The sequence below is a fragment of the Chrysemys picta genome, chromosome 3 (genome assembly GCF_011386835.1).
Source record: "Chrysemys picta bellii isolate R12L10 chromosome 3, ASM1138683v2, whole genome shotgun sequence".
In the NCBI taxonomy this organism is placed as follows: domain Eukaryota; kingdom Metazoa; phylum Chordata; order Testudines; family Emydidae; genus Chrysemys; species Chrysemys picta.
The window spans coordinates 52,970,892-54,124,324 of NC_088793.1; the positions used below are offsets into that span (position 1 = coordinate 52,970,892).

The following is a 1,153,433-nucleotide window of genomic DNA, read 5'->3' on the forward strand; positions in this document are numbered from 1 at the left end:
TTTCTGTTTCCACATACTAAAAAAAGTTATGCCAAAATGCAAGTGACAATATTTTTGTTTCTGTCTTTCACATTCAAGAAAACTTTGTATTTTCTCTTCATGGTCCAGATTCAACAAAATAAAAGTAATCCAGTTTTCACAATGTAAACCTCAAGCAAAGGTAAAGAAGCTCTGAAAGCTGAAAACCTTTCTCAGGATTCACTGTCACTAATTTTACAGGTTTTTCCTGGCAAAAGGCAGAAGAGTGTTTTAAATATATTCCAACAAAATCAATATTTGTATAGCAGCTTTAAAAAAATCTAGTATTTTTTCCTACTTTAGAATTCAAAGGCCTGTTTTTAAAATGTTTTTTTCCTAAATCTCCAGACCTCATTTCTGAAAGTGTTTCTGTATTCTTACAAATATACCACAAATGATTGTTCTTAATAAAGTTTTAACCACTGTTTGACTCCTATTTTAGAATAAAAACTAGCAACATAATTATCATATTTTACATATAAAAATAGTTCTCTCCAGGGGTAAAAAGCATAGAGCCACCTTGGTCTTTCTCTATTTTTGTAATTAAAACAACACTCCCCAAAATGTGAAGAATTATTCTCTGTGTTGTATCCAAGCAGACAAAGATGTATTTTTTATTAGAAAGAAAGAAATAATAACACAAGTTATACCTGAAATTTTGAAAGACTCATTGTAATGAATTGGACTTGTTCAGTCTCTGATTGCCTGCCAGCAGTATAGCAGTCTCCAACCTACTTTTATATTGATCTGATAGCCTATGTGACAGTGCATGAAGGATAACCATCTGTGTCAGGTACAGCAGCAGGTGTCATATCCATTGAACTGGCTCCTGCCCTGATTACAATGAATCTGTTCTGAGCACCTGGCAACCATGACAGGCTCTTTCATCTCTATAAAAAACACCAACTCAAAAAGTTTACTGAATATAAATGGGAAACTCACCAGACAATGTCAGCTGATAAAGGCAGGAGTCGAGTCCACTGCAGACATACTATTTGGGTAAAAGACTGTTTAGACTTGTTAGAAGTTTCTTATCATGAATATGAGTACTGAGTGTCCATCTCAAATATTCCCATGAAGTACTGCTAGACTCTTGTAAGGCAGAATTTAAAGTCAGGTAATCAGCATGAGATAATAAATCCCATGTTTCTAAAATTTTAGGAGAATGCATTTCTACATGGGGCAATTGCCCACGTAAAACTGAGTAAGACAGCATGTCACTAGAAGATGCAAATAATGAATGCCCTTCAGAGTAATCAACCATTATGTCTATATATTGAACTTCCATAGGCAGAAGGTGCATATCCAGAACACTTGATTGAACTGTTTTGGAAAATATTTTGAGAGTCTCATCTGGATTGATCTGTAAATTTGTTTTGAGCTCAGAAGAACTATCTGCTATGTGGCTGGTAACTGGTTCTTGAAGTGCACCATTCAGCTGAGTATGTAAGAAAGTATCTTGACCCTTTAACCGAGACACGTCCATAATGAGATCATATAGATTTGATTCCAACAGTAGGATTGGTTTTGCCGTCAGCTTCTCGGCAGCAGTTAATTTTCTTGTCAAATCTTTGACTTCTTGTGAGTACATAATTGTTGAAAATTATGGTTCTATAAAGATGGTTTGTGAAGGTACAATGGTTATACAATCTGAATGAATACATGGAAAAAATAGTGTTCAATACTTGCAAGGACATAGACAGAACATATCCTTCTGTTAGGAATTTAACTGTACTTCCTTTAGTGGGATATGAGGACGACAGTTCTTTGAACTCCACTGATGATGCTATTTCACTAGCTGAAGAAAACGAATGCCCAGAAGTAATAGCAATAGCTCCCATTAGTGCAAACCAGCTGGTTAATATCATTGAGTTCATCCAGAATGTCTCATAAAAAGGGGACTGTTTGCTATGCAGAACTTGATCTGAAAATTCATCAGAGGGTTTTATTTCAGTCATAGAACACATTGTACATGTTTGGCTTAATTCACTTAAAGAATCAGCAGACTGTGATTTGATGTTTGAGAGTCTCTGGTCGATGGATGAAAAGATAATAACCAGACATTGAGCGGGAAGGGATGTTTGCATTTGGGCTTTGTGCATAACTAATGAGCTAAAGAAAGCAACCTGTTTTGAAATAAATATCTTAACAGGAGAATCGAGAGCTATTGAGGGGTTCAGTGAACTCCAGTGCTCTCCTACTGATGTTGAGAAAACAGATGACTGTTCTCCAGTACCCTCTTGAGGCAACCTAGAGAGAATTGAAGGTGCACTTGTAGAAGCAGTTGTAAGCAGGCATCCACTGGAGAGTAATGAGTAACTATTTAATTCAATCTCAACTCCTGGTATGCTACTAATTACCGAACTCACGTCTGTTGCAGATAAAGAAACAGTCTGATGGCTCTCTAATGATGAAGCTTGTGTTGAGTAAACAGAAACTGTCATTAAGGAACAACTGATAAATGGGGTCATATCATACTTATCCTGGGGAAGCAATCCTGACATTAAATCTATGGAAGTACCAATGGCCACATGTGGCAGAGGTGTGATGTCAGGCTTTATTTGTGCTGAGACTAGAGCAGCAAAACTAAGAATTTGTGGAGAGGGAACATCTGTTGAGCTAGCTAGCCTGAACATTGTTGAAGACTCTCCAGTGGCAATTACTTCTCCTAGTCCATTGCTTTCAAAAGATATGCTGGAGTTTAAGTTAGCCACATTAGTGGTCAGAAGAATCCCATAGCTGACAGTGTCTGTCTTTTTCAGACCTTTAAGGATAAAAAAGTAGAAAAAAATTAGAAGAAAATAAAAAATGAACAACTTTGGCCCTGGGCTGAATCTGCAGCAAATTGCACTGCCACCGACAAACCATTAATTCTCACCAAGGCATTATATAGCAGACAAATACAACTCCATAAATCATATTCTTAATAAAAGTGTAAGAGAGGTTTTAGTGACCTCAAGAGCTGAGTAAACGCAAACCCTCCCATTACTCACTTTCTGTGTGTGGGCCAGAGTCAGAAAAATGGCATTGCTCAGAACAGAAGTATTAAATTTTCTAAATCAATATAAAAATGAATGAATTACAAATCTTTGCCACTGAGAACTTCAGTGAATTAGTTGATATGATGTGTTGGAAGAATTACTGTTATATTTACTAATTGGATCTCATACCATTTGCTTATCTATATTAACTACGACTATTACCTACTTAAAAAACAAACAAACAAAAAAAACATAACGGCGACAAATCCTGAAATGATGAGCCTCTACAGAAAATCAAATGTTAAATAAAACTGCATTATCTAAATAAAACCAGGACCTTTAAAATGACTTACTTCTTATAAAAGTAATCACTTTGGGGGACACTTAAGTTAGAGGCAAGCAATTATAGTATTTAATATACAATGTCCAACATAATGTTTACTACCATTAATTAAATTAATAGATCACAATTTAGGGTGTGTCTCCAGTGCAGCTGGAGGTATAAGCTCCAGCACTTACTTTGATCAAGCTCGAGTGCTAAAAATAGCAGTGTAGCAAGGCATGCATTGGTGGCGGCAAGGACTAGGTTCCTGAATACTTACCTAGGGCCTTGGTCTGGATTACACTGCTATTTTTAGCGTGGCGGCTTGATCTAAGCAAGTGCATGTATATCTTCGAAGCTGCAAATTACACCTCCAGCTGCAGTGTAGATGTATTATTAGACATATGACAGTCAAAATAGACTCCTACCCTTACATTACTGTTCAATTTTAGAGAAAAGGTTTCCAAATTAGTGCAAGGGACTTTCATTTCTCTGCATGTGAAAAACACAGCTATAAACAGTTATACTGAACAAAAGCTTGATGATATTGTTGTAGAAGTTCTTATGTATAAAAACATTCCTAAGCAAAGAAAAGGATGCACTGAGTGAAGATATGAACTAGAAAGAGAAGGCCAAGGTCCCCATAGAGCAAGGCACATTATCTGCCTGCTGCTGACAAGCCATGGAAGAAGGGGAAGTTGGAATTAGGGTCAGAGAGAGCTGAACAGGATATGAGGCATACAAAATTGTACACACCAACAAAGCTAAATGAAAACCAAGTGATGAGAGAGTTCAATTTTCTGCACTGGTAGGACCGGGACAGGAAAATATTTTCTGAAAGAAAACACTCAACTTCCAATTATGTTTAGACAGATTAACTAAGGATGGTAAGATAGCTTACACAAGGAGAATGAGGTATAATAGAAAAAAAAGAGTTAAGATTTGGAAAACAAACAGAGCAGAGGAAAAGAAAACATTTTTGTTCTACACTGTCACCCATTATAAGGCACTAATAAAGAGACAAGTTTCAACATGTGGATTCTTCAGAGCTTTATTCATCCTGTTATCACCGTCTTACCTTGGGATAGCTGCATTGTATGAAAATCAGGAGTAGCCTGTTTAGACCAAATCCCAGTAGAAACAGATATTGCTGGAGTAAGGTCACTGTCTAAAATCTCAGTAGGGGGCACTCCGTCCATTTCAGTGATAGTTTTGTTGCTTTGGGGGATAGCAGGTAAACAGGTGATATTGTTTATTCCGTCATTGCAAAGAAACCCAGCGGAGCAGGTCTGTATTAGGCAATCATTGTAATTAAGCTCACAGCTTCGTCCCTGAAAGAGAATTTTTAAAAAGCCATTTTTGAAGGCCATTTGCATTTTCATAGTCACATTAGATAGTGCAAATTATTGCTTTCTTTTGATTTTAGAACGTACTTTGTTTATACTAGGCTTTAAGAACTTTCCAAAACTAATCTAATCTGACAGCAAATTTTGTCCAGCTAATTTCATGGCAAAATGTATCTTTCTTGATTTTAAAACAACAATGCCATTTTGTCTTCCTCTTAATACCAAAAACAATTATTAGTAAAAATAAAGATACATTTCATACGTAATGTACATTAGCAAATATCATGATAGTGTTGCCACCAATAATAAAGCTCCTTTTAAAATCATATTCTGTATAATGCAACAATATCCTGGTTGGTGGTTAACATACAATAATACAGAAGGTACTAAACAAAGTATTTATCTTTACACCAACCTGCATGTTTTGTTCTGATTCTATAATTACTTTATGTTCTATTGTCTGGCAATATTGATAGCCCTTTTATGCTTTAACTTGATTTATGTAGCCTGTTGCTGCCACATCCTCACAAAGCAGCTTGTAGCACACTGAAATTGAAGTTAGCTCTTGGGGAAGAAAGAATTGTGGTGTATGTCTAAATAGTCTCAGAATGCATTTCACTGTGACTCTCCATTTTTATAAACACGGTACCCAACCTTTGGGAAGTCTGAAATATCCATCGATCATATGTTCAAAATTCCTATCCACAATGCAGTTACAAAGTGAAGAATGAATGCAGTTTCTGGGATAGTAATTCTGTGTGTCTGTCTATAAAAGATATAAACTCCTGGGTAAATTAAATACACACGGGCACACAAACATTAAAGCCAGCTTTGGCTTTCTTTTTTAGTTCTGCTAGCCTTCCCTGTTCATTAAAAAACATACTTTCCAATGTTACTCAAGCACCTGGGAAAGAATGGGGACTTGGCTTTACAGGAACTGGGGATTCTTTTAGATGTGTTGTCCAATTGGATCCCATTTCTGGTGAGCATGAATTTCATGAGCATGTGACTGGATTCTTTTGGCCAGCAGTGTTCAGTAGGGCCACACTTTCTGTCTGGATGCCCTCACCCGAAGGCATAAAAGGTAGAGCCTGGCTAATTCTCCCTCAGTTCCTTTGCCAACACAGAATTCCAGAGCTCTAGGAGTCTGCAGAAGTGTGGAAGGAAGGTGGGTTGTTGGATCCATGTGAACAATACATCTTGGAGAACAATAGTAAGGTACATAATCATTTTTTCTTCTTTCAGTGATTGTCTATATAGATCACACCTCCCGGCTTGATGGTGGGAGCTAAGGAGTTCTATTTAAACAAGGATTGCAAGACAGCTCTACAAAAGCAGACATTCAGTCTGGAAGCCTCAACTAAGGAATAGTGCTGGGTGAATATGTGGACTCATTTCCATGTAACCATCCTTTAACTTTCTAAAATAAGAATGTTTCTTAAGGCATTAGTACAGGCTACCTCAGGGGAGTGGGCTGCAATGTATATACATGGATCTTACCTGGCTAACCCACAGCAGGATCTTATAGTTAAATATCCATTTATGCAGTCTTTGAGAAGATATGGCCTGAACCTTAATCTTGTCTGCAGAGGTCACAAAAAATCTAGGTGAGTTCCTGAAAGGCCATGTCCTACCAAGATAATATGATAGTGCCCCAACATATCAAAGATGTCTAGTTTAGCTTCCTCTTAATTTAAATGAGCTTTGGGGAAGAAAATTGGTAAGTAAATACATTTATTCAAATTAAAATCTGACTTGATCTTAGACAGAAACTTGGGCTGAGGCCTAAGAGTCACCTTATCTTTATGGAGTATCATGTAACGTGGACCATCCATGAAAGCCTGAATTTCACCTACGTAATCTCCAAGCTGAAGTTATGGCTGCAAGGAAGATAGTATTCATGGATGGGTTGTATAAAAATAGCTCACTAGGAGCTAACAGAGGAGGCCCATTTAGCCAATTAACACTATATTGAGGTCCCCGGGAAGTGGGGAAAATGTGAGCATGAGATCCTTGAAGAAGTTAGTAACTGTACAATGAGAGATACAGTATATGGCCCTAAATATGAGGGTAATGTGCAGAAATTGTTGCTAAATATACTCTTTATGGAGTTGATGGGAAATCTCAATTGTTTTAGGGCTAGTCAGTGGAACAAAACAGAAGAAATTTGATTGTCAAGGATATCAGGTGATTTTGAGGATGCTGAGATGGGATACTCCACACTGGGCCACAAGGGGTTAAGGAGCTGCTCTGGGTACAGCCAGCCCTGCCCCACCACACCTTCAAGAGATGCACAGACTGGAGGAAGAGTTAAAAAGGAGCAGAACAGCTTATTTGTGGACAGGCCAGGGAAGTTTACCTTGCAACTCCTGAGGAAAGGCCTGAGGGAAAGCAGGATTTCTCCCATCACCAGCTGCCTGACTGTCCCTCCCTGAGGGAAGGGAGGGCTTGCCTCTGATAGACCCTGAGAAGGAGACATAGTCCCCTCCCACATACTAACCCAGTTTATTTCTGTTAATTCCCCATGTTTTGTTTATTGACTACCCCTGAAAGGGAGAGACTTGGTACTGACCTGACCAGAGTGCCAAGGCACACGAGGAGGCAGCTGCCACCCCAAGATGGAGAGAGCTACCTTGCCAACCCAAGCCCAAGTGGTGAGCTGAACCCCTTCACACTCTCCTGTTACAGACTGCGAACTCTGATAGGAAGTGGCCCAGAGATTGACGTCTTAAAGTGCTCCTAGGTGTCAGACCCTTTTGTTACCTTCACAGGGCCCTAAGTCAGAGCCCAGTGGATTGGAGGGCCACAGCTCATCTACCAACCCCCCACCCTTCACATGTCCAAGGGTTACAGCCCCCTGACCACTAGGCAACTCTCCTCATGAGCAAAGACCATCACAGATGCCCAAATAGAAAACTTTTCCCTACTTTGCTATGTAAATCAGTCTAGTAAAGTTTTTTTTTAAATGTGTGTTGTTTATTTGTTTTTGCTATGAACCAGAATGTTTTGAACTTTAGCTGAATGGCTCCTTTCTGTGGCAGTTAATCATTTGGCATGTTGGCTGCCAGATGTAATGGTGAAGGATTTGGGTGCAGGATCTATCAGATTCTGTGAGACTGTCATGCAGCATAGCTAATGTGATTGGTGCTGCATTGGCAGGTTGGTCAGATTCAAGTACAAGAATTGCTTGGCCCATGCTAGGGCTAACATGATCACTAAGCCTCTGTATGATCTCAGTTCCCTGAGGATGCTAAGTACCAACAGGACTGACCAGTAGGTGTGCATCAGTCCGATTGACAAAAGGTATCTGAAGAAGGTATCTGATTTTCTAGAGAACTCTGAATGCATGGCAGGTACAGAGCACAATCTGATTAAGTAGATAGAAAATCCAAAACCAAACAGCCTCTTAAAAGAGTGGAGATAACCATACCCTTCATCCCTCATCCGTTGAGTTGGCACATGGCTGTGATATTGTCTGTCAGCACTTGGATTGTGGAAACCTAGACTGGGGGAAGGACGCTTTGCACGCCAGGCAGAAGGCTCTGAAATCCACAATATTTAGGTGAAGATAGGCTTCTTGTGGAGAATACGTTACCTGAATCTGTAGGCACTTTAAATGAGTCCCCATTCGTGAGTGGAAGTATCTGTCACCAGAGTCTGGGCAGAGGTGAGGAGAAGGGTACTCCCTTGAAAACCTGAAGGTGGCCTTCCACCAGTTTAACAAGGAGAGAACTTCCTGTGGGACTGTCATCTGCATGTCCATAAGGAAGTCTGGCAAACTGTGTCATGTAGGTGCAGGAAGCTATAAGACCGAGAAGTCTGAGGCATGCTCTTACTAATATATTTGGATGAGCCTTTAGATAGTTGACAAGGGCCACTATAGTTTGGAACCTTTCTTGTGGGAGACAAGCACTCACTGACCTCAGATCTATTATGGTCCCTATGGACTTTGTAATTTGAGTTGGAGTGAAGGTGGATTTTTCCCTTTTTATTTTGAAGCCTAAAGTAGAAAAGAGTCTTTGGATTACATGGCTCAAGCTGTGCACATTCTGGGGAAATTTATTGCAGATGAGTCAATGGTTGAGAGAGGCATAGACCTGGATACTTTGTCATCTCAAATAAGCTGCCACCATGGACAAACAATGGGTGAAAACCTTCAGTATTGTGGAAAGATGAAAGGGCATGATCATGTATTGGTAGTGAGTCTTTCTTACCCTGAATCTGAGCTATTTCCTTAGAGCTGGTTGTATGGAGAGTTATCTTGAAGGTTGAGAGACACAAACCAGTCTTGAGGATCTTACAAGGGGATTATAGAGTCACCAGCCTGAACTTGAAATGATGGATGAGCTTGTTGAGATGTTGAAGGTCCAGGATAGGGGGCCAACCCCTTTTCTTCCTTGGGATTAGAAATAATTGGAATAGAACCCCTTGCCCCAGAACTCTAAGGGCATTTCCTCCACTGCTTCAAGTCAAAGCAGGGATGCCATGTCCTGTTTAACAGTGTCTTGTGAGAAAGGTCCCTGAAAAGGGATGGGAAAAAAAGGATGGGTGGTAGGTAGGTCCTAGAATTGTATTCAATACCCTTTGCTGACAAACTCTAAGACCCACTGGTCCTTGATGATGCTCGCCCAAACCTCCCAGAAAGGTGCAAAGTGGTTGTCAAAAAGGGATTTGTGTGAGAAAAGGCATAGATCCTTTGTAGGTTCTACCAGGCTCTTGACTATGGAATCAGACCTGCTCCCAAGAGAAAGATGTGGAGTTCACGGCAGCTGAGGAATTGGAACAGGCTTGCCTGCATTGGGATCTCTGGTTCTTCCTTAGTGTTTTGCATGTTCTCTATGGTTTATAGTAGAATGGGATACAGGGACTCTGCTTGATGTCTGGTTTGCTTTCTCCTTGGGGATGAGTGTGCAAATCTGGAGAGCACAAGATAGTCCCAAGAGCCTTTTAACAAATTGAAGACTTTGTCAGCCTTGGAGTTTAAGAAGTCACAACCCTCAAAGACAAGATCCTCTATAATTGTTTGAGTCTACTTAGGTATCCTTGATGACTGGCATGAGGAGAAAGTGCACGCAGAAGTGTCAATCACATTGAAAGCAGTCCTCAGGGAAGTTTGAGCAATCATCTGCTCTTGAGCATGATCTATGATACGTGACCATGGCACGAGATGCAAATAAAAGTACTCAAATCACTTAGGGACTTGTTATGTCTTTTCTGCTTCTTTGGATATTATTGATATTGATGTTGGAGTCTGCCACAATTCCTTTGTAGGCTGCAACAGTCCCTCGTTAACAGGCATGGCAAGTCTACCAGGCATGAAATAGAACAGAATGTCTAGCTGATTTTGTGAATTCTCTTGCTCTAGCTCCAGCTCCATCAAATCTTGGAATGCCTTACAATCATCCATTGGACAAGGCATGGAGAGATTCACTGCCTCAGCAGGGGATGATGATAAAATTGCTGCTGGGATCAAATGTTCCTCTGCATCTGTTTGTTGACCCTCATTGCTCTCCTCCTCCTATTTATTTAGGATTGCTGAATGCACCAACTGATTTGTGTTGGGAAGGTCTATACTATCTCCTAGTGGAAGGAAATCTAACATTATAATAGGTTGGCAGTGCAACCTGGCTTGTGAGAATTGGGATGCATACCCCAGGGTGCCCAGTATGGTCATGAGTGATGATAAAATGAATATTGGACTGATGATCACAGAGAAGGATACCAGTGGGGCCTGTTCCTTATGAGATCTATGCCTTTTCCTGCTTAGAGAACATTTTCTTGAGTTCCTCCCTAATTCCCAAAGTGATAACCACAGAAAAGAAGAGTAAGCAGAGGATGATTCCCTTCTTAATAAATAAGGAGAAAATGAAAAGGAATACATCTTCTCCAGCAGTGGGGCTACCCTGTCTTGTATGGTAGAGTGTTCCTGTGTCTCTTCTATCCAGGAAGGGAGGTGAGTTGGTACAAATGCCAGAGTTACTGCTTGCATAAGTATGGTGATAACAATGGTGCCAAGAAGTTCAGGATGGAGATGCTGAGTACCAGAATGTTGGGTACCCAGAGTCCTGGATACCAGACAGTCAGTGCTGGAGGAAAATATGGTCCCAGATTTCACCAATACCACAGACATTCATTTCACTTTGGTTCCTATGTACCAGAGGGACCCATCTTAGGTCTTTGCTATGCTTTGATTTCAGAGCCTGAGACAAGTCAAACACATGGTGACTTTTGAGTCCCACTTTCATAGGCAGTGGGGGAGAGAGGTAGGGGGTCTATGTCTTAGCTCTGAAGGAAGACTTAGCTGCTCTGTTTGTCTCAGAAACTGACATATTTGAATGAGCCTGAGAGCTCTAAGATGAGCCACAGTTCACAGGATCACTCAGGGATGAAGCCTGTTCAAGCCTTTCTCCTGAGTATCTGAGGAGGCTTTCATGAACACTCTAGGAGGAATAGTTTAAGGCTAGCTTCTCTTGCTTTCAGAGTTCTTTTGGAAAAGGAACAACAAAGGCACACATATCATTCGTTGTTCGGCAGAGTAACTGCATCACAAGAGGGGCAAATTTTTAACCCTGGGGAATTTGTATCAGGCATAGAGGCTAGATCCCGATACCAGGAAAGTCCCTACCAGTAACAAGTCTTTTTTAAGCCAACAGGAATAAAAATAATCAGTAAAACTGACAACTATATTCTCTAGATCAGTGTTTCCCAAACTTGGGATGCCGCTTGTGTAGGGAAAGCCCCTGGCGGGCTGGGCCAGTTTGTGTACCTGCCGCGTCCGCAGGTCTGGCCGATCGCGGCTCCCACTGGCCGCGGTTCACTGCTCCAGGCCAATGGGAGCTGCTGGAAGCGGCGTGGGCCGAGGGACTTGCTGGCCGCCGCTTCCAGCAGCTCCCAATGGCCTGGAGCGGTGAACCGCGGCCAGTGGGAGCCGCGATCGGCCAGACCTGCGGACGCGGCAGGTACACAAACTGGCCCGGCCCGCCAGGGGCTTTCCCTACACAAGCGGCAACCCAAGTTTGGGAAAAACTAATCTAGATTAATATACTAACTATATATATGGGATTTGAGTCATGCATCATGCAACAGAAGTGGACACTGCCAAACATTCTGTCTCATACCCACACATGATTTAAAGGAACTGTGGAATGCTTGGACTGTTCTGATTTTTATATCTCTGGGTAAGGGAGGGTTGTGAGGGCATTCAGATTCCAGGCATGGCCCCAATAGACACTGCTGGCCAAAAGATTCTGAACTTGCATACCTGGGGTGCATGCTCACCAGAAGTGGGATCCATGTGGACAATTATCAGAAGGTGAATAGGAGTTTTTGGACTCATATGAAACAAAATTTCAATTCCAATTAAACCCTGATGGAATTAAAGGAATCTCAGAAAATGAACTAAAGAAAAAATAGAGTTAAGACTAACTTTAAAGCTATATTGAGAATGTCTCATCACAACGATAAAAACAAAATAACTATGAAGTTTAAGAAGTTTTACATCCTGCAACATATGCATTAGCAGATTGCATATTCATGAACTGCAGTTGCTACCAAAATCATCCCATAAAAATGTTGAGCCAATGAAAAGCTGACAGCAGGTATTTGAATCTAGTCAAGTCCCTGACAGAGGTGTGCCTTTTCACCTTCTGAGAAACTATGGAAAGGGTATAAATCTTTCTGAATTGAGATATGAACTCAGTAGTCTTATCTCAACAGTCTTGTTTTGTATCAGCCTATTCATTTCACCTTTTTCAAGCAAGCAAACTACAGCAAGAAGACTAAAAGGAAAGAAGCCGCAACATAGCAACAAGAAGAAGCAAGCTTCCAGCCTAGCAATGCATCTGCAAGAAGATGACATCACCAAGACTTCAGCAACATTGGTGAGACGGTGAGTGCAAAAGCACTACCAAGGGATTAAATTTAAACTATTCTTGTAAAAAAAATATGGCATGTTGAAATGCCATTATAATTTAAGATACTAACTTCACCTGTTAAACACCAGATTGTTCAGACTCTTTACTCCTAGAGAGGTGACATAAGCTAACCTTGATAAACAGAAAGAAGAAGTGGGATGTAATTTAAATTTAAAATTGGTAGTATTCACAGGGCCGGAGCAACCATTAGGAGACCTAGGCGGTCGCCTAGGGCACTAACATTTGGGGGGCGGCGACTGTGGCAGCTGGATCTTTGGCCGCCCCGGTCGGTGGCGGCATTTCGAGGGCAGGACCTTCCGCCGCCTCTGTCAGGGGCGGCATTTCAGGGGCGGGACCTTCTGCCGCCTAGGGCGGCAAAAAAGCTGGTGGCGCTCCTGAGTATTCATTAATTTGCCTGTCTCAAGACCACTTGTTAAGATGATTTGATTGTGTAAGAAAAATTGTTATTTCATTTGAGTAATTCTTGAATGGCTTCTTCTAAGTAACCAAGTTAACTAAGTTCCATGACCTGAAAAAAAAAATTAAGATCGCTTTCCTCTGCCCATTTATAAAATGATTTTATGTTACCCATGATCCCTAAACAGGAAACATCAACCCTTAAAGGAAATTCCCTTGCTCATCTATAAACTGTTTTGGTTATCTATGATACACTAAGACTAGTGATATGGGGAATAATATACTTTTTTCCTAACTTACCTTAGAGAATGGTATAGTATCTCTGTTGAAAGCTCTCCACAGAGAGATGTAAACAACAGACTGAGACTGAGATAATCATTGACTGCTTGTTTTTGTTTTTGTTTCATTGTCCCCTTTTCCTTTCTTTATTAATACATATTTATAATGAATAATTGTATTTTGCTTTTCTTTGATCATGACAAGATCCTCATGTGACAAAAATAATATAGGTCTGATCCCTGAATTAGCATTTTGAGAAACAATTATTAAGATTGGGCCTATTTCCTTTTTTTCCTCTAGATTGTTTTTTTTAGTAATTTCAGGGATACAATTATTTGGTGTTCGTCACCTGCATATACTCTTTTGCATCCCAGAAGCTATTCCATAATTTTACCCAGGATCGATGTCAGACTTACTGCCCTCCTGTTACCTGGGTCATTCCAGTTACTCTTTTTAAACATTAGTTTTTCACCAGTCCTCTGGAACATCCCCAGAGTTGAATTTGTTAAAAATCAACAGTAGTCATTCAGAGAACATCCTCAGCCAATACTTTTAATAGCCTTGGATGCCAGTTATCCAGTCCTTCTGATTGACAAATATTTAACTGTAATAGCTGCTGTTTTACATTCTTTCTAATTACTGATGGAATAGGAAGTATTTCCTAATAACTGTAAGATATGAATACATCATCATGCTTTTCCAGTTACAGAACAGAAATATTTCTTGACTATTTCTGGTTTTTCCCCCTGCATATTCAGGGCCGGCTCCAGCGTTTTTGCTGCCCCAAGCGGAGGAAAAAAAATAGCTGCAATCGGCGGCACTTCAGCGGCAGCTCTACCGCCGCTGCATCGTTCTTTGGCGGCAGGTCCTTCCTTCTGAGAGGGAGAGAGGGACTTGCTGCCGAAGAGCCAGACATGCTGCCCCTTCCCGTTGGCTACCCCAGGCACCTGCTTGCTGTGCATATTGCTTGATGATGTCACTGGACCTATACTAATTTATTTAGGATCTAAATTGTTCTCCATAAGGGCTTTCTGTCACCTCAGGGACAAAGCTCAAATGTTAAAGGAGATAACACCATGTTATGACTCGTTTGAATGTTTATGTAAACTCAGAAAAAGCTGCATTTTAAACTTTATCTTGCTTTAATTGTCTGTGTCACTTTCTTTTATACAATATTTTGGAAAATGAATATAGCCTTGCTTGTTATGATTAGTGATTTGTATAGAATATTTGATGCGAGTTTTTAATTGCCAATTGTATACTGCAACTAGTAAACACCATTTAGTTTAAAAGGCAACTAAATCAAAGAACAGGACACCTATCTTGTCTAAAACATAATTTGGCAAAGAGATAGTTTTATCTAAAACAACAGGCCTTGCAAAAGAATGAGATCCTGACATCAAGAGGATCTTAAGAACAAAGAGGAATCATGAGTGGGAATATGTTATCAGAATCATAAGACTAGGTAGTAAAATAGATTCTTTTGTAATCACTCTAAAATCTTCCTCCATGAAATCTTAAGAAAAACATTGATAGTTGAGAAATATTTTGTAGAAAACCTTTATTCATTTCCTAAATGTTCAGACGGCAAGCCATTGTAGAATGCATAGATGCAGATGTTAGCTAAATGCAAAACTTCTAATGTAATTTCCTAATATCATTGCAATGTAAATGGTAAAAATGCTTTATATTCCAAAATGGAATCTAATGACCTTCCTAAACTAACTACTAATGTGAAGAAGCAATTTAAATATAGAATATTTATATTAACAAGGAATTAATTAGCTACAGTATCTGGCAAACTCAAACAATTCCTCACCCAACTCAGAAATCATTTCTTCAAAAGTTGTTACAGAAACAACAACTTTTAAAATAATTATTTAAGGTAAAAACTGTCTTTAAAAACACTTAATTTTAAAAAGACTGTTTTGAGAACTAAAATCTCTTAAGACCTTTTTTTGCAATAAAAGTTCAATTCCTGTTAAACCCTGATTAAACTGAGTACATATTTTGGAAAACAGACTGAATAAAAAGAAACAGTTAAAACTAACCTTAAAACTTATGTGAGATTTTCCTGCCCCGGAAGGCAAAGACAATTAGAAGTGTGTTGCATATTCATTAAGCAGACTGCCTATTCAAGAGCTGAAGATGTCACCAAAACCAAACCCCAAAGGAATGGAGCTAATGAAAGGATGACAGCAGCCAGCTTGAATCTAAACAAGCCTGAAAGATATGTTTTCCTATAATTTCATGAAAATAGAAAGAAGCATATAAAACACTGAAGTAAGCACCTCTCTCACACACACTCCCTGCTACCCTACATAGACACACAATACTCATCAACTTGTCCTCTCTATTTCTATAGGTAAGCTGCCACAGACAGCGAAGAAGAATAAAGACACTATCAACAGAGAAACCTCAAGAAAATCAACCCAAGGATGACATCCCTAAAACATGGATTGAGGAGAGGAAATTAACTAAAACACTAGCAATGGATTAGATTTAAAATCTATTGTAGAAATTTATTGGGATTGGAAAATGCTCTTTTAACTTAATATATTAATAGTTTCTGTCATTAATCACCAGATGGTTATATCATGTATTCCTGGAAAAGCAGCAGAGGCTAAACACTGGTAAACAGAAAAAGTGGGATTTAATTGGATCTAAAATTCATAATATTTGCTAATTAGCCTGTCTTTAGACAGCTTCTTAAATGTCGTCTTTTCAAAAACTGGTTTAAATATTTCCTTTGATTACATAGGATTTAGTTAAGATTGTTTACTTTGCCCATTAATAAAATGTATAGGTTATTTATGATAACCTGGCATGATCCACATGTCCATAATATTCATTCACATTCACATTCATAAACAGTTTTTACTCACTAAGACTGGACTCACAATAATGATGGGAAATAATATCTTGTATATACCAAGAGAAAAGAGTCCTACTAAAGGCAGGCTCACTCTCAAAGATGTAATTTCTGTTAAAACTGCTCCACAAAGAGGCATACCAAATAGGCTAAAATGAAAGTACCAGATTCATTTGTGTTCTGTCATTTGTGTTGTTTAGTTTAATATTTCCTCTTCTTTTTTTGAAGAATAAAATAGCCCTTGTTAATAACTGTGATTATTTTGCTTAGTTTTAATTGTGGAATCCGTTAAGGCATCCACCCCACACTGATATATAAGGGGTTAACAGAGGCCTAGGGAGGTTTCATGGAGAAGCATCCAATAGGAGAGAGGCTGTGAGGAACAGCCAATCCAGGCCCAGCAGGTCAATATAACAAGAGCTGCAGGGGAGGGTGAGGTCAGTTGCTGCCTGGAGCTCAAAAAGGGAGGACTGGGTTCTGAGCAGGAATGGAAGTTAGCACGATGGAGAGAGCAGCTTCTGGCAAAGACTGGGGTAGGGTGAGAGGGAGCTCCTGGCTGGCTTTTAGGACTGACATGTTGAGGCCCTGAGGTAAGGGTGAAGGAGGTGCTGGGGCTGCAGGGAAGTGGCCCAGGAAAATGTACTGAGAAGTTGGAGGCCACGCAGCACGTGGCTGCCATCTTCAGGGTCCTTGGGTCGGGACCCAGAGTAGTAGGCAGAGCCGGGCTCCCCTCCACTCACCATTGAGGAATTGGCAGGACAGGAATTGGATGGCCATATTAAACCCTGGAGCACAGATGGTGTCACAGCTAGAGGGCCGTGTCGTGAAGAGAATGCTGCAGTCCCTGGAGTGACACAGGTCAGAGAATAGACATGACAGTGGGCAAGGCACCATGGGGGGAGGGCATACCAGCCTGCAGCGCTAATCCCCAAGATGGCCAGCAGGAAGCGCCAGAGTGGTGAGTGCAGCCCCACCGCAGTATGGAAAAGAATTCTGTGACTAAAACAGTGGGAGTCACATCCCTGAATTGGCACTAAGAGAAACAATTAGTAAGACCTAGTCTACCATTTAATTTTTCTAGACTAAATAATTTTAATAATTTTGGGGATAAAATTATTTCTCACTCAACAACACACACACACACATCTCTTAACCAGGATATTTCTTAACCAAATAAAATTATATCTTATGTGATTATCAAACTATGGGTTTTTGTGCATCTAATAAATCATTCTTAAACTGCACCCAATTATAATTAAAATTTTCATGATTAAATGTTTCCTCTGACTCTGTTTTGCTTATAATTCTTTTCAGCTTTGGGAAATGGGCCCTCTTTACCCACCAACTATATATAATATATATATATTATAGGTTGAGACTATATTATGAATATAATAACGGTCATACTAGGTCAGACCAATGGTCCATCTGCCCCCATATCATGTCTCTAATAGTGGCTAGTGCCAGAGGCTTCACAAAGAATGAACTGAACAGAACTGCAATTTTGAGTGATCCATCCTCTGTCATCCAGTCCTAGCTTCTGACAGTTGGTCCTGGTTAGGGCTCAGCTGGAGCATTATGTCCAATTTTGGTCAACAACCTATAGAAGGAAAGTCAAGAAACTAGAAAGGATCCAGAGGCAAGCAATAAAGATGATCCCATGGATAGAATGCAAAGGCTGAAGGAACTGGATATGTTTAGTTTGGAAAAGAGGAGACCGGGGGGGGGGGGGTTATGATAGTAGTCTTCAAATACTTGAAAGGCTGCAATAAAAAGATGGAGAAAAGTTGTTCTCTTTTGCCACAGAGTGCAGGATAAGAGGCAATGGGTGCAAACTACAGCACAGCAGATTTACATTAAATCTCAGGAAAAACTTCATCACTGTAAGAACTAGGAAAATGGAACAGATCGCCTAGGGCGGTTGTGGAAGCTCCTTCACTGGAGGTTTTCAAAAGGAGGCTGGATAGCCATCTATCTTGGATGGTTTAGACACAACAAATCCTGCATCTTGGCAGGAGGCTAGACTACATGACCCTTGCGGTTCCTTCTAACATTATGATTCTATGACCATCTTGGCTAATAGCCATTGATGACCTATCCTCCATGAATTTATCAAATTCTGTTTTGATTCCAGTTATATTTTCAGCCTGTCATAACTATAAAGGGAAGGGTAACAGCCCTCCTGTGTACAATACTATAAAATCCCTCCTGGCCAGAGACTCCAAAATCCTTTTACCTGTAAAGGGTTAAGAAGCTCAGGTAACCTGGCAGACACCTGACCCAAAGGACCGATAAGGGGACTTGATACTTTCAAATCTTGGTGTGGGGAAGGCTTTTGTTTGTGCTTTTTGTTTGGTGGTTGTTCGCTCTTGGGACTAAGAGGGACCAGACATCAATCCAGGCTCTCCAAATCTTTCTGAACAAGTCTCTCATATTTCAAACTTGTAAGTAAACAGCCAGGCAAGGCGTGTTAGTTTTTATCTTTGTTTTCTCAACTTGTAAATGTACCTTTTACTAGGGTGTTTACCACACTGTTTGCTGTAACTTTGAACCTAAGGCTAGAGGGGATTCCTCTGGGCTCTTTAAGTTTGATTACCCTGTAAAGTTATTTCCCATCCTGATTTTACAGAGATGATTTTTACCTTTTTCTTTAATTAAACGCCTTCTTTTTAAGAACCTGATTGATTTTTCCTTGTTTTTAGATCCAAGGGGGTTGGATCTTGATCCACCAGGGAATTGGTGAAGAGTCTCTCAACGCTACCCAGGGAAGGGAATTAACACTTTGGGAGTGGTGGCAGCAGACCAGATCTAAGCTGGTATCTCATCATACCATCCCCTCCATACATTTATCAAGCTCAGTCTTGAAGCTAATTAGGATTTTTGCCCCCACTGCTTCCCTTGAAAAACTGCTCTAGAATTTCACTCCTCTGATGGTTAGAAACCTTCATCTCATTTCAAGTCTAAACCTGTTGATGGCCAATTTATATCCATTTGTTCTTCTGTCCACATTGGCCAGGTCAGGAAGAGCAATGCAGGCAACTATGGGGCTCCTGGGTCCCTCCACCTTCCCTGGGCAGGGATCTGCAGGGCAGGGGCAAGAGGCTGCTTTTGGCCCTGTCCCACCCCTGCTCCCCTTCCCTGCTCTGGCTTCTGGCTTGGTCAGGGGTAGGGCCTCTGGGGGTAAGAGGAGGGGTGAGGACAGGCCCTTGGGGAGGACTCAAGGGGAAGAGGAGGGACAGGGCCTATGGGGGAGGGGTCCCAACCCTCTGCCCTCCCCCCCACTTTTGGGAAGGCTCTGACACCCTTGCTCCTAGAGGAAGCTTTCCTTGGTGCTCTATCCCATCTTCCATTCTTTGTAGGCGTCCTGATTTCTTTTAATTAACTGTTTGAGATGCTTGCTCACCCAGGTTGGTCTGCAACCCTTTTTGTTGGGATTTTTCCCCTTGCTTGGTGGGATGAAGGCTTCAGATAGTTTCTGCAACTTTAACTCAAAGTAATTCCAAGCCTCCTCCACATTCAGATCCTTAAGTTCTTTAGTGCAGTCCACTTCCCTAACTAATTCCCTTAATTTTTTTAAAGTTAGCACTTTTGAAATCAAAGACCCTTCTGGCAGATCTATTTTTGTTTATCCTTCCATTTAGTTTAAACTGAATTATCTCCTGATCACTCAAACCAAGGTTGTTCCCTACAGCCAGTTCTACGTGGTCTCCACCACTCACAATACCAAATCTAAAATGGCATCACCTTTTGTGGTTCAGCAACTATTTGGTGAAGAAATATGTCAGCCATCACATCCAGAAAAATCTGGGCCCTACTATTATTAGTAGCACTTGTCCGCCAATCAATATCTGGGAGGTTATAATCTCCCAAAATCATACAATTCCCAGTAGTATTTATTTCATTACGAACATTAAAGAAGTCTCTGCCCAATTCCAAATCAGATCCTTGGGGTCTGTAGCATATCCCAGGGGAGCCTCCAGTAGCTTTCTTCCCCAAATGATTTTGACGCAAACAGACTCTGTCTTATCCATTCCATCACTTCTAATTTCTTTATAGTCTACCTCATTATTAATATTCTATGCTACTTCACCATCTTTGCCTTTATTTCTGTCTTTCCTGAACAGCACATACTCTTCTATACCTGTACTCCAGTCGTGACTACTATTCTACCATGTTTCTGTTATCCCTATAATGTCTGCTTTCACTTCCTGCACCAGTAGTTCTAGTTTCTCCATTTTGTTACCCAGGTGCCTTGCATTGGTGCAAAGACATCTTATTTTTTGCTGTTTGGCTTTGCCCACATTCCTTGGTGAATTGTATACAGTCATTCTACTGCCAGTACTGCCTATCTGACTGTAAGTGTTGATATCAATGAAACTATCTTTCTTCTTAATGTCCATTCTCCTACACACTGCTATATCCTTTCAAACTTGATTTTCCTCCCTCTCAATGTTAGAATCAGGCATGAAGATTATATGGACATCTCCCCTGAGTTTCTAGTCTATTTCCCTTCCTACTCAAGTGGTGTCAATTCCATGAAAACAATCCTCTGTCCATGAATGCTTCCCCATGGTCAAACATCCCAAAGCCCTCCTTTATAGCACCACTGACTCATATTTGAAATTAGGTCAAACATTAATTAAAGTTCTAAGTGGCAGCAAACTCTGCACTGGTGCCAATGAAGTAAACCTGTAAACCAATGCTAATTAAAACAAACATTTATTTGTGAGGGACTGCTGTGCAATTTAAATTCAAAATTCAAGTTAGAAATTATGCCTACCTTAAAAAAATCTACTGGTCCTTTTTTATTTTGTGACATGATTTTGCTAAGGATATTTTACTTTAGGAAGTCTAAATTAGAGGCTGCAGCAAAGATAGGGAGGTAATGCCATCCAAAGTTATTTGATAGAAGAGTTTGAGTTGTAAAAGAATGAGTTCTGTAATCTAATTAAATCATTGGGAAGTCATATACAATAAACTATGAACATAATTCACTTAAATTTGTAATGGCTTCACTTTTTAAATGAAGATTCCTTCACTTTTGTTTTGAGTTTTTTTCCCCCTGAAACATTCTAGAAGCAAGCTTTCATGTAAAATGGTTATAATGCTTGTGTACCTTACAGGGATATTGTGAAGATTAGTTAGTTAATGATTGTAAAGACTTTTGATGAAGTTCGTATGCTACATGTATGATAAGCTACTATGTATGTATGTATGATTAGCCACAGAAATGACATTTTCAATGCAAGGATCATCCAGGAATCAAATAAAAATTGTGTAATAGTAAATGTGAATTTTTAAAACTAATTTGTAAATATCACATACTATTTTTATCATTATAAGTTATATTCTGGTAGCACCCTGGATGTGGGCACAAGGAGTGACATTTGACTCTTTGTTAGTGATTAGCAATAAGTGTCTAATTGTGATGGGGTTAAGGAGATGCTCTGGAGATGGGAAGCCACATGCCCTTGCCCCTGTTGGGCATGATCCCAGTAGAAGGACAGTTCAAAAGGGACCAGCTTAGCTCAGTCTGGACTGACCAAGCAGGGGAGCAGTTGGGTGCTGCTGCCTCCTGCAGAGAAGCCTCTGGTGCTCACAGTCAAACTGCTGTAGGACTTTCAACTGTGGCAGCCAAGGACAATGAGTTGCTACAGAGAGAGGAAGATGCTCTGGATAGTGACCTGAGAAGACCCAAGGGGGATCCCATAACACAGACGGAGGAACAGAAAAGGGGGTAGAAAGTGACCCAGAGAACATGTGTAAGGATGTCCTAGGCCATGTATCTGGACTATTATTTTGAAGGGCCCTAGCTTGGAACCTGGTGGGGCAGGGTGTGCCTGAGTTTCCCTACTCCATCCACTGACCCTTGACATTCAGCGACATGGCCATAATTCCAGGTTCTAGGCAAGGCAACCACTGACTCCCACCATTGAGTGGCACAGTCCAGAATATCACCACTAGGCCATACTGCCAGCCTTTGACTTACAACCCCCTTTGACAGTGATAAAGAGCGTCTTAGTGATGAAACCAGGGATGACAGCATCTCCTAGTGTGTACAATTATGCTAGTAAAGTTAGTGAAGAAGAAGGCCTAGGCTAACAGTATCTTCAAAAACTGAGCCTGGCTAGCCAAAATCTTTTTTAAGGCAAACAAGATCAGTATAGAATAGGAATTTGCAGTGAGTGATTGGCTGAGAATAATCAAGAACTCTGGCAATGCCTTAAAACTTAGTTCAAAAAGGTTAAACATACAAAGATATTCCTAGCACAAAGCTTTCTTAAATCTAATTACTGTAATAAATAGTGATTTCGGGATTCTGAAAGGAACAACTGCCCTGCATGACACCCATGCATCATAAAATGTCTTAATGAAATTCGAAGAACGATGTTGGATAGAAAACATGTTCCTTCACTTGGATAAAGTACTTTTTAAATTTAACAAAGTGAATGCTATTTAAATTCAATAATTTGATTTCAGTTATGTGATAAAGTATATTTGTAACAGTTTAGTTGCTATAGGTGCAAAGTATTTAAATGAAATGAGGTGAATTTTTAAAGGTTTATGTGAATCATGTTGACTTTAATGAGTTTCTCTTAGATGAAACCCATTATAGACAGTTTTTTTTTCCTTTGCATATTTTGGTTATTGATAACAGCAATTTGTAAGACAGGAAACACTCCCCAACTGCTCCTAACAGAGCATGTGCAGACACACATGATCCAACTTTATTCACTACCTAGAATTTCCTTTACTGTTAGGTCTGTAGTCCATCAGTTCGATGATGGCGTTTTCATGCTCTCTCTTTTTGTGGATTCTGGAGTGAATCTGAAGCCAAAGTGTGATGTGCATGCTCGTGAGCAGGTCGGGCAGACAAAGTAATTGGTGAGTGTCTTGGTAGCTATAGCAATGGTATGACACTTTTCCCTTGCAGCTAACAGTGAATTATTTCTGTCCTCTTCAAAGTCTTGGAAAGCTCTAGGTGTTGTGTGTTGCCAGGCTGATCTATTTGACACAGCCTTCTCGAAATCATCTGGTTTTATTGCAACAAAATGTATGCTGTTCTTGATGCTGTCCTTGTATCACTTTCTGGGGCGGCCTTGATTCTGATGTCCTTGTGCCAATTCTCCATAGAAAATTTTTCTTGGGAGTCGATGTTCAGGCATCCTAATGATGTGTCCAAGCCAGCATAGTTGGGCTTTTATCAGCGTGGCCTCAATGCTTGTGGCATTTGACTTTTGGAGAACCTCCAAGTTGGTAATTTTGTCTTGCCAGCAGATCCCCATAATGGCACGCAGAGACCGCATATGGAAGGCCTCTAGCTGTTTGATATGCCATTTGGATGGTATCCAGGTCTCACAGCCATAGAGGAGAGATGTGAGCACAGAAGTGTTGTAAAGTTTTATTTTTGTTGAAAGGGTTATTTGTGGGATTTCAGGACTTCGTAGCTTTCCTAGTGAGTGAGAAACTTTCTGTATCCTATTCGTGATCTCTTTGTCAAGAGATCCATCATTGGAGATTTTGCTGCCGAGATAGGTATAATTAGCAACTTACTTTAGTTGGAGTCAACTAATGAATGTGGTAGGGGATATAGAATGGAGTGGTGAAGATGATTGATTCAACACCAGTTTTCTCCAGGTTGATTGTAAGGCTAAACAATTTTGATACTTCAGCAAAGCGATCAATGATGTACTGGAGATCTCCCTCCGTGTGCTAAGAGGGCACAATCATCCACAAAGAGTGCTTCTCTTATTAGTAGTTCTGTTACTATTGTTTTTGCTTTAAGCCTTATAAGATTAACTGTTAACCTAAATAACTATAAAAAGACCTTCCCACCAGAGGTTGTTCTACCTGTTTTTTTACAGTTCCTTCACATACAACTTAGAATCATAGGGTTAGAAGGGACCGCAAGAGTCATCTAGTCTAACCCCCTGCCAAGATATAGGATTTTCTTTTGAAAACCTCCAGTGAAGAAGCATCCACAACCTCCCTAGCCACTCTGTTCCATTGTCCTACTGTTCTTCCAGTAGGAATTTTTTTTCTTGAGATTTTATCTAAATCTGCTATACTGTAGTTTGAACCCAATTCTCTAATAGTTACTTCTGCCTGTGACGGGAACCTCAAACCTCTTTATATCCTAATTTGAAGGTAACAGATTCCACCTGATGTGGCTGCTAGATGAGTCAATAGAACAGTTTTACATCTTTTATACAGAGTCATAGAACCTGTAACCTTGTAATACATCTGTAAAAAAAAAATATTGTTAGATTGTGGTAGTCCATGAGAATTTTGGAACAATATATATACTTCCATATTGGACTGGGTCAAATTCCCATTTTGTGTTGATAAGGAGAGTCACTAGTTCTAATTAATAATTCATTGTTTCATACTAGTGCTCAAAAGTATGAAATAAGGTCTAGCTGACATTGATTCTCAGTTTTACACAAACTTTAATAGAAACATTAATATTTCTTTGCTGTTCATTCCAAATTCTGCACATAGCTTCAAATGAGCTGTTCCTCAGATGAAAAAGATTTCTAGTTAATAATCTTCCCTAATTCTATAAAATTTAAGGTCTCAATACAGCCTTTTTATGTGACAAGTTAATTAGAGGGCTTTTTTCACACCTAAATATAAAGGTGAAAACAGAAAAGAATCGGATGACCACTTTAAAGATATATAAACCTGGAGTAGCTGAGGATAATTACTACTGTGCAAGAAGGACATATGAAATGATCATTTGATAACCTTGAAAACTGATGTCAATGCTTTAGGTAAATATCTTAATGTCTGACCTGCCAACTGATAATTTTAAGTTTATAACTTGAAAATAGGTATAATAATTGCCATTAAAAATAAAAAAAAATACCTAATTCTTTTCATCAGTAGATCTCAAAGTGCTTCATGATGTTTAATGTATTTATCCTCACAATATGCCTGTAAGGTAGGGAAAGTACCATTTTCCCCATTTTACTGTTGATGGACTGAAGCACAGAGAGGCTATGGTGTTTAGGTGCTTTATTCCCTTTGTGGGTCTGGCCTTAAATGACTTGCCAAAAGTCAAACAGGAAGTCTGAGGTGGAGAATGGAATTGAATCCAGAGCTCCAAAGTCATAAGTTAGTGCCCTAATCACTGGACCATCAACATTTACCCACAATTACCACAGAGTAGAATGCTATGTCACTATTGTTTCCAACTTTATGTAAAGAGAGATGCTACCGTATCTCAGATACCACTGTGTAGCAACAGTAACTAATAGTGACACATACAGTACTTTGAAGTGATAGATGATTCAATATAGATTTCAAACATTATTAATAGAGGTTGATGGTTCTGACAAATCCATTACAATACACTTAAATTGCATTAGATCATGTTTAGCTAGTGTTGGATGAACAACTATTTGGAATAATAGAGGTGCTACAATAGCAAAAATTGCTAAAATAGTCCAGCTGTTTGGAAATTGGGCATTATCTGAATGAGAATAAGAAGGAAAGGAGTGAAATAGAGATGCATTTGTGCATTGATAGTAGTAGATCAGGGAAGTAATGGAAATATAGAATCATACCACAAATCCAGGTTTGCAAAAACAGGTGTAACCCAAGCTGGGTTCCTTCTGGACGCAGATGCCATGTACACAGGGATTAGAGCTGCATTCATCAATATCCTCCTCACAGTTCAAGCCTGCCCATCCTGTCAGGATAGAAAACAATGCTTACTCAAAAAAAACCCCCTATAAATCCATACATTGACCTTAGGTCAGGTATACACATTAAAGTAAACACAAATAGCCCTGGCATATATCTATGTACAGAGATAGATTTGAATATGTGAACTGACTACATGATACTGTAGGGGAACTAAGTGCAAAGTATTTATTTAGCAACAGGCAATATTATAAAAAAGAGCAAGACATACAGATCTCACTAGTTCTGCTACTTTATTAAGAAGTTAATACTCTTAGGATGCTATGGAAATAATAATATCTACTCCTGCTGCCAGACATCAGCAAGTGTGTAGCCAGGAGGAGAAGACCTGGCCATATCCCAGCCTCACTGAACAAACTGCTGGAAGTTAACTAAACCTCCAGCTCAAGGGAAAGCTATGTCTATATTGTTGACTGGACCCTATTGTTTTGGATGATGGATGAGGTGAAAATCCTGGAGAGAGACCCAGTCCAAAAGGTCCATTTTGATCTGTCTCTCTCTATTTCCAGATGGTGAGGTGGTTATTAAAATCTCCAACATATATGGCAGGGTGTGGGAGCTCAGTAAGAATATTTGGGGTAGGCCAATCTTGGTTAGGCCATTTGCCACTCCAAAATGACCGACTCTAACAACGTCACAGAGGTCTGAATTAAGTGGGAGTGGTTCCATATCAGCAAAATCTGCTCTAACATAGGTAGCATGACCATATTTACTATGCAAACAGTAACTCACAAGGTCATAACCTTTGATGTTAAAAGTGGTTGGCAGAAAAGATTTGACGTGTTTCCTGAAGGCAGATTATATTTGTATTATATTTGGAGGCTGAGGACAAACTAATGTGTTTAGCAGGTGCGAGACCTTCAAAGGATTTTCAGGGATGGACCAATGTCAAAGGTTTCTTGATCATGGTTATGATAGCTGGTATTGCTTGATACTCCATGCTGGCCAGAATCTAAAAGATTTGGCTACTAACTGCAGCTTCAATTTCAGTCTTGGAGCATGGTTTGAAATGGAAGCAGGAAAGGTTTAGAAACAATATGAGGCACACATTTTTATATATAGGAGAATTGATTTGTAGGATCAGGTACTATCTGAAGTGGCCAAGGCATTGCTGATATTAAACAACATAGAACTTATCAATACAAATGATATACAGCAGTTAGTCCTGAAACATACAGGCCTACTAGATGACACAATGGAGGTGTTTTGTGACCTTGCTTTATGTAGTTCTACAAAACTGATATTCCTCCACTGACTCATAAAGGCTAATACACCTCTACCCCGATATAACGCTGTCCTCGGAAACCAAAAAATCTTACTGCGTTATAGGTGAAACCACATTATATCAAACTTGCTTTGATCCGTCGGAGTGCGCAGCCCTACCTCCCCGGAGCACTGCTTTACCACGTTATATCCGAATTCGTGTTATATCGGATCGCATTATATTGGAGTAGAGGTGTAGTTAAACCTGATCCAGATGTACAACTGTTAGTAGCTGCCAGTTTGAGAAATTTCTGTCTCGTCTGTTATCCCCATTTATAGTTTTCAGAAACATCTGACTACCTATTCATGACCACACATACCTTTAGTCAAAAATGTGTTGAGCAATTTATCACAATTAATGCTATTTTTTATCTAGTTAAAATAACTTTTAAAAATTTGTCCTAACACAGTTCTTAATCCATTGGTTTAGAGTTTAATTACAGTAATCAAGATCATAAACTTAATCAGGGCCTATAGGCACCTACATGGGGAACAAATATTTGTGAATGGGCTCTTCAATCTAGCAGACTAATAAGAAGGTTCAGTGGTTGGAAGTTGAAGCTAGACATATCCAGACTGGAAATAAGGTGTATTTTTTAATTAGCAAGGGTAATTAATCATTGGAAAAATGACCAAAGGGTTGTGATGGATTCTCCATCATTGGCAATTTTAAAATCATGATTAGATTTTTTTTAAAAATATGTTCCAGTTCAAAGAGGGATTATTTCTGGGAAGTTCTATGGCTTGTGATATAGAGGCAGTCAGAGTAGATGATCATCCTGGTTCCTTCTCTCCTTGGAATCTATGAAAACCCATAGATCTAGGTTTAGCCAATGTTTCAAACTGTCTTCATAAAATAATTAATTTTAATTTGAAGTCCTTTTAATATGTTAATTAGAGTAGTTAATTCTATCCATAGCCTTCATTCAATTTTTTCAAGTGCATCTGGCAATGTATGTACTAACAAGAGGGGAGGTTTTTTATAATGATCTTGTCTTTACATACATCAGATCAAAGACATAGTTTAACTTTTGAACTGTATATTTTAACCCAAGTTATAAACAAAAACAACTTTGTCATATAATATGTGACAGACCCAGACCAGTGGGGTACAGAAGTCTGGTAGAGGGCAAATATACTGGTCACTGGATGAGTAGTTTTCTGTTCCCTGATAAGTAACCAGAGCAGGGGCTGCACTAGAGAAACCAGGAACCTGCTAGAACCAGTTAAGGCAGGCAGGCTAATTAGGACACCTGGAGCCAATTAAGAAGAAACTGCTAGAATCAATTAAGGCAGGCTAATCAGGGCACCTGGGTTTTAAAAAGGAGCTCACTTCAGTTTGTGGTGCGAGTGTGAGGAGCTGGGAGCAAGAGGTGTAAGGAGCGGAGAGGGTGTGGGTGTGGGTGTGCTGCTGGAGGACTGAGGAGCACAAGCATTATCAGACACCAGGAGGAAGGTCCTGTGGTAAGACTAAGAAAGGAGTTTGGAGGAGGCCATGGGGAAGTAGCCCAGTGAGTTGTAGCTGTCATGCAGCTGTTACAGGAAGCACTATAGACAGCTGCAGTCCACAGGGCCCTGGGCTGGAACCTGGAGTAGAGGGCGGGCCCGGGTTCCCCCCAAACCTCCCAATTGACCAATTGACCTGGACTGTGGGTTCTTCCAGAGGGGAAGGTCTCTGGGCTGTTCCCCAACCCACATGGTGAATCTCTGAGGCAAGAAAATCTGCCAATAAGCGCAGGACCCACCAAGATAGAAGAGGAACTTTGTCACAAATAGTAACTATGAATTTAAAATGTTCTGCTTGAGAATGATCTGTCAGTAATTACCATGTTGACATTTGCAAGTGTATCCATTGATATGATCTTCACAAGTTGAACCATGTAGACAAGGTGATGAACCACACTCATTAACTTCTATTTCACAAAACTGACCAGAAAATCCAGTGTGACACCTGAAACAAACAACATTCCATAGTGATATACTGTGCATGTCCCATTATATGTAATATATTCTCTGTGGAGATAATTCATAAAATGTATTGACATTTACACTGGCAGGGCACAAGTGCACATATGTAATTTTACTTTTGACTAGTTTCTGTTGTACCTCAAGGCTTCACCATTAAATTGGTAGTGATCTTCTTGTGGTTTCATGATATCTCAACACCTCTTCAAATTTCTATCTAAACTCTAAAAATTAGTTCAAAAATAAATCTAATGGGCTCTGCTTGCAGTTTATTGGCTCTAAAAAGGTGGGTAAATAAATACTTGAAAAAAATCCTCTTCTTAATATGCTCTCGGGAAGAGATCCTTCTACTAAATTATGGTTTATTTAGCCAAGTAACAACAGTCTAGGTGTAGAAAATTATCTATGGTGAAATGTATCACCACTAGAGATAACTAGAGCATAAAGACTAAGGACTAGTAACCATGATTTGACTGTTGTTGTCAGGTGTATCTAATAATAGCTCTGCCTCAAAAAAATTTCCAGTATGTTTCAGTAGGTTTTCTGGATTTGACTTTTTTAAATCAAACCTGACTGTGTGATCATTTAGCAACACCAAGGTAGTGCCTAATAATTTCAACAATAGCTTGCAAATTATGGATTCTCAGCTACTCACGCTATTTGGCTGTGGTCCGTTGTATTCTACCTAAGACATATTCGGGCAGATACTTTTCCAAACTAGCAAAAGCAGTCTCCTAAGAGGGTGTGAAAACTGCTTTTTTCAGTTTGCAAGGTTTCAGCAAACCCCTAGTAGCATGTTTGGCTCACCTGAATATGCACCATGCTTATATGTTTTTGGAATTCAGGTCAACCTAAATCTGAAACCTAAAGCAAATATGAATCTAACCTAGGCAGATTTCCCATTTTCCTAATGAAACAGATGTATTTCACTGGTGAGATTGCCTGTGGCTCTCTCATCCTTTGTGCATGTGCACACATATGCATCCTCAAACACACACACGCCTTCTGCATGATAGAACTTTTATTCACCCACAGGACCCCACTCCTCTCAAAACGCCACTCCTATCAGTAGGCCCAAGCCCCTTACTTATCGTTAGGTGATTTGGGTGCAGGTGATGGCCCACAGCAACTTCTACCAAAGTCTTTGCAGGCAACCTATGGGGCCATTCCCTAGGAAAGTGAGCAAGAAGTCCTTATGTCCTTCCATCCTATCCAGGAAGCACCTTCTAGGAAGTGGGCAGCCTCTTCACCCCGTCTGTTCCTCATTCAAAAGCAGCACTGTGGGAAACAAAACTTTCTTGCTCAAGCTACTGCTTGTATTTCTCTTCTTCTTCTGTCAGAGATGTTCAATCCACTACTATTATTAAGTAGGTCCTTTTTGTAATCAGAGCAGGTAGAAGTGGGGGCAGAAGCTTTCCTTCCCAGCTGTCCCAAAAATACTAGATAGAAAGACACAGCATAAGAATCACCAACCCAGATCAGACTGGAATTCCATCTACTCTAATATTCTGTCCCTGAGAGTGGCTAGTGTCAGTTGCTTCACAAGGAGGTGAAATAAAACCCAAAATAGGCAGATCTAAAATAAAGTGAGAAGAGAAAATTCTTCCGAACCATCTTTGGTTAGTGGTTGGCTTATGCCCTGAAGCATGAGAATACATATCCCTTCTAAATTACCTTATCTAAAAATAACTGTGGATTTTCTAAATACCCTGCGTAAAAATAGATGGAAGAAGCAGGCCACCTGGCCGCTCTTAAATAGTTGTAAGAGGAGGTTATAGGCCACCAACCTACTGCTCCCCTAGACAACTAAGGCTATGTCCACACTTGCAACTGTTCAAGGTTACATGTGCATTGTTGTGCCATAACCCCCAACTGCCCGAATCTGAAGCCTTGAAGCATGTTCCTGAAGGAGAGCACACAGCGAGTAACATAGCACGCATGTGGAGTGTGGGTATATACACACCTCTACTGTGGTGTAGCCCTGTACCCTTCTGCAATGCAGTGTGGATGGGAGCAAGGCATGTATACGAGGTCATGAGTATCAACAGTCCTCCAGGGCCACTCCCATAATGCATTGAACACTTTGCTGTCTGAACCTTACCCAAACGTATAAAGAACCCCTGCCAGAGGACATGTGCTGAGCACTTCTGAACAGTTAATTGGGAACGCATGTTCTAAGAGCTGCCATCTGATCTCTGGAACACACGCAAGTGCTCATCAATGTGTGGTCAGAGTTCACCATCCTCCATAACTTTGCCCAGACTGGCAGGAACATACAGCTCTTCCGGGAGATTTCACAGAGGCTGAAGGAGGCTGGCATTCATGAGACTCTGTCCCAGTTCCAGGAGCATATGAAGCTCCTGAGGCTCCATACCAGAGTGTGATGTACTCAAAACAGTCACTCTGGGACAGAGCCTCACACAGCCCCATGCTACGATGAACTAGACAGGGTGCTCTCCTGGGCTGTAAATTCAGAGCCTGAAGTGACTCATGAGTTCCTCCTCAACCCCACTGGCCTCATAATATGATGGGATGCTGATGAGGGGCAGGGCACCAAGGATGCCCGGGGAGACCCACGGAAAGAGGAGCATGTGATTCTGCACCTCTATTCAGCAGACCCGGTTGAGGGAATCAATACTGAGGAGGACCCAGAGGTGCTGCAGGAACCAGAACACAAGGTTTGTATGTTTTTACAATGGACATCTTGCTCTAGTGATACATACTTGAAGCTGGCTCCCACCCCATTCCACCCCACCCTCCACCCTGACATGGTCCCTGAGCAACATATTGCTGTAAATCAATGATTTTATTGAAATTCCATAAACCATTGTCATGCATGTAGCAGCAGAAGCTATAGGAAAGATTTTAAGGAGCAGTCGCTGTGCCCCTGTGTCTGGGCATTTCTTGACTAGCACTTTGACAGCAATAGTCCCTGGGCCATGTGAGCTAGGGAGAAAGGGCGGGAGAGGGAAGGATTGCAAAAGGCGCCAGTGGAGAAAGAACAGTTTAATGGTTGTTCAAAGACCCAAAAGCATTGTTCTCCCATCCTTTCTTCTCTTTAGGAACAGGAGCCATATAGAAGGGAGTTGGAGATGGTTGCTAGCTTGGACACAGGCTTGCCTAGGTCCAGGAACAGACAAGGTGAGTGAGGTAGGACCTGTCACACAGTCTGTAGTGACTCACAACTGTGAGTGCCTACCTCAAGGGAGACTGACAGAAACAGGGCAGACACTCCAAACCGGTGGTGTTTCTAAATTAGATTTCACCAAGCCAGTACCACACATGAATTCCTGGATCGCAATACCAGTCTTACCATGGAGTCACAGACAGTCCCCTTAGATGCTCCAGTTTATCTTGCTGCCCAGACAGTGGTCACTTATACCAAAGATCACATCACATTTAGGTTGCTTTCAGTCCCAAGTGACCAGCCACTTACCCCAGATCAATTGGTATTCTAGATCTTACATCAAAGACAATGCTGGGAGTCAATTCTATAGTAAATTAAGTTAAGGTTTATTAGCTACAAAAAGGAAATGAGAGTTATTGAGAGGTTAAAGCGGGTAAAATATATGTACAGGTGAGTCACTGTCTATAATTCGGAATGGTAGCAGAGATGCAGTCATCTTACAGTTTCCCCAAATTCTCTCAGGGCTACCCAGAATAACTCTGGGGATCTTCATCTTCTCATTCAATTATTCTGCCCTGTTAGAATCCAAACAGTACAGAGATGAAGGATCTTTCCTTCAGTCCATTCCTGAAGCTTCTTCTGACAGAAAACAAGCTGACAGTGTCTCTTCCCATGTGGGCTTTTCCTTTGCTGACAGTGTGAGGAATGCTTTTAGATTCTTTGACCTCCCAACGTCACACACAATGACCACTTGTTTAGAAATTAGCACTTAACTGTTAAAGTTCTTCATTTGCATTCTACAAGGCTTCTTTCTCCTTTGATGGGTTATTTAGTTACAAAAGTAAACACTTGTAAATGTTTGCTGTTAAATTATAACAGGATATGGATAATTGACAATAATTGAAGTTGAAACTCCAAATACACTCTTATACATTTAACAATTACTTTGATCTTACTAATACAAAAGTGAATTGACCTCGGGCTTTGGCATGAGCTGGCACCTGGTCTGCCAGCACCACAGGACCAATTGTTGCCTCTCTGATATCCTGGGATCTAAATGGCTACAACAACACTGCATACATCAATGTGTGAACCTAGATAAGTTTCAGGTTCACAAAGAAACCTGAGACTAGGCAAGCTTCTGTTTTTGTAAAGCCCTCATGTCTAAACCATCATTGATTGGGAAGTACTGATATGTGATTTACCAGTTCTTGGATTAATAGTCTGTAAAATGAATGAAAGATCACAAATGCTTAACAATAAATGAACTTTTGGTCTCTTAGGACTAGCAAAATCTGCTATGCCATTCTCATTAAAATTAATTGTACTCAGCATCTCTGAAAATCAAGTCACTTATTCAGGTGCCTAAATATGGTTCTATGAACATAATTTTACAGTTATAATTTGTACATGAGTGCCTAACGTTGGAGAAGGAAAGAGAAGAATCTTTGATAAACCTGTAAATTTTACACTTTTAAAAGCACGTCAGCCACATTATGATGTAGAATAAAAGTAGAAAACATATAATAAGCAAATACAATTTGCCCTCATTCACCCAACTCAGATGGAATATATATATATATATATATACACCCATGAAAGCACTCAGATGCCCTGAAAATCAAATCCCACAGAAATCAGTGTGCACAGAAAACCATTTTTCTTTCTTTTGTTGTTAAATTAGACAATCATTTAATTTAAAGGCTACTTAATGCCAAAACAAAAGTCTTGTTAGACATTTTCTTATTAATGTTATAGTACACAGTGTTCAATTTACTTGTGATTAGATAGCATAACTGTGTATGAATACTGTCCAATAATCACAGAGTGGGAGCTGCACTACAAAATCATTCTGGTCAGTTGCAAAACAGCTAGGATTAAATACATTTGCTCTGAGTGTTTGCAAATCTCAAGAGAGAGTGTACCTTTATTATTAGAAGCCTTCCTGAAATCAACCATCTTGCAGTTGGAATAAAATGCCCATTTCCTGAGAGTGCTAATAAAGTTATTGTAATTATTGGGGATATTCAGTACCCCAACCCCATAGGGTGCCAGTAGCATGCCTGATGTACTGCATCTCAGAGAACCATAGGTGCTTCAACAGCTAGGTCTTGTAGACACTAGCCCTGGTTGGTTCCAATAACCACACAGACACTTGGCAAGGGGAAAGATTTTTACTAGGGCTAGCAGGAAAGGGGAAATGTTTCAAATACTGTATGTATGTACAGAGAATGAAGCAGTTACAGTTCAAAATCAGCAACAGCAGTTCTTGTTTGGGTCCCTGGAACAGTCCAATTGAGAGTCAGGGCTCTTCAGGCTTAATGCCTGGGTGCCCTCTCCAGCCCAGTCTCTATTCAAACAAAAAAGCATTTGTGGGTATTCAAGTCAGGCTCAGTCATTCTCTCTCTCTCTCTCTCTCATTGGGCCCCTTTGCACTGGTTCCCTGCCCAGCCACTGCTCCTCCCCAATAAGTCTCACCCAGACTTGCACCCAGCTGTCATGTCTGGCACTCACAGCTCATTCCACATGAGGCTTTATCTACAGTTCCTAGGGTTTGTCTGTACCTTCCTACTGCCATATGGTTCCCACTCCCAAACAGACCCCAGACACTTTCTGGTTCAGAAATTTTCCACTTACCAAGTCAGGGGAAGGAGAAGTGCAGTGAGGGGGAGGCTGATAGGAAACATAATCCCTTGTTAATATGGAAGAACTTCTTCAGATATTTAGCCATATTAGCATGAAAAAGAGATGTAACCAAGACATTTTAAAAAAAAAGTCTGGTACAATGCATTTGGTATCACATTTTTGTATTAGACCTAAACAGTGTGCTAAGTTTCCACACTTGTTTACAAAGTTTCCCTGATAATACAAATCTGTATTAGACAGTGGCCATACTTTTAGATAAGCAGGTAAATTTACCCCTTTTGGTATTCTCCAAAAGAATTATAGGGCATACTGCAAATACTGATGCAACTTCCTTATCTAAGGCAAAATTAGCCCAAATTTAAGGTTGTACAAATCCTGTTTCAAAACTGATTTACTGTGGTTGCATTTAAAAATCCAGCATTTCTACACTGAGGTATGTAACATGCCACAGTTTTCCCTTGCAGCTAGAACAGAAAATAACTGTCCTGTGTTGCATTTGTTGGAAAATGTTGGCTTTTTCACAGTGATTGCTCTAAATTACGCTATTGAATAATAGCCCCAAAACAGCAAATAGTAAATTTGTGACATTTTAGTAATATAGACATTAGAGATGGGGGAAAAAAAGACTGTCAGATTAACAAGTTCATCCCCTTGTAAGTGTGGGATATATTCATGATATGTATCATGTATCCAATATTAAAACAAGATTGCACTTAGTCCTGGCCATAATGTCAAAAAGAGAATTAGATACAGAACCTTCACACTGGCCAAAATCAGAAGAGTAATTCTGTCTGTAATTCTCTGGAAAAGAAAATCAACTCATAACTAATACATTAGAGTGTGTATTTAAATTTAAGAAATGTCTTTGGTATTGTTTACATTCTGATACTTTCTTTCTTTCTAGATTTTCAGTGTCTTCAATTGGGCTTACAAAAATGCTAATTAACTGTTCTAACCCCAGCCCACTTTAGCAAACTGTACATTACAATGTGATCATTTCTTTGTAATATTAAATTTTATAATTAGCAAGTATAAGTAGAAATATAAAATTCAGCTCCAGTGATAAACTAATTTTAACATGATTTGCACAGTTAGCTCAAATCCTTTTTGAAAATATTTTTTTATGAGCAACTCAGGTCATAAGAGCTCTGTAATTCATAAAGGAAATATAATTCTTTCAGTGGCTCAGCACTGGGATGATGTTTATGTGGGGAGATTTTAATAAAAGAGTCATCTATAGGTGAAGAATTTCATCATGCCAGGACTGATTGAAATACTGTATACTGATTAATATTTAATAAAAAATAATGCTTTTTGAAATAAATATGCACATCTGGCTTTAGCAAAAGTAATGGCTACATCTTATTTAATGAAAAAAGTTTGAGATTTTTAACTTACAAAAGCTGCCAACATGAGATTTGATGTTTCAGTACTAAAATGAAGCAAAAGTTCATTGTTCATTTCTTGTTCAAAATATGTTTAGAATCTAATCTAGTGATCACAGTAATGACCAGAAAGCCCTTTTCTTTCTGCTGGTTATTTCTGATTTTTCTGTTCCCTCCCATCCTCCAGCAAATGCTGAACTGATACAGTGCACTTACCTCCTGTCAGTCATTAACAGGAACTGTTGCCTTAATTTATTGCAGGCACATATAGTACCAGGACAAAATATTCCACTAATGAGGATAGGCAGGAGAATAAAGTTCACAACCAGGGAGAGTTTCAAAGTGAAAATCTGCAGCTTTATTAGCTTTTAAAAACAAACCTTTCCCCAAAACATCAGATACTTACTTGGGTCTAGTGTGGTGTTTAATGACCTCATGACTATGGTGACCATATACCCTGTTTTTAAAGGGACAGTCCCATATTAAAGCCCTCTGGTAGGTGTCCCAACTTTTTCTTTAAAACGGGCTAATTGTCCTGTATTTTCTGTCTGGCAGGTCCAACTGCTGGCTGGGTCCCTGCTGGCCAGCCAGCCACCCCCCAGTGGTGAGTGGGGGGTCCAGAGGCCGAGGATGGGGGTGGGTGTGCAAGGCTTGTGGCGGGGCAAAGATGCAGCACGTAGGGCCAGCTCTCAGCCAGCAGGGTTCCACCATCTGTCTCGTTTCTGGTCAGCACTGGCTGCACACTGCAACCTGCGGTGGCCAGTCAGTGCAGGCAGGTGCCAGGTAGTGGTCAGTTACATGTTGCCTCTGCGGCCCACCCATCGGCCCTTTACATGCTTCTCCTCTGTCTGTCCTCTTCCTGCTTTGCCCCTTCACCCCACAGCCCTGCTGCTCCTCAATATCCCCCCACAGTGAGGCACTTTCTACTCCCAGCGCTGTGCAGAGAACCAGCCCCTGGTGGGAGTGCTCAGCTCACCAGCAGCCCAGCTGGCAGGCTCCTTCCTCCCCGCACTGCCTCTGGCTGGACTGGCACCCGAGGGAAAACCCAAGACCCTCTGGCCTGGGGCGCTGGCCAGGAGCCAAGCCCTGATGTGCCAAAGACCCACACAGCGCTGACATGGGGAAGCTAAGCTCTAGAGTGATTCGGGGGGGGAGCGATTTCCAGTCTGTTCATGCCCCGAACCTGCAGGCTCCACAGCAGACCCCGGGGCAGTGACTTAGCGCTCTCTTTGCCTGCTTCCCACCCAGGTCCTCCCCTCTGTCCCCAAGGCACCTCTTCTGCTGAGCCACTCTCTGGCCAGTTTCGCTGAAGCCCCTGCAATCAGGTTTCCAGGGTCCTGGTGCACAATGCATCCTTAGGGCTTAACTCCTTGCTGCCCACGCTGTAGTCCAAGAACAGGAGGTGGCTGGTTATATTGGTGGCCAGCAGCAGCCTGGCTGGAGGTGTTAGCTGCCTTTTGACACTGTGCGGGCAGGAAAGGATAAGTTGCTTCCAACCACACGCGAGTGGTGGGGAGGGGAAGAGATGAGCTCTGCATATATGCAGGCCAGGTCATCCCTTCCCCCACCCCCCCGTGGCTGGCTATGGCTATGACATGCATTGCTTTGGAACTGGCAGCGTTAAAGTCTGTAACATTTCATTAGCAGCACAGCCGAGAACAAATGCAAGAGAAAAGTTTTAGTGAATCAAAATACTGAACATTTAGAAATATTAGTAATATATAAGCATAATTTAGATATTCTACTTCAGAAATTCATTCTGATGACATAATACTTTTGATATATAGAGTATTATGTAAGAGGGAAATTAAAACATAACATTTTACAACTTCGGTTCTAATTCTAGAACAGCTCTCTTTCCTCCTCCACTTTTGTAAGTTATTTTTAATGTACTTGTGATGGGGTGTATCAACCCAGCACTGGGCCAATGGGGGCTGACCAATTGTAGAATCATAGAATCAGAGAAGGTTAGGGTTGGAAGAGACCTCAGGAGGTCATCTAGTCCAAGTGTCCAACCCCCTGCTCAAAGCAGGACCAACACCAAATAAATCCTCCCATCCAGGGCTTTGTCAAGCCGGGCCTTAAAAACATCTAAGGATGGAGATTCCACTACCTCCCTAAGTAATCCATTCCAGTGCTTCACCACCCTCCCAGTGAAATAGAGTTTCCCAATATCCAACCTAGACCTCCCCCACTGCAACTTGAGACCACTGCTCCCAGTTCTGTCATTTGCCACCACTGAGAACAGCTGAGCTCTATCCTCTTTGGAACCCCCCTTCAGGTAGTTGAAGGTTGCTATCAAATCCCCCCTCACTCTTCTCTTCTGCAGACTAAACAAGCCCAGTTCCTTCAGCCTCTCCTCGTAAGTCATGTGCCCCAACCCCCTGATCATTTTCGTTGCCCTCCGCTGGACTCTCTCCAATTTGTCCACATCCTTTCTGTAGTTGGGGGCCCAAAACTGGATGCAGTACTCCAGATGTGGTCTCACCAGTGCCGAATAGAGGGGAATAATCACTTCCCTCGATCTGCTGGCAATGCTCCTACTAATGAAGCCCAATATTCCATTAGCCTTCTTGGTAACAAGGGCACATATTCAGCATCTCATCCACTGTAATCCCCAGGTCTTCTTCTGCAGAATCACGGTGGGTACATTGCCCCTGCTGCATATGCTCCAGGTGCAAGGCACAGATAAAAGGAGGCATCCCAGCTTACTCAGGACTGGTTGAGGAGGAGGAAGGATGTGTGTTGCAGATTCCTGCAGAGTAAGTGCCGACCCTCCAGACTGCTGATGCTGTGGACCCTGACTACAGTGTGGAGGACCAGCCAACCACAGAGACTGACAGGGATGCCGAACCACTGGCTGGTTATTATAAGGACTTTGTGCCTGAGTTTGCCATCCTAGCAGCGCCCCTTATGGACCAGACAAAAAACTCCCAGCCCAAGAGGGTACAGTGGCCGAGGAACTGCGAACACACTTTCCAAACCCTGAAGGATTGGTTGAGTCAAGAACCAGTCCTACTGCACCCGGATGTCTTGAAGTGGTTTATGCTCCAGACCGATGCCTCAGGGGTGGGACTTGTTGCAGTGCTATTCCAGGAGCACGATGAGGAAGAACACCTGATAGTCTACCTATGTAGGAAGTTATTTCCCCAGGAAACAAGATACTCAACAATAGAAAAAGAGGTACTATCAGTGAAATGGGGAACTGAATCCCTATGTTATTATCTGTTGGGAAACTGATTCCAACTCATCATGGATCATGTGTCCCTTTGATGGACCTACTACATAACACCAGGATTATGAGATGGTACCTCTCCCTCCGGCCCTAGAGTTCAAGGAACTTCACCGCCTGGGCCAGGCACATGCAAATGCTGACTTCTTTTCCTGAGTGGGATGGGAGGAAAATGAGGGAGGACCACCAGTGGGTCCTAAGTTGAGGGGGAGAGTGTGTGATGGGATTTATCAATCCCACACTGGGCCAACAGGGGATGACCAATCACTGTGGGCCCAGGAGACCATGCCCTCTTGCTCCTGCTGCACATGCTCCAGGTGATGGGAAAGATAAAAGGAGGGAGCCCAGCTCAGTAAGGACTGGCTGAGGAGGAGGAAGAATGCGTGTTGAGGCTTCTACAAAGGAAGCGTTGACCCTCCAGGCTGTGGACCCTGATTACGCTGTGGAGGCCCAGTCGACCACAGAGACTGATGGGGATGCTGAGCTGCTGCCAGCTGAGGAGATGCCCAAGACTGATTTTATGGTGGGAAGTGACTCAAGGAACGTTTAGGAGCTGAGGCTTGAACCCTTAATAGGGTCCTGGATCATAACCCGGTGGAGTAGGGTTTCCTTCCCTCCTTCCCCACACTTGCCACTAGGCCTGATATAGACTGATTGTTTCCTCTGCCCCACTCAGGGGGTCAGAGCCCCCAAACTGCTATTACTTGCCCCAGCTAGGAGGCTCATGTGCTATAGACTTATTGTTAGCTCTGCCCCACTCAGGGGTCTGGAGTTCCTGATTGTGATCGCTTGACTGAGTAGGGAATCTCGACGACTGTGTATCAGGCTGTATCAACCCGCACTGGGGAAATGGGGGCACCCACTGCTGGACAGATTGAGTCCCTGTGACAGTACTCTTTCGAGGAGTATAAATAGTTATGATTATTATTTTTTAAAAGAGACTGAGGATATGGAGTAAATGCTAATACTAATAATAATTATTAAATGTTAATGCACAGACACTTCATATAGTTACTGTGTAATTTTTCCTAAGAAGTTCAGTTTTTCCTCTTAGGAGAAATTAGCCAGTTGTTTCAATGGTATTTTAATCTAAAAAAATCATCACAGATAACCCAGGTAAAAAGTTGAAAGAACATCAGTGTGTGTTTGTTTGTTTTTTGTCTTTTGTGATTTTTAAAGTTAAACAGGTACTTCCACAGAAGCAGAAACTGTCAGACAAATTGGAGTAAAAGAGTTTTTCACAATCCTTTGTGTTTCAACAGGTTTTCAATCACATAACTCATTTCCCCTTTGACACTGCAGTGCACAATTTCCACTTGAATAAAAGGGAAATGTGTACATGCATCCAAGGGAAGAATTTAGTCAAGTTGGTTTTGTGATTTCATGGTCATATCTACAACAGAATATGAATTCATGAATACATGACTTTATTGCAGAACCAAGCAAGAAAATCTTAGTTCAGACACTGAGGACTAGAACTTATAGAATCATAGAAATGTAGGTCTAGAAAGCACCTTGTGATGTCCGCAAGTCCAACCTCTGCACTGAGGCAGAATCAAGGAAACCTATCCTATCCTTGATAGGTGTTTGTCTAACCTGTTCTTAAAAACTTCCAGGGATGGGGCTTCTACAATGTCCCTTGGAAGCCTATATTTGAACTTAACTACCCTTATAACTAGAAAGCTTTTCCTTACATCTAACCCAAATCTCCCTTGCGGCAGATTAAGCCCATTACTTCTTGTTCTACCTTCACTCAATATGGATAACAATTGATTACCATACTCTTTATAATAGGACTTAACATATTTGAAGACTATTATCTGCTCCGCACTCAGTCTCCTTTTCTCAAGACTCAACTTGACCAATTTTTAAAAATTTTCCTCATAGGTAAGGTTTACTAAACCTTTTATCATTTTTGTTGCTCTCGCTCTCCAAGTTAGCCACATCTTTCCTAAAGGGTGGCACCCAGAATTGCAGATGGTATTCCAGCTGAGGCCTCACCAGTGTCAACTAGAGTGGGACAAATACCTCCCATGTCTAACATACAACACACCTGGTAATACATCACAGAATGATAATTAGCCTTTTTCACAACTGCATCACTTTGTTGACCCATAATACTGTCTCCTTGACAAACTGCTAGTTGTCCTGAACTCCATTAGCGTAGATTTTCTTCCCATGAGACTTTACCTAGCAGTTCTCTGAGTTTGATAAAATCTGTTTTTTTGAAGTTCATTGTCCTTATTCTGTTGCTTTCACTTGTCTTGATGTAAGATCTAAAATGGTGAGGCTAGATGTCTTTACATCACTTTTATGATCCTTCCAAAACTAGGGCTGTCTGGGGACTATTTCCACCATCAGCATATCAAGACCGCTGTAATTTGAATTTGGCTGTTCCAGCTGCTGGGAATTAAAGGGGTACACCAGTATTGCTCCAGAGTGCTTGTGTAGGGCAGGCTGCACCAGCTATTGCCAATTAGAAGATTATCACATGCAAATAAAATCTAAATTGGCCATTTAAGCCATCTTTTAGACTGCTTTGCACTCCTGGAACTGAAGAGTAATAAACTGATTTCCAAAAGGCTGAAGGAAATTCATGTTCACATCTTTATAGATCTGTAGTTCAGTCAGATTTGCAGTATCTCTGTTAGAGTAATCAACTATTTTTACTCTAGCTGCCATACTCAGTTCCAAAATACAGATGATGGTAATCCTGCATTGCACCAAATGAGATCAAAGTGTCCATTGCCATAAACTTCAATGGAAGCAGGAACAAATTCATTATTAATACGTGTGGGTCATATTTACTTTACATACAGTTTTAGCAAACTATTGCAGCAGTTGTTGCAGTAATTTAGGGTATGGCTTATCTCAAGTCTCTAATACAAGTATTAATTATATCAGACAATACATCTGTTAGGGGGCTTATTCCTTCACCATCTCACTTTCCTGGTCCTTCTCGCATGAACAGAGAGCAACAATACCCGAAGTCCAAAGGCGCAAACAATTTGATGTTTATTGGGGTGAACTTCCAGCAAGCATGATTCGAGTTTTCTTCCTAGCTCTGACTCCACAGAGCTTTGTCTATGTCCCTGTTCCTGTTCCCATTCCCTCCCCTTAGCAAAACATGATCCCAATTCCCCCACCCCTGTTCCCATCCCCTCCCCACTTCCTGATTGACTGCAGACTATATAGTAAAACTTGAGTTCTGCTTAGCTATACCTTAACCAATCATTTTACTGAAATTTAACTAACCAATCCTAACATACTGTAACATGGTTATTTAACCAATTATATTCCATCACCTTAATTGGTTTACACCCAACAAAATTAATTATACAGCAGACAGAAACAATTACAGAACTAGACAGAGACCATGCAAATAAACATACAAAACAATACAGAAGCGAGGATTTCACATCCCAGCTATTGATGTGAGTTCTTGGATGCTATCACACTAAGTTTCCTTTTACATCTTCTGGGCTCTTCCCTTTCTCTGGAGGTGATAGGAATATCAGGACAGGACTGTATTCCTAACAGCCCAATAGCACCTTATTTTAATGAGACTAGTTTGGAATGTGAGGATGTGACCGTTCACTTCTCAGCTTATGGCTGCCTCTGCTGCTTAGCCAAAGGCCTTACTTAGCCTAAGAACAAGGCCTCAGACTGTCACAGTACGAGAAGGCCCTTACACTGACAGACAGTGATTTTGATTCTTTCTTTTATACGTCTATAACTAGCTAAGTAATAAGAATACACATAAATTCTTAAAGTATAGGCCTTTACAGACGGGCTTGAATATCTATATCCTAACAACATCAATACAGTAAATGCAACAAGAAAGATTAATAAGATACAGATATAGAAATTACTATTATGTACTATACTTAAACACTGTTTAAACTTGGTCATAAGGGTTTACTGTGAGATAATAGGCATCATGAAAATCCAATGACTCAATGGCCATTCCAGTCAAAACCAGATAATCCCAATGCAGAGACAGCAATAGAACAACAGCTCAACCATGGGATTTTCTGAGAGAATTGGGAACTCTATTATATGTATGAGAGGATCTGGGAAGAACAAATTCTTGTAAATTACTGTGTTGTTAAATACAAGAGAGGCAAGACAGATGTTATCTTCACCTTTACCCACTACAATCATACTGCACATTTCAATAGCATGTTCCTTCCATTTGAACTAGTTACACAGTCAGAGATGAGGACTAAGGTTTAATGCATGTACTCCCATTTAGCAGGTCTGGTATCTGTATATCATGCCTTAAAAATTCAAACTGAAATGGAAAAGATACTGCTGCCATAACATTTGTTGCTAACCTGTCTACAGACTACAAAAACAGTGAAATGTTTATCAGAGAAGAAAATAGCATGTGTTGGCAAGCTCACTTGATCCACATTTTAAGGGACAGGATTGATTTTCCCTCCACACAGATAGAGAAGACAGAAAGGATGGTCTGATAAAGTCAGTAACATCCTCTTCTGCTTCCGACAGCCTCCTGATCCATTGTGCAAGCCAAGAACATCTTAGTAATAAAATATAATAAATTGTAATGTGTGATAAAATAATAAATAATAATAAATGATAAATAATTAATATTTTGCACCCAGAGATATCCATGCAACTAAGCCAGTGGCCTCTCCCTCCACACATGGAGTGACAGAAGTTACTGGGGGAGCTTGTTAGGGACAGCCTCTGAAAATCTCCAGATCTTTGAGGTTCCTTTCCAAAAGCAGCCAGCACAAAGGGGTACGTATGGACCTTCCAGCCTGCTTGGCTCCCACTGGGCACAAAGAGACCTGTGGCACTGAGAGAAGTGGCTTCCCTTCCTCCCATACCTTGAGGGGAATGGCAGCAGACTTCACAGTTTCCTGACATCATCATTCCTTTATCTTTCCTTTGCTGTACTGCCATTGATTTTTGGTCCCCCTTTCCCACCACTACAGCCCTTCAGATACTCATCCTCACTCTCCCTGCCCATCCTCCTTTCTCTCTCCTTCTTTTCCATTCTCTCTTTACCCACCGACCTCCACTCTTGCTCCAACAATCCCTTTCCACCACTCCTTTTCCCCCTCATAAGAACATAAGACCTGCCATACAGGATCAGACCAATGGTACATCTAGCCCAGATCCTGTCTTTGACAGTGATCGGCGTTTCAGGAGGAGTGTACATAATAGGGCAATTTGAAGAAATGCATCCCTGTCTACACCTCCCAGATTCTGGCAATCAGAGGTTTATGGTTTCCTGAGCATGAGGTTACATCCCTGAACATCTTGATGGATCTATCATTCATGAACTTATCTAGTTCTTTTTGAACTCTGTTATACTTTTCGCTGTTACAACATCCCGTGGCAATGAGTTCCACAGATGAATTGTGAGCGCTGTGAAAAACTATTTCCTCTTGTTTGTATTAAATGTGCTGTTTATTAATTTAATTGGGTGAGCTCTGTTTTTTGTACTTGGGGAAGGGTAGATAACACTTCTCTAGTCACTTTTTCCACAGAATTCAGGATTTTATAGACCTCTATCATATACCCCCTTAATTAGGGATGTTCATCTTAGGAAAGAGACAATCTTTTTAGTCTCTCCTCAGGCTGAATCCATTCCATACCCTTTATCATCTTTGGTGCCCTTCTGTGAACCATTTCAAATTCCACTATATCTTTTTTGAGATGGGGCGACCAGAACTGGGTACAGTATTTAAAGTGTGGCTATCCCACAGATTTATATAGTTGCATTATGATATTTTCTGTTTTATTTTCTATCCCTTTTTTAGCAGTTTCTAACATTCTGTATGCCTTTTTGACTGCTGCTGTGCATTGAGCTGAATCTTTAGAGAACTATCTATCCTTAGTTCAACACCCCCTCCTTTAATGATGACAACTAATTCAGAACCCATCATTACGTATGTGTAGTTGGGATTATTTTTTTCAATGTGCACTACTTTGCCATTATCAATGTTGAATTTCATTTGCCATTTTGTTGTGAAGTCACCCAGTTTTGAGAGATTCCTCTGTAACTCTTCACAGTCAGCTTTGGAGTTGAATAACTTTGTATCATCTTCAAATTTGCCACTTCACTGTTCACTCCTTTTTCCATATTGTTAATGAATACCTCGAACAGCACAGTCCCATTATAGATCCTAGGAGGACCCTGCTGTTTACCACTCTCCATTGTGAAAACTGCTTTATTCCTACCCTTTGTTTCCTCTCTTTTAACCAGCTACTGATCCATGCATGAGAGGACCTTCCCTCTTAGCCTATGATTACTTAGGTTCCTTCAGAGCCTTTGATGAAGGACCTTGTCCAAAGGCTGACAATCCAAGTACATTATATTGACTGGATCACCCTTATCTCCATAATTATTGGTCCCCTCAAAACATTTTAATAGATTGGCGAGGCACAACTTTCCTTCAAAAAAGTCATGTTGATTCTTCCCAACCAAATGATGTTCATCTCTGTGGCTGATAATTCTGTTCTTTACTATAGTTTCTATCAATTTACCGGGTACTGAAGTTAGGCTTTCTGGCTTGTAATTGTGAGGATCACCTCTGGAGACCTTTTTAAAAATTGGGATAACATTAGCTACCTTCCAGTCATGTGGTATGGAGGCTTGTTTCAGCTATAGGTTATACACTAGAATTAGTAGTTCTGACATTTCATGGTTGAGCTCCTTCAGAACTCTTGGGTGAATACCAACTGGTCCTGGTGACTTATTATTGTTTAACTTATCAATTTGTTCCAAAACATCTGCTACTGACACTTCAACGTGGGCCAGTACTTCAGATTTGTTGCCCAAACAGAATAGCTCTGATGTTGGTATCTCCCCCACATCCTCTGCAGTGAATACTGATACAAAGAATTCATTTAACTTATTGCAATGACCTTGTCTTGCTAGAGTGCTTCTATAGCACCTTTGCTGTCTAGTGGCCTTACTGCCTGATTGACAGGCTTCCTGCTTCTGAGGTAATTAAAAAAAATCTTGTTGTTAGATTTTGGTCTTTAGCAAGTTGATTCTCAAATTCTTTCTGGGCCTGACTTATTATACTTTTAAACTCAGCCTTGTAGAGTTTATGCTCCTTCCAAATATCCACACTAGATTTTGACTTCCAAATGTTAAAGGATGCCTCTTACGGCCTCCATTTTTCTGCTGATCAGCCATACTGGCATTCTTTTGGCCTTGCTATTGTCTTTTTTGATTTGTGGTATACATTTAGTCTCAGCCTCTATCATGGTATTTTTAAATAGACCCCACGCTGTTTGCAGGCATTTAATCCTTGTGGCATTTCCTTTTAATTTCCATCCTACAAGTGTCCTCAATTCTGTGTAAAAAGAACAGGAGTACTTGTGGCACCTTAGAGACTAACAAATTTATTAGATCATAAGCTTTCGTGGACTACAGCCCACTTCTTTGGATGTAGTCCACGAAAGCTTATGCTCTAATAAATTTGTTAGTCTCTAAGGTGCCACAAGTACTCCTGTTCTTTTTGCGGATACAGACTAACATGGCTGCTACTCTGAAACCTGTCAATTCTGTGTGTTCCCCTGTTTAAAGTTAAATGTTACTGTAGTGAGGGGTATTATCCCCCTCTCCAACAATGTTACATTTAATTATGTTATGGTCAGTATTACTGAGCAGATCAGCTATAGTTGCCTCTTCAAATAATGTCTCCCTCAAAAACAACAAAGATAAACCCTAAAACTAAGTTTTGGGATAAATAAACAGAGAGCTAGAGAGAGAACTAATATGACATGAGTCTATTAGCACCCTGATAACTCTGTTTGGGTGTTTTATACTGTTTCCTCCCACACTTAATTTCTAATTAACTAATTTTATTTATGTATTTATTGGGGTGGAGTCTCTTCCGAGTATAAGCTCTTTTGGGATGCAACATGTATTCCTATGTTTTGAGCGCTACAGCAATATAGCTAGCTAATAACAACTACAGTTACACAACATCTTTAACAGAGACTCTCAGAGCACTTTACAAACATTGATGAAACGAACCTCACAGCATGTCTATTGTGTAAGTATTTTTTGTACTTTACAGGCTGGACAACTGAGGCACAGCAAGACTAGGACTCAGATTTCCCAGCATCCAGACTGCCATCAGTCATTCACAAGTTCATCTTTCCTCATCTCCTGGTAAAAGAGAATATATCCGGTAAAAGTGCTATATATAGCACTTAAGACTGTAAAAGAAACTAAAGAAAAAGTCACAACAATGGTACAATCTACAAAACAATTGCAATACTAGTGGCAAAATCAATACTGTTTGCTTGTCAACTAATATGTACTCAAAAGCTCATTGTCTCTTGTACTGGTGGTTTTGTTACAGATAAAAAAGGCAACTGTAGAGAAGTCTGAATTGCCCCATAATTAAATTATTCCTTAAAATGAAACTGAATATAAAAAAAATATATTAACGGACTAATTTCTTAAAGAGTTCAAAAGATCCCATCAAAAAAGCCTTAGTTATTTATCTAGCCAGAAAATACATCTGCACTCAGATGATTAGCTGAATCCCCACATAAGTGATGGGATGATGTGGCAGAGAGGTGGTTAACAGAACTTCATTGAATTTTCAAAGCAAGTCTTCTAAACTTGTGAAGGTTTCCAAAGGACTTATTCACAGGTCACTGGAGTTATTCAATGGTCATTGGAGTTATTCACTGATATTTTGTGGTTACTGCCAATACTGGTTTTTTGATTGTGTTGCGTCTCATTTCTATTTAGGGGATGGGCAAGCAGCTGAAACCCCAAAATTACTGGATAAAGATTTCCGTTTAAACTTAAGACATCCTATGCAAAACTCCTGTAAACCATTAAATAAATATATACAATATGGGGTATGAAGTGTAAATCAAGATTATAAATTATATTTTAAAAATGGAGAAGTATTTACGCATCACCAATCAAATGACTGAAAGTAACTGTGCTTTCCAAAACTATATAGTTATATTATATATATTGTGTTTTATTAAATTCAGTGCTTTGTTTAGCTGATGGTGATTTTTTTCTGTAAATCTTATTTATCTTGTGTGCTGGGATGCCTCTGATACATGCAGTTGTAACCATGATATTGTTCTCTGTTTCAGCTGATGACATTATAATTTAAGGTTATTCTAGAGTCCTGGCACACAAAGGACAGTAAAATACAAGGCATTGTTTTTTTAAATTGATTTATCAGTGATCTAATACTTGAGGGTTGCATTTGTTATTTTCTGGGGGAAGGGGAGATGAAAAAAAAGAGCTTAGATTTGTACTAATTATAGCTCTTCTCATGTAGGAATGGAGATGGATGAAGCTTCTCAACTGTTTTCTGATGGAGTGATTTTTTTTTTTAATTCCAGAGAAGATCTGCAACTATCCAAATGTCAAACTAACTTTTCACTGCAACACTAATCCATATCCTGCTCTAACCCATTGTTCTTTGTCTCTATTTTTTATCTGTACCCTTTTCTCCCCCTCTCTCTTCATCTATCTTCTGACATTTCATAGCTTATGAATAATTTGTATATCTGTCAGGTTTAAGGCTGCAGTCTTAAAAACTGGCTGCCCACAACACAGCTATGTACTGAATGTATTCGGGAAAAGTAATTAACAGCAATTGCACTTATTAGGCAGCATCTATGCTGTAACCATTACTTGTTTATTGGATTCATTGTCAAATAAAATCAATGAGCTTTATTGACCACTATACACTATCAATTTGTTTAGGACATATATTTATCTGCACATGTATTAATCTTGATGAGTGAGGTAACATTTGGAAAATATTTCACTGACAGATAATTAGGACTCTGGACACAACAATAGATCACAGCAAAAAGTACCAATCTTCAGTCACTGTCTTGAATAAAATAGTCTTGTAAATGAACAATCTTTTTTTTTTTTTTTTTACATTAGTCATGATTTTTTCCTGCATTTCCTGTCCAGAATAAATCTAGTTAACTGCTCCACTATAACAGGCCAGTTCTGTCACTGCAAATTTATATTGGGACAGCTATACATTATTAACAAGCTATGAAAAGTCACCGGCTAAATGTCATGGTAGCTGAGATATAGCAGCACCTTGGGATTCATATAGCAAACAGTTTAGTTTTAATCATCCTGGACCACAAGGTGCCTTGACATTTGAGGGGCAACTTTTTCCTTTTTAACTTCCAGTGGACTCAGACCTCTATTATCTCAGCTATAATTTTCAACCTCAACTGTGACAGAAAGTTTTAGCTTCTAAATTAGGAATGTGAAAAAAAAAATCAATCCATCATGGATCTTATCATTCGTTTAATCTATGTTCACATGCAGGATAAAAAAAAATTAAAAAGCAGCAAGGGCAGCTCGATAATTCTAACATCTTTAGAACTATTAGAAATATGAAATGCCTGACCATTACATTAACAACACTAAGAGATGCTCTTGCTGAACTATATTAATACAGATGACTGATTTTTGCATAGCTGCTTTTTTTTTAACTTTAAAGAAGAATTGGGTGGGTTTAATATATTTAAAAGATATATTTGAATCACAATCTTCTAACATTTTCATAATATAATCTAAATATCAATCTATGGTTCCAACTAAGTCTGCAATTATAATCATATTTCACTAATAACCAACATTTTGGATTACAGACTCCAATTTACTGGATTCCAACATGTAATTTAGGCCTCTTCAAATAACATTAGTCATAGATAAAATAAAAGAAACAAGCCCTTTTTTATTCAAACAAAAAGAGTATTGTTCGAGAATATAAAAGTACAGGACATGCTTGAAATTCCAATCCTAGCACACATGGATTTGACAAGTTGAAAGCTCTTTCATACTCTCCAAGTATGAAAAAATATTTAGTTTTGAATTTTCTTTAAAATCTCTTGATTTCTTTCAATGTTTGTTTCCCTAATTTCCCTGGCATTATTTTTGATTCCCTTATTATTTTACATAGCCACCTAGAGACTAATTGTTAGTGTCCCTTTAATGGAAAAATCAAACAGAAATTCACCATATAAATACATACATATGTCAAACCCTTTCATCATGCTGTACAAGTCTCTAACATTGTGAGTATGCTGAATAACACTGCTCTATCTGCAGCAAAGAATTCTAGAGATTCCTGTCTGTTATTGTCATGCTGCCCCTCACTTTTACATAAAATGTATAGGCAATTAGATTAGTTTGTTACTATTTCTTCAGTTTCTTTCACAGTAACACCTGGACATGTAACATGCAACTATTCTACATAATACCCAGAATAAACTGTATATTTCTGGATGTCGGTGGGTCTACCACCTCCTATGCATCCCTTGTGGCTTGGGGTCCCTTGAGTATCCTGCTAACAAGGTCCCCCTTTCTCTGGGCCCTTCAACTTCATTCACGGACCCTTTCCATGAGGTTTTTATTCAGTTCTGATTTCCCAAAACAGCAAACCAAAAACTGAAAACCACAACATAGCCATTGCCCTGCTGGGCCTTAAGTCTTCCCTCAGGGGTCTCTCTGAAACACAAACACTCTCTCTCCCCCTCTACCCACCTCCAACCCAGGTGTAATCAGGGTTGACTAGCCGCAGGCCCTCCAGTCTTTAAGAGGTGAGCCACCCTGTTACACAGTCATTTTAAACTGCTGCCATTCTTTTAAACAGGGAAGGCAGTGTGAAAATCTTCCCTAAATATTTATCCTAATGTTGACCTTAAAATGATAACTGCTATAATAAAATCATCCTATTAAGTAAAATCAGCTGATAAAGAATAATCCCAAAGTAAAACATTGAAACAAAGCCAAGACTTTGCAATGTTACATAAAACTGACATATACGAATATATAAACATTAAGCTGCTGCCGTTTTTCTCTTTGCTGGCCAAATGAATACAGTGGAAGGATGCCTATAGCTGTCCTCAGCAGTCTGGCAATTAAAAGGACATGGTCAAGTACTTTGATATTATTCTTTTTGATTTCTTTACACTGTTCTTTATAACAACATTTTAGAAACTTGAAAATAAAATTTAATTTCTTACCCATTTTTATCATTTTCTATTTGACAGGTATTGATTGTTTTCTGTTGGTCTGAAATGGAGTATGAAATAAAAGTTCCACAGTTCCACCCCTGCCATTTACTTTCTTATTAATACATCAGGTTAACGGGTGAGGTTAGCACAGCTCTGGGTGCTAGGGATGTGAATTAAAGTGTGCTCTCTCTATGGGCTTTGTAACAGTAGAGCCGTACATTATATTTATGAATAGGTCCTACAATATGAAGATAGATAATGTTTCCCCACTGCTGAGTAGTAGCAGATGTTAGGACCATGCATATCAGCTTCCCATTGGAGGAAAAAATCCGTGAAATCCAGGTATATTCTTTGTGAAACTCATTTTATTTAGACAAATACATCACTCCTGGAACAGAGGGGTTGCAAGCAGTGCACAGTCAATCTCCTTGTTCAGAGATCTCTGCCCAAACACCAGTGCCTGGTTGTCAGGGAGCAAATGTGCTTTAAGGAATGACTCTAGTTAGAGATATTATGGTAGAGATGAAACTCCCTAGTACCTTGCCATGGCTTTACAAACTAACCTGTAACAGAAAGCCAACACTACAAATATTTCTCCAAACATTGAACTATGCTCAAATGGTAAAAAACAGATTGTATAAGATTATGTGTAACAGCACCTAGTGATGCCAGCCATAACAGTATTGTATATTTTTTCTATAAATTTCTCACAATGGCTTCGTAGCTCTTAAAGAAAAATCAATATTTGGAATCCAGAGGACAGTCTCTGTCAATAATATATTTTATGATTTTACATGGTTGTCCAGCACCACAGTAACAAAGCACCTACCAATTAAAACAAACTGTCAATAGCAGAGTTCATAATGGACATCATGGAGTCTCTGAACTCCCTTTGCAGGGTATAGAAACTCTGCTTGGGTTAAGATAATTTTTGTTTGGTTGATTTGTTTGTTTCATAAGGGAAATGGCTGTGGGAGATGTCATTGTGAACATTATTCTTACTAAGATGGAAAGGCTTGTCAAAGAGGAAGGCTTTGCAGAATTTTCTAAAGATGGCCAAACTCTGGATTCATATCATCTGCCCTGGAAGATAATATGATAGCTGGATCTCTTCAAAGAAGAATGTTTTTCCTCCAGTTCTCAAAGGCTTCATTCTAAGCTTTCTGAGGCTTTAAACTGGCCATAGAAACTGACTGCAAGTCAGGGAGAGATTTCACGCTGGCTTGATGTGTGCATGTCATCCCAAACCATATCTGGTCACAAGGATTTCTGAAGGAGGATGGCAGTTGCATTTTGTCCCAGCTGCAACCTCTGCACTGTTATCACATTAATCTTTAGTTGGATACAGTAAATTCCTACCAGATGATAAAATAAAGGCACCATACCAACCCAAATTATCCATTGGTTAGGTCCTTCCAGTTCCTGAAGGCTGTAGATGTTGATTTTAGAGCATATGTTTTGGGCAGGAACATTGTTTACTTCTGGATTTTTAGATCATCTAGCAAAACGGGTTTCCAGTTCTTCAGAGAGCCTTCAGACACTACTGTAATAGGCATGTTAAGTAATAATAAGATAACTGTGCATTGATTATTGAGAAGGCACCAGTTTACCTTCATTACAATCTTAGTGTCTCATTATCATTAGTGTTGTACACCTTTCAACAGCAGTACTAGTTAAAAGAATCTTGAACTTCTACTCATCTGGAATAGACAAACAGTATTTTATACTTCATGAGCCAAAACAAGTACTCCGTCTTCCTCCAAGATTTTGTATTTCTTAAATATTTCATTTAATCGATCTTTAATTATAAATACTCAGTATTTAGAATACTTATTATTCAGGTTAGTGTCAAGGGCTGAAAAATTACTGATGCACTGTCCACTGTTATTGTTTTTTATTATTATTTTAAGGTCAATATTTCTAACACTCTACACTAGCAATTTCTATTTAACTGAACTCTTTGCTAGCCTGTCATAAAATCTTTATCAAAAAACTTTTGATTAGGCTTTCAAGTGTCTTCTTTCTTTTGTAGACAAATAAAACACACTTTTCTCTTATTCAATAAAAGCTTCCTTTAGTCTCAAAGGTCTCAAAGAGAGCTCCTGTCTTTCCATAGAAGACATATTTTGAGCTTTTGTTTTCTTGTGAAAACCTTCTGTAATGAAGAAGAGATTCCCAAAGTATTCCGTTATCTGTAGTAAATCTCTTCTGCAAAGTTTTTCTTTCAGGATGAAGTATTTTCTTCTTTGCTAAGCTTCAGGCTATCTCAGAGGCTGGTACAGATAGGGTCTTTTGGTTTTTCCCATAACTATAAGCATGAGAAATAGGAATCCTAACATTGCCCTTGAACCCTAGGGCTGGATTTGCTGTGGTGCTGAGCATGCCAAACTCCAGATGACTTCAGTTGGAATTGTTGATGCTCTGCACTTCTGAAAATCTGGCCCCAAGTCTCTAACATAGCATTGCAATCCAATATATGAATATTTTATAGTTAAAATGTTTGGATGACTGCAGATAGGTACCTACATCCATATTTAGGCACATAAAAAAAGTCAATGGGAGTGCTGGGTTTTTAGCAACTGTGAAACTCTTAATTAGGTGTATAATTTTAAACACTTTACATTTGAAAATTTGTCTTATATCATTTGTTTCAGTGTGCACCTTAACCACTTTCTTTCAAAAGGAACAAATCCTCCTTCAACTGTTTTAAGATGATATGGATGACGTAATTCTGCCTTCAAGATGTTTGTCTCTTGAAAACAATTTACAGAAAAGTACAACTTTTGTGGTAAAAGAGGTTATGAGGGTATCCATTCAATTCTTTGTTAACCTATATATCATCCTCTCTGGGAAACGACTAACTCATCTTTTCCCCCCTAAGGGAATATATTATTTTTCTCTATTAAAAAAAACCCCATACCTCTAGAAACACTCCCCCAAATGTTCTATTTCTAGCAGAATAACTCTAATGGGAATCACTGATTCTCTCTAGAATTCTCATCTGAAACCTGTCGGTCTCCTAGCTGTCACAAACACATGGAGGGTGGGGCTATATTAAACAATCAGGCAAAGGGTACAGGAGATATAGGGGAGAGGCAGCCAGGTAGAAAAAAGGGAGATGTAAAGGGGGAGGAGGGAGATCTTCAGCAATAAGCAGAGCCAGAAGGAACATCAAGAGCAGCTGGCTAGTTGCACATATTTATCAACTGGAGCCAGGCTGCCTAACTTAAAGGAGGAGCTTTAACTGTGTACCAGTTGTCAAGGAATAAAGGAGGTACAGAGGCAATTGTGGGGAGGAGATGCATAGCTGTCCAAGAACACTCAACCCTGTAAACAAAATGTTGCAGTGTAATGGTACTACAGTACCTCTTTCATGTCAGAGCTGTTCCCAAAATGCCAGCTTAGAACCACATTGTGACTAATCAGATATGTATATTTTGGGGGGAGGGCGAGGAGTAGAGCACCAAATTTTAAGGCCTATAGAAACTCACAGAGTCAATGTGGCCATCATGAATGATCATCTTAAACATTTTGTTAAGTAAAAAATATAAAAAAGAGACAGCTGATTTGGAAGTCTTTTTTCTCTATTCTCTACAAACACATAGGTGGAAATAGAGCAAAATACACTGATTTTCCTAAGAATGAATCTCACTAACACCAGCTTTTGATGTTTATGAATTTGAAGGAGAGGGAAAGAAAGGTCTTTAGGTCAGTATTTTATCCTTCTGTGTTTTCTTGTGTGTAAAATGTAATCTCCATAATGCTAAAACATTCTGAGTTGAGACTGGAGCCAATCCTCAATTTGTTGGTCCTATATTCTGTAATCTGTAATCCTAGGAAGATGATCTGGAATGTTTGATAAACACCTCTTCAAATTACAAAATGTAACACATGTACTTTCATGTGACATGCAGAAACAAAACAAAAAAAATCTGCCTTCCTCACCTGGTTGGTTTGAGTATATATTTTTGTTATAAAGTGACATGCAACTTCCTTTCCCTCCTTCAGATCTTTGATATCTAGACTATATGCCTCTACAGTATATTGTCATTCAACTATGGGGCTCATCCCACCCATTCTGTGTAATGTAAATTAAATCATTGTTGAGTTCACGTATAACTTCTATTTCCCCCTTTCTATTTCCCACGTTTGAGGTATTCGTATAAAGCCATATCAGCTTTTTTTTTCTTTTCTTTTTTTTGCTTAATTTCCACTTTAGTTCTTTCTCAGCATTTTTTTTTACCAGTCACATTATCCCTTTTCTTTACCTTTGCAAGCCCCTGGACACCTATTTTGAGGAACTATATCCCCATATTTCATATCTTTCCCCCTCAGTGCTTAATTTTAAATCCCTCCCAAGCTATCTACTAGATCATAACTTTGGTAGCTGGCTCTAGAAATGCAGAAGTCAGAGATAGATATAATCTCAGAACAACATTTTTCTTAGTGTAGAACATTTACTGGTGCTTTGTCCAGTTTCATTTTAAAAGCACTGTTTAAGTCCTCCAGTCTAGACCATCCAATCCACATATTCCTCTTGAAATATAGAAAGACTAATAGGCATAAATCTAAACTCCTTGTCTTAACCATCTGGTTTGCCTTCAACATCTTTTCTTTTCTTTTCTTTCTTTACTGTCTCAATATTAAAGTTTCTCAATGGATAATTCCCAGACCAGTTATCTTACAACATCTTGGTTTTGGTGGCTCCACTATAGGTGACAATGAACAAGTTCGCCTCAGATCCCCTACAGTCTCAGGGTAAAAAGCACATTTTCTCATTCCTTCCAACACTCCCAACAAGTCTCTTCTTGTGCCTCACTTTCCTTGTCACTCACTGCTCATTCTCATCTCTCTCTTCTGGTTCCTTCTCTATCCACAGACTATACTCAGTGCTTTCAGTACCAACCATTATGCCCCATTACAAATGACGCTATACTGTGATGACCATTTCAAAGAGCAACATTGAACTGTTGGAAATGGAAAGAGATAATACTGCTACCAATGAAAGAACCAGTTCAGGCAATAGAAGAACTGATTTATGCCTTTCTGGGAATTGGAACTTTGGTCAACGCTTTTCAGACCCACACTGACATGAATGAAAACAGGCAGCAGTAGCATCCAAAAGAGATGCTGCTGGACCATGACCACTCAAATTGCTGCTTCCTTCTACAGCTGGGATGAGAGCCATGTTCCAAAAAGTCTTGGCCACTAAAAAAATCTAGTTATTGAGGGGAGGCCACCAAGTTACATCAAAGTCTCCTATTTCTGAGGGGGAGTCTGCTGAACTGCTCTCGGAAAGTCCTGAGCATCTCGGAAGATAACCCAGCTAACCTGTATAATGGTACTCTATGGCTCTAAAGAAGAACGATCAGCCAGTTTGGGAACATGTCCAGCCTGCAGCCCCCTTTGCACTTGCTGAAGCCTTTTTTAAGGCCCGGCTTGACAAAGCCCTGGCTGGGATGATTTAGTTGGTATTGGTCCTGCTTTGAGCAGGGGGTTGGACTAGATGACCTCCTGAGGTCTCTTCCAACTCTAATCATCTATGATTCTAATAGCAGGAACTAGAATGGAGCACACCGCTCAATTTAATAACAACAATAGAGAGCACTGTCAATCTATCTACACCTCTACCTCGATATAACGCTGTCCTCGGGAGCCAAAAAATCTTACCGCATTATAGGTGAAACCGCGTTATATCGAACTTGCTTTGATCTACCGGAGTGTGCAGCCCCGCCCCCCCGAAGCGCTACTTTACAGTGTTATATCCGAATTTGTGTTATATTGGGTCACGTTATATTGGGGTAGAGGTGTACTTATCAAGATATGTATTTAGTAGTATCAAAGCATCTGAAAAGTACATTTCCCCAGGTTCTCAGCGGCCTGCCCATGCTTTCCTGTTGGCTAATCATAGAAAGGGAGAAAAATGGCTGGACAAGGCTCTGATCATTGTCAGTGCAGAGGAGGCAAGGGTGTGACACAAGAGATGACAAATATGGAAGGGCAGGGCTGTGAAGAGCCTTGAAAGTGAGGACACAATCATTACTGACCTACTTTATATATTTATATTTAATTTTAATAATGATTTACTCAAGGTGGATTGCAGAAGAAAAAATGCATAATATGTGTGTAAAATAGTGTATGGCATACAATCTTTTTAGGCAGATTATATGGCTGGAAATGAGAACTAAACTTGGTCCATCTTCTTTAATGGAGTATTCTACTACAATATCAATTTATATTCTCTTTGTACTATGTGATTGTTAAACAAAATATTTTGGCTAAAGCTGGTAGATTCTGTACAGTTATAGATTACCGGAGTTGACGGGAGAGTGATTGACAGTCGATTTAGTGGGTCTTCACTAGTTCCGCTAAATCGACCTCCGGTGGATCAATCACCACAGCATCGATCCACGGTACATTCAGACAAGCCCTAAGTCATGTTACTTCTCTGAAAGTAATGACATAAACATAACAGAGTAATGAATCAGGCCTGATACTTATCAAGTCTGTACATTTTGATCTATCCCAAATGCTGATACCTTGGTCCATATATTAGTCATTACATGCCTTGACTATTGTAACCGATTCCTTCCCAGCAATCCTGTCTCTCATTCCTTTCAAGTCTATCCAAAACACTGCTATGAAAACCTCCTCCTCTCTCACCCCAACACCCATTTCTTTGAATTACTTGGATGCCTATCCCTTTTTACATCAAATCTAAACTACTCATCCTTCCTCCTTAAGTTATTACACATCTCCATACCCTAACATCTCAGCCACTTTCTCTCCTTCACCTACACTATAGGTCCTATGTTCTGACCATTCTGCTCTTTCTTATGTTCCCATTTTCACTTTCTTCTAGACTTGCCTACATGCCAGTTTCATTGTAGCCCCATATGCTTGGCACACTTTCCTTCTCTCTGTTACTCAGCTCCACCTTCAGACCCAATATTTTTCATCTAGCCTTTGATTGCCGACTGACAATTTATTTTTTGTTTTCCTAATTTATTGTCTGCATTGCACCTGTCCAATTTAAACTGAAACAATTCACTAAATACAGGACCTAAACTATATTAATTAAAGCACCATGCTCACCAATTAGTCTATATAAACAATTTCATACAGAAAACTACATTAATAGTTGAGATTCCATAGTTAGGCACTCAGGAACTGAAGTATCAAAGTGAGGCCTGCAAGCATGGCCTTAACTCCAATGTCTTCTGCCTGGATTATAGGCGGGACTGGTAGCACTGCCTACTGTTAAGATTGCCCAACACTTCTCATTATAAGACCTTGTTTTCAGTTGCTTATCTTTGCCAACCTCTAACTGTTTTTCATATCAGGTGTCTGCCTTAGGCTGTTTTTTTTTAAGTTTCAAACAAAATAGTTTAATGATTTCAGAGAATAAGACTAGGAAAGAATACATAGTTTTGTCCACGTTAAAACATTTTTGAGACCTTTTATTTGAACAGTTCTAGTGCCCTCATGTTTTAGAGCAAGGTGTTGGACTTTGTGTCAGGGATGTGCCTTTTGATTTTCCCATAAAAATCTGCCCACATTTTCCCAAGCTATTAGCCTTAGAAAAATCACAGTTTGGACATTGTTAGTAGAGACTTCTTAGAGTTTAGCTAAAATCGCTGAAGATTCCATCCTCACACCTCTCACAGCTCCTAGTATTGACCATCTGTATTCTAGTATTATTCCATCTCCATAGAACAACTGAGAATGCTTCCTACAGCCTAGAGCTACAGGGACTCAGAAATACTTACCTTGTAATGGTTCTCCAGGATAGGGTGGGACTGGGCATTGAAATGGAGAGCAGCATGCAGGAAAAAGCCATATAATTTGAATTGAGTGGGTACAGAAGCCATAATAGAGAAGGGAAACAAATAGTTGGGAGGATTATTTTAGTGACACTGGGACTGGAGGACAGGAGAGAGTTGGTGATTGGGAGTTGAAGGAAAGAGAGAGACTTATTGGGGAAGGAGACTGCGACTGGGGAGTGGCAGACTGGCTGGACAAGGAAACTGAGAACGAGGGTGAGGGTGGGTTGGGACTGGTTAGGCAAGAAGACTGTGGGGAGACTGGGGCTGAGAGACAGTGGAGGAAATGACTCATAGACCTTAAGGACAGTAAGGACCATCATGATCATCCAGTTTGACCTTCTGCACATTGCAGCCACAGAACCTCACCCATTCATTCCTGAAACAGACCCATAGCCTCTAGCTGAGTTCCTGAAGTCTTCAAAACTTAATGTAAATACTACAAGTCACAGATAATCCACCATTTACTCTAATTAAAATCAGTACATGACCTGTGCCACACACTGCAGAGAAAGTAAAAAAACAACAAAAAACAAACAAACAAAAAACCCACAGAGTTTCTGCCAAGCTGACCTAGGGGAAAATTCCTTCCTGACCTCAAATATGGTAATCAGTTAGACCTTGAGGATGTGTGTGAGATCCACCATCCAGACACCTGGGAAAGAATTCTCTGTACTAACACAGAGCCTTACCCATCTAGTGTCTCTGCTACTTGAAGTCTCTAAACCACAGGATTTGGGGACTTCAACAGCAGAGTCAAGGGAAAGGGTTGGGACGGCTTTGTGGCCTGCATCATGCGGGAGGTCAGACTAGATGATCACAATGGTCCCTTCTGACCTTAAAGTCTATGAGTCTATCTCTGGCCATTGGAGACATTTGCTAAAAACAGTAGCAGATGGGCCATATGCCATTGTAGGCAATCTCATCATCCCCTCTGCTTCATAAATTTATCAAGATCAGTTTTGAAACAAATTAGGATTTTTGTTCCCACTATTCCTCTTGGAAGGCTGTTCCAGAACTTCACTCCTCTGATGGATAGAAACCTTCTCCTAATTTCAAATCTAAACTTATTGATGACTAGTTTATATTCATTTGTTCTTATGCCAAAACTGGCCCTTAAATTAAAAAAAAAAATCCTCTCCCTTCCTTTGTTTATCCCTCTGATGAATTTATAGAGAGCAATCATATCTGCCCTCAGCCATCATTTGGTCAAGCTAAATAAGCCAAGCTCCTTATGTCTCTTGTATCTTGTAAGATAAGTTGTCCATTCCTCTGATCATCCTAATAGCTCTTCTCTGCACTTGTTCCAGTTTAAATTAATCTTTCTTAAAGAGGGGAGATCAGAATTTTGCAGACTTTTCCAGATAAGGTCTCACCAGTAGCCTCTTTAATGGTAACAACACGTCCCAGTCTCTACTGAAAATACCTTGCCTGATGCATCCTAGGACTGCATTAGCCTTTTTCATAGCTGCATCACATTGGCAGCTCATAGTCATCCTGTGATCAACCAATACACCCAGGTCTTTCTTCTGCTCTGGCACTTCCAATTGATATGCCTCCAGCTCATATCAAGAATTCTTGTTGTTAGTCCCTAAGTGCATGACCTTGCACTCTGCACTATTAATCATCCCATTTCTATTACTCCACTATCATGGTGTAGCGGGGTGGTTACCCTGCTCCTGCCTGGAAGGGCTTAAAACAGCCCTGTGAGAGGGCTGTGGCGGGGAATCAGTAAGCCTGGGCTGATTGGGGAAGCAGCTGCAGCTGGGCCACACCCCAATCAGGCTGCAGATGGCCCTTATAAGAGGGCTGGGGCCAGAAGCTAAACAGAGACACTCTCTATCTAGCTTCATGAGAGAGAGGGACCTGGCTGCCTGGGAGCTCAGAAGGGTACCTGAGGTGGTGCAGTGCTGGGGAAGGGCAGAGGGAGCTGGAGAGCTCCAGTCTAGAAAAACCCCAGGCTGCAGGCCTTAAAGAGGGCCCACAAATAGGTACTGGGGCTGCAGAGGGGCAGCCCAGAGATAGGCAAAGGCAGCTGGTCCTAATCCCCTTGCTGATGATGAGTGGTTTACAGACTGCAGTCGGCCCCAGGGAGTGGGGACTAGATGATGACTGGCAGTAGCCACTGAGGCAAGATGGGGATAAAGGGTTGGGGTTCCCCTGGGTGGGGAGCCCCAGATTGTGGGTTGCTGTGGTGGGCAGAACCCCTAGGAAACGGGCACCAGAGTCTGGGAGGGACATGGGGGGTCAGCAGCACGGCGAGACACCAATCTGCAGAGGGTGCTCCGGAGGCTGGCAAGCTAATTCCCTGGATGACAAGCAGGAGGTGCCGAGCTGGTGTGTCATCACCCGCTACACACGGTCATCCAAATCTTTGTGTATGGTATTCCAGTCATCCTTCATATTGGCAATATCCCCAACTTTGTGTTAGCACACTCCCACTTTTTTTTTTCTTTATGGAGATATCCCATCTCCTAGAACTGGAAGGGACCTTGAAAGGTCATCAAGTCCAGCCCCCTGCCTTCAGTAGCAGGACCAAGTACTGATTTTACCCCAGATCCCCAAGTGTCCCCCTCAAGGATTGAACTCACAACCCTGGGTTTAGCAGGCCAATGCTCAAACCACTGAGCTATCCCTCCCCCCCCCCCCCTTTGTGCTGGGTCACTAAGGAAAATGTTGAATAAGATCAGTCCTAAAACCAATCCCTGAGCAAGTCCACTAGAAATATCCCTGCAGTCTGACAGTTTACCTTTCAGGATGACTCATTGTAATCTTCCCTGTAACCAGTTTCTTATCCACCTTTTGAGTCTCATACTAATTCCCATTTTCTCCAATTAAAGTAATAATTTCTCATGTGGAACTGTATCAAATGCACTACTGAAATCCAGGTAGATTAGATCTACTGAATTTCTTTTGTCTAGAAAATCAGATATTGTCTCAAAGAAAGACATCAGGTTGGTCTGGCATGACCTACCTTTTGTAAAACCATGTTATATTTTATCTCAATTACTGTTTACTTCTAGTTCCTTAACTGCTTCCTCTTTCAAAATTTGTTCCACTACCTTGCATACAATTGAGATCAAACTAACAGGCCTGTAATTTCCCAGATCACCTTTTTTTTCCTCTTAAGTATAGGCACTATATTTTCATTTCTCCAATCATAGGGTATGATCTCTGAGTTTATGGTTCCTTTAAAAATCCCTGCTGTTGGGCTTGCAATTTCATATGGAAACTCCTTTAATATTCTTGGATGGAGATTATCTGCCACTGCCCCCAGTTTGGTTCCCTTAAGCTTTTTGAGTTTGACTTCTACCTCAGATGTGGTAATTTCTACTTCCATATCCTCATTCCAATTAACCATTCTTCCACTGTCCCTATGCTCCACATTACTCTTATTAAAAACAAAGGCAAAATATTTCCCATGTCTAGATTATCTTTAAACTCCACCCCATCCTGAGTGTTTAGTAGTCCCACTTCCTCTTTCCTTGCTTTCTTATTATTTATATGGCTAAAGAATCTTTTACTATTGGAGGGACTGAGACTGTATGGGCAAAAAATACTGGGACTAGGAAACAATGAAGGGCAAATAGGGACAAGGGGAGAAGGAGAGGCTAAGGGAGATAAGATCTGTATTGCTCCTTTAGCTCAGAGAAGAGGGGAAAAAAAACTGGCTTTTGGTTCCTTTAAAATACCTCATCACTACTCATCATGTCATAGGTTTCACCCCCACCCTGGACTTTAAAAAATAAGACTTTTAATTAAAGAAAAGAAAGGTAAAAGAAAACCCTCTGAGAGATAGCATACAAGCTGATCTCAAAAACAACAGATTCAAAACAGGCCCATAAAATGGAAGCGTCGTAGGAAGGACCATTCACGACCCAGGAGCGCCTAGGAGCTGTTAACTATCTCATAGCATCCCCCACCTCCAACATAAAACCTAAGGTATACCATGTTAATTCTCTTAAGCCCTTTTATTCCAGAGAATTAAAGGTTTCCCAGTTTACAGCCCAGGGAACAGATGACGCGGAGTGGCCTGAAGGTGTCTACTACGAAGGAAAAAGTGACGGTGGCGTGGAAGAGGTGAAGCTCTCCGCGACCCTTGGACGCGTGCAGGGACAGCAGATCAAGGAGCTGTGCACTTGCTTTGCGCCAATGTTCTCAGCCACCCCAGGATGGACCGAAAAGGCATACCACTCCATTGACACAGGTAATGCTCACCCAATTAGAACCCCACCCTACCGGGTGTCTCCTCATGCCCGAACTGCTATAAAACGGGAGATCCAGGACATGCTACAGATGGGTATAATCTGCCCCTCTAACAGTACATTGGCATCTCCAGTGGTTCTAGTTACCAAACCAGATGGGAAAACACGCTTTTGCGTGGACTACTGTAAGCTAAATGCTGTAACTCGTCCCGACAACTATACAATGCCACGCACAGATGAGCTATTGGAGAAATTGGGACATGCCCAATTCATCTCTACCTTAGACTTAACCAAAGGGTTCTGGCAAGTACCACTAGATGACCCCGCCAAGGAAAGGTCAGCCTTTGTCACCCAGGCAGGGTGTATGAATTTAATGTGCTCCCTTTCGGGCTGCGAAATGCACCCACCACCTTCCAAAGACTTGTAGATGGTCTCCTAGCAGGATTGGGAGAATCTGCAGTTGCCTACCTCGATGATGTGGCCAGTTTTTTCTGATTCATGGGCAGAACACCTGGAGCACCTGGAAAAAGTCTTTGAGCGCATCAGGCAGGCAGGACTAACTGTTAAGGCTAAAAAGTGTCAAATAGGCCAAAACAAAGTGGCTTACCTTGGACACCAGGTGGGTCAAGGAACTATAAATCCCCTACAGGCCAAAGTCGATGCTATCCAAAAGTGGCCTATCCCAAAGTCAAAGAAATAGGTCCAATCGTTCTTAGGCTTGGCCGGATATTACTGGCGATTTGTACCACACTACAGCCAAATCGCTGCCCCACTGACAGACCTGACCAGAAAGACACAGCCAAATGCAGTTCAGTGGACTGAGGAGTGTCAGAAGGCCTTTAACCAGCTTAAGGCGACACTCATGTCTGACGCTGTGCTAAGGGCCCCAGACTTTGACCAACCATTCCTAGTAACCACAGATGTGTATAAGCGTGGTGTAGGAGCCATTTTAATGCAGGAAGGACTGGATCAAGAATTCCATCCTGTCGTGTTTCTCAGCAAGAAACTGTCTGAGAGGGAAAGCCACTGGTCAATCAGCGAAAGAGAATGCTACGCCATTGTGTACGCCCTGAAAAAGCTATGCCCATATGTTTGGGGACAGTGTTTCTAGCTACAAACCGACCATGCTGCCCTAATGTGGCTTCATACTGCCAAGGGAAAAAACAAAAAACTTCTTCGGTGGAGTTTAGCTCTTCAAGATTTTGATTTGAAATTCAACACATTTCAGGGGCTTCTAACAAAGTGGCTGATGCACTCTCCCATGAAAGTTTCCCAGAATCAACTGGTTAAAATCATCCTTGAAATGTTAAAAATCTTGTAGTTTTTACATAATTAGTAGTATATGTAAAGGTGCATGTGTTTTATTAATCTGTTTATTCTAAAGTTTTAGAAAGAAATCACAGCCAGTGCGGTCCAACACTGTCTGAGATTTGGGGAGCGTTTCATAAACATACAGTTAAGGGTTAATGCCTCTTTTACCTGTAAAGGGTTAAGAAGTTCACCTAGCCTAGCTGACACCTGACCAGAGGAAACAATGGGAGGATATGATGTTTCAAAAGGAAGGAGGGAAGTTTCCTTTGTTAGAATCAGTTTCAGTTTTGACCGGAGTGGGAAAGCCCCAGAAATCAGCCTCTTATCAAGAAATGAGTATTAGTGAAGAGAATAAATAGGTTTATGTTTATCTTCTTTGTAACTTGTCTTGGGCATTAGGGAATAATCAAATTGTGTATTTTTTGTGTAACTAAGTTTTTGCCTATGGGAACATCCTCTGTGTTTTGAATCTGTTGTCTGTGAGATCAGCTGGTATGCTATCTCCCACAGGGTTTTCTTTTACCTTTCTTTTCTTTAATTAAAAGTCTTATTTTTAAGAACTTGATTGATTTTTCCTTGTGTTAAGATCCAAAGGGATTGGATCTGGACTCACCAGGAATTGGTGGGGGAAAGGAGTGGGGGTGGTTAAATTCTCCTTGTGTTAAGATCCAAGGATTTGGATCGGTATTCACCAGGGAAGGGAGTTAGTACTTGGGAGTGGTGGCAGCAAAACCAGATCTAAGCTGGTAATTCAGTTTAGGGGTTCACATGCAGGTCCCCACATCTGTACTCTAAAGTCCAGAGTGGGGGTGAAACCTATGACACCACTCAATTGAATAGATATTTACAACTGAGCATAAGGCTTGTTATAAGTAGTCTCATGTAAGTCAACACTATCAGTCAATCTAGGTACTTATACACCTCCCATCATGACAGTATTTGACTATCTCCCAGTTATTAACAAGAACAACAACAAAACACTGACTCTCTTTTTTCTCTGCCTGAAGAAATAAGTTAAAAAGTTGATTATTTTGCATTCTCCCTGCAAATTTACCAATCTCTTCCACTGCCTTCCACTAGAGAACAGCAATAGATCTCAGCAAAACAACCTACTCTGCACTCAATATGTGACTTTCAAGTGCAGACAGTTCCATTGACTGAAAACCAATTGCCTTTGGGACACTGCGCTGCTCCTTTATGCCGAATGTTAACTTTCAACCCAAATTTCAATTTGCTCTGCTTTAGGGTTGTTCATATACATTGTTATTGTTAATAAGAAAAGTCTATTTTATTCCACTTCCTTCTCACCTAAAAACAACTGGACTGTTTATGCTCAAACTTTACCAAACTTTCTTAAAATTCAACTTTGGACAGAAACTAAGCATGGAATATTTCAGTCCAAAAGATGAACATTTCGGAAAGTTATCCATCAAAACTGAGTATTACAATATAACCACTTATGGAAACATAATTACAACAAGTGATACCAAGTGTTTGCTATTAATACATAAACAATATATGTGATGATCATTATGAAATTATTATTTAGATGAAAAGTTTGCTTGTGGTGTACTAAGCAGAAAATAATTACATTTTCTTTCACATAGCCGTTCATTGTTAGCAGCGGTAAAATCTTTTTATTGTCTTACAATGAAGTAAGCAGATATAACATGAAAACAGACACATTTGTGAGCCAAATTCAACATCACAGCCCTACTGACCTAAGAATCATAGTTTACCAAACCGCCACCCATTATATCCCTAAAGGCCTCCTAAAACTTCACTTTTGTTATGAGGCCCCAAAAATGAACTAATAAAACAATTTAATTATTCATAGCTAGATAGACAAAGTTATTCCCCCTTTCTACATTTCCAGAGTGATCTGTCTTTGATCTTTGTCTTTTAAATTGAACGCTTGCTGGTACAGGGATCACTGGGTCTTGTATAGCATCATCTACATTGCCAGTGCATGTCACATAATACAATAAATATATAATAGCAAAAAGGGACTTACAGCACACTGTAGGGTTGTTATGCAAGATCAGTTGTCCAAGTAAGACGTGTGCAATCTAGCCGTTACTTTGTTCCTGTCTTCCAGATTTGCTACTATAACATGCTTTCATAAATTTTCAGGCTTTGTTTTATATACAAACAGTTGTATATTTGTTCTGCACATTCTGATTTATTACTAACATTGTGTTAACAGCAGCTGCCTCATCCTTGGAGTAACTCCAGAATGGAATTTGGACTCTCAGACTGAGGAACATACTTTTTTTCTGAAGCTTCTGTTTTGCTCAAGTGAGGGGACTTTACCAGACACAGTATACATTTTCCAATCTGTTCAGTCAGCTCTGCTGGTGGGCATTTGGTGAAAGAATAGTCATGGTTCCACCTACATCCTGCGCCCCTCCAACTTCACCTAGCCTCCTCTCCACCCATTTATTTGTGAAGTGATGAGAGGAGGAAATAGTGTTTATGTAAAATGCACTCTTCCCCCTGCACCCAAACTTGTGGCCTAGGTAAGCTCTGCACAACTGATTAGGAGCTTGAGCTAAGGTGGACCCTTAGAACCACCTTGAACCACCCTTCAGCATTTTAAAATATGTTGCAGAGGTGTGAAATAGGCCACAGACAGACTCTTGTTTGTACTCAGACTTTTGTTGTACTAAAAAAATAGATACTTTATTGTGTGTGTGCGCGCGCACACACACACACAGTCACTTGAAGCTAAATTGCTTCATCACCTGTAATTTCTACCTTTTCTTATGCCATTGTTCTCTTGCTACAACCAATTTGGATTTCTGAGACCTTGTACAACTGAACTAAGTAGCTTTCTAAGGCTCATCCGCTTGTTCTTTTGAATTCTGTAACTGCACACTAGACAGAAGTTATAAGTAATACATTTCCCTTTGTGCCTCTTTCTGACAACAAGAAAATACATTAATTTAACTTCTTTGGCAGAACTTGAACTAAGGCCTGAAAACAAGAAAAGTGACTCTAATTCTTTACATTGACACTATTGCCCTGAAACTCTCACAGGAAAATAAAATACTTCAGGGATCCTGAAACTCAGGTGAAATGACTTTCAGAGAAAACTTTCAAATATACCATACTACACCATAAACATTTACATCTCTTCACCTTTTATGCATTTTTTCAAATTCCTTTACACTTTTCATCACTGAGCTAAGCTATTTATGTTTAACTAAAGGTGATTTTCTTATTAGTATATTTTTCATTTTACATCCCTTTACAAAGAAACCACAATATTGAATTTGTGACTTACTATCACCTTCATCTCAATAGACTTATGTCATTAACTTATTAATTAGTAGTAGTAGTATTAAAGCAGTACCAAAAGGTCCCAACCAAGATCAGGGCCCCTTGTGCTAGGAGCTGTATACACATAGTGAGGGACCTGCCCTGAAGAGTTTACAATCTAAATAGATAAAAGGTAAAAAAGAAGACAAGGAGAAGTGAAGTGACTTGTCCAGGGTGACATAACAGAGCCAGATCACATGAGTCTTAATCTAGTACAGGATTTCTCAAACTTCATTGCACCGCAACCCTCTTCTGACAACAAAAATTACTACACAACCCCAGGAGGGGGGTTGAAGCCTGAGCCCACCTGAGCCCCACTGCCCTGGGTGGGGGCGCCAAAGTCCCAAAGCTCCAGGCAGGGGGGCCAAATCTGAAGCCCAAGGGCTTTAACCTGAGCCCCGCTGCCTGGGGCTGAAGCCCTTGAGTTTCATCTTCAGCCCTGGGTGGTGGGCCTTGGGCTTCAGCCCCAGGCCCCAGCAAGTCTAAGCTATCCCTGGCAACCCCATTGAAATGGGGTTGCGATTCACAGTTTGAGAACCGACGATCTAGTACCTAGCCTATTAGACAATGATTTCAATGCTGGGCCAAGCTGAAAGAAAAACTGTCTTTTGATGCACAGCTCTATCACATGTAGAAAACACTGAAAAATGACTGACAAGGGAAACTTACTGAGTGTGCGTGTGTGTGTAGGTTTGGGATATGCAGAATATGGGATACAATTTTTGCGACTTGAAATGTATGTTGAGACTGCTAATTATTTAGTTTATAATTTTGATTTATTAAGTGATAGACACAAGAAGAAAGATCACCATAGGTTTAAGCAGGCACAACTATACCGAAATCAATGGATCTATATGCTCAGAAGTGGTTAATTTGGTCCTAGCTTATTTAAAGTGGATTCACTTCCCTTCCTGTATCTAAAACGGGTCAGACTTACATAATATTTCTATAATTAAAAGCATTTGTATTATACAGTATTTGTTTTCCTAAAAATGCATATGCTACTATGCAATGTTAAACATTATGAGCCAAATTACTGTAAGCCTTATGTAGGTCAAATTAAGATCAGGACCCCTTTGTTGTGAGCTACTGTAGAAACACATAGGAAAACACATTTCCTATTCAAAGAGCTTACAGTCTAATTATGCCTGTTCCTGTATGAGTGCATTATAGGGAACAGACAGGATTTAGGAGCCTGCTTCCTCAGCCAAGTAGGAAGCAACAATAATTTAAATCCTTTATATCTGGCAAACTCTTCACTGCAGTACCTATGAAGTGTTAAGTCTTATGGAGACATAACTTCTGGCACTGGCATTTGGATACTGTGTCTTCTTACCCAAAAAGAGGTATAATTTAGCATCAATGTGACAAATTAAATTAACTGAAAAAAATTTACTTTGATGCAATTGTGTTGTTTCAAGTTATTTATGAAAAGGAAAACGCCAACAAAAAAAATAAAATAAAGATTTTGTCCCAGTAAATATTCCTGAGGCATCCGATATGGTAGCAATTTCATTATTAGTATAAGCCAAATTCGGACCATCCAAATTCAGAATGTTAGTCTGCATAATAATGGTCTTTTAAAATGAATCTATATCTACTTGATGTGATACTGGCTGATGTAAAGCAGAGGCAATCAGAGGTAATAATTAGTAGCTCATTAATCTTGATGTTGGTTACGATGCTAATGCCATACATATCTGATGCCTTAAAGCTCATCGAGCAAATAATGTAAATGTATTAATCAACATTAGAAAAGAAGGTGCAGCTAAATAAATATTGACTTCAGCTTTTTATCTGCTAGTTTTGTTTTGTTATTGTACATAATATCATAATTATTACTCAAATAAGACAGTAATATAGCATGTATATTAAACTGTGCAATCATTTGAGATGTTTACATTGCATACTGATTAATAGGAGAACAACAAATCACCTCTTGTAATTCAAAGTACGGGCTATCTTAACTACTAGAAAATATTCTACAGATGGCATTTTTGACTAGGAGTGTGCAGTAATGTTTTATAAAAGTTGCATAGAGGCCTATGAACTCCAGTTAATATTTAAAACCTACTTTCAGTGGCAGCAGGAAACAATCCATCTGTGTCAGTGGTAGAAAATAGCAGCAGCAAACGTTTCCTTGGGAGGTTTGACCTTTTGAACATAGAGCAATTCACATATCTTGTAGAGAATTGTTCAGTAGGTACCCGGAGTGTGCTCAGTGTCTTCCCTTTTGTTACAGCTCTTTTCACCACACTTCATTTTTGCAATAGACTTTCACTCTTATCTGAACTATATACTTCATTAAGAAATATGGCTTCTCATTGTGTCTGAATAAGTCTGTAATTATTGATTGAAAATATAGTTAAGGAGAACCCTCCCCTCTTTTGGGACCAATTTTCCCATTTACACTAAGAATTTTCCACCAGCAAAGTAGTTGTGCAAGTCTTAATGCAGACTGCACTAGTGTTTCTTGAAATATACAATAGACTGGAGTAGCAAAAGAAGCAAAAACAGTTCAGTGTCCTGCTGTCTTTGGATTTGCCACTTCTTCTGACTGACAGCCTTTACTTCTTCTTCTTCTACTGCAATGTCTCTGAGCCAAAATATGAAACCTATTTTCTAAACAAACAAATGGTTCTGCAGTACTATTCAGTTCTAGAGTCTTGAAGGAGACTCAGCAATAATTGCATGATCTTGGGATAAGATTTTGTTGTTATAACATCAGTACTCTAAATAAAAACCTTTGTCAATACTGTGCCATCAAAGAAAATAAAGGAACTGAAATGTAAAAAGTGTGAGTTTGATATTTCTTTTTCAACATTCCTTTTTCTTTGTGCATGCTCTTCTCCCTCCCTTTCACTTGATATTTCTTTTTAGCGATCGAGAGAAAATGCATTCACATGCATATAAACACCTGCATGTACACTTTAAATATTCTAACACCTATCTGTACACTAGCATAGGACTTGGCAGATGCAAATTCTAACACTTGCAAATGCCAAAGTACTACAATTATTTGAATATTACATACATAATGGTAGAGGGATTATATGGCAACTGGATAATTATTTGATTAATCTATGATGCTGACCTCTTGACATGCTGATGACTGTGCATTTTGCCAATGCTGAGTTGACCTGTTGAGAAGAAATGGTCATTGGAAGAAGAACCTTGCCATAAAACTGCAAAGTTAAAAAGGAGCCTTATTTTCAGCCCTTGGTCTCAACTTTTACATGAACATACAAGTGTATGCCCTTTGCATGAACTTTGGAATCACCTAAAGGTGTACTGGAACAACTGTAACATCTATAGATGTGTAAGTATTTGAATTTGCACCTGTAAAATCCTATCCTACTGTATGGGCAGGTGTTAGAATGGTTAAAGTGTGCAGGGTGTCTGCAATCACAAAGTGCACGTGAATATACGAGCACACATGGGTTTTGCAAAGGCTGGACATCTTGCTGTAAACTGGGTCATTTGCTGTTTGATTAAGATGTAGGAGAATGCCAGACAACAGTGATTTGAGGAAGCCTTATGGTGCCATCAATGATGTAATGCTGGTAAAGATATCAGCCTCAAGAATGTTGTCATACAAAAGGGAGAGGCAGCACACAGTTGTATACTTATTCAAAAATATTTTTTCATATGCAAATGTTTAAGTCTAGCAGTTTCCAATTATAAAGGTGCAGCTGTTTCAGAATCTGATTAGGATTGATTGAGTCCTCTTGGTTGTGGGCCATTAATTTCAAGTGCACCTAGAGTTTTGCTGAAAGGTACAGTGTGCATATCTATATTAATAAATAAAGTGCTGGCAAATTGCCAGTGTAGTTTTTATATAATCTCACATTCCAGCAGGTGTTTGCTCAGAGAAAACAAAGTGCTTTGACGTGACTCCCAAGTTTCCTACTATGCAGCAAGTATAATACAATACAAATATCCTATGATTTTTCCCTTTATCTGGAAGAGGAAAACGTACAGGCTTGTTATATATAGAAACTATGGCCCCATTCCAGAGCTGTACCAAAGCTTTGTTTGGTGAACTGCATTGAACTGCATTGGGGGACAACACAAATCAAGGTGGCTTTAAGCAAAAAATGTGAACTAAAGATTTAAAAAAAAAATTCAATTTTTTGTATTATTTAAGAAATAGTGACCACATAATAAACTAAAGCATAAAGGGACAAGTTAAGGTTCATAGATTAATACATTATAAGGCCAGAGGAACCATTATAATTAGTATAATCTCCTGCATAACACAGGCCATAGAATTCCCCCTCTGCCCCTGATTTATTTATTAAGGTCAATAACATCTGGTTGAACTAGTTGTTCACCCATAATCTTAACATCGTCATTTCCTGAAAAGGTCAGTAGTCTATCTAGTGCAGTATTCTGCCTCCAGGAGTAGCCAGAACCAGGTGCTTCAAAGAACAGTGCAAGAAACGTCATAGCAGATAGTTATTGAACAACCTGATTATTGTAACCATATCCTTTTCTTTTAGGCATTTTTCGTTTGTTTGTTTGTGTAATGTAGTGTATACGTAAACACCTAGGCATATGTGCACACCTAAGCAGATGAGACAATGTTGTGGGCTGTAGGCATCACACTATGTCAGGCTTCCTCCATGCCATCATTCAAAATCTGATCTGAAAATCACCACCCTGCACTTAAGCACAGGGCCGGCTCTGGCTTTTTTGCCGCCCCAGGCAAAAAAGCCTCCTGCCGCCCCCGGATCCCAGCAGCGAGCGTGGCAGGGGAGGGCGTGGAGCCCGGCCAGCCGGAGCGCTGGGAGGAGGGCGGAGAGCCCGGCCACGGCCCCGCTCTCCCCGACCAGCTGGAGCGCCGGGAGGAGGGAGGAGAGCCCGGCCACGGCCCCGCTCTCCCTGGCCAGCCGGAGCGCCGCCCCCCTCCAGGTGCCGCCCCAAGCACATGCTTGGTCAGCTGGTGCCTGGAGCCGGCCCTGCTTAAGCAGGGAGGAGTTTGTCTGGCTGGCAATGCTTTATGGCTTTGGGGGAGAAGGGAAGACTTAAAGCTGCTGGAAAGAGCAGTCAGCGTGGTAAATGACTCTCCACATAGGAATGTGGCATTTAAAAAGGTCAGTTGGGGTTAGCTCCTCCTTTCTTTACTCAGAACAGGCTGGGCAGGAGAACAAACAGGCTGGGGCTCTATGCCTTGCTGCAGGACCATGTGGAAGCAGCATGGCTCCAATAAAGCATGGCTCCAAAAAAGCAGCAAACAGCATTGGAAACAACATGGTTCCAGGGGCACGAAAAAAGCAGCAAACAGCATTGGAAGCCAGATGTCTCCAGGGGCATGGGGAAGGGTAAGCTCGGGAAAACAGGGGGGCTGTTATACCCCCTCCCCTGGGCCCAGAGAAAGGGAAGGGCAGGCAGAGGCAAATTACACACAAAGGGGACAGTGGAAAGAAGGGGAACTAGGGTCCCCAGCCCCAGGTACTTCCACCCCCAGGCAGGCTGGAAGCTGCAACCAGGGAGGGTGAATTTGCAAGTGAGGCTAATCAGAGTCTGAAACAATCAACTGAGGGAGGGAGGCAAGGTACGTTAACTGTTCATATAGCAGCAGCTTGCAGCACAGGGCAGTCCCAATGGAGACCAAGGGCTGGAAGGGGACCCAAGGCAGACACTATTGCAGCAGGGGCAAGGGGAGCTCACAAGTACAGGGGCTGCTAATGCCCAAGGTGGTGTGTTTAATAACCCAAGGCATAACCCAGGGCAGCCTCATGGAATGAGGAAGGGAAATGAATGAAAGGAAGTGTCCACGCATGCAGGTGGGCATGCTGTGTGCATTAATGGGGTAGTCAGCAGAGCTGTGCAGCAAATGGTCAGTGAAGTTGTTTCTGAGGTTTTCTCCACAGCATTACAGCGCTTCCAAAGGGCACAAGGTCACCCATAACCAGGCTGTTCTCTTCCACCGAACACAAGGGACAGTGGTAATGCTGATCCCTGGGGGTGACTGTGAACCGAACCACAGAGATTGGGGGGCATCGGTGGCATCTGGCCTTCCAGCCTGGCAAAGGGTGCCAGTTGCAGGGGCCACTGCCAGGTGCAAGGACCATGCTTAACCAGGCACTCAGTGACTTCACCTGGGGGGGACAGGAGTCAGCCTACTGGGGTAGTAAATACTCTGGGCCCAGGAGTGGGAGGTCCAGAAGCCGCACCTTCAGTGTGGGCACTGATGGTATTACACAGCTGCTGCACGCTAATTTGCATTTACTGCACCAGCTTCAGGCAGCTAAGTGTGCAGTGTCTGCATGGGGTCACAGGGCAGGCCCAGCATGGCCTCAAGTTTGGGCAGCAGGACAGGGGCACCCCCCCAAACCCCGCGGCAAAGGTAGTGAACCCGTGTTGGAAACGAAGCCCCGGGTATATGGGGACTCATCGGCCACCAGGGCACGTAACCTCATGGGACAGATAGAGACTCCCGGTGGGTGTCTGGGGGAGCAGGGCTCTGAGGAACTTCCTCCATGCAGTCCTGAGTATGGTTATGCCGGGGTGGCTGCGCCGATGGGAGTTCATCTACTCAGTACAACTAAATATAAAAATCCTAAGAGGCGAATAGGTGCATATATTGTCCCTAGTGCACAGGGAGGTGACAGACAGTAAACATGGGCAAGGCAAGCAAAATAGCAAACTGCCCAAAGGCCAAGGGTGCCTAGAACATTTTAAAAAGTTGGGATGCTGCCTTCCTCATCTATGCGGGTGTTATAGTACAGGCCTACCAAGAGAGGAGCCCTGCCTTGGTTAAGTATATGGCTATAATTAGGTGGGCACACAATATGTTTGCGGGGAATGTCCTGGTTTAATTATAATTAGCAGTTTCAATTAAGGGCAGCAACACAAGTGGGGATAAGGTGGCATCACAATGGTGCAGTGGATGACACCAAGGCTGCCAGGGGTTTGTTCATAATAGTATTGGCTGGGCATTTACTGATGGTGGTTGTTTTCGCAACCCTCGTAGATACAGGCATGTTTGCGAGACGACTACTGCCGGCAATTATATTTCAACAAGGCTATGCCCATGGGCTGTTCAGTATCCTGTGCAGCTGTTCAGAAATTCAGTACAAGGTTGCGCTGGGCAGGGGGTCAGCGGGACTAAACCAAGTAGTGCATTATTTGCATCATTTTTTTTGTTGCAGCTGGACACATTTCAGGACCTGGCTAAATAGTGGGGGGAACCCCTAGAGAAGGAGAAAACATAAAGCCCTTCCACTACATTGACCTACCTGGGCATTTAGCTGAACACCAGGGAGGGCGTATCTCGGCTCCCTTAGGATAAACTTCGGGAGCTATCAGGGTTGCTCCACAGAGCACCAGGGGCTTAAAATAAAAACACTCAGGCTATACAAGAACTGCAATCTATTCTGGGGCACCAGAACTTTGCTTGCAGGGTTGTTGCCCCGTTGGGCAATGGCCAGCATAGCCGGGTGACACCATTACATACTAGGCATTATACATATGAAGGAACACTTGAGGGTGTGGAAATTTTCTGAGTCAACTTAATGGGGTATCATTGTGGAGGAAGCAATGGTTATTACAAAAGGGGTTAAAAATCCACTCTGATGCAGCAGGGGTGCAGGTTTAGGGGTGTTTTATCAAGGCAAATGGTGTGCACAAAATGGCCCGCCACCTGGATGCAAAACGGCGTTGTGCGTGACATGACCTCCTTGGAATTTTTTCCCCATTTTAATTGTGGTCATTTGGGGATCGGAGCTGCCTAATATAAGGGTGCACCTCTGGCAGATTGCACAGGGTTATGAAGTTGGTAGGGGCGTTTGTTCTACAATGCTTAACCTTCAACATCTGTTTTTTTTTCTTCCAAGCACGTGCTGGGCATGGATAATGGCACGGCAGACACCTTATCTCTTTTCCAGTTCCACAGATTTTGTGAGCTTGCAACAGATGCTATAGTGGACCCCAGCACATGCCGCGGGCTATCTGAAACCTCGGAATGTGATGTGGTCGGTGGAATGGAGATTTTTGGTCCCGCTTACAAGTTGTTTATTTAGTTTTCTTTTAAGGAGTCTTGTCAATTCAAGGATCCAGGGAAGGGGTTGCCTATGCGGCCCTCCTTGGAGGGTGGTCAAGGACAATGCAGCTGCTGGTGCCCCTCAACGATCACACATGGGACAATAGATCCTTTATCGCCAGTAGGGCTGCTAGGCAAACGGCCATTTGGAGATGTCTGGGAACCCGACTGGGTGTGGGAGGGAGACAGCCAAGCTATTGGCTGGCACCTCCTTATGGCAGATATTCAGTGCAGGTACTCCATAAATTAAGGCACAAAAGAACAAAAAAATGGCTTGGAAAAGGAATTAAGGAGAGGTGCTTGGTAATTGAGCAAGCTGGGGGAAGTTGGGGACTCCTATGACTTGTACAGCAGAGAGCCAACCCCCACATCATTATAGTCCACCTTAACCCCCCTCCTACAAGGGGGCGTGGTCGGTAACGTCCCGGCAAGGGAATTGCTGGAGGCACCTGGATGAAAAGTGGGAGGGGGGAGTTGGTGAAAGCCTCCCCCGCCCCTCCGGAATTGGCTGGAATTGGTAAGGTCCTGGCAGTGAATCTGCTGGAGGGACATACATTTTGCACCTGCATTGCACACATTTTATCCACCGGATTAGTCCCAGAGATCTGTCTATAATAAAGTTGCATCCTGATTAAACCCATATCTAGTGTCTCTTGTCATTCTTTCGGCATAGCCACACAACCAGTTTGTTCTGTACTGCCCATAAATGCTAACCAATGTCAGTATTATACTATCACCCTCCCAACTTAAAAACCTTGTAAATTAAATCCATTTTTGGGTACCCAGACTATATTTGATCGTTATCTGATCTTTCTTTGTTTTGTTTGATCTTTGTCTCTCCTATGCTTTGATCCTGCACTGGGATCAGCTCAGAAAAAATGTCTTATCTGTCTGGAGTCCAACTGAATCCAGCAGACCTCTACATGGTTACTGGAGTCTATATTAGAAAATCACAATGTAGGATTAGGGACTTGGACTATAAACTCCACTGGGAAGAAAGTCTAATTTTCTTAATGTGCAGTGCTAAGCACACCTTCAACCCTTTATTAATGATAGCAATAATTAACAGTCCATCAGTGCAATTGTTTATATAACTACAACATGTACTTCAAATAGTTCAATCAGAAATGTTAAAATTGTTTGTTTTTCTATTTTCTGCCAACATTATATACGCAAAATTTTCTCATGTATTTTCTACCCACCCTACCTCATAGACACTATTTTATGAGAATTCATTGAGAAACGCGAGGGACTATAATAGTAGAGCCATATGTATCTCACTCATTACTCTAGTGACTACTGCTAATATGATGAGATGTTCTGCCTACTGATGAGAAACACTTAAAATACAGTTTTTTTCAATTTTCATAATTAATATGTTCCCAACTCTTATACTGCTGCACAAGCCTCATGTCAATGCCTAAAAAAATTCATGTTGAAAGTTAGAAACTGTTTTCATAAAAGTCATTCAGTATTTTAAAAAGATGTTTTTATTAATTTAGTTAAACAAAAAAGAAATAATAGATCATCATTAGTTAGACATTTGAGTCATTAAAGCAGTTAAAATACTGTTGTTTTTTTTACAACCAAAATATGAATAAAACCTACATGCAGTGTACCAAATGGCCACTAAATTCAGATTGGACATATTGAATAAGCTGATACAATATTGAATAAGCTGATACAATTTTTAAAATGATCAGGTCAACAGGTTTATTAGAATAGAACCAATTTACATATTATCCAGATTTATTAAATGGTGATAGGAGCAGCTCAAAATGTCCATTAACAAGATGTCTGATGACAACATAATTTAATATACAACATAAGTCCTCATTTTTTTCTAATTTATTCATATTAACCTAAACTTTTTATTAATTATATAGTTACATGAATTAAGTTTTGCCTGTGTGAAATTATTTCACCACCCATTGAATTTTAATAAGGAGCAAATACCATAAAAGGTGGTATAAAAGAGAGCAATAAGTCTTTCAGGTAGTGCATAGCTCAGCTCAGATTTGTATTCACGACAAATTACAAAAATGTTATCTTTCCGTAGAGTCCCTTCAGATAAAGAAATAAAGAGGGTGATAATGTTTGAAAGGTGTTTACTTTGATAAGTAAGAAAGAGGACTAGAAACCTACATCCAGTCATGAAAGTGCCACACTGATGATCAATATTAATCAAGAATGAAATTTCTTTCTCAGTTGATTTAATTTCAGGTTCAAGATAACTTTTAGTTACAACAAGGGTGCTTTGCGGCAGATAGATGTCTACACAGGAAATTAACTTCAATAAATAAATAAATAAATGCCCTGCTTACCCTGAAGATGTATCTTCATGAATGAGCTTACCAGCAGGTTGCTTTTCATTCCTGCTCCTTTATGAAGTTAAATTGTGGAACCATACCTCTTACTAACCTAGCTAGGGATCTGGATAGATCAGAGGATTGAAAACAAGATATGGAGCCTTTAAGTCTAAGTTCCCCATTTAAAATTTGTTCCAAGTTAGTAGTGACAAAGTGGTTATCATTGAAAGTCATTAATGATTTTTTGTGATAAGGACCTCAGTTCACTGAGTGCACAGATGTCTGTATTACAACAAACCAAAACATCACAACTGACAATTCTTTTTGGCATTCTCATCACAGAAATCAAGGTTCTCATAGGCAGTGGGGATCTAACCATCCACTCACAGTAACACGGCTTCTCCATGTCAAGAGATAGTGGTTTATTGGTATGGCAGTGTGGAGGGCCTGTGCTGACACTGCACTGTCTCTGTTGGTGGTCAAACAGGGGACTTCAGTCTCCAGCACAGTCAGTCTGGCTCCTTTCATAAGCCCATATGCTGTACCAAGTCTTTAAAATGAGTTATTTTATGCCTCCATGTTTCTTAATGCAGTAGCACTAGACACTATTTTCGTAGTCCAAGGGTGAAACTGACAGATCCCATCCCAGTCCCAGTGGAAACTAAAATTATCAGTTTGTATCCTAGCGTTTAATCCATGTATTTAGAAAGCTTTCAGAGTACTACAGTGCTTAAAACACTCAAAATACAAAGGGTGACTGTATTCAGTATACCAAAAGAAACATCTTAAATGGATACATGAAACAGTGGGTTAGTGGCATCTCTAGAAGTCTGGATTCAAACATGATACATTAGTAATGGAATGAGATCTAGTGGTCCTGAACTAATCTCTAAATGAAATTCATTCACACTTAAAAAACAAACACGTACTGTAGTTTGGGATCACTGGTACTCTACTGAAAAGAGCGTTATCCATTAAATAAATTGGTAGGGCAAAGTTATGGATAGCTACTGAGAGTCACAAGCAGAAATCTGCATAGCTCATCTGCAATGAATGATGAAATTAACTAGATGTAAAAATATATACATATTTATAAAGGTATTTCTCACCCTGATGTTTTTGCATAATTTCTAATATTACTCTTATATATTAGACTAGAAATTAGGGGCAGAATAGTAGAAGTAGCAAAATATAAGGGAGTTGGAGAGTATCTTACCCTAACAGAACTTAAATAAAATACACTTTTTATTATATCTTTGATTGAATAAAAAATTTTATGCTGTTCTCATCAAAAATGTAATAGGAATGGAAGCTGTCAGACTCCGCAACGGATTTTAAGAATTAGTAAGCAGTTCTTCCCATTTTTTTTAATGGCATGCACATTTCCCATATTTAGAAACTTTTATCTCATTGCAATCTTAATGCATATAGCTTAATAAATATAGAGGAGTGAGCCTAGTAACGTCTTTAGGGATAAGGAATGTATTTTCATTTTTGGTTAATTCCCAGAGTGAAAGTGACATCTATTATAAAGCACCCTTGTTGTATATCTGAGTTAGCCAGCAGTTAGAATTAAAGCAGGGAGAAAAGAAAATGTCACACTAATGAATATTGATCACACCTACTATGCAGACCAATGATCTGGAACAGGTCATTTGTTTCTTCTGCCCTTCAAAAATCTTAGAAACTTGGAAAGATAACCCACTTTAGTGCATTTATACATATCTGTTATGTAGTTATTTATACCATGAACCATCACTGTGAGTGCCTTACCATTGCTTTGTGGTTCTGTTTTCCCCTTTCGGGTATATAGGACATTTTTTAGAAATGGTCGTATACTGCTGATTGTGGTGTTTTACTGCTGTAGAAATGCTAATGAGCAGAAAAGAATTTTGCATTTAGAACCTAGGAAGCATCATACTGGATGATACTAGTGGTCCATGTAGTACAGTTTCCTGTATCCAACAATAGCCAGTATCAGATGATTCAGAACAATAGTGAAAGAAACCCAACAACAGACAACTCAGGAGCTACTTTAACATAGGAGATGTTTTCTTCCTATTCCGTATTAGTTATTGGTTTATTTGGGATGCGTAGGTCTACATTGCAGCCACTGCAATTGGGAATGAGCCTCTCATCCTGAGCAGACAGACTCGTGCTAGGTCCACCGGTGCTAGTGTTCTAAAAATAGCAGTGTGGACATAGTGGCATGTGTGGTGGCTGGGGCTAGCCACCCAACCTCAGACACAGGGAGTTGGGCGGGTTTGGAACCAAGTGGCTAGTCCAAGCTGCCACCCATGTTGCAACATCCATACTGCTATTTTTAGTGTGCAAGTGAGTCTTTGTACCTGGGTGGAAGGCACACTCCCAGCTGCAGTGTAGACACAACCATAATATCTTGAAGCATGAGGGTTTACATCTGTGTATGTCTAATGTAACTGTGTATGTTTTGATTGCATATACAAATGTTGGCTGCTTTAAACAAATATGTCAGAACCATCACCTCAGTTAATGTGGACTGATATCCACCAGTACCTAAAGTTTTTGAGGCAAATTGGTAATGTACTTCTTTATATACAGTACGTGGAAAGAAAGGCTTGTTAAAATTACTAAGACAACCTCAATATTTTGCATTGCTCTTTGTTACACCTGTATAACTTCCATGCTGATGACACTCATTAAAAAAAATAATGCATTAATTAAATTTGTGACTGAACTACTTGGGGGGAATTGTATATCTCCTGCTCCATGGTTTTACCAGCATTCTGCCATATATTTCTTGTTATGGATGACAACCCAGCATATGTTATTTGATTTAAAAACACTTTCATTGCAAATTTGGCAAAACACAAAGACGGTACCAATATGAGATTTCTAAAGTTAGTTACAGCATTCGAACCAAGGTTTAAGAATCTGAAGTACCTTCCAACTAGGGTGACCAGATGTCCCGATTTTATAGGGACAGTCCCGATTTTTGGGTCTTTTTCTTATATAGGCTCCTATTACCCCCACCCCCTGTCCCGATTTTTCACATTTGCTGTCTGGTCACCCTACTTCCAACATCTGAGAGTGATGAGGTGTAGAACATGCTTTCAGAAGTGTTAAAAGAGCAACACTCCGATTTGGAAAGTTCAGAACCCAAATCAGCAATAAAGAAAATCAATCTTCTGTTGATGGCATCTGACTCAGATGAAAATGAACTGCTTTGGGGTCGTTATGGAGCAGAACCTGTCATCAGTATGGAAAGCATGTCCTCTGGAATGTTGGCTGAAGCATGAAGGGGCATAATAATGTTTAGCATATCTGACACATAATTACCTTGCAACAGCAGCACAACAGTGCCATGTTAACTCCTGTTCCTCACTTTCAGGTGACATTGTAAATAAGCAGGCAGCATTTTCTCCAGTAAATGTAAACAAACTTGTTTGTCTTAGCGATTGGCTGAACAAGAAGGAGGACTGAGTCGATTTGTAGGCTCTAAAGTTTTACATTTTGTTTTGTTTTTGAGTGCAGTTATGTAAAAAAATAATTCTACATTTGTAAATTGCACTTTCATGATTAAGAGATTGCACTACAGTACTTGTATGAGGTGAATTGAAAAATACAATTTCTTTTGTTTCTTTTTTATAGTGCAGATATTTGTAATAAAAATAATATAAACTGAGCACTGTACACTTTGTATTCTGTGTTGTAAGCAATATATTTGAAAATGTACAAAACATCCAAACATATTTAAATAAATAAGTTAACTGTGCGATTAAAACTGTGATTAATTGAGATTTATTTTTTTTATATCATGATTAATCACAATTAATTTTTTAATTGTTTGGCAGCCCTAATACCACCCTATTCCAAAAGTTAAGATTATAGCTTTTGTAACACTGGATCTGGGCTCACTTCTCATTAAATACTCATTACAGAGTATTTCAAATTAACAGCTAAATAGTGTTCTATTATTTATGATGCCCATTCCTTCTTTTTCTTCCTCTTTCCATCCACTTGCGTTGGGGTTTGTATTTTAAAAATATAATCTGACTTGAATTTTTCAGCATATATTGCATTGTTAGCTTGACAGTTTTACACATCTCTAAGCTTTTCCGAGGAGTGCATGCAAAGCTTAGGTAGCTGATTTTATTTCTTTTTGTACAGTGATCCCATTAGGTATATCCCCATGGCACAGCAACTGAAAAATCACAAAGCCCTATTGTGTCTGAGAAAAATAACCCTCATGCAAGTATAAAGGAGTGTGAATGCTTTTCATACAGGATGAAGTTAATTTGGAAACATTTGTGTTTCTTTGAAGAAAAAGGGAAATTAAATATATTTAAATTTAACATAGATATTTGATAGTTTGTATAGATTTTCTTTTAGGATAAAGATCTTAAATTGGTAAATATCAATAGTAATATTTGTTTTTAGAGATTCAATCTTCAAATTTTTGGGCTGTGTGGCTTGTGTACATCAGCTAACATGGAGATTCACAAGATCATATTTTCTTTAACATAGTTCATATACTAAAGCATATTTGCCTGCAATCCACTTCATAAACTAATTACATATACAATCCAAATAATTGTAAAAGATGAATAATCAATCTCATCACAGTGGAGCGATCATGTTTTGAAACACTAATATAATATTAGTTTAAGCAACACATACACTAGCCTTTTGATTGAAAGCAAATAGATTTGGGCCTCTCTGTACAATGAAAAACAAAAAACAAAACCAAAAGAAACCCTGCAGTGTGATCCAGTCTGGTGACAAATATAAAAAAACAATTGCACTGGAGGGGCTGCTCACAGCAGCTCATAACTCTTAGTGAAAATTTGACTATTCTGTATTTATGACAGACTCATTATAAATTTTCAGCACAAGCATTAATAAATTATCAGATTTTGAAACAGGTGGTTCCTTCTGGTGGCATTTTCTTTTTGTTCATCTTCCAGCAATTTATAATTAAGACATTTTTGTTAAGATATTTCATCTTAATATATATATTGCACTACGTTGAGGTTGATAATATTAGTCTCTACATTGATATTACAGTCTTGTTTACTACGGTAATGCTTATATGCAATTAAATACATTTTTGCAGCTCCAAAAGGGAGGAAAATGGACTAAAAATCAAGCCATCAGTCTCTATTTTGATATGCTGCATTAGATTTTTAGTTGCATTTTGATTGTATATGCAGTACCCTTTCTTGGACATCTGAAAATGTAAGTTTGAATAATTAATTTTGTAACAATGTTTCTGTTATATTGGAAAACAGTCTCCCAATGTAGGAGATAAAAGTGCTGTTGCTACTGAATTCTCTGGAAAAATATTTTCACTCATATAAACATAATTTAACCCTGATAACATTGGGTAAAAGATCAAAAAATAAAAAGATAAGAAAACTCTGAGTAAAAGCAAATGTGTTGCCTGGAGCTCTTACAATCACAGGGATCATTAATAAGACAACTCTATGCATTACAAAGAATGTCCAACAAAATTTCAGGGTCACACATTAAAGCACAACCTCTGGCATGATATTCTTAAGATACTTAGAAATTATGCCTCAATTTTACAAGGCCAGAAGTCATGGATTTATGATGAAAAATGCATCAGGATTGCCTGGTAAGAGCAGCATAGGCTTATTACCATATTATTACAATGGCAGTGTGATGAACCCCTGCACAGTGGTTTTCTATTTTGTCAGATTTTGCTTAATTAAGGCAAAGAATGCAGTTATAGGATAAATCAAAAGAATATTATTTAATTATGGTTAGTTATTCTTATCAGGACCCCACGTATATTGGGATAGTTTCTCCATCTCCCTAGGAACACTGGCCAAGATTTTCAAAAGCAACTAGTAATTTCAGATGATCAATGTGCGTTATCTTAAAGGGGCATTATTTTCAGAAAGTGCTGAGATCTCATCGTCTGAAAGTCAGATCCCTTTAAGGCACCTTAAATTGGGTACCCAAAATCACTAGTTACTTTTGAAAATCTTGGCCACTATCTTAAATGTCTTTTTTTGATTCTTGTGAGAGGAATAGTTTATGCAGGATACTGCTTATTCCTACTGGTTTGCTCTCACATGCCCACCAGTTGAGGCTGGATTCATTCCAATGGGATCAAACCTGGTCTCTTTGACTCCAGTGGTAAGTACCACTAAACTCTGTGGTGGAGGATAAAGGCTAATGTTAAAACCCAAACTTAAAACTGCATATACTATGTAGTGTGTAAAGGACAATCCTGAAAATCTCTAGTAGACACTACAATTCATCCTCAGTTTCCTAAAATATTGTCTTTTGTTATAAGAGAGTAAATAAAAAGCCACCTTTTACTCTCAATTATATCCCATCGTAGTACTACTGAAGTTTGTTATAATTCATTACAAGAAAACACTCTAGAAATGTTTAGTCTGCTGAAATTCACTCTCAAATTATAAAGTAGAATGTACAATTAAATAAAATAGAGAATCCCAGTCTATGAGAGACAGTAACATGATTTCATCTATTGCAACTCTGCAGCAAAAGGATTAAAATGATAAGACATATTTCAATGCTGTTAATGGAAATAAAGCTATAGAAAAATTCATGAGTCACAATTCAAAATTTAACCTAGAGTAAGTGTTATGTCGTGGAAAAAGTCACCCACGCATTGATTTTAGTTTACAGACTCAAGCCTGAGGCCCGTTTATTGCAATACATACCAATGCATTGGGGTAGCAGTCCGAAAACTACCACCCTAGCACAGCACGCAGGCTGCTTTTATTCCGTCAAACTGCAAGCATAGTACAAATAATGCATCAATAACACGTCATTTATGCGAAAATAAGAGTAGGGGTCTGTCCCTTTTTCCCAGCAGCTTCCTCATTATTTACGAGACTTGGGTGCCTATTGGGTGGGGGCGTTTCTTGGTGGTTTCCGACATGGGTGGTACTTGGCACCAGTTGGAGTGTTGTTCTCGTCAAGGTACATATTGTTTTTTCCGGAGCTTTATGGTTAAGGGCATAGGGGTTTATTACGGGACGCCCAAAGATGATATATTATTGGCTAGTTTGGCAGTTTGCTGGAACTACAGGGGAAGTTAGCCTTTACTAGAAGCAATTTCTTCATATAGGCGGTTATTATGCTTCATAAACAAGTGGTTATCATGTTCTCATAAACAAGTGGCTATCATGTTTTTCATAAACAAGCGGTTATTATGTTGCTGTAGCCTTTTGCACCACTCCCTTCCCCTCCCTCCTCTGGCCATAGCCCATGACAGTATTTGGCAGGGGCCTGTACAGCTCAGTTTTGTTCAGGCCCTGGCCTGAACTGTTCTATGTAAAGGCCATCTGTATAGTCAGCCTTTGTCAGAGGGCCTGAATTTGGCTGTCATAAAGAAGGCCACCTAGTTCTTTTTCCCCACAGTTATCCTGAATGTAAATGTACTATATGAAGGTGAATTTCATCATCTAAAAGTTCTGGATCATGAAATGTTACTAGTTAGAATCTTAATCAGCATGAAGCCCCATCACCTCAAAATCCAGATCATATTTGTAAAGTTTTAAGCAGTTTTTCTAGATAACCTACAAGAAAAAGAAATCCAAAACAACAAAGCACTGGGATGATTCAAGTTGCTCATGCAGGTATAAAAGTGTGAAAGTCATCTCAAGGTTTGAAGCTGCAACTGATTCAATTGAGATTAACACTACAGAATATTATACATCACTTGACATCTATGATAAGCCCAACACCAGTTACTGAGATTAGCTTCTTCAAGGGAAAGTAAATAATCCATTCAACTATGGATTAGATCTCTGTAAATAAGGATTAAAAAGAGCACCCTGAACATACGCTGACTCATTTAGCTTCCCCATAAACATCATAAAAAGAATTTAAACGTAGAGAGGCCATCATTCAAATACTTAACTTTATCTTTACTAGGGTGGTGCCACTGAGAGCTGTAGCCAAAGGATCAGCCTTGCAGCAGTCAGAAATATAAAAAAAGTTCTGCACACATATCTTATCTGAACCTTCAAAGGTATAAGAGCCTTCTTTTATATATACTGTAGAAATTCTGTAAAGACTATTATAAAGCACCTAAAAATAGCCACCCAATCAGATTAACTTTTCAGGAAAGAGAGCATGTGCTTGTAGGTTATTCCTTCCAATTACAGGGCTGACAGCATATTGCAGGTGGGATTGGGCACACAGCTGGGGCAGATCCTCAGATGGTATAAATTGTCATAGCTTCATTGGCTTCATTTTCACCAGCTGAGATTCTGTCTCATTGGTGTCCATTCATTTTGGTCTTCATTCATCTTTCTTTTTTGACTGGGGAGTAAAGACTGTCCACTATAAACCTTTATGATTCATATATGTCTGTGTAGTAATTGGAAGTTATGTCCATTCAGGACTGTTATTATTTATCAGTCTTTTGGAGATATCTATCTATCAATCTAGCTATCTAGTTAAAAACAGTCCTTATCAGGGTTAGTGGAAGGAATGGCCCTTTTATAAGTAACATTCACATTTGATATCTAAGCTAATGGTCTTTAAACCTGACACTGCACAAGCCTCTGGTCTGGGTCTTCTGACAGCATAATTTTGGGGAAACTATTAACTGGGAACAAATAATTAAACATCCCCAGCCTTATCATTGTGTCCATTAGGTAACTGTTAATTGAAGCTCTGTATTTTAGGAGATTTAGAAACTACATTATAAAAATGTATTGAAGGCAATCTCTCCTTTCTCCCCCCAAAAGATAAAGACAATAAGATCAAGTGTGTTCCCCTGTACCATATGCAATGTGTCTGTCACCACTGTAATTGGAAGGATTTAACTCTGAGTATGTAAATACTGTTTGTATTCTTAGAAAATGTGGAATAGGAGAATTTTGGCTTTTATCAGCCGCCCAGGGAGACTTATTTTTAAAATAATCAATTAAAAAATGGAGAGCAGCTTCTGCACATCTAGAGGGAAAGCTAATCACTGAAATACTACAGAAGAGATGCCAAATAACTATGCTGCACAATCAGGTTCCTTCAGAAGTAGCAGTTAGGTATCACCAACATTATCCAGGGAACACACAGGTGCTAGTGTGCAAAACTGTTATGGGAAAAATAATCTTACTTCTGTAGATAGAAAAATAGGAAAATGGAAAAAATATTGGGAACCAGTTTTGTGGATGAACACAAAGGCTGAACAGACAGTGAGCAATACTAGAGAGAGAAGCTGGGTGAGGTAATATCTTATATTGGACCAACTTCTGTTGGTGAAAGAGACAATCTTTTGAGCCCCCAGCTAAAACCTCTCCAGCGTATCATCAAGGATCTACAACCTATCCTGAAGGATGATCCCTCACTCTCACAGACCTTGGGAGATAGGCCAGTCCTTGTTTACAGACAGCCTCCCTACCTGAAGCAAATACTCACCAGCAACTACACACCATACAACAGAAATACTAACCCTGGAACCAACTCCTGCAACAAACCCCATTGCCAACTCTGTCCGCATATCTATTCAAGGGACACCATTATAGGACCCAACCACATCAGCCACACCATCAAGGGCTCGTTCACCTGCACATCTACCAATGTGATATATGCCATCATGTGCCAGCAATGCCCCTCTGCCATGTATATTGACCAAACTGGACAGTCTCTATGCAAAAGAATAATGGATCCAAATCAGATATCAAGAATTGTAACATTCAAAAACCAGTAGGAGAGCACTTCAATCTCCCTGGACACTCAATAACAGACTTAAAAGTCACCATTCTTCAACAAATAAACTTCAAAAACAGACTTCAACGAGAAACTGCAGAACTGGAATTAATTTGCAAACTTGGCACCATCAAATTAGGCCTGAATAAAGACTGCGAGTGGCTGGGTCACTACAAAAAATAATTTCCCCTCTGTTGATACTCACACCTTCTTGTCAACTGCTGGGAATGGGCCACATCCACTTTGATTGAAATGGCCTTGTTAACACTACAAAAAGTAATTTTCCCTGTGTTGATATTCACCCCTTCTTGTCAACTGTTGGGAATGGGCCACTTCCACCCTAATTGAATTGGCCTCGTTAGCACTGACCCCCCACTTGGTAAGGCCACCCCCATCTTTTCATGTGCTGTATATTTATATCTGATTACTGTATTTTCCACTCCATGAATCTGATTAAGTGGGTTATACCCCATGAAAGCTTATGCCCAAATAAATTTGTTAATCTCTAAGGTGACACAAGGACTACTTGTTGTTTTTACTGGTACGGACTAACACGGCTGCTACTCTGAAACATATTCTCACTAGTTCTCATCCAGCTAGTGAGCAAGTGGCATGCCTGTCAGAGATGCTAGGTATGCACTCAGGGTGTATCTAGCCCCTGCTACTGCTTGCACTGCTGCGGCTACATTCTACTTTTAATGTGTTAGCTTGATGAGAACTAGCATGAGTATATTTCTTCGAGCAGGGAATGAAACCCAAGTTTGAAGTGTAGACATATCCATAATCACACTAGTATTAATCTAGCTAACATGAGTAACCATAGTAGCAAAGACGTATCAACATAAACTTCAGTGCGTTTACAATAGGTTTGTATCACCACATCTTCACTACTATTGTTATCCAAGATAGCTAGATTAAAGTTAGCACCACTGTGCTTATCCACACTACAATCACACCTTCATTTGATGTGCAGACAACCTTATAAATAATACAATAATGATTATAAAGAACACATATTAACACAAAGTCCTTATATCGTACATGATATAAGTAAAATTTATAGCCAAATACTGTGCAAATGGTCAGAAAGCCAATCAGGAAACTTGTTTATAATCCCTCTTTGTTATATAGGAGCCTGATCTTTCACCAGTTACGTGAATGGAAGATTAGTCATTGACAGAAGCTGGGACTGGATGACAGGGGAAGGATCACTCAAAATTGGCCTGTTCTGTTAATTTCCTCTGAAGCATTTGGCACTGGTCACTATCAGAAGATAGGATACTGGGCTAGATGGACCATTGGTCTGACCTACTAAGGTCGTTCAAATGTATGAAAGCAGGATTAAACTGTACTTTTTCAGGCAGTATCAAGCCATGTCATAACTATAAAGGGAAGGGTAACAGCCCTCCTGTGTACAATACTATAAAATCCCTCCTGGCTAGAGACTCCAAAATCCTTTTACCTGTAAAGGGTTAAGAAGCTCAGGTAACCTGGCTGACATTTGACCCAAAGGACCAATAAGGGGACAAGATACTTTCAAATCTTGGTGGGGAGAAGGCTTTTGTTTGTGCTCTTTGTTTTGGGGGTTGTTCGCTCTTGGGACTGAGAGGGACCAGACATCAATCCAGGCTCTCCAAATCTTTCTGAACAAGTCTCTCATATTTCAAACTTGTAAATAAACAGCCAGGCAAGGGGTGTTAGTTTTTATCTTTGTTTTCTCAACTTGTAAATGTACCTTTTTGCTAGAGTGTTTATCTCTGTTTGCTGTAACTTTGAACCTAAGGCTAGAGGGGATTCCTCTGGGCTCTTTAAGTTTGATTACCCTGTAAAGTTATTTTCCATCCTGATTTTACAGAGATGATTTTTACCTTTTTCTTTAATTAAAAGCCTTCTTTTTTAAGAACCTGATTGATTTTTCCTTGTTTTTAAGATACAAGGGGGTTGGATCTTGATCCATCAGGAGTTGGTAGGAGAAAGGAGGGAGATGGTTAATTTCTCCTTGTTTTAAGATCCCAGGGGTTTGGATCTGTATTCACCAGGGAATTGGTGAAGAGTATCTCAAGGCTACCCAGGGAAGGGAATTAGCATTTGGGAATGGTGGCAGCGGACCAGATCTAAGCTGGTAGTTAAGCTTAGAAGTTTTCATGTAGGCCCCCACATTTGTACCCTAAAGTTCAAAGTGGGGAAGCAGCCTTGACAAGCCATTTGGAACATTTTTGTGGGGATATCTCAAGTAGTACAATACTATACCAGGGTAATCTAAACTTCATAGAGAGCACAATTCTAGACATGCTTGGCTCATTCAAAACTAGCAGAGTTCCAGTTGTAACGTATCTTCCACAAATAAACTAAGATTTGATTTAGGGTGAAGCTAAAATGTCTGTCAACATTTTAACAAAAACAAACAATATAATGGAACAAAACCAACACCAATCTCCACACTCTGAAGCACTCCACTCTTACTATAAAAATATACTTTAAGCAAAAAAAAAAAAAATCTGACATTAAACAATGGAGACCATTTAAGAGAAGCAGCACATATTAATACTGTCAATGTGACAGATGGTTGGGCAGTACAAAATAAAGTAAAAAAAAATGACGAGGAAGAAGATGTATCTGATTATTTGCAAATCAGAATGCTGGCAGCACTAACAAAGAAAGATAATTGAGTGAATGTTATGCTGATGCATCTTTAATATTTCACAGTTCAAGACAACAGAGGATTGGGAGGTGAAAAGAAGTACTGGGATTTCTGTAAAGCCAAAAAGGAAAGAAAACATACATACATACTCTACTGTTCATCATGCACTGTATAGATATGAAAAATTAAGATGAAGGCTGCATTTCTGAATGTATTAATATTAACTACACCGAAGCGAAAAATACACTATAGCATTTTAAAAATAACCCTCCAAAATATTGCAAAACACTGCATAAATGTGTTTTATACTTCAAAGATCAAAGGTTTTAATTTTTCCACATCTAGATGGGAAAATATATTAACTCTGTGATGAAGCTTTACATAGTTCTTCTACTACACAAGCACTGTAAAGAGTATATACCTCTTTTATACACAGTGTGACAGACCCAGACCAGTGGGGTACAGGAATCTGGTAGAGGGCAAATATACTGGTTACTGGATGAGTAGTTTTCTGTTCCCTGAGTGACCAGAGCAGGGGCTGCACTAGAGTAATCAGGAACCTGCTAGAACCAGTTAAGGCAGGTAGGCTAATTAGGATACCTGGAGCCAATTAAGAAGAAGCTGCTAGAATCAATTAAGGCAGGCTAATCAGGGCACCTGGGTTTTAAAAGGAGATCACTTCAGTTTGTGGTGCGAGTGTGAGGAGCTGGGAGCAAGAGGTGCAAGGAAGTGAGAGTGAGCTGCTGGAGGACTGAGGAGCACAACCATTATCAGACACCAGCAGGAAGGTCCTGTGGTGAGAATAAAGAAGGTGTTTGGAGGAGGCCATGGGGAAGTAGCCCAGGGAGTTGTAGCTGTCATGCAGCTGTTACAGGAGGCACTATAGACAGCTGCAGTCCACAGGGCCCTGGGCTGTGTGGAAGCAGAGAAAAGAACTGACAGAAGGGAACTGCAATGCATAACGGTTCTTAGCAAGACTCAGGCTTCGTTAGCAAGACTCAGGCTTCGTTAGCAAGAGTCAAGCTAACTGTAACCCTGATAACCCTGATAACGTGAGAAATGTGTGAGGCGGGTGAGGAAGAACTGTGTAATAAGTCATCATGACCTGGTATGTATAGATAAGGTGTAGGAGACCTTGTGTAGATAAGGTATAGAAAATATTGTATGTTGGCAGGAGTCAAAACAATTGAGAAATGAGATATCAAAGAGACAAAATGCAGCTGTCTGTCCCTCATTATTTCTGTGAATGAAAGGTATAAATGCTTGCATGTAATTAGTTACCAGAGAGAGATCTGCTTAGCTCTCTCCTCTGCACAATTGTGAGAGTTAATAAAGCTTCTGACTTGCTGTACCTAAACAAAAGAGTGAGAACTCAGTTTTTCTCCGACAGCTGGAACCCGGAGTAGAGGGTGGGCCTGGGTTTCCCCCAAACCTCCCAATTGACCTGGACTGTGGGTTCTTCCAGAGGGGAAGGTCTCTGGGCTGTTCCCCAACCCACATGGTGAATCTCTGAGGCAAGAAAATCTGCCAATAAGCGCAGGAACGCACCAAGATAGAGGAGGAATGTTGTCACAAGAGATAAAAAGAATGCTTGGGTATTGAGGCAAGCAAACCAAAAAAAAGTTAAAGATGTACTGCTTTATACTCCTTTAGATCCTATTACTACAAGGTTCTCAGTTATATGCACTGAGCTATAATAATTTTATTTACAAGCTAAACTAAAAAGACCTGTGGTTCAAGATTTCCTTCAGAACTATCCCTTCCCCAGAAGACTCAAAAAAGCTTAATATTGTCCATTGTGAAAATGTGTTTGCAAATAACTGGAAAGTGACTTAAACCCTGTATATTTCCCCTTTATATATGTCTGGTGAAGTACAGCATGCACATTATCTTGATGGATCAAAGAATGGTTTATTTAGGCTCAGTTTGGGAGACAGGTCAGGTTTCAGAAACAATCTTATTGGACTACAGTAATATCCACAAAGAAATCTTCTCAAATATTCACTTGGTCTCTAGAAAGAGATACTATAGCTTTCCTTCTCTTTCATCCCCAGACCCTTTCCACCACCAGAATCTGCCTCTCAGTCTGTGGAGTTCAAGCCTTAAGGAGTTTTGGCAGAGTGTCTTCACAGGCTCAGGGGCAGCAAAAGGGATATGGATGGAACTACTACTTCCCACCAACGCCTAACCTTTCCTGTTAGTCTATAAGGTGCCACAGGGCTCTTTGCTGCTTCTACAAATCCAGACTAACACGGCTATCCCTAGTTATACTAGCTTGTCCTCCTTCAGGCACCATAACTGACAAGCTACTCTAGGTCCCTTTTGTTTTGCGTATTAGTTTCCTCATGTCTTTAGCCATATCTTGCCTATGATGTGTCTAATTCACAATCAGAATCAATGGGAAGTTCTTTGTAAAACTATATAGCAAGATGTGGTCCTTTAATTTTATAGGTTATAAATATCTATTTGCAAATTTAGTAATAATGATAGAAAGTAGCTGGCAATATAAAAATGTAAATAGAGGGTTTTAAGATCATTTACTAGCCAATGTGGCACAGAACGCATAGTTACCATAGTATGGCAGCAAATTGGGTGGTTAGTTCTATTTGGATGCTACCTGTCTGTTTTCTTTATTGGTAGGCAGTTGCTATCCAGTTTTGTATTTCTGCATTCTACTTATATGCAAAAATCAGAAATAAAAAGTTAATGTACGAGTGGCACATAATATGGAAATATCATCAATTGAATCAGGAAAGTAATTATTTTTGCTGTCTGGTATGTATAACAACTGGACTACTGTATTCACCCACTTGTCACTAACAATAGTTAGGCATGTAATGAAATGCCAAACTGTATTATAATGTTCAGCCACTATGTGGCTTCATGGATAACATACTTTATTTGAGCTGGTAATAGGGAGAGTCAGCAGTGTATTAAAGGATCTTATGGAGGACACATCATTTATCTCTCTATAAAGGAACCTCTGTACTCAGTTCATATCTGGTACAAGAGCCAGACAAGCTAGTAGTGGCCCTGCAAACCACTGTGTACAAGAAGCACATGACAGTGTCAGAAGTAAAGGCAGCCTAACTGGTGCCAGAGGAGAACAGAAACAGAAGGAAAAGAGTAATGACGGTTGCAAACAGAAGAAGACAACAACAACAACAACAAAGGTTGCAGGATTTGATCAACATGCCATTCTTCAATGACCCAGAGAACTTCAGCTTTGACAAACCTTCACAATGGACAGACTGGAAGCAGCATTTTGTAAGACTTTGCATTGTTATTAAAGTTCATGAGGAAACTGGAGACAGTCAGGTATCCTCTTAATTTCCCTATGGGGAAACAGGGAAAGCATATCTTTATCTTTTATCTTTACTGAAGACAGTCACTAAGATGACTATGGGAGAGCTCTGGCTAAGTTTGGTGCATACTTTATTCCTCAGAGAAATCTGATTTATGAAACCCCCGAGGCAAGAAGAGAACTCCCAGGCTAACTACAAAGGTTTCAGACTAAAGGTACAAGATGTAGGAAAACTCATAGCCCAAGAGATGTATGTCCTGCCAAAGATGCAAGATATAATAAATGAAAAAAAATACACATTTTACAGCTGTTTGACATACTACAGCAGACAGGGAGCTGACTATGATTACAGACTTTCAAGAGCAATTGTTTCTGGGATCTATTATGTGTGATGACACACAGCCTGCCTGGAGGGTGATACTCAGTATTCATGGAAAGATCATTGATTGTAAAATTGTCTCAGGAGTAGACATGACAGTCATATCAGGAAGGACTTAGTCACTTTGAACCCTCATGGAACTGAAATCACCTAACACAGCCCTGACTAGCCTTGGAGATACTCCATTTACAAAGACACACATTTTGCATTCAGATTGCATGTGATCAAAGGCTAAAAGGCCAAGAACCTTCCCAGCCACTGCATGGAAGCCATGATGGGTGCAGTAAGAAAGGTGGAATAACTCAAAGTAATAATTGATGATATTGGACTTTAAAAGGCGTTCCAGAACAAATAACCGTAAGAGACAATGCTGAACCATGCAGAATAACAAGACGTCTACCGGACAGACCTTGGAAGAGACTAGATGAAGATGTATGCAAATTCAGAAGACATCATTATCTCATCATTGTGGATTATTTTTTCCAGATACATAGAAATAATGTACTTGAAAGACATAACATGTTTCAGTGTTATCGAGAAAGTGAAGTGTACTTTTGCTCGTTGTGGTATTCCTGAACAACTAGTGATGGACAATGTGCCACAATTCACCACAGCAGAGTTTAAGTCATTCTAAACCAAATATGATTTTGATCATATTATTAACAGCCCACGTTGCCCACAAAAGAATGGAGAAGCTAGGAGAACTGTACAGACAAACAACAAACTTCTACAGTAGCAAGATCCATTCTGAACTACAGATATACAACAATGGCAGTGAGAAAATTCCCCCAGAGAATATTTGAAAGCAAAAGGGGAAATCCTTTCTTATAATATTTCACCCACAAATGTTCAAAGCAAGGCAATTATTCAAGTCCTGATTTATGCTTCAGACAAAATATATGGATTCCAAACAAATAAAGTTCAAAAAATGTTATTTACCAGGACACAATGCAGACAACATGACAGAGCTGAAGCTAATTCGGATGTCTGCCAGGCAGTCAAATGCTGCTGTAAAAAGACTTCAGGTTTCCTCCACTGCCTACCATCCTAATCCTGTAATTATTATCGTAGATAAGGAGGAAGCAAGATAAAAGAGCACTGTTTCATTACACTACACCTTCATTTAATATATGTAATTATAACACACACACAATGTTAAAAGGTCAGTGAAACACTCAAAAGTTAGGAAATGCCAAAATCAAGGTTGCCTTTTCAACCTTAATCCACCCCCTTAGTATACTTAGTATTCCTTAGGCTCCTATGTAAGATTTTGAAAAGTACTGAGCATTCAGCAGCTCCCAATGACTTTGGTAGGTGTTCAGCACTTTTGGAAAAACAGGTTACTTATCCAACTGACTACATATCCACTCCAAAGTTTAACTTTAGGCATGTATTTTTTACAATCTTTGCCTTGTTATATATTCTAGCCTTCTAGAGTTGGATACTCAGTTTCAAACCTTGGTTCAGCTCACAGCTGAAAAGTCTCAGACCACATCACAAAATTGCCATGGCTGGCAGTTAATGCTATAGTGACAAGGAAATGAAATAATAGAGCTGTCACCAGTCAGGCCTAAAAGTTCATTAGCAGATGTATGGATGCTTACACATATCCTGCCTGCTGTAGCTAGTGATACTAATGGCTAGCTTTCATGACTCTCATTTTTTTCACAAAATTAAAATAAAATATAAATATTATGCATTATATTAAAATACATAGAAGCAAACATAGAAAAACAGCCCTCAAAATTAATTTACAAACATCTTGTAATTTAATGCACACAGCATATTGTATCCATTCTTTTGTTAGGTATAATTTTCAAACAATCAGATCCAGTTAGATATCAATCTAACTTGTCAGAACACTGAAATTTTTCAACGATGAGATTCTACATATTAGTCATTCTGTGATTATGTATTTGCCTATTGCTGATTACAACCCGTGGAGAACAGACCTTTATCATTACTCCTTTTTTCCAATTTCTAGAGCAGAATTGTCTTTTGATGATATTTTTTTATGATCTTTCTGATGTAAAATGCCCATGTGGCATTACTTTGTCCAAGATTTAATATAGCAGGTTGACAATAAGTATATTTCAAGAATACAATGATCTGGAAATAATCTTACAATAGATTGACTCATCTTTCAAGACACTGAGGCATATTAGTCAGTGTGAAATAGCATTAGCATCACAAGTGATTACACAATGAAAGAGGTGACTTTTTTTGAAGAAACAAATTACAAATGAAAAAGGGAAATTAATCAGTGAAAACAATAAAAAATATGTGCAGATGACATGTTTCTAATGACTTCACTGGTGAAATGTGTACACATTAGAGCAATTTCTATCCCAAATAGAAAAGTTAACTATTGAACAGTCTCATGTGTAATTTTAATACTTAATTGCATATAATTGATGTGCGCACAGAAATATTAGTGACTATAAAATATAAAGGAGTTATCAAATTTAGAGATTTTGTGTATCACAGACTTTGTTAAAAATTGAAACATAATTAGGAGTTTATATCCATAGATATACCTTAAAAGTCTATAATGAGTATTCAAATATTTTATTATATATGCAATAACAGAAACAATGGTAAGGGGGACCCAGAACACAATGAGACAAAGAGAAGGAGAGAGAGTGTGGATGAGGATATTTATAGTGTCTATTTCAATTCACAGAAAATAAACCAACTCAGAACTTTATAGACAAGATGATGCTCCCAACATTAAATATAGATTCTGCTAAGCACTCCAAGGGCATCCAGTGTATGCGATAATGCCCCACCCCTGTTCAAATGTGGTTTTGGAAAAATATATAGGATGGTGGATAACCAGATTTAAATGAAAATCAGATAATATTTCTGGCAGACATTTTGGGTGAGGTCTCAATGAAACACTGTCCTTATGAAAAGTTATATATGGGGGCATTATAATCAAGGTGTGTACCTCCCCTACCTTACTGTTTGATGTTATTGCCACCAAAGAAGTTGTTTGTATGGAAAATTGGAACAGGGAACATGAAGCCAAAGGTTCAAAAGGTGGACAGTATTTAGATCTCAGGAGGGATAGGTTTAGGGGATAGGTCTAACTGGAGGGTAAATTCTCAGTCCTTAAGTCCCTTAAAGTTTTTGGCCACTGTGGGGTTAGAGAATGTTGAATGCCCATGTATTGGAATGTGGAGAGCTGAAATGAATGCCTAGTGGGGCTCACAGATACTCCAGAGCTCTTTAAATCAAGGAAATAGTCCACTAAATCTGTAATCTGTGTTTGATCTGTGACAGCTGGTGCTTTGGTGCCCAAATTGGGCATCTCTTCCATTTAGCAATATCAGGGGGTAGCAGTGTTGGTCTGTATCCACAAAAACAACAAGGAATGCATGGGCCCATGCATCTGAAGAAGTGTTTGTTTGTTTTTTTACCCACAAAAGCTTATGCCCAAATAAATCTGTTAGTCTTTAAGGTGCCACTGGATTCCTTGTTGTTATTTAGCAATATGTATTTTGTAGTGTGATAGGATGGTCTGTCCCCTTAACAGCAATCGGTCCTCAGGTTAGCACAACCCTCCATCACATGGTGTGGCTCTTTACGATTTTGAAAGGTCTGATATATACAAGGACCTAGGACGGGGTGGGCAACCTGCGGCCCATCAGAGTAAGCTGATTGAGGGCTGTGAGACATTTTGCGGACGTTGACTGACCACAGCATGGCCACCCAGAGCTCCCAGTGGCAGCGGTTCACCGTTCCCATGCTGCTTCCCACAGCTCCTATAGGTCGAGAACGGTGAACTATGGCCACTGGGAGTTGCCAGCGGCCATGCAAATGTAAACAAACTCTCTGGCGGCCTTCCAGCAGATTACCCTGATGGGCTGCGTGCGGCCCGCAGGCCACAGGTTGCCCACCACTGCCCTAAGCTATGTCAAGTGTAAGAGGCCACAAACCATAAAAAATAATGAATTTATTACTTTCACAGAAAGGACATTGAATATATAAACACGAAAGCTTTATATTTGCATATATACAAAGGCAAAGTTGTAAAAATAGAATAATAATCTTCATTTTCAGCAGCCCTATGTGTAATGATGACATGACAGAAATAAATTTTAGACAAATTCTTTGAATTAATTGCATATGTAAGTAAAGTAGCAGTAAGCAATACAATATAAAAACACAAAACAAAAAAATACAGTAAATAATACAATTTACTAGAAGAGTTCTCTGTTGGGGCATCTAAATTGTGGAATTCCTTGTCTGAATATGCAATGAGACTGTTAGAGGATATAAGATGGCAACAGAGGATACAAGAGGCAATAGAGGATATAGGAGGCAGATAACCCACAAGCTTAAAGCTCAACTATTAGTTATATTGATATGAATTACACCCAGGTAATAAGCAAACCATCAGAAAATTGTATGCAGGTTGTATTTTTCCAATAAATTTGTTTTGTTATAGAAAGTTATGCTGAATTACCTAATATTGGTACTAAAATTAGTAGCAGAAAGTTTTGATCTATCCAACAAATAATATTTTTATTAATATGCATACACACACACACACACACACACACACTTGGATATATATGATGAAAACCTATGTTATTTTACCAGGATATTTCGGTGAAAATTAGTACTATTTTGTCTATGTTCTCACAGGAAAACAAGAGAGTGTGTGTGTGTGTGTATATAGATATAGATATAGATCGATATATAGATATAGATATATATCATGAATAAAGAAAATTATCCTTTTCATATGAATAATTTAATTTTATTAGGGAAATACAATGTTTATCCAGACTATATATAAAATATATTTACAAATGTTTATTCCAATTTAATTTTCGCTACAAAACAATGAATTGTTGGGATATTTCTTTTGCCATACTAAACATATACAATGTATCATGCATATGATATGTGATTCATAAGTCTATATATGACATTTACATAATATTTTATTATAGGTAGTATGCTATCTTGCGTGCTCCAAACTGGCGAGCAGAAAACCCCAGTCTTTTTTCTAGGCAGACATCTCTCTTCACATTCACTTCTCTATCCTCTGTCTCCCTCAGGGCCACTAACTAATACTGAGTAAACACCTCTGACACACAGAGTGACAACAAGCTATATGTGTGGAAGAGAAAGAGAGAATTTACCAGAAAAAAGACTAATCTCTAGACAGGTATTGAGAAAAATTAGCCTATATTCAAGCTGTAGCTTAGTTATTTTATACCTTAATCCAGCACTGTGCAGGTTGTTTGGGAAGGCTCAGCCTTCTCTGGCCTTTGAGACCCACTGCACATGTGACCAGGATTTTATATAGACCCAGAGACAGGTGTGAACTAGAGAGACTAAGGCCTGGTCTACACTAGGCGTTTATGTCGAAGTTAGCGCCGTTAAATCGAATTAACCCTGCACCCGTCCACACTGCGATGCTATTTAGTTCGACATAGAGGTCTCTTTAATTCGACTTCTGTACTCCTCCCCGACGAGGGGAGTAGCGCTAAATTCGACATGGCCATGTCGAATTAGGCTAGGTGTGGATGGAAATCGACGCTAATAGCTCCGGGAGCTATCCCACAGTGCACCACTCTGTTGACGCTCTGGACAGCAGTGCGAGCTCGGATGCTCTGACCAGCCACACAGGAAAAGCCCCGGGAAAATTTGAATTCCTTTTCCTGTCTGGCCAGTTTGAATCTCATTTCCTGTCTGGACATCGTGGCGAGCACAGCAGCACTGGCAACGATGCAGAGCTCTCCAGCAGTGATGGCCATGCAGTCTGTGAATAGAAAGAGAGCCCCAGCATGGACTGATCGTGAAGTCTTGGATCTCATCGCTGTGTGGGGCGATGAGTCCGTGCTTTCCGAGCTGCGATCCAAAAGAAGGAATGCAAAGATCTACGAGAAGATCTCTAAAGACATGGCAGAGAGAGGATACAGCCGGGATGCAACGCAGTGCCGCGTGAAAATCAAGGAGCTGAGACAAGGCTACCAGAAGACCAAAGAGGCAAACGGACGCTCCGGATCCCATCCCCAGACATCCCGTTTCTACGAGGCACTGCATTCCATCCTCGGTGCTGCCGCCACCACTACCCCACCAGTGACCGTGGACTCTGAGGATGGGATACTGTCCACGGCCGGTTCCTCAGACATGTTAGGGGACGGGGAAGATGAGGAAGGAGATGAGGAGGGCGAGGCAGTTGGCAGCTCTCACAACGCTGATTTCCCCGACAGCCAGGATCTCTTCATCACCCTTACAGAGATCCCCTACGAAGCGTCCCCAGCCATTACCCCGGACACAGAATCTGGTGAAGGATCAGCCAGTAAGTGTTGTAAACATCTAAACATTTATTTTTAACAAAACAGGAATATTAACAATTAAAAGAATGGGTTGTTCATGATTAGTGTGCCCTAGGCGCTTAACGGTTTAGTAAGGGGCAGTGCAAGTTTTGAAAAGAAATCTAGCAATGTCCGGTTTTCAGTGATTGTCCTGCACAAGCCGCTCTACTGTGTATTCCCTGCTACTGCAGCTACAGTAAAATGCGGTCTATATGTGCGGGGATAGAGCAGTAATCCTCCTGGGACATCTCGATGAAGCTCTCCTGGAGGTAACTTGAAAGCCGTTGCATGAGGTTCTTGGGGAGAGCGGCCTTATTGGGTCCTCCGAAGTACGACACGTTGCCGCGCCACGAGATTATCAGGTACTCGGGGATCATTGCTCTGCACAGCAGGGCGGCATACGGCCCTGGTCTTTGGAGGCTTTCCCGGAGCATTCTCTCTTTGTCGCTCTCGGAGATCCTCATCAGGGTGATGTCGGCCATGGTGACCTGCTTTTAATTAGGTAGGGGAATGTTAGTGTTGGGACTGCTTTCCCGTTCCTTTACAGAACTGTAACCGCTGGTTTGCAGCCACGCGGTGGAGGCGGGAGAGGGGCAGCCGAAAGGGATCGTTCCCGGGGACAGCCGCGAGGGGGTGGGACAGGGGCAGAGTTCCCGCTTGCCGGATTGCTGGCAGCAGGGACTGACATTGATTTAAATGTGAAATGAGGCCAGTGGTAATATAAAAGTTTTAAACTGCCACAAGTGTACGGCTTACCATGTCTGCCTGCAACAGAAATTCCGTTGTGCTGCCTCGCTTCTCAAATGTGCTGTTCAAGACCCCAGGCACAGAATGCGAAGGCCGAGAATTCGACCTTGTGCTGAGTGCGCATGTGAAAGGTGCTGTGCATGGTCTTGTTCACAGAGAAAGACTATGTTCTTTGTTCACAACTACATTTATCTTTCAGAGGAATTCACTCCCTTTTTCCCATTTCCACAGCCCCGTCTGCGACTGTCTCACAACCTAGCCTGGAATCACACTCCCAGAGGCTAGCGCGGATTAGGCGTAGGAAGAAGAGGACACGGGAGGACATGTTCTCTGAGCTTATGGCCTCTTCCCAAGCCCAGGCAGCACAGCAGACCCAGTGGCGGGAGAACTTGACCCGAATGCACCAAGCCAACATGGATCGGGAGGAGAGGTGGCGTCAGGAAGACCAGCAGGCGACTCTAACGCTGCTTGGACTACTGAGGGAGCAAACGGACACACTCCGGCGCCTTGTGGATGTTCTGCAGGAACGGAGGCAGGAGGACAGAGCCCCGCTGCAGTCCATCTCTAACCGCCCTCCCCCGCCACCAAGTCCCATACCCACCTCACCCAAAGTGCAAAGAAGGAGAGGCGGCAGAGTCCCTGCTAACTCTCACTCCACCCCTGCAGAGAGCTCTAGTAGCAGAAGGCTCTCATTTCCCAAAATTTGAAAAGTTCTTTCCTTCCCGCCTGACACAAGCCCACGTCCAAGTTTCACCTCCCAATGCCATGTGTAGTTGATAATAAAAAATTCGTTTCTGTTAACTACTGTTTCAATCATGTTCTTTTGGAGGAGGAGGGGAAAGGGGGTTGGAAATTGGACAGGACAGTCTCCTTTGGCAGGGTACATAGTCGGGGGCAGGCACAGCAGCAGGGCACATACACAGTGCAGTGATGCAGTGACTAGTTGCCCCGGTTAGTCTGGGAGGTTGTTTTGATGTAATGTTGGGGGGGGTGGGTTGCTCTGTGACTTTGTGGCGGGGGAGGGCAGTTACAGATCTTAAGCGCCGGTCCTTAGACAGGATCACAGAGCCACACAGCATGGGATCTGTAACCGTCCTCCCCCTGCCACAAAGTCAAATAGACCTCCCATACACACAGTCCCGATCAGGAGGGGTGACAGGCTCCGTTGAAACAAGCATCCCACCGCAGCGGAGCCTGTCAATCCTTGAGTTTAGAAGCTGCATTCGCATCACAACACTAGACCCGCCCCGCACCACAGTCTGCGTCCCAGTTTTAAAAAATTCCCGCGAAAACAGTATTAAAGAAAACGGTGTGCTTTAACAAAGTAGAACTATTTTTATTTCGACACGTGTGTTGGAGGGGGGGTGAAGGGGGTATGTAACTGGATAGGATAGTCAACATTACCTGGGTAAAGAAACGGGGGCAGGTTTAGCTTCTCAGTACACAAACTATAAAATCACAGGTTACCCTGCTCACTCAGGAACTTTGCTTTCAAAGCCTCCCGGATGCACAGCGCTTCCCGCTGGTCTCTTCTAATCGCCCGGCTGTCTGGTTGTGAGTAATCACCAGCCAGGCTATTTTCCTCAACCTCCCACCCCGCCATAAAGGTCTCCCCCTTGCTCTCACAGAGATTGTGGAGCACACAGCAAGCTGCTATAACAATGGGGATATTGGTTTCGCTGAGATCACAGCGAGTCAGTAAGCTTCTCCATCTCCCCTTGAGACGGCCAAAAGCACACTCCACCACCATTCTGCACTTGCTCAGCCGGTAGTTGAAGAGTTCTTTTTCAGTGTCCAGGGCGCCAGTATAGGGCTTCATGAGCCAGGGCATTAGCGGGTAGGCTGGGTCCCCGAGGATGACTATAGGCATCTCCACATCCCCAACAGTTATTTTGCGGTCCGGGAAGTAAATACCTTGTTGCAGCCGTCTAAACAGACCAGAGTTCCTGAAAACACGAGCGTCATGAACCTTGCCCGGCCATCCCACGTAGATGTTGGTAAAACGTCCCCTGTGGTCCACCAGTGCTTGCAGCACCATGGAAAAGTATCCCTTTCGGTTAATGTACTGGGTGGCCTGGTGGTCCGGTGCCAGGATAGGGATGTGAGTTCCATCTATGGCCCCACCGCAGTTTGGGAATCCCATCGCTGCGAAGCCATCTATGATCGCCTCCACGTTTCCCAGGGTCACTACCTTTGGCAGCAGTACATCAACGATTGCCTTCGCTACTTGCATCACAACAACCCCCACGGTAGATTTGCCCACCCCAAACTGGTTCGCGACTGACCGGTAGCTGTCTGGCGTTGCAAGCTTCCACAGGGCTATGGCCACTCGCTTCTGTACACTCAGTGCAGCTCGCAACCGGGTGTCACTGCGCTTCAGGGCAGGGGACAGCAACTCACAAAGTTCCAGGAAAGTTCCCTTCCGCATGCGAAAGTTTCGCAGCCACTGGGATTCATCCCAGACCTGCAGCACTATGCGGTCCCACCACTCAGTGCTTGTCTCCCGTGCCCAGAATCGCCGTTCCACGGCATCAACATGACCCATTGCCACTGTGATGTCCTCGGCGCTGGGTCGCCTGCTTTCTGACAGGTCTGTGCTACTCTCAGACTTCAGGACATCACCGCGGTGCCGTAGCCTCCTTGCCTGACTTTTCTGCATCTGCCTCAGGGAAACCTTTATGATAAGCTGCGAGACGTTGAGAGCGGCCACAACTGCAGCGATGGTCGCAGCGGGCTCCATGCTCGGAGTACAGTGGCGTCCGCGCTGTCAATGACTGGAAAAGCGCGCGAACTGTTTTCCCGCCGGCGCTTTCAGGGAGGGAGGGCGGGAGTGATGGACGGATGACGACAGTTTCCCAAAAGCACCCTCGACTCATTTTGTTACCCAGAAGGCATTGCCGGCTACACCCAGAATTCCAATGGGCAGAGGGGACTGCGGGAACTGTGGGATAGCTGACCACAGTGCACCGCTTCGAATGTCGACGCTATCACCGTTAGTGTGGACGCACAAAGTCGAATTACTGTCCTTAGTGTGGACACACACGTTCGACTTTGCAATATCGATTACAAAAATTCGATGCAAGTAAAATCGAACTACTCCCGTAGTGTAGACAAGGCCTAAAAAGTGGTTTGCACTCTATAAAAAGAGTGATAAACAAATGTGACATTTTGTTTGAAATAATCTACTCTAAGGCATTTGACCCCACTTGAGAAATATAGCTAAAATTATGTTATTTATGTATCATTCATGATGGATGCAAAAGTTCCAAATGAACAGCCTCTTGACATAGCAGAGTGAATCTTGCTCCCCCCTTTCCAGTTTATATGAAAAATGGCACTAGTACTTGCCATCATGACTTGTACAGTTAGAGCTTTTAAGACCAGAAGAAATTGTGCACGTGCTGAACAAATAGTTCTTAGCTCCAGGGGATTTACATGGAATCTTCCCTCTTTAGGAGTCCATACTCCTTGTGTTTGGAGGTCATCTTAGTGTGGAGGCATCTGTCACCTAAGTCTTTCATGGAAGTGGAGAGGAGAATGGTAGTCCTTAGAAGTCTTTCATTGGATCCATCTACCACTATCAGGATAGGAGGTGTGGTGGAACACAGACTAGCATGTCCCGCTGATGTTTATTTGGCTTATATGCAGACTTCAGCCATGCCATGAAGGTGAAATCTGGTATGCTGAGTTATGTAGGCTCAGGAAGCCCTGTGGCCTAGCAGACTGAAACAAGTTATCAATGATGTCAGGCAGTGACTCCACAGACAGGTAGATTGCTGTAGCATGGCTTGGAATCGTTGTTGGTAGATAAGCCATCTCCTCAGAGTCCTGAACAGCTCCCATGAACTATATTTTTTGTGTTTACTTTCAAGACTAAGATGAAGTCTGCTACATGCTGTTGTGATTTCCCATGAATGAGCTGGTTATCTAAGTATAGGCACACCTGGACTTCTAGCTTCCTGAGGTAAACTGACACTACTGCAAGGTATTTTGTACGTGCCCTGTCAACAAGCCAAATCGTAACATGCTGTACTAATAATGGCAATTGCCCACTTGAAACTTCAGATATCTTCTGTGGGCCAGGAGAATTGCAGCATGAAAATAAGTGTCCTGGAGTTCGAGAGCTGCATACCAATTATGGAACAGCATTAGAGAGGCAAGAGTCACCATCCTAAACTTAAGGCTTGGCTACACTTGCGAGTTACAGCGCAATAAAGGAGCCCCGGGCACCCAAGCTCACTCCCCATCAACACTGGCAAGGCACGTAGAGCGCTCTGTCTCCGCAGCTACAGCACTGCTGGTACTCCACCTCAGTGAGAGGAATAACGTTTGCTGCACCTTAGCTACAACGCATGGGCGTCAGTGTGAACCAGGTGTTGGGTTACTGCGCTCTGATCAGCCTCCAGAAATGTCCCATAATCCCCTTAATTCAAGTGGCCACTCTTGTCTTTGTTTTGAACTCCTGTAGGAATGGGTAAATGCCCTTTCAAAGCTCTGATTCTGACTGCCAGCATGCAAGCCATTACTGTGGAATGCTGTGTGTGAGAGAGAGAGGGGCGGTGGGAAAGGTCTTTTGCTATCTGAATTTACGAGACAGCATGCTGACATGCTCTCAGCCCCCCAAAAAAACTCTCTCTCCCCCCACATACATACAACACACTACCTTTCACACTCCACCCTCCCCATTTGAAAAGCACATTGCAGTCACTTGCATGCTGGGATAGCTGCCCATAACGCACCGCTCCCAATGCTACTTCAAGTGCCGCAAATGTGGCCATGCCAGTGTGCAAGCAGCTGTCAGTGTGGACAGACTGCAGTGCTTTCCCTACTGCACTCTCCGAAAGCGGGTGTAACTAGCAGCGCTCTACATCTGCACGTGTAGCCATGCCCTTAAGCTTGCAGATGAAGATTTTTAACTGTCTCAGATCCAAAATGGCTCACCAATTGCTTTTTCTTTTTGGGAATCAGAAAATAATTCAAGTAAGAACTCTTTCCCTTGTGGTTCTTGAGGCACATCCTCCTCTGCTCTGAGATTGAGAAGTGACTGCACTTCCTGATGAAGCATGCTGTTGCAAGATGGGTCCCTGAATAGGGGTAGGGAATGTGGGTGTGGGTGGGTCTACAACGGGATGGAAAACTGAGGAAATTAAATACACAATTAACAAACAGAGGCAGTATGACTGGCAGATCCAAAGGGATTTGTACTCTGCTCCTGATTAAACAGTTAAACCTGACGCCTTGATGTTGATGGAGGCTTTTTTGGTCCTATAACCTGATGAATCCCATACCAATCCCCAACCACCTTCAACACTCTGTTCCTTCTAGGGCCCCACGCACACTACCTCTGCGACCCACCTCTCTCAGCTGTCCTTCTATAGCTGTTGAATCTTCCCCTGCTGGTCATTCATTATCCTCCTGAGCAGAAAGAAAAGAGCCATAGGAAAACCACCATTAACAGATTCACCACACTACTGTCGGCTGTCCAATCACTTTTCAGCTGATTCATCAAAACTTCTTCAAGCTCTCTATAACACTGGTCTACAATTTTTGAGAAGTCGACTGCTTCAGAGATAAAATGTGCTATTTATTATGTATTTTGATGTGCTGAATTCAAATATGACAATTAAAACAACTGGCTACTGTTTCTAAGATATTTAAGTTTTTACATTTTATGTCTATGTATATTGTGTAGATAGTAGAGTTTTAATCATAAATTGTAAACCTAGGTCTTTTCATGTGTTTATGGTTGCTTTACATGATAATATTTCACCTGTCCTGTTTATGTAACACTTTAAAAATCAGCAAAAGGGTTATATAAATAAAATTTATTATGAAACAAAAGGCAAAAAACTATGATGTACATAGTTTAGTCCTATTCAGTGTCTACTCGGCGCTTCGTGGCTTGTCTCTTGTATTCATTAAATGGAGCATCTCTTGTCACTGTCCAGCCATAGTCTGCAAGCATTAATGGGCTCCATTTGCCCTGATAGCGTTTCTCCATTGTTGCAATGTCCTGGTGAAATCGCTCGCCGTGCTCGTCGCTCACTGCTCCGCAGTTCGGTGGAAAAAAATTTAGATGAGAGTGCAAAAAATGTATCTTTAGTGACATGTTGCAACCAAGGCTTTTGTTTGCCTTGAGGAGGTTTTCCACCAACAACCTGTAGTTGTCTGCCTTGTTGTTTCTGAGAAAATTTATTGCCACTAACTGGAAGGCTTTCCATGCCGTCTTTTCCTTGCCACGCAGTGCATGGTCAAATGCATCATCTCGAAGAAGTTCATGAATCTGAGGACCAACAAAGACACCTTCCTTTATCTTAGCTTCACTTGACCTTGGAAATTTTCCACGGAGGTACTTGAAAGCTGCTTGTGTTTCGTCAATGTCCTTGACAAAGTTCTTCATCAGACCCAGCTTGATGTGTAAGGGTGGTAACAAAATTGTCCTGGATTCAACAAGTGGTGGATGCTGAACACTTCCTCCCAGGCTCCAATGACTGTCGGAGTGGCCAATCTTTCTTGGTGTAGTGGGAATCTCTTTCATGACTATCCCATTCACAGAGAAAACAGCAGTACTTTGTGTATCCAGTCTGCAGACCAAGCAAGAGAACAACCTTCAAATTGCCACAAAGCTGCCACTGATGTTGGTCATAGTTTATGCACCTGCAAAAGTTGTTTCATGTTGTCATAGGTTTCCTTCATATGGACTACATGACCAACTGGAATTGATGGCAAAACATTGCCATTATGCAGTAAAACAGCTTTAAGATTAGTCTTCGATGAATCAATGAACAGTCTCCACTCATCTGGATCGTGAACGATGTTGAGGGCTGCCATCACACCATCGATGTTGTTGCAGGCTACAAGATCACCTTCCATGAAGAAGAATGGGACAAGATCCTTTTGACGGTCACGGAACATATAAACCCTAACATCACCTGCCAGGAGATTCCACTGCTGTAGTCTAGAGCCCAACCGCTCTGCCTTACTCTTGGGTAGTTCCAAATCCCTGGCAAGGTCATTCAGTTCACCTTGTGTTATGGTGTGGTTCAGAGGAGGAGGATGGGAGAAAATGTGGGTCCTGTGACATTGATGGTTCAGGACCAGAAGTTTCATCCTCTTCCTCTTCCTCATCTGACTCAAGTGAGAATGATTCTGGTGTATCAGGAACCGGCAGTCCTTCTCCGTGGGGTACTGGGCGTATAGCTGATGGAATGTTTGGATAATGCACAGTCCACTTTTTCTTCTTTGACACACCTTTCCCAACTGGAGGCACCATGCAGAAGTAACAATTGCTGGTATGATCTGTTGGCGCTCTCCAAATCATTGGCACTGCAAAAGGCATAGATTTCCTTTTCCTGTTCAACCACTGGTGAAGATTTGTTGCACAAGTGTTGCAGCGTATGGGTGGGGCCCACCTCTTGTCCTGATCTCCAATTTTGCAGCCAAAATAAAGGTGATAGGCTTTCTTAACCATAGTGGTTATACTGCGCATTTGTGATGCAAAAGTCACATCACCACAAACATAGCAGAAGTTATCTGCACTGTTCACACAAGTATGAGGCATCTCTGCTCACTTTGGCTAAACAGAAATGTGTCCTTTTGCAAAATCAAACACTGACAAATAAGAGAGCACGACACTGTATGATTTCTAGAGCTGATCTAGGGCAATTTGTTCAGCAGAGTGATGTAAGCTTCGTTATGATTGCATCATCCATGACTTCTAGGAATAACATGATGCAATTCATATCATGTATGATGCAATACCAGCTTCAGATTGCATCATTTATTGTTTTGCCTAAAAAGCAAGTATTGTCCAAACCCAGTCATAGATTTATTCATAGATCCAGTCAAAGATGTATTTTAATAATTTCTGGTTTAAAATGAGATCCCTTCCCTTTATAACTCACTTATCCTCCACCATTCCCAAGTCAAGGGTCGTATATACTGACCCAATAGCATATCTGGAAAACTAGAGTCAATCAACAATTTTAAGCATCATTTTTGTTCTCAGTGACCCAGAATTAGTAAAGTTTGACTACATTTATTTCAGAAGCATTTTGGCCGTAGAGCAGTGTAATCTCTCTCTTTTCTCTAGGTAACTAAAGGTAACTCCCATTTTTTTTTTAATTAAAAAAATATAATTTGTTTATGCCTGCCTGCTTTTAAGAGTGTTGAGTGTCTGAATCAGAAAATTAATTACATAAGAATAGTGATGAATAAGGTACTCTGATTCAAGGGGGCTTCAACATACAGTAGTAGAGGAGTAAAAGATACAGAACAAAAGATACAGCACAGTCACTGAATTAAAGATCTGTTATAAGCTTGAACGAGCCACTGGGCAACCACTTTACTGTCACTTGGCACAGTGAGTTCTCTGTGGATCCCATGCTACACAGCAGTAGGCAGAGTAGACTTCAGTGTGTGTCTGCACATAAGAACAAATCCCAATTGCTTCTGAGAGATGAAGCAACATCAGGCACAGTATAACCTTGTAGCAGTTTGTGCTGACCCCGGTATATTGGAGATGAGAAAGAACTGGCTGCCTTTTGCACAGCTGGCAGGTCACAGAAACTGGAGTTCCACTTCTCCAAAAAATCAGCTCGCCTTGGATGAGTAAAATCTTGCATCTCCGGGAAGTTTATGAAAAAGCAAGATTTACAGTTTGACTTTTTTTAAAGGAAACTAAATGAAACATTTGTTACTGTTTAGGGGTTCTGCAATTACATTTTATTACACAATTTTGTACTGCTTTGTCTAATACTCCAAGGGGTCGGTAATAAAATGTATTACAAATCTGTTTCATTTCGAGGGTCATAAATAGAATTACTGACACCAAGCACTCCTGAAAAAATGCACAGTCTGTGACTATGAAGTGAATTACCAGAAACAAACAAAAACAAGCTTTGCTTCAAAAACCAGTTAAGGTTGCTAAGTGACAATAATGTAGTTACGTACCACATCATTTACAAACCCCAAGCACTTTAAAGCAAGAAAATGAATAGTTAAGGACATCATAAATCATTCACTGCTCACATAAGAAACAAACATACTGTTCTTAACAAGTACAAAGTAATTCATCTTCCTTCACAACACAATGGCTTTAACTCCACCCAGGATTTGTCTTTAATTAATTGTTTTTTGGTATCTGGATTTTGGGGCATAAATGCTTTATTTTAAGGGGAAATATTACCAATTATTTTATTTATCAAGTGACAGTAAGATATTTTGGTGAAGTACTTCTAGTACAAAGAAGGATCAAGTACAAAGCTGGTGTCATCAAGCTGGAGTATCTCTCGTGGTTATTGGCTCTACTCATATAGCTAGGCACACCCAGGGTTTGGAACAGGAGTGGAGGTGGAGCAATTAGATAGATACGTTATACATTCCATGGACTGATCATTACCTCTTCATCAGAGAGTGGGGCACACATTTCTTGTTGGGGTGAGGGAATCTGTTCTGATGATCTGCCTTGGGAATGAGATGGAACTGGTCACTTTCAAAGGACTCTGAAGCAGAGGATTGTTTATATGGAAACCACTGTATTGATAATTTTGTAATACAGAAGAACCTCAGAGTTAGGAACACCTAGGGAAATGAGATTGGTCATAACTCTGAAATGTTTGTAACGCTGAACAAAACGTTAGGGTTGCTCTTTCAAAAGTTTTCAGTGGAACATTGACTTAACACAGCTTTGAAACTTTACTATGCAGAAGAAAAATCCTGCTTTTAACCATCTCAATTTAAATGAAACAAGCACAGAAACAGTTTCTGTAGGGGAAAGGTTGCGGAAACTTGGCGAGGAGCTAAGTGGCGGACCGAGTATGTGACTGAAATGCGAGTGGAAGATGCAGGCTGTGCAGTTGAAGGCCGTGCAATGAACCTTGTCCGGCAGATCTTGCCAAAATGTAGTTTAGTATAGTTCAGCATGTTTTTGTCCGTAAACAAATTAGCTTATAGAATGAGTATGATTTATGAATGCAATGAATGTAGCTAGCTGTTGACCCCATGTAACCTTGAGATAAGCACGGGGGGACATAGCATTGCAGCGGACTCCCTTCAGTGGAGTCCTGCCTGGCCAGCTGTCCCGGACGGCCAGAATCCCCCGCAGTCCCTCCGCGCGTCTCAAGGGGCTCCCCACGCTGCTTGGAGTGTAAGTTCTTCCCTCAGTAAAGCCTTGCTTTTTACTCTCAGGCACTGAGTGTCATTCTTTTGCTGGTATCACGGCCCCCCTTGTGGGCACAGTTTCCTTGTCAAATCTTTTTTTTTTTTAACTTTTCCTTTTTATTTAGTAATTTACGGTTAACACAGTACTGTACTGTATTTGCTTTTTTGTTTTTATTTTATTTTTTGGTCTCTGGTGCTGCTTGATTGCATACTTCCAGTTCCAAACGAAATATGTGGTTGATGAATCAGTTTGTAACTCTGGTGTTCATAACTCGGAGGTTCTACTGTAATCTTTTGTCTTCCACCATTCTTACAGGGTTCCTAAGTAATCTTTGGTTTTGTGCACAGAGGTTTCTTCATTTTACAAGTGAAATAAGAGGGAGGGTGATCAGAGAGTGTTGGAAGTCCTTGGCTGAAAGTGAATGGTGATGTCATAAAGACTGGTGTAACCAAACACACAATTTGGGCTGCGGAATCAGTGGTGCTGATTCATGTTAGAGGGCCTTTCCTTCACCCTCACCCCTGGTTCTTGTCATGCAGACAGAAAGAAGACGACCAGAAGTTCGAAGCATAGGGAATGTGATGTTTATTGGGGTTAAGCAAGCATATTTATAGCTTTACACAGTGGCAGAATTTGTTTTGTTAGTATTCCGTTTCCAACTTTGATGTCACAGAGCTTTTACCCCATGTTTCCCATCCCAGCTTTGATGCCGCAGAGTCTTTCCTGTGTTCCCGTTTTTCATTCCCACCTCCTCCTTCTTAGCAGGCCCAAATATACCTGCAGTGCACGCCCCTAGTCCCGCCCCTTACAACTTATGGTTATGTTTTGTTTTGGAAGGTCGTGAGTTTGGGGTCTTTGTTACACCTTTTTTGTACTTCATGGAAGGGGTAAAAAGTAAGGTTGTGCTCTGGACAAAGCCAGGCTTTCTTTCTTTTTTTTTTTTAGCTTTTAATGTGTGTTATGCCTGCCTCCCACAACCGTCTTTGCCCTCCTCAACTGGTTGCTTAACCTTCGTTTTAAAAAAAAAAAGCCAGGCAGCCCTTTAATGTACACTCCTATATTACACTTCCACCATAACCTGTAACACTTTAGTTTTATCTTTTAACTTTTTTCACCCCATTTGCTTGTGGGCAAATGTAACACATAGTGTCTTTGTTCACACATATTAGTAAATATATAAAAGTGTTAAAAAGTTAAACCCAAAATTCTATTCCAGGCTAACAAACAGGTCTATATACTAACAATTCGTGAAAAGGAAAGAACCATGTTTGAGAAATCTCAGGCTCAGTTTGCATGACTAGCACTTTGAAAAACATTTTCAGTTGTAAACTGACCAAATGTGGTGGTATTACTGAGATACAGCAAACATGGAAATCCACTATGTCGGTTTTTGAGTCACATTTCAAGTCTGGATATTTTTTCTTTGGATGGAGCTCCTTTAAGGGTCCCTACTACATTTGTGGTACAAGGGAGGGGAAAGGTGGATAGACTTACCTGAGTGGAGCCAAGGGGCACAAGAAGTGACTAGATTAGGTGCGGGCACTGACTCACCATATGCATCTGGGGGAGGAGAGGGTATTTGTACCCTATGCATTTCAGAGAAACTCTCTCTCATCAATCACTGATCAGCAGCACACACCCTCACATCCATGGGATCAGAGTGGGACTGTGTTTTTTAATCCTCTGTGGGCTTGCACTAGTCACCTTTTTTCTTTTGGGTTGGGAATTTTTCCCCACACTGCTAGGTTGGTCAAGGCAGGGTGGATTTTTTTACCTTTCCCACAGCAGTTCAGGGACTTGTTGAGGTAGGTAAGGAGGTTAGATTAGGATGTCACAACTTAGTAGACAGCAGGTGTTCAGTGCATATACCTGTTACAGAGGGGATACGGTTCCCAGATGAAAAGGAGCTGGAAGTGGATTTAGGAAGAGTCATCCCCTAACAAAGCCAGAAAAGGGGATTGGGAGTTCCTAACATCAGGTACAGTGGGGAAACTATCCCTCCCCACCCCTTTTCCAATCCTGCTTAGCACTCATATGAGGGGAGGGTTGTGGGGTCCCAGCAATGGGCTGGCTGGTACTAGGCTGAAAAAGGGTCGGACTAAAAGCAGTGCTCCCAAATAGGTGGAATGATGACCTGTACCGAACTATTTATGTTAGGTATTCCTAGATATGTTCAGTGAATACAGTTGTGGCCTAATTAAACAACATCCATTGAGTCTTGTCTTTCTTTCTGTGTGGCTGGAACAATGAGGACAGTATAGGAAAACAGATTTTGGTGTTTCTAATGAGGATCTGTAGTAGAAAAATGTGCTGTAACTTGTTGCAGATGAAGATATAGATGCTCTAAGTTAACATCAAGCTAATATGCTTTTTAGAGCTCCTTGTGAAAACATAGGAAGGGTTAAGAGTTTATTTTTTGTCATGATAAATTCAAGTTGACAGCAAGTCATTCAGGAACAGAGGTCAGAGAAAAAGACTGAGATACAGAACTGGATGAAGGAAGATGAGGCAGGAGTGAAAAGGCAGCTCCATGAGCCATTGCTGTAAAGACGGCAGTTAAAGACGCATAGATGAGACAGTCTACAGAATTCTATATTTACAATGTTTATTGTAGTACCTCCAATCTTTCAAGTTACTGTAATCTTTTGTGATGATTTTTCCTTTCCCTTTCCATAGCAAGTGTATTTGCAAACCTCACATTTCACAAATGACATATACGTTGCTTTTTTTATTACAATCCTAGATGGGACAAGAAAATTAGTTTTTACTACGACTTCTTGCAATGTAGAGCTATGCCCTTCCACGCAAATCTGATATCTAATTCATAGACTAGGTCCACACATGCAGCTATTTGCACTTATAATACCAAAGTTATTGTGAAGTTAAAACAATTATGGTTATAATAGAACCTACCTATTTGCTTTTTGCTCTTAGCATGCCACCCAAAGTAGAACAAATACACACCTAAGAAAAGTTCTCCCCTCCAAGAGCTGAGTTATGAGAGAGAGAAAGGACTAAGAGTATCCACTGCAGGAGTAGTAGAAATATATTTCTTAATTTTAGATAACTATAAATCCTAGCATTGAACTGAAATAAATAAACAACTAAAAAGACATCTCCCCCTTCTCCATCATTACCAATTATTTGGAATTCTCCCTCTCCCTCGACACCCATATTTTTAGCTCTAGATTGGGACATTATGTAGATAATGAAAGAGAGCCATTAGGATCTTTCTAGCAAGAATTATATTCAGGGCTTTAAAATGTACTCAACCCTGACTAGTCAGAAGCCAATCTGAAAAATGCAATTTTCTGCCACCCTATGCCATCATGTGACCCAAGAAAAAAGCAACACTCAACCACCTAGAGGAAGAGTGATAACATGAGGCTTCCCTCAGTGCCCCAAGAACCCACTGCATAACCCACATGTTTTGTAAGATTCTAGTCAGTATAACATCTAAGTTTGCCCTCCATTGAATTATCTGCATATACTTCATCTCTCTCGTTCTTTCTACATGTGCCTAGAGGTGAGTGGACTGCAGCTACCATGAACTAGAAGACAGAAATCTGTGGTTGCCATGAGGATAGGGGAGCACTGGGCCACTGATCAGGATAGAGCCACAGCAATGTGTCAACCTCTGTCCCATGTCAAGTGGTTTAATCCAACTCTATTTCACTGTTAAGATCCTGGGATGACACAGCACTAATTGTTAAGATGAAGCAATCCCTGACTAAGTACATGATTAACTTCCAACAAATAAACAATCCCATCACTATTCAATAAAGTGCTTTGCTGAGTCAGGACATCATTGTTCATGTCGGCCCTTTAAAAACTAATGCACTAAGGTCAAAATCATGCCCCTAGGGACCTCCACAGTGTCTTAGTGAACTGTCTCACCACTTACAGTGATTTGGGGGGTAGGGAGGTTTCATACAGGTAGTTTAATACCTCACGCAAATGCCTTTCTTCCCTATGCACATTTGCAGGAACAGCCGGAAGACTTTACTACAACCCTAGGCTTTCAGTAACCTCTGTGGCCCCTGCAGATGCAGATGGATATCAGCTCTACAAAGGGCTGCTCAGGAGTAGGGACTTCATTTACATGAGATTCCTGATCCAGATCCAAAACACCTGCCTGTAGACCTGCTGCAGCTCTCTCTGTTCTTTGAACGTTGGCCAGCCTGCCCAAGGATTGGTTGGCTCAGTGTGGAGCCTGCTAATGCAGCAGTCAGGAGTGTATTTGCCTATAATAGGTGGAGTTCCCCCGTGCTTGGACCATAATCGCCCTGCATTGGGTGAAATCCTGGCTTCATTTAAATCAGTGGCAAAACTCTGATGGGTTTTCAATGGTGCTAGGATTTCACCCACTGTATTTAACCCAAATTTATTCTTTTAATCTGTTCTGGATTTATTAGTGTGACGTTATCTCATAAAATATGACCATGTATGAGCATTGTTGCTGCCACTGTTATATAATTCAACAAATCATGTACAAAATGTGGCACGTAAGATGTCTATGGAAAGGTTATGATTCGCTGAATATGATTATGTTATTTGTATGCATGTATCATTTTTGTATTTGAAGTTATGAATATTGGCTCTATACCAGAATTTCAAATGTTTGCTCCTGGGGTAATGCCTACAAGGTATATAGCCTGCACATCTTGAAGGGACTATTCAAATTAAGTGGCTCAACCAGGAACACTTAACTCACAATAGACCATGGGAGATTCCTTTCTACAAATAATGGACTTTCCTGCTATAACTAAGCAAAATTATGCAGGGACATGTGACTTGCCAATGTGACTCCAAACTCCATCTTTCACCTGTAAGTTTCCACTAGCTGTGCTGAGGGCTTTGTTGGAAACAATGGATTTCTCTCCACAGAATAGAAGCTATAAAAGGCGCTGGAAACAACTCTATTTTGCCTCTTTCCTGTTCCAGCCTCTTTCCTGCTCAAGCTTCTGGACCAGTGGTGGGCAACCTGCAGCCCGCGGGCCGCACATGGCCCATCAGGCTGGCAGTCCACCAGACAGTTTGTTTACAGCTGCGGGCGGCCGTGTCTGCGGACGGTCAATGTAAACAAACTGTCTCATGGCCTGTCAGCGGATTACCCTGATGGGCCCCGTGTGGCCCACGGTCCACAGGTTGTTCACCACTGGACTAACAAGTCACACCTGCCACAACGAATTATCAGGAATCCTTCAGAATTTCCATGGAGGGCTTCAATACCTGTTGAGAGGTCTGTCCAAAAGAAGAACTGTCATAATTTGTCATTGACCTTTAAAGCCAAATAAGTAGGGCTGATGATATGACCCAATGCTTTTCATGTGTCTACCCAGGAGTAAGGGGTGGCTTTTAGGACAGGTGAACCAAGTTACAGTCTCTGTTAGTTTATTTCATGATATAGTTAGAATTACAGAAACATCATCTTTAGAAGAAAAACAATCCTGACATCAGTTACATTAATTTTTCTTCTATTTAGGATATCAAGAAATGCAGCAGTGCTGGGTGATATTTAAGAAGCACAATAGAAGCTTTAATATGCTATTGGATATGTTCTGATATTCCACTCAGATAATATGATGACTAAATCTAAATAATCAGTGAAAAGTTGAACGAACTTTTCTATTTTGTGCTCTGGAGGGAGGTAAAAAGTTAAAAGGAATATTTTAATATTGAAATAGCCAATTCACAAAGTTTATACTTATTTCATTTACCATTTTATTACAGCTCAGAATCAATATAATGTAAAGATTAAATTGTACTTAATGAACTGTTCCCTGCTGGGAACAGAGGGAGAGGAGTGGATAAGTTAAAATTAGTTTTTATTATCTGAAAAGATGTTAGAAAAGAAATGTGAGACGAGTATGACTATAATATTTGTATATCTATGGATTAAATTGTGTGCCGTACTGCAGGGGGAAATAAGAGGACAAAAGGAGACCCTTTCCTCTCCTGCTTGGCTACCTGCATCACCAGAACCTGAAAGGAGGGAAGAGTTCTCACCGCCAGGCTGCTACTCCAACTCCTATATGGATAACTGGGGACTGAATGGGCAGGAGTAGGAAGGAAATAGGAAGAAATGTTGCTCCTCTTCCCACCAATATGAACTGGTGTGGATGGGAAGGTAAGCTTGCCAAGGAAAGGGTTAGCACAGTTTACTTGTCCCATGCAGCAAAGGGGAAGCAGGGATTAAACTATGACTCTCACTGTTAAAATTTGATACCTACCCTGTTCCAGGGCAGTGCAGCCATATGCACCTCTTACTCACTTTGGATTGCAAGGTGCCAATAATGTTTTCTTAATATTTTGCAAGATCTGCTTGGTACCAATCATTCTTTTTTAGGCTTTTGTATAGCACCTGTCACTATAGTGTCTCAAGGCCCAATCTGGATAATCCTGCATTGAACTGTACCTTATTTCTCGAGTAATCTAATTGATTACAATGGGGCTTCTTCCAAAATAAGGATATCTGAATCTGGCTTATATTTGTTATCTACTACTCTTTGTAACAGTTTATGAATATGTAAAAGGTAGTTTAATAAACTGCAAACAGAGAGAAAAGAAACAGTGCTGACTACAGATTGCTGATTGCTTGCTGGGAAGTACTCAGCAGCACTCCAACTCCCAGTGATACCCATCTTGTTTGTAAGTCATTCCTGAGCACTTTGGCACCTTAGATGTGAATGAATACCTCTCTACTCCTGTTTGGTACTGTACTTTCCTCCTTAATTTGTCAGCATATTGGTTGGAAGCTATTGTGAAGTACAGAATAGTTCTAATGGGAGCTTAAGTACCCTTAGAGCCCCTTTACCAGAGAAAAATGCCTATCTGCTCTGGAAACAGAGGACTGGATTTGTAAAAGAGAGCTTAAATAAATGAAAGAAATTCAAAATGAGCTCTCTCTTGACTATTACCACGACACAGAACTAACTATCCCACTCTGCTCTGATGTACATCACTACTGGATGTTTAGAATTTTCTTCTATAGTTATATGATACATGGAATATTCTTCAAAGGCTGTTTCACATGTAAATAATTGGCTATATTGACATCTGCTTTTGTATCCAGTTTGTATAATTTAAGGTTCACTTTTCAAAACACAGCAGCATAAGTTTTTAAAGACGTCTGTTGATTTCTGGGTGCACAATTTAAGACACCTTAAAAGGGCCTGGATTTCAGACAGCAGGCATTCAAGACATCTGAAAACCAATCCCTTTTAGTCAAGTATCAAAGGGGTAGCCATGTTAGTCTGCATCGGTAAAAGCAGCAAAGAGTCCTGTGGCACCTTATAGACTAACAGACGTATAGGAGCATAAACTTTTGTGGGTGAATACCCACTTCTTCAGATGCACGTAGTGGAAATTTCCAGGGGCAGGTATAAATATGCAAGCAAGAGCGAGTAAGGCTAGAGATAATGAGGTTAGTTCAATCAGGGAGGATGAGGCCCTCTTCTAGCAGTTGAGGTGTGAACACCAAGGGAGGAGAAACTGCTTTTGTAGTTGGCTAGCCATTCACAGTCTTTGTTTAATCCTGAGCTGATGGTGTCAAATTTGCAGATGAACTGAAGCTCAGCAGTTTCTCTTTGAAGTCTGGTCCTGAAGTTTTTTTGCTGCAGGATGGTTACCTTTAAATCTGCTATTGTGTGTCCAGGGAGGTTGAAGTGTTCTCCTACAGGTTTTTGTATATTGCCATTCCTAATATCTGACTTGTGTCCATTTATCCTTTTACATAGGAACTGTCCAGTTTGGCCGATGTGCATAGCAGAGGGGCATTGCTGGCATATATTACACTGGTGGACGTGCAGGTGAATGAACCGGTGATGTTGTAGCTGATCTGGTTAGGTCCTGTGATGGAGTCACCGGTGTAGATATGTGGGCAAAGTTGGGATCGAGGTTTGTTGCATGGATTGGTTCCTGAGTTAGAGTTACTATGGTGCAGTGTGTGGTTACAGGTAAGAATATGCTTCAAGTTGGCAGGTTGTCTGTGGGCGAGGACTGGCCTGCCATCCAAGGCCTGTGAAAGTGAGGGATCGTTGTCCAGGATGGGTTGTAGATCACTGATGATACTTTGGAGAGGTTTTAGCTGGGGACTGTATGTGATGGCCAGTGGAGTTCTGTTGGGTTTCTTTCTTGGGCTTGTCTTGCAGTAGGAGACTTCTGGGTACACGTCTGGCTCTGTTGATCTGTTTCCTTATTTCCTCATGTGGGTATCGTAGTTTTGAGAATGCTTGGTGAAGATTTTGTAGGTGTTGGCCTCTGTCTGAGGGGTTGGAGCAGATACGGTTGTATCTCAGTGCTTGGCTGTAGACAATGGATCGTTTGGTGTGTCCGGTATGGAAGCTGGAGGCATGAAGGTAGGCATAGCGGTCAGTGGGTTTTCGGTATAGGGTGGTGTTAATGTGACTGTCACTTATTTGCATCGTGGTGTCTAGGAAGTGGACCTCCCATGCAGATTGGTCAGGCTGAGGTTGATGGTGGGGTGGAAGCTATTGAAATTGTGGTGACATTTTTCCAGAGTCTCCTTCCCAGGGGTCCAGATGATGAAGATGCCATCAATGTAGCATAGGTAGAGAAGGGGCATGAGTGGACGAGCGCTGAGGAAGCGTTGTTCCAAGTCAGCCATAAAAATATTGGCATATTGTGGGGCCATGCGGGTGCCCATAACAGTGCCACTGGTCTGGAGGTATATATTGTCATCAAATTTGAAATAGTTGTGTGTGAGGATAAAGTCACAGAGCTCAGCAACCAGTTGCGCTGTGGCATCATCAGGTATACTGTTCCTGACAGCTTGTACTCTATCTGTGTGTGGGATGTTTGTGTAGAGAGCCTCTACATCTATGGTGGCTAGGATGGTGTTTTCTGGAAGGTCACCAATGCATTGTAGTTTTCTCAGGAAATCAGTGGTGTCACGGAGATAGCTGGGAGTGCTGGTGGCGTAGGGACCTAGTAGGGAGTCCACATATCTGTCCTATCTCGGGGACTCTCCTTTTGCCCCAGCACCCCCACGAACATGATACAGTTCTGTGGTGATCTGGAAGCCTACTTTCGCCGCCTCCGACTCAAAGAATACTTTCATGATAACACTGAACAGCGCACTGATACACAGATACCCTCCCACCAACAACACAGGAAGAAGAACTCCACATGGACTCCTCCTGAGGGTCGAAATGACAGTCTGGACCTATACATAGAATGCTTCCGCCGACGTGCACAGGCAGAAATTGTGGAAAAACAACATCGCTTGCCTCATAACCTAAGTCGTGCAGAACGCAATGCCATCCACAGCCTCAGAAACCACCCTGACATTATCATCAAAGAGGCTGATAAAGGAGGTGCTGTTGTCATCATGAACAGGTCTGACTACCAGAAGGAGGCTGCCAGACAACTCTCCAATACCCAATTCTACAGGCCGCTTTCTTCAGATCCCACTGAGGAATACACTAAGAAACTACACCATCTACTCAGGACACTCCCTACACTAACACAGGAACAAATCAACATACCCTTAGAGCCCCGACCGGGGTTATTCTATCTACTACCTAAGATCCACAAACCTGGAAATCCTGGACGCCCCATCATCTCGGGCATTGGCACTCTCACTGAAGGACTGTCTGGATATGTGGACTCCCTACTCAGACCCTACGCCACCAGCACTCCCAGCTATCTCCGTGACACCACAGATTTCCTGAGGAAACTACAATGCATTGGTGACCTCCCAGAAAACACCATCCTAGCCACCATGGATGTAGAGGCTCTCTACACTAACATCCCACATACAGATGGAATACAAGCTGTCAGGAACAGTATCCCTGATGATGACACAGCACAACTTATTGCTGAGCTCTGTGACTTTATCCTCACGCACAATTATTTCAAATTTGGTGACAATATATACCTCCAGACCAGTGGCACCGCTATGGGCACCCGCATGGCCCCACAATATGCCAACATTTTTATGGCTGACCTGGAACAACGCTTCCTCAGCTCCCGTCCACTCATGCCCCTTCTCTACCTACGCTATATTGATGACATCTTCATCATCTGGACCCATGGGAAGGAGGCCCTGGAAGAATTCCACCATGCTTTCAACAGCTTCCACCCCACCATCAACCTCAGCCTGGACCAATCTACACGGGAGGTCCACTTCCTGGACACCACCGTACAAATAAGTGATGGCCACATTAACACCACCCTATACCGAAAACCCACCGACCGCTACGCCTACCTCCATGCCTCCAGCTTCCACCCCGGTCACACCACACGATCCATCGTCTACAGCCAAGCACTGAGGTACAATCGCATCTGCTCCAACCCCTCAGACAGAGACCAACACCTACAAGATCTTCACCAAGCATTCTCAAAACTACGATACCCACACAAGGAAATAAAGAAACAAATCAACAGAGCCAGACGTGTACCCAGAAGCCTCCTGCTACAAGACAGGCCCAGAAGAGAAACCAACAGAACTCCACTGGCCATCACCTACAGTCCTCAGCTTAAACCTCTCCAACGCATCATCAGTGATCTACAACCCATCCTGGACAATGATCCCTCACTTTCACAGACCTTGGGAGGCAGACCAGTCCTCGCCCACAGACAACCTGCCAACCTTAAGCATATTCTCACCAGCAACCACGCACCGCACCATAACAACTCTAACTCAGGAACCAACCCATGCAACAAACCTCGATGCCAACTCTGCCCACATATCTACACCAGCAACACCATCACTGGACCTAACCAGATCAGCTACAACATCACCGGCTCATTCACCTGCACGTCCACTAATGTTATATATGCCATCATATGCCAGCAATGCCCCTCTGCTATGTACATTGGCCAAACTGGACAGTCACTACGCAAGAGGATAAACGGACACAAGTCAGATATCAGGAATGGCAATATACAAAAACCTGTAGGAGAACACTTCAACCTCCCTGGCCACACAATAGCAGATGTAAAGGTTGCCATCTTACAGCAAAAAAACTTCAGGACCAGACTCCAAAGAGAAACTGCTGAGCTCCAGTTCATTTGCAAATTTGACACCATCAGATCAGGATTAAACAAAGACTGTGAATGGCTATCCAACTACAGAAACAGTTTCTCCTCCCTTGGTGTTCACACCTCAACTGCTAGCAGAGCACCTCACCCCCCCTGATTGAACTAACCTCGTTATCTCCACACTGATATATACCTGCCTCTAGAGATTTCCATTACTTGCATCTGAAGAAGTGAGGTTCTTACCCACGAAAGCTTATGCTCCCTATACTTCTGTTAGTCTCAAAGGTGCCACAGGACCCTCTGTTGCTTTTCACATATCCAGACAGTCTTTCAGTGAGGGTGCCAATGCCCGAGATGATGGGGTGTCCAGGATTTCTGGGTTTGTGGATCTTGGGTAGTAGATAGTGTGTCTCAAGTTGTGCACCAAAAAATTAATTGCGATGTTTGAAAACTTAGACCACTATGTTTTTCAGGGGCACCCAAAATTACTAGTTACTTGTCAATATTTAGACCAGTCTCTATATTATAAATGTAGTTTGTGTGTGTAAAAATGCAATAATTTATGCCCACAGTGATAGGGCTCAGAAATAGTGCAAAAGTGATGAACATATGAAAAGTTGTATGCACAGTGTGCAGGCTCCTTTGGAAATGTGTCCCTTTCTAAATGTATCCACACAAACTCTTGCCCAACAGACAGAAAATACACATAGACCACAGCTAATCTGAGTCTTCATTGTGCAATAGGAATTTATCGTCTGAGTGGCGGGGAACAGAGGAATCTAGGTTAAGAGTGTATAGAAGCTCTCCACCCACTGCCAGCTATTCCATGTGATGGATGGATGTGGCTTGAAATGGATTTTTCTTTATTGTTTTGAAGCAGTTGGCTCCAAGTATAAAGAAAACATCATGCTGAGCTACTAGGAGCAGCATTCATCCTCATTTGAAAGCAGGTCACACATTCAGCTTTTGCACTCAATTTCCAAATAATCGCAGCAATATGCACCACACATGCCACTTCAGGCATCCAAAAGGACTCATATTGGTAGCATCCCTTAAGGTACTTATCTCATTAGTGGTCTGGGCCTGTCTTTCCTCTTCACTCAATCTCTAATTTTGCACACATGCCACAACCAGGCAGCCAAGAAGTCCTCCCCTGCTCTGAACACTGACACCTTTCCCCCCCCCCCCATACAAGGACAGAGACTCAGCTTCCCAACTCAGCACAGAGCAAACAATACAGTCATTGGAAACCCTGTCATCATGCCCAATAAAATCTCAAAAGGAATAAAATAAAAGCAAAGGAACTGTCAGCTACATAACACTGGGAGCCATGAACTTAGTTGGGTATTGTCATCTTCAATACTGCTTCTTTCAGACAGAACACTAACTAGTAAGGTATGCAGACCCTGTATTCTCCTATCCCCAAAGGTGCCTACTGTTCTTTGCCAGACACTCACATATATAACTTAGCACTCAGACGCCTCTGCATTTTGCTCTCAAAGGTGCTTTCTCTAATAGGAAGCATTGATTTTTACTTTTTGGTCTTTTCATTCTGTACTGTACATCAATAGAAGAGGACAAAAAAGCAGAGCTAGCAGTGGCAAATGGTAATTTAGCTATTTACACTTGATATACTGTCCTCTATCCACACAGCTCTAATTTAAAAAACAAAGTCGATTGGGGAATATAAACCACAGGTCACTAAAAATTACGCAGAGTATTCAGTTCATCTTTATTTTACTATAAAAAGATTACAGTAGCTAGACTTCAGTATTGAAAGCACATAGGTAACATGGCACTATATCCTGATCTTTCATACTGATTGACAATTCACTCTAGGTACGACCATATTCAATGTTCAACCCACCAATATCCTGCAGGCTCAAAGTGTCTTGGATTTCAATTCCAAACTCTCCTTACACTGTATAAACAAATAAGAGCAAACAGTTGAAAGTGTTCTAGAGTCATCACAATATATTTTCTAAAGAGAAATATGAAATATTTCTACATTTCTGCCACTAATGCCTAGTTTACTGATGTTGCCACCACACCCTGATAGATTTAAAACCAACTACCAAATGTTTAGTAATTGTCCCTGTCTGGAAAAAAATATACACAATTTTTGTTAAGGTCTACACAGTATGGAGTGTGTTGGCTGTGCATTGAGAAAATCTAACCAGAAAGTGGGTTGGACCTACACTGCAAACCAAAGATAACTTTTCCCTCCTGCACACCTTATTATGTGTTAGAAATATTTAGAACTGCTCAGAGGAAAGAGGGGTTATTTAAATAATATCCTACACTTTCTTTGCAGCTCCCTTTCCTGGATTTGGTCATATTCTCACCTATTTCTGGGGCCACTGGATTTATCCTACATGTTCAGTAATTATACTGCATGACCCAACATATTGGAATGGCGATGACAAATAGATTTGAATCTGGTTGGAAATCATTGCTGCTTCTGCCTGTTTACTCAAGGAAATAAGGCACCCCATCTTCTTCAATACAAGAAGGGACCATCCCTTCTTTTCCCTCCACTGATCACTGTTTGGAGGGGACATATTTCCAGTGGACCTATTGTCTACTCTATGGCTGAGTGACCCAGGGGAGCCCTAAATCGGGAATAATTTCTATTTGAGCAATGAGTTTTTTAAGGCTTTTTCCATAGTTGAGTGTTAGCAATCAGGGAAGAAACATATTGTCACATTAAGATGCTCAAGAGTGCACTTGCAGTGTTCAATGTATCCCTTCACTTAAAGCCCTTGAGCCCTAATGTACTTAGACTTGATACTTCTATGAAGAAACAGATGTGGATAGGAATTACACTGCTGCTTCTGAGATCATGTTGGTAGTTCATTCACGGAATCAGGCACAGCTTCCTGATTCTGAAGTTTCCTCATCCTTGACTAAAGTTAGAACAATGTAGAAGTCTAACTGAGACCAGTTGGCTATGGTCCATAAGGGACCATACAGCAGTTGAGAATTGTGTATGTGGGGAAGAGCCCTCAATACTGATGACAAAATACTAGTAAAATTCCTATTTTTTGTAAACATTACAAACCTTGTTTGTGCTTTTACTGCATAGCTACAAGTATTTTATAGCCAGAATGCTTGGAAATATAACAATACTTTTGTATGTTTTAGTTAGTTAGATTATAAAATGTTTAGGCTAGTTAAAGAAATTGCAGGATGCTTCGTTCCCCCTTCCCCTCCCCCTGAGACAAAATGTCAGGAAAATAGCCCACCTTGGACATAAAATCATGTTTATTATCCCTGAAAGTGTTCATACAAATTCAGAAAAGCAGCATGTTAAACTTTATTATGGTTTAACTGTCTATTCCAATTCTTTTTATATTGTGTTTTGAAAAACGGATGTGTCGGAGAAAAACAGAAGCTTGGTTGTTGTGATTGGTGCTTTGTATAGAATATTTGACAGGAGTTTTTAATTGCAAATTACATACTGAAACAGGTAAACACCATTTGGATTAAACGGCAACTAAATCAAGAGTGTTTTATCAAGAGCAGGACACCTCCCTCTTGTATCAGATACCAGTTTGGCAAAATATAATCCTTATCTCAAGCAAACAAACCATGTAAACAGTCCTGTTTTAGGAAAAGACCAGATTGTGAAAAGGAATGTAGGAATGTTTTACTGAAGCAATAAATCTAGGCCATAAAGTGAGCCCAAAAAGGCTCTAGGAAAAACGTGTGTAGTTGTTTTAAACCTTGTGTTTATTTGTTAAATGTTGAAATGGCAAATGACGTGAATTCTATACTTGCAAATACATTAGCTAAATGCAAAGCTCCCAATATACTTTCTTAATATCATTCCTGTGCAAATGGTAAAATGCTTTATGTACCAACATGGTATCTAAACACCTTGGTCAAATAATTACTAATGTGAGAAGCCATTTAAGTATAGAATATTTATATTAATGGGGAATTTATTAATTACTGGCAGTGCTCAAGCAACGCCCTCACCCAATTCATGAAGAAAAAAAAAATCATGTTTTCAAAAACTGTCATGTAGAGTCAATAACTTCCTTATAACTATTTAAGTTAGAGACATGCTTTAAGACTTAATTATATTACGAAAACAAACAAACAAACATTGTTTTACAAACTAAAACCTTTTGTATAAAGAACAGGAGGGTCTGGACTTTTTGAAAACAGAATTTCATTTCCTATCGAACTCTAACAAAATTGAATAAATATCTCCAAGAATGGATGAATAAAAAGAGTGTTAAAACTAATTTTAAAAGTTATCTGAGATTTTCCCACCACAGAAGAACAATTAGAAGTGTGTATCAGTAGCAGAAGTTATCACCACAAACAAACCCCGAAGGAATGGAGCTAATGGAATGCTGACAGCAGTCAATGCTGAATCAAAACAAGCCTGAAAAAGGTGAGTTTTCACATAATTTCATGAAAATAGGAAGAAGACTACAAATCTCTGAAATGAGCACCCCTCTCTCACACTTCCTGCTACCTTGCTCAAATACACAGCACTCATCAGTTTATCCTGCCAATTTCTACAAGCAAGCTGCTGTGATGGGTGTCACCTGTAACTGGGGTACCACTGACCCCCCGACACATCAGCCTGGCCTCCCTTTACATTGTACTGCTGTGACCAGTCACCAGCACACATACAGGTAAGGACACACCCAGCTGCAGTTGCATGAAGACACTGTGATTTCATTTGGTGACCCCTAGTTCTTGTGTCATGAGGAGGAGTAAATAACACTTCCTTATTTACTTTCTCTACACCAGTCATCATTTTATAGACCTCAATCATATACCCCCTTAGTCTTCTCTTTTCCAAGCTGAAAAGTTCCAGTCTTATTAATCTCTCCTCACACGGAAGCTGTTCCATACCCCTAATCATTTTTGTTGCCCTTTTCTGAACCTTTTCCAATTCCAATATCAGGAAGAAAGTTAATTAAGGGCTGTTTACAGGTGTGTTTTTTTTTAAACAAATCAAACTTAGTTAATCCACTCTGAAAACACTTGTGTAGACACAACACATCCCATCTCTGTGCACTAATTTTGCATCTATAGGGAACTGTGGAGACCACTTGCAAATGGACTAGGTTTGACTTAATTGCATTAGTTAGGCCTTTTCTTTGTGTACACACATTGCAGCACACCGCTTTTGCAGGCTTCCAATGGATATCCCAGTGTTTTGCAGGTCGACTCTTACTGACCTATTTAATTCTGCGTCCTTCCTGCTCTGGTGTCAAGCTTCCCGGAAAAGTGGCATAGATTTTTCCCATTTGCTCCTGAATCCCAGTGTACCATTATTCTTGACATACAACTGTGATATCATTACAGAGGCCCACAACATGCTGCACAGCTTCCTGAAACTGTGCAGAGACCCTGGATCTCATTGGGATGCTGACCAGTGCCAAATAAAGAGTACGCCGCTCAGAAGAAAGTACACTGAAACAAGGGATAGAAGGAACAACTTGGTAGGGAACATGTGACCTGTCCATTTTTTGAGGACAGGACAGGATTCTACACAATTACAGTACAACCCATCCCAAGCACAATTCACACTATTCAAGTCCCCACTGAGGATGACTGACTTGGCCCATTTGGGGATGAACATGAGGATGTTAGAGAGGAGAGCCAGGATCTTTTTGAGACTTAGGACAGTGACCAGCTGGAAAGCCATCCCCAGTCCTGCCCTGCTACAATGGACGCCAATTCCTGCCCTGCATCAGCTGAGCCTGATTCACAAACAGAAACCCAGGTCATGACCAAAAAGTTAGAACCCCCTGAGGGAACTTTTGCATATGAGTACCTATCTTTATAATGCTCTATTTATTATTTTTTGAGGATGTGAGCTAGGAGGATCTGTCCCCCGCCGATTGACTGTTTCAAAATGGCACCTACTAGATGGCGCAGTCACAGACTGTACTGCACTCCTCTCCAACCCCCCCTCCTGCAGTAGATTCCAATAACGAAAGCATCCATTTGTGCAGAATTCAACAGTGTATTGATATGGTGAGTACAGGAAAAGAAATATGGTTCGTTTTCATTGTTGATTTGAGGTTTGAATACTCATCGCATGCCGGGTCAAGGAGCAAACAATATTGCTCCCTGCTAAGGTACAAATGCCCTGCAACCTGGCAATCAATGTAGAATCTTATATATTATCTTTACACTTTCTCCATGTCTGCAGGGGACATGTAGCAGAACTTAAGACTGAGAAATTGCTTGATTTTGTTTCACACATTATAGGGAATAGCTGCATGCCCATTCCCCCATCCCAGGAGTTGGCAACGCGTCCGTACACGGACACAAGTGTCCATGGTAAAAAATTTGAGGTCCGTGGGGACGTCTCCGCATGCTGCCTCCGTCCCCACTCCCAAACAGCTGACTCCACGGCTTCCAGCTAGACCATTGGTGGGTATTGGGAACTGCGGCCAATGGGAGCTGCAGGGGTGGCACCTGAAGACAGAGGCAACATGCCTGATACGGAGCCATGGCCTCATCTCTCTGCCAGCAGTAGCAGGGAGCCACTTTGGGAAGCCGCTGGAGGTGAGCCCCCTCTCAAGAATTTGTTCCACCCCAGCCCCAGCTTGCAGCAGACCCCTGCCCACAGCCGGAGCCTGCCCCATTGAGAGGATGCCCTGGTTAGGAGGCAGAGAAGATTCCCATCCACCCTGGGATTATCCCTGCCCGGAACGGGGGTGACCTGGCCACAGTGAGGGTAAAGGAAACCTGCTCCACTGACAGACCCCATCCTCTGCTTCCCACATCCTGTGACACGATAGGGGCTCTCCCATGTACGGGACACAAACAGGGGAAAGAGACCCCTTGGTCTCAGACATGGGGTAAGTGGTGTACCCTGGTCAGTGGGAGATACTCGTCCTCCTCCTGCCTACATACACACACACACTCATCCTCCCTCTGCCTACAGATGTGTACACACATACACACAGACTCTTTGATTTCAGGGAAAGAGGAATTCCCCTGATCTCAAAGAAGTTTCCCTCCTCCTCCCACGCACACATACCCTGGAAAGGGCCCAATCATGCAAAACTCCCCAAAAGGACTTTAAGAACAGGCCCTAATTAAACCCTCAGTAACATACAGTATATAGCATTCTCTATATACATCTGAAAATATCTCATGAAAAACTGTTGAAATAAATTTTCAAGACATATTTTCAGGATGTTTTTCCTGAAGCTCCTACTATTTTTTCCATCATCATTCAAACTTATGCTATTACGGTTTTCTAGTTACTGATTGTTAGTGTATGAAAGTAGTTTTGTGAAACTTGTAAATGGCTTAAAATCAGTATGCACATTATTCCAAAATTTAAGGTAGATAGGGTATGTGTGTTTGCTATATTTATTACAAGTAGAAAATCAACTTTTTATATTAGTCAAAAGAAGGAAATGTATTAGAATTTTTTTCTCCAGTTTTAAATGTGAAACATGGCTGCTATAGTTTTTTTTTTCTCCCCACACAAATCAATCCTTAGCTCTTCTGAACTGAAATAATATGAAATGATTATTGTGGGAAATTTAATTGTTACAGAAATGTAAAATGTTCTGTACCAAATTCTGCATTTTCTGTAAATCAAAACCCTATTTCACTTAGGGCTACAATTAAACAGAGGAAGTCAAAGACTAAGTTCCAAGCAAGGCTTGCTATTAATCATTGGTAGAACTAGTAGTCCAAGTACATTTATTGCAGTTTCTTTCTGGCTGAAAACTACATTTTAATCTAAAACTTCAACTCTTTAATACAGACTGAATTGCAGATGAGGCAAATTAAATAAGTTAACCTACAGCAGTATAGCATTGCATACCATTTAGTATAATACAATAACATTGCACTACAATAGTCCATACATGACTCCCAAAATAAAATTCTATGTAATCATTATTTTCCCCTCTAAACTCAACAGTCACTTGTTGAAAAGATGTGACAATGTTTGAGCTGACACAATTCCACTGGACAGTTATTTAGGGCCTGATCCTACAGCCATTGAATTCAGTGAGTTTTGCCCTTAACAGCAATGGATGCAGGATAAGGCCTTTCACTGAATGTATCTGAAATGAGTTTCTGTGTTTGGTTATTTTAAGTATATTAACTTAAAAATAACACTTGATATAAACATGAAAATTCATGTTCAATGGGTTTATTTAAAGAAAATTACAATAAGACATATTATTTAAATAAGAACAATAAAAAAGTAGAGACAACAATGCACTGGATATATAGTTTTAGAATAAATATTTATTTCAATCCCCCATCCCACAAAAAAATATTGACTGCAGCAGCAAGGTACATTTAAAAAACACTAAAGTGAGTTGAATGTAGCTAGCTAGGTTACTGTTCTTTTCCAGTGTGGAAAATTGTGTGCTATTTTACGAGTTGAATGATGACTGAATGACATAACCCTCTGCCAATGTCCATCACTAAGGCCTGGTCTACACTACGAGTTTAGGTCGAATTTAGCAGCGTTAAATCGAATTAACCCTGCACCCGTCCACACAATGAAGCCATTTACTTCGACATAAAGGGCTCTTAAAATTGATTTCTGTACTCCTCCCCGATGAGGGGAGTAGCGCTAAAATCGACATTGCTGGTTCGAATTAGGGTTAGTGTGGACGCAATTTGACGGTATTGGCCTCCGGGAGCTATCCCACAGTGCACCATTGTGACCGCTCTGGACAGCAATCTGAACTCGGATGCACTGGCCAGGTAGACAGGAAAAGCCCTGCGAACTTTTGAATTTAATTTCCTGTTTGCCCAGCGTGGAGAGCTGATAGCACAGGTGACCATGCAGAGCTTATCAGCACAGATAACCATGCAGTCCGAGAATCGAAAAAGAGCTCCAGCATGAACCGTACGGGAGGTACTGGATCTGATCACTGTATGGGGAGACAATTCCGTACTAGCAGAACTATGTTCCAAAAGACGAAGTGCCAAAACATTTGAAAAAGTCTCCAAGGGCATAATGGAGAGATGCCACAATAGGGACTCACTACAGTGCCGCGTGAAAGTTAAGGAGCTCAGACAAGCGTACCAGAGAACCAAAGAAGCAAACGGACGGTCCAGGGCAGAGCATCAGACATGCCGCTTCTACGCTGAGCTGCATGTAATTCTAGGGGGGTCGCCACCACTACCCCACCCCTGACCGTGGATTCTGATGAGGGATTATTCTCAGCCATGCCTGAGGATTTTGCAGATGGGGAAGATGAGGAGGAGGAGCAGCTTGCGGAGAGCACACAGCACTCCGTTCTCCCCAACAGCCAAGATCTTTTTCTCAGCCTGACTGAAGTACCCTTTAGTTTGGTTTCTGCTGCTGCACGTTAACACGAAAATTGCAGCACTCAACGGGCTTCGCTTGGTATGGGAAAGGAGGGCGCTGCTTTTATGAAGGTTGCAGAAGCCGAAAGACAATGGCTTACCATGGCTGCATGCAAACAGAATTCTGTTGCCCAGCCCTGCATCTGTGATCTCTAACACCAAAGCCGCAGGCACTCAATATTAAGATGCAAAATGCGACCTTGTACCAAAATCACGTGTCATGTAATGTGAATAGTGTTGTTCACCGTGAAAGAGTATACCTATTGTTCTGCAAAATGTATCTTTTCAAATACTTCTCTCCCTTTTTTCCCTCCTGCAGCTGAAAATTTTTCAAGCCTCCCTCCTCCGTCCTGAAGGCTATCTCAGATGAGGCGGCGAAAAAAACCCACGCGAGATGAAATGTTCTCTGAGATCATGCAGTTGACCCACAATGAAAGAGTTCATCTGACTGAGTGGAAGGACACAGTATCACAGTACAGGAAAGCGGCCAGTGAACGTGAGGACAGCAGTGATGAACGTGAGGACAGGAGGGACGCTCGAGATGAGAGGTGGCGGCAGGAAGATCAGAGGAGGCAGGATGCAATGCTGGGGCTACTGCGGGATCAAACGGACATGTTCCTGCATCTGGTGTAGCTTCAGGAACAGCAGCAGGATCACAGAGTGCCGCTGCAGCCCCTGTATAACTGCCTCCCCCGCACCCCAAGTTCCATAGCCTCCTCACCCAGACGCGTAAGAACACGAGGGGGAGGCTCTGTGCACCCTGCCACTCCACCTCAGTGGACAGCCCAAGCAAAAGGCTGTCATTCAACAAGTTTTGAAGTGGTCTTTTCCTTCCCTCCTCCCACACCCCACCCGGGCTACCTTGTCAGTTGTCTCCCTATTTTTATAATCAATTAATAAAGAATACATGGTTTTTAAATGATAGTGACTTTATTTCCTTTGAAAGCAAGCTGTGGTCGAAGGGGGGAGAGTGCATGGCTTACAGAGAATGAGTCAATCAAGGGGGTGGGTTTTCATCAAGGAGAAACAAACAGAACTCTCACACCGTAGCCTGGCCAGTCATGAAACTGGTTTTCAAAGCTTCTCTGATATGCAGCGCTTTTTGGTATGCTTTTTTAATCGCCCTGGTGTCTGACTGCGCGTAATCAGCAGCCAGGCGATTTGCCTCAACCTCCCACTCCACCATAAATGTCTCCCCCTTACTCTCACAGAGATTGTGGAGCCCACAGCAAGCAGCAATAACAATGGGAATATTGGTTTGGCTGAGGTCTGAGCAAGTCAGTAAAGTGCGCCAGCGACCCTTTAAACGTCCAAATGCACATTCTACCACCATTCTGCACCTACTCAGCCTATAGTTGAACAGCTCCTGACTCCTGTCCAGGCTGCCTGTGTATGGCTTCATGAGCCATGGCATTAAGGGGTAGGCTGGGTCCCCAAGGATAACTATAGGCATGTCAACATCCCCAACAGTTATTTTCTGGTCTGGGAAGTAAATCCCTTGCTGCAGCCATTTAAACAGACTAGTGTTCCTGAAGAAGTGAGCATCATGAACCCTTCCCGGCCATCCCACGTTGATGTTGGTGAAACGTCCCTTGTGATCCACCAGTGCTTGCAGCAGCATTGAAAAGTAACCCTTGCGGTTTATGTACTGGCTGCCCTGGTGCTCCAGTGCCAAGATAGGGATATGGGTTCCATCTATCGCCCCACCACAGTTAGGGAATCCCATTGCAGCAAAGCCATCTACTCTGACCTGTACATTTCCCAGAGTCACTACCTTTGGTAGCAACAGCTTAGTGATTGCTTTGGCTACTTGCATCACAGAATCCCCACAGTAGATTTGCCCACTCCAAATTGATTCCCGACTGATCGGTAGCTGTCTGGCATTGCAAGCTTCCACGGGGCTATCACCACTCGCTTCTCAACTGTGAGGGCTGCTCTCATCTTGGTATTCTGGCGCTTCAGGGCAAGGGAAAGCAAGTTCCATGAACGTGCCCTTACACATGCGAAAGTTTCGCAGCCACTGGGAATTGTCCCACACCTGCAAAACTACGAGGTCTCACCAGTCTGTGCTTGTTTCTCGGGCCCAGAATCGGCGTTCCATGGCTAGAACCTGCCCCATTAACACAATGATCTCAAAAGCGCCGGGGCTCGCGGTTTGAGAGAATTCTGTGTCCATGCCCTCATCACTCTTGTCACCGCGCTGCCGTCGCCGCCTCCTCCTCGCCTGGTTTTGCAGGTTCTGGTTCAGCATAAACTGCACGATAATGCATGAGGTTTTTACAATGTTCATGACTGCTGCCTTGAGCTGAGCGGGCTCCATGCTTGCCATGGTATGGCATCTGCACAGGTAACCCAGGAAAAAAGGTGTGAAACGGTTGTCTGCTGTTGTTTTCATGGAGGGAGGCAGGGAGGGAGAGGGGGTCCAGATGACATGTACCCAGAACCACCCATGACAATGCTTTTTGCCCCATCAGGCATTAGGATCTCAACCCAGAATCCCAATGGGCGGGGGAGACTGCGGGAACTATGGGATAGCTACCCACAGTGCAACACTCAGGAAGTCGACGCTAGCCTCGGTACTATGGATGCACACCACCGAATTAATGTGCTTAGTGTGGCCGCATGCACTTGACTTTATACAATCTGTTGCCAAAAATCGAATTCTGTAAAATCGGAGTAATTCCGTACTGTAGACATACCCTTAGTCTGGTAATTTTGTTAATTGTCTGTCACACAACATGGTAGTGCCTACCCCTGGCCCACCTCTGTATAGCTTGCAAGCCCCTTCCATTCCTGTGGCACTTCTAGGAGGACCATTCTGGTGAATAACTTCACAGTGTATCTTGCTGGTCTGCCCTGTGCCTTTTTGAATAAGGCCATTCTCAGCCTCCCAGTCATCTGCCTCAGCATAATGTCATTAAAAGTCAGGAGGCGTAAAGGGGATTACTGTCCAGATCGTCACCCATGTCACCTCAACCCTCCCTGTTTACACCTCCAATGCCATAGAAGGGCCTCCAGGTCACAAACAAAACTAAAACAGGAACATAGCTCTAACCACCACCACCCATATCCAACCCATAATAAGAACGGCCATACTGGGTCAGACCAAAGGTCCATCTAGCCCAGTATCCTGTCTATCGACAGTGGCCAATGCCAGGTGCCCCAGAGGGAGTGAACCTAACAGGCAATAATCAAGTGATCTCTCTCCTGCCATCCATCGCCACACTCTGACAGAGGCTAGGGACACCATTCCTTACCCGTCCTGGCTAATAGCCATTAATGGACTTAACCACCATGAATTTATCCAGTTCTCTTTTAAACGCTGTTATAGTCCTAGCCTTCACAACCTCCTCAGGTAAGGACTTTCACAAGTTGACTGTGCGCTGCGTGAAGAAGAACTTCCTTTTATTTGTTTTAAACCTGCTGCCTATTAATCTCATTTGGTGACCCCTAGTTCTTGTATTATGGGAATAAGTAAATAACTTTTCCTTATCCACTTTCTCCACATCACTCATGATTTTATATATATACCCCTAGCAGCATAAAAGCAGATCCTGTAGACTGAAATCCAAATGCACTCAGCATCCTCGGTAGTCCTAGGCCATTTAGGATGCGCTTCCCCCAAAGAATGAGAAAAATCTCAGGCAGATAAAGTCACATATACATATTTTTAAAAAAAGCTCTCATGACTTGTCTATGATATGACCAATAAATGGGGTTTTCTATACTCGCGCAGCCATAGCACCTGGAAAAGCCAGATTGTCAACGTCAGGGCCTCTATTTATTGCTGATAGCTGACCAACGTGATGGGAAGAAAAAGAAAGACTTGTGATGTTGTGTTTGCAGAACTCATGGCTCAGTCACAGAGGAAAACCAGGCTGGCTGCAAGGTGGAGACTGTACTTAAGGACCCAGCAGGAGAAAGAAATGCAGCTCTCCCGAGAGATTGTGTCAATGGCCACAGGGTTGCAGTGGAGAACACTTGCATCTGGGAGTCCAGTTTTTTTGAGCCCTGCAAAGCCTATGACTATTTTGAGCTGTGGTAATCAACCCCAGAACCCATGTGGACAAGAAGAACCAGAAGTAAAACATAAACTGAACTGACTTTATGCCTTTCCCACGCCAAATTGTTGTATTTGAAAAGTTCTTACTGTTGCATTTTAAGTTCTGTTTGCACTATTGCAATAATTCATGGTTTTTGTATAGTTGGTTATTTTGTTGTTTGGTAGTTTAATGTATTTCCAAATACAAAGATATTTTTCCACTGGTTTCATTGGAACTTTGTTTATGGTTCTTTTGCAATAAAAACTGTTCACAGTACTTTTGTTATGAGTCATCATTGGTATTAACCCAGAAAATCCTTTAAATAAAGATGAAATAATGCATGGGTTTTGCAAAAGCATATGGGGATGCTACACTTCAACCACCCCCACACAATACCCCACTGCTCACAATGTCTGTATCCCAATAAAACACCCATGGGATACCATGTTCAGCCATGAGACTCAAAATATAAACAAACAATCAGCATGCCTTGCAGCATTCCCCCGGCTCTTTCTGTTCTCTATGGGAAACTTTGCCAACTGCTTATACCTCTAAACAAGTATCTGCACTTCAGCTTACCATGTATCTGTAAGGCTTTCTCCTTTATGCTCACAAATATTTTGCAAAACACAACATGTAGTTACCATGGTTGGAACATTTTTTTCCTGTTTCTTCCAACCTATTCCATAAACAGTGCCATCTGCCTTTCAAATGGCCAAATGCACACTTGACTATCATTCTGCAACTACTGAGGCAGTAGTTAAAATGTTTCTTCCTTTTGTCCAACTGGCCCACGTACGGTTTCATTTGCTAGGGCATCATGGGATAAACTGAGTCTCCCTGAATAAGTAGACCAACCCCCAAATCATTAATGTCCACAGTGGTGCTGGGGGCAAACCATCCTTTCTCTATTAATTTAAATAATACTAAGCTGCAAAAGATCTTAGCATTGTGGACCCTCACAGACCATGCGGTATTTATGTACGTAAATCTGCCACGGTAATCCACCAGTCCTTGCAGCACCATGGAAAAATACCCCTTTCTAAATTCCCCCGTACTTTGGTGTGGCAGGGGTAAATGATAGGTACATGGGTGCCATGAATTATACCTATACAGTTTTGGAATCCCATGCACGGAGAAACATCAATAATCTTTGAGCATTCCCAGCTTCATGTTCCACTTAGACAATGGCATAACAGGCCTGCATGAGAATGGTCCCAACATTTGAGCTCCCCATGCCAAATTGGTAGGCTGCAGACTGATGACATTCTGGGATGGCCAAGCTTCCAGATGGCAATGGCTACCCATTTCTGCATGGATAGGGAGAACCACATGTTGTCACTGAAGCTCTGGGATCAGTTCTGCACAGATTTCTAAAAAGGTATCCCTCCCCATCCTGAAGTTCTGTTGCCACTGCTGGTTGTCCCAGCTCTTCAAAACGGCCCTCGCCCACCAAACCACACCAGTTTCCTGGGCCCAGAAATGTCACTGAATGCTGTGCAGGTGATCCAGGAACTGGTCCTCTTGTTTCAACAGCTCAGTGTTCTACCGTTTTCCCACCTCATCCTGCTGCTACTGCTCCAGAGTATGCTCTTGCTGCTGGAAGAGCTGCTGCAGATGCCATAGAATATTCTCCTGTTTCCACATTGCCCATTGCATCTCTGAGCAGATAGTCCAAAGATTAATTTATCCAGCACTGAGTGTTGTAATACAGCCCAGGCAGCCTGTGAATATTCACACTTGTTACTATAGCAGCGTGGAGTATTGTTGGGTTCATGATGGGCAGCAGCAATTCAAAAATGGTGCAAAGCAGCCAAGAAAGGAAGCATGGGGCAGAGACAGCAGAATCAAGGGATTTTAAAAAATGAAACAAATGCAAACCCACTTGGCTTCCCACAAGTCACAGCGAAAACAATCCCAGGATGCATGCTACTCAGAGGTGAAGCATGGGACCAGGGGATAGCAACTGCCACTATATATTCACATGGAAATGGAACAGGTGCTTCATGGTATTGGTGCAACTCACATACTGTGAATTACCTGACACATCAAAAAATCTTTGAATTAACCCTGCCACCCCCAAAAATACACCCCACAACACTGCCAAGGGATTAAATTTAAAACTCTTGTATGATTTTATTTGTCTATGGGACTTCTATTGTGACTTAAAATACTGTTTCCCCTGTTAATCATCAGATGGTTAGACCACGTATTCCTGGAAAGGAGACAGAGGCTAAACACTGGTAAACAGAGAGATAGTGGCATCTAACTGGATTTAAGATTCTTAACATCCATTAATTGGCCTGATTTAAAACAGCTCCTTAAATGACTTCTAAGAAAATGATATAAATATTATCTTCAATTTGATAGGATTTAGTTAAGATTGCCTATTGTGTCCAATTATAGACTGCCTGCTTATTAATAATAACCAAAAGGCCCCATCTGCCCTTAAATAAATTATTTTGTCCAATTATGAACAGCTTAAGTATCTCTGAGATACTACATGGGGCTCACAATACATTTGGAAAACAGTATATTTTGGTCTTAACTTACCAAATGAAGAATGCCCCCAGACACGATCCACTCTCAAAGATGTAATCTTTGTTAAAAGCTTTCCACAGAGTGACATACAGGAGAGACTGTAATAGAAGTAACCAATTTTTCATTTGTGTTCTGTCATTTGAGGTGTTTTGCTTATTCTCCCTCATTTTATAAATAAAATAGCCCTGGTCAATACCAGAGGAATTTTTAGATGGCCAGTAAGAGTCATATTCTAGTCATATTCTAGTCATTCTGATTGAGTGTCCCAAAGTGACCTGAACAGAGAGACAGTATTGGACTCAGTACACAAGGGAAAAAATTTTAAACTGAAAAATATAGAGCTACAAGATTAAAACCAAATCTCTTCCCCAGTTCTGACTAAGATTTACATTCATGCAAACCACATTTATTTTGTTTTGTTTCTGAAGGGAGTGAAAAAACAAGATTTTTTTCTAATAATTTGTCAATAATATTTCTCAATAGAGCAATAATTAAACTGATTCTTGTATACGATGCTGGAATAAGAAGGCTTACATCCAACATTAAAGAATTAAAATAAATGTTGGAACAATATTTTGTGAAACTACCTCACAATCACAGTGCTTCTCACTGTATGTCACACCCAGTCTTTTATCATCAATGCTGTCAGGTCAGAGATCTTGTCTTTACACATGTCTGCCCATAACCTAGTTGGCATTATATAAATCCATCCCTGAGATGGATAGGTAGATTATTAAGTACAAGCAAACCCACAAAAATAATAAAGCTATGTTTTATTAATTATTCATTATTATTGTTAGGCCATCACCCTGGATTCCCCAATTCTAGCTCTATCATTAAGAAAAGATAGCAATCTTTTCTAACTTGACAGACTGCTATTACTTTCATTGAAACAGAATACAATACCCTAAATCCCTTCCTAATGCCCTAAGACATTTTCATAATGAAAATGGTTGCATTCCTACTTGCAGTCATGACTTTTTACACAGGCTAACATTTATATCAGGGATCAACAACCTTTGGCACGCGGCCCGTCAGGGAAATCCGCAGGCGGGACAGTTTGTTTACCTGCAGAGTGCGCAGGTTCGGCCGATCGCAGTTCCCACTGGCCGCGGTTCGCTGTTCCAGGCCAATGGGGGCTGCAGAAAGCGGCGTGGGCCAAGGGATGTGTTGGCCACTAACTAACTAACAAATTATACTCTAATTCAACCACAGCTATTGGACTTGAATTAATTCAGGGTAGTCCTATGGCCTGTGTTGTGGGACATCAGACTAGATGCTCATAATGGTCTCTTCTGGCCTTAAAATCTATTAATCTATGTTCAAATTAACGTGTTCAAAAACTAGCATAGATGAATGTCTATAGTTCCCGGTGAGCTTCAACTCAACCAAATATCATATATTAAACTCTACATTTCCTTATTTATACTAGAGTTTTAGAACATGTTAGAATGTGCTACCTGACATCACACATTTAAATTCTAATCAGGACAAACTTTTGGTTTCCCAGACTTCAGCTGTTTATGATGTAGTTTTGTCACTACATATTTATCTTTCCTACACTCTCCCCACAATGAAAAAAGATGAATGGACATTACTCAACTTTTCAAATAAATGCACCGTTGCATGGAAAATTTCAGTCCAAGAGGTGGTTTCTTTGGAAAGTTAGCAGTGTGAGAAAATAGATGGAAATAGAGAGTTAAAAAGGAAACTGTTTGGCAACTTTAGTTGATGCATGCACAACATTACGGAGGAGGAGGAGGAGGAGGAGAAGAAGAAGAAGAAATGTCACTAAATAATGAAGACTGATCTATGGGGTAGAAATAAAAAACTGGTAGAAAGACTGTTGCAAGTGATCTCAATATAGATGAATATAGCCTATATAGAAGAGATAGGAAAGGAAAGGGAAGTTTAGGCAAATAATATACAGTTCATATTCACTTAAAAGTCTTCCTGTTCTTCAGAAGTGGAGATGGGCTTCAGTCTTGTTTTCTGGAACTCGGTGGACTAGCATGACATAGTCAGACTTAAGTGACATAGACTGTAGGACCAAAATGTGTAAAATGTCAGTAAGTTACAATTCAGCCACCAAGAGAAGGGTGGTTAAATTAATTGGCTAACAATGGTTGTACTGAAAAACAAAAGAAAAATGACAGGAATGGTAGGCAGCAAGAATGAAATAAAAATCATGTACCAACTTTCATTTTAATTAACCTGTCAGACTCAATTATTTATATATATTTACTTTTAATATTACTATTTATAAAATTATGATGATGATGATGTATGATATGAAGGGCTATATGTAAGTTTAATTCTAAATAAATGGCAGATTGATCATAATAATTAGAACAGATAAAAAAAAACACCTTTGACAGAACTGTTTTCCATCAGAAAATGCAGTTCTGCTGTAATCAAAACACTGCAAAATTGTCAGTTTTGCTGAAATTTGGTTTTACAGAAAAATCAGAACAAAATTTCTGACTATGTTGAAACATCCTCTTGTAACAATATCAGAATGAAATATTTTTTTTGTTTTGAAAAAAAAAACTTATTAATTTAGTTCTATTATTTATTATAAATGTAATATAAATATTAAAAAAATCAAAATTTCAACACACTCTTTAATTTTGCCAAAATGAAATATTCTGATTTATCCATTTTAAAAAAAATTCCTCTATGGAGAAATTCAAAATGTTAGGGCTTTGTTCAAATGTAAAACAAAGCCACATTTTGAAATCCTTCACAAAATGGAATTTACATCCTCGGTGCTTCCTCTAATAGTATCCAATTATGGAAGCAAAATCCAAAGAGATGTCATACAATTTCCTCACAAGTGAAGAATATATATATGTATTTACACACATTTGAAAACTGTGTGTAAATTGTAAATGATAGCAATCATTTCTATTCGAGAGAGAGTAGAATGAGATTGAGATCCAAAATTTCAAAGTGCCAGATTGAAACACCCCTAAACTTTGCAGCTAAGGCCTATCTCCACTTACTTCTAAAGGAAAGTTTATGAATGGATGCATAAAACATGAGTGTTTCAGTGGTTAAAAACCCCAAAACCTACCAGTATAGACTAAAAAGACACATGTGCCTAACCATATATGCATTTGTTGTGTCTGCGACTTAGGTACAGCTATACCCTCATGCATTCCAGATTTCCACATACCTACATGCATACACTTTGGAGATTTGTGTGCTTGAGTTTGGTGTGCACACATCTTTGAAAATTTGGATCTGTATATACTACTGTGTTGCTATTTGAATAACAGGTCACCTTGTAAATTTGAACAGGCTGTTATGTTTATTAAATATGGTGGGGAAAGGTTTTTAAGAGAGGAGGAAATTTCTAGGTAATTCCTTCATACAAACTGTTAAGAGTGTGCTCTCTCTCTTTTCTTTTTAACTTAAGAGCAAGAGAAGTGCCTTTTCCCTTCCAACACAGTAAGTTTCTGAAATGAATAATCTTTCACAGTTGATAGACAAAATAAAATTTAGCGCATCTAAGAATGTCTATCTTACTTCAATGTCTATCTTATTTTTTTTCCAGCTCAAACTATGGTAAACCAACTAATTCTATTAAGTAAAAATAGCAGTCATTCCTTGGTAGGGCACAATCTAGGCAATCTTCACCCTATGTACTGCCATATAATTACATTTTATCTTTATTGAGCCTCATTAGAAGACATCTTCTAAAAACAAAACAACAAAACACTTTTGTGTCTGATCTCAAAGATATTCGGGATAAAACAATTCATTTTAACTAATAATTCTGCTTTTCTGAAAGCAAAACAATCTTAAGAACAGTTCTTATTCTGATGGTTAATTTGTGTAAGGAAAAAGTCTGCTCTAGAGAGAGAGAGAGAGAGAGAGAGAGCGCTCAGAAATTTCAGCTCAAAGCCATCCAAAAGTGTTTGACTTTTAAGCTGCATCACAGATCTCTTTTCTCAGACTTTGCTAAAAAAAATATTATGCCGGAGGGAGTTATAAATCAGGAGATATAATTTCCAGAGCACAAACTTTAAAAATAAATAAATAAATGAATACATAAAATTTCAAAAGTGGTTGCTTATTTGAAAAGCAACATTTATCCAGCTCTACTCTAGGGCCTGTGGTATGGTCTATAAATCAGTCATGTGAAATACAATTTTACAGTCATATCATTTTCTAGCTGAGAGCCATCATAATCCTCTGACTATATGGTGCTGTTGGTCCCTTATCATAAAAAGTCATTATGGGTAATATGCCATTATGGGTGATATGGCAATGAAGGATTTCTCATGATCTTGAAAAACAGGCAATAACAATGGATACTAATTGCAGTCTCCTTTAGAAAAATCTGACTTTCCAGCAAGCTACATAGCTTGAACAAAAATCACAATTTCTGTTTCACCATTCAGCCAACTTCTACCATAAAACCCCTAAATAGAGCCTAATGTACCATCACTGGAAGACTTCCAGTTGGAAAGGAATTCAGGAAACAAGTAGAAAATCACTGGGGTCACACATCAATAATCTATAAATTGAATTTTCCAGTTAAAATTGATTTGGGTCCACAACCTGATAAGACTTGGAGTGAAAAACAGATGCTGCTCATTTTTCCAGCATAAACTACCTCTCTAGAGGAGATACTTCAAATGACACAATTAAGGCATCCTACAACCTCCACACCATCATGTTATTTTTAAAATTTACTAACAACTTCACTGCTTCTACTGCCAACATAGTACCTAGAGTCCAATCTTGCTGTCTGAATGCAGATAGCTGCAGACACTGAAAACTGCTGAGAAAGTTACAGATAATACTGCAAACCCAATTAAAACATTTAAAAGTCTAAATAAATGTTTTAACAAGAATAGAATGAAAGTTTTACTTAAGCTATAGGATGCTGCTAATCAAATGGGCCATTAGGCTTTTGTAACCACTTCATCAAACATAACTCAATAGCTGGAAGCAACCAAAAAGCAGCCATCTGCTTGCTGAAGGAGAAATCAGAGGCAGTCAAGAAACAGATTTTGTTCCTCCAGTAAATGTCAGAAAATCTCCTTTATCAAGCAGAAAATGAAAAACCCCAGAATCAAAAGGAAGCAGGTTGTAATCAGCTCAACTTTACTCTATGTTTGTCTCCAAATCTTTTCATGATGTCTAGGTTACGCCCCATGCCCCCAACCCTCTGGTACTTTCCCCTAATCAGTTTAAAATATGAAGTGTTGTCTAGTGGTTATAGTGAAGAACTGTGACTCTTCCAGTGCATAGCGTGATCTTGGTGTGTTACTTTGGTTTAAATTTTCAAATTGGCTGCCTAATTTTCAGCAGTGCTGAGCATCCATTGCTCATAACTGGTATAAAGAAATGAATACAGCGTGACATCAAGTGCTATTAATGTGCTGTTGTTCTGTCTTCACTCTCTCCAATCTTCCAAGAAGCAATGTGTTTGAAGACAAAGCAGTTAAACAAAGTTTTTTAAAAGGCAGCATAATCTCTAGGGTTAGAGACTGTTATTTGAATTTATAAATTATGGTTTGATGAAACAGTAGGTACTTTTTATTCAGCTGAAGTAGTCTGATTTTTTTCCGAATTATATGCTTCATCTTGTGATGTGTTTTGTTTCTTTAGGTATGATTGTGGTAATACAATAACTTTTTGGTAACTAAAATAGCTTTCATAACTAACCAAGACATAAGATATTTGCAAATAAATCAGTCTACTTATTTAGGTGCCTAATGTTTGGCAGCAAAATTTTAAAATGAAGCCTAAGTAAGATACTAAGATCACACAATAGACACCACCACCACCCAAAATCTAAAGAAATGAACAAATAGAGCTTAAAACTATTTTTTCTTTGTATTTTTTTTTATTTCAGACTTTAAAAAAAAATTGAAACAAGCAAATGCTATTTATCCTATCTGTCTATCCACAGGAACAGGAAAGGAATGCAATTCTCAAGTTGCTGCACAACAATAAAAGATTAGAAAAGGGTACAAATCCACTGACTCCAGAATTTGCCTTTTAATGTGAGGTTTGAATGTGGTTCATACACTCTTCAGAGGAAAAGGTTTGTTGATTATCACTCTCCTCTATGTTTATGTTTACCTGGTTATAGCCACCTGATCTTGTTTCACAGTAAGAGCTTATTGTGCTGAGAATCAAGATCCTGCTTTTTTGACGCTGGTAGAAGATAAATATGAAAGAAGCAAAAATGTTCATCCCACAGACTATAATCCTGGGTTCGTCTAAGGCTTTTAAAGTTTCTTTCAACCTAACCCTATTCTTAAAGAAAATAACATGTGGATTCTTAGTGACATGAAATTCTATGGGAATCTGCTAAAACTCTGTAGAATTGTCCTTCACCTCTTCAGAAGGGTGGTGTCTTGATTTGCTCCCTCCAGTTGGTAGGCTCACTGCCCAAACCCAGATTCCAGTCTGCCCACTTGAATTCAGTGGAAGGAGAACTGGAAACTGCTTCCAGTCTTACTGTCACTGCTCCTGACTGCTTTTAGCTCATTGAGGTTCCTGATTGCATCACATAAACATTGTATTGGTATCACAAAAATGATGCCTTCGAGGACCAACTGTTTCCCTCTGGGATTCAGGGCCACCTGGGGAGTGGGAGGGGGCAAGTGGAGCAATTTGCCCCAGGCCCTGGGCCCCGCAGGGGCCCCCATGAGAATATAGTATTCTATAGTATTGCAACTTTTTTTTATGGAAGGGGCCCCCAAAATTGCTTTGCCCCAGGCCCCCTGAATCCTCTGGGCGGCCCTGCTGGGATTCCAGGAAAGGGAAGAAGCCAGCAAAATGGCTCCAAGTCTGTTACTTGGGGATGTAAAATAGCTGGCCACTGTCTATACCATGGAAATGACTACAGATAAAGGAGTATTCTTAGTGCTTGTTGGTGCAGATGCCCTGCCCATTCCTCCTTAATACTTGCAACCTAGGAATTGCCCCATTGTAACAAATCATAACATTGTGGTTTCATGTGGGCTTGGCTCTAGAAAATGCATAGGAAGAAGTCTGTGTGATGTATGTCAGGCTCATCAGAATGTTTACTTAGTGGTGGCAAATAGGTGAATTTATTAACATACCAACATATTCTTTGTATTCTTTCTAAGTTTACTCTGTCCCCATTGCCAGATTATGAGAGAGAAGACAGGAATATGCAAAGAAGAGATCAGAAAAGGGAAGGAGGACATAGTATTGTATGCTTTTGAAATTCAGTAGTCAATGTTTGAGAAAGAGCATTCCCAGGGCAATAGCGCTGTAAGGTAAAATAACTTTAGGTTACAATAGCTTTAATTGAATTGATGAATCTATAAAAAGTTAGTCATCATTAAAAATAGGAAACTAAGCTACAGCATTTGAGACAACGGTATCTTTTTTTGTAAGAGAAAATAAGAATGTAGAAGTATTTAAAATATGCTACAGAAAGAAGTATTTTCATTTAATGAGACTGTTTAGCTTCATTTTATTCCTTTGGTTTATGAGAAATTATATACAATGTACTGTATCTTTACAAAGAGGCTTAAAACATTTTCTACTAGCAAAATACCCATTGGTGGATAATAGTTCAAGGATCATAAAGTATAGTTTATTATAAAGATGTTTATTATCATGTACATTTACACACAGAGTTTGTAACTGTACACGGTACATACATACATGAAATCTTCAAATCAAGATTAGGAGTCTTTCTGGAAATATACGTTAGTCAAACATAAGTTATTGGGCTCAGTTCAGGGGAAACTGGATGCAACTCTATTACCAGTGTTAAACAGGAAGTCAGACTAGATGACCTAATGACCCCTTTTGACCTGAAACTCTGAAGGTATACACACTTGTAATAAAGTGATATGTGCACATTAGAATTATAAGGTATAGAATTATAAGGTATCCTATAGAAAATGCATGTGCATACACCCCATTATTAGAACTCTAACATTTACTGCCATATCTCACCCTCTCCTCCTCAAAACTTTTTTTTTTTTTTTACACACAATGGAGTCTATAAACTCCAGTCCATTCAGTAATACTTTGAAATAAAAATATGACTAAATCAACAAGGAAATCAAACCTTTCTCTGTACAGTGATACTTCCATACTGTGAGCATGTAGCCAATCCGGCCATGGGCAGTCAGACCTTGTGGTGGAAGACCGTGTTAGGCCTATCAGTTCTAGCCGTGTCCAGGGTAGGTAGAGTCCTAGAAACAAACTGAGGGCCAGTAATGGAGGGACATAAGTTAGAGACAGAGCCAGGAATCAGTACCTGACGGCCAGAACCAGAGAGTCAACCAGAGTTGTAAGCCAGAGGCAGAGCTGGGGATTGAAGACCAATGTCTGAAGCCAGAGAGTTAACAAGGACTGAAACGGAACAGGAGCAGGGACTGGAAGCGGGCTGGAGCAGACCTGGAACAATGAAAGCACAGCTGTGGGAGTGGTACACATTGAGCTGTCACTGATCTGCTGTGGGGACCACGCTTAAAAGCAGGGCTGGGGCCACTCTGTCAGTTTCCAAGGCAGGGCAGCTGGGTTCATGGATTGTCTAGAAGCAAAGTTAGTCAGGGAACAGGCCAGTAGCTGCTCTTAGCTGCTCTGGTCCCTGACAGGACACCCTTCTTTAGGGGTCACCTCTCTGGAGACCTTGGGCAGGTTTCTTGGGGTAGGCCTGGTGGAAAGCACGCAGGAGGTCCAGTGCATTGACATGGTCTGTGGGTCCCACAAATGCTTCTCTGGGCCTTATCCATCCCAGTCAACCAGATATTGGAGTCTTCCCCAGACTCAGCAGAAATCCAGAATCTGTTGAACCAAGTATTCTTCTTGGCTCTGCATGGTTATTGGCAGAGAAGTAGGACTAGTGTGGTGTGGGAAGAGATTCTCAGTAAAACCTTTCGAGAGGGAGACATGGAACATGCTGTGAAACTTGAGGGATTCTGGCAGCTGTAATCAAAAGGCTACTGGGTTAAGTTGTGCCTTGGTCGCAAATAGTACCAAGTACTTGTGGTCCAGCTTCGCAGATGGTCAGATGAATTGCAGGTTTTGGTTGGGGGTTGGCTGACAGTGTCCGTCAGCATGGTGCTTCTACACTGGCTTAACCAATTTTAATCAGTGCTTGAGTTTTTGATGTACTTGGTGGATATGAGAGGTGAGGTTGACAATGCTGGGCATTGAAGAGGATTTGGGGCTAATATTGTGGGTGGAAACCATAATACATGAGGAATGGGGTCTCTTGCATCACTGCAAATGTGGAGTTGTTGTAGGCAAATTCTATGTGGGGAATGAGTGGTGGGGAATGAGTGCCAGCCAATGATCCCAGTGGTAATTTAGGAAGCAGTATTGATATTGCTTCAGGACCTGATTGACTCTCTCTGCCTGACCATCGGTATTGTGGTAATAAGTGGTTGAGGTGCAAGGTTTGATGCCCCAGAGGCACAGAAATTTCAACTAAAAATGGGAAATTATCAGAGAAGATGCTTACGAGCAACCCGTAAAGGTGAAGGTGGAAGATGCAGCCTTTGGAGAGATGGTCTGTTTCCTGGAAAGTGAGGAGGCTGTGACATGGTATAAAATGTGCCATTTTCATCAGATGATCGACTACCACTACAATTGAGGTGTACCTTTGGGAAGGTGGTAGCTCCACAATGAAGTTCATCAACACACTGGCCCAAGGTTAAGGTGTAATGGACTGAAGGAGACTGAGTGGTTTCACACAGGGGGGTTGGTCTGGGCACAAGACCAGACAGAGGTTGTCATTGAAGCATGATGGGCTAGCCACCAGAAACTCGTCACCACTAGGCCTGGGTCTTGAATCAACCAAAGTGGCCCACCAGAGAAGCACCAGATTCATAGGGCTTGGGCCTGGGTCAGCCATTGAATACATAGAATTCTATATTGGAAGGGATGATCTATCACAAGGCTGAGGCAGTCTAGGTATTGCCATTGTCTAGAGCCTGATGTATCTGAACTGCAAAGGGATTGCCGGGCAGCAAAGAACATCTGCATTTCCCTTGTCAAATACATTTGTAAGGTCATGGTACTTGTAAGGTACTTTGGCAGCGGCAGGTGGGATGGCCACACCCAACTCCCCTGGATCTGTTCCCTCACAGTAAGAGTTCTCCAAATGATGACACAATCTGCAAAAGATATCAGTTCTCTCTTTAGCTTTAGGGAGGCAGAATCATTGGCAATAGTGGGAACAAGAGTGTACTGTCCCTTTCCACCAAAGGATACTGGGGTCACAAGCAGTGAGCCAGGGCATTCCCACGATGACTAGAGAATGAATTAAACCAAACTGTGCCTCTCAGTGCCCCCGGAAGTTAATGATCCCTAAGGGGTGGTCTGGTGTGACCGGCCCCGAGTCCAGGAGCAACCCATCAATGTTTTCCACCAAATCCAGGGAATTCTTACACACAGTAGAAATCTCACGGGCCCTAGCCAAGAACTGGTCCATAAATTTCCTGAGGCTACTGAATTGACCAAAGCCTCCAGGTAGATAACTGGGTTCATCAGTAGTAGGACATGCAATGGCAGTCAGAGATGCACCAAGGGTGGATTCATGGTTGCTGCCATCCTGAAAGAGGCACATGGTGGTCAAGAGTCTCTGGAAGGGAAAAGGGATCAGCTCGGCCTGAACCCTCTTATTGGGGCTGGGGCCGGGGCCTGGCATTTCCCAACCCCAAAGCTGGTCTGACTTTTGTAGGGCATCACAAGTGTCTACTATCTCCATAATACAGGCACAAAATTCAGTGTCGGTTCTTCTCAGCCTTAGACAGGTTTGAGCAGGCCTTGGTGACATGCAGGGGCTCCAGGTCCTGGTGTGGCATGTGCAGTTGAGAGGTGGGAGGCCAGGGCATTGTCAGGTCTCAAGGGGTTGGGCCATGTTCTTGGACCCACTGGGTAAAACAGTTGTCAATTCTGATACACAGGTCAATCGGATTGTCGAGGCAGGATGGCAGCTCAACCCATTCCAGTTCATCCTTTATATCATAATTCAGCCCAATCTGAAACTGACAATGCTGTGTGGGCTCATTCCACTTGGTGTCCACAGAGAGGCAACAGAACTCAGCACCATATGGGCAGGTGATAAATGCCCTTGCAGTAGCATTCATTGCACAGCTTAGCTGTTTGAGTGCAATGGGGGTCACAGATATCCGACGTGGACTAAATGAACTGCTCCAACTGGCCCAGAAGGGGGCTAGATTGATCTAAGAGGGGAGAGGCCCAAGCCAAGCCCTCCCCTGTGTGCAGACTAACGATGAGCCCTTTTTGGGACTGGTCTTTGGGGAGCTATTGGGAGCGTAGCAAGAAAAGGATATGGCATTGGTTTAGAAAACCTTGCTACTGATCACAATCATCAATAACCTTGTCTGGGAGTGGGACCTTTGGCTCCTGCGGGGCAAGAGCGAGGGAGGCTGCTGAAGACACCTGGGCTTGTAGGGCCATATTCTACACTTGCGCATTCAAGTTCTGTATGGCCCCCATCAGCTCTCCCAGGGAAAAATCGGCCTGAGTAGGGTCCATGCTGGTGAGGTGGGTTGCTTTCCTTTGTATATGCAAACTGTAGCTGTCCACGCTGCGGGCAATCAGGCCTAGTGGCTGAAGAGAGAGTTCAGCCTACCAGTTAGAGCTGGGTCCAGGATGGGCAGAGTCCAGGAAATGAGCTCAGGGCCAGTACTGGAGGACAAGAAGCCAAATCCCAGAGCTGGAGGGTAAACCAGAGGCATAGGACAGAGGCAGTGATCAAAGCCAGAAGTCTGAAGCTGGAGGTGGGAAGGGACTGGAACAAAGCAGGCGCAGGAACTGGAACAAGGTTAAGTACAGATGCAAGCATGGTACACATTGAGCAGCCGCTGGTTTGCTGTGGGGGCCGGACTTATAAATAGGGCTGCTAAACCACCAGCCAATCTGGGGCTGTGGCCTCTCTATCAGTTCCAAGGCAGTGCAGCTGGGCTTATTGGTCGCCTAGCAGCAAAGTTAATCAGGGAGCAGGCCAGTAGCTGGTGTAGTACCTGACAGATCATTCACTGCACTATCTATGTGTACTATGTAATATTAGGTCCTGATTTTGCAAACATATAAGCACTTCTTTATCTAAATATTCATGATTAGTCCCACTTAACACATTTATATTGTCCTGATGTTAGGAATATTCCCCCCCCCTTGGGGACGGTTACAACCGAGAGAATTACAACACAAGTCTAAGTGTAACCTTACTACAGCATTCTGGGAATCATTGCAGACAGTTCATTATGCAGCTGCAGTTAAAAAAAGCAAACAAGATGTTAGGGTACATAAGCAATAGGAAGGAGAATAATATGGAAATAATTATTTTATTATATAAATTAATGCTGCGGCCTCACCTGGAATACTGAGCACAGTGCTGCTCACCCATTTCACAAAGGATAATGTAGAATTAGAGTGGGGTTCAAACAATGGTGACAAGAATAATTCAGGGTCTGGCAAAACTCTCTCATGAAGACAGATTGAAAAGACTGGTGTTTACTTTAGAAAGGAGATAAGAGGCAACATGAAAAAAGTATGTAAAATAATTAATGTTATAGAGGAGGTAGATTGAGAGTTTTTGTTCTCCCTGTCTCATTACACAAGAACAAGGAGATGGTCACTGAGATTAAAAGGTAGCAAATTCAAAACTGAGATAATTAAATATTTTTGCATACAATGTAATTTAACTGTGGAACTCACTGCCATAAGAAATTGTGAAGCCCAAGAATGTGAGAAGATTAAAAAAGAAATTGGAAATAGACATGGATATTGAGACTATCTAGAGTCAACAATTAATGTTAACAAATTTGTGGAAGGCCTCATGCCTCAGTATTTAAGCTAATCTCTAACTATTAGAGATCAGTCTGGAGAGCTAATTGGCTAACTGTAGGGAGGGCATCTTTTTACTGGGTACTTAACACCTTCCTCTGAAACATTTGTTCATAATCAGAGACAGGATACTGGACCAGATGAAACTCAGGTCTGATCCAGTATAGCAATTCTTATGTTCCATTCACTCCCGCAAATGCTATAATATTTAGATATCAGATACAGATAGCTATATATCAATATCTGTGAGAAACACATTTTGAAAAAGATAAAAAGTTATACATCAGTGCTTAATATTAGAAAATTATATTTTTCAACAACTGGTTGGGTGGGGAGTTTTTTGTAGTATATAGACACTCAGTATAATTTCACCAGATTTGGTCATTTCTACAGAAAGCAACAATTAAGTAAATGTAAGCTAGAAAAGCTATATTCTGTTATTTCAAACAGACTGGCTGCTATTACCTGGTGCTATACTACTGTAACCACTGAGGGGGAAGACTTATCCCAATGGGATTAAGCTCCAAGGTAAAGTATTAATTCTCCAGTGCAGCTGAACAGAAATTTTGTAGTGAGTAGTGACCTTTACTAGTGCCCTATGTAACTGAAGTTCAGTGTTTTAGCATGAATCCGTCTTCCAAAAAGAACTGTCATAACTAATATGATGGAAAGAGAGAATGTTTTATATCTGACTACATTAATGTATACATTTATGCAAGACTTTTGCAAAATTTTAGTAGAATAAGTATCATGTCACCTGGGGTATAGAATACAATAGACATTTTTTGTGTGTGTTCAAACATGAGTAAATACAGCAATTCAAATTACAGACCAATTTTTTTTTTATGGTGAAAAATACTGTCCTAGTGTTCTACACTGCTCTCCTGGGAGATCGGGGTTTGATTTCTGGCCCAATCTCTGGCAAGAGATGAGAAAGTTACAGTACAGAGGCAATCTATTCAGCCCCTGGAAGGATAAATAAATTAGACAATAGCACTAAAAGCTACATTTTCAAGATTCAGCTTGAAAATGCCTGACTAAAGTAGATAAATAGCTCTAACTGTGTAAACTAAGCAAGTTGGATTGCTGATATAATTTCAAGCTGAAATTTTCTAATGGAAAAGAGAGGGAGCTCCCAGTATGCTTGGGTAAATTTAGACCAGTGAAGGGATCATCTAAGTAACTATTGATATAGTTGTATAAATAAAGCAAAAAAATTGTAGTTATTCAATTTTGTTGCTAAGACACTTCTACAGACACGGAGGTCTTCAGCTGATGTAAATTGTCAGAACTCCACTGAAGGCAATGGTGCTATGACAATTTACACCAGCTGAGGATCCTCCCCCTTCCTTGGTTTAGAAAACAATGGGACTGACAAAGAGGACTTCCCAAAGTGAAGAATATTACAGTAGAACCTCAAAGTTACAAACACCAGGGTTGCAAACTGACTGGTCAAACACATGCCTGACTGATCAAACACATGCCTCATTTGGAGTTGAAAATATGCAATCAGGCAGCAGCAGACACACACACACACACACACACACACACTACAGTACTGTTGTAAACTATGAAAAAAATAAAGGGAAATTAAAAAAAAATATAACAAAGTAAGGAAACTTTCTGTGCTTGTTTCATTTAAATTAAGATGGTTAAAAGCAGCATTTTTCTTCTGCATAGTAAGGTTTCAAAGCTGTATTAAGTCAATGTTCAGTTGTAAACTTTTGAAAGAATAATTATAACATTTTGTTCAGATTAACGAACATTTCAGAGTTACAAACAGCTTCCATTCCCTATTCTTTTTTGGACCTGCCTTTTGGACAAGGCTGAGTATTCGCTCCAACCAACAGACCATTCCTTACAGAGTGGCTATGTCATGCTCGCCATATATTTGCTAATTTTTTCTTAATTTGGGGAGGTAAATTATTTACTCTTTTAAGGCTAAATCCTGCATTTTTTTGCCATGGTGCTCTAGAGGAGAAGAGAGTATATGAGGCATCTCTTCAACATGTAAAAGTAGCAGGGCAAGATCTCTCCCTAGGGTGAATTTCTGGCCTCACTGAAATCAATGGGAGTTTTTACATCCAGTGTTTCAGGGAACATCCAATCAATTCACCAGCCCCTTACCTAGACTCGAAGGTAATGGTTTTCCACCTTTTTTTATTTGTGGATCCCTGTCAAGGCTGGATCCTCACTTTGAACTTTAGGGTACAAATGTAGGGGCCTGCATGAAAACTTCTAAGCTTAACTACCAGCTTAGCTCTGGTTCTGCTGCCACCATTTCAATGGATTCCATTCCTGGGAAACCTTGAAAAACCTTCACCAAATCCCTGGTGAATACAAATCCAAACCCCTTGGATCTTAAAACAAGGAGAAATTAACCATTCCCCCTCCTTCCTCCCACCAACTCCTGGTGAATACAGTTCCAACCCCCCCTGGGATCTACAACAGGGAGAAATTAACCATCCCCCCTCCTTCCTCCCACCAACTCCTGGTGAATCAAGATCCAAACCCCTTGGATCTTGAACAAGGAAAAATCAATCAGGTTCTTAAAAAGAAGGTTTTTAATTAAAGAAAAAGGTAAAAATCATCTCTGTAAAATTAGTATGGAAATTAACCTTACAGGGTAATCAAATTTAAAGAGCTCAGAGGACTCCCCTCTAGTCTCAGGTTCAAAGTACAGCAAACAAAGATAAACACTCTGGTAAAAGGTACATTTACAAGTTGAGAAAAACAAAGGAAAACTAACACGCCTTGCCTGGCTATTTACTTACAAGTTTGAAATAGGAGAGACTTGCTTAGAAAGATGTGGAGAACCTGGATTGATGTCTGGTCCCTCTCAGTCCCGAGAACGAACACACTCCCAAACAAAGAACACAAACAACAGCCTTCCCCCCCCAAGATTTGAAAGTATCTTGTCCCCTTATTGGTCCTTTAGGTCAGATGCCAGCCAGGTTACCTGAGCTTCTTAACCCTTTACAGGGAAAAGGATTTTGGAGTCTCTGGCCAGGAGGGGTTTTATAGTACTGCACACAGGACAGCTATTACCCTTCCCTTTATAGTTATGACAATCCCTTTGGAAATCTTAGACTTAGTCTGCAGACACTCAGGGGTCTGTGCACACAGGTTGAAAACCACTGTTGTAAGCGGTGTGGTCTTTCATTAAGAGACATGTTCCATTACATCTGTATATTAGATACAGCATTAAAAAGTTAGCAGCAGCCACTAGCTGGGGGTAAACATTTCCTTGCCAAAGGTGAAAAAATAATATGCCCATTAGCACAATGTACTGCAAGCTCTGAAATATTCTGCTATTCAGAGAAATGCCTCTCTTAGTTTCCTAAGGGAGGAGCAGGAAACTGACACACAATATCGGACTTGATTTTAAAACAAATTAATTTAATTTAATTAATTTAATGGAGATATCCCATCTCCTAGAACTGGAAGGGACCTTGAAAGGTCATTGAGTCCAGCCCCCTGCCTTCACTAGCAGGACCAAGTACAGATTTTGCCCCAGATCCCCAAGTGGCCCCTTCAAGGACTGAACTCACAACCCTGGGTTTAGCAGGCCAATGCTCAAACCACTGAGCTATACCTCCCCCCCAACAAAAATTCATTTTTTTAAATGCACCTTATTCAATGAGCAATCAATTAATGCACTATGTGACATCAAAATTCCAAGAATCAAACAGGCAAATGTAATTTATTTAAAAGTGTTTGGAAGATATACAAATCAAAAACACTTTGTTCATCAGAAGAAGATTCTACAGAATATCTTATACATATTAACACTAACACCTTACTAATATATAATTATAGGATCAAATTCTGAGGTGGCATATGCAAGCACTTGTCAAAATAACTTCTGCAAAATTCCTTGCAAAATAATTACTCAGGACAAATATTCAAAATGCGGCCTTTATTTGTGCACATGCAACTCAGTGCTTTAATCAATTGGATGAACAATTTGATGTGTGTTTTTTGTGCTTCCAAATTACAGAACGTACCCTTACAATCCATATATACAAGGAAAGTGAGAACAAACTGTGTTTTGAATATGCAAAGTCTATAATTTCTATATGTGAGTGACAGTATAAAAGAACTGCTTGAATTCAAAATGAAGAATTTTCTAAGGCTATAAAAAATGAATATCCTCCTCCCAGATCTATCTGGTTGGTTTGTTTGTGTAGTTCTATATGCAATACAAACCTAATTAGTAGTGGGCAGTTCTATGATATTTTCTCAGAAGTCCATCTTTTTAAAACAATACCTTCTGTCAATTATATAATTTGATATAATATTTCTGGCAGATACCATGTAATCCAAAGTCCTTACCTAATTTGGAGCTTTCAGATACAGCCAATACTCAGCGGTACATATAATTTAGAAATTGTCTCTCTTTCATTAATAAGACTTTTAAACATATTATCATTCATTATTATTTAAGTATAATCTATATGCTTTGCCATGCTATTTTTGCATTTGCTTGGCTTATTTTGTACTAGAACATGGAATCATCTATCTTGTACTGTTCCAAAAGACGTTCAAAAAATTTAATGACCTGTAGCTTCTGTTTGAGCTAACAATTTTTATGCAGAACCACAGTCATAATTTCTTTTTCTATCTTACAGACTGTCAGCCATAATACAGTGATACCTTTGCTATGTTTGTTCAAATGATGACAAAAGTGACAGGTGGGTTGCAAAACAGCATACAACAGATTTAAAACAATCATCTCCTATCATATATGTTATATGACATTCTGGTTTAATAAAAGCAAGCATACCAAACCATCTTTAAACTGACTTTAAAGAAAAAGATGCTTTAGTATTCTATGGTAGATTTATCACTATCATACAGTTGCCAATTATAAGCTGTAGTTAAAATGACCCTTACTCTGATATTTGTGGCATTTGTATATGCGGAATGTACTTTGAATATGGACTAGAGCAACAGTATGACAAAAGCCACAATAATTGTCAAGCCTTTAACAGTTTAAAATACTACAACTGATACTATAAGTTATTAAAGTATTTTGAACCATTAGTGTAGTGTGTGTTAGTATTCTTTATACGATTATGATGACTAAGCAGCGCATAAAAAAAGTTGTACTATATACAGTGTGAGATTTTTAAATCTTGTACAGGTGGTGCACTTTCCCAAGCTATGTGTTTTGGGTAATGTTGCATTAAATATTCTGTGTGAGGCAGGAAAATACTGAAACATTCTGTTACAGGCATCTGGCCAATTGTTCAGAAACCAGGTCTTTTATAATTGGTGATGTGAATGTGATACCCAATGGCTGTTCTTGTGGACATGTTAGGCTCTCATTTCACACAATTTCATAAAGCCAGAGACAGCCTTTTTAGAAAAGAAGATATGGCAAAGAAACAGGCATTCTGGGTCTTCTCCAGCAATGAATTTTTAAAAGGTTTTCTTAAAACAACACAATATGTCAATTGGCAATATCAGTTCACATATGAGCTTTAAAATCATCTTATTTCAAGCCTGGGCAGCTGGGTGATTTGTACTAGATTTGTTTTTTGTTTTTTTTTTACTTTTGAGCACCACATTTCCAGTCATTGTCATTTGCATTTTTATAGACAATGCTAATCCTCCAGAGGTTATATTTCAGAGGTTTATCACAGTAAATCAAATTGATAGTTTGAACTAGATACAGCAGTGTCATTTAAAATATTACTTAGTACTAAGTGAGAGCAAAGAATATGCATATGGACCTAAAAGAGAGAAAATATATGTTTAAATTATCTTTTCTAATTATGTCTTTCCTTCCTTCCTTCCCCACATTCCACTCTCAACCTCTTATCTATCTAGAATTTTCCTATTGATTCCCATTACTACTACAGCCAGCCTGTGGTGAGACACATTTAAGTTTGTAAGGGCATTGAAAGTGTTAAGATCAGCTTAGAATTTGTTTTGCTTTTATTTCATTTGATCAAATCTGACGTTATGTTTTGACTTATAATCACTTAAAATCTATCTTTATAGCTAATAAATGTGTTAGTTTATTCTATCTGAAGCAGTGCATTTGTTTTCAAGTGTGTCAGACGCTCCCCTTGGGATAACAAGCCTGATACATATCAATTTCTTTGTTAAATTGATGAGCTCACATAAGCTTGCAGCGTCCAGCAAGGACGGAGGTTCCTAGGGTTGTGGCTGGGACTGGAGATATGGTCTAGTGTCATTCGGTTGTAGAATCCAAGGAGCAGCTTACATGCCAGAGGCTGTGTGTGAACAGCCCAGGAGTGGGGGTTCTCACAGCAGAGCAAGGTAAGGCTGGCTCCCAGAGTCAAGGATTGGAGTCACCTAGAAGATCACCAGTCCAGATAACACCAGAGGGGAAGTCACACTCCCCACAAGTGGTCTAAAACTCTCCAGCTACAAAGAACAATTACTTCTGTACAATAATAGTGGTTCTTTGAGATGCCATCAGTGTGGATCCCTCTGTAGGTGCATCAGCATCAGTCACACATGAGTGGACTGCTCCACGTAACAGCCTTGCAGATTTCAGAAACTGGCACATTTCAGAAACAGATGAAGGATCTAGCTCAGGGGTCGGCAACCTGCGGCACACGTGCCAAAGTTGGCATGTGAGCTGATTTTTCCTGGCACGCGGCGTGGGCTGAGCCGCTCAGCCCCACAGCCACTCTGGAGTTCCCGCTGCCGGCTCCTGTGGGACCTGCCGCGGGTCCAACTCAGCACCAGCTGGTGGCCTGGGGGGAAGGAACCCCAGGCTGGCAGCGGGCTGAGACCCCGGCTGGCAGGAGCTGCCGGTGAAAACCCCAGAGCCACAGTGGGCTGAGCCGCTCAGCCCGTCCCGCTCTGGAGTTCCCGCAGCCGGCTCCTGCTAGCTGGGGTCCCACCGCGGGTCCAACTCAGCAACCGCTGCTGGCCTAGGGTTCCTTCCCCCAGGCTAGCAGCGGGCTGAGAGCCCAGCTGGCAGGAGCCTGCAGCCGAAACCCCAGAGTGGGGGTCAGGCTGAGCCGTTCAGCCCGCCCTGCTCTGGAGTTCCCGCTGCTGGCCCCTTGCCAGCCGGGTCCCGCGGCTGGTCCCACTGTCAGAAAAATTATTGTAGAATTTCTTTCTTTATAGACTTGTAATTGTTTGTTAAGTGCCGGCTGAGAAAGTCTACAGTATTTTTAACTCCTGGGAGGTAAAATGCCTTTAGCACAATATTGTTCTTTAAGCAGAAGTTCCACAAGTGGATTGCTTCTTGGCAAAGCTAAGTGAACCTTGCACCTCCCTGCTTGTTCAGATAAAGCATATCAGTGCTGTTGTCAGTAAGAACTTGAACCACCTGATTCCTGGTGGCTATGTTGAAAGTCTCACAAGCCAGACAAATGGTTTCAAGCTCCAATATATTTACATGGAAGGAAGCCTTCTGCTATGTTCACAGTGCTTGAACCTAAAGGTGCCCTTGCTGAGTACCCCAATCTATGGTGAATGAATCTGTTACAAGATACATTACTGGCTCTGGTGGTAAACAGCGAACCCCCTTGCAAACACAATATTTCTCTTTAGTTCAGAGGAAATGTAAGACAAATCAATCCTGTTTTGTTTTGCTTTGTTCCACTACTGCAGTTCTTTGAGCCTGAAGAAAAATCTAGCAATTCTGTTATCAAACATCTAATCTTCAGTGAACTTAAAATGCAAAGCCAAACCAAGAGATATTTCAATATGAGTATAGATTAGTCTTTGAAAGAAGTGAGCAAAATATGATTCAGTTCTAATCCACAGAGTAATCAAGCATAATCTATAAAGGAGGTACCACGGCAGTACTGTATAGAGGAGGTAAAACACTTTTCAAACAGGAAGTATGACATCATCTAAACTAAAGTATTGTAAGTGAAAAATCCTTCCATTTCAATATGGAAAATACTACTATGGACAAGTAACACTGCTGCAGAATATTATTCAATTAAGGTTGAAAAGAAGCAAATATGATGTTTTGTACTAAGCAGAAGAACATGGAAATGATTAAAAGGAATGATCAAGATTTAAAAAAAATGGCTCAAATTACGGCTACCCTTTGCAAGTGGCATTAGAGGTGGGAGAGGACTTCCTTCCTAGTTTATCTGTGTGTCAAGCAGACATAACTTTACTGGAATACCCTGGAGAACACACAACTACTCTAGATTCTAGGGAAACATGTTTGGATAGAGCAGGAACATGACTATAGCCCAAGGTACCCCAACAATGGTAAACAAATGAAGAACAGCATTGGGGAGAGTCTTGAAGAACAAGTGTAGCATTCCCTGCAGCAGCTATGTCGGCATTTATTTATTTTTTTTTGGCTTCTGCAGATATAAATGCCTCCAGGGATCCTTGTGTTAATATTGCTCCATGTTGCAGAGTCCTGTGACTAACAGAATAGCTGATATTTAATTGCTACATTGCTGGTAGGGTGTATTACTACAATTCCTTTAAAACCAGTCACTGATTTTCTAAGCTCCAGTAAGCACTGATGTGCATCATGAATCAGAGGATGGGATCAAACCATTTCCAGAGTCAACAAAGCTGTTTTAAGGAGCTAATAAAATCTTTATTCCAAACAACATGACTCCAGACAATGAAATGATTTCTGACAATCGTTATCCTTCCTTCATGTAATAAAACAAAAGTCACTAGATTATGATTTGGTGATGATGTGAAATGATTTGCCTTAAATAGTCAAGAATCAAACTCAATGCCAAATCAAGTTTTCTTATGAGATTACTGGTACATCCTGCTTCTGAACAGATTGGAAGGAAGCAACAAACAAACAATCCTTCTCAGGATAGTTTGGCCTTTCCAATCCCAGACAACGAGAAGAACCCCAAAGAGGCACACAAATTAAAAACAGTGGGGAAAGAGTAACTGGAATTTTTTTAAACCTGGAAAAAAAGAGAGTCTGTCTTTGGATTTGGATGAAATACTGGGGAAAAGGTTGGAAATGGTATTTTATCTGAAATAGTTTTTCCTTTCCTAGAAAATATTTTAAAAATAATCATCTATGGGCCTCACAGCTCATATCTGTATATAGCTCAGGTTGGCTTGCCTTCTGGAAGTCTCCCAGAGCCTATGATGGTTTTGTTATTAATTTGCTAATTTGTGTAGTACCTGCCATTGTGGCAGCTAGTCACTTTAATTAAAGAGATTAAAGTACAAAACAAGCTAGTAGGGCTTCCTTTCAGCTTCCTTTCCTGAAGCCTCCTTTCGGTGGCAGTCTGCCCAGGATGGAACTGAATTACAAGTCCCAACACCCATCTCAGTTTCAATCAGTTGTTTTAAGTTTAAACCAGGGGTTTAAAGACAGAAAAGTACCTCAGGGCACAACACAAGGGCTGTCTCAGGTGATCTTTTTCATATTTTCTTCAGAAGTAGGCCTGTAGGGCTGGTCATGTAATTGGTTCCCATGTAAACTGAAGAGAAGATGGATTAGCCACAAATTCTAGTGGTTATCATATATTATATTATTGGGAGCACCATGTTTAGTTAAGGTTGCCTGACATTTTCTCTTGTAAAGTTCTATTTTCAGTTGCTTATAGTTTGACAAACTTTAACCATTTGGGCTGAAATTTTCCATGACTGGTGTCTGCCTCAAGTTTAATTTTATGGAAAAGTCTCTGCACAAATGGAGCAGTTGTTTCTGAAAATGAGCTTAAGGAAAAATATGCAGTTTTACATATGTTAATGAACTGTGTGCCTACGTGTGTGCATGTGCATGTGTGTAAAGAGACAGACACATTCTAGTGTCTCCATGCTTTGAATCAGGGACTTAAAAATTTGGCAGGAGGTTTTCCTTGGTGTCAGAGAAGTGCCTTTCGCTGTTTTGTGAAAAACTACTCAAATTTGGCCAAGTTATGGACCCTTCAAAAATCTCACTTTTGTGAAAAGTCTCAGTTTTGAGACTTGTGGGAGTTAAATTCTCCTAAAATTGTCTGAACTGAGCATGGTCCATCTCCTCACAACTTCTATATGTCAGACTAGATTGTGTTCACACCATCATCAAAAAGTGACTGAGCATGCTCCAACCTCTGACTGCAGAAACTGAGTAGGACTTTCCTGGCATTTGTTCCTCACAGCTCCCAGAGACTGCTGTGGTCCTGGGCACAGGAACTGAGAGCAGGAAACTTTCTATCCTTTGCTCTCCATGTTAGTGCCCAGGCAGCAGAGAAGAAAAGGAGCGAGTACCTGATCTGAATGCGGAGTGTTAGAAATGGGAGGCAAGAGGGGGATCAGGAGCCAGGGAATGGGAAAATGGCATGGGAAAGGAAAGGAGCTAAGTGAGGAGGGACTGGATAGGGATAAGTGGGATCAGGAGCTGGAGTGAGAGTGATGGTGATTTTTGCCTCATTCTGTGCACACAATGAATCATGTTCTAGGAATGAATCAGGGCTATGTAATGAAGGGTCTCTAGGCTCCTGCCTTATTTGCTGCAGAAATTGGAAATTGTGTAATGAATGAGGCAGGGGATTGCAGGAAGAGAAAGGATAGTTTCATGGTTCAGACAAGTGAATGTTGCCTTGGAGAAAAGGATTATTATCCCTGCCTCTGCCATAGAGTTTCTCTGTGTTGCTAAGCAAGTCAGTGAAACAAAACTTTTCATAGGTGGCCACAGGGGGCAGGGATAGCTCAGTGGTTTGAGCATTGGCCTGCTAAACCCAGGGTGGTGAGTTCAATTCTTGAGGGGGCCACCTTGGGATCTAGAGCAAAATCAGTACTTGGTCCTACTAGTGAAGGCAGGGAGCTGGACTCGATGACCTTTCAGGGTCCCTTCCAGGTCTATGAGATAGGTATATCTCCATATCATCACCAATTGTATGCTCTGCATTGTCCCAGACACACACACACAGAAAGAAATGTGGTATAATTAGTCCTACAAACAAGCCAAAGCAGGATTGTAGGCTAAGGTCACAGTTAGGTGGAAGTCAGTCCAAGGGACTGTGGGGTCAGGAATCACCTGCATGGCTGGAGCAGGACAGGAACAGGGCTGGAGCATGGTTGGAGTAGGGCATGGGCAAAGCTGAAGTGGGCTGGAACAAGGCTGTGGGGAGGGCTGGAGCAGGAACTGGAAGCCTAGGGAATCTGTAACACTGTGATGCAACAGGAGGGTTCCTGACCAAGTAGTGCTGACTCACTGCAGGCTGTATTGGAGGGAGGGGTGGGTGGGTCATGGCAGCTATTGAGAGTCTGGGGATAGGCAGATGCAAGCCCTTCCTTATCTAAAGACCCCTCCCCCCCAGTCTAAGGGGAGGAGCTATTGGTCTCAAGTACCTACAGAGGACAACAAATGAAAAAACAGGGATGGGAGTGAGCGTCACAGGGCCAAAAGCTGGGTGTCTGAGAGGATCACCAAGCAGAGAACCCCAGACAGTTCCCACTGCTTCTCAAAGGCATCCAGGGAGCCACCGGATGCAGCCCAGAAAAACTCTGCCCGGAGATGTGATTTCAGCGAGGAGAGGAATTAGGCCCCACAGTCACAGAACACCTCCCTGTCCAGCTTCCCCCTCCAGATGAGGTGGATGGCCACCTTGGCTAGCACCAGGAGGAGGTCTCATGACTTTGCAAGGACATAGGTGGGATGTGCATATATCTGGAGGTGCAGGGATAATTACAGCCAGAACCTAAGAAGGAGGAGCTGGAAAAGGGGCTGCAACCTGGTGCACTCAATGTAAATGTGCGCCAGGGTCTCCCTCTTGCCACAAGTGGGGCAGATGTCAGAAGAAAGGGTGAACCACATCAGGTACACACCCGTGCTCATGGCTCCATGAAGGAGTCACCAACTTATATCCCCAGTGGGCTGGGGGACCAGGGTGGAATGCAGGCAGACAGGTTCACTGCAGCTCCTCACCCTCTTGGTGTCAAAGTGGGACAAGAGGGTGAGGAAGTGAAGGGTGTGGAGCATATGTACAGCTGTTTCCTAGGTGGGGTTCAGAGACAGACTGACTGCAGATCATGCAGGTGGCTCAAGTAGTGCAGAGGGGGCACCTGAGGAGGCTCGCGAGGCAGGGGCCCAATGGCGAGGTCCAGAAAGCCAGAGGTGAGGGAGGGGTGGGGAGCGCCCTCTCGCAAGACCCACTTGAGGAAAGCCCGAGAGGTGGACGGTAAGGCTGCCCTCCCTTTCTGGTGTATATGCTGGGGGACACAAGGGATGGAGAGCCCCAAGCAGTGGCTGAGTACCAGGGGTCCACACAGTTCCTCCAATTGTACAGGTGAGTCATGGCAGCTGAGAGAGCAGCCTGGGTCTGGCTGTTTGTTTACCTCACAACCAGAACCCTTATGGAATGAATACCCCCATGGGACCAGTGTAATGCCCACAGCATGCCAACCCTCATCCCCCACGCCCTAGCTCTTTTCCCTCTCACAAATAAAACTCAGATACTGTGTAAATTCCAGGGGTGGGAGGGGGAGCTATTTCCTGCTGCTTTTCACCACCAATCCAGACAAAGCTCACCTCCTCCCTGAGCTCCCTGGGTGCCCAACGTGAGAAACCACGGACAATTGTGCAGAAGTTCTATGCTCCGACAACTGAAGTTGCCTGGAGCGGTGCTTTGAACATACAAAGTGCATTAAAAATGCAGTATTCTGAAAAATCAGACCCTAGGTGTCATTCCCAGCTACCACATCCGAGGTAGAAACCAAACTCAAACAGAATATTGGGATGAAATCAGGGGTCCCAGATAATTTTCATCCAAGAATATTAAAGGAACTGGCACATGAAATTGCAAGCCCATTAGCAAGACATTTTAATGAATCTGTAAACTCAGGGGTTGTACCGTATGACTGGAGAATTGCTAACATAGTTCCTATCTTTAAGAAAGGGAAAAAAAGTGATCCAAGTAACTATAGGCCTATTAGTTTGACATCTTTAGTATGCAAGGTCTTGGAAAAAAAATTGAAGGAGAAAGTACTCAAGGACATTGAGGTCAATGGTAATTGGTACAAAATACAACATGGTTTTACAAAAGGTAGACCGTGCCAAACCAACTTGATCTCCTTTTTTGAGAAGGTAACAGATTTTTTAGACAAAGGAAATGCAGTGGATCTAATTTACCTCAATTTCAGTAAGGCATTTTATACGGTTCCACATGGGGAATTATTAGCTAAATTGGAAAAGATGGAGATCAATATGAAAATTGAAAGATGGATAAGGAACTGGTTAAAGGGGAGACTACAACGGGTTGTACTGAAAGGTGAACTGTCAGGCTGGAAGGAGGTTACTAGTGGAGTTCCTCAGGGGTCGGTTTTGGGACCAATCATATTTAATCTTTTTATTACTGACCTTGGCACAAAAAGTGGAAATGTGCTAATAAAGTTTGCGGATGACACAAAGCTGGGAGGTATTGCTAATACAGGGAAGGACCGGGATATCATACAGGAAGATCTGGATGACCTTGTAAACTGGAGTAATAGTAATAGGATGAAATTTAATAGTGAAAAGTGCAAGGTCATGAATTTAGGGATTAATAACAAGAATTTTGGTTATAAATTGGAGACACATCAGTTGGAAGTAACAGAGGAGGAGAAGGACCTCAGAGTATTGGTTGACCATAGGATGACGATGAGCCGCCAATGTGATATGACCGTGAAAAAAGCTAATGCGGTCTTGGGATGCATCAGGTGAGGTATTTCCAGTAGAGATAAGGAGGTGTTAGTACAATTATACAAGGCACTTATTCCTCATCTGGAATATTGTGTGCAGTTCTGGTCTCCCATGTTTAAGAAGGATGAATTCAAACTGGAACAGGTACAGAGAAGGGCTACTAGGATGATTCGAGGAATGGAAAATCTGTCTCATGAAAGGAGACTCAAAGAGCTTGGCTTGTTTAGCCTAACAAAAAGAAGGCTGAGGGGAGATATGATTGCTCTTTATAAATATATCAGAGGGATAAATATCAGGGAGGGAGAGGAATTATTTAAGTTTAATACCAATGTGGAACACAAGAACAAATGGATATAAACTGGACATTAGGAAGTTTAGACTTGAAATTAGATGAAGGTTTCTAATCATTAGAGGAGTGAAATTCTGGAACAGCCTTCCAAGGGGAGTAGTGGGGACAAAAGACATATCTGGCTTCAAGACTAAGCTTGGTAAGTTTATGGAGGGGATGGTATGATGGGATAGCCTAATTTTGGCAATTAATTCATCTTTGACTACTAGCGGTAAATATGCCCAATGGCTTGTGATGAGGTGTTAGATGGGGTGGGATCTGAGTTACTACAGAGAATTCTTTCCTGGGTGTCTGGCTGGTGAGTCTTGCCCACATGCTCAGTGTTTAGCTGATCACCATATTTGGGGTCGGGAAGGAATTTTTCTCCAGGGCAGATTGGCAGAAGTCCTGGGGGATTTTCGCCTTCCTCTGCAGCGTGGGGCACGGGTCACTTGCTGGAAGATTCTCTGCACCTTGAAGTCTTTAAACCATGATTTGAGGACTTCAATGGCTCAGACACAGGTTTGACACAGGAGTGGGTGGGTGAGATTCTGTGGCCTGCGTTGTGCAGGAGTTCAGACTAGATGATCATAATGGTCCCTTCTAACCTTAAAGTCTATAATTCTATGAAAATGGGGATAATGATGTCACCTAATCTCACGGGAGGTGGGGGAAGGGTTGTGAAGATTGCTTCACAAACATTAATGAATTTTTCAGACACTATGGCGGGAGCACCACAGAAATGCCGATGAGGAATTAATAGTTTTGTATTCAGCAGAGGGTTTGGATGGTGTGTGTTTGTTAAGGACCAGGGCCACACATTGAATGAGAAAAATAAAAAGAAATACTGAATAATTTGCTCCATCACTGAGTGAGACTAGAGTCTTGTGGGGGAAAAATGTATGTGATCATGTAATTAAAGACTAATATAACACATAATTTTCAAAGGGGCTGAATTAAGGTCACTTGGATAACATTAATTCTGGTATTTCTTAACTTCTAAGTGCTTGACCTTGCACTCTTAGTATTCTTTTACTGTAGTTTTTTGGTTGTTTATACATGATGTGTGAGGTAACTAGCCCTACAAGCAAGCTTTATGACAGAATTATATTATAGCAGATAGAATGAAAAATTAATTAAAGTGTTTGCCTTTTTTTCAACTTAAATGTAAGCCGTAAGCACAACAGACTCAAGAGATGTTTTAAATCTACGCACAAAACTGCCTATTTAGCTTGCCAGGAAGCCAGATGCTTCTGCTACTTAATTTTTTCCCCATCTTTCCAGGTTCTGTTACAACACCTGCTTACTCACAATGATTAGGTGCTCCAGACACAGGATCTATACAGGCTGGTGGTTAAGCTACATGAAATATAGAACAGAAAAACAAGGGTATTCACATAAATCACAAACAAAACATGTAACACTATTATATAATTCCACCTGGTGCATTTACTGTAAATATCAACCAAAACATCACCAACATGTTTCACTTATTTCTCCTTTTCTTTGCAGCCCTTGGGAAGCAGGCCTACCAGTTTGCTTACTTTAAATGGAAAGAACTCCTTAATCATCCATGGGCCTGATTCACCACTGTGCTACTCTAGTATTATGCAGGTTAAACTCCATTACTTTCAGTGTAGGGACACAATGCTGAATCAGGTTGTGTCTTGGGAAGAATTTGTATATGTTTAGGTATGTGTACCTTATTGAAAGAGTTTGTGGAAGCATCCATTCACTTTAAGGTTCTCATTCTTGAGGTGATAATATTAATGAATAACAAATGAATGCATTCATTCTCTATAAATATCAGCTATTGTGGTACCAAGAAGTATGTATACATTCAAAGATAAATGTCTTACCATTCGTAGAGAAATATAACACTATAGAACTGAATGCGGACTCTGCATTTATGAAGGAATCCTCTGAGTGGGTCATATATAACATCATGGTTCCCCCACCACAGAATAGAAATATATTGTCAATATGTTTAGTAAAAATGTTTATTCTCAACATTGAAGATGTATTTAAAATATGAAATGAGAAATATTTAATAAATGTGGTAAATACATGGAATATACTAAAAATATATCACAAAATCATAGAATTTATGCCCTGATCTAGCAAATCACTTAAGCACATAGGAGGAGTAAAATATCTACTGTATTCGTTCACCCACTCTATTGCTCTCTGCCTTGGCTCCTCTAGATTTTTCTGCTGTAGGCCTGGTTTGACATATACAACCTGCCTTATTTCTTAGTGGGTATGATTGGGAAGGTTAAGCTGTCATAACAAGCAATATGCTGTAGTCAGGGTGGCTAGCTAAGATCAGTAGAAACATCCTGATATTAGTGAACAAGACTAAATGTAAGATAAAGTAGAGGTCAGATTATGCATGAACAGTGCATGGATAGAGCATGCTGTACAGGGATTGGTTCCTGCAATGTAGCCGAACCAATCCCAAAATGTGTGATTCAATGTTTAGTAAATGCAATGTGATGTGTAAATGTATATAAATGAAGAGGTTTTCTGTGTAACTTTGAATGTGTGGTACACCCTATACCCACATCTTTTGCTTGAATCTGATCCACTCACCATAACTTTGCTGTATGCAAAATAAAGATACCTGAGTGATAAACTCTGGAGTCGAACTGAGTTCTTGGGAAGCAGAGTAGAAAGAGGTCTCGGGGGAATCCCAACTAGGGTGATCAGATATCCTGATTTTATAGGGACAGTCCCGATTTTTGGGTCTTTTTCTTATGTAGGCTCCTATTACCCCCCCACCCCGTCCCGATTTTTCACATTTGCTGTCTGATCCCCCTAATCCCAACATCTGCCAAACTGTCCCAACTGGCGAGTGCTTTCCTATAGGCTGCAGTTTACTGCAGCTCTCAGTTGCAAAATACCAACTTTTTTATTATAGCTCCATGCACCCCAAAACCACTCATAGAATTATAGTATTTATACCCCTTGCAACATTTTAAGAATGTCCCTTTGGCAGGATTAAGTCATTGTACTATTTGTAAAGTGCTGTGTGATCTTTGAATGGAAGGTGCAACACAGAAGTGCTAAGTAGTTTTAATTTTAAAGCCTCTCTTTCATTATGCAAAAAGATTTTACTTCATATTATGTAGCTTTCTTAGGAGAAGTGCCTGATTCTCCTCTCTTACTAACATTGGTGTAAACCAGGAGTAAATTCATTGAAAAGTTGGAGTTTCACACATGAAGTAAATGGTATAAACTGAGAGAAAAATCCGTTCTAGATTGCTCTCCTGACCCACCACTGTGCAAAATGCCAGTGCTGGTGCAAGTCTCCTCAATTTCTATAGCTAACGCTGTTATCAGAGACACAGTCTGAAATACTGCCTTTCCCTGCCTACATGCTGTTTTGGAAAGAAAATGGAACAGATTCACAGTCCTGTGTTAGGGACCAAAGACAACTTATATCTTACACAAATTTGACTGCTATAATGTTACTCAGGATTGAAATTATGCATATTTGCATTGATGCAATAGGTAATCCAACTTGTACAGATACAGTAATCTAACTGACAATAAGAACCATGATGTTCTTTCTCCTCCTTTTTGCACTGCCTGACTCCTTTTACAATGAGGCATGATGAGGCTGGAATGTAAAATGTTGCATAAATCTTTTATTCCATCCCATCAGGTAAAGCACAGATCAAATACTGCCCCTTGTCCTTCTGTGTTGCTGAACTGACTGAAAATTTCTGAATTCTGCTTCTTGACAATATGATGAAGCAAAAAATGCTCAAGCAGCCAAGAAAGAATCTCATTATATGGATTTCCATCTATTTTGTGTGTGTGCTTGCTAGAAGCAGAATGCTGAGGAAGTTACATGTAGTGCTTTAGAGAGAATACAGCATTGATCAATTAAAGTCTGCATTTTGCAGCAAAGGCACATTTAAGTATCATTCTTTTTCTCCTATATTACATTGCATTTTAATTCCTTCATGATGCTAAGGGATTATATATTATACACATAAATAACATATTTCTAGCTACCATTTAGTTACTCCTCCCACACACAGTAGACAGCTCAAGTAACTAATATAAAATCAACATTATATATAAAGATCATTGTCGCTCAATTGGGTGACAGCTCATTCTTTAGGGCTAATTTGTGAAAGACCTATCTTTTCCATCTGCTTCCATAAACATATGGGAACCTGATTCTATGGAACTCTATGGGATGTAATGGGTAGAATTCTACCTTCCTTCCCTTAGACTCTACTGATGACTCTTTGCCAGAAGTGTGTGAAGTTGGTGAATCAGAGAATTTTGGGTGTAGGAAGGCAGGTAGCAAGGGACTAGATGCTTTCTGCAGCATTATACCTCACTGATTCTGTACTTTTCCATTTGGAAATCCAATGGAGAGTGATGCTTGAAAGAACATTAACTCACACTAGTATCCCTTCCAGGGCTATGACTTCTGAGCTAAAGGGAAACTTGGGACCAGAAGAGCAACATTTAACAAGCATCTAAGTTCAATATTTTTATTTTCTAACAAAAACAATCTTTAGAAATATGTCTTAACTATCCCCAAATCCCCAGGCTAATAACGGCATCCATCTGAAGTGCAATGTACTCAGTATTTGGGGTTCACAGGAGTTTCCAGTACACACTTCCCTCCTGTGTTCACAAGAATTCAAATCCTCTGAGGTCTGAGTTAAAATGAAGCCAATGTCACGGATTCCACCGTATGACCTTACCCCAGGTTGACAAACAAAAATCATAATACATGACCTACCATCCCTATAATTTTATAAAGGAATCGTTTTGAAGTCTTTCGGATTTCTCAATTACTATTCTTTCTAGCATCTACTGTCTTTCCGCAATATTAAATCAGTACAATAGCAGTAAGTGGTGCCACTTTAGTTTGGACAGATGTTTGTTTTCATCCTGAACAGCTGGATTTAAATCTTGCTTTAACTTTGTTTAATAAACAAACAAACAAATAAATGTATCCTGAGCTATGGAGTCTCTAATACTGCTTCCATGATAAAGGCAACAAAATTGACATTTGCAGCACTGTTTAATAAAAAAAAATCACCCTTATTTATCATATAAAGCAAACAAACATAATCTAGTATATTAAACAACACTACAATGTTATCAAACCTAATATTTACAAGATGTGACTAATTACCACCTTGACTATTTTGCTTATATGGTGTACACTGTTTCCCTACTCTTTGTCTTAGAAGTGCCAAAATACTGTTGTTCTCATCGTAGTTCTGCCCTGATGCAAAGGTGAGCTAACAGGAAACATCACAGAAGAGGATATTCTGCGAAGATTCCAAGCCCACCATTGTACACATGAGAGTTTTGAAGGCATAGCTGAACCAAACCTCTGAACATTTTGAGGTTCATCAAACACTAATAAAAATTGCTTACCTAAATAAAAAGACACCCACAACCACAGAACAAAAGAAAAAACAAGACTGTAAACACAAAACAGCTAATTTAAAGTTAAATTAAACTCTTACATAACACCAAAATACATGCATAAAGGTTGAAACCCCTCTTTACTTCCAATTGTGTCAAAATTAATTTTACAGGATTTCCAGTCATCTGAATCATACTGAGTTCAATTTTACTTTCAAACACTTGAATGCAACTTCCACTCTCTTTGTATATGTGCTAAAATATATAGGAATCACAGGGCTAATTAGATGATAAACTTCAACCTTAACTCTCATTCATCTGACGAAGTGAGTAATCACCCACGAAAGCTTATGCTCCAATACATCTGTTAGTCTATAAGGTGCCACAGGACTCTTCGTCAACCTCAACTCTGAGTTTCAGACAAACACTTAATATTACTTTAACATAGTTTGTTATGGTTTAATGAAATGTAAGTACATTATAAAGATAACATATTGTTATGGATGGTTAATAATCTCCTTAAAAGTGGCTATTATTATTATTATTATTATTATTATTATTAACATTGTTAAGCTGTGCTTCAGGCCATAAACTGAATACCAGATGTTGAATATATTTTGATGTATGGCTTAGTATGGTTTTAGTGCTTCATTGCCACACAGTTTATAATAATTTTTATCAGTCTTTTCTAAATTTCAATTAGTGTAATAGTCAAATTGGGCCACAGACTGTAAATAAAAGTAACAATATATACTAATTTTACTGGAGGAAATTTTAAAATATGTAAGATAAACAGCATAAACTATGTGAAAGCTTCTGTAGAGAACTATAACCAGCAAATAGACTATCCCCATCAGACAGTTTAGGCTTTGATACTCATAAATATTTTTGAGCACATGAGTTTGCAGTTTCTTCTCGAGTTTGTTCATGTTATGAAAGATCTTCCATGCACCAATCATAGAAACACATTAAGTATTATTTTCTAGGTAAAGACATCACTTTAAATGGTAAGCAATTTAAGAACAATGTTCCCTTGAGCATCGGTTTGTTTATTTTATGCTAAAATTTACTCTTAGAGCTTCAGTATATTTCACTACTTTCAGTTTCAATATTTTGAAATAATGTTTTCTTCTTGTGTTAAATGTATTTCTAAAAGTGTTAAGACATATGGTCTTACCAGCAAATTGTGAACTAGTCCCATAATTTAAAACATTTGCATTCTGATATAATCCTTAAAAATGTAATAAATCCAATATAGTTCACATAACACATGTAGTAAAATCTCCCCAAATTCAAAACTTAACAAATGAATGTACAATAACTGCTGCAGTTATAAGTAAACATACTTACTGACCTGCAATGAAAAGTTCTTCCAGGGCCGTCAACACATATGCCTCCATTGAAACAAAGGGTTGAGTTCAGTGCAGGTTCATTGCAAACGTCAATATCTACTTCACAAAATTCACCAGTGTATCCACCCACGCAAATACACACAAATGCACTGACCAAATCTTGACAAGAACCTCCATTCATGCATGGAGCAGACTTGCATTCCTAAAGGAGATAAATGATAATACATTGATAATGAACTTTAAAGCACATCATGCATATCCACAGAAATTAAAACAAGAAAGGTGGTTGTGTTTAGTTGCTCATGGTCAGAAGAATTAGATTTTGGTCAATTTGATTTTTATAGAGATCCTGTAACCATATGTTTTCAAAACACAACTTTGAAAATACATATGGATCTATCAATCAGTATAGGAGAAATATGAATAAACCTTCATTTGATAGGTTTTCTAGATAGCCAGAAATGTGTGCTTCCTTTATTAACATCTCAAACCATGCAGCTACACCATAGATTTTGTAGTGCTTTCTCTCTCTTTATCTCAGTTCTTATATTGGTAATCATCACTTTAGCATCTGAAATTTCAGAAAAAAAGATAAGATAAGATAAAGATAAGATAAGATAGGTAGAAGCAGGTAGGGTTTGCCCGACACACATCATATTTCTGGGTCAAACCTGGTCTGAACATTGTCCAGTCCATCTATGCTTTACTCCATCTATGCTATAATTCCTATTATTAAACACTTCCTGAGAATAAGTGATAACTTCCAGAATTGTCATTAATAGTAAACCTTTACAAATTCAAACCTGCTGTGAATTTTTAAAGAGTTCACATAAAAAATTCTTCTGACAAAACTAATGTAAAACCCATCAAATTCATACCATGCAAACCAGTAACAAATTAATGTTTTGCCAAAATTATAGGAGAGTTGAATTAGTGTAATTGCCAATATAAAATATATTTTTGCCCTTGAGCTCAGAAACCCAATTCATGCCTACATCCAAAATAGTTTTGTTTTGTTGCTGCCACCCAATTAGTCTAGCTAAAAGTAGGCTTTTAGAAGTGAATTTATTTTTATATTAGTTTTAACTTCTCCAGAGGGTGAATACCTTAAGGATAACCAAGGGCACTTTGTACATTTCCTGCAGGTACTGCCATTACTTTTACAGAATGTAAATGCATATATCCACAGGGAGTTTATGAAAACTACATGTTTTTCCATCAGCTCTCTAGCTGATATATATAGAATGATGTATTAGAAAGCATTACATAAACTAATTGAATTATGTATCCCATAGGAAGATGGGGATAGCTTGTAGACTACCAACAATTATGCATACAGAGTCTAGAAAGACAATTTTTAAAGCATCTCAGTCTGCTATTTAAACATTTTGGCCTTTTCTGGTTTGATAAATGAAAAATATGTTTCTCTGTTTGTTTTCCCCTGCATCTCGCTATTGCTTCTCACTATTTTTGTAGCTTTGATCATAATTCCTATAAAATTAATGAAGAAAAAACTCTACCTCAAATAATAATTCAAAAAAGAAAGCATAAAAAACCTTTCCATGATAGCTCAAAATTATAAATGCAACTAGGGATATGCAAGCCTCAAACAGGTGTACAGAGAGGCTGAATATGAAGTTATAATCATGCCAAATTTCAAATAATGTTAAAACCTGTTTGTTTCATTAGGTATACTAAGAATACCCATGAAGGTGTACAGTATAATGGAAGACTTGTTCAGACCTGAGTCCAGGACTTGGCAGGACTTCAGGACTTGGCTGTGGAGTGACAGAAAGAATATTAGGGGCAGATGGAAAGTTTTGTGGAAGAGACACTGTACCAATTACTTGGCTGTGGAATGACAGAAAGAATATTAGGGGCAGATGGAAAGTTTTGTGGAAGAGACACTGTACCAATTACTATACTTTTTATAATAAAATATTGAGTATATTTGGTGCACTGCAGATAAATATAAACAATTCTTAAACAAACAGCAAAAATGTACAGCAAGTTATGCTACTGGAAAAGTGTTACTCTTTACCAATCTTAACTAAAGCAAGAGAGTTCCTTTAATAGGCAGGCAAACAATTATGCTACAGCTCATACAAATCCCTAACTGGGTGGGCTGACAATTCCCCTAGGAATTAGAACTCTCCGTCAGTCAAAGAGAGCAAGGAAGTTGGATGGTTAGATGGTATACATGGGGCCAAACCTGAGAGTCTAAGGCTATATCTACACTAATACTTGGCAAAACTTTTGTCAGTCAGGGGTGTGAAAAAACACACCCATGACTGACAAAAGTTTCACTGACAAAAGCGCCAGTGTGGACAGCACTCTGTCAGCCAGGGAGCATCTCGTGCCAACATAGCTACTGCTGCTTGTTGGGGGTGGCTTAATTATGCAAGTGGGAGAGCTCTCTCTGACTGGCATAGAGCAGCTACACGGGAGACCTTACAGTGGTGCAGCTGCAGCAATACAGCTGTGCTGCTGTAAGGTCTGTAATGCAGACATAGCCTTAGTCTCACAAGCAATCACAATTACGTTAATAGGACCACTTGTCTAAGTAAGGTGAGCAGAATTCATCACCACTGCTGAAACCAATAAGACTACTTGTGTGAGTAAAGTGAACAGGATTAGAATCTCTAAAATTTACAGTATTTTGTGTGTCTACATGTGGAAAAAATACCATTTATAAATATTGACTCATAACCCATACTTCTTGATTCAATTTTTTGTTGCCTGTAGACAAATAAGTGATTAAACACTACATAGAGTGGTTGCCATTAAAGTCTGTATTTATCAGCAGTGGAACATGGGACTCTTCTCTTATAAGTGACAACAAAAGTGCAAGTCATAAGTTATCATAGAAGCATAGAATATCAGGGTGGGAAGGGATTTCAGGAGGTCATCTAGTCCAACCCCCTGCTCAAAGCAGGGCCAATCCCAACTAAATCATCCCAGCCAGGGCTTTGTCAAGCCTAACCTTAAAAATCTCTAAGGAAGGAGATTCCACTACCTCCCTATGTAACGCATACCAGGGCTTCACCACACTCTTAGTGAAAAAGTTTTTCCTACTATCCAACCTAAACCTCCCCCACTGCAACTTGAGACCATTACTCCTCGTTCTGTCATCTGGTACCACTGAGAACAGCCGAGTTTCATCCTCTTTGGAACCCCCTTTTAGGTAGTTGAAAGCAGCTATCAAATCCCCCTCATCCTTCTCTTCTGCAGACTAAACAATCCCAGTTCCCTCAGCCTCTCCTCATAAGTCATGTGCTCCAGACCCCTAATCATTTTTGTTTCCCTCCGCTGGATTCTTTCCAATTTTTCCACATCCTTCTTGTAGTGTGGGGGGCAAAATTGGATACACTACTCCAGATGAGGCCTCACCAATGTTGAATAGAGGGGAATGATCACGTCCCTTGATCTGATGGCAATGCTCCTACTTATACAGCCCAAAATGCCGTTAGCCTTCTTGGCAACAAGGGCACACTGTTGACTCATATCCAGCTTATCGTCCACTGTAACCCCTAGGTCCTTTTCTGCAGAACTGCTGCCTAGCCATTCGGTCCCTAGTCTGTAGCAGTGCATGGGATTATTCCGTCCTAAGTGCAGGACTCGGCACTTGTCCTTGTTGAACCTTATCAGATTTCTTTTGGCCCAATCCTCTAATTTGTCTAGTCCCCTCTGTATCCTATCCCTACTTTCAGTGTATCTACCACTCTTCCCAGTTTAGTGTCATCTGCAAACTTGCTGAGGATGCAATCAACGCCATCCTTCAGATCATTAATGAAGATATTGAACAAAACTGGCCCCAGGACTGACCCTTGGGGCACTCCACTTGATACCGGCTGCCAACTAGACATGGAGCCATTGATCACTATCCGTTCAGCCCAACAATTGAGCCATCTTTCTATCCACCTTATAGTCCATTCATCCAACCCATCCACTGCTTTCCCCTCATTCACAGAGCCAGTTATCTCCTCATAGAAGGCAATTAGGTTAGTCAGGCATGACTTGCCATTGGTGAATCCATGCTGACTGTTCCTGATCACTTTCCTCTCCTCGAAATGCTTCAGAATTGATTCCTTGAGGACCTGCTCCATGATTTTTTTGTATGTGGCTGCGCTAATGCAGACCATATGTGGGAGAAGGGACTCTCCTGCACAGATTCTTTAGAACTAGGCACATGTAGCCCTAAGAAAACATGAGTTCAGTGTATAATAACCAAGTACACACATACCTTTTTATGTTTAAATGTAGACACAATGTATTTTGTTGTTGAGTTGGGGGGGGGGAGGGTTTGCCCCACACCCAGCTGTACCATTTTACAAAGCTCTTTAAAGAGTTCTGTCCAACCGGTGTTTATTTTTCTTTTTAAAATGTAGCACTCAAATTTGGATTTTACTGGGACTCCACATTCACTTTCTGATTTAAAACTGAGTTTGGGATAAACTAAGCAATGATGATGTAGGGATCAAGAGGGAAACAACCAAAACAGCTACACAGAAAGAATTATTGGTGACAAAGTCCCAGATAATATTCAGGCATCCTCCTCTTGAGAAGAGAATCTTCCTTATTTCCAGATTGCAAGAATCCAGAAAGAAGGGGCTCCCTCCATCCCCAGCTGCTAGAGAAAAAACGATCATTGTCCATCAGGAGCGCAAAGAATCAGCAGTCGCTGACAGCCTGCCAGCTCTTATACTGTGGATATCTTAAAGAGAAGATTGCCAAGTCAAAAAATATTGGAGTTACGTGGGGGTGGGGGAGTCAGTGTATGCATGAATCAGATCATCAGAGAGAAGTATCAGCAAGAACAGTGGTAGTGGTGAAAACTGGGGTGGGGGGGCGGTTACTACTGAGAAAGTTAAGTGAAATCTTTGAGCTGCCTCTGAGGAGCTACTGGCACTGGTATTAGCAGAGGTAATGGCTCTTCCATGTTCCTCTCCTTAACCTAGTATTAGCAGGAAATGTCTCAGAGTCCTTCATCATTTGTGTTTGATGGGAGGAACAGAAAGGGTGCAGGCAGAAGGGAGAAGACTTACTGTTGCCAGACCATACACACACCATACTTATAACATCTTTACAGCGTCTAAAAGCCAGTTGGTTGATTTACAGAACAATTAGAGATGTAGGATGGGATTTTCAAAAGCAAGGTGCAAAGGTCTCATTTAAATGCTTAGAATCGAGTTCTAGCTGTCATGTAACTAGAAAAGGTAGTCAAGTATCAGAGGGGTAGCCGTGTTAGTCTGAATCTGTAAAAAGCAACAGAGGGTCCTGTGGCACCTTTGAGACTAACAGAAGTACTGGGAGCCTAAGCTTTTGTGGGTAAGAACCTCACTTCTTCAGATGCAAGTCATGCATCTGAAGAAGTGAGGTTCTTACCCACGAAAGCTTATGCTCCCAGTACTTCTGTTAGTCTCAAAGGTGCCACAGGACCCTCTGTTGCTTTTTAGAAAAGGTAGGAGGTTTCGGGTGAGGAAGGACATGGGTTACAGCAGTGAGGTCATGTGGTTACTTACTTGAGGCATGAACACATCTTCATCACTCAATTTAAAGAGTTTTTTAAACCTTTTCTTTTAGTAGTAATTATAAAGGTAAATGACAGCAAGAACAGCTCTTTGAAGAAATATGTCCATTGTTAGTAGTGACACCACCTTAGTTTTGAATAAATAGACTTGTTGGGTAACAATGAGAAAAAAATAACCAAGATGCAAGTCTGTATCTAAGCTATAAATGTTCCAGCAGACACAAATGAACTTGGCAAAGTAAACTGAAATCAATATTTTCCTCTGGCAAATATACTGTTTGCAAGATGACAGGATGTATTGGCGGCATGAAAAGGTCTCAAACTTGATTTTACAATTTTGGAAATGATATCAAACAAAACATATACAAATGTCTTAACAAAAGATGGAGAAATCAGCATGAATGTACCAGAACCAGCATCAGTTAATATATCCAGCAGCTCCTGAACAGAATTGCCAGTACTCCTGTCTGCAGTGTCATGTACTGCAAGATTAATGATATGAGCACTGAGGTAGTGTCTCATTACATTAGAACATTTGTTCCTATTAAGATTTTGTACAACCTCTACTGATGCCTTGGTGGTGGTGAAAGTAGAAACTTTCAGTTCTTGTTTGGGTGCACAGCAAAGGGATTCCAAACAGACAAAGTTTGCTTTAGGTCTGTAAGCTATCAGACTACCAGACTGGAAAACTGGCAGTACTGAAGATGAAGAGAGCTTGTTCTTTTTCATTTCATATGATTCTTTAGAACTTTGCAGGAACAGTGGTTCCTTTCTCTTTATTATTCCAAGTTCTGTTTCCTTGAGTAAAGTAGAAGCAAACAAAAGGAGTCAGTTCCTTTTTCAGAAATCCAAGCCTGCCCTCTCAGTGCACTCTGCCCAAAAGAAACACTGTCTCTTGGCTTCCTTCCCAGGGCCAGCTCCAGGCACCAGCCGACCAAGCACGTGCTTGGGGCGGCACTTTAGAAGGGGTGGCCAATGTTGGGGTGGTGGGGGGTGCTAACGTTTTTTGTTTTTGTTTCGGCCGGGCAGCACAGGGACTATTTCGGCGGCGGCGTGGTGCTGTGGGGGAGGGCGGGGGTTTGGAAGGCCCGGCCCGGCGCTCCGGGGGTTTGGGCAGCAGGGCGCGGCGCTCAGGGCAGGGGTTTGGATGGTCCGGCGCGGTGCGCCGGGGGTTTGGGCAGGCCAGTGTAGCGCTTCGGGGGGGCGGGGGTTTGGGCAGCCCGGCACGGCACTCAGGGGCGGGAGTTTGCCCGGCCTGGCGTGACGCTTCGGGGGGGGCGGGGGTTTGGGCGGCGTGGCGCGGGACTCGGGGGCGGGAGTTTTGGCGGCCCAGCGCGGCGCGGGGGGGGGGTGTTCAGCAGCCCAGTGCTTGGGGGGTGGGGGCTTGAGCGGCCCGGCGCTCCGGGGGTTTGGGCGGTCTGGCGCAGCACTCGAGGGGGGCGGGGGTTTGAGCGGTCTGGCGCGGCGCTCGGGGGTTTGGGCGGCCTGGCCGGCGCTCGGGGCGGCAGGGGTTTGGGTGGCCCGGCGCGGCACTTGGGGCGGGGGTTTGGGCAGCCTGGCCCGGCGCTCGGGGCGGGGGTTTGGGTGGCCCAGCCTGGCGCAGCACTGGGAGGGGGATGTTACGGCGGGGCGGTGCTCTTCTGTTTTACCTAGGGCGGCAAAAATGTTAGAGCCAGCTCTGTTCCTTCCTGGGCTTTAGTGACACTGCTTCTCCCGCTGTCTGCTCCCTTTCTCACTTCTTTTCCAGTTCGTTTCACATAACTGACACACACAGCTACAATCAAATCAGTGCCCCAATGCTTGCATTTGCAGCAGGAGTATGTGCGGGGAATGGAAGGGGAAAGCAGGGATATGACCTCCACAATCAGTGGGGGCACAGAACTCCTCTAGTGTCTATAGTTAGAGTTGCCCATCTCTTTTTATTGTAAGACTCTGTTTTCAGTTCTTTAGATAACAAACTGAAACAGCTTGGGCTGAAATTTTCAATACAGAGTGTCTCCTTAAGTTGATTTTTTTTTAAAGTTTCAGCTAAAACATCAAGGTCTCTGCTATGTTTTGCCATGTTAAAAAATTTCTTACAACCATTTTTGAATTGTAACTCCTTCATGATTTTGAGCAGGGATTTAAAATTTCTCAGGAGGGGATCACCATGATGTCAGGAATGTTTTTTTCCCAGTCCCTGTGAAAATTTGCCCAAATTTGGCCAAGTTATAAGCCTCTGAAAAATTTCAGTTTGCATGTGTTCAGTAGAGACTCGTTAGCATTCTGCAGACAAATTCTCCAAAGATTCCATCTACACTGATCATGCTCCATCCCTGCACAGCTCCTGTGTGTTGACCAGACTATGTATGCACCAGCTTCCAAAGAGTAACCAAGCACGTTCCATCCCAGGGCTACAGGGTCTGAGCAGGACTCTCCCTGCACATTCTGCTCCAAACTAGTGGGGTCTGCTATTGCACCAGGCACAGGAACAGAGAACAGAGAGACATATTTTCCAGTGTTTTCTATTCTCCTTTTCCCAGTACTCTTACAGAATGGCCAAGAAGGAGTAATCAATCTGATTCAAATGCAAATGGGTAAGGAAATAGGGTGAGAGGTGGGTGGGTTGTGGAGGGAAGGAGATGCAGGATAACAAGTCGGGAGATAGGACCCTTGGAGGAGAAGAGGCAGGAGTAGAGGAGGGCAGAAGATGGAGAAAAGAATAGGAAAAGGGGGTAAGTGATAGTAGCTGGGTGAGCGGATAGAAGTAGGTGAGGATAGGAAGGTGGGGAAAGAAAGGCAGAATCTGGGAGCACATCAGCAGGAGATGGACTGAAGAAGAGGAGATGGGAGAAAGGGAGCAGGTGGGGAGAGAGGGAGAGATTGGGGGGTGGGCAAGGACAATTTGAAGATGACACCAAGCTGAGAGGGGTTGCAAGCACGTTGGCAGACAAAATTAGAATTCAAAATGACCATGACAAATTAGAGAATTGCTCTGAAATCAACAAAATTAAATTCAGTAAAGATACATCCAATGTACTACACTTATGAAGAGCAGAACTACAAAATATGGAATAGCTAGCTGGGTAGTAGTACTGCTGAAAAGGACCTGGAAGTTATAGTGGAACACAAATTGAATATGTCAATTATGTGATGCAGTTGTGAAAAAGGCTAATATCAAGGGGTCTATTAACAGGAGTGCTCTATATAAGTCATGGGAGGTAATTGTACCACTCTGCTAGGCACTGGTGAAGCCTCGTGTGGAGTACTTTGTCCAACTCTGGGCACCACACTTTAGGAAATATGTAGATAAATTGGAGAGAGTCCAGAGGAGAGCTACAAAAATTATAAAGGGTTTAGAAAACCTATGAAGAAAGGTGAACAAAACTGGCATATTGAGTCTTGAGAAAAGAAGACAGAGGTGGGACTTGATATCAGTCTTCAAATACGTTAACGGCTGTTATAAAGAGTATGATGATCAAATGTTTTTTCATGACCACTGAAGGTAGGACAAGAAGTAATGGGCTTAGTCTGAAGCAAGGGAGATTTAGGTTAGATATTAGACAAAACTTTATAATTATAAGGATAGTTATGCTCTGGAATAGGCTTCCAACGGAGGTTGTTGAATTTCCATCATTGGAGGTTTTTAAGAACAGCTTGGACAAACACCTGTCAGGGATGGTCTACGTATATTTGGTCCTGCCTCAGGTCAGTCAGCTGAACTTGATAATCTCTAAAGGTCCCTCCCAGCTCTACATTTCTATGTCCCTCTAGTAGCAGGTCTGCATAAAACATATCACCTTTTTACTGTTATGAGTTACTCAATTACCTCAAATTGTAGAAGACCGTGTTGCATATCTAAAGGTCGGAATCCTGCTGAAGACCTATGTGGGAAGTCAATATGGTTCTGCTTGATGGTCGCCCCGCCCCCTCCCCCACAAAAAAAATACATTTAAATTGCAGGGAAAAAACAGTTGAAGAATTATAAGACTGCAAAATCAAGCATTCGTAAGTTAGGAAATGAACAACTAAAGTTGCCCATGAAACTTTAATTCAACCCCCATATGCATTATGCTACAATCTTTAATTACATGATCTCATACTATTATTTCCACAGAACCCCTATATGAATCATTCAGTATTTCTTTTTATCTTCCCAATTTAATGTGTAGCTCTAGGTCTTATTTACCTAAGTACACGAGCCAAATCCTACCCTGAACACAAAATTATTAATTTCCAATTTGTTGTTTCTATGGTACTCTTGACATAGAGTTTCACCAACTGTAAGAATAGGTGATATTATTTCCATTTTACAGCTGAAGCACAGAAAGATTAAGGTCAAAGCTGTCATAAGTGTCCACTAAATTTGGATGACCAACTTGTGAAACATAAGGTCTGATTTATCAGATTACTCAGCAATTTATAGCAGTTTATATGTTCAGACCAGAGATCCCATTGACCTCAGTTGCAGTTGTGGGCACTCACCACTTGTGCAAATCAGAGCTTGCAGGCACTCAGAAAATGAAAAACACACCGTGTAAATGACCAATGAAAATTTTGTTTTAAGCATTTGTCCAGAATCCCTTAGGAACTCTGTGACAGAAGCAAGGATAAAATCCAGTTCTCCAGGATGACATTCAACCACTGTGTTAAACATGAGACCCTGCTTTTGCTTCCTGCAATCCCCGTCTCAATCACAACACTCTTTCCAATTTATGCAACAAACAAGGAAAGGGTGCCAGAGGCAACAGCCTCCTTCACTATACAGCCCTGATTAATTCCCAGAACACCATCCATTCTGTGCACTGAATGAGGCAGTGATGCAGTAGAAAAAAAACAAGCATATGACTACATAACTCAAGACTATATCATTATGTACATGGACAAGTGGCAGGAATTAAGATTGCACAAATAATCTTACCCAGTCGTTTCTTAAATTTTGAGTGCTTGACTTCGTAGCCATTCTGTTTTTAAATAAAGTTTTTAATAAAGCTTTTATAAATATTATATATGATGAATTGTTTATTCTGTGTATAGTTCACAATGTAGTCTACTGGATTGTCAAAGTACATGTGGCTGAATGACAAAAATATATAAAATTTCAAAAGGATAAAAATACATATACTCCCGAGGTGCGGCCTGTAGATGATAAACATGGATTGAGTATAATTGTTCCTAAAACCAGTCCAGTCCTAAAACCGGTCAGCAGGAGCGGCGCCACGGTTTTTAGCACCCTAGGCGGGGGTCCTTCCACGCTCCCGGTCATAGTCAGCAATTCTGCGGTGGGGGGGTCCTTCCGCGCTCCTGGTCTTCGGGGCACTTCGGCGGCAGGTCCCGGAGCAAGTGAAGGACCCGACGCAGAATTGCCGCCGAAGACCCAGAGCACAGAAGGACCCCCCCGCCGCCGAATTTGCCACCAAGGGTGGCAAAATGCCACCCCTCCAAATCCTGGTGCCCTAGGCGACCACCTAGGTCACCTAAATGGAAGCGCCGGCCCTGGAGGTCAGAGAGGAAGAGAATGGGTGGGGTTGAGAACTGGAAGATAGTTTAACCATATGAAGAGCGAGAAGAGGTAATGTTTTACAATGTTATGGAAGAAAAAATAGCAAGGCTTGGACACCCAGTCTATGGGACGAGGTGACAGGGAGGGTGAGTTTGATTTAATTGGCTATATAAATAAATACTTTTAAATGATCAATTGGCTAATGTGTGTACAGAGTGCTCAGAACATGTGAAATACTGTATAATTACTAAGTATTATTATTTCATATTAACAGGGTTTTTTTTAATGTACGCTGAATGTAGTTTTCCAAAGTATCACATTTTACAGTGCTGTACTACTTTGTAGGCACCAAACAATTTGTTTTAATAGCACTTTTTAAAGGTTACATAAAGCAGCTACAGCTTGATGCATTAGTAAGGGGCATACTGTATGTTCTTTTTAAGGCCTTGGAAAATACTGTACCATGGTTTAATTTCTCACAAGTGCAATAATCTGATGCAATGCTGAATGCTATTAAGAGACCAAAAGGCACAAGATTCCTTGCTAAAATTAAAAAAAGGCATTTAGTTTAAACTATTTGGTCCACTAAGTTATGAAGTTTTCAGCTCACAAGAGAATTTAAAGTGCACTCGTCATTTGGAATAAATCTCTGTAGCACAGCTGTTTTATACCAATCAAAAATACATAGTAAGAGTTTGTAGAAATATACTGTTTTAAAAAATGAATGTTCCAGATGCCAATTTATATTTTATTTTTAAACAACTAAAACTAGAATTTATTTTTAATTTTCACTTGGTCCTGTCAGATTTTATAGCCAGTAGGGAAGGTAGAAAGAGGTAAAAGCTTTGTGTAAAATTTTTCACAAACATTTTCACAAATTAATTGTGTGGTTTTCAACATCTCAAAATTTTATTTTCTTCTACGGGCGCAAAGATTTCTGAAATATTTTGTAGAATGTGTTGTGAAATTTATTTCCATTTCAAAATTCTGTGATTTTTTCAATGTCACTCCATTCTAAAGGCATCCCAAAATCACTATAGTAGACAACTTGTCAAATTTGGATTGTGGATGGAAGGCCGGGAGGGAGAGAGCAACATAAAAAAGTCACTTACATACTTATATTGCATAGTACAGACACTTGAATGCAGTGATTAGCTGACTGATCTACTCAATTAACATCCCATTAAATTAGGGTATGTCTACACTACGAGAATAGTTCAATTTTACTTAAAGCGAATTTGTGGAACCGATATTACAAAGTCGAACGTGTGTATCCACACTAAGGACAGTAATTCAACTTTGTGAGTCCACACTAACGGGGCAAGCGTCGACATAGGAAGCGGTGCACTGTGGGTAGCTATCCCACAGTTCCCGCAGTCCCCGCTGCCCACTGGAATTCTGGGTCGAGCCCCCAATGCCTGCTGGGGCAAAAAATGTGTCGAGGGTGGTTTTGGGTAACTGTCGTCATTCAACCCTAACTCCTGCCCTCCCTCCGTGAAAGCATCGGCGGGCAATCAGTTCGCGCACTTTCCTAGTGATTGACTGCGTGGACGCCACAGCACTGTGAGCATGGAGCCCGCTGCGATCATCGCTGCAGTTATGGCCGTTGTCCACACCTCACACCTTATCATCCACCTTTTTTCAGAGGCAGATGCTGAGAAATCGGGTGAGGAGACTACGGCAGTGCGGTGAGGACATAAAGTCTGAGAGGGGCACAGACCTATCACAAAGCACGAGACCCTGCGCCGTGAACATCATGGTGGCAATGGGTCATGTTGATGCTGTGGAACGGTGATTCTGGGTCCGGGACACAATCACAGACTGGTGGGACCGCATAGTGCTGCAGGTCTGGGATGAATCACAGTGGCTGCGAAACTTTCGGATGCGTAAGGGAACTTTCCTGGAACTTTGTGAGTTGCTGTCCCCTGCCCTGAAGCGTAAGGACACCCGGATGCGAGCAGCCCGGACTGACCAGAAGCGAGTGGCCATAGCCCTCTGGAACCTTGCAACGCCAGACAGCTACCAGTCAGTTGCGAACCAATTTGGAGTGCGCAAATCTACCGTGGGGGTTGCTGTGATGCAAGTAGCCAACGCAATCGTTGAGCTACTGCTCTCAAAGGTAGTGACCCTGGGAAACATGCAGGTGATCGTAGATGGCTTCGCTGCGATGGGATTCCCAAACTGCGGTGGGGCTATAGATGGAACTCACATCCCTATCCTGGGACCGGACCACCAGGCCAGCCAGTACATTAACCGAAAGGGCTACTCTTCAATGGTGCTGCAAGCACTGGTGGACCATAGTGGACATTTTACCAACATCAACGTCGGATGGCAGAGCAAGGTTCATGATGCTCACGTATTCAGGAACTCTGGTCTGTTTAGATGGCTGCAGGAAGGTATTTACTTCCCGGACCACAAAATAACTGTTGGGGATGTGGAGATGCCTACAGTGATCCTCGGGGACCCAGCCTACCCGCTAATGCCCTGGCTCATGAAGCCCTATACAGGCGCCCTGGACAGTGAAAAGGAACTCTTCAACTACCGGCTGAGCAAGTGCAGAATGGTGGTGGAGTGTGCTTTTGGACGCCTGAAGGGGAGATGGAGAAGCTTACTGACTCGCTCTGATCTCAGCGAAACCAATATCCCCATTGTTATTGCAGCTTGCTGTGTGCTCCACAATCTCTGTGAGAGCAAGGGGGAGACATTTATGGCAGGGTGAGAGGTTGAGGCAAATTGCCTGGCTGCTGATTACGCCCAGCCAGACAGCCGGACGATTAGAAGAGCCCAGCGGGACGCGCTGTGCATCCGGGAAGCTTTGAAAGCTAGGTTCCAGAGTGAGCAGGATAACCGCCCTCCCCCGCCACAAACTCACATACCCCCCCACCCCACACACAGAACATGAAAACCACCTCCCAGACTGACCAGGGTGCCTAGTGACTGCAATGTGTGTGTGACCTTCTGCTGAACCTGCCCCCGTGTCTGTACCTTGGTAAAGGTGACTGTCCTCTCCAATTACCAACCTCCTTCCCCCCCTTAAACACACTCTCCTCTAAAAGAACATGATGGAAACAGTAATTAACAGAAACGTATTTTTTATTAACAACTACACAGTTAGGGGATGAAACTGGGACGGGGGCTTGGGTGAGGTGCTTTTGGAGTGAAGATGCATCTGAAGAAGTGAGGTTCTTACCCACGAAAGCTTATGCTCCCAGTACTTCTGTTAGTCTCAAAGGTGCCACAGGACCCTCTGTTGCTTGTTACAGTTATGTAAAGGAACAGGCAATCAGTCCCAATACTAACATTCCCCTAATTTAAAGCAGGTCACCATGAGTGATATCACTCTGATGAGGATTTCGGAGACAGAGAAAGACCGCATGCTGCGTGAATGCCAGCGAACACCAGGGCTATATGCCGCCATGCTTTGCGAGGCAATGATCCCGAGTACTTGCTGCTAGCCTGGCGCGGAAACGTTTCCTACCATGGAGGACGCAATAAGGCTGCTCTCCCCAGGAACCTGATGCAAAGGCTTTCACAATACCGCCAGGAGAGCTTCGTGGAGATATCCCAGGAGGATTTCTGCTCTATCCCCGGACATATTGACAGAATTTTCCAGTAGCTGCACTGGCAAGGACTAAAAACTAAAGTGCCTAGGGCAAACTAATCATGAAAAACCCATTGTTAAGATACCATTCCTATTCTGTTCAAAATAAATGTTTAAAACACTTACCTACTGATGTTTCCCCTGATCTGATTCACGGTCCTGGTTACTGCCTAGGGAGGGTTGGTAGGGGATCTCCGTGAGGGTGATGAAGAGATCCTGGCTGTCGGGGAAATCAGTGTTGAAAGCGCTGTTGACTGCCTCGTCCTCCTCATCTCCTTCCTCATCTTCCCCGTCCGCGAACATCTCTGAGGAAGCGTCCGTCGACAATACCCCATCATCAGAGTCCACGGACAGCGGTGGGGTGGTGGTGGCGGCCGCACTTAGAATGGAATGCAGTGCCTCATAGAAACTGCATGTCTGGGGATGGGATCCGGAGCGTCCGTTTGACTCTTTGGTCTTCTGGTACCCTTGTCTCAGCTCCTTGATTTTCACGTGGCACTGCATTGTATCCCGGCTGTATCCTCTCTCTGTCTTGGCTTTTGAGATCTTCTCGTAGATCTTCGCATTCCGTTTTTTCGATCGCAGCTCCGAAAGCATGGACTCATCGCCCCACACAGCGATCAGATCCAAGACTTACCAATAAGTCCATGCTGGGGCCCTCTTTCTATTCTGTGATTACATGGTCACCTCTGCTGGAGAGCTGTGCATCGTTGCCAGTGCTGCTGAGCTCGCCACGATGTCCAAACAGGAAATGAGATTCAAACTGCCCAGACAGGAAAAGGAATTCAAATTTTCCCAGGGTTTTTCCTGTGTGGCTAGTGGCTGGTCAGATGATCCGAGCTTGGACTGCTGTCCAGAGCGTCAACAGAGTGGTGCACTGTGGGATAGCTCCCAGAGCTATTAGCGTCGAATTCCATCCACACCTACCCTAATTCGACATGGCCATGTGGAATTTAGCGCTACTCCCCTCGTCAGGGAGGAGTACAGAAATCAATTTAAAGAGACCTCTATGTCGAAATAAATAGCTTCGTTGTGTGGACAGGTGCAGGGTTAATTCGAGTTAATGCTGCTAAATTCGACATAACCTCCTAGTGTACACCAGGCATCAGACACTTTACATTTGATAAAATCATTCATTATGAATTTCTGTGTAAAACCAAAACAAAATTAGAATTTTGACTGTTGACCTTTCCCTCAGATATCACCAGATGTCATCATTTTCCATGAGATTTTAAACATTCAAAAGCCCTTTTAAGGAACAAGTCTCAAATCTATTACATGGATTCACCATCTCTCCCATAGACTACCTCATTTACTGCTTACACAGTGGAGAAGGAAGGTCCCATATTAGGTGAGGAGCTGCCTGTGAGAGACTAGTGGCCTGCTAACTCCAATGCTTTTTGTAGATGAACAGCTTTTCCTAGTGTTTTCAATGATTGACAAATGAGAACTACTTCCCCTTTAAAAACTTGGAATATTACATGGCTGCCAGTTGTCATGTTTCTTGTGTGACACAAGGGCATCTGGCAACTCTGTAATAGCCCAGCTAAATACCTGTGGATATATCTGGACTGCAGGGATAACTTGTCATGACTCCATGTGGACCCTACAGTCGCTGTGTCACCTGCTCTGCAGGCTTACCTGTCTCCACTCTCGCTGTTCTCCTACTAAGTCTGAACAGGAAAGGAGCAGATGGGAAGACCAGGTGGAAACAGCAGCAGCAAACAAAAACAGCCACCAGTTCCAGTAGGTGATAGTCTATAGCTACTCTCACCAAGCAAACCTCTATAAACAAACAGTCTCCCAAACAGCATCACCAAGTCCCCATCCACTCACCCCAGACATCCTAGCTCTCAGACAGGCCCCTTAAAGTGCCTATCCACTGCCTAACCCCCCCTAGTGCCCACCCATCAACCCCAGAAACACCAGCATCTGTTAAATAACCTAGTGCCCACACTGCAGAACTCTCAGATACCATCTAACATCCAGCTTCCCCACATTCAAATGCTTGGAGCAGGGTGTGTGTGTGTGAAGGAAATCAGTGACTCTCTCCTCTGTGAGGAACATCACACATAGAGCTGCACATTTATTTGTATTATGGTAGACCCAAAGACCCAATCAGGAATGAGACCTCATTGTTCTAAGTGTGGTCAAACAGTGAGATGCACTCCCTGTCCCAGAGACCTTACCATCTAATTTAAAACAACAAATAGGTGGATGTAAATACATATATTTCACAGCACATGGGGAAAGCAATGCAATAAGTGGCCCTACAGCAGAGATCTCTTGTTGCCATGGCTAGGTTATTTTCTGAGTGGCTCAGAAAGCACATACAATATAGGTCACTTCCTATGGGAAGACTCCTCAGGAGTCCTAGGTAACAAAATGGAGGAACTAGAGCTACTGGTGCAGGAAGTGAAACCAGATATTACAGGGATAACACAAACATGGTGGAATAGTAGTCATGACTGGAGTACAGGTATTGAAGGCTATGTGCTGTTTAGGAAAGACAGAAATAAAGGCAAAGGTGGTGGAGTAGCATTGTATATCAATGATGAGATAGACTGTAAAGAAATAAGAAGTGATGGAATGGATAAGACAGTCTGTCTGGGCAAAAATCACATTGGGAAAGAAAGCTGCTACAGCCTCCCCTGAGATAGTGCTTGGGGTGTGCTACAGACCTCTGGGATCCTACTTGGATATGGATAGAGACCTCTTTAATCTTTTTTAATGAAGTAAACACTAATGGGAATTGTGTGATCATGGGAGACTTTAACTTCCCAGATATAGACTGGAGGACAAGTACTACTACTAATAATAGAGCTCAGATTTTCCTGGATGCAATAGCTGATGGATTCCTTCACCAAGTAGTTGAAGAACCAACAAGAGGGGATACCATTTTAGATTTGGTTTTGATGAGTAGTGAGGACCTCATAGAAGAAATGGTTGTAGGGGACAACCTTGGTTCAAGTGATCATGAGCTAATTCAGTTCAAACTAGATGGAAGGATAAACAAAAATAGATCTGGGACTAGGGTTTTTTATTTTAAAAGGGATAACTTTAAAGAATTAAGGAAATTAGTTAGGGAAGTAGATTGGACTGAAGAATTTGTGGATCTAAAGGTGGAGGAGGCCTGGAATTACTTCAAGTCAAAGTTGCAAAAACTATCAGAAGCCTGCATCCCAAGAAAGGGGAAAAAATTCATAGGCAGGAGTTGAGCAAGCGTCTCAGAGAGGTGATTAAGAAAAAGCAGAAAGCCTACAAGGAGTGGAAGGGAGGGATTAGCAAGAAAAGCTACCTTATTGAGGTCGGAACATGTAGAGATAAAGTGAGAAAGGCCAAAAGGCATGTAGAGTTGGACCTTGCAAAGGGAATTAAAACCAGTTCTATAGCCATATAAATAAGAAGAAAACAAAGAAAGAAGAAGTGTGACTGCTAAACACTGAGGATGGAGTGGAGGTTAAGGATAATGTAGGCATGGCCCAATATCTAAACAAATACTTTGCCTCAATCTTTAATGAGGCTAATGAGGAGATTACAAATAATGGTAAAATGACAAATGGGAATGAGGATATGGAGGTAGATATTACCACATCCAAGGAAAAGAAAAAGCAGAAAGCCTACAAGGAGTGGAAGAAGGCAGGGATTAGCAAGGAAAGCTACCTAGAAGCCAAATTCAAACGGCTTAATGGGACTAAATCGGGGGGGCCCAGATAATCTTCATCCAAGAATATTAAAGGAACTGGCACATGAAATTGCAAGACCATTAGCAAGATTTTCTAATGAATCAGTAAACTCAGGGGTTGTACCATACGACTGGAGAATTGCTAACATAATTCCATTTTTTAAGAAAGAAAAAAAAAGTGATCCGAATAACTATAGGCCTATTAGTTTGACATCTTTAATATGCAAGGTCTTGGGAAAAAAATTTGAAGGAGAAAGTAGTGTGACAGACCCAGAACAATGGGGTACAGGAGTCTGGTAGAGGGCAAATATACTGGTCACTGGATGACTAGTTTTCTGTTCCCTAAGTGACCAGAGCAGGGGCTGCACTAGAGTAATCAGGAACCTGCTAGAACCAGTTAAGGCAGGCAGGCTAATTAGGACACCTGGAGCCAATCAAGAAGAAGCTGCTAGAATCAATTAAGGCAGGCTAATCAGGGCACCTGGGTTTTAAAAGGTTTCAGAGTAGCAGCCGTGTTAGTCTGTATCCACAAAAAGAACAAAGAACAGGAGTACTTGTGGCACCTTAGAGACTAACAAATTTATTAGAGCATAAGCTTTTGTGGACTACAGCCCACTTCTTCGGATGCATCCGAAGAAGTGGGCTGTAGTCCACGAAAGCTTATGCTCTAATAAATTTGTTAGTCTCTAAGGTGCCACAAGTACTCCTGTTCTTTGTTCTTTTTGGGTTTTAAAAGGAGCTCACTTCAATTTTTGGTGAGAGTGTGAGGAGCTGGGAGCAAGAGGCGCAAGGAGCTGAGAGTGAGAGGGTGTGCTGCTGGAGGACTGAGGAGCACAAGTGTGTTCAGACACCAGGAGGAAGGTCCTGTGGTGAGACTAAGGAAGGTGTTTGGAGGAGGCCATGGGGAAGTATCCCAGGGAGTTGTAGCTGTCATGCAGCTGTTACAGGAGGCACTATAGACAGCTGCAGTCCACAGGACCCTGGGCTGGAACCCGGAGTAGAGGGCAGGCCCGGGTTCCCCCCAAACCTCCCAATTGACTTGGACTGTGGGTTCTTCCAGAGGGGAAGGTCTCTGGGCTGTTCCCCAACCCACATGGTGAATCTCTGAGGCAAGAAAATCCGCCAATAAGCGCAGGACCCACCAAGATAGAGGAGGACATTGAGGTCAATGGTAATTGGGACAAAATACAACATGGTTTTACAAAAGGTAGATCGTGCCAAACCAACCTGATCTCCTTCTTTGAGAAGGTAACAGATTTTTTAGACAAAGGAAATGCAGTGGTTCTAATTTACCTCAATTTCAATAAGGCATTTGATACGGTTCCACATAGGGAATTATTAGCTAAATTGGAAAAGATGGGGATCATTATAAAAATTAAAAGGTGGATAAGGAACTGGTTAAAAGGGAGACTACAACGGGTTGTACTGAAAGATGAACTGTCAGGCTGGAAGGAGGTTACTAGTGGAGTTCCTCAGGGATCGGTTTTGGGACCAATCATATTTAATCTTTTTATTACTGACCTTGGCACAAAAAGTGGGAATGTGCTAATTAAGTTTGCAGATGACACAAAACTGGGAGGTATTGCTAATACAGAGAAGGACCGGGATATCATACAGGAAGATCTGGATGACCTTGTAAACTGGAGTAATAGTAATAGGATGAAATTTAATAATGAAAAGTGCAAGGTCATGAATTTAGGGATTAATAACAAGAATTTTGGTTATTAATTGGATACACATCAGTTGGAAGTAACAGAGGAGGAGAAGGACCTCAGAGTATTGGTTGATCACAGGATGACGATGACCCACCAATGTGATATGCCCGTTAAACAAGCTAATGCGGTCTGGGATGCATGAGGCGAGATATTTCCAGTAGAGATAAGGAGGTGTTAGTACCGTTATACAAGGCACTGGTGAGACCTCATCTGGAATATTGTGTGCAGTTCTGGTCTCCCGTGTTTAAGAAGAATGAATTCAAACTGGAACAGGTACAGAGAAGGGCTACTAGGATGATTCTAGGAATGGAAAACCTGTCTTATGAAAGGAGACTCAAAGAGCTTGGCTTGTTTAGCCTAACAAAAAGAAGGCTGAGGGGAGATATGGGATTGCTCTTAATAAGTATATCAGAGGGATAAATATCAGGGAGGGAAAGGAATTATTTAAGTTTAATACCAATGTGGACACAAGAACAAATGCATATAAACTGGACATTAGGAAGTTTAGACTTGAAATTAGATGAAGGTTTCTAACCATCAGAGGGGTGAAGTTCTGGAACAGCCTTCCAAGGGGAGTAGTGGGGGCAAAAGACATATCTGGCTAAGCTTGATAAGTTTATGGAGGGGATGGTCTGATGGGATAGCCTAATTTTGGCAATTAATTCATCTTTGATTATTAGCAGGGAAATATGCCCAATGGCCTGTGATGGGATGTTAGATGGGGTGGGATCTGAGTTACTACAGAGAATTCTTTCCTGGGTGCTGGCTGGTGAGTCTTGCCCACATGCTCAGGGTTTAACTGATCGCCATATTTGGGGTCGGGAAGGAATTTTCCTCCAGGGCAGATTGGCAGGGGCCCTGGAGGTTTTTCACCTTCCTCTGCAGCATGGGGCACGGGTCACTTGCTGGAGGATTCTCTGCACCTTGAGGTCTTTAAACCACGATTTGAGGACTTCAATAACTCAGGCATAGGTTAGGGGTTTGTTACAGGAGTGGGTGGGTGAGATTCTGTGGCCTGCGTTGTGCAGGAGGTCAGACTAGATGATCATAATGGTCCCTTCTGACCATAAAGTCTATGAGTCCACTCAAAATGCTATTTGCCCACTCTCCTGACCACATGACGTAGGCTCAGCTAAGAAGGGACATGTGGCGTACTGAAACCTGTACTAAAAGTGTAAACTGTCATTTTAAATACTCAGGTGGGTTTCCTAGTCCTTTAGGGGTCTGTTTGTGAGATCTGGGCCAAGCAACAGTCACATTTACAAACAGCCAGTTTACAAATTTCTAGGTGGGGTGAGGTGTGCCTCTCTATTTTAGGCAGAAGCCTGCTTTCTCTGTTTTCAGTTCTTGTGTTAAGGGTCTGGATTTTAAGAAATAAAGTATTGTTACACTCAGGGCCGGCTCCAGGCACCAGCCGAGCAAGCTCATGCTTGGGGCGGCAGACTCTACGGGGTGGCATTCCGCCCAATCCTAGGGCAGCACGGCCACTTTTTTTGTTTTTTTGTTTGCTGATCTGGCTGCCCTGTAGGGGACGGGGCACGGAGGAGGGGAGTGCCCTGCTGGGAGCGGGCTGCACGCTCCGTCTGTCCCAGCCGGTGCCAGGTCTGTAGCAAGCCCGGCAGGGCAGCCCTCGTCCTCCCCTCCCAGCCGACCAGAGCGGCACGGAGCCCTCCCAGCAGGCGGCGCGGCGGTCGGGGCCGCATGGCGAGTGCCCCGCTGAAGACCTGGCCGCCCCCCTTCTCTCTCCCCCCCACTCCCTCTCCCTCCCCCCTCTAGCCGGGGCACATCTGCAGCGCAGGGAGTCCCCCTGCACCCTGGCTCCAGCTGCCCCGCACGTTTTTTTTTTTTTCCCTGCTTTGGCGTTCTGGCCGTCCCAAATTTTTTTTTTCTTTGCTTGGGGTGGCAAAAAAGCCAGAGCCGGCCCTGGTTACACTGCCACCTTCCAGAATGTATTATGTATTTTATGGGGTTTTTTTTAATCTAACTTCTCTGTGTATATGCCATGAACAAACCAAGAGACAGAACCAATACCATTGGACTTGCTATGACAATCACAGCCAAAAGGCCTAGCTTGAAATTTGAAAATGTAACATACGTTTGTCACAAAATTCTCCACTCATCCAAATAGCAAGAAATGTTTTAGCATGAAATATCCCAGGAAATTTTCTATCTTTATTAACACTGTTTCAATTCAGCAAATTTAAAAATAGGAAATTTTTCAACAGTGTGGTTAGTCTCTTACTCTCATTTAAATAAAAGCAAGTGCAATATTGAAATTCTTGTACATTTAGTATACTAGAAGAAACACAATATTTAGATTTCATATTGGATCTGTAGAGTTACAGTCTTCTTATACTTGTGCATTTATAGTGTGTTCCTAAATCTTTTTATACAAGCATTAGGTAAGCCAAGTAGTTCTTTACAAACTGCACTTCAAGCATTAGGATTTTATAATTCCAGACTATCAGGTCTAGAGTATCTCCTGGGATATACCAGGAATAAATAAAATTATTATCATGGATCAGCTTAATTGAATCTATTGTCTCCTAAATGTTTTATCTTCATTCTTAAAGCCTTTTTGTTCTTTAGAATATTTTCCTCAGTGTTCCTAGTCTAATAAAAGATATATTGAGATATATGTGTTTATATTTTCTTTATTTAAACCATTTTCTGAATGAATCACTGTCACTGACTTTTCAGAGTAGAGATGCTGGTTATCCCTCCATAAATTTTTTGCTTTGTTTAAAGGGAAAAAAATAAAAATACTGCAACTAATTTAGAGGAAGACAGACATATAGACCTGGTCTTACAAGTTAATCAATGTAGGCAGACTCCTATATCTGCCTGGAGGGAGCCCCACTGATTTCAGTAGGGTTTTGTGCAGGCACAGTGGTCTTCCTGTGTGGAACAATTTGCAGATTTAGGGCCTAATTCTTTACAAAGAATCTAATCTCATCTAGTAAACACAATGCTTGCAAACAGCATTAATAGCACAAATGAAACCATATATTTGACAGACTTCTCTGTTAAATATATATATTAAAAAGATAACCAAATTCCATACTGATCTCTTCCTAATCTCTGCATTTCATCCACATCAGTATGGAATTTGGTTATCTTTTGAATATGATTTTCATACAGTTGTCTACAGGTAATTTAATCTCTCATTCTTCAAAATAGAAGGAAGTGTAAATCACTGACACCAGATGAAGTAAAATATTACTCACGAGTATTATGTATTAGCATTGGAAACAGCTGATAATCATATAGATTTGCAATATAATGTCAAAAGCTACACTTTGAGTTGAGTTGCAAAATAATTGGTTACTCACTAAAGCTTTTTGCTGTTAAGGAAAGTTGGCTGGTAATTTTCCACCTAGATTTACAGCTTGTGTGAGTCCAATTGTATGCTGCACAACTTGATATTGAAAATGCATGACATCTTTTGTGTAATGTAATAAATAAGACTTTTGGCTGTACATCAAAATGTATGACTATTTCCTATGTGTATACACAAGTAAAAAAAAAAAAACTTTAAATAAATTCCAAAATTTAGGATGCTTATCTGATTTGAACTAAACCTTCAACTGTTTTGAGACTCAGACATCACTAAGCAGGAACACAATATTAGGAGTCAAATAGCCTGGAATGAGGCAGATTTCCCATACTTTCTCATGACACTAGTTGTAATCAATAGACCAAATCCTAGGATCCAACAAAACTATGCTTAATACAAGGCCTGGAATGGGGTGGAGAAAAGCCATTTTTCTGCTCCCCTAAACTCAGGGACGACTGCCTAAGAGATGTTCTAAATTATGCCACCTATATTCATCTTCTAGAGGCTGCTTCATCAATCAGAGATCACTGAGACACAGAGTGATACCACAACACTCCCTTCTACCATCAGCCATGTCCCAGAATTATCTGGGAAAGCCCCAAACCCATGGGAAGTTGCAGGTGGTGTAGAGACAACTATGATATTTTATGCCCCTACATTTTAGGGGAAACTTCAACTGCCTTCTTAGATTACTTCTTCATCCCTTTATCCCATTGGCCCAAAAGAGCAAGGAGCTAGGATCTGACCCAATATGATGCAGGATAATAACTTGGAATGTCCATACCCTACTAGATATTTCAAAAAATGAAAGACCCAAACGCAGAACAGCAATTGTTGCCCGAGAACTCTCGAGGTACAACATTGACATCTTTGCTCTCAGTGAAACAAGTGAGGCCGCTTGAGTGAAGAGGGCGGCGGTTACACTTTCTTCTGGAAAGTAAAACCAGCAAGGGACAGCTGAATACATGGTGTTAGCTTTGCAATCAAGAACCTTCTAATCAACCACATGACTGAGCTCCCCATCAGCATCAACAAGCGCCTTATTACCCTCCACATCCAATTGGTCAATAAGTCATCTGCCAGTATCATCAGTGCATATGCACCAACACTCGACGCTGAAGAACAGAAAAAATCCTTGTACACTTACCTCGATAAAATTTTGTCATCCATTCCAAAAACAGATAAGATAATCTTCTTATGGGACTTTAACTCAACAGTTGGCCGAGATTCTAAGGTATTGAGTAGGACCACTGGGAAGGAAGGAGTGGGCAAGACCAATTCCAATGGCATCCTTATACTCAGCAAATGTGCAGAGCACAATCTTGTGATCACAAACACAATCTTCAGAGAAAGCAACAAGTACAGTACAAATTATTGGCAACACCCTCACTCAAAACAGTGGCACCTACTAGACTATGTCATTGTACGAACACAGGATCTAAGAGATGTCCAAATCTCCTGTGTCATGAGAGAAGCCAATGATTGCTGGACTGACCACTGCCTGGTGAGATCAGTCATGTCCATCAGGATTGCACTGAAACACAGAAAGCAAACTAAAGCACACAGATGGCAATACAACATCCAAAGACTTCAATCCTCAGTGCACCAAGAGAATTTTCAACCACTCCTCAGTGAAAAAGAAGACTGGGAAGCCCTAAAACAGACCATCCATGAGGCTTACGAGGAATCCATTGGCTTTGCTACCTGCCACCATCAGGACTGGTTTGACAACAACAACATTGAGATTACAGCCCTTTTGGACCAGAAGAAAAAAGCTTTCTGTGACTAGCAAAACTAATCACTATCCAATCAAAAGCAGAGCTCTTTCCATCAGCTCAAGACTGAAGTTCAAAGGAGGATCTGAGAAATCAAGAACAAATTGTGGGAGGAAAAAGCAAAATAAATCCAAACATTTGCTGACAGACATGATATGCGGAGCTTTTTTGTGAGACAAAGACCCGGTATGGACCATCAGGACATAGTGATCATGTGGCCTCACACTTCTGAGATCCGAAGATGGTAGTACCCTTCTTAAAGATAACGAAGCCATCAAAAAACATTTGAAGGAACACTACCAAAAGCTTCTAAATCGAGACTCTGCTGTGACTGACGACACCATCGACTCCATCCCTCATCATCCAATCTGGGAAACTCTTAGCAACACACCAACACCCGAGGAGGTCTGCAAACAATTAAAAAAATGAAGAACAATAAAGCTCTAGGTCCGGATGGCATATCAGCTGAAGTACTGAAAGTTGGGGGAGAAAAATTGACTAACAAGCTTCATTTGTTGCTCCTCAAAATCTGGTGCACCAAAGAAATCCCTGCTGTCTTATGTAATGCTAACATAATCACCGTTTTCAAAAAGGGAGACGGGGCTGACTGTGGCAACTATCGAGGCATTGCCCTACTCTCCATTGCTGGGAAGTTTCTTACTAGAATCTGACTGAATCACCTGCTCCATCTTGCAGAGAAAGTACTTCCAGAATCCCAGTGTGCCTTCAGATCATCACAAGGCACCATCGACATGATTGTTGTGGCCAGGCAGATTCAGGAACAAGGTCAGGAACAACACCAGGAGCTGTATATGGCCTTTATCCATCTGACCAATGCCTTTGACTCTGTCAACCGTGAGGCTGTATGGAAAATCATGTCAAAGTTTGGCTGCCCAAGCAAAGTTATTACCACTGTAAGACTCCTCCACAACCAGATGACTGCTTCCATCCTGGGCAGTGGCTCTACCTCTGAGCCCTTTGTCATCCACACTGGCGTAAAGCAAGGCTGTGTACTGGCACCCATCCTTTTCTCCATTTTCTTAGCAGCTATGAAAACATTAACCCAAGACCATCTACCACAGGGCATTGGCATCCAGTATCGGACTGATGGCAACCTTTTCAACCTTTCTCGTCTCCAGGCCAGAAATAAAGAAATATTGGCAGCAATAACTGAACTCCAGTACACAGATGATTGTCATGTAATTTCACACTGAAAGGAGGCTCTACAAACAGCCCTTAATTGCTTCTCTGATGCTTACAAAAGCCTAGGGCTAACCCTGAACATCATCAAAACAAAAGTTCTCCCCCAGCCAGTCCCTGTTCAATCATCCGACCCAGCAAGGAAGATCTACATTGACAAGGAAGAACTGGAAAATGTAAAATACTTTGCCTATCTTGGCAGCCATCTCTCACAGAGGGCAGACATAGATGTCGAAATTCAGCACAGAATCCGCTGCACGAGCCTTGTCTTTGGCAGACTGTCTCTCCAGGTGTTCAACAACCACAACATCAGAGCACATACTAGACTTTTAGTTTATAAAGTAGTGGTAATCCTAACTCTCCTTAACACTCCTGTGAGACTTGAGTGACCTACAGAAAACACCTGAAAAATCTGGAATGCAAGCACCATCTTCAGAAAATCCTCAACATAAAGTGAGAGGATCATTGCACTAATGTCAGTGTCCTCACAAAGGCCAACATCTTCAGTGCTGAGGCCCTGATTATCCAGCACCAACTGAGATGGAGCGGGTACCGTGTGTGTATGCCTGAATATGCTTACGAAAACAACTGCTGTATGCCCCAACTCACCAAAGGAGAAAGGAAATGGGGAGGCCAAGAGAAACATTTTAAAGACACCCTCAGGATAAACATCAATAGATATGGCATTGACACAACACTCTGGGAGACAGCAGCTCAGGATAGGGATAACTGGCAAAGATTTGTCAGAAAGGGAATGTCTGCTTTTGAGGAAAATCACCTTGCTTGGTTGCAGAAAACTGCCAGAAAAGAAAGGACAGTAATCGTGGCCCAATCCTGTCTTCCAAGACCACCTGCAACTTCTGCCAATGAGCCTCTGGCTCAAGGATCGGTCTGTGTAGTCACCAAGGATCCATGAAAAATAAAACTTGTGAAAGAGATCATCCTCAACCTTGAGGGATCGCCGATGATGATGAGTCAAAGAAGAATTACTGTGCCTATACAGAAATAAGCATTTTATGGTTGGTTGCTCTCTTCCTGGATGAAAGCATGTGTCTCTATATTTTAGATGTTATTGTAGCTGTACATTGAGCAGATAGAGAGAAGATGTACTAACTTTGCAAGATACACAATATGATAGATAAATAGATAGATAGATAGCCAGGTGGAGGGAACAGGGGGAGCAATAAAAAAAAAACGGCACCACCCGTTGCATTGCTTTTACTCACCCGGCGGCGCTCCAGGTCTTCGGCGGCTCTGAAGGTCCCGCCGCCGAAGTGCCGCCGAAGACCCGGAGCGCCGCCGGGTGAGTAAAATAAAAGCGCTGCAGTGGGTGGCACTTTTTTTTTTTTTAAATCGCTTCCCCGGGTGAGTACAAAGGTGCCAAGAAATTGACAAGGCACCACTTGTGCTCAGTGGGGGAGCGGCCACTGCCCCGTCCCGCCCCCCCCAGCTACGCTACTGCAGATAGATTGAAGTGTTATAGTTGCTGTGTTGATCCCAATCATCACAAAACCAATGATATACCTGAGATGCATAAATCATATTTTCATCCTCTGGTCAGATGACCTAAAGTCCCTCATAGATTTTCAACACAACTTCAACAACCACCATCAATCCAGTAAACTCTCTCTAGAACATTCCCACACTAGCATCCTCTCCCTGGATAACGCAATGAGTTTCAACAATGGAGTCATACAGACAACTATATATAAGAAATCTGCAGATCATCACATCTACCTTTATATATCCAGTAACGACCCCAAACACATGAAGAAATAAGTTATCTACAGTCCTACTTAGATAACACAGAATGCTCTGAGGAGAAACTCTGGGGTATAAACCTTAACACACTTAAAACCTACTTCACCAAACTAAGACACTCCCCCAGAAAGGTGATAGCATCATGGAATGGACCACCCATATACCACAAGAGAACCTTTTTCAATATGGCAATAAACACTCTTCCGACCACACACCCTAATTGTCACCTTCCACCCCACACTAGAACCCATACTGTGGATCATTAAACGATTATAACCCATAATTGATGGGGACCACATCCTGAACTAAATCTTTCCTGAACCCCGTCTTTTAGCCTTCAAACAACCCCTCAGCCTCTCCAAGCTCATCATCAGAAACAAGTTTCCCACAGACCAGGACAAACCAACTTGAAGTGGCATCAGACCCTGACAGAACAATAGATGCAAAACCTGCAGACATATCTTCACTGCCACAATGATCAGTACACTCCACAACACATCTTTTGAGACCCAGGGTTCCTACAAATACACATGTGGTATACCTCACCCAGTGCACTGAATGCCCCAGTCACAACTATGTGGGTGAAACCAGATAATCACTATGCTTTTGAATGAACTCACACAGAAAAATGATAAAAGACAAAAACACCACATCGCCTGTGGGTGAACACTTTTCAAAGAACAATCACTCTATATCTGATCTCTCAGTCCTCGTTCTCAAAGGAAATCTGTACAACACTTTCAAAGATGAGCCTCAGAACTTAAATTCAGAACATTGCTAGACACTAAAAAACATGGACTGAATAGAGACACTGGATTTATGGTTTATTACAACAATAAGTAATCCAGTAAATGCTGCTCCACATCCCCAATTTCCTTCCCACCCCCTTCCTTTTCCATGTATGACTAGAAGGGTATTAACTGGCCACTTTATCTTGAATGGTCCCTTGAAAAATGTGTTAAATACTTATGCTAAACAATCTGTTCTGCTTTGTATTTAGCTGTGACACACTGCGTACGTTTTACAGACCTGAAGAACTCTGTGTAAACTTTAAAGCTTGTCTTCGTCACCAACAGAAGTTGGTCCAGTGAAAGATATTACCTCGCCCACCTTGATTCTAGTATACAAAGAAGCCATGCAAGTTTGTCAGGGAAGGAGCAATAGGATATAAAATGTATAACCCAAGTTTTATACCATAGATTTATAAAACTTCTTGGGAACTGCCATTTTAAATGTCTGGATTTTGACTATCTTTAGCATAAGGAATTTAGGATATACTTGTCCATAGGAGTCATACGCAACACAAACCTATTGCATTCCACTGTTTACAATTCAAAACGTAGCTATGTTTCAGTAAACTGTGTCAGCTATCTTAGAGATTTAATCAGCAATAGCTAAGCCAAACGGATGCATAATTGATTTTCAGGAAATTTAGATTTCATTCTTCTTTGGCCTTTCATATTTATCATAAACACTCCACTTCAAAAACCTTAATGCATTTTCTCAATACTATTTCTAATACAGTTTCATATTAGTAACAAATAATAAACTTTTCAAAAATGGATTAAAACCATTAAATTTCTATTTTGTGTTTTCAATAAACAGAAATATTTAAAAGTTACTGAAGTCAAATGGAGTTTCAAATAGCATGTTGCCCTCTCCCCGCATAATTAAAATTAAAGACTTACATTAATATTGATCTCACATTTTGAGCCAGTCCATCCTGTGTCACAGGAGCATTGATACCCAGCTACAAAGTCTATACATCTGAAACACAAAATACAATTGTAAAGATCATCATTCATAGTTCTAACTCCAGCACCAGCCATAACATTCTATTGTAGCTACATATTTACTAATCACGTGGGGATCTGATCTAACTGCTACTGAATCAATAGGATTTTTTCTATTAACCTTAATGGACTTTGGATGAGGTATATTATGCAGGCTGAAGGGATTTTTAAAGGGCAGACATGCTGCTAATAAAAGAAAGACTTTTCATTTTGACCTGTTGGTATGTTATAACTGAAGAGTTGCTTTTAAGTGTTTTAAAGTCTAATTAATCCACATTTATTGAAAATCGCTTATGCTAATGAACACAAATGAAAAGAAGAACTGAGATAATATACCAGTATATTACATTATCTTAAACAGGCAACATCTGTCATCCTTAACTTTCTTGTACTCTTACTTTATGGGAAGAACATAATTAAAACTATCTTTATCAATGTTCCTTTGTCAGTAAATCTTAAATATTGCAAGTTAAGTACATTTTCTTAGAGAGAATAACAGTAAAATAAAAATAGGCACCTTCCATGAAGACAAGGCTCTGGCAAGCATTCATCAACATCTGTCTCACAGTTTATTCCGATAAAGCCTTTCTTACAGTGACATTTATAGACGTTTATATCATCAATGCAACTTCCATCATTGAGACAGGGTGCTGATATACATTCATCTATATTTACTTCACATCTATTGCCTGCGTAAAACCAGAATAGTGATGACTGCAACTTTCAACTGTAACAACAACAACACTCCAAAATCAATCAAAATAATTAAGATTTACTTGTTTATATTAGAAATTCCAAATGTTAAATTACACATTTCCCTATGTTGTTCATGTACTACCTTATTGTATTCACATGTATAGATTATCCCAATATGATATTCTTTATTGATGTTCAAGAAGAACATGTAGATTGCAATATATTCCACAGGTAGCATCTGTAGTTTTGTTATGGCATAAAGTGACTTGGCTGGAAGGGTAAATTGCAGACAGACTGAATATGTATAGAGGCACTGGGACAATCATGAGGACAATCTTATGGTTTATTGGAAAGAAGAATTAAATGTACCAGTATGTATTTTTGGTGTTACTGGGCTGAATGGTAAAAGTAGTAGGTGAGGCAGGTTAACACAAGTGTGCTTGTGATATGAGAAGATCTAGGGATTAGTTGAGGAGAGTAAAAGAACTGTGATTGTGATAAGAGATGTGGGTGATATAAGATCCCAAAGTGAGTTATTATTACAGGGCCAGATTAATCTTTTGTGGGCCCTGGCGCCAAACATATTTGTGGGCCCCTATGTAGTCATTGTGGGCTCTGAGTGTGGGCCTGGTGTGGCAGTGCCATTGGTGCCATAGTATACCCGATACTGAATCTCAGAGACATTTTTCATTTTGATCACACACCTCTACAGGACTATATGCATTGCCATACACAGATCCCTTGGCCCCCAGTTTTTCTTATTGAGCTGTACACCCATGTGAGTTTACCAGTGCCCACAGTAAGTAAAATTTTCATAGTGATCAGGGAAACTCCCCACAGATTTATCTCCTTCCTCATTCAGACCTTCTATAGCCATGTCTCCAGTACCACCCTATTTCAGCAGTCACAGTATGTGGTCCTACTCTCAGTTCAAAGTTCCAAAGCCAGCAGATACTTGATCAATTCTGACAAATCCCTCCCTCAGCACCCATCCTGCCATTTGAGCAAGCCACTTGCAAACACCATTTCCCCAAAGTGAGGACGTAGCCCTTAGGAATCTGAAGGCACCAGCCTTTCTCCCTCTGCTCCCATCTACATGATAGTCTACTACTTGATCACCACCACCTCTCCCCATGCTTATTTCCTTTCTACTTTGGACATGTTCCCCAAACAAATAGGGCTATTCTCCACTGCAAGCCTGACTTGCTTCCTCTTTCCTTGCTTCCCTTGACATTCCTTTCCTACTGGTGACCTCTGTTCCTTGAGGTTAATTCCAGTTTCTTTATCTGCTCTAGCTTAATGGCCCCCAGTAGTCATAGAGGCACCTGCAGCTACTCTGGCTATAGCCATGGGGCCAATTGCCAGAGTCCAGCCTTAGATAGCTGCAGTCAGGGGAAGGGTGGCAATTCCAAGGCTGAGCATGCTTGAACCTTGCAACAGCGGCTCTAGGGAGTCTGAATCCTCAGTGCTGGCCCAAGGCAGCTGCAGACTCTGCAGTTAAGCACTTCCCTCCTCTAGGCCATGGCTTTAAGTACTTGAGAGGCCCATCACATGCACCCCTCAGCTAGCACATAGTTGTGCAGAAAGTGCAGCCTAAATGTTTTTAGAGGCTGGGGTGCCAGGAGGTTCACATCCCTGAGCAGCAGTTCTGCAACAAGCTGACATGACCCCCCTCCACTGTGGGACCAAGACCCTGTGAAGACAGTGGAGTTACCCTGTGTATAACCAGTTCTGTCCAAAGCCTGTTGAGGTGAATGGGAGTCTTTTCATTATCTTTAGTGGGCTGTGTATAGAATCAAAGGGCCCCATTCTAGACTCTAGGAGCAAAGTGCATTCTATGGTGCACTGGTTTACTATTGCATGGTGTCAAGTATCATGTTAGTCTGGATCTGTAAAAAGCAACAAAGAGTCCTGTTGCACCTTATAGACTAACAAATGTATTGGAGCATAAGCTTTCATGGGTGACTACCCACTTCATCACGAAAGCTTATGCTCCAATACATTTCTTAGTCTATAAGGTGCCACAGGACTCTTTGTTGGTTTACTATTGTAACAGGAAGGTCACATTACCTAGTGAATAAGCAACATCTCCTACAGCACCTAACTTTTTCTGAGCGGCTTCCCACCCAATTACTAAATGTAAACCTGCTTCGCTTACAAGGGCTGAAAATATCAGGTAGTATGGTCACAAAAGCAAGGCACTTCTGAATTCAGTAGGAATTTTGGATGTGCACAGAACACAAACAGGACTGGTTCTCGCATGGTTACAGAACTGCAATAAAGTGGAACAATTTTCAGCTTGTGTGATTGGAGGATATCTGGATCCATATTATAAGACTGTCCTACATAAAGGAGGAAAAGTTGAGGTGCCTTTATTATTCTTTTGTTTCACTCTTTGTTTCTAAGGGGAATTTGCCAATGCAATATTACTGTCTTCCTTTTAAACAAACAAAACTAAAAAAAAAAATGGTAATGGCTGTTGAAAATAGCACTGGGGAGATGCCAGCATTTCTTGCTCAATTTTATCCTACTTTTTCTACAGCAAGTTACAGTATATCAGCATATTTGATTTGGGAAACATGAAGTACCAGCAGCCTATATTGAGCTTGAGCACTCCTGAATTTTGAGAGTGTTCAAATCTGGAAGGCAGGTTAGCTAGATCCCCTTTCTGAATGTTAGATAAATCTGGAAAGGAAAAGCCAATTTCTGTTTCCATGGCTCTGACGTGGAAATCCTCCTACGTGCCTGGTACTGTATCTAAAGATGCCCAGGTCCTCCAGTAGAGCCTTCCCTCCCATACTTATCATTTTAACTTCTGGTGGGATGCACATACCTCCCCTGCTAGGCTTCACATAGAGAGGTGCACTGTCCATTTAGTCCACCCAATTCCTTCTTTGGGGGCTGCCAGGCAAGGTCACACCAGCATCCTTAGTCCAGTCTGGAGAAGTCTTCTGAGTTTGATATCTGAGCCAAAGCCTTCTACTCCTTGGGCATACCTGTTCCCCATTCACAGTGCCACCCCCTTCTAGCAGCCAGTTCTCCATTCACAGCAAGCTGCAGTGCATGAGGTCTCAGCTTCCCCACTCCCTTTCCTGTTGATAGCTGCCAAGGGAATGCTGGGAAAAGTAGTTCCTTCCCTGCTCCAGGGCCGGCTGTATAGGCAGGGAGCTGGCCAAGGACTTACAGCTCCCAGGGCCCCTTGGGTTCTCAGATCCCATGCTGGATCCGTGCTGCTCTGAGGGTCGCTCTCAGGGCCTCCACTTCTGCAGTACTGCGAAAGGGGAGGAGGTGAGTGTTATGGGGCCACTTCTGAGCTTGGGTCTGGCGCTATGGAGCCACTGATGCCATTGTAAATCTGGTCCTGGTTATCAAAGCAAAGAGGTGCATATGTACCTTGAAGTTCCAGTCTGCATCATTTCAATAGAGAATTGTGTAAGTTGTGTCAGTAGCAGGGCTCAGACACCACCAGGGGTCAAGGATCTTCCAAACCCCGGATAACATGGGGTAGGGAAATGTGCTTAGACCTCCCCAGAAAGGTAACCCCACCCCTAGAACCTAGATTACATGAGCAGGGCCAGGAATGGGGGAGTCACTAGGGTTACCATACGTCCGTTTTTTCCCGGACGTAATTCCAATCAAACCCCCGTCCGGGGGGAATTGCCGAAAAGCCACACATGTCCGGGAAAATGGCCGGCACTTCCTCTCCTGCTGCAGCTCTGCTCCACTCCTCCTCTCTCAGATTTACAGAGCCAAGCTGCCCGAGCCAGCGCTACTGGCTTTGGGCAGCCCCCCCCTGCCTCCGGACCCCGAGCCCCCAGCCAGGCACTTCTCCTACCCGGCTCCAGCTGAGCTGCTCCCACGGTGCAAGGTCCGGAGGCGGGGGGGGGCTGCCCGAAGCCGGTAACGCTGGCTCGGGCAGCTCGGCTCTGTAAGTCTGAGTGGGAGGAGCCGAGCAGCTCAGTTGGAGCCGGGGAAGGGACGTGCCCAGCCAGCTCTGGGTCCTGAGGCAGGGGAGGGCTGCCCGAAGCCAGCAGCTCGGCTCTTACATTCTGAGAGGGGAGGAGCAGCTCAGCTGGAGCCCAGGTAGGATAAGTGGGGTCCGGAGGCAGGGCTGGGGGGTGCTGAGCGGGCTAGGGGGGCCAGGGGGTGCTCAGCCGGGGTCCGGGCCCGGGGGTGCTGAGCGGGCCGGGGGGCCGGCGGGGCTGGGGGGTGCTGAGCAGGCCGGGGGATGCTTGGCCGGGGGTCCGGGGGCTGGCGGGGCCAGGGGGTGCTCGGCCGGGGATCGGGGGCCGGGGGGTGCTGAGCGGGCCGGGGGGCCGGCGGGGCTGGGGGGTGCTGAGCAGGCCGGGGGATGCTTGGCCGGGGGTCCGGGGGCTGGCGGGGCCAGGGGGTGCTCGGCCGGGGATCGGGGGCCGGGCCGGGGGGTGCTGAGCGGGCCGGGGGGCCGGCGGGGCTGGGGGGTGCTGAGCAGGCCGGGGGATGCTCGGCCGGGGGTCCGGGGGCCGGCGGGGCCAGGGGGTGCTCGGCCGGGTGCCGGCCCAGGCTGGAAACGCCGGGGGGGGGCAGCCTGGGCCGCTCCTCCTCCCCCCACATCCCCCCTTACCTGCTTCAGGCTTCCCGCGAATCAAATGTTCGCGGGAAGCAGGGGAGGGGGCGGAGTTGGGGCGGGGACTTTGAGGAAGGGGCGGAGTTGGGGCGTGGGCGGGGCTGGGGGTGGGGCCGGGGTCCGGTGGAGTGTCCTCCTTTTGGAGGCTCGAAATATGGTAACCCTAGGAGTCACATCCCCATAGATCCTGGCACACACACAGGAGAGGAATGTGGGGCTGATAAGAGCTCCTGCACCAAGCATTTCGAAGAGTGCTGCTCCAAACAGGAGAACTAAAGTCCTTAACTAATAACATTGTAATCTGATTTTCCCCATGCACTCTGTTGGTGTAATCTCAAGCATCTGAGACCAGGATGTGATGATATAAGTCTTGGCTTGATCTCTATCTGTGAGCAAAAAAAATGTTGCCAAAACGTGAACTTTAAGAAAAGTTGTTTTTCTGTGGGGGCAATATCTCAGGAACAAATTGTTCAACTGTCCCCAAATCTGGATCACTGACTAAACTCAAGCCTTTCTAAGGCACACAAAATTTCAAGGCAATCTGAGTACAGTAACTCCTCACTTAAAGTCATCCTGGTGTCACAGAAATTTCTGTCCATTCCAGCTGAGGAATAAGGAGAGATGGACACAGCTAGCCAAGCAAGGAGCCCCGGGAGGGGCGATCCGTTTATTTCAATTGCAATTGGGTTCGAGCTCATAAGTCAGCAAGAACAAAGAAAACACTTACACCAATGCATTATATGCAGTTGACTATGATAATTTATCGCTCTATGATTGGCCAAAATTTGCTATCATTACCATACATAATTAGGAAGCTACATGTATCTGCCCCTCTTATGACCCCTTATTGTTCATCTACTTGCCCCCTCCTCCTTGCTTATTTTGCAAACTAAGCAGTTTATCTACAGGACGCAGGCACAGAAAGTTCCATTGTCTCCAGGTTTAGAGTTTGGCTACATTTCCTCTTGAAGGAACTTCCTGAGTTAAGACATAGCTATAGCTGTGCTGTATATCTTCCATGTATACGTGACAAATTTGTCCCCTGGCAGTTAAGCAGAATAATTTTATATCACCGGTTAACATTGTTTCATTGCTGATCAATTAGGGAACATGCTCGTTTAAAGTTGTGCAGTGCTCCCTTCTAAGTCGTTTGGCAGCTGCCTACTTTGTTCACTGCTTGCAGGAAGAGCAGCCCGGTGGAGCTAGCTGGTGGGTGGTTGGAACCAGGGTGGACCGGCAGCCCCCTATCAGTTCTTCCTATCAGTTCCTTGCTCACCTAAGTTCCCTGTGCAGCAGCTGCCAGCAGGCTAGCAATTGCAGCTGTCCCTCCTCCCACTGCCATGTGCTGCTCCTGCCCTCTGCCTTGGAGCTGCTCCCTGAGATTCCTGCTTGCTGTGTGGGGGGAGGGGAAGAAAAGGGGGGCTAATGTCAGGGTGTCCCCCCCCCCTTGCACCCCGCTTACCCCATCTTCCATAGAGCGGGGGGGGGCACGACAGAGGGAGCTTCCAGGCAGCAGCAGCTGCAGTCCGGTCTCAGCTTGCTGATCTAATTAACAAGGCAGTGTACTTCTGACCCCACTCTTCATACTTGAAGGGGAAATGTGCATCTCTCTCTCTCTCTCTCACACACACACACACACACACACACACACACACACACACACACACACACACGGTATGTGTGTCTGTTCCTGTCTGCCCTCTCTCTTTTCTGCTGCCTTGTAGAATGTGAGAGTTAACCCTTGAGGGCTCAGCCCAGATATGACTATGGTTTTTTGCTGCCCCAAGCAAAAAAAAAAAAAAAAAACCTCCGAGAGCAAAAATACCACCCCTGTAATTGTGCCGCCCCAAACACGTGCTTGGTTTGCTGGTGCCTGGAGCCGGCCCAGCCAATTGCTAGCTCATCATTTAGAAGTAAGGCATTCCCTGGGAAATATCCCACCCTCTGAATCCTCCACCTCAACCAAGCTTCACAATCAGCATCACTGTGTACCAGTATTAAATTGTCTGTTTAAAATTTATAGAGTGTGTGTGTGTGTGTGTATGTATATACACACACATATATATTATAGTCTTTTGTCTGGTGAAAAAAAAAATTCCCTGTAACCTAACCCCCTCATTTACATTAATTCTTATGGGGAAATTGGATTCGTTTAATATCGTTTCGCTTAAAGTCACATTTTTCAGGAACATAACTACAATGTTAAGTGAGGAGTTACTGTGACTGTATGGATTTTAGAGTACTTAGAAAAGCCAAGATTTTTAAACAGAAAGCTGGTCTTAAACTTAACAACTTGAATTTACCGCATTATTTATTTTCCCAAGATAAAATTTCAATGCAGTAGCTTTCAGCAAGTGATGCAAGAAGAACATCCCTTCAAATTCTTTATGAAGACATACATTATTTGAGAAGAGCTGATGTACTTTTCTTTTTGTCGTTTTCTTGCAAATAAATACTACACATCTTCTAACCAACTATCTTAACATACTTTAAGAAATATTGATTAATTCAGCACCAGAATATATCTGGGAGGTAGACAGTATTATCCCCATTTTTCAGAATGGGGAACATGAGGTACAGAAAGAATTAGTAACTTACAAAAGGACATAGAGGAAGACCACACCAGAATTAAAAACCAAGACCTCTTGATTCTCAGTTTTCCGCTTTAGCCACAAGAACATTGTTCCCTTATGATGATGCCTCCCCCCAAGTATCTCAATCAGATTATGACATTTAAAATACTAGTGACTGGCATATATGCACAGGTGCTTGTGGATGAGACGTTTCTACATTAAAATCCTGTTTCCCATTGCAACACACACAAAATATTTGGGGCTATGTGAAATGCTGGAACTGTCAGCAGAGAGGTCAAAGTATTTGTGTCAAGCATATTTGTGACCCCATGTAATCAGAGAATGAAAACAATGTCCTGTGATTTATCTATTCATATGATGTGATCCTGTCTTCACTCTGTTCACTTTGCATGTATGTCTCAGCTCTCTCTCCCAGGCTTTGTCTGTCTTTATACATTGCACCACCTTTAGGACAGAGATTCTCTTCCTCTATATTTGCAAAGCACCTAGCACATTTTGGATGCTACTCAATATAACTAATATATGATTGATATCTTCATCAGAACTAATACTAATCATCACAACTAAATAACATAGCTTGAAGACTGAAGAATTAAACACTCACAAATAACTACACATGACCAACCAGGAGTTTAAAATATCCACATGATTAGAAATACTGAATAGTTACAAATAATGGATACATTTGAGGATATTATTCTCTCAGCTTTCTGATTCAGACATAAGACATGGTCCATGCCTGAAGGAGCTTGATATGTAGTAAACAACATCCTATAAATGCTAAGCTGGACAGATATGGGCTTATGTAAATGTGTTTGTATATAAAAATCAAACATAAAAGCTCCTATATCCAGGGCTGTAGGTGCCCTTTCCACATATTGCAAATTCAAACACTGATGCAAAGAAGAGTAAAAATAATTTCCCCAAAGCTAGGAAAGAAATGAAGAACACAAAATCTCAGCCCTCAAGCCTGAGGCTTCAGCACACAAATCCCATCACTTGATGCAACCCTGTCCTTCCTCCCCCAAACCTGGGAAAAACATAAGTTTTGCAGTGTGACCTGAAGCTCACCAGATGTAAGATATAAGATATTTCAAATCAAGGGGGAGGGGGGGAAGTCCAAGGACAGGTCCAGTAAGTCCTCCCCTTTTATACAAAAAAGTGCCCATTCAAGTGCAACACTGATTGCAGCTGTGTCAATATCACACAGCAAAAGAAGCAGTCTCCCAAATAAGTATGTCCCATGCCATTTAGGGCTTCATAGGTCAAAAACAGCTTTAACTGCATTTTGAAACCAACAACAATGGAAATCCTGGAACATTGGTGTCATCATCATTGTCATAGCTTGTTTCTCCAAAACAGCATGCAAGACATAGTGTTGTCACATATGTCTGAAAATTATAGAATCATAGGACTGGAAGGAACATCAAGAGGTCTTTTAGTCCAGTCTCCTGTACTCAAGGCAGGACTAGACCAGCCCTGACCAGTGTTTGTCTAAGCTGTTCTTAAAAATCTACAATGTCAGGGATTCCACAACCTCCTTAGGCAATTTATTCCACTGCTTAATCACCCTGAGAGTTAGGAAGTTTTTTCCTAATGTCCAACCTAAATTGCCCCTGCTGCAATTTAAGCCCATTGCTTCTTATCCTATCCTCAGAGGTTAAAGAGATCCATTTTTCTCCCTCCTCCTTGCAATAAATTTTTCTGTACTTGAAAACCGTTATCACTTGTCTCCACACTAAACAAACCCAATTTATCTCAATCTTCCCTCATAGGTCATGTTTTCTAGACCTTTAATCATTTCTGCTGCTCTTCTCTGTGCATTCTCTAATTTGTCCAGCTCTTTCCTGCAATGTGGCACCAGAACTGGACACAATATTCCATTTGAGGCCAAATCAGTGTGGAGCAGAGTGGAACAATTACTGTGTCTTGCTTACAACACTCCTGCTAATACATCCCAGAATGCTGTTTGCTTTTTTTGCAACAGTGTTACACTGTTGATTGTGACAAAAGTTCCTCCTCTATCTTGGTGGGTCCTGCGCTTATTGGCGGATTTTCTTGCCTCAGAGATTCACCATGTGTGTTGGGGAACAGCCCAGAGACCTTCCCCTCTGGAAGAACCCACAGTCCAGGTCAATTGGGAGGTTTGGGGGGGAACCCAGGCCGCCCTCTACTCCGGGTTCCAGCCCAGGGCCCTGTGGACTACAGCTGTCTATAGTGCCTCCTGTAACAGCTGCATGACAGCTACAACTCCCTGGGCTACTTCTCCATGGCCTCCTCCAAACACCTTCCTTATTCTCACCACAGGACCTTCCTCCTGGTGTCTGATAACGCTTGTGCTCCTCAGTCCTCCAGCAGCACACCCTCTCAGCTCCTCACACTCTCACCAAAAACTGAAGTGAGCTCCTTTTAAAACCCAGGTGACCTGATTAGCCTGCCTTAATTGATTCTAGCAGCTTCTTCTTAATTGGCTCCAGGTGTCCTAATTAGCCTGCCTGCCTTAATTGGTTCTAGAAGGTTCTTGATTACTCTAGTGCAGCCCCTGCTCTGGTCACTCAGGGAACAGAAAACTAGTCATCCAGTGACCAGTATATTTGCCCTCTACCAGACTCCTGTACCCCACTGGTCAGGGTCTATCACATGATTCATATTTAGCTTGTGATCCACTGTGACCCCCATATCCCTATGTTAGGTACTGCTTCCTAGGCAGTCATTTCTCTTTTTGTATGCATGCAATTGATTATTCCTTCCTAAGTGAAGTACTTTGAATTTGTCCTTATTGAATTTCATCCTTTTTACCTCAGACCATTTCTCCAGTTTGTCCAGATCATTTTGAATTTTAATCCTATCATCCAAAGTACTTGCAACTCCTGCTGGCTTGGTATCATCTGCAAACTTTATAAGTGTACTCTCTATGCCATTATGTAACTCATCGATGATGATACTGAACAGAAGCAGACCCAGAACTGATCCCTGTGCTACCCCATTCCATAGGCCCTTCTAGCTTGACTGTGAACCACTGATAACTACTCTCTGGGAACAGTTTTCCAACCAGTTATACATCCACCTTGTAGCAGCTCTATTTAGGTTTTATTTCCCTAGTTTGTTTATGAGAAGGTCATGCGAGATAGTATCAAAAGCCTTTATATAGTCAAGATATACCACATCTACCACTTCCCCCCATCCACAAGGCTTGTTACCGCAGGATGTCTAATAGTTCCTCCTGAGTACAGGATGTTGACTGGGGGCATTGCATCAGGCAATATGTTGAGTGTTTGCCTAAGCTCTCCACATTCCCATTTGGGGTCAGGCATCAGCTTCCAGTTGGTCATATTGTCACTCCAGCTCAATTTAGAGTATATCCGTATTTTTGTTTGAGATCAATGCCTGGAAGTAATTGTCATGAAGAAACCAGGTTCTCCCAAATCATCAGCATTCCCTGAAACTTTTTACCTTGTAGCCTTCCACAGCGGTGTTTTGGAGTGAGAGATTTTCAGAAGCAAAGCTCTTTCTAGACCTCTGCCTCTTGCATGGTGAAACGTGTCCATGCAGTGGACGTCTTGTCTCTCCTTTTTTACTGAAGGCATCTTGCCTCACTGATGATGGTACAATCTCCATAAGGCAATATAACAACAGTTTGAGAGTTGGTTTCAAAGTCCCTTGATAATCCTAAAGGATTGATTGAGTTCAATATCAATTTTAATAGCCAGCAGGTTTAAAACAAACACCGTCAACCTGTGGAACTCTTTGCCACAGGATGTTCTGAAGGCAGAGACTATAACAGGGTTAAAAAATAACTAGATAAATACATGTACGCTATTAGCTAATGGCTATTACCCAAGGTGAGCACGGATGGTGTCCCTAGCCTCTGTTTGCCAGAAGCTGGGAATAGGTGACGGGGATGGATCACTTGATTATTACCTGTTCTGTTCATTCCCTCTGAAGCACCTGGCATTGGGTACTGTTGGAAGACTGGATATTGGGCTAGATGGACCTTTGGTCAGACCCAGTATGGCCATTCTTATGTTCTTACGTTGTGTGCATGGCTTGAACATGACCATACTCAGGCACAATACTCTACAGTTGGGTCTAAATGTTTTGGGGTCAGCTCCCCATTTTGAGTTGTCCATTTGTTGGAGTACACACTTACTGGAGTTCACTTTCTTTTTTCAGCTTCTTGATGTGCTCTTTGAATGTCAGTGTTCAATCTACCATGACCCAAAAGTACACTGGATTTTCATAGCGCTCAAGTACTGTACCATCCCATGATATCTGGAGTTTTCACTTGAAAGGTGCATACTTTTATCTTGCTAGGATTGGCATTCAGGAACCATGTATAATAGTATTTTCCAAGTATGCGCAGGGAACCAGCTAGAACTCAATGGCCACAAATAATTTCAATTGGGTGGCAATGCAAAGATAATCTGCGTAAAGGAATCTTTGCATGTTGGGGAATTCTGATTGGTTATTTGTGTAGATATTAAACAGCCAGGGTGCTAACACTGAAGCTTGGGATATTCCAATCTGTTGAGTATGCCATTGATTTTTTCTGACCATCCATCTCAACAAAGAAACATTGGTTCTGGAGCAGGGAAGAGATGACCTGGACCATCTTGCTCTTTCTCAGAATTCTTGCCAGTTTCAGTAGAAGTGCATGCCAATTCACAGTGTCATAAGCAGCCAACAGACCAACAAACACAGTCTCTGTAATTTTACAGGCTTCAAAGGCATCTTTCATGTATTGAGATAGGTCACAGTATAAACATCCTGGATGGAAATCATCTTGGTAATCAATCAGCTACACTTCCACCACTGGTGCTATCATACCCATTATTGTTTGCTTATATAGCTTGTCGATTGAGCAGAGTAAGGATTTTGGGTGGTAACTCTTGGTTGTCATGTTCCCATTGAAAAGCTATGAGTAAATTTAATTTAAGGTGTATCCCTATGTAGACTCATGGTAGTGAAGCTCTTTGGTGGGGGGGGGGGGACTCTTTATGTTTTATGTCTGAAGAGGCACAATGGGGTCCTGCTCTATGACTGTGCTTCCTAGATGCTAATGCAATATGAATAATACATGATAATACAGTTTTGAGGTAAGGAGCACATGGATCACAGTAGCAAGGTCTGCATCTGAGAGAAATGATTACACCCTCTTGGACAAATATATATGAAGAAAACTCATGCTTGTCACTGCTGCTATAGGATTGTCAAACAGCAGCTGGGAATACAACAACAATCCTAATTTGCAAGCTCTTACAGCAAATGGTGGGCATATGCCATCAAATAAAGGGGCAGATATAATCCTTACAATAATTTGTTGTTGATTCTCCCATTCTTCCAACATCAGTTCAGTTTCAACTACACTGACATTCAGCTAAGTAGTCCACTCTAAGTAAACTCATTCTGAGGACAATTTTTCTTCTAATATTTACTTCCAATCCCTTTTATTATTGTTTTGTCATTCTAATCCTGCTGTTGGTAAAAATAATGGTGCATGTAGAAAACCTATTTTTTGGTATTTGAGTACTCAGTGAAGAATAGAACCAAACACATTTCCTTGATGTTCTCACTGTACTACAGAGTCTTCAACTCTGTGGAACTAAGACGTTTTAACTGATGTCATCATGCAAGAATAACTGAAACAATAACAGATATTTCATGAATTCACCTCTAAACTGAATCACTGAACAGAGGCACTGTTTTGCTAGAGAGTACCTAAGTATCACAGAAACGTTTTTCCTTACAAATCAAAAAGAAAGTATATACAATGCTTCAACATGAGGCTTTTTTGATTTGCTGTTATTAAGAGTTGCTTCAAGTACACTGACAAAGCAGGAGCACCGCACAGTGCTATACCTCAAGCCTGTACTTAGCTTACATAAACTCCAAAGCCTCTCTCTTAAGTCATTCTCTTTCTCATATCCAAATGGTGAAAATGTTTCGATAAGATCAGGTTTCTACTGGAGAGAACTTCAGAAGAAAGGTTTTTGACTATCCCAGTACATGTAAATCAAGATTATGTAGTTCTAAGCAAGTTTTGCTGAGTGTATAATTTTGTTCTCCCTTTACATAATTAGCTGTAATGTAATTTGGCATGTTTGCATTCCTGATCTCTTCAGCACTGATGATAACTGCTAGTACTAGCTCCCTCTTCAAGCCAATAAGCCTGTTCCCGCAAGAACTCTCATTAAAGTTTAAATGAACTGTCTTAATTAGGGGACGTTTTAGTGTACTGAATTGCAATCACATGCCCTTTACTGTAACATGAGGGTCCTGCTGAAATAACAGGTATTGTGTTTTGTTTGGTTGGTTGGTTGGTTTTGCTTTGGGTTGCTTTTTTCCTGCTCTTAGCTGAGCTAATGGAGTCTTTATGTGTAGTTTGTGTTCTGAGGGTTGAAGGTTTTGATTCAAATCTACTCATTTGCTCTTACTAATGATATAAGCACTAATCATTATCATAAGCCACTCCTGGCCTGCATTATCCTGCTATTTTAGTACTCAAATAATTTGAAGAAGAAATGTTTAGTCATGGAGAATTCTCTAGTACTTTTTGTTACCTGAGCAACAAAACACATGTTAGGAACTATTAATACAATTATAAATAAAATGAATTTTAATGATTATTTAATTCATAAATATATAACCAAATTCATTTTTGCTTGTTGTCTGAATTTCAAATGTACTAAATACCCAAGGAACCTTCTGGAAATCTGAAAATCAGTCTCTTAGAACTTTAACTATATTCCAACTCACTACTGCTAGTCTTGCCCCTAAACCAAGGTATTTTACAGACACATCCAGAGACAACCTGGTGATAGTGGTAGGGGGAACAATTTAAAAGTTCGGCTGCCCCCAGAATAGCTCAAGTCACACCCTTCCCCAAGACAACCTCCCCCCTTCAAACCCTTAGTCTCCCTTAGAAAGCAGCAGCTCCTCCCTGAAGCTCCCAGCTGTTGCTCCTGACTCTCCCCTCAAGGCACAACTCACCAAATCTGGCAGCTACCACACAGGAAAGGGCCCAGCTGCACCATGTTGCCGAGCATGGCTGGCAAACTGTGGCAGAAATCGAGGGGGGAGGAGAGCATGAGACCCTGCGTGCCCCACTTGCGCATCACCACTGCATATCTGTGTCAGTTTGGGGCAAATTGTGTGTGTCAGTGTGCAAATAATGTGTTCAGTATTAGAAAAACCTCCAGATGTGGATGTTGAAATGAATTGCTTGAAGGAATATGGATAGTCCACAGTGGAATTCGATAATAAAAAACTCAAATGGCTGTGTTTTTTGTTTTATTTTATTAATTAAAATAGTTACTTTCATCAGAATCAAGTAATTTTAATACCATTCATTCTTGCTGCTATGCTTCATTCCTGTTGCTATCATCTGTCCAGATAATAATCCATCAACATGATGAAACAGTGTTGACACTGGAGTACCTAGTGCTGCTTTCCTAATTTCTTCCTCTACTAATAACAACACTTTCAAATTTTAGCTCAATAGTCTACTATTTGCTGATTCCAATATTACATGATGTAATTTCTTTTACCCTCAGCAATCCCTAAGGAGATATTGCTGACTTGGTGGATGGCTGTGAGAAGAAGGCAGATTCAGAAGAACGTTTGAAGAGCAGATTAAAGGTTAAAGTGATCTCTAAAAACTACTCCACATTCAGGGCCGGCTCCAGCATTTCTGCCGCACCAAGCAAAAAAAAAAAAAAAAAGCAGCGATCGCAATTGCAACCGGTGGCGGCAATTGGGGAAAAAAAAAGTCACGATCGGCAACAGCAGTTCGGCGGCAGGTCCTAGAGGGAGTGAGGGACCTGCCGCCCCCGAATTGCCGCACATGCCGCCCCTCTCCCTTGGCCGCCCCAAGCACCTGCTTGTTAAGCTGGTGCCTGGAGCCGGCCCTGTCCACATTCACATGTCTTTTACATTATTGTACATGCTATTCAAAAAGCAAAAGTTGTAGTTCTTCCTGATGATTAACATCTTATAATTAAAAAGATTCTTCTATACTTTTCTGATCCACCCTTATGTCTGCTGCATCAATCCACTACTACAAAGATATAGAATTAATATTTGCTTGAACAGCTCAGTACAAATGCAACAAAAATCCAGTATTTTATTGTGGGAAAAGAGATTGTGTGATAAATGTATTATGCCATTAAATAATTACAAAAAATGTATTTTCTGAAGATCAAACCTACTGTGAAAAAGCACATTTCATATCTCTGCTTTCATTATCCTCCAGTTAAACCTAAAATAAAAAAAGCTCACAGCAATATACTAACACATAAATTTCTATAATGCAGAAATCACTACATAGTCTCCATTTAAACTATACTGGTTAAGAAATAAATATTTATTCATAGCCCCAGAATAGGAGAGAAATACTAAGAATATACATAGTTGAAAGGAATATTTTTTCATTTGTCTGAATGAATTTGACCCACTATATTTAATATCCTCAACTGAGGAGAAAATTCCAGTAGAATGTTATAAAATAGTATCAATGAATGAATGAAAGAAAACTCTGTTGTAAATCTAATACAACATTTATGGAAAGGAAGGGAAGATATTTATATTTCTTACACTAAACTATAGAATAAAGTTGTTTTTGTTGACTAGGGAAAACAAAACTTCAATAAAAGATATTTCCTCACCCACTTCATCTCTCTAGGGAAAACAAAATAAAATTGAATGTAGAAATTGAAATGCTAATTCAAGTCCCACATTAAGTCTATTTTAGTAGACATCTGTCTATTCTTATGCTAAGACGTGTCTCTGTCTTTCTCAGTATTCCATCTTGCTCTCTGTCCTTTCTGAGAATATCCTTCTTTTGCAGAGGAATGAAAAGAGAGACAGAACTTTACTTTCTCTTGGACAACAAACAGGATTAAGTATAGGGAGGAATTTAGATGGAAAAGATGAAAAATATATCCCCAGAATATTTAAGGTGAAGAAAAAGAATGTGTCACATCTGTTCTTAAAATCCAAAGTATTTGGGTGTTTATATAATGTTGAAAAAAATAAAAAAAAACTTCTAGTACTTGGAACTCATATTGCCAGGGTGCATCACTGAGGTTTAACAATAATGATGAATGAAGACTATTTCGTGACCAGCAGGCTGCAGATAATGCCGTCACATCATCTAACATATCCTGCAAATGCAATTGCCCCTGTAACTAATTACCAGTAGGTCCCTCACTTAAGCACTTCTAAGCGTATAGTTACCAAATGAGATTATAAAAAACACATTTTGTTTAGGATATTACAGATTTTCAGGAATCTACAGGTGAAATAAAGAGTGTGTCAATACAAGTTCCAAAACAGCAGACCTTTCAATGCATCACTGAAGACAGAGAAGAGAATGGCCTAGGCAGCTTCAACCTATTCTTTTCAAATTCTGTCATGTCCTTCCCCTTTCCTTGATAACTGCTATTTCATTAGAGAGACTGAAAGTTGCTAGAGCAAGTTTCCAAAGAGTCTGCTGTAGCTATCTGCACCTACCTCGATACATCACCTATCCTGAGGCCAGACATTACCTGTTTTGTAATTACTATTAATAGAAAAGGAGGTACAAAGTGCTAAGTGAAATGGACCATATTTTAATTAGTACATTGTCAAGGCTCCTTCCCCACTCTGAACTTTAGGGTACAGATGTGGGGGCCTGCATGAAACTTCTAAGCTTAACTACCAGCTTAGATCTGGTCCGCTGCCACCACTCCCAATGTGCTAATTCCCTCCCCTGGGTAGCCTTGTGAGACTCTTCACCAATTCCTTGGTGATTACAGATCCAAACCCCTTGGATCTTAAAACAAGGAAAATTAACCATCCCCCCTCCGTTCTCCCACCAACTCCTGGTGGATCAAGATCCAACCCCCTTGGATCTAAAAAACAGGGAAAATCAATCAGGTTCTTAAAAAGGCTTTTAATTAAAGAAAAAGGTAAAAATCATCTCTGTAAAATCAGGATGAAAAATAACTTTACAGGGCAATCAAACTTAAAGAGCCCAGAGGAATCCCCTCTAGCCTTAGGTTCAAAGTTACAGCAAACAGAGGTAAACACCCTAGTAAAAGGTACATTTACAAGTTGAGAAAACAAAGATAAAACTAACACGCCTTGCCTGGTTGTATACTTACAAGTTTGAAATATGAGAGACTTGTTCAGAAAGACTTGGAGAGCCTGGATTGATGTCTGGTCCCTCTCAGTCCCAAGAGCGAACCGCCACCAAAACAAAGAGCACAGACAAAAGCCTTTCCCCTGCACCAAGATTTGAAAGTATCTTGTCCCCTTATTGGTCTTTTGGGTCAGGTGTCAGCCAGGTTACCTGAGCTTCTTAACCCTTTACAGGTAAAAGGATTTTGGAGTCTCTGGCCAGGAGGGATTTTATAGTATTGTACACAGGAGGGCTGTTACCCTTCCCTTTATAGTTATGACATACATAAATAAAAGTCTCTACTCAAAACAAAAGGAAAACAACCCCTCCAACCTCCAAAACATTTAATCTGGTACTAGCTGTTGCACTTCCCTAGCTTAGTTGCCTCTTCAATTCATTGTTTCCTGGCAATTATGCTCTAGGGCAAGCATCCAATCAACTTGTGAGCAGGCAATGCTCCATCTAAACAGATTGGCAGAAAAGTAGAAAGCCAGGAGTTGATGATCAGGTCTGGGTACTGAGGATATGATTACTTGCTAAAAATGTCAAAACAGCATTCCCTGCTGAATTTCCACATTTATGTGCACAAAGGTTACAACACTAGAGTAATGCAGCTCTGAGCTAGGGTACCTTTTAAAAGTAAAAATAGGCCATCACAAACCTATGAATACAGATTTGGACCCTGCCAAACCAGACTGAGCTATTGGTGAAGGGCAGAGAATGGCCTTACAGTAAAATCTCCATATTCTGTCTCTACACAGAAAGCCTTAGTAGTAGTAATTTGAAAATCAGGCTGTTGCAGTCCTGCCAGTCCTCACAAGGCAAAGATCCATGGGGAGAACAAGCCTAGTTTGAGATTTCCATCCTGAAAATAATTTGCAACAGTTGCTCTTGAATACAGACGGTACTAATTATAATAATTACTACTACAAATAGGTAGGAAGGTGAAAATGAATGTATATTACATATTCAAAAAAATGAAAGTAGAAAGAAAATTCTTTATACCGCCCCATATGTCCTTGTGCAGAAATTCACTTGCTAAATAGTAAATGTTTACCCATTAAAAGAACACTTATTTTTACATTTTTGACTAAAATAATTTAAATTTACAGTTTTAAATTATCTGTATAAATTTGTAATACATATGCAAACAATATCTCAGGAATAACCTTTGGCTTCAGTGGATAAATCTGGTCCATTATAAATAAGCCTTTTCATTTAAATTATTTCCACAAATCAAATGCACTAAATTTTCAGTATGTCAGGTTTCAGCCACAAAAAAGTTGGTAAGCATTTATGATTGTAAAATATACAGTCTGTCATTCTCTGTCAATATACTTGTCAAATCATTTGAAACCTGTCTTCTTTTGAATCCCAGTGAGTACCAATGTGGAAGTCTGTGACCTTTTAGTGAAAAATCAACTTGCTATATCACGAAAACCATAAGATGTCAATGTTTTACAATTCTGTCTATCTAAGGGAGGCAGTGTTGTATCATGGATAGGGTATTTGATTGAAGGTATGCAGACCTGGGGCCACATACATAAAAATACTTAGGTGTTCCAATGCCTAACCCCTAGGTACCCTGCCACCTAATGGAATCCTCATCCCAGAGTTAAGCACCCATGCAATGGGAGAATTAGGCACCTAATGAAGGAATTTTGAGAAGCTAGCAAGCTGAGTGGGAAGACTCCTAAGTCAGCCAGAAGCAAAATGGAAAGGAAAAGGGTGGGGATCACACCCAAATCCTCAAATGTTTTAGGCCCTTAGCTCCCATTTATCTGGGCTTTAGTTGTCTGAGTGACAGACTTCTTTCATGAGATGAGAAAGAAAGTGTTCAATAGTCTCATGGGTTGGGTACTTAGCTGGGATGTGGAAGACCTTAGTTTAACTTCCTGCTGTGCCTGATTTGGAATAAGAACTTGATCCCACATCACAGGTGAGGGTCCTAACCACCAGGTGATTGGATAGCCTGGGGTGGGTTGCTCTCCATTTCTCCTCTTGGAGCTGTTTCACTTTATATATAAATATTTAAATGGTCATTGGGTCAGGGTCTTGAATCTGGGTCTCTCACATGCCAGGTGAGTGCCCTCCCCACTGGGCTGTAGAGTCAGCATCTTTTCAGACCCATGCAGAGAACATAAGAGTAATAAAATCCTGAATTGACAAAGGCATGGATCATGGTAGCATGGTATGTCTTCATTCAAAAGAAATCATCTACCTAAGCATAACTGGTAAAATTGTACTGGATACTGCTGGCATATGAACACCCAACAGCTTTTGAAGATGTAACATAACCAGATTGCACACACAAGTTACAAATGGTGGACACGTACCCTCAAATAAAAATGAAGATACCATCCTTGCCATATCTTCTGGTTACTTTCCACAGCCTACCAGCATCATTTCATTCTTTCCCTGATTGAATGTCCACCAACAAACTCATCCACGACCCAGTTTCCCACAAACTCTTGCTTTTGTGAGCTACAGCAGGGACAATAAGTAGAAAAGGGGGAGTAAAAATATGGAGTAGCAGGGATGCCAAGAAGAGATGGAGACAGCTAAAGGGAGGCATCCTTCTTCTTCCCCAAATCTCCACAAAATGGGGATTACTTTATCCCTCTCTGCCTCCAAGGTTCCTTCTCTTCAACTCTCCCCAGCAAACTGGAGAATGTCCTCTCTCTCCTCCCACCTCTCCCCAAGCTTTCTCACAAGTAGGGAGCTCATCTTTTGCCTTCCTTTCCCCAAGGCACACTTCTCATCTTCCATCTCCGACACCACTACTATAAAGAACTCAAAGACGATCCCACACTACAATTCGTATAGGAATTTATAGATATCATCAAATCCTTCCCTGTACAACTCCAAGAGACACTCCACAACCTTATTCACCATGAACCCACCTCAGGGACCTTTACATGTTTCCCAAGATTCAAAAATAAGGGAACCCAGGCAGACCCATCCATATTTGGCCATAGCACTCCTACAAAAGGTATATCAGGAATCATTCTCAAACCACATAAAAGGCTAGCTTCCTGAAGCACAACACTGATTTCCTCCAAAACTGTGCAACATTAACAATCTCACTCAGAACAACATCCTTGCCACCATGATTGTCACTTCCCTATACACCAACAACCACAACAATGGCAGCATCGCTGTCTACCTCAAATATCTAGAAGGCGATGAACAATGCTCAGATATCCACCCAAAACACAATGCCAAAATCATCCATTTAATCTTCACCCATAACAATTTTACATTCAAAAACACATTGTCCAAACCATTGGGTACTAGGCTCCCCAATATGCCAACCTCTTCATGGGCCACCTTGATGTAGAATTCCTGGACAAATACCCATGAAACCAATGATACACCTGAGATACACTGATGATATTTTTATTCTCTGGAAAGATGACCTGAACTCCCTCATAAATTTCCAACACAACTTCAACAACCCCCACCTATCTATCAAACTCTCTTTAGAACACTTCAACACTAGCATCAATTTCATGAACACCACAATCATCTTCAGCAATAGAACCCTACAGACAACTGTACAGAATAAACGCATGATTCACCACACTTACCTTCACAGATCCAGTAAGCACCCCAAACAGACCAAGAAATCTGTTATCTACAGCCAGACACCAAGATACTACAAAATATAATCTGAGGAGAATGTCCTAGATAGAAACCTTAACACACTGAAAACCAACTCATCAAATAAGAGTCATATCATAGAATGGGCCACCCAAATACCCTGAGAAAACCTGCTTCAACATAGGGGAAAAATAACCTTTCCAACTACACACAGAGTTGTCACCTACCACCCCCGACTGGAACAAATATGGGGTATCATTAAACAACTACAATGCATATTCAATGGGGACCACCTCCTGAAAGAAATTTTTCCTAAACTCCTTCTTCTGGACTCTGAACAACCCTCCAGCCTCTCCCACCTCATCATCAGAAGCAAGTTCCACATAGACAGGGACACACCAACTCAAAGTGACACAAGACCCTGACAGAAAAACAGATGCAAAGTCTGCAGACATCTCTCCATTGCTACAATGATCAATACACTCCACAACACATCTTTCAAGAGCGATGATTGCTACACATGCCTAACACAACATGTGGTGTACCTCCTCCAGTGCACTAAATGCTCCAACAACAACTATAGGGGTGAAGTGAGACAATCACTACATCCTTGAATGAACTCGCACAGAAAAATGATAAAAACTCATATTGCCTGTGGAGGAACATGTTTCAAGGTGAATATCCCATATCTGACCTCTTAGTCCTCAAAGGAAATCTGCATACCTTGGAAGGATGAACCTGGTAGCTTAAATTCATAACTTTGCTAAAGACTAAACATTCTGAGCTTAAAAAAGTCACTGGGTTTATGACTTATTACAACAATCTGTAACCCACTACCCCGCTTGACTGCAGAGGTTTTAACTGGCTACTTCACCTTGAATGGTCTGTTACAATATGTGTTAGCTTCTAAACAATCTGTTCCATTTTGTATTTAGCTGTGACACTCTGGGTATATCTACACAGGGATAAAAGACCCACGGGATGGCCGCAGCTGACCCTGGTCAGCTGACTAGTGCTCACGGGGTTCGGGCTGTGGGGCTAAAATTCACTATGTAGATGTTTAGGCTTGGGCTGCAGCTCCTGGACTCTCCATCCTTAGCTCCTGGACTCTCTGTCCTTCAAGGGTCCCAGACCTTGGGCTCCATCCCGAGCCTGAATGCCTATACAACAACTTTTCAGCCCTGTAGCCCAAGCCCTGCTAGCCTGACCTGGGCTAGCCATATGGTTTTTATCCCTGTGTAGATGTATCCTCTCAGTACCTTTTCCAGATATGAAGAAGTGCTCTGTGTAAGCATGAAAGCTTGTCTCTTTCACCAACCGAAGTTTGTCCATTAAAATATATTAACTCATCCATATTAACTCTCTAATATCCTAGATCAATGCAACTACAACAACACTGCAAACATCAGATAATATTGTCATACATCACTATATTTTGGTGGGTGGATTTCTTGTGTGTTGTTGTTGTTGTTGTTGTTGTTGTTTTAACCCATGAATTTGTTTCAGTTTATAAAGTTTCAGTTAAAAACTTAAGCTTGAAAGGTTTTCTTTTGACTTGGCATGACTCTTACTTTGTTATGACATTAACCATACTTTGAATATATATTTTATATTTTGAAGGGTGTTTTTTTTTTTGTTTCACTGGTAGAATTTTCCTTGATAATCTTTGCTTTCTCCCTCTCAGTATTTATTTTTGGCATTTTCATGACATTTGTTACTCAGCTATTTCTGTGGCTATATGTCATAGTGCTGAAGGTAAAGGTATTTTGATTTTTCTAAACCTTAACACATATTTTCTTTCTTTCTTTATACTGGACTTAATGCAATGTACTTAGTGCAAAATAATTTTTATTGTTAAGGCTAAAAACTGAGAAGGATGCTATTTTGTAGGCATTTTTAGTTAGTTGTGTTGTTAGGGGTTGGAAAAGAGATTTAGTGTGATTGGTTGGAGTCTTCAAAGATATTATCAAATACAAGTGATTCATTGATGACAAATTGCTACTTTTTTAGATTCAGAAAGAACACCAGAAGAGGAGTAAGAGCTACAGGGTAGTTGTGGAATAATCACTCCAGAGACACAATAATGGAAAAAAACCCTAAATTATATTTAAAGCAGTGACTTGGTTATGGTAAACAGAAGTAGTGGAGGGGAAAGGAAATAAATACAGTATATGAATTGTCATATGGTACTAAATCAGAATACTGGTACATTTAGGCAGCTGAATATCCTATCTCTAGCAGAAAAGGACCAAGACTGGGTAGAATTTTTGCAAAGCACTCAACATTAGTCTAACTCTGTTACAACTGAAATCAATGGAATATTTATGCCAGACATCAAGGGACACAAAGTTAGGACAATAGCGAGCGCTTTTCAAAAATCTCATCATATATAAGTAATTTGGCTAACACAGAAGAGTGTCTGGAAATAAATTAATTCCTTTATTATATGTATAGCCCTCCCATCTAATGAGGTAATTAGCTGATTAGTGGACATAGCCAAGAACATTCAAGGCATTTAGAGAAAGTAAACTGAATTGACTGGTAACAGGTTTATACTGTCTCTAATCTCACCTTAAAGGCATATCAAGAAGGTGTAGTCACTGAAGATTCAGCAACATATGGTAACCACAAACACTGTGGAGTTCTTAAAATCAAGTTTCAGACTAGAATGCTGCATGGACACAACTTTTGGACAAATATGAAACCTCAGTACTTATATGGCTCAATGACTCTATAGCATTTGAGACATCTAATAAAAGCGCTGCTGATAAATTTATGAAACTTAGCTAGAGTAGACTATGCAGAATTAATATTAGTGCAAATATTCCTCTCAAACAGAATAAGACCCCTCACAGATGGAGCCCCTACTTTTCAATTCCTACATAAGGCCTCTGGGGGAAGTTCTGAAAGATGCAATCAGTACTTTCACTAAGTTGTCACAGTGCCTCCAAGAAATTAGCATTTGATTAAGAGCATCAGGTTTAAACTGAATTATGTATGTATAGTGAGATTGGTGGAAAGGGAAAACACCTTGAGGGCCTAGCCAAGACATTGATCTTTCCAAATATCAAAGAGATTTGTCTTCCATCTATCATCAAGGTAGTCTGTTCACTCAGGACTTACTGGATCATCACTAATCTTGGATACCCAAATAGCCAGAATAGCAAGAAATGCCTTCCATTACTTCCATCTTGCCAGAAAAGTACATTCCTTTCTGTGAAATGAAGATCTAGGAACAATGATGCATATATTCTGTCTGGACCATGTTATTTTATTATATCTGGGGCTAAGGTGGAAGTAATACCAAAACCCTAACTTGTACAGGCTGCTGCATTGTGCCTTCTTAGAATGACAAAAAACACCTAAAACACATCACAGCTGTGCAATGTACGCTCATCAGTTTCCCAGTTTATTTATGGAGACCAATTGTATTCTTTATGACTCTTGTTGCATTGTCTGAAGTTAATGACAATTAAAGATTGTCTAAAAAAAGGTCAACTGAAATTATTTAATCAAAGATGATCAGTCAGAGATTAGTACAGCACTACACAGAATACAGATACATTACCACCCTTAATGTGAGGTAAAGAGTTGACTCTGTGTCTCTTCTTCACTGTAACAGGTGGGAGGCAGCAATTTCATTCCCCAACTAAGTTCCAAACCCTCTGTCATTATAAAAGGTTTTTAGACAAAGAGTCCCCCTGCTCTTACTTTGTTATGACATTAACCAAGATAATATTTTTCAGTGGGTCCTTCTTCCCCCATAATCATTCTTCCCTGTTGATTTCCTATGCTGATGTAATAGATAGATAGATAGATAGATAGATAGATAGATAGATAGATAGATATAGGGCATAGTTTCCATGAATATCTGGAGTTCTATAGTTATGAAGGTGCCAAGGATTATTAGATACAGCCTAATGCATAGCATTTCTGAATAGAGTTACTTATAGGTTACTTATAGGTTAACAACCCATATTCTGGGCCTTAGAAGTCAAACATACTCTTTGTTAATATCAAATATTCTAAAGAATAGTTAATATATAAATGAATCAAATATACAAAAAAAGGGTTAATATTTACTAATAAGTACTAATATCATCAGTGGGCTGGGGCCCAGTAATGTCAGCGATCTTCTACTTATTCAAAACCATTCAAAGCAGCTGCATTCCTCTGGACAATGCAGCATATGGTACCCACAGTGAAGCTCTTGAAGGAAGAAGGTAAAGTGATCACCATCCAGGGAACCCCCTACCAGATGTAACAACATTTAGCCTGACAACACTCCAAGACTCAGTTTTTTGCAGAAGTCCTATTTAAGTAACTGATCACAAGAAATTACAACCAAGCACCAAAAATCCAAAACAAAGTATCCAAAAACCACAAGCAGCAAAGGCTGCTGACCTAGGGAGAGGCGAAGAGCAGACTCTGTTATTGAGTCCACTATGGCAAAATCTCAATTACTATGGAGCTCAGTAACCATGCTCATGGGTATCATAGGAATGCCTAAAAAAGATTAGATTACATACTATACTGATCTGAAAAATAACTACAAAAGGTAAGGAAAATATACATTTTAAGGAGTGTGCAAGATTGCTTTTTAAAGCAGTGTGTTCATAACCCATGTGGAGTGAAGCCATTCTTAACGTAATTCTGGAAAAGGAGCCAAATCTGATCTCTTTTTTTTTCTTCTTGTTACTGGGCTTTAGATTGGGGAGGACATAGTTTATAATGATTATTAGAAATCTAATGATTCTCTGATCATTAAGAGTAGACCTGAAAGAAACAATACAACAGTTTTTGGCACCAGGGAAGATGAGTGGACAAGACTGAGAAATGCTCCAAACAAACACTAAATATGGAATTATTTAGTTTATCTGAAAACTTCTGCAAAAAAGTGGTAAATATTTAAGAACAAAGAACAATGGAAAACACAATGGAAATCCATTCAGGTCTAAACAGAAAAGGGAAACATAGGCAAGTGTGAAGGGTAGTATGAAATAAAAGCCAATATAATTGCAAAGGAAGAGATTGAGAACTTTAAATATAAGAAAGTAAAAGTAAATATATGAATTCTGATAAACTAAAAGCATGATAATGTGAGAAGGAATATTGTAAGCGATATTGCAGAAACTATTTCACCTACAGGAAAAATATTAATATTTCTTAAATAGATTTACAACAGAAAAAGACAGAGGTTGAAATCAGACCCTATTGAAGTAATGGATAACTTCCATTGATTTCAGAGGGACAAAGATTTAACTCAGAGAGAGAAAAAGTATGGATTTTAATGGGACTAAAGTAGTTCGGGCAGGTAAAAATGTTAGGAGTATATATACACATTTCTTTTTCTGTTTGAGTTGAAGAAGAGGATGGAGAACTACCAAAGTAATACATTACATTTTGTAAGTTTTTAAAGGAATGTTTTGGGAAGCTTACAAAAATGCTTGTGAAAAAATATGAGCATTTGTAGATAATGTTCCAGGTCTAGGCAACATACTAATGTAGGTTTCAAAGGAAATAATGTGGAAAACGGTGAAGTTTTAGCCGCAATTTTTATTAGCAGTTGTCTGATGGCAGTCCGTTTGATGACAAATGTTATTTCGCGATAAAGCACCAAAAGATATACAACTGTAAGCAATTGTAGACCAGTTAACAGGAGCTGTAGAAAAAATATTACAATATGGCACTTAGTACTTTGCTACTTTTTACCTTGAAAAGGTTAATTTGAATAGAGATAGGAAATTTGGATTTATGATCAGTGATCAGCCTTAGAAAACTTAAAAGTTATATTACTAGGGCACAGAAAGAGAAATAATGAAATGGTTGAAATTATTAATATAATTTGTTACATGCTGACAGTAGGCTCAGCATAGTACAGAACAAAAAAGTCATAAATCACACCCACATATATAATTTAAGCACATGTAATCTAAAGACATACGGATAATGTAATACGTTTCCATACCTAAAAGGCAAACAGATTGAATGGATAATGTAAGAAATTTAGGTATTTTCTTAACTCCTAGAGAGGCAGTAGGATATTAGAGACATTGTGGAGCTGATCGTCAGCTCTTGTAAATTGACATCAGTGGAGATATGACAATTTACAAAATTTAAAAGAATTGAGATTAGACAATTTCTACCTCCTCTATAAATCTGAGCCCTTATTATAATACAGAGGGCCAAATTCTGCTTTCATTAGCACTGTGACGGATCCATTGACTCCAGTGTCACTCAGTGAAGGCAATTGAGGAGATCTACTTTTCAAAAATTTGAATTCCATTCTTTGGTCATTCTCTCCTGCTAATAATCTGTTAAATTGGCATTAACAAGACTGAATTGACAGCAAAATTTGGCTGATACCATGGAACAATGCAACCCCCCAAAATGCTAAAAGAACATTTATTCTTGTATCTAATGTCAAAATATTTGATGTCTTAAACATTATTATATATCTAGACTTGTTGTCAATATTTCTTATTGACCCTATCCTTACAATGAATATTTGAAAGTAGGGCAAATGATGTTTCTGAAAATTCTTTTTCTAGTCATCTTGAAATAAGGATTACCCATGTCTATCATGTATAACTTTGTCCATAGTAAAATCAGAAAGACACATTGGATATAAAAGCATAGAGGAATACAATGATATCACACACTGGATCATAGAATATCAGGGTTGGAAGGGACCTCAGGAGGTCATCTAGTCCAACCCCCTGCTCAAAGCAGGACCAATCCCCAGACAGATTTTTACCCCAGTTCCCTAAATGGCCTCCTCAAGAATTGAACTCACAACCCTGGGGTTAGCAGGCCAATGCTCAAACCATTGAGCTACCCCTCTCTCCCCGTGGTTATTAATGGTATTGTGAATATTAGGTGTGCATGTAGCAGTAATATTTGTAGTTAGAAGCTACATTTACAAATTCCTCATTTTTATTATCTAAGGCCTATATAAGAGAACTGAAAAGTAGAATATAATGTACCATTTTCTAAACTTAAATCTCCATACTCATCTACAATGGGTGCCATTAAACTTTTGTACATCGGCGAAACTGGACAGACCCTACATAAAAGGATAAATGGACACAAGTAAGATATTAAAGAGGCTGTTTTGTGTTCTGCATTTTAGATGACCTAAAACTGGGGAAGTAGTGAACTTTGAGAAAGCTACATGACAATCCCTATAGCAGTGTTTCCCAAACTTGGGACACCGCTTGTGTAGGGAAAGCCCCTGGCGGGCCAGGCCAGTTTGTTTATGCGGGCTGGTTTGCGGTGCAGGCCGAGGGACTTACTGGCCGCCTCTTCCAGCAGCTCCCATTGGCCTGGAGCAGTGAACCGCGGCCAGTGGGACCCACGATTGGCCAGATCTGCGGACGTGCAGGTAAACAAACCGGTCTGGTCCGCTAGGGGCTTTCCCTACACAAGCAGCATCCCAAGTTTGGGAAACACTGTCCTATAGGATGCAATTGAAAAAACACACAGCCTGTTAATTAGACCCCACTGAAGAATTTAACAGTAATTCATCCCTGCTATAGAATAGATAAGATGATAAAAATATAGAAAACATGTTGTATATTAAATTCCATAGGTTTTTAGGGTAGTTTTGGCAGAATCCTACTGGTTTCATCCTCATTAAATTCTATGACACCTTGGTCATCACATACTGAAACTATTACTGTTTGTAATAGTTATTGTATTGCTGTTGTAAAACTATAACTGTACATTCTAATACACCTTGGTCATCACATACTAAAACTATTTGTTACAAATCTAAAGTGATGTTGCCTCTATAAAAGTGGCTAAAATTGGCAACTGTCTGCAAAGAGATCATAGTCACATTCATTTTGTGTACAGCACAACTTCTTTTTACCATAATTTTTAGTATTGCCTCATTGTGCATGATACAAGTAAATTAGCTGTAAAAAGATTTTTTTACATGTGTTACATAAGGAACCATGAATAATGAAGTTATTGAGCCAACTTTGCTATTGATTTCAACTCAGAAAGATTTATAGATTAATAACTAATACCAAAGGTTTAGAATTTGTATTTCAGGGCATTCATAGATTTATTGAAAGGAATTATTTCACCTTTGTTACATACAATCAAATTAACCAGCTGCCAATCTGACTGCTGACATTTGAACTGCTGGGATCTGTTTTGAGGTAAATATATTTGTCTTGATTTGTCACAAAACAGGTTCAGAATTTTCAAATTTGAATGGAAACCCAAAGAAATAGTGATTGCTTTGCTAGACAAGATTAGACTGTGGAAACTTAATACACCTCTACCCCGATTTAACGCGACCCGATATAACATGAATTCGGATATAACACAGTAAAGCAGTGCTCCAAGGGGGGCAGGGCTGAGCACTCTGGTGGATCAAAGCAAGTTCGATATAATGCAGTTTCACCTATAACACGGTAAGATTTTTTGGCTCCCGAGGACAGCGTTATATCGAGGTAGAGGTGTAGTTATAATAAATACAGTTTAATTTGCTTGGGCTGAAAACTTTGAAGACATTACCACTCCATGTAAAATTCTGCTCTTGGATGTGCACACATGGCCTTCAAAGGCTACCTTTGCCCTTTAATCTGAACATGACTGCATGAACCATGTAGCTAAAAACATAAATTGTATTTTCTTTAGATGGTTGAATTCCAGGTCGGAGCATGATGGAATGAACCATAAATACAAACAATCTTGGACCAAGAAACTGTTTCTTCACTTATTGATTATGATGATGATGCATATTGAGGTAGCCCTGGAGACCACAATAAACAATCAGCAATTATGATAAGTTCTGTAAAAACGAGTGGAACAAAGTAAATCACTGTCCTAGAGACCTCACAGTCTAGGGTTATGAGGCAACATTTGGATCAACAGGGAAATGGAGTGTGGGAAGAGAAAAGGTAGCTTCAAAGACAGAAATATTTGTGTAAATAAGTTCTCAGAGGTTACAGTAATTAATTCTGCTAAGAGGAGATTTACTGTAGGGAGGTATCCACCATAAGTATCAATTGTACATGTATAATAGTAAACAATAAACAAAATGTCTCAACTTTTATTTCAAGCACTTAACCTTTAGTATCAGCTAGGGCTAGAGGTTTAACAACATTCCAAAAATATTGAAATAACTCTCAGAGACTTCATTTCTTTCCTGTTATAAAACTGAAATACCTCTTCCTCTATAAATCAATAAAGTACAGAATAAGGAATGATATTTATGCTAAATGTAACTGAAAGATTACTACTTTTACCTTTTCCCCTGCTAGTTATTCCACACAGGTGCTAATTATTATGTAATTAACATTGTAACATTAACATTTTAACATTTTATTGTAAAACCGAATGCAAAAATAAAGTGAAAAAACTAATACAAATTAGGAAAATTATATAATACTAAGATGAATGTATTCAGAGACCCAAGATCCTTTTTGATCAGTCTAAATATATATATTTGTTTTTTCTAAATATTCTTATTCTCTATGTACTTATATTACTTCACCATTGCCATAGCTGAGTGCCTCCACGGTATAGTAATATTATGATTATTATTTCTTTTGTCTTCTTTATTAGGTATGTTGTGCATTGGCTTTAGTATTTATATTTATACCTCTAGTATATGGTATTATTTGTACAGGAGAGATATTAAAAAGTTAACTTTTACCATAATTAACATATTATATCATTGAAGCCACAGTCTCTCTATACTTAGAATAGCAATGATCACATTTTTTAACAATATTATTCGTTGTTTACATTACAGTATTCTAAAGGCCCAATAATGGATCCCATTGTATTAAGTGTTGTAGAAACATATAGTTGTTGCCCTAGAGCGGTTAAAATTTAGGTTAATGGCAAAATGCAATGGGTATATGAAACAAATGGGTGAGGGTAAAGGAAAAGGAGGAGAAGGTAACAAAAATATGAGCACATTTTTATACAAAACGACTTGGGAACACAACATTGCTCACGTAAGTGCCCAATCATTATCAAAGCTTTTATGCTACTTGAAAAATCCACCACATAAAACCCAAGCAAACAAACAAAGCAGCAAGTAAACAAAAACTCAGTGCTTCCTGCTGATAGAACTGATATAGTCACCAATATAAATTGCTAACTCAAATATAGCTGCCAATTTTAGGTTGGTCTTATGAAAACTATTTCCCCTCCTAATTTTTGCTCCACACTGAAATTGTGTGGTCTTCCAATAGCACTTCCTACAGTAATCATGTTCTCAGGTTGCACATATGAAAGTGGACAGGACAAACAGTTAAAAGTAATTTTTATGAGTGATGACCAAGCGTATCCATTGGCAGGCAAGTATGTCTGTGGATTGGTATTTAAGTTTGGGGTCTTTGACTTATTTAAACATTGTAGCATAGCAGTTTCATCAGCAAATACATCCCAACGGGACAACTGTAGCCACTGTAATTTAGAGCAGCCCTTAGGCAGCTCCACAGTCGGGGAGTGAAAAGGCGGTGCTTTTGCTGGGAGCAGTTAAGCAGACCAAGCCATTGTTCTCATACAAGCTGTCAAACTGTTTATGAAGTTGTTGAGCAAGGTTATTACCAAGATACGACATTTATAATAAAGATGTCAGCTCAGTCTATTCCTGTTTTAGTTAAAATATTGGTTGAAGAAATCATCTGGCTCAGTGAATCCTATTGATCATCGAGGACAGAAACTGTTTGCTGAGATGGCCTTAGCAAGCCTACAAATGTCTCCAGGATGCCCCCCTTGGCATGATGCCACAAATGTCATACTTGACAGCAACGACATGAAAAACCACTAAACCACTTTCCAGTAATTGTTCTAACATTTAACCCCCCCCCCCCCCAAAAAAAAAAAAAACAAGTTGTATTCCAGTGAGCAAAAGCCTCCTGTGTAAAATGATGTCGTGGAACATTTTTCTCAAACAATGCCTCCAGATATTCATTGGTTTTGACTGATGATGAAAGATTTTTCATCCCTCACCAATTATATTAGTGAAGTGTGTGTGTTGTCATCCAATGAGCTAATCATCAGATTCATTGTGTGCATAGCAACAGATATTGTCAAAATGCTCATTAAGAATTCTTTTAATTGTATTTTGTGCATTATCTGTTAGGGAAAAAAAAACTACATTATGTAACTTGGTGTCAGAGAACCAGATATCAAGTGTATTTATACCAAGCAGAATTTTTGAGAAATATCATAGAATCACAGAAGAATCACATTAGAATGTTATGATGACATTATATTGTATTGCTGCAATGTGCTCTAGCAATAAGGATGCTTAAACAAAGCTGCCTTGTCAACAGAATGTACAGCAGAGCGAATGCATTCTAACAGAGATCTCAGTCCCCTGTACCTTAGTAACTGGTGCAGCACAGCAATTCTTTTAAACACATATAATGGCACAAGAGGGTGCATTTAAAGACCTTTCAAAAGCTTCAACTGGTAGAAACTATGGCTGCTCCCCTGGTTAGCAGAACTAGCCATGTGGCACATAAGACCTGTTCTCTGACAGTTGGATTAGCTCCCTATGACATTTGCCTCCAGACACAAATCAAGGTGCTGACTGTGATCAACAAAGCCCTAAATAATTTGGATCCTCACTATCTAAAGACTGCCTCTCACCTCATAAACTATTACTGAAGTTGAGTTAATAGAGGCTAGATTTAAACATTGGATTGCCAGTTCCCAAATGCTCTCAGTGCAGTACCCTCACCTCTTGAATATGCTTTCCAACTGATCCAATAGAGCTAGAGTTTTTAAATCTGTAGGACCTCATTTTCTCCGAGCATGGATCTGAAAGGTTAGGTTTGTGGGGGAATAAGGTAGGATGTTGTCTGTTTAATCTGCAGTCTGTTTAGTTTGGGGATTGTCTTTTTTTACTTTTGGTAATTATTTCTGCTTTAATAAATAATGCATATGTGCCCTGGGACAGTTTTTATAACTGGGCACACTTCAAAAATAAAATAAGTAATTGAAATCACAACACTTCACAATAACATTTCCAGGAGTAATAGAATCAGAGTAAAACATTTATTGGTGATACTACTCTCTTGTGGTGTGATTTAGTAGGGAAAAAAATGTGGCGATAGTATTTTATACTGTGGAGGCAATACTGTTGGTGGCAACAAGGATAGATGTTGTAAGAGTGGTGGCAGCCTGGCACTGCTGATGTCAGCAGCAGTTATAAAAGACAAATATTTTTCCCCATACTGTAACTTCATGGAGGAGACAAGTTCAAAACTGTAATCAACCAGATCTACCTAGTAAAGGCGATCTGAGTTCTATTCCAGACTCTGCCAATGTCTTTCTCTGAGACATTGGGAAAAAATCACTGACTCTTTCTGTGACTTAGTTCCTCCTGTGACAAAAAAATAGGGTACACACTCCATATCCATCTTTCTAAAGCATTTGGGCATCCATAGTGAAAGGCACTATATGCAACCTATTGTGCGTACAAAGTATTTTTATGATAAGCTGCGTGAAACTTTGTTATGGGTTGAGTTCCAACCTTGTTGAGATTGATGGATATAAACTTACCTCCCAGTTAACATATTCTTAAATTATTTATAGGTCCCTACCTAAGACAAAAGGTTTAAGTGAACCTACCCCGAAATTTTGGACGGTGTAGGTGGGAGGGACTGTGCTGATTATTATTTTGGGTGAGAGAGAGAGTGTGTGTGTGTATATTTGTGCAGGGCCAGCGCAACCCATCAGGCGACCCAGGCGGTCGCCTAGGGCACTACAATTTGGGGGGTGGTGACTGCGGCGGTATTTCAGTGGCGGGACCTTCCGCCGCCTCTGTGGGGGGTGGCATTTTGGGGCAGGACCTTCCACCGCTTAAGGCAGCAGAAAAGCTGGCGGCACTCCTCTGTTAGTGTGAGTGTACGTATAAATAAGCAGAACACAGAGAACGAGAGAGTGACACAGACTGTCTGAAGGAGCAGCTAAAAGCATGTAATATGACCGTGGAAGACACCTGGGTAGAAGTTTTTGGGTCAGTGGTACAGACTGAAAAAAGCTGTGAGCAAAATAAGCTGTTTGCTGCTATTTGATGCTTTCTGTGTTCAGAGACTCTGTATATTCTTTGTAAATAAACAAAAGTGCATTAAGGAAATACCTGTCTGTCCCCTAACTTCTCCTCCTAACTTGAACAACCTACTAGACCTCTAAATTTTGACTAGGTACTCGGATAAAAAGGGGCAACAGTATTGTTATTAATTGTTGTTATAAAAAGGCAGTCCTATAGTTTGTTATTCTTAAATAGCACATATCCATAGCCCTTCAGCAGACAGTCACTGCTGGTTCTGCTTCTTTCTTAGTGGTCATTATACATTTTAAAAGCTCCAAATAGAAGTTGGTTGTATTGTACTTTTGAAGATAAATAGTAACGAACCACACAGAACATAGGTAAGCCACCTTACAATAGATATACTAAACACACATTCAAATTCCACAGTAATATGTGTGCAGAACAAACACCTGACATATAGCTATTTCCCCACCAAAATATAAGTATTTTGGTTCCTAAAGGCACAGGCCTGTCACCCAAAACTAATTATATTTGAGACAACAAAGGGTATATGTCATCATCAAGTTCCTAATCACTAATTCAATTTGTATACATAGCAACAGATGCAGTAGGCCTTACTACAATACATTTTGAGCAGTATCTGTACAAAAAATCATGCCAGTTACTGAATGCATTTCCGTGGTGGCTCTACCCGTTTGCAGCTAGCAGCTAGCAAGGGATGTGAGATCTGCCCGTTTGCATCTTGCAGCTAGAAAGGTATGTGAGCAGCTAGCAAAGGATGTGAAGGGTAACCAGAAGGTTTTCTACAGGTATGTTAGCAACAAGAAGGTGGTCAGAGAAAGTGTGGGACTCTTACTGAATGGGGGAGGCAACCTAGTGACAGATGATGTGGAAAAAGCTGAAGTACTCAATGATTTCTTTGCCTCAGTTGTCAGAGAAAAGGTCAGCTCCCAGACTGCTGCACTGGGCAGCACAATATAGGGAGGAGGTGAGCAGCCTTCAGTGGGGAAAGAACAGGTTAAGGGCTATTTAGAAAATAATAGCACAAGCCCATGGGGTCGGATGCAATGTATCCGAGGGTGCTGAGGGAGTTGGCTGATGTGATTGCAGAGCCATTGGCTATTATGTTTGAAAACTGATGATGGGGGGAGGTCCCAGACGATTGGAAAAAGGAAACTACAGGGAAGAAGGAGAATCTGGGGAACTACAGACTGGTCATCCACACCTCAGTCCCTGGAAAAATCATGAAGCAGGTTCTCAAGGAATCCATTTTGAAGCACTTGCAGGAGAGGAAGGTGATCAGGAACTGTGAACATGGATTCACCAAGGGCAAGTCATGCCTGACCAATCTGATTGCCTTCTATGATGAGATAACTGGCTCTTTGGATATGGGGAAAGTGGTGGACATGATATATCTTGATTTTAGCAAAGCTTTTGATACGGTCTCTCACAGTATTCTTGCCAGCAAGTTAAAAAAATATGATGAATCCCATAAGGTGGATAGAAAGCTGGCTAGATTGTCGGGTTCTATGAGTAGTGATCAATGGTTTGATGTCTAGTTGGCAGCCAGTATCTAGCAGAGTGCCCCAGGGGTCCGTCCTGGTGCCGGTTTTGTTGAACATCTTCATTAACGATCTGGATGATGGGATGGATTGCACCCTCAGCAAGTTTGTGGATGACACTAAGCAGGGGGAAGAGGTAGATACACTGGAGGGTAGGGATAGGGTCCAGAGTGGCGTAGACAAATTGGAGGATTGGGCTAAAAGAAATCTTATGAGGTTCAACAAAGACAAGTGCAGTGTCCTGCACTTAGGACAGAAGAATCCCATGCACTGCTACAGGCTGGGGACCCACTGGCTAAGCGCCAGTTCTGAAGAAAAAGACCTGGGGATTACAGTGGACAAGAAGCTGGATATTAGTCAACAGTGTGCCCTTAGAAGGCTAACGGCATACTGGGCTGCATTAGGAAAACCATTGCCAGCAGATGGAGGGAAGTGATTATTCCCCTCTATTCGGCACTGGAGAGGCCACATCTGGAGTATTGTTTCCATTTTTGGGGCCCCCACTACAGAAAGGAGGTGGACAAATTGGAGAGAGTCCAGTGGTGGACATCTAAAATGACTAGGGGTCTGGGGCATATGATTTCTGAGGAGAGGTGAAGGAACTGGGCTTATTTAGTCTGCAGAAGAGAAGAGTGAGGGCAGATTTGATAGAAGCCTTCAACTACCTGAAGGGGGGGTTCCAAAGAGGATGGAGCTAAGCTGTTTTTAGTGTTGGCAGATGACTGAACAAGGAGCAATGGCCTCAAGTTGCAGTGCAGGAGATCTAGGTTGGATATTAGGAAAAACTATTTCACTTGGAGGGTGGTGAAGCACTGGAATGGGTTACCTAGGCAGGTGGTGAAATCTCCATCCTCAGAGGGTTTTAAGGTCTGGCTTGACAAAGCCCTGGCTGGGATGATTTAGTTGGGGTTGGTCCTGCTTTGAGCTGGGGGAGTTGGACTAGATGACCTCCTGAGGTCTCTTCCAACCCTAATCTTCTATGATTGTATGATCTACAAATGCTCCTCTGCAGGCTTCAGATCCATTCCAAATGGTCACTGCCTTTATGAGACACTTCAAAGCAAAAAGAATCATGTGCGAAACCGTCTTTTCCCGTTCCTGCAGCCATGGATATAATGCAAAATTTGTGATAATTTTTTCTAAATACCTAAGTGACTTAGGCTCCTAAACTCCCATTTTCAAAAATGACGTAGGCATCTAAGTATTAATTGGAACTGGGATTCCAACATAGCTCTCCCTACATCTCAGGTGAATTTGTGAGCCAGCGGGCTATAGAGTCAATATTTTTGGAACCAATGAATATTTAATTATTTTTACTAAATGGAAGAGCTTCAACAGGAGAGATTAAGAGAGAATCACCTAATAGCCTGTAGATTTGAGTACTTGCATAGGCGGTAGATGACCTGGTTTCAAGTCCCTGCTCAAAATCAGAGAGTGGGGATTTGAAAACAGATATCCCAAATCGCAAGTGATTTTCTTAAGAAAAGAAAGAGAAGGATGGCCATGAAGTGTTCAGATGTCACAGGAATCTAAACTGTGCTCATGTTTTGGCTGAAAGTCTGCAAATAAATGAATCATTTTTCTCAGAATTATCCTGTTTCACATGGAGTAACTAAGAGTTATCCGAAAATCTTCTCTGGTCATAAAACTTGTCTCCCTGATCCATCCATCATCCCACTGCCCTTACATGGTGAGCTAGGCAATTTTTTTTTAAAGTTGAATATAAAATAAATTTTGCATGAACATGAAAAGTATTTCACATGAGGCATGTCCAAGACATTTGAACTCTATTTTACCGGACAAAGATTGTTCAGACAGTAAAACTTCGAAAGGAGAAATGATTAACACTGCAGTCAAGGAACAGACCTACGTGGAAAGTGATCATCATCATACATTTTATCTAATTACATATTCCTCTTAATATGTTATAATATGCAGTTGAAGAGAAAGTTATATTAATGGTTTAATTTACATATTATTCAATATCACAGTCACTGGGTTATCTCTCTCTCTATATATATATAGATATAGATATAGATATAGATTTTTTTTCCTGTCTTATACTTTTTTATAATAAATGGTGCTTGTTCAGAATATGACATCACATTAATTGATTTGTGGTAATTGAGATGGTGCTGATAGATATTACTGTTGTTCCATTATTTATGTTCTTTATTTTCACTTTCATTTCAAATCACTGACTATATTTCATGAGTTCCAGTTCAGAGGAACAAAACAAAATGGCAAAAAATTTTGTTAATGCAGAGATAAGGTTGTCCACCGATAGCTTATGCTCTTCTGGGATGTCAAGCTCAGCAAAACTCAAACTTCAGAAAAGCAGGAAATACAGAGTTAAGGCAAATGAACACACAGTGTTAACTCTACCCACCCAAAGATCTGCATGCACTGCAGCTGCCTGCATTGTATTAGGTGTAGCTGTATTGAATAGCAGAGGAATAAATCGGAGCATCATGGAAGAACTGTGATTGTGATATAAGGAGATATGTATCTGAGTCATCGCATGTGTATTATCAAAGAAAACAGGTGCATATGTACCTTGAGTTCCAGTCTGCATCATATATTTGTATATATTTTAACTCTGTATTTCCTAGTTTTCAGAAGTCTGAATTGGGCTGAACTCAACATTCTCGGAGGGCAAGAGCTATAAACAGACAACCCAAACTCTATGCTAATGAAATTTTCTGCCATTTAATTTCCCCAATTTTTAAATAAGAGGAGAAAAGTTTGCTGGTAGTTTTTAGTGGTCATTTAGGCAGTTGTTCTTACACAGGTTTGCAGTTGATATGATACATTGGCTAGATAATAATCAAAAGATCCTGCTTTTATACAGTGCTTTTCATCAATAGATCTCAACGAGCTTTACATCATTATGTCCATTTTACAGATGAGAAACTAAGAAGTGATGTGACTTGCATAGAATCATAGACGATTAGGGTTGGAAGACACCTCAGGAAGTCATCTAGTCTAAAAAGCAGGATCAACATCAACTAAATCATCCCAGCCAGGGCTTTGTCAAGCCGGGCCTTAAAAACCTCTAAGGATGGAGATTTCACCACCTGCCTAGGTAACCCATTCCAGTGCTTCACCACCCTCCGAGTGAAATAGTGTTTCCTAATATCCAACCTAGACCTCCCCCACTGCAACTTGAGACCATTGATCCTTGTTCTGTCATCTGCCACCACTGAGAACCACCAAGCTCCATCCTCTTTGGAACCCCGCTTCATGTAGTTGAAGGCTGTTATCAAATCCCCCCTCACTCTTCTCTTCTGAAGTCTAAATAACCCCAGTTCCCTCAGCCTCTCCTCTTAAGTCATGTGCCCCATCCCCCTGATCATTTTTGTTGCCCTCCGCTGGACTCTCTCCAATTTGTCCACATCCTTTCTGTAGTGGGCGGGGGGCAGGCTCAAAACTGGATGCAATACTCCAGATGTGGCCTCACCAGTGCCTTCCTGTATATTTTGTCATGAGTGCATGAGGATAATTGTCATGCTTTGAAATGTTTGCAGCATGTAGCTGCTAACAGCGTAGATGAGAGAAATTTTGTGCATGGTTTATATCCCAAACCCTTGACTTTTTTAATAACATAATTGGTATAGTAACTTAAAGCATATGAGAAGACTGGTGTGTCCGTCTTTTTCTACCCCAGCATTCCTCACAACATATAGTTGAGCCCACACAGCATTTTCAACTCCCCCTCCCTTTCCCACCCTATTAAGTCATTACATGGCACTGTAGAAGCCATTAACCTTGGACCCCTCATTCCCAACTACCATCTCTAGCTGGGACTTCTTCCCCTGCTTCAGCCAGGCTTCCCCAACCGTACCCTAGGTCCACCGAATCCACCCCACCTCAAAACCTGCTCCTCTCCACATGCAAAGACACAAGGGTGATGTATTTTAACTATTCATGTTCTGGATTTCAGATGTTTCAATTTGTGTTACCTTAATTTCCCAGCTCAAATGAAGGGGCAAGGAAAGGAGCTCAGATGTTCCAAGAAGAGCAGCATCCCCCAGAACACACAGAAGACAGGGAGGGGGTCTCAGACCATGGCAGAAGAATATGTCTCCCAGCAAACACTGAGAAGGGGAGAATTCAAAGATGACAGCTCCCCAAGCTTATAAGAACATAACATAAGAACGGCCGTACTGGGTCAGACCAAAGGTCCATCTAGCCCAGTATCCTGTCTACCGACAGTGGCCAATGCTAGGTGCCCCAGAGGCAGTGAACCTAACAGGTAATGATCAAGGCATCTCTCTCCTGCCATCCATCTCCACCCTCTGTCAAACAGAGGCTAGGGACACCATTCTTTACCCATCCTGGCTAATAGCCATTAATGGACTTAACCTCCATGAATTTATCCAGTCCTCTTTTAAAGGCTGTTATGGTCCTAGACTTCACAACCTCCTCAGGTAAGGAGTTCCACAAGTTGACTGTGCGCTGTGTGAAGAAGAACTTCCTTTTGTTGGTTTTAAACCTGCTGCCTATTAATTTCATTTGGTGACCCCTATTTCTTGTATTATGGGAATAAGTAAATAACTTTTCCTTATCTACTTTCTCCACATCACTCATGATTTTATATACCTCTATCATATCCCCCCTTAGTCTCCTCTTTTCCAAGATGAAAAGTCCTAGCCTCTTTAATCTCTCCTCATATGGGACCCTACCCAAACCCCTAATCATTTTAGTTGCCCTTTTCTAGTGCCAGTATATCTTTTTTGAGATGAGGAGACCACATCTGTATGCAGTATTCAAGATGTGGGCGTACCATCAATTTATACAAGGGCAATAATATATTCTCTGTCTTATTCTCTATCCCCTTTTTAATGATTCCTAATATCCTGTTTGCTTTTTTGACCGCCTCTGCACACTGCACGAACATCTTCAGAGAACTATCCACGATGACTCCAAGATCTTTTTTCTGAGTTGTTGTAGCTAAATTACCCCCCATCATATTGTATGTATAGTTGGGGTTATTTTTTCCAATGTGCATTACTTTACATTTATCCACATTAAATTTCATTTGCCATTTTGTTGCCCAATCACTTAGTTTTGGGAGATCTTTTTGAAGTTCTTCACAATCTGGTCTTAACTATCTTGAGCATTTTATTATCATCTGCAAACTTTGCCACCTCACTTTTTACCCCTTTCTCCAGATCATTTATGAATAAGTTGAATAGGATTGGTCCTAGGACTGACCCTTGGGGAACACCGCTAGTTACCCCTCTCCATTCTGAGAATTTACCATTAATTCCTACCCTTTGTTCCCTGTCTTTTAACCAGTTCTCAGTCCATAAAAGGACCTTCCCTTCCCATGACTACTTAATTTATGTAAGAGTCTTTGGTGAGGGACCTTGTCAAAGGCTTTCTGGAAATCTAAGTATACTATGTCCACTGGATCCCCCTTGTCCACGTGTTTGTTGACCCCTTCAAAGAACTCGAATAGATTAGTAATTATCCCCCAAACGTCCTTGCTATCCCTCACATTTTTCAGCTACTCCCACCTTCTCCCCATCCACTTTTCCTCCTTATTGTGAGCAGGAGACTGGTGCTGGCCAGCTTGGAAAGTAAACAGTAAACTGCCAAACTGGTCCCCTGCTAGTGATCAGGGACCCCTTCTGAGACATGTGGATGTATCCTTCTGCCAAACCCACATGAGGTCCCAAGAGGCAGCTGCCTGTCTGAAGCCTTTATCCAAATTGTTACAGAAAGGTTGAAGAGGCTCATCCATCCTTCTGACCACTACCCCATACTACTCATTCACGTGGGCACTAGTGAAACTGCCAGGTATTAAACTGAGAAGATCAGCAGTGAGTACAGGGCTCCCGGATCAAGGGTAAAGAAGTCAGGGATTCAATACATGTTCTCATCATATTCCAAGCTAAGGGCAGGCCCAGGCAGGGACATATGCATCCTGAAGAAGAATGCATAGCTGCACAGCTAGTGTCAATGGGAGGGCTTTGGCTTCTTTGACCCTGGGAGAAAGGTGTTGCATTACACATCAAAAATAAACGCTTGTTCTGAGGTCCAAAAGACAGTGAGAAAGATAGACCAGTTGAAAGTCTGGCTGTTGGAAAAGTAATATGGCAAAACACAATACATTCTTAGATTGTATCAGGAACAACTTTTTGATTCAGAAAGTGAGGAAGTAATCTAGGGGACAGCCATTTTAGCCTTCATTCTGACCAACAGGGAGGAATGGGTTGTGAATCCACAGGTAGAAGGCAATTTAGGTGGAAGTGATCATGAAATGACAGATTTCATGATTCTGAGGAAAGGAAGGAGCAGCAGAATAAAGAAGAAGTGAAAGTAAGCCGGTATGGTTGCTGGTACACCGTGCCAGATTGGATCAGCTTCCCCGGTGGTGATTTAAAGAGCCCAGGGCTCCAGCTGATTTGGGGAGCCCCGGGCCCTTTAAATCACCTCCGGAGTTCCAGCAGCCGGGCTTGAGCAGGGATTTAAAGGGCTTGGTGGTGCAGAGCTCCAGGAGTGCAGTGGCAGGAGCACCGGGCCCTTTAAATCCCCGCCCGAGCCCGGCTGCTGGATCTTAGTTCACATTGGGAGAGAGTAGAGAGTGGGGTTCAGACCCTTCCAGATAGGAAAACCCCTTCCAGAAAGAACCTGGCTCACGTGAAGGGGTGGGGTGGGGAGAGAGAGCAAGGTAACATGCCTGATTGCACACACAGAAAAATGAATATGGGGCTGACAGGCACCTCCATCCGTATTATCCCCAAGTCACTTACACCCATGTCCATCCCCTTCCACCTCCCCAGTCACCATCCCTTCTCCCCAGCACCTGATCCCCTCACTCCTCTCCCAGTTCCAGCATACTCTTCCACCCCAATCATCCTCCGTTGCCAGAAAACATTTGCCTGTGTAGTTTATTTTCTTTACAAAAAATAGTTTCTGCTGTACTCAGATTACATTTCCCTAAAATAAAAAATTCCCTTTGATGGAGGCAGATTGGAACAATATTGGAACAGATTTATGCTATGGGCTGGGATCTGAACCAATTTCGTGGGGAGGGGCTTAGATTCAATTATCACAACATAGCCCCAGAGAAATGGCTCTGAATTTGGGTCACTAACGGACCCACATGGCCCCATGAGGCACACCAAATTTCAAAGCAATCTGATCAACTGTATGGATTTTAGAGCATTTAGAATAGTTGATCTTTGAACAGAAACATGGTTTTATGATAAACAATAGCTCTGCTACAGTTAAGGATAAGCGCTCTAATTGGCTAGACTATAAAGCAGGATTAAATAATGTATTTAATATTCTACAGTAAATGCTTGCTAGCAACAATACTATATCATACAATGGGCATTTAAGAATACAAAACAAGAAATATGTTAAAAGAAAAAAACTGTTTGACAGAGACCGTGTACCTGTTCCAAACCACCCATCTTTTATTTTGGATTTCTCCTCAGATTAGTTTAAGTAATAAGAAAAAGATCTGTGTGGGAATCAACATTTTCATCACAATAAATTCAAGAGACAGATAAAATAATGTGTGCAGTTTAAAGAGAATTAGGGGCTAAAATTAGAATTAGTGATGGGAAAAAAACCCAAAACAACAGAAAGGTAAACGTGAAGTGCAGTTATTTTCTATATTATGGTTTTCTATAACACTCATCATCATATTATCTAAGAACATTTCTTCTCTGAAAAGTGACTTTAAAAATGTTCTCTTAGAGTTCCATGTTTATTTCATCTCACTTAACTCAAATAAAATGTGCCCATTTTTCAAGAATGGATATGTTTGATTATTTGCTGGTTTGTTAACTGCCTGCTCTGCAACTTGGGATCTATAGCTCAGGTCTGGCTTACAAACAGAAGATGCATCAGTTTAACTTAGATTGTATTTTAAACAAAGTTAAGTTAAACTGGTGCAAAATCCTGTGTAGACATTCTTATTTGGGTTATTAAAACTGTGCCTAATTAACTTAAGTTAAATTGACATAAACCAGGTTTATATAAGGCATGAGGGGGAGGGATAGCTTACTGGTTTCAGCATTGGCCTGCTAAACCCAGGGCTGTAAGCTTAATCATTGAGGGGGCCACTTAGGGAAGTGGGGTAAAAAAATATCTGGGGATTTGTCCTGCTTTGAGCAGGGGGTTGGACTAGATGACCTCCTGAGGTCCCTTCCAACCCTGATATTCTATAGGTCTACACATATTTTTGTTCCAGTATAAATATTATAACTAGGGTGATATTTTTATCATAATAATTATAATGGTACAAACCCTAAAGTGGATGCAGTTATGCCAATATAAAGGTAGGTTATACAATTATAGTGCACTGCCCTTTCTTTACAGGAATGAGGAGACTGGTATTAGCACTTTCATACTGGTACATCTGTATACACTCTACGGGGAGGTGCCACTTTTACTGTGCCATTGTAGTTAAAGCAGTACAACTTGTGTATATAGATGACAATGATCACACAGCCTTTTGCACTGGTTTAACTAAATAATTTTAACTCTCACCATTAAACCTGTGCTGCTAAACAAGTTCTCAGGCTTAGTTTTCTCCTTCTCCAGCATCATCACACCAGTAATAATGATGCAAAAATATTGCTCTCATTTACACATGTTCAACCCCTTTGTCACAATTTATTATTATTTTATTATTACAGAATTCATTACTTGTATTGCCTTAGTTCTTAGGATATCTAGTCATTGACCAGGAACTCATTGTGTTAGATACTGTACAAACACAGAACAAAAAGACACTCCGGCTTCCCAGGACCGGATAATAATAAATAATAATAAAATAATAATAAAATATTGTAATAAAAGTATAACAAAGAGACAACAGATGAATGTAGATGGACAGACAGGGAAGTACAAGTGAACAATGATATGATATTGGTCAGCATGATAGACAGTGGTGTCAGCACACCAGCTGCCTAACTACAGCCAAGTGTTTGTAGGCATTGCAGCAAAGGAGAGTTTTAGGGAGGAATTTGAAGGAGAATAGTAAACAGACTTTCTGCATGTTTATGGAGTGTGCCCCCTCCTCCCCAACGTACACCTCATGTGAGGGGCAGCATGGCAGAAAGCTCAAAAGTGCTTGTTTGAAAATTATGAATTCACATTGGTCCAAGTCTGCTAAACTACTTTTCTAGTGTAGACTTGACACATCAGATCCCCGATTGGGTATACAGAGCTGGCAGTTAGGAGACAAAAAAACACCCTTCCTTGTAAATGGAGCATCTTAGATATTGAACCAGTGAAATAATAAACATAGAGCAACACTGTAATTTTTGGAGACTCTTTTCAGGAAAAAACCCACAAAGAAATTCTGAAAGGGCAGGTATGTCAGATTTTAGTGTATTGTCTTTTTGTTAAAATTCCTTCTTCTCTTTTATTCGTATTGCTATGTGAAAAACCCTTTTCTATTCTGCTAATAAACCAGATAACAGACAAAGGGCTATCTTTAAACTGTCCCCTGGAAGCCAAATAGTTCACACTCTTGTGAATATCTCTGAAGAGACAGCTGGTGAAGTTTATCTATTGGTATTATGTTATAATATTTAGAATGGTTAAAGGTAATTGTGTTGGGATATGTAAACCCCACACCAGCAGGAAAAGAGTTAAGGAGCTGCTTTGGACTGGAGTAGCCAGGAATGGAGAAGGTGTTTAAAAGGAGGAAGCTCCACTCAGTAATGGGCAGCTCTGGGGAGGCAACCTAGTGACAGATGATGTGGAAAAAGCTGAAGTACTCTATGATTTTTTTGCCTCAGTCTTCACACACAAAGTCAACTGGGCAGCACATTATGGGGAGGAGGTGAGCAGCCCTCAGTGGGGAAAGAACAGATAAGGACTATTTAGAAAAGCTGGACATGGACTCAGAAGCAACGCATCCGAGGATGCTGAGAGAGTTGGCTGATGTGATTGCAGAGCCATTGCCATTATCTTTGAAAAACTCGTGGCGATCCGGGGAGGTCCTGGACAATTGGAAAAAGGAAAATATGGTACCCACATTTTTAAAAGGGAAGAGGAGAATCCGGGAACTACAGACTGGTCAGCCTCACCTCAGTCCCTGGAAAAATCATGGAGCAGGTCCCCAAGGAATCCATTTTGAAGCACTTGGAGGAGAGGAAGGTGATCACGAACAGTCAACATGGATTCATCAAGGGCAAGTCATGCCTGACCAACCCTGATTGCCTTCTGTGATGAGATAACTGGCTCTGTGCACATGGGGAAAGTGGTGGACATGATATAACTTTACTTTAGCAAAGCTTTTGCTATGGTCTCCCACAGTATTCTTACCAGCAAGTTAAAAAAGTATGAATTGGATGAATGGATTATAAAGGTCGATAGAAATCTGGCTAGTTCATCGGGCTCAACGGGTAGTGATCAACAGTTCAATGTCTAGTTGGCAGCCGGTATCAAGTGGAGTGCCCCTGGGGTCTGTCCTGGGGCCAGTTTTGTTCAACATCTTCATTAATAATCTGGATGATGGGATGGATTGCACCTTCAGCAAGTTTGCGGAAGACACTAAACTGTGGGGAGAGGTAGATACACTGGAGGGTAGGGATAGGGTTCAGAGTGACCTAGACTAATTGGAGGATTGGGCCAAAAGAAATCTGATGAGGTTCAACAAGGACAAGTGCAGAGTTCTGCACTTAAGATGGCAGAATCCCATGCAATGCTATGGACTGGGGACCGACTGGCTAAGCAGCAGTTCTGCAGAAAAGGACCTAGGGGTTACAGTGGAGGAGAAGCTAGATATGAGTCAGCAGTGTCCCCTTGTTGCCAAGAAGGCTAGCGGCATATTGGGCTGCATTAGTAGGATCATTGCCAGCAGATTGAGGGAAGTGATTTATTCCCCTCTATTCAGCATCTGGAGTATTGTGTCCATTTTTGGGCCCCCCACTACAGAAAGGATGTGGACAAATTGGAGAGATTCTAGCGGAGGGCGACAAAAATGATTAGGGGGGTGAGGCACATGAATTATGAGGCAAGGCTGAGGGAACTGGGCTTCTTTAGTTTGCAGAAAAGAAGAGTGAGGGGGGATTTGATAGCAGCCTTCAACTACCTGAAGGGGGGTTCCAAAGAGGATGGAGCTAAGCTATGCTCAGTGGTGGCAGATGACAGAACAATGAACAATAGTCTCAGGTTGCAGTGGGGGAGGTCTAGGTTGGATATTAGGAAAAACTATTTCACAAGGAGGGTGGTGAAGTACTGGAATAGGCTACCTAAGGAGGTGGTGGAATCTCCATCCTTAAGAGGTTTTTAAGGGCCGGCTTGACAAAGCCCTGGCTGAGATGATTTAGTTGGTGTTGGTCTTGCTTTGAGCAGGGGGTTCGTACTAGATGACCTCCTGAGGTCACTTCCAACTCTAATCTTCTATGATTCTATCAATAGAGCAGACTGCTGAGCTTCTGAATTTCCAGAAAGGGGCAGGATACCTAGCAAAGACTCTGCCCTCACAGAAAGGGGACACACACACACACTCTGTGCTAAAAAAGGAAGAGACTGTATCCTATAACTTGTGTTGGAGTGCCAGTGATCTTACTAGTAGAGTGTGGCCCAGCCTGGGCTCTTATGAAGAAACAGAGGCTAAATATCCTGTCTAGAACTGCCTACTGGCTTTTTTTTTTCTTTGACCATTTTGTTTAATCTCTTAATTGTTTCACTGAAAACTCCAAAAAGGGGAGAAATAGTCAGAAGGCTAATGCCAGAGGCTTGACTGCATCAAATGCTCCTGCTGGAAGGACTGGACTTGTGAGAGTGCACTTTCCATGTAGTGTCCAAAGGGGGTGCTCCGATGGGGACAGATCTCTAACAGTAACAATAACAGGAGCTACAATCCAGAGACTAGGAAAGAATCTAGAGGGACTTGATGCATTCCTCACAGTTCTTATGCAAGTTGTTTTTTTCTAGAGTGAAGATGTATTAAATTTACCAGCTGACTCATATCCATTATTTAGCAGTTGTAATAGAATACAGGATTGCCAATCCGTTGCCCAATTACTTGCACCTATCTTCTTAATGCTTATCTAGTATGAGACATATCATTATGGATAAGTTTCAACAAAACTGAAAAGTCTTGTAATTCAGGCATAAATGTCTGCTACTGTACTTTTAGGCCTTCACTTATTCATTTCAGTGAAAATGTCATACACAATAAATTAGGATAATCAAAAACTGGTAACACTATAAGAAAGGCATAATGTTACTGTTAGCAAACCAAGCTCAAAACATCATGACAGTTGGCACTGTATAAAGGTTACAGGTTATCAAGAGTTATGTCTAATTGGGAACTAAAAAAATCCAGCTTTTTTCATTTTAGTTACAAATGTATAACCAGGAATATGCTTCTGGTTACTTAATTGACCTGGAAACAATGAATCCACAGTGTCAAAAATAATAGTCAAAACCCAAAAAAATATTTCTTAGAATTACAAATTAAGAAGACATTACATTGCCAATAGTCAATCAAGGATACAGCCACATTGCACTTTTTCAAAATTGCGAACTTTATATTGCCACTATTTTAGAGGAAATATTTCACTTGAATCTGCGGTCTATCAGAATCTGTATGTGGCAGGAGAGCAAAACTAGCCTCCTAGATTATTATGATCTTTATTAATTATCTGTTAGCACCAAAATAGAGCAATCAAGGATGAGGGCTCCATTTTATTAATCACTGCACAGTCATGTAACAAAAAGACAACCCCTAAATGAATTCAGTTTTGAAGTGGAGCTGTACTTTGAAATGTGACTATTTAAGCATGGCACCTTCTGACTTAACAGATCTTATCCTTGTGTGCATTCAGAGTCATATCTGTTTATTTCAGTGGACATAATAAGTTTTACTGGTTTGTTTTGTTTGGGTTTGTTTTTTTCATTTTCATTTTTGTTTCTGTAACATGTCAGGGACAAAACAGCTAAAAGAAAATGTGCTGCATTCCATTTCTCATTGTGTTTCATCTAAAAACTCCCAGGGCCTTTAGGCCCCAGGATAAGTTTTTCTGAGAAGCATGATCTCCATTGCACAGGACAATTAAATAGACTAGGATAGGCCCTGACTGTCTTAACATCTGATCCTGCATTCCTGGATGATTTAGTCCTGCTTTGAGAAGGGGGTTGGTTGAAATGACCTCCTGAGGTTTTTTCCAACCCTAATCTTCTATGATTCCTCATACACTCCAATCTCCTATACAGTTCAATAGGAATTTGGGATGCATAAGGAATGTAAGCTCATAGTCTTGGTAAGAATGCAATCTACAACCAAGGTGTTTTTGAACTCATGGCCAAATACTCATCTTGCTGATGTCAATGGGAGTTTGGTCACTGAGATCAATGGGATCCATCTCTAAGTGACTACATATCTCATTTCTCTCAGGCTGATTAAACAGAAGAATAAAACGTGTGAGGGAGATAGAATAGTAGAGTTACATATATTTGACTAAATTCCACAGTCATTACGAAACCCTGAGTTTTGTCTGACCAATGACTACATATTTTGAGTCACGTAAGGCCTAGCAAAGAATTAAGCAAATAAAATATTCATTTTTATAGAAATATTTCAGCTACTGCATCTTCTGTTGAGTCTTTTCAAAATCCAAAATCTTTATCTATCTATCTCCCATATTTATGGTAAGAGGAAAGTGTTTAATAGCCCCTTGTTCAACACAAAAGATTTTCAGTGTGTATTTTTCCTTAAAAAAGTAGTTTTGCTTAAAATATATATATATATCCTGAGCTAAATTGTGGACTTCCTTGCATTGCTCCCACATATGCTCAAAATAATGCTGTAAAAGCAGGATTAATCTATATTCAGATTGTGATCAGCCCAGTAGTCCCTGCTCAATCATTATTGGGAAAGTTGAATACAATCAGGGATATGTACTAAAACATGCCTGTTCCATGCCCTGGAATGTTCCTCAGCAGTTCTGGTCTCACTTATACCAGTTTTACACTGGTGCAACTCCACTGGCTTCTATGGAGTTCCTTCTGATTACCAGTGTAAGGAAGGTCAGAATTAGACCCCGATGAGCCAAAAGCATGGCAGAACACTTTCATCCCATGCTTCTTCTCTTGACTATCTCTTTTATCCCATGTATGTGGATGAAGCAAAGGCAAGAATTTTTTCCCATGAAATTAGCAATGTCACAATTCTAAAAATGACAATATTTAACTGCCCCATCCCCCTTTCTAATAGTTGGGGTTCCCTTCTTTCATAGATGAATTCTGAAGTTATGTGTGCAACTTTCCATTTGTGACTGAGCCAACACAGAATGGCAATGCTAACTTCACTGGTATATGTTGACCAGAAACAAACATAATTCCCCTCCCACTTTTCAGTATTTCTAATTTTTAAATTCTATTTAATTTTCTATGTTTTTTTCCCTCTCTGTTGACTGGCAAATTAGTGCTAGTAGTCATCAAGGCCGAGATTTTCAAAGTTGAAGCATGGATCTGGATGTCCAAATCCCATGGGCTATGCAAATTCCATAGAGAGCTTTGAAAATCTCAGCCTAAACATATACATGAATTTCCCATAGGCAGTGCACACCACTTAGCAAGTAATTCCAGTCCTTCCATTATAAAAAAATATAGTGGTGCTTTAAATGTATCATTATTTTTTGTCTTTTTAAAAAAAAACAAGAGAATGCTTTAAACCGTGCTTGACACCTACGTTCTTTCTTTTTCTGTCTGTGTTCTCTCTCCAGTGATAGGCTGTCTTGTAACAACAACAAGAAAAGCCTATTTAGCTGAATTTTAAAATCTGTTCTATTCCTAAAGTGTCAAGGCCAAAAAGTGCTCTCATATCTGAAAACATAATTCCCACCATTTTCAATGAGAATTACATGCAAATATCTGAGGGCAGAATTTGACCTTGAATGTTCTTTGAGTTTGTTGCCTGGCTGTAATTAAGCCTTGGATTATTTCTTCTGCTTCTAGATGACTTCTGGGATTATTTACCAGCAGGATTGCTATTCTATTTTTTTAAAATGGAATTATATAAAGCATAGTATTCAAGCACATACTGCTTATACTGTAGTCAGTGACACTGAGCGAAGATACAGAAACGTTAGAGAACTATGCTGCAGTAGAAAACTTTTCTTTGACAACCTGACAGCTGGAAAAGAGTCCAGATACTGGACACGGAATCCACTTTAATGGTACATCTGTTGATGGCTCTGATATCTTAAGTGAACGGACTCTAAAATATAAATGCCAATAAAGCTTTGCAGCATTTGCAAGCAGTTTTTGTCTGGGCCTTGCAGTTTCAACAACTTAAAGGCATTTGATTTTGTGTCAGCCCCTATGACAGCTTAGTCAAATGCCAAAGCAAGTGTTGAAAGTCATCTAAAATTCAGAGATCATGGAAGAATAATAAGCAAAAAGGATCACTTATGGATGCATGTAATGGGAAAATAAAGACTGCAATTTAGTCACTTGTTCAATGATAGACACAAAGTGACATCAAGTCTGATCCAAGACAGGGAATAAAAATTACTGTGTTCTATGAAATGAAAAATATTACATTGCAGGGGTAATTAATAACAGAAAAGATATCACTGTTCTTTGATATGTGACACACACTGCAGAGGTGGACCTGGGGATGATGAACCTGAATAGCAGATGCACATCAAACCAATTAGCCAATGCATTAATGATACTTATATATATATCAGCTTCAGGTTCAGATATATATATATATATCAGCTCTACACAATAGCAAAGAAATGCAAGATGAAATATGTGAAGTTTTCCTTTAAATTAGTTAAAGTATTCTGGATACATTAAGTAAAGATCTTGCAGAACTCCCCTCGAAAATATTCTTAAGGATTAGAATACCGAGAAAGAATATATGAACTAAATGACGAGGATGACATTTATAATTTTTCCTAGTCTGAAAGATCTTATTTTCCTGTGAAACAATAGACAGATATTACAATTCAGATGCTCACATATAAAGCTTCCTTTAAATGACTATGTTAAATAACACTATGGGATTTCTTCAATTCCAGTATCCTAAGTTGGCTGTAAACTCAGATGAAATTCAACTAACCCATTCCTTACTAGTTTTATTAACTTGACTATGAAACTAACAGCAACAATGAAATGTCCATTTTTAGTACACACATTCTTTAATTCTTATACTCCTATGTGTATTTGGTTTTGAATCTCCTGATTCCTGCACATCTATTAACATATAGAAGACTAGAAAATTATTTTGAGAAAAAGTATGCTTTACCAAACAGCACAATATTAACATATTAGACATTTAGAAAGGTGAATCCTATAGCACCTAATGCATGTACTGATGACGAGCCAGAAGAAAAAAGTCTATCTGTTCCAGCTGCTGGTAACACAAGATGGATGAATCAGACAGACTCTCCTTACAGACTAGAACAGAAACTAATGCAGTAGTTGTCACAAAATTACTTTGACAATCATATAAAATGATTTTGCATTCAATCACACAATCACATTGTGTTGCTTGTTTAGTGAGTAAGGGGCATATTTTTTGCTTTTTTTTTTTTCACCAGATCCTTTATTTATATTAATAACCTGTCAATGCTGACTTAATACAGAGAGCAGATAAGAAGTCTTGTGGTGCAAAGATTGTAAACAATAAGAAAAAAGGTTAGGGCAGTTATTTAAATACAACTGTAGTATTCCAACTTCATTGAATCTTATTCAAAGTGTACATTAACTTGACCACCTACAGTTTAAAATAGTATCAGCAATCAAACATAGGTATAAACAAGTGACCAACAGAAGTGCCCTTCTTGGTAATCATTTTAATGTCAGTTTATGAATGTGTATACGTGCATGGGAGAGAGAACATGAACCCAAATGTAACTGATGCCTGCTTGAGTTTGCAAAAGGACTGAAATTATACCTATTAGAGATGCAAACTGCCCCAGTTCATCATAACGAAGTTTTAGCTCAGACACAAAATATTAATAATTCAGATGTCATTATTGTGAGCTATTTCATTAGTGATCAAAGCATATAAGAAAGACGAGGGAGGATCATCTTTTGAAGATTTATACAATCTACTTTGACTGACATCTCTTTTTGACACCCTGAGTGGATGGTGCTTGGGAAATAACTTTGTTTTCCAGTCAAGATGGACACAAGCCTAAGGAGCATAACATAGTTCAGAGGAGCATGTGAACCCAACTAAGGTAGAGCCAAGCATGAGAAGCTCAGCAGATTACACAATCATATTTTGATCACCCACATAGTGCATGACCTTTTGGTGTCTTAGGCTGGGTCTACACTACCCGCCTGAATCGGCGGGTAGAAATCGTCACCATTGGAGATGGTGCTGGTATTTCCCTGGTGGCTTCCCTGGGTCTGAGAGGGGAAGACTATAACCCCCAGGCCACATCTTAAATTGTAGCATTAAATTCAAAGTCTGAAAGAAATTTTTGTTTTAAATCAAAATTTTAATGCTCCAAAGGGCAGAAGCTGCAGAATGCTGTCTATTGACCGTGAGGTGAGAAAAAGATGGATGAGCAGTAGAATAGGGTACAGGAAAGCTAAATGAATTGATCCAAAATGAGAGCTTATCATTGGTTGCCTAATCTACAACTCTACCTAACCTGCAAAAGAGGAGACATTTTTATTTTTTACAGATGTCTCCTTCAGTTACCAAAATTCATAGCACTTAGCAAGGTCAGTTACTATGTTAATTCACAACCAGTCTTAGTTTAGTTACAGTCAACAAAACTTTCTTATCACTTACCTAATCATTTATCTTTAAAGAAACTTGCCTCTGACATCAATCATCTGTCTTGATTATCTGTAATAATTAGGCAGGGCTCACCGATTACTTTTGGGTTTAATTAACTTCTGTTTCAATTTGCCTACAGAAGAGTGTCTACAGGAAGAAGGGCTCTCTCTTACAGAATGTATGATCTCTGTGAGACGTTCTCCACTGCAGAGATTCAACATAGGCATTGCAACTGAACTAATACACTTTTTGGTTACCTTCTTTTGTTTATTTTCAATGTAGAATAAATTATTAATTTTTAATAACTTTGAGCTTTCTTAACTGACTATGGCCTGGCATCCCCCAGGGCATGGAAGAGAACATTTTTGTGAAGCATGGAGTTATATCCCTGAACTTATATAACAAGAAACAGTTATTAATAATTCAGCTCTTTTGGTCTCTTTTCTCTAAACCAAAATTTTGGTAATTTTTTTTTAAAACAACAACACATGACTTGATGTTTAAAAACATAAATTCACCCCTTTCTCGCCTATGCCTTTTTCTAATCATCCCAGGAAGATCTTCATTTTACTGAAAAGACTTGGAATTAAATTTATAAAAGTATATTAGAAATGTAGTTTGCACAGGGATGCCTAAGTTCACCAAAAGATACCCAAGATCTGGAGGTAATATAATTTATCAGTGGATTTGGTTCAGTGTTAATGCTTTATCCTGTTCAAATGACTATAACCCTCAGCTTCCAATATTGAACATTGCTTAGTTAACGTGAAGCATGATATGTGCTGCAAATCAGTGTTAAAGAGCTCAGAATCGTGGGTGGTACAGAAACATAGCAAAGATCAACATAAAAAGAAAATAAATCAACTCAATGTGACACTATTCCTGACACTGAAATTGCTACAAGACGAGGGCTGAAAGACTTTGATCCATGTTAGTAAAGAACTGCCATTTTGGTTTCTTCATAATCCTTTATCTCCTTCTATTACTTATGAAGGATATTGTCTAAACACTCATGCTTTTTCTAAAGTACTTCTCATTGCTATAAAACAGTTTCTCTTCTGAAATAAAATGGCTTGTAATAAACTTAAGGAAAGTGTTAACACTTGCCACTGTGAAATCATTATGATGTGACTGATAAGAAAAACAAACTATAATTCACATTTGAAAACATTATGTATCTGTCTTAAACTTGAAAAGTATGGAAATACACAGATAAGGATTATACTTTTACTATCTAAGCACAACAGGAGGAAGTGGGTTAACATGAAGGATGGCACCTCACTGAGACTAGATAGTGGAGGCTTAATCTTTAACTATAGATGTTGGGGATTTTTGTGTGTAGTTAAGCTAGATACTCAATCATTTCAAAAAGTATTTTATTACTTTTCACAGGTAATCAACATCAAACTAAACAATGCTCAAACATTAATACAGGTAGCAAGGTATATGTCTTTATTTTTAATAAAATATTCAGTGCACTGGTAGCTTTGCCAGGCTGCTTTCTTTGTCTTTGCCTTCAGGAACAGTAACTATATTGCTAAATGGTGTTCCATTTGTCCTTTAGAATATCTTCAGGCAACATCAATGTAAATTTATTTTATTTATATAATTTAAGACTATTTCTACTTATGGCACAAATACTGATTTATATTGGGTGAAGATCTTCTGCTTTGTTTTCCATTACATTCCACTTCTTGCAGTCATATAATCTGTACAAAGTGAGTGTAAAAAAGGAGTTTAATTACCTGTTCTTCAAAATGGGTAGTCCATACCCATATTCCATAGCCAGTGTGCATGTGTTGGAGAATTTTCTAGTTAGCAGTACCTGTAGTGGTGATGTATGACCTTTGCTCTCTTGTGTGTTCTGTGAAGGTATAAAGGGAGAAGCCTCCCCACTACCTTCAGTTCCTTCACCACCTCCACATCCAGTGACTTGTATCTCTCCCACACATCTGGCTGACAATCACCAGGAGAAAGGAAACTTTTATGAAGAAATAGGAAATGGACTTGTTGCCAGAGGATCAAATGGGGCTTCCATGAACATGGAGAGGACCACACTGAGGCCCCATGCTGGGGCAGGATCCTTAACTGGAGGAAAGAGTCTAGAGATGCATTCAGGAACCTCTTCACCATTGGATGCAAAAAGACAGACGAGTGGTCAATCAGTGAATGTGTGGCCAATATGGCTGCTAGGTGCTTCCACAGTAAGCTTTAGGAGAGCATGCTTGTTTTATTGGTACGGGTACCCCAGAATATCTTGGATACTTTCCCAACCTAGGGAAATGTGGCACCTGATGCCCCCATTAGAGAATTTCATCCATTTCGAGAGGTAAGTGGCCTTTGTCAGTTCCTTCCTGCTATTTATCGGTATCTTCTGCACCACCTTAAAGCATGATGTATTCAAGTCACCAGGCACTGATGAACTACATCCTGGAATACTCAAGGAGCTGACTGAAAAGATATCTAAGCCACTAGTGATTATCTTTGAAAAGTCACTGAAGATGGGAGAGATTCCAGAGGACTGGAAAAGGGCAACTACAGTGCCAAAATATACAAAAGGAAATAAGGACAACTCAAGAAATTACAGACTAGTCATCTTAACTTCAGTACCCTGAAAGACAATGGAACAAATTATTAAGCAATAAATTTGCAAACAGCTAGAGGATAAGGTGATAAGTAACAATCAGCATGGATTTGTCAAGAACAAATCATGTCAAACCAACCTAATATCTTTCCTTGACAGGGTAATAAGCCTTGTGGATAGGGGGGAAGTGGCAGATGTGGTATATCTTGACTTTAGTAAGGTTTTTGATACTGTTTCACATGACCCTCTTATAAATACAACCTAGATGGAGCTACCATAAGGTGGGTGCGTAACTGGTTGGAAAATCATTCCCAGAGAGTAGTTATCAGTGAGTCACAGTCAAGGTGAAAGGCCATATTGAGTGGGACCCCGCAGGGGTCAGTTCTCGGTCCAGTTCTGTTCAAAATCTTCATCAATGATTTAGATAATGGCATAGAGAGTAGTACACTTATAAAGTTTGCAGATGATACCAAGCTGGCAGGAGTTGCAAGTGCTTTGGAGGGTAGGATTAAAATTCAAAACGATCTGGACAAACTTGAGAAATGGTCTGAACTAAATAGGATGAGATTCAATAAGGGCAAATGCAAAGTACTCCAATTTGGAAGGAGCAGTTAGTTGGGCACATGCAAAATTGGAAATGACTGCCTAGGAAGGGATACTGCAGGTAGAGGTCTGGGGGTCACAGTGGATCACAAGCTAAATATGAGTCAACAGTGTAACACTACTGCAAATAAAGCAAACATCATTCTGAGATGTATTAGCAGGAGTGTTGTAAGCAAGACACAGGAAGTAATTCTTCTACTCTACTCCACACTGATTAGACCTCAGCTGGAGTATTGTGTTCAGTTCAGGGCACCACATTTCAGGAAAGATGTGGACAAATTGGAAAGAGTCCAGAGAAGAGCAACCAAAAATGAGTAAAGGTCTAGAAAACATGACGTCTGAAAGAAGATTGAAAAAAAATTGGGTTTGTTTAGTCTGTAGAAGAGAAGCCTGAGGGGGAACATGATAACAGTTTTCAATTACATAAAAGGTTGTTACAAGGAGGAGGGAGAAAAATATTCTCCTTAACCTCTGGGGATAGGATAAGAAGCAATGGACTTAAACTGCGGCAAAAGTGGTTTAGGTTGGACATTATGAAAACTTGCTGTCAGAGTGGTTACATACTGGAATATATTGCATAGGGACATTGTGGAATCTTCAATATTGGAGATTTTTAAGAGCAGGTTAGATAAACAGATGTCAGGGATGGTCTAGATAAATCTTAGTCCTGCCTTGAGTGCAGGAGACTGGACTAGAAGACCTCTCGAGGTCTCTTCCAGGACTGCAATTCTCTGATTCTCTGTGCCTTGAGTACACCAGCGAGGTTGAATACATGGCAAACTGAAGCATCCATGGAACCTGCATATTCCATAGGTTAAAGTCCTATGGTGCCAGAGGCCACAGAGGCTGGTACCAGTAGTCACAGTACCTATACGGGTCAACATCATAATTATTTGAGCCTGGGTTCCCCTTCTCTCCACAGGAGTGGATGGTTATACTGTTGAATCCTGGGATCTGGCTGCAGATATATGCAGGCTCTCCCCTGAGTCTGAGGATGTCAGGTAGCACTCCTCCAGGAGCGGGGGAGCCCTCCCAGGTGTTGATGGAATTGAAGGTTTCAGTCCTCAGGGTACTGTGGGTGACACTGGAGCCAGCAGTCTGTATGATGGCACTGGAGATGGTGCTGGTATTTCCCTGGTGGCTTCCCTGGGTCTGAGAGGGGAAGATTATAACCCCCAGGCCACTTCACTGCTTCATGAGGTGAAGCTGGTCCTGGTACTGGTGGGTGCTTAGCTGATCTTAATACCAATTACGGCACTATGGCTGAAATGGTGCAAGACAAGACTGCGGCATGTCTAGGTCATCTTAGTTAGTCATTGCCCTGGTAGCTTTTGTTCCTCTTTGAAGCACTTTTGATATTGGATGGCTTCACAGTCTTATGAAGCTTAGTGACCAAGCCTTGGAAAGGCATTCTATTAATCTTCTCTCCTAAGGACTTCCACTTGGTGCCCAACTGGCCCCAGTGTTTTCTTAGGTCTGAGGCAGATTTGGGGGGCACCTTGGACCACTTTTGAAAATATCTTTGGTGCAGACTTCAACGACCTCTGGTCTTCCAAAGACCTTGAGGTCTGGATCCTGGGGTACAAGTCCAGAAACATGGACTGCTCTAAAAGGAAGGCCCTCAAATAAGACTTCCTTGAATGCTGAGTCTGTTTTGAGAAGGATCAGCAGTCAGAATGTGCCCCTCGCCAAGGCAGAATTGACACCTCATGTGGACATCATTGAGAGTCATGACAGACTTGCAAAAGGGGCAGTGACTTGTGATGTGCCATGTAAAACCAGTCCCACTGTTAAATGGCAGTCCCAGACAGCCCCAGTGGAAGACTAAACTTACCTAACACTGCCAACCAACTAACTAGAGAGATATGTTGTTCCAACACATGCCATGGAGGGTAGAGACGTATCTTCACCCAATGCATACCCACTAGATGTGTGATCACTCACTGTGGAATATGGTACAGACTATCACTCAAAGAACAATACTATCTTATTTGATAGTGCTTTGCACTTACAATGTAGGCACTTTTAATATGCCCAGACCTTCCCAAAATGCATTTATATGTATATTAACAGTCTCCGAAGAGGATAATGGAAATGTATTTGCTTTTTAATCAGCTAAATATATTTCCTATTTGTATTGTTATAGATTCAGGGCCTTTAAAATGCTGACATATTGACTTTTTAAAGTGTCTTTTTCATTATCCAAAATTGTGAAGGTTGGTGCTCTCACAAACAATATGTTTTCCTTTTTTATGAATTAGATGATATAAAACCAATAAAAGTAGTGAAAGTAGGCATGCATCATCATATTTATATTATAATTGCTAAAATGGATCTAAAAGATCTTGAACTGTCAATAAATTGCTTCCAATTCTGAACATTAGCATACTGCATGGTGGAAAATGTGCTTTTCCCTCTGCTCATTGCCTTATAATAAATGTCTTTCTTGCAATATCAGTTTCTTCAGACTGATGAATGGGAACATTTTGTATTCAATTGGTGAAGTGTTTCCCATAAAGTGTCACAAGCAATATAAAGTAAAAGTCAGTAACAACATCAACTCACATTAGAAATTAAAGTTTTCACAGGGAAACAACATAAATGTATCCATTAGGAAGGAACAACATGATTAACATGCTGAAATGTAAATATTACTTTCTGCATGAAATAAATGCAAGTAAGTGTGTGTATGAAACTGGGAGTCTCCAGGCATGTGCTCAGCTGAAGGAAGAATGTGTGATACTATACATTTCGAAATTAGACTGCTCTATTTCCAGTTTTGTCTATAGTTATTATTGAGCACCATATAGTGCAGGCAATAAAGAGATGTCCTTTGGTCTGGTTTTCTCCTGAGGGAAATTTCTATTCTCAGCTGAGTTTGCAGGAATAATGTAAAACAATATATTGAATGATGCAGACTATGAAACTGTCTCGCTTGGAGCTGGGCCAGAGATGTTGGTTTTTAGACTTTAGTCTCCAAAGGCAATGCTGGTTTTTTTAGATGCCTTCTCTTCTAAAACTATTAAAGGCGAATTGATAATATGATACAAGACAGATCCACTAACAGCCTGAGAGAATTCTATACAGAAAGCTCATCACATTTTAGACATTGAAAACGTGATTTTATATAAAGTGTAGTAACCTCTGTGAAGAACAAAAATTACCGTTATATTGCACTTCAACACCCAGATCATCCTCTCAATCTTATGTATGCTGGAAGCTATATATTATACAAGTCTATTATCACACACAGATAATATGATATATAATTCAGTATATTAGGAAATGGTTTGCTTAATTTCCAAAACATATATAAAATAGGTAATTAAAATGACCAGTGTGGTACTCTAAATATCCAACCTCCAGTATTATTTTATTGACTCAAATGCACTAAAAGCAATGTGTTTACAATACCTGCAAACACCAGTTTTCTGAATATGCTTGTACTTTTAAACAGCTCAGCAACTCTACCATTCAGGAACTGCTCAATTACTAATTACACATACATATTGAAGATGAAAATAAAAGGCAGCATTTGTCAGGTCAAAAAGTCATTTTTGTTCTCCGATCCTTTCACCCAAGTAAATATTCTATATCTTCCTTATATCTCAGGAAATGGGTTTCATCTAGGAGAAAACTGTGATGAAAACCTTTTATTTTTTTTTTAAATCAAACATTTTATGTGGAAAATTTTGATAGATAAAATATGGAAAACTAAAATATTTCAGTTTTGGGTGTTTTTTTTTTTTTTTTGAATTATCAAAACTTTCTCTAGAAAGCAGAAACTTTTCATAAATAATTTTGTTTTGCCAAAACCCAATTTTCTATCGAAAAACAGTTTCAGCAACAACCTTTTAACCAGCCCTAACACAAATTGTACCTGTACTTGGTACTGGGGAAGGGTAACTCTCTATCAGCTATGTTATGTGGTATCCATCTTAGCTTGGGTGGGGAAGAACCCTACCCATAATGTGACACATATGCAAAAAATGGAGTATTTTAAAACAGCCAAAATATCGAGTTATACACACACACACAAACATACACATTTCTCCATGTTAAATGATACCAAAATAGTAAGTATCCATGCCATTGTGGGAGGAGGGAAAGCTCAGTTGTTTGAGCATTGACCTGCTAAACCCAGGATTGTGAGTTCAGTCCTTGAGGGGGGCCACTTAGGGATCTGGGGCAAAATCAGTACTTGGTCCTGCTAGTGAAGGCAGGGGGCTGGACTCAATGACCTTTCAGGGTCCCTTCCAGTTCTATGAGATAGGTATATCTCCATATATTATTATTTGTTTCTGGTGGAACATGTGAATACCACAATGATTTTAGACATATTTCATTACAACTCTACTTGTTAAATAATTGATCATTACTTCTTTATAAATTCCAAATATCAATCCAATATCAATAACTGAGGTAGTAATGCCAGCTATATGGGCCAGGGAAGTCAAAGTCTCAATACTTTGACACTGTAGAACCAAAGGAGAAATTCACTTTGTAGCATTTGAACATAAATCTTGTAATAGAAAATAAATCAGGATTTACTACTGAAAAAAACAGTCAAACTCTGATAAAATTGACACTTTTTTAATAAAACAATATCTGAATCTACCTACAAAACTTACTCTGTATCTACAATGAGTGATTTCTCTTGGCTGAATTCACAAAATATTGATTTTCTTTTGCACTATATAACCTTCTTTCTAATGTGTTTCAGCTAAATATCTGAACTGTTAAAGAACCCATAAATCAAAATAATGTAAATAAAGACTTGAGGTACTTAGTAAGACTTGGATCAAAGGCCCATTTGAATTAACATGGATTTCTCCTCCACTACTCAGGTAACTTTCTGCACTCCTCTTTGACACGGTTGTGGCCATTGCTTATGCAATAATTTTAAAATGCAGAACACAGCAGGTAACATGTTTCTATGTGGCAGCAATTGATATTCAGGGAAGGGACTATACCTGTGAATCCAGGAGGACAGACACACTGGTAGCCTCCAGGCTTGTTGGAGCAGCTGCCTCCATGCAGACAAGGCAAAGTTTCACACTCATTTACATCCAACTCACAGAGAGGCCCATAGTACCAAGGTGCACAATTACAGAGGAACCTTGGGAAAAGGAGAAAAAATGAAAGATAAATCAATACAAACAAACAATATGATCTGTTAAAACATTGTGAACTTTTCCAGATGTTTAGGGTTTGAGTTGTGATCCCATCTCGCCGACCATGTAAAATAAATAACAGACTTCTCTCATTTCCATATCTCTGAAGTAAACAGAACAATTTACAGTTTTTAAATTAGTGGGGAAATTGTGTGCAATAAATGTAGTTGAAGCTAAGAGGAACAACATAATGGTTAGGGTTATTTTGTTGTGTGTCATTTAATTGTGCAGTGTCTTGGCTCCAAACACCACATACAGAAAGTTTGTTTCTTCTTTCTCATTTAAATGTTATTTTTTATTGAAGGTTTATACCAGAAAAGTTCATTGTGTGAAGGCAGAGAATATAGAGATATCACTGTAACTATAGCTCAACATAAAATCATTGTACCTGACTGACTCATATTTGTAATTTTACTCTACACTAAAAACAAATAAAGAAGAAGAAAAGGAAAAAGGACAAGTTGCACCAAAGCCAATTTCTTCTTCTCCTCCATGGCCCAGACGTTGCAAAAAGTTGATTTAATGGGTTATGCTTACATCCTCTTAACACAGGATCCTTGTTGTATGTTCCAGGAGAAGAACAGCCACTCAAACTTTATCACCACCAGCTAAGCTCCCTGACAATATGACACATGTGAAAGATTTCTTCACAAACCCAAATATAGAAATCTTCAGTCCCTATATCCATTCCTTGCAATAGGCCCTAGTATTGCAAAAAGAGTGAAAGAGAAAGGGAAGATTCCAAACACCAATACAAGGCCAAGTAAAAGCTTGCCTAAATGTTACTAATTAAATGAGATAGCCAAATTAATCACTATCAATAATGTGTTTGATAAATACATTAGTTTAGCCCATATCTGTTTGAAAATTATCTACACCCAGCTTGTGATTTTTACCAATCTGTTTCATATCCACCTTCGTTCCATGAAGTAGTTTGCATGAACAAACCTTAGGCTATTAATTTTGCGGGAATTGGTTGCTGTGAGTATTCACTGTCTGTGATTTGGTATCTGTACTGTTTGGCTGGCCAACTAAGTGACATGGTGTTGTTTTCTGTTCCCTTATCAGATGTCATAGATTTAATTAAACTGAGAGTATTTTCTGTGCTCAAAATTATCTATCTTTTTATGTAGATACTTATATGTCCTATATCAGTGCTGTGCCTCAGCACAAACCGGTCATGATTTTTATAAGATGGCTTGTTATTTGCAACTGTACAAGAAATCTCTTGGGCAATTTTTAAAGAGCTTATCGAAGTATCTGCTAGAGTCCTTCTATTGTAACTATTCTTGTGAATAGCTATGACTACTTTGATTCCTGCAAACATCCCTGTGAACAAAACTGTACTTCCCCAGATGTTTGCAAACAACATGCACTGTAAATACCAGCAAAGCCAATGGGTAGAGTTTACTCATAAGAAAGTTTGTGAATCTTTTCACTTAGCTCTAGTTACTAACCTGTTTATAAGATCCATGCAGGTTCCATTGTTTTTGCAGGGTCTCGATAAACATTCATTAATCTCCACTTCACATCGTGTCCCAGAAAATCCAGGTCTGCAGGAGCACCTGGCAAATAAGATGTCCACTGAATGCACAGAAAGTTTCACTTTAATGTAAATATAAAATAAACAATGACGAAAAATATGATTTTTTCAATATGATGTTTGGATCACTATGATCATCAGAAAAATAACTTAGTTATAATTTGGAGACAGTATAATGTTTATACAAACTGTTTATACAAACTGATTATAGAATGACAAACCAGATAATTAAAATATTAGAACAACAATACACATACAAAATACCAAAAGAATGGCAAATTGAATGATAACTTGGCCCTGCATTATAACTGATGGCTTTGTAGTGTGAACAGTTATCCTTACCTGTAACTGTTAACCTCATCTACACAGTGACCCTGGTTCTGGCATGGATGGGAGATACACTCATTGCTGTCAATTTCACAGTAAGCACCTTCAAATCCTGAAATATAAATGATATGGGTATGGATCAGCAATCTCTACTACACAGTGTGAATGTCAGGATCAGTGATAACAAAGACCCAGGTGAACGCCATCTTAATGGAACTTGTAACCCCCTAGCATTTCTTATCCCTCAGCCTTAACAGACAGTGTTTCCCACAGAGAATACAACAAGTCCAATCATACTTTAATGCACAAGATAGACAGATTTAGATGCAAGAAATGAGTACCTTGCTAAATCTTTTTGGGAAATTAAGCCTGTTTTAAGGCTTTGAAAATGCTTTACCAGGAAGTGTGGGAATATCTCAAAAAGAAAAAAAAACAGTTCTGTGATGAATACATTCTAATGTGTAAGTGAATTTGCAGAGATCACATTTATTCAAAGCAGTCAACAGATGAGAAAAATGTTTAATTGGTTTCAACATTCAAATGCATCAAAGAAAGCAGTTCATTATGATTCTTATCTGCATAAGAAGTCACCCATGTAAACACATCATAATACATGACAATTCTTTTTCAAACTAATGAAAGAGGGAGAAAGAGAATATATACAAAATGATTCACCAGAAAGTTTAATTTACTGTAACATATACTACATCTTAAATTGTAGCATTAAATAATAATTTTGTTAAACACAAAACTGTGTTAAAATGATACAGATGGAGATATAAACTCACAAAGGCATAATAATGACTAATACTGAAGTGTTGCATCTAGTAGCCATAATAGAACTTTCTGCAATTAAGGCCTGATCCAAAGCCCAAAGAAGCCAGTGATAATCTTTCCATAGTTAGTGGGGTTTTGGATTCGATTATTATGTAGCACCTCTCACACAAACAACTCAACACACTTTACAAATATTAACATTTTGCCCCTCTGAGGAAGGTATAGCAAGTTAAAGATTGTTGCAGATTGTTAACCTGAGGCACAGTGGGTTAATTGACTTGTCCAAGGACACAGATTGAGTCAGTGGTGGAAGTATGAACCAAACTCAGTAGTTCTGACTAAAAGTCATCTGCTTTCACTTCTAGATAACAATTCAGCTCTCAGGGGGTGTCATAATATCTATACTTCTGGACATTTTGCCTATCTTTAAACAGCAAGTACTCCATGGTTCAGGATGTGTCTGGGCATGGGTTGGTCCCAGCTAGGCCCCATTTTACACACATCCCTCAGTACAGGAGTCCTTGCTTTGGCTGCTTCTGCAGCTGCTCCCCACCAGCTGGAGTTTATGATAGAGATTCATATGCTGTTGTTACAAAACCTAGGCACAATGGATCTTTGTAATTCTCACTACAACTAAGACCCCGATAAAGCCTGCAGTATGCCAACAGATACAAAGAAATCCTGTTTATAACATTGAATGGTTTTCTACAGGTTATCATGGTGCATGGAAATGACAAATGGAAGTTAAGGATCTACAGTAGGCAACAGATGAAATAAAGTAAAGTAAAGTTATGTGTATGCTGATATATTCCTTTTATTGTGTATTTGGCATGCCCGGCACCTACCACAAAACTGACAACATTTAAAAAAAATATTTAGCATAATAACTTTAACTTAGAATCGTCTTTTTTGTGAGATTTCATGTCATAACCCTAAATTAGTGTAGTAGTTTGTGTTTAATTTGCTTTAAATTTATTTTAGCATAAAACAGCTTTCAAGCAACAGGAACCAATATACAAACAAACAACAGAGTGAGTTGCTGAGCAGAAGTGCCCTCGTAATAAGATGGAGCAGAACTGTATTGAACAGATTTAGAAATAATTTGGGCCAATCAAGACAAGAGTGTGCCTGATAAAGATTGTCCTTTTTGCAGGCTTAATTGTATAACAACATATTTAATATTTTCTTGCTCCCTACATCCTCATGCTGTCATGGTTATAAGTTTTTATTAACATGTTGTTCCCATACTAACATCATTGACATGTCACTATGATATGAGATTCACATAACAATGGTGCTCCCATTTAATTAAATTTGTAATAGCTGCATCATTATACTGTTAATGTAGCTACATGGTGCGTGACTTGCACATGTGGAACCTGTACACTTCAGTTGATATTGTAATGACTCCATTACGATGCTCAAACTATGCCATTGTAGCGAAAGAGTCACATCGCAACAGTACTTACACACACATGACCATTGGCATCAGAATGACTCCAGAGCTGTTATGGTGTCTATCAAAATGCATTAGAGCACCATTATAATATCAGAAATGGAATTATAATAATTAAGAAAATAACCACTGACAACTCAGAGGTCTGTTGTTTTCAGAAATGTGCTGAAAGCATTGTTTGAGACTGTATTATATTTCAATATCAGTCTAAAAGTGAATATCTGTGATTTAAAAAAAAAGTAATTTAATGATAGAGGATTTCAAAGTACTTCCTAAAGATGGGTAGACAGTATTATCTGCCTTTTATAGCTGGAGAAACTCAATTACTGAAAAGTTAAAGCCCTTGACCAAGGTCACATAGTGAGCTAGTGACAGAATCTGAATGGACTCCAGGTCAGCTGTAGTTCCATGATTTAACCTCTAGCTCACACTGCAGCCATTGTGGATTTCCTATTTGGTACAGTGTGACCTAGTCATTACTTTCCTCATCACAATTTTGTGCCGTGCTACTTCTTGCAGCAGAAGACAGGTGTTTCTCTTTTGTTTGTAAGTGTTCTTTTGTTAATCCAACCTCTTGGCAGGTCTTTGAACCCTTCATAAAGCTGCTAATATCCTGTTGACTCCTTGTGGCAAAAGCAGTTCTGAATATAAAGGAGTTGGGAGTGATGCTCTAGGGAGAGGAAAATAAAGAGTTATGAGGACAACTCTAGGGCCATCCAAGATCAGAGAAGAAATTTATACTCAAAAGTATTTGTTCGGAGTTTCAAATAAAGCCAAACCCCAGGAAGAGGGGTAATTTCAGAGATTAACTCAAATCTGCATGTTGTGTTGAGGATGGAGTAAGGATTTACCCATTCACAGACTCTTTCAGGCCACAATAACTTTCTCATTCTCAGGAATTCTAAGGAGGCAGGGAAAAATGGAGAAGGAGTGAAACACTGGCAATGTTCTTTTCCATTCCTCACCTCAACCTCTTGATCATGACCACTCAGATCCTATCTGTACATGTATACTAGACCTTTAAATTACATGTTTATAGCAGGTGTCTTCCATCCTAAATGGGACTGAAATTCATAATGAAGTTCATGAAAATGACATTTATGAAATATTATATAAATAAGTTATGCTAATGATTTCACTAACTATGCAGTCTGCACCACCAATACTGAGTGGGCAGGAGAAGCAATATATTACCTGATGTATTTCACAAATCAAGGCTATAGAAAATGCATGGGGATTATTTCTTGTCATTTTTTTTCTAGAAGTCCGTGACACAGACTTCTCTTTAATAAAGGTAATATAGAAACAAATCTCTCTTAGTGCTTATTTCCTGCTTTGTCTGATGAATAAACATTTGGTCTTGATCTAACTTTAGCTAGGGTTACCAGATAGCAACTGTGAAAAAATGGGTCAGGGGGTGGGGGAGGTAATAGGCGCCTATATAAAAAAAAGTCCCCAAAAACGGGACTGTCCCTTTAAAAACAGGACATCTGGTCACCCTAACTTTAGCTATCTAGGTACTTATATGAAATATGTGCTTAAGGATTTTGCTGAATTGAGGGCTAAGTGACTTGCTTAAGGTCACATAGGAAGAGCAATGACAGAGTTGGAAAATTAACCCAGATCTCCTGTGTCCAAGTCCAATGCCTTAACCTCAAGCCTATCCATGCTCTTTTGATCTTATCTTATCAGATTATGAGCACTACCAGATTCCCTATATGATTCTGAAGGAGCTTTTGTCTGGAATTTTAGAGGTTTTAAGTACATACCAACTGCTTCATTCTTGTTTGTGTGACACGTGCCATCAAAACTGCTTAAAGGAGTTGCACTGCCTGAGCACAGGGACTAAAATCCCCAAAACAATGCATTGCTCTTACACAAGTCCTATAACAAACAACTTCATTAAAGTAGCAACAGAAATACTGAGAGTTATATAGATTTCTGGAATGATCTTGAACTGGCCCGGATCCAAATACTCTTGAATTTTGGGGTGAAAGAAACCCGGATGAAGATCTGAATTTTATAGTTTGAACCCTTTTCTATTATTTCCATGTAGTTTGCTAGTGAAAAAAGAAAGGTGAAAAGACTGGAAAGTGGGGCTTGCCTTCACAGTTCGATATTATTGTTCAATAGTGTGATTGGTTATATCAGGTAGCCAGCAGACACTGACAGTATGTTGTTCTTCAGGAGTTTTTCTTTTGATACATGATACCCCAATGACTTTGAACAGCAACAGAAGAGGTGGCAGCTTGTCTCTTTATCTCAGGTTTGGTTGATGAATTGGAAGAACATGAAGAGCCTGTGAGACTGGGACCCATAGGAGTGTCTGTGGCCAACTTTCTCTTTTGTGATTTTCCTTTATTCATTATGTTTGACATTTCTGAGACTGAGTTCTGTTACAGACTAACAGCCTATGCCAATGGGCTAGGGAAATTAGACTTTGCTGAAAAGTAGTACACAGAAAAAGAAAGTAAAAATGTTTAACACTTGAAATAACTAAAAGATGTAACCACAATGTGCTGAGGTAGCTTGTATTTTTTGAATGCAGTCAAATATAAAGTATATGCAATGCAACCAAAGTGAATTTTCTAAAACCAGTAAAAGTATTTTATGTAATAGTTTCACTTTTATTTGTGGTATTTCTATAGCTGTAAAGGATATACATAAAAATGAAAATGGAGTGAGTTATCCAAACCTTGCTCCCTTCAGCCTTCCCCACCTGATGAAGATGTTCTGCAATCATTTCTATGCTAATTGAGGTTGAGTGTTGTACATATAACACTGCATTTAGGCTCAAATTCCACCAAAACCATCACGGTCTTCTCCAACCCATGGCTAAGCATAGTCATTGTAAAAGCAAATCAACGTAGAATGCATACTGCACATACATTACTTTATTAATTATGCTACACAACACAGAAACATAGGTTTCATTACAAAATGTCAGTGGGGCTACTGTATGATGAAATCCCAAACTGTTGAGTTCTCTCTCTGGAATAAATAAGTTTGGCCTTTAAATATCAGGGGGAACAGGTGATAAGATAAAAGACAATGGGGGGGGTTAACCATATATATTTTTGACAGATAAAAAAATGAGAAAGAGAGAGAGAGAGAGAGAGAGAGAGAGAGAGAGAGAAGCGAACTTTGTTGACTTTGTTCCTGCTCTATTGTTTTTAAATACTTTACCTGATTTAATTAAAAAAAAATAATATCCAGATTGGCAAATTTTATTGTACATTTCAGATACCGCTTTAACTCAAGTCTAAAAAGTGGTACTTATATTTAAAAGTAGAAGTTGAAAGTTACAGGCAGCTCTATTTTACTTTATTCCAGGTGTAATTTCCATGCATCTATGCTACAATATATGTATAATTTATGAAGTCAGCACAGTACCAGTCTGAATCAGAGCTCAAGATAATAAGACTTTTTTATTCATTCAAGACAAATGTTCTCTGAGAAAATTATGAAAACAGAGCAGCACAACATTATGCCCACATTTCTCTTATAATCAGGAGAGTTCAAATCCCATACCGCTTTCTTTTTAAAATACAACAGAACATTTTATTTAAAATACTATATGTAAACTATTTCTCCTATGAGGAGAATTAGAAAGACACCAACAGCACTACCTGTGACTAAAACAATGCTTAATCTTATTGGAATATGCACAAATAGGACATAGAAAGGAAATCACTGAATCTCAAAAGATTACCCGGTTAATTTGCTTGCATGGTTCTTTTTTTGCTACTATATGGTACCTAGAGTTTGTGTGTCTCATATACAACTATATGTGTGAGCATTTACTTTAAAGTATAATGTAATCCATTTGAATACTTTATACAAATGTTCCAATACTCCAAACTAACAATTACAGTCCAAATAACTATGGTCCTATGGGACGTTTAAACTTAGAACAATGTATGGATACAGTGTTTTATCTCTAGTACCCTAGCAAATCTACAAATTATTTAATATTTCCTAAGGGAATGGGGGGGAAGAATGGACACAACCTATCTGTTATTTAAACTGAATTAACATATTTAAATATTAACATTACTATTAATTAATGTTATCAGTTGCAAAGGAATTCGCATTCTCTAAATAAGAATTTGTCCAATACATGATACAAAATATATTATACTGCTAAACCTAATTTGTCTCTTGTGTTGTGAATATAATTCATTCATTTAAATTACAAAACAGAATCATTTTTATTTTAGGCAAGCTATTTTGTAAAGTGGTACCAAGCCTGGAACTATGCATCTTGCTGTAATGTATTGTTACCATAATGATCTTTAGTAGCATGTGTACTAAAGTAATAGGCACATTTAAATGTAACTACTTGCTGCCTCTGATAATGCAAATCAGCGAAGCTTGGGATCCAAATTGTAAATCAACAGCACATGTAAATGATCAGATACAGCTCTTCATGACAACGCTTTACAAAGTTTCTTTTCCACATTTCAAAGCCATGTGAGATATTACTTAGACATGACTTAAAATACACACACAGACACACACACACTCCCCTACCTACCTTGCTGTCTTTTATGAGGACAAACTGAACTATCCTTCTGAACTTAAACCAACCTTCTTAATTTCCAAATAAAAATATTTATCTGATCGATAGCAAAGAGCAAATGGCACATGCTGTTGCCTGCCAACAAGGGATTGCAGTCAGAACCCTGTTCAGAAATTCCAGATCTGGTCTTCTCAGGAAATTATCTTTGAAGAGGTGACTAACTACAGGAGACCCTTTCCACTTGGATTTGATCAGATTTCAAACAATGATATAACACAATTTAAGAAATCAATGGGTTTTATTTATCAGTCCATGTTTTACGCAACTTTTGATATCTCGTTAGAAAAAAAGTGGCCTGTGAATAGAGTCCAGGGCCGGCTCGTGGCATGTCTGGGTCTTCGGCGGCAAGTCGGCAGCAGGTCCCTCAGTCCCTCTCGGAACAAAGGACCGGCCACAGAATTGCCACCGAAGAATGAAGCGGCACGGTAGAGCAGCCTCCGAAGTGCCGCCAATTTCCTGCATATTTTTCCAACTTTTGCAAAAAGCATGGAGAACAGCATTTTTAAAATATGTGTTTGTTTGCAACCTGGAGCTTCAAAACTTAAACTGCGCTTTAAGGGGAAAAAATACACTAAGAAAAATTATCAGTTTGCTACTAGCACACTGCAACTTCAAAATTTAGTGGGAAAGAAGGGGAGTAAAAGATGGAGAACTACAGGATATCATACTGATTCTTTTATTATGTGTCCAAGATGTTTTACAGAGCAGACAGTGAGGATGTAGCTCTAAAACATGAATAAGTTGATTATGAAATACTAATGCTCTTATCAGAAACAAATAGAGTATCACAAATATATAAGGTGACATTTCTAATTCCCCTTGAGCTGTGGACCCCAAATGTGGGGCATGGCCTCCTATGGGGTGCGAAGGAATGTTTGAGGGGCACGCAGCAGGGCCTACAACAGCCCCCATTGGGGGAGAGGAGGGAGTATCACCCAGCCCTGCTCTGGAGTGGGGGGCACAGACAGATTCCATTACTGGAAAGTGAGGATGTGACAGGAAAAGTTTGAGCGCCACTGCCCAAGAGAGAGTTTCTGCTAAATTACCTCAGTTATGTAGTTTTATGTAACATATTCAGTAGTCAAATTACTGCATTAGAGCTACCAGGTCTGGTAATATGTTCTGAATTGCTTGCAATTTGTATACACACAGACTGAAATATTTTTTCCTAGTCATAGGATGGCTCAATCCTACTTCCTGCGGTAGTAGTTTTACCATTAATTTTAATGATCCTGTTCCCATAATGTGCCAAAACAGACGTCACATACACACACACACACACACACACACACGGCGAACTCTGTTCCTACCTCTGCTGATGCAGCCAACTGCACATCTCTAAACTTTATGTGGGCCATATAGATTTACACAGCAGAGGAATCCACTGGCTACACATCTGTTTGTGGAGAACATAGCCACTTTCCCCTTCTGTGTTCCATTGCAGAGACTCATGGAGCCAACTTCCAGGAGACCCAGCAGAGCAGTGGATTTCTTCAAGTTTGGGTTTTCCACTGCTTTGCACATCAGTGAAGAATAATTGAGCACCTCTGCTACTTTTGGCACTACTGTTTGCAAACACCTTGCTGAGTTCACTATGAGCCCTAATGTGGTAGGTGCACTTACCTAGAGAGATAACAGAAGTATGATAAATGAAAGACCTGATGAAAAGCTAAAAAAGCCGTTGTATTCAGGGAATTACATGTGTACACTATAGCATATATGGAACTTTCTGTGAACAGTTTGGGGGAACCTGTCTATGTATAACTTACACATTTTCTTTGATATTATAACCTCTATGTAGAACACTAACTCTCAATTTGTAGTCCATCAGCCACGGACTGACAAGGACCCTGGTCATGTTTCATAGACCCTGTCTGGAAGAAGCTACAGAACCAACAAAAGAAGTCATTAATATTTAATGACTATACTCTGGCAAGACAATGGGTATGCTAAGGAGGGTGCCTGAGCAGAGGCAGTAGTTGGAAGAGAGGAAAATCCCTCAAATGGGAACAAGAATCCAGGCGTTACGAGTGACTTTTACAAACAAAGGTGCTGAGAGCTTGAAAACACACAAAGGGGCATGCTTTCTGAGCGAGGGGAAACATTTTGACAGTCACACCAGCTGAAGCTGTAAAAACCTGTAAGAATCAGAGAGGGGACCCCAGGATCTGGAGAAGAAGTTTGAACTGGAGGAGTTACATCCTGGAGAGGGGATCTGTAACCTTGAAAGGACACTGACAAATACCAGAGCAAGAGTGGTGAGGAAACTGAAGTAGGGAATGATACACAGATGTTTCTTATTTTCCATGGATCTGTTTACATCTTGTGTTGTCGAAAGTAAAGAGTTGTTAGTTTCAAAATCCGCCTTCAAAGTCTGTGTCTTATTTGTTGCAACTATCATGTGTCCCTAGAAGTTTTAAGTAACAACTAGAGTACTAACAAGGGTGGAACTCTGAGAAGGTTGTGGTTAAGCTACTGGGTTCTTTTGGAAGTTCAGTCGTAGACTTGGGACCTGGACAGCTAGACTGCAGGGTCCCACTTCTGAAAAGGGTGCAGACAGAGACTATATGCCCAGGGAATGTGCCTAGAAGCCAAAGAAAAAGAAAGTGCTTAGAACCTACACAGACCAAAATTGACTAAAACTACCTGAATGCAGTATTGGGATCCAAACACAGCAGCTGGTGAGTGTCCATCATGGGGGGAAGCTTCATCAGGATTGTGACACTTGCCTATACCCCGGAAGTAATTGTATTGTTTTTCTGTTTGTTTGTTTTTCAGGCTGGGCAGAGTCCTCCCTGCCCTTTCTCTCTCCTGCAAATCCTTCTTATGTGTGGCAATGGTCATGCCCAAGGCAAAGAGCAGACTCTCACTCTTGGATGTGTAAACAGGGGGATATTTATTAGGATTAGAGAGGTTAGATTCCCTCTGTATTTGGCACTGGTGCAACCATTATTGGAATACTGTGTCCAGTTCTTATGCTCACATTTCAAGAAGGTGGCTGATAAATTGGAGAGGGTTCAGAGAAGAGCCATGAGAATGATTAAAGGATTGGAAACCATGCCTTATAGTGATAGACTCAATGAGCTCTATCTTTTTAGCTTAACCAAGAGAAGCTTAAAGGATGACTTGTTCACAGTCTATATGTACCTACAAGGCGAACAAAACAGACAATGAGCTCTTCGGACTCTGAGACAAAGGCATAACAAGACCCAATGGATGGAAGTTGGAGCTAGACAAATTCAGGCAGGATATAAGGATATACATTTTTAACAGTGAGGGTTATTACACATTGGAACAACTTATAAGGGGTTGTGGTGGAATCTCCATAACTGGAATTTTTTAATCAAGAATGGATGTTTTCTTTTCTAAGAAATATGCTGTAGTTTAAACAGGAATCAATTCAGGAAAGTCCTACGGCCTGTGTTATAAGAGAAGGAAATCTACATAATCAATCTTGCATCTGAAGAAGTGAGGTTCTTACCCACGAAAGCTTATGCTCCCAGTACTTCTGTTAGTCTCAAAGGTGCCACAGGACCCTCTGTTGCTTTTTACATAATCATAATGGTGCCTTCTGGCCTCATAATCAATAAGTCTTATACAAGGCTTTTGTTTCTGTGTCAGGTACTCATACTGTGAAGTTTCATATCCACCATGCTTTCCATCCAAAAAACAGACCCTTGGGACCCTGTGTAGGAAAATCATTGTTCCATGGGGGTGGGCCAGTAGTTGAAAGTCCAGAACCATCTCAGTGATGGGCCCTCAGCAAGATGTGTCAAATATCTTTCCTGGGCAGGGAAGATCTCTGTAATGCAGCATAACAGACAGCCTTTGGACAAATCTGAACTAATATGGCTACCTTACCAATATTTCAGGCCAAGTACAAAAGAGACTTCACAATTTGATAGAGTCATATCCCACTCTATCAAATTCCAACTGAAAGCAATTTATTACTAGAAGGGCAGAAAATATTTCCAGCTATGTATCTTTAATACTGGATTTTTATGGTGCTTGTTAAAGCATATTTAAGCAATTATTATATTAATTTAAGCTGTGCCTTTTTGACAAAAATATTCCTGTAGAATACTAGGCACATTTCTTTTCCCCAAGCCTATGGTCCTCAAACCTATATAGGGATGCACGTGAAATAATTTGTGTCAAATTAATAACAGTTTCACATCCCATAGTTTGAGTATTTAATAAGATCACATAGATATTAATAGTTTATCATAAACAAAAATATACTTCATTCATATATGAATGTCAAGAAAAATATAATCAGTTCATTTTATAGATACAACTATATATGTGTGTGTGTCTGCACACATCTATTTTAGTCTAATGGAAATTTTCACTAACTTTAATAGAAGTTATATGCTTAAAATTAATGCAAGATGTTCCAACCACAAGATTTTTCTCAGCTATAAACATTCAGAAAAGATATAGAACTTTAATATCCATTATTCTTTATGAATCATTCCTGAAAGAAAAGCCTTGAGGTCAAAAACTTGTATCAAGCCATTTTCTATTGTCAGCATGACATTCAATGTTAACCTTTCATTCAGTGAGCAACTTACATACTTCCACAATTAATGAACCTCTTTTTGTTCAGCAATCTATGGTAAGCCTTACCAGATGAGTAAAATATATATTAATACTTCTGAGCACTATATACACCCTTTGAAACTCAGAGATTCAATGCACATATTCACAATAAAGAGGATAATATTACTGTTACTGTGACATTGAAACCAAGATGTTTGCCATTTATATAAGTGGAGGCATTGACTTCAAAGCCCTGGGTAAATTTCAACTAAAGTAATTACATTCTGCATAGTAAAATTTCGACTGCAGTTTTAAGCACTTAGCATATGCCTCAATCCCTATCCTAAACCATGCAGAGATGTTTTGCACTGTTCCATTGATGCTATGTTCCATCCTACAGAATCTTGTATTTCAGGACCTAGGTTGTGACTTTTAAGTCACATCCCAGAACATAAAAACATAAGAATAGCCATACAGGGTTAGACCAAAGGTTCATCCAGCCCAGTATCCTGTCTTCCAACAGTGGCTAATGCCAAGTGTTGCAGAAGTAATGAATAGAACAGGTAATCATCAAGTAATCAATTCCCTGTCACCCATTTCCAGCTTCTGGCAAAAACAAAACAAAACATCAGTGCCTACTGTAGAGCTGTTGATTGTGCATGAGGATTGGGGCTCAGTCTGCTCTATCCATTAGATTATTCCCCTGAGGTACCAGCCCTTTTCACACACTGGTGTGGAGGGAGACCAAGGCTATTCCTAATTCTCTCCACCCTCTTTCGAGTCCTACTCCTTGGCATGGGAAGAAGCAAGAGTAAGCAGCTCCTGTATGCCACAGACTTCTATGGGGGCAGTTCTCTTGTGTGTTGGTAGGCAGGGACCACACACAGTCTGGCCCCAACTTTTGTACAATTAACAATTTTCAGTTATTTCTGTTTGTCTGCTTTGTCTATTTCGTCTGTCAGTTCTTCACAGCAAGGACCATGTCTATGCCTATGTTTGTACCGCACCAAACACAATGTGCCTGTAATCCTCAGTGGAGACTCTAAGCATTAATGTAGTACAAATAACACATATTTATTGTAATAAAGTAATAGCAGTCAAAATGACCAATTTAGGATAAATCTCAACCTACTTCACGGAAATGTTATGAGGCATAATTTGTTAAAGCTTTAAAAGTGCTTTACAATCTTTAGCTGGAAGGGTCTATAAATTATTGTTTTGCAAAATATGTATTTAAATTTACCATACAGTTGCAATTTTCTTTATGATTCAACAGAATGCCTAATATCCGCTACTGACAATTAGAAATTATTTGTAAACCATCTGAAATCCTACCTTTTTCACAAACACACAATGGATTTCCATCAACCTGTGCTAAGCAGGTTGAGTTGTTTATACATGGATTGTAGGGTCGGTCACAGGGATTGTAGTGCTGCTGGCAAAAGTCACCAGTATAAAATGGTGGACAAATACATATAAACTGCCCCTGGATAGCAGATTCCTGGCAGGTGGCTCCATTTAAGCACGGGTAAGAATCACATTCATTTATATCTTCAGTGCATTGTGGCCCTGTCCAGCCTGCTGTACATGTACATCTGGAAAAGAGGGGTTTGGGTGGGGGTAGAAACAGTTGTTTAGCTCCATCAATTCATACCACTTTTATTCAGAACAATTAGTAACCCCAGTAATAATGGCAAAACAAACTGAAGATAATAAAAACATGTTTTATGGTTACAAAGAAGTGTATATAAAGAACAACTAACATATAACCCAGTCCCCAATTCTCTCTCTCATTGTAGAGACAATGTGGGTGAGGTAATATATTTTATTAGACCAATTTCTCTTGTGAAAAAGACAAGCTTTCAAGCTACACAGAACTCTCCTTTAGGAAGAAGAGCTCTGTGTAGCTTGGAAGCTTGTCTCTTTACCAACAGAATCTGGTCCAATAGAAGATATTACCTCACCCTCCTTGTCTCTCTACTATCCTGGGACCAACATTACAACAACACTGAAAATATCTCTCATTGTAGTCATTCTGTCTCTGCTGCGGAAAAAAGTAAGTCAATCATTGGTCATTGAGATTTATTATATAAAACTATTCCCCTTCAATCAAAATTTAGTATTTGTTCCACACACCTTGCCTGCTAAGTATAACCTGTAACAGATCCACATCCCCAGGATTCGTGGGACATTAGATTTTTTAGGACTTCCATGAACGTTTCCGATTTAATTTTTTTAATTGTTATCCTTACAGTGTGCCAGATGTGAGAGGTTAGCTATCTGCCAATCACTGAAAACCATTCCTCAAAGGAGGGAATTTTCAGTTGTTTTGGTGTATGTGTTATGAATATCCTTCCAACTGTCAGCATAGCTGCCAATAGTTCATCATGTCCAGGGACACTGAAGAGATGTGAAAGGGCACCATGAACAGAATGTTTTAGCTCAAGCAGGATTAACTTTTAGTATCTGTTCAATAAAAGCATGAATTTATTTCCAGTAATCCTGAAATTTCTCATGGATCCATAAGGTGTAGAATAATGTACCTTTATGTGAGCTCTCTCCCTCCAGCAAATATCTAATATGGGGAGTACAGAGATTTGAGATGGAATGGAGTGTAAAATAGTTGAGTATCAAATGTATACTGAACTTCCACTAGGGAGAGAAGAGAATTTTAATTTAATTTATTTACAGTGAAGCATATTTTGATCTCAATCACCATATATGAATTATGTTTCTAATCTCCTTTTCCACTATGCAATACATTTTAGTTTAACATGGAAGATAATATTCTTAATGGAGTGATAAATGCCCTATTATATGTGATAATGTGAAATAGTCAATAAAATGACCCTGATTCTCTAGCGTCTTTAATTTTGTGTAGTCATTTACACCTGTGTGAAATACTAGCAAATCACAACAGGAGTTTTACACCTACTTTTCTTAGGAATAACAGAACAAAGGTTCACTGAAGTAAATGGAATTACACTGTAGAACTGATGTGATCAGAGTTAGGCCCTGAGTCTGTAAGGTGCAATGCCTATTGAAGTTCATATGAATCTTTCTCCTGATTTCAGTGGGCACTGGATTGGACCCTCAGTGTTCTAGAGATTTTGGGGTGAAAATGAATTCTCCCTCTGACAGAGAAAATTGGAAATCAATGAATAGCCTTTTCATGAGCCATTGTATGGCAGATATTCTCTGAGACCTTGATAGGTTCTTGCACACCCTCTTCTCACTCATGGACAACTGATATACTTTTGCTTTTCTACAATATCCCATGATAATGGCTTGGCTTCTTCTGGAAGTAAATTAGTGAGCCCTGGTGGATTTAGCTTCTTTTTAAATGTGACATTTAGAGATTTAAATTTTGGGAAAGTCTGCTTTTAATGGAAAAATGAAACATTTGAAACATTCATGACTTGTAAATCAAACACTATGAAGCTTTTCAGAGCATGAAGAGTCCACTTCAAAGGTCTACATTAAGAATTATGGAATGGCCACAGCAATTTTTCCATTTGTGCCTATTTAGAGAAACAACACAATGAAGAAAACTTGTTGCTAACCCACAGCAAGTATATTTTTTCATTTATTTGAAAGGCTATTTAAGTATCAGACTCAAAACAGTCCCTATGTTTTGTTTTATTGCTGAACTTCATGCATAGACATAGCCTTAACTATTTTTAAATTATATACACTTATTTTAATTCATAATCACAGAAAAAATGAATCAGTTTTGAGTGAAACTGTCTTCCACCACCAAAATAAATAAAATAAAATAAAAATAAATTTACTTTATATTCCAAGCTTTTAGGAAAATCATATGAATGGATTCCATTATTTCCCCATACATTGTACCTGGAAGCACATTAACTCTTAATAGCAAAACACGTCTCAATTTAAATAAATAAATAAAATTATAAAGGTGCAAAAATAAAGCGATTTCATATCAAAGCAGCTGACATAAATTAGACTGCCATTTTTATTCACAACTTTTTAAGGACTACTTAAAACATACAGGTGAAAAGAGCTTTGCAATAATCACTGTTTGCAATCAAAAAAATAGGAAAGGCTTCCTAGGAGATAGTGTACATGGTGTACATTGTAGGGAAGGTTTGTTAAATAAGGCATAAACAAAGAGACTGTCTATTGTATTAATGTGTGCATGTAACTCTATGCATTCTGAATGTGATTATGAGAATCTTGCTGTTATTGTTAGCAAATGAACAAGTGATACAATAGAAATGGAAAAAAAAGTTCAAAATACAAAATGTCAAGTAGGAGGATACAACAGACATAGAAGTAAAAAAAATACTAAAGTGTCAGACTCAGAAAAGGCTTATGTAGACATCACATATGTTTTAGCCACTCAAGTGCCCTCAGGGTCAGCAGTATGGAGTCTGGACAGTCCTCCTGATAGACCAGCATGAGAAGAGCAGCCATTCAGGTAGGAGTGTGAGGTCCTCCACCACACCACAGCTACACAAGTTCCCAGGTCCACAAATTATGGTCATTTGTTTCACGTGTCACCACCCCACATCTGAAATGGTCAAGATTGCACCAGAGATAGAGTGGCAGTTTAAAGCCAGGCAATCTCTCTTTAAGCTGAATGATGCAGAAGGAGTTTCTTGCAGAAGGAGCAGCTCATTCCCATTTTGCTCGCTACAACATGACAGCATGTGAAGCACCTCCCATCTATCTTTGAAAACTGGCAAATCCCCTGGATTTTGACAAGAAGGTTCTTTGTTGCAATATAATGCCTGAGGTTAGCAGGCAGGATACACTGCTGTACAGCCAAAATGCTTCTGAAATAAATGTAGTCAAACTTTACTAATTCTGGGTCATTGAGAACGAAAATGATGCTTAAAATTGTTGATTGGCTCTAGTTTTCAAGATATGCTATTGGGTCAGTATATACGACCCTTGACTTGGGAATGGTGGAGGATAAGTGAGTTATAAAAGGGAAGGGATCTCAATTTAAACCAGAAATGACTAAAATACATCTTTGACTGGCGCTATGAATAAATCTATGACTGGATTTAGACAGTACTTGCTTTTTAGGCAAAACAATGAATGATGCAATCTGAAGCTGGTATTGCGTCATACATGATATGAATTGCATCATGTTATTCCTAGAAGTCATGGATGATGCAATCATAACGAAGCTCACATCACTCTGCTGAACAAATTGCCCTATATCAGCTCTAGAAGTCATACAGTGTCGTGCTCTCTTATTTGTCAGTGTTTGATTTTGCAAAGGGACACATTTCTGTTTAGCCAAAGTGAGGAGAGATGCCTCGTACTTGTGTGAACAGTGCAGATAACTTCTGCTATGTTTGTGGTGAAGTGACTTTTGCATCACAAAAGCGCAGTATAACCACTATGGTTAAGAAAGCCTATCACCTTTATTTTGGCTGCAAAATTGGAGATCAGGACAAGAGGTGGGTCCCACACATATGCTGCAACACTTGTGCAACAAATCTTCACCAGTGGTTGAACAGGAAAAGGAAATCTATGCCTTTTGCAGTGCCAATGATTTGGAGAAAGCCAACAGATCATACCAGCAATTGTTACTTCTGCATGGTGCCTCCAGTTGGGAAAGGTGTGTCAAAGAAGAAAAAGTGGACTGTGCGTTATCCAAACATTCCATCAGCTATACGCCCAGTACCCCACAGAGAAGGACTGCCGGTTCCTGATGCACCAGAATCATTCTCACTTGAGTCAGACGAGGAAGAGGAAGAGGATGAAACTTCTGGTCCTGAACCATCAATGTCACAGGACCCACATTTTCTCCCATCCTCCTCCTCTGATACCTCATAACACAAGGTGAACTGAATGACCTTGTCAGGGATTTGGAACTACCCAAGAGTAAGGCAGAGCTGTTGGGCTCCAGACTACAGCAGTGGAATCTCCTGGCAGGTCATGTTAGGGTTTCCATGTTCCATGACCGTCAAAAGGATCTTGTCCCATTCTTCTTCATGGAAGGTGATCTTGTAGCCTGCAACAACATTGATGGTGTGATGGCAGCCCTCAACATCGTTCACGATCCAGATGAATGGATTGATTCATCGAAGACGAGTCTTAAAGCTGTTTTACTGCATAATGGCAATGTTTTGCCATCAATTCCAGTTGGTCATGCAGTCCATATGAAGGAAACCTATGATAACATGAAACAACTGTTGAGGTGCATAAACTATGACCAACATCAGTGGCAGCTTTGTGGCGATTTGAAGGTTGTTGCTCTCTTGCTTGGTCTGCAGACTGGATACACAAAGTACTGCTGTTTTCTCTGCGAATGGGATAGTCGTGCAAGAGATTTCCACTACATCAAGAAAGATTGGCCACTCCGACAGTCATTGGAGCGTGGGAGGAAAAGTGCTCAGCATCCACCACTTGTTGAATCAAGGAAGATTTTGTTACCACCCTTACACATCAAGCTGGGTCTGATGAAGAACTTTGTCAAAGCCATTGACAAAACACAAGCAGCTTTCAAGTACCTCCGTGGAAAATTTCCAAGGTTAAGTGAAGCTAAGATAAAGGAAGGTGTCTTTGTTGGTCCTCAGATTCAGACTGATTAGTAGAGAATGAGCCCAAGCTGTGCAGTGTTTGTTCATTAGCTCCCTAAGCTCAACCCACAGTCTTATGTAAGAGGAAATTGCTACTCCTAATCTTCTGAGCTATCTTGGAGAGGTGGTCCTTATAGGTAAGTGTGCAAACTATAGTTACTTCCAAATATACTGGTTTGGGACATGTGCCAGTAATTCTCCATTCAAGAAGATGTTAAGTTCTCGTGAAGCATTAGCATGATTGAGACGAAAGCATGCCAGTGTTGTCTGATACACTGGGCTTAAGTCTCCACTTCTTGCATTAGTCATTGATGGCTGCCATATTTTGGTTCAGGTTGTCCTCAATCATTCTGAAATCTCTGCATCTTGAAGCTAGACAGATGTCATCTATGTACTTGAATGGCCTTGAGATTGTTGGAGGCAGATCATTAGTAAATATGTTGAAAAAAATGGGGCAAGAACAGACACCTGTGGGAGTCCATTTGCTTGGATCCTCCATATGCTCAGTTAATTTCTGAGCATTGCTTGGAATTGTCTGTTTCAAAGCATCATTTCTGTAGCCATAACCAACTATAGAGATAACATCTGTGACATCTTGACCAGGAGGCCAGTGTGCCAGACAGTATCATATGCTGTTGCAATGTCAACAAACACAGCCCGTGTCTTTTTCTTCTATTGAGAACCATTTTCTATACAGGTGGTAAGAGCAAGAACTATGTCACATGTGCTCCTATTAGGGCTGAAATCTGCCTGGTCATCAGTCAAGGGACTGCTCTACTACGGGCATATATCTTTGCAGAATTAGTTGCTCCAAAAGTTTGTCAGCACAATTTACAAGTGATATCTTATGGTAGCTAGATAGAAGGGAATGATCTTTTCCTGGGTTTGGTATAGCTATCATCCTTATTCTTAGGGATCTTATTCTCTTGGATGATATACAAAAGGAAAATTGAGAGCCACTTCATGCTCTTCTTACCAAGATAAAAATCACATTACTGGAGAAATCTTGTCAAAGCCATATATTTTTCCAGTTTTCTTGCAGCTCTTTGCTGTATCCACTTCCTCAATGAAGAAAGGCTGGAAGATATCTTTCTCACTGAGAGATAGGACCAGTCTGTATTAGTACATTCCTTCTTTACTGACTTCTCAAAGGATTCAACCCTGTTGACTTTTGCAATATTAGATTTGTGATGATACTGTTCAGGGACACTTCACACTGACATATGGGTGATGTTTTCTGTGCTGCTCTAAGCTTCATTATGAGTGACCAGGCTTTCCTGCTAGATCTTGTCATGTCCATATTTGAGGTACAATGTTCCCTGAAATGAGCATTGTGGCGGTCAATGCAGTGGTTTGCTCCCTCTGGGTCACCAGACTCTTCACCCTGCTTCCAAAGTTCTGCATATTCCTCATCTAAGAAGAATATGTAAATCTTTTGGTAGCCATGTGGGATGGATTTAGTGACTATTTTGAAAGGTGATTTTGAGAAGTGAATGTAAGCATTTTCTATAGAAGTATTATGTGGAACACACATTACACACTCATCGGTCAACTCTGAATATTTTCCACAGTCTGCTTCTCTATAATTCCACCACAATCTAGGGACAGTGATTATTGCTCTTATCCGAGTAAGAATGGGGCAGTGCTTGCTGTGTATGGAGAACTTCCGAAGAAGTTGATAATGATTGGCTCCTTGATAAGGTGACCCAACTGAGGTCAGGAAATTAGCTGTGGTCCACTGTCAGAGAAAATGGTGAGTTGCTGCTTAGGGTCATGCAAGAGACATTGATCATTTACAGAAGCCCAATCCATATTTTTTTCAGATTTCTCTGCAGCCCTATAAGGTGTGGTGGCCACTGAAGCCCCCAGCATAGATGGTTGAAGTGTTGCTAGAGGTGGAATGTTCCAGTCTTCATTTATAAACATTCACAACTTTAAACTTACTGACTCTTCTGTTGCCACAGTGGGGTGAAATACTTGGTAGGGCCTCTGCATCATCAATAACAGATTTTACACAAATGGCTCTGTTAGTACAATCTTCATGGAAAATATGGCAATATCAGTCAATTGGCAAGGAAAAAAAATCTACATGTGTTTCCTGGAGACATATAAGCCTCTTGTTGTAGTTAACATTGACAACAGTGGCATAATAAGAAGACAGTTGATCAACAACAATGTTCAACATCTATTGAATGCAAGCTTTAGACCAGTCAGCCGCCCCAAAAAAAAATATTCCAGGCATTATTAGGATGCAGAAAATTCACCATCACATATTTGGAATTACTGTGTGAGAGAGAAAGAGATACAGAGAGAAAGTGTGTGTTGCGGGGGAGATGAACTAGGTGGCATTTCAGAATACTTTAAGACAAAGTAAGTGGTGAATGATAGAGTAAATGTTACATTATTCCTTCCTTCCTCCACCCTCTTTGTGAATGCTTTCCTGTTGAGTTGACATTGACTGGTGGAAGAGGACAATATTGTGGACCAGCATTTACCTTCCTGCAGCAGGGGCATGGCTACCATACCCCCACCTCTCCCATGAGAGACCTCTCCCACTACTGTGAGCTGATCTTGCTTGTAAGCATTGGCGTGTACTTTATTTAGAATGGCGTCACTCCCTCCACCAATACATATTGGTACATGCATTGCTTTCCAGCTTCCTGGCCCCTTTTCCCACTGGGGAGAGGTTAAGGTATCTGTGCTCAGAGAATTCCCCTTGTCAGGATCTCCTCGCCTTTTCTCATTCACCTTCTCTCCCCCCCTTTCCTTCTCAAGTGCTTCCTTCTTGTGCTCTTTTTAAACCACTTGCCTGTTAATGGGCTCATTGGCATTAACTTTCTAACACCTAGTCTGGCCTTGTCAGGCCTGATCATTAGGCCTTCTCTGAGGTAACTTACTTGGTGCTAATAGTGACCAGAGTGTTGGCTCAAGCTCTCTCTCTTGTCATTCTGTAACATACTTCCCTCCTTTCTAATGAAAGGGCATTTCTTCCCTCTTGCTTGCTCTCTCTCATTTACTGGGGGTTGTATTAGGGCAATGCCTCTCCTCACCCTCAGGGTGGTCATCTTGGATGCTCCTACAGAGTCTGTCCATTCTCCACTCGTAAAAATCACATTCTGTGGATGGAGGTCACCCCCATAGTTCTGTCTATCACAGATCCTCACACCAAGGGCAGCCTGTTGAGTTATTCTTCCTGTGTCTGCTCTCTCTGTTTGGTGTTGGGGGGTTGCTCTTGCCCTTTTGCCTTCTGAATATCCTGCATCTCTGTTTTGCCCAGCCCTCCAAAGCATTCCAGGGATGTCTCTTCCCAACATTCTAGAGGTAAGAGCTCAACTAACAATTGAACCTTCAGGAATGAGCTTGTGTTACTTCCAAGTAACTGTATCTTTCTTTTCTTCCTCCTTGCTCTTGGTACCTTGTGGGGACTTCTCTGTCATCTCTTTCTCTATGGCTTGTAATTTCATATTTAGGTTTCTCCAGCCCTTCTGCAGCCTTTTTCTTTCCTAATGGAACGAGCTAACAACCCATGCCCAGTACAAGGGGGTGGGACAGTCCCTCCACTATCCTTATGCATTTCCACCTAAACTCCCCTTTGACTTCCCGGGGACCTCTGCCACAGTGCAGAATTTCTTGTTCCTATGTACACTTTCAGTTTTGACCATAGTTCCAGGAAGTATCCAGTGGGGCTTCACTAGCTCCCACCTGATTAACAAACAGGCTGAACCAGTGTCCATTCGATCCCTCTTGTACCTCCTCCTTACCACTACCGAGATGGTAAGAGCTTTCTTTCTTTTTCTTTTTTTGTCTGGAAGTCCCAGCGTAGCCACACTATTCTGAAAACTGCACTTCCTGCATGGACAGTCTCTCTTTATGTGTCCTTCATGGACAGACTGGAAACACACTATGGCTCAAGTCCACTTCCCCACCCCAGTTCCTTTGGGCTCCTCCATCTTGCTCTAAATGCTCCTCTGAATGTCCTTTCCATCTGGAGAGTCCCTGGTCTTTTCCCCCAGATCTAGTCCCTTAAACTGTCTGGCTGTCGCCAATGTGTAGCCCAGTCTGTCGGTTTCTGATCAAATACATGGGGATCTCACAGCTTTAAATTTCTGGTGGTACTTCCTATGGACAGGCTCATCCAGTCATGGCTGGCCGTGTTACCAGATCATAGTCTCTCACCTGCTCATCAAGATCCATATGAACAGCCTGTGCTTCCTTGGTTAAATGCAGTGCCAGCCAAAGGGCCCACATTGTCTTTGTCCCAAACAGCTCCTGCTGACACTCTCTTTAAAGTGATGAAAATACATCAGGGTAATTTCCAGGTTTCATCTTACTGTCTATCCCCTGTACCTGATTTCCACCACAGCATTCACCAAACTGCAGCAGTTGATGTTGTACCTGGGCTTGCTCCCTTATAAATTCTTGCAGGCTCTTTTGCTGCTCTGCCCACCAATCAAGCAAGGACTGTTTCTTTGCACGGTGGGATTGTTGGAAGGTCTGGTAAGATCTTCTGTATTTCTTCTTGTAGCTCCATCAGTCATTGCAGTGTTTCCTCCATTGCCTGGACTACGAAATAGCTATAGTAGCTCCTCAGTCATGTTCTCCATTCACATGGATGCAGACAAGATCCCAGATGTGACGGTGTGCGGCTAATGTACTCCCACAAACACAGATCGCTCAGGGACCTTCTTGCTTGCAAACATGGTATGTACTTTATTTACAGTGTGTCAATCCCTCCATCAATACATATCAGTATATCCACACCTTTGCTGTGTTTTCCAGCTTTCCAGCCCCTTCTCCCATGGGAAGGGTGTGTGAGGTGTCTACTCAGAGAGCTTCCCTTCTCAGGTTCTCCTTGCCTTCTCTCATTTGCCTTTTCTCTGTCTGCCACTTCCTTCTCAAGCACTTCCCTTCCTGTGCTCTTTATATACACCATGTACCTGTTAATGTACTAATTAGTTCATTAACTTCCTAACCCCAGTTTTGCCTGGTAATCAGGTGAATCCTCACCATTGTGCAACTCAGGGGGAACCTAATTTGTTCTAACAGTGACCAGAGTATTGGCTCAAGCTCCTTCATTCAGCACTCTGTCACACATCCATATGACCCTTGTGCCTCCATTTTCATGATGTAAACACCCTTCTAAACTCATTTACAATGTGCAGAGAGGAGCAGAGTGTCTTGAAGATTTAAACAAGGATTACATTTTGGGAGGCCAATTCTATTTCCACTGTACCAATGGAACCACTGCCTTCAACAGGAGCAGCATTTTCCACATTTTGCCTGCCTAGAAACTATCCAGTGGATTGGATAGTGCTTGGATATTTGAGTACTTCTCCAAGCTGTGACATTGACTCAAAGTTATTCAATCAGGGAAATGAAATTTGCACAGAGTACAGCAGATATAATGTGGACAGTGTTGCATGACTTGGTAAAATAATTAATAAAGCTTTGCTTGATTAACAGACTTTACTTGTCACACAAAACTACTTTCCAGCATAATTTGTTTTATGCAGCCTTTGAGTTATTTTTTCAGCCAAATATACTTAATTTTCTAAAAGAAAAGAAAATACTTTACCCAGATTCAGTAGATTAATGTGTTGTGGTGTCCTTATTGATTTGAGAACTGTTGATGATACCAACTACATAAATCATGCAAGGATAGTCTGACAAGACATTTCTAATCCAAAGATTTTTTTTTAAACTAACAAATACTGCATCAAATAGAACGAACAATAAAACTGGATAATGATGTTGTATAGGCCACAGATGTGGTTTACCAAACAAGAATTACAAGTGGTCCTATGCCATAGTGTTAATATAAATTAATTATGCATTTTCATTTGGAATTTTGAGAAATTTTCTGATTTTGAATTTTAACACTCCATTTGCTATGTGTCTGTTTTTTCCATGAAATCTGAATTCATATGGGTTTTATTAAAGAGCCTTGAGAAATTCCCAAAGACGTCGGCAATAAGGATTTACTGAGTATGGCCTTATAGTGTACGATCTTTGGGGGGATGGAAGGACAGTTTTAGCTGTAAGATACCATGATAAGTATAACAAGATTGGCATCTATTGGACAAGAATAACTAAGATAACCCTCAAAATAAACTTTGCGCATTAGGAATAAATTGTTCATAAATTAATTTGCCTAATCAAATGTTGAATACTATACAAAATCCCTTTTTATTACCTGTGGCATTATATGTTTGATCCATGCAGATAACCAATTCTCTATTGTAATTTGGAGAAATAGGTTCCTGTTAGATGTTTAGCAAAGAGTTTAATTCTCCTTGTTAGATCTCTAAAGTCATCAGTCCCTCCTAAAAATATTTATCTTTAGATCACTCATGATGGATTTTTACATTGTAGCATTACAAATGATTGGCTTGTCCTATGATTTATGAGCTATTTTGCAGTTGCTGACATTAACGTTTTTCTTTTTTAGGCATCACATAATAAGACTTCACCATCAGATAAATCTCCCAATCAACTATTCTTATCCATATGTTATATCTTATCTATGCCCCATCCATAACTAAAAAGACCCACAAAATAAGAGTCTTTTGCTTTCCTAGGTTTTATTAGGAGATTTGGCCTAAATCCTCAGCTATGGCCATTATGTACTGGGTGCAGCTGAGGTGAGAAGGGACTGAGTCACAAAAATGCACTGCATCTGCCTGGCCCCTGGTAAATTTTAAAGAAGCCTCAGGATTGTTGTAAACTATGTTGGCTGGCTCTGGCCCCAAGGGCACATTATGTCAAATGGGGATCAATGAAGTACAGCAACTGTCAGGCCTAGAGAGGAATAATGTAGGAGCTGGTTCTATGTCAACCAGCAACTCTGTCATGCCAGGAAAACAAGCTTGTTTTTTCATTGCCTTTGCACTGCCAGAAGTGTACAAAGGAGCAACATTGTAGGAGAGAGTCTTCTCTAGATACTCAAGTCTACATTTTATATTATAAATAGCTGTAACAGTCATATCCAACAGTTATTCACTGATTCTGTGTGGCAGAATGTTTGTAACAACATCATCTTTCCATCTGTCCATAAGTTACTATTGTCTGTTCATAATTCTAGAATTTTTTAGTGACTTTCTATTGACTGGAAAAGCCTTTAACAATGAGTGCATCCCAAGTCAACTCAGCTAGTCGCAGTGGGGAAAGTTCTACCCAGGAAGGAGAATGCTAATTCTTGACAAATACTGTAATGAAGCCAGTTAGGACTGACCAAACCAAGCATTTCTGAATAAGCAGTTTTGCTTTCAGTTGTTTGACAGTAGATAAACAGAAGAAATGGGACTGTTTAGCCTTGTGTATTCTGTGCCAAGTTTGCACAAACCATCAATCAAAGTATTTGTCTTTGCCATAGTTACAGGTGTTTCTACAGAACAAAACGTTAAATTCAGAAGCATAAAAAGCCAGCGTCAAGTCTGTTTCTTGCTCGACTTGCCAATGGAAAGAACTGAATATCTGAGTTAAACTCTTAGCTATCTTATGCCCATCATTCACCTGCTTCTTTGTTTGGTAGGATCTTGATGGAAAATGGCATGACATTCAGTGAAGATTAAGTCAGCCTATTAGATTCACTGTGCACATAACAAACAAGGGTTTGTATTCTCCAGTGTACTCAACAAAGCCAACCAGCAGGTTGCAGCGCTGCAGTACTGAGTTATTAATTTCCCCCTCTGCAAGTTAGAGCTGCTGCACTGTCTTAAGCTAGACAAGAGAAGGCTTCTTTTCAATGTATGCACATTTTCTGTGTACTTTAAATGCACTTTGAAACATTAGTGAGAATGAGATACATCTCCGTTTTCATTTTTTGTAAATGTGAACCCCTTTCACAGGCATTAACTATTTGGGTACCCTCCCTATCACACACCAATAGAAACCACAAGACTCCAGAAAAGTAGATTTGCATATATGTCTCAGTCACGCTCCTGTCAGTCCTCACTTACGCCCTCCCTTTTCTCTTTTCCTCACTTAAACCTTGAATTCTCTCCTCTTCTATTCCCTAAATGTCTCAGTCATCCATCTCTTCTTATGTGTCTCTCTGCCCTCTCCCCAGGTTCCCCAGAAACTTTCACCCTTAACAGTCCCCCTCATACCATTCCTCCCCACTAAGATCCCACATATCTCTGACATTGCCTCTGGGCCTCTCAAGCACCCAATCCTCCTTTGCCTCTCCCAGCTCTCCCCTCAAGTGCCCCTCCAGTGTCTGCCTCTCCAGCTCCCCACCTAATGTCCCTCCACAAGTTCCCTTACTCTGTGTTTCCCTCTCACTATTGCACTCAAGGCCCTCTACCTGTTTTTCCCTTCCCATCCCCCCCCCCAGTATTTATCCTCCACATGCCACAGCTTCACTTGCTGAAGATGCCTCCTGGTACCTGTCTCACCTGAAGTTTCTCCCTGTGTCCTTCTTCCCTCACATAAGGGAGCCCTATACCGGTCCCCGAGTGTGAGAGGGGGGAGAAAATGAGAGAAGAAATATAAGCTGCAGCTGGGCAGGTGGCTAGAGTTCCTCCCCAGCCACTCCTTCCTGCCTCACCAGACTGCTGCCTATCTCCCCCCGACACACTCTCAGACCCTTCAGACAGAAGCCAAGGGAGCAAGGACCCAGGCAGGACATGAAAGAGCTGAGCCAGGTAGGGGGGAGTCTCATTGCAGGTCTTCTGGCTTCCCAACTCAGGGACTTTTCAGTTCCTACTGGCAGAAAGTGGCAACTGAGACTCATGCTTCCAAAGCTTGGGAGTTCAAGAAATGTTCAGTAGATGGCATAGTAGGGTGTCTGTAGGGACAGAGGACAGTTTGACTCAGACTGAGCACTGCCCCTTCCCTCCCTGGCCGGACATTGTTGTCCCTCTAAGCTGGGAGGGGAGGAGGAGGAGGACACAATTTGTTTTGCTTGCTCATGATCCCCAGGCAACCTCCCTCGGGATCATGCAGCATGGGATGGAAATGCTGAGTTAGATTATTTAGTTTTTGAATGCAATGATCAAATAGAACTGAATTTTACATTAAGCAAATGGATTCCTAACCAAAACCAAATATATATTGCAGCAGAGATTTGAAATATACCTGCCTATTTCCTCTCCAAACATTTGTAAGGGATTTTTACACACTACCACCAAATATTTAGGGCCTATTGTACCACGCTGCTATAGATGTGTACAGCTGGAGTGGAGGAGCAAGATGCTTCCTTAACCATGTTTTTATACTGCACTCACCAGTACCCTCTCTTGAACCCCCCATAGTGGTCAGGCATGCCCCATGAATGCTGTGGAAGTCACTGTTCCCTCTTACATAGTGGAACACACATTTAAAGGTCCAGTGTGGAGCAGACAAAGTAACATGCTCTCCTTCCTCTGCATTCCTCACACCAGCTAGCTGAGCTGGCCTCACATGAAGTGTTATGCTGCAGTCTATGAAAAAAATGTAGTAACGAGCATCTTTCCATTGCACAATGTGGAGATAAATAAGGAGTGCTCCCAGAGCTCTCCCTGAGTGAGAATGGCTGTACGCTGCCTCCAGTGCAGACCACGAATGAGTCTTTAGATAAAAAGTTACTTAAATAAAGATATAAGAAGAAAGTTTGAAACAGGAATTGATGATGTATTGGATAAAGAGAAGACTGGAGAGAAGAATCCCGACAAGTTCTCAACAATTCCTAAGAACTGAAAAAATTGCAACAGTCTGTGACAGAACACAGTCCAGCAAAGTAATGAATAATAGCAGTTCCCATCTAATGGCAAACATTAAATTACTTGATGATCTCAGTCCATTTAACAATAATACTTAGTCTTCATTTAGCACTTTACATGGTCATAGAACTGTACATACATTAAAAAAGTCTTCAGAGGACTCCTATATGGTAGTTAAGTATTATTATACTCATGTTATGAATGGTGAAGATAAAGCAGCAGTATAAGGTGACTTATGCAAGATCACAAAACAAGGTAGTGGAGAGCCGGGATTAAAATTAAAAGCGATTTCCAATCATACTGCAATTAGTGGCAGGACCTATAAAACCCCAACAAATAAACCTTCCATGACTACAATTGTCACTAATTTGCACCATTGCTTGTAATCTCAGGAAAGAGGTTAAAGATAATATAAACAAGGGCGCCTAAAAGCAAGAAGAAATGTTGACTGTGTTTTATAGCATAAGTTGATAAGTAAGGTGAGAACAATTTTAGAACTAAAGTACCAAAGAAAAAGAATAGAATTAGAGATGTCATCAGCCATTATCAGCTATTAGCAGAAGGGTGGACGATTAGGGAAATTAGGGGAAAATAGGGCAATTAGGAAAAATGAAACTTAGAAGTATTAATTTTAACAAATATACAGCCACATTTGCAAGTGTATAAGAGCATAGGAACAGCCATAATGGGTCAGACCAAAGGTCAATCTAGCCCAGTATCCTGTCTTCCAACAGTGGCCAATGCCAGGTGCTTCAAAGGGAATGAATAGAACAGGTAATCTAATGATTCATTCCCAGCTCATGGCAAACGGAGACTAAGGAAGTCATCCTTGCCCATCCTGGCTAATAGCCATTGATGGATTTATCCGCTACGAATTTATCTAGTTCTTTTTTTGATCCCTGATATTGTCTTGGCCTTCACAACATCTTCTGGCAAAGAGTTCCATGGGATGACTGTGTGTTGTGTGAAGAAATACTTCCTTTAGTTTGTTTTAAACCTGTTGCCTATTAATTTCATTTGGTGACTACTAGTTCTTGTATTATGAAAAGGAATAAATAGCACTTCCTTATTTACTTTCTCCACACCAGTCATGATTTTATAGGCCTTTATTATATTGCCCCTTAGTCACCATTTTTCAAAGCTGAAAAATCCCAGTGTTATTAATCGCTCCTCAAATGGAAGCTGTTTCAGACCCCTAATAATATTTCTTGCCCTTTTCTGAACCTTTTCCAAATCCAATATATCTTTTTTGAAATGGGTGACCACATCTGTGTACAGTATTCAAGATGTGGGCGTACCATGGATCTATATAGAGGCAACGTGATATTTTCCATCTTATTATCTATCCCTTTCTTAACGATTCCCAACATTCTGTTTGGTTTTTTTGACTGCTGCTGCACATTGCGCGGATGTTTTCAGAGAACTATCCACAAGGATTCCAAATCTCTTTCTTGAGTGATAACAGCTAATTTAGACCTCATCGTTTTATATGTATAGTTGGGATTCTGTTTTCCAATGTGCATTACTTTGGATTTAACAAAATTGAAAATATGGCCATGAAGCACTTTTTAAAATGTTACCCCAATTGAGGCTGTGTTAAATAGCTCAGAACCTTTGAGGTCTGGGATTTCCACCCCCCCACCCCCCCAATGCTAGAAGCATGGATTTGGGAAATAAAATGTCCCAAGATAGATATCTTTGGAGAAAAGACCATTTCATTTGAAAGAAAGGCATTCAACAATCTGGATTAAATTACTAGATAATGGCAATAACAGAACAGTTATTTCAACTGCTGCTTATCCCAAGTGCAGTTTGGAAAATCTGCTATTTGTGGACATACACAATCTAGGGACTATTAGATATTTCTTCAAGGCTGTAAAAATCCTAAACTGCTGAGGAAGGACAAAAAAAATCTACAAAATCATGTTCCTATTTATTGTGCAGTAGTTCCACTTCTCCTGTAGTAAAATCCCTTGGAGCAGAACTGATTTAGGACTCAAACTTCATGTGTGTCATAGTGATTTGAAGATGATTTAGGTCCCAGTATTGAATCTTTTCTTTGCACAGTCTTCTTCACACTGATTTTAGTTATCACCTGTCTGCTTGATCCTGTGCTTGAAGAAACTGGCTTGTCAACTTGTAGAATTCTGAAGTTTGTTTCCTGAGTGTCTGATAATACCTTTACAGATTGTTCCAAAAAGTGGAGTTTCAGCCTCATGACATCTGTCTCTTCATGGAGAAGAATAAGCATACCAAGTATCTGCTTAAGCAGAAAATATGCTGACTGTTCTCATTCTTAAGGGGAATAGTCCACCATAAGGTGGAGTGAGCTTGAATCCCACATATTTCAAGTCTGTCATTTTGAGGAAACCTGTACAGGGATCTGTCAGAGTACATTTTGATCCAGATGGTTGAAATCAGGTTGCAATGGTGGAAACAGAAGATCAAAATTGGTTCTGAAGATTTTGAAGATTTCAAAGAAGTATAGAAAAAGCTAAGTAGCAGCAGGTTGGGTACTCATCAGGCTCTGTCTTCTTGCTCTGGGTGGAAAGAGGGAATTGTGGGAGGGTTGTAATTGCCCTATACTTTGTGCCCTTGTATGGAAGCTCAAGGTGGCACAGGGCCTATGAGTGACCCTGAAGGACACTGCTAGTCAGAAAACCTCCAGTCTCACATGAATAAGTGAACATACTTGAAGTATCTCACTATAGGTGTATGTGTCAGTGTGTATCAGCAAATTCATGCAAATGTCTGTTTGTGGATAATCTGCAAATAGAAAAAAAGGGGGCTACATTTATTGGGTAACATTTTCACTGAAGGTAGTTCACCCAAGTCTCAGTAAGAAAACAAATCTAACCTACTAATTTCAGAGATTCACAGTATATGGATATCAAGGTGACTTAGGAGCCTTGATTACATTAAATTTCAAAGGCAACTTTTCCAAAAAGTAACTTACATATGAAGGAGCCTAAGAGTCTTGTGCAGAAAACCTTGGCATCTTCTTAAATTTCATATACTGTGACACTCTGAAATCTGAATATTAGCTTTGTTTTTTTTTTATTAAGCCCTGTGTGTACTAAGTACAGTGAACAATTCAATGACAAAAACTACATTGATACAGAATTAAAGTTGTTTGCTGGTATGTCCATCCCCTTGGAGAATGTTGAGTTGAGCAAAACTCAAACTTCTGAAAAACCAGAAAATGCAAGTTAAGGTTTCCCATGTAACCTTAACCCAGCTCTTTCAGCAATGTCATGATATGCCCCATACATACATATCTTTACTCTGCCAACCTCAAAGTTGCTGAAATGTGCAAGCTGTTTGCCCCCTTTTACAAGCTATTCACTCTCACCCACAGAATTCCATCTATTAAAGGATAAAATGGAAAAAAAGCTGGGGCTGCAGGGTAGTTGGGGTGCACTGGCAGTGCTGGAAGTTGCAGGGGTGGCGTGCAGGGGGTTAGGTTGTACTGGTGCAGCTGGGGGTGCAAAATAATTGGAGTGATTGTCAGAGCTGGGGAGTAGGGGGAGGTTCGGGTACAGAGGCAGATCTGTGGGGTGCACAGGCAGAGCTAGAGGTACAGTAGCTTAGGGTGCACTGGCAGAGCTGGAGGTGGTGCAGTGCATGGAGCACCCAACTTCTCTTACTTCCCTTACCATCCATCCCTATTTACTCCCATCCATTAACCTCTTCCCCTTGCTACAGCCCAAGCCCCTCTCCTCTCTATTCCCCTGCCCCCCAATCTCTCTCTCTCGTCTCAGGAAGCATTCGCATGTCTAATTTTTCCCTCACAAATACTTTGATAACATTCCCCCCAATATGAAATTACCACCCATGACTCGCAAATTGCACAACCGTCAGCCACTCAGTTCAAAACTCCTTTTGTCTTAGGTGGGGGCTTGTCAACAACTTATCTTTAGTTAGGTTAATTGAAGGGTGAGTTCACAACCTTCAAGAGGTCTGTGGTTCATCCAGTCTCTGTTCAACAGTACAAAGCAGCAGGAGGACAACATTTTGGGAGGGCCTGTAACTCCAGAACCACTTAGTCAAATGACACCAAATTTGGATCAGTAATATTACATAGAGCACCATGAGGCACACAAAATGTTAAAGCAACCTGAATAACTGTTTGGTTTTTAGAGCACTTGCAAAATTAGAATAAAAAAAATATGAAATGGCAGGAATGGAAACCCTTTAGCCGTTTCTCTATATTGGCTCATGCACAGTGTAAAAAAAAATATGTACATTTTTCTTAATGATTGTTCTCAGTTTGTATCCCATCAAAGATTTAGTGATGCCATCCAATACTTTGGGTAAAACTCAACATATTGAGAACCTTTTGATCTGCATCACATCAATAGTTTGATCTCTATTTCGGGGTTGGGGGGGAGGGAAGACAAAAATAAAAACCACGTTGTAGATTTTGTTTAAAAAAAAGTTATTTTTTTCTAGGCTCATCTCTCTGGAACCCTGTGCTCAAATGACTCCAGATTTGGTTCCCTAAAGCTTCCCTGCACACTCCTGAGGTACACCAAGTTTTTAAGTATTCCAACTAAGTATGTTGATTTTAGAGAACTTAGAAAGGTCCATATTTAAACAGATGTCCAGAGGCAACTTTAACTATAGTGGAACTGGACAGCCTTCTCCAAGTTGATGAGAATTTAACTATAGATAAGAATCATTTCATATCTGTGGGCCTAGGAAAAATTGTTTAACTGTAAATAAGCATACCTGTTTATTCCTTCTAGCTTCAGGTTTTTCCAGAGTGGTGTTATAACAAAAGTATAGGTTTCCTGAACATGCATAAAAATGAAACGTGCAAAATAATAAACAATTCTTTAAGTGTATATCCGACATTTCCAACTCTACTATTTTACGGAGGCATCTGTTTACAATTGCTTGATTTTTTCTTTGTTTGTTCTGGTATCCTTTTGGTGTAATTTAACCTGTACATTTAAAATGTCTGCCATATGCTCAAGTTACAATAGGAATTTGTATTTTCTCATTCTGAGCAGACAATTCTGAGCCACCCATTACCTATTTTCCAAGTTTCCTGAATTAGAAGTCAGAATGATCAACCCTTTTCACATTTTACTCTAATAATAAAAAGAGCCACATTAAAAAAAGAAAAAAGAAAAAAAACTCTGTAAACACAAGTATACACAACCCATGCAGTTTGTTCTCAAAGCTGGAGATAAAAAAAGACATTGACCCCAAGTGAGGGAAAAAGGATTTGTTAGGTACATAACTGGAGAGAAAGATACAGTGCTCATGCTATTGTAACAGTGTATAAATGCACCTCTTGCTTGCTTGATTTTATACAGAAATCTTCAGAGGGCTCATATAGTTTTCATTCCCTTCCCATTTAATTGGTTCAAACCTTTTTGCATTGGCTTTTTCCTCATTTTCTAGGATTTATTTTCAGTTCTCTATACAATTCTGCTCCCATAGTCCCCCACTCATTCACTCTCCAATAGCAACAACCAAAAGGCACTATTCTGTATACTCAATTATATGATACGGGGAAAAATGTTTTAGAAGAACAAATAGATAATATGATATTTGCTTGTTCTGCTGTATATTTCTTCCTTCATCCTCCCTTTGAGGCAGTGAGTTCAGGCAATTACACTGCTAAAACTCCATTCAGTAAGACAGCAAGCTATATGTCAGCTTTAACTTTTAGCTCTAGTTCAGCTGCAATGCACACATTCCTGGGGTTTTTTTTTGGGGGGGGGGGGGGGGGCATATTTTTATGCTCTGAAAAGCTGCTTTTTGGTTTTAAGCATATTGGCAGAAATGTTATATGCACAAATTATTCAAACTCTACGGTGCATCAAAAGTTTGGGAGCGAAATCCAAAGCTTTAAATGTATAAGACTATAAAAGACTTTATGGCTCAGGGAAGCGATAATGCGATACAGAGCCTAGATCATTAATCTAAATGCAATTGAATCCTGATCTAGAGGCACGATCCTGAGAGAGACGTTGACACATCTGCTTGTGTAAAACATTCAGGATTTGGCCCCAAGCTGCTAGTGACTAGAAATCATTCATTTGATGGCTGGTGACTGATCTATTTGAAATGAACTAGTAGTCTCCTCCTAACTGGTAAGTGTCTACATCACTAAAAGGAAACACCATTGTAAATGGCAGAAAGGATCAAGATTGAATGGGCACAGACACTGAACTATGCTAACCTAGCAACTGTCTCTTGAGAGAAAGGATGAGGCACAACTGTGACAGAGGAATTGAGCTTTGTCACCCTGATACAGATCATATGACTGAGGTGAGGAAATGCAGTGTGATTCCTCCGTCCCCCCGTCATAGTAATCTCATTTTAGATACTAAGTGGAGTCTATAAAAATACTAGAAATTATGAAAATAAATGGAAGATAATTTTAAAAAAATCCTTCTGGGTGCTTCTTGTACTTGTTGTTTGCAATGTTACCTGTTATAAAGACTATTAGGAACAATACCTTAATGTGTTCAATATTTTCTTTTCAATATAATCTTAAAAATAAAAAATAGAAAAAATCCCAAGCCATCATTTTAGAAAAAGAATGCAATGCCATAAACATGAACAGGCCACAACAGTGCATTTTATTACAAAAGGCTGCTTACCAGGGATTCAAAGTCTATTGAACAAATCACTCTAGGGCATGCTTTAAAAAAAAAAAAGAAGAAGAACAGAACTATGTCTGTGTTTGCCTTTTGAGCCTGTTTTATACTTACAGAGAAATAAGCTAAAAAGACATTTATACATATTGTAATTTCCAGGGTTGTGACTTTCTGTGATGGGTTCATTGGACCAATAAAAAAAAATGAAAAATTCCAAGCCTTGCACTTATTCATTGAAGTGGAAAGTTATTAGTGTAATAAAGGTGTCACTTTGAAGTGCTGGTAACAGATTGGACTTTATTTCCTGCCCCCAGAGACTTAACCTGGGTCATGCTTTCAAAAGTCAATATTCAATTCATGTGAATGGATCAGTATCCAGAGACTGCACAGTTGAATGTTACATGAGCGAGAAAGAGGTTAGGAAGCCATGACTGAACTGGAAATTATACATACTGACATATATTGAATATACCCAAAAGAAGAATGAGATGTGCAGGTGAAGAACCAAAGCTTCTAGAAAAAAAATATGGAAATAAAGAAAATGTAGGGAGAAAAAACATTCATTTGGTAGTAACTGCCCAAGCCTACTTAGCTGATTTTGAATATTGATAATCCAAATATGGGACTTGTTAGAGAACGTAGCATGTCATCAGGACATCATATGACTAGGTGATTCCAATAATTTTTATATTATAGATAGATAGATAGATATTTCTAGAACATTATTCAAGCATTTCTTTTGACAATGGTTGGTGGCTTACTGTACATAACAAATCTTAACTGGGGGATCAGTCAAGATATGGACAAGTATCTCAGCTGTAGTTTTGAATCACTAATTCTAGGATTTTCAAAGGAGTCCAAAGGGCTTACATACCCAAATCTCTCTAAAGGATAATGGGAGTTGGTCTTCTAACTCCTGTAGGTACCTATGAAAATCCAAAGCTGAGGAAATATCTTGTAAAACTGTTCAGAAAGAAAGTTATAAAGAAGTTTTTCACCTCCTCACATTTGTACATAATATATAAGCAGACTTTTGCACAAACCAATCAGTGATTCAGATCCACCTTTAATGAGGTTTACAAACCTTCAGAGTTAACTGAGCTTTTTAGGGCCTTAGGAAAATTTTCAAGTTTTAAACAGGCAGGAAAGGGGAGTTAAAACAGAAAAATGAGATATTTGACAGAAAAGTGTGACAACTATAGGTCATATAAACAGAAGGAAAAGAGCAACAGTAAGTACTTATAACACTAATTCACATCAGTATTTTACAATGTGCAACAAAATGTTCAACAATGTTACAACCACAAGATGAAGCAGGTTTCCCTGTTATAGTTCTCTTATGAAGTACAATTCATCAAGACACTCTGTGATAGCTATTTTTGAAAATGTTGGTTTTCTCCTCACAACTTGATATTTCAGTTAAATACAATTAATAAATAAAACAAATAATAATAAACAATTGGTATCCAAGAGTCAGTTATGTCGTCATCTGTCTTTGTTACCTCCTATAAAGAAAAGGTGGGTGAAGGAATATCTTTTAACGGACCAGATTCTGTTAGTGACAGAGACAAGTTTTTGACCTTACACAGAGCTCCTCTTCAGGTCAGCTACATGTAAGATCGAAAGCTTGTTTCTTTCACCAAAAACATGTTGTCCACTAAAAGATATTACCTTATCCACCTTATCTATTTAATATCCTGGGACCTACATGGCTACATCAATACTTTGATACCTACTTTAATACAATCAGGCTGTCTTACTGAATTATTTCAATAAAGCTAAACTATGAACATTTTATGACTGCCCCTTCTGGATATGGGATGAGCAAACCTAATGGACATACATAAAAATAGAAAAAGAATCTCCACAGGACTCTTGTTGAGATATGTGAATTTTATGTGTGGTCCTTTCCCCCTCTTTTGCCCTTCAGAGTCAAAGGCCTCTTATTTTCAGTCTGATGGATTTCTTCATACAACCAAAGTGGCATTTAGTGTAAGAAAATATGATAATTTCAGATTTTTTACCTGCCTGTCTTCATACTCATGGGGGGAAAGCACTGTTTTACAGAGGATCTCTAGTAGTTCATTATTTGGAATAGCAGTCTAGATCAACTTTTCTATAATAGTTTTATTGATCTAACAAAACAGAACAACTTAAATCTCAGCCGAAAACAAGAAGACTATAAACTAAAATTCATTTAACTAGTAGTGGAGAAGATTATGTTGGTTTTCTAATCATGTACATTGATTTCACATTTATATATACCAGAGAAACAATTTCTGAAGTACAGTAATATATGCAACTTCCATGTGTATATTTTTAAATGCACAATTATGCTCTTCTATTTTTTTCCCCAGTTTTCAAGTTTTAGACTTTAACTGGAAAATCAAAAATACAATACTGGTACAATATACCTCGCAAAAAACAAGTTCATTTTTTTCTTTATCACTTTTTTATAAAAAGCCTTTTTTCCGCATCAATATAAAGACAACCCTTCCTTATGCTAATAGTCTTGTGGAATTCTATTCTATATAGTTTTTTATTCTGCCTTCATCACCTTTGTATCTGAATGTCTTCTGCTAGTACATCAATTAATGAGAGTAAAATATTGTAAAATGGGTTAATTTTCTCTCTCATTCTCTCCCCATGGAGGAAATTTGTTCTTTAGTATATTGTTTTGTATTGGTAGTATTTTCTTTAAATATGTGCATACTACTATGTGTTTATGTTAAAGAAGGCAAGGACAAAAGAGTGCACCTTGCACTTGAAAAAGAAGTTGAAAAGGCTTGTGATAGTCTTTAGTTACTGTAGGAGTTCATTCCAAAGTTTCAGACAATCTATGGAGTAGAGTTGTCCATCAGAGCTTTCCTCCCAGGGCTTTCTATGTGGAAAGCCTGTCTACCATGTGGAGGGCAGGTTTGATGTGATCACCATAGCCCATATTGCTAATGAAATTCCTAAGGGCTGAGGGCTTCAAGCCCAAATATTGCATTGCCTCAGGGTATTATAGCCCAGTCAGAATGTGAGAAAGGCATCTATTACTGAGGACAGGTTGGGACAAAGACTCCCAGGCAACTGGAGATGGTCAAAAGCATTCCTCCAGATGTGTCACATGAGAACTTGTGTCAGCATGGATTTCAGGAGCACTCTTAACTATGGACTAAATTGACATACCGTGGGTATGTAGCTTAAATCAAACAAACAGATGACATTGTGGCTCCAAGCGCCTTAATTATTTTTTCTCTTCCCAGCAGCAGCATCTTTCTCTTGCTTAGGTTGAGCTTCAGTCAGGTATTCTTCATCTGTGAGCTGATCTTATCCAAGCACCGAGACATCTTGAAGATAATAGTGTAGTTGTACATGGCAAAGGATAAGTACAGCTGGATGTCATCTGCATACTACTGGAATGTGACCATCAGTTCTCACAGAGGTTGCATGTAGATGTGGAATAGGACCAGAAATAGAACTGATCTTTGTGGAGCTATTCAGGTGAGAGGTTTGTTGGCGGAGGGACATGTCCAAAGAGTAATGGCAAACTTCCCCTCCGCCACCAGATTGCTCATCTGTGGAGTTTTCCCTTTAGTCCTCCCTGCAGACATCTATCAACAATCTCAAGTGGCACTGCAGCATCTCACAGTCAGCAGCATTAAATGTTGCAGAGAAGTCCAGAGAATAGATGTCTGTCCTCTATCAACAGCAAGAGATCATCGATCAGTGCCACTAAATCTGTTTCTGTCCCATATCCTGACTTGAAAACAGATTGCTCCTGTTCTACCATGGGACTATTTGAAAAGTAAAGCAATAGTGTGAAGTAAGGGTAACAGAATCTGGCCCTAAGGGGAAGTGGTATATAATATAATGGTCTCTATCTGTCCACCACATTTTAAGCTTAGGGGTGCTAGGAATTGCCAGAAACATCTATAATAATATTGTAAATGTTTCACTTTTTTTCTTTCATCTGACTGAGCAATAACTGCTTTGTCAGTAATTTAAGAAAAACAGGCTAGAATCTTTTTTAAGATCAAAAAGGTATTTTGCTATAAATTAATTGAGATATCAAACTTCACTGTGTCATTCAAATTAACACAATTCATTTGATATACGAAGAATAGCTAAAAGTTGCTTGGTTAAAGATGCATGCAACTTCTGAAATTGATTAAGTCTGTGCTGTTTTAAAAATGTAACATCTACATTTTTATTAATAACCTTTTGTGAAAGGAAAAACAATATGTATTTTACAGTGAAGAGAATGGTGATCTACATACTGTCCCTTTATGTGGAACTGCTTATTACCCATTCTCCATGGTTCAATAGGATATACTGTTAGTAGCAATTCCCATAATCCTATTCTAAATTTTGCTTCTTTGTGCATATCTTAGGCATTGTCCAAGCATGAAATATCTAATCTGTGGCAAACAATGATGGATGGTTTTCCATTCATTTATAATGAGCCGTTTTTAAAGTGCCTGTTCTGTTTTTTGGTTTTTTATTCATTTCTCTCTTTTTTTTTTTTTTTTTTTTTTTTTTGATGGGGGAGTTGTTTGTTTAAACTTCATATTTTACTAGGATTTTCTGGGGGGAAAAGTCCATGTTCTTTCCAAAAAAAAAAAAAAAAAAAAAAAACCTGTTAAATGAAGGGCAAAAGAACACACAAAATTGATTCTATGATGACTCATCTGCAACAGACATGTATTATAAAAGGATTTGGATTAGAAATAAATAGGTCACAAAGTCTCTCTCACCATCCTTCCTTTCTTCACCCACCTTATTTCTGTCTATTCTAGTTTTAAATTTTAACCCATAGGAGGTGTAACTGAGAACAACAGGCCCAAATACTGCCCAAAATTGCAACTGTGAAGAAGGGGGGGGTGGGAAGGACAGTATTTGAATTTGATTTTAGCACAATTCAGATACAGTATCATCAAAAAATGCCCCCTGAAATTCTAGCAGGTAGGAAATATAGCTGCTTACTTGTTTCAAATTGTTGTACTTACTTCTAGATGCACATGTCAAAACAAGGATGTGGTGACAATGAAAGGGGCATGTCACAACCAAAGAAATCCTGTCCATGTGTCGTGACTGACATAAAAGAGATGAGCTCTTTCTTCTGCCTCTTCTCTTTATTCACTCCCATAACCTACTACCTCATCATCAACTTCCAGCTATTCCGCTTCCTTGCGCCTTCCCTCATCTTCATCTGCTCTTTTTCTTCTGATACCTTTCCTTCTAACCTGACTCTTGAAACATGCCATCATATCTCCAACCTTGGGGGGGGGGAAACCTTTGTTGACCTAATCTGCTTCTCCAAATACCAACCCCAGACTCCCTTTATTCAATCACCTCAGTTCCTTGAGTAAGTAGTACAGGTAGTTGAGTCTAAGCTCTCATTTTCCTTTCTTATATTTTTCTCTGACATATTCCAGTACAGCAAGAGTCAACAACTCGTCTTTCCAATGTAAATCTATTTTATTCCCATTTTAAATCTTTCCTCTGGCTTTCATACAGCATATTCCGTCTTCTCCTCCCTGAATGTCCATGACTCTGGATCTTCCTATTCTTTTACACCTCAGACCGCTCAGTGCTTCTTTTTGATTATTAGCTTTTTGACCCCTTGACTTTCTGTCTCTGTCCTTAAGTCCTCTCCTTTTCTCAGACTAAGATCTCTCTAGCTTGTGTCACCAGTTACAACTACTCCTTCAGTGCTAATGACTGACAGATCTCTACTTTCACCCCAGCCTTCCAACCACTTTCCATTCACAAATCTTTACTTGTCTCCATCATTCCCTCCTATATATTGCAACATGATTGAAATCATTGGGTCAGATGCTTGACCCAGAGAAAGTAAGAGACACAAAGGTGACATAAAACAAGTCTAAAAGGGTAGCCAGGGATACACCTATAGTAGCAAAGCCTGTGTGGCCATCTTCAACCCACTCATTCAACTCCTCTCCATCTAGGGAGCACAATGAGATTAGGGTTACATTGTGATATGTTTCAGCAATGCTGGTTTGGAAGAATAGTGTCTAATGGATTGTTCCAGACCATGTAAATTAAAGCAGACTTGGATTATTCTAGCATACTTATGCTGATGCTCTCTCCTATCCAAGCTCTTCAGATCAGGAGAGATGAAAGGAGGGCTCACAACTAATTTTACTTCCTGTCCCCAACTCAGCTTTGCCAAAAGAAATTAAGATAATTATATTTAAGATGAAACTTATCTTCCACTTAAGCCCTTTTTTGTAGCCCCAATCTTTTTATTCCCAGAAATTTTTGAACTCCGATTTCCTTGGCAATTTCATATATTTGCTTCCTAAACTGTTTTGCATAACTATATTAATTAGATATACAATAAACGGAGAATACACCCATATATTAAACTTGTTCTTTAGAAATCTGAGAAATCTTAAGCAATACACCAGAACTGAAACTTAGACCGCTTATAGTGTATATGCTTTTTTCTGCAGGTTGTCATTGTAACTTGTCTAGAGACAGAGACTTACCAATGCTACTGATATGTGACTTTGTGCAGCGAGTTGCATAAAATCATCATCAACATTATTGACTTATTCAAATCTTTTATGGATCTGTATATTTAAACAGATGAAACATGCCGACTTTTACTGAAAGGAAAAGAAATCCAGGTATTTGTATCTTATTCACTTTGGGAAAGTGTTTTTTAAATGACCAACATACATGGTGGACAGGGATAACTTCTGAGGGAAACTTATACGTTCGCATAGATACACCTCAAATCAACAATTATAATTAGAAACTATCATTATAAGTACACCCTCTTAATAGTTGTTCACTAAAATGATAAGTTCCATAGCTTATTAGTTGCTTTTGGTAGAAAGCAGAAATAAATCATTACTTTTAAATGTTATTATTCAATGATTTAACATTCCATGAAGACCAATTCCACTAGGCAGGCAGAAAAGGGTGCCTATAGTGATAGTTTTTCATTATACTAGTTTATTCGACGTTTATCTCTATGATTGTATAAGCTGCTCTTAGAAGTTATCCCTATCAACCATGTATGTTGGTCATGTAAAAGAACACTTTTCCAATGTTAATATGGTACATTGACTTGCAAAAATGCCCATACCATGTCTTGTTTGTTTAAGTTTTGTGTTTTACTAAATAACTATGTTTGTGTAAAGACGTCACAGTGATTTCAAACAACTGTTAAGTGAAGGTCAAAATGTGTCCTAGAATCAGCAAAATGTTAGTAACTGTTTAGTACACATCATTGAGATGGGAAGGGTCTATTCTGCACTTCGCCTAGAGGATGAGGTGGTACATACTGAAATATGACAGGTAGCATGGCATGTATTTCCAGTGGTATGCAAGAGGATATGAAGTACTACAAAATAAAAACAAAACAATGCTTGTTGTGCCTGAAACATAAGTTGTGTCACTTTTTGGTTGCTTCACAAATTTGTTTAGTGTAACTTTGGAAATCTCCTTCCCAACCACATAAATGTTTTGAAGACAGACCAAGAACAAAACTTGCACAGGACTCTGTACTAATATAAAAACAGGCAAACTTCACTAAATAAGCAGCAAATCAAAAGTAAAGGCCAGTCAGGGGCACAACAGCCAAATCATAAAATCGTCCTGATGACAGCTCTGCAGCAGCCAGAGGAAGAGCTGGCTAAGGAGCACAAATAGGGTGACCAAAAAGCAAGTGTGAAAAATCGGGACCAGGGATGGAGGTAATAGGCGCCTATATGAGACAAAGCCTCGAATATCGGCTCTGTCCCTATAAAACTGGGACATCTGGTCGCCCTAAGCACAAAAGAAGTGCCAGCAAAAAAGCCAGATGCTGATGGCAAAGAGTGTTCCAGAGTTTGATATCTGGGACCAGGAAGTGCCCTGTAGATCCCCTTCTATGGCAAAAGCTGTGGACTGCTTGTGGGGGAAGCCAAAATGGGTAGAAGAAAAGCAAAAGTATAAAGCAATTCCAATAGCAACAGAAGGCAGTCTGAACTCAGCATTCAAATTACATCCATACCCCAATTTACTTTTAAATATCATGATGCTATGAAAAATCCAATTATTTGAAAATAAGCCTATCTTAGGCATGCAACTTATAACCATAAATATGTACTCTTAGGCTAAGAGAAATTTATGGTGGATCTTTATATAACACACACACACACACACACACACACACACACACACACACACACACACACACCATATATATAAAAAATATATAAGGAGGCAACTGAGCATATGTTTAACAAAGGAAATGATCTGAATAGTTCTTCCAGAATGGTTTTCCTCCTCTTATTTGCCATCTTATTGTGGAAACAGTAAAATTAAGGCCATAACAACAAGACAGGACAAGAAGGTCTTACAGATTTTGTGAACTCTTATTTACTATCTCATCAGAAGAGATGCTTCTGTCGATTCAAAATCATTGTCCATAAGTCTCAGGTTGTTTGCAAAAAAAACTACAGGAGTTCAATATGGGAAGGGCAGAAAGCTTTGTTTGACAGAGCTGTGATTGAAAAGATGATGTGTTCACACTTTGAGAGGGAAAGTTCCTCCTAAGTGGGTTCCAGGCACATTTAGATTAATTAATCATTTCTCTCTCATGCTCATGGTGAGTCAATTAATGATTTTATTGATCTTAGTTGTGTTTGATGTCTTATGCTTTGTTGGATCAGGCTGATATCTTTCAGTAGTGTTGTAAGAGTGCCAATGTATAATAAGGTTTTAAGTTATTCATGGTGCAACCTAGCCGTTTTTGTAATAGTTGTTGTAATTAAATTAGGGCTGAAGAAAAAATAAATTGTGGATATAATTGTATGTATAAGTGCCATGCACTCATGTTATTTTAACAGTTTCTCAACATTGATCAGAATTGGGAATGAAAAGTAGTAGTAACAATGCTATTTTATTTGGATGATTATTTTTGTAATCCTAAGAATAAAGGGCATGATTCAACAAGGTACTTAAGCATGTGTGCGCCTTTAACCACATGAAGTAATGCATGTGCTTAAGAAATATGCTGAATCAAGGCTTTAAGAACCTGTAGGCAATTATTCCACTGTTTTCTCCAAGGAAGTTTACAGATTTGGGGCCTAATTAGAAAGAAAACTGAGCCCAACAATTCTAATATTTTGCTAGGAGAACAATTATAGATCCTTAAATAAAATTTGCAAGGCTGTTAGCCATGTTTAAGAAAATTATATTAATAAATAACACTTAGCATGTATATATCAAAACAGATTTAGTTTAGGCAGTATGCCTTTAGTAGATCTAGGGTAAAATTTTCAGAGAAACTATGGACCCTAAGACCCATTTTGAAAGGTGACTTAGGCACCTAAATCTCATTAAAAGTTAATGAGGCTTCTAATTCACTGAGGTAATTTTGAAAAATTTACCTGTAATGTATTAATGAGGATACATGTATACCTCTGCTCTCTACTGCACAGAATGTCTGACGTGGCCAACTGTCTATCATGAACCCCCCTAATGTTGCTGCAAACAAAGGACTGGTCTACACTACCCGCCAGATCAGAGGGCAGTGATTGATCCAGCGGGGATCGATTTATCATGATTAGTATAGACACGAGAAATCGAAGCTGAGCATTCTCCCATCGACTCTGGTACTCCACCAGAACGAGAAGCACAAGCAGAATCGATGGGAGAGCGTCAGCTGTCAACTTACCGCAGTAAAGACACTGCGGTAAGTAGATCTAAGTACGTCGACTTCAGCTACGCTATTCATGTAGCTGAAGCTGCATATCTTAGATCAACCCCACACTGTAGTGCAGACAAGCTCAAAGGATTTTATAATTCAGCCCAAGAGATGGGGCCAGTGATTTTGGCTACAGTTCAATTCCAGTTTACAACCATGAAGTTTGGGAAGGACTGCAGTACATTGAGGACCATGGAGTATGTATCCATCACAAATTGGTACATGACTAATTGATTCAAACGCTGATGAAGGAGGAGTATTGTCCAACTGTAAGATTAATATGTACTGTGTACACATACTACTTCCCTCTACTGGGCCGAACACCAAAAATTGCTAAACTCAGTGACCTGAGGGTGACATAACAACATAGATCTTTTCAAGTATATCATTACACACAGCAGAGAGCAGCTGAACACCTAAAGAGTTGGCCATTGTGTTGCATGTTCCTGGGAAATCCAAACTAGCTGCGTATTTGGATGGCAATTTACCAGTATTCACAGAAAATATTAGATGTCCTATTTTCACTCACATGGTTCCCTCTACTAAGCAGCATTGAGTAGAGCACATGGGGATTTTTCAGAAAAGGGACTGAGAGTGTGTCTGGAGGGAATAAATGACTATGTAGTACCATAGCTAACTACTGGAAGAGCAAACAACATCATGATATGGGAGTGCTCGGAATGGGAGAGGAATGGAATGGAATTAAACCAATGATTTAGTTGGTAATTGGTCCTGCTTTGAGCAGGGAGTTGGACTAGATGACCTCCTGAGGTCCCTTCCAATCCTGATGTTCTGTGATTCTATGATTGTAAGAGAGAAATTGAGAGCTGTGAATATCCCTTTTATTGGGCATTATCAAGGTTTCAGCTGTTGTTCTTTTGAAGCCCAGTCCCATGCCATTCCTTCCACACAGCAAGGTGAACCACCTCACCTAGGAGATGGAGCAGTGCATTATTTTGCAACAACAGATGAAGATGTTCGTCACACTAAGTACCCCTATATTTACACCCTACACACTATTGTAATAATCTTTGTACAAAATATGCCTTGTGAGGTACCATTTGAAAACTAATAACTCACTGATCTTTAGTATTCTTGCATGATGTATGTACGTGATTGATATTAACAAGTACGAATATATACTGGAATTATAATTAAAATGTGTCCAAGCCAGGCATTTCAGGAGGATCTGTTGAACAAGTCTATTCTAAACAAGGAAAAGTGTATTTTTCTCAATTTACATATAAGCAGTAAACCAGCGTTTCTCAAACTGGGGCTGCTGCTTGTGTAGGGAAAGCCCTTGGCGGGCCAGGCCAGTTTGTTTACCTGCCCCATCCACAGGTCCGGCCGATCGTGGCTCCCACTGGCCATGGTTCGCTGCTCCAGGCCAATGGGAGCTGCAGGAAGCGGCGCGGGCCGAGGGACGCACTGGCCGCCGCTTCCAGCAGCTTCCATTGGCCTGCAGCGGCAAACCGCAGCCAGTGGGAGCCGCAATCGGCCGGACCTGCGGACGGGGCAGGTAAACAAACCGGCCCGGCCTGCCAGGGGCTTTCCCTACACAAGCAGCGGCCCCAGTTTGAGAAACACTGGAGTAAACAGACTCCTCAAGCTAATAAAGGGTGGAGGCAAACCCCACACTAACAAGTGGAGGAGAAGATAGCATAGCATCTACACCCAGCAGGAGAGAGAAACTTGGTCTGGGTTTTACTTTTCAGAAAAATCCTTTCAAAGGTTTATTGGTCTATAAATACAGGAGCAATGGGGTGTCCTCAACCTCGAGAGATAAGCAACTGATTCAACTGATTGTACACAATATTACTGTATTATGAGAGTGTACAGAGTGAGGACTTTTCAGAAAGCTAATGACATACTGGTGATTAATATAATTGTGAAACATATGTGTGTACACCATGTAAGCAATTATGGATACTCATTGATATTAGGCTGTACAGTCTGCCCAGACAGGAGAGAATTTCACAGTTATCTGCCTGTCTACTATGTAAATTAAGCCTGGTAGAATCAGAAACAATGGAAGCTCCATTAACACAGAAATCATAGAGGGGGGTGGGAAGCCCACAAGAAAGGAAGCAGAAAATTAGGTCATCCTGCATCTGGAAACAAGCTCATTGAACTTTGGAAGATATAAGCAGGACAGAAGTCATTTTTGCATCCATCTAAAAAGACTAGAAAGACACAAGAGACCAGAGCTCTTGCAAGCTAAGAAAGATGGGTTCTTCAACCAAGGGAGTTTGAAGTCTCTGGAACTGAATATGGGAGAGAAACTTGCTAAGTAACAATCTTTCACCTAAGATGACAAGGGAAGCTATCACCTTGTCCTTTTGTGGAAGGACCTGATTGATGGAAAAATCAGCCATGGTTGTGAAGAATGACTGGCGAGAGAAACCATGTGGATCAAAGCCTGTATCACACACTTTTTTTTTTTTACTCATAACTCTTTCTATCTTCATTTCTTATACTTGAATACTTGTATATTTTATTAATAACATTTATTTATTTTTACCATAAATCAACTCAGCTCTGTGTTTAAAAACAAGAGTATATTTACATCAAGTTAAGTTAATAAACTGTGATGAGTTTGTCTCTTTTGAGGAACAAATCCACCATATTATTTCTCTGAACTGTCCAGGAAAGAGATGGACATTGCAGAGCACATGGTTTTGGGAAAATTCAGGACTGGGAGTGTTTTGGGTTCACCCTGCAAATAGTAACAAAGACTGGTAGAAGCCAGAGTGGGGCTGTAGACAGACTGTTGCAGTCTGAGCTGCTAACCCAGGGATGTCCAGCACAAAGATATTCATGTTGTGACCTGCATGCTGGTAGGCAGGTTGTAAGAGGCCCAGGTTGGAAGCTACAACAGCAAAGCATCGTGAGGCACCCAAGGTTACAGGACAGACAGTGACAACTCCTGACTGTTCTGAATTGCACCCCAGAATGTGACATTTTCACTTTCATTTTTCCCTATTAGCAAGTTTTTGTGGCCAGGGGAACCCAAAGGCCTATATTAGAATATGATGTTATTTGGGTAGAATATGTGAGGTATTTCAGAAAAGATGGTACAGTTGGAATCACTTTCAAATAGTATTTGCAATTGTTCAAGGATCCATCTTGCTGTAAAAGCCTGGACACATAATTTAGAGTTTATGATCTACTGAGGATTAGAATGAAGGACATAGTAGTGGAAACAACAAATAAATGTCAGGCTTTTTGAAATTATCCTTTGTCATCTACTGAAATTGGGGTGGGGAGGGATGGGGTAAAAAAAAAATCATTTTCCTTGGTCCATAAACTGAATAGGTGTTGGTTTTTTTTTGTATAGGAAATTAAAAATAACCAGAGGATTCAAGTTTATTTATTTAGTAAATGTTCTTATTTTAAAATGCTCAACTATTAATATGTATTTTATAAAAGCGCAGGTGCTCGGGTTATGTAATCAATTAGCTGATGAACTTTTGCACTGTCAGCAGCAATGACATGTCAATAGCTATGGAATCAGAAAAATGAGAGGCTCCACTTCCAGGAATATTTGTGGATCATTTCATTTCGACAGTGAAAGACTTGGTACAAATCTTAATTATCCTAAGTATATAGAGAAATTATCAGAGAGTTTTTTTAACAAATGTGCAAGCTTTCTTGGTCATGGTTTGAACTGCTGCCTCTCAGGTGAGTTCCCTACCCACTGGGCTATCAATCTCTCCTGGTGAAACTGTTGAATTGTGGACACTTGAAAAGTCATTTGGGCCAGAAAGAGAGCAAGAGATGACACAGGCATGAAAATGATTCTATAGCTTAGTGGTTAGAGCACTCACCCAGGATCTTGTCCCCCTGCTCCAATGACTAATTATTTATCGCCCCTCTACACACACACACACACACACACACACACACACACACACACACACACACACACACACACACACACACAGGTTTTGTGTGATGTCGCCTGAGGGGTCAGATCCAGTAGGCTTGTTCAGAGGGTGCCTACCGGATGAGGCCCTTGATTCAATTTAGGCAGCCAAACACCCATCTTCCCCTGATTTATGAATCTCTCTGGGGTTTAGATGGGAGACAGATGTCCAGATACCTAGAGGCATGCTCAGAGACAGAAATATAGGTGGCTAGGAAATTTTTACTGCAATAACTTAGGACCTGAGTTTAGGTGCCTACAGTTTTCAGCAGGAGTTTGTGCAGTGTAGTGATCCAACACTGGGATTTAGTTGCCTAATGCAGGGACTTGGGCACCTATCTCCTTTTGTACACTCACACCTATGTGTGTGAACTGTCATGTTTGTTTAATATTTTAAAATCCTTCTGTCCATCTTTCTATTTTATGCAATGTGCCATACACATTGTCAGTGTACAATAAATAATAAAATTGTACCTATTAATTATCTTATGTTGTATACTTTCCAGCATCCAAGTCTATATCTGTTTGAATTAACATCCAGCTTTAGAAAGACCATGTTAGTATTGATGTCATGAAAAATGAAACCAACACTGGCTTTAGCAGTGAGTAACAAATACTGATTGCAAGCAACAACTGTTTTAACAGTGCCAAGTGATGGATTTTACAATTGAAAAATACATTGGATTAGATTGAAATAAAGATTTGAGGTTGATTCATATTTTTCTGTTCAAAAACAGTACTGTTCTCTTCATCAGATCCTGACCATCTCTCTTATTTTGGCTGTAACTAATGGTACGGCTAAAATATTACTTTGTCATCTTCATCCACAAGGTGGTAGCAGTGATATAACCTCACAGACCTGTCCATGTTACCTAGGATAAACGTGCCCCACCCCCACTGCCTCTATCCCCCAAACTTCCCCTGCAGTTAAGGGGCACATACGGTAGAAAGAAATTCCATATTTTCTTTGATGACCTGCAGTTCCGGATTGGATTCCCTGCTAAGGGTTTTGAATTGATTCATTTGTTTCACTTGCCATCTGCAATTCATTATTGCTGCTGATTTCAAATGAATACGTCAGTACTTGTAGCACTGTATCCATAACAGAAGTTGCTGTTCATCTCTGAGCAGTAATTTTAAATTCACCAAATACAGGTGTAAATGAATAACTGGGAGTATTAGTGTGTCATTGCAGAAAGTTAATCATTTAGGGAGGAAAATGGAGATGCTTACCTATAGCTATTGAATAGATCTGTACAGGTGCCGTTGTTTTTGCATGGTTCTGAGTTACACTCATTGGATTCATATTCACAAAATGTTCCTTCCCATCCAGGCAGGCAGACACACCGATAGCTCTGTAATGAATTATGAAAAATAAATCATCTCAATGTCAATTTTCATCTAGTTGAGTACATTTGTAATAGGAGTAATTACTGGCTGTTGTGCCTTCTTGGTTTTTGAACAAGTGCATTAGTCTGTTTCCTAGTTTTGAAACTTCAAAGCATCAAAAACATGATGATGCTTTTGGCCCGATAGCAAGCTGAAAAAAGGATTACATATAATATGTAAGCTAAGCTATACTATTTAATAAATATATTTTGCTTTATCTGTCAGTATTACATTCTAAAGCATGTACACATATGTGAGCAGGTGTGAGTAATGTAGATCTATCAAACAGGCTCAACACCTTAAATGGCACATTAGCAAAGTAATTGTGCAGCATCTAACTGGTTAGCATGAGGAAAACAGTTAAAGTATATAGCCCAGACACTGGATAATGACTAAAGAATGTGAAAATATAAGTCTTTCCAGCATTTTCATGCCAATATTAAAAATAATAATTAACATGAGGTACGAATACAGAATCTGTCACAGATTGAACTGCATAAAATATTTAATCATTGTGCATATTCATTTCTAAATGCCAGACGTCACAGGGCAGTTCCATTCACCTGTAAGGCAATTATACTGAAGCATAAACCACCCCAAATTTTAGGTCATCATTTCACAGTTATTTATTAATTGGCATCGGTATGCAAGTGGAAATGTCCCATAAAAGTGAAAATCATATTATATATATAAAGTATATTTTTGTTGCCTACATTGTATAGAAAGAAAAAAGCTTGAGAACATCTGCTGAATTGAATATTAATTTGAGATGGGCTGCAGTGCAAGCACTTCTCTTCTCCAGAGGCTCAGCTCACTTGTTTTGGCAAGGTGATTACTTCTAGCAAAATTTCCCTTCTTTCTACCAAAAGTTAGGAAAACACTTCCAGGACAAAGATGGCTACTGTGAATTATTTCAGTGCTTGCTAAACAGTGAGTTGGGTCTTCAGATGTACGAGATTAACTTTTGTATTTACAGTAAAAGATTATGTAATCTGTTCCTCCAGTTATAAAAATCTAAACTGAGCAATCACAAAGTGAAAACATTGGGTTAAAACTCTCACAAATCTGGGTTGGGCAACATTATTTTTCCATCTTCAAAGGATTGCATATTTCATTGAAGCCACAGACACAAATCATAGATTGACAAAGAGGGGAGGGGAAAGGTCTTAGAAGTAGTAAAGTTTCTAACAACAAATCCATCAGAAAATAGTGACAGTTGTTGGGTCGAATTCATACCTGATGTAACTGCACTTAAAACCTTACCAGGCATGAGTATGGCAATTGTCTTTTGATCAACTAAAACTTCAAATATTATTGTGTATATAGTCTACTGCTATTAATCAAGGGCAACCATAGATTTTGAGACACACTTAGTGAAGTATTGTCTGCAGGGCCCATCCAACTCCCTCATGCACATACCTTGAACAAGATGGGGCAGCAGACACACAACTGCAGGACAGCAGATTGGGAACTATGAAAGATACTATGGCTGGTGAGTCCTGTGTATGTGATGAGGAGCTTTAAAACGTGGACAATATGCCAAAGAGATTGCCTGGGACTAAGGCAATTATTGCTATTATTAGTGGAGTAGCAAAAGGAGAGGAGAGAAAAGAGATTTCCCTCATATACTTTGTCGTTTTGGCCTGTTTCCATCTCCTGAATGTGTTGTGAAATTTCTATTCCTGGTGGATACTTACTAGTTATGAAAAAATAAGTTCCAGATTTTTAAAAAATGTATCTGATATTCAGTTTATTAGCATTGTGCTCCTGAACTCTGTATTGATAATCAGGTGAGAACCTCAATCTATAAGAAGAGAAAGCAGACTTGGCAGGGGATGTTAGAAAAAGTAGGAAATAGTAGATGTGAAGGGGGCAGCAGCAAACAGAGATAAATATAAAGAGTCAAAAAGTTTTAGAGACGTGCTTTTTGTTTTGTTACGTAAGAGAGAGATTGATGGGTCAAGAGAACTCTATAGAGGTAGACAATTTTCAGGGGATTTTGCTACAGCAAAGGAAGAATAAAATTTGTTTGGACAGCCTGCACTTCTATTTATCACATGTGTTAATGTTTTCCATTATCTATGTTCCCACATCCCATTGGCCATTTAAATATTTTAATGTTTTTAAGGTTGCTTTAGATTCCTTCCCATCTCAGCATATTTATAAGTGCCATAACAACTGTTACGACTAAGAGAAAGATGCTATGTTTTGAAAACACAAACTCAAAGGATGAAAAAATATTAGTCACAAATACATCAAGAAATCTGTGCAAGGCTTCTGAACAGTTACTCTCAGATCAGGTGTGCATAAACTCCAGGCATTAAAGATAGCATTATTCTTGACTTTCCAACTAACTCTTCTAGGACAGGTTAAACAGATTGTCAAAAATAATATGAGGGAGCCAGTAACTGAGTTTAAGAATCAGGGGGGTTATCTTTAATAATTACTAAGCACATATATGTATTGTTAACATCTATCAGCCATAGGACATTTCTCATTTGACATTTCACTTTTGACCATGGTAGGGTTGTAATGCAAAACTCAAGAGAAAAATGTTTTTACCATAATATGACAACTCCTGCAAAAAACACAATTGACACTTTTGACAATTTTGGCTAATCTCTCTCTGCCTCAGTTCCACATCTGAAGCACAGAGACATTACTGCCAATATTGCCCAATGTTTCAACGAATTGTCTTGGCTTGATTTTTTTAAGAGTACTTCTCATTTTAATAGCACTTTTCCATGTACAAATAACACCTCCAATTTGACTTCAGTCACAGATGGATGTGCACAGCATGTCTACAAATTAGCCCTTAGGCGTCTCACATTAGGCATTTGTGAGAAAGTAACTCACCAGCCTTGGGGCAAGGAGTGACATTGAAGGGTTTTGCTCTGTAGGCCTACCGCCCATGTCTGCCCCTTTTGCCTTGTGACTTGACCCTCCAATAGGTCATTTTGGTCTCACCACTTTTGAGATAAACCAGGGTTTTCACCCAGCAGTACCAGGCCCTCACATATACTTGATGGTCCTGGTCCAAGCCCAATAGTCCCTCTGGCCTCAAGTCTCTGAAGAGTCACTGCCATGTAGGCCAAACAGCATCATTCAGAACTGGTACAGCCCAAAGGCAGTGGAAAAGGCTATCTTTTCACAAGATTCTGTTAATGGAATTTGCCAGTAATCTTTCATGAGATCAAGGGTGGAGAAGTACCAAGTGGCCTCCAGTCACTCCAGCCACTCACCTGCTCTCAGCATGGGATAGGCATCAAATTTAGAGATGATATTTACCTTTCAGAAATCAATACAAAAACCATGTTGTACCATCTGGCTTAGGTACAAGCACATGGGGCCCCTGCATTCTTTGGTTGGTTCTTCTATGATTCCTAAGTCAAACATGGCCTGGAGCTTCTCCCATATGACTTGTCACATTTCCCTGGGAAGCGTCTGCTGTGTCCCTCAAATACATTGCACTGGTGTTTCTCAATAAAATAATAGGCTTCCTGGATTTTGTCCAGAAAGGCTGAGAACACAGTGGAAAAGGGAAGGTTGTTAAATGAACAAATTGCTGAAACGGACATAAAGTTGCAAAATGTCTTGGTGTCACCACGTGTGTATTTTTCTAGAAATATTTTGTTCCCAAAATGACACCCACCTCTCATTATAATACTGTTCATAAGGTCATCTTATCAGGTTGTGCTACCGTAAACAAACAACAATGAAAAAATATCAATGCAGCAAAGCGATAGGCTGAACTAAACAGAATTCTTCTACTTGCTCTTAAAAACAGAAAAAGCTAGTCTAGTGCTCTAGTGGAGTCAGAATTTACTAATGTACATTGCCAAAGAGCCACAGTAATACACCAGCAGCCCCGCCCCCATCAGCTCCCCCTCCCCTACTCCCAGCACCTCCCACCCACCAGCAGCCCTGCCAATCAACGCATCCCCTTCCCTCTCCATCAGCTGTTTCATGGTGTGCAGGAGACTCTGGGGAGGGGAAGGAATGAGGGCACTGCAGGGGAGGGGGAGGGGGTTGGAAGGGGTGGAGTGGGGGCAGAGCCTGTGGCAGAGCCAGGGGCTGAGCAGTGAGCACCTCCCGGCACATTGGAAAGTTGGCGCCTGTAGCTCCAGCCCCGGAGTTGGTGCCTATACAAGGAGCCGCATATTAATCTCTGAAGAGCCACATGTGGCTCCAGAGCCACAGGTTGGCCATCCCTGATCTTGACCATTGTGTCTGAATACCTGTATAATAACAAGAACATCTGACCTGAAACAAGAAGAAAGAGCCTTTCCTAAAATAGCACTTTAGGGATAAAATTCTAGCTCTGAGGTGCCAGGATTTCACTCTAGGAACCTAACTAGAGTACAAAGTACTGCCTAAAATAACAAAATTGGGTATTTATCACATGTGATAAATAAAGTGGTGAGGTAGCTCCCTTTGATGGACACCCAGCCAGCCAGTTAGCTGTTAAATCCCTCTTGGTAGCTGTTCTCTGCTTGCTTTACCTTTAAAGGGTTAACAAGCCCACAGGTAAAAGAAAAGAAGTGGGCACCTGACCAAAAGAGCCAATGGGAAGGCTAGAACTTTTTAAAATGGGAAAAAAATACTTTCCCTTTGGCTGGTGTTCTCTGAAGAAGGAGACAGGGAGAAGCAATGCTATAAGCAGGAATGCTGTGTAAGGCTTGAACCAGGTATAATACTTATATACTATAATCAAGTCCCCTCATAAACTGCTCTTTGTTCAGCTAAATAGATTGAGCTTGAGTCTGTCTAATTGTAACAAATGGTTTCTAATCCTTTAATCATTCTCATGGCTCTTCTCTGAACCCTCTCCAATTTATCAACACCCTTCTTGAATTGTGGGCACAGAACTGGATATTCCAGCACTTCTCCCACTAGTGTCAAATACAGAGGTAAAATAAACCTCTTTACTCCTACTCAAGATTCCTCTATTTATGCGTACATGGATCACATTATCCCTTTTACACTGAGCATCACACTGGGAACTCATGTTCAACTGATTATCCACTTGAACCCCCAAGTCTTTTTCAGAGTCACTGCTTCCCAGGATAGAGTCCCACATCCTGTGAGTAAGGCCTACGTTCTTTGTTCCTAAATGTATACATTCACATGCACCCTTACTAAAATGCATATTGTTTGTAGTCACACTAGACCAATTCTAGAGATTCTAATAGTCTTACACAAATACCTAAGTATTACAAGACAATTGTATATTACATGGTCTAAATATCTAATAGTACTAGCATAGTTATGAACCATCTATCCCAATAGTTAAGAGTCCAGGAAATATCTCAAGCATAGCCTGGCAAATTGAAAACAAACTGATTTGCAAGCCACCAGTTTTACAAAAACATATTTGAATATTAGGCACCTTTCTTTGTGGAAGGTGCAGATAAATCACCATTATTCAGGGAGATTGTGTCAAACATGCAAAATGTTAAATAAGTGCAACGAAAGAATACATTGAAGTGTTTTAGTTTTGATAATAACCAACAAAAGCTCAGTAATTCATCATTAAACTTGGTTCCCTGAAGTTCCTGGCTTTTGTTGGTTTACAATACAAATTTAATTTTGTTTATATGAGATTCAAATTCACATGGGATGAATAATCATGAAATGGAAAAGTAGGAAAGATAGCCACATGCTGAACCACAACTAAAAGCTCAGACTGTCTTCTTGAGAGATCATCCTACTTCAATTGAAATAATGGCACCGGAGAGTCGGCAAAATGGAGGTAGGTGATCGTTCAAGCTTCCCTACACATTCCTTCTATTCCATATAAATTGTGATATTTCTTGAGCCTCTTAAAAAAGGTGACTGGAAGATGTGTAGAATTTTTGAAAATTGTGTGGTAGTCTAGAAGGACAAAATGTCCACTAGAATGAGAATGTCACATTTATTTAGCTGCTTTGCCCTTTAAAACTAGGCCTCTAATAGGGTGAGCAGATGTCCCAATTTTATATGGACAGTCATGATATTCAGGGCTTTGTCTTGTATGGGTGCCTATTATCCCCCATCCCCTATCCTGATATTTTCCACTTGCTATCTGGTCACCCTAGCCCCTAAATTCAAAGGGTGATTACCTATTGTGCCATCTAACCCTTTTCATGTTTAAATTTGGATTAGTTTTTCCCATACATAGGTATTTGGAAAATCTTCAATACTCTATGTGATTCATCAGATGCTAGCACTGTGATTGCAGAAAAATAACCCATTAGCCGTGTTTTAGAATGGCAGTGGCTGCTAAACCTTTGTTCCTTGTTGGCCTTCAGAGACTTTTATGGGGGAATGTGAAAGGAAGAAAATGCTCAAGTAACATTATAAATAGGTGGAGCTATCAGCTCTGTCTATAATAATCTTTCAGACTCTTTTGTAGTTACCGAATTTGTGGCTGGTACCTTGCTATACAGATTTAAAAAACTCTGTTCTGATGCAATCTATTTGTGCATGCACATGTACACACTTGTATATACATTATATATAATTATAATTGTAAACACATGGCAGACACTGGGGTTTTAGTTCTTTTTGTATGCTCTCTTTGTAAGTTTCATTGAGTTATTTCAAACAATTTCAACAAAAATATGCAAGTTTATAATATATATAACTCAAATGAGGATGATAGTATATTTGTAAATTTAGTAAATCTGTTCATATTTGAACACACTTCGAAATCTTTTCTCAGTCCTTGCTCATGCAAAAATTTCATTGAAGTCCCATTGTTGCAACAGGTTTGTACAAGTATAAGGGTGGAAAGTATCCCCTGTTCAAGGGACCAGCCCTAGTCCCTTGCACTATGTAAGTCTTATTTTAAAGCCTCAGATTAGGTTTAAGTGAACCAATGGGGTGCTTAGGCTTTTTCTTAGAATTTATCTGAGGAGATGACTGAGTAAGTAATGAAAACTTGACTAAGAATTACAAAATGTGGCCCATTGGAAAGGTCTGAATTCCCAATATTTTTTCTGGCTGAAGTAGTTTTGATAACTGGAAATTTTAAAATCATCTTTCTGTCACAATACAGTAGAAGCTGTGTTATCTGGCACTTTACCAACCGGAAAGCTCTATAAACCAGCATTTCTGATCTTCATTGAAAGTCCAGTTTATTGTCCAGTTGGCATGGGGCCAGCAGGCTCCCTACCTGGCTCCGCCTGGCTCCCCGGAAGCGGCAACATGGGGCCGGCTGCTCCTAGATGAAGGAATGGCCATGAGGGGTTCAGAGTGCAGGAGGGGGCGTGGGGCTGGGGCACAGGATCTGGGACTGAGTTTGTGTACAGGAAGGGGGGTCAGGGCAGGAGATTGGGGTATAAGAAGGATTTCAGCGTGCCGTATTCCGGTAGCGCTTGCCTCGGGCAGCTCCCCACAAGCGGTGACCTGTCCCTGCTGCTCCTAGGTGGAGGCACAACTAGGTGGCTCTATGTGCTGCCCCCATCCTGCCCCGAGCACTGGCTCCGCAGTTCCCATTGGATGGGAACTGTGGCCAATGAGAGCTGTGTGGGTGTCACCTGCGGACTGAGGCAGCGCGCAGAGCTGCCTAGTCGTGCCTCCACCTAGGAACAGCAGGGACAGGTCATCGCTTGCGGGGAGCCACCTGAGGTGAGCACCATCTGGATCTGGCACCCCAAAACCCCTCCTGCATCCAAACTCCCTCCCAGAGCCTGTGCCCCACACCCCCTCCCATGCCCCATCTCCCACACCCAAACTCCCTCTCTTAGTTAACTGGAATTTTTCATTTACCAGCACCCCCCATTCCTCCAACATGCCAGATAAAAAAGCGTTTACTGTAATATTGTCAAAAGGCCCCATCTGCTTACATACATATAACTAAAGGAAAAGAATAAGACAGACAGACTTGATGGTACATCTATCCAACTCTTTAAATTCCTTTTTCAAAATGAGAGAGAAATATGTGAAAGCATATGTGCTGGCCAAAAGTAAGGAGACAACAGATTGTTTTGCATTTGGAGGAAGAGGAGAAATCAAGCAGCATATATAGCGCACAATAATTGTCATTCTGACCAGCCAAAACACCTCAAGCTTTCCTTTAGTCAGGTACTTTTTCAAGTTCTCCTCTAAACTGTTAATCATTTTGATTTTTGGTTAAAAAAATATATGAATCACCTTCCTACAATAGACCCTGACTGCCAGAAGTGAACTTTTAAAAACTCCAACTTCTCTGAATAAAATGATCTTTCATGTAGAAATAATCTTTCATGTTCTGGATCTGTCATGTACAACAGGCTTTTTAAACTGAAAAGATAATGTGCATAAGACCTGAATATTACCTATAGAAGAAACAACTCTATATTTAAATTCTGGGTAGAGTTGCTAACCACTATGGGCCAATCCATCAAGTGGAGATAATTGATATAAAATTCAGAAATAAAAAGACAGAAAATTAAGACTAGCAGAACTATGAAAAGATTGATTGTGGAGACCCTAAATCTTTCTTTTATAAATGACAATACTGTATAGACTGTTTAAAAGAAGAAAATATGCAGCTATTGTCACAGGTATATCCTATTATGTATAGGAAAAATTATTTGAACTCTCAACCATTTTAGGTCTTCTGCCTCTGGATTTCCTTTCTTGGTCTCTCTTTCACCTTCACAGCCAGATCTTTCCTGTCTCCCCATTGACTCTCTTCAGCTTCCAAGTATTTCCCAGAATATTTTGATCCCCAGTACATCCTTGCCTCCTTTCCTTTTCTCTCCCTCTGTCCCCAAGATGATTCTCAAAAGGATACTTCCTTTTCTAATCCACTATTAGATATGTCCAGTGCTTAATTTGTGCCAGGGTTTGCCAGGGCTGAGCCCCGGCACCTCGCTGCTTGGCAGTTCATAGTTCCAGAAGCTCTGGGCTTGGCATGTCAGTTATGACAGTAAAAAAACCAAAAGCCAACCAACCAACAAAAAAATCTTTAACCTCTGCACCTAATTACTTGAGCCCCAACACCTCTTTCATTACAAATTAAGCACTAGATATGGTCATCGGTCTCTTTGCAAAGGAGAGCATTTTCTTGTAGTCAAACTCAGTGTGCTATAGGGCTTCCACAGTCAGTAACATACCAAAATTAACTGAGTTCTGTTGCAACCTTAAAGCAGCCCCTTTGTGCACATGCATTATGATATAGTCTATAATTACATGATTGCATACTTTTTTTCCCCACAGGAGCCCTATCTTATTCACAGCACAGGATAGACTTGTTGTGGAGATGAATCAGAGTTATGTAGTGAAGGAGACTGTTGTCTGAAGGACGCTTACTTCATTTGTTGCAGATATTAGAAGGTGTGTAGTGAATGAGGCACAAGACTTCAGGAAGAGAAAGGATGGTTTTATAGCTATTTCTATATTTCTACCTCCTTTTATTTTTGCAGCTATATGCAAAAAATAAATATAATGCACACTGCACCATGGTTAAGTTAAATGGAGTGATAACTGTGTATCTGCAAATCAGCACTTTTTAATGGCCTCAAAGGAACAAGATAATTGTCCTCTGCAGCAGGTGAAAAATAGCAAAATTATTTCACAGAGACTATAGCCTTTAGTGTACAATATGCATAGCACAGTAGTTTTGCATTGCAATTATGAGAACAACAGCTTTGCTTAATGTAGGCAAATGACTTAATCTAATGTAGCAAGGATCAAACATTGTCACCAGTTCTATCTCCCATATACATACCTAAAACCTCACATGCACACTTGTGTATCTTCATCCAATTAACTATGTAGCTGGTAAGAAAGTTTAATTTCATAATATTAGCATATTTTCCCTCTTTGACAACATTAAAAAAAGAGTAATTCTTCATTTGCAAACCTGTGTTACTGGAAAATGGCAGCTGAACATCTGGCAAACAGAAACTACAACACAAAAGATTCATCACACACAACAAGAATCCAAATTACGAATACATTAAATCTTCACACCTATGCTTCTGAAGATATAAGTTAAAAACAACTCTATTGCCTTACTAATATGGGTTCAAGTTCTGACTTCAGTTACACGTGTAGGCTCATTGATGTCAGTGGGTGGAAGTAAAGGCAATATTTGTCCCTATGATTAGAACCTAATTTGTGCTGGTCAGAATATAGGTTTGGTCTCCCCCCGACCCCACACCACACACAGAACTTTTCAATAACACACTATATTTTTTGTTTGCTTCAACAATTCACATAGAAAATTTTGACTTTTTGACAAAATATCAAAAAATGAAATATTTTGCCTGAAAACAGAAATATTTAAGCCAAAATCTGAAATATTTCAGTTATAAGCCTACATTCATGCCTCATGGAAATTGTAGTTCAGATGCCTTATGCTCCCATTTTCCTCTATGGTTCGGGCTCCCGAGCCCGACTATGTCTCCCATGAAGCATGCTCTTAGGGAAGGGAGAGGGTGTGCCCTAGGAGTCTCTGGATGTGGTACGGATTGAGAGAGCCCAACCCTTAGAGGGGGAGAAGGTATCCAAGCTACAACTTCTGTGAGGCACCATTTTGAATTGAACTATTTTTATTTTTTGATGAGATACAGAAATGTTATGCAGAAAGCACACACTTTTGGTGAAAAAAAATCATTTTGTCAAAAACACAATTTTCCATTGAAAAATTGTTGATGGAACATTTTCAATCAGCAGTAATTGCCATAATCATATCCTGCGTATCTGAATACCTGTGATAAGTCAGGGCTTCTGCCCAGCTGCCAAATGACTCATTTCTCCAGCCACAGTCTCTTTGAGCTTTTTTATTATCCAACTTAAACAAAACAGGTCCACAGCTCACCCTTCATATCTCGGGCTCTCCCTGGCTCCCCTCCCAGGGGACTCTGGCAGTTCTGCTACTCCTGCTTCTTGCAGTACTGACTCACTCTCCCTCTACCATTTCTTTGTGACTGCTAATCCTCTTCCCTTCCAGCTTGTCCTCACTGAAACGCCCCCTGGCTTGTGATAGCCAAGGTGCAGTTCCACCCCCTTTATCAGCCCAATTGGGTGCACCTGGTCTGCCACAGAGTACCTGGACCGACTTCAGATACATAATGGTATACTTCTCTCCCACCCATTTTCAGAGCAACCCATCCTTATTCTGGGGCCACCATCCAAACTAGACCCCCATACACATCACCCAAACTTCTTCCATACCAAAACAAAATATTCCCACAGCATGTTATACAAGTACACTCTATAAAAATACACATGCATTAGAAAGGGTTCCTCAAGTTGCCCACAGTCCCTAAAGCCAGTGCTTGCTCTGATGCCAGTTCTGCAGTGGATTGCTCCCCAGGGCTGTCCCCAAACAGCTGCTTTGAGTAAGTACCGAGGATGTGCTGTAGCCGCTCCAGCAGCACAGCCTCTTTGGTTAACAGCTTCCGCCTAGCACCCTTGCCAGCTGTAACTGCTTTTGGGCTTAGTTCCTAGTGGGTTGCAGGAGAACTTTTCTATCCGTCCCGTGGGAGTTGACCAGAAGTGCTTTAAAGAGACCCCACAGCTGCCCCACACCCATTCACCCACAACACAACTTCAAATACCATTGCATTCCCCTTCAGGCATGAGACTGTGAAAACTCTAAGTGATTGCACAAAGCATTCCTGATTTCCGTTGCATGTGTAGTTCCAGTACTAGTCGTGACAGGTGTGTTGTTTAGCTGTGTATAATGGTTCAGAAATTCAGCACTGTCTTGAGTGTACTCCTGGCAAAAAGGTTCACTTATCTCCTCTCAGACATTTTGCAGAACACCACATGTCACAATAATACAGATTGTACTGACAACACTGGCATCCAAACAGTTTTGAAGGCAGCACCAATGGGATTTCAATTTGCCAACTGCACATTTTGCCACCATTATACATCAACTGAGTATATAGTTGAAACTTCTTTTGCCAGATTATCTGAAATCAGGGTATTGTTTCATAAGCCATGGCAAAAGGGGGCAAATGGGGTTCCCTAGAATAACAGTGGAACAGTGATTCCATTTGAATAATGTAATTTGGTTGGAGTAATGTCCCAAGTTCACCATGAAGGTAAAGTCCTGCTCTCTGAAACAACTTGGTATCATGCACCTTGTCAGTGCAACCCACATTAGTGTTGATGAATCTGCCCCTGTGATTTTATGTACTCATGTGCTCCTTGCAGAGGGCAAACTATAGGCATAAAAGTCCAATCAATGACCCTTGCACAATTTGAAAAGCCCATTCTCTCAAAGCTAGCAATTAATTTAGGAACAGTTGGAATACCCACCGCCTTTGAGTAGATTCTGAACCTCACAAATCTCTGCCACAACCCCTACAGATGAATTGCCAATTCCAAGCTGTGTAGCTATGGACTTGTAGCAGTTTGGGGTAGTCAGCTTTCAGATGGAGATAGTGACCTGCTTCTGAACTGGCATGGCATCCCTCCTGTGCTTTGCGGGGGTTTAAGATCACAAACACATTATCACAGACATTTTGTGTCTACAAGTACCAGGACATGCACAGCACCAGGGTCATTTCTTGCCCTTTATCCAGCTGCTGACTCTGCTCCAGTGGTCCCTGTGATGGTGGAGGGGGCATTATAAGGGTGCCATCCCCACTCAGCATAGCATTGTACAGAACTTTGGGCTCAGTGCTCACTACAGTTCCCATGACCTAGTTGAATTTCTAATAAAAGAGACAGGAAGATGGGGAGTTCTCAAAGGTGCAGTTAGAAACTTTGACTTTATGGTAGTCTGTCTTCAGTCACTTGATTCTCTCTCTGCATTATTCTGCTGTCTGGTTGATCCCCAATACTGCCTGCCCTTGGACATAGCTTTGTCAACACCATCACTGTGTGTGCTCTTGCTGAAGCTGAACATCTTGCTCACCTCACACCAGAGGCCAACCAGATCCAGCTTTGTTCCTCTGGCCAGTTAGCAGTGCACTTGATGCAGGAGTGTTGGCCTAGTTAATACACAGGAGGGCTAACTATGTTTCCAGTTGAACAGCTGGCATGGAAATGAAGGGTTAAATGACAAGCAGCTACACTTGAACCAGAAGGTGGCTTCTGGTTTCTGGGAGGCAAGTGGGAAGCTTTGGCAGATGGCAGGGCTAGGAAGCACAGCTGCAGGAAATTGTGGGATTGTATTGGTGGACTCTCCAGACCAGAGTCCAGTGACCCAGACTTCAGCTGCGTCCACCTGCAAAGTGCCTGGGCTTTGACTTGTGTCACAGTAGGATTCAGGCTCTTACCCACTGCCCTAGCAGTGTGTATGGATCTAAGTCCAGAAGCATTCCTGACCCGAGACAGACTGATTTCTGTGTGGATGGAAGCAGGCCTCAGGCTTACGCCTGAGTCAGAGTCCAGGTTTAGTGTGCTGTATAGACATACCCCAAGTGGCTAGAAAACTGACAAGACTGAAAGGTAATTGCTAAGTCACAGGCAACGCTGACCCCAGATTGCCTTAGAGTGCTATCCAGCCTGTGACAGTACCACAGAAATGAGAGTCCAAGACAATATACTGTATATATTAAACAGTTTTAAATCTCACTGAGTTTCTAACATCAATTGTGTCACATTTTGTTCTTTCTGATGGCATTTTCTGTGGATCAAAACTTTAAGGATCTTCTTTTAAATGGGAATTGCTTTTAGCAGTAATCTAGATGAATAAACTGATTCAATAAATGAAAAGGCCAGATTAAAATGCCAATTTTTCATTACTATGACAAGGTGAAGTCAGGGTTCAATAACACCACAGATAAATTTAGCAGCTTGTAAAAAACATCAGAGAACCTCTTCATCTTCAGCTATCCTAAAATCTTAATGTAAAGTTTTCTTCAGAAATCATGTTGTCAGGAAGAGCTGCATAGAAAGATGTCCTAGAAAACAGGATGAATAGCACTCTTGCAGTATTAAATTATTTACCTATTCTCTGCTTGGATATAAAAAAAATGGACTTGCTTGTACTCTTGCTTGATACTTCATTTACCATAAGGAAATGGGCTTTTCTTCAATTGAGAACTGGCTAATTTCCAAAGATTTTGCAAGGGACCTCTGTGCCAGGGAGGAAGGAAGATTTCTTGAGTGAATGATGGAGGAAATCCCAAATTAACCCATCTCCCCCTCCATATCTTGGCCTGCATTCCTTCTGTGCCTTCCCACCCCTCAAGTTACTGAATCCTCATCTTTAGTTTGGCAGTCAGACATAGGAACACAGGTCATACCAGATGGCCTGGCTGGGAGAAAAGGAACACTTTTTGAAAGAACTGACATGGATATTATAGCATTCAATGAATGAGTTAGAGAGGTATGAGACTTTCTTTTTAGATCAGAAATACATCAGAAGCAACAGTGAAAGATGTGGGACTCCAAAGGTAAGTGATAGAGTAGGTACTGGATACTGAAGATGAGTTTAGCAGTGCAGAAAAGTCAAGATAACGTCTAATTTGTTATCACTGTTGAAAGAATTAAACTGTTCACTTAAAAAATCACTTCTTTAAAATTCTAGAATTTCATCACTAAAATGTGTTGCTAACATTTATGGTTGGAATGATTAGCTGCAAATACTCACTTCACCCTAAAATGTAAAGTATTTTGTTGTTTTTCTTATTTGTGCTTCTCCAATATGGGTCACAGAGCCTATGTATTTGGTGCACATCAAATAGAAGACACTAAGAATTCCACACAATTTTAGAAGTTAAATGACCTTTGTTCATGTCAATACCCATTTACAGAAGCTCAGATAATATTATGGATGTTCAAACACTCATTTAATCCCAGTTCTTATTTATACATCTTTCCTCCAGCCAAGGTAAGTTGAACATTCTAATGGTATGTTCCTTTCTCTTTTATTAAATCTAGTTATATATTTATGCACCCAAAATAATTATAAATTTATTACATATTATATGTTAATTAATTATCAAAAATAAACTTTCATTTATTCAAAGCTTCAGAAAGGTTGATGGGTGAAATAGCGAACATTTTTAATTAGCTGATCTCTCCAGCCTCTAGATCATTTACTAGCTAAATTAAGAAGATACAGCACATTTAAAATCAGCTAATATAGCCAAAATTTGATCAATTTTAATGAGTTTAGTTTTGTTTTGCAGGGGAACATTTAGCTTCATCTGCATATATTAATTATGGTTATTAAGCATATGCATAGGGCTCAATGATTTTTCCATTGACCTTCTTCCCTCAAAACAAAACAAGACTTACATTTTCAAAAGCATCCACTTTGTGTGCATGTCCAATCTAAAATAATTTGGATCTCAAATTCAGAGGTGTTTCATACCCACCACTCTAATTACAGTATATTTTGAGTTCTCAGTATATTAATTTAAAGAATAATATTTCTATTTGTATTATAATTGTACCCAGAGACTCCAATCAAGCTTGGGACCTATTTTAGAAGATGTTAGTACAGGAAAACCAATGATTAGTACAGGGAAACCCAATACTCCCCTGAGATGATTCACACTTAATATGATTGAGACATGTCAACAACGCGACATGGCTACTAATGCTATATGAATTCTGTGAAAAGAGCGCTTCAGTTTTCTGGGTTCTCAGTGTAGAACATTTCATAAGCACTAAGTTTGTTAAAGGGAAAAAGCTACAGAAGCAGTAATCTATGGCTCTTGGGACCACAGTAGGCTTTTTTCTGATCATTGTTTGAGTGTGTTTTATTTAGAGAGATGTTGACGGTTGAAGGAGTGATGCTTCTATTTGAAAATGCAAAATGGGATAATGTGTGTTATTCAGGAAAGAATTTAGAGGAATATTTAATTCTCTAGGAAGTTGAATATGCAAGAGTTTATGGTATTTGATTAAGATGGAAAAAATACTAATTAAAGGGAAATATAGCTTCAAAGTAATGGCATTCAAAAGTCATAACAGTTTTACAATAATAAACATTTTTAAGCTTGTGCTAAATAAGGGCATTAAAAAGACCACAGGAAACAATTAAGAACAACCAGAAAACACAGTGTGACAGACCCAGACCAGTGGGGGCAAATATACTGGTCACTGGATGACTAGTTTTCTGTTCCCTGAGTGACCAGAGCAGGGGCTGCACTAGAGTAATCAGGAACCTGCTAGAACCAGTTAAGGCAGGCAGGCTAATTAGGACACCTGGAGCCAATTAAGAAGAAGCTTTTAGAATCAATTAAGGCAGGCTAATCAGGGCACCTGGGTTTTAAAAGGAGCTCACTTCAGTTTGTGGTACGAGTGTGAAGAGCTGGAAGCAAGAGGTGCAAGGAGCTGAGAGAGTGTGCTGCTGGAGGACTGAGGAGTACAAGCGTTATCAGACACCAGTAGGAAGGTCCTGTGGTGAGAATAAGGAAGGTGTTTGGAGGAGGTCATGGGAAAGTAGCCCAGGGAGTCATAGCTGTTATGCAGCTGTTACAGGAGGCACTATAGACAGCTGCATCCACAGAGCCCTGGGCTGGAACCCGGAGTAGAGGGCGGGCCCGGGTTCCCCCCAAACCTCCCAATTGTCCTGGACTGTGGGTTCTTCCAGAGGGGAAGGTCTCTGGGCTGTTCCCCAACCCACATGGTGAATCTCTGAGGCAAGAAAATCCGCTAATAAGCGCAGGACCCACCAAGATAGAGGAGGAACTTTGTCACAACAGCTATAGAAGAAATGAAAAATGTTTAAAACTTGCTCCTCAAATTTTAGAATGACATTTCTTTTGAAGCACCACACTTTTTGTAATGAGCAGAATTTTGTTAGTGGATTTTGTTATATCAGGAATACAATTCCGAATAAAATATTCAGATGGGTTTAACACAGATACATAAGGTTTACCTTTATGTCCTATTAATCGACATTGCAGTTTGAAATCTGACATTCTAATTAATGATTGACTACTGTTGAGTTTTTTTCTCTGTTTTTGAGCTTTAAGATTTATTCTATTTATGCTCTTCTCCCCTTTTTTCTCCTAGATGGCTACCCAGGAAATATGTCAAAGATGTCAGCTTCAAGGTGACAGTTACTGAATAGCAAAGGAAAAGTAATGAAAAACAGTGTCCTTAAGCTATATGTGCAAAATAAACCAAATAACTAGTTGAAATACAAAGGACATTTTGAATATCAGCCTTTGATCGGTATATCTTGTTTGACCTTTATCTCAGTTGTTCAATGAATAGTTAAAAGTCAAACAAATTTCAGGTAAGCAGGAATACACCCAAGAATTCAGTGCTCCCAGAAGCCCGACCAAAGCTTTCAGTTTGTTCCCAGGTCTCAGACAAAAGCTCTGTGATAATCTGGAAGAACATTCTCGCTATTGAAGTATCAATCTTAGAACATCACTTCAAAATTCCTATGTCTGGCATTGCCACAATCAGATGTTTAACATGATGCAGGAAGTAGTAGTAAAAGTATTGTACAGATGACCTGTTTCTCATACAACAAGAGCTAGCTTGTACCATTGCCACTGTACCATTGTTGTAATGCTGCAACACAGATGCTTCCCACAGCAACAGAAGGATTTTTTTTCCAATCTATATAGATAATCCACCTCCCCAAGTTGTGGTAGTTGGGTTGACAAATGCCTACACCGGGTTAGTTTAGCTACGGTGCTCAGGAGCACAAATTGTTCCTGCTCCTGATTCCATAAAAGTTAAGCGGACGTCGTTAAGTGGAAATCAGGCCTAAGACCTGAACCAAATCCAGTGTATCAGCTATTCCTAATGCCATGTCTCTGCACTTCTTCGGTCTCCCAACAGAAATGCTGCAAAATTTTTTGTTCTTGCCACATTACAGGCTCAAAGGAATCTTATTAGACATCCAGTTCTGATGACATTTTAGCCCAAAACAATACTGAGAAGCATAAAAACTTTTCATATGTTAAATTAATATGTGGCCTGTAAAACACCTATCACACACTTAATGTACCGAGGCCAATATTTTCAAACCCAGACACCCAAAGTTAGGCACCTAAATTCATATTGAGGTACCTACATGAATGATATTCAAAGATGATAAAATAAGGGTTGGGAGTGTTAAATATTAATACAGATTCTAACTTTAGGCACTTAGGTGTGAAAATGTAGCCAGTATGTCCACAAGTTGAAGCAACTGCTTGCCATTTAGCTAAGTAGCTCAATTTTAAAAATGGCTATATAGTTCATTATGACCACCATTATGCATGTCAAGATTTAACATTTGCTTCTCATACTAAGAAAAGGAATGTGGAAAACTATATGCAACAGTGCCACCTGGTGACATCTGCCATTACAAGGTGATAAAATCTCGTATTTCTGAATGGAAGATGATTTTCATGGAGGCAAGAAGTAATTCACAACCACTATGCATGGCATAACAATTGGCATTGCTGGCTGGGTCTGTTAAAAAGTGATGGAACTCTAACTCAGTCTGGCAAAAGTTGGGGAAAAATAAACTGCTACAAACTGGATTGTCTAACTCAAACTGTGCTAAGAGGTCTTGAAGGCTCTGTGTAAAGTCACTAGTTAATGTAACAACAAGCTGAAAGATTCTAGAAATATGAGGAACTGTTTATACCCGAGATCACTGAAATGCGTTTTGATTGGTTGATAGGATGAGGTTGCCACCTCTTCTTGGACATGGTTTATGTGGGGGACACTAAATGGGCGCAGGAGAACACATGGGCTCTAGAAGGAGGCAGCTCGACCATGATGGATGCCACCCTCACCATCTCTACAAACTCCAGGATCCACCACACATTACTGGGTCTCCATCATCCTGATCCTGAAAAGCATCCTGACCAGACTGGACATGAGAGAGGGAACTGATTACATTGTCACTCCAATTATGAATGACTCAATTCTGAATCACATCCATGGGGCACTAAGATTCCTGCTGTCACCACTTTCCTCATGTGTTAATTTCCTTCTCCACCTTATTCTCTCTTTTCTTTTTTTCTTAATCGAGAACAGAAGTTTGGCGGAGCTGGCCAGACATCTTCAACCTTTTTAACATTCCTGTGAGTCTGTAACCAAAAAGGTAGATAAAAGTAATCCCATAAAAGGATAATTACTATCTTAAAATACTTCTAAGCAGGGGCTCCCCTAAGTGAAAGGGAATATGAGATACTTCACAATAAAAGCTTTATTTAATACTTGTTTGTAGTGTTGTAGCCATGTTGGCCCCTTAATATTAGAGACACAAGATGGTCACATCTTTTATTGCAACAGCTTCTGTTACTCAAAGAGAGATGCGTTTGAACAACACAGAACTTCTCTTCAGGTCTGGGAAAGGTACCCATAGTGTCAACTAAATACAAAGTGGAACAGATTGTTTAGTGTAAATAGTTCACCTTGAATGGTGTCTTAGAATACTAAAATATTTATTTATTTAAAGTATGAGTTAAGTGGCTTGGTTATACCTCTCCAGTCTAGGGCAAAAAAGAGGGTTTAGTAAATTACAGTTTCTTGTATTTAGCTATCAAACCAGCGTCTTTATTAAGACCATTATTTCTAGTGTCTAGCAAAGTTATGAATTTAAGCTCCCATGCTTGGCTTTTGAAAGCGCTGTGCAAGTTTCCTTTGAGGATGAGGACTGAGAGGTCAGATATGGAGTGATTATGTTGTGAAAAGCATTTTCCGTGTAAGTTCATTCAAGGGCATAGTAGTGATTGTCTAATTTCACACACACAGTTGTTATTGCGCCGTTTATTGGGCTATCATCCCCAAAGGACAATCATCTATAACCTTCTGACCACTACATACAATTCCAAATATGCTGAACAACTCTGCAGAAGGTTTTCAGAAAAACTGAGGAACCATCTCTTGCACCTTAAGGGGGCCCTCTCAAACAAGAAATCATCATATAGTCCCACGCACTGGATAGAAAAGAATAAATAAATCAGGAAACCTACCTATAGATCATACAACACAACTATCAAAAACACCTGATGACAACCATCCAACACACACAAAAAAGTGGAACCAACTACAACAACTTCATTACCCATTAACACCACCTCCAAGAGAAATCATGGCACCAGGACGCACCACGTGAACACTACACTATTTCCCAATACCATAACTTTATCAAAATTACCCCTCACAGGAGCTGAATTATCTGAACTAAGGAACTAATCTTCTGCCCCACCACAGAACCTGGTAGCACATTAGCATGTGGAGAACCAGAATAATGCTTTCACTGACGCTACCTCAAATAACTGTCTGACAGCAATGGCAACACCACCAACTACCACCACATCCCCACTGACAATCACAAGAAAACAAGAACCATGTGACTGGACACACCACAGTGGACAAAGGTGCACACTTAATCATTACATTGATTGGTTCAGGAAAAAAATTAACTGTAAAATCCTTAAGCATCACATCCACCACAATCTCTCACCTCAGAAAGGACAACTATGCAGTTCCTGAAATCCAATTGCTAGATAGTAAACAAACCTGAAGACAATGGGGGGCCATTATAGTTTTCACCCATGATGACTATGTCAACAAGGCCAACCAACAGTTCTCTGACACCCACTACTATAAAGAACTCAAACACCACCCCAAACCACAGTTCACCCAGGAATTTAAGGAGATCATCAAATACTTCCTCAAACAACTCCAGGAAAAACTCTGTGACCTCATCCCCAAAAACCCACCACAGAGACCTTCTACATGCTTCGCAAGATACACAAACAAAGGAACCTAGGTAGGCACATTATATCTGCCCATATCAGGACTCATAGAATCCATTGTCAAACCACTCATCACACAAAGGGCCAGCTAGCTTCCTCTACAAAATCTGCAATATTAAAAGTTTCCCTCAGAACACTCACCTGTGCCACCATTGACATCACCTCCCTATACGCCAACATCCCAGACACTGACACAATTGCTGCCTGTCTCAAATATCTATACTCTGATGTCCACCCCAAACACATTGCCAAACTCATCCATTTAATCCGCACACATAACAACAACAAACACTTTGTCTGAGCCACGAGAACAGCTATGGGTACTAAGATAGCTCCCCAATATGCCAACCTCTTCAATGACCACCTTGAGGAAGAATTTCTGGACAAAAGCACCACAAAAACCAATGATATACCTGAGTTTTATAAATGGTATTTTCATCCTCTGGATAGACATTTTAAACTCATCTATAGTTTTTCCGCCACAACTTCAACAGCCATCACCTACCCATCAAACTCTCTCTAGAAAACTCCCACACCAGCATCAACCTCCTGAACAGCATGATCAGCTTCAAAAACGAAACCCTACAGATAATTATATTCAAGAAATCTACAGAGCACCACATTTACATTCACAGATCCTGTAACCACCGCAAAACCACCAAGAAATCTGTTATCTACAGCCAGGTATACAGATACCACAGAATATGCTCCAAGGAGAAAGTCTGGGGGTACATACCTTAACACACTTAAAACTGTCTTCACAAAACAAGGACACTCCACAAGAGAAATAGATTAAATCCTGGAATAGGCCACCCAAATATCCAAAGAGAACCTGCTTCAATATTGGGGTGTGAATCCTTCTGACTGCATACCCCTAGTTGTCACCTAGCAACCCACAGTGACATACATATGGGGTATCATTAAACAATTACAACCCCTACTCAATTTGGACCACATCCTGAACTAAATATTTCCTGAACCACCTCTTCTGTCCTTCAAACAACCCCCAACTTCACCAACTCCTCATCAGAAATAACTCTGCAGGACCAGGACACACCAGCACAAAGTGGCTCCAAGTCCTGACATAACAAAAGATGCAAAATCTGCAGACATCTCGCCTTGTTATGATGATCAGTACTCCCCCACACACACACACTGTGATGCTGTACCCCATAATGCTTTATCGGAATAGGACTATTCATCCTATTTGTACACATATATCATTTTTGTACTTGAAGTTAAGAATATTGACTGTATACTTGCTTGATTTCTAAGTAAGCTTTGTAAGGCATGTGGTCGGCTTCTTTGGAAAGGAATTTGCAAAATTAAGTGCCCAATCAAGACGCACTTAAGGAACAATGGATCTTGGAATGCTCCAATCCACATAAGAAGTCTACTTGAGGATGTTCAAGGTAGCATGTAAATCATGGTTTCTACCTGTATTTCTGAGTCATGCATGGACATGTGACTTGCCCATGTGACTCCAAAACGCCATCTTGGAGATGGACTTTGCATAGGAGAGAGAAGAGGGTCTCCACCCACAAGAGAAAATCTATTTAAACACCAGGAGACCCCATCCATTTGGGATACCTGAAAGAAACTGGAACAAAGGACAGTCACTACAGGGAGTGTGCGTGATTGCTGGACCCAGACTAGCAGGAGACTAGTCTGTAAAAGGAAGCTTACTGGAACTGGTGAGGTTTTATTTGTATTCAGTTTCTTAGACATAGACTTGCATGTTCTATTTTATTTTACTTGGTAATTCGCTTTGTTCTGTCTGTTACTACTTGGAACCACTTAAATCCTACTTTATGAATTTAATAAAATCACTTTTCACTTATTTCTTAACCCAGAGTATGCATGAATACCTGGGGGGGAGGGGCAAACAGCTGTGCATATCTCTCTATCAGTGTTATAGAGGATGAACCATTTATGAGTTTACCCTGTATAAGCTTTATACAGGGTAAAATGGATTTATTTGGGTTTAGACCCCATTGGGAGTTGGGCATCTGAGTGTTAAAAACAAGAACACTTCTGTAAGCTGCTTTCAGTTAAGTCTGCAGCTTTAGGCCAAGTAATTCAGACCCTGGGTCTGTGTTGGAACATAAATCCCTGTTATGAAAATTACATTTTGAGTATGCTGCAAATTAGATCTTATTCTTCTATTGAGGTGTGCTCCTGATACATATATACTAGGGCTCAATAACTTTTTATTAACTATTTAGACTGAGTTTAGCCTTAGTACTGTAGAATAGGAGGTCTGTAGTTCTGCTGCCTCAGGAGGAGAGAGTAACAATTCATTCTCTGCTCCCACCTTGCACCAGAGGAATACAATTTACCACAATTTTGAAAAGAGTATAGTTTACTTCCCCACTCATCCAGCTCAGATAGTGTTCGGGTCTGGTGGAGGGACATGCTGCTGGAGGTGGAACCAAGAACACATGAGGTGCTACTGTCAAAATTTAATTTTAAGAATTAGTGTGAGGGGGAGAAGAATTAAGTGTCAGAGTTGTAGCACAAGACAAAGTTTGCCAGTTTCTATGAAGAAAAGCAACCAAAATTTGAAGAAAAAAAAAAAAAAGAAAGAAGTAACTGAAGGCTATTAGAGAATAGCTTAGGATAGAGCTATAAATAGATCTTTTCTCTTATTAAATGATTGCTGCTGAATTTTGCATGTGTAGCTAGAAAATGTCTCTGCTTATGCATGCTGAAAGTTGTAAAAGCATTTTTAAATGTAAAAATGGTTTCAAGTACTGTACCTGCTCTTGGCTTCATTTGCATAATGTGTGTATAATCTTATAAATGCTAATACAACTGAAAGAAACAAAGCACAGCTCTTCAGCATTCCATACACCGAGAAATCAGGAGATAATGGAGTGCACCAGAGCATCTTGCTGTTTTGATATTTTATTAAACATGCATATCATTAACAAGAATAAAGACTATTTGTTTACAGATAAATCCAAAAAAGCCAAAGTAAGCACTGTTCTAGATTATCTGCAGTCATTGTATTTAATGATAAACACAAAGACCTCCGTTTTTTAAAGTGAATAGCATAGTGCTTATATTTTTGAAAATGAAAACCAGATCCATATTATAATCTGCATTTAAACAAAAAATAAAGATGACAATATTTATCTAAACTGACTCAAATCGGAACCTTTCAGAATGAAAAAAGAAACATTATTGATAAACTACCATGAGAACCATTAGTACATGAAATGTCAATAAATCATTTTGCCCTATACATGTATCATGCATAATATTATCTACATACTTCAATGTTGAAACAAAGGAGGGAGGGGTATCTGCCATCTAAATGGCTGGAAAGCCAATAGTGGTGAGTTTCTAGCAATCCCATTCATATACATTTGGATACAGTGCAAAGTTGAGCAACTAGAAACTAAAATGTGAACTCCAAATATCAGATCACTCTGTAGAGGTGAATAACAGTGGTGTACATTTGATTATAACCCTAATATTCTGCATTAACTGTAAGATCCTAAGAAACATTAACTGAAGATTTATCATTTAAAAAGTAACATTTATTTTAAGAAGAAACAAACAACAAAATGGGCCTAAACTAATTTTATATGGTTTTTCTTTTAAAAAAAATTGGCCTGTCTACCTAAAAAAATCAAATGTGTCCTCACCCTGGTATCTGAACAACAACAGATGCATCTTGTAGTCCTCCCATTCAAAAAGTTCCAACTGATTTCAACAGTTCTGAAAGGATTACTTGTTTCTAACTTATAAAACTTAAGACCAAGTTTAGAACAATGATCTACAACTCCATTGAAGCTAATGAAGTTTGTTTTCATTTGGTATGAATTAGGCCACAGAGTCTCCATGGATGAAGTGTGTGGTGTTGTTTTTTTAAGTGGTAAAACCATGCTAGCAATTTTATCTGGCCAGATGGTCCCCTTCAAACTACCCCTTCTCTAATGGCACAAGAGCAGCAGTGGCCCCATGAGTGGAGACAAGGTTCTGTTTTACCTATAGAGGAGGGTCTTAAACTTAGAGCACACACAACTGGAGCCTACCCCAGAGTGGTGCTGATAAACTTACTGGTAAAGATAAAAAGACAAATGATGAAGATGAGAAACTCAGGGGAGGTGAGGATGGACAGGAAAGGGAATAAGAACTATGGGGATAGAGAGCAGGCGATCACCTCAGGGCCGGGAAAGCCCCTTAGTGAGGGAGAAAGCTGATGGGGGACCAACCGGATGGAAATGGTAAAATTATTAATAATAATACAGAAAAGGCAGAAGAAGTGTTCAATAAATATTTCTGTTCTGTATTTGGGGGAAAATACAAATGATGTAGTCATATCATATGATAACACTCTTTCCATTCTACTGCTGTCTCAGGAGGATGTTAATCAGCAGCTACTAAAGTTAGACACTTTTAAATTAGCAGGTCCAGATAATTTGCATCCAAGAGTTTTAAAAGAGCTGATTGAGGAGTTTTCTGGACCACTGATGTCAATTTTTGATACGTTTTGGCCACTGGGGAAGTTCCAGAAGAGTGGATGAAAGTTAATGTTGTGACAATATTTAAAAAGGGTAAACAGGATGACCCACATAATTATAGTCCTATCAGTCTGACATCAATCCCAGGCAAGATAATGGAGAGGCTGATACAAGGCTTAATTAATGAAGAACTAATGGAGGGTAACATAATTAATGCAAATCAGCATGGATTTATGGAAAATAGATCCTGTCAAACTAGATCCTGATTTTTTTTCCCCGAGGAAATTACAAGTTTGGTTGATAAAGATAATAGTGTTGATATAACATACTTAAACATCTCTAGGGCATTTGACATGGTACCTCATTATATTTTGATTTAAAAACTAGAAAGATATACAATTAACATGGCACACATTATATGGATTAAAAACTGGCTAACTGATATGTCTCAAAATGTAATTGTAAATCAGGAATCATCATCAAACAGACATATTTCTAGTGGGGTCCCACAGGGATTGGTTCTTGTCCCTACAGTATTTAACATTATTAGTAGTATCTGGAATAAACCTGGAATCATTACAGATAAAGTTTGCCAATGACACAAAAATTGGGGGGTGGTAGTAAATAAATGAAGACTATGTCATTGATTCAGAATGATCTGGATTCCTCAGTAAGTTGTGCACAAGCAAGCAATGTGTGTTTTTATATGGCTAAATATAAATGTCTACATATAGGAACACAGAATGTAGTCTATACTTACAGGATGGAGAACTCTCTCCTGGGAAGGAGTGACTGAAAAGTCTTTGGGGTTCACAGTGGATAATTAGCTGGGCATGAGCTCCCAGTGTGATGCTATGGCTAAAAAGGGCTAATGTGATCCTTAGCTTCATAAACAGGGAATCCTGGGTAGGAGCAGAGAGATTATTTTACATCTGTATTTGGCACTGGTGCAACCACTGCTGGAATATGTGTCCATTTCTAGAATCCACAATTCAAGAAGGATGTTGATAAATTTGAGAGGGCTCAGAGAAGAGCCATGAGAATGATTAAAGTGGTGGAAAACATGCCTTTCAGTGATTGTTGAATAGATTGAGCTCCTTGCATCTAAGAGAATGTTAACAGGTGACAATTACAGTCTATAAGTACCTACATGGGAACAAATATTTAATAATGGACACTTCAATCTATCAAAGAAAGGTATAACATAATTCAATGGTTAATATTGAAGCTAGACATAAAAATGTAAACCTTATTTCCAGTCTAACAGTGAGAGTAATTAACCATTGGAAGTGCTTACCTGGGTCGTAGTGGATCCTCCATCTCTGACAATTTTTAAATCAAGTTTGGATGTTTTTTTTCTAAAAGCTCTGCTCTATGAATTATTTCGGGGAAGTTCTATAGCCTGTGTTATACATGAGGCCAGGTTAGATGATCACAAAGGCAGGGGTGAAAGTAAGGCATTACGGGCCGGTACGGCGTACCAGTAAAAAGTGGCTGCCTGTACCGGTCCGCTGACTTTGCCGTACTGTGGCAAAAGGAACCTGCTTAAAGCACTGTTGCAGCAGCTCTTTAATGTCCATGCCCCTTTTGCCCCTGGCCCACTGACGGGGGGAGGAGGAGTGGAGGCAAAAGGAACAGCTACCCTGGGGCTGGCGATTTAAAAGGGCTGGGGCTCTAGCCGCTGTGGATACCGCCGCAGCGGCTGGAGCCCCAAGCCCTTTAAATTGCTGCTGGAGCCCTGGGCGGCATGGGTGGGCTGGCTGGGGGACGCTGCCCAGATATTTACAGATAGTCAAAGAATAATGCTGCTTGAGAACTTAGACACTGTTAAATAATCGTCTGACACCACAATAATTTCCTACATTTGTGAAAATTTAAATTGATAAACATAAAATGATTAAAACACATTTTGTGCAACTGTAGAAATTTAAAGCACTAAAAATTGAAAAACATGCTTAAAATAATATTGATATCAGCCAAAATTATAACGAAAATGAATTCTACCAAGTCTATATAGACAAGTCTTGCCTTAACATATTTGCATTTGCTTATGCGCTAGTCCCACAGGTGTGAAATTTGCTGCTGAATTCAATCCTTGCCACAAATTTGTGCTCATGAATTCAGTTTCCATTAAAGAAATACATTTAAAAAAAAAATCCCAGTCCACATATTTACGAAGAAAACCTGGAAACATGACCAAGTGTAAAACAATTCTGTTTTGTCTTTCTAAGTCTAAATACAGCATGAAACAGTAACTCAGAGTAAATTGCCTCATTTGTTTCACAGTGTTAATTCTAAAATCTAAATCCCTCCCTATAAGGCATGTGGCTTACACCTCTTTAAGAGATCTATCGGGGTGTGGGGAGGAATGAGTTGTGTCTGGGTCATTGTGACTAGGCAGGGAGGCCCAGGCAGTGTTAATTATAGAAAGGGGAAATTGGGAGGGAAAACTATTTTTTTTTTATTTTAATTGTACACTTTGAATGTTTATTTTAGCCAATGAGGCTATTCCCATGCTCGTAGTTAAGCACAAGCTTAAGTGTTTTGCTGAATCAAGGACTTTAATAGTTAACAGTGCTCATAATTTGAGCAGAAACATCCCACTAATCTATTTATTCAAATTCCAAACTTCCTCCCATAATAATATGAAAAACAATAATTTACACAGCTTTCCCCTAGCAACTCATTTCTGCCTTGTCACCTCTGAGAACTGAGATAATATTGTTACCCTCTGCCAAGCAGCAACAAATGCTAGAGCTTTGCAGGTCTCTTTCCTAATGAAGGAGAAATCAGTGATGCAGATCCTGATATTTTCTTAATAAAACTTATTTACAAATGTACACCATGCTTTGAATGGAGGTGGTCATAAACAGCATACAAACAATACCCTCTTTCGGGGATCTCAGTCCAAATATAAATGCCTGATTCTCAGGAACAACTCTGCCTCATACATTGGCTCTAGTTAGAGAGATTAATGCAGAAAGCAAACTCTCATGCCAAAGCCCCGCACAACTAGTCCACAAAACTAACAAGACAGTATTTCTTCAAAAAAAAAAAATTTTTCTGCTCATATACTAAGAAAAATAAACTTACAAGCAGAGGTGGGCAAATTTTTTGGACAAATAGTTCATTGGCCAAAAAAGTTTCATATCATTCAAAACTATTCACAAATTGGACACAAATTTGCTGAATATTTTTGGCCAGGAAAAAAAAATGGGGGGCAGATTCACCAAACTGGGGGCTGGAAGGAGGTGGTGGTACCTGTCCTTATAAGTTCTAACCCAGTGGTTAGGGTACTCAGCTGGGATGAGGGAAAACCAAGTTCACACACCCCATTCTGGAGCAAGCATTTGAATGCAGGCCTTTCTCCTCCTAAGGGACTGCCCTAACAGCCATACTATGGTTTATTCCAGGCTGGGAGGCTCTCAGTCTTTCCTGTTGAATCCATTCAACTGTGTATAAAATACTTAAATAGTCACTGGGCTGCAGAGAGAGAGAGAGAGAGAGAGAGACTGTAAAGCCTGGTGCTTAGGGCATTCACCTGACAGGTGGGAGACCAAACTCTGAGTGTGCAAATACAATTTGTGGATGACACAAAGCTGGGCGGTATTGCCAATATGGAGGAGGATTGGAATATCATACAAGAATTGGATGACCTTGAAAACTGCAATAATAGAAATGTGATGAAATTTGATAAGTGCAAAGTCATGCACTTAGGGACGAACAACAAGATTTTTTGCTATAAGCTGGAGCTTTATCAATTTGGAGCGACAGAGGAGGAGAAAGACCTGGGTATATCGGTCTATCAGTGGAGGACTATGAGCTGCATCTGTGAAAAAGGCTAATGCGCTCCTACGATGCATCAGCTGAGGTGTTTTCAATAGAAAGAGGGGATGTGTTAGTACCATTACAGAAGACACTAGTGAGATTTCATCTGGAATACTGTGTGCAGTTCTGGTTTCCCATGTTTAAGAAAGAAGAATTCAAATTCAAACAGGTACAGGGAAGGGCTACTAGGATGATCAGAGGAATGGAGTGTGATGTTGCATTCCATGTGTGTATGGAAATATACTTATGAGTGTAAATGTAATGTAACTGGGGTATGCTTTATGCAAAAGGTCTCTTGTAAGGTATCATTACAAAGCTTATAATCTACCAAGTATATTCATCCTATTTGAATAAATGAATTATTCTTGTATCTGAAGCTAGAAATATGAAGTATTACTTTGAAGTCCTATTGTAACTATGCAAAGTGTGGGCCAATAATGGTGGCTTGGAATCTTGATGGCTCCCATTAACTAGGACAATTGGTTGTAAATGGCTCTGTTTACTTGTAAGCCTTCCTGTATACGTGTGTGTGCCAGTCAGTGGGTAATGAAGTCTCACAGAACATGTGAGTATGACACATGATACTGGAATTCATCTTAAACCTGGTGCTTTTCCATTTAGAAGGAAGGGTGGGAACCCAGAGAGAGACAAAGGATTCCCACTTTGCATCAAAGATATAAAAGGGGGTGGAACAGAACAAAGGGGGCTGCAGGCATGAGAAAACCCCTAGTTACCACCTAAGCGGAACTAACAAGTACTGTACCGGGGAAAGGATTGGGCCCAGACTAAGGAGTCTAGTCTGTGAAATAAGCTTATTGGAACATCTCTCGGGTGAGATTTACCTATAATCAGTTTCTTAAATGTATTAGGCTTAGCCTTGCGTGTTTTGTTTTATTTTGCTTGGTAACTTACTTTGTTCTGTGTGTTATTACTTGAAACCCTTAAATTCCACTTTTTATATTTAACAAAATCACTTTTGTTTATTAGTAAACCCAGAGTAAGTGATTAATACCTGGGGGAGCAAACAGCTGTGCATCTCTCTCTATCGGTGTTATAGAAGGCGGACAATTTATGAGTTTACCCTTTATAAGCTTTATACAGAGTAAAACGGATTTATTTGGGGTTTGGATCCCATTGGGAACTGGGTGTCTTGGTGCTGGAGATAAGTGACTTGCTGAGCAGTTTTGGGTTAAAATCTGCAGCTTTGGGGGTGTGGGCCAGACCTGGGTCTGTGTTGCAGCAGACTAGTGTGTCTGGCTCAACAAGGCAGGGTTCTGGAGTCCCAAGCTGGCAGTGGAAAACGGGCTCAGAGGTAATTCCAGCACGTCAGGTGACAGTCCCAAGGGGGTCTCTGTGACCAAACCCATCACATGGAGAATCTATTTTACAAGGAGAGATGTAAGCAGCTTGGCTTATCTAGCTTAACCAAATGAAAGCTGAGGGGAGATATCATTGTTCTTTATCAATACATCAGAAAGAGAGAGCAGTTATTTAAATTAAGAGCTAATGCTGGTCCAAGAAGAAATGGGTATAAACTTTCTCTCAATACATTTAGGCTAAAAATTAAACAAAGGTTTCTAACCATCAAAGGAGTTAGGTCCTGGAACAGCTTTCAAATGGGAGCAGTGGGGTCAAGAACACTGATTTGTTTCAAGACTGAACTTGATAAGTTATGGAGGGGATGGTATAATGAGGTTGCCTACAATGGCATATGGCCCATTTCTGACTCCTTTTAGCTCCAATAAATATTTATACAAAATGGAATTGCTTTACTAGGAGAGACTGAGAAACCTCTGCTCCAGAATACCCAATAGCCTGGTGATTAGGACACTTACTTGGGAAGAAGATGACCTGTGTTCAAACCCCTGCTCCTCAACGGAGATTGAAAGCTGGGTCTCCCCAGTGAGTGCTTTAACCCCCATGCTAAATGTTATAAAAGAGGTACTGCTTCCTCCTCCTCTTTTTTGGCAGTTGTGTGAAATCCAGCCATTTAAACAGGTCCAGAACAAAAAAGTTTCAGGTCAAACATGTTTTGTTCAACCTCAAACAGACTTTTTCCATTCAGTTCACCCCAAACTGTTTCCCCCCCTCACCATTTTTTTTTGGAACAGCCAGTGAACCAACCCTCCCCCCAAAAAACAATTATTCAACCTGCTCTGATAGTACAAATAGTGTTACAATCTCCAGTAAGTTCACCGCTGTCATAACAATATACATAGAAACAAAAAATAATTTAATGGAATAATCAAGATGTATTCGTTCTTAACTGATCATTTTTCTGTAACCCTGTTCTACCTCTCCCTCCACCCCACCATCTTTTGTGTGTTATGACTTAATGTGCACTATACACTTTTCAATGCAGAGACCATTGGACAGATTTTCTCCTGCATTGAAGCCTCTTTGTGCTATTCAAAGGACCCAGAATGTACATAGAGTGTCAGCTGAGAATTCTCCTGACATGTTGGAGCTCTCAGATGGTGCAGAGCTGGTGTCCTCTCCCTCAACCAGCTCTAGGGGAGTGAACATCTTGGCTGAAGAGAGGGAAGAAGAGAGGATGTGTCCACTATGTGGTGGGTTCTGTGAATAGTTGGTATAAGTTCCCCCAAGGACTATTGACAACTGGCATAGATTAGAGAAGGCCATACACAGTATCACCTATGCGTCGGCCAGTGCAAATCAGAAAACGTATCAAGCTTCCTGCCCCATTCCCTGCCCCAAAGATCTCAGCATGGGAGAAACCTGGGTCTTCACTTGTTTCTGTGAAGTGTCCAGCACATTATAAACAATAACTTACACTATTTATACAACTTTCTTACATAGTCCTCAAAGTGATATGAAATGTTAGATGAAGGGTCAAAGACATTTCAGTAATTGCCATGGTTGACTATTAACACCAAAATACTAATGTAAAAATATTTATTGCTACTGGGAAAATGCTTTATCATGCATTTACCTCTCATAAAAGACAAAATTGTGATATTGAAGTAAGAGAAGACCATACAGCCCATAGCAGTTGAAGGTATTTATTTATTTTAAAAAAGTAAATCCTATAATCTATTTTAATTCTTATAATGCTGGGAATTCGGTTCTCTTGACATGATTCACTAATACAAAGTGGGTTAATACTTACAGAAAAAAAATCATGGTCTACTGGTGGCAATATATGGATACAGAAACCTAGCTAAGAGCTACCATTTGATTCCTTCAATCTTCAAAAATCTGTCTAGTTGCCTGTTCAACTGATTTATTGGGCTTGCCTCTCTTGTTGCTTTTAGCAGATTGTTCCATAATTCACATTCTTTTGTTTAAAGAAAGCCTGTCTGAATGGTTTATAATCATTCTCTCCTAACTTGTCTATGACTTCTTATTTTGTGAGTTAATGTCTAAAACAGCTTTGTGGCAAAAATCTGTTCTTTACATTTCAAAATCTTAGAAAGAGTACTACACTGAAATGACACCTTAGATTTTTTGGCTATTTCAGAACTGCAACTCCAAATAATAATGGATGTTTCTGGTCTTTGCAATTTTCTCACTTCAATATGCTGAATGACTACTGTGACAAAGACAGGCTGGACAGCTGCAGTAGGGTCTGGGAAAACAGGTATGTTAGCCATAGAATGTTAAAGGCCCTTTTTCCTACAAACTGGAAAGGGGTCACTTCAGGTCAGTTAGGGACACCTGATTCCAATTAAGGGCTGCCTGAAACCTGTTAAAATCGCTCTCCTGGTGAGCGAGGGGAGGGGAGGGACAGGACAGGACAAACTGCTGTAAGGCTCGGGGCAGCAGGGAGATAGGCTTCTCCAGTGTGTGAGACTGTGCTCCTTCCCATAGGGAAGACACCCAAACCCAGTGCCTGTTTAGAAGGACTGACACCCCGGGGCCAGTGACAGGACAACACCTGTCCCAGTGAGGGGGCCAGGGAAAGGTATTCCCCTTTTGTTTTGGAGTGTTATAGACTTTTTCCCGTTGTTTGGCAGAGGAGCACTCCTCAGGCCTGCCCTGAGGCCCACTGGGAAGGCTCTGAGAAACAAACCCTCAAGAGAGAATACAGACACGCCCCAGAGTAGGATTTACCTGATTTACCCCAGGTCCCGTACCTTCCAGAGGAGGTAGTGCTAAGTCCGGTGAGGCAGAAGAGGTGCCTTGCCACACTACACAAGGCATGAGTTCAGACAAGGTCTCACTAATGTAGAAACGAGTTCCACAGGACTGAGAATCAAGACACCTTACATCCATTCACAACTCTGCCATCAACTTCTTAGAAATGTGCCTCAGGTGGTATGTGACCAGGAGTCATCACTGAATTTGGTCTGCTGGTTGGATCATTAGCTTCTGTGGCCTGGTGCCACTGACTTATGATGTAACCCTAGAAAAGTTACTTAAACTCTCTGTGTCTCAACTTAAAATGGGATAATTGTAACACCTACCTCAGAAGAATACTGTGGGCTTCATTAACTGTCTGCACAGTTTAGGGCATTGCAAAAGCACCTAGTATTGCAAACTGTATAACAGAAGATGTTTAACTACCACCAATGGGGAAAAAAAATTAAAGCATCTAAGTGATTTTAGGAGCATAAATCCCATTTTCAAAAGTGACTTTCAGACAGACTTGGGCTCCTATGTGTGTGTTTGGTTGTTGTTGTTGTTTTTTAATGCCAGACACTGTTTAAGGATCTAAATACAGTAAATTGCATTCTGCCTAAAACTTCAAGTATTGATGCTGATTGTACAGGGCCAAATCCAGAATGCTCTACTCAGTTTTCAGTCAGCTTTTACTCAGGCAAACTGAATGGGAATATAGTGAATGTAGAATCAGATTAACCGAGACAGGAGAGAGAGTGTGGGAGTATTTATTCTTGTCTTATTTATCTTTTCCTTTACTTATTGATGCATTGTGTGGATCTATCATTAGCTATGGGTGGGCCCATTATTGGCTCTATGCTTCTAGCAAGGAATCAATACCCTGTCAGACATTACTCAGACTTTCTCTAAAAACTGGTAGGATTATCTCATAGGATCTAGGCTGACCAGTCTTCAAGGCGGTACTGTAGAAGCAGCCCACCTGAGGGAGAACAGCTTGGGATGGAATTATGAGTATATTTGTAAGTAAAGCAAAACCCTATGCCAGGGTTTAGGTTACCTTGGGCCAAGAATTCAGGACCACTCATCTGAAACACCAGTTTGTGATCTCAGTACAGAAAGCAACTTGGATTTTCTGCCTGTCTCTCATAAATCAGTCTGGATATTCAGATTACCTGATAGAGTGTTAATTCCCTAGATTTTAATCTGTATGTTCAGCTGGTTTTGTGCCCATTTGAAAAAAAAAAGCACTGGCCCATTTAACTAATTCAGATAGAAAATGCAAAATGACCAAACTTGCTTAACAGTCAAAAACAGGGTATCAAATGCCCTTTCGTACGAAAGAAACATAATAAATGAGACACTGTGCACATATGTTCTTCAAACAAATACCAAAGATTGTGCTAAGCATAAAAGAGAAGAGCATAGAAGGTAAATCAGATGGTTCTTATTCACAATCTGGTTATAGAAGGAAGTAGCCTTGCAGAGCTGGGTGTAACCATAAGACACCAGATTCTGGAGATAACTGCTAGTGCTGCAGTAGCAGACATCAAAGAGATGTGTGTGTGGGTGAGATTCTTTAAGGATGACTGGTTACAGGGGTCCTGTCATGTAGTTTCACTGTGTGTCAAGCCTAACTTGTATATCAATGTCACTGTTGTCTCAACACTTATGTGGTTCAGTCAGTTATACAAAAGAGAGGCATAGTCAGGAGTTGTTGCCAGTGCCTGGATTCTGAGTTCTGCAGGTACACAGAGACTTTTGGTTCTTAAACAGTATTCTGGTCTTTATAGCAAGAACCTTGCTGTGCCAGCCTATGTTGTGTGTACACTTGTTTTTCTAAAATACAATCCTTGAACTATAAAATGGTGAAAAACAAGGACATCTCATTTAAGACCTGGTCGGGTTTCTAGCAAGTTATCAATTAATGTATTATTTGACATTCAAACTAAAACAAAATCACAAATATACAAATGAAACACAAGTGTCAAGATACAAGCATGCCTAAACTGATTAATATCAGGATGTTACTGTAACCCTAGTGTTACTACATTTGTTCCCCTTTTTGGTGTGCACTCTCACTTGCTCTATTATGGCTCTGTCTACAAGATTCTGTGGTTCACACTACAGGAGTGTGAATTGCAGGACACAGTAGCATGCTACACTGGCACTCCCTGTGTGGATGCTGCTAACATGAATAAAAGTGTTACCTTGTTTACATTAATGTAGTCCTCTTTAAACTGGACTAGGTACCTTTTAGTTTGCGCCTGCAGCATCAACATGGGGGAGTTGCAGTGTAGCATGCTTGTGTGTGCTACAATTCACACCCCTGTGATCAGAACTGCAGGGCCATGGAGACAAGCCCTATGTCTAAAATTCAGATTGTAGGTTTTTTGGGTCAGGGGTCTTTCTTTTACTTGGCATATAGAGAAGCTAATGTACTTTCAGGATTCACAAAAATAAAATTATAATGATCAATGTATATCATGCATAAACAAAGCGGCTACATTGACAGATTTTCCTGTGTTAAAATGGATAAATCAAACTATTTCTAAATATTATTAGAGAAATAGAAAGCAGAAAACTGATTAACATTTTATAATTATGGAAATTTTAGGTTTTCTTTAAACTTAGTTTGTTTCAAAAGTTTATTTCAAAACCAGACCTGATTCTTCTGCAAATACACAAACTAAAATTTGAACCCATGTTTCAAATGCAGTTTAAATTTTTGATCTAGTGTTTTATCAAACAAAGTACATTTTCTGTTTTACTCTCTTCCCACTTGCTGGTGGCTAGCTAGCTGGGATCATTGTCATTAGTAATGAATGAGTCCAAACCTGGAAGCCCTCTGCATGTGAATTCTCATTGTAATATATAGGAGCTATGTGTACAGAGTGCTTCCAGCACTGGGTGCTGTAAATTCTTCATGTGTGCACACACACAAGAGACAGACAAAGAGAGAGAGAAGGCACAACAAAGAGTCTGGCATTCTTGCTTTTCAGAAACTTAAGTGATGTCACCTAGGCAACATTCCCAGTTTCTGCTTGCTGTGGACATATGTTCCTTAGTTATGTTTTAATACTTATTTCTATGCTATTGGGCAATGGGCTATATCTTGTCACCTGTTTGTTCCAGATTTTAAACCATGGTGTTAATTTTATTAGCTGTATTATTTAAAATAGGACTTACTAATATTATTATCCTACAACAAAAATATTACATCTCCATCTCTTGTGTGGGAGCCTCAGTCTTGTACTTATACCTTCCCAGTTTCCAACTTCAGCTTTTCTAGCACACCACCATTCCTGTTGTTTGGCAGCTTTCCTAGATGTCTGGGGCTTCCCACTTCCTAAACGGACAGATTTCCCTAATTAAATTAATCCCCAATAGAATACCCCAGCAATTTATCACCTCCTTCCTGGAATATCCCACGACTAAAAATCCCACAAAGCTTGGCTAATTTCCTATTGGAAATCCCCCCCCACCCCGCGCCTGGCTTTCTGCATTCAAATCCCATTGTTTTTCCTGATGGCTCTGCTCCCAATGGACATATTTAACCGTACAGGTTCTATCACCAGTTTCATCTCACTGCCAATCCCAAGTTTAAGTGCCCAACAACTTTATCAGTGTTTCTACTCCCTACTTCACACTATCATCATCCCAAATATCCCTATTTAGGCCATTCATCCATTCTAGCTTCCCTCGGTGTTATCATGAGTCTGTCAAACTAGAACTCTGAAATGACTCTGCCATGCAGAAATAGCAATGGGAAATTTTACACTGGCTGTTTCTTGTAACTCACTAGGTAGGATGTAACTTGAAGCAATATTACAGAGATAATGTTTGATTCTGCAACCTCATTAAATTAAATTTGAGATGGTAACAAATGGGAAGACATTGCCAAGGATGATGGAAAAGAATTGTATTGGTTTTGTGAGCATGCTTTTCTGCTCTTACACCTCATGTATTCAGTATTTCTATTTCTTGCATAATTTGGGGTAGCTGTCACACACATATTACACTTGTAGAAACAAGACCTCTATAGTACCTGTTAATGACAACTCCAACCAAACTCTTCAGTTCAAGGAAGGTCTTCTTTAAACTTTATATTTGAGATAGAGCTTCAAAAGACACACACTCATTATGGAAACTGGGAAATAATTTTTGCTGATGTGGATAACTATTGTGGCCGTCTTTGTGACCTAAGCAGTTAGTCAAGCTTTGGGGCCCTGGGGATCTTCCAACTGGAAGTAGAAATTGATTGAGTCTAGTATTTTCTTTCATGCAATCTTATTTATTTGCAAGCAGTGTACAAAAGTCCTGCTCCTCCTAACACAGGAGGAACCACAAACAGGCACAGTTTCTCAGCTTACAGCCCCAAGCTTCTTTATTTAACAGATCCAAAGCTCTCTTTCTGGCTTTCTCCAGATTCACACCTTACTCATAGGCTAGTGGTTGGCTTTCATGCTTTTTGCCTCTGCCCCTCTCTCTGTGTTCTTGTATGTTCTCAATTTGCATGTGTTCTCTCACACACACGCAATACCTGGTCACAATACTCAGTGTAACCCCCCTGCCCACCTGATGCTAATTTCTGGACAGATTCCATTAGACTTTTCAGTGTGGTCACGTAAGTGTTTCTTACAACTATCGTAAGTGAAGGGCGCATTCACACACCAGTTTAAATGAGCTTTTAACTCAACTCATAACAAGGTCATTTGGCCATTTCTTTCTATTGTAAAAGTACTTTTTGGTTTGGGTGTCTATATAAATAGAGTTAATCAAAGGCTTTACTTTCCTCTGGTCAGTTACCACAGAATGTCCCTAAAAGTGGGGGGCCACGACACCCAAACCATGGCCCTGTTCCCCTCTCCAAGGCCCCACTCCCATGCTGCCCCTTCCCCTGAGGCCCCACTTCTGTGCTGTGCCTTCCCCCTCCCCCCCCCCCAAGTGCCTGCCACCTGCTTGCTCCTCTCCACCCCTCCCTGCCTCCCTGTTCCAGCACCCCGTCTCTGGTAATAATTATAAATCTATAAAACAATACCAGAGCAGTCACACTCAAAACATTTCCTTTTAAATTAGCAGAATGTTTAAATTAAGAGAGATCCCAACTAGTACAAATTGTAAAGGGTAATCACTGTACTACTTACATAGGGGCTTAACTGTAATATGGCATAGGCAAACTGTGTCCAAACCCAGGTAGTACAGACTCAGGAAACCTAGGTGTTGGCATGTGTGCTAGGTAAAGGCAGTGCACAATCTTCTCACCAAAATTGATAAAACATCATTGAATCAGTTCTCCTTGTAAAAGTGTTTGGAAAAACATGGTGTGCCTCCATGATTTGAATTAGATAAATGTCAGTAACATCATCATTGCCAACAAACACCAGCTGAATAGCTATTTCATGCTATTCCCTTGTTCTCAGCTGCTCTGTCTTGGTAATAATGGCAGATGCAGAAAAGAGAAATAAGCTTAAAGATCAGCATGAAGAGAGAGCAATAGCACATATCAGGAGAGAAAATGAAGAATTCATTCTGAGCACACTGAGCAGCAAACAGTGAGGACTTGATTTTTGATCTCCCACCAGTTTTAAATGTCAATACAAACATTCCTAATTTAAACTGGTGTAACTGAGCAGAATCAGGACCAAACTCCTACAAACTCATGCCCATCCTCTCAAATATTCTCTCTCCTTTCCCTGCATAGCCGAACTCTACCTTTCCCTCAATCGCTCTTTTTTCATGGAGAGCTCATAGACCTCTCCTTCAGGTTTGGGGAAGGTACTCTAAATGTCACAGCTAAGTACAAGTTGGAACAGATTGTTTAGTGTAAGAGTTAACAGATATTTAAAGGGACCACTCAAGATGAAGTAGCCCATTAACCCTGTTCCAGTCATAGGGTGGGAAGGAAAAAAGGAAACCTGAGCAACACCTTCAAAAGACGAGCTTGGGAGCTTAAATAAATAGCTTTGCTAGACACTAAAGATTACTGGAGACACTTGATTATGGCTCATTACAACAAGCTATAACCCATTTAAAAATTTTATTAAGATGATGTTTTAAAAAAAAGTGAACGGTACAGAGTTTAAACAGAGAAGTTTCTGGTTATGAGGGAATAACATACAGATTATCAAGGGGTACGGAGTTTAGTTTAAGATCGGGTGGCATAAGGAATACATAATCTGCAATATCCCCGACTGGGGGTAAAAGGTTGATGGGTCAAAGTACAGACATTGAGATATGACGGTATGAAGTTCATATAATGGCTATGTTTGGGTGTGGAGTATAATGAGTGGATACAATGATGAGGATGGGTTGACCCTCATTTGGTGAGATTTAATGTTCAGTGAGTTTATGGTTTCAGTTCATATGGTCCAACGGACAAAGTCTCTTGGTCCCTTTCTCATAGTCAAAGAACGATGTCACTCGGGCTCACGCCTCCTGGTACTGTCAGTGGCCAGTGACGTGTTCGATGTAGATGTCCCTGGACATGAGACCATGAGGCGCTGCATGAGCCGTGCGTAGCATCGACCAATCCCGCAGGTCTGCAGCACACGCTCGTTGCAGGGGTCCCAGGCGCCCAGGGCTTTGACTATTAGGGAATCCATCTGCACCTCATAGCCCTTCACTCTTAGGGTGTCGGCCAGGGGGGCATACTTTTCCAGCTTACGAGCTCAGGCTTCGCCAAAGGCCGGGGTCCTGTTCTCAAAGGAGACCATGGTGTCGACGAGGATGATCTTTTTCTGGGCCTTGTCGGTGACGACAATGTCAGGTCGCAGCTGGCTGTCGGTACCGGGGATGGCGCAGTTCACGGAGATCTCCCCCAGGTGCGGTGCGATGGCTTTCACCAGCCTCTCTTCCCTCCTTTGCCCTTCTGTGACTGGAGAGGTGTTAATGGGCCACTTTACCTTGAAAGGTCCCTTGAAGTATCTGTTAACTCATATGCTATATGCAGTGTTCTTGTAGCCATGTTGGTCCCAGGTTATTAGAGAGCTATTATGTGAAACATTCTGTTCCACCTTGCATTTAGCTGTGGCATTCTCAATACATTTCCCAGACCTGAAGAAGAGCTCTGTGTAATTCAAAAGCTTGTTTCTCTAACCAATAGATTATAGTCCAATAAAATATATTACCTCACTCTCCTTGTCACTCTAATTACAGACTCCAAGCAGTTTTATTTTTCTAATTTTAGTATACAAGAGGTAAAGCATTCAGAACTATTACTCACTACTTTTGAGTGTTCAGTAGCATGCTAAGTGGCTCTCAAGTAAAACAAGTAATTGTACAATCCTTGCTCCAAAACAGCTTTCCTCCTAAGGCCAGGTGCCTTTAATTGTCTGTGCATGCAGGTGCATTCCTACACCCATGCACATTCAACGGCAGGAGCTGCATTTAAATTAAGGTATGATTAAATAAATGAGAGATAAAATATAATGTAAAAGGAGAAGCATAAGGTAACAATAACAGTAACCCAGTTACTCAGTAAGGTAACTTACTCAGGTGCAGATTCTGATATCATTACCTATGCTGGGACTCGGGGACTGATGTGCATTTATTGTTAACTTGCAAGACAAAGCCAGGGCTGGCATAACCCAGAGCTGAGTGCTTGTGTGGCTGGCAGGCTAGTAGTGTTAGGTATCTGACATCCAGTCACGACAGGCAATCCTTATGCTGGAGGCAATAGGTGACAATGTGACTCACAGTCCTGAGTACCCCAAAAAGTGTCTCAGCCACCCAGGAGATAGAAGCATAAATATGATGAATGATCACTTTTGTTTTAAAAAAAGTCATTGAAATAGTCTATTAGGATAAATAATATATAAAACTATCATTTGTTAGAAGAAACTTACTGTCATCATGTAAATATGGCAAACCACTGTATCCACAGGAGACAGTAGTTTGGGGCTTTCATCAGCACCAAATCTACCAACTATAATAAAGTATCAGGACTGAGTCTCTGGTGTGTAAAGTCAAAAGAGATGAACAGGCTGAGGGACAAATTAAAATGGATGACAAAATTACACTGTACCCCAGGTTACTGTTTAAAATATATTACTCTGGTCATATTCTGTTCTTCTCTTTAGATCAGAACCAAGTCAAAATAACTTTTAGGCTGAGTTTGGGAATGGTACTAGTTAATCAGTTTTCAGAGTGATTCCAAGGCTAGAAATACAGAACAGAAAGAGCAGGTGTTTTCCCTCTTATTTATGAGTAATTTGATGTATGTGATAATGCATTGCCAACAGAGGCTTTTAGGGTCCCATCTGATTTTTTCTCTTATTTCCTCTGTTATTCTGTCATCTGGGAGATTTCCATACACATTTTATGCCATTTCTTTTTCCATTTATTGCACAGCTTGCTATAGAATAAAATATCATCACTGAAACCCATAAATCAGAAAAACACTATTTTGGATGTCAGAGAAAATATGTTCCAATGTTACTCTTAAAAGCCCATGGAACCTTTTTCTTCAGTTTAGATGAGTGAAATAAATCCAGAGCGCTGAGTGAGATAAAGGCACCTCTAGGTATTACTATTCAACAACTCAGCACCACCATCTTCAGAACCAGACCTTAATAGAAATGAACGACACGAGATAAAATTGCACAGCTCTTTGAAATTTTCAATAGTGTGTAGGAGTCACATGGCTAAAACGCTGAACATTATTTCAAAAATTTAAGGGTGCATATGATGTAAACAAGCTGTACAGAATGTGCAGAGCGGAAAACTATCATAAGGGTGGCTTGTACTGCAGCAAGACAAATCATACCAACTGCAAAACCAGTGAACTGGCATGGAGAATTCAGTCACCTTTTCCTCAGCTACAACACCAAACAATTATTTAGGAGTGAATTAAAAAGCAGAAATTATCTGCACCATGATATTGTATATTAAAGCTGTACTACATTTGCACAAGACTAAGTTACTGTGACATGATATGAATTCAGTGCTTTTAAAAAATATTTTTTCCTCCTCTACTAGGAACATGAAATATACCCTTAACCATCTCTAAAAACCCTATCACACTTTTGTGGCATACCCAGAAAGTCACCAAATTCAGGCTCTTTCAGACCAAGGTGGGTAGCAAGTTCCAGTGCCCTCAAAAAGAACATCTTCCAAGCTGCCTCCCTTGCTTTTATAATCAGGGGGATCCAGCTCAGGTGCTGGATCTGCTGACAAACTACTGCAGTATAGCACAGTTTGTCAGCAGATACTCTCCATCTCTCCAATAAATTCCAAACCCATCAAGGACTTTATAGATTATGCTCTACAGTTAAACTCCACGCAGGCAGCCTATGTAATTCTTGGAGGTGCCCTTCTCAATCAATGAAACTCAATACAAACAGTACATAATGTGGGGGTTTAACAGTCTTCTTGGTCAAATGTATTTCCATTTGTGTTTGTTCTTGTGATTTTTTTTTTCTGAACCTAGTGAATGAGTTTCTTGGACAAACTGTACTTCACAAGACCCTTTTACATAGCCTCTGTAAAGGGAAACAATACCTCACTGGTCTTGATAGTGGGCAAGGCAGAACCACTATTGAGACTTTCACAGATCTCTTCACAGCCAATTCACAAGAACCTATTAAGGAAACTATGTAGTCATGGGATGAGGGGTAAAAACTATTATGGAACAGGCATTGGTTAAAATAGAGAATGGGAAAAGGTTAACAGTTTAATATATTTATTAAATGATTTGAAAAGGATTGTAAGAACAGTGAGGTGGCAAAATTTGCAGATGACATTCAGGTTAGTAAAATCTAGAGAAGATTGTGAGGGGTATAAAGTTAGGCAAATGGGCAGCACAATGGAAAATAAAGGTCAGTGTTGACAAATGCAAAGTAATGCACATTTAAAGAAATAATTTAAATTTCTTTCTTACTCACATACATGAGATTTTCTTCCACAAAAGATCCATGGTGACTGGGATGTGGGAGAGAAAGAGAGCCTGGAGCACTGGGCCTAATGCAAGACCTGAGGTCTGAACCATAGTCAGCAAAGTCAGGCCATGCCGTGAACCAAAGTCAGGCCATGTATTAAAGCAGATACTTACAAGTTCACTGCCTGATACATGAACTTGACAAGGGTACTACTAGCGTTGCTCAAACACAGCAACAGATCCTGGGTATGTGTGAACACACTTCAAAAGATTAGCATAGGTACATTCTGACCTAACACACGATAAGAGGGTTTGACAGAAGTGATGAACAGGGATGTTTTTTCCAAGACATCTGGAGCAAGATACAAGGGGAGGTAACAAGAAGATATAATGAAACACATAAGATGGTATGTAAGTTGTTTGTCTCAGTCTATAAATGTCAGGGGACATCACCTTAACTCTGTGTGTGGCCAAGGGGACAGCAGAAATTCCCACTGCTGAGTCAATCCTTGCCACTGTGCATTCATGTATTAGTGTACCTGTAGCTCTTTTGGAATGCTAGTACTGTACCTTGAGGCCAATAAACCTAGTCAAATACCTTTGTCACCGAACCACACCTGTGGTCTTTATGAGTAACATCAATGCCTGCTGAATTAGCAGGCTGCACTCTCTGCTAGTGCTGATAACACAGGAGCTCCAAGAACAGAAACATTGAGCAGCTGGAACAGCTCAAGCCACCTGGACAGCATTATCAAGGAAATGACATTCCAGCATTCAACACTTAACACAGGGATCTAATGGAAATTATGGCATGATACAGTTGCACAGTAGATAATAGATTTTTGGTCAAATTCTCTACAATTCTGATTTGTTAGCATTTAACTCCAGGGCTAATTAACATTTGGGAGTGTTCAAGATTAAGCAACTTCATATTTTCAGATACAAGATTTGATCTCACAACACATCTCCTGTTCCTCAACCCAAACAAAAATAGACCATACTTAATTCCTGATATTTCTTTGGGGGTGGAGAGAGCAGAGAAGAACACAAGTAAAACAAAATGCAGGCCTAATTAGATATCATAAAACAGGAAAAAGGTAATGGCCAAGTTTCATAAACATATATATTAATCACCATTAAGGAAATTATGTTTTAAGACTGAAAAAAATGTTCATCAGAAAAACAACAACAAATGCATAAAGTTGTACTTTCACCAAATTATTTTCCTGGTCTTCAAATTTCAGCTAATTTAGAGATGATAGTTTACGGAGTGTTTTGACAGATGTTTTTGTACATTATAAAAATATCTCTGAAATAAAAAAAGTTATATGAACAAAAGGTAACATGTTTATGTTCTCACATTTCCTCTATTGTTACACAATTTTTCACTCATGGAAATGGTCTTAAAGAGAAAATCCTTTGGTCAGATTTACAAAGGCACTGAACACTTACAGCTTTCCACTGACTTCATTTGGAGTTGTGGATGATCTCTGAAGGGGAAAAAAAAACTCAGACTGTACCTGTGAAAAAAATCAGGTTGCTGGTTTTATGCACCAGATTGGGTCGTACTATTGAGCATAACTAAGATACTTGCTCCATATGAATTCCTACTGAAGTTAATGGGACTCTTTGCAGAGTAAGGTACTACCAAATGTGGGTATAGTTATCACAATCTAACCCTAAGTTTGTAATTTTTTCCCTCAAACACTTCTACATGTTTTAAAGCTGCATAAAAAGAATTTTTGATGTTGTGCTTCCTTCCTTTGTATTACTTTTCATCCTTTAGTACTGAACTGTATTTTATTTTAATTTGCTCTAAAGATAGGCTGCTGAAACTAAGCTAACCAGAACTGAAATCCTATTAAAAATGAAAAATAACTTGCTTATATATAGTCATTTTTATATTTTTTTCCCCAATCAACCCATCTCCTAAATTATCTGCCTTCTAACTTAAAGTCAAACTTTATTTCTTTATTTTAGTTAAATTTCCAAGCTTGGTGCAGCCCTGTACTGACAATGAGCAATATATCTCAAGACTTTTTTTTTTTTAATCAAAATGAGACAGAATATATGAAAGGAGCATCAGCCAAATAGTTTAAGAAGGGGATCAAGGTATTGATCATGCTAAGAGGGTTCTTAAACTTCAGAAAGAGAATAGTCAACTGCTTTCTTCCTTCAGGGTGCCATAATAGCAAACTCCCTGCTGGTCACAGTCCAGTAATTGGCATGGCTTGGGGGATGAGATCTGTGATTCATATTCTGAGGGAAGGATTATCAGAAGATTTGTTTTTGTTTGATGTTTGATTATTAGTTTGTTACAGTGCCTAGCAGTGCCTCTAAAGTAAAAGGGAAAGCATCTAACACTTAAATGAAATTCCTTGAAGAAGGGTTTATAACATATACATTCAGGACTGTTTAAAGATGAAACATGGCATCCAAGATCTCACACCATAGGAGAAATTCCTTCTTTCACAAAATTGACTTCCACTTGGTTTGCCTCTTAATTTCTTTTTTTAATTCGGCTTTTGAGGGGTGAGTTATGGAAGGAGAGAAGAGACTCAAAGATCAAGATTTTATGAAGAAGTCTAGATATTTTGTCTGAAAGGTGAAAAAGTTGGTACTGCCATTGATAAGGGTAATGAAGATCAAGTAGTGTTTACAATACACATAGTGGAATTATAATAAAGTCGATGTTAATGGTAAAAATATCAGCCAACACTAATAGGGGCAAAGTTAGGCTACCATTGAGAGCCATTGAAAAATCCATTATAAACATATGAGAAATTTACTATTATACAATATAGGAAAATGACTGGCTGATTGGACCAATGTCTGATTTGGGAGCAGTAGAACTAGATATTACACACACACACACACACACACACACACACACACACACACACACACAAAAAATGTTAAAAGAACATTATTAAAGGTGCAAAGTCAAGCACTCGAAAGTTAGGAATTGCCAGAATTATGGTATCCTATATGTATTCTGATTCAGTCTTCAATCACATACTATTTTTTCCACAGGACCCCTGTCTAATTCAGTGCACAGGTGAGACTTACTCTGAGGATGAATTGGGTTATTCAGTGGGGGTGGAAAATTGTCTGTGGCAATTAAGGCTCATGATTGCAGGGAGAGAAAAGATCATGTCATGGTTATGGCAGTTATGTGCTAGAGAAATGGAGTTCTCTGCCACAAAGTTCTGTGTGATGTCAGTCAAGTCACTTAAACCAAAAAGTTCTCACGGGTCATCATTAATTGTATATTTCTCATTTGAAAGCATCAGACTTGAGCCCCAATGATTTACTGAGCATTCACAGCTGCAGCTGAAATCAATGGGAGCTGTGTTTGAACATATTAAGTGCTATGTAAGTGCTATAAAGCTAGGTGCTCTGAAAAAAAATCAGTTCTTAGAAGTCTCATAGCATGCGCCCAAAAGGAATGGATACTTTTGACCTTAATTTCTCTGTCTCGGTTCCCATATGCAAAACAGGGAAAATAAACCACCCGTCATCTCATAAGGGTGTTGTAAAAATAAATTCATTAATATTTGTGAAGCACTCAGATACTACAAAAAGAAGAACAGGAGGACTTGTGGCACCTTAGAGACTAACAAATTTATTAGAGCATAAGCTTTCGTGGACTATAGCCCACTTCTTCGGATGCATATAGAATGGAACAAAAATTGAGGAGATATATATACACACATACAGAGAGCATAAACAGGTGGGAGTTGTCTTACCACCTCTGAGAGGCCAATTAATTAAGAGATTTGTTAGTCTCTAAGGTGCCACAAGTCCTCCTGTTCTTCTTTTTGCGGATACAGACTAACACGGCTGCTACTCTGAAACCTTTCAGATACTACAGTGATGAGCACCACAGAAAAGCCCAGGAAGAACTTAATAGTTCTGTCTACAACATGGGATTTTAATAGTGAGTAATAGATAAGGCATGAAGTCAAATATTGAAGGAAAAAAATATTTAATAGCTGCTAATTAACTGAGCAGCATCCATTCTGTGCACTGAGGCGGGTCCTGTGGGGGGAAAAATAGTATGTGATTCCGTAGTTAAAGATGGTCAGAATGCTTAGAGAGGGGCCAAATTAAGGTTGCATAAGCAACCTTAATTCTCCTTTCTTAAACTTTTCAGTCCTTTATTGTGCATCCTTAATAATGTTCTTTTAATGTAGAATTCTTTGTGTGTAACTTTCTAGCTTTTTTTTTTTTTTAAATAAGCAAACTGGAAAAAATAGAAATTCCATATTTGGCATCATTATTAACACCCACATGGGTCATCAGCAAGGCTGGAACCTGCAGATTCACTTGAGCTAATGGAGTAACTGATGGAAATAGTAGGCTGTCATCCTCTAAGTGCGCCAGCTCTAGAGGGCAATGAGACACTTTGTCAGAGGGTTTCACAAATATTTGCTGACAGCAGAGGAACAGGGAGACTCCAGAACCTTGGGTTTCATTCCATGTGTTGGAGGGGATTGTGCTTTAATGGGAACAGACTTTTCCTTTTGTTCGTCCCACTAGTGTCTCCCCTTTTGCCCTATCCCCTCCAGTCTGTCCCTGTCCCAGCCCTGATTCTTCATCCCAATCTCATTATCCTTGCCTCGCCAGTCCTCATATCCACTCTTCAGGCTTCTCATCCCAGTTTCCTTGGCCAGGAATCCCAAAGTTTCACTATCATACTCCAATTTCTGCAGTAGGCTGCCAAGCTTTCCTTGCTTTGGCTCTTTATGTTTCTTGCTGCTTTTCCATTCTGTTCCCTTAGGCAAACTTCCTGCTCCTATAAAGCTGCTAATATACACTATCTTGTAATACCCTCCTCTTGCTTTGCTACTGAAACATCTTCCCTTTGCCCTCCCCAAGCCTCAACTCTCTATATTCCAAAGTAGAATGAATATTACAGCCTGCCTTACCACACTGTGATGGGGCCATGCTCCTCCCGTGAGTGCTCCTGCCGGCCAGGTGTGTCTGCACCTGTACTCTCTCAGCTTTGCTCTGCTTGCAGTGACCCCTGTTGATAGTTAAACTTCTCAAGCAGGTTTTCAGTGACTCAGCCCTCTGGATACAGTCTCTTGCCCTGCTTCAGCAGGGTCTTCTCCATCCCAGTTCTCTCTGTCTGGAGAGCTGTAAGTGGTCTCTTTGCCCTATTCTATCAGGGTCCCTTTCTCAGGCCTTCCTGTCTTGAGGGCCAGTAGCAGTCCTTGCCGCCTCTTTAGTCAGGGCGCTTTCCCAGACCTCTTTATCTGGAGAGATTCTCTCTAGTCTTTGCCCTGATCTTCCTAGGTCTACTCCCCCAGGCCTCTCTTACCTGGAGAGCCTCTTAGCAATCCTTTCACTTCTTTTCTTCTTCTGGAGCATGGGGTCTCTTCATGCCAAGGATTGTTCCTCCCTGCATGGAGAGCCTCTGCTTCTGTCTCAGGATCATAAACCATATGGAATAAGCACTGTTTCTCCGTGGTGAACTGGAGATCCATTGCCAACTATTCTTTCTGGAACTTGAGATCCTCCAATTCATTCTCTGCTGACTCCAGCCCCTCTGTCAGCTTGTCATCCCTTGGGAAAAGGCCATAAAACAAGCCTGTGTTACATCTTTCCCAGTCCTCAGGTCCTGAGTCCCCCACACTAACTCATTCAGTGGGTATTCCAGCCTGGGTTCCCACAGTAACCTGCTGAACTTGGAAGTCTGTCCAGACCCCCATTGTACCCTGCTGAGCCCAGAAATCAGTCTGGGTCTCCACAGTACCCCACTGAGATTTTTCCCTCTGGACCTGGGCCAATTCCTCCTGCAGAGCCAAGCATTGTTTCCTCTGTCCCTCAGCTTCCCCTGAACCCAGGCCAAATCTTGTTCTACCCTGATTAGCTGGCCAATCATTTTTCCCTGAGATGTGTTTACATCGTACAACTCCTGTTGGCACTTCCTAAGCTAGTCCCCCAAGCCCTGGGTAAAATCATGTTCTCTTGTCCTGGCTCCCTTTATTCTGTCTCCCAGTCCTTTTACCTCCTTGCTTAATGAGTCCTGGACCCTTCTGGCCCTGGGCCACTGTCCTGGCCTCTCCTGCACAAAGGCTAAGAAACCCATCCAGTCTCTCCTTTGACTACCACAGGCTTACCTAAACCTGGGGTCTCCTTCCTTTGTCTTATTGCCACCCCTTTCTCTAAGAGGACAACGCCTCTTTAAATGTCCCACCAAACCACCAGCATAACATGTTACACCTGCCCTTTCTTTCCCCATGGGCCATGTATCTCTTGGGGCCCCTGCAGTTACCCTGCTAGTCTGTTGCCCAGAGTCACTCTTGCTTAGGTCCCCTTATGACATGTCCATGTGCCCTGACATCTCATCAAGATTTGCCTTGGGGACCCCAGTAATCCCTTTCCACACTCTTCACCGAATGGGTCTGCTAAGTAATGCGACCGTTCACTGTTTCCGGTGTCAGCTCTAATGCCCCTACCGCATAGGCATTTACACCATCAGACACCTTGTCCTTATCTTGCCCATTTTGGGGGCTCCTGCAGTTGTTTTGGCAGCAAGTCCATCTCCTTATGGGGCAAAATCTTTTTATGTGGCCACCTCTCCACAATAAAAGCAATTAAGGCTTGCCTCTCTCTTGGGCACTCACAGGATTTCTCTGGTTCTTCTTAGCATTTATCCCACCAGTTCTGTCCTTTCCCCCTGATTCACCAAGGGCAAGCCTTTCTTAAATGCCCCAACTATCCATACCCATAACATCTCCTTGGCTGGGAGCCCACTAAACCCACTGTATTACCGGATGTGGTGTAGCTCAACCATTTCTGTATCCACTTCTGCTTTGTGGGGTGGATCTCTCACCAACGCTGTTGTGGTGCAAACTGAGCCTCCTCCTGTTTCTGCTGGTTTGTCATGAGCTGCATCAGTCCTGCCACCAACAGGCGAATCACCTCCTCCATTGTCCCCTTCTTTTCAGGGGTCAGTCCAAAAGGATCTCACTTCTGATACCAATTGTAATGGGGACACTCACCTCACATGAGCACCTCTGCCAGTCTGATGCTTCTGCATCTGCACACACAGAGCTTTGCTCTGCTTGCAGTGACCCTTATTTATATACCTCTACCCCGATATAACGCGACCCGATAAAACACAAATTCGGATATAACGCGGTAAAGCAGTGCTCCGGGGGGCGGGGCTGCGCACTCCGGCGGCTTAAAGCAAGTTCGATATAACGCGGTTTCACTTATAACGCGGTAAGATTTTTTGGCTCCAGAGGACAGCGTTATATCGGGTAGAGGTGTAGTTAAACTTCTTGAGCAGGTTTTCGGTGACTTCACCCTCTGGCTGAGTCACACTCAGTCTGTAGGTGTACAAACAAAACAGGCCCCTTCCAGTGTACAAGTCCAACAGGGCCTCTCATGGTGCTCTTTGTAATGTCTAAGTCTGTACCCGTGACTCCCAGCTCAAATCTGTCAGTCCGTCTAACAGGGCCTATCATCATACCTTGATTAGCCTCAGCCCCTCCTAGGCTAGCTTCGAAACTGTCCTTCAACCTCTCCTGGGCTAGCTTCCAATGGTACCTGCTCTGTTACGGAGCAGTACCCAAGGGGCCCTCCCTAGTGACTCTTCATTTCTGTAGGGAGCCTTCCTAACTCCAGCTGAGTCACTAGTTCCCCCTTCTGGCGATTAACACAGTTCAATTAAACGCTGACCCTTTTGGGGGTCTTATGACTCCTTCTCTGGGCATAGTTAAGCTCCCTTCTGGGCTTAGGCCACTCTGCCTGTCTAGGCTCATCCAGTACTCCAGGTCCCAACCCATGGACCCGGTAAGTAGCAACTTCCCATTAACGTCTTGCTGCTGCATTTCCCTGAGCCACTTCCCCTCTTAGACCCAGCACCTTCAGCTTCACCCTTACTTCAGGGCTGTCTCTTGCCTCACTCCTAGTCACCAGCCAGGAGCACCATCCTTAATCTCCTGACTCCAGCCAGCAACTGATCAGCTCTGTTCAGCAGCTCCTTTTATAAGTCTGCTGGGCTTTGATTGGCTGCTTCCCCGCAGCCTCTCTAGGCAGTCTGGAGGATCCACCTCTACAGCTCCCTTTCTTGGGGTGGGGATCCAACAAGGGGCGTCAAGAGGCCTGATACATCAGGTCATACACACTTCTATAGAAATGCAAGCATATAATTTTATCCTCAGATAAATCCTGACATGAATGTGGAAACAAGAGAGTTAAAACTCTCCATTAAAAGGTCAGTTTCCAGCCCATTTCATACACCATATACCTCGATTTCTCTGCCAGATCACTTTGCTCCTTTTTCTTCCTTCACACAGTCTCCTTATTGTTGGTGCAAGAGCTAGATCCTTCTTTCTGGAACTGCCTTTTTGAATCTCTCACATTGACCTGCCATCTGTTTGCAAGTCTGATTGGAAAGCATTTTTATTGGCTTGTACATACATAACTTAATCTCTCTACTTCTGTTTTAACTTTGTAGAAGTTTTATTTAACTCTAAAGTGTTTTGGAATTCAGTTTATGTAATGGACAATAGTCCGTTTTACAGTTGTATTGTATTTAAAGACCACATGGGCTAAAGCCACGACATCATTTTAATTTATATCCAAATACTCTTCCTAGAACCATATTAAAACAGAAATAAAACACCAAACAAACTTAAAGATTATTCTTTTTCTTCCATTCCAATCTCTCAGCTCCAGCACTCTCACGGTCTTCCACATAGTGACTTCATGGTTCTTTCAGTTAGATGACTAAGGCATGGGAGTCATCATAAGCTCTCTCTCTAAGCTAAACATTAATCACATATATACACCTACACACTATATATTACCTATTGACAATTGAGCTTATTTTATGTCATATGGCATATATACAATTTTGTACATTCAAATATTGTCTTAACATGACTCATTAGAACAAATATGAAAAACATAGAATAGCTCAATTTTCAATAGGTGCAAAACTGAGCCCTGCATTTCTAAGGCAGTAGAAATGTTCTCTCACATTCTCTCTGTGTACCTTTATTTTAGCTTTTATGGGGGATGACAACATTTCTTGCCTCAAGTAGGTTTTCTTTGGGGGTGAGGGGATGGAATATACATCAGAGGTAGCAGCAGATGACAATTTTAGGGGAGCACTGTAATTTGTCTTATCTGTGCACATGTACTTATTAAAAAGTGACCTGTACGGTGATTACTAAAGACTTCAGTGAATTCCAGCTTCTTTTTAGCATCCTTCTGAAATGCATACATGACACTACGCACCCAGTGCAGCAAGTTACTTAAATGCATACATAAATTTAAGCACATGACCTGTCCCCCTGAAGTCAGTGGGACAGCGCACATGCTTAAAGTTATACCTGTGCTTAAGTTCTTGCTGAATCTGGGACACTGCATAGAGCCACTATTTTGTTATGGATCCTTCTTCTGGAAGAGATATTCAGTAATACTACCAAGAGAGTCCAAGAGAATTCTCACAAATTAGCCATATGCTCGACACCATCTTTGGCATGAATATTTCTAATATCCAGGTTTCTACTACTGGGTGTCAGACCAACTCATTCATTTCAATTCAGATGCCATTTCACACCCGGTTAATTAATCTAGGCACTGATGATTTTAGAGTAGCACAGAATTCCTTCACTGGGACTTTGGCTTCCTAGGGCCCCATACAACTAATGGGGGTTTCTTGTAAGCTTTTAGCACGCCTGTAGGAACATTTTTGTAAGTTTTCTCTGTAATGCTTTTACCCTAAGACGAAAAAAAAAATTATATTGCTCTGTGAAGTCTGTATGCTAAATGGTGTAAAACTGTTGTTGCCCCTACAGAAAGGTTAACCACAAGTGCTAGACCCTGGTCACAACTGCTGGAGAAAATGACAACTGGGTGGAGAGAGTCTGCAAACCTAATCTCCTCCTCTGGAGGCAGAGAGAAGCAGGTTAGGTTAACCCTGAAACTATGGCAATTGTGAAGGGCAACAAAAGGCCTAGAACACAGCGAGGACCAAAGGCAAGAAATAGTTCTTGTCATCAGCCTGTCTTATTACAAAGAATTGGCCAAGTGAGCTCTCATGACTAGTGCAGAGACGGATTACTCAGCTGTCTTATCCCATTACTAGGTCCTGAAAAGTTTAATCAGTGTAATGAGTTTATGCCATTATTTTGTGTCTGTATATTTAGATTACAAGAGCTGCTAGTTCCTGTTGAACTATCCTCCATTGAATGTACTTAATCTAGATTATTAAGACTAGTGGCTTCTAAAAGGCATCTTATTTCACCCCCCGCCCTCCAAAAAAACAAACAAACAAAAACTTGTTTTAAAAGTAACCACATTTGGCCTCCTGTTTATTCCCTTCCTTTTTAATCCTTTTCTTCCCTCTGCCCTTTTAAAAACTAAATGTGAACTCTCTCTGGTACAGTATTTTATTTTAGTATTTTATTCTATTTTTTTATTTTATCATATTTGAGTATTCTGTTGGAAGAGGAAGGGAACTCCTACTTAATCAAAATGGTGATAATGAATAGGTGTGAATAGAGCATAGAATTGAAACGAAGGCACACTTAACTCTTATTTACTATTTCATTTTTCTGTATGGGACAGTATACATAAACAACAGCTTCCGGAGACAGATTCTTTTTTATATTATTATAAGTCTTAAAAGAATGGAAAGATAGGATTTACATCACATCTTAATGTACATTTGACCAAAAATGAAATCAGAGCTATTGTGAAGCAATGACTTGATTCTTAACCAACTCTTTATGCAAATATCCTGAAGAGTGGGGTGATATTATTTGCCGTGTACTACATTACTAGGCATAATGAAGTGAATTAAGGATGTCAGCCTGAGACAATGCTTTTAATTATCTTAATCAGTTTAAAATCAGCCCCATAATTATTTTAATCAAGTTTTATATAGAGATTGGCAAACAATCATCTTTAATTGGAGCCCTAAACCTAAATAAATGTTTTTTCAAATAATGTAGTATTGGAGTCCAAACATCCTTGTTGTTTTTCTCCCTTTGAGGTTCCTAGATTACCTCCCAGTCTATTCCCACTTTATACCTTCTAATCTGACACACTTTAGCCCTCACACCCACTACATCCCAGGGCTGGAAATATTTTATCTAATTGTTCTCCTGGAAGATATAGTTGGCTTGTTGAAGTTTATTAATATTATTATTATTATTATTATTATTAAAAGGCCTGGGGTGAATTAATTTTAAACTAGATCATGGTTCTCCAGCTTTTCCATTCTGTGGATTACTTCATAAGACAGTTTGTCATACACTCACATCTCCGGTCAACCTACAGTTTCTCCACTGCTGCTTTCTGGGAGCCGACTCATAAGATATGAACCATAGTTTGGACTAGAAAATATTGACAACTGAAGAGGGAGGTTTTAAGCCTTATAACACAGGTCAATTTCCATCTTCTGCAAATTAGTTTAGCTATTTGGCTATCATTTGTTACTTTTGTAGTTATAGCTTTTAGCTAAAACAACAAGGAGTCCGATTGCACCTTAAAGACTAACAGATTTATTTGGGCATAAGCTTTTGTGGGTAAAAAAACAACAACACTTCTTCAGGTGCATGGAGTGAAAATTACAGATGCAGGCATTATATAATGACATATGAAGAGAAGGGAGTTACCTCACATGTGGAGAACCAGTGTTGACAGGGCAAATTCGATCAGGGTGAATGTAGTCCACTCCCAATAATAGAGGAGGAGGTGTCAATTCCAGGAGAGGCAAAGCTGCTTTTGTAATGAGCCAGCCACTCCCAATTCCTATTCAAGCCCAAATTAATGGTGTTAAATTTGCAAATAAATTTTAGTTCTGCTGTTTGAAGTCTGTTTCTGAAGTTTTTTTGTTCAAATATAGCTACTTTTAAATCTGTTATAGAACGTCCAGGAAGATTGAAGTGTTCTCCTACTGGCTTTTGTATGTTACCATTCAGGATGTCCTATTTGTGTCCATTTATTCTTTTATGTAAGGACTGTCTGGTTTGACCAATGTACATGGCAGAGGGGCATTGCTGGCACATGACAGCATATATAATATTAATAGATATGCAGGTGAATGAGCCCCTAATGGTGTGGCTGATGTGGATGGTGTCACTAGAGTAGATATGGGGACAGAGTAGGCAACGATGTTTGCTACAGGGATTGGTTCCTGGCTTTTAGCTGCAATTATGTTTATTATTCTATGTTGTTGCATATATTAATAGATACCCAACCCAGAATGTTTTTCCCATGCTATGTCTCCCTTGTGATATACTTAATTTCTGTGGTGACCACCCCTCTTTATTTCCCAACAGGATCACATTCCTTCATACTTTAGATTAGTCTATTAGCTTAAACTACTACAACTGAACTATGTGTACAACACATCATATTGTTTTACAAAGTATTAGAGAAATGCTTTTCAATGGCTGTGCAAATAAAGTCACACAACATATATAATTCCTAATCTTGCACAATTTGTACTAGTTCTCCAATATACTCTTTTTAGGAAAGGTAACTGAGAATCTGGTGACAGACCAGCTTCAGAAGCATCTATCTTCCTCCAATAACCTAGATCCCTTATGGTCAAGCTTCAGAACTCGATGATGCATGGCAACTACAGCACTGACTATGCTAATGGCCGATCCCACATACAGAGGTTAGATATCATGCTAATACCGTTAGATCTACTGACAGTCTGATACTTATTTTGCATATGGGATTATGATAAATGAAGGGGGGGAGGTAGCTCCCTTTTATGTTTTCAGCCACCCCAGGATGGACAGGTGTACCACTCCATTGACATAGGTGATGCTCTCCCAATTACAGCCCAACCCTACCAGATGGTTCCTCAAGCCAAAAATTGTAATAGAAAGGGAGATCAAGGACATGTTACAGATGGGTGTAATCTGCCTCCCTGAGAGTGCATGGGCCTCTCCAGTGGTTCTGGTTCCCAAACCAGATGGGGAAATCCATTTGTGTGTGGACTACCATAATCTAAATGCTACAACTCACCCAGAAAACTATCTAATGCCAAGCACAGATGAGCCATTGGAGAACCTGGGATGTGCCCAGTTCATCTCCACCTTAGACTTAACTGAGGGGTACTGGCAAGTGCAGCTAGATGACCCAGGCAAGGAAAGGTCAGCCTCTATCACCCATGTAGGGATGTATGAATATAATGTGCTCCCTTTCAGACTGTGAAATGCACCCTCCACTTTCCAGAGACTGGTAGATAACCTTCTGCCTTGATTTAGGGAATTTGCAGTCTCCCATCTTGATGATGTGGCTATATTCTCAGATTCATGGGCAGAACACCTGGAACACCTCCAAGCGGTCTTCCAGCACATAAGGGAGGCAGGATTAACCGTTAAGGCCAAAAAGTGTCAAATAGGCCTAAATAGGGTAACATACCTTGGACACCAGGTGGGTCAAGGAATTATCAACCCCCTACAGGCTAAAGTATATTCTATCCAAAATTAGCCTGTCCCAAAGTCAAAAAAGCAAGTCAGATCCTTCTTGGGCTTGGCCGAGTATTACCGACTATTTGTACCATGCTACAGCCAAATTGCCACCCCATTGACAGTCCTAACCAGGAAAAAACAGCCAAATGCAGTTTAGTGGTCTGAGAAGTGTCAGAAAGCCTTTAACCAGCTTAAGGTTGCCCTTATGTCTGACCAGTACGAAGGGCCCCGGACTTCGACCAACCTTTTGTCATAACCACAGATGCGTCCGAGCGTGGTGTAGGAGCAGTTTTAATGCAGGAAGGACCAGATCAACAATTTCATCCTGTTGTGTTTCTCAACAACAACATCAACCAAAAAAACACATTCTGAGAGGGAAACCATTGGTCAGTCTCAGAAAAAGAATGTTACGCCATTGTGTATGCTCTGGAGAAGCTACGCCCATACATTTGGGGACGGCGGTTCCACCTGCAAACTGACCATGCTGCACTGAATTGGTTTCACACAGTCAAAGAGACTAAACAAAAAACTTTGGTGGAGTTTAGCTCTTCAAGACTTTGATTTTGAAATACAACACATTTCAGGAGCCTCTAACAAAGTGGCTGATGCACTCTCCAGGAAGGTTTCCCAGAGTCAGCTGGGTAAAAATGTCACTGTATTCTATGTCATTGTAATCCTTGAAATGTAAAAAATACTGTTTAGTTATTCATGTAGCTAGTAGTAAAACTAGAGGTATATGCATCTTCCTAAAACTCCAGGAAGAAATCCCAGCCAGTGTGGACCCAACCTAAACCAGGCTGGCCAGCACGTCTGTGATTTGGGGGGGGGGGAGGGAGAAGGTGTGTGATAAATGAAGGGGGGGGGGACTCCCTTTTATGGACACCCAGCCAGCCAGCCATAAAATCCTGTTAGCTGTTCTCTACTTGCTTTACCTATAAAGGGTTAACAAGTCCACAGGTAAAAGGAAGGGAGTGGGCACCTGACCAAAAGAGCCAATAGGAGGGCTAGAATTTTTTTAAAATTGGGGGAAAAAAAACTTTCCCTTTGTCTGCCTGTTCTCCGGAGAGAAGGTACAGAGCAGAGACAGGGCTGGGACTATGCTGTCAGCAGGGCCGGCTCCAGGCACCAGCCAAGCAAGCTGGTGCTTGGGGCGGCAGATTGAATGAGGCAGCATTCCGCCCAATCCTAGGGCAGTACGGCTGCTTTTTTTGTGTGTGTGTGTTCTGTTCCGGCCGCCCTGTAGGGGGCGGCGGCACGGAGGACGGGAGCGCCCTGCAACAAGCCCGGCAGGGCAGTCCTCCTCCTTCCCTCCCCGCCGACCGGAGCGGAGCCCTCTTGGCAGGCGGCGCAGCGCAACAGGAGGTGCTGCTTGGCAGCGCCCCGCTGTAGCCCTGGCCGCCCCCCTTCTCTCTCTCTCCCGCCTGCTCCCTCCTCCCCCTGCACCCGTGCTCCGGCCACACCGCAGATTTTTTTTTTTTTTTTTGCTTGGGACGGCCAAAAAGCCAGAGCCGGCCCTGGCTGTAAGAGCTTTGAGCCAGGTGTGGAAAACCATCAGATCTTACCTAGAACTAATCATTTGAACCCCAGATATGTAAGTAAATCAGGGAATGTCTAGGAAGATGCGATTATGGTTATTTCTTATTGGCTTGTGGGCTCCTCTGTATTAAGTCCAGGTAATTTTGTTTTGCTTGTAACCTTTAAGCTGGACCTCAAGAAAACCACTCTTGATGCTTAATTATTATGTTTGCTCTTTAAAAAAAATCAAATAAAAAAAATCAAGCAAAGCTTAAGTTCCAGATGTATTTTCCTTCTTTTTTATTTTAATAAAATTTACCTTTTTTTAAAAACAAGATTGGATTTGTGTGCTCTAAGAGGTTTGTGCATCTGTTGTTTAATTAGCTGGTGACAACAGCTGATTTCCTTTATCTTCCTTTCTTAGCTCTTCCCCGGGGGCGGGGAGGGTGTTGAAAGGGCTTGAGGGTACAACACAGGAAGGAATTCCCAAGTGCTCCTTACTGGGTTCTCAAAGGGGGTAGGGGGGTGACACTTGGGTGGTGGCAGCATCTACCTATCCAAAGTCAGAGAAAAGCTGTAACCTTGGGAATTTAATACAAGCCTGGAGTGGCCAGTATTAATTTTTAGAATCCTTGCGGGTCCCCGCCTTCTACACTCAAAGTGCCAGAGTGGGGAATCAGCTTTGACAGGGATATTGTACAAGAAGGTGAGCTGCTCTAACTAAGATTACAGAGAGATGTGATAAGCATTTGCTCATATTCCTCAATGGCACTCCCATGTGGAGTCCCCAGAATTCTATTTAATCACCTGTCTTGCTCAACATGTATGGGAGACTGCTAAAACTAATGAATCATGAGGTAAGTTTTGCTGCCCTGTCATCAGGATGCTGAAAATTTCCAGTACTACATTTCCTTCTTATCAGTCCTGGAGAATGCAGTATCCTGCTCTTTTAGTGATTCAACTTTCATCTGAAAAACCCACAAGTAATGTTGTTGGGCAATGGAGAAACATTTTGAGGAAATGGCAACTCAACCTCAATTATAAGTATTTGTCATTATACTTTGGGGATGGCATACAACCTGTGAGGTTTACTGAAATTCTCTCTGCTGACGGATTCTTGAAAAAGCAGTATTTATTAGAAATGTTCTCCCCCACACCCCCACCCCACATCCTGGGCTGGCCAAAAGATGGTATCTCAATACTATTATTATTATTTAGTATGTTACAGCAGCAACTTGGCAGTCTCAGTCCCTACCACAAAGAGCTTTTGGAACACAAGTATCCATGGTTTTGTCACCTCAAGATGAGTTCCAAAATGTTCTATTGTACCTGGAGCTGACTCTCAACACCACCTGGTTCACAAAGAATGGCCTATGTCCTATTCAGGGCAGACCGACATGAATGTACTATGAGAATATTCCACATTCGGTATTGGCTGCCAATCTAATTCTGGGTCCAATTCAAGGTCCTGGTCATTCAGACCCTAAATGAACTAGACTAGAATAAGCTAAATTGGAGATTCATTTTTTCAGTAGTCATCTGAAACAATTGAGTTCATTAGGCATACTTTAGCGGTTAGTCCTGAGGCTGGAAAATCTGTTGTTCGTTCCTTGGGGACAATGCTTTCTCAGTAGAGGGCAATATATTATGGAAACTACTTTTAGCGATCCATTTGAGACCAAACATATCAACCAGACCTGAAGGGGAAACTCCGCTCTTTTGGGAGGTTTTCTGCTAACATTTAGGAACCATCCCCCAGATGTCTATTAATCTAGATTTGTTCGTTCTGGTACTCTGATTGAAGAAAGGAAGGAGAGTGTGTGATTCTGTTTATGATAATGCAGTGTTGCAGTAGTACACCACTGCAATATACTGTGTCCTCATCTTAACATGTATAAAATAGCTTCAGTGGGAGTAAAGAAGAAATTGGCAACTTGCAGAAGATGCCTTCTACCTCACATTGAGTTCAATAAGAATAAAGTTCAATGAACTTGTAGGCTCCATAATATCGTCATATTTTTCAAAGTACGCTAGCCATTTGTATCCCTTTCTGGACTCTCAAATAAATGTTTATAATACATCTGAAACTTAAATTAGGTCAGTATAAATAAAGATTAAAGGAGAACAGAGAAAAGTCAGATCCAAATATAGATTATGATAATCCAAAATACTTCATAGTACCCTAAGGAACAAACAGTAAGGGATAGATTCACAAAGAAATTTCGGTATGGTGATGCTTAGTATGAAAACACACTTAACTTTTAAGCTCCTAAAAATCACTGGGAATCAGAAAGTCTGAGTACATCATCTAGCTCTCTGTACAATGAATAGGGGCCAGCATGATAGAAGGCTCCTCACCTTACACAGCCAATGGGAGATGCCAAGTTCAAGCTGGCTGATATGTGGTAACCCCTAACACTCTCACATAGATAAACACCTAAATCCAGGCTGCAAGGAAGCATATCCTGCTTAGGATTCTCAACTGCAAATCCTCTTGGTGTTAAGTGCGTATGCCATTTCATCAAGAAGCAGTACCAACAGCAGGACATCCCTCATAATTTTTAGCTCAGTGGTGAGAGTACTCACCTGATGTGGGAGAGCCCCAGTGCAACTCCCCAGTCCATCTGAGGGGGGAAAAGGATTTGAACTGGGCTCTGCCAGCTCTCAAGTGAGTGCCCTAGCAACTGGGCAATGGGATATTCTGATATGTGGCTCCCTCCGGCTTCTCCTGTTGAAGCTATTCCACCATGGATAAATAATTTAAAAACAAAACAAAAAAAGTTATTGGAGCAGAGGTACTAGATCCACGAGTGCTTTAACCACCAGGCTAAAGAGCCATTCTCTCTCTCTCTTAGCCCCTTCTACCAAGAATTATTAGGCCAGAGAGAGCTCCCCTCCACTAGCATTTTGTGAAATTTTCTCCACAGAGGCGTAGTTCAATAGGCAAGGTGTGAGCCAGCTTACTGGATCAGACCCTGCAGGCAGCGTAGGTGGACAAACACTTATCTTCTGCTGGGTCATGCATCACACTGGGGCTTACATGTCTGGACACTTTCCACGAGACTGCAGTGTGCAAGCTCAGACGTAGAAACAGAAGTGTTTAGGGAACATTTACTGCTAAAATTTAGGCAGTAAACGAGTTTAGGAACCTAGAGGTTACAGGGGCAGCTGGGTGAGGACTTTGTGAATCCCAGTGGGGCCTGATTTTAGATTTAGGCACCTAAATCCTAATGTGTGGATTTTTTTGGTCTTATTAGAGCCCACAATCTGTAATTCTGCACTGAATTTATGCCTTCCATTTTTAGAAATCCTTATTGTGGAAAGCAAAGATGTCAAAGAGATTTCTTATGTACAATTATTAGCATCCCTTATATCTAAACATCAATGATGTCACCATATTCATTATTTAAACAAATCATTAGACATTTAGAAAAAAAGACAATTTCAGATTTATGGTTTTATCAAATAAAAATAATACCTTGCCATTAAATGTATACTGTGTTGTTTGTTTTCTCTAGTTAGGATAAGTGGTGGAGGGTTTTTTTTTTTTTTTTTTTTTGGTTTTATTTTGTTTTGTTAATGTCAGGCTTTCTGAGAAATGATGAGCCTGCAGGGATTTTATTGATTTGCTAACTGTGTCACAGTCCATTTAAAACAAAATGACATGCGTTTGTGATAGAGGAGATGACAAATGTGTATGTACTGTAGGAGGAAAGCAAACTCAAGTGAATGATGAAAACAAAAGAAACACAGAAGGCATGTGAAGAAAGCCAGTCTAAAATAGTGTTATAAATGACAGTGAGTTACTATTTTTTTCTGAGTGGTTTTAGTTGTAAATGGGGGTCTCTAGTAGGGCCAACAATATTTTTGGAGATTCCACAAAGGCAAAAAAGTTTCTTTGCTCATTAGGGGAAAGCTAGAACAGTGACTTAAGCTGATCCCAGCAATTATAAGATTCAGTCCTGAAAATAGCTACATCAATATCACAGCTCATTATTCTAGTCAAAGTGGCAGTAGAGTGGGAGGGGATTGTTTGGTACTTTGTGTGGTAGTGTTTGATACATTTATTTAGAAAAGGACTGTTATTCGGTACATTGATGATGGGTCCCAATGTTATCTCATTTCTCAAAAGGTTATTGAAACTCTCCCAATTCAACTTCTGCTTTAATTTAAAAGCAAACGTTCATATTTGATAGTCCCATATTAAAAAGCATACACATACTTAGAAACAATGCATGCCACACCTACATCCACCACATGATCTATTCACTAGTTCTGTACTGTTGTGGTGAATTTGAGGTTTGACTATGGAAGAATGTTCTATATTCTGGTCGCCCAGGGAGTGATTTTAAGTTGTCTTTGCTAAACTTTAATACTCCTACCACAATGATAAGTGCCTCCTACAAGTGCCTTGTCATTCTGACACCACGTGTCTTTCAGAGTGATTCATCATCATGCCTGCCACTATGGGTGAACAGAGTTGTCAAAAATAAAATACAATGCAATAAAAGAGGCCAAAAGTGGGTTTTATCTTTTTTTTTTTTAATTAACCCTTATGTTGCCCTGAAATCTTTAAAATAGGTTAGTGGCTGTAAAAGCAAATAAATTAGCCGAGACATTAGTATCCACAGACAGGTTAAAAAAGAGGAAAGGTTTAATTAACAATTTGATTGAACTCCGAGTTACCATGTTCTTGTATTTTATTTATACAATTGCAAGCAATCTATTTTGTCCATGGTGTCTGTTATTTATGTTGGAGAACTAGATATGCTTAGGAAGGATGTTGAACAGTAAGCAACTTTGTGTTTAATTTAATAACATTGCTATGGTTTTGTCTTAGAGTTTTATTTTCTGTTTGTGGGGGACAGGGTGGAGGAGGACTACCTTCTTTTCCCCTTTCTTCTCACTAGGGATTTTAAACAAAGAATTTTGGAGTGAGAGGAAAGTAGTTTGAGGAAAACCACAACCTGGTGATTAAGCTTTCATGGATCCAGCCCTAAAGGTGTGGAAATCACATTCTCTGGCCTCCATCTCAGTGTATCCTGAACTAGAAGGAGACTAGGAGGAAAAACTTCAAAACAACCAATGAAAACAATATTTTTCCCCCCCAGTGAGAGTTGCTATATAGGATCCACCCATCTTTTTAATTATGCTACTTTGGCTTCTCAGTATTTTTGCCTTTGTTTTTTGTTGATTCATTTCTGCTACTTTTAAAAAGAATGATCAGTGGCTTAATGCTTTGGTGGAGGTGGATGGGGAGGCATTTCATGAATAAAATTTATGCGGGATTTTTTCTCCTTCAAAATCTTTTACAATTAGTTAGGCCCTGATCCTGCCAACACATCCAGCCTTTACTTTGCTCCTGTAATGAGTCCCACTGAGATCAATTGGACTACTTGCATGAATAAAATAAAGTGTATTCGTAAGTGTGTACAGGCTTAGGGTCACGGTCTTAATACTCAACACCTTTGTGACATAGGTATTATCATCAGAGGTCATTACCAACATTCAGTTAAATCACTCACTCACTCATGCCCATCACCCCAGTCGGGGTATGGGCCGCCAACCACAGATCTCCAGAGTCCTTTATCCTGGGCCATTTGCTCTAGCTGGTTCCAGGTATAGCCCATTTTTTTGCTATCAGCCTGAAGGTCGCGTCGCCAGGTGTTTCTTGGACGGCCTCTTTTCCGCTTGCCTTGGGGGTTCCACCGCAATGCCTGTCTAGTGATGTTGGTTGGCTGCTTGCGTAGTGTGTGTCCTATCCAACCCCACCTTCTCCTTCTAATTTCTTCCTCTGCTGGAAGTTGATGGGTCCTCTCCAAGAGGTAGATGTTGCTGATGGTGTCTGGCCAGCGGATCTGGAGAATCCTTCAAAGGCAACTATTTATGAAGGTCTGGATCCTCCTGGTGGTTGTTTTAATTATCCTCCAGGTTTCAGCTCCATACAATAAGACTGATTTCACGTTGGAATTGAACAGTCTAATCTTTGTTGCCAAAGACAGCTCTCTAGAGCTCCAGATGTTCTTGAGCTGTAAGAAAGCTGCTCTTGCCTTACCAATCCTTGCTTTGATGTCTGCGTCCGTGCCACCCTGTTGGTCGATGATACTGCCTAGGTAGGTGAAGGACTGCACTTCTTCCAGAGGGATTCCATTCACTGTGACTGGGTCATTACTGATGGAGTTAATCTTGAGGATCTTGGTCTTGTCCTTGTGGATGTTGAGGCCAACCTGTGATGATATGGCTGCCACTACGTTGGTCTTCTCTTGCATCTGCTGTTTGCGATGCGAAAGGAGTGCAAGGTCATCGGCAAAATCCAGGTCATCAAGCTGGGTCCACAACGTCCACTGGATTCCGTTCCTACGCTCATAAGTGGATGTCTTCATAATCCAATCAATGACAAGGAGAAAGAGAAATGGTGACAACAAGCATCCTTGTCTGACTCCGGTTCGCACCTGGAAGCTGTTTGTAAGCTGCCCTCCATGGATCACTCTACAGTGTATGCCATCATATAAGTTCTTAATCAGGTTGACCACCTTTGCTGGGATGCCATAGTGCCGAAGGAGCTTCCAGAGAGTCTCTCGATCCACGCTATCGAATGCTTTTTCATAGTCAACAAAGTTGATGTACAATGAGGAGTTCCACTCCATAGACTGCTCGACTATGATGCGAAGCGTTGCTATCTGGTCCGTGCATGATCTATTTTGCCGGAAACCTGCTTGCTCATCTCGTAGCTGTGGGTCGACGGCATCCTTCATTCTCTCTAAGAGAACTCGGTTGAAGACCTTCCCTGGCACCGACAGAAGTGTGATTCCTCTGTAGTTGGCACAATTGCTGAGGTCTCCTTTCTTGGGGATTTTAATAAGATATCCCTCTTTCCAGTCTGCTGGAATCACTTCTTCTTCCCATATCTTCTCAAAGAGGGGGTACAGCATTTCCACTGAAACATCCAGATCTACTTTCAGGGCCTCTGCTGGAATATCGTCAGGTCCAGCCGCCTTCCTATTCTTCATCATAGTGATGGCTTTTCTGATCTCATCTCTGGTTGGTCTATCACAATTGATTGGAAGATCTTCGTTGGCTGGGTCAATGTCTGGTGGATTTAATGGTGCTGGTCTATTCAGGAGTTCCTCAAAGTGCTCCGCCCATCTATTCATCTGTTGTTCTATTTCTGTTATAGACTTTCCCTGCTTGTCTTTGACGGGACGCTCTGGTTTGCTGAACTTTCCAGACAGTCGCTTGGTGATGTCATACAGCTGTTTCATATTACCGTTGTATGCTGCCTGCTCCGCTTCTGCTGCCAGTCCATCCACATAATCTCTCTTATCCTTCCTAATATTCCTCTTCACTGCTCTATGGGCTTCAGCATACTCTTTTTGCGCTTTAGCCTTTGCTGCTCTAGTTCTGCTGTTATTAACTACTGCCTTCTTCTTCTTTCTATCTTCTATCTTAGTCAAGGTCTCTGCTGTGATCCACTCTTTCTGCTGATATTTCTTAATTCCAAGCACTTCCTGGCATGCTGACCTAAGTGTGTCTCTCACTTTCTGCCATCTGTTGGATACACTGTCTTCCTCTTCCTCAGACCGATCCTGTAGTACTGAAAACTTATTCTTCAGCGTCAGTCCAAAATCTTCCTTGATCTTATGATCCTTCAAAAGGCTAACGTTGAACTTCACTCTTCTATCTGACGCGTCTATCCAGTTCTTCTTTAGCTTCAGCTTCAATCTGGCCACCAGTAAGTGATGGTCGGACGCTACGTCTGCTCCTCTTCTAACTCTAACGTCCTGCAAAGATCTTCTGAACTTCTTGCTAATACAGACATGATCGATCTGATTTTCTATCATGCCTGCTGGCGATACCCAGGTACTCTTGTGGATCCGCTTGTGAGGAAAGATGCTACCTCCTATGACCAAGTTGTTAAGTGCACACAGATCCACAAATCTCTCTCCATTCTCACTCATCTCTCCCAGAGCGTGGGTCCCCATGACTTGTTCATATCCTGTGTTGTCAGGTCCAATTTTGGCATTAAAATCTCCCATAAGGATGGTAATGTCTTTGTCTGGGAGAATCTCTAATATTTTCTGAAGTCTATTGTAAAAATAGTCTTTGTCCCCCTCTTCACTGTCATTGGTTGGAGCATAGCACTGTACAACATTCATCTTAATCCTCTTCATTTTAGTTCTGAAGGATGCTGTGATGATCCTGGAACCATGTGCCTCCCAACCAATCAGTGCCCTCTGTGCCTGCTTGGACAACATGAAGCCTACTCCCTGTGTGTGGGGTGCGTCACTCTCTTCATGTCCGGAATACAGCAACAGCTCTCCTGTCAACAGTCGTCTTTGTCCAGCTTGCGTCCATCTTGTCTCGCTAATGCCTAGTAGGGTCAAGTTGTTGCTCCTCATCTCTGCTGCGACCTGTGCCATCTTTCTTGACTCGTACATGGTCCTCACGTTCCATGTACCAATGGTAATCCTCCTGGTTGCAAGAAGGGTAATCAGCTTAGTGGCTTCCTCACGACTTTCACCACCCAGCGTCATGCGTCTTCGAGTCGAAGACCCTTCTTTTTCCAGGCTAAAAGTCTCTGTTATCTCTATTGTTGGCGTTTCTATAGCAGGTTGATTTTTTACGGGGTGGAGTTGCTAGCCCCACGCCCAAATTCAGTTAAATACCAAAGTCAAAATACCAGGACATCTTTCACAAACACTAAAATGATGATAAAAATATAACAATTTTTTATGCTCATGAAACTTTGAAATACTTCCAGCCACAGGCACCAGCTTCCTCATTTCCCTGGGGGGGCTTGATCCCCACTCCACCCCAAACTCCACCCCTCTCTCCCAAGGCCCCACCCTTACCCCCGAGCGCACCCCTACCCTCGCTCTGCCCCCTCCCCTCCAGCGCCTCCTGAATATCGCTGAACAGCTGATCGTGGTGAGCAGGAGTTGCTGGAGGAAAGAAGCTGATTGTCAGAGCTTGCTGGCAGGTGGTGCTGGGGCGAGGGGAAGGAACTGATCTGCAGGGCTGCCAGTGGGTGCTGAGCACCCACTATTTATTTCATGGGTGCTCCAGCCCCAATTTTGGTTTCATCACATGGCATAATATTTAATTAAAGATTAGTCTTTAATTCCTGTAGAGTCCAGGACACTCCTGAAGGGTAGGCAACCCTACTTGCATGTGACAAAAATAGGAGGACTTACAAATCAGTCCAAAAGTTCCAATTCAATCTTTACTTCAGAGGAAGCGGCAACATACAACCTACAATAATTCTTTGCCTTAATAGTTTTTGGAGACCTGTTCATCCAAGGATCTCAAAGCACTTTACAAATGAGTATCTGGCATGCTCAAAACTCCTATATCAGGCTGCTAAAAGGATGTCAGTCTTACAGATGAGGAAACTGAGGCTTAGGAAGTTTAAAGTCCCGATGCTACTTCTATTTAAGTAAATGGTAAAACTTCCATGGACTTCAATGTCACCAAGATCAGGCTCAGGCCCAGGCCCAATATGACTTGTCCAAGGCCATACAGGAAATCTGTGGAAGATCCAAGAACAGAACCCAGGATATCTATAAGATCATTCTTACCTACAGAAAGAACTTCCTTCCTTCTAGTTTTCGGCTTTAATTTATATGTGCATCCATAGTGGCTGAGACTAATAGTCCATCTATCCAAGTATCCTGTTTCTGTCAGTGGCCAATTCCAGATGCTTACAGGGAATGAACAAAACAGGGCAATTTTGAGGGATCTATCCATTGTTGTTCATTCCCAGCTTCTGGCAGTTGGAGGTATAGCAACATCCAGTGCATGGGGATGCATCCCTGACCATCTTGGTTAATAGCTATTGATGGACCTATAGTCTGTGAATTTATCTAATTCTTTTCTGAACCCACTTATACTTTTGGCCTTCAAAAATTCCTATAGCAATGAATTCTATAGGGTGACTGCATTGTGTGAAGAAATACTTCCTTTTGTTTTAAGTATTTTTACTCTTTCCTCATATGGAACCTGTTCCACAGTCCTAAAAATGTTTGTTGTCCTTTGTACATTTTCCAATATATCTTTTTTGAAATGGGGTGACCAGAACTGCATGCAGTATTCAAGATGTGGGAATAATATGGATTTATATAGTGGCATTTACGATAGTCTGTACCCTCATGTTCTTCCTTTTTATAAAACCATGATAGATCTTGTACAAATATGACTTGTGAGGTAGCATTTGAAAACTCATAATTTGCTGATCTTACTATCCTGGTAAAATGTGTGTAGCAACAGTGCACATAAAGTTATATGATTCTAAGCTTGGAATGTGTCTCAGCAATGTCATACAATAGAAAAGCGGGCACAGACCAGTTCCTCAGAGACAAAAGGCAAAAGGACAAAAGACACCTCAGCCAGATGTCAACAAAATAAAATGGACTATCACCTAGTTAAACGGTCATTGTTTGGCAAGAAGAAGAGTGTGAGCAAGAAATGTACATCTTGGCAATGAAACAGCTGGCAGTTCCCAAATAAACAGACTGGCTGGCTGAACCCCAGCTGGAGATGATTCTCAAAGAGGAGAAAAAGATATAAAAATGAGGAACAGAAGCCCCAAATCACCTCACCTCTCTCCCCTCATCTCTACGCACGGCATCAACAATTCCTGTAGTTAATAAAATTGTTTTATTGTTTTATCTAAGCCAGTGTGTTTGGACTGAAGTATTTGCACATATGATTTTCTATTAATGAAGTGACAGATTTTCTATGAGCTTGTATTGTCCAGGAGGTTACTGGGCAGTACAAGACACATTTCTGGGGACAAGTCTGGGACTGGGAATTTGCTGGTGTCTCTCTGCAGAGTAATTCATGGGTGGCAGGCTGAAGCACTCTTACAGTATACCTGAGGGGGTAATTTACATGCTGAAGGCTGTGTGAGCCAGTCAGGAGTGGTTGCTCTCACAACAAAGCAGTGTAAAAGGCACTCCAGTTTGGAGAACTGAGGGGACACAGCTGTCCAACAATCCACATTGTACCCTGTGTAATGTCACAACATTATGACATTATCTGTTTTATCATCTATCCCTTTTCTAATGGTTCCTAACATTCTTGTTCGATTTTGAGAGTGTGGGTGCATATTGAGCAGATGTTTTCAGAGTAGTATCTGCAATTCTCTCTTTCTTGAGGGATAACACCTAATTTAGAACCCATCATTTTGTATGCATAGCTGGGATTATTTTCCCCAATGTATATTAACTTGTACTTATAGACACTGAATTTCATCTGCTCTTTTGTTGCCCAGTCACCGAGTTTAGTGAGATGCCTTTGCAACTCTTCACAGTCAGTTTTGGATTAGCTATCTCCTTATTCATCTTCTTTTCCAGATTATTTATGAGTAGCTGGAACAGCACAGGTCCCAGTGCAGATCCTTGGTAGATGCCACTGCTCACCTCTCTCCACTGTGAAAATCGACTATTTATTCCTACCATTTATTTTAACCAGTTATTGAGCCATGAGAGGACCTTACCTCTTATCCCATGACCATCTACTTTGTTTAAGAACATTTGGTGAGGGACCATGTTAAAGATTTATTGAAAGTCTAAGTACATTATATCCCCTGGATCACCCTTGTCCATATGCTTGCTGACACTAAAGAATTCTAAGATTGGTGAGTCATGATTTCCCTCTACAAAAGTCATGTTGACTGTTCCCCAACATATTGTGTTCATCTGTGGGTCTAATAATTGTTCTTAAGTATAGTTTCAACCAATTTGCCTCTTACACTCAAAGTCAGAGTATGTCTATGCTGCAGCTGGAGGTGAAATTTCCAGCTCTGGGAGACATACATGCTGTCATATTGATCGAGCTAATGAGCAAAATGTAGCAGTGTAGCTGCAGGCAGTGGCACAGGTTAGTCACCCTCCATCTGAGCACATTCTGAAACCCTAGCTAAGTACTCAAGCAGCTAGACCATCCTACCATCTACACTGCTATGGCTATACGGCTATTTTTAGCGAGCTAACTCAATCAAAGCTGGAATGCTCAGGTCTTCCCAAACTGTAGATTCCCTCCAACTGCAGAGTAGACATACCCTCAGACTAAAGAAAAAAATTATATCCATGGATCACCACCAGAACTCTTAACTGACCCCCACAATTTTCTGGAATATGTGTTTTTTAAACAAACAAAGAAACAAACAAAAATCTAGACACTTTGATAGCTTTCCCTCAAACACTCTGGGGAAGACTTGAAGGAAGCTGATTGTTAATCCACTATCCAATTCTCCTCCCCCACATTTCTTTTCATCAATGTGTTTATTGAGTGTTTTCCAAGAAATCAGTTGACAAAGCATTCTTGTATTCCTGAGAAGTGACCAGTTATTGTGAAAGAAATGTTTTAAGACTCACAAATTGAGTCAACTGATGGATCTGGTTAAATCAACAAATAACAAAACAAAACCCCTCAAAATACAACCAAACACTGAAAAACTTGCTGAGTGAATATTAAGACAAATATATATTTTAAAAAGGTATCTAAATTAAAAAGCAATAAAATCAGTTGAAAAAATTTCCATCGCTTTGAACTGAACAACAAATCGCCATGTTTGCTCATTAATTATTTTAAAATGAGGAATAACACCTTTCTTCCCTGTCAATATTGTCAAATAAAAATTGAAGACTAGAAAGCATAATTATAAAACCATTTTCCAGGTGCATGGATTAAGTGAAGATTCATATGTGCCATAGCACAACTTCATCATTTGATCTAAGATTCATGACCAAACATATCAATGATCATATACTGTATACTCACCAGATGCAGATCCATGCATGTAGAATTGTGATCACAAGCATTGATAATACAGTCATCAACGTCCTGGTCACATTTCAGTCCTGCATATCCAGGGTTGCACAAACAATAGAAGCCGTCAACAACTGCAAGGACAACAAACAGCATTGTGATGCTAATTTAGAATTAAAGTGAAACATTATTGTAAAATTACTTAAGTAATGTTAAAATAGGGCTGAATAACATCAGAAAGATACTTTTGACTGGCTTTACTCTAAAACGTACAGTATTAAATCAATTATTTCAAATCTTAAAACTTATCACTGAAATATCTTGAAATAGTTTATTCACACAGAAATCAGCTGACCTGTACTGTAGAGTACTTTGCTTAAACAATTCAATCATTTGAAATAAGAAATAAATATCTATGAACATTGTCAGTTTGTGCAAAGGCTGTAAACACACCCAATTTACTGCTGAGAAATTTTCCACTGGAAATTGTGTGTGCAGTACATAGGGTATTTTTGCTTCAATAATGGTTTTAAATAAATATGTGGACAGCAAACATCACTTTTGCAGAGATGTCTGCCTCAGATTACACCATTGTTTTCAAGGGAAACTTGCTCAAGCTTTTAAATTTGGCAATTTAAGCTGGTTTCACTCATGATGTATTTCCATGTTTCATTGTAATCCTCACAAGCTAATGATCAGAATCCTTCCTTTCTTCGTCATTAATGATATAAAGAGGGAAGTATCATTGGAGCGTTACAGCTATACAAGGGACTAGTGACAGCAGTAATTGCAGTTCTTGCAGTGCTGGATTTATTACAACTTCACATAGGTCCCTGGATTCTTCATTATCCCTAAGATTTACCATGTAATCTATGCTGTCACTCTGTCTCTGTACATGTAACTTCCATTACTCTCATTAAATGCTTTGGGTCTTCAATGGCAACAGCATTTTTCATCTGTCAGGAGATGCTTAGCTTCCTCTGACTCCTAGATTTCGGCAGTCATGATTCTGCACACAGTGCAGTGGAACTGAGACCTCTGAGGAGTACAAGTCAAACCCACAGGCATCACAGACAGACAAGATATCTACAAAAGAATTGGCAGTTGGTAGCATGGGACAATTTACTTCCATACCATTTCTCATCCTATTTCACATTTATAAATCTGACATTTATAAATATACAGCAAGTAAAACACAAATGTAAACACGCTAGGAGATAATATTTTATTTGGCACACTAACTTAAATCAATTAGTTCATTCCCACATATAAATAAATGAGATGCATAAAACTTGTTAAAATTTATGTTTTTTTGTAAACTAAATAGTGTTTTATGTGCTTAGACATTTGGGGCCAGATCCTCAGCAGGTATAAATTGCTCTGTTAAAGTTAATGAAATTAAGTTGTTTTCTACAGTTGTGGATTTGTTTTAAAATGTCCACATTACAAAGGTTTAATTAAAATTTAGCATAAATGTGAACATTGCTCAGGTCCATCGTTATTTGCACAGGAAAATAGTTTTATATATACACACTATGTAATCAAGAAAACTGAAATTTTACATAAATCTATGTTTGGATGTTAGAAATACTGTGTAGTAAGAGATTGTTACAGAAGGTGGATAAACTCAAGATGTTATACTGCAGTATTGAAATATATCTTGTTATTTATATCATAGTAATAATCACAATGAGCTAGGCACTACACACAGGCAGAGGAGCAAACAGCATAGCTCAGAAGTAGAGTAGGGTTTGTGCTCCCTCACTCGGTCTGATTCTCTGATATAAGTGATTCTCTTGAGTCTGGGTAGGCTGGATTGAAAGCCAGAATCAAGTGACAGTGCAGAACAAAGCAGATGGATGTAGCCACAGATCTGCATTAGTGTTTGTAGCAACAGGGCAAAATATGTACATTTTTATTACATTTTCTAATTAAATACATCTACAGCAATTACACCTACCAGCCCTTAACCTAGCACATTACTTGTAGGCATCCCAAATCTGTCTTTGGGAGGGATTTGAAAGATGAGTGGAAGTGTCAAGGTGTCTTATATGGTAGAGGCTAGCATGGAGACAGCGCGCCCTTACTAATATTAAGAGCCTTTATTCATCTACAGCATAATTCCTTAGCTTGTAGGAAATCTTCATGCAGGAATCATGTGCCTGACACATGCACTTCTGAAACTACAAGCAGGCCATGTGGTTGCAATGCAGCCCGTTGGGTCAACCTATGGGATGGAACAGCAGTTATTGACTCCCTACAAGGTTTTGCACCACTGGATCCCATAGCCCCTCCCACAGCCACGCTTCAATGGCATGGTCTGTTCAGCACCAGCACAGAAAATCTCTTTTGGGTGTAGAGGATCCGAAGGCCCCAATGAACAGGTACTCTCACTAAGCACCACTTCTTAGTACTTGCATGGTGCAGTATAGGCTCTCTGCAACTGAATGATTTTCATCCCAAAGGACCAATCCTGTGAAATTAATGTAAAAACCTTCCGTTGACTTTAGTGGGAGAAGGATTGGGCCCGTATCAATTTAGACAGGGTCAGGACAGTGGTGTAGAACATATGCACACACTACTTTCTTCACTTGATGGATTCCAAATGACTCAACTGAAGGTCACAGACTCTCTCTTGACAAACAACACTCTCCATTAACCCGGAGGCCTGTGCTTTTGGATAGAAGTGCTAAATGCCCCTAAAGTGCTGCGTGCTCTCCAGTGGAAATGGGTTTGCTACAGTACTGCACATTTCTGTTTCTCATGAGAAGTTTTTATTACTTTTTGCCTCCCTCCAGCTGTTTTTTTTTTTTTTTTAAACCGTTACAAGCAATATTTTTCCCAGTCACCAGAACCAAGCAGGGCATGTCTCTCTCCCTAACGGAAGACTGCCCTTTCCTCTGTCATGGTTTTAACTCAGTTTCTTTCTTTTGTTTGTGCTTAATGGAGGGAACATACCATTTAGAGAACTCTCATCCACAATGTCTTCATCTCTTTCTGGAGAGAACTGGGAAGCTTAACAGTCCCTCCCGAAGCCACATGTCTTTTCTAACTCTGTGGTGGCAGATGACAGAACAAGGAGCAATGGTCTCAAGTTGCAGTGTGGGAGGTCCAAGTTGAATATTGGGAAACACTATTTCACTAGGAGGGTGGTGAAGCACTGGAATTTCACTAGGAGGGAGGTGGTGGAAACTCCATCCTCAGAGGTTTTTAAGGCCTGGCTTGACAAAGCCCTGTTTGAGATGATTTAGTTGGGGTTGGTCCTCCTTTGAGCAGGCGGATGGACTAGATGACCTCCTGAGGTCTCTTCCAACCCTAATCTTCTATGATTCTACTGCTTGCATTTCCTGTGCTTTAAATTTTCCTACCTGTCTTTGGCCTGGTCTACACTAGGCGTTTATGTCGAAGTTAGCGCCGTTACATCGAATTAACCCTGCACCCGTCCACACTGCGATGCTATTTAGTTCGACATAGAGGTCTCTTTAATTCGACTTCTGTACTCCTCCCCGACGAGGGGAGTAGCGCTAAATTCGACATGGCCATGTCGAATTAGGCTAGGTGTGGATGGAAATCGACGCTAATAGCTCCGGGAGCTATCCCACAGTGCACCACTCTGTTGACGCTCTGGACAGCAGTGCGAGCTCGGATGCTCTGACCAGCCACACAGGAAAAGCCCCGGGAAAATTTGAATTTGAATTCCTTTTCCTGTCTGGCCAGTTTGAATCTCATTTCCTGTCTGGACATCGTGGCGAGCACAGCAGCACTGGCAACGATGCAGAGCTCTCCAGCAGTGATGGCCGTGCAGTCTGTGAATAGAAAGAGAGCCCCAGCATGGACTGATCGTGAAGTCTTGGATCTCATCGCTGTGTGGGGCGATGAGTCCGTGCTTTCCGAGCTGCGATCCAAAAGAAGGAATGCAAAGATCTACGAGAAGATCTCTAAAGACATGGCAGAGAGAGGATACAGCCGGGATGCAACACAGTGCCGCGTGAAAATCAAGGAGCTGAGACAAGGCTACCAGAAGACCAAAGAGGCAAACGGACGCTCCGGATCCCATCCCCAGACATCCCGTTTCTACGAGGCACTGCATTCCATCCTCGGTGCGGCCGCCACCACTACCCCACCAGTGACCGTGGACTCTGAGGATGGGATACTGTCCACGGCCGGTTCCTCGGACATGTTAGGGGACGGGGAAGATGAGGAAGGAGATGAGGAGGGCGAGGCAGTCGGCAGCTCTCACAACGCTGATTTCCCCGACAGCCAGGATCTCTTTATCACCCTTACAGAGATCCCCTACGAAGCGTCCCCAGCCGTTACCCCGGACACAGAATCTGGTGAAGGATCAGCCAGTAAGTGTTGTAAACATCTAAACATTTATTTTTAACAAAACAGGAATATTAACAATTAAAAGAATGGGTTGTTCATGATTAGTGTGCCCTAGGCGCTTAACGGTTTAGTAAGGGGCAGTGCAAGTTTTGAAAAAAAATCTAGCAATGTCCGGTTTTCAGTGATTGTCCTGCACAAGCTGCTCTACTGTTTATTCCCTGCTACTGCAGCTACAGTAAAATGCGGTCTATGTGTCCGGGGATAGAGCAGTAATCCTCCTGGGACATCTCGATGAAGCTCTCCTGGAGGTAACTTGAAAGCCGTTGCATGAGGTTCTTGGGGAGAGCGGCCTTATTGGGTCCTCCGAAGTACGACACGTTGCCGCGCCACGAGATTATCAAGTACTCCGGGATCATTGCTCTGCACAGCAGGGCGGCATACGGCCCTGGTCTTTGGAGGCTTTCCCGGAGCATTCTCTCTTTGTCGCTCTCGGAGATCCTCATCAGGGTGATGTCGGCCATGGTGACCTGCTTTTAATTAGGTAGGGGAATGTTAGTGTTGGGACTGCTTTCCCGTTCCTTTACAGAACTGTAACCGCTGGTTTGCAGCCACGCGGTGGAGGCGGGAGAGGGGCAGCCGAAAGGGATCGTTCCCGGGGACAGCCGCGAGGGGGTGGGACAGGGGCAGAGTTCCCGCTTGCCGGATTGCTGGCAGCAGGGACTGACATTGATTTAAATGTGAAATGAGGCCAGTGGTAATATAAAAGTTTTAAACTGCCACAAGTGTACGGCTTACCATGTCTGCCTGCAACAGAAATTCCGTTGTGCTGCCTCGCTTCTCAAATGTGCTGTTCAAGACCCCAGGCACTGAATGCGAAGGCCGAGAATTCGACCTTGTGCTGAGTGCGCATGTGAAAGGTGCTGTGCATGGTCTTGTTCACAGAGAAAGACTATGTTCTTTGTTCACAACTACATTTATCTTTCTTAGGAATTCACTCCCTTTTTCCCATTTCCACAGCCCCGTCTGCGACTGTCTCACAACCTAGCCTGGAATCACACTCCCAGAGGCTAGCGCGGATTAGGCGTAGGAAGAAGAGGACACGGGAGGACATGTTGTCTGAGCTTATGGCCTGTTCCCAAGCCCAGGCAGCACAGCAGACCCAGTGGCGGGAGAACTTGACCCGAATGCACCAAGCCAACATGGATCGGGAGGAGAGGTGGCGGCAGGAAGACCAGCAGGCGACTCAAACGCTGCTTGGACTACTGAGGGAGCAAACGGACACGCTCCGGCGCCTTGTGGATGTTCTGCAGGAACGGAGGCAGGAGGACAGAGCCCCGCTGCAGTCCATCTCTAACCGCCCTCCCCCGCCACCAAGTCCCATACCCACCTCACCCAAAGTGCAAAGAAGGAGAGGCGGCAGAGTCCCTGCTAACTCTCACTCCACCCCTGCAGAGAGCTCTAGTAGCAGAAGGCTCTCATTTCCCAAAATTTGAAAAGTTCTTTCCTTCCCGCCTGACAGAAGCCCACGTCCAAGTTTCACCTCCCAATGCCATGTGTAGTTGATAATAAAAAATTCGTTTCTGTTAACTACTGTTTCAATCATGTTCTTTTGGAGGAGGAGGGGAAAGGGGGTTGGTAATTGGACAGGACAGTCTCCTTTGGCAGGGTACATAGTCGGGGGCAGGCACAGCAGCAGGGCACATACACAGTGCAGTGATGCAGTGACTAGTTACCCCGGTTAGTCTGGGAGGTTGTTTTGATGTAATGTTGGGGGGGGGTGGGTTGCTCTGTGACTTTGTGGCGGGGGAGGGCAGTTACAGATCTTAAGCGCCGGTCCTTAGGCAGGATCACAGAGCCACACAGCATGGGATCTGTAACCGTCCTCCCCCTGCCACAAAGTCAAATAGATCCCCCATACACACAGTCAGGAGGGTTGACAGGCTCCATTGAAACAAGCATCCCACCGCAGCAGAGCCTGTCAATCCTTGAGTTTAGAAGCTGCATTCGCGTCACAACACTACACCCACTCCGCACCACAGTCTGCGTCCCAGTTTTAAAAAATTCCCGCGAAAACAGTATTAAAGAAAACGGTGTGCTTTAACAAAGTAGAACTATTTTTATTTCGACACGTGTGTTGGAAGGGGGGTGAAGGGGGTATGTAACTGGATAGGATAGTCAACATTACCTGGGTAAAGAAATGGGGGCAGGTTTAGCTTCTCAGTACACAAACTATAAAGTCACAGGTTACCCTGCTCACTCAGGAACTTTGCTTTCAAAGCCTCCCGGATGCACAGCGCTTCCCGCTGGTCTCTTCTAATCGCCCGGCTGTCTGGCTGTGAGTAATCACCAGCCAGGCTATTTTCCTCAACCTCCCACCCCGCCATAAAGGTCTCCCCCTTGCTCTCACAGAGATTGTGGAGCACACAGCAAGCTGCTATAACAATGGGGATATTGGTTTCGCTGAGATCACAGCGAGTCAGTAAGCTTCTCCATCTCCCCTTGAGACGGCCAAAAGCACACTCCACCACCATTCTGCACTTGCTCAGCCGGTAGTTGAAGAGTTCTTTTTCAGTGTCCAGGGCGCCAGTATAGGGCTTCATGAGCCAGGGCATTAGCGGGTAGGCTGGGTCCCCGAGGATGACTATAGGCATCTCCACATCCCCAACAGTTATTTTGTGGTCCGGGAAGTAAATACCTTGTTGCAGCCGTCTAAACAGACCAGAGTTCCTGAAAACACGAGCGTCATGAACCTTGCCTGGCCATCCCACGTAGATGTTGGTAAAACGTCCCCTGTGGTCCACCAGTGCTTGCAGCACCATGGAAAAGTAGCCCTTTCGGTTAATGTACTGGGTGGCCTGGTGGTCCGGTGCCAGGATAGGGATGTGAGTTCCATCTATGGCCCCACCGCAGTTTGGGAATCCCATCGCTGCGAAACCATCTATGATCGCCTCCACGTTTCCCAGGGTCACTACCTTTGGCAGCAGTACATCAACGATTGCCTTCGCTACTTGCATCACAACAACCCCCACGGTAGATTTGCCCACCCCAAACTGGTTCGCGACTGACCGGTAGCTGTCTGGCGTTGCAAGCTTCCAGAGGGCTATGGCCACTCGCTTCTGTACACTCAGTGCAGCTCGCAACCGGGTGTCACTGCGCTTCAGGGCAGGGGACAGCAACTCACAAAGTTCCAGGAAAGTTCCCTTCCGCATGCGAAAGTTTCGCAGCCACTGGGATTCATCCCAGACCTGCAGCACTATGCGGTCCCACCACTCAGTGCTTGTTTCCCGTGCCCAGAATCGCCGTTCCACGGCATCAACATGACCCATTGCCACTGTGATGTCCTCGGCGCTGGGTCGCCTGCTTTCTGACAGGTCTGTGCTACTCTCAGACTTCAGGACATCACCGCGGTGCCGTAGCCTCCTCGCCTGACTTTTCTGCATCTGCCTCAGGGAAACCTTTATGATAAGCTGCGAGACGTTGAGAGCGGCCACAACTGCAGCGATGGTCGCAGCGGGCTCCATGCTCGGAGTACAGTGGCGTCCGCGCTGTCAATGACTGGAAAAGCGCGCGAACTGTTTTCCCGCCGGCGCTTTCAGGGAGGGAGGGCGGGAGTGATGGACGGATGACGACAGTTTCCCAAAAGCACCCTCGACTCATTTTGTTACCCAGAAGGCATTGCCGGCTACACCCAGAATTCCAATGGGCAGAGGGGACTGCGGGAACTGTGGGATAGCTGACCACAGTGCACCGCTTCGAATGTCGACGCTTTCTCCGTTAGTGTGGACGCACAAAGTCGAATTACTGTCCTTAGTGTGGACACACACGTTCGACTTTGCAATATCGATTACAAAAATTCGATGCAAGTAAAATCGAACTACTCTCGTAGTGTAGACAAGGCCTTTAAGCAGTTTCCAGACTGCATGCCATTTAAAGAGATAGTAACTTCCCCAGAGCCACTGACTTAGCCTGCTTATTCTTACAGCAATTAATAAAACATTCAAAACATATTTATAGTTTGTATTTATTTGTCCAGGGCATTACATAATCTTAGAACAGGTCTTGATCAGGTAACTTGGAAGATAGTTTATGTTAATGCTACAGAACAGAGAGTTGTGTAACAAGCTTCTGGATAAAATCAGTTTACATTCCAGCAATGAATGTAGCAGCTGCTAACCCATTGAGGGCAGAGGGCTCATTTTAATTTTCACAGGCATTGCAGAGAGAGCTACAGCAAATTCAAGCTAAAGTATGAAAAAAGAAAGTGAATTTGAATTTTCTAGAGTTTATTGACATTGATGATACTATAGGAGCTGGTATGACAAATGTGCTTCTTAAAAAGCTGGAAGATACGGGAATTGCAATAGCTGACTTGAAAGGTCAAGGTTACGATAATGGTGTCAACGTGAGAGGAAAGAACAGAGGAGTGCAGACACGGATCCGAAAGTTAAACTCTTGAGCTTTTTTTTGTCTCATGCAGTTCTCATTCATTGAACTTGGTGATCAGTGATGCAGCATCAGCTTCTATTGAAGCTGCTGCATTTTTTAATGTAATTCAAAGCATCTATGTATTTTTCTCTGCATCAACTCATCGATGGCAAATTTTAAAGCAACATCTGGGAACATCCTCTCTGACACTGAAACCACTGAGTGCCACACGGTGTGAAAGTTGAGTAGAGGCGATAAAGCCTATCAAACACCAAATTGGGAAGATAGATGATGCTATAGTTGCGATTATGGAGGATAATGCTATGACAGGAACTGTTTGTGGGAGAACAGTGGCAGAAGGAAATGGAATTACCAGAAACGTACGTAACTTCAAATTTCTGTGTGGCTTAGTGTTGTGGCATGACACACTGTTTGAAATCAATGCTGTAAGCAAGAGACTCCAAGGTGTTGTCCTGGATATATCTGGAGCAATGGAACAACTGTACAAAGCAAAGTCATACATACAGTCTTCCCGGTCAGATGAGGGATTTCAAAACATTCTGAAGAGTGCACAGAAGTTGGCAGAGGAACTTCATACTGAAGCTATTTTCCCACCCATTCAAGAACACAAGAGTCACCGAAGAAGACGACATTTTGATTATGAGGCATGGGATAATCCCATAAGAGACCCCAAACAACAATTCAAAGTTGAATTCTTTAACCAGGTGCTAGACTGTTCAATACAGTCAGTTGAAGAAAGTTTCAAGGAATACAGCAGTATATTTGGGATGTTGTATGGTATTCCAAAACTCCTCACTATACCTGAAGAAGACCTACACCAGCAGTGCAGGGCACTAGAGACAGTGTTGACACACGATGACATGCACAATATTGATGCGAGTGATTTAGGTGATGAACTGAAAGCCCTTTCAAGATACATTTCAGCAGGATCAACTCCAAAGGCTGTTCTGGAATGTATGTGCACAAATAAGATGACCACCCTCTTTCCAAATGCTTTTGTTGCTCTGCGCATACTTCTAACATTTTCTGTAACAGTTGGCAGTGGAGAACGCAGCTTCTCCAAGCTGAAGTTAATAAAAACGCATCTATGCTCCACAATGACACAGGAGAGGCTGGTCAGCCTTGCAACCATCTCAATAGAGCATGAGCTGGCCCTGACTGTGGACCTTCAGGAAGCAGTTCAAATCTTTGCAACCAAGAAGGCACAGAAAGCACCACTTTGATTAGTCAAACAGATAAAAATGCCAGTGTTTACTATGCAGACAAGAAAAGCTACATTTGCTGTTCAGGCATTGAAAGTTAAGTGTTACTTAAAATGTTTGAACAAGGCATTTTAAGTTGTTAGTGCTCCTTTATTGGGGATAGGTAGCAGAGCAGTACCATGAGAGGAGTAGAACAGGAAGAAGGCAGAATTGAGACCTTTCAAAGTTTTGGCCCAAGCGAGGGGGCATGGGAGTGTCATTTGAGCTCCCCGCCTCAGGTGCCAAAATGTTGTGGGCTGGCCCTGCCTGAAGGAAGCAGTTTCTGTAAAATAGTCCTAACATTATTATGTGTTTAGGTTAAGAATTGCAAAGCTGCCTAGAGAGGATTCAGATGGAGAATTTCCACTGAAATTAATGGTATCTGTGCATATAAATTTCTAAGGTAGCTTCGAAAATTTCAACCTTAGCATAGTTCAGAAATGTACCAAGCAAGTTCACTTTTTTTTCTTGCCTGTCAGTCCTGAAGGCAAATGTGCAGTAATGCTCACCTAGAACCTTATAATAAGTAATGCAGGAGCACCAGATAGTAGTGCACTTAATCTGACAATGTAGACAGAACACAAAACAGGACAGTAATTCATCAACTTGCCTCTAATGACTACTGAAGAAATATAAGATACAGAGTGTGAGAGAGATTCTAGAAGGCTACTACTGGTGAAGAGACATTACATTTTATATCAGTGTGATCATATTAAAATGCAGTATTCACAGACTTATTACAATTATTACACACGTGGTTTCATTGCTTTGTGTTCTTTTCAGCAATTTGAAAATTATCACTATCAAATGCACTACACAAGATCCATTTGGCTAATTTAAACATTAGAAAAGACAACTCAAATCTCATTAAAATTTCTCATTAGATGCAATTGTGACCCATGGAAACATAAAGCTCGGTGCCAGTAGTGGAGGTATTTTGGCAAAAATAATCCTCCTGGCACAGGCTCTGGAGTTCCAGATAGGCTAAATTTCAGTAAATTATCTGCTGTTCTCTCCAGAGCCATTCAGTTGCTGCATCAGATTCAACAGTAGGAGTACTCCACATTAAAATGTGTAACCAGGGTGAACTTACTGTCATAGCAATATCCGTGGAGACAAGGGCTGGAGCTGCACTCATTGACATTGATCTCACAGCGTGGACCTGCAAAGCCCTTCATACACTGGCACTGGAATCCAAGGGGAAAAATGTCCAAATCCATCTCTTGTATGCACACAGCTCCATTCTCACAGGGATTGCTAACCTCACAAGGCCTAAACTCACAGTTAGAACCTGTGAAAGGAAAGAGGCAAAGCTGTCAGTATTTAACTAATGAACCAATCCTAGCAGCTGCTGTATATTATGTGCTGTATTTTCTTTAGATCCCCTGTTAACCTCCTTCACTTGGAGACTCTCAACTATACATTCTATTTTTTTTTCTTTTAAATAATACATAATACATTTCTTTGCTTTACAATTTTACAAACAGAAAAATAGATCTCATTTCTGATATGTGTTTTATCTATACACTGACTATAGCATTTTAAAATCTAAGTAGTTTTTTGAGTATATTTTATTATTCTTTTGTCTTTACCCATGTCCCCTAAAATACATTTCATAAAATGTACTGATTTAATAGACATTTTATTAATGAGTTTGATGCTTCCCTGCCTTTATTCCTGCTATTTTGTTGTCACAATCACCCTATAATTTTTTTGTGGATTCATTCCAAATCTTCAACATGAAAGAAATGCAAATAATTGTTTTTGTTTTTAATTTGGACTATATGGCACAGTTGGATTATGTTACACAAAATACTTATTTCTGAAATTAAATATTTTCATAATTATCTTCAGTGGTTTAAAGATCATAGCTTTATTGAGAATTAATGTTGACAATAGGGAGAAAGAAGTTAATATGGAAGTTGCTGAATCAGATATATACTTCCTAAATCTGAAACGTTCAAACTATTTTTTTTTTTGTGTATATGAATCCATTTTGCATACTCTTTTCCCTTTGTGGTGAATCTGGTCTCTATATGAATATTACAGTTCGTCAATTGCAGCTCATTTTTCAGCTGCTTCTCACTTAATTGGTTTTACATAGGACCTGCAAGGGTCTCCTGAACTGGCTAGCTGGCAATATGGGATAATCCATAAAGGAGTAAGCACCTATTCTCTGGTCATGGATGAGTCAACCAGGGAGGTAGGATGGTGCAATGGTTAGGGCACTAGCCTGGAATTCACAGGACTCTGTTGAATTCCCTGCTCTGAACCTTTATTTCTTGCAACTCACTTAAGGCTGGGTTCACAGAGGGACTTTGGCTCCTAAATGTGACTTTAGACTGATAGATTTTAAGGTCAGAAGGGACCATCATGATCATCTAGATTGACCTCCTTCACACTGTAGGCCACAGAACCTCACCCACCCACCCACACCTGTAACAGACCCCTAACTTCTGGCTGACCTCTATTTAAAGACTTGAAGTTAAAGAAAATCCACCGTTTATGCTATTTTAAACTTGCAAGTGACCCATGCCCCATGATGCAGAGGCAGGTGACAATAAATGCCAATCTGACCTAGGGGGAAACTTCCTTCCCAACCCTAAGATGACCACTTTATTACAGTAGCTTAAAAAAGTATAAAGCATTGGAAACAATTCAATGTAACCTCAGTAGCAAAGTGGGCACCATTACACTTTCTGAGTCAAAGTGAATTCCAGGCTTTCAGACCTGATTCAAGCTTCTTGTGAGTAGAATTACTCTGGCTCTTGGTGGAAGAAGGCAATTCAATACACATTTATGACCCATGCTGCATATCTGCCCCAATCAACTGAAGCTCCACCTTTGATTTTATTGTCACACTGTGGTAATGCCCAACTAAATTTGCATGCCCAGTCACAGTATTGGATATGTCTTAAATTGCTTCCAAATTGAAGACTCCCAGTCTTACATGGGACTTGGAAATCACAGTTCTGACCTTTATTTAAAACAAAATAAAACAAACACAAAAAACAACAACAACAAAACCAATGTGTAGGACTGGGTCCCCTAGTATAAATTAGCACAGCCTGGGTAAGTTATGATAGCTGCCAACAGCCCCTAATAGCCAAAATAGCAGCTGAGACTCACTGAAATATAGAGAAGCGTTGACCTTTATAGTTGTACTGGCAGAAGGGTAAGATGATGGCACAGGAGACATCATGCTACCTCTTTTGCACCACAGGACCTCCTACTTTGGGTGATCTTCCCATGGCTAGTTACACTCCAATGCTAAATTCCACTGAAGTACCATGAGAAGCTACTCCAAAGATCTCACTATACCACAGCAGTTTTCCACTTTTGGAAACAGATTGTAACACTGACTCCATGCACCATTTACACCCACACAGAACATAGCTAATGCTGGGTCTGTAGACTTTGCAATGAGCAAGGCTGTAAATGAGTCCTGGTTGTTCTCCTGTGTAGGTGGAACAGCTACCGATATCTACATAGACAGATTTGTGAGTCTTCTTACTGCCATCTCTCTGTGTATGTGGACATATATAGGAATACAGTAAAGGTCATACTAGAGTAGAGCTATAGCCCATATAATTCTATTATCCTTTTTTCAAGGATGGTCCTCATAGCAAACAATTATGGAATAACAAGCCCATAAGCTAAATTTCTTCCCAACCCTGAGATATAAGTAGTTGATTTATGCCCTGAAGCATACTGATTTATATCCCTAATAAATATTTATCATATACAATGTGACTGTTCATTTTCACTATATGAATTTCTAATACATTTTAACATTCTTGTTCTCAATATCTTGTTGCAGTGAGTTCCACAGACTAATTGTATGTTGTTTAAGAAAAGTATTCTCTTTCCTGTTTTAAATTTGTTTCCTTTCCATTTGAGTCCAATTTGCTCCTATGTCATAAGAAAGAGGTAAATCAGATGCTCTTACTTTATCTGTGTATATAAATATTTGCCTAGTTCTAACATGCCCTAACTTATTTGAATCCTCTCTAAATGAAACAATCCTAATCTTTTCATTCTCTCCTCAAAATGAATTTCTCTCCATACCTCTCATCATTTTCATTGCCTTTCTCTTGACCATTTCCATATCTGTTCCATCTTTTCTGAAATAGTGGCGACTGAAATGAATGCAGAATTTATAGCGAGCGTGTATCATCAATTTATATACTGGCATGATTTTTCAGTGTTATTTTCTATCTCATTCTTTATAAGGTCTAACATTTTGCTTGAAAATTTATCCACTGCTGCACAGGGAACAGATATTGTGATTGAGCTGCCAAATTCTCCCTCATATTAAGAAATTATTAGACTAACCTAAGTTCAATTAACTTGTTACATTCTTTCTAAGGAAATAACTTTGAAGGATCACAATGGGAGATGAAGTTTGAAGATTCTTTCAATTCCCCTGTGTTTTTCCTTTTCTTTCTGTTAAAAACCTTGTAAATGAGAATCACTGTCTCTGTGACATCTAAATAGCAGGAAACAATCAGATTTTTCTTTTATTTGGAAAACACAAAGCAATAAAAAAGTGCAAGAATTGAAGCATTCCTGGTGGATTAAACCCTGATTAAAAAGAAGCTGATGTACTCCCTCCTGAATGTTCTTTGTTAATTATTAACATAATTTTAATAGAAAAAGATCCCCAAACCTCTATAGATTATAAAGATAGTGCTATTTTTATCCTATTTTTCTTCAATGTTATGACATTTTGAGATGCAATCCAGACCAGTGAGGGGCTGTGAAACCATCTTCACTGCAATATGGGGTCACTCACAAAGCTTTGCTGCTGTGGCTTCCAACCTGGGCTCCTAACAAACAGCCAAACACATATAGGGCACATCCTCAGTGTCTGAGTATAGCCACAGCCCTGGATCCAGCAATTCTGACCCCAGCATCTTGTCAGAAAACACCAGCCACACTCTGGCTTCTAGCAGCCTTGATTACTACATGTAGGGTGACCCCAGCAGACTCCCAGTCCTGGATTTCCCCCCGCCCCCCCAAACTGTGTGTTCTGCACTGCTCAGTCCTCTCCTGAACAATCCAGATATATTAGGTCCATAGCCCTAATAAGGGGATTAAGATACAATAGCTTGCCACCTTAAATGGAGTTACCCATTTACACTGGATTAGTTTTGATTAAAAAATAAAACTAACATATTTAATTACAAACAGACAGGTTTTCAGGGAGTATAAGTAATGAGGCATATAAGTCAGAAATGGTTACAACAAAAATAAAGATAAAACACTTCTTAAACTAGACTTGGTTGAAGATGAAGTCCCTTACCACACGTGGTTCCATTGGACCTTGAGAGCAGATCCTAGATCCTGAGGCTAGGTCTACACTACCCGCCTGAATCGGCGGGTAGAAATCGACCTCTCGGGGATCGATTTATCGTGTCCTGTCGGGACGCGACAATCGATCCCCGAATCGACGTTCTTACTCCACCAGCGGAGGTGGGAGTAAGCGCCGTCGACAGAAAGCCGCAGAAGTATATTTTGCCGCCGTCCTCACAGCGGGGTAAGTCGGCTGCGATACGTCGAATTCAGCTATGCTATTCACGTAGCTGAATTTGCGTATCTTAAATCGACTCCCCCCTGTAGTGTAGATGTACCCTCAGACTAGGATCTGCTCTCAAGGTCCAATGGCTGTTTTCTTTTGTTTTCTTAGGTTAATATAATAATATATGGAGATATACCTATCTCACAGAACTGGAAGGGAACCTAAAAGGTCATCGAGTCCAGCCTCCTGCCTTCACTAGCAGGACCAAGTACTGATTTTGCCCCAGATCTCTAAGTGACCCTCTCAAGGATTGAACTCACAATTCTGGGTTTAGCAGGCCAAAGCTCAAACCACTGAGCTATCCCTCCCCTACCACTAAATAAAGATATGGACAGGGAGAGAACTTCAGTTTTTATTGCCCCTCACCTTTTGAAAGGCATTTTCCTGAGCATTACCCCCAGTTAAAGTTCTTTCCCGCTGAGAGCAAGGACATATGGACTTTGGTGGAGTAAGGAGGCCTCATACTGTTTCTCTTCAACTGTGAATGCTGAAATGCAGATTCTTTGTCTTCTTTCTTCCCCCTCTCACTGTCTAAGGACTCTGATTACAGCTAGCATGCAGATTGAGGCACACCCAGCCTTCAGGCCTGCTTGACCTGTTCTACATGAGTTTGAACATGTTCCTTTATCATTATGCGGTGCGGATATCATAATTTTACATATAATTTTGCTACATACGTTTCACCATGATAGTATTGACCTGTGAGTTATTAGTTTTCAAATGATATCTCACAAGGCATATTTTGCACTAAGATTATTAAAATTGTATGTAAGGTGTGACTGCAGGAGTCCATTTAGTCACAAGTGCATTTTGCCTTTGCCTTTTCTTCCTATATTATCAGTATACTACAATTGTTTAAGGTTTATATGAAATAGAAGCTGAACAACTTTGGTCTGGTTTCAACAGTGGTCTTCAAAGGCCTGTGGATAAGAAAATACTTCGCCTATTCAAAATATCAGTTTATTTTACCTCATCATCTGAAGAAGTCTCCCATAGTCCCAAACAGAATTTTGGAGAATATTTCTAGGCATATTTTTACGAGGAGTAAATAAATATCAACAAGTTCATGAAGCAAGGTATTAGAAGATATACTTGGGTACTACATTTTCAATTCCTTGTCTTCTCTTCGCATATACAAATATTCATAATACATGCAGACAGATCTATAATCTTTGCTTCACATGGTGGTGATAGCCAATGTGAATGAAAGCATGGATCCTTCAGTCAGAGTGGAATTGACCTTGTTCTTGGCATCATATGTTCACTGGAATCAGGATCTCATGTAACTAATGAACCAGTTTTACAATGTGGCAGAAGAGCTGTTAATGCAAAAAGTTCTAGAGAGCAAAGCCTACTGTGAGCAAACAAGGGGAAAAAAACTAGATAATCTTGATAATTGTTGCTTTAGTCATCAAATGAATAACTCCTCCAACACACACTTTCCCATGTCTCCCCCCATCCCAGTTAATCTCCGTGGTCTCAGGGATAATCATAGTGCTGATTACAGACACAGTTAGGTGCGGTATATAAACCTGAACAGAACAGCATTGAATAGGAAGTACAGTAGCTGTGAAGGTCCCTTGTAGTTACAGACAGACTGGGCCAGTAGATCAGGACAGAAATCTTCTCTTTCTCTCCTCGCAGCCATCCCTACATGTGGTGAGTGTTAAGACAGAGGGCGGAAGAAGAGTCCATGTGAAAGGACAGGAGGCACGTTGTCATGAAAAACTGGAATGGGGGGGAAGCAAAGTAGCCTTCTTTGCCCTGTCTAAGTCTATATCTTAATTATTTTCCCCATTTGCTCTACTCACTGCCTTCACAGCTTCTTCTAAGTTGATGGAGGCCAAAAGGAAAAAAAAATAAAAAAGGTGTGACCACTATGCTTGTAGTACATATTTTTCTACTTGCAGCAAACATTCTTCGGAACAACAGTGTGATAAGGCAATAGTTACAGCAGGATCCCTATCATCTGCATGACTTCTAGATTTTGAAAACAGGTGGATCCTCAGAATTTAAATGTCTTCTTGAGACTCTTGCTCAATGCCGCTACCCTGAAGAGTATCTGGAGTCCAACAAAATTTCCATCTTTTTTTCTTTTATCTCATTAAGCAGAGAAATAAAGGACTAAAACTCAATCTTATTTTAACTTTGGAATTCTTGAATCTTTTAAAATTACCAATTGGAGATTGCATGGACCAGAAGAAGATCTGCATACAGTAAATGATGTTTCTCTTCAGAAAGAGATTGGCTATTTCCTTATGGGATAGGATGACAAGCAATAAGAGGCCCCGTTAATGCTGGAAAATTGAAAATATTTCCTAGAAGTGGAAAAAAACGTGTATAAAACTAATATTGTACCTGCGGCTATGTGTTCCATTATTATACCTCGTGAATTCTAATTACTCCCTGCTTTACTTTGGTGTTTGTACTGTATTGCATATAAATGAGAGGTTATCCAAAGGCCAAGCTACCATTAACTGAACATGCATGTGAAGAAAAGAGACATTTTGACATTACCACTATACTTCAGAATGTTAGTTAAATACTCAAAGTGCATTACCTAATGTTCTTCTGCTACTGAAATGCTAATGATTTTATTCATGTTCAAACTGGAGGGTTGGGAAAGCAATGAGACAGGGAACAATGATATCCTCTCCCTTACATCCTACCCTTTCTTTTTCAACTAGCAGGAGGGGAGAATCAGGGTTTTAGTCACCTATTGTTCCCATCCCTCATTCCCTGGAATACAAGAAATCAATATTAAATTTAATGAAGGTCTAGAAAATAATGATTAATATAAAAATGAAGAGTTCCTGATTTTTTTATTTTTTTTCAATAAATATTAATATGCAAAGAATACTCTAGTAAAATAGGATTCGTAACACTTTAGCCAGATTACAAATACAACTCTAGAAATATTTAAAAGAAAAAAGGAAAAATAGTTGCAAAATGTATAATGGTGAAGGAATTAAGTTTTCTATAAGTCATGATTTAAAGTGAAATATGTATAAAATCATGAAAATCAAAAGGAAAAAATATAAAATCCCATCTGTCAGTGTGTCAACAGGCAGCTGAAGTTACTGGTCACAGTTTAGTAAAATGATTTCACTGACACTACTGGTCTCTTTTAGTTGCATTTTTAATTTAATTTAAACAGATGTAGATTAATAAAACAACACTACTTGGAGGTTGGCCACTAGCCTCTTTATTAAAATATCTATTAAATGAAGAATATAGAATTAGTATGGTGCTGCCCTCCGATACTTTTTTAAAGCTAGACACTTACGATGGACTATTTCTATGTTAAGCCAAATAGAATACTAATATATGCAAGGCACAAATATAGTTGATTCATTTGAATTAATCTAATTATAAAGAAGCAGGAAAATTCCTTAGATGTTTGGAATATCTATTGTGTTTCTAATTTATTAGATTAGGGGTTCCCAAACTTGGTTGTTGGCTTGTTTAGGGTAAGCCCCTGGCACGCTGCGAGATGCTTTGTTTACCTGAGCATCTGCAGGTATGGCCGCTCCCAGCTCCCAGTGACCGCAGTTCACCGTTCCCGGCCAATGGGAGCTGCGGGAAGTGGCACGGAGTGGGCCACTGCTTCCCGCAGCTCCCATTGGCCAGAAATGGCGAACCGTGCCCACCACTGGGAGCTGGGAGCCGTACCTGCAAACGCTCAGGTAAACAAAGTGTTTAGCAGCCTCCTGGGCTGAACAAGCCACCAACCAAGTTTGGGAACCCCTGTATTAGATCCATGGTTACGGAAAGAGCAGTGTGACATGATAAGGCCTCAGCTGGAGTATTGTGTCCACTTCTGGGCACCAAATTTCAGGAAAGATGTAAACAAATTGGAGAAAGTCTAGAGAGGAGCATCAAAAGTGATTAAAGGTCTAGAGAACATGACCTATGAGGAAAGGCTGAAACATTTGGGTGTGTTTAGTCTGGAAAAGAGAAGTATGAGATGTGACATAACTGTTTTCAAATACATAAAAGGTTGTTACAAGGAGAAGGGTGACACATTTTTCTTGTTAACCTCTGAGGATAGGACAAGAAGCAATGGGCTTAAATTGCAGCAAGTAAGGTTTAGGTTGGACATTAGGAAAAACTTCCTAACTGTCAAGGTGGTTAAGCACTGGAACAAATTGCCTAGAGAGGTTGTGGAATCTCCATCACTGGAGATTTTTAAGAGCAGGTTTGACAAACACCTGTCAGGAATGGTCTAGATAATATTTAGTCCTGCTATGAATGCAGGGGACTGGACTAGATGACCTTTTGCTATCCCTTCTAGTCTTATGAATCTATGATTCTATGATAATTGAAATAACAGTAATGTAAAGAACCAATAAGGAAGTGGCAGAAATCTGATTAGGATAATTTTTATGTTTAATGTTAATTAGTGTTAGAATACATTATAAAAGGATTAGTTTTGTTAAAATTGGGGACCTGATTTTCTAATTAATTAGTAACGATTAATATCTAAAGGGTACTGTTAGCTTTCAGGATTATAAGGCTGTACTTCATTCTGTTGTCAGTGATACACTTTTATCTTTGAGTGTAAGTATAGTTTTAGTATTGCGTAAGTAGTATTTGCATGCCTGTTTGCTTATTTAATCGTTTTTCTTTTGACTAAAATTTGTTTTTAATCATAGTGACACCTAGTGATCCTCTACTAAATAAATTTTCTTTACCTACCTGGAGGCTCAAACCTGAATATTAAGGGCGAGTCTACACTACAAAATTAAATTAAGTTATGTCGATATACAGCCACCACAATAATTAAATTGCTTTTGGCATGTCCACACTATTCCTTGTGTCAGCAGTGTGTGTCCTCACCAGGAGCGTTTGAACCAATTTAACTGTTAGTGTGGGGCACTGTGGGATGGCTTCTGAAAGGCAGCAACTGTTGATGTGAGCAACACCGTGTCTACACTGACTCTGCGTCGACCTAACTACATCAACCTAAGTTCTATACCTCTTACAGAAGTGGAGTTATTAAGTCAGTGTAGTGGGTGAGTTACATCAGTGGAAACTACATTTTGGTGTAGATACTTACAGAGTTAGGTTGACATAAACTGCTTTACAACACTGTAGTGTAAATCAGGCCTGAGTTGGGTTTTCCCGCGGCCTTATTTTTAACAACTTAGTATTAATTGGGAACATTTCAACATTAAGCTCTGGGTTCACAGTGTATAACTGGGATATCAAAGGGTAGGTAGATAATATTTATTAAAGGCAGTAACTTGAGAGAAGAGTAAAGGAAAGAATGGCAGTAAATCAAGATGAAAAGTGAACAGACCCAAAGACCCAATCAATTCAATACACTTTTCTAGCCATGGTTAGCTAATGCTAACCTATTTTAACTTCTTCTCTTCATTAACTCTTTGTATGTGGTTATTTTTTGTTGATGGAATGGAGTGTGTGTATTCACTAAGGTTTTTTTAACCCAATGAGTAAGGCTAGGTTTTAGTCACGGGTATTTTTAGTAAAAGTCATGGACAGGTCACGGGCCGTAAACAAAAATTCACGGTCCGAGACCTGTCCATGAGTTTTACTATATAGCCTAAACTAACAACTTGGGCGGGGGACCACAGGTGCTCTAGGGGTGGTGGTCTGGGGGTGCCGTGAGTGCTAGGGGAGGTGGCCCAGCACCCCCGCTGCTGCTGGGTTTGGGGGGCTAGCAGGGGCTCCCTACCTGGCTCCATGTCTCCCTGCAGCTCCTAGGTGGCAGAAAGGACAAGGGGCTCCGCACACTGCTCCCACCACAAGCACTGGCTCTGCATCTCCCATTGGCAGGGAACCATCGGAGTTGCAGGGGCAGGGCCTGTGGGTGCAGGCAGTGCACGGAGTCCCCTGGCTCCTCTGTCTAGGAGGTGCAGCAGGGCCATGCCAGTGGGAGCCAATGAGCCCCCCACCTCTAGGTAAGCGCCCCCTCACACATCCTCAACCCCATGCCCCTAGCCATGAGCCCCCTCCCACACACCCAAATTGCTGCTGCTGACCACTGCAGAAGTCACGGAGGTCATGGAAAGTCATGGAATCCATGACCTCTGTGACAGACTCACAGCCTTACCAATGAGAACTTTTAAATATCTAATAACATACATAAAATAATGAAAAGACAAATTACATACATATTTCATTAGATGATTACTTTTTTGTGACAGCATATACTATGCATGTAAATGATATGTCTTTCTACTAAGCAACACAAACATATACACATGAATAATGAACAACTTGTTTCAGGATTCTTAAATGTATCTTTCTTAGTTTAAGAATGACACACGTATTGCACATTAGTAATGGCATTTCACTCACTATCATACCATTTTTCTTATAATATCTTTGCAAGTACAATTCAATAAATGCCATGATCTGGTACCAGAAATAGGTCATTTCCTGTCGTGGAATCCTTTGATTTGCTAAGCCATTACTAATTGACAGAAGTGTCAATTTTCATAGAGAGATATACAGAATAAATTATCTAAGATAATTTTTCCCCCCCTCTAGAGAATACTGACATTTGTTTTCATTTTTTTTCCCCGCTGGAAAGAAATGACCTAGTTTTTCTCCTTCTTGTTAGAGAAATTTCAGTACAAACAAAAATAAGAGTTTCTGATGGCAACTAATGAAAAATTCAATTTCATTTATGAAAATGTTGCCCGATCATTTGAAAACAGTATTTAAAGTCAACATTTCCCCAGTGGAACTGTGAATCAGACACACAAATATATTTGAATTAACGCTTTCAATCTAATCATGACAACATGGTAGAAGTTGCAATACGCAGCTTTTATTAACTGCTCTTGCCCAGCTCCAGGACAAAATGAACATTTTCCAAACAAATACTAACCATTTCTCTTTATAAATAATGATAAAAAGGTAGAGATGGTTACTACTTTTTGTGTTCACACACAACATATACGTGCAGTATACATTAATCACTAATGCACTGTTTCTCTGCAGGGCATTTTGATTTCCTTGTGCGTTGGGAATGTGTTTTGAAAATAAATATAATAATTATATAAACTGTTTTCACAAGTGGTGAACATCTGTCAGTAACCACTGATTGCAGATACATACTGCATTCCATTATTTTTTCCTGAAGTGAAACTGGAAGCTGATTCTCCTGATAAAATATATATAGCACCACCTCTTGCTGATCCTCCATAATAGGGAGATGAGTTATCTTTTTATTTTTCAGAAGAAATGCAAATTATGCAGATTTTGTAGCACAAATGTATGAATTTTTACACACCTTTATAAACTGTCATACCACGACACCCTTACCTTGTTAGTATTACTGCCAGATAAATGTTCTTTCAGTTTTACTCTGAAATAACTGTCACCCCAATACTGTTTTGGTTTGTATTCCCTTTGGTCTCTGGGCACAGGTAGACTTCCTTTATTATTTACAAATGGCACTGCACTGAGATTATGTATAGTGACTAATTAGTAACTTTTGCATATTGTTTGTGTTAACTGTTTTCCACCTAAATGTTTTCTGTGTTAGTAATTTATGATAATTTATTGCATTTTTTGTGATACAGTATTAGACATCTCTCTGTTCCTGTCACTGTACTTCTAATAGTGCTAAAAGGCTTCTACAAGGTTACAGTTAATCACCACTGTATTTTCCAGAATAAATGTAATCAAATGGAATTTGTGGTGAATGTTTCATTTCACAATGCCACTCAATAGAGAAATGTTAAATCTCTGCAGAGGTAGCCTCATATACAGCTGAGACTTTATAGCAACCTGAAGAAAAATGCTTGATATCTGTATAAGCATCTATTTTCCCCAAGGACAGTTTCTTTTAGCTTCTTGAAACTAAATGACTGTAATTATTTTAATTTGACCATCTAAAAGAAATCTACATTGTTTTCTAATCAAAATCTATGCAGTCCAGTAGCCCTAAATAATAGGTTTTCATGAACACACAACGAGTGTCATATCCTAGAACAGCAGGTAAGCAGGATTCAATATTTAAGCTATGATATATATTTTTTAAACCTCTAAATATTAAAGCCCTTGGAATTAACTTTCATCACCTTTGTTAAATTTTCCAAAATGTCATTTTTCCTGACCTTGAAAAAGGTTAGGTGCACCTCTAAGCTTTTCATCACTTCTATCAGCTAGATGATTAGTTCCATCTATTTCATGGCATAAATCCACAACTGGGGTGATTAAAGGCTAGTACATGTAAGTTAAAGCCTGAAGAACTGTAGAACTGGATTGCAAAAATAAATATTTGTAGATGCATGCATAAATTGGTTTCACTGGAAAACAAGAAAAGTATTGCTCTCCCAATTTAAAAATATAACAAGTTCTTTCAGCCCATATTTACTGTAGAGTAATGAGCAAGTGAAAGATTTTTGCAGAATGTGTGCTCTCATTTCAATTTCCATTAAAGGTTCAGTTTTGTAATTTTTCATAGACAATGCTATATAGTATGTAGAGTATTAAAAACAAACCCCAGGAATATATTTGAGAAGCAGTACTTAGCATTTTTAAAACAGGAAATGTATTATAAATCAGTAAGGAAAATAAGACCATGCAACCATGCCAAATCTAAGCACGAAAAAAGTCACACATCACAAACTTAAAATGAAAAACAAAACAGAAGTCCAAATATTACTGTTCCATACCTGCATACATTTCTGAAACGACAGAGATAAAACACAGTTTCTGTGAAACATAGTTTCTAAAAATAAAATAAAATAACCAGGCCATACAAATAAGTTAACAATTAATGGAGATCTGTATCTACCTCCACGTTCCCAAGTTTTGTTTAGTCCAACACTAAAGCACAATTTATTGTAAACATTGAAGTGTTTTATTATTCTCTCTCAAAGTTAGGGAAGAAAATTTCTAAGGAAAGCAAATAAGCTTTTAGAAAGTTACCTGATTTTTATTGTTCTGTTGAAATTGAAGAAAAATGTTTCCTTTCCTACTCTGGTTTTAAGAAAATATCTTTGCTTATTACAAAAGCTTTGTTTATTACACCAGTGTTTAGCAAAAATGACATTCAAGTATATTAGAAAGACAAGGTGAGTGAGGTAATATCTTTTATTGCACCAACTTATGTTGCTGAGAGAAACAAGCTTTCAAGCCACCAAGAAGAGCTCTGCATCGCTCCAAAGCGTGTCTCTCTTGCCACAGATGTTGGTCCAATAAAAGATATTAGCTCTCCCATGTTGTCTCTCTAATATCCTGGGACCAACATGGTTACAACTACACTGCATTCAAGTATATGAAAAATGTAGGTGACGGGCGGAGAGGGGGAAGTCAGACTGATATGATCAAGTGTTCATTTATATCATAGACAGGACTGGCAGAGCAGCCTATTATTAAGGTTGCCTGACATCTCCCATTATTAGACTCTGTTTTCCGTTGTTTATAATTTTGCCAAACTTTAACCATTTGGGCTGAAATGACAGAAATGCTAGGTGTCTGCTTCAGACTGACTTAGTTACTTACTTAAAGTTTCGGCCAAAATGGTGGAGCCATTTCTAAGAATAAGGTTAGGGAAAATTATGTTGTTTTACCATTAAAAAAAAAATCTAGTGTCCCTTCCTTTGAACAGAACTAACACGCTTTGGAGGAGGGATTTGGTATTTGTTAAGGGAGTGGTCAGTGTACCAAGGGTGGATCTTTTGCCATCCACATGAAAATCCACACAAATTTAGCCTGGGTACAAGCTTTTGAGAAAAAATCAGTTTCAATATGCCCAGTACATAACTTTGATTTTAGCAGCTAATTTCCCCAAAGAGTCCATCCTCATTTGACATACTTTATCCCCTAACATCTCCCACACAAGACCAGACAGTGCATGTGCCATTCACAGTGAGCAGGCTCTAACCCCTGAGATCCTAAGTGTGAAAGGACTGTGTATGCACCATAGCTAAGAGTGACTGAGAATGGTCCTTCCAGCCTAGGGCTGTGAGGGTTCAAAAGAATTTCCTCAGTAATGGCTGCTTCTGGGCTGGGCTGGGGTCAGGCATGGGAATTGAGAGTAGAGAGCCTGTCTAATTCTGGGCTCTCAATGACCCCATACTGCCAACCAGGAAGCATGGAGGATGAAGTCATCTGATCTGAATGCAGAGAGGACAACAACTGGACAAAGGGGAGGAAAAGAGTAGATTTGGACCAGGAGTCTGGTAAGACTGGGAATGGAGATGGAGAGAGAAACTGGGACTGCCTGGGCAGGGAGACTTGGACTGGGAGCTGGTGAGGGAACAGAGAGTGTGTGTGGGGAGGTGGAAACTGGTTATTTCAGGTGCAGGAAACTGGGACTGGCTGGCCAAAAAAGAAATGGGAACAAGGAGCCAAGGAGTGAGGAGACTGGGTCATGGAACAGGGTAGGGGGCAGAGGGTGGCTGAGATTGGACGAGGAGCTAAGGGAGGGAGACTAGGATTGAGAGTCAGTGGGAGAGAGGGGATAGACAAATCAGACAAGGATCTGAGTGGAGGTAATTGTAACAGACTGGACTAGTACCCTAAGACTGGGTATGGGAAGGGACAGAGATTTGGAGTGGGTATGGAAATTGGGGCTCAGAGTATGAGGGGGAGACTGATTGGCTCGGCGAAGAGACTGGGATCCAAAACTTAAGGAATGGAGACTGGGATTAGGTAGACAAGGAAAATCAGACAGGGACAAGAGAGTTGGGGTGGGAAAGAGACAAGGCTGAGGTCAGGATTGAGGATATGGGGCAGAAGGGGTAACGCCTGGGGCAGAAGAGTCTGTGCCACCAGAGCACACTCCCCTCCAGAGCTTGGAATGGAATCCAAGATTCCTGAGTAAACAAATTAAAGTTATTTCATATCAACTTGGGGAGTAGGTTCCAAAATTTAGGGCCTCTCTTGGAAACTACTTTGTCAGTCCCCCTATCTTTTTTAATATGTTCACCAGCCATGAAGGCATGGAGCCACATTAACTTGAGCCAGATACCTTTTAAAGTGCACCATCAGGGTCTACATGGGGCAGTTAGAGTACAATGTTACAGCACATTACACCTCCGATGTGCTTTGCCACGCTTTATAGAAAAAAACCCTTATATGTAGCCTGTGGATGCTGAAAAACTAATTGTTCTATTATCTGTACTGTAGTCTTTTGCCTTCATGAGCACTTACAAATTTTACTAATTTTTGTTTTCTAATTACTACTTCTCATACTAGAGTGTCCTATACTGAAAACTCCATTATTATTCTAGCTTTTCAACCAACGTAAGCTTTTTATTTTTTTGCTGAGTTCTCTTTCTCATTTCTTTACTTTCTTGTGCAACATGTTTAATGACCAATTACAATTTTTATTTTAATCTTAACTGCAACACATTTGGGGACATGTGTCATTAAGACTGCAACAAATAAGTAGACATTTCCTCAGAATTGTATTTCAATTTCCCTCCACAATTATATATTTGATTAAAAGGGCATTCTTATTAGCAGTATATAGACCAAATAAAATACAGTGTATCTTTTTAATGAGTCACACTGTAAATCAGAACAATGGACAGTTTTTGCTCTAATTCTTGAAAGCAAAAAAAATAACTTTTGAAAAATAAATATTTTCTCTACAATTACCATAGACCTACTGAATAATGAAATAGACAAACCTTGACCAAATAGGAAAATACTGTACTTTCTTCCTCTGTTCTAAACTATATGAGATAGGGATGAGGGGAAAAAACGATCAGTCACTGGAGAGCCTTCCAATAGTTTGTTTGGGTCTCCATCCTTAGCCATGCCCATCATATTTTGGGTACAGGTGAGAATTCAGTCCATATATTCTTACTGACTCCTCAAGTTTGCAAGGACAACCCCCAGTGTAAACACTGGATGCAAATGCAGTCCTTTTATCCACCCCTTGTTAGCTACCCCAAATGAAGAAAAGTTGAAGTAAAGTTGCGACTCCTCCTTTATCCTCAACACTGGCCAACTGAGGTGACTGGTTTCACAGAAAAGAGTGATGGATGTCCTTAAAGCTGTAGCAGTGGACATGCTGTCTCTGCATGCTGGGATACTCTTGGGGCATCAAGAATCACATTATAGGGGTGCAACATTGGAACATCTGGCAATAGTATGACTATTTTCCTTGTTTCATTGATACACCGTTTCCAAATTAGATTATTAACTCCTCCAGGCAGGAACAAGTAAAGTTGCATTTATTTCTACAGAACTGTAGCAATAAGTGTTTTGGTGACATCAAGAGCCTCTCAGGGCTTCCTCAGAACTTATAGAAAGTAATTATGATGGAGAAGGGTAGTGGTTGAGGAGCTGCAGTACCCCAGTGGCAGTACTTGGAGGCATTATGCTTTTGGGAGGGTGTGCGTGGGAAACACACCCAGTACATAGCTGGCCAGATTTATTGGTTTATGCATGTGTGTGTATTTGCCAACGGGATGCCTGGCTTCCACTTCCTTTTGGGGTGACTAATGTCCCATGTGATGGTAGCAGGCTGTAGTCCTGCAGTTTTGATTGAAAGGACTACAAATGTGGGTGGTCTGCATCTTCCCCATCAACACTTGTGCACAGACCCAGACACAATCTGACTGTCACAGATGGGCCTGCTCCTGTAGGACTAAGCTTGCTGCTGCAGGCACACATTGCCTTAATTTCCATTTCAAAAAGGAGGAGTTGATTGAACTTGTAGTTGTGATCCTATAAGCCCCTCAATGCCCACTGGCAGAAGGCCCACTATGCTGTAACTCATAGCAGACTTGACACAGTCTCCACCCCAAATGCACTGTTGACATAATATATATCCAAAAGGTGTCTGGTAAGGTATCATATGTAAACTGATAACACTCTAGTCCTAACTATCATTGTGTGATGTATGCACAGGATGTATATAAGGCCTTATTATGTGTGCTGGAAATATGTCCTTAAAGTGTGTTTTAGAGGCAGTGTATAAATCAATCCTGCCCTAAACAAAGGAATGTAGATTTATCTGTCTGACTGGCTTGATTGCAGGCAGAGGACGATGGGCGTACTTTTATATAAACAAAGCAATCAAGCTAGCAAGCGGAGAACCAAACAAGTTAGTGAGCACAACGGGGGACACAGTTTGCACTGGGAATCTTCCTGGCTTTTGAGGCAGAGACAATGCACTCTGGAAAATACAAAGGGGCAAAAAGATATTCTTTAGGGGAAACAGAGAAAAACACCCTCTGAGCCTGATACTCTTGGCTTGAAGGGCAGGAGATGTTGCTCTTTTGCTACAAATGAAAAATGGTTTTAGGTAAAGATATAGCTTGCTAGAATTAAGTTGTAGTCATTTTTGTTTTACTTCTAATGATTCTCTGTTTCTATTATCTTTGCTTACTACCACTGACATTTCTATTCTTTGTTAATAAACTTATTTTTAGTTTTACTATAAGCCATCTCAGTGCTGTTGCACTGAATTAAGTGAGAGTTCTGTTTGGAGGCAGGCAAATTAATTTCTGTGAGTGTCCAGTGCAAGGCACTGCTCACTACAGAAAGACATCTCTGGGGAACTTGGGATCACTGATTGTTACCTGCAAAGCAGGTAAAGATTGGCAGAATCTCAAAGTGTTTGCTGATGAGGCAGACAAACTGATGTTGCAAGTAACTGACACATGGTCTAATCTCCAGAAAATAGCCTGCCCTGAGGAGATCATCACACTAGTACCAAGCTGTCACAGGTGGTGCTTCTCTATAGTGCCTCCTGTGAAGAGGAGCATGGTGCTGCAATCACTCCTTGCCATTCTTCACAAGTTGTGGCTGCCTGCTCACAACAGTGTGGTCCATTCTATAACCTTGGTGTCAGTCTCTAAGCAGTTTAAGGATAACAAAACTCAGAATTTGGCTATCTGCACCTTTAAAGATAACAAACCAAGTGCTTAGTTGTAGCACTTGATGGCTGGGCCCTGACCAAGCCATGGGCTAGCATTGAGGAGCTCCATCTCTGTCTTCAGTCTCACCCTGAGAAGAAGCAGACAAACCGTCTTAACTGCCCTGCTGGCTCCTAGTTGGTCAGTGTCTACTCCTCGCTTCAGAGAACTGTCTTGTTGGTAGCCCAGTCTGAGTGAGTTTTTCTTGATCAGATGTCAGGACGCCGATGCCTCCAGCAGGGGACAAAGAGGGCCTTTTTGCCCCAGCTGAATTGTAATTTATTTAGATACCTGAAGCTAAATAAACTGAGCAATCATGACACAGGAAATTGTTCTGATTTTGCTTGCACAGGCGGAAGGAATGAAAATGAACACTGGGCCTTTTTGTAATGATATCTGGAATATCTGATCTATAGGTTGGTGCACATGTGCCACCTCATGGTTACACTGATTTAGAAGGATTCAGAGGCATGCCAGACAAACTGAAACTATTTATATATATATTTGAAATTGTCAGCAAGTTGGAAAAGTCTGTCAAACTTCAGAAAACCATGTGTGTGTCCTTCTAACTTTTAGGCCACTGGTTTTAGAGTACTTGCCTACAATGTCGGTGTCCCAAGTTAAAGTCTGCACTCTGTGGTGGAGACTTGAACTCATATCTCCCCCCTTCCCCCCATGAGAATTCTGAGCAATAGGGTATCTGGAATAGGTTTTTTCCCCACAGTCTCTCCTATTGAAGCTGTTCCACTTTGTAGCTAAAAGAAGATTCCAGGATTTTTTATTCTGTGTGTCACTCTGAAGCCTAGAATGTTTCTTGAGCCAGTGTGAAGTGATGGAAACAGTTACAAGCATGATGAGAGCTCTTTTTGTTCAGAACATCACCTGGTTCAACCACCACTGGGATTCACGGTCTGCTACTGACCAATTTTTAAGTTCTCATCCATTTTCAGATTTATTTATTTATACACCTAACTTCTTTACAAATAACATCCATGTGACAGCACAAGCTTTCAGCTACTAGTATTTATGAGAAGTGGAACTAGGGTCACCAGGTGTCTGGTTTTCGACTGGAACGCCTGGTCAAAAAGGACCCTGGCAGCTCTGGTCAGCACTGTTGACCAGCCCTTATATTCCGCTCAGTGGAGCAGCAGTGCTAAGGTGGGCTCCCTGCCTTCCCTGGCTCTGCATGGCTCCCGGAAGCAGCCAGCATATTCCTGCAGCCCCTAGGTGCAGGACCATTCAGGGAAGCTCTGCATGCTGCCCCCTCTCCAAGTGCTGGCTCCACAACTCCCATTGGCTGGGAACCGTGCCCAGTGGGAGCTGCGGGGGCGGTGTCTGTGGGCATGGAGCCACCTGGCTGCCCCTGCGCCTAGGAGCTGGAAATGCTGGCCGCTTCCAGGAGTTGTGTGGAGCCAGGGAGCCTATCTTAGCCCCGCTGCAATGCTGACTGGAAGCTGCCTGAGCTAAGTGCCAGTGGGCTGGAGCCGGCACACCAAACCACCAGCCCCAGATCAGAACCTCCTCCCACACCCTAACTCCATCCCAGAGCCCCTCCCCCACTGCAACCCAGGGACCCAAGTCAGAACCCCCTCCGACACACTAACTCCCTCCCTACCCTGCTGTGAGACCCCCCACTCCTGCGCTGTTCACGCACAGCCTCTGGCATGTAAGCTGCTCCCAGCCACTTGCAACCAAATGACAGTAGCCAATATCTCCGATCCCAGACACAATTCTAGGAACCTCCATCTTGCAGTGTCTAGTTATGCCCGCTAGACATTGAGTTCATCAATTTAACAAAGAAATTGATATGTACCAGGCTTGTTATCCCAAGGGGAATCTCTGACGCACTTCAAACCAAACGCACTGTTTCAGGTAGAATAACCAAATAGATTTATTAACTACAAAGATAGATTAAGTGATTATAAATCAAAGCATAACAACTCGGGGGGAAAACGCATTCTAAGCTCATCTTAACACTTTCAATGTCCTTACAAACTTAGATGCTTCTCACCACAGGCTGGCTGGTTGCCCTTCAGCCAGGCTCTCCCCTTTGATCAGTGCTTCAGTTGCTGGGTGGTGATGTCTATAGATGGAGGTGGAAGAGAGAGGAAGAGCATAGCAAATGTCTCTCCCTTCTATCATGTCCTTTCTTCTCTTGTGGCTTTGCTTCCCCTCCCCCCTTCAGAGTCAGGTGAGCATTACCTCATCACAGTTCCAAACTGACCAAGGGAAGGGGGATGACTCACTTGAGAGTCCAACAGATCCTTTGTTGTTGCTTAGGCCAGTGTCCTTTGTTCCTGTGAGATTGGGCTGGGTTTGTCCCATACCTGCCCTTATGAGGTGTGAACAGCCCCTTTGCTTCTGGAGAATTTTTTGCTTGGGCTTGTTTTAAGCCAGTCGTTCTCAAACTAGGACTGCTGCTTGTTCAGTGAAAGCCCCTGGCAGGTCGGGCCGTTTTGTTTACCTGCTGTGTTCACAGGTTCGGCCGATCGCGGCTCCCCCTGGCTGTCATTCACCACTCTAGGCCATTTGGAGCTGCAGGAAGTGGCGCTGGCCGAGGGACGTGCTGGCCGACCTTCCTGCAGCCCCCATTGGCCTGGAGCAGCCAGTGGGAGCCGCGATCGGCCGAACCTGGGGACATGGCAGGTAAACAAACTGGCCTGGCCCACCAGGGGCTTTCCCTGAACAAGTGGTGGCTCTAGTTTGAGAACCACTGCTTTAAGCCATGAGGTCACATTTTCAGTCTCATAACTATATACATGAAATTACAACCTATAACATTACTATACCAACAATGCTCAGCGCATCATGAGCTTCCTGAAGACACCCAGCATGACAAACTTTGCATTAGCTACCACACAGTCAGGTGCTAGGTGTTCCCCCGAGGTACAGAACATCACAAAGGGTTTTCAGTTTTGTGTGATTAGAAACTTGGCAACGCTAAGTGGAACAGCTTGAACAGGAGAGATTGAAGGTAAGCAAGCTTTGTGGTTAGGCTGCTTAACTAGGAGATCTGAGTTCAAGTACCTGCTCTAGAGTGGGGATTTGAAGCTGGGTCCCCGCTATCCTACACAAATACCCTAATCACTGTGCCAAACATTTTGTGCAGCTAGCCCTGAAAAAAAAAAAAAAGAAAAAAAAAAAAAAAACCCTGAAACTTATTTGATCAACTATTAAATAGGTTTGGGTTGACCAAACCTACATTTTTCTGTGAATAAACTATTTATCTGAAAAATTTCACTGAGCTTTACATGCTACTGCTACATTCAGGATCTACAGTTCCCATTTCTTGAAGAATTTTGAATTCAATGAAATTTTAAACTACCATTTGTGAACTGAATTGAACTTTCTGAAAATTACCACCTCAAACTTAAACTGGCTCATGTTTGGCTTTTTGCCACATTGGCTTTGGGTGTAAGATTTCTGGATTGCCAGAAAGACTTTATTCAATAGTAACAAATTGCATGACTGAAAACTGATGTTCTTGAGGGCAAAACCACTCCTCTAATCCCACCGAGAATATAGAAGGCCAGGTAGTTGTGCATTGTTTATCACTGAATTATGTTGTCTAGTCATCACCTGTAACAATGCCATAAGATTTATTATTTATCGTACAGTAGTGTTTATCCCCAACTGAAAGAATGTGCATCCCTGAGGCACAATGCCTCATGATGCTCAAACAAGGACAATGCAGCTCTGACATCTGTATGACAACTATTTCTTCATGATGAGCAGAGCTGTAAGGTAGGAGAGAGGGAAATTAGTAAATGATGGTTTGGGAGAATACCAGTGGATGCAGATGCACCTTTTAGTTAAAAGACTTTGAAAAACAGTTCATTCTAATAAATTCTAGGGTGCTATCACACCTGCTACATAGGTTCAATGTGGCTATCGAAGTAAGTGCCCACCAACACAATGAAGCCCCTACATACAGAAAAAGACAATATCTGATTGTGTGAAAGAGTTTGTTTTAGTATTTGGGTTTTCAAACAAAACTGAAGTGGCATAAGATGAAAATTCAGTTTTTTGCTAAATGAGTCTGGGCCAACAAAGATCTACAGTGCATCAAATGTGGTAGGTTGAAGTTTGCATAGTTTATGTTGAGAAGCCACTGAGCATAAAATAATGAGTTGTCTTTCCCTTCCCCCCCCACCCCATTGAAAATTAACAGAGATGACACTTTTACAACAGAATAATGGTTAAGGTCATCTTATTTCTCTCTGTAAAGAGGATACACTCAATTGTGCATTTAAGACACTTCTGCAGGAAAGACAAAATGGGATAAGGGGGACTCTAAAATTTACTAACTTTGACATTCTGAGTTCGTGTGTGAATTTTTAGTTCAATTTAATAACACACGTCAGTGTCTCTCTACAACTCAGTCTTCACTGAAATGGTATATATACACAAATGAGATATGGCCTCAGAATGAGTTTCCCACTGGCAGTTCGCTTCTGAAACACTTAATACCAATTCTATAATAACAGAGATTCTATTACAGAAGTGCTACAATTGTAGAATCAATACCATAATAGAAGAGTTTATTATAATAATAACACCTCTATTAGGATATTGTAATGGAATCAACCTCATAACCTCACTGATAGGCCTATTTATATACTTCAATAGATATATTATAGCAAACAGACAGTTTCATATTGATCATATTTTCTTGGGTCATCAGCATCCTACTGCTAATTTTAAAATGTAACCTTTCTCCTGCCTTCAAAATTGCAAGCCCCTTCCTAGATCCTGGATCCAAGTCTGCCCATAACTCAACTACTTTGTCAAAGGGGTCACAACAGAAACAATCAACAGTATAGCAAAATACCCAATATCTTTCTGGTAAGATGCTTCAGTGTACATAACTATCTTTCAATGTTGAACCTTAGGGATGAAAGAAAAACAAAGAATCCCCAGAACAATTGCACATTTGTAATGATTCATATACTGGAATCTGACGCTACCAATCTAGACGTGTTCCCAGGTTAAAGGTTTATATGGGGAGAAAATGTCATGCTGCATTGTGTGATGGGAAGTAAATAGCAGTCCAATATCCAGATCTGGGTTATAACACAGTACTTGTGTGATTTTTCTATTTCAGGGGATTACAGAGTACAAAGGACAGCACATAAAAATAGCAAAAACTGGACACTAAAAGTTTTCTGTATACCTTGGCTTTGAATTGGAGTGATTTGGAAAGGGGGAAAAATCCACATTTAGGAAGAGGAGGAGGAATCACTCACAAACACACATTATTATGTGGAGTGGCTAGCCAGGTGATAAATGGGAGATCATATGATATATACATTTACTACATGCTTGTGAAATTTATCAAATGCCTATAACCTGTCCACTAAATCCCAGGACTCATTCTAACAGTCCTAATTCCTAAACAGTTTACAAAAGAGTCATTTAAAAAAACTAAAAAAAAAAAAAAAAAAAACGGAAGTAGAAACATTTCTACCTTCCTGTGCCAGGGTCCTTTCTTCCAGAAAAGTTCTCAGTAAATGGCATGCCATTGCCAATACCTGAATCACATTAACAAAGACAGTGGAATGGAATTGGTTCTCAGCAAAATGTTCTATTAACTGGAAGTTGTTAATATCAAGGTCACACCCACTGTGTTAGTCATTTTTCTTCTTCTAAGGTCTGCACAATTGAATACCTAGTACTCAATTCATCTCTGCGGTGGAGCTGAGCTCAGCATAGGGTCAAGAATGTGTTAGAGGCGGCCAGTTCAGTCCCAATGATCCCAAGAGACCGTTCCAGTATCTGGAATAGCCAGAACACAGTTCTGCATCAGGTGGGGAGAGCATGTTGGAGTATTCCCCTAGGTATAAATCCACTGCTTTCTGGACCCTTTTATGCTGGAGTTACTAATGCAAAGGGGCTGCCAAGCATTGGTGAAGTAGGCCCATGTTAATTAAGGTTCTTGGCTTTAAAGAGAAAAGGATTCAAGCAACAGTCCTATTAATGTTTTTATAATCTCTCTAAATTAAGACATGAGGAATACACTTAAAAATACATGAGGATGTAAAGGCACTAATTTGGGATTTCACAAATTTCCTGGTATAAAGAAACCAGAAGCAGATATGCTTAAACACGTACAAGAGGAAGGGAAAATGGAAAGAGGAAGGTAAAGGTGGAGGCAAAACATGTACTCTTTCCACTTTGCCTGCTTTCAAACTAGACAGAAAAGCAAGGGAGAAGTGGGAGAAAGAAGAGAAACAAAACCTTTACTCTTTGGAATTCTCCTGGACAAGCTCATATCAAAGGGAAACTCTGACAATAGGCAGAAGGGCATTAAGGAGAAAAGCCTGAATAAATAGGAATCTTATCCAAATCAATCCAGATATGAATAAGCTTCATTTGGCTAGATACAGTTTGCATGGCAGCCACTTGAATGTGACAATCATGTACTTAATTTGCTTTTACATTCCATCCAGTAGAGGGCTGTGGTACCGTACACATACAAACTAGCCAGTACATTATAATATGCTTGTGTGTAATGTGCTTGGTGCATATCGTTAAAGTCAGATACTTTGCTCGCAGGATCAAACCGTTAGTATGCAACAAAGATTTATTCCAAACACTCTTGGGCAAATGACATTATTCATAACAGCATAATCTTGACATATTTTTGCATTGAATTTGAGAGGGAAAAAAAGAAATCACACGTCAATTTAAAAATATTTAATAGATTACAAATTTCAGCTTACTATTGTTTCTTCTAATTACTTTGATTTAGTTTCTCTACTTTAAAACTATTTTTGCAAGATGAATTACCTATATGTAAAGAGGGTCTGAATGAGCTCTCCCCTGACAGCTAGTGATGAGCTGGGAGGGGAAAAGGCTTCAGGACCAGACTGTATTCACATGAACACACCCACTCTGCCTAGGTATCCAGCAGACAGATTTGTGTTGCCAAAGTGACCAATTTTGGCTGGTATTGAGTTACAAATCATTACAGAGATGCTAATAACTAAACTGTATTGTTAAGTTTATTAATCTAAATTTGGGTTATTTATGATTATGTACGATATGTGTTGTATGACTTTCAAATCAACCTTTGTAATTTTGGATAATTTAAGCACTATACCCATATGAACAGCTACTCTCTCCCTAACCTGTGTATTATATCATTTTAACATTAGCTTTTATAAAACATTTTAAATTTGAACGCAGGGGTAATGAAAATTTGTTATCCTTATTGTACGTGTAAAAGGATGCAGAACTGTGCTTAGCCTGTCCTGATTGAGAGGATCACCCTCAACTGAACTCAACTTGCTAAGCAGGGGGCTCAGATGCCAGACCCCTGTGAAAGGAAAGGGTTGGGGGGGACAGGTGTTCCTGTGCGGAGGTGTGGGCTCTACCTAAGAGTCCTAGGCACTGTTTAAACTGTCCCTCACCACTGTTCAAAGATAAGAGTTAATTAAGGCTCCATTAGAAGAATTTTTGTTTTGATGAGTGGTCACTAGAGCTGAAATCACCTGTTGTGGGACAGTGTTTCTGCCCAGCTTGCTTCATCAGTGCGTTTCCCCCCACTAAGAGCTGAAAGTCACTCAGAGCTGGGTGGAACCTCAAGAGATTGACCTGCAGAGGCCACAGTAGAGAAGCAGGTGGCAGCAGAAGATGCTGGTGTACATCGGTGACACACGGCCAGCTGAGTGGCAAGCGGCTGATGCCAGGGCCAGCACCTGGATGGCAGAGCAAGCAACATGCCTTTTCTCCTCCCACCCCACTAGGGTGGGAGGTGCACACTCTCAGATGCACCTCTGAACTCTGGGTCTTCACTAACGAAAGACAACAACTGTGAGTGGGTGCGGTGGAGGGAGAAGGGAGGGGCATGTTAAACAAATTTTGGTTGTTGGACTCAAGAACCTGAGGCAAAAGACACTGTTCAATGTACTCTGGGGGATGGGAGGGTGTTTTGCTTGTAGTTTTATGTTTATGAATCCTGCTTGCAGCGTTTCCCCAAATTAATGCCGGGTTACTTCCCTCCTTCTATTAAAAGTTTCTTTTCCACACTCAGACTCTGTGCTTGAGAGAGGGGAAGTATTGCCTCTCAGAGGTGCCCAGGGGTGATGTGTAGTTTTCCCATCTTACTGGATGGGGGCTCAAACCAGTTTTTTATTGTATTGTTAAGATGGACCCTTGTACATTGGACCCAGACTTTGTTGCTGCTGACTCCACCTGGTAGAAGGGTTACATATACTAAAGGCAAAGTTCTTGTGGTAATCATATTTATTTTTGTAAAATTAGTTCATTTTAATGGTCACTATTGTCACTATTTAATGGTCACTATTTGGGTTATTGTTAGCCCCACCACTTCACCACAATTAAATATCAAAAAGAACTAATGCTCTGAAACGGATAGATGTCACCATGAGCCTGATTCCACTTTCACTTACACCAGTGTGTCTGAAGCATAAATATCAAGGATGTAGGGCTGAACAATCCTGTGAGGTAGAGGTCAACCTAAGCTTCTAATGACTTCAGTAGGAATTGGGAGTCCTCAGCAACTTAGGCCTGGTCTATACTGGGGGAGGAGGGGGCAAGCTAAGTTGGTCTAAGTTACGCAACTTCAGCTACAAAAATAGTGTAGCTGACGTTGACATACTTAGAGCTACTTACCGCGGTGTCTTCACTGCGGTAGGTCTACTGCTGATGCTCCCCCATTGGCTCTGCCTACACTTCTCGCTCCGGTGGAGTACTGAAGTTGACAGGAGAGCGCTTGGCAGTCGATTTATCACGTCTTCACTAGACGCGATAAATTGACCCCTGCTGGATCGATCGCTCCAGAGGTAAGTGTAGACATGCCCTTAGCTATGAAGACAAGATTTTGAGAAGTGCTCAAACTGCGCCATTGAAAGCACCAGGAGCTGCTGGGTGCTGGGGACTTTTGAAAGTCTTGCCACTTCATTTAGGTAACTAAATGAGAGTTGAGCATTCTTGAAAGTTTACCGACTTCATTGGGATGCCTAAATGAGAGCCACTGGATAATTTACTCTTCTGAAAATCTGACCCACAGTGTGGAGATGATGTGTACTGCCAGCAAGCACCTGGATTGCCCATGCTGTGCTAGAAAAGCTCTTCATCCTTCTAATCAGAACCAATTCTGAAATTATGGTGGACAAAGACTGTCAACCTCTATTAGTATATCACCTTACATCAAGTAGCATTATAATTCAGATTGAGTTCATAAATTAAAACTAAAAAGTGACAGAGTATATGCAGAGTTTTGACCATTAAATAAAATAATAAAACAAACATTGAGGCTTGATTGTTTCTTATAAATTATTAATTTACTGCAGCCATCTTCCCCAAAGGGGGGAAAAAACCCAACAGCTTAACTAACAAAGAAAACTGTCTTTTAATGATTATTCTAGAGACCTTAACACAAGTCATTACATTAAACTGTAGAAGGAAGGAAACTTCCTTAGATTTAATTCATAAATCATTGATAGTATATTTTAATTGATGTTATTATTTAAATTAGATTTTCTCAAGAATAATGAGAAAATCTGTCATAACGATTTTTATAAATGAGTAATTAAAATTAAAAACGACAAGCAATTCTCCTGAAAAAGATCACCCCATTACAACCTGAACATTAAATACATTTTCCTTAACATTATCAACAGAAATAATCAAACAATTTATGGATACCAACATAACTATAAATTGCCATTCGGAATGTGCAAAAATAATTAGAAAATTACATGGGTAATCGAATTAGAGAAAAATATTCAAATAGTGGAAAACCAACTTAAGTTTTCCAAAACTACTCAATTGCCATTTATCCCCCATTTCCTCTTCTGCACAGAATCTTATTTTGTTAGTAAAGTGATTTTATACTATCCATTCTGATTAATAACAAAATGTGTTTAGTAGATGCATAAATAATGTTTATTTCACATTAGTTGCAACCTAAGGTATAATTGGCTGGCCTCTTTAAAAGTTCTGTTTGAGAAAATGAAGGACTAATAACACTGTTAGAAGAGAGAAATGATTTCAGACAAGTGACAGAAATGCTTTCTAAAGTTAATTATGTTTGCTTTTCCCTCTCCCTCAGTATTCATTACCTTTAAATGGAGCCACACATTGGCAGAAGTAATTACCAGGTTGGTCAATGCAGGTGGCTCCATTCTTGCAGGGAAATGAGGCACACTCGTCTAGGTCTGTTTCACATCTTGCACCTTTGAAAAGATTTTGAGATTAATAAGACAAACAGGTGTCAATTTATAGTTCATCAATTTATACTTCAAGAATCTCAAATGGCTTGTGATGAGAAGCAAGTCTAAATCAGGCAAATAAGGGCCCCACATATATTAGTGTCAGAGTCCATTTATTTCACCTCACCACAAGCCACAACAATTTCTTGCTGAATTACTAAACAGTGACTAATCTTCCCTAGGTGTGGAAGCATTCAAGGCCTGTTTAGATGTGACCTAATTTATCTTGTACTGTTTAGTTTACAGATGAAGTCAGTGTTCCAGTTTGTTGGAATGCAAATGAAACATTAGGCTAGGGTAGATAAAAAGAAATGAGAAGGAAGCACCAGTAAATTAGTCAATAATGTCTCAATGGGCTACTTTTCCATAGAAAGCTAGATGCTTTATTGATGCCACTCACCAGCAAAGCCAGATAGACAGATGCATTCATATCCACTGATAAGGTCTTCACAGGTTGCATTGTGGAGACAGGGTGATGAGTGACATTCGTTTATGTTGATTTCACAAGTTGTGCCTATAGACCGATGGGAAAGTGTATGGGAAGAGGAAATTATTTTATAGCACCAACATATTTCACTATAAATATGTATTCTGTTGTATTTAAAATAGTTCACCTACTGAGAATTTTCTGCCAGAAATATTATACCTTGAGTCTATGCCTCTAAAGCAATATTCTGATATTTTATTGTTTGGAGTTATTCATTGATTTTTCCAATAAAGACCTAAAAACATAGTCTTCACTGTCACTGAATTGATTCTTATGACTTAAGGCAGGCAATTTCCTTACCAATTTATATCAATATAAAAAAATAGAAAGCAAATGACATTGAAATATAATAGAATGCATTTGCTGTGACATGAAGGGAAATCTTCCTTCTGTTCTTGATAAGGCAGTAAGTAAACTCTCACAAAATGAAAGAAGAAATTTGATGTAGACAAAAAAGGTTATATCACAGTCTAGAAGATAATTCTTTAACTACCACATCATCATAAGTAATTAATGGGAACAGATATTGTGTGACTAATATTTCTGAAAGAAATTAATTTCTTGTAGTTTAAGAACGAATATTGAAAAATGACAACTTGAAAAGCTTTGAAAGTATAAAACTGTTCTAACAAATACAAACAGTACAAACTAAACTTGTTTTGAAAACAAAACAAAAATCCCCCAAACCACTATCAATCAAAATGAATATTTTGTCCTATATTTGAAACGTCTGTTACATTGGTATTTCAGCAAATCTAAAAACCTGCATAATTTCAGGAAGAATGAATCAAGAAAATGTATGCATTTAAAATTCCTAATATGAATTGAAAGAGCAGAATAACGGCAGATATTAATAAATATACTTGATTAATCAGTCTAAGTCCATACACCACCATACTGCTAAAATCAATTTCATGTATGCACTGAGAATAAAGCTTTCTGTCCCAACAAAAGTCTATAATATTACCAATTACATCCAGCCTGCCAGCAAATTCAAACATTTAAAGGAAACAATGCATATTGCATGGTAAATGTCATTGCTCCCAGCTGGTCCATTTATAACAGCTAAGCTGCCAGACAGAAATAAGCACTCATTCATAGGATGCTAAGAAGGTACAACACGGTAGCAGTATTCAGGATGTATTCATGCAGAATTAACATATTTAAAAATTTAGATGAAACTAAAATGAATATGTACAACTTATCACCTGAGTATTAACTTCTAAAAATGGTGTAATACCAACCCCTATTAACCTTCAAAAATCATACTGTTCTACAAATTCTTTGTTACCTTGAAATCCATCACAACACAGGCAGCTGAAGGCATTGAGATGATCAACACAAGTGGCACCATTGTGACAGGGGTCACTTAGACACTCATCCACCTCAATCTCACAGTTATTACCTGGAAATAAGCAAAGGATTCACTTCATTAGAAATATGTCACTGGTGAGTCACTGGTGCAACCAGAAACAACAAAATCTAATAACCAAGGTTATGTACAGAGAAGTTTTACCAATGAGTCTCCATTGCTGGCAGGGAATTTAACTTTTGGCTTAAAGGCAGGAACCAGATATTTTTATGAAGCTGTCTAATAAGCAAATGATGACTTATTTTGGGTTGTTTTAAAGATTACTAACTGAAGAAGAAGACTGGGTTTTGTTTTGGTTTTTCTTTTAGGGGTATCAAATCTTTGGTTTCCATGAAACAAACAACAACAACAACGATACTCTATATTTTGTTATATGCACTTAGAAGATTTTCATTGAAAATACTTAGGAAGTTCTCCATTATGGCCAAGAATGTGAATAGCATTTTTTTTCCTTGTGAACTGATATTCAAGGGAGATGTCAGACGTCCAGGAAAAAAATACCTCTGTTGATACACTAGAATAGATGTGCATATTTAATGTTCTTGTGTCAGAGATAAAAAGCAGCTCCAAAAGCACTCCTTTGCATATATATAAGGGATCAGATTGGTTAACATGGTTCCAAACTTCAGTCTTACTGACCTCTAAGAGGTGAATAAAATCTTTGTGACTCTTTATAAGAGGTTTCTTTTTTTTTTTCCAGACAATTATGAACTAGGATTGTCGTAGGTAAAACGGGACAAAAGCAGTACAAGTATTTCCACAAAATTAGTGCAAACAGAAGAGACTTTTGTGTTAGTGAATATTTAAAATAGTTGGATAAAATAAACTTCAGCAGTGATTTAGAACTTGTCAACATGGGGAAAAAGTCCACAGCAGCTGTTGCTACTGGCTACTCTACACTAACTCCCCATGCAGACACTCCTACTGTGAGTGCATTAGCATAATACACTTTGGAAGTGTACTAAGCTAAACCACCTCAGGACACTCTTATGTTCTGTCTACACTAAAGGGAAGGTGTGATTCCCAGTTTGCATACACATAGCTTGATGAGGACTAGTGCAAGCATGTGTACATGAGCTGGAAATCACACCCCAGCTCATAGCGTGGATGTAGCCTTAATGTGTAGTAAGCATGTCCAAGTGAGGGAGGCCATGCTAGACTGCACTACCAGTGTGCACCACCTATTCTGGGTTTCTTCCTCCATGCAGATGAGCCCTTAGTCTAGAGTAATATTAAATGGCTTTGGTATTTTACTTCAAATAGGGGTTATAAAAGCCAGCTCCTAAGCAACCAAAGGAGCTAGCAAACAGGAGCAGCAAACAGGAGTTTTGCGAGGGAGTTCTCCAGGTGAAGGAGGAGCAACTACATAACCCTTGGTGTGAGTTTGTTGTCTGTCTGTCTGTTTGTGTGCTTGCTGCTTATGGTGTGCCTGCTTGATTGAAGTGCATAGCATGGTCTTTTTGGAGGGCCATATGCTGAGCCTAGCAGACTGCTAGGCAAGACTGAAAGCTTCCTAACCGGGCTCTGGCCTGCCATTCTTTTATCTCTAATCACTTAACAAGGAGGCAGGGTTACTCAGGGAGAACAGTGTTTTAAAAAATAAGCTCCTAAATGACCAGCGGAGCTAGTGAACAGAAGCAGCAAACATGGGAGTTTTGAAAGGGAGTTTAAAGAGAGCCTGAGATTCAAATACATTCTTTAAACGTAGGTCAAAGAACACCCTCCGCTCTCGCACCCCCCTGCCCGCCACACCCACCCACACCCACACCCACACCCACCCAACCAAAAAGTTTCAAGAGTAAAAATGATGTAGGCAGAAGTCCAGCAGCAGAGTGGGGACTATCCACGGATAGTAGCATGTATGATTACCTGCCTTGGAGGTGTATGGGTGCAATCGGTGCAAGCAACTCATGGCCCTCAGAGACTGAGTACAGGCTCTTGAGACCAGCATGGCTTAACTGGTAGAGCTAAGAGAGACAGAGAGCTTGTGACACCGTGTACCTGAGAGCAGCACCCCGGCACCCTCATATTGACCATGGTTAAGCCTAAGATTTTGTCACAGATTTTTTAGTAAAAGTCAGGGACAGATCACGGGCAATAATGAAAAATTAATTGAAGCTGTGACCTGTCCCTGACTTTTACTAAAAATATCCATGACAAAATGGGGATCCTGAGCAGCTGCCGGGGGAGGGAGGGCTCCAGGGGCCCCCACCTCCCCTGGGGGCTTGGAGCTCCAGAGTCCCCCTACGCTATTGGCTCTGAGCTGCTGATGTCCTCCCTGCCTCCCATGGCAGCCGGGAGCTGTGCAGGAGCCGTGGAGGTCTCCCCTGCCCCTTGCAGCAGCTGGGAGCAACAGGGATCTCCCCTGCTGCTTGCGGTGGCCGGGAGCCACAGGGGTCTCCACTGCCACCCACAGCACTCGGAAGCTGGGGAGATCGCCCGGGCTGCCCATGGTGGCTGGGAATTGTGGGTTGTCCGCCTGGAGCCAGTGGGGGCCTGGAGCTGTGGCAGGTTCCTGCTGTTGCCCCAGGGTACCACACAAGGTACCCCCTGGCTCCCTGCCTCCGCAGGCAGCAGGGGGTCCCTGCAGCTCCCAACCAGCACTGGCTGAAATCATGGAGGTCTTCGGAAGTCACGGATTCCATGACTTCCATGATCTCTGTGACTAAATCGCAGCCTTAATCATGGTGATATGATTATGATATGTTTTGTTCAAAATATTGTCATTTTTCAGAGTGGGGAGAGGTAAATAAGCTGGGTCCGCCAGGGATCTGTAGTGGGACCAGTCCTGTTAAAGTTAGTCATAAATAATATGGAAACTGAGATAAACAGTGATGTGGCAAAATTTGCAGATGATACAAAATTACTCAAGATAGTTAAATCCAGAGGAGACTCCCAAGAGTTACAGAGGGATCTCAGAAAACTTGGTGACTTGGCAACAAAATTGCAGATGAAATTCCCTGATGATAAATGCAAAGTAATGCATTTTTGAAAACATAATCCCAAATATACATACAAAATGATGGAGTCTGATGCTATGTGTGCACTGCGCTTCCATTGGTAAAACTTTTGTCGGTCAAGCGTGTGAAAAAAAACCACATCCCTGACCGACAAAAAGTTTACCGATGAAAAGTTCTGGTGTGGACAGCACTTTGTCGCCGGTAGATGCTCTCTCTCCGATAAAGCTACTGCCCCTTGTTGGGGGTGGTTTCATTTTGTCGGCAGGGAGCTCTCTCCTGCCAACAAAAAACCACTACACTGCATACCTTACAGCAGCAGTGCTGTAGCGGCACAGATGTGCCGCTGTAATTTGCGCTATGTAGACTAGCCTAAATTAGCTCTTACCACTCAAGAAAGTACTTGGAGTCATCTTGGGAAAGAGATGACTAAGTGGGGATATGTTAGTGGTCTATAAAATCATGATTGGTGTGGAGAAAGTGAATAGGGAAGTGTTATTTACCCCTTTACAAAACACATTAACAAGGCATCACCCAATGAAATTAATAGGCAGTAGTTTTAAAACAAAGAAAAGGAAGTTTTTTCTTCACACAGGATACAGTCATCCTGTGGAATTCGTTGCCAAGGGATGTTGTGAGGGCCAAAATTATAACTGGGTTAAAATAAGTATTAGGCATGTTCATGGAGAATAGTTCCATCCTTGGCTATTAGCCAATGTGGTCAGGGATGCAACTCCATGCTTTGTGTGCTCTTCAGCCTTTGACTACTAGATGCTCAGACAGGACAATGGGATCATTTGATAATTGCGCTGTTCTGTTCATTTCTTGTGAAGCATCTGACATTAGCCACTGTCAGAAGACATTGGGCTAGATGGGCCATTGGTCTGACCCAGCATGGCTGTTCTCATGTTCTTATATATTATGAGAATACACCTCTACCTCGATATAATGCTGTCTGCGGGAACCAAAAAATCTTACCGCATTATAGGTGAAACCGAGTTATATCGAACTTGCTTTGATCCACCGGAGTGCGCAGCCTCTCCTCCCCCCGGAGCACTGCTTCACCGCGTTATATCCAAATTTGTGTTATATCTGCTTGCGTTATATCGAGGTAGAGGTGTAATAACAAACCAGCTATAATATTGAGGTTTGGTGTTTAACTGCTGTAGAAGCATAGTAACTTAAAAACAACAACAAAAAAGAAACCATGTATCAGTTGTTAAAAGAACAGTTACTTGCCTACAGCAGCTGTAATTTTTCAAGATATTCTGTACATGTGGCTTCCACTCTTGGTGTGCATGTGCCCCTCCCATAAGAGAAAAGTTACTTTAACCGGCTTAATCCATTGGGACAGCACATGTGCCCTGCCTGCCTTGCTGCCCCGACTGCTGAGAGCATAAAGAGTGGAACAACCTCAACTACTCAGTTCCTTTGCTGCCCTGAATCCAGATCCAAGATTCTGAGCTGTGGAGAAGGAGGGTGGGTCATGGGATCAACATATACAGAATATCTTGAAGAGTCAGTTACAGTAAGGTAAGTAACATTCTTTCTTTCCATGTTTTCTGAGGGTAAGACAAGAAGAAATCAGTTTAGCTTGCAGCAAAGGAGATTTAGGTTAGATAGAAAGTTTTTCTTAATAACTATAAAGATACATAAGCACTGGGACTGGTTACCCAGGAATGGTTTGCAATCCCCATCACTAGAGATTTTTAAAAACAGTCCATAAGAACTGAATACATATTTCAAGGGACAATTCAAGGTGAAGTGGCCCATTATCACCCCTAAGGTCACTGGGGGGAAAGGAAGAGGTGGGGGAGGCAGCTGATGGGGGGGGGGATGTTATTGGGTTATAGGTTGTTGTTATAAGTCATAAATCCACTGTCTCTAATCAGTCCCTGATTTTTAGTGTCTAGCAAAGTTATCAATTTAAGCTCCCAGGCTCATCTTTTTAAAGTGTTGTGCAGGGGCCTTTGAGGATGAGGACTGATTGGTCAGATATAGAATGATCACATTCTAAGACAGGTATCTATCCCCTTTCATTGTATAGGGAGCTGGACAACTATCTTGGCTTCGTGAATTTCAGTGGTGTTCCTATAATTCTCTAGACGCCAAAAAGTTTGGCACTCTGACTGTCCGTGTTGCAATACTGAAGTCCCTTTGTGGATCCCACCCATAATGCCTAAACTGGTATTAAACACCAGTTATTCCAGTGGAACACTCTCTTGGAGTCTGTAGACTCTACAACTGGGTAGGCTTGTGTGCCAGTAAGCAGAGGCTGCTTTCACCTGATCAGACTCACGCTGCTAAATTGTATGTTATGAGTCCTGAATTACCTTATTTTCTGTGGTTTAGGACTACTTCATCTCTGAACAAGAACAGATGTTAAGCCATGCTCTCCAGCCAAGTCTCTGATGTACTGCTTCAAGGAGAAGCCATTTATTACTGTACATCAGTTTTCTTTCATATTAATGATTAGTTTTCAATTACTGTCAGGACTTAACCCACCTATAAAACCAGGTGCACAGAAACAAAGATAGCCAACCAATTCATCTTTGCAAATGCTGGGGATTCCACAAGGTTGTGACAGGCAATCATCCACGTTTACTTCACAAAAGTGACCAGTAAACCCTGTCAAAATTAAAAAAAAAAAAGTGAACAAAAATTAAACGTAGAGCAAAATACAAGTTAAACTAATATTTGCATATTTTATCCAAGACGACAAACATAAATGAGATATGGACCTGTTCCTGACATTTTGTTTTAAGTGGCTTTCTAGTCATGACTTATATCCTTTCAAATTCTATCTTTGGTAAAATAAAATACTTTGCCCTTTCAGCACTTATCAGACAAATGAATCCCAGATACTTTACAACTGTGTCTAACATAAAGCAGCATGCAAAAGCATGACTACTTTTAATAATCACATAACTTCCACATATGCTAGGTGCTCTCAGTGTATTGTTAGCAAAGAGTGTTTGGAATCTCAACTTCTCCAAGTGATTTTATAAAGCTATTTGTACTGGGAAGGATAGGGCTGATCCTTGCAGGACCTGGCACATAAAGGTTCTGGGGATGAGAAGCTGCCCATCACCTTTTTCTGTGTTTTAGGATTAATATAGATTTTTAATTTTTTTGTAATGAAATGCCTTAGATTAAAAAAAACCAGATAAATCTGGTATTATTCATAAAACAGAGATTACAAGCTCTGCCAGTTTTGGTAGAGGGTCTTTATTAGTTTCTTGAACCAGTCTATGTGCGCTTAGCCAGGGGCCCACATTACGAGGTTCCAAATGGCCTCAGCTCCTACTGGAGTCTCTGTGCAGAACTGGGTCCTCGCTGCATGTCTGCAAATTAAAGGACACTTTCTACTGGGTATGCTCAGAACACCATTTCCTTTGTTATGCCAAAATAAATTATTTTCAAACCAAGTAAAAGCTTTACTTTAACAAAGATATGATTATTAAAAAAAAATCAGCTGCTGATCATATGTATACAGCTGGGTTCCACACCTGTCAGGTGCTAGATAGCTATATCAAATTTCTAAATTCAGTTGTTTTCAGTATAGCTGTAAGGATAGGGAGCTATAGGCACCAGGTTTAAAACAAACAAAAGGAAGTATTCCTTCACACAACGCACAGTCAACTTGTGGAACTCCTTACCAGAGGATGTTCTGAAGGCCAAGACACTAACAGGGTTCAAAAAACAAAACAAAACAAACCCCTAGGTAAGTTCATGGAGGATAGGTCCATCAATGGCTATTAGCCAGGATGGTGTCCCTAGTCTCTGTTTGCCAGAAGCTGGGAATGAGCGACAGGGAATGGATCACTTGATGATTACCTGTTCTGTTCATTCCCTCTAAAGCACCTGGCATTGGCTACAGTCAGAATACAGATACTGGGTTACATGGACCATTGGTCTGACCCAGTATGGCCATTCTTATGATACAAGGACTAGCACTCAGGTCTGCAGAGTCTGGAGCAGCCAATGGAATCACAGTGCCATTAGGAGACCATACACAGCCACACCCAGAAAGCACTGTGAAGGATAGGCACCAAAGAAGTACTGTCCAAGGGACCCAGAGCGACAGTAGCCTGGCCAGTCAGAGGGCTGCAACCACCTTATTTAACCCTGGAGGGTGCCCCAGGAAGTTGTCTGGACAACAACATCGACTTTGGGTCTGCCATGACTCCAGACCTCTCCTGATCTCCGATCCCAGACTGATACGGATTCTTGCCTTCTGAATGTAGCATGATACCACCTCTGATCTCCGGCCTCCAGCTCTGGCCTGACTCTGACCCTGATTCTCACTTCCCGATTCAAGCCTGGTACTACTCTGATCTCCAGTCTCTGACCCTGGCCTGACTTTGACCACAACTCTTGCTTATTTAACCCAGTTCTACTGATTCCTCTGACCTCTGCTCACCATCTATCATACCTGACTTGTGGACCACTAGGTAAGACCACCTACACCCTGATCCTTTACGTGTTTAAAGAAGGGCAGTGAAAGACACTTTACTGTGGGAACAATTTATGTATTTTCACTTCTCAATGACTCAAAAAGTACTAAAAAGACTTTCACAAATTCTCCCCACATCCACACAATCACCTTCCGCCAGAGACCTGAACAGCTGGATTTATTATTATTTAACTATTATATCACAAGAGTAACTAAAGACCTTAAGCCAGGCCGGGCCCCATTGCCCTAGGTACTGTTGACTCATTCTCCTAACCTTAGTAAAAGCTTGGATCAAGATCTGAACTACACATCTTGAGAATAAAAACTGCTTTGCAGATTTTTACTAGAACATACACTACAGAAGACCATTAGAATGCACCACTGAAATACATCCACCTCTTACATGGAGGTCACCAACATGCTACACAGCAGCAAGAAGTAGAAGAGAAATTTTGGACATTCAAACAAACCTCACCTCTTATGAAGTGCTATGTGATGTTTAATGTCTAGACAGAGCAGACAGGACTTTATGTGATGCACTGGACCTCAAAGAAGCACCCTGTATCCCCAATATTAATCATTTGTATATAGTTGTGATATTTCATGCAAAGCATGACATGTAAGATACCATATGAAAAGTTATGATCTGATGAAACTCATTGTTCTATCAAAATATGTGTACTGTTATTGTGTATGCAGTTATGAGATTTTGCTATATGGTTGTTATTGAAATATGTTGTGAGTTTGGGAGACGCCCACAGTTAGCTCTCCAGTGACTAAAGGGATGGTGACCCACACTCAGGTGGGCATTAAATGACAATTAATCAGCAGAGGAATTGTAAACAAGAGAGATACAATTCTGTAAAAGACAATGGCGCAAGCACCACATAAAGAAGATTGATCCACTCTATGACTCAGCAAGGCCCATCAGGACAGGTCTAGGCCGGTAACTTCCCTGGGACATCAATTGAGGGTATAAAATAAGGACAGTGGCATCATGAGAACACCTCTCTCCTCCCCCACCTATGCTGAAGACAATAAGAACTCTGGGAAGACAAAAACTTTGAATTGAGGAGCTTGGTCCCAAGCTGAGAAGAAAATTCAACCTTTGTATTAAGAACTGTAACCTGCCTGTGATATATAGTCGGGTGAGAAAAGCTGTTTGATTCAAATCTTGATAAAGTTTAGAATGTAGACTGTAATTTTACTTTTATTTCCTTTGTAACCATCTTTGTCCTACATGTCTACCACTTACAATCACTTAAAATCTATCTTTCTGTAGTGAATAAACCTATTTTTAGGGCTGTCAATTAATCACAGTTAACTCGTGATTAAATAAAAAAAATCCTGATTAAATAAGTTAATCATGATTAATCACAGTTTTAATCATACTGTTAAACAATAGAATACCAACTGAAATGTATTAAATACTTTTGATTTTTTTTCCATTTTCAAATATATTGATTTCAGAGAATACAAAGTGTACACTGCTCACTTTATTTATATTATTTGTATTACAAATATTTGCACTGTAAAAATGATAAACAAAATAAATAATATTTTTCAGTTCACTTCATACAAGTAGTGTAGTGCAATCTCTATCATGAAAAAAATGCAACTTACAAATGTAGATTTTTTTTTGTTACATAACTCCACTCAAAAACAAATCAGTGTAAATCTTTAGATCCTACAAGTCCACTCAGTCCTACTTCTTGTTCAGCCAATCGCTAAGACAAACTTTTTTTTTTTACATTTACGGGAGATAATGTTGCCCACTTCTTATTTACAATGTTATCAGAAAGTGAGAACAAGTGTTTGCCTGGCACTTTTGTAGCCAGTATTGCAAGATATTTACATGCCAGATATGCTAAACATTTGTATGCCTCTTCATGCTTCAGCCACCATTCCAGAGGACATGCTTCCATGCTGACAACACTCGTTAAAAAAATTGTGTGTTAATTAAATTTGTGACTGAACTTCTTGGGGGAGAATTATGTGTCTCCTGCTCTGTTTTACCTGCATTCTGCCATACATTTCATGTTATAGTAGTCTCAGATGGTGACTCAGCACATGTTGTTCATTTTAAGAACATTTTTGCTGCAGGTTTGACAAAGCACAAAGAAGGTACTAATGTGAGATTTCTAAAGATAGCTACAGCACTCGACCCAAGGTTTATTCACCTGGTATTAGGTGAATTGAAAAATACTATTTCTTTTGTTTTTTACAGTGCAAATATTTGTAATAAAAATAAATATAAAGTGAGCACTGAACACTTTTTATTCCATGTTGTAATTGAAATCAATTGTATTTGAAAATGTAGAAAACATCCAAAAATATTTAAATAAATGGTATTCTATTATTGTTTAACTCTGCGATTAATTGCACAATTAATTGCTGTTAATTTTTTTAATCATGCGATTAATTGCAATTAATTTTTTAATCGTTTGACAGTCCTACTTATTTTAATGTTTTAGCTTAACCAAGTGAGTTCATCTAAAGTGCTTGAGGAATCTTTTCAGATTACAAAGGGTGGTGCATGTCCGCTATCCTTTGATGAAGAGGCCAACTAATTAATGAGCTTGCATTGTTCCAGAAAGGTCTTGAGTACTGTAAGATGGTATAATTTCTAGGGGGACAAGGTTGGGGGCTGAGGGGATTTGCTGGTGTTTCCCTCCATGTAGCTCATTAATGGCTTGGAGAGCATTCATGCAACTCAGCTGGGTGTGTCTCTGCTTGCTGCTGGCTGAGGGATAAGAACTCCTGGAGGGCTTTGCTACTTGTCACTGTCAAAGCATTGTGAGAGACAGCCCAGGCTGGAGAGTTAAGGGTTCACAGTGGTCCCACAGTTCCAGGTTGTACCCTGTGGACCCTGTTACACCTTGATTTTAAGACCAACACTTACTGAATATTATGTGCCAAATTTCTATAAAAATAAACATTTGGGGCCAGATCCTAGCCTAAGTTAACAGCATTTTGTGCCTTAAGGACCCTTAAAGTTGTCCTAAAGTGGCAACAGAGATTATCCTGGCGTGGAGAATCCTCAGTTGGTACAAATATGGCATAGTTGACTATGTCAATAACTCCCAGCCCCCAGGATAGGGTGTTTGTTGGATTCATGACTAAAGCATGTTGCAATTTAGGAATCCTCACTGGTATAACAGTCTCTAGAGGGGTAGTTATAAGCAAGCTCACTAAATTGCCCTAACTTACACTGGCAGCCATTTTGGTTTCTGGATCAGGGGACAGAAAGCTATCTTAGGGCTACATTTACTTTCCCTCTGACACAGCTGGAATACAGGAGAATTTCATACTGAACATTAAACTGTTTGCTTTTGTAAGTAAATGTTACCATGATGGTTGAAGTATTCCCTAACATTCACATAAACAAAATGAATATGAGGCTGGAATATCATAGTAACATTAATCAATAGCAAAAATGTTATTGGTGATGACCGTATGTATTCACAGACAAAAGGAAATAATTAATATAGGAATGTCACAAAGTTTTTAATGATTTTTTTCTTAAATCAAATTATTATCTCAATATCTTACAATGCAGAGATCTTTGCTTAGCTAGTATAAAACTGAGACCTAAATACTTAAAAGAAAATACTGCCACATTTACATTACATTATGAAAAAATAGAGTTTTGTACCACAAATCAAATGTTACACAAATAGATATTTGCAAAAAGTTTGTCAGCAAAACAGAATTAGCAGTAATGCTTAATTTAACTTTTATACCATCTTTATATAATCTTAACAGCTACCTAATTAATTCCCCCTATAATCCATCATACTTGGCTTTATAATTTATTTATTCTCCAGAGGTGTCCCATTTAAATTCTTCAGGTATTTCTTTTTGACAAGTCCAAATGCTCCATGGCAAAAGTGATTCTTATCCATCAGACTGAGACACTTAAACTCTCCAGGGAGATACTCACATTGTAATTCATTCTGACATGGTCCATCTACACAATGACTTACGGGAATTTCACAACACTGTCCCCTATATCCTAGATGTCAGATTCTTCTGAACCTACGTATTAGAGATTCACAATAAAGGCTATTGTCTGGGTCACAAGGATTAGACATACATTCATTCGCTGTTACTAAAGAGCTCTGACCACTAAAATCTTAAAATAAAGTTAAATAGTCACTATTAAAATTAGGACTAGAAAAACCTAAATAGGACTGAAGGTTCTGATAAATCTACAAGTTGGGGCTTGATCCAAACACTAATGAATTCCTCAGAACAAATCTGTATCATCACTGAAATCCTTGCACGTTAATTGGTGGCCATGTTCTTTCCAAGTGCTAAATCTACTCCCTTAAAAAAATAAAAACAATCCTGAGAGAGATTAAATATTTTTACAACCAAAGAATATGGATCCCAGAGCTGAATGCCCCAAAAATGCAGGTGCATTTGGATTTGGGGATGTGTATGATACCTTGGCAGATGGTTAGCTGTTGACTTCTATATAAAATCACATAAATCACTATTGTAGCAATGTGTAGATACAAAAACAGCAACAATGACCATCACTGCCACACCAGCCAAAACCATGTGAGTAGCAGCCTGCCTCAAATGAAGGGGAACTTATGGGCAATTTTTTGGAGCAAAAAAAATTTCAGGAGACAGGACACAAATGCCAGTAGAACCACCTGCATACTGTCAAGTGCCTGTGAGATTCTGCAACCCAGCTAACTCTTGCTGAGAACATTAGGAATGTATGCTCTGCCAATGTCATCAGCTCTCAACTCATTTGTTACATTTTCAACCCCCTTTACACTTTTTCCCATGCCACAAACTCCTGCATCAGAGGAGCTTCCTGTAAAGATCTACAATGACAGCTCATTGACTCCCTTCATATCTCTCCATAAAACGCTCTACTGCCAACAATTAAAAAAAAACATTAAAGAGTTCAGTCACATCCCCAAAACTTTTTTTCCCCAGTGCTGTGACCACTACTTATCATATTAATCAGTTTTGTATCAGTGTTACCTTGCAGTTTTTGCTTTCCACACGCACCTGTCTCTTGTCTTATACTTAGATTTTAAGCTTTTTGATGAAGGGACAGTCTTTTTTGTAGTGTGTTTGTACAGAGCCTGTCACAATGGGATCCTACACAGAGCTGGGGTACGAAGGTGCTACTATGTTTCAAATAATAATAATTAATAGTAAGTGGGAATAATAATAATTATAATAATTATTAATAAGTGGGAATAACGCTGATATTAAGAAGATCATTCTAATGATTTGTTCCTTGGAGAAGTTCAACAAAACATTCAACTTCATTTCTCACTCTTGCCGCATTGCCTTAGGGAATTTATAATTCAGACCACTGCTCTCTCCATGGGCTAAGCTCCCTGGAGGATTATATTTCTCATAATGCAATGCAGATTTCCCTCTGACTGAGATGTAATCTGGCCAAGAAGCCTATAGATCAGCCTATAGGGGAGAATGGAAGCATAAGGCTCGTAAATTACAACTCCCATGAGATAATGCATTACTATGGGGAAATTAAATTTAATATTGAACTGACTCGAAGCAGTTTAGGTCAGTTCAACAAACAGCCGTGAAACATTTTAATTTGGGAAATGTTTCGTTTCTACATTTGCGATCAACACAGAACGTTTTGACAAATCTGAATGAAAACTTTTTTGAATTTCCAATTGATGAAAAATTTGAGAAGAAAACAAATGTTGAAATGTCAGAATGAAGCATCAGGTTGGAAATCCAAATTTTGCTCAGATCTAAGCAACTATATATTTTAAATAGTAATTCCTACTCCACTGACATATTTTTGGTGTTAGTAAATAATTTTATGTTAAAAAATTGTTCACTCAGACACTTACAACTTTTTTCTCCAGGTGATGCTGGGTAATTTAGCTCTATATCTGCTTTTCTTCAGCTGTACTGCCACATAGGAGAATTAAAGGGCAGGATGGTTCCAATTCATGCACCCACCCTGTCACAGGATCATACTCGAATAACAGGTGGCTATGTGCTCTGTGTACTTAGATTTAAGTTAGGTAAGGTGTCTGACATCTTACAAAATGGTCAAGTTAATGTAAATTCAGCAGTCTCAACATAAGAATTATTTCCAAACAGATTAAAACTTGGTCACTACTCACTATGAACTGTCAAGTCAATATCCTTGTGATCTCGTCCTCTTATTTCAACACCAAATTATATGATAGCAAAATATAATTCTTGGTTTTTAGTTGTTAGTCAAAACTACTAAATATTCTTTATTTTTCTGTAGAGTCCAAAATATTCTAGTGCCTTAGAGAGACATATTTAAAAAAAAAACTGCCACATTTGCTCTAACATTGGATGTAATCCAACGAGAAAGTGACAAATAAAAGGAGAATGTTGAAAGTATATAAGGATAAGGTAGGTAATACAATTATGACCATAATATAAATTTCACATGATGACTCAGACTGGCATGTATACATCTTGGTAAGTTTTATTTTTTTAATCAATGAACTTGCTGCTTGTTGTCAAAACTGCAGAGAAAACTTTTAAGGAGGGATATAAAAGAAGAGAGGATAGTAGATTGGTGAATCGGTTAGGGGGCAGCAGTAACAACAGTTACCTCTTTAGTCAGGTGTGATGAAATGGGGATTTCCCCTTGTTATATTATGTGTGTCCTGCTGTTTTGCATGAATGCTGTGTGTGAATTTTGTGGAGGCTGCTCCAGCTCCCTGTATGGATGCTATGGCTGCCCCTTCGTAACCTGAGACCCAGGAGAGGAATGCGATCAGGTGACTCTGGCCCGGGAAGCGAGACAAAGGCTGGAGGAAGAGCAACGGGCAGGTGCCAAGAAGCTGGAAGCGAGTCATTCTCAGCTGGCTTGGGGTTCAGGGGGAGGACCAGAGCCCTGGCTCTGGGCTCCCCTCCCCCCAAGATGGACTTGGTTGAAAGACACTGATTTCTGTGCTAACAAGTTCTGCCCAATGCTGTGTTCCTGTCAACTAATAAACCTTCTGTTTTACCGGCTGGCTGAGTTGGGGTGCAGGGCCCTCTGGCTTCCCCAGGAGCCCTGCCTGGGTGGACTCTCTGCGGGAAGCACACGGTATGGAAGGGAATGCTGAATGCTCCGAGGTCAAACCCAGGAAGGTCGAAGCTGTGTAAGCTTCTTGCCCTGGAGACAGTATGCTCAGAGAGAGGAGGCATGATCCCCCAGAGTCCTTACTGGCTTCATAGGGAGTAGTTCCAGAGCATTGCCCCAGTGACATCAGGATAAACAATACCTGTGCCAACAACATTTCTCCAAGAAATCAAAATCCAGGACATGTTCAATTTAGAAAACACCCTAAAATTATGGAGTACATTTTTATGGGATAAAAATTATGGTATCTAGATACGAGATTTAGGTACTACTTGTATGGACTTCCTAGAGATGCAGAGAGATAGATGAGTTATGGGGAAAGAATGAGAGAGATTAAATAGTGTGCAACTTTTAACATTAGATATTATCAGCATTCTTTTATATTTTTAAACAAATAATAACAACCCCTACTAAATTGATGATTTATTGCAAAATAATGATCAAAGCAAAAATGGCATTTTATAATAAATACACCTCTACCTCGATATAACGCTGTCCTCGGGAGCCAAACAATCTTACCGCATTATAGGTGAAACCATGTTATATCAAACTTGCTTTGATCCACCGGAGTGTGCAGCCCGCCCCCCCCGGAGTGCTGCTTTATCGTGTTATATCCGAATTTGTGCTATATTAGGTCATGTTATATTTGGGTAGAGGTGTACATTCAATTAAAGAGCTTAATGGTTCTTTCTCAAAGCTGTGACCCAGACAGAGTTTATAAATTCTGATTCTCTTGTTCTCCAGAACTTATCTTTGTAACTGTGCCCTTGTGTCACTTTCTCTCTTCTTTTTTCCTGCCTCCCCTGCAGTGGTGCTTCTCTTCTACCCAGTGGGATCTAAGGGCCCACACTGCTGTCTTCTCTGCCATTTCCTAACAACCTGACATGAATGACTGTTTCAACTTCCTCGGAATTTTTTGGACCTCAAGCAACACTACTCAATCAGCAGATTTAATGCAACCATTCTTCTAAAAGGGTTTTCCTTTGACCATTTTTCAAACCCAGTAGAAGGGAGACAGGGCCCAATCCAGTCTTGATGGAAGAAAGCAGGAGTCTTTTAATCAGTTTCAGTGAGAAAAAGATCAGGCCAAGAAAGAGGAAGAAGCAAGAAGGATCTATGCTATTTACCCCCTGAAAATGCAAACTAAGGGTCCACTGTAAGAGGACACCAAAATAAGTTTTTATTCTGAATGTGTATGCTGACTTGCAGTGTGTCAATCCATATCTTAGTGGTTTATGATGTGATGCAGGAGAACAAGATCTACCACCCTGTTACACCTACAAAATTGCACAGTCAAAAAAACCCTTGTGAAATAATAGCAGCTATCTATTTTAATCTTATCAGAAAGATTGTAAGGATGTTACTATTTCTGGTTTCTTTCAGAAGGTCATGATGCAGAGGAAACCATCACAACACAAGCCTAGTTTCATACAATCAACAGGAATTTTTTTCCTCCTTCTAGCTGATATCTCCTTCACTAATTCATGCACAGTAATTATAAAAAAAACATTAAATACTTATTGTTAGGCATAAGTTAAAAATTCAGTTAGCAGCTGAGGCAGAAACCCACATAACTAACAAGCAGGAATACCAGAGGCCCAAGGACAATGGCCGCTGTAAACACTTGATAACTTAAATGGTCAGATGTCCTCCCAGTAACTCAGCCTCTCAGTAAAAAAGAACAGTACAGACCCTCCACAGCTCTCCGGATATCTGTGAACACTCTCCCCCCACCACCACCCCTTCGCCTTAAGGGTAGTCATAAATAATGAATGTAATCAAAATGGTTTCTATGCATATGTTCTGCTCATGTCATTATCATGTTAAGTGTTCTCTCTTGCTCTCTCTGAAACAAAGGTTTTTTCTCTATAAGTACAAAATAAATGCAAATAAATTAATAAAAAAGTATATAATTGGTCATTATAACACCATACTTTTAAAGCTGTTTATCAATCTTCCCGGTGCCACGAATTAACCCCTTAGTATTGTCTGAGCTGCCTAATTCTTGGGGAAAAGAATCTCCTTGCTTCACACTATATACAGAATAAATAAATTAACAGCAGATACTATAAACTGTTTTTGATTGTTTCACTATATCCTTTTATGTTGCATCATATCAGAGATCAGAGCAATATAACATGACAATGAAACGTGTGTGGGGGATCCGAAAACAGGCAAAAAACTTCAGCTGATGAGAAAGCTGCATTGAGAAAAAACACAGTTTTCCCCTGTAAAGGAGCAGTCTGTCTATGCTACTTTGATACTTTATAAAATAAATGCAAGAAGAGCAATAAATATTTGAGATGTTCTTGTCCAATGGGGGCAAAAAAAAAAAAAAAAAAATCACACTGAAAACCTTACATATATATTGGCCTTTCCAGAAAAGGCATTAAATGCTAATGGTGATGTCTGATTTTTAGCGATTGTTGATCTATACAATTAGTTTTATGGAAAAGAACAATATTTCTATACCTTTGCTTAAAGATTGGAAATCGGGTAGAATCAGAGAAAAAACAGTATTGCTAGTATGTGTGAATGAAACAGCTGGCTTTAGCTGTTAGGTCAGTGGTAACTCCCAAATATGTGTGGGGGAGAGTGGGAAATAACAGGAATACATTAGTCACCTGGAAGGAAAAAATATATCGTATACCTCAAATGCTTCCGCTTTAGATAGAAAACAAAATAATTCACATCTGAGCATCATCTAGGTCTGATTCTCTTCTAACTCACATTTAAACAAGTCAGGGTAACTATTTAAAACAATGGAGTTATACAAATATAAAAACACAGAGAGATCAGAATCTGGGCCACACTTCTTCTAAAAGAAAGAGAAATCAGTAAATAGAGTTTTGTTTTGTTTTTTCTTGACAACTTTCCTTAAATTGATCAGTTGCTAAAAGTATGTTTACATTAAGACAGCAGGCCAGTTTATGCTTTAACTTACATATTTCAAAACACATAGCTGCATATGAAGAGTAAATAACCAGTTTCATTTTTTCTTGTTTACAATACTGATACTGGCTATTTTAATGTTTTTAATGCATATAAGGAATTAGTGACATTTCTGAGTCCTGATATATGTAGCAACAAAGAAAACTATCTGAATTGCCTCATCTCTGCCTGTTTGAATCACATAATTACAGAGTTGTGTTTTCTGTACACAGAATTGCACTCACTATGAAGTCCTTTATCTGAAGATAAAACACTTTCACAAACTCTTTCTTTTGTGTCCACTGAAAGATTAGTGATCTTGCCTAAAGAAAACAAAGACAATATAATAAAGGGAAATAGCTCTTAGCTCATTTCTTTGGAAAAACAACAACTCCCCTTTCAACTAACACTCCCAAATAACATTATTTGGGAATAAAGAATACAATATATATTATTTTTGTGTGTGTTATACAAGGTTACATTTATTTGATTTACTACACATTAATTTCCAAATTCATAATATTCTTTAAAATTAAAAGCTCTTGAGTTTCAAATTAGCATGGATCACACATTGGGTATTGTTACTCAAAATCAATAATAAATAATAATAATACTTAATACTGCCATCTTCGCTTGCATTTTCCCTTACTTTCCCTCTTGATCCCTTATTTCAGGGGTGGGCATACTACGGCCTGCGGGCTGAATCTGGCCTGTCAGGGCTCTGGATCCGGCCCGTGGGATTGCCCCCGGTGGCGCTGTAGGCCCCGCGCCGCTCTCAGAAGCAGCTGGCTCCACGTCCCTGCGGCCCCTGAGCAGGGCGGCAGAGGGATCCGTGCAGAGGGATCCGTGCATCTTGCCTCTAGGCACCGCCCTCTGCAGCTCCCATTGGCCAGGAATGGGAAACCGCAGCCAATGGGAGCTTCGGGGGAGGTACCTGGAAGCGCGGCAAGGGCAGCACACGCGGAGCCCTCTGCCCCCACTCCCGCAGGGGCAACATGGTCCTTTACTAAAGCTATAGCAGACTCATTTATCTCCAGCTGGGCTAGTTGCCACTAGATGGGGAACAAGAAGGCATGGTTACAGTAGTATTCATACTATTTTGTTAGCATCAGAGCTCTATATCCAGTTTTTAATAGGGTAGATTACCATTTTACAAATTACATCTCACTAAGTATGAAAAGAGCATATTCAAGCAGAAAGTATGGTTTGTGAAATGTTATATCCAATTTATTTCTAATGTATCTGTGACGGGGCGGATCGGCCCCGCACTGGTATGGAGGGGGTTAATCCTTCTCTCCTAGCAGAGGATGCCCCACCTTAGGCTCTGCTGGGCATGCTCAACCTGAAAGTCAGGTATAAAAGCCTGCAGAGATGCTCAGTCAGGGATGACTGCCGAGGAGGAAGGACACTCGGCAGGGGCTCCAGCCCAGGAGCCGTTACAGACCTTACCTATGAGAGTTGAAGAGCCAGAAACCTGCACCAGAACCCCAGGGAGTATCTGGTGCTGAGGAGTCTGGAGACCCTGATACTGTATGAACTACTGGTGCAGGAAACCCAGTAAGAAGTGACCCAGGAAGGGTGAGGGAGTAGTACCTCCCACCCTTATGAGAGTTTTGGTAGGATTCCCTGCTGACCCTGTGGCGGCCCGCTCTACCATTGTCAGGGCCCTGGGTCAGGGCCTGGTGGAGTTGGGCGGGCCCGGTTCCCTATATCAGGGGCTGCCACCCCCTTGTGACAGCCCCAAGGCACCAGCCACTAGGCCCCCTGTTTTTCCTCCGAAGGTGGCTGTATTGACTCTGGCCACTAGGCCATGCTATCCCACCTAGGTGAAGGAAAAGGAGAACTAGGTGGACTCTGGACATTGGGTCGCACTTCCCTAGCGGTACATTGAATGGACTCCGGCCGCTAGGCTGCATTACCCCACTCGGGAAGAGGCAATATACGGACCCTGGGCACTGGGCCACATTGTGCTGACTACCTGGGGGAGCAGGGTTAGAAACCTGATGTAGGCGTAGAGACATGGGGTTGATGAGGTACAAAACCCACCACAGTATCCTAATTATAGCTAAAGGGTGATACCTTCCCACTGGAGAACTAACCAGTTTATTTTATATGTCAAACAATATTGTGTATGTTTACATGTAAAGGTAAAGGCATACATCATCTTATGAATGAATAAATACAAGTTATACTTTGTGGAGTAAATTTCACAAAACATTTTAATGGTATTATTGTCTTATTGCTGTAGTTTAAAAAAACTCTCAAGAGATACAGGAGGCAAAGGCACAGAGTCTCAAACTCAATCTGTGATCAAACTGACTAGTTTAATATCTAACTCAACTTTTTATATATAAAGACTGAAGCAGAGGACTGTAACATTATAATCTCCCCAAATATATTGTTTAAATTAAAAAAAGCACAATCACTCAATTATGGGTTTTTTGTTGTTTAGATTCATAGACTTTAAGGTCAGAAGGGACCATTATGATCATCTGGTCTGACCCCCTGCACGCTGCAGGCCATAAAACCGTCCCCGCCCCTTCCCTGGACTCTGCTGCTGAAGTCCCCAATCATGTTATTAGTGACCTCAATCGGCAGAGACCCTCCTGCTAGAGATCCCTGCCCCATGCTGCGGAGGAAGGCGAAAAACCTCCAGAGGCTCAGCCAATCTGCCCTGGAGGAAAATTCCTTCCCGACCCCAAATATGGCGATCAGTAAGACCCCGAGCATATAGGCAAGAGTCTCCATCCTGACCCCTTTTAGCCATTATGCTATTTACCTACCATTGCTTGGTTTTCCTTGACAACTATGTTTTACCATTAAACCATTCCCTCCATAAACTTATCTAACTTAATCTTTGTTGCTTTGACATTTCCAGCTTTCATTTTTGTAAGCAGAGAAATAGGTGTAATTCCATATTTACTGGATGATTGAAATAAGTATGTGAATAAAAGAACTTCATACACTTGGGGAAAATTATCTTAATACAGAATGAGATAGATTGTTCAAAAAGATAAATATAGACTACACAAAAACACAAAAAGAGTTTATTCTGACCATCCATCTCTCTATTACCAAATTTACCCTCATTCCCTTGATCCTAGATTATTACTATTTTAAACTGCCTTTATGAAGCTGTATGAATTTTAAAGTATGCCATGAATTAGATTTATGAACCATACAGTACTACACAGCTATAATAAATGCTGGGAGATCCTACTTTAACAGATGAACATTCCTGAAAACAAACAATATGAGATTCTGTTAAAAAGAGGTGATCAGGAATAAAGAGTTGAAATATCAGCTACTTTTCAAAAGTAATGAAAAATTACTAATGGCGCTGTGTAGAACTAAAACTTTCATTTACTTTAGTGTGAACATAGAGTGCATAAATATACTGTACACATTAAAGAACAAGAACAAAATAGAAAAACAGAATGAATGCTATTAATAAATTACAGGGTTTGTTATTTTTCTTCTCTCAGATGCAGCTGTAATGAACATGTTTGTCCAGAATATCTGTTGCTTTGCAAATCAGTCTAATAAAATTGGGTACTTTAAAAGGGCCAGTTTCACAAAGCAGAAAACAATTATGAGTCAAATCAACTGGGAGAAAGAATTTAAAGTGAACAATGTGAATGAAAATTGGGAACTGCTTAAAAACAATTTACTAGCTGCTCAAAAAACAACAATTCCACAATTGAGCTAAAAGGCTACACTGGTTAAAAAAAACAACCTGGTTTGGAGGATGGATTGATGGATAGATAGATATGGATGAATAGATATATAAAACCAATGAAAAATATGTGAAGTATATTTAAATGAATATAAATTAGAAGCTAGGAATTGTAGAAAATTAGTAAGGGAGCAAAATAACACAAGGAGAAATATATGGCCTAAAGAATTAAGGACAATAAGTAGTAGTGTTTAAAGTATATTAGGATCAAAAGCAATCCAAAAGATGTTATTGGTCCATTACTAGACTGAAATGGTAGAGCTGTCAATAATAATGTGGAGCAGTCAGAAATATTGAATAAATATTTCTTTTCTGTATTTGGGGAAAAAGCCAGATCTTCTCAAAAGATGATGATGAAATTCTTTCCATTCCAATCATAACTCAAGAGGATATTAAACACTGGCTAATAAAGTTAGACATTTTAAAATCGGCAGGTTGTGATAATTAGTATTCAAAATTTTTTACAAAGCTGGCCGAGGAGCATGCTAGACTGTTCATGTTGATTTTCAGTAACACTTGGAACAATAGGGGACTAGAAGAAAGCTAATGGTTTTTTTCAGTATTTGTAAAAGGTTAACGGGATGACTTTTGTAATTATATAAGCCTGCTATCCTGACATGGATACCTAGTAATACGAGCTGATATGAGGTAATATAATTAATGCTAATTGACTTGGTTTTATAGAAGATAGATTTTTGTAAAGCTAACGATTTTTTTTTTTTTTTTTACAAGATTGTATGTTTTGGTAGGTAAAGATAATAGCATTGATGTAATGTACTTAAACCTCAAACAGGCATTTCACTTGATCCTGTACAATATTTTGATAAACTAGAAAAATACAAAATCAACATGGCATATATTCATAAAAACTGGCTATTTTATAGGTGTAAAAATTTAATTGTAAATGTGGAATCATTAACATACAGGTGTATTTCTAGTGGTGTCTTACAGATATCAGGTCTTAGTCCCATGCTATCTAACATTTTTATCAATCATCTGGAAGGAAAAAAAGTCATTACTGATAAGTTTGAACATGATGCAAATATTGGGAGACTGGTAAATAATAAAGATGATAGATCCCTGATACAGAACAATCTGTATTACTTTGTAAACTGGACAAAAGCCAACACTGTGTGTTTCAGTATGGACAAATGTAAGGTTGTATATCTGGGAATAAAGAATGCAGCTCATACTTATTATAACCATATTCTGGGAAGCAGGGTCTCTGAAAAAGATTTTGGGGTCATGACAATGGGGTAATTAACCACTGGAATGTTTTACAAGGATTCTCCATCACTGGACATTTTTAAATCAAGATTAGATTTATTTTCTAAAAGATATGTTAGTTCAAGCAAGAATTAATCCATGGAAGTCCTACAGCCTGTGTTTCACAGGAGGTCAGACTATATATGATCACAATGGCCCATTGTCGCTGTGCTTCAGTGGGTCACAGCTGAGAATACCCGATTCAGGACAAGCTGGTGAGAAATAGGGCAGACTTACCCTGAAACTGATGGTTATTCTATCGTAAGATACACCAACCCTATAACGAAAGCAAACTTCTGTATCACCACCCTGGCTAACAGGAAATCAACAATGCATTCCACTCCTTAGGCATTCCAGGACTCATTTCACCACCCAGACACTAGACTTAATGATGAGTGTTTATTGAAAACCAATTTAATCAAAGTGTTCTTCTGATCTCAAAGGATTAGTCACATACCGAGGTCCATATATATCTGAGATTTTACTCAATAATTACACTGCTGCCAATCTTTTAGTATCTAATATCTAAAGGTTTATTTGTAAGAGAAAAGAATCAATCATTGCAAAGTTTTTGGATCATGTTTGGAGCAGTGATGTTATAGACTTCTAGATTGTACAGTCATTGGTAACCTCCAAAAGATTGGAAAGTCCTCAATTCATAGGCAATAAGCTCGGTTTAGTGTAAATCCATAGTCCAGAGATTAGAGCAGGAAAGAGGCAAAATGGAGATGCTTCCAGGGTCCTTTATATTTCTGCCATGTGGAGTGGATGCTCTCAGTTATAGTTTGTGGAAAATTACAGGCACAAGATGGAGTCCAGGGTCACATGAGCAAGTCACATGCCCTTACATGCTTTGATGATTCACAGGAGTAGCCATTACCCATATTCTGGGTAATACATCCACAGGAAGGCTCATCAGGCGGGGACAAGCTTCTTCTATGGCCCATTGAGAGAGTTAAGAGTTTAATGGGCCACCAACTTGAATGGAAGAAGTCACCAAGGATTCTGAAAAGGCCATTCCTACATTTGATAGGTTGCTGTGGGCCTGAGCTCCAGTACCTTATCTCAATTGGCTATAGTAAGGATCATGGCACCGAGATCTTGTTCTGCACACTGAGGAACGGGGAGCATGCAACCTTCTTGCAATACCCTTTATAGTTTGTCAACACTTGGAATGCTGGAATGAGCCTCTATTAAACCTAACCAATGGTCTAAAATAACAATGGACCCAGAGCCTCCAGACACCATTTTTCAGCCAGCTTAGAGTTCAGAGAAGGTACAGAATAAACTGGAAACACCTGCAAAAGCCATTAGGAAGGTTATTGATGGCATGATTTATATAGACAGTTTGCTTAGCCAATGGAGAGTCAGTGAGAAGGGAAAGCCTGACTCAAATTTTAAGGGACTAGTTTTAATTTCACTTTTGAGTTGAGTCTGGAGCTGAGGGAGAAGCAGTATAGCTTATGGAATCTCTGCTTAGCTCCTATTTCCCACAAAGGGAGACTCTGAACAGCTGTGGAATCTAGTGTGAGTTCAGATACTTTCGGCACTGCAGAGGCCAGCAGCCGGGGAGGCAGAGAACCAGCCCAGTGGTGGGTATCAAAAGTCAGCTGAGACTCCCCACATGACTACACAAGAAAGAGCCAGAAGAGGACCATGCCCCACTCAGGGTGGAGATTCAGTAAGGTGAAACTTTGATTTTTTGTTTTAATGTGCCAATGTTCACAACATTGTAACAGTCATCTCAGGACTCATCCCCAATATACCACCAGCTTGGGAAGATGCCAGGGAGTAGCCATTAAAATGTATTTGTGTGAAATTCACATACTCTCTGTATGTTTCTTTTTCCCAAAACTGCTGCTTTAAATTATTATCCTTTCAGACTGTTAAATCAGGCAGATTTTTTTGTACTCATAGCTGTATTTTGTGAGTGTACACAATAAAAATACTAAGTATCAGAGGGGTAGCCGTGTTAGTCTGAATCTGTAAAAAGCAACAGAGGGTCCTGTGGCACCTTTAAGACTAACAGAAGTATTGGGAGCATAAGCTTTCGTGGGTAAGAACCTCACTTCTTCAGATGCATCTTTCTTACCCACGAAAGCTTATGCTCCCAAAACTTCTGTTAGTCTTAAAGGTGCCACAGGACCCTCTGTTGCTTAATAAAAATACTGTATACCAAAACAAGGCATGACATTTTTGTTTATCCACCATGAAAAAAGTAATAAAATATAGCCATAAGCATTGCAATTTACAAGGTAAAATCAACCTGAAATGTCAAAATATAACAATTCAATCTTAATGGAATGTCCACAGTGATACAAAAGCTGCTGACAAAACTGTGACATTCTAAATCCTGAAAAGCTAAAAGGGCACTAGTATCGGGATTAAAAAAAAAAAGTTTTATATTATACAGAAATACTTGTATTGAAAGAAATGCACCACCAGCAATACTGAAATATCAACACAGTTAGAATATGTCATGAAACAATGGGTTTCAACTTTTTTTTTCATTTTCAGACCCCTAAAAAGTTTTGAATCCCAGTGCAGACCACTTTGGAAATCTTAGACATAGTCTGCGGACCCCTAGGGGGTCTGCGGATCACAGGTTAAAAAACACTGTTCTATGGTAACGACAACCGTTCACAGACCCCTTAGACATAGTCTGCAGATCCCCAGGGGTCCATGAACCAGAGGCTGAAAACCACTGTCATAAGAGCACTGGTCCATAGGAGACAATTTCTCCTTCAGCTCCCCATGGAGGTGGTCAGTCACACAATGTAGAGCACTCAAAGAGACTTCAATGGGATTTGGATTAGGACTACAGTCTCATTCCCCACTGTTTACCCACAGAAGAACCAGACACAAATGCAACATTTTTTTAAAAAGGTAAAGTTACGTACCAATTCCTTGAGTTATAAGTGCCTCTATAGATACTTCATGTATTATAGAAACATAGAATCATTGCACTGAAAGGGACCTCGAGAGGTTATCTAGTCCAGTCCCCTGCCCTCATGACAGGACTAAGTATTATCTACATTCCTGGCAGCTGTTTGTCTAACCTGCTCTTAAAAATCTCCAATGATGGAAATTCCACAACCTTCCTAGGCAATTTATTCCAGAGCTTAACTACCCTGACAGTTAGGATTTTTTTTCCTAATGTCCAATCTAAGGCCTGGTCTATACTACCCGCCTGAATATGCGGGTAGAAATCGACCTCTCGGGGATCGATTTATCGCGTCCCGTCGGGACGCGACAATCGATCCCCGAATCGGCGCTCTTACTCCACCAGGGGAGGTGGTAGTAAGAGCCGCCGGCGGGAAGCCGCAGAAGTCGATTTTGCCGCCGTCCTCACAACAGGGTAAGTCGGCTGCGATACGCCGAATTCAGCTACGCTATTCACGTAGCTGAATTTGCGTATCTTAAATCGACTCCCCCCTGTAGTGTAGATGTACCCTAAGCTTCCCTGGCTGCAAGTTAAACCCATTGCTTCTTCTCCTATCCTCAGAGGTTAAGGAGAACAATTTCTCTCTCCCCCTTGTAACAACCTTTTATGTATTTGAAAACAGTTATGTCCCCTCTCAGTCTTCTCTTCTCTAGACTAAACAAACACAATGTTTTCTATCTTCCCTTAGACATCATGTTTTCTAGACCTTTAATGATTTTTGTTGTTCTTCTCTGGATTTTCTCCAATTTGTCCACATATTTCCTAAAATGTGGCACCCAGAACTGGACACCGTACTCCATTTGAGGCCTAATCAGCGCAGAGTACAGCAGAAAAATTACTTCTTGGGTCTTGCTTACATCATCCCAGAATGATGTTTGCTTTTTTGCCACAGTGTTATACTGTTGACTTATATTTAGCTTGTGATCCACTGAGCCTCCAGATCCCTTTCACAGTACTTCTTCCTAGGCAGTCATTTCCCATTTTGTATGTGTGCAACTGATTGTTCCTCCTAATTGGAGTTCTTTGCATTTGTCCTTATTGAATTTCTTCCTAATTACTTCAGACCATTTCTCCAGTTTGTCCAGATCATTCTGAATTTTAATCCTAACCTCCAAAGCACTTTTAACTCCTCCCAGCTCAGTATAGTCCACAAACTTTACAAGTGTACTCTGTATGCCATTATTGAAATAATGGATGAAGATATTGAACAGACCCAGACCCAGAACAGATCCCTGTAGAACCCCACTTGTTATGCCCTTCCAGCTTGACTGTGAACCACTCATAGCTACTCTCTGGGAATGGTTTTCCAACCAGTTATGCACCCACCCTATAGTAGCTCCATCTAGGTTGTGCTTCCCTAGTTTGTTTATGAGACGGTCATGTGAGAGAGTGTCAAAAGCCCTACTAATGTCAAGATACATCACATCTTCCATTTCCCCCCGTCAAAGAACGCTATCAGGTTGGTTTGCTGTGATGTGTTCTTGACAAATCCATACTGACTGTTATTTATCATCTTATTATCTTCTAGGTGATTGCAAATTGATTGCTTAATTATTTGCTCCATTATCTTCCTGGATACTGAAGTTAAGATGACTGGTCTGTAATTCCCCTAGTTTTCCTTATTTCCCTTTTTATAGATGGGCACTATGTTTGCCCTTTTCCAGTCCTCTGTAATCTCTCCCATTTTCCATGACTTTTCAAAGATAATCACTAATGGCTCAGTACCTCCTCACTCAGCTCCTTGAGTATTCTAGGATTTATTTCATCAGGCCTTGGTGATTTGAAGACAAATATAACTTAAGTAATTTTTACCTTGTTCTTTCCCTATTTTAGCCTCTGATCTTACCTCATTTTCACTCACATTCACTATGTTATACATCCAATCTCTACTAAACTTTCTGGTGAATACTGAAACAAAAGAGTCATTTAACACTTGAGCCATTTCCACATTTCATGTTATTGCCTCCCCCCACAACTCATTGAATAATGTGTCTACCCTATCCTTGGTAATCTTCTTGCTTCTAATGTATTTATAGAATGCTTTCTTGTTACCTTGGATTTAGACCTTTGGATTTAGATCTGTTTGCAAAACTAAACTTTAATAACTTATACCCATCCGTATTTTTTCCTGTGTGTCATACTTTGGAAGTCAGATATCTTACAGATGTTTAAGCATATTACATGAATGGTATTATCATTGTAAACCAAACTCATTATGTCATAAAAATGATAGCAGGTTAATCTAACAGGATCTATTGTCCATAAATTTATGTTGATTAATATAGAAAAAAAGAGGGTAATATCATTAATGCCAATCAAGTCCCATATCATCCATTCCATTATCTTGCTTGAGACAGATGTCAAATTGACAGGCCAATAATTACCTAGGTCATCCCATTTACCCTTTTTAAATAGTGGCACAACATTAGCTTTCTTCAAGTCTTCTGGAACTTCCCTAGTGTTCCAAGATTTATTGAAATCAGTATTAAGTCCAGTGAGCTCCTCAGCCAGCTCTTTTAAAACTCTTGGATGCAAGTTATTGGACCGATTGATTTAAAAATGGTGCACTAAAGTAGCTGCAGGTTAATATACTCCTGAGATAATAATGGAATGAAAACTATCATCATATGATATGACTACATCATCTGTTTTCTCTTCCAAATTCAGAACAGAAATATGTACTGAAGACTTCCACCTTTTTCTGCATTATTTTTGATAGTTCTCCTAGTTCCATCTAGTAATAGACCAATAACATTCTTAGAATTATTTTTGTTCCTAATATATTTAAAGACCTCTTTCTTATCATTCTTAACTCTATTAGGCATAATTTTTTTCTTTCTACACTATGCTTCCCCTTTCAATTCTCTATAATTTCTAACTTCTGATTTATATTCATTACTATCAACTTCCTCTTTCTTCCATTTCATATATATATATATATATATATATATATACACATACACACACACACACACACACATATACACACACTATATTTTTGGTGCTTTCACATCCCCTCTAAACTAGCTCTTCTTAAAAATAACAGCACAATATAGCCTTTTTCCCTTGATTGTGGTCTTTTTGGGCATCGGGTAAAATGTTCTTAAACAATTCCCAATTATTAGTCATGGTTTTCTGATTAAATTCTTCCCAGCTGATTTAATTCATAATTGTTTTCAGCTCTGTGAAATGGCCCCTCTTCTTGGATGACCAGGTTCAGGAAATAATACCATCCCAGATTCAAGTAAGTAAGGAACTGGCCACCAAGGTACGAGAGAGAGTGTAAAAATCCCAGAAGAAGCTAGGTAGTTTGTAATGACCAGAAGCCAAAGATCATGTAGTGTTCTATACGGCTGGAGGCAGATGAGTCAGGAACTTTCCATTGAAAGATAATTTTTTTTGTCAAAAAATATCAATTTGTTGAAATCAAAAAGTGCCATGGAAATATCAGTTTTGATGACCTTCTGACAAAACTGGGGAGCCTGGCTTTTCAGGGTCCATATCTCTGGGGCATCTCCACTTTGTGAACTGTTCCATGGGTAGGGACAAACCAATAGTAAAAGGTTCTAAAGCCATATAAATAAGAAGAAAACAAAGAAGAAGAAGTGGGACTGCTAAACACTGAGGATGGAGTGGAAGTTAAGGATAATCTAGCATGGTCCAATATCTAAACAAATACTTTGCCTCAGGCTTAAATGAGGCTAATGAGGAGCTTAGGGATAATGGTAGGATGACAAATGGGAATGAGGATATGGAGGTAGATATTATCACAACCGAGGTAGATGCCACTCAAACAGCTTAATGGACTAAATCGGGGGGCCCAGATAATCTTCATCCAATAATATTAAAGGAACTGGCACATGAAATTGCAAGCCCATTAGCAAGAATTTTTAATGAATCTGTAAACTCAGGGGTTGTACTGTATGACTGGAGAATTGCTAACATAGTTCCTATCTTTAAGAAAGGGGGAGGAGGGGAGTGATCCGGGCAACTACAGGCCTGTTAGTTTGACATCTGTAGTATGCAAGGTCTTGAAAAATTTTTTGAAGGAGAAAGTAGTTAAGGACATTGAGGTCAATGGTAATTGGGACAAAATACATCATGGTTTTACAAAAGGTAGATCATGCCAAACCAACCTGATCTCCTTCTTTGAGAAGGTAACAGATTTTTTAGACAAAAGAAACACAGTGGATCTAATTTATCTTGATTTCAGTAAGGCATTTGATATGGTTCCACATGGGGAATTATTAGCTAAATTGGAAAAGATGAGGATCAATATGAAAATTGAAAGGTGGATAAGGAACTGGTTAAAGGGGAGACTACAATGGGTCATACTGAAAGGTGAACTGTCAGGCTGGAGGGAGGTTACTAGTGGAGTTCCTCAGGGATCAGTTTTGGGACCAATCTTGTTTAATCTTTTTATTACTGACCTTGGCACAAAAAGTGGGAATGTGCTAATAAAGTTTGCGGATGACACGAAGCTGTGAAGTATTGCCAATACAGAGAAGGACCGGGATATCATACCAAAATATCTGGATGACCTTGTAAACTGGAGTAATAGTAATAGGATGAAATTTAATAGTGAAAAGTGCAAGGTCATGCATTTAGGGATTAATAACAAGAATTATTGTTATAAGCTGGGGACGCATCAGTTGGAAGTAACAGAGGAGGAAAAGGACCTCAGAGTATTGGTTGATCACAGGATGACTATGAGCCGCCAATGTGATATGGCCGTGAAAAAACCTAATGCGGTCTTGGGATGCATCAGGCGAGGTATTTCCAGTAGAGATAAGGAGGTGTTAGTACCGTTATACAAGGCACTGGTGAGACCTCATCTGGAATAGCGTGTGCAGTTCTGGTCTCCCATGTTTAAGAAGGATGAATTCAAACTGGAACAGGTACGGAGAAGGGCTACTAGGATGATCCGAGGAATGGAAAACCTGTCTTATGAAAGGAGACTCAAAGAGCTTGGCTTGTTTAGCCTAACCAAAAGAAGGCTGAGGGGAGATATGACTGCTCTTGACAAATATATAAGAGGGATAAATACCAGGGAGGAAGAGGAATTATTTAAGCTCAGTACCAATGTGGACACAAGAACAAATGGATATAAACTGGCCAGCAGGAAGTTTAGACTTGAAATTAGATGAAGGTTTCTAATCATGAGAGGAGTGAAGTCCTGGAATAGCTTCCCAAGGGGAGTAGTGGGGGGAAAAGACATATCTGGCTTCAAGACTAAGCTTGATACGTTTATGGAGGGGATAATGGTATAGTCTTGATAAGTTTATGGAAGGTATAATGGGATAGTCTAATTTTGGCAATTAATTGGTCTTTGACTATTAGCGGTAAATATGCCCAATGGCTTGTGATGGGATATTACATGGGGTGGGATCTGAATTAATACAGAGAATTCTTTCCTGGATGTGTGGCTGGTGAGTCTTGCCCACATGCTCAGGGTTTAGCTGATTGCCATATTTGGGGTTGGGAAGGAATTTTCCTCCAGGGCAGATTGGCAGAGGCCCTGAAGGTTTTTCGCCTTCTTCTGCAGTGTGGGGCACAGGTCACTTGCTGGAAGATTCTCTGCATCTTGAAGTCTTTAAACCATGATTTGAGGACTTCAATGGCTCAGACACGGGTTTGATAGAGGAGTGGGTGGGTGAGATTCTGTGGCCTGCATTGTGCAGGAGGTCAGACTAGATGATCAAAATGGTTCCTTCTGACCTTAAAGTCTATGGTTCTATGAATGAAAGAGGAATTTTTTTTTGTCTAAAAATACCAATTTGTTGAAATCAAAAAGTGCCATGGTAACATCAGTTTTGATGACCTTCTTAGAAAACTGGGGAGCCTGGCTTTTCAGGGTCCACATCTCCGGGGCATCTCCACTATGTGAACTGTTCCATGGGTAGGGACCCCAGGGATTTCAGGCTCCCTGCTGTGGAGCTAGGTTTGAAGTGAAACATTCAGAATATTTATATTTTTTCTACATCCTCTGGAAATTTTGAAAGAAAAAAAGGCTACTCTTCCCTTTCTAAATTGATTTTTTTTCAGAATTTTGGAAGTTCCTGTTGTCATAGGTTTCACCCCCACTCTGGACTTTAGAGTACAGATATGGGGATCTGCATGTGAACTCCTAAACTGAATTACCAGTTTAGATCTGGTTCTGCTGCCACCACTCCCAAATTCTAACTTCTTTCCCTGGGTAGCCTTGAGAGACTTCTTCATCAATTTCCTGGTGAACACAGATCCAAACCCTTGGATCTTAACACAAGGAGAATTTAACCATCCCCCATCCTTTCCCCCACCAATTCCTGGTGAGTCCAGATCCAATCCCCTTGGGTCTTAACACAAGGAAAAATCAACCAGGTTCTTAAAAATAAGACTTTTAATTAAAGAAAAGAAAGGTAAAAGAAAACCCTCTGGGGAGATAGCATACCAGCTGATCTCACAGATAACAGATTCAAAACACAGAGGATGTTCCCCTAGGCAAAAACTTAGATACACAAAAAATACCCAATTTGATTATTCCCTAAAGCCCAAGACAAGTTAGAAAAGAAAAGAAACATAAGCCTATTTATTCCTTTTCCAATACTCACTACTCTGATAAGAGGCTGATTCCTTGATCTTTTCCACTCCAGCCAAACTGGAACTGACCCAGACAAAGGGAACTTCCCTCCTTCCTTTTGAAACATTTTGTCCCCCCATTGGTTCCTCTGGTCAGGTATCAGCTAGGCTAGGCGAACTTCTTAACCCTTTACAGGTAAATGAGGCATTAATCCTTAACTATCTGTTTATGACACCTGTGGAATAGAATTTTCAACTTTTCACCAGCTGTGGTAACTACCTGAGAGATGAGCACCATAAGGATCACCACACAGTTAAAAGTATCAAATCATGATGCTTTCAGCTTAGAAATACAGAAGATATTTTCTATTGCAAATATACCAAGGACAGTAGTCTAAGCAATAAGCAAGAGGAGTTGGAAATTCCAACTGGTGAGAAGAAATTTAATATAATTGGAGTTATTGAAACCTGGTAGGATGATTCACATTAATTGAATGTTAAAATCACTGATTATAGCCATGGAAGGAAGGTAAGAGTGAGTAAAAGAGATGGGGGTGGGATCAGCAATTAAGACACCATTACCTGTTTTAGCGTTTGATAAGTCAGAAATGTAGGATCTGGAATGCATATGGATCAATATGCTGACTAACAAAGCACAGTAGGGGATGATGATGGGGATCTGCTAACAGACCACCAAATAAAAACAAAGAAGAGGATGAGCTATTCCATAAGCACTTGTTTGTAATTGTGAAAAGACAAAGCTCTTTTGTTATGGGAGATTTCATTTTGGAGATGCATGCTGGAGGCTTCATGCAGTCAGTAGGAAAACTTTACTGGAAGTTCTAATAATTATAGATAATAATTTTCTAACACAAGACATTATACCCTACATGAGGTATCTTATTTTGGACCCTGTGACAGGGTGCTGGGCAAAGGGTTGCTGATTCAGCCCTCTGTCATTCCAGCTCCCATTTAGGGGAATAAATTAGAGCTGGCCCTAATTGGGGAAGCAGAGATAACTGCTGCCTAATTACCCTGGGTTGTATAAAAGTCTCAGGGGAAGGAAGCCAAGGGGGAAGCAGAAAGAAAGGGAAAAGGTAGGATGTGGAAGCAGGAAGGTAGCTCTCTCCTCCCTCCTGCCTTCAGATGGAAAAGGGCCGATTGTACATTGTTAAACAGTGATGGAACATGCCTATGAATAAACTGCACTAGTGGTTACTAACCTGAGGGTTTCAGAGAGACTTTGTGTACCTAGCAGAGGCAGGAGCTAAGGGAGCCCTGTCATGCTCTGCTACAAACACCATGATAATGAAAATGAATCAATCATTGTACTGGATGTTAATTAGCTAAGTGCCAGTGATTACGATCTGGTAACATCAAATATAGGCAAACAGGACAGTGTCAACCACCAATATATTTGATGCATCAAAAGGTAAAGAAAATTATCAGCAAAGTTGACTTGGAAGAAAAGCTTAGACAGAAAAATGTAAATAAAAATTGGGAGGTGGAATCTTTAAATGCCCAAAAATATATGATTTCACAATAAAAAAAGAGGACAAATTTGGCTAAAGGCCCGCCCTGGTTCAGTGACAAACTGAAAAAAAAAAACAATTAAAAATAAAAATGCAATATATAACAAATGGGAGGGGGAGGGAAATAGATATTAATCAATCTGAAATTAGAAAAGATTAAGTGTATTAAATTGATGAGGAGCGGAAGACACCAGGGAAAAGTCCATGGCTGGCAGGACTTAAGACAATAAAAACAGATTTCATAGCAAATCTTAGCAATGGTATAGGCCAGTACTAGATGGAAATGGTAAAATTGTTAATAATGATGAAGAGGAGGCAGAAGTTGTGAAGATGTTGTGAAGGCCAAAACTATAACTGGGTTCAAAAGAAAATTAGGTAAGTTAATGGAGGATAGATCCATCAGTGCCTATTAGCCAAGATGGTCAGGGATGCAACCCCATGCTCTGGGTGTCCCTAGTCTTTGTGTGCTAGAAGCTGGGAGTGCATACTCTCTGAAGCACTTGGCATTGGCCACTGTTGGAAGATAGGATACTGGGCTAGATAGACCATTGGTCTGCCCAGTATGGCCATTCTTATGTTTTTAAGTGTTCAATAAATATTTCTCTTCTGTGTTCAGAAAGATGCAGGATTATGTACTCATATCAGAAAAGTACAAGTTCAAGTACAGTAGAACCTCAGAGTTATGAACACCTCAGGAATGGAGGTTGTTCATAACACTGAAATGTTCGTAACTATGAACAAAATGTTATGGTTGTTATATCAAAAGGTACAACTGAAGATTAACTTAATACAGTTTTGAAACTTTACTATACAAAAGAAAAATGCTGCCTGTAACCATCTTAATTCAAATAAAAAAGCACAGAAACAGTTTCCTTTCCTTGTCAAAACTCTTTTTTTTAGAACTTTCCCTTTATTTTTTAGCAGTTTACATTTAACACAGTACTGTACTATATTTGCTGTTTTTTGTGTGTCTGGTACTGCCTGATTGCATAGTTCCAGTTCCAAATGAAGGGTGTGGTTGACAGGTCAGTTAGTAACTATAAGGTTCTAATGTACTTTTCAGTCTATTTGTAACTCAGGATGATCTTAGAATATTTTTTCTACAGAGACATTTTTCAATCAGCAGATCTAGAAAACTTGCACCAAATAATCTAAAAGATCTGTTTTAGGAGACTGCTGGTTCAATGATGTTAATTTTTTTTAATAAATTTTACAATACCTGGGAAATTCTAGAACACTGGTGGAGTGCTAATCTATGACTTTCTGCAAATATAAGATACAAGATAGTCAGGGGAAGTGTGGGACCCTTAATGAAGGGGGGAGGCAATCTAGTGACAGATGAAGTAGAAAAAAATTAAGTACTCAATGCTTTTTTTGCCTCGGTCTTCAAAAAGACAAGGTCGGCTCCCACATTGCTGCCCTGGGTAACACTGTATGGGGAGGAGGTGAGCAGCCCTCAGTGGTGAAAGAATAGGTTAAGGACTAGTTAGAAAAGCTGGACATGCACAAGTCCATGGGTCCAGATTTAATGCATCCAAGGGTGCTGAGGGAGTTGGCTGATGTGATTGCAGAGCCATTGGCCATTATCTTTGAAAATTCATGGCAATCGGGAGAGATCCAGGAGGATTGGAAAAAGGCAAATATAGTGCCCATCTTTAAAAAAGGGAAGAAGGAGGATCCAGGGAACTACAGGCCAGTCAGCCTCACCTCAGTCCCTGGAAAAATATGGAGCAGGTCCTCAAGGAAACCATTTTAAAGCACTTGGAGGGGAAGTTGATCAGGAACAGTCAACATGGATTCACTAAGGGCAAGTCATGCCTGACCAACTTGATTGCCTTCTATGATGAGATAACAGTCTCTGTGGATATGGGGAAAGCAGTGGACATGATATATCTTAACTTTAGCAAAGCTTTTGATACGGTCTCCCACAGTATTCTTGCCAGCAAGTTAAAAAAGTATGGATTGGATGAATGGACTTAAGGTGGATTGAAAGCTGGCTAGATTGTCCGGCTCAACAGGTAGTGATCAACGGTTCGATGTCTAGTTGGCAGACGGTATCAAGCGGAGTGCCCCAAGGGTCGGTTTGGGGCTGTTTTTTTCAACATCTTTATTAATGATCTGGAGGATCTCAGCAAGTTCGCAGATGACACTAATCTGGGGGAAAAGGTAGATACGCTGGAGGGTAGTGATAGGGTCCAGGGTGACGTAGACAAATTGGAGGATTGGGCCAAAAGAAATCTGATGAGGTTCAACAAGGACAAGTGCTGAGTCCTGCACTTAGGATGGAACAATCCCATGCACTGCTACGGTCTGGGGACCGACTGACTAAGTAGAAGTTCTGCAGAAAAGGACCTGGGGATTACGGTGGATAAGAAACTGGATATGAGTCAACAGTGTGCCCTTGTTACCAAGAAGGCTAACTGGAAATTGGGCTGTATTCGTAGGAGCACTGCCAGCAGATCAAGGGAAGTGATTATTCTCCTCTATTCAGCACTGGTGAGGCCCCATTTGGAGTTTTGGGCCCCCCACTACAGAAAGGATGTGGACAAATTGGAGAGAGTCCAGCAGAGGGCAACAAAAATGATCGGGGGCAGGGGCACATGACTTACGAGGAAAGGCTGAGGGAACTGGGATTGTTTGGTCTGCAGAAGAGAAGAGTGAGGGGGGATTTGATAGCAGCCTTCAACTACCTGAAGGGGGGTTCCAAAGAGGATGGAGCTAGGCTGTTCTTAGTGGTGGCAGATGACAGAAAAAGGAGCAGGTCTCAAGTTGCACTGGGGGAAGTCTAGGCTGGATATTAGGAAACACTATTTCAGTAGGAGGGTTGTGAAGCACTGGAATGGGTTACCTAGGGAGGTGGTGGAATCTTCATCCTTAGAGGTTTTTAAGGCCCATCTTGACAAATCCCTGGCTGGGATGATTTAGTTGGTGTTGGTCCTGCTTTGAGCAGGGGGTTGGACTAGTTGACATCCTGAGGTCTCTTCTAATGATCCTAATCTTCAATGATTCTATGAAATGGAATGGAGAGCTGTACAGGACATAGAAGAAGGGAGCATAACACAAAAGGATCTCCAATTATCCAGGGAGGAAAGATAATCCTTGGAGTTTCTATACTAAGAAGTATGGAAAGAACGTTGTGCAAATGATAGACAGACAACAGAATGGTCTGCTGTTTCTTGTAGCCAGGACATGAAATGTGACTAAGATCGGACAGTCTTCTCATATCAGCACTAGTGACACTGCTTCTCAAAATACCTTACAGCTTCTTGGTCACTTCTGGGAGCTTGAAAGTCTGCTGAAGAAGAAGAATGTCCAAGTGACCACCTCTGAGATAATTTCCATCCCACAAGTGAATGAAGAAAAAGAACAGTGGTGTCTGGCAGTTAAGTGTTGTATAAGGTAACAGGGGTATGGTTTGTTGGAACATTGGTCAATCTTCAGTGGGAAGAGGGAGCAGTACATTTTGTACTGCCTCCATCTCAGCAGAAGGGGAGTCAATCTTCTAGGGGATAGGCTGGATAATTATATAACTAGCAACTAATAACAAAAAGGGAGGGTGACAAATGTGGACACAATTAGCACAAAATCAATTAATGCACTGAGGGATATGAATAGAATAAATGACTTAATTGCCTATACACAATTTCGGAACCTGGGTAGTAAACAAGTAGAATTTGAATTGGTCATTCATTAACAAATTCAACTTAGTTAGCATTACTGAAACCTAGTGAAAAGATGGGTAGGATTAGAATAATAAAATCAATAGAAGAAAGAGAGAGAAAGAAAGAGAAAGAGAGAGAGAGTGAGGGCTTCTTGACACTTACATTTTATAGCGCTCTAACTTGCTGGCTCAGGGGTGTGAAAAATCACCTCCCTGAGCGCAGCAAGGCTGAGCACTTTAAAGCTTGGAGCTAATCCCACTCGCACTTCAAAGCACTGCCGCTAGAAATGGGGTGCAAATGGAATAGTTAAATACTGTAGTGGAACTATTTACCAAAGGTTGTGGTGGATTCTCCATCATTGGATATTTTTTTAATTAAGATTGGATTTTTCCCCCCTAAAAGATATGCTCTGGTTCAAGCAGGAATTAATTCATTGAAGTCCTATGGCCTGTGTCATATAGGAGGTCAGACTAGGTGATCTGTATCAAGTGGCTTCACGTTACACAGAATATACATAAAAATTCTGCACCAGTATCACAAATGTAGTTGACATACTCACAGTCCATTAAGTCACCTGAAATAATTCACTAACATTTTCCCTAGACTCCCAGCCAAAATCCAGAGCTTTTGCTCCTGCTTCGAAGTGGACATAACTTTAATATGCATTTAAAAACTATTTACTGACAAATTATTCCTATTTTGACAAAATCACTTCCTATTGACATTTACACTAGATATTTATTCCAGAAATAAGCTTGCTCCCTTTTTTTACTGTAGCATTTTCAGGTTTCATTGCATTAGATTGCTAACTTGACACAATGAAACATCAGGAGGTCAGACTGGATGATCACAATGGTCTCTCCTGGCCCTGGAATCCATGAATTGGAAACTCTGCTATAATGCAGTCTTAGTGACCTAACAAGCAGAAATGAATGAGGTTAACATGCACCACTGCCTCCTTATGTTTAAACCACTGCTTTCCAGTCAGAGGGTGTCTAATCAATACATAAAAAAAATGTAGTGGGAGTTGTGGGGGGGAAAGAGATGCTCTGCCTGTTAATCATACAGTATAGATATGATATATTTAGACTGGCAGATTGTATTCAAGTATATTACATTCAAACTTGTGAAAACTGGCCTACAGCAGCAAATCAAGCATAATAAGGAAAATTACATTGAAGCATGTCAATGTTGTGTGTGTATAAGATAATAAAATTGGCTAATTTTTTTTGCGTCATTAGGCTGCAGAAAATAAGTTGATCTGATATTGTCAACTCTTCTCAAAGTTACCAACAGCTTCTTTAAATTTCTTCACAGCCCAGAAATCCAGTATGACATATACCTGACATGCTCTCTCTGTCCCTAGTTTGTCATAAGAAATTTGAAAAACATCATTTCAATAAGTACACAAGAAGAAAACAAAATCATTCCACATCTATGTAATACGTCCGGAAGGTTACCATGCTTACAGATTTTGAAATACAGAATTCTCCAAAGATTCTGGTGTAAATACTAGTTATATTTTCATAAGATTTATATAACAGATGCATTGATTAATATGCAACTGAACTCTTCTAGGATTCAAGCTACCTGTTCTGAAAGAAAATTTCTAAAACTAGAAGAATGTGTCCACATAATAATTGTCCAGTGTATTGAACGAGCACTTGCACAATTTCCTTCTATTTATATACAAAGCAAACCTGAATCCAACAGTGTATGCATCTAACTACAAAAAATGACTTATATTTCTCTGCTGAATATTAGTCTAGGTTTTAAACCCACATACAACCTGACTACTTACCTGGCAAGCAGCTACAGTAAAATTCACCAATCAAATCATAGCAATGGGCTCCGTTTTTGCAGGGCTTGAAGGCACATTCATCAATGTTCATTGAACAGTTTTTGTCTGACAGAAAAGAAAATGAAACATTAAAACTATAAGTCATGTTTGGTTGTGGAAAGCAGAAAAGCTACTTCATAGTCCAAGTGACAACTACATAATTTAACTTTTCCAGGTTGGGTACATTGCATTTTACTTCTGCTTGACAGCTTTAAAGCTAGGGGTTTTCATAGATCATAGCTGATAGTTAAACAAATTAAATATTTTAAAGGTGTGATGTACACAAGAAGAGTGAACTGTATTTGTAAATACATTGTGTGTGTATTATAGTGTCACATTTCCAGTAGCATAGTTACAGTTAGCATTATATGGCACATCCGTTAAAGCCATTTTAAGAGATTTATTACCTCACCACCAGCAAACTTGCATCTAAGGCTAGGCAAGAAATCTGCTGCTCAGATCACGACAGTCAAATATAAATGTATCTATCTATCTTTCTTTTTTTCCCATTTTATGGCTTTAAGGAGTTGCAATGGAGCCTAACTGACAGATCTCAAAAAGTACTTGTCATTGGGTAATCTCCATTGAATGGGCTGTTTCTTGTGGGGTTGTGCTGGAATTTGGTAGTAGAACCAATAGTAATTCAACATTTTCATCAGTGATCTGGAGATAAATATACAGTCATCACTGGAAAAAATTGTGGATGATACAAAGTTTGGTGGAACGCTAAATAATAATGAGAACAGGGAAGTCATACAGAGTGATCTGGCTCACTTGGTACCCTGGCTCATTCCAACAAAATGTGATTTAATACAGCCAAATGCAAAGTTTTATATCTAGGAACAAGGAATGCAAGCCATACCTACAGAATGGGGGACTGGAAAGCAGTGACTTTGAAAAGAATTTAGGTGTCATAGTGGACAAGCAACTTAACATGAGTTCCCAGTGCAATGCTGTGTTAAAAAGGGTTAATGTGATCCTCAGATGTATAAACAGGGAAAAGCAAGTAGGAGAAGGGAAATAAAATTTACCTCTGTATATGGCATTGGTGAGACTGACACTGGAATAGTGTTACACATTTTTAAAATGATGTTGAAAAATTGGAAAGGTGCCAACAAGGGGGACAAAAATTATTTCAGGGTTGGAGAAAATGCCCTACAGTGAGCAGATTCAAGAGCTCAATCTCTTTAGTTTATCAAAATGACTATTCAGAGATTACTTGATCACAGTCCATAAATACCTTCATGGGGAGAAAGTACTGGGTACTAAGAGGACTCTTCCATCTAGTGGAGAAAGGTATAAGACCCACCAATGGGTGAAAGGTGAAGCCAGACGCATTCAAATTAGAAATATGTACAGATTTGTAGAAGGGATGGTGATTAGCCATTGCAACAAACTAATGGGATCAATACAGGGGTAACTGGGTAAAATGTAATGGCCTGTGAAATGCAGGAGGGCAGACTAGATGATCTAATGGTCCCTTCTCACCTTAAACTCTGAGCCTTTGGGCTCCACACCCCTGGCAGCATACCTCAATAGGGTGGTATGCTGTCTTTGGCATCCTACCTGTGCTTGCAACAACCTCTTCCCTGAGGGCTATATAAGGTACAGGTGTATAAAGTAGAAGTTAATGATGAAGTAAGGAGCATATTTATTGGACTGAAAATATTTTCTGAATTCCAGACCAATGCTAATTCAAGGGTGTTAACAGGTCTTTTGTAAGGGCCATAAGATAGGCCTACTTCCAAATTCCAGTATGGAGTACTGAACTGTGCACTGTTGAAGATAATGTTAGAGGATATTATCCATTTAGATTATCAAAACTCTCATTGCACTTGGATACCACAGTCAGCAGAGTTGTAAGAAAGAAGAATGGGAGAGGAAAAATAATTGGTTTAGTCAGATTGGAAAATGGCAGGATAGAGAATTAAAAAAGGGGGGGAAATGAGTGTAGAGAGCAAGAAAAAAATAGGTCAAGTAAATGCCAGTCTTTAAATGGTTAGCTGAAGGTTTAAACCTTGTATGCCATACAATATGCACTATGAGTTCTTCCAGCTTTCCAAAGAGGATGGTGTTATGCCCTGAGAACATCCCTCCTGGCATGGAGTGATCAAAGAAGATGCTGCCCCCTAAGGAACTCATTTCAATTTTAAATACAGAGTCCAGTACATGCTGGGAAGTATCAAGTAGAACAATAGTCACTGGAACAATCTGGCTATTTTGCATTACTCAGGCAATGCAGAATGACCAGATTCTGGTCATAATTGCCCAGTGGATAATTCCTCTTGCAGAAAGGAACTGTTTGCTGGGAGGGGCACCTGCCAAGGGCAACTCCTGTCCAGGTGCCCCTCCCAGCCTTAATATAAGGCACATGCTGGAAGGAAGGGAGACATATGTTGTGGGAAGTAGGATGGATTAGGTTTCTTTGACACCAGGACCACTCTCGTGTCAATCATAATGGAAATTTGAGCCCTTTTAGGTTAGTTGATGCTAGAAAGATACTTACACAAACCTATCCAATAAAGCTCATATAGTAGTTACTTCACTGTTGAAATTCATCATTATTATGTATTTTTCATACTACATTAGCATTGAGAAGCCCCAAATGAGGTCAGGGCACCCATGGACTAGAGCCTGTAAGCATAATATAAGTTATTCAGGGCATGGGCTGTCTCTTGCAATATAAATAAGACAAAGAGTGAAGAAAGGAAATGTGTTATTTTGCAGATAGGGCACTGAGGTACAGGGAAGAAGGGCTTGTCTACATGGTCACTTAGTTCATGGTCAGCCAGGATGTGAATGTACAGAGCACTAGCTTGCCATGCCCTAACTGTGTGGAAGCTTCTACCTGGACTATGGAACTTTTAGGGCATGGTAACAGGGCCCACATAGCCAGTTCGTGCACATCAGGATAATGCATTGTAATTTGACACTCTGGCTTGCCACATAGTAACTGACTGTAGGCAACCCCTAAGTGGCTTGCCAAGGTCACAAAGGAAAGAAGCAGAAATTGAACCCAGATCTCCTAACTTGGTCTTCTATGCCTTAACCAGATGATCAACTTTCCTATCAAATGCTTCTATATCATTACATCAATTTCATAAAGATCTCCCAGAAACAGCAACCTGCAACAAAATAAGTAGCTTTTGCAGTCTAAAAACAAGTCTCTTAATTGCTAAGGACAGTGTTCCAATTTACCTTGAAAAAAAAAACCCAAGTAATCAAAAAACCTTAGTCATCTCCAGAAAGATATTAACTCAAATTCTAAATACAGTACATCATACCATTAAAACACCACAATTCACAAAACAAGCTTTATTTATTCTGTTCTAAATTAGAAGGGATAAACAGATACAAAAAAAAATCACATTTTCAGTACAGCAACCACAAAATGACAGAACAAATCCCATTTAAGCATATTTTATTCTTGGTTGAAGCATGAACATACTTTTCCCCAGATGATTCCAACTGTTACACTTTACCTTCTAATTAAACAAATCATGCTTAATATGTGCAAAGGAAATTGCCAGAATTATACTATCCGATTTCCTGAAAACAAGGCACTTTGGTTAATTTCTAACTGATTGGCAAAGTGGTATTGTTGAACCATAATTTATTTTCTTATTTTATGCAATTCAATGGTTGTTTTGTGTAGTACTTAACTACAATTTAAAGAATAATATCAGAATATAATGAAATCTGAGCAATTTTTTTTTTTTTTTTGGTAATCCAGTGGCCATTCACTCAGTGTCCCTACTAGAATTTTTCTTCGGTGAACATGATGTACAGATGTGCTCACACATTAGCCATGGTGATAAAAATTTCTCCAGTAGTCCTGAAAAAGTATTGTGACTACAGAGGCCACTTACCACTAATTATGGTTTTCAAGAGCATTGCCTGCATATCCCCACTGATAGGATATGGACCCTCATGCCACAGAGCTTGTGGAACTTACCAGAAAATTGTCAGCACAGAAAAGCCTCACCATCCCCAAAAGATGGAAAGCCAGCCAGTTGCACTTGCACTGGAGTAATCCTGAAAATAGACAGAGTATCCTGGTACTTGGAGCCAGACAAAAGTGGCAGTCCCAGCACTGAAGGCTTCTGCTTCCTCTCTTTAGAGAGCTTCAAAGCCTAATGGGGCCAAGACGAGAGGACAAGTCTTACTCGGCCTTTACGGAAGTCTGGAAACAACCAGGCTTCTCTCTTTGGCTTCATGGGTAAAGGCCCAGCACACAGAAGGACAATCTCTGACATTTCCCTCCTCGAGGCCCAAAAGACAACAACTATATGCAACTATGTGGAAAGATGGATGGGCACAAATGCATTACTTAAAATCCAGACTATTTCTGTTAATCTTTGGGATCTGGATCAACCTGGAATTCAAACTGTGCAATGATGTTGAAATACCCTAAAACTCACTTAACCTATCTAAAAAATACCTAAAGACACAATAATTATTATCAAGCTCCCTGAACATTTTGTAGGGGGGGAGGGGGAAAACAACACAAAAACAAACAAGAAAAGCTCTTTGGACACCAAGGGAAGACTCCTGTACTTGTTCTTAGCCACAGAAAGGAAAGAGCGGAGGTAGTTGAGTACTGGACGGCACTTTATAATCTTGGCCTCAAATGTTCAGTCCTGCAAGGCTCATTCACGCAGTCTAAATGGGCACTGCTTTTCTAAAAGGTTCCTCAAGCTCAACGGCATGGGGCTGGGGCTCAGTCTCATCCCAAAAGTGGAAATAGGCAGAGGCCACCAGAAAGAAGAATATAAGAAAAGTCAGGAAGTTTATTAAGACAAGTATAGTATTAAATATAAAATCTCCACTTTGCATGGAGATAAGAACCCTGATATTTAAATCAACATAAGTTACTGAGGGTATGTTTTGAGAGTACTGTCTCATGAGAGATTTACATGAGGGACTCACAAAGCATAAAATAAAGATTGTGAGATGCATGCATTTGGTAAGACAAAGGAATGTATGCAGACCACAATATAAATGTGGAGGCTACATTAAGCACCTTAATTATAACAACATTCAGTAATAAGTGCTACAGTGATCTGATGAAATCATGATAATTGCTTTTAACTGTGGTGGTGCTGGTGGCTATAAAGGCTGGGTGAAATTAATAATAAATTCACTGAACATCAAATATTAGTGCTATTTAGATGCCAGTTAATTCAGGTCACCCATCCCTATAATTATCACTGACAGCAGTGACACTGCTATTGTCATTAGCAGTTTTGGAGCACATAACAAAAGCTCTCTAGCTTTCCTGGTTCACCACTGAACTTAAAGAGCAGAAGGGTTTTCCTTGGTCTCTGCATCCCTCAGCTCAACAGTGGAAGAGATGACGTCTAAACCCAATCCACACACTTCTTGAATCTAACAGGGGTTCTCAAACTCAGGGTGTGACCCCTCAGGGGGTCGCAAGGTTATTAAATGGGGGGTTGTGAGTGGTCAGGGTCTACTCCCAAACCTCAATTTGCCTCCAGCATTTATAATAGTGTTAAATATAAAATGTATGTTTTAAAATTTATAAGGGGAGTGGTCACACTCAGAGGCTTGCTGTGTGAAAGGGGCCACCAATACAAAAGTTTGAGAACCACTGATCTAGAGGGTATATGTGAGGAAAACTGACATATTCAGGACAATAGTCTTGTCTCATCCATTTTACAAAAGGCTCACTTTTTCCCTGCTTACATTTGGCTGTTTTCTGGTTGTGGTGGTGTAGAGACCTGATAGCCTTTGCCCTCCTACAAATAACTTCTGGAGCAGAAAACTGGCCTTTCTCAAGATGTTTAGGCTATTCTCACATCTTGATTGTATAGGGAAGGACTGATAAGGCTAAAGAAGGGTAGATATTACCAATGTACTTAGGAGACAGAGGGACAGGTGCATTGCTTCTTCCATTGGAACATTTGGGTGATGCAGATAAAGAAAGTCAGAGTTTAATAGATTTGGTGTGCAGCTATTACTATGCATCATTCACTGCTGTATAAATTAACAGCACAGGGCTCATTTCTACTCATTTCTACCCTTTGGGCTGGGCTACACGGGGGGGGGGGAATCGATCCAAGATACACAACTTCAGTCTGTAACCATCACTATGTATTTTGTATTTTATCAACCACCGCCTTCCTATAGTCCTGGGTAGCAATTCTATTTATTGGTCATGCAGTCCATATGAAGGAAACCTATGACAACATGAAACAACTTTTGAATCAATAATCTTGTTGATATTATAGGAGGTTCTAAGACTGTCTGAGATCCTAAACCCCGAACCCCGTCCCATACCCCATACCCCTGCCCCACCCCAGAGCCATCTCCTGCACCCCAAAACCCTCATCCCAGGCCCCACCCCAGAGCATGCAGGGGGTTGGGGTGCATGAGCCCTCACCCAACTCATGCACCCCAACCCCCTACCCCAGCCTGGTGAAAGTGAGTGAGGGTGGGGGAGAGCAAGTGATGGAGGGAGGGGGGATGGAGGGGTGCCAGGGCCTCAGAGAAGGGGCAGGGCAGGGGTGGGACCTTAGGGACAAGGTATGGCGGGGGCAGTGGTGGGGTGTTCAGTTTTGTGCAATTAGAAAGTTGGCAACCCTAGTTACAAATCTGACGTACTATGTTAGTAGAGCAAGTTTTCGAACATACTGATAATTTAAACAGTAATAAGTCACCAGGACCAGATGGTATTCACCCAAGCAGTGGCAAATTAGTCACTGGGCAAATGGGATCAAGCGGAGTGCCCCAAAGGCCGGTCCTGGGGCTGGTTTTGTTCAATATCTTCATTAATGATCTTGAGGATGGTGTGGACTGCACCCTCAGCAAGTTTGCAGATGACACTAAGCTGGGAGGAGTGGTAGATTCACTGGAGGGTAGGAATAGGATACAGGAGGACCTAGACAAATTAGAGGATTGGGCCAAAAGAAAGCCGATGAGCTTCAACAAGGACAAGTGCAGAGTCCTGCACTTAGGACGGAAGCGTCCCATGCACTGCTACAGACTAGGGACTGAATGGCTAGGCAGCAGTTCTGCAGAAAAGGACCTAGGAGTTACAGTGGACAAGAAGCTGGATATAAGGCACACCGTTGTCTCAGTTGCCAAGAAGGCTAATGGCATTTTGGGCTGTACAAGTAGGGGCATTGCCAACAGATCGAGGGACATGATTATTCCCCTCTATTTGACATTGGTGAAGCCTCATCTGGGGTACTATGTCCAGTTTTGGGCCCCACACTACAAGAAGGATGTTGAAAAATTGGAAAGAGTCCAGCGGAGGGCAGCAAAAATGATTAGGGTGCTGGAGCACATGACTTTTGAGGAGACGCTGAGGGAATGGGTGTTGGGTGGATAAAAATCATAATGTAGGCTTTTGGAATTTTTGGCCACACCTTCTCCAATACAGTATCAATATCTTGAGGAGCTTTCATACCATAGGATCCGGAACTGGAATGGAGGCTTGCTGAATCCTCTTTTGCAATGTCAGGTTTGATGTACAAACCTATTTGCCCTTGTTATGACCACATCATGGCTGAAGGATGTTTCCTTTATAAAAGGAACATGATGCTGAGTATGCCAGAAATCTGAAAAGAACTGTGAACTTCAGTGTGCTGTGTTGAACTGCAACAAGAAAGCAGTCCCACACCCTCAGGCCTCAGTTATCCAGAGCATCCCCTACTGGCTTCTAGAAGAATGTCCTCAAGTCAGTGTATAAATGATGATGAATTTCTAATCTAGATGCCAAAATAATATTGTTTGATGGCAATTTCTTGTGCATATTTTCCCCATTCTAAAGTGACCTGGAGTAGAGCTGAATTTTTTTTTCTAGGTTAGTTTTAATAGTCACTTTTTAGTGCTTCCTAGGCCTCTTGCTACATGTTTTGTGACTTTAGTGGTAAACATTTCATTTTCAAAGCTTAAATTTACAGTATAATGCTGCTGGTGTATTGTCTAAAATGAAGCTAACATAGGTAAAACTAAAATTATTTCACTGACTTGGATAACATACACTGCAGATTTGTGTGGAATCATTGCAGTAACTTATTGATAGACCTAACTTCCATTAATATCTGAGTTGTGCTCCAAGGTAACATTTTAGCTTTTGTTGTTTTGGATGGCCTGCTTTGCTTTGGAAGCTTCTGGTAGTTTCCAGAAGAGAAACAGACTGGCATATTTCAATTTGTATAGGTTTTGAAAGATAGTTAAGTGGAATTATATTTCTTGTGTTGGAATTAGGTATGATGTGTTATACTGGCTGTATAAATATTCTACCATTTGCATCTCTATTACAAAATTTCAACTGAGTAGAGGTAAGGTCCAAATTAGAAGAACATTTTGGAATGTGTATCTATGTCCGCTATACTTCATACAATGGAGGTATTGCTATATTCAGTTATTCCTTTAACCTCACAAGGTTCTTTAGTAATAGCTGAGGAACCATTAAAATGTTCTAATAGTAGCAGGTAAATACTCTGAAGACTGCTGTGAATTACATATCAACCTCACTTCAAAACTGCTATTTTTATTTTATTTTATTTCTATATGAAAAGCCTGCAAGTGTACTATGTGTGTTCAAGTCCCCTCTCCTCCTTAGTCCTGTTGATATGCAGCTGCAATCTCGTTGCAGAAGTAAAACTAACTTGAATGATGGACTTATATTGTAACTGTTTCAATGGAATGTGAAGTCAAAATGTTTACCCATATAATTTATCAATGAAAACTGTCATTTATATTGGAACTGGATCTTGCTCTATAAAGCTAACAACAAACTTTTCTTGCAGTTGAATAAATTCAGTTCATGGTTGCTTGGTACTGTTGTAGGTATCCTATAAGTAATTTTGTATACCCTTTACACTTTACAACATGAATTTTTTAGTTGTACAGATGAGTCCTAGCCCAGAATGGAAGTCATTGATCTTTCTCAGTAGTGTTGCATAGGGAACTGGGAACTGGTCTGACCTAGGGATTTTCCCAGAGAATCCTACCAATTTTCATCTCTTTTTCAAATACAAATAGAGCAGGTGGGCGCCATTGGAGGATCACTTCTTGCATATTGGGGGTTGGGAGACAATGAAATATAAAAGAAGCTGTCAAGGTTATTGTGCCTAAAAAACAAAGTATGGTGTTGATAGAAAAACATAGAACAGAACAATATGCATCAAGATTGAGGGATAGCGCAGTGGTTTGAGCATTGGCCTGCTAAACCCAGGGTTGTGAGTTCAATCCTTGAGGGGGCCATTTAGGGATCTGGGGCAAAAATCTGTCGGTGGATTTGTCCTGCTTTGAGAAGGGGGTTGGACTAGATGACCTCTTGAGGTCCCTTCCAATCCTGACATTCTATGATTCTATGAACCCTGGTTCCCTGCAGAAGTGCTGGGGGACGCCTCCACACCCTGACCTCCACTGCAGCTCTGGGACTAGAGGCATTCTTTCTACCTGCTGCAGCCTCAGGGCTGGGGGAGCTCTCCCTCCCTGCTGTGGCCTGGGGCCATGGCGGGGCGAGAGAGCTTCTCCAGGCTTGGGGCCGCAGTGTGTGTGTGTGTGTGTGTGTAAAGGATCAAACAGGTAGAAGGGCAGCACTGGGCAGCTGGAATGGGTGGGACCCTAGGTGGAACAGGGGCATGGCCCAGGGAAGGGGCAGAAAAGGGTGGGGCCATTGGCGGGGCCACAGGCGGAAGGTGCAGAATGGGGTTGCAGGTGGAAGGGGTGGAGAAGGACCCACACTTGCTCTGACCCAGGGCCCCAGGAAACCTTAATATGCCTCTGTACCCAAGAGTGCTGAAGGAACTCAACTATGAAATTCAGGAACTACTAACTGTGGTATGTAACCTATTGCTTAAATCAGCCTCTGTACAATGGCTGGAGGATAGCTAATGTAACACCAATATTTTAAAAAGGTTCCAGAGGCAATACTGGCAATTACAGGCCAGTAAGCCTAGCTTCAGTACCAAGCAAATTGGTTGAAATGATAGTAAAGAACAGAATTATCAAACACCTAGATTAACATAATATGTTGGGGAAGAACCAACGTGGCTTTTGTAAAGGGAAATCATGCCTCACCAGTTTGTTAGAATTCTTTAAGAGTGTCAACAAGCATGTGAACAAGGGTGATCCACGGGATATAGTGGACCTGGACTTTCAGTAAGCCTTTGAAAAGGTCCCTCACCAAAGGCTCGTAAGCCTCTTAGTTTTAGACACAACAAATCCTGAATCTTTTCAAGGAATTACACTAGATGACTCTTGTGGTCCCTTCTAATCCTATGATTCTAAGCAAAGCAGACTGTCATGGGGTAAAAGGGAAGGTCCTCTCATGGATCAGTAACTGGTTAAAGATAGGAAACAAAGGGAAGACATAAATGGTCAGCAAAATTCATAGTGGAAAGAGGTACATAGTGTGGTCCTCTAAGGATGTGTCCTGAGACCAGTGATGTTTATTATATTGATAAATGATATAGAAAAACAGGTAAACAGTGAGGTGGCTAAATTTTCAGGCAATACACAATTACACAATATAGTTAAGTTCAAATATTACCATGAAGAGTTATAAAAAGATCTCACAAAACTGGGTGACCAGGCAACAAAATGGCAGATGAAATTTTGTGTTGATAAATGCAAAGTAATGTCCACTGGAAAACATAATCCCAACTACAAATACAAAATCATGGGGTCTAAATTAGCTGTTACCACTCAAGAAAGATTTTGGAATCATCCTGGATAGTTCTCTGAAATCATCTTTTCAATGTGCAGTGGCAGTCAAAAAACCTAACTGAATGTTCGGAAAGCGATAGATAAGATAGAAAATATCATAATGCCGCTATATAAAATCCACGGTGTGCCCACATCTTGAATACTGAGTGCAGATATATTAGAATCGGAAGACAAACAGAGAAGGGCAACAAAACTGATTAGTTGTATGGAACAGCTTCTATATGAGTAGAGATTAAAAAGACTGTTAATCTTGGCAAAGAGATAACTAAGAGGAATATGATAGAGGTCTATAAAATTATGAATTGTGTGGAGAAAGTGAAAGTATTATTTACTCCTTCACATTACATAAGAACCAAGGGTCGCCCAATGAAAATAATAGGCAGCAGGTTTAAAGAAAACAAATGGAAATATTTCTTCACACTATGCACAATCAATCTGTGGAACTTGTTGCCAGGGGATATTGTGAAGGCAAAAACGATAACTTGGTTAAAAAAAAGAATTAGATAAGTCCATGGAGGATAGGTCAATCAACAGTTATTATTCAAGTTTTAAATATATATATATTTAAAAACTTGAATAAGAATATATATATAGGTGTCCATAAATATACGACTGCCAGAAGCTGGCACTGGACAACAGGAGACAGATCACTCAATAATTGCCCTGTTGTGTTGATTCCCCCTGAGGTATTAGACACCGGCCACTGTCAGAAGACAGGATACTGGGCTAGATGAACCACTGATCTGACCCAGCATGACCATTTTTATAGTTCCATATTCGCTGATCACTAAGAGCCATGTAGACTGCCTGAGCTTCCCCAGTCAAGTAGGGTGCTAGCTGTAGCTCCTAACCTGTACCCACAGCTACTCTTTCAAAGGTGACTAAAAAATGCATTTGGGATAGTCCTCAGGGCCCGCTTTATAGAGGCCTATTGCTTGTACCTGGTTGCCGTCCCCTGCTGCAGGACTCACCACACATGGGTGTAGCTGCAGTTTCTCATTGGCTTGCTCTCAAATAAAGTCTCATTGGTTTTTCTGTTACTCAGCTTGCCAGGCAAACAAGGACTGTCTCTACAGATAGTGGGACTCTGCTGGAAGGCCTACAGGGTCTTATGAATCTCCTTCTCTTGTTCTAGGAGCCACTGCAATGTCTCCTCCATTGCCCAGACTGCTGAACCTTTGCACCAGCTCTCCCATCAGGTTATCTGCGAGCACAGATAACACAGAACCCGGAGAAGCCCCCAGTTGACACACAGTGTGACCCTCTGCTCCTGCCTTGCCGCACAAATGATTATGCCACCTCCAGTCTGTAACCATCACTATGTATTTTGTATTTTATCAACCACCGCCTTCCTATAATCCTGGGTAGCAATTCTATTTATAGTGTCATACAATCATAAGAAAAGGAAGAATACCCAGAGATCTCCGTTTATCCTGGCCTGCCTGCCTGCCTTCCTCTTTCCTCTCCTGCCCCTGCACTTCCTTCCTGTTCTGTGCTCCTTATCTGCTCTTGCAGTTAATGGGCTGATTAGCTCCTTAGTACTCCCCAAACCAGGCTAATCTAGTATTTAGCCACTCCTTCCCTCAACAGTCCCTCTTTGGGAGAACTAAATGGATTTATAATGACCAGAGTGTTGGTTCAGCTGCTGGTTCTCAGAACTATGTCACAGATGAAAATCCAAGACAATTCTAATATACACTTTGGGTTACATGTCATAGTTACTCTGTTCACATAAAAGACCACATATGAAAGAGCCCAAATCTTGGATATATTTGATGGTATGAAATCTTTCCTGAAATAAGGCGGCTTTCAGCACTTGAGTCAAAATTGCTTCTATTAGTTCTGCTAACTTGGTCGGGATGAGAACTGATTTGCTGTGGTTAACCCTGAGGACCAGTAATTAAAAGAATTGAAGATCTAACTGCACATCCACAGAGACTTTGTGAGCAGACCTTCCCTGAACTAACCATTCATCAAGGTAAGGATTACATGAAGACCTTGTCTTCTCCAATATACCGCTAGCACTCAGAGACATGTCATAAATATCCTGGGGGCAGTGGAGAGGCCAAAAGGGAGCACTCTGAATTGATAGAGCTCTCCTGAAACCATAAAACCAAGATACTTCCTGTGAGATGGGTATATATGAAAGTAGATGTTCTGTAATTTGAAGGTTCTGAAGCAATCATGGGGTCTAGAGAAGATACAATAGAAACAAGAGGCACCATATGTAATCTGATGCAACATGTGTATGTGTTAAGACACTTGATTGTCTCCCAAATCACAATATTTCATAAACATATGTCTACTTGGAGAATGGCACTAAGTTGAATGATTTTTCTTGGAATACCTCTACTGGTATTTCAAGGGTCTCTGACATCCTCTTAAGGTCTTGAAATGCTTTGAAATCATTAGCATTGTCAACTTTCTACTCCCACAAAACCGAATACTAGGGCTGTCAATTAATCGCAGTTAACAAACATGATTAACTCAAAAAAAATTATTGCGATTAATCACAATTTTAATCACACTGTTAAACAATAGAATACCAATTGAAATTTTATTATATATTTTGGATTTTTTTACATTATCATATATATTGTATTCTGTGTTGTAATTGAAATCAAAGTGTAAATTATTTTTTATTACAAATATTTGCACTGTAAAAATGGTAACCAAAGAAATAGTATTTTTCAATTCATCTCATACAAGTACTGTAGTGCAATCCATTTGTTGTGAAAGTGCAATTTACAAATGTAGATTTTTTTGGTTACATAACTACACTCAAAAATGAAACAATGTAAAACTTTAAAGCCTACAAGTCCACTCAGTCCTATTTCTTATCCAGTCAATCACTAAGACAAACAAGTTGGTTTACATTTACAGGCGATAATGCTGCCTGCTTCTTATTTACAATGTCACCAGAAAATGAGAACAGGCATTTGCATAGCACTTTTGTAGCTGGCATTGCAAGATATTTACGTGCCAGATATGATAAATATTTGTATGCCCCCTCATGCTTCAGCCACCATTCCAGAAGACATGCTTCCATGCTGATGGCGCTTGTTAAAAAAAAAAGAATGTGTTAATTAAATTTGTGACTGAACTCCTTGGTGGACAATTGTATGTCGCCTGCTCTGTTTTTCCTGCATTCTGCCACATATTTCATATTGTAGCAGTCTCAGATGATGACCCAGCACATATTGTTCATTTTAAGAACACTTTCACTGCAGATTTGACAAAAATCAAAGAGGGTACCAGTGTGAGATTTCTAAAGACAGCTACAGCACTCGATCCAAGGTTTAAGAATCTGAAGTGTTTTCTAAAATATGAGAGGGACGAGGTATGGAGCATGGTTTCAGAACTCTTAAAAGAGCAACACTCCGATTCAGAAACTACAGAACCTGAACCACCAAAAAAGGAAAATCAACCTTCTGCTGGTGGCATCTGACTCAGATAACACTGCTCTACAGCCAAAATGCTTCTGAAACAAATGTAGTCAAACTTTACTAATTCTGGGTCACTGAGAATGAAAATGATGCTTAAAATTGTTGATTGGCTCAAGTTTTCAAGATATACTATTGGGTCAGTATATTCGACCATTGACTTGGGAATGGCGGAGGATAAGTGAGTTATAAAGGGAAGGAATCTCAATTTAAACCAGAAATGATTAAAATACATCTTTGACTGGATCTATGAATAAATCTATGACTGGGTTTGGACAGTATTTGCTTTTTAGGCAAAACAATGAATGATGCAATCTGAAGCTGGTATTGCATCATACATGATATGAATTGCATCATGTTATTCCTAGAAGTCATGGATGATGCAATCATAACGAAGCTTACATCACTCTGCTGAACAAATTGCCCTACATTAGCTCTAGAAATAATACAGTGTCGTGCTCTCTTGTATCAGTGTTTGATTTTGCAAAGGGACACATTCCTGTTTAGCCAAAGTGAGCGGAGATACCTCGTACTTGTGTGAACAGTGCAGATAACTTCTGCTATGTTTTGTGGTGAAGTGACTTTTGCATCACAAAAGCGCAGTATAACCACTATGGTTAAGAAAACCTATCACCTTTATTTTGGCTGCAAAATTGGAGATCAGGAGAAGAGGTGGGCCCCACACATATGCTACAACACTTGTGCAACAAATCTTTGCCAGTGGTTGAACAGGAAAAGGAAATCTATGCCTTTTGCAGTGCCAATGATTTGGAGAGAACCAACAGATCATACCAGCAATTGTTACTTCTGCATGGTGCCTCCAGTTGGGAAAGGTGTGTCAAAGAAGCAAAAGTGGACTGTGCATTATCCAAACATTCCATCAGCTATACGCCCAGTACCCCACGGAGAAGGACTGCCGGTTCCCGATGCACCAGAATCATTCTCACTTGAGTCAGACGAGGAAGAGGAAGAGTATGAAACTTCTGGCCCTGAACCATCAATGTCACAGGACCCACATTTTCTCCCATCCTCCTCCTCTGAACCACACCTCATAACACACGGTGAACTTGTCAGGGATTTGGAACTACCCAAGAGTAAGGCAGAGCTGTTGGGCTCCAGACTACAGCAGTGGAATCTCCTGGCAGGTCATGTTAGGGTTTCCATGTTCCGTGACCGTCAAAAGGATCTTGTCCCATTCTTCTTCATGGAAGGTGATCTTGTAGCCTGCAACAACATCAATGGTGTGATGGCAGCCCTCAACATCGTTCACGATCCAGATGAGTGGAGACTGTTCATTGATTCATCGAAGACAAGTCTTAAAGCTGTTTTACTGCATAACGGCAATGTTTTGCCATCAATTCCAGTTGGTCATGCAGTCCATATGAAGGAAACCTATGACAACATGAAACAACTTTTGAAGTGCATACCGTAAACTATGACCAACATCAGTGGCAGCTTTGTGGTGATTTGAAGGTTGTTGCTCTCTTGCTTGGTCTGCAGACTGGATACACAAAGTACTGCTGTTTTCTCTGTGAATGGGATAGTCGTGCAAGAGATTCCCACTACATCAAGAAAGATTGGCCACTCCGACAGTCATTGGAACCTTGGAGGAAAAGTGTTCAGCATCCACCACTTGTTGAATCAAGGAAGATTTTGTTACCACCCTTACACATCAAGCTGGGTCTGATGAAGAACTTTGTCAAGGCCATTGACAAAACACAAGCAGCTTTCAAGTACCTCCGTGGAAAATTTCCAAGGTTAAGTGAAGCTAAGATAAAGGAAGGTGTCTTTGTTGGTCCTCAGATTCATGAACTTCTTCGAGATGATGCATTTGACCACGCACTGCGTGGCAAGAAAAAGACGGCATGGAAAGCCTTCCAGTTAGTGGCAATAAATTTTCTCGGAAACAACAAGGCAGACCACTACAGGTTGTTGGTGGAAAACCTCCTCAAGGCATACAAAAGCCTTGGTTGTAACCTGTCACTAAAGATACATTTTTTGCACTCTCATCTAGATTTTTTTCCACCGAACTGCGGAGCAGTGAGTGACGAGCATGGCGAGCGATTTCACCAGGACACTGCAACAATGGAAAAACACTATCAGGGCAAATGGAGCCCATCAATGCTTGCAGATTATTGCTGGACAGTGACAAGAGATGCTCCATTTAATGAATACAAGAGACAAGCCAAGAAGCGCCGAGTAGACACTGAATAGGACTAAACTATGTACATAATAGTTTTTTGCCTTTTGTTTCATCATAAATTTTATTTATATAACCCTTTTGCTGATTTTTAAAGTGTTACATAAATAGGACAGGTGAAATATTATCATGTAAAGCAACCATAAACACATGAAAAGACCTAGGTTTACAATTTATGATTAAAACTCTACTATCTACACAATATACATAGACATAAAATGTAAAAACTTAAATATCTTAGAAACAGTAGCCAATCAGTTGTTTTAATTGTCATATTTGAATTCAGCACATCAAAATACATAATAAATACCACATTTTATCTCTGAAGCAGATGACTTCTCAAAAATTGTAGACCAGTGTAATAAAAATGAACATGTGTCAGTCCGCACTGCTTTGGATTGTTATCAAGCAGAGCCTGTCATCAGCATGGACACACGTCCCCTGGAATGGTGGTTGAAAAGTGAACGGACATATGAATCTTTAGCGCATCTGGCATGTAAATATCTTGCAATGCTGGCTACAACAGTGTCATGTGAATACCTGTTCTCACTTTCAGGTGACATTGTAAACAAGAAGCGGGCAGCATTATCTCCTGCAAATGTAAACAAATTTGTTTGTCTGAGCAATTGTCTGAAAAAGAAGTAGGACTGAGTGGATCTGTAGGCTCTAAAGTTTTACCTTGTTTTGTTTTTGAATGCAATTTCTTTGTACATAATTCTACTTTTGTAAGTTCAACTTTCACAATAAAGAGATTTCACTACTGTACTTGTATTAGGTAAATTGAAAAACACTTTTTTTTTAACAGGGCAAATACTTGTAATCAAAATAAATATAAAGTGATCACTGTACACTTCGTATTCTGTGTTGTAATTGAAATCAGTGTATTTGAAAATGTAGAAATTATCCAAAACTATTTAAATAAATGGTATTCTATTATTGTTTAACCGCACAATTCATCACAATTAATGTTTTTAATTGTGTGATTAATCACAATTTTTAATTGCTTGACAGCGCTACCGAATACCCTTGCCCCTGCTGCCCCTCTTCTGAGGCCCCGCCCCAACTCACCCCTTCTCCGAGGCCTGCCCCTGCTCACTCCATCCCCCCCCCCCCGTTACTCGCTCTCCCCACCCTCATTCATTTTCACCGGGCTGGGGAAAGAGGTTGGGGTGCGGGGGGGGAGGCTGGGGCTGAGGGGTTCGGAGAAGAGGAGCGGGCTCTGGGCTGGGGCAGGGAGTTGAAGTGCAGGGGGGTCTGAGGGCTCTATCTGGGGGTGCAGATTCTTGGGTGGGGCTGGGGATGAGGGGCTTGGATGGCGGGATGGAGGATCAGGGCTGGGGCAGGGGGCTGGGGCAGGGGAGGGAATGTGGGGTGCAGGCTCCAGGCAGTGCTTGCCTCTTGCAGCTCCCAGAAGCAATGGCATGTCTCCCTTCCAGCTCCTAGGTGGAGGCACAGCCAGACGTTTCTGCGCGCTGACCCATATGCAGGCACCACCTCTGCAGCTCCCATTGGCTGTGATTCCCAACCAATGGGAGCTGCAGAGCTGGCACTTGGGGCTGGGGCTGAATGCGGAGCCCTCTGGCTGCCCCTGTACATTGGAGCTGGAGGAGGGATATGCTGCTGCTTCCAGGAGCTGTTCGGAGCCATGGCAGGCAGAGAGCCTGCCTTAGCCCCGCTGCACTGCCGACAGGACTTTTAATGGCCCGGTCAGCAGTGCTGACCGTAGCCACCTGGGTCCCTTTTCGACCGGGATTCTGGTTGAATTCTGAACACCTGGCAACCCTAGTTGTGACAGAGACTGATGTGGAAACTGCTTTATCCAGTGTGGAACGTAAAAACAGTAACAGTGCAAAGGTGCTATTGGAGACTCTTGTTGATCCAAGATGTCATCACTTTCACTCAGCAGTTCCTTCTCTTCTATTGTGATGTCCTCTGGGCGAGGCAAATGTAAGGCCCTAGATCTAAAATGAGGAACATTAAAATGATCTGGATACTGAGACTGTGGGATCCGTGAAGTCCAGTATGGCCACGATTGAAAACTATAAGGTTATGGCATATGATATCAAATAGATGTCATCCAAGGTGTATGAGTCATATCAGAAGCATGAAGTGTACTTCTCCCATAGTGATCAGTCTTTAGAAAGATCAGAAGAGAATGGTACTGATCTTGGAGATGGTTTCCTGCTAGATGCTGTGGACAAACTCATAAAAATAAAACTCTTCAACAGGAGATGCTGTTAACCTGGGAGTGACTGGAATCTAAAGAGGGCTCACATATTTCCTCTGAATTACAAATGGATGCAGAGAAATGTTCATAATAGGTTCTGTAGGCTTCAGTACCAAAGCAGATTTTGAAACCATGGACCACCAGGACACACGTAAGAGTGGTGGTTCCTATTCTGGGTTGATGCTGAACTCTGTTGGAGTAGTATATGAAGTCGTCAAAAAAGGCTGCATGACAAACATGTTTCAAAATTGGGAGATTTTGGTTCAGCCACAGGGCTAATAGCTGGTGGCCATGTTACTGGCATGACAGACAAACCAACTGTAGCTAATTCTGCCCCCTGCCCTCCACCAATGGGCTAGTAAAAAAAAAAGTATATAAAAGAGACTAAAGTACAGTCACTTTATTAACTATATAAGAAGAGAGACTACAATAACTAAGAAGACATTGCTGGTTAAAAGATTCTGGCCTCCTGTACATAGGGCACATAAGCACCAAGAGCGAGATCCACAGATACTCAAGAAAGAAACAGGGTTACTGTGAACAAAATAAAATTTGCCTATTCACCTATCTGGGATCAGAAAACACTCATTGTCCCAAAACACTGGCCCTTTAATGCTATAGTTTCAGAAGTACTGTACAAATAGTAAACCCCACTCAATTAAAACAAACCATCAGAGGAGAAATATGATGAAATACACCTTTCTTATTGTATTTTTTGCCCAGATTACTGGAAATTTTGAGAGAAAGTTTACTGAAGAGATTTCCATACAAATTTTTCTGACTGAAAAAGTTTTGACTCAAGATAAACTTTCAATAAGCAATTGATGTTTTGGGTGATTAAAGAATTGTTTTTTTGAACCAAACTCTGAACCTTCTTCATGATGTAAAAGAGAGAAAACAAGATCACCACTTTGACAAGAGTTTTGTATTTTATTGATAATCTATTTAGCTAGGAAGTAAACTCAGTGTATAATGAAAAGCCCAAATACTGATAATTTGGGAATGGTGTACTGTAGCATAAGGATTATTCGGACATCATAAAAAGCTAAGCCTTTTTTTTTCAATTATTAAGTAGCCTTTTGTGAACATTTATATATTTTAAGTATTCAAGATAAAATTAGAAAAAATAAGAAAGACAGAGATAATGAAAATTAAATATCCACAATGAATGGGTAAAATTGTAAATTAACAACATGTAGCTGTAACAATAATAATTTTGTGGCAGAAACTTAACATGTGATAGAGTCTGAACTGGGCATTCACAATTTAATTATTTTCTTCTTTCAATTCTCCTACATAAATTAAATCTCCTAAGTAAGTGAGGTGTGTCTGCTGGACTACAGTGGAGCGCTACAAAAATGCTTATGATTTCTTGTCTGACTCTTTTTTCTCCTTAGGCTGGAAAGAGCTCTTCAGAGAATTAAAGAGTGACACAACCAATCTTTAAGGGAAGTAATTTCTTGTTTGCACTCCAGAAAAAAACAGAATGGTGTAGAGAACATGCAGAAGTTGTAGTAAATGGGAAAGAATGTGGATATCCTCTTACTCTGAGACACAGAAAATTCCATTTCCCTTCACATCTAAATAACAGAACTGCAAAGGAAATAAACAGACTATTATGCCCACGGGCAATCCAGTTGTCTCCAATTCCATTTCACACAACTGAAGATTCCTTTGAAGGACTGGCGCATCAATGGGAACTTAGGTCTGATTTGAAGTGAAACATTTTTTGAAAAATGCAACAGAAAAAATTTCAAAGATTTCAAACATCTGAATATTTAAAATCTATATTTAAATTATGTTGATGATGGTGAAAGGTCCTAGCCTCAGGTATATGGAAACAGAATATCAAAGAACAGGCATGATATTGGAAATGGCAAAGCAAGTGTCCTCACCAATAAGCCCCTAGACCACTCCTGTGAATGAGAGGGATAACACATGCTCATTCTAAACCTCTTGGGCTGAGGTTCTGCTGAAAGTCTGTTGTCTGAACACTGTCAATTATGGTTGTGGGTTTTGTGATGTGGACACCACCTCAGCCCAGTGTAATGGAGCTGTGTTTCAAAGGAGCAAATTAGCCCCAATTCCGATTAATAGAGTCATTTCAGAGCTTAATGTTGATAGTGGTTATCTTACTGAAAAGTGATATTTCATTTGTGACATTAGCAATACTGTATAAAACTGCAATCATACAGGTGAGAAATTGTAAACTAGTTCATTCCTGCTGCAAAGCCCACAGGTAAGTGGGGAACATGGAGACCTGGGAGATGGGTCGGAAACAAGAGGGAGCATGGGCTATAATGGCAGAGAGAAAGGAGGGTCAGGGCAAAACTGGGAGGCAAAAATCAAACCAGTATCTTAGATGCCTATATACAAATGCGAGAAGTATGGGGAATAAGCGGGAAGAACTGGAAGTGCTAATAAATAAATACAACTATGACATTGTTGGCATCACTGAAACTTGGTGGGATAATACACATGATTGGAATGTTGGTGTGGATAGGTACAGCTTGCTCAGGAAGGATAGACAGGGGGAAAAGGGAGGAGGTGTTGCCTTATATATTAAAAATACACACACTTGGACTGAGGTGGAGATGGACATAGGAGACGGAAGTGTTGAGAGTCTCTGGGTTAGGCTAAAAGGGGTAAAAAACAAGGGTGATGTCATGCAAGGAGTCTACTACAGACCACCTAACCAGGTGGAAGAGGTGGATGAGGCTTTTTTTAAACAACTAACAAAATCATCTAAAGCCCAAGATTTGGTGGTGATGGGGGACTTCAACTATCCAACTATATGTTGGGAAAATAACACAGAGGGGCACAGACTATCCAACAAATTCCTGGACTGCATTGCAGACAACTTTTTATTTCAGAAGGTTGAAAAAGCTACTAGGGAGGAAGCTGTTCTAGACTTGGTTTTAACAAATAGGGAGAAACTCATTGAGAATTTGAAAGTAGAAGGCAGCTTGGGTGAAAGTGATCATGAAATCATAGAGTTCACAATTCTAAGGAAGGGTAGAAGGGAGAACAGCAAAATAGAGACAATGGATTTCAGGAATGCGAATTTTGGTAAGCTCAGAGAGCTGATAGGTAAGGTCCCATGGAAATCAAGACTGAGGGGAAAAACAACTGAGGAGAGTTGGCAATTTTTCAAAGGGACACTATTAAGGGCCCAAAAGCAAGCTATTCCGCAGGTTAGGAAAGATAGAAAATGTGGCAAAAGACCACCTTGGCTTAACCACGAGATCTTGCATGATCTAAAAAATAAAAAGGAGTCATATAAAAAATGGAAACTAGGACAGATTACAAAGGATGAATATAGGCAAACAACACAGGAATGCAGGGGCAAGATTAGAAAGGCAAAGGCACAAAATGAGCTCAAATTAGCTATGGGAATAAAGGGAAACAAGAAGACTTTTTAACAATACATTAGAAGCAAGAGGAAGACCAAAGACAGGGTAGGCCCACTGCTCAGTGAAGAGGGAGAAACAGTAAAAGGAAACCTGGAAATGGCAGAGATGCTTAATGACTTCTTTGTTTCGGTCTTCACCAAGAAGTCTGAAGGAATGCCTAACATAGTGAATGCTAATGGGAAAGGGGTAGGTTTAGCAGATAAAATAAAAAAAGAACAAGTTAAAAATCACTTAGAAAAGTTAGATGCCTGCAAGTCACCAGGGCCTGATGAAATGTATCCTAGAATACTCAAGGAGCTAATAGAGGAGGTATCTGAGCCTCTAGCTATTATCTTTGGAAAATCATGGGAGACTGGAGAGATTCCAGAAGACTGGAAAAGGCAAATATAGTGCCCATCTATAAAAAGGGAAATAAAAACAGCCCAGGAAACTACAGACCAGTTAGTTTAACTTCTGTGCCAGGAAGATACTGGAGCAAGTAATTAAGGAAATCATCTGCAAACACTTGGAAGGTGGTAAGGTAATAGGGAATAGCCAGCATAGATTTGTAAAGAACAAATTGTGTCAAACCAATCTGATAGCTTTCTTTGATAGGATAATGAGTCTTGTGGATAAGGGAGAAGCTGTGGATGTGGTACACCTAGACTTTAGTAAGGTATTTGATACGGTCTCGCATGATATTCTTATCGATAAACTAGACAAATACAATTTAGATGGGTCTACTATAAGGTGGGTGCATAACTGGCTGGATAACTGTACTCAGAGAGTTGTTATTAATGGTTCCCAATCCTGCTGGAAAGGCATAAGAAGTGGGGTTCTGCAGGGGTCTGTTTTGGGACCGGCTCTGTTCAATATCTTCATTAACGACTTGGATATTGGCATAGGAAGTACACTTATTAAGTTTGCAGATGATACCAAACTGGGAGGGATTGCAACTGCTTTGGAGGACAGGGTCATAATTCAAAATGGAGATATTTAAGAGTAGGTTAGATAAATGTCTATCAGGGATGGTCTAGACAGTATTTGGTCCTGCCATGAGGGCAGGGGACTGGACTCAATTGGGTCTCGAGGTCCCGGACAGTCCTAGAATCTATGAATCTATGCAGCCACTATTGTCTTCACAGGTTTGAAAAATTTGTATATCATATTACACCCCTTTTGTCCCACACACATTCTTCACCATTTAGTCCCAAAGGGTGAACCATTCAGAGCTGAAAGAACAGCAGCGTTATCACCAGACTGAAACCTTTTATTTTCACACAGGCAGCTCCTTTCTGCTAAGCGCAATAGCTAGCTCAATGGTTTTTATTCATCTCCTTGTCTCTCCCTTTTCCCCACATGTCCATCTCTTCTTTCAGTCCCAGCGTGCAGAACTTCATAGGCATTTGGGTGCATCTCTGGTCTCTCTCGGGTCTATCTACACACTTAAGTTGGTTCTTATACTATGCTCTTCACCACGGTAACTAAGTACCTCTCTCAGACTATCCAGCACATGACCACTGTCCAAGTGCTACCCACAGCCTTGGCTACTATTGTTTGTCCTCCCATTTTCCCTTGCTATTACTGCTGTTCCATCTAACTCTCTAAAACAGCAACTCAAAAATCAATATGTTCCAGACACTGACCTTGTGGCATATTAGTTATTATGCCCCTGCCAAGGCAGCTTTATTAGTTTTCCCATGAGCCCTCTAGAGGCTTCTGATGTGGAGCAGGAGTCATGGAACAGGCTGACCCCGATGCAAGGACTATTTGCCAGTTTTCTTAATCCTATTATATACAAATAAATTTGCACTTGCTAAAGTATTTATCATTAGGATTGTGTTGTACCCTCCTTAAAGTGAACAAAGTGTTCTCCTGCCTAGAATTGAATCTCATTCTTGTTTTTTCTCCAAATCACAAAAAAGCACGGTAGTGATACAATCTTCAAAAGATAAACATTACTGTATATAGCTGTCATAACAGGCTAGATATTTTCTGAACATTTTCTGTCTACTAGAGATTTTTTTTTTTAATATTATTTGTTTTTGCACTTGCTTGTTATCAGTTAACACAACAGCGTTCATATCCACACTCTCCACTCATTTTATAGGAGGGAATTAAGATAAATAATTGATAGGACAGGACACTACACCTGGCTGAATCTAGTTTTATTAACACTAAAACAATGAATAAAATGTAATCAAAAGAACTGTTTATTTATTTTTAATTTTAGAATAGGTAATAGAGAATTTAAATATTTATTATCTTATTTAGAGTTTAAAAAAATCTTACCAGTGAAGCCTGGAGGACAAACACATGTGTAGTCTGCAACCAGGTCTAAACAAGTTGAATTGCTTCTACAAAAGCTGTAAGTACACTCATCAAAGTTGATTTCACAGTTCAGACCTTCAAATCCTTAGTTGGAAAAAACAAAAAGCAGTTTATTATTAGTTTATACCTATGCCTTCTTTTCTAAGACCCAATTATTGTAAATAAATCAATTCTTATCAAATTACTCCATAAAAACCACAAATAATTCTCTTTTATGGTTTTACTGCAAGCTTTTTCTAAAAGCCTTTTCTGTTCTGCCATTAGTATGTTATCACTTTTGACCTTCAAGTGTACTTTTAAAGAACTAGTATTTGGAAGAACACACACAAACATAAGGATTTGGTATTCCCTTAAATTCACTTTTAGTTTTTTGTTTTAGTAATACTCTGTGAAAAAAAATGTATACATTTTAAGATCACTTGTGAAGGACAATGGTTTGTATTGATTTTTTGGGACTGATTTGCAAACATAGTTTAAAATCAATATTGATACATTTTTTATGTATCTATTTTATTTTCATTACTTAGGGTTAGGGTTTTCTACAAAAGACTTCTTTGATGTGCATTTCAAGTTGATCTCTAGATTGTTTAGCAATCTAACTCCATATCATCAAGGGCAACAAGGTGTTGCCGTCCACCCGCCAATCTTCTAATTGTGTACTCCTCCACAACATTTGATCATCTTCATTGCTGGCCCATAGTCATAGTTTGAAGATTGGGATAAGCCAAATTTCTGCATTGTGACAGCTGCTGTGCCTGTTCTAGTCAGCAGGAATGGTCAATGGAGAGAGACAGTATGACATAGAAGCCATTGGTAGTACACTAGTCTGCATCAGCAATTCTTGTCAAGTCTAACACACTATTGTCATGATAGATACACAAAAGGTGGCATGTAAGATACCACTGAAAAACTAATAGCTCACTCATTGTTAATATTCCTCTGTGACGTATGTGCAGGTGTGTACAAAAAGTTATAGATATATGCAGAATTATATTCTTAAAATGTGTTTGACAAGTAATGCATACATATGGTCTATCTTAGACAAAGGAATGTGTATTTGTTTGTCTGTCCAGCCTGCTCATCAGTCAGAGACAATGAAGGTCTATTTACATATAAGGTAAACAAAGCCATCAAGCTAGCAAGAGGGGGAGAAGACAACATGATGTCTATACCTTAGCAGCGGAGAGAAACTTTATCTGGGCTATAAAGACAGACTTTGAATCTCAAATGATAAGCAAATGAATCAATTGATTGTATACAATATTACTGTATTATACAAATGTATCAGGTATGGTCTTTTATGAATGCTAATGGCACACTGCTGATTAATATCATGGTAAAATGTTCGTGTTAAGACTATATGAAAGAGTTATAAATGCTCACTGCTATTATGCTTTAAAGTCTGTGATCAAACAAAAGGAAAAAGGGATTTTCTCCCAGATAGAAGCAAATGCAGCTCACTACCTGTCTCCAATAAAATGAAGCAAAAAACAATGGAATCACCATTTACATATGAATCAGAAGGGGGATGGGAATTCCACAGGAAGGAAAGAATATCATATGTTCTTCCTGAGTCTGTGGACACAACAGTGAGTTTGGGAATATATAAGGAAAGAGAAGATGACTTCTTGGCATCCATCATTATACAGAAAAAGGGAGCTAGAGTTTTTGCAAGTTGAGAAAGATGGATCCTTCAACCAAGGGGATTGAAGTCTCTGGAACAGATGACTGTTGAGATAATGACCTTGAACAAAGATTGTAGCTTATTAAATTAGGCCTTAGCCATTAAAATCATATTTTAATGTTATTTGTTTGTAACCATTTGGTCTTTACCCTTGTACTTGAACTCACTTAAAACCTCCCTCTTTTTGTTAATAAACTTGTTTTACTTTTAATCTAAACCAGCCCAATGCAGTGTTTGAATTGAAGTGACTGTTAACTCCAGTTAAACTAGTAAGCTGTGCTTTTATCTCTTTAAAGAAACAAACATTAGTAATTCTTTGAATGTTCCAGGAGAAGTCTGGACCCTTCAGGGCAGATGGTTTTCAGGAAATTTGGGGTTTGTTGGAGGTCACCTTGCAAGTAGTAATCAAGGTTGATGGAGACCAAAGTGTGTCTGTGATGTAACAAGCATGCTGCTTGAGTCAGAGTAGCTGAACCAAGCCTGGTCATCACACAGACACTAAATGTGTGTTATATGCTGGCTGAGAGCGTCCAGACAGGGAGCTACAACAGCAGAGGATTTTAAAGCCCTCAGTGACAGGACAAGGGGTGACACAATGTCTCACTAGTCTTGATTGCACGCCCAAATGCAACAGTCACAAAGATGGTCTTTACTCTTTCTAGCTGGAAAAAGTCTGGCAGACCATTAAAAGATTTTCTGGAGATTCCAGTCTCAGCAAAAAGGAGTTTCCAGTCACTGCAAATGCTATTGCATCCCAGCTAGAGGCTAATGGCTATACACAGAACTTGGATAAATCTTTTAGCTTTGCAGTCAAAACTGAGGTTAGAGAGGTTCCAGGATCCTAATGTGGATTCAAACTTGATGGCTCCTTTTCCAGATAAAGAGCTGGACTAGGCCATAAAGCTTATGAAATGAGGAAAGGCTCCAGGCCTGGATTATGTCCACATAGAGTTCTACTTCACATGGGCCCAAAAGCTGGCTGCATTGTTACCTCACCTGATGTTTTGGGGACATCTGCATTGCAAAAGTCTAGCACAGAGCAAAGTTCGTAGATATTCTGAATCCAGAAAAACTACTGGAAGATCCCAAGAGCTACCAACCCATCTCTCTCCTTTGTGTTGCATACAAGCTTATGGAGAAATTGATTCTGATGAACATCAATGAGGTTATCCAAACACAACTGCCCTTTGTTCAGTTTGGCTTCAGATGAGTATTATGAATTCACAATCAAGACGTTTACCTAACACAAGACACTGAAGATGCCTCTGAGAAGGGCAAGATAATTGGTGCCATTTTGGTGGATATATCAACTGCATCTGATACTATCTGGCATGTAAAGTTGACTGCCAAATTGTTGTAGACTATTCACTGAAAACCCATAATGTGGTTTATCATGAATATTATAATAAATTGGAGAGTCATCTTGCAAGCTGGACACAACTCCAGACAGCTTAATCATGGACTCCCAGAAGGATCTGTTCTAGCTCCTCCCCTTTTCAACTTATATACTTATGACTATCAACAACTAAGGCTGGTGAGTATATATATATATATACAGATGATATCTGTCTCGCTGATGTGGGTAACAATCTACATGAAGGTTATAAGCTCAGACTTTAGATGATCATGATGGTCCCTTCTGGGCTTAGTCTGCCCTTTTGCACATTGCAGGCCACAGAACCTCACCCACTCTTGCAATGGACCCATATTTCTGGCTAAGTTACTGCAATCCTCAAATCATGATTTGAAGACTTCAAGTTAGAGAGAATCCACCATTTACACTAGTTTAAACCTGCAAGCGACTCCTACCCCACGGGAGGCCTGGCCTCGAGATCAGTTTGCTGACATCCTTGCCCCATTCCTGTGTTGGGAGGCCCAGAAGGCCTACCATGATCTGCCTGAAGAGGCTGCGGCAGACTACCCCAGCTGAAAGCAGAGATCCTGGCCAGATCTGGGGTAAGGACAGCAATGCGGGCCCAGCAGTATCATGGTTGGAGGTATCAGGAAGACAAAACCCCGTGGTCCCAATTGTATGACCTCATCCATCTTGCATGAAAGTGGTTGCAAACAGAGTCCTGGAGTCCGGAAGAGATACTAGCGGTTCTGGTCATTGACCGATACATGAGGGGACTACCACTTCGTGTCTGGGAAATGCCCGGTACTTGACCACCCTAGACTTTACAAGGGGGTACTGGCAGATTCCCCTTGCGGAAGACGCAAAGGAAAAGACTGCATTCTCTACACCAGAGGGTCTTTTTCAATATACTGTCCTCCCTTTTGGACTACATGGGGCCCCAGCTACCTTCCAGCGCCTCATGGACAAGCTATTACACCCGCATAACAGTTATGCTGCTGCCTACTTGGACAATGTGGCCATTCATACCCCAAACTGGGAAACCCACCTGGAGAAGGTGGAGGCAGTTCTCGATACCTTCAGGCGAGCTGGCCTTACAGCAAACCCTGCCAAGTGCGCTGTAGGGTTTAGAGAGGCCAAATATCTTGGCTACATTGTAGGAAAAGATCTGGTAAAACCCCAAGTGAACAAGTTAGAGGCCATCCAAAATTGGCCCCGACCAAGTCGCAAGAAACAAGTCCGGGCATTCCTAGGTGTGGTGGGGTATTACCGACGATTTATCCCCCACTTTGCCACAAGGGCAAGCCCCCTGACAGGCCTAGTGAAAGCCTGTGGACCTGATCTGGTGAGATGGTCTGACGCAGCAGAGGAAGCATTCGCAGACCTATGGACTGCCCTCTGCAGTAACCCCGTACGCATAGCCCCTGATTTCACCAAGGAGTTTATCCTGCAGACGGATGCGTCGGAAGTAGGGTTGTGGGCCGTTCTATCACAGATGGTCAGGGAGGAGGAACACCCAATTCTATACCTCAGTCGGAAACTCCTTCCAAGAGAACAAAAATATGCAGTGGTGGAGAAAGAACTGATAAGTCCCAAGTTTAGAGCAAAAATTCTTGTTGTTAGGCCCTAAGTGCATGACCTTGCACTTTTGCGTATTTAATTTCATCACATTTCTATTACTCCAGTTTACAAGGTTGTCCAGATCTTCATCTTCTGATCCTCCTTTGTATTAGTAATATCTCCCAACTGTGAGTCATCTGCAAATATTATTAGCACAGATCTATTTTTTGTTTATACTTCCATTTAGTTTAAACTGAATTACCTCATGATCACTCCCAGGTTGTCCTCACCAACCAATTTTTCCATGAGGTCCTCACTACAATACTAAATCTAAAATGAACCTCTTGTCAGTTCAGCGACTATTTGGTGAAGAAATCTGTCAGCTATCACATCCAGGAAAATCTGTCACCTAATATTATTAGTAGCACTTTTCCTCCAATCTATATCTGGGAAGTTAATGTCTCCCATAATCACACAATTCCCAGTAGCATTTATTTTATTAAAAACATTAAAGAGGTCTCTATCCATATCCAAATTGGATCCTGGGGGTCTGTATGTACCCCAAGCACTATCCCAAGTGAATATTTAGTAGCTTTCTTCTCCAAAGTGATTTTGACCCGAACAGATTCTGTTTTATCCATTTCATCACTTCTAAATTTCTTTACATTCTACCTCACATTAATAATCACTCAGCAAGGACATTAATGCTCTAACCACATCAATAGAGACTTATATTTAGTGAGTCTAAAACAGAAACAACAACCTTCCAACTGGCCCTTATAGTATGTGTTGAAAATTGGTCCACTTCCTTTCCAGCCATTTGCCACTTTTTTAAGAGTTAAACTGCACTGCAGTTTAACATACCAATTCCATCTGGAACACAAAAAAAAGATCATCTCTCGCACTGCCTTGCTAGCAGGAATCTCCTGGGGAGTGAACGCAAATATTTTATGAACCTCAGTCCTGGCTCTGCTATTTATTACAGTGGAATATTTTCCAGCAGTATAGTGCAGAAGTCAGCACACATATCTCGTTTATTTGGAACTGAATACAGCTACCCACATCATTAGTGGTTGCCTTAGCCATCCATTAATATCTACAGAATGGAGACTATGAGCAACTAACTTTTAGAAAATTCTAACTACTAGGAGTATCAGAGATTTCTTAACACAAAATCTGCTGAAGAATCTCCACTCCAATATCTGACATTTTATATTCTTGTAAATGTATTCTAATGCATGGTCACGCTACAAAATGACTATCATTAGTGCTGTCACAGGCCAGGGCTGCAGGAAGACCATGACAAATGCTAAGCTATCAGCACCTTCAGTGCATGGCATATTCTCATAATTTCTCAAACTGACCATGGAACCAATTTCCACTGATCCCTAAGTCATAAAGCTTGACAATTACTTTGAGTTCATTAATAATGTATACAGTAACTGTTCTCATTCGCAATCAGAGTTTAATCAGACCCATGTCTCACAGGTAACAAGTAAACTACAGCATGATCAGTATGAATGCCAAGATTTATTTTCCTAACTCAAATGATCTAAGCGAGTCAAGCAGAATAAATAGTGAAATGATCTCATCTAACCTTAATTTTCAACTCATATCCAATACCCATATTGGCTTCAAATTTAAAGCTAACTAATGGTGGAGGTGACATTTTAATAAAATTATTTGCAACAATTTCATTTTATATTATGTTTTTCAAAATAGCATTCAGATTATAATGCTTGTACTGGTATCCAATGTCTTTAAAATTTACAAGAAATGTAATGAACAGGAAGCTTCATCTCAAACTTTGAACATATAATTTTTTTAGAGATGAAAAGTAAGCTGTGATAGATGTTCCAGTTATAAATACACCAGACAACTTCATCTTTCCAAATTATAACACTGATCCTCCTCCTCGTAAGCCCCCCCACAAAAGGAAAAAAAAATCCTAGCAATATTCCAAAAGGAAACCACTCATAAAAGTATATTAAAAAGACTCTCATTGAAAAATATACTCAAAATTAGTTCTGTAAACCTTCCCTGCAATCACACATAGTAGTTGACATTGAACAATGTTGTGTTTATATAGAAATAGACAAAAAAAAGGAAGAAAAAAAAATAGAACACCTTTTTCTGAAGGAAGAGAGAGCTCTAAAATGCTTGGCACTGTAGCTTCATTCCAAAAAGTAGTATTATTTCTATTATAATTTTGTGTATGATACTCAGGTTCAAAGTGCCTGGCTGTTTAGCTGTACCAGGTATTTTCCTGGTAAACTTGTTAATCGAGAATTCTGTAAAGTTCACATGTTGTCCATTTGCTTTCATTACCGTCATTCTATCATTGTTAAAATCATGGCTATAGAATGAGACATAACACTTACAAATATACTATTTGTATCTTTTGTGTGAACATTTGATTTGTAGTTTGCTTTGATGGACATAGATGCAAATGAGACTTCAGAAATGAATAACATATCTTGACAGGGAAAAAGTTCTAACAAATGCTTTGAAGACTGTCAGGAAGACACCTCATAATCCTCAGGCAATTTTTGCAAATTGTCACTTATAATAAAAATACATTATTTTGAACTTACCTTCAGGGCAAAAACAATCATATCCATTGACTTTATTCTGACAGACAGCACCATTCAAGCAGGGCCCCAAATCACATCCATTCACTTCTATGTCACAGTATTGGCCTGAAAAACCTGCGTGAAGAATGGAAGGTTTTGATTTTCTCAGTTCTCATGTGTATTCTTACACAAAGTTTTTATTTCAAATGTGTTTGCCTAATTAAAATGAAGAAACATTCAGATGCAAATCCCCATTGCAGGAGGAGACTTGAGGCCAGAACACTTGTGTTTGATTCTAGCTCTCCCACTGAAACATGGTATTACATTTGACAAGCTTCTTGGACAATATTTAAAAAAAAAAAAGTCACTGATTTTTGGGTACTTTCAGTTTATGGGCACCCATTATGAAACATGTTTGAACTTATTTCAGAAGTGCTGAACATCCAGATTTCCCAGGGACTTCAATCATCAGTGAAGGAGCTCAACACCACAGAAGGGAGTCAAGAGGTATCTCAAGCTGCACATGTAAAAACTGAGGAACCACAAAATAGTGGATTGTTTTGAAAACTCCTCTATTTACCCAGCTGTAAAATATCATAATACTTCTCTATCTAAATAATTAATATCTGAAAAGTGTTCAGACTTAGTAAATGAATGTTGTTATACAAATCTAATAGTATATATTATCAGTGTATTCAGTAATCAGGAGAGTAAAATATTTTAGTACTGTACATATTTCAAGATTTTATTAGTATTATTTGTGGAATCATATGAAGTTTGCACCTGAATTATTTTAGAGTGACAACAAGGAAACCACAAAGATTGCAACTTGGATGAGCCAGAAGAATGGAAGGCAAGTCAGAAGATATGTATTAAACAGCAGGTGCTGTATAAATCTGAGAAGTAGTAACACAGGATCCAATCCCATAAGGTACGTAGTGCCCTCAATTTCCACCAAAAGCAAAAGTGAGAGAATGCAACACCAGACTCTTAGTCAGGGCCAACGAGGCGGGGGAGGGGGAAGCCGGTACAAATTACCAGGGCCCGGCCGTCCGGAAGGGGGCCCGGGGCCCGGCTTCCCCCCCCCATCTCATCTGCCCTGTTTAGCTGGTCCGCCCTTGCTGGGGGCCCAAAAATTTTTTTTCACCGGGGCCCGAACCCGCTCTCAGTGGCCCTGCTCTTAGCGCATCGTATTTTACTCAAAGTAACCCAGTTGATGCAACAAGCTCCTACTGCTGACTCCAACAAACAAAGGAAGCTGCTGCTTCAAACCTCTCAGTTCCACCACAGCAACATCAGTATTTTCAAGTGAGTTGCACCAGTTTTACTGATGACAGAAATTGCCCCCACCCCTTTTGTTTGCTTGTTATTCTGTCGTTTTGCTAGGATGTATGTCAAGAACTCCCCATTGTTGGCTGCCTTTGGAACATACTACAATCTGGCTCTGAGTCTTGGAAGAATTAGATTCAAAGTATTGCATGCATGTAACTTAATTTTTTAAGTGTGCAGATTATATTATTAATATTAACATTTTATAATATTTCTGTGTAGGTAGATTTGTAAATATAACTACCATAAATTATCTTATTTCCATCATGTGGCTATTTCAACTGGGGAAATCAAAAGATAGTGAAATCCATATTCAAACTGAATCTGACTTTAACAACATCTAAAATATAGTGATCCAGACCCTCAGCAGGTGTAAACTGGCACAGCTGATGTGCACTAGTGGCACTTCTGGTCTGGAATTTTTAATGTTGCTATAGTAGTAGCTATTCCAAGATGTATAATAGGCTCTATTAAAAAAATATTGCATCAGTGTAGCCACTGACATTTTCACAACTACTGTCATTCTATTGCAGATCTGCCACAAAATACAATTTAACCAGAACTCCTTTTCAATTTAGTTCTTATTTAAAAATATTACATAATGGATAGGGAGTGGATTAGTAATATTTGTGTGTACTGCAAGACACACACACACACACACACACACACACACAAAGTCAAGTGACTATATCATCTGAGTTTTATTATATCCCTGAGATAACCCTAGAGTTAAGTGAGCTTTCCTTTTTTATTAAAAAAGTAACATAATATTCCATGTCTTCTATGTTAATAAAACAAGAAAAACAACATTGTCCATTTATAAAATAGATGTGATCCCATATGAAGCTTATATTTGGTTGTATTTTTCTGTTCAATCCCTTTCAACAGTCATTTGATTAAGGAGGAAATCACTTTGTATTTATGTTTTCAGGATCACCAAATGTCATGAAATATTTAAACTGTGCAATAGTATTTTATTTGCATTTTATTCCATAACAGTTCACTAGATCTCTCAGAAGGCACCTATTTACGTAAGCAAGGCAAGATCAAATTGTGCTTCACTTGTAAAACAATTTAAAACAAAACAGGTGTAAATCAAACCAAATAACATATTTCCTGGTGGTTTAAAAGGCAAAAAGCTTTCCTATTTTCACTTTGAATTTTTGCCACATTTCTGATATTGCACCTGTCAAATCCTTTCCATCATTCACACTAAACACTCAAAAGCCTTTGGTATCATGATGAAACAATGTTCTGGAGCATATTTGTGGAAAACCAGCAAATTTGGTCTGGACTGACATGTTAGATTCGTTTCCCCTCAACAAGATAATAAAAAAAATAAATATTAATATATGTCCTATAGGGGATATGTCATCATTTTCACCAGGGAATAAATTTTAGTGATAAAATAGCATATTCCTTACCAAAAAAACACATTTTTCTGATATAAAAGTGAAGCATTTGGGCGACCGGTCAATATTTTGCAAAAAGTCTGTGAGGGATTTTTGTGTTCTTGTTTGGTTTTGCTTTATTATGATTATTGTTATGCTGGTGTGACCCACACATCTCCTGAGTATGGTGTTCTGTCCTGTCTAGTGGCACTGAGACCACTTAGAGATTAATGAGTCTGCTCTACAGCTTAGCTAATGGCCAGTTGGCTTTTAGCTCATGCAGTGAGGCTCATGGACTAAACTCCAGAGATCCCAGGTTCAATCCCACCTGCTGACAACTGGGGTCTGTCGGTGTACAAAAGCTTTATATGTAAACACAAGGAGATGAAAGAGCTCCAAACAAGTGATACAATAAGGACTACATTTATTCCAAGATGGAGCCAGAAGGAAGTTTCAGTAAAGATAGGATATCAACAAAAACAGTTTTAAATAATGCCACCCACATCAACGGGTGGGGGAAATTGATGGGGCAGGCAGTGAAATGGGACAGTCCCAGTGGCAAGGGAGGGAGATGCTCACCAAAGGAAAATAGGAAGCTCCCCACTGGCAATCGTTGGTCATATGGGGAGAGGAGTGTTGATCAGCCAGCATTCCTCAGCTCCCAAGAGTTAGCCCAGGGTAGGATGTGAAGAAACTTTTGGCTCCAATCTAGCAGCCCACCATACTCTCAAACTACAAATGGGAACCTTTCCTGACAGATGCTGAGAGTCTAGCTGATCACCTGGTTAGGAGGGCAGGAAGGATTTTTTTCTCCCATAGGCCAATTGGCAGAGGACCAGGGCATTTTTTGCCTTCCTTGCAGCATCTGCAAGCCACAGTGGGTTAAAGTACGAATGCGCTTAGTACATAACTGAGTTACTGGGGTGAAGTTTCCAGGGCAGTTAAGAGAATAAAATGAACAGTTCCCAGAAGTAAAAGACCTAGGATATTGGTTGGCCTTGGATTCATGTGATAGGGTGAGACCTTGTGACCTTCACGGGCTGAAGTCTGACCTTGAGTCTCTCACAGGCACCCTCCCTGCTGCTCCTTCTGATCCCCTGGTGGGGATGAGGGGCAGCAGTACAGTGCTAGGACACACAGATGAGTCCTGGGGGGGAAGGCTGAGGAGAGCCTTCCCCACGTTATGGGTTATATGGCAAGGAGCCCTGTAACACCTGCACTGGAACCAATTAAATGCCTGATATAGGAGTGGGAGAGAAAAGGGGGAGCGAAGGGGAGAGAGAGTGAGTGCATGCGTGTGTGCAGGAGAGGGTAATGTCCCTCCCTTGTGTTAAAGTTTAACAAAAGGTGCAGCCTCTTGCTTAATTCCAGGCATACATCAGTTCTCATTTTACCACTGTGTCCACATCAATGAACTTGGTAGCTTTCATTTGACCCACTTGGACACAGTTCAGGACTGAGATGATTGGCAATGACATACTGAGATTTTCATGTTGCAGAATTAGGTTGACACCGATGTCTGTTGTGGAAATACTCATGGAAGGGGAAAAATAGGGCTCAGGTAACGGAGTTTCCTTTTACTCTTCCTCTCATGGCTTTAGAGAGATGCAAAAGAGGTAGGGTGTGAGCATCCCATGCATGCAGATCCAAGAAATCTACAAAGAAGGGAAGCTCCAGTAATATAGAGAGGCAACCCTTTTTCGTGTTGTACTTTGGGTTCTTGCACAAATTATTTTGCCTTTGGCTACCCAAATGCAAAAACCACATTTCTCTCAGAAATTAAATTCTAATAGCACATCTGTAGGCTATTGGAAATAGAGTTGCTAAGGAGACAATGTGAGCAGGAGAGGAGAAGCAGCCTCAACCCTGAAGTTGCTGTCCTCCTGACTGGCCCTGGTGAGCTGCCCACTCATCCCAGGGAAATCAACTCTTCTCAGGAGACTAGGAGGTTCACACCCTTTTTCCTACAAGAGAACAACAATCTGCTGCCTGCCTGCTTGTCTAGAGTCATTAGTGCTGATAGCAAGACTCCAGTGCCAACAGGGCCTCAGAAGACAGTCTTGGGGAGCTGGAATGGACCCTGCCTCTGAGTCCTGATATTGAGATTCACAGGAGGAACCAACCACACTTAGCATAGAGGTGCTCTTATTATTTTCAAACCGGTGTGATCGATCATCTTGTAACATATGGAAGAGTTCGCACACAAAGTCATTCAGACAAAATGATACCTGTGTTTTGTAAATACTGCCAAATGAAATATGCATTCCAAAATCTACTAAGATGACTAACACATCTTTGCCTGCATGAAACATCCTGCAGACATTAAGCAATATTTCCTGAGTTAAAATGAAGGTCAAGATGATGAGCATGAGGTAGATGACACTAACACTGGTTGCATTTGCAAAACATTTTCGATCCAGAAGTAGTTGTTCTTCTGTGACATCACCATCTGGAAGTGTTATACACTCAAGTTCAGCTCCTCAGTCATCAGCAAAACAGGCATCTCAACCAACTATATCTAAAAGACACCTAAGAATGACTTATTTTATATCCAAGATGACACCTGAATATCAACAAAAAAATTGACCAAGCTCTCACAAGAATGATACACACTTCTGGTACTTCATTATCAGTCACTTAAAACAGTTATTAGCAGGCGGCATTTAAACTATTAAGACCACCACATCAGTTACAGAGCACACATTCTTTGAGTAAGTCTCTTCTACCATCAGAATATGAATGTTTAACTGTGCAAGAAAAAAAAAATCAATGAAGCACTTTGGCAATATGTACAGATAGGTGGACAAATGGGGAGAAAGAATCAAACTTTGTGCTAGCACCTATTTTTTCACAAAAGCATTGAAACAGGAGAGAATAGACGTGCTGCAGAGTATATTACTAGCGAAATGTATGAAGTACTAATGAAGATTGGGAATAAGTAGTCATCTGCTCTATGAAGATGCCAATAATATGAAAGCAACCTGAGATTTCACAATGGACAAATATCCACATATTACTGCACTAGGATGTCCTTCCCACAGCCTAAACTTGCTTTGTAATGATTTCATGAAGTTGGGCACACTGGAAAACATCTAGAAAACTTCAGAAAGTTATATCTCCAAACTATGCAGCTGCAGACGTTAAGAAACTGGAAGAAAACCATAGAATAAAATGGCAAACTTTCTTGCAAAACAAGATGTTTTGGGGCACTGATGCCATTTGAAACATTATTAAAAAACAAAGAAGCTCTTCAAGAAACAGGGATAATCAATAGGGTTACCATACATCCTGTTTTGCCCGCAGACAGTCCCCTTTTTAAGACCTGTCCCAGGCATCCTAATTTGGTGTGTAGGGGGGACCATTTGTCCGATTTGCTCTTGCCAACTCACCATCAGATCAAGAGCAAATGGGACAAATGCCCAGTTTTACCAAAAAAGTCGGGCGTGCCCACTTAGTGGGGTGAACAGGAACATTTTTTTTCTGGAGGGGGGAAGAGCAGCAACACCAGCCCAGTGTGGCGGGCTCGGACCAGCTCCTTGCTTGGGAGAGGGCTCAGGTGAGCAGCTCACATCAGTTCCATACGAGGATGGGGATGAGCCCCGTGCAGTGTCCCGTTTTCTCGTTGGGAAATATGGTAACCCTAATAATTGAAGATTTAAAGTGTATAGCACACTGTACTTGATGAGATATCTTTGGATTCACCTGCAGAATTCTCTGAAGATTCTAAAGTCAATTGCTCCTGCAGTCTCTGTATCTGAATCAGACAAAGCACTTTTGTCAGAGATTTCTCACATATGGTCAAGACAACTGGTTTTTGAGAACTGAAGTGCATCTTCACTCAAGTCAGGAAGAAGTAAAAGTGAAGGACTTTATTCATGGATGAGAAGGGTTCTGCTGAAAAGCAATACATGCTGCAGCAAAAACCTCTTAGATCCGAGGTTCAAAGGTAGCAATGTTAGTGATGATTGCATTGCTACAGAATTTCACTGGGTTTCTAAACAAACAACGTACTTTGGACCCAATATTGGAAAAATAGTTTCAACCATTGCAGATGAAGAACCTCTTCAAGTATTTGGTCCATTAGTGCAATCTGGCAATCTGCCAAGCACATTGCTCCTATAGCATGGTGGCAAGGCCTTTGTACAATACAACCTCTGACTCCTCTAGCTTCTCATCTACTTCAGATTGCTCCATTTTCTGCAGCATGTGAATCTAGTGAGTGTTTGGAAATAGCCCATTCCTTGATTTTGTGTGTCTAACGGGTGAACAAGTTGAGAAGCTTGTTTCAGTTTGTGAATATCCTCAATTTAATGAGGTACATGAAGATCATAGTGGAAGTTCAGAATAAGAAGTTGTGGATCTTTCAGACACAGATTCTGATTTGAGAAGTCACAAGGAAAAACTGTTTAAGTTATATTACACTTGTTTATAGGATGGCTAGTTTTTCCTACAATTATGATACTATTTATGATGATAATGCACTATTAAAGAGTCTAATGTTTACCATAAACTATATACTCAAATTTACTGTGGCTCCTTAATATTGTGCTGTGTAAACTACATTACAATGCATCAGTATGGGATGTTCATTTTCTGAGCTTTTTCTCTAGAAAAGGGAGTTTCTTCTGTATCTACATTATAACATCAGGTCTCTATTTACATACTATTTCTGAGCCCTATAGATATAACATTCCTTTTAATTTACAAGTCAACAATATTTGATGCGTTCTATTTTCAACATTTTTCATTCCTCCCCCCATTTTTTTTTTAAGAGATGTGACAACAGGCAAAAGATACATTTAAGTACCTTAGTGTGCAGCTGTAGCTCTAATAGTAGATATACTTATTTATCATTCAAAGGTAAAGAATTTATACTTATTCATTTCATAAATATACCTATCAGTACTTTCTATGGCTAGGTCTACTCTACGGGGGGTGGGGTCGACCTAAGATACGCAACTTCAGCTATGTGAATAGCGTAGCTGAAGTTGCGTATTTTAGGTCAACTTACCTGGCTGTGAGGATGGCGGCGAGTCGACCGCTTCCGTGCCACCGTCGACTCCGCTTCTGCCTCTTGCCGCGGTGGATTTCTGGAGTCGACGGCAGAGCCATCGGGGATCGATTTTATCGCTCTTCACTAGATGCGATAAGTTGATCCCCAATAGATCGATTGCTACCCGCCGATCCGGCGGGTAGTGAAGACGTGCCCTATGTGCTAACAATTATATATAGTTCATTTCTTATTCTTAAAGAAGTAAATAAAGTTTAGTTGTGATAAGCAAGTAACTACTGCAGATATTTCATTGTTTCTGAAATTTTCCATTTCCCCCCAACATCTCCCACCCCCTAAAAAAAGCCTGGTGTTTTTTCATGCCTTCAGAATTTCTAGAAAGTTTACATCTCTAGCTCTTCGACAATGGGGATTCTCAAATATTTTCATAGTACAGACCACAACTTAATATAGAAAGTGTTTCATGAATCAATAACCCTGTAATTTGTCACCATGGGAAAAAATCCCAAATCCATTTCCAACCACACATATCAGTGTAACAAATACAGCAGTTGCTTATATGTGGGGTCCCATGCGGAGCGGATAAAGCACACGACCAATGTGGTTGCAAGCTGAATCGAATCCTGTTTATTACAAGCTTTCTTTTATAGTTTTTCTCAACATTACATAACACAATTAGGCTATAATCACACATCTACGGATTGGACAAGAAGGAGAATCATGTGTTTATCACATGTATAGCCCCACACCGATTGGTTCAACCGTTCCTTACATAAGGCCATGATTTATCACCTTGTTTACCTCATCTTATATAATCCCTAGACCACCAGGGAGTGCCTTTGTCTTACAAGGCCATGAGCCATTGCCTGGCAAGTGTCCCATCGTGACCCTTTTCTCCTCATGGAACTTTCCATTAGGTTGGCGTAAGGATGATACATTCCCACACTTATATATGGCTTTTTATGTGATTTAGCAGTTGGACTAGCAACCATCTGACCAGTAAACTCAGGCTCTGCCAAGCACCAAAAAGTGTTCTTTGAACCACTAGTAGTCACTGTACTGGAGTTTGAGAACTTGTGTGCCTCTAGAGGGCAGTATGTCATGGAGTGTAACTGCTTTAGGACTTCACACTCTGCTTCTGGATCCTTCTAACTGTGCAGAGCCTTGACCTATAAAGCAACAGAAAAAGGGATTGAACAAATTTCTGGGTATGAGGAGTGATGCCACAGAGCTAGCATTCTCCCACTATCACTTTTACCTTTGAGGCTAGATTATCAACTCTTGTTCTCAACTGGGCCCATTTTGATTTGTACAAGCTGATAATCCTGTGCCATAAAAAAGTGAAGTTTGCCAGTAGAGAATTCAATTCATTTCCTTCTATTTCTGTTTCATAGTCACAGACAGACATTTTGAGATTTCTTAATCTTACAAAGTAATCAATTTGACAGTGATGGTCTTTAATATAAAAGTGGCACAGTATCTCATAATTCAAAATTGCGTATTTAATTATTATTTCCTACTTTATTCTGCCCCATGGTGATTGGTTTGGGATCAATGTCGTAGTTGTTGTGCATACAAAACCTTCAATAAGTCAATGGGAGTTGAATATGTACAATGGATTGGAGGCTCGAACACTTGTGTTTTGCATTTTATACATTGTATATGTCTTAATATTTTGCATTAAAATAAAATTAAAATTAAATACCAAATGAGGTTGAAAACACAATCAACTTCATAGTATGATAGAGGAATTCTGTAGTCTTCAGCTTTGGAGTGAAAAACATAGTAGAAAAAATTAAGAATAATATCTGTTTTATTTGAACAGTTTAGTTTCTTATTGCAGTGATAGGTTAAACCCAGTCTTTTGTAGAGTGAAAAAAAAAAAAAGAATTGGCATTTACAGAATGCAGTGGTTGAGAAATTAAACACTATGAAAATGAAATTCTGAGAGGAAAGGTAAATTACTGTTAATCGTTTACTATTAAATTATTAAACACACAAGAATTAGCATAAGTTTAGTTGCTCCCTAATTAGTGTAGAATTCCTTCTGTAATTTATTGAAAACTGGGTGCTTTGAAGAGCATACCAGATTAACAGAGCAGTTAGCTACTTATCTTTTACAGGAATGATCACATCTTCCTAGTTTAGACGTCTAGTTCTGCAACCAATTTGTTCCAGGCATCTGCTATCACAGTGCTGAAGTGCAAAAATGTGGTCTTAGAAATTGTTCCAAAACATCATGTTGACATTACAGATATTGAAACTTCAGAGATCAGACTTCTTCTCAATGGAAGAATGAGATCATTTTCCCCAAGACAATTTACCCTGGCTTCCTAAGTGGCAAATATGTTAAGGTTTTGTTATCTGTGTCTGATTGCTTTGCAGAACTGCTCCAAAGAATCTGATTGAGCTGCTATCTAGATAAATCCCATCTGCTTCAGATTGTTGAATGAATGTTCAAAAGGTTAGATTGTTAAAGACTGCTAGGAAAGCCTTCTATTTTATGGAATATGCTGACTCCTCATGAGGTGCTTAGAAAATCCCCACTTCTTAGGAGAGGGGGAAGGAAGGGATATACAATAATTTGGTTTCAGTGCACCCCCTCTTTCAAGTGTGTTACATTATGTTTACTGATGTTCAATATAAACATTATTTCTCTTGAGTATTATTCTCTTTTTACATATTGCTGTTTTCCAGTAAATTACAGATGGGATAACTCACTTCAACACAGCGTATTTGAAATTCAGAACAGAACTCAAATTTTTACCATTCACAGTGTTACAACCTGGAATTTTGTGAATTCTTATCTGCTGCTCACAGCAACTTCAAGCTTACCCACAGGTCTCCACTTTCTCTTGCTGTGTGTGGTGGTGATGGTGGTGGTGGTGGGGGGGGGGAAGAATCGCCTGATCCCAGGGAGCAAAGGGCACTCTTCTTTGGGTTGGGGTGAGAGAATATCCTCTGCCATGTCAGTTCACTTCATAGGCCCTTGTCAGAAAGGGGCCCAGAAGACACCAGCATTTCTGCCTCCTATGCCGAACAATGCTTAACAATAATACGAAGAGCATAGTAGCTTACCCTTTTCTGTGAAATTCCTCACAACTCTGCAGCACTGTTTCTATGAAAAATGGGGAAGAAATTCCCCTTAGTGTACCAGGCTAATAGGAAACTTACTCGGCCTCATGGAAATCATACCTTGCTTTATGGGAAACCCTGCTTTTGGAACCGGACCCTCCTGAGCTAGGACTGAGGTGTTCCTTAATAGCACAGGCGTATTCTGCCCCACACCACTGGAAGACATAGCACAGTGGGAACAAGACGAGTGTTACTGTAGTCACATGGTTGCTCAATGTGGCATGGCCAGTCCACCTCCTGCAGAAGACCCACTCTTTGGATTGGTGAGATTGACAGCCCTTACAAAGAGAGAAGATGGGAAAGGAGGCAGCCTGTTGCCTCTAGAAAACTGTGGAGGGAGTGAAAGGGCCTCTTACCTCAAAATGTACCAGTGATAAAAGAGGGGTTAGAAGTACAAAACAAAATAAGATTCATGTTGGAAATTCAGTATGCAGGCTAAGGAGTTTATGGGAAATATTGTTCAAACATAAATAGTCAATTACTAAGGAGAACAGTGGAGAATAAGTTACCCCGGAGTATGCCATACAATTTAGTAGTGAAACAGGCCAATGCAAATTTAGGCTGCATACACAGAGGCATCCTGTCACAGACCAAGGGGTAATAGCATCTCTGGCAGAAGAATCATACCCAACACACCTGGACTAATACATTGAGTTCTGTTCAACTTATTACCAGAACAATTAGGTGGGTGAGGTAATAGCTTTTATTGAACCAACATCTGTTGGTGAGAGAGACAAACTTTTGAGCTGGGACCAACATGACCACAACAACTTATTACCAAAATGATATTTACAAATTGCTCAGAATTCAGAGAACAGGAACAAAAGTGATCAAGAGTCTGAAGCACTTGATTTATGAGAACAAATGAAAAGCAGTCCTAAATGAAGGTCAAGGAGGTCAGGCTGGGGGCATAATATAGCCAATATTTGAACAGTGTGTGTGTAACTGGGGTTAAATAGAAAATATATACCGAATATAAGGAAAAGGGATTCAACACAGATTAATTATGCTTTTAAAATAATCTACAAAGGGATGAGGTAGAAATCCCATCATTTTATAGAAACCCTATATAAATTTAGACTAGACAAAACTTTAGGAAAGTTTCCATGGGAGGGAAGAATTCTGCATTGTCAGGAGAATGGACTCAAAGACCTAAACAGGTCTTTTCCGTCTTTAGTTTTGATATTTCTGTGAATTTAAGGTGAATTAAACATGTTCATGCTTCTAATTCCTCCAGACACAGAAGTACATTACATTAGCATTTTCTATTTTTGCAGTGTTCCTGAGCTGGCAGGCAGCAGTGAATCTTTGACACAGGTCATATCAATACTACACAGCCACCCGGTTAACGAAGGTGAAGTCTTGCATTTATGAAAGCGTACTTTATAGTGCAACGAAAAAATACTAGAAAAGAGTGATTCCTTTGTGAAAAGAAATGAATTTTGTTTAAGCCATAAAGATTACTTTTCATTTAGACAACTTAAATTTTGCTCAAATATTTTACACCTTTTCTTTTTTTGTTTACTGTATATGCTCAAATACTTGGGAAAAAATCTTCAGATACTGTAAATTGGCATAGCTCCATTGATGCCAATGGAGCCATGCCAATTTATGCTAGCTGAATCACTGATTTTTTAAGGTTTGGACAGACTTGAATGTACAAAGCACTCAAACCCAAAAGAAATGCACAGAAATCCATCAGCCATGAAGAGTTAAAATTAAAGCAATAAAAGGGCAATCATTATATATATAATCAGCCAAAATAAAGTGAAATAACAGTGTCCACACAGCCTTTCCATTGGTTTAATGACTTCTAGTAAACATTTATTTTGGAGTTGTGCATAAGGCCTTATCTACACAAGCTTATACACGTTCCCTGGGGGGAAAAAAGTGCTATACCAGCAAAAAAGGGCATAACTGCATTAGCAGTAGGGCTTTTGCTGATATACAGATATGTGTGGGGGTTTTAAATCCCACCCTTAAGCAACATTATTACACTGGCAAGAATTTTTAGTGTAGATCTGGCCTTGTAACTAAATTACAAAAAGACTAATGCTGCCAAAAATCAGAGTTTGAAAAGCTAGTATTTTAAAAATTAAATATTCAGGATGTAGTGAAGGTTTCTGCATTAAAAGACAGAGATTTAAAAATACTCCTCTAGCACTCTGATATGTTGCCATTTCTTTTTTGCCCCATGTTTCCTGTTTCTCCCCTAGGGCCTCACTGTGCTCTCTACCCCAAAGCACCCATCACAAACCTTCACACTCCTCTCAGGCTCCTTTCCTTTATTCTCCTGACATGTCCCGAGTCTCTTCATCCTTTCCACATGAAGCTCTGTTTCCCAAACTCCTCACCTGCACCCTGAACTCCCTTCTCCAGTCTGTTTCCCCCAGCTCCTGTGGGCCAGTGTCCTCTGCACTGCCACCTCTCCTCCTGCTTTGTGTCTCTTCCCAGCTCCCTTCCAAGCCTGTGTTCCTTCCCAGCTCCCTTCTGAGCCTGTGTCCCTCCCCTATACTTCAACCCCCTTCATGGGGAGTAGAGGGGAAACTCGAGCTACTCCTGGGTAGGGGGCCAGTGAGCTGGGCTCCCCACATCTTACACTCAGGCAGGAGAGAGTTGAGCCAACCCCAAAGAGTGGCCCTTTCTGGCAGGCGATTGCAAATGTAAAAAACTCCCTTCTGTTCCCAACAGTACTTCCTTCATCGCTCTTCCCCCTTGAGGCAGGAGATAAAGTTGGGTGAGTGGGAAGAAACAATATAATTCGTCACATACACCTTCCCATCACCCACCCTAAAATTACACACATGCCCGCTACCAGGAGTGACATACCAGACTCTGGAGCTCTGCAAGATTAGGGTAGGTAGAACTAGGGACCCCAAGGGGCATCTGTGAAGAGATAGTGGAGGATGGGAGTGGAAAAAGATTGCTTCGAGTAAATGATCTCCAGCCCTGATCCCTTTTTCTCACACTCAACTCCAGCTCCTGGTCACTACTACACTCCTCATTACCCTCTTCACAGGGAGTAGTTTTTCTTTCTTGGTCTCACTGATCTCTTATTCCTACCTTAATTATGCTTTTGTTCAGTGGCTTCCTCTCCTGGTCTCAAAGGTCTTTAGGAGCCTCTCCTTCAATCCTTCAAACTTCCTAGATGCAATTAGGGGACTAGACTGTAGCAATAGCCCCCAGCCCTCTTTCCCATGCCAGCTTTCAGGACTCACAATTGTCACGGTGCCCCTTCAAAACTTTTCTTAAAGATTGGCAACTATGGAAAGTCCCCAGCACCAATATCTCAGCTCCACTTCAATAGCAGAAGGATGGAGACACAATATTTATATCTAGTCAGTCAAAGCTGAGGCATTTGCCAAAGAATCCACTTGACTACCCGCTCCAACAAATCTCAGGCAAGCCCTGCATATCATGATCACCAGGAGTAACATTTGGGCAGGGAAGGAGCAGGGAAAAATGTTTTGTACCACCTTCCCTCCAAAAAAAGTTAAAGCCCAATTTGTTTCCAAGTTCAATTATTTTATCTAGGAAGTGGTTTATGGATTGGGTCCTGGGTGCCTAGGAGATAGCTATTCACTCACCACAAACCCCCAACAGATGACAATCCCTAGACTTTAATATGAAGGGGCTGGGAACAGGACTTTTTCTCAAGTGCTGCCCACCCTGGAAATTCCCTGTAATCTTTCAAAGCATGCTTAAAAATCTGCTACATATATCTGATCTTTTTAAGGCTGCAAGTTGACTAGGAAGATTTTCTTTCAGGGATTTGTGGAGTTGGGAAATGTTCACTATTATAACAAAAAATTATATGTTTGTATTTATCAAAACTAATACAAAATTAAGAGAAAAAAAACCTCGATTGTGATGCAAGAAACTAAATTACAAGTAGCTAGTTATTTACAGAGTACCAAAACAATAAGCTCAAGCTGAATTCTGATGTGCATTATTTCTGGGCACATAGTTAACCTGTTTACGCATGCACATGTTTTTTAGGCTTGCTTTAGGTGCTGATTTTTCAAAATTGAGCACAAACCATCTGTCTGGTCAAAGTGATAATATCCATTTCAACTCCTTCTAAAAGCAGGTAAAGCCAGGTGTCCTATGCAAAGCAGAGTGATTACAGCTCATAACTATATGCCTGTAATTTGTACATTTCAAAAAGCAAGAGGAAAGCCAACATTTCACTATTATCTATGTAAGCTGGTTACCTAAAAAGTATGAATTTCTAGTGTCTGTAAATTATAAGTTTGAAGTGCTTTAATTCCAGTTACTCATGTTTATAGGATAGCAAACATAAGAATTGTTTTATTGAAACTCTCTTTCAGTTCATGAAAGCTCTCTAGATATACACATATGCAGATAGATTGTCAAAGTTAAATTCACAGAAGTAGTTGTGTACATCTACTTTATGCAAAAAATCCCAGCTGTGTACATTCAGATACCAGATTTGCTCACACAAATCTGAATTTTGCTTGCAAAATTTGAAAATCTGACCTATTTAATGAATGCTGTAATATCAATATAATGTGCATACGGAAAGCTCTCAGTGAACATGCATCTTCATCTTGTGGAGTCGGATGTGAGGATTGGCAGATTCTTATAAAACATTTATTCTTAAGTGTCACAATAGCTTGTTTTGTGACCCAGAAATTCCTTAATGTATTATATACACACTCTTTTGAAACCCATTAAATCTCTACAAACAAGCTAACAAAAACAAATTCAGTAAGAGCTAAAAAACAAAACAAAACAACAAAAGAATCAAAACCAAAACACCCTACCTGTGTAGAGTGTTTACTCTGAAAAGGGAGAAGCAACAGAGATTCCATGAAGTTCATTATGTAGCTATTACATAGGCAAGGTATCTGATTGCCTTATTAGCTTTACTTTTTTATATTCACAATACCCTTGCAATATGAGAGGCAACATCACCTATGGGTTAGAGCACTGGTTTAGGACTCAGGAGACCTAGGTTCTATTCCCAGTTTGGCCAATGACCTGCTAAGTATTGCTGGGCAAAGTTAAACAGTTGAAACTTTCTTCAGTGAAAAATGCAGATTTGATAAACATTTTTTGAATGTGCGTGGGTTTAATGAAATTGTTCACTTTTTAAAAAAAACAGAAAAGTCAAAACTTTTGTTTTGACATTTTTGAAGTGAAACAATTTGCTTTTTGTTTCAAAATTATTTTGTTTGGAAATGTCCTTTAATTAGAAAATCAAAACCTTTTAAAATGGTCAAAATTGAAACAAAACTCAACATTTTAGGTTGAGTAAAACATTGGCTGACTAAAACCAATTTTTCTTCTGGGTTTTGAATTTGACAACTTTTTAGGGTTGACCCAAAACTTTTGATTTTTCAGAATTGCCAATGAGCCAAAAACTCCATTAGTCACACAGCTCTACTGCTGGTTGATCTTGGTCATTTCACCTCTTCCGTGCCTCAGTTTTCTCACCTGTAAAACGGGGATAATGAAACTGACCTCCCTGTAAAGTGCTTCGATTTGTACTGATGAAATGTGCTATATAAGTTATTACTATTATCTCCATAAGAACATAAGAATAGCCAGACTGGGTCAGTATTCTGTCTTCCGACAGTGGCCAATGCTAGGTGCTTCAGAGGGAATGAACAGAACAAGTAATCATCAAGTGATTCATACCCTGTTGCCCATTCCTAGCTTCTGGCAAATAGAGTCCAGGGACACCATTATTTATCTCTCTCCATTCTGAAAACTGACCATTTATTACCCTTTGTTCTTATCTTTTAATTAGTCACTGATTCATGAGAAGACCTTCTGTCTTATCATATGACAGTGTACTTTGCTTAAGAGCCTTTGGTGAGGGACCTTCTCAAAGTCTTTCTGAAAATCTAAGTACACTATATCTACTGGTCCCTCTTGTACACATGCTTGTTGACCCCTCAAAGAATTCTATTAGATTTGTGAAGCATGATTTCCTTTACAAAAGCCATGTTGACTCTTCCCCAACAAATCATATTCATCTATGTGTCTGACAATTCTGTTCTTTACTATAGTGTCAACCAGTTTGCCTGGTACTGAAGGTAGGCTTATCGGCCTATAATTGCCAGTATCACCTCTGGAGCCTTTTTAAAAAATTGGTGTCACATTAGCTATCTTCCAGTCATCTGGTACAGAAGCTGATTTAAATGATAGGCTACAGGTTACAGTTAGTAGTTCTGCAATTTCACATTTGAATTCCTTCAGAACTCTTGGGTGAATACCATCTGGTCCTGGTGACTTATTGCTGTTTAGTTTATCAATTTGTTCCAAAACCTCCTCTAAGGACCTCAATCTGGGACACTTCCTCAGATTTGTCACCTAAAAAGAATGGCTCAGGATTGGGAATGTCCCTTACATCCTCAGCCGTGAAGACTGATGCAAATAATTCATTTAGTTTCTTGTCCTTATCATCCTTGAGTGTTCCTTTAGCATCTCAATCATCCACCCGCCCCACTTCCTGCCTTTGGTGTACTTTAAAAAATTGCTATTATTTCTTGCTTCTTTGGCTTGCTGTTTTGAAAATTCTTTTTTGGCCTTCCTAATTATATTTTTATATTTCATTTGCCAGAGTTTATACTCCTTTCTATTTTCCTCTATAGGATTTAACCTCTAATTGTTAAAGGATGCCTTTTTGCCTCTTACTGCTTCTTTTACATTTTACAAATTAATTTTACAAAATGAAGAACTGAGGCCCAGAGAGACTAAGCATCTTGCCCTGGGTAACACAGGAAGTCTGTGGCAGAGCAGTGACTTCAACCAAGGTCTTCCAGTTCCTAGGTTAGTGCCCTAACCACTGGACCATCCTTTCCCTCCAGATGCTACTTCACTATTGCTGCTGATTTTATGTGGAAGGCACATAGATACTATTATGATAGGTGGCAGTATAAAATCCTAAGACAGGTAGCATACGATAAACAGGAATTCTGAAGCCCTAGATCCAAGTCCAGAGGTCTTTAATCAGTTTTCAGTCAGTACTAACTCAAACAGTCTCCTCTTGATATTAAATAAGAGCTCCAGGAGCTCATCCTGGGACCCCAGAAATGAAAGATTCCATTCAAGAATGCTCTCTTTTTAAAATTCAGTATTCAAAATAATGTGAGTTTTTGATGGATGTTATGGTACAATATGCATTACAAAAATGAAGTCAGTGCATCTATTTTCTTTATTTTCATTTCATATATGATTTTGTAAATGGGATATTCATTCAAAGATGATAGTCAAAGCTCTAGTAAAGAACCTTCACACTTCCTAGGAATAGTAGGCCCAACAATGTATTCCCAGGATACAGAGAAAGGTTTAAAAATGAGGTGTAGTTGAATAAGCTTTGAACTAATCAAGCTGAAACTGAACTCCTTTCACACCTAGTGAAGATCAAAAAGACCTTACTGCCACCAGATTGTCTGGTTGTAGTTAATAGCTCGTACAGCACTGAGACAAACTGTTTTATCATCTAGTCTGGAAGTATTACAGGAAGCAGAAGTCAAAAGTTCAATTTGGCCAATCCACAGGGCAACAAAAACATGAGATTTTTAAAGCTGTTCTCTCTGTGCAAAACCCCATAAAGTTAACCCACTATGCTCACAGGCATACACCAACTGCGGAGATGAGGAAACAGTATAATGACAAAATGATTCTGATTATAAGAAAATAATATGAGGCTCAAATCGGAATTTCATCTACACTATGGCTTTTTCACATCATACTGGCAGTAGTGTAAAGGGCCCTCACAGTGGATATAAATGTAATGTACACAGGCAGAACAGTGTAAAGTGCTTTAGTGTAATTGAGAACAAACACCAATATATTTTTTGTTTGTTTTAATGTAGAGCGACAGTGACGAAATGTAAGAAATTCAAAGTAGTAAGCATTCCGAAATTAACTCATGCATTGTGGAAAGATTATTTTAGTGTCTTGTGACAAAAGAGTATATGTTATATTCATATATAAGTTGTCCTGTGCAGGCTAGAAATCATTTTGCAAAATGTATTTATTTATATACTCTAAATTGCTTTTGTTGTACTCTAATATAGTCTCTATACTAAAGAGACTAAACTAGCATAGTTATGTCAGAGTATATATCCCAGAATAACCCTGTGGTGTAGAAATGGCCTCCACTAAAAAGGGAGGATTTTTTCCAATTGTTGACATCACCTCCCTAAATGAAGTTAGTAACGTTGACAGAAGAATTCTTCCATCACCATCAGTGAGTGGTGTGTTTTTTCCCCCACATAGACCAGCATAGCTATGTTTGTCTAACTTTTAACTGTAGACAAAGCTCTAAAACTTGTACTTGCTCTAGAGTGTCCTTTTAAGGTATATCTACACTGCAATTAGACACCCATGGCTGTCCCATTCCAGCTGACTCAGGGTCATGAGGGTCAGGCTAAAGAGCTTTTTAATTACATTGTGTGGACATTCAGCCTTGAACTGCAGCCTGAGCTCTGGGATCTTCCCACCTTGCAAGGTTCGTGATCCTGAGTCAGCTGGCATGGGAAAGCTGCAGGTGTCTAACTGCAGTGTAGACATACCCATAGAGACATGCAAGTGGGTTGGGCTTTCTGACTAATCAACCTAACTTCAGAGCAGTGGTTTAGGGCCACAGTTTCAGAAGCATCCATTAAAAGAAGGAAACCGTAAGTAGTGGAAGTTTTGAAAAATGATGGCCATAATCATTAGTAATATTGATTCCAGGATCTCTAACCAAGAAAAATACTTCTGGATTATTTATAAAGCTAAAATATATTTTATGTCAGCAATGTCACCTTTGGAAGAGTAATAAATACAAAACTAAAAAAATGAGATAATGCCACCTAGCTCTTCTTTAGCACTTTTCATCAGCAGATCTTAAAGGCCCAGGTCATCAAATACACTAAATGCCTAAATACTGTGAAGATCTGGGCCAAAGTGCTTTAGAGATTCTTGCTGCTCTGCCTATAGACACTTGCGTCTAGGTGAGAAGGCTGTCTGGCAATACCCCTTTCCCCATGACTGATTTCCCAGAATGCTCTCTGCTCCTCTTAATGCCTGGGAATGCAAAAGGGGAATAGAGAGAGATAGTGATTGTAGGTGGGGTGAGTACTAATCAGCGAACACATCAGGTAGAAATGCATACCTCTCCCCTCCTAGTGTCAGAAATAGAAGGGAGGCCTGGATACTGACCATGACTATCCTAAATATCATAAATATCCAGGGTCTGTCCCAGTCAATAGTCCCAGTTAAATTGGGACTATTAGCTATTATGTTTCAGTTGTAAACATCATGGCAGAAATATATTATGAGGGGTGCTGACATAACAGGTACCCATAAGGTAGTGTGCTGCATTGCTGTTGAACACATGGAAAATGGTTCAGGTCACCTTTAGTGGTGTGTTGTACAGCCACTAGAGTTGGGACAGCAGGAGAGAGGCATATTTTATTGATGCTTTTAATGAAAGCTTTTATTGTGCTCAGTATGCATTATTCACTCTGGGAGAGTTGAAAGAAAAAATAATAGGTTTTATTTCTAGGATTTTTTTCTGTCACAACTTTAAGGGAATTTGTCCTGTAGACAGAAAACAATTTAAATGCAAAGTATTCTGTATTTATCTTCATTTGTTTCTCCTGAAGTTAATTATTCATTTTCAGTATAACATTATATGCTTTGATCATGTTTATTCATTGCTGATCTGCATGCCAACAAATGACACCTCTTGCTCTAAAATCAATTAGCTATTTAAATGTAGTAGAAGAACATACGCCAAAGAAAAGTCTTTTTGCTTTCTTCTTAAATCAAGTACGAACAAAGAAGGATTTTTTTTAAATAAATGTAGCCACAATTCTAATGCATTTATACAGGATTAACATCCTGTATAAATTTAGTAAAAGCATACTTATAAAAAAGAAATGGGAAATTAAAATATAAATATGTCTAAGTGTTTGACATTTCTATACACTACTGGCAAGGGCTTAACATGAATAAATAATTTCCAAAACCAGCTTGATTAGTTTCATGTATAAGGATATGAGAAAGTATTTGTTATAAATACTAAAATAGAATATTGAGATATTGCGAAGTTAATTTGATATCACTCTATGAGATAATGAAGTATATATATATATAATCTGTATTTAATTAGTTTATGGTAATTACACTTTGAAAAATAAATACCTAGTTAATCTGGGTTTTAACAGTGTTGTAAGGTGTATGATTATGAATTTAATAGTTTAAAGGAGGTGAATATGTATAAAATTTTATATTTTCAGTGGTTAGCCATAAGATCAAGCAGCTCTAGTTCAAGATAGTAAGGTAGCTTAATAGCAAACATAGCAGGAGTAAGGGCAGATAAATGAAAAGAGGGACTTTCACAATATTAAGGGAACACTAAGGCCAAAGTTTAGGCCAAAAAAAAGTTCCCATTTAAAAAAAAAAAAAAAGCAGCAAACACTATTTAAATGAAAACTGGGATAGCACCCTCACAGGACAACAACAGAGTAACTGTAAATGCTAAAACAGTAGCTCCAAGTGGTTGGGACAGCTATAATACACACAATAATGGAACAGCACTTTACATTGTATTAACTGTGTAAACTCACCAATCTGAACATAGGAGTAGTATTTTACTACTGAGAGAAGATTAAAGAGCCATGCAAGATTCAGAGTTATGCCAGGTCTATACTACAATGTTTTGCCAGCACAGCAATGTTGTTCATGGTTGCAGCTTGTAACCTACATAGCTGTGCTGGCAAAAGCTCCTATTGTAGACAGATTTATACTGGCAAAACTGCACTTTGTCTGGTATAGCTTAGGTCAGGCCTACACTACAGATTTCTGCCAGTCTGGCTAGGTTTGACCAGAGGCATGAAGAGCTGACTAACATAGCTGTGTGGGCAGAAGTCTCTAGTGTAGATTCAGCTGTACTGGAAAAGTTTGCTTCATTCAAGGGAGGTGGTTTTACTATAATAGTATGGTGATGCTCTGTACCTTGGAGGAAGATCCTGAACCCTCATGGCTGAAAATGTATCCTCATGGCTTAAAACAAGCCCAGGCAAAAACTCTCAAGGAGCAGAGGCCCTGGCAAAACTCTCCAGGATAAGAGGGGCAGTTCACACCTCATCAGGGCATGTATAGGACAAACCCAGCCCAGCCTCACAGGAACAAAGGACACTGGCCTAGGCAGCAGCAAAGGATCTGTTGCACTCTCGAGTGAGTCACCCCCTTTCCCTTGCTCAGTTTGGGACTACGGTGAGGTAATGCTCACCTGACGCTGAAGGGGTGGGGCAAAGCCAAGAGGGAAGAAAGGACATGATAAAAGGGAGAGACATTTGCCATACTCTCTCTCTTTTCCACCTCCATCTATAGACAAAACCATCAACCAAATGAAATGCCGATCAAAGGGGAGAGCCTGGCTGAAGGGCAACCAGCCAGCCTGTGGTGGGAAACATTAAGTTTGTAAGGGCATTGAAAGTGTTAAGATCAGCTTAGAATGCGTTTTGCTTTTATTTCATTTGACCAAATCTGACTTGTTGTGCTTTGACTTATAATCACTTCAAATTTATCTTTTGTAGTTAATACATTTGTTTATTCTACCTGAAGCAGTGTGGTTGGTTTGAAGCGTGTCAGAGACTCCCCTGGGGATAACAAGCCTGGTACATATCAATTTCTTTGTTAAATAGATGAACACATATAAGCTTGCAGAATCCAGCAGGCATAACTGTACACTGCAAGATGGAGGTTCCTAGGGTTGTGTCTGGGACTGGAGATATTGGCTAGTGTCCTTCGGTTGCACAGTCCAAGCAGCGGCTGGCCAAAAGTGCTCACTCACATATCTGGGAGCAGCTTACATGCTAGAGACTGTGTATGAACAGCCCAGGAGTGGGGGTTATCACAGCAAAGCAGGGTAAGGCTGGCTCCCAGAGTCGAGGACTGGAGTGACCTAGCAGATCACCAGTCCAGATAACACCAGGGGAAGGTCACAGATACAAAGTGAAACTTTGCCAGTACAAGCTGTGCCTACACAGTTGCCATTTGGTGGTAGCTATACCAAAACCTTCCAAGGGTTGATCTGGCCTAATGGAAGAACTGTTGCAGTTCCATTGTCAATGTAGTGTTTCTTAAGTACAGCTGTTGGATGGAGGGAATCATTCTTTCTGTGGGTGAAGGGTCCTATTGGTAAATCAAAGAAAAAGCAAAGCACTTTCTATTCTCACCTCACATTTTTGCTTTTTCAAAAATGAAAACATTTTGAAACTATTCACTGTGGAAAGGGTGACTGTTCTCTGGAAATGGTTAATTTCTGCCTAAGGAAAATGTTGCTTCATCCCTCCCCCACATAAGTGGCTGGATTTTAGTACCTGGAGAAGCGATATACAGTATATGTTATCCATATGACAGATTTTCCAAATTGTTGAGCGTTTTGAAATCTTTGAATGAAAATCCCGTTTACAAACGATCAGTCGTTGTTATCACTGACATTTTAATCAAACGTCCCCATAATGGATAAAGGTCATATAAACACATACATGGGGTGTAGGTGTGCAGTGAGGAAGCCTAACACACAGAATTAGAATAATTCTTGTAGTGTGGGGCCCAAAACTGGATGCAATACTTGAGATGCAACAGAGGGTCCTGTGGCACCTTTAAGACTAACAGAAGTATTGGGAGCAAAAGCTTTCGTGGGTAAGAACCTCACTTCTTCAGATGCAAGTCGCTTGGAAGTGAGGTTCTTACCCACGAAAGCTTATGCTCCCAATACTTCTGTTAGTCTTAGGCCTGGTCCACACTAACCCCCCCACTTCGGACTAAGGTACACAAATTCAGCTACGTTAATAACGTAGCTGAATTCGAAGTACCTTAGTCCAAACTTACTGCGGGTCCAGACGCGGCACAGAGGCTCCCCCGTTGATGCCGGGTACTCCTCTCGCCGAGCTGGAGTACTGGCGTCAACGGCGAGCACTTCCGGGATCGATCCCAGAACATCGATTGCCTGCCGCCGGACCCGGAGGTAAGTGTAGACGTACCCTTAAAGGTGCCACAGGACCCTCTGTTGCTTTTTACAGATTCAGACTAACACGGCTACCCGTCTGATACTCAATACTTGAGATGTGGCCTCACCAGTGCTAAATAGAAGGGAATAATCACTTCCCTCAATCTGCTGGCAATGCTCCCACTAATACAGCCCAATATGCCATTGGCTTTCTTGGCAACAAGGGCACACTGCTGACTCATATCCAGCTTCTCATCCACTGTAATCCCCAGGGCCTTTTCTGCAGAACTGGCGCTTAGCTAATCGATCCCCAGCCTGTAGCGGTGCATGGGATTCTTCCTTCCTAAGTGCAGGACTCTGCACTTGTCCTTGTTGAACCTCATCAGCTTTCTTTTGGCCCAATCCTCCAATTTGTCTCGATCACTCTGGACCCTATCCCTACCCTCCAGTGTATTACCTCTTCCCACAGCTTAGTGTCATCTGCAGACTTGCTGAGGGTGCAATTCATTTCATCATCCAGATCATTAATAAAGATGTTGAACAAAAGCGGCCCCAGGACCGACCCCTGGGGCAGTCCACTTGATACCGGCTGCCAACTAGACATCAAGCCGTTAATCACTACCTGTTGAGCCCGAAAATCTAGCCAGATTTCTATCCACCTTATTGTCCATTCATCCAATTCATACTTCTTTAAGTTGCTGGCAAGAATACTGTGGGAGACCATATCAAAAGCTTTGCTAAAGTCAAGATATATCACATCCACCACTTTCCCCATATCCACAGAGCCAGTTATCTCATCAGAGAAGGCAATCAGGTTGGTCAGGCATGACTTGCCCTTGGTGAATCCATGTTGACTGTTTCTGATCAATTTCCTCTCCTTCAAGTGCTTCAAAATGGATTCCTTGAGGCCCTGCTCCATGATTTTGCTGGGGACTGAAGTGGGGCTGACCGGTCTGTAGTTCCCCGGGTTCTCTTTCTTCCCTTTTTAAAATATGGGCACTATATTTGCCTTTTTCCAATCGTCCGGGACCTCCCCCGATCACCACGAATTTTCAAAGATAATGGCCAGTGGCTCTGCAATCACATCAGCCAACTCCCTCAGTACCTTTGGATGCATTAGATCTGGACCCATGGACTTCGGCATGTCCAGCTTTTCTAAATAGTCCCTAGCCTGTTCTTTCAGCACTGAGGGCTGCTCACCTTCTCCGCATACTGTGTTGTCCAGTGAATCAATCTGGGAGCTGACCTTGTCTTTTTGAAGACCAAGGCAAAAAAAGCATTGAGTACTTCAGCTTTTTTCACATCATCTGTCACTATGTTTCTTAACATAGTGTTTGTATTCATATGGTCTTACTGTGTTATTCACGGGTAATTTTCATTATTGGAATAAATGAAGAATTTCTTAAAATGATCATTTTTAATTTTATCTAAAGGATATTCCAGTAGTAACTGGAGATACTGGATGAAGAGAGCTATTGCATATGTTAGACTGATGTCATTTGTGGCTGAATTAGTTATACTTCAACAAGGATAAAAATTGTTACTGTCACATGCACTAAGACCCATATCATGAATTAGAAGATCGTGGCTTTGTATTACCACAAGGAAAGGAGGTAAACAAATTATCTGATTCTCACTTCCACTATTGGACTAACATTCATTTAGCAGAGAATGGCTGTAGTGTGGTGTTCAGCCTGATTAAATAGGTGGTGAAGCAGAATTTACAGAACAAATACGCAGGTTCTTAGATAAGAAACTCAAGAGGAAAATATGCATCTGAACCATTTAAAACAATTAATCTACTTCAGTTACTGTAAGGGAGAAAAATCAGTAACTTACATTTTGTTTTCTAGAGCAGTCATGGAAAACATACTATTGCTAGTTACTGAGGACACAGTTTTGTCAGCAAGTATTTTTCTGCCTACTTATTTTTACATCAAACTAATTATTTTCTTAGTTACAAATTCTGAGAACTGACAGCTCTTCATCTAGACCAGGGGTCAGCAACATTCGGCACGCAGCTTGCCAGGGTAAGCACCCTAGCGGGCCAGGCCAGTTTATTTACCTGCTGATGTAGCAGATTCGTCCGATCGTGGCCCCCACTGGCCGCAGTTTGCCGTCCCGGGCCAATGGGGGCGGCGGGAAGCCGCGGCCAGCACATCCCTCGGCCCGCGCCGCTTCCCGCCACCCCCATTGGCCCGGGACGGCGAACCGCGGTGAGTGGGGGCCGCAATTGGCCAAACCTGCTGCGTCAGCAGGTAAATAAACTGGCCTGGCCCGCTAGGGTGCTTACCCTGGCGAGCCACGTGCCGAACGTTGCCGACCCCTGGTCTAGATGAAGAACTGCCAGTTCTCAGAATTTGTAACTAAGAAAATAATTAGTTTGGTGTATATTTTCAACACTTTATAATACAAACTAAAGAAAGCACCAAGTAAAAATTCCACTTAACTGCTTTGACAGATGATAAGGAACAAATGAATATGCTTAATATTTGATATCAGTACCTTAGGATTCAGTTAACTCACGAAGTGATCAAAAAATCATATTTCCTTGCACAATATGTCCACTGTTGTTTGAAAAAACATACAAACACACAAGGCACATTCAGATGTGTCTTTCTTAACGGTACACTATGTCTCTTTGGGGCAAATCTTACTCTCTCTTCTACTTTGTGGAAGTTCATTGATGTAGAAATAGCAAAGTTGAATTGTGAATGTGGTAACAGAGAGGATTTGGGGAGGTGGTAGTAGAGCCCACTCTCTGCGTGTTACAGAGCCAACTCATTGGGCATGTACAGGGAGCACATATGTAGCTGAATTTGAGGTTTGGCCAGGAGAATAGTGGGAGCTGGTATAGGTCAGAGATGCAGTTATGTAGGTGTGCCCTGCAAGTGTGCCCACAGACCAAAGGCACATGAGCAGTGCGGCTACTGTAACCTCAAAATTATTTGAACAGCCACAGGACATGGTCTGAGGGATGGTTCCTTTCCCCACAAATCCACAAAATCCCTATATGCCAGATCTGCATTTCAGGGAGTTTTACTATTGATTTCAGTGAGGCCAGGATTTCACCCTTAGACTTTAGGGTATTTTAGGAGTAAATGTTCTGTATGAAAAAGTGAGACCTATTATATACTAAGGGGACAAATTCATTCCTGATGTAATTCCATTGATTGCTATGACATTTACATCAGGTATAAATTTAGTCCACAGAGTTTATAATGAATTTAATTGAAGTTGGGAGCTAGAATTCAGAAGCCTTCTATCAAAGCAATAGGTTTATAAAGAGGCAACACTTTCCAATTTATTCCCTATGGTGAAAATATAGGGATAGAAAAATATTTTATGTTACAATCAAAGTCAGATCATTCAAAAGAAATTTCAGTGATTCTAATCCTATTACTAAAACAGATTATATCAGAGTCTACTATACATAGGTTATGTAGTGAAAAACTACTTTGTTATCTTGATACTGAGCTCTGCATGCCTCCAGCAATGATCTATGAGCTCTTCTGGTCGTGGATCACATCTTTTTATATCTTGGCTCCAAAGCAAAATCATTATTTTGTTTTATTAAAGGCCTCCTTGAGAACAGAGAAATAACAGTTTTGTCTGCAGAAGAGGTTAGATACTAATCCAAAGGAAGGAAACAATAGTCTGTAGCTCCAAACATATATTGGCAAAAAAGGAGGAATATATTGGCACCATATTATATTTTTTAAAAGAGCTAGAGGAAATATAACTCCTAGATTTGCTTGTGTATTTTGGACCTATTTTATAAATAGTTGGCCAGCATGTATTTTTTGTTGGTTGGTTGGTTTCTTTATTTTCACAGGCATGTTTGCTGCTTTTAAATTATCAGAGTTTAAACAGTCCTTTCTTGTCTTTGTTATAGGTTTCATGCTAAGTACAGCTGGTCATATACTGTGTGGCAAATAATTTACTGTTTTTTGTGTTGTGAATTGACTGTTAACATCTTACTTTTCTTTTTCTCACATGCAAAGTTATTTATCAAGGGTGAGATTCTGCTCTCCTTCCTCATAATGAGAAGAACCTTGCTCTGAGAGTAGACCCATTGACTTCAATGGGCATACTTGTAGGATAACGTGTTACACAGTCTGATGAAGAGCATCAGAATCTGGTTCCAAATCATTCTTGGTCTGCTACTGGTTGTGAGTAGTTGCTATAAAATTTTGATGATGTTGAGGATCTGTGTTTGTTACCTTTGATTGGATACAAGGTGGGTGATGTAATATTTTATTGGGACAAATTCTGTTGGAGAAAGAGACAAGCTTTAGCACTCACAAAGAATACTTCTAAAGCTTGTCTCTCTCAGCAACAGAAGTTGGTCCAATTAAAGATATTACCTCACCCACCTTGTATCTCTCTGTGAGTGTAATCAGATTTCTGGTATGAAATACAAATTACTGAATTCAAAATTTACTTTCTGAAAATATTTAATATTTGCATAAAATTTGCTGATTCTGTTTCTTTCTGTCAGTAAGTTTGTTCCCTAGAGTACTTGCAGAAAATGAAAAATTCACACAGTGAAATGATTAAAAATTCAAATCAACATTATAGAAAAAAATTGCAAGTCGTTGCCAGCGTTAGTAGGGCAATTTTGTTTATCTAAAAAAAATACAGCACTCTGAGAATCATGTTCTACTGGCTTTTACACCTGTGCAAATCACATTTTTAAGAATTACATCCATGTAACTGATGATAGAATTAAGACTAGTTTGTGTATGTTTAACATATTTTCATAAACAGAATATATTACATAGTTAATGTAGAATTTTCAACTAGAGTAAGGGAAGTTAGGATGGAAGTAGTTTATTTCTTTTTTTCAATATATACTATATTGATGTGATTTACAAGATATTAACATTTATAGAAGAGAAGTACCAGACATTACTTCAGGACATGGCAACACTATTACTTAATGTCGCCCACTGCAGGTATTTTGTTGTTGTTGTTGTTGTTATGTTAAGAGGACTGGATTGTTTACAGATGAAATGGCAGGGATTGGACCTAGGGGAGGGTATGTAAATACAGATATTACAGCAATTAAAATGAATATCATTATCAAGTTGTCTTGAATGGCTCAGGAGTGTGAGTACCGGCCTCAGGCAGACTATTAAGAAGCAGGGTACAAAACCCAAATTGGCTGTGAGTACTATACTTAGATTTCACCAACCAAGTGTCAAGTGTGAGCTCCTCAAGCACTATAACAGCCTTAATATGGTGTCAAAGGCAGTCCCATTGGGTAATCTGGTCTATTTTGCCACCCAGGCAAGCTTGCTTTTCTGATAGATGGTCCCTTACATTCACACACACAGACAAACACACACACTCACTATAATAATCAGGTTACTCCCCATCCCAAAGTACCAGTGACCTATCGCAGGTCAATTGATCCTTAGATCCTACACCAAAGAAAATGCTTGTTGCTAACCTATAATAAATTAACTAAAGAATTATTAAGTAAGAAAAAGAAATGAGTTATTTACAAAGTTAGAGCAGGTAAACATATACACACAAAGGAGTTACCATCTTAAGTTTCAAAAGTGAAAGAAGCTGCTGTAAGATGTAAGCTTTATATGTCCTTTAGGGTTAAGCAGCTGGGAATTCCTTGCTTATGCCTAGAAATCTTGCCCTCTCAAAGTCCAGGCAGCACAGAGATAGTTTCTTCTTGCCAGAGATTTGTATTCCCTTCCCCCAGAGTTCAAGGTGTTAGTACTTATTAGTAAATATTAACCCTTTTTGCCTTTGCTTTCTGTATATTGTTTCATTTATATATTAACTTAGTCAGGATTTCTTTGTGTTAGACCAGGGGTCGGCAACCTCTGGCACGCGGCTCGCCAGGGTAAGCACTCTGGTGGGCCAGGCCAGTTGGTTTACCTGCTGCGTCGGCAGGTTCAGCCGATCACGGCTCCTACTGGTTCCCGTCTAACACATAGAATTCCTGTATATTGCTTACATAAGCATATATAAATCTGGGAAACTGATAAGGGATAATTGTTACAGTAGAGAGGAAAGTATAATTATGGGGGAAGAAAGACCCTACTTGTTAGTCCTCTCAGCAGCAACTGAATAATCATGCCTTCACACATAAATCAGGTAAACTGAGTATGTATAGAAATGACATCAAAATATGTTTCTCTTGGCAAAGAGGTTTTCTTTGTTTGAAAACCCCATATAATGACACTGGCATGAGAATTTTTTGGGGGTAATGAAATCTACCGTGTTCCTCCAGATACATGAAGGATAGATAGACAGACAGAGTCTACTCTTGGTCTGACAGCAAAGGATGGTAATATTTTTTCTATATAATGCTGTACTAATCTCTGATTGATAATCTTTGGCCATGTCAACACTACCAAATTTTGTCACCAAAAACTGCCTTTTGTTGACTAAACAGTGCATGCGTACACACTGCAACGTGACTTTTGTCGGGAAAGATGCCCGGTTTTGGCAGCTAAATACATCCACCCTGACAAGAGACTTACGTCTTTCTCCACTACATTTTTCTTGACAAAGTGAAAGTGTAGACACCACGCTTGATTTTATAACTTTGGGCACCAGGAGGTGTCCACAATGCCCATCATGACTGCTCTGGTCAGCGGGTTGAACTCCACTGTCCTGCAGCCAGGTAAACGACCATCCACCCCTGCCCTAGGAATTTTTGAAATTCCATTTCCTGATGGCTTGGTGTGGAGAGTTCTCATTGCATCTTCCCAGGTGACCATGGTGGGTTATCGCACTAAATGCTCTCCCACTTGGACCAATGAAGAGCTGATGGATCTGATCAGTATGTGGGGAGTGGAAACTGTGCAGTCCCAGCTGCACTTCAGCCATAGGAATTGGGATACCTACGGGCAAATTTCTCGCGGCTTGTGTGAACAGGGCTATGATCGGGACATGCTGCAGTGCAAAGAGAAGATAAAGGAGCTGAAGCAGGCGTACCAGAAGGCGAGGAAGGCAAACCATCGTTCCGTTGCTTCATCTAAGACTTGTCGGTTCTATAAGGAGCTGGATGCTATCCTCAGTGATGACCCCACCTCCATCGCCAAGAGCCCCATGGATACTTCGGAGGGAATGGAGGCAGTGGAAAGAGGACCTAACCCGGAGGACGAAGTTACTGATGAACAGGTGGAATTAAACAAGGATGTATAGCTCCCAGTGGGGTCACCCAGTGGGGCAGACAGCCAGGAACTGTTCTCCACCCCAGAGGTGTCAAGCCAGTCTCAGCAGTCGCTCCCCAGGGAGCAAGAAGCAGGACACGAGTCTTCTGGTAAGTGGCTAATTTGTGTATTGCAGAGGTGGGTTCAAGGTATAGAAATGTGGGAGGCTGCCTGTGTTTCTGTGAGCTGGACATTTCCCTGTGTAGCTAATCAGTATGGCAGAACAGGGTGTTGATGCACGCCGAGATCTCAAGGGAATCTTCCAAAGATGGCCTCCAGAAAAGTTTCCTGGGAGTACTCTGTAATCCTCTGCCAAAGGTTCCATGGCAGAGCAGCGTTGTTCCTTCCCCTTTTCTAGGAAACTTTCCCGCACCATTTAGCAATAACTTCTGCAGGAACCAAAGTGTCACAGAGGTGAGCAGAATAGGGAGCAGGGCGGAAGCCACAAGCATGGAGTAGATGCAGGAGCGCTGCCAGCTTTTCTGCCACCCTAGGCGGTGGAAGGTCCCGCCCTGAAATGCCGCCCCCCACAGAGGCGGTGGAAGGTCCCGCTGCCGAAATACCGCCGCAGTCGCTGCCCCCCAAATTGCAGTGCCCTAGGCGACTGCCTAGGTCGCCTAATGGGTTGCACCAGCCCTGAGTAGATGTACCCCCATTTCCCTGCTTACCCTTTGCAGTGAGATGTCTGATAGCATAACCCCCGCCTGTTAAAATGAATAACTACAGCTCCAAGCCTGTATAGTGTGTAAACAGAGTGCTGTGCCTGTGCAGAGCCACCCTTCATTTATCCACTCCATGATAGGGACCTAAACATATGTATAGATACATATTTCTTTTAAAATGGGACTAAACAAGATGTATATCAGTCATCCTGGCCACTTTGGCCCTAGCCCGCAAACACTTATGCCTGTGAGCAATGTTACTCATATAAGCTGGACCTATTGACTTAAATGGAAGTATACACAGGCAAAGAATTATTCCTGGATATAAATCCTTTTTGAACTGGGCCACTAGATTAGAAATTCTTTATTGCAAGGACTTTGTCTTTCCATCTTTCTGTAAAACTTCTAGCACATATTGGGCACTACAACAATACAAATAAACACAAACAGGCAAGGTTTCCAATAACAGCAGTAATTCAATATCAGTTCTACAATATTTATGATTCTTTCATTAGGCAGATCCACAGCCTACACTAACTCCAGTAGGTGCAGTTATATGAATAAAAAGACAACAATAACAGCAAGTTCAGTGAAACAGCTCATTTCTTTACTCACTAATCATACTAAAATACTCAATAGTAGGTAGTCATTTGTGCTAGATTGAAATTTTCTCTTGTGTAGTATTAGTTTTGTATGCCTTCTAGTGTTTGCTTCTGCTATTGTGATATGCATATATACTTATTACACCTTTTTACTGAACTGCTTAGCATTTCTACATCTTTTAAATCTGTGAAAATAAATTGTAGTAATATACAGTATTAATATGAGCTGTTAGAAAATTGATTACAACACAATTTTCATATTATATTATAGAACTATCATTGGTATCTCTGTCAGCTTCCTATTAGCAACATACATAGGCATAAAAATTATTTTAGAGGTATTAGAATTACAGTTTTTTGCTTGGCACAAAGTATATGAATGACATGAATGATCATAGCACAAAATACTGAAGAAAAAAATTTATCATTGTATGTGGAACACATTTAAAAATGGGTGCCCGTTATTAATCATAAGCAACAGCAAAACTGTAAACTGTACCGCTAGGTTTAAATCTTCACCTATATAACTGTACATCTACAGTCAATACAAGTAAATTGTGTTTAGTATTCACCAGTTTTGAAAGTGGTATGGTATCATGTAATTGAAGACTATCAAAATGCATAATTCTGGCTTTTCTTGACTTTCGAGTGCTTGACTTTGCCACCTCAATAATGTTCTTTTAATGTAGCTTGTGTGTGTAATTAATGTATATATGGGAAAAAGATCAATAAAAAGCAACACTTGTGGCTCTGATCCTGCATTAGATAGCATGCAGGCAGATTGCAGTTTCCATGCAGAGCCCCACTGACTTCACTGGGCCTCTGTGTGGGTTCAGCACCCCACTTGCATGTATCCAGAAAAACAAAAGCACTGTGACCCTGGAACGACTTAGTGCCAACTGGAAAGGTGGACAGAGTGAGGTGCATATGGGTTACAGCAATCTCCTGAGTCTGGTGAGTACATTCTAGTTTACGAAAGCATATCATGTGAAGTCTCAAATAGAAGCCAGTGTCCCACTGGTCATCAATATCATTGTGAAACACATACACGTGTTATGTAAGCGATTATGTTTGTATATACTGATAATATGTTCTTAAAGTCTATGTCTATTTACTGGTCACCAGCAAAGGTAAAAAAAACAGGTTGTCTGTCAGATAGGAGATATTTATACATTTATTTGTTTACATGGAAATTGAGTATTGTCTCATTCACAATGAGTCTCCTATCACCAGTTAGAACTGAATGCAAATGAAGGTTTGTGAGAACTTCAGAAAGAAACTAACAGGAATAGAAAAACAATGGGGGCTGAAGGGGGGAGAAGAGAACATTTTCTGGAGGTACATATCAAAGGTTTGTTCACTATGGTTTTTTTTCGGGGGAGGGGGGTGAGGGGGGCAAAGATGATACCCTGGCACCTTTCATTGAGGAAGTAAAAGGACAGGGGTTTTGCTTCATGTAAAACGAGATCTCAACCTGTCTTGGTTGAAAATGCTGGAAAAAACTTTGGATGAGATAAACTTCTTTAGACTTCTTTAGAAGTGTGAGCAACAAAGGTCATGTTGTGGTGGGAGTCTGCTATAGACCACGAGACTAGAAGGATGAGGTGGATGAGGCTTTCTTCTGGCAACTAGCAGAAGTTACTAGATCACAGGCCCTGGTTCTCCTGGGAGACTTTAATCACCCTAATATCTGCTGGGAGAGCAATGCAGCGGTGCACAGACAATCCAGGAAGTTTTTGGAAAGTGTAGGGGACAATTTCCTAGTGCAAGTGCTCGAGGAACCAACTAGGGGCAGAGCTCTTCTAGACTTGCTGCTCACAAACCGGGAAGAATTAGTACGGGAAGCAAAAGTGGATGGGAACCTGGGAGGCAGTGACCATGAGATAGTCGAGTTCAGGATCCTGACACAAGGAAGAAAGGAGAGCAGCAGAATATGGACCCTTGACTTCAGAAAAGCAGACTTTGACTCCCTCAGGGAACTGATGGGCAGGATCCTCTGGGAGAATAACATGAGGGGGGAAAGGAGTTCAGGAGAGCTGGCTGTATTTTAAAGAATCCTTATTGAGGTTGCAGGAACAAACCATCCCAATGTGTAGAAAGAAAAGCAAATATGGCAGGCGGCCAGCTTGGCTTAAAAGCGAAATCCTTGCTGATCTTAAACACAAAAAAGAAATTTACAAGAAGTGGAAGATTGGACAAATGACCAGGGAGGAGTATAAGAATATTGCTCAGGCATGCAGGAGTGAAATCAGGAAGGCCAAATCACAATTGGAGTTGCAGATAGGAAGTGAAGTTAAGAGTAATAAGAAGGGTTTCTTCAGATATGTTAGCAACAAGAAGAAAGTCAAGGAAAGTGTGGGCCTCTTACTGAATGAGGGAAGCAACCTAGTGACAGAGGATGTGGAAAAAGCAAATGTACTCAATGCTTTTTTTGCCTCTGTCTTCACAAACAAGGTCAGCTCCCAGACTGCTGCACTGGGCAGCACAATATGGGGAGGAGGTGACCAGTCCTCTGTGGAGAAAGAAGTGGTTCGGGACTATTTAGGAAAACTGGATGAGCACAAGTCAATGGGGCCGGATGTGCTGCATCCGAGGGTGCTAAGGAGTTGGCGGATGTGATTGCAGAGCCATTGGCCATTATCTTTGGAAACTCATGGCGATTGGGGGAGGTCCTGGATGACTGGAAAAAGGCTAATGTAGTGCCCATCTTTAAAAAAGGGAAGGAGGAGGATCTGGGGAGCTACAGGCCAGTCAGCCTCAACTCAGTCCCTGGAAAAATCATGGAGCAGGTCCTCAAGGAATCAATTCTGAAGCACTTAGAGGAGAAGAAAGTGATCAGGAACAGTCAGCATGGATTCACCAAGGGCAAGTCATGCCTGACTAACCTAATTGCCTTCTATGACAAGATAACAGGGTCTCTGGATGAGGGGAAAACAGTGGATATGTTATTCCTTGATTTTAGCAAAGCTTTTGATATGGTCTCCCACAGTATTCTTGCCAGCAAGTTAAAGAAGTATGGGCTGGATGAATGGACTATAAATTGGATAAAAAGCTGGCTAGATTGTCGGGCTCAATGCGTAGTAATCAATGGATCCATGTCTAGTTGGCAGCTGGTTTCAAGCGGGGTGCCTCAAGGGTCGGTCCTGGGGCCAGTTTTGTTCAATATCTTCATTAATGATCTGGAGGATGGCATGGACTGCACTCTCAGCAAATTTGCAGATTACACTAAAGTGGGAGGAGTAGTAGATACGCTGGAGGGTAGGGATAGGAAACATAGAGGGACCTAGACAAATTAGAGGATTGGGCCAAAAGAAATCTGATGAGGTTCAACAAGGACAAGTGTAGAATCCTGCAGTTAGGATGGAAGAATCCCATTCACTGTTACAGACTAGGGACCGAATGGCTAGGTAGCAGTTCTGCAGAAAAGGACCTCGGGGTTACAGTGGACGAGGAGGTGTATATGAGTTAACAGTGTGCCCTTGTTGCCAAGAAGGCTAACGGCATTTGGGGCTGTATAAGTAGGGGCATTGCCAGCAGATCGAGGGACGTGATCATTTCCCTCTATTCGACATTGGTGAGGCCTCATCTGGAGTACTGTGTCCAGTTTTGGGCCCCACACTACAAGACGGATATGGAAAAATTGGAAAGAGTCCAGTGGAGAGCAACAAAAATTATTAGGGGGCTGGAACACATGACTTATGAGGAGAGGCTGAGGGAACTGGGATTGTTTAGTCTGCAGAAGAGAAGAATGAGGGGGCATTTGATAGCTGCTTTCAAATACCTGAAAGGGGATTCCAAAGAGGATGGATCTAGACTGTTCTCAGTGGTAGCAGATGACAGAACAAGGAGTAATGGTCTCACGTTGCAGTGGGGGAGGTTTAGGTTGGATATTAGGAAAAACTTTTTCACTAGGAGGGTGGTGAAGCACTGGAATGGGTTACATAGGGAGATTTTTAAGGTCAGGCTTGACAAAGCCCTGGCTGGGATGATTTACTTGGGAATTGGTCCTGCTTTGAGCAGGGGGTTGGACTAGATGACCTCCTGAGGTCCCTTCCAACCTGATATTCTATGATTCTATTGTAACCTGTTTGTTAAGTTTAGTCTCTAGAAAACATGTTATGATTTTATTTTAGGTATACCCATTTGTTCCCATTATTCTTACTCACTATCTGAGACTGTATTCTTTGATAATAAATGTATCCTTTTTTCACTCTAATATATCTAAGTGCTGTGGTATTAAGCAAAGTGTTGGTCCTGAACTGAATCTTAGTAGCTGGTGTGTACTGTTCTTTGGAGAATGGCAGAACTGCTAATTCTGTGATTATACTATGGATAAGAGACTGGACACTACAGCGAATGTGCCAAGGACATGAGGTTGGTGTATGCCTATCACTACCTGTACAGAGAGATCAAGGCCTGCTTGTGCTGCCAGAGGCTGGTGGCTTCAGGGAGCTGATCCATAGCAGGCACAGAGAAGACTGCTTCATGCGAAGGACTGGTGGTGGTGAGGTGCCTCACAATTCTGGATATTCAAGGGCATTGTCATAAAAACACTGCTTTTTTGCCAAGACAGGTATAAATGAAGTGAACAGCTAATACTCCAAATCAGAGCATCGGGGAGTAGTACAGAAGCACTGAGGGCCAGATTTATTAAAGGCATTCGGGAACAATGGAACAGACTACCACAAGAATATAGCTTGCTTGTGCAGGAGATACAGTTTTCCTAAGGCCAGTCCAAGACTGCAGCACAAATTGCCATGGAATGAGCTGAGAATTTCTGTTGCCTTCATAAGCTGCCTTTTTGAGAGCATGCCATTATTTTAGAGCATTTTATAAAGCCACATTAAAATTAAGAATGCGTGACCAGCATCTGTGTACCTCCCACTGAGAAAAGAATACAGATGCCAGCATAAAGAGTTCTGTTCCAGCTGAGCTGCTGAGCATACCTGTTGCTATAGTCAATGCAATGTTTATTGTTTAATTTATAGCTGTGAATCTAGTGAATCCTTCCTGAATTCCTCATATTTAGAGCCTACAGATTCTGGCCAAGGAGTAACCTCTAAAGTTTACACAACTGTAAGTGAACACAACACTTCTGTAGTTAAATTCTTCCCTGGGGTAAGTATATTGAAGAGAATAAATTTACAACAGAAGAATGTGGAACACGGTATTTTATCATAGGCATTCTGTTTTGTCCTATTTTGTAATCATTTATCAGAACTATTTTTGATTTTTTTTTTAAATAAAACCAAACACAAATACCAATATCTAATTCACCCCAAAGGAATCAGAATAAAATATAGGTTTTAGAAATTTTACTTTTATATCTGAAGTTCAACACAAACTGATAACCAGATGGGAATTTTCACTTCCAAGGTGCTTAAATTCCTGTGCATTTAACTTTGATATGCTAGCTGCCCAGCAGAGGCACAACAAGAATGCTAATTTTGAAAATAAATAACGTAGGTGACATGAAACCTTGTTAACTGATTTTAAATAATTCAACAGAATATTAAAATTTCACAACTCCTTAGACTTAAGAGTTGGAACTCTATTTAAATTAGCTGCCATGATACAGTTTTTAGGACATAAAAAATGGAAAAATAGAAGCATAAGTTTGGAAATAAAAATCTACAGACCAGAACCAAAATCTGAATGACAAATAGTTTACAACTAACTATCTAGTATTTGAAATGGGCCCTGAATATTAATTTTGGTCTTTATTGATAATACCCTTATACAGTCTATTCTATGAAGAATTAATGCAGCCTTTCTGACCTTCAGATAATAATTTCAGTGGCTCTGATTCACAGAGGTACTGAACAGCCACATGAAGTCCACAGGAGCTGCAGATGGTCAGCTTCTCTGAAATTTAGGCCTAAAGAGAACATTCTTGAGCATGGCTTGATCAGCATTGAAGATTTCACTTGAACAGATTTAAATATGCAAGCTTTGTTGGCTGAGAGTGACATCTTTCTTGTAATATTCATAGACAGCTTCTGTAAGGCCAGAAGGGACCATAGTGATTATCTAGTCTGACCTCATGTGTAACACAGGCCATAGAACATATCCAAAATAATTCTTAGACCATATCTTTTAGAAAAAAAATTCAATCTTGATTAAAAATTGCCAGTAATGGAGTATCCATCACAAACTTGGTAAATTGTTCAAATGATTAATTATCCTCACCCTTAAAAATTTATAGGTTATTTCAAGTCTGAATTTATCTTGCTTCAGCTTATAGCCATTGGATAATATTATACCTTTTTCTGCTAGACTGAAGAGACCATTATTAAATATTTGTTCCCTGTGTAGGTACTTATAGACTGTAATCAAGTCACCCCTCAACCTTCACTTTGTTAAGCTAATAGATTGTGCTCCTTGAGTCTACTACTATAAAGGCATGTGTTCTAACCCTTTAATCATTCTTGTGGCTCTTCTCTGAATCCTCTCCAATTTATCAACATCCTTCTTGAATTATGGGCACCAGAACTGGACACTGTATTCCAGAAGTGGTTGCACCAGTGCCAAACAGAGGTAAAATAATCACTCTCTCTACTCCTACTCAAGATTCCCGTGTTTGTGTATCCAAGGATTGCACTAGCCTTTTTGGCCACAGAATTGCACTGGGAACTCATGTTCAGCTGATTATTCATCACAACCCCCATATCTTTTTCAGAGTCACTGCTTCCTGTAAGTGTAGAGTCCCCTATCCTGTAAGTGTGGCCTACATTCTTTGTTCCCAGATATATACATTCAACCATATCAAAATGCACATTGTTTGCTTGCGCCCAATTACCAAGTGATCCAGATTGTTCTGAATCACTGACCTGTCCTTTTCATTATTTTCCACTTCCCCCAATTTGTGTGTCATCTCCAAATTTTATCAATGACAATTTTATATCTCTATTCAGGTCACTGATAAAAATATTATGTAGCATAGAGCCAAGAACGGATCCCTGCACAACCCCACTGCAAACAGACCCACTCTATATCTATTCCCTGTTGCCGTTATATTTTGAGACCTATCCATCAACCAGGCTTTAATTCAGTTTAACAGATCCATGATAAACTGATCAGTCCTGAATCACTGTCCTATCCTTTTCATTATTTTCCACTTCCCCCAATTTGTGTGTCATCACCAAGTCAAATGCCTTACAGAAATGTAATTATATTATGTCAACAACATTATCTTTACCAACCAAATATGTAATCTCATAAAAAAATCAAGTTAGTTTTGACAGGATCTATTTTCCTTTAACCCACATTGATTTTCTTTACTCACCTCCTTAATTTATTATTAATCGAGCCACTCCATTATCTTGCCCCAGGATTGATGTTAGGCTGACAGGCCTATAATTATCCGGGTCATTCCATTTACCCTTTTTATAAAATAGCACTAAATTAGTTGTTTTACAGTCTCCTGGAACTCCCCCCTCTAAAGTACTCCAAGACATAAGGGGTGGGAAGAAATCAACATTAATGGTCCAGCAAGCTCCTCAACTAGCTCATTTAAAACTCTTGGATGCAAGTTATCTAGACCTGCTGACTTTAGTAGCGTCTGTGATGTTATCTGATTAGAATATGACCATGCAAATCATTGTTGCTACCACTGTTATATAATTAGAACGAATCTTATACAAAGTGTGATGCATGGCCAGGAAGGGTTAGACATCCTGCAGGATGAATGACCCAGATCCAACCTTTCGGGACATGTTAGAAAAGTATGTGAATGGTAATTAGGGCCATTTCATGGTAGATAGGCTAGAACTTTGAAATGTAAACCTATATTGTTAGAAATTAGAGGTGATACTAATTGTATGTGTGTACTCATATCTTGTTAGAGGTTAACAATGCAGGCAAACAGTCCCTGTCTATGTTGTATTCTGTTAATGCAAAGATCAAAAAGAAATATTAACATTTCAATGAACTGTATATATAGTGACAGGTTTCAGAGTAACAGCCGTGTTAGTCTGTATCCGCAAAAAGAAGAACAGGAGTACTTGTGGCACCTTAGAGACTAACAAATTTATTAGAGCATAAGCTTTCGTGGACTACAGCCCACATCCGAAGAAGTGGGCTGTAGTCCACGAAAGCTTATGCTCTAATAAATTTGTTAGTCTCTAAGGTGCCACAAGTACTCCTGTTCTTCTTTTTGTATATATAGTGATATCAATGTATTAATCTCTCTTTGAAATATATAGTAAATCACCTATGAATGGTGGAAAATAAGCAATTGCCTTATGTTAATCCCTGAAGCCGGTGATGCTTAGGAAATAGGTCTACTTCAGAGTCTCCATGATTGCCTTTTATTCGCCTAAGGACTCCGGGCTGTCAAAAGAAGGCTTGGAACTGTATAAAAACCTTTGGGTCCTGATCCCTTTTATCTCAGGTCTGCTTGATGCTTCATACAGGGGAAGCTTAAGTCATAAGACTGAAATCTCCAGTCCTATCTGGATTATCCTGAATATGGACATTGGACTATAACCTATGGACTAATTCTGAAAGAACTCTTTGCAAATACAAAGCTCACCATCTCTACTATGAATCTGATCTCAGAGCAGTACTCATGTTTTTATGTATATTGATATTTTAACTAAAACACACACTCTTTTCTTTTTAAATAATTTTTAGTTTAGTTAATAAGAATTGGCTGTAAGCATATATTTGGGTAAGATCTGGAATATTCATGAACCTGGGAGGTAATGTGCCTGATCCTTTGGGATTGGTAGAATTTTCTTATATGATGAATAGGATTTTCAGAAACAAGGAGTCTGGTGGCACCTTAAAGACTAACAGATTTATTTGGGCATAAGCTTTCGTAGGTAAAAACCTCACTTCTTCAGATGCATAGAGTGAAAGTTACAGATGCAGGCATTATATACTGACACATGGTGAGCAGGGAGTTACTTCGCAAGTGGAGAACCAGTGTTGACAGGGCCAATTCAATCAGGGTGGATGTAGTCAGCTCCCAATAATAGATGAGGAGGTGTCAATTCCAGGAGAGGAAAAGCTGCTTCTGTATTGAGCCAGCCACTCCCAGTCCCTATTCAAGCCCAGATTAATGGTGTTAAATTTGCAAATGAATTTTAGTTCTGCTGTTTCTCTTTGAAGTCTGTTTCTGAAGGTTTTTTTTTTGTTCAATGATAGTGACTTTTAAATCTGTAATAGAATGACCAGGGAGATTGAAGTGTTCACTTACTGGCTTATGTACGTTACCATTCCTGATGTCTGATTTGTGTCCATTTATTCTTTTGCGGAGGGACTGTCCGGTTTGGCCAATGTACATGGCAGAGGGGCATTACTAGCACATGATGGCATATATAACATTAGCAGATGTGCAGGTGAATGAGCCCTTGATGGTGTGGCTGATGTGGTTGGGTCCTCTGATGGTGTCGCCAGAGTAGATATGGGGACAGAGTAGGCAACGAGGTTTGCTACAGGGATAGGTTCCTGGATTGGTGTTTCTGTGGTGTGGTGTGTAGTTGCTGGTGAGTATTTGCTTCAGGTTGGGGGGTTGTCTGTAAGCAAGGACTGGCCTGCCTCCCAAGGTCTGTGAGAGTGAGGGATCATTTCCAGGATAGGTTGTAGATCGTGGATAATGCGCTGGAAAGGTTTTAGCCGGGGGCTATATGTGATGGCCAGTGGTGTTCTGTTATTGTCCTTGTTGGGCCTGTCCTGTAGTAGGTGATTTCTTGCTCTGTCAGTCTGTTTCCTCACTTCCCCAGGTGGGTATGGTAGTTTTACAAATGCTTGATAAAGGATTTTCAGCAATTCTTATCATACACTTCTACCCCAATATAACACGACCCGATATAGCACGAATTCAGATATAACACGGTAAAGTAGCGCTCCGGGGGAGCGGGGCTGCATGCTCCGGTGGATCAAAGCAAGTTCAATATAACACAGTTTCACGTATAATGCAGTAAGATTTTTTGGCTCCCGAGGACAGAGTTATATCAGGGTAGAGGTATATTTGACTTGAGTGTCTGGATGGAGGCCTGAGACTGGGTTGCTTTAAGCGAACTGTGTTGTTGGCTTCTGGGAACCAGTAAGTTATTATAGATGTTGTTTTGGTAAATCTAAGTATTGGAATATCCATCAGTTGTCTGGATTGTCTGCCCCATTCTTTGCAGTTCACCCTAATTGAGTAATTTCAGTGCGGCTCCCCTGGGATCCTGGTCACAGCGTCTGTTTAACATCCTCCAGAGATAGTAGTGGAATGGAAAGTGTTACCAACATATGATGAAACTGCATCATATGGTTATTCCCCCCCCCCCCAAAAGTGACTGGAAGAAATATCTATTTAACACCTCTACCTTTTCTTCTTTGTTATTGATAATTCTACCCTTTCCATATAGTAATGGACTAATATCATTGGCAAGATTATTTTTGTTCCTTCTTATTGTCCTTAACTTTGTTGGTCATAGATTTCTCCCTGTGTCCCTTGGCTTCCCTTTTCAATTTTCTACAGTTTATAACTTCTGATTTATATTCATTACTATTAATTTCCCCTTTCTTTCATTTGTTTTATATTATGTGTGTGAAAACACACACACACTTTTTACAGCTGTCTTCACTTCCCCTCCACCATATATACATTTTTTTAACCAGCACACCCTTCTTCCTCAGTTGTGGGATTGTTGCTTTGTGGGCATCTAGGAAAGTGTTCTCACATGATTCCTAATTATCATTCACATTTTTTCTAATTAAATTCTTCCTCTCAGCTGAACTGGCTACTAGTTGTTTTCAATCTTTTGGTCTATTAAAGTATTGGTCTGGACTTTATTCTCCTGGCACATTATAAATGTGATCAAGCCATGATCACTTGCACTTAAGCTACCTTTAATTTTTAGTTCTGTGATCAGTTCTTCTTTATTTGTTAAGACAAGGTCTAATAAAGAATTCCCCTGTGTTCGCTGCAACACTTTTTGAGTTAGGAAAATGTTATCTGTAACATTTAGAAATTCCAAGGATGTTTTAGAACTGGCAGCTTATGTCATTCAAGTTGAAGTCCCCATTAATCACACAGGGTTCCCCCCCCACACACACATTGTAGATAGGTGAATAATGAAGAAGTCATCCAGTTCCCTAGTGTGATTTTGTGGTCTGTAACAGACAGCTACTAGTACCCCATCTTGTGTTTTATCTGTTATGACTTTAATCCATAAACAATCAAGATTATTTTCTTCCAAGTTATCCATGACTTGGAAACAGGTAATGCCATTTTTGACAGAGTGCTACTCCCCTTCCTCTTTTGCCCAATTTATCCTGCCTTAGTAGCTCATAACCATTGATTTTAACATTTCAATTATGTGACAACTATCTCACTGTGAAACTCTAAACTTGAAGGCCTGCTCAGGATGACCAGAGAGATCTCAATAATGCTTTTTTTGGCCTTGTCTACACAAAATAAATTAGTACCCTTATTGCTGCTATTTCACACAACAGTGCAACTGCATCCCTGGTCGCGACATTATTCAACATAGGTATAAACAGGAGTCAGCTGCTTTACCATCTTTACTGGCAGACACTGAAGTCAGTGGATACTGATCCCTGTTATGTGACAAGTTCATTAACTTTTGTCACCCTGATACAGATCATGTGACTGGAACAAACAGTGAAAGTTATTTCATTTTATTCATCTTACCAATATGTTATATTTTCTTTCTCCATTCTTCATCTACATCATACCTGTGTTTTGGGGATTTTATTAAGCCTCTCTTTCAAGCACAGCAGGAGGATTTCTATAATGCAAGATCTCCAAATCTTGTTTTATATTTTTTAAATAAGGCCTTAAACTTTTTATTCTGAGCAGTATTTACCAGCCTTGTACATTATGTTGCCACTGAAATTAAATAAGAGATTCATGAATTTCAAAGGACTATACTTAAAATTTTTTAGCTGTATTACTTGCTTTAATTCAATGTGAATGATGGTAAATCTAATTGTTCTGAGTATTGAAAAAATATGTATTTTTAATCTTCCGGATACTTCCTATGCTGGGTCCAAAACTTTGGCATTTTCTCCCCTCTTGGTTCTGAGTCTTTAACCTTAAAGGCTCATCTTTTCTCCTGGATAACTTGGGGAAGGAGTTGAGGGGCTGTTATTACACTTGTTTTGGAGGAGTTTTAATTGTTAGCATATGTGTATAAGAGAAAGGAATGTAGTCCATTATACTGTATCTTCATTATTACTAGTATTCCAGTTGTACCTAGACATCTCAGTCCCATTATGCTATTCACTGAACAATCATATAACAAAGAGACTATCACTGTTGTTAGGAATTTACACTCTAAGTGTAAGATGAGCCAACAGGTGGATACAGGGAAAAAAAAAAAAGAGATGGGGAAAGTACAAAGTAATAATGTTATGATACTTATCAACATGATATGTAGCAGTCTCAGCTGCCTAACCATCATAATTATTCTAGATGATGTAAGAGGTGCTTATTTTTTTTTTTACATTTTTATAAATTGAAGTAAATAAAATAAATAAATCAGAAATACTGAATTAGTTTTCTTTACCAGCTTATATATCTGGGTGATCATCATAGCAGACATAATATATCTGGTAAGTATTCAGGTAGAATTCCAGAAGAGGCTATTTTGAGTCAAATGCTTGATAAATATGAAAGTAAGGAATTGTGCCCACCTGAAGACAGCAGGTGAGGTAGCTTTTAATGTGATAACTAAGAGGACAACTTTGGAAGACAGGATAATAAAATGACATTGACAAATTGGAGAAATTTTCTGAATCAACATAATGAAATTCAGTAAAGGAAGGAGGAGAGAAAAAAAATGTTAAGAGGTTTAGAAAACCTAACCTATGGGGAAATGTTATATATATATATATATATGGGCATGTTAATTCTTGAGAAAAGAAGATTGAGGAGGGATCTGACAATAATATTCAGATCTGTTAAGGGCTGTTATAAAAAGGATGATGATCAATTATTCTCCGTGTCCACTGAAGGTAGGATAAGAAATAATGGGCTTAGTCTGCAGAAAAAATATTTAGATTGGATATTAGAGAAAAGTTCTTAACAATAAAGAGTCCATCACTGGAATAGGTTTCCAAGAAGGGTTGTGGAAGCCCCCTCACTGGTGGTTTTTAAAAACAGGCTAGACAAACACCCGACAGGGGATGGCCTAGGTATACTTGGTCCTGTCTTAGCATGCAGATACGGACTAGAAGACCTCTCTATGTCCCTCCCAACCCTACATTTCTATTATTAGTCCCCCTGCCTTGAAGAACAGTATTGGTCTATATGGTAGCCAGAAAGAGACCTAAACTTTAGCAAGTAGAATGAGAAATGTGGGTTGAAAAATGATATTGGCCTAGAACCACCAAAGGTTGCTTAAGTGCCTAACCGCCATTTTGGGGATCAAAATTCAACATTTAAGCACCACTGGTATCCTCAAAACCCCTGCACTAGTTCCTCCTAATACTGTAGATGCCTAAAGTCCCTTAATGGCTAAGTTTCCATGAATACTACATTAATTTCCTGCAGCCCAGGGGTTAGGGCATTCAGTTAGAAAATAGGTGACCCAGATTCAATTCCCTACTCTGCCTGATTTGGAGTGGGGTCTGCAAGTCTCTTTTCCCACCTGTGAGGTGAGTACTCTAATCACTGGGCTATTGGGTAGAGGTGGGAGAGGCTCCTCTTTTTTATTTAAAAAAAAAAAGGATTGGCCCTGAGGCAGGTTCAAGGCTGTGACTCCCAAGTGGAGGAAGATGCCTCCCACTGAGCTGGAATTAAACATCTAGGCCTCACCTGTCTCCTTAGCATTTTCTACTATCTGGCTTAGGCAGCTCCCTGCCCATCTTGAGGTCTTCTTAGGATCCCAGTCTTAGGTGCCCAGCTCTCCCTGTGAATGGTTTAGGCAGCTAACTTGGGGTTGAGGATTCCATAGCGTGGCAGGGCACCTAAACATTAGGCATTCCAAACCAGAGCATTGCAGTGTGTAAGTCCCTTTGTGGCTCTAGCTCATTGTGATTACTTCAAGAAGTGTAAACACATAAAGAGAAATGGCTAATCAGGATCAATTACTTTAGAAGCAACAGAATTACTAACTCATATATATCAAAGTAATCTGCTTTTAGGGAACTACTGAGCATAGGTAAGACAGCAGTTATTTTTCACAATATTCAAGATGTACCATCTCTGTCTCCGGGAACAGAGAATTTTAACAGTGACATGACAGTTTCAGTGCAAGACCATGGAGACCAACTGCTTGCTATGCTGTTATAAGGTGAGATTACCATGACAAAATGATTTCTATACATGCCTGTAGGGAGCCCATTATGAGTCTATCTCGCTGGCATTACAGTGTGAAATTATGATGGGAGAAAATTTTTCATTCAAATTCATATTGCATGACAGTGTTGTTCCAGTGTGAATTAATGATATATAACAATTGGGATGCAAGCCTAGGGAGGCTGTGTTATGATTAGAGCTCTGCCTAGCTACAAAATTTTGCTTCTCATAAAGCACTAGACAATTTGATATAAGGTATAATGATTAAAATTACTTCAAATTAACAATTTTTCCCCTCTAGGAAATATACAAATTCTTTGCACAAGTTAATGTGAATGAGTTGTTTTGAAGGTTTTGATTGTTTGTTTGATTATTATTTGGGGTGGAGGTCTGGGGGGACCTTTTTCCTTTACCCCCAGCAGAAATTCATCATTAAATAAAAATATTTTCATAATAGAGTGTGTTTGTCATTTGCAAAACCCTATATTCATTTTCAGAAAAATACGAGGAAACGCTTTGTATACACCTTACCAAATGGGGCTCTCTCTCACCCCTCCTCCCATTTAGTTAATTTTCTTACTTTCCATAGTCTATTAATCTCCAGCATACTGGAGCACACTAACAGATTTGAGTATATACAAATTTCCCAAGCATTTCTCTATTTGCTCTTTATGAACATAGAATTGTATAGGGTCTTGGCTTCCTTACTCTTTGGTCAATATGTTTGTTTTTTTTTAAAGAATCCAGTACCTCAACAGTTTAAGAGTAGTTTCAGAGTAGCAGCCGTGTTAGTCTGTATCCGCAAAAAGAACAGGAGTACTTGTGGCACCTTAGAGACTAACAAATTTATTAGAGCATAAGCTTTCGTGGACTACAGCCCACTTCTTCGGATGCATACCCGAAGTTTAAGTCAACATTAATTTTATTCCATTTATTTAGTAATAGACTTACATTTTCTTACTTCCTTATACATGTCCTCCATGTTCTCCTGTACCTGTTTGACTAATATCAACTAATTTGTTTATTTTCTTCCATTTTATTTTGCCCTGAAAGCCTTAGCAGACTCTTACCATTCTTCTATGATTATTTCCCCCTTCTCCACTAACCTGTTTTTTTAAACGCTCCCCACTCCCCCTACAGACTCCTCTTTGAACAGTCCCTCATGCTGCCATATTGGCCTATTCTTATTTCTGCCATTTGTTTTGAGAGGAACTGTAGCCTACACTGCATTACTTAGGGAACAATTAAAATAAATAAATAAATAAATAAATAAATAAATAAATAAAACAAGCCAAGGGACATGTCTGATCTATGTAAAGATCTACGTCTCCTACAATAGTAACTAACAAATCTTTTGATGTGTTCTGCAGACACACAAATAGTTAAAATTTATTTTATTGTTCTGTGGCTTCAAGTACCAAACTTGAGAGTTGGTTCAGGGATTTTTCACTGATTCTTCTGAATGTGTGCAAGACATGGCTACATTTGTTTCTCTTTTAAAATGAACTTAGTGACTGAAAAATACTTGAACAGTCCTGGAACTCAGGCATACTGAACAGGTACAATGGCATCCTACGTGCACCTCAGACAGTATGCCCGAACAATGTTCTGGAAGCACTCACTGCTGAAAGTGAAGTTCTGCTCTTAGAATCTATGAAGGGATCACTTTGCTCATCTTGTCTGAGCTCCAGTATAACAAAGGCCCTAGAACTTGCCCCGAATGAGTTGTTTTCATGCTCATTTAGTATTTGGCCATGGTGCTGCTAACATTGTCAATGAGGTCAGCAATTGAAATTGTCTTTGATGTGGACTTTCCATTACGAAATGGACTGAGACCAGCAACTTTTTGTACAGAGTCCACTGCATAACATGCAGATGAGAATGCCTTCTGATCCCTACTCGTTTGGGATAGATTTGAAAAGTTGAAATGTTTCTTTAGTCCATTATTGTTCAGTATCTTCTTAGAATCCATTCTGAATTTTGGTTTTAGTGTTTGGAATTTTAGGAGCAAGTGAAATCCATTGCAATTTCTTAAAAAAAAAAACATCTAAGGAATGTCTCCAGACTGCAACTTATGCTGATCAATACAGATCTAGATACAGATTCCTATCAGAAGTTTAACATTATATGAACATATGTTTTGCGGGGGTTGTATTAGTAGTATAGAAATGCAATTGCATTAATGGCAGACTTGGATTCAAATTTTTGTTTAGCAAGCAGATAGAAGGCTATTTTGAAGGATTTCATTTTAATAACAAGTTCAACAGTAAACTGAATGACAAGATTATTTCCTCCCTTTTGGAGCGAGACACTGAGCATTTTACTGGCATTGTAGCTACATACTAACTACAGTGGAAGCACTAGTCATTGCCCTTTTTTCATGATAGCTTCACTGGTATTTAAGTGTCTAAGTATAGGAATGGATTGTGACTACAGTATGTAGTAGGTGCATCAGAATTTTGTTGCAATTTGACCAGGAGAAGCTTGATATTTGTAAGTTACAAAGTTAGCTGATGAGGCAGAGGGCTTGAGTGCAATTTATTAATAGGTGGACATTTAGATACATTAACCATAGTGTCAGTTTCAATACCAGAGGAAGGTGCACGTGTGGGAGGCTGCCAACACTTAATTATCTTGAGTGAGAGTTTTAAAGTCAAATAAGCGAGTTAGGTGCCCAACTCCTATTGATATTTAATGGACGCTGGAAACCTAACTCTCTTAAGTACCTTAGAAAATCCCTGCCTTATGGCTAAATTGAGAAAAGATTGGTACTCAGTGGTGTTGCATTCCCTCAAGTTTGAGATTTCATTTTTGCTGTGACAAGATATGTGCACAAAGTTAAAACCAATACTAAAAGCCTTGGAAATGACAGGACCTACCGACGATGATACAGATAACATTTATCATTGTACTGGAAGCTACAGCCCATGGTTTCTGAAGTCTCTTTTATGTAAGCCTGCCTGATTGTATCCTCTGGCTTTAGCAATGCTTATTAAGATATATTTGACAATAAAAAAGAAAAAAATAAGGAAAAATTTAATTACCACCAGCAGTGGACAGTATCAATATAAGTATAGTAAGAAAACTAAAAATGTCCAGATGGTTTGAATTTTGCTTTGTTAAGATTGACTTTGAGGGGAGGGGGAGGGGGACACAATTTCCCTTACCTATGTCAAATGTACATCACTGTACCTGATCTCTTATATACTTTAACATTAGACAGATCCAGGCTGAAGTGAGCTTTCTCCAACAAAAGCTATAATTTTTTTCTCCTGAGGGCAAAGTTCACTTTCAGTCTATCAGTATCAAAAGTATGTGTACAGAGACAAACTAGTCTAAAGAAATAATGCTTTGCTAATCAGAATCTAAGCCATGCAGAACTGATAAAAAGTCACTGACCTAAAATATAATTGTTGCTTTAAATTGCTCTTTGAAATGTTTGAATAGGTGTAATTTATTTACTTAGAAATTAGTAACACAGATGCTCTCACCCACCATGCGTATCCTTTCCTTTCAACTATGATTTAATGGTTTCTTGTACAGAACTACTCTAAGCCAATTAACAAGCAAATAAATACTCACAGTGGAGAGTAAATTGCCTTCTCTGCCATCAAGAAGCATATATGCACCAGTTAAATAAAATACTGTCAACCTATTAAAATCTCAGCATAATTAATCCTCATCAAATGCTCTAGTCATAGGACATTTCAACAACTTGCTATGGGTATGTTTACACTACCTGCCGGATTGGCAGGCAGTGATCGATCCAGCGAGGGTCAATTTATCGCTTCTAGTCTAGACACGATAAATTGACCCCCGAGAGCTCTCCCGTCGACTCCTGTACTCCATCTCCGTGAGAGGCGCAGGCAGAGTCGATGGGGGAGTGCAAGCAGTCAACTCACCACGGTGAAGACGCTATGGTAAGTCGATCTAAGTACGTCGACTTCAGCTATGTTATTCACATAGCTGAAGTTGCGTAACTTAGATCGATCCTCCTCCCCCCCCCCCAGTGTAGACAGGCCTACAACTGCCCAGGGTCATTCTTCCAGGTTGTGTCAAAGCCCAGGGAGCAACAACTTAACAGTATTTTTGAAACATGTTACAACTACAGATAAAATGCAGAGGAATACATCCAAGGAACTCACCAAAAAAAAAAAAAAAAGATGTTTTGGATTCAATGTTACATTTTCTACACCTGCTTTTTAACAGGAAGGATAAATCTAATGACAAAAAATCAAAAATCAAATTAAGATGAGGAAGGCACTGAAAACTCATACATAAATTCAGAGTTGTGAACTTTTATATTATATTTCACAACAGAAGTCAAAACATTTACAGAACAACCGAGTGAAGCCAAACTGAAGAGGCAAAGCCAAATTTATCCATCTAAACTATGAAATGTTCCTATCTTACAGCAACAATATATTACTTTCTATTATACCACTAATAGAGATAATGGTAAACAGTAACTATTAAAGTTAACTTTTTCTAAAATGTTCATGACCCTACAACTTGCACCCAAGAATACTGAAAGAATTTAAAGTAGCTCCCTGAATGATTAGTTTTGATTTTTTGTAGCAAAAGTTGGGAAACTCCAGAGGACTAGACAAAAGCTAATGGTGTGCCAATATTTCAACAGCAAAAATGGGATGACCCTGGCAACTATAAACTGGTTAGCCTGATATCCATCCCAAGCAAAATTATGGAAAGGCTGATAAGGAATGCAATCAATAAAGAATTGAAGGATGGTTGCATAAATAATGTAAATCAACATGGTTTTCTAGAAAATAGGTCTTGTCAAACTATTTATAATGAGCTCACAGGCATTACTGATAAAGTTAACTGTGTTGACATAATATACTTAAGACTTAGGGCTGTGATTCTGTCATGAAGGTCCCGGAAATTATGGATTCCGTGACTTTCCTCAACCTCCTTGACTTTCACAGCTGCAATTGCCAGCGTGGCTGATCCCAGCACTGCCAGAAAAGCTGGTGCCAGGACCAGCTGCTGGAGCAGCCTCAAGGGCACTCAGCCCTGGGGAGAGCCCGGCCCCGGGGAGTGCCTGAGCAGTGGCCCCAGAGGCTGCCTTGTGGAGTGCTTGAGCAGCCTTCCCTGAGGCCTCAGAGCAGGGGTGGCTGGGGTCAGTCAGCCCTGGTGGCCAGTACAGGGGCTAGCCATCGGTCCCGGGCCCCCAAAGCAGCGGTGTCTTGGGGTCCCCAAGAGCAGCAGCACCCGGGCCCCAGGTGCTGTTATGTTTTAGTTAGGGGTATTTATATAGTAAAAGTCATTTATGGCCTGTGACCTGTCCATGACTTTTACTAAAAATACCCGTGACTAAATCTTAGTCTTAGGTATTACCTATGTACATAGCATTAGTGAGACCACTGCTGGAAAGAATACAGTGTCCACATTTCAAAAAGGATTTTGAAAAATTGGAAAGAGTTCAGAGAAGAACTACAAGAATGATTTGAGGACTGGAAAAAATGCCTTATGGTGACTAATTTAAGAAGTTTAGTCTATTTAGTTTATCCCAGGTCAAGAGGTTACTTAATCATGGTCTATAAGTATCTTCAAGGGAAATCAATTTCTGATAGTAGAGCCTCTTTAATCTAGCAGAAAAAAACGTAATGGGATCCAATATTTGGAAACTGAAGCTAGACAAATTCAGAATACAAAGAAGGTGCAAATTTTAACAGAGAGTGTAATTAACTATTAGGACAATTTAATAACATAAGAACATAAGAATGGCCCTGCTGGGCCAGACCAAAGATCCATCTAGCCCAGTATCCTGTCTTCCGACAGTGGCCAGTGCCCCAGAGGGAATGAACAGATCAGGTAATCATCAAGTGATCCATCTCCTGTCGCTCATTCCCAGCTTCTGGCAAACAGAGGCTAGGGACACTATTCCTGCCCATCCTGGCTAATAGCCAGTGATGGACCTATCCTCCATGAATTTATCTAGTTCTTTTTTGAACCCTGTTATGGTTTTGGCCTTCACAATATCCTCTGGCATGGAGTTCCACAGGTTGACTGTGCGTTGTGTGAAGAAATACTTCCTTTTATTTGTTTTAAACCTGCTGCCTATTAATTTCATTTGGTGACCCCTCATTCTTGTGTTATGGGAAGTAGTAAACAACACTTCCTTATCTACTTTCTCTACACCATTCATGATTTTATTTGCCTAGGAATGTGACGGATTCTTCATCACTTTAAATGAAGATTAGAATTATTTCTAAAAGATATGCTCTATCTCAAAGAAGCTGTTGTTTCAGAATTAGGGGATGAGGCCCTTTGGTCTGTGTTCTACAGGAGGTCAGAGAAGATGATCATAATGATCCTTTTTGGCCTTAAAAATCTATGAACTTAAGTCCATTCTGTTAACATCTAAGATAAGCCAGGAAAGATTTTAAGGCTTGCCTGGGAGCAAGACTCCCCTGATGCTTTCCAGTTAAGATAAAAATGTCTAACAAAGAATGGAAAATGACTGTCGAGAAACACTGACTTTATTTTGACAGCTGTTTTTAAAATATATTTTTAACATTGGACTTACTGTAAAATGGATGAAACTATCCAAGAAAGGGCATAAACAAAAACTAACTACCAGGTGTTGAGAGAGTTGGAAAGTTGTAGTGAAATAGGGAGCCTTGGCAATAACTTAAGATAAGGAAAAAAATATGTACCAGAAAGAGGAAATAAATAAATAGCTAGATAAATAGGACCTGAATGATGAAGAAGGCATTGAAAACTTAAAATAAAGGTAACAAGGGTATAATTGCCTCCAAATCATAAGAATAGTAAAACTATCAACAGACTGGATGCAGACTGTCCAACTACAGGGAAGTACATAGCTGTTGGTAATTGCATGCCTCTCTCTTACTAACTGTTTGATTCATAAATCCAATCAAAGTTGACTTATCCAAGGTCTGTTATTAAACTAATGTGAACTTGAGGGAATTTTCATCACTGAACATATAATCACAATTAAAATTCCTCTGAAGTATTCACTATTAATTGGGTATTGATTACTTACAAATTATCTTTGGTTATCAACAAATGGCACCCGAACAGGGATCTCAGTAGATGGTTATTGACTGCACTGGTAGGGTGGAGTCATGATCTACTGGCCAGAAGTAGTACCAAACAATGTAGAGGACTGGAGTAAGACTGGGAAATTCAGGTGCAGAGCAGGTTACAGAACACCCTGTAGGGCAGGCTTTTCTGATCCTTTTTATCTATCTAGACATATGCGGATCAGAACAGAATAAATTAAACAAAATGCTACTTTGGAGAGATACTGTAAAGAATAATACCAGAATAATCAGAAATTTAAAAAAATAAAATGAAAGGGATAAAGCTATATTAATATGAAAACAGAAAGTGAAACCCCACAGCTAACAAGTAAAGCAATCAAATGCCATGTAATAATGTTAGTAGTTATAATAAAGGAGCTCCTGAATTGATTGTAAAAAAAAAAAAAAAAAGTTAAACATGGAGGGGGTTCAGTTTTGCTGGCTGCAGTCCAAGAACCTGACCTGTTGAGTCATGTGTGCTCATTGTTTGTTTCAGAGGAAATAAAAAAGGTTGAAGAGACCATTAAACGGAAGGCAGTTCAGTGTTTGGCATGTAAGGCTTTTGATCATAAGATTAAGGAAATGAAACAATCAAGACAGAAGAAGTACGACACGGAGTTTAAATCAAAGCTCAATAATTCCAGTAGCTTAAATGTTCATAGTTTACAAATGATAAGAGAAAAGTGGAAAAAAGGTCAGATATATGCAGTAAGGAGAAGGAATAGGAGGAAGAATACAGAAGCTTCGGGAAGCCCAGAATCAACTAATTATGCAAAACAGAGCACCCCGTGAATCAGACTAAGTGCAGGAAGGAACAGAAGATAGTTGGTTCATGCTGTAATAGGACAAGTCACAGCATTAAGTAAGAGCCAAGAACTATAGAAAGTTAAGAGAATTAAATAATCAACAGAAGAAAAACATGCATGAATTAACAATAGATTCAAAGAGACTGCGGGCACTCATTAGAATAGAGCAGCGGTTCTCATACTGTGGGTTAGGACCTCCAAAGTGGGTCGCAACCCCATTTTAATGGGGACAACAAGGCTGGCAGACTTGCTGGGGCCCGGGGTTGAAGCGCAAGCCCCACTGCCCAGGGCCTAAACTGAAGCCCTAGGGCTTCAGCCCTTGGTGTCAGGGCTCAGGTTACAGGCTCCCCCTGTCTGGGGCTGTGCTTCGGCTTTGGCTCCCCCACCCAGGACTGTGTAGCTCAGGCTTTGGTTTTGGCTGACTTATCCAAGATCAGTTGTTGTTAAGCAAATCTGAACAAGGGACAGTTACTCTTTGAATGTATAATCACAATTAAAATTCCTATTGATTATTAATTGGTTATTGATTACTGAAAAATTATTGATAACTGTCAGAGGGGTAGCCATGTTAGTCTGAATCTGTAAAAAGCAACAGCGAGTCCTGTGGCACCTTTAAGACTAACAGAAGTATTGAAGCATAAGCTTTCATGGGTGAATGCCCACTTCGTCAGACAAAGCTTATGCTCCAATACTTCTGTTAGTCTTAAAGGTGTCACAGGACCCTCTGTTGCTTTTTATTGATAACTGATTATTGATTATCAACAATTATGATACAAAGAGCATATTTTCTGAAGGAGGAAGAATAGTTCAGGGCAGGGCCGGCTCTAGGCACCAGCAAAACAAGCTGGTGCTTGGGGCGGCACATTTTTAGGGGCGGCATGGCTGGCGCCAGAATGCCGCCCCTAAAAATGTGCCCCGGCCGCCCTAGCTCACCTCCGCTGCTGCTGCCATGGCGCGCAAAACAGCTGATTCGCGCGCCGCTACTCGCCCTCCCTCCCAGGCTCTCAAACCTGAGAGGGAGGGGGAGATCCCGAGCGGCCATTTCGCATGCCGCTGCTCCCCCTCTGTCCCAGGCTTGAGAGACTGGGAGGGAGGGGGAGATCCCGAGCGGCCGTGTCGCGCGCTGCTGCTCCCCCTCCGTCCCAGGCTTGAGAGCCTGGGAGAGAGAGGGAGAAGCGGTGCCCGTGCCACGGCCTCTCGGAGTCTCCCCCTCCCTCCCAGGCTCTCAAACCTGGGAGGGAGGGGGAGATCCCGAGTGGCCGCGGCGTGCGAAATGGCTGTTTCGCGCACCACTGCTCCCCCTCCCTCCCAGACTTGAGAGCCTGGGGGGAGGAGGCAGGGCTGGGGATTTGGGGAAGGGGCGGAGTTGAGGCGGGGCCAGGGGTGGGGTAATTAAAGAACGCGGGGGGGGGGTGGCCAAAATTGTTTTTGCTTTGGGCGGCAAAAATCCTAGAGCCGGCCCTGGTTCAGGGAATACAGAGATATGCAGACACTATCGGAGTATATAACAGATATTTGGGGATGTTATGGGTCAAGGAAGGAGGCTGCAAGAACACTGAATAGGGTACAGGAAGACATTAAAGAGTGAGGTTGAAGAAAGAGGGGAGATGTTAGGAAGTCAAGAAGGAAGGAAGGAACTAGAAAATGTCTGTAAGACAGTTCTCTGAGTCACCTAAGCAACAATGCAACCACATACAAAAATGAATTTATTTCGGGAAATCAACTTTCCTCTGGATCATCAAATTGAGGAAACAACCTACATCTAGTTTAAATGGAGACCAATATACAATTATAACCTAGAGGTTACAAGGTTGTGACATGGTTGAGAAAGACTTCTTATGCCAGAGTTCATGCTGCATAAATTTTTATGTCTATTTCAGTCTTCTATAGTGTCACAAATATATTATAGCACTTCATACAGAGCTGAGGAGAATGATAAAACTTACAGTAATTGCCATTTTTTGTGAGCCAAAGCATGACGTCTACATAAAACTCTGTTCTAATTCATCTTAATTCACATAAGGACTATGCAGAAGAAAATACTAATAAGAGATGCCAACAGCTCTACTGAAAACATATTTTGCAATTTAAAGGAGAATAATAGAACTATAAAGCTTTTTTTGGATAATGTGACCTATCAATTAAATCAATTCTGACCTTGAAAAATGAGAGTGCATTTGAGATTCCCATGTGTTAAAATACAGTATCTATGTACCAGCTTTTCTCTGAAATAAAAATCAGCAAATTGTCCAGTGACAATATTTTAGGCACTGATCCAAAAAAGCACTTAAGCATGTGTGTAACTTTCAGCACATGAAGAATCACATTAATTTCCATGGATGTACCCATGTTATTAAAGTTACACAAGTGATGAAGTGCTGTGCTGAACTGACATAGCAAGAACTTTTTGTTTGGGTGAAATTTAACTTTATGCAGAGGGCCTGCACAAAGCGTGTGCACATAAGTCCCACCTGAGCACTATGGATGGCTTAAGTGGAACTTATGTGGTGTATTAGCTTTGAGCTGGCTCTCCACACGGGAAAATTACACCCAAACTTTTCAGTTCAATCTCCAGCTATAGACACCATCTCAGCTATAAAACAGCTATGATGTTAAAGAACATTCTGGCTGTAGATATATGAATTAGTAATATAGCCAACTTTGCTTTTCTTTTTACTTACATACATACATACACGTTATTTTTCAAAATGGAGCATTTCAAGCTGGATATACAATAGAATCTACACTTAAAACATTTTTTTCCCATTTTAGCCACCATGCCCAATTAATTGTTGCCTTTCAAGCTAGTACAAAGTGGGTGCAAAATGTTACCACCTGGACATTGTAACATTTTATACCCTCTTTGCCAAGAAACCGTGAGCTGGGCCCTAAAAACCTTTGTGTTAAAGATATGTGATAAAGAAGGATAAAAAGCATAATAAAATTTAAACATCCATTCTTAGAAATATGATAAATTAGAATGCATCTGTTTAGCACATGCAAATTATATGACCACCTATTAGTAAATAACTAACATGTGCTTTATGAAAGAAGGGTTCCCTCTGCTGCTGCCAGAAAGTCTAAAATACTGACATTGGGCTTTTGTCCACCTGGATGCAATCTCAAATGCTTCTCTCTATTTATTTACAAAATGCTCATTACAAGCATTATCATTCCATACAATTGCTAAAGCTGTTTTGTAAGGCAAGTTCATTTAAAATTAGGATAAGCTTCAAAATATAGTAATTAAATTGTGTTGATATTTTTTATACCTATTATTACCACTAATTCATATAACAAGACAATTAACTACATTACTGAATTACTCAGTACTGCCCCAATTTAGGCCCATATTTAATATATGTATATTTTTAGAATCCAGGCACATTAACTACAAATATTGGCATTATTCTGTAATTCCTTTGAAGGAATGATACACTCACTGATACACATACTTACTACATACAGCGTTTCTCAAATGCTGCCAACTGGCCACATGCAGCCACTGGGGGTTTTCGTTCAGCCACAACAGCTTCCTGGATGGTAATGGGGAGGGGCAAAAGCATCAGTCCCTCCCCCTGCCTCCTGGTTGCTCCTGGATGCACAGCCCTGCACTGCCCCTGGAGACAAGTGGGGCAGAACACCGCAGGAGCATTGTGAGTTCTCTACCGATGGGGGTGGTGTGGTGTCAAGGCTGATTTCCCATTCTGGCACTTCGAGAGCAGAAGGTGGGGGCCCACAAGTATTCTAAAAATTAATACTGGCCACTCCAGGCTTGTATTAACTCCCAAGGTTACAGCTTCTCTCTGACCTTGGATGGATAAATGCTGCCACCACCCAAATGCAAAAACCTTGGAACCCAGGAAGGCGCACTTGGGAATTCCTTCCTGTGGGGTACCCTCAAGCCCTTTCACCCTCCCCTTTCTCCTCCCAGGGAAGAGCTGAAATAGAAAACAATGGGAATTAGCTGTTGCCCCGAGCTAATTAATCAATATATGTGCAAACCTCTTAGGACACCAAAAATCCAATCCTGTTCTTAAAAAAAGGTAATTTTTATTAAAAACAAAAAGAAAGAAAATACATCTGGAACGTAGGCTTTTGCTAGATTTAAAAAAATCACTTATAAAAATTAAACATCAAGAATATCCTTCTTGAGGTCCAGCTTAAAGGTTACAAGCAAAACAAAAAAGAATTTGGGTTTAGCACAGAGAAGTCCACAAGCCAATAAGAAATAAACAGAAATAAACCGAATTGCAGCTTTCTAGACATTTTCTGATTTATGAGTAGATTTGAGGTATGAGCTGATGATTTCCATATCTGACAAAAAGCTATTTACAGCATAGTCCCAGCCCTGTCTCTGCTCTGTCCGGAGAACAACAGAACAGACAAAGGGAAGTTTTTCCCAATTTGAAAAAGTTCTAGCCCTACCTTTGGCTCTTTTGGTCAGATGCCCACTCCTTTCCTTTTACCTGTGCACTTTTTAACCCTTTACAGGTAAAGCAAGTAGAGAACAGCTACTAAGAGGGATTTTATAGCTAACTGGCTGGCTGGGTGTCCATAAAAGGGAGCAACCCTCCCACACTTCATTTATCACAAGTGGGGTGGGTAGTGGGGCTCAGGCTTCAGCTCTGGGGTAGTTGGGAAGTGGAGTCCAGTGGCAGAACTTAGGGAGCCATGGGGCTTCAGGAGCTGTCAAGGCTCCTTCCCCACTCTGAACTTTAGGGTACAGATGTGGGGGCCTGCATGAAAACTTCTAAGCTTAACTACCAGCATAGATCTGGTCCGCTGCCACCACTCCCAATGTGCTAATTCCCTTCCCTGGGTAGCCTTGAGAGACTCTTCACTCTTGGATCTTAAAACAAGGAGAAATTTACCATCCCCCCTCCGTTCTCCCACCAACTCCTGGTGGATCAAGATCCAACCCCCTTGGATCTAAAAACAAGGAAAAATCAATCAGGTTCTTAAAAAGAAGGCTTTTAATTAAAGAAAAAGGTAAAAATCATCTCTGTAAATCAGGATGGAAAGTAACTTTACAGGGTAATCAAACTTAAAGAGCCCACAGGACCCCCCCCCTCTAGCCTTAGGTTCAAAGTTACAGCAAACAGAGGTAAACACCCTAGCAAAAGGTACATTTACAAGTTGAGAAAACAAAGATAAAACTAACACGCCTTGCCTGGCTGTACTTACAAGTTTGAAATATGAGAGACTTGTTCAGAAAGATTTGGAGAGCCTGGATTGATGTCTGGTCCCTCTTAGTCCAAAGAGCGAACTCTCCCCAAAAACAAAGAGCACAAACAAAAGCCTTCCCCCCAAGATTTGAAAGTATCTTGTTCCCTTATTGGTCCTTTGGGTCAGGTGTCAGCCAGGTTACCTGAGCTTCTTAACCCTTTACAGGTAAAAGGATTTTGGAGTCTCTGGCCAGGAGGCATTTTATAGTATTGTACACAGGAGGGCTGTTACCCTTCCCTTTATAGTTATGACAGGAGCCATCACCCCGCTCTGGTTGCAGGTTTTCAGGTGCTGACTCCCAGCTCCGGCCATGGGGTTTCAGTTCAGACTCCAACTCCTGGCAATGTGGCGGCAGGCTCCAATCCCTGGCTCTGGTTGCGTGGCGCTGACCCCAGCCCTGTGCCCCAACCCCGACAGCAGCCACTGGCCCTGTGCTAGGGTTACTAACTTTGGATGGATGAATCCCTGGAGGTTTCATCACATGACATTTTTAATTAAAGATGAATCTTTAATTCCTGGAGACTCCAGGACAATCCTGGAGGGTTGGCAACCCTACCCAGGGCACCGATCTCCAGCAGCACACCCCCAGCACTGGCTGCTGACCCCTGGTGCCAACCCCAAACCCTAGCAGCAGGCACCAATCCTCAGCATGTGGCAGCAGGCCCCCAGCCCTGGGCACACAGCAACAACCATTGGTTTCCACCTAGTGGAGGCAGGCAGACACTGACCCCTGGCTCCAGCCACACAACCCTGGGCTCCAACCCCCAGCTCCAGGCCTGGGCCATGGCCTCTAGTTCCCAGCCATGCAGCTTCCACGCCCAGCTCTGGGTAGTGATCCCCACCCTGGACATGCAGCTCCTGCCCCCAGCTCTAGCCATGGGCACTAACCCCCAGCTACACAGCAGTGGGTGCCAACCAACCCTTGTCTCCAGCCACGCCGCTGGGGAGCTCACCACTGACCCTCATCTCCCCTGGACTCCATTGCTTTCCTGGCCCTGCATCCCTCCCTCCATCTTCCCTAGCCCGTTGTTGCCTCCCATGGCCTGCATCCATCCCACCATGGCCCCCGCTGCCTCCCCCTCCAACCAGCCCCCCCCTCCAGAACTTAATTTGTCCTGGAGCTTGCTGAGAAAAGTGATTAACAATCACTTTAATGATATTAACAAACCTAAATCACTTTTCACAGCCTTCCAGCTAGCTAGTAAGTGTCCTGTGAAAACTGATTAATGTTAACAAACATGCAAATATCACTTTTCACGGGAATATTTTTGTGTCTGCAAAAAAACTCTACATAAATAAATAGCAATGATTTGGACATGGATCTGTGCATATTTATTTATTTTTCCTAAAGTTAATTAAGAATTTTAGGAATTTTTGTCAGTGCGGCCACCAAAAAATTTGTTGTGAGAACACTATAACCAGAAGGTTTACTGACTACAGCTCTAAGTTACTTGTACTTCCTCCCAATGTTCAGTAACTTCATGCATTTTTAGAAACTATGGTGTTGAATACATTGTAGTTACAGTGTTTATGAAAACAGTAGCTTCCCTGTAATTACTTGAAAAGTACAGTACCCATTCAAGGAATAAGTGGGAGTCCTCCCAATTCTCTATGCTGCCTTTTACACCTCTTCTCCTGTGTCTGCTGTTCCCCTCCTATTCCTCCTGCTCCTTTTCTCACTTCTCTGTCTACCATGTCTCTCCTTCCCTTTCACAGCTCAAACCTACAATGCAATTTCTAAGATGGATTCTAAAATGCTTCCATCTCTGCCTAAAAAGAAAACACTGATCAGAGTCACTAAATAAAACTGCCGAGAACAAATCTCATGAAAAGTGGCTCTTGCTGGCACTGTTTGAAAAGAACTGGAAATTGTTTATGCTTGAGAGTTATGCAGATATTTAATAAGTACATTCTAGCTGCAGTCTTTTAATTATAGATTTATTATTTTTTTAAATATTTGTACTTCAGTAGCATCAGAAGATCACTACCTCCTTCTTCTAGGCACTGTATACCTGTATAATATCCTTGTCCCAAAGGAGTTTACAACCTAAACAGATTAGACAGACAAAGCATGGGAATGGAAATAGAAGCACAGGAAGGTGAAGTGACTTACCCAAGGTGCCACAGCTTGTCTGTGGCAGAAGTGGAAAGACAACCCAGGTCTCATGTGCCTGTGCACTGAACTGGGACTCAGGCAATTGCCTAGGTGGAGTTCAATGCAGGATTAAAGCATATGTTTGGACATATCTATGCTCTACTTTACTAGTTGCACAGATTGACTAATCTTATCAAAGGCATTCTTGGGTTTGTTACGGAGTTGAGGTTTTGGTTTACTGGTGGAATCTTATCTTATCTTTTATTTTATATTTTTCTTAGAATGGATGTCAAAAATGTCTTACTGAAATATTAACTTATTTCAGTATTTACTCAAATTATTTTACATTGCAATTATTGAATACAACATTATATATATTATACACACACCCCTATTTATTTTAATATCTATAATTATATTTGCTCCCTGGACACTTGTAAATTTGCTTTTGTCTTCTCTTGCTACCAAATTTTATGGAATGCTTAAAAAAGAGAGCAGGAGGTTGTAGCAAAAAGGGGGGAAATGTTAAACGTTTTAAGAATTTACAGCCAAAAAAGTTAAAGTACACATTCTAAACAACAAAAAATAGCCCAAAGCAAATACTGTAAAGAATTTACTGTATGGGTGAAATAATTTACCCTTGGGATCTGCTACAACCAATATAGCCTGCAACCGTAACAAAGTGTCTTATGATCCTATCAGATCTCTGAGTCTGACCTGACTCAGAAGAGGGTTGAAGGGAGCCCTCCAATATCAGAAGCTTCAATTTAGTCTCCTGATTCTTCTGTGCTCTAGATTTGAGAGCCAGGCAAAAGTTACACTCTTAAGAGATATGGGACTTTTGCAAGCAACAGAGACACACAGTGGCCATTGCTGACCGGGATTGCCTTCCAACAGAGAGTCAGTGTTTGAAACTTGGCGAGCCAGGCATGCCCAGCCAGACCAAATAAGCTCCCTAGAAAAGAAGGGGGAGAGGGAGAGGAGAAGAAAAAAAAAATCCAAATTTCTCATAAATGTCTAATTCTATACCAACAACAATGAACACTAGTTAGAAACACTAAAGTAACTACAGATCAACTGCAAAACTTGCTGAGTCACTCACAAGGCAGCCACACTAGAGCTCCATCTCAGGTGGAAGTGATCGAGCCTGGCAGTCCCATATATCCTTGGTATATGGCATGAGTTTATGTAGAGCTCATGCATGGACTGAACAGATACTGCTAATGGAAAATCTCCAACCCAGGGCTCAAGAAGCGCACGTACACCTGCAGTGGAGCACCCATCGGCACAATACTCAAAGAGGAAGTCAAGGTTCCCACAACCTTGCAAGCACAGACTTTAAAAACACTACTGGGAATGTTCACTTAGTTTTAGATTTTGTGAGAAGGCTTATTCAAGACCAAGCAATTCTACAAGAAGAGTACCTCCAAGCTCAGACATGCTGGATGGCCTTAGGTAATCTGGGCAGCTTTGTACAGAGACTGCTCTCCAAAGTCTCCTAAAGGCAATGGGTGTCTCTCCATTGATTTAACTGGCGTTTGGATCAGGTCCTAATTCCCTCAAGCCTAAAGCTCAGAAAAGAAGATCATGCCTGCCAGTCAGCTCTGTAGCCAAGGCTCAGAAGGATGGCACAGCAAAACACTGGGGGATATAACTAAACTAATGAGGAGTTTTGGTCAATTGGTGTTGTATAGTATTAACATTAAAATAGCTATTATTGTGTCTCAAATGTCTATGGAACAGTCAAATCTTTCCATTCCTAAATTTTCTGAACACACTTGTGGCCATGTCTGCTGTCTTTAAAAAATAAGCCCTCTGTAAAAATGAAATATTTTTAGTCTGATAAGGACATCAGTAAGTATTAGTGTAGTCGTATCTGTGACGGGTTGGATCACAGAAACCCCCTTGGGAGCTGCCAACAGATGTGCAAAGACTACCCCTGCTCCTGTTTTCCCTGCCAGCTCAGGACTCCAGCACCCTGTCTTGCTGAGCCAGCCACTCCTGTCTGGCTCTAACACAGAGCCAGGGTCTGAATCACTTGCCCCAAAGCTGCAGGTTTACCTGAAGAAAGCTCACAGTAGTGTGCTTGTCTTTAGCACTCAGATGCCCAACTCCCAATGGGGTCTAAACCCAGATAAATCCGTTTTATCCTGCATAAAGCTTATGCAGGGCAAACTCATAAACTGTTCGACCTCTATAACACTGATAGAGAGATATGCACAGTTGTTTGCTCTCCCAGGTATTAATACATACTCTGAGTGAATTACTAAATAGAAAGTGATTTTATTAAATACAGACAGTAGGATTTAAGTGGTTCAAAGTAGTAACAGACAGAACAAAGTAAGTCACCAAGCAAAATAAAATAAAATGTGCAAATCTATGCCTAATCAAACTGAATACAGATAATCTCACCCTCAGAGATGCTTCAGTAAGTTTTTTCTCAGACTGGACTTCTTCCAGGCCTGGGCACAATTCTTTCCCCTGGTACAGCTCTTGTTGCAGCTCAGGTGGTAGCTAGGGGATTCTTCATGATGGCTCCTCTCCCTCTCTGTTCTCTTCCCCCCTTTATATATCTTTTGCATAAGGCGGGAACTCTTTGTCTCTCTGGGTTTCCACCCCCACCTCACTGGAAAAGCACCAGGTTAAAGATGGATTCCAGTTCAGGTGACATGATCACATGTCACTGCAAGACTTCATTACTCACTTGCCAGCACACACATATACAGGAAGACTCACAGGTAAATACAGCCATCTGCAGACAATGAGAGTCATCAAGATTCCAAACCATCATTAATGGTCCACACTTTACACAATTACAATAGGCCCTCAGAGTTACATTTTATATTTCTAGTTTTAGATACAAGAGTGGTACATTTATACAAATCAGATGATCATACTCAGTAGATTATAAACTTTGTAATGATACCTTACAAGAGACCTTTTGCATGAAGCATATCCCAGTTACGTTACATTCACTTATTACCATATTTTCTCTAAAACTATCTCAGTTACATTATATTGACTTATTATCAAGTTTTTATAAAACCATATAGACTGCACAACGTCACAATATCTATGGGTAGAAGTTACCACCGAACTAGGCACTGGGTTAAAGAGCTCAAGTGAAGCTGGGTTAATAAAGAGCTCAGCAGAAATGCTTCACACATGGTTGATAAACAATGCTATATTGACGTCACTATTTCCTGATGAATGTGTTTGAATTTAGCTTAGAAAATGTGTGTTATTTTTAAGAGTATTTTGATGACTATAAATTCACTGGTCTTTCCTAGAAGATGGATTGTATGAAGAAAATGATATAATACCTAATTATTTAAGATAATATTTATGGAAGTATGATAATTATAAGACAATTGTCTTCAAGAAACTGAAAATGGCAATAAGATTAGTCCTTATTTCATGAGAAATCTAACCTGATACTGCACCAACCCCACGTCAATCACTATCTCACTTACAAAAGAGGATTCATTATTTGGTCTACCGTTTACTGAAATATACGTGTTACAAATATATGGCCATACCCTGTGAGGTCCTGAGCATCCTCAACTCCCAATGACACCTCAACAAGCACTGGACTGTCAGGTCCTTATGTGTTTTTAGGACTTGGTTTTACAACTGTCTCACATTAAAGTTAGTAAGGGTTTTGATTAAATAATTACCTGATTTTACAGGCATCAATTAACTTACCAGTGATTACTACTTTTCTGCATTTTGTATTTACACTGAGTGTCGTTATCCATGGGTGGAAAACATTAATTGAAACAGAGTTTTATATTACATCAGAAATGTAGCAAATAAACCAAATTAACTGAAAATGCATTTTGCATCAGGCTCCAGTAAGAATTCAGGAGACCAATCTATCCAAGAGAAACATGTCCACACGACAACATTAAAAAAAAAAATCTATAAAATCTATAAAATCCAGATTTTGCTCCTTTAGTGGATGCTAGTGATGGGATTCACAAGGGAGACTTAGGTATTTAACTGCCATTTTAGGTGGCAAGTCCAAAATGTATATCCTCAAAACCCACCACTCAGTTGCTGACTAACCTTGTCAGCTCCCAAATCACTGACATGTCTAAATCTCTGCCAGTAGGCACGCGCACAGCTGCCTCAGTTCTGGCATTACTGAACAGCTTGAGCCTAACTCACACCTAAGCACTGGTGGGATTCACATGCTAGGTATTCCCTCAGCTATATAGCCTGGTCCAGTAGATGTACTCAGAAGCCACCCTAGAATGGTTAGAGCCTCCCTTGGAAGGTGACAAGTGTCAGAGGGGTAGTCATGTAGTCTGTATCCACAAAAACAATGAGGAGTCCAGTGGCACCTTAAAGACTAACAAATTTATTTGGGCATAAGATTTTGTAGGTTAAAAAAACACTTCAGATGCATGGAGTGAAAATTACAGATACAGGAATAAATATACTGACACATGAAGAGAAGGGAGTTCCCTTACAAGTGGAGAACCTGTGTTGACAAGGCCAATTCAGTCAGGGTGGATGTGGTCCACTCCCAATAATTGATGAGAAGGTGTCAATACCAACAGAGGGAAAATTGCTTTTGTAGCGAGTCAGCCACTCCCAGTCCCAAATGAATTGTAGCTCTGCAGTTTGTCTTTGAAGTCTGTTTTTGAAGGGTTTTTTTTTTTTTGGAAGGTGAGAGATCTGGTTCAAGTTCCTGCTCCACATCAGGCAGAAGGGGAATTTGAACATCCCACATCCCAGGTGGGTGCTCCAACCACTGGGCTACTGGGTATAAGAGCACCATCTCACACCCCCTCTCTATTTTTCTTGCAAAAGGCCTGACCTCACTTGACTGCAAGAGAAGATTCATGGCTGTGAATCCCAAGTGGAAGAGGCACCTTTTGAGGGGTGGGGCTTAGGTCACACCCCCATCCACAGCATTTCCTCCTGGCTATCCTCAGCAGTTCCCCACTGAGCATGCTGGCTTCTGTAAATCCATTTTTAGGCACCTACATTTCCTCATGTATTGTACAGGGAGCCCGGGCACCTAATTCAGGTTTTTGAATGTTACTTGGCATCATGGCACCTAAAATCTTGGTCTGAATTCAACAAACTATTGTCAAGGAGAGGAAGAACAGAGTGACTGAAGATTTGAGATATGTAGTACATATCAGAAATGCAGTAAGCAAACTGCATAAAACAAGAGATGCAGTCAAGTCGGATTTACACGTTATTGGTCTTACTATAAAACAGAAGTTGCAATATACTAAATGTTTTTAGTATTTTCCTTTTTTAAATATGTATTGGTAATATTAATTATACAAACTGTATGATTAATTAAATGTTCACTGCAATTATTTAGTAAATTAGGGGCTAGACAGTTTGGTGCCCAGCAGTTAGGGATGCAGAGCTTTAATCAGTATAGAATCATAGCCAACTTACTCTTCAATCCTGTGAAACAAACCTTTATTTTGAAATAAAGTCAGCTACTGAAAATAAAGGATATTTTTCTAGAGAAATTATATTCAAAGGACTTTTCCTCTTTCACACATATTTCGCTCTGTTTTACTGCACGATGAATTTCAATTTTCATCTAACACTATACAACGTGTCTCATTTTACTATATTACGAAGGTATTTTTTCTTAGAATTAAGATTAGATTAAGTTAAAAAAAGCAAACACACCTTCAGTTGTGGGAGATTTTTCAGTCTCCATTCTCACTGGACAGAGAGATCATTCCTGAGGCTGGTCATTGGGGTAGCAAGGGATCCTCTGATTTCCTAGGCTGAGATGGAGGTGAAGGTATGAGAGTATCCCATGAGTCTCTAAAGAAGGGAATGGATAATACTGGTCTTCCCTGTGCCTAGAACTAGCTGACTTTAAGGAAGGGAGCTCTGGAAATATGGCTGCACCATGAGTAGTGGTATGCCTAACATTTAAATAATCCTTCTGTTCTGAAATTAAAATGGCTAATGTTCTGTTAAAGCTAACTATTATTTCCCACCCGGTTATGCAATGGTACTGAATGTAGTCTAATAGCAATAAGCAATCATGAATAGAAAGGTCCAAGTGGTTTTCTGTGGAACACCATTTATTTTATGGGATCCTGCATGAGGAAAAAGCTCTGATCAAGAGTATCTAACTACTGGACTACAGACTATATTTTCTGCAATTCTTAACGGGGAGGGGGGGAAAGGAGTTTGTAACATCATTAAGCCACAGGTTACAAAGATCTAGGGTGACCAGATAGCAAGTGTGAAAAATTGGGACACCTTTATTTCAGGTGGTGGCTGGGGTGTGGGAGGTATAGTTGCATATATAAGACAAAACTCCTAGTATTGGGATGGTCTCAATAATATCGGGACATCTGGTCACCCTACAACGAATGTCTACTAAAATATAAGCATCTCACTGGGCAAGATTGTTCCAGACATTGCTTGGAGACACAAGAAGCTGATCCTGATCTTGTTTTCACTTATGCCAGTATAAATCAACTGTAACTTCACTGAAGTCAGTGGATTAAATTAGGGGAAAATTGCTGTACGTGAGACAAATATCAGTCTCACTGTGTGCAATGTGAAAAAATAAAGACAGCGCTGATGATACTGAGCAAGCTGCATATTTAGTGGTCAAAAAGAACTGAAGAGCAGTTGAGGACCATTTTATACCAAGGGGACTTTGTTTGAGGGGAAAGGTAGCATAAATGGCCACAGCATACACTGTTCTCTAGATGATTTTGAGCTCAAGCCTAGGATGCATTTATCTCACAAATAGAAAATTGCAGGGGCACCTTGAAGAAATATCATCCTCATTTTATGTCTGGGTAAACTGAAACAAAGAGATTAAGTGACTTGTCAGAATTTACAGAAGTCAGTACCAGAGCTTGTATTAGAACTCCAGATTTTCTCTTACTAAATCATACATTCAGATAATACTTTACTCAGGATCATTGGGGCATTTGTTTTATATAATACCTTAGCCTGAGCTCAGATGCTAACGTGCTGTAGAAAGCAGAGTGCTTGCTGTATGACTAATTCAAGGATCATGTCATTTAGAAATGTGAGGATGCACAACAAAATTTGATTTCTTATGGAGATTTTCTGAAAATCTAATTTTTGTGTAGGAAATATCTATTAGCTAATAAACTAATCATGCAAAGTTGTGTTACTAGGGACACTGATCTTAAGATCAAATTTGGTCAAATATGTAGCATCCTGAATTTTTCTTCACAGTGAATAAAATACTCAACCAGCTTCAGTCTGAAGGATAGCCATCTAGTATTCTAAACTTCCTGCATGTAATCTCTATAAATTCTCTAACACTGATAAAGTCCTTACTTCTTAATTTATCACCAACTGACTTGGTATAATCTTCTGAATGGGATTTTGAATTACGTAAAATTAAACGCCTCTGACAGCCATTACATTTCCTACTCTAGAGGTTCCCATCTCTTCCACATCTCACTATCCCGAAACTCTCTCTGCACAGTATTTAATTTTTACAATAAGGCAGACCCTAACGAATGGAACAGAATTTTATTTTCACATGCACTATATTTTAGAAAGTGGTGCTGGCCATCCAAGTTGGTACTGAACTGTGCCGGGTACAACTAAAAGAAGAGTGACACTAGTGCCCAGCCAATGGAAGACAACTGTTTTTTTTTTATTAAGGTGTTGGCATTGGTATATATTAATGCCACTAAAAGTCACTGGGATTGGTCAGTGATTAGTGGGTACCACTGATAAATTACAGCACTGGGTGGAAGTAAATCTTTTCTTGATCCACACTGCCACTTGACAAATACTATGTGCTGTGCTGAGTTATATAAATCCTCTCATTCATATGGCTCTGTGAACATCTTCACTACTTGAGAATCCTCCTCTTGACTTAAGCTGCTTGTATCACTCTCTAGGCTGTTACCAGCATATCATCCACAAATCTGACAGCTGCAAATTTGGTTTCAAGGAGATACAGCTGGAATGTTTTCTGTTCTTTCAGCTTGCTAAAACACCAGTAAATGTGAACTACTTTTCATCTAGTTACTGATTTTTATTGTGTAGATGACCTGATATCAATGTACATTTCTGATATGTCACTTGGGAAGAAGTAATTTATTAAGGGTGGGGTTTTTTTGGTCAGAGATTATGGATTCTTTGATTTTCATTCTGGATTTGTTTTTAAATAATGCATGTCTTTTGGCATTTCAAGAATGTTGCATTGGAGAGGACAAATGTGATAGAAACAGATGAACTAATTTTGCAGAGAATTCTTTGAGCTACCACATTAAGCCCCAAACTGCATGGTATGCTAAGAGAGAATAGGAGACTAGCAACAATGCTGTAGTACCCAAAAGAAGGTGTAAACCATATTTAACAAGGTATGTATGTCAAGTTAACAGCTACTTTTCAATGCTGCAGTGACACAAAGCATCCAGAGATTACTGCTGAATCTGCCACTTTATATTTTAAGTCAGGACTAAATTATGGTAACGGCTGAATCTAAAGTTAAGCAAACCTTCTGGAATCCTCTTAAAACACAACGGAAAGCTGTGCTTGTTTTATGATATTACCAATCTCACCACATTGATTTGTAATTTATTCTAAACTCCATCTCAGCCAGTGGTTTAAAAAAATATAGATTGAGATATTGACTAAATATAGTCTTCACTGTCAAAGTGAAATAGGAGTAACTCTACTGAAGATAGATAGGTATAGTAGTTTCCCTTGCAAACATTCACAGGGTAGGATTCTCAATACTAAGTTTCCTATTAACTTCAATGGGAGCAGTTATGCCAACACTGAGTGCTTTTAAACTTCAGGATCCTAGTTCTTTCTTCTGACTGGTGTCTTCTATGTGATGTGCTTTAGGCCTAATATATTGTAAATCAGACACATATTTTAAATACCCAGAATTTCTGGTAACCATTTGTAAAAATCTGGGGTGGTACATCCAATATTCAGACAGTATCATATTTGATTAGGAGTAAATAAACTCTATGGTTCAGATTGCACAAAGAGAACCATAACAGAGGTCTGTCCAGAAGCAGGGCTCCATCCATAAGGTTCTCTTTGCAAGATCAGGTACACATGTTTATAATTTTTTTATGGTAAGAGTTTCTTGGAACTGTTAAGCTATGATGTTTTGCAGCTTGGGTCTGAGTGTCTTACATAAAAGGCTCCATTTATCACTTTAGTGACTCAGTTTTCTTTTTACTGGAATTAAAAATGTTCAAATTTCTCACCTACTTATTCTTTATTAGAACTACAGACAAAACTGACCTGGTTTGCATTTTCTGCTGTAATTTTTGCTGATGAGAAGATGGCTGTTGACAGTGAGGAAGATGACTGATCCTGCTGGCTGCTGGATGTTTTGTTTTAATTGTTGGATTGCTCTATTATTTGTAAGTCACTTAGGCCTGGTATACACTAGGCGTTTATGTCGAAGTTAGCGCCGTTACATCGAATTAACCCTGCACCCGTCCACACCGCGAAGCTATTTAGTTCGACATAGAGGTCTCTTAAATTCGACTTCTGTACTCCTCCCCGACGAGGGGAGTAGCGCTAAATTCGACATGGCCATGTCGAATTAGGCTAGGTGTGGATGGAAATGGACGCTAATAGCTCCGGGAGCTATCCCACAGTGCACCACTCTGACGCTCTGGACAGCAGTCCGAGCTCGGATGCTCTGACCAGCCACACAGGAAAAGCCCCGGGAAAATTTGAATTCCTTTTCCTGTCTAGCCAGTTTGAATCTCATTTCCTGTTTGGACATCGTGGCGAGCTCAGCAGCACTGGCAACGATGCAGAGCTCTCCAGCAGTGATGGCCGTGCAATCTCAGAATAGAAAGAGGGCCCCAGCATGGACTGATCGGGAAGTCTTGGATCTGATCGCTGTGTGGGGCGATGAGTCCGTGCTTTCCGAGCTGCGATCCAAAAGACAGAATGCAAAGATCTACAAGAAGATCTCTAAAGCCATGTCAGAGAGAGGATACAGCTGGGATGCAACGCAGTGCCGCGTGAAAATCAAGGAGCTGAGACAAGGCTACCAGAAGACCAAAGAGGCAAACGGACGCTCCGAATCCCATCCCCAGACATCCCATTTCTATGAGGCACTGCATTCCATCCTAGGTGCGGCCGCCACCACTACCCCACCACTGACCGTGGACTCTGAGGATGGGATATTGTCCACGGCCGGTTCCTCGGACATGTTAGCGGACGGGGAAGATGAGGAAGGAGATGAGGAGGACGAGGCAGTCGACAGCGCTTACAACGCTGATTTCCCCGACAGCCAGGATCTCTTCATCACCCTTACAGAGATCCCCTACCAACCGTCCCCAGCCGTTAACCCGGACACAGAATCTGGGGAAGGATCAGCCAGTAAGTGTTTTAAACATCTAAACATTTATTTTTAACAGAACAGGAATATTAAGAATAACAACAATGAGTTTCTCATGATTAGTTTGCCCTAGGCGCTTAACGTTTCAGTCCTGGGCAGTGCAACTATTGAAAAAAAATCTAACAATGTCCGGTTTAGCATGATTGTTCTGCCCAAGCCGCTCTACTGTTTAGTCCCTGCCAGTGCAGCTACAGTAAAATGCGGTCTATATGTCCGGGGATAGAGCAGAAATCCTCCTGGGACATCTCGAGGAAGCTCTCCTGGAGGTAATTGGAAAGCCTTTGCATCAGGTTCCTGGGGAGAGTGGCCTTATTGGGTCCTCCGTGGTATGAAACGTTTCCGCGCCACGAGACAATCAAGTACTAGGGAATCATTGCTCTGCACAGCAGGGTGGCATACGGCCCTGGTCTTTGGAGGCTTTCCCGAAGCATTCTTTCTTTCTGAGGCCTTGGCTACACTTACCCGGTAGTTCGGCGGCAAGCGATCGAACTTCTGGGTTCGACTTATCGCATCTAGTCTGGACACGATAAGTCGAACCCGGAAGAGCTCGCCGTCGACTGCGGTACTCCAGCTCAGCGAGAGGAGTACCGCGGAGTCGACGGGGGAGCCTGCCTGCCGAGTGTGGACCAAGGTAAGTTCGAACTAAGGTACTTCGAACTTCAGCTACGTTATTCACGTAGCTGAAGTTGCGTACCTTAGTTCGAATTAGGGTGGTAGTGTAGACCTGGCCTCAGTGTCTGAGATCCTCATCAGGGTGATGTCGCTCATGGTGACCTGCTTTGAATTAGGTAGGGGAATGTTAGTGTTGGGACTGCTTGCCCGTTCCTTTACAGAACTGTAACCGCTGGTTTGCAGCCACGCGGTGGAGGCGGGAGAGGGGCAGCATACAGGGATCTTTCCCGGGGACAGCCGCGAGGGGGTGGGACAGGGGCAGAGTTCCTGCTTGCCGGATTGCTGGCAGCAGGGACTGATATTGCTTTCAATGTGAAAGGAGGCCAGTGCTACTATTAAAGTTTTAAGCTGCCACAAGTCTACGGCTTACCATGTCTGCCTGCTACACAAATTCCGGTGTCCTGCCCCGCTTCTCAGATCTGCAGTGCAAGACCCCAGGCACTGAATGCGAAGGCCGAGAATTCGACCTTGTCCTGAGTGCGCATGTGATAGGTGCTGTGCATGGTCTTGTTCACAGAGAAAGACTATGTTCTTTGTTCACAACTACATTTATCTTTCTGAGGAATTCACTCCCTTTTTCCCATTCCCACAGTCACATCTGCGACTGTCTCACAACCTAGCCTGGCATCACACTCCCAGAGGCTAGCGCAGATTAGGCGTAGGAAGAAGAGGACACGGGAGGACATGTTCTCGGAACTTATGGGCTGCTCCCGAGCCCAGGCAGCACAGCAGACCCAGTGGCGGGAGAACTTGTCCCAAATGCACCAATCACACATGGAACGGGAGAAGTGGCGGCAGGAAGACCAGCAGGCGATTCAAACGCTGCTTGGACTAATGAGGGAGCAAACGGACATGCTCCGGCGCCTTGTGGATGTTCTGCAGGAACGGAGGCAGGAGGACAGAGCCCCGCTGCAGTCTATCTGTAACCGCCCTCCCCTGCCACCAAGTCCCATACCCCCCTCACCCAAAGTCCAAAGAAGGAGGGGCGGCAGAATCCGTGCAAACTCTCACTCCACCCCTGCAGACAGCTCTAGTAGTAGGTTTCAGAGTAGCAGCCGTGTTAGTCTGTATCCGCAAAAAGAAGAACAGGAGTACTTGTGGCACCTTAGAGACTAACAAATTTATTAGAGCATAAGCTTTCGTGGACTACAGCCCACTTCTTCGGATGCATACTGAAGAAGTGGGCTGTAGTCCACGAAACCTTATGCTCTAATAAATTTGTTAGTCTCTAAGGTGCCACAAGTACTCCTGTTCTTCTCTAGTAGTAGAAGGCTCTCATTCCCCAAAATTTGACAAGTCCTTTCCTTCCCGCCTCACACAAGCCCCCGTCCAAGTTTCACCTCCCAGTTTCATGTGTAGTTGCTAATAAAAAATACGTTTGTGTTAATTACTGTTTCCATCATGTTCTTTTGGAGGAGGGGGGGAAGGGGGGGAAGGGGGTTGGTAATTGGACAGGACAGTCACCTTTAGCAGGATACATAGGCGGGGGCAGGTCCAGCAGCAGGGCACATACACAGTGCAGTCACTGGTTACCCTGGTCAGTCTGGGAGGTGGTTTTCATGTCCTGTGGTGGGGGGTGGGTTGGTCTGTGACTTTTTGGCGGGGGAGGGCAGTTACAGATCTTATGCGGCGGTCCTTATCCTGGATCACAGAGCCACACAGCAGGGGATCTGTAACCGTCCTCCCCCTGCCACAAAGTCACATAGCCCCCCCCATACACACAGTCCCGATCAGGAGGGGTGACAGGCTCCGTTGAAACAACCAGTCCACCACTGTGGAGCCTGTCAATCCTGGAGTTATGAAGCGTCATTTGCATCACTACACTACACCCGCTCCCCACCACAGTCTGCGTCCCAGGTTTAAAACATTCCCGCGAAAACAGTAATAAAGAAAATGGTGTTCATTAACAAAGTAGAAGTGATTTTATTTCTAAACGTGTGTTGGAAGGGGGTGAAGGGGGTATGTAACTGGAGAGGATAGTCAACATTAACTGGGTAAAGAAACGGGGGCAGGTTCAGCTTCTCTGTACACAAACTTAAAAGTCACCGGTTACCCTGCTCACTCAGGAACCTAGCTTTCAAAGCCTCCCGGATGCACAGTGCGTCCCGCTGGGCTCTTCTAATCACCCGGCTGTCTGGCTGGGCGTAATCAGAAGCCAGGCTATTTGCCTCAACCTCCCACCCCACCATAAAGGTCTCCCCCTTGCTCTCACAGAGATTGTGGAGCACACAGCAAGCTGCTATAACATTGGGGATATTGGTTTCGCTGAGATCACAGCGAGTCAGTAAGCTTCTCCATCTCCCCTTGAGACGGCCAAAAGCACACTCCACCACCATTCTGCACTTGCTCAGACTGTAGTTGAAGAGTTCTTTTTCACTCTCCAGGGCGCCAGTATAGGGCTTCATGAGCCAGGGCATTAGTGGGTAGGCTGGGTCCCCGAGGATGACTATAGGCATCTCCACATCCCCAACAGTTATTTTGTGGTCCGGGAAGTAAGTACCTTCCTGCAGCCGTCTAAACAGACCAGAGTTCCTGAAAACACGAGCGTCATGAACCTTGCCCGGCCATCCGACGTAGATGTTCGTAAAACATCCCCTGTGGTCCACCAGTGCTTGCAGCACCATGGAAAAGTAGCCCTTTCTGTTAATGTACTGGCTGGCCTGGTGCTCCGGTGCCAGGATAGGGATGTGAGTTCCATCTATGGCCCCACCGCAGTTTGGGAATCCCATCGCTGCGAAGCCATCTATGATCACCTCCATGTTTCCCAGGGTCACTACCTTTGACAGCAGTACATCAACGATTGCCTTGGCTACTTGCATCACAACAACCCCCATGGTAGATTTGCCCACGCCAAAGTGGTTCGCGACTGACCGGTAGCTGTCTGGCGTTGCAAGCTTCCAGAGGGCTATGGCCACTCGCTTCTGGACAGTCAGGGCTGCTCGCATCCGGGTGTCATTGCGCTTCAGGGCAGGGGACAGCAACTCACAAAGTTCAAGGAAAGTTCCCTTCCGCATGCGAAAGTTTCTCAGCCACTGGGATTCATCCCAGACCTGCAGCACTATGCAGTCCCACCAGTCCGTGCTTGTTTCCCAGGCCCAGAATCGCCGTTCCACAACATCCACATGACCCATTGCCACCGTGATGTCCTCGGCGCTGGGTCCCGTGCTTTCTGACAGGTCTGTGCTACTCTCAGACTTCAGGCCCTCACCACGGTGCCGTAGCCTCCTCGCCTGACTTATCTGCATCTGCCTCTGGGAAAGGTGGATGATAAGCTGCGAGGCGTTGAGAACGGCCACAACTGCAGCGATGGTCGCAGTGGGCTCCATGCTCGCAGTGCTGTGGTGTCCGCGCTGTCACTGACTAGAAAAGTGCGCGAACTGATTTCCCGCCGGCGCTTTCAGGGAGGGAGGGCGGGAGTGATGGATGGATGACGACAGTTACCCAAAAGCACCCTCGACACATTTTTTTACCCAGAAGGCATTGGCGGCTCCACCCAGAATTCCAATGGGCAGCGGGGACTGCGGGAACTGTGGGATAGCTGCCCACAGTGCACCGCTTCCAATGTCGATGCTTTCCCCGTTAGTGTGGACTCGCAAAGTCGAATTACTGTCCTTAGTGTGGACACACGCATTCGACTTTGCAATATCGATTCCAAAAATTCGATTTAAGTAAAATCGAACTACTCTCGTAGTGTAGACATACCCTTATTGTCTAAGAATGGATATATCAATTTTCCAAAGAAAAAAAATTTAAGGACATTCTAATAAGGTTGCATGTTTGTAAAGGACAATGCATACCAATGACAAGATAAATAATTAACAGCAGCACAACAACATTTCCTGATATGTATGCTCCCCTGGCATATATCTTTGCTGGTTCTAAGTCCTTCAGTTTCCCTATATGTATTTTATTTAGAGGGTCCCCACCCCCCGATCTCTGTATGAATACGTGTATTACCCTCTCTTTAAGAGATAGCTAAGGAACTGCAGCCCCATCTAATAGAATCGCTTATGATTGGGAAAGTTATGAAACCAAAGTAGCGTGTTTGTAGCCTCTGGGTCAGTAGCAATGCACAAAAGCTTAGCCGAATGCAAGAGTATATTGCGGCTGTCCAGAAGTCAGGCAGGTACTGCTACTCTGAGCATATATATGGCCTAAGTGTAGTTCAGCCTAATGAATTATAGTGTGTTTTTACTAGAACATATGAAAAAGGTATCTGAAGCCACTTCAGAAATATACTGTGATTTTAAAAAGTGATTTAATAAATTTAAGCTTGCCTCTCCCACAAAAGTCACATCCAGGTTGAAATTTTGTACACCATGTTTCCAGATAATTAAAATTAAAATTGTGTTCAAAATAAAAAAGCATTTAACCCTCTACTGCAAAATTATGACCACAACTCTATAATAAAGGCCATGTTCACAGGACCTTTTGAAGTTTTCTGAACAAATATATTATAAAGTTTCTCAACTGGAAAAAAGCAATCTGCCTACAAGAAAGTCCCTTTGCCTTTTTTTATCCATTGTACACCTCAGTTGGCTAGTACCAAAATACATACACAAAAAAGCTGCTTAATTGTTATTATGGTTGGAAAGAAAACAAAGCACCAGAGGTAAGGACACTGATATGGAAGGCTGATAGTCTGCCTTTTACTCATCTTGACATGAACAATCTTGACTACTTGCATTCTTTCAACATTAATTAAATTTTCTAAATGTTATTCTGAATAAGATATGTAAATTGCCTGACAGAAATGAACTCAGACAAATCCTTATTTAAACTATATATCCCCTAAATCTTCCACGGGTCCAGTTAGGATCATGAAGATGTACACAACTCTTTGTTGCTAAGAAAGCTTGTTGGACGCTTTTGCCAGCCCTCCATAATATATATGGAAATGCACCTTTTTATGCAGCACAAATGGAATGTAATTCTCCACTGCCTTGAAACTTGCATATTCATTTGCACTTGTGCAAAGCAAATGCTATTTGTTACCATTTACACCCATGCTGCAAAGGTTTAAATGACTATGCAAGGTAGTAACGACTCAGGCCTATGATCTGTAATATCATACATTAATATGAGACACTTGCAATATAGATAGTGCATGAAATAGTGGAGTTAAACACTGAGTGTTGTTAATTTTGAATACTTTTGCTGGTGAATGTTTCAGCCTTAACCATCATCCCTTCAATAGACCCCATTTTCTTTAATAGTTAAATCTCTTTCAATTTCCTTTGCAAGCTGTGAATTATGTACATAGTATTTAAAGAACAGATTGTTGCATTAAAAAGGAATGATGTACATGCTTACTTGTGGGTGTTTTAAACACACCCACTATTAATCTAAAATTTCATAATGGTTCTTTCCCCAAGTAGTTATGTGCAGCCTACATTCATCCATCTGGGTAACTGCAACACTCACGGTGGGTGAGATGCATGCCCTGAGAGGGCCCGTAAAAAGCCTATGAACCACCCAAGTCCAACTGAATTTGTATTCTGAGGATTTAAGTGGGAAATTAGTGGTGTTTAGATCATGTTCTCTGGTGAATTTTACCCAGAATGATTCCACAGAAGGGTGTAAGTAGAAGCAACTGACTTTCCTATCTATCTTATTGGAGGTAGACTAAATAAAAATTATAATAAAAATAACAAATAGCTAGGGAACAAAATGGGATAAATTAGTGGACAGAAAAATAACCCACTAACCCACTTTCTAAAACCAAAACTACATAATTAACGTATTGTGTACTGGTATATAGCTGACAATAAGCAAGCTAGAAGTCATTACTCACTAGTTGTTTATTCCCCCCACAGCCTCCCACTCCAGAAGTGCAAAGAAATAACCTCCTTGGTAATCATGATCATTTTAACCTTGCCTTGCAGTGTAGAAATCAGAAATGATGAACTTTTTTCTCCTCTGGATAGGCTTATAAATTGGAAGCATACAATATAAATAGAAACCATGCAAGATCTATCTTAAATCAATTATAGATGTTATCTCAGTGCCTGCTTTTCTCAGAACACTGATTCATCCAATGCTGTTAACAACAAGGACCCAAAAACTGCCAGGAAGAGACCCGTGAGTGTTTGCAGCCTTTTAATTAATAGACAATAAATAAATTAAAAACCATATGGATAGAAAGTATTTTTCTTGTCCTTGAGAAAGTATATTTGATCGGGATAAAGAGTTGATCATAGATTGCTTTCATTTGCATAGAAAATCAATGACAATCCTTCATCTAGACATATGTCAAGAACAGCAGCAACTGCAATAATAAAATGGTATCTTCAGAATTAGATCAAGGTCTACACTCTAACCACTATTATATTAGCCCAAACAATACAAAATGACAGCCTGAAATATCTTTTCAAAACATCTCTGCAGGTAATAAACCTAAATTTAATTAGGCTTTCTTTTGTTTTCTCTAATATGTATTGCACCTAACAGAACATGCATCATTCAATCCTTGAGATGTTACTTTTAAAAAAAAAGTTTATTATCTAATTTAAAATAAATTTGCACACTTAAATACCAGTAAAGCTGAATAAAATAATAGTGCCTTATACTAACATAATGCCATTCACTTGAGGGCCACAAAAGGCTTTGTAAACATGAGCCGTATCAGTATCACGATCCTGCTATGAAGTAGATGGCCCTCATGCTCCAGGACTTCTGCCGGTTGCCTAGAGGGGACAGAAGGAATTTTTTCTCCAGTACACAATTGGGTAGGTGTAGTCTAAGTTTACTTATTTAGCGTTCCTGTGAAGCAGAGACTGGCCAGAGCAGGAGACAGGATAACAGATTCTTTGGACTAGTGCTCTGAGGTGCTACAGAGAATCCTTTTTCTATATGTTGGACTGGTGTGTCTTGCTCTCAGGATTATAACAGGTTGCCAGATTTTGGGTTGGGAAGCAACTTCCCCATGTCAGATTGGCTGGGACCCTGGGTTTTTGTTTTTGTTTTTTTTGGCCTTCCTTTGAAGCAGTGGGCATGGTTCATATGTTGGGATCATCTGGGCATCTCTCACCTAGCCAAGTCCCTGCTATTGCAGAAGCCTTGAGTATTCATGGCACTTTGGTCTCTCACAGTCTCTCCCTGTGACACACAATTTACTTTCCTGAAGACTGAAATGCTTTAGTCTACTTAAAGATTTTGGGCTTAATATAAAGGAATCTGGGTGAAAGATAATGTCCTGTGATATACAGACTGGATGATCTAATGGTCAGACTAGATGATCTAATGACCCCTTCTTTCCTTAAACTATAGAATCTATTAGAGGTATTATTACCCACACTTTATTGATGAAGGAACGAAAGCCCAGAAAGATTAAATTCAGTATCCAGTGCTCAAACTAAGTATCTTCTGGGCATTAGTATCTCTGTAAGGAAAGAAGACGAAGTATCCTTCTTACAGGCTAACTGGGTTGTTCCATGGAGGCTTCTTCAGCCAGATTGGTTAAATAGCCTCTGACACCTTATCATATACTCTCTAGCGGGGGGGGGGGGGAGGGGGGGGGGGAGGGGGGGGGGAAGGATTGGGGCATCTGCAAATTATGCCTTGCCCCATGTCACAGATCATAGGAGATGCTATGCCTTATACCTCTATTCAGTCTCTCATGAGTGCAGCCTCCCCAGTGATAGGGCCCAAGCACCCCCAGAAGTGAAGTGGTGGTCTTGTGATTTAGCCACTCCCAGATTGGGTCCCCAGGCTTCAGCATACGCATTTCTTATGGTAGCTCTTTCAGCAGGGCCAATTTGGCTTGGTCCCTGAAGGAATCTTCCCTCTTCAGAGCCATATAAGCAGAAAATGTATGCAGTAACAGTTCAGTCTTTTCAAAACAAAACATTATTTTGCCAACAGGAACACAATCTTTAGAGATATTGGTTAAAATAACAAAGGCAGCCTATCTGCATGACTCTTAGCTAACTTTCTTCTTGTTAATTTAAGCAGGCCCTACTTAGCTCAAGTAGCATTCAACCTTTGGTTGGGAGAGTATTGCATTTCTCACCTCTGATTCTCCTTCAGTCTCTTTCAGAGCCGGTCTTCTGTTTGTCAGGACTGCTTTTATAACAGAACCAAATGCCTGTGTTTCTGCTTTCCCACCTCAAGAATCCTCCACCCCCTACCCCAACCTGAATATATCCACCTAGAGTGGGCCAGAGTACTGTACAGTCATTGTCACCTGTATGGTTGGTGAAATATTGAGTAATCTGATTAATTCAGATCATTATCCTTCTTCCTGGTTGCAGAGCTCTGTGGGGAAATTAACCCTCTGAGTCCATGTAGCCCACAATAGAAAATTAGGTAGTTAAACTGAGTGCACATAATATTCACAAAAATAATGATTTGATCTCCCACATCCTGCATGAGCAGTCACACAGGGAGCCCTTTTGGAGTTACATTCTGCTTTAGCAGTGGGGCACAGAGTTCCCTGTGATCCTCCCAAATCCTCCCCCTCTTTGTGCAGTGAAATTGCATTGCGAAGAGAACCCAGATGTCTCAGCCTTAACAACAATGCCTGTGCTACACATTCACACGGCAGCTCTATGTGTACCTCACCATATTTATAGGGAAGTACTTTAAAGCTAAATTTTCCCCCATGGGTCCATAAAAAATATTACATTCCATCAAAGTAACACTTTAAGAGATGATTCACCACAATTTTCATGAAATAAAACATAGCCACTTTGCTTGTAGAAAGTACAGGATGGGTAATAATTTTATATGTTTGTTTTAAGCTTTTGGTAAATTAAGTGCTTGTGAAAGGTGCCAGAATGGCAGCTCTTGAGAGGAACAGATTAACAGTGTATCCTTGGGAAATGGCCCAGTCTTTGGAAGGAGACTGGTTAGACACAGCAGCCAAATGGCACCTAACAGCAAAGTTCCACAAATGAACATTACTAGCCAACTGCCTGTAGGTAGGAGGCCAGAGTTAGGATTCTATTGAGGATAGGAAAAGTGCAACAATGTCACCTTCCCAAAATTTTAGCTCCTAATACCAATACCCTCTGTGACCTGAAGGAAGAGTACCAGACGTGTGCCTGACATAATTTTGCCCAGCCTTCTGCCTGCTATAATGAAGTCAGAGCCAAAATCAGTCACCATACATATACAATGAAGCATACTTCTCACTTATATTAGTATATATAAACCTGGCAAACTGATAAGGGATAATTGTTACAACAGATAGGGAAGAATGATTATGTGAAGAAAGACACACAAATATATTATCCTGAAGAATTGTTAATCCTTTCAGCGTAAATAATTATGCCTTTACACCTAAATCAGGTCAACTGACAATCTATAGAAATGGCATCAGAACATACGTTTCTTTTGGCAAAGAGGTTCTCTTTGTTTGAAACCCCTATATCATGACACTGGTATGGGAATTTAGTTGAGTAATGAATCCGGCGTGTCCCTCCAGTTACAATGAAGAAGAGACACAGATCCAGCTATTTACTATGTCATCACCTAAAGGGGGTATTGTATCTACTCTTTCTGTATAGTGATTTACTAATCTCTGATTGATAATCTGATTAAATAATTCCAATTGAGCCAATTATTCAACAATCTTGAGTCATCAACTATACAAATACTAAAAACAATAACCTGAGCAAAGACATCAGGATTCTGCCTTATATATTTGTCTGCTTAAATGGAGAAAAGGGGGGGGGGGAACAACCAGCTCTGTCAGGCCTAATTTACACAATTTTATTCATAGCTTCATAGAGTCCAAGGCCAGAATGGACCATTATGATGATCTACTCTGACTTCTACTATAATAATGGATAGAATACATCGCTAAAATAATTCCCAAGGTTTATATTTTAGATAAACATCCCAATTGGATTTTAAAATGGTCAGTGATGATGAATCCACTGTGACCTTTGATAAGTTGTTCCAATGGTTAATTACTCTATTAAAAATTTACACTACTTCCAGTCTAAATTTGTGTATTTTCAGTTTGGGAATCATTAAGAAGGGGATATATAATAAGACAGAAAATATCATATTGCCTCTTTATAAATCCATGGTACAGCCACATCTTGAATACTGCATGCAGATGTGGTCACCCCATCTCAAAAAAAAAAAAAGTTGGAATTGGAAAAGGTTCAGAAAAGGGCAACAAAAATTATTAGGCGGTATGGAACAACTTCCATATGCAGAGCGATTAATAGGACTGGGACTTTTCAGCTTGTAAAAGAGACAACTAATGGGGGATATAATAGAGGTCTATAAAATCATGACTGGTGTGGAGAAAGTAAATAAGGAAGTGTTATTTACTCCTTTTCATAACACAAGAACTAGGGTCACCAAATGAAATTAATAGGCAGCAAGTTTAAAACAAACAAAAGGTATTTGTTTCACATAATGCACAACCTGTGGAACTTCTTGCCCGAGGATGTTGTGAAGGCCAAGACTATAACAAGGTTCAAAAAAGAACTAGATATGTTCTTGGAGGATAGGTCCATCAATGGCTATTAGCGGGATGGGCAGGGATGGTGTCCCTAGCCTCTGTTTTCCAGAAGCTGGGAATGGGCAATGGGATGGATGGGGATGGAACTTCCAGCCATTGGATCATGTCACAATAATTTCTGCTAATTTGAAGAGCCTATTAAATATTTGTTCCCTACGTAGGTAGTTATAGACTAATTAAGTCACCCTTAACCTACTATATTGAGCTCCTTGGGTCTAGTACTAAAGGGCATTTTTGCTAATGCTTTAATCATTCTCATGACTCTTCTCTGAAACCTCTCTGATTATCAACATTCTCAAACAGAAGTGGACAGAATATTCCAGCAGTGGTCACAAAAACTCTCTATTCCTATTAGAGATTTCCTGGTTTATTTATCCAAGGATTGTCATAGAGCAATGCTGTGGCCAAAAGAGCTAAGGTCTCATGTTCAGCTAATTATCAACCATGACCCCCAAATCTTTTGCAGAGCCATTGCTTCAGGATAGAGTCCCATCTTATAACTACTACCTACGTTCTTTGTTCCCAGATATATACATTTAAATGTAGCCATATTAAAAACATGTTGTTTGCTTGTGTCCAGATCAAACAATCCAGATCAGCTGAATCAGTGACCCGTCCTCTTCATTATTTACCACTCCCCCAATTTTTGTGTCATCTGCAAACCATCAGTTATGATATTATATTTTCTTCCAGATGATTAATAAAAAATGTTAAACAGTGTAGAATGAAGAACAATCCTTGATGGACCCCACTAGGAACACACTCTTTTCCATGATGATTCCCCATTTATGAGACCCATCAGTTAGCTAGCTTTTAATCCATGCCATATAATTTTATATTGTTCTAGGTTTTTTAAAAATCAAATACATGCATTACTAAGTCAAATGCCTTAGAGAAGTTTAAATACATTGCATCAACACTACTAGCTTTATCAATTTTGCACCAATCTATTTCTGCACTGTGTTTTATGAGGTCTTTGTGTTCCATTTCTACATGACACATGGAAATGTGTGCTAATTTCTTTTGTCTTTCAAAGTGATAGTCTAGAGAAAGTAGGTCATCCTGAGCTAACAGTGGATTCATATTGGCTAGCAAGCCCAAATTAAGCAAGGGAACAAGGACTAGGAATAAAGATTGGTTGGTGTTACCCAAAATTGGGTCAGCTAGTAAGCTTAGGGAGGACTAATGACCCACCAGAGTTTGGCAGAAAGCAGCACATTTATTATTCTGAGAGCTAAGCTCAAAAGAAGGTGCGGGGGAGGGTATCACACTCACGCTCGCATACTCACGCTCCCAGGACAGGCATGGCACTGGAGATGTCAGAATCCTTCAAGGTAAGTGTTCCACAGTGCAGCAATGAGTGGTGCGATGAAGGTAAGTCTTCCTGAGGTGCGATGGAATGCAACGTGGTGAACCACTGGCCAGGTGGTCCGGGCGAAGGGCCTTCACGGGAGGTACAAGCTTGTAAGTGCACTCCTGAGCACATGGCCCCTTCTCCTTTTAAGGACCTACTCCTCATGGCCTGTGACTAGAGACTTGGCTGGGTCTGGTTGGTCACAGTCCACCTCGGATAGTGTCCATGCAGTGTCTGTGCATTGGGTGTGTGAGTGCTGCCTAATTAGAGTCCCAGACACCTTGTCTACCTGGAAGCTCTTCTGATCTTCCAGGTGTTCAACCAGCCCATTCATCCCACTAGCATTCCAGGAGGGAGGGTGTGGGAGGAAGCCACTTCACAGGTATTTAGAGAGGGAGAGGAGACAAAAAGGGGGGGGGGGGAGTATAACCGACCTTTTGAGCATACAGGTTATACAGAGCATACAGATCACTGCTGCTCCTATAACAGTTGGAAAGAGCAGGGACTCCACCCAGGGGGTTTACTTTGCTCTGGGCTTCCTGCTCAGGGGTTCTGGATCTTATGTAGAATTGATTTGTAGGATCTGACCTGAAGCAGCTAAACTGGTGGAGATGACTTCATGGAACCAGACATGGCAGTGACATGGACTTCAAGGAATTAAAAATGGATGGGCTGAGAAGAGTCTAATTAGATGGGTGAGGATCCTTTTGTTTGTGGTGCCCAACAAGCTGAGAAGTTTAAAACTGGGACTGTGAGGTCAGCCCTACACATCTGTGAAGTCAGTCTTACTGTTTGTGTTGTGCAAACAGCGAATTTGAGAGGGGTAGAAGAAGATCCCCTTACTGCACGAACAAGGTGTGAGTACTAATCTTAGGGTGAGTGAGTTTGCTGGGCTGTTTGTGGTTTACTCTCGCTTTCAGGTTATTTCAAATACAGGGTCAGTTGGGATTGTATGTCTGGGGACTGATTGAGCCTTTGTTCCCTGGTTCAACCTTGATCATCTTTGATCAGCCTCAATCAGCCTTGTGATCACCCTCCCCTTGTGTGATTAATGAAGGGGTAGGGTTGACCTAGGAGAGAAGGCTTTAAAAGCCAGAGGCTAAACTACCAAGGGGACTGCAAACAGTGGAGTTTGAGAGAAAGTTTGTAGGAGGGAGACATAATATAATCACAACAGTTAGGAAGGGCTGCATCACCAATGCCAACACTGCTCTTGTCTCCTCCACCTGCGCCGGTATCCAGACAGACAACCCAACCATGGATGCCTCTACCCAGATCCTGGTGTGGACTTGCAAAGACTGCATTTTCCACTCACAGAAAGCCAGCCTGGGGACCATCCAGTGTGAGAGGTGCCTGCTGGTGGAATCTCTCATGAAGCAAGTGGGAGAACTTTAGGAGGAGGTGGCTAGGCTGAGGAGCATCCATGCCCACAAGGAATTCATTGAGAGTATTTATATGGAGACATCCAAGGCTGAGGAAGCCACCCAGCTACAAAGGACTGCTGTCACACCACTGGGGGAGGATGATATGGCTCTGTCACAGGGAGGACACTGGCTGCTGATTGCTTCTGGCAGCAGTCGGTGCTCCACCCCTACTCCCAACCCACCCACCATGGTGATGGAACACCATTATGCTGTCCTGGCAATGAGTTATGAGGAATCACCCTCAAAGGAGGAGGAGAGGAAGCCATGTACCCCCAAGTCTGGGAGGATGACAGCCACCAATCCCAGGAGGAAACATAGGATAGTGATGGTTGGTGACTCTTCTGAGGGGGATGGGGGCACCCATCTGTTGCCCTGACATGGCATCCTGGGAGGTATGCTGCCTGCCAGGGGCCTGTATCTGAGATGTTACGGAGGGATTGTCGAGAATCATCTGGCCCTCTGACTACAATCCCATGCTAGTCATCCATGTGGGCACTAGTGATACTGCGAGGTATGACCCTCAGAAGATCAGAAGTGACTACAGGGATCTGGGAAGAAGAGTGAAGGAGTTGGTAGGGAAGGTGGTGTTCTCTTCAGTGTTTTCAATCAAGGGTAGGGGCCCAGGCAGAGACAGATGCATCCTGGAGGTGAATGCTTGGCTGCGAAGATGGTGTCACCAGAAGGGCTTTGGCTTCCTTGACCACAGGATGCTGTTCCAGGAAGAAGGACTTCTAAGCAGAGATGGGGTCCATCTACCGAAGAAGGAGAAGAGCATATTTGGATATAGACTGGCTAACCTAGTGAGGAGGGCTTTAATCTAGGTTTGAAGAGGGTAGGTGACCAAAGCCCACAGGTAAGTCAAATACATGGAGACCTGGAAGAAGGGTTGGAATTTGGGGGGAACATGGGTTGTTATAGTAGGGATAAGGGAGGGAAGACAAAACTGGGTGGGGGGGTGAATTAAATCAGTATCTTAGATGTCTGTATACTAATGCGAGAAATATGGGGAATAAGCAGGAAGAACTTGAAAGCTAGTAAATAAACATAACAATGACATAATTGGCATCACAGAGACTTGATGGGATAATATGCATGACTGGAATATTGGTATAGAAAGGTACAGCTTGCTCAGGAAGGACCAGCAGGGAAAAAAGGGAGGAGCTGTTGCCTTTTATATTAAAAATATGTACACTTGGACTAAGGTTGAGATGGAAATAGGAGACAGACTTGTTGAAAGTCTTTGGGGAAGGATACAAGGGGTAAAATACAAGGATGATGACATGGTAGGGGGTCTACTACAGACCATCTAACAAGGAAGAAGAGGTGGATGAGCATTTTTTAAACAACTAACAAAATCATCCAAAGCACAGGACTTGGTGGTGATGGGGGACTTCAACTACTCAGACATCTGTTGGGAAAATAACACAGCAGAGCACAGACTACCCAACAAGTTCTTGGAATGTATTGGAGACCATTTTTTAGTTCAGAAAGTGGAGACAGCTACCAGGGGAGAGGCTGTTCTAGATTTGATTTTGACAAATAGGGAGGAACTGGTTGAGAATTTGAAAGTGGAAGGCAGAGTAGGGGAAGTGATCATGAAATGGTAGAGTTCATGATTCTAATGACTGGTAGGAGGGAGAACAGCAAAATAAAGACAATGGATTTCAAGAAGGCAGACTTTAACAAACTCAGATTGTTGGTAGGTAAGATACCTTGGGAAACAAATCTAAGGGGAAAAACAATTGAAGACAGTTGGCAGGCTTTCCAAAGAGACGTTAAGGGCACAAGAGCAAACGAAGGATGAATATAAACAAATAACACAAGTATGTAGGGACAAAATTAGAAAGGCCAAGGCACAAAAGGAGATGAAACTATCTAGAGACATAAAGGGTAACAATAAAACATTATACAAATACATTAGAAGCAAGAGGAAGACCAAGGGCAGGGTAGGCCCCTTACTCCAGGGGGCGGGGGGAACAGTAACAGAAAATGTGGAAATGGCAGAGGTGCTTAATGATTTCTTTGCTTCAGTTTTCATTAAGAAGGTTGGTGGTGATTGGATGTCTAACATAGTGAATGTCAGTGAAAATGAGGAAGGATCACAGGCTAAAATAGGGAAAGAACAAGTTAAAATTACTTGGACACATTAGATATCTTCAAGTCACCAGGGCCTGATGAAATGCATCACAGAATACTCAAGGAGCTGACTAAGAGATATCTGAACCACTATCAATTATCTTTGAAAAGTCATGGAAAATGGGAGGGATTCCAAAAGACTGGACAAGGGCAAATATAGTGCCAATTTATAAAAAGGGAAATAAGGACAACCCAGGAAATTACAAATCAGTCAATTTAACTTTTGTATCTGGAAAGATAATGGAGCAAATAATTAAGCAATCAATTTGCAAACATCTAGATTATAAAGTGATAAATAACAGTCAGCAAATAAAGTAAAGAACAAATCATGTCAAAACAGCCTGACAGCTTTCTTTGACAGGGGGAAAGAGGGGGAAGTGGCAGATGTGGTATATCTTGACTTTAATACAGTTTTTGATACGGTCTCACATGACCATCTGATAAACAAACTAGGGAAATGCAACCTAGATGGAGCTACTATAAGGTGGGTGCATAACTGGTTGGAAAACCATTCCCAGAGAGTAGTTATCAGTGGTTCATAGTCATCAGGGAAGGGCATAATGAGTGGAGTCCCCCAGGAATCAGTTCTGGGTCTAGTTCTGTTCAATATCTTCATCAATGATTTAGATAATGGCATAGAGAGTACACTTATAAAGTTTGCAGGCAATACCAAGCTGCAAGTGCTTTGGAAAATAGGGTTAAAATTCAAAATGAACTAAAGTAAATAGGATGAAATTCAATAAGATCAACTGCAAAGTAGTTCCTTCCTAAGTGGAGTATCAGTTGCACACATACAAAATGGGAAATGACTACCTAAGACGGAGTACTGCGGAAAGGGATCTGGGGGTCATAGTGGATCACAAGCTAAATGTGAATCAACAGTGTAACACTGTTGCAAAAAAAGCTAATATCATTCTGGGATGTATTAACAGGATTGTTGTAAGCAAGACATGAAAAGTAATTCTTCCTCTCTACTCTGTGCTGATTAGGCCTCAACTGGACTATTGTGTCCAGCTCGGGGCACCACATTTCAGGAAAGATGTGGACAAACTGGAGAAACTCCAGAAAAGAGCATCAAAATTATTAAAAGTCTAGATGACCTATGAGGGAAGACTGAAAAAAACTGGGTTACTTTAGGCTGGAAAAGAGAAGAATGAGGAGGGACATGATAAGAGTTTTCAAGTACATAAAAGGTTGTTACAAGGAGGAGGGAGAAAAATTGTTGTTCTCAACCTCGTAGGACAAGAAGCAATGGGCTTAAATTGCAGCAAGGGTGGCTTAAGCTGGACATTAGGAAAAACTTCCTAACTGTCTGGGTGGTTAAGCACTAGAATAAATTGCCTAGGGAGGTTGTGGAATATCCATCATTGGAGAGTTTGGGAGGTGGTACAGGTTCTGGGAGGGAGTTTGGGGGCAGAAGGGAGGTATGGGAAGGGGGAGGGGGTGCAGGCTCTGGGAGGGAGTTTGGGGGTAGGAGGGGGTGTAAGGATGAGGGCTGTGGGGCTGAGGATGAGGGGTTTGGGGTGTGGGAGGGGGGTCAGGGCTAGGGCAGAGGGTTGGGGTGTGGGGTGAGGGCTGTGGGGCTTAGGATGAGGGGTTCATGATGCAGGAGGGGGCTCAGGGCTGGGGCAGAGGATTAGGGTGTGGGGGGATGAGGGCTGAGGATGAGGGGCTTGGGGTGTTGGAGAGGCTCAGGACTAGGCGGAAGGGCAGGGTAAGGGCAGCCTGCCCTGCCATTAGTGGTTGGGGGCACTAGGACCCTGGGGCACCAGACAGCAGTTGATGCCCAGAGATGGTGTAGTGTAGGATACCGCTCCGCGTAGGAATGTGCTACCCTGGCAGCACAAGCAGGCACCGGAGAGGTGCGCACTTTATTTCAGGCAGGGGCATGGCGGGGTGGGGGGGAGACACGCGGGAGGGCGGGGGCCCATTCCAGGCAGGGCAGGTGGAGAGACCCAGCTCCAAATATTGGTGGAGCAGGGCCCCAGCCCTAAATATTCCTGGAGCCCAGGCACCATAAAAGAATATAACTCGCCGCCTATGTGGACTGAATAGACACAGTGGATTTATGGCTTATTACAACTCTCTATAACCAGGGCCGGTGCAACCACTAGGCGAACTAGGCAGCCGCCTAGGGCGCCTAGTGGTTGAGGGTGCCTAAAAGCCCATTCAGGTGCGGAGGTGGAGCGAAGGTGAGCTGGGGCGGGGGTGAGGGGGGCATGCGGAGAGCTGCCCACAGTAATGGGGCACAGGGGAACTGCTCCCCACCCCAGATCACCTCCACTCAGCCCCCGTTCTAATTCTCCTCCAATCGGCGCTGCAAGCCTGGGAGGGGAGGAGAATTAGAGCGGCACCGGCATGCTCAGAGGAGGAGGCGGAGTGGAGGTGAGCCTTGGGCAGGGGCTCCCCAGGTGGGGTTAGCTGCCACAGAGGGGGGGCAGTGGGCGGGGTTAGCTGCCTTGGAGGGGGGTTCCCCGGGTGGGGTTAGCTGCAGATGGGGGGTAGCTGCTGCGGGGGTGGGGGGCGGGCTGGGTTAGCTGCTGCTGCAGGTGTGGTTAGCTGCCGTGGGGGGGGCTCCTCTGGTGGGGGGAACGGGTGGCCGTGGTTAGCTGCAGCGGGGGGGGAGAGGGGGGCGGGGTTAGCTGGGTGGAAGGGGTGGCACAAGATGGAAGTTTTGCCTAGGGCGCGAAACTTCCTTGCACCGGCCCTGTCTATAACCCATGAGCTCCATCCCACCTCCCCACTTCTTTACTCTCCTCTCCACCCTATGATTGGAGAAGTGTTATCTGGACACGTCACCTTTAATGGTCCCTTTACATATGTGAGAACTACTCATGCTAAACAATCTGTGCCATCTTGTATTTAGCGGTCACACTCTGAGTATGTTTCCCAGACTTGAAGAGCTCTGTGTAAGCTTGAAAGCTTGTCTCTTTTCCCAACAGAAATTGATTCAATAAAAGATATTACCTAGCCCACCTTGTCACTCTAATATCCTGGGACCAGTATGTCTACAACAACACTGCATAGTTTTATGAGTGTGAGGGAAAATTTTCATTTGTGTTTCATTTCAAATGTTTGGGGATGTAGCTGACCTGAAAAAGTAGAGTCTGACTGGGGATATTTCTGGATACAGGCTGTAGCAGGCTTTCTGCTTCTGATGTACTTATTTTTTTGGGGGGGCTATTACTCTTTGAGTCTTTGGCTAGCTGTTCTTCAAATACATTTTTGGCCTTCCTAATTATATTTTTACAATTAATTTGCCAGAGTTTATGCTCCTTTCTATTTTCCTCACTAGGATTTAACTTTCTCTTTTTAAAGGAAGGATGCCTTTTTGCCTCTCACTGCTTCTTTTACTTTGTAGTTTAGCCATGGTGGCTCTTTTTTAGTTCTCTTACTATGTTTTTTTAATTTGGGATATACATTTAATTTGAGCCTCTATTATCGTGTCTTAAAAAAGTTTCCATGCAGCTTGCAGGGATTTTACTTTTGTTGCTGTACCTTTTAATTTCTGTTTAACCTCATTTTTGTGTAGTTCCCCTTTCTGAAATTAAATGCTATCAGAACCAGTTCCATTGCGACCGTGTCTAAAGGTAAAATAGCAAATGATGACAGCCATGATTATACTACTTTTCTTCCAGGAGATCCTGGCTTTGTCAGACACTTTACTGACAAAGAACTGGAAGACAAGCACAGTCTTCCATAAATAATTATGCTGTTTCAACAGATGGAGCTTTATTAACTAGGGCAGCGATAGGCAACCTGCGGCACGCAAGCTGATTTTCAGTAGCACTCACACTGCCCAGGTCCTGGCCACCGGTCCGGGTGGCTCTGCATTTTAATTTAATTTTAAATGAAGCTTCTTAAACATTTTTAAAATGTTATTTACTTTACATACAACAACAGTTTAGTTATATATTATAGACTTATAGAAAGAGACCTTATAAACATGTTAAAATGTATTACCGGCACACGAAACCTTAAATTAGAGTGAATAAATGAAGACTTCTACAGGACAGAAGCGACTTTGTCTGTACAAAGTGCAAGCTGGTCTCCATATTGGAAGAGAAGGTTTGAGGTCTGGAGAAACAAGTATCAACCCTGCGTTGCATACGAGAAAATAAGGATTTCCTGGACAGACGTCAGGATATGCTTCTACAGGTACAATGTTCCGAAGAATCGGAACAGGCTGCAAAAAGGGGACTGAGTGACAGTGAAGAAATTTGGCAGCATGTGACCTCCAGAAGAAGAAAGTGGAGCGTCCATGTACAAGCAATGGAGATACAGGTGAGCAACCATTTTTATGTTCTCTCCACAGGTACTAATGCGGAGAGTGGAGTAGATGATACATCTGAGGAAAGGGAGCAGAAGGAGATTCCACCGATTGGAAGGCATGAGATGCACTGTCCTAGGGATGGGGGTTCCACAACCACTGCTCCCCAGAGAAGGAGGAGGGTGGTGGTGGTCGGGGACTCCCTCCTCAGGGGGACTGAGTCACCTATCTCCCGCCCCGACCGAGAAAACCGAGAGGTCTGCCGCTTGCCAGGAGCTAGGATTTATGATGTAACAGAGAGAATGCTGAGACTCATCAAGCCCTCGGATCGCTACCCCTTCCTGCTTCTCCACGTGGGCACCAATGATACTGCCAAGAATGACCTTGAGCAGATCACTGCAGACTACGTGGCTCTGGGAAGAAGGATAAAGGAGTTTGAGGCGCAAGTAGTGTTCTCGTCCATCCTCCCTGTGCAAGGAAAAGGCCTAGCTAGAAACCGTTGAATTGTGGAAGTCAACGAATGGCTACGCAGGTGGTGTCGGAGAGAAGGCTTTGGATTCTTCGACCATGGGATGGTGTTCCAAGAAGCAGGAGTGCTAGGCAGAGACGGGCTCCACCTAACGAAAAGAGGGAAGAACATCTTCGCAGGCAGGCTGGCTAACCTAGTGAGGAGGGCTTTAAACTAGGTTCACCGGGGGAAGGAGACCAAAGCCCTGAGGGAAGTGGGGAAATGGGATACCGGGAGGAAGCACGAGCAGGAAAAGGCAAGAGGGGAGGACTCCTGTCTCATACTGAGAAAGTGGGACAATCAGTGAGTTATCTTAAGTGCCTATACACAAATGAAAGAAGACTGGGAAACAAGCAGGGAGAACTGGAAGTCCTGGCACAGTCAAGGAACTATGATTTGATTGGAATAACAGAGACTTGGTGGGATAACTCACATGACTGGAGCACTGTCATGGATGGATATAAACTGTTCAGGAAGGACAGGCAGGGCAGAAAAGGTAGGGGAGTTGCGTTGTATGTAAGAGAGGAGTATGACTGCTCAGAGCTCCGGTATGAAACCTGAGAGTCTCTGGATTAAGTTTAGAAGTGTGAGCAACAAGGGTGATGTCGTGGTGAGAGTCTGCTATAGACGACCAGACTGGGGAATGAGGTGGACGAGGCTTTCTTCTGGCAACTAGCAGAAGTTACTAGATCGCAGGCCCTGGTTCTAATGGGAGACTTTAATCACCCTGATATCTGCTGGGAGAGCAATACAGCGGTGCAGAGACAATCCAGGAAGTTTTTGGAACATGTAGGGAACAATTTCCTGGTGCAAATGCTGGAGGAACCAACTAGGGACAGAGCTCTTCTAGACCTGCTGCTCACAAACTGGGAAGAATTAGTAGGGGAAGCAAAAGTGGATGGGAACCCGGGCGGCAGTGACCATGAGATAGTCGAGTTCAGGATCCTGACACAAGGAAGAAAGGAGAGCAGCAGAATATGGACCCTGGACTTCAGAAAAGCAGACTTTGACTCCCTCAGGGAACTGATGGGCAGGATCCTCTGGGAGAATAACATGAGGGGGAAAGGAGTCCAGGAGAGTTGGCTGTATTTTAAAGAATCCTTATTGAGGTTGCAGGAAAAAAACATCCTGATGTGTAGAAAGAATAGTAAATATGCCAGGCAACCAGCTTGGCTTAACAGTGAAATCCTTGCTGATCTTAAACGCAAAAAAGAAGCTTACAAGAAGTGCAAGATTGGACAAATGACCAGGGAGGAGTATAAAAATATTGCTCAGGCATGCAGGAGTGAAATCAGGAAGGCCAAATCACACTTGGAGTTGCAGCTAGCAAGAGATGTTAAGAGTAACAAGAAGGGTTTCTTCAGGTATGTTAGCAGCAAGAAGAAAGTCAAGGAAAGTGTGGGCCCCTTACTGAAGGAGGGAGGCAACCTAGTGACAGAGGATTTGGAAAAAAACTAATGTACTCAATACTTTTTTTGCCTCTGTTTTAACAAATAAGGTCAACTTCCAGGACTGCTGCACTGGGCAGCACAGCATGGGGAGGAGGTGACCAGCCCTCTGTGGAGAAAGAAGTGGTTTGGGACTATTTAGAAAAACTGGACTAGCACAAGTCCATGGGGCTGGATGTGCTGCATCCAAGGGTGCTGAAGGAGTTGGTGGATGTGATTGCAGCACCATTGGCCATTATCTTTGAAAACTCATGGCGATCGGGGGAGGTTCTGGATGACTGGAAAAAGGCTAATGTAGTGCCCATCTTTAAAAAAGGGAAGAAGGAGGATCCAGGGAACTACAGGCCCATCAGCCTCACCTCAGTCCCTGGAAAAATCATGGAGTAGGTCCTCAAGGAATCTATTCTGAAGTACTTAGAGGAGAGGAAAGTGATCAGGAACAGTCAGCATGGATTCACCAAGGGCAAGTCATGCCTGACTAACCTAATTGCCTTCTATGAGGAGATAACTGGCTCTGTGGATGAGGGGAAAGCAGTGGGCGTGTTATTCCTTGACTTTAGCAAAGCTTTTGATACGGTCTCCCAGAGTATTCTTGCCAGCAAGTTAAAGAAGTATGGGCTGAATGAATGGACTACAAGGTGGACAGAAAGCTGGCTAGATCGTCGGGCTCAACGGGTAGTGACCAACGGCTCCATGTCTAGTTGGCAGCCGGTTTCAAGTGGACTGCCCCAAGGGTCGGTCCTGGGGCCGATTTTGTTCAATATCTTCATTAATGATCTGGAGGATGGTGTGGACTGCACTCTCAGCAAGTTTGCAGATGACACTAAGCTGGGAGGAGTGGTAGATACGCTGGAGGGTAGGAATAGGATACAGAGGGACCTAGACAAATTAGAGGATTGGGCCAAAAGATACCTGATGAGGTTCAACAAGGACAAGTGCAGAGTCCTGCACTTAGGACGGAAGAATCCCATGCACTGTTACAGATTAGGGACCGAATGGCTAGGAAGCAGTTCTGTAGAAAAGGACCTAGGGGTTACAGTGGACGAGAAGCTGTATATGAGTCAACAGTGTACCCTTGTTGCTAAGAAGGCTAATGATATTTTGGGCTGTATAAGTAGGGGCATTGCTAGCAGATTGAGGGACATGATCATTCCCCTCTATTCGACATTGGTGAGGCCTCATCAGGAGTACTGTGTCCAGTTTTGGGCCCCACACTACAAGAAGGATGTGGAAAAATTGGAAAGAGTCCAACGGAGGGCAACAAAAATGATTAAGGGGCTGGAGCACATGACATATGAGGAGAGGCTGAGGGAACTGGGATTGTTTAGTCTGCAGAAGAGAAGAATGAGGGGGGATTTGATAGCTGCTTTCAACTACCTGAAAGGGGGTTCCAAAGAGGATGGATCTAGACTGTTCTCCGTGGTAGCAGATGACAGAACAAGAATAATCGTCTCAATTTGCAGTGGGGGAGGTTTAGGTTGGATATTAGGAAAAACTTATTCACTAGGAGGGTGGTGAAGCACTGGAATGGGTTACCTAGGGAGGTGGTGGAATCTCCTTCCTTAGAGGTTTTTAAGGTCAGGCTTGACAAAGCCCTGGCTGGGATGATTTAGTTGGGAATTGGTCCTGCTTTGAGCAGGGGGTTGGACTAGATGACCTCCTGAGGTCCCTTCCAAACCTGATTTTCTATGATTCTATGACTTGGCACACCGCTTCTGAAAGGTTGCCGACCCCTGAACTAGAGTATGAGAATACCCAATGAGAGACTCGTACTACTTGCTCTTTAAGACATATATTTAGCAGGAACCACTTAGTTTATGATTCCCACACCTTTCAAATTAGTAAAATGCAATGTGTCCATACAGGGGCAAGGGGGAGGGGGAATCCCAAACTGAAACCAACCCTGCAACAAATGGACAAATCCAGGTTCACACTCACTGATATAGATAACATAGCAGACACAGAAAAGGTATGTGTTACTTAGCTGGACATTTTGTAACACTATTCCAAACCAAATAGACTTCCTTTATTTGCTGCAACAGAATATTCTGTATCATATATGCATTGCTAATGACCATGCCTGAGAATCATTATAATACTGCAAAACTCTTCTGTGAGGAACTCCCATCAGTGGGCATCACTCTCAGCAAAGATATGAGAAAATAGCTTAAAGACTAGGGCTTCTGAAGTATTTAGTAACAGAAAGTTAGTTTGAACTTGGTCATTTCATGTGGTGATGGAAAATGGTGATGATTCAGCATCAGCCATGGACATAAGTTTTACATCAACTGCTAGCCAATTAGTTGGGACATACAGTATTGAGAGATGGCAGGGAAAGGGACTCATAGAGGGCAAAAAGCCTGGAATAAGACACAGGGAAGCAGCATTCCAAAGGCTGGCACAAGAGCTGTATTATAGGCTGCACAGTAGACAGCCCAGACTCTCTATTTGGTTTCCCAAACATAGGCCAGCATGTAGAGTATGTGAAGCTACACACCACAGTGAAAAGCAAACAGTTCGCACAGGACAGCGTGTAGCTACAAATGTCAGTGAAAGGCTCTGGTAGGGAGGAGTCAGTGGGGAAAGGTTTCAGCAGTTCCCAGCTGCTGGATCCTTTCCCCACTGCCTCTCCCTGCCAGTGCATTTCTCGGCTGCCAGTCTTTTCCTGCAATGGGAAAGGCTGTGGCAGAAAGGAGGCAGCAGGACACTACACTGCCTAGGGAGGCACTGCCTAGGCAAGTGGAGAACCGTATGGGTCTATACACGGGTGCATATCCACAGTTTTCAGGTGTCTTTACTCTTCTCGCCTAAGCTGTGCCTTACCGTCTACACTGCTATTTATACCTATGTATTCCCATAAGACGTGTGCAGTGTAGCCGTTCCCATAGTTGCGTATTGGGCTAGGAGTTGTGATTTTTCACTCCCCAGTGGCTAGAGCAACTGTATAGGAGAATCCCAGATTTTTAAAGCACTGTATTTAGACTAGCAATTTTTTAAAAGTAAGAGCTAACTAATAAACACTAGCTTAATGTATTTTAAAGCCAGTATTACTCTTTAAGAAACGCAAATGTGTCTGTTTCATGAGAAACTGAGGTTAATCGTTAAGATCATTGTCATCCTGATAAAGGTTGAACACATAAATCATTTATTATTACATAAATTGGGTACATTTCTTAGTCAGATATAAAGCTAATTAAAGTACTCAAGAGGCAGCAATGCATTTACAGTTATAACTACAATCTTCATAAACTCAGGGTTCAAAGCGTGTGCTGTACATAACAAGATGAAGAATTCTTATAGACACAGGTCACTTTTTGTTATTCATTCATCAGTGATGTCTCTGAAAAGTTGATACACCTCTACCCCGATATTACGCTGTCCTTGGGAGCCAAAAAATCTTACCATGTTATATGTGAAACTGCATTATATCGAACTTGCTTTGATCCGCTGGAGCGCGCAGCCCCGCCCTCCTAGAGTGCTGCTTTACCACGTTATATCCGAATTCGTGTTCTATCGGGATGCATTCTATCGGGGTAGAGGTGTAATAAAAATGATTGTTCATATGTCAGATTTCAAGCAGGATTTCCCATCCTTACTTTAAAGTAAATTTCATCATAACTGTTTGTGCATTTCTAAATTATCTGTTACACAGTGTATCTTCCTGTTTTCTCCTAGTACACAGTGTAGAATAAACCGAAAACATTTTCTAGCAATACATATTATGCACCACTACTTCTAAAAACAGATTGAGTTTCTGAATTACAGACAGAATATAACACTTGAATAATTACAGCCAGGTATGGCCAAACTAGCACAGCTTCCTTAAAGGAAAAAATGTGCCTCTCTAAGATCCCATACCTGCATGATGATCCATAGATGTGATCTGCTGCTACAGCACAGAGCCCCATTGATTTAAAAAACATAGGTCCCTATGCTCATAATTAAGAAGGATTTTTTTAAAAAAGCAGTTGAAGAGCTCCTTCTCTAAGAAACTAGTAAAGAAAACAAATGACCATGGTTAACAGAAAGTTTGCTTCCAAAAATTAAAACAGATTAATTTGTGACTGGAAAATGGTATTACAGAGTTCCATATTTCTGGCATGCCCTTGACTTCCTGATCAAATTTATTCAGATAAGTAAAATGGCTAAAGTTAATGGGAATTATTGGGCGTTCAACACTTTTGAAAAAAATTAGCCAGATGGATTTAGGAGCTTAACTTTAGACTCTTCTTTTTTAGATAATTTCTCCAGAAAGCCCATCTGCTGAGTACTGATGGTGCTATGTTTTCATAGTCACTTTTGAGAACAGAGTAATATTTTAAACAGAAAAAAATTGTGAACTTCTGTTTCTTAAATTGAAAAGATTATAATTGGGTACTACACCATAAAACTAGCTTTAACATATTTAAGAGGATGGACACAAGTTATAGTTTGTTTATGACACTGTATTGATTGGGGCTGTACGAACTGTTGCTAACTGAGAAATTCTAGACACTACATTAATAGAGTAAATTTGAAGTACAAAAATATTGGTAAAAATAATCTACACTTCTGCATGCTGATGGCTTCTGAATTTACAGCATTCCCTGTGGGACAGTAATAAATAATAATAATAATTAACTTTGCACGTACATAGAACCTATCATTTGAGAATCTTAAGTGTGTTAAGCTTCACAATAGCCCTTTGAGAGAGATAAGTGCTTTATTATACAAGTTTTACAGAGGAGTAAACTAAGGCACACAATTATTAGAAACCATGGAAGCTCAATAACAATATCTGCCCCGTGTGTCAGCAATTAAAGCAAATGCAATGATGGGATCCATTCAAAAGCAATAGAAACTAATACAAGAATAGGGGAAAGACTTCTTTTGAAAAACAGTACATCTTCATCTAGACCACTGTGTCCAGTTTAACCACTTAAGTATAGCAGAGATTGAAAAGACCCTGAGAAAAGCATCAAAAGTTAGAGGAGTAGCAGGGTAACATGTTGAGAGTCTGTCAAATCTAATCGTATTTAGCCTGGAGAGTAGCAGCATTAGCAGGTATTCAAAATTGCGAAGGTGAGTGAAAACTGATGAATTTCTCCTTTCTATCCTATTTTATTATGACAAAAACAAGGCTTTGTTTGGTGAAATTAAAAGGCAGTAAGCTTAAAATAAGTAACATAAGCCTTTCTACCACAGCAAGAGGGAGACTCAGAACATTTTTACCCACATCTACCATACAACCCCCCCTCTCTGACTCCACATACAACCTGTAACAAACAAGTTAAACAATCAACCAAAAATACAGAAATCAAATGTGGAGTTTTTACCCCAGAAAGGGAGAAGAACCAGAGATTATAAAGTCCACTAGGGATTTTGCTATTGCTATTGATTTTACTTTGAAGGTGCTCAGTGACAATTATACTAACATAATATGATGGGGGACAGTATGAAACCCAAAGATACATATCTAGAAAAATAGTAAAAGGACATATTACTTTAAACAGTATATAATCAATCTGTGTTATAAACTTGTAGCTGGGTAATTTCATCACTACTAAATTTTTTGATCAACCAAGTACTTACAAGTGAATCAAATATCATGATTCAAGTCACAAGCGATAAGTATAAGAAAGGTCAGTCTCCACTCCCCTCAACATTCCTACTGTGAAAACTTGTCTAGTTGTTGTATTATTTTACCCTCCGTTTATCTGTTTCTTAAACATCTTTCAGTTCCTTGAAAACTTTATGAAATTTCATATTTTCCACCACAGAAAAGAGATGTCAGTTAGCCTTTAAAATTTCCATAAACTGTAATGACAGCTCTCAGATGGTATGCCTCAAAGGGAAATTGATAAGTAGTTTTCATAATTGCAATTTGTTTACCTTTGTTTTTCTCTCCAATGTTCTCATGTTCAGAATATTAGTTCTGAAGAATGAAAATAAAAAAAAAATATCTTTCCATCCTAATTGTGCCATCTTCCATTTGGCAAACATTCAATATCCATTTAGCAAACATTGGAGGGCTTCCTTCTGTTTACATATTTACTTGTGCATCAGTAGTATAGAACAGAGATATGCATAGTACTGGTGATAATTTTAGTGCATTTGCAGAGATAGAGTAAAATTCATGATTCACAGATTGAGGTCAGAAAGGACCATTATATCATCCAGTCTGACCACCTGTATGATACAGGCTATTGAAGTTCAACCAGCTACTTCTATGTCAAGCCCAATAACTAGTGTTTGACCAAAGCATACCTTCCAGAATCTAGTTTTGATCTGAAGACATCAAGAGACAGAGAATCTATTACTTCCCTTGGTACTTTGTTCCAGTAGTGTATGAGCCTCCCTAGGAAAAATGTATGCCTTATTTCTAAATTGAGTTGCTGGCTGCAGCTTCCAGCCACTGGTTCTTATGACTTTCTCTGCTAGACTATACTACCTCTTGTTTTCTCCCTGTGCACTTATCAAGTCACCTCCCCATCTTCTTTTTGATACATTAAACAGATGGAGCTCTAAGTGTCTCACTCCAAGACATTTTATTCTAGCCCTCAGATAATTTGCATAGCTCTTTTCTGAACCCACTCCAATTTTTCAACATCATTTTTTTTAAAATTTAGGCACCAGAACAATATTCTAGTATTAGTTTCACCAAGTCTAATCAATCCCATATAGAGAAATAAAACCAACTTCTGCTCCTAGTTATTACACTAAAAAAAGCACTACACATTTTACCACCCGATGTATATTAATGCTAATCTTGGCTGAGGATTAGTTACAACGGGGCTCTATAATGTTGACAGAGCTTTAATCATTTCCCAGAACAAAGCAAAGTCTTTGACTTCAGCACTGGATCTAAGTAGGGTTAATGGACATGGTTAACGTCCCATCCAAACTACAAAATGGAACCAGGCAAAGTCTTTAGCATAAATCCTACCAACAAGGGGGCTACTTTTTACTTGACTGTGAGTGGTTTGCAAGGTGACTTATTGCTAGTTTATAAGCTTAATACAACTTTTGAAAGCCCCTCTCAGTGAAAAAGGGGCTTATCCTTAGAAAGCCTTGTAGAGGCTCCCTCCCAAATTTGAGTGCAGGGCTGAAGGTTTCAAAGATAGCTTCTGAAGTCCATAAGACAAAGCAGAGCACATATGCCTGCAACTGGGAAATGGGAATTTGGTAGGAATGCAGCACCAACTCAAAATGGCACCAGACTCTGTCAGAACAGATGCAAAACTTGCAGACATAGCCCCCAAACTACTACAATTATCAAACACCTCCCCCTATCACAATATGTGGTGTACCTCATCCAGTACACTAAATGGCCCAATAGCCACAATGTGAGTGAAACCAGATGATCACTACGCTCTTGAATGAATTTACATAGGAAAATGATAAAAGACAAAAAATACCATGTCACCTGCGGGAGAACACTTTTCACAAAGCCATCACTCTATATCTGTCTTTTCAGACTTCATCCTAAAAAGGAACCTACACAACGCCTTCAAAAGCTGAACCTGGGAGCTTAAATTCATAACTTTGCTAGACACTAAATATCATTGACTGAATAGAGACACTGGATTTATTACAACAATCTGTAACCCACTAATCCCCACCCTCACCCCAGCTTCCTCCCTATGACTGGAGGGATATTAATGGGCCACTTCATTTTGAATGGACACTTGCAATATGGATTGACTACTTCTGCTAAACCATCTGTTCCACCTTGTATTTGCAGTATTCCTAGACTTAAAGAAGAGCTCTGTGGGGCTAGGAAGCTTGTCTCTTTCACCAACAGAAGTTGGTCATATAAGAGATATTACCTCACCCACCTTGTACTCTACTTCAGACAGACATATAGGTCCTGGTTCATGAAAGCCCTAAGACCCTAGTTCAGCAAGATACTTAAGCATGTGCCTCACTTTAAGCATGTTAGTATTCACACTCAAGTTAGCCAAGGCCTTAAGCACATGCATAACCATTGATCTGCATCAGACTCATCTGCTAACGTTAAGCATATTGCAATGCTTGGCTAAAAATGGATGGATTTAGACCTTGTCTATATACAAGTTGCACTGACTTAGCTAAATTCAGATTAAATAAAGATAAATCAATATAGGGCATTCGTACACTGACTGCAGAGGATCCATAAAAAGGGTTGCACCAACTTCATCATTTTTAAACCATTTTTTAAACCAAATAGGTGCAGCTTGTGTGCGCCGACAAAGGCTAAGTCACAAGCTTAAAGTTAATCATGTGCTAATATGCTTAGGTGTAGCTGAGGTCTGTCTTGGTTTCAGGCCCCATGAGCTCGCAGACTAATCCAATGACTGTTTCTGCTTGTATGACTTTTCTAGTTTTATTATATTAATACCTTTATCCCTTTCATTTTATTTTGATTTACTCTCTATATATCACTATCATAAAATTGGAGATCAAAACAGAGACAAAAATAATGATTTGCTTCCTACAACCATATAGAAACTAAAATACATCTTGCTATATGGTGTGTGAGAAAGCTCAGGAACATGGGCCAAAATTTGAAAAAAATAGAAGACTGAAATTAGGCTCCTAAATCAATATTTAATCTATACATTAAATTACATAAGTACTTTTGAAAAATCCCACAGTTAGGCACCTAAGTATGATTTAGGAGCCTCACTTTTTGAAAATGTTGGCCATATCACAGAGAAATTTGGTTCTTTGAATGTTTCATTTAAAGTGACATGGATACATGAAGCTCTCGTATCGTTACCTATTGGATGAGATGAATTCCATTAAAACAATAATGACACCAGGAATTTTTAGGCCATCATTATTCAAGACGCAAAAAACATTTTTAAAAAACTTGATCAAGTTTCTTGAAATGGGGGGAAGGGGAGAAGAGGGGGAAATCAGAACTTTCAGGTATCTACTAGCAAGGGAGGTATGAGTATCTAAATGTTTGTGTAGATAAGCCCTCAGAATATGTTATACTTTTAATATATGCATGACTTTAATCCTAACAATTCCTCCTGAAGTAGTAAGAATAAATGACTACAAGTGAGAAGTAAACAAATGTGTCTTAGTGAAATGAATATAAGACTGGGAATCAGAAAATTCATGAACAAAGCTCTCCTGAGAAATCAAACCCAATCTTTTCTGAGTTGTCAAGTTTGAATGTAATTGAATACATTCAACCATTCACTTGCCACCTTTTCCATTTTAACTAGCCTCTGTAATTTCTACTTTTGACTAGAGCTGTAAATAAACAAATACTGTGAACAATGGGTTCTTCTAATCTAATTAGGAAGAAAAGGAAAGAATGAAAGAAATTATTTTCCCATACGATTTCAACCATTATTTCTAAGTGGACTAGACTTGAATACATGTTGGATGCTTATGTGAACTGACCTTTTCGGATTTACCCAATGGTAATCAAAAAATCATGTGAATGGTAAGATACAAGCAAAGGTTCAAATCCTTAAGTCATTTCACTGGAAAAAAATTTCCGTCGGAATATTGCCTGAGTAAACACTGAATAGAGACAGGCATTTGATCCATGAAAGTCAGGACATTCAAAGTTAAAGTGATTGACATTCCATTCATAACAAACATTGTTTGCCTTCATTTATTGTTTGGAATGGAGAGAATTAAGGACAAAGTGGCACCTGCAGAGTTGAATTTCTTGGCTTATGTCACTGAAAGTAGCGTTTGATATTTATAGAACATATATATAGAATGTATATACTTGAAACTCAAGATGTTGCACATCATTGTTAAAGACAAAATGTTTAAGACAAACTGCTTATATAGTTGATTTACAATGGCAGTTCTTTTCCGGATACTATACTTAGAGTCCAGTATGCTAATTTAGTGACTCATATGTATAAAGGCCTGTCCTGTAAAGCCAATCTATATGCTATTAATCTTCTAAAGCAAAAGCAATGGCTGTAGTCCACTGATATAGTCCAGCATTAATATTTTTTGTTATAAATAGATTTTGGCCTTACAAAGTATCCACATAATGATCAATAGCCAAAGAACATGCAATATGCCTAGTATAATATTTCAAGCAGTTTTACATTTTAATCAGAAAAATAAATAAGGGTTTGAACCTGCGAACTTTTATACCTATGTGTAACTGTATTCATGTGAAGGGTTTCATTGAACTGAATACCAGGCACTTCATTCATTAGCCATTGTTTGCGGGACTGTGTGCTAAGTGTGTCAGAGGGGTTGGAGGAAAAGGAAAGTATGTTTACATATACTGGTGTATTTAACAAAAACAGTAGTGTTGCTTAGCTCCTTATTTTGTAGATCCTAAAGGTATCTGGGACAATTTTAACCTTCTATCACAATGGACTAGGGAATCAGGAGATCCCTTTCCCCTTCCCACTGCTCCTGCTGCTATATCTGTAGTCTATTTTTAGCACACTAGGAGCTAGCTAGGAAACACACCGCCAGCTCAAAGTCTAGGTACACCCTGTGTGTGAATAGTGCCTGGAACAAAGGCCTCCCACCTCAAGCTTAGCTGGGGCTCTAGACCCTACCATGATGTTAAAATAGCACTTTCAATTTTAACCCTAAGAACGTTTTGCCTGAAAATTATAATTAATAAAATGAAAATACAATAGCTAAAAATGAAGATATACCTCTTGCTAACTTTCTCGATTATATTATTCTCTATCAAGTGGAACCACTTAAAATAAATGTTTATAATCATCCTTCCACAGACACACACTGGCAGAATCTGTGCTCATGGATACTTGGTAATGCCAGTCCATCAGCTCTAACCGCTTTTTTTCTTGCAAGTTATTAGATCAGTAAGTGGAGATCAAGCTCCCTTTGCCATGTTATTCCCATCTTTTCATGCTCTTACTGCTGGAGCAATGTTAAATGACAAAGAGTTACATTTTTATTCAAAATTAAAGAATTCTTGTGAGTTTTTTTTAAACTAACTACTTGTCTGCCTGTGGCAGAGGGAATGCAAGAATGATTGACAAGGGCTGTGCTGGTTCATTATATTCATTATTAATGCATTCATTCTCTACTGTAAATCACATAGGTTGGAGGGAATGAAACCAGTGTCTCCCTATCTTGCATTACAGGGATACAGTGCTCAAGTGAGAGTTCAGAGGCCCTCAACTCAACTTGATGTCGAGACACTGAATGGTCCCTATTCTCCGAGGCAATTTGTTCAGCCACTGATTTAGAGTAAGGAATACTGGAAAGCATTGTACACCCTCAGAATTACAGTATATGGTAACCTTCCCTTTGCTTGGAGCACATACTGTACTCTTACCATACTTCTGAACTCTCCTCATTTCAGGAATCTACTGCTGGTCCTAAGGATGATGTTAGAGCTCTGAAGAATTACAGGGATTTCACAATGTGCTTGTGAATATTTATATGAACATTTATGTGACTCTTGAGGGAAACCTGAGCAGTTTTGGGAGGTGGGGTTCATGCCCAGATGTTACCTGCTGAATATCAGTTGTGAACTGAATGTAAAGATATTCCTTGCACCTGGGTTACACTGTTGTTCTGTTTAAAGAAATAATTTCAGTGTATTTTTTCAGCACATAGCTTGATGTGGTTAATTATGCAGGGAGTGAAGGAAACTGTGTTAGGGAAAAGCATACTGAGTTTTACTACCCAGAAACTGTCTGTGGATGAAATATTAAACCCTGAATTAACCCTTCTTCATTGCTCTCATAGGCACTGATTTGTCATAATTTGCATATTGTCAGTTTGTGGATTACTTTGTCCTATCTGAACTACTGGTCCAGTACTTACAATATTTTATAGTTTACTATGTTGCCAATTATTATTTTTGTTTTGGTGTACAATATGTAGGGATTCATCTAAATTCTTTAGCTTTCAGTACTTACAAAAATGCTATATTTTAGTGTTGAGTTATATTCAATCAGTATGATAAGCCTACTAATTAAGAAGCAATTACTCTGAATATTGGCATGGAAGCAGCAGTTTATCACCCATAGTTTGTTGTAAAGTTTAATATTTTAAAGATTTTCTTGAAAAAATAGTTTTACAATGCATTTAAAATATCTGAAATTAACAATTGCTAAGTTCTATTCAATAAGCATTTTAGCATGAGTTATTAAGACAACCACCTACGACCATGTGGATTCTCATTTCTTTTTAAACTCAGAAATGTTATTCTTTCACTTTAGCACAATTTGCTTGTTTTCATCCTTAAGGACAACATTGTTTTAAACACTGGATAGCTGACTAAATGTTATAGGAGGGAATGTGATTAGGGTCTCAATTTTGCAAGTTGCTAAACTCATATTGAAGCCAATGGGAGCTGCAGAAGTACAGCACTTTAATTCAGAGGTGCACAAAGTTCATTAGTCTCTAAGGACCACATTGGTATCTTGCCATGATCCAGAGGACCACACCCAATTGACAAATTATTGTTCAGTAGCTTTTTTTTCCCCCACAGACCAGAATGGAATATTCCATGTTTGGACATGTACACTCTATTGGGTCACATTTCAGTATTAAAACTCAGAACAACAGTCAGCCATGTTGTAGAATTTCATTGACTGCATTTGGCCCACACTTTTCCTGTTTCTGGTTCAGTAGGGTAGTTTGTGTCAGTGACTGGTAGTCAGTATTCCTTGGTTAACCTCTCAGTTTTTACTCCCTTCTCACCAAGTCAGAGATATCCTGGGAAAGTCACTTCATCTCTTAATGCCAAAGTCTATGCATCTATAAACACTGAAAGCTTGAACCAGGCTGGCTCTTCTTACTCAGGCAATACTCACATTGAGTAGATGTGGTTATATTACTATCTACATCTGAATGATATTTCGGGATCTAACTGATGGTTGTAAAATAATTATATAAGTGAAAAGTGTTATTTTAGATCTGAACTATAAATATAAGTTTATACCCAATGAGGCCAGTTTTAGGACCAAAATATTTTTTTCTCTTGCTTACATATATGTGAAATCTTTGGGATGTATAATCTGCATGTTTGTGTCCACAATAAGCATTTGAAATGTTACTTCAGTTTACTTCGATGTAAGAAGTTAATCCAAAAATATTTTTTATTCTGTTATACTGAAGCACAAACTTTGCTAACAAGTCAACCATTAAATGCACAGGTGTAACATCAAAGCATCTTGCAATACAATTACATCGAGTCATTTTATATTAAGAACTTAGGTTCTTAATGTTATATTGCCATTTTGAATTGTTTTGTGGACACTTACAGATGAATTATAACTGTTCTGAGCATTGGTATCAAACTCACAGGAAATTCACAAGATACACTTTACAGAGCCAGAAAGAAAAAGAGGAAATGGGAGAAAGAAGATTTGAATGCTAGCACCTCTGGCCTTGTACTGTATTTTGCTCAGAACAGCAAATGTTTTAGTGTTTGCTGATACACTGATAAGCACACTGTACTCACAAATGTATTTTGCTCAGTTCCTTGACTTGTGTCTGCTATTCATGCATACACGGGCAAACAGATGCAATCTTCTTTAACGCAGAACAAAATTTACTGTCTTATACAGACAGGTGCTCTATCTCTGCACAAAGAGACTGTGAAATTATAAATCATGCAATATGAATATCTGCAAATATAGAAGCATGGAATAAAAATTACAAAGCACAGAGGGCAGCTCTAAGCAACATCAACTAGCAAATCATCCACCTAAGCTGCAGTGGCAAGGACGTCATTTCAAGCTACATTGAATACTGCATGCTATAATACAAGCTATTCTGATAGAGAATTAGATGCATAATTTCCTACACAGACTGCATGCAAAGCCCAATCAAAGCAAATATGTCATTTTACTGACACGTTTTTACTATCCTTAATGTCAATTTGCTGCAATTTTTTCCACCCACTGTGTTGTTATATTTACTGAAAAAGAGTGCCAGAGAGCTCTGAGGTATAGTTTGCGCAAATCTATATATCGGAACAACTTAATTTACAAAGGAAATTGCATCACATTTAAAGGCACTGCTTTTGGCAGACACACAAATTCAGGTTTGTAATATCACCACTTTTCTCTTCCACCTTTTAAAGTAACAAAGCCAATAACAAAACTAGAAATTTAGCAAATTCCAAATGGTCAACAAGGATGTTCAAAAGTTCCTTGTAATGGAACTTATAAAAGGGAAACATCTGCAGTTTTCTGATATCTTTATAAAACATATCCAACAAACGCCCAAAATTTTGATGATTCCTCACACAGAATTACCCTCCACAGGTCTCCAGTTCCCATTTTCCTCCTGATGCTTTTCCCTGATAGACATCCTTATAAACCTGGGGTTAGATCTCCAGCTTCTGTAAACTGCCATAGTCCTATGTTAGTCAGTGTCACTTTGCACCAACCATGGATATGTTTCTTTGGCTTCCACCACACAACCCTGTAATAATTCCCTGTTCCCTTCTCTTTTGCCTGGACAAAACTTTGGAGAGGTGAGCCTGGGGCCTAGTTACTGGAGGGATAGAATGGAAGACTCAGTGGAAGTTTGCAGGAAGGGAACAAGATAGCCAGAGCCATGCAGGAAGCCATGAAGGGAAAAGGAGATGGCCCTCAAACAAGAAAACAGGATTTTGTTCAGTTTGGGGGATGAGCAATTATTCAGGATGAATACTATTTTCATGGAACCACTTTGATCCCTCCCCCCGCAATGGATGGGAGGTTATATGATAGTTATAATGAATTGCATCACACTGAGAAAAATCACACAGACATGTTTAGGACTACAGATGGGGACTTTTTGTGTGTGGTAAAAATAGAGATTGAGGTCAACTGAATCCCTTTGCATATTAAAGTCAAATTCATCAAATTGTTTCAATGTGAAAACTAAATAAAAAATAAAAATTCCAAATCCAAAAATTTTGGATTTGAAACATCTTTGTTTCTCAATTACCTTTAATTTTATTCTTAAAAACAAGAAAAACCCAACATCAAAATAAAACATTTTGTTTGACCTAAAGTAATTTTTTGTTTTTGGAACTTCCAGCAAACCAAAAGTTAGTTATTTGCATTCCTCTATTTATGACTCTATTGCCCCAAACTTCCTTAGGATAGTGAGAACACATATGTGTGGTCCCATCAACTTTATCCGTATATGCATTACTTTATTCTTCCTCTACATCATGAGAAAAATATATATCACTAAATTAATTATCAAAATTTCTAATTATCACTAACTATAATACACTGGACATCTCCTAAATATGCAACACTGATACATATGTAATGTGTCTCATTTATTTCTCTGTTCCTTTACCAGATTCTGTACAGTGCTCTCTCTCACTGTGTATAAGATTGCTCTTTAAAGCTAAGCATTTTGGGCTCAGTGCTGCATGAGTAAGTGTTAACCAACAAAAGGGTTCACAGTAGAACCTTACATTAACTTCTTTCTAGCTATGAATTTCAACTTCTGTCTACAACTCATTTCAAATGTGTAATCACACAAAAAAAATAAAATCAAGAGAAGAAATCTGATCATTCTTTTTCCTGTTTCACAGAACTAGTGGACTATATAGCAAATGCTGCAAATACAATATAGCAATTAATTCAGAATAATTCATTAAACATGGTCTATTCCCAAACTGGTAACACTTGTTGTTTCTTTCCACTTTACATCCTCATTTTAGGCACTGCTTTTATGTGTGTCTCATTACAGCCATTCTCTGCACTGGAGGCAGATTACTTCCACTTCATCTGAGGTATCCTGTCATTTTTCTTCCACATAATGTATTAAACTACAATAATTTATCTGGTGCTTTTTTTTTCGATTTCTATTACCTACACTGCGTCTTAATTAAAACTGAGCAAATGACCAACCATTAAGTATGCCTTCTTATCATAGCACATACAGAAGCAGAGCATCTTTGTACTCATATTGTTCACTTACACCACTGCTCAGAGGTTGGCTCAAAATAGTCACCCTCCAGGGAGCCCACTGAGATTCTAATGCTATTATGTGATTTGAATCTAAAGAAAATTACTAATATATTCATGAAGACTGTTCATAAGATGGTTATACTGCTCACTACAGCATTCAGCAATTACAAATTTATGCCAACTAATAGATGCTGATATTCAGTTTTGAAAGCAGTCTAAAGATTGTTGCATAATCACTTATTAGTTTTGGGTGCACTGGGCCAGATCCTCAGCTGGTGTAAACTGATGCATGTCACTTATCACCAGCTGAGGATCCGGCCTGCTATGACTTACTTTTTATTTTATATGCCTACAGCTATTAATTAAACTGTTATATAATTGATAAAATCCAGAACTGACATCAATACATTGATAGTATAGCAATGGGAATTAATTTGTACTCCCTCTTTTCAGCATGCACAGTGTGCAGCACTAAATGAATTATGGGCAGTTCTAAGTATTATTGCCCCTCTGCAAGTGGATGTAAGATACTTTCAGATTGGATTCCCCTTTGAGGAGAAATCTGTGATGTGGTATATTATTGTAACTTATTTCATTTACACCTGTCCTGGAACAGAGGTGGGCAGAAGTGATCACTTTCAGAAATCTCAGCCCAAATGCCAATGTTTAGCTGCCAGGGAGCAACTGAGCATCGAGAATTAACACTAGTTATATAAAGATTAATGCAGATAGCAAGCTCCCTTGCCATAGCTCTCCCAAAGAACCTATATCAGAAAACCAACAAATCCACAAGCACTTCTTCAAAGATAGAATATAGTATTTGCATGTTAAGAAAAACCTTCTAATACTATGTGAAACAAAGCCACCTGATGATGCCATCTGAAACAATATAATAAACTGTCATATAGTGGACATCGTCTAAATATGCTATTTATTTCTGACATTGTTCCTTTACCTAGTGTAGTGCAGAGGAAAAGGTGGTATGAGAGAATTATACAAGACTTATTCTTTAAAGTTAAACATTTTGGGCTCCATCTTGGAGAAGACAGCTAAAGTGGTTTAAAGAGAGACAATGGAGCACTCAGTTTTGTACTATCCTGGTGCAATGTGCCACTTCTGCTCCTAGGAAAAATGCTGATTTTGCTGAGCAATGGCTACTGAGCATATCATTATCCTACAATGAGTCAAAACTCAACATCATGACTGCAGGGTTGCCAAGTCTCTCGCCACCCTGTAATATGGTCCTTTGTGGGCGTTGTGTGACCACAAAAAAGGACACAATGGTGCAGGTAATATCTATAACTCTAGTGTTTACATGGCTTCCTTCACCACAGTTTCTGAATGCCTCACAACCTTTAATGCATGTATCCTCCCAATTCCCCTGTGATGTAGAGAAGTATCATTAGCAACCTTTTTACAAATGGGGACCTGAGGCACAAGAAGACTAGGGCCCAGATACTCAAAGGTATTTAGATATCCAACTCCAGCTGAAATCAATGAGAGTTAGGTACCTGAATAGGATTTGGGCCTAAGTGACTTGCCCAGTGTCACATAAGGAATCAATGATGGAGCAGGAGAATTGAATCCAGATCTCTCAAGTGCCATGCTAGCATCTTAAACAATGGACCATCCTTCCCTCTCATATCTTTGTCTCCCTAACACACCACACAGTTTCAGACAAAACTATTTTCACCAAGGGGGAAAAAAAAAACAGATTTGAAAAGATGGACACATTTCAGTGAGGATGAAATTTAGAGAAATATAAAAACATTGGAAGAATTAACACTCAGTAAAAGGATAAAATGGGAAAACTCAGCATAAAGAACAGATCTAAAGAAAAGATTTATAGTGATAGTGGATAACAAATTGGAGGAAAACTCATAATAATGCAGCTTGGGGGAGAGGAACGCACACACACACACTTTTTGAGCAACACTTATGAATATCACTCATATGACCAAGAAATTAATAGTGCCTTTATTTGTACTTTTGGTTCAGCCATACTTAAAATATAGTTGTCAACAAGTCCAAAGAAGGACATTGAACCTTTAACTTAGAGGAAAGCCCATGTGGACCTGGGATGCATAGACAGGGGAATCGTCAGTAGCAGTAGAAAGATTATTTCACAGCTGTATTTGACAATAGGCGACTGCTGCTGGAACATTGTTTCCCGTTCTGGTGTCCACAATTCAAGACGTATGTAGATAAATTGAAGAGGGTTCAGAGAAGAGCCGCAAGAATGATTAGAACATAGAGGACTTGTGTCTCCCATACTGGGGCAGCACAATGGAAAGGGGAGGACATGTGACCACCCCAGGTGTCTCCTCTGCCCAGTGACCTCCCCCAACCCTGCACCCAGCCCAGGACCATCACAATCTCCTCACCCCACCAGAATTACCTGTGGGGGGCTCTGTCCTTCTCCTTCAATGCCTCCCCTCTGGCATGTTCAGCCCCTGTCCCTGGTAGACAGGCCCGGGCAGGAAGCATGACAGAGCTGTTTCTCACGTGGTTGAAGCTGGCTGCTCCAGATCACTGCTTTGTGCAGCACACCAGCTTATTGAGAGAAAGCCTGGCTGGGGAAGTAGCGGGCTGCCCCCCATCCAGGCCCGGCTGCAGGTGACAAGGGCTGAGTAAGCCGGACACTTGCTGGAGGGAGGGGAGACTCCAGGTTCCTCAGCCCCTGTCCCTGGCAGCTGGGCCTGGGCGCAGGGCAGCCCATCACCTCCCCAGCCAGGCTCTCTCTCAGGTAGCCACCACATGGCACAGAGCACTGACCCTGAACAGCAACTGTAAAAATGCTTTCATTTCATGAAAAAAAGTTAAGGTATTAAAATTTGCTTTGTTCTGATATGAAACAAAACCAAAACCATTTGAAATTGTTTAATAAAAATAAAGAAATCACCACCCCAAAGTAGTGAATAGCCTAGTTGTTAGGGCACTCCGTTGGGATATGGAAGACCCAGGCTCTTGTCCCACTTTGCTTGAATAAAATTTCTGCAAAATATTTAACTTTCAACAAAATGGCATTTTTGACGGTTGTGTTTTTATTTTAAATGAGCTCTACTGATAATGGTCTTTGATTTTAAAGTGTGAAGATCTGGGATCTATCCCTGCTGGTGTCATGATATTCTGATTTATCCTGGCATACAGAATAGAAAAAAGCATAAGAACAATGGATTTGTTACAACAAAATACATGGTTAAAATGAATAAATCTCCTGCATACTAACCTACCTCCATGTTATAATAATCAAGGAATCCAGCTGATAAAAGGGATGGAAAAGATTCACTGGGTTATGTTTCTTGTTCTTTCTACTTAAAAGTATTATTCATATGACATGTATTTTTAAACACACTTTACTATTCATGTGTGAATAAAAACTGATATGGGATAAAACAAGGCATATTAAAGTTATTAGAAAGCCCACCCAATCAGTTTTTACACCAGGCTTTTAAATAGAGTATGTTTTTACTTATATTCCCAACATACTATTAAAAAAACAGAATTAAAGAGGGATGGATATGTTTGTAACTCCTTCCTGTACTGATTGTTTTCTTCTACATGGTTGTACAAGCATTGTGACTCTGACTGTAGTAATTTATTACGGTTCTTTAAGTTAAATGAATGGAAAGCATGTGTTTCCTGAATTCCATTTACTAAAGACAACTTAAAAAGGCATACAAGATTATAACAGATGCATCAGAAATTCCCTATTTGAGTAAAGGCAGAACAAATTAATATTGCTGAGACGAGTTCATGAATATTTACAGTCACCTTGAAATTGATTATGAGCAAAATAGTCATTTGTGTGAAATTTATCAAAGCAGACAGGTGGAAAAAGATGATAAAGTGTATTTTTATGAATATGGGAATAAATTGCAGTGCTACCTCTGTTACTAGATACCACTTTCTTATTTTGACTAGAAGGCCCAGCTTTCATTTCAGAATATACTTATAACAGAAAATGTCATATTGAAATGCGAAAGCCAACAGAAACTGTAAAATAAATGTCTAAGCCCCTGATATGCAGTTATGCTGACATACAGCAAAATAAATATGTTCTTAGTGCTGTGAAGTACAACTCAGTCAGTGTTTACTAGATGTAAATAATATATTGATAATGTATTTAAGTGCATATACTGTATGGAAAAAAAACAGTGCTAAAGTGCAGGTAAGCACATTTTAAAGAGTTTTTTTCAGCTCAGAATGAAAACTCTGGAGAGGGGCTAAAGTCTTTTATTGAAGAGACAGTAATATAAGTAAAACTTCATAATGCCCCAGTATGTAGCCTCTAACAATTGTTTTCAAATTCTTTAATCATCCACATGGCTCTTCTCTGAATCATCTCCAATTTAGCAACATTCTTCTCAAATTGTCAGCACCAGAACTAGAACCAGTATTCCAGCAGCGGTCACACCAGTTGTTGCCCTGGAATGGAGGGGTGTGTTACCCCAGAATTTGATCAAGCTAATTGCAGCCATATTGTGTGCATTCAGCCACCATAAATTAATAAAATAGAACACAACATAGTGAAGGGTTAATTTGAACAAGTAGGGCTCCTGGAGGTCAGGTCAAATGCTAGCTACAGGCTTGCAGTTTCTGCTAAATAGAACAGGAGGTGACTTTTAAATGAGTCAACAAATTGAGACTGAAAGAAAATAAGTGGATGGAGGCATTGAGTTTGGGAGCCTTTGATATAGAGGCTTATTATGACTAAGATTGTTAGCAATGTTTTGTTGACAAGTAGTTTGTTGAAGTTAGGATCGTTGACGACGCAGTAGGGGTCACTATGAGCTTCATGTTTTGTAAGAAATAGTTATAACAAGACTAGATAATAGAGTGTATTTTGGAGCAGGTCTCTTGGGATAGCTTCAGAGACTTTTTCCGGACACCATACTCCCTGGTGGGGAAGTGACCAGTTACCAGCTGCTAATTACTCAATACTATCTCAGATTCTAGGTAATGATTTGGAATGTTCTAAACCTATTGCTCTTGTATCGGTGTGCTTAAATCTAATAAATTGTAGTTTTTGACAAGAGCATGCATACTTGCATCAATCTTTAAGCAGACAGAAGTGCTGTGTTCCCATTGATATATTCCTGACATCACCTGGAGTGAAAAAGTTAAGTTACCACTGCTATGGGTTCTGACAACCCTGGGTAACACAGTGTCAAATACAGAAGTAAAATAGCCCCTCTTCTCTTACTGGAGATCCCCTTGTTTATTCATACCAAGATCACAGTAGCTCTTTTAGCCTCAGTGTCAGACGGGGAGCTCATGACCCCCAAATCTTTTTTTCAGAGTCACTGTTCCCAGGATAGAGTCCCCCATCCTGTATTTTCCTAGAGGTATACATTTAAATGTTGCCATATTAAAATGCATATTTTACACTTGAGCCCAGTTGACCAAGTGATTCAGATCTCTCTGAATCAGTGACCTGTCTTCTTCATTATTTACCACCTCTCCATTTTTTATGTCATCTGCACACTTTGATGATTTGGTATTTTCTTCCAGCTTACTGATCATGTTAACAGTGGCAGGCCAAGAACCAATCCCAGTGGAACTCCACAGGAAACACACCCTCTTGATAATGTTTCCCCATCTACAATTACATTGAGACCTATCACTTAGCCAATTTTTAATCCATCTAATGTATGGCATGTTAATTTTATATCATTCTAGTTTTTTAATCCAAATGTCGGATGGTACCAAGACAAATCTTACAGAAGTCTAGTATGTCGAACAATTACCTTCATGAACCAAACTCTTTTGGATGAGATTACAAGTGTCAAGTTAGTTTGACGGGATCTATTTTCCATAAACCCATGTTTATTGGCATTCATTACATTACACTCCTTAATTCTTCCTTAATCAAGTAACAGATCAGTTGCTTCACTAGCTTTCCTGGGATCAATGTACATTAGAAGCAAATATTTGATGATGCTCCAACGGGTGGAAGCTGAAGCTAGACAAATTCAGAGTGGAAATAAGGGGTACATTTTTGACAGCGAGAGTAATTAACCACCAGAACGATTTATCAATGATTGCAGTTGATTCTTCATCATTGCCTTTTCTAAAATCAAGTTTGGATGTTTTTTCTAAAATATCTGCTCTAGAAATTATTTTGCGGAAGTTCTATGACCAATGTAATACAGGAGGTCAGTCCCTTCTGGTGTTGTAAAATCTATGAACTGTGAACAATATAATAAGGTATAAAGTGAGCTGGTGAGTGATCAGGCGACCAAGTTAACACCTAAGTATATGGTGACAGACAATGTATGCTAAGTCTGGAAATCCTTTTAAAAAAGTGGTTAATTTACATAAGGGTGTGGTGGTTTGCACTGCCAAAAATCCACTCACCATTGTTAGATCACAGGAAGAATAAAAGCTGCACTGGAATATCAGCTACATGACAAGGAGGCACACAGGCATGCTGGCCTATTTTGGATAGTGGTGAGAAACTGGATATATTCAGAACTCCTTCCTGTTCTGATTGTTTTCTTCTAAATGGTTGTACAATCATGAGGAACTGAGGCTTTTTCACTGATCTGAGAGTCTTATGTCTAGGCCTAGACATCCTCCACATTATCTGGGGGATGTCTAGGCCTAGACATCCTCCACATTATCTGGGGGGAAACTCAGACTGCATTTGGCAAGAACTGCATACCTGTTTATGATGGCTATTGTTGTTTAATAAGGTTACACATGAGCCCATTTCCAAGCAGCTTTCTATTCAGCAATTACTAGTTTCCAAAATCAATGTGCATGAAACTCCTTGATCTGTTATGAATTAGCAAGGCTCCATTTAGACTCATTGTCCCAACATGTATCCCTCCCAAACACACATATAGAAGTAATATGTTAAGGTTTTTGGTGTTGTTGCAATACCAAAAATAAATAAAATAATAAATAAATAAAAATAGAAGGCTTGGGAAGACTCATTACTTTTTGGATTTCAAGCTTTTTAATTTCACAGCACACTATAGAACAGGGCTAAAGATGAATAGAAAGATCCAATGCACAGCAGAATGAGGACAGAGCTTATCTTTGCTCTCATATATATTTCCACCCATCATTTTAATGGAAAGTTATCACAAAAGGAGACTGAGTAGCTATTCAAAATGCAAGTGAAATGAGGAGATACCTGCAGGTTTCCATTATCAGCAAGCACTTAGCCTCAAATTATTATTATTATTTTGGTAATTTGGCAAATCTTTGCTATAAGAATACACACTAAATTTATTTTATTGTGATTTCAGTAGAAAACAGTTTCACAGATTCTCCAGCACAGCAGGTTATTATTTACTGATTCATGCAATGAGTTTAAACAATATCTTGAGGTCAGATGTGATAATCAGCAACTCAAAGACTGCTTACTATTGTAATTTTTGTTTTGTTTAGAGGCAGATATTGTAGGTGGCTGAAGGGAGAAGGACTACATGCAGGTTTATTCTAATGTTTTGGGTTGTTTCTTTTGATGATTTAACATGATTTTTTTATTGTATTAGAGGAAGGAAATATGAACATTTCTGAATATTATTATATGCAATTTTTTTAATCTTGTTCAGAGCCATTGGGGTATCCAGGCATGGAGATTACAGCAGAAATGAGCTGGAGTCAAGGTTCAATGCCACAGCACACCTGGGAACCTAGTCCAGAGCTGAGGGTCAGAACCAGGAATCAGAAGTTGAATGCCAGAACCAACGGGGGAGATAGAGACTTGGTCAGGAAGTGGAGCTAGCTGTCAGTGCTAGGGTGCTAAGAATGGAGAAGGGTAGGGGCTAAAGAAGGCACAAAAGCTGGTGGAGCAGGAGACAGGAACAGGCACAGGAAGCAGGATCAATCACAGGTTCAGGAAGGGAAAGCATTGAGCAGCCAGGGAACTCTGGCTGTTGCTGTGGTAACTAGTAGTCAATTCCCCCACCTCCATCAACCAGGAAGTGAAATCATCCTGATGCTAGGATTAGCTATGTTCAGTGTGTTGCTAGGAGACTACCCTGTTGTGCAGCCTGTGCCTGTTAGGGAGCCAGCTACAACCTCACCTGGGTACACATTCAGATTGCTTGCCCATGAACCACTCCCCATTGCTATTTTTAGTGAGCTGCCTAGATTGAAGCTAGCACAGGTACATATCCACAAGCTGCCAATGACATCCTTGGCTACAGTGTAGTGGGGAACAATGTCAAGTGGTTAAATCATGGGAATGGGAGAAAAGGGTATTATATTTTAACTGGGTAGGCAGCACAGTGGTTTATAATTTTATATGGAAAAAGGCTCCAATCTTGCAGAGATCCCTATAGGAATGTCACAGACCTAGTTGACTGCCCCTCCTGGACACTCGGAGTGCTGTGAGAGGATCCAAATGCTGAATGTCATGTGATGTACAACTCCAGAATCTGAACAGAGTCTAGGCTCTGCCCTTCCTTGGGGTCTCTAGGCATACTTTTGGGATGCAGATCCTCTGTCTAGCACCCTCTCATGAGAAGTGCAGTCTTTTAGTCCAACTGCCTAGCCCCCGGGACCAGTGCTGACCCCTCCGTCTCTCTCCTAGCCTATGCATACCCCTTTCCAGGGCTCCAACCTTTTGGACACTCAGGATTCACAGGTTAACTCTTCAGGGCACATGATAAGCATAGCACATATCTTACACACACAGACTTTGCACAGGATTCTAAAAGACCATAGCTCTTTACTTATATAGAGCACAGTTCATTTAGAAAATAACAAACAACCTGAACCCAATACCTCTCACTCTAGCTTAGCCTTGCCTTGCAAGTGTGTCTGGGTTCTGGTAGATAGGGTTCCTGTCTGCTTATCAGGCTGCTGCAGCAGGTTCCTTCAGCTTGAGCCGGTGAAAGTGGCTGAAAAACCAAAGCAGGTCAGCTCCTGACTTTTTATAATTTTCCAGGCCCCTTTGTCAGATGACTCCCTGATCAGCTTCCGCAGGTGATACCAGAACCTTAACAGGTGATTGTTGCCAGTCAACTTCTCCCACAACAAGCCAGTTTTCTTGGATGGGTGCCCACCTATTTTCTAGGATGTTTGTATTTGTATAATGAACCACCCAGACTTAACAACTCTCTGTTGTCAGCCCTGAACCACTACTCTTTTAAATTTCAATCCAACATGGAGGTAAAAAGACAAAAGAGAAGGCACATTCAAAATGGAATTTACAATTTGATACAGATACAAAGAGAGGATTCTTAATCATGCACAGAGTTCATACATTGTACAGATTCCCCAAATCATCACAATGCATGCACAAACTCATTAGCAGTCCTAGTGAAGAAAACTGGGCCCTTCAACTAAGTCACTTGGCTAAATTACTTTGCACGATTTTAAGTGAGCCCATAATTGCCTTCAAATTCTGAGATACTTGCAGGGTTTCCATCTACCTCCTTATCTGAATTTTCAGGTCTCTTTAGCTAATTTTTGTCAGCACCTCAGTTTTCATTATCTTTTTTATTGGTTATTTTTGAATTCATGGTCACTTGACACTGAATTAGCTGACAGCAAAGTCTTGCCCATTATTTGTTATTTATTTATTTTTTGCTGAAGAATTGTTCAAAACTGACCTTAATTGAATTAACATCAGCTGCTTCAGAACAGAAATTTTGGAGAGCAAAGTCCTTTTCTGCAGCTGCCATTGTGACCCCTAGCAAATAAATGACAATATATTTACACTAATTTTATTCCATTTAAAAAAAACCACAAAATTTGCATTCATGCATTTGGACAGATAATGTGTAGCTCTAATGTGATTTAAAATGGCTGTGTTATAAAGCCCTTGAAAATGAAGGTTAATAATGGAAATGCTGACAGACACTTAACTATAGCAGCACTGCCACATGCCGCCTTGATACATAAAGGGAAGCTGCTATTCTTTTCAAAACCTCCTTATTCTTTTCCAGTACAGTTCTCCTGTACCCAAGGAAATGTAGCTCTATAAAGCAAAGGGACAGTATACCCAAATAGAGGTTGCATCTTGACATTATTTGTCATCTTTTAAAAGATGCATTAGGAAAGGCAATTTGGTTCTTAAAAATAAACTTGCTTCACCTTCTACGATTGGCTCAGCCCTTTTTAAGATGCCACTATTACAGATATTTTTTTACTCAAACACAATATATCAGCACCATCATAAAGAAAGTATTTTATTTCAGTAGGCAGCAAATCTGAATGACTCATATTTACTTACACAAAGGTTTCACTTCAAAGATAAATGACAGGAAGAGCTCTTTTATTCTTTTAGTTCCCTGTCAAGGTTTGCCATTATATATCTATTATATCTTTAAATATAATCGTAGAAGCCTACCAACAAAAAACATCTTCCCCGAAGAGATGTCAGTGTGAGTAAATGAATCTTGTAATGTATCAGACAGAATTAGAAAACAACTGTTTTCTATCTGTGGACTGCATGAAATCACTGAGTTTCACAGTAATTGCAAAGGCTTGCCCACTTTGGGAATTTTTATCAGTGTCAGGGCCAGTTCAGAGAGCTCCACAAGGAACCAAGAGTTGGTATAAGCCCTCTGGGAGACATAGTTATACACATATTCTAAATAATTGCAGGAAGCAGGTTTTTGTTTTGTTTTGTTTGTAGTTCAGGGCAAGATTTGTGCTAGCTGGTACAGTGTGTAAAACACACTTCAATGTGCTAGCTTCGACTTCTGGGGACCAGTGGCATACAGTAATCTTCACTCCATGTTCCTACTGGTGATGGAGACAGTTTTACAGTTGCGTAAAGCACTTGCGATGCTCTGATGTCAGACACAACTGCTAGGATGCACTGAATCACCCTCTATCTTAAGGAAGATCTAGCCTCTGCAGGCTTCCAGTCAAAGGGAAATTTTATCTACTTGGTACACCAACCTCCTTTTAGCGGACTTTCCAGTGCCAAGGTCTACCACTTGCAGAGGCCTCCCTGCGGAGAATCTGGATCCAGATGTTTAAAATTAAGATGATTCTGACTGTAACTTTGAGTCTAACCCTGAAGTTTGGAGATGCTCTGTTCCAGAGTTTAGGATTAGACTTTTTAAAGAGACAGGATCTAGACTCAAAATCAGATTCTGAACTGCCTCAAATTCAAGGAAGTTTGGATTTGGGTATGGATTGAGTCTTTCTCTAATTTGAGAAACACTGATTTCGAATGCCTTGTTGGGTAACATATCAAATTGACAGGTGTTGCTCCTTTCCCTCTTCCATAGTACTGTACTCTGGAAGAGGGAAAGGAGCAACACCTATCATTGCCAACTGAGTGTTGCCAACTCTCATAATTGTATAGTGAATTTCACACTATTTATAGTTTTTCTTAAAGCTTCAGCTTCTGAAGTCACTTGATTATGTGGAAGACTCATAAGATTCCACCCTGAGGCAAGGCAAGAGGCCTGTCCCTTGACAGGGTGCACTCAGAGTAACCAGAAAAGGAACTGAGGTGCAGCTAGCCCCACAGCCACAACAACCCTGAAGGCTCACAAACCAGAAGGCAACTAAAAAAACCCATTTTTTAAAAATATCTTTATTTTTAAGCCATTCATGATTTATTGGGGTCTAACTCAATTTTGAATGCTTGGGGTTTACAACATTGTTTACATCTAATGCGTTTACCTACCTTTGGTACCATGATTTTTGTGCACATTTAATTACAGTGAAAGGAAGTAAGAAAGAAAGAAAACATCATGTAGGTTGAAGCCAAAGTGAACTTCTCTCAAAATATGAAGAAATATGTGAGCATTGTAGACATGAGCAAGACTAATAACCAAGTAATAACATCAACTAAGAGTTATAAAGCTAAAACTAAGGTTATAAAGCTTGATATGGTCTCCCACAGTATTCTTGCCAGCAAGTTAAAAAAGTATGGACTGGATAAATGGACTATAAGGTGGATAGAAAGCTAGCTAGATCATCAGGCTCAATGGGTAGTGATCAACGTCTCGCTGTCTAGTTGGCAGCCAGTGTCAAGTGGCATGCCCCAGGAGTTGGTCCTGAGGCCGGTTTTGTTCAACATCTTTATTAACAATCTGGATGATGAACCTCAGCAAGTTCACGAATGACTCTAAGCTTGGGGGTGGGAGTGAGTAGATTTCCTGGAGGGTAGGGATAAGGTCCAGAGTGACCTAGTCAAATTGGAGGATTGTGCCAAAAGAAATCTGATGAAGTTCAACAAGGACAAGTTCAGAGTCCTGCACTTAGGATGAACGAATCCCATGCACTGCTACAGGCTGGGGACTGACTGGCTAAGCAGCAATTATACAGAAAAGAACCTGGGGATTACAGTGGACGAGAAGCTAGATATGAGTCAACAGTGTGCCCTTGTTGCCAAGAAGGCTAATGGCATATTGGGCTGCATTAGTAGGAGCATTGCCAGCAGATTGAGGAAAGTGATTATTCCCCTTTATTCGGCACTGGTGAGACCTCATCTGGAATATTGCATCCAGTTTTGGTCCCCCCGCTACAGAAAGGATGTGGACAAATTGGAGAGAGTCCAGCGGAGGGCAACAAAAATGATTAGGGGGCTGGTGCACATGACTGATAAGGAGAGGCTGAGGACTGGGCTTATTTAGTCTGCAGAAGAGAAGAGGGGCTGCTAACAGGGAGTTTCGCAAGGGAGTTTAGAAGGGGAGCAGGAAGGGAGCGCGGGTCCCTTGCCGGTTCTATCTTATACCCTTTATTCCCCTTAAAACCTATAAACCAAACTACATTCAAAACTTCTTGCTTTAAACAGAAGCAGGCAGAAGCCCAGCTGCAGAGTGGGGGCTATCCAGTTTATTGCACTGAGTGTAGCATGTATGATTACCTGCCCTGTGGGCGGGTGGTGTATGTGTGCATTCGGTGCAAGGAGCTCCTGGCCCTCAGAGACCACATACGGACTTTGGAGGCAAGGGTGGCAGAACTGGAGGAGCTAAGGGATGCAGAGAGGTATGTTGATGAGGCTTTCCAGGACACTGTAGAATTGTCCTACCTTCGGTCAGACAGCCCCTGCGCTGTTGAGGAGGATGAAAGGCCCAGGGAAGTAGAGCAGTCTACAGGAGCAGAGGGAAACCTTCCCATAGTTGGGACCCTCCTTCCAGACGGTGCTGGGGTTGCCTCTCACACTGAGGTTACCTCTCCGGGGGAGGGAACTCCAGTTGCCAGGAAAAGGCAGGTATTAGTATTGGGAGATTCGATCATTAGAAACGTAGATAGCTGGGATTGTGATGACCGGGAGAACCGTATGGTGACTTGCCTGCCTGGTGCGAAGGTTGCGGATCTCTCGAGGCATCTAGACAGACTTATGTGTAGTGCTGGGGAGGAGCCGGTGGTCATGGTACATGTAGGTACCAGTGACATAGGGAAGGGTAGGAGAGATGTCCTGGACGCCAAATTTAGGCTGCGAGGAAGAGACTGAAATCCAGGACCTCTATGGTGGCATTCTCAGAAATGCTCCCAGTTCCACGCGCAGGGCCAGGTAGGCAGGCAGAGCTTCAGAGTCTCAATGCATGGATGAGACGATGGTGTAGAGAGGAGGGGTTTACATTCATTAGGAACTGGGGAAACTTCTGGAATGGGGGGAGCCTATACAGGAAGGATGGGCTCCACCTAAAACAAAGTGAAACCAGACTGCTGGCACTAAACATTAAAAAGGTTGTAGAGCAGTTTTTAAACTAGGAGATGGGGGAAAGCCTACTGCTGCAGAGGAGCATGTGGATCGGACAGGGACTTCTCTTAGGGGAGAGTCTAATAATAGAGAATCTCCAGGTTATAGTCAGGAGCAGAGGATGGAAGAGGATAAAGTAGGGGCCAGATCAGATGATAAACACTCACATAAAAAAGAATCTGAAACATCAGAAAAGGGCAGACAAATAAACAGTGACAAGTTGGGGGGAGGGATAGCTCAGTGGTTTGAGCATTGGCCTGCTAAACCCAGGGTTGTGAGTTCAATCCTTGAGGGGGCCACTTAGGGATCTGGGGCAAAAATCAGTACTTGGTCCTGCTAGTGAAGGCAGGGGGCTGGACTTGATGACCTTTCAAGGTCCCTTCCAGTTCTAGGAGATGGGATATCTCCATTCATAAAATAATAATAACAAAAAAAAAGTTTTTAAAGTGCTTGTACACAAATGCTAGAAGTCTAAATAATAAGATGGGTGAACTAGAGTGGCTTGTGATAAAGGAGGATATTGATATAATAGGCATCACAAAAACCTGGTGGACTGAGAGCAATCAATGGGACACAATCATTCTGGGGTAAAAAATATATCAGAAGGACAGAACAGGTCGTGGGGGGGGATGGCACTATATGTGAAAGAAAATGTACAATTAAATGAAGTAAAAATCTTAAGCAAATCCGCATGTTCCATAGAATTTCTATGGATAGAAATGTCATGCTCTAATAAGAATATAACATTAGGGATCTATTATCGATGACCTGACCAGGACGGTAATAGTGATGATGAAATGCTAAGGGAAATTAGAGAGGCTATCAAAATTAAGAACTCAATAATAGTGGGGGATTTCAATTATCCCCATATTGACTGGGAACATTTCACTTCAGGACAAAATGCAGAGATAAAATTTCTCGATACTTTAAATGACTGCTTCATGGAGCAGCTGGTACGGGAACCCACAAGGGGAGAGGCAACTCTAGATTTAGTCCTGAGTGGAGCACAGGAGCTGGTCCAAGAGGTAACTATAGCAGGACCGCTTGGAAATAGTGACCATATGGTTCAGAAACGGGCAACTAAAATGATTAAGGGTTTGGAACAGGTCCCATATGAGGAGAGATTAAAGAGGCTAGGATTCTTCAACTTGGAAAAGAGGAGACTAAGGGGGGATATGATAGAGGTATATAAAATCATGAGTGATGTGGAGACAATGGATAAGGGAAAGTTATTTACTTATTCCCATAATACAAGAACTAGGGGTCATCAAAAGAAATTAATAGGCAGCAGGTTTAAAACAAATAAAAGGAAGTTCTTCTTCACGCAGCGCACAGTCAACTTGTGGAACTCCTTACCTGAGGAGGTTGTGAAGGCTAGGACTATAACAGAGTTTAAAAGAGAACTGGATAAATTCATGGTGGTTAAGTCCATTAATGTCTATTAGCCAGGACGGGTAAGGAATGGTGTCCCTAGCCTCTGTCTGTCAGAGGGTGGAGATGGATGGCAGGAGAGAGATCACTTGATCACTGCCTGTTAGGTTCACTCCCTCTGGGCACCTGGCATTGGCCACTGTCGGTAGACAGGATATTGGGCTAGATGGACCTTTGGTCTGACCCGGTACTGCCTTTCTTATGTTCTTATGTTCTTATGTAAGAGTTCAGGGGGATTTGATAGCAGCCTTCAACTACCTTAAGGCAGGTTCCAAAGAGGATGACACTAAGCTGTTCTCAGTGGTGGCAGATGATGGAACAAGGAGCAATGGTCTCAAGTTGCAGTGGGGGAGGTCTAGGTTGGATATTAGGAAAAACTATTTCACTAGGAGAGTGGTGAAGCACTGGAATGGGTTACCTCGGGAGGTGGTGGAATCTCCACTCTTAGGTTTTTAAGGCCTGGCTTGACAAAGCCCTGGCTGAGATGATTTAGTTGGGGTTGGTCCTCCTTTGAGCAGGGGTTGGACTAGATTTCCTTCTGAGGTCTATTCCAACCCTAATCGTCTATGATTCTTCTATTATTCTACTATCCTCAAGTATTTTATCCTTAAAATATTCAGATTACACTGCACATTTATTCTCCAAATATACATTTGAGATAAACAGAGAGATGATAATATAATCCCCTAAATTTCTGCAGCAATAGTATGGGCTCTTCCAAAACAGTAGGAAAGAAATCAGGCTCCATAAACATTCTTGCAGCACAAGACATAACACTGTAATAGAAAAGAAAATAGCATGTGTTGGCCATGAATTGCACACAGTGAGTCAGTCTCTGCTGTTCTCACATTGTCTGCCACCCAGCAGCTTTTCTAGGTTTTCCCACAACCATGCTCCAAAAGATGTACTGCATACCATAGGTAATTCTCATTTGTACCGAAAGAGTTCTTGAGCCACAATTGTCTTATCCAGAAGTGACTGTTGCAATTCCAGCTTTTATTTAAAATTGCACCCAAGGCCCCATATAATGCTCTCATTCATCTGCCACTACCTCAGTGGCATTAAAAGGAGTTGTATGAGGCAAGAGCAAGAGTACAGGTGGCTAAAATGTATTTTACACGCTCCTGAATACTTTAGATTAGTAAACCTCAATCCATGCAAATGTGAGGTTAGGGGTCTGATTCTTACACTGCTTTTATCTATCTAGCTTTTCATTTATACGATACTCGTCACCAGAATACCTGAGCACTGTAGTTCATAGAAGCCCAATCATATCCAAAGCACAAATTTACTCCTCTGCTGCCCTATATATCTTTGATGCACTGAAGAATATAGGCTATCCAGTGCTCATGTGGTTGGTGCCAAGAAGCATGCTCTCTTCACCACATGTATGGTGGAGATGTGGGAAAAGAAAATGATTTCCTATCAGAGAGAGAGGAAGGAACCACTGGGATCAACCTCATGCCCATCAAGGGGAGATGATAAACTGAGTAAGAAAAGGGAGACTGATGGAGTTGAAGCCCAAAAGGAGGAAGCACAAAAGAGAAAGATAGAAGATAAAGCTCCTTTCAGCCCCTAAGAGGAAGCATGAAAGAGAAAGGCAGAAGATAAAGCTCCCTGTCTCCAGCTACAGTTGAAAATCTCAAATAATTAGAGCTTAACTTCTTCATATGTTATAGATCCCCAAATATAGCTTCCTGATGACTATTTGACTACAAAAAGAATTACATATGCAAAATCTCTACCGTGACAGCTGCATTCCTTGAGACTATCATGGCAATCTGCACGTGTACACATGTTCACAGCCAACTGTGATAGCAGTAGTTCTGCTGACATCTCGTCAACCAGTGTCTTAGTGCTTCCCCTGACCATCTTTCCAAGCAAAAAGCCTGTAGAGAGAGAAGTTGGGAAGCCATAGCTGTGGAGCTAGAAATAGAGCAGCTATGTTTTGCACATGTTGAAGATTCAAATCCTGATGGTGGCAGAATTTATCTCTTTTCCTTGTCCACCCTTACCCCCCAATTTATTATTAATTTCACCTCTTTTTCCAGGCACCATAAAGATAGTTGGGGGGTTCTCCTCTGCAGACAACAAATGGAGAATGAAAGAAGAAATCTGGAAGGAGATATGGGGGTGCAAATAAGAGAAACAGTGCGGGAGAGAAGTAGGAGCACATAGGCTGTCCTGATAGCCTCAGAACCGTTACTTTCACAGACAGCTCCATGTAAGTACAGGGGATGCTGTGGTGGCAGCATTGAGTGCTGAGATCATGGTAGAAGTAGCAATAACAGAACCTATCTGTATGGTAAATGGTTGTAGAAAACAAATCTTGTAGATGGAATAGATATTCTCCTGGAACCTATATTTTGTTTATTCAGATCAGTTCTATCATTGTCTTCTACTTTTCCTCTGAATCAGGTATTTTTCCACAGTATAGGTTCAGAATAACTACTGCACCTGAAAAGATATTTTCTCTCTCCATCTGAAAAAACATCTTCCATTCTCAGTATCAAGCAACTGGGCACCTCCTTAATTAGCCCCTTGCAAACTAAGGAAAAAATCCTGACAAAAAACTTAGTCATTTGATTTCTTATGGAATCTGTTCCTGGGATAATACAGAGGTAAATATACCAATTGTATTAATTGTCATTTACTGGATACCTTTATTCACTCATATATGCCGGACATCCTTTCAGTCAGCTCATCAGTCCCACAGTAGACTACACCCTGATGCAGAATGAATACAATATTTATTCTTTTTAGTAACATTTATCTTTATGTTTGTTTTTGCCCTCCTTTTAATTTATTTGTAACATCTAACTACTGCATAATATGTTTCTGTTTATTTGACTTGTTTTTGAAAAATATCAATGAAAACTGTAAGTCAAATAATGATTTTCAAATATATTTCACAGTTTATTCATAGTGAGAAGTGACTCTCACCTTTTGATTTTTCAGACTGCTGGGCTGAGCAACATGTCTAGATTTTTCCTTTAAATGTATGAATGATTTAGTTAAAAGGCTGAATTTCAATAACTGGCTTCTAAAAATACCTTCACTGCCTTTTATCTTCTGTAAACAAAGAGAGACCTCTCTCACAGAGAGAGTGAGACTGAACAGCTGGAATGAGAGTTTCATTATTCCTATTATGAGATGGAATCTCACATTTTAAACTTAAATTTATTTTGACAGATTATACATTTTGTGAAACATGATAACACAATACATATGACTAAATGAAAGAGAAAATTTGCAGATATATATAGTCAAGGTTATTTTGTTATTAGCATATTCAGATATTAAATTCTTCCTTTCCTTTCCCAGAAAAAAAAATCTAAATATAATACTTTAAAGGTCAAGGTATCACCCTCTTACTGTTACATACAAAGATTTCCCACGACAATAGATCATTTTTATTGTAAAGATAGCTGGGGACTGAGGCATGCAGCAAATAATTGCTTCCTACACCAGTAGTGTACCAGCGTACTTCGAAATAATTCATATTTTAGATCTCAGTCATATTGGCCAATGACTAGTTCCATACATTCTAAGGAAACTATATTAGAGAACATATTCATGGCCACAACAAACAACTGAGTACAACACCGTCCCATTTGCTATCAAGTTCTAGGCAGGGGGGGCGGAAGTTGGGTCAATTTCTGTACACTGCAAATCTGGAATAATGCTAATGGAGCAACTTCACATTTATGCCAGTGTACCATAAAGAGGAGATTGGCCCACTGCATAGTTATACAGTAGGGGCATGAGTCACTCCAGCCTTTTATTATGGTAACTCCTTTGCCTTTTTTTTTTTTTTTTGAGCAGCATGGTGAATCAGGCCCTAGATATTTACTACTGCCAATCAAGTTGTATCATCTGCCATGGATTACTGTATGCCATATATACATTTACTGCCCCCCCCAAAGGGGTTCTGTGATGTTGCATAGACCTCTTTTACCCTTTCTTTATTTTTAGTTTGTAATTTTTTTTTTTTATGAAGTGGGAATGAAAGATTCAGGCCAAAAATTGGGTTACATTAAATAAAAGTTATAGGAATAAGTCTTACCAAAAAACAAAGCAAAACAATACTGATTAGCTGGCACTGTGATATCATGGCTTAAGGTCTGACAGGTTGCATTTTAGAGAATGACCTAAAAACATTGGGGCCCACAGATGCTGCTGTACTCAGATAAAAGGGTATTTTAAGAAGTTACATAAGAGAAGCTCTTTATGCCAATCTCAGTCCACCTCTACATGAGACATGACTTCTCAGAGGGGATTCAGGAAACACTCAGATTGCAGGACTGGATATGAATAATGGATCATACTGCAGTTGGAGAGAGATGGATCATATCTCAAAAACAGTGCTAAATAGTATTCAATCCATGCTGAACAATAGCATCCAGAAAAATAATCTCAAAACCTGCTAATAAAACGCTGTAGGACAACTACAGTTCTGTGAAAAAATAGTCATGTAAAAGAATTTTTTTTGTAATTATTCATGCTTTTTTAATTTCAATTATGCACCAATTACGAGATTTTTGTGAAATCCAAGGAATTTGTGTTTATCCTGCTTCCATACTGACATGACAAAAACTTGCTTGCTATTAATTTGAGAAGCATTATTTCCAGTAATGTCATATCAAACACATCAGGTTAGATGCAAGATACAAAGTAGGTCGATGTGACTTAACAAATTTGAAAAGATGTAGCATGTCATTTATGTCAGAAGAGATATTTTGTAATATATTCCTTTCAGATCAGATAACAGCACACATAGTTGACAGCGAATGCTGTATTTCCATGTCAGGCCCAACAGCAAACCTTATTCATGCAGGAAGCACTTGTTTCCCCAATTAATCCTCTTGAAATCAATGGGACTACTTCCATGAATGAGCATTTACAGTAATGGGGTTTCAGAATGTAATTGTACTTAGGGTAAACTTTAGATCTTCCAAGCTGAGGGGTGCCCCCAGTGCATTCTAAACAAATATTATATAAAGTCAACAAACAATGTGCATTACTGTGAAACCAAGAGGCTCAAATGCAGTCAACAGTAAGTTCTACATGATAAATAAATTCTATACAGGAAAAGAAGGAAGGAAGGAAAACAGAGGAGAGAGAGTAATGTTGCTGATGAACACTGAGTTAAACTAGTAATAACAAAGAAAACCCTGAAATGGAGGTAACTCAAATGTAATCCTGACCAAAACTCAGTGGGCCAGATTCTCAATTATGCTAAAGTGCATTTACACCCCTTTGGCAGCGTAAAGGGACTTTACAGTAAGTGTAATGTTAGTATTGCTAATACCATCCAATAACTACAAAATGTATTGTAGATTCAAGAGTTCAGGGACAGGCAATACAACTGGGTGAAAAAGAAAGGGAAATAAGAGAAACCAGTAAAAGAAAAGAGCTCCCCAAACTGTTTACAAGATACAACGCTGGTAATAGCTGTTCTGACATTGGTAGTGTGTCCACTACCCTGGCTGACTTCAGGATCAGACAGAAAAGTATGTCAAGAGGGCAGGTACAAAACCAGCAGATTTCCATGATCAGATGCCATGCATTTTAGGGTACTGAAAGAGATCAGGATAGTATGTTGATGGCTCAACAATAACCCACTTACAACCTGAACTTACTAAGATCAACTGAAGTCCTAAGGCTGATAATGTGCTAAGAAGATATCTATGTAGAAAAAGAAGAAAGAAGGTTAACATAGGTACCAATGGCCATATCAATTTGATAGACTGATAAAGGACTGTAAGTCATGTGGTGACAAGCAAGTACATTTTTGCTGAACAAGAGGTTAAAGAATTATGGGCCAAGAGCCTGATCCTGCAAAGTGCTCAGCATCTAAAACTTCCATTAAAGTCATTGGGAATTGAGGGTGCTTAGCTCCTCATAACATCAGATCGCAGAATTTTAGATGAAATACTGATATCAAAGGAAACTGGCTCAGCAATCTGAAAAAGGTAAGAATCAGGCTTTTAACGGTTACCAGCAAATGGGCTCGTGCCCTTTTTTCTGCTTTATGAACAGTTTTTAGCCAACCAACCAACCACGTTTTTCCCCTGCTTTGTTTTGACACTAGAAATTCTGTTCCAATCTAGGCTGGACAACTCTGATGACTGGGGTACTAGTCAACTGCAGAACAGTCAGGAGAACAAAAGATACACAACTCTTAAGGGAAAGAATACTTAGTGAGACTGTTTAACTTTTTTAAAGGTTTTAAGTACTTAAATGACTCATCGGCATTTCAGAGAAAGGGTGCCTTTCTTATTCCCCTTCTATTAAGGCGTTAGAACCTGTACTAAACATCTAAATATCCCGTCAGCCTTCTCTTCAGCAAAACCAATGAAAAATCCAACTTATCAGTGGGGGGTTGATTGAATGGAAGGAGCAGGGCTTTAAAACAAAAGTCCCACAGGCTTTTTTTATAAATCACAATAAGTAATAAAAAGGTAAACCCATCAAAATGCTTTTCTTTTCGGGTAACTGCAACATATAAATAGAAGTAATAGAAGAGAATCTGATAAACCAGCCAACCAACCTGTAGCTGAGTATAAGTGTGGTATGTCATGGAATCAACCAGCCAACCAAAGGTCAGCAGAAGATTTAAAAAATGCATAATGGGAAATAAAACCACATAAGGATGAGGAATATCACTGTATGTTTGAATACAAAACTACAAACACATATATAAAATAATCCTTATTTCACAGTAAAGGAAAAAATATCCTTATTCTCTATTGTTGAACTCAGCATTTTAAGGGCTAAATTGTTTCTTTTCCACAAATCTGGAGTGAGGGGCAGCATGCAATTTTGCTGCCCCAGGAGCAGACCAGGGGAAACAATCTCTGGCAGCCTTATATGATACTTCAATCCTCACCACCTGCATTTGAAGGGTATTTGAGGCGGTTCTCTTTGTTATGCTTCCAACCAATATTACAGGTAGAGAACATAAGGGCATATGAGTTGCCTTGTGACCCCTTATTCCCTTGTATGGTGTACATCAAGAGTCACGTCTGGCTCTAGTCTGATTGTTATGACATTTTGTATACACATAGAATATTAAATGAATTATATAGTCTTTACATTATCCTAGTTTCTTTACATTTCTCAATATTATTTCAGACACTCATGTATCAGTATACAATATATATGCTGTAAACTAAATTAGAACCTGTAAATTCCCATGTACAAAGACTTTATAACCTAGTACATTGTCTGCCCTATACAGCATTTCCAAGGTGCAGAACTGAATTCTAGGCCTGGTGGGGTTTTAGCTTTATTAAAAATGTTCATATCTTCTTTTCTCCTAGCAATCAATGTCAAATAGAGCACTAGATTTCAACATTTATCTTCATTATTCCAAAATGTTCTCCACCTAAAAAAAATATTTAAACAAATCTCTTTGAAGATGCAAATCATATATAATGACTAGCAACTTCAAAATGATCAGAAGTTCAGTTCAATTTGATTTACTATTCAAAAGTATAACTTGTCTAATGTTTAATGTAGTTTCTGTCTCATTAATAATTATACAGTCAGAATTCTCACTCACTTCATTCTTTGTACATTATTCAGGTGTCACTCAAAACTCTGCCCACAACTTTGACACAGATATGCGATAAAGACAGTATCTTTGTCTTTATCATTCATGAAGGCAGGGACTAGACAACTCACTGGAAACTTCTCCTCAAATGAGTTATGGCTCCTCCTTTAGCTGAGTACTTCAACAGTTGTGAAATAAATGTCTGATGACACAAAGAGTCTATATTAATTTTAAAATGTTATACGTTGTCTTAGCAATTTAGTTCAGCATTTCTGTTATAAAACTGAGTTTTAGATGGAGCAATAACCTTTATTGTCGGGCAATGAGTTGATATAATAAGGTCATAGCTATGAAAACCATGCTATAATGGCTAGTGCATATGTGCATCATTCCCCTCTGTTGGATGGAATGTCTGACCTGCTCAATTAGATATGTGATCATATTGTCCTTCTGTAGCTGTCCTAAGCAGATACTAACAAATATCTTCATTGTTTGTATTTTTGGAGCAGAAGGACCTGAATAGTATCTGCACGTACTACTGAGAATTACCAGTGGCAATGGTATAAGGCAAAGCTACCTCTATGGCCATAGAGTCGTAAGAGTGTACTATAATGTGAGAGGAAGGGGGGTATTGTGGTTAAGGTACTCAACTGACATTCAGGAGCTATAGGTTCAACTCTCACCTTTTCTACAAACTTCCTATGTGGCTTTGGGCATTTCAAATAGCTTTTGCATGCCTTAGCTCCCATCTGCAAAATAGGGATAAACATATTTCCTTTATTCCATGCTTGTAGGGCTTGCCTATTTAGATTGTAAGATCTACAGGACAAGCACTATCCCTAAATATATGTTTGCATAGATCCTGATCTTTGATGAGGTCTCTCAGCTCCACTGTGATACAATAAATAATAACAACAATGATATCAATCACTAATTTATTAACATAAATATACAGAATTTTATCAGATACCTCAGCTATCTTTTTGAATACTGTAATACGTATATCATTTTTAATGTTAAATATATAATAAAAGGAAAATGGTGTGTTGTTTAAATGACACAGATACTATTCTGAACCTTTACTGAGCTACACTAGTTAAAGGGAAGGTTCATGAGCTTGATTTTGATCTTATTAACATTGGTTTTCCACGACTGGCATTCCATTGTCTTCAGTGGAATTATTAATTATTATTATTTATTTACATCCATGTAAATGAATTGAAAACAGGCTCGATTATTCACTTGGAGAATCATGATAATTTCTTACCTGCAAAGTATTTTGCTCTTTTGTTCACGTGAGGGTTAATAAGAGTTGTGTTTGGATATTCTGGTAACAGCAAATTCCTAAGTAGAGAACTCTGCGACTCAGAAGTCCTGGTTTTGGGAGAACAGCCCAGGATCCAGTTATACCGAACTTTGTTGATTCTTAGCATTCTAACCTCGTTTTTCTCCACTGTAGCAAGGTCTCCGGTGGTCTGCCGAGCCGCTGAGGGATGGTGGGGAGTTACTGCCTTGCTGAAAGGCCTTGGTCACCTCCGTCAATGGGGAATTAGCGGAGGGAGGTGCCTTGTCGTGATTGGTGCGGCCACGGAGTATTCACCAGAGTCTGTGGCGTGCTCGTCAGGCAGGGGAGCACCAGCAAGAGTCTGTGGCACGCCCGTCAGGAAGGGGAACGCTGGCAAGAGTCTGTGGCACACCCCTCAGGCAGGGGAGCGCCGGCAAGCATCTGAAGCTCGTTGTTAGGGTTCTGCCGAAACAGGGTGGCAGGGGTAAGGGAATGCAGGCCCACCTGGCTCCACTGCATTCCAGCCCAGGGTCCTGCCAGTGGTGGGAAGAGAAGGTCCTGCCACTGGGTCATTGGGGATCTGTCCGCAACACGCTGATCACACTCTTGCTCATCGCACTGTCCAGTTCTGCCCCTGGGCTACTTCCTACCCAGTCTCTTGAGCAGGTCCCTCTGGTTATTCCCACATGTCAGGGTATTCTGCTGCCAGTAGTCCCAGTAGCTTCAGCTCACCCTCAGCGTCTGGCTTACTCGGGCTCGGGCCACTGCCCAGATCCTCCAGTTCCTCTGGGTACTCTGCAACCGGCAATCCTGGTATCTGGAGTCCTTCTTCCAGGTCAGGTTTCCCTGGGTCCAGGGCCTCCGTTGGACCGGGTCTGCAGGAAACAGCCAGCAGTCTGTGTCTGTTTCCCTCCTTGGTGCAGCCCTCACTGGGCTGGGCCCCGCCTTTTGTACTTCCTGTTCCACCCCTCCCTTTCCGGGGGGTGGGGTAAGCTTAGCCTGGCCCTGCCCACTCAGCCTGAGAGAGTGGCTCTTTACCCTCTGGTTCGGAGGGAGGCCACCCTGACTTCCTATACCACACAATTAGCTACCCCTCCATCCCATCCAGGCAGACAGTTTATTATTCTCTTTTCTCCCAGCCAGTGAGTTTAACACTTCTCACCCACAGCCAAGTATTCTTGCTTCTTGTCCCTGGCAGGATACAGTGTGAATGGCTGGAGAAGTAAGGTAACTGGTTGGAAGAGATGGAGGGGAGGCAATAGCACAAGCGAAGACATGAGATTTTTATAAAGAAATTTAACCCACCGGATAAAACTACCACCTAAATAAAATAAAACAGCTAAAGAATATATGTCCACTGTCTTATGTCAAAGGGTTTCCTCTACGCTGCGGGAAAAAATACAGCAGGGGCAGTGGATAAGTACATTGAATGAATCCAGGTCAGAAGCCTCCTGTAGTAGTAGCACAGGATCACATCTCCTTATGACTTTTAAACTCAGTTGAATGCAGGACTATTGATATTTCTCAAGTCTATTTTTGCCCTAGAACAACCTCTCTCATTTCTCTGGGTTGTTCTGCCCCATCACTCAGTGCTATCGAGTAATACCATACTGGTCACAGTCACTTCTTTTATTCATTCCTCCACTGTGCCTCCTCCCCGCCCTTGCTACTAATCCTTAGAAGTTACTAAGCCACTGTTCTTCATGTCATCCCTTTTCCACCGTGCTGTGCTTCCAACACATCTATTCCTCAGCTCACGCAGCTGGTCCTCCTTCGCTTTAATCCGATCCTAAAATTGCTGAATTGAAAATGCTGAACAAAAAAATGTTCCCTCACCTCATCCCTCGTAATCAAAAATATTTTATACTTGAACCATTATACTATGCCCGCTAGAATAACATTAGCTGCCATATCAGTCTTAACCAGCTGTAAACCTAAGTGAACGTTCCATTTTAAAATAAGATAATTTCAAATGTTATTGGAATCTAAAGGCCAAAATAAAACATGTAACTCTTCTTATGCTTCAGATTATAGTGCAAGAAATAGATACCAACAATCATTTGCAATTAGTCTTAAATATAGCAACTTTCTGAAAAATGACAGCGAATACACAGAAGCTGATCATAAGTGCTTTATTATAGTTTAGTCTTGTAATGAATCTTCATCAACTGTTGCCAATACCATCCCACCTTTCTTCCCAAATGATTCCAATAAATGGGACTCATTTATTTGTAGTAAGGTACAATTAAAAACAAAACAAAAACAAAACACCATGAAAATAAAGTGTCCCAAATGTGGGAAAAAAATTGTAAGAAAACAAAGAAAAAACAAAAACCCTATTAGGCCTAACAAAACATTAGCTCCCCCCTCCCCAATTCTTTATTTTGATTCCATGCCTTTATATATTTGTCTTCATAAATAGTTCTTACCTTCCTTGCACATGGCAACCTACACTAATAAATGGATCAGAGAGTTAAATAGACCAAAAGTTTTTTGATGTGCATCACTCATTTTTATTGCTAAGGATATTCACATGAAAATGTGCTCACCACAACTTTAATAGGGGGTACTTCTCTGGTTGGCTGGAAGAAAAGGGGATATAGCCCCTTTATGGGCTCATCCTGCAACTAGTAGAAGAGGGCAAAGAAGGGTAAAGTTTACCCAATGGAGTGGGTAGAAGCTGGAAACAGCTGGACCAGGTTATGGGAGGGGGGCAATACCCTTCCTGATGAACGGAAGAAGGAGAAGATTATTTATACACCATAGAGTTCCAGAGAAGCCCTATTTCACCTGAAATGGGCTGGTAGTACCTGCCTTCCCACCCACAGAATATATAAAGGACTGGATCACTTCTTGACCTGCCATGGACATCACTCTAGTTGCCTTTTTCTTTGGGGGATGGAAAGGACATTTCCCTCCACCAATAGGTTGGCTGAGGTGGGGTGTTTTTGTTTGTTTGTTTGTTTGTTTGTTTTTGCCTTCATCACACAGGGTTTGGTATATGGAGGGGGCAGGGGTGGGGAGTAAAAGGGATTTAAAGGAAAGCATCCCTTAAGAGAGCTGAGGAAGAGTGGTTTAGGGCTCCTAGGTCTGATACAATGGGAGCTAATACCTCTCCTTTTATAGACCCCTTAGCCCTCTTATGAGGGTAGGGTGGTGAGGTCTCAGCTGTAGCATGACTCTTACCTGGTTGGGGATTATGTGCAAATGACATATGTGCAAATGACAAATGATTTAAGATACGCAAATTCAGCTACGCGAATAGCTGAATTCGACGTATCGCAGCCGACTTACTCCACTGTAGGGACGGCGGCAAAATCAACCTCTGTGGCTTCCCGTCGATGGCGCTTACTCCCACCTCCACTGGTGGAGTAAGAGCATCGATTCGGGGATTGATTGTCGCGTCCTGTCGGGACGCGATAAATCGATCCCTGAGAGGTCGATTTCTACCCGCCGATTCAGGCGGGTAGTGTAGACCTAGCCCTAGTGAATCAGATCTGCATGAAGGAGAGTTAGGGTCAGGTGAGATTTGCCAAGGGAGTGGATGTGCCAAAAGGAAGCAGCCAGCTGAAGACAAGGAAAGCAGCAAGGTTTGCTATCTGACTTCAAGCCTGAGTACCAGGGCCAGAGAAAGCTGAAGGCAGAAGGAGCAGCAGAGGGAGGTGCCAGCTGGCTCTAAATTGCAGAGCTGGAGCTTAGGGCCCAAGAGGATTGATGGCAGGAATCAGCCAAGGGGCTTGCTTGCTGATGTCTCCACACTGGAAATCTGGATCTAGTGAGAGGACAGGCAGAGTGAGGTCTGCTTCCCTGATTAAGATGATCTCCTAGCAGAGAGGATGTGAGGTTTCCTGGTGGGAACAGTGGGCTTGCACTCCAGCTAGTAGGGTTGGAGTGGCTGTCATGGCAGAGGGCAAAAGAAGCCTGACAAGGAGCCTAGGTCTGGCAGAAGACACTGGAGTGTGGTATAGAAGGACTTCTCGCAGAGAGGCTGGTTGGTGTGCCCACTGAAAAGAGCAAGATTTTAAGGATGATATAGATTGGGTGCGGGAAAGGACTATATTTGGACCTTTTGTTGGCAAGTCAGTGTACTAGTCTGGTAATGAACCAGCCTCAGTGAGGAGTATTATTTAAGCAAGAGAGCCTGAAGTGGATTTCCTGGAGTTTCTGAAAGGGGAAATTGAGGCAGAAATGCCTGTCATGCCACAGCCTGCCAAAGGGGAGCACTCTAGACAGGGCTGCCCTATGGCAGTCCCATTCAAAGATTATTTGTCATGGTTCAACTACTAATATGCCAAAGACGCGGTGCAGTATTTTACATCTATAAAAATTAAATGTTATTTTCTATTATCTCAGACTCTTAGAATTTAAAACTGTAGCCTCTTTTCAAAATGCTTTGGGGGAAAAGGGTCATTGTCAAGGTTATATTTTTTTTCTTGTGTTTATTTCCAAAGTCTGTGCATTTTATATTTGTTATTTGCAAATGAACACTTCATCACTATTCATAATTTTTAGCTGTACTTTAAAAACTCCAAGTTAGCAGCCCAAAGCTAGGTTCAATATTAAAATTTAAAAATGTAAATAATCACAAAATGGGATAATGGTAAATAATGATAGGGAGAGGGACCTGGATCCCTGGGTAAGGTGGGCTTTTTTGAACATCATGCATTTTAATACAACTAGCTGCAAAATCTAGGAAAAAAGAATGTAGGTCTCTGTCATTTAAAAGATGGGAGATGGTATCCTAGAATGCAGTGACACTGAAAAGGACTCATGGAAGATAAATTGAACATAAGCTCTTACTACGGTGCAGTAGCTATAAAGGTAAATGTGACACTTAGATGCATAAAGCAGGGGAATATCAATTTGGAGAACAGAGATAGTATTATCTCTGTACACAGCATTAGTGAGACCATTACTGGATACTGTGGCCAATTCTGGTCTCTATGCTTCAAAAAGAATGTTGGAAAAATTGGAAAGGGCTCAGAAAAGAGCTATAAAAATTAATCAGGGTCCTACAAACATTATGGCCTTCTTAATCTTCTCTTGAATAAACTAAACAGACTTACAAGATGACTTGATCATAGTCTAAAAGTACTAGCTTTGGAAGAGATTTCTGATAGTAGATGGTGTTACAACCTGGACCAATGCCATTCTGTTACTAGTGGACCCAATTGCTGGGTTCCAAGCAAACTGGATCCTGGTGTAATGTAGTTGCTGTTTTTTACTGTGGGTCTGTAAGATGCACTCTCAGGCTCAGATCTTTTGTCTGAGCCATTCCTTGGGTTGCGGTATTCCACGGTTCAGCCCGACTCAGACCCTGAAACTAATACCTCAGATCTCAAAAGTCCTTCATTGCTCACCCCCATTCCTCACACCTCTGCCAAGAATATGGATAGTCTGGGTTTCTAGTTTGTCCCTCTCAGGGAAAATGTGGCAGGAAAGCAAGGAACACAATCTTAACAAAGGAAATATTTAACCACAGAATCTTTACTCTTGAAAACACTCAAGAGTTACAGATCTTTGAAAACAACAGGAGTCCTGAGTATCAGTATCAGATTTGACAGCATTTCAGGCTGGAGAGAGTCCTTTTTACCCACTCTCCTGCTAGTGTTCTTTACATATGGTGACCATGAGCGTCCTGCACAGAGCACCATCCTAACCGTAAGTAGAAGTTTGTGTCTTTTTGCCATGTTCTTCCCTGGGATGCTTCAGAACCTTCCCCATGCTGGCTCCACCTATATGGAAAGTCATTATTCAATGGGGATAGGACACTAGTTGAGTCATTCAAAGTTGATGGCTCAAGTCTTCATGGACTTTCAATGAGATAGTCCTTCAATGAGATGTAAAGTGTAACCCACACACCTACTGGGTGTGGTGTTCTGTCCCATCTAGTGGCACAGAGACCACTTGGGGGGAGAGAGAGAGAGAAAAAAGCCAGTTGGCTTTTTGGTCATGCGGTAGAGCAGTGGTGGGCAACCTGTGGCCCATCAGGATAATCCGCTGGCGGGCCGCAAGACAATTTGTTAACATTGACCATCCGCAGGCACGGCCGCCTGCAGCTCCGACTGGCCATGGTTCACCACTCCCGCACAGTCAATGTAAACAAACTGATGAGCCACGTGCAACCGACGGGCCACAGGTTGCCCACCACTGTGGTAGAGGCTCATGCACTAAGCTCCAGAGGTCCCAGGTTCAATCCCATCCACCGACAACCAGGGTCTGTCAGTGTTACACAAGCACCTTCTGTGGAGAAGGCTACTGTCTGGAATGCAATTTAATTCAAATATATCCCACTCTGTCACAAATTGCTCTTTAATCTAGCAGAAAAAGGTATAACAAGGTCCGGTGACTGGAAACTGAAGCTAGACAAAGTCAGAATTGAAATAAGAGCACACATTTTTAACAGCAAGGGTAATTAATCATTGGAACAATTTACATAGGGATGTGGTTGATTCTCCATTACTTTAAGTCTTTAAATCAAGACTAGATGCCTTTCTACAAGATATGCTATTCTTCAACAGAATTTTAATGCAGAGATTATTGAGAGGCTTTGCCCTATATTAGATTAGACCTAGTGGTACATTTTGACCTACAAATCTATGTATGTATGAGTAGGACTGTCCACACTTTAAATATGGGAATCTCTCATGAATGCAGAGGATGTCCAAATGAAAAGATTTGGATATCTGAATGGGAGGAAAAATTTTGCTACAAGAAAGTTTGAGATGTTATCGAAGGCTTGTTATATGTTTGCTATACTCAACACCTCACTCCCCCTGTGGCCCTTTAGTGTTACATGGCAGGGACACCAGCCCTAATCACTTCTGTCTTTTTCTGGCAATGAAATTAATTCCTAATAATCTGAATAATCAGGGATATCAGGTGCCCAGCAGAAAGAAACCGTGCATATTTCTAATATCAGGGTTGGAAGGGACCTCAGAGGGTCATCTAGTCCAACTCCCTGCTCAAAGCAGGACCAATCCTGCTATATATATTTGATCTGTCAATGCCAATGGGACTACTTATATCAGGGATCAGCAACCTTTGGCACCCTGGCAGGCCAGGCCGGTTTGTTTACCTGCCACATCTGCAGGTTCGGCCAATTGCGGCTCCCACTGGTCGCGGTACGCCACTCCAGGCCAATGAGGGATGTAATCACTTTATTAATGTATTAGCCTTAGACTTGTGAGGTTTTGCTTTATTTTGATTGGTGACCTGCGGACGCGGCAGGTAAAGAAACCGGCCCGGCCTGCCAGGGTGCTTACCTTGGGGAGCCCCATGCCAAAGGTTGCCGATCCCTGACTTAAATGCTTAAAGATGGGCATGCATTTAAATGCTTAGCTGCATAAGGACCACATCATTTAGTATCTTGGCGGATCAAGCTCTTAATGACTTATGATGCTAAGGATTTATTGCCAAACCAATGAAATACAAAGATCATTTTTGGCTTGATTCTTCTCTCATTTTCACCAGTGTAAATACAGAATAGTTCCACTGATCGCAACAAAGTTATTCAAATTTGCACCAGTGAAGCTGATATTAGAATGGACCTTAGTCTCCAGAAGAAAAGTAAACAAAAATAGCGAATATGACTCTATTGTATTAGAGAGAAGGTTGAGTGAGGTTATATCTTTTATTGGACCAAACTTCTGTTGGTGAGAGACACAAGCTTTCGCACTTACACAGAGATTGTCTTCAGGTCTGGGAAAGATACTGAGTGTAATAGCTAAATACAAGATAATACAAACATAAGCTATCTATTCCATCTTGTACTCAAACAGCTTTTGTTCTAACATCACTTTTAGCATTATATCATCTGAGTATCTTATCTGCACTTCACTGTCTAATCGAATATAATTGGTTGTTAACGACTACTCTATTGATGTTTTGAAATGTATTAATTCTTCCACGGAAACTGAATAAGTAGAGGATGTCTTTACTCTAACTAATAATTTACATGGATTACACTACATAATATAAATATCAACAGACATTACTCTCCTCGAAACTCCCCTCCGCATCCCAATCGAGAAAGGCGTAAAGCAAGGAGATATGATTTCACCAAAACTATTTATCGCCTGCCTTGAAATGGTTATGAACAAGATCAATTGGAAGAGTGGTGTTAATATAAATGGAGAACGATTATCTCATCTCAGATTCGCGGACGACATCGTACTAATTGCTGAAAGCACCAACCAACTGCAGAGCATGCTACGAAGACTCGACAAGAAAAGCAGTCAGGTCGGTCTGAAAATGAACTGTTGCAAAATGAAATACATGCGATCAGATGTCTTAAGAAAAGCCCGAATAATGGTAACAGGAGAAGAAGTCGAAGAAGTGGAACAGTATGTATATTTGGGCCAAGAAGTTAATATGCGCCAAGACATGAACAGAGAACTCTCGTGAAGGATTCGGGCAGGATGGTGTGCATTTAATTCCATCAAGGACGTCCTCAAAGGAAAAATCGACAAGACCACATGTACAAATATCTTCAATTCAACAGTGCTGCCAGCCATGCTGTATGGAAGTGAAACCTGGGCACTGACAAAGAGAGAAGAACAGCGGCTGTAGGCAGCTGAAAGGGCAATGGAACGAGCTATGTTGGGAATTTCCCTTCTGGATCATTTCCCAAATGAAATGCTTAGAGAACGCAGCGGTGTGAAAGATATTGTCATGGAACGCAGATATAATAAGATACGATGGGCGGGCCACATAGCACGGTTCACGGACAATAGGTGGACCGCAATCATTGGTGGTACCTGAGTGGTACCTGCGAGAACAGAAAAGAACACCTGGTCGGCCTCCAAGAAGATGGGAAGATGACATTGTTAAACATTTTAGATGAACATGGAGAAGAAAGGTAAGAATGCGAGAAGAATGGTGGATGTGTTGTGGTCGGCGCAGTCTTAACGACAGCTGAAGACCAATCAATCCAGGTGACCCAAGTGAATATAAATAATGATTTTGATTGATCACATGAGCAGGGCAGCAACAGCAATTACCTGATAGATATACTTCCATAAGTGACAACATCAGAGGTTAAGGTTTCCATTTGTCCTGCTGGCCAGCCACCTATGTACAGTGCATCTAGAGTGCACATACTGTCTGTGTAAGACCTAATAGAATTTATTTTATAGTTCTATGGTTTTAAAGTTTCTTCTAATGTAAGATTTTTCTTTGAGTCAAAATTCTAATAAAGTCCTTTATAAATGGCAGGTCTAATTACTGCATGAAAACCTTGGCAGTTAAATTTCACCTTCTGAACAGAGACACTGTTTTGTATATCGGGATCTGTTATTTTAAATTCGTATCAGATTTTGCTTACTGATTTTCATTTTCACTCTGGGTCAGTAGATCATTATTTGTTCACTTACAGTTTTGCATTATGATTGGAAATCATTAACTGAGTGGATGAGAGTATGTCTTTTGAACATTTTGAGAGCATTGTATTTTTTTCATAAATGTGAGTTTTTCCAGATATATTTTTCTTGTAAGGATTCCATAGCTATACAATGTCCATAATGGAAACAAGACAGGTTACACTCTATGTATGTTATATATAATTTAAATTAAAACAGTACATATGTACTGCTCATTTTTCTATTAGATTGACACTCCACATGTAGGATCCAATTAAATCAAAGGTGAAGGGTATAAAACAAATCTGACTGCGGACACTAAGTGTCCTATACAACACTCTGATTGGCTGATTAGGCCTTTCTGACAATAACACATGTGCCAACTCTCTTCCTTTGCACTGTGGAAACTCTTCTATCAAATACATCCCCCCATCACCATTATATTGAAAACATGAGGGGAAAAATAAGGGGGGGGGGGAAGAAGGATGCAATTTAAAAACAAAAAACAACAACAACAATTCCTCCACCTTTGTTTAACAAACAAAAGCTCACAAAAAAAGTTTTAAGAGGTAGCAAGCCATATGCGTTTAGCTGCAAAGCCAGCTAATTTTGCAACCAAATTTGCTCATTCCATGTGCCTCTCTCCTCCTTTTCCCTTTACCCTCAGCTGATTTTTTCCCCCTCCTCTGCTCTCCTGCAGTCCAGGTGTCTCAGGAACTGACGTGCCATGAATACTCTTACACAAAAGGGGGCACAAAATCGATTGTAACATTTACAGTAAAAACTAAGGCCCCAAATCTGAGTTTTCCACTATCCCTACAATGAGCTTGGGGCTGGAGGTGGCAGAGATGGAACAGGCAAAGGTGGCTTTAAGACATCTCCATGCCTTTGATGTTTTAACACAGCTGGTAGAGCTATACTACCTTTGCATACAAGGGTGAGTTCAGGATGGGATTTCAGCTTCACCTCTGTTCAAGTCAAGCTATTTACTTTATAATTACAGTGATTTAATCTGCTGCTGCTAACAATTACTGTGCTTTAAAAGTTTGACTCCCAGGGGGAAAAAAGAAATAACATTATTATCATGGGGTATTTTCTTTGTGTTTTCTCTAATAGTGATTTAATTGAACTGGGTGTGGCCAAAAGGAAACTGATGACGAAAATTGAACATGCAGTGTTGTATCTCAAGAATTAAAAAGTAAAGTAATGCTTCTATAAACCTGAAATACAATAATTCATAATGTGGATTTGGAAAAGCTTATAAATTACTGAGTGTGTTCATCCTATTTGTTTGCATGTATTATAAAATGTCTGAAGTTAGGAGAATAAGATATAAACTTGTATTATTGATGTAAATAAATTAAGTGGAAGCCCTTAAGGGTGCTTCAGAATCAATGAACTGTAAATGGCTCTGTTTACTTGCAAACCTTCCTGACTGCATGTGGGCCAGCCCAGGAAGAATGGAGGCTGGGGTCTTACAGTGACATGTGAACATGTCACCTAAATATAAAATAAAAATAAAAATAATGAAATCATCTTAAATCTGGTACTTTTCCATTTAGAAGGAGGGGTGGGGACCCAGAGAGACAAAGTATTCCCACCTTATACCAAAGCAATAAAGGGGAGGGGAGGGGAGAGCAGGACAAAGGGGCTGCCAGTCATGAGAAAGCCCCTGCTTATCACCTAAAATGTCTGCTGGAACTAACAAGGACTGTACCAGGGGAAAGGATCTGGTCCAGACTAGGAAGGAGTCTAGTCTGTGAAAGAAGCTTATTGGAACATCTCTGAGGGTGAGATATTACTTGTAATCAGTTTCTTAATGCATTAGGCTTAGACTTGCGCGTTTTTGCTTTATTTTGATTGGTGACTTACTTTGTTCTGTCTATTATTACTTGAAACCACCTAAATCCTACTTTTAATACTTAATAAAATCACTTTTGTTTATTAATGAACCCAGAGTAAGTGATTAATACATGGGGAAGCAAACAGCTGTGCATATTTCTCTATCAGTGTTATAGAGGGCAGACAATTTATGAGTTTATCCTGTATCAGCTTTATACAGAGTAAAACGGATTTATTTGGGGTTTGGATCCCATTGGGAACTGGTGTCTGGGTGCTGGAGAGTTAAGCCTGCAGCTTTGGGGGTGTGGCCCGTACTCTGGGTCTGTGTTGCAGCAGGCTAGCATGTCTGGCTCAACAAGGCAGGGTCCCGGAAGTCCCAAGCTGGCAGGGAAAATGAGCTCAGAGGTAATTTCAGCACATCAGGTGACAGTCCCAGGGGGATCTCTGTGACCGAACCCATCACACTGAACACGTAGTGTTGTATCTCAAGAATTAAAAAGTAAAGTAATGCTTCTACAAACCTGAAATACAATAATTCATAAGGTGGATTTGGAAGACTGGTGATGTAATGGTTAAAATTTAGTATAGTTTTTCAAGGAGCTGATTGAAGATCGATGGGAATGAAATACAGTACAAAATAAAGGATTATAAAGACAATATGGTATTCTTTGCTGATTTCAGTCTCCATTGATGTGGAATCCTATGTGATGTGATATGCAAAGACAGAGGTGAAATATATTAAAGTAATTACTTTCCACAGAGTGTTAGAGAATGTAACATGGCTAACGTTGGGATGATTCTGTAGCTTGGCAAGGCAAATAATTCCCATTCAAGCAAGTGCAGATAGACACCTCCAACCCCCATTGCCTTCACTGTAAGTCATACTGGTGCACCTGTGGGAAGAGTTGAGCCCTTATGATGAAATTCACCCATATGTAGAGCACCAATTCAAGGCCCTCTGCTGCATTTATAATCCCGGTTGTGTAGGGCATCACAGGCAGAGCTGCTGCATCTCTGCATCTTCTATGAACCCTCATGGATTCCCCACTGCCCTTAGGCTAATCTGCAAGAAGCTGTTGGGAGCAGTCCTAGGGAGGTACATAGGATCTGTGCTTACACAGATTCAGTTGCTCAAAACCCCTGCATGGAGGGGCAGTGGCCACTATTCCAGATCATAAACTGGAAAAATGGGTGTATGATGACTGTTTTGGATCCCTGTGGCCTGATCACTGCTAGAAAAGTTTTTTCCATTCCCCCACCCCCATTTAGTTCCCTATCTAAACTCAAATAATCATAAATCAGTCTGCTACTGCAGGGAGGTATCCAGGACGTGAACAGTTAGTTGCTTGGTAGGTAACTATTTTCCCACTAGGTAGTATATAACCTGTTGACCTACCGTGGAGGACCACATAGACAAGCTGTAACAAACTGGAGAGATTAAATAAATGGAGATATACCTATCTCATAGAACTGGAAAGGACCCCGAAAGGTCACAGAGTCCAGCCCCCTGCCTTCACTAGCAGGACCACATACTGATTTTGCCCCAGATTCTTAAGTGGCCCCCTCAAGGATTGAACTCACAACCCTGGGTTTAGCAGGCCAATGCTCAATCTGAGTCAAGCAGAGATGACAGATTTTTGCTACTGTTTGACTGTGAAAGAAGCACCTTTAGGATGCTAAACAAAGAGGTCCTTGATGCTTCTTTATCTTTTTGTGTTAAAGTTCCAAACAAAAGCAAAACCCTAGAAAGAGAAGAGACTTTTGTTATTAACCTTTGTGCACTGTCTCTCAATTTTGGAAAAGCCTGCGCTCAGTTCCATACACTTTACATAGCTTTGATAGACTACTGTATCTGGTGCATTTGATCCCAGTGAGAGTGGTGGTTTGAGTAGTTTGTCACTTTGTTTCCTGTGGGGCAGAACTCTTTGGTAGATGTGATGCTGTGTGAGCAGAGGAAATGGAGTTATTTCAGAAAAATGAGGTTTTGGGGATGAGGAGTGGTCAATGGGTAATGATGCGGATGGCTTGGACTATGTGTTTTCTGCATGTTCTTCTTCTTAGTGTATGTGCAACGTGCCTGATGTTGCACTTGACCAGTATTTGTAACCAAATTTGGTTCACTGGTTGGATCATTAGCTTTCCCAGCCTGGGACAGGTACTGATGGTGAGCACGACTGATGGCAACCCTGTTTGGAGGAGCTACATCCCTCTGATGTTTTAGAGTGATAAGGAAAGATGAACAATGCTACCATGAGCTAGTCAGATGGCTAATGTGATGAGGAGAGCGGGGGTGTATCATTGGGTTTGGGTCTCTATCTCTGCCCAGCTCTATGCTAGGTTGACATACATAAAAGAAAAAGGCCCTGGCTGAGTGTTTGGCATTTACTGTACATCAAGATGGTTACAAAAATTGAATTATAAATGAAAGAAATACTAATTTTCTAGTACAAAAGCAAAAGTTCAGTAATATTATTAAACATTATGGGAAAAGATTAGGAAGTGAGAAATAGCTGGAGTGTCAAATCTGATCTAAAACCCCTCAAATGTAAAAAAGCCAAATTGGAGAAGAAGCAATTCAGCCATATAAAGACTTGATTAAAATAGATATGTCAGAAAAGAGCCATTTAAACATCACATTTGATTACACAAAATTAGGCAAGTTTGAATCAAAATTTCACTTTTTTAATTTAGAGAACTAATAATAGTTAATGTCATAACTATAAAGGGAAGGGTAACAGCCCTCCTGTGTACAATACTATGAAATCCCTCCTGGCCAGAGACTCCAAAATCCTTTTACCTGTAAAGGGTTAAGAAGCTCAGGTAACCTGGCTGACACCTGACCCAAAGGACCAATAAGGGGACAAGATGCTTTCAAATCTTGGTGGGGGGAAGGCTTTTGTTTGTGCTTTTTGTTTTTGGGGAGAGTTCGCTCTTGGGACTAAGAGGGACCAGACATCAATCTATGCTATCCAAATCTTTCTGAACAAGTCTCTCATATTTCAAACTTGTAAGTACAGCCAGGCAAGGTGTGTTAGTTTTATCTTTGTTTTCTCAACTTGTAAATGTACTTTTTGCTAGGGTGTTTACCTCTGTTTGCTGTAACTTTGAACCTAAGGCTAGAGGGGGGTCCTCTGGGCTCTTTAAGTTTGATTACTCTGTAAAGTTATTTTCCGTCCTGATTTTACAGAGATGATTTTTACCTTTTTCTTTAATTAAAAGCCTTCTTTTTAAGAACCTGATTGATTTTTCCTTGTTTTTAGATCCAAGGGGGTTGGATCTTGATTCACCAGGAGTTGGTGGGAGAAAGGAGGGGGAATGGTTAATTTCTCCTTGTTTTAAGATCCAAGGGGTTTGGATCTGTATTCACCAGGGAATTGGCGAAGAGTGTCTCAAGGCTACCCAGGGAAGGGAATTAGCACATTGGGAGTGGTGGCAGCGGACCAGATCTATGCTGGTAGTTAAGCTTAGAAGTTTTCATGCAGGCCCCCACATCTGTACCCTACAGTTCAGAGTGGGGAAGGAGCCTTGACAGTTAACCTATAATTTCATTGTTGGAAAAAAGTTAGTAGATATTTTAATAGGATTTGAACTCGCTACCACTGAGATACAGCATGAGACAAAAAACATTTGCCACTAGGTTACAAAACTTAGCAGTGAAATGAATTTAAAAATATTATTTTGGCCACCAGAGGGCTCTCTTATTCTTTCAATTGATGCAAGTGACTTTAAAAGCCCCAATTCAGCACACCTTGTTTACTAGCTGAAATCAGTAGGAGTTTCTCATGAAGAAGAAGTGTTGAACAGGGCCTACACTGAGAATTAAAAGGAAAAATTAATTAAAACTGAATATAAAGGCCAGAGAATCACTTTCATAGTTCATAGCAGGATCCATTTGTAAGTACAAATCAACCTATGTTCTTTTTTGCTTCTTGAGGAGGAAAAGTTGTTAAAGTAGCATCTCTAAATGCAGAGTCCTGCATGTTTGAATGAGAAGGAAAATGAAATATTAGGTAGGATGCATTTGATGCAGAGTGAATAAGAGAGAGACAGTTTCAAGGAGAAAAAAAAATACCTCCCCCTTCTCAGCTTGGCTGTATTAACCTAACAGTTATTGTCATGGCCCAGATCTGCATCTGTTTTGTAAAAGAGCAATCACTGAAGTTAACTGTTAGGGTAAAATTTATCCCTCCCACACACTTAATGGGGGGCAGGGAAGCAGGATGGACTTTCCCCCATCTGCTAAGTAATCCCACAGGTGTAACAGTGACTACTTCTGCTCTGCATGATACATAAGGTACTTAGCCCACTGGATCCATGTAGTTGCAGATCTAGTTATTCTTCCCCCCAAATTTTCCTATTTGTGGCTGACATGAAGCCCCCCTGTGCCATTCCCACACTGTCTTTGGGTGCTTTACCTGCACCCCCTACACAGGATTTAAGGATGTGAAGGGCCATGAGTCAGTGTCCCATACCACTGGTCATTATCATAATACATAATCAGGACCCTATAGAAATACCTTTTCTATCACATGTTGTATCTGGCCATGCCCATGCCCATGATAATGTAACTTCCTGAGAAATCAGAGACAATATTTTGAATTAAAAACACATACTAAAATCAGAAGGGGGGAAAAGAATAACAATTGAATACAAGTTCAAATGAAATCTCAGCTCAAATAAAGCCTGTTGGTCAGACATTACAGCTAGTGTCCTAAAGTTCTCCCTGGCCTGCATGAAGGAAGTCTTATTTACAAGAATTCAGCATTATTCTATTCAATTCATCCTATAGGACAGGAGGAATTTTAAAGCTCCAGTACTGTACTAATAGCCACATGCATGCAATTCAACCTTAAACAACTGTATTCTATTTCTTCAATAAAGTCAGAACAAACTAGGAACCTACTGAAGTGTTTTGTGTGTACCATAGCAAAATTATTAGGACTGTACAAAATCATGGAAAGTTCTAGAGGCTGGTATAGAGAGGGCAGTACTCCTGACTCTCCAGCGAGTTCACTTCTGTATGAGCATTGTTATCTGTAGTTTCTTTTTTAGTAACTTGGTTTGAGTTAGAACAGTGACACACAACAAACACATATGGACAAAACACTTCATACTTTAAAAGGCCACTCTCCACAAAACACACACAGATTAGGAGACAAAAACCTATCTTAAAATTGTGCATTTTCTTGCTAATGACTTTCTTAGTGAGGAAAACAAATACAAAACAAAACAAACAAACAAAAATACCACACCAAACACCCAAAAGCAAAGAAACAAGCCCTTGCCCCACCCTCCGAAAAACAAAAAAACCTCTTGATTAGTGCTTTAATTAACTCTTTTTCTTCCTATTGTGCACAAGACGATATGGTCATATGCCTCCACCAACGACCTACATGAAGGCTATTCCCCTCAGTACTAATACCCCCAGAATCTTCTTCTTGTATCAGAAATGGAACATGAAAAAAAAAGATTATAAAATTCTACAGAGGGAGAAAATCAGAAAGCAGTAATAACAAGAGACTATGTGTGCCTATCAAATTAGATATGACCTTGTAATGCAATATGACAGTAATAAAAAAGGGCAATACATTTTGCAAAGGCATCAAATCATTGAGAAGGGAGATAGATATCTGCAGCTCTGATAAGATCTCATCTAGAATATGACATTCAATTGCATATAACTCAATACAAGAAAAATGTAGTCAGATTGAAATGGACCCAGAGAAGAGTAACAGAAAGTAGTAAGAGGTTAGAAGCAATGACTCATGCGTAAAGACAACAAGAACTGAAGATGCAGAGCTTGGCTAAATGATAAGTAGTAAGGGCTGGAGGGAAGGAAAGAGTGCTTACATGATAACTACCTACAAGTACTGTACTTGAAGAATGTAAACACTAAGGAGTAAGAGGAGTTGTTCAGAGTGATACCGGAAGTAATGAAGGTGTAAGCAATAAAAAACAAGGAGAAGGAAAATTTGTAGTCTATATATGATGAAAAGCTGCATTATGGTCTGTTCTCATAGAGTGGAATATACTGTCATGGAAGTGATGGAAACTCCATTGCATGAAACATTTAAAACTGGACTGGACAAAGAACTAGTAAATATAGGCATAGCACTGCTTAACTGATGTTAAATTAGCAAAGCCAGGGTTACATCCCCAGGATTACATAATCTCTGGTGGGCTCCAGTTCCCTCAAATCTGCAGTGCAGAAATACCAGCCAACTGACAAGGAACATGTTTGTTGGTCTCATAAGGCCAGCTGGCACAGGCTGCAATCTGAGTTACAACTCTGAAGAGGTGGCTGGCCTGCTCGCACTGCGGGTTAATCAAGCGGTGCTTTGGGTTCTTACCCTTGGAGGACAGGGAAGAAACAGATGGCCAAATCCACAACTAACCAAATCCTAGTTTATCCAAAGTAGTGCGTAGAAAACAATCCTGCCTAGGCACAGTGATGGACCACACGTCCAAATGGATCTTTTCCATTCCCAGTTGCAGTTATGCTATTTGTTACATTTCAGTGATGACCACCCACAATGACTCAATCATTCAAAAAGTTGGTTGAAAGGGTATGTAAAAGCTGTTTCCTCACACGTCATCATTTTTTACTTCTGAAACACACACAATCCACAGAGCTGTATTGTCATATACTGTCTAGTATATAGAAATTCAAAGAGTCATCTGAATGAATCAGGGCACAGCAACATGGGGCCTGCTACGTAAACAGAAGGATCTGAGAATAAATCATCATTTCAGTGGAGATTAACAGAATAGTAACATGGCCAGTTATCTTTGATCAAGTAAATAACTGTAACTGAATTTTTAAACAACCTATAAACTTTGTTAAAATGGGTAGCAAAGAGGGATGGTAAAGAACACATTTTGTTTTAGAAACTTTTCAATGGCATCTCCTGTGCTCTGTAACCTAGATTTGTTTTTAAAATGTCTGAATTTTTAGCAGCAGGTTTATATGCATTTTTAAAAGATGGGAATGTCATCTGACCCATATCTAAATTAGAACTTTATGTGTAGACCAAGCAGAGAAACTACTGAGAGAAATAGTTTAAAAACAGGAAAATGCAGTTTGATGCTAGAGGGGACCAATAAGTAACTCAAATATATCAATGTGTGAAGATATTCAAGCCTCCTCATTCTTCTACAAAAGACAGGTGGCAAAGGGCACCTGGATATTGCAAATCTATCATCCTCCTGTCAGAAATGTAAAAAAGTGTCCACCTAGACCTTTAGTAAGCAATTCACTGCAATGTTGGGATTTCAAACAACTGGGAAAACAATCAGAGTCTACACAGTAATATGATGAGTGGGGATGGGGTTGGGGGGGGGGGGGGAATGAAAACAAAATATTGAAGAATCTAACAAAGTGGAGTCCAGTAGAGTTGCCTCAGTGAATGACATTATCTGCCATTAGAAAAAAATATGATTATGGGGTAATATTCCTTTCTTTAAATGTTTTTATTCTCTATGTAACTATTTTCCCATCAGATCCTGGTTATTGGACTTTAAATAAAGTAAGATTTTTCGTTAGTTCTGTGAGGCATAATGCAGTGGGGCACAGAGCAATCTTCCCCACACAGATTTGCCAACAAACCTCTCAGTTCAGTAGCTCAGGCAATAATGCTGCTATTCCAGTCCTGGGCCTCTCCTGAGAGTAGACTGCCAATCATGCTGAACTGTGCAAAAATTGTATGGTTGCTTTTGTGATGTGTTCTGTTACTGAACTTTTTAATGGGTCCTTATTACAGCCCATCTCAGTTGCTGCTTGTGGGGATTGCAGTTCCCTGTTCTTATCTTCCTGCTATATATATATATATCTGCTCTCATTATTTTCTTTGGTGGCTCACTTTATGTTGTAAAATTGTATGTACACATTTTCCCTCTGCCTGTCTCAGATCTAGTTAGCGGATTAAATTTTGTTTTCACGTTAGGGGGCAGGATGTGAAACAACAAACGGAGACAAGAGAGAATACAGAGGAGAAGGTCATTCCAAAACACCTCTCCCAAGAGAGGATTCTGGAAGTGGAGGAAAGGTTAGGGTACTAATCTTGGACTCAGGAGCTCCTGTGAGCCATTACCATTACCAGTTCTGCCACAATGCCCCATAACCATTTGCACAGGGTTTTTCTCTTACCAGGTATATATACACTGTCTAGAACAATGGGTTCCTCATATCTATTGTGTCTTTTAGACATTACTGTAATACAAATAATAAGAGGACGCCTCCTTTCTGAACTGTACCTGAGCTTCTAGTGTGGATAAAAAAGGAAGCATCCATTCGTTTAAAATAAAATTAAATTGATGAGTAACACAGGAGTATGCAGCAGTGTTCTTCCAAACTCCAGGGGGGAGGTTGCCATGGAAACACCATGTTAGAACTCTTTAGTTGTTGTAGCAATTTTATTTAGCTGATGTTTTGTTTTTATGTTGTTTTAATAAATTAACCTTCCACAAGCCAGACATGGATTTTATTTTCAATTTTTTCCCCAAAACAAGATGCTGCATTAAGAACTTCGTATAATCAAGGCATAGACAAGTGGCATATTCATGTATGAGGAAACCTACAAGAAACTAAAACTTTCATTATACTCCTACACACAGTCATCTGAAAGATTAAAACAGAACGATGAGTAAAACAATAAGGCACTCTCTCTCAAAAAAGAGTACCTGGCATGTCTAGACAACATTTTCTATAGAGTGAACTAGCGAGAGAAAAAAAACATACATAGTGATAAAGTTAAAATGCACAGATTATTTTATTCTAAGTGCTTGCAACACACACATGAAAAGGTGAACTGAAAAAAACTCAGTCATAAAAGTCAAAAGTCAGATTTGGAAATTAAATCTAAGTAAGACAAAAATAGTGCTATGTGTTTGCACAGAAAATAAATTACTTAATGAGTAAAGGAATGTATCTGTTAGGTCACACAGTAAGAAATAAAATTGGAAAAACAAATCTGCATGAGCACATCTGCAACAGAGAGGTTCCAGTAGCTAATATTCCTTATTGAGGAAATAAAGAAATAATTTAGTTACTTCTGGGAAAAGTTTGGAAAGGGAAACAATGAGAATTATGTCTTCAGATAACCCGCAGCAAAGGATATAACAAGAAACTAAACTAACAGTTGAAAAAAAATAAAAACAATCATGTTCCTGTGAGCAACACAAGTTGCCAAAATGATAAAAACAAGGTAGGCGAAGACTTCGGAAGGAAAGCTTAAGATCGGGCAGCACAAAGAAAGTAGAATTTACAGAGGAGTGATAAGGCAGTGAAATATACAGCTCATGTGTTTATAGAAATATTTCTATTCAGAAGCATGCACATATTCACCAGAATTGGAGATTGTGTTCCCCAACATTTTCAGTAGTTAAATATTTTGTGAAAACATATTGATTTCAGCAAGTCTTCCAATGGAACACAAGCAGGATTTGAACCTTACCTGCCTTGTTACCTTCCAGCTCACTTGACTGGCTTCTTGGCAATCCACCTAAAGGACAGCCTTTGGATCAGGAGCTGGGAGCCATGGAGCCGGCTGTAGCTTCTAAGACTATCAGACTCCCTGCCATGGACCTAGGAGTCTGGAAATTTAGGAAGGCTTAATCACAGTTTATGGCCTAATCTCTGGGCTCCACAACAAGTATTCTGAAAACCCTGGGGGTGCTCAGGGCTTCTAGGCTAACTACTACAGAGCCAAGATTCCTGGATCTTGGGCTCCCAAGTAGAATTTAATTACAATTTTTCTTAATTATATCAGGTTATTTGAAATAATGTAGTATTATTATTAGGGCTGTCAATTAATCACAGTTAATTCACGCAATTAACTCAAAAAAATAATCGTGATTAAAAAAATTGATTGTGATTAATCATAGTTTTAATCACACTGTTAGACAATAGAATACCAATTGAAATTGGTAGGGGAGGGATAGCTCAGTGGTTTGCGCATTGGCCTGCTAAACCCAGGGTTGTGAGCTCAATCCTTGAGGGGGCCACTTAGGGATCTGGGGCAAAATCAGTACTTGGTCCTGCGGGTGAAGGCAGGGGGCTGGACTCGATGACCTTTCAAGGTCCCTTCCAGTTCTAGGAGATGGGATATCTCCATTATTATTAAATATTTTGGATGTTTTTCTACCTTTTCATATATATTGTATTCTGTGTTGTAATTGAAATCAAGGTGTATATTATTTTTATTACAAATATTTGCACTGTAAAAATGATAAACAAAAGAAATAATATTTTTCAATTCACCTCATACAAGTACTGTAGTTCAATCTCTTTATTGTGACAGTGCAACTTACAAATGTAGATTTTTTTTGTTACATAGCTACACTCAAAAACAAAACAATGTAAAACTTCAGAGCCTACAAGTTCACTCAGTCCTACTTCTTGTTCAGTCAATCACCAAGACAAATACGTTTGTTTACCTTTAGAGGAGATAATGGTGCCCTTTTCTTATATACATCACCAGAAAGTGAGAACAGGCATTTGCATGGCACTTTTGTAGCCGACATTGCAAGGTGGTTACATGCCAGATATGATAAACAAACATTCGTTTGCACCTTCGTGCTTTGGCCACCATTTCAGAGGACATGCTTACATGCTGATGACACTAACTAAAAAAAAAAAGTGTTAACTACATTTCTGACTGAACTCCATGGGGGAGAATTGTATGTCCCCTGTTCTGTTTTACCCGCATTGTATCATATATTTCATGTTATAGCAGTCTCAGTTGATGAGCCAGCACATGTTTATTTTAAGAACACTTTCACTGCAGATTTGACAAAATGCAACGAAGGTACCAATGTCAAATTTCTAAAGATAGCTACAGCATGTGACCCAAGGTTTAAGAATCTGAAGTGCCTTCCAAAATCTGAGAGGGACTAGGTGTGGAGCATGCTTTCAGAAGTCTTAAAAGAGCAACACTCCAACGTGGAAACTACAGAAACCGAACCACCAAAAAAGAAAATCAACTTTCTGCAGGTGGCATCTGACTCAAATAATGAAAATGAACATGCATCGATCCACACTACTTTGGATGGTTATCAAGCAGAACAGATCATCAGCATGGACGCATTTCCCCTGGAATGGTGGTTGAAGCATGAAGGAACATATGAATCTTTAGCGCATCTGACACATAAATATCTTGCCATGCCAGCTACAACAGTGCCATGAGAACGCCTGTTCTCACTTTCAAGCGACATTGTAAACAAGAAACAGGCAGCATTATCTCCTGCAAATGTAAACAAATATGTTTGTCTGAGTGATTGGCTGAACCAGAAGTAGAACTGAGTGGACTTGTAGGCTCTAAAGTTTTACATTGTTTTGTTTTTGAATGTGGTTATTTTTTGTACATAATTCTACATTGGTAAGTTCAATTTTCATGATAAAAAGATTGCATTACAGCACTTGTATGAGGTGAATTGAAAAATATTATTTCTTTTGTTTTTTACATCACAAATATTTGTAATAAACATAAATATAAAGTGAGCACTGTACACTTTGTATTCTGTGTTGTAACTGAAATCAGTATATTTGAAAATGAAGAAAACATCAACAATATTTAAATAATTGGTATTCTATTATTGTTTAACAGTGCAATTAACTGTGATTATTTTTTGTAATCACTTGACAGCCCTAATTATTATTATTGGAATTTCCCTTCTGTGGGAAATTTCAAAATTTCTACTTTTCATTCCAAAAATAGGAGATTTTTTTACTAAATTTTTGGAATTTTATATGGAATGGTAATTTCAATTTGTGATTAGCTTTACTCAGAACCAGAAGCAGTATGAACACAATAAAAATTTAAAAAAATGGGAGAGAGAAAGAGAGCCTTTCATTAATAAAAGTGGATGGTTATTATAGAATTGTGACTAAGCACTCATATATTCCCACCCTACACACTATTGTAATAATATTTTTTTTCAAAATATGCCTTGTGAGGTATATTTGAAGACTAATAATTCACTGATCATTAATATTCATGTGTGACATATGTATGGAGTTAGGGATACATGATGACTAATGTGTGTTTAAACCAGGTGTGTCAGAGGAAGTTGGAAAAAAGGTCTGCCTTAGAAAAAGGAACGTGTATTTCAGGGATCAGCAACCTTTGGCACGTGGTCCACTAGGGTAATCACCCTGGTGGGCTGGGCCGGTTTCTTTACCTGACGCGTCCGCAGATTCGGCCGATTTCGGCTCCCACTGGCCACGGTTCTCCCCTCCAGGCCAATTAGGGTGACCAGATGTCCTGATTTTATAGGGACAGTCCCGATATTCGTGGCTTTTTCTTATGTAGGTGCCTATTACCCCCCACCCCCATCCCGATTTTTCACACTTTCTATCTGGTCACCCTAAGGCCAATGGGGGCTGTGGGAAGCGGCGTGGGCTGAGGGATGTGCTGGCCGCCGCTTCCCAGCCCAACCTGCCAGGGTGCTTACCCTGGTGAGCCGTGTGCCAAAGGTTGCTGATCCCTGGTGTATTTGATTCTCTGACCAGCCTGGTCTTCAGGCAAAGGCAGTGAAGGTCAGTTTTTACATGTGTGATAAATGAAGGGCGGGGGGTAGTTCCCTTTTCTGGACACCCAGCCAGCCAGTAGCTATAATATCCCTCTTAGTAGCTGTTCTCTAATTGCTCTACCTGAAAAGGGTTAAAAAGTCTCACTGCTATGCATAGTAAAAGGAAATGAGTGGGCACCTGGCCAAAAGAGCCAATGGGGGGGGGCTAGAACTTTTTAAAATTGAAAAAAGACTCCCCTTTTGTCTGTCTGTTGTTTTTCTCCTGGGGAGAGGCGAGGAGGCAACAGCTATACTGTAAGAACTTGGGCCAGGTATGAAAAAAATCATCAGTATCATACTTATAAACTACTCATTTAAAACCCCAGATATGTAAGTAGATCAGAAAATGTCTAGGAAGACGTCATTAGCTTTATTACTTTTATTTTGTTATGGCTTGTGCATTCCTCTGTGCTAACTCCAGGTGCTTTTGTTTTGTTTGTAACCTTTAAAATAGACCTCAAGAAAGCTATTCGTGGTGCTTAATTCTTGTAGGGGCTCTTTTAAAATCTAGCAATAGCCTGAATTCCCAGGTGTATTTTATTTCTTTTGTTATTAATAAAAACACTTTTTTTAAGAACGGAATTGGATTTTTGTGTCTTAAGAGGTTTGTGCACATATTATTTAATTAACTGGTGGCAACAGCTAATTACCCTTTTTTTTTCTTTCTCAGCTCTTCCCTGGATTGGTGGGAGTGAAAAGGCTTGAATTCCCAAGTGCACCTTCCTGGGCTCTCAAAGGGGTTCGGCACTTGGGTGGTGGCAGCATCTACCAATCCAAGGTCAGCGAAAAGCTGTAACCTTGGGAGTTTAATACAAGCCTGGTGTGGCCAGTATTATTTTTTTAGAATCCTTGCGGGACCCCACCTTCTGCACTCGAAGTGCCAGAGTGGGGAATTAGCTTTGACAAGATGTTAGGTAACAGGGCTATTAAGCTAACAAGCAGGGGAAGAAAGAGCATGGAGCTTCCTTCAGCACCAGACTCCATGTCACCTTCCACACAGCTTGAATAAACTTTACTTTGAGGGTAACACTTAAAAAATCCATTTAAAAGGTTTACTGGTCTATAACTATTGGGGAGGGTGATGAACCTCAAATAACAGGCAATTGACTCAACTGATTGTATGTAATTTTACTGTATTACAAAAGAGTAGAAATTGAGGTCTTTTCTGGAAGGCAATGACACAATGATGATTAATATCATTGTGAAATGTATGTATTAACACTATATGAGGACATATGGATACTTAATGACATTATACTTTAAAGTCTGTGGCCAAACAGGGAGAAACATGTTCCCTCCCAGCTGGGAGAGAAGATAGCTGTTTACCTGTCTCCTGTGTAAATTAAGCATAGTAGAATTTTAAAAATGGATGTCCCAGTTACATACAGGAGGATGAGAAGCCCTCAGGAAAGGAAAGACAGCATGATGACATCCTGCCTCTTGAAACAAAGTCATTAAACTTTGGAAGATATAAGCAAAAGCAGAAGCCATCTTTGGCATCAAGTACTAGAGGGACACAGGGAACAGAGCTCTTGGAAGCTGAGAAAGATGGGTCCTTCAATGAAAAGGGAGTTGAAGTCTCTCAAAATTGAAAATAGGCAAAAAACCCTCTTGAACAAAGCCTGTACCTTGCTAAATTATGCTTTAGACTTTTAGATGTGTGTTTTTACTTTTGTTTGCTTGTAATACTTTCTAACTTTATTTATTTTACTTATCATCACTTATGTCCTGTTGTTAATAAATTTGTTTTATTTCACCATTAACCAATTCAGTGTTGTATTTAAAAAGAAGGGTGTATTTACCCCAGTTAAGGTAATAGATTTGCTTTTGTGTCTTCAGAGGAACAAGCAAACATTATTATTTTTCTGAACTGTCCAGGAGAGGGCTGGGCATTACGGAGCACATGATTTTGGGAAAATCCAGGAAAGGGAGTGTGTCACTTTCCTGGTTGTAACCAAAGGCTGGTGGAAGTGAGAATGGAGCTATAGACCAGCTGGTGGGGACAGAGATGCTGAATCAAGGCTTCTAGACACTTCAGGGTGTGAATTTCATTTTTGTAGCGTGGCTTGGAGCATCCCAGACAGGGAGGTACAGCAGCAAAGCATTGTGAGGCACTCATGATTACAGGTAAGAGGTGGCACAACCCCCTACTGGTCTGGATTGCACTCCAAGCCCCATCACAGCAATATAGATATTTTTAATTGAAATCAGCTATTAGAAATATTTAAAAATAGGAGCCAAATTCACCACCAGTGATTCCACTGATTTCATTGTAATTGCCCTTGATCATATAATTTTGAGTAGAATTTAGACGTCCACATCTCAGTGAATTTCAATGGAATCTGAGTGCCTAAAATACTTTATAGTCCTTTGAAACTCCCAGATATATTTTCCAAACTAAAGGCAATATACCTTTGATTATTAAAAAAAAACCCAACAACTATATTCTATAGCTTCATTTTCTGTGGTATTCATAAATGCCATTTGTCAAATGATGCTTATGATTTTAGTGACTTTCTGAGCCTGTATATCTAAATACATTTTCCTATAATATAGAAAGAAAATTTCCCATTAAATTAAAGGAATTGTGAGGCAAGTCCACAGATCCAGGACAATATCCCTGCTTCCAGTTCCCTGGAGGTGGACCAAATCTTGTCAGTCCAGGCAGGCTAAGAGTAGCCAAATTCCTGAATTCTGAGCCTATTTGAGATACTTCCAAAGCTGATTCATAGAGATAATTCCTTTAACCATCAATGAACAAGATATTGAACATAGCAAGAAATTCATATAAGCCCATTCCTACTGCAGAACAACTTCAAAATTCCACCCAGATACTGACAATCTAATATGGTGCAACAAAAAAGTAGATTTGTAACGATACAAGCTTTCTCTCAGTACTGTAATACTTTCCCTCAAAACTAGTACTGTGGTGTGGGTTGGATCTGTGAACTTTCCTGATATAAGAAAAAGAAACTGCAACTCATCTGAAAAAGTTTCATTTCTCTTCAGAAGAGAAGTCTGCCGGTCCATGAGAATGGCATTTCCAAGAGCAGTGTGTAACCAGGAAGGCAATAAAAGCATTAATAACTACACACAATATAGAGGATCTTCATGTTCTATTTTCAATGATTAGCAGCTCAGCACAGAGCACAGAACTATGTTCCCCAAAGCTGGGAGTGATGAAGCCTGCATTTTAATTTGTAAAATTTAGTGACGATGTGAACAGATGACTAGGTAGCCATTTTCATAGCTCTTTGTATTTTGCATACAATTCTCCAGAACAGGCTTCCATGGTGCTGAGTTAATGAGACGGAACATTTGAGGGCAAATGAAGGCATCTGACATTCTAAGTTTCAGAAATGCACCATTTTAGCCATTAACTTCATTTTCTTTTTTCCCTTTTTTGGGTTGGCAATATGGAATAAATAGAGCTAGAGATTTTCTGAATTGTTTAGCATTGCCCATATAAAGGTCTGGCTGTTAGAAGACCTCGAGTATGTCAGAGTTTCTCAGATTACATTTTGTATGTGGGCAAAATAATAGAAAAGTGAATGAACTCTTGTGACCTGTGGAACACAAAGTACACTTTAGGGATTAAGGCTGTGTTAGCTTTTAGCACAACTATGCCCACATGAGAGAGGTGGAATATGTCTGTACTACTGATAAGATCCAAAGACTGTGCAAGGCTCCTTACTGAAGTATTTGCAATCAGAAAGAGAGAAATATTTTAAAAAGAAAGTATAAGGACACTTCTCACAAGAGATCAAAGGAATGTTTAATCAGAGCATTTAGTACAAGATTCCATTCCCTCTAGGGAAGCACTCCTTATTGGTGCAGGAGTGACTGTGAAGCAGCTCTGAGTAATCTTATGTTCTCTGGATGAGATGAAATGGTGTATTCACTTGCTGTCTTTAGCATACTGGAAAAGGTTGCCACTTGTAAATGTACAGTCCAGAGTTTTAGGTGTACATTAAAACCTTGCTGTAAGAACTACAAAATATATGTTTTACCTTTGCTTATGCAAATATTAATGTTTTGCATCATACTTTATACATAGACCAAGCCCGGGCCGGCTCTGGCTTTCTGGCCGCCCCAAGCAAAAAAAAACAACAACCTGTGGAGCAGCCGGAGCCAGGGTGCAGGGGAACTCCCTGCCCTGCAGATATGCCCCGGCTAGCGGGGGGAGGGGGAGGGAGCGGGGGGAGAGAGAGAAGAGGGGCGGCCAGGGCTTCAGCGGGACGCTGCCACGTGGCCCCTCCCGCTGTGCCCCCTGTCGGGAGGCTCCGCACCACTCCGGTCGGCTGGGAGGGAAGGACGTGGGCTGCCCTACTGGGCTTGCTGCAGGCCGCTCCCGTCCTCCACGCCGCTGCCCCCTATAGGGCGGCCGGAGCGGAACAACAACAACAACAACAACAAAAGCGGCCGTGCCGCCCTAGGATTGGGCGGAATGCCTCCTCCTACAAGCTGCCGCCCCAAGCACCAGCATACTCGGCTGGTACCTGGAGCCGGCTCTGGACCAAGCCTTTGAAAATGTCCTGTTGCTTTCTGGCGGCTAAAGCAGTGATTATGTATATGCCTGAAAAAAAATGTTTAATGTCTCTCATACCAGAAAGCCTGATTCAATTTCTCTGGGCCTGAGTGTAGATCCTTCTTGTGAGGGAAGAATAATGGAATGGTGGTTGCCTTCTGAATTAGATCAAAGAACGATAGTCATCAGCCTCACTTTTGCTATTTCGAGTGTACATGCATTTCCCTGGAGTGAGTTGTGAACAAGAAATACAGTAATGTGTTTACAATGGGAGGAGGTATACAACCTGGTTGACCTCTTCATTTTGAATAAAATTTTAGTACTTTTCTTTGATCTTGGATGCAAATAGTTCTATTGACAGGGTCCTGAGTCTCTACTCAAAGACTTTCAGACATAGATTCCATTCTTCCAGATTTATCCTTTGCTGGCGTAAGCAGTCACCTTTGATGTTTCGTTCCGTTTTTGTGTATAAGGTTTGAAAGGAGAGCAGTTTCTTTTTCTGTCCAGTAACATAAAAAAAATTGGACCCCTGTAACAGGGCTAAGGATCTGTTATATTAACAAGTAAAGAGGTATCTGATAAAACTTCAGCAGTAGAATCAGCATGTCTTAATTGATCAGACTTGGAGAGTTAGTGCTATTTGAATGTATCTAGTTTTTTGAGCCTATTGACACCATATTGGAACTCTGTTGGTCCATCATTCTTGGATTAAATTGATTCATGAATGTCTTCTTGAAGCAGGGCCGGCTCTAGCTTTTTTGCTGCCCCAAGCAGCAAAAAAAAGCGCCGCCCCCGAGCCCCCCCGCCGAGCGCCGCCCCCCCCCAGCCGAGAGCCGCGCCGCCCCCCAGCCGAGTGCCGGCACCGGAGCTAGCCCTCCCCCCTGCGCTGAGCACTGCCGGACCCCCAGCGCCGAGCCCCGCGCCGCCAGAGCCCACCCCCGCCCCCTGACGAACCCCGCCGGAACCCCCCTCCAGTGCCGCGCGCCGGAGCCCGCCCCCCATGCTGAGCGCCGCCGGAACCCCCTCCCCGATCGCCGAGCCCCGAGCTGCCCCGCCCCCGCCAAGCGCCGCGCCCCCGGAGCCCGCCCCGCCCCCCGCTGAGCGCCGCCGGAACCCCCCCCCAGAGCACCGCCCCCCCGCCGAGCACCACCGCGCCGCGCTGCGCTCCCTCCGCCGCCCCTTACCAGGTGCCGCCCCAAGCATGTGCTTGGGTGCTTGGTGCCTGGAGCCGGCCCTGTCTTGAAGCTGGCATTGTCACCACCAATCCTCTCCAGCTCTCACCAAGGCAGTTGACCTCTAAGTACATACCTACCTTCTTTTAGCCACCAAGAAATACAACTCAATACTTGTTTCAGCTCTTGTCCCAGGGAGGATGTGGATAGTAGGTTCTGTGCAGAGATGACTGAAAGTTGGCATTTGCATCTTTTAGGAAATTGATATTTTGACATTGTTTTCAACTTGAATTGGGACAAGTCGTCAAAATATTGACTTTCACAAAATGGAAAGTTAAAAAATATACTGGGAAATGTTGAAATGAATATTTTGTGTTGACATTTTAGATTTAGATTTGATTGATGTTACTGAATAAGAATGTTTCATTTTGATTTGTTAATCCAAATTGAAAAGTTTTGGTTTGGTTCAACGTTATTGTGTCTGCCTATGCTACTGTGATGCCTCATGGAGGGGGGGGGGGCGGTTGCAGTTTGGAGCCCCCTCTGAGCTGGGCTCCCTGACCAAACTACAGTTCCCATGATGCACCATGGTGAGTTGACTCTCATGAAGTAATATAGCAGTACAGCCAGACAGAATAGTACATCATTTGAAAGAGTTCACTCTTAGGATAATCCCTAAGTGGAGACTTTCAACTTTACAAATGCTCCTTAAGACCATAGGTAGGAAGGGGTGGGAGAAGCCTTCCAGGGAAAAGCCATTTTTTCCTCACTGAATCCCATAGAGATCAAGGCATATTACATAAAGGTAAACCCCAGACTTTCATGAAGACTCAGGGGAAAACAGATAGAAGAAAATGATGGTCTGAGAGGCCTTTTACCTCCTGATTGTTCCTCCACATCTGGCCTCTTCTCCCGCTCATCTCCACATGGATAACTTCTTGTGGAAGCATGAGAGACAAGTATGACATGGCAGATTGAGCAGGGGCTATATAGCCCCAAGTGGGGGCTGGCAGTCAGAAGAATGAGTGGGACCAGGAATTTTGTGCCCTTCTTTCACAGTTTCTCTATTCCTCTCATTGTTTGTGAGGTGTTCCTGTCAGACAGGCCTGCCCAGACAAGCCATGCTGAAAACTGCTGCAGCCAGCTACCCCTGGATTAGATTATGTGTTTCCAGCAAGCTTGCTGTAAGGTTCCACTTCCTTAGCATCCAATACGTCTAAATTTAGACATCAAAAGATCCCTTTTTTGTTTTGTTTTGTGTGTTGCTCTGAGCAGAATGTCTGGTAAAGCTGTCTGCAGCTGCTGGATGCAGATTAAGTGGAATCTTCAGGGGTGAAGCTACTCCCATACTGACTTGACTGACAGGTCTGATTCTGCCTCCAAGGGGCTGCAAGACCCCCTTGTCATGAATCTGCAGACTTTCCCTGTGAAGAAGGATTAATAATATTGTTAACTTCTAAAACTTAAAGTAAAGTATTGATAACTTGCAATTTGTGTTTTGGGGAAACAGCTCCCACACATCTACCCCAAAATAAGAACCCCTCATGTTTCCCACAAGGTGTGTATTGTGAGTGGTTTTCTGTGTTTGCAGTTTAGAAGGATAGCATTTTGTTATGCTTCTATTACATTCATTTTTATTCTATTGCATTGCACCCCCAAAAGATTTTGGTGTGCGGCTTGATGCAAGATTGCTTCCAGGGAAAGGCTCATAAGAGGAAGATAATGGGGAAAACATACTAACCTGTTTGTGGAGTTTTGTCTAGATCATTTCATTGTAGTTGGAGGTTGTCTCCCATTCTCCCACAGAATAGTCAGAGTTTTCTGTCCACAGCAAACATGTATCATAGGTCTAACCATCAGTGGATCAGTTTTTATAGTGTAAGAGTACCTGGTGTAGTGGACTAAGCCTAGGACAAAGAAAATCTAGACTCCTGAGAATGCTGGTGTTAACTGGATTCAATCTCATTATGGGTTGAGTTAAAACCTTGCTGAAATTCATGGGTGAATGTGTCCTTAATATAAAATTTCTCTGAGAGACGGGGGTCCCTACCTAAAATAAGTTGAAGCTATCTGTTGTTTTGGGTTCTTCCTGCGTTCAGAGAAACATGATATTGTACATTTCTTATAAATAAACAAGATTGCATCAGAGATAATACCAGACTCCATCATCAATTTCTGCTCCCAACATCCCCAGGGTTCCAAACTTTCCTAGCTGCTCAGGTCAAAAACGAGTAATACTAACTCTTCCTTTGGGACTACGCCTTTAGTGAAGTGACTTAACCGTTCTGGCCAAGATTTTCAAAAGTGGGTAATGATTTGTGTGTACTTCAAGTTTTGGTTTCTGAGCTTGAAACATGTTAAAGGGGACAGAATATCAGAAAATATTGCGTATCCTCCCACCTTTGAAAATCAAACCCCTTTAACACGTGTTGATTTTAGCAGAACACATGTTAAAGGGGTCTAATTTTCTGAACGTGGGTAATCAACACTCTGATATTCAGGCCCCTAGAAGGTGTCTCAAGCTCAGCAACCAAAAATTGAGGCACCCAAAATCATTAGTCGCTTGGGAGCGGAGGGAATCAAGCCTCTTGCCTATATTTACCAGTCAGTGAAATGGGAATAATAGTTCTTACTTCCTGGCACAACACTCCCACATTGTGACAATAAGTAATGTTTGTAAAAAAACAATCTGTAAGTGCTTTAAATAAAAACAAAACAAAATCCCCCACTAGAAATCACACAAAACCTTCCAATGACCAGGGTCTTAGCAGCCTCCAGAGCTTCAACTTTTATTACAGCTAGTTGGAAAATTTGTTTGTTTGTTTGTTTGTTCTATCAGACACTTTAAGTGTTGACAATGGCACATGCATCGATGGGTAGAATATATCATGAAGTGATTCAAATTTACAAGAGATAAAGACATTAACTAGTTATAATCTCATTCCACTCAATGAAGTTATTCTTTGCATATTTATCATCTTGTAATGTACCACATATTGTATTAGAGAAGTAAAATCCCACAAGTATGTTACTTAAAATATCAGAACATATTACAAAACTGTAGGTTATCAAACTAGACAGTGACTATACTATAAAAGAACAAACCAATAACAAAACCAAATCCAAATCCTGAGAGGAAACAGACAATTTTCTGTCGTTATTTTTAGAAGCCCAGGCACTAGTCATGTCATCTAGTCCACAGACCTTTGAGTTTCACTTACATGATTTCATGATCTGTAGGAATAGGGAGCCTTATTTTGTTTAGTGATAAAAGTGTCATTAAAATTGTATTGACAAACAATGTAATTTCTAAGAAATACATCAACTGGATTAGTGCATTTTTAATAAACTAGTCTTAAATCATTTGAAGGTGAGGGTTACCATTTGAAAACAACAGATCTAGGCTAGGTTTTAAATAATGAATATAAATGCAATAAATAGCTCAAATTATTTCATAACTTAAGCAGGTCATATATGAAATACATATGATCTGGATGGGCTGAATACCAGGCTTTTTCTAGATTAATGATAAAGGTAGGAGGGCCAGCTCTTCTCGTAGATATAACCCTGTGCATGCGTATTGGAGGACAGAACTGCACCCCTAGAGACTATTTTAGATGTAATTTTGTGCGTAGGAAATAAGACTATGAAAAATGGGGCTGATGTATGAAAACATCAGAGGTGTCATGATCAAATATCAGATTTCAAAAGCTTTTTTGAAATAACACATCCCCAAAGAACTGAAACTCAAAAATATTGAGAAGTTAATGGAATACAGATTAATGCTCTAGCATTGCTATTGACTTTTTAGATACAAAATGAGAAAATAATATATAATGCCTAAGGTGAGGGGCTTAATGAGAGATTGTCACAACCTCCTAATTAAAAAAACAAATAACAAACAAACCTAGGAAGACTGGTTTTTTATTTGCCTTCCTACTGTCAGTCCCTTTCATAACCAATTAGTCTTTCCATTGTTGCTATCCTCTGAAAAGTGAGGGAGGCTGATTGGAAAACAGAAGTCTTGGTGGGGCAGGAGAGGGTTCTTTACTCTCCAGTCTCCCTCCCAAAAGCATGAAGGTGATAAGGATTAAAGGGAGCAGGTAAGAGGAAGGGGTTCTTCATCTTCCCCCTTTTCTCTCAAGAAGAAAGGAGTAGCAAGGGATCAACTGTAGGAATCCCTTTCCCCCTTAAAGAGGTCTGGGAGAGGTGAACAACAATGCATCCAGCAAGAAGTGTTTCTTTTGTTCTCATTGCCAGAGGTCAATGGGGAGGGCAGCAATGGAGAGCATCAGAAGCAGAGACGTGTTCTCCATTCTGCTCTCCCTGACAGGTTCAAAAAAAGGAACCATTGGGAAGGGCTTCATTCTCTCTCAAGAGGAGAAGTGAAGGAGCCAAATGGTATTATTTGGTTTCCTCCTGCAGATTCCATTAGCAGCGGTCCAGAAACAGCTCAAGTTTCCTCAAGAGGTCAGTCCTCATCTAGGTCTTTGAAGATCACAACAAAAAAACAACCTCCCCCATTTAAGAAGAGGAGACACCAGTTGGCATTTCTAATCAGGGCCACCCAGAGGATTCAAGGGGCCTGGGGCAAAGCAATTTTGGGGGCCCCCGCCATAAAAAAAAGTTGCAATACTATAGAATACTATATTCTCGTGGGGGCCCCTGCGGGACCCGGGTAAAATTGCCCCACTTGTCCCCCTTTCCTCCCCTCCCCTGGTGGCCCTGTTTCTAATGTCAAAACAAGCAAGTGAGTGAAAAAAAAGTGAGAATTAGCTCCCAATCTACCTAACACACTGAGAAGCCATATATATATATATATATATATATATATATATATATATATACACACACACACACACACATACACAGTTGGCTTTGCAATTCACATTTAAAGTGGTCTGGTAAAGGTGTGCCAATGTCAGCTGGTTTTGGTCTGAAATATTCACAGTAGTGTCCTGAATGTAAACAGAGATGTTTTGTCATTGTCCATATATGACCATTTACTAATATAGACTTACCTGCAGTGAGCTAAACAAGTTTTTATTAAGAAGATAGGGAAGTTGACTGGAACAAACAATAGCATGTGGGGGAGTTGCATTGTATGTAAGAGAGGAGTATGACTGCTCAGAGCTCCGGTATAAAACTGCAGAAAAACCTGAGTGTCTCTGGATTAAATTTAGAAGTGTGAGCAACAAGGGTGATGTTGTGGTGGGAGTCTGCTATAGACCACCAGACCAGGAGGTGGATGAGGCTTTCTTCCGGAAACTAGCAGAAGTTACTAGATCGCAGGCCCTGGTTCTCATGGGAGACTTTAATCACCCTAATATCTGCTGGGAGAGCAATACAGCGGTGCACAGACACTCCAGGAAGTTTTTGGGAAGTGTAGGGGACAATTTCCTGGCGCTAGTGCTGGAGGAAACAACTAGGGGCAGAGCTCCTCTACACCTGCTGCTCACAAACAGGGAAGAATTAGTAGGGGAAGCAAAAGTGGATGGAAACCTGGGAGGCAGTGACCATGAGATGGTCGAGTTCAGGATCCTGACACAAGGAAGAAAGGAGAGCAGCAGAATACGGACCCTGGACTTCAGAAAAGCAGACTTTGACTACCTCAGGGAACTGATGGGCAGGATCCTCTGGGAGAATAATATGAGGGGGAAAGGAGTCCAGGAGAGCTGGCTGTATTTTAAAGAATCTTTATTGAGGTTGCAGGAAAAAAACATCCCAATGTGTAGAAAGAACAGTAAATATGGCAGGCGACCAGCTTGGCTTAACAGTGAAATCCTTGCTGACCTGGGAGGAGTATAAAAATATTGCTCAGACATGCAGGAGTGTAATAAGGAAGGCCAAATCACACTTGGAGTTGCAGCTAGAAAGAGATGTTAAGAGTAACAAGAAGGGTTTCTTCAGGTATGTTAGCAACAAGAAAAAAGTCAAGGAAAGTGTGGGCCCCTTACTGAATGAGAGAGGCAACCTAGTAACAGGGGATGTGGAAAAAGCTAATGTACTCAATGATTTTTTTGCCTCTGTCTTCACGAACCAGGTCAGCTCCCAGACTGCTGCACTGGGCAGCACAGTATGGGGAGAAGGTGACCAGCCCTCTGTGGAGAAAGAAGTGGTTCGGGACTATTTGGAAAACTGGACGAGCACAAGTCCATGGGGCCGGATGCGCTGCATCTGAGGGTGTTAAAGGAGTTGGCGGATGTGATTGCAGAGCCATTGGCCATTATCTTTGAAAACTCATGGCGATCGGGGGAGGTCCCGGATGACTGGAAAAAGGCTAATGCAGTGCCCATCTTTAAAAAAGGGAAGAAGGAGGATCCGGGGAACTACAGGCCAGTCTGCCTCACCTCAGTCCTTGGAAAAATCATGGAGCAGGTCCTCAAGGAATCAATTCTGAAGCACTTAGAGGAGAGGAAAGTGATCAGAAATAGTCAGCATGGATTCATCAAGGGCAAGTCATGCCTGACTAACCTAATTGCCTTGTGGATGAGGGGAAAGCAGTGGATGTGTTATTCCTTGACTTTAGCAAAGCTTTTGATACAGTCTCCCACAGTATTCTTGCCAGCAAGTAAAGAAGTATGGGCTGGATGAATGGACTGTAAGGTGGATAGAAAGCTGGCTAGATCATCAGGCTCAACAGGTAGTGATCAACTGGTCCATGTCTAGTTGGCAGCCAGTTTCAAGTGGAGTACCCCAGGTGTCAGTCCTGGGGCTGGTTTTGTTCAATATCTTCATTAATGATCTGGAGGATGGTGTGGACTGCACTCTCAGCAAGTTTGCAGATGACACTAAACCGGGAGGAGTGGTTGATATGCTGGAGGGTAGGGACAGGATACAGAGGGACCTAGACAAATTAGAGGATTGGGCCAAAAGAAACCTGATGAGGTTCAACAAGGACAAGTGCAGAGTCCTGCACTTAGGACGGAAGAATCCCATGCACTGTTACAGACTAGGGACCGAATGGCTAGGAAGCAGTTCTGCAGAAAAGGACCTAGGGGTTACAATGGATGAGAAGCTGGATATGAGTCAACAGTGTGCCCTTGTTGCCAAGAAGGCTAACGGCATTCTGGGCTGTATAAGTGGGGGCATTGCCAGCAGATCGAGGGACGTGATAGTTCCCCTCTATTTGACATTGGTGAGGCCTCATCAGGAGTACTGTGTCCAGTTTTGGGCCCCACACTACAAGAAGGATGTGGAAAAATTGGAAAGAGTCCAACGGAGGGCAACACAAATGATTAGGGGGCTGGAGCACATGACTTATGAGGAGAGGCTGAGAGAACTGGGATTGTTTAGTCTGCAGAAGAGAAGAATGAGGGGGGATTTGATAGCTGCTTTCAACTACCTGAAAGGGGTTTCCAAAGAGGATGGATCGAGACTGTTCTCAGTGGTACCTGATGAAAGAACAAGGAGTAATGGTCTCAAGTTGCAGTTGGGGAGGTTTAGGTTGGATATTAGGAAAAACTTTTTCACTAGGAGGGTGGTGAAGCACTGGAATGGGTTAATTAGGGAGGTGGTGGAATCTCCTTCCTTAGAGGTTTTTAAGGTCAGGCTTGACGAAGCCCTGGCTGGGATGAATTAGTTGGGAATTAGTCCTGCTTTGAGCAGGGGGTTGGACTAGATGACCTCCTGAGGTCCCTTCCAACCCTGATATTCTATGAGTCTATGATTCTATGACCTACGGTTTGTGAATGTTGTCACTTGCTGATTGTATTTCATCATGTCATCCATTTAGAGTGATGTTGAAAGAAGCAAAAAAAAAAAAAACTGAGAACAAAAATTCATTACAGGATATTTAAAATATATCATACAGTCCTGGGGTCCCTGCCCCATACAGCTTTCAATCTAAACAGACAAATGTAATATCATCCCTATTTACAGATGAGAAATAGAAGAACAGAGAGATTAGTGATTTGCTCGAGGTCATACTAGGAGTCTATGCTACAGCCAAAAACTGAACTTGAACTCCTGAGTCATGGTTCATTGTCTCAGCCATAAGACATCCTTCATCTATGGGCCAGAGTTGTTTAGGTAAGTGGTTCCCTTAACAATATTTTTTGTTTGCCAAAAAACTCCATTTGTTTCTATTTTCTTAATGTAAGTGGTGACTTCACTGTCATGTCTGAGCTGAGAATGTCACTTGCATTCGATATCAGCCAGAATAGAAGAGACATTCAGCATGCTTCTTTCAGGTACCAACTTTGTTAGACATAAGATGCTGGTACAGTTATACTTACTGCTACTCCCAATTTACTCCATTATATTTACCTTTCAGCAGCATGTCATTCTGCATGTATATCATCTACACACTATCGTGTAGTCTGTTAATGTCCATTCAAATATTTAAACACATGTCCTGGGCATGGAATGATTACAGCAGCATGGAATGAAAAAAAAAATCTCATGTCCTTGCAACTTTGACTGACTACTCTCGGAAGATGCAAAATTCTATGTACCAGATGATGTCTATCCCAGAACCGCTAATACTGTAAAATCACTCAAAGAAATATTCTTTCTTCACTGTTGAAACTGGCTTTGCTGAGCCAAACTCTAAAAAACTCTTTCAATAAAAATAAATAGAACTATTTACTTACGGAAAATTCTGGAGAACAGAAAATAAATGTATTCATTTTTTTTGCAGCAATATGTGTTTCTGAAAACTGGGCTTGCCTAAATACAGTCTGGATAGAGACAATAGTAAGAATGAAGAAACATTTTATGTTTCCATGGCTTCTGCTATTTCTGCTATGGATGATTCATAAACATTTATAGTGTTTCTAATTATATTAATAAATTTAAATATTATGCAAATCCTGGGCTGTCAGTGTTTGATGCTACATTAAATGACTTGCTTTTGGCATCATAGTAAATAGGCTGTTAAATTTAATTTTCTATGGTCAGATTTAAGAGAAAATCTTTTATGAGATTGTGCAGGTAGGTGATTTGAGAGGCTAGGGTTTTTTCACTTTGGATTTTCTTTGAAACACCTACATTTAAGAAAGGGAAATTAATTTGCTTAAACTTTGAAGAGCTCCACAGTCTGTTCCATTATATTGCCTATTTGTGAAAGATACACTGGGTTGTGTTGATTGCCAGTATTAAAATATGAGTTGACAAAGGTTTTATTGTATGAACTGTAATTAATTTAGTTTGGACTAGTATTTTGGCTCTTAGGAGGTTAGACAATAATAAAATGTTGGAGGATTACAGGAATAAATTCTTTATCTGACAAAGTTAATTTAGCTTTTAACAGGGACTGGGTTAGGGTTGCCAGGTGTCCTGTTTTCTACTGGAACAGCCAATTGATAAGGGACCCTGGCGGGTCCAGTCAATATCACCATTAAAAGTCCAGTTGGTGGTGCAATAACAGTACATTTACTTTTACAGTTATAGTAATTATAAGAATTTAGTAATATAAGACCTTCAGCAGAACTACTGTTTTTCACAGAAAAAACATATTTATGGAATTATGTGCACTATTATAGACCCTATATTATTCAAAGGTTACAACTCATCTTTTATTCTGGTAGATTTTGTAAGTCTCATCAGTCATTATGTTTCATCTACATAAGAATGGCCATATTGGGTCAGACCAAAGGTCCATCTAACCCAGTATCCTGTCTTTCCACAGTGTTGAATGCTAGGTGCTTCTGAGGGAATGAACAGAACAGGATGGGCAAGGATCGTATTCCTAGCCACTGTTTGCCAGAATCTGGGAATGGGCAACAGGGAATGGATCACTTGATGATTACCTGGTCTGTTCATTCCCTCAGGGGCACCTGGCACTGGCCACTGTTGGAAGACAGGATGTAGAACACGTAATCATCAAGTGATCCATTCCCTGTCACCTTTTCCCAGATTCTGGCAAACAAAGACTAGGGACGCCATCTATACCCATCTTGGCTAATAGCCATTGATGGACCTATCCTCCATGAATGTATCTAGTAATGTAAAAGAAAGGCTTACTGAGTCTGTGGTGGTGTCAGTCTTATTTTAATTAAAATATTGGCATAAATCAACTTATTTACTAATATACTATGAAGGATATGTTGAGGCAATGTTTATGAGAAAATTATGAATCCCTAGGACTTAAATTTTGGAGAAGTTTCTTAGAGGAGAAAAAAAAGAGACGACCCCCCCCTCTCAGACAAGGCAGTGTTAGGAATTTTACCGTAAGAAAAATACTATCCGTTTTCTGAAAATGGAAACAAGAACATTTCTCTTTTGTTATGAAAATGTTTGGGTGTTTGTTGCATCTAAACACGGCTGAAGCTTGAAATTTAACATAAGTCTAGTGCCTTTGCTTTTTGAAAGCAGTTTTGAAAGAAAGTTTGGTTATTTGACAGCATCATGTTGTGCAAGTTCAGAACTCCTTATACATAAATTTAAGAAAGATGCAATCTCCTATCTCTCAGCATGTTTGCAGTTCTTGATATTTGAAAGAACTCAGACATTTATAGGCATGCACAATCATTCTTACAAATACAAGAGCATCCACTGGCATTTGAAACTGGTTAAGTAGTGAGACCTGAAGATATTTATAAGTATCATTCAGGAAGTGTACTAATCATTGAAAAAATTTAGCCCAAGTGTGGAATGTACTTGACCCTTTTACTAACTCACTAGCCCTCCCCAACAGTTCTACTATATACTTCTACAGGCTGTATATATGTGGACAATGGCGATTGGACCCTATTCCACTGGAGAATTACAGATGAGAGCAGAGCTCTGCTGTGCTCACGCCACACTCTAACATTCCCTATGCTGCCACCTATGCCAATTAGGGGAGAGGAAACAGCAGACAGGGCCTGATCCAGCACATCTGCACTAGCAGGGAGTCCCCTTCTGACGGGGAAGTTGTCTGCGGAACAGTTTCTAGTTACTTTGCACCTTTTGAATGTCAAAGAGGGACTAGCTCTGAGTAAAAATTCAGCCCTTCAGTCCCATGCTATTGCTGAAACTCACTCATTTTGGGACAGTCAGACATGCCTAAACACATAGCATAATGTACCATCTAGAGTGGTTTAGACCTAGATGGGTGTAGAATGGTACCCAATCAGATTTGCTACTATTTCACACACTGGCACATGGGCACATGGGTAAATAAATACATGAAGCAAAAGACAGTGGAGAAACGAGCCTTCTGTCTCCCCACCTTGTGCAACCTATGGATATATCTTTAAATAGTATCTCTCCACTGTTGTATCAAGAGTAAGCCTCTAAAATGAACACTCAAACTTCATCCATTGCTAAAAACAAACAAAAACAAAAAACCCTTTCCAGATTTGATCTCAGCTCAATATTGGGAGTTTTGTTTGAGCAAAACTTGAAGGAAATTGAAGGGATTTTTATACTATAAAAAGGTTTTCAAGACTTTTTTAAAAACTCATAAATAACAAACATGATAGAACAAAAATATTCATACTTGATATGTAATTAGTGTGGTGTGAAAATTTAGAGAAACTACTTAAAATGAAAAATGTTAGCAAATGTGTTCATGTGATGTTCTATTAAAGGTGCACATTTCTATAGAATTTTTGCTGAATTTAGAAACAAAAGTTCTCCTCACCTCTATTAAGATACCACTGATACCAAAACCCCTGCTGTATATATGATAGTGTGTAAGAGTTTGGTGATCATGATGTCTGAATGCTTCATGATGTGGGATGAGCCTAGGACTAGGTTATAAGAAGCAGCTGCAGCAGCATTAGAGTAGCACCTGGAGGTCACAACTGAGATCAGTGCCCCTTGTGTTAGGCTCTGTACATACACATAAGAGACAGTCACTGGGGCCATGATCCCCTTCAGGTTGCAGCCTGAGGATCCCCTTAATATTCAGTGTTGGTGGCATAAAACAATACTGCCTGCTCTAGGCACACCAATCATGCTTTTTCCTTCTGGAAAGCTAATGATTAAGTGATCACTTTGAATCATAGACAATACTCCAAGAACTAGTGATATAGGTACAGGTGTAACAGAGGAAAAGCTTCAGCTACTTCAAAGCTTCCTTGTGTTCCTTCTGTCTGTTTCATTTAGCTGTTGGCTCTCATTTAATACTTGAGGGCAATTAACCATTTGAACGATATACCTACTGATGGGGTAGATTCTCTGTGACTTAGGCCTGGATGCAGAAAAGGAGTTAAGCATTGTGCCACTGAGCACCACAGTGCTTAACTTTTAGGTGCCTAACAAAATCAGTGAGATTAACAGAGCCGGAGTTAAGTGCCCAAGCTCCCATACAATGATTGTGGAAACATAGGCACTTTAGACTGCAATTCACAAAAAACAGTATGCTGTGGGGGGGCGCTCTCTCTGGCCCATATATATATATGCTAGAGAGAGCATATGTGAGAGAGAACACATACAAGCATGCAAATGATTCTAAAGCCTGGTGATTAAGGTACTTACCCAGGGTGTGACAGAGTCCAGTCTGCTTTCTTTAGTGACTAATTATTTATCTACAATGCAATAGCCTCAACAGGAGAGGCTGAGGGAGGAAAACCTCAGAATATCCCATAGCCCAGTGGTTGGAGCACTCACCTAGCAGGTAACAGATCCCTATTCAAAACCCTCCTCCTGCCAAGGTGGATGGGGGGACTTTAATCAGGGGGGGTCTTACATATCCCAGAAGAATACTCTAAAAACTAGGCTAAAAGTTGTGAGTGAGGTGGTCCTCCACTCCCAGGTGTTTTGTGAGAAGTTGCCTGTGGGGCCCAACCAAGTAGAAGCTCACTGAGCATTCCTACATTCCCAATTTAGGCAGCCAAACCCCTACCTTACTCCAATTTGTGAATTACTCTGGGGTTTAGGTAGGAGACAGGCAGCAATGCACATTCCCTCAGGCAGAAACATAACTGCTAGAAAAGTGTCACTGGAAAAAACACATGCATACAAGAAGTTTAGTTATCTATGATGTTCAGCAGGCCTCACTGCAATGAGCAAAACACCGAACAGTGGAACGTAGATTCCTCACTCTTTTTGTGCATCCAAGTCTTAGTCTTTAATCAAGACCAGAAGTTTTTCTTAAACATATTCTATAGCTTAACCAGAAATTATGGGTTTTATGCAGGAATCCTTGAGTGATGTTTGATGGCCTATGTTACAGAGGAGTGCAGACTAGATTGTAAGGTCTTCATAGCAGGGACCATTTCTTTGTTATGGCATTGTGTAGCACCTAGCATAATGAGGCTCTGATCCCCGATTGAAGGTTCTACACACTACCGTAATAGTTAGACTCATCTGGAATACTGTGTGCAGCTCTGGTCTCCCATGTTTAAGAAGGATGAATTCAAACTGGAACAGGTACAGAGATGGGCTACTAGGATGATCCAAGGAATGGAAAACCTGTCTTATGAAAGGAGACTCAAAGAACTTGGCTTGTTTAGCCTAACCAAAAGAAGGATGAGGGGAAAATGATTGCTCTCTATAAATATATCAGAGGGATAAATACCAGGGAGGGAGAGGAATTATTTAAGCTCAGTACCAATGTGGACACAAGAACAAATGGATATAAACTGGCCAGCAGGAAGTTTAGACTTGAAATTAGATGGAGGCTTCTAACCATCAGAGGTGTGAAGTTCTGGAACAGCCTTCCAACGGGAGCAGTGGGGGCAAAAGACATATCTGGCTTCAAGACTAAGCTTGATACGTTTATGGAGAGGATGGTATGATGGGATAGCCTAATTTTGGCAATTAACTGATCTTTGACTATTAGCGGTAAATATGCCCAATGGCCTGTGATGGGAGGTTAGATGGGGTGGGATCTGAGTTACTACAGAGAATTCTTTCCTGGGTGTCTGGCTGGTGAGTCTTGCCCACATGCTCAGGGTTTAGCTGATTGCCATATTTGGGGTCAGGAAGGAATTTTCCTCCGGGGCAGATTGGCAGAGGCCCTGGGAGTTTTTTGCCTTCCTCTGTAGCGTGGGGCATGGATCACTTGCTGGAGGATTCTCTGCACCTTGAAGTCTTAAACCATGATGTGAGGAATTCAATAGCTCAGACATAGGTTAGACGCTTATTACAGGAGTGGGTGGGTGAGATTTTGTGGCCTGCGTTGTGCAGGAGGTCAGACTAGACAATCATCATGGTCCCGTCTGACCTTAAAGTCTATGAATCTATGACTACTACTACTAAAAAAGCAAACCCACTCCAGATGATAGCCCACACCTTAGATTGTGTATTTATGTTGCAATAGTGCCCAAAGGCTCAATTTTTGTAGGTACTGTACAGGAAGACATGGTAACAGTTCCAAAAGATCAGATGCAACAAGCAAGCGTAACAGACAAGGAGGTGAAAAAAAGAAGTGATCAGGGAATGGTTATAAACATTTATCAACCAAACTATTTAAAATTAAGGCAATAATGCCCAAAAGATTACACAAAATAGAGCTGCAAGTTTTCATTAATATATTACTTTCTCAGGAGGCCACAGCTACAGTAAATGAAAATACTTCTAAAGGAAAACAAGGAAATTAAGTGCTAGCTGTGGGCCATCTAGTCAAACATTCAATTATTGACCCATATATTCTCATTTGAAGAAAAGCAGACTGTCTATAACCAAATTATTTATTCTTCTTGTGTTGTTTTCCTTGGAAATATATATTACTAGTTGTGCTATAAACAAGGCTGGGCTATTTATTTGGGCGGGGGGGAGGAACAAAACAAAACAAAACAAAACAAAACAAAACAAAACAAAAAAACAACTATTGTTCCTTTGATCAGGGAAACCTATTTACTGTCAGACAGCCAGTAAGATATGCATATTCAATTAAAGCATGGTGACAAGAAGCTAAGTTTTCATTTTTTATTCATGTATTACCTGGAATTAGTTCTTTCATATTTGGAAGTGATTCTCCTATTAGAATCAATGTAATAATATCTACAATGTACGTAGTGTCTTATAGACCTCTATCATATCCACCCTTATTCATCCAGTCCAGTTTCTAATGAACAAGTTTCCATATCCCAAAATGATGTGCTCCAAGTGGATTCTTGTTATCAATCAGATCAGAAGTACAGTATCGAGTCCCAGATAACTCTGGGAACTAAAACCACAATAAACAAACCCAACCAAACTAGAAGTACGATTATAGAGAAATATAGCAAACAAAAACCTGGCTGCAAAGTGTGTTACTATGGTTCTTTGGTATAAGAAATACTTGTACATGTTTAGAAAGAAAACAGGGCCACTCCTCCCCAGACACAGAACTGTGCAGAGGAGAAGCCCCTCCTCCCCGTGGGGCACTAGGAACTAGGTGGAGTCTCTCCTTCCTCTTCCTCACCACATGGACTTGGGAGAAAGTTGTAAAGAGGAGCCAGCCAGAGACTCCAGCTGAGAGGGGCAGTAGTAGTTAGAGCAGGGACCTCTGGGCATTCAGAAAAATTTCTACAGCTTTCACTGAACTCTATCCACTCTGTGCTGATTGCTGTTTGCATCTGCCCTTCCCTTCCCTCAGAGCCTCTTCACCTCAGCATTACTACCCTCTTCTCCCCTTGCCCTATCTCCCTCATCTTCCTCCCTTTCAGTGTCCCCTCTCCCTTCAATATCCCTTCTAACTAAACACCCCCTAACCCCCCCCCCCAAAAATACCCACCACACAACTATCATCAACATATTGTTTGCTGCCATCACATTGCTCACTCTGCTACCCCTTTCCCCAGTCTGACTGTCTTGTCTGCATCAAGTCTTTGGCTCAAGTCCAAACTCAAGTCCTTCTACCCTGGTCCCCAAGGTCTTCCTTTTTTTGGTGGCTGATAGGGGAACTCTAGCCCTCCCTCTTCTTTGGGCTCCAGACCAAGGATCCTGTATTAAGCAGACCAGGTCTGTCTACTCAGGCCTGCTGTTTCCTCCCTGTGCTACTTCTTACCTTATTTATTTGCTGACCTGCCCAACAGCCCCATTCTGTGGCTCACTGTGTACCTGCATTCCTCTCAGGCTCCCCAAGATCTTAAGCTCCCCCTTCCTTTACAGCTATAGTCCACAGGAGTCTCCCACAGGTTTTCAGTAAATCCCCAACCAAAAAATATAAACTGAAGCCAGTTCCATTCTCCGTGAGGGTTGAACTTTAGCCCTTCATCAATCTTCCTCAAAATGCTGCTCCTTAGCTGAATACCAACGCCCCAAGGCTGATTCCCTGAAGGCTTGCCCCATCTTGAAATCCACCACAGGAGCTAACTCTTATGGCCTTTTCACATTCTTTTTTTCTCCTAATTTCAAGCAAACCATGCTCACAGAGCAAAATCTCCTCTTTCCTGTGTCTTCTTTTAGCTAAATTTTCTGAGTCCTTTTGTAAGGAAACCTGGCCCCTTTTCAGGTGGCCTTGCTAACTGACCTTCTTAACACCCCACCAGCTATGCTAATTCAGATCTCAAACTCCTGTTAAACCTCCAGAATCAGTGGGGGGTTTACACTCCATCACAATAGGGACAGACTCTTTTCTGTGTTTGAACAGCAGCCAGCACACTTTAGGTGCTACCATAATTTAAATATTTACTACTACTAACTTGCTGAATCAAATATAGGAACCTCATATATAGGAATGTCTTGCTGAATTGGGACTTACATTTCAAACAAACAAAAATTAAAAAAACAAAACAGTTTAAACATAAGCCTGGTGTACAGTCAGATAACTAAATGAGTAAATAAATATATACAAATTACCATATTTGGGCATAGTTATGTAGAACTGCTATTTTATCCTTAGATAATGTATGTTTTGTTTTATTTTAAGGCTTAGAATGAAAGACTGACAGGCAATTTTTTATCTGAGCTAGATTATTGTTTATCAAAATTCTTCATAGTTTAATTTTAGACAAATGTTTCCAAAGAGCTTCCACATTTACTTTTCTAAATAACAGCAATGTGTCTTTCAAGCAGCAGACAGGATGCTCTTAGCTTACAATATTTGATAACATCTCAATAACAGCAGTACAACATACAAGTGACTTTAGTCAGAGTAATGCAGAGTGATGTAAAAGCTTATAAATCCTTACCAAATGGGCAATTGCATTTGAAGCCATTCATTACATCTTCACAGGTACCTCCATTCCTACAGGGCCTGTCCAGACATTCATCCATGCTCACAGAGCACGTTTCTCCTGAAATTGCAGATAAAGAAAAGATGATAAATTGTGCAGAACTGTTAAAAATCAAGAAGAAAGTATTTGCAATGTAAAAGCGCTATCAGAATCCTGCAGTTTAAATGCTGACCTCAGGGCATCCTGTGAAGGTGCACTTACTACTGAACACATGGCCTGATGGATAAACTGTGTGCCATGCATTTTTCTGCTTCATTAGTTACAATGGGTCCATTTTGACAAGGATTGTTCAAAGTGTGGCAATCTCAGGTAAATAGAGAGTTTTACCCAGTGTATATATATATTTAAACCTAGAACCCCTTTCCCATTACAAAATTGTTGTGTTCAAATCATTTTTTGTCAAATTGTCCAGCTCACTCTATTTCTTTTCACTCCTTGTTTCTATTGAAACAAGCTGGCAAAATATATTTTGTTGCATATAAAAAAAATCAGAGAAACAATAACTTATAGACAATTATGTGTAACAGCTGTTTTCAAACTTTGGTCTATAGCATGTACAAGGGAAGAGGAGGAGAAAGGTGGCAGAGAAGCATGTGCAATGGGGCAATGGGAAGAGGAACATTACAGATGGGAGGTGGAAAGGAAATTAAAAATGAAAGAAGACAGTATGATTAAATTAGGACTCATTACACAAAGAAGGATCCTGTGATCTGTCAAGAATATGGACAAAAAGGGAAAAAATACATACTCAGTATGTTCACAGCAATTTGGCCAAGATTCCCCCTTCCATGGGGAATTCTGATCAAAGGATGGAAAACTCTGAACATCTCCTGAGTTTTATCTGCATTCTTTTCTTTTATTAGGGGAAATGTTTTGCCTCTCTTCTGCAACACACTCACACAAAGCCACATGAATCAAGAGATTCAGCTCTCCGAACCTATAGATTTCAAGGGACCTTCTGGAAGTCAAGGACCATCTGCATGGAGACCCTCTGCCTCTACCTTAGCCCTGTGGCTCCCTGTACTCCCCCAGTGGAAATTGCTGCAGTGTGGCTTCACTGGAGCTTTCTGTTGGGATTCCCCTGCCCTCAGCTGCCCAACCTCCTCACCCTTTCAAATAGGTTTCACCACCACACAGAGAATCTTCAGGAAAGTCAATACAGTACAAGTATAGTCCTTGAAGTGTTGGTGGAGATTAGAGGGTACTGTAGATAGCTCTCCCAGCCCAACATCTTTCTTTCCCCATCTCTTCTGGTTCAGACTCCTTCCCATATGTGGATATGAGGCCACTGGAAGGCTCTCTGTAGAGTTTAGGCTGTTGGGGGAGGGAATGGGGCCACAGAGGCAACTATTGTCCACTTCTCCACAGGCAGGCAGAGATTAGCGTGTGGAAGGCCACCATCTCTGAGTGAATCAGCTGGGCATAAGGCTGAGGTATAATAGCAAAAGTATGTGTAAGAAAAAAAAGATTGATCTTAATTTCTTCCTCTCCCCATCAGCTTTTAAACAGATGGTAAAATGAGACAAATGACACGGAGGGAAAAAGGGAATGGAAATAATAGAAACATGGAATCCTTATTTGCTGATGCCATCTGAGGTGTGACAGACTATGTTGTCATCTTTGCCTGTTAACTGGGCCTTTTTCTTCCCACATGTGATGAATTAGCACAAGTACCTTCTCAGACTGGATAGTATTTTTATCTGAAGGCTCAAGTGTTACAGCAGCATTTACACTTTGTTGAGGTACCATTAACAACTGCTAAATATCAAAGCCTTAAACTTGAAACACCCCTAAAAATGCATTCAGAGGAAATTTTCTGAAGTCTCTTTGTAATGATTCACAAACAGAAAATGGACTTTGAATGAAAAATCCATGTTTAAAGAAGATAAGAAATGTTGACACTGAAGAATGATCATGTTTTTTTTTAATTCCACTGCCTTCTAATAGATTAAAGTGTAGAAGGAGATAATACACATATATTGACTTATAACTTTGAAATATAAAATGAAGGCTTGCTAAATGATAAAATTAAAGGCTTTGTTAGCTATATTTTGATTATTTTTAAAAATGGATAATGAATGTGTACAGATGAGGTAATATTTAAGACCAGGCCTTGCTCACATATGGGTGTCTTTGCCAGTTTTTTACAAAGAATTACTGATTTGTTTTAAATATTATTGCCGATGAAACAATATGTTGTGTTGTAAGATGTAAGTAAGAGATAAACAAATATGTAATGATAAATAGAAACCCTTTTTTTCTGGGAAGACCCAGGACATAATCTAGAAACTGCAACACCAGGAGAAAAAATGCAGAAGTTGGATAATTGAAGCTTGTGCATGCGTAATGTACATGTTACCTAAAACCCAAAGGTGGCTGTGCTAAAAGCCAATTGCATAAAGTTAAGTAATCTGTAGTGTAGAAATGTATAAAAGATCTATGCAAACATGGACCCAAACTGGAAAAACACCAGACCAGAAACCGAAGAATGGGACTGAAGAATCAGACCGGGATCAGAGAAGGAACAACTATCATGGAAGATAGAAAGATTTCCCGGTACTGCATAATGTGATAACTTGGGCTCACTTTTATCAATTTTATCTTGTCTGTTATTATTTGTCTGGCATAAATGTATGTTCAGACATTATTAGTGATAATAATTCTGCCTGAAATTGTATAAATAAAGGAGAATATTAATTAAGTCTAAATTGGTTGGATTTATGACTCAGTTTCCCAACTTTTACCCTCAACAAGTTTCTTTGTGTGAACTAATTTCATCCACATCTATTAATTCTCTTTCCTTTTTGGGAGAAGAAACTCAGTCTCTAAGGGCCAGATTTCAATTCCCATACAGACAGGTAATGTATTACATATGTCCATCAAGTGGCCATTTTACCTTTTCTTTATTTCTTTTTAACCAGAAAACTTTTCCCTTGCTTCTTTATCTTCTCTGAATGCTTTCAGAGTTTCATTTGTTGTTACTGGAACTCATATGTTCCTCCATACACAAAGAGCACACTAATTGAAAGCATTGGATCAGGTGAACAATAAAAGAAGAACAAACAAAAGTGAAGTCTTTACGAGTGGGCATTCAGTATGTGTAGTCTTCGTAACAGTCTGAACACCAAATGGCATCCAGTATCAGAAGACAGTGTTCTTAGAGAATTAAATGTATATTACACAGAAACAACGTCATGGCAGTTTCATAGTTATATACACAGCCAAGACAAACAGGTCATCAAGGCTGTCATTGGTGCTATGGGTAGGATAGTGAGGGAGGATGAGAAGATAACAGAGATACAGGTCACAGCAGAATTGTGTAGGACCTTCAACGAGGGCAGTGATATGGCCTGATCATCAGACAAGGAGGTTAATTTTAGTGGCCATGTTTTAAGTGAACTGGAGAGGATAACATGGTTATTGAGAAGGCCTGAGAGTAAGTCTGGAAATGGTCAGAGCACAGTGAGATAAACAGTGGGACTTCAGCTATGCTTTGGAGGAGGAAATACAAAATCTGGCTGGGCAAAGAGGTGAGAGAGGAGTAAAAATGACCCTCAGTTTGGAAGTCTGGGCGATGGGGAGGGCAGTGATGCTGTCAACGATGACAAAGAATAGATGAAGTAAATTTACTTTCTAGTTTCATGTAGAAACTCAATTAAATGCTTATTATAATCTACAGCTAAAAGTAAATTCTCATCAAACCTAATTTAGCAAAAGCATTTTATCTTTGCTATCACAACCAATACAGACCATTTTATGTGAAGGCTTCATAGCAGAGTGCACAGTCTATTTTTTTCTGAACATACACTAAGCTGCATTACAGTAGTCCACAGACTTAGTATGGATGTTTAAATCAGGAAACAAATTTCTAATAGTGTGCAGTACAGCTGTTTTTCAGCTTAAAAGAATATAGGAATTGCCACACGTCAAACTGTGCTTTTGTATGTCTATGACCAAATTAGAAAGATGTGTGAATTCTGCTTTTCATTTAGAATAATAATAAGATGATAAAAAATTTGGTCTGATAATAATGGTGCTGATTTTATGCCTGGAGGCTGTTATTACAGCTAAATTGCTTCATTTGACAAAGAAGCAATTATATGCCACTCAGTCTCATCCGATTTATCAAACATTGAAAATACCTTTCTCATAACTGTTAAAAACATTTGAAAAAACCTCCAAGTGGCTATTGTCTAAGCTAGCAAACATTATTTGCATCACAATCTAGAAAAAGAAAATTTGAACAAGAACACTGGCTGAAATATTTAATGCCATGTGTGCCTTTGAAAATAATCATATTACACTAACTAGAAATGGTTTGTATGTGTTTTAATTTTCTGGGTATCTTAAAATTTTTGACAGGTTTCAGAGTGGTAGCTGTGTTAGTCTGTACCAGCAAAAACAACAAGGAGTCCTTGTGGCACCTTAGAGACTAACAAATTTATTTGGGCATAAGCTTTCGTGGGCTAGAACCCACTTCATCAGATGCATGGAGTGGAAAATACAGTAGCAGGTATATATACATAGTACATGAAAAGATGGGAATTACCTTACAAAGTAGGGAGTCAGTCTAATGAGACAATTCAATTAACAGTAGAATACCAAGGGAGGAAAATCACTTTTGTAGTGGTAATGAGGGTGGCCCATTTCATACAGTTGACAAGAAGGTGTGAGTAACAGTAGGGGGAAATTATTATGGGTAAATTAGTTTTTGTAATGACCCATCCACTCCCAGTCTTTATTCAGGCCTAATTTGATGGTGTCCAGTTTGCAAATTAATTCCAGTTCTGCAGCTTCACACTGGAGTCTGTTTTTGAAGTTTTTTTGTTGAAGAATTGCCCCTTTTAAGTCTGTTATTGAGTGACCAGGGAGACTGAAGTGTTCTCCTACTGTTTTTTTAATGTTATAATTCCTGATGTCAGATTTCTGTCTGTTTATTCTTTTGCGTAGAGACTGTCTGGTTTGACCAATGTACATGGCAGAGGGGCATTGCTGGCACATGATGGCATATATCACATTGGTAGATGTGCAGATGAATGAGCCCCTGATGGTGTGGCTGATGTGGTTAGATCCTATGATGGTGTACCTTGAATAGATACGTGGACAGAGTTGGCACCGGTGTTTGTTGCAGGGTTTGGTTCCTGGGTTAGTGTTTTTGTTATGTGGTATGTAGTTGCTGGCGAGTATTTGCTTCAGGTTGGGGGGGCTGTCTGTAAGTGAGAACTGGCCTGTCTCCCAAGGTCTGTGAGAGTAAGGGATCATCCTTCAGGATAGGTTGTAGATCCTATTTGATGCACTGGAGAGGTTTTAGTTGGGGGCTGTAGGTGACGGCTCATGGCGTTCTGTTACTTTCTTGTTGGGCCTGTCTTGTAGTAGGTGACTTCTGGGTAGCCTTCTGGCTCTGTCAATCTGTTTCTTCACTTCATCAGGTGGGTATTGTAGTTTTAAGAACACTTGATAGAGATTCTATAGGTGTTTGTCTCTGTCTGAGGGATCAGAGCAAATGTGGTTGTATCTTAGAGCTTGACTATAGACAATGGATCGTGTGATGTGGTCTGGATGAAAGCTGGAGATGTGTAGGTAAGTATAGCAGTCAGTAGGTTTCCGGTATAGGGTGATGTTTATGTGACCATTGCTTATTAACACTGTAGTGTCTAGGAAGTGGATCTCTTGTGTGTACTGGTCCAGGCCAAGGTTGATGGTGGGATGTAAATTGTTGAAATCCTGGTGGAATTCCTCAAGGGGCTCCTTCCCCTGGGTCCAGATGATGAAGATGTCATCAATGTAGCACAAATAGAGTAGGGTCGTTAGGGGACGAGAGCTGAGGAAGCGTTGTTCTAAGTCAGCCATAAAAATGTTGACATACTGTGGGGCCATGCAGGTACCCATAGCAGTCCAGCTGACTTGAAAGTATAAATTGTATCCAAATCTTAAATAGTTGTGGGTGAGGACAAAGTCACAAAGTTCAGCCACCAGGTTTGCTGTGACATTATCAGGGATACTATTCCTGATGGCTTGTAGTCCATCTTTGTGTGGAATGTTGGTGTAGAGAGTTTCTACATCCATAGTGGCTAGGATGGCATTTTCTGGAAGATCACAAGCTCTAAGATACAACCACATTTGCATACACACACACACACACACACATTTAGAGAACTGATAATTGAACCCAACTTTTATTTGACATATACTAAACAGTGAACTTTGTATTTTATCCAGTTCCAGTGGCATTCCTTCACTCCTCAAAATCACTCTAGTTTCTTCCTTCTGATTTCCCTAGCCTTTCAAAGAAAAGTTCACTATTTACAGTTGTGAAAAAGAGATGACAAATTCCATTTGAAAATGTTCACCACTTCACTTTTGATTATGAGCCTCTGAAAAGGTAGGGATAATCTATTTTTTATGTGAAATGTGAAATCAAGCAGAAAAAAACTTTTAAGTAATAAAAAAAAATTCGTAGTGAAAACCAAAATGGTTGCCTTTTGTGTACTGTGGGCAGCAGGTAAACGTGTCTGGCTGAGGCATCTTGCACACATGTTCAGGGTCTAACTGATCACCATATTTGGGGCTGGAAAGGGATTTTCTCCTGTGTCAATTTGGCAGAGACCTGGGGGAGTTTTGCCTTTCTCAGCAGCATGGGTCATTTGCAGGTTTAAACTTCTGTAAATGGTGGATTCTCTGTAACTTGAAGTCTTTAAAACGTGGTTTGAGGAGTTCAGTAACTCAGCCAGAAGTTAGGGGTCTATTACAGTAGTGGGTGGGTGATATTCTGTGGCCTGCAATGTGCAGAAGGTCAGACTAGATGATTATGATTATCCCTTCTGATCTTAAAGTCTATGAGTCTATGGGTATGTCCAGACTACCCGCCGAATCACCCCGCTCCAGTCAGGAAGGGGTTGAAAACAGGAAAGGGATGCCCCAGGGACTCAATCATGAGCAGGCTTGAGGCAGCCAATCAGGGCCAGTATAAGAAGGGCTTCTGGGGAAAAGGAAGTGAGTCTTGCTCCAGCAGAGGAGCAAGAAGGACCTAGCTCAGCTAGCTGTCTGGTAGAGACAGGGGTACCTTAGGCAGAGCAGTACTGGGAAAGGACAGGCTGAGCTGGGAAGCTCTGGCCTGGTGACCTGCCAGGCTGAGGCCTTGAAGGGAGGCAGCCAGGCCAAGAAAGGCAGCAGGTCCAACCCCCCTTGCCAGTGATGAGTGGCCATTTCAGACTGCAGTTTGACCCTGAGAGAAAGGGCTAGATGATGACTGGCAGTAGCCACTGAGGCAAGGTGGGTATAGGGGGGTTGGGGTATTTTGTTGCTTCAAACATACCATGAAAGAGGTAAGATTCCTACTACAGAAGTCTATATGCTTTCAGTAATGAGAATTAAAACTGTGGGATTTTTCCTTCTGGTTGATAAAAGAGAATAATCCCACATTTTATCTGATGACTAATCTTAAATTCTGCAAAGTACCTCAAAGCCTATACTCTGTTTTGGGATCAGAATACTGTGAATCTCATATGATTCATTATTGTCGGATTAGACATTCAGCAACAAAATAAACAGAAGAAAAATAAACAGGAATTATTTGGGTAAATAAGACACACATAGTTAGCCAGAACTTGAAGAGCCTTCAAATGGCATCCTTTTTTTAGTAGTAGCCAATATTTCCCACATCCCTATCATAACCTAAAAAGGAAAGAAATGTCAAATGTAATCTTCCATCTTTCATCAGTGTTATGTCCCTTTTTTGTGTTAAAGGGACAACAGGACATCAGATCTGATGGTGAAGTGGGAGAGGATTGGTAGATTGGGCACAAATAAATAGCACCCATTCTATAAATTGACTTGGCTTCCAGGGTAATCTGGAGCTTTTCTTTCCCAGAGCTGGTGTAGAACAAATATGTTGCAGAGTTGATATTCCATATATGCTATAGACTGAATGAGGTGCTGCTGAAGTCCAACTTGGTATTAATAACAGTAGGACAATGTATTTGAAAATAGTGCTTATGAGGCACCTGCTGTACATGGAAAATTTCTTCAAAAATGTAAAAATACAGTGTAACCAAATAAGGTACTTAAGAATGAATAGTTTAATTTTGACACCTTATAAACTACATATGGAAAATAATTAGGTAAAAGTATTATCTATTTGCTCAACATATCTACCTACTTTAGAGCAAACACATTCATGAGCAAGCAAAACTGACTCTTATGTCTGGAATTAACAGATTGTGGACCCAATCCTTTCTATGTTGAACTGAAGCTGCCTGTGACCAATAGTTCAAAGCTTCCTTATCATTTTCACACTCAGTCATTTCTTCCTTCTCTATAAGATCTTGTCTACATGAGAAATTGTACCACTTGCCTATAAACTGGCTTTAAAATCAATTTAGTTAAACTAGTACAGACCCATGTGTGGACAATTATTCCAGTTCAAGTATGGCTTATTTCAATTCAATTTACACCAAATCCTTATCAACTTGCTGACTGCTTGCTTCTATGATCAAGTTTCACCGGTTTATCGTCAGGTGTAATTTTCAACCTGTTTGGACACTATTCTGTGTGACTTAAAATTTTTGATGATGTACTATTTATTACTTGAGTTAGTTAAAATTCCACATAAGCATGATGTCCTGCAGCTTAAAATACTTTGATAATTGATTCAGGTATATGCAGTCTTGGAGCCTTAATAACCCCTACAGTGTGACTTGCATGAGATAACATTAAGCTCTTAAAATATAAGATACTTTTCTTTCTGTATAAGTGGAATTTTAAGGCTGCAGGACTGTAACTTACTACATGTATTCTAGGAAAACTTTCCACTACTCAAAAGAAATACCTAGTTTAAAGTGAAATGGCTATTGTAACTGGGGGGAAATAGCACCAGCTCTGAATTATATTTTTTTATCAAATATGATAAACATTTTGCCATCAGTAAAGAGCTTTAAATATGTCCCTATAGGCATTTCTTTAATGAAAAAGTGAAAGTCAAAATCCTAACCGGGCCTCAGGTCCATTTTTCTGGCAAAAGAATTCTCAGAAATCAAAGGAAGTAAATACTCAAAGATACTAGAAATCTTAGAGGCATTGTCCAGTTATACCGAAAAAAGGACAGGAGACACTTGAAATGAATTTAATCAGGCCACAACTTTATTATTAAATGTCTGAGATTACCTGGTGGATAAAAGTGTACAGTGCAGGCAAATCCTTGTTCATTCAAATAACTACCCAGGGTTTCCACCAGCCCCCTTCATTTTCCATCCAGGTCCCCAGCCAGTCCATGGCTTGAACCGTACCATACAGCCACTGCCTCATAGGAGCATTAAGGTGGGCTTTAAGAAAGGGGGGGAGGTTGACTCCCTGCCATACTAATCATAGAAGACTGAACCCCCAGGCCTGTTCCATTAGCCAGCACATCCTTTTCAAGTTCCTTACCAGGCCATTTATCTGGTCACTGGAAGCCTTCCCTATGGTGTACTTGCACTGGACATCTTCCCCCCACTTACAAAAGATGTTGCAGCATAAAGCATAACCACTTTTCTCCTCACCATAATAGGTCCTCCCTGACACCTGCTATGGGAAAGGCAAAAAACACTACTCCACCAAAGCTAATATGGTGGTGGGGGAAAAATTCCTTCCCAGCTCCTTTACAAAGGAGTAACTAGCACAATGCCCAACATATTACACCTTAATGGGAGGAAAGGTGTAGGCTGCCTAGCCTGCTCCACAGAGAAAAGGCTTCCAATGCCCCTGGTTTCTCTTTTAAAGCCTTCCACCCTTATATTCTGAGGGGGTGAGTCAGAGCCACAAAGCTGACCACCATCCACTTTTTTTGCAGCAATTTCCGATCTCCTTCCTGTCCCCCCTCCCCATCACCATAAAGCACTGCTACCTTCCTCCAGCAAGCCCAGACAAAGTTCCATCCCCCTCGTGCTTCAGGTGCAGTCATTCTAGAAATGCTGATAGACATAACTGATAAAATATCAGATAGACATTCTTTTGAAATACAAATATTCTTTTGCACTACAAATGGAAGTTTTAAGTACTTTACAACTCTTTACGGAATCATTTCTCATCAGGAATGATTCCAAGATGGTTGCTGGGATTTCATGGCTCCTTTGTGAACCTACCAAATCCTACACTGTCATAGGGCTAAACAATAAGTATAATGGTCCCACAAAATCTTGTGCACAGTCCTTCACAGCCATAATTTTGGTTTCATTCCTCAAATCATTTGTGAGTTCACAGGAAGCTTGTATTTTAAAGTGAATTTTGTATATGAGCCAGTGCATGTAGTTTGTGTAAGTGGGAGAGAGACAGTGAGGTATTTTTTTTCATATTGATTGGGTCTGATAAAAACCTGTCCTTTCTAGTATTCTATTCAGGATATTTTTGGATGGTTTATAATGTGCAGTTATGCTTGAACTTTAAAAACCTGTTCTACTTTGGAAAATGTCCCAGAATCATAAACCATCACGGACCATACCAAAATAGAATTGCTTTTGTTGCCAGGTTACTAATTAAATTCTTACAAACTGCCACTGGCTTTTTTTAACCCCTCTACTATATATTTGGTATATTGTGTTAATAATTTATAATAATAAATTAGAACTAGCAATACTGTGCAATTTATTTTTACTTTAAATTTTCTTCCCTATGAATGTTATCCTGTAATGCTGTATTGGGCAGTGAAAAAAGAAAGAACTCTCTTATATCTTTTCTATAAGCTGTCACACATGCTATGGTGAAGTGTCAGGTGGTGTTTAAGGTTCAACAGTGTAATACTATTAAGTATTTAGTATTAAGTTAGATTGATGGTTTAGTACTACATTTGGGCCATGTATTTCTCTCTCTGCTTATGCTCAGTCACTTAACTGTTCCATCTTAATGGTAAATTTTAGGCCAACCTGATGGCAAGCTTGTGTTTTGCTAGATATAAACTTGACTTTTCTTGATGCCTGCTTCACATGTGCATTTCTACGGCTCCTGTTTTGTACTGTGACATGTTCTGCTAAGTCTACTATTCCAGATATGGTCCTGGTCCAAGCTTGCAAAACCTGATAAATGAAATTCCAGGATCTAATCTGCAGCAGCAGCAAGAAATATTAAGGGGAAAACGTCTTACAATCTGCAAATGTAGCTCATCACAAAAAGCTGCTTCTGACCACAGAGCAGCAAGTTGGTGAAAAACAACAAATAGAAAAAATGTCTAGCTACAAACAGGTTAAAAAATCACAACTTTTTAGAAATAGAAGTATGGAAAGCTTTGTAAAAGAATTTGATGAAGACATAGGGGTGAAATGAGGATAGACACATGCATGGAATTAAGTGACAGGCTGCAACTTTTATTAAACTTTAGCCCAGAGGAGGAGCCCTACCCACACATCACCCATATTCTCCTATACCAGGCATTTAATTGGTTCCAGTGTGGGGGCTACAGATCTCCTTACCATATAATCCACAACTTGTAGTAGGCTCTTCTTAGTTTATCCCCAGGACTCAGCTCTCTGTGCGTACCAGCACCCTTTCCTCTACAAGGGGTACAGAGGTGCAGAAGGGCGGGGATTTTGGTCTGTGAAGGTAACAAGGTCTCACCCGGTCCCATGAGCCCAAGGCCCATCACCAAATCCCAGGTCTTTTACCCCTGAGAATTGTTCATTTTATCCTTTTAATCACACTGGAAACCAGCCGCAAGTTGCAATGAATTTACAAACCTCAATTAGCTACCAAGTGCATTGCTACTTAACCTACTATGGCCTGAAGGTGCTGTGAGCAAGGCAAAAAATTCCTTCCAGACCCCCTAAACAGGCTATTGGCTAGACAGCAGCATCTGTCAGGCTGGGTTCCAATTCCTAGTTTATGGTGGATAGGGTGGGTCTTCTGAAAGGGAGTGGAAAGAGGCTCCACATAGCCCCTGGCCCAAGTTAAATCCTGGGAGTTGGGGAATGCTAGACAATCAGCACCCCTCCCCTTAAAGCTGGCCAGTTGGTGCCAGAGACTCCTAGGTGCAGAGAAGATACCTCGTGTCCCTCAATGAATGCCCCATCCCTCGGCTGCTGGGACTGCCCCATAAGAACATAAGAACGGCCATACTGGGTGAGAGCAGAGGTCCATCTATCCCAGTATTCTGTCTTCTGACAGTGGCCAATGCCAGGTGTCCCAGAGGGAATGAACAGGTAATCATCAAGTGATCCTTTCCCTGTTGCTCATTCCCAGCTTCTGGCAACAGAGCCTAGGGATACCATCCATGCCCATCCTGGCTAATAGCCATGTATTGACCTATCCTCCATGAATTTGTCTAGTTCTTTTTTGAACACTGTTATAGTCTTGGCCTTCACAACATTCTGTGGCAAAGAGTTCCACAGGTTGACTGTGTGTTGTATGGAGAAATACTTCTGTTTGTTTTAAACCTGCTGCCTGTTAATTTCATTTGGTGCCCCTAGTTCTTGTGTTATGAGAAGGAGTAAATAACACTTCCTTATTTACTTTCTCCACACCAATCATGATTTTATACACCTCTATCATACCCCCCCCCCCAGTCATCTCTTTTCCAAGCTGAAAAGTCCTAGTCTTATTAATCTCTTCTCATACAGCAGCCATTCCATACCCCTAATCATTTTTTGCCCTTTCTGAACCTTTTCTAATTTCAATAATCTTTTTTGAGATGGGGCGACCAGATCTTTACGCAGTATTCAAGATGTGGGCGTCCCCCTTCACTGCTGGCCCCTTCAAGTTCCCCCACACTTTGAGGTTGGTGAGTGACATTTTTATTAATTTATTTTATGTTTCTTATAATACATAAAGCAAATCCATCATGTACAGCAGCCCTAATTCTGAGCTATGCCATCCTGAATTGCCAAACTAGCAATGAAAATATTTGTCTGCTATTAACATTTCATACTGATTTGATTCATTTTCCCCACAATTCCCTTCTATCTATTCTGTACATCATCTTGGGTTGTTTATCACAGTTACATTCAGAATGTTGCATTTCTGGAAACACATAAAAATATGAGATGCCCAGTCAATTAAAAAGAAGAACAGGAGTACTTGTGGCACCTTAGAGACTAACAAATTTATTAGAGCATAAGCTTTCGTGGACTACAGCCCACTTCTTCGGATGCATATAGAATGGAACATATATTGAGGAGATATATATACACACATACAGAGAGCATAAACAGGTGGGAGTTGTCTTACCAACTCTGAGAGGCCAATTAATTAAGAGAAAAAAAACTTTTGAAGTGATAATCAAGCTAGCCGAGTACAGACAGTTTGATAATAAGTGTGAGAGTACTTACAAGGGGAGATAGAGTCAATGTTTGTAATGGCTCAAAAAGAAGAACAGGAGTACTTGTGGCACCTTAGAGACTAACAAATTTATTAGAGCATAAGCTTTCGTGGACTACAGCCCACTTCTTCGGATGCATATAGAATGGAACATATAATGAGGAGATATATATACACACATACAGAGAGTATAAACAGGTGGGAGTTGTCTTACCAACTCTGAGAGGCCAATTAATTAAGAGAAAAAAAAAAAAAAAAAACTTTTGAAGTGATAATCAAGCTAGCCGAGTACAGACAGTGTGATAAGAAGTGTGAGAGTACTTACAAGGGGAGATAGAGTCAATGTTTGTAATGGCTCAGCCATTCCCAGTCCTTATTCAAACCGGAGTTGATTGTGTCTAGTTTGCATATCAATTCTAGCTCTGCAGTCTCTCTTTGGAGTCTGTTTTTGAAGTTTTTCTGTTGTAATATAGCCACCCGCAGGTCTGTCACTGAATGACCAGACAGGTTAAAGTGTTCTCCCACTGGTTTTTGAGTATTTTGATTCCTGATGTCAGATTTGTGTCCATTAATTCTTTTGTGTAGAGACTGTCCGGTTTGGCCAATGTACATGGCAGAGGGGCATTGCTGGCACATGATGGCATATATCACATTGGTAGATGTGCAGGTGAACGAGCCCCTGATGGTATGGCTGATGTGATTAGGTCCTATGATGATGTCACTTGAATAGATATGTGGACAGAGTTGGCATCGGGGTTTGTTACAAGGATAGGTTCCTGGGTTAGTGGTTTTGTTCAGTGATGTGTGGTTGCTGGTGAGTATTTGCTTTAGGTTGGGGGGTTGTCTGTAAGCGAGGACAGATCTGTCTCCCAAGATCTGTGAGAGTAAAGGATCATCTTTCAGGATAGGTTGTAGATCTCTCATGATGCGCTGGAGAGGTTTTAGTTGGGGTTTTAATTAATTGGCCTCTCAGAGTTGGTAAGACAACTCCCACCTGTTTATGCTCTCTGTATGTGTGTATATATATCTCCTCATTATATGTTCCATTCTATATGCATCCGAAGAAGTGGGCTGTAGTCCACGAAAGCTTATGCTCTAATAAATTTGTTAGTCTCTAAGGTGCCACAAGTACTCCTGTTCTTCTTTTTGCGGATACAGACTAACACGGCTGTTACTCTGAAACTTGTAATGGCTCAGCCATTCCCAGTCCTTTACAAACATTGACTCTATCTCCCCTTGTAAGTACTCTCACACTTATTATCAAACTGTCTGTACTCGGCTAGCTTGATTATCACTTCAAAAGTTTTTTTTCTCTTAATTAATTGGCCTCTCAGAGTTGGTAAGACAACTCCCACCTGTTTATGCTCTCTGTATGTGTGTATATATATCTCCTCAATATATGTTCCATTCTATATGCATCCGAAGAAGTGGGCTGTAGTCCACGAAAGCTTATGCTCTAATAAATTTGTTAGTCTCTAAGGTGCCACAAGTACTCCTGTTCTTCTTTTTGCGGATACAGACTAACACGGCTGTTACTCTGAAACCAGTCAATTAAGAATATTTTCTGCTAAGTATGCTACGTGAGACATATTCCTAGGTCTTAAGTCAGATAAAATAAGTATCCTAGGTAGAAAGCTAAGTTCCTGGTGATATTCAGTACATTTTTGCTAAGTGATAAAATTAGAGCTTGATCCAAATTCCTTAGCAGGCAGTGGAGTCTTTCCATTGGTTGCAATGAGAACTGGATTGGGTCCATAATATTTATAATCTTAAATGGTTTGGAATCTGGTTACTTGAGAGACCATCTCCTTTCCCATATCACACTTCCACAACTGCAATCAGTGAGGATGCTCAGATTGGAGCTCCCATGTTATACTTAAACATTTGTTAACTTTAAACACCTGAGTAATCTTATTGACTTTAGTGGGACTACACATGCTAAAAGTTACTCTTATGGTTACATGCTTTTCTGTATCAGAGGTAGAGCACCTCAAAAAATCAAGTCCTAAATGAAAAAAAAAAGTATACTGTTGATGTAGTATTATAGATTATGTTGCCATTCTATCCTTTATGTTCTTTAGCGATGTTTGTTGAGGGCAGAGCCCCACAGTAACTTATAAATAATGCATAAGCTTGGTTTCAAGAAACCCAGTCTTACAAATGACAAATTATACAAACTATTTTTCCCAATGGGAAAAAATCGCATAATGAAAGTGATGTTGAAGAACAAGTTGACATCCCTTCACATTATGATGACATCAGTACATTGGAAATAGCTTTGTAGTGGTTTGAAGGAAGAAGAAAACAATGTAGTGTATCATAATGCAATGTATTCACTATGCCTACTGTAACTGAGATTTAATTTTATGAACTCGTCAATTTTACTAAATTCTCAATCCCCAATCATTTTATAAAATAAGGGTTCTACATTTTAGAAAACACCATTAGTATGGCTTGACCCGGGGATGTGTGGTATAGGTAAGAACTGAGATGCTTTACAAGAAACACCTCAGAAGTTGTCACACAAAACCATACCCTGGTTTACCACATGAAGCCTGAGTAGTTGGGAGGAGGAAAAGAATAGTTTCCCAAGACTGTGAGGATACAGAGAAAACATACAGCCACTCTGTGTCTGTAGTACTGGCTTCAGCCCACTGCATAGGAGGTTTGGTCTGTAGATTTGCTAAGTTAATTGACCTGCAGATCACACGCCAGCTCATCGCCAGTTCTTCTCCATACTGTTATAGAGGCAGCAACCACAGAGTGGTACTCAGCAGCTCACAGTGGGTGCAGAATCCTCATGCATGTATGGGTCCTCCATAACCTAGTACACATGACAGTGCGCCCAATGCATATTTGTTGCTTTGGCGGCCTTACACATACATGGGAGCAAAATTTATCCCATAATCTGACCACTCCCCATTTTTCATTTTCATTAGCACCACAGTTAACCCAAAGAAGCTGACGGTGGGGATGCGGTGAGGAGTAGAGGGAAATTTAGAACACCCAATCTAAGAAATTCTATAGGCATTCAAATAAAATTAATGTTGTTCCAAAATAGGAATATACACATGATTAAAAATAACAATGATCAGAACTTTACCGAGATAGAACTAGACAACCAAATGTTTCCAATCAAAGGTGAATATTTCTATTTTAAAACTTGCCTTTGAAGCCTGCAACACATTGACATGAGAAGTGGCCAATTAAATCCATACAGGTGGCCCCATTTTTGCAGGGTGAACTTGAACATTCATTAATCTCCACTTCACAGAAGGGTCCTTCATATCCAACCATGCAGCGACAGCTGTAATTATTCAAGTTGTCCTGGCAGAAGCCATGATTTGAGCACTGGTTTCCAATGCAGTAATCTATGTCAAACTCACAGAAGGAACCAGTGTATCCCAGAGGACACATGCACCTGAAATGCACAAGGGGAAATTAACAAAATTAGCTACGAATGCTTCTGTGCATCATAACTAGAGCTAGGTAAATTATCTTTAATTTGATTAAGTGTGAGTCTTATGACTATGAAACATTCCATGAATGGACTGTGATTTTTTCAGATTTTTTATTATTTGAGACTATTCACTGAATAATTCTGGTTCAATAGTTTTCTTGCAATAGTTAATTGGAAGTATCTGATAAACAAAATCACAGCTGTTTAGACTAAACACATAGGTCATGTAGTATATTTCTAATCCCCTGATTGGATTAATATTACTTTTAGAGAGGCAAGGTGGGTGAGGTATTGTTGTTTATTAGACCAACTTATGTTGGTAAGAGAGACAAACTTTCGAGCTACACAGAGCTCTTGAAGAAGACGAAAAGCTCTGTGTAGCTCAAAACCAGAAATTGGTCCAATAAAAGATAGTACCTCACTCACTTTTCCACTCTAATATCGAGGGACCAACACAGATACAACAACACTGCAAATAACTTTTAGAGTCAGACTTGCAGTAATAATATTCACAATTACAAATTGAAAATTAATTTCCCACAAATATTAGGCAGTAGTCATTTAAAATTTGTTTTGGCAAGTATTCCTGGCCATAAACTCATTTGCACAAGTATCTATGGAAAACAAACAGAGAAGTATTACAAAGTCAAAGCAAAATCCCTTGAATTCAGATGAATATTTGCAGAATATTTTCTTAATAGTCGTCACACGGTTCCAGGCATGAGAAATATTGTAACATCCCTCCCCCCGCAGGTGGTTTTCAGGTGTCCATTATAATACTCTGTTCTTTATTATCCAGATATATTCACAGAATGCTTGCATGCTGTATTGGAAATATGGTCCTAGAAACAATAGTACAGACATCCGTTGGACTATGGACTTGATCCTGCACATATAAAACTGCTCCACAAAACACATGAAGATTCACATTAAAAACAATCTTGTCTATTGGGTTCTATCCTGAATCTGCCAAAGGGCTGCTGTATGACTTGGGCAGGTCACGTCTCCGCTCTGTGCCTCTGTTTTGGAGTACTGTGTGCAGTTCTGGTCTCTCATGTTTAAAAAGGATGAACTCAAACTGGAATGGGTACAGAGAAGGGCCACTAGGATGATCCGAGGAATGGAAAACCTGTCGTATGAAAGGAGACTCAAGGAGCTCGGTTTGTTTACCCTAACCAAAAGAAGGCTGAGGGGGATATGATTGCTCTCTTTAAATATATCAGAGGGATAAATACCAGGGAGGGAGAGGAATTATTTTAGCTCAGTACTAATGTGGACACGAGAACGAATGGATATAAACTGGCCGTCGGGAAGTTTAGGCTTGAAATTAGATGAAGGTTTCTAACCATCAGAGGGGTGAAATTTTGGAACAGCCTTCCGAGGGAAACAGTGGGGGCGAAAGACCTCTCTGGCTTTAAGATTAAGCTAGATAAGTTTATGGAGGGAATGGTTTGATGGGATAACAGGATTTTAGTCAATTAGTCAATAACATGCCATCGCTGGTAAATAGTATCAATGGTCAATGAGGGTCTGGCTGAAGAATCTTGCCTGCATGCTCGGGGTTCTACTGATCACCACATTTGGGGCCGGGAAGGAATTTTCCTCCAGGGTAGATTGGCAGAGGCCCTGGAGGTTTTTCGCCTTCCTCCGCAGCATGGGGCAGGGGTCGCTAGCTGGAGGATTCTCTGCGACTTGAAGTCTTTAAATCACGATCTGGGGACTTCAACAGCTGAGTTAAGGGAAAGTGGGTGGGTCAGCTTTTGTGGCCTGCATCATGCGGGAGGTCAGACTAGATGATCATAATGGTCCCTTCTGACCTTAAAGTCTATGAGTCTATGAGTCTATGAGTTTTCCCTCCCATCTGCTGTCTGTTTAGACTGTAATCTCTCACAGTAAGTAACAGTCTCTTGCAGTGTGTTTGTACAACTTCTAGAACCATAGGCCCTCTTTTTCAGTTGAGGCCTGTAGATGCTAATGTAATACAAACATTATTATAATCATTTTCAACCTAAACTAGCTCCTGGCATCTCCATCTGGGAATTTCCAGAATATAAACAAATATTACTTAATGTGGGAGCAGAACAGTTCTATTTTACTCAACAAAACCCTGCTGGCAATTTGATTGGATTTCAAAAGTTACCAAGTGGAATGCTCTAGATTGGTACATTTATTGGGGAAGCATAGACAAGACCAATAACATGGATTCCTGGTTACACACAATGTACACCAAACAAAATAGAAATCTGAAAATGCGTTAATACAAATAACAATCAATTCGGTTTATTAATTCCACCTACAGGAAGTAGTCATAGAGCCCTAGACACCACTGGATTAAACTGTTATGGTCATGTTTATCTTTGTAAGATGTAATCCAATGACATGCAGGTGAATTTAGAATAGGCTTCTTTCTCTCTCCATTTTCTGTGGGGTTACCCCTTGGGCAAACATGCCCTTCTGGTGTGCAAGTGGCCCTAGTGAGCGTTCTTTGTACCATTGCCATGGAGCATTCAATGCATATAGGGTCGCTACAACTGCTTAGCCCTGGCTACATAGGGAACATTCCAAGGTAGGCAGGACCTGGTCCCATTTGAAGTGGCATCATATGGGATCTTTCTTTAATTCCTTCAACAGACTCAGTTCTCCAGGATTGTGGAAAAAACCTTCATTCTTGCTCTTGATGCGCCCAGAAAAGAAATAATGTAGAGTGGGTGAGAGGTTCATGTTTTTGGAGAGGAAAGATTGGGATGAGGGGTAATATTTTTTGTTTATTATTTTCTTTTCCACCCAGGTCTTCTCATTTTTTTGATTTTCTATTTTACTCAGAAGCATTTACATTAATATAACATAGAATCAAAAGGTTTTTGATACCAGAAACGTAGACTCTAATTTCAGTCTGTGAATGAAAAGTTTAACTATTCTAACAAGTTAAGAGTGAAGTGAGGAGAATATCAAGATTTTTCTTGTGCTTATTAGGCTTTTTAGAGGACAATAAGTAAACTGTAAAGCCTAAAAAGGAGAGAAGTTGAGAGGGAAGAGAGTTCCCCTTTTTCTTCCCATTACCCCTCCTTCCCAGTGTATTTTTTTTTTCAGAATAAAAATACAGGTCATATTGTGTAGGGGATGGATTGAGTAAAGGAGGGTGGCATGACTAGTGAAATCATTAATGGGAACCACAACCTTGGGTTGCAGGAGCAGCCATGATGTAGCATTACTCATGTTATAGCTTGTGAGGATTAGGGGGTGGAAATATGTTTTTCACTCGTCATCTGCAAAGAGCTCCTGCACAAAGCCAGTTTATTTGGATTGTGCACAGGGAGGGAGGACTTGGGCCATAAGACCTTAATTTGCTCAGTACAATATTATGTCAATTTCTAACTGTTTGTTGCTATACAAGTAACTATACTTACAGAAATAGTCAAAAGTGGGAGCAATTTAAATGACCTCACACTGAATATGCACTCAGTGAGCCCACAAAGGACATTTTTATGCCTACAAGATGGTTATTTGTTTGTGTAAATCTACTACAGAGTAGTACTCAGGTTGCAGTTACACAATTAGTTCACAGTTGACTATTTTGCAGACACAAACATGAGTTTTTGTAGGACCAGTTGGTGTGGGCATATTTTGTTAATGCAGCTATTGAATCAACCTTTGAAAAGTTGGCTCTTACTATTTAAAATATTTGCAATATAGTTAGAGTTCAAGAAATTAACACAAGATGACAAACTCTGTGTTAACACTGAAAAGATTTATTATTTAACTTTTAGCCTTTTCACTCTAATTAAGGAGAAAGGAAAATAAAAGAAAATGGCATTCACTTAATTTTAGTTAATCCTATCACTAAATTGTTTATTTTCCTATATATTTTCTGTTGCTTTTGATTTTATTCTAATTTTATGAAGCCCTAGATCAGCTATACAGAAGAAGAGAAATAATTATGAAGCTGGGGTTTCATTATTGTGTTTCTTTGTTCTATAATAAAACATGCTATTATGAATATCATATTTCACAGTCTTCAAGCATGTGCACAAATCTAGAAAAAACTGAGGCTGGAATGAATATCTATGTCCTATATTTGTCCTAGAGTTATTATAACTGGATGCCTTCAGTTTAATGTAATAGATCCACTTCACCAGATAACTCCAGCTATCATTTGCATGGATAGACTCTTCATTCTACAATATTGCTCAGAAAAAAAGAGCTTAGCCTTGCCATTTCAATGTGAAAACTTTGCTTAGCCAAGCTGTTAAATACAGATCACTGCTTTCTCAAATATACACTAGCTGCTAATTATTTTCTATGTGTAAAACATGATTAGAAAACAGCATTATAAAGAGTAGACTCTCCATACTACATGGAACAGAGTAGCTGAGATATATAGCTATTCATGCCTACTATTGTATTTAACATTTCCAATGTAAAATCCACAATCTAATGGTATTGAAACAGCCTTTGTTCAATCAGCATTTGCTGTATACAAACAGAAGCATTTCTAATGCTCTTGGTATAAAATTATGTTTCTTCAGTGAAATACTGGTCACCCTTTATTTTAAGGTGTCATTTATAGATTATAAGGGATTTATACATGATTAAGAGATGTTTTAATAAATGGTTACTCAATATATATAATTTTTATAGCTTCCAGAAATTCAACAGGTCTCTATAGCCATAATTTATATCTATATCTATCTATAATCTTCTAATGATGTGCTTACAACCATCTATAACAAATATTATTCATGTTTGTAACACCTGTAACATTTGTTAATCATTTATTAACCCTCTACAAAACTTTTACAAATGGAACTGTAAAATAAAGTGGGCCAGATATTTCTGAAATATCACACAACAAATATTAATGAGTTTGGTTTGTAAAGTGCTGAATATATTATTACATTTCATCAAAAATTGGCTTCATTTTACTTTTTTACACAGAATTGATCTAGACTGGCTCAGATCTACAAAGGGATTTATGGTGCTTAAACCCCAGATTTAAGTGCCTATATCCCAGTTTTAGACACCTCTGTGATCCACACCCTTTCCTAACCCTCCTACTCCCTCCCCAACTGCTGGCTATGCCTGTAGGCACTTAACTAAATTGGCACTTAAACTTCAGCTGTAAAAGTTCCTTATGCCTCTAAATTTCAGCCTCTGGGCATGTACACTGCTGCATCACTCTAGGCCAGCGGTTCTCAAATTGTGGATCTTGACCCCATTTTAATGAGCTGGCATTGACTTGCTGGGACACAAGGGTTTCAGCCGGGGGGGGAGCTCAGGCTTCTGGGGTTGTGTAGTAATTTTTGTTGTCAGAAGGAGCTCGCGGTGCAATGAAGTTTGAGAACCCCTGCTCTAGGCATCCAGATGCCTGTCTCCTGCTTTAGCCCCCAGGGTAATCTACAGAGTGGGGAAGATAGGCAAAGTTGTGTGTGTGTGTGTGGCGGGAGGAGGGATGTCAATTCAGTAGACCTCAAATGGTTGGGAGTGGGGAATAGGCATACTCCCTCATAATCTGTTAGCCCAGTTGTTAGGGTACTCACCCAGGATCTGGAAGACTCTGGTTTAATTCGCTTTTCTGCCTGATGAGAAAAAAGGAACTTTAACAGGGGTTCTCCCCATCTGAGGGGAGGGTCTTAAGCACTGCAGTATGGAATATTCTGAGGTGAGTCTCTCTTGTAGAAGCTGTTCTGATTTGGTTAAATAATTGAACAATGAAATATTAGTTAGGCCAGCAAAAGGGAACTCTATAGACCAGTGATTAGAGCACTCCCCTAAGAGGTAGAGAACGCCTCTTCAAATCCCTTTTTCTCATCATGGGGAGGAGGAAATTGAACTGGGACCTACCACAGCCTGAGTGACTACTCAAACCAAGGGGATAAAGCTTACAAGGGAGTCCTCATTCCCCCGTGGCCATTTTGTGTGGAGATAGGCAGGTGCCAAATTCATTCTCACCAGAAACAGCTTAGGCACCTAAACTGCAAGAGAAGAGTTCCTGGCTGTGGATTGCAACAGAGATAGGCATTTCCCTGGAGCCCAGACTCAGGCAGCAAACTCCATGAGAGGCACAGGGTTCAGGATGAACCCCTCTTATCAGCATCTTCCATTGTTAGCGTAAGTGTCTTCCTGCCTAACATGCTGGCTTTTGTGGATCCCAGCATCTGTCTCTCCTCATTCACTTTACAGGGAGCTTAGGCATCTAACTCAGGCTTTGCAGATGCCAGTTTTGATCCAGTGATTTTCTAGGTACCTGAAACTTAGGCATTGGAATTCTGAATATTGTGCCTAAGTCCCTTTGTGTATTTAGGCCTTTGTTTCCATCCACTGAAATTTCTTTTAACTTAGTGCCAGGTACATGTAATAGCTTGTTAAGAGCTACTCTAGTTTCACTGAGTGTGGACAGTTTTAATTGACATAGTGTACATGTCTTAGCTTGAATAAAATATAATATAAATCCAATCTTGTGAGATTTGGTGACAATTAACTTATTGTATGTTTTGATAACATTAACATTCTTATAAGATTGTGAACAATCCAAAATGTTTAAATATGTTATCATTTTATCCCAGATCGCTCTTTTCTGAGGCTTAAATAGTGTTTTATGTTAAACTGCTCTGATGTAGCTTTGACATACACCTGAACTTCAAAGAGCTCTTCCTATCTTTCTGTAAAAAGTGTAATATGCATCAACCATCTCTAAGTAATTAAAAGGCTCCGAGCCTTTATACGTGTCCTAGCAAAAGTACTATTATCATGTTAGCCTTTAACAAACATGACCTTGCATTCATATCCTAGACCTCTACAACATCAACATACTGAACATGCTATCAAAAACTTTGAGAGAAGGGTTGATTTGCTATTTAAATTTGCTGCAAGGCTAAAATAAAAAATCAAATACAACTATAAAGTGGGGAAAAAATCTCTGGAACATTCATATTTCTGTAAAAGCATGACAATTAGTGTACATTGCCCATTTCAGTTTTAAGTCAACATTTCTCTTGGCCTATCTCCATTGCCACCCCTTCTTCTCCTCATCAACTTCTCCAAAGCCAGGCCCTATTGACAGACTCATTGCATCAGAATCTCTGCTGATACCTGGGTTAACACTGGAGATGGGTAGGGAGGAGGCACTGCATAAAAGCTTTTCTTGGGCATTGAGGTAGTAGTGGCCAATGCTTTGGTGAGCTTAAACACAAAAAAGAAGCTTACAAGAAGTGGAAACTTGGGGAGATGACTAGGGAAGACTATAAAAAATATTGCTCGAGTATGCAGAGGTTTAATAAGGAAGGCCAAAGCACAATTGGAGTTGCAGCTAGCAAGGGAAGTGAAGGGTCACAAGAAAGGTTTCTACAGGTATGTTAGCAACAAGAAGAAGGTCAGGGAAAGTGTGGGATCCTTACTGAATGGGGGAGGCAACCTAGTGACACATGATGTGGAAAAAGCTGAAGTACTGATGGCTTTTTTTGCCTCAGTCTTCACAGACAAGGTCAGCTCCCAGACTGCTGCACTGGGCAGTACAGTATGGGAAGGAGATGAGCAGCCCTTAGTGGTGAAAAAAAACAGGTTAAGGACTATTTAAAAAAGCTGGATATGCACAAGTCCATTGGTCTAGTTCTAATGCATTTGAGGGTGCTGAGGGAGTTGGCTGATGTGATTGCAGGTCCATTGGCCATTATCTTTGAAAACTCATGGCAATCAGGGGAGGTCCCAGATGTTTGGGAAAAAAGCAAATATAATGCCCATATTTAAAAAAGGGAAGGATAATCTGGGGAACTGTAGACCGGTCAGCCACACCTCAGTCCCTGGAAAAATCATGGAGCAGGTCCTCAAGGAATCCATTTTGAAGCACTTGGAGGAGAGGAAGGTGATCAGGAACAGTCAAAATGGATTTACCAAGGGCAAGTCATGCCTGACCAATGTGATTGCTTTCTATGATGAGATAACTGGCTCTGTGGATATGGAGAAAGCAGTGGATGTGATATATCTTGACTTTAGCAACGCTTTTGATATGGTCTCCCACAGTATTCTTGCCAGCAAGTTAAAAAAGTATGGCTTGGATGAATGGACTATAAGGTGGATAGAAAGCTGGCTAGATTGTTGGGCTCAACGGGTAGTGATCAATGGCTTGATGTCTAGTTGGCAGTTGGTATCAAGCGGAGTGCCTCAGGGATCTGTCCTGGGGCTGGTTTTGTTCAACATATTCATTAATGATCTGGATGATGGGATGGATTCACCCCCAGCAAGTCTGTAGATGACTCAAAGCTGTGGGGAGACGTAGATACACTGGAGGGATAGGGTACAGAGTGACCTAGACAAATTGGAGGTTTGGGATAAAAGAAATCTGATGAGGTTCAACAAGGACAAGTGCAGAGTCCTGCACTTAGGACAGAAGAATTCCATGCACTGCTACAGGCTGGGGACCGACTGGCTAAGCAGTAGTTCTGTAGAAAAGGACCTGGAGATTACAGTGGATGAGAAGCTAGATATGTGTCAATAGTGTGCCCTTGTTGCCAAGAAGGCTAATGGCATATTGGGCTGCATTAGTAGGTGCACTGTCAGCAGATCGAGGGAAGTGATTATTCCCCTCTATTCGGCACTAGTGAGGCCGCATCTGGAGTATTGCTTCCAGTTTTAGACCCCCCCACTATAGAAAGTATCTGGAGAAATTGGAAAGAGTCCAGCAGAGGGCAATGAAAATGATTAGGGGGCTGGGGCACATGACTTATGAGGAGAGGCTGAGGGAACTGGGAAGAGAAAAGTGAGGGAGGATTTGATAGCAGCCTTCAACTACCTGAAGGCGGGTTCCAAAGAATTTGGAGTTAGGCTGTTCTTAGTAGTGGCAGATGACAGAACAAGGAGCAAGTTCTCAAGGTGCAGTGGGGAAGGTCTAGGTTGGATATTAGAAAAGAATATTTCACTAGGAGGGTGGTGAAGCACTGGAATGGGTTACCTAGGGAGGTGGTGGAATCTCCATCCTTAGAGGTTTTTAAGGTCTGGCTTGACAAAACCCTGGCTGGGATGATTTAGTTGGGTCTGGTCCTGCTTAGAACAAGGGGTTGTATTAGATAACCTCCTGAGGTCTCTTCCATCCCTGATCTTCTATGATTCTAAGACTGGGTTAGATTCAGGATTGGTTAGCTCAGCACCAGTGCACACAAATCTCTCCCACATTGTTGCCAATTTCTCTAGGAGTACCTCTGATCTTCTCCAACAACCTAATATCCATAGATTTCCCCTTCAAGTTCCAATGTGAATCTGAAAGAGGAAGACAGTGGAGGGAGGTTTGGAGGAAGTGAATTTATCTGATCTCACTACAGCACATAGTTAATCTCTGTTGAATGGAGGCAGACTGTTCACAAATTGCTGTTGGCTAATGGCAGAAAGATAACATTTTGCCTAGTACTTGAAATCAGAAGAACCTGAGTGGAGTCTTCAGCCCAACTTCCTGGTGGCAGCATTACATTCATGTTGTCTCTCTTAGCAGTCAGATAATACCAATTTACTCCCTGTGCAATCTCACAGATTTAAATGGGATTTCACAAGATGTAAAGTGAAATAGTACTTTGCTGATTAATCAGGAGAATTTCATGACTGTGAACCTGGATTGCACCCTACATTTCCTGGAGTCTATCATGATTGATTCTTTTGTCCCATCTTGTACTGGTCTTGTCCTCTACGTAAATGATCTTCCTAATGTCTGTTCTAATGTCTCAGTAGTAATGTATTCTGCTGATACCATCTTGTTATCACTTCAACCATATCTAATGTCTATTCTAATTAAATGTTTATTGTGTCCAAGTGACTAATTATAATCTTATGCTTAATCACAATAGCTTTTTTTTGTTTTGCTGATAAACATCTTCTAAAGCCCTGTATGACCTACAGAACCTGCCACAATTAAGCACATAACTTATACATGGTTGTGACCCCTAAACATTGTGACATGGTTCCAGCTTGCCTATAAAAAACAAGACAACACTGTATTACACATATGGATTATAACTGTATTTTAACACAATAAACAATGGTAAAGATCTAAGAATTAATCATGGTATGACCAGAAATTTAAGCATAATACTTAAATATAGATTTTGTAGCACAGATAGGTCCTCAGCATTTAGGTCACTTCCTTGAAACTATGTTATCTAAAGCATGTCAAGCATTAGACGACCATTTTCAAACTTGCTCAGAAGCTTTGTGACAAAATACCATGGTAAGCAAGCAAATTTTTAACTGAACCAGGATCTTTTAAAATTGTCATGACTATTTATTTGACAAGAATTCTGTAGAATTAAACTAAGACATATTCAATAAGCATCAGCTAATTTTATTACAAATTTAAACACAATTCGTGTTACTTTTGTTGTTCTAGCAATTCCACCCAAAATAATTCATGGAATTCTACATCAATTATGATGAATGACTGTTCACAAATTCCCTGTGAAGTTCCTTGAGATGATTTGGTTCCTGGGATGATGATGTATGACTTGTGAATTTTGGATGATAATATTAAGCAATTGTGAAGTCGTTTCTAAGAAAATTGAGATCAATATCAATACAACAGGCATCCATGATATGACAAAGGCCACAAGAACTAACAGTGTTTTTCTGTCTCTTTCTGTGTCCAACATTAAACAGTGATAGATAGGTTTGGGGTTATTTTTTTACAGAGACCTTGGATTTACTTGGTTACTTGACAAACATCCAAAACGTTCATTCGAGCTGAAAGTTCATTGATTTAAACATGCACACACAAAGAACGACAAATTAAAACAAGCATTTATATTGAAACCGTGATTGAGTGGTTATGCAAAACAAACATAGTCAGACCCTATCAGCATCTCTTATTTTCATTAATAACCTTTCTTTGATTAAATGGAAAGGGTTAATTTTACTTTCAGTCCTGCTGTGCAAAGGCATTTACGTATTCTGTTTTTGACAGACAGACACAAGGTAGAGGAGTAACAAGAGAGAAAAAAATGGATGAAATACGTTTTTTGTTGATGTTTTCAGAGCACTGGACTGCTGTTTAGTTATTAGTGGATACTTACCTGGCAAGTTGATCATGATAGTAGTTGTTTGTCAACCCATGGTTGACAAAGCAGACATGAATGAATACAGTTTAGTTGATTTCAGAATTTGAGGAAAAACCAAAAGAATGAGAGATAGCATAGGGGCAGTCAGAAAGCAACACAACAATGGAAGAGAAAACAATACAGGATCTTACACGCCTCTGTCATGTATGCACTTAATAATCCCCACTGATAGACTGAGGACTGGATATCATGATATTGTGATGACTTTCAGCACCCACAGATGAAAACAATATTTATTGAGCAAGGCCAGCCAGCCTTAATATCAGTAAGAAAATCCCTTCTTCTGGTGTACTCCTTTTGACTTGAGGTCAAGGAAGCTGAAATTAATTGTGGTGAGTTACAATGACGGCAGGTTGGGAGATGAGCTGGAGGACAGATGATTCTTTTTTTTTTTCAAAGGCTCTTTTGAAAAATCCCCAAAAGGAGTAAAAGTGGGGGGCATATTTTACCCTCATTATTTTGTCCACTGGTTAAATGTATTTCCATAAGGCCAGACTTGGAATAGGTAACCTCGTTCCTACACTGTCTGGTTTACCAAGTATGATCTCACCATAGTCCTTGACCTATATCAGTAGGCCATTTTTGTTTGCACTAATTCAATTTTTCAGTCTGTTTTTCTTGCATCTGTTCATGACATTTATTCATTGAAAATAATTTGACCTATTTTTCATGGTTAATTCTTAGGCAGGCAAAAGTCATAGGTTACTATCTTATGAACTCTAACATTCTTTTTTACATTTGTTTAGGGTAAATTTTAAGTCCAATAATTACAACATGCTGCTTTATCTGTGTGTATCCACCATAGGTTGACAGGAATGTGTCATGTCTCTGCCAGACCAAGGGAAATTGTGGGTCATTAGAACCTAGTGTGAGACAACTGGGGACAATGACTTTCTTCACACTAGGAGAAGATACTTTTTTCCTCTTGTCTAAAGGAAGCGGGGAAGTGGTGACAGTGGAGATTCCCCAAGCAGGACAAAGAGACAGAGGTGACAAAGCAGATTATAAAAAGACTCAGAAAGACATACACATCAAGTTTTGAGCATGAGAAGTGAAGACGATGAATTGCGCAAGGTCAGATGAGGTGAGTTGGAAGTAAAAAGACTCCATGTTTCAGAATCTAAGCCATGCACTGCAATGGGTCCCTGGAGAGCCCCAGCCCAAACAATGTGGAATGATGAGGAAATTGAAGCAAGCAAATGCATGTAGGGCTTACTATTTGTGTACATATTTGTATATTTCAAGTGCTAATAAAGATATAGCAATAATATGTTAAAATCCCAAGCAAAGTGTGTTTGTAAGTTACACCTACCATGTGGCCCGTGGAAGAGATAAATGAGAAGGTTCACACCTTCAGGTGGAGTTCTGGGAGAGGATGTGGTTAAGTTATAGGAGGTGGGAGAGATTAGTACTCAATATATGGGCTTGGACTCTCAGGAATGCATGATAGATAGTGGATCTACACCCCAACAGTCTCCTGGGGACCCCAAGACAGGGACAGTGTCTGGGCTCTGTCTAGACTCTGGAGGCATAACACACATGGGCTCCAGTGGCTGATGAGTGGCCTGGAAGGTGTGTGTGTGGGGGGTGTTGATTGGACCTGTGACATTCCTTTAACTTGCTTACACATACAGTGTGAGTCTATGAAGAAGATCATGAAGAATATGCTGACAGAAAACATGGCTTCACTCAGTTATCATTGTGGTGGTCGTATTAGATATGACTGAACAGATTTGGTATGCAGTAGAAAAGGAGAGAAATCATAGCTATTGTGGCCCTCACTATTGTACATTCCACTCTCCTTTACTGTGATTTCTCTACTCAAAATCTACACCTTAAAATATTCTGGCAGCTTCACAAAGAATCATAGAAATGGGAGGGACCTCGAGAGGTCATCTAGTCCAGTCCCCTGCATAGTACAATAAAATCATCTTAATGTAACTGAGACATCCCAGCAGAAATCTTATTGACTCAACCTGGTCCTATTTAAAAGTACTTTAAATTAAATAAAAGAGGATATTGAAAAAATATAAGAGCAAAAATGATATTCACTTTATTTCATTTTGATCTGCTCTTTAGTAAAACTTCTAGGGCTGGATCCTCTGCTGTGATAGAGCTGTACTTATTGCAGAACTGAAGGAGGGATGAGCAAAAGTGGCTTTAAACAATCTTTACACTACTGCAAATGCAGGACAAGCCCAACCACTGGTGTAAGTTAGAGCAGCCTCTAAGCAGCACTAATACCCATCCACTACCTATGCCTCCAAAATGCTGTTTATGCAGTCAGGGACCAATGGAGCACAAGAACACCTCTGTCACCCAATATACACTGAGGAAGGGAGAGAAGGAGTAAGAGAGTACATTGGAGTCTCTATGCTGCATTAAGCCATCAAAAGGGAGTTTAAGCAATGTGAAATGGTCACATCAAATCTGGAAACTATTACAAGTATTTATGTTAATATATAAAGTTTCACGCCTTTTCAAAATTTAGTTAAGTACTACTTAACCCAGTGATTACGGTATTCAGTCTCACCACATGCCATGTCTTATCAGAGATGTGGTTGTCTTTCCTCTATCTCTCTCTTTCTGTTTTCTTTTCCTCCTTTTAGTGTATTATTTTTCTTTAAAAATATTTTCCCTCCATTTCTTCTTCTTTTTATAACCCCCTCTCTTGATGACTCCCACATCTCTCTTTCACACCCCGGTAACTCAGCAGATCCATTTTTCTACCCATCAGTTGGCTACAGGCTGCTCAGAATGGGGGCATCCATTCATCCCATCCACTGAAAGCAATGAGCACATAGAAGTATGGATTGGCTGGCTGTTGGCTGAATCATACACATGTGAACCACTTCTATGACCAGCGACATTAAGGATCTTTATGGGATCAGGGAGCTACCTTCCACTTCACTGAAGCAGTAGAAGTATGTTTGCTGTGTGGAAGAATGTGTAAGGTTGATCTAGATCATGTAGCTTTCCTTACTATCACTGTTTTTCTTTTATGCCCTGTATCACCCCCAAAATAGACCAGGCACCCTCTGCTCCTAGCTGGAAAACAAACTTTTTTTCCTGGTCATATGCATGCTCAATATGTGGAATTTATGCCAATTCTGTTATGATAAAACAGCAGTCATTGCTGTTCATCAATAGGCTAAATTAGTTCCTTGGGAGAAGTCCCTGTAAAACAGCCTTATCCCAATCAAGCACGTGTCAATTAAGTGGAATGTTCTGCACTTTTAAAGACAAAAGATTAAGCATTTTAATAAGGGACTGCTCTATAAAATATATTAAAACTGTTCTGCTTTTGTGTAGTTCTTAGAACATTTTTACAAGCTTTCTAAGGAACAATCTGTCACATAAATACTAGTCAATAAAAAAAAAACTCCAATGGTTAGCGGGGAATAGCAATGTGTTTTGAAAATCCTCTTTTGTATGAACCATGTGCTTGTGAAAGGTATCAGATTGACAACACTTCAGGCAAATGTCCTCTTTTTCCAAAGAACAGATTTAGAACAGACAACAACAGTGACAGCACTGCAGGCTGGTTCATTATGAAGAGAACCATGTAATACTTTTAATTGATCATGTGATTCTTCAGCATGTCATATGGCTATCATCACCCTCAGTATTCGATACCTAAAATAATGTATTTATGCAATTTTGAGGTTGAATCTTTTGTACTTGATGTGCACTTAGAACTGTGTCTGAGCCCACTATTACTAAAATAGCAAACCCAGGAGAGTAGCTCTTGCAAAGCAGCCATTGTATTTTCTCTGGGCCTAATCCTGTCTCTTATAAAATCAATGAAAATGTTGCACTTAAATTCAATAGGACTAGAATATTCCCCTCTTTGTATTAGGTGGTCAGGGTTTCTCATTTCTTACATTGTTTACAACATACTCTAGTTATTCTAAAAGCCAGGCTGATTTCCCTGTCCTCAGTGAAGCAGAAAAAATCTCTATGTGAACGAGAATAAAAGATTGGACAGATCCCCCATTTAAAAAGGGAACAACAAAATTAAATGTTTATTGATACTGTAATTTCTGTCTTTCCCAAGGTTAGGTAAAGTATATTGGCCAGTTTGGGTACAGTCTGAGATTTCATTTTTTTGTCACAGTACTCTGAAAAGGTACATTAATAAGAAGAAAGCCAGACAAAGGCTTGGTCTACACTAACCCCCCAAATCGAACTAAGGTACGCAACTTCAGCTACGTGAATAACGTAGCTGAAGTTCGAAGTACCTTAGTTCGATCTTACCTTGGTCCACACGCGGCAGGCAGGCTCCCCCGTCGACTCCGCGGTACTCCTCTCGCCGAGCTGGAGTACCGCAGTCGACGGCGAGCACTTCCGGGTTCGACTTATCGCGTCCAGACAAGACGCGATAAGTCGAACCCAGAAGTTCGATTGCCAGCCGCCGAACTAGCGGCTGGGTATAGACGTACCCAAACAAACAGACTATTTGGTTTGTTTCAGAGTTGAGAGTCCAGGACTAGCCATATTAGGTATTCTCTGACACAGTTTTCTATACAATTGCATGGATGGCAGAGTTATTTCATATTAATTTAGGAAATGAAGAAAGGAAAAGAGAGAAGAAACACGTTTAATTTGACTGTTCTATACCAGGCAGGTGTATTTGTGCACTGATTTATTTGTGTTATATTTCAACCAACACTCTACTACCTCTACAAGCTGAGAAACCAAGATTGTAATTTGCATTTTGAATGTGTGGAAAAGTGGGAAAGAAAGAGCTGCATTGACTCACCAGCCTATTACCATGAGGCAGCACTCTGAAACCAAGCAACAGTCTCAAGAAACTAAACCCACTCTCATCAAGAGAAAAATTATAAAAGAGGGCTACACTTAGGTCATCCCACTACCTTGATTTCTGCATGGTCTTCTGCTCATCAACTGCATTTGAGTGTGATGGATACACTGTTATCAGTTATGCTGCTGTTATTGCTCTGTCCAGTGTCAGAAGGTTGACCACATACATGACTGATACTGCATTCCAGGGAGGTCAGCGTTTACTTGATAACCTGCAGGTATTTTACAACTCCTGTCCAACTTGGCATTTCATTATCCGCCCATCTTTACTTATTATGCTCAAGCTGTGCAATTAATTCACCCCAAGAATAGACACCAGAGATGAATCCAAAGATTAAACCAGAGATGAAAAATTGCTTGTTGCTTGTCTTTTTTTTAAAGTTTACTTGTCTTGGTTCCCCTTTTCCCCTGGTAAATAATATCTTTTCAAGATATGTGGGAGATTTTTGTTGGTTTGCAAAGGATGATGGACAGTGGCAGAGAAAGAGCTGTGAGACCCGAAGTCTAAGGAAAAGGGAAAGACAAAGGCAAAGTAAAACAAGAGCTGGCAAGACCTGATTCAGCTCTCAAGTAAACTGGTGTAAACCAGGAGTAATTCCACTGAAATCATTGGAGTTACAAGAACATAAGACTGATGTTAATGAGCTCATAGGACCTGATCCAGCTCTACTGAAATAATGCCAACTTTGGCAGTGACTTCAGTGGGCACAATCATAAGCCCATAATTGAAATCATAAGTTAGGGCAGTCAGCTACATTCATTGGTGCATTACACATCATTTAAGCTGGCTCTGTAATTAAGCCCTGCACCCCAGAAATGTTTCCCTTCACATAAGTATCCTTCCGAGGTAGATTTAGCATGTCTGACCCTAACACATCCCCTACAGGAATCTCAGTGCAAGGGTATCTATTTTGATAAATAAGAGACAAATAAAAGACAGAGATAAAAGTATATAAAATAATGAATGGTCTAGAGAAGTTAGATCTGGAGCTTCTGTTCTGTCTCATAACATGAGAAAAGGGAACAGCCAGTGAAACTGACAGGTGGCAAATTCAAAACTGATAAAAGGAAATACTTTTTCATGAAACGTGCAATTAGACTGTGGAACTCACTGACATAGGAAGTTGTTTAGGCCAAGAACTTAGCAAGAGTCAAAAAGTGTTTGTACATTTACATGGATAACATAATATCCAGAGTTGTCATAGTTAATGCGAACAAACATTTTGGAATGGATGTTAAAGCTCATGTTAAAGGGGTTAAGCCAATCTCTGACTATTAGAGATCAGTATGAGACCTACTATGGAGGAAGATTACTCCACATCTGTCTACTGTGGAGTTCTGACCTGACACCTTCCTTTGAAACATATGGTGTTGGCCACGGTCAGGTATGATGCTGAACTAAACAGCCAGTATGACAGTTCCTAGGTACGATTCGTGGCTCTTGGCACAGCCCATAACAATCACTGCAGACAAAGATCAAATTAGACATGTGCTGTAGCTACTCTACCCTGTGCTGGTACCTGAATCTGCCTCCACTAACTTCAAGATAGGGGAAGCACAAGAAGCACCCAGGTTCATCATTAGCACAGCATGCATTCCTCCTATGTAGTGAGTTTTTAAAATTAAGTATTATTTATTATAATACTCTGAACAGATTTAACTGTGTTTGCTCAGTGTTAATTATTTCAAATACTAACTGAAATATGAACTGTACACACATTCATAAATGGATTAAAAGGTTATTTGGTTCCACTGTGGCTTCTCTAAGCACCTGTAGTCTCTGCAGAAATAATGTTATGTAAGTTATTACAGAAATACTCCTTAAGAAATTACAACATATATCCACATACCTTCTAGAAATATACCAAAGTAGGGGAAAGCAGTCACCTCTTTCACTAGTAGTAGAAGCCTATTATTGTTACAGAAGGTTGTGCAGATCACAGAACTAGCATTTTAAACAGGCACACCAGTTAGGTCCAACAGTTAAATGCTAGATGTACAATAGAAGGAAAAAGCACGGAGGTGTGAAGCTAGAGACAAAACATATAATCCAACTCCTTAAAATTCCCAGCTATTTTTGAGCAAAAGGCTGGATATATCAACAGTAGCTTTGGGTTTTTTTGGTTCTCAAAACTTAACTAAAATATATTTACCATTTATAATCATGCTGGCATCACACAAATAGACTATTTCATATTCCAAACTATTCTGTTAGAGTGCAATTTTAACTTAGTAAAGCTTTACTCTTTGTTAGTGAGATTAATTCAAAATTAAATTATACATACTGCATAAGAAGTTACATTGAATATGTCAAGAATACTGGAAAATGAGCAGGAAATTTAGGCTTTAGTATCAACCAAATCAGTCTTCTTTATGGGAAAGATTTTTCGACATAACTTTCTGAATTGCAGACCTCAAAACTATTTCTATAAATTAGGATACATTTTAAGCATAAAACTAGTTTATCATAACGTTGTAATAATAATACATAATACATCAGGATAGCAACAAGTATAAATAATCTATTAGGCCCTGAAACAGCATTTTGATCCATGTGGGCAGACTCCTGAACCTGGGTGGAGTCCCATTGGGGCTGGTTTCAGCGGGGCTCTATGCAGAGGTGAGAGCTCACCATTATAAATCAGATTGCGGGATCAGGGCCATGGTTATTTAATTAAAACTACAGTTAATTGATTATGCAAGTACAAGGTCCTCTCCCTTACTGATTAGAGTGTAATTAAAGAGTTACTTAGCAACTCTAGTAACAATGTGTAGTTCCCCCTAAATTTATGTTCTTCTCCTAATCAGGATTAGAATGTCAGGAACATTCATACCAAAGAAATACAACACCTATAATGAAATGGCTCCCTCACAAGGCAGACTCCAAAATATTCCTGTCATTGGAGGGATCTTTCACTTTGAGGAATAATTAAATAAAAACCTACCTATAGGCCATGCTAAATCAGTCCTAAACATTATGAATGATGTGTACATATAACTGAAAGGGATATCTCAAACATGTATATATGTTTGTAGCGGGCGATGACTCACTGGCACGGTACCTCCTGCTGGTCGTCCAGGGAATTAGTGTTTCCAGCCTCCGGAGCACCCTCTGCATGCTGGTGTCATGCTTGCCGCTGGGCCCAAGTCCCTCCTGGACCCCTGTGCCCCTTTCAGGCCAGGGTGTTGCCCCCTGGCAGTACCCCCACAGATCTGGGTCTCCCCTCCCCGGGGAACCCTCACACTCTATCCACACCTTGCCTCAGTCTTTGGCTACTGCCAGTCACCATCTAGCCCCCATTCACAGGGGCAGACTGCAGTATAATTGCCACTCATCATTGGCAAGGGGGGTTTGGACCTGCTGCCTCTGCCTACCCTTGGGCTGCCCCTCTGCAACCTGACACCTCAGCCAGGTGTAAGCAAGGTCAAATGGGCCATCACCTGCTAAGTGGCTATTCATTGGCAGTAAAAGGGACATAGGTGAAAATCTACATCAGAGCAAAGGAACAAAATAGAGTTCCTGTCCAGGGAGACTGCCTGGTGCCCTGGTCCCAGCTGGAGAAGCTTCTCAAAGGAGAGAGAGGACTATAAAAAGAAAGGTTAGACAACCCAAATTATCTCTCTCTGTTTCTATAGCCAGAGCATTCATAACACCTGAGGAACAAAAAAAATCAAGGTTGGACTGGGGGAAGGATCCTGACTGATAGAAGTTCAGCAAGAGAGACTTTGCTTTGAATTTATCCTAGTTTGTTAAGTTAGGCATTAGTTGCATTTTACCTTTATTTTTCATATAACCAATTCTGACCTTTATGCCTCATTACTTGTGTTCACTTAACATCTATCTCTTTGTGGTTAAACTTGTTTTATTGTTTTATCTAAATTAGTGTGTTTGAATTGAAGTGTTTGGGAAAATCCATTTGGGATAACACGATTTGTGTAAATCATTTTCTGTTAATAAAATAATGGACTTTATATGAGATTGTGTTGTCCAGGAGAAGGCTGGACAGTACCAGATGCACATTTCTTGGAAAAATCTGGGACTGGGAATGTACTGGTGTCACCCTGTTATGTAATTCCAAAGTGGCTGGCTGCAGCAGTCACACAATATAGCTAAGAGTGATTTACATGCTGAAGAATGTGTGTGAACAGAACCAGAGTGGAAACTACAGCAGCAAAAGCAGTGTAAAAGGCACCTGCGGTAAGAGGTCTGAGATGCAACCAGCCGTTCTTCAGTCTACACTGTACCCTGTGTATGTCACACCAAGACTGTGGAATATTTTGCCTGCCAACTGTATACAATTACACATTTACCCCCTTTAAAATCATTAAATAATTGAAGATGGCACAATGATTTGATATTAAAGTTAGTCAGAAAAAAAATGAAATTCCAAATTTTTTGAAAAAAAAATCATTTTTGTGATAATCTCTTCCATTCTGCCCCCTCCCTCATCCCCCCCTTCCACCCTCCAGCCAGCAGTGGTAGGGTATACTTATCTAATTTTGTATGGGTTGGGGGGGGTGTTCAATTGTTATTTAAGTTACATGGTTTATTAGAGGCTTCTAGGACAGCAGTGTTAGAGAGGAAGCACATCTTTATTTCACATGTTTTAATAGTTTCTATCATCAGCCTTATAATACAAATTAGAAAACATATTAATTATATATGCTCACTGTAACTGGAGGTAGCATAAAAACCGCAACTTCCAAAAAATATTAATAGCGATTATATAGAGATTTTTTTACATCTTTTCCTGACAGAAAAATAATTCAGTGCTCACAAGCAGAACTGCACAGTGCCTGTGCATAGAGTTATTTTCTCCCTAATTTCACTGAGCCTGGTTTTAAAATATGTATAGTGTGTTACAGCTTACCAAGGAAACTAGAACACACTTGACAGCTTTGTCTGAACGTCCTCAAGTAAAGGCCACAAATAACTCAGCATTTCAATTATCCATTTAGTTATTTTTATTTATAATTTAACAAGAAAAGCTACTGCATTTGTCACTTCATGTGCCTAAAGTTATTTACTATTTTGTAAGTGAAGATGAACCATTTAGCTGGGAATGTATTTTAGTTATTTTAGCCTACTGTCAAGTAAAGACATGTATAGTTATGAGACCAACCTGTGAAATACTTCAATATGAACAGTATATTTTTTGAAGGTATGCACTTATTACAAATTCATGCCCATGACATTTTAAGATTTGAAGGAGATTAGGAATGCAATAGCAAATCACATTTTAATTTTAACAGGAGGGAATAATATTTCAACTTTGCCTTTAGCCTGCACAAATTTCTCTGAATACACTTAAAGTGTCATGTTAGTACCTGTATTCATTGATTCCATCTTCACAAGTGGCTCCATGCTGGCACCAGTTCTCTTCACAGTCATTAATGTTCTCCAGGCACGTTCGCCCAGTCCATCCAGGAGCACAGACACATTGAGAACTCTGGTTGTCTTCATCAAGGAAGCAGCTACCTCCATTTGCACATGACTAAAAGTGAGAATTACACACATACAAGAAGAGGGTTTCATCTCTATGGGTTGTCCTTAACTATGATATTTGATTAAATAAACTGTTTTGGAAATAACTGGGCATGTGACAGTTTTCTCTAATAATGTGGTCAAAGACAAATCTCAGTGAATTAAAATATAAAGTGGAATGAAGATAAACCAACATTTGAATCTATTTTTGTGTACAATGTTATGATACAGTGTAACTATATAGTTTGTTATAATTGGTTATAAACACATGTATTTTAGGTGAGATGACAAAGAATGAAATAGCCTATTATTCTGTTAAATGTAGAAAAGAAAAGCATTGCAGACTGTGGCACAGTTATTATTTAACTTAGAATAAAGCTCTAGTCATCAGATGTGAACATTTTTGCAGGTTAAGTAATGATTATCTAGAATAGTGGTTTTGAAACTTTTTTTTTTCATTTGCAGACCCCTAAAAAATTTTGAACAGAGGTGCAGATCCCTTTGGAAATCTTAGACATAGTCTGTGTACCCCAAGGGTCCTCAGACCATAGATTGGAAACCACTAAGCTAGAAGAAGCAAAAGGCTGTATGAGGAACAAAGGGCACACTTTAGAATATGAGTGGGTATTTTTTATGTTTAAAATATACTGATCTTTGAAAGAAAAAAAATAAAGTAGTAATATAATTTTCAGATAGCCATGATATTTCTTGCTATGGTAAACCCTCTTTAAAACTAAGTTGCTGGTTTCATTGACAAAATAAGCCACCAGTCACTATAGACCAGTGGTTCCCAAACTTGTTCCGCCGCTTGTGCAGGGAAAGCGCCTTGCAGGCCGTGCCGGTTTGTTTACCTGCTGCATCCATAGGTTCGGCCGATCGCGGCTCCCAGTGGCCACGGTTCACTGCTCCGGGCCAGTGGAAGCTGCTGGAAGCATTGCGGGCCAAGGGACGTACTGGCTGCCGCTTCCAGCAGCTCCCATTGGCCTGGAGCAGTGAACCACGGCCACTGGGAGCCGCGATCTGCCGAACCTGTGGATGTGGCAGGTACACAGCCCAGCCTGCCAGGGGCTTTCCCTGCACAAGCAGCGAAACAAGTTTGGGAACCACTGCTATAGACATAATATCGTGCAGTTTGTCAGGAAGACTAATTCGCTGGCCAGCCACTGAATGTTGAAAGATCTGTAGGCAACTTGGGAGATTCCTACTTTAGCTGGTCATTACAATGTGAAGACTGACAAATGTAATTATACTAACAAACCTTTTGGGGGCATAGAAGGAGAAGCACTGAAACAGATGAGTAAGACTTTTTGAACCAAAATCTGCTCTTACTTAAACCAGGGTAACTGCCCTGAAACTCACTTAAGAGCAGAAGTAGTTTCTTACATGCACCTTTCTACCTTTCTCTTGTGCTTAGTTGTTGGATACTGAAGTCCTACTCTACTTTGAGTGGCAAGTAAAACTTAGCAGATAAAAATATATCACCTACAGTATGACTAACCTTTAAAATTTTTCTAGTGTCTTCAATCTACCCTGTATATAGTTTTGAACCTGTTCTTATACTTAGTAAATATATTTACAGGGTAGGCAAGGACTAGCACATTGCCACTTTTTTGCAATCTGCTGATTGTAAAAGATTCATAATCTTGTTGGAGAAAAAAGTACTCTTTTTTTCCTTTAAACATAAAGGTTCAAGCATTTCCCAATGTGTCAAAGACCACCTGAGCGCTAAGAAGAAAATGTATCCTCTTTTCTTGTCAGTGTTTAGGTTTTAAGGTCTCTGTTCTGTTTCCATGCAAACTTAGCCTTCATAAAAATAGGAAAAAAAACTTTTTTTTTAAATGAAACTAAGGCTTTTCTTGCTAGTCTATTGACTTCTAAAGAAAATGGTGAGTTGGGTTCTGCCAATGATCTATGTAGCTCCCTAGTACCTTAGTTTGATTGAGTCTGAATCCATTTAAAATGTTATCAAGATTTGTAGTAATAAAAATTCTTGCCAGAAATTCGCTATATTAATTTGTCTTTGATTAAGTTTTAAATTGACCTTAAAATTGGATCTTTTTGCTATGCTATTAGTGTTAAATACTGGAATTATGCTGGGCTCATTTCTCAATGTGACTACTCTTGATGGAGGGAACTACTCAGCTTGAATAAAGTTGGTAGAATCAAGCCCTCTTTATAGTTATGGAAATATCTTTTTCCTATTATATATAAATGTATATATCTTGCCTTTTTATTTTGTCTGGGTATTTCCCGAGGTTTTGCTAAATTTGGAAGGCTCTAAATGCTCTCTCCCACTCTCTTTATTATTGGATCTCATATAAAATGTTTGCTTGATTTCAAAGTTCATTATTGAATTGTGTATCTGGAAATTATAAATAAAATATTAAGAAAAGCAGAGTAAGTTTGAATTTAGGAATAAAACAAAATGTGAGGTACTTTATATCCCCAATATACCTATATCAGGCTAGTCTCCCCACTGATTTGTCTCTATATTTGATCAGAGATAATAGCAGTATTATGAGTGTAGTACATATGTGTACAAGTGTGCTTCCTCACCAATTACAGAGTCAAAAACGTTAAGGCCAAAAGGTACTATTATAATCAGCTAGTCTGACTTCCTGCATATACCAGGCCAGAGAGACACCCTCACCCAGTGATTCCTGCATCAAGCCTGTAACCTCTGTTTGAGCTAAAGCAGACCTTTCAGAAAGATCTAGTCTTGATTTAAAGACTCCAAATGATGGAGAGTCCAGGATGTCCCTAGGTGAGTTGTTTCAGTGGTTATCTTGGAATGCAGTGGCAATGAAAAGGACTTAGGATCATTGCAAATACCAACTGAACCTGAGCTCCCAGTGTGGTATTGTAGCTAAGGGGGCACAGTTAAACTGTGCACCTTGTTTCTAGTCTGAATTTGTGTAACTTCATCATCTAACTATTAGACTGTGTACTGCCTTTTTCTACTCAAATGAAGAGCTGACTACTGTCAGAAATCTATTCACCATTTAGGTACTTGCAGACCATGAGCAAGTCATCTCTTAAACCTTCTCTTGGATAAACTAAATAGACTGAGCTCTTTTAGTCTCTTACTATAAGGCAGGTTTCCCACATTTCAAATCATTCTTGTAGCTCTTTCCTGAACCCTTTCCACTTTGTCAACATGCTTGTTGAAATGTGGACTGGACACAGAACTGGATACAGTATCCATTAATGGCTTCACTAACAGTTTATCTAGAGGTAATAATTCCATCTCCCTATTCCTGCTCTATACTCCCCTGCTTTTACAACCAAGGATCACATTTGTCCTCTTAGCTACAGCACTGCACTGGGAGCTTATGTTCAGCTGGTATTTTCAATAACCCCTAAATCCAATTTATTCTCACTGCATTCCAGGACAGTCACCCTCCAGTACATGTGACCTACATTCTTTATTTCATGATATATGACTTTGCATTTGACTGTATTAAATGTATATTGTTCACATGAGCCTACCTTGACAACTGACAGCCTCCCTTTAATGTTCATTTAACAATCACATGGTCCATAAGCCCCTAGCCTACAAACACTTACTCACATGAGTAACTTTCTGTATGTGAGATGCCCCACTAATCTAGTATGGGTACACTGACCTACTTGTACTATAACCTATTCTAGCAACCTGCTTCAATGTTCTAGATTAGATACAGCTTCAAACACAACGAGGAGTCCGGTGGCACCTTAAAGACTAACAGATTTATTTGGGCATAAGCTTTCATGGGTAAAAACCCACTTCTTCAGATGCAGGGAGTGAAAATTACAGATACAGGTATAAATATATATTGGCACATGAAAAGAAGAGAGTTACCTTACAAGTGGAGAACCAGTGTTGAAGGCCAATTCAGTCAGGTGGATGTGGTCCAATCCCAATAATTGATAAGGGAAAATTGCTTTTGTAGTGAGCCAGCCACTCCTAGTCCCTATTCAAGCCCAAATTGATGGTGTTAAGTTTGCAAATGAATTGTAGCTTTGCAGTTTCTCTTTGAAGTCTGTTTTTGAAGTTTTTTTTTTTTGTTGAAGAATGGCTATTTTTACATGTGTCATTGAGTGTCCAGGAAGATTGAAATGTTCTCCTACTGGATTTTGTATGTTCTTCGTGTGCCACCGGACTCCTCATTGCTTTTGTGGATACAGACTAACACGGCTACCCCTCTGATACTTGATACATCAGGGAGGGAATATCTTGGCTCCCTCAGAAAAGCTTCAGGAGCTATCAGGGTTGCTCCAGAGAGCAGTGAGGGCTAAAAAAACTCAGGCTGCAGGAGCTGCAATCTATTCTGGGGGACAAGCAGAGGCAGCAGCTGCAGCACAGGGCAGTCGCAGTGGAGCCCAAGGACTGGGAGGGGACCCAAGGGAGACAGTATTGCAGCAGGGACATGGGGAGCTCACAAGTACGGGAGCTGCTAATGCCCAGGGTGATGTGTTTAATAACACAAGGCATAACCCAGGGCAGCCTCATGGACCGATGGAGGGAAATGACCCAGGGGAAGCGTCCACTGGGCAGGCTATTTGGATTAATGCGGTAGTCAGCAAAGCTGTGTGGCAAATAGTCAGAAAATTTGTTTCTGAGGTTTTCTACACAGTATTACAGCGCTTCCAAAGGGCACAAAATCACCTAGAACCAGAATGTTCTCTTCCACTGAACACAAGGGATGGAAGTAATGCTGATCCCAGGGGTGAGTGTCATCTGAACCACACAGAGGTTGGGGATATGGGTGGCAGAAGTGGTATCTGGCCTTCCAGCCTTGCATGGAGTGGCAGTTGCAAGGGCCACAGCAAGGTGCAGGGATGGTGCTCAACCAGTCACTCAGTGAGTTCACCTGAGAGGGACAGGAGTGAGCCTATTGGGGTATTAAATACTCTGGGCTCAGGAGTGGGAGGTCCAGACCCACCTAGGAATGGCACCTTCAGTGGGGGCACTGATGGTATTTCACAGCTGCTGCAAGCTAATTTGCAATTACTGCAGCAGCTTCAGGCAGCTAGGTGTGGGGGGTCTGCACAGGGTGACAGGGTAGGCCCAGCATGGCTCAAGTTTGGGCACCAGGATAGGGGCAGGCCCCCAGAAAGGGTAGTGAAGCCTATGTTGGTCCCTGGGCACATGGGGCCTCATCGGCCATCAGGGCATGTAACCTCATGGGACAGAGGAGAGACTCTTGGGGGGTCTCTGGGGAAGCAGGGCTCTGCGGAACTCCCTCCATGCAGTCGTGAGTATGGTTATGCCGGGGTGGCTGGGCCAATGGGAGTTCATCTACTCAGATAAAATCCTGAGAGGTGAATACGTGGATATATTATCCCTATTGCACAGGAAGGTGACAGACAGTAAACATGGGCAAGGCAAGCAAAACAACGAGCTTCCGAAGAGGCCAAGGGTGCCTAGAACATGGGAAAATTGGGAGGCTGCCTTCCTCATCTATGTGGATGTTATAGTACAGGCCTACCCAGAGAGGAGCCCTGCCTTGGTTAAGTATATGGATATAATTAGGCGGGCACATAATATGTTTGGGAGCATGTCCTGGAATTAATTATGATGAACAGTTTTGATTAAGGGCAGCAACGCAAACTGGGATAAGGTGGGATATACGTCATCACACACTGTGGTTGCAGTGGATGACACCAAGGGCACCAGGGGTTTGTTCATACCACAACAAGCTCGGGAGGGGCCAGGGCACGTAATAGTATTTGCTGGGCATTTAATGATGGTGGTTGTTTTCGCTATGACTGTAGATACAGGCATGTTTGTGAGACATGTTTTGGGACCCATTCAGCCCGTTCTTGCCAGAGCGGAAACGGAAGATCTCATGGAGGAAACAGGAATTGGGGCGCAAGCCTCAACCGCAGGTTTGGTGCAGGTGGAACAGGGTCTGGGACAACAGAGCAGAAGCTGAGGAGAGGTACAAGGGTGGGGGGAAGTGTGCAATCGGCACGGGCCCCAACGCCAGTTAGGCCCAATGTGTTAAGGGTTCTCCTATGGGATTATCCTTACAGGGCAGATGGGGCATATTTGTGGCAGGGGTTTACAGAAGGATTTCAGATCCCTTTTCTGGGAAATAGAATTCATTTGATGTCAAAAATTTTAAAGTCAGTAGCTGGGATGGGACATATTATTCAAAAAAAAGATTGCCCAATTATTAAAGGAGGGCAGGATAGCTGTGCCATTTAATCTATTGCCTGTAGCACATTTGAGAGTTTCCCCCAAGAAGACCCCAGGGACATATCGATTAATTCATCACCTGTCATACCCGCAAGGTGGCTCTGTTAATGATGGAATAGACCCGGCTCTATGTTCTGTGCACTATTCCTCCATTGATGAAGCGTATCGTTAGGGCATGTGGCCCCGGGGCGCTAATGGCTAAATGTGATATCAAGTCTGCTTTCCGACTCCTGCCGGTGCACCTGTTGGGTTTCTGTTTGGAGGGGCAATTTTATTTCGACAAGGCTATGCCCATGGGCTGTTCAGTATCCTGTGCAGCTTTTGAGAAATTCAGTACAATTTGGGCAGTGGTGTGGTCAGCAGGACTAAACCAAGTAGTACGTTATTTGGATGAGTTTTTGTTGGCAGGGCAAGCCAGGTCAAATGAGTGTGTTCACCTATTGCACATATATCATTCCCTGGCTAAAGAGTCGGGGGTACCCCTAGCGGAGGAGAAAACAGAAGGCCCTTCCACTACATTGACCTACCTGGCCATTGAGCTGGACACCAGGGAGGGCATATCTCGGCTCCCTCAGATAAGCTTCAGGAGCTATCAGGGTTGCTCCAGAAAGCAGTGAGGGCTAAAAAACTCAGGCTGCAGGAACTGCAATCTACTCTGGAGGACCTAAACTTTGCTTTCAGGGTTGTGGCCCTGGGGTGGGCAACAGCCGGCATAGCCAGGCCACACCATTACATGAGTCAGTAGAGAGAGGAAGGAAGACTTGGGCGTGTGGGAAAGTTTTCTGAGTCGATTTAATGGGGTATCATTGTGGAGGGAGGAATGGTTATTACAAAGTGGGTTAAAAATCCACTTGGATATGGCAAGGGGCGCAGGTTTTGGGGTGTTTTATCAAGGCAGATGGTGTGCACAAAAATGGCCCACCACCTGGACACAAAATGGGGTCATGCGTGACATGACCTTCTTGGAATTTTTCTCCATTTTAGTTGTGGTGGTGATTTGGGGGTCGGAGCTGGCTAATAAAAGGGTGTGCTTCTGGGGCAACAACATGGCAGTGGTACAGGTTATCAATCGCCAAACCAAAAATTGCCATAAAGTGAAAATGACCAGTTAATTTGCCCTACAAGGCAAGTGACAATATTCTCTTCTGGACTCATCGGAGACATAATAGGTAGAGACCAGGATTCTGTTAGTTTTTTTCTTCAAGAAATGAAACAAATGTTTACCTTTTTGCTGTTTTGTACCTCTGATCCCAGACAATGAAAGAAATATGCATCCTCAAATTAAGAAATGGTCTTGGATTATAAACTCAATTTATCATGACAATGTATAGAAATATATAGAAAAGAGCTTTTTTCCAGAAAGTTATGGTGCTTGCTGGCGGGGTCTAAAATTATGCTTATAATGAAAACTGACAGTTTTAACTGTTGAGCTACTACCTTTATACAGAGATCTTCATCCTAAAGTGTGTCTCAAACTGCAATCCTGATGTTTTAAAATTCCACCTGTTATTCAAAGGATATCTGTCCCCACCAAGATGGATTACTGAGTCCCTATGAATGATAGTCAGGGCAGGTAGAATGTTAAGACTCCATGCCTGTAGAAGTATTGTACAATAGCACTGAAATACCAACGTTCTCTGGAGTAGAAATGCCCAAGCTAAAAATCCCACAAAATTTGGAAGTGAAAATTGTTAAATTTTTATATCCACAACAGTCCTTGTAGCAGCCCAATGTACTATATACGGAGAATACCATGTTTGAAAATATTTAGACTTGTGGGTTTATAATTAGATCATACTTTAAACAATAAAATGTAGTTCTACTTTGAAAAGTGGCTCCTAAAATTAAAAAAAAAACCACAACACCTGTTAACTGTGTCTCATTGAAACCAGATCAAATCTGTTTTGTTTACATTGCAAGTATAGCTTTTTTCTAAATGTCAGACCTGCAAAGTCAACCTGGAATCTAAAAGCCAAGCCATGCTACTACTGGTTCATACGTCACCAGTAATAAACATTCTGCCCAGAGAAGAATTATTTGTGTGGGGGACAAGTCTGAGATGAATCAGAAAAGCCATTTTTTAAAAAAATTGTGGGTTTTAGTTTTTGAAAACAGTTCTTACTCCCCACTCATAACTCAAAAATGACTGTCAGTAAAAACTTCACACCTATCTTACATGCTGATCTGCACTAAGAACTATCAGGCAGAGTTCTTTTTCACAACATAGAGTGCAAAAAAATTTAGCTACTAGAGAATGAGAAATTGATTTTCCTTTACCCCAAACTAAATGTACACTCATTTTAAGGCCCCTTTGTACAGCCAGAATGGTGAAAAGGCCTGAGTGTAAAAAAGAATCGAGACCTAGGTCTTTTTTTGTTGGAACTGTAATTTCCATGAATGTTCCACAATTTCTGCTCTACTTTATTGCCTATTTGAAGCAACTTAAGGTTTTTTTTATTCCACAACCTATTCTTCAAAATTGAAACTGATCATATGACTTGTAAATATATTTGGGTGATATGGCAAAATGTATTTTTGTGAACATCTGAGCAAAATCTTTCACAAACTCATTTCACAGGATTTTACACACTCAGATTTCAATGTTGCTCAAAAATACAGTAAGGTATGGTTCAAAGAAAGTGGACTTTGTATCATAGAGCCGAAATTCCCAGGATACAGGGATCTATTCCTGATCCATCATGACATTCTTCCTCATAGAGGAGGAAAGATGAATCTGTCTTATAACATCGTGCAGCTAATCGTCCAACTGTGATATTGGTATGCAAATATTTAATAAGGCACCTGAGTGATTTGTTTTACTGGTGCTGTGGATTCCCAACTTTCAGGTGGAAGGTAGGCAGGCACAATTATAAGTGCAAAGATGTCGCTGGTTTTGGAAGTTTAACTACACATTTATTTAGTTTTATAGCGTTATTATTTTAAATGTATAAAAAAGGAAATTTGCTCAGACTAAAATGTTTACTGCACATTTTATATTAAAAATACTGAAAATACTGAAACTCTTCTAATTTGTTGTGTTTAATACTAAGCCGCAAGTAAAGCGGTGCAGTGGTTGTGAGGCAATAGCAAATCATGGTCATATTGAAAAGGAATTCTCTCTCTCAACAGGAAATGAAGTTTTATATACATACTTTTATCCATGCCTACAAAAAGAAGTAATGGCTTTAAATGTTTAAGAAATGATTTAATTTAATTCCTTAATGGAAATTGTAATATCACTTACAATATTACTAACACTACACTAAAAACCATTCATAGTTTTTAAAGTAATTTTCGCTAGGCAAATGATATTAATTTACCAATGGCTGCACTAAGGAGACAAGCAAAAAACAAATATATTTCTTTTTTTTTTATTTCTGTTTTTTCACTTTAGAGAAAAACAGTAGTTTATCACATTATGACCAAATTAAATGCCTCATACAATATATATACAGTCCACATAAATTTATGACTGTCTCTGTAATATTTGTATGAATAAATTAGATATGTCTTAAGGCTTTTAAGGAAATATTACAGTAAAATATTTTAGTAGCTCCCATCAGCATCCTTGGCACATCATCACTTCCCATCCTAAGTAGACCTAATGATTATTGCATCATTATAGTGTTATGCAATGTACAGTAAATTTGCACTCAGTATAGCACTTTAAATCATAAAAATGTTAAAATTTACCAGATGCGGAACAATTTAATTTTAAACCTTTAAGGCAGTAAGTATTTCTGTGTTATATTTCATATTCATAGGTGAATGTGGTATCCATGGACTTCAAGGTAAAATAAATGTTGATAGCTACTTTGTAAACGCATTGCCTGCTTTGCACAGTATATTTTTGCGGTAAGTATATTTCAGTAAAATAATTGATTACGTCAAATCTTTTTAAGCACAGGTTATCAAGTCTGGGCAGCTGTTTGAAATGACTAGGACACAAAAATTGTTTTTCAAATAAATATCATTATGAAAAATACAAAATAATTTTATTTCCTCCACTAAAAATATCTTAAATTGAAAATTAAGGGCCCACGTCTGCAGCCCTTAGTTATGTGAGTAAATTTTATTCCTACAAATAGTTCTATTGAATGGAATACTCATATGAGTAAACAGTTTCAAGATCAAGATCTCATCACAACTTTCTTTAGAAATGGGTTGTAATTTTTAAAACAGAGTTAGTAATGGTATTGTAAATAGTCAAGTAAATATACATTTGTCCTGTATTACAGAAAGAAAAATAATCAGTATCTTAACTTAAAAAAAAGAGAGAGAGAGAAGAAATTACGTCCTAATTTACACCCATTCAATTGACTGCTGACCCTTTAAAGTCGGATCAGTATATCTTGCAGGTATGTACACGGTCTTGAAGGTTTCTTTATATGGTCTAACTCAACTTGTAGCACTCTAGCCTCTGGACGAAATGATCCTGAATACAATTGCTACACATGGAGTCAGTCTGACGGATAATACTGGCACTGGGGTTCAGGGGCAACAGTAGTATGATCATTTGGATACCATGCTGAACTAAAGCTTCTTCCACACATTGATTGTCCAAACATTCCATTGCACTGTTTGAATAAGTATTGGGGATTACTCTCTTCCCCTTGGAAGCATGTCCTCACATAATAAAAATTGATTCTACTACCCTCTACTGTGGTGAGAGTGATTTCTGGGTTCATAATGGATGCTACATTTGCCTAAACAGTCACTGCATTACTATTATATAACTCATTACTTCATAAAATATTTTGAGATACTCTGAATGTGAACAAAATTTAATTCAATCCTGTGTATGCTGGTACTTAGTACTTACAATGAGAATTGCTATGGGTTTTTTTTTATATAAATGTATAACATTTTCAACTATCATTAGTGGATTGTAGTTTTATTTTATTTTAATTTATTTCATTTTATTTTATTTTATTTTCATAAAGTACTGGGGTAAACATATTGCTTTATCTTACCTCTGTATTTTCATTACATGGTAACAAACATGTATAATTAAGTTCATGAGGTCTGTCCACACATAGTTTCCCTGAGGTGCAGCTTATGTTGTAGAATAAGCAGGCATCGATATCCAGCTCACATTTTTCACCTTCAAATCCTATACCATTCAAAGAGAAAATTTTTAATCACAGTTCGTTCACATATATTGACATTGGGGCTAGCCATGATGCTAATAGTTAACATAACTCTAAGAGTAATTGGATCATTTTATGTCTTGAAAAGGACACTTCAAACAAAGAATGAAAGGAGAGTCTTTGCAAAAGTAATGCATTGTATAACGATGTATTAAGTCAAGTTTTATGGCCACTTTTACACAAGGAAATGATTGAAAAAGAATTTAAATAGGTGAATTAAATTAAATTCTCTCTTATTTAATATTGGTGTTATTCAAGAAGTACAATTTATCTGGAATGACTTACCCATGAGGCAGGTACACTTAAAATGGCCTTTGGAATCAATGCATGTTCCTCCGTGTTTACATGGATTGGAACCACACTTATCAATTTCAATCTCGCAGAATGCTCCTGGGTAAAAATCCAAAAAGATTGTTTATTTCCCCCCCAAAAAAATGTTAGGAATGACAATCAGATTCCTAATAAATAAAATATCGAACTGGGACAAATAGTTTACAGAATAAAATATTTAAGGTTTTAAACAACAGTCAAAAAACCCAGTGGAATATTGACTAAAACCTAAAGACTTAATCTTGTAAGGATCCAAGAGCCCTCACCTCCTATTGACTGGAAAAGTGCTCAGTGCCTTACAGAATAAGTCTCTTAAAGGCTCTGATCCCGCAGCTTGATCCAGTATAATAGACCTCGGGCACACTAATCTAGTTGCAGGATTGAGGCTTAAGTGCAGGAACTTCCAAAGGAAAAAGTTATCAGAAAAAGGAGACAATACCTTTTGAGTGCCTTTTTCTACCCTTTTTTTTTTCCCCCTGACAAGGATCGACAAGGATCTTGAGCATGGGTCAGCCCAGATCTCTATTCCGGATTTTCTTTTTTGTGACCCCATATTTTTTCTGTATCCCATCTTGTTGTAGGATCCTTTTGGCGAGGGAAAAAATGGCCTGTCATACTGATCTGTTGTCTTTTGTCTTATACTTAGATTGTAAGCTCTTTGTGGGCAGGACCATTTTTGTTCTGTGTTTGTACAGCAACTAGCACAATGGGATCCTGGTACATGACTGGCTGTCCTAAGCACTATGGTCATACAAACAATAAATAATAACAATGCTCTCCAGTCTCTCTGAAGCAGCTATTAGTATCATTCCATTAGCTAATTAAGGCTTTATCAGCACTAAGAAGTAACAGCATTAGCAGCTGACACTTGGTAAAACCACCTAGAGAAGAGAGGAGCACCCAAATCATGGCATGCCAGGGTTCAACTAATAACAGGACTGTCAGCTCTACCAGTCAGGAAAAAGCCAAAAAAATTGTCACAATGTAAACACAGAAATTGTAAATGGGGTTTCAAAATGTATTTTCCATATGTTATTTACCAGAGGTAAAATGAAGAGAAAACTTCATAAAAACTAGGGGGAAAAATCCATCTGATGATTATCACTGCAAAATATGCAACATTCGAGTCTGGAAACTCTAGTACTTCTCTCAGGTTTGCACCACTCTTTCCCCCTTTTAAAATTGTGCTGCAATTTTGCATCATCAGAAGCAGAGCAGACAATGAAAATACAAAATCTTTTCACTGGAAAAGCTGCCTTAATTATATGGGAAAAAAAGCAACCTAAGAATTTTCTCCCAAACCCAGGCAAAAGTTTCAGTGGTTGAGAGGATATCAGTAACCAAAGGGTTCAGAGGGGTAGCCGAATTAGTCTGTATCAGCAAAAAAATCGAGGAGTGCTTGTGGCACATAAGAGACTAACAAATGTATTTGGGCATAAACTTTTGTGGGCTTAAACCCACTTAATCAGATGCATGGAGTGAAAAATACATATATATATATATATATATATAACTATACAGCATATGAAAAGATGGGAGTTGCCTTACCAAGTAGGGGGTCAGTGCTAAGGAGGCCAATTCAATCAGGGTGGATGTGGCCCATTCCCAACAGTTGAAAAAAAGGTGTGAGTATCAACAAAGGGAAAAAATACTTTTGTAGTAACCCAGCCACTGCCAGTCTTTATTCAGGACTAATTTGAAGGTGTCAAATTTGTAAATTAATTCCAGCTCAGCAGTGAAACCTGCTTAAATATTCATATTTGTGTGGAAGTGAACATGCCCACTGGACCACAGAGAGCAATTTTTTTTATGTATGAGTAAAATAATATTTTTCTATCATCTTCCAAATATGGACAAGTATATTTTTGTACTTGGTATGGTAAAATTTTGTAGGAAATTTGCAAGGCTGATATAAAGGAATTGGAGGAAAACATAAATATCTGAATGACAGAGAGAATACAGGAGGGCTATGCTTGATTATATTGTGAGATGTTGATTTTATTTTATTTCCTTTAAGGCTTATTCTGTGAGGTAGGCGGTTACAAGGATATCTACAAAGGATAGAACAATCTACTCAGAAATGAGAGCCAGTGACCCAAAATACATTTTAGGGTCAGGAATAAGTTTGGACAAATCCCAAATCTGAAATGGTATTTATAAAGTGAAATTCATGTAACATTCATGACATTCAAAACTGAAATTAAAATAAAATGAACACAATTCATTTTATTTCACTCAAAAGCAAAGCAGTAAGAAGGGGTGAAGAAAGGGACTAAGAGGTAAAGCTCCGAAATTCAACATGCTGTGAAAAAGAAAAGAAAAAAAAATGTTCCATTTCAAACCCTGCAAAATGAGTATGTTGCTCTATAGTGCTTGTCCTTTAGAGAACATAACTTAATAATTTGTAAAATTGGCGGGGGAGGGTGTGGTCATTAACTGAGGCTCCAGTTTTGATTTAGTTAAGTTATGTTTTGGTTAAGTTAAATCATAGATAAGCTTTTGCTGTGTCCTGTATAATTGTCTCTCTGCTGTTTAAACTTGCAGCCTGTCTGCTCTCTGTGTGTGTGTCTCTCTCTCTCTCTCTCTTAATCCCTTCCCCCCACGTGCTCACTCCGCTCCTGCTGCTGCTAAACCTCAATTGTATTACTGAAGTCTAGCATAAAACTCCATTGGTTACCCCTTTTTCTCGCTAACACACCTCACATTTTACATTTACACCACCGTGACACATTTTGACCTAAAGTTGTTGGTTATTTAACACATTTTACCCATACTGTTAGTTGGTTATATGCTGCTGTGACACACCCTTTACATAGAAATTGTTAGCTACCTGTTACATTTATACTTCAGTGTTAATTGGTTACCAACTGTATTGTACCCCACTGTATTGTACCCCACTATTGAAACCCCCTATCCTATTTACTAAAAGAAACCCCTCCCCAATTGTCTACCTTAACAAACCCCATACCCCTCACTATTGAATTTTCCCTGTTTTTGCATTTTCTTAATAAAGTTTATTTTGCACCCCACCAGTGCAGTAGTAGTCCCCCAAGATCCCCTACCTGCTGGCAGGGTCATAACCGTGTTAGTCTGGATCTGTAAAAAGCAACAGAGTCCTGTGGCACCTTTAAGACTAACAGATGTATTGGAGCATAAGCTTTCGTGGGTGAATGCCCACTTCCTCGGATGCCCCTGGAAATTTCCATTACATGCATCCAACGAAGTGGGCATTCACCCACGAAAGCTTATGCTCCAATACATCTGTTAGTCTTAAAGGAGCCATAGGATTCTCTGTTGCTTTTTACATATACTTTGTAGTACTTTACTCAGTATGCTTTCAAATGACACAAGCAATGGGGTTTTGTTTAAACAAGATTAAAGTTAAGTGAGCTAGGACTAGTCAGAGATGATTGTAAAGTAAACAAAAATACAAACAACATGAAACAGTATATCCCTATGTAGCAGGGTGGCTACCCTGCTCCTGCCTGAGGGGTTTAAAACAGCCCTGGCAGAGGGCTGGGGCAAAGGGAAAAGCTACTGGGCTGATTGGGGAAGTAGCCACAGCTGGGCCATGCCCCAATCAGGCCCCAGATGGCCTGTATAAGAAGGCTGGGAGCCAGGAGCTCAAGAGTCTCTCTCTGAGTGTAGAGAGAGAAGGGTCTGGCTACAGGGAACTAGAGTGGAGCAGGGCTGGGGAAAGGCTGAGGAGCCGGGGAGCCCCAGCCTGGATAGCCCCAGGCTGCGGCCTGGTAATAGGCCAAGGGGTACTGGGGGTTGCAGAGCGCAGCCCAGGGCTAGGCCAAGGCAGCAGGTCTGAACCCAACCTTGCCGATGATGAGTGGCCTATACTGCGGTCTGCCCCAGACTGTGGGGGCTAGCTGGTGACTGGCAGTGGCCTTATTGTGAGGTGGGGTTAGTGGGTGGGGGTTCCCCTAGGAGGGGAGACCTAGCATATGTATGGGTATTGCCAGGGGGCAGCACCCAGAGCAAGAGGAACCGGGGTCCTGGGGAGGGACATGGGGGCCAGAGAAGAAGAAAGGTGGATCACCGCCCTACAGAGGGCGCTCCAGAGGCTGGTGAGCTAATTCCCTGGATGACGAGCAGGAGGTGCCGCAGGGGTGAGTCTGGACCCTCTTACACCCTATTATACCTAAGCCTATGGAGAACTGAAACTTTCAAGATTCTGAGCATGCTCACATCCTATGGACTTAAATGGTAGACAAATTCATCAGCTGCTTTTGAGAATGGATCCTGTTTACCACCATGTTGAACATTTTCTGTGCTGTGCATATATACTCTTTGGAGGTAAAAATGTCAGACAACATATAGCTATTTGAACTGGGAAACCAAGCTAATGTGACCTAGAAGTTCTGCAAGTAAGATCACTTTTAGTGGAATCTTCTAATGGAAGGCTTTGCTGCTTTCATTTAAAATTAATCCCACGAAAAGAAAATTATGTTTAACTCTAGCTCCTGTTTTACCTTTGTAACTTCTCCTGTGGGTAGGCTCTTCTTATACATTTATTCCTAAAGGGGAATTTGGAAGTATTGTCTGTTCAGAGTACTTTATAAATAAATATCAGCCCTATCAACTTGTGTAAAGGAATCACTGTTTGGTAAAATTTTGACTATTTTAAGTGGCCAATTCCTTTAAACAAACTTTACAACTTTTCATTGCCAGAATGAGGTCGACAAGCTAGTAACTCCAAACTGTTATAAAATTTATTAGGATCTGAATACTGCTGAGAAATGCATAATTTATGGTATTAAGATCTGATTAAGTGTTAAATGGATGTCAGGAGAGATCTCCATAGTAATCTACTTAGTTTTAATGCCTAATTATCACTTCATAGTGGAGTGAAGGCTGAATAATTGAGAACTGTAACACTTAAAGAACTCAAACAGGATTTTTGAACGCAATTAAGCGAGATATTCCTCTATCAAAATAAGTTTAACAGATACAGAGAAGAAAGGAGAAATAACAAAGTTATAGAATTGGGGAGGAAAATCATTTAAACAGTTTTTTGCTTTATCAGTTATGCATTTAAATGGCCTGTGCCTAGTTATCTGGTTTCCAGGTGAAACTGTTTAATAATAATCACTTATAAAGCCCTACCCCCAGGTACTGGATAAGGCAAAACAAGTCAAAATAAAATAAACATACAAGAAGCCACCTATTTACAATCCAAACAGATAAGGAAGCAGGGAAACCAAACAGTTTATTTAAAAATGAGGGAATGGAATGATAGGAGAGGTACAGGTTATAGCCAAGAATCCAGCAAGATTTAAAAAGTGACTGGACACTTCCATGGATAAAAGGAATAGCCAGAGTTGCAGTAATAAACGCTAATAAACTGGAAGGGATATTAAACTTCATGCTTCAGGAATTAAGACAATCTCTATCTATAAAACACTAGCATGAGACTTAGGCTTTGTCTACACCACACAGCTTTTAGTGACACGACTGTGTCGCTAAAAGTTGGCCAGCGTAAATGCTGTTTGTCCACACTTTTGCAGAATAAATACTTCACCCACTAGGAGCAGGGTTCGCATTGTTGACAGGAGAGTGCGCCTGCTGACAACGAGCCGCTTACTCTGCCACTTGCTATGGCAAAACTTTTGTCTTTCCGTGCGGGGAGGAAAGCTTTTTAAGCCCCTGTGAATGGCAAAAGTTTTGTCATTCAATTGGCAGTGTAGACAAAGCCTTAATGTTGGGACAGATTATCCCACAACTGCCTACTGTGGGATTCTTACACCTTCCCCTGAAGCATCTGGTATTGACCACTGTCAGAGACAGGACACTGGACTAAATGGACCCTGGGTCTGATCCAGTCTGGCAATCACTATGTTCCTATATTCCATTATTTAATAACTTTAAAAAACATCATTCAGAAATGATCCCAAATTACTAATTACTTGTCAAAGCCGATGCGCCACTTGTTCAGGGAAAGCCCCTGGCGGGCCAGGCCGGTTTGTTTACCTGCCACGTCCGCAGGTTCGGCCGATCGCGGCTACCACTGGCTGTGGTTCGCTGCTCCAAGCCAATGGGGGCAGCGGGAAGGGCGGCCAGCACATCCCTCAGTCCACGCTGCTTCCTGCAGCCCCCATTGGCCTGGAGTGGCGAACCACGGCCAGTGGGAGCCACGATCAGCCGAACCTGCGGATGTGGCAGGTAAACAAACCGGCCCGGCCCGCCAGGGGCTTTCCCTGAACAAGTGGCGCATCGGCTTTGAGAACCACTGCTATAGATACACACAGAGTACATTAAACATTTACCAGCCTAAATCACACAAGGCAGCAGGAAATGGCAAACAGGCAGGCAAAAGCTGTCAAGCCACCAAAGAGTTTTCTCAGCTGCAGTACTAAAATATTGGACTTCTGTAGCATCATTCATTTTAATTTATAAAACAAAAGCTATTTTGGCAAGTTCTGCTATAGCTTTCCCACTTCAAGATTTAGGATTTTGTTCTTTTGTTTTATAAGAATCACATGTCACATCCCATTAGATTAAAATACATACACAAAGCCATTACTTTTCTGCCCGTTTATGTCAAGAAGCTAACAGTAGTATTATTTATACTTTATCTCTTTCAAAGAAAATCAGCTCTCTGGAGAATGAAGTGAGCAGACAGTATGAAACTTGCTTTGAAACTGAAGCCAAAAGGTGAAAAGATCATTGAACCTGATTGTTCAGAACAAGACACACGGCTGGTTAATCAACATTATGAACGTCAAACAACCTAGACAGCTGCACATAAACCATTATTAATTCAGCTATGCTTTGCCCTTGTCTGCATGTAATGTAGAACTTAGTTTCACTTTCAGCCATTGCTATATGTATCATATTAAGGGTTGAATTTAACTGTGAACAAAACAAGCTAGAGATGTTCTATATAGGCAATCCACTCCCACAGCCCACAAAATATTAATGAGCTGCTGAACACAGGCTGCTAGCTGTGGTGCTAACATATGCAATTTGCTAGATGATATTCAGGTTAGCAGCCATGTGAGTAAAATCTTTCTATGAAAGCACTTCATCTTCAGTCTTTTGAAACAAATATTAAAAATATTCACTTTTTCTGGAAATTGATTCCCTTGATCAATGTTTTGAAGGAAAAAAAACATTATCTTAAACTCCTCAACTAGTGTGATTAATGAAAATGTGGCTGAAGACCTACAAGGTTTCCTCCCACCAAATATAGTGGAATTCTTGTTTCCATTAGTGAAAATTTTTCTGGGTGTCCACTGTAAAGAACTCTTCATTCTTCATGTTATATGCACTGATGGAAGACAAATCAGTCATATAACCCTTCAGGGCAAATATTGTCCCTTTCCTGCATTTGTACAGCACCCTACATAATAGGGTCCTAATCCCAGTTGGGGCCTTTACCACAAAATGTAATTATTTACTACTACTACTTCATTTTACAAATTTTGTAAGTAGTGATTGAGTTAAGTGGTCCACTAGTCCATATGCAGAATTTACCTCTTCTGCCACTAAAGGTTGTATCAATAATATGAACAATGCCTTAGCTGTAGAACAGGCATCCAGTAGCCTTGTTTTTTGTTTTTTTACTTTTGTGAGGGGAATTACACCTGTGTACACTAATCCATATTTGACCCATACCATAGGTTGAAATAGGTTCTGATGGGTGTTAAAATCTTTTAAAAACAATACTATTTTTATGAAAAGTTTTTGATGGTCCCGAGTAGTCAGGATTTCTTTTTCACATTCTCTCCAAAATTCTCCAGATCACTGTACGAAGGCACTGCTTAAGCACTGATTTGAAGAGAAGAAATCTACTGAATCACCAAGATCACTTTCTAAATTACCTGAAGTTTTTTAGAGGTCTCCCATTCAAGGATCAATCAACCCAACCTTGCTTAGCCTGCAAAGTTTGACAATCCAATAAATAAACTAAAACTAAATAAACTCTTAATGATCAGTTTCAGTTTGGTAGCTGTGACTGGAGATGGTTCCTATTTCCAACAAAGGCTATTCCTTTTGATATACAAGCAGATGATTAAGAAGAGCACAAGCTGTTTTTCCTCAGATATTTTCCCAATGGAAGCTTATGTAGGCTGATCACAGGAATTCTTAAAGAAGAATATTATTGAATTATGAAACCTGTAAAGGTGGTAAGCAATTACTTTTTCATATTAGAATGCTATCCTTGGGCAGTTGATTTGTGATTTAAAAAAAAGGTGTATCTCCTTTTAAATTAATTATTTCTTTAAAATGGTTTGCAAAACTCTTAGCACAGTTCCAGCATCTTGTCTTTTTCCTTTATTTAATTTTAATATTGGCATGCTGTTTAAATTTGTGTTCTTGATTATATCTTATTTTTTCTCAATGGGAGGGATTCCAGAAGATAAACACAAGGAAAATGTAACACTAACGATTTGCTAATGATAGGATTATACTGATTAGGATCTAAGTTAGAGGGATAAGATGTTATCTGCCTCATTCTCAAAAACTTGCAGGAGATGCAGATGACTATTTTGGGGCTGGAAACGATCAGCTGCTAAATACTCACAGTGGATAGCACACTACCTATTATATAACATAAGTACATCTAAACTTTAACACAATCACATTTTCGTGCAAATAAACATTAGTATGTTAATTCCTAACCGATAACCACTTATTATCTTTTCCTCATCTAGAACTCGATTCAAAGCCTATGAAAATCAATAGAAAAACTCATATTGACTGCAGTGGATTTTGGATTGGGCCCCAAATGCCTAGAGTTACATGTATTATAAGGAGCGATACAATCCCAACTACAATAAACACACAGAATTTTTTTTACCGTTTCCCAGTTTAGAGTCAAATAAATTATTCAAGAACTTGTAAAAGTTTTTTACTTGACCATTGCTTTAGCTACAAATTCTTTCATCTAAGTCACTTTGAGATGAGCCCCTTTAAATAATTTGTTGCCTGCTATATTAGGCAAGAGTTATGATGCTGCTGAGTGTTCTGGAAAGTCCGGTTTAGCTCCTGACACACTAATAAATTATCTGTCCTTCCTCTTGGGTCTGTCCAGAAATTTGCTAGTGATCTGAGCTTAGAGATTTAGCACTTGGCCAAATCAGTCTTTTTCAGCTTGCTCACTCTCTTCAGCAGGTTCTCTTATTCTCTCCTCAATTGCTTTGTCCACAATACTGTTTATATGCCTTTTATCAAACATTCTGTGCCTGACCATAAAAACCAAGATGGCAAACTACAGGCCAATTTCCCCAACATACTAGACTAGCCCCTCCTCAAGGACAATAAATACTGTGCGAATCTGCCAAGGACCTGTAAACAACTTTTAAAGATATATACAGTTGATCTGGTTGGAAAATGGTAAATATTTAAAAAAAAAAAAAATATATTGAAGAGAAATTAGTGTGTGTGGGGGGGAGGGGGGGTTGGTTTGGGTTTTTTTGCAAATTGTCATTGAAATTTTCGTTTTGCTTGCCTTTTTTCCATTTTTTTGTCAAACCAGAGAATTTCAAATGAAAAAAAAAAATCACCAAGAAAAAGGTAATTTTCATCATTGTCATTAAAAAAAGTTTTCCCAGGAAATTTGTGACTACTTCTAATATATAGTATTAAACCATATATGCAAATACTTGGTTTGTGATTGACAAGGGTTAATAATTATAAACATAGTTATATTTATTTGAGAATCTGGGTTAACCAGGTTTATGTTGCAAACTTTTTCTTAAAATTCCGTGAAACAACTACAGAATAACAATTACTACTACAAGGCTTAGGCCTTGTTTGCAGGGGGAACTGCACCCAGGTTCAGATCAGGTCAGATAGAATGTTTAAAGGAAAACTGTGTTCCAGCCAGAAGAGTGAGTCAAGAATCTGAACAGAGTTTGGGCAGTGCAATGATAGTCAGATGTTTTCTGCCATAGACAAGCTTATTCTCTAGACATGCTTAATGCCACTTTTTTCAGGGTCTTCAAAAGAAACAAATCTCCACTGTCATTCTGTCAAAAATCATGTTAAAAACAAACATTTTCCATTAACCTCTGAGTTCACCAGGTAGTCTAGCTTTGGTCTACACAGAAATGCTGCAGACCTTTGTTTGAAAGAGTCATTTTTAAAGAAAGGGCTATAAAATGTGTATGTATGCACATGTGCACGCATGTGTTAGAATCAGAGTAGAAGGACATTTTACAACTATCAAAATGGCTTGTTAGCAAATATGTGAGTGTCTGTGTGTACAAATGTGTATATGGAACAAGGAGGGAGGACGGAGTAGGTGTCCATGCTGTAGCATCCCAAAATATTATAATAATAATAAAAAACAGGTAAAGGGTCAGATACGTCTGTGCTGACACGTGATTGGTCTTATACCTACTTGTAGGACTAGTCTAGTAAGAATGATAACTTGCAGTTAGAAAGCATAGCATATTCCTCTTTTGATTGTCTCCTGCACTGATCTTGACTATTTTTCTGTTCCTACATTTTACCCTACTTCTCAAGCATTTTGGTTTGGTCACAGAAGACAAACTATTTTTCATTCAGGACTCACTTTTGCTGAGAATTGACAGATCAGAACTCCAATCCACTAAGGTTATGATAAATTAATTAACTGGTCTTGGCACATCTCATTGCCAGTCTAACAGGATTTAGCATCGTCGTACTGCATCTGGCTATCAAGATCAAAAATTTCAAAGTTGTGTGCCTTACGGTTGCCAATTTTGGTTGGATGTATTTCTGGAGATTTCATAACATGACATAAGCTTTAATTAAAAGTTAATTTTTAGGGCTGTTGATTAATTGCAGTTAACTCACACAATTGACTAAAAAAAGTATTCACAATGAAAAAACCAATCGCGATTAATTACACTTTTAAACAATGGAATTCCAATAGAAATCTATTAAATATTTTTGGATGGTTTTTCTACATTTTCAAATATATTTATTTCTATTACAACACAGAATACAAAGTGTACACTGCTCACTTTATATTTTGATTACAAACATTTGTACTGTAAAAATGATAAACAAAAGAAATAGTATTTTTCAGTTCTCCTCATACAAGTACTGTAGTGCAATCTCTTTATCGTGAAAATGTAACTTACAAATATAGATGTGGGGGGGTTGTACATAATTCTACACTTGTAAGTTCAATTCTCATGATAAAGAGATTGTACTGCAGTATTTGTATAAGGTGTATTGAAAAATACTATTTTGTTTCTTACAGTGCAAATATTTGTAATAAAAATAAATTGAGCACTGTACACTTTGTATTCTGTGTCTCTGAAATCCATATATTTAGAAATGTAAAAAAAAATCCCAAAATATTTAAATAAATGGTATTCTATTATTGTTTAACAGTGTGATTAATCGCACGATTAATCAAGATTAATTTTTTCAATTTAAATGTTTCACAAATCAAGTGTTTCCGAAAGAACATCTATTTTGTTGCTGCTTTTTAAAGAAAGCAATACACTTGGTTAAGAATGCCATCAGGGCTGACATTTTTCTCCAAGTGAGCAAGCTTAATCACTAATGCATAAAATTGCCATGGTTTGCATGAATGTACAACTTTAACTATGTAAATGGCAAAAGAGAGCAGAAGTTTTTCCATCTTTGCCTACTCTGGGCATGCAGCCAAAGAAGTGATAAAAGCTGGTTTGTTCTTAAACATCAAACATATAACAGCAGCAGTTTTGAGTTTTGTTTTAGCTACAAATGAGGTGAGTTGTAAGTTCTTAAACTTTGTTAACATTTGAAAGGTTTCATTATAATTTGGGTAATATGTGTTCAAATGAAATGTGTACATCCTAGTTTTGGGATAAGAAATGTGCAAATTCAAAGACTTTAAGGCCAAAAGGGACCATCATGATCATCTAGTCTGACCTCCTAGTCTAGTCTGACCTACACATTGCAGGCCACAGAACATCACCTACCCATTCCTGCAATAGACCCCTAATCTCTCACTGAGTTATTGAAGTCCTCAAATCATGATTTAAATACTTGAAGTGACAGAATCCACCATTTACTCCAGTTTAAACCTGTAAGTGACCCTTGACCCCAGGGACAGTTCTAGCTTTTTTGCCACCCCAAGCACGGCAAGCAGACTGCCTTCAGCGGCCTGCTTGCGGGAGGTCCGCCGGTCCAGCAGCTTCGGCATACCCGCCACTGAATCCCCGGGACTAGCGGACCTCCTGCAGGCAAGCCGCCGAAGGCTGCCTGACTGCCACCCTCACAGGGATCGGCTTGACCCATGCTGCACAGGAAGGCGAAAACCTCCAGGGGTACTGTCAATCTGACCTAGGAAAAATATCCTTCCCAACACCAGATATGGAAATCCAGACCCTGAGCATGTGGGCAAGACTCACCAGCCAGATCCCTGGCAAATAATTGTCTGTAGTAACTCAGAGCCCTCCCCATCTAGTGTCCCATTACTGGCCGCTGGAGATATTTGTTGCTAGTATATAACATAATATATTTTAACCAAGTACTTCCCCCACCCCTTTCCTTTAAAGCTTCAACTAAAATAAGATTTTTTGTTTGTAACTGTGATTTTATGAACCAATGTCTAATCCTAGGCAGAATTGGTTCATAAAATGGAAGCATTATATTGTGATAATTGGGCTTATAAATTTACTGTAATTGTAAGCACAATTGTAAAAAAGTATATGGAAATTCATAAAATGTCACAATAACATAAAATAACAAATGTCAATAAAGTAAGTTAAGTTGCTTTAAATAAGAATGTTATAAACAGGTGCAAGAGACCCAGAGAGACTAAATTAATCCAAACAAAAAGGCCATGTTGATATAGTTCAAGGACTGTGTTGAAATCATGCTTGGTAAGAACAGAGGATATGAAATAGAAAAGGAATGACCTAACTTTAGCATGTCAGACAGTAGGCCTAATTAGTGGGAAAAAATAGTTAGGGGATATGTAGTGGGGTGAACACCCTCTCCAGCCCGGAAGGGGTTGTAAAAGCCCTGCAGAGGGCTGGGGCTGCAAAAGGGGGTAAAACCCTGGCTGATTGGGGGAAGTGGCTGCAACTGGGGCCACGCCCCAAACTAAGGAACTGAGCCTTATAAGGTGGTCTGGGAAGCCAGAAGCAGCAGTCTCTCTCTGACTGGAGAGGGAGACAGGCCTGGCTGCTTGGGAATTCACCCAGGGGACCTAGAGGAAGGCAGGGCTGGGGAAAGGCCTTAGGAGCAGGGAAGCCCTAGGCCAGCAACTCCCCAGGCTGCTGGGCCTAGTTCTAGGCCCACCTAGGTATTGGGCTTTCAGAGGGGCAGCCGGAGGGTGGGTAAAGGCAGCCAGTCCAAACCCCTTGTTGCCTGTGATGATCGGCTGATAGCCTGCAGTCCGCCCCAGGGCGCGGGGGCTAAACAGAGACTGGCAGTAGCCATGACTGAGGCGATGTGGGGATAGTGGGTGAGGAAATACAGAGAAAGTGGGGTATTGCAGCATCCAAGACAAGGGCACCCGGGTCCTGGGAGGGACATGGGTGACAATGGCAAGTGGATCACTGGCCTGCAGAGGGCGCTCCTGGGTCAAAGAGCTAACTCCCAAGGACGACCAGTAGGAGGCGCCACAGGGGTGAGTCTGCACTGCTACAGGACAGTGGTAAAGAATAGAAAGGAGACAGAAAGAAAACAGATGGAGACAACTGGAGTGAACTTCACCATAATAGCTGCCACCCCTATAGTCTCTTGGGACTCTAGACCTTCTTTGTCCTAATCTCGAAGGATGTTCCAACCATCTTCGGCCAGAGGGAGGGATCCAGATGACATTACCCCTCCTAGCTCCAGTTGAATCCCAAACACTTCCTGAGACTAAATGATATCAGACTTAAACAGCACTAGCACACACCAAATAACCTCTTCTCTTTAAACAAAAAGGATAGTTGTCAAGGCTAATTCCCCACTCTGGCACTTTGAGTGCAGAAGGTGGGGGCCCGCAAGGATTCTAAAAATTAATAATGACCATCCCAGGCGTGTATTAAACTCCCAAGGTTACTCTTCTCTGACCTTGGAGTGGTAGATGCTGCCACCACCCAAGTGCCGAACCCCTTTGATAGCCCAGGAAGGCGCACTTGAGAATTCCTACCTGTGGGGTAGCCTCAAGCTCTTTCACCCCCCTCCAGAGAAGAGTTGAGAAAGGAAAAAGGGAAATTAGCTGTTATCACCAGCTAATTAAACAATATGTGCACAAACCTCTTAAGACACAAAAATTCAATTATATTCTTTAAAAATGTTATAAAAAAGAAAGTAAATATATCTGGGAACTCAGGCTATTGCTAGATTTAATAAGAGCAACTACAGGGATTAAGCACCAAGAATAACTTTCTTGAGGCCCAGCTTAAAGGTTAGAAGCAAAACAAAAGATCCTGGGGTTAGCACAGAGGAATCCACAAGCCATAACGAAATAAAAGGGATAAACCTAATCACATCTTCCTAGACATTTCCTGATCTACTTACATATCTGGGGTTTTAAATGAGTAGTTTCTAGTTATGATACTGATTTTTTTTTTCATATCTGGCCCAAGCTTCTTACAGCATAGCTGCTGCCCTGTCCCCTTTCCCTGGGAGAAAAACAGACAGACAAAAGGGGAGTCTTTTTTTAATTTTAAAAAGTTCTAGCCTTCCCATTGGCTCTTTTGGCCAGGTGCCCACTCACTTCCTTTTATGTATACATATCAGTGAGATTTTGTTAATCCTTTACAGGTAGAGCAATTAGAGAACAGCTACTAAGAGGGATTTTATAGCGACTGGCTGACTTGATGTCCATAAAAGGGAGCTACTCCCCCCCACCCCTTCACTTATTACAATAGTTATTGCCATTTTTGACACCATTTAAGAGATCTTCAAGCAAAGTCGGGGGGGGGGGGGGGGGGAACGCCTTTTAAATCTCACTCCTTCCCCAGAGCCACCCCCCCGAAACAGCGGTATTGAACCTTGGTTATATATTATAGCGGTCCCCTATGGTAGTATAATTAAGGTAAAAGAAATATGTCTTTTTTGCTAGAAGTAGAATAAGATCTTCCCCCACACTTGGTAATCAATTGCCTTGTTGAATGAATGAGGTCTGAATGAGGAAGGCGTGGAAGGCAAGCACCTCCAGACAGCTGCAACCCTTGGAGAGGGGATGGGAGCCAGACCAGATCAGTAGAACAGGTCAGCCACTGACTCGCCGCTCACCTCCTCAGCCCCCTTCCCCCAGCTCGCCTACTCACCCCCCGCCCCTGCCCACCTGCTCGCGTCCCTAGCCGCCTCCTCCTCCACCGCCGGCTCACCTGCCCCCCGGCCACTGCCCGCCCGCTTGCCTCCTCAGCCCCCCACACCCTCCAGCTCACCTACTTACCCCCCATCACTGCCTGCTCTCCTCCTCAGCCCCTGGGCCACATGTTGTGTAGGCCTGATCTAGACCAACCCCCTGCTCAAAGCAGGATCAATCTCCAACTAAATCATCCCAGCCAGGGCTTTGCCAAGTCTGATTTTAAAAACCTTTAAGGAAGGAGATTCCACCACCTACCTAGGTAACCCACTGCCTAATGTGCCAATGAGATAGAAACTCATTCCCCCAGGAGAGTGCCCTTGCCAATGGGCTATTCCAGAGCAGGTCTCTCACAATCTCTCCTCTCGTAGTTGTTCCACTTAGTATAAACAATTGAATATGTACTGTACTGGGGCATAGAGAAAGTATGAGTAACTCCATAACAAAAGTTTTATCCAGTGTTCGTCCATCCTGTCATAGGAGCTCTAACATTTAAAAAAAAGTAAACATTGTTTTTAACAAATATTTTTAAAGGGCCGATCTACACCCACACATACAGATGCTATCTTAGGGTATGTCTATACTACCCGCTGGATCAGCAGGCATCGATCAATCCAGTGGGGGTCGATTTATCGCATCTAATCTAGACACGATAAATTGACCCCCGAGTGCTCTCCTGTCAACTCCAGTCCTCCATCAGGGTGAGAGGCACAGGTGGAGTTGACAGGGGAGTGTCATCAGTCGACTCACTGCAGTAAAGACACGGTGGTAAGTACATCTAAGTATGTCGACTTAGTAGCTTAGATCAACCTCACCCCCGCCCCAGGGTAGACCAGGCCTTACAGTATTGTCTCAGGGTTTTTTATTATTATTTACCTAGTTAGTTAAATAAGAAATGACTAGCAAGTTTTCCTACTTTTTTTTGCCTTCCTATTAGAAACAGTAAGAAATGGATATTTTAAATTTGACTAAGTTGTATGAAATTATGCAAATGTGTTTAAATGTGTTTGTATTGTCTGTGGCCTTCAGTCACTGTACACAATTGGCTTCACTAACTATTGGTCATGTACTGTATTTTATTTGTATAATGAATTAGATTTGACATCTCATCAGTGCCAATACTTAACAGTATTTTGTTAATTAAAATTGGATTGGTATTTGCTTATACATAAACTACATGTTGGCTAATTAACTCCAAAAAATTAGTATCTCTATGTTTTAGCTGTGTGTGCTACTAATCATGTGGTTAAAAGGAAAGAATAAAAAGGGATAAAATTAGACACAGATGTTCTTTAGTTAATAGTTTAAACATATTCTAAACCATGTCTTTTCTACTTTTGATTTCATCCTACAATTTGTGATTTCTTTTGCTGTGCAAGCCATTCTCCACAGTGACAGTTGGATACAATTTTATACATAATAATACACATAACTAACACAGATTATGACACTCAAAAGAAACAGTCCATGTCAGCTCTTTCTCAAGTTGTTCACAGTAGACCAATTGTCCTTGAAGAAGCTTCCTCTAATTAAATACTATCTTGCCTTTTGTGTAGAGCAATCATATTGGCAGGAATTGATTGGGCGTGTTAGACACTTCATTTAGTTAGTAGAAAAATCCTTTAATTAAAATAATCTTACTGCTGTTAAAATTAATTGCATCCCATGCAAACTTGCCAGCTAGAATTTAAAGTTCAGCTTCAGTAATATTTTTGTTCAGGAGAAAAAAATATCTTTCAATATTAGGGAGACTCACTGATACCAAGCCCTGATTAGTTTATTAGGGAACTTTGTGTTTTCTCTAAAATCTTTTTATTATTAATTATTATTATTGCTATTAGACTTGAGCACCAAACAAATCCCCAGATCCAGAGATTCCAAATTCTGAGGAAGTGAAGACCCAGATCCGCTTCTAGACAGGGCTATTTGTTATTCATGACACTAATATGTATATTGACTACAATAGGGTCTATGTTCCTAAATCATTAAAGTGCTTTTATAAATCCCACATTTAAGTGCCTATATATGGATTTAATAGCCCAACTTTAGGTCCTCTTTTAGAAAATTTTGGCTAGTGGGACTACTTATTTTGCATAAAGTTAAGCTCCTATGTGAGTCTTTGCAGGATTGGAGCCAGTAATAGCAAACATCTACATTGATGCACTATACAAGATCATAGGTATGAACTGGTTAAAGAACTTCCCTGGTATCATTATAGTTTCCCGTACAGTAGGTATGTTGGATGAATTGCTACTGAAGTATGTGCTCCAGCATGTGATGCTGTCAACATTTACAGCTCTGCTCTCTGAGGTGAAAGGAATAGCATTTTTAGCATTGTTGCCTTCAAAGCAGGCATTGTTGATAAACCCCACCTTCCAAGACTATGTAGCCACCTCAACAAATATGGATAATAGAGGTAAAATATTCACCAGATAAGTGCTACCTGGAGGAATCCACTCCATTAGGGTGGAGGGTCCCAGAGCCCAGGTTCCAGCCAAGCATCTACATTGCAGTTAAAAAGCTCCATAGCCCAAGCCCTGCAAGCCTGAATCAGCTGACAGGGACCAGGAATGGCTGTTTAATTGCAGTGTAAACATACCCTTAGCCCCCCTTCTTTCCACAGGCAGAGAAGAATAAAGCAGCTTACTCTTCTACAAAGACCCAATTTTCCCTTTTTTGTAGAACTGATGGCGAAAGTCTCTCTTTTTACCTAGAAAGATTAAAAGATGAATATCATGGAGTCCTTTAAACTAGAGGTACCCAGGAACTGCAAATCCACAACCCCCAGGATCACATATTCAAGGAGATGTGGTAACACCCTCATTCCACTTTGACTATTTTTAAGGTATCAGAACAGAATGCATCCACAGCAGAATACACTCAGGAAGATTTCTGTTTTCTCCACTCTTCACATTCTGAGGCAAACCCTCTTCTCCCAAGTCATTGTTGCCTCTTACCCCTAAAATAAATACGGTGCTCTGGGATAGACTGAGTCTATGTAGAGTTGTGCTCCTCTGTGAAAAGGATCTCTTCAAGGTCTGTTCATGTTCTCATTGTATACCGTGGCACTACACCAGTTCCTATCCAGCCAGATCATTCCACAGTACTTATTTGGACAAGGAGATAGAGGAAAAACAGTACAAAAATACAGAAAATGTTAAAACAGCCTGATACAATATAGAATTTAGAAAGAAGGCAGATAGACTCTTGAACACTAAACATATTGGGTTGATTTACAATGCAGTGCTGTACTTGTGGGAACTCTAGACAGTTTGTGACCTACAGTAGGTTAAGTCCCTATTTTTTCCTTGGTTCTTGATTTCCACACAAAAAATTAACCCTACTGAAAAAACCCTCTTATGTTGAAAAAGCCCTCTTTTCCTCATCATTCAGCAGGTACATGAAAAAACAAAGACTGTGAAAATGCTCTAACTGATATTTCAAAGTGAAACATGATACCAATATTCAAATTCTGTCTATTTAAAATGGAGCAAAGGATTCCCACTGCGTTTGGATATTTATAAATATGCTCACATTTCCTAGTATTTCAGATCTCTATTTGAAGCTCTGCATAGTGACTATATTTGGCCCTTATGAATAAATTTCAAAGAAAAACTGCATCTGTGGTGAATAAATATACATTGAATGGCATCCTTAAAGACACTGTAGTTTGCTTGAATGTTTATATCACATTAATGGCTACGGATTTACAGGTTTCTCTTTAAATAATCTAATATAATGCAAAAATACACCGATATATAATCATAGCGCCATCACAGATGTACAAGACAGAGTTCGGTAACATTTAGGATTCATACTATTTCCTTACAAATGTCATCCCTTCTGTCTCTATTTTCTTTCTTAACAAAAGGCCAAAACTCTGCAGATCTGTGCTTGTCCAAAGGCAAAAATATCACTGTAATCAAAGATTGCAGGATCAGTTCCAATGATTGCAAAGGGAGTTTTGCTTGAGTTTGGACTGTAGAACTACTGAAAGGGCAGAGAGAGAGAGCACGAGAGAGAGTGTAAACTCAGTGTAGTTCCTGTCTTCATCATAATTTGGCTAATCCATCCTAGCCCATTAACCCTAGTAATATTTGTACCACCGTAACAATTTATTTCCTTCTTTCATAGTCAAGCCTTCCATATCCTTGTAGATGGCTAGCATGACCTTCATAGTTGGTTGCTAAAATATATTCCACATAATGGACCATATCTGTTGTTGGTGTGTGTGATCTGCTATATCGCCATTGAAGTTAATAGGACTATACTGATTTACACCACTTGAGGCTCTGGCCCAGTTAGTTCTTTTAATTTTTTTTTCATGTCAGTTTTCCAAGCCCTTTGTTTATTGTGTTGGTCTTGTATGAAAAGTCTCCATTTTGTGAAATATTTATTCTCTTAAGGTTCTAAGACTACATAAAGTATCCTAAGTGTGGTTTCAGCAGTGCCATAATGCCTATGTGTATTCAGACCCAAATCATTCTGGCTCTTAGTATTGCACTGCAAAGTCACATCTTGTAACAGCTATATCTTGCAAATCCTCCAAATTGTGCTGTCTACTCTCAGCTCTAGCTATAACATGGCTGTTTTATGATGATCTCCCTCCCACTCTATTGTTGTGTTCAATTTTGTTTGCCTGGATGTATTAGCTTGCTTTTTCTCTTCCCAAGATGACTTTTTTTTTTAATTGTCCTATTCGTATATCTATCCTTTTTAGACCCCCTTTGTAATGTACCTCTAACCTCGATAGTATTTGAAACATCTCCCAGTCTGGTATAATCTCTGAATGTGATTAATGTGTTGTTTAATCCTGCTTCCAGATCATTAATGAAGATGTTAAACAACGTTGGAACTAGCATCGATCCTTGTGGCACCCTACTGGACATGTGCCCCCAATTCAATGCATTGCCATTTATCATTACCCTAAGTTAATAGTCCAACTCAGCCAGTTTTAAATTCATAGGACTGTGCTCATAGCCAAGTAACTAGAACTGATTTGTCAGGGAAGGTTTTATGAAGAATGTTTAAAGTACTTTATGGAACTCAAGAGGTTAGATTAATCCCTGGCTTATGCTGGTATGTCCTTCCTCTTCTGCAGGTGTAACTCAGGGCACAGGAGACTTGGAAGCAGAAAGTCTGCTCAGAGGTTTCTGTAGCAGTAAAGGGGCCTGCAATTCTGTTTCAGCCTGGCATGGGTACCACAGCCAACCAGCACAGCTCCAAAACTGGTTGGCACAGGGCAGAGACAGGTCATGGCAAAGGCATACAGAGTATGTTTTGGTTAAATGCATCCTCTGGGTAACCTCAAACAACCATATATAACAGGACAAACCTTCCTTGGGGTTCAGTGGTCTCTTCTGGAACAGTAAGTGCATTGTGCACATTCCTGCACTAGAAGAGGTTAATATAATATCTCTGTATGGCTGAAATGGTATTTTTAAACATTTTAACAGACTAAAATTTGTTTCAAGTGTGAGATAATAATGAACTGCTTCCATCTATCATAGTTACTTATAGAATAATCACCATAGTATCTGAGTGCCTCACAATGTTTTGATTAGCCAAGCAAAGTAAGGTCTAACACTCTGTCTCTCTTTCTATCATCTGAAATTCCAAACTTTAGGAAAGGCATCAATGGGCAGGACATTATTGGTTTTGGTAAAAATGGAGTGGAAAATGGGGAAACATGGAGCCTTTTACATCTTGTTAGCAGAGCCACCAGCTTTAACCAAGTCTGTAATTGTCCACAGATCAAAGAACTGATTGATGGCAGTCATTCACACTTTCCAGCATAACAACATAACCATCACAGCTCTGCCCTTCCTCCCAATACAGTTTGAAAATGTTGACATCCTGAAGGACTTCTCTCCGAGACAGAAAAAAAATAGAAAAAGAAATAAGAATGGTGGGAACATGGGCGGCAGGTATAATAGGCCCTGCCACGGCTACCAAACCCCAGGTTGTGGAGTTTGGGGGGGAAGTTTTTGCTTTATTATGCACCATACAGGTTCAAGGATGGCGGAGGAGGAGGAGGAGGAATGTGCTATTCATATTCCCGGGTTTATTGATAATCTCCCTGGAATCCAGAGATATTACTGAGGAACCCAGGAAGCTGAGTAGCAAATACTGCCATCTTAGTTACCCCAGAGTGATATGCATCGGGCATACCAAATGCTTCTTTATGAGAGTGAGAGCTTTCCCCAGGGCAGCCTGGGGTCTGGGGTGGGGAGGCGTGTCACAGCTGCAGGTGGCCCAGGGCGCCTCCAGGCTGGGGGAGGGGCACTCGTGGCTCCTCTGGATGGGTGGGAGTGGGGCAGGGGATCTTGGGGCTCTGGTTGTGGGGGGGGCATGGGAGGAAGGGGCAGAGCTGGGGATAAGGGGGGCTCCACCTGCCATCCATGGGTGGAAATCACTGGCATGGGCAAAGGTGGAAAAAGGGGGGGCCCTTGCATGAAGGGAAGGGGCTGTGCACAGAGCCCCTGGAATGTGGCAGAGAGGGGGCACAAAGAATCCTTGGTATGAGAGAGGTAGTCGGGGGGGCGGTTGCAGTGAGTCCCTGAAATCCAGGGAGATGGGTAGGGTGATGCACAGGGAGATTGTTGGGATGTGGGAAATGGAGGGATGCTCAGAGCCCCTGGTATGCACAATGCTTTTGGCCTACAGAAGCAACAAAGCGTATATGTATACTCACAATACTCCTTCTGAGGTAGGGAAATGCAACTATCCTCACTATACAAATAGGGAACTGAGGCACAGATAGACTAAGTGAGTTGCCCAAAGTCACACAGGAAGTGTGTGGCAGAGATGGAAACTCCCAAGATCTAGGTTAGGATCATCCTTCCTTCATGCTTCCACATATGGACTTAAAATCTGTCCGCTAACATCTCTATATGCCACTCAAACCATGGCATGAAGCATGGCATGAAAGTTTATTAAAATAAGAGGAAAAAAGCAAAAATGAATGATCTTTTCACCGGTTTTGGATTTTCCTTATATTTTAGTGGCCCAAATTTTAAAAATTAGATGCCATATTTAGGCTGCTAAATAAACAACATGGTTTTTCAGGGGTCCTGAGCACATACAGCTTTCATTAAAGCACTTTGAAATAAAGGTTTTGTTTGTTTTTTAAACAAAATAAACTTTGGAGAGTTAGATCATAATGTACAGGTGAATGAACGTCTTGACTAGACATAAGGTTTTTTGTGAATGACCTTCCATTTTCTAATGTAAGGTCTCACTAGATCAGGATTAGGTGCCAAACATTAGACCTCTAACTCTAGTTATAGGCTGCTAAGTTGGCCTGATTTTCAGAAGTGCTGATTTCAACAGGAACTGTAGGTGAAATTAAAACACATTTAAATTGAACATCAATTATTTGAATAATTAACTGTTTAGCTTAAAAAAAAAGACACTATTGAGCTAGGATTCTTTATTGTTGTTAAGAATCAGAGGGGTAGCCGTGTTAGTCTGAATCTGTAAAAAGCAACAGAGGGTCCTGTGGCACCTTTAAGACTAACAGAAGTATTGGGAGCATAATCTTTCGTGGGTAAGAACCTCACTTCTTCAGATGCAAGTAATGGAAATCTGAAATACCTGCCTCTGGAGATTTCCATTACTTGCATCTGAAGAAGTGAGGTTCTTACCCACAAAAGCTTATGCTGCCAATACTTCTGTTAATCTTAAAGGTGCCACAGGACCCTCTGTTGCTTTTTATTGTTGTTGTTGTTGATCTTATCCTAACAACAGAATGATGAAACTTCATCAGAATAAATATGCTAAAAATAGGAAGTTTCACATTATCAAAAAGTCAAAGTCCACCTACATTTTTAGAATAAAAATCCTGCAGTGCTCTCCCGAGCAATGGTGTGAACTTGTTTCTTTTTGCAGGGTTAAGTACAGTTCAAGACCAGTACTGCAAGGTTTTAAGCACCCTGCACTCCCAGCTCAGTTTAATGGGAGTGAAAAGATTCTCTGTATCTTGCTGAAGTTGCTCAGCAAATTGCAGAATTAGGCCTGGTGATGAAATATGATCATAAGTGATTGTTTGACTTTTAAGATTTCATGCTAGACTAGGAAACAGTATCCGACAGTTTCAATACCCTTACCCACAAGGGAGAAACAGTGATCATGCCAATGATTACAAGCCATTGACACTGAACAGGTCTATTTTCCCAAATAATGAACCAGGTCTTGTTGAATGTGCCATTGAGCTGGGAAAAAAACGTCTTAGACTCCAGGATACTTCATACACAAGATCCGAAACAATATAACTATTGAACATTATGGTAATTGAGTCCAGACGCCCACAAAGAAAGTGGAGCTTTCTTAAGTCTAATTTTCTTGTGAGAAAGGGGAACCAGACGCACACAGATAAAGATCTGGGCTTAGTAGGAGAATATAAATTGATTATGTTCTATACTGTTCCTATAAGTTCAGAGGAAAACCTATTTGTGGCACTCTGCACCTCAAAGCAGGACCCTGAAAACTCCATTTTCACTCCTGTCATATCATTATGATATATTTCATACAAAGCATGCCATGTAAGATATCACATGAAAAGTCATGATCTGCTGAAACCCACTGTTCAGTCAAAATATGTATATCATTAGTGTATATGAAGTTATGAGATTTTGCTGTATGATTGTTACTGAAATACGTTGTAAGTTTGAGGCCTTGGCTACACTGGCGCTGTACAGCGCTGCGACTTGCTGCGCTCAGGGGTGTGAAAACGCCCCCCCCCCCAAGCGCAATGAGTGCAGCGCTGTAAAGCCCCAGTGTAATCAGAGCCTGAAGCACTGCACACTTGCTCGCAGCGCTGCAAGCTACTCCCCTCGGAGAGGTGGAGTACATACAGCGCTGCGAAACTCTCTCGCAGCGCTGGCGACGCGACTACACTCGCGCTTCACAGCGCTGCCATGGCAGCGCTGTGAATTCCCGAGTGTAGCCAAGGCCTGAGAGTCTCCACTGCTAGTTCTCCAGGGACAACAAAGGAGATATCCCACTCCCAGGAGGGTGTTAAATGACCATTAATCAGCAGGGAGTTGCAATCAAGGGATATACAATGCTGTAAAAGGGATGCACAAGCATCATACAATGGGGGATTGCTCTATTCTTGTGACTCAGCAAAGCCCACCAGGACATATCCAGGCTAGTGTTTTCCAGACAATAGACTGAGGATATAAAAAGAGAAAATCTGCTTGATCCAAATACTGCCGAGTTTAATACAGTAAGGTTTAAGATTTAGACTATGAGCTTATCTTTTATTTTCTTTGGTAACTATCTCTGACCTTTTGTGACTACTTCTTATAATCACTTAAAATTTATCTTTCTGTAATTAATAAATCTGTTTTATATTTTACTTAAAACTGTGTGTTTTGGTTGAAGTGCTTGGAAAATCTCAGCTCGGGTTACAAAGGCTAGTGCCTGTCCTCTCCAAGTTGAGGGAGGGGCAGACTGGGTAATGAATTTACACTCATCAAGCTTCTGACCAAAGCAAGATGGTACAATTCCAGGGTACGAGTCTTAAAGGCTTGGAGATTTGCTGGTGCCTTTCTCTGTATGATCCGGGAGTAACTCAGGGAATTTAGCTGGACTTGGGGCTCCACATGTTGTTGTGCTAAGTGACAACAGTGCCTGGAGGGGTTTTATGCTTGTCACTAGCAAAGCATTCTGAGAGACAGCCCAGGCTGGAGAGTTAAGGGGGCACAGTGGTACCCCCATTCCAGGTTGCACCCCGAGAACTCTGTTATACTATCTAACTTAGCTTATATTTAAACATCAGTTTAAATAAGATTTTTTGCATTAGACTGCTAGCTGTATTTAAATCCCCCCCTCCCTGCCCCCCAGAATGATGTCTTCCAACTTTTCAATAAAAATACTTTATTTTAAGAAGGAAGTTGGTCAATCTATCATTGGTCACTGGTTCCCAACAGGGGGACTCACAGGCTTCCAAAACCCAGTCAGACTTGCAGAATGATAAGTGGTCAGTATATCCTAGGTAGTGTAGCTGAATCCTGGTCTAAGAGTGGAAGAATCCTGAGATTCCACCTTGATACAAGTAAGGGTAAGAGGCATAACAGGCCATTAGAGTATTCTACGGTGAATAAAAGGGGAATTGGACTGAACTTATCTTGATTTTTTGAGTAAATGAAATTGCTAAATGGAAACTAAGACACAGATTTTGCACCCATTGCAGTGAATGGGAGTTTTGTCATATTACAACCTGAAATGGGTACTTCATAGATTAAACAGATAATGACAAAAAATTCAATATCATAATTTGTTTTGAGTGAGAGCCAATTTTTACACTCTCATGCATACCTTTATTCTTTATGTTCTTCTAAGAGGGCAGCTCCTTTTAAAACTCATTTATCAAACTAGCACAAAATTATGTCTCTTTTAAGCTTTTCATTTCATTGACTTTAAAGATGTGAAATCCACAGTTCTTATGCTCTGATTATAAGGAAAGGAAAATTAAATTTAACTTTTATTTCCGATCACTGCTATAATGTTTCATTAGAATGGAAATCTTTACATGCACTTTAAGTCCGTCCTTACCTGTGAAACCATGAAGACACAGGCATTGAAACTGTGGTTGCTCTTTCGATTGACTCATATCGATACAAGTAGCTCCATTGTAGCAATTGTCAGGGTAAATTAAACATGCATTTTCAACAGATTGGCAGAATTCCCCTGTCCATCCAGGAGCACAGAGACACTAGAAATAAGAAACAAAACACTGAAAAAGTTTGCAGATATTTCATCTATTTTATTATGCACCAAAGTAACAGCATAATGAAACATTGGGTGTTTGCAACCAGCTACGTACACATGCAGTTACAGATGGTAAACACTCCTGACTCAACATAAAGAACACATTTACTAACTTGGATGTTGGGAAGGGGGTAAGTAAGTAAGGGTAAGGGGCAGGGTTATAAACATAGCTGGGACTAAATCAGTGAGGTTGAGGGAGTGCAGATAGGAGCTACCTTCAAAAGCAAAAAGGCTGGGCTACAGAAGAAGATCACTTGGCAGTGGTGGGGAGAAGACCCAGGCAATGTAAGCAATCAGTCTGGGAAGCCAAATGATTTAGCCAATGGCTAACTAAGCAGCCACAAGGCAGAGGGGTATGGGAGAGCCTCCATCATCCAGTCTGCCGTTATCGGATGATTATATATATATATATATATATATATATATATATTTGGGAAAATAGGGTGAGAGGCTATGTTTGCTATGTTGAGGTAAACTAAAACAGGGATCGGCAACCTTTGGCACACAGCCAGTCAGGGAAATCTGCTGGCGGGCCAGGACAGTTTGTTTACCTGCAGCATCTGCAGGTTCGGCCAATTGCAGCTTCCACTGGCCGTGGTTCACCGTTCCAGGCCAATGGGGGCTGTGGGAAGTGGTGCAGGCTGAGGGATGTATTGGCCGTCGCTTCCCGCAGCCCCCATTGGCTGGAACGGCGAACTGCGGCCAGTGGGAGCTGCAATCGGCCAAACCTGTGGATGCAGCAGGTAAACAAACCATCCTGGCCCACCAGTGGATTTCCCTGATGGACCACGTGCCAAAGGTTACTGATCTCTGAACTAGCATTTTAGAGTAAAGGAGATATTAACAAGGATTTTTTAAAAAAACTAAAGTAATTTATGTTTTGTAGATAAGATTTATGTCAAAATAACTATCTTTAGTGTTATCAGAAGTGATTTTTCTTTAATATTACGTCCATTTCCCACCCTTCTTGTTAGTCTCAGTATTATTTAACATCTTTCTTAATGATCTGGAGGTAGGGTTCAATACCACAATCACATTCAGAGAATATTACAAACTAGGAGATGTTGCAAACACTGCTGAGGACAGAAAATACCACAAAAGGGCTGAAAGAGGTAAGATATATGACAGAAAAATGTTGGCATATCTTTTGTCTTTTTATACTGTGCAATCTTTGAGGCAAGGGCTAAGTTTGGAAAGCACCTAGCACACTTAGGGTATCACCACAATCTAAAAAAATAAATTACATAAATAACAAAACACCCCACACGGAGACACCATATTTTTAAAAGAATATTATTAAGTTTGCAAACTTAAGCACTCAGAAGTAAGGAATTGACAAAATAAGGGATGCCTGTGAAACTTTAATTATGCCCCTTTGTGCATCTATATTATGATACAGTCTTTAATTATATGATCACCTACTACTTTTTCCACAGGTCTCCTACCTCATTCAGTGCTCACTAAAAAAGCAGCCAGTCAATATTTCTTTTTATATTCATAATTCACCATGTGGCCCAGGCCTTGTTTACTACACACTTTATTTACTGCACTGAAGGTAAAATTATTAATTACCTTAAGGTCTTTTCTATGGTGCTTTCATTGTAGAATCTGAGTGCTTCACAAGCATTGGAGAATGTAGCTGCCAAACATAGACAAGCCTCTACTGAGCATGTTCAAACTCCAGTTTTTCTGAGATTTATAATTGGGCCAAATTTAAGCAACTTTTCACAGGAATGACAATAAACATATCCCAAACATCAAGGTCATCCCTCTGCCATACTTCAAGTCCCCACTCCAAAGCATGCAATAGTAGTAAGGATCTTTTAACATGGGTGAAGCAACATATTTTTCCCTAAACTTGATTTCAGTAATAGCTAAATTGTTTTAACTGAAACTTTCCTTAAAAATGCAGCCTGAGGTAGATACCCTGCATGGAAAATTTCAGCCTCAATGTTTAAAGTTTGGCAAAGTAATGAGCAACTTAAAACAGGATCTTATAATGGAAAGTGTTAGGCAACCTTAACTACACTGCCATTATTTGTGCCACCCATAACAGAAAGTGCAGGAAACTGTAACAAAGTATAATTTACTCTATAGATTAGTCTATTCCAGTGGGGTTCCCAACCTTTTTCTCTGATGTGACTCACCTTGATACCTTTAATTATTTTGAGGCACACTACCAGATTGTCTCCAAATGAACTCACCCTCTAATTGCCTCAATTTAAGCTGTTTACCACCCTTGCCATTCATAGTCTGTACAATAAAGTTAATGATATTATAGTCTAACATCTTTAATTTTATTGTACAGACTGTGACAAATATTTTCAGCTGACTCACACCATTCACACCAAGAAGATGCCAAATTAAAAAATACATTGTTTTATATGATGAAAAACAAATAATACAAAAATTGTACCAGTCAAGAAACATCAACTAATGATATTATTTTGTATCAAGACTTATGGTATTACATTTTCAAGGCACTTCTTCTTTTGTATGGCTTTGGAAGTGAGCAACATCAAATGCCAAACTCCAATTCAGACATCCAAGCCTAGCGCTATTGGACATGGAATGGAACTCAGACATGTTGCTTTGAATTTGATGAATAGAGCAATGCTGCACACTGTGATTCACAGTCTTTGATGAATGGCCACAAATTATAGAAAAAAAATAAAAATAAATAACAAAAATAAACTTTTAATGGGACATCTGAGCTTGCCTTGATGCGCACAGTTGTTTATTCCTGGGAGGAAATGTTGACAGTGCCACTCTGATATCTTGCTCCACCGACCTCAGATGCTCTCTTTGTTTATTATTGATGTAAGTCAAACTTGAAAAACTTAACTTGCACAGGTTGTTGAAAAGAGCAACAGAATGGAGATAACATGGTCAGATATTACAGGATATTCACCTCCCACTTTCAATTGGAAAGAGTCCAAAGGCATATCATCAAACTTTATTTTCAAAGTGCAGTCCGTTCTTAATTTGGCAAGCTGACCTTGAGCTGTTATTGTAACATTCTTAGCACTGAAGAAAACTATGAAGTGAATTGTTCTGCCAGACTTTCCAAATGCTCAGAAATGGCGTTGACCAAAATTCCACCACCAGGATATGGTGCATTTGCCAAGGGGAATATTTGTATTGTTCCTTTTGGTATTTTTTCAAATCAGAGGGCTAACTTGGACCTAAACCCATGCCATTTATCTTTGCTGCAGAGAAGATGCTCGTTTCTACTTTGCATTTTCCTGTTCAGTTCATTGAAGTGGCAGAATATATCAGTCAGGTAGGCAAGCTTGTGCACCATGCCACATCAGTGATCAGTCTGTGTACATTGATTTCTCTAAGGTTAAGAACATTTTGATCTCCTCACTCAACTCATACAAGCGTAAGAGAACTCTTACATGGGAAATTCAGCATGCTTCAATGTGCAAAAGTAAATTGTGGTGCTTTGCACCCATTTCCTTACACAGAAAGGAGAAAAAGTATGATTTTAAGGGCCGCGATTTTATAAAGTTCACTATCTTTACTGTTCCATCTAACAGTAAAGACAGTTCTTCTGGCAATGTTTTGGCAATGAGAGTTTCACAGTGCGGGAAACGGTGAGTCATCAACATGTCTGGGTTTTGTTCACTGACCCTGCTTACAAACCTGTTCATTTTGCCAGTCATGGAGGCTATCCCATCGGTGCAAACACTGATATAATTTTCCAGTAACTTCTCCTTTCTCAAGGTAGGCTGTTGTCACACTGACTATTTCCTCTCCAGTCATGTGACCTGGCATTTCTTTGCAAAACAAAAATTGTCTTTGATACTATCTCCGTCAAATACTTTACCAAGAGTTGAGCATGGCCACTGATATCTGTCAATTCGTCAAGCTGCAATGCAAATTTTCCGCTTGATTTTATTTTTTCTCAGCGCACCATCTCAATATTACCTGATACGTCACCAATGCGGCAACTTATTGCATTATCTGAAGGGGGAACTTTTTCAATTTCCTTGACTGTATATGTACCTAATATTACTTGCACAATTTAATTGCCTGCTGGTAAAAATAATGTCTCTGTGATTGTATGTGGCTTTTTTACCTCTGCTACAAGCTCAGTGACCACATACCTTGCTTCCAGCGTTTTGTCAGAAACAGGTGCATAATCTAGCATCAGTCATGCATGCTTTTAATTCTGATCCCTCAAACACTTAAAAAAATCATGTCCTTCTAGGCAACGGATGAATGTTTGCTTGTCAGGTGTCATTTTAATTTACCTAGTGCCATGGCGTGATTTGAGGGTTTCTCCCCACACAAAAGACATTGTGGAAGAGCGCAAGATGCTTCCTCTGTAGATGAAAATCCATACTGCAGGTAGCTCTCACAGAAGTGTCTGTTCATCACTATCACTTTCTTAGTTTCATGTTCAGCTTCATCACTGCAGTAGATGTGGAACCGCCAAAATCTTTTTTTCTTGATGTAAGCAGAGTCAGGATGAGCTCTACCCTGACATCTGGTGGTGAATTATGGAGAGTGTGGAAAAGAACTCCAGGGGCTGATCTGGTTTGCATAGCCACACCCACTCGCCTGGCATGAAACAACAGCAACTCAAAGTGGTTACTTTGGCTGGTGTGGGATCCCCAGTTTCTCTATTATTGGGGCAGGAAGAATAAAGTTTTGTTACTCTGATTCTGTGAATCAAGGCCAGTGGAACTGTTGTATGACAGAAGGACTGAGTGAGTCCTTCACCATTACCTAAGTAGCACTTGCTTAACAAGGGGCATGGGTTACAAAACCCAGTGAATTGAGAGAGGATGGGGACAGGTATTTATACCTGATGGTATGGGCCCTCTTTGAGGGTTTGAAACACCAATTGCACTACCTCCTCTCTCCACTGTTGAATGTCAGCGCTAACTTTGATTCCATTAGGAGTCTAGTTACAGGCTGCTGAGCTGAATTCACTTTGGGCCAATGGTGCACTAGCACTGGGGCTCCCCTACTATGAGCTGAAATTGCTAAGAGCTGAAATCACAAAAGAGCTAAAGTTATTAAGAGCTGAGATCACTGAGACTGTGTTAACTAGTGGGGGAGCCTGAAGCTATATTGCTCAGCGGCTGGCAGAGCAGCTAGCAGAGTGGAGCCTCACGAGGACGGTTGGAGCGGAGCTGAGCGACTCACAGGTTGGTGAGCAGGGCGGAGCAGCTGGAGAAGCAGCGAGCAGAGCGAAGCCTTGTGGGAGCGGCCCAAGGAACAGCTGAAGTGGAGCAGAGCTGAGCGGCTCACAGGTTGGTGAGCAGAGCGGAGCAGCTGCCAGAGCAGTTTGTGGATGGCGGGAGCGGCTCACGGGACAGCTGGTGGAGTGGAGCGGAGCGGCTCGTGGAGAAGGCTGTGGCGGAACCCTAGGGAGAGGCAGCCGGTTGGCCTCGGATCACGTAAGGTGCCCCTTAACACCCTGTGTGCCTTCTCCCCCCCGCCCCCTCCCGCTTGAACTCTGGGGCTGCACTGACCAGGGACAGAGACTTTGGGGGGGTTGTTGGACTTTTGGGACTTTGGTGATCCTTGGGTTGCTGGACCCAAGAGATTTTGGGGTTGTTGGACCCTTGGGACTTTGGTGATTCTTGGGTTGCTGGTCTCAAGAACCAAAGGGAAAGGACACAGCCCAATTTGCTGGGGTGGGTTTTTTGCTCATGAAGCCTGTTTGTGTTGTTTTTCCAATTTAATGCTGATGTCGTTTACCTCATGTTATTAAACATTTTCTGTTACGCTCAGACTCCGTGCTTGCGAGAGGGGAAGTATTGCCTCCTAGAGGCGCCCAGGGGGTGATATGTAATTGTCCCAGGTCACTGGGTGGGGGCTCGAGCCGGTTTTGCATTGCGTTATTGAAACGGAACCCCTAGATACAGAACCCGGCCCTTGTTGCTGCCAACTTAGACGGGCAGAAGGGTTACATTCAAATATTTCTCCATAAATCTGAAATTCAATGCTGTAACTTTTGAGATTTCTAAGTTTTGAAAAACACAGTGACCCCCATGTACCTCCCATAATGTTAAGTTCATATGAGTGTAGTGTAATGTTATGTCTATCACAGGCCACTCTTAATTTGTCTTATGAATATTCATGAACCAATCCAGAATGAGGCTAGTAGGCTTAAAATCAAAACAACCATGGTGGTTAACATTAGATCAAAATCTGTCTTTTATGCCAGAATTAACATTTTCAACATTCAACTGACAAAGCAAAATATAAGAATTCTGGACAAAAGCATGCTCTGTGGAGAAAGTGACATGCACTTGAGAATAATATTTTGGGATGTAAAGCAATTAATTGTTTCTTCTCATGCCCAAAAGTGTCTTCCCAAGTGTGTGTCACTTTCTCTACTTGTTTTAAATGCAATATGATTAATTATAATGGTGTTGCAGGTCTGGCTCATTCTGGCTTTTACCTCAAGTCAAATGTAAATATAAAATGTAGCCTTGTATTCAATGTCTTTTTTGTTTGAGTCATCATCATCAAAGGCTCATTGCAGTACTCTGCATTCATCAGGGCACGTCATCTTTGTTTAGCTTTATCCCTCTTAACCTCAATTTATGGAATGTAATGTGATGCATGCATAATCTTTGAAAGGGGCCTCCTCCCGGAGAGCAAAGTACAGAATGTGATCTGGTGCTGACTGTAATTAAAATAAAAGGGAAGTGTTTTTTTGTTCCCATGTGTAGTTTTAAAAAAAATTCCACAGCACACCTATTTGGGCCTGATGGCACACTGGTTGGGAAACACTGGTGTATTCCATTCAATGGCATCACAGGCAAGTTTTCTTTAAATTATTTTTTTTCCTGCAAAAATTGGTATTTGCGGTAATATGTAGGAGCGCTATTATCGGTAGTTTTACCCAGACAGCCAAAGAAGCATAGAACCCCAAGTCTTCTTTCTCTAGACATACCACCAAATCCCAATTTTCAAGAAAGGTCTTTCTTTAAAGAAACTCACCTGATCTTGGCCCAGTTTCCTTGGGCATATGTCCATATAACCAAAGCCATCATCACAGTGGAGGACAAAATGCCAAACACTGAATCAGCATGGAAGCAATGCTACCCTTTCATTCAGAAAAGTGGCTTCTTCAGTTCTGTCATGAGTAAAATTGTCAAGGCAGTGTATGGAAGCTTGAAACAGTGCTTCCATGCTGCATCTGTTTTGTCAATAAATACAGGACACTAAGTCCCAGGGCTCTCAAGCAAGCACCTTTCACTAGCAGTAAATTCACTCTCCCCCCTCTTTCTTTTTTATTATAAAATAGTCTAACAGAAGCAGCACATTGGTGGTTTTACTGGAAAGCTGAGAAATACAGTTTTTGTTGATGTTTTTAATTGCCAGGAGTAAATTGATCCACAAAGTGAAGGGACAAGTGTGTGTGTGTGTGTGTGTGTGTGTGCGCGCGGGGAGGGGAGGGAGTAAAGATGGTACTGATACTTCCAAAGTGTACCAAAACAACATATGAACAAAAGAGAAAAAACAGAGGTCAAGCAAGATGCGGTGGTCTACGCCCCACCCCCACCCCATCACATAAACAGTGGGTAGAGAGCGGAAGCGCACCGCCTATGAGTCCTCTCCCAGGCTTTCCAAATGACCAAGTCAGAATCTAAAGTCCAAAACACAGGTGATGGCCCCTAGGATTGGGGCAGCACAGCCTAATGGACGGAGATCAACAGAGCCGCCCTTGGGATGCAGGGTAGCATGGCCTAGTGGCCAAAGTTCAATGGGGGGAAGTGCCCAATCAGGGGTGTGACAGCCCCGGCAGGGGAACCCGGACCCACCCGACTCCACCGGGCCCCCACCCAGGGCCCTAACAGTGGCAGAGCAATTTGTCACTGACTCATGCTGAAGTTTCCCGTGCAGGAGGTACCACTCCGTCACCCTCCCCGGGTCACTTCCTACCAGTATCTGCACTGAGGTCTCCCATGAGGATTCTTCCATGGTCTGTTGTGCCGGTCGCCTCCTGTGGCTCCTCTAATCGCAGGGGTTCAAGCGGGCCCAGGGAGGCTCTGGTTCCCGGTGCAGACAGGGGCTGTGGCTGGTCCTCCACAGGAGCTTCCCAGACAGGTCCTTCCCCTGCAGCCTCCAGCCCAGAATAAGTTGGGCTTACTCCTTTTATTCTACTAGAGCATTTGGAGCATGCCCAGTCCCTCCTGGAAGGAGGAATTCTGCTGTCAATCATTTGGGCTTAACCCTGTCTGGGCTAGTGCGAGGTAAGCAGACCCCGTCACACAAGGTAACATTGCTTTGGTACTATGTGTTTTTTGTTTACTTATGCTTATGTTTCTTTCCACCCCCTGGACCCACTTTCTTTTTATTTATATATGTTTCTTTATTTTTATGTAATGAACAAATGCAAGATCAGTTATGTGCCTATCCCTTTGCTGTTTCCTTCCTAAGTATTTTCAACATAGAGTGTGAAGGGACTGATTTATAAGGAAAAATTTAAAGACCTCAGCATGTACTTTTTGGCTAAATGACAAGTAAAGAAAGAGGAAGAAATGTACTCTTTAAGATTGATGAAAGGCGGGTAGCTATGATCAACAGATAGAATTAAGAGGAAATATAGGTTGATTTCTGTTAGAAATCTTTTAGTGTGTAAAATAATCTCCCAAGTAAAGTAGCAGAAGTCACATCGGTTGTCACTTTATAATTGCAATGGAAAAAACAGTATATTGTAAGTAACAATCCTGCACTATTTTGTTACTTCAGTAGGTACTTACTTTCACTTACTTCAGTTCTAATTATGATACCCTATGAGAAAAAGGTTATGGATCTTATCCCTCCAAAACCTTTACTGTAGAAGAAAATTAAATTCAAGATAATTCTATAGCTGTCAATAAATTGTTCCGTAACTGCAAAGGCAAAAGATTTAATACTGTAATGTTGAATCATCAGCTTAGAATAGATCATGGAATATGAATGGACCTTTAACAATATATAAGAAGAAACTGGGTCAATTCCTGACCTATTGTGTCATACCACAGGGAGAACCCTGCTCTTTTGAAAACTAGCACTAGATAGATGGTGAATACTGTGAGGCAAAAAGGGACAGGTAGAATAATTTACTTCTACTCCCTTAAAGCTATAGAAGTCTGCTACTCTAGAATCTAAAACTCCTGGGGCCAAATCACCCTGTAAAGGCAAACCAAAAAATTGCATCAAGGAGGAAAATGAGGTTCACCCCCCGCTAGTTCAGTCCAGCCTAATATGCAGAAATCCCCCCCCACACACACACACACACAACTGCAGATCAAGAGGATATGTGCTCAGGTCATGCTGGCTTTAGAGTACCCTGTTTCTCCTCACAGTTCTTGGGCTTTTCTGGAAGAACTTCCCCTGGACATTTCTGCCCTAGGGAACCTCTTAAATTGGCTTAAAAGGAGCTGGGTACAAGCTTAATACTGGTTTAATGTTTCTGCTGTGTGTTGGTGGCAGCAATAAGGGCTGGGTTCATAATATCTAGGGGTCCCTTTTTAGAAAACATTGGGGTGGGCTTGGAGGTCCAGGCAGCCTAGTGATTAGAGTGTTTGGCTTGCTTGATTGAGGAGCCTCAGTCTTTAAGGATGTGTGTGTGTGTGTGTGTGGGGGGGGGGTAGCCCTCCCTCTCCACCAGCTCCCAGCCTCTCCTCCGGCTCCCAGCCCAGGGTCCTCTGTGCATCAACCCCCTCAAAAAAGGGAGCAGCCCTCCCAGCAGAGAATCTAAATCCGCTGCCCTGGGATACCTCCTACCAGTGTCTGTTCACTTTGGGGTGTGGCACCTCTAGTCCAATTCACTGGGTGGCATGCCTCATGTAGCACCCTCTCATGGATCTTGGGAGACATCCTGCCACAGTCTCAGGCTCCTTTTGGTGGGGCAGCTGCAAGTTGGTGAGGCTGAACCCCACAATGTCTCCGAGCTTCCCTCACTTGGTTACCTCACGTGCCAGAGGCTCCTATGTCTTGTCTGCAGTCTCCCTGGGCTGGGGAGCTGGCCTTGGTGGCAAGATAGACTGAATTGATGGACCGTCTCTTCTGAGATGTCCAAGGTGTTAAGAATGGTTGCCTTGACACGCTTATATTCTTGGGCCGCATCCTGACTGAAGGCCCTAAGCATCAGGCTAAAGATTATAGAAGAGGTCCTCACCCTTCTCTGTTTTGTGTGAAATGAAGTAGTCTCTGACCACATCTACTAAATCCGTCCTTATACCTAACTATCTGCACCCAGTTCATGAATCACACATGCAGGGGATATGTCCCTTGTACACAGCTCAAGCAGAAGTCACCTCTCCTTTAAGCAGATTTTATTAAAGGCCACAAGGAAATTAAATAATCTTAATATTTCATAACCAAAACAAAGCAAAACTAAGTGTGTACATTACCTATGTTGAGGGTTAAACATAATTAGCAAGAAGCAGCAGAATGTGCTGGGAGCTTACCTAGCAATTTTGAAACTTTCAACTGCTAGAAGGAGTCACAAAATTTAGACAGCACATGAAGAATGAGTTTCTGATCCTACTGGTATTAATAAGCAGGTGACAGAGTTTTATTATAAGTTATGTACTGCAGAAATATACAGTGCTGAGCAGGCTGGCTGAACTTTTATGGAATCTTTCCATGGCTATCCTCCTTATCTCAAGAGGACAGCTCCTTATTAAATAGGGATGTCAGAAAAGAAAAGGGTTGGGGATTCATTGAATCCTGGAAAAGTGGTTCCAACTTGAGCCCAGGCATGCTGCTAAATTATTTTTATTCAAAAATAATTCAGACTCAGCTAGCCTTCTGATGATAGAACTTTTCACGAAACTTGGAAAAGAACTTATTTCAGAACAGTCACTAGTTTTGTTTGAGGTTGTCAGTTGCATATTGTATGAAATGTCTGCTTCAAATTGCAGAAAGGTGTGGGATATGAGGGAGAGATGAGGGGAAAGGACTCTTAATGCATCTACAGGGATCAATCGGCAGGCAGCATTTATCTCTGTTTACTTTTGGTGCTCAATTTATTTGAAGCAACAACATTAAACAAACTAATCCTCCCCCACTCCACCCTGGAAGATTTGTGTGGTTGACACTGAGCAAAATCCGTTCAGTTAGAGAGTACAGAAATACAAGAGAGCATTGAGCAGATGGCATTACTATACTGCTACAAAATTGCACATATGTGGGTCGAGATCCTCAGCTGGTAGTACATCAGCATAACGCTGCTGAGATTCAAAGAATTTTGTTGATTTACATCAGCTGAAGATTTCCTCTATGTTGTCGATCCTTGCCTCCTACTCAGGGTTTGGCTTAATTTATACATGAACACAATGATAAACAACAAAAATCTCATCCCCAGCCTTCTCTCAGGTTTGGTTGTTCCTAGGGCTCGTAAATCTCAGACCCTAGATTCCTCTCCCCTAAAGGTGACACTCTTACCTTTCACCTAACATGGATACCTTTGAAATCAAATGAGTCTCACCGGCATAAAAGAGGAAGAAGTCAGAGGAGAATCAGCCGCTGCTTTCTTCTCTAGTTTCTCATGTGTTATAAGAGTTTTTGTTTTCTCCTAACAGTGAGGAATCAAAGCTGTAATAGACAGTGCTGCAGCACAACCTTCCTTTTTTATCTCTGATTCCTTTATGACAATCATAATTTTCCTCCTGTCCTATGTTGATGCCAGTTCAACTTGTGGTGACTAAAGGTAATTGAGTCCTCAGGAGATCTTATGTGGAATAGTGCTCTACTGATGTTTGAGCTACTGAAATTAAAATACGGAATTTGAAATTGGAATCTTATTAGGTTTCTGCAACTCTAACACATTTTAGAGAGACATTTGGTGCTGGCTTCAGTGTATATGCGAGCACTGCTTTGGGGATGGTTGTGGTATGTGATTCATTGTCTCATTAAAAAAATAGTGCTTTGCATAAGGGTTTTGTAGAGGCTCTCTGTGACTTTTTTTTAGCGTCTTAAAAGTGTTTTGGGAGCATGACTCAGCAGTTTCCATACTGGAAGAGAATTGGGCAAATAGTACAGAGGATAATAATAAATCAGTATTCATACTAAATTTTGCACAGCTGTCTAATGACTTCAGTTAAGTTATACTCAGCAGTTAATGAGTGATGCTTCAAGTGTCAAGCTGAATGGGGGAGTTTTGTTTATAACCTTTGAGTGTTGTGAATGGTTTAATATTTCAATTGTGGAGTTTATGGAGATGGCATACTTTGAAGGACTCGTCTGAGATGACTGGGATGGCTGGCATTAAGCCATGGCACTGCAGTATACATATTTAAGATCATCTAGTGGTAGCAAAAGCTCTCACAGGAGGAAATTGGACATACTTGTGGGCTAAGTTGATCACTGGCCATTTATTTTAACTTGGATAACTGTGCAGACTAGTCTTGGATAACTATTGACTAGTCTGTGTTCAAAAATGATTGTGATTTTTTTAAATAATAAGTTGTGTCGAAACAAATTTTGTACATAAAATGAATGATCTCAACTCCAAATATGCCCAGCAATCTTCTCTTACCTCATTTAATGTTTTAATGGCTCACTTCTGCAGCATCATGTACAAAAAATGTGGATTTACATATCAGATTACATTTCAAATATACATATTTTCAAACCAGCTAGATGTAAATTTGTCTAAACCGAGTAGCTGCAGAATCATATTTCCATAACCTTTGCCCTTTCCTCACCTTTCCATGTCATGGTGCAAGTGTTCTTCCTCACTTGTCTGTCAAATCCATTATTTAGCCTCTAATCCTGCAATATGATCTGCATATACAGACCCATGGATGTCAATGGGGCTAGGCCCGGGTGCAGATGTTCATCTCTCTGAATCAAATGGAATGATCTGGGCCTTAGATTGTAAAATCCTTGGCATATGCATTGTTTTCTATGCATTTCATGCTATGAAATTAATTAAATAAATAAGTATTACTACTGCTGCTATTAATGGTCCTTGTACTCTCCCAAATACAGCTTTCCGATTCACCTTCTCTTCTGTAGACTCTTATCCTTCCATCCTCCTGCTCTGTAACTTATCTTATGTTATGTTTTTCACTGTCTTGTCTAACTAGTGTTTTTCCTGTGCAGTGGTTTGCACATCAGTGGCACTATATAAACAATATTTCTTGGCTCTCATGTGTCCACCTTTCACTGTATTATTTATTTATTTGTGCTATTTTATTTGTGATACGTTTTGTGGTTTGTGGTTATTTTGTGTATTTGCTCATGTTGCTGATGTTAAGATGAAATGATCAGTATCATCTACTTATAAAATTAAATGAAATTTTAAAAATGTTTTATTGATTTAAAATTACTATGTTAGGCCTCCACACTGTAGAGAACCATACACATTTAATTTTGAAGTCAATGCATAAATTTAAGCACATGCATAAGTCTTTGAGAGATTGGGCCTTATTTAAAGTAAGAGTAGTTAATCATAAGAAAAATTCTACTTTCATTAAGTTCTGTACTTCTTTGAGCAGTAGTTAACTAAGAACAGCAAGAGTTAAATGTACCCGCTGTGCCTTGATGTTCCATTAACTTCAAAAGACCTTTATTTTAAAAGAGCAACACAAGGTGATTTAGGTATATCAGCAACTATGTGGGTTAATACAGCCATTAGGTGTTGAAGGGACATATCTACAGTCTTATGGGAAGTTTTAAAGTTCAGGTGAGCCTTTATGGAAGATTATTGATATGATGTGGTTGGAAGTGGACTAATTAACTAGTGCATGACTAGCTGCTAATGAATCTGGCTGTCTTGGAATTACTGCTGTTAGGCCAATCAGTTGGAGGGACAGATGCAGGGGAGATGGCAGTAGAATTAATGACAGTGACTAAGTGGCTTCACAGAGATGGAACTATATTTCTGGCACAGTCAATGGGGACAGAGCAGCAGGAGGGACTCTAGAATTGTTTTAAAAAGAGAGAGAGAATCATCTATTTTATGTGTCCTAGATCAGTATAAAAGTTGCATCTGAGAGTAGCAGATTTTGCACTGCCAATTTTTTGTAGCTCCTAGCTTAGCTGGTAGAGACATTATAAATATGCATAACAATTTTATCACTCTAACCAACTGCTTTAATGTATAATATGCCAAACATATTAAACATTTGTTTCCTTAAGGCTTTTCTAATCAGAAAACAATTTTTGATTGATATAGTGCAGAGGGCTATTAAAGAACTCTAGTGTTTTTTTTTTTTTTTTTTTAATTTTAAGGGCTAAATTTTTTAAACAAGATAACATTTTCTCTCAATTATACCTTCTTTTCATTCTGGATGTAGCATCCAGATTTTTTTTTTCTTTCTCCTGCAATTGATAGAAAGGGGGTCAATAAGAGCATGTACCATGCTTTCTTAGGGGAATGAGATCTAAGCAGTGTAACTGATGTAACGCAGTTCTGAAGATTATTGCTAATTCTGCCTTATCTTAGGGGTAGGAATTTGGCCAGACTTCTGGGGATAACTACTATAAAAGGGCTTTAAGATTATGAACAGAATTCTACACTTCCTGAGGGAGCAGCACGTGGGGTGGAAAGGTGGAGCAGAGCCAGTAATGAGTCTGAAACAAGAGACATCTTTTAAGGCAGGATGGCTCAGGATAAGCTAAAACGCTAGGCTGGCTGGTGCTGTTTGCTGCTCCTCTGAAGATGAACAGGCTGTGGCCCCCCATTGATGGGGTTGCTTCTGCCCCCTAAAGGAGAGACTTCACCTGTTTAGGAATGTAGTACCTAGTCTGTTTCATGGCCCCTTCTCCTAGCATTCTCTTGAATGTTAAGAATTTACCAGTGGTCAGAATATAATAAGAAAATACAGGAGAAAGGGAGATTTTTTTCCCCCTTAAAGAAATAAATTTATGTAATGAGTGCCGACTCCTCGGCCAGGAACTGTGGCCAATGGGAGCTGTGAGGGCGGTGCCTGCGGGCAGTGGCACACAGAGACGCCCGGGGCCCCCCACCTAGGAGCTGCTGCACAGGGGTGTGCTAGTCACTTTCAGGAGCCGGCCAAGGTAAGCACTTGCCCCCCTCCTGCACCCAAACTCCCTGCCCCAGCCTCGTGAAAGTTAGTAAGGGTGGAGGAGAGTGAGCAACAGAGGGAGGGAGAATGGAGTGAGTAGGTGGTAGGGCCTTGGAAAAGGGGTAGGACAGGGTGTGATTTCAGGGATGGGGCGGGGCAAGGGTCTTTGGGTTTGCACAGTTACACAGTTTGCAACCCTACCGGATGGGCATGTGGAAGCCCTGGCTGTGCTGGAAGGGTGCGCCCAGCAGTGCAGCTGGCAGCTCGCTGGGCACCAGCCAGTGCAGGCGCAGCACCGCCCAAATGTCAGGTGGACCGTGGCCAGGCGGGCACGGCTTGTATGTGTGTGGGGGTCCTTTGACTGTTCTGCCCTGCGGCCCGGAATTGCTGTCGGTGAGCCTGATCTTTTGTGACACTGTTCCACATGTTAGTGTGTGCGGCTTCATTGCTTGTCAGATAATGCAGCCTCTTGGGCAGCACAACATTATTGCTGGAGGAGCAACATTACAGTAACATGACCTTTGGCACTTGTTCTTTCTTTATTCTGATTAAACTTTCCCCTCATCAACCTTTATCTTTTAAATGTACTTTCTTTTGTTATTAAAAATAATCGTAGGTTCACTGAGAAATTGGAAGTTTCTACTTATACTGAGTGATTAGGAGGAACATCAAAAAGATATAGCTAGAAAACAGCCACATAGCCATACCACAGGGAAACATTTTAGCTGCATACTTTTTTCCATTAGCTTTATTTTTGTCTTCGAAAGTGTCTGTTATAGGGGATCATGTCATTTGTAAGACTATATGCTGATATGCATTATTTAAGGTGAAAAAATAAAGGAAAGGGCTTAGCCAGTGGGGAACAATCCTCTGGAAATTCAATGAAAGATGTTCATGCTGCTACATAATCTGACAGTTCCTAGTTTGTTGCTGTTGGTTTTGGTACACGACTTTCTTCATAACCAATACTTCCCAGAGCTCAGTGAACCACCCTCATATCCACAGACATTTTACATACTATTTATAGATGTTAAAAGTATTGCCTGTTTTCTCTTACCTCTCCTACTGGTCAAGAGCAAAGTTTATCTCCAGCTGCAAGGTATGAACACCATCCAGGAAGCAGCAGTGATTCCTGCTGTTCTTCATAAAGGCACAAGTGCTTCCACAGATGATGATTCAAATGCAATGAATTCCCAGATCTCCTTTCAGATATATAGTCTCTCAATGAGGAATTATATCCTTGCTTGAATAACCAAGGACAGATGTAATTTCAAATCCAGTGGCACAGTTTAAAGAGCACAGAGTGTTCTCTCCTGTAATGTTTTCAGCAGGTTTTTGGTAGTTCAAGGCTGCCCTGTTATTCAAGCAATAGGAGTTTTTTCTCTTCTTAGCAAAAAAAATCCTGGTATTCAAGTGTAATGTATACAAATGGAAATGGACTGAACAACAGATATTGTTTTTCATTTCTTTCTTTATCATCACATTTTATGCCCCTATAATTCAATTCCCTGATAAAAAGTGTTACTAATTTATTGGTATTACTTATTTATTATTACTTATTAATAATAATAATAATAATTATTATTATTATTCCATCAATGAAGCACTGGTTTGCTGAGGGAGAGAAGAAGGAGAACTGATAAAACAGTGCTGGGCACAAGATAACTTGATGCAGGATGATAGATAGCTACTCATGTGCAACATAGTGGTGTTAGAGGGAACATACTAGGAATGAGCTTTTGTTACACCTGGGAAAGAGGTAGTGAGCTCTCTCCCTGCCTCCATTCATTCCACCAGAACACAGAGAGTAGCTGTGCTAGTTGCCTCTCCCATATTCTGCTCACCTTGACCAGGTGACTAAATTATGGCTGCCCATGTCTGGGTACAACTTCTAGTCCATCTAACACACCTGTGCAAGGTCAGCCATCATTTGGCCATGAGTTTGTTGTCATGCTGTCTGGAGAGGTTCATGACTGTGAGTGCCAACTTTAGGGCAGACTGTCAAGAAGCAGGGCAGGCACCCCAAACTGGTTGTATGTTCTATAATTAGATTTCACCAACCCAGTACCAAATGTGAACTACCTTACCATGTAGTCACAGACGGTCCCCTTGGGCAGTCCAATCTATCTTGCCACCCAGGCCAGCTCACCTAGTGATAGTTGGTTGCTATACACCAAATATCACAATAGATTCAGATTGCTTCCAGTCCCATAAGACCAGTCACTTATCCCAGGTCAATCACTATCTCAGATCTCACACCAAAGACAACCCTCGTAGTCAATCCTCTAGTAAACTGACTAAGGATTCATTAACTAGGAAAGAGAAATGAGAGAGTTATTTATAGGTTAAAGCAGGAAAACATATATATATACAAATGAGTTAGAGTCTATGGTTCCAAAAGATGACAGAGTTGTAGTAATCGGTCAGTATTGAATGCCTTTTAGGGCTAACCCAGTTTGACACTGGCAATTTCTGCTTCTGTTTTGTAGCTCCCACCTTGTGAGAGTCCAAACAGCAAAGGTGAACTATTTTCATCTCATCTTTCTTTCTTTCTTTCTTTCTTTCTTTCTTTCTTTCTTTCTTTCTTTCTTTCTTTCTTTCTTTCTTTCTTTCTTTCTTTCAGAATTCAAGCTGATGGGACAAGCTCTTTTGCACAAACCCTGTGCAGGTGCCGTCAGTAAAGTCTTTGTATTATGATGTCCATTTAGTTTTGTTAGACCTTTTCGATGGGCAAGAGATAATATCTTTCATAGTGATTTAGCATTTTGCTGTAGGTAAAGTTTTTTCTTGTTTGGTAAGTTACATAGTTCAGAATAAACATTTTACAGCCATGTAGCAAAAATTTAAGTATTATCTTATAGTATGGGATACAGACTTTAGTAGGATTAATACATGTAGCTGTTTATAAGCATTTCATAAAATCTAAACGCTAGACACATTGTCCAATACCCATCTTAACCTTACTAATGCACAGGTAAGCTGGACTGGTTTCCAGCGGTGAAATTGTCAGTGCTCGGCTGAGGCAAAGCCTTGGCAAGAGCTGGTACCTGGTCTGCCAGCATCATAGTTGTAATTCAGCTTCTTTAATTCAACATTAAAGAAACCCTTAAAAAAAGAATAACAAAACCCTGCCACTGGGAAATATGTGGCAGTTAAAGTGCTACAGATAAGTTAGTCTTCATATCCTCACTCACTCCATGCTCAAAATCATGTTAATTGTGTGACTGCATATCCTTATTTAGCTAAGAGGATATTTATTTTTTGCAAAAATGTGAAAGAAATCAGCAAGAAACAGCTTAATTGTATTTTAACAGTGATGCAAATTGAATAATATTCTAGTGTAGAGTTCTGCTGAAATTGACAAGGGATTGGAACCTTTAGAATTTGCCATTTAATAAGTATAGTATTTGGTAAGGATAATCCCATGTTGGTGAGACACTGATTAGGTAACAAGAGACCAAAGTATCATAGTAATAAATGAAAATGTGTAAAAGACAATAAGAAAAAAAAATGTAGTAATGTCAAGTTTCTTCACAACTTCAGCAGCAATTAAACTGATCAGGGTGTAGACAGTCCTAACATTGCAGCTATCAAATAGTAGAAAGAAATACAACAGCAGATTCAGTGGCAATGATTGGCAAATCAATAGTAACTGGTAGAATTTAACACAGCAGGACTTTGTGAAAGTGAAAGATCTTTAAAGTTTATGCGCCATTTGTCCAATAGTTCATCTGTTCAACTGATCCAGCTTCCATCCAAATTTCTCAAACTGAGGAAATTTTCGAGCCTATGCTTTATATTCTAGGAACTAGATGAAAGAATAGATGCCTAATCCCTGACCCCTGTGTAAAGCACAAGTAAAAAGTTTATACAGTGATTTTCTATGTCAGTCCAGAGGATGTAATCCTTTTCCCATCTGACTGTGCAGCACCAGTGGAATTGTTCTGCAGTGCTGCTATTGTCAACAGTAACCTATAATACAGACTGCAGCTCCTATTCCCCTCTCTGCAGGTAGTTTTGGCCAATTGATCCACAACAGAGGCAGACTTTGGTTACATTGAAGATAGCCTGAAGTTATATTTCAGATGCAGGACAGTTGTGGAACCTCCTGTGACCTGACTTTGCTACACTGGCCTGGAACCCCTGATTTCACCTGCTTCACACCAGGTTCTATTACCTAAGGTTTTTGAAAATGCTAATGGAACAGTCAGTGGTGCATGGAACAAGCAGCTGTGCAGAACTCTGTGCAATGCCTTTAGCACTTGCTTGCTGAGATTACTTCAGCAGTTTTTGGCCACCCACAATTAATTACTTTCAAAAATTCTGTTCCTGTGATTTTTCCTTTGAAAACTGATGGGTTCTTGTGTGCCTAAATCTTATAAAAATGCAGGAGTCTTGTTGATGTTTTAAATAATTTTATGTCAAATTACATCTAATGCATTGCACTCTTCTTAATGTGTGTGTTAATATTAAACTGATTACTTTTTTAGTATTTTAGTTTGTCAGTAGATAAGTCATTCTCTCATACACTTTTCAGGGCTCAACTTATTAAATACTATTTCAGAGATGCAACAGATTTGATATTTCAAGGTTTATATAAAATATTTTGGGACAGTGAATATTTCTGCAAATAATCATTGGCAGTAAAATTAAAGCTCTTTTCCATCTCCAAAATAGATAATAGCGTTTATCTTACTCTTAAGTCATATGATATAGCAGTGATCCTCAGCTTTTTCCACACACCGTGACCCTGTGTTACAATAGAAAAAGGTTTCAGGATCCCTCTTACAGTCTAGCTATAATCAAAGGTAAGGTAAGCTGTTTGTGACTTTCCTGGACCTGTTTGCAACCTTCATGGATGTTGTGTCCCCCTGGTTGAGAACTCATGCCATATATAATGTCCATTAAAAAGAACAATATATTATAGTAAGGCTCAACCACAGCAGGCAGGTGATAAATGAATAAACAGGGAATAAGAATCACAGATTCATAGGTTTTTTAAGATCAGAAGGGATCATTATGACCATCCAGTCTGATCTTTTGCATACTATGCACCACATAACCTCACCCAGAAATTTCTGTATCAAACCTATACCTTCTGTTTGAGATAAAGCATATCTTCTAGAAAGACACCTAGTCTTGATTTAAAGACTTCAAGTGGTGGAGAAACCATCACATTACTAGATTAACTGGTCCCATGGTTAATTACCCTCACATATAATCTACGCTTTATTTCTAGCCTGAATTTGTCTTGCTTCAGCTTCCAACCACTGTATCTTATTATGCCTTTTTCTGCTAGATTAAAAAGCCATCTCACTGTATGAAATATCTTCCCCTTGTAGGCTGTGATCAAGTCATCTCTTAAACTTCCCTTGGATAAACTAAATAGATAGACAGGTTTCAAAGTGGTTGCCGTGTTAGTCTGTATCAGCAAAAACAACGAGGAGTCCTTGTGCACCTTAGAGACTAACACATTTATTTGGGCATAAACTTTCGTGGGCTATAACCCACTTCATCAGATGCATCTGATGAAGTGGGTTCTAAATAGACAGAGCTTCTTAAGTCTTTCATTATAAGACAGTTTTTCAGGCCTTGAATCACTCCTGTTTTTCTTTTCTGAATTCTTTCGAGTTTAACATCCTTTATAACAGTAGATACTGTTGGAGACAGTTTTGGAGACAGTATTCCAGTAATGGTCTCACTGGTGCTGTATTCGCGGGTAATTCCACCTTCCTGCTGCAGTCTGGCAGATGGGCTGCCAAAGAGGTGAATGGTTGAGCTGGCAAGAAATCAAGCAGGTTTTGAAAACTGCGTAGCCTGCAGTGTTCCTTGGGAACATCATCGAAAGTGAACCAGCTCTGCAAAATGTTTCTAGTTCAACGAATCATCAAATTCCAATGGAAAACTGTTTCAGCCAGATTTTTTTGGCCAGCCTGCCAATACAACCAAGCTCATGAAAAAGAGAACAAACAAATAAAACCCCACTAAATCAACTTTGACATGCCCTATTTTTCGTAAAACTATGCTGACTGGCATTAATTAAGTTACCATCCTTGAATTCTTTACTGATTGCATCCCACATCAATAAGAAGAGCCTTAGCCTACGTGGCAGCCATCAGAGCTGAGATAGCAAGGAGGGGAAAGTTGTTTACTCCTGGTGTAGACATGTAGCAAGTCCTGGAGAAGCATGGAGGAAATTGTGAGTTTCTTGGAGTTTCCTTTCCTCATCTCTTCCTCAGGCAGTAGAGCTAAGTACTGCCCTTTACTCATTGTAATAGAGCAGTGTAAGTAAACAAATATAATCTTCAGAGAGATTTATTTTAAAATACACATAATTTTCTTTTAAATATATACTATAGATTGCATGTGTCACAAGGTTTCCGTGCCTTTAAATTATATGTAAATGAGCACACATCGAAAGTATTTCTTACTATTATGAATATATTTTACAATATATTTTGTGTTGGTTACTCAATGAATAGATACCATCTGCAGAAGAAAGTGAAGCTAGGTTGAGAAAATCCATAAACAAAAGATTGCTGGACAGCATTCACAAATGACTATGGATAATACAAAGAGAAAGAAACCCTCTAAGCTGGTATGTACAGCTGCTTACCCTTTCATATAAAGATGCCACACCAGAAACTGATATTCAAAGGAAAGGACTAGGATTTTTAATCCTCGGTTGTGTGTGTTCATGTACCAATGTTTCAGCACGATATTCACACTCAACAGAAATGCCAGTAATTTGTGCCAAATTCTTTAATCCTCTTCTTCACACTTCCCTCACTTTGTCTTACCAGCATTATCTGTCAATCCCCAAAGCATGTCATGTTGTTTTCCAGGCATGTACTGTATCCTGCTAGTCATTTCTCCCAAGCATTAAAGTTTAAACAAAGAATTTCAACCTTTGTTGTGCCAGCTCATTTAGTTACATCTGGTTTGAAAGTTTCATCATTTTCTCATTCCATATACCCTGTGTTGTTATATTGGTCCTGAAAGCATATTTTCTAGGACTGTCATATAAAAACATGTACCTTTGGGCACATGTTTGCTTATATATTTTTTTTTAATTAAAGTTTTCTTTTTTCTTTTCTCTTGATGTTTGCTTAGTATTCACTTTGATGTCTGCACTTCTACCATGAATAGTATTCACTTTGATGAGTTAAGCCACTTTTATATTCTAATCCTTATATTGTAATTCATTTTATTGCCAGATGTAAACGGACATGGGAAATAAACAGTTGAAAGGAGAGAAAAGCTGTGTTCCTGCCTTACTTCTGTTGCAACAATATTTCTACTATGTAGATAAATTCATCAGTAGACAACAACAACAACAAAAAACCCTTTAAAGTCATTGCACACTTTTTCTTCCTCTGTTTACTATAGCAGGAAGAAGACTGGGCTCCATACTTCAAGTTTTGTAATCTGTTATCATGATTAAGAGACAGATTCTCATTATAGTGAATGGAGAGTGAGATATGTGATTCCCACTCACCTATTCTGTGCTTCGGGGCCATTTTAAATATAGTGTACACAATGAAGTTTTTTTTTAAAGATAAGGACATGTTAAGGGGATGGGTGTCACAGTCCCAGGAGTGACTTAGCTTGGCTGCTATGTTTTTTCAAGTATGTGATACACTTGAGAGAGGTGTCCCTACCATTATGTTAAAATTGTATTAACTCACATTTTTTTTAATTAATGATGTTTAATAACATTTTACCCATAGTGTTGATAGAGATTATGATGTTTTAAAATGTTTTGGCTGGTTATGGTTAAGTTTAGCTAACACATTTTTAAACATGACTTATCCATGTGTTTATTAAGCAGATGGCGAATTGGGAACCACTGGGGAGAAGATTTAAGTTCCTACTCAGCCTTTTGGGAGTGAAAGAGACAAATGAGGTTTGGAGTGAGTACAAAGGTAAATACAAAGGTTATTTTGATATGTATTACTTTGGAATAGAATGAATAGCAGAAATCCCACAGGAAGTATCCAGAAACCTGGAGTGATACCAGAAAGTGTGAGCCACATTACTTATATTTAATGAAAGTCTTTATTAAATCAGTTTTGGAGAAGAAATTATTTTGGGACATTTAGGAGAAATACTACTGTTTAAGACAAAGTGACATGTGACATAGGATCTAAGATGTTCCTAGGACTCTTGAGACCTTCCTCAGGAAGAAGTACCATGTAAGAAGAGACAGAACTCTTCCATCTAATTACCTTTTTAAACTTTTCAATCCTCTTCTCAATATTGTTGTTGAACAGAGATTGTTTGAAGCTTTCACTTCTAGCTGGCTCCACCCTCTGGAAGCGGCAGTGGAATGAGCAGGAATAAAATCTCACCTAGCATGTTGGTGCCACTTTTACTGTTTTTGGGAAACTATCATAGGGCTGCATTCCCTGAAGGTGATGTTGGGGAGAGGGGCATTACCACATTTCCTTCCCTGTTCCTCATATACAGCTTTATAACTTACATCACCTGCCCAATTTGAAAAAAAAAATATATAGGGTTACTTAGAACAGTCTCTAATCTGCTCCAAATGAGGTCTCTCATGGCCCTATTGTAAAGTGTAATGAAAAAGTGCCTTAAAGCCACCTTTCTCTCACTTCTACTGAGCTATGCCCAACACAAGCTTGGCGCAAATGAAAATCTCATCAGTGTCAAGACATACAGAATTGTGGCTTTAATCTGAGTTATGAACAATGTCTTCACACTTCAGTTTAACTATTACACCTCAACATTTATATTAAATACTACTAATAAAAAAGTTGTTCAACTAAGTGATTCTTTGTGATTAAATTTTGCCTCACTTTAGGTAAGAAAATCAAAACCTCTACACTAATTTTTTGTTCTTTTTGAAAAGGCTGCAGTGCAAATGTGACTATTATCTGTGTGGCTTTACAACACTAGATCACAATTATCTATCTATATTTTTTTACAATAAAAATAATGTCCAGTCCATTTACTTGATACATCCCAGAACCTAATCCCAGTAGAAAAGTGGTGAAAGAAAATCCATATTATTAGAGTTAATCCTTCTTGAATTATTGATTTAAATAAAAAACAAACACATAAATATGTGTTTCTCCTCTCTCTAGAATAATAAATGCTTTCACGTCCTGGTTGGCTGAAGCTTTTATATTTTGAAGTACTGAATTAGTTTACCATATATTAAATTACTTACACTGAATCCTCCAATTATATTGAGACACAATCCTTCATTCAGACAGTTGATGCTGAGCAGCCTGCAGTAGTCAATTACTTCCTCACAGTTCTTCCCAGTAAATCCTGGCATGCAGCTGCAAATACACCAGTGTATTTTAGAAGACTCAGATTTTAAAGTTACTTGCATTTAATTAGGTTCCATAATTCTATTAAATAATGTTCTTCCAGTAACTAAGCAGACCTTATGCGTTATTTAAAAAACAATATATAAAACATGTTTCCAAGCAACTAATAATCAGTTGTTTGATTCTGGATATTTTCACTTCTGCACAGAATTAAAAAAAAATCATTCATTAAAAGAAATGCATTTTTTATATCAGAGCTTAATATATTCTGGGTATTTATGTATAAAATAAACCTTGAGCAAAGCTGATATTTAACAGTAAACTATATATACAAATTTGGAAGGCTTTTAGAATGGATGAGTCTGTTACTGAGTAGTGGGAAAAAATGATGACAAATGAGATTTAGAACAGTCAACACAGTCATTATACACTGATGATTAGCGTACAATAGTCAATAATGAGAAACCTGAGTTTGAAGAAAATGTGGGGAGCCTCTGCAGAGGATATTGGAATGACTGCTGTGTTTGTTTAATAATAATTATAGATTTTCTTTTAAGAAGGAAACTAGCATTCTGCTCTGTGACAGTTTCTTAGCTCCATTTTATGACAATGAAGGAGTGGTTAGCTCTGTCATGGTATAGGAAGCTCTGTGAAGTTCTTCTGGCTCACTGTCAGTACTTGTCACTAGAAAGGTAAAATCCTTTTCTTATCAGTCCTGCCAGTTTTTTAAAAGCCCTTCCATAAGGATGAGACTTAAATTCATATTAAGTTAGCATTGTTCAAGAGAGACAGCCAAATACTGCAGAACAAGTAAATATTTAAGAATTGCATATCTGGCTCAAATTATCAGTGTACAATATATAAAAGCCTGGTTATCAAAACTTTCTTAAGTGTCAAGAGTGATATTCTTCCTTTGATGTACATGTAATTCCTAGCAAAACCACTCCTGCAAGCATTTGTACACATGCTTAGCAGCAGCTCCTGGTGACAAAGTATTGCAGGGGTGGGAGGGAATATATGTGGGCAATGAGAGAGTGGCTGAAATGAAGAATGCTTCTGCAATTCTGGGCTGCAAAGCAATCTATAGTCAGAAGTTAGGAAACTGCTCTGAGTTATACTGGGGGCTACTTTGTTCCCTGGTATAGCCCAGAATCTGGAAACAGTAAACATGCCTTAGAGCCATCTTTGTCACCACTTCTCCTTAGCTGTGCCTCCTGACAGGTGGAGAACACAATCAGGCTCCTCCTAGTTCTCAAACTTAAAAAAAAAATGTCAGGCCTTACTTAGTAATCCATTCAGTCTCTTTTAACTTACAGAATGTAACAGAGAAATGTATCCTTTCTATAGAATTTTAAAACCAGTCCATAGAATTCTACACAGCAGAGATCAATTTTTTAAACCAATCTAGAAAATTTAATAGAAATACTCTGCTATACTGATTTCTATAAGCTGGTTTAAAAAATTCTGAAAGACAGTTAATCTTTCTCTATTAAACGCAGTAGGATTTTTGCATAAAGGGGCAGTCTGTCCAAATAAAGTCCTGCCGCAAACCTCCCCCTATCTTGAGAAAAAAACTGACAATAATAAAACAAAAATGTCACTATCAAAACAAACAAACCTTTCATATTACATATATTAGTATTTCAAACATCAAGATCTGAAACTCTGGCAAAGAAGTCTGTCCTTATCAGACTTCCAGTCTAGTTTTTGTTTCTACGAAGAAGTTTGTAAAATGTTTGGGTGCATTCACTCCACTTGTTCAATAACATACTACATAGTTACTATTTACATTCCCTTCTAACTACACGGAAAAAAGTAAATATCACTATGTGGTAACTATCCAAGGCTGAAATCTAAATGACAACTAAATTTCCCCTTTTCTTTTAATTTGTCAGCACTGAAAGGTGTTACATTTAAGATTGAAGCAGATTGCCATGTGTACCTTTACCAGCAATTATTTTTTGTAACAGAGATTTATTTTCAAAGAACAGTCCTATTATAGAACTTATTTTATTGATTTGCTTCCAATTGTGATCCTAGATCAGGTGAGAGCTGCACAGTTTCCCTTGGTCAATTTAATTGGCCTAGAAGCTGCACAGCATCATTTGGTCAATATAATTGGCCTAGTTATTTTACAAAACTGCCACAGGTTAACTAATTAGACCTATTTTTAAAGCTGCCTTTTGCAATTTCTCTATTTGCCCAATTTACCTAATGATGCAGGCTTTCAAACAGGCAAGCCAATAAGAGACAAAGGAAGTGTAAATAAACAGGCAGCAAGCAAATTGCCGTAAAGTTGGAAAGATGACAGTAATGAAACAAATATTCTCAAAACACTCTTGCCTATATTTGTGACTTTTTATTGTCCTGGATAACATGGAAAATAGAAGCAGATACAAAGTAAATAATCACAATCTATTGTGATGGATACGCTTGTTCACTGACTATTTGAATTCACTTTAAATTTTGACATTTAAGAAAAAAATACTACTATTAGATTCTTAGTGTAAAGTTCTACATGATATAAAGATTGAAAGGATGGAATTAGGATACAAGGTCATATATCATAGCTGAAGTGAAGAAAATTAAATTGAGCCTGTTTGGTTATATGTTTAGAATAGAAAACAGCTGCTTTCCAAGAAAAGAAGGGGTAGGTTGATAGAAGCTGAGAGTGTGATGAATAAAGGCAGAAAACAACTTGCGTGTGAGCAGAGTTAAATGAAGCACTGACAGCAAAAAAACAGAAAACTGAAACAAAATGGTCAAGTCTGCTATTAGCTGTAATAGTGTATTTGTGTAAGACAAGTGGGTATCACACTTATTTTACTTGTTACATAAAGTAATAGTGTAGCAGGTAGTAACAATATATTGAATGAGAACACCTAGGATTCTGTAGTGTGACTAAACACAACGATAATCTAGAGTGTCTGACATTCATTACTAAGGATAGATGGAGTACTTCAGACAAAATGTGAACAAGCCCAAACCTTCACTCAAAATTTGAAGTGAACTGAATCCATATCTTCTTGTTTGAAATATAATTAGTTTTCCTGTTTTAATATATTTCTATTGCTGTCAGTACACAGGACTGTACCATAGAGAACTGTACCAAGCCAGTCTTGAAGAAATGACAGTCTAAAAGCATACAGCATAGACCAAACTGAGTCATATAGTCATCATAGCTAGAATCCTTCATAGAACAGATGGAGAGACAGAAGCTTTATTTGTTCCAAGAGTACAGGGCACCATGAAAGGGGACATGAAGCCGAGAGCAGGAACAAAATACAAAACATTAAGCAAAGGAGGACTTAGTGAGAGTTATTTGTCCCCCTTTGTTCGCAATCCACAAAGAAGGTGAGCCTGTTACAGACTCCAGCTGCAGCTCTTTGGCTCAATCTGTAGAGATTCATGCTTCTAGATCTGGAGGTTCCAGATGTAAGCTCTACTGTAATGGTCAAGATGGTGACTGTTATACCAGTACCAGTGTATCAGTTCACTATAGGGAGATTGTTTCAACTGTTGGGCCTCTCTCATTGTTTTTTTTCTTTAAATATATGTTATGCAGAATTGCTTTTTCATGTAACATTTTTTAATCTGATCATAGCACACATATGTATCAATTATGTTCTCTTTTCTTCTTTTGGAAAGTTATATTCAAGCCCCACAAATATATTTTAAACTTTTCAGCTGTGAATCTTTTCCGATGGTCTAAAGCATTGTGTACTATACATCTGTTATGTGCACGCCCATTCTAAGTTCATTCATAGTATGTTTTCAGGTTTTTATGTACCACAGCTTTTAATTCTCAGCTTTTATGGATACCCTAAATTTGTGAGGTTGTTTACTGCACTTGAATAAAGCACAGCAGAACCTACTTTAAGGCAGCCAGATAAAAGTCAAGCAAGTGTGAAGAGTACAAATTGTACTTCTTAATGGTGTGAGAAAATAGCCATAAAGCTATTTAAAATGGCTGGAATTATAGGTCCATATATCTGGGTCACGTCTGTCATTTGCAAATGGATGCTTTTTTATCATACCCTATTTAAATAAAGCACTATTTTTAATATGCTGCTTAACGGATCCAATTGAGAACTACTAACGGAGGTCTATGAATTAGGAATGAACATACTCATCTTATCCTTTTGAAAGATAATATCATCATCATACACACTGAACACAAGTGGTATCTCTGAAATTTAATTGTCTCACTAGTCTCCAGCGTGTCAGGATTTATTTATTTTATCTTACAGAATTCATGATGAAACAATTTATAACTTCTTCCATGGCTTTAGATCTCTTTTAGGATTTTTTTCAGGCATTTCATTTTAAAATTGCTAAACCTCATATCATACAGCACCAAAAAATAGGGGAAAGTTATTAATATGAAAATTTATAGTTTTCTTTGTCCTCTGTGACTCAGGATTTCTTTTTGCAATCAGCTGCATATCATCAAGTGATGCAATGAAGTACTGAAATAAATTAATTTCTTATCTTACCAGCAATAATAGCTCTGCTGCTGATCTACACAAGTAGAGTTATTTAAGCAGAGTGATAACTCACATGGTCTCAATACACTGTCGCAGAACTTGCCAGTGAACACTGGCAGACAGATACATGCCACATCCTATGGAAGAAGGAGAAATTAGAAAAAAATATTAATCACATTCAAGGCAATTCAGATTTTTTTCCCCTTCTATTGCAGTTGAAGTCCCGACTAGGTCTGCGCCGCACCATACTAAGCACTATACAAAGGCAGCATAAAAATCAGTCCCAGCCTCAAGTAGCTTACAGTCATAATTTAAGAAAGGGGAAGCAGGCCTATATGCCTCCCAGCACAGATTACACCAGGGCTGAGTTTCCTAATTGGAATTGCACCAGCTCTGAATTTGCCTGGCATTATGATTTCACTATTAGCTCAAGCAGGAGAATATTAGTTTGTATAATTTTTCTTCTAAATTTGCTCACATGTGAAATCTCTGTCTATGGGTTTAAGCTATACACCGTGTTGCAACAACTCCAAAAAGAGCAGCATCTAATTCATGAAAGGAAATAGCTTACACGTTTTTTTCTTAAAGACTAACAGATTTATGTGTGCATAAGCTTTTGTGGGTAAAAAAAGTGTGTTTTTTACCCACGAAAGCTTATGTACACATAAATCTGTTAATCTTTAAGGTGCCACCGGACTCCTCGTTTTTTTTTTTTGTGAATACAGACTAACACGGGTACCCCTCTGATACTTGAATTTTTTTTCTCTCTCTCATCATGAAGCAAGGACAGTGGGTATGAAAGACAGCTGTCAATTAATGTGAGCTACTATTTACCCAGTAGGGAGAAAGAGACATTTTATAGTAAACTATGTATTGGTATTGACATTCTGACCTTTATATTTCTAATAGGGTATTATTTACATTTGTTTTGATTTTGGTTTCTTCAAGGGGAGTAGGCAGTGTTTACAAAAATGTTTCTTCACAGTCAGTTCTAGGAGCATCAACACAGAGCTTTATTCTGATCTTAATCTTTTGTGAATGATAACAAGCTGGGAGGGGTACTTGCAAGTGCTTTGGAGGATAGGATAAAATTCAAAATGATCTGGACAAACTGGAGAAATGGTAAATAGGATGAAATTCAATAAGGACAAATGCAATGTACTCCATTTAGGAAGGAACAATCAGTTGCACACATACAAAATGGGAAATGACAGCCTAGAAAGGAGTATTGAAGTAAGGAATCTGGGGGTCATAGTGGACCACAACCTAAACATGAGTCAACAGAGTAATGCAAAAAAAGCTAACATCATTCTGGGATGTATTAGCGGGAGTGTTGTAAGCAAAGCACGAGAAGTAATTCTTCTGCTCTACTCTGTGCTGGTTAGGCCTCAACTGGAGTATTGTGTCCAGTTCTGGGCACCACATTTCAGGAAGGATGTGGACAAAAAGGAGAGAGTCCAGAGAAGAGGGATAAAAATGATTAACATGACCTAGGAGGGAACATGACCTATGAGGGAAGATTGAAAAAAATTGGTTCTGTTTAGTCATTAGAGGTTTTTAAGAGCAGGTTAGACAAACACCTGTCAGGAATGCTCTAGATAATACTTAGTCCTGCCATTCGTGCAGGGGACTGGACTAGATGACCTCTCAAGGTCCCTTACAGTCCTATGATTCTATGATTCTGTGCATATGATGTACATATCATTATATACACATATAAAATAAACTACTGCATTGCACTCCATAAATAATTGATTGTACAGAATATACAAATATGTGCTTATACATTTCATATAAGAGTCAGACCCCCAAAATACAGGATATTTAGACAGGCATTAGATATTTATTCAGCTACATATTTAGATGTGTGTGTCACAGACATTAAAAATACAATTATAATGATCAACAAGCGCTAAAACTTTTCTTTGCATATCTTGACTCCTAAATCATTGTTAATCTTCACATGAATACACTAATGAAAGAACAAGAACACAGAGAGTTGAGATAATGCCAATCAAGATATGCTCTTATTATCAAATCTTGTCCGGCTCTTCCTAAATTTACACTGCAGTTTGAAAGACAGCTTTTAAAAAAGAATTAAAAAACAAAAACACAAAACAACAACAACACACTCACAAAGAAAACAACATGAAATGTAGCATGTTTTATATAGGCATTTTTTGTTTTGCAGGGATTAAAATAAAAGTAAACTATTTTGTTTATTCCTTAACTAAACTCTGAACAAGTGATAGGAAACCTAGGAAAAGTACAAGTGATGGGGTCCTTTTTTAACTAGGAAAGTTTCTGTCTTATAAGCCCCACATACATAGAAAATATTTTATGAATTATTCGTATACAGTATGAAAAATGTATTTAAAAATTATACTATTAGAGTTTAAATATTTTGGCTTTATCATCTAGTGTATTTGTATGACATTTAGACTTACATTTGGCATATCAATGCATGTAGCTCCATTCTGACATGGCCTTGAAGAACATTCATTGACATCTGTTTCACAGTCATGGCCAAGAAATCCAGCCAGACATTCACAAACATATCCATGCTCATTATTCTGGCATGTCCCCCCATTCAGGCATGGTTGAGAAGTACAAGGCTCAAGGGGCTCCTCACAAAATGCACCTAAATGAAACAAGCAAAAAGTTAGACAATGTACTGAGATCATTGCTCATCCAAGATAACAAAGCCAGAAAGGACCATTGTGATCATCTAATCTGACCTCCTCTACAACACAGGCCATAAAACTTCCCAAAAATAATTATCAAAGCATATATTTTAGAAAAAAAATTGTCAGTGATGGAGAAATTGTTCCAACGGTTAATTACTTTCACCGTTAAAAATATACTTCTTATTTCCAGTCTGAATTTGTCTAGCTTCAACTCCCAGCTACTGGGATTGTACCTTTTTCTGTTAGATTTAAAACCCCATTATTAAATATTTGTTCCCCACATAGATACTTACAGATTGTAATGAAGTCACCCTTGACCTTTTCTTTGGAAAATTAAATACATTGAGCTCCCTCAGTCTATTACTATGAGGCATGTGTCCTAAAATTAATCATTCTTCATGGCTGTTCTCTTAACCTTCTCCAATTTATCAACATTCTTCTTGAATTATGGACACCGTAACTGGACAGAGTATTCAAGCAGCAGTTCTACCAGTGCCAAATACATGTAAAAATAACCACTCAAACCCTACTCGAGAGTCCCCTGTATATGCATTCCTTGGATCACCTTAGATCTTTGGGACACAGCTTCACACTGGGAGCTCCTGGTCAGCTGACTCTCCACCATGACCCCTAAATCTTCTAAAGAGTCATGCCCTCCCAGGATAGAGTCTCCCATCCCATAAGTATGGCCTATATTCTTTGTTCCTAGATTTCCTACATTTAGTCATATTAAATCTCCTACTGTTTGTGCCCAGTCTACCAAGTGATCCAGATTGCTCTGAATCAGCGAACTGACCTCTTCATTATTTACCACTCCCCTGATTTTTGTGTCATCTGCAAACTTTATCAGTGATGATTTTATGTTTTCTTCCAGGTCATTGATAAAATGATAAATAGTGTAGTGCCAAGAACCAATCGCTGATGGACCTCACTGGAAACTCACCTGTTCCATGATGAACTCCCATTATGTGATTCACAACCATCTGATTGTTATCTTGTGTTCCCACTGTCTGTTTGTAGCATTCGCTGAAACACATACTAACACACACATAATAGTCATCAAATGTGTGTATGTGATGCAACGAAACCTACAAGGAGCAACCTAATATCCCACTTGATTTACATTACACAGAGGGGAGGGATAGCTCAGTGGTTTGAGCATTGGCCTGCTAAACCCACAGTTGTGAGTTCAATCCTTGAGGGGGCCACTTGGGGATCTGGGGCAAAATCAGAACTTGGTCCTGCTAGTGAAGGCAGGGGGCTGGACTCAATGACCTTTCAAGGTCCCTTCCAGTTCTAGGAGATAGGGTATCTCCATTAATTTCTAAAACAGCTGCCAGAACAAGTATTTTGCAGTAAAATTGAGCTTGCAGATATAGGGCTAAACTATGATTGCCTTACTCTCACCTTACTCTCTTTGGCTTCATTGGAACTATTTGTTTCAGTAAGGTGAAAACATTGGGCCATTTGCTTTAGGAAATACTATTTTTCTTTTCCTAGCATCAGAGAATGCCCAGTGAAACCCTGGGTGAAAATTTTCTATTCCTCATCACCATAGTAACTGAACATGTTATACTTTATTATATTGTACCCTAGAAGCACTCAAAGATTACTTACTTTTGGAAACAGATAGAGGCTACATCTCAATGCTTATCGTAATAAATTTCTCTTCGGCTTTAGACAGAGCTGACACATGGTGCTTTTGATCAACATACATGCTATAACTGAAGTAGACAGCACGGCACTACCATGTCTTCAATCATTCCTCCCAAAGGGAACCCAAAGAGTAGAGCTCCACTACCCAGAATAACTGTACTCTTGAGCTGCTCCCACTCCTTCCCCAGACCGTGCTCCCTCTCTCAGGGGCTGCATGGGGCAGTGCTTGTTTTTATATGCTGACCTTCCCCAGCTACTGCCCCAAGAAAATGCTCCCCTTGGTCATTGCATCCCCTTAACAGATACTATGGCCAATCTCCTCAAATGTATTTAGTCTTGTAACTTCCATTGATTTCAGTGATTGTTAGGAGCTCAAATACCTTTGAGCATCTGGGCCTATATGCCCCCAGAGAGGGAAAGATTGTTTGGTCAATAATTTTTTGTCTTGGCAACAAGTTTTTTTGTCACAGGGTGAGCTGGACCAGGAAAAGGGGTTGAGGTGCTAGCTCTCAACTGTAACTGGTTTCATCCCAGATCACACAAGGATTATAGGCTGAGAGAAAAACCTGCTGAGAAAGGGTATGTAGTACGTGGAAGACAGATACTGTTATCCAGATTAAGGAGGGACTGGGGGAGAGAAATTGCTTATTGGGAAGACTCTCTTCTGACAAAGGTCTGTGTAAGGTGGTGCCCTGATGAAAAGGAGCCAGGGAAATGGCTGAGCCTGAGAGTGGCTGAGCTACAGATTCCTGGGAGAGGGCAAGGGAGAAATTCTAGGAAGAGTAAGGTAAATATAGGAACTGCCCAAGGGCGAAGTAGCATAGGGCAATTGCCGGTAAACTGGTGCTTCAAGTTTTAGGGTCCCAGGGCTGGTAGAAGGAGAATACAAGCACCCCTACTGTGTCACCAGTAGTGGCGTGGAAATTCCTGCTACCAAGGGGGATGAATAAGAAAGGAAGGTGTGGACTGGGACTGTCAAAGGACTGGAAGAGTCCCCCTTCACTCCTTTGCAGCAAGGGGAGAAGACCACACATACAATACTTACCCTGGGAAGAGGAGGCAAAGAATGGTGTCTTCTTTTTTTGTTACCCTGGAAAGGAAGATGTTTTTTATTTGCCCAGAGGGTCAGTCATCTAACCGGCTCAAGGGAGACCATTTTAAGTGAGGAAAGTGAGGCAGCAGCTGCACCCACAGGCTGGGAGGTGAGGCATACTTTCAAACCCTCATAGCTCCATCCATTCTGCTTGTTGAGTCAAATAAGAGCTGGGGACAAGTACCAGATCCCACAGGAAGAACTAAGTACTGCAGAGGATCAGTCCTTTGATGATTGCAGTTGTCACTTGGTTCAGTATTCTGTTATGTTACAATTTCCCATATTCAACATCTTCTGCGAAAAAAGCAGGAGTTGTGCTTTTTCACCTAAACGCCAATAATAAACGCTCATATATGATGGAAAGTTTGAAAAATCAGATCAATAAAGAGAATTTTGGTGAGAGGTGGGAGACAGTGGCTTGAGTCCTTTATTCTATCGCTTCCAGAACTTGATCTCTGAACCATCTATTGAAGAAGATTGAGAGGTGACTAACAAGTACTAAACTAACAGGTACTAAAGGGATCTTTAATCTAGTGGAGAAAAGCATAACAAAATCCAGTAGCTGAAAGCTGAAGTCAAATTCCAATTCAAATTGGAAATAAGGCATAAAATATGTAACAGGGAAGGTCATTAATCACTGGAACAAACTACGAATGGAAGTGGTGATTCTCCATCTTTTGGGGACTTCAGATCAAGTCTAGATGACATTCTGAACGACATGCTTTAGTCAAACACAAATTATTGGGTTCAGTATGGGGTGGCTGGATGAAATGTAATGGTCTAAGAGGTCATTCTAGATGATCTAATGATCCCCTGCGACCTTAGACTATATAGATCTATTTTTACATGTAGCATGAACTATATCATTCTAAAGGATGTGCACAATATAGGTGTTCTAAAGATAATCATCTTCACAAATACTCATCAAAGGAGATTTATTAGCAACATTTTGGGGTCATTACAATATACCAGGTTGCACCAATTTACCTATTAGTAAAAATAGGAAACCTGGGGGAGGAAGGACATCTTCCTGTACCCTCACTAATAAGTATGCACCTTTGACATTTACCATCAAAATCTTCTGGACACCTTCCCAGATGCAAACTAAACTATTGCGCATGGCACTGGTAAAGGGAATAGAAAATGTGTATGCTATTCAACTGTTGAAAGGAGGGAAATGCTGAAGAATACATAAGCATAAACTCAAGCCAAGAAAGATGAACTGAAGGGAGGAGAATTTTCTTTATGCAACATGTAATTTTACTATTGAATGAAACATTGATACAACCTGCAAGCACAGCAGGAAAATATTTTTAAAAACTCAGACAACCCAAGGCTTAAATAGAAAGGGCAATAGCTAGGTACTAATAGCTGGATAGATTTGCTTCACGATCTTTTTCTATGCCTGGATATTAATGGAATGTTAAATGCCCAAACTTCAAAGGTGCTGAGCACAAGCTACTCCCAGTGAATTCAAGAGAAAGTGTAGGTGGTCTGGTCCTCTCAAGATCAGGCCCCACATTTCTATTAAAGGGAGGTATTGATGATTGTACTGAAGTTTCTTTAGTCTTAGATGTTGTGTAATTAGCCACCCAAAGCAATCATTGTTTTTTAAAAATTCTTTGGGTAGCCAGTGTAACATCAAAAACCCTAGTCCACTGGTAGATGATTTCAGTTAATAAACTCTAATGTGTACAGAGAATACTTAACAACTTAAGTGACTTTTGTGTCTAGAGAGGATAAAAAAAGTAATTATAGAGAGTACCAGTGGCTGGGTTCATTGAGGTTATTCAGTTCAGTTAAATCTTGTTTAAATTATTTCAATCAAATAAAATCATAGTGTCTTAAAAAGCAAACATCAGTGAAAAAAGGGAGCATCCTGCAGAGCAAAGAGAAACTTCACAAACATTACTTTGAGTAACTGAAACTTATTTCCCAGCATCTTCTGGTTGTATACATGTTTGGGGAGGAAAAAATAAAATTGAACACGGTTGTTGGTGTTTAACTTACTCCCTGCTAGTCTTCATCAGTTTTACTACCAAACTCTAATGATATTCCACTGTCAATGGACATACCTGATACATCCAGAAGCACATTGGGCAGCACACAGTAGATTATGATCACACCACATAGTGTCCTATATAAATATGGTTACTAAACAAAACAAAGCCATTTTTATTTTTAATAGAAATCACAGCAGGGATTCTATTTATACAACCAATTCTGATCTCCAATTGAGATGCATATTCCTCAAAAAAAAAAAAAAAAAAAAGAATGAAAGCTCATTCTAACCTACTATACTTTAATATGATTTCAGTCAATTTATTTTGTCTATCCTCTAATGAAATGTTAAGATTTCTGAAGCATTTATGGATAAAATAATGTACTTTAGGAAACTGCATATGTTACATCTCATATGAATTTGTTTAATCTATATTTTTATAAGAAAGAAGCAAATGTATTGCAGCGTGAGCATCTCGAAGGCACTACCAAGGAAGAGCTTGCTTTCAATTTAAATGAAATAGCTGGTTGCTAGGAGCTGTGCTCAAGGACCAAAGATATACAATAGGCAGTAAACAGGATGAAGTCTGGGAATGAAGGACAGTATGTGAATTAACTGTTCAGATCATTTTAATACTTTCACAATTTCAGTTTCACTAGTCTCTCAAACTACAAAAACATGTATCACGTCATCATTAATTTTCAGCAGTTCATCTAATAATTTTACATTCAACACTGTTTCAAAACTAATTCCAAAATGAGGTTTCTTTATTCTGAGAAAGATCAAGTTTCAGTTAATTAAGTGAAAATATTTTGTAATTAAACTAATCCCTAATTGCATAGCTCAATTAACAATTCAATGTTGATAGCCTAATCCAGTTCACTCCTATCTGTTTTTGTTTTCATGAGTTTAATTTGATGCTCTCCTAATTACACAGGATAAATATTTGTTTATGAATTAAATGAGTTAAGCCATATTCTAGCTTCTCCAAGAAATAAACAAAAAGCATCACAAATCTATTGTCATCAGAACCCATTTTTTAACATAAATGATAATTGGGATGATCAAAACCATATAAGAGTTCCATATATGAAGACTGAAAATCAGTCATACTGGCATAATTCCAATGTAGTTATTGATGGAGAAAAGTTGGTCCTATGTAAATATAACACTTAATATAACAATGAATGCATGGAAAAATCTTTGCAGTCATGATTTTGTGCTAGACATATTTGAAGAAAGTACCATTTGTATTACTAAATGCTTAATTTGGAGATGGATAAACTTTTTGACATTTTTTAAAATGGCTTTAAAAAAGACTGAAAAAATTGTCTGCAGTCAAAATTGTTCATATTTTGTAAAAATGTCCATGATATCATTATTAATATTTTATTGAAAATTTTATTGGGATTTTTCATTTACCAAAAAGCATTTTTAAATTAAAAACCAATACTCTCATAAAAATTACATTAATCATAACCAGCTCCTATTTCTCTATTTAGATACTGAAACATACAAATCCCTCCACTGTTTCACTAAAAGCCTCACCTTCCGGAATACATTAAAACATTATTAACAACTTTAGAAATTTCTACTTTGAGACTGTGAAGTATCACTTTTTTCTGATTTGGTATTTCCACAAAGTTTGAATCAAAATGAAATCTGTCTATGATGATGTGATTCTCAGTCTTAAAAGAGAGGGAATTCAAATCTAGACTATGACACAAAATATCACAGTGTTTTGCAGTATTAGATCAAACAGGCAGTGCCAGAGCTCGTTATGATTTACAGAAAGCTCCAATCAGCAGACTTGAACACAAAATCTCCAGAACCAAATGAATGAAGAAAGCGTTACCTATTAATCAAAAGTAAGCCTCTTGATAAAATTATAGTTATACTGGAAAGACTTGAGACTACTAGAAAACTTTTTTGTATTATTCTAATCCTTCCTAAACTCTCAGAGCTCTCATAAAGACTAGAATAATCAAAGTAAATAGAATGGGCCAGATGCTGACCCTGCCTTTGCCCAGTGACCAGAGTGCTACTATGAGAGCCTATGTGCACGGTAAGAATTTCAAAAACCCAGGCTAGCATTTAGTTGGTGCAGGAGCAGTGCCAGGGTGGTGAAAGCTACCCAGTACTAACTCTTCCCCCTGCCCTGTGCAGAGACATATGTGGATGGTGGGGCTGCTGGCAGGAGAGAGCATGGGCATAATGCTCCACACAGCAGTTACTGTGGACTGTGTTTAGGGATACTGGCATAAGATGGAGCTGCCCCAGGAGTTGCTGTAACATATAAGGGGCTATACATGGCATGAGTTCAGGCAAAATGTGGGTTTAAAGCAACCTTTGTCTCTCTTCTTCCTGGGCTGGACCTTTTAGACCTGGACTTCATCGCTCAGGAAGCTCAGCACAGAATCAAACAATTTTTATTTATTAATAGGGAATATTACAAGCAACATCCAGAATTAATACAACACTGAAATTATATATTTCCATTTCTAGACATCTAGTCAGTTGGAATTTTGTTACAAAAGACTGTAATTAACCTTATTAACTTTTCAATCAAGTATCTTTTGTACCGCTATTCCTTTCTTCTAAAGGAACAACTTCTCTAGATGATACTAGTATTGCTTCCAACTATTTATCAGATGGCATCAGCTTCCCTCTCCTCAAATAATATGTGTATCTCATATGGTCCAAAAATAATTCTTCTGAAGGATTTGTCTCACCACTTTCGGATGGATATATCTCTGGAATTCAAGGATTAGCAACGTGCCTGCCTTCATTTAATGTCTTTACTAATGCTATGGCTGGAACAGTAAATCTCATATTAAATACTTACATAATATTAAATTGGAAGGAATTGGAAACACTTGTGCGGACAAAGCTCATTGGAACCATGAGGTTGGAAAGATGATTGAGAAACATCAAAATGAGATTCTTAGTGGAAAAAATTCCAAGTTATTGAATTATGTCTGGGGGGAAATAATCAAATCCATATATTCAATAGATGGGAGATACTTGGAACGCAGAATTAAAAAACAAAACCAACAAACAAACAATAAAAAAGAAATCCTCAAAACACCTAGGAGTGAGGAGCAGCAAGGTAGACAGGTTTTTGCAATGCATCAGGTGGAAAATACGTAGTTTTTCATACAGTCCCAAACATCATGAGCTTGAATCAGAGAGGAGACAGTCCATCTCTATAGGCCCAGACCTAGACCAAATGGCGCCCCAGGTGAGGAGAATCTTCGGCAACCCCACCACATTTGTTGAACTTTGGAATATCTTATTTTTATTGCATTTGTAGCCCATTTCACGACTTTGATGCATGATTTGCATGCATGATTTATCCCTGTCATATACGATGATTAATTTGCATGCTCGAATCCATACATCTGTATTTATTCATGCTATATATAAGCAAATAAAAATTTATTTCCTCTAAGCTTATAGAAACTTTTTAATGTCAGAATAACTGAAATGTATTCACCTCATTCTATTTTCCCTTTTGTTACTAACAACAAAAACAGCAGCCCAAGCCTAGCTCCTGGCTTGCCTGCTCCTAAATCTGGCCCTGCATCTCTATGCAGCACTTATGAGATCACAGAATGAATACTCCAGCCAATTATTGGCACCTCTTTTTGAATATTAGGGAAGATTAAAGAAAGTGAAGTACCAGAATGTGATAGCCCCTCTCTATGCAGAGCCACCCCACCCCAAGAGGGACTGAGCTTCAAGGAACCACAGAGATTCTCAGTGCATAGGAAGGGGGTGTTCATTCCGTGCAAAAAGGGAAACTGGGACATAAATATCACGGGGAGGCTAAAAACAAGGGCTATTATAGTTTTTCAAGAAAAGTGCACAAGACCTCTGTGGATACTCAAAAATCTACAAAAATCTCAGGGTAATCTGCTCACTTAAAGTGCTGAACCCTCCTGCTATTTCTCTGTGAGCAAGCACAATTCCCCAGAAGAATAAGGTGTAGATGCCTCTGGAGCTTAGTAGCTAAGATCACCTCCTTGTTGAGGTAACAGTAGCTCTTTTGGGGGGGGGGGAGGGGGGAACTCTTCTGCGGCTTCTGCTTCTTTTTATGGTCTCAGTTGTTCATGTGGTTTCTTGATCTGCTGCCTTCTTACTAAAGAACAAGAAAGGTTTAGAAGTTTCTTCCACGTGAAAGGAAAAATTGAAAACAAGGGTAAGTTAATTGTGAATAGGTATGTCTGGGCATAAACCATCCCTACTCTTGCTTTTTAACAACCATTTTTAGTAAAAACAGAGGCAACATTTATTCTCTCAGAAACAGGGATACTTTGATCATTATGTAGAGCATGGACCAAATACTTTTTAACCTTTTCCTGTAATGAGAAGTTAAACCTTGCAATATGATCCTTGTAATTACTCATTTAGACTGAGACATAAAAGCTAGACCGGATTTTCTTTACTAGGGCACCAATACCCTTCATTGATCTCCCAGGGGGAACATAGCAGGCAGCTGCATGGTCTGAAGAAAATCCTACATATTTAAATAATGTTACTGAAACAGCCAAATGGACAGTGGGGAATTGTCTTTAAACTGTCTTTAAACTTGCTTTCAAATTATTTAAAAGCTGTAACTGACATAGTTATCAGATTTGGGGTTGATTCTAGAGCTGAGAATCTAAAACACAGTGATAAAACGTTACAGGGCAAAATTAGTTTATTAATAGAACATAAGGTCAAAAATAATTTGTATTTCTGTTAAATCAAATAGTTAAAAATTAACTATTGAATTACCTCTCTCTGTATGTGTAGATTATATACACACAGATTTATATTTTGTCAGACAGGTCAATGGTATAACACTAAGTTTCATTATTCACTCCCATTTGCCAACTACGTGAGGGTCAAAAAGAAATAAATATGTCAGGCTCTGGGTTCTAGGTTGTTAGGCCTGGTGATTGGAACAATGGTTGAAAGCAGATGTAGGGTCAGGGGCAGACCGAAGGCAGCACTGAAACTTGGATTTGGGGACAGGCTGTGGGTCAGATCTGGAGTCAGAATCCATAGAGAAGCCAAATCAGGATGTAGTCAGGAAGCAGGTTGAAGGTTGAAGATGGGTTGGAGTCAGTCCAAAGGTCTGGGTGTCAGGAGGCTGGAGCAGGTCTGGAACAGGGCCAGGAACGGGGCTGGAGCAGGGTCAGAATAGAGCATGAACAAGGCTGAGGCAGGCTGGAACAAGGCTTGGGCAAGACTGGGGCAGGAACAGGACAGGAACTGTCTAGAGCAGTGAATCTTAACCTGGGGTGCATGTACCCCCTGGGGGTGTGAGATGCCCTTTCTGGGGGTGTGAGACATGCCAGATTTTTTTAGAAGGTAAACTATTGAAAACACAAATTAAGCACAGGCACGTAAGTACAACTACTTTGTTTAATCAAACCTATGTATTTATCAACATTATACTTTTTTTAATGATTACTGTAATATACAAACAAAAAATATATCTAGGTTTAAAGAAGTGACCTACTTCAATGATTTTTGATAAGGGGTGCGAGAACATATTTTGAGGCTGCAGTAAAGGTTAAGAACCACTGGTCTAGAGGGATTGCAACACCGTGAGGTAGCAGGTGAATTCCTAGCCAAGTGGTGCTGTTTCATAGACTAACTTACAGCTCTGGTGGTGAGGGTGAAATACCTGTGTCTTGGGATCATGTGATCTGGGCCCTGCACAGTGATAAGCTGCTATAGCATCCATGGGGGATGGATAACTGCAGGCTCTGCTGGAAGGGTGACTCATTGTAGCTGAGTGCTTTGCCTCACAACGTCACTTGATACATTATTAGAACATTCTGAGACATTACAGTGATGAAGGTGGAATAAGATATCATATGGAATAGAATAAAACTGAACACAAACTTTCAAAAACCCACTATGTTTGTACAAAATGTGACACCAATGAAATGACAACATACATTCAGAGTTTCATTTCTATTTAAAGCTTCCTTATGAGAAATATTTCATCAGCATTTTAGGTACCAATTTAAATAATAGTTTCCAATACTTAAACAATAAGTTGGGGACCCTCCAGTTAAGAATTATACAAATATTTGGTCGATAAAGAGAGGAGCAGAACTCCCATCCAAAATGTCTGTTAATAAAGAAAGTAATTGTGTCTCTTCTTTAACATTTCTCTTCTAGAAATATTATTATTCACTACAGAGATTTCATATCCTCAAATAGAACATAGACAGAGAGAAACAATACAAATAAAACTTTCTGATAGAGTGAATTGCAAATCTTCATACTAAAATTAACAATTAATAGAGATGACCTAGAACAAGGATCCAGAGTAGCAGCCGTGAAGTGGGCTGTAGTCCACGAAAGCTTATGCTCTAATAAATTTGTTAGTCTCTAAGGTGCCACAAGTACTCCTGTTCTTTTTTCTAGAACAAGGAGAAAATCAAGCCCCCTAAGTCTCCTACTGATACAATAACCATCTCCAAAAATATAAAAGGAGCATGATTCCAAATTTTATAAAAACTTGACACAAAGACCTCTAAAAAAGAAGGATTGGAATAAACAAAGTGATTCCTCTCACTGCCAGAGAATGGCTTTTTAAAATTAGTTTCCTTTTAAACAAGCCAAAAAAGAAAAAAGCTATATTTAGTTACTAACTGCTTAGATTTTGGATGGAACATTGTAAGGGGGGAAATAGTCAATCTGTAGGCCTCAGCTACTTGGAGAAGTTACATAAGTGATCCCCCTTCCTGAGATTGACAAGCAGCTTGTGTCTACACATAAAAGAGCTTCAATTGATTGTAAGGGAGGCAGCAATCAGTATAGCTTTCCTTAAATTTCTGTCGGGGTAAAGTAATGTGGTAGGCGGAAGCTGTGCAGATTCAGTCAATGGTGTGCCAATGTGGATGAATATACTGGCCCAAATGCATCAATTCAGTTCACAGAGCTGACTGCTCCCTCAGTGGTTGAACTTCTCTAATTTGCCAGCTGACAGTATCTGCTTTGTCCCTCATCTATGTGCCCCACTCAGAAAAGCCCTCTGACACCCCACCGAGCTCTACAGCTACTTGGGTGGTGATCTTTCTGAGGTAGGGTGACCAGATGTCCGGTTTTTAAAGGGACAGTCCCGTTTCTTTGGACATTTTCTTATATCAGCGCCTATTACTCCCCACCCCTGTCCCATTTTTTCACAGTTGCTATCTGGTAACCCTAATCTGAGGGTATGACTACACAGCAAAGAAAAACCTGTTTCTGGCCCATGCCAGCTGAATCCAGCTGAACTCAGACTGCGGGGCTCTTTCATTGCTGTGCAGACTTCCAGACTTGGGCTGGAGCTCAGGCTCTAGGATCCTGTAGGGTGGAAGGGTTCCAGAGCTTGGGCTCCAGCCTAAAACTGGAAGTCTACACAGCAAGTAAAGAGCCCCATGGCCTGAACCCCACAAGCCTGAGTCAGCTGGCATGGGCCAGACACAGGCTTTTCTTTGCTGTGTAGAAATACCCTGAGACTGTAGTGTGTGTCCCTCAATAGTACTCTCACTCTCCCCTGTCATGCATCCTCCTGTATGCTGCGTTCCAGGAATGCCCACAACTCTTCTCCACCCATGCAGCAGGAAATGCATGCTTACACAGGTCTACAGGAACTGATGTTCTGTCAGAACCAGTGTAAGGCAGCCAAAATATAGACACAAAGCCACCAAAAGAATGAGTCAAATGAATGCTCTAATGTACATAAAGCCTTAGAATCTTAAAATTTCTTTGACATGGTAACAAACCTTGTGGATAGAGGGCAAACAGTAGATATGATATATCTTGACTTTAGTAATACATCTGATTCTGTACCGAGAAGTCTGAAGGAATGCCTAACATAGTGAATGCTAATGGAAAGGGGGTAGGTTTAGAAGATAAAATACAAAAAGAACAAGTTAAAAATCACTTAGAAAAGTTAGATGCCTACAAGTCACCAGGGCCTGATGAAATGCATCCTAGAATACTCAAGGAGCTAATAGAGGAGGTATCTGAGCCTCTAGCTATTATCTTTGGAAAATCAAGGGAGATGGGAGAGATTCCAGAAGACTGGAAAAGGGCAAATATAGTGCCCATCTATAAAAAGGGAAATAAAAACAACCCAGGAAACTACAGACCAGTTAGTTTAAACTTCTGTGCCAGGGAAGATAATGGAGCAATCAGTTTCACACATACTGAATGGGAAGAGACTGTCTAGGAAGGAGTACGGCAGAAAGGGATCTAGGGGTTTTAGTGGACCACAAGTTAAATATGAGTCAACAGTGTGATGCTATAAAAAAAGCAAACATGATTCTGGGATGTATTAATAGGTGTGTTGTGAGCAAGACACGAGAAGTCATTCTTCCGCTCTACTCTGTGCTGGTTAGGCCTCAACTGGAGTATTGTGTCCTGTTCTGGGACCGTATTTCAAGAAAGATGTGGAGAAATTGGAGAGGCTCCAGAGAAGAGCAACAAGAATGATTAAAGGTCTTGAGAACATGATCTATGAAGGAAGGCTGAAATAATTTGGTTTGTTTAGTTTGGAAAAGAGAAGACTGAGAGTGGACATGATAGCAGTTTTCAGGTATCTAAAAGGGTGTCATAAGGAGAAGGGAGAAAACTTGTTCACCACATCCTCTAAGGATAGAACAAGAAGCAATGGGCTTAAACTGCAGCAAGGGAGGTTTAGGTTGGACATTAGGAAAAAAGTTCCTAACTGTCATGGTGGTTAAACACTGGAATAAATTGACTCGGAAGGTTGTGGAATCTCCATCTCTGGAGATATTTAAGAGTAGGTTAGATAAATGTCTATCAGGGATGGACTAGACAGTATTTGATCCTGCCATGAGGGCAGGGGACTGGACTCGATGACCTCTCGAGGTCCCTTCCAGTCCTAGAATCTATGAATCTATAAAGACACCATGGAAATACAGCCTAGATCAGTGGTGGGCAACCTGTGGCAACAGGCCGCACACGGCCCATCAGGGTAATCCACTGACAGGCCGCCAGACAGTTTGTTTACATTTACATGGCCACCAGTAGCTCTCAGTGGCTGTGGATTGCCATTCCTGGCCAATGGGCCAATGGGAGCTGTGGGAAGTGGCATCCATGCTGCTTCCCACAGCTCCCATTGTCTGAGAACGATGAACTGCGGCCACTGGGAGCTGCGGGTGGCTGTGAAAATGTAAACAAACTATCTGGCGACCCACCAGCAAATTACCCCGATGGGCCGCAGTTTGCCCATCACTGGCCTAGATGATGCTACTATAAAGTGGATGAATAACTGGTTGGAAAACTGTTCCCAAAGAGTAGTTATCAGAGGTTCACAGTCAAGCAGTAAGGGTATATCGAGTGGGGTCCCACAGGGATTGCTTCTAGGTCAGGTTCTGTTCAATACCTTCATCAATGATCTAGATAATGGCATAGAGTACACTTATAAAATTTGTAGATGATAACAAGCTGAGAGGGGTTACAAGAGCTTTGGAGGATAGGATTCAAATTCAAAATGATCTGGACAAACTGGAGAAATGGTCTGAAGTAAAAAGGATGAGATTCAATAAGGATAAATACAAAGTACTCTACTTAGGAAGAAACAATCAGTTGCACACATACAAAATGGGAAATTACTACTTAGGAAAGAGTACTGCAGAAAGGGATCTGGGGGTCATAGTGAATCACAGGCTAAATATGAATCAACAGTGTAACTCTACTGGAAAAAAAGTGAACATCATTCTGGGATATATTAGCAAGAATGCTGTAAGCAAGACATGAGAAGTAATTCTTCCATTCTCCTGTGTGCAAACAAGGCCTCAGCTGGAGTACTGTGTCCAGGTCTGGGCACCATATTTCTGGAAAGATATAGACAAATTGGAGAAAGTCCAGAGGAGAGCAACAAAAAATGATTAAAGGTCTAGAAAACAAGACCTATGAAGGAAGCTTGAAAAATTTGGGTTTGTTTAGTCTGCAGAGAAGACTGAGGGGGGCATGATAACAGTTTTCAAGTACATAATAGGTTATTACAAGGAGGAAGGTGAAAAATTACTGACCTTAGCCTCTGAGGATAGGACAAGAAACAATGGACTTAAATTGCAGCAAGGGATTTTTAGGTTAGACATTAGGAAAAACTTCCTAACTGTCAGAGTGGTTAAGCACTGGAACAAATTGCCTAGGGAGGTTGTAGAATCTCCATCATTGGACCTTTTTTTTATGAACAGATTAGACAAACATGCCAGGAATGGTCTAGTTATTATACAGTCCTGCCTTGAGTGCAGGGGACTAGACTAGATGACTTATTGAGGTCCCTTCCAGTCCTGCACTTCTACGAAAATGGAAAATCTACACTAAATGGACTTGTGAGAAATTCGGGAGTGTATTTAATAGGTGAAAAAAAGGAAAATATATCTTTAGAAACAAAGGGGGCAAACCATGTGTTACATTCCAAGTTCATAACAATGGCGTGGGATAAAAAAAGGTGGGGTTTACAATAGTGATGGGGATGTCTGCTAAGAACACAGTAAAAAGTGTAACTGAAACCTTGCTCCAAATATATACAACTACCTACTCAGATCAAAGAGCCAGTTTGTTCCACAACTATAATGCCCTGCTGCATTATAAACATGGAAAGAGACCTCTCCCAATTTCATAGAAGATGTTAACCTTTCTAATGTAATTTGCAGTCTATTATCAGCCCAGATAAACTTTGTAAAATCTTTGACATCTCTAACAAACAAATTTAGCAGTAATGTTTGACATTTGTACAAAAGATGGGGAAATAGTGCATTTAAATAGAATGCAGATCATACTGGGTAAAAATTTCAGAAGCACTAGATTTAGGATCTTAAATCCCACTGACTCTCAATGAAACTTAGGCTCCTAAATCATTTAGCTGTTATGAAATTTTTTACCCTATATCAATTACCATCAGAACTTTAAAGAAAAACACCTCCATAGATAAAATAAAGAATATGAGACACAGGACAAACCACACAGGTGCCATGTGCCAACCTGCAAAATACAGAGGAGAATATATGTATAGTTATTCTCACTTCTATATATACTGAACACCTGGGTTGAGAGTTGCAAAGCCACATAGGGGATTAATTTGAATGGATCACAGTTCAAAATACAGACCCTGGACTTCAGAAAAGCAGACTTTGACTCCCTTAGGGAACTGATGGGCAGGATCCCCTGGGATGAGGGGGCAGGGAGTCCAGGAGAGCTGGCTGTATTTTAAAGACACCTTATTGATGGTGCAGGAACAAACCATCCTGAAGTGCAGAAAGAATAGCAAATAGCTTGGCTTAACAGTGAAATATTTGGAGAGCTTAAACTCAGAAAGGAAGCTTACAAGAAGTGGAAATTTGGACAGATGACTAGGGAGGAGTATAAAAATATTGCTAGAGCATGCAGGGATATAATCAGGATGTCCAAGGCACAATTGGAGTTGCAGCTAGCAAGGGATGTGAAGGATAACAAGAAAAGTTTCTACAGGTATGTTAGCAACAAGAAGAAGGTCAGGGAAAGTGTGGGACCCTTACCGAATGAGGGAGGCAACCTAGTGACAGATGATGTGGAAAAAGCTGAAGTACTCGATGCTTTTTTTGCCTCGGTCTTCACAGACAAGGTCAGCTCCCAGACTGCTGCGCTGGACAGCACGCTATGGGGAGGAGGTGAGCAGCCCTCAGTCGTGAAAGAACACGTTAAGGACTATTTAGAAAAGCTGGATGTTCACATGTCCATGGGTCCAGAACTAATGCATCCAAGGGTGCTGAGGGAGTTGGCTGATGTGATTTCAGAGCCACTGGCCATTATCTTTGAAAATTCGTGGTGACTGGGGGAGGTCACGGAGAATTGGAAAAAGGCAAATTTAGCAAATATAGAAAAAGGCAAATAATTGGAAAAAGGCAAATATAATAGGAAAAAGGCAAATATGACTGTTCCTGATCATCTTCCTCTCCTCCAAGTGCTTCAAAATGGATTCCTTGAGGACCTGCTCCATGATTTTGCCAAGGACTCAAGTGAGGCTGACCATTCTGTACTTCCCCGAGTTCTCTTTCTTCCCATATTTAAAAAAGGGAAGAAAGAGAACTGGGGGAACTACAGAACAGTCAGCCTCACTTAAGTCCCCGGCAAAATCATGGAGCAGGTCCTCAAGGAATCCATTTTGAAGCACTCGGAGGAGAGGAAGGTGATCAGGAGAGGCTGAAGGGGTTATTTAGTCCGGAGAAGAGAAGAGGTATTTGATAGCAGCCTTCAACTACCTGAAGGGGGGTTCCAAAGAGGATGGAGCTAGGCTGTTCTCAGTGGTGGCAGATGACAGAACAAGAAGCAATGGTCTCAAGTTGTAGTAGGAGAGGTCTAGGTTGGATATTAGGAAACACTATTTCACTAGGAGGGTGGTGAAGCACTGGAATGGGTTACCTAGGGAGGTGTTGGAATCTCTATCCTTAGAAGTTTTTAATGCCCGGCTTGACAAAGCCTTGGCTGGGATGATTTAGTTGGTGTTGGTCTTGCTTTGAGCAGGGGATTGTAATAGATGACGTCCTGAGGACTCTTCCAACCCTAATATTCTATGATTCTATGAGTACTTTCTCCACATATGAGTTTGGCACATCTGAGCAAATGCTTTTTCCACATCCTGGAAAGCCACTGTGGCCCCCACAAGCCCCCAAACCTCAGATACTATGGTAATAAAGGCCTTTTATGTACTTAAGGTAGATGGATGCCCTGTATTAAATCTGGGAAGAAGGCCTTACACACTCCCCCTGTCAAACACTTAGTGAGTATATAAAGAAGGGTCATATTTTCTAAAGCACCTAAGTGACTTAGGAGCCTACGTTTCATTTTTGAAAGTGACTTAGGCTCTTTAAGAACTTAAGTTCAATTCACTTCCAATGATACTCAGACTTCTATGTGCCAAATCATTTTTGAAAATGGGACTTAGACCAAGTCACTTATATTCTTTTGAAAATTTCACCCAAGGTCTTTGTGCCAAAGGGCTTACAATCTATTAGACAATAATTCATTCTGAGCATGTTCTCTCCCCTAAAATATTCTCTAAATCCCAAGTGTTTTAGGGCTTATCTACATTTGAAATACTACAGCAATGCAGCTGTGCCACTATAGCACTTCAGTGAAGACACTACCTATGCTGATGGGAGGTGTTTTCTCATCGGCATAAGTAATCCATGTCCCCAAGAAGTAGTAGGTAGGTCGATGGAAGAATTCTTCCATTGACCTAGCACTGTCTCCCCTCTAATTTATGGCTATTTAACTACACCTCTCAGCTGTATGGATTTTTCATCCCCCTCAGTGACGTAGTTAAGCAGACTTAATTTTCTAGTTTAGACCAGGTCTTATTCAAGTGATTTCAAATCTAAGTTTAATTTAGTCTGCTCTCTTGTCCCATGTAGTATACAATTTAACTATTCATGAACATATTAAGGTATCTCTCTCCAAAACAGATAAACTCTGAAACATATTCAGAGTTAATAATGAAGAACAACTCCTACTACTCTGTTCATCCCGTGTGCCAAAGTTAGACAATTGTTAAACACAAACACACACATAGAGAGCAAGAAAGAATAGGCACAAGACAAAAGAAACTTCCCCTTCTCCCAGATGAAGAAGCCACCAAATATTAGCTAACAGAAAGTCATTACAAATATAATCAATAAACTTGTTATACTTGTTTTTTTCCACTAGCCCATGATTTATGGGCTATAAAGCCTCAAATTAAATTAAACTCCCCATTTACCAAAAAAGTACGTATTAGAAAAGGAAGCAATAACAATGAAAACCTGATTAAGACTTTGAGGTCCAAGAGTAGTTACTGTATTAGTAAGACAAGTTGAGTGAGTTAATATCTTTTATTGGACCAGCTTCTGCTGGTGAAAGAGATATTAGTAGCAGATATATCTTAAAAATATTAAATGACGTTAGGGTAAAAAAGTGCAACAGTGGAAAGGACATGGGGAGGGAAGGGAAAATGAGAAGAGGGAGAGTGGGAAGATGAACAAGAGAAGGAAGAAAGTCACAAAGAGGGTAGGGAAATATTGACAATGGACAGAAGAACAGGATTATGAAAGAGAGAGAAAGAGAGAGAGAGAGAGAGAGGAATCAAACGAGAAGGAGAGAAAGGAATTTCCCATATTTAAATTATTCCAATTTAGTTTGTTTGTTTATACACACATGCACATTCCATCTTCTCCTCACTGTAGGTGTATTTTGTTTTGTTAATGTAACACAATGCATAAGTCCACTCACTCTGGTATAAATCAGAAGTAGCTCCCTTAAAACCAGTGGAATTACACTGGTGAAAGTGAGAGGAAAATCAGGTCCAACAAATTCAGCAGCTATCTTCCCCTGAAAGGAACCAAGCAAAGACCTAAGGTCCAGATACTGAAAATCCCATAGGTGCCTATTAGCACCTTTAGGCACCTAAATAGCTCTAAAAATATGGCCCTAACTGAAATATACCCCATTCCAGAAATACCTACCTCAAGTGTTCAAAAATCATGAGCCATAAGATTTTTTGGAGGGATTTGAGAGTTCTTTTTATTTTACTTATGGTTTTTTCAACTTTGTAGGAGTTGCATTTTCAAGCTCTTTCTGCAACCAGGAGGGCTAGAAATTTATTATTTTTAACATGACAGCTGAGATTCTCCAGGAAATAACATGACGCCATGAGTTTAGGCTTTAAATAAAACAAGAGTCATGACAAAAATCAGGAGAGTTGTCAAATATTACTTTCCTCCTGAGAAATACAATCCTCCAGTCATCTCTGCCTTTGTATAAGCTCAAGACAAGTGATTAACCTTGCAACCTGCCATGGAGGACATCAAATTGAGACTATATTGGAGCAAAGGTGGGAGTGAATTCGAAGATCAAAGTGGTTTCAGGAGCATGCTTTGCTGGTAGCTCTCTCTCTATTAAATTAAATCAAGAGAGCTCAGCTTGAGCTTCTCTTCTGGGTGCAACTGCAACAGTATTGTGTGAGAAGAGAGACTGTCTCTCAGTTAGGCAGGTTCCAAGCCATTTACCACTTTAAGTCAAAACTAATATAATAAATTGCACCTGCAACCAAATATTGATCATGGACCACCTAATATAATGTACTAGTGAAGAAGTAACACACTTGACAAGCACGTTGCCACATTCTTCATCAGTTTCCATTTTTGAGTGGATTTAATGTGTAACTCCAAAGGAAGCACTATGCAGTAGTCTCATTTAATTGCCTGATTAGCCCTCTTAGGTTCTAATGTACTATTATGGTACTCTGACAAGCACTGATGAAACACATAGCGTCTTCAGCAGGCTCCAGACCCAGAAGAATTGTCATGTGACCTTAGTAGAAATGCTACTTACATCACCGCCTTAGTAAAGAGAAATAAGGCTGTTCAGAAGAGTCCAAAACCAGTGAACAGTAGTCTTCACCTGTGGGATTTGATAATTCAAGTGAATCAACTGAACAAAACTCTTCTTAAGGCCAGAAGATAACCAGATCTGGAAGAGTGATGACAGTGACTCATCTGACACTTTAATTTGTTGAGAATATTAATTCTCGTTAATGACTTTTTGTATAGAAAAGAAAGGAGATGTTAGAATGTGTGTACAGTTTCTTGAAAATGGTAGCAGGAGGGGGTTAAATAAAGAATACACATTATTTATTCTTTATTAAAATAAGGAATAAAGAATGAAAATAAAGTTCCTTTTTTCAGCGTTAGAAGAAAGATTCTTTTTTAAGATTCTTTTATTATTTTCATGGCAGAAATCCCCAACCTAAATGGCAAAGCCCTTATACTAGAGTGAAACAAAGGATTTTACAGTGAGATGAATGCCTACTAAATTATTTAGGCATGTGCAGAAACCTGACTGCTGCTTTGAGAGAGTACTGTAGATCTTTCCTGGAAAATAGATCCCTAAGAGACATCCATTTGAAATTCATCCAGCAGGTCCAGGGTTGAGAGAAAGACTTGAATCACAAGAAAAATGTACATTCTATGTTAAAGCATGTACATGTACCATAGTTTTCTAATGTTAAAATAGCATAAATTCAAGCAGGGAGGGAACAAGTCAAAGGACTGGATAACTAAAAGCCAATGAGCTGGAAATGGATAACTTTCCCATCTCTGTCGTTTGACTCAATTTTAGATGAGGAAAAGACTGCAATTATCTATATAATGTAATTTCTACAAGACAAGCTTTAGCTTTTCTGTTTGATAATTTACTGAATTTTTATGCCCCAGAAAATGAGCAGCTAACAGCTCTGGACAGTATTGGCCACCACCATGAACATTTCCCCACACAGATTTCCCAGTGCACCTTAATCCTACCATTCAGCAGCCCCAGCCATCCTAATTGTGAGAATGTTCTAGAACAAAGATTGCTAATCATGCCATTTGTGATGTGGGAAACAGAGAGTAGCACAAGACTAATAGAATCATGACATCCAGTAACCTACATTTATTCCTGGTCTTCTGGCTCAGGAATTAAAGTTAGTGGACAACATTCATCTTTTCAAAGATGATTTAGTGTAAAAACAAGTTTTAGAATATCTAAATCAAAATTAGATTAGGTTAAGATATCTCTCTCAATGAGATATCTTAATTAGAAATGCAAAAACAGAGGGCAGTTTACTGTTTATAGCAACTCAAAGATTTAACACCAAAGAGCTAAGGAACAGTAGAATATCAACAACTTTTCTAAAAGAAGCAGCATTTCAGTGCTCATTGGATGCATTAAAACTTGTCAGGGCTCTGCCATCACCTAAGGTCTCCAAGGACATTGACTTTTCAGAAACTCAAGGGTAGAACAAAACACCACACTTCACATACTCTATCTTTAGAAATACATGGGGAAGATTACTGATAACCACTCCTTCCTGTAGCTGATGACATAGTTTAATACTAGCTATCCCAAAATCATATCATCTGTGGGTTGAAGATGGTATTATATGTGTCCCATGAAATGAGGAGGAATAGGTGTTAGGGTCAGAGATTACTGCAGCCAATAGACCAGAGCAGTGGCTGCAGGGCTACTCTGTTTCTCCAATAAATGGGGAGGGATGATTAACCCCTGTAAGGGAACTGAGCTGCTGGGGCAATGAGGGAGGGCACAGCAGGACAGAACCATTATGAGATTCAAGGATCTCAGGGGAACTACTACATTTAGAGGTGAGCCCCACATCCTATTCTGAGTGTTGGGGGAAGCAAGTCATGCCCCTAAATGGGGCAACAGGTAGGAATTCTTTGGGGGTTTAAGTGAAGATTTCCTTTCCTAGAGGGAAGGGCTTTAGATTACCACCTCCCACCCCAGTGTTTTTCTCCATAGAAGAGATTGCTCATGGTCCATGGTAATTATAATGATTTCCAAAGTAGGAAATGATCCAGGTAATAATTGCAGTTAATCAATTAGTAATGCCAATTTTTCAGGGAAAAAACATCTAGGGTCCAGTCCTGCATTCCTCCTCCACACAGATATGGGATTTTTTGAGTGCATGAAGAAAGCAGGACTGGGACATTAGAGAATAAAAGAACCATGAGTAATAAGCAGTGTGTTTACAAAGTACAGATTCATGTTTATGATAACAGTGCAATTACATATCATACCACAGAAGGGTGAGGTAATAATAGTCCCCCTCTCTACTTCTTTTTTTTTTTTTGTGTGTGTGACCAAAAGTGGAAGCCTGAATTCAATTTTAGAATGATTAGCAGAAAAGATGCTGACAAATGAGAGGGAAGTCACAGAAGAGCAACAAATATGATAAGAGGGTGAGGTGATTCACAAAAAGCTCAAACCCTTCATTTTGAAGGCACTTGTGTGGGTAAACAAGGCAACCCAGAGGAGGCTGTGTTTTCCTTCACTTTATTTGGTTGGTTTGTGGATGAGCTTCTGATGACAAATATGCCCATGGATATTTACTGAATACTTGATGGTTTGCCACAAGAATGGACACAGGTTAATCAGAGAATATATTCTTAGCAAAGATTTATTTTCCAAGGCTTCACTTTACAACTAACTTGAAACACTAATTGATAAAAATAACCTTTTTCAGTTTGTTGGTTTTATTTCCAAGTTGGTAAACCATGTTTCTGAAATGACTGATTACAGTTTGTGGAAAATCTAATCAAATGATGCCCTGATCTCAGGAGAAGACATCCTTCAAATATGATGTATACCTACTTACAGCTTTAGAGATTTCATGCACATATATGCAAGATAATAAATTGCAAGAGACTATGGTTCCTTAATACAACTTCTTTATTTTTCCTTATATTCTTTTTCATTTGTAGTCTCATTATTCTCCAGCTCCATTTATTCAAATGATCCAAGTTCACTTTGATTGGTAGTATGTCTTACCCATTTAGCAAATATAAAGTTATATGATTTTAATTAATCTCAGAAAGGTTTATGTTTCTCAACAACATAAATCAAATGCATTATCAAAGTTTTCTAAACATAATTGAACAGAGCTAATATCTTTGTAAAATATGTTTTGCCATAATTAACAGGTTATCATTAGCCTTTCTGCAAGATAAACTTGTGCTTTGTCCAGGTCATAGCTCTATGTATCACGAATATACTGAGTGGTTTCAACATTAAAAGGGGACATGCATTGTTTTATTGTAATATTTGCATCTGTGATAACAATAGCAATTTCTAGATATTTTATTTTGCATCAAACCTGGGGCTGGTGACATCAGTAGTGATATTTTGCTTAATAGTTTTAATTCACTAAAATAATTCAGTGTTTATTACTGAATTTGAAAAAAAAAAAGTCTGACCATCAACCAGTCACAATAAATATGTAAATCCACAGGATTTTTTTGAATGATTTCCAGTGTTTATATTTCTGTGATTAATTAAGCATATACTAATGGCATAGTATTGTGTACTGCTGTGCTAACACTTAATAAAAGGCCAATAAAAACTAAGTAGTTTTCAAGACACACTGTTAAGTCATTGTTTTGAGGTCTGAAAATGAATACTACCTAAGCCTACATATCCTACACTCCTTCATACTTGTAGTTAATTATGACTACTATGATACTATTGTGTTTATTTAATTCTGAGTTGTTTGTCTTGCACAGAGATTTTATTCAGTCATACATATTAAACATCTAAAAAAGCTGTCCTGATAAATAATTTAATATGGAACAAAATACTGCTTTCTTTGCTCACGTTGTCTTCAGGTCAGGCTTGGTCAGAGGAGTCCATGAAAGTGTTCTCCACTGGAACTGGACTACCAGAGAATAAAGGGTCTACTTAAGTGGAGAAATGTGGAGAAACAGGGATACTATGTGTACTGTTATAGCCTCTCACTGATCACCCAGCATTTTCCGATTTAGGACAAACCGCACAACTTATTTCCCCATGTGGGAGGTCTAAACCTCACTATAAATGTTAAATACTTACATAGCCACCATTACTATACTATCAGAGTGACACACAATCGTTGATGATTTTACCCTCACAACACCCCAATGAGGTAGGGGAGGATGGGAAACTGAGGCAAAGAAACTCACTGAATGTCCTACTTCTGTAGTGGATCTGGGAATTAAATCCAGATTTCCTGAATCCCAGGCTAGTACCCTAACCATTCTTGCTCCATTCAATCCATCAGCAAGTAGAATGGGGAAAACTCTATGAGAAATCTTCACATGGAAGAAATCTCTCACATGGGACTTACTGTGGGAGGAGGTAATCCAGCCCAGCATAATTACATCTGGAGGAGATAATCATAGTATACCCCCAAACCATATAAAACATTCAAATTTGGAACTCAGACTAGGGGTCTCCATGGCTTTGACTGAATTATGCTTTCGTTTTTTTGTGTTCCTTAAAATCTTAAGCCAAAATGGAACCAATAGTAGGTGTGTATATATGTGTGATTGTTGGGGATAAACTAATAAAGATCTAAACTAAAGCAAAGGGTTACATGCCACTATGCAAAACTGTTAAATTTCACACAGTTCTAATTATGTGGTACCAAGAAATCCCCATTGTTACCTTAGCCTGTAGATATCATATGTGCCGGTCCTTATATACTTATACTGAAGAATAAATAAAAACTATTGGTGCATCAGTTCTAGTATTCTGCCTCCCCCCGTGACTAATACCTTATATTTTCCTGAGACAGACTGGGCCAATGAATAACAATGTTGTCAACTCATGTGATTTTATCATGAGTTTCACAATATTTGGTGTTCTTTCTCAAACCACCAGCTCCTAGATTCATGCAATTATGTGAAAATCTCACCTTCAATTTAAAAAAAAAAAAATTGCTAGAGCCACCCTCCCTCCCAGATACTAGCTAACAAATATGGATATTCAAGTTATCTACTATGAAAACTCAGTAATTAATCTCTCTACTTGACTCTTGGAGGTAAAAAGAACATTTTAAACAAAATAAAAATGAAAAATATACAATGATGTGAAAACAGAATAAAATGCTGACGACAATATAAAATTGATAAGGGTTCACAAATACTTTGTAATTATAGCTGCCTATTTGATTAAACAACTGCCCGAGTTTCATAAACCAAAACAAAATGCAATTTTAATTAAATTAATTGAAAGGAGAAAGCTCTTCTGGTCTATTGAATACACAATGCCATTAATCAAAGACCATTCCACTTGAGCTTTACATTTTTGTCTTTTTTAACTCATTCAAATGTTGAACAGTAGATAAACAACTGACTGAGGAAGCCAGGCACCACAGAGAGGTGCTATGATTTTTTGATGGTTGGATGAGTGAAGTAAAAAGGAATGGCTTTTAACTCCAAAAAGGCAAGATTCCGGAGGGTGTAGGTTTGTGGTATCCAGATGACTAGGTGGCAATGTGGAAGTGGTGCCACCTACCACTCCTGTCACATTTACTATTAAGTTTGAAGTTTTACCCAACTGCTGATATCAAGGATAACCGGGGTGATGTTGTGCTGGGAAAGTGGAGTGGGATACAATAAGCTATAAACAGCTCTCCACACTTTCTGGAGAAGCTTTATTACATAAGAACACAAGAATGGCCATACTGGGTAAGACCAAAGGTCCATCTAGCCCAGTATCCTGTCTTCCGACAGTGGCCAATGCCAGGTGCATCAGAGGGAATGAACAGAGCAGGTAATCATCAAGTAATACATCCCCTGTTGCCCATTCCCACGTTCTGGCAAACAAAGGCTAGGGACACCTAATTAACTCTTTATTAAACACCAAATGATAATGTTTTTAACCATTTTGGCATGGACACTGGTTCTTATGGGCATTACCTCATCCAGAAGACTTGTTTACAGAATAAAAGGTAATCTTGAACATTTTCGTAATATATTGGATATGTTCTCAAACCACATTTAGCCAAAACAAACTATATAATTTTCACCAAAACCTTCCTCCAGCCTCCAGTAGTATATTTAGCCTACTTCCCTCTTGCTCTTGATTTTACCTTCTTTTTTTCTTCATGTTAGTTTGTCAGTTAAAAAACAAACAAACTAGCAATGCTATGCTAGAGCAGTAACCCCCGACAACTGGGAAAGACACTTGGGGACATAATCCAACACAGTTTTATGCCATGCTGTTCCTTAACATCGTTCTGTATCCCTAATCTCACTATTTTTTTTCTTGTTAGAAAGATGTTGCTTCCTACAGGTTATTCAGGAATCTGTAGTTCTCAGGGCCTATATGGTAAGGAAAGCCTGACACTATATTAGGTTTAAACTTAGCTTTGATTTGTAAACATGTATTTTGAAGGCTATACATGTAGCTTGTTTTTTTATAAAAAACAAACAAAAAAAACCCTTTCATTATTAAGTAATAAAACCCACTGATTAATAACTAATACTAATAGTCTAATTTTCCAATCCTGTATGTGCTGAATGCCTCCAGCAAAGTGCTGAACATTGCAGGTTTCATACACTTCAGTGGGAATTGATGAATTCACTGTTTAAACTGTTTCATTTTTATATCTGTCAGTTTACACAGTGAAAACAGAACAAACTGTTTCATTGTTTTTCGTTTTACACTTCAAAGCAACCTCACATTTGGATTCCTATGCACTAGCACAATGTTACAATGTTCAGGTTGCTGTTGCTGCTGAGGAAAATACATTTATTTTGCTTTAATGAAAGAGCTTCCATTAAAATAAAAATTAATTAACACTAATTAAAACTCTTCTATTTTATCTGAAATTTTGTAAAAATTTGATTTTGTTTTACAAAACATACTTTGGTTCAAATTTGAATATACATAACCACTTCAAAAGCCTTGTCAAGGGAGTCACAGGAAGTTAAAGACAAAACCAGAAATAATTTTCTGATTCTCAGTCTCATACTTTAATAAACCATGCAAGCATTAGGAAAAGCAAGAATAAGCCAAAAGCCTTCCACATCTTTTATGAAGCACGTGTCAAGCATCTGATCAAAACAGAGTGCCTCATAAGGATCTTGCAAGGGATGTGCACTCACTCAGATCCAATCCTTCCAACAGGGGTGCTTCATAGCACTCTGGCAGTGATGGGATTGCCCTTTTGGATACTTATTCCCCTTTCAGAGTTTTGGGGAACAGGCAAACAAGTCAGTAGCAGCAAGTGGAATTGAACAAAGGAAAAAGAAACATACAGGTAGCCCCAGCCAAGACAATGGCTTCTCCTCCTTGGGCCATAGTTCAACAACTCAAAGTCCATAGATTCTCCAGCAAAAAAAATATAGGATGCAGTCTCCCACCTTTGATCATAGGGGACCTGCTTTCTTTTTAGGAAAGTATGTGGGCTTTGTTTGCTACCAGGCTTCTTCCTGGGAGCTGGAAAACTCAGCAGTCTGCTTTCCCCACCATAAGAGACACCCCTTTTTCTGCCATAAGGCCTGATATTGAGTCTGAAAAAATGACTGCTGCTGCTGGGTGTACATGCCATGTCCAGTTTAACACTGGTATTATTACTACTAGCTGGGCTGTCATGACAGTTACAAAATTGCATATTCCTTTAGATGCACTCACTATGCCATCCCTAATCTTCCTGTATCAGGGGGTAGCCGTGTTAGTCTGTATCTACAAAAACAACAAGGAGTCTGGTGGCACCTTAAAGACTAACAGATTTATTTGGGCATAAGCTTTCATGGGTAAAAACCTCACTTCTCCAGATGTTCACTTACTGGCTTTTGTATGTTACCATTTCTGATGTCCGATTTGTGTCCATTTATTCTTTTGCGGAGGGACTGTCTGGTTTGGCCAATGTACATGTCAGAGGGGCATTGCTGGCACATGATGGAATATATAACATTAGTAGATGTGCAGGTGAATGAGCCCTTGATGGTGTGGCTGATGTGGTTGGGTCCTCTGATGGTGTTGCCAGAGTAGATATGGGGACAGAGTAGGCAACGAGGTTTGCTACAGGGATTGGTTCCTGGGTTGGTGTTTCTGTGGTGTGGTGTGTAGTTGCTGGTGAGTATTTGCTTCAGGTTGGGGGATTGTCTGTATGCGAGGACTGGCCTGCCTCCCAAGGTCTGTGAGAGTGAGGGATCATTTTTCAGGATAGGTTGTAGATCGTGGATAATGCGCTGGATTAAGACTCTGTATACCATCTTGCCACTTCCTGAGCTGAGTTTCTCCTCCCAAATGCCTCCTCCACTTCTGGCATAACTGGAAGATGCAGCATGGTGTGGCTACTTCCACCCAGAGCAGCCCCTTAATTCTTTCCAGACTGATGAAGGGTTTATACATCTCATCACAGCATATAACAATGCATTTGTTTAAATATCTACAATCTACTATTTAGGGAGAGTACATTTCTTTGGATATTAGTAGATTAATTGTTTTTTTCATTATCATCCTCCTCCTCATGGTAAAAATTGGGCAAGTTGATTTTGTGTTTGTCTGACAAATTTTACAACAGTTTTACAAGGCTGAATTAAAAGAAAAGCAGTCATATAATAATTTTCTCTTGTTTTCACAAATTGTAACTAGGTTATTTTGCATATATTATCTTAAGACATAAAAATAACATCATATGTTGGGAATTCAGTCAAAATCCTACATATTCATAATGGATTAGAATGATAGTTGCTGTGACAATCAGAAAATCTGAATTCCAGTTTTGTGGTTTAAACCTTGTGATGTCAAATGGAACTGATCACTTGAGTGTAGTTATTGAAGCATAGGTGTTTGAAGGTTTGGCATGTTGTAGTGATATTTAAATCTCTATACAACATGAATTTAGGATTGGGTGTTTTGCAGGGAGGAGGGTAGAAGTGGAGTTTTGCTATTAATTTTCTTGTATGATCAGAAACACATACTCAATGCATTTTGATCAGAGATGTGAATATATGAATTGTCTGCAATCCATTTCCTTTTAGACTACAGCAATTTATTTTCTTTCTTGAAGTACAATTAAAGGAAGAAATTACACTGGGAAGCAGGAAGGGATCTATTGTTGATCATTTCCAATTCCATGCATGTGCTGAAAGCAGAGAAGGATGCATAGCTCCAATACAAGTGCCTAGAAGAACCCAATAGGAAGAATATTTAGAACAGGCTCAGGAGGAGTTATTTCTGCTCCTATTGAAGTCAATGACAAACTCCCATTGACTTCAGTGGGATCTAGATCACTGTCCTAACTGCTTGAAATCATCATTAAGAGTAGGGAATTATGAGAGTCTCAGACACCTCTGAAAAGAAGCTAATCAAATCACAACACAGGAAAGGAAAGTTTATGTTTATCCTATCAGATTCAGGCAGATGATGGGAGCCAGGAGTGCATAAAAGTTATTAAGGATGGGTGTGACATCTGTAGCCTTTTAGCTACATAGTAGTGTTGTATCAGCCTTTACCTCCTCAAAAAGAGCTTGTATAAACAAACTGTGGGTGTATTTTATGGATTTAGAGGAAAGGAAACTTTTGCAACCCTACAGAGCCTATGAATATTAAATTTTGATATTAACTCACAGATTTAAGGAAACTATTTTCCCAGTTTTATGAGAAAAAAAGAATAAATGCAGAATTCAGTGAGACACGTGACCTGATTCAGATAGTAAGGGATTTTTGCCCTTCCTCACTGGGAACCCTCTGAAAATCCAGGAGACTGATTATTTTACACACTGGTTGGTGTAACTGTAGCTGTATCAGGCTTGACTACAGGCAAGATTTCCTGAGAAAAGCAAATCAATCATTGACTAGGAGAACTGCTAGTGGCGGGGGGGAAGGGGGGGTAACACATACAACTTATATGGCAGGGTTTGGGGTTTTTTTTGCTGACAAGGTAGAAGCCGTTGGATATGAACTAAGCAACACTGCAGTTTTCAGTCCAGTTCTGCCTAAACAACTGAAGAAGTCAGGTGACAGTACATTTTGGGCCATAGTATAAATTAGAAATTGTCTTTGAAGAAGAGCAGAGGAAGATAAGAGATCAGAGGAGGAAAATTATGAACTGTGTGAACTAACAAAAAGCAAGGTGAATGTCTTGATGAGGACCCTATGTTACAGTGAACTTTTTCATTAGGCTTTGTTCTTTAATTGTGTATTGTAGGTATAGTCAGTAATAAAAGTCTGTAGAGAAGGGATATAAAGCAGCATTACTAATATACCTTCCGTTTAAAAAATATTTAAAAGTAGTTTAACCATTGTTTAAATGAATTAATATACACATTAATATGTTAAACAATTGTGTAGGATACTCACTTGTAAAGTGATTGGGAGATATTAATATAACATTAAGATGTAAATACATTACTCCAAGTTTGATCCGGTGTAATGTTTTCTGCAAAGTCCTGAAAACACAATTAAGTTTTGGCCTCTATTTCAGCAGAATTAGGATGAAGTGCACCAGACATGAACAGGCAAAATGCCTCACGTGGCCCTCAGAATCAGTATGTACTATGCCTTTAAAAAAGGTGCAGTTTATGCTCCCCTTACTTCCAACCTGCAGATGACATCAAGTGTGCAGAGGGGATAGGCATCATTGGCACAACTCCAGCCTATCTGGTGGTGTCCCATTTGGGTTGTACAGCACTAGTAGGACTCACACTTTTATGAAAAGCACTGGCTTTTGTGGTATGTGTTTGGGGTGAGGGATTCTTATGCCTGAGTAAGAATGGTAGAATCAGGTCCTAAAAATAATGCTGTCTTTGGCTATTTTCAGTCAGGCTTCAGACCCTTACGTATTATGAGATCTTTCAATGCTATTGATCACGGTAGCCTGTTAGATCATTTGGAGAACTGCATGGGGCAATATGGCTCTGCTCTTATGAGGCTTAAAGCTTACTTCAGCTATTAATCTATTTTTTCCACTCACAAAAACATTATTTCCAATAAAGGTGAGTCACTTTTACTAGGATATTCCTCAGTTTTTATCCTCAGTCTAATGGTATTTAATATTAATGTATTCCTTTGCTTTTGAACTATTATAGAATATATGTCTGTTGTGTTTCCCTTGGTAATTTTTCCTCAGCAACAGAAAGAATGGCTGTCTCAGAAGTGAATGCATACAGATTTTAAAATATTTTAAATTACTTTCTTAAGACACTACAATGCTTATTTTTATCCTAAAACTTTGCTGAATTCTGTGTCCTTGGTTTTGGTCTTAATGGTATAGGATGATAGTGTTTTTAAGACTAGCCCTTGATTGTGGAACTCTCTGGCCCCTACTCTGTTCCATCAAAGCCTGGGTTTTCTGACTCTTTTGGCCACATTATAAGGCTCATCTTGCTTTCCATGAAAGGGAATGGAAAGCCACTTGGATAGACTAGGGTATGAGATGGGCTGAAAGAGAGAGCTTAATTTATCGGATGGGAATTTTCTTTTGAGATTTTTGTTGTTGTTGTCCTGATTCAGCAAAGCACTTAAACACATTTTTTTTCATGCTTAAATCCCATTGATCTCAATGAGACATAAGCACATGCTTAAGCACTTTGGTGAATCAGGTTCTTTTTGAATACTACTCTCATGAAATATTTATATTTTTACAAAAAGAAGAACAGGAGTACTTGTGGCAGTGAATGACTATTGATGCTGGGAATTTGTGACCTGTGAGATTGAAAAATCAAAAATCAAAATGAAATGTAAAATGATTTTCATGTGCATGAAAAAAATTCTTTAAAGTCTTTTAGACTAAATACTTTTCTTCCTGTGCCTGAGGCTTGTGCAATTCATTGCCTTTTTTCATCAATAATACTGAGTCACCAAAGTGGTTTAATTGTAGATTGAAACCCTTTCTATTCAGCCTGGCTTTTGCCTCAGTGTTTGTTCAGCCTCCTGCTTTTCTTAATTTACTTCCATATTGCATAGTGCTAAGATATACCTTGTATGAATATTTCTATATACATTTTGATGCTTTTGATGTTGAATAAATTAACATTATATACTCTTATGTTCCAATCTTTGTGTATTCTGCTTAGTAGATACAACTAGGATGTTTACAATCCCCTCCCCCCCCCGCCCCCAAAATAAGTAGGATTTAAAAAAATGTGGAAATAACTTGAGGTGTCAAAAGGGCCTATTAGGAAAATGCATATTAGGCTTCCCTTATTATTAATGCAGTGTTTCTTGAAATAACCAAGAAATGTGGAATATGGCAAAGTATTTATGTTTACTCTTCCTTGGACACTTATTAGTGTGAACATTTAGTAATGATTCTTGTGCCTAGCTATAGTATAGTATAATATAGACTAGACATGAACAACGCAGTTAAGTGTGCACTGGTATCTTGTTGATGAAAAAGTAATTGATTTAAATAGGGTCAGAATTTCACCCTCGGTATTTTATTTAATTTAAGATAATTCCATTTATATCTTTCCAGATAATGCAAATGCCAGACAGAATTTTGTCAGCATCACTCTCTATTAAAATAAATTTCTTCAGCAGGTCATAGAACTTACTGCTCTGAACCATTATTGATAGAAAAGAAAGTGAAGGCAGAACTCACTGTCTTCTGACAATGCAAACATAATGCCTGAAATATACTGTTAGTTTAAATACACTGTCGAGAACTAGGTTCAATGTGCAGTGGGTGACAGTTGCTCTTATTTGAGCTTTCTTCTTTTCATCCCAATCACTGTCTTCAGGTGATGCTGGAAATTTGATGGGAACACTGAAGTATAATGGAGATATGTCAACTTCTTTTTTTCTCTTTATAATGCCATCTTCACTTGTAACACCTTCCAGAGGGAAGGCCACAGGTATGTCAATAAGACAGTATCCAAAAGCTGTCACATTGCATCAGCTATTTTTCCACTCATCTATTTGATGAGCTATTGTACAGATACAAATCTCTTCTTACTGTTCACCGTGAAGTCAGTTCTCTAGGTGGCATTTGAAACTTTTGGTGCTCATAAGGTCCCAGGAACCTTTCTTCTGCAGTTCTGGGTAATCCATATGCTGGAGAGTTTATAGTAACTACAGTAACAGAAAGAGTAAGTGGGATTTGTCAAATAATACTCTCAATGGTAAAATCAACTCTCAGCTGTGCCTTAGCTGTGAAACTTAATAATTGTGAATTTCATTTTATAACATTCTATGGTTTATTGAATGTTATTGCTTAAGTAACCATGATAGTGCTTTACTCTACACTTCTGCAGTTCTCATTATACACTAGAGTCACTATTAAGAATCTCAGGAGCTTTTTTAACTCTGCACTAAAATTTTCATTTCAACTAAACTTAGTCTACTGGTTCTCAGTCCTAAAACCCCTACAAAACCCCAAAATCTCTCATGCTTCTAAGTTTGAGGAGTGGCCCCCCAAATCCAAATTTAACACATTGGAAGTCTTTTTATACTTCATATTCCTTCTGATATTAAAAGGTAAAGTGACCATAGGCTATACAAAATGTTAAACACAAGATATATATTTACTGTGATCTTTTCCCTGTGTATTGAAGACCTCATGTTGAATTCTCTTGTAATGTAAACGTGTAACTTAAGTATAGGAAATGATAAATGGCTCAGTAATCAATGTCTGAATATCAGCTACTACAGAGTCCAGAATGCACTTGGAGATTATACCTGGGTGGGGAGGATGTGAGGGAAGGAGGACTCTCCCTGCTGCTCTTTATCTAGGCTGTGGGAGTGGGAAGGGAGAGCTGATTTTCTTCCTGTATGTGAAGCCCCCTGGGCATGCAGCAGCCATTCTACAGTAGCTTCTGCTCCACCATCCCACCTCTACAATGGAGGTATAGTTTGAACTGCAATTCCAAGATGAGTAATTGCCAGTTTTGGGGATCATGAAATATTTTTTTCCTCTGGGCAAGGCTGACAATGTGTCTGGTGGGTTGGTGACCATTGTCCAGTGTAGGAGAGATGCTCAAAGGTGCTGGCTCCCAGAGGAAAACTTGAGATCTGGGAGCCAGCTCCTTTGAGTCTCTCACCCGGTGACTCTTATTAGCCTGGAAGAAGGGGATACCTCAAATCATCACACCCTCATTTCCTCTGATGGAGGGATTGCAAACAGATTCAGAGACAGTCTAAATTCTAGGGGATATCCTGAAGGAGGCCAACCTTGAATCTTGGTTATTTGGCAGGAAGCCATTGGATCCAAGTAAATGTCTGATACCTGTTTGGGGAGGCACAGGGGTTAGACCTTCTTATTAAAGTTGATAATGTTGTTAACTTCCACTTACAAGTCCATCCCTGTGTCTGTGTTTCATTCTCCTGAATGTCCTGAACAATCACCCTGCCACCTCTCTTTTAAACAGAAACAACTTTTAACTCAAGTATCTCTGCTGATCTCCAAGGACACAGTAGCATTCAAAATAAGAGGCTGTCTCTAAGGTATCCAGGAGAGCTAAACCATTTAGAGTTTTGAAAGTCCAAAACAACAACCTGACATAAAACATGTAAACAAACCAGAAGCCCAAGCAGATCATCACTGAAATCAGTAGTGAATCTGACCTGCTGATTTTGGATAAAATATATAGTACCAGCCACCTGTGTTTAGCATAGAATCCATGGCACTTTTCACAAGAGCATGGATGTTTACTTTGGTGTATTGCCCAAATTATAATAAGTGTAACCACAATCAATAGTCTAAATTTCATCTGCTTTGTCAGCTGGACCCCCCAAACTCATGGATCAAGCCAATTTGGGGAAAAGGCTGATGGCAAATGCTGATCAGCTGAGTTATCATGGTCAATATGCCAATGGATCTGTGATGTGCTACAGCCACATATCCATGATTATTGATGCCCTAGCCCAATCTCCCTCTACTCCCATCACATACAAAAGTCATTTTGACTCCAAGATAAAACAAGAGCTGAACCTGAGAGGATATGGCAAGAGAAACTCGTGGAATCGAATTCTGTAGCCATGAGGAAAATCAAAGGATTCTCCTACACGACTAGAGAGTTTGCAAAGACTACTAGAATGATCCTTTCTAATAATTCGCAGACCTGAGCATCTCACACTATAAAGTCACCCTGGTCCAGTGTCGATTCTCTATAACCCAGAAATAGGCAGCTGTGTGCCAAGTTACAAATATACCAAAATCTCAATCTCTGTTTGGGTCCATTGAGATGAAAGGCAATAAATCAAATTAAGCATAAGATTATGAATATAAGAACCAATAATTTGTCAACTTCCCTCAGCAACATGAAAATGTAAAACCGAGACAGTATGATATTGCACACTACTTTCAGTAACATTTTACTATATGCACAAAAGCCTGAATCAGCGACATTTTTAAATGAAGCATTGCAACTGTCATCAACACATAACATTTCCAGAAATCAAAAAGGTGAATTGTTTTCATTCAAATCTTGACTATTAAGATATGACAATATTTTCAATTAGCTTTTATTAACACATTACGTTCAATCAGATTGACATACTTTTGAAATAGCTGATTGTATACTGAAACCATTTTTAAAAGTGAAAGCTTGACTGTTATGAAAAAGGGAAAAAAATGCTTTCAAATGGCACTATTCTATATTTTCATGACTTTGATTCATTACTGTGAGGACAGAGTTAAAGTCAAGATAGTGCAGAAAGGTGTACTAGCTGTTAACTTCAGAGTGATTAATGGCAAGACAAGATATCAGGTATCTGAGAGTTGAGAACCCATTAACTTAGGAGAAAGCTGAAAAAGCCAGAGGGAAAGAATAAGTCACACTAACAAAAGGAGATGGAGAAGGAATGCATTTCTCTTGGTTGTAGTTTGATATGCTCCTGTAGCTATGCTTAGCTGTCAAAAGGAATTTCAAATTACTGCTCATGTACTCTATGGCTTTACATTCTAACAAACTACTACAAGCTGACCAGTAAGCAATTACAGCTTAAATAAGAAAAAATAACAGATGCCTGTAGCAAACTCACATTAAATGATTGTCTTCAGATATAAAAAATAAAGGCATTTTTCCTCTGTTTAACAAAAAAATAAAAAGAAAAAACTTTCAAAAGGTAAATTAAAGTTTATCCAGGCTAACAAAATTATATATACCATTATGTATACCATAAAAATAAGTCAATATGGTGTGTGTCTAGAATTCACTGTGTTTATGAAAAACATTTTAGATTTTTTTTAAAGCAGATTATAAAGCCAGGGACCACTGTAATCATCTAGTCTGACATCCTGCATAACACAGGCCATACACCTTCCATGAAATAATCCCTCTCAGTTCAGTCCCCTCTGTGCATTGCCAATACAGAATGTTAAAATCTATTTTCTGGCATTATACAGAGATTTTCCTACCCACAGAAGAAGAGAAAGTAGGAACCTGTTTCACATTAAAGAACACAATTACCATCTACGTAGTATATATGTATGTAGAATATATAATAACCTATAACAAACACAGTTTTTTCTGTGTGTTTCCAACTTATCTGATTTACATCCTGGAGATTATCTTGTTTAGTTACGTGACAGATATTTATAGATCATTTAACAGAACATCTAAATTATCCTCATCTAAAAATCACACTATGCATTTTACTGTGATGAGCACACACTTTGCTGCATTGCAAATTTAGCTGCAATTTTGGCTTCATTCCACTTCCTTTGAGAGTTTCCTCACAGACACAATTATACAAATTCAGCCCTGGATCCAGATTCTGATCACCTTTATATCAGTGTAAATCTGGCACAACTCCAGTAACGGGATCTTTGTTTGAAAATTAATATGGGTTAGGGGAACTGCTTTGATACAACACTTACAGGATTGCAGTGATGCCAGGGACAGTGCTCCCTCCTCAGAGTAAGCCTATAGATGGTCAGCACAGATCTAAATGTGGGCATTACTGACTGGGGAGGTAGAATAACTAGAATGGTCAATGGTGAAGTTCAGTGGAAATCATATATTAATTAATTATATGAATTAATTTATACAGGTAAAATGTGTGTACAAAAAAATAAAGCCAAACTTCACTATTTGACATAATATCAGCTAAAAACGCTCCCAGTCATCAATTCCCACTTGTCTTCATCACTTTCTGTTACTTAGGAAAAGCCCAGGAAAACACATCTTCTAGCGTGCCCTGATTATCATCATGTTCAGTCTGAAAAGTAATTTCAATATATTACACACACATATAGGCTGTATAGGGCCAAGAATTTTAGCCACAGTTACAATTTCAACTCAGTTTCATAGTGAAAAAGCTTAATGTGACCTATGTTATGAAGTCTCCTAATTAAGGCATTTCATTAAAAAAGAAAATGGCAGCAGCCACTGTGGTGGGAGGTTAACACTACTTAAATTCAAAGCCATCGGTTATAGAAAAAAATTAAGCTCAGAGTGCCCACCTTTTGGAATTTCTTTGGAATAGGAATCTGTAACTTCAAAAATATTTATAAAATGCAACTCCTTCTATCTTCCTCACTTTGCTCATTCTCTCCTTTAATTCTTTTTCTTGTTCCACTCATCCCATCTTTACTCGCTTTCTCCCCCTCTCTTCTCTTTCCTGTTTTTTCTACCTTCTCCTAGATGTTCATGATCATTGAACATTAACAAGTTTAGCACTGTGGCCACTTTTTGCATGTTTTTCATTCCGATTGTAAAAAGGCATTTTTTTTACAAAAGTTTCTGTGGGCATTGCTAAATGTTAGAGTGAATATTAAAAACCAACTAAGTGTGAAATTTTGCTAACTTTTTCACATTATAATGTGTAAGGTAACTTTCTCAAAAGTTTATGTATGTTTACTGTAACTGTCCATTTTCTTTTTGCTGGATAAATTTGATGGCACTTAAGTTACTAGGGCTTTATCCCATATGTACATTTGTTGGTTTTTTTCTGCATCTTATACACATCTCTCTGAGCAAATGCATATTACTCCTTCACTGTCATTTATTTAGGTAGCCTAACTTATCAAAATGTAAATTTCTATATATTCGGACATCTTTTCACTCTACTTCCTTCCTAGGAAAACCTAAGTAGATATTTCCTTACCAAGTTAAAAAAAAAATAAAAAAATAAAAATAAACCTGAATTCAGAATACTGATCACTTCAAATCCTTGTAAATACATGATCAAGAATTGTTTAATTTAACACAAAATAACTAATACAAAGGAGAACAAATTATTATTTTGTGGACAATTTGTGAACGGAGAAAAATGTGAAATTCATTGAATAATTTACTCACTGCAGATTATTCATCCAGATCTAGCTACCACAGTAATATAAATTTAGGGAGAAATGGTAGTATTCTGACCTATCATTGCAGTGAATTTAGGCAAATGCTGACTTTTTTAAGGATGGCCTTGCTAGTACACCTCTACCTCGATATAACGCTGTCCTCGGGAGCCAAAAAATCTTACCACGTTATAGGTGAAACCGCGTTATATCGAATTTGCTTTGATCCACCGGAGTGTGCAGCCCTGCCCCGCTGGAGCACTGCTTTACTGCGTTCTATCTGAATTCATGTTATATCGGGTCACATTATAACGAGGTCACATTAACCCGCTGTTCAAACCCTATGAGGTACAATGCTGTGTTTGGACAGTTAATGGGAAAGTCTTATCTTAACACTTAACCTGGAACAACAAAAAACATAGCCAAAGGGTTGAGGTTGTAAATGACATTGAGAAATGCCTTTGATAGACCTTTATTTTTTATAAAAAAATGGTACATTCTTTTTATTTTGAATCACAAAGAATTTAATTTAATGAACAGTCTGGGGCATTTTTTAAACTTATATCTAAAATCTAATGTAGACTCTATATTATATAATTGGCCATATTGTTATAATTCTAATCTTCAGAGTCTACCAGCTCTGAGGACAGGGAACAAAACTTCACCTCCCTTTTTTAATATTTGTGGAAGGCATATTAGGGTTGTCTTCTGCCTTAAGATTAGCTTCTTAATGTGAAATTACACAGTGTTGGCTCCCTGATTCATAAATTCATTTCAGAACAAGACATTCCGCTCTTCTAGCATTATGGATAGAATTTTGGATTATGGGTGAAGTGTACTACCATTAAAAAATCTGATCCCTGCTTCTTCAATATGAGTGAAATTCATCCCTGTGAATAAGTCTTGCACAAGGCCTATGCCCTGCTTAAATTTCACGTAATTTTGAGGGCTTATATGGGAGTTAAATGGCTCATAGGCCTGTGTGTGTCCTCTATATAAGAGTGAATTCTATCCAGTATTAACATTATTGTACCATAAGGATGTCTCTGTGATTTGGAAAAATCTCAACAGAATATATGAGCGCACAAACTTCTGCCTTTGTGCAGAAACTTTCAAGAATGTATGAAGGCTTTTTCATTTTTTGAATGAAGATACTTTCAGAAAGTACTCTGACATTTGCTTTATTATTAGAAAATATGAAAGAGGTGCAAGTGAATAACTTATTGGTTGTTAAGTGTTGATCAAATGGTACCTGCTAGGCAATCTTTGCTAAAATTAATTGAGCACAGTGTACGCCACTGCTTTTAAAGGCCAATGGTAGTGGTAAAGTATTGCAAATTAATATACTTAATGAGTTCTTCACACCTGTAGTAACTAGATTCCTTTTGTGCAGATGCTTGCAAGTTGAGCTGTGTCTTTACATCCTGTGTCTACCTACAGCAAAATTACAGAACATTGTGCAGATGATGTTCTCTTTTCCTATTTACTATGGGCTACATTGTGGCGAGATCTTATGTGGTCTCTCAGAGGAGTTAACAGCCCTTCAGTTCTTCATGGGCATATTAGTCTAAGCTATGATGTGGCTCTGGGCATTCAGGGCAAAGTGGAAGCAGGGACTATGGGTGGGATTCACAAAGGTACTTAGGCATCTACTCCTATTTTTAGGTTCCATTAAGCTTCACAAAACTCTTGTCTGTCTGCACCCTAACCCTAGTGCTTAAACTGATTTGGTGCCTAAGGTTTTGCAGTAGAAAGGTTCCTAGATGCCTAACTTTCTGCCTCTGGACATGCACACTGCTGCCTCACTGTAGGCGCCCAGAAACCTACCTACATCCCAGAGTGATGTATGTACCAGGGAAAGATAGGCAGGTTCCTCTGCCTAATTTGCTTGTGGGGTCTGATCCAATAGGTGTGCAGTAGGCGTCCTAACTCCACACAAAATGTGAGGGAGGTACTTTCCTCCTAGCTATTAGCTCAATGGATAAGGCCTAGGATGTGGAAAGCTCCCCATTCAAATTCCCATTCCACCTGATCAGAAGGAATTTTAACAAGGATCTGCCACCTCTCAGGAGAATGCCCTAATCACTGGGTTAAGGGACATTCTGATGTGGCCTCCCTTAATGTCCTCTTTTGCACTCTGGATAAACAAATATTAATTGGACCAAAGCAAAAGAGAATGACTCTGTAGCCTAGTGAGTAGGGAACTCACCTGGAAAGTGGGAGACCCAGAATCTGGTTCTCCTGCTCCAGTGACTATTTGTATATCTATCCACAGTAGAAAAGCTTCAACAGGAGAGACTGAGGAACCCTGTCAAGGCTAATTCCCCACACTGGCACTTTGAGCGCAGAAGGTGGGGGCCCGCAAGGATTCTAAAAATTAATACTGGCCACTCCAGGCTTGTATTAAACTCCTAAGGTTACAGCTTTTCTCTGACCTTGGATTGATAGATGCTGCCACCACCCAAGTGCAGAACCCCTTTGAGAGCCCAGGAAGGCGCACTTGGGAATTCCTTCCTGTGGGGTACCCTCAAGTCCTTTTACCCCTCTTCCCAGTGAAGAGCTGAGAAAGAAAAAAAAAAGGAAATCAGCTGTTGCCACCAGCTAATTAAACAATTTGTGCACATACTTCTTAAGACACAAAAATCCAATTCTGTTCTTAAAAAAGACAAATTGTATTAATAAAAGAAGAAAGAAAATACATAGAATATCAGGGTTGGAAGGGACCTCAGAAGGTCATCTAGTCCAACCCCCTGCTCAAAACAGGGCCAATCCCCAGACAATTTTTTGCCCCAGATCCCTAAATGCCCCCTTAAAAGATTAAACTCCCAACCCAGGGTTTAGGAGGCCAATGCTTAAACCACTGAGCTATTCCTCCCCACATCTGGGAACTGAGGCTATTGCTAGATTTTAAAAGAGCACCTACAGGGCTTAAACATCAATAGCAGCTTCCTTGAGGTCCAGCTTAAAAGTTACAAGCAAAACAAAAAGCATCTGGAGTAAGCACAAAGGAATCCACAAGCCACAATGAAATAAAAGAGATAAACCTAATCGCGTCTTCCTAGACATTTCTGATCTACTTACATACCTGGGGGGTTTAAATGAGTAGTTTCTAGGTATGATACTGATGATTTTTCATACTTGGCCTGAGCTTCTTACAGCATAGCTGTTGCCCTGTCTACCTCTCCCCAGGAGAACAACAGACTGACGGACAAAAGGGGAGTCTTTTTCAGTTTTAAAGAGTTCTAGCCTTATCATCGGCTCTTTTGACCAGGTGCCCACTCACTTCCTTTTACCTATGCATAGCAGTGAGACATTTTAACTCTTTACAGGTAGAGCAATTAGAGAACAGCTACTCAAAGGGATTTTAATGCTACTGGTTGTCTGGGTGTCCATTAAAGAGAGCTCCCCCACACTTCATTTATCACAAACACCAACATCAGTCTATTCTATAGCCTAATGGTTAGGGCACTCACTTGAGATGTGGCAGATGCCTCTTCAAATCCCTTTGCCTCATTGGGTGGAGTGGGGGTTGAACTGGGGCTCTCCTACTCCCCAGGTGAGTATTCTCAGTACTGGGCTAAAAATATTATGGATGTCCTTCCCTCACTGGCCCAGGATTCTTCTAAGAAATGCACTAGGTGCCTAACTCAAGGAAAGGGGTTCACAGCTGAAAATTGAAAGCAAAGATAGGTGCCTCTCTTCAGTCTGCATTTATACACCCATCTTGGTGAGATAGGTTGGGTTTAGGACACACCCATCTCATCTGCATCTACCATTGGCTAGATTAGGTGGTTCCCACTACTGGATTTTGTGACGTGCAGTCTAAGGCACCTATGTATGACAATTAAGTGTATAGGGAGCCTTGGTGCCTAAATCAGGCTTTGTGGATAATTGTGGTGTTCTGTGATTTTCTATGAACCTAAAAGTTAGGTGTTGCAACAATCAGTGGCACAGCACCTAAGTTCCTTTGTAAATTTAGTCTGATGTGCTCAGTCTTTCCATCAGGAGCAAGTGGGTGGCTGGGCAAAGAGGACTGGGGAGTGGGTAAAGCCATGACTCCACCTCCCCCTAAATGCTGATCAACAGAACCAACTGGATATAAGGAAGAGTTTGGGAAGTAAAGAAAGTACTTACTCCCAAGAGCAAAAAGGAAGCATGAAAAACATTGCCTCAAGAAGGCACAAGTCCTTCTTGGGACTCCTCGTGGTCTGGGAGAGCGCCTACACAAGCTGAGCCTAAAGCCTAAATCTTGTACTAGGATAGTGAACAAAAAAATACACTGAATCAGCCTGGAAGGGACCTTGATATGTCATCAAGTCCTGCCCCCTGAGCTATGACAGGACCAAGTAAACCTAGACCATCCCTAACAGGTGTTTGTCCATTTTTAAAAGCATCAAATGATGGGGATTCTAGAACTTCTCTTGGAAGCCTATTCCAGAGTTTAGCTAGTCTAACTTCTAGTTAGAAAGTTTTCCCTAGTATCTAACCTAAATGGAGAATAATGGATCACAGCCCTCTTTATAACAGCCCTTAATGCATAACAGTCCCACTGTAAGCATGTGGGACTCACCCCTGCAGCACCTCCTGCTGGTAGTCTCTGGGAATTAGCTCATCCAGCCTCCAGAGCACCTCTGCAGGCCAATGTCCCACTGCCACTTGGCCCCTGTGTCCCTCCCAGACACAGTGCCCCATTATCTGGGGGGCTGCCCCTTGGGAGTAACCCCTTTCTCTCAAAGGGGTTACCCCTCCCCAGGGAAGTCCCACCTACTATCCCACCTCACCTCACTATAAGGCTACTGCCAGTCATTGGCTAGCCCCTGCACCCTGTGGCAGACTACAGTATCAGCCTATTCATCACTGGCAAGGTTGGGTTTGGACCTGCTGCCTTTGTCTACCCCAGGCTGCCCTCTGCAACCCCTAGTACCCATTGGCCTTCTGCTAGGCTGCAGCCTGGGGCTTTCTAGGCTGGAGCTCCCCAGCTCGTCTGGTCTGGTCTGGTCTGGTCTGGTCTGGTCTGGTCTGGTCTGGTCTGGTCTGGTCTGGTCTGGTCTGGTCCCTCCCTCTCAGAAGCTAGAGTAAGTCTGCTGAGATCTTGGCTCCCAGCCTCTTATATAGGGCCAGCTGAGGCCTAATTGGGGCGTGGCCCAGCTGTGGCCACTTCCCCAATCAGCCCATCTTAGACGCTCTCAGCCGCAACTTTCTCCCAGGGCTGACTTTAACCCTTTTTCTGCTGGAGTAGGGGAGCTGCCCCACTACACCCCCCCCCCCCATCTTCTTTTTTCAAGATATCATTAGGTAATTATTCTTAATATAACTCTACACAAATCTATATTCACAAGGTTTTCTTAAGATTATTAGTAGATAAAAGTTAGCAGGTTGGCATACATATATGTATATTCCAATAGAATTAGACAGGAATCTCTTTACTTTCCTGTAAATATTGTTTGATAGTACAAATGTATCATTATACGGATACCATCCAATAGTCCATTTAAGCTACGTAACATAACAGGTGATGAATTAACGCATGTAAACCCATGCTTAGAGTACTCTGGTGCTCAAAGTTAAACATATGTCTGAGTGGTTTCTTGTATCAGAGCCATAATGTCCTGTGGCTCTAGATGGCCTTTTAAAAACACACTTCTTTTGACTGTGAATGTACATGTACCTGTGGAAACTCTGTGTGACTTGAAATTAATTATGGGTGAATAAATCTTTTGTAAATGATCAATAAAATAAAAATGAACATAATTACCTATTATCCCCAATGAGACAGTGAATTTTCCACATGAGAATTACAAAATCAAAAATATCATTAAAAAGAACTATACTTGGATCTTGAACACTAATGGCAGATGTATCCAATTTTTTTTTTTTTGTAGATCTTCTTCCTATGGTTTGTGTCTATTAACAAAAAGTGAAATTCTGTCATCCTTTCTCTGACTGATTTCAATTAAATTACCCACAGAATGAGCTACTATTCATCTCCTCCTTTGAAAATTACTAGATTATTGGAATTGAATCTTTTGAATAAGAAATGGATTTTTTAAATCTCTAACAGTTTGTTATTTTGAAGTTTCATATGTTTCTGAATACTGTATTAGGTGGCAGTTTTAAATTTGAATGGGCAATGTTAGGTGGGAGGGATTACAGTGATTGATAAAGAATTAAAGGGCAGTGAAGAACTGGCTGAATGCCTTGTGGCAGTTTTCTCCTGTAAACCTACTCAGTTATGTTGATCATGCTGGTGAATGTTAATGGCAAAAATTACATTGGCTCCTCTGACTGAAGTTAAGTGCCTGTCATGGAAGTTGAGTTTGTAATTTGGGCATCTTGCTTGACTCACAGCTGATATTTAATGATTGTATAGCTGAAGTGACCAGGATTCTTTTTTCTATCTGCATATGACAATGAAGTTGTGACCCCTTTCTTTCTCAGATACAATCTCTCATAATGTTGTCACTTAACAATTAGACTATTGAAGTGCACTGTGCATGAGCCTATACCTTAAGTCAGCTCAGAAAATGACTGGTGAAGAAAATGGCAGCCAGCTTGTTGAAGGTATATCACACTATAGCATGACACCATTGCTCTGGAACATGCATTGACAACCTTTTGGTTTCTAGGTAGAATTAAGGCACTGATGTTGATCTAAAAGACTTGGAACCTGCTTCTCTTCCTATATGGCACTGCCACAGTTCAGATCAGCAGACACTCAACTAGTCCAAAATAGCTTGATTTCACTTCTCACTGCGAAGCCCATCTACTTGATCAGACATTTGAAGTTGTTTGAGATTTAGGGTATTTGGTTGGGAACATGGACTTTTTCTGGAGCATTAGAGTGTTACGGAAGTTGCTGGGGGCAGGAATTTTGGTTGTGTGAACTAGTTTTTTGTTTGTGGATAAAGGTGTTGGTAGTGCTGTTTTTGTTTTAAATGATCATATTGTTAATTATCTATTAAAGGTGTCTTTAGAGCATCAGAAGAATTTTCTTTGTATATATATTTATATACAAGTGAACATAATTTATACTTATTTATAATTTGAGACTAGCTAACAGTTACTTACCCTGTTCCAGATCGGTTCTCTAAGCCTAGCATACTGTGTCAAGATAACCTAGGGCAGACTTTTTGTGGAGATGAAACCAAAAAATATATCCCATGCTCAGCTTAAGGAACCATCCACTTCATTACTATTTGCACTATTTCTGTGCTCTTTGCCCAACTATATTGCAGAGAGTAGATGATTTCAGGACAAGGCCTTTGGAAATGATACCCAAGCTCATCACAGCCCATGGATAAAACATAGATTCTTCCTTGTCAGAAGAGCTTAATTAGGGCAAACATTTTCTGGGGCTCAGTCCCAGCACCTCTTCTGTTATGGCATCCTTTGTGCGGTGTGTGTGCAAGATGATGTTGACAGGGGTGAAGCACATAGCTCTGCAAAATGGCATCCTCTGTGCAGCGCACTCTGCTTGAGCCCTGGTACCTCTTTCTTTACAAATTAAGCATTGCTTATGAGTGAATGTTGTCTCATTTGCTTTGCCACTGAAGACAAGCCAGCAGCTATACTATTGCCTTTTAATTCCTGTGGTTACCACGGCAACTATATTTGCATGTTGACTGTCCATTGTTATTACTTTTCTCTTTTTTTTGAGTAAGTATTTTCAATTATTTTGTACTTCTTTATTGGAAGTTTACCTAGCACTTTGCTCATTCTTAGTTTTCTTTATTGCAGTTATGGAGAAATTTTGTTGTTTTCTTCCTTCAATATCTTTCTTTCCCAATCATTTTGGATTCACCCTCCACATTTCCCTTTCAAAATTATCTATTCTAAGCTCTGCAAATTAGGACTCTGGGTCATATTCAGCGATATATTAACAGGAGTGCATTATTAGCTACAGAATGTTACTGATACTACTTTTGTGGCACAAATACTTTGAAGTGTAAACATTGAACTACATGTATATTTGATATAGCTTTCCAAACAGGAGTGCTTTTTAATAACTATATCTGAGTATGTTCCTTGGTTGCTATGATTATTACCCATCTGTTTGCAATATTAACAAAACATGGGGATTAGACATTTATTTTGTCTGAGAAGATGCAGCAAAATTATTTTTAAAGTATATGAACAGTTCATCTCAATACTACATGCTCATTTTTATGAATTGTGAGGCTCTGCATAATATTTGTTTACTGCAGCATAGGCCTTCAGACAGCTATTTGTTTTAAATTTTTTACTGGGATTGCACTCATTGGTTCACTTTTTGTTGCTATGACTTGCATATTATAATAGCAAAGTCAATTAAATAGATATAATTGCACTGTAGATAAAAGTGTGGTCTAGAGACAAGGCAGTAGGGTGGGATTCAGGAGATGAGGACTCTATTTCTGACTTGCTGTGTGACACTGGGAAAGTTATGTCACACAGCTGCTTCTGTTTCCTCTCCCATCTTTTCTCTGCCTTGTCTATTTAAATTGTAAGCTGTTTGGGGCAGGGATTGTTTATCATTATATGTTTCACAATGGTCAGTACAACAGGACCCTCCTCAACTGGAAGCTCTAGGTGCAGCAGGATTACAAGCAAAAAAAAATAATTTCTTTGCTTGATGACAATTATTTTCTCTCTCACACCTTTAAACTGCTTGCTTAAGTCATTATTATCACACCAGCCTCAGGCAGTTAATCTAAATATACTGCAGTTGTACTCTTGCTCTGAAAACATGTATTTGATTTCACACCCATGCTCTTTCTAATAATTTGTTTCTGCTTTTATGTCTCTAATTTAATGTTGGCTTTTGTTCAGCGTGAGAGTGCCTTTATTGTCAGTGTCAGTTTTAGTATACCTTACTCACAATATTTGTCCTCGTTCTAGAATTTGTATTATTCTCAGCATTTATTTTCTCAGAATTTGTCAGATTTCAGTATGTCTTCCTTACATACATTTTTTATTCTCATGTGTTTGCTTTGTTTTATTACAGAGAGTATCCGGTTTCTCTGTGACTCAATAATTCTTCTCTGTAACTTATAATCAATCTGCAGATGATCTAGCAGCATAGGAAGAACTAGAAAGCAGCATTATAGCTGTATATTTTCATAAATCTGTGTTTTTATTAATATTCAACCAATAAACAGCTGCAATGTAAACTTCCCCTACAGAAGTCCACAGCTACCGCTAAGTATTAATAATAGTAGTCTACCACTAGTGAGCTGTATTTTGCAGTTCTTTCATTTCTATCTGTTTTATATTGATACCCATCATGCTGGTGTATGAGCACCTGCCATGTAAAATCAGTAGCAATAGTGAAGTCCATAGAGGACTTCATGGAGTCTCTGGCAATTTTCTTTTTCAGAGTCAAATGTCTGTTTAGAGTAGGTTTTTGTTGTTGTTTGGTGTTTATGGGCAGGTGGGGATACCAGGGGTTGCATCTCTCTGCCTCCCTGCTCAACTGGTACTCTTCACACTCCACGGATGGATTATTCAGTGTATCCCTCCAGAGTCTGTCCTTGGTTTCTCATGCCTGTTTGTTCACTCACCTCCACACAATTTATCTTTCAGCGATTTTATATTTTCTCATGTCGTCAGCTACCATCTCTCCATTAATTCCCAATTTCACCTCTCCTTCCTCTGACTCATCCCCTTCAGTTCAGTATCAGTATCTCATCTGCTTCCGTCTCTCATTCATGTCTTCCTGAATGTCCCACCCCCAACAAACTGATCATGGCAAAAAGAAAATTTCTCATCTTTTCCTGCCCACCCACATTTTCCATAAGAGTAAAAACTCCAGTATTTTTTCTGTGTTATCTTTGACAGTGTCAACTTCCCCCCTTTACCAAATCCTGACATTTCTTCTTCTACAGCATTTGCCTTGAGAAAGCATAGACTGTCATTGTAGATGGCATATTATAAAACTCCTTAGCTGCATGTACTGTAATTAACACAGGAGACTTTATGTGCCTCTGTGATTGCTGTGCTGTTGAGTGAGGCATAGTTACCCTTGTCACATTTTCACATATTCTTATATAGACATGTATGTTTCTTGAAAACGTTATTCAAGTGGTGTCCTTCTTGGTTCTCTAGGTTAGCTATAATTTTAGTATAGAGGAATTGTTGACATATACCTTTTAGAATTGTGCATATATGCATAATAATCTCTGGCATTCTTTGTAACCATACATATATAAGAAAATGGACAACCAAACTGGAAGATTCTAATGACTACAAGCCCAAACCATCTCTCACTTCCCACTGATTGCTTGTCTACATGTCAGTACATCCCTTGCTGTTTTGTCAAGAATCTATAAATAAAATATTGTAGGTAAAATTCATTTTTTCAGTCATTTCAAATTAAATGTAATCTGTCTAGCTATCTGGATACTTATATGTCTACTATCACTGTAGTATTTGAATGTTTCACAAACATTATTGACTATCCTCAGTACACCCCCGTTATCTCCAATGTACAGACAGAGAACTTGAACACCAAGGCCCCACACCAATCTGATATGGCAGAATTTTACATCTGATTTGTAAATGACTACACAAGCTGCAGAGCAACAACAAATTGGTCCCAGAGAGATTAAATGGATTTGCCTAAGGTCAGATAGGGCTCCTTGGGCAGAGCTGAGAATTGAGCCTTATAGCCCCAGTCCAGTAGCACAAGGCTGTCTTTCGGTCATAATTAAAATGAAAAGTAAACTAATTTTGCTCATTGCAGCAACAAGCTTCTGAAAGCTTCCATTAGCTTCCATTTATACTCAGGGAGATCGGCTTCTCACTAGGAATTAGAATTGAAATGAAGTTTTTACATAAAATTGACATTTCTGTAAGCCTTGCCAAATATCAGTAGTTACAGCTCTGTTTCCAATCCATGTTTGATAAAGGAGGAATTGTTCTATTTAATAGTGAAATAAATTGTATAATAATTAAACAGTACTATTTATCTGAGTGTAAATCTACTTCCGTACTACAGCAAGAAAAAAATATGATTTCAGGAGGGAGACCACAGCAGAGGGAACTTTGGGTAGTTGTGAGCAAGTACATACACTTTCTACTGTACTGTTAGCTGATTAGACAGACAGAGAGATAGATGTTGGGCAAAGTATACAACGTTAATTGGTATTATGTACACATTATTAATATTGTATATATTATATTAAATATGGATGTTAGATAGTCATGTTCACTAAATTTTATCCACAATCCTGTTGACTTCTGTTCACCTATGTCAATATATATACCTTGCAAAGCTAGCAAATACAAAACCTATCAAAGATAAGATACACCAATGGTGTGTTCTGGTAAGATAGGAAGTGACCTTATGATCCAACTGATTTGGAATGTTGTGTTTGAAACAAAAGGTAAGGAGGATATACCATGGTACCAGAAAAGCAAGATAAACGGCTGATTGGTGAATTTTACTGTTGGGTGATGTATAAAGTGCTTTCTAAATTGTAAACAACTGTCTTGTAAATACAAGTGATTTTTTGGGGGGGGGGGGGAGGCATATTTTGGAAGCACACCTACTATGTAGAGTGAACATTCTTCAAGATAAAAATTGCTTCCTGAAAGGAGTTGTTATGCATGTTTCCTGTTTGTATTGTACCGTTTTGTCTTTCGGCAATAAATTAGCTAGGTGTCATTGTTTGGTGTTTTGAACATTTTTAATAGTGAATCTCAAGTGTAGTCCATCAATCAGTTAACATTTTGGTCAATAGTATTTAGTAGGAGTACTCAAATACTTGGAAGTTTTCTCACAGGGTTAAGTATACTGACTGGAGTTTAAATACAACTAGTTTTAACAGTTAAAAAAAGTGATACTTTGAACTGCCAAGAATATATGTGTCATCATGTTGACATGTCACATCTTGCTGTTAGTTGTGTAAACTTATATACAGCTATAAATGGACATTAGGCAAGTACCTTCAAAATTCAATATAGGATTTAGTAATTTTGTACCTGAAAAGGCAGCCCTGAGTTTTAAGATAAATCACGTGTTTAATCATTTTTCTCCAATGCAGTCCTTGTCACAATTATCCATTCTTTTGTCACTTTAAGGTTACATTGCTATAATGTTCTCTATGTGAGACTATGCCTTGGGACTGTTTGAAACTGAAGACAGTGAAGAATGCTGCAGTGGACTTGCACATTAGGAACACATGAGACCAATGCCCTGTAATCAGAATTAGCTTTCAATAAGCTTCACGATGGAAGTCAAGATACTCAGTTTACTCTATAAAGACCTCAATGGTATAGGATTTGGTTACCTTAGGGACTGTCCTCCCCCTATGATATATTACCACAGCTGAGATCAGCAGAGGTGCTCAAACTGGAGTTCCCCTCACAATGTAAATGAGAGGCATCTACTGACAGGGAATCATCTATTCTGGAACTTGCTCCCGTCCTTGGACCATAGGAACTCAGATTTGTTAACTCTGGATATGATAAAGAGCATATCTATTTTTCATCTTTGATAAAATTGATGAGGAGAGTGTAGCCTGAAAGATATATTTAGAGTCAGTCCTGTTTATGTGATGATTCTTAATTTCTGAGATAGGTACCCAGAGCTCTAAATTAGCACCTATAGTTGTAATTTTTAAAACTTGAAATAAATATACTGTCTATTAAACTGGGACTAATATACAGTTCAGCAAGTAATGTAGGTGCTTTGGGAGACATCCTCACCTTATGTAAATAGGCACAGCAATACTTACTTCATAGAATTATAAATTTTAAGGCCAGAAAGGACCATTATGATAACCTAGTCTGACCTCTTATGGAACACTTTTCCAGACTTCAAATTGTTCTTGTAACTCTCTTCTTTCCACTCCTTACCAATTTTTAAACATCTTCTTTGAAGTTTGAACACTAGAATTGGATACAATATTCCAGTAATGCTCTCACTAATGAAGTGCACTCAGGTAATAGACCTCCCCACTCCTCCTTGATATTGCCCTGTGTATGCATTGAAGGATCGTATTTCTTCTCCTGGCTAAAGCATTGCAGTGGGAGCTCATGTTCCACTGGTTATCTACACCATGACACCAACTCCTTTGCAGGAGAGACGCTACATTACAGGAGATAGTCCTCCATCTTGAAAGTGTGACCTATATTCTTTTTCATAGATGCCTGACCTTGCATTTGGCTGTATTAAAATACATGTTGCTCAAACGAGCCCACCTTAGCAAGTGATCCATATCACTGTTTGCCACACCACCTTTTATTGTGTAACCTGAAAATTTTAACAACAATGATTTTATATTTTTTTCCACATCATTGATAAAGACATTAAATATTACTAGGACAAAAACCTCTTGGTGGGACACCCGCAGAAACAATCCCATAGGATTACAAATTCCCATTTTTAATCATGTTTTGAGATTAGTTAACCAGTTTTTAATCCATTATGGTTTACATCAGTTTTGTATAGTGCTATCTTTTATCTCACAGAAGTTACCTTTATCATCCAAACTTGTAATCACATCCAAAATAATATCAAGTTTGCTCAACAAGTCTAATTTCAATAAAACCATGTTGATTACATTTAACTATGCTAACATCCTTTAATTTTTTACTGATTGTGTCCCATATTAGCATTTCCATATTTTTGCCTGGGATTGATGTCAGGCTAACGAGCCTAAGGTTACCTGGGTCATCCCATTTACACTTTATAAATGTTGGCACAACATTCATTTTTTTTCTCAGTCTCTAGAACTTCTCTAGTGTTCCAAGGTTTGTTAAAAACCAATATTAAACATCATTTCAAACATCCCAAGCTGACGATCTGGCCCTTCATGTACAAAGGTACAGTAAATGTGTTCTGCGTGCTACTAGCATGGAGTGACTATTTGCTATTATAGGTCCTGATCCAAAGTCCATTGACATCAGTTAAGAGCCACACTGACTACAATGGACTTTGGATAAAAATGTTCACTCATAAGTATTTAGTTATCAAAACTATATCTTTATGACTAGTTCTAAGAACCCTTAGAAATGTCCAAGATAGTGTACACATCATCCGCCTGTGCTCCTTGTAATTTACCTGAACAGAACTAGTTGCAGTTGACTAATGGAAAAAAAAAACACATAAAATTATGCAGCTCAATCTAAACACATCATCAGTTTCAAACAAAACAGCCCTTTCAGCATCCTGGATATGTTTTCAAGAGAGAAAAGTAAAGGGGAAAAAAGATAATAATGAGACGAAAAAGAAGAGACAAGAACAATGGCATGTGGCTTTTTGATTATTCGAAGCACAAAATGATGAATGTGTCTGACCTTATTAGGTGTATTAAATCCTTTTAATCCCTTTTGTAAAAGAAAACTATTTTTACAGCTGACTGCATCTGATCCAGAACAATTCACAAGTCAAACACCAAGCTAAAAAAATAACAGAGTAGCCACATAAAGTGATATGATTTACAGAAACAGATATATTAGGAAGAGGTTTGTTCTTTGAGAGCCCAATACAACACCAAATGTCACCCACCACCATCAATGGGTGGGGGAACTTGATGGGGCCACCGGTGAAAGGGGGCATTCCCAGTAGCGGGCAGCCAGATCTCAGCTGGGCTTCAGAACTGCAGCTGTTTGCATCCAGAAAAGGCATGCAATGGAATCAGCTCATGCCATTTCAGCACTCACTGAAAGGCAAGGCCTTGGAGCAGACACAGCCAAGGTAGACAAGCCTAGAAAGTAAGTAAATAAAGGAGTCACCAAGATATTTCTGGAGAAAGGGGGTTCAGTGACACGGCATAAGGACATCCATTACACTCAGCCAGTTTTCAGGGATGCTGGTGTACATCTGTCAGATGGAGGTACTGACATATGGCTGCAGAATGTGCAGGAATGATTTGTGTTGTGTTGCAGATGTTGTAATATCAGGTCGCATGGTTGGGTGAAGAGTGACCAAGCTAGTCAATGTAGCCCCGTGTGGTTGGTTTCCAGTGTGGTTAAGAAAATAAAATAAACAGTTCCCAGAGGTATCAGACCTTGGATTTTGATGTTGGACCTTGGGCTCATATGATAGGGTGAGACCTTGTAGCCTTTGCAGGCCAAGCTCAGACCCTGTGGCCCTCACAGGCCGAGGTCTCCACTCTGCTGTACACTCTGTCTTGGGAGGGTGCTAGGACTCAGAGAGCTGAGTCCAGGGGGTTAGACTGAGGAAAGCCTACCCCATGTGATTGGATTTATGGTAAGAAACTCTGTAACCCTGCTGCTAGTTATGGGTTATATGGTAAGGAGCCCTGTAACCCCTGCACTGGAACCAATTACATGCCTGATATAGGAGAATATGGGTGGATAGTGTCCCTTTCCTGTGTTAAAGTTTAATAAAAGTTTCAGCCTCTGCTTAATTCCATGCATGTGTCTTTCCTCATTTTGCTGCTGTATCCACATCACTTGGAAATCGATGAAAAGACACCCATTGACTTCAGTGGACATTAGAGCAGATCCTAAATGGTTGATTTTATACAAGACTTAAGGCATAAATGATCTGAATTCTGACATTAGTGAGATGAGACTAATTTCAACATGTTTTAAAAGCAGAGCTTTGGACAGTGGCGTAGAATCCAGGAGCAGGGATGAAGTTTGGCTTCATGGACCAAAATTAATTTTCTTTCCTCCATACATAACCCACACTTCTGTCACTGTTCCTTTTAAACAGTAATAGTCAGTTTTATTTTGTTTTTGTTAGAAGAGTGGAGCAGCTGTCCGCTGACTCCAGCTAGTCTGGGACTCGCAGGTAAGCAAAGGGAAAAAAGTTCACAAACCCTTGGAACATGCTCACTAGGGCATCTCCAAAGGCAGGGGCCGAGGCCACTCCCAAGTATAAAGAGAAAAAAGGTGCCAAACTCTTCAGTTAGTTCAGTCAGACCCAGAGGGAGGTGAAGGTCTCAGCTCTGAGGGCTGATGCTCATAAGCCTGCTTTTACTAACTGCAGTTATGTGTTGGTGCCATACTTAGTTAGGGATTCCCTGTTAGGAATTGTTGTTGTAAGATGTTTGAGAATATTATATTATGTGTGTTTGTGATATATATTTAATGTGGGAGTGTGTGAATGGGGGGTGGGGAGCTCCTGCTCAAAACTCTTCAGTTAATTCAGTGAGACCCAGAGGGAGACAGCCACGGAAATACCCGGACAAGACACTGACATAAAATATGCCTGAGGTCACCCTGACTGAGACTGCTGTTGACACCATTGGGTAAGGGAGCCTGGACAGAGGTATAGGACCAAGAGCGTGAGGGGCGGGGGGAAGCTCCTGTCTACTGCAGGGAGTGCATCTGTGGTAGTACAATTTCTATCAAGGTACTATATTCCTCTGATCCCTCCCTAAGACCTGAGATTGATGAGCAGTGGACAGTAGAGTGGTAGCATCTTCAAGGCAGTGTGACAGCTTGGCAATGACTGGTGCAGAGCAGCAGTGGCAGCAGCACCAAAGCCATCAACAGTGCTTTGTGCCAGTAGCAGCAGCAGCTTTCCTGAGGTGATGGATGGCAAAGAGTAGTTCCTTCAAGGGAATTGACAGTGCAGAGCGAGGCAGCTTAGGCTGAAACCAGAGAGAGACAGAATCAGCCTATCTAGGGAACTCTAGTATGGACCTCCCTTCACATCAATCAAAGCTGAAACCACTTCAGCTGGATTATATAGTAGACCCTTAGAGCAGCCCAGGCAGCGCTAGAATCCTTGCACTTCTCCTAGGGTAGCTGAGAGTGGGGCAGAAGGAAGCAGACAGAATATATCAGCCACTCATAACAGCCAAAGGAGGACTAAGGTGTGGACTAATGTTAAGGCATTGCAGGGGAAGGGGTGTTGGAGTCTTATCTCATAGAATCTGTTAATTGCTGGTTTTCCCAAATTAATTCTGTTGTTTACCTCCTTTACCCCCAATAAAGTTCCCTTGTTGTAAGCCCTGGAGTCAGTGCAAGCAAGAGGGGATTCATTGTCCATCAAAGGCACCCAGTGTGATGTATGTAGCTGAGGAGGTTTCTGGGTAGGGGCTTGAGCTGGTGTTAGTGAAGTCTTTATGGAAACTCAGAGAAAACAGAACCTAGCCCTCTTTACTATAGACAACACCTGCTAGAAGGGTTGCACTTCTATTTACATAGATATCTAAGGGAATGGGAGTACACAAGTACAGAAAAAGTAAATTACAGATTGATGGGATTCTGGTACAATTAGTTTGAGGTGAAATACAGTTTGATGTATTTTACCAGAATCACATCTGACTGTAATTTTACTTTTTCTTTACAGCCTTTCCCTTGTATCACCAAGACATAAATAGAAGTGCCAATACAGCATTCTTCAGTCACCCAGCTTTGCCAGAACTGTTAAATTTATGTTTGGATCCCAGTGAGGAGTTAGAGAGTTTGTTTGAGCTACTTGTAAGATATAAATATTTAAAAGAGCTTCAAACTACCCCCAATACGCTTCTTATAAGTGTACTTTGCTATTGTGCGGCAAAGACCCTCACCACTACAGCAATATAATCGCCAATGGTAACATTTTAGACCATTACTATAAAATGTAGTTTGTTTTGTTTTTAATAAGCATGATATGACAAAAAAACTGAGTTTTAAGCTTTCGTTCAAACCAAGCTTATAGAAGTTAGTAATATGATCTATTGACTGGAACTGATGGCAAAAATCATTACAGGCTTATAGTAAGTGCATGCAATAGCTTAAAAACAATCTCAAAAAGCTATTGCTGATCCAGGGAAGAAGAAGGTTTAACAGAGATGCTCTCAACCATATCATAAGGCATAAAATTTTAACACTTGGGTATAAAAGGAGACATCAAAAAACAGCCTATTGCCCTGATCCAGCAAAGCACTTAAGCACATGTGTAAATGGGACTAGCCTGTGCTTAAAGTTATGCATGTCCATTAGTGCTTCACCAGATCATGACATACAGCTCCTGTCTTTTTCAAAAATATCTGTAAGCTTCAGCCAGTAATCAATGGATTCTGAGACCCACAGCCCAAACTACAATATTGTTATATTAAAATAATGAATGAAAAATTTGATATCAAGGGACAGAAAACCTCTTTTATCATTGGTTAAAGAAAATGTGATAATTTTGAAGAAATAGAGGGAACAACTTTCACATCTTAAAGGTTATATTTTTATGCATGAGATGGGCAAAATCTTTCATTTGAATTTATTTTTACAAGATTTGTCCATTTTCCCCCAAAACAAGGGTTTTTTTTGTTTGATTGGTTTTCATTTGTTGTTTTGTTTTTAATTCTGGCAAGCTTGATTGGCTGGCTTAGTCAACTAGTGGGATTTTTCAAAATGATAAAAACTTTGATAAATATTTGCATGGGAAAATCTGTAAAATAAAACTAGATTAATTGAAAAAAAAAAAAACAAACAGTGGAACAAACTGACATTTTCACAGAATGTGCTTTCATTTTTTAACCAGTTCCATTATGCAATCTTTAGTGAAGAAGAACAGCCTCATTATTTTATAAGAGGGAATAGCAGAAGAGAATCCTCAGGACAGTTGCTAAGGCCACAGGGTGAAATTCTGACCACATTGAAATCAATGAGGTTTTGTCATTGATTTGTGTGAGGCCAAGATTTCACCCAGAATCTTTTTTCTCCTTCCAAATGTGGGCCATGGGAAAAGCTGCAGTGATTTTCTTAACCCTTCCATTGGGAACTGAATAGGTTCCTTTCTTTCCCATTCTGAGAAGATATAGGAGAGCAGCTTTGTGGGACCTTCCTCCCCTTTCAGTGGGCACGTTTCTGGTAAGAGTTTTGTTCGTCTTGCCTCATTGGGTTGGGAGGAGGGAAAACCTGGGCTGCAGTTCATCCTGGTCTGTCAAAACTGTGCTTAGGAGATTTAAAAGATAATCAAGGAGCAAATTAAATTATTATATACACTACTTCCTTTCTCTTTTAGAGCAGATGGTGGTAGCAAAGCTACCTGCAGGGGATCTAGACTTCAGGGGAAAAAATGTTAATGATTACTCACTGAGCATCTAGGGCTTTGTGTCTAGTGATTCTCTGATTGTTAATAAACTTCCTATTTTATATGGGGACACTTCAACAGGTAGCAGAAAGAATGAGGGTAGATTTCTAGAAGTATTGAAAACATAAAACCAAAAAATGATCAGCTTGTCTGTTATCAGGCAATCATTAATTGGTCCAAGGTTTGAGGAAGAATCTGGAGAACTCCTCACAGAAGAATAGAATTATAGAAATGTAGAGCAAAAAGGGACCTCATGAGGTCAACTAGTCCATCTCTCTGCACTGAGGCAGGACCAAGTACATCTTGACCAACCCTGCCAGGTGTTTCTCTAACTTATTATTAAAATTATCCAATGGTAGGAACTCCACAACTACCCTCGGAAGCTTATTCCAGTGCTTAACTATCCTTATAGTTAGAAAGATTTTCCTAATATCTAAGCTAAATTTCCCTTGCTGCAGATTTAGCCCATTACTTCTAGCCCTACCTTCAGTGGACATGGAGAACAATTAATCAGAATACTCTTTATAACAGCCTATAATCTATAATAACATATTTTAACTTTATCAGATTCCCCCTCAGTCTTGCCTCCTGAGTCTAAACATGACCAATTTCGTTTTGTTGGTTTTTTTAATTCTTTCTTCATGGGACAGGTTTTCTAAATCTTTTATCACTTTGTGTTGCTCTCATCTGGAACCTTTCCAATTTGGCCAAATGTTTCTTAAAGCGTGGCACCCAGAACTGGACACCCTACTCCAGCTGAGGCCTCACCAATGCTGAGTAGAGCAGGAGCCTTACCTCCTATTATATAAAACACTCCTGTTAATAAATTCCAGAATGATATTAGCCTGTATTGCAACTCCACAGTGTTGGCTCATATTCAATTTGTGATCCAATATAACCCACAAATCCTTTCCACATGTCTTTATTGAATTTCATCTTGTTAAATTCAAACCAAGTTCTCCAATTTGTCAAGGTAATTTTGAATTCTAAGCCCGTCCTTCAAAGTGCTTGCTACCCCTCCCAGTTTGGTGTCATCTGTAAATTTTATAAGCATACTCTCTCCTCCATTATCCATGTCATTAATCAAAATACTGACTGGTACTGAACCCAGGATAGATGTCCTTCAGGGCTAGAGTAGATATGTCCTCCAGTTTGACAGTGAACTCTTTGAGTACAGTCTTTCAACCACCCAGTTTAGGAGTATTTTCATTCATACCACATATCCCTAATTTGTCTATGATACTTATGTGTGTCTGTCAACAGCCTCACTGTTTTTTTTTTAGCCTCACTAAAATCAAGATTATCATGTTTCCAGCTTTCCCCCATCTACTGGGCCGGTAAACTTGTCAAAGAAGGAAATGAGGTTGATTTGGCATGATTTGTTCTTGACATGTAGGCTATTATTTTTTGCCCTGTTATCCTCTAGGTGCTGACACACTGATTGTTTAATAATTTGTCCCAGTATCTTCCCAGGTATCCAAGTTAAGCTGACTGATCTAAAAATTCCTGGGTTCTCTTTGCTCCCCACTCTAAAGATAGATTGCCTTTCTCCAGTTGTCTAGGACTTCACCCATCCTCCATGAGTCCTCCAAGATAATTGCTAATGGTTTTGAGATTGCTTCAGCTAATTCCTTAAGTGCCCTACAATGAATTTCATCAGGCCCTGCTGACTTGAATGCAACTAATTTATCTTAATCTTCTTGAAGTTGTTCTTCCCATATTTTTTATTGTGTTATTTCCCTCTCCTTGTTGATAATATTATGTGAAGTAGCTGGTCATGTGAAGTAGCTGGTGGCTTGAAGCAAAATAGGCATTAAGCACCTCAGCCATCCTGATGTCACCAATTATTAGCTCCCCTTCCCCACTAAACAGTGAATGGAAGACGGCTAGTAATAAGATTTCTGACTAAGTTCATCATTAATGAGGAGTCTATGGAATTAGTGAAAGCTTTAGTTTAGGAAAACTTAACTCTTAAAACCTTCTGATGAAGGCTCTTGCACAGTAAATTCTTATGCATCAGCTTTAGCTTATGTTTTCAGATATTTCACAGCAAATGAAACATGCCTTACTACGGTCAAATTTAGTTAAACAACTCAAACCAAAATAGCTGGAATTTTCAAATCCTTTCCCCCGCTCTGAATTACCTATGTGAAATAGATGAGTGGCTAACAACCAAGCTTTAGCTAGCTTCCTAGCTAGCAGGTTTGCCAAGTTGGTTAGTCAGAATTTCAAAACTACATTTATTGAATGTATTTCCCAAGCACCGTTAACCAATTCCATTTCATATTATATAGTAAAATGTATGTATGTACTAGGAAGTTTAGAGAAATATTTATACAAATAAGAAAGAAAGAATAGACACTTTATTTTTTATGTCAGTAGGACTACTGAAAACAGCACTGATTGAAATGCAATGGATTTAAGAACTGACTTATTTAATAAAACTTCTATTACTGGGGGAATGTTTGTCTTCAGAGTAGAAAACAGAGAACTAAGCCTATCAATTGTTCTTTCATCAGCTAGGGAGTCAAAACTGAGGAGTTTTGTAACACCTTATTGAAGGTCAATTTATATGGACATGGCTGTCAGGTACCATAAAGTGATATGTCTCACCTGTTCAAACATTTAAAGAAATATTGGGATTTGGTATACATTCTGAATAAGAAAACTGATCTGATATTTATGTCTTTATAATTTTATTTATTTTTAAATAAAAATGATGTTTTCTAGCCTCCATCCTAAATCAAATTACTCTTATTTTGGAAAATAATGAGAAATTTTACTGAATGCATTGCAGTGAAATTCAACCAAATTAACATATGGACCCAGCTGTAAATTATTTGATATTGCAAAGTAATAACTACTTTGCATTTCCATAAGTGTGCAAGAATTTATACTGTGCTCATCACAACACTATCTGGTTGCTTTCCATTGTAGAATTTGAGGATTCATCCAAGGATCACCAAGAATTTAGGACAGGATATTGAGAATAATGTGGAACATAGGAATGACGATACTGAAACAGAGCTGTAGTCCATGTATTCCTGTCTCCTGTCTCCAATGATAGATGCTTTACAGGAAGGTGCAAGAAACCCCACAGTAGACAGATGTGGGACTGTCTGTCTCTTATCAAAGTCTCATTCTAATCCCTAGCAGTGACATACTGGTTTGAACCCTAAAACTTGAGGTTTGGTCTCCTTCCAATACTCTTTTTTGTTAACAGTAACTGTTATAACTCTGGATACTCTTATTAGCCATATAAAATTACTAATCACTCGTTGCAGATTGCTAAATTCTAAGCCTTCTTTGTAGAACTGAAAGTTTGGTGGAATGTACGCATCCTCTATGGAGGTGAAATACAAACTGGAATTTTGGCAACATACTAGGGTGTCCACCAGATGACCAAATGTGGTCAGAGACTCAATCTAATGTACTATTTGAAACCTTCAACCTCCAACAGAAAAGTGCTTTCCACCACCATATGTTTGGCATTGATCTTTATTTTTATTTTTTTTTAAGTTTGTAGTCCTGGTGATTCCATTGGGAATAGAGTTGGTTGACATTTTTTTTAATTTTAAAGTTTTAAAACATTGTTTTTAAGAAATGTCGTTTGTTTTTTAAATGTCTACAACTTTTTTTTAATCAAAGATAAGAATTGTTTTTGTAATTTTTCAATTTAAAAAATCTGCATTTTGATCAAAAAAATCACATATTTTTCCAGTAATTGTTGTTCTTTGAGATGTGGAATGGACATGTGCATCACTTTGGGTGTTAGTGCACTACTGCAATTAAGTCAGAAATCTTCTTCCCAGAGTGGTGACCATTAGTCAGGGGATGGATGGATACGCCTCATGCTTGTTCTCCTAGCCAAGAGTATAAAGGGGATGAGCCACCCAGTGTTCCCTCTAATTTTTCCCACACACGTGCAGAATGAATTTTGTTATGTGCCCTAATATGGAGGTGATGTGTGACACATCACCTTCCTATTGGTTCACATAACAAAACTCATATGGTGGGGGTGGGGCTGAGAAGTTTGAACTGCGGGAACGGGCTCAGGGCTGGGGCAGAGGGTTGGTGAGCAGGGGGTGAGGGCTCTTGCTGGGGGTGCGGGCTCTAGAGTGGGGCCGGGGATGAGGGGCTTGGGGTGCAGGAGGGAGTTCCCAGCTCTCTCTCCCCACAGCAGCACCTTGGCTGTGGAGCGGGGGAGGCACCTCTCCCCACCATGGCAGCTCTGGTGGGGCTACAGGACAGGTGCCCCTCCCCAAGCCACGGCAGGTCCAGGTTGGGACTGGGTTTGGGCTGCCTCTCCCCCAGCCGCAGCAGGTCTGGGCCGGGGCTGGGTTCAGGCTGGAAGAGGGGCGCCCCTCCTCAGGCCACGGCAGGTTGGGGAGTGGGCTAGGTTGGGGCCTTTGTTTTAGTGTCTTTTCAGGGGGAAAAAACATAAGTAGTATATAGTCTGATCCTTATGAAAATTCAGAACCACTTTAGTAAGGAATTTGGAGTGAAGATGAATCCATATGTCCTATACAGGGAACAAATATTTAATATTAGGCTCTTCAGTCTAGCAGAGAAAAGTATAATGCCATTCAATGGCTGGAAGTTGCAGCTAGACAAATTCAGACTGGAAATAAGGCATACATTTTTGACAGTGAGGGTAATTACCACTGGAATAATTTGTCCTGGATTCTGCATTGCAGACAATTTTTAAATCAAGATTGGGAGTTCTTCTAAAATATATGTTCTGAGAATTATTTTGGGGAAGTTCAGTGGCTAGTGTTATACAGGGAATTAGACTAGATGATCATCATTGTCCTTTCTGGCCTTATAACTGGAGTATGGAGCCTGGACTGAGATCCTCCCTTGAACGGAATTGGTGACACTTTCCATTCTACTGGGTAGTAAGCAGGCCCACCTCTGGTATTCCCCAAAACTGGAAAATGGACTTTAATACCTCAGGTCTTGAGGGATCATTCAAGATCTCTGCTAAATGATCTGCTGGAGACAGTCTAATAGGGAGTTCTGAGACCCAGGGAGATGAGATACTTTCAGAAATATATTGTCCTTGATGTAGAAAGTCCAGAGGCTCTGGCAAAGGGTGACTGACCTGGCACCTCCTTGCTTGCTTCTGTAAGCACTTGTTCAGAACAGCCTATAAGGTAGGGAAGAAACACTTGACAGCCAGACAAATAGCCTGAAGCTCTCTGACACTGAGGTGGAAGGAGAGGTGCTGATCTGACAGGAAAGCTTGAGTTCAAAAGTTCCCTAGATGTGCCCCGAACTGAGAGATGAAGCATCTGTGACTAACATCAAAGAAGGTAGACTTAGAGCAAAGGGAATTGCATTGCATACATTGGCAGGGTCCATTCACCAGTCCAGGGAAGACAGAACAGTTGCAGGTACATGAGGCATCATGTCCAATGGATGATGAGAGCAACAGTAGACAGACTTCAACCACTTTTGCATGACTAAGATGAAATCTGCCATGCTGAGTCACTCCCGTGTAAGCTGCCATGTTTCCTAGAAGTTCCAGGCAGTTCCTTACTGTTTTCCAGGGATAAACCTGGAATTCTTTACAAAGGTTAAATATTGCATGAAACCTGGTCTGAGGAAAATATCCTCTCACTGATGTCAAGTTGAGAACAGCTTCTATCACTTCAATTGTCTGCAAAGGGAGAAGAACTTTGTCTTTGATCAATAGGCTCAATGAATGAAAGAGGGATTGGATTTTCTTGATGCCTTACTCCACTTGCTGTTTGACTGGTCTAAGATCAGTCCAATTGTTCAGGTATGGCTACACCTGGCCCCCTGCCTTTTGAGATATGCTGCATCCACAGCCTTGCACTTTGTGAATTATGGGAAACGAGGGGAAAGCTGATAATAGGCTAAAGGGGAGGACTGTGAACCAATAATGAACACATGTATGATCAATCTTAAACTCCTGTGACTCTAGTGAATAGCCACATGGAAGTGTGCATCCTGAAAGTCAAGGTTAGAAAGCCAGTCATTGTGAGATAGGGAAAGTAACCAAACAAAACTATATTTTTTATGTATTTGTTGAGGTTTCACAAGTCTAAAATAGGTATGAGGCCTCCTTTAGACACTGGAATGAGAAAATAGTGGGAATAGAATCCCTTCCCCCACACTGAATAGGCACTTCTTCTATAACCCTCAACTGCAATAGAGACTGAACTTCTTGAATCAGTACATTCTCGTGAGAGTGGTCCCTGAAAAGGGACAAGGAAGGGGGAACAGAAATGAATTGCATAGTATATCCCAATTCCACTGTGCTTAGAACCCAGCAGTCTGATGTAACATGGATCCAAGACCTTATGAAGTGGGATAACTTGGTGAAGAGGAGGGGAAATAACAGTGGTTCTCTGCTATGAACCAAGAAGTCAAACAGACTGTTTTGAAGTGGAAGGATGCTTGGAGTTAGCAGGAGGTGGTCTCTTTTCCAGCCTGGAATATACTGGCCATATCAGCCTGCTTCAATGGATAAAAATGATCTCTCTCTTGGACCTGAGGTCAAACAGTTTTCTTTTAAGAGCAGGAGTATAAATGCCTAAAGACTGCAGGAACAAGGTGAGTGAAGTAAGATCTTTTATTGGACCAAATTCTATTGGTGAAAGAGACAGACTTTTGATCTACACCATGTTTTCTAATATCTTGGGACCATCACAGCTTCAACAACATTGCAAACAATAAAGACTTCAGGGTGACCCTGTAATCTTGAAGGGAGTGCAGAGCTTCATCTGTCTTTCCCAAAATCAAATGTGGACTATCAATGGGAAAGTCCTCTATTGTTTGTCAGACTTCAACAGGTATGCCTGATGGCTGCAGCCAAGCAGCCTGATGCAGAGTGATGGCTGTTGCCATCACTTGAGCCATTGAGTGTTCCTCATCCAATGCAGCCAGCAAAGAAGAATGGTCAGTTAGGTGGCCTTCATTTATAAAAGCTTTGAACACCGCTTTCACCTCACCCAGTAGTTTGCCTTGAAACTTAGATATTGCATCCCACTTGGAAGAGTTATCTAGATTACAGACCCTGCCAGTTCACAATTCTAACTTGTAAGACTGAAGACAAATAAATCTCTCTCTCTCTCTCAACCAAGTCCAGTTTTTTTTTCTTGTTTTTTTGCTTCTATCTTTCGGGAGTAGATTTAACTTGCTCCTCCCTCACCTTCTCAGTCACAGCCACCATTACCAGGGAATCTAAGGATAGGTGAGAATTCAAGTACTTGTGTCTTGTGAAGGTACCTGATACCCCTCTCTCTCTCCTTTTTTTTTTTTTTTTACACCCACTGCCATGAGAACAGAGAGGGTCTACTAAACGATTTTGGTAGGCTCCATAATTGCCTCATTAATAGGGCCCTGATGTATGTAAAATATCTCCCAGTTGGAGGGCTATTTTGAACCCCTACAAGAGATAGCAATCTTCTTCATCAGTTCCTGGTAGGTTTTGTAGTCATCTGTAACCATTTGCAGGACCTTCAACCTCTTTTAGACTGAGGTACTCACTTATGCCTCATGGGGAAAGGACCCTGAACCAGCTAGGGGAAAGAAAAAGAAACAGGATCAATATGCTACAGGACATGCAGAAAGGCTTTGACCATAGTTCTAACAGTACCTAGAAGTGCAGAGATTACTGATGAAGCAGGACAGAGAGAAGGCGGCAAGAAACTGGGAGAGGGAATGAGACTGGTGTTGGAATACTTTGAGCATGACAGGGTGATGTGGAAGCAGGACTGACAGAAACAGAGGGAACTATTTGAGCAATTTCTTACTCTGATGACCATCAGGCAGCATACCGTCAACCAGAACTTGTAGCAGCCCCAGCTGCCAGCAACACAGATACAGACATCTCCATATCCTGCAGCCAGTGCAGCCACAGAGAACTCTGTTGGGTTGGGCAGGAAGGGGAATGAGTGAATCTATGCATCCACAGAATAGCTGCATCCTGTTCACGCTATTTCCATGCAACCACAGGGGAGGAGAACAGGCAGACTGACAACATACAATATCTAGAGACATTTCACTCAGAGGTGTTCCTGTTGGTTTTGTTTGCATACTGCAATTATCACTTTTTAACATTCACAGTCTCTATGTCCAGGATAGGCAAACTATGACCCGCAGACCACATCCAGCCATCAGATCTTTTAATCCGGCCCTTGAGCTCCCGTTGGGGAGAGGGGTCAGGGGCTTGCCCTGCTCCGCATGTGCCATGGCTCTGCACGACTCCCAGAAGCAGCGGCATGTCCCCCCTCCATCTCCTACACATACAGACAGCCAGGGGGCTCCATATGCTGCCCCCTGCCCCAAGTGCTTCCCCCACAGCTCCCATTGGCTGGGAACCATGGCCAATGGGAGTTGAAGGGCAGCACACCTGTGGACAGAGCAGCACACAGAGCTGCCTGACCATGCCTCCACATAGGAGCTGGAGGGAGGACATGCTGCTGCTTCCAGGAGCTGTGGGGGCAGCACCTAGAGAAGGGACAACATAGGGCAGAGCCACGTTGCCGTGCCTCTGTGTAGGAGCCAGAGAGGGAACATGCTGCCACTTCCGGGAGCTGCTTGAGGTAAGTGCTGCCTGGAGCCTGCACCCCTGACCTCCTCTCACGTCCCAACCCCCTGCCCCAGCCCTGATGCTCCTCCTGCCCTCCAAACCTCTCGGTCCCAGCCCGGAGCCCCTTCCTGCACCCCAAACCCTGCATCCTAGCCCCACCCCAGAGCCCACACCCCCAGCTGGAGTTCTCCCCCCACACTGGAACCAACTATCCCAGCCCGGATCCCCCTCCCACACCCTGAAATCCTCATTTCTGGCCCCACCCCACAGCCCACACCCCCAGCTGGAGTCCTCACCCCCTCCCACACTCCAGCTCCCAATTTTTTGAGCATTCATAGCCTGCCATACAATCTACATATCCAGATGTGGCCCTCAAGCCATAAAGTTTTCCCACCCCTGCTCTATGTAGTGACAGCTGGGTTGCCTATGTTTGTTTGTAATGAATTATTTGTTTGCACAAGCCATCATGTAAGAGTGTTTGGGAAACAAAGAAGCGGCAAGAAGTTTAAAATCAAAGCTTTTAATAAAGTCTCATAATAACAAGAGATAAACTGATATGTATATAGAGGCAAACATTACTGCACATCACATTTCCCCATCCAAAGAAAGTAGATGGGCACACAGAGCATTGTATAATTCCCTTGCTCTCCTGGACCCAGCCCCAATTATCAGAGGTCTACTTTCTGGTTGTGTGCTCTGGGCCTGTAAACCAGCACTCTCCTGAACCTGCTCCTGGTGAAAGCTCTCCCCATTATCCTTGCATATGTTGTGCAGTGCACAGCCTGCTCCAATAACACAAACTGTCATCCAAAAAGATTTGTGGGAAGCAGATTCTTGCCTTCAGTCAGCCAAATAACATTCTAAACCACCATCATCTGCAGTTACTCAGCATGTAATTAGACCTTCCACTGCCAGGTACTCTTACAGCAGGGTAAGAGTCATGGCAGTAGAGAGTAGGCTGGGCCCCCTAAAATACAAGGGGAACAGAAACCCTAGTGGTATCCCTATTACTGGAAGGGAATAAAGTACTTTCCAGTGCAAATAGATATGCATCATATCTCCTGAGAAACCCGGCATCATACACCCAACTAGTACCTTCACTCTTGATATTCATTAACTTCCCTCTGTGGTTTGAATAACAAGTGAGTAGCATCCATTCTGTCTGACATGTTCATGTGCACCTTGTGGGAAGTGAACAATGGGCCATTGATGGCCCTAGTACATTTAAAAAAAACTATTTTCTGAATGCCAGCTATAAATTCTGAGACATTAACAATATAAACCACAGCAATAATTGCCTCACAAGCCTTCATCTCCACGGCATCAACATCTGACTTGCTAATACTAAGGTGGTTAGCCATTGATCAGTAAAGAGTCTAGGGTAGACAACTTCCAGATGGAAACAGGAATCTGATTCTGATCTGACTTAGACTCCCTCATCTGTGTGTCCTGGCAAGTGCCTCACAGAGCTCCATGAAGGTGTGCTTTGTTTAGGAAGTTCTGGAGCCACTGCTAGTCATCCTGGGCACTTGCTTGAATGGAGGTTGTGGACAGAAGTGAGGAGTGTGCAAAGCCAGAACTGCTTTAGTTTACTGTTTTGGTGGGTTAAAACCATCTTGGGATACCACAAAAATGAAAACAATAGAGAAGTAGTATATGACAATAATAACTTGACCTTGCTATATGACTTCAAGGACAAATGTACCCTACAAAGTGCAAGATGGAATAAGAGGTACAATTGTGACTTAGCCTTTATCGCTTCTGAAAGTGCAGGCAACTTCAGAGGGAGGTCATGGAAGTGATCCTATGATCACAGCATAGACCAGAGCAAGTGACAACAAATGCTGTAGTTCAACCCAGGAAAAGAAAGGACTCTCAGATATTCAACTTTAGAAAAGCTGACTGGAAAGGCTTACCTCTAAACAGCGAAAGTTTTGAGAAATAGTAAGATGGTGCAGATCATTTTCTTCATGCTCAAGAATTGACTTTTTTGGCTGTGATGAATGGTCAGAAAAGTAGGTAGCATACTCAGCAGAATGGATTGCCCCAAGGTTCTGTACTATCAACCTTGTTATTTCGTGTCTACACATATGACAATTGGAATTCCCCAATGTGAAAAGAAAAATTCATTTATTCAGATAATCTTGCATTGCCACCCAATCAAAAAGACTTGAGGATACTTAGTGCATTCTGACTGCCTCCGCAGCTGTACTTGGAAAATACTATTGCACATGGTTCCCAAATGTCAACCTGAATGCACAAGTGTGTGCGCCTTTCACATGAAACATTATCAGACAAAGTGAAAATTCCAGATATCATGAGATGGTACAATCCTTGAGCACTATGAACATCCAGTGTACTTTGAGGTCACATTAGACAGAATGCTGACATTGCAAGAGCACTTATACATGCACACGCTGAAAAAGAAATTGAATGATAGAAATTGTGTACTCCAGAAATTGGCCAACAACAACAATGACAAAACAATGGGGAGCTGATCCCTAAATATGCCAACCAAACGATCTCACCCTGTGTTACTCAACTGTGGAGTACTGTGCCGTGGTATGGTCACACTTGAGCCATGCACACACAATTCATACTGATAATCCATCCTGTAGGATTACCAGAGTGACTTTGAAACCAGTTCCCACATTGTTGATATTATTGCCTTGTGCAGGTTGCACCACCATCTGTGAAGCAGGATGCCTTCATTAAAATAAAGACAAAAACCGGTGCATGATACAAGACATCCACTGCATGAGCACATTCCACCACTCAAGAGGTGAAAGTCCAGGAGCTTTGCCTGTGAAAATTCTTTATTCCAAAATATCACTGTAGAAGGCTACAGAGTAACAAAATGGCAGAAAATCTCAATGATCTTTGGGAACCTGGTCCCTTCAGAACTCCCTCCAGTCACTGACCTCAAACAAAAACAAAAATATACTCTAAATCAAGTGAGAGCTGGGGTGGCAAAGACAGATGACAATATGGCCAAGTGGAAGCCGGGGAACAACCCTCAAATGTGAATGTGGAGAGTGTAGACAAGTACTTGAAAACTACCTGATTCAGTGTCCTCTGTTAACATCCTGTAATCCCAAGGAACAATTCAAGATAAGTGACAATACGAAGTCTTGACTGCAGTTTTGGAGCAACAAGCTATCATGTGGTGGGCTAAGAAATGTGACTGGTCTGGGAAGGGCAAACAAGTTCTCCCACAGTACACTGCAATACAATTCATAGCGTGACACAGTTTAGCACTGCACAAAGAGTCATGGGATAAACCCCAGAAATCTTAATGCCTAATCCAAGTCACAGCAGTGCAGTGACACAAATAGGACCCTAATGTAACTTAGTAGTATAGATGCTCACAGCCAGGCTTGGCTAAACAGGGGCTCCCATATTAGGGTGTCCAGACCTGGATAAATTCTGCAGTGAAGACGTACCCTAAAAGTATTTACTTTGCTCATATGTAACCCATTCCTCCAGTCTTCACTTAGGCAAACCTCCAACAGATCATACATTCATGGTGGTGGTCTATTCCTGTTCAGATTATGTAAAGCTTCCAAATGCCACTCTGGTGGTGGCATGAACAGAATTTTTTTTAATGTGTTGGTTCATATTTAAAGAAAAATGATGATTTAATTATTTCATCTTATAAGAAACAGCTACTCAACCATAAACTGCAAAGTAATATATTTATATCTTCACGTGCTGCCCATAGGAGTAAGACAACCTTTTATATCAGCGGTTTCTTTACAAGTTTTTTTGGTCAACATTTCATTTAAATATAGTTATATATAAGCAGTATTCAAATTCATTAAAATTACCTGTATTTTCTAAGAGTCATGACATGTCTTCACAGATTAGCTAATGACATTAATTTTCATTGATACTATAATTATTTAATTTACATGACCTCTCAAATATCTGATATTTTCCTTACCTAATAGTTCAGTAAGAAAATATTTTTCTAAAACAGAGAGCAGTTTGCAGCCCCAACCATCACTGCAATGATATACATGTCAACTAATGTGTCTGCTTGCCATACTGAGTCTGATTTCTAAGCTGGAGAATAGCCAAGGAAATGAGAAACCTGTATTTAAGGGCAAACCATATCTTATCTGTAATGATTGCCTCCCATAGGGCAGACAAGATTATAGAAATGTAGTGAAAATTATCTTGCCTAATTCTGGATAATTTTGTTTTTGGTTTGTTTTCATATGATGTCATTTACCACTTGGAAGTCTGAAATGAGAAGTTAAAATCAATAATCTTAAACTTGCTTTCAGCTAAAAATGTATTTGATTTTACTTTGGATAATTTCGTACAACCATGTGTACGGGATAAGAATACTTTAAGTTAAAAAAAAATCGAATTCCTCACTTTGACAGTTTGTTGATGACAAAACCAGGTTAAAGATTATGTTTTCTTTTTCTATGATGACAGTCCTAAAAAAAGCTATTAAATATGCATAGTTTCTATATAATTAAAAAAATCAAATAATTACTTCACCCACAGTTGCAGTAATGATATGGTATCAGAATGCTTATATTTAGAATGCTGACAGGAAAGACATTTGATATCAAGGTGCATGTTATAAAGACTGTTTCTCGTGATTAATGTTACTCACAGTCTGAACGAAAGCTTTTCTTCAATTAGTGCTGTAGGTTTTTAATGTAGAAATCATGAAAGGTGTCAGTCTGATACCAGGAGAGACTGAAGTCCTTTGGTTATCAGGAGTACAGGTACAGTTGTGGCCACATCAGTACAAGCTTCGCACAATACTCTGCTAATGTGTCTCACCTCTGACCTGTAGGATCATGTCTTGGGTTTACAGGTTGTTCAGCATACACATTTAAGACTTACCCTTTCTGCTAAGAGTGACAGTTAATGACAACCGAAATAGTATTCTTTCGAGCTGAGGACGTTTTTCCACTGGGAACTAACTAAGACCACATAGCAACTGTCAGAAGTTAATGGCTTGCTGTCACACTACTTACCTTGGACTGATTCAATTGGTGAGATAGAAGTAAATATGAAAGTTCTTTATAAATGATTAAGATGCAGCACTGTATATCAGAAAGTGATACACAGTAGAGAGGATGTGTTACATAAATATAATGAATTCGATGTTTATAACTGCAGGTCCTGTTGTAGAAGGTTATCATTCATTTTCAACCAGAGAGGAATCTTTTTTTAGTAAATCCAAAATTATTGGTTTTAAACAGCTCTCAGTGTAGTTTCTAGAAATGTGCTTGTAAAATAAAGGGAACTTCTTCTTTTTTTTTTAAAACCCTCTCAAAGCTCACTAGAAAAACCTTCCAAATCAGATACCTAATTTAAAATGTTAACATTTCAGTTATATACATTCATAACTAATAAATAAAGCCATCTGTAATCTTAATTGAACAATTCAAGCAATTAAATATTGCTGTGTATCTGTTAGAGAGCAACACTAAACTGAAATAAAATGTTTTAAAGACCTACTCTGCCACAAGATGGAGCTGGATGGTTGCACCACTTCAACGTCTATGGAGTTATTACTGATTTATAATATCCTATTGCATGAAAATAAGTTTGACCAGGGGAAACCAGAGGTTTTATTAATTATTAATTATTATTATTATTGGGAGGGAGGGGTGAATCTTGTTCCAGCATGTATATATTAAGTATAAGACACTAACAAAAGTGTGACATGAACCTTAATGGTAAACTAGAATGTATATGGAGTTTTGGTTACAAATGCCTTGGTTAACCAACTCTGTTCTTATTTTAAAAAAATGAAATTTAACATCTATGTTTGTTATCTTGACTCCGATTTCCTAAATGTTGTACAGTCTACATTAATGAGGGCAAAAACTAATTTGGAGAGACTATGGGTAAATAGGCCACAACTGGATTGAGAATGTAACAAAGTAAGACATAATAGCAACATGTCCCAACTTTGTTTGAAGCTGGAGGAAAAAAGTTACAGCAGCTCTATGCAGTGATTAACTTCTCCAGCATTTTGGTATTCAGATAAAGATTGAGTGCCTGAACTCTATAAGGCCTAAATAGGCCTGTCCGATACTGATATCCAGGGGGACCTGCATAATCTCAAATCCTACACTGTCCTGTTGTGTTGAACAAACAATTATGAGAAAAATATCCAAACTCTCAATGTAGGCTACTGTCACAAATCCAACCCTAAATGGAATGAAAACATGTATTAATGATCCACCTGGGGGAAAAGGCATCCCTTTACTTTCCATCTCCCTCAAACCACTTCCCCCCCCCCCCCCCACACACACACACACATCCTCAGCCGCTAGCATAACCCTTGCTGCCATGACGTACCACTGGATTTTGAACTGACCTGCATTTATGTTCTTATGGACTGTGATTCAGCAAAACACATACATACACACACAGCAACTCATAGCCAGCTTCAGGAGATTGCTTCCCCTCTCCTCCAGTAGGCAGAAATATGACTCTTAGCAATTCCTTTCTATCTTTTCATAGAATCATAGAATATCAGGGTTGGAAGGGACCTCAAGAGGTCATCTAGTCCAACCCCCTGCTCAGAGCAGGACCAATTCCCAATTAAATCATCCCAGCCAGGGCTTTGTCAAGCCGGGCCTTAAAAATCTCCAAGGAAGGAGACTCCACCACTTCCCTAGGTAACGCATTCCAGTGCTTCACCACCCTCCTAGTGAAATAGTGTTTCCTAATATCCAACCTGGACATCCCCCACTGCAACTTGAGACCATTGCTCCTTGTTCTGTCATCTGCCACCACTGAGAACAGCCGAGCTCCATCCTCTTTGGAACCCCCCTTCAGGTAGTTGAAGGCTGCTATCAAATCCCCCCTCATTCTTCTCTTCTGGAGACTAAACAATCCCAGTTCCCTCAACCTTTCATCATAAGTCATGTGCTCCAGACCCCTAATCATTTTTGTTGCCCTCCGCTGGACTCTTTCTTTTAAAGGCACAGCTCCATTGTGTCCATGGGTGTTTGTCCCTCAGGGGAAAAAATGTTATATTTGTCTGCATCCATTAACCTTCACTGGGCGGGGAGGGAGTGAAAAAAGAACAAGGTAACATTTTCATATTGGTGGACATCTCAGAGGTATCCAAGCTCTTGGACACTTACCTGAATGAAAAACTACCACTTGACCTTTTGAATTTCACCCACCATTAGTTTCAATTCAAGTATATCTTACTATGTTGCACACTTTAATCAGTAGCTTAAATGTGGATATATTTTTTGCTAAATAAAACCTGAGCTAATACAAGGATCCTGCCTCAGAGTACAGTAAAAACTAAAATATGCATAAAACACATTTAGGATCAGATTTTGAAAAACAATATATGTGCAAAATGTTGGGTACACTTGTATGCTAAGGCCTGACCCAACAAAGTATATAAACTCATGCTTAAATTTAAGTCTGTGAGCAGTCCCATTCACTTTAATGGGACTTAAAGTTAAGCATATCCTAACCACTAAGAATGATTTGAAGGACACTCTTTATGGGTTAGCATCGTTTCCAGCAGTTTGTTGTGCCCATTTCATTCATCCTATACTTTTTAATATGAAAACTAGAAAAAAAAATGTAAAGACTTTTCAATAGAAATTAGTTATATTTTTAAATAGTGTTTAGTCATTCCTAGGCAGTCAGCACATGATTTTAGAATCACCAAGGGTGACAAAGAGTGGAGAAATTATAGTCGCATTTATAAAGAGCATTACAGCAATCAGTGAAACATCTGCCACTGAGTGATATCTATTTCAACCCCCTGCAGGAGGGAAATGATGTATCTAAGAATCACATGGAAGCAAAATGCTGCATATATAACAATGTTAGAATGTCTGTGCAGAAAAGTCTAAAGGCTAACCTTTCTTAAAAATACCTGCATAAATCTAGAGTTATATACTCATTCCCAGTTTCACTAATTTAAAATATATCAGTTTACAAATTCTATACACGGTGTATAAACTACATTTTCAGATTAGAGTTCAACTATTTAAAACACATTTATGTTCTCTGTTACACGTGCCATTTGGATTTCTTTTTCATTTACTTAAAATTCAGCCCTTCAAATGGAGATGTATTTGAGATAATAATAGAACACAGACCCTTTTATCTTCAGGTTTCCTGGTGAGACCTAGCCCAGGTTGGCAAGCAACTGAAAAATAATAGCCTTCCAAGAATAATCAAATGGTTATGTAAAAACACCTGGTGGTCCTATTCCAGAAATTATGCAATGTTCCACATGTGGGCTGGTAAAATTAATAATTGTGAATGTTTTCAGATATAGTTAGCCTTTTTAATCAAAGTATTAATTGAGCAATAAATGTGGATAAATTTTCATCTCTGGAATGATCATTTTGACTATTTGTTCTTCAGTATGCAAAGACAATCATTTCCCTTTCATATATTTCAAGTTAGTATTTTGAATAAGCCAATCTTGTAATGATGGAAATAAAGGAAAATTCAACAAAATGCAGGACTGTCCTTAGTTTAAGAACACTAAAGGAAAAATATGTTCTATTGGTTAAAGCTCAGGACTGGAGATCTGGATCATTTACCAACAGCTGAATGAGCATGTAACCTGGAGCAAAACATAAAAATACCCCTTCCTGTCTCAGCAGGTGGGGCGGGAGGGTGACCAGATCGCAAGAGGAAAATATCAGGATACACGGGGGGCAGGCACAGGCTCACAGCCCTGACCAGAGCCATGCAGGAGGGGGGCGCTCAGCACTAGGAAGATGCAAAAGGGCTCTATGACCCCTGCTGCAGCCCCTGTGAGAGGTTCATGGCCCCAGCTCCAGTCCCTGGCAGAAGCCCCTGGCTGAAGCCGCGGAGCAGGGGTGCATGATCCCAGTTCCAGCCCCAGCCGCACTGTTGGCTCAGCCCAGCTGATAGTCACCTCAGCTCCCAGCAGGGCCCGTGAGTGCAACCAGGGGAGGGGGCTGAGTGTGGGGGAGTGAGTGTCTGGGAAGACTGTGGTGGGGTGCTGGACTGTGAGGGGGTGGAGGGCGCTGGGCAGTAAGGGGGGTTGTGTGTTTGGGGGTGCTAGGCAATGCGGGGGTCTGTTGGGTGGCACTGGGAAGCGGGAGAGATCTGTGTGTGTTGGGGCACTGGACAGTAGGGGTCTGTGTGGGGTACTATGTAGTTGTGCTGGTGGGGCTGTGGGGAAGGGCACTAGGTAGTGAGGGGAGATGTGTGTGTGCTGGGGAACTAAGGAGTGGGGGGTTCTGTGTGGGGTGCTGTGAAGATGTGGTGAGGCTGTGGGTGGGAGGGCACTGAGCAGGGGTGATGGTGTGCAGGGAACTGTGCATTTTTGGTGGAAGGGTTGTGGGGTGGGGGCGCTAGGCATAGCGGGTCCAGGGGATGCTGGGCATAGCGGGTCAGGGGGGCGCTGGATGGGGGAGCTGTATGACATAGCATGGGCCTGCCCCCAACAGAGAAGGGGCATGCTGGCAGCACAGGGCCAGGTGGACCAGTGTGAGTCTGACCATGCCATGCATGCCCATTGACCCGGCCGGACCTCCGCCCACTTCCTGACCTGAGGGCTGGAGCAGGGGGAGGAGGTGAGGGAGTGGGATCCTAGCGGCGCTTACGTGGGTCCTAGAATCAGGGGCGGCCAGGGGGGATTTCCACGTGCTGCGCCTGCCACTAGCGCCAGCTCTGCAGCTCCCATTGGCTGGAACCACGCCAATGGGAGCTGTGAGGGCAGGGCTTGCAGGTGTGGGCAGAACCCCCTGGCTGCCCCGACCCTAGGAGCCAGAGGGACCTGCCCAGGGCAGAGGTAGAGTCCTGATGGCGCTTACCTGGGGCAGCTCCGGGGAAGCGGCTGGCAGGTCCCTCTGGCACCTAGGGTCAGGGGTGGCCAGGGGGCTCTGCACGCTTCCTGAACTCACAGGCCCTGTCCCTGCAGCTCCCATTGGTTACAATGGAGCTGGCGCTGGTGGCAGTCGCAGCTCACGGAGACCCCCCTGGCTGCCCCTGTGCCTAGGGGCTGCAGGATCCTGCCGACCACTTCCCAGGAGCTGCATGGAGCCAGCTAGGGAGCCTGCCAGCTAGGTTTACCAATCCACTCCAGCCCCTTGCCAAAATATTGGGACAAATGGTGTCCTGACCATACATCGGTCAGGACGTGGGATGAACAACTAAATATCGGGACAGTCCCAGTTTTATCTGGATGTCTGGTCACCCTAGCGGGGGGTCAGACCACCGGGGTGATTGCTAACTCCTGGGAGGGCAGGGACAAAGGGAAAGTTCATTCCTACACATGCTGGAGCTGAGCCCCTCCTTGTGCTTCAAAGTGTACATGGGAGTTGTATTAATTTAGATGGAATAAATGGGCCCCAAAGTGTCAAAGGTGTTAACATGACCCTCTCACTGTCCAACATTAAAAAGTGTTAAAGAAGATTTGTGGTTTCATATACAGAGACCTCAGCCTGCTTGGTATCAGCGTAAACACCTAATTAAACTTGTAAACCTTTTATTAAAACATACAGAAAAGAAGAGGGACGACTAAAGCATTTGAAATGTAAAGTACTAAGTAAGGTTTTCATTTTAACATCCCTTCTTTGCTTTCCTGTTAACTGGAGAGAGATTTTAGAAGGAAGCTTCCCTCTCTTTCTCCCCACACCCCATGAGCCTTATAAATTGTAATCACTGTCCATTTTAGGGAAAGAGATGAAATTAGTTGAAACGGACTGAAGGAGTTACTGCTGCTATTAAAGTCGAATCCAATTTCCTACCAGACAAAGCAAGACAAGCACATAAATGGGGAGAGGAAAGAATAGCAAAGATAGAAAAGGAACCTTCTGACTCTGGTGTTGACTCACTTGCAACTTCACTGCTGGTAAAACAAAGGCATAATACAAGCTCCTATATGCCACCTGAGACCTTGCAAATTTGTACCAGCCCCAAGCTGTTTCAGGGACTGCTTTCAGCTGCCTCTTTCTGGTAACAGGCTCACTTCAGTGTTGCAAATTATATAGTCTTGACTGGCTGATTCATAGATTCATAGATTCTAGGACTGGAAGGGACCTCGAGAGGTCATCGAGTCCAGTCCCCTGCACTCATGGCAGGACCAAAGACTGTCTAGTCCATCCCTGATAGACATTTATCTAACCTACTCTTAAATATGTCGAGAAATGGAGATTCTACAACCTCCTTGGCAATTTATCCCAGTGTTTAACCACCCTGACAGTTAGGAACTTTTTCCTAATGATCAACCTAAACCTCCCTTGCTGCAGTTTAAGCCCATTGCTTCTTGTTCTATCCTTAGCGGCTAAGGTGAACAAGTTTTCTCCCTCCTCCTTATGACATCCTTTTAGATACCTGAAAACTGCTATCACGTCCCCTCTCAGTCTTCTCTTTTCCAAACTAAACAAGACCAATTCTTTCAGCCTTCCTTCATAGGTCATGTTCTCAAGACCTTTAATCATTCTTGTTGCTCTTCTCTGGACCCTCTCCAATTTCTCCACATCTTTCTTGAAATGCGGTGCCCAGAACTGGACACAATACTCCAGTTGAGGCCTAACCAGTGCAGAGTAGAGCGGAAGAATGACTTCTCGTGTCTTGCTCACAACACACCTGTTAATACATCCCAGAATCATGTTTGCTTTTTTTGCAACAGCATCACACTGTTGACTCATATTTAGCTTGTGGTCCACTATAACCCCTAGATCCCTTTCCGACGTACTCCTTCCTAGACAGTCTCTTCCCATTCTGTATGTGTGAAACTGATTTTTCCTTCCTAAGTGGAGCACTTTGCATTTGTCTTTGTTAAACTTCATCCTGTTTACCTCAGACCATTTCTCCAATTTGTCCAAATCATTTTGAATTATGACCCTGTCCTCCAAAGCAGTTGCAATCCCTCCCAGTTTGATATCATCTGCAAACTTAATAAGCGTACTTCCTATGCCAATATCAAAGTCATTAATGAAGATATTGAACAGAGCCGGTCCCAAAACAGACCCCTGCAGGACCCCACTTGTTATGCCTTTCCAGCAGGATTGGGAACCATTAATAACAACTCTCTGAGTACGGTTATCCCGCCAGTTATGCACCCACCTTATAGTAGTCCCATCTAAATTGTATTTGCCTAGTTTACCGATAAGAATATCATGCAAGACCGTATCAAATGCCTTACTAAAGTCTAGGTGTACCACATCCACAGCTTCTCCCTTATCCACAAGACTCGTTAGCCTATCAAAGAAAGCTGTCAGATTGGTTTGACATGATTTGTTCTTTACAAATCCATGCTGGCTAGTCCCTATCACCTTACCACCTTCCAAGTGTTTGCAGATGATTTCCTTAATTACTTACTCCATTATCTTCCCTGGCACAGACGTTAAACTAACTGGTCTGTAGTTTCCTTGGTTATTTTTATTTCCTTTTCTTAGTTTGCTCTTTTGCAGTCTTCTGGAATCTCTCCCGTCTCCCATGATTTTCCAAAGATAGTAGCTAGAGGCTCAGATACCTCCTCTATTAGCTCCTTGAGTATTCTAGGATGCATTTCATCAGGCCCTGGTGACTTGCAGACATCTAACTTTTCTAAGATTTTTAACTTGTTCTTTTTTTATTTTATCTGCTAAACCTACCCCCTTCCCATTAGCATTCACTATGTTAGGCATTCCTTCAGACTTCGCGGTGAAGACCGAAACAAAGAAGTCATTAAGCATCTCTGCCATTTCCAAGTTTCCTGTTACTGTTTCTCCCTCTTCACTGAGCAGTGGGCCTACCCTGTCTTTGGTCTTCCTCTTGCTTCTAAAGTCTGGAAGTCTGAGCTAGAGTCTAAGTCTAAGCCAGACTCTTACTAGGCAGAGGGCTAAAGGAAAAAGATAGGAAAGAGGAAATAAAATGGGAAAGGAAAAGGACACACTGTGAGTGCACATGTGCATGCACAACAAAATTTCACATCCCAGGTGGTGTTCAAGGTTTAGTTGGAACTGGCAGTGTCATCTGGGTCACTCTCTCTGGCCTGAGTAGGACATCTCCCAAAGTCTCAGTGTTGCCACATTGGATCCCGGGGTCCCAGGAAATAGTGGGGGTTCAGCTTGCTCCTTCCCCTTCTTTAAGTTAAGTCAGCATTATTCCCAGAAAAATCTCTTTGAGGGCCCGAAAAGGGAGTGAGAGCCTGTTCCCCACTGTTTTATTCGCCAGTTAGGCCTAATTTCCAACACACCAATTTTGGCCTATTAATTTACAGTTCCACACATCTCTTGTTTATCAAACATGATCTTAATACGGTCCTTGAATTATATCAGTAGGTCTTTTTGTTTGGACTAATTTGGTCTGTCTCCCTTGGGCAACTTTTACCATCACCATTTATTGTTATAGGTTATTGTGACATTTTATAAACTTTTTCACAGTTGAGCTCACCCTGATGGTAAATTTGTAGGCCCAGTTATCACAATAGATTGTACCGGGGAGGGACTCTGCCTCCTCTTGGCCAGGCAGGGGGTGGGAGTAGGGGAAGCTAATTAGCTTTCACCACTGCCCCCAATTTTAAGATTTCCCAGAAGTCCAGGAGCCATCTTGCTACCTTGCATTCCCTCCCTCTAGTTGAAGTATACTGAGCTGTGTTTCCAGGATGTTGTGGGCCTGACTGATTGCCTGGTTTAGGATCAGGAAAGATTTTCTTCTATTTAGCCAAATTGGCAGGGATACAGTGTTTTCCATCTTCCATGCAGCATTGTGAAGGCCCAGCTTAGATTAAAAAGTGTGAGAATAGAACATTACTGATAGGAGATATTCTAGGAACGTTTGTCACAAGTTGTGGATGATTTTCAGTGTAGCTAAAGAGTAAAAGATTCAGCTCCCAGAAATAAGTGAGACCCAGGTTATAGCTGGTAGAGATTCTGCCTGTAAAGACAACCTAAAGTCTTCACAGACTGATGTTTCCCCTTTGTACCCTCTATCCCCCCATCTCTCACGTGAGGGAAAGTGAGGGGATTCAGAAGTGTGCCCAGCCGTGGGGGGGGTTGGCTGAAGAGGGTCTACCAGGCAGGCGATAGCTTTTTGGCTTTTTTTCCGCCCCAAGCAAAACAAAAATAAAAAATAAAAAAATCGGGGCAGCCAGAATGGCAAAGAAAAAAAAAAAAAAACCTGTGGGGCGGCCGGAGCCAGGGTGCAGGGGGACTCCCTGCACTGCAGACATGCCCCGGCTAGCGGGGGGCAAGACGGAGGGAGCGGGGGGAGAGAGAGAGAAGGGGGGCGGCCAGGGCTTCAGGGGGGCGCTCGCCACGTGGCCCCGACCGCCGCACCGCCTGCCGGGAGGGCTCCGCACCACTCCGGTTGGTGGGGAAGGAAGGACGCAAGCTGCCCTGCTGCGCTTGCTACAGTCCTGGCACTGGCTGGGGCAGACGGCGCGCGCAGCCCGCTCCCAGCAGGGCGCTCCCCTCCTCCGCGCTGCCACCCGCTACACGGCGGCCGGAACGGCAAACAAAACAAAACAAAAAAGCGGCCATGCCACTCTAGGATTGGGCAGAATGCCTCCCCGTAGAATCTGCCGCTCCAAAGCACAAGCTTGTTCGGCTGGTGCCTGGAGCCGGCCCTGCTACCAGGCATTATTGTTTATAAGACAGCAGCTGTAACTCTACACTGGACCCATTTAAACGTCTGGTACATGAGGTTAGGAGATGTATAGTGCCACTTCTTAAGTTAAGTTAAGTTAAAGTTGTGGCTTGTGTCTACCCAAGTTTTCCTGGTGAACTTTGTCACTCACTTGCCTCATTTGTAAAACAGAAATAGAAATATCTACCTAACAGAAGGATCATGAGTCTTAATTAAGGTTTGTAAAGCACTTTGAAGTTCTTTGATAAAAGCACTATACAGTCTAAGTCCAAAATATTTGATTACTGATAATGTAATTTTTGGTGAATTTAGCTTTGTTTCCCCCATTAGAAAATCAGCTTATTAAAAACACTCATTTGAAATGAAAACAATACAAAATGTTTTTTTGTTTGTTTTCTTCTATATTGACAAATGGAAGACTGACTACAATAACAATCTAGCAGGGGGGAAAAAATCATCCCTGTACAGGAATATTCCAGAAAGTTTTTAGCTTGAAAAATCTGAGTTATAACAAAGTTTTTGATGCCTGAAATATAGCAGTTGCTACTGGTGAGTAGATGAGAGTGACGCTGGCCCAACCATGTGCAATAATCTGTTAGGATGAAGTTCTGTGTGCATTATTCTATATTCTAAGTGCCATGTAGGTGGCAGAATGTTGCTGGATTATCAATGAATAGCAAAGAATATAATAAAAATAACCTAGTTCATTCTGCTATTTGATAAGCTATTAGCAAACTAGTTCATTTTATCTTATTTAAATAACTTAAAATGAACAGTGGTCCCAACTTCAGCCCCAATGTTTCTAGAGACCTTTATTAATTTTCTTGTCTATTTAAATCAAAATAAGAGTTAGAGGGGTAAGAGATCAATTATTTCTGCAAATAATTCAATGTAGATTGAAAGGTATGATGAACTTTTATTTCCAGCTGCTTTATTTTGCTACGGCAGTATTGACAATATTCATGCTTTGAAGAACTTCAGGGAAGACCAGGAAAAAAATCTGCTGAATTCAGCCCTTTTTGGCATTCCTCTGGCTGGAGTTTCATTAGTTAAACTGTTCACTTTATCACACCTCAAGTATATATCCCAACATGACCTCATAAGTAATACACTCAAAATCTGTACAGCAACTATGAATGCTTTTGTACAGCCACCTATTTCAGAGTTTAGTTTAGAGCTGTCATTCTTAATCCTCCTTTTATAATGGGACAATTTCAGTTTTTGGATTTTGAGCTAATTATTTTATTCATCTCTTGTTTAGTAACTTTCCCCAACTTCTCTAACAGTTTGTAGAACTCAGTTTGTTAAAGGGTTACTAGCTGACATATTGGATTCCTATGTCAGCACAACATATAATTTACTCCTCCAAGGTCTTGATTTAAATTAGGTTATGCCGCGTTTACTGGAACTTGTCCTGTTATGATACCTTAATAACAAGAAAATTAGTTCAGGTTAGCCAACTCTGATACATAACACACTGGGTAGCTCAGTGATCCTGAATCCAAAGCTATTTTATTCAGTAATGACTGTTTAGTACACTACAAGAAACATATCTTTCTTATATTGTTCCAGTAGTAATTATGTGTTATAAAGTACTAGAGACATACTTTCAGTAGTGATAAAGTGTAATAGATTAATCAATGCCAATTTTCTATTAATAAAGACAGAACTGATTATATGATGCAGGAAGATCATTACAACTCTTAGGTACTTTTTAAATTAAAGGTTACTGAACACAGATGTTAAATTGCTGTGCCAAAATAAGAAATATAAGAAAAGTAAAATCTATTGAACCAGATGCTCAGCTTGTGTTACTTGGTGTAACTCCATTGATTTATGTCAGCTGAAGACTTGGCCCCAAATAATCATTGTTGGCATCAGATAGCTCCCACAAAGTTGTAATAAAAGATATTGGAAAATTGTGTTAAAAGCAAACCTATAGGGAAATATTTTCTATTAGTTAAAGCAGATTACAGGGATCCATGATTCCCAGTTTCTATTCCTGTCTCTGAACCACACATGAAGGGTATGATGTTTTATGGTCTTGTAGTAGGTAGGTAGTCTGGATATAGTATCTGGTTCATATGTGGTGGGCAGATAAGTTGTTTACTTGGGAACACAGTGTGTGTGTGTGTGTGTGTGTGTGTGTGTGTGTGTGTGTGTGTCTCCCCCTCTGGGCCAGATGGAGTAAGGGGTGAGGGGCTGACCTTGGCATTGGGAGGAGGAGGAGGAGATGATGATGATGCCGCCTTTTATTCAGTTTTCTTAAAGTATTTTATACAATCTTTGAAAGAGAAGTTTGTAAATTTGCCTTTTAAAAGCAGGAAATTCACAGCTAAGTTTCCAACACCAACCTCCCCGGTATGACTTCTCATAATCTTCCTCTAGGTCAGCCCCCCACCCCTTACTCCATCTGGCCACACACACACACACACACACACACACACACACACACACACACACACACACACACACACTGTCCCCAAGTAAACACAATATTTCAATATATTTTATTACAACTTTGTGGGAGTTATCTGATGCCAACACTCTCACATGCAGTTAAAATACATTGAACCTGGTAAAATAGAAGCCATGGACAGTCTAAACTAAGGCTGAATTATCCATGACCAGATTTTGATACCCTTACTTAGCGGTTCTGAAATTTGGGGCCATGAGCAGGTGCTAGGTACTTGGCAACACCCTCCCGTCTGCATATTACCAAAATGGGAGGGAAAACCCATTTATATAGGAAGGGGATCCTAGTATGGAAAGGATTGAGAGCCATTGCCCTTACATTTGTTGATTTTCACCTTTTGCCGTAAGTAGTCTCATTGTGAGTTCACAGGAGAAATATGTGTTTCAGTTATGATTAAAATTAACATAGTTTTCCACACAGATCTCAACTTGGAAACTGCACATTAACAACTCAATCTGTTTCATGTAAATTTCTGCTTTACAATTACTGTTACAGCATAGAAAATAAAATGAATTGCTTACCTGTAAAGTCTTTGTCACATTCACAAATAAAAGTATTTGGAGTAACATTGCTGCAGTTGCCATTCAGACAGGCATGGGGCTGGCACTGTCCAATTATTTCTGAACAGTTTTTACCTAGTGAAATCATAGTACAATAGTAAGGTAGCTTTTTTGAAGAGTCAATTCTATACTGAAATTTTCACACACACACATACACACACACACACACACACACACACACACACACACACACACACACACACACTTTGTTAATGGAATATTAAGCTTGCAAATTTCAGCCCAAATAGTTTGTCTCACAAAAAGTTATAAGCAACTGAAAACAGTTTTAATGGGAAGTTTTGGGCAACTTTATATACATTGTTACCAGACCCCAAAATATTAAGATACAGACATATGACTGATTCAGAGCTACTGTTGAAGCTTTAATTTAGTATACATTATTTGTTTCTTGGTTATTTGAACATAGATAGCTTGTATTGGCTTCCTAGAAACTGCAAATCCTAGAAACTGCTCGAAGGTGGAATCAGTTTTTGCTTGAATTTTGCTTAACATGAAACTCACTGGAAATTTCTGCATCAGTCATAAATTGCTTGTACTTTACAGTATATGGGTCTAAATACCATATCATTATGCTTGTCACTTGAATTGTTGCTATGTTATTATTCACACTTGAGCAAATATTCTTTTTAGTTAACATTATGGGAGACATTTTTCCTTCACTTACACCCGTGTAAGCACATCTGCAATATCTGCTGTTTTAATCTTTGTGCTCCTCCTTGCCATACAGTTTATTTAATATTAGAACTTGACTGGCAATATGATTTGGTGGCAGTAGCTGAATCCTGTCCCTTACAGTCTAGCAGAACAGTTAACAATATGTTTAAATAATACTTGAACGAATGAGTAGCCTTACATTTCAGCAGAGTTCAAATCCGTACCTTCCACAAACAAACAGGCACAGTATGTTTTCTGTTTTCACACCATTTTTACTAAACTTTGGAAAATATGTATTAATCTTTTCATAACTTTGCCATTGTTCATAATTGGACAAATTCTGTTATATGTGAATGCATTTGCTAATAGAATTATTGCATGGAGATAACTTAATATAATTATAACATTGATCAATGGCAAAACCTACTCAAAATATTTAATTTCTTATTCTATGATCACATATCTATCACTCATTTAGGTCACAGCCTTGTGTTTGGGGTAGTGAGGAATCATAAAATTAAAGGTGGGATCAACAGACCTTCTGGAATTCCCAGATTTGCAGACATAGAACACAGTCAATCATACCTTTTTATGGAGGGCACCTTACTTCTCCCTATACAACCAGTAATTTCTATTGGCTGCTATACAGGAACAGAACCACAGCCTTGCCTCATTCCTCCCCTTTATTTTCCATGTTGGGGTGCAGTAAAACCCCCAGAAAGTATAAATGGAGCAAACCATATAATTTCTGGGGGCCTAATTCTAAATCCACTCAAGTCAATACAAGGTTGCAGAATTATGTCAATGGGCTTTGGATCAGGCCCTTAGTACAGGGATTGCAATACTTCCTGACACTTAGATAAGCTATGCAAAGAGTGGGAAAGAACTCATTTCACCTTTCCCCACAAATGTTCATCTGGGAAAGTACTGCAAAATCTGATCCTAAATTATTGCACAAATTTACCATAAAAAACCTTAACTAAGTGTACTGTAATCGTGTCAATAGGCCATCAGATGCACACTCACACACAGAAATTCATTTACTGCATTTACTTTTTTATATTTGTTTCAAGCTTCTTTTTAAAGTTTACAGAAAAACATTATATACTTCTACAAATATTATCTATCTATTTGGGGGGGAGGGGAGAATATTACCTGCAAACTGTGAGGGACAGGTACATTCATAGGAATCCCCAATAGTTCCTTCTCTTGTGTCAATACAGGAGGCATTGTTCTGGCAGGGTTTACTGGAGCATGCATCAAACTCCTGGCAGAATCTTCCAGAATACTGTTGAGAACAGTGGCAGTTATATGCCTCTTCCCATACATGGCTTAAGCATCTGCCATGTCTGGAGCAAAAAGGTGCATTTGAAGACTGTTGGCAAAAGTGCTGCTTCACTGTTACATTGAGCCGAAGGCCCAGGTTGCATAACGGTGGTCCTTTGGTCTGAACTTCTGCAAAATAATGAGTTCCGACTCCAAGCCACCGAGGGTCAACTTGATGCATCCCTTTTAACCTGCAACCAAAAATCAACTGATCTTGAAGAAAGTCTTTTGGGGGGCACCTAATAAATTCTTCCATGGAAACATTCCCCAAATTCATCCCATGTGACTGAAAAGATGCCTCTGAAGATATGAACAGACTATCCCCCAACTGAAGCTGCAAGGGACATATTTGAGGGACATTCAACGCCTGCTGTTCTAGGATGTTCCTTTCAATATTGGTATTTATATTCCAGCAATCTGTGTAGAAGTTTGAGCAGATGTTGTTCATCAGAGTCCATTTCATGATGTGGTGCTTTGGGTGTCTGTGCCATTCCACACTCATTTGCCTTTCACATATTATCTGTCCATTTGCAGTGTAGGTTTGAAGATACACCATTACAAGAATGATTAATTTTATAGTCATTGTTTAGGCTAGTGAATTTGAGTTGTCACAATTGCATAGGTACTGAAGACAGTTTTAGAATAAGTGTCTCTTATTCACTGGGATCTGTCTGCATTTTCTTGTTTGTTGTAAAAAATAGCCTTTAGGAATACAAAATAGAGAAAGAATATAATCTGTTTTTAGAAAAATTACAGTAAACTATCACTGCAGCCAGAAAGCATTTGATACATTCAATACTAGTGATAAATATATCCACTATGGGACAGAGTCTGATCTTAGTTACAGCCATATGAAGCTGGAATAAATCCTCTCAAGCAATCAGAATTACACCATCACAACCACAGTTTTATTCTGTCCCTTTCTCTATTACAGCTGAAGATCTGGGACCTGTTTATGTACACATACCCAAAACCCTTGCAGTGTAAGGCAGAAAAAGTGTGGAAAAACTTTTGTTATCCCCACTTTAACTTGAGGAACTGAGGGACAAAGAGATTAAACAACTTGCCCAAGGTAATGCACGAATTCTGTGTCAAAAGTTGGATCACCCAAGTGCCAATCTGCACTTTAACCATAAAACAGTTCTTTTCTGATAATTAATACAAAAATGTAGGATAAATTTCCTAGATTTCAAAGATTAATATTCTGAAGTTTTGTAGGTCTGGATTACGGCCTCAGTTCAGCAGTGCACATGAGGAGGTACTTCAGTCCTAGCATGTCTCTCCTTTTCAGCAAGGCCATTAAGCAGGTCCCAAACTTTCAGCAAGTACTTAAGTCTCATTGAAGTAAAAGGAACTTAAATACATGCATAAGTGTTTTGCTGAACTGAGGCCTAAACCACCGGATCCACATAGCCCCAAAGCAGGATTTAAATGCTGCAGTGAGCCTTGTTCCAGCCCTTCACAACTAGATCCATTTCATCCTGACAGAATGAGAGTTGTTACAGTACAGAAAAAAAAGTTATGGGGTTTATTCGTGTTGGAGTTCTACTGAAAGCTGTGGAAACCCAGAAAAATGATGTGTAGCACCTTTAAAAATTGCCAGCAGCTTTTAGTACATGTTAACAGTTTAATTAGCATTTTAAAAAGTTAAAAAAAAAAAATTCTTCTGGTGCTATAATACTTTTATTTCCCCAGAAATTTTCTTTTCGACTCTGAAATAGTTGCCGTTCAGTGGAAATTTATGGTAAAACAGAGTCCATGTTTTACAATAAAAAGTAATTTAATAAAAAGAAACAATAGCATTTCCATTTTGGCATTTGTGTTCATTGCTTTTTTTACTGCATGTAGAATGACAAACAGATCCTTACACTTCTGTTAGAATATTTCTCAATGTATAAAAGTATTCCATCTAAAACACCATGTTAAAGGAATATTAAGGTTGCAAAATTAAGCACTCAAAATTTAGGATATGTCAGAAGTAAGGTTCCTGTGCCATCATAATTTAGCCACCTCATGCATTGCTTCCTGATACAATCTTTAATTATATAATCACTTCCCCCCCACCCACACACACACAGGACTTTGCCTCCGTACACAAGATGGACCTACTCTGGGAATGAATCAGGGTTGAGTGATGAAGGAAACTTGTCTGTAGGACTCCTTCCTCAGAAGTTAGATGTATATTTGAATACCCCTAATCTTCAGGATTCCTTGTCCAAATCTTAGTCTCCAGCATACCCTGTCTTCCTTCTCAGGCTCTTTATCCCAGGCTGACTCCCAGACTTTTTGTCCATCTAGTCCCCATCTCTCAGCTACCAGGCTCTTTATCCAATGTTGGCATCTCCATCCCAAACCCAACTTCCCTCATTGGCTCCCAGACTCAGTCTCTTTGCCCAGCCAATCTTAGTCTCCCCACATCTAGCTCCCAGTCTCACCTCCCACCCCCATTCCAGCTCACAGACTCAGTCTCCTGCCTCGTATCCCTCTACAGTCCCACCTCCAGGTCTGCTCTTTTCTCCTCTGCATTCAAGACAGACTGCCTCTACCACACTGATTGGAAACTAGCAGAGGGAGCACAGGATTTTTTCTTTTTTTAACTCTCATTTCTAGTGTCCAGCACCATGGTGGCCAACAGCAGCAATGGTAAAGAAAGTCTGTCCAGTCCCTGCATCCTCAGGTTGGAACATGCTAAATACAGACAATCTTCAGAAAATGTAAATGCCAAACTCAAGGAAGTCTGTCCTGAGAATGTGTGAACTGTGATTTTCCAAATATTCATGATTTGACCAGATTATTTTGTTTTTCCCCCCTACAGAATGGCAAAAGGTACATCCCTGATATTAGGGCAATTCTCCTGCCAAATTTGAAGCCCTTGTTCCAAAACATGAAGGTACTAGAGCTTGTCAATGACATGGTTTTAAGATTTTTCTCCCCCACAGGAGAAAGAGCAGCATATTTTCCCCTCATCTCTTTCTTGGAAATTTCTGAAATTTTGTTTCTGAAATTTTAAAATAAATAATTCACCCTGGTAGACATCTAGCATAGAAAAATTCATCTTGAACCGTTAAAGTTTGGGAATGTTATAAGCAACTGAAAAAACTTGGCCTTATAATTGGAATTATCAAGGCAACATTAGCTACAGGAGATGCTACCAGCTACATCTATAATATTTCCCCTAGAATAACTTATTTCAAAATGGAATTACAATGTTTTAAGTTTTCTCTTCTGAAAGAAAAGACTCTGCCACTATTTGCAACAGTGCTGTTCTCAAGGCCACATAAAAGATGAGGGTTTCTACAGCTGGGTCTGTGACCTACTTAAGTAAAACTGTTTGTTATTGTAAGGTTAAGATAATCCAAAACTTGAAGGATAGGAGGTACAGATGGAGCTCAAAACCAAAGTATAAGATCTCGGTGAAAGCTGAGAGCTTGAGACATCAAATCATGATTACCAAATCTGTAACAAGAGTAGGCATGTGGAATATATGTACTTTGAACAGTACCAGAAAACAACATGAGAAATGGAAAACAAACAAACAAACAAAAATCCATCTAAACATTCTTTGGTATCAGCGAGACAAGATGAGCAGGGAGAAGGAAGTGGTGCCACTCAAAAAGAGGAACACACAAAAAAAGGTATATAAATTATACTGGAAAACATCACAGCTAAGTCCTTGATGGCTTGGCGGCCAATGAAAGACAACAGCCAGGCTGCAAACAAGATATGTCAAGTGTACAAGAATCCAAGTGTATGTACCAACAAATGGAGCAGGTGACAGTGAAAAGGATATTCTACAAGCAGGTGTAGCAAGTATTGGATGACTTGCCTAACTTTGACATCAAGCTGATGAGAGGCAATTTTAGTGCACAAATTGGAAACAACTGTACTGCCTGGAAAGGACATATGGGCACAGCAGCAGAAGGCATCCGAACCAATAATGGTGAATGGCTCTGGATTCTGTGGCACAAACATCCTAAAAATAGGACACAGTTGCTTTCAGCATAAGAGGATTCACAATGTCACATGGAGATCACCAGACAATGTGATTGTCAATCTTATAGACCATGTTGGCATATGTAAAAGATGGACATCCTCAGAGTCAGCAGAGGAGCAGATCTTGTCTCAGATCATTATCTTAAACTTAAATTCAAAAAGAAAGACAAAAAGTGTTATAGAAATATAAAAGTTCAAGGACACAGAAACAGATCAGATTCTAGACTGCGCCTCAGAACTGTTCCAATATTTTACATGAGCTGATGAAAGTCTGGGAGACAAGAGAGTCAAAAGGGAAGAAGACAGTTCTCAAGATAGCAGAGGAGACAGTGGGAAATGAAAGAGGGCAGAAGATGCATAGATTACATCTGGAACATGGACAGGGACTGATGAGCAGAAAGCTCTGAAGGCAAAAAAGGAACAGTGCAAGACAGGCAGAAATTTTAGAGATGGATGCAAGATAGAGAGAAAAGGACAAAGTAGTAAAGAAAAAATGAAGGCAAAAGAGAAATGCCTGGGTTGTGGAGAAGGCTGCAGAAGCAGCAGCACAGAGGAGAGTCTTCAAGAAACTCTACAGAATAGTGAAAGACCTCTCAGGAAGAACAAGACCACCATAGGTGATGCACATAAGGGACTCGTGCAGATGTTGAAACCTCTTGAAGAATAAGCTAGATGATGGAAAGAATATGGCCATTCCATATCAAACTGCCACAAGCTGATGATTATGCACGGATTAAAAAAAATGTCAATGACAAGCTAGAAATAGTAAAGGGACTAATAATACCTTATGAAATTAAAGAAGCTATCAAAGGCTTTACACAGGTGAAAGTGCCTGAGGTTCACAGAATTCAAGCAGAGATACTAAGGTGGGAAGCAAAATTCTCACTGAGCAGCTAATAAAACTAAAAATATGAGTGAAAGAACAGGTGCTAAGAAGGGTGATCTTATTGGCTACTATTATGTTGAATGGAATGAAGAGGCAATGGATGAACTATTATGAGAAGAACAGTCTGGGTTCCATACAGATAGCTCATGTGAACAGATACTCACTCCTTAACAGATCATCCAAAAAAGCTACTGCTTGGCAAAACTCAATCTTAATTAACTATATTAACTTTAAGAACGTGTTTGATAATGTCCACAGACAAGTATTGAGGAATATTGCTAGAAGCTATGGGATAGCAGACAAGCTGATTAACATGAGCAGTTTATATGATGGAAGTAGATGCACAATAAGCTCAGAGACAGGCCTGGGTGAGCTGTTAGATATTGTGACTGGAGAAGAAGTGTGTGCTCACCACTCCTGTGCATTGCCATCTCTGGGTGATGAAGTGGGCAACAAAAGGCACTGTGAACCACGTAAGGGGTTAGTGAAGACAAGTTGCACAACCCTGACTTTGCCAATAACATTGCTTTACTTAACATGGCATCAAATGGAATGATCACGAAGAGAGAACAGGAAACAGCAAAAAAAAATGGATTGAAAGTAAAAGCAGAGAAAACTAGTATTATGAAGGTAGGAAACTGGACAACAGATTCAAAGGTCTATGTGATGTAAAAATATCAAAAGGTAGAAGAGTTCTGCTATTTAGAAAGAGTGACGTCATTTGAAGTTGGCTCAAATAAAGATACTCAGATACACATACAAAAGCAAACACTCCTTTTGGAGGGATGAACATCATCTGAGCAAACAGCGGTCTCCACACCGAACTATAGGTTACATTATACCATGTAATTGTATTGAGCATGCTATTATTTGTAGCAGAGACTTAGCCACTGTCATCTGCCAACATCAAGAGATTGGAGGGGTGAGGATGATATACATGTCATGGAAAGACTAAAAAACAAATGTGATAAGTGAGCTGACAGAGCAGGATGTGTAAGAAGGTGCAGGTGATTGGAATATGTATCCTGTATACATAGAAAGAAGAACAGGAGTACTTGTGGCACCTTAGAGACTAACAAATTTATTAGAGCATAAGCTTTCGTGGACTACAGCCCACTTCTTCGGATGCATATAGAATGGAACATATATTGAGGAGATGTATATACACACATACAGAGAGCATAAACAGGTGGGAGTTGTCTTACCAACTCTGAGAGGCCAATTAATGAAGAGAAAAAAAAAAAAACTTTTGAAGTGATAATCAAGCTAGCCCAGTACAGACAGTTAAGAAGTGTGAGAATACTTACAAGGGGAGATAGATTCAATGTTTGTAATGGCTCAGCCATTCCCAGTCCTTATTCAAACCGGAGTTGATTGTGTCTAGTTTGCATATCAATTCTAGCTCAGCAGTCTCTCGTTGGAGTCTGTTTTTGAAGTTTTTCTGTTGTAATATAGCCACCCGCAGGTCTGTCACTGAATGACCAGACAGGTTAAAGTGTTCTCCCACTGGTTTTTGAGTATTTTGATTCCTGATGTCAGATTTGTGTCCATTAATTCTTTTGCGTAGAGACTGTCCGGTTTGGCCAATGTACATGGCAGAGGGGCATTGCTGGCACATGATGGCATATATCACATTGGTAGATGTGCAGGTGAACGAGCCCCTGATGGTATGGCTGATGTGATTAAGTCCTATGATGATGTCACTTGAATAGATATGTGGACAGAGTTGGCATCGGGCCATGGAAAAGAAGCCCTTGAGGAATTTCACCATGATTTCAATAATTTCCATCCCACCATCAACCTCAGCCTAGATCAATCCACACAAGCGGTCCATTTCCTGGACACTACTGTGCTAATAAGCGATGGTCACATAAATACCACCCTATACCGGAAACCTACTGACCGCTACACTTACCTACATGCCTCCAGCTTCCATCCAGGACACACCACACGATCCATTGTCTACAGCCAAGCTCTAAGATATAACCGCATTTGCTCCAATCCCTCGGACAGAGACAAGCACCTACAAGATCTCTATCAAGCATTCTTAAAACTACAATACCCACCTGCTGAAGTGAAAAAACAGATTGACAAAGCCAGACGAGTACCCAGAAGTCACCTCCTACAAGACAGGCCCAACAAAGAAAATAACAGAACACCACTAGCTGTCACCTTCTGCCCCCAACTAAAACCTCTCCAGCGCATCATCAGAGATCTACAACCTATCCTGAAAGATGATCCTTTACTCTCACAGATCTTGGGAGACAGACCTGTCCTCGCTTACAGACAACCCCCCAACCTAAAGCAAATACTCACCAGCAACCACACATCACTGAACAAATCCACTAACCCAGGAACCTATCCTTGTAACAAACCCCGATGCCAACTCTGTCCACATATCTATTCAAGTGACATCATCATAGGACCTAATCACATCAGCCATACCATCAGGGCCTCGTTCACCTGCACATCTACCAATGTGATATATGCCATCATGTGCCAGCAATGCCCCTCTGCCATGTACATTGGCCAAACCGGACAGTCTCTACACAAAAGAATTAATGGACACAAATCTGACATCAGGAATCAAAATACTCAAAAACCAGTGGGAGAACACTTTAACCTGTCTGGTCATTCAGTGACAGACCTGCGGGTGGCTATATTACAACAGAAAAACTTCAAAAACAGACTCCAATGAGAGACTGCTGAGCTAGAATTGATATGCAAACTAGACACAATCAACTCCGGTTTGAATAAGGACTGGGAATGGCTGAGCCATTACAAACATTGAATCTATCTCCCCTTGTAAGTATTCTCACACTTCTTAACTGTCTGTACTGGGCTAGCTTGATTATCACTTCAAAAGTTTTTTTTTTTCTCTTCATTAATTGGCCTCTCAGAGTTGGTAAGACAACTCCCACCTGTTTATGCTCTCTGTATGTGTGTATATACATCTCCTCAATATATGTTCCATTCTATATGCATCCGAAGAAGTGGGCTGTAGTCCACGAAAACTTATGCTCTAATAAATTTGTTAGTCTCTAAGGTGCCACAAGTACTCCTGTTCTTCTTTTTGCGGATACAGACTAACACGGCTGCTACTCTGAAACCTGTATACATAGAAGATGGGAGACATGCTAAGGAAAAAAAAAAACGTTGAAGTGGATACCTAAGGGAGGCAAAAGGAGATCAGGAAGGCCAAGGAATAACTGGCAGAAGATAACACAGCATATTGAATGCCCTGGTATCACTTGTGAAGAAGATCACAACTAGTCAGCAATCCTAATCAATGAAGAAACTTGACTGCCTCAAGTGTCAGTGACACAGGAAGAACTAAGATCTAAGGATTCTGAATAAAGTATGTTTAATATGAACTTTTATGTTGACATTTGCAATATGATTTTATTTACAATAAATAGCTAAAAGTAATGAAAGAAAGAAATAGTTGCCACACAAGAACAGATTAGTGGCCTGTTTAGTCCAGCATCCTGTAAATGAGAGCAGCCAATTTTGGCTGCTTCTCAGAAAGCAAAGTTTAAAAGCACCCTATTGAACCTAATTGTGCAATAAGATTCCAGGGGGAGAAATTCCTTCTGGAATTCCTGTTGGTGAACAGTGTATTTCCTGGATCATATAGCTGTATCCCAGCAAGTATTAATATAAACATTCATGTGAAGGATCTCCTTCTAGCCATTACAAATATTCTGCCTTCCAATTTCATTGAGTACCTATCGTGCTTGGATGTGGGAAATATTACTCTTACATAGGAGTCTCCCAATGGCCTTCCCTATCTTGGTTATTATTTCATGACTCTGCAGTATCATCTCACCTTTGGGTGCTAATTGAGGAAGCACACAGGCTAGGGGATTGGGCACAGAAACACATGAAAGCCAAAAGAAATTTGCTGCAGGAATTTAAAAGTACTCGTGATACTGTGCAAATCCAATAAAGTCTTAAAAATTGTATTTATAGTTTGCAGAATTTTAATCAATACAAGATAAAAATCATTGTTATATTTTTAATTAAAATAAAACATCAGAAGTTGTCCTAGAGCAAAAGTTTGAGACAGGATACTATTCAGCTGCTCTATCATTTCTAAGTATTATTAGAATGGAGGCTAAGTAATATACTTGTTTTACAATTTTAAAAAATGTCTATTGCTTAGGCCCATTCTTTTATTTTGTCTAGTCTTCTGTTCATATTCTGGTAGTGGTATGTAGACCACTTCTAGAGCACTGTGATCTCCATAGATGGTAAAGCCCCATAATCCTTCCTCCCTAGGGCCTCAGTGTTCCATTTTAGGACCCATGGGCCCCTGAGTTTTTTGTACTTGGCTCCTGCACTTAGTGGCCAAGTGAATAATAGATTATCTCCTATGAACTCTAGGGCACTGCAATAAACTACGGCCCAACAGATTTTAAGGATACCACACATTTGTTCCAGGAAAAGGAGAGCAAGAGCCAGGGACAAAGAGAAGGCAGGGGAATCAGGGAAAACAAAGAAATGAATGACTCACAAATCATACATAGGTCATTAAACTTTCCCTCTCGAGTACTCAAAAGCCCACAACTATGTAGTGACAAAAAGAATGGCAACAAAGCTCCACACAGACTTCAATGATTGGTGAAGTTATAGGTTGAAGAAGAGGTTTGGCTCCTTAGCAAAGGACACCAATCTCTCTTTTCTGGGCCCTAGCAGTCTCAAGAACTGGCTGTTCCCTGAGTCCCAGTCTGGGCTAGCTGGCAGTGAGTCCTCACAGGCACACCAGAGCATTGTGGCTCAGGCTCGTCTTTGAGGAACGGTCTGCCTCAAGTACTCTGAAAGGAAAAGACAAAATGGCACTTCACCGTCTACTACAGGGAGCAACTTTGGAGCTGCTACTACTATGGCTGTTGTAAACCAACTACCTGCAGCCAGTTCTTTCCCAACAAACGCTATCTGAAACCAGGCTTGCGCACATGTGCAGTGGTTTCAGCCATGTGCAGACTCTCTGGAGCCTGTAGGTGGCTGCCTGGCTTGTTCTTCAGGCTCCTATGCCAGTCCCCTTTGGGTATGTCTACACCACAATTAAAAATGCACAGCTGTCCTGTGCCAGCTGACTCAGGTTCATGAGGCTTAGGTTAAGGGGCTGTTTAACTTCAGTGAAGCCTTTGGGCTCAAGCTGCAGCCCAAGCTCTGGGACCATCCCACCTCACAGGGTCCTTTGTGCCAGGCTCTGGCACAGATGTCTACACTGCAATTAAACAGCCCTTAGCCTGAGCTGGAATGGCCCAACTTCAGAGTTTTTAATTGCAGTGCAGAGACATACCTTTAGGCTGTGTGTGTCCCTTTAAGGACAGGGAAGGCAAACAATGTTTCTTTCACTTCCAGTCTTTATATTTGTGCTGGTGTCTTGGGGGAGGACAGGGTGCAAATCTACTTTGTTCAGTCCTCTAGACTGGCAAGGGATACACATAGATCTGCAAGAAACTACAGTCACCTGCTTCAAAATTCCCATGATCATTTCCATTTTGAAATCACCCCATAACCTTTTGAACCACAAGATACTAGCAGGGGCTTGCTTCTCTTTCAGAATTGTGCCAGAGCATTCTAATGTCATTAGAAATTATAGCAATTTTGCTTTTTGGAGCTGATAGGACTTTCCATCCAGGATCCCCAAAACTACCACCACTGGCCATTTCACTTTCAATAGCTCTATTATGAGGATTAAAATCTTTGACCAACATTCCTGTATTTTGACACATTCCATACTCACCAATCCATTTTTACAGATTTTCTTTATAATGAAACTGTCAGGTACTACCAAAAGAATAATTTATAAAGGCAAACTTTATTGTTCCACTTTTGGAAAATGAAGTTCCCCCAGGCTAACTAAAGGGCCAGTTCTTATCCTTATACAAATCACTACCTTAATTCATGTAATCTCAACTGTCTCCCTGTGACTATGATTGCCACAAATACACACTATTTCTCTTTCACCCCTTGTGCATCTACTCTTCCATTGCAAAGCATAACAAAATATACCATAGATAAACAGCACAAAGAGACTTCCACACAATTTTCTTGCCTCTCTCCAAACACCCCTCTCCCCCTTAGCTTGTTTCTCCCAAATATATATTTTCCCACTTACTGGGCCCATTTCCTCATCAACCCAGCAAATTGCCACCCAAGTGTCAGTAATCCCCTCAAGAAACCGGTTAATTGATTTCAATGAAGCCTGCAATCTTTCCAATGCTTTAGGAACCTCAGTGACCAGGGTGATACAGGTAACATGCTGTCACACTCCCTTATGCATATGCATAATTCTGAGGTATCATTATCACTTACAAAGTCATGTTTGTGCAGTGGTATTTACAGTATGTAAAACTGCTGAGCCATTAAGTAAATAAGTAATTAGTAACATTTCAAAAGATGTTTCTTTCTCTGTTTAGGCATATGCATGATAATATTCATGCATATGCCTAAAACAGAAAGTGTTGTGGGAGTATTTAAACTATTGACATGGGGAAAGAGCAAGTTTGTAAAAGCACCAGAGAAAACAGAGGAAGCTAAAGTTCAAGGAAAACATAAGCAAGAAGGGCATAAACTAGTTCATTAGTGATGCCCCCAGAGGGGAAGATGGGCTACTGGGTCCATATACTGGTCCAAGGAGGGTTTTCTGGGAGAGCCCAGACAGCAGTCTCTTCCCTGCTCCCAGAAAGGCTGTTTTATTCCAGGGCTCCCAGTGCAGCCTCTGCTATTGCAGCAGTGGTGGTGCAGGTCCAAGCCAAGATTAGAATGTTCATGCTCAGGTATTTTGCAATGCTGCAGAAGAAAAATGGTAGTTTTCAGAGTTTATCTCTCAGCCAAACCTAAACAGAATTTCACAGGACAAAGAAAAGGCACTTAACTGACTCCAAGGCTTTCTTTCTGCCTCATTACAAAGGCCTGCTTCCAACTATGGAGGTGTTATAAGAATAATTTATAACGACAATTGTTAGGCAATTCAAACATAGGTGTCACTTTTTATTATTCTTAAGTCTTGAAAAGATCTGATAGTCAGCAATGTTGCAAATGCACAAAGTAAATGTGATATGTTACCTTTCTGATTTCTTAGTATGTGATTTGTGCTTACTTTGCACAAAGTGTAATTGACTACTCAAGATGCAAGGCAGTGGACAATCAGTCTCAAGCTCTTGTAGAGGTTGTAGCATATTCACAAGACAAATTGATGATGAACATGGATGATGATAAAGGGCACTGCTATTTTTTGAGGCTATTATGGAGTGGTTTCTTCTGATAGATTTCTTTATGCAGTTTGCCTTATTAGTGATGTCGGGGGAGGGAGGCAATATTTTTAACTTAGGCGGGGATTAGAGCTCTATTTACCACATCACACTAACTTTGCTTTCAATGTTTAAAGTCAAAAATAGATTATTTACTTATTTCAATACATCCAATACAAAATTCTTAAAGTCAATAGGTAAATCTCAACATCCTTAAAAGATTTGCATGCAATGAAAAACAATATGGACAGCTCAAAAACTACAAGAAGAGTCTAACTATAAATGAGAACACTAAGGAAGAAGAAAGCTTTACATTAATTACATTTCATGCACTATGTTGGGATATATATGTGGGTCCCCAAACCATCTGAGTGTTATTCTTACAGCGAACCACTGAGTCTGTTGCTGAGTTTGCTCGGTTGAGATTGCTTTTCTGACATTTCTATGATAATATATTTCCACTGTGGTCCAAAGTTTATCGCTTGTGTTACCGATTTCATTATTCCATTCAGAAACACATTATATTATTAAACAATACTCAGCGATGCACCTTAAATTTGCCTTCTGTTTCTTGTTTTACTTTTTCTGTCATGTTGAACATCCACATGTTGTAAATACAGTTTGCTGTACTTAATGCAAATAAGTTGTGACTTATGAATAAGACACTGTATCTTTCAAACGCTTAAGAAAAGAATTTTGCATGTGTATTTTTCTATCATCTCACCTACATTACAAAGGTATAAGAATCATATTTCAGCATATACATTTGAACTTAGGCTAAAAATGGCACTTGGCAATAATAGTCTCTCTTTTCTTTTCCTTTCATGATGTATAAGAACTGTGTGAAGATAATTTAATGCCTACTTATTTGTATTGACTGTCCTGTAGTATTTTTACCTGTACAGATTTCAAGTAGTATATAAAGATTTCTCTTGTAACCAGGAGAAATGTTTTTGATAGAAGTTAGAATAATCAAAAATTAGTTTTGATCCCGGCAATTCTAACAAGTTAATTATATTATAAATGTTCATAATAATAGACTATCCAACATAGCCTACCACAAAACTAATCAGGTATTCATTCAAAGTCTGAGTCTAAGACCACTGGACTTTATGGGAATCTTTCCATTGACTTCAATGGGCTTAGTATCAGGGCCTCAATTAATTACAGAGAAAAATAAATCCAAAAGAAAAGAATGATGAAATCTAGCATAGCTCTTGGCACTGTATTACAGTGACAGTCAGTTATTGAGTGCTGGCAGCCAATTCTCATTTGAATATGTTGTTATAGCATAAAAATTTCAGATAAAAACCTATTTGTTTGTGACTAGAGAGGTAAGAGTTTGTAGTAAATCCCAACTCCTCATCTAATCATCTCAAAGTTTGTTTCAAAGATGCCACTAAAACTCATTTTAAAGATTAAATATTTTATCTCCTTTTTGTTATAGGTAAACGTATTTTAAATGTTAGTTACAATTTGACAGGGAAAAATACCAATTGTACTAGGATCAATGGTTTTAATTTCTGTTTTTAGAAGTCTACATTTTTGTCTAACTGTATTTTCCCATACATCTCAGTAATTATTAAAACTAATAAACTCTACAAAATTATTTTAATCTGTTTCAAAAAGTCTGACCATCTCTTATAAACAAATGATGATATGACAAACCATTCTTTCTACTGAGCCTTCTTGCCTCAATAATTTCCAGATGCTAGTAAAAGAAAAACATTTTTAGTCTGGGTAAAGAGATTTCAAATTTCACTTTTGAATTATTTTTCCTCTAAAAGAGATGGAAGATCCTGATTTAACATGTGGCTATAATTAAGCACGTGAGTAGTCACATGGAAATCCTTCAGATTGAAATCAGAGATTACTTACATAGCTAAATTTAGGCACATGTTTAAGCATCTTGTCTAATCCCCTCCTTTAAAACTAATATCTGAAATTTGGAGGCCTGGTATTTCATTTATTTCTATCTCCAAACTTTGATGCATACTTGTAGTTGTTAAACCTGAGGTAAAATACCATAAAGTTTTTGATCTACTGTTTGAATTAACTTATACACTGTATTAAAAGTAACCCTTCTCAATCAAAGCTAAATAAACTAAGTCCAACAGCTAGACTAAACCTACATGATAGGGAGGATATTATCTCAAAGAGCAAAGGCCTCTTTGCCAAATCCAGTCACTACATGTATAATAAATTAGTTTAGTTGCCTAGTCAGTGGGAGTTCTAACATGATTTCTTCTTTCTTGACATCATATTAGCCAATGAAGTGTTTTGTTTTTGGAATTAACATGAAATATAATGTAATTTTTATATTAAAAATTGAAAAGCATTTCCTTATCACAAATATGATAGAGGATGAAAAGTATAATGGCTTGGATGTACTATCATATAGCCTAAAATTGAAGAGTGAACAAACTATTAATTAGAAGCCATGGTAAGTATTACAATATAATAGTATTTAGTATAAATTGTAAGACATTTCAGGCCCACATTGTGGGCAATTATATTATAGTTTCAGAAGTGCTGAGGCATGAGACCAAAGGCTCAATGGCTTTAACCACCCAGAAAATGTAATAATTGCTTGGAATTTATTGTCTGGAGTGTCTTATTGCTATTTTAAAATGCAATTTATGTATAATAGTAGAGCAGTCACATCCATGCATTTAGGAGAGCAAATTCCATTGGTGTTTGAATCAGAAAGCTATTTCATAATATATAGTAAACTTACTTTATTATAATAATCCTCTAGCTGTAATTATTAGAAAGAAATAAAACACATACTCTAGACCAGGGTTTCCCAAACTTGGTTCGCTGCTTGTTAAGAGTAACCCCCTGGCAGGCTGCGAGACGCTTTGTTTACCTAAGCGTCCGCAGGTACGGCCACTCGCAGCTCCCAGTGGCCACGGTTCGCTGTTCCCAGCCAATGGGAGCTTCGGGAAGTGATGGCCCAGCCAGCACTGGTAAACAAAGCGTCTCACAGCCCGCCAGGGGCTTACCCTGAACAAGCTGTGAACAAGTTTGGGAAACCCTGATCTAGACCATTTTTAAAGTAAAGATTAAATAACGCTGTTCCCTCCTCTGCAAAAATCTGTGGTTTCCATACAAACAGAAACAGCACATGCAGCATCTAAGGCACAGAACATAAAGATATATTTAGATTGCCATCATTATTGGATCTGAACGTATACACGCACACTTTCATTTTTTATGAAAATTGAGTGTCTGTAAAAGTTTATGACCATGGAGAATCTCTAGCTTATCCACAAAACTGGCAAAGGGCTTCCAATAGAAACATCAACGTTCCTGATATTTGCTACACAGTGGTATCTGACACAATATAGTTATTTCCTTTTCTCAGTGTATGGAAGTTCTGTTGTACTGTTGCTACTGTTTTTTAATGGTTATTGCTTTACAGAATGGACAGCAACAATTCAAGTATCTTCACATAGCTCTCCTAATGTGCTCCAACCAACCTTGCTCTAGAGCGAGAATCTCTAAGGGCGGGAAGTTAATTCAGCTTCCATACCCACCTGCCTTTAGCCCTCCTGATGGAAGTGTCAAAAAGTGTGACAATTAATGTCAGTTGTGATGGTGGTTTTATTTGTTTACTAATTTTTAGATGTGCCCAATATATCTCTGGGTGGAAGTTCATGAAAATAGAGGAAAAAATGAACACTCACCTTCCATAGTTGAGATTTAATATCTAATTAAGCACACACCCTTATTTAGATGCAATAAGTATCCTCTAGTATTTTTTCAGACTACTGAGTTTACAAGCATTCTTATTTATGAAACACTGTTTAATACATTTAATCTGTTGACTTGCGTAGCACACAGCAATACTTTGGCTAGAATGTAAGGTTTAAATGGGCATTTAAGACATTCACAATTACTTTATTTGGATTAATGATTTAATATTTTAATTCACTATCTTAGATCTCACAGTAGTATTACTGCTACATTTCCATCTGTGATATCCAATGGCAATGTATCGTTTTTGCTTCTTATGGTCTTTTATCTAGAATTAACCGTCAGTGTCTCTTAAATCCCCTGTATGTCTAGCAAAACTGCTCTTAATATTCCTAACTCATTCTTTATCATTACTTACTAACTTTGCTTCTTATTTTACATGCAATAAAACTATTTATACAACAGAAAATGGAAATAGTTTATCAGTTCAAAACCATTACATTTCCACACAGGATCCCTCTGGGTTGATTCCCATAATGGTCAGAGAAAGGGGTTAAGAGCCAACTAGTTATATCTGTTGCATGTGGGCCATAATTAATTAGTTGCTTCTCAGCCAGAGAGGTGGGACTCCGAGCCTCATAAAAGGAGTCAATTTACAGTGGAGAAGCATTCAAGCAGGCAGAACCACATTCCTTTGTCTAGGATGGAGCAACTTAAGCCCTGACTGCCAAACACCATTTAAAAACACATTTGCAGCACATTTTAACATTTTTTTCAAATATCACCCATTCATACACCATGCAATAATACTGTGTTGCCAGTTTGCATGGATACCTTACAGGACGCTTTTTAGATACAGATTGACAACAGTGAGTTGGGTTACACAGAGCTGGTAAAGCCAGCTGAAGCTCACTGCTTCATCCTGGTGAGCCCCTTGCTCTTGGCACTGAGGTGCTGTTCACATCACGGGTTCTAAGACTTGGGAACAATAGAAGCTAGCCTCATTCCAGCAGTTCCCACAAACCCTTGAGGGACCATCAGGCACCAATCAGGAGCTATATGATCAATCTAGCCATATAAAAAAGGACTGCACTTTATGGAATGTTGGTATCTGAGGTACTACACCTCTACCCCGATATAACGTGACCCAATATAACACGAATTCGGATATAAGGCGGTAAAGCAGTGCTCCGGGGCGCGGGGGGACTGCGCACTCTGGTGAATCAAAGCAAGTTCGATGTAACGCGGTTTCACCTATAACGCAGTAAGATTTTTTGGCTCCCGACGACAGTGTTATATCGAGGTAGAGGTGTATTATAGCTAAGTTTGTGGAATGGGAGGTTTCCATAAGAGGGGTCAAGCTCTGCCATATGTAGTCCTCATTAGAGTAGGAGACTGGGTGGTAAAGGGCCTGGTTGACTCCTTCTGTAGACAGACATTAGGCCAGGGGAACAGTCTCCCATTAAAAGAAGTGGACATACATTCACTGATACACAGTTCTTGCTTGCACGTCGAGACCTGCATGTATCCGATGGCAGAGGTGGATACTGAAGTAGGGCAAGCTTTGGAGGTACCTAAATGTAACATTTTATTTTTATGAAATTAAATGTCATTGCATTGGAATTTGAGTCTGCAAAGAAAATGAACATGTGTCTTACAGTACACAGACAGAGCTCAAAGGAAATGTTTGAACCAATGACAACGGAACCAAAAGATGAACAGATATTACTACATTAGTCTGCTCTAAATAGAAATCTGGGAACCTTTAAACATTGAACTGTCTAGCTAAGTAAGATCTTGACAAAATCGACATGAAGGCAAGGAAACTATTAATTTTGTCACATCCGTAACACCCTTTGATGACATAAAAGTTTGAGAGGAAGGGGCCAAAATATCCCCCACCATCACCAAAACCAGAATCGTTATGTGAAAGAAATAGTAATCCTCTGGTCCTCTATTAGTTCAATTGCTGTCATGTCTTTGGTATTGTGATGGGGCAAGGTCAGATGGCTACAGTAAAGTAGTAAGGAACAGTTATGTTAGCCCCAGGCTAAACAAATCCCTGATACCATGGTAACCAAACGGCAGTTGCTCCAGGTTAATCAAGACACCTGGGGCCAATTAAGATCCTTCTAGAAGACAGTGGAGATAGCTAGATTGTTTGGGACACCTGAAGCCAATCAAGGACTGGCTGGAACTAGTTAAAAGCCTCCCAGTTAGTCAGTATGGTGTGGGTGCTAGGAGCTATAGGAGGGAGCTGTGCAGTTGGAGGACTGAAGCAATACAAATCTTTATCAGGTGTAAGGAAGGAGGCCCTGAGGTAATTGTGAAGTAAATATTGAGTGGGGGCTGTTGTGGGGAAGTGGTCCAGGGAATTGTACATGTCCTATTTCAAAAAAGCCAGCTTCCATAGCTGCTAATTTTAGGGTCCCTGGGCTGGAGCCCAGAGTAGACAGTGGGCCTGGGATCCCCCCTTCCCTCCCTGATTAATCCCTGAGACTGGGAGACAACAGAGACGGTGTGAGGGAGGGCTGCTTCTCCTCACCTCCCTGGTTGGCTTATGATGAAAATGGCTCAGTAAGCTGTGACCCTTGCCTCTAGAGAGAGAAGGGCTATGTGGAGGGTCACAGTGAGCCTCTGAGGCTAGCAAAAATCTGCCAGGAAATGCAGGACCCACAGAGTCAAGGACAGTACTTTGTCACAGTATTGAAACTTGCAATACCACTATGTGTGTGATATACCATGTATATTAGGCTGGATAGGTTTTTAGATGCATAGCAAGATGCAGGTTTTACCCTGAAGAATGTCCAAACTAAACTGTGTCCTCATTTCTTGCATAATTAGTGGCAGTCAGGAAAGACTTGTGCAACACTGCACCTTCCTACATTTGTAGGACTAGCTAATATAGATGCAGTAGGAAATGAAATGCTATGCTTCTCAGTTGATTGATATGACACCAGATCTCATTGATGCTGTCCATTTGAATCAAGGATATATATCGCAAAGGTTCATCTCTGAAAGCCCAGTGTGCTAATATGAACACCCACTGTAGTCCCCATATCCAAGAATGGACATATGATTGGATACTGCAAATAAGTTGGAGAAATGCAGGTATTGTTTTAATAAAAATTGCCTTTATACTGCCAACTTATGTGGAAAACATTGAGAGTGTGAGGCAAACTCACAGCCAAACCAGGACTGCTCACTCAACTGGTTTGGTGAGTACCTAGATGCCTTCAAGGAGCAGTGGGCACTGTATGGGGCTCTCTGCTTCTGACCTTGTGACCCTCAATCCTGTCCCTGTTTTATCATTAGTTGTTCCCCATATTTATTCAATACCTGGATCCAGTAGCTCCTCCCCTTAGACTGGGGGGAGAGGCCTTTAAATATGGGCAGCCTTGTGCCCAAGTGCCCCAGGAACTCAATAGGTGCTGTGGTGAGTCAGCACTCAACAGAGCCTGCACTGAGTCAGCCCTCAGACATGCAGCAGCAACCTATCACTGAGCACAGCCTGGGTGAGGTGACCTCCATTCTCAGGTATATCCACAACCCCAGGAGAGCTGCAAATCAGTCTGAGCAACAGTCCTACCCAGCCAGGAACCCTCCTGCTGCCCTGCAGTGCACCAGACTCCAGAGACTTCCAGCCTGCTCTGACCTTTGCCCCAGCTTTGCCTGAGCCCTGTCCCAGTATTGTCCTTGCCCTGCAGTATCCTCTCTCTAGCCTTGTCACTGACTCACTCCAGCCTTGCTTCTGCTTCCTGATTCCCCCCCCTCCCCAAATACTTGGATTCTGACTATCCAGTTTCTACCTTTGGTGTGTATTTGGACTGTGGCTTTAGTACCAGCTTGTCTTGTCTTTGGACTCTGACCACCAGGCTTTGACCTCTGGCCTGCGCCTGGACTCTGGCTATGATTCTGATTTGTCTAAGGACTCTGAACTCAGTTTGGACCCTACCCTGTCTCTGGATTTCAATTCCAGGACTGCCCTTGGCCCAGTCTCAACTCTATGCCTAGAATCATAGAATACCAGGGTTGGAAGGGACCTCAGCAGGTCATCTAGTCCAACCCCCTGCTCAGAGCAGGATCAATCCCCAACTATATGTTTTTTGCCCCAGATCCCTAAATGGCCCCCTCAAGGATTGAACTCACAACCCTGGGATTAGCAATGCTCAAACCCCTGAGCAATCCCCCCTGCCTAGCTGCAATCCACACTCCAAACACTAGCCCCGATTATTGGAGGTGATGCCTGACAGATCTAGTTGTGAAAAATACTGAGATGTAGTGTTATAATAAGAGAACACCATGATCTGATTCCACTGAACTGGAATGGTGTGGAGGCATTATGTGTCAAACAAACACTGCTGCGACCAACATGTCCCAATATCTGTACGATGGTTGCTGCTAATAACTGCTTTCCACCAAAACTTTCTTTTGTAGCTCATCTGACATGAATCAATGTAGATTATGAGATCTTCAAAATAATCTGTATCTACATGTAGGATTTAACGGCTTGTCTTTGCAGAATTCCAAGGAGGGCAGCTAACACATTAGAGGAATATGTTCAAGCTGAACTGTTCCCAGCATGGTTCATATACACCTACATCTTCAAGCATAAAAGTGTAACAATAGTCTTACAGGGTTCTGAGCACATTTTTGTTAAGTGACAAAACATGGCTGACTCGATAAAGAATTAAATTTTACCACAGACAAATATCACAGGAGTCCTAATCTATGCATAGGGACAAGGTTTCTTGATGATATTGCCAAGTGGTCATGTTAAAGATATATTTCCTTTAATCCTCTTGCCAGCAAAAAAGTATTATGGCCTACATTAAGGTGCTTGAGATTTAATATTGACCCCTTGAAATGGCCCAAACTGTGAGATTAATTGTTGGATTTCTTTTAACAGTGCAAGAACACTGGTATATCATTTCAAAGGTGCTGATCTTGAATGAAAAAGTTGGATATGATTAATGAATTAGGTAAAATTAATCCATTCAATTAAATGATCTCCTTCTTAAAAACGTAACATACATATAGAATCTCTGAAACTAAGCTCTACATTTTTCTTTAGCTTCCCAATGGAGTTCACTATAAAGATGAAGAGAGGGAACATCCGGGACATTTGAGAAGTTTGGGACAGGCACCATCGTTTTGGTTTTTTTGTTCGGCACCTAGCACAATGGCATCCTGGTCATCATGTAGGGCTCATAGGTGCTATGATAATACAATTAATAAATAAAAAAGTTAATAAAATAACATGTTCTAGTGCTAGAATAGGCTAAGTTTTCTAAAGCACAAAAATGTTTTTAGTTGTGCTAAAAGGAAAAAATACAAACTGGTAGAAAAGCAACCTACCATTTCCTGGGGCATTTTGTCCTCAACACCTTACAGAATTCAGGGCAGACTGGAAAAAAATCCTTCTAATCCTGACTACTATCTCAAGAAATCAGAATTGTGTGACTGTTTCAGTACAAGCTTTCATAAGGGGCTCATCAGTCATTGATGTTTAGAGTCACTAGGGGTTGATATAGGTCATGTGTCAAAAAAACAAGTGTGAATAATCTGTAAGGTGCACTGCTAAATATACTGGTACATTGATAGCAAACAGGTTCTTCACTCCAGCCTTGATGCATCTTTTCCATTAACCAGCATACCAGTTGGGATTCTGAGCATATTAAGCTTCCACATCATTTGTGGGCAGAAAGTATGAGACAGATGTGGGAGCCCGTGGCCATTTTACCTTATTTTGCGTCATGTAAGATGAGGATCACTTTGAACATTTAATCTAATTATTCTTCCAGCTATAATGAATCATCAGTCCCATGGCTATTCCCCCCACCCCCCATCCCACTAGTAGCTTTAACAATATTAGATTAATTGAATGGGGTGAACGTGTCTATCCAATAGACATGCGGTCCCTCATCCATGGCCGCAACCTTACCAGGCTACCTCAAGTGACCCTGTTTGTGGTGGTGCTCGCACCTCACTGGCCCCTTAGGTCAGGGGGATGGGAGGTAGTACAGCCTCTCTACACCCAAGTCCATGTTCTAAACCCTTCTGTAGTTTGCACAGGGTGGCCCAATGACCTGAGTCCATCTAATTCCCTTCCCCTAGTGGGGTAATGTGGCCTACTGGCCGAAGTCCATACAATGTGCCCCTAGGGCAGTGCATTCCAATGGCCAGAGTCCGCCTAATTCCCCTCCCCAAGTTGGGTAATGCAGTCTAGTAGCTGGAGTCAATACAATGCACCCGTAGGGCAGTGTGGCCCAATGGCCAGAGTCTATATAACTCATTTTGTGGGGCCAGTTCCTCTCAAAGGAGGGTGGCCGAGGTAGAGGGACCCGGGCCTGCCCATTCCACTGGGTCCCAACCCAGGGTTCTGTTAGTGGCAAGTTCACCTCACCAGTGGTCTGGCGGGGATCCTCCCAAAACATGCCGGCCTGAATGGTCTCAGCACCGTCCCCCTATATGGATGTACTACCCCCTTTCAACCAGCACCAGATCTGAGGCTATGGATTTCTAGATACTACCCATAGAGTTAGCATTAAGAGTACAGTATTCAGCCGTGTATGGTAAAGAGTAGACACAGACACGTAAAAGGACACAAAGAATGAGGAAGTGATACCAGTAGACAGAAACCAGTCACTCATGTAGAGTCTATTTGAAATCGGGTTAAGGAGGTAAGCAAAATTGCTACTGGAAACAATCTGAGTGATCAAGTTGATCTGTGGAAGCTGATCACTTTCAGGAGGAAGTAACTGTGATCCAAAGCCCACTGAAATTAATGGGAGTCTTTCAAACTCTAAAGGTAGTTTGAATACTCAAATATATCTTCTCAGTCCGGTTGCTGCTGCCATACTAAAAACAGGCAACATAACCACATTCTGAAGACTCACAGCACCAGTGGCTACTTACTTTTAAAGTATCTGAGGACTTCAGAGACATGGAGGTAGACCTTAAAATGGTGAAAAAAATTATATTTCCATTTACTTCAATGGAGCTAATACAAGTTATGCCAGCAGAATATCTGTCCCAACTGACTTTCTAGAATGGGCTGTTGTAGAATTCTGTATGGCAAATTCAGGTCTGTCAAAGGAACTACCCAGAACCTATCTATTTCCTCTTTATAAATGGTTTATAAATGATAAAGAGATGATAAAGAGAGGTTACAGACCTAAGTACTAGGTGTTATAGATGCACATCAATAGGAAGTGATACAGATGGTTATAAGCAATCGGCTGGATTCTATTAAATTAGTTAACCATTGTTAAAATTTATATTAATCATTAACTGTTCACACTATGTTTATATGGAACCTTAGTATAAAGTATTCTAATTTTTCTTATGACATTTATTTCTTCTCCATTGTAAGTCTAATAATTGCTTACATTTGCTTTATGCCTATAATCCAAAAATGTCATGTAATATTGGTAATCAGAAATACTTTAATATAATAGTAACTGCACTAAAGGGCTTTATTCCATCAACAGTATTTAATTGAAATTCATACTTATTTTACTTTACTTTTGCCTCTTAAGGGCACATCATGGATTATTTTAAGTTTCTCCAAACTGAGTAAAGCCCACTTTTAATGTAGCACAGGAACCAACTATTGAAGGTTTATTGCAATAGCCATAAATATTTCACAGCATATACTGATGTAAGAATCACATTTGCTTCATCGTAGGTCTGTGTTCTACAGCCTTTGCATTCTGGTTATTTTTCTCTTTATTTTACTCTATTATGAATTACTATTTCCCTTCCTTCTTTTGTGCTTCTGTATTTTCTACAAGTCTATGTAGCATGGATTCCCAGGCCAAATGTTGTCATCCATTGTTCCCCTGTGACTGACTGTCACAAGTGAAGCATGTTAGCTGAAACACACTACCCCACCACTGTCAGACAGGTACTATGTTGTGTCTCCTCAAATTCTTTAGAAATGTATTCTAGCAAAGTCCTTGCTTTCTCCTCACCCTCTTCTATTAATAGGTAATTTTCCATTTGGCACATTTTGCTTCTAAAAAGCTGGCTTTTGTATTCTCATCACACAGTTCTTGAAAGCCTCTTTTAATTTCCTTTCTTTATCTTTCTCCCCCCCCCCCCCCCCGCCCACCTCCATATATAGCTTTTAATAGCCTTTGTGAATGTGGTTTCTCAGCAATATATTAGTTGTTGCACTCTCCCTATCCCTTTGTAGGCTTTGCCTTATGTGTGCATCTTTCTAACTTTGTTCTATGGATATATTGTATGATCACAAAAGGATACATTTAAAACGTGTTAAAGGTCTGACTATAAACTCACAAAACCAAGAAGTTTCAGAATTAAAGCTGAAACTCTGGCCTCATATATGCCCTCATAAAGTAAATCCAATCCTACCAGTAATCCTCCTAACTAATTCCTTTCCCCCTGATCATACTTGCATTTCAACTGAAAAAAAAAATGATTATAATCCTTTAAGCACAAAAGAAAAGCACATTAATTGATTTTTTTTCAAATTCACATTGAAGCTATTCAGATAGCCATCCAGAGAAGATGATGGGGACTACCTAATCCTGTCCTGTAGTGTCCACTCTAGTCAAGCCTCATTGCATGACTTGAAATATATAGTAATTATAGTCAGCAAATAAATATCCACTGACTTGTGAATTGCATGGAGATTAATAGACTCATGGAAGTGGTAAATCAAGGACATAATTTTGGTAAGACTGTGATTAATAAACCAAAACATTCTGTGGTTTATCTATAGGATTGGTCAAAAAAGGATTTTCTTGAGATTTTTGAAAAAAAAAAAATCATTTTTATATACATTTCAGGGGGAGAGGGGAGGTAAAAAGTGAAACCAAACATTGAAAAAATGTTCATTAAAATGTTTGATTTTTCAGTTTTCAGATTTTTTTTTTTTTACTTCTGGGGAAAAAAAGAAAAGACTCCAGCTGGTAGGAGCAGAAGCAACAAAATCAGGGATTGCTGCACTGGGAGAGGGAATAAAATGGGCCCAGCTGGGGCCACTCCTCCTCTTCCACATCCCAGGGATGCAATAGAGATACACACACACACACACACACACTTTGGGGGTGTCAGGACACACGTGCTTCCTCCCTTCCTCCCACCATGTGACCCTGGGGGAGAACTGCAGAGAGGAGCCAGCCACAGTTCCCAGCAGGATGGGTCAGAAGCAGTGAAAGCAGACTTTAGACATTTGGAGAACTTTATTCGACATTGGTGAGGCCTCATCTGGAATACTGTGTCCAGTTTTGGGCCCCACACTACAAGAAGGATGTGGAAAAATTGGAAAGAGTCCAGCGGAGGGCAACGAAAATGATTAGGGGTCTGGAGCACATGACTTAAGAGGAGAGGCTGAGGGAACTGGGATTGTTTAGTCTCCAGAAGAGAAGAATGAGGGGGGATTTGATAGCAGCCTTCAACTACCTGAAGGGGGGTTCCAAAGAGGATGGAGCTCGGCTGTTCTCAGTGGTGGCAGATGACAGAACAAGGAGCAATGGTCTCAAGTTGCAGTGGGGGAGGTCCAGGTTGGATATCAGGAAAAACTATTTCACTAGGAGGGTGGTGAAACACTGGAATGCGTTACCTAGGGAGGTGGTGGAGTCTCCTTCCTTGGAGGTTTTTAAGGCCCGGCTTGACAAAGCCCTGGCTGGGATGATTTAGCTGGGAATTGGTCCTGCTTTGAGCAGGGGGTTGGACTAGATGACCTCTTGAGGTCCCTTCCAACTCTGATATTCTGTGATTTTGGATGGGACTTTCTCTGTTCTGCATTCATGGTATCTATGCTCCAATCCTCACCCTCCATCACAGTCTCTTCACCTCAGCTTCACCCAACACCTGCCCTTGTTACTTCCCTGTCCTCTTTCCCTCATCTCTTTCCCTCCACTTTTCTTTCCATTTAGCTGATTTGCTCCTAACCAACTCCCCCCACCCACACAGATGCTCACCATCACATTGTTCATTCTGCTTGTGTGTTAGACCCCTTCTCTCAGCCTACATTTGTCTTCTGTATTTCGTTTGTAAGATATTTGGGACAGGGACAATCTACTACTCTGTATATGTGCAGCACCTAGTACAGTGAGGCCCCAGTTCTTGGTTGGGCCTTAGCCAAAACCATAATAAACATGATTAATAATAAGAAGAAGAAAGGAGGTGGGAACTGAAAACCAAATGAAATCATTTTATATGACACCGAATGATTCATATAGAAAATTTTGTTTCCATTTCTCTATTAGACAAAATGTTATAAAAACAAACAAACATTTTCCTTGACAATTTCTGTAATTTTGAAAAGTTCTTTTTCATAGCAGGAACGCATACCTCTTCAAATAACTGTAGGTATTTGGATGCAGGCATCTAACATTGTTTTGTCTACTGACCAAAGGAGATATATGCCTGTGGGCCTCTGTTGATTTCAGTGGGGTTATGAATGAGTGCAGGAGTCCAGTCACATGGAGTCAGTTTCAGGACTGGAGACTTATTATGTAGTTTTACAGATTTAGGTCCTGATCATGCTGCATGTGTACAATTTTACTTAGGTGATAAGTCCCATTGCAGACAGGATTGGGCCTTCAGTTCTATCTTTGTATCTTTCCAAATTAGCATTCTAACCTCCCTGTCTCAGTCAGTATAGCTCCCTGTCTCAATAAGGGGAGATTTACTTGGACCAGCTGGGGTGATGGCTAAGTCCTGTGAGAGCTCATTCTTAGACATGCTACAGCTGAACCACTCCTTCTGCCTCAAAGTGCACATGGGGGAAATGTGCTTGGGGGATGTGATGGGTTCTCTGCCCCACCCCTCTTTCTGGGCCCGCTGGCTGTCCCAATAAAGTGCAGAGAGGCTTCCAGTTATGCAGCACCCGTGGCTTTATTTACACACACACACACACACACACACACACACACACACACACACACACACACACACACACACACACGGACACAGAGTTCTCCCTCCACCAGTGTTGAGCTATATACAAGGCTTGCAGGGTTAGTTCCCTCTTCTCCTGCAGTCAGCCCACAGCTAGGAGACTGACCTTTCCCTGACTGGCCTTTTCTTCTGGCTCCCAGCCCTTATAACTGCTGGCTTGTCAGGCCCGCAGGTGGAGCCAATCCCCAGGCCAGGCATCAGGTCTGTTTCACCAGCCCCAATCTATTTCTCTTGATTGGAGCTGGCTGAGCAGGGGTAATTAGGTGCTTCTGCACTAGCACTCTGCTACAGGGGAGTTGTTCTGTCTCCCATTAGACAGCTCAGGGGAATAGGGAAGATGATCAGCCCTCACTCCCATCTCAATGGAAAGCCTTCCAGAAGCCATCTTGGTGCCCTGCCCTCTCCTCAGGTATATTGACCTGTGTTTTAGATGCCATGGTTCTGACTGATTGCCTGTTTTAGTGAACATGAAGGTATTTCCCTAACCACATTAGGCCAAATTAGCAGGCGTACAAGAGGGTTTCTCCCCTTCCTTGTAACATTGTTGAAGCCCAGTTCATATTAAAAGGTGAAGGAACAGGAATTGTAATGGTAGGAGATAATATAGGAAGGTTTAGTTTGTCACCACTTATGAGCAATGTCCAGTACAGATAAAGGATAAAAAGGGCCAGCTCCCAGAGATAAATGAGAATTGGGATATGGCTGGTGGGCCTCCTACCTCTAAGGAGAAGGGGAGACCTGAAGTCTTCACAAACTGAGGTCCTCCTTATGTAAGGTATATAGACATTAAAATATGCCTTGAAAATATGTTGTTGACAATTACAGTTCTCACTTTGCCACCAGACAGTTAAAAGGGTAAAGAATCACTATTATGCATATTCCAAACCTTCAGCTTCCTCTTGAAGTTAAAGACAATGAGAGTCAATAGGCCAATCCCAACAGGTAAGACATCTTGTCTGGGAAGTATTAATTAAGCTAACATTGAAATTAAAATACACAATTTCCAGGAAAAGAAAACCCTTTTATTTGATAAGGAGTTTTACAACTATTGTTAGTTTTTTAAATTAAAGACTCCCATATTATATACATGGACTTCTATCTCTCATAATTTAGGTAAGAAGAACCCCTGCCAGGCAACAGATAAGAATAACTGTTCCCTTTTCAGTGCAGAGTACCCCTTTGTCTTCTGTATGATAATTAAGAACCAGAGGAATGGAGAGACAAAAATGTAGGCTTAAAACAGTTAGCAATAGCTTCCTGATGAACCAAACCACCAGAAAGTCCCACAGGTCAAACTTATTGATATCTCAAGAACGCTATATATATCTTTCACTTCAACTCAGAAACTGAACATTTGTTTGTTTTATGAATCAGATCTACATCTCTATGGGAATAATCTGTGATGTTCCTTCAATGCGTATCCTATGCTAAGCCTTGAAAGTGAAGAGTATTAGATAGTATCAAAGACTGTATGGATCATGCATGTTCACTAAATGTAGAAAACTATAAGAGACTGATTGTTGCACTGCAAAAGTGATAAGAATTGTAGAGCTCAAAAAGGAATGTTGAAAGATATAATCATCTAGTCAGGGTGTAACTTTGGAATATTATGAAAAATTTGCTTTAAAAGGTTGGAAACTAAGTGATAGTCAGGGCTAATAATAAATTACAATTCATGAAATGAATTAGACCCTCCAAATAAAAGAAGTATCAAATATATTTGTTATATGTGGATGTCATCCATTGAATATTGATAAAAGCAACAGAGAAACTAAGAAAGATGAAAGCCAAGAGTCATTTGGCAAATGGCTAATGGAAATCAGAGGATGTCAAACCCTGAAATAAGAGCATATAAAACAGAAAAAAACATGTGGGACCCCAGAGCTACATGAGCTCTTCCTGCCCCCCCCCCCCATCATCCTGGGACAGTCTGTCCCCTAGGTCAGTGTCATAGGACCAAGAAGAGTTTTGAAGAACTTTTCCTAAAGCCACATGTGGGAAAGACTCGCTCCTAGTCCAAGGTCAAAGAACCAAGAGTTGATTGAACCCACAAAGAAGCTGCAGAATCCCAAGTTTGACAATGCCTGGAACAGCAATGTGAAAAGGACTCTCCATTATACCAGGGTTAACAGGATAAGAAGTGGTGAGATTGCATTTCAAAGACTATATTTCCCCTTCTGTTCTTTAGCAAAAATAACATAGAATCGTAGAATATTATGGTTGGAAGAGACCTCAGGAGGTCATCTAGTCAAATCCCCTGCTCAAAGCAGGACCAACACCAACTAAATCATCCCAGCCAGGGCTTTGTCAAGCCAGGACTTAAAAACCTCTAAAGATGGAGATTCCACTATCTCCCTAGGTAGCCCATTCCACCGCTTCACCACCCTCCTAGTGAAATAGTCTTTCCTAATATCCAGCTTAGACCTCCCCCACTGCAACTTAAGACCATTGCTTCTTGTTCTATCATCTGCCACTACTGAGAACAGCCTAGCTCCATCCTCTTTTGGAACCCCCCTTCTTGGTGAGTCTTCAACTAACCATATTTTAGATTTTAACTGTATTTTATGCATGCTCTCCTTTTAGGCCAATTTGCTTGGATTTATTGACAAACTTAAAATAATAACTTTAAAAATTGTTTTTCATATTCTGAACATAACCCTTTTGTATTCAGCTATTCAAATAGCAGGGACCACACTCTTAAAGACAGTTCTAGATTAAATAATTTCAGGGTATTTGCACTATGGAAATTAAGGGTCTCCCACCTTCACTAAGATTTCAACCAGCCCCCCGCCACACACACACACCACACCATGAAGGAGGTGCGTCTGTGATAAACTGAGCAGTGCTGCAAGGCCACTGTAGCTTTGCTCCAGCATCTGCCAACCCTGTGTGGCATGAACAGAGGCCATTCAGCAAAGCACCCTTGCCCCATTCATACCTCACCCACAGACCCCACGCTTGCCACATGTACCCCACTAACCCTCACTTAATCTGACACCCCCACACACACACACGCACACATCCCAGCAGCCTGATACACATCCTATTCATTGCAGTCCCCAACATCTCAGCCCCCCTGGTCATAGCTCCCAACATCCCCCACTTACCCCCAATATCCCAGTCCCCAATTATCCCCCACAATTCCCTCCAGCACCTCCCAATATGCCCCATTCACCCCATACCCTACTAACAATTTGCCCCACTCCCTCATCCGCCAGCATCAGGACTTTCCAGGCCACTCACTGCGCACATGCGCGTGCACACACACCCGCAGCTCAGTGCTCTGCTCATGTCCTAGGCAAAGACAGGTCCTCTCAATACTGGCAGCCCAGTAATTCCACTCGCTCACATCACCTGCCCCGCACTTATGTGGTGCATGTCAAACCCATGTGGTGTTGCAAACCTGTGTATCTGGTTGCAATGCCAATCACACAAATTTGGCCTGGCAACCCCCTGTAATGATGTAGGGGCAGCCAGGCCAAATTTGAATGAGAGCCATTGCAACTTAGCATGCAGGGTTATGGGAGTACTCAGGGTTGACCCATTGCAACATTACCAGTTTGGCCTGTTGTAAATTCAGTGGTCAGGGGCTCCCTGGAGATGGGGGTCTGTGCAAATGCATTAGGTGCACATTGGTTAATGCAGGCCTGCTTAATGCCAAGTGCATTCTTACTCACTGGAGAAATATGAAAAGTGAGGTAAATGTGTTAGGTACTAAAGAATTGGTGACTGATGTTGTAAGTAAATGTAATAAGAAATCTTGGTGATTTCCATTGTTCCTTGGAATACCTGCTGAACCGCCTTCTGTATGCTATGATAATACAGCATATTCCGAAGTATGGCTCAAGCCTGCTCCTCAGTCCTTGCTACTTGGAGTGGCTTCTCCCGTCTCCCAGCTCCTTGAGTGGTTGGATCCTGGATTCTTTCTCTGATGCCTGGTGCCTCCATCCAAGGTGAGACTCCTCACTGTGCCCAGTATACAAAGTGTGCTGCCACTTAGGAAAATGAATACTACTACCAGCAGCCAAGAAGTATAAAACCCAGTTCACAAGAAAACCCCAAGTACACAAGAAACAATATAGTACTTCAACACAAACCACAGAAAAAAAATGACATACCCCAAAATAACAGTATAACAAGGATGGATTGTTTTGGGAGAAGGAAGATACGCTCCGGGGGGGGGGGGGGGGGGGAGAGAAGAGATAGGGTTAACTTCTGCATCCGAAGAAGTGGGCTGTAGTCCACGAAAGCTTATGCTCTAATAAATTTGTTAGTCTCTAAGGTGCCACAAGTACTCCTGTTCTTCTTTTTGCGGTTAACTAATAAGTACTAAACATTATCAACTACTTCCCAACAGTGTTCCCTCTACTTTTTCCCACGCATGTTCGGAATGAATTTTGTTAAGTGCACCAATATAAAGATGATGTGTGACACATCAGCTTCATATTGGTGCACATAACAAAATTCATGTGGCATTGGTGGGGCCAAGGGGTTCGGAGTGTGGGAGGAGGCTCAGGGCTGGGACAGAGGTTTAGGGTGCAGGGTGGTGAGGGCTTCGGCTTGGGGTGCAGGCTCTGGGGTGGGGCTGGGGGGTTTGGGGTGCAGGCTGCCCTGGGGCTATGGAAGGGAGAGAGGACTCCCACCAGATTTCTTTCCCACAGCAGCACCTGGGCTCTCCCCTGGGCCTGGGGCCGCAGGATAGGTGCCTCTCCCGTGGCGGCAGCAGGTCTGGGGCGGGGCTGGGTTGGGGCCAGGGGAGGAGCATCTGTCCCCCGGCCATGTCAGGGCCGGGACAGGGCTTGGTTGGGTCTGGGAGAGGGGCGTCTCTCCCCCAGCCACAGCAGGTCCTGGGCAGGGCTGGAGTTGATGGGGAGAGGTATCTCTCCCCACCACAGCCTGAGCGACTGTGTGGTGCTTAATAAGCTGTGCATTTTAGAGGGAACTTAGCTTCCCAACCCTAATAGCCCCCGAAGAATTTGTATGTTGAGTTTGAATGCTGAGATGAGTGTTGCAGTGCTGTGAACTTCAGCCAGCTTAAACCAAAGGAGCCCCTTTACTGTGGCTTTGCCCCTGAATGGAGCAGGATCTTCTGGATTCTACCAGGCTCACTGACTACTTGCCCTGGAGTCCTGTGGAAGTGTCAGCTGGTTCTGGATAGGCAGCACTAGGTTGGATCTCTGCCACGCTGGATGCTGGTTTCCACAGGGCTAGAACTGCCTGATCCATGCCACTTTCCTTCAGAAGTTCAAAGACTCCTTTTGTGGGGAGGAGGAGTTAATGAGAGACTCCAGGAGCTGCTCTATTTCTCTCTCTTGTGGGTCCCAAGCTCAAAGCTCCATGCTGAAACTAAAACTAGTCTCTTTGTCTCTGAGTCAGGCTATCCTCTCCAATTGAGGGGTGGTTGTGCTTCCCTGGCTCATCATTGACCCAGGAAACTGCTTGTCTAGATCACCTCATGCAGAAGCCTCCCTGTTGGCCTTAGCAAAAGTTTCTAGTACTCACCCCTGACTCCAAGCATGGGGGAAATAGTGTCAGAGGGCTTTGAAAGCCATTTCAGTTGCAGTCCTTTGAGTAGGGCCCCTAGAGCAGAGTTCCCCAAACTGTAGGGTGCACCCCCCTAGGAGGGGCATGGAGGAACATTTGGAGGGGTTCAGCAGGGCCTGGGCCAGCTCCCATGTGGAGCAGGGAGGGAGTGCCACTCAGCCCCACTCCGCTCCCAGCTCTGCTCTGGCCCCAGCTCCTGGTCCCGTGTCCGGCCCCGCCCCCAGCCTCAGCCTCTGTGAATGGCTCCATTCCCGGTTCTGGCCTCGCTCCCAGCCCCAGACCTGCCCCCAGCCTTGGCCCCCTTGCCCCAGTCTGTGTGTCCCGCATGGAGCTGCAGCCCCACTCCAGCCCTGGGCCTGGGGGACGGGGGGACAGGGATAAGGGGGGCTGGGACCCTGAAACGCTTAGGGACCACTGCCCTAGAGACTCAGGCTGGCACTCCAGGAGCTGGCAAACTGTAAGTGGAGGTTACACTTGGAAGACTGTATTTGTGTTCAGTACATGGCTAGAACATTGGTTGAGCTGTAGACTGTATACTGATGTGGTTCTGTGTTAATTAATAAATTACTGATTGGTTAAGAGTAACCAAGTGTCCAGATTTGAGAAATACTGTCCAAGATAAAAGTTGACCTGAAATAAACCTAGCATTATATTTGTCACCTAATACTCCCTGGATTCAATACACATTAGATTCTATTATAATGTTAGCTATAACACATCAAATTGGTAAAGTTAAGTTGTTAGATTTCAGCTTTAAAAATCTAATGGGTACCTCAGCAAATTTATAAAACTATACACCCTTTCATGCTGATACTTGGTACCCTGTCTCAGATGATTCTGAAGTGAGCCAATCCCTAGGGGTTAGGCTGAAGGAGGTCTACTCCAATTTATTGGTTATATTATGCATGCCTAGTAACCCCACACTAGCCCCAATTAAATGGCTGATATGTGAGAGCAGATGGGTACATAGAGCTTCTCCCCCCTTGTTAAATTAACAAATTGTGGCCTACAGTTTAAATCCATCCCTGTGTCTTTCATTCGCCTGCATGTCCTCATCAAAGAACTGTTGGTTCTATTAGAGTATAATGACATATTAGTTAAATATTAGGGGTTAGTATCAATATATTGTTTAATTATTTTAAAATATATTAATACTAGGGCTGGAAGCAAAACAAGCTTTTCATTTTCTGAAAAAAAATCAAGGTTTTGACATTTGATTTCTTTCTGCACAGGAACAAAAAAAATAGCCTTTTCCATTGTTTATAAAAAAAACAGAGAGAAGCTAATAGCCCCATAATTAGGACACTCACCTGGGATGTAGGAGACCCAGATTCAATTCCTTGCTCTGTTTGACTCAGAGCAGTGACTTTAACCCACTTCCCAGTGAACACCCTAGCCACTGGGCTACTGGCTAATCAAGGGTGGGATGGACTCACTCACTCACCAAGCAGAAAACTCATCCGAGATTTAGGAAACCTTCTGAATGAAAGTTTAATCAAATTCTCTGAAAAGTTTTGGTTTCTGCAAATCAGTATTTTCCCACAAAACAAAACTTTTCATGGAAAAATTCCTGACCAGCTCTAATTCATACCCTTCATCTGAGAATACCCTCTAAAATAAGCAACAGATTATGCACTTTAAATTTGTTATATATGAGTCTTAAAACTGACATTAAAATCATAACATTTTGTTTTGATCATAACTTGCTTTGATAACCATGTAACAGTATATGACAGTGTACAGTACACTTAGCTCACTATTCTGTAGTGATCTAATTATATTTAAATGTTGCTGAGGCAATCTTTCTTTAAAATAGAATCAAGCTATGAGCTATTTTGCTTGTCTCCCCAATACATTGATTTAAGAAGCTATCACATGTTTCATCATAACATGTGTCTCTTTACAGTTAATGTGAGGGAAGCTAATCACTAGCAAGCAGAATTGCTAGTGAATTTTATCACACATTTTATTCTCAAATATCCTGCTTTTCAGGTATATCATTTAGATACAGATTCCTTTGCTTTCTTGTTCTATTCATGTTTGAGTACAGAAATATTTCACATTTTCCTGCTTTCCCTTTGTAAAGGTTTAGTCTACATTGCCTTGACAAAATATACCAAATCTCTACTTTAGTCAAAAGTCCACTGCAGCTGGCAGCAAATAACCCATCCCTACTTTAAAACAAAGACATAGGGCAAATAAATATCCCAGTGACAAAAAGCAAATAGAAAGATTACCTACATTTGACAAATGCCACTATAATTTACAGTGTGAAATATTCAAGCTCATAAACTGGAGAACTTTGTTCATCTTCCCCAAAGCATCCATAGGGCAAAGGGGGCCAACAGATATGTCAAAGGTAGCACAGTGGGGATTTCTTCTGGTAGTGAATTGTTCAAAGTTTTTAGGTACTGTTCAGGTATTCGTTGCTGGTTTGCAGAGTCATCTAAGGTAATGAGGCATGGTAAGATCACAGCTTATCCTAAATGCAAGTGCAGAGCTGTGAGTGAGAAGGCCACTGAATAATAGAAGGGAGGATGGACAAAATTTCATAAGGCTTGAAATCATGCCTTGCTCTTGCATAGTTCTGGGACAAAGGAAGGGATTGGTTGGGGGATTTTGGTCTTTAGTCATATTGTCCTTGGATTGGGCCTTCCTTGGGGGACTTGTTTTTTATCCTGGGGCCTGTTTTAGCCGTGTTGCGAAGAGATACTTAGATATCTAAAAACCTGATTGTGGCTGTAAAACAGGTACTTTGACATCCACATAATATGTGTTCAAATGCCACAGTGTAAATAATTGGACAAATAGAAAGATTAAATGCCTCTAGAAGTAACTGAGGGATCAGTTTTGCTCCCAAAACTTAGGACGCAAAAACAATGGCCTGATTTTGACAATCTGGCCCTAAAAGTTTATCATTTTAAAAACTACTAAACCAATTTCTTCTAAGCTTGTCTTATCCACTGGTTTGCACTTATATAGTACTTTCTATTTGAATATATTAAAGTCCTTTCAAAGACAACAGTTGCCATTATAAAGTTTAGAATTAATGAACTGACCTCTAATATTTCATGGTTATTTTGTATTTTACCAATAGAAAACTAAGCTAGTGCAGATGTTGACTCTCCAAATTCTTGGCCCAATATTCTTAAAACTAGAAAATTTCAAACTGAAAACAAAACTGCCAAAACCCAAAAGATGTTCAGATTTTTGGTTTTCCATTGGTAAACTACTATATATGTATATGGAAATTATCTGCTTTCTTGGAATATATATATATATATATATATTTTTTTTTCCAAATATATATATATATATATTCCAAGAAAGCAGATAATTTCCATGGAAATTTTCATTGATATAAATACAAAACCAATGAGACACAGACACCATAGTGTGGTTAAACAATCACCGTAAACCACCCCAAAGGTTGTTCCAGTGTGGATCTCAACTGGCACTAATGGCTCTGGTATACTATAAATCTTAGGACAACTGTGAAGGCCAAGCTGACTCTACACCCACAGGCCACCCAAGGCATCCTGACTGGAAGCCAGAGTCCCAATGTTCTCCTCTCCTTGCTGGAGATAGTAAAACTAAGATGAGGGAAGTCACAAGCTGGGTGAGACAGGCAAACCTTCTCATGCAATGTTGTGCTCAATATCTAGGCAGCCTGTTGTGTTAAAGGGATGTCAGTAGAAAACTTTCTACCCCCCTGCCACACCATACTGGTACCTGCCAATGTTGTGACAATTGAAACCTAAACCCCCAAACCAAACCTCCTTGGTGTCAGAGGGAAGATGAAAAAATCCCACACAACAGTTTGCCAATTTTGCTATTTGAGAAAAATCCCTTCCAATTCCCCAAACTGGTGATCAGCTCAGCTTCCAGCATCACTAGAGACCCAGGGACTAGATCAATGGTGGGAAGAGTGAAACACAGAACCCAAAAATTGGTATCTCCTATCTAGACAGCAAATTGTATCAATCCCCTTTGCCCTCCACCAAAGAGGAGGCAAATATCTGGCCCAAACACCACTTCAACAGCCTAATGGCAGCAGTAGGTGGTGGGAAAGACCCTAGAGGCTGGCCCTGCATCATAGGAAATGAAGGGGAAGGGGAAGGAGAGAAGAAGCAGCACCCATTTGCTGAAAGCAAAGGGGACAGAGAAAGGACAGGAGACAGGGTATGTGGAACACTATCTAATCTGATTCCTGTTGAAATCTCCACCCCCATGTCCCAAAGCGTGTCTCCACTGATCCCCCTCCCATCACAGTTACACTCTAGATTGTGGGGTGAACATTTATTTGAAAATCTTGTTTTCTGTTGAAAATAGTTTTGATGGGAAATGTTGGACCTGATAGACTTTTTAATAGCATTCACTGTAATAATGAATGAAACTTCTCAATGTCATTCTGAAATATTAACCTCATTTTATAGATTAGAAAACAGAGGCATACAGAATTAAAATAATGTTCTCAAGGTGATATGGAAAATAGCAGCAGAGCTGGGAACAGAACCCAATTCTTCTAGCTCCAATTCCTGGCCTGTACTGCAAGACATCTTTCTTCCCCTTTCAAATAGTTGTATCTGTCACCATAATATCAGACACATCTGGCATGAGCAATTAACTTAAATGGGACTATTTAAGTGAATGACTTGCTCACTACTGAAAGAAATTCAGTTTGGCTAATATGGATAAAATTTTCAGAAGCCTCTTACAACCTTAAGTTCATATTGTTTTCTTTCTTCATATTAGGCTGCCATAGGCAAACTTCCTGCTACAAACCTTTGATCCATATATGTGTCATATGATATGTCTGATGTTGTCCAGAATAATCAAGCTGTGACCTTTGCTGCACATCCAAGTTTGGCCCATCTGTACCCTGCACTCACTACTCATATCACAGGTAGCAGCATGGGACGGTGTTGTGTCTTTTGCTCTTTATACAACAAAAATAGAAGGAAACCACAGGGTCCCAAACAGCTGGGTCCCAAATAACCATGTTCAGTCACAAACATGCAGGACCAGCTACATGCATATTGATGCTCTGACAGACAGCTTCTAAAACAGAGCACAATGAACACCACTAGAAGGCTCACAAATTATTTAAGGGGATACTACCTGATTCCTGTCCACTACACTGGGGAGAGCATCCTCCACAAGCCTGTTACTCCATTTTCCATACAGACAGGTAAGAAATGGGCAGGAAAGAGGAGGGAGTCACCACAGCCTTGGCTCAGCCCTCCACACTCCAGCCAGCACAGTTTTGCTGAGGCTGAGTAGGAAGTAATCTGCGTGAGGTAAAGGGCTACTTCCATCAGGGGAGGCTTAAAGTCACAATTTGATTCCTGGTCTTCTCCTGGTGCAAGGCAACTATGTGCTGTCCCTTGCTTAGGGCTTGTAATGAAGCTACAATTTAGCCTTTAAGCTACAGTCCTGCTATTTAGAGAAATATTTCAGATAATGCTATTCCCCTTTTAGAAGACAGTCACAGATCTTTCAGTTAAGAATAGTAGTGGTGATTCTGTTATGTCTTTTGAACCCCAAATCAGTAACCTTTAATGTAAAGAAAAATTTTAAAAGTAGTCCAGATATGTTGCAAACTACTGATCAAACACTGGTTATATGTTTCTGAAATGCAGGTCTTCAGATGCCTACTACAGTCTACTCATAACAGAATAGGCTAACACAGGGGTCAGCAACCTTTCAGAAGTGGTGTGCCGAGTCTTTTTCATTTATTCACTCTGATTTAAGGTTTCACACATACATTTTAACGTTTTAGAAGGTCTCTTTCTATAAGTCTATAATATATAACTAAACTATTGTTGTATGTAAAGTAAATAAGGTTTTTAAGATGTTTAAGAAGCTTCATTTAAAATTAAATTAAAATGCAGAGCCCCCCGGATCAGTGGCCAGGACCCGGGCAGTGTGAGTGCCACTGAAAATCAGCTCATGTGCCACCTTTGGCACGCATGCCATAGGTTGCCTACCCCTGGGCTAACATATCTTTGTAAACATCAAAGTGGATAATTTGGTAGGAGTTCTGCTTACAACATATGAGCGATCCACCATTTTTTTTCTGTAAGTACTATTTTAATTCCCAAGTGTGGCATACGGACTTGCATAGGTAAGGCACTGTGAATATACTAGACTCCTTCTCTACAAACAAAGCGTTTGAACTAATGGTGAAGTTAGATGGTATGTTGCATTTTAAAGGATCCAGTACTCAAACCAGTGAGTTTAAACTAAACCTTGTACACATTTCAAAATCAACTGACCATGCACCTGTCATCATTTGGGCTTATTATACAGATGTTATATTAATACATTTTTACACGAGGCAGATTGCTTTCTTAATTCAGCTTTTTGTTATTGAAACTTTTTCTTATTATCACGTACTCTTGGATGTGAATTGCCACACATATTTGTAGCTTTTGTATTCTCAGGAGAAGGCTCAAATTTTGTCAAAAGTAATATAAGCAATGCAAATTTATTGAGTAAGTGCAGCATAAATTTGCAGCTCTTTGCAACAAATGCATAAAATCCTCAAGTTTGGAATACTAAATTATAATTAATAGAAAGTTTAATAAGGCAATAGAAAAAAGGAAAGAAAGCTAATTTAATGCAAATGTGCTGCTGGTTGCCCAAGTAACTAAAAAACCTGAGAATTATAACAACTTCCCATTATGTATTAAACATAGCTGTCGTTAGGCTATTAACATCTGTTCAGTTAATTAACAATAGTCATTCCATCACAACAGGCCAGAATACTTTAACTCACAGAAGTCCTTTCATTTATTTTTTTAGTATGGATAAAATAATCAAACTTTAATTTGCAGAGTTGTTGTAGCCATGTTGGTCCCAGGATATGAGCAGAGGGAAAGCGGGTGAGGTAATATTTTTTATTGGACCAACTTCTGTTGGTGGAAGGCCAGGTTCCTAAAGTTAAGTCAATCCAGTTACAGTAGAACCTCAGAGTTAAGAACATATCAGAAATGGAGGTTGTTCATCACTCTGAAATGTTTGTAACTCTGAACAAAACATTAGTTATTCTTTCAAAAGTTTACAACTGAACTTTGACCCAATTCAGTTTTGAAACTTTACTATGAAGAAGAAACATGTTACTTTTAACCATCTTAATTTAAATGAAACAAGCACAGAAATAGTTTCCTTACCCTGTCAAATCTTTTTAAAACTTTCCCTTTATTTTTTTAGTAGTTTACATTTAACACAATATTGTACTATATTTGATTGATTGATTTATTTATTTATTTATTTATTTATTTATTTATTTGGTCTCTGCTGCTGCCTGATTGCAGTTCATAAGTCTGGTGTTCGTAACTCTGAGGTTCTACTGTATTCTGCTCAGGATATGAAAAATCCACACACCTGAGTGACATGATGAAGCCAACCTAACCCCTAGTGCAGACAGAACTAAGTCTATGGAATTCTTTCATTGATCTAGCTACCACCTCTCAGGGAGGTGAAATAACTAAAATGGTGGGAGAATACTACCGCAGCACAGCTGCAGTGCTGTGGCTGTCCCTCTGTAGCATTTCAAGTGTACACTAGCCTGAAGAGACAAGCTTTCAAGCTTTACAGAACTCTTCTTCAGGTCTGGAAAAGGCATACAGAGTATTACAGGTAAATACAAGGTGGGACAGATTGTTAAACACAAGGCGTTAACACATGTTGCAGGAGACAGCTTAGGTGGGCAATTAACACCTCCGCAGTCATGGGATAAAGGAGGTTTAGAGGATTACAAATTGTTGTAATGAGCCATAAAACCAATGTCTCCATTGAGTTCAGCATTTTTAGTGTCTAGCAGTGTCATGAATTTAAGTTCCAGGCTCATTTTTCAAAGGTGCTGTGCAGGTTTCCTTTGAGGACAAGGACTGAGAGGTCAGATATGGAGTTATCGTTTGGTGAAAAAAGTGTTCACCTATGCATGACATGATGTTTTTGTCTTTTATCACTTTTTGGTGTGCATTAATTTGAGAGAGTAATGATTGTCTGGTTTCATATACAAAATTGTTGGGGCATTTGATGCACTGGATAAGGTACACATGTTGTGATAGGCATGTGTAGGGCCCACGGATCTTGAAAGGTTTGTTGTGCTTGGTATTGGTCATCATAGCAGTTGAGACCTGCCTACAAGTTTTACATCTGTTGTTATGGCAGGGTTTGGTGCTGCTTTGAGTTGGTGTGTCATGGTCTGTGCAGAGCGTGCTTCTAGTGATGAGCATGGTGTGGCTGGGAGATTGTTTGAAGGACAGAAGAAGGATTTGGGGAAATATATTTCAGGATATGGTCCCCATCAAATATCAGTTGTAATTGTTTAATGATACCTGGTAAGGGTTCCAGTATGAGGTGGCAGGTGACAACTAGCGGCGTGTGGTTAGTGGATTTTTTTTTCTATATTGAAGCAGGTTCTCTTGGAGTATTTGGATGGCCCATTCTTTGATATAATCAACTTCTCTGGTGGAGTATCCTTGTTTGGTGAAGATAGTTTTCAGTGTGTTAAGGTGTGTATTCCAGTCTTTCTCCTCAGACCATATCTCCGTGCCTGACTGTAGAAAACAGATTTCTTGGTATGTCCGGAGTGGTTACTGGATCTGTGGGGGTAAGTCTAGTGATCCGTGTGTTTCTTGTATATCTTTGTTTGTAGGGTGTATGAGGGGTGGAAGGTGGGGGTGACATATATGGTGGAACGTACCAAAATCAGTTGGACCTGTTAGGTTATCAAGATTGGAAAACAGAAAAGCAGCAGCCCAAAGAAGCTGGATCATGTTGTTCCACCCAGAACGAGGTGTAGGAAACTTAGCCTATCACCTAAAGGTACACTAAGAGGGAAAAAAGGGCCTAAGGTGCAGCTCACCTGGTAGGTAAGCATGACAAATGGTAATAATGATTTAGGAAGACATGTGAGAGAGGGAAAATGATCAGTACAACCCACCTTCACAAATATCATTTCAAGGAAAGACAAGTTTCAGCATCTTTTTCCCATATATTCCCATTAATATATTAAAATATATTAATATATATGAATTAAAAAACAAAAGCTGATTAATTCTTGTTTTAGTCCTGAAAACCAAACATTCTGCCCCCCAAAAAACACATTTACCATTAGAGCTGGCCACATATTTAGAAGCACGGAGTTCAATTCATTAATATGATTTCAAGAATATTTATTATTTGTGAGTACTCAGATGACCCTCCCCATCCATATTTGTAAAGATATTGGTGTTGGTGTCACTAGGCATAGCTACCAGGTAACTCGGGAGGAGTGGAAGTCCATAAGTGCCGATGAAACTCCTGTGCTCTGGGTCTAAGTGAACCACAGAACTCCATCTTGTGAACTTTCACCTACTTCTATGCTAACTGCTTACATGCTGAAGCAGGTGAAGCAGAAATGTAAGGGTCAGCTTTTCTAGCAGATAGCTGTAGTTTCGCTCACAAACACAATAGAGATAAGGAAGGGGGGAGGGAGAAGCCTCTACGTCTTAGCCTGCGAAGGCCGAAGATAGCAGACGAATGGGAATTTTTCTAACTGTAACTGCTCGGGCACGGAGGGGTAGTGGGGGAGAAACAGACAAAGCCTGCACAGAAACAGCTTGGAATATAAAATGGGACACTTGGTTGTATTTGCTGCGCTTGATTTGAGACATGCTGGTCTCCTAGTGCCTATTCAGAGCTCTTGAATAAAGTTGGTTTGTTTCTCCACCCCTGGTGTGTCTATTGGTGCGGCGCACACCGGGCAACGAACCCTGCTGTTGCCCCCCTCGGACCCTTTAAGCCGGCAACATTGGTGAACAGGAAAAGTTTCAGAAATTTTAGCAAGAACTAACATTTGTCTGTTTACCAGAAGTCTGCTTTTTTCTAAGTTCTCATTTTAGAAATTTGAGTTATGCAGTCAAGGAGCACAGATAATACAATTAAACCTACATGACCTGTTGCACAACACGAATGGCCAAGCAAACATAAGCATAAGCTACTAAAAGCTCCAGTCAGTTACAGTACTCCCTATGTTATGAAGGGAATATTAGAAATAGTTAGATGAAGCTACAAGGTGAAATCCTGGCCTCTTGGAAAGCAAAGGAAATTTTGCTTCAATGAGGCCAGGATTTTACCCACAGAATCTAGGTTCTAAGACAAAACTAGAATGTTCATAGATTCTGAAATTCTAAGGCCAGAAGGGACCATTGTGATCACACAACTTGATCACCATAGGACTTCCCTGAATTATTTTCTATTTGAACTAGACCATATATTTAAAAAAAAAATAAGCAAAACCACTGTAGTTAATAGCCAAGTGTTTGACTCTCTTCTGTGTTATTCCAGTTTCATATTGGTAAATCAGTCCCAGAAGTCTTAGATTACATGTATATATTTCCTTCCTTTCTTGTATATGGCACCTCATTAAACCTTTATCTGGAAAGAATGGAAGTAACTTGTATGAAAATAAAAAGAATCTTAATTTTAAATATAAAGAGTGATTAATTTTACTATAAAAATGTACTCAGCCACAAATATACATATTTTAATGTAAGACAGTATGCTAAGAAAACTGGGCATGGTGTGTCCCAGATAGAGGTGTCAGTAGAGGAAGTTTAGGAACAAATTGATTAATTAAACAGTAGTAAGTCACCAGGACCAGATGGTATTCACCCAAGAGTTCTGAATGAATTCAAATATGAAACTTCAGAACTACTAACTGTGGTACGTGACCTATTGTTTAAAGCCAGCTTATTTGTCAGATGACTGGTGGATAACTAATGTAATGCCAATTTAAAAAAAAAAAAAAAGGCTGCAAAGGCGATCCTGGCAATTCAGGCTGGTATGCTTAGTTTCTGTACCAGACAAATAGGTTCAAACTATAGTAAAGAACAGAATTATCAGACACAAATATGAACACAGTGTGTTGGGAAAAAGTTAACAGGGCTTTTGTAAAGGGAAATCACACCTCATCAATCTATTAGAATTATTTGAGGAAGTCAGTAACATGTGGAGAAGTGCAATCCATTGGATATAGTGTACATGGACTTTCAGAAAGCCTTTGACAAGATCCCTAACCAAAGGCTCTTAAGTAAAGTAAGGAGTCATGGGATAAGGGGGAAGGGCCTCTCATGGATCAGTAACTGGTTAAAAGATAGGAAACATAGGGTAGGAATAAATGGTCGGTTTTCATGTGAAGACAAGCAAAAGTGGGGTCCCTCAAGGATCTGTCCTGGGACCAGTGCTGTTCAACATACTCATAAATGATCTGGAAAAAAGGGGTAAACCATGAGGTGGTGAAGTTTGATACAAAATTACTCAAGATGCTTATGTCCAAAGCAGACCATAAGGAGTTATAAGGGGATTTCACTAAACTAGGAGACTGGACAAGAAAATGGCAGATGAAATTCAGTGTTGATAAATGAAAACTAAAGCACATTGGAAAACATAATCCCAACTATATAGACAACATGATGGTGTCTGAATTAGCTGTAACCATTCAAGAAAGATCTTGGTGTCATCCTGGATAGTTCTCTGAAAATATCAACTCGATGTGCAGCAGCAGTCAAAAAAGCTAACAGAATGTTAGGAACCATTAGGAAAGGGATAGATAATAAAACAGAGAATATCATAAAACAACCACATAAATCCATTGTACGTCCATAGTTTGAATGCTATGTACAGTTCTGGTTGCTTCATGTGAAAAACAATATATTAGAATTGGAAAATAAAGTACAGAGAAGGGTAAAAAAAATGATTGGAGGTATGGAACAGCTTCCATATAAGGAGAGATTAAAAATCCTGGGACTGTTCCGCTTGGAAAAGAGACAACTGTGCAAAGATAGGAGAGAGGGCTATAAAATCATGAATTGTGGAAGAAAGTGAATAAGGAAGTGTTATTAATCACTTCACATAATGCAGGAACTAGGGTCACCCAGTAAAATTAATAATATCAGATTTAAAACAAACATAATGAATTACTTCTTTGCACAACACACACAGTCAACGTGTGAAACTCATTGACAGGGGATGCCGTGAAGGCTAAAAGTATAACTGGGTTCACAAAAGATTTAGATACATTCATGGAGGATTGGTCCACCAATGGCTATTAGCCAAGATGGTCAAAGATGCAACCCCATGCTCTGCGTGTGCCCAATCCTCTGACTGCTAGAAGCTGGGACTGAACAATTGGGTTTGGATCACTAGATAAAGTGTCCTGTTCTGTTCATTCCCTCTGAAGCATCTGGCACTGGTCACTGTCGGAAGTCAGGATATTGGGCTAGATGGACATTAGGTCTGACCCAATATGGCCATTCTTATTGTTTTATGTGTGAAAACCAAATTTCAACATGATCTGCATATTGTATGGGAATGCTTTTTTCATATCAGTTTAGGAAAATGGTCTTTTTATATGATATATTTACTGCTTTTCATAATTCAATTATGGTGAATTTTTATGTATGCTAGTTTAAAGAGAGCTAGGCTTCATGAATAGGGAAGATCTCCATGCTGAAGCCACCTGAGAGTACTTTAGCACATTTCTAGTATCCTTTTGATTACTTACAGTTAATTGAGGTTTAAAAACAACTCAGTACATTTATTTCTGTTTATAGAGTCAAAGTAAATAAAGAGGCTCTTCACCAAATGTTCTGATGCACTTGAGTCATAGAGTTTCTGTCCTTCACAAATGTACAGTTGATAAAAGCCCACAGACCAAGGCTGTAGAAAATAAAAGGAATGTGGAATCTGAAGGCTGCAAATGAAAGCATTCAAATTTGTTGCATACCCAAAACAAAACACTAGACTAGTTTCAAGGATAAATTTAGTTAGGAAACGTGCATAACGTGTACTTCAAATGGTGCCTGATTCTAGTTTCAGCTACTCAAATTTGGCTTTGGAAGTTATAGCCACAATCTAAGTATGCTGATCTCATAGCTACATAATGCCTCAAAATATTTTCTGCTATATATATACAGAAGAAAGGGGTTTTCAAATGGAGTAAAAAAATCTAGAAATTATTGTATGAAGGTAAAAAAGCACAATGTAAACAATAAACGTGTATATTTTAAGATGAAATATATTTGGGGGAGCATTCAGAAGTGCAAAACTTTGTTCTGCCACTGAAATTTAAGAAGAAGTAGATTTCCCAAAACTGGAGGTATGGGACAGCTTACATGCTGCTTCAAAGCTACTGTATGGACAGGACTGCAAAGTCTTTTCCATATAAGGCAGGAATGGCAAACTTCATGCACATGCCAATACCATTCCTGCACTGTAGGATGTTGCATGCAGAGGCAACAGTATGTCAACCAGGTTCTGCTCCAAAATATGACCTGTGAAGATTTAACAACAGAACAAAAGAGTGAGTATAAAGCAGCTGTCTCAACTACCACCCCAATAAGAGAAGGCTAGTGAGTTTCACTAGCAGATTGCTATGAAGGTGAAGCCTAATCATTAGGACAAGGCTGTCCCTAAAAACATTTTGTCAAATCATGCTGGCATCATGGGCCAGGAGAGGGTGGTGACAAATATGTGTGTACTGATTGAGCCTTCTATGCCCAAGAACAGTCTTTTAACTCCCATCCCCGCACACTCATAGAAGGGTGAAAGTGCTTGGCAGGGTCTTCATTCCATGGATTTATAAGTGGCAAATCAGGCTGCAGAGATTATCAGACAATCCTGCCCAACACCATCAACCATGCAAAGCAACTGCAGGGACTGGGAGAGATGTGGCACACTATCCCACTGTGGTGGCCAGGACTGCAGAAGTGTCTATTCCCTGACAATCTGGCTAAATCCCTTTCCCTCCCCACCCCCATAACCCGGAGGGGTTGGGACTAGCATTAGTCCTAAATATCTATTTCATATCTAACCTACCAAGGTTTGTTTTCCAGTCTTTCATAGAATCATAGATGATTAGGGTTGGAAGGGACCTCAGGAAGTCATCTAGTCCAACCCCTACTCAAAGCAGGACCAACACCAACTAAATCAGGGGTTCTCAAACTGGGGGTTGGGACCCCTCAGGGGGTCGCAAGGTTATTACATGGGGGGTCGCGAACTGTCAGCCTCCACCGCAAACCCTGCTTTGTATCCAATATTTATAATGGTATTAATATATTAAAAAGGGGTTTTAATGTATAAGGGGGGGGTCGCACTCAGAGGCTTGCTGTGTGAAAGGGGTCACCAGTACAAAAGTCTGAGAACCCCTGAACTAAATCATTCCAGCCAGGGCTTTGTCAAGCCAGGCCTTAAAAACCTCTAAGGATGGAGATTCCACCACCGCCCTAGGTAACTCATTCTAGTCAGTCCCCAGCCTGTACTGGTGCAAAGGATTCTTCCTTCCTAAGTGCAGGACTCTGCACTTGTCCTTGTTGAACCTCATCAGATTTCTTTTGGCCCAATCCTCCAATTTGTCTAGGTCACTCTGGACCATTATTAGACCATTGTTGGACCATTGCACATTTCACCATTGTTGGGTTGGATTTCCATATTGAAAGGGTATTTTTGTGAAAGTCCCTATTTTGCAGCTTTCTGAACAGTTGTGTGTTCTTAAAGATGTGAACATCATGCACCTTCCTTGATCAGCGCACACTGATGTTGGTAAAGCATCCCCGGTGATCCATCAGCACTTGCATAACCATAGAAAATATTCATTTCTTTTGGTGTACTCTGTTAAAAAGTGGTCTGGTGCCAAATAGGGATATGTGTGCTGTCTATTGCCCCACCACAGTTCGGGAACCCCATTTCTATAAAACCATCCATTATGTCCTGTACATTAAACAAAGCTGCAGTCCCAAGTAGCAAGAGGCAATTAATGGCCCTGCACACTTTAATGACAAAACCCCTATGGTGGATTTCCTGACTCCAATTTCATTACAGGCTGACCAGTAGCAATATGCTGTTGGAAGTTTCCACAATGTAGTCGCCACTTCCTTCTCAATGGCAAGTACAGCTGTCATTCTGGTGTCCCTGCAGTTGTGGGCTGGTGCAAGTTTGACACACAGACCCAAAGATGTGCCCTTGCACATCCCAACGTTCTGCAACCACTGCTTGTCATCCCAAACCTGCATGACAGTGCAATCCCACCAGTCAATGCGTATGTCTCAGGCCCAGATCCAGCCACCATATTCATTTGTTCCTTTAATACCACCAACAACTTTGAATTGTTTCTTTCTATGTCCTACAGCAATCTAGCCTCCAAGGAATTGTCATGTTCCCCGCAGCTCCTCTTGCAGCTCTTCTAATACTGCAAGATCATGTACCCAGTACTTGCAATGTTCAACACAACAGTGCACATCTGTGCAGGTTTTATGCTTCTATCACAGATGGCCGACAGCAAGGGTTTGTGGGATTTTGAAGTCATGACAATTATGGGATGCAGGTAAAATTATGTGATGGAGAACACTGAATTATGGGACGTTGACCACATGCTCTCAGTCACCCCTGAGTGACTCGTTTCTGCCTCATCAGACATTGCAAGAACTTCCCAAAAGATCCTGTATTGCATGATGGCGACTTCAAGAGGGACTGAAGTATGAACAGGTGAGAGGTCTTGCATATAAGCTCAGGGTTATACCATGCATAAGGAGCCACATGAATGAAGGCAAAGAGTGATTACATGATTACAGCAGAACCTCAGAGTTATGGCGGAATGGAGGTTGTTCGTAACTATGAAATGTTTGTAACGCTGAACAAAATGTTATGGTTTTCTTTCAAAAGTTTACAACTGAACATTGACTTAATACAGTTTTGAAACTTTACTATGCAGAAGAAAAATGCTACTTTCCCTTTATTTTTTAGTAGTTTATGTTTACGCAGCACTATACTGTATTTGTTTGTTTGTTTGTTTGTTTTGGTTAACATATGAGAAGGAGCAAAGCAAGCTGGACATGAAACAAATGTGCACATGAAGGAATAAACCCTCGTTTAACATGTGAGCCTATACTGGCTTTATTTCCTAACATTCAACTGTATTAATGGAGCCCCCAAAGTTATGAGTTATTACTACTTAAGAATTGCTCAGGCATCAAGGCTGTTTAGAAAAGGTAGGACAGAGGGCGAGATTAAAAACTCAAGGTCTATTGGCAACATTTCTTCAGACAGTCTGAGGAAACTCTGAGTCTTTGCAGCCTTTAACAAGAATGTACTGTTGGTGCAGATGAAGAAATTTCCTTTATCATCTGTCTATGAATGAATGAATGAAAAAATAATAATAAATTAATATCAAACAGTAAGATATATATGATGTTGCTATATTTGATAGTGAAAAAGGGAACTTGATGGAGTCTACTATTATTATTAAATTAAAGTATTTGTATAAAGAGGAAGTCAACTAAAAGTGATATAGCTTTGTGCAAAATACTGTAAACTTTAATGCCAGGGTTTACCTCCTAGGTAGTTCTGTTAGGGAAAGATATTTTATTTTATTTTATTTTATTTTATTTAAGTCACAAAGTTAAGAATTCAGGCTAATATTTGCAATCAGGTTTGCTTAAGCTATCAAGCTAGTGAAAAACAGCTGTGCTGAAAGAGACAGTAAATCAAAGAAACTGAAATCAATGTGTGTGTTTATAAGGACACCTGGCCACAGAGTAGAATGATCAGAAATCTATTTAATTAATAATGGACAGACTCAGCTCAGTCACACATATCAGGTTCCCATGAGTGTTGTTAAGACAAAGAGAATAGAAATGGAAGATTGATACAGCTGTTCTAGCCTGCTGGAAAACAATAGTTCTTGTTTTACATAATGAATTGTTAAAACAAGTTTAGAGAGTATTAGACAATATGGAAGGGCTTTATATAAACTCTATAAACTTTAAATTGGACATTTCAGAAGCCAGCAGAGTGTTGATGGAGAAACTGCAACTTGAACAAGCATTACTGCAAAGTTGGCCAAGAGATGCACTACAGAGTGGCCCACAGAAAGTGACTTACGGAGGTAAATTGTTGAAAGAAGCAAGCAAGCCAGTGTTCAGGATATGCTCCAAAAAGTCCTTTGAAGTTCCTCATACTCCCCAGAGATTGCATTATTCATGTCTCTTTGAGAACATACAATTCAACAATGTATAAACAATTGAATTTTTAATACAGTTGATCCCAAAGGTATTAAACTTAATTCAAAAAGATTTAACCTAATTCAATGACATTGGTCAATTATATTGTCCTATCAATCACACTCAGGCCCTCCTTCTCCACTGGGTTCTAGCATAGATACCCCGTGCTAAGCAGCTAAGACTCGCTTCTTGAGACTAACTGCTGCTTCCCTTGACCATTTCCTATCTCCCATTGGCTCCAATGGGTCACTTTATCTAGTGATTCAAACCCTACTAGCCAGTCTCAGTTTCTAACAGTCAGAGATTTAGGGACACCCAGAGCATGGGGTTGCATCTCTGACAATGGGTGGACCTATCCTCTTTTAACTTGTCTACTTCTTTTTTTAACCCAGTTATACTTTTGACCTTCTCATATACCCTGTCAATGAGTTCCACCAATTGACTGTGAGTTGAGTGAAGAAGTATACTTCCTTATATTTGTTTTAAACCTACTGCCTATGAATTTCATTGGGGGACCCCTGGTTTGAAAGTTATATGAAGAGGTAAATAACATTTCCTTATTCACTTTCACCACACATTTCATGATTTTGTAGCCCTCTATCATATCCCCCCCAGTCATTTCTTTTCCAACTGGAACAGTCCCAGTCCCATCTCTCTAATCACTTTTTCCCAATCACTTTTTCCCAATCACTTTTTCCCCAATTCTTTCTTTCTTTCTTTCTTTCTTTCTTTCTTTCTTTCTTTCTTTCTTTCTTTCTTTCTTTCTTTCTTTCTATCACTCTATCTATTGCTCTATCAGATGGGATGCATGCAGTTCCAGATGTGGGTGTACCATGGCGTTATATAGTGACATTATCATATTTTCTGTCTTATTATCTATCCCTTTCTGATAGTTCCTAGCATTCTGTTAGTTTTTTTGGCTGCCTCTGCAAATTGGAAAAATGTTTTCAGAGAATGATCCATGATGTCTCCACGATTTCTTTCTTGAGTGGTGACAGCTAATTTAGAGCCCACCATTTTGTATGTATAATTGGGGTTATGTTTTCCCATGTACATTACACTGCATTTTTCAACACTGAATTTCATCTGCCACTTTGTTGCTCAGTCACCCAATTTAGTGAGATTCTTTTGTAACTCTTCACAGTCTGCTTTGGACTTGAGTATCTTGAGAAATTTTATATCATCTGCACACTTTGCCATCTGTTTACCCTTTTCTCCAAATCACTTATGAATATATTGAACAGATCCTTGCGGGACCCTGCTATTTACCTGTTTCCACTGTGAAAACTGACCATTTATTTCTATACTTTGTTTCCTATCATTTAACTGGTTATTGATCCATAAGATGACCTTCTCTCTTATCCCAGGACTTCTTAGTTTGCTTAAGAGCCATTGGTGAGGGACCTTGTCAAGTCTTCCTGAAAGTCCAAGTATACAATATCCATTGGATCACCCTTGTCCACATATTTATTGACCCCCTCAAAGAATTCTAATAGATTGGTGAGATGTGATTTCCCCTTACAAAAGATGTGTTGACTGTTCCTCAACATATCACGCCCAGCCATATGTTTGATAATTCTGTCATTTACTATAGTTTTAACCAATTTGCCTAGTACTGAAATTAGGCTTATTGACCTATAGTTACCAGGATTGCCTCTGGACTCTTTTTTCAAAATTGACGTCACATTAGCAATCTCCCAGTCATCTGGTACAGAGGCCGATTTAAATGATAGGTTATATGCCACAGTTAGTAGTTCTGTAATTTCATTTTTGAGTTCCTTCAGAACTCTTGGGTGAATACCATCTGGTATTTTTACTGGTGACTTATTGCTGTTTAATTTATGAATTTGTTTAAAAACTTCCTCTGTGGACACCTCAATCTGGGACAGTTCCTCAGATTTATCACCTATAAAGAATAGCGCAGGTGTGTGAATCTCCATCACATCCTCTGCAGTGAAGCTCGATGCAAACAATTCATTTATGTTCTTCACAACAGACATGTCTTCTTCGAGTGCTCCTTTAGCACCTTCATTGTCCAGTGGCCTCACTCATTGTTTGGCAGGCTTCTTTTGTCCTATTTTTGGCTTTGTCTCTGAAGTGCCCCGGTCCTTGAACTGCTTTATTCCAGTTTGCAGCTGATGAAGAGTCTTCCTCAAACTCCCTGTCTACCTCCTCCTGTCTACTCTGCAAGCTCTTATCCCAGCTGTTGATGATCCACCAAAAAGCAGCTGAGGCGGTACCTACTCTGTGGCCTAACCCCTATGGCTATGTCTTCATGGCAGCTGGGAGCATGCTTCCCAGCTAGGGTAGACAGTCATGTTAGCTCTGCTTCAGCTAGCATGCTAAAATAGCAGCATAACTGGGGGTAGCACTGGCGTGGCTCTAGCTAGCCACCTGAGTACATAGCCAGTGGGTCCAGGTGGGTTTGTACTCAGGTATGTAGGTGAAGCTTTCCCTCATTCCACCTCTCTCTACACAGCTATTTTTAGAATGATGGCTCAAGCTGAGCCAGTGTGTGTGTGTATATCTGCAATAGGAAGCATGTTCCCAGAGGCAGCAGTAGCAGTGGAAGTATGGGTGTTTATGCACCTATGACACAGGGCCAGATAGGGTTACACAACTAGTAGGCTAATTGACCCAGATTCATCCTTTAGAGTCATATTAGTAGATCAGGGGTTCTCAACATTTTTCTTTCTGAGCCCCCCGCAACATGTTATAAAAACTCCACGGCCTGCCTGTGCCACAAAAACTTTTTTTCCAGTGGTGCCGGAACATTTTTAGTCATGGGGGTGAAGAAAGCCAGCCCCCTTACTCCTGTCAATGTCCCGCCCCTTCCCCCCCTCCGCCCCCCAGCTGAGGCTGGGAGCAGGGCTGAGTCTCCAGGATGGGGGGACCCGGACAGTGATAAGGGGGCTGAGGCTATGGCCACAGCTATTGTGGATGTAGGGCCAGGAGCAGAGCCCTGGGCAGGGGACAGCAGCCGGGACCCCACATGTGGGGCCAGGAGCAGAGCCCTGGCCATGGAGCTCAGCACAGAGCCCTGGGAGTGGAACCCTGGGAGCGGGGGTCTGGGCACAGGGCCCCAGGAGTGAAGTCCTGGGAGCAGAGGATGGGGCCAGGTGTGGGGCCCCGCAAACAGGGCCAGCGGCCGGGGAGCAGAGCTGATAGCCAGGGCCCCAGGAGCAGCGCCCCAGGCATGGGGCCGGGAGTGGGGCCTTGGGCGTGGACCCCGGTCACAGCGGCTGGGGAGTGGGGCTGGTGACCGGAACCTGAGCCCCAGTTGTGGGGTTGGGGAGCAGGGTGTGGGGCATGAGCCCAGTGGTGGGGGAGCAGGGCCGGTGGCTAGGATGCGAGCACCAAGTGCAGGGCTGGAGAGCGGAGTCCCAGGCGGAGGGCCGGGAGCAGGGCCCCGGGCGTATAGCCAGCCTTGGGGAACGGAGCGTGGGGCCAGCCCCCGGGACCCGAGCTGGGTAATGGATCCCCAGGCATGGGGCCAGTGGCCCCGCGTAAAACCCAGGGTACTGTCGTATCCCCCGCTCCCTGACTTCCCATGTCTATGCTTTTTTTCTGCATATAAAAGCCACAGATGGCATTAGGGAGTTGCAAGCAAAGCTATTGTCCAGGGCCCCACACCACAGGGGACCCCGCAAAGTTAAATTGCTCAGGCTTTGAGTTCAGCCCCAAGTGGTAGAGTTCAGGGCCCCAGACTTCAGCCCCGCATGGCAGGGCTTCAGCTTTCTGCCCTGGGTCCCAGTGAGTTAACACTAGCTCTACTTGGTGGACCCTCTGAAATCTGTTTGCGGCCTGTCGAGGGGCCTCGAACTCCTGGTTGAGAACCACTGTAGTAGATAATGATTGTTTTTTGTGTGTTTACATATATATTGTTAGAGGTTGACAATGTAACCAAATAGTTCCTGTCTGTCATTGTATTCTGTTAGTTCTGAGATCAAAAGGAGACGTTAACATTTAGATGAACTGTGAATGTGGGAATGTCATGGTCTTCATTTCTCTTTGAAGTATGTAGTAAACTACCTGTACTTTAACCTGTCTGGTCATTCAGTGACAGACCTGCGGGTGGCTATATTACAACAGAAAAACTTCAAAAACAGACTCCAACGAGAGACTGCTGAGCTGGAATTGATATGCAAACTAGACACAATCAACAAAGATTGAATAAGGACTGGGAATGGCTGAGCCATTACAAACATTGAATCTATCTCCCCTTGTAAGTATTCTCACACTTCTTATCAACCTGTCTGTACTGGGCTAGCTTGATTATCACTTCAAAAGTTTTTTTTTCTCTTACTTAATTGGCCTCTCAGAGTTGGTAAGACAACTCCCACCTGTTCATGCTCTCTGTATGTGTGTATATATATCTCCTCAATATATGTTCCATTCTATATGCATCCGAAGAAGTGGGCTGTAGTCCACGAAAGCTTATGCTCTAATAAATTTGTTAGTCTCTAAGGTGCCACAAGTACTCCTGTTCTTTTTACCTGTAAATGGTAGGAGATGGGCAGTGCCTTATGCTAACTGATGCAGCTAATTACCAGTGGTACTTAGGAAATAGGAGGTTTTACTTCAAAGCCACAATGCTTCACCCAAGAACTGCATGCTGTCAGGAGGCTTCACCCAAGGACTACATGCTTTCAAGAGGCTGATATTGGATATGTTTACCTATTTTGGACTATAAACCGATGAACTGATTCTGGAAAGGACTCTTTGCAACTCTAAAGCTCATCATCTCTACTATGAAACTTACCCTAAGAATTTTAGTCATATTTGTATGTATAATGATCTTTTAACATATAGTCTCTCTTTTCTTTTAAAATAAATCTTAGCTTAGTTAATAAGAATTGGCTATAAGTGTGTATTTGGGTAAGATCTGAAATAGTGATTGACCTGGTGGGTAATGTGTCCGATCCTTTGGGATTGATAGAATTTTATCTATGATGTACAAGATTTTCAGTACTCCTCATCATATTTGACTTGGCTGTCTGGGTGGGATCCCAAGACTGAGTTGCTTTAAGGGAACTGAGTTTTGGCTTCTGGGTAACCAGTGAGGTATTGTGGAAGCTGTTTTGTTGCTGGCTTGGTGAATCTAAGTATTAGAATAACCACCGGTTTGGGGGATTGTCTGCCACATTCTTTGCAGTTTGCCCTGATTGAGCAGTCTCAGTATGGCCCCCGTGGGACACTGGTCACAACACCCCATCACAATCAGAGAGAAAGCTTTTTATTAGTTATTATTAATTATTAACGTTCGTGTACCAACAATCACTTTCCTCAGTTTTAGGATCCCATTTCTCTGGGAGCTGTACAAATATGTAGAAGGATATAGTCCTGAAGAGTTAGTAATCTCAAAACATTAAAAAAATATATAGATAAAGGTTGAGAGAAAGAGAGATGCAATCTAAATGATGGAGGTGGTAATTGGAATGTCTTGTTAGTTACACAAGGTTCTCTTGGTTTTGTTTTCTTTTTTTTTGGTAATTTTCAATACATATTTGAATTAAAAATGTTCCATGTAGTTAAGCACTCTGAACATTGTCTCTTTGTGGTTCTTATTGCTAATTTGCCTTTTTATCAGATCACAATGGCACATAATATGTATGTGTATATATATTTTAATATATATATATACACATACATATTAGATTAGACTACATCAGAAGTGCTGTGCAGTATATACTGCACCAAAGTAACAGTCTAAGTGTTAAATGGAATGTGAAAGAATATATCAGCATTTTCATTACACTCTCCTGGTTGCAGAAGTTTATAACTTGGACATAAACATTTGCTCCAGGCTGTTTCCTTCTTTGTATGTGTGAGTGAATTTAGTGCTCATAAAAATAAGGTCTTAATAGTACTGGCATGAGCTATGTAATTGCATGTGTACTGAAAGTTCACAAAAAACCTATGAGAATACATCCACACTGCTCTGACATTGCATAAAAGTCCCAACCCATAAAACACTCATGATTCAAATCCTGGGTTTCCTGTGTATAAAATAACAGTTATAACCAAACAGCATGGTGATTTTGTAATGTACATTTCTGTTGCCATAAAACTAAGCTGAGACTATGAAACTAGTTTTAATTTGTGCACTAAATGGAGCTATATCAGAAGATTATAAAATTCTACAACTACACAGTTCGTAAAAGAAAATTTCCCACAGAACATTTTTCCACTGGAAAATTGGGTTTTGTGAAAACTGAAACTTCATGTAGAAATCTGTTGATTCTCACAATTTTTTTCAAAAGTCCAAAACATTGTGATAAGATCAAAACTTTGTGTTTTAACATTTTCAGAATGCAACATTTCAGTTTTTTATGTCAAGATTATTTTTTCATTTAGAAATTGATTTTATTTTATATTATAATTTTAAAAATAAAGATGCCAAGACTGAAACAAAGCATTCTAATTGCCCCCAATTTATTTTTAAACAGGAAATTTCCATTTTTATTCCAATTCACAATGAAACAAATTTCAAAATTGTTGAATTTCCCTTAAAATGGAAATGCTGGTACCTGCACAGCTCTAAATACAACCTTTCAAGCATACTATGCCAAAACCAGTATAGTTAAACTAATCTAGTAACAAGTATGAATCACATTTTATAAGTTAGTGTTTTTTAGCCTCTATTTGAACTGTAAGACTTTCAACTACAAGACAGTGTTTGTACTCATGGCTCACTTTCAATATATTTTCAGTTTAGCATGAATTTTTCCTTCATTAGTTTTATCCTGCAATGCTTTTTTTTTTTAAGTTTGTACATTTTTGAGTTTATGAGACTAAAAGACAAAAATACAACCAAAAGCCCTTTCCTCACTGTGAAAATTGTCACACCCTTTTCTATACAGATAGCTCAAACAGCTGGACACTTAAAACTTGGAATGTTAATAATGCTCATTTGGGTGTATGTCCATGAACAAATTTTAAAAAGGTATGGATTGAATAGTAATGTGACAACAGATTGGAACAACGTGTAAGATTATTAGGAATCACATTTCTTCAGCAGAGCCTAAAGACACCACCCTCTTTGATACTTCAATCTGGTCATTTCCCGCTCTTGCCTGACGGGCACAGTGATTGCAGCTAAGATAGTTTCCCTAGGAGAAACTGTGTCATGGAAAGACACAGAATCCTCCCCATCAAAAAGAAACAAACAAACAAACATAAAAAAACATTGAGGAACAAGGAAAAGTTGCCAGCATGAAAAATGTAAAACTTCCTGTTTTATGATATTTCCATAGTCTTTGCTACATTCTGTAGTATTTTACTTATGCTAAGATTTAGTTTAAAAATATTACATTTCTTTCAGCTGCCAGCACACAACTGACTCAATGTAAACAGCTGTACACCTTCCCATTTAACTCAGTACATAGAACAAAAATAAAGTTGCCTACAGTCAAACAGTAGTAGAAGTAAAGTAAACTCACCCTTTCCCACACCCAATCTCCTCAATAAAGTCTGAACCACAAAGATTAACTGGGGCCATTCCGATGTTAACATTATTCAGCATGTGCAGTTTGTCACTTTTGTTTTAAGGCTATTACATTCTTTTAAATAGGTGTGAATGTAAATTTAAGGCAGTTAAAAATGCAAGGCAGTAAATGCAAAATTTACATATTATAAAATAACAGCATCTCAGCCAAATTGCATGTTCTGAATATTTTCTTCTATGCATGTAGGAGCAAAAAGAAATAAACAGTATTGTATAAAACATTTAGCAAGGGAAAGAGACATTTTTCTATTAACTGTACAAAGTATTTCTTTCACATTGCATTATTGTGGATTTAAGATTATATTTTGTTTGTTTGCCTTTACAAGATCAAGGTGCTGTTTAGAACATTTTCTTAAAATGAAGTCAGAGGCTTTTACTATTTGTGAAAGATGGCGGGATAGGCAGCCCTCAAGAATAAAGTTCAGTTCTGTATTAATTCAAAAAACAGAGAGAGCTTGTGACTGTCTGCAAACCAAGGATCACTTGAGCCAAGTGTACTCTAGCACATTATGCAGCCTTTATGATGGGGATTGCAGTGAGGTAGCATAGGAGTCAGCTATACTTACTCTGTGCCAGCTGGAACCTCTTCTGTACTTTCTGGGGAGATCTGCTAACTTTGCAAGCGAATTTCACCAGTCCAATTAGTATAAAGAGGCCAGAGGAGGTGATAATTGGAGTAACCATCTCTGCTTTGAAGAGCATACAATCTAAATATGAAATCATTTTGTACATGGTTTCTTCTTTTAATTCGAAGTCTTTATAAACAGCTGACATACTGAACTTTAAATATCATGGGCTCAGCAGTCATAGTACACTTTTAATTCAAACATGATTAAGACTGGACTTTTGGTTGTCATGGGAGACTTATATTCCATTTATGTCATTTTAAAGATACCAATGACTTTTGTAAATTTCAATGCAGGTCTTTCTGATAAATTATAGGGCTGCATAGCTATTCTGCTCTTGGGTCCTCAGTGCAAACATTGTATGGGACTTAAGTGATGTCGAGGGCCTTATATTGGCACTCTACACCGTTGTTCAATTTCAGCCTAAATATAGATATTGTTCCATGATATATACATATGAAAAGGGATTAATGTTGTGCATCAATTTGTTTCTGTAAGGTAATGCAGCTAATACTATATGAAGGAAGCAGATATGGTATATTTTTTTATTCTGTTATATTACAAAGAAATTTCAAAGACATGCAAGATAAGTAATACACATGGAGGAAAAGGCTGACACCAGGGTACTAACCTAAAACGCCTGCCAGGGAACTTACTTATATCTCCATAGCAGGTCCTCTTTCATGGTAAATATGCATTTCTAACCCTGAAATGTGTGGTCTATTTAATGTTCCCGATTTGCTATATAGCAATATAGAAGTGGCACAGAAAGATCTACAGAGTTATAATACCAATTATTGTGTAGAACATCCTGACACAGGTGTAAGAGAACTGTGTAATAAATTGTGTTAGTCAAATATATATGAAATAATGTTAATGCAATTAATATTACAATAACATATAAAGGAATTTTTGCATTTTTGTTTTTATGTTTGCTAATACATGCTTCAGACTTTGATGAGACCATTTATAAATCAGAAAATTGGTTTGTGTGTCTTATCTGTAAAATTCTTGTTCTGTGGAGGTAGCTCGGTAAAGCAGAGTCAAGAGGGAACTGTTAGCTTTGCAGTAAATAATGGCCAAGTGCATAAACACCTCTCCAAACAAGAGAAGCTAACAAATAAAAACCCAAGGCCCCCAAAACAGACCAGTAAAATATATAACTGTTGTAACTATAAGAACAACTGGATGGAGACAATGGGAGGAAGATCAAGGAATAGATATGTTAGGAACCAGACAGACAAAAGTAAATTTCAGCAGGATGAACATAGATGTATTAATTTAGGTTAATGTGTAATAATTACTGTGGTACCTTGGAATGGGACTTGCTGCTTGCTGTCTGAGTGAAAAGAACCAGGGAAGTGGGAGGGTAAAGGGAAAGCCCTCTAACATATGCATGAGAATGTTTTAATTAGGTGGTTAGAATGGAATGTATATAGATAAGGACACGGAAGAGGCAACTTCTTAAACTGAATCCGTGCATAGTTACAGAACAGGGGTAAAAAAAGATGATTGATAATATGAAAGTGGAGAATACATGGCAGAGATCAGAGATTTGAAAAGAGACACTCCATCCCCAAGGAAGGTAACTTGATCATTTACTTTTCTGGCCTTGTCTTCTTTTGCATGTATATGCATGTTATAGGTGTTGATAACATTGCCCTAAAACATACATCACAAAGGGTAAAGAAACTGTTTAAACGGATCCCATTTCTCACTTAACAGAGTATACAATAAAATAAAATAATAATATTAATTAATAATCTGATCTGATCTGTAAATGGTAAATAACAAATAATCAAATTGAATCCTAATTTTGTAAAGCTGATCTTCATGTATTAAATCCACTTAATTATTTCTCACTATGGTTCTGAGATTGCAATTTCTGCTCTTAACTTAGTGTGAGTCTGAAATCAAGATTCTGGCTTATTATTGTCTATTCGGCATTCTGTCTCTAGGAAAATATCCTATTGACATAAATGAGACACCAAATGGGGAAACAGAATGTAGAATATGCAAGTGAGCCACAGTGCAGATAAAAGATCCACAAGACCAAATTCTGCTCTCAATTACAGCTGTGCACCCACGCTGAAACAGTGAAGGGATTGAGGCAATGTAGCATAGCAGAACCTGCTTCCCATTGCACTTCTAAGAGCAGTTACTTGTCTTTAATTTTCTGACATTAAGAAAAGCAAATGCAAGAAAATATGGTCTGAGTGATATTCTGATTTTGTAGTTTGATTTTTTAAAAGAATGTAATAGTTAAAAATAGGAAAGCATAAATATGTCTAAATCCTTCTTTCAACTTTATTTGTTTTCGTTTTGTAAAAATGAGTTTACTTACAGTTTCCAAGAAACTGTCACACACAGACTATTTCAGTTAGCAGATTGTCACAATGAATACTATAGACAATACGGTGAAATTGACACTGCTCTGAAATTAAAATAGTAAAAAAAAGTAAAAATAAAAATAATAACCTCTTTCTATTATATAATGTCCTCAGAGTCAATTATATCAAAGTAGCACCTTTGTCTCAGAGAAAAGAGAATCTCCATCATATCTTAAATGAAGTAATAAGCAAAAAGCTTTGGCATTTTAAAAATCCTCACTAGGCAACTGATTGAACTAACTGTTCTCACAGTGAGATCAGTACAGATCAGGTTATAGAAGTGAATAAAAGGCTTTCATGTAATATTTATATCTGTAAGGTTCATTCTCTCTGGGATACCTGGCATTGGTCACTGTCCGCACTTTGGTCTGTCCCAGTATGGCCATTCTTATTTATATAAATACTTTAGTTTATAATGTACCTCAAATGCAAAGTGACACCTAGCACTATCTAGGTATAATATATGCAAGACATTTTGTGTAGTGACACCTGGGCATTTCCTACTTTCTTTGTGTGTGTACATATTCTTATTAAATTTGTTAATGCAAAATTAAGTTTGAGAAAGTACCATCTGGACATGGTCAACTCCTCAGTAAAAAAATGGAATTGTCCATTTAAAAGATGAAGCCCGTGTGTGCAGAAGTGAGGGCATTCTTGGAGGGCTGGCCCATGGCTGTGGACTTCATTACCGCAATACCTATCACCGGCTACAAAGTCAGAATGAAAATGTCTCTTCTTCAGCCTTGCTTTCACAAAAAGAAACACATGCCATGCCAGTTATTTTATGCATATAAAACACACACACTTATAATGAGGAAATTAGGTGGACTCAGTCCTTAAGACTCATTATGTAATTTTATTTAAGACCTGGGAGAAATTGGTGAACAGTCTTTTATGAAAATGAATGCAAGTATTTTGGCTACTTAACATTTTGGTGATTTTCTAGCCCCTGAAATGTTGAGTTTTCACAATGTTGCATGAACTTGATAGTTTTTGACAGTGAAATACCCCAAAGCTCAAAAAGGAACATTTTCAATGGAAACCTGCAATTGTGGATTTTCAAGGTGACGGGGATAAGGTGGCACCTCTTTCCAGAGGTTATGTGACCTAGTAAAATGAGCACTGGGAACTCAGTTAGGTTGCTGATTGCCACTAACACTTTGTGCGTGGATTCGGGCATCATACTCCTGTGAAGTATGCAGCCATCATTATCTTTTTTAAGAAACTAGGGCTTAAAGAGGGTAAGTGATTTGTTCTGGGTCACAGAACAAGTCAGTTTTCCCCATGTCCATAAAAAAAGAACTCCCACATCTAACTTTAGAGCATTTCCCAGCTGTCACGGTGCTATAGTGGATCAGTAATAGGACTGGAAGTCAGGAGACTGGGGTTCTTTTCCTTATTTTGATACTGACTTACCATCTGTAGACCTTGGGTGACTCATTTAAACTGTCTTAAGCCTTCTCTACACTAGAAAGGGTTTGCCAGTATAGCTATATCTATACAACTATAACTGCAGGCCTTCCCAATGTAGACACAGTTTCCACTGGAAAAAGTGTTCTTTTACCAGTAGCGCTTATACTAGTTCCCCACATGAAATAAGGTTTACCAGCAAAAGACATATTTTGCTAGCATAAGTGTGTCTACATGATGGCTCATATTAACATATCTGTGCCAACTTGAAAACAAATCAATCAATCAACCAATCAGTCATGCCTCTCACTGGCCAATATAAATGTTAAGTGTCAGCCAGGCCTGAGCCTCCATTTCCGCTGTTGAATGTGGTTAATGATAATTATTAGAGAAAAATATGAAACTATGTAGAAATTAAGAATTCCAGTGATTTACATTTTCTGGTTTAAAATTTAAAGTTCACATTCCTTTTACATTTTGAGTAAAAAGTTCATAAAATTGCAGCACTTTCGTAAAAGTTTTAACATACCAGAGAACTTGGCATTTGATCAAATAAACATTTTGCGATTAATGTTTTATACAACTCTAGTAGTTTACTTTGCTTCTTTGAAGATGTAGGATGTGAATAAACAAATTTTGATGCAAATTTTGAAGATACTTCAGAAGGAAAATGAGATAATCAGAGAAGATGTTTTGTAGTTTAGATTATCTACTTTAGGTTTTGTCTATGATATCTTCATTTTTTCTTAAAACAGAGTCAGGTCTTTTCCATTTTTCTTTTGCTGCTACCATTATACAGCAAGTATAGACTTAAAGCGGGAAAATTTTGGTGTGAAAATGTAGTTCTAAAATACAGTTTTGCTTCCATGAAAGGATACTATTGGCAATTGTTGATGATAGCTAGTTTGTTTCATGAAAATGAAAGTTTGGATCCCTGTATAAAACAAAGAAGGCCCCAGCAAGTTTGCATAGAATTAATTCCACTTTCATATTCTGCTGACATCAAAATTATTCATTTCCTTATGCGGTAAATCGTTTCACTCCATGTCTTATCCTAGCATGCTAGAGCAAATACAATTTGTAGCTGATAATCAGTTTGTCAGAATGTCAACTCTATTTTAATAGCAAAAGCAATAAATAAGCCATAAATCCAGTGTTTTTTAAGACCATGATAAAGACACTGGATTTATGGCGTATTATAATAATCTGTAACCCACTAAACCCCATTTTTGGCCTGTGAATACAGGGGTGTTAACAGGCACCTTAGAATATGTGCTAACTATTTATGCTAAACTATCTGTTCAATCTTGTGTTTATTTCAATCTTGTGACACTCTTAGTACCTTTCCCAGACCTGAGGAAGAGCTCTGTGTAGTTTGAAAGCTTTTCTCTCTCATCAACAGAAATTAGTCAAATAAATAATATTACTTCATCCGCCTTGTCTTTCTAAATGTTTGTATTTCCGTTATACTCAGGGCTTAAATTCAGCAAGAGCTGTCTAAAGCAGGGCTCTGGTAAATATTCTCATAACCGCTGGGCAGAAGTTCTGAGCCCTGGCGGGGCTGAAGCCCAGAGTCCTGAATGGGGCTGGGGGGTGGGGAGGGCTCCGAGAAATACTTTATGAGAATTTGAACCCTGATTATACTCTTTGTTTCAACTACCTACCCTGGTGTAATTTGTGCTTCAGTAGTACCCAGGAACCTCAGTCAAGGATCAGGGTTCCATTGTGCTAGGCACCGTATAGACAAATAACAGAAAATACAGTCATTCTTCTAGAGAATGTAAGTGCCAGACTGGACATGACAGGTGGACAAAACAAATCAACTGGGTTGGGTGTGAACATAGGCCTTCTCTGTAAACACCAGTCAACTCACTCACTCTCTCTTTGCCCCAATGACTATTTCATTATTTAATACCCAGTGGAAAAGTTTCAACGGGAGAGAGTAAGAAATCACTACTCCAGACCATGCTATAGTCTAACACTTAGCGCACTCCCATGCAATGCAAGAAGACCAAGATCATGTTTGTGCTCCATATCAGGCAGAGGGGGATATTAAACCTACCACTCCCACATCTCTGGTGAGTGCCCTAACCACTAGGCTAACATTTATAGGAAAGTGACCACTACCTCTTCCCACCATTTTTTTTTACACTAGCCCTTTTAAAAACACCCAGAAACAAAATGTTTGGGGTTGAATTATTTAATATTATTATTACCTTAAATTGACTTTGTTGATTCCCTGATTTTTTTCAGAGTTTTCTAATTTAGTTTAACGCAAACTGAATTGCCCCCCCCCGCCCCCAATTTTTCAAAACTGCCAGTTAACTGGAAAACCAATTGTTCTTGTTGGGAGCATATTATATATCCTACCTAAAGCAATAGGCATATTGATCACTGTGGACAATCCTAAAATCATATTGCTTTGCCTCATTAGCTCCCAAAACCTGGCCTGAGTCTGGTCTCACTGAAACTGATTCAGTTAAGTCAATAGTTATGCAGGTGTAAAACTGGTGTGAGAGCAGACTCAGTCCCCTGGGCTCTAGGGAAATCCCTCTATATGAACTTAAAAGGAGAATGCACCAGCAAAGGTCTGTCCAAAGCATTCTTATTATTTATTACTATTATTTACATTACTGTAGCACCTAGGATCCTAGTCACAGACCAGGACCCCATTGTGCTAGGCACTAGACCCTTGGCTAGAGGGGGATGTAGAGTGCAGTGCAGAGATACCCAGAATCTAAAGGCTTTGGGGTGTCAAATACTATGTATGCACAATTTGTTAGTGTGCTAAGGTGATTAGTCAAAAAGGAACAGTACCACTTACTACTTCACTACAAGGAGAAGTTTTCACCCACCAAGCATTTGCTATCAGTGTCCCCATGGTGATAATGATTAGTCAACAGGTGCATGAGCTCCCAGAAGAGTGATGAAACCTACTCTGCTCCACACTGGGTGAACTAAATGGGGAAGGAGAGCGTCTCTCTGTACCTTTTTCCCATCCTTCCAACACAAAATGAAGATCTTGCCTTTGCCATCATTCTGCACTTACTGTCTCTTGCTATTTGCTATTCAAATCACCTAAATTATCCAGCTCTGAATTTGTTTTCACTGTACCTATTTGTTTGGCTTCTGATTATAGTATTATCTGCAGCCTTGGAGATCTTTCCATTATATTCTTCTGAATTCTGCCCTGATTTGCACCCTGTGAAACCATGTTAAATTTAGTTGGATTTGGCACATGGGGCTCAAAAGAGAGAAAGCTAAGAATGCCTCCTGAGAGGAAGAAAAGTCCAATGGTTAATGTGTTGGCCTAGCAGTTGGGAGACATGTTCAAATACCTACTATGCCACAGGCTTCCTGTGTGATCTTAAGAGGCTTCATCTCTCTGTGCCTCAGTTTCTTATCTGTAAAATTGTGATAATAGTAAAAGGTGTTATGATGATAAATATATTGCAAATTGTGAAATACTCCGTTACTATGGTAATGGATGCATAAAGTACCTAAGATAGATAAAAACTCCTCCAAGGTAGCACATGGTCCACTTCAATAGTGCACTTTAAAAAATATTGTAAATATGAGAAGTTACATCACTTTTTAGTGTGGCTAACTTAAAATTTTAGGTTTTATTTTTATAACTTTACCAACCTTCTTCTTTCCTAGGTGTTAGTACCTTTAAATACTGTTTGTCTTTCAAATTTTTATTTACCTGCAATGATTCATGTCTAACTTTTAGCGTTCTTGATTTTACTGTAATCAAATTTTGATTATAGTCTCTTCAACAACTGTAACTTTAATGCTTCCCAGAAATTATTTAGGTTCAGCCAATTTTCTCATTTCTGCTTATTTTGCTTTCCTTCAAAGATGGCTTGTCTAAAACCTTACACTAAAATACTTGTTTTTCATATTAACAAAATTTTTCACAGAAAAATCATATCTTATTAGCTTGAAGTTAAAAACAAAACTCTGCTTAGGAAGAATAGAATGTAGCTTTTTTTCAAATTAATTGACCTCATAAAATGATACACTTTAATAGGATTCAATTTAAAAAGCAATGAAAGGCCAGACTGTGTCTTCAGATGCATAGTCCATTCTCTTCCATTGAAATCAACAACCATATTCAATCAAAGTCAACAGTGTTGCTTAGAGTTTAACTGAAGGCAGGATTCAGGAGAAGATAATGAAAAGATCTCCAAAATGCAGATTATATCGATAAGAGCAACTAAAACACATTCCAAGGCATTTGGAAAATTGGAGTGAGCTGGCCAAAAGATGGCAAGTGATGTTCAGTTCAGAGAGGTGAAGGCTGAAACTCTTGCTTTGTACTACATGAATATGCGGTGGGGTAAAGGTGCAGAGAGCCTTTTTTCCTGGCCTATCCAGTATACCAACCATGGCGTGGGGCAGGGTCTCCTTCTGCTATTCCTGTAAGTGTTGGAAGGGAAAGAGACTGGCTCATGCACCATATATAGTATTTAGTAGGGGGTTCTCAAGGCATAATGGCTGCTACTTTGTAATGAACCCTAAGGAGAACTGTCCATCTTCATATCTCCCCCTCTATGTGGGACTGAGCCCATTGCCATGGCTCAGGAGCTAAACCCCAGTTATCCAACTGAACATTCTGAGAGAAAATTCATGTTGAGAAAAAACAGAACTTGGTGCAATCAAGCATGTACAAAGTAGTCTCCATGTTGCTGATGAAACAGCTTCTGCATAGTACCACCAAAGACAGATAACACAGATGGAGCATACAACTGATGGCGATATAATGCTAGAATAAAATGACATAAAAATGACAATAATAGTGGCAAAAAAGAAAAGCCAAATCCTTCTTGCCTTACTCATGTGAGTAATTCCACTGATTTCAGTGAGCAGCATTGGGCTCTAACAATGTAAATGACTCAAACAAAGGCTTTAATAATAATGCAGTTATGGTTCCCAGTCCACTACTTAAGTCATCGTCTTTCCTCTTATGAAAAAAAAACCATTTAAAAACGAAAAATATGAAGTTCCATAGCAGTTAATAAGTCAGTGGCTGCCATGGGTAGGCTGCCTTGCTGCTGCTGAGCTAATACATCATCACAGTAACTGAGTGACAACTTCCAGATGAAACATCATGATATAAAGCATCAGCTGAACATTTGAAAGAGGCATTTAGATAAAAGCATAGAGCCCCTACAATAGTTTAGATGAACTGTAAAGTTTTCAGCTAGCTATTTTTTCTTCACGCTGCTTAATTGTGCTAATTAATAGCCATGGGTATAATATGCTCTTGGCATCCTCTATGATATGGTTGATAGTCCTCACTCTTAAAATGTGCAGTGCATTTTGGTTTTCCAAACATGCTCACTAGTAAATGCAGTTAAAAAGGGATACATAAATAATTCACATTGAAATTATATGATTAGTTAGCTTAACGGAATCAAGACAAGAAGAACATTGTAACAGAAGAAAATATGTAAATTTGATACTTCTTCTAATCTTTGAAATAATTTGCAAAATTTCTCTTTAGTGTTATTTGGTAACACTAAAATATAAATTGTGATGTGGACATAACTGCATGAAGTACAGTCAGAAGACTAATTTTGCAGGGACTTGATGTTAATTGGCTTAGCAAGACTGCCAAAGCAATTAAAACAGCAGTGGGTGGTTTGAGGATGATGCAGATCATTGATGCCCCATCAAGTTTAATAGAATGACAACCATATTTTGCCTGAATGGATCCTGAATGAACCACCCACACAGGAGAACCATTTTAGAGTGTCCACCATCAAATAGGCTTAGTAATAATTGTATCACTAAAAGTGTTAAATATTGCATCCTTCCTTTGCTCTAGTACTAGTTCATAGATTCATGTTCAGAACTTTCACCTAGAAACACATTTTTAAGGAGACTTCTAAAACTATTAGGCCAAAATCTGAAGACGTCAAAAAAAAAAAAAAAGGAAAAAAAGAAAGATGGTTGTTTCATTAACGAAACCAGAAAGAAAACTGAAATGTAAATTACAATTCAATGTAATTTATCAGAAATGTTATTTAAAACAAGGTTGTATCATCAGTATAGATTCATTATAATTTAAAAAATCTCATTTAAGCACAATTGTTCAATATCTCTGACTACATTCAGATAATCAAAGTTGAATAGCAGATACAATAATACAATGCAATAAAACATCAAACACCAAAACTATTTTCGAAATATTTAACAAGTTTCTTTACTGACATCCACTTTTCATATAACAAAAAATAGATGAATATATGCTTGCTTCTAAACCCTAGTCTTAAAATATCTGTAGAACAATAATTATTAGTTATTCATCAAATAATGATGGCCACTAATATTCTAATTATAAAATCATAAAATCATAGAATATTAGGGTTGGAAGGGACCTCAGGAGGTCATCTAGTCCAACCCCCTGCTCAAAGCAGGACCAATTCCCAACTAAATCATCCCAGCCAGGGCTTTGTCAAGCCTGACCTTAAAAACCTCCCTAGGTAACCCATTTCAGTCTTCACCACCCTCCTAGTGAAACAGTGTTTCCTGATATCCAACCTAGACCTCCCCCACTGCAACTTAAGACCATTGCTTCTTGTTCTGTCATCTACCACCATTGAGAACAGCCTAGCTCCATCCTCTTTGGAACCCCCCTTCAGGTAGTTGAAGGCTGCTATAAAATCCCCCCTCACTCTTCTCTTCTGTAGACTAAATTATCCCAGTTCCCTTAGCCTCTCCTCACAAGTCATGTGCCCCAGCCCCCTAATCATTTTTGTTGCCATCTGCTAGACTCTCTCCAATTTGTCCACATCTCTTCTGTAGTGGGAGGACCAAAACTGTATACAATACTCCAGGTGTAGCCTCACCAGTGCCAAACAGAGAGGAATAATCACTTCACTCGATCTGCTGGCAATGCTCCTCCTAATACAGCCCAATATGCCGTTGGTCTTCTTGGCAACAAGGGCACACTGCTAGCTAATATCCAGCTTCTTGTCCACTGTAATCCCCAGGTCCTTTTCTGCAGAACTACTGCTTAGCCAGTCGGTCCCCAGCCTGTAGCAGTGCATAGGATTCTTCCTTCCTAAGTGTAATTAGTACACAAAAAGTGTATTTTCATGGTTAAAGACCCTTGTGGTATAGAATCAGTTGAAAGGCATTAATATTATTATACCAAGAAAATATAAATGTGACTGTGAAAGCAAAAGAAACATTGGCCATCGCATATAAAGATTTGTATGCCCAAATAGACAAAGGAAAACATGATATACTAAATTGTTAACAATTAATAGATTAGGTTAGGAAGAAACTGCCCCTGTGGACAGATTATTCCTCAATTGTCAACTACGTGGTTTCTTGAATCTTCCTTTGAAGCTTCTGACACTAATCATCATCAGAAATAAGATACCAAACTAGACGGACCACTGCCTTCTCAGATTAGGAGATGGTTGTTACATAGTAATAAGAAGCCCCCACTATCCCCTTTCCATAATGCAGCAGCACAGACCCGCTATTATGACATAATAAGGCTTTATTACCATATGGTCAGACTCAGCCATTCAGAAAAAATAGAACAAATATCATGGGGCTTCTGTGGTCAGTTGCAACAAACCAACCTTTTTCATAAGAAAAAAATTAAAAAGAACATACGTTTGTCAGGAAAACATTTTCAGGCATTCTAATACCACCTTTTTTTCTGCAGAAAGTTTTGCTGAACATATTTTTTCAAATTTCATAACATTATTCCCACTTTGGGAATGTTTCACAAACTTGAAAGTAGTTGTTACAATGCAAAAACTTATAGTTACAAATATTTCACGAAACTGCATGTTACCTATGACTAAACAACAAAATTTACAGTCAAGGAAATGTCTTTAAAGTTTCTTGGAAGAAACAAAGTGGGATTAGAAAAAAAGGAGGGGAACAATAGATTAAATCCAACATCTGAAGCTATGATTAATGTTCCAGATAACTCATAAAACAAAAAACATGACTTTACTGACTGAAACCCTGAGAAAATATAAGACGTATCTCCCATTATCTTCGATGGAAAGCACACTGCTTAAAATCCACATGCAATACTTTGAAAATTTACTCAAAAGAATCAAATACAGATATCAAAGCTGATTTATTAACATCCCTGAATGAAAGCACACTACCTCTAGCTATGTCAGATGACAGAACCTTCTTCAACCACTGAGATAACTTGTCAGCAATTTCTGTCTCTACAGTTTATATCAAATAAACACGTGTAAAGACATTCAAACAAAAGCTCTGTACGAAGACTTCAAACAACTAAACAAAACAAAGATTTTCTGTCCAATGTTTGAGAAATGAAAGATCAGCTTCTAGTATCTGACATTTTACAATATGCTTTAATACACTTTTCTAAAGAGTCCAGATTTATGACCATTATCACTCAAAGAAAGATTTGAAAATAAAGATAGCTTTAAATAAAAATCTTTCACCAAAAAGAGTTCAAGACCAAACAATTGTTTTGTTTTGTTTTGTTTTTCTGTAGCCTGAAGTGATTTTGCTATTGGGCATTTTTTCACTTCCCCAATTCAGCCCTGAATCAAAATCAAGTATTAGATACTGTAAATTAAATCCACTAATTTTGTGTAAGGTAGAAAATTAATGGTGCTATGCCAATTTGGATTTGACACTCAATGTCTAAGAACAAAGTAACAATCAGCGTAAGAGAGAGAAAACATAGATGAAAGCCAAGCCCTAGTGAAATTAGTGGTAAAACTCCCACTGACTTCAATAGGGTCAGGATTTGTATTGTTTTTTTTTTATCTAAACAGAGTAAAGAGATGCCGGGTGTAGTGAGATGTACCTACCCCAAGGCTATTAACAGTGTGAAAACTGCCCATGCCCTACAATCCTAAAGTGGGTTTTTTTAACCCTTGTCTTTTCTGCCTGAGAATTAAAAAAACATTGAAGAATTATTTGACAACAAATATGCACAGACAGTATATACATTATGTCCTTTGCGTATGCCACCATGCCATGACATTGCATACCTACCCAGTTCATAGATGAATACCCCTTCCTGTATGAGTACAGCCATGGGAACTGCCAGCTTACTAAAAATGACAACAAAATCCCATAACACGGTCAGAGTTGAAAGGTAAGAGGAATACTGATATTCTGGAGACATAATGGAAGTGGAAGAATCTGTAAGATGCTGATCAGATTGGAATATATAGGTATTAGATAAGCATTCTTTAAATCTACAGAGAGGAAAGGAAATCCCTCTGAATTGAATATATTTCCTGATACTCTTCTGGCTGAAAAATCTCTACAGCTCCTATTTGCTGATGATGTTTGAGAGCTGCTTTCATATTCACTCTCTTCCATGGGTATCATCATTTCCCCCCCTAAATATACTTCAATTCACTTTTGCCCACGTAGAAACTCTACTTGACTTTATTGAAGGTGCAGCAATTTTGAAAGTACATGGCACTGACCCAGGAGTTTTTGAGAAGGGTTGCAGAGTTCAGTTATGTTGACCATTAGCAAAGCTTTTAATGTATCCATGTCAACGGATTCTGCTCCTTTGCACTCAAAGCATTTTAGCTAGCTTTCTTTTTTATAAGGGCCAGGACTCCCAAAGCAATCTTTCACCTGCAGCAATAAATAAAGTTGCAGAAAAGCTGACCCAACCTGTTTACTGTCAAAGCAGTGTTTTTGACCTATTGAAAAAGGAATGACTTTGAAGTTCTGTCTGAACTGGGTAATATCATGTGTATTATTATAAATGTGTGTAACCTGGCTTGAATATAACCTGTTTTGTCATAGATAGAATAATCTGTGTGGCTATAGTATTGAAAATGTTTGGATATTTTTTGTTCTTAAATCTAAACACAAATCGCAAATTGTCATATAGAAATGAGAAATGAGTAGATATGATTTCATAATTAGGTCAAACCACTAAATAAGTTCACTTCTGAGAAGAAAAATATACATAAATTGAAAAGGAACATTCTAATTAAATGGCAACAAATTAATTAATAGGCCTTAAAATTGGAGATAATTTAAAATGAATTTTCAATATAACGTGCAAGATGTTTAAAGTTTTTTTTATTAAAATGTGTAACATGGAAGCAACCATAAGTCACAGTCAGGATTGTGACTCCATCATTCTAGGCACTGTCCAAACACATATTAAGAGATAGTCACTGCCCTGAAGAACAGACAATCTAAGACCCCAATTCTGCAATCTGATCCATGAGGGCAGAATCATATTACTTCAGGGAATCCCACTGAAATGACAGGGGTTTCACATGGATGTTGAGCCCTGAGTGAACAAGTCAGGTTACAGGATCAGGTCCTAATTTAAGACATGATGCAAAAGGTGGGTGAGGTAAACTATTGCTGGAGGTGGGGAAGGAGGACAAGGGTAACAGTGATAGGAACACATAAATGTGAAGGAAAATTAATAATTTGTGCATAGACTAAATGAGATCCAGTTACAAGATTTCAAGTCATTTAACATTTTCCATTGGTAATACATAAATAAAATAGTGAGCAGCAGTGTTGACAACCCCAAGCAATCAAAAATCATGATTCATGCCCCCAAAAGCATGAGATTACAAACAAAAATAAATGTTGCGTTCTTTTTATTTTTCTTCTAGCGTTAAAACATTTAGGGTTCACATTTTCAGCTTTCCTCTGTAAATATATGTACTAAAACTAAACAAAATATGAAAGTTGAAATTCTCTTGAAATAACCTCTTTCCAGAAGCTGAGGGTTTTAAGGAAAAAAAATCACAAGAATTGGAATAAAATCTCAATAGCTAGCAATGCTGGATCAGCATTGCCTAGTTTTACAGTTTAACACATTTTCTTCACTGTTATCTTAGAAGCTGCACACATGCTACTTAACATTTAGAAGGATGCTATAATATGCACATTTTCTGTGTATAAGCCTATGCCATCTGAACATTTTTATACATGAATGTGCACTTGCTCATTTTGAAAGATCAAACCAGTATCTTAGATGCCTATATACAAATGCGAGAAGTATGGGGAATAAGCAGGAAGAACTGGAAGTGCTAATAAATAAATACAACTATGACATTGTTGGCATCACTGAAACTTGGTGGGATAATACACATGATTGGAATGTTGGTGTGGATGGGTACAGCTTGCTCATGAAGGATAGACAGGGGAAAAAGGGAGGAGGTGTTGCCTTATATATTAAAAATGTACACACTTGGACTGAGGTAGAGATGGACATAGGAGACGGAAGTGTTGAGAGTCTCTGGGTTAGGCTTAAAGGGGCAAAAAACAAGAGAGATGTCATGCTAGGAGTCTACTACAGGCCACCTAACCAGGTGGAAGAGGTGGATGAGGCTTTTTTCAAGCAACTAACAAAATCATCCAAACCCCAAGATTTGGTGGTGATGGGGGACTTCAACTATCCGGATACATGTTGGGAAAATAACATAGCGGGGCACAGACTATCCAACAAATTCTTGGACTGCATTGGAGACAACTTTTTATTTCAGAAGGTTGAAAAAGCTACTAGGGGGGAAGCTGTTCTAGACTTGATTTTAACAAATAGGGAGGAACTCGTTGAGAATGTGAAAGTAGAAGGCAGCCTGGGTGAAAGTGATCATGAAATCATAGAGTTCGCAATTCTAAGGAAGGGTAGAAGGGAGAACAGCAAAATAGAGACAATGGATTTCAGGAAGGCAGATTTTGGGAAGCTCAGAGAGCTGATAGGTAAGGTCCCATGGGAATCAAGACTGAGGGGAAAAACAACTGAGGAGAGTTGGCAGTTTTTCAAAGGGACACTATTAAGGGCCCAAAAGCAAGCTATTCCGCTGGTTAGGAAAGATAGAAAATGTGGCAAAAGACCACCTTGGCTTAACCACGAGATCTTGCACGATCTAAAAAATAAAAAGGAGTCATATAAAAAATGGAAACTAGGACAGATTACAAAGGATGAATATAGGCAAACAACACAGGAATGCAGGGGCAAGATTAGAAAGGCAAAGGCACAAAATGAGCTCAAACTAGCTATGGGAATAAAAGGAAACAAGACTTTTTATCAATACATTAGAAGCAAGAGGAAGACCAAAGACAGGGTAGGCCCACTGCTTAGTGAAGAGGGAGAAACAGTAACAGGAAACTTGGAAATGGCAGAGATGCTTAATGACTTCTTTGTTTCGGTCTTCACCAAGAAGTCTGAAGGAATGCCTAACATAGTGAATACTAATGGGAAGGGGGTAGGTTTAGTGGATAAAATAAAAAAAGAACAAGTTAAAAATCACTTAGAAAAGTTAGATGCCTTCAAGTCACCAGGGCCTGATGAAATGCATCCTAGAATACTCAAGGAGCTAATAGAGGAGGTATCTGAGCCTCTAGCTATTATCTTTGGAAAGTCATGGGAGACGGGAGAGATTCCAGAAGACTGGAAAAGGGCAAATATAGTGCCCATCTATAAAAAGGGAAATAAAAACAACCCAGGTAACTACAGACCAGTTAGTTTAACTTCTGTGCCAGGGAAGATAATGGAGCAAGTAATTAAGGAAATCATCTGCAAACACTTGGAAGGTGGTAAGGTGATAGGGAACAGCCAGCATGGATTTGTGAAGAACAAATCATGTCAAACCAATCTGATAGCTTTCTTTGATAGGATAACGAGCCTTGTGGATAAGGGTGAAGCGGTGGATGTGGTATACCTAGACTTTAGTAAGGCATTTGATACGGTCTCACATGATATTCTTATCGATAAACTAGGCAAATACAAATTAGATGGGTCTACTATAAGGTGGGTGTATAACTGGCTGGATAACCGTACTCAGAGAGTTGTTGTTAATGGTTCCCAATCCTGCTGGAAAGGCGTAACGAGTGGGGTACTGAGGGGTCTGTTTTGGGACCGGCTCTGTTCAATATCTTCATCAACGACTTAGATATTGGCATAGAAAGTACGCTTATTAAGTTTGCGGATGATACCAAACTGGGAGGGATTGCAACTACTTTGGAGGACAGAGTCATAATTCAAAATGATCTGGACAAATTGGAGAAATGGTCTGAGTTAAACAGGATGAAGTTTAACAAAGACAAATGCAAAGTGCTCCACTTAGGAAGGAAAAATCAATTTCACACATACAGAATGGGAAAAGACTGTCTAGGAAGGAGTACGGCAGAAAGGGATCTAGGGGTTATAGTGGACCACAAGCTAAATATGAGTCAACAGTGTGATGCTGTTGCAAAAAAAGCAAACATGATTCTGGGATGCATTAACAGGTGTGTTGTGAGCAAGACACGAGAAGTCATTCTTCCGCTCTACTCTGCTCTAGTTAGGCCTCAGCTGGAGTATTGTGTCCAGTTCTGGGCGCCGCATTTTAAAAAAGATGTGGAGAAATTGGAAAGGGTCCAAAGAAGAGCAACAAGAATGATTAAAGGTCTTGAGAACATGACCTATGAAGGAAGGCTGAAGCAACTGGGTTTGTTTAGTTTGGAAAAGAGAAGACTGAGAGGGGACATGATAGCAGTTTTCAGGTATCTAAAAGGGTGTCATAAGGAGGAGGGAGAGAACTTATTCACCTTATCCTCTAAGGATAGAACCAGAAACAATGGGTTTAAACTGCAGCAAGGGAGGTCTAGGTTGGACATTAGGAAAAAGTTCCTAACTGTCAGGGTGGTTAAACACTGGAACAAATTGCCTAAGGAGGTTGTGGAATCTCCATCTCTGGAGATATTTAAGAGTAGGTTAGATAAATGTCTATCAGGGATGGTCTAGACAGTATTTGGTCCTGCCATGCGGGCAGGGGACTGGACTCGATGACCTCTCGAGGTCCCTTCCAGTCCTATAATCTATGAATCTATGAATCTATGAATTTTCCAAAATGTTGTCCTATAATGTAGCACAATAAATATTTCAGACTGGTCTGGTGATAATGTATGCTATCACCATGCAGGAAAGCCTAGCCTGCTTCTTCTCTTGGATCAGTCTGTCCTGAGCAAGCAAGAGCTTGGCATGAGGTAGACACTCTGACATTAGAGAGAGCTGTGTCTCATGGAGTGAAGGTTGCATGTGTTGTTACATCACATACAGACACTCACACTTTCTGGATGGAAAAATACAATGAAAAAAATTGGAGCATACGTTTTCTCCCAATACAAGCAGATGTTCAATACCACCTGATTAGCTGATTAAGAAGCAATATTTATGAGTTATGGAGGGATTCCCCTCCTCCCCCCAGTCCTTGGATAACAGAATGGAGGCTGAGACTGGGGGAGGGGGGGAGAGAGTGGAGGGAATGGGGGATGTAGAAAGGCTATTTGGTCAAAGAAAAGGTGGACGTGCAGAGAGCTCAACTCGAAGAAGACAGATATGTAGGAAGAAGCTTTTTAGATACACATGATTTATTTTGCTCGTACTATATGAAGGATGTAATAGCTACAATAGTACACATTTTATTTAGAATATATAAAAAAATATTAATGCTACCCGGGAGACAGTGTTTATATATAGCATTTTTAGTAGAGTGTCTGTAGTTCATCAATAGCTGTATTAGGATGGAAACTGTGGAATTTAAATTGTTTTTCTGCTGTTTTGTAGGATGTGCCATTAATGATATACATTTTTAATTGCAGTTACATTTAGCCAATGTATTTGACAATTGAGCTCCATTTCAAACTGTTTATGAGAACATACAAATGTTCATATTTCTAAAATGAATAATTTAGCTGCAGCTATTCAGTGATCCCAGTGATCTCACATTTTAGAGAGAGACTGTTCAGCCAAGCAAATATGAGCTAGTCATTAAAACTGCCCAATTAGAAAAGTCTTACCAATCTTAATCACCATGTTAAGCCAGGCCACTATGGATATCATGGAAAATAAAGGAACCTTCATTAGCTATTATGCCTCTGTGAAAATATTGTGTTTTTTAAATTTGTTTGTTTTTAGATAAATACAGTTATGGTTATATTCTGGAAGTGAAAAAAAACCCAAACATTTGGATTAGAATTGCAATGTTTTAAAAAAATGAAGGCAAAGTTACAATAAAACATTAACATATTACATTGTATATTACTTATTCAGGATCAGGTTAATATTCAAAGAACCTGGCTAAAGATTCTAGCTTGCTAGCTGGGGACCCTTCTCCTCTGAGTATGCTAGAAAGAGTGACCACATTTCTAAATACCTGTCATCTTTTGGTACTTCTCTTGTATACATTCTTGGAGTGAAAGTTTTTCCATTACAAGGATAGGTCACATTTTACTATACCATAATTCCATAGGAGGAGGGATAACACATTTCCAATAAAGTGAAATACAAAGTCTAGATGCTAACAATAAAAAAGGAATTAATTTGCCATTTGGTTTAAAATGCAGATTCTTTATAGAAGTATTAATTAAGCATGTCGGGGGATCTCTGGGAAGCTGGCATTTTGTCATAAAATGAATCTCTTTAATAATTCCCTCCCAATGTGCAAATATGTTACCCTTTCCCCACAACCTCTCCAGCATAGTTCCTCCCTAGTGGCAAAAACATGATGGATCTTAACTGGAGTCAAATGACATCTGTACAGTAATTTGGAATTGCAATTGTCAGTTGAATGGTTTGAATTCGGAAAATCTACTTCTGGATTTAAGCTTTTTAATACCAAATAAATGCTATCACAGTTTCACTTCTGTAAATCAGCCATAATATTTGAGCAAGTTAATGATTTTGACAGTGTATTTAAAGTACACATACTAATGGTTTTATTTTCAAAACCCTGTTTTGTACACAAGTAGACAAAGGTAGTCATGCATGTTTAAAGTCATATGTCAGAAAACTGGAAGTTTTCTTTTGCGGGAAAAGAAGGATTGAAAAACCGATGAGAAAGAGAGGGAGAAAGTGTGTGAAAAGTTCAAAAGAGGGGGAGAGAGAGAGAGAGAGAGAGAGAGAGAGAGAGAGAAGGCCAAATAATATCACAGTGAGATTGAACACAGAAGGGGCTAAACTTGAACATATATTTCTATGCACAGTATATTTTCTTGCAGAAAAAAATTGTTACTGGAAATTATGAAAAATGTTGCCTATATTTTTCGCAATTGTGAATCATGATTCACCCTGTGGGCATTCCAAAGACTTAAAAAAAGCTTTCTTTTTGTTCTCAGCCAATAGAAACTGGAATTTTCTTAATCGTTTAAATATATTTTCAAAAGATTGTTTCTTTATATTTTTATGAAAGCTGAAATTCTTATGTAATCATTTGACTCCAGGAACTTGGCTTTAAGAAAAACACCAAATATCACTAGATGGAGTAGGCAGTACTAATTTGGCAGTTAAATAGGATAAAATCAGTAATGTGAATTCCATATTGTAAAATACTTTTTAAGAAAAAAAATACATTCACTTGATTTACTAGTGTTGCAGTTTAAATTCTGAACTTTCTTGTGGAGATCAGAATGATGTCTTCTGCTATGATCTTATCAGATTTCATGCACTAAATAAAGGTTGGTTTGGAGCAGCAGTTGGGTGAGAGATAAGCAAAATTTGAATGAGAATGTTACCAGTGGAAGTCATGGAAAGTGGTATCAATTCAATAAGTGGAATTCTGCTTTCTGGATCACTACGAAAACAATATTCTAGAATGTTACATGTTGGCATTAAAGTGCACTATGCTGCTGAGTGGGTAATCTTTTGGGTAAGAAATAAAACAGATCCTGACAATTTGTAGCACTTTTTGTATATACTACGGGGCAACCTCAGATACTGTGGCCAAATTCTAACTCAGGCCATCAAAGAGCTAGGACTTTGATGAAGGTGACAAAATCTGGAATCTGACAAAGGTGATTTAGGACTTGCTAAAGATTTTGCCTAAGAAGATCTCTGTCTAATTTTCCCTGTGTAGTATTTTTTTATCCTCCTTCCACCATCTCAAAAGTTAGCCTATATTGGTGCCATTTAGAACTTGAGGACTGACTGGCAGAAATGAACCCAGAGGAATCCAGAGAAAAATCTAGATAATTATATTTGTATCAGTGAGAATTCCTTTTAACTTGCTGAAAAATGGGAAATCGCAAGGCCCTCATGGCTCCAGGGTTGAAAAAGGAGGAAAGAGGTTTTCTTCATCGAGTTTGGGGATCCATCTCTAAGAGAGGGCACATCATCTTACTATGCACTCCTTCAAACATTTGTGACTTCTGAATCAAAACTATTTTTTATGTCCAGAAAGTCAACTAATGGAAATGAAGAATCATCCTGTCTCCCCTTGAGGTAGGAGTTTCTGTGAATGCTGTCTTTGGAAAGTGGTTCTTGCACATTAATCTCATAGAGTCCCCCTCCACACACCCAGGGCCACGAAGAGCGGGTTCGGGCCCCGGTGAAAAAATGTTTTCGGGCCCCCCAGCAAGGGCGGACCAGCTAAACAGGGCCGATGAGAGGGGGGGGAAGCCGGGCCCTAGGCCCCCTTCCAGACCACCGGGTCCCAGTAAGGCGACGGGGGGCAGCGAGGGGAACCAGGCCCCCTTCCAGACCACCGGGCCCCGGTAATTTGTACCGGCTTCCCCCCCCTCGTCGGCCCTGCACACACCCCTTCTAATCCCTCAGGTATCTGCCCTATGTCTTTTCTGGAGTTGGGTACCAGAGTTAAAGTACTCACTGTATGACCCAGCATAGAGAATATTGGAGAATTTTTATTTTTTACATATCAAGGGCCCAATCCTTCATAGGTGCTCTGGTGCATCTATACAGAACCCCAATAAAGCCAATAGCACTCCACATAGGTGCTGCAGTCCTCCTTTGTACTACCCATTGCAGGATCAGGTTCTAATGTGGTTTTTCCAAGTCTTTCTACTCCAGACTAAATATCCCAATTTTTCTGTTCTACTGTAGGAGCTGGATCTGTTTTTTTCTGATGCATTTTTCATACTTAATATAATTTCATTATTAGTCAATAGGGGCCTGATTCTGCCATCCCTTCTCATGTAGTTTCCCCAGGTCTCAGGATTTTCTTACAAGTCTCCTAATAATAGGTCTTTTATTTAAAGTCCCAGTTCTTGGAGGTATGTGCTTATGAAAGAATCTCAGCTTTAATTTAGTGTGTGTGTAAATTTCTAGCCCTCATGTTTGCAGAGAAAAAATTGACAATGTGACCCATATGCATTTTAAAGGCTCAAAAAGTAGAAGGTAAATAAAAAGAACTCAACATGTATTATTACCTTTTTCAAAATGTCATTTTCAAATTGACTGATTTTGAAGCAAATGTCATGATTTTCCAGGTCCTGATTAATGATTTTTGAACTCTTCTGGTTCATAATACAGTTCACATTTAGTAGTACTTTTATCATATAAATAGTCCCATTGAAACTAATGGGAATACTCCCAGAATAAACTACTATTCAACATGAGTAAGGGTGGCGAAACCTGGTCCAAACGGAGCAGCATTAGCCAGTCACTCTCCTTTGTATTTTTGTCTGACTACATGCACTGGTTGAAGGATTCATCTCGCCTATCTGGGCTTTTACAGAGGCATTTGGAGAAGCCAAATTAGCAGGCAAAATTACCCTTTTAAAATTATATTCCAATTGTCAGAATCTCTCATTCATATACAAGTCTTTGTTCTATTGCAATCTAGCTCTTTTTAATTAAGATAATTGCAGCAGAATTTGCTGAACTTTGAAAGGTGAGACAGATAAACATGCCTGCTACAATATTGACTTGTGGTTTTTACTTTAAATAATAATAAAAAGAATTAGAACCCTCTGGACCACTGTAGTACTTTATATTCTAATAATAGGTTGTCTACACCACAAAAGTCAATATTGAGAAGATCAAAGGAAAGGAGTGACAGAGTCTAATTTTCACTCACACTAGTAGGTCACAACATTCACCTCATCCTGATTTTAGAAAAGATTCACAGAAAAATATCTCTTTATTTGTCTCCATAACAGAATTGAATGTGATGAATAATTTCACCACCTACTGTGCTAAAAATCTCTACTATTTTTCCTCCGTTTTGCACAGTGCCTGCTTTAGATGAGTTGTCTTGAATTACTGATTCTACAAAAATTATTTCTTGATCAAAAAGAAATATTTCTATGGCCATCTGACTGACCTAGCTTTTGCCTTTTATTATCTTAGGATGTCTTTTATTCCTTACCTCCCTTTTTCTTTGAATCAGGCATAATAGCTATCTTCCCTGCATACCTCTTCATGTGGTTCAATTTTTGTTTCCAGTTTGAAGAATACCTAATAATGTGACTGTATTTTAAATATCATTGGTATAATCTCAATGTGCATGTTGCGTGTAGATAATTATGGGAGAAAGAATTTAAATGGTCAGAATATTTTCATATAATGTTCTTAATGTTTATTCAGAATCAGTTCAACCATTTGAGACAATTTGTCCTCACTGGAGGGTTTTAACTTCCCATGATAAAAAAAATCTACCATTGGTACAAGGAGATTGATGTTGTGAGATGATCAATATGAATTAAAATGTATGGAGATAAAACAAATCAATGGCAAAATAGTTTTAACCAATCAGATTCTGGGAAGTTTTTGGATAATTCAAGGACTACGCTGTCTCCCAGCCTGAAGGCAATAAGCCAGAGGAGCACTTGGCATCCTGAGGCTGCTCTATGCCAAGCGATTCCAGGTGCAAGTTATAGCAGCTTAAAACTGCCAATAGCTTCAAAGGGTCATTACGCTACCTGGCGATTTCTGAGAAACAGCCAACCCCCATTCACACATCCTTCCCGCTGGCCAGGACCCCTGTGCCTGCTTCAGGAGACGGGACTGGCATACAGTGGGGAGTGGGGGCTGGCATTGTCTTCTCCTTTGTGCAGGGAAGATTCTGATGGGGGGCAGATCCATTAGGTTTATGGGATCATTTTCACCTGTGGAGTAGCAAAAAGCAGGAGGAGCACAGCCTGGGATGGGATCAGTATTTAAACATGTACCATTGAGTTTTTGCAATTCAAATAATTCTTCTATTTCAGTAAATATATTTTCTCTTGAGCATAAAATAGTGAGCTGATAACTGAGACGATGATGCTTAATTGTGCTGACCATTATTAATTATTATTATTATTATTATTATTATTATTATGCTCTTATATAGGAATATTATATGACTATAAACATGATATATTGACACAAAGAAAGACTTGCATAGTGATTGGTAGCATGCATCTTGGGCTAGAATCTCATCACATTCTAGATTAAGACAATCTGGGATATGCTTGTATTTGGAGGATGCAGAAGTGGATGAATGTCTCATTCAGCGGCACCCTTCACTCTGACTTACTATTAAACGAATACCCCAGTATAGTTAGAGAGCACAAGAGATACCTGCAGTACTCTCTTCTGGGTGAGATGTTCAGAAAAGAAGACTTTGACTTCCTTAGGGAACTGATGGGCAGGATCCACTGGGAGAATAACATGAGGGGCAAAGAAGTCCAGGAGAGTTGGCTGTATTTTAAAGAATCCTTATTGAGGTTGCAGGAACAAACCATCCCGATGTGTAGAAAGAATAGTAAATCTGACAGGTGACCAGCTTGGCTTAACAGTGAAATCCTTGCTGATCTTAAACACAAAAAAGAAGCTTACAAGAAGTAGAAGATTGGACAAATGACCAGGGAGGAGTATAAAAATATTGCTCAGGTATGCAGTAGTGAAATCAGGAAGGCCAAATCACAATTGGAGTTGCAGCTAGCAAGAGATGTTAAGAGTAACAAGAAGGGTTTCTTCAGGTATGTTAGCAAAAAGAAGAAGGTCAAGGAAAGTGTGGGCCCCTTACTGAATGAGGGAGGCAACCTAGTGACAGAGGATGTGGAAAAAGCTAATTTACTCAATGTTTTTTTTGCCTCTATCTTCACGAACAAGGTCAGCTCCCAGACTACTGCACTGGGCAGCACAGCATGGGGAGGAGGTGACCAGCCCTCTGTGGAAAAAGAAGTGGTTCAGAACTATTTAGAAAAGCTGGATGAGCACAAATCCATGGAACCGGATGTGCTGCGTCCAAGGGTGCTAAAGGAGTTGGTGGATGTGATTGCAGAGCCATTGGTCATTATCTTTGAAAACTCATGGTGATCGGCGGAGGTCCCGGATGACTGGAAAAAGGCTAATGTAGTGCCCATCTTTAAAAATGGGAAGAAGGAGGATATGGAGAACTACAGGCCAGTCAGCCTCACCTCAGTCCCTGGAAAAATCATGGAGCAGGTCCTCAAGGAATCAATTCTGAACCACTTAGAGGAGAGGAAAGTGATCAGGAACAATCAGCATGGATTCACCAAGGGCAAGTCATGCCTGACTAACCTAATTGCCTTCTATGATGAGATAACTGGCTCTGTGGATGAGGGGAAAGCAGCAGACGTGTTATTCCTTGACTTTAGCAAAGCTTTTAATACGGTCTCCTACGTATTCTTGCCGGCAAGCTAAAGAAGTATGGGCTGAATGAATGGACTATAAGGTGGATAGAAAGCTGGCTAGATCATCAGGCTCAACGGGTAGTGATCAATGGCTCCATGTCTAGTTGGCAGTCGGTATCAAGCGGAGTGCCCCAAGGGTCGGTCCTGGGGCCGGTTTTGTTCAATATCTTCATTAATGATCTGGAGGATGGCGTGGATTGCACTCTCAGCAAGTTTGCAGATGACACTAAACTGGGAGGAGTGGTCGATACGCTGGAGGGTAGGGATAGGAAACATAGAGGGACCTAGACAAATTAGAGGATTGGGCCAAAAGAAACATGATGAGGTTCAACAAGGACAAGTGCAGAGTCCTGCACTTAGGACGGAAGAATCCAATGCACTGCTACAGACTAGGGACCGAATGGCTAGGCAGCAGTTCTGCAGAAAAGGACTGTAGCGGGGTAGTCCCCCGCTCCTCCCCAGAAGGGCTTAAAACAGCCCTGGCAGAGGGCTGAGGCAAAGGAAAAGCTACTAGGCTGATTGGGGAAGTAGCCACAGCTGGGCAACACCCCAATCAGGCCTCAGCTGGCCCTAGACAAGACGCTGGGAGCCAGGAGATCAGTAGTCTCTCTCTGCCTTCAGAGGGAGAAGGGCCTGGCTGTGGTGAGCTAGAGACAGAATACCTGAGTGGAACAGGGCTGGTGACAGGCTGAGGAGCTGGGGAGCTCCAGCCTGGAAAGCCCCAGGCTGCGGCCTAGTAGGAGGCCTAGGGGTACTGGGGGTTGCAGAGGGCAGCCCAAGGTAAGGCCAAGGCATCAGGTCCAAACCCAACCTTGCCTGTGATGAGAGGCCTATACTGCAGTCTGCCCCAGGGAGCGGGGGCTAGTTGGTGACTGGCAGTGGCCTTATTCTGAGGTGAGGTAGGGATAGTGGGTGGGGGCTCCTAAGGGAGGGGAGACCCTAGTACTGAGGGGTGTACTGCCAGGGGGCAGCACCCCAGATAAAAGGGCACCAGGGTCCAGGAGGGACACGGGGTCAGAGGACAGGCGGATCACTGGCCTGCAGAGGGCGCTCCAGGATGCTGGAAAAGCTAATTACCGGACATAACCAGCAGGAGGTGTCGCAGGGGTGAGTCCGCTCCTCTACAAGGACCTAGGGGTTACAGTGGATGAGAAGCTGGATATGAGTCGAGAGTGTGCCCTTGTTGCCAAGAAGGCTAACGGCATTTGGGGCTGTATAAGTAGGGGCATTGCCAGCAGATCAAGGGACATGATCAATCCCCACTATTCAACATTGATGAGGCCTCATCTGGAGTACTGTGTCCAGTTTTGGGCCCCACACTACAAGAAGGATGTGGAAAAATTGGAAAGAGTCCAGCGGAGGGCAACAAAATTGATTAGGGGGCTGGAACACATGACTTATGAGGAGAGGCTGAGGGAACTGGGATTGTTTAGACTGCAGAAAAGAAGAATGAGGGGGGATTTGATAGCTGCTTTCAACTACCTGAAAGGGGGTTCCAAAGAGGATGGATGTAGACTGTTCTCAGTAGTACCAGATGACAGAACAAGGAGTAATGGTCTCAAGTTGCAGTGGGGGAGGTTTAGGTTGGATATTAGGAAAAAACTTTTTCACTAGGAGGGTGGTGAAGCAATGGAATGGGTTACCTAGGGAGGTGGTGGAATCTCCTTCCTTAGAGGTTTTTAAGGTCAGGCTTGACAAAGTCCTGGCTGGGATAATTTAGTTGGGAGTTGGTCCTGCTTTGAGCAGAAGGTTGGACTAGATGACCTCCTGAGGTCCCTTCCAACCCTGATATTCTATGATTCTATGTAGGATTCCTGTTCAATAATAGACTGTAAACCCCTTGGGGCAAGGACTGTTTTTTTGTTCTGTGTTTGGACAGCACCTACCACAATGGGGTCTGGCTCCACGACTATATCTACTAGACACTATGGTAATACAAATAATTAAATAAATCATAGAGCTGGGCAAAAACATACCCAACGAATGTTTTTCTTCATGGATTGTGCTTTTTTTCTTGGGTTTGAACTCATAGAACTTGCATGAAAATGGAAAATTCTTTTTTTCAAAATGGTCCAATGAAATATTTTTCATTATCTGGATGTTGGTGAAAATTCAAATGCTACTTTTTGGCAACTTACATTTGTCCTGTTTGAAAAATCCATTTGAAAAGGAACTGATAGAGGAAGTACTGGCTCACAAAAGCCATGGAGTGAATATATTCAAGGAAGAGGCTGGAAATATGGAGGTTCTATTTTCTATTTCTTCTGACTGGCCGATGTACTCATAAAATTATGTAGTAGACAAATGTCTCTATTTTATAGATGGAGAAATCAAGGTCCAGACTTACTTGCCCAAGGTCAGACAACAAGTGTGTTCCAAAATCATATTTAAAAACTATGGGCTGTCTCCTGCCCTATACTTAGTCTGCTTTATGCCATGGTGCAAAGCAGACAATGCTGCTATAAGGAGACATGGATATTCCCAGCAATGGGGAATCCCCAGTTGGATCAAACTTCTAACATAGAACTAGTCACTTCCCTTAGATCACACTGAGTGCATTTCCAGCTACTCATTCTTGCATAAGTCTTAAAGTGACAAGGTCTCTTTTTATAGCATTGGGGGTGATTTTTTTATTCATTTGCATAATGGTCTAGGTAATGTGGTTTTATACCCTCATCAGCAGTGTAGCCCATATATCACACCAGCACATCTTTAAAGATCATTTCTCTAAATGTTTCAGAGGTGACCAAGACTTCTCACAAGCTTGAATTATACAAAATTAATGTACCAGAAAACTTCTGAATTCAGTAAGGATTTTTATTATTTTTTGCTACACAAAAATAGTATATCATGTTTCCAAATATCAATTTTACTAACCGATATTTTGCACAATTTTGTTTAAAAAAAAACAGATAATTTATACTCTCCCATCATCCTGTAGGTGGAGTAGGCATTTCCTTATTTGTGTTCATAATTGAATGCTCATTTACACTAAGACCTGTTGTGTCAATCGGGCCTACACATTTACCCTAATTGTGAGTTCAACTATAAGAAGGGTGTGTAAGTTCACAATGACCTATAGCAACAAATATTGATGAGAAACAGTATGAAAGGCAGACAGACAGCATGAATTAGTGGAATGAAAAGCCTACTGATAAACCTCAATGACTGTGTTAAGATCATGCTTGGTAAACAAGAAAAGTGTGGAACCAGAAATCAGTGACCCAAAATTTGTGTGTCAGAAATTAGGCCCAATTGGTGGACAAAATAATGAGGGGATGGGGTGACCAAGGTATGGTATGTAAAATTCCATTAGATTATGACACCAACTTGAATTCTACCTTTATGAAAATAATATTAAATTATTGATATTTTATTACTTTATATCTGAATGGTTCTCCTGTACTTTTTGAAACTACCTCAGTAATATATTTGTGAGTTCCCATGATAAAAAATAAAAGAAAATCCTGTAGAATACCTTTACCTTTGGGTTTTACTCGCATCTGCTTTTTTCTTGCTCCTTCATGCTGACTTCACAGATTACTTAGAGATGATATGAATAGGCTTTCCCACCCAAATGAAGCAATCTGGTCAGGTCCCCCATTCTGAATTAATCATTTTAAAGTGGCACTGAGGAGCAGCAGTCAAAGCTGAAGACAAATAGAGATTGGATTTTTCTATTAAATATTTCTGTGAACTAGGGATGAGAAAAGAAATAGGTTGGGAAGCAGCTGAAAATAAGACAGAAGAACAATATATATGACTCCTGTCCATAAGAACGGCCATACTGGGTCAGACCAATGGTCTATCTAGCTAAGTGTCCTGTCTCTGACATTGGCAAGTGTCAAATCCTTCTGGCAGTTGGAGGTTTAGGAACATCCAGAGCATGGGGTTGTGTCCCTGATGGTCTTGGCTAATAGCCATTGATGGACTAGCCTCCATGAACTTATCTAATTCTTTTTTGAACCCAGTTATACTTTTGGCCTTTACAATATTCCCTCCCAAATTCCCACAACAAATTCTACAAGGTGACTGAATTATGTTGGTTTCAAATCTACTACCTACCAATTTCATTGAGATACCCACAGTTTTTGTGTTATGTGAAAGGGTAAATAAAACTTCCCTATTCACTTTCTATATTCATGATTTAATGACCTCTATCATATCCCTCCTCAGTCATCTCTTTTCTAATTTGAACAGTCCCAGCCTTTTTAATCTCTCCTTGTATGGAAACTGTTCTATCCCCCTAATCATTTTTGTCGCCCTTCTCTGTACCTTTTCCAATTTTAATATATCTTTTTTAAGATGGGGTGACCAGAACTGCACACACTAATCTAGGTGTGGGTGTACCATGGATTTATATGGCAGCATTATGATATTTTCTGTTTTATTAACAATCCCTTTCCTAATGCTTCCTAGTATTCTGTTAGCCTTTTTGATTGCTGCTGCAGATTGAGCAGATGTTTGAGAGAACTATCCAGGATGACTCCAAGCTCTCTTTCTCGAATGGTAACAGCTAATTTAGATGGCATCATTTTGTCTGTATAGTTGGGATTATTTTTTTCAATGTGTATTTCTTGGTGCTTATCGACATTGACTTTCATCACAGTCAACTTTGAACCTAACTAACTTAGTAATGTTGTATCATCTGCAATTTTTGCCACCTCACTTTGACTAACATATGGATGTTGTGTTTTCCCCACACACAAAAAAAAGCAATGTGAACTTTCAGTCTACATTACTTATTTTAAACTAAGGGATGACAAAAGAAAGAAAAAATATAAAACCCCTGTTGTAGAAAAAGTATCCCTCTCACCCTGTAATGTCCTCCAATGGGAAATTCTGGCAGTGCTGCCCTTTTAAAGATGCAGTGCAAGGAAAACAGATTTAAAACTACATACACTTTACAATGTGGCTCTTATTTTGATACTGATGAGATGCATCCCCAAAATAAGAATCTTTTGTAGTGTTGTGTTGGAGCCAGAACATTTTAATGCAAATCACTTTAGTTAAACTCTTCAGATCACAAAATCTATCAGCAGCAACTCCTGACTGATGCTATGTCTCCAAAAGATACCATATTATAGATAGATAGATAGATAGATAGATAGATAGATAGATAGATAGATAGATAGATAGATAGATAGATAGATGCTGCAGACAACCAACACAATTACTACATAAATCACAGACACACCCAATAAAACTGAAACTAGAAATCTGATCTCTTAGCTCCAAAATCCACAGGTTTTTACCCCTGGGTCTTAATAAGATTTCCCTAGGCTGTCAGTGAAAGTAGAGCTGTGTGAATAACTGATTTTTCAGTTCACTGGCAGTTGCAAAACAAATCGATCTTTCCTGTTGAAGTTATTCCACTTTTTGTACAATACAGAAATAATTTTGGAGTAGGGACTGGAAACCGGTTGCCCTCCTTCCCAGGTGAGTGCCCTAAACAATTGGCAATTGATTACAAGGAGGGGCATCACCCACTATTTTGTGAATAGCACCTAGCACCCCTTGTGAATCTAGTCCCAAAAATCAAATGTTTTGTTTCAGAAATTGTTTTTCTGTATTTTTTCTTCAATTGAAACAATTTGGCAAAATTGACACACATTTGCAAAATGTTTTGATTGATTCAAATCTGCATTTTCCAATTATAAAGTTTTCAGCTTTAAAATTTTACCCAGCTCTAAGTGGTAGTGATCCCTTTTGCTCTCTGTAGGTCAGCCACTATGAGGCAACATTATACAAATGTGAACATACTTACAACACTCTATGTTATTTCTCTGTTCTTTTATTTAGACAGTTACAGCAAGTATTTTACTACCTTTTACTTAAAATGGGGATGGCAGTGGAATTAAGAAGAGGTGACAGGTGAAGCGAGTGGAAACCAGGAAAAGAAGCTGACAGAACAAATTTGTAAGATAAGTCATCACTAGTAGTGATTTCAGTACTAAAGCTAAGGTAAATAAAACACCAATTATATTCTGTATCAATGTCATTCAGGTCAGTTAATAAGATACCTCTGGAAGAGTTAAATCCCAGCATGAACCTGGTCAAGTAGATTTCTGATCCTTGAATAAAATAGTTCACTATGTCATGCAATTTCTTCCATTACAGTAAAGACCAAATCCCAGTGTGACAGTCCTGTGCTAACTGCACTTCTGATCATTCTCAGGTGAAAAAAAACAAAGATTTTTCTCAACCTATACTCTGGATTAACACTTAACCTAACCAGCTCAATAAATTCCATACTAACTGACAGGTAAGGGGCAGTCTTTATTCTAACGAGTAAGATAATTCATTATCCAAAATATTTGTTGACAAATTCACAGTACTTGAGACTCCTAATAAGAGTAACATATCAGTGAATGCTTAATGCATTGTAGTGTGGACCTAAATCCAAATGATCTCAATTTCAGTTTCGTTGTATGGATTTTTATGCTTTTAAACAATTGTTTCTGTCTTACCTCAAAAAGCTCAAGAACTAGAGCTTTAGGAACTAGAAGATCTCTGGATTCTCTCCCCTTTCCTATTTTATTTAGACTAACTTTATAATAGGCATCACTTTCTAGCAAATTACACTGTCATGGTCCAGATCTTTGCCAAGAGGGGTCATAGTAGTTTTATTGTAGAAAACACTGACCATACTCCTTGAAACTCTGTTAGTTCGTCTAGTCATACTTTCTGCCCAGAAGGAACTTCCTTTTTTGAGAAGTTAGGAGTAGTGAGAGCAGAAAAACTCAGGATGGCAGAGAGGAATCTTCGTCTGATGCTGCTCTAAACCTGTACTATAGGTGTTGTATTGCCAGATCTGCAATAGGTATATTGTAGGACTTTTGATAAATGACTTTGGGACAGATTCTAATGATCTTATTTATGGGTTATTTTACCCCACAAATAGCCAACCAGAAGTCAAGGGTAGAACTTGTGGTGCAGGATGCTACTCAGTGTGAGTAGAAGTACCCAAATTTGGCTTGTAGGGTCTATTTTTCAAAAGTGGCTGCTAGTTTTAGATACTTGGTGTTTTAGAGTCCAACTTGTCACAGCTACACTACTCTAATGCTATGTCTAGACTGCACATCACTGGTGGTGGTGTATAGGGTATGAGTGGCTACATATTGCAGTGAAAAGCAAGCTGAATCCACACTGTGGTGTATAGCTTCACACATCAGTGAAAGGATCTGGCAGGGGAAAGGCAGTGGGGGAAAGGCTCTGACAGCAAACTGTTGCCAGAGCCTTTCTTCACTGTGTCCCATCTGCCAGAGCCTTTCCCCACTGCCTGAGTCTTTCTCTGTGGTGGGGAAAGACTCCAGCAGCACCCTGTAGCAGAGAAAAGCTCTGGCAGTGGGAAGGCAGTGGGACACTACACAGCTAAAAATAGCTCTGCTTGAGTGTAGAGAGCCATATAGTATACCTAAGGATACAGATATATCTTTGTGTGCCTAAGCAGTGCCTCACCATCTACATCACTAATTTTACCCATACTATGGGTGCGTGCAATGTGTATATTCTACATGCCACTGTAAGAGTTATTCAGTGTAGATATACCAAGATACAATGGGGACTTTGACCTCACCACGCAGTGTCCCCAGCACATATTGGGAGCAGCAAAAAGCAAACCAAAACAAGTCCTATATTTCTATGTTGAAAACTCAAAATTAAATATTTTATCATTATTGGGTTAACATGACAAGGGAATGAAATACCTGGAGGATCAAATCAGAGCACAATGACTTCAGAAGAGAAAGTACATAATCCTATCAAACATAAGTTCGCATTTCAAATATGAAATCAACATATTTTTTTTCTTTAAGAATGTCGTGCAGTAGGTCAAACTGTACTTAGAAAATACATTTTATACAGACACATATACACACACAAAGTGGTTTCACTAGAATTCTGTGTAGTACTAAGGAATATAAAAAACCCATAAACATATTTTAAAAACTGGCCATAAAGGAGCATATGGATATTCTATAGTATATAAGCAAGCAATGCAGCATGAACAGGAGTAAAAGTAAAACTGTTTTATCATGAAAAACCTTAAAATCACCAAGTCGTCAATAAAAGTTATTGTATTTAAAAAAAATATATTAATAGCTTCTGGTACTGAAATACGAGGCACAAAGGGATATTATCCAGTGCCACAGGCTAGTAACTGTCAATTTACATATAAACTAGGCACCTTTGTTTTAATCTGAGGTTTCCTACACTGAATTCAGGCTTTTTAATGTAAGTTAAAATAAGACACTTCTCTTCACAAATAGTATGGACATCTGTATACACTCAAAACAACAGCCCATGACCCGTAACCTTGGAATCTGACTAAGGACCTGATTCAGCTGCTATTGCAATCCATGGAAATCTTTCCTTTGACTTTAATGAGAATTCCTTATGGCCCTAAAAGACTTCAAGTTTTTGGTACTGTCCCTTCTACAGAACACTTACAGAAATATGGCTAATTTATTCCTTTTAGAGAATGCACATAAAATATAGGAGGAACTGAAAAATAGAGAGCACCCGAGAAGCCTTTGGTCAAAGTTATTGTACCGGTGGGACACTCTTTTGTATGTGATATGCTGCTTCTTCTTAAAAAGTTGGCAAAGTGTATGCAGAAAGATGAAAAGGAGAAGAGTAGGTGTTTTGGGAAATTCCTTACACTTCAGTAGATGAGTAATAGCAGACTATTCATCATGGACCCCTTTTATGCATCTGATATAGATCTAACAAAGGGAAATTGTATGAGATACATTTTCACTGTTGCAGATCACACGAGAATTCTGTTGCAGTTTCAAAAGTTAAGTGTCGGTATGCATGGGAGAGAGACAGAAATGAGAGTCAGAAGTTCTGGGTTGTATTCACAGCTCTGATGGTGACTGTGTGACATTGGACAAGTCACTTAACTTGCTTATGCCTCAGTTTATGCATCTGCAAAATGGGGATAATAATATTTCTTATATCACTGGCCTACCATGAAGTTTACTTAATGTTTGTGTGAAACTTGGAAAAATACTAAATTATTAATAAAAATCATATTTTACTGCTAGAAATGTATACGGTGCTTCTTGTGTCAAAGGATTTACAATCTAAGGGCCCGGTTCTGCAAACCCTTACTTATGGAAGTAACCCTTAGCTGTGTAGCCCCATTGACTATTCATACAGGTAAAAAATAATATGACTATTCACTCATATTATTAAGGGTTTGCAGCTCTGTCTCTATGGCCTTATCTATGCACAAAAATTGTACTTCTTTAAGTAAACCCATATAGTTAAATTGGTACAAGCAAGCTCCCAAGTGTGAGAGTTATAAAGGTTCATATAGTGGTATAGCTTACTCACATAAGACAACTTTATACCAAAATAACTGCATCCACACTGGGGTTGTACTGATATAACTATTTTGGTAGAAAATCACTTCTTTAACCAAAATAGTTCAATTTGTACAGAAATTGTGTTTAGACTAGGCCTAAGTAGACAAGAATGATCTGGAAGTAAATATAAATTACTACTGATACAATTTTCAGAGAACAGAGTGGCAGAATGGCAAATAATAATATAGATAGGGAAGTCATAGAGAGAGATCTAGATCACTTGGTAGAATGGACTCGTTAAAACAAAATTTGATTATAGTCAACTGCAGAATTATAGGTCTAGGAACAAGGAATGCAGACCATACCAACAGAAAGGGAAACAATATCATGGAAACAAGTTATTCCAAAAATGATTTTGGGTTCATACTGGACAAACAACTCAACAAGAACTCCCATGGGAATCCTTTTGAAAAAACGGCTAATGTGATCTTTGTGTGTATAAGCAGGAGAGTAGCAGTAGGGAGGTGATTTTATCTAGGTATATGGCATTTGTGAGACCGATACTGGAATACTGTGTACAGATCTGCGGTCTTCATTTTAAAAATAATGTTGAAAAATTGAAGAGGGAGCAGAAAAGAGCCATAAAAATGATTAGAGGGCTATAGAAAATACAAGTAATTGGATTCATTATAGTGATAGCTGGGTGAAATTCAATGGTCTGTGATAAACAGAAGGACAGAATAGATAATCTAATAATCACTTCTTCCCTTAAATTCTATCTATAAAAAGAACAGAACATAGCAGAGAATTTTGGAAAAACTTTAGTTAGCTAATTGATGGGTAGAGATAATTCCAGGTTTTAAGGAAGAAACTGAAGAGTTAGAGAACAAAATATATCAGATTTTCCTTAAATTAGCCTTAATGGCCATTTGTCACTCAACATGCATGTATTCTAGTATTAAAGATCTCATACATGCTCCATTTTAGGTAATGTATAAGGAACAAAAAAGCAGAGGAATGGGAAATGGATAAAAGAGACTAATTATAGTACTGAAAAAGTTAGAGATTTTAATGTAGCTTTAAAGGGTATCTAGAAAATAGGGTTGAGTGTAAGAAGGGGGTGGGGCCTCCCTCAGAGATTGATGGGGAGAAACCCCCAACCACCCCACGGGGCAAAACCAGGACACCCACACCCACCTCACCAGAAGCAGGGGGGTGGGAGGACAGGAAGAATAAAAGGCAAGCCTTGTAGTTCAGGTGGGCTGGAACTGCAGAAGAGACATATGCCTCCTGTCCTGCTGCTGGGGCCTGAAGAGAATCCCTGCAGTGCTGAGGACTTGGCAGAGATGCCATCCCACCAGGGAACAGAGGAGCTGCTGGAACTGCCACTGGCTTTCTACCCTGGGGAGACAGAGGACATCAACAGAACTGAGGTACTGAATGAAGGGGTCGTAGGAAGTAGCCCAGGGACACTAGAGTATAGTCTGGTTGGGTTGTTGCCTGACTCCAGGTCAGCATGTTTCAGGCAGATCCCCACTGACCCAGTGGTGGAACACTCCACCATTGTTAGAGACCTGGGCTGGCACCCGGTGCAGTAGGGTGGGTATGGGTCCCCCTACCCCCTGCTGCCAACTCCACCCCTGGGGTTGCAGCCTCCCCACCTTAGGCCAAGGGGCCTTCATTTGTCTGCTGTCTGACAGAGCTAGGACATCGGACAGGTTTGTGCTGCGCTGTAAGAGCCTGAACTTCTAGACTGTTTGGGGCTCTGCCCTACCCGAGGGCCTGAACTTCTAGACTGTTTATTGCATCACCCTGCCTAAGGGCCCGAGCCCCTAGACTGTTTGTTGCTTTGCCCTGCCTGTGGTCAGGACCCTGGACTGTCTGCCACTTGGCTCTTCTTAAAGGGTCAAAGCCTTAAATACTGCTAATACCCCAGCAATCTCTTTCCTAGAGAGGGACCTGAGAGCGAGAGGACATGGCCTCCTTCTGAGATTGACAGAAAGGGATGGCCACACACTCCTACACTGGGCAACATACAAAATCTTAAATGGCATAAATACAATTATTGTGACTGCTGAAACTGCTGAGAATATTTGGGTGTCAATAACATTTTTGAAAAATCAAAGTATTTGATGACTTTAAGAAATGGTTAATTTGGATTGACCCACTGAGTCAGACTAAAGGTCCTTCCCAAAGCAATTAAATGGTGGTGGTAGAAACAATGAATTACAAGGATTTAAATTACCTGGCATCCTTAGTAGTCTGCATATTCTATTATTCTTAGCAAAAAATAACTCTTTTTTAGAAAGAGAACTGAATAGAATATGCAAAGAGTTATAAAAGTTTTTGGTATTTGATCAAAGTAAAATATCACCCCAAATATACAGAGAGGGTGACCAGATAGCAAGTGTGAAAAATCAGGCCAGAAGGTGGGGGGGTAATAGGAGCCTATATAAGAAAAAGCCCCAAATATCGTGACTGTCTTTATAAAATCGGGACATCTGGTTACCCTATATACAAAGGAGAAATTTGTTTCACTGTATCAAAAGAGGAAATAATATGATTAAACTGAAAAGGTAACATGAAATACGACTCAAACAAACAAAAAAAAAGAACACGTCCTTCCCCACACTCAAATATTAGACCCTATTTGTCAGACAAGTTACTTTGAACTATATCTCATATGTTAAGGTATTAATATTTTAACAAATGTCTATTAAAACATCTCCTAATGAGCCTTGTAGCTGTAAGATCATGTCAGTTTCTATATGAATTATTGCTGTGCATTGCTACAATATCTTCAAAAGAAGTGTGTTAAATGATTTTAAAATGTAACTCCAGGAAATTGTATTAACTACAGTTCATGTAAATAGGAATTGGATAGGCTATCAGAAGTTAAAACAAATGTTATAATTTAAAGCATTATCACTTGGCATTGCACTAAGTCACATTGTAGGGTGCTATATTGTTTTTCTTTCCGGGGAAACAAAGCTCTTTAAAAATTATATATCTATTAAGCATACTTATATGGCCTACATCACCATAGTATTTGAGGACTCTCACAATCTTTAATGTATTTATCCTCACAATACCACTGTGAGGTAGGAAAGTACTATTAATCTCTATTTTACAGATTGGGAAAAAAGGCATAGAGGGGATAAATGACTTATTGAAGTCTGTGGTGAAGCAGGGGTTTGAACCCAATCTCCCAAGTCCTAGACTTAGGCTTCTACTGGACCATTTTCCCTCTGTTTAAAATGTAGAATTTAGCTCATTGTTTCATTAGATTATAGCCCCCTTTGGAGTGGAACATATTAGCCAGTTTGCTGCAATGTACACTGTACATATGATATTAGTTACCTTCAACTACTGTAATCTAATGTGACATATTAGAGACCTACTAAAAACTAGAACTATTTGCAACTTGTTTCTATTAAAAGAAAGTGATAGTCAATAACTTTTCTGTTTATCATCATTTTACTTTCAGGTAATGAATACCAGACAAATTCATATAAATTGTAGAGGGCTTAATTACTAATATTAGAAGGTCCAAGTTTGGTTCATTTTTACAGGCAACTCTCTGAACAACCAGCTAAAGTGTCTGAAAACACTGTTGATGATTAATTGTGTAGAATAGGCCAATGTGTTATTTAATTAAGTGCACAAGTAACATTAAGTTTGCCGAGTTAAAATAATAGGAAGTACAAAAATTAATGCTCCTAAAGCAACTTTAAATCAGCTGTGCTGTAAATATGCTGTCCTAAAGTCATTTTCAGTATGTGGTTTAGTGTATTTCTATTTTATATTTATACAGCATACAAAAATATAAACATTTTCAGCATAATAAAGTTAACTTCTCTTTGGAACGTTAGCTCTATATTTTAATCATACAGACATGTTTATAATTAAGAAAGTAAAATTAAAGAGAAATTTCATGGCAAAAAGAGAGATTTCAAGGTACAGTGTTTTTTTATTAAAACTTGCAGAATATATGAAATAATACATGTTTTAAGAGACATTTACTGTCTCTTAATTAGAATTAACTGACATATTCCCTCTACGGTTGGGTCAGTATTCTATGATGTCAATGTGAAAAGAAATCAATGACTATTATCTACTAGTTGACCAATAATTTTTATAGTAGCTGGTTGTATTACACTAAATTAATGCTATTTAATTGCATAATACACCAATTATTTTTCAATGTCATAGCCTAGAAACTAGCAAATGAGTTTGGTAATAGAATACATCTGCTACAGTATATCAGTAAAAGGAAAATGTTTGTTGCAAACTGCTTGCAATGAAGTAAAATAAGACATTGTAACCCTAATTATCCATAAACATATCAGGGGAAGTCCTTGAACAGACTGAGCATACATATACTGCAGATTAGTGAGCTTCTTCAAATGGATTTTAAAGTCTCGAAGAATTCCAAAAGTATGTGTCTGCTTCTTAATTTTGTTATTTCCTTCTTTTGATCACTACAAAGCGCCTGACCTGAAGCTCTAAATACTTTATCATACTTTTAAAATTTACAATGCATACACAATACAAAAGGAAAAACATTAAAAAAACAAAATAACTGAAACTAACACAAATTCATTTCCCAATCAGACAATCAAATACAGGAGCAATGCTCCACCCTCCTGAAAGACCTTAACAAACACCATATCCACCACAATATCTCTACCACTGAGAGGACAGCTATACAGTCCCTGAAATCCAATCACCAGATAGTGATCAAGCAACCAGACTAAGGGAGTGCCATCATCTCAACTGTGATGACTATGTTAACAAGCCCAACCAACAACTCTCTGATAACACTTACTATAAGCAAATGAAAGAAGACTCCACACAACAGTTCACCCAGGAATCACACCAACATCCCTGACAATGATGGCATCACTTCTGTTTCAAATATCTACAAGGCAATTGACAACACTCAGATATTCATCCCAAGCACATCACCAAACTCATCAATTTCATCCTCACCCATAATAATTTAACATTCAACAACAAACACTTTGTCCAAACCATGGGAACAGCAAGGCTTCCCCACCTTTTCATGGGAGACCTTGAGGAAGACTGTGGACAAACTGCACCACAATAGCAATGATATAACTAAGATACAACAATGACATTTTTATCTTCTAGACAGATGACCTAAACTCCCTCATAGATTTCCACCACAACTTCAACAGCCATCACCCATCCATCATACTCTCTCTAGAACACTCCTACACCAGCATCAATTTCCTGGACACCATGATCAACTGCAACAATAAGACCTTCAAACAACTTTTTACAGGAAACCCACATATCACCTCATTTACCTTCACAGATCCAGTTACCATCCCAAATGCACCAATAAATCTGTTATTTACAGTCAGTCTTTCAATAGCACATAATATGCTCCAAGGAGAAAGTCTGGAATACACACCTACCACCCAACACTAGAACCCATATGGTGTATTATTAAACAATTACAACCCATACTCAATGGAAACTACATCCTAAAATAAATCTTTCCAAAAACTCCTCTTCTGTCCTTCAAACAACCCTCCAACCTTACCAAGCTCATAATCAAAAGATGAGCCTGGCAGCTTAAATTAATAATTTTACTAGACTCTAAAATTCAAAGTCATAATAAAGGCAGTGGATTTAGGGCTTAATACAACAACCTGTAACCCACTAACCCTCCTTTTCTGTCTTATGATTGCAGAAGTGTTAGTTGGCCACTTCATTTGAATGGTCTCTTTCAATATATGTTAACTTCTTATACAGTACTAAACAATCCATTCCACCTTGTATTTAGTTGTGACTTTCCCAGACTTGAAGAAGAGTTCTGTGTAGCTTGAAAGCTCATCTTTTTCACCAACAGAAATTGGTGCAATAAAAGATTATACCTCACCAAACTTGTCCCTCTAATTTCCTGTAACCAACATGGATACAACAACACTGCAAATCACATCTCTCCAACCATTTGAGAGAATAAATGATCTTGCACTATGCCAAGCCCATACCCTTTTAGGGCCCATTCTTTCCCTGTTGCCCTATAGCCCACTATCACAAAGACTGGAGCATCCAAGCCATCCAAAGTAGATTCTAGCCCCAGTAGTCTGTCTACAGAACGAAGTAGCATTGTTCACCCTTTTCAGCAACCTTGTAGGGAAGGTTGCAAAGACCATCTGAACCCGTATATCCATTATTGAGACAACATACATAAACTCCCTCCTGACTCCTTAAGCTTTTCTTCCCTGCAAGATATCAGTTGCTCATCGAAATACTCCAAATTGAGAAACCTACCATCCCTCTCCCTCTCTCTTTCTTGGGGAGAATTACTGCAATCTAATCTCAGTCCCCTGTCCTCCAGATAAGAGTGAAACTATGTTAGTTCAACGCCATGGCAAAGCTTGCACCACTGATCTCTGTGGTATGTATTCATATTCACTAGGTATTAATAGAGGATATTAATCCAGCATATTTTATGAGTACTCCTTTGATTTAAAATGTATTTTACATGTCCATATATTTAAAATTATTTAGTTTCAGAATTTAGTTTCATAACCCACACACTGTGAATTTAAAGAACAGCATTTAAAACAAATACACAGCTAATAAGAAAGGTGCTGAAAATGAAGCTTCTGTTAAATTAGGTAACAATATGCTACAATTAAGATATTGATTTTTAGAAACAACTCATTAAACTGCATGTTACTCAATGTGATGCTACAGTATCCTCCACCACTCAGACCACATCCTTTTTTAAGACAGTCCTAATGAGAATAGTCTCAAGTCTGTTGCACAGGAGTTTACACCTTGCAGGCTTGATAAACAAAGTGAATCAACCAGAAAAAAAAATCATACCATCTTTCTCTCCATATACCACTAGTATCCCAAATTCTTTCAATACATCCCCAAACCACCCATATATTTGAACATACTAATACTCTAATATTATCCAACTACACTAACAAATTCTATTGCATGATTTTACTTTCTTCTGCTCACCAATAAACAGCTCTTGTGATATGCATCTATCACTATAGTAACCAGGAACTACTGAAACTTTAAATTGTAGTATTCCTTTCAAATTTCAGTGTAATACAACATTGCTTTTACAGAAATCATGAGCTTCTGATGTTCACTGGTACTACTGGGGTGAACAGGAATTTGTAGAAGATTGTAGGCTCAATATGTGGTAGGATTAACAGTGTATACATTAATATTTGGAGGAAATAAAAGAATGGATTATAGTAGTGAGGAATAGAGAACAACACACAACAACTTACAAAAGGTGCTTGTTGAATGGCAAGCAACACAGCACTGAATTTGGATGTGAGTGTTTTAGTATATTTATTTTTTCAAATATTTTAAAGCCACTCATCAGGTTTCTTTACATCTCTTAACAAAGCCAAGGCTTTCAAGAAGGGAAAGCAGTTATTTCACAATCATCTGCAATGACCATTTCAGTTTCCTTGATGAGATGTGAGCTGTCTGATAGTATTCAAAAGTTTAAATATCAGGGGAATCCAACAGTTGCCATTATTGGAAAGTCTCAAATACAAAACATCTCTTTGATGTCACATCAATATTGGCCAGGAGGTAACAGACTATTTTCAGAGGTGCAATCTTCACAAAGATTAATCTTCCCCAGACACTTCAGACTACACTTTAGGGGAATCTAGCTAATTATATTTGTAGGTAAAAGGAAATTACCCCTAAGTCAGGGTGAAATTTAGAGTAGGAGATAGTGCCTCAAATAGATGTCATGCATATGGTTTAGGACTTTGTAGATAGATACCAGCACTTGTAATCAAAGCAGCAGTTAGCAGAGAACATGGAGTTCAGACATTATATACTGTCATCATTCCATCTTATCTAAACATTGAGCAGTTGCATTCTGCACTACCTGGATGTTAAAAACAGCCTTCAACATTTGTCATAGAAGAGCATGTTGCAGTAGTCCAGTCCTAAAAGCATTAATAGTGCTTCATCACTCATGAGGCAACTATTTTGGACCTCTAAATCCACAATTGCACAATCAAGAAACAGGATAACTTTGGCTAAAAGTCAGTTAAATGCAAGATCATACATCTAGGGAAAAGAATGCAGCCCATACAAACAGGATGGGTGATTCTATCAGTGACTCTGAAAAGGATCTAGGGGTCACGGTGGACAAATAACACTGGTCTACAATTTTTGAGAATTCGTCTGCTTCAGAGATAAAATGTGCTATTTTTTATGTATTTTGATGTGCTGAATTCAAATATGACAATTAAAACAACTGATTGGCTACTGTTCCTAAGATATTCAAGTTTTTACATTTTATGTCTATGTATATTGTGTAGATAGTAGAGTTTTAATCATAAACTGTAAACCTAAGTATTTTCATGTGTTTATGGTTGTTTTACATGATAATATTTCATCTGTTCTGTTTATGTAACACTTTAAAAATCAACAAAAGGGTTATATAAATAAAATTTATTATGAAACAAAAGGCAAAAAACTATTCTGTACATAGTTTAGTCCTATTCAGTGTCTACTCGGCGCTTCTTGGCTTGTCTCTTGTATTCATTAAATGGAGCATCTCTTGTCACTGTCCAGCAATAGTCTGCAAGCATTGATGGGCTCCATTTGCCCTGATAGCGTTTCTCCATTGTTGCAATGTCCTGGTGAAATCGCTCGCCGTGCTCGTCGCTCACTGCTCCGCAGTTCGGTGGGAAAAAATCTAGATGAGAGTGCAAAAAATGTATCTTTAGTGACATGTTGCAACCAAGGCTTTTGTGTGCCTAGAGGAGGTTTTCCACCAACAACCTGTAATTGTCTGCCTTGTTGTTTCCGAGAAAATTTATTGCCACTAACTGGAAGGCTTTCCATGCCGTCTTTTCCTTGCCACTCAGTGCATGGTCAAATGCATCATCTCGAAGAAGTTCACAAATCTGAGGACCAACAAAGACACCTTCCTTTATCTTAACTTCACTTAACCTTGGACATTTTCCACGGAGATACTTGAAAGCTGCTTGTGTTTTGTCAATGGCCTTGACAAAGTTCTTCATCAGACCCAGCTTGATGTGTAAGGGTGGTAACAAAATCTTCCTTGATTCAACAAGTGGTGGATGCTGAACACTTTTCCTCCCACGCTCCAATGACTGTCGGAGTGGCCAATCTTTCTTGATGTAGTGGGAATCTCTTGCACGACTATCCCATTCGCAGAGAAAACAGCAGTACTTTGTGTATCCAGTCTGCAGACCAAGCAAGAGAGCAACAACCTTCAAATCACCACAGAGCTGCCACTGATGTTGGTCATAGTTTATGCACCTCAAAAGTTGTTTCATGTTGTCATAAGTTTCCTTCATATGGACTGCATGACCAACTGGAATTGATGGCAAAACATTGCCATTATGCAGTAAAACAGCTCTAAGACTCGTCTTCGATGAATCAATGAACAGTCTCCACTCATCTGGATCGTGAACGATGTTGAGGGCTGCCATCTCACCGTAGATGTTGTTGCAGGCTACAAGATCACCTTCCATGAAGAAGAATGGGACAAGATCCTTTTGACGGTCACGGTACATGGAAACCCTAACATCATCTGCCAGGAGATTCCATTGCTGTAGTCTGGAGCCCAACAGCTCTACCTTACTCTTGGGTAGTTCCAAATCCCTGACAAGGTCATTCAGTTCACCTTGTGTTATGAGGTGTGGTTCAGAGGAGGAGGATGGGAGAAAATGTGGGTCCTGTGACATTGATGGTTCAGGACCAGAAGTTTCATCCTCTTCCTCTTCCTCATCTGACTCAAGTGAGAATGATTCTGGTGCATCAGGAACCGGCAGTCCTTCTCCGTGGGGTACTGGGTATATAGCTGATTGAAGGTTTGGTAATGCACAGTCCACTTTTTCTTCTTTGACACTGGAGGCACCATGCTGAAGTAACAATTGCTGGTATGATCTGTTGGCTCTCTCCAAATCATTGGCACTACAAAAGGCATAGATTTCCTTTTCCTGTTCAACCACTGGCGAAGATTTGTTGCACAAGTGTTGCAGCATATGTGTGGGGCCCACCTCTTGTCCTGATCTCCAATTTTGCAGCCAAAATAAAGGTGATAGGCTTTCTTAACCATAGTGGTTATACTGCGCTTTTGTGATGCAAAAGTCACTTCACCACAAACATAGCAGAAGTTATCTGCACTGTTCACACAAGTACGAGGCATCTCTGCTCACTTTGGCTAAACGGAAATGTGTCCCTTTGCAAAATCAAACACTGACAAATAAGAGAGCACAACACTGTATGATTTCTAGAACAGATATAGGGCAATTTGTTCAGCAGAGTGATGTAAGCTTCATTATGATTGCATCATCCATGACTTCTAGTAATAACATGATGCAATTCATATTATGTATGACGCAATACCAGCTTCAGATTGTACCATTCATTGTCTTGCCTAAAAAGCAAGTACTGTCCAAACCCAGTCATAGATTTATTCATAGATCCAGTCAAAGATGTATTCTAGTCATTTCTGGTTTAAATTGAGATCCCTTCCCTTTATAACTCACTTATCCTTCGCCATTCCCAAGTCAAGGGCCGTATATACTGACCCAATAGCATATCTTGAAAACTAGACCCAATCAACAATTTTAAGCATCATTTTCATTCTCGGTGACCCAGAATTAGTAAAGTTTGACAACATTTATTTCAGAAGCATTTTGGCTGTAGAGCAGTGTAATTCAACATGAGATTCCAGTATGGTGTTGTGGAAATAGGGCTAACACAATATTTGGATATGTAAACAGATGAGTAATCAGAGTAGGGAGATGATTTTATCTTTGTATATGACATTGGTGAGACCAGTACTAAAATACTGTGTACACTTCTGGTATTCACATTTTTAAAATGAAGTTGAGAAGTGTAGAAAAAACCCCCCACAAAATTGTTTGAAGGCTGAAGAAAACTTTTTACCATGAGAGACAAGTGCAATCTGTTTACTTTATAAAAAGAAGACTGCGAGGTGATTTGATTACACTGAATAGGTATCTTCAAAGGGAGAAAATACCAGACTAAAAGGCTCTTTAATCTACAAGAGAAAGGCATAACAAGAATCAATGTCTGGTAGGCGAAGCCAGACTAATTCAAATTAACCACAGGAAAAAATATCATAGGAAGTGGTGGATTCTCCATCTCTTGATGTCTTCAAATCTAGACTGAATGAATTTCTGGATATATGTTTTAGTCAGACAAGTTACTGTGCTCAATACAGAGGTAACTGGGTGAAATTTAATGGCCTGTGATATTTAGGGAGTCAGATTAGGTGATCTAATGATTCATTCTGCCCTTAGAATCCATAGCTATCCCAATGAGGTCTGAATCTAAGAAAAATGGTTATAATCTTCTGGTCAGAAGGAGAAGCTAGGAGTTTGTGGTTATTCCTGCCCTCTGGTGACCAAGAGCAGTGATGTGTGCTGGCATATACCATCCATTGCAAAGGAATACTTGTGTTTTTTTTTTTTTAGTAAATGTGTTTCTAAATACATTGGACATACATCTACACAATAATACTGATTTCTCAACACACTGTTTCTAAACTGTCATGCTATAGAGTCAGAATTTATTATTTGCCAAGTTGAGCCCAGTTATCTAAATATACAATGTTGAGACAGCAAACCTTTACAATTTATCATGACTTTTGTAATGTATTAGTGACATTAGAAAAAATATTACATTCTCAAATTCCCTAAATAATGTTTGACACATACAAGAAACATTAAAGTACTTTTGAAAATCACATTTACTGTTTTAATTCAATTTTCCAACATTTCATGTGTGTGTACCTCTCTATCTGTCAAAATAAAATATGGAACACAACAAAAAAACAAATGACACAAAAAGTAGAGGAAAACAGACAATAATATAGTGAGATATTGAAAGCTGTCACAATATTTTATATTACTGTTTTCTTCAGACAAAGATCTGAAGCTAAGATTCATTGTCAAGCAGTTTAGACTTGCTGTGGGGAGGGATAGCTCAGTGGTTTGAGCATTGGCCTGCTAAACCCAGGGTTGTGAGTTTAATCCTTGAGGGGTCCACTTAGGGATCTGGGGCAAAATCAGTACTTGGTCCTGCTAGTGAAGGCAGGGGGCTGGACTTGATGACCTTTCAAGGTCCCTTCCAGTTCTAGGAGATGGGATATTTCCATTTAAAAAAAAAAAGACACATTAAAAATAACAATTAATAGATGGCTTAAGTGATAATATCTTATATGTATATATTCCCAAAGGGCTCAAAAGCATTTTGTAAATTATGGGCCTCTCCTACCTATATTTAGAAGAATCACTTCAGTCACCTCTGAGATGAAATTGCAGCTGTTTATTAGCAGCTGACTACTACCCCATGCTACTCATCCATGTGGGCACTAATGATACTGCGAGGAATGACCCTCAACAGATCAGAAGTGACTACAGGGTTCTGGGAGTAATGGTGAGGGATTCGGGAGTGCAGGTGGTGTTCTCTTCAGTCCTTCCAGTCAAGGGTAGGGGGCTTGGCAGAGCCAGATGCATCCTGGAGGTGAATACCTGGCTGCAAGGATGTTGTTGCCAGGAAGGCTTCAGCTTCCTTGACCACGGGATGTTGTTCCAGGAAGAAGGACTGCTAAACAGAGATGGGGTCCACCTATCGAGGAAGGGGAAGAGCATATTTAGCGACAGACTGGCTAACCTAGTGAGGAGGACTTTAGACTAGGTTCAACAGGGGCAGGTGACCAAAGCCCACAGGTAAGTCAAAAACATGGAGACCTTGGAGAAGGGTTGGAATCTGCGGGGGATCATGGGCTGTTATAGCAGAAATAAGGGAGAGACAAGACAGAACTGGTTGCAGGGGGATCAAATCAGTATCTAGATGTGTGTATACTAATGCGAGAAGTATGGGGAATAAGTGGGAAGAACTCGAAATGCCAGTAAATAAATACAACTATGACATAGTTGGCATCACAGAGACTTGGTAGGATAATATGCATGACTGGAATATTGGTATAGTAGGATACAGCTTGCTCAGGAAGGACAGGCAGGGAAAAAAGGGTGGAGGTGTTGCCTTATATATTAAAAATATATACACTTGGACTGAGGTTGAAATAGAAATAAGAGACAGTCTTGTTGAAAGTCTCTGGGTAAGGATAAAGGGGTAAAAAACAAGGGTGATGTCATGGTAGACCACCAAACCAGGAAGATGAGGTGTATGAGGCTTTTTTTAAACAACTAATAAAATCATCCAAATCACAGGTCTTGGTGGTGATGGGGGACTTCAACTACCGAGACATCTGTTGGTAATATAGCACAGCAGGGCACAGATTATCCAACAAGTTCTTGGAATGTATTGGAGACAATTTTTTATTTCAGAAGGTGGGGAAAACTACTAGCAGGGAGGCTGTTCTAGATTTGATTTTGACAAATAGGGAGGAACTGGTTGAGAGTTTGAAAGTGGAAGGCAACTTGGGTGAAAGTGATCATGAAATGGTAGAGTTCATGATTTTAAAGAATGGTAGGAGGAAGAACAGCACCATAAAGACAATGGATTTCAAGAAGGCATAGGTTAGCAAACTCAGGAGATCTTCAATGATCTAAAACTCAAAAAAGAGTCCTACAAAAAGTGGAAACTTGGTCAAATTACCAATATAAATAAATAAGTAGGGACAAAATTAGAAAAGCCAAGGCACAAAACAAGATCAAACTATCTAGGAACATAAAAGGAAGCAAGAAAACATTCTACAAATACATTAGAAGCAAGAGGAAGTTCAAGGACCGACTAGGCCCATTACTCAATGAGGGGGGAAAGACAATAACAGCAGAAAATGTGGAAATGGCAGAGGTGTTTAATGACTTCTTTGTTTTGGGTTTTCACCAAGAAGGTTGGTGGCGATTGGACATCTATCACAGTGAATGACAGTGAAAATGAGGTAGGATCAGAGTCTAAAATATTAAAAGAACAAGTCAAAAAATTACTTAGACGAGTTATATGTTTTCAAATCACCAAGGCCTGATGAGATACATCCTAGAATACTCAAGGAGCTGATTGAGGAGATATCTGAGCCATTGGCAATTATCTTTGAAAAGTCATGGAAGATTTGAGACATTCCAGAAAACTGGAAAAGGAGAAATATAGTGCCTATCTATAAAAAGGGAAATATGGACAACCCGGGGAATTACAGACCAGTCAGCTTAACTTCTGTATCCAGAAAGATAATGGAGCAAATAATTAAGCAATCAGTTTCCAAACACCTAGAAGATGATAAAGTGATAAATAACAGTCAGCATGGATTTGTCAAGAACAAATCGTGTCAAACCAACTTGAGCTTCCTTTAACAGAGTAACAAGCCTTGTAGATAAGGGGGAAGTGGTAGATGTGGTATATCTTGACTTTAGTAAGGCTTTTGATACTGTCTCGCATGACCTTCTCATAAACAAACTAGGAAATACAACATAGATGGACCTACTGAAAGGTGGGTGCATAACTAGTTGCAAAATCATTCCCAGAGAGTAGTTATTAAGGGCATAATGAATGGGGTCCTGCAGGGATCAGTTCTGGGTCTGGTTCTGTTCAATATCTTCATCAATGATTTAGATAAGGGCATAGAGAGTACACTTATAAAGTTTGTGGATGATACCAAGCTGGGAGGGGTTGCAAGTGCTTTGGAGGATAGAATTAAAATTCAAAATGATCTGGACAAACTGGAGAAATGGTCTGAAGTAAATAGGATGAAATTCAATAAGAACGAATGCAAAGTACTCCAGTTAGGAAGGAACAATCAGTTGAACACATACAGAATGCGAAATGACTGCCTAGGAAGGAGTACTGCAGACAGGGATCTGGGGGTCAGGGTAGATCACAAGCTAAATATGACTCAACAGTGTAAGCAAACATCATTCTAGGATGTATTAGCAGGAGTATTGTAAGCAAGACAGGAGAAGTAATTCTTCTGCTCTAGTCTGTGCTGATTAGTACTCAACTGGAGTATTCTATTCAGTTTTGGGTGCCACATTTCAGGAAAGACATGGACAAATTGGAGAAAGTCCAGAGAACAGCAACAAAAATTATTAAAGGTCTAGAAAACATGACCTATGAGGGAAGATTGAAAAAATTGGGTTTGTTTAGTCTGGAGAAGAGAAGACTTAGAGGGGACATGATACCAGTTTTTAAATACATGAAAGTTTGTTACAAGGAGGAGGGAGAAAAATGTTCTTGTTAACCTCAGAGGATAGGACAAGAAGCAATGGGCTTAAATTGCAGCATCTAGAGTGACCAGACAGCAAGTGTGAAAAATCGGCACAGGGGGTGGGGGGTAATAGGAGCCTATATAAGAAAAAGCTCCAAATATCGGGACTGTCCCTATAGAATTGGGACATCTGGTCACCCTAGCAGCATGGGCGGTTTAGGTTGGACATTAGGAAAACTTCCTAACTATCAGAGTGGTTAAGCACTGGAATAAATTACCAAGGGAGGCTGTGGAATCTCCAGCATTGGGGATTTTTAAGAGCAGGTTGGACAAACACCTGTCAGGGATTGTCTAGATAATACTTAGTCCTGCCTTGAGTGCAGGGGACTGGGCTAGATGACCTCTCAAGGTCCCTTCCAGTTCTATGATTCTATGATTATACAACAGAAGGACAAGAAATGATGAATACTGAATCTGTTTGAAACTGTTAGTGTGTCAGAAAATGTCAATTTTAACTAAGGAACATGTCTCCTGATGTTGAGTCATTTTATATCATCAGAATGGTCTACTGACTTAAAATCAATCCACTAAAAAGATTTCAAAGTCTTCCTACTACACCTGTGTCTATGCATTGTTAATAGACAATAAAGTCAGAATAAATGGCATTGGATTATAGAAGGCACAAAACACCCAACACCTATGATTAGGGGAAAGCCATATAATTCAATGCCTGCTGCTTCTTATGACACACAACTCCCACTTCTGTTTCTCCTGATGCTGCCTTACTGAGATTTTAAGGCAGGTATGAGACACATGGGGACACCCACATATGAAAAGTGTCTGATGATATACTATACTATGATTTTGTTCTGCATAAAACCTCATGCTTCCTAGATCAGAAAATGGAAGGAGGCCATTTCAACTTATTTTCTGAGTAAAGAAAAAAGCTATAGGAGGAGACTTGTCAGATTGTGTCATTCAGCAACATGATGCAATGTTGTTTGCTTCTATTTTGGCAGTATTGTTTCCTACATCAAATCATTCATATATTGAACTACATATTATACTGTCAGGGCCACGGTCAAGAGGGTTCATGAAAGAATCAGTACTGAATGAATTAATTAGTAGGTGTGCTGGTGGTTGTGAAGTTAGTGATCACCTAGCCTCAAAAAGTCTCTCTGATCTGTAGTGTCATTTAGATTTTTATCATGATCAAATTCAGTTGGCAAGTGTGTATAAACTGTGGAAGGATGTATTCTGTTCCTTGCAATTTTTAAAAAAAGATATAGTGCACCACAACTATTACAGGGATAGACAAAATGTGTACCACCTAGTTATATAACTTTTTGTTTTGTGCTATGACAATACCTTTATGCAACATATTAATTATTACAGGGTCCTGGTTCCTTTGCCTTTTGTGTGTCTCTGGAGACCCAAGTACAAATCCTCATTAGCTCACCAATGAAAGTATATTTGTTGATTTTGTTCTATTCCCTATGTGTCCATATCATTATCACACTGTGTCTCACTGCATAATTGGTTTGGAGAATGAGATCTGAAATAATGAACATGACAGCATATACTTGCCTAGCTATCAATCCAAAATAAAGTAAAGAAGGACTAGAACCACATTGTTTGTGCAGGTCATGATTAAATTTTTTGGCAGAGGTGTGAACCATGAGCTGCACCTTTTTATCTCTCTACATAGTACAAATCACTATGGTATCTGATTGTCTTACACTTCCTTTGTACTAATGCTTTCCCTTCTCCATGTGAAAAGGAAAGATCATTATTCTTTTTATGGTATTTTATTTATTCCTCTTGGAAAGTGAATTTACATTTTGTCTGAGGGTGGTCTGGCATATGGTCATCCTGCTAGAATGAGTTTTCACTGGTGACTGCAAGTCAGAGTAGTGGAACTGTGAGCCAGGAATTTGAGTTTGAATCCCAGCTCTGGTATTTGACTTATAGTGGGACCTTGGGAAAGCCACTTAACCTGTTTCAGATTCTCTAGCTAGGAGTCCCTGGTTTTAAAGTCCCCTTTATACTGCAGGAATAGCGGCGAGTTATATGGGCCCATGGTGCCCGTGCTCCACCAATATTCAAGAACGAGAGCCCAGCTCCACCAATGTTTGGGCTTATATTTTCAGAACCGTCCTGTCCATAGGACGGACCAGGGCAACCACCCTGTGAACCGCACTTTGGGGTCGCTTTCGGGTCTCTCACTGCTGCTGGCACCAGGACCCAGGCTAACTTCCCAGGCCAACCTAGACCCCACGTCCCCCTGAAGAGCGGGGCCCAGGGTGGTTGCCCTGGTCCATCCTATGAACAGGACAGCTCTGCTTGGATCCATTCTGGACACCACCAAAAATGATACAAACCTGGCACTCAGGGGAATAGCACAAAGGGAACTTAACTAGGGCTGAGGATCTGGCTCAGTCTGTCTAAACAGGAAAGTTCAAAGAGTTATCAAACCAAAGAGATCTCTTTTGAAAACTGGAAATCCAACATTAGTACATCCAATAGGAAGGTGCAGAAGCTATGGCAGGTAAAAAGTTAAATGCAAATTAGGATCACTCAGAAGGAATTTGAAGAGTAAATAGCCAAGGTCATAAAAACAAATAAGACTTTTTAAACATATCCGGAACATGAAAACCTATAACAGAAATAGGTCTGCTGTATTATCTGGGAGTAAAGGCATCAATTAAGGAAGATAGGGACACTGTAGCAAAACTAGATGATTTTCTGGTATGAGCCTTCACCACAGAGAATGTTGGGGAGGTGCCTTCCATGGAGCTACCCTTTAAGAGGAGGTGCTGTCTGAGACTGAGATATGAAAATACAAAGTGCTAGAAGAGATTGTTAAACTGAAGAGCAAGAGGTGACTAGGATGATATATATCCACAAGTTCTGAAGGAATTTAAGAATGAAACAAGAGCGCTAACACAAAAATAAAATCATTCACTAAAATCAGCTACTACACCAGACAAACTAATAACAATTGTTATGCAATAAGGACAACTATAGAATACACAATCTAATGGTCCTTACTTCAGCACCAGAAAAACTGGTTAAAACAATTACAATCAGAATTATAAAATGACAATGATATGATAGGACAATTGAACACAGTTCTGTAAAGTAATATTGCTAAATCTGCTAAAATTCTTTGATCATATAAGAATTTGTGGGGGGGAAACAGAAGCAGCAGGTAATAATTAATTTGAACCTTAAAAAGCATTTGACAAACTTCCTCATAAGAAGCTATTATGAAAATGTTTGTCCCAGTCCTGCACTTGACTCTACAAGGACAAAGTCCTGGGTCTGAACAGATCTGGAAGAGAATATCCTCTGAAGTCAATGGAAGTCTGCATGGGAGCAGGGGTTTGCCCAAATACAGTGAATTGCAGGATTAGTTGCACTCTCAATATCATGGAGTGAAAGATCAAGTCCTGTCATGGAATTGAAATTTGTTGAAAAACTATAGGAATACATAGTTCAATACTCTATATGGCAAAAGGTTAATGGTGAGGTCATCTGAGAGCTTAAAGAATCCATTTGGGCTTTGAATCTCTTCTTGTACATGCAAGGATTTAGCTGAAGGATGCAGTCAGACTCTGGGTTATTTAATTGCTTCCACCTAGAGTATGTATATGGACCCAATCACATGGGTCACTTATACATATGTAAGCGTCTCACGATCTTTAATGTATTTATCCTCACAACACTCCTGTGAGGCAGGGCAATACATAGGACATAGGACTGGAAGGGAACTACTGGGACAACAACTCCAGTTCCTTACTATCACAGACAACCCTGTAATACAATCTGTTCATACATTAATCAAACACCATTTTAAACCCAGTTAGGCTAATTGACCCTACTAATAATATTTTAAGGCTATTGAGGAATTTCACTCTGATGGCCAGAAACCTCCTTCCAATTTCCAATGTATTCAAATTCATTTGTTCTTGTGTTAACATTGTCCTGTATCTTCTGCACCCACTCTTGTGTTTCCCTCAACCCCAATGTGCTTAGAGAGCAATCATATCCCCTCTCAGCCTAACAAACCCAAGCTCTTTTACTGTGATTTCATAAGATAGGCTCTCCTTTTCACTGAACATCTTAGTAGCCCTTCTCTGCACCTTTTCCAGTTTGAAATAATCTTTCTAGAACATGAGTGACCAGAATTGCACATCATATGAGGTTTTCCTAGTGCCTTGTAGAATGACATTAATACCTCCCAGTCTCTACTGGAAATACTTCACCACATACATCCTAGGATCACATTTGCCTTTTATTATTATTTATTTTATTGTAAACAGCCAGACTGCATTGGTGGCTCATAGAAGCCACTCCCTAAGTGAATGACCTTGCATGTTGTACTATTACATTTCATCCCTTATCTATTTCTCCAGTCCATTGGTCATCCAATTCTTCCTGTATAATATTCTGACCCTCCTCTGTATTGACAGTGCCTCCCAATTTTGTGTCACTGGGAAATTTCATTTGAGCAGTCCTACTTTTTGTGCGAAGATCATTAACAAAAATATTAAATAAGATCAGTCCCAAGACTGATGCTTTAGGAATTCCGCTAGTGACTGACCACCAGGCCAATAGTCCCCCTTTCTGCACAACTCATTGTTGTCTCCTCTTTAGCTATGTCCTTACAGTTCCTGTCATTAATCCCAATCTTCTCCAGTTTAGTAATTTCTCAGGTGGTACCATGTCAAAAGCTTTACTGAACTCCAGATAGACTGCATTTCCATTGTCTGAAAAAAACATTTATCAAAAAATATCAGATTAGTGTGGCACAATCTACCTTTAATAAAACTATTTGCATTTTATCCCATTTTCCATTTACCTCCCTTCTTCAGTTATTCTTTCCTTCAAAATTTCCTCAAACTCCTTGCATTCTATTGAGGTCAGTCTAACCTCTGGTCTGTGATTGGCTGGTCTGTCACATTTTTACCCTTTCTTAAATATAGGTATTACTTTTACTATTCTCCAGTCCTATGGCAAAGTATTATTACCCACATTTGACAGATGGGCTACTGAGGCACAGGCCCAAGTTTTTAAGGATATTTAGGAGCATAATTCGCATTGATTGCAATTAGAGTTAGGTGCCTAAATACCTTTAACAATCTTGCCCAGAGAGATTAGAAGACTTGCCAAAGTTTGCACAGGAAGTCTGTGGTAGAACAGGAAAATGAACCTGTATCTTTCAAGTATTAAGCTAGTGGCCAAACCATTGGAACATCTTTTTTTTTTTTTTTTTTCATTTCCTTCTTGCTTCTGTGTCGGAGACATGGCTAGAGGTTTTGGGAACACCAGGGAAGATTTTTCAGAGGCACAAGTTCCCATTTTCCCTTCATGTCTTGCTAATAGTCAGAATATGATATAAAATACAGCAGTTCCAGTACAAATACTTTAGCATATGAGCTTAGCATTTGCTTTCCATATTCATTCATGTGAATACAATTATCATTCAACTGTTTGTATGGCTGACTCAAATACAGGGCCGGCTCCAGGCACCAGGCAACCAAGCACATGCTTGGGGCGGCACCTGGTAAAGGGCGGCCAATCCTGGGGTGGCAGGGGGCAGTGCGGCGCGGCATTCCGTGGGGGGGGTGTGCTCCGGCGGTACGGCATTCCGTGCGGGGGGGGGGCTCCGGCGGCGCGGCGCTCGGGGGGGGGCGGCGCAGGGTACTGCACTCAGGGAGGGGTTCCGGCGGCGCGGTGCGGCGCGGCGCGGCACTCGGCGGGGGGGGGGGGGGCAGGCTCCGGCGGCGCAGTGCTCGGCGGGGGAGCGGTGCGGGGCGCGGCGCTCGGGGGGGGTCCGGCGGCGCGGGGCTCAGTGGGGGGGGGGCGGGCTCCGGCGGCGCGGCGCTCAGCGGGGGGACTCGGCAGGACGGTGCTTTTTTTTGCTGCTTGGGGCAGCAAAAAAGTTAGAGCCGGCCCTGCTCAAATATATTTTAAAATCTTAAGGAATATTGATGGAAAGTTGTGTGCAATATTCATGCAGTTCAACTGATTAGTGAGAAATGTAATTTTACCCAGATTAATCACCTAAAAAAATAAAATGAAAACAAAACTTTTTATTAATAATTTAGGACTATCACATAGCTTTAGACTCAAGAAATAATTAATCCTTCCCCCCCAAAAAACCAAAATCGAAAGCCAAATTTCCATTTCTTTAATTCAAGCATGCCCCGATTTCTAGGTAAAGTACAAGAAAATCTCATAAGAGTAGCAAAGTGACTGGATGACTGGAAAAGAGGGAATATTTGCATGCATACCTGAGTACCTAACTGCGTGCAATTGCATCATGGGCCATGAAAATTTGAGGAATTACATATGCAAATTAATATAAGATTTTTTTAAAAACAAATGAAAAATATATTTCTCGTTAATTTGCATACTGATAAAACTCCCTTGCCTAACATATAATTCCATGCTCATTTAGGCATTAAGCCCTCAATATAACCATAGCATATGTCTAACTTTAAGCATATAAATAATCCCATTGAAATCATTGGTATGATTTATAAGCTTAAAGTAAGACAGGGGCTTGATGAAGGCAGTAACATACTATATCAGGGCATCTGTTATTATTTGCAAAGATTCCTAATTTCCAGCTATACTAGTTTAAATTGCTCATATAATATTATTGCAATGCAATTACTCCACCATTTTGTGTACTCATATTTTCTTTTCTATATTGTTTCACATGCAAGTGATTGCTGAATCATATTAGAACCAGTCTTTTATATGCCAGACCAACACAGATGCAAAACAATGGGACCATAACATATTGCCAACTACAGAAAGGACAAGGATGGTTTTACTAATAAGGCAACAACAACAAATCTCTCGCTATATTGAGTCACAATGTCCTCAGAGCCCACACTGTTCAATAAAACAACACATATGGGCTTTGGATGTGACTTTTTGCAAAAAATTGGATTAATTTAAATAATGTCAATGCAGACTCATTTAACTAGTGGCCAAGGTAATGGTTAATGTGTCACACAAAATAAAGTATCCGAAATGAGTCAGGAGTGATTTAGAAAGTCATTTATATGTTACAAAGGGAAAGAGAGGGACAAAGTTATACAAGTAAAAACATACCCACCTGGGACCATGTATATTGTCTTTAGAGCTGGTTGAAATTCCATCTCCCTCCCCCCCGCTATTTTTATTTCTCAACATTCAAAAATCTTGTAAAAAAAATAAAATTCTGAACATTTTAACTAATTCTCATTGTTTTACCAAACTTCTAGTATTTGGATTTAAACTAGAGACTTTAAGTATTTTTAAATGTGTGTGGAACTATGGTCCATACACCAGTGTAAATGGTGGATTCTCTGTCACTTGAAGTCTTTAAATCATGATTTGAGGACTTCAGTAGCTCAGCCAGAAGTTATGGGCCTATTACAGGAGTGGGCGGGTGAGGTTCTGTGGCCTGCAATGTGCAGGAGGTCAGACTAGATTATTGTGATGGTTCCTTCTGACCTTAAAGTCTATGACTCTATCGGGGTAGGAAGGCTAACTTGAAATATTTTATAGAAAGCAGCTGGTGCTCAAAATACCTTTTAACTTGTAAAGAGACAGAACACACAAGTACAACAGAGAAATTAGGGTGTTCAGCTTCTCCACAATGGGGAAAGCAGCACACTGGAATAGAGGAGATCAGAAGTATTAGCTTCTGAGGCTGCCCCTGTAAGAATAACAGAGGGGTTAGCAGGCCGACAATCGTCCCCATCTAAGATGTTAGGAGAGAAAACAATGGGAGAGCAGAAGGACTATAATACTCAGACCAACTGAGAGGGAGATTTCATTACTAGTTATTATTACTTCAGTAGCTCTATGCCTTGCCTATTTAGATTGTTTTCTCTTTGAGACAGGGATGCTCTTACCCTGTATTTGAACAGCGCTTAAAACAGTGAGGCCTCGATCTTCTTTGGGAGCTGTAGGTGTTACTGTGTTCCAAATAATTGTAATGGTAGTAATAAAAGCCCTGCTTTCTTTCCCTAATTATGATCAGAGTCAGGTGAAATATCTGAAATGCAGTCCCCCCCAACAAATTTGTTTGTTTTTGGCTTGCTCCATGGAAATGTATGTGTTTAACTGACCATGGTTATAAGTGTGATTTAAAAACCCAGCTACATAGACAAGCTCCTCACAGGTAAGTGGCATGAACACATAGGCACAAACCTATTTGAAAAATTGGTTCTAACTATGGATCCCATTTTGCAACTGATAATGTGAAAATGCGGATATTGTGTCTGCTGTGCTTTCAATACTCTTTCCACCTGCACCTAGGCAGTGTGGAGGAGAATAATGAAGTAAGCTGAAGGGTGAAGAAAACAGGGGAATAGGGTCAAAAATGGGCAGATTGGGGAAGAATGTGCCAAATCCATATGCATGGCTGAGCTGTTTGTAACTACGCGTACACACTCCTTCAGAACTTGGAATAGAATCCAAGATTCCTAATCCCCAAAATGCTTCCATTGTCCATCAAATATTTTTAAACCCTCTGGCAAAGTGTGTGTCTCATTAGCCTTTAGTATTGGTCCAGTGGAGGATAGCATGTTATTAGTTACTGCATTAGCTCAAGGAGTATAGGTCTGTGTTGTGGATCTAAGGTTCTAACCCTGCTGATGATTCATATGGGTGTGTCAATATAATGTAGTCTTAAATTGCAGGGGACTGGAGTTGATAACCCAGAGGATCTTTTTTGGTCCTATGTCAGAAATCACATGATGACTTTTCAGTTTGCTTGCTTTAAAAACACACACAAGGCAATTCCATAATAATAATAATAATAATAATAAAAGATAATAGAAGAGTGTCAAGGTTGCAAACTCAAGCACTCAAAAGCTAGGAAATGTCAAAAATAAGGTTGCCCGTGATACCTTAAATCACCTCCTTTCTGCATATACATTAGTCTTTAATTACATGATCACATACTATGTTTCTTTAAACATTAATTTTATGTTATGCACATACACACACATTTTGTTCCCATTATTTGCCTGTCAAAATAATGCAACTAGTATAATGCAAGTGTACCAAAACCTTTCTTCAATAACTGACTCAGAGCAAGAAATTTATAAACATTAATATCAACAAATTACATCCCTTTACGTTAAGTACGGTCCAAAGCTACAGCTCTTTCAATCAATCATTATTAATACATTAATCACCGACAAATACAATTATATATTTAAATATGTGAACAAGGAAATAAACAACCTTACTTATTTGCATGCATGAGTAGGTAAAAGAGCTTAGGAATTAAGGGACTGCTCCATTGATTCGCAATACATATCACTGTTTTGTATGAAAACAAGTTGATTATTTAACATAAGCAAAGAAACAACAAAAGAAAAGACAAGATGCTCTAACATATTTGCAGAATGAGAATAATTAAATTAAGTTGTGAATTTAAATAAAAAACAAATATTAATTCAAATGCAAAACAAAACAAAACTATGTACACAGCTTCTAGCAAACATCTGTATTAGTGTTCTCATTTTTTTTTATCTGAGGCACATCTACACAGCAGACGTTTTATGGTTGTTCCACATTGGGTAAGCCACTCAAAATGTGATAGGTGCTGTACAAACATGTAGGAACGAAGATCCTTGCCCCCAAAAGCTTACAGGATAAAAGTGAAATTAAAAAAGAGGTGAAAATGGTGGAAGGCGGTGTGATTTACAAATAAATATGCAAACCCCAGTGAAATCCATCAGAATATTTCAATTAACTAGAACAGAGGGCTAATAAGCCGTAGAGTTCCCAAGGTAATGATAAACACGTGTCTTCTTTGTTTCATGTTTTGTTTTGTGGTTTTGTTGTTTTTATCTCAACTTTTTTATTTTAGTTCAGTTGTGAAGAAATGAGCGTTCAAGAGTGAGCTGAATAAAGTGAGTGAGAAAAACATGACAAGATAAATCTACTGTACTGCATAGGAATTGGATAATATCCCTTTAAGTAGTTTGTGAGCCCTCTAGTGGCCTTCATTGTCTTCTGTATTTCAGAGGCCTCGCACCAGAACACTGCCAGACCAGTGGTGTATTTATGTAGCTAAGCCATATATATATATATACTAAACATAGTTATTTGCACCCTTCTGTACTTCTGTGGTTCCTTCATATTATGTATGTTGTGTCAAGAGCAAAAGATAAAACATATCTCTGTGGATCGATCTAGATCCACACTGAAAATATATAGTTGTTTAAAAACAAAGTTAATATATATATATATATATGTTTCACTCTGCAAAATCCAGGAGAAAATTAATCACCACTGTTAATAGCTGGATCCAGTTTATGAGGAGCTGGAGAAACTTTCATGACAATAAGCGACAAAGAGTCCTCTGGCACCGTATAGACTAGCAGATGTATTGGAGCATAAGCTTTCATGGGTGAATACCCACTTCGTCAGATGAATGTAGTGGAAATTTCCAGAGGCAGGTATAAATATGCAGACAAGAATCAGTCTAGAGATAACGAGGTTAGTTCAATCAGGTAGGATGAGGCCCTCTTCTAGCAGTTGAGGTGTGACACCAAGGGAGGAGAAACTGCTTTTGTAGTTGGCTAGCCATTCACAGTGTTTGTTTAATCCTGAGCTGATGGTGTCAAATTTGCAAATGAACTGAAGTTCAGCAGTTTCTCTTTGAAGTCTGGGTCCTGAAGTTTTTTTTGCTGCAGGATGGCTACCTTTAAATCTGCTATTGTGTGTCCAGGGAGACTGAAGTGTTCTCCTACAGGTTTTTGTATATTGCCATTCCTAATATATGACTTGTGTCCATTTATCCTTTTACGTAGGGACTGTCCAGTTTGTCCGATGAACATAGCAGAGGGGAATTGCTGGCACATGATGGCATATATTACATTGGTGGACATGCAGGTGAATGAACCGGTGATGTTGTGGCTGATCTGGTTAGGTCCTGTGATGGTGTCCATGCAACAAACCTCAATGCCATCTCTACCCACATATCTACACCAGTGACACTATCACAGAAACTAACCAGCTGAATCCCAGTGCCGGAGGACGCAGCAGGGGTTAGGAGTGATGGGGGGCAGGGGTGATCCCATGGCCAGACCCCAAAGCTCCACGGCTGGATCCTGGGGTCCTGTTGCCAGAGCCCAGGACCCCAAGATTGGGGTTCAGGGACATAGCCCATCTCCACATGGCCAGAACCTTGGGATGGAGGAGGCAGTGAGGGCCAGGGCCGATGGGGTGTGTGTGTGGCTGCGGCTGGGGGCCAGAGCCCGCCGCCATGCAGACAGAGCCCAAAGCCCCACAGCCAAAGCCTACCGCCCACCACCCCGGGGCTACAGCTGGAAGCCCGAGCCCCACCACCCTTGGGAAGGTGGGGAATTCATACTGGCTGCCTGCTCCTCTGGCGTTTATATCTTCAGAGGGGGTGAGGGCCCAATTCGTTTTGGCAGCCAAGGCAGAGGGGCCGCTGCCCCTTTTGTATTCACCAGTTTAAAATCCATCGTTTTTTTTTTTTTTTTCATTTAGAATAGAGGAATGGTTAAAATGTATTATCTGTATGTACTGACTCAATTTTTTTAAGCAAACGCTTTTGGGAAGATTGTTAAACCTATGCAAGTGGAGAAAGCATATATAAAATATAAAAGAGTAAACCATAAAACATGTTATTTTAGAATTGTCTTCTTATTTCTCACTTAAAATTGCTTAATACACTGAAAGAAAATAACTGAAATCTAAATAGGTTATTATGGTCACTTCCAAATAATATATCTTGTAAAGCAAAATGTCAGTATAAAGCATATTGACAATACATCTCTGGTATTTTGGCACATTGGTTTTTCTATCTTGTTTGAGCTTGTAAGTTAGGTAGAGTGGCTGTCTTATCCAGAGAACGTGTCATTCCTTAAGAGAAAGTGATAGTTAATTAGGCAGCTACATCTCCTGGATAAGTCCCAAGAAAGGTGAACCACATTTCTCTGGCTCCTGTTTTAGCCTTAGCAACTCAAATGTAGACTTCCTTAGCTGGCAGCTTCTGATACTAATCAGATGTTAGCTCTACAGATGGCATAGCATTATCCATAATGATATTTGCACTGACATTTTGTTTTGCAAGTTTTACTCTCTGGAGGAAACTAACTTGGCTTTTTTATAAAGAATAAACTGCATGGGTAAAATATATAATGTCACATAATTATTATTATTTTATTTATTAAGAGGCAAATCCTTTTAGCCAAGATGATCACAGATTCAATCCCTTGCTCTGGGTGTCCCTAAGCCTCTGACTGCCAGATGCTGGGACTGGACCCCGGACTTCAGAAAAGCAGACTTTAACTCTCTCAGGGCACTGATGGGCAGGATTCCCTGGGAGGCTAATATGAGGGGGCAAGGAGTCGAGGAGAGCTGGCTGTATTTTAAAGAAGCCTTATTGAGGGAGCAGGAACAAACCATCGTGATGTGCAGAAAGAATAGCAAATATGGCAGGGGACCAGCTTCGCTTAACAGAGAAATGTTGGTGAACTTAAACACAAAAAAGAAGCTTACAAGAAGTGAAAACTTGGACAGATGACTAGGGAGGAGTATAAAAATATTGCTCGAGAATGCAGGGGTGTGATCAGGAAGCCAAAAGCACAATTGGAGTTGCAGCTAGCAAGGGATGTGAATGGTAACAAGAAGTGGTTCTACACATATGTTAGCAACAAAAAGAAGGTCAGGGAAAGTGTGGAACCTTTACTAAATGGGGGAGGCAACCTAGTGACAGATGTTGTGGAAAAAGCTGAAGTACTCAATGCTTTTTTTTTGCCTCGGTCTTCACAGACAAGGTCAGCTCCCAGACTGCTGCACTGGGCACAGGGCCGGCTCTAGCAGTTTTTGCCGCCCCAAGCAGAAGGGCGGGGGGGGGGAAGGCCCCGATTGCAAGCGGCAGCAGCTCTACCGCCGCTTCATTCTACAGCGGCAATTCGTCGGCAGGTCCTTCTCTCCCAGAGGGAGTGACGGCCCCGCCGCCGAATGGCCGGATGTGCCGTCTCCCTCTTCATTGGCTGCCCCAGACACCTGCTTGCTAGGCTGGTGCCTGGAGCCGGCCCTGACTGGGCAGCACACTATGTGGAGGAGGTGAGCAGTCCTCAGTGGTGAAAGCACAGGTTAAGGGCTATTTAGAAAATCTGGACATGCATAAGTCCCTGGGTCCGGATCTAACGTATCCAAGGGTGCTGAGGGTGTTGGGTGATGTGATTGCAGAGCCATTGGCCATTATCTTTGAAAATCTATGGTGATGAGGGGAGGTCCTGGACGATTGTAAAAAAGGCAAATATAGTGCCCATATTTAAAAAAGGTAAGAAGGAGAATCCAGGGAACGACAGACTGGTCAGCCTCACCTCAGTCTCTGAAAAAATCATAGAGCAGATCCTCAAGGAATCCATTTTGAAGCACTTGGAGGAAAGGAAAGTGATCAGGAACAGTCAACATGGATTCACCAAGGGCAAGTCATGCCTGATCAGCCTGATTGCCTTCTATGATGAGATAACTGGTTCTGTGGATATGGGAAAAGCAGTGGACATGATATAGCTTGACTTTAGCCAAGCTTTTGATATGGGTCTCCCACAGTATTTTTGTCAGCAAGTTAAAAAAGTATGGATTGGATGAATGAACTATAAGGTGGATAGAAAGCTGGCTAGATCGTCAGGTTCAACGGATAGTGATCAATGGCTCAATGTCTAGTTGGCATCCAGTATCAAGCGGAGTGCCCCAGGGATCAGTCCTGGGGCTGATTTTGTTCAACATCTTTATTAATGATCTGGATTATGGGATGGATTGCACCCTCAGCAAGTTCGCAGATGGCACTAAGATGCAGGGAGAAGTAGATACGTTGGAGGGTAGGGAAAGGGTCCAGAGTGACCTAGATAAATTGGAGGATTGGGCCAAAAGAAATCTGATGAAGTTCAAAAAAGACAAGTTCAAAGTGCTGCACTTAGGAAGGAAGAATCCCATGCACAGCTACAGGCTGGGGACCAACTGGCTAAGCGGCAATTCTGCAAAAAGGGACCTGGGGATTACAGTGGACGAGAAGCTGGATATGAGTCAACAGTGTGCCCTTGTTGCCAAGAAGGTTTGACAAAGCCCTGGCTGGGATGATTTAGTTGGGAATTGGTCCTGCTTTGAGCAGGGGGTTGGACTAGATGACCTCCTGAGGTCCCTTCCAACCCTGATATTCTATGATTCTATGATACTAAAACAATTGACAATCTGCTGTGTGATGAATGCTGCTGGCTACAATAAACATAACTGTTTCATTGTTACCTTGTACCCCCTACTGTTTCTTGTTACATACTAGATGATAAACTTTTTGGCACAGTGATCATCTTTCTCTTGTTTGTGTGTATAGGGTCTAGTACAATTGGGCCTTGATCTTATCCATTAAGTGCTACAAGAGTGCAAATACATAACTATCTGTTATTCCTAAGGGATCTTAACCAGGAGACCTACTTCAGCTGAGGCTCCCTACGCATCAGAGTGCAGAAGGACTTTGGGGATCGGCATCAGGATGGAAAGGCCTGGGAGGTTCTGTGATGATTACAACTGGCCAAAACTTGAGTGGGGGGGTTGGCTGTGCAAGTTTGTTTTTGTTTTTGTTTTTCATTTTGCTCCATCTGAACCTTCAAGGGCTGGCAGGCTCCCTGCTGGAGCTGTGGACTTTGGAACATCGACAAGTTTCTAATGGAAATCTGCCTGTTTTTCTGCGAAACTACTGTTGTATCTGTAATAGATTTCACTAAATCAGCATTTTCCAACAATACTGTGTTTCATCAGAAAATTTCCAACAAGCTCCGGTGAGGGTGCACCTCATCTAGGACTCCTCTGACACAGGAGAAGGAAGTCCAAGTCCATGAAGCTAATCAACCCATTACAATAGGCTGAGCGGCAGTCAAAAATCGCTCCACTGAAGATCCATGTTTGGAAGAAGGAATCAACCCTCATTCCTCCCATGAAACTTTCCAGTAGCAACTGAGTTATTTGTATCAGGACAGTTAATACTTTGGGTCCACAAGTAAAGTAATTCATTTGTGATCTGACTGCATTCAAGGAAATTTTTTACCCATACAAAAAGTGATTCTGCATTAAGCTGAATTTTAACACTCAAAATCCTTTAATAAGGCTTTGACAATTTATTTTATTTTATTTTATTTTAAATGGTGATATCCTATCTCCTAGAACTGGAAGGGACCTTGAAAGGTCATCGAGTCCAGCCCCCTGCCTTCACTAGCAGGACCAAGTACTGTTGTTGCCCCAGATCCCTAAGTGGCCCCCTAAATGTGCAGTGATATACATAAGCTGTCTTTTAAAGGACCAGTCCTGCGAGATGATGATTGCCATTAACTTCCATTCACTTCAGTGCTTGAAATTCAACCCTCTGTAAAATCCTTATACAAAATTTCAATCCTGCAGTCACAGAACGCAAAAAATTCTCATTGACTTCATTGGAAGTCTCACACACACAATGGCTGTTTTGTGCATTCTTTATCTGAAAGGGTAAAGGTGCAATCAAAGTGTTAGAAAGCACTGAAATCATTATATTGTCCATAAAAGAGAATAATATCCCATGCCAATGAAAAATGACTGGACATTTCAGAATCTTTATTATTCTCCTTAAAAATAAACCATCATCTGCAATACTTACAATAATTAGAGACATAATGAATGGTGTAGTAAAAATGAATAAATCTAACTGCGATACATGGCTAATATTACTGCTTTCTGCTGCATAGGAGTTGAGGATTTTACCTCTTCTTTTTAATTGAGTATGTACTTCTGGCAGATAGATAGATATAATCTATATCTATCTAGCTATATAGCTATTATATTCGTTTTATTGTTATTACATTGACAAACTATTAGTAAAACCTTCTCATATTTATATGTTTCCTTTTAAAATACTTGCATCTTTCTCATGTTTCTAGTGGAGGCATCAAGCAGAACTGCGTAAGTGATTATTTGGATGAATTACATACTACTAGTAATGATTTGGGGCTCTGCTCTTATACTAATTTTGGTGCAAATGGACCTGTCTTCTCCTATAGCACTCACTGCAGGACAGAGTGCTGAATGGGTTAAGTGAGATTCTGGCAACCAGTCATATGGAAGTGAGCATTCTTCGGTTTATAATGTCATGCCTCTGACTAATACAATGAGCAAAGGTAGTCTTTGGATTCTTGCTGTCTGAAGCCAATGCAAAAGCAATGTTTTAAATGAAATGGAATCATGAATTGCATTTATTATTGTTCGAAATGATGAATAAGATGTTATTTTTTCTGAAAATAGGATTGCCACTAATAGATTTCATATGGCAAAAATATGCATTAAGGAATCTGCCATTCAAGTGTGTCAAAATTGTTGAACAGTTTGCTGCAAACTTTCTGGACAGTTTTATTGTGTCTCTCCTCTAATTGGATTTTTTTACTTATCAAACTCCCATTTCCACAAGGAAACATTTATCAAATTAACAGTGCACTAAAAGGCAAAGGTAAGACCCATTATTGTGCTGCAGCCTAGATTTTCCCCAAATTCTTTTCTAGCAAACATTACTAATGGTTTTTTATATTATTGCTCCTGCTGTGTTGTAATCAGTGTGAATGACTTGCTTATCTCCCTTATCCCAAAATATACATAAAATAAAATAGTCCTAAGATGGCAGGCTGTGGGTGCTTGACTATTTTATGATAAAGGTACAGCAATATATAAGGAAGGTTTATACTAGAGTCATTACATTGGTGCAGCTGCACTGGTGCATCTGGTGAAGACACTCTATGCCGATGGAAGAGTGCTCTCCCATGCCATAGTTGCTTCACCTCTAAGGGAGGCAGTGTCTCCTGCTGACATAGTGCCAGTGTGGACAGCACTTAGATCACTGTTACTTGTGTCACTTAGGGTGGTGTCTTTTTCACACCCCTGAACAACTTAAGTTAGATTGATTTAAATGGTAGTGTAAACCTGCCTATAGAGATCCTTTCACTTTTAGGTTCACAATACTAACTCATGGTGAGACGGGGGTGAGCAAAAGTTGTTTAGCCCTGATGGCTGTTCATTAGTCTGTGAACTGGCTTTGGTAAGGTTACAATAGTTTGAATTGGGCTGAAAAGATTATAACATTTTGAACTGGGCTGATATTTTCCATTCTGGGTGTCTGCCTCAGGTTGAATTATTCTGGAAAATTTCAGCCCAAATGGGACACTTGCTTCTGAGAATGAGATTAGGGAAATTATGTCAGTAAAGACAAGTGTAAAGTACTACATTTAGGAAGGAAAAAACAAATGCATAAATACAAAGTGAGGACTAACTGGCAGTGCAGTAAGTAGTACTCCGGAAATTATCTGGGGGCTATAATGGGTCACAAACTGAATAGGAGCCAATAATGTGATACAGTTGCAAAGAAGGTTAATATAATTCTGGGGTGTATTAACAGAAGTGTCATATGTAAGAGACGGGAGATAATTATTCTCGTCAGTACTGGTGAGGCCTCAGCTGGAGTATTGTGTCCAGTTTTGGGTGCCACACTTTATGAATGTAGACAAATTAGAAAATGTCTAGAGGAGAGCAGCTAAAACGGTGATGGGCAACCTTCAGCCCATCAGGGTATTCCGCTGGCAAGCCGCGAGACAGTTTGTTTACATTGACCATCCACAGGCATGGCCACCTGCAACTCCCAGTGGCCGCGGTTTGCTATTCCTGGCCAATGGGAGCTGTCTCGCGGCCTGCCAGTGGATTACAGTGATGGGCCGCGTGCGACCCACTGGCTGCAGGTTGTGGACCACTGAGCTAAAATGATAAAAGTTTTAGATAACCTGACCTATGAGTTTCAGAGTAGCAGCCGTGTTAGTCTGTATCCGCAAAAAGAAGAACAGGAGTACTTGTGGCACCTTAGAGACTAACAAATTTATTAGAGCATAAGCTTTCGTGGACTACAGCCCACTTCTTCGGATGCATATAGAATGGAACAACATATAGAATGTTCCATTCTATATGCATCCGAAGAAGTGGGCTGTAGTCCACGAAATCTTATGCTCTAATAAATTTGTTAGTCTCTAAGGTGCCACAAGTACTCCTGTTCTTCTTTTTGACCTATGAGTAAAGGTTATAAAACTGGGAATGTTTAGAGTTGAGAAAAGAACACTGAGGAGGGACTTGATAACAGTCTTCAAATCTGTTAAAGGCTGTTATAAAGAGGACGGTGATCAATTGTTCTCCATGTCCACTGAAGATAGGACAAGGAGTAATCAGCATAATCTGCAGCAAAGAAGATTTAGGATAGTAGGAAAAAAACTTTCTAACTGCAAGGATAGATAAACACTGGACTAGGTTACCAAGGGAGGTTGTGAAATCTCTGTCACTGGAAGTTTTTAAGAACAAGTTAGTTAAATACCCACTCTAGGTATAATTGGTCCTGCCTCAGTACAGTGGGATAGATTAGATCAGTGTTATTCAGACCTTAGCGGTTCAGGAGCCAAATTAGCGATCAACATTACCCAAAAGAGCCACAGTGGTGTGAGTTCATTGTTTCATTTACTATAGTACTACATATTCATATTTAATCACTATGACAGGGGAAATATGTAGTTTACATATATTATTCTCACAGCAAAATGACTGACAAAGTATTATTATTTTATCAACTACAATTGGTTAATAACATATAAAATCATCCTGATTGGTTAATAATTTAGATTGGTTAATAATTAAATCACACAGTGTTTTAACATCATGTGCCGCAAAGAGTCTCAGGAGACACATTAAAGAGTCACTTGCGGCTCATGAACCTCCGTCTGAGTATCACTGGATTAAATGATTTCCTGAGGTCCCTGCCAGCCCTATATTTTTATGATTCTATGATGTTCTGCCCATGTTAAAAAATTCTGGCAACCTTTTGTTCAAAAAGTTCTAGCATCACCATGTTTTCGAATAAGAACTTAAATTTAGAATTAGGGCTATGCCCTTTGCTGTCTTCATAAAAATCCACCTAAATGTAATGGTGAAAATAAACCTTGCAAGTTCCACTGTTGTCAGTTTGTTTCTTGTTCATCTAACTCTCTCCACCCTTCCTCCCCTTCCCCATAACCTTACACCAGAAAGGAGAACACAGGATTAAAATTCAAAACAATCTTGACAAATGGAAGCTTTGGTCTCAATTCAATATTTAAAAGCCTTTGAAAAATTGCAGTTCCAATATGTTTACTAGAGACTTCTTAGATTATAATAGCAAAATTTTCCAAAGGTTCAGTTCACCCTGGGCATGATACAGCTATTTATGGGTTTCTGTGGGTTTCAGGCTGGATCTGAGCACCTGAAGTGAGAGCAGGGAGACTCTCCTGTGCTCTCAAGGATCACCCTGCTGGGGCCAAGCAATGTGGAGGAAGAAGCTGCCTGATTCAAATGCAGAGGCAATAACATCTGGATAAGAAGGTGTGGGGGAGGAGAAGGAGAAGTAAATTGCACCAAGGAGCAAGGGACTAAGGACACTGTGATCAGATGAGGAGCTTGGAGAGGGAGATTGGGTTGGGAGACAGGAACACGGACTGGGGAGGGCGGGGGAAAGTGAGAGGAACTGAAGGCTGGGGAGAGGAGAGAGATAGGTCAGATGAATAACCAGGAGTAGGAGAACTGGGACTCGTTGGGTAAGGAGAGTGTGGCTGGAATTGTGTGGGGCAGACTTGGATGCAGATTCCAGAGGGGTGAGATAGGGCTCACTGGGTAAGGAGACTAGCACTGAGGTGACAAACTGAGAAGTGGAAATTGGGACTGGCTTGGTGAGGAGAATCAGACTGGGATGAGGAGTCAAAATGGGAAAGAGACAGGATTGAGGCAAGTACAAAGGAATGGGACAGAAGGGGGCAGACTTGGGAGATATGATGGTGGTAATCTAAGTACCAGCCCCCTGGCCAAGGTCTAGGTATCAGTTGAGAACTGACAACCCCACAGCTGGAAGCCAGCCAATTCACTGTGCATTAGTATAGATCAAAATGATTGTTAAATGTATAATGGACTTGGTGTTTAAAATCATGAAAACTAATGGGATGTTACATGCATGGTTTTCATAATTATCTGTATCCTGTTATAATATAATAGCAAACATTCATATTATATATACTCAAGAGGCCTTGTGCAATGCAAATGAAGAACTTTAACAGAAAAGTGCTAATTCTTGCACATTTGAAGGTAAGTGATCATTGTGTGTGTGTGATGATCATAGATCAAAGATTCTAAATGCATTCCTCTCTCTTTTCCATCAAAGAAAGAGCCCATATGGGTAGTGACCCTGTCAGCTTGTTTTCTGTGAGAAGAAGCTATAAGAATGGACACAAGGAAAAATGCCTCATCTCTGGACTGTTTGGATTCTAACAGGACAGAATAACGAACGAGAGGACAAAGATCCCCAGAGTTACTCTGGGTAGCCCTAAAAGACTTTTGGGAAGAAGGCAGATTACTACATCTCTGCTACCTTTTGGAATTATAGACTGTGACTCACCCACACAGCTATTTGACCTCCTTTAACCTCTCAATAACTCTCATTTCTTATTCCAAGCTAATAAACATTGTTAGTTCACTATAGCATTGGCTACTAGCATTGTCTTTGGTGTGAGATCTAGGATGCAAATCAACATGGGTGAGTGACTGGTCTCTTGGGACTGGGTGAAACCTGAATATTGTGTGATTTTTTTATGTAAGTAACCATTTATCATATAGTCCAGCTTGCCTGGGTGGCAAGATAGACTGGAGTGTATAAGGGGACTATCTGTTACTCCATTATAATACTACTATAGTGCTTTGGGAGTTCACATTTTGAGCTGGGTTGGTGAAATCTAATTTTAGAAAATACCAGCAATCAAGGGTATCTTCCCTGCTTTTAACAGTTTGCCCTGAGGTAAGCATTCAGTCTTGACCCAATCCAGAGGGCATGACAAGAAGAATGGGCAGAAGAGTTTATGCCCACAAAAGCATAGTCCCTCAAAAGCCTGGTTTGAAACTCGAGATTCTCAAGAATCTCAAGTTTCACCATTCACCTGTTGTCAGCAAATATCTCTGAAACCCACTCACAAACTGTCCCATCCTTCTCTGGTGCTGGTCAAAACAGAGGATGGCAACCTACTACTTCTATCAGTTACTCCATTAGCTCACATGACTTATGGGGTGTCAGTATGATGCCACATGATGAAATTTCTTTTGTCTGTTTGCTCAGTTTATTGTATTTTTTGTAAAACTTGGAAATTACACATAAAATATATATTAAAAGAACATTACGTTTGCAAAGTCAAGCACTTAAAAGTTAGGAAATGCTAGGTGTTAGAATATAGATATGCAGACCTGCCTGTAAAGGCCTATACTTTAAGAACTTAGGTGTATTTTTATCATTTAGCTAGTTACAGGGGTATAAAACAAAGAATCAAAATCACAGTCTGCCTGTGTATGGGCCTTCTCTCACTAGGATAGTCTGAGGCCTTTTTCTTAGGCTAAGGCATTTGGCTAAGCAGCAGGGGCAGCCATAAACTGGGGAAGAGTACAGTCACATCCTCACATTCCAAACCAGTCACATTGAAATAAGGTGGTATTGGGCTGTTAGGAAGACAATCCTGTCCTGATAGTGCCTCTCTTTACCTTATCTTTACCACCAGATAAAGAAACAGATCTTAAGATGGTTAAAGAAAACTTGGTTTAATAGCATCCTGTCTAGCAAGAAATCACTTATCAATGGTTGTGGTTCTGAAACCATCATTTCTGTATTGTTTTATCTTTATAGCCCCAACTTTTCTATTTTTAATCTGTCTGATTCTCTAATTATTTCTGTCTGCTGTATAATTAATTTTGCTAGGTGTAAGTTTATTAGGGTAGTGGGATATAATTGGTTAGAGAATTATGTTACAATGTGTTAGGATTGGTTAGTTAAATTTCAGTAAAATGATTGGTTAAGGTATAGCTGAGAATATTACTATATGAACTGGGGTCAAACAGGAAGGGACACAGGAATCATATTTGCTAAGCCGGGGGAAGGGGGGGAAATGGGAACAGGGAATAGGGAATGGGGAACAGGGACAAAGGCTAGGCTCTGAGGCATCAAAGCTAGGAAAGGGGACACGGGGTAAATGCTCTGCGGCATCAGAGCTGGGAACGGAACACTGGGGAATAAACTCTATTGGCGTATAGAGATAAGTCTGACTGGTGTGCAGGGCTTCAAAATATGCTTGCTTGGAAACTCACCCCAATAAACATTGCATTGTCTGCACTTCGGTCTTCTGGTCTTCTGCTTTCTGTCTACATGACAAGAATCAGGGGAGAGGCTGAAGGGAAAACCGTCTAATACCAGAACTAAGATTGCCTGTGCAACCTTAATTGCTCCCCTTGCACATTGCATTATGATACAATCTTAATTGCCTGGTCACATACTATTTTTTTTTCCACAGGAGCCCCTCTCACTCAGTGCATAGTAGATGGCACTCACTTAATGATCGGTTATTCAATATATTGTTTTATCCTTATTCTTTGGTGGATGGCTCCAGGCCTTTTTAACTACACACTATTCAAACCCTGTTCTGAACGGAGAACTGTTAAATTACTCATGGACTTTTCTGTGGCTCTCGAAGAGCCGCAAAATGTCAGGGTTCCCTGCTAGTAAATATGAGTCCCATTCATTCACAATTGGGACTGTGACATCTGTGTCCCAAACAGGAATAGGTCCACTGGGAATACAGGTGAGACATCTCTGGCATTCAAATGTGTACAAGATATATGTTAAGCCCCCAACTGAGAATCAGAGTCCAATGATGTGAATGTACCAAATTTGCTATTTATCCAATTTTCAGGGGCAAGGAGTCAGGAGAGTCTGTGTTTGGATCTGTGGGCATAGTATTGAACATTGGCTCACAGGTGGGTAGCCAGTCCTCTTAGAGGGAAGGCAAGGCAATTCTGAGTTGGCAAGGCAGGAGGGTGTTTACTCTGGGACAAGCTGATGACACTCTTACACTCTTTGGCAGCCAGGAAGCAACTACGTAAAATGATTATTGTACACTTGGTGAAAAAGATTTGGGATTTTGTAAAGGGGTTGTCCTAATCGTCAGGCCCAACCAGGGGGTGACTTTAAATTGGTTTGAAATGCTGCAGAAGAGGGTATGATGGAGAGCCACTAGGCCTCCATGTGCTGACAAGACCAGAAGATATGTGAATCAGGAAGTGGTTAAATTTGTACATGAACAACAAGGATTGGTGATTAGCCATCAAAGCATATGCTTGGTATCCAAGTTATGCAGGGAATAACTAGGGAGCAGATATATTTGACCATGGGGCAGATATAGTTTTGGCTGATATTCGGGCGGGAATTGTCAACTGTCTGGGAACCCACCTAGGAGTGAGGAGAAGGTGGCCAAGCTAATAGATGGTGCCTCCTTGTGTCAAGAGTCCAACGCAGGTGATTGTTCAGCAGAAAGTCCAGATCCCTCATCAACTGGAATTGGAAGTGAACTTAGGGGGAAGGTATCCCCTAACAAAGCTGGGGAATGGGACTGAAGTGTCTAATGTCTGGTACATCAATAAGGCAACCCCCTTTCCCCAGGATCTTACCCTCACAATGAGGAGAGGATGGTGCTGTCCCAGCAACAGACTAGGGCCAGCTGTGGAGGGGTGAGGGGCTGATGGTAGCCCTCCAATAGATGGAAACAATTCAAGAAGGAATCATAATTTGCCCTGTACAAGTTGTTGCCAGATAGTTTCCAGATGAGTTAAGTTAATAAAGTTGGGCCTAATTAAACCCCATCCCTTCATTCATATTTTTCTTCCTGCATATCCAGGATAATGTGGTATTCTCTCTATTGCTTTGGTTATTAATTGTGACAATCACTTGGAGAAGGAACACTGAAGTGCGTATACAAATATATAAAGTTTTATGAATCATAGAATATCAGGGTTGGAAGGAACCTCAGGAGGTCATCTAGTCCAACCCCCTGCTTAAAGCAGGACCAATCCCCAACTAAATCCCCAACTGGCCCCTTCAAGGATTGAACTCACAAGGATTTAGCAGGCTAATGCGCAAACCACTGACCTATCCCTCCCCCGCAAGGAGAAGGGCTTGTCAAATACTTTATTTTACAATATAATACTTCTGTGTTTTGTCAAGCGGTGTGCTCTTTCTTGTAGCGTAACTACGAAATCCAGCCATTCATCTTTCAAGATATAAAACATCATATAATAGTTAGGTAAGGCCAAACTTTCAATGAGTGTGATGGATGATGAAATATGAGAATAGTGATAAGTAGACAGTCACTACTTTGGTAGAACAGATGTATATGATAAATGACTAGCTATCATAAAACAATGTTAAAAGCTAACCAGCTCTATTTCTGTCCAAGACAGTGTCCACCAACCACTTTTCAGTACTTAAAATGTCAAGAATTGTTGAAAGGAAAATTAAAGTATTATAAATGTGTGCCTATTCCCACTAATACTGTGGTCACATTCCAGGGTGGAATCCAGACCAGTGAGGGGTTATATCAGTGCCTGCCTCACAACATGAGTGACCCACAATGCTTTGTTGTTGTAGCTCCCAAGCGGGCCACTCACAAACAGTTTACCACCATTCAGGTTATACCCTTCATTTCTGTGTATAGCTACAGCCCTGGTCCAGTAACTCTGACCCCAGCAGCCCAGCAGCAACACACCAGACACACTTTGGCTTTCAGATGCCCTAGTTACTATCTGCAGGTTGATGCCAACACACTTCCAGTCCTGAATTTTCCCCAAAACGTGTGTTCTGCACTGCCGAGCCCTCTCCTGGGCAGTTCACATATTAGAGGTCTGTTGCCCCTGTAAGGGCAACATACAATAGTTTGCTACTTTAATGGAATTATTAAACAGTTCAGTTTAAACACAACACTGGATTAGTTTTGATTAAAAATAAAACAAGTTTATCTAACTACAGAAAGGTAGATTTTAAGTGAGTATATGAATTAGGTATTAAAATAAAAAATGGTTACAAGAGAAATGAAGATAAAACACCTTCTAGTAACTAAAATTTAACAAATTAGAATTGATTCCAAGTAAAACCCTCACCACATGTTCCCAGCAAAAGGGCTGACCAAATCCTCAGGTCAGAACCCCTCCCAATGTCCAAAGGCTGGTTCTTTTGCCTTCTTATGTGAAAAAGAGAGAGAAAGAAAGAGAGCTCCTCGGGTGTTTTTGCCCTCTCTTGCCCTCACCAGTCACCCCTTGAAATGCAGTTTCCTAAGGTTACCCCTAGATAAATTCCTTCCAGCTGTGAGGCCAGAGACATGGAGTCTCATGGTGAAGGAGGTTCCATGTTGTTGCATGTTAAAATGTTGATCAATCTGGTCCTGCCCCACTTCGTTGCAAAAAATGGCCATTTCACAGGTGATTGGCAATTACCTTTAATGACACCTAGCTGGAGGCATTAGCTTGTCCTTTGCCTTTGAGGAACAGGCCTATCCCCTCGTCAAATTAGTCTGGTAAACACATTTCAGTCATAATTTCAGATTATGTTGATAACTTTACATACAATGTGGCTACACACATTTCACCACATTATTACTGACCAGTGAGTTATTAGTTTTCAAATGATACCTTACAAGGCATATTTTGAACAAACAACACAGCAATAGTATGTGGGGGTGAATACAGGGTTGCATTTGGTCACAATTGCATAGATACCCATTTGAATCCATGATTTATAAACATTCACTGATACTCTACTACTGAATAAAGACCTAAATTCATCTGTTTATATTACATATTCAACTTTCAGCTCTTCATTAACTTTTTTTCTTTCCCACTGTAGCTATCACTCATTTTGTAATAAACGGTCATCAGCTAACCTGGACTTTCTCCACTTTTCCATAATCTCCATAAATTCATTTAGGTCATTTCTTCAATCCTCTTGATGAAAGAACTGATCTAGTGAATGGTGAGATAAATTTTTTATCTTTTAATGTACTGGACAAAAGTACTGGGATCTTCTCAAATTGTTTAAGTGTGAGAATGATAACATCTTATTCTGGAGAGAAAAACCCAATATTTGGTTACTGCTAGAAAAAGATAAATATACAAAGGCATACTGTATTATAATAAAGCAGCAATAGATTTCAGAAACCTTGATTATTGTTGCTAAATTGACATAATGACAGGAGTGATCTAACCCAGTCATTTCAAGTCTGTCTAGATAATTGAAGGCATCTTTGCCCTGTTTGTCAGATCACATTAGCCCAAATCACCAAGCTAGTCAATGGTAAGGGCTCACCCCCAGTGTCAACCTCTGGCTTTATTAGTTTTCTGTTCTGGAATGAAAGTGAGACATGCTGGAAAGGAGAAACTGACTGTGAGGAAAAACTGACTGTGCTATGTACTGTTACTATTCCAGAGCTTTCCAAATGGCACCACTTTCCCATAGACAGCATTTAACTTTCTCTCAGCTTAGTTTGGTCTTCATTTTCATAGCAAAAACTACAATTTTTCTCAGATTCTGTCAGAGTCTTTGAGCTTGTCTACAGTGAGAGCAGTGTAGCAGCACAGCTGCAACGGTGCAACTGCACCGCTGTAGTGCTTAGTGAAGACACTGCCTACACTGATGGGAGAGCTGCTCCCATCAGCATAGGTACTCCACCTCCCCGAGAGGTGTTAGCTGTGTTTCTGGGAAAAGCACTCCTGTCGCCACAATGCTGTTTATACCAGGGGTTAGGTTGGTATAAGTATTTCACTCAGGGGTGTAGATTTTCCACACCCCTTAGCGACGTATTTATACCGACATAAGTTTGTAGTACAGACCAGGCCATGCTGTAAGTTTTCTTGTTTAGTCGGCTCTTATTTTGGATCTACATAAAAGCTACTATAAGTGAATGTTTTTTCCACCTTCATTTTTGTCACTCACAAAGTAGGGAGGGATTTTGGTTCTAGGCTTCCAAGCTACAATCAGGAGGCCAAGCCATGGCCTTGCCCCTTTTCTTGTAGGCCATTAGAGCTGGTCCTACCCAGGGGAGCTTATGCTGCACCCATAAGAGGGTAAGGCAGATTCTACCCCAGCAGGTGCTCTGTCAGACATTCCAAAGGAATTTCAGCTGACACACTTCCTCACTGTTCCTATCCATCCTTGTATGTCAGCACACCTGAATGAATACACATTAAACATTACACACCGTATCTACAACCATTCATGATATGTTGTGTGATCATATAATTACATGTTTCATAATGCATATCCACAAAGGAGTATAGCTAAGATTGTATGTGCAATGTCCAGGTTGCCATTTCTTAACCTATGAGTACTTAAAATGAAACTTTAATATTCTCTTAAATGCAATTCTATTCTATTCTATATCTTGCTTAATAAGTTCAGCTTACTACTGATGAGCAATTCATTCAGTTTGGAAGAGTCACTGATTGTATATGGGACTGAATACTTTATATAGTAGTCTAGTTTGGATGTAGACAAGATATACAAGATTTAAAAATTAACCTTGTTGCCATAAGGTTTGGTTACTGAAGGTTGAGGGAATCTATTCTATCATCTGACTTCTCTGTTTTCTCTGTTAAACTCAATATTGATTCCTGAAATCATAGAGCTTTCTGAACCACCATGGGAATGGCTAATGGATTCTTGAAGTAAAGAGTAGCTTGTTTTAATTACAAAAGTGAAGCGGGTTAAACCTCTTGCTACAAATAAAGTTCTCCAATTTACAAACTGCTTTTGAGACTATTATTTACAAAATAAATCATTAAACAGTTAAGACAAGTCTCTGACACTGATTTAGCTGGGCATTTTTATGTATACTACATCTATGGAGGCAGACATATATAGAAGGTATATGTGTATATTAAAACCAATAATAATGGCAGTGAACTTAATATAAAAATAATTAAACTACAAATTGCTTCTGGCTTGTTTTTCATGAAACAGAATCAAATTGTAGGTGTAAATAGAGAAAAAAAGATGTCTAGGTAAGAGAGTACAGTGGAGAGCTATTTAGATGCTCATCATTCTAAGACATCATTAGGACTCAATCTTCAAAAACATGAAGAAAAACTTTGTTAGATAAATCATAATGCTACTATTCTTATATTCTATTAATACATTTCACGTTAACTTTCTTAGTGAAAGTGACCCTTCTCCAGTCAACTGCTGAAGAGTTGTTAGAAAATTATGTCTGGCTCTAACACCTTTCCACCATAAAGTGTAAGTTTGAATCTCACTAATAGAGATATTTGTGGAATAACAGCTTTTACAGCAACATTAGTTGTAATGAAGTTGGCAAAAAGTGAGCATTTGCTTTCTTGTGAAAGTAGGAAAGAGATTCTTTCCTGGACATCTTGTGGAAGTGTTTCTCATACTTATATAGAATACCTATTTTAATCTGCATAAAATATCTCAAACTATATTGGGTTCTCAGGTACATGAGGACATTAAGGAAAACTTCAGAAAACTATCACATTATCTCCTAGCCTATATCTCTTGTCCACTGGAGAGTTTTAGAGAAAATATCCATGCAAATACATACTATAAAATAGTACATGTATTTCTGGAGAAAGATTTGCAAAATTGCAGAAGTTTTAGACTAAATGAAAACTAAGGGTTTAACTGTAAAAATATACCTGTGGCTGGCCCAGGTCACCTGACTCAGGCTTGTGGGGCTCAGGCTGAGAGGCTATAACATTGCATTGTAGACATTCAGGCTTGGGTTGGAGCCCAGGCTCTTGGACCCTCCCACCTCGCATGCTCTTAGCCTGGACTCTAGTCTGAGCCTGAACTTCTACATGACAATTTAATAGCCTGAAGCACGAGCCCCTGTGAGCCCAAGTCAGCTGAACCGGGCCTGCCATGAGTGTTTTACGGCAGTGTAGACATACTGTAAGAAAATTTGTTTACTATTAAGAACAAAAAAGAGTTAGTTTCAGCTTTGAAACCTCATAAAATAACTATAAAACCTACAGTTAGGTGAACTTTATTAATTAAAAGTAAATGCAATGTATCTGTTAGAACATAAGAATAGCCATGCTGCATCAGACCCGATGATCCATAAAGCCCAGTATCCTGTATTCCTACAGTGACCAATGCCAGGTGCTTCAGAGGGAATGAAGAGAACAAGCAATCATTGAATGATTCATCCTGTCTTCCACTCCCAGCTTCTGGCAGTCACAGGAGAGGGACACCAAGAGCATGGGGTTGCGTCTCTGACCAACTTGGCTAATAGGTGTTGCAGGACCTATCCTCCAGAAACTTTTCCAATTTTTTTTTTAACTCTGCTATAGTTTTGGCATTCACAATGTCCCCCGGCACAACTGTGTATTGTGTGAAAAAGTATTATTCTAATAATATAATACCAACAGGATCTTATAAGAGGGATGAGGCAAAATGCCAGGTTTATTGTAAATACAGAGAAAGAGCGAGAAATCAGGATATGCAATTCAGTATTATTTCACTACTATTCCTTATTCATTCATACACTCATTCATACAAGTTCTGCAGTGTTGTTATAGTTACCAGCCTAGAGGTTGCTTGTGACAGAGTACTGGCCAGGTAGCCTGCACACGAGGGTGGAGCCAAGTCCTTGTCAGATGTGCATCTGATGCTCCTGGAGGGTGTTTGCAGAACCAGACTCAAAGTTTTCAGTCTTTAGAGTCTGTTTTTATAGGATTTTATTCCTATGCCAGTCTATGGGAATTGCTTCATTGTGCTGTTACTGCATTTGAAGTGTTAATCACTCACTTTTCTCCCGTTTGAAATGATAAGTCCATCATGCAGATGGCACAGCAGTGACAGCTCCATGATGGCTGTCAGGTGTTTATCTTGTTCTTTGATTCTTTCATTCTTGGGATCGTTGGATGGATTCCTGTTTGCCCTCCGGGGGTCATCTGGTTACCTCCACTCTGCGCATTCTTCTGCCAATCGAGACAGAAGTTGTAATTCTTAGGCTGGCACTTTCCTGACCATTCATCCTTTATCTAAATCAAGCATTCATCCACATACATCCTCTATTTTAACATACATTTATCACTTATTACTTCACTATCTCTTTTAACTTCTAACAACTCTCAGGATGTTGCAAATCTACTTAAACTTTAACATAAATAGCAAACAAGTTAAAAGCAATGAAGAGTGGGAAGCTGTGTTCTGTTTTGAAGAACAATTACAGTTGTTTTTGCAAAGCCTTATCAATCTTTGAGAACAGACTTTCTGTCTTAGGATGTGTTAACACAATTAGCAGTTTGGCCATGCATGTTTCTCACAGAGAGGGAGAGACACAAAAATTAAAAATCAAGAGGCCGGTTCTGTTACCAATATCTTGGAGTTTAAGCTGTGGGGAATTCAACCTTACCCCTTGTCTCTCTTGGTCTCAGACTTGTTAAACACATACACTTTATGGTTCTAATGCAGAAATTCCCTGATATGGTTCAACAAAAGTACTTCCTTTTGTTTGTTTTAAAGTTGCTGACTATTAATTTCATTGTGTGACCTCTGGTTTTGTGTTATGTGAAGAAGTAAATAACACATCCTTATTCACTTTCTCCACACCATTAATGATTTTATAGCCCTTTGTCATAGCTCCCTTAGTCGTATCTTTTCCAAGCTGAAAAGTCCCAGTCTTTTAAATCTCTCCTCACACAGAAGCTATTGTATACCCCAATCCTATTTGTTGCCTTCACTGTACCTTTTCCAATTCCAACATATCTTTTTAAAGCTGGCATAACCAGAACTGCATTCAGTATTCAAGACATAGGCATACCATGGATTTATATAATGACATTATGATACTTTCTGTCTTATTATCTATCAGTTTCCTGATGGTTCCTAATGTTCTGTTAGCTTTTTTTGACTGCCGCTACACATTGAGTGGATGTTTTCAGAGAATTATCGATAATGACTCCAAGATCTCTTTTTCGAGTGGTAACAGCTAATTTAGATCCTTTTGTATATGTAGTTGGGATTATGTTTTCCAATGTGCACCCAGTTTGGTGAGAGCCCTCTGTAACTCTTTGTAGTCAGCTTTGGACTTAACTATCTTGAGTAATGTTGTATTGTAATGTCAGGAAATGTTGCCACCTCACAGTTTACCCCTATTTCCAGATCATTTATGAGTACATAGAACAACACTTGTGCCATTACTGATCTCTGGAGGACACCACCTTTTACCTCTCTCCATTCTGTCAACTTCACTTAAGAGCCTTTGATCAAGGACGTTGTCAAAGACTTTCTGAAAGTCCAAGTACACTATATCACTACACTCCTGATGTACCTAATGTACCTTATTAATTACTCCAGAAGATTCAGATATTTCATGTATTTTCTATAATAAGTTACATTTAAAAAAAAAGTTTTTACCATTCAATTATATCCATCAAAGCATTTCCCCCCAACTTAAATGATTTTTAATTCCATTTGGAATTGTATCTATTGATTTTGTAAAATCTTTCTTATTGTTGAAGCTATTTACTCATCCTTACATACTGAAAATCTCAAGGCAGTGTTGTCTTGTGATTATAGCATGGCACTGGAGTACAGCAAATCCTCAGCTCTAACATCAGCTTTCACAATGGGTCTCTGGCCTTTGAGCAAGTCCTTTAACCTGTGCCTTATCATCCTGTTGGAAGCACAATAGCATTAATATTTACCTACTAGTAATCCTGAGAGTGTTGTTTTGAGAATTAATTAACTATTATTCTTAAAGTAATTTGAAAATGAAAAACTCTACATGGGTTAAGAACATACTGTATATTATATACATTCATTGTATATTATATACACACATAAGTACTCCTTGTGACAGATTTACTGGTCCCTTAAAGAAATTTAGGCAGCATGGGGTCCAGAGGGATGTAGTGGAAATTAGGGCTGCAATGTAAGCAGGAATAGATCTGAACAAAGCTTTAAAAGGGAGAATGATGAGCAGTTTGTATATGCTACTGAAACCAGAGGAAACCAATGCATCAGCTGCACTGCATAATTACAATATTAAAAGACAGCCAACAAAATACAGTAAAGAATAACTCAGAGGAAAAAAAAACATTTTAAAATCTGTCTTTCAAAATTCAAAGGAAGCCAATACTACAATCACACAATGGGTAAACATGTATAATACATTCATGGCAAGGAACATTCTTGTGCGCTTTATTTTATTAGGTATTATATGTGTGCAACACACCAAAATATCATATTAAAAGAACAGTAAGGTTGCAAGCATTCAGAAGGTAGGCAATGCCAGTATTAAGGTTGCCTATCTGATCTTTCCTTGATTCCCCCCTCCAAATATATCAATTTTCATATAGTCTTGCCCAATGTGACACAGGCTTCGTATGTGACAGCTGGGAATAGAACCCACCTCTCCCGGTTCCTTAACACAGGAAAACATCCTTTCACTTTTTGCAACCTTCTGCTTTATTAACTGTCTCTCATACACATTTAATAAAGCAGGGATCCTGTGGAACTAATAGCATGTGAACATGTAAGTAAAAATTATAACATAAAGCACACATACAGGGAGAAGAATTACTGCTGGCAGGTTTTGACATTTGTTCTGTTGTGGAACAAAAGTGAAACCATTCAAAATTTGAGAGAGAGGGAAGAATCACCCCAGAATAACCAGGTGGGCATTCATTTAGGATGTGTGGGACACAGATTCAAACCTCTGCTATGAAATAGGCAAAGCACCCTCTTAAAACTCCCGTTTTGCTTTTCATAAAACCACACACACACACACACACACAAACACTGGGGATAAAGGAGACCCAAATTCAAGACCCTGCTTTGAGCTGGGCATATACCCAAAAGAAATCCAAACACTATTTTGGAACCAGAAATGGTGTAAATTGTAACTTTGCACTTGTGTCTTCCAGCAATCCCCACAATTAAGGAAGAAGGCCAAAATGTTTAAAAAAAAGACCTGGTTTTAAAAGAAAGTGAAGGAAGTGAAATAAAAATGTATCTATCTATATCTAGATAGATGAAGATATAGATATAAAATGGAAGAAAGGGGAAGTTGATAGTAATGAATGTAAATCAGAAGCTTGGGATTGTAGAAAACTGAGAAGGCAAGCAAAGGGACAATGATAAATCTGTGGCTAGCAGAATTAAGAACAATAACAAAAGGAGTTTGTAAGTGTATAAGGAACAAAAAAAAATCTTAACAATGTTATTTTTCCATTACTAGATGGAAACGGTAGAATTATCAATAATAATCAACAAAAGGCAGAAGTGTTCAATAAATATTTCTGTTCTAAAAACAGATGGTGTCGTTATATCATATGATAATACTAACATTCTTTCCATTCCACTCATATTTCAGGAGGATGTTAAACAGGTTCTACTGAAGTTAGACATTTTAAAATCAGCAGGTCCAGATAACTTGCATCCAAGAGCTTTAATGGAGTTGGCTGAGGAGCTCGCTGGACCTTTAATGTTGATTTTCAGAAACTCTTGAAACACTGGGGAAATTCTAGAACATAGGAAGAAATCTAATTCTGTGCCAATACTGACAAAGTGCAAACTGAATGACCCAGATAATTATAGGCTTGTCAGTCTGACACTGATTCTGGGCAAGATAGTGAAGCAGCTGATATGAGATTTGATTAATAAAGAATTAAAGGAGTGTAATATAATTAACGTGAATCAATGTGTGTTTACAAAAAATAGATCCTGTCTAATCAAATTGATATGGTTTTTTTTCTGGTGAGATTACAAGTTTGGTTGATAAAGATAATATTGTGGATGTGATATACTTAGATTTCTTTAGGGCATTTGACTTTGTACTGCATGATGTTTTCACAAAAAACACCTAGAAAGGTATAAAATTAACATGCCACACACTAAAGGGATTCAAAGCTGGCTAATTGATAGTTCTCAAAATATAACTGTAAACAGGGAATCATCATCAGACTGGTGTGTTTCTAGTGGGGTTCCTCAAGGATCATTTCTTCTACCAGCATTAATTTAACATTTTTTGTTAACGACATGGAAGAACAATTAAAATCATTATTGATAAAGTTCAATAACAGGCCCAGGCCCTGGGTCAGGGCAGGGCAGCAAACAAACAGTCTGGAGCTCAGTCCCTCAGGCAGGGGCTGAGCAAATAGTTTAATAGCAAAACCCAGGCTCCTGGTTCTGAGCGTCTGGGACGAGGGGGAGACTGCCACCCATGAGTGGGGTGGCAGGGGGGATGCAGGCCCGCCCACTCCACTGCGTCCCAGCCCGGGGCCTGCCGCTGTGTCAGTGGGGATCCTGGCCACAACACACTGACATCGTCTCTGGGTCTGCCGCAGCCAGACTAGGGTCGGCTGCCCCCGGGCTACTTCCTACCTCCCGCTCTAGCAGTACCTGCGTCTGGTCGGTGTCCTCCACAGAATCAAGCACAATGGGCTCCTCAGGGTACTCGGCGAGCGGTAGGCTTGGCAGCTCCTCTGGGTCGCTTCTCACCGATAGGCTTAACAGCTTCTCCGGGGTCTGGTCGCCATCAGGCCTTGACTGGTATGGCCAGTCCTCAGGTCGGTCACAGGCTGCAGGAGTCTCCCCAGCAGGAGCTAGGCCTCCAGCGTCTGGCTTCTCCGGCGGCCAGGCAGCTTCTGAGGCCTGTGGTGGGGCTTTTATACTTCCTGTCCTGCGCTTTGACCTTTGGGGGGGTGGGCGCAGGCTCCAGTGGCTCTGCCCACTTTGGCATCTGGAGGGGCTCGTCCCTCTCTGGGGCGGCTGGGAGCCAGGCTGCTTCACTACAGAACAAAGCATATAGGCCACCTTTATAGGATGGGAGACACTATCCTGGGAACCAGTGACTCTGAAAATGATTTGAGGATCATGGTGGCTAATCAGCTGATCATATGTTCCCAGTCTGACACTGTAACAAAAGGGCTAATGTGATCCTTGGATGCATAAACAGGGGTATAGAGAGCAGTAGAAAAGTTATTTTACCTCTGTATTTGGACTTGTGCGATTACTGCTGTGTCCAGTTCTGACATTTGCAATTGAAGGAGGATATTGATAAACTACAGAGGGTTCAGAGAAGAGCAACAAGAATGAATAAAGGACTAGAAAACCTGTCTTATAGTGAGACTCAAGGAGCTCAATCTATTGAACTTAACAAAGAGAAGGTTAAGGGGTGACTTGATTAGTGTATAAGTATAAGGGAACAAATTTTTAATAGTAGGGTCTTTACTCTAGCACATAAAGATATAACATGGTCCAGTGGCTGGAAGTAGACAAATTCAGACTGGAAATAAGGTCTAATTTTTTTTACAGTAATTAACCATTGGAACAATTTATCAATGGTTGCAGTGGATTCTCCATTATTGACAAATTCTAAATTAAAATTGGATTTTTTTTTTCTAAAAGATCTGCTCTAGGAATTATTTTGGGGAAGTTCTATGGCCTATGTCATACAGGTCTGTATTATAGGAGATCAGTCTAGATTATCACAATGGTCTCTTCTGGCCTTGGAGACTATCATAGAATCATAGAATATCAGGGTTGGAAGGGACCTCAGGAGGTCATCTAGTCCAACCCCCTGCTCAAAGCAAGACCAATTCCCAACTAAATCATCCCAGCCAGGGCTTTCTCAAGCCTGACCTTAAAAACCTCTAAGGAAAGAGATTCCACCACCTTCCTAGGTAACCCATTCCAGTGCTTCACCACCCTCCTAGTGAAAAAGGTTTTCCTAATATCCAACCTAATCCTCCCCCACTGCAACTTGAGACCATTACTCCTTGTTCTGTCATCTGCTACCAGTGAGAACCTCCTCTTTGGAACCCCCTTTCAAGTAGTTGAAAGCAGCTATCAAATCCCCCCTCATTCTTCTCTTCTGCAGACTAAACAATCCCAGTTCCCTCAGCCTCTCGTCATAAGTCATGTGCTCCAGCCCCCTAATCAATTTTGTTGCCCTCCGCTGGACTCTTTCCAATTTTTCCACATCCTTCTTGTAGAGTGGGGCCCAAAACGTCCCTCGATCTGCTGGCAATGCTCCTACTTATACAGCCCAAAATGCCGTTAGCCTTCTTAGCAACAAGGGTAAGACCATTGTAACATCTAGGTCCATTTCTGCAGAACTGCTGCCTAGCCATTCGGTCCCTAGTCTGTAGCAGTGCATGGGATTCTTCCATCCTAAGTGCAGGACTCTGCACTTGTCCTTGTTGAATCTCATCAGGTTTCTTTTGGCCCAATCCTTTAATTTGTCTAGGTCCCTCTGTATCCTATCCCTACCCACCAGCATATTTACCACTCCTCCCAGTTTAGTGTCATCTGCAAACTTGCTGAGGGTGCAGTCCACCCCATCCTCCAGATCATTAATGAAGATATTGAACAAAACCAACCCCAGGACTGACCATTGTGGCACTTGGCTTGATACCAGCTGCCAGCTAGACATGGAGCCATTGATCATTGTGATACTATGAAAGTATGCATTTAAACTGTCCTTGACAAAAACTGACAAACTCCTTAAAAAAATGGTTCTAACTCTAGCTTCTCATTTTCTTTTAGTGCAGTAGTACTTCCCAGGTGATTCTGCACCTGAGTTTCAAAATCAAGAGAGGGGGCTAGGAGGTGGAATCTTCACTCTTTCTCCAAAAAACATCTGTCAAATCTTATTGAATTATATACCACTCTGGGACACTCTGTTCACAGTTAGCATTTTTTTCAAACACCAACACTTTGTCTTTTAATTTCCAAGTGAAGGAAGAAAATCTGACTTCTGAAAAAGTAAAATTTTGAGAAGGTAAAGTTCACAAATTGCTGTCTATTTTCCCAATGGGTATTTTCCCACAAGGAACACAGATGGAACAGTCATGCTACATTATTGTCAATACTACACCAGTTTCAGTTAGCTCCACAGGGGGAATAGGGTCAAGACATTATTGTAGTCTAAAATACAAGAAAAGTCATTGGGAGTAGTAGCATTTTTTGCCAGTGGAAACCCAAACTACACAACAATTTTACTAGGAGTGACGTACTTACTCAGGGCCTTTCAAAAACTGTCCCTCCTTTAGTACATCTCTCAAAGGGAAAGAGAGGACCTGGAGTATGGATCAAGCTGAGTAAACCCACAACTATTGACATGTCCAGACAAGCTCCCAAAATGTTGCAGTTTATGGATTAATTACACTGCTCTACAGCCAAAATGCTTCTGAAATAAATGTAGTCAAACTTTACTAATTCTGGGTCACTGAGATTGAAAATGATGCTTAAAATTTTTGATTGGCTCTAGTTTTCAAGATATGCTATTGGGTCAGTATATACGACCCTTGACTTGGGAATGGCGGAGGATAAGTGAGTTATAAAGGGAAGGGATCTCAATTTAAACCAGAAATGACTAAAATACATCTTTGACTGGATCTATGAATAAATCTATGACTGGGTTTGGACAGTACTTGCTTTTTAGGCAAAACAATGAATGATGCAATCTGAAGCTGGTATTACATCATACATGATATGAATTGCATCATGTTATTACTAGAAGTCATGGATGATGCAATCATAACGAAGCTTACATCACTCTGCTGAACAAATTGCCCTATATCAGCTCTAGAAATCATACAGTGTCATGCTCTCTTATTTGTCAGTGTTTGATTTAGCAAAGGGACACATTTCCGTTTAGCCAAAGTGAGCAGAGATGCTTCGTATTTATGTGAACAGTGCAGATAACTTCTGCTATGTTTGTGGTGAAGTGACTTTTCCATCACAAAAGTGCAGTATAACCACTATGGTTAAGAAAGCCTATCACCTTTATTTTGGCTGCAAAATTGGAGATCAGGACAAGAGGTGGGCCCCACATATATGTTGCAACACTTGTGCAACAAATCTCCGCCAGTGGTTGAACAGGAAAATTAAATCTATGCCTTTTGCAATGCCAATGATTTGGAGAGAACCAACAGATCATACCAGCAATTGTTACTTCTGCATGGTGCCTCCAGTTGGGAAAGGTGTGTCAAAGAAGAAAAAGTGGACTGTGCATTATCCAAACATTCCATCAGCTATATGCCCAGAACCCCACGGAGAAGGACTGCCAGTTCCTGATGCACCAGAATAATTCTCACTTGAGTCAGATGAGGAAGAGGAAGAGAATGAAACTTCTGGCCCTGAACCATCAATGTCACAGGACCCACATTTTCTCCCATTCTCCTCCTCTGAACCACACCTCATAACACAAGGTGAACTGAATGACCTTGTCAGGGATTTGGAACTACCCAAGAGTAAGGCAGAGCTGTTGGGCTCCAGACTACAGCAGTGGAATCTCCTGGCAGATGATGTTAGGGTTTCCATGTACCGTGACTGTCAAAAGGATCTTGTCCCATTCTTTTTCATGGAAGGTGATCTTGTAGCCTGCAACAAAATCGATGGTGTGATGGCAGCCCTCAACATTGTTCACGATCCAGATGAGTGGAGACTGTTCATTGATTCATCGAAGATGAGTCTTAAAGCTGTTTTACTGCATAATGGCAATGTTTTGCCATCAATTCCAGTTGGTCATGCAGTCCATATGAAGGAAACCTATGACAACATGAAACAACTTTTGAGGTGCATAAACTATGACCAACATCAGTGGCAGCTTTGTGGCAATTTGAAAGTTGTTGCTCTCTTGCTTGGTCTGCAGACTGGATACACAAAGTACTGCTGTTTTCTCTGTGAATGGGATAGTCGTGCAAGAGATTCCCACTACATCAAGAAAGATTGGCCACTCCGACAATCATTGGAGCCTGGGAGGAAAAGTGTTCAGCATCCACCACTTGTTGAATCAAGGAAGATTTTGTTACAACCCTTACACATCAAGCTGGGTCTGATGAAGAACTTTGTCAAGGCCATTGACAAAATACAAGCAGCTTTCAAGTACCTCCGCGGAAAATTTCCAAGGTTAAGTGAAGCTAAGATAAAAGAAGGTGTCTTTGTTGGTCCTCAGATTCGTGAACTTCTTTGAGATGATGCATTTGACCATGCACTGCGTGGCAAGGAAAAGGCGGCATGGAAAGCCTTCCAGTTAGTAGCAATAAATTTTCTCAGAAACAACAAGGCAGACAACTACAGGATGTTGGTGGAAAACCTCCTCAAGGCATACAAAAGCCTTGGTTGCAACATGTCACTAAAGATACATTTTTTGCACTCTCATCTAGATTTTTTTCCACCGAACTGTGGAGCAGTGAGCGACGAGCACGGCGAGAGATTTCACCAGGACATTGCAACAATGGAGAAATGCTATCAGGGCAAATGGAGCCCATCAATGCTTGCAGACTATTGCTGGACAGTGACAAGAGATGCTCCATTTAATGAATACAAGAGACAAGCCAAGAAGCGCTGAGTAGACACTGAATAGGACAAAACTATGCACATAATAGTTTTTTGCCTTTTGTTTCATAATAAATTTTATTTATATAACCCTTTTGCTGATTTTTAAAGTGTTACATAAACATGACAGGTGAAATATTATCATGTAAAGCAACCATAAACACATGAAAAGACCTAGGTTTACAATTTATGATTAAAACTCTACTATCTACACAATATACATAGACATAAAATATAAAAACTTAAATATCTTAGAAACAGTAGCCAATCAGTTGTTTTAATTGTCATATTTGAATTCAGCACATCAAAATACATAATAAATAGCACATTTTATCTCTGAAGCAGACGACTTCTCAAAAATTGTAGACCAGTGTTAGCTGTGATTACATCATGCCTTCAACAACTAATGCTAAAACTTTAGAGTTGAACCTCATTGGAATAGCCAGATTAAGATTTTGGTACTGTGGATGAATCCATAACAAACCTCTGATCTTGAGCTGAAAGAGAGCTAAAGCTATTTCAGGTCTTTGGTCAACTGCAAGCCATTCCATTTTTTAAAGCTTTAACTCCTTAACCACTCCATATGATGTTAAAAGGACATCTGCTCTCATTCTGGTAACTAAGTGGAGTGACCAGGTTGTCAAAAATGATCAGCATGAAGAATGTCCTACTGAAAACAATAAATTTAGAATCCAATGGGAGATTCTGTGTCAAGAATTTTGAAAAATCTAGCCCTCAATCTTGATTTAAGTTCACAAGCCTTCAACCTATTAGTCCTTTCTAGGAAAGTCAGAACTAATAGTTCCATTGTCAGATAAGTATCCTTTTTTATGAATTTCAATCCTTTCTTTCCTCTTACTAGCACTGTCATATTGAAATTTGTGTACTTCTTTTTGATGGTGATTTGCTGCTAAATTTGCTAGAACAAGCTCTATAGGCTGGTCATTTTTCTCTTTCCCTTGCAAATATAGCCTGGGAGAATTCTCCTGTATCTGACTCCCTCCGTTTCTCATGAAATTCAGTAGGTTTTGCAGACATCTAGCACAAGGATTAGTTGGCTTTTCTCTTTTCCTTGCTACAATGCCAATTCTTCTTTTAAAAAGGCAGGCCTGATTTCTTACTCAAGTTTTCCCTTCCTGACTGCTTTATTGCTTTTGCTGTTACTATTTGTTAGTGCTACTGTGATTTCTTCTGCAGATTTTCTTCAAGTAATTGCAGGAGCATCTATGAGACAGCTGCTGTAGACATCATTTCCTCCTAATTTCTTTGACTTTTGAGGTATAGTTTTCTATTTGCAACAAGTTTCCCCCCCACCTCCAAATATTCACGACCAAGATAAACTGCTCTGCTTTTTATCCAATGGCTCTATATTTATTCTCTCATACACTCCCCCCACACCTAGACATAATGTATATCTTTCACATATACATTCACAAAACATGCAAACATTACACACCCTAAAACAAACCTTCTGTACATACTGCACTAACATGTAAGGACCTGTTGTGCAATTTTTCAGTATATAGAACTCACACTGACTTCAGTGGGAGCTGTGTGGCTTTGAAGGACTAGTCTTGTCTGTCAGATGCTCAGACTTGTGATATAACTTGATCTGAATCCAGATGAGATCAGGTTCTTGATGGCAGTTAGTACACATAAGATACAACAGGCTTTGAGAACCCAGCTATCAAAAGGAGATTATGCTTGACACTTATTAAAGATAGATCCAAAGTGTAAATACAGTGTGAAGCAGTGTGAATGTGCTTGCCCCAAAAACATCAGGTGTGCTGGTATATCATTAACATATATTACACACTATTTAAATCCAGTAGTTTTTTTGGTTTTTGTGAAATCTGGGACTGCCATGAGAATAATTGGTAACCAAGTGGCAAGAACAGATGAGACTGTATTAGATGGACAAGATGCATCGAAGCTTATATTATTGAAGTTCAGGCTTCCAAGATTGGAGCTCTGCAGGGGGTAGATTCTCTTAAATGTATCGGAGACTTTGGCAGCCCTTTTTTTCCTGATTTTATTATTATTATTTGGAAGTCACTAATTGGTAAAACAGGTCTGCCCCTAAAGAAATCAGATAAAACTTCATACTAAAATTAAATACTTTCCACTTGTATAGTGTTTTCCATTTGACGTTTTAAATGTCAATATGATCCAGATAACTCGTAGCACTTAGATAGCATGATCATAAATGCCTTAGAAAAATTGTAGATAGACAAGCTAACTGACAAAAAATATTAAGCAATATCTCTATGTACCTAGAGCATTTCTTGTTTAATCAATTTTAAAATGTGTTCAAAATGTTCCAAAAATATAAAAAGATTTTAATTTAACCTGCTTTAAACTTTTTGCGTCTAATGGTTGCTAATATTTTGATCGCAGATTGACCTAATTATACAAATGTTCAAAGATATCTCAAATTAGTCTCTCAATTTACATCTAAACTATTTTCACCTATAGTTTTGTTGACACAAGCAGTTGCACTTGCAAAATATAGAAGGCATGTACTTAACTACCTGATTTGTTGTTCATATGTTATTTGTACACAGAAAACAAGGTGGCCAATATAAGATTTTAAAACATAGCAATTAGAGTAGAAGATACTGAATTTCCATTGGATTAAATTCAATAATTTAAAGTATGATATTCTGTAACAATAGGATGTGTAGTTCTTTTGAATATCTGTTGTTTGAGGATAGCTGTGGTAATTTAATTACTCGTAGAGGGACTAATTCTGCAAAGTACTGAGCATTTTCTGAGAGGTTATGAGTAAGGCTGTGTTTTAGGCACGGGTATTTTTAGTACAAGTCTCGGGCGGTAAACAAAAATTCATGGCCCGTGACCTGTTCATGACTTTTACTAAAAATACCAGTGAATAAAACTTGCAGGGGAGTTTCCCAGGGGCCCCATGGGTCCTGGGGGGAGGGTGGCCCGGCTGCTTGGGGGGGTGGTGGCACCACGCGGCCCAGGACCCTTCTGGTGCTGGGGGAGGGGTTGGCAGAGCTGGCAGGCACCCTACCTGGCTCTGTGCCTTCCACCCCAGCAGCAGAGTTTGGGTGTAAGGGGGGAAAGGGGTCAGGGCATGGGATGGGGTGAGGTGGGCTCTGGGCAGTGCTTACCTGGGGGGCTCCCCGGAAGTGGCAACATCCCCCTCACTCAGCTGCTAGGTGGAGGTGTGGCCAGGCAGCTCTGTGCGCTGCCTCTGCCTGCAGGGACCACCCCTGCAGCTCCCATTGGTCACGGTTCCCGGCCAATAGGAGCTGAGAAGCCAGCACTATGGGCGGAGACTGCCTGGCCATGCCTCTGCCTATCAGTTGAGCAAGGGGAATGTCGCTGCTTCTGGGGAGTCTCTCAGGTAAGTGCGGCCCAGATACTGTCTCACCCCATCCACTGCTCCAACACCCTGCTGCCTCCCACACCCAAACTCCACTTCTGGGGGCAGCAGCCGGTAAGCCTGGTGCAGGGGCTGCCTGAGCTGCCCCTGAGCTAGGCGCAGCGGCCATTGCAGAAGTCACGGAGGTCACAGAAAGTCATGGAATCCATGACTTCCATGACAAACTCACAGCCTTAGTTATGAGCACCCTCAACAGGAGTTGAAAGCTTTTACTATCTTTGCATTATTGGACTCATATGGCAAATACAAGGCAGGAAAAAATAAGCTTTAATCTGCAGGATTAATTGATTTTATGACACTCGTCTTTACTGGTTTGTTTTGCTGATTTCAGGTAAAAAGTCAGAGGGTCACATTTTCCTTAGCCCTGAACTGATGCTTTGCAAAAAAGGCAAATACCACTTTCAGATGTATTAACAAGAATGCTGTACATAAGGCACAGGAGGTCATTGTTATTCTCTATTTTGCACTGGTAAGGCCTTAGTTGGTGAACTGTGTCCAGTTTTGGGCAGCACACCAAGAACGAGCTGAACAAATTAGCGAAAGTCCAGAGGAGAGCAACAAAAATGATAAGAGGTTAGGAAAAGAGAGGAAAGGTTGAAAGAAATGGACACGTTTAGTCTAGAGAAGAGAAGTGTGAAAAAACAGGGACATAACAGTTTTCAAATATGTAAAAGGATGTTATAAAAGGGATGGTGAGCAATTGTTCTCCATGTCCATAGTCCACCGAAGACAGGACAAGAAGTAATAGGCTTCATCTGCAGCAAGGGAAATTTAGGCTGAATTTTAGGACTGCCTTCTAGCTATAAGGATTGTTAAGCACTGAAACTGGTTAACAAGGCAGGTTGTGGAAGCCCTGTCATTGAGGTTTCTAAGGACAGATTATACTAAACACCAGTCAGGCCTGGTCTCGGTCAGTGGTTCTCAACTTATTTACTATTGTGGGATGCATTCAATACTACCTGTATGGCCCTGAGGATGTATGTGGCTCTGTGCTGATTGGGCCACAAGTGGCCCGTGGGCAGCAGGTTGAGAGCCGCTAGTCTGGGTATACTTGGTCCTGCCTGAGTGTAGGGGGATGGACTAGATGATCTCTGGAAGTCCTGCCAGGAGTACATTTATATGATTCTATGTAGGTTTTAAATTGCATACCCCAGCCCTTGTGTGACCCACATAAGGGCCAGGCAGAATTCCAGTCTCTGTGCTCTAGGGACCACAAGGACTGCTCCTTTTGGAGCATGCACTTTCTCAAAAAAAATAGGAAGAAGCAGGGCCATACCACTTTCCGCTCTATGCAGGTGGCTGGACTCCTGCAGTGTAGAAGAAGCTGCATTTAACAAAGGTATGCACCAGCAGTCACATAGCCTGTATGTGTCCCAGACCTCCAGAAGCCATTCTGACCTGATGAGGCAGGATGCATCTGTTTTCCCACTGGAGCTGAGTAACTCAGCCCTGTTCCTGAAGCAGAACTGCACATAATGTGCACAACATAAGTCAAAGTGATGAATGAGGAATTAATGGAACGCTAATTTCTGCAGGCACATGAGTAACTTACGTAAAAGCAATCAGGCACCCCCTGCCCTACCTAATTTGAGTATATAAAGACTGGCAAAGAACATAGTGATTTTTTTTTCGTTTTTAAACATTTCCTGCATTAGCCTATTGGGACAAAAGATGATGTATCAAGGAAGATAAAGGTAGAAATCTATTTTTTTCTTATGGAGTGTTTTCTAGTGAGATCACAATAAAGAACCTTTTGGAGGAGTGAGCAAGGTATTATACTTCAATTTATTCTATTAAAGAAGCATTACTTAGGTTCCATAGTCAAACACTTGAAAGTTAGGAAACATATCAATTAAGAAGCAACAGAGGGTCCTGTGGCACCTTTAAAACTAACAGAAGTATTGGAGCATAAGCTTTCATGGGTGAATGCCCACTTCATCAGACGCAATTAATGGAAATTTCCAGAGGCAGGTATAAATCAGTATGGAGATAACGAGGTTAGTTCAATCAGGGAGGGTGAGGTGCTCTGCTAGCAGTTGAGGTGTGAACACCAAGGGAGGAGAAACTGCTTCTGTAGTTGGATAGCCAGGATTAAACAAAGACTGTGAATGGCTATCCAACTACAGAAGCATTACCTCGTTATCTCCATACTGATTTATACCTGCCTCTGGAAATTTCCATTACTTGCGTCTGATGAAGTGGGCATTCACCCACGAAAGCTTATGCTCCAATACTTCTGTTAGTCTTAAAGGTGCCACAGGACCCTCTGTTGCTTTTTACAGATTCAGACTAACACGGCTACCCATCTGATACTTGATATCAATTAAGGTTGTCTGTACAGGCTGCCAAAATTTTGCTGACAATGGAGGCACAATGGAAGGGAAATGACAATTTTCAAAAGTTTACAAGTCAGCTAACTCTGAACTGAATTTCATGGGAGAATGAAAATTCACTATTCTAACCTTAGGGCTTTTCCTCCAACAAATTTCAAAGGCCTGTTGCTAAAAATGGATATGTCAGATCTCAAAATAGAGGGAAAAACCTCTTTTATAATGGAAAGCATGCGAAAACCTAACTATTGCGGTCTCTACCAGCTCTCACCATATTTTGTTTTCAGAAGGCAAGGAAAAAAAATGTTGTTGAATAAAAAAAAAATCCCCTTCATGACTCTTTGTATGGAAAAGCAAGGTTATAATGACTGAGCACTGAGGTTCAGACAAACAGCATCTGATCAGCATTGCTGATCCATCAGCAGTAATATTTCAAGTTAAAAGGAACAACATTCTTCAGGATAGCTAGTATGTGGTTGATGTTGCTTCACTCAATCATTTGAGGAATATGTACACATTCTAATATCTTTTTGTCATATTTTACTGAAACAAAACCAACAAGCCATCACACATTTTTCATGAGTCTATTTTTCAAATTTGCTTTTTTAGTGTACCACATAAATTCATCATTTCTTTTTTATTATCTTGTAACTCAGTCCTATTCCTTTCATTTTTCTATTTTGATGATCTCTTAGTATTTCTATTTGCATAAATCCACTGTCCTAATTCATATCCAGTTATTCAGTCAAAGATGTATTTTTAGCAAAGAATAAACATATAACACCATGTTCTGAGAACTCCTGGACTAGATGACCTCCTGAGGTCCCTTCCAACCCTGATATTCTATGATTCTATGTAGGGGGGTTGTCTCGGGGCTCTGGTGTGCAGGGGGGCTTGCCTCGGGTGGAAGGGGCGAGGCCAGGGGCTAGCCTCCCCGAAGGGGGTGTTCACTTGCTACCCATGCATGCAAGAATTAATATGATCTGGGGTAATAACTGTTTTGAGTATTTTATCTCAGGCTGATCTAGTAATGCATGAAAACATCAACTTCAACCTTTGCTCCACCAGCTTTCCCACGTGTTATTCTCCCCTGTTGCCCCTTACGTATAGAGGAAAAGCTAGTAAAAAGCTGATTGGCCGTCTTAGCCAGTGCGGATGTGTGGAATGGTGCTGAGAGGGTGAGCAACACCCTTGGGCTACACTGTAAAACCAGTCAGTCAATGAGCCTGCTCAGCTGGGAGGGTACTTCATACTGGATAATCCAGGTGTTTACAACAGACTCCTGGGTTGGCTGACTGAGGAATAAGTCAGTTAATAAAGAGCCATGCCAGGTAGAAGGGGCCTCTTTTTTTCTTTCTTGAGTATCTTTGCTTCTAGCGACAAGTGCTAGATGGAATCTATGTGAACCATACTGTTTGGATTACAGCACATTATTGTACTCTGGACTCATGAACGGGCAGCAGTGCATCTCCATGGGGCACTGATGAGCTTCTCTCAGAGCAATCATTCAGTCAGATGGACATCCAGCAGATGTCCTGGATTCAAGAGCTGTGGGGATAGCACCCTGCCCTGAATTTCCATCATGGAAGCAACAATTCAGTTGTAGACAAGGACATGTGAAATGTGACTGGATAACTCTGAACCTCCTCTCTCCTTTTATCTTGGAGGTGTAGTCAGAGTTGCTGCCACCATGCAGAGTTTGGAGAGGTGCTCATGCACCAGTGGCAGTTGATTGGGCTAGGAAGCAGATCAATAGGATAATGAGATGGTTTGCTGGTGTGGTTGCAGAACAAATGCTGAGGCAAGAGAGAAGGTCATAAAACTCCTTTAAACATTTTTGTCAAGGTTGCATGCACCTATTAGATGTTAGAGTGGATGACTTCAACTGGGATATTATGACTTTGTTTCAGAAATAATTGTGGGCTCTCCAGAGAGGAAATGTCAACTAAGTTTTAGTCTAGAGACTCCTGTGGCAGCAGGTGTGTCAGAACCCTTATTCATCAAGGTAGTTATTGGAAGTGGTTGTCTCAAATCTTCAAAGGGGAGGTTTGGGAATAATCCCTTCTCCCCATGAATCAGGCATCAACACACCTTTCTTAGAAAACCATTGGATTCACACAGAAGTTCTGAGCCATCTTGTGAATCTTGGCACTTTCCCTGGCAGTAGACTATTTTGGGTTCTAGGACAGTATAGGCCTTTGGCAATGCTGGCTCTTATAAGGCCTTGGTTCTAAGTGGGCAAGTTGAGACATGGGAGTGTGATGCTCTTAATTTCAGGAGCACTGGTGACGTGTGAGAATCCATGCTCTTCCCCCTTTTCCTTTTCTGAAAAATAATCCTGCTATGGATTTAATGATGTTGCAGCCAGTTGGTCAAAATTCCTGATGTCTGTGTTCATCCTCATTTGCTCCTGCCAGTCACAACCCTGACAGTCATTACTTTATCCTCCTTCAGATCCCTCCTTAAAACTCATCTGTACTGTGATGTTTGCAAAGCCTAGCTTGCTGATCATGGTTAGACAGGTGATAAGCTTTCACTATTCTTCTTTCCTTTTCCAGCTTCTAACCTAATTTAAAAAGCCATCAGCACATTAGTACATTCAACTTACAAAGTTGCAACAATTTTTCTTCACATTTATTTGCTTGTATGTTGTATCCCCATCCTCTGCCCCTTGTCTTGTTGTGTTGTTAGTCTATAGTCCTTTTAGGGCAGGGACTGTTCCTTTTCTGTGCCTGAAAACTGTTCATAACAATGGGGTCCTAATCTTGACTGAAGTTTTTGGGTCCTACCATAATAAAAATATTTAATATTAATAATCATAGATCAAGAGTGGCAAGGGTGAGGGGAAGACATGGTAGCCCTTTAACCCATCCTGATCCCGCCTTCCTCCTGCATGGACACAGAATGCACAGAAAGCCCTCCGCAACATTGAGGGAGAGAGGATATGCTGTGTAGATGCTCCTGAGCCTGACCTTTCCATGAGGATGAAAGGAGGGAAGGGCATAGTCTAGGCTGTTCTCAGGAATATGACTATCTGAATGTTTAAACCTTGTAGGCATAGATATTTGCAACTTAGGTAGTTCTCCTAAATATAAATAAATCTTTCTGCACTAATGTGTTAGTTGCATACATTTCATATTTTATATAGAGAGTAATCGTTACATACTCATATTAAAGAAGGTACAAGATCTTTGTGACCAACGTGCTTGCAATGTATGTTCATATAAAATTTGAACTTAAGAGTGCATGTCTATAAAAGTTAACAATTTAAATAATTTAGCTTATTTTCCTTTCACTTACATACAAAGATTAACTATGTATGAAATACAATGTGGCAAAAAACATGGTTCAAAAATGTAGAGATAATATTTGAAAAAGCTCTATGTGGATTCCTTTAAATATCATAAGATTAAAGATATTAGTGTTACATTCTATATTACCACATATTAAAAGGAGAATATTCTGCAATAAATGAAGTATGAAACATTTTCTGGGATATTAATATGTTAGCTATCAAGCAAGTAGAAAACAGTACCCTTTAGGTCAAATAGGATACTTAAGCATTTAGCAAAAATTATTGAGTACATTGCTTGCAAGAAAATTGTAAAGGTATAAAATGATTCAGTTCAGTGATTCCAGTATGGTTTAATGATAATGAATCTTTTGTATCACCCACCTTGGGAATATCTAACATTACTGAGTCCTAATACTTTTAATGACTTTTTGGTAAGAAAGAAGGATATGAAAACACAAATGTGCATATTGGTTAATGCAAGACAAGAATTATTCATATTTAATTTAATCAGCTCAGTAAAAAATAAAATTGCAGGAACATTGAATGTTTCAAACACAATTTTGTATATAGTCAGGCTAAGAATTCATGTTTCCCAGTTTAATAGATTCCTTCTATTTATATATGTAATATATATTTGGTTATTAAAAGTGTTAACAATGTCATAAAAATAGGAGTAAATAATATCACTGAATCTTAATGTGCTTTTTCTTTTTTGTTGTGAATTGAGTAGTTTCAGTGTACCTGGCCTATTATTTCACATACTTTTACCACTAAAACTATTTTTTTTGAAAATGACTGATAAAACATGATAGAAAAAAAAGTAGCAGAGGACTGCAAAAGACTCCAGGCTTTCAGGAGAAGACGGAGGAAAAACTGAAGGATAGTGAGTACAGAACAGATATGCCCACATCCAAACCCCAGTAGCTACACTGACAACTAGTGTAAGTCCCTAGCCTCTGTTTGTCAGAAGCTGGGAATGGGCGACAGGGGATGGATAACTTGATGATTACCTGTAGGATACTGGCCTAGATGGACCTTTGGTCTGACCCCGTATGGCGGTTCTTATGTAAACATGTAATGTTATGGTTGTGTCGGTCCCATGATGTTAGAGACACAAGGTAGGTGAGATAATATCTTTTATTGGACCAACTTATGTTGGTGAGAAAAACAAGTTTTGAGCTTACAGAGAGCTCTTCTTCAGGTCACCTTTTAACCTGAATTCAAGCTCTGTGTAAACTCAAAAGGTTGTCTCTCTCATCAACAGAAATTGGTCCAATAAAAGACATTACCTCACCCGCATTGTATATAAATCTTGTATGGGGTTGAATCTAGCAGTAGAGGCACCATAAGATTTTTATTTTTTATTTTTATATAGAGCAAAGGACTTCCAATCCTCCCTCCACCCAAATAAAAATGCAAAATTGGAACATTTGGCTAAAAATGGCATTTCTTTGCATATACAGCTACAAATTAACATCTTGTGTTCTTCACAGTGTAAAGTTTTTTGTAACTTTTAAAAACAAATAAATTGGTTCAATAGATGTGAGGTTTACCCCGGGCAAATCACTTCCACTCCTATGTTTTCCCCATCAATAAAATGGGTATAATGATACTTCCTTTGTAAAGTACTTTGAGATCTATGAATGAAAATACTGTATAATAAATTAGGGATTATTATCATTAGAGACATACTTCAAAATATTCAGAGGTTTGCGCCAGATCTGGTTACTTATCGATTTCCTTCTCTCCTCCCCCAGATATTCTGCTTGAAATGTCACACAATAATGCTCTTTCATGATTTTTTTAATATACTTTGTGCTCTTTTCTGTGCTTGAAATACTGTAGCAAGAGCATCTCTCGTGATAGTTTGGCACTTCTTCCATTTGCAGCTCCAACCAAGAAGCATACAACTACATAATACAAAAATTAATGACTCAATTGTTCTAAACCTCAGAAAATGCTCTGATTCAGTCTGAGGTTTGGAGAAGAGGTTTGAATCAATTCCTAATTTAGCTCAAGTGACTAGTACACATATCCTAAATTAGGCTTCATGCCTGCAAACATGTATGCTTGCGAGACACTTTACATATGTTAATTGAATGAAACTATTCACATGTGTAAAGCTACTCATTTGCATAAATGCCTACAGTATTGGATTTAGTATGTCATTTATATGATGATGCATATTTTATAGTATTAGGAAAAATGCTAATCTGCAGAAAGTGACAGACTTTTATACTTTTAGAATCTATTCTGTTTCCCAGTTTATGACAAGACCTCTAGTTTACTGAGCTCCTCATTAGGCGGGTGAATGACTCCTTCCAGAGCTGACAAGAATGTAGGCTCGTTTATCGGTTAGCAAGGATAGTTATTAGATAAAATGCACACACATGCTTTATGAGTGAGATTCTGCATCTAAGTTTCTCAGACATGAAAATGGCAACTGCCTTGCATTCATATGATGATTTTGGATGAACTGAAATAAATCCAACAAGTGCCATTAAAAATCAGCATTTAGTTATAGTTACCACAAATTCATATGTAGATACTGATAAACAAGAGTTTGATCCTGAAAAGTGCTGAGCACACTTCAATACTCAGCAGTTTACAGGAATTTGATCCATATGCTTTATTTTTAGAATAGAATTTAACCAATATTTCAGATAACTGGTACTGCTGAGTTGGGCTGACTTTTCAGTGGCAACTGCTTTCCCAACTATTCTGTGACCATTTTATTGAACTACAGTACTAATTAATCAATGATTCATCATTTGACATTCATCATGATTCAATAAGAAAAGTGTGTGCTTGCTACACCATCAACAAAAACACAAAGCCGACTGCTATCATTTGCAAGTAGAAATGCCCAACATTGCCCTACATTATATTTTTTCCTCTCTCTCTCTCTCTCTCTCTCTGTCATGCTGAACTCTTTCTTTCTCTCTCTAATCTCTCTGACCATTAAAGATGACTAGGAATTTCACTTAAAACATTCTCCATTGTGCTTCATCAAGTTAGTAGAATCTTTCTGAAATGTCTAAAGTTTAGATTACTGATCTACTCATTTCTTAAGAGTGTTTTTCATAGAATTAATAAAATGCAAACATCACTGGCGATATGCAGTAGTTCCATTTACAAACTAAACTGGATAATGTGGAATATCTAATTTGAATTGTAAATCTCCAATTTGCATATTTCACTCGTGTTATTATGTTCTGCACCTTTCTGACTGGTCCCTTGATTCCTGATTGTTAGTGTCTATTTGTTTCTGTCACTTCTCACTCAGATGCACTTTCTGTAACCATTTTATTTATTCTGTTTTTTGTCCTCTTCTATCTTGTTCCCCCCCCCCCTACTATTAGCTCCTTGAATACTATTACTGTGCAGTTGCAAAGATGTACACAGTAGAAATTTTTTTTTTCACAAGAAACCAATACTTTGGAATATTTCAAACTCTGTTGGCAACCCATTGTTTGGGTATGTGCTTAAGACAAAAAGCTCATTTTGTCTCTTTCAGAGAATAGGTAAAATGGCAATTCATCAGCAATAGATATTCAGCACATATGAACATGACCCCACCCTGGCAGCCTCAGAGGTGGGGAGATTTTGTCACAGCAAAGAAAACAAAACTGTTCCCCTCTTCTTTGTTTACCTTCCTGACTCATGGTACTAAGGAGAGAAGCTCTGTGTTTGACTGGCTGGACAGACAGGTGCAGCCAGGGGCGGCTCCAAGCACCAGCACAGCAAGCGTGTGCCTGGGGCGGCAAGCCGTGTGGGGGTGGCCTGCTGGTTGCTGTGAGGGCGGCAGGAAGGCAGCTTTCAGTGGTGCGCCTGAGGGAGGTCCGACGGTCCCGCGGCTTCGGCGGTGGGGACACCGAAGGCGCAGCACCGGCGGACCTCCCGCAGGCGCATCGCTGAATCCACGTGACCAGCCACCGAAAGCTGCCTGCCTGCCGTGCTTGGGGCGACAAAATACATAGAGCCGCCCCTGGGTGCAGCATAAGACTATGGGCTCCCATGCACTCAAAGGGAGGAGTATATAAGCTCTTCTCCTTGCCCAGGACACTATTCTGCATTGGGAAGAAAAGTTCTCTTCTTGGGGCTAGAGTGAGACAAGGTTTTGGGGCCCTGCCATGGAAAACATGCAAACAACGTTAATGGTGTGGAGGGTTTGTGCGGGGAGCTCCTCCAGGTAATGTAGATTTCAGTAGGAAGGATGATCTACACTGGACCAATTTTTGCCAGATAGTTCCCAGATGTGTGATTTAATAAAGATGTGGCCTAGTTCAATCACTTCCCCAGTGTCTTGACTTTCTTCCCATTGTCTCTGGGACAATACAGCCATTTCTTTGAGTGCCTAACTTTACGTACCCAAGTTTGAATATTTTGACTAGTATTACAAATCATGCTCAAAGAGTATATTCAGTCAGTATACATCTCAAAATTTGACTAGACAGTTAAGTTTGTCATGTTAACTGCCTCATTCTGCAGTTGTCCTACACATTTCAAGCAGAGTATGGTTGTCTAAGGCTAGTGGACTGAGCCATTTAAACATTCTAGCAGCGGACAGTTTCTTACAGCATGCCTACATTTTTCCAGATCTTAAGAAAATTTAATCTGGGTTTTAGAATGATTATTTTTAGTTCACTGAACCTCTAAAACAACTCTGGCTGATTTCAAAGCAAATGGTCAAAACCTGCATATTGAAGGATTGTATTATTTTTCGGTGATCACAAATTGTTCCATGTAAACTATAAAAGTACTTTTAATTTGTTTTGAAGTTAAATCCATATGAACATGACAGTTCTACTGTTAATGGATCCAGTCCAAACCTTTGGAAGTATGTCTAAATCTATAAATGTTAATAAAGGACAAGATTAAATTGATTTTTTTTATTTATGCTTGTTATTAATTGAATGACCTGCCTGAAGCCTTAACTGTTTGTGCCATGAAGCTATTAATTGCTTTAGGTTAAGAGAAACAGGAGGTAAAAAATAATCTGTAGTTGGCTAAAGGCAACAGCACTGCAAAATGCATTGAGGAAAAAACAGTCTGAAGCTAGCTCCTTTCACTAAATTAGGTGTCATTAGAGTTCTTTTACATTTCTTTTTTTCATGTGTATGAATTTTTTTTCAATTAACATAAATATAGTATATTTAACAAATGAAGTTAACACAGCTCAGCACGGTCTCATTTTAAAAGTTAGTTCATGGGGTAGAAATGGAACCGCTCCGTTACAGAAAGCAGTTCAGCTGTTAGAGGTGACAATCCTGTTTCCCCACCTTAGAGTGCAGAGGGTTTCTGAAGGCAACAAGCCAGTTACATTGAGGAGCCTAAGTCCATACTAGGGTATGAATCCGGTCAGGTACAGAGCAATTGTGCAAAAGCCACAGACATGGCCACTGTAGGGTCACAAATCCAATGTTCCACAGTCTGGGGGTAGGGCAGTGTTAAAGATTCTCTTTCCTCTTACTAGATTCCTTCATGAGCAGCAATAGCACAACAGGCCACTCCTTGGCCACTGGATCCTGACCAGCACCTGTGCTATCTGATATGGGGGAAAAGGGGCACAATGCACCGATAAATTATTTGTATTGCAATAGGCCCATAGGCCTCAGTCACTATGCTATGGTCTGTTCTAACACAGAACAGAAACTGTCCCTGCTACAGGGAGCTTACAATCTAAATAGAAGACTGAGACAATAGGTGGATACAGACAACCAGATGGGGAAGCCCAAGGAAACAAAGCAATATTCAGTATGATAAACAATAGTTGCAGCTAACTGTTGTCAATTTTTTTTTGTAGTCAACACAGGAAAGTAGAGTTTGAAGGGTGCATTTGAATGAAGACAATGTTGTGGCTTTGCAGATGTTTATGAGGAGCTATTCTCAAGCTTAACAGACATCTTGGAAGAAAGCACAAACGTGCTTGTTTGAAAGTTTAACAAGGGGGCAATGAAGTTTGGCATCATTGCTAATCTGAGGCAGGAATAGATAGCTGGACAGTACATGGAAGATGAGAGATTGGTTGGGGATATCATGAAGGACTTTGAAAGTGAACCTCACTCACTCACTCATGCCCGTCACCCCAATCGGGGTATGGGCCGCCAACCACAGATCTCCAGAGTCCTCTATCCTGGGCCATTAGCTCTAGCTGGTTCCAGGTATAGCCCATTTTTATGCTATTAGCCTGAAGGTCGCGTCGCCAGGTGTTTCTTGGACGGCCTCTTTTCCGCTTGCCTTGGGGGTTCCACCGCAATGCCTGTCTAGTGATGTTGGTTGGCTGCTTGCGTAGTGTGTGTCCTATCCAGCCCCACCTTCTCCTTCTAATTTCTTCCTCTGCTGGAAGTTGACGAGTCCTCTCCAAGAGTTAGATGTTGCTGATTGTGTCTGGCCAGCGGATCTGGAGAATCCTTCTAAGGCAACTATTTATGAAGGTCTGGATCTTCCTGGTGGTTGTTTTAGTTGTCCTCCAAGTTTCAGCTCCATACAGTAAGACTGATTTCACGTTGGAATCGAACAGTCTAATCTTTGTTGCCAAAGACAGCTCTCTGGAGCTCCAGATGTTCTTGAGCTGTAAGAAAGCTTCTCTTGCCTTACCGATCCTTGCTTTGATGTCTGCGTCCGTGCCACCCTGTTGGTCGATGATGCTACCTAGGTAGGTGAAGGAATGCACTTCTTCCAGAGGGCTTCCGTTCAGTGTGACTGGGTCATTACTGATGGAGTTAATCTTGAGGATCTTGGTCTTGTCCTTGTGGATGTTGAGGCCAACCTGTGATGACGTGGCTGCCACTATGTTGGTTTTCTCTTGCATCTGCTGTTTGCTATGCGAAAGGAGTGCAAGGTCATCGGCAAAGTCCAGGTGATCAAGCTGGGTCCACAACGTCCACTGGATTCTGTTCCTGCACTCATAAGTGGATGTCTTCATAATCCAATCAATGACAAGGAGAAAGAGAAATGGTGACAACAAACATCCTTGTCTGACTCCAGTTCGCACCTGTAAGCTGTTTGTAAGCTGCCCTCCATGGATCACTCTACAGTGTATGCTGTCATATAAGTTCTTAATCAAGTTAACCACCTTTGCTGGGATGCCATAGTGCCGAAGGAGCTTCCAGAGAGTCTCTCGATCCACGCTATCGAATGCTTTCTCATAGTCAACAAAGTTGATGTACAACGAGGAGTTCCATTCCATAGACTGCTCGACTATGATGCGGATCTATTTTGCTGGAAATCTGCCTGCTCATCTCGTAGCTGTGGGTCGATGGCATCCTTCATTCTCTCTAAGAGAACTCAGTTGAAGACCTTCCCTGGCACCGACAGAAGTGTGATTCCTCTGTAGTTAGCACAATTGCTGAGGTCTCCTTTCTTGGAGATTTTAATAAGGTATCCCTCTTTCCAGTCTGCCGGAATCACTTCTTCTTCCCATATCTTCTCAAAAAGGGGGTACAGCATTTCCACTGAAGCATCCAGATCTACTTTCAGGGCCTCTGCTGGAATATCGTCAGGTCCAGCCGCCTTCCTGTTCTTCATCATAGTGATGGCTTTTCTGATCTCATCTCTGGTGGGTCTATCACAATTGATTGGAAAGTCTTCGTTGGCTGGGTCAATGTCTGGTGGATTTAGTGGTGCTGGTCTATTTAGAAGTTCCTCAAAGTTGCTAGCCCCACGCCCAACCCTCCTCCTTTATCCTGACTTGGGACAGGCAGATGGCCCCAAAGGACCTCTCTGGTGGAGTTTTGAAAGTGAAAACTAGTATCTTATGTTTGATGCGATAGAACAATATTTCCCGAACTTGGGACGCAGCTTGTGTAGGGAAAGCCCCTTGCGGGCCGGGCCGGTTTGTTTCCCTGCCGCATCTGCAGGTCCGGCCGATTGGCCCGAGCCACTTCCAGCAGTTCCCATTGGCCTGGAGCAGCAAACCGTGGCCAGTGGGAGCCGCGATCAGCCGGACCTGCCGACATGGCAGGTAAACAAACCGGCCCGGCCCGCCAGGGGCTTTCCCTACACAAGCAGCATCCCAAGATTGGGAAATACTGTGATAGAGAATGTGGATTCCCCATGAGTTAGCAGGGTTGTGTCATGTCTCTGGCAGGACAGAGACAACAGTGAGTGATGAGTATGCAACCGTTGTCTGTTCAACGTAAAATATCTTGCTCGGCACAATGGGTTTGCTCTAGATGGGAGAAGACACTTTCTCCTCTTGTCTGAAGAGAGAGGGTAATTGTAAGTAATGAAGAGAACAAAAGAAGCAGGTGACCCCAGCAGGAGTCTATAAAGAAACTCACAGGGGGAATATAGGATTATGTAAGAGACATTTTACATCAGATTAAGATAAGGGGGACTGTTGTGGGGCAGGGTAAGCCAGGGGATGGAGGATCTTGCCTACCTGCCCAAATACCATTAATCCCCCAAAGACTTCCAAGGGAAGGGTGAGCTAATGATGGACTTTGTATTCAGGATGTTTTATTGTTTTGTATGATCCATACTCTCCTGTGCTTTGTCTGTTAAGTAACAAACATAAAGCTGATAGATTGAACAAAATGTGTGTGTGTGTGTGTGTGTGTGTGTGTGCGTGTGTGTGTATATTGACTGTTTCACAAGTACTGTGTGCCCTTGCGGGAGTTAAACTATAACCAAAAGCTTCACACCTTTGGGTGTTAACCAGGGTTCTTTCAACCCAGAGCTCTTGGTAACTTTTACTCTGTGCGAGGAGGTGTCAGGAAATAAATCAGGGGAGACACGGTTGTCTAACCAATAGATGGCTGGCACAAACAGGACAACACAAGAGTGCTTTCACTTAAAGCTAAACTTTACTTAGTCTCAAGAACTTACACACGTCCGCAACAGGTTAGTAAAACCCCCAACCCTCAATAATTACTGAAGCTGAGTGTGGCTCTCGAGTGGCACAGTAGCAGCCCATCTGTTGGTGGGGAACACAAGATGCATCCAGAGGGAGAGTCCAGTCCTGAAGAGTCCCCTCCCCACCCCAACTCTTGCCCCTTATTTTATACATTAATAACACAATGACATGTCCCTTAAAGAAAACTTGTTAAGATAGCAGTTTCAATGGTCAAGCAAGAGTTTCCTTCTGATTACTGATTAACCAGGTGTGGGTTTTTTACAGAGTTTGCAGCCTTGAGGCCCCAATAGACATTCCTGTGGCACATCCTGCTCTTCTAAAATGCATGTATCAGCAACTTCAACACAATTCTTATCAGGAAGGATGTGGGGTCAAGCTGCCCTTTCTGTGGCACCAAAACCCCCTCCCCTCCTGCCTTGGTCAAGCTGAGCTTGCTACATGGCCACTTTACGGCCTGCGGCTTTGGCTGCTTTTAGCAATAATCCATAGTGGTTTCCGGCACTTTACTGGTTTGCCAAAATCTCCCCGTACACGGAGTGGAGTTCTGGGAGAGGGGTGTGTCCAAGTGCTGGGGATTCTTAAGGGTGAGCACTGTGTCCAGAGGGGCAAGGTGGCTGGGCAGCAGGTTCTAACATTCAGATAAAAGATTGTGCCCTGAGAGTATGCCTAGGGACCCTGAGTTTGGGGCAGTGGCTGGACTCTTTTCAGACTCCTGGAGTTTAAACTCCCCCTGGAAATCCAGAGCACAGAGCTACACTTGTAGCGCAGTAAGTCAGACTGGTCACATGATTTTTGACTGAGATGCTCCACAGTGTGAGAGCAGAAGTGGGGAAGTGGGGCTGAGCCAGGGCTGACTCCTACAGGGGTGTGCACATGAATAAAAATTTGAGGCTTCTGGAGGGGCACGGTCTGTGACCCTGCCATGGCCTTAGGGCCAGAGGAGCTCACTCTGCCCACTGCAGCAGTAGGCCAGAGGAGTTCTGTGCCCCGTGGGTTACTGGAGGGGGCTGTGTCCCTGCTTGCCCCCCTTTGTGCACTCCCTTGGACCCCTGCAATGGGAGAGTGGACAAAAGTGTCAAAAGTGGGGGAGGAGATTGAAACTTGGAGAGAATCAACAACTATATCAATGCAAGAAAGGGAAGAGAAGGCAGGGAGGAGAAGGTTGAGAACATTCTACTTCTTACTCAAGACTGCGTCTTTTTTAGGCTAATATAGTAATCTCTGAAATAGGTGGTCTGCATTGTATCTGGACTTGCAGGGAGGCCTCTAACTCCTACAAGGATCTAATTAGTGGGTCAAACAGGGTAACTCAGTGCTTGGTGAGTCAGAGGAATATGGATTCATAGCCATATATTTACAGGAATAATTAATTGGAAAAGTTGTTTGTCAGTTTTGCATTTTACAGTTCAGCATTTCAGTAGATACAGCCAGTGTGTTTGGCCCTTTAATAACATTACTGGTATCAAAGTGATGATCATCACATCTGGCTGCTTTTCCCACTGGAATGATTTAATGTTTTTACTTTAAAAATACTAATTTCCAAAAATTAGCACCTAGTACTTTTGTTTACTTCCAGAAATTTGGAATCTTAGTTTTCCTATAAATGGCATCCCATCGTTATTCAATGGAATTCACCCTGCAGGACAAACTAAATTAAGCAAGTGCTGAGACAACAGCGAAATCCAGAAATTATTTTTGTCCTTTCAAGTGATAACTAAAACCCACTGCAGCCATTTTAGTCATCCAAACATTTAACTATATATAACTTGCATATACTTTTATCAAGTCACCCATTTGAATTACTCATTGATTAAATTTGTTTACTTTTAAATATGAAGAGGTACAAATGTGTCATTGCAACAGAAGAATAAACACACATTCTTTTAAGGAAAATAATACTAACACAGTGCATCTTTCCACAGTAACTTCGATCTCAAGATGTGAATCTGTTTTTAAAGTGTTGCTTAATTAAGCATCATAACACTAACGTGAATCCCTTTTCAATGGACTTAATATGCAAACATATTCGGCACACAAACTCTGATTCAAATATAACATTTATAAACAGATGAAGTACCATTAGAGACTAGAGTCAACTTCTGTATAGGGCAAAAATACCAGCGAAAGATAAGTCATTATTCAAGTGTTACTATTTGGGCTGTCCAGCGATAAAAAAAAAATCATGATTAATTGCATGATTACAATAATTAATTGTGATTAATCACATTGTTAAACAATAATAGAATATCATTTATTTAAATAGTTTTGATGTTTTCTTCATTTTCAAATATACTGATTTCAGTTACAACACAGAATACAAAGTGTACAGTGCTCACTTTATATTTATTTTTAATACAAATATTTGTGATGTAAAAACAAAAGAAATAGTATTTTCCAATTCACCTCATACAAGTGCTGTAATGCAATCTTTTTATCATGAAAATTGAACTTACGAATGTATAATTACGTACAAAAAATAACCACATTCAAAAACAAAACAATGTAAAACTTTAGAGCCTACAAGTCCACTCAGTTCTACTTGTGGTTCAGCCAATCACTCAGACAGACAAGTTTGTTTACATTTGCAGGAGATAATGCTGCCTGTTTCTTGTTTACAATATCACCTGAAAGTGAGAACAGGCATTTGCATGGCACTGTTGTAGCCGGCGTCGCACGATATTTATGTGCGAGATGCACTAAAGATCCATATGTCCCTTCATGCTTCAACAACGATTCCAGAGGACATGTGTCCATGCTGATGACAGGTTCTGCTCAATAATGATCCAAAGAAGTGCAGACCGACACATGTTCATTTTCATCATCTGAGTCAGATGCCACCAGCAGAAGATTGATTTTCTTTTTTGGTGATTTGAATTCTGTAGTTTACACATCAGAGTGTTGCTCTTTTAAGATTTCTGAAAGCATGCTCCACAACTTGTCCCTCTCAGATTCTTAAACCTTGGGTCAAGTGCTGTAGCTATCTTTAGAAATCTCACATTGGTACCTTCTTTGCGTTTTGTCAGATCTGCAGTGAAAGTGTTCTTAAAATGAACAACATGTGCTAGATCGTCATCCAATACTGATATAATAAGAAAAACATGGCAGAATACGGGTAAAACAGAGCAGGAGACATACTATTCTCCACTAAGGAGTTCAGTCAAAATTTAATTAACACATTATTTTTTTAACGTGCACCATCAGCCTGGAAGCATGTCCTCTGAACTGATGGCCAAAGCATGAAGGGGCATACAAATGTTTAGCATATCTGGCACATGAATACCTTGTAATGCTGGCTACAAAAGTGTCATGTGAATGCCTGTTCTCAATTTCAGAAGACATTGTAAATAAGAATAAGGCAGCATTATCTCCTATATATGTAAACAAACTTGTTTGCCTTAGCAATTGTCTGAATAAGAAGGAGGATTAAGTGGATTTGTAGGCTCTACAAAGTTTTACATTGTTTTGGTTTTGAGTGCAGTTATGTAACAAAAATCTACATTTGTAAGTTGCACTTTTACGATAAAGAGATTGCATTACGGTACTTGTATGAGGTGAATTGAAAAATACTATTTCTTTTGTTTATCAATTTTACAGTGTGAATATGTGTAATAAAATAATAATATAAAGTCAGCACTGTACACTTTGTATTCTGTGTTGTAATTGAAATCACTATATTTGAAAAATGTAGAAAAACATCCAAAAATATTTAATACATTTCAATTGGTATTCTTTTAACAGTGCTATTAAAACTGTGATTAATCATGATTAATTTTAATCAGGATTATTTTTTTGAGTTAATTGTGTGAGTTAACTGCAATTAATCGACAGCCCTAGTTACTATACAATATGACTACATTTCTTGTATTTTAAATCCCATTTTAAAAGAAGCAATAACACAAGTCTGGACACAAAGAAAGATTTTTCATGTTAGCTCAACGACAACTGTGGGAATGTTACTTTTCACTTATATGGGTCCAGGATATTTATAAAACCAAGTTGTCCTTGATAGCTTACACCATATTTTCTATCACCAATCCTTTTAAGTAATGATACCATTATGCAACTGGCTATTAAAAATTCTTGATACTGATGTGGGTTTCACTTTGGTAACCAGTCACCACTAGGTCATGTATAATTACATCATAGCACTATAGTAACTGAAAAAGGTACTGCAGTATGAACAACAGTAATGTAACTTGATTACGTTGTCTGTTACCATTCACGAAGTCACACTTTTTTTTTCCTAATAGACCATATTTTTAAACATTTTTTTTGCCATTTTCACGAATGGCACACATTGCTGTATACAGTGTTTTGTGTTCCCTTGTGGCAGAATTTGATTTGAATCAATGATGTATGTAGCTTATTACCAAAAATAGAAGTTAACTCTTGTATGCCTCTGCTTGACTTCAATGGGTCCAAAATGTGTGCAGAATCAGATGCAGAACTCCTATACTGTGTAGTACCTGTATTCCCTGTTTCTAATACTGGGGAAAGACTATGTGCCATCCTCAGATTGCAAATTAATGACAAGTAATGACAAATCATTTGTCAAGTAAATATCTGATTTCCAGGCTGATTTGAAAAGGCAGAGTTCAAAAAAAGCCTGGTAGCAAAGATTCTGGAATTTCAAGAGAACAGTAATGAGAAGGTCCTAAAACAAGGAAGATACAGGAAGATGGAGAAGGGTAACAGGGAAAGTGGTTTGTTATTCAAACTAAAGAATATTTTAAGCACAGAAACAAGAAGGAAAGGGCGAACAATGGTAGCAATGCAGTCATGCTGCAACATAATTATGGTGAATATGAAAGTGCACTTCTTGTTTAGTACTCAGATTGCTGAATCTAGTACTTATACACTAGAGTAAGGAAGAGACAGTGTGGTCTCTATAGAGTAAATCCAACTAATCTGAAGCCTAGATTTTGCTTGACCCTGTAAGAGTGCACCAAGAATTCTCACTGCTTTGTGCTATAGCACAGGGTCCTTGCACTCCCAGAATACAAGAATGAGGAGATGATACTGGAAGCTTCTGCTGTGTATGCTTCCCGTAATCCCACTTGGAGACACTGTGCCTCCCTCAAACACAGTGTTTCTATGAGAAGCTGCTTTTTCACAAGATAGGACATTAGACTGTGGCTGCTACAGACAACCAAATCATATTAAGGAACAGGATGACAGGCTCCATACTGATGATATGTAGGAAAAAATGCTGTGTGATCATGGTGGATGTCAATTTGGATGACATATGCTGAGACCTCATGCTGCCAGTACTAAAAGCATCCTTGGAACTTCTAAATATTACAGATGACAATTTCCTAACTCAAACAATGTTGCATCCAGCACAGGGGAATTCTATATTAGTCCTTGTCTTGACAGATAAATAGGAACTGATCACAGAACTAAAATTTAATGGCAGTTTAAGTTCAAGTGATCATGTCTTGATCACATTTATAATGCACAAAAAGTCCTGATCAGTGTGTGTATATATATATGTGTGTATATACATACGTACATACACACACGGCACTTTAAAAGGTCCATTATCACTAAACTGAAATTAATTGAGATAAATCAGCTGGAAGGAAGAATATAATTAGAAAAAATATGAATTATAATTGGCAATTGTTTAAGAAAATAGTATTGGATGTCCAAAAAGCTGCAATCCCACAAATAAAAATAGACCTGGGTTAGAGAAGAAGTGAAGATAGTGCTCGCTCTCTCTACATACACACACACACACACACACACACACACACACACACACACACACACACAAACAAATGGGGAAAGAAAGTGGAAGTTGATAGTAATGAATATAAATTAGAAACTAAGATATGTAGAAAATTGATAAGAGAAGTGAAGGAACACAAGGAGAAATCTGTGGCTTGCAGGCTTGCATAAGGACAATAACAATGAGTTTTTAAGTATATTAGGAACAATAATAATCCCAAGAACGGTATTGATCCATTACTAGATGTAAATGATAGAATTATCAATAATGCCGAAAAGGCAGAAATGGTCAATAAATATTACTGTTCTGTAGTTGGGAAAAATAGATCATGTGAATTTCCAATGTGGGACTGTGGCCAAAAGGGCTAATATGATCCTTGGATGCATAAACTGGGGATCTTTAGTAGGAGTATATGGTTATTTTACCTCTGCATTTGGCACTGGTGTGACTGCTGCTGGAATACTGTGTCCAGTTTTGGTGTCTACAGTAGACATGCCAAACCTGTGAAAAAAAGGCAGAAATTGGGCTTGTTTTGGCTTAATTGGCTTGTGAGTTGCCTGTTGGCTAGTTTTTGGCTTGTAGCTTGTTGCTTATTATAGCTTGTTGTTTCTTTCTTTTTTTTTCTTTTTTTTTTTTGATCGGCTCCTGGCAAGCAGGGGCAAGGGGGAGAGAGAGTCAGGGGTGCACAGTGGGCCCACCACAGTCCCAGACTGCACACCAGGGGGATATAGTCACATAGAGTGTTGGGGTTCTTAGGTGATTGAGTTGTTTGGGCCTTGTTTTGAAATGGGATTAACTTGATTTTTGGCTTATTGTGAAAGTCAGGGTGCTTGTTTATCGTGTGAAGGTTGGCAATTGTGTTTAAGTTCAAGGAGGCTATGGATACATTGAAAAGAGTTTAGAGAAGAGCCATGGGATTGATTAAAGGATTAGAAAACATGCCATACAGTGATAGACTCAAGGAACTTAATCTATTTAATTTAACACAGAGATGGTTAAGGGGTGACTTGATTACAGTCTAAATAGCTACACGGGGAGCAAATATTTGATAATGGACTCTTCAGTCAAGCAGAGAAAGATACAACATGATCGAATGGCTGGAAGTTGAAATTAGGTGATTCAAAATAGAAATAGGGTTTATATTTTGAATGGTGATGGTTATTAACCTTTGGAACAATTTACCAAGAGTCATGGTGGATTCTCCACTAATGGCATTTTTTTAAATCAAGATTGAGTATCTTTCTAACAGATTATCTTCATCAAGCTTCAAACTTTAATATTTTTGTTTGACACAGAGGGTGTTTTACAGGGATCCACTGGATTGGTTATATTCATAGTAATTCCGCAAAGGGTGGCATATGACTTCCGAGAGCCAGTTGCCCCCGGTAATCATAATAACTGTGAAATGTATGTACAGATAGTATTTAAGGAGCTATATATCTATAGAAAATTATGTTCTTAATGTATGGGAGTTAAGGGAGATCACCAGAAGGTGACATATCTCGGATGTGTCCTTTTTCAGATAGCAGGTAGCAAATGCTTCTCTCCATTTGGTCATGTGTGTATTGTCCATTATATGTTTTACAATGGATGCCTATTTGCATACTGAGCTAAATACCACATGTAACACTGAAATCTACAAGAGAGAAAACCTTCAGGAAAAAAAATAGCAGAAGTGTGTCCAGTTTATGACCTAACATCAAAATATTAGTGTGAGTATCAAATAATGCAAGGAAACACACAACATCTTCCACTGAGAAAGCAAGGGACAGTGTGACTTGTCTCATGAACAGACTATCACAGGCAAGCCTGGCTGCAAAACATTAGAAGGACTTTGGATGAGCAATGCTCTATAAGACATAAAAAGTATCGAGTTCAATAATTCTGGGTTCTAGAATGCATGTTATGATTTTTATTTTACACACAAAAATCTGTGTCCAATACTTCTGCTTGCTATTACTATAATCTCTATGCTTTGTTAAATAAACCTATGTTTATAGGTTATAGTGTTTTCACTACAAACATGTCTAAGTGCTGTGGGTTAAAAGGAGCAGTGATGTAAGTGGGCTCTATTATTCCTTTGGGAGCAGTTCATCTGTGAATACTGTGAGGATCCAATGGAGCAGGAGCTGGACACTCCACGGAGAGGCTTGGAGGGCTCAGAGGTTGCTGTGTGCTATTGCTAGTCTGTAAAGAAATAGCAGGGCCAGCCTAGGACTAGAGGGGAGTGCTTGTGTTGCCTCTGGCTGGTGAAGTTGGGGAGCTGACCCCCGGCAGGCACAGACAAGGTTTCCTCATACTAAGGGCAGGTAGTAACGAGGAGCCTCGCAACCCTGGGTAACCCCTGGGAAGCATCACATCATCACAAAATACATAATACCCAGACATAAACATGTAAAGGAAAAACAAAGTTCAGCCTTTGCCTTTGATTGCTCTTGTTGATGTAGACATAGAAACAGTGAAACACAGACATCATAAACAAGGCTAGTTCAGACATGTGTCTGAGTACAATAGAGATATATACTTATCTCAGAACTGCTTTTACTAGCAGGACCACATATTCACTTTGCCCCAGAGCCCTAAGTGGCCAAAAATGGGGGCCACAATGTTATTAAGATCTATCACCTGTTCAAACTACCTGAAAACTACCCAGCCATTTGTTCCAGTATGGATCTTAAGTGACATCAGTGTTCACACTGGACTATAAACCAGAGGATGGGTGTGAAGGCCATGCTCCCATTCTGCACTGTAAGGACTGCCAAGAGCCCAGACTGGAAGTCAGAGTTCAGACCAGCTTTCCACTTCTACATTAGAGATAGGAAAGCTAAGACGAGGGGACCCACTTTCTGCAGGAAACATAGAAGCAAACCCCTTCACTGTGCAATGCTGGGCTCAGAATCTATGCCCAGGCAGCCCATTGGGTTAGATAGTCCTCAGTGGGAAACTTTCTAACCAACCAACCATACTGGAACTTGTCATAGTTGCAGCAGCTGTAACCTAAACCCCCAAAACAGACTTTCTGTGTACCAGATGGATGATAAAAAAAAAAAACACAGTTTGCCAATTTTACATTATGGGAAAAATCCCTTCCAGAGTCCAACACTGGTGATCAGTCTAGCTCCCTGACATCACAGCAACTAGATTAAGGCTGGGAAGAGTAGGGCTGAAAAAGGGAATCCACAATGGCTATCCTGTCTAAGCAGAAACAGTATCAATCCCCAAAACATGACACCACTGAAAGGGGAGCCAATCACCTGGCCCCAGCACTACTCCCTCCCCATCTAATGGCAGCAGCAGCTGTGAGCAGGACAGGTGCTGGAGCCCAGTACTCAAATGCAGCATCTGACTTTCTCCCTCTCCTTCCTCCACCCCCATGGGAAAGGAAGAGGGAAGAAGGCATTCCCACATAGTGAAAGGGGGTTGAGAGAGAAGGGATATAAAGGAAATGAGAAGGGACACGTGGAACACTGCCTCAGCTACTCCCAGTTAAGATATCTCCCCAGTCTCAGTGCTAGTCCCAGAAAGTGTCTCCACTGCTCCTGGACCCATCAAAGTTGTACCTTCTCTTCTAGTAGGGTGAACATTTGGTGATCTCTTTAAAGTTTTATTTTCATTTTAAGAAAATAGACTTGCTTGAATTGTAGCCTTCACATATGGTTGATGTATATAAAATGTGTTCAAAATCATCATGTAACGGAACAGACAAAAATGTGTACTCAATTATAGTGCTACAAGGATAAATAATTTGTTGGGGTTAATGTTATTTTATGCATACACATACTAAGTTACCAGCTGTTAAAATAGCATTATGCAGCACAACCCAATTATTAATACATTTTCCACCACCATTAACTAATATTCAGGGCTTTTCTAGCTTTTAAAAAGCAGGAACACAGCCAAAAAGTTGAGGCCTGAAGTCTGACCTATTTTAAAAACTATAATAATCTGTTGGGAACATACTTCAAATTCTAAATATTTTTTCTTCTTAAGAAATTTCAGATTCATTCTTCAGATGTTTGAAGGAGATTTTCTGTTACACACATGCTGTTTTTAGATTTTATACTTAGGGAATAATGTATAGCTTTTTATGATCAATATCAGGGAAATATGTCCAAAGAAGTTGTAATTTTGTATTACTTTCAGATCTATTCATTCTTTGAAAAAAACAATGACAACAACAACAACAACAACTAATAAAATTTTAAAGTAATGATTAAAAACTCATCAGTATGAGTTTCTGGTCCTACTTCCATTATATCCAGGAACTTCTGGTACAGTTTCCAGTGGCTGTAAGTCTGGGCCTTAGGTGTCCAAAACACAAGTTGGCAGCATTAATTCATAATCCTACAATTGTTTTGCTCATGCAGAGCAGCCAACCAACCAGCAGAAGCAGCTCAATTAACTAATAAAACCTTTTCCCTTAACTCCGTGGGGATCAATGAAATCACAGGAAGTTACCTTTGTCAAACAAGGAAACACTGTGGGTTTCTAAATGGTGATGGATTGATGGAATGTATGTGAAAGGTCAGAACTAGTAAGGAAAGAGATATTACATTTAAAATTTAAGAGTTTTAGACAGAATAAAGAGTGATCAAAGTTTAAACATAAGTACTTGACAGTGCCCTTTACGCAGTAGGTGTCTTAATGTAACCTTTTGCCTATTGAATACTACATAGGGGACTTATTCATTGTGATAATGACTGGTTCTGCATTCTCAGACTTGAATCTTCTTATTAGAATATACTTCACAGGTCAGTGAGTTTTAGGGCTCCAAAATGCAAGGAAAGCTTATACTGTTCAACAAATGAAATACTACATTATATTTCTCTTTATTACTAAAATATATTTTAATCAATAATACTGCAATATATACTTACATAGCAACAAAGGTTTTATAAGAACTTATAAGATTTATTGCAGATTGGATAAAAATACTAATAATATTGTATAATTAATTTTATATTTTCCTCATGTTACTTATCTAAACTGAAAGACAAATATTTGTTTTTCTAGTTATCCACATTTCAAGAAAAACCTAATTTTTTTTCTCACTATCCTAGAATGGACTATAAATAAATGGTCATGAAAACTTGGCCCGTCTTAAGTGAAGATATTTTAAATGCAGAACAAGCCTCCCATCTTTTTTTAAGAAGAATGATCTCACAACTATTTAGTGCACATCACAGGACCTGATTCATGGCCCATTGAAGTGAAAGGAGTAGTTCCATTGACTTCAGTGAGCATTGGATCAGGCCCATAGTGCTTATATCCATTGACTTCAATGGCACTAAGCCTGGTGGGAAGACTATCTGGTAATGTTTGCAGAGTGAGCCTTTATTCTGGAGCCACTGAAATCCTATTGAGTTATGGGCCTTGGAAATAGAACATTATTGGATTTCATACCCACTAATGACTGTATGTCTAAAAATATTGTTTTGAACCAAAGTTTTTTGACCTCTTTCCTGTGTAAAGAAGAAAATAAACCTGAAGATATTGACTGAGCGTCCAACCACTAGAAGGACCAGCGACCTGGCTGTTCTGTAGAAGACTGGACTTGTTCACTTGGTGTAGGATCACATTATACTTATTCTGAGATAATTAATTTAAAATAATGAAAAATGTATCTTTGGCAGCAATTAGTAGACAGCTATAGGATTAAAAAGTTAGCTATTTGGACCACATTTTAACTCCTCAAAAACTTATTTTTATACTATTTAAATATAGGAATCAAGCCAGTATCAGTGAGATTGAGCAGAAAGTAGCAACAATGCCATAGGGCCAGATTCTCAAACCCTTACTCTACAAGCCATCCCACTGAAAACTATTGGACTTCTGGTCTGAGAACAGTACTACTCAACACTAATAAGGGTATCAAAATGTAATCCATAATCAGGAACAAGAATTGTGTTGCTAATGGATGCTTGATAACAGTATCGCTGCTAACTCGTGAGGAGTTGGAAGCTAAGGCTGAAAGCTATAAAAAGTGATAAAAAATAAGCAGATGTCTTGAAAAAGAGTTTACTCCCCATTAATTGGATTTCAGATCCACCAGGGGCCTTGCACATGACGTGAAGATTAATTGACTCTCTAGGGTGTACCAAGGCAGTGAATATCCCAAAAGTGTAGCTTTGTGCAAGTGATATTTCCTTTTATTAAATTGTCTGAGTGCAAAGTAAACAACTGAAATTTGCTTCAGATGATAAAAGGAATCCAGATGATATCCAGATGATAAAAGGAGTGCAAGAAGGAAGTTACTGTATGGAATTCCAGAGACACAGCAAGATGATGCCAGAAATAAAAAAGTGCAGTATGATGCCCAGAAACCAGAAAGACAATAGGAAGAAGGCAACATCTAGAAGGGCATCTGTGGGTAACAGAGGTAAAGTGCATTGCAAGCACTCAGGGTGGAACAGTCTGTGCATTACCTGAAAGCTATACCTACAGGGAAATGAAATATGCATGCTTTATATTTAACTGTTACCAAGATTCGAATATCATTCTCACCGTTGTGGAAGCAGAGAAAGAACTGACAGGAAGGGGATGCAATGCATGACAGTTCGATAGCAAGAGTCAGGCTAACTGTAACCCTAATAACGCGAGATTTGTAGAAGCGGGGATTGTGTGAGGCAAGTGGGAAAGAACTGTGTGAGAAGTTGTTGCAACCTTGTGTAGATAATGTGTAGAAAATATTGTATGTAGACTAGACTCAAAACAAGTGAGAAAAATAAGATATCAAGATGGCCTATGTATAAACAAAATGCAGCTGTTGCTTATTATTGTCTGTAATGAAAGGTATAAAGGTTTGCTGTAATTGTTTACCTGTAGAGACACCTGTTTAGCTCTCTCCCTCTACGCAATTGTTAGAGAAAATGAAGTATCTGACTTGCTGTATCCAAACAAAAAGTGAGAACTCTGTTATTCTCCGACACCATGTTATCAGAGAGTTCAAGCTATTAGATTCACATTGTTGGTGGACAACTCAGAAGACTATCCTGAGCTGCCTTTTGTTAAGAGACTCCTAGAGTTTAAGGCCAGGGGGAACCATCATGATTGTCTATTCTGACCTCCTACACACTGCAGGCCACAGAACCTCACCCACCCTTTCCTGTAATAGGCCCATAACCTCTGGCTGAGCTATGAAAGTCCTGAAATCTTGATCTAAAGACTTCAAGTTACAGAGACTCCCCCATTTACTCTAGTTCAAACCAGCAAGTGACCCATACCCCATGCTGAAGAAGAAAGAGAAAAACCTTTAGGATCTCTGCCAATCTGATTTGAGGAAAAATTCCTTCCTGACCCCAAATATAACAATCAGTTAGATCCTGATCATGTGGGCAAGATCCACAAGCCAGACCCCTGGGAAAGAATTCTTTGTATCCAGGCAATAATTTTAAACAGTGACTCTGTTGATATAAGAAAAAAAGGTTAATATGGAAACCTTGGTAAATTTTCCTTCACAATTTTTTAAACTCATCTGCAAAGACACAAAGAAAAGAGCTGGTGGCACCTGCTAATGCACTGTTTCTATAATGACTCTCTCTCAACGTTTTTAGCACAGAACATAAATGGCTATAAATTTCACAGAGTTTAGGACTGCACTGATTTGAATTAGAAATAATTGGATTCAAAGGGTAGATCATATTCAGTATTTGTAATGGTTATGAGAATACCCAGGACTGTGGGTCACCTTGTTATCTTACCTCCCTCCGCCTGAAAGATTTCCTTGTGTTTAACTTGTCAGCACCCCAACACCTCCAGCCTATTAGCCACTCAAACAATCTTATTTGATCTGTGCAAGGCCTTACTTTGCCTTTCAGGTGAACAGTAAGTGCATCCCAGTCCCCGAGTTCCTTCCAAGCTTTCCTCTGTACTGTGCCACTCCTTCTCCAGTGAGCAGGCACAGACATACCAGGTCTTCTGTCCCCAAGGTAACAGTGCACACACCAGCTTGTATGATTTAATTCAGGATCAGAGTTTTGTTTAATACCACAGCACTGAGAAAACAACTATAAGTTTATTATCAAACATTCAAGATTTAAGAGACAGCGAGTAAGGATAATAGAAACAACAGGTTACATACAAAATAAAATTAATCATGCTTTCTAGAAACTAAACTTAAGAGGCTAACATCTTGTCTCAATAAATGTATCTCACCCAAAGTCTTTTGGCTACCAAGGTAGCCAGAGATCCTGCTTTCATGAATATAAACACACTGTCCATGAACTTCCTAGGTGCAGGATAAAGGGATGTCTTCTTGCCTTCTCCTTATATCCCCAAGAGTCAGGATAATGCTCTGTGGTTTATTCTCCAGTGTGCTGTCTCCCTGAAGATTTTGCATCCTCCTCCATCCATTGACTTTGTATGTAAAAGACTCTCTGTTGTATTAACTTACAATGCTTAATTTACCTACCAAGGAGACATATGAAAAAACATCCTTTCTCAGACAGAAAACCATTTTGTCAGCTCCACACTGATATAGACTTTAAAGCAGGGGTCGGCAACGTTTGGCACGCGGCTCACCAGGGTAAGCACCCTGGAGGGCTGGGCCAATTTATTTACCTGCTGATGCGGCAGGTTCGGCCGATCACGGCCCCCACTCGCCGCGGTTCGCCGTCCCGGGGCAATGGGGGAGGCGAGAAGCGGCGCAGGCGAGCGATGTGCTGGCCGCGGCTTCCCGCCACCCCCATTGGCCCGGGACGGTGAACCACAGTGAGTGGGGGCCGCAATCGGCCGAACCTGCTGCGTCAGCAAGTAAATAAACTGGCCCGGCCCACCAGGGTGCTTACCCTGGCGAGCCGCGTGCCAAACGTTGCCGACCCATGCTTTAAAGCTTATTTTCAGTACACATACATAATTCCTTGCATAGTATCTATGTAGGCAATTCCCAAAAATATTCATGAGCAGTGTGACCCTGGCTTTCATTTAAGATCTTACATGACAATCTTTGGTGAACCACAATGTGGATACCAGGATCTGGATATCCTTATAACCCCTTACCAGTTGCTTTTGAGGGGTTTATGCGTCACAGTACTTTACTACCCATTCACCAGATGGATCAGGTAATTCAGGTGGGTTTCTGAATCATGTATCAGAAGAAAAACCCTATTGAAATAGTAAAGGTCTGATTTAGGTGATCCATCTCATCTGATTTCTGCTGTCAACATGATTTAATAATCTGTGTATATATATCTTCCTACTGTATTTTCCACTGCATGCATCCGATGAAGTGGGTTTTATCTCAGAAAAGCTTATGTCCAAATAAATTTGTTAGTCTTTAAGGTGCCACAAGTACTCCTCATAATGTAAGGCAGTATTCCTAGGTACCCAACATATTTAAGGATAGCTTGAGTATACATTTTTGGATAATCTTAAGTAGTCACAGTGTGCTATATCCATCCTTCTCCATAGTTGTTATATGGAATTTTGTTGTGTTGCTTCCCCCCCCCCCCTTTTTTTTGTTACAAACTCTGCCATAGATATCACAAATTAAATGCCTCATATATTCTACAAAACAAAGTAGCAGCATTTACTATCTAACCTTTTTCATTTTCTTTCCTTTGATTGGCAGACCATTCTTATACTTCTCTGTTAAAACTTGAATAACCACCCGGTAAAGAAAGGTAGAATGGCCAAACAATAAAAACCCATAACATTTAACATTTTGAAGTCTCCAGTTCTGTGAAAGGTTTATAGACGTTTGTGTACTCTATCAGCCATTAAAATTTTGGTGTCCTGTTTTCATGATAAAAATTAACAAGAATAGAAGAGGGCAAGGCATGATTCTTTTCTTGTGACAAAAATTGCCATGAGAATACAAAATAGCACAATATTAATCCGTTCTCATGAAAATGACGGTAATGAAAATGAGAAATGGCACTAGCTAAATCCATTCTCATTACAGTGCTATGACTGCAATCTTGTAGCCCTCATATAGCATGATGACTGAAGGGATCTGCTACTTTAGTCACAGTTTTTAATGTCTTCGATGTGCATCTCCTTGTCATTATGCCCGATTTCATTCCATAGTCATGCACTCTTGAAAAAAGTTTTCTGATCAGCTCAGGTAACTAGATTTGACAACATAACATTTATTCATGGTCCCTTCACAGACACTAAAAGCTGATCCACAGGGCTCTGAAATGTCATGCCCATGTATTCCTCAATTGTTTGGTGGCTATTGGATTGATTTGTAAATTCAGGGTGTCCCCTGAGCTTCACAAAAGTTACATAAAAGTTCTGGAGAATAGTACAAAAGCTATAAACATGATGCCCAAATATATCATTCGCCACATCAGAACTTAAAAACCCCTAAGGACGGAGATTCCACCACCTCCCTAGGTAACCCATTCCAGTGTTTCATGACCCTCCTAGTGAAAAAGTTTTTTTCCTAATATCCAACCTAGACCTCCCCAACTGCAACTTGAGACCACTGCTTCTTGTTCTGTCATCTGCCAACATTGAGAACAGCCTAGCTCCATCCTCTTTGGAACCCCCCTTAAGGTAGTTGAAGGCTGCTATCAAATCCCCCTTCACTCTTCTCTTCTGCAGACTAAATAAGCCCAGTTCCCTCAGCCTCTCCTCATAAGTTATGTGACCCAGCCTCCTAATAATTTTCGTTGCCTTCCGCTGGACTCTCTCCAATTTGTCCACATCCTTTATAACGTAGTGGGGGACCCAAAATGTGATGTGATATTTGGTGGATATGATGATGGATATTTGATGGATATATGATGGATATTTGACCAGTATCACAAAGCCTAGTTTTTCTGGGTTGCAAGAATAGCTGGAGAGCCCAAGGGGATTTTTGTGACTTCATGGTAAGACTGGTATAGCGATACAGGAGTTCCTATTTGTTATTGGCTTGATGAAATCTAATTATAGAACATACCACCTGCTTGGGGTATCTACCCTGTTTTCTGACAATCTGACCTGAAATTGGTACTCACAGTTGTGACCAATTCCAGACAGTACGACAACCCCCACATGCAAGGAAAGAAGGGGAAGCCACAGAGTCTATTGCACAGATAGGAAGACAGCACTCCAAAGACAGAATGCACTGCTTGAGGGGGTAGAGCATGGTATCCCCAAAGACACACTGCTCTACAGATTGGGGAATGAACACCTCCATGGAGCCTAGTTCCCTGTTCACACCTTTCCCCAAGACCCACAAGGATTCTTCCAAATTGCCAACTCTTGCAATTTTATCACTAGTCTCACAATATTGGCTGTTTTTATTAGATCCCAAATTGCTGGAATGAAGAGATTGCAAGAGACTCTCAGCTTTCATTAAAAAATAAATAAATTCCAGCCCTGATGGTTTCAGAGAACAGTTTGAAAACATTAAGTGAGTGTAACTACAAGCTGAGAAATCAGAAGTGAAATAAGAACCCCAAATGTATTATTATTATTATTTTAATCTCACGATTTTTAGGACCTAACTAAGCATGTGAGGTTGGCCATATGGCTTGCTGTTCCCAAATCCTTCTGCTTGGGTGGCAGGAAGAACCCCAAAAGGAGATGTGGTGGGCCTATCATTACTGGCCAAGGGCAGTGAAGCCCTAAACTCAGCTTCATGCCATTTCTCTGTCTGTGAGAGTAACACGATGACTTTTGAACACCACCATTTTCAGGGAATGTTCCAAGCACCAATGGTCAGTATCTTACTTGTGTGAAAACTGGAAAAAAGTCTGATTTGGAAGAAAACCAGACCTACAGACTGCCTCATGGTGCAAGCAGAGGAATCTCTTTGCACCCCGTGCTACTGCCTATATACATTAGAGGCAGCAGCTTATAGAATCATAGAATATCAGGGTTGAAAGGGACCTCAGGAGGTCATCTAGTCCAACCTCCTGCTCAAAGCAGGACCAATTCCCAACTAAATCATCCCAGCCAGGGCTTTGTCAAGCCTGACCTTAAAAACCTCTAAGGAAGGAGATTCCATCACCTCCCTAGGTAACCCATTCCAGTGCTTCACCACCCTCCTAGTGAAAAGGTTTTTCCTAATATCCAACCTAAACCTCCCCAACTGCAACTTGAGACCATTTCTCCTTGTTCTGTCATCAGGTACCACTGAGAACAGTCTAGATCCATCCTCTTTGGAACCCCCTTTCAGGTAGTTGAAAGCAGCTATCAAATCCCCCCTCAATCTCTTCTGCAGACTAAACAATCCCAGTTCCCTCATCCTCTTCTCATAAGTCATGTGCTCCAGCCCCCTAATCATTTTTGTTGCCCTCTGCTGGACACTTTCCAATTTTTCCACATCCTTCTTGTAGTGTGGGGCCCAAAACTGGACACAGTACTCCAGATGAGGCCTCACCAATGTCGAATAGAGGAGAACAATCACGTCCCTCGATCTGATGGCAATGCCCCTACTTATACAGCCCAGAATGCTGTTAGCCTTCTTGGCAACAAGGGCACACTGTTGACTCATATCCAGCTTTTCGTCCACTGTAACCCCTAGGTCCTTTTCTACAGAACTGCTTCCTAGCCATTCGGTCCCTAATCTGTAACAGTGCATGGGATTGTTCCGTCCTAAGTGCAGGACTCTGCACTTGTCCTTGTTGAACCTCATCAGGTTTCTTTTGGCCCAATCCTCTAATTTGTCTAGGTTCCTCTGTATCCTATCCCTACCCTCCAGCGTATCTACCACTCCTCCCAGTTTAGTGTCAACTGCAAACTTGCTGAGAGTGCAGTCCACGCCATCCTCCAGATCATTAATGAAGATATTGAACAAAACCGGCCCCAGGACCGACCCCTGGGGCACTCCACTTGAAACCGGCTGCCAACTAGACTTGGAGCCATTGATCACTACCCGTTGAGCCGGATGATCTAGCCAGATTTCTGTCCACCTTATAGTCCATTCATCCAGCCCATACTTCTTTAACTTGCTGGCAAGAATATTGTGGGAGACCGTATCAAAAGCTTTGCTAAAGTCAAGGAATAACACATCCACTGCTTTCCCCTCATCCACAGACCCAGTTATCTCCTCATAGAAGGCAATTAGGTTAGTCAGGCATGACTTGCCCTTGGTGAATCCATGCTGACTGTTCCTGATCACTTTCCTCTCCTCTAAGTGGTTCAGAATTGATTCCTTGAGGACCTGCTCCATGATTTTTCCAGGGACTGAGGTGAGGCTGACTGGCCTGTAGTTCTCATATCCTCCTTCTTCCCTTTTTTAAAGATAGGCACTACATTAGCCTTTTTCCAGTCATCCGGGACCTCCGCCGATCGCCATGAGTTTTCAAAGATAATGACCAATGACTCTGCAATCGCATCTGCCAACTCCTTTAGCACCCTCGGATGCAGTTCATCCAGTCTCATGGATTTGTGCTCATCCAGCTTTTCTAAATAGTCCTGAACCACTTCTTTCTCCACAGAGGGCTGGTCACCTCTTCCCATGCTGTGCTGCCCAGTGCAGCAGTCTGGGAGCTGACCTTGTTCGTGAAGATAGAGGCAAAAAAAGCATTGAGTACATTAGCTCCCTCATTCAGTAAGGGGCCCACACTTTCCTTGACCTTCTTCTTTTTGCTAACATACCTGAAGAAACCCTTCTTGTTACTCTTAACATCTCTTGCTAGCTGCAACTCCAGTTGTGATTTGGTCTTCCTGATTTCACTCCTGCATGCCTGAGCAATATTGTTATACTCCTCCCTGGTCATTTGTCCAATCTTCTACTTCTTGAAAGCTTCTTTTTTGTGTTTAAGATCAGCAAGGATTTCACTGTTATGCCAAGCTGGTCACCTGTCATATTTACTATTCTTTCTACACATCGGGATGTTTTTTTCCTGCAACCTCAATAAGGATTCTTTAAAATACAGCCAACTCTCCTGGACTCCTTTCCCCCTCATGTTATTCTCCCAGGGGATCCTTCCCATCAGTTCCCCATCAGTTTAGCTTTCTATAGCCTGTACTCTACCAGAAAGAAGAGAGCCTTACATGGATGGTTTGTAAGGGGAGAAGAAGCAGGTACATGGTGGACATAGTAGAGTGTAGGGATGCAGTGGGGATGGAGAAGCAATAGTGATGCAGAGATGGTGTGATGGGGGAAGCATGGGTATTGGGGCCTGTAAGCGGGGTTCTTGACTTGGGGCTAAGCAGCTGGGATATGGAGAGTTGGTGCAGTTGTGATGAGGGAAGCAGGACCCAGAGGAAAGAGAGAGGAATGTTCTTGATGAGGGAAGCAGGGAATTAAAGGGGGGAATTGGATGTGTGTGAAGCAGGGGCCAGGTACGAGGGAATGGAGATTGGGAGCGAAAACAGGGACCCAGTGTGGGGGGAGGAACTCTTTATAATTAACCCTCTGTTTGTCAGTTCAACCTCCACAAATATTGATTCTGGAAGAAGGGCTCTGTGTGCAGGTGCACATGTGTGCACGCAACTGTTTTCTGGTGTGAACTTCTCAGGTCAGGTGACAAGGGGATGGGAGCCAGGGTTACCAAGAAACTGGAGGCTAAAAGACAGAGAAGCTCTGAATGCAGGGCCTGGGGTATCTGTCACCCCCCATGATACTGCTGTCCTGGTCCCTTCCTGATCTCTGTTACCGCTCCCCATGACACATCTTGCTCATTGCAGGCAAATGGATCTTTATGGCAGCCCCTACTGCTGCCTGCACATATCACAGACAGCAGCTTCAAATGCTGCTCTTTTGCACTGGGTGTAAGGCTTGTCCAACAGGAGCAAAGTGTGTAGCCCTCTAGTTATTTATTATTTGCATTACCATAATACCTAGGTGCCCTAGCCATGGACCAGGGTCCCAGCCATGGACCAGGGCCCCACTGGGCAAGGTGCTGTACAAACACAGAACGAAAAGTCCTAGGTTTCCCTTTCCACAGCCATTTGGTAGCTGTAGCAGCACGACCTGGAGAGTTGAGGGCCAGAGGAGCAGGTAATCCAGGGCCTGATTTCCATCCCCCCTTTACCTCCTAGCAGAATTGAATCCCACAGATCTTAAGGACCGCGCTGCCCCCAGAGAAAGACCCTGGTGTTACAGGAAATCAAGTCTGTGTGAGAAACAATGACAGATAATTGAGAGCTGGAGGTGACTAACAAGCCACCCCTGTGCATATTAACTGCAACTTGTTGGAAGGAGCATTTTGGCACCTCACATTCATGCTTGCAAAAGAAGCCTCATCACTGGCTTCTTGCTATGCAGCAATGTACATGGGCTCAGGAAACCACAGCTATTATGTAACATTTAAAGTTAGATGGCAAAGGAGGTGGGCAGACAATATCCTCTGTCTCCCTTGGCAGGATTTTGGAGCAGAGTCCCAACTGTGACTTGTCAAGTACCTTTCTCTGTCCTCCTCACCTATCATGTGAATTACTGAACTGTCAACATTATAAAGAGTTTTAAGTTTGGGGGAAGAGGTGTTTAATTTGTGAGGACACAAGTGTCTCCTAAAATAAAAGAAGGCTGTGTTTGTTTACAAGACAAGAAGAAAATGCCATCAAAATGATGAGCTGGGGTCCCCTGGCAGGCAAGAAGACCATGAGCCTGCCTAAGTTCAGTGGATGCAGTGAGGAGCTTGGGTGTAAGTAGTCACTGACCACTAGCTCCCTTCTCTATGGCCTGTCCACTGAAGATAAACCAATATAACAATGGGCTTCAGACCTCCTCTGCCTTGGCCCACTGAAAGAATGAAGTAAGGAAGGAGGGAGGCCTCAGTTTGGTTGATAACCAGTAAAGAAAGATGTTGTAGGCTTTCTAGCCCACCCAAAGAGATATCTCCAGGCTGGTCCACCCAAACTGAAACAAAGCACCGATTGTGCTTACCTAAGCTGGAGTGATTGCTCTGTATTATGGGAAGGAGGGGGCACCTGGTACATTAATTTCTTAAGGAGCACATTTTTCCGTGAGGCAGTCTGCTCCTTGAAGACTAAGTAAGGAGATCATTGTGATGTCATCACATGATCTTGAGCCAGGGTCCAGGGAGAGTAGGCACAGATATATTTGCCAGCTGGTTAATCCTGCCCTAGGTTGGAGTGATGTTTCCACTCATTCCAGTCAGGATTTATTACCTTCTAATCAGTTTTTAAAGCTAACCTAGTTCCTGATGTTAGTCTTTTAATATTGATGTCATTGCTAAACATCTAGTACTTTTTTTGGTGGACCAGAGTCTCTTAATAGAAGTGGTTATTGACACATTACTTTGTCATAGCAGGAAACCAATGAACTACAGTGTAGGTCACTGGATTATGCTACTTCAGGCATTCACAGAAATGCCTGGGGGCTTTAAGGAATTATGTACTGCAATTTCTGCACACTGAACAACTAAAAAGATAGATACCTTGGTTAACTGTAGGCAGCTGGACTATACAGATTATTGACTAATATTAAAAGAAAAGCTAATTTTGTATGCATATTTCCTTAATATTTATGTAGTAACCAAACGCTGGGCTAGAATTTACAAAAAACTTTAAAAACTGTGAAAAAAGCATTATTTTTCTTATTTCATGTACATGTGTTTGGGCTTCACTTTCATTATCCCATCTGATAAGAAGAGTCTGCTTGAAGGTAACAATATTATTGACTGTTGTACTAAAGAAGTGCCAGTCGAAAATGTTCCATCACAATATACACCTCCCCACACAAAAAAGGGTTTTTCAGCAAAATGGAATTTGTTGCAAAAAATCAAAACAAAAAAGATTGTTTTTGTTGAAAATTTTAGATTTTATTTGTTTCTTTATTTGATGAATCTCTCACTTCCCGATCCCCCCCTAAAAAAAAATCCAAAATGGCAATAAAAATAGTTTTAATCAAAAAGTGTTTACAGCAGAAAAAAAAATCTCATTTCCTCACCATCTCTTTGAGGTCACAAGCAGCTCTTAAGCCTGTTTTCCTTCCCTTCCCATTCATCATCTAAATTGGCTCACAAGACTGCATTTTCCAGAAGATAACAAGTGTAAAATTTGTGCCATTTCCTATTCTTATATTTGTCACAACTATGCATTAATGTGAAACTTTGATCTTCTATAATTCACAGAAATGCTCAGAAAATAACAAGAATCAATATACAATGATCTTTTTATTATTCTGAGTGTTGGTTGGCTAAGCAATCTAACCCTTCTTCTGCAAGTTTAGGGCAGCTGTATGTATGAATCAAAACAAAATATTGAAAAGTAGAAGCAATGCAGAACCCTCCCTTATTTCATATGACTTATGAGGCATATAATTCGGATATGTTCTCACAACAAAGAATTTAATGAGAATAAAGCCTGGCTCATTAATCTAGTTTGAGAAAGACTGTGTCAGAATATAAAATTTTAGAAATCTTAACCTATGTTTACTGCAATTTTAAATTAATCTCAGAGTCTCTCCCTCTCTTCTATGTTTTATTCTACATCTAAGGCATCATTTCCTTGGGATTTGAAATCTTAATAATGTTCCTAACTGAACCATTATCTTCAAAGTAGCACTATAGTTTTTCCACAAAAGAGAACTGTAACTCTGAAAGTATAAAGGAAAAGGAAAGAAGATCAAGAGGCTTGACTTGTGGTGTTTTAAGCACCACACCAGTTCAATGCTTCATGTTTCACATCCTCCAAATAATTATCCCCTTTTGAAAGAAAACTTACTTTAACTGCAATTGAAATATATTTTTTTTACTCAACTGACACTTCATATATCTGGCAAGACCATCAAATCCAATTCAACTGAAATAAGAGACCCAGGATGAATTTGGAATTTTTCCACAAAGTTTCTTGAAGTACCAAGAATAAATACCCATTTTTGCTTTTGCTTGTCTTCTCTCACCCACCGATCCTTTTATGCTGTGACTACCATCCTATCCCCAATGCTCTCCCAAAAGAAGAATAAAGATGGAGTAGGCCTTTAAACATAGAGTCCGAGAATTTCAAGAGAGAGACAAAGGGGCATGCTTGCTGAGTGAGAAGGAATTGTTGAACTCCACAAGCCAGAGCTGAAGGAAGCTGGTTGCAAGAGTCATAGAGATGACTCCATGATCCAGATGGGAAGCCTAAGCTAGAGGCATAATGCTGAGGAGAGGAGACTTGGAATTCTGAGAAGACACTAACCAAAACCCAAATAACACTCAAGAGTTGTGAAGAAATAGAGGCAAGAGATAGCATAGGGGTATTTTATTGATTTGCCTAGATCTGTGTATCTCTTGTGCTATCTATGAGTAAACCATGAATTGACCTAGAAATCTCTCGGCATAGTCTGTCCATTTGGTTCAACTATCACATGTCCCTGAAGAGGTAAACTATAATCCAGAGTACACTTGAGGATTGGGAAAGGTATGCATAAGTTACTGCATCAGCTTGAGCACAGAATCCCACTTCTGAGAAGGGGTATCAAACAGACAGTCTATGCCCAGCGAGAGAGTGAAGTGGCCAAAGAAAGGAATGGTATTGTGACAGATTTCCTTTAACAATCTGCCTGGGCCACAGTTGATCAGGCTGGGGCCACAGGGTCTTTTTTGGGGAGGAGATGACAAGGCACACCAAGTGTCTAAATTATAAAGCTTTATTGATAAAATTATAAAATAACAGAAGAGAGTGCTGGGAACGCTCCCTCATCACTCAGGAGAAAAAAGAAAGCATTAATGCCCCAAGCCCTAACCCACTTTCATACTCACACACGCACGACCCAGACTGGCCAAGTCTGGGTGTAACTTCAGAGGAAGGGGGGAGGGAAGGTGGACGGGACTGCTGTCCTGAGCCCTGGCCATCCAAGGATCTGCTGTCCTCTCCTAGTTGCTTCAGCTCTCAGGAGAGTTTTTAAGTCCTGGGATCCTTAGGGTGGGGGTGGGGGTCATTCAGGACCCTCTGTTCTGGTGCTCTTTGTACCAGTCCAAACAGGCTTGCTGTGGCCTCCCCGGTTTCCCAAAGCATCCTGGCTCCGGAGACTGTTTTCCCTTCTGTTGGCCTTTGCTGATGCCGTTTCATTCGCTCTCACTGTTCTCGCTGTTATCTCTGCAGCTCTGTGTCTCATTCTTTCTCACTGTTCTCGCTGTTATCTCTGCAGCTCTGCTCAACTTAGTTCTTCTCTTCTCACGGCTGGTCGGGGGTGTTGGACTTTTCCTCTTCTGTCTTGGCAGGTAGCAGCTGGCCTTAGGCTGGAGTTAGCTTCTTATTTTTGGACTGAGCTTGCTAGCTGCAGTGTTGAATTAACCCATTCTCTGCTTTCTTCTTTCTCTCCCCCCCTCGGCCTCTCGCACCTGCAAAGGAAACTTCCACTCCCCACTAACACACCTTTGATCCTCTCCAAAATGCTTTGCGATGCTTGCAACAGTGTTAGCAATATACAGTGCTGATCTACTTTCCCAGGGGACTTCCTAAGGGGAGGATGCCATTGGGTTGTGACAGTATCTGGAGCCTACCCAGATCTAGGGGAGCTTAAAAGCACACAGATCCAGAATATGAGACCAAACACAGCAGCCTGGTAAGTGTCCAAAGGTGTGGGGAGGGGCAGGAGAGGAGATAGACCAGGCCTATCAAAATGCTGTACTAGAGGACACAGGTACATGAAGTGGTCAAGGCATGACATGCTCCCAAATATCTCCAGTTCCTATACAATCACCTCAGTGCATTCAGGTCAATATCCAAACTAGCTCATAAATGAATGCTTCACCCAGCAAGAGCTATCTAAAGAGCTCATTCCTGTTCCATGGATGCCTTCCCCTTCTTTCCAGTATTAGACCCCCCCCCCCCGCTGCCTTTTCTATAGCCACAGCACCGTAGCCCTGGTTCAACATGAGTAATTAAACATGGGTGAGACCTATTTTCTTGGAAGATAGGATTAGAGAGAAAATAAATCAGCAGGCTTAAAACAGAATGTTTGTGCTCAGATAAGTAAATGGGTCAGTAAACTAAAAGACAAAATGTTTGAGCTAGCTAAGATTCGGGGTGGGGGATATACTGACTAAATTATTTACTATGAACAAAATAACAATGGACAAGAGAAATCAGCAGCATAAAGATGAGGTAAAGAGTAAAGTTGAACATGGGTAGCACATGGACAGACCATGCTGTACTGGAATTGGCTCCTGCAAAGTAATGAAGCCAATCCCAAAACATGTAACACAATGTATAATAAATGTAATATGATGTATAATGTATATAAAGGAAGGGAGCTTCTGTGTAACTTTGAATGTATAGTATGCCCTGTACCCACCCCCTGAACTTCAGCATAATCAACTCATGTGTAGTTTGTTGGTATGCCTAAAGAGAAACCTCAGTGACAAGTTCAGAGATGAGCTGTGTTCTTGGAAATGGAGTGAATAAGCTCCTGGAGGCTATTGAGTAGTCTCAAAAGCCACCCCAACATACTTTTGAGTAGATAGGGCTTCAAAGGCAAACCCACAAGCACTATCATCACTGAACCACAGAGTGCTTCATCTTCAGCAAGAGGAAAGGCAGAGTTCTTCTGTAAGTACTAGTGGCAATAATCCTTGTACCCAGCATAGGTTGTCTAAAAAGAATATGCAATGATTGCCATCTTGCTCATGACCAGGGATTGGAATTGGAACTTCCAGAGCTAAATCACAAAGCTCAACAGCTTGAGCTAAACAATTAAGTTCCCCATCTTTTACCTGTAGCAAATTCATCTCCTGCGTGGATTAGGCACATAGGAAGATGTGGAACACACACTGAAAAGTGGGTTACAAATACAGAACAAAAATATAGGTTATATGTTGGGAATACAGCCACTAACCAATTCCCTATCACCAGCACCCACTGCTCTGTAAGAGTGCCTTTACATTTCTGGTGTAAGTGTGCCTTTACATTTCTGGCAGCATAAAATGGCCTTTGTTCAATAAGAATGCAGAGCTTGGTATTCACAAAATGTAGTTTCCTGTTTTGATTAAGAGTTTGTTTAATTTAAAAAAAAAATCCAGTGTGCAGTCTTAAAATATCACTCTGCAGCTGGCTTCATGTGTAGGCACTTCAAGATGGCACTACTGTTTGCTGCTTCAGACATCTGTCCTGCTGTGGTTCAATACCTGATGACATTGATTTGCTCTTGACTGGAGGCTATGAATGCACAATGTTCCTCTGTACATTATCACTTTGGGTGTGATGGTGGGGAAAAGTGAGTCAAAAGTGTTATCTGGATCCTTTCAGTATTGTATATTTTGATAGGCTGAGATTGATCAGCCGGTCTGCTGATAAAATAGTAGAAATGTCAGTACTAAAATAATTAAAAACATGATTAAATTCTACTAAGGTTACGGTAGTTTAGAACCCAGTTATACTGCATAAACTACTCTAGCCAATTAAACACTGAATCTCATTCTTTTGACAATGATTATAATGAGAAAGGGAAATTGTAGAACATGAATCTTTTCTTGTGACAAAGATTATTGCAAGGATTTAACAGGATACAAAATTAAACCTGTTCTCCTAATCTTGATATTGTCATCCGCTGTCCTTTTCAAATGCCATAAGAGAGGTGACTGCTTGGACACTATCAGTCACAAAAATAGAAAACGGATCTACACTTCCTTCAACACGATGAATCACCATGCAGATATTATACTGTAAGTGATAAAGGCTGCTACTTATGCAAATTAATTAACAGGCAAGGAAAAAAATTCAGCCCTTTAATTTAGTAAAGCAAGGAAGGGAGTAGAGATGAAAAGTGGAGTTCGGCAAAACCAAGAGACTTGGCAAAATTCTTCCCTTTTATATTTAGATGAAAATAATTGATGTAATAGGATCAAAAGGGTAGATGTTCCCTTTGCCTGACCCTCCCAGTCCTAAGTAGTTTGTTTTTCCTCTGTAACAGTTCCTGTGTGCCACCCTCTTCTCTGTTGCATCATAGCAAGGTGATACCTTAAACCTAACCACAATCTTCACTATCCAAGGTGAAAGTCCTGGGTTTTTTTTTTTTTTACATTTATAAGTACAGCAATTATGCAGCAAGCAACACAAATCAATCTGCAAATTAAGGAAACAGTAGAATTTACTAAATGAAGTCTAGTGACTAATATCTGAATAATACACCATGGTATTATATCAGTCTGTAAGGCAAAAGATCAGCAAATTAAAGACATTAATTGGCATATCAAATGTCCTTTATGTTGCAGTCACAGGCTTTTAAGTTGTGTAATATTGGGAAATGATCATTATTATTAGCTAGATTATTCACTTTTTTTTTTTTTTTTACCATTTGGAGACATTAAAACTGATGGGTTACATTTACAAAATACTCTGGTCCAAATTCACTACTGTTTTACTTCTGTTTTATGCCAGAGTAACACCACTGAAATCTATGGAATTTTACCAGTGTAACACTGATGTAACAAAATGATAAATCAGACCCATTAAGTCAATGATATGATAAATCATGAACAATCCCACACTAGAGAGGAAGGATGATCAACTGTTAAGGTGCTAACCTGAGACTTGGGAGATCCTAGGTCAATGCTCTGCTCTACCATACATTTCCTGTGTGACCTTGTGTTTCTCTGGGCCTCCAGACCCAATCTGTAAAATGGGGATAATAGTACTTCCATACCTCACTGGGAAGATTCTGGTGCATTCAGATATATGGCCCCTATTACCATTGTAAGCACTATAGATAGATAGAAGGCTACAGAAATTTTAAAATTGCAATTTGAAGATAAAATATAAATAAACAACTTAAAATGTAAGATTATTCAACATAAATGAAGAATAGACAATATACATGTTTTTACAGTATTTAAGAGCTGGACTCAGAAGCATTAGTTATCTCCATGAGTAACCTTTAAGCTTCTAAAGTAAAAAACATTATTATTATCCTGTGCATCTAGTCCTAAAATCTGTGAATAATTCACTAGTGTGCCAAGGTCATAATGCCCCAGCACTTTTCCACCTCCATGTCATGAATCACCATTTAATTTTCACTGCACAGACCCAACCTGCATAGATGCAAAACCTGACATTATGAGTGAAAATAAATTATTTCTTAGGTGACAAGCGGAGAAAATATGGACACATTGTTACAGAAAGTGATTCATCCATGTGGTTGTATAACGATAAAGACATACATATACATTTTAATGATGAGATGTCCTAAAAGTACCTCTTTTTTATGTTTACATGAGTATAAATAACTACTGGCTTTCAGCAATACATCATTTATCTATGAAAGTACAAGCATATATTGTTAAACAGCAGGGAGAGAAAAGAAATTCTAGTCAGAAATGTTATATGTGAGGTACTATTGCATAATTTGCAAAATGCCAGGAGTCTGTGCAATTAGGTCTTTGCATAAAGTGAACATAGAGAGTTATTCTTGTAACACTGCCTAGCAAAGAGAGAGAGAAATGCTAATGAGATGACTAATCCCTCCCACAAGTGTCTGATTTTGCACTGAATCATAGCATTATTTAAAATTACAAAATTAAAAAACAAACAAAACACTTGAAATTAGTTTGATATATACAGAGGGTCAAAACCTGAAGTTGTTAGGCAGAGCTGGCCTTGGTGGCAGGCAATCAGGGCAGTTGCCCAGAACGCCAACTTCCAGAGGCACCAAATCAACATCTGGTGGCAGGGGGAATCAAATCAAGGTTTGTTATTTTGTTTACTCAGCAATTTCGAGTGTGCCAAAAACATTTTCTATCGAGTGACAGAATACCTACTGCTGGCACTGTCATTAAGCGGTGAAGAAAAGTCTTGCATTCAGGAGAAACTCTTTCACACAAAGTGAATGAGAACTTTCCCTCTTAGCAGGAAATTTTCAATAACACCCACTGACTGTTGGGCCCTCCCTGAGAACATGGTATTGCTTAGAACACTGCTGAATGGGACTCATGACAGAAAGTCAATGAAGAGGTATATTTTCAAAGGTACAAGTGTCAAGAAGATTCCTACTCGCTCTCTCTTTCACTTTCCCCCTCCTTCTACAGCATTTTCTCACATGAACTTGCTCCTCCTCAGTACTTCTTTATCCTAGTTTCTCTTGGATGTTAGGGCACATTAAGTCTTTAGGCTTCTCTTCCTCAATGGACTGGTCACCTCTCAATTTTAGTGAACTAGAACTCCTGCTCAGATTTCATACTCACTAAATTGCATAAGGGAATGAGCAGCTACAGAGCTAGTCAGTGTCTGTGAGATCAGTGGAGGTGCCATTGTGCTGCATTCCTCTGGTCCACTCCCAGAGGAAGGCAGCAGGCCAGAGGAAGGCAGCAGGTCCCGATTCTTGCACTGCAAGGAAGCAATATGTCTCCAGCTTTTTTCCCCCTCAACATTTGTTGTTGAAAGGCAAGATATGTTGTAACCACCTGGATCTCTGTATTCAAGAATTGAGTTCCCAGAGTCAGGGCATGAAAGCATTTTCTATCAAGAGTGACTGTCTATGCGGTGTGTGAGGAAAGCAAAGGTTTTGCTAGTCTGAGTGGGAAGAAACTGACCAGATTGGAAAAAAAGGCGTTTGTTCAAGAACCCTGAATATTTTGTAGTACACAGATTTGAGGCAGCTCTGAAGCTTTGGTGGATCTGGACCTGTTTTAATTATAATACAACCCTAATGTTTGTAAATCCTATCCACTCCCAATTGCATATGTCACATCACATAGCAATATGATGCAGCAACACAGCCTATTTTAGCAAAATGGACATGGAACAAAGGTCCTTGCTTTTTTTCAGGTATTGGTGGGGAAATCTATCTATCTATCTATCTATCTATCTATCTATCTATCTATCTATCTATCTATCTATCTATCTATCTATCTATCTATCTAAATTCTACCGGACAATAAAAAGAGAGTAGATGATAGAACTGTCTCAGCTTGGAAGAGGTATTTGGTCTTTTCTAGACAAAATTCTTATTTTTTAATATAACTATTTAAAGCCAAGGAATTAGGAGGAGATGCCTCTACCTCCACATGCTAGCTATTGCATTATAGGGTCAAACACTTTTCTCTACTTTTTCAGGGCCAATTCTGATTGTGTTGCAGCAAGGGTTGAGGGGAAAGAGACAATTTATGAATGGGTTCCCAGCCTTTGACATCAATGGGATCTTCTCCCTCAGTCTTCCTTTCCAATCCAACCTCTTAGTGCCAAGCCCTGCTGCTGTTCAGGAATGAACTGTGAAACCTTAGAAGACTGCAGGTTGAAAGTTAGGTCTGATTCCTCACAGCCTTGCACCTTGTTTAGTGATTTAAAGTAGGGCAAAGTGAGCATAAGAATAAAATAATATTAAGGAGTATTGTACACCTTTTGCACCACAGGTATAAATAACTGTACGACATGCTAACCATTGGAGAAGCAAGACCTTGGTTTTAAATGACAGAATGTAACAGCCTGTTTACATGATAACTTAGGGCATAGATTCATAGATTCTAGGATTGGAAGGGACCTCAAGATGTCATCGAGTCCAGTTCCCTACCCTCGTGGCAGGACCAAATACTGTCTAGACCATCCCTGACAGACATTTATCTAACCTACTCTTAAATATCTCCAGAGATGGAGATTCCACAACCTCCCTAGGCAATTTATTCCAGTGTTTAACCAGTTAGGAACTTTTTCCTAATGTCCAACCTAAACCTCCCTTGCTGCAGTTTAATCCCATTGCTTCTTGTTCTATCCTTAGAGGCTAAGATGAACAGTTTTTCTCCCACTTCCTTATGACACCCTTTTAGATACCTGAAAACTGCTATCATGTCCCCTCTCAGTCTTCTCTTTTCCAAACTAAACAAACCCAATTCTTTCAGCCTTCCCTCATAGGTCATGTTCTCAGGACCTTTAATCATTCTTGTTGCTCTTCTCTGGACCCTCTCCAATTTCTCCACATCTTTCTTGAAATTTGGTGCCCAGAACTGGACACAATACTCCAGCTGAGGCCTAACCAGCGCATGCCTTCACTGCGTAAATAGCAGTGTGCACCAAATTGCTGTGCTGTAATTCCCTGTGTAGACTCTGCAGGCACAAACTTCAAGATCCCAAGTTCACATTCATGTAGTCCTATTTTGAAGAAAGTGTATATCTACAGTACACCAGCTTGCCATGCCTTAAGTGGCTGTGTGGATTCTGGTACTCTGCAATAAAGCCTTGTGTCGTGAACTTTGACATAGTGGCAAGCTGGTGTGCTGTAGATTTACACCCTAGCTTGCTGCACGCTAAGTCTCCAGTCTTGCTGCACGCTAAGTCTGCCCTAAGTGTGAGAATATTGTTTCTGTCAGCCAGGGTATAAAAGGCAGATCTGAATATCATCATATTGACTTTATTTTCTTAACAATCTACGTCAACAGTATAAACAAACAGCATTCAAATTACGGTCTTTAATCTCTCCATAATGTGTTAGCCTACTTTTATATTTTTATAGGAAAAAGTAATACTTCTGAAGAGAAAAAAAGCAATTCAATTCAGAATAAATCTAATTGTTAACATCTCTGTGTAAGAAATGGTAAATAACCATTCATTCTGATGAGAACTCTAAAGTTACAGTACAGTTGCTTAATCAAAAGTACATGTTCTATTTGCAATGTATTTTCATTATGGTGTTCTTGAAGTATGAACCAATTCTGCTGTTCTTATTCAGAGACCTTACTATGCAAGCAGTCTTATTAATTTCAAAGGTACTATTTCTGGAGTAAGAGTCTACTTTCTCATGTTGAATAAAGGGGGCAGAATTGGGTCCTATACTAGGAACAGTTTACTTAACTCATATGTTCAGTATGGAGAGGCTATAAAGTTATTTAAGGGTGCTGGATTTTATTCCGGTGCAATAAATGATCACATGTAATACTGGTGACTTTTATGTATTGCTTTATTTGACTTTCGCCAAATACAGATGACATTTATTCAATATTTGGACAAATACTATCCTAAGGCATACAGTACACACATAGAATGAGATGACCTTGGTTTTCTGGCCAGCATTTTTTCCCTTGTGAAATGCCACCACTATGCAGATATACATAGATATATAAAATAAGCCTTTTGCTTATATAAAATAGCTGCAAAGTTTGACTTGGACATTTAGGATCTGATCCAGCAAAGTACATAAGCATGTGAATAGTCCTCTTAACTAATCATATACTTAAAAGCTAAGCATGTGCTTAAATGCTTTGTTGGTTTGATACCATACAGTCCAAGCAGTTTAGAGGAACGCTCATCTTATTAAAATGTGTCCCCTCCAATTTTTCAACATCCATTTTAAAATGAGGACACCAGAACTGGAATCAGTATTCTAGTATAGGTCTAAACAATGACGTAGATAGAGGTAAAATCCTTATTTCAATGTTAATTTAAAATTTATTTTAGAGGAGGTTTTAAGATGAAAATATTAAAGGATTTTTAAAGTAAACATACTTGTTTTAGAAACTCCATTTTTTGAAGTCTATCAAGTTTGATATGTCATTTGGATGAAAAATCACAGCCATTTATTTTGACGTACTCTAGAGTTAATAAGATATCACCACTTGAAAAGGTATTAAAATGGAAACTGTTATAATATTTAGATAATATTTACTGTGGTGTCATGTTTATATGCCTGACAAGATGATTTTGCATATCACAGAAGTGTAACCATGACAGGTTGAGACAATAAAATTATTTAGAGATTTTTAAATTCAAAGCACTTCACAAACAGTGAATTAATGAATACCCACAATGCCCTGGTTAGATAGGTAGTTAAGTATTAGCCCCATTTTGCAGACTGAAAAAAACAAGGCAGAGAGTCTAAGGGCTAGAATCTGGCTGGCTTCGACATAGTGCACAGTTTCAGGGAAGGCATTAAGAAGTCTTATTCTCCATTCCCCGAGCACCAGGAAGTTTTGGGAGGCATTCTACCTTTAAGGCAAAATGGCTCTGGCTCTCCTCTGGGATACTGCAGCTCCATACAGAACCTCAGATCATGGCTGTGACTGAAAAGCCACAATCTAGTGCTAAATGAGTTGTCCAAACCAAAAAAGCAGATTCAGGGACAGATCCAAGACTGGAATTAAGAATATAATCCTTGGCTTCCTATCCTGTGCTCAGGCAACTAAGCCATTTTGTAAGGAGTACAAATGTTATAGCTTTTCACACTGTGTATGGTCTGATCAAATAATTCCAATATCCTGAACAATGTCAGTTAGTCTCATTGATTTTTCCCATGAAAGGATCTGTTAGTGGTGAATGCTTTAAAAAAAAATCTATACAGCATTGCACATATATTAAATTTCATGTACTTTTTGTCAAAATCATTCGTCATCTTGTTTTCCTAGAAATGTCTAATGAAACAGTGAGGTTACTTTTATCTAAATGAAAGGGTAAGGGCCTGATCCTGTCAGCACTTACTCATATGAGCAACTCTACTTTTGTGAGCAGTGCCACTGCAATCACATTACTCACATATACGTTTGAATGATTTAAAGCTGTGGCAGCTATTCCCTTCAAGAAGGAGATTCTGAAATCATAACTAGGTTTGGGGGTCATACAAAGTTAGAAAACCAAGAAGAGAAAAAAGCCTACATGCTTAATAGCACTTTGAAAATTTAAAGGCTGCCAAGATATTTTACAGCCAGCATCAATAAATACAGTTTATAGAAAAATGAATCTTTGTCTTTTTTGATTTAACAAATAATTACTATGATTTATAATTGCTGCAATAATTGGACTGATCCAGAAAATCAATGTTCAAGGTATATTTATAGCTATTAACAGCATCTTCATCATGTACCTTGAAAATCTTTATTAACCTTAAATATCTTTCACACTTTAATGTGAAATTCATGTTAAATGCATCTTAAGATCAAGGTGACTTTTACAACAAGTTTTGTCTAAGGCATGCATTACAATATACACATGGTCATCAGTGCTTTGATTGACAGACTGCAATCTAATCTTGCATTCCATTTGCGGAGGCAGTTTCACAATGGCTCTGACTTTGATCATCTGCCCATTTGATTTGTTAACCTTATCAGACTGATTGTATAGAAAAATTACTGAATACTTACAATGGAGTATAGAAGAATCTGCCAGTATACATTTTACTTCTTTTTATCATAAGCATCTCTTTCAATCAGTTTTTTTGACTGGAAAATCCAGTGACGTTATTTTTTTTATGAATTCTGTTTAGGTGAGCAAGTTTCAAGATTGTGGAGCTCCAGAACTGATATGATTGGTGAAAGGGGAATGGATCATGAACCACCAAATTTAGGATATGGCATCAATAACTAACATATATCATTACAAACATGAAATCATCATATTCCTGCATCTATCACAGTCGGTGCCTGTCAGCCTGGTCACTGTATAATAAATCTTATTCCTCTGGCAACATTTTATGAAAAAAAATATTTTAAAAATCCAAAAATCAAGTCAACATGTAATAATCAGAATTAATTTCTGAGACAGAAATTGTTTGGATGTATATTTACGAAAGGCCTAGGTAAATGAGTTTGATGGTCTCAGTTGAGTTCCCAGCAGATGAACGCCCATATTACAAAGTCCACCAGTACAAATGCAATTAATTTTCAGCCTCAGCGGAAAGGCTGAAGACTCAATGAGCCCTCCTCACCATATTATCTGATCATCTTACTGTCACCGATAGATTTTTATCTTCACCACAGTCATATGAAGTAGGGAAGTACTACCCCATTTTACAGATGGGACACTGATGCACACAGTAGATTAAATGGCTGTGGTCACAGAAGTGTTGAACACAGGTGTCCTTTGTCTACGTCCAGTGCACTATCCACTAGACTCTCCTCCCTCTCTTCCTCTATTGGTCTCTTTAGGTCAGGCCTGAAGCACATTAGTGGGACAATTTGCGGAATCTCCAAAAAACTGAAGTGTTTCTTTTCATTAATTTATTTTTGTATGGATTTCTAATTTAGCTTTTTTTATAACATACAAAAATGGCCACAGTATAAAATAAGAAACACTATTCTTTCTAGTTATTTTCATGCTGCTGCCTTTCCCTACTCTGGCCAGCACTCCAAGATGGAGTGCAAACATACTGTGAGAATAACAAGAGAGTATTTTTTGGACCTCTGAAGGGAGGAAATGCCAAAATCTCCTGGGACAACCAGGCTTCACAACATTTCTTATTTTGTTTAGCAGACTCAAAAAAATGGGATAGTTTGGATAAGAATCTGAAATTTGTGGAGCTTTACATTAGTAACACTTTAAGGATAAATTGGGCCTTTGCTCACTGCGCTGAAAAGCAGGATGCTCTTAGCTACATCACCTAGAAGCAGTTCAAGGATGGAATTGTGCCTCCGAGTCACAATTCTATCCCTTCCTCCCTCTTCCTGTCCTTGCTCCCAGAAGAAAGAAATCTGTGCTACCCCTTGACAGGGTGGAGATTACTTCTGCTCCCTGACCTTCCCCCTGAGCTAGCTCAGTTCGCCTGGTGAGGATGATGGGTGTGTAGTCACAGATCTGCCCACTCCCTGTCCACCTGTTTATGGGGAGGAATACCAGGTATGCAGCCTCTACTCCCTTTGCCTCTTCTCTGTGCATGAGCCTGTGCAGGGTGTGTGTCTAACTCCCTTACTATGTTAGAGCCAGATAGGGTTTGACATTTGTTGTGTAATGTACTAAGCTCCATGTACATCGTCCACCGTGTGTTTCCCCAACCCAATATTTATTATTTAAATACAGGATAACATTTCCAGAAATCATATATTAAAATATTACCTTTAAAATATTTATAAATATAATAAATATGATCTTAAATGACAGAAATTGTCTACTTCATACTGTGTTGTCCTCTGAAGAGAGTCTCACCCTAGGAGATGTAACTTTAAAAAGGCCCTGTGACAATGGTTTTGATAATCCTGTCTGATTACTTAGAAAAGAGGTTTAACACTTAATTAAATGGACATACTGTCTGTGTCAAGTTCCTTAGAGACTTCATCCTAATTACCAGTAGCAACAAACAAATAATTTAAAAATATAATTAGAAATTACAGTAGCTATTAACCATAGCTTTTACAGTTAATTAAAAATATAATACACAGTGCACATAATTTCTAGTGAGAAATGATTAAATGCAACTAGAAGATTCCTTATGGAACTGCACAAAAGCATAAAGATCCTGGCTATGGGAAAGGCCATCATAATGATTGCTACAGTATCTCTGTCTGCTTCTCAGTGGTACCCTATCTCCCTAAGAAAATGGAAAGGTGTATTCTGACAAAAAAAGAAGGAAAACACGTTTTATGATATGAAAATGGTATTTTCTTCTCCCCTCCCTCCTGCATTACTTAAAGTACCAGTAAATAAAAAAACAAACATGAAGAGGCAAGAGGGGGAACCAATGTACAAAGCCATAAAGACAGTCTCATGGCTTCTTAAACCACGCAGTTATTCCATCCCCTAACCACAACTGTTCTATTTCAGTGCATATAATTATTTTCATGAGTAGCATTGATCAGAATTGCTTAGTGAAAAGAATGCTATATTCAATCATATTTATGAAAAATTCATTCTAAAAGAACATAAATTCCACTTTATGATATTTTTTTCTAGCAAAATTCTATTTTTAAAATAGATTTAGAAATACTACTTTCGAGTGCCACTATATATTAAACCACACGGTGATTCTGCTTATTTATAATGACACCTTTTACGTGGCATCATATACTTTCAGACAAATACGACAATCTATTTCTGTGATTACTAATACTTAAACTATTTTTCACTGAATATTGCTTATTTATTATTTGTTAGTTGTCCGCCTGGCAAGAGACAACAGTTTGAAAACAGTGACCTTCGAGGTTACAGGTAAAACCTTGGGAATATCTATCCTGTAACAAATTAGAATCAAATACATCTAAGCTTTCTAAAGTTTTGTTTTTTAAAGGCAACACTGAAAGCCCTGCAACCTGTTTCACAGCAGGTAAACTTGTTAGAACATGTGCAGGCTAACATAAGGCCTAGCCTTTATCTATCTAATCTGCAAGGAATACAACAGGTCACCATCTGGCATTCATGTATATCCATAAGTAAAAGACATCTCTATACTTCAATTATTTCAAACTTTAGCTGTAACTTACCATTTTGTTTCCAGATATAGAGGGTATCAGACTCAATGTTGTCTTGTCTTTCCAGGGCTCATGACAAATTAACTGTTTTTGTTCTGAATTTCAGATGCAGACAGTGAGGCAGGGAGAGCTCCTCTGTTGCTAGGGAAACCTGACGCTGAGGGTTTAGTGACAACATCAGATGGTATTATACCGAAGAGACTCAGTATGAGAGACAAGGGAACCCGCTGATGAGAAATAAGAATTAATTCAAACTATTAATAATCCATTGTAGCATGCTCAAAGTAGAAGAGGAGTAGATAAAGAATCCTTTCCTTCCCCAAAATAATATTATTGTAATATTATTGTAAATAGTTACAAGAAACATATTTATGATAGTGAAACCTATGTAAGTGAAACATAATCTCCCTGAGAGATGTGGGGACAAATAACTAATCTTCCTAAGGCTTTATTCGTTATGTAAAGTTTATAAAATTAGCATTCACTATTGTGTTCTTTTTGCCTGGAAGACACCTCTCAACTCTTGCTTTCTCAAAACACTGACAATTTTTAAGTGGCTAATATAAAGAAACATGCTTAAGTACATTGGCTCTGGTTACAAATGAACTCAAGCTGAGAAGTTTGGATTCAGATCCCATTCTGGATTTCCCAATGCTTGGAAATGTTCAGATCCAGGGTTTTATTTCAGACCCACGTGTGTATTTGTAGTTTTTATGTTCTAATATTAACTTATTAATTATCTTGTATTTACCATATAGTAGTGCTGAACATAGCAGGTAAGAACTGAAGTCTGAAAACTACAATCAGCGGAGGGGAGGGAGGATAGAGTGGGATTGTATACCAGAGAAGGAGAAAATGCAGAACATGCATACATATTTCTGGTTTCAGTAAAGAGATCTTGAAGTAATCACTTTATTCATCATCCAAAGTTTTCTTCTTTTCTTTAGATTGCACTTGACCTGTTGATCACTGATTTCACTATTGTGTTATAGTCAGACAAATGTAAGCCACACAACTGTTAATTGAAAATGAAAGAGTGGTATATAAGGGAAGGCTGACTTGTTTTGTCACTCAAGTTGGAGTTCTACAATACTCAATTAATAGGGGAGTTCACAGGAATACACAGTAATACTATTCTACTTTTAATATAGAGCCTTTCATCCCAAAGGGTTTTACAACTACTTTACATAAATAATCACTGAAACTCAGCTACTTCTAAGGTACACTACAATGGAAGGACGGAAAATGCTGCACAGGTTCTAAGCGGCAAACCTTCGGTCCCATGAAAAATGCTATGGGGAATATACTTTCCAGACAAAGCATGGAACTGTTATAAGAACATAAGAATGTTCATATTGGGTCAGACAATAGTCCATCTAGCCCAGTATCCTGTCTTCCAACACTGGCAAGTTCCAGAAGCCTCAGAGTGAATGAACAGAACAGGGCAATTACTGAGTAATACATCCTGTGCCTCTCAGTCCTAGCTTCTGGCAGTCAGAGGGTTAGGGACATCCAGAGCATGGGGTTGTGTCCCTGACCATCTTGGCTAATAGGCATTGATGGACCTATCCTCCATGAGTTTTCCCTAATTCTCTTTTGAACCCATTGTAATTTTGGCTTTCACAACATCTCCTGGAAAGAAGTGCAAGAGGCTGACTGTGTGTTGTGTGAAGGAGTACTTCCTTAACTTAGTTTTATATCTGGTACCTATTAATTTCATCAGGTGACCCCAAGTTTTTGTGTTATGTGAAAGGGTAAATAACACTTTTTTATTCACATTCTCCAAACTATTCGTGATTTTATAGACCTCTATCATATCTCCCCTTAGTCATCTCTTTTCTAGCCCCAGTCTTTTTAATCTCTCCCAATATGGAAGCTGTTCCATTCCCCTAATCATTTTAAATGTTTTAATCAAAAGACCCCTGTGGGTTTTTTGATTAAAAGGGGTTCTGTCAGCACCTGCCCTGTAAATATGAGGGCCTTTGTGCTGTGCAGTTATGGTTCAGATTCCTGACACCAGCATCTAGCTCACAAGCATAAGGTCTCACCCTGGATCTCATCAGGCCAGTTACTCTTTGCAGGGTGACACCAACAGCCCTTCCAGTGCCAAGTCTCCCCAAATACATCTTCCCCAAATCTTTAACTACCAGACACCTTGATTTTGCCCCTCTGGTTCATTACCCCCAAAGGTGTGAAAGCAGACCCTCAGTTACTAGCTTATTTTGGCATATACATGCCACACAGTTTGTACACTAGAGTCCTGCTTGTGGTAAAAGAAACGAACAAACCAAAAAAAGCTATTTAACAGAAAAAGTATAGATTCAAAGATGAAATAATAAGAAAAGGCAATCATACACAAGTTACACAGAACATAAACATAAACATAAAGACAAACTCAGACTTCATGCTTTTATGATAGATAAAATCCCCTTTTTGTAATAAGACTTACCTATTGACTTAAAACAGTTACCCAGTATACCCCCTAGCAAGAGGAGGGACCCAGCATTCATGGACACCTCCCACGTCAAGTCTGTTCCCCAAGTTCTGGATAAAAAAAAAAACACAGTCCCAAGGCTGCTTTTAGAAGGCTTTTTCCTTCCCCCTCTTTGACCATGGTTAGTCAGAGTGGGGAAACACCTTTCTGACTTAGGAGATGGGATGTTCTTTTCTGTTTTGAATTGTCTCAATAACTTTTCATTAACTCTAATGGTCCATCATTGTCTTTTCCTGTGCTGGACAATGAAAAATTACTTGAAGTTGGCTTTGTGCAAGTTGTTTGCACAAATGACTTGGAAGGTACCCCTACCTGCTTGATTGCTCACCATCTTGCTGTGAGGTGGAGTTCAAGTTTGCAGCACAGATTATGAGCAGTTTTCTGTATACACTGAGATGCATAAATTCATAACCACAGTATGTGTGGTTTTATCTAATCTATCTATCTATATATATCATAATGACCAACAAATTCAGAACATTACAAGCTTTCCTAAAAGACCCAATTCAATATATATTTTATAATACAATAACATTGTATGCAATCTGTTAGTTTAACTGTAAATTTTGGGTCTTTAAACTTTCAGTTCTCCCACTGGAGTGTCTGGGCCCTGATTGTCAGAACCCCAAAGTAATTTATTTCTCTGCCTTTGAAGGTTAAATACTTGGATTTAAGCCTGTGGACCCAGTGTGCATAGGTGGTGTAAACCTGAAAATAAGACCATTAGTGGACCTCTCCAACAAAACCAATGGGAATCTGATTGTGTATCAATACTGATTCCCAGTAATGCACTTCCCTGATCCTTTATGAAACATAAAATACTGGGTGAAGTTCAGCTGAAGAAATACCTTATGATCTGTGAGTATTCACATTTTGAGATCTTAAGGGACATTTTAGAAAGCCTTCCTGAAGCAGTAGGTCCTGGGCAATCCACCGCTCAATAAAATATGGCAAAAAGGAGCATTCTCACAATATGTCAACAGAAAATATTGCAAATATATTCTGCCTTTCTACTTCAGTGAACTGCAGAATTGCTGAGGCTTGAATAGGTTCATGTAGCATATCTTAAGCAGTAAAGTGGAAGTTGAATTTGAAACACTGTTTTGGAAGCCCTTTTGAATAAGGAGAAAATGTCAGCATAGGCTATCTAGTAAAGCAGATAATGTGGCTTTGCTCATGAGGTCAATATAGGAATGAACAGAGGAATTTGATAGTCCTTTCACCAAATTCCAAATCTACCTTTTCAAATGCAGTTCGTTTAGTCTATGACTAGACGACCCTTGTGGTCCCTTCTAACCCTATGCTTCTATAATAGAAAAACTTCTGAACATTTTGATATGTAAGTATCTAAAATTTCAGGAGATTACCCTATACAAGGATGCATCTGGATGCAGAGAAAGCTTATGTTTTCTAGGGTGTAAATGTGCACATTGAAATACAAATTGTATCCTGTGCTGCAAAAGGGAGTTGGGGGAGGACTAGACAAAGAACATATCAGATATAGCATTACATGCCAGCAAAAAATTCTTGAAATGTTATGCAATTTCTCCAGATTGGTGCAAAATATATTTATTTTGTTGGAACTCTTCCTTTTAGAATAGAGCATGGGAGGAAGTTTATCAGACAATGAAAATTACATTGATGTTTTTGATGTTTTCTTTTGAACTTGTTTTTGAATGGAATCTTGTAGTAAAAGTATAGTCTTGTAAAACTGTAGTATCAAATCTTGCTTATTTTGTCTATGAAATGTGTGTGTGAGTTATATCACTTCTGAATCCTGCAGAGCTCTAACATTTAATGTAGGATACTATGACAAACATAGGGCCAGATTGTGATATCCTTACTTCCACTCCGTAGCTCTTTCCTCCTTAAGTAGCCCCAATAAAATTAATGGGACTACTTGAGGAATAAGGTGCTATTACTCAGTGTGGGTAAGGGTTTCATCATATTCTCTTTAATGAGTAAAGGGTTGACTGGAAACAACTTCTTCACATAAATGAGCTCATTTATGAGCTCCAAATCGTTCTTTATATTTTAAGAACTCATTTTGTTTCATAAAGATACTGAAAATATTTTCTAATATTAATGGAATTGCAAATGAAATATACATAAAAATCTAAATTTGGATGCACACATGTATACGCACACACATACACACACAAATATACATCCTTTGGAAACAAAGATTTTGGGACAAATCACTCTGCTCTGAAATTGTACTTGTATTTTTGTTCCATTAATATGAAGTACCATTGTAGGAAGGACCTAAAAGTGTCTGAGGTGATCAGTGCACACAATCTGAACAGTATGAAACTGGCTTGGTTAAATTAGCCAACTTAATATACTTCCAAAATATTAAATAACACTACAACAAAATGTACTGCTTCCATACAGCGAAACACATGTAAAATACCCCAATCATATCTTATATTACTATAAAGCCTACACTTTTAACAGTGAGGGTAATTAACCATTGGAACAATTTAGCAAAGATTGTGGTGGATTCTCCATCACTGGCAATTTTAAAATCAAGATCAGATTATTATTTTCTAAAAGATGTGCACTAGGAATTATTTTGGGAAAAATTCTGTGGCCTGTGTTATATAGGAGGTCAGCATTGGTTGTTCAATTTACCATGAAACATAGCATCCCCTGCACCACAAGGTCTTCATCAACAACACCCTACTAGGGAACTGGTTCACTACCACATAAACAGCCTTCCAAGGAAAGAGTAATTGTATTCTGTGGAGGTTTCTGGTCAAGCCCAAGCCTTTTTAAATCATGATATTGAAGGGAACCACAGCTAAGATATCATAGCCATTGCTAGTACCAAATCAAAGTGTGTATTAATAGAAGTGTATCAAGACAGATCAGTAGTTCTCAATCAGGGGTGGTGACCCTATTTTATTGGGGTCGCCAAGGCTGGTGTTACATTAGCTGGGGCCTGGGGCCAAAGCTGAAGTCCGAGCCCCACGGTCCTGGGCTGAAGCCAAAGCCCTAGGGCTTCAGTGCTGGGTGGCAGGGCTCAGGTTACATGCCCCCACCCCATCTGGGTCTGAAGCCCTTGGGCTTCATCTTTGGCTCTACCAACCAGGAGGGTACAGGCTTTTGGTTTGGCTCCTCCTCCTGGGGTCATATAGTAATTTTTGTTGTCAGAAGGGGGTCACAGTGCAATGAAATTTGAAAACCCTTGACACAGAGGATGTCAAAGTCATGCTCATCAGGTTGAGTGGGCCAAGCCTGTGCCCAGTAATTCAGATACTGCAAGGACTGAATGTGTAGAGGAAACAGTAATCAGATGAAAAGTAGAAACAATAATGAGACTAATGTGATATTCTGGCAATTTAACTCTATTGCATGGAAGTATGAGGGTTTATAATCTGCCTTTCCCCTATCTATTGAAACCGTGGATATTCCTATTGTAAGTATAAATAGTTTTTTTTTAAAATTCTAATAAGCTCTGGGCCTCAATGCTATCTAGTGGCAATGAGTCCCACAGGTTAAGTATGTGTTGTGTAAAATGTTGTTTTGTTTCATCAACTTTAAATGTGTTGTAGTGTTCATTATCTATTCTTTTCATTTCCCAAGCAGCAATGCATGTTTGAGGAATTGATATATTTTTTGCCTACTCTCATAGTGACACAGTGCTCTAATTTTGGGGGGAAATAGCATTCAACGTTCTGGTTGGAAGCCAGAACCTCCCAACTATGTGTCATTTGCAAACCCTTGCTAAGCATGTTTTATTCATCTCCCTTTTTGGGTGGTTCACATAGGATTCAGGTTACCAGCTCCAGGAGTTACTCCATTAGCTCATTCTTTTGTCTCCAAGTTCAATTACTAATGACAAGACATTACAGGCATTTGTTACACCATAACGAGTCCAAAAGTTCTCCTCTGCCCCTCAGCTCTACAGCCTGCCCATTTGAGACTTAAAATGGATTTTTCCTCTAACTTATTTTTTTCCAGAGACACGCTAGACCATACAGGAAATTACATTTAAGTAATTTAATTTTAACCTTAACCAACATAAAAAATATAAAATAATGACCAACAATAAGAGCTTAGAACTCTTACCAGAACTTAAAAGCTGGCGAGATTTGAGGAAAACATTATTGGAAGAGAGATGGGAACACCTATCAGGACTGCACACAAAATTACATTTTGGTAATAACTTACAGCAGTTGCAGATTTTTACCTATACAGATATTACTTCAACTTATCATTACACCTGGGTATTAAAAATACCCATGACTATACACCAGGCATCTCCTCTTTTTTCTATTACACATTAGCACATCCACAACTCAGCTCTCAGACAATTTATGCAGCATAATGGATAGCATATTTAAACTTTTATTTTCCAAGAATCTTAAGACCCAGTCATTTGGTATCAACGGGAGCCCTTATCACCATAGAAAAAAATGTTTGTATTAAGCTTAGTGAAAACAAAAGTATTTTATATTACTGATGTCTACAAATGTGTGTTTCTAAAATATAAACCTGGATTTCCCTCATTAAAAAAAACCATACACTTTTGAAGTAGATGACCTTCTGAGCAATAATTGACAAGGAAATATTTGAAAGACAGATACCTAAAATGGACTCTCTCATGAAACAGGAAATAGGCTTATCTTCCATTTTCATACTACTCTTCCTTATACTCCACAAATCGTGAATCATGAATGTAACAAGCAATTCTGTTTGCTGTTTGTACAAAAATAATGAAAAAAATAATATAGGGACTTTTTTCCCTGAAGGAAAGGGAGTCCTCCCTCCTTCTCTCTAACACCAAAGTCCATCTTATGGAAATAGTAAGACTGGCAATATCTCATCAGTTTACAAATCCCACATCCTTTTCTGTGGCAGAAAAAACATGTTGTATCTGAAGCACTTCTGAGCTAGTAAAGCCCTGGAGCCTGAATGATTTAAAAAAGCTCCTAGCAAGAATCAGCAGAGCAAGTGTCAAACCACAGAGGGTATGTCTCCACTCCAATAAAATACCTGTGGCTGGCGTGTGTAAGCTGACTCAGGCTAGCAAAGCTCAGGCTGTGGGGCTATAAAATTGCAGTGGAGTGGAGACATTCAGGCTTGGGTTGGAGTTTTGACTCTGAGACCCTCCCTCCGCACAGTGTCTCAAAGCCCAGGCTACAGCAGAAGCCTGAATAAGTACACTGCACTTTTATAGCCCTGCGTCAGCTAACATAGGTGTTTCATGGCCATGTAGACATACCCCTGGACGTCAATGCTCTCATTACTATACACCATAAATTACTAATGTAAACAGATATGTAAAGTTCAGAGACTGGGAGCTGTTGTTAAGGGGCATGAGGGACAGGAGTACACAGCTAGCTAGCTTGGAATTCCATGCTGTTTCAAGGTTTGTTATAAATATAATATCTGAATTGTTAGAAAAGTATAAATGCACCAAGCAGAAAACACCAGTCACTGGCCATATACAGACATTTGTGGGACATGTTTTTCTCCTTTGGAGAACAACACATTTTTCTTTTGTTTTGATGAAGTCAAAGTAATAATTACCCTTAGAGAAGATGGTATTGTGGGGCAAAAGGGATGTTGAAAAGTCTTCTACTTTTAAGAGGATTTTTGAGCTCAAAAGAATGATTTCTGGGAGAAAAGCAAATACTTAAAGGGGATTGATTAGACATTACATAATGAGACTCAGAAAGAAGTGATGAACTACATATTGCTAAAAAGTATCTTATTTTGTTAAAAGTTGAGCATTAGTTTGTTTATATGTCAAGCTAGGTGCTGAAAGATCGTAACTTACCCAGAATGTCTTTGTGATTACAAACCCTTTGTAACAACACAGTTGGAAGCTGGGGCTTGTTATACCTGAAATGGTAGTGTGAACCCTGACCTGTGCTGGTGGTTTTCTGGGAAACATAGTTCAGTTGCTGGAAAGCCATTTTGTAATAGGTATTTTTGTGCTTCCACAAAGTGAAGAATGTAGATTTAAGAATATTTTTGCATGAAAGTATTTTGACATGTTGTCTGGTTAGATAAAGCACATGTGAGTTTGTCTATTTTGGTCTGTTTTATTTGTTTTGTTTAATATATTTGGGCCTTTTTCTAGTTTTTAATTTTTTTTTAAAAATTAAGAGACTTGCATACAAACACCTTTCCTTGTTCTTTACGGGGAGAGAATAGACGGATCAGTGGTTTGGACCTTATTATTGTCTGTGGGAGACATGGGTTCAAGCCCTAGCCTAGATTTTCTCTGTAACATGAGCCAAGTCACTGTTCCTGAGGGTATGTCTACACTATGAAATTAGGTCGGATTTATAGAAGCCGGTTTTATAAAAATCGGTTGTATACAGCCGATTGTGTGTGTCCCCACATAAAATGCTCGAAGTGCATTAAGTCGGCAGACCACGTCCACAGTACCGAGGCTAGCATCAACTTCCGGAGCGTTGCACTATGGGTAGCTATCCCACAGTTCCCGCAGTCTCCGCTGCCCATTGGAATTCTGGGTTGAGATCCCAATGCCTGAATGATGCAAAACAGTGTCGCGGGGGGTTCTGGGTACATGTCGTCAGGCCCCTCCCCCTCCATCAGAGCAACGGCAGACAATCGATTCATGCCTTTTTACCTGGGTTACCTGTGCAGACCACATACCACGCCAAGCATGGAGCCCGCTCAGCTCAGCTCAGCTCACCGTCACCATATGTCATCTGGGTTCCGGGAGACGTGGTACTGCATTGCTACACAGCAGCAGCTAATTGCCTTTTGGCAGTAGACGGTGCAATATGACTGGTAGCCTTCATCAGCGATCTGGGTGCTGGCAGACGTGGGGCTGGCAGACGTGGGGCTGCATTGCTACACAGCAGCAGCCCCTTGCCTTTTGGCAGTAGATGGTGTACTATGACTGGTATCCGTCGTTGTCATACTGCAGTTTGATCAGATGATGGCTGAAACTCCGTATGTCCCCGAGTCATATTCTGCTGCCTTCCCAATAATGATGGCGGCTATCAGTCGTAGTACACTATTTTCTGCCAAGCGCCCAGTATTTTCTGCCAAGCACCCAGAAGATGCCGAGGGCTATCAGTCATGCTGCACCGTCGGCTGCCAGCTTAAGATGTAAAAAACTAGATTTGTTCTGTATTCATTTGCTTCCCCCTCCCTCCGTGAAATCAATGGCATGCTAAACCCAGGGTTTTGAGTTCAATCTTTGGGGGGGGGGGGCATTCTGTGTGATAGTTGTTTGTGTTTCTCCCTGATGCACAGCCACCTTTGTTGATTTTAATTCCCTGTACCTGTATGCCATGTTGTCACTCGCCCCTCCCTCCCTCCTTCCCTCCGTCAGACAATAGTTTCGCGTCTTTTTTCAGAACAGACGCCATAGCACTGGGATTGTGGAGCCCGCTCAGATCACCGCGGCAATTATGAGCACTATGAACACAACGCGCATTGTCCTGGAGTATATGCAGAGCCAGGACATGCCAAAGCAAAACCAGGACCAGCCGATGAGGCAATTGCAGCACGGCGACGAGAGTGATGAGGAAATTGACATGAACATAGACCTCTCACAAAGTACAGGCCCCAGCAACGTGCAAATCATGGTGTTACTGGGGCAGGTTCATGCTGTGGAATGCCAATTCTGGGCCCGGGAAACAAGCACAGTGGTACCGCACCGTGTTGCAGGTGTGGGACGATTCCCAGTGGCAGCGAAACTTTCGCATGTGTAAGAACACTTTCATGGAACTTTGTGACTTGCTTTCCCCTGCCCTGAAGCGCCAGATTACCAGGATGAGAGCAGCCCTCACAGTTGAGAAGTGAGTGGTGATAGCCCTGTGGAAGCTTGCAACGCCAGACAGCTACCAGTCAGTTGGGAATCAATTTGGAGTGGGCAAATCTACTGTGGGGGCTGCTGTGATCCAAGTTGCCAGGGCAATCAAAAAGCTGGTGATATCAAGGGTAGTGACTCTGGGAAACGTGCAGGCCATAGTGGATGGCTTTGCTGCAATGGGATTCTCAAACTGTGGTGGGGCGATAGACGGAACCCATATCCCTATCTTGTCACCGGAGCACCAAGCCACCGAGTACATAAACCACAAGGGGTACTTTTCAATGCTGCTGCAAGCCCTGGTGGATCACAAGGGACGTTTCACCAACATTAACGTGGGATGGCCGGGAAAGGAACATGATGCTCCCATCTTCAGGCATTCTGGTCTGTTTCGAAAGCTAGAGGAAGGGACTTTCTTCCCGGACCAGAAAATAACCATTGGGGATGTTGAAATGCCTATCATGATCCTTGGGGACCCAGCCTACCCCTTAATGCCATGGTTCATGAAGCCGTAAACAGGCAGCCTGGACAGTAGTCAGGACTTGTTCAACTACAGGCTGAGCAAGTGCCGAATGGTGGTGGAATGTGCATTTGGACGTTTAAAAGCGTGCTGGCGCAGATTGCTGACTCGCTCAGACCTCAGCAAAAAGAATATCCCCATTGTTATTGCTGCTTGCTGTGCGCTCCACAATATCTGTGAGAGTAAGGGGGAGACATTTATGGTGGGGTGGGAGGTTGAGGCAAATCGCCTGGCCACTGATTACGCGCAGCCAGACACCAGGACGGTTAGAAGAGCACAGCAGGGCGTGGTGCGCATCAGAGAAGCTTTGAAAACGAGTTTTGTGACTGGCCAGGCTACGGTGTGAAACTTCTGTTTGTTTCTCCTTGATGAACCCTCTGCCCCCCCCACCCGGTTCACTCTACTTCCCTGTAAACCAACCACCCCACCCTCCCCTCCCCCATTCGAGCACTGCTTGCAGAGGCAATAAAGTCATTGTTACTTCACATTCATGCATTGTTTATTAATTCATCACACAACTAGGGGGATAATTGCCAAGGTAGCCCAGGATGGGTGGCGGAGGAGGGAAGGAAAAGGACACACTGCAGTTTAAAACTTTAACTCTTATTGAAGGCCAGCCTTCTGATGCTCGGGCAATCATCTGGGGTGGAGTGACTGGGTGGCCAGAGGCCCCCCCACCGTGTTCTTGAGCATCTGGGTGAGGAGACTATGGAACTTGGGGAGGAGGGCTGTTGGTTACACAGGGCCTGTAGCGACGGTCTCTGCTCCTGCTGCCTTACCTGCAGCTCAACCATACACTGGAGCATATCAGTTTGATGCTCCAGCAGCCGGAGCATCAACTCTTGCCTTCTGTCTGCAAGCTGACTCCACCTATCATCTTCAGCCCGCCACTTGCTCTGTTCATCCTGCAATTCAGCCCGCCACCTCTCCTCTCATTCATATTGTGCTTTTCTGTAGTCTGACATTGACTGCCTCCACGCATTCTGCTGTGCTCTGTCAGCGTGGGAGGACATCTGGAGCTCCAAGAACGTATCATCCCGCGTCCACCGTTTTCTCCTTCTAATCTTCGCTAGCCTCTGTGAAGGAGAAACATTTGTAGCTGGTGGAGGAGAAAGGAGAGGTGGTTAAAAAAGACACATTTTAGAGAACAATGGGTACACTCTTTCACGTTAAATTTTGCTGTTCACATTACACAGCACATGTGCTTTCATTACAAGGTCGCATTTTTCCTCTTATATTGAGGGCCTGCCGGTTTGGTGTGAGAGATCACTCACACAGTGCCAGGAAACAGATTTCGGCTTGCAGGCAGCCATGGTAAGCCAAAATGGGTTTGCAATGTAAAAGGAGGGGCTGGGGTTTCTGGGTTAACATGCAGCACAAACCCAACTACCCTCCGCCACACACACCCAATTCTCTGGGATGATCACTTCACCCCTCCCCACTACTGCGTGGCTAACAGCGGGGAACATTTCTGTTCAGCCGAGCAGGAACGGGTACCTCTGAACGTTCCCTTAATAAAATCACCCCATTTCAACCAGGTGACCGTGAATGATATCACTCTCCTGAGGTTAACAAAGAGAGATAAGGAATGGATGTTGTCTGCATGCCAGCAAACACTGGGACCATACGCTGCCATGCTTTGTTATGCAATGATTCCAGACTATGTGCTACTGGCCTGGCGTGGTAAAGTGTCCTACCATGGCGGATGGGATAAAGCAGCCCTCCCCAGAAACCTTTTGCAAAGGCTTTGGGAGTACATGAAGGAAAGCTTTCTGGAGATGTCCCTGGAGTATTTCTGCTCCATCCCCATACACATTAACAGACTTTTCCAGTAGCTGTACTGGCCGCGATTGCCAGGGCAAATTAATCATTAATCATTAAACACGCTTGCTTTTAAGCCATGTGTAACATTTACCAAGGTACACTCACCAGAGGTTCCCTGAATGCCCTCAGGGTCTGGGAGCACGCCTTGGGTGAGTTCAGGGGTTACTGGTTCCAGGTCCAGGGTAATAAACATATCCTGGCTGTTGGGGAAACCGGTTTCTCCGCTTCCTTGCTGCTGTGAGCTATCTACATTATCTTCATCCTCATCTTCCTCGTACCCCAAACCCGCTTCCCTGTTGCGTGTTTCTCCATTGACGGAGTCATAGCATACGGTTGGGGTAGTGGTGGCTGCACCCCCTAGGATCGCATGCAGCTCCGCGTAGAAGCGGCATGTTTGCGGCTCTGCCCCGGACCTTCCGTTTGCCTCCCTGGCTTTGTGGTAGGCTTGCCTTAGCTCCTTAATTTTCACGCAGCACTGCTGTGCGTCCCTGTTATGGCCTCTGTCCTTCATGGCCTTGGAGACCTTTTCTAATATTTTGCCATTTCATTTACTGCTACAGAGTTCAGCTAGCACTGATTCATCTCCCCATATGGCAAACAGATCCCGTACCTCCCGTTCGGTCCATGATGAAGCTCTTTTGCGATCCTGGGACTCCATCATGGTTACCTGTGCTGATGAGCTCTGCATGGTCACCTGTGCTCTCCTCGCTGGGCAAACAGGAAATGAAATTCAAAAGTTCGCAGGGCTTTTCCTGTCTACCTGGTCAGTGCATCTGAGTTGAGAGTGCTGTCCAGAGCAGTCACAATGAAGCACTGCGGGATAGCTCCCGGAGGCCAATAACGTCGAATTCCGTCCACATTACCCCAATTCCGATCCGCAAAGGCCGATTTTAGCGCTAATCCCCTCATCGGAGGTGGAGTAAAGAAACCGGTTTAAAGGGCCCTTTAAGTTGAAAAAAAGGGCTTCGTCGTGTGAATGTGTCCAGGCTTAATTTGAATTAACGCTGCTAAATTCGACCTAAACTCGTAGTGTAGACCAGGCCTGAGTTGTCCCATGAGTTATGTGGGAATAATACCACACCTTAAAGGGCTTTTGTGAGGATAAATGCATTAGAAGATTTTGAGGTGCTTCAGATACCATGTAAGTACCTAAGGTAGATATAGTCACTTCTTATTTTAGGGGTCTGTTGGGGAAATAGACCTTGAAGGAGAGGGAAATTAGGTAAAATTTGCCATACCAGGCTTTTCTCATAACTGTGGACAATATAAAAATGACAAAGTCTGTTAACTGAACTAAACAATGCTGAGGACAATCAGTCAAGGGTATTACTGAATTTTATTCCATTTTGTATTAGGACTGTCAATTAATCACAGTTAACTCATGTGATTAACTCAAAAAAATTAATCGTGATTAATCACAATTTTAATCACACTGTTAAACAATAAGAGAATACCAACTGAAATATATTAAATATTTGTAGATGTTTTTTTCTACATTTTCAAATACATTGATTTCAATTTCAACTCAGAATACAGAGTATACAGTGCTCACGCTATATTATTTTTATTACAAATATTTGCCATCTCTTAGTGGGGAAGGTGCAGCTTACAAATATAGAATTTTTGTTACATAACTGCACTCAAAAACAAAACAATGTAAAACTTCAGAGCCTACTCAGTTCTATTTCTTGTTCAGCCAATCACTAAGACAAACTAAGTGTGTTTACATTTATGGGAGATAATGCTGCCTGCTTCTTATTTACAATGCCACCTGAAAGTGAGAAAAGGTGTTTTTATCACACTTTTGTAGCTGGTGTTACAAGGTATTTCTGTGCCAGATATGCTAAACATTCATATGCCCCTTCATACTTTGAACACCATTCCAGAGGACATGCTTCCTGCTGAGGACACTCACTAAAAAAAGAATGCATTAATTAAATTTGTGACTGAACTCCTCAGAGGAGAATTTTATGTCTCCTGCTCTGTGTTTTACCCACATTCTGCTATATATTTCATGTTACAGCAATCTTGGATGATGACCCAGGACACATTGTTCTTTTAAGAACACTTTTACTACAGATTTGGCAAAATGCAAAGAAGATACCAATGTGAGAATTCTAAAGATAGCTAGAGCACTTGACCCAAGATTTAACAATCTGAAGTGCCTTCCAAAATCTGAGAAGAGCGAGGTGTTGAGCATGCTTTCAGAAGCCTTAAAAGAGCAACACTGCAAATGTGGAAACTATGGAACATAAGTCACCAAAAATGAAAATCAATCTTCTGCTGGTGGCATCTGACTCAGATAATGAAAATGAACATGAATCACTCCACACTGCTTTGGATTGTTATCAAGTAGAACCAATCATCAGCATGGACGTATGTCCTCTGGAATGGTGGTTGAAGCATGAAGGGACATATGAATCTTTAATGCACCTGGCATGTAAATATCTTGTGATGCCGGCTACGACAGTGCCATGTGAATGCCTGTTCTCACTTTCAGGTGAAATTGTAAACAAGAAGCAGGCAGCATTATCTTCTGCAAATGTAAACAAACTTGTTTGAGCAATTGGCTAAACAAGAAGTAGGACTGAGTAGACTTGTAGACTCTAAAGTTTTACATTATTTTATTTTTGAATGCAGTTATTTTTTTGTAAATAATTCTACATTTATAAGTTCATCTTTCATAATAAAGAGAGTGCACTACAGTACTTGAATTAGGTGAATTTAAATACTATGTCTTTTGTTGCTTTATTGCAGTGCAAATATTTTTAATCAAAAACAAATATAAAGTGAGCACTGTGCACTTTGTATTCAGTGTAGTAACTCAAATCAATATATTTGAAAATGTAGAAAACATCCAAAAATATTTAAATAAACGGTATTCTATTATTAACAGTGCAATTAATCGTGTGATTAATCATGATCAATTTTTTTAATTGCTTGTCAGCCCTCCTTTGTATATCTAATTTAATACAAATATTTTATGGGTCCCAATTAATTGATGCTCCTCATTTCCTTTATTCCAACTTCTGTGGCAAAAAGGAGCAATAAAGTTATTTTAGGTTACTGCCCTGATGTAGCAGGAGCCCTGGCAGGTGCTGAGTAAGCAGTAGATCTGGGCAAAAAAAATTAGCTGAAACATTCTTTAGCAAAAAATGCAGATTCAGGAACACAAAAATATTCATGAATTTGTGTATTTTTGCCAAATAAGAAAAAAAGATTTTAAAAAATCATGAGAAATAAAAGTTTAATTTTGAGATTTTTGAAAGTAAATATTTTAATTTTTTATTTCAATTTTATTTAAAAATTGTATTTATTAGTTTAAAATGTTTTTAAAATGCTAGAAATCAAAAGAGCTTCCATTTTTTTTTCTGGAGTTACCAGCAAACTGAGCAAGCCCTTATTTTCTCAGCTCTGGTCAGTATAGCCGGCTCTACATTATCTTTATGCTTAGGAATGTAGGATGCACTCTTACAGGACAGGAATAATTGTAAGGTATGTTCATACATCCCATCTAGCCTCAGATGTTTGAATGGCCCAATAGGATCAGGCTACCAGATGTAAATCTGCATAACCCTCAGGGCACCAGATGTAAACTTTGGTAGTCCTCAAGCTTTTTTAATTGCACTGGGGCTGAACCAGCATCTCACAGCCCCTATCACATTTGCCTCCCTTTGTACCAATCTCAGCTCCTGTGCAGGGATGAATTCAGACTATTATATCCTTTTTGATAGTCATTTGAAATTAATAAAATAGTACAAGAATTAATGTTATTTCGTAAGTGGCTTCTTTATCACCTTGCTCTTTTTCTAGTGCTACTCTTTAAAATAAAACCATATTGTATCAGCTGGTTACAATGATGTGCTATGTGTCACACCTTAAGAGGCAGGAGAAAAGTGTTTTGTTGTTGTTTTTTGGTTAGTGCGTTTATGACCTTCAGAGGAGTTAAGAGAGGAAAGAACAATCCTAGACTACAGATCTTTGGCAGATTTGAAGAGAAGCTTCAAAAGGTATATTGCTTGGGTGAAAGAATGGCTTATGATATAATATAAATGTGAAGTGTGACAACTAGCATTTTCTGAGCGCTATTTTAGCCATGTATTGTCAAGTTATATATGTCTGAATAACAAGCAGAAAGTCTGTAAAATGGTCTCTTATGTTAAGTTAGCATCAGAGTACTTAACTCGAGTAACTCTCATATCCAGAAGATTATTTTCTCTTTTCAGATTGAAGCTATTTGAACTTCTGGTTTGGATTCCTGCTGTGAGGTGACTTCAGTGACTGGCATTAATGCTTCAAAACTGAACAGTTCAGTGTTGTTTTGGAAGGCCCTGTCGATTTCTATCACATTTTATTTTATTGTGTTTTATTTTATCACATGAAACTTTAACACTGACTACTGAGTCTTGGGCTACACACCAAGTTTGGTGAAATAAAATAAAAGGTCAGAAATTCCAGACACATTTAAAGTCATAAAACCAAAAGATCTATTTCATGCACTGTTACAGATGGTTACAGTATTTAATTTAGCTCTTAACAGAGAGAAGTATATTTTACCTTAAGGATATTTATTTTATAAGCTGATATGAAGATATAGACTATAATATTGGACTCTAGGGACTTTTTAATAAAGTTATCTTCCAATTTGTTACTGGAGCACTACTAATAAAGTAATATAAAAACTTTTATATATGTTCTTTTTCACTTAATCAATTGTATAAAATAAAATATTTTTAATTTTTTTTTATGAAAGTACCACTTCTTCCTTTACTTAAATTTCTGCTGTAAAAAGGCAATTTTAAAAATCATCAAGGCTGTAATTTTAAAAATTCAGATTCATAAGATATTCCCTCATGTCATTGTTTTAATTCTCCTATGATTAGTCTTATGATTCCGTAAAGGCACATAACACAGCATAAGGATTATTATCTCATTTAACTTGACTTGCTTTTAAATCCCTATTCTGTTATATCACAGCTCTTCTGCTTTCACATCAGATCCTGCAAGCAAAGACCCCCTTGATGTGTCCAATAGGTCCCATTAACTTTCCCTTTAATGAACATACACAAATAGTGTTGAATAGAGTCTAAACCTTTTCTTTCTCTCGTTACTATGGAAACTTTTTTTTTTCCAATTTTCACTGCATAAATATGTGTTTGGTGATTATTCATTCAAAAATAAAGCTAGCTCACATTGAAGTATGGATTTGACAGGCAGCATGCTCCAGATTTTGGTTGTTAAAAGTAGTTCTAGATATGATCTGATGATTTTCATATCTGATTCAAACTTTACACAGCATTCCTGCTGCCCTGTCTCTTCAGTCCAGAGCGAACAACCACAGACAAAGGGAAAGTTTCTTTCCCAATTTCTAAAAAGTTGTTGCCTTCCCATTGGCTATTTTGATCAGGTGCCCACTTTTTTTTTCTTTATCTGGTGGACTTTTTAACACTTTACAGGTAAACCAAGTAGAGAACAGCTACCAAGAGGGATTTTACAGCTAACTGGCTGGCTGGGTGTCCTTCAAAGGGAGCTATCCCCACCCCCGACTTTATTTATCACAAGACTTTTATACAATTTTGCATATATTGGTAATAGAATTGGCTGGTAGCTAACAACATAGCAGTTATGCTTGAAATGTCTGTCTTCACTCACTTATAACTTCTTGAAAAAAATCTTCTTTAAGCTGAAATACAGCTCAAAGGTCAATTTGGGGGATAGTTTGTGGAAAATCACTTGTGCTGTATTATAGCTATCTGAGCAGGGGAAAAAGAAAATAACTTTTCTGTTTAAAAAAAAAGAAATGTAAGACATGTATAGCTCAAAAATTGCTTTTCTTATAAAATTTAAATTTAACTTTTAAAATTGACATAAAAGGAGTTTGAAATATTGTTTTAAATCAGATCATAAAGGATTAACTTCAGTTGAATAGGATGTAAAGTGCTTAACTGTACATTGACATAAAGTGCAAATATACAGTCTGGAATTGTAATACTTGTTCATTGCACAATTAAATATATCATGTTGTAGGTAGGAGTTTGATGAATTTACTCTGACACTCACTTTCCATGACCCATATTCACTTAATACAACACTAAAACCCACAGAGCTTTACAATCTGACAGATAGAACTGGTCATATATCTCAGAAATAATGTTCACAGACACTTGTTTGAATTCCAGCAAGCTGTTTGGTTCTCCCTGCTGTTTGCTATTCATGAATGGGTTTTATTCACAAATGTTTCAGGAACTGCTATTCTACGCAGGCCTGATCGAATATACATTGAAGCCAATGATGGATGTGGGATCAGACCCAATATTCTCAGGCAAACAAGGGCATTTGAGTGTGAAAAATAGTATTTGATATTTATTATTATTTGCCATTCATTTTTCATTGTTTTCTTATTTAAAAAATACAGTCATCCAATTAATTGGAAGAAACAATATGTGATTTAAGTGACCAATTACACAGAGTGAATAGTCAAAGCCAAAAGTTCCTGATCAACGATAGGTTGAAATGTGTTTACATAAGCTATTTATTGATTACTTATAACAGATACATTGATCAGGACATGCAGGGTCCAATGTGGGATTAAATGGCACTTCCCTACCCCCAGAAGTTGACCCTCTCCCTGCCATTCTGACCAAATCTCCTCCCTGCTGGAAAGCAGAGGGACATTTACTGAAATCAGGGTCTGCCTGTAAAGAATCTGAAGAACTGAAAAGCAGAAAAGTGATTAATAATCATTTATTGTTAAAAGGTAACATTTGAAATATGGGTTTTTCAAAAAAATTCTCCATAGGGACAATGATATCTCAGTTGTCACCGTAATATATGTAAAAGAACTTTAACCTTTAACAATGTTCCTTTTTTCAGGCTTATTTTAAAATCATAATCCACCACTCAGATTGTGTGGTAGTTCTGATTAATGCACGCCTTGGGTATGCTGGAGGCATTCGGTCACACATCCAAGGTCTGCATCAATCAGTGCCACTCTCACTGTTTGTCATGTCCTGTTGCTTATTTATTTGACAATGATTTTTTTTAACACTAACATATATACTTTATTTGGGGGGAAAAAAGGCAATTGTTTAAAATTCCACCTACCTCCATATTTAGCACAGATTTTTGTTCTGAGGAGAATTAAGAGTTTTATTAATTAGCAGAAATTTACTTACAGACTCTATACAAATCTATAGTGATTATTCTGTTATGGCCTTTCTGTCTCCTGCGAGGCAAAGGAGTCTCGCATAGTTAGATATAGCTATGATCACAAAAGCAAGACACTTACCTTAATTTTCTGAGACAAAATTAGTAACCACCCACAGATTGCTTTACCAATGTACCTAGCACGGTCAAGGAGAGAAAGAGACAGAAGGAGAGACATCACTATTGCTAAATGAAGTATAAACTGAATGTTCACTCATGGAAGCCATAAATAGGACACTTTTCTATATGGGTTAGGTGGAGAGGGAGGGAGAGAGAGAGAATATATTGTGCAGTATGTATTCATATATATCAGATATAGCCTCCTCTTCTAAGGATTTGAATAAACGTTACAACAATACTATTGCCAAGAAACTAGCATGGTCCTGTAGTAGCCCAGGAGTTAACTGAGTTGACCTTAATTTTATAGCCTTGTGAATTTTGACCCTCCCCCCCTCTCTTTAAATACAAAAGACAGTTTTGTGATTTTCTCAGATTTCACCCTTGACACACAAGTCTGAACTTATTGCCCACCGAAAAATTCCAGGGAAGCCACAGTGAAAGTTTTCCATGAACAAGGAAGAACAGTTCTTTAGTGTACTTACATCACAGTTCAGTACACTCATGAGATTTCCTACAACAAAAGACTGAGTCACATCAAGGCTGAAGACTATAACGTTTGAGTTTCTATGGTTTCAGTGGAAATTTAGGCTCCTTTCTGATATTGTTTATTGGACAGCCACATAGGAAAGTTCTGGATTATTATATAGCTGCCTGTAATGGATTTTTAACATATTATATCAAAAGGAAATTATAAACTTGTGTTTTAGGTTTCCTGTTAAAACTTGTGTCTTAACAGCATACTATTACATTGTAAAAAGCAACAGAGGGTCCCGTGGCACCTTTAAGAGTAACATCTGTTAGTCTTAAAGGTGCCATGGGACCCTCTGTTGCTTTTTACAGATTCAGACTAACACGGCTACCCCTCTGATACTATTAGATTGTAGTTTCTCAGAGGCTGTCTCAGAGTGAAATTCATCACAGTGCAGATGGCCAGCACAAGAATGATACACCACTTAAATTCCACTTAGATTCTCAACATAGGGTTAAAATGGAATTAAATGATACATAAATCTAGTGTTGGCACTCTTTGGAAAGGGGGAAGTTATACCCTCTGAAAATAAGGGCATTTATTTAGTGAAAAATTGTTTTGGGGGGAGTGTCAACTTTAGCTGGGACGAGAGAGGAACCTAGGCTCAGCTGGGTGTATGAGCAGCTGGCCATGGCCAATGGAGAGGTAACCGACCCAAACAAGTGAACCAGTAGCTCTGGTTTGAGCTAACCAATGAGTGCCTCTATCGTAGTGACTGGAATCCTGAACCCAAGAAATCCAGATCCAGCGGGTGGTGCCCCAGTGTCACTGGTGTGGCATCTTGAAAGTGGCCCACAACTTCCTTGCTGCAGGCCAACTGGGGCACAAGAAGACCCTGTCCTGGGTCCTGACTCTTTTTTTTTTTTTGGCTCGGGATGCATCAGGATATAAGTATTGTCACGTGTGCCCCAAATGCCAGCTGGTGGCCCTCTGGGGGATGGGATCAGTGATTGGTGTTCCCTTTGAGCAGGTTGCCATGGACCTCATGGGACCCCTCCCAAAGAGTGCCACCAGGTTCCATTACATCCTAGTCATCTTGGACCATGTGACCCAGTTCCCGGAGGCTATTCTGCTGCAGAGCATCATGGCCCAATGCATTGTGGAAGAGCTCCTGAAGGTTTTCACCCTGGTAGGCTTATCCCAGGAAATTCTCACCAACCACAGTGCCAATGTCACCTCCCGGCAACTCCACTAAGAGTGTGGGCTCCTAGGGTCAAAAAGTTATGCACTGTTGTCTACCACTTCCAGGCTGATGGACAAGTCAAGCGTTTCAATTGGACCTTGAAGTGCTGCACAAGTTCCTCCTCGGGACAGCTGTGCTGGTAGGACCAACTGATCCCGCCCATGCTGTTGACCATCTGGGAGGGGCCCCAGTCCTCCACAAATTATCTTAATTCAAGCTACTCTATGGGCACCACTCTTGGTGGATGCTCAACCTGATGCATGAGACCTGGGAGCACTCACCATTGCCGGCCCAGGGACGCATGCGGTACGTCTTCCAACTCCAGGAGCACCTGACCCATGCTGGGGGGTGCAGACCCAGACCTTTGAACCTGGTGACTGGGTCCTGTTCCTGCTACCCTCCAATAAGTCCAAGCTCCTGGCCCACTGGCAGGGGCCCTGTGAAGTAATCTGGTGGCTGGGGCACATAACCTAAGAAATTCAACTGCTGGATCGACAGAAGAAAAGGCAGCTATACCTGAAGCCATGATGAGAATGGGAGAGTCTACTGATTACCTCATACTCTCCTGAGCCAGACCTTGGGCCTCAGGTCCCACCGGTGGCTTGTCCCAATGAACCACAACTCAGGGATACCTTCACCGAGAAACAATGGAAGCAGACTTGGAGCCAGTTGAAGGGATTCCTTAAGACCTTCATCAGCCTACCCAGCCAGACCACCCTGAGCCACCATGCCATCCTGACTGACCCTGAGTTAGTACTCTACAAGAACATGTGGCCCCTCCTGTGACAAATGTGGGAAGTCATTGAGAAGGAGGTGCAGCAATGCTGGAACCGGGTGTCAGAGCGAGGTCACAAAGCGAATGGCACGCTCCTGTTGTGTTGGTGCCAAAACCCAATGGGTCCCTGCACTTTTGCATTGACTTCCAGAAGTTCAATGTTTTCTCTAAATTTAATGCATACCCAATGCCCTGGAGAGAGGAATGACTAAGTCACCTTGGGAGACTCACTTCATCACCACCGTTGACCTCATGAAGAGCAACTGGCAAATCCTCCTTAACCCAAGCTTGAGTGAGGAGACCTTATTCGCCATGCCAACCGGGCTCTAACAGTTTACCTGGATGCTCATTAGTGTCCATGTGGCCCCTGAAACCTTCCAGAGGCTGATGGATCACTTTCTCCAGCCCTATGCTTCCTACGCTGCCACACACCTCAATGACATGGTGATATACAGCCAGAGCTGGGAAGACCATCTCATCAAGTGGCAGTCCTATGGGCCCTGCGGATCACGGGCCTAACCACCAACTCTAATGAGTGTCAGATTGGGTGGCAGGAAACCACCTACCTTGGATACCCCTTGTGCTGAGAACAGGCACGTCCCCTCACAGGAAAGCTCCAGGCCTTGCAAGCCTGTCCACCACTCACCGCAAAGTGACAAGTGTGCCAGTTCCTGGGGCTAGCCAGTTACTACCATCGATTCATTGCCCAGTTAACCCCCACTGTAGCCCTCCTAACCGAGCTCCTAACCAAAGACAGCACACAGGATGCATGCTGGACCGCTGAGTGAGAAGAGGTCTTCCAAACCCTCAAGACTTGCCTGTGTCAGGAACCAGTACTGTACAGCCCTGACTTCACCTGCAGATTCATCGCCATACAGATGCCTTGGATGTGGGATTTGAGGCTGTCATCTCCCAAGAGCTCAACGGGGAAGAGCACTTTATCCTGTATATCAGCCAGAAACTGTTTTCCTCCATGTGGAATTATTTGGTCATCAAAAAGGAGGCCCTTGCAGTTAAGAGGGCTATGGATGCTCTCCAGTACTATTTCTTGGGCAACCCCTTTTGCTCCTGTCCTACCACACTCACCTGAAATGCCTAAACAAGTTAAAGGAAACCAATGCCAGATTAATGCACTGGTAGCTCACCCTTCAGCTATACGTGTTTACCGTCCAACACCAAGCCGATAAGAACAACGCGAATGCAGACTTTCTATCACACCTGGGATACAGTGAGTTAGCCAGCCCTGGGAACCAGGAGCTGGACATGAGGGAGTGGGGTGTAGAGAGGCAGAGTGACCGCCATCCAAGACTGACAAAGAGGAATCACTCTCCACCATCTGGTGGGTGGAGCCAAGCTGGACCTGCCCCTCATTCCAGAAGTTGAGGGGCGGAACAGGAAGTATAAGAGGTGGAGCCTCTAGCTCAGTTGAGCCAGTGCCAGGGAAGGAGATGGATGCCTCTGCCTTGCTCCTGGCACATGTACCAGGGACCAAGCTGTGGCAACTCCTACACCTGGAGGAGGACCCCGAGGGAGGGGAACTGCTGTGGCTGTTGAGTATTGCAAGGAGCTGCTGGGACTGCTGGCTGCTGAGTACCCTAAGAAGACTGAGGACCTGTGAGAAATAGAGCCCAACAGACAGGTAGGGGTAGGAAGTAGCCCGGGGAAACCAGACAGTCTATTTGTGTTGCTGAAACCACAGCCAGAATGTTTTGGCAGGATCCCCTGCCACTGTTAGGGCCTTGGACTGGAACCTGATGGAAAGGGTGGGCCCGGCTTTCCCTACCCCCCCACTGCCAACCCCATCTCTGGCGTAGCAGCCTACACACCTTAGGCCAGACGGCCTGAATTTCTCTGCTGTATGCCCCAGGCAGGGAGCTGAGCCACTGACTGCTATTGTTCTGCCCTGCTCAGAGGGCTTGAGCCTGACTCTGTCAGCCCCAGCCAGACAGCTGGGCTGAAGACTGCTAATTACCCTGCTCCCCACCCCGCAGGGGCCAGGGCCCTAGATTCTGTACTGGCACATACAATTGGTTATCAGTCACTAGGTGGCGAAGCGAGGTGGTGTGGCCTCCCTCTGAGACTGATAGGGAGGAACCACTTGAAGCCACTACAATACCGTATTGGCTTCAGTCTATCCATACTGGTTCCATTATAGTGGGATTGTTGGTTTCTTCCTTGTTCACTAGAGATGATGATATAGCTAAATATTATTTATGTGCCCTATTTTCTAGATATGTGAGTATCTCATTGATAGGTTATTATCAGAACTTATTGTTTACATGTGATTTTTTAATATAATTGTGTGTATCAATCTAAAACCTACATTTCAAATGAGAAGTTATATATTATCTCAAAAGGAGTCAAAAGACTGAGAGGGGAAAATTGATTTTTTTGAAAAATGCAGATAGTTCAAATTCCATTTTTCTGCATTCACTGGCTAGGGCCATGAGTGTTGTTTTAAATGGTGAAAACATAATTCACTTTCATAACAGTCCCTCCTGTCTGTAGACTACATCTTGGTCCTGTGAAGTAAACAGTAAAATTCACATTGACTTAAATAAAGTTAGGGTTTCACCCTATGAATCTACATGTCATATATCACCTTCAATCTGTACATCCTGCAAATATTGACCTCCCTTCACCCTCCCCAAACTCACCATCCCATTACAAGCTGAAGATCCTCTTCTACTTGATATATATCAGAGGAATTGATGTGGGTTAAATTATTAGACAACTCAAGATCATACATACAATAATGACCTTCACATATGCAAAAGGGGTGGCTTTAGTTGATTTAATGTAGTAAAATAAGGGAGCGACTCTGGCCCATAAATGGAAGCCAGGCAGATTACAAGTGCTAAGTAAGGCTGGTATTGGAACTTAAATTGTGAATGTCCTGATTTCTAGTGGGTTTTTAATTATTATTTTGTTGTAGGTATAGAACTATAGGAAGCTATGATTTTCTATTTTTTTTAATGATATATTCTCAATCTAACAACATAGTATTTTCTCAGAAGAGTGTGTGTCGCTCAGTATATAGAAGTTCTTTTCCACTATGAATCAGTATGTTTCAGAATGATTATTTCATGACAGATAATATTTTCCCTCTGAAATATATTATTTCCTTCTTTAAGAAATGTACTTCATTACACAGAGTATATAATTCTGTGTAACTGTTTCATAACCTGAATTATGTTTCTAATGATGTCTCATATCCTTCCTTTAACAATATTAAATCAAGTGCTGTTCATCTGTCTCTGTTTTCTCACATATGCAATAATAATTGGAAGTAAACACATTTTCATCCATCAGAGGAGCTAAAATATTCTTTTTATAACTAAAATTTATGCTGATTAAGCAGCAAATACACTGGTAATTCTTCAATATAGCAAGATTCAACAGAACAACCCTTCCTAGATACAAAAATAAGAGCCAGAGCATTAAATTCTCTCTCACTGAATGCATAAACATAGTAAAGTTTTGTAAAGTGCTTTGAGATGTATTGATGAAAAGCACAATATAAGAGCTGGGCATAACATTATTAATAAATAATAATTAATTAAGCAATGCCTACAATGTTTTTTACCACTTCCTACAGCAACCTAGTAATTTTATCTCTGATCCATTGTTCTCATCATATTGAACATATTAAGGACCATACCTGATTTTTCAATAAGAGCTAGTGAAATTTCATTCTTTAGAACAGGGGCAAACAAAAAAGTCATCGTCTGACTCCTATTTCAAGCATCTGCAAAAGAGTTTCTTTCAGTAGGACAATCTTTTATTGAAGATGGATTAAAAGTATCTATCTCAGTTTTCAGGGTATTTTTTTAAATAGAAAACCAAAGGCATTCTAAGGCATTTTTATTTATAGAATGAACTATTATCAGATGATATTAAAAGTTACCTATAGCTGAGATTAGCTTTCATGAATTGTCACCCTGGTCAGAAAAACAGAAGTATGAAAACTGTATACAACTGACTTAAACACAATGGTTGAATAAAAGAAAACAATAATTTCAAACTGCAACAATGACTTGTGAATTCTGAAAATGGAAGTTAGGCTCCTAGACACTTAAGTGTCTAAATTCCATTCACTTTCCATACCATTTAGGTTCCCAAGTGCTTAAATAGTTTTGAAAATGGGGTTTAGGATCCTAAGTTGCTTGCATTGTTTTGAAAATTGATGCTATATGTTCAGCCGAACAAGAAGAATCGCTTCACCATATCAGCTGGGACCACATAGGGCCCAAACATTAAAGGATTTTTGAGGCCTAAACATATAGAAAGGTGCCCAGTTGGATTTGCAAAAGCATCTATGCTCCTGACTCCCATTCAAAGGAAATTAGGCATGCTTTAGAAAATCCCATTAGTCACTTAACTGCATATTTAGGCACATACCTACCTTTAAAAACCTGGCCCTTGTATCCTTGTGAAAATTCTACCTATATTATATAGAAACCAGAAACTTACTCTAGTTCTCTTCTATTCTTGATAATTTGGTTCCATGTAATTGTACTGATCATTGTCTGCAAGCAACTGGCAGTAACTTTTTGGGTATGATTTTCAGTGATAGCTCAGGATGCCTGCTTCCAAATCCCATTAGCCAGCATTGAAAACTCAGCCTTCATGTTTGTCATAATGGTAATAATAAATGAGGCAGAGCTGTGTTCAAATCTAAGAGTGATCCCTTCAGAACAAGACATTCCCTTAATATTCACACTTGTATTTTGAGCTTTCTTCATAATTAAAAGTTGAGTCCTGCATTTCTTACATGGACAAACTTCCATTGAACTCAATTCTTGGAAACAGCCACGGCAAACTAGGTAAAATTTAAAAATATGTAAAATGCAACTCAAGTTTCCTAACCATGAGAATACTAGGGGGGTTGATGATTGCCAATAAAGTCAGCATGTAGGAGGATGTGCAAAATATAAAACATACATAGAGTCATCATCTGTAGTGTTTCTGAAAAGTAAAACTCTATATTAATTTCTTAGGGCTTTAGAGTAGTGTGTGGTGTGTTGGCAAACCATCTCTGTGAATATTATGCTTAAGAGGCACAGTGTTCCCAAGTTCTTTGGCGCACAGTGTGAATGTTCCCATTGCAACTTAACTTACTGTCCCCACATGGGGGACTATTTTTCTGGTCAGTAGAGAACAGGCATAGTATCTTCCCTGATCCTTTTGAGGTAGCTTGTATCTAGTTAGAGGGTGCTAGCCGGGAGAGCTATATGAGCTCAGCAGAGCACAGGAAGTATGATTGCAGATGGCTCTTGTGTTTGGGAGTGCATACATTCTGACCACTTATGTCATACTTTGATATATTAGAGCTCTGATTCATGACATCTGATCATATGTTTTATATATTATTTGTGCATGATGCAATTTTGAGCAAATATCTAAGAAAGCCTTCAGTGGATCAACAAAATTTACCTACTAATAAAAAACAAAAGGCCTGATTCTCCTTTCCTTTACATCAAAGTAAATCAGAGGATATAAATATGACCAGTGGAGATACATCAGTGTAAAAGTGGTGTGAGAACAGAATCCGGCCCAAAGACCTTTCAAAAATACCTATCACTAACTTTAGATCAGATATAAAACCATGTCCCTGTGCTGACCTCTTGAAGACATTACATATCTAATGGGATTTATTCATAACAATAGGGGTATTAACCCCACTGTGCTAGACAAATTCCAATACAAGTAATTACACTGCGTCAACATAAATCCCCCCTGTATTTCATTTCAAGTCTTTTTCCTTCTCTTCTTCTAAATTGTTATGTGCTTTTTTGCTATATACTGTTAAACAACTGCTGAGTTTCACCTTAAAAAGATGGCTGCATTTCAAAGATGTGTAAAGTAAGTGATCTCTATACAATATAGTGCATAATTCATACATCAGTTTGGAATGCACTTTGGAATCCTTTGGGATGAAAGGCATTATATGGATGTAAGTTATTATTCTGCATTATTATGTCCCTGTGGAAGAAAACTGTTCATAAAAAACAAGAATGTAATTGAAATACACTGAACTGAACTTTGAAAGTTCCTACTCTAATCTCCAGGAAAAACACTCTGCCTGTCTTATGTATACTGAGACACTCTTCATAACTTCTGTGCAGAGTTAGCAAAACTAATGTTAATTGGTTCTGTTCCTTTTTAGGGATGCTGCATGTCAGCTACTCAAGAAGAAAATCGGTATGTGTATAATTGTGATTAATTAGTTAATTTTTGCACAGTGCTTTGAAGTTGTAAAGCACTATATAAATGCTAAGTATTATTACTATAGGATATAATCTACACTACAGATAAGAAGTACTTAGCTATATGACCGGCAGTCATAACTTCCTGACAGTGATTAATAGAAGGCTGTGTAATAACTTGAAATAATGGTGCATGAACATTCATATTTGTATTATTTATAAAATTATTTCCTATATGCATTTTGGTATGTCAGTCTTCAAAGCTGGATGAAATTTCATTCCTAAAAGGTACTACAAAATTGTGTAGATTAATGCTAATATCCTATATGAAAACGAGTGACAAAGACTTACCACATAATACCACCTGGTGGGATAAGGCGGACTAATGTGTAGAACTCAGTAGAAATTTTCCAGCAGATGCTGGTTCATCTAAACTGATACATTCTGTGGAACTATGTCAACTTTGACAAATTCCTATAGAAGCCAGACAGCTTTCCAATGGAACACTGCCTGCCAGGCTAGTTTCTGTAAGAAACACCTGGTTTCCTGTCAGCTTGCCCACCCAGCTCCTCAGTAGCCTGCCTGGTCGGCTGTTGAGAAATCTGGTTCCCTCAGGGTCCTGTCGCCTCAGCAACCTAGGCTCCTAAGCTCCTCTTCAGGTCACCAGGCAGGCCATGCTGGAGCCAGAATTCCCAGCTGCCCAACATCTCCCAAGCAGGCTGTTCTGGAGCCAGGGCTTCAAGGACCCCAGCTCTTCAGCAGCCTAGAAGCTTCGGTTCTCAGAATCCCTGAACTGTCCAGTCCCCAGGCTCCCCCGCTGACGGGCTTTCAGGCTGTCTGGTGAGCCTCAGAAACATTTCAAGAAGGTTGAACCAGAATGTCACCATGACTATTCTGAAATGAAATTTTGGAATTCCAGTTCTGGGAGAAGATTTAAAACTTTTTTGTTCAATTTTTGAATGGGTTTTCTTGTTTTGTTTGTTTTGTTTAGTTTCAGAAATTCCCACAGAACAGGAATTCGAGTTATTGGCCAGTTAGAATCATAGAATCATAGAATATCAGGGTTGGAAGGGACCTCAGGAGGTTATGTAGTCCAATCCCCTGCTCAAAGCAGGACCTAATCACCAACTAAATCATCCCAGCCAGTGCTTTGTCAAGCCTGACCTTAAAAACCTCAAAAACCTCTAAAAACCTTAAAAACCTTAAAAACCTACTAGTTCTACTAATGTGGTTAAAGTAGCCACAGAGATTATTTAGACCAGGGATCAGCAACCTTTGGCACATGGCCCACCGGTTTGTTTATCTGCCGCATCCACAGGTTTGGCCGATCGCGGCTGTCACTGGCCGCAGTTTGCTGCTCCAGGACAATGGGGGCTGCGAGAAGCTATGCGGTCCACCGGATGTGCTGGCCGCCGCTTCCCACCACCCCCATTGGCCTCGGCCAGTGGGAGCCTCAATCGGCCAAACCTGTGGATGCAGCAGGTAAACAAACCGGCCAGGCCCGCCAAGGTGTTTACCCTGGCGGGCCGCGTGCCAAAGATTGCCGATCCCTGATTTAGACATTATTTTAAGTCTAGGAATTCTCCTTAACCAGGCAATCTGATCATAGGATCATAGAATCATAGAATATCAGGGTTGGAAGGGACCTCAAGAGGTCATCTAGTCCAACCCCCTGCTCAAAGCAGGACCAATTCCCAACTAAATCATCCCAGCCAGGGCTTTGTCAAGCCGGGCCTTAAAAACTTCCAAGGAAGGAGACTCCACCACTTCCCTAGGTAACGCATTCCAGTCTTTCACCACCCTCCTAGTGAAATAGTTTTTCCTAATATCCAACCTGGACCTTCCCCACTGCAACTTGAGACCATTTCTCCTTGTTCTGTCATCTGCCACCACTGAGAACAGCCGAGCTCCATCCTCTTTGGAACCCCCTTCAGGTAGTTGAAGGCTGCTATCAAATCCCCCCTCATTCTTCTCTTCTGGAGACTAAACAATCCCAGTTCCCTCAGCCTCTCCTCATAAGTCATGTTCTCCAGACCCCTAATCATTTTTGTTGCCCTCCGTTGGACTCTTTCCAATTTTTCCACATCCTTCTTGTACTGTGGGGACCAAAACTGGACACAGTATTCCAGATGAGGCCTCACCAATGTCGAATAAAGGGGAACGATCACGTTCCTCGATCTCCTGGCAATGCCCCTACTTATACAGCCCAAAATGCCGTTAGCCTTCTTGGCAACAAGAGCACACTGTTGACTCATATCCAGCTTCTCGTCCACTGTGACCCCTAGGTCCTTTTCTGCAGAACTGCTACCTAGCCATTCGGTCCCTAGTCTGTAGCAGTGCATGGGATTCTTCTGTCCTAAGTGCAGGACTCTGCACTTGTCCTTGTTGAACCTCATCAGGTTTTTTTCGGCCCAATCCTCTAATTTGTCTAGGTCCCTCTGTATCCGATCCCTACCCTCTAGTGTATCTACCACGCCTCCTAGTTTAGTGTCATCTGCAAACTTGCTGAGAGTGCAGTCCACACCATCCTCCAGATCATTAATAAAGATATTAAATAAAACTGGCCCCAGGACCAACCCTTGGGGCACTCCGCTTGAAACCGGCTGCCAACTAGACATGGAGCCACTGATCACTACCCGTTGAGCCCGATGATCTAGCCAGCTTTCTATCCACCTTACAGTCCATTCATCCAGCCCATACTTCTTTAACTTGGCGGCAAGAATACTGTGGGAGACCGTATCAAAAGCTTTGCTAAAGTCAAGGAATAACACATCCACTGCTTTCCCCTCATCCACAGAGCCAGTTATCTCATCATAGAAGGCAATTAGGTTAGTCAGGCACGACTTCCCCTTCGTGAATCCATGCTGACTGTTCCTGATCACTTTCCTCTCCTCTAAATGTTTCATAATTGATTCCTTGAGGACCTGCTCCATGATTTTTCCAGGGACTGAGGTGAGGCTGACTGGCCTGTAGTTCCCCAGATCCTCCTTCTTCCCTTTTTAAAGATGGGCACTACATTAGCCTTTTTCCAGTCATCTGGGACCTCCCCCGATCGCCATGAGTTTTCAAAAATAATGGCTAATGGCTCTGCAATCTCACCCGCCAACTCCTTTAGCACCCTCGGATGCAGCGCATTCGGCCCCAGGGACTTGTGCACGTCCAGTTTTTCTAAATAGTCCCGAACCACTTCTTTCTCCACAGAGGGCTGGCCACCTTCTCCCCAGTGATCAATCACTACAAAACAAAATTTTCACAGACATGAATTTTGAACTGCTGTTAGGTCTCGTTCATACTCCCTTGTTAGTCACTGTTTGGGAACATTCCTAAAAATGTGTTATTGTTTGGAGAAATATTGAGAGTTTGCACTGATATTTGTATACAAAACCCAGGGTACTTGTGTATGCTAGGAAGTATGCTAGGAAGTATATTTGTTATTTAATATGTACGGTTCTTTATTTTCCTGTTTAAAAATTCTGAAGCACCTGGGGAACAGAAACAATATCATGTGACTTCAGCCACCACACACTATAGATAATGAATGATGAAGAGTTGAAGTGAAGAGTTCTTGAACATTTTAATGAACATTTACAAGGAGCCAATGCGTTTGAAAAAAAAATACAGGCTTGTGTTTCAGATGGTTTATTAACTGACAGAAAGGCTCAATTCTCTGAGTAATTTGATTGCAATAAATAGTTCAATCAGCTCTAAGAGCCAGACATTTGTACCTATGTCCTTGGCCCTTGCATGTGTGAACGGGGTCTCTAGGTACCAATTCTCTGTTCTTCCATTACCATAGATTCATAGATTCATAGATTCTAGGACTGGAAGGGACCTCAAGAGGTCATCGAGTCCAGTCCCCTGCCCGCATGGCAGGACAAAACACTGTCTAGACCATCCCTGATAGACATTTATCTAACCTACTCTTAAATATCTCCAGAGATGGAGATTCCACAACCTCCAGTGTTTAACCACCCTGACAGTTAGGAACTTTTTCCTAATGTCCAACCTAGACCTCCCTTGCTGCAGTTTAAGCCCATTGCTTCTTGTTCTATCCTTAGAAGCTAAGGTGAACAAGTTTTCTCCCTCCTCCTTATGACACCCTTTTAGATAACTGAAAACTGCTATCGTGTCCCCTCTCAGTCTTCTCTTTTCCAAACTAAACAAACCCAATTCTTTCAGCCATCCTTCATAGGTCATGTTCTCAAGACCTTTAATCATTCTTGTTGTTCTCCTCTGGACCCTCTCGAATTTCTCCACATCTTTCTTGAAATGCGGTGCCCGGAACTGGACACAATACTCCAGCTGAGGCCTAACCAGAGCAGAGTAGAGCGGAAGAATGACTTTTTGTGTCTTGCTCACAACACACCTGTTAATACATCCCAGAATCATGTTTGCTATTTTTGCAACAGCATCACACTGTTGACTCATATTTAGCTTGTTGTCCACTATAACCCCTAGATCCCTTTCTGCTGTACTCCTTCCTAGACAGTCTCTTCCCATTCTGTATGTGTGAAACTGATTGTTCCTTCCTAAGTGGAGCACTTTGCATTTGTCTTTGTTAAACTTTATCCTGTTTAACTCAGATCATTTACCCAATTTGTCCAGATCATTTTGAATTATGACCCTGTCCTCCAAAGCAGTTGCAATCCCTCCCAGTTTGGTATCATCCGCAAACTTAATAAGCGTACTTTCTATGCCAATATCTAAGTCGTTAATGAAGATATTGAACAGAGCCGGTCCCAAAACAGACCCCTGCGGAACCCCACTTGTTATGCCTTTCCAACAGGATTGGGAACCATTAATAACAACTCTCTGAGTACGGTTATCCAGCCAGTTATGCACCCACCTTATAGTAGCCTCATGTAAGTTGTATTTGCCTAGTTTACTGATAAGTATATCATGCGAGACCGTGTCAAATGCCTTACTAAAGTCTAGGTATACCACATCCACAGCTTCTCCCTTATCCACAAGACTCGTTATCCTATCAAAGAAAGCTATCAGATTGGTTTGACATGATTGTTCTTTACAAATCCATGCTGGCTATTCCCTATCACCTTACCACCTTCCAAGTGTTTGCAGATGATTTCCTTAATTACTTGCTCCATTATCTTCCCTGGCACAGAAGTTAAACTAACTGGTCTGTAGTTTCCTGGGTTGTTTTTATTTTCCTTTTTATAGATGGGCACTATATTTGCCCTTTTCCAGTCTTCTGGAATCTCTCCCGTCTCCCATGATTTTTCCAAAGATAATAGCTAGAGGCTCATATAACTCCTCTATTAGCTCCTTGAGTATTCTAGGATGCATTTCATCAGGCCCTGGTGACTTGCAGGCATCTAAGTTTTCTAAGTGATTTTTAACTTGTTTTATTTTTATTTTATCTGCTAAACCTACCCCATTCCCATTAGCATTCACTATGTTAGGCATTCCTTTAGACTTCTCGGTGAAGACTGAAACAAAGAAGTCATTAAGCATCTCTTCCATTTCCAAGTTTCCTGTTAATGTTTCTCCCTCTTCACTGAGCAGTGGGCCTACCTTGTCTTTGGTCTTCCTCTTGCGTCTAATGTATTGATAAAAAGTCTTCTTGTTTCCCTTTATTGCCGTAGCTAGTTTGAGCTCATTTTGTGCCTTTGCCTTTCTAAACTGGCCCCTGCATACCTGTGTTGTTTGCCTATATTCATCGTTTGTAATCTGCCCTAGTTTCCATTTTTTATATGACTCCTTTTTATTTTTTAGATCATGCAAGATCTCGTGGTTAAGCCAAGGTGGTCTTTTGCCACATTTTCTATCTTTCCTAACCAGTCGAATAGCTTGCTTTTGGGCCCTTAAAAGTGTCCCTTTGAAAAACTGCCAACTCTCCTCAGTTGTTTTTCCCCTTAGTCTTGATCCCATTGGGACCTTACCTATCAGCTCTCTGAGTTTACCAAAATCCTCCTTCCTGAAATCCATTGTCTCTATTTTGCTGTTCTCCCTTTTACCCGTCCTTAGAATTGCAAACATTATGATTTCAGGATCACTTTCACCCAAGCTGCCTTCTACTTTCAAATTCTCAATGAGTTCCTCCCTTGGACCATGCACCATTTCAATCTGTACATTAATTAAATTGGTGGAGAGAAGGCTGCTTTAATTCACTTTTTGCCTCCTAAATTTACAGCAAAGCCCTAGCATAAGCTAGAGAAGCTTTAGGCTCTTTACAGGGAGTTCAATGGTGTTGGAACAATATTTATGGGGGGCGGGGGAAAGGTGCTGAAAGCCATTGAATAAAATTGTAAGCCCTGTATATGATGGAAAACACTTCAATCCAGATGGTGCTGCCCCACCACCAGTACCGATAGTTCCAGCACACCTGAGGGAATCTCTCAGTCAAGACTAGCTAAAATGTAGTGGTCTCTGTCCATCCCCCTGTTACGTTCCCATTTAACTCCTATGCTTGGGACTGGGAGGAGGCTGGAATAGTCTCATCCTAGGAGCCGTACAGTGACTGAGAAACCCCTCTCCCAGGTAAGTTTTTCCATCCACTATGGAAGCAGAAAGTGTTTGGGGTGGAAGAGACGCAGGCCATTAAGCACCAAGCACACATTTTTGATCCCATACTAAAGCCAGTCATCATTGAGTCAACCATGGTTAGACACTATTTCAAGAAATATAGCCTCCAAAACCAGCATTGTATATTTTGAGATGTTATTGAGAACCCTAATTGGATGGTGCTGTAACCTAATTCGCAAGGGCACTACCTACTGAGCCAGGATCCCTGGGATTGTTATTATAACATGGCTATCAGGTGTGCTTTTGTACATACCATATGTAACTATTATGAAGAAGTAGCAATGATTTTGATTGAACACTTTCCCCAAGTTAGGCTAGCTTATGGTCTTTGAAACCACAGCTTCATTGGGACAAAGCTGAAGCATAGGGGCAGAATGCGTCTATGAATAGTAGAGAAATGTGATCAGGAACAACAATGACTTTACACCCTTTAAAGGGAAATAGCATACATGTCCTCTGCATTTGCTGGAGAGTTCAAACAGGTGCAAAAGAGAAATGGTGCCCTGGACAATCCCCTTTAAGGACTGGAGCACCTCTGAGATCTCCTCTAATTCCCACAATCCTTATGCTCCGGAAACATGAGCATTTATATTCTGACTACCATCAGGTGCATGGGGAAAAGGAAAGGAGTCCTTGATCCTTCATCTTCTTTTTCACATCTGTGTAAGCACCGCCTCAGGTTGGACAGTTATTATTAGCATTATGAGTGAGAAGATCTTGCTCCTTCGAGATACAAAAGGAGCGCTTAAAGATGATAAAATCATTGAGGAGAAACTAAATGGATTCTTTTCTTCAGTCTTCACGGCTGAGGATGTTAGGGAGATTCCCAAACCGGAGCTGGCTTTTGTAGGTGACAAATCTGAGGAACTGTCATGGATTGAAGTGTCACGAGAGGAGGTTTTGGAATTAATTGATAAACTTAACATTAACAAGTCACCATGACCAGATGGCATTCACCCAAGAGTTCTGAAAGAACTCAAATGTGAAGTTGCGGAACTGTTAACTAAGGTTTGTAACCTGTCCTTTAAATCGGCTTCTGTACCCGATGACTGGAAGTTAGCCAATGTAACGCCAATATTTAAAAAGGGCTCTAGAGGTGATCCCGGCAATTACAGACCGGTCAGTCTAACGTCTGTACCAGGCAAATTAGTCGAAACTAGTTTAAGAATAAAATTGTCAGACACATAGAAAAACATAAACTGTTGAGCAATAGTCAATGTGGTTTCTGTAAAGGGAAATTGTGTCTTACTAATCTATTAGAATTCTTTGAAGGGGTCAACAAACATGTGGCAAGGGGGATCCAGTGGACATAGTGTACTTAGATTTCCCGAAAGCCTTTGACAAGGTCCCTCACCAAAGGCTCTTATGTAAATTAAGCTGCCATGGGATAAAAGGGTAGGTCCTTTCATGGATTGAGCATTGGTTAAAAGACAGGGAACAAAGGGTAGGAATTAATGGTAAATTCTCAGAATGGAGAGGGGTAACTAGTGGTGTTCCCCAAGGGTCAGTCCTCGGACCTATCCTATTCAACTTATTCATAAATGATCTGAAGAAAGGGGTAAACAGTGAGGTGGCAAAGTTTGCAGATGATACTAAACTGCTAAAGATAGTTAAGACCAAAGCAGACTGTGAAGAACTTCAAAAAGATCTCACAAAACTAAGTGATTGGGCAACAAAATGGCAGATGAAATTTAATGTGGATAAATGTAAAGTAATGCACATTGGAAAAATAACCCCAACTATACCTACAATATGATGGGGGCTAATTTAGCTACAACAAGTCAGGAAAAAGATCTTGGAGTCATCGTGGATAGTTCTCTGAAAATGTCCACGCTGTGTGCAGAGGCGGTCAAAAAAGCAAACAGGATGTTAGGAATCATTAAAAAGGGGATTGAGAATAAGACTGAGAATATATTATTGCCCTTATATAAATCGATGGTATGCCCTCATCTCGAATACTGCGTACAGATGTGGTCTCCTCATCTCAAAAAAGATATACTGGCACTAGAAAAGGTTCAGAAAAGGGCAACTAAAATGATTAAGGGTTTGGAATGGGTCCCATATGAGGAGAGATTAAAGAGGTTAGGACTCTTCAGCTTAGAAAAGAGGAGACTAAGGGGGGATATGATAGAGGTATATAAAATCATGAGTGATGTGGAGAAAGTGGATAAGGAAAAGTTATTTACTTATTCCCATAATACAAGAACTAGGGGTCATCAAATGAAATTAATAGGCAGCAGGTTTAAAACAAATAAAAGGAAGTTCTTCTTCATGCAGCGCACAGTCAACTTGTGGAACTCCTTACCTGAGGAGGTTGTGAAGGCTAGGACTATAACAGAGTTTAAAAGAGAACTGGATAAATTCATGGTGGTGGAGTCCATTAATGGCTATTAGCCAGGACGGATAAGGAATGGTGTCCCTAGCCTCTGTCTGTCAGAGGGTGGAGATGGATGGCAGGAGAGAGATCACTTGATCATTGCCTGTTAGGTTCACTCCCTCTGGGGCACCTGGCATTTGCCACTGTCGTTAGACAGGATACTGGTCTAGATGGACCTTTGGTCTGACCCGGTACGGCCTTTCTTATGTTCTTATGTTCTTATTATTAATATGAGACAAACCATCTTTTTATACTCTGGTATATTTAAATATTGTATTGTCATAACACAGCACTTCCCTGTAAGGAAAAAATTAAAATGACAAATAGATCCTCATCCCTTCATTTAAATATCTTCCTTTTTCTTCTGCTATATTGAACTAGACCTAAAGAACAAGAACCCAAACAATTAGCACAGCTGTCCCTGTACATACACTCAGATTTCAAGTCATCTATATTTCATAGGATTATTTGTGCTCAGCTTTAGAAGTTTCATAATGAAAGTTACAGTTTTCAGAAACAGCTGTAGGAGATTTACATCCTGGAGAGATGTTCTTAAGTGCACCTATGAAAAAATGTTGTATGGACAGCAGATAATCAAATATAAGTGCCACATTTTGGTAATATTGTTATTTATATTTAAATTGTATAGGTTTTCCTATGTTATATGATACTGCAATGCTTGTAAGTGTATTGCTGTAGAAAAAAATTAAATAGTATGAGTAAAAAGGATTTTCAGTCATCAACGTAGAAGAAGACCTAGGGTATTATGGGCTAATTATTTTGGCAAGTATAAACTTAGTGAAGGAAAAGGTTTGCAAAATGTATTTCATGTATAGAGTGAATTTTTCAAAGGCTTATTATATGTTCAGATCAAATCCAGTTTTCACGATGCTGACTTACACCAGCTGAGGATCTCGTAAGCCTGAAGCTTTCAGAGAGTTATGAATAAGTTAAACAAGGGGCTTTCCCTTAATTTAACCTTAACCATGGGATTCACTACCATTCCTGTGAACATAAGAGGAACATAAATAACAGTGAAGTACTTTTCTGAACTACATTACATTTATAACTGTTTATGTGCTCAGACAGTTTCTATATTTTCAATCTCTAAACCATTTGATTATATAATCTTTAAAGTCCTGCACATTAATATTTCATGTTCTTGGTTGTAGTGTATTTTTTTTTATTCTGGCTGCTGTAAAAATTTGTTTTATTCACTTGATAAACCATATACTTGAAAATCTGAGCAGATAAATATCTCATAATGAGAAATAAAGTCAGTAGCAAATCAAAGCACTTGTTTAAAATAATTGTTGGTGTGTTTATTTTAGAAGTGGAAGACATTTATCATTTGTAGTGCTCTTCTTTCATACATACTTGAGATAAATGGACCAAAATTAAATTTCTTTTAGTTTAAACATTTAGGAAACTGACTCATGTTACTTTCTGATTTCTGTTACTCAGGAAATAGGTTTATTAATAGTTTAATAACCACACTGTAATATAATGGAAAAAATAATTTGCTATAATTTATTTTTTATTTATAGCCAGTTTTTCCATGCTATGTATGCTGTTGTGTGAAAAGATAAATGTACTATCTATTATGATCTGTCCTTAGAAAGAAAGTTAGAGGTATATTTTGTAGATATACCTACCTGCTCAGAACACTTTTAAATATAATTATAAATATTAAATTTAATGGTGGGCTGTCAGATTGTGAACAGGGACCTACAAAAATCAATTAATGTATTTCTGGACAAAACAAGCACGAAGCCCTTGGGCTTGTTAAGAATGCTGCCATTTACTAAACTAAATATGAGACTGACATTTAAAATTGTAACGCTCTGATCACTCTTTTTACAAAGAGAAAGCGATACAGTGACAGAAGGTCAGGTAGCACCTCCAGGGAATTACTGTATTACAGGCACAAATACACTAATGAATCATTATGACAGCATTCTAAAACAATAACAGACTGAAAGTTTAGGTGACAAACATTTGTTACAGATTTGATAGCCTCATAACTATAAAACAAATGGCCACAGCAACTATACAAAGAATATGGTAGCACTGAATATATATATATATATATATATATATATATATATATATATATTTTCTCAGACTGATTGGTAGAGAATGAGCCCAAGCTGTGCAGATCTGTTGAATTTTCAGTCATTTGTAAAGTGTGGTAAACCTGAGGGGAAATAAATCTTTCAAACAAAACTAAAACAGATTCAAATGATTTCAGACAGAGTCTTTTAGTCATTCTGCTCAGGTGCCATTTATTAGATCTCTGAAGCAACCAGTTCAGGATTTCGGGTGTCTACCCTAAATAGCTTTTGTTTTCTGCTGGCCACAACACACACAAATTAGTATACCATGGAATAAACAACTGTGAATGGATTGGTTGCCCCCTGAGTGCCTCCTCATGGCATGAAATCTCTCTACAGGAGTCCTACTTCAGTTTCCCTTTTCTGCAATTCAGAGCCCCTTAAATCAAACTAACAAAACAGCCTTCTCTGGTTCAATCATTCACCTTCTTGAGGCTGGATTTGTTAAAATAATGAATTATTACCACATAAAGTCCCCCAGTTCCCATCAAGATGGTACTCCAAGTCTTTCCTGCCAGGAGTCTCCCAGGCATATCCTGCGTAGAGCATTTTCCCTGAGGACTAAAAGTTCTCTGCTGAGGCCTGCTCACTCTCAACATTCACCGCACCAAGCATCCCCTTCTGCAACTTTCTCCTGATATTTATAGGAGAATAAACTCCTCTGTATCCAGCTGCTTCTACTAAATAAATTGCATACCCCATCCCAAGTGTGGCATCAGAGCTAATTATATGGCCGATTCCAGTTGTCTGGCTCTTAAATAGGCAGGCCGCCACAATGGAAGGAAGACCCTGTAAACAAAGCATGTACAATCAGTATAAAAATCAAAGAATCTTGATATAACATCTACAACTGTGTGAACAACTGATTTTTCAGTTCATTGGGCAAACTGAAAAATGAAAACAAAACTTGTTCTGGGTCAATGCAAAATGAAAGTTTTAGTTTCACAAAACATACAAGAAAAGTCTGAAAAAAATTGTTTTGGGATGAACAAAATGTTTAGTTATTCCTGAATGAAATATTTCATTTTGTTTGAGTTTAACCTTAAAAAAAATAGAATTGAAGTAAAATTGGAAGCAAAACGTCATTGTGAATAAAAAAAAATCAAAATGTTTCATTCTGAAAATGGCAAAAGTCAAAAAGTTTTGAGTTTCAGATGTCCTTTTTGGGGGTGTAGGGCATTTTAACAAAGAAATTGGCAAATTCAACATGAATTCATGAAATATTTCAATTTATCTGAATTTGCATTTTTCATAAAAAAATCTTTTGTCCAAAAATATTCCCTCAGCTTTAGTAACTGCAGAACTGCACACTGAAGGTTCACAAAGAAGATTTCCTATGCATGGCTCCCCATTCTACCCAAAGACCTGCATAGGAGGATTCCAGCACTTAATAGGACTGAAGCCTGAGTCATTTATGGCATGAGCCTCATAAGCAAGCAATATCTGAAAATGAAATAAGATCTGCAATATGGCTGGTGATATAGATGACACTCCCTTCTAGCAAACTTCATTTGTAATATCTGACTTCAACCAAATATTCAGACTATGTGAATGCTGATGGCCCTTGAGAGAGTAAACAGGCGAGGAAAAGGGTGCAAGGAGTCCTCTGACTTTGTTTTCTTTTGACAGGATCTGGTCATAGTTTCAGTTCTCTGCTCTCCTGAACACAATGAGCCCTGTCGGTTACTGTCCCTTGGGTGCAAGCACCCCAATATGGGAAGGGATGGGAGAGATCTCTAACTACACAGGGGAGTGTAGATTGAACCTCCTGAAGTGGGTTAGGTGCATACTCTTCCTGTGTGTTGGCAGTCCCAGGAAACATTGCCGTGATTATTTTTTTCCAAATGGTCACTGATTCTGGGTGCCTCCATTTTTGGGTGTCCAACTAGATAAATCTGGTCTCCCTGTTCTCTCAGAGGGCTGAACACTGCCTCAGCACTGAACTTTGTCCAAAAGCTCAAAGCCTGTGCCTAATGAGAGCTATTCACTTGGAACTGACAGTCACCTAGTCATATATATTTCTTAAGGAAAATGACTGTCCTTCTGAAAGTAAACACTAAAAACTCTTGTTATTCCTTTGAAAACCTGAGATGAAAATAATTCATTTTACTACATGAATATTAAAATATTTATACACAAATATTACAAGCATTTTTTTTAAATCCCTAGAGTTTATTATTGTATAACCTTGGGATAGTTATACATCAACCATTTATGATTAAGTTCATTATTTGTACTAGGCTACTAAAAGCTCCTTTCTTCTGAACTATTTTAAGCCTCACTTATCATTTTTCTCCAGTTAAATCCAGTAAATGTAAGCTGCCATAATGGCAGTAAAGTTCCACAATGGGCTTTATTTCATAGTAATTGCTAGTTATTTGCTGCATCCAGACTGTTGAAATGCCTTTTTCAATTCCTGTCGGAGGTTTTGAAGCCACAATTATTGCTCTGAATTGGAATCCTCTGATGAAGTCTGCAATATGGTGGGAAAGACATCAGGAAAAATGAAGATTTATGGTGGCATAATTCCCTAAAAATAAACCTCTATTAATGCATCACTTTTGTCCAACAGTTTGGAACTCAGTTTACTGTAACTAAATTGTTCAGACTGAAATATGGCAAACTGTACCAATGATGTATCTTAGATTAACCAATATCTGTGGTGGGAATCAGATGGAAAACGTCTATTTACTTCTCAGAAAGACCGAATATCTGTCTGGGTGGTGTAGTTAATATATGGTCAAGAAATGTGAGGAGCAGGACAACTGCCTACTTTCTATGGTGTTTGTAACTTGAAAAATTCGTATGACAAATAATAGCTAAAAAGCTTTTTGTGCTACACACACAGTATATACCCAGAGTAAATAGTGGACTTTTATGACTACAAGGCCCTGTTAAAATGTGTTGCGCATCAGTATCTCTTGAATGACAGATTGTATTTCATTTTAACTTCTTATGTGGATAAAAATGGGTGGGGGGAAATCAAATGATGAGTAAATCGTGGACCTCTTCCAACTCATTTTTTTGGTCAATATAAACTCATTTAAAAAAATAGTTTGCATGTACAGCCTGATCCAAAGCCCAGTGAAATCAACTAAAAGACCCATGCTGAGTGCTTTGGGCTCTTGATGAAGCCCATAAATCAAAGAAGAAGAAGACCCAGTTCTTCAATCCTTCATTTGGAAGAAGACCCAGTTCTGCAATCCTTATTCATGTAATAACTAATCAGATGTGCAAGAATAACTAATCAGATGTGCAGGACTGATCCTCAACTACAAAAGTGTAAATCTAGAATAACAACACTGATTTCCTTGGAGTTCCTCCAGCTTTATTTGACCATAACTAAGAGCAAATTTATAGGGTGAAATCCTTGCTCGATTGAAGTCAATGGGAGCTTTGTCATTAACTTCACTGGGGCCAAGATTTGACTTTGATTTTATAACACAAAGATCAACTTAAACAGAGGAATAAAACATTGTAGTGGATACAGTAAACAGTCTCACTGGACACTGGTAAATTTAATAATTGCCGTGTATTGTCTTAGTAAAGTAGCTATGATTACCTCAGTGTTTGTATATTCTACCCTATATTTTTCATAGAAAATACCTAGAATATTACAAATACTAAGCTGTTTAGTTATTTAAGCCAACTGGCAAATATGCATTTACCAGGGGGTATGGGGCCTGGTGCGAAAGTGATGAATCTGTTACTTCCGGGACTAATTGTGCCCACCAATCAAACCGGCTGCTGGGGCCCCCCAAAGCGTGGGGCCCCGAGCGGTCATTCCTATTCACCATACCCAAGGGATGGCTCTGGCACTTACTAATACATTTTCCCTACTTTCACTGTACTTGATCAAATGCTTTCTCAGAATCTATCAAGAGCATTGCTGCGCAGAATATTGCTGCCTTTTTTCAGAGTTTGTTTAGAATTTCTCTTGCTAAAAGGAATATCATAAAAGAGTTGTATTTATTTATCTAAAACCTATATCTGTTCATTTTGGATCATGAAAGGATATATAGGGTTATTTATTCTAGTTGCATGGCTGTTAGTTCTGCATACATTGCAGACTAAGTTTAGAAATAAAATGTAGTGAGAGTTGTCATCAAAAAGCATCTCCTTCAACTTCTGAGATGAGAGTAGTCGTAAGAAAAAGAAACAAAAACAAAAGCCACGGACATGAAAATGAGGTTATATTTTCAAGTTCATTAAAAGAGTGAGATTTGGAGCCAAAATATCCTAATACTAGAGCACTCATGAAAGTCAGCCAGATAGTGATCATTAGAAAGAGAAGGGCACCAGTTACATTGGGTGGGCCCAGCAGGACACAGGATTCAAAAATTATAATAAATGAACAAACTGTTTTTTCTTGATCAAACCAGTTTTGTATGTATAAAATAGCTTTCAATCTAAAAGGACACATATTTTAAACATTGACATGCATTTTAAAATTGCTGTCCTCAGTTACTGACCAGCTGAGCTGGTCTAATAAAACATCCTTTACAATTCTTAGAACTAAGGGGGGAAAGGTGGGAAGTGTCCCCAAATGGTGCTTCGTCTGGTTAGTGAAATCCAGTGCATATGCAATGTATTATTTACCTTTCTTTTATGCTTAGTTGTCCTACACATCCTTGGACAGGCCTGGAAACAAAATTGAGCTGGAGAAGGTGTTCCAGTCTTTGTGAAACTGCTCCAGAGAAGAAGACAGACTAATGAAAACAATAAAGAAGACTAATTCCCTTAAAAACATTAAAAATACCAATTAAGCCTACCTAAAAATAAGGTGCTTAGTTAGCACCGATTACACTTCTGGCATTTAGGTCAGCGACAAAGCTCCTCCACTCCAGTCTGTTTCTGACAAGTCTTTCAATGGTTCCCCAGCTGTGCCCCAGGTTTTTCAGCTCGGCTTCCACAGCTCTTCGCCATGTTGTTTTCAGATTACCTTGTTTTTGCTTGCCTTCAGGTGTCCATCTTATTGCTATTCTGGCGATAGAATCAGTTTCAATCAGAAGCACATGGCCAATCCATCTCCAACGCCTCCTGGAAATGATGATGCTCATACCTTGTTGGCTGCACTGTGTGAATAGGTCTTGTTTTGAGATTGTTCTGGGCAAAAATATATGGAGAATTTTTATGAGGCAGGTTGTATGGAATGAAAACAGTTTGGACATGTCATATTTTGTCATTCCCCAGAATTCTGAACTATAAAGTAGTGTTGGAAGTACACAGCTCTGATAAAACCTGTGTTTAGTTTTGGTGTTGTATTTTGATGATTTCCAGACTGTAGGTAAGCTCCTGAAGGTGTTCCTGGATTTATTGATTCTGTTCCAGATATCCTGGCTTGTTCCACTGTCTTGGCTGATTGTGCTGCCCAAGTATGTGAATGTTTCTACATTGGTGAGAACATGATCCTCTGTCTGTATTGGTGATGGTGAGGCAATATTAAGGGTCATGATATCTATCTTATTGTGATTGATTTTCAGTCCAATTTGCAGGCTGAATGTGTTGAGTTGGGTTGTTTTTTCTTATATGGTGTTGGGTATGATAGGAGAATGAGATCATCTGCAAAGTCCATGTCTTCAAGGGATGAGAAGGATGTCCATTGGACGCCTCTTGGCATGTGTTCTGTTGTACGGTGCATTACCCAGTCAATGGCAATGTTGAAGAGGATTGCAAACATGACACTCCTGACGTATTCCCGTTTTGACCTCAAAACTGAGCTCACTGTGATCAACACTGCATGCAAATTTAGAATAGAAGTTTTTAATGGTGTTGATTATACAGAGAGGAAGTCTATATGCCCATAGAATGCACCATAGGCTGATCCTATGAATACTGTCAAAGGCCTTCTCAAAGTCAATGAAGTTTATGTAGAGTTGCCATTATCATTCTGATCATTGTTCTATTATGTTTTGTAGAGTGAAAATCTGGTCTATGCATCCACCTCCTTTCTGAAAACTGGCTTGCTGTTTTCTGAGAATGCTATCAACTGCCTCTGATATATGCTGGACTATGATCGTACACAACATCTAGCTTGGCACAGATAAAAGTGTGATACCATGCCAGTTATTACAATCCCTGAGAGTTCCTTTCTTTTTCTGTGCCTTGTCATGCCGGGACAGCTTGTGTGCTCTAATGATCCCCAGAGTCTTTTCCAGTGGGTGCTTTTTGCTCTTGTCAGGTTCAACCATGTCAGATTGATCTGTGCGGGTGGGGCCAGACAAAAACAGACACCATGGTCCTCCAGGTTTGGGATTAGGCACAGGACTAATGACTCTGTCCCATAAAAAAACAAAATATGTTATGAAAACAGCAGTGGAGAAATTGACCATTACTGTGTATGATGGTCTTTAGGAGTCAATGACTCATATGCAGGGCCGGTGCTACCATTAAGGCAAACTAGGTGGTTGCCTAGGGCGCCAAGATTTAGGGGTGCCAAAAAGCAATGCCCCCAATTTTTTTTTACAGCGTTCCTGGGCTGGGCTGCCGGCAGCGCTCTGACACGTGAGGCTCAGACTCCCTCTCCCAGCGCAGTGGCTGCTCCACTTCTCCCACCTCCCAGGCTTGCAGCGCCAATCAGCCATTTGGTGCTGCAAGCCTGGGAGGGGAGGAGAATTAGAGCAGGGGCGGCATGCTCGGGGAGGAGGTGAAGCAGAGGTGAGCTGGGGTGGGGAGCTGCCGCATGGCTCCCCAGGCTGGGGGGGGGGCAGGGAGCTGCCGGGGGGTGGGTGCCTCAGGACGGGGTTTGGGGGCAGCTGTGGTAGGGCTGGGGGGGAAGGGCGCAAGGTGGAAGTTTCGCCTAGGGCACAAAACTTCCTTGCACCGACCCTGCTCATATGACTGCCAGTGGTGAATGCCAAAAGGAAGCCATTGGTATGAAGACTGAAGTGCTCAACACCAAGACAAAAATAAGGTAGCAAAACAAGAATAATGTGTCCCCTTTTCCTATCAGAAAGAGAGACAGAGAACATTGCAAATACCCAGAATCAGTTTCTGACAATACAGACAAATTCACCTTTTAAAAACACGACAAAGCATCACTTCATTAAATTGATCAATATGTATACATGATACAAAGACAAATAACTAGGAAGGGTACACAAGCTAGGAAGATAATATAAATTAAGGAAGCCCTGTTTTTATATTGAGGCCTGAAGTATCCATTTTCATATCTGGTGTATTGAAATTATAAGCATTTATTTTTTTTCTTTCTCTTATGTAATAGTTATATCTTTTCCTTTTTATTATAATCAACATGGATGAAAATATTTCCTCTCATTGCTGCTCTAAACACATCTCATACTGAGCCTGATTATGCAGTTTTTACTCAAGCAAAATTCCCATTGAAGCCAACTGAAGCATCAGAGACATTCTTTTAGTAGCTTTTTTTCTGTTTGATTGCTCAGGACTAAATTTAGTAGCTTCCATTACTTCTAAAACACAGCCAAAATGTCCATTTTAAGTGGAACCCTTTCAGCTTTTTGGATGGTAGAAACTGAGCTTAAAAGACAATAAAAGACCAGGGGCATATGAATGTATGAATATCCCTGGGCTTACTGAGGTCTGAAATAAAAAGCATGGCTGAACTTTGCCATAAAAGGTAGTATTTAAACACTCCTTTTTCAGGTAATTTTTTCAGGTGATTAAGCAGAACATATTTTCAATGCAGACAGGAATGTTGGTACTAATGACCATTACTGTAAATGTATAAGCAATTACCACTTTTAATGATAAACTTAAAGAGCCATGTAAGCAAGCATAACTCCACTGAAGGCATATTCACTGCATTTACATCCAATCTGAATTTGGCCCCAAGAATTTTCATCCATAAGAAACTGCTGCTGCTGCTTTTTTCTGCTGATATGATAGCTGGTATAGCTCTCCACTCTGAGAACAGTGAGCAGTGTGTGAGGTAGGTTTTAAGATATGAGACTACAAAGTCAACAGGAATTCTCAGAATATCAGTCCCGATGGCATCAAAGCAGCTCTTAAAAGCCTCTGTTCTTGTGATGAGGTGGTGATAGAATAAAAGATCAGGGATGGTATAACTTTATTGTTAATTTTTTTTTAAACAAAGACCTACCCATTTTGTTTCTTCCAACAGACTTAAATTCCTTTTGGTTGGAAGTCTAAAAAGAAAAAGGAGAGAAGGGAAAATAGCCCAGTACTCAGAAGGGAAATAGATATAATTTTATTTGTATCAGGTAGCAATATTAAGCAAACGATCAAATTAAACAAATGATCAAATAATGTATGTTGAATATCTAGTCAATTTTTTACTTCAGTTAATGGGTGAATCAATGAGCACAGAACATCAATAAAAAGAGTGAAATCATTAAATAAGCTTGTAATCAGAAAAGTGACTGTGAAAATGGCATTGTGAGGTTCCCTATCTACTCCCTTCCAATGGTTTTCCTATTGTATTTACTTTCACATGAAGTTTCTAATTGCTAACTCTGCAAACTCAATCTATAATCTCAGCTTTTTTCATTCACCCTCTCGCATTAACAGTATAAAATCTGCAGTCTAATTGATGATGAGCTAAGAACAGAATCTAACTTGCTTTTGCATAGCTTTTTAAATTCTGAAGTGTTAACGCTAGTAAAAATATGTTTTGTCAATAACTTACTCTGACTACATTGCAACAGACTGGCTAATGTGCATGCACATCCTATTATATTTGTTATTCTGTCACCCACACTCCCCACCCCAGCCTGTTATTTGTCTCATCCACCTCTTATGTCTTTTCATATAGACTGTAAGCAGTTTAGGATAGGAACTGTCATTATAGCAGAGCTCTGCTATAGTTAAAATGAAGATGAGCTTTCTCTTTAATGCTCAACTGTTTTAAGTATTCTAAAATCCACCCTATTACTCTGATTTCCTTGAAATATGACGTGCCTTATGGAGAAATGGGGTTCAGTTACTGATCCAAATCTGGGGCCATTTGACTTAAGGATCCCTGAGATATATAAAAATAGCTTTTCTTAAAGTTGACATGTTTTGGCAACATTTTTTTGTACACAGATAGAGATCAAACTAAGGGTAAGATCATTGCAGTTGTTTGCTGCTATCTAGCTACAGAGAAGAAAAAATAGTACCATCCAGCCTTGAGGCAGTATTCATGAGTATGAACAAACTGGAACAAGTTACTGCTTGAACCAGTTTTGGGTCTGTGTGTTTTTGAGTCAAATATTTTGCACAGCTCTAATTGTAAACGTATTTAAAAAACATATTGATATACTTTCAATCTGATACAGGAACCATGTGTGTAGCATTGATAAGAGGTATGTGTAGTTGTGGAGTTATACAAATGATGAAGTTCAAGGTTTTTCAACTCAAACTATTTGCTTTAAGTCCATGAACCTCTAATTTAAAACTGATTGTTTCAAGGACAGTTCAATTAAAAAAGGAACATGTTTCTGTAGCTAAAGAGAAGTCTGTGCTATGCATTAGAGTTAGATGAGTATTTGATAGACTTCCTCTTTGATGTTCTGTAATACTGAATGTCCCAAAATGTGTATGAAAACATGTCTTTAAGGTCATAGCAATTGAACAGCAGATTCAATTACTCTCGTCACAAATGCATTCTAGAACTCCCACCTACTAAGCTAACTAAGGGTTATTCAAGTCATTTGTTCATGCCTATACATTAACATTAAAATATTGCATTATGATTTTAATCTAACTTTCATTACATGTGATATATGTTAGTCATAAGAAGTCTAAGTATCAAAATAAGATGGATTTAAAAATTTTCTTAATATTCAGGTTATGATTTACAAGATGATGACCCTACATCCCCAAAGTATATTTTGTATAGTTTACTTCAGAATGGCATTCATTGATAACAGGCACATATACAAAATACTACAGTGTATTGTTTAATTCTAGTTGCAAAATCCTTTGAAAAATACTAAAGGAATAAATCCTTGACAAATGCCTTAAAGAATATTTGAATTGTGTACTGTATAGATAATGAAAAGACTTGCCCAGATCATGAATGGAAGAATTCCTTCCTATTCAGAGTCTGTATATTCTCTGGGAAATAAAAAGCAAGATCCAGAAATGTCAGTTAATTCAAATACCTTTCCATTACAAAAGAAATAAAATTTGAACAGGATAAGTTACATAGTTGTAGAATCCTGTATAATAGAAGTAGCTTTTTTATTTAGTTAAAAATAAAATTTCTGAGAAAAATATTGCTTGAACAGAGATTGTTAGTTGAAATCTACTGTGATGGGGAATCTGCCCCACACTAGCCCATAAAGGGTTAATAGAACCCTAGAGAGGCTGCACAACAGGCAGACAACTGGCCCATATAATAAGAGCCGCAGGGCAGAGCAGGTCAGTCACTCCCTGGAGCTCAAGGAGGGAGAAGGACTGGCTGCCTTGCAGGCAGAGGGGACTAGCACCTTGGACAGAGCAGTGCTGGGCAGGACCAGGGGAGCGAGAGGAAGCTCCTGGCTGAGGGCTGACCTGCTGGGGCCCTGAGATAAGGCCAGAGAAGGTGCTGAGTCTATGGGGAAGTGGCCCTGAAAATAGACTGTGGGGATGGAGGGGACACAGCATGTGGCTGCCATCTACAGGGTCACCTGGGCTGGTACCCAGAGTAGTGGACAGGCCTGGGTCCCTCCCAACCTATCCACAATCGCCACCAAGGAAGTGGCTATAAAGTGGACTGCTATTCCCCTGGAAGGAGGGAGAACAGAGTGTGACACAGCCAGAGGGCTGTGTCCTGAAGAGGACGCTGTGTTTGCTGGGATAACTCACATCCTGGAGCAGAAGTGATGGCAGCGAGACTTCACCAGATGAGGGCGCACGGGCGGGCTAAGTTAATTCCTAGGACAGCCAGCAGGAGGCACCCCAGCGGTGAGTCGAAACCCGTCACATCCACTGAATGTTTAACTTCTATCTTACACCATATGAACATTTTTTGAATCTAATGTTACCTGATATTTATGTATATATATATAAAAAAAGATTATGAATTGATAGGGATATTGGGTCAAATTCTACTCTGATTTCTAAACAGTGGAAATCTTTCTGGACCATCTCAGTTACCTGGTCTTAGTTCCATCTTGCTTCAGTGGATTTACCTAAGGGTACTGTTGTGTTAATTTTGATGGATTAAGTGGGTCCTGAGAGTCAAAGGTTTTAACATGACTTTTTCATGCATGTTTCTTTGAGTACAGAGACCTTCTTCTTCTTTTTCCTTTATGCTGTTTTTCCTGGTGAGGGTCATGATGGCAGCATGAAGAATACTGAGGACCAGACCCCCTTTTACTCCACAACAGATTCCAGCTCCTCCTGGGGGATTTCCCAGGGTTCACAGGCCAGCCAGGAGATATAATTCCTCAGCCTCAGGGCCTCCACACAGTGGGACATGCCTGGTAGAGTCCAATGGAAGCCTCCCAGGGGGCATCCTTATCAGGTGCCTAAACCACCTCAACTAGCTCCTCTTGATTGAGATGTGTAGCAGCTGTCCTCTGAGGCCCTCCCGAATAGCTGAGCTCTTCATCCTGTCTCGGAGAATAAGCCAAGTCACCCTGAGGAGAAACCTCATTTTTGCTGGTCTACCTACAATCTCATCTTTTCGGTCATTACTCAAAGTTCATGACCATAGGTGAGGATGGGGATGTAGAACGACCTGTAAACTGAGAGCTTCATCTTAGAACTTAGCTACCACTTCACCATCACAGATTGGTGCAGCACCCGCATCACCGCTGCTGCTGCACCAAATTGAAGGTTGTTCTCTCACTCCTGCTTGCCATCACAGGCACCAATTTTCTCATTTCTCCAGAGGTGCTTGAACTCCGATCCACCCCAGGCACCTCCCCCACTCCACCCCTTCCCTCTTAGGCCCCATCTGTGCTCCGTCTCTTCCCACCCCTGCCTCTGAGGTTCTACTGTAAATTAGTTCTGTTGAATTTAGAGTTAACTGCTGTGGATGGTGGTTACTTTTCCTGCTTTTGACAGAACAGAAACAAAAGGGAGAGAAGAAGTAGAAAGTAATAGTGAGAGAAATGCAGGTTTTTGCTGATATTCTCAGGATATCAGGCAGTCATGGATGGACACAGTAGGCGGGCAGTTTGGTCTTGACAGCTGTTGCTTTGGACACTGATTTGCTTCTCTGCTCTGGGACATCATCTGGCTGGTCTAATCAGAATAGTTTCCTTCACTAGTACTTCTAAGGCAGTGGTTCTCAAACTTTTGTTTTGGTAACCCCTTTCACACAGCAAACCTATGAGTGCGACCCTCCCCTTAAAAATTAAAAACACTTTAAAAAATATATTTAACACTCTGAAATGCTAGAGGTGAAGAGGGTTTGGGGGTGGAGGCTGACAGGTCACGACCCCCCATGTAATATCCTTGCAACCCCCTGAGGGGTCACGACCCCCAGTTTGAGAATCCCTGTTCTAAGGTTTGGCTAAGCTGGAAGGATCATCCCATGTCCAGGGCCGGCTCCAGGCACCAGCCCAGCAAGCAGGTGCTTGGGGCGGCCAAGGGGAAGGGGCGGCACATCGGGCTGTTCAGCGGCAATTCGGTGGCAGGTCTCTCTGGGAGGGAAGCACCTGCTGCCGAATTCCCGCTGAAGAAAGCGGTGCGGTGGAGCTGCCGCCGGAGTGCCGCTGATCGCAATTGCGATCTCGGCTTTTTTTTTTTCCCCACCACTTGGGGCAGCAAAATCCCTGGAACCGGTCCTGCCCATGTCACAATGTTAGTGCTATGTGTTGCAACTGGTTTCAGGATCAGGTGAAAACCTGAGAGTTAAATATGGGATAGGAAGAAGATAGTGGGGGACAGAAAGAAGCACACGTGGGAAGGAAACAAAGGGTCATATCTCAATGAGGTCCTTGCTGGCCAGTCATTATGGTCACAAATGAAAGACAGACACTCTGGAGTGAAGCAGAACCTTGTTAGATTTTTACCCAGGAATCTACTAGGAATCTGTTCTATTCTGATCCCCAAAGTATTTCTTTTTAAGGACCCCAAGAGAGTAGTGCTGTATAGAATATGCCATTCCCTATTATTTTGTCCACCAAGTATACCTAATTTCCCAACACCAATTCTGGTCCATTATTTTCCAGTTCCAATCTTTTCTTGTTTACAAGTCACAGTCCCACACAGTCCTTAGGTTATATGAGATACCCCTTTTCATTGATATTGATCCAGTCTTTCCATTTCTTTTCATATCCTTTTTCATCTAATGAAATGTAACATTTTATGAACTGTCATGCAGTTTCCATCATTTGAGCTAACAATTGGAATAGGCCTACTAGGCCCCAATTACTACAACAGTTCCTGAAGGCTAAGTTGTATAAATTAACTTCAGTGGCTTTGCATACGGCAGAAGTAAAGTCAAAATTTGACCAGCTGTTTTTAGGTCTCAACTTTAGGTTAATAAATAGAAACCTTAGTGTAGACCGGTTAATAAATAGAAACATGACTTCCTAGGAAGCAACCTGAAGATTACACCACTACATATAATCTTCATGCTTGCTAGAGCTTGTTTCAGTACTTCCATATTTGTGAGCTGGTAGGTCCAGGATATTATTACTATTAATTATTCATTATAGGGCTAGATTATAACTTTATAATTTGTCCTAAGTAGAAGTTGTTCAGCAATGTACCGCCCCAGGAAATAGTGGGAAAATGTATCATTCTTCCGGATAAAGAAAATGAGAGAATGTGTGTGTTTGTGCTAACTTCTTTATGCTTCACTTACTAACACTGAATAATGGTTTATTTGTGGTATACACATTAATTATGTATGAGCTGTAGCACTGAAACATATGAATCATTTTATTTAATCACTACTACAGTAAATGCAATTTCTATACACATTTCCCTTTTTTGAGATGTGGTAACAAAATATGATGTGATGACTGTGTTGAATAGGGAGTGCAAAATCCTAAAAATCATGAGATGCACTGTAAGTATAGAATCATAGACATGTAGGACTATAAAGGACTTCAAGAAGTCATCAAGTCTAGTCCCCTGTGCTATGGTAGGACCAAGTAAACCTAGATCATTTCTCATGGATGTTTGCTCAACCTATTTTAAAAACTTCCAATGATGGGGATTCCACAACCTTCCTTGAAAGCCTATTCCAGACCTTAGCTACCCTTATAGTTATTTCCCCCCCCCCCAACATTTATCATAAATCTCCCTTGCTGAAGATTGAGCCCAATACTTTTTGTCCTACATTCAGTGGACATGGATAGCAATTGACCACCATCCTTTTTGTAACAGCCATTAACATATTTAAAGACTTATCAGTTTTTCCCCACCCTTAATCTTTTCTCAAGACTAAACATACCTTTTTTTAGACTCATAGGTTAGGTTTTCTAAACTTTGTAAACTTTTTTTGCTCTTGTTTGGACTCCTCCACATCTTTCCTAAAGTGTGGTACCCAGAACTGTACATGGTACTCCAGGTGAGGCTTCATCAGTGCCAAGAAGAACAGGATAATTACTACCTGTGTCATACCTACAATACTGCTGTTAATAGACCCCTGAATGTTTATTAGCTTCTTTTTTTTTGTGCAGCTGCACCACATTGTTGATTCATATTCAATTTGTGATCCACTATAACCCCCAGATCCTTTTCAGCATTATTATCATCTAGCTAGTTATTCCCCAATGTATAGCTGTGCATTTGATTTTTCTTTCCTAATTGAAGTACTTTGCACTTGTCTTATTGAAATTCCTCTAGTTGATTTCAGACCAATTCTTCAATTTGTCAGTCTTTTTGAATTCTAATCCTGTCCTCCAAAGTCCTTTCAACACACTCCAGTTTTGTGTAATGCGCAAATTTTATATTTTTCCACTTCATTTTCCAAGTCATTAATGGAAATATTGAACAATGCCGGACCCAGGACTGACCTCAGTGAGACCCCACTAAATACACGCTCCCCCTTTGACAGCACACCATTGATAACTACTCTTTGAGTGCAGTCTTTCAACCAATTGTGCACCCACTTTATGGTAATTTCATCTGGACCACATTTCTCTACTTTGCTCATGAGAACGCCATGCAGGACTGGGTCAAAAGCCTAATAAAATCATGATTGGAACATGTATTGCTTTCTCCTTATCTGTTAGGCTGGCAACTCTGCCAAAGAAGGAAATTAGGTTGGTTTGGTATGTTTTATTCATGACAAATACATGCTGGCTTTTCCTTACAACCATATTATCCTCCAAGTGCTTACACATTGATTAATAATTGCTTCCAGTGTCTTTCCAGATTTCAAAGTTAGGCTGATTGGTCTAGAATTCCTTGGGATTTCTTTGTTCTCCCTTTTACAGAGAGGTACTATGTTTGCCCTTCCCCAGTGTTCTGGGACCTTCCCCTCCCCACTCCCATAAATTCTCAAAGATAATTGCTAATGTTTCCAAGTTTGCTTCAGCTAGTTCCTTATGTACCCTAAGATAACTTTCATCAGTCCCTGCCAACTTGAATACATGTATCTTTTCTAAATATTCTTTAACCTGCTCTTTTCCTATTTTGGCTTGTATTCCTTCCCCCTTGTTTTTAATATTAATTGTGCGGAGTATCTGAACACCATATATATAAACTGGAATTCACTCAAATTTACTCTGATTATAAGCTGTGCCTCAAATCAGTGGATGTAGCTATCTAGAAGACTGATGAGGAAGGTGGACCACTCATAGATTAGAGGAACTTTACAAAGAGGAAGGATGATCTAGTGATTAGGACAGTAATAGAGCTGTGTGGAGGATGGAAGTTACATTTCATAAATTTGTTAGTCTCTAAGGTGCCACAAGTACTACATTTCATGAAGGTTTTTGAAATTCCAAAATATGGCTTTGCATCAGAGTTGCTGTCCACTGCTGGTTTTGTTCATGTCACCTGTCTTCTGTTCTTACCCTGGAGATTTAATGGGCTATTGACTAGGTGTACAAAGTCCTTCTCAACTCCTTTACAATGACTGGCTATTTGCTTAACTCTGAAATACTTTCTGGCACTATTAGTGTGCATCACCTAGGATGCTATATGGTGAATATCATCAGAGGCCATGAATGGACAGCTACTTAGTGGGGTGGCGATCTGACCTAGATAGTATCTTTGTTTTAATGTTACTTTTGTTTTTAATTCCCTTTCTCATGTTGGCAGGGTGTCATGACAATGCACCTAAGGGTAAGGGATGCTATCTTAATATAGACCTCTCATATGGCTACTTTTTTGCACCCCCAATAGATAAGGAACAGTAACTTTTAAGATAAACTAATATACCAATGCTCAGAACCTCCCCTGAAATAATCGAGCAACAGTCATCACAGGACCCAGGATGCTGGAAGAACAGATCTGAACTGGGAAGACAACAAAAAACAATGAAAAAAAGCCTATTTGAAAAAAAATTGTTACCAAAAACCCACATTCTAAATCTGCAGGGAATAAAGGCAAGTAAAATGTGTGAGTATAGGCGAGAAAAAGTGGAAACACAAAAACAATGACATAGTTGCTGGGGCAAGAATAAAGTGATTTCTGAAGGAGGCAAAGAAACAAAAATAATTAAATACATTTAGAAAGAATTGGAAAAAGAGGCCACATTAATGTGTAACCGAGTGGTGTTTTAAAGTATTATTAGGTAAGAAGAGAAAGCAGATAAAGAAATAATCACTGAAACTAAGGTGAGCTGGTAATTTAAAAGAACATAGATCCAAATTCATAACCACCACATAATTTATTCATAGAAAAAACAATGTGGACTCGATTAAAAAGAAGTGTTAATGTTTAATTAATTAAACTTTTGTGGCATTGTAATTTGTAATGAGGGTTGAAATAGATAATCTTAATTTCCCAAGAGACTGAGATGATCAGAGTCAAACCAAACATGCAAATTTCAAGTAATTTTTTTAACATCCTATTATTAAGTACTGAGAAAGAGAATCAGACAGATTTTTTTGCAGGGTTTCTGCTACAATATTAAGTACTACCAAATCCTGAAGTGTTTTAAGCAGAACTCTCTCCGTGATGAGAAGTTCTTCAAAGACTAGACCTTTGCTGACCTGAAATCTCTCAGAAAGGATCACCATAATGAACTAAACAGTTTTCAAGGGAGCTCCTTAAAAAAATAAAATATAATATAATAAAATTTGAGTGGTTTAAAGAGATCACCTTCCTAACATGAAAATCTTCAAATTGAAAATTAAACCCATCAGCAAGGAGGTCATCAAAAATTCTTTCCACTTATTAAATCTTTGAGTTGGTAGAATTTCCTCCCCTTCCACCACAACCCTTTTCACACTTTTAGTGATAAAAAATTATTCAATTTTTTGAATAATGAGGTGAAAATAGTTTCCCTAAGGCATGAGAAGCTTTTCCCAATGACAATATTCTTTTCATGGTATGACTTTTCAGAGAAATGTGGGGGTCATATTGAGAACCACCCCATATTGATTTATTTTTCAATTGATAAAAGTGCACCAATACCAATATCTCTGGATGCATGTTCAAATCTACTCAATATGGAACATAACATGACTGAATCTAAGCAAAACAGGCTCCCCATGGCCAACCACAAAGTAAACCATACCTTACTCTATGCTATAGGTACAAAAAAAAGCCCGAGTAAACAGATGCACTTGACATTCTGCCCTACGGGCTAAGAAACAAACAACTTAGTGGAACTCAAGATCTGTTTTTACAGGCAGATAAAGATTAGAACTGGTCAGAAAGTTTTTGATAGGATGGTTTTCTATTGGAAAACGCTGAATCTTCCTGGCAGCTCATCTTCCTCCATGCCAGCCTGCCTGGTGGGCTGCTGCCTAGCAGTGCTGGAAACCTGGCAGCTGTAGCTCAAGCCAAGGATTTGGGGGCTTCTAAACTGCCCTCCCCCCCAAAGTTCCAAGATCCCTGACTGGAGCTGGAGGTTTTAGGGGTGTCAGTCTCCCAGTTGCATGGCAGGGACCCTGGAAGCAGGGCTGCTGGGCTTCCAGTAAATTTAAGGATCCTCATTAATTTTGTTTCAAAAAGTCAAAACTAAATGGCATTTCCATTTTTAAATGAAACTTCAAAATTCCCATTCTATTGGAAATATTGAGGCTTCATTGTAATGCAGCACAACTTTAATTTTTTTTTTTCAGAATTTCCTATGGAATGGGAATGCAAGGTTCCAACCAGTCCTACTAAGGATCATTGTCCCTGTTTTACGTGGCGGAGGGGGCGGGGGAATGAGGGGCAGGAATGTGAGATGACTTACCCAATGTTGCACAGCAAGTTAAAGGCAGAAGGAGGAACTGAACCCAGAGACCAACTTTTGTTTTTATTTACAGTTTTTACACCAAGTTAACTGAATTGACTTCAGTGCTGCTGAATTATACTAGTGCATGTAAGAAAAGATTTAACCCTCAGATCTCTACATCCCCAGTCTTGTGCCTTAATTCACTGGTCCATACTCTCTCCCTCAGACAGATTTTCTGGAGAAGCAAAGTCCAGAGTCAAGGGTCCTTCATGGAAAATGCTCTGCCAGCATTCCGCAGACAGTTTAATCTGAGCAGGAGGATAGAGGTAATCTGCCTCATACTATAGTTAATTAAGATTCTTTGGGCTAGTTCTTCTCCCACTTACACTGATGTAAGACAGGAATGGTTCCTTTAAACTTAGTGGAGTTACAATGATGTAAACATGATTTGCATGAGGTCAGAATCAGGTATCTCTAGATGTATCTACACTGCAGCTGGAAAGGAGCTTCTTAGAGTAGGTAGACAGACACAGGCTAGTTCTGCTCAATGTGCCATGCTAAAAATAGCAGTGTGACTGGTGTAGCACTGGCACCAGCTCAGGCTAGTTATCCAAGTACATATTAAGGGGGTCTGGTCAGATGAGTACTTGGACAACTAGCCTGAGCTGGTTCCAAGTGACCGCAGCTACATTGCTATTTTTGTGTGATAGATAGTGTACACCTGTCTACCTGGACTGGGAAGCATGCTCTCAGCTACAGTGTAGACATAATATAAGAAAAAAATCTACCTTTGATGAACTGCTTCAAAAATTATAGACAAGCATATTTAACTATAAAGTGCTTTCTTTGATAAAAATATACGATAGCAGGCAGCTCTCTCTGGATCTGGTTAAGTTATCAGTGTACTATATCATGTCCAGGAAAACACCACTTATTAGACTAATACAAAATTATAAAATCCAGCCCTTGTCATTTCATGTTTATTTTTTTCCAAATAAGTGATTTTATAACCCCAAAGCTTATGTAGTTCATGTTATTATATTAACGCGTAATATTAACTTATAATAGTAACTTCCCCCCTCACACACACAAAGTACATTTGGTTTCCAATTGTATTAGAGTTTAAGCATTTAACATGGAACTGAAAACCTGGGCCAAATTCAATGGGGTAAGCTTAATATGGGGGCATAAGTAAAGTAGTGTGATGACATTGAGCTGGGATTCAGTGTGGGTGTCTTTGTAACTTACACATTTCTGGAAAAGATTCCAAGTTCAGTTACACTTTGGTAAATCAGGAATAACTCCAGTGAAGTCAATGGAGCTGCACTGGAGATAAAACGCAGTAAGAGCTAACATTTATATTTTAGGAACAAAGGGCCTGATTCTGGCCTCAATTACCAGCTTTTCATTTGTGTAAGCTAAATGACTCCTGATACAAGGTAGTATAATTGAGAAAAAATCAAGCCCAAAACATCATTATGAACTGCCGTCTACTGAATGATCTCTTCAGATATGTCACAGGCCCTGTACTTCCAATAGCTAACTGTGCTTTCCTTTACCTCAAGTGCTAGGGGCCTGAATTCCTCGAGCAGAAGGTTCTGTGTTCTATTCTTGCTAGTTCTGCAGAGTTCCAAATAACATTGATGTGAAGTGTCACATTTCTTTAAACATGAAAACAAATAAATACATTCTCAGGTTCTTCTTTACTCCCCACTGCACCTGCTTGCATCTCTGGGTCTATCACCAAATATAATTATCCTTTGTTTCAAAATCCAAAAGTTGGTAAGTGTCTCTGACAGAGAAGTGAAATGAATTAGTGTTCCTCACTGGAACAATACCAGATGTGCCACTACAGTGAGAATGGAGGGCATGTATTTTACTACAGGCTGATTTTAGTAAGATACCACACTCATTTATCCAAGGATTGATTGAGAACCAGTCATGCTCCTGTTCCATATGTTTTTTATTATTTCCACATTGAATATACTGCAAAATTCTGCATTTGGGGGTCAAATCTCTTCAGATTTCCCCCCAGATTTCTGTTAAGCCAGTGGCCCAGTTCTGCAACTGCCAAGGAAACCAAAAGGGAGAAGCACATGCCTATTAGAAAGCAAAATCCATTATCTATTACAATCATTCAAACCTGGATAAAAGGAATGAAAAACACCTGCAAAAATATAGATTTTTGAATAAAAACATGCCTTGTGAGGTATCACTTGAAAACTAAAATCACTCACCATTAATATTCTTGCGTGTTAATGTGTTTGTGGTGTGTATTAAGAGTTAGGGATATATTTTGTAATTATTACTAAAGTGTGTTTAAGCTAGGCATGTCAAGGGAGTTGTTAACAGGTCTGTTGTAGACAAAGGAAGCTTGTGCTTGCTTCTCTGACCCATCCCACTCATAAGGCAGAGACAAAAATGGTAAACAAAACTATCTAACTAAAACTAGGGGAGGAGACAGCTTCCAGTAGGGAAGAGAAACTTTATCTGAGCTCTAAAGAGAGTGGGGCTCAACCTCATGTGTTAAGTAATTGAATCAACTGATTGTATACAATACTAATATATTATAGAAGTGTGTAGAGTGAGATCTTTTCTGAAAGCTAATGGCACACTGACAATTAATAACATTGTGAAATGTATGTATTAGCACTACATGAGGAAATATGGATGCTTAATGATTTTATGCTTTAAAGTCTGGCCAACATGTTCCCTCCCAGACAGGAAAGAAGGCAGATATCTACCTGTCTATACTGAGATTAAGCATGGTGAAATCAAAACAACTGAAGCTTCATTTACATACAGGGGGATGAGACATCTACAGGAAGGGGGAAAAAACAGCATGAGGTCATCCTGACTCTTGAAACAAAGTCCTCAAACTTTGGAAGATATAAGCAAAGACTGAAGCCATCTTTGGATCCATCGTGAGACAAGCAAGAGGCCAGAACTCTTGGAAGCTGAGAAAGATGGGGTCTTTCAACCAATGGGTGGGTGAGTTGAAGTGTCTGGAAACTAAACAAAGGTGAGCAACCTGTTTAGGCAAAGATCTTTCACATAGGAAGACAAGGGAAGCCAACATAAGGTACTTCTGTGGATGGTCCTGATTGAGGGAAGGTCAGTCATGGCTGGGAAGAAGGAAGATTGGTGAGAGAAATTATCTTGAACAAAGCCTGTAACTTGCTAGAATAAGTTTTTGACTTTTAGACACATTCTTTCACTTGTATTTGTAACCCTTCTAACTTTCTTCCTTTTACTTGGCATCACTTACCCTATATTCTATTGTCAATAAATTTGCTTTATTTTTACTATAAACCAACTCAAATTTGAGTTTAAAGGGAAATGTGTATATACCCTAGTTAAGTTAATGATCTGTGATGTGCTTATATGTCTTTAGAACAAAAAAGAAACCTCATTTTTTCTCTGAACTGTCTAGGAGAGGGTTGGAAAATACAGAGCACATGGTTTGGGGAACATCTGGGACTGGCATGTGTTGGAGTCCAGGCTCTAGGATCCTGTGGAAGGGGGAAGGGTCCTAGCGCCTGTGCTCCAGTCCAAGCCCAGAAATTTACACTTCAGTGAAACAGCCCTGCAGCCCATGTCCCGCGAGCTCACATCAGCTGGCATGGCCCAGCTATGGCTGTTTTATTGTAATGTAGCTATACCCTTAGAGTTCAAAACGTGAAGAGACAGGAAAATTTCCTGTATCTTTATTTCATTTCCTTCATTCAGCTTCCATGTTCATGGGATGAGCTTCCTAGCACTTAGCATTTCCAAGGTGACATATAGCCATTAACCAATCCTTTGTATTTCGATGTTCCTTGATGACCGATCTGATTTGATAGTCCTTCTGAATGGGCAGGGGGAAAGGGAGCGATTCCCATGCCTGGGTTCACAAGTTCAGAGCAAACATTATCAGACTAATACCTATTTTGAGCAGGTGAACTGGGCTGTTCTCCAGCTGTGAGTTGGAATTTTTAGCTAACGCATGCAACCTGGGCAAGAGCTGGCATTTGGGCTGCCAGCATCACAGCATAATATACAGGTATGTTTGCAGCACAGAGAGCTTCATCCCACATATAGCAGGATTTGTGTAGGACTGTGGCTTTCAACCTTTCCAGACTATTGTACCCCTTTCAGGAGTCTGATTTGTCTTCCGTACCCCCAAGTTTCACCTCACTTAAAAATGACTTGCTTATAAAATCAGATATAAAAATACAAAAGTGTCACAGCACACTATTACTGAAACAAATACTTTCTCATTTTTATTATATAATTATAAAATAAGTCAATTGCAATATAAATATACTTAAATTTCAGTGTACAGTTGTCATAACTATAAAGGGAAGGGTAACAGCTGTCCTGTGTACAGTACTATAAAATCCCTCCTGGCCAGAGACTCCAAAATCCTTTTCCCTGTAAAGGGTTAAGAAGCTCAGGTAACCTGCCTGGCATCTGACCCAAAGGACCAATAAGGGGACAAGATACTTTCAAATCTTGAGCAGGGGAAGGCTTTTGTTTGTGTTCTTTGTTTGTGAGTGTGTTCGCTCTCGGGACTGAGAGGGACCAGACATCAATCCAGGTTCTCCACATCTTTCTAAACAAGTCTCTCCTATTTCAAACTTGTAAGTAAATAGCCAGGCAAGGCGTGTTAGTTTTCCTTTGTTTTCTCAACTTGTAAATGTACCTTTTACTAGAGTGTTTCTCTTTGTTTGCTGTACTTTGAACCTAAAACTAGAGGGGAGTCCTCTGAGCTCTTTAAGTTTGATTACCCTGTAAGGTTAATTTCCATACTGATTTTACAGAGATGATTTTTACCTTTTTCTTTAATTAAAAGCCTTCTTTTTAAGAACCTGATTAATTTTTCCTTGTTTTAAGATCCAAGGGGGTTGGATCTGTATTCACCAGAAGTTGGTGGGAGGAAGGAGGGGGGATGGTTAATTTCTCCTTGTTTTAAGATCCAAGGGGTTTGGATCTGTATTCACCAGGGAATTGGTGAAGGTTTTTCAAGGCTTCCCAGGGAGGGAATCCATTGGAAATGGTGGCAGCGGAACCAGAGCTAAGCTGGTAGTTAAGCTTAGAAGTTTTCATGCAGGCCCCTACATTTGTACCCTAAAGTTCAAAGTGGGGATACAGCCTTGACAACAGTATATAAAGAAGTATAAAGAATTCATTGTCTGTATGAAATGTTAGTTTTACTAACATTACCAGTGCTTTTTATGTAGCCTGTTTTAAAACTAGGCAAATATCGAGATGAGTTGATGTACCTCCTGGAATATTCTGCATACTCCCAGGGGTATGTGTACCCCTCGTTCAGAACCACTGGTCTAGGATATGGCTCCCACAGTGCTCAGTCTTGCATGAGACACCACATAATGGATCATTAATGCGGAATCCATTGCCTACAGACGAGTCTGGCAAAGCAACAAGGAGGAGAAGATCACTTGGGCTAAGTGAAAGTGTGGGAGCAACATTGACAGCAGCAGTGCTATGGTCCGGAGACTGCAATAAATACAATATAAATAATTTTGATCATAAAACTATATTAAAATTAACCTTAGTCTGCCACAAAGGCAAGCTCTGAAGCAATTGCTTGATTAGGGCTATAAAGTGGCATGTTTTGTTCATAAAGGAAAGTGAGAAATGAACTAATATAGAAAATTAGTGGGGAAAAATCCACAAAAATAAAAACTTTGCCCGTTCATGATACTAAGCCAATTAATGGCATTTATCATAGATTGAGGGGCAAACTGATGGGACCGTAAGCATTTTATAGATAATAATTTAAAAAATTGCAAATATATATGAACTTTCTGTGTACTGGGTATGGAACAGGTATGGAATATCTCCTATCCCTCCTATGACACTTGTCTGTGCTTCCAAGTATGGAATGTATCTAGTACAGCACTTAGTACAATGAGGTGCCTATCTTGACTGGTGTCTTTGCATGCTCCTCAACATGTGAGCTGTTGCAATTCACCTTGAGCATTCGTTCAATAGTCTACAATGATTTTTGCTGAAAAAGTCTTTTTGTCTGGGTGAAACTTGATGATTTTAGTTTTTGTTAAGACAAATTGTCAAATTTTGTTCCTCCCACATCTGTTCCATCTGATTTGTGCACTTTGATGCTACAAAGCACTCTGAAAGCTGACTTAAGCAGTCACCTTCTAATTACACTTTTGTAGGTATGAAAGAGCTGGCATAGTGACCATTAGTCTCTTTACCCTCAGTGGGTGAGGTGATGTTGGGGGAAATGGAGCATGATGGTTATTCTGAATGCTGAAATGGTCCCTTTGGATCATGGACAATTTGGCATAAATTAGAGCAGACTTTGGTTTGAGCATGGCCATGTTTCTGATAAATCGCAAATTTGGGACGAGTTGTAAAGCTTGCTCTCCAGAAAATATTAGCCATTTAGATATAAATGCTTTTGAAGAGAATTATTTTGGATAAATAAATGTCCCAATATTATAACAAAATAATAACAACAATAATAATTAATAAATGAAACAAAGAGGATGAGGAAGAATCCACACTCAGAATAAATATAGGAACAAATAATGATGTGAACAAAGGAACAAACTAGAAGAAGTAACAAGTTTCCCATAATCTCCTCTGGAAAAATAAAAAGTCAATAGACAAAGTCATTTAAACCAGAATCCTCATGATGCTGATGCTGATAATCATCTCCTTCTATCACTCTAAAACACTTATTTTCTCAGTGGTATATAGCCCCATCTTGCCTCTGAATCAATAGCGCAGAGGGAAGCCAAAGAATGAGGAAAAGAGTCATTCAGGAACCTAACTCAAGAAAAACTCACATGCAGTACTGGAAAAGTAATCCACCAGTCAATGACACACATAGAAAAGAAGAATATAGATGTCATGGACATTGTACAAATAAGCCACAAATACCCCAGATATTCTTTTATTTTATGCAAGATTTTGTAATTTCACAATTACAGCTTTTTTTTTCAAGTTGTTTAAAGATTTTTTTTTTCCTTAATGAAACAAAGCATCTATCCCAAAGTACAAACCTCTTTCTTTTTTGGTATTCTTGCAATTTTTTTCATGTATCATCAACAAATAAACTCTGGGATCTACGAAATATATTGTAAAAACAATTTTGAGTTAAGCGGTTGCTTAAGTGATTACCTGTCCCACCTTTCCTAGGGTTCTTTTAATTTTGACTGCTTAAATAATCAAATGATTTGAGAGTTTAATTTAGCTTTATAGAGTTGTATTAAATAACCTTAAGAATGACAGAAACTAATAGTATAGGATATAAGAAGACAAAAACAGTATTGGACTATGATTTAGCTAACAAACCAGAGAATAGTCAATATAACCATTTAGGTTTTCAGAATCAAATCACACAACCACAATAGAAAAGAACACAACTCAATCGCAATTCTGGGAAGGGTGACTTTGTTTAAGTTTTTGACTAATGTTTTGTCTATACTTACAGCGCTGCATAGAGTATAGGCAATATGTGTAGCTACATGTCACAGTGAAAGCAGGCTGTGGCCACACTTGTCACTGCATTGTGTAGCTATACACAACAATGAAATGTTCCATCAGAGATGGGGCAGAAAGGAAAAGCTCTGGCAGAGTGGAGCTGCTGGAGATTTTACTCCACTGCCTCCCTTCACCAGAGCTAGAAATAGCAGTGTAGATGGTGAGGCATGGCTTTGGTAAGCAGAGCAGAGTGCACTAAATACCCAAATGCTAGTTTACCCTACACAGATCTCTATCATCCAAGAAGTGCCTCAAAAATCTACACTGCTATTTTTGCTAGCTTAATTTTCGCCCCCCCGCTGGAGCCTTTCACTGTGGCCGAGAAAAGGTTTTGGGCAGCTCCCTGCTGCCAGTGCCTTTCACTGTAGGAAGGGAAATGTCTGGTGGGGGGAGGAAATGGGAAAAATCTCTGGCATCTCCCCCTGCCAAAGCCTTTCCCTGCAGCAGGGAAAGGTTCCATCAGTGGGAAGGCGGGGCGACATTAAGCTAGCAAAAATAGCAGTGTAGATTTTGGAGGCACTTCTTGGATGATAGAGATCTGTGTAGGGTACATACACTAGCATTTGGGTATTTAGTGCACTCTGCTCTGCTTACCAAAGCTATGCCTCACCATCTACACTGCTATTTCTAGCTGGGCATTCAGTGTCTGTACTCTACATGCCACCATAAGTGTAGATGTACCATAACAGTCCCTCAGCATAGGGCCACACTTGTACCATTAGTTTCTCAACTCTTGTTATTGTTGATAACACAACAGAAGAAAAACAATTGAAAGCTAGATTACAGAACAATTTAGTCAATTACTTACATGCCAGTTCACCAAGATCTCCTTCCCAAATGGATCTATAGTAGTCAACCTCTTTTACCTATTTGCAAATGAATTATATTAGTCTCAAGATCTGATTAACACTCCTAAATACTTAAGGTAAACTCCTGCTTTTATGTCAGATGGTGTTGACTGAGTGTAGTTCAAGAAGTTTGCACAGTTGATTTAAATCTTGTCTGGATACAGCTAAAACTTGCAAACAACATGAAACCACTAACTACGGTAGATACATATACAGTGCCCTGAAGTCTTAGTTAACAACAATAATTATTCAGTTTCAAAGCTACTTCACAACAATCTTGATTGGATCTTGTTACAAAACAAGGACACACACACACAGTTGCTCTGTGACAATCTTTAAAGCAAATACACAAACCTACAGACTTCCTTAATAACAAGATACTCAGTTTCAGGAGGTGATACTTATCACCAGATCTTCGCTCAGCTACCAGTTTTCAGCTCATTTATTGTTCAAAGCAAGAGTTGACACAGCAAACACAGGTGGAGTGAAGGACAGACACAACAATAACCTTTTTTTCGGTGCAAAAAATAATGGGTAAGCTGAATTGCTGGGAAAGAGAAAGATGATAGAAAGAACATAGAAAATTGATGTCACCAGCAGGACTCCCACATGGCTGGCTAGAACCTCAGTCTTCACCCTTCCAGGTGTTTTCAGCAGTGCTTAATTTTTCATGAAAGAGGTGCTGAGGCTTATCCTCAGCACAAACTAAATTCTGGCTGGGCGGCTGGAGAGTGGCAGCTGCTGGCAGGCTCTGAAGGCAGCGCTGCCCCCAGCAGGAGCGCAGAAGTAAGGCTAGCAAGATATGGTATTCCAATCCACAAAACTGCAAAGCAAGTCTGAGTGTTTCCATACTAGACATACTGTGACTTAGGTAAAATTTGCAAAAAGCAGTAAAGTCTTGGCAACATATGAAATTTACTATTACAACATATTAAGCAATCAAAAATAAGATTTATTGACATTAAGTCACAAATAATTTGCAATATGCTATAAGGCCACTACTGGCTGAAATAGTTAAGCTTCAGGTCAGTTTTTCAAGGATTCAGCCTCTCTTATGTATGAAGAATACATGTCACTTTTAACTTACAGGACTTATTCTCTAAGCACAGAATTAATTCTCTGAGAATTTACAAATTAATCTATTAATAAAAGGTTCAATTTTAAATTACTTTAAAGAAATTTAGAACCTATTGTCAAATCTTGAGTACTACTTCTTTTTTACCACTTCCCTATTTGGGGTTGGCAACTTTCATAACTTTTCTTCCAAAACTCATGATTTCTGACTCTTCAAGTGAAAACTCAGACAACTTGTGCGTAGGCTACATGTTAAGAAATGAGGTTTTTTCCCCCTTCCCCGTGATCTAACAAGGATTTTCACCCTTAAGTTACTGAGTCTCAACTATAACTTCACCTTAAAGATGTTTGTGGGAATTCCATTTAGTTAGCAAGGTATGGAGGTATAATGACCCTCTTAAGGATCACAGGGTAGATGATCCTCTTAACATCTGCAGATACATGAAAGTCTGGTTACCCTTCTTCACATTCCCCCACTCTGATCGTCCTTTCCACCTTCTTTTGCCATTTCTCCCTCCCTGAACTTTGCAGGAACCCTCAATGCACTGCTTCTTTGCTGCCTCCTTTTCTAGTGTCCTCCCATGCACTTTTTTCAATGCCTAAATTCTTAGATTCCATTGTCTCCCCAGCCCATGTCTTTTAAGTTTCACAGGAAGTTAGGACCTTAGGAAATATTCAGAAAACAGTACTGAGCCAAACAAGAATATGCCCATAAAATAGATTATTGGAGTTAATTTAACGTCCATCTTTTCCTGCTGTAAAATTCATGATATTGCAAAGCAGCATTAGAAGAGAGTGAATTTCTTGTTGATGTGTCAGATTACAGCTTGTTCAGATACCTAAACTTTTGGGGGAAATATTCACTTTTTCCTCACTGACAAGGTTCCTTAGAGATCAATGTATCATTTAAAAGTCTGTATCTGCATGGAAGGGAAAAAAGCTAGTGACTTTTTTTTCTTGAAATGAAGCTTACATCCCAAGCAGTCATACCCTGCCTGTTTTAAGCCTATCAGACCCAATATGCCAATCCGATGCTATAATGAAAATCTTCGTAACTTTTAACATAAGATTGCATTTACTTATTTTGTTACCTAGTGGCAAAAACAACAACAAATCAAACAGAAAGAATCATTAGAAAATTTGCTGACTACTGGAAAATATCTGAAGCACCAGCTGGATTTCCGTTGTTATAAAAGAGAAGTGTGAGCTGGTAGAGCATTCTCTATGACAGCTCTTAAACTCTGGAACTTGTTCCCCACTTGGTCCAAAATAGTCCAAATTTGATTACTTTTGAGGCATGCTGTAAAGGACATGTGTTTGATAAGATATCCGGAGAAGCCTGAGGGTATGCTTCTTAGATGACAAAATGGGGTAAGGCAGCTGACTGGCTGGACAGCCAAGTTCTTGATTAAAATCAGATTTTAATCTACAAACATTTAATTGTATGATTAAATTAGATTGTGGAGAGCCTTGCACAGACATCTTTTTTAACTCTAAGTAGTAATAAATAAATACTAATAATTAATAAGAATAATAAGAAGAAGACAAAACTATTATATCAGGGTGTCATTATTCAAGGACCCCATGTCTAATAAGCTTCAACATTCATAGAAAAAATATTAGGCCTAGAGCCTAGGTACAAGATTTCAAACTGATAGTGTGTGTGTGTGTGTGTGTGTGTGTGTGTGTGTGTGTGTGTGTGTGTGTGTGTGTGTGTGTGTGTGTGTGTGTATATAGTCTGGCAATACTGATAAGGACAGGAGACACTTGATATGGATTTTTATCAGGCCACAACTTTATTATATAGATGTCTGGGACTATCTGGCAGGCAAATCTATGTTTATTCAAATACCTACCCGGAGCTTCCACCAGTTCCTCTTCATTTTCCATCCAGGTCCCCCAGCCAACCCATGGCTTGGATCTTACCATCCACCCCCCTTGTAGGAGGGTTAAGGTGGGCTATAAGAATGGGGAGGGGTTAGCTCCCTGCCATATCAATTTTAGGAGTCCCCTCCCCCATTCTGTTTCAGTGCTGAATAGAAGGGAATAATCACTTCCCTCAATCTGCTGGCAATGCTCCTACTAAAGCAGCCCAATATGCTGTTAGCCTTCTTGGCAACAAGGGCACACTGTTGACTCATATCCACCTTCTCTTCCACTGTAACATTCCAGATCCTGAAATTGGAAGAACTCATTAAAACTTCCTTTATAGCTCAACTGTGCACCCAGAGCCAAGAACCTCCATGCCACCAATAACATCGTATTCTGAGGCTCCATTCAGCCAGGGCATCTGCCCGGGTTCATTGCTATCTCCTGGTTTAAGCTCATGAAATCTGTCAAACTGAAAACAAGACAGGGCGTCTGCTATCCCATTATACATTCCCCCACACATACTTGGAAGAAAAACAGATGTTGAGGTTTAAACATTGTGGAACAAATGCCCTCACTAACTTCATAACACTGTGTGATCTGGAAGTTTGGTGACTGATAACCTGTACCACTGCCATGTTGTGGCACCAGAAACACCCCCTCTGATTAGCCAGTTCCAGTCCACAAATAAACACTGCAACTAAAATGGGGAAAAATTCCAGGAAGGTCATATCACACACAACCCCATTTTGCCTCCAGGTGGCAGGCTATCTCTGGACACACCACTTGCCTTGATAAAACACCCCAAAACCTGGACCACCTGAAGCATCCAAATGGATTTTTAACCCCCCCGTAATAACCATTCCTTCCTCCACAATGACGCCCCATAAAATTGACTCAGAAAAGTTCCCACACCTGCAAGTCTTCCTTCATCTCTCTCTCTTGCATGTAACGGTGTGGCCTGGCTATGCCTGCTGTTGCTGCCAAAAGCTGGGCACAAAATACCTCCTCCGGGGCAATAACCCTGCAGGCAAAGTTCAGGTGCCCCAGAATAGACTGTAGGTCTCGCAGTGTGAGTTTTTTGGCTCCTACAGATCTCCTGCACAATCCCAAAAGCCCCAGCAGCTCATCCTTAGCCATGATATGCCCGCCCTGGTGTCCAGCTCGATCCTCACATAGGTCAGTGTAGTGGAAGGGCCCTCTGTCTTTTCTTCCACTAGGGCTCCCCCCAACTGTCTATCCAGGACTTCCAATGTATCCAACAGGGGAACACACTCATCTGACCAGGCTCATCCCGCAAACAAAACATCATCTAAATAATGCACTACTTGGCATTGTCTAGCTACCTGCACCACTGCCCAGTACAACATTGTACTATTTTTTTCAAATGCTGAACAGTATATCGAACAGCCCATGGGCATAACCTTGTCAAAGTAAAATTGTCCCTCAAAAGAGAAATCCAAAAGATCAAATTCCAATGGATGCACTGGCAGCAGTCGAAAAGCAGACTTTATATCACACTTAGACATTAGTGGCCTCAGACCACAAGACCTAACCATACGAATGGCTTCGTCAATGGAGGAATAGCGCACGGAACACAGCACTGGATTTATCCCATCATTAACAGAGCCATCTCATGGGTACGACAGGTGATGAATGAATCGTTATTTCCCTGGAGTCTTCTTAGGGAAACCCAGGGGAGATAACCCGTAAGTTCTAGGTAATTGATCAAATGGCCTTGCCACCCTACCCTCATTTAATTCTGGTGTAATCTTTTCTTGAACAATATGTCCCATCCTAAATACTGACTTCACATTTTTTGACATCACATGAGTCCTACACTCCAAAAAGGGGATCCAAAATCCCACAGTAAACCCCTTCCACAAATCCACCCCATCTGCTTTGTTAGGGTAATCCTATAGGAGAACCCTTAGCACCTCCAGCCTAACTGGCGATGGTGCCTGTCCCCATTGCATTGCCCCCAGCATGTCCCCCCTCCCCTGCTCGTATTGTGCACCCCATAACCCGCTTCAACTGAGTCAAACCTGCGGTTGGCACTTGACCCACCCCCAATCCTGTTTACCCCATGCGACTGTCCCCTATGGCTCTGGGAAGAGCAGTCTAAATGGGTACCAAAACATATCTTGCCTGAATTTACAGGTGCTGCAAAAACAACTGCTGTCATTAATTGCACAGCAAATATCATTACTCAGCGGTTTCCCAGGTTTACTGTGGAATGAACAAACCACTATCCATGTGAAATCATGATTCCTGTGGAGTCATCCACTCAACCCCAGCATGTAGGGTGGTATGTCCCACCGGATCCTAGTTTGTGTTGATGCTCTCAATCAAAACTGCTTGTCATAATTTAACTGAGACCTGCCCCTGAACATATTGTATGCCTGCCTGATTATTAACAAGGCTGGGCTTCTCTCTGGGTAAGCCTGAACTATCGCACCTGCATAGATAAGGAAGGCAACTTCCCAATTTGCCCATGTTCTAGGTACCCTTGGCCGCTTGGGCAGCTCCCTATTCTGTTTGTTCTGCCCCATCTTACAATCTGTCAACACCTCCCTGTGCAACAGGGATAATATGTCTATGTATTCACTTATCAGGATTTTATCCTTACTCATACTGAGAAGGTGAACTCCTATTGGGTCAGCCATTCCACGATAACTGTACTCGGGACTGACTGATGGGGCCTCCCCAGTGCCCTGCTCCCACCTAGCTCCCCTCCACCCCCCATGGAAAATCAACTCTGTCCCATGAAGTTATATTTCTTAATGAGCGGTGAGTCAAAATGTGCCCAGGGAATGCTCCCATACCCATGCAGCGGGGCTGCTCCACCTGCCCATAACCTGCCTCCCAAACTTGAGCCCATGCTGGGCCTACCTGTCACTCCTTCCAGAACCCTCACCCATAGATTCCTGGTTTCAGAGTAGCAGCCGTGTTAGTCTGTATCCGCAAAAAGAAGAACAGGAGTACTTGTAGCACCTTAGAGACTAACAAATTTATTAGAGCATAAGCTTTCGTGGATGCATCCGAAGAAGTGGGCTGTAGTCCACGAAAGCTTATGCTCTAATAAATTTGTTAGTCTCTAAGGTGCCACAAGTACTCCTGTTCTTCTTTTTTCATAGATTCCTGAAGTTGCTGCAACAACTGCAAATTAGCTTGAAGCAGTTGTGTAATGCCATTAGTGTCCCCATAAGGGGTGGAACCCCCCCTCCCACCCCCACAGTGGGTCTGCTATGGCTGCTCCTAGGCCTGGCCTATTTATTACTCTGCCAGACCTGTCCTGGCCCCACCAAGTAAATTCACAGAGGGGCAGTTTGAGCCCCAACACCGCAGCTCACTGAGGTCCTTGCTACTGCCAGTATAGTGCCCTGCACCTTCTCTTGTGCGGGCATACCACACCTATTCCAATTAGTCTTCCAGACTTCTGGGCTCAAGAAGGTTGGGTCCAGGTTGTCTAGTACCCTGGGGGTGGGGGAGGGGGAGAGCTTACTACATTACTTATAGGTTATCTCCATATGCAACGTAACACAAGTATACTTAACAGTACACCAGCCGCTATAATAATCGACAGCAACACCGGGAGTCCTGACCACTGCAGTATGGTCCAACATCTGAGCCACCACCAAAACACTGCCTCTCCTCCTTTGACAGGGTAAAAATCTTAATGTGTCCAGTTGCTGGCAGTTGCAACAAACTGCCCCTGCAGGTTTTGCATGCTTTTGGCCATATCATAAGTCCATTGAATGTCCACAGAGAAATGGGTTATTGTCCAAACCAACTTATCCACTTGGTATGGAATCAGGCAATATGCCCTGGTTCGATTATTCACAGCAATAAGATTCACAGATCCATTTGTGCAGCAAAGTCCACACAGCAGCGTGTAGATGTGTGTAGTTTGGTTATGGACTGGTGTAATTGTGCCCCCTAGTAATATGTACACTCCCAGCAATACACCTCATACACAGTACACCCAATTATCCACCCTTTGCCATAGGCCTTTGTGTGTGCTTCTTCATGGCCATCAGGGAGGGGAACATCCAAACATCTTTTCTAGGTTTACACCATTTCACACACCCCTCCATTGATTCCCAGCGAGCTCCTCCCATTCTCATTATTCCCATAAGGCTTCAGGGGACCACCTTAGTTGCCGTTCCATTTCCAGGTACCACATTACACAGGCGCTGGCCTCCTAGTTGAGCATTTTGCAATCCCATACACATCTGCCTCCCCTCCCCTCCCAGGTTAGCCTTTTGAAGCAATCCCCCACCCATGTCATGAGGTTTTCTGTTCATTGAAACGCAACAATGCTAGCAACAAGACAAACACTACAGCCAAACAACACAAAACATAGATCCATGGTATTCTGGGTTATTCTTCCGCTGGTGCCAGCTTGCTTGTAGAGTGTCTGAAAAAACAAAACAAACAATTTCCACTCCTGTGGTGGGGACAGATTATTGCTTAATAATAATACCACTTCTTTTTACAAATATCCTTGCTAATTGCAGGAAAAAACAGAAGAATTATCTCCAGGCTGTCCTTATTTTGTTCTATAGTCAGGTTAGTGAATTACCCCACTCACTGGTCATTTATCAAATTCATGAGGTGGTATATATCAGTTTCCCCTCTTGTACAGCAGACCAGGTTTGCAATAGTTTCTTTGCTGTACCAAGCTTTAAGTTTATTTTCAGGGAATAGCTGAGAGACAGCTTTGGATTTAAGCACTGTACACACACACACTTTAGGGTTAACCTGTACCCCTTATTTTCAGGCTGGATTTGTTGTTTCACCTCCCTTTCCTGGAGGGCCATAATCTGAGTTTTCTAGTAGCTTGTTTGCTGACCAGATGTATTTATTATTTGCAGCTCCTTTGTGCTTCTGCTTATGGGCAGCTCTCTCCTTCCCCCATCAGGTAGGTAATTTGCATCCACACAGAGGCTTTCTGGCTTGCTTTTGGATCCAAAGCTCTCAGCAGCTCAGAGACTGTCTCAAAAGGGACACATTCCACTTCCACCAGAGTTCTGATTACTTTCCACGTTCATCTCCTGCTCCAAAACACACAGAGATCTGAAAAAGAAAGCACAACCTATTGTGGCTCCTTTTGGAGCCTTACTAGGATTACAATTAAGTACCATGTTTTGTCTGCATTTCTTTTACCCCTATATACACTGCACATATCCTGGGAAAATGCACATTCCTTCTATAGTTTAACCTCCCTAATATTATATTAGCCTTATCAATTTTAACTATTTCTTTTGTGACAAAAAAAAAAAAAGAATCCATAACTCTCTCCATTCCCCTGGTTCTGGCTGCCCCTTACTACAGCCATAACTTTGGTCTTGAACTCTATAAAGTAGTGAAGTACCCTAAAGGTTAAATGCTAAATACCAAACCCAAACAACACTTGTTACCCGTGTCTAGCAAAAAAGTGTCTGTCAGTTTTGGCACTTCGAATGATTCAAATGGATTTTCAGTGGCATTATAAAAAAAAAAAAAAATCAACAAAGCAGAACCAAACCAATACATCTTAAACCTACAAAACAAGAGTTTTACAAACTGGGAGTGTCAGTTTTCCCTCGCCTCTCCCCCACCAATGCCCAGCAACTGTATCAGATGCTGAGCAATTTCACTTGCTGACTCACCCTCCCTGTTTGCTGCTTGTATCCTAACTCTGCCTGTTCTTCCCTGTACCTGGGGAAGGGGGTGGTAGCCCCCCTTCTCCCAGCTCTCACCTTCCTGCGTACACCTGGGAGCCAGGCTGCCTAAGGAGCCTGGACCCTCTGTCCCCTGCGGCCACTGGTGCCTTGCCTGGTGCATGGAAAATGGGCTTCTAACACCTTTATAGCCTTCCAACCTCACATCCCCCGGGGGGGTGGGGGGTGAGTCAGCGCAGCAAAGCTGATCACCACTCACCTTTTACAGCAGTTTCTATCCTTCGACACCCCTTCCCTGCCATAAAGCACTGCTGCCTTCCTTCAGCAAGCCCAGACAATGTTCCCCCCACTTCAGGTGTGGTGCAGTCATTATAGAAAAGGAGCCAGAGTTGGGCTTATAATAGAAGCTATTGTAACCTTAACTATGGAGATGCTATTGCTTCATAGCCCTATAATTCCTGAATTTGATACAGCTACTTTCATAGGCCTTGTGCCTGTTTTCTCCAGGTTGCATTAGCTGAATTTGGGTCAGTACCTTCATCAGGCACTTTATAATGCCCTGCAATATGAAATGTTCTTTACAGACCTCTCTTCCCTCTCATACACTTGGCACTTCTCTGTTGTCAAAGGATGGAGTGGGTTATCCACAGACACACAGAACAGCCAACTACATAATTCTATCCACTAAAGCTAATTCAGGGATGCATCAGAAGGAGCATTTCCAGTAGAAAAAGGAATCCACAGAACATAAACATTACACCCACCTCCACAATTAAGCAGGAGACTGTTCAGAATCCCTTCTCGTTTCATCCTTGCCTCATAGCACAAGCATGAACTCTTCAGAGATGTCTCAATAATTTGTTACTCTGTTTCTCACCTATATCCCTTATTTCTGAACTCTTTTTGACTTCCCAATGAGACAGTTTGTTTAATCGCTTCCTGCCTGAAACATACTAACCAGGCTTTTCAATTATTTCATAATTTCCAGCCCAGTAAAACAGCTTCATATTTCATGAATATCAAGTCCGCATCAATCCAAAGACATGATGGTCCAAATGGTCTTTACAAGTTCTTTGGAAAGCATGCAATCCAAAAATCCATAAACAGATGTTGAAGAAACCAACGACATTGTAATTAAGAGTACAACATATAATTTTTTTCTGTATTTTTAAAAAATCTTTGCATCACTTACATTGTAATACTAGACACCTACAGTTTAGACCTTCAGATATTATGGGCAGGGCCGGCTCCAGGCACCAGACTTCCAAGCAGGTGCTTGGGGCGGCAGTCTGCAAGGGGCGGCAGTCTGCAAGGGGCGGCAGTCCGTGTGTTTTTGCCCCCAAGCAGCGCACCGAATTGCCGCCACAGACGGTGGGGGCAGTCAGTGCGCCGTTAGGGTGGCACATGCGTTTCCGCGGTGGCGACAATTTGGCGGCAGCGTCTATGTTCAGCTGCCCGCAGCGGCAATTTGGCGGCAGCTTCTGTCTTCCGGCTGAAGCTGCCACCAAATTGCCGCAGCGGCGGAAATGCGCGTGCCGCCCTAACGGCGCACAGACTGCCCCCGCTGTCTGCGGCGGCAATTAGGCGCACTGCTTGTGGCAGCAAAAACAGTAGAGCCAGCCCTGATTATGGGCATAACTGCACAAAAGTAATTACTGGTGTAAACCCCAGTGGCTTACATTAGGGGTGATTTTGGCCCACTATATATATTGTCCTGGCTCCTGAACAGTCAAGAAGGATTTAGAATGCTGCATGAGTTTGTTCCTCCCTGGGGTATAGCAATGGCTTATATCATATTTTACTTTTCCAATCACACTTCTCAAACACCATCTCACCCATACTCATGCGTTTGCCCCACCTCATTGTTTAAATTGAGGCCTAAGTGGTATTTCTCATATGAATATGAGGTGGAGGAAAAGGTCCTTAGAATAAAATGTCCTTCTCCAGAGGAGTTTATGCTCTATCGGTTGAAATGCCATAATCCCCTGTTGTGCTCTATAAATATTCTACTATAATAATAACACAGATACTAGATGAACTCCAAAAGAGGGAGGAAAATCTTCCTACCCTAATTTTTGGAGTCCCATGGTTCCCTTCCACCACATCACTATGCATATGCTAACAGAGCAATAGGCATGAGTCTTCATTTTAACTAATTCAGTTTTCATGAAATGGGAATTAACAGGCCATAAGAAATATGCAGGCTCTTTGATAAGTAAAAATGCTTTAATTGTCACCTACTTTTGAATCTGGTGTGGCATTGTGTATGACCCATAAAAAGTTGTTTGCTGAAAAATGCTTTAATTTCCTATGTATATTGTGTGAAAGGGAAACGGTTCTTTCCTATTTTCATCTTAGAGAAAAAACGTTCCTTGGGAGAATGCTCTAGTTCTTTTATCCAATACACTGGACCATTTATATTAACATTATATATTTAATTACATACTAATAGAAATAAACCTGCTGTCCATTTGATGGAATTATTACCCTGGAATGAAGTGATATTGTCTTTTATCCATACACACAGAGAACCTCTTTTTCACCAGGTTCAGTTCCAGAAATTATCATTAATTTGTTGAAAGTGTTCTTTCATGGATATCTGGATTATAAACTAAACCATAATATCTATTTCCAAAGACATAACGTTCTAATGTGAATTTTACTAGATACAAAACCCACTGCTTTTAGATCAGTCAGGTGTCAAAATGGTGAACAATATGACTGTGTAAGATCTACTCTCTCTCTCTCTCTCTCTCTCTCTCTCTCTCTCTCTCTCTCTCATAAATAATCAATAAAAAGCAAGCCAACAGAGCATATTTCTCAGCCTGTTCTTGATGTAGAGAAGAGAGGAATAATAATAATTGCAGAATATTAGAAGAAATAAATGAAGTTCTAGACACTTTCTACCTACTCTCCTTAAAAGAGGGAAGAAAGAAAACTCAAGTCTGGGCAACAGTTTGGTCATGTCCCTATTAACCACCTGGTATGAAAAATGTGGACAGTACAAAGCAAGGATGTAATAGCCTGCAATGATCATGGACAATCTTGTCTGTCCTACATATACCCATACTTCTGGTTCTCATATTGGACTGAACTTGCATATGCCTCTTCACCTATAGTATTTGCTGAATCGTTGTATGTATACATCAATGTGAGACCCAGTCATTGTCAGATTGACTGACTCTGACTGACATAATCTGTTTGACAATTATTGCTTACACTACAGTGTTAGACAATGCTGAGAGACCAGAAGATAATTCACATGCTTAACTGTAGGTTGTTTCATTGGCTTAAATGGGACTATACACATGCTTAAGTACTTTGCTAAACCAGTGTCAGAGGGCTCAGTACATTGTAGGATCAAGCCATAAGGCTCTGACTTCAATTATACTATGCAGATCCTTAAAGTTAACAGGTTTCTGAGTAGCAGCTGTGTTAGTCTGTATCAGCAAAAAGAAGAACAGGAGTACTTGTGGCACCTTAGAGACTAACAAATTTATTAGAGCATAAGCTTTCGTGGACTACATCCGAAGAAGTGGGCTGTAGTCCACGAAAGCTTATGCTCTAATAAATTTGTTAGTCTCTAAGGTGCCACAAGTACTCCTGTTCTTCTTTTTTCCTTAAAGTTAAGTATTTGATTAACTGTTTTGCTGTATAGGGGTCTTATATTGATATAACTGAGATCAGAGTCAGTCCCCATACCACTAAAAAGTACTGTCACTTGTGAGAAGGAGCACCTCCAAAAGGACATCCAGTTATATTTAGGGTGCCCTGGCTGGAAGGTAGAGGATATTTTGAAGGAAATTAGCTGGGTGAACCAAGTAATTAAATGCTGGTCCGTCTTTAGAGAATATCAGTTCTACATATGCCATTATTAAGTAGATAAATGCAAGACTGTTGTCAGTGCAGGAAAAATGTAAAAGCATAAATATTAAATACCTTTAAAACTTTTTCACTAATATATATAAACATATCAATAATAGATTTCAGAAAACCTTTCATGAAATCATAATTTGAGTTTATTGCTTAAACTGAGCTCTTGTATGTAACTTAAAATAAATTTAAATGCCATGGACTAAGAACAATATTCTGCTATCCTTATTCATGTTGAATTTGGACATATAAAGCTGTGTGGAGTGGAAGGGGGGAAATCTAAGGGCCTTTTTGTAAACAATTTGTTACAAAATGGCAAAATAACATTCAACCACATGTTTTTCAACGTGCCTTATAAATATACTCTAAAGATAATTACCATCTCTCTCATTCAGCCTATTACAGTCAGTAAGGTGTGGCACCATGTGGAATCATGACATGACAATTTTGAATGGACTTGCCACAGCTTTTAAAGCATTTGTATAATAATAGTAATAAGTAGATGAAAAACTGAAATGGCATGGCAAGTGATACTTTCTAACAGCAGTTAATAAACAGGATATCAATGGTGGGAGTTGAGACAATTTGTATGTCTGCTTTCAAGACAAGCAGCTACATGTTATATTTTTGAATGTGTATATACAGCCTTACCATATGGTGAACAGACCTGTGCAGACCTGTTTTTTTTTTTTTTTTTTTTTTTTTTTTTTTTTTTAACACATGGACAACCACAGGGAACTATCACTATTACCTAGGTGCCCGGTGTGTCAAAAAAAACATTAGATGTGCTGAAAGCAACTGAATGCCACTGAAAACAGTTTTGTTTTATAATTAAACCACAGTTCTATTTGCTTTCCTACTAAAACTACTTCAGAGCATTATGCATTCTTTACTTTTATATGATTTATGTAAGGTTAATGGAAATCAAAATTCCACTCCAGTTAAGTT

The 1,153,433-nt window shown here is 40.3% G+C and overlaps 4 protein-coding genes across 4 annotated transcripts; 1 reads left to right on the plus strand and 3 right to left on the minus strand.

The window, feature by feature from the left end:
- Window positions 1-1,009: 1,009 nt before the first annotated feature.
- LOC135982590 (protein eyes shut homolog) lies at window positions 1,010-498,359 on the minus strand. Its single transcript, XM_065589961.1, has 22 exons — window positions 498,252-498,359; window positions 491,021-491,143; window positions 466,721-466,825; window positions 433,220-433,342; window positions 427,677-427,790; window positions 426,299-426,412; window positions 425,749-425,862; window positions 397,314-397,511; window positions 386,220-386,341; window positions 315,437-315,558; window positions 279,021-279,280; window positions 266,344-266,440; window positions 265,916-266,023; window positions 264,258-264,403; window positions 202,625-202,796; window positions 202,003-202,081; window positions 172,231-172,430; window positions 28,946-29,070; window positions 25,718-25,842; window positions 4,400-4,652; window positions 1,754-2,782; window positions 1,010-1,596 (listed from the first exon to the last, which is right to left on the minus strand). Exons 3-22 carry the CDS (start codon window positions 466,809-466,811, stop codon window positions 1,010-1,012), a joined length of 4,179 nt encoding a protein of 1,392 aa, XP_065446033.1. The 5' UTR covers window positions 466,812-466,825; window positions 491,021-491,143; window positions 498,252-498,359.
- LOC135982234 (uncharacterized) lies at window positions 99,887-102,423 on the plus strand. The gene is made up of 2 exons (XM_065587925.1): window positions 99,887-100,859; window positions 101,854-102,423. Exons 1-2 carry the CDS (start codon window positions 100,283-100,285, stop codon window positions 102,327-102,329), a joined length of 1,053 nt encoding a protein of 350 aa, XP_065443997.1. The 5' UTR covers window positions 99,887-100,282; the 3' UTR covers window positions 102,330-102,423.
- A 218,498-nt stretch (window positions 498,360-716,857) lies between the features above and the next one.
- Window positions 716,858-771,070, minus strand: LOC135982236 (protein eyes shut homolog). Its single transcript, XM_065587930.1, has 5 exons — window positions 770,826-771,070; window positions 754,554-754,713; window positions 728,699-728,803; window positions 728,237-728,376; window positions 716,858-717,089 (listed from the first exon to the last, which is right to left on the minus strand). Exons 2-5 carry the CDS (start codon window positions 754,609-754,611, stop codon window positions 716,916-716,918), a joined length of 477 nt encoding a protein of 158 aa, XP_065444002.1. The 5' UTR covers window positions 754,612-754,713; window positions 770,826-771,070; the 3' UTR covers window positions 716,858-716,915.
- Window positions 771,071-867,459: 96,389 nt separating this feature from the next.
- LOC101932078 (eyes shut homolog) lies at window positions 867,460-882,658 on the minus strand. The gene is made up of 4 exons (XM_065587929.1): window positions 882,584-882,658; window positions 871,510-872,382; window positions 869,641-869,754; window positions 867,460-868,069 (listed from the first exon to the last, which is right to left on the minus strand). Exons 2-4 carry the CDS (start codon window positions 872,261-872,263, stop codon window positions 868,032-868,034), a joined length of 906 nt encoding a protein of 301 aa, XP_065444001.1. The 5' UTR covers window positions 872,264-872,382; window positions 882,584-882,658; the 3' UTR covers window positions 867,460-868,031.
- Window positions 882,659-1,153,433: the final 270,775 nt, after the last annotated feature.

Bases quoted from the DNA above. Each gene is read 5' to 3' on its own strand.
- LOC135982234 (XM_065587925.1), top strand. From the start codon at position 100,283: ATGCAGAGCTCTCCAGCAGTGATGGCCATGCAGTCTGTGAATAGAAAG. The intron at 100,860-101,853 runs GTAAGTGTTGTA...CCATTTCCACAG, and splicing joins ATCTGGTGAAGGATCAGCCA to CCCCGTCTGCGACTGTCTCA.
- LOC135982590 (XM_065589961.1), bottom strand. From the start codon at position 466,811: ATGAACATTGATGAATGTGCCTTCAAGCCCTGCAAAAACGGAGCCCAT. The intron at 425,863-426,298 runs GTGAGTGGCATC...ATCTTTTCAAAG, and splicing joins CTGTCTATCTGGCTTTGCTG to GTGCAAGATGTGAAACAGAC. The intron at 266,024-266,343 runs GTAAGGATAACT...CTTATTTGCCAG, and splicing joins GATGAGGTTAACAGTTACAG to GTGCTCCTGCAGACCTGGAT.
- LOC135982236 (XM_065587930.1), bottom strand. From the start codon at position 754,611: ATGAGTCAATCGAAAGAGCAACCACAGTTTCAATGCCTGTGTCTTCAT. The intron at 728,804-754,553 runs GTAAGGACGGAC...ATTTTTACCCAG, and splicing joins GTGTCTTCATGGTTTCACAG to GAGCATTCTGCGAGATTGAA. The intron at 717,090-728,236 runs GTAAGATAAAGC...TCTCACTTTTAG, and splicing joins CATGTAATGAAAATACAGAG to TCATGTGCAAATGGAGGTAG.
- LOC101932078 (XM_065587929.1), bottom strand. From the start codon at position 872,263: ATGACTATAAAATTAATCATTCTTGTAATGGTGTATCTTCAAACCTAC. The intron at 869,755-871,509 runs GTAATATTCTCC...TGATTTCACTAG, and splicing joins CTGTCCCTCACAGTTTGCAG to GTAAAAACTGTTCAGAAATA. The intron at 868,070-869,640 runs GTAAGCAATTCA...CTTGTTATTAAG, and splicing joins ATGTGACAAAGACTTTACAG to GTATCATAACAGGACAAGTT.